At 44.9% G+C, this 1,035,000-nt stretch overlaps 3 protein-coding genes, 1 non-coding gene and 1 pseudogene across 13 annotated transcripts; 2 read left to right on the top strand and 3 right to left on the bottom strand.

The window, feature by feature from the left end:
• Positions 1 to 53,105: 53,105 nt before the first annotated feature.
• LOC101556184 (proteasome subunit alpha type-3-like) lies at positions 53,106 to 54,519 on the bottom strand (annotated as a pseudogene).
• A 66,843-nt stretch (positions 54,520 to 121,362) lies between these two features.
• On the top strand, positions 121,363 to 167,524 carry GMPR (guanosine monophosphate reductase). The gene is made up of 9 exons (XM_055125688.1): positions 121,363 to 121,517; positions 129,643 to 129,762; positions 132,229 to 132,312; positions 135,200 to 135,373; positions 149,916 to 149,997; positions 155,010 to 155,116; positions 160,698 to 160,740; positions 163,024 to 163,183; positions 166,903 to 167,524. Exons 1-9 carry the CDS (start codon positions 121,431 to 121,433, stop codon positions 167,081 to 167,083), a joined length of 1,038 nt encoding a protein of 345 aa, XP_054981663.1. The 5' UTR covers positions 121,363 to 121,430; the 3' UTR covers positions 167,084 to 167,524.
• Positions 167,525 to 172,357: 4,833 nt separating this feature from the next.
• ATXN1 (ataxin 1) lies at positions 172,358 to 626,450 on the bottom strand. Of its 10 annotated transcripts, none has more exons than XM_055125681.1 (8): positions 626,219 to 626,450; positions 618,858 to 618,907; positions 617,995 to 618,172; positions 513,301 to 513,422; positions 458,876 to 459,003; positions 346,682 to 346,809; positions 196,982 to 199,257; positions 172,358 to 177,478 (listed from the first exon to the last, which is right to left on the bottom strand). In XM_055125681.1, exons 7-8 carry the CDS (start codon positions 199,094 to 199,096, stop codon positions 176,945 to 176,947), a joined length of 2,649 nt encoding a protein of 882 aa, XP_054981656.1. In that variant the 5' UTR covers positions 199,097 to 199,257; positions 346,682 to 346,809; positions 458,876 to 459,003; positions 513,301 to 513,422; positions 617,995 to 618,172; positions 618,858 to 618,907; positions 626,219 to 626,450; the 3' UTR covers positions 172,358 to 176,944. The 10 variants fall into 10 exon arrangements, with proteins under 10 accessions (XP_054981656.1, XP_054981653.1, XP_054981657.1 ...); XM_055125678.1 differs by having other exon boundaries at positions 617,995 to 618,114; XM_055125682.1 differs by lacking the exon at positions 626,219 to 626,450 and adding an exon at positions 625,883 to 625,917 and having other exon boundaries at positions 617,995 to 618,114.
• A 142,019-nt stretch (positions 626,451 to 768,469) lies between these two features.
• On the bottom strand, positions 768,470 to 768,583 carry LOC129403010 (small Cajal body-specific RNA 8). The gene has a single exon (XR_008629002.1). It is a non-coding gene; the product is annotated as a small Cajal body-specific RNA 8 (non-coding RNA).
• Positions 768,584 to 988,946: 220,363 nt separating this feature from the next.
• STMND1 (stathmin domain containing 1) lies at positions 988,947 to 1,019,212 on the top strand. The gene is made up of 5 exons (XM_055129463.1): positions 988,947 to 989,038; positions 1,002,963 to 1,003,131; positions 1,008,900 to 1,009,054; positions 1,017,626 to 1,017,754; positions 1,018,420 to 1,019,212. Exons 1-5 carry the CDS (start codon positions 988,958 to 988,960, stop codon positions 1,018,699 to 1,018,701), a joined length of 816 nt encoding a protein of 271 aa, XP_054985438.1. The 5' UTR covers positions 988,947 to 988,957; the 3' UTR covers positions 1,018,702 to 1,019,212.
• The last annotated feature ends 15,788 nt before the right edge of the window (positions 1,019,213 to 1,035,000 follow it).

Genomic DNA, 1,035,000 nt, shown 5'->3' with positions numbered 1-1,035,000 from the left:
TCCCATATTTGTCAAAGGCTGGCGTGTGCATTTGGATTACCACTTAACACAAATTTTTTTTTACCCTATATTCTAACATTTCAGCCAGAAAAACACTATTAGGCCCAGTTTACCAGATTTTTTTTAATTTAGGCATCTTGGTTCATACAGATTTTCATAGTAGAGTTTGGGATATTCAATGTTCCAGCTCCAAATCCACCACCAGAATTAGTGTCCCTCCACCAATGTACCAACATTCTCTCCCTCTCCACACCAGCCACCTTACCATACTTACCTTGTTTTAATATTTGGAATCAAATGTTTTTAAATGTTTTTAATTAACACCTCTGGCTTTGATGTACATAAAATGTCTGAGATCCTTGGCTAATGCCTTTGTGCTATTACCTGCTCCCCTCCTCACTTCCGCTCCCTTGACCTTCTCATTTCTATAATTCAGGGTCAAAGGCTTGCCATCATTTAATACATTCCATTTTTTATCATGCTACTCTATATACTACAGATAAGAGAGAACATCCAGTATTTGTCTTACTTACTTCACTTGACTTGCTTGCTTACTTACTTACTTATTTGACTTACTCTGACTTACTTCACTTAACATGGAACTCTTCATTTCCATCCAGGTTGCAGTGAGCTGCATAGTTTCATTTTTCAGAGCTGCATAGCATTCCATTATGTGTACATTCCACAACTTCTTTATCCATGTGTCTTCATCTGACATTTGGGTTGTTTCCATGGACTGACTTTTGTGCTTATCAGATTGCCCTTGGTGGTGGTTTCTGGGAGTTAGTCAAACAAATGAGAAAGGAAAAGCCCTCAAGAATGTGCTGGATGAACCTGGCACCAGCCTGATCCAGGGAAGAGGAAATTCTGAGGGTACAGTATCTAAGTCAAGGACTTGAGGGTTGACCTGATGGGGGTGCATGTGCAGGGGGTGCTGAAAGCTCCTACCCACTGAGAAAGTCACTGTCACTGTCGCTGTCATCCCATTGCTCATCTATTTGTTCGAGCAGGTACCAGTAATGTCTCTTGATTGTGAGTCTTATTTGTTACTCTTTTTGGCACATCCAATACACCACGGGTAGCTTGCCAGGCTCTGCTGTGCGGGCACAGTACTCTTGGTAGCTTGCTGGGCTCTCCGAGAGGGGCAGAGGAATCAAACACGGGTAAAAGAAATAACTGATCCCTGAAAATCTTTTCCCTATGATTCTTCATTATCCACTATGTGGAAAATATTCACCCTTTTGCATCTCCTGAGAACCTGCAGAGTATGGGAAAGTGTGTGGAATGGGGTTGTAAGGGAGCTTCCCTCTACCAGTCCTGGAGGGCTTTTAGTATACCACAGCTCACTAGTACAAAATCTCTGGGGGTGCAGAATCTATCCATGATGTCTGTGCAATCTCTTTTCAACTCAAACCAGTTCCCCAGAGGGTGATGAGTTTGACACACAATATTTTAATGAAGGACTAATTTTAAATTATGGGAAAATTTTAACAAGCAACAAAAAACAAACAAGTATTTATAACCTTATCACCCAAAGTAAACAGATTTCAGTCTTTTTCTTATTCACTCTAGGTTTTTTTCTTTTAAAAACTTTATGGAGTGGACCCCACCCTTCCCCTGGCCTTGGCTAGGATCACTGGAGTTGTTTTTACAAATTGCTCTGATTAATTTTTTTAAGCACTTAAAAAAAAAGACCAGGGGCTGGAGCGATAGCACAGCGGGTAGGGCGTTTGCCTTGCACGCGGCCGACCCGGGTTCTATCCCCAGCATCCCATATGGTCCCCTGAGCACTGCCAGGAGTAATTCCTGAGTGCAGAGCCAGGAGTGACCCCTGTGCATCGCCAGGTGTGACCCAAAAAGCAAAAAATAAAAAATAAATAAATAAAAAATAAATAAATTTTAAAAAAGACTAGAAAACAGCATAACGAATATCTATATAAAACCATTAGTATTATCTGTTTGGTTTTGTTCATTTTGAATCCTGTTCTAAGTTTTGGGTTGTTGTTTTGGAACTAGAACCTGTAGTGTTTGGGGGTTACTCCCAGCTTCGTGCTGCAAGGATCTCTCCTGGCAGTGCTTGAGGCTCAGTGGTCCCAGAAACAAAACCCAAGTCTCCAGCATGCAAAAGTGCACTCTCATTTTATTAAGCTATCTCTCCAGCACCATACTGTGGAAAACTTCCAACACATAGAAATGGGAAGAAATGATAATGAGCACCATATATCTATCTACCAGTTTTAACAATTAGCATTTTTTTTTACTCTTTAGGGGGCCACCTGGTGATGCTCAGGGCTTACTCCTGGGTCCTGGTGGTGTTTGAAGGACCATCTGGGATGCCAGGGATTGAACCGAGGTTGGCTGTGTGCAAGGCACACATCCTACCCACTGTACTATTGTTCCTGCCCAACAATTAGCATTTCATGGCAAATCTTGTTCTATCTGTAATATAGTTATAGGTACTATAGGTTTTATACTCCCAGTATATTATTTGTCTATAAATATGCTAGTATAATTTACTTAGAGTCAAGAAGTTGAAAGAACACACTACTATTATCATGATTCAGTATCATGATAAGTTACACTAGCCAGTATCCAGTCAGTGTTCAAATTCTTACCAAAATGTTTTGAGTCTTTTTCTGTTTGAATTTGGATTCAGTTAAGGTCTACATATCACTACTGATCTGATACTCCTTTTAATCTCTTTAAACCTTTAAGTATCTCCTTTCTTTATTCCCTTCCATCAACTCCACAGAATAGGTTCAGAATAGTAATACCAGTGGTTTTTCTAATAAAATGATTTATTGAAAACAGTTTAAGGTAGTTTTGTTTCTTTGTGTGTGTGTGTGTGTGTGTGTGTGTATGCGTGTTGGAAGATCTTATTTTCATTAGCGCTTATTTCGTGAGGGATGTATTATTAAACTTTGTGCGTAAAATTACTAGGAATGAGGCTGGAGCAATAGTACAATGGGCAGGGTGTTTGCCTTGTACGCAGCTGACCTGATTCGATTCCAAGCATCCCATATGGTCTCCTGAGCATCACCAGGAGTAATTAATGAGTGCAGCGCCAGGAGTAACCCCTGTGCATTGCCAGGTGTGACCCAAAAAGAAAAAAAAAAGACTAGGAATACTTTTCCCTGAGTGATTTTGTCACCATCTGGATACACATTCAATTATTGTTTTTCTTTTTATTTTCAATCCTTAAGGATCATTATTTCCAATTTAAAATGTTTCTATCAATTTCTTATTTTGTAATGAGGCAAAATATCTTGACGGCACTAGAGAGAGTCACATGACCAAAACAATATTTAGTCACAGATATGTGGCTTCAATCCTCTACCCTTTCCTAAAAAATATGCCATTGAAAAACCTTTAGCCTTTCATTTCATTTTTTGAAATACAAACAGAATGTGTGTATAGGTTCTATTTTTTTAATAAACTGTATCATGTCCTACCTAACTTCTCTACCTTGATTTGTTGGTTATTTGTTTGTTTGTTTACCCAGAGACATGTCCTGGAGATCATGCCATATCAGCCCAGAAATACTTTCTTCATTCCCTTTGACAGCTGCTCAGTACTCTATTAGTGGGGTTTCCCCCTAGTTTATTCAGTTTCCTAAAGACCAGCAATTGGTTTGTTTCCAGTTTTTAGGGATTAGAAGTAGTTCAAGAACAAAGTGTCTTATATGTGTGTTTTTTGTATCCCAGGAACCCTTTTTTTTTAATTTTTTTAATGAGACACCATGAGATACAGTTATAGATTTACACACTTTTGTGATTACATTTCAGCCCTATAATGGTCGAGTACCCATCCCTCCACCAGTGCCCATTCTCCTCCACCAACGTTGCCAGTACCCCTCCCGCCACCCCCCACCCCTCCCAGGAACCCTTTGTACTTTCCTTTTTTTTTTTTTTTTTTGCTTTTTGGGTCACACCCAGCTATGCTCAGGGGTTACTCCTGGTTCTGCACTCAGGAATTACTCCTGGCAGTGCTTGGGGGACCATATGGGATGCCGGGGATCGAACCCGGGTCAGCCGCGTGCAAGGCAAACGCCCTACCTGCTGTGCTATCGCTCCGGCCCCTGTACTTTCCTTTTTAAGGCACATTTTTTTATGTTAGATAAATTATATCTGAATTTCACTAGCCCGCCACCTTCCCCCTCATAGTTGTTGATGTTGTACTGATGCCTCGTTAGCTAGGTGCTTGCACATTTGCAGTTGTGGTACTTGCTGAGAATGTGGTACTTGGTGAATCCCTGACCAAGCTTTGCAGTCCAGAAGCTGTAGGTAGAGCTTACAGCTTGCGCATGTGCTCACAGGAGCTCACACTCTTTGAGGCGAGGGATGTGCATCCCAGTTTTGGGACTCACTAGGAATTGCTGAGGTGCTCACACACACATTCGCCTGGGGTGACACTTCTTGGCTCACATTTATTTTTAGTTGCTATGTTTGCCAAGCATCAACACATACACACCCTTCATTTATTGATTGATTGATTGATTGATTGATTGATTGATTTTGGTTGTGCTCACACACACATGGCTAGGGTGCTGCTAGAAATTGCTTGCAAAGTCATGAATTAGAAGCAGCAGAGCTGCCAGGATTAGTCTCAGCACAGTGGGACGCCAGGTTCAATCCCGGGCATCTAATTTACATGCACCACAGGAAGTGGTCCCCGGAGCACTGCAGGATATAGTCCCCCAAAAGATTATTGTAATATATTCAGCAGTGTTACTGATCCAGCACGTTCTCTTTGATTCAGTTGTGTGTACTTTTTAGTAGTCTTGCTAAACCACCATTCAGTGGTGGATAGAGTATAAAAACAGGACCCAGAAAATGAGGTTAAAGATGAAACTGAGTCCTGTAGCCACTAAAATTTAAAATGGAAAGGGGCACCTGACTTTTAAAAATCCAGATGTCTAATTTGACAAAGAGGGGTTATACGCTATTTATGTATGTGGCTAAAATAATCCATTGCAACTGTTAAATACTTGCTTTGGAGTGACTCTAATTAGCACAAACTCCGTACACACCTTACCTTTCCTCCGCTCTTGCCAAACATGTGCCCAATTTCTAAAAATGCATTTACTCTTTAGCAGATTAGCAAACCAAAGCAGCTTGAAAGCAAACAATAAGAAGTATGTGAGATAGGAGAAGAGAGCAATGTGCTCCCAGAGGAAACATCCTGTAACCTACAGTCATGTCAAGGCTTTGGAGGCACAAACAGCGATGCTCAGAGATGAAAGAGTTGTGGCACTTCCTCTCCAGCACACACAGTCCCACCCTCATCACAGGCGAGACATCACCTGAATCCTGTTGAAGGACCAGCTCAAAATTCCTGAACAGGGGCTAGAGCAATAGCACAGTGGGTAGGGCGTTTGCCTTGCACACGGCTGACCCGGGTTCGATTCCCAGCATCCCATATGGTCCACTGAGCACCGCCAGGAGTAATTCCTGAGTGCATGAACCAGGAGTAACTTCTGTGCAATGCCAGGTGTGACCCAAAAAGAAAAAAAAAATTCTGAGCAGCAGGCATCAAGAGTGCATAAAATAGAGGAAGTGAAAAACTGCCAAAAACTAAAGAGAAAGTAATGGGTTGCAGCATCTTGGGTGCATTACAGAGCCAGAAAGTGAATGAAGTGAAAACTGAGAAATGTAAGAATAAAGGAAGCACTTAAGCTAATGATAATAAAGCTGAATCATTACATGTGACCTTTGTGCCATATGAAAGTCAGAGGTGAAACACCAGGAATTGGGCGTGGGGTACCTGGAGATGCTACTAACTTCTCAATTCTTCTACAAGCGCAAAGGTTTTAATTCTAGAATTAAAAGACACTTCAGACAAGAAAGATAGTACAGGGTTTAAGGCATTTGCCTTACAGGCAGTTGACCCTGATTCAAATCCCCAGCACGCACGGTCCCCTGAACACCACCAGCACCATTCCTGAGGAGAGAGCCAGGAACAGACCCTGAGCACCACCAAGTGTGACCAAAATACAAGAGCAAAAAGTGTGTTTTTCAGACACACAGGAATTCAAACTATTATACATGTACCTCCTTTCTTCAAAGGCCAAAAAAGGAGAGTTAGGTTTAACAACACACAAAAAGATGCCCAACATATCAGATGAGGGAAATGAAAATCACAACCCCAATGACATTTTTTTAATTGAATCACTGTGAGATACAGTTACAAAGCTTTCATGTTTGAGTTTCAGTCATACAATGACCAAACACCCACCCCTCCACTAGTGCACATTCTCCACCACCAATGTTCCCTGTATACCTCCCCCCTTTCCAGCCTTCCCACTGCCTCTAATGAAAACAATTTCCCCCATACTCTCTCTCTACTTTTGGGCATTATGGTTTGCAATACAGATACTGAGAGGCCATCACGTTTGGTCCTTTATCTACTTTCAGCACACATCTGCCATCCCAAACAATTCCTCCAACCATCCCCAATGACTTGTCTATCACTTCACATCCATCAGAACAGCCACCATCAGAAAGTGAGTGATTCCAAGTTTTCGATGTAGAGAGAAGGAGTCCTTGGGCACAGCTGGTAGAAAGACAGGTTGTGTGACCTCTGTGGAAACAATGGAGTTTCCTCAAAAAAATAAAAATAGAAATTTGATATGACTCAGCAATTCCTGTTACTTCAAAGAAAATTAAAACACCCAAATCAAAAGGATGGAAGTAACTCCAAGTTCATTGCAGCTGGTAGCCAAGATATGGAAGCAAAGTATCTGTCAACAGCTGAAGAGAAGGGATACAGGGACACTGGTGGAGGGTCCTAGACACTTTGACCGTGATGGAATTAGTAACTTTGTACATCAATACCGTAAATTTTAGCACCATGATAACTATAAATGATAACCTATATAATAAGAAAAGAAGAACGGCTGGAGAGATAGTATAGGAGGCAAGGCATTTGCCTTGTACAGCTGACCCTGGTTCGATCCCTGGTCACCACATACGGTCTTCTGAGAGCCACCGAAAGTGATTTCTGAGCACAGAGCCAGGAGTAAGCACTGAGTACTGCTGAGTGTCACTTGCTCATAAAACAAACAACACACACAGAAAAATAAACAGATCAATAATAGATGGAGACAATATCACATACACTTATTATTTAGCCAAGAGAAAGAAGGAAATTCTGCCATTTGGGGCAAAATGAGTGGACCTTGGGGACATTTCGCTCGGTGAAATTAGCCAGAGAAAGACAATGCTGCTTGGTATTCTTTTAGGATCCCAAAAAACTAAACTCACAGAAACAAAGGTCAGGGAGTAGAGTGGAGAGTGGGAAGACTGAGTAAAAAAGGTCAAAGGTACAAATATCAAAGCCTTATATTGAACAACTTGAAATCAGGGCAAAAACATGTCAGTGAGATCGTCAGGTGGAAACGAGGAAGGTGGGATCAGAAAATGGAGATCCCTGGTTGGTCATTACATAGCATAGATCTGATTGATCATTTCGTAACTAATCAGACTGATCGGTTTTCAGGCTCTCACAATAGGGCATAACCAAGCAAGCGTCTTCAAACGGTTGATCTGAGGTATTGAAACTTGGAACTTAGGTGCTGGGTTTCTGTCCTGGACGCTGAGGCTGCTTTTGGATTTTGAAGTTTTTCTTACCCCCAGGAAGCCGAGAGTATCCCGCCCGCACGGCAGAGCCTGGCAAGCTCCCCGTGGCATATTCGATATGCCAAAAACCAGTAACAACAAGTCTCACAATGGAGACGTTACTGGTGCCCACTCGAGCAACTCGATGAACAAAGTATGACAGTGACAGTGACAGTGACTTACCCAAGTTCACAAGCACCCAGACGCTCGCCTTATGCCCCGTAACAATAGCACAGTAAAACTGGGTGGAAACATTCAGAATTCTGTTCTTGAATTCCTTCTCTAAGGGGTTGCAAACTGCCTGCTGGGGCAGCCCAGGAAGCAGCTCGCTGAGAAGCAGATTCAGGTTTGGGGGAAGAGGAGAAGTGGGTGGAGGGAAATGGAGAAGTGGTTTGAAAGGAAAACAAGGCACAAAAGCAGAGTCCTGAGGGGGTCCTGAGGGGAAGCCACGCCCCTTTCTCTTACCAGCAATTCTTCCTCAGCTGCATTTTTGGCCGCCCCCCTGCCCCCCATTTTCACTTTGTGCTCTTGACCCTTCAGGCCTGCAAATTAAGACAGAGGCACCATTGTGCAAGAGTCTGTGTGGTCCCTGCAGTGAAGCTAGGGAGGCTGCCTGCGGTTAGGGCCTGGCATGGGATAATCCACTGCTCTGGTTTCTGTTCAGCACAGGCCCCTGTGTTTCAGGCCCTCGCAGGAAACCTCTCTGTTCAGCCTCAGCCCTCGACTCTCTTGCCTCCCCAAGTCAAGGCCTTTGTTAGCGCTTGGCGCCCTGCTCATCGGCTTGTCCTGCAATGCTTACGTTGCTCGGTAGGAAGCAATTCAGCTTGGGAGTCTCCACCCAGAAACTGAGAAGCATCATTTTCCCTTCTCCCAAGAGCCGGCTCAGTTCTCAAATGCTGTCTTAGACACGCATGTGGGCTCCATCCTAGAGAGCCATTTAGGGATGGGGTGCTTGCTCAAAACCGTTGCAAGAGAAATCATCGCTTTAGTCAGGAAACAAAGCTATCCTAGGTTGTTTGTTTGTTTGTTTTTTACTTTGGGGGGGAATATTCAGCAGTGCTCAGGGTTTACTCCTGGCTCTGTGCTCAGGGATTATTCCTAGCAGAGCTCAAGGGATAATATGAGGTGCTGGGATTGAACCTGAGTTGGCTGCGTGGAGCCTACATGCTGACCTATGTCTCTGGCCTCTAAAGCTCTCCTAGTTTTGTGCCTAAACACAGCACACAAGTCAAAGGAGACACACACACACACACACACACACACACACACACACACACCCCACACACACACCAGGCACTCTGGGCCTGGAATATGTAAACAACAGCCGGGCTTGGAGCCGAGGGGGCAGACAGAGCTGCCCGCACATTTCCGCTTGGCAACTCAAATTTGGCGACAGAATGTCCCTCTCCAGGTTCATGACCCTTCATTTGGGGTGAGCTCAATTATGCCCTACCATCCTCACTGTTTTTCTGAGTTGAGTGGGGTGGGAGGTGGGTGAAAGGATGGCGATGGTTTGATTCTGGTGCACTGTAGTGACTTTGAATAATACAAAAAGAATTTTAAACAGTGGAAAAGGGCTGATCTGAGTCTCTCGGGGATATTGAAACAACACCACCAACACCACTTATGGAGGGCAGTTGAGAGATTCAAAAGATCACAGCGTGACCCACCATCCTCCCCACCTTGAATGTTTCATTAAGAAATAATTCATCAGGGGCTGGAAGATGGGGGGTGATGGGAGGGAACCTGGGGACACTGGTGCTCAGAAATGTATACTGGTGGAGAGAGGGATGTATGACTGAAATCCAATCATGATCAGCTTTGTCTATCTCCCAGTGATTCAATTAAAACGTTTAAAAAGGAATAATTCAGAGGTAGGCAATAGTGAGAAAAGTAGAATGGACCTGAGCTTCAACAAGTACCCCCTGAAAGGCCAGCACCATTGGTCAGTTCCTTCCAACACTCTCTGGACACCCTCACCATAAGCAAGACTTTCAACAGTCCTAGCTAGACATCTTTCATCTGCATCTCTCAAGGATTGAAACTCTGCTAAGAAACAAAAACATTCTTTTTACCACATTCAACAGATCCCACAGTAATTCCTTAATCTGTCCCAATATCCCTTCTGCGCAGCCTTTCCCGTTGCCTTGTTAAATATTTTCCTGTGTATGATTTACTTGTTGACTTTTATATTTTGTTTTTCATCTGGATCCAAAGCAGATTCACATATTGCAACTGGTGGGCACAGCTCCTGGGGTTTCAAAAAATGTTTAAACTCTGGGGGCTGGAGCAATAGCACAGCGGGTAGGGCTCAGGTTTGATTCCCAGCATCCCATATGGTCCCCTGAGCACCACCAGGGGTTATTCCTGAGTGCAGAGCCAGGAATAACCCCTATGCATCGCTGGGTGTGATCCCCCCCCAAAAAACACCTCCTCCTGTTCACCCCAACCCCTGCCATATCACACACTCTTTCCCCACCCGCCTTTCAGCCATTCCCCGTTACCCAGAACAACTTGTTTTCTTATTTAAAGAAATCTGGTCTTTTCTCCACAGTCTAGACAAACTGGAATTTTCCCACAGTCTAGATGGAGCTATTGACAGCCTGTTGATAGGAGCTGCTTTCTCCCTCCCGGTGTCCCTACCTGTTCCCTACCTGTTCTGTTTTCTCACTCAGGAAACGAGGAGTTGAAGGGCACTAACTGGAAAGGTGTCCCTGGGGACACCTCTTTCCCACGGACGCTGCCAGATAGATTGGTGCCTCACTCCCCAATTTATTTCCGGGGTTGAAAGAAGAGCAGTAAATTCCAGATGACAGTGAAACAGCCTCATTTCCCAGCGTGTGGACCATAAAGAGCGGCACCTTGAGTTTCCCATCATTGCTGTTGAGCCATACGCTTGTCCTCTCCTTTACAACAGCGTCTGATTTCTTTTAATAACCTGTTGTAACCTATTCCACCCCACTGCATTCTTCCATAATTCAGCCACAAAGAAAATAAAAGAAAATTTGAAGATTTTGCTAAGTGGCCTTATGAGTCCTAGAAATCTTCATACAAAGTGGCTGCTAAAGTGACAAAGTAAGACTCCTTCAACCTTCTATCCGCCTCCTTTTTGAAAAATTGAATCAATGTGAGATACACAGTTACAAAGCTGTTCGTGATTAGTCTTCAGTCATACAATGTTCCAACACCCTTCCCTCCACCAATGCCCACGTTCCACCACCAATGTCTCCAGTTGCCCTCCCACCACCGACGCCTGCGGCCTGCCTCTATGGCAGACATTCTTCTTTCTTCTTTGACCCATTTTTGTCCCCTTGGATCCGTCAGTCCCCAATAGATTTTATTAAACCTTACTGGGCAGGATTAGGGATGTGTCTAAGCAATAGAACAAAAGCGTTTTTTCCTTCCTTCCTTCCTTCCTTCCTTCCTTCCTTCCTTCCTTCCTTCCTTCCTTCCTTCCTTCCTTCCTTCCTTCCTTCCTTCCTTCCTTCCTTCCTTCCTTTTTCCCTCCCTCCCTCCCTCCTTTCCCTCCTTCCCTCTCTCTCTCTCTGCTCACTCTTTCTCTCCCCCATTTTTACTTTTCTTTCCTCTTTCATGCCGCTTTCTTTCTTCTTGCTTTCTTGCTTTCTCTGTCTCTCTCTCTCTCTTCCTTCCTCTTTGAGTTTGTGGCCACACGCCACATCCATCAGTGCTTGGATGCCTTTTCCAGCCCTGATTTCTGGAGTCACTCCTAGTGGCCAATCCCCAACCAGGTGGTTTCAAGGATCAAATTCAAGCCTCCCACATGCAAAACATGTGCTTAGCTCACTGAGTCACATCTCCAGCACCTAAGCATTAAAAAAGGAATTACTTCTCTATGATGACTTTCAAAGATGCTTTTAATGGTCTCAGACATTCAGTGTTCCATCTTCAAACCTCCCATCCGTGTCAGCTTCCCTCCACCTCCACCAATGACCTTTCCCTACCCCCACCACCTATGCATCTAAAGAGTTTAAAACCTTTTAGTTTTCTTTAGGATTTGAATCTCCTATATAACAAACAGCAACATTAAAATCTCATAGGGTGACAGCAATACCACTCCTGGGAATATATCCCGGAGAGGCAAAAAGGTATAGTAGAGATAGCATCTGTATTTCTATGTTCATTGCAGCACTGTTTACAATAGCTAGAATCTGGAAAAAAACAGAGTGCCCCAAAACAGATGACTGGTTAAAGAAACTCTGGTACATCTACACAATGGAATACTATGTAGCCGTCAGAAAACATGAAGTCATGAAATTTGCATATAAATGGATCAACATGGAAAGTATCATGTTGAGTGAAATAAGTCAGAAAGAAAGAGACAGACATAGAAAGATTGCACTCATATGTGGAATATAATGGAACTGAGAAGTACAAGTTGGCAATCAATTTCTGGCAGATATCTCTCTGGACTTAGTTACTAACATACTAAAATACAGAAACCCAAAACCGTGAGGCCGCTAAGTGTGGTCACTCGACCTCATACCTCTTCATTCTCAGCAATGGAAAACAAATTATTTAATGCTTCCTTTTCAGCAGGTCCGACTTTAGGGGAGAGACTCTCCAAACAATAATAGTGAGTTTTGTTGAAATATTGAATGCAATCAAAGTGAAAGTAAAGTGAAATTTATTAGTTACACAGGCGGGGGCTAAGGGTGGGGGGGCTAGGGGGCATGGGGGGGCTAGGGGTGTGGGGGTGCGGGGTGGAGCTATACTGTGATTCTTGGTGGTGGAATATGTGCACTGGTGAAGGGATGGGTGTTCGAGCATTGTATAACTGAGACTTAAACCTGAAAACTTTGTAACTTTCCACATGGTGACTCAATAAAAAAATTTAAAAAAAGAAAAACCCTAAAAAAATAAAAATCTCATACGGTGAATCAGAACATTTGTAACAGGCTGTCTCTAAGGAAAACAAGTTCTCTTTCCCTCTAGAACCCAACCAAATATCTTGAATGGTGAGCCATTCCATTCTGAGGACAGGTAAGGCTGCTCCTAGCCTGCTACCAGGGCAAAGCGAATTAACTTAAATTGATTCTATGAAGGTAACAGTGCACTGGACTCCAGTTTTCCTGAAATAGTTGAAATATTCCTATTCCAAGTCTCTTTAGAATAATGGATTGGTTTTAGGAAATGTACATATAAATCAATCATATATTCTGTTCTTTTTATCTTCAGCAAAAAGAAATGAGAACCCAACTCAAGGCCCCCTAAAGTGCTTGATTTCTTCAGCCAAGGAATCACATGTAGCTAAGGAGCCTTCCCAAGGTCGCTAGGTGACTAAACAGTTTTTTGGGTTTTTTTTTTTTAACTTTGTATTGAGCCACTGTGAGATAGTTACACAGCTTTCGTGTTTGAGATTCAGCTGTACAATGATCAATCACCCATCCCTCCACCAGTGCAAACTTTCCACCACCAATATCCCCATTACCCCCTCCACTTCCATCCCAGTCCCTACCCTGCCTCTACGGCAGACATTGCTCAGATACTCTCTCTCTAGTTTGGGGCATTATATTTTGCTCGGATATTTCACCACCATTCAAGCCTGCCTTCCAGTTTTATCCTGGAGTCCAAACTGAGTCTGCCCGTTTCAAAGCCCAACACTCTCTATGCACTGCTTTGTTGTAAGATAATTCAACAAGATGTGAGAAACTTAACTGAGGTCCAAGAGATACTACAGGGACTGACGTGCATGTCCTGCACTGAGCTGACCCTAGTTCAATTCCTCATGGTTCCCCAAACTTGGCTGAGTGTGACTCTAGAGTCCCCCAACATCACTAGGGTGCAAAGCCCAAGAGGCATAGCATCCTCGGGCCCTGTCATTGATCTGAAGTGGTACTGGTTGATCCTGCTGGCCTGGAATAACCTGAATTTTTGTTCAGGGAGGGTGGTGAGTCACCCCTCCCCCCACAAAAAAATAAAGAAAAGCATAACTAGCAGACACTCAAAAATTATTAAATCCACCCTTTCCTTTCCTTGGTAAGAGCTTGTAATTTAGCTCATCCTATTAGTTAGGGGTCTAAGAGCCTCCCCTGCAAGGAAAAGGCAATTTATTATTGAGTTTTTGTGAGTGTGTCTCTGAGTGATGCACACTCAGAGACACACTCATTAATACTCAATAATAAATAGAACACACAAAGCATGCAAGACTTAAGGCTAGATGGGAAAATAAACTCTATCCGGGAGCCGGGGAAATAACTCAAAGAGCTGGCACACATGCATGGGACGGGCAAGGCCCAAAGTCAAGACCCACCTCTCCATAGGCCTCTGAGCACCACTAGGTGTGACCGGACACCCCCAGCAGCACATTTGGGCCCAGGATCATATGTGGTATGATTCAGAATCATCTGGCCTCTCTCACATAGGTGGGAGAGAAAGAAATTCCATAAGGAAATAAAAAGTCCCAGAGGCGATAGAAAGGAAGAGCAGGAGAACTGGTCTCCAGTTGGAAGCCTGCCAAGGGGGGGGGGTCGGGGTACAAGCATAAGTGAGGGAAGGGAGCCCTAGTGGAGGGGGAAAGTGCCTCTCAGAAAAGCAGGCTGGGGTGGGTTCATGGAACAGGGGGAAAACTGAAGGCACCGATGGACGGAAGTGGACACTGGTAAAGGAAATGGAATCGGAGCATCGTATACTTGAAAATAATAAATAACTGTAACTCTGTAAGTCACAGTGATTCCATAATTAATTAATTAATTAATTGATTAATTAATTAATTAAACATCAGGCCTATATCTCTGGTCAAGTGTCACCAAGAGTGGTTCCTGGGTCCCTGAGCACCACTGGGAGCCCTCCCCAACCAACCCTACAAAACTATATGTACCATGTTTATATACTAGGAGAGTCATGCATTATGCCCAGGGTCCTCCAAATAGTGATAGATTTATTTCGAGAACTGAAATGATGGAGGCAGAAGCGCGTATGGAGGCAGAGAGCACATTTGAGAGAACAGTTATCTCTCTAAGCAGGGAACAGTAAGCTGGCCAGAATGTTCCCGCTGCACGCCTTCCAGCCCGTAGGTGTTCATTGAGCATCTGAAGGATGTCTTCTTCCACATAGCCGTTGTGGGAATGATTAGAGCCGCCATGCATCTAATTAACTGTGTTACAGCTGTTGCTGCTGTTGGGTTTTTAAAAAACAAAATTGGCTGAGATGAATTTGTATTGCTGTGGTCTACTTAAATCACTGTCACTGTCACTGTCATCCCATTGCTCATCTATTTGCTAGAGCGGGTGCCAGTAACATCTCCATCGTGAGACTTGTTTGTTACTGTTTTTGGCATGTTAAATACGCCATGGGTAGCTTGCCAGGCTCTGCCGTGCGGGTGAGATATTCTCGGTAGCTTGTTGGGCTCTCCAAGAGGGGTGGAGGAATCGAACCCGGGTCGGCCGTGTGCAAGGCGAACGCCGCCCTACCGCTGTGCTATTGCTCCAGCCCCTACTTAAGTCAAAAGAAAAAAAAAAATATATATATATATATATAGCTGGTTGGGCTGGAATGATAGCATAGCAGGTAGGGCATTTGCCTTGCACACGACTGACCCGGGTTCGATTCCTCTGTCCCTCTCAGAGAACCCAGCAAGCTACCGAAAGTATCTCGCCCACACGGCAGAACCTGGCAAGCTACCCATGGCATATCAGATATGCCAAAAACAGTAACAACAAGTCTCACAGTGAAGACATTACTGGTGCCCGCTCGAGCAAATCGATGCGCAACGGGATGACAGTGATACAGTGACAGTGATATAGCTGGGAGAGCCATGGATTTTGAGCCCTGATCCAGCTTTCTACCAACCATCTCTTTCATCCTCCACTCCTTCCTCTATCCCAGCACCCTACCTTCAGCAAAGAACAGTAGAAATCATTGAGAAGCACCATTCAGGACTTGGGAGCTGTAGGAAATGAAAGCAAAAAGAATCTGTAGATTTCCACAATGTAACTGTGGCAAGTATATTGGGACAGGTTGATCTCCAGAAAGACAAGGCTTATAACCACCCCTCCTTTCTGAAAGTTTAAGAACAAACCAGCACACGTGTCTTGCTGAACTATTCGATTCACCTGATTTTTGTTAAAGCATATTTTTTGAGCCTAAGAGGTGCTTTCTAAACAGGTTGTCACTCTTAGTTTTGTTTTAATTTTTTAAACAAGAATTCTAACCTAGTTTGTTTCCTTTACTCATCAAACTGATGGCCATGTTTATAGGACTTGGCAACCTATTGGTGGCCGATATTTCCATTAAAACAAAAAATAAAGGGGCTGGAGAGATAGCAAAGCAGGTAAGGAATTTGCCTTGCACATGGTTAACGGAGATTCAATCCCCGGCACCCCATATGGTCTCCCAAACACAGTGATCCCTGAGCAAAGGGTCAAGAATAAGCCCTGAACACCATGGGGTATGGCTCCAAAACAAAACCAAAACAAACAGACACACAAAAAACCCAGAAAACAAAATGAAGATTCTGTCTCCCACCACGGGTGGGTGGGAGTGGGGGTGGGGGCAGTGTGGCCACAACAATAAGCATAGGCAAACCAAAAAGAACAAGAAATGATGTATTTCTTTTTTTTTTCTTTTTGGGTCACACCTGGAGATGCACGGGGCACGGGGTAATTACTCAGGAATTACTCCTGGCGGTGCTCGGGGGATCATATTGGATGCTGGGAACCAAACCTGGGTCGGCCGCATGCAAGGCAAATGCCCTACCCACTGTGCTATTGCTCCAGCCGCGAAATGATGTATTTCTTATTGTAAACAAATAGAAAGTCGAGGATGTTCAAATTTGGTTTGAAATGCATTATTCTAATGAAACTTAAAACTGAAATAACCATTTTTAAGTCTGCCTTTCTATGCCTGCTTTCACTTTGAGAGCTTCTTGACAGCACACTGCACTTTTCATGAAGGAGGGGGAACAAAAAAAGTGATAGTGAACCCTCAAGGGAATACTCAAGTTCAACTGAGCCTTGTCAATTAACTCTTTAAGACCCTAAAAAGCAGCCTAAGAACTGATTGTTCCAGCAGATCATAAAACCTGGTTGGAAACTTTATGCCACCTAGAGGTCATTGAATTGAATTGCAAAAACAAGGAAAAAAAAAAAAAACTAGAGTGTGAGAAGGCCCAGGCTTTTTCTACTATCATGGACTGACATTACATCAGATACTTAGGAGAACAAAGTAATTCTCATAAAAACAAGCAGTTATAAACCTCACAAACATAAATTATGTCAATGGGAATACCGGGTGGTTGCAAGAATATTCCCACCAAGCTAACGTTGGCAATTCTTTCCTTTTTTGGGGGGGAAGAAGAGGGGCCAGGGAAAGTGACCACACCTGGCAATGCTCAGAGGTTACTCCTGGCTCTGCACTCAGGGATCATTTCTGACAGTGCTCAGAGAATGTTTGGGATGCTAGGGACCAAACCCAGGACAGCTACATGCAAGGCAATCTCTCTACCTACCAAAATTGGCAATTTTGGTACCAGCTAGATTTGGAAGAAGCATATTCAACAGCTGTACCAGAGAGACACCATTCAGATTCTCTCACGGTACCTCCTAGGATAGAAAGGTGTGAGAGGAAGCCGGAAATAAAGCGTTGGGATCCAGCCTTTCTGCAATGGCGGCATCCTACTCCATCACTCTTTAGAGCCTAGAGCTTAATCTACCAGCCCATTCTTGATGTATTTATGCAGGACCAGAAGGACTGGGAAGTTTCAAATTTAATCCTTCTCCCAGGATTTTGTACTCTTTGTAAAAATAAATTTTTTTTTTTAACATTTAAGGAACAGATCAAAAACCTCCCATCTGTGATATTTCAGGGAGAGAAAAGATGGCGAAAAAAATAAGAGGTCTATTTTTCTTCTGAGAGCTACTTTAATCCATTTTCACCAGTGTCACAATTTGTGCTAATTAATCCACACGCAAATGACTGCCACCAGTGGTACATGCCAGAATCAATGTGTTAAAAGAATGATGTGTGTGTGTGTGTGTGTGTGTGTGTGTGTGTGTGTGATTCAAACATTGCCTCTATGTGAGGGTTTTTTGGTCTATTGCATCTGCACTTAACTATCCGTCTCAGCTAAGGTTGCTGTTAACTTAAACCCACCTTCGCTTTACACGAGGTAACTTCTCTTTAGAACACAGTCAGAATGGTTAGTCTGGGCCATGAGACACTAAGATGCTTCTTGGTACCAAATAGACTTTCTGAAGGGCTACTTCCGGTGATCTCCTTATGGGTTTCTCTCAGTTGCACCAGGGATTGAAACTGGACCTCCACATGTGAAGCATGTTCTGTATGCACTCAGACTTTTGCACAATCTCTTTGGCCCTAAGAAGCAGTTCTCAATGGAGGCAGCAACCCTCCAATGACTCTCTCCATTCAGAACTTTATACCTGAAGCAAGGCGAAAGAAAATAAGAAAAATAAAAGGGTTGTATCTCAATTTCTCCCTGGAAAGGGCCTCGCTACTATTATTTGAAAGCCTCTGTTCCGAACAACCTGCCTCTAGATGCTGCCTGTGATTCTCCTCTGTGGAACGCTGATCTAGCTTGGCACACCCCCAACTACTGAGAGGCACCAAGGACAAAGAATGCAGCTTGGATCATCACAATGTTTGAGAGACAATCAAGGGCCTGAACTAACAGGCTCATCTTCTGAACAAAACTGCCCTGTCAGGACCAGGAGAGCTGGCAATCATATCAAATGCAGAGAAATCAACAGAGGGTGAAGGTAAGAAAAGAAGCAAAGGAATGTTCCAAGTGAAAGAATAAGCAAAAACTGCAGAAATAGTTCATTAAAAAAATCTGACCAAAGTGATGCACCTGATAGAGTTCAAAATAATAGCAATAAAGGCACTCAACAAGGTCAAGAGGACAGCATATGAACAACAGGAGAATTTCAGCAAAAAAATGAGAAATATTTTAACTTGTCGAACAGAAGTCACAGAGTTAAAGAATGCAAGAGCTGAAGTGGAAAGAATCGAAAGCAGGCTTGATAGAGCAGAAGGAAAGATCAGCAAACTTGAAGACAGAGCCAAAGAATCCAGTCAATCAAAGGAGTAAAAAACAAAAAATAATTAAAGAGTAAGGAGAGCTTAATAGAATAATGGGATGCCTTCAAGTAGAATAATGCATGCATTACAAGGGTTTCAGGAGGAATAGGGGAAAAGGCAAAGACTATTCAATGGCATCACGGCTGAAAACTTCTTAACTGGAGGAATAAATAGGCCTCCAGATCTAGAAAACCCATAAGGTTCCAACAGGATAAATCAGGGGCTCACACTGAGACACATTATAATCTAATTATCACAAGTTAATCACAGGAGAGTTAATTAAATCTATTTTTTGTATTGAATTTTAGGTTGCAATAGTGTTAACATTTATGGTTACTGCACCTTAACCAGCACCACAGCATCCCAGACCATCTACCAATGTCCTGGTGTCACATCTTTCTCCCCCACCCACAAGCTCCTTCCCGACACTTCTCAATAACCTCAGGTTTACAATCAAAGTTGAAAAGTTTCTCATGATTCAATGCTGCCTATTTCCTGTTTTGTTTCCTACAGATTTTTTTTTTTTGCTTTCATTTCCTACAGCTCCCAAGTCCTGAATGGAGCTTCTCAATGATTTCTACTGTTCTTTGCTGAAGGTAGAGTGCTGGGATAGAGGAAGGAGTGGAGGATGAAAGAGATGGTTGGTAGAAAGCTGGATCAGGGCTCAAAATCAAGGCTCCATGGCTCTCCCAGCTATATCACTGTCACTGTATCACTGTCCCAATGAGTGAAATCATTCAGCATCTGTCCTTCTCCCTCTGACTTACTTAACATGCTCCAAGTTTCTCCAGTTCTATCTAAGTTGCAACGAATTGCAAGATTCCATGTTTTCCTATAGCTGTATAGCAGTCTATTGTGTATATATGGCATAATTTTTTACCTACCTACCTGTCATGGAAACATTTGAATAATTTCCATATTCTGCCTCACATACTTAGCCCTGCAATGAACATAGGTGTGCATACATCTTGTTGGATGAATGTTTTTGTGTTTTTGGGTAGATGGCAAGAAGTAAAAACACCATGCTGATGTATGCTGTGCTCACTGGTATAATATAATAGTTGTGGGACGGAACAATAGTACAGCAGGAAGGACATTTGCCTTTAGGCGGCAGACCCTGGTTCGATACCTGGCATTCCATACGGTCCCCCGAGCAATGCCAGAATAAATTCCTTAGTGCAGAGCCAGGAATAACCCCTAAGATCTCCCTGTTAATAAATGATGAACTTTTTCACATGACTGTGAGCCATCCTTAAGGCCTTCTTCAGGGAAGTGTCAGTTCATTTTATCTCCCCATTAGGATCCAGTAGGATTATTGGATTTTTGTGGTTGAGTTTTGTCCTTTGTATAACTTAGATTTCTTGTATATCTTGCCCTTTACAGGCATGGCTATCAAATGTTTTTCTGAGGAGAGATTTGTAAAAGCAGTAAAAATTAACTTGCTGCATACAAGAGAACCCCCATAATACAATCAAAAATTGTTTTCAATGGGCACTGGTGGAGGGATGGGTACTCGATCATTGTATGACTGAAACGTAAGCATGGAAACCTGTAAGTCTGTAACTTTGTCTCACAGTGATTCACTACTAAAAAAAAAATAAATAAATAGACAAAAAATTTAAAAAATTAAAAAAAAATTTTTAAAAATTGTTTTCAACATGAGCCTGGAAAGGAGCATCAAGATATTGTCCAAATGCTTGGGGGGAAATGCTGCTAACCAAAAATCCTCTATAATGCAAAGCTGTTCAACAAAACTGAAGAAGGAGGAGAATTTTTCAAATAAACAAAAGCTGAATTTCACGACCTCTAAACCTTTTTACAAGAAGTGTTAAAGGGAGCTCTTCAGGTTGAAATAAAAGATCCTCTTACAGAAAGGGAAGCTTACAAAAGTGAAAAATAAAAAGCTCAGCAATAAAGTTGAATATATGAAGTTAAATTAAGCATACCCTAAAGTTATGATGGTGGTGAGTTAATCATTTCTAACTCTACTATGATGTTTAAAACTATTAAGAATCACCAGAGCAACAATAATTTGTTAATGAACACCCAATGTAAAACGTGTAAATTGGAACATCAAGCCCTAAGGCATGGTGCAGAGGAGGGGGGTATATAAACGTAGAATCTTTATATATATATATATATATATAGAGAGAGAGAGAGAGAGATATACATGTGTATATATTCAGTGGTAAATTGTTATTAGTTTAAATGGTCTGTTATGTCTTATTTTAAAACTAAATAAAAGGGAAAGGAGAGATTGTACAATGGATAAGGCACTTGTCTAATATATCAAAGACCGTGGTTTGATCCCTGGTACCCTATATGGTCCCCCGAGCCCATCAGGAGTCACCCCTGAGTAAGCCCTGGACACAGCCTGGTGTGGAATAAAAAAAAAAACACTTAACAAAAGTAAAATAAAAATCATTTACCCATATTCCAGCATCTGACACAGAACAATCACTGAGTATTACTGAGTGTGGTTATGGACCCTGGTCACCCAGACAGAAAGAAAGTGGAAGGCACACAGACTCTGCACCTTGGGTCTTCGGGTGTTGTGTGTAGTGCAACATCCAGAATGTGTAGGAGTGGAGTGGAATGGAGGGTACTGTCGTGTCGTATAATGTAGTGCAGTGTAGTGTAGTAAGTGACAGCTAAACTTTCCATGTGTTTGGGGGTTGGTGGGGGAAAATGACCAAGGAGACCTCAAGAACCAGTTTTCCTCCCAATTGAACGGTTGCAAAATGAATTTCCTGCAGATGGATTCCATTGCCTGTAAGCGGAAAGTGTGCTCTGGTGCCAGGATTTGCCTGCATTTGTGGCAGGGATTGTGGTGGGGGATCAAATATGGTTACAAAAGAGATCTTTTTTGTAGAAATACCAGAGGCACGGTTGGCTCCAGGGATCACACAGCACTTCATCTTTCCACTCAAAAAAATAAGTGGGGGGGGGGGGGGCCTTACACCCAATGTGCTGTTTTGAAACACGAGGACAATGCAGTTCACTGAGACGCTCTGCTAGTAATTAACTGCCTTGGGGCCCAGGGTGCTCAGCTGGAAGCCCAGCATCCTTCTTTCATTTACTGGTAAACTATTTAGAACCTCTAAGATGAAAGCAACCAGAGTAGCCCATGGAAAGAACTTGTGTACTTTAGAAACAAAAGCCAAAAGCAAGAGATTGGAGACATCCCTTTCAACTTAACCCAAATGAGAATCACAAGAAAAATGTAATGGGAGACTATCAGACATGTGATATTTGCAGTAAATCCTCTTGTGGTAAATATGCAGAGCAATAAAGGAAAATGCAGTGACACATAGAAGTCCGATAATGTCAACTAAATCTCATCTGCATGGGAACTATAAGGATCAATTGGGATCATGTGAAGGGGAAGCTCTCTGGAACCCAATTTGGTGGTTCTCAACTAAATGAAGCTAACAACCCCAAGGCTAGCAAAGGGATGCTCTCAGAGATGCTTCCTCAACCTCAAAGCCAAGACAGGTCTAAAAGTTGTGAGAGGGACCAGGCAGGATTGTTCTGCTTTGTTGTGTTTTGGTGCTCAGGGCTGATTTCTGGTTCTGTGTTTACGAGTAAAGTCCTACTTGGGGAACTGTATGTGGGGCCAGGATTCAAGCTAAGCCCAGCAGAATGTAAGGCAAGTGCTTTAATCCCAATACTATCTCTATGATCCAACAGATTATCTACTTTCTTTTTGCATTAAGAAAACTGTAACTCAGGAAGCTGGAGTCAAAGCGTAGCAGGTAGGGCGTTTGCCTTGCATGTGACTGACCTGGGCACCCAGTATAGTTCTCTAAGCCAGTCAGGAATAATTCCTGAGTGCAGAGCCAAGAGTAACCCCTGAGCACCACTGGATGTGACCCAAAAATAGGGAAAAGAAAACTACAACTCAGGATCAATTCACTGTGAAAGTTGAGACCCCAGAGGTTTGGGTTTAGTATCATGGATCTCAATAGAGCTGCCTGGGAATTTTCTTTTCTTTTGTACACTTGAGCGTAGGAAGAAACAGAAATGAAAACTCTCTGCAAGTACCTCTGTCTTCATTATTTGTGCAGAAGTAGCAGAAACGCTTGTATCTAGAGCTAGCACTTCTGAAGTTTCAAGCTTGCTCTTCTGTGATGATGGTGATCGGTATATTCATTCAGACAACTCAGACCGTTTGTTGGAATTGGTATAAAAAACAGAAAACACCCATGTGAGACTGTGAGGCATAGCTGGCACTAAGGAATTTATTATATCACCTCAAGCGCTTGAGTACTCGAAATTGTAGCAAGACCCAGACACACCTTTAAAAAACAGTGAAAAAAAAAAAACTGTCCAGGGAGGCAGAAACAAAGACATGCTTTGTTAAGTGAGAGAGCCCGAGGCACCCAGGGAGTTCTTTGAGTGGGGTATTGTCTGCTGACTCTTATCCTATTACAATCACCACTAAATAGAACCCTCCTGGTGGGGCTCCATCCTGTGGTTATCTGCTAATGAGGCCAAATTTCCCTGTGGAACTTTAATGAGGCTTGTTTGGATCTATGTTAGCATCATGTTAATGAAATGTCCCAGTCTTGAACTTCCCAGAGGTGTAATGGGCTGGGAAATGGGCTTAGAAAGACTGTTGTCTACGTGATCCTTTATTACTGAAAGTATTGAGTCTACCCGTTTTTCCATGTATAGTAGTTAACCATCTTTTGGGTAAGGTGGTCAGGGGACACCGGTGGTGTTCAAGAGTTACTCTTGGCTCTGCACTTAGGAATTACTCGTGCACTGCTCAGGGAACCATATGGGATGCTGGGGGTCGAACCTAGAGGCCAGGCATGTGCGCTACCTGCTGTACTATCGCTCGGTTCCTTAGTACTCAGCTGTCTTTCTTTTCTAAAGAGTCAGTCCTCCCCTTCAGAAACCATGGAGGGTCATAAAGCTGATATCTAGGAACCACTCTCCACTGGTGGTGAGCTGGGGAACACCCCCTCGGCCTGCAGAGCACTCCTACTTAGCCCTGTAGAGAGAGCCTAAGAGTTTTGTGCTCAGGAAACAATGCAGCGTTTGCCTGACCACCAGAGCCAACAGGAACCACCCACAGGCCACCAGGACCGCGTCTCCCAGGGTTCAGGACTCGGCACCACGACAGGCATTGATCTCTTGGTCCCCAGCAAGTTGAGCACGTGCTCTATGATTTGTGCTATCTTTTCTGCCCGGTAATTCCTTTTTCCCCTTTGTTCTTGTTTTTGCCCCACACCTGCTGGTGCTCAGGGCCTACCAGGGGATTCTCTGCTAGTGGGGAACCGTGTTAGATGCAGGATCCAACCCAGGCCTCCCTTGTACAATGCATAGACTCAGCCCTTTGAGCTCTCTCTCCAGTTTTCTTTAAGTTTGAACACTCAGAAGAAAGAACAAGGCTTTGACTTCGAATTAAGCATTCTCAGCGTGGAGACTGATCTACTGTCCCTAGAACATGGAGTCTGTATGTGATGGCCCACGGGGCTCAAAGGACTAGAGCTTGTGCCTTTCATGCAGGAGGCCCCAGTTTTCTCCCAGGCACCACATGGTCTCCTGAGCACTCTTAAAAGTGGCCCCTGAGCACAAGCAAGGAGTGTCCGTGAAGCAGTGTCTGGCTACATAGGACTCCACCAAAAAATAGTTTTCCAGAGTTGTATCTCTATCCCAATCTTTCCATCAAATCCCATCTCCTGGCTAGTCAAAGAAAAATATGTTCACTCTGTCCAGTTTCTCTTCATTTAACTGATTTATAAAGATGAAAAGAGGATAGAGTTGAGTTACGATGAATTTAATTGCATTTCAGTGGATGATAACCAATTCCTGCTTGGGGAACATTCACTTTATGCACACAAGCAAAAAAAAAAAATCCTGCCATCACAAAGCTCCTAGTCAACCAAATGTGTCTTAGAAAAAAATACTCAAAGGTATAGAAAAACATGTAGAAGTAGAAATACTTTAAAATCCAACTTTGCAAAATATGTTCAAGCTATGGTCGACCTTATTATAGTAAAAGAGAGGGAAACAGTGGAATCCATGGGGAAAAAAATCACATCTAAACTTAAGCAGCTTGAAAAACTTCCGGTTTTATTTCCTGAATCATGCTGTGATTTACTGTGCAACTGGAGGATTTTTTTTTAAAGGACTTCATCAAAAGAATCTTGGGAAAATGCTTAAAAACTAACAAGGCTGCTGAAAACAAAGCATGGACTGTAGGGTAGACTGTTCATTTGGGTTTCGTGTGGAATCACTTCCAGGAACACAGACCATCTGAGTTCATAAAACAAAAGCTTGAGCTCCAGCCGTATGGACTCAGAGCAGATTTCACTATTCAGTTCAGAACATACTCTTGAAAGGAAACAGATAGGGCACTAGGCTCAACTTCAAAATTTCTAGAGACTATTCAATTCAGAATTCCAGGGTGGGAAGCTGGGGCATGCTCGCCAGAAGTATAACGTAAGCAGTAACCTGTCCCTGCGAAAGAATGAACTCCCCTGCTAGCCTCAACCCGTCGCATGATTTGGGGTCTTTGACAAGCATTTACTGAATCCTGGCACCATGAAAGAGCCCAAAGGAATAACTGCTCATTTGGTGCAGATGGCAGGGAAAAAGATCGGCTGGGAGACCTGCTTTGATGCTCTGCTGCTTTTTGCCAGCAGACAGTCTGCAGCAGTGAGGACAAAATGTTTTCTGTTTGGTTTGGTAGCAGCAATGTCCGTTCCTGTGAGTCTAAGAGATGTGTGTGTGTGGGGGGGGGGGGGAGGAGGGGGAAGGGTGTGCTGGCATTAATGCTTTGAGAATATCGAGAAACTCAAAGACAGAAACCAATGAAGCCCAAAAGATCTAGGACAGTTGGTCTTAGAGTATGAAAATCACACATAAATCTCCATATAAGTTGTGGATTATAGTTGATACATTCTCGGTATAAATCTAGAACATTCTGAGTAGAGTTTTTGACCCTTAAGGTAAATGCCAAGAACTGGAATTGTTGGGTCATACGGAAGCTCAATTCCTAGTTTTTTGGACAAGTGTCCGTATTGTTTTTCATAAAGGCTGGACCAGCTGACATTCATTCAGCAGTGAATGAGAGTCCCTTTTTCCCGCAGATCCATGCCAATGCTGGTTATTTTTGTTCTTTGTGATGTGTGTCAGTCTCACTGATGTGAGGTGATATCTTATTGTTGCTGTGGTGTTTTGTTTTTGTTTTTTTAGGGGGGCATACCTAGCAGTGCTGAGGACTTATACCTAGCTCTGTGCTCAGAGATCACCCCTGGAGGGACTTGGGTAACTATATGGGGTGGGATTGAACCTGGGTCAAGAACTAAACCTGGGTCACGCAAGGCAAGCACCCTACCCACTGTGTATCTCTCCAGCCCCTTCATTGTCATTTTTATTTGCATTTCCCTGATGATAAATGATACAGAGCACTTTCCCCATACACCTACTGGCCATCTGTATGTCTTCTTTGAGGATAGTACTGTTCATCTCTTTCCCCCATTTTTTTGATGGAGGTTTCTTTTTTCTTGTGAAGTTCTACCAGTGCTTTATATATCTTGGATATTAGCCATTTATCAGATGATTAGTGGGTCACTGCAGCACTATTCACAATGGCCAAAATCTGGAAACAACTCAAGTGTCCAAGAACTCAAGTGACTGACTGGATAAAGAAGCGATGGCAATATAAACAGTGGGATACTATTCGGCTTTAAGAAAAGATGACATCATGAACTTTGCTGCTACATGGGAGTATCATAAGAATGAAGTTAGTCGGGATACAAACACAAAATGAGCTCTCTCGTATGTGGCATATAAAGAAATATAGTAAAGGAATAACAAATGCTCAACGGCAGCGGAAACTGAGAACTGATCTTCAGTATGAAACTTACCTCTGGGCAGGGCATGAAGGAGTGGCGGGCACACTGGGACAATTGTAAAGAGATGTGGAAACTCTAATGGAGGCTGTTTGCTGTAATGTTTTATGCCATAAACCCTACCATTAACAGTATTGTAAACCAGTGTCTAAAACAAAATAAAACTTTAAAAAATTCCAATGCAACATATAAACTCAAATAGTTGATGAACAAATAAGTGGTAGACTTTATTTATCAGGAATTAGTCAATATTATAAACCCATTAGGGGTGTTTCACAGGAGGTTGTTTTTTGGTTTTTGGTTTGTTTGTTTGTCTTCTTGCTTCTTTTTTTTTTTTTTTTTTAGTCACGCCTGGCAATGCATAGGGATTACTCCTGGCTTTGCATGCAGAAATTACTCCTAGCAGTGCTTGGGGGACCAGATGGGATGCAAATGCCCTACCCACTGTACTAATGCTCCAGCCCCTCAGGGGAGGTTTTGATCCATTTGTTTCCCTGAAGATTCATAGGTAATAAATCTAACCTGAACTGATCTTATCCAGGGCATTAGAAAACAGAGCCAAAAGTAACAAGTGCCATGTTTAGAATGGTACAAAGTGAGTGAGTTTGGCCTCTATTAAAGTCCAGTTATGGTTTGGCAATAGACAAGGTTGAGCGCTTCTGATAAACAGGAATCACGTGATTGCTGGCTCCTTAGATCAGGAACCAGAAGACAGGAGTTTGTTCTACTCCATCAAACATATTGTAGGAGTTGTTCTCCAACAGATTGCCCTTACTTCAAAACTTCTACTTCTACTTCTACTTCTACTCACACTTCCTCCTCCCAGATCACTCAAAAAAATACCCTTTTATAAACTATCTCTCCTTCTCTCAAGCCTTCTCTGAAAAAATTTTTTGTTTTAGTCAGTATGATTTATAATACTCATTTCCCTGACCCTGAAAGAGTCTCTAGTGCGGCATCATTAAGAAGGACGAGTAAAGAGAGCCTTCTAAAATCCCAGGGCTAGGACGAATGGAGATGTTACTGAGACCACTCAAGAAATTCGACGATCAACAGGATGATGATGATGATTTATAATACTGACAATGACAGGGTTTCATGCATACAATAGTCCAACATAATATCTCCCCAAATAATGTCCATACCCTCCACTTAGGTGATATATATCTGTTGCTGTTGTCTGACAGTTTCTTGTGTTGCTATCCCAACTCAAACACATTCCCCCGCCCACTCATCTCTCCACCATTGTAAGCTGACTTCTACAGAGCAATTCACAGATTCTATTGCTTTAGACCATGTGTTATTCCCTTACTACGCTCCTTTGCATCCTACATACGAGAGAGGTCATTCTGTATCTGTCTCTCTCCTTCTGGTTGACTTCATTTAGCATGATCCCCTTCGGTTCCATTCATGTAGCAGCAGATTGCTTGATTTGTTTTTCTTTTTACTAGGCAAGTAGTATTCTATTGTCACTCTCACTGTCACTGTCATCCCATTGCTCATCGATTTGTTCGAGCGGGCACCAGTAACGTCTCTCATTGAGAGACTTATTGTTACTGGTTTTGGCTATTGTGTACATATAAAAAGTTTCTTTATCCAGTCATCTGTTTTTAGACACCTGAGTTGTTCTTCCAGGTTTTGCCAATTATGAATTTGCTGTAATTAACAGAAAGGCACAAATGTTTTTTTCAAAATAATCTTTTGGCCCTTGAGGTAGATGTCAAGAAGCATAATTGCTGGGTTATATGGAAGCTCAATTCTTCATTTCTTGAAAAGTTTTCAAATTGTCTTCCATATTTATCTATATTGTTTGATTTTTTAGGTTTTTCATTTCAGTCTTCTCTATTTCCAATTCTTAGCTGCCTATTTCCAATTCTTCAACTTTATTCGCTCACTTATCTGAGATTCTATTTGTTGAAAGTCTAGTAAATGCAAATCACTAATTATTTTAGAAAAACAAATAATACAGAATCCCTATCAACAAGAACCTCAGGTAACCCTGACTTATCTATTTGTTCTCCTAGATCAAGCAAGGGAAGCTGTTCTAGGTGTTTCCTCTTACTCTCTTTGCTACAACCCGACATTAGTGACCAAGACCCAAATGTCTGTGCTTCAGGTAGATTCTTCACTTAGTAGAAGAAGTTAATAGCAAAATTATGTTTAAGTCCAAGTAAATAGTAGAAGGAAATAACCAAAACAAAAAAAGTAGGTAAAAGGTAAAAAGAAGGCTGACTTATTCAATCCTTTTGGAACAGATGTGAATACTCTGAAAATAGTCTTTCTTTTTGACCTTTGCCATATGCCTATTGAGACCAAATATTTCTCTTCCCTCAATATAAATATTTTCTTTTAAATATCCTTGAAATGTTTGATGAACATCTAAAAGCCAAAACACTTTGTACTTTCATTAGTTAGCCAAGGAGCCAAATATTTCTAAATGCTTGTAATGTTTTTAAACCATCATACCAAGATTAAATTTACTTTCAGACTTACTGAATTATAGAAAGAAGAGAACAAGCTATATTAAAAATAGATTGACATCTTCTGGCACTGTATAAGAAATAATGGAAAGGAATTCATAGTTATTGAATATTTCCTCTGTACCCAGTGTTATGCTTTTGCATTTAACCCTGAGTCAAATCTCAAATCCTTGCAGGTATTCTATGCTAAGGATTGAACTAGGGTAAACCATGTGCAAGGCAAGTGGTTTACCTTATGCACTGCCTCTCTAAACCTATTAGCACAAAAGTGGATTTTCCTGCTGGTGGATACTTAAGAATTGTATGAAAGACTTGTAAACAAAACTTGGTAGATAAAAAGTTAGAGTTTACTAAAAATAAAGGTAGATGGATCCGGGTCCCTCCCCAGCTGTCCAGGCCTCTCCTTTACCCATGAATGACATCACCAATTCTGTGCCGCGCCATCTACTCACCTCCCATGAGTGACAGATTCTTGTGTTGCTGACCCCTTCTAGGAGATTAGGAGACTGGTGTCAAGAATGAACAAATTTTTACTTATGATCAAAACAGGGTTCCTGACTGACAATGCTAGTGAGAGGCACGTGTATGCATAGTACTAGTTCTAGCGCAAGTGCCGGGCCTGCATTGTCAACTTTTCTTCGTGTTTACTCAAATTTTTTCTTTCTTGCAAAGGTTAATTTGCAAGACGTCTGTGCAGAAACATTTAGAAGAAATAATGTACAAACAAGACAATCACCACAATATCCCATCCACAGAGAGCGAAAAAGAGATGGGGGAAGTTATCACTGGGTCATTGTCATCCCGTTGCTCATCGATTTGTTAGAGTGGGCACCAGTAATGTCTCTCATTGAGAGACTTATTGTGACTGTGTTTGGCATATCCAATACGCACGGGTAGCTTGCCAGGCTCTGCCGTGCAGGCTCCATACTCTCAGTAGCTTGCCGGGCTCTCCGAGAGGGACGGAGGAATCAAACACGGTTTGGCCATGTGAAAGGCGAATGCCCAACCGCTGTGCTATCACTCCAGCCTTGGGGAAGTTATAGAAACATAAAATAACTAATTAACAAAATTAAGGACCTTAGATCAATAAATTACCCTAATGATGGATTATATAAACTCACCAATCAAAAGTCACAGGATGGGGCCAGGAGTATGGCTCAGGTGCTAGGACACATGACGCCCTCCCTGGGCCTGCCAGGTACCCCTGGCCAATCACCAAACCTTCAAGCCTATACTACTGCCCTGCCGGGAGTCCCTGCAATTCCACGAGCTCTTCTGGCTATGCTCCATTTTGGGGGGTTGGGGGGGCCACACCCGGCGATGCAGAGGGGTCACTCCTGGCTTTGCACTCAGGAATTACTCCTGGTGGTGCTCAGGGAACCAATATGGGATGCTGGGAATCGAACCCGGGTTGGCCGCGTGCAAGGCAAATGCCCTACCCAACTGTACTATCACTCCAGTCCCTATGGTCCATATTTTTTTTAAAAGGCACATGGACAGAGACATGACACAACAGGGGAACACATATTCTCCATGCATGAGGCCCTGGTTCTGTCTCTAGCATAGTCACACACATACACACACATCAATAAAAAAGGTGATTAAAACTCACATGATCAGACCAAGAATATGGCTCAAAGGAATGTAACATATTCCTGGCATGAGTCAGGCACAGAGTTCAGTCCCTGGCATAGCATGTCCTTACCTCATGCACCACCCCTGAGCACTCAAAGATGGCCTTGGTGGCCCTAGCATTGCCAGATTGCAAGTACCACAACACCGGAACAACAGTGCTACACTGCCAGAATGAGTATTACCAGAGTGTTCATCCCCCTTAAGACACAACACTAGATAAAAATGTCTACTCTACCCACTACTGCCCAAAATAGTTTTAGAATTTCAAGCCAGTGCAATTGGACAAGAAGATATAAAAGAAATGCAAATTAGAAAAGAAGCAAAACTATTACAGTTTGCAGATGACATGATAATGCACACAGAAAACCCTAACCATGAAAAAATACTACAAATAATTAACGAGATTAGTATAGTGGCAGGACACAAAATCTATTTACATAAGTCTGTTGCATTTCACACCCCAGAGTGCTCAAGGGCTATACCTGGCTCTGTGGTCAGAAGCAATCCTGGGTTGTATGCAATGCTGTAGCAATAGCACAGTAGATAGTGTGTTTGCCTTACACGCAGCCGACCTAGGTTCGATTCCTCTGTCCCTCTCAGAGAGCCTGGCAAGCTACCAAGAGTATCCCGCCCACACAGCAGAGCCTGGCAAGCTACCCATGGACAAGGTGTTAATATCCAAAACATAGAGAACTCACACAACAACACAACAGGAAAACAAGAAACCTGATTTAAAAATGGGCTAAATACTGTGTCCCATGCCAGACTCTACCATATTGGGACTGACCTCACCAAGATACAATCTGCTGAAAATTTGGGTATGTGGACTTTGTGACTGAAATCTCCAGGCTTTCTCGGGGTCGGGATGGGCTACCTCCCCCCACATTCCTGTACTTCTGGAAGCTCCAGTAGTCACATCCACATCCCTAAACTGCCACCCAATTAAAAAAAATACTACAGCCTTCCCTTCCCGATAAAAGTACTGAGTGCCCTGAACAAACACAATGACCTCTTAGGACCTGTATTGCAAACCATAATGCACAAAAGGAGAGAGTGAAAGAAGAAAAGTGTTTGCCATAGAGGCAGGCTGGGGAGAGGGGATTTTGTTGGGGATAGTAGGAGGGAAACGGAGACATTGGTGAAAGGTGCTTTGGTGGAGGGACAGGTGTTGGATTATTATATGACTGAACTCCCATCAAGAACAGCTTTGTAATGGCCTATCTCACAGACATTCAATAATTTTTTAAAAATTTTTTATTAGAGAATCACCGTGAGATAAAGTTACAGACTTACAAACTTTCATGCTTCCATTTCAGTCATACAATGATCGAGTACCCATCCCTCCACCAGTGCTCAATTTCCACCACCAATGGTTCCAGTATCCCTCCCACGACCCCCACCCCCTCCACCCCAGTCTGCCTCTGTGGCAGGGCATTCCCTTTTGCTCTCTCTCTCTTCTTTTGGGTGTTGTGCTTTGATATAGAGGTATTAAGTAGGCATCATGTTCTGTATATAGTCTATTTTCAGCCCGTATGTCCCATCCCAAGCGGGCCCACCTAGCACTCACTCTTTGCTTTGATGTCCCTTCTCTATCTGAGCTGCTTTTTCCCCCAGCATGTGAGGTCAGCTTTCAAGCTGTGGAGTAATCCTCCTGGTACTTATCTCTACTATTCTTGGGTGTTAGTCTTCCATTCTGTTACTTTATATTCCACAGATGAGTGAAATATTTCTATGTCTGTCCCTCTCTTTCTGACTCATTTCACTTAACATGATACTTTCCATGTTGATCCACCTATATGCAAATTTCATGACTTCATCTTTTCTGACAAGTTGCATACTATTCCTTTGCATAGATGTACCAGAGTTTCTTTAACCAGTCATCTGTTTTGAGGCACTCTGGTGTTTTCCAATTTCTGGCTATTGTGAACAGTGCTACAATGAACATATAGGTGCAGATGACACTTTTACTATACTTTTTTGCATCTCTGGGTGAGTAGGCTAAGTGAAGTAAGGAAAGGAATAACAACTGTTACATAGTTTCACTTACATATGGACTATGAATGACAATGAAAACAAATTTAAAATGGGGTCTTCCTGATGGTGGGATGGTGCTGTATTGAAGTGGTGACAAAAACACCTGGAATTATATAATATTTCACACCAATGATAAGTCAATGAAAAAATAAAAATCCAAAAGACGAACAAATGTTCATGACTAAATAACATTTCTATTTATGTTGCTGATGAATGTGACTTTTGAATAACTTCTAAGATGCTTATATTTTGACCTGAGCCTTTGAACTCATTTACATAAATTTCAAAGAATAAATTTATAAAAAATACTTTGGTTTGAAAAAAATACTTTGGTTTGAAATTATTTTCACTTATAGAAGAATTACAAGAATGATATAAATAACTGTCCTTTACCCATTACCCAAATTTATTATTTTTCACTAATTTTAAACACTTTTCAATATTTGAGTGTTCTTTCTCTTATTCCACTGTCCAAACATATATTTTTATGAAATATTTTGAGAGTACTTTGCTAACACCAGCTTCTGACCTCTTTAATAATGCAGTATTTTCCAAAATCAAATTATTTTTCCAATCCAGAGCATTTTGCTTGACTTTGTGAAGTAAAATAATTTAATTAGGAAAATGTGAAAATCAGAGAGGAGAGAAAGAGTGCAGGCAGCAAAGAATGCACCACAAATTAATACTGTCTCAGTACATTTATCTACAGTCTTATGCAAATTTCATCAGTTTACTTAATACTTCTCTGCGAAGCAATTTTGAATATATTATTCTGTTCAACAAGACACTGATATTTTTAGAGGCTCTAAGGATACATTATTATGTAATCAAATGCATTAATTTGAAATTGTTTAGTTGTCACAAAATTAATTTGTTTTTAATGTGGAGCCACATAAACTTAAACCAAAGATCAGCCAGTTTTAGATCAGCCCCTTAAAAAAAATCAGCCTAATTTTAAGAGGACTAGATTTGAAAATATTAAGTTTCCTTTCCATTCACTGCTGGCTTAAGCCGTTCTTTCCAAAAAGGAAAAGCATCACACGGGGAAAGATCTGGAACAATGTCTGTTTATTGTGTGCCAGTGACCTAAGAGGTAAGTGGAAACAAACTTGTTTCCCAATTCTCTGTCAAAATCCTGGCATGTGGACCCCCTGTTTTCTCAATTAATTGTAGAATCTTGACTGATGAATGGGCATTCTTTAACCTGAGCTGACCATTTGGAATTTAGAATTAGCAATGTAATTATATTTACTGGGCACTGACTGCAGGGAAATTGCACTCGGCTGATGAATTTGCATGTTGTGAAATGGGTCATGGTAGCAGATGGCCTTCCAAGAAGCAGAAAATAACTTTTGGAGTTGGTTGCTCTTTCTCCTGGCTTCCTTACTTGAGCCTTGGTGGGTGACTGTGTGAATGCTTAAATCAGGTCAGGGAAATTTGGGACTTGGGGATAGATAAAGAAAGTTATGAGCTGTCAAATACTATTTTTGTCTTGAATTACGCTCCATTGAAATGTGGATCTGAAGCAAATACTAAATGCTAAATGATAATTGAGATTCTAAAGTAGTCACAGACATCCATCAGGGCACTTTACAGATATTGGCTTGTTTAATCCGCACCATAATCATATGACTAAGAATTATTATGGTCTACAAATGCAAAAAATGAGATTGTGAGAGTGAATTGACCTAGCTCAAAATAAGGTTATTATCAAGGCTGGAGAAATAGTACTAAGGTAAAGGTGCCTTGTACACGGCCATCTCTGATTTGGCCACCAGTACTAAGAGTGATTCCTGAATATTACCTATGGGCTATGGTCCACGACCCCCCCAAAAAAATAACAAAATTGATGTTTTTCTCCCTTTTTTGTAAAAAGAAATATTTAATTGAGGCCCTAGGAGATTTTATCTGTATTAACTCAAAAGTTCATATTATATAAAGTTTCCTAAATAACAGTCCCACCTAAAAGCAAAGTAAAAATCAAATCCATAAAGGGCACCTTAAAGAAATGACTTATCTCAGTCCAGAAATGAAAATGTACAAGATGAGCTGAGACTAACTGACTCTACCAAATAGTAAGAAATAAATTTTAAAAATTGGGCATTGGGTCAGAAGGGCTTAGAAGTTCTTGCTTGGTTCATTGGATGTTTGGTTGGTTGGTTTCAGTTTGAGGACCACATTTGGTGATGCTCAGGATTTACTCCTGACTCTGTGCTCAGGAATCACTCCTAGTGGTGCTTGGTGGGCAGTTCGAGGTACTTGGTGGAGTCAATCCCGTGCAAAGAAAGTGCCCTACCCACTTACTGCTCAAGAGTTCTTACTGGGCAAATAGAAGAACAAATTTGGGATTCTAAATAGATGATAATTAAAATGTATTTAAACATAGAGACTATGTCTAAACCCATTGCAAGTTCAAAATAATACCAAAAGAGCAAAGCAGAGACACTTTCCAGATTCTAGCAAAGTCATGCATTATTTTGAAAGCTGGCCAGTGGAAAGAATCAAACTCCTTTTTCCTATCTTTTCTATGGAAACTATATGCCAATATAACCAAATATTTAATGAGGAATGTTTCTTTCTAGGAAGTAGTAGAACTAAATAATTGAAGAAAATCTCAGTTTGAAACTTCTAATGAAATGGCGTTTCTAGCAAAGATGAATAACATAAAACACACACACACCCAAAGGCAAGATCCAGAAAAATCTCTCAATGGTTTAGAACACCTGCCTGGCGAATGTCAAGTTGAGAGTTCCATCCTTGGTATGGCCACAAGCCTGTACATGATCCTGTCCTGTTGGTTTATCCGAGCTTTGTGCTCTTGATTATCCCAGACCCACAGGTGATTGAATTCTGACTGCACTGCCACCGGGAGTGTGCAACCAAAGGGGTCTGACCCCTGAGGAGCACAGCTAAAAAGATTTTTACGCCTGGCAGCCAGAATTTGAGGCCTCGGGGAAGCAGGAGTGAACATCTCAACTAAAGGAGTCCAACCCTGCTGACCAGCACAGCCTCACGTGTGAGTATCACCACCCAGCACACAACTCCTGTGAGAACCATCCCCGTCACAAAACCCCAACAAGGAAGGAAAAGGGCAATTTAAACAATTAAATCGTAGATGTCGCTCAGTGAAAGTTTACTCTGCTGTATTTAGAATAGTCCTCCAAAAATCAAAATCAAATGGAATTTTTTCAAGTTCCTGTATGTTGCCAAATAGACAGAGAGAAGGGGAGCAAGCTGAGTGAAACAATGTGGAGTCAGTCCGGTCTAAGAGAAACCCTGACTGCACCTTTAAAACAGTAAAGACAGCGAGAGAGATAGTAGAGTGAGGGAAACGTTGGTCTTGCATGCAGCTGATTCTAGTTCCCTCCCTGGCACCACATCTGGCTCCCCAAACACCACCAGAAGTGATCCCTGAGTGCAGAACCAGGAGTACGTCCTGAGCACAGTCAGGTATGGCCCAGAAAGAAAAACGAAATAAAAAATCAACAAAGCCATGATAAAAGCCAAAGTGTTAGAAGGTGGAACTTTATTAAAATAGGCTTACATTATTAACTAAGTAATATGTAAATCTTTTAGATCTTATTCCAAATACATTGTAAAGGAAAGCACAATAAAACAAATTAAACTCAGAACATTTGTTTTAAAAACTAGAAATGTGACAATTTTGAACATTTGGGGATGATATTAAGGAATATTAAGAAGCAGAGCTTGTGGGGCCTGATGGTAATAATGTAATTATGTTTACAAAGAAATCCTCTATAGAAATAGATATTGAAACATCAAGTGATGTTGGGATTTGCTTCAAAATAATTGTGAGTGGTTATGGAATAGTTGGTGATATAAAGAAAAAAGACAGGAGCTGAAGCTGAAACACCCTATCATGGGGTAGGGTGCTTGTGTTGTACAAGGCCAACCTGGGTTCAATCTCTGGCATGCAGTATTGGCCCCCAAACAACACCAGGAGTAATTCCTGAGTGTAGAGCCAGGAGTGATTCCTGAGCATTGCTGGGTGTGGCCCAAAAACCAAAAAAAAAAGAAAAAAAGACACGTTTTGATCTGGGTTCTAAAGAACTTGGAACTCACTGTGTTATTCCCTATTTGTGTACTTTTTCACACAAATGATGTCAATTTAAAACCATGTTTTTAAGATGGCTCCTATATCTAAAAATAAGATTTTATTTGTGAAAATGTTTCTTACAGTACATTCTTTGAAACATAGTTCAAAGGATTTTAATAGTTGTCTTTCATTAAATGGTTTCTGAAATTGAACATTAAAAACACATTATTAAACAGGACTCCACCAAAGTTTAAAAGATGTTGATGTGATTATTTAAGAGTATATAAGGAGTTTTTCAACTTGTTCCACAGAATTCTTTTTATAGAACCCGTGTTCCATAGAACATTCCAGTAAACCTGATGAGCGGGACTGAACCCAGCTGAATTTTCAAAACAGGATACTTTTCCCCTAACAGGTATACTTTCCACAATAGGCTCTTTCCCCCTAACTGGCCCATCTTGCTCATCTTCCTGACTTCTTCCTCCGTTCAGTAAGATAATTTGAACAGGTCAATGGGCTGAAGCAATAGCACAGCAGTAGGGCATTCGCCTTTCATGGCTGACCCATGTTCGATTCCTCCGCCCCTCTCGGAGAGCCCGGCAAGCTACCAAGAGTATCACGCCTGCATGGCAGAGCCTGGCAAGCTACCCGTGGCCTATTGGATATGCCAAAAACAGTAACAATAAATCTCTCAATGAGAGATGTTACTGGTGCCCGCTCGAACAAATTGATGAGCAACGGGACACAGTGAACAGGTCAATAGTTCTTTTCAGTGGTTTTAGCCACTGCAGTTTTGTGCATGGAAATTCTCTTTTTCTTAAATACCAAAGCAGACTTGAAGACAGTTGCAGGAGTATTAGAATCCTAGAGCCTTCTCTTTAAACCTTATATTCGGCCTTTATTTTGAGGATGTAGGCAGTACAAGGTCTTTCTCCAACACTTCTTTTCCTGGCCCATTCATTCATCTAGCAAAGTCTCTAGCAAAGTCTCTCAAGCATTCCAGTGGACAGAGTTAGAAAATTCTGAAGAAGCTGATGGCTGAGGTCCCCTGGGGAAAGCCCCTTTGATACAATTGAAAAGTCAGAGCAGTTCAAAAGTTGAAAAGCCCGTTTTTAACAGCTTCTCAACTTTTGAACTGCTCAACTTTTCCAAAGAATTAACCTTTCCCACCCCCCTTTTCTTTAAGTTGAGGGCTGAATCGATAGCACAGAGGTAGGGCATTTGCCTTGCACGCAGCCAATCCGGGTTCGATTCCCAGCATCCCATATGGTCCCCCAAGCACCGCCAGGAGTGATTCCTGAGTGCAGAGGTAGGAATAATCCCTGAGCATCGCCGGGTGTGATCCAAAAAGAAAAAAATATCTATTGAGCCTGAAATCCAATCATGAACAACCTTGTCACTATGTATCTCACTACGATTCAATTTTTTAAAAAAAAAATCTAGCAAGGGGACAGAGGGTTAATGTTCTTGCCTTGCATGTGACCAAACCCAGTCTAGTCCCTGGGACATCGCATTTGTCCCTCCTGTCCCGCCAGGAACGATACCCAAGCATAGAGCCAGAAGTAAGCCCTGAGTACTGCTGGGTGTCAGGGTGTGGTTCAAAAACAAAACAAAATATATGGACTTCGTATTGGTGCACAATACAATATAATATAAATGTTAGGACTACAAGTCACACCTCAGCCCCCATTCCACAAGTTCTTATGCCATCCCCACCGTCCGTAAATGAACAAAGCACCTTTCAACCCTTTTCTCTCACCCCTCCCCCTCCTGCTCAGGCAACCATTCTATTTTTCTCAAACTGAGTTATTTTCGTTACAATTTACCAGTTCGTTTGCTTTGCTTATTTATGTTCCATCAGCCAGGACTTTCACTTTCTAACTTACCGTGCTTTGCATAATCACCTCCAGTTCCTCAGGCAGCAAGAAGTGGGTTCTGCAAGCTGAGCTATTCCGTATGATCTGATGCCTGAGATTCGGAAACACTCCAGACTCAGGTCAACTGTAGCATGGGAGCGGGAGGCTGTGCTTCTAGCTCTGGCAACAATGCCTGTGCTGTCTTTTGCATGGCAAGCTCATTCTAGACCAATGAAGGTCTGGCAGTGCATGAAAAAAAACAAACCTGGCATCACAGTGGCACATGGCTCTGGTCCACACCTTCTCTGAAAGGTAGAAAGGCAACCTTGAGAGTCTATGCAAAGTGTCCTGCCAGGACACAGGTCTGGCTGAGAAGCTTGCACATGGCTGGCCTTCTCCATCCCCTCTGAGGGTCCTTGCCCCTGGCTGGCACTCTCCATCCCCTCTGAGGGTCCTCACTGGGCTGCCTGCAGTTGGATGAGAGCAGAGTAAGGAAGCCCATGTGGCTAGTCCAGAGTCCAGAGCTTAATTGTATTTCCCTTCGCTTCGTTGTGTCTTTAAATGATTTTACTATTTACTGGCAGTTCTGGAGTTTCCGAGCTCTACCCTTGTGCCCTTGGGAGTTGGATAGATGTCATGGGCGTTACTGCCTCACACTCAAGCCTCATCCACGGCAGTGTGGGCAGGACATGACCTATTCCAAACACGGAAATTAATTCCAGCAAGATCAGCGTTACATTCAGGTTTGGGGGTGGATCCAGAATTCTAGAGTTTATTTTATATTTAATGCCAGATGGGGATTAAGGTTTTTGTTCTGGTTGAATTATCCATTTATTTCCAGCACCATTTATAGAATAGACACTTCTATCAGCCACTGATCTAAAGGCCAATTCTGAAAAGTACCATATTTCCCAGAATACTTCGTCCATATTTCCCAGAGCTAATGTCTGTTTCTAGATGTTAACTCTGATTTTTTGGGTATGATTTTATATGCCTAGAGCAAAAGTACACTATGATAAAAAAAAAAACTTTTATCTATATCTTAATCCTTAATTTTTCTATATTCATTTTAGTATCATCTTGTCAGAACTGTGTTATTGGAATTTTGATCAATAGACAAGAAGGGTTTTGGTTAGGGTGGAGTAGGGGGTTTTGGAGAGTATTTTAGGGTTAGTGGGAGTAAGGCCACACCTAGCATTGCGGGGGGCGGGGGCGGGGGTGTTCTATGCTTGAGATCACTCGTGGAGGCACTCAGGGGACCATGAGGTGCCAAAGACCAAACCTAGGTCTTCAGCATTCAAAATTTAGCTAAGCCCCTTTTACTGTCTCTCCACCCCGAGAAACTAGTATTCAATGATTATCTTTAAGATGAGTGTTTCTTGTCCATAAACATGGTGTAACTATTTCTGCATTATTGACTCTTGTTTTATGTCCTTTGATGAAGAAACAAAATCTACAATCAACCACACTCTACCAGTCATTGTAAATGATACAGCAATCAAGTTACAACTTCTTAATGAAGCTTTCTCCCCTGAAGGAATCATCAACAGCAAACTTCTCTTTGTTGTGTTAAACAAATGCTCTCACTACCTCTTTATTTACAACATAGTTTTTTAGATCTCTTCAAATGTAAATGCTCTGAGCTCTGAGGTGCCCAGTCCTGGCTCTGACCACATTTCCCTTATTATTATTATTGTTATTATTATTATTATTATTATTATTAGTGAATCACCATGAGGTACAGTTAAAGACTTACAAACTTTCATGTTTGTGTTTCAGTCATTCAATGGGAGTACCATTTTCCACCACCAATGATCCCAGCCAATGATCCCAGCATCCCTCCCATGAACCCCACCTCGGCCCTACCCCACCCTGCCTCTATGGCAGGGCATTCCCTTTTGCTCTCTCTCTCCTTTTGCACGTTGCAGTCTGCAATAGAGGTATTAAGTGGTCATCATGTTCGGTCTATAGTCTACTTTCAGCCCGCATCTCATCCCAAGCAGGACCTCCTAGCACCCTTTACTTGGTGATCCCTTCTCTATCTGAGCTGTCTTTTCCCCCAGCATGTGAGGCCGGTTTCTAAGCTGTGGAGTAATCCTCCTGGTACTTATCTCTACAATCCTTGGGTGTTAGTCTCCCATTCTGTTACTTTACATTCCACAAATGAGTGCAATCTTTCTATGCCTGTCCCTCTCTCTCTGACTCATTTCACTTAACATGATACTTTTCATGACCACATTTCTCCTTATCTGCATTTTTTTTTGGTAAAAAAGCAAATCATTTGAAAACATTGGGATTAATCGGTGTTTTTCTCCCTATAGTCCTTTTAACGTTTTATTATTTTCCTCCAAGATAATAATTCTCATCTTCCTTTGAGTTATTTTTTAGTTTCTGGTGGCGTTATAAAAGAGTTTTTCTGTTCCATTTTTTATAGAAGCCTCCCCAGTAGCACTAGGGTTTGAGGGTAGAGGGTGTCAGGGTCACTTCCCGTGATATTGAGCCCTGGGGACCCAGGTCCACAAAGTGATGCTCCCGCTGAGACCTGGTGTTAGTGCTGGGGCCCCGCAGGACGCCACCCAGTGGTACCAAGAGGACACGCAATGCCGGGGAGTGCCGGCCAGACCTTGAGCACACAAGGCACACTCCAGCTCTTCAAACTGTCTCCCCGCCTCTCCGCTACGCTTTATAATTAGCTGTTGCTGGAACTGAGTAACAATTTCCAATTTGTCTGTTGATTTTGTATTCGCAACAAAGTTGCATCTGTATACAAGTTTCCTCGCAATAAAAGAGAGGCCTGCCCACATCAATGGTAGGAATATAAAGTGACAGAGTTGTTTTGGAAAACAGTCTGACAGATCCTTAATAGTACACAGAGTCACCACGGGACTCAGCCAGCCTGCTCCTCTGAAGAGCTCCAGGAAAAAATAAAACCAAATGTCCACACATGAATTTGTACGAGTTCATTGGGACGTTACTCAAAATACCCAGAGCAAAGCAGAATGACTCAAATACCCATCGACTGATGAGTGGATAAAGAAATGATGGTGTAGACATTTAGTGGAATATTATTCAAAAAAAAGGAGGAATAAAAGGGACCAGAAAGATAGTACAAAGTTAAGGTGTATGCTTCGCATGTGGCTAAACTGATCCCCAGAACCAGATGGTCCCTAAATACTTCAGGGCACAGCCCTAGAGATCACCACCGGAGTGACCTGAAGAATTCCTAGTACCACAGGACCCAAGAACTTTGCACTGAACTTCTGGCCAGGGTGGTTGGGAATTTCCAGGCGGAGTCCCAATGTTAGGACCCGCTTAGCCAGAGCACTGCCATGACAGGCTCTGTGGCCTCTGAGTGATTTGGGCCTCTTCCAGGAACAAGAAACTATAGTGCTCATTTCTGGTAAACAAGGGTGGAAAGTCACAAAGTGTTAAAGCAGAAGAACCAGATGCTGTTGTCACAGATTAGGCCCCCGGAATGAAATGAGGTCTTCAGAACGTAACTGTCAGGAAGTGGGTTGGATGTTGCGGGGCCAAAACAACAAAAAATATATGTATGCTATAGGTAATAGAAAATTGCTGAGTCATGCTTAGTTGCTCAAATGAAAGTATAAGAACTTGCTGAATCTAGCGCTCGGGGTCCTTGTTGAAACCCACCGCGCCACCGGGCCGATACTTGGACCCCAGCTAGCTGAAACAGTAAACCTCACTGTGTGATTTGCATGATCGGCTCTGTTCTCTGTCCTTGAGGGGTGGTCGACCCCGGACCCTAACACCAGGCCCTTCTGAACACTCCTTGTAAGGCCTCCCCACGAATAAGAATAAAGCACTATAATATGGACGAAACTTGAAAATACTTTGCTAAGTGAGTGCAGTCAGTCACGACCAATGCTATGACCGTCCTATAATATAGGGACTGTCTACAAGAGGCAAATCCATAAAAACAGAATGGGCAGGAGGTAGGGCCAGAAATAAGGAATACTGACTGCCCAAGGGTACAGCTTCCTTTGGGAGGTGATTAAATGTTTGACACTGAGAGCGGTGGTAGGTGCACAACTCGACGAAAACCCTGAAGTGATTGACTTGGATATTTAAGAAAGGGAGTTGTGTGATATGTACCTGATCTCTCAATAAAGCCCTTTGTAAAGTTTAACCTGAAACTTCCAACAATAACTTCCATTTTCAGGAATGATCAGAAGATAGAGGAATGAGTGCAATGACCTCAGGGAGTGAACAAGCAAATCAGGAAGTAAGACATAACATATTTTTAAATGTGGATGCATTGGAGGGGTGATTTAAGTTTGTAAAGATAACAAATATTTCTCAAAGTTCTCTTGAATATTACTAGGAAAAATAATGAATTATATAGATGTACAAAAAATGGTAGAATTTCTAAGTAGACTAGGACTTTGAAATGACAGTATTAAAATTAAATATTGATTTTCTTTTTATTTTTTATTAAATTTTTATTAGTGAATCACCATGAGGTACAGTTACAAACTTATGAACTTTCATGTTTGCATTTGGTTTACATCCTCCACCAGTGCCCATTCTCCTCCACCAATGTTCCCAGTATCCCTCCCACCAGCCCCAAATATTGATTCTTAAAGAACAAATAATGCTGATCACTTTCTGCATATAAAAGCCATTCTGGAGAGCACTGGAAATTTCCATCAATGACTCCCAATTCTCAGATGGTTTTATATCCACCTCTCAAGCCTCAGCATCTGAAAAGGGGAGAAAACACACAACTTTTGTTCCCAAGGCCTGAGCTGGGGTAGGAAACAGCTCTGGCTTTCGGCTTACTCTATTATTGCTTTTCTAGCCTCTACAGTAAAATCTTAATATGTTTATTTTTCAGCCTATCTTGTGTTTTTTTAATCAATAGATTAATGTCGACCACTTAAAATAAATCCTTGGCTCTTAATATGCAATAATTACATTATCTTTCAAAACTCACCATCATTTCAAATTTTTCAGTGGGAATTTTTGTGTAGTATTTTATACTTTAAGATTGTTAATTAACTCCCCCCCCAATTTTTCCCTTTATATTTTTTTTACTGTATTTCTATTTCACTGATTCAATTTCTTTGTTCCTCTGTCCATACCAAGAACAATGTTTTTTTTTTTTGAGATTATTTTTAGAATGTCCTTTCCTAGTTCACTTCTAATCAGTTTCTTAACTGATTATCCCATTGTTCGCATTTTCTCATTGTTCATCTGTTCAATTGTTTTGTTTGGTGGTGCTTTTTGTTTCTTTAGGGCTTTCTTCCTTGTTATGCTGCAGGATTCTGCTTTGTAAGCCAATCTAGTGTAATCCCTCCCCCTTCCCTCCATCCCCACCACCTCCCCACACACCCTATCAATCTTTCCATGCTCCTCTTCCCACTGCCCATTTGCCATTGCCTCCTAGATCCTCCTTCACTGCAGAGTCAGCCCGGATCACACTGGCCCGTGACAGAATGGTGAAAGGACAGATGTAGGTGGAAGTCGGCCTCCATTTCTCATGCAAAGGTTGCATCCCTGTCCATCCACTTGCCCCGATAAAAAAGACTTCATTCAATTTCCCCAGGCAGAGCTTTTCAGTGTAACTTTTCTTAGGTGAAAGAGGCCCAGTCCAATTTCAAGCAGCAGGTCTCTCCCTATCTTCATAGGTTTTAAAAGATAAAATTATCTCCTTTTCATTCCTTTTTAATTTTCATCTTTCCATCATTGTGGTGATTGGTTCATGATACCATTTCTAGATCCGGCTCCAAAAATGCCCCATGTTCTCTTCCTCCCTCTCTTTCGCTCTTGGTTATTGTCTACAAGTGAACTGGAGCAATAGCACAGCGGATAGGGTGTTTGCCTTGCACACAGCCAACCCGGGTTCGATTCCTTTGTCGCTCTCAGAGAGTCCGACAAGCTACCAAGAGTATCCCGCCCACACAGCAGACCCTGGCAAGCTCCCCGTGGCGTATTCGATATGCCAAAAACAGTAACAACAAGTCTCACAATGGAGATGTTACTGGTGCCCGCTCGAGCAAATAGATGAACAGCAGGAGGAAAGTGCTATTGTCTAGAAGTAAAGGAATTTGAGAGACTAGGACTCGGGGACGTCAAGAAAGGGAAGGAGCCTGGACTCCCAGAGCATCACTTGAGAGAGCCATTTTCACCACTGGTCCACTCGTTGCAATTTACTCAGGTGAGAAAGAAACCAACCCTGTTACATGTTACAACTAGTATTACCCTTAACAATGCACAGTACCTTTCTAATTTTGTCTGTATATTCATGTGTTTTTAATTTTGCTTTCCTGTTTTATTCACCGTTTATTTCCTCTTGCTACTATCCTAGCCCAATTTGGGAAGGCGTCTGTAAGGACATGTTTGCAGCTCACACCCACCGATGCTCAATGGTTATTCCTGACTCTGCACTCAAGAATTACTCCTGGCAGTGCTTGGGGAACCATATGGTGTGCTGGGGATTGAACCTGGATGGGCCACGTGCAAGGCAAACACCCTCCCCACTGTGCTATGGCTCTGGCCCCTGTTTGCAGCTTTTGAGTCATCACCACCATGCATTTCCGCATTCAGACAAGGTTTCCATAGAAATGTGAAGTGGTGATGTCACTGAAAACTGAAATATTTCTATGAACATTTTCCCTCCCACTACAGCAACACACTCCAAGGTACAACCTCTAGTTCCTCTTGATTCATTAGCTCTTATCTTGGGAAACATCGAAGAACAGAGTCCGTAACATAAATCCATCGGTTCAGAATGATTGACAAGGTTTTCGATTTGCCAAACCCTTGAACACAGGCTGCTTCGGCGTGCCACGCCATCAAGCTGGACTTGAGTGACCACTCCTGTTGCGCAGCAGGGAAGAGCAGCCCCGGGTTTATTAGGAGTGAGGGGAAAGGCTGGCAAGAGTTTCACAAACATATTCGTGATCCCGCTGGGCCGAGAGAAGCATCCCCAGGGCCTCCTAAACATGCCCTCTGCAGAGTCCGTTCTGGAAGCCAGCAGGAGAAAGTGCCCGTCTGATTCTGTCACAGAGAAGCTCCCGCTGGGGTCTTTTGAGTTCAGACTCTCTCCTCCCAGCTGGACTCTGGCATATTTATTCAGATAATTGTTGGCTCTGCTGGGGTGGCTGCTTAGAGGAGCAGCTTCCTCGGGGTCCTCCTTCTGGCTGGAGTGATAGATAGCACAGCGGGTAGGGCATTTGCCTTGCACGCAGCCGACCTGGGTTCGATCCCTCCACCCTTCTCCCAGAGCCTAACAAGCTATGGAGAGTATCTCACCCGAATGGCAGAGCCTGGCAAGCTACCCGTGGCGTATTCGATATGCCACAAACAGTAATAGCAAGTCTCACAATGGAGACGTTGCTGGTGCCTGCTGCAGCAAATCGATGAGCAACGGGATGACAAGTGACAAGTGGCAAGTGAATCTTTCCTTGTGTTTATTTTCACTCTGGGTACCTCTGTTGCCCTGGAGTTCCCCCTGCCCTTCTGTCCTTCTAGTTGGGCAATCCCGAAATCCTTTTGTCAACTACAAAGAAGGATTTGTCAAAATCCTTCTTCAGGCTCCTCTCGAGATTTAGCTCTCAAAGGCAATCTGCATGGGGGGTGGAAGGGAGGGAGGAGGGCAGGGACAAGGGTCCCAGCAAAGAGTGCATAGCTTTAGGGAGTCTGGGGAATCCTTCTTGGGAAGAAGTTTCAAAAATGTTATGAGAATTTTGGTCAACTGGGACTAAAAAAGTTAAAGGACAGTAATTGTTGTAAAACAAGTCATTTCTTGCAACATCCTAACAGTCTATGTAAGGGGTGGAAGATAGTGGGTGTGGAGAAGAAGGTTCAGAGATTACTGATTCTAATTTAGATCAAGGAGTGGAGTGATAGCACAGCGGGTAAGGCCTTTGCCTTGCACATGGCCGACATGGGTTCGATTCCTCCGTCCCTCAGGAGAGCCCGGCAAGCTACCAAAAGTATCCCGCCCCCATGGCAGAGCCTGGCAAGCTCCCCGTGGCAAATTCGATATGCCAAAAACAGTAACAAGAAGTCTCATAATGGAGACATTACTGGTGCCCGCTCCAGCAAATCGATGAACAACAGGACCACCGTGCTACAGTGCTACTGGGTAACAATTTAAATCAAACCTGGTTTGGGGTGGGTGTTCTGCCAATCTTAAAAAATATTCAAGATATTTGGATCAGAAGCATAGATATGTCTTAAGTTTCTTAATGGGGAGCCGAGGGGGGCATGTATGTGCAGGAGAAAATAAAGTTTGAGCTAAGGTTAAAGACTTAAACCTAAAATGTAATTCCTGCTCTATTTCAATTGCAATAAAAATGCTTTCACTTTGAATAAAGTGGTAAAATCAGGAAAAGACGTCCAGGGGACTAGGGAAGAATTATCTTTGCAAAGCCTAATTTGAATTATTTTAAAATCCTAATTACCGACTTTTTTTTTCTTACCACGGTCATTTTATTATCGACATTGTATCAATTAAAAATATAAATGGCCACTAACAGAGGAGATGAGAGAAGTTAATGAAGAGATTACAATTCAAAGCGATGATGTTCATCAATCCTGGACCTTCAGTATATTAATATAAAAGAGTTCCTTCCTTTCAAGGGAGATTAAAGAGACTTCTTTTAACTCATAAGACTTTCTGCTGCTAACTTTATGTTAGGTGACCCCCATTTTCTTCCCCAACGGTTAATTTCAACTTCTCCAGCAGAATATTCTGTTCATTTGCATTTCCATGGCTATACTGGGATTTGGGCTTTAGGACTCCCCTGCTGGGGTCAGAAGCTCTGCAGTTTTCTTTTCTTCCTTTCTTTCACTCCTTCCCTCTGGGCTTGTGTTATTTGCCTTCCGTGTAATCCTCACAAGGTAGTGGCTTGGGGGACACTGGATGGAGCCCGTGTCCTGTCAACAATTTAGAAGCAGCTCCAGGCCAAGCTTGCCCAGAGCCTGGGTGTCGTTTCAGTGTCTCCGGCTTGTTTGCTGGCCTCCTTCCCTATCTTCACTCCTGAGCGTTGCCTTCTCGAACTTCCCTTCATCTGCTCAGGGGTGCTGATGTCAATTGGGATGCAGAGCGAGAAGTCCCCTCAGGATCAGAAGGATAGTACAGCAGGTAAGGCGCTTGCCTTGCACGCAGCCAACACTAATTGGATCCTTAAGCATCCTATATGGTCCCCTGAGCACCACCTGGAGTGACCCCTGAGCATAGAGCCCAGTGTCATCCCAGAACAGCGCCCGTCGAGGCCCCAAACCCAAAAGAGAATAATAAAGAAATCCTCTCAGAGACCCTGCCCCCTTTCCCCATCAGAGTTCACGGGCATTGCTAGCGTGTACTCAACTTATTTTTATTCTTTCTGCTCTCTGGTATCAGCTGAGCAACTACTTCATCAAAAGTCAGGAAGCCCTTCGAAAGGAGAGGCTCAAGGTCAGTGAATCCGTGAAAGGGATAATCAGCCCCGGAATAAGCAGGCTGTACAATACACAGCTCCCACCTCCACCCCCCCAGAGGCAACAGCAAGACCAGCCAAAAACTCTCCCTGCCCGAGATCTGGGAGAAGTTCCTTCTGCACCCAGCCGCCCTCCCCTCCCCCGCCCCAATCCTCTCCTGCATTCAGAGCTATGAACAATTCCCCTTCAGCTCAGACAAATCTTTCCTCACAGTGAGCACATTTTCTGGCCTTGAATGTGAATATGACTCCCTGGCGCAGAGTTTGCATAAGCATCGCTTCTTGTCTCTCCGAGTTTGCTCCAGTGAACAGATTTCACATCTGCTGGCAAGGCCAGCCTTGGGCCTGGGAGACAGGGGCATTGGAAGCCACATTTTTTGGCTCATTAAAGCCATTCTACCAATGTTGCTCCCCATGTCATTCAACTTATTTTCAAGACGTTTCCTCAATGGCGCACTTTAGGGGAGGTTGGGCATGGGTTTTGCTCAGAACTGGATCTTGTCCATAAGCCTCATCAAAGCCAGTTTATTCTCGACTCTGGCAGCCTTTGAATAGCTCTTCCACCTTTGCAGGCTCCCACACAAAGCCTGCTGGGCACCGTTTGCCCATGGACCAAGATGTTTATTTCAACTCATTTCTGAACTCCTGGGGGTCATGACGTTGCCTCCAGAGAGAGAAGGGGCTGTTTCCACCATGTTTGCGAATAGCCACAAATCTGTACCGACTCAGGGATCTCTCTGCAAGACTAGAGGCTCAGAATACTTAAAAGCAGCAGAAAGAAACATGCCTGACTGTGAGGTCCTTATTAATTAGGATAGCTTACAGAATGTGTTGACTCTGAGTCTGAAAAAAGGGAAACAGCTTACTTGGTTGGCAGGCTGAGAAGGCAGTGATATTCTTTTCTGCTTCAGCCCATAATGGGCAGTTGGACAGTGGGCGGGACCTGGGAGGTTTGTCCAGGCCACGGCTATTGTACTGTGTGTGAACCTCAATTTCTTCCTCTGTGCATTCTTCCATAACCCTCTGTGACTGAAGTCCTAATAGCAGAGGCCCCTGGCAAAAAAAGGGTTTCAGGTCTAAAAACGATTGCCCTTCTCTGTCTTTGCTCATGCCCTCACACCCCGTCTGGGGGCAGAGTAGGAACCTGGCCAGCCTCATTCCCAGTGAGTGCTAAAGACTAGACTATTCTGCTGAAATACACCCTGGAAAGCATCAGAGCTCTTGATTTGGTTCTCAGGCTGAATACTAACGGTTAACTGCCAGGGGCTGGGGCGATAGCTCGGTGATGCTAAGGGAATGTGCCTTGCATGTGCAGGCAGAGATCTGAACTCAATCTCCGGCTCTGGCAGCACTCGGCACCCACTGGGCTTAAGCATTGAGTCTGAATGCTCTCAGTGCCTGGTTGACGGAGTGGCACAAGATGTAGTTCCAGGTGTCCCCTGAACATGGTTTGGAAGATTCCCCTCCCCCCATTTCCCACCGCAAGGAAAAGAGAAATAATAAAGTCCATTAAAAGTATGATTAACAGTATTATAATTCCTGGAACCGCAATAAAAATGGTTCTTAAGATAAATCAGTAGGATGTACTGTGCTAGGTTTTTAATAACCTCAAAAAGAAAGAAAGCAAAAGGAATTAGTTAATGAACTTCCCGATTAAAGGAGCCAGAGTGTTTCATTCATTCTCTGATGGCTGATAACAAAAATTAAGCTCCTTGGGTCTCCGAGATACAAAAGTCAGGCCTGGGCCAGGGAAACTAGGCTAGACTTAAACCATGAAATCCAGGCTTGCTGGGACAAGGTTAAATTCTCTCCGTTTTCAGGTGATATGAACTTATAGAAAAGTCTAAGGAATCCTCTAAGAAACTGCTAAGATCAATTCGGGAATTCAGCAAAGTCTCGGGATCAAGGATCTTTGATCCTGAGGATCTGGGCGGGGGGGGGGGGGGGGGGCGATAATTCAGTGGCTTAGAGCACCTGCCATGTGAATGAGACTGATGCTGTCACCCTTGGTGCTGTCACATACGCTGATCAAGGTCCCAACACTCCTGTTTGTGTCTCTGCCCTCTAGGATCCTGGTCCCCACAAGTCGTTTCTGGTTGAATCACCACCAGGTGTGTACGAGCTGAGGGTGTGACCCCTGGTGAGCACCACGGCCAAAGGTAGGATTCCTGCAATTCATGTGTGAACCCCAAAGAGCACTACAACCAAATTATATGCCAGCACCATAACCAAGCACGTGTATAATCCTCAGCCATCACAGAAAAGGGGAAAATAAACTAACAAATCACATTTGATAACGGTGGGAGTGTGTACATTATTTTTAAGAAAAGATAAATATACAAAAATATTGCTTTTCCATTTGGTACAATGAATAAGGCAAAAGTAAATTTTGTTTTGTTTTGTTGGGAGACCATAGCCAGTGATGCTCAGGGTTTACTCCTAGTAGGACACAGAGAATCATATGGGGTGCCAGGGATCAAACCTGGGCTGGCCGCATGCAAGGCAAATGCCCTCTGTACTATTCCAATCCCACAAAAATAAAATGAAAAGAATTTCTTCAGGACCATAGCAATAGCTAGTACAGCATGTGGGGCACTGGCCTTGTACACGTGACCTGGGATTCCTGGTACACTTATGGTCCCTGAGAGTGACTCCTGAGTGCACAGCTAGGATTAAGTTCTGAGCACTGCTGAGTATGGCCCACAAACAAAAACAGAAACAAATTCCTCACAGTAACATTTGTTTATTTATTTATTTTATTTTTTTGTGCTTTTTAGGTCACACCCAATGATGCCTAGGAGTTAGTTACTCCTGGCTTTGCACTCAGAAATTCCTCCTGGTGGTACTTGGGGGACTATATGGGATTCTGGGAATCAAACCCACATCCGCCACGTGTAAGGCAAACGCCCTACCCATATAGCCCCCATAGTAACATTTAAAATAATAAAATATAATAAAAATTTAAGCAGGAAAGGATAAAATCCATATTCTAAAACTGCAAAGCATTGGGTGTTTTTTTTTATGTAAGAGTACTGCTATCTATTCAGCCATTAATTAAGCTGATTAAATTGGCATGAATTCCACATTACTTTTAAAATTTGTTTTTAATTTTTTAATTGAATATCCATGAGATAGACCATTACAAAGCTTTTCATAATTGGGTTTCAGTCATACAATAATCCAGCACCATTGTACATTTGTCCATCCCTCCACCAGTGGTACATTTCCTACCACCAGTGGTCCCTGTTTCCCTCCCATCATCCCCCAAAACCCCACCCCTCCACCCCCAGCCTCCCTCTATGGGAGGCACTTTCCTTCTTGCTCTCTCTCTCTCTCTCTCTCCTTTTCCTTTTGTGCATTTTGGTTTGCAATACAGGTGCTAAGAGGTCATGGTGTTTGTTCAGGCATTCAGCAATTTTATCAGGACGGTAAGGCTGGAGTAGTTTTTCAATTGGGTGGCTGCTTTGGGGTGTGGATGCGACTGCTGAGGCTTCTGGAAGCACAGGGAGTACTTACATTATTCTTACCCATCCTGTCCCCAAGAAATCCTGGAGATTTCCATCACAAAACCCGCATACCGAATTTTCAGCAGATTATATCTTGGTGAGGTTCATCCTGAGATGGTAGTAACTGACTTTGATACTGTTTCCGTTGACTAAGTTAATTTGCATATTCTGCCTATGTGGCTGAATATCATTGGTTAAAACATTAACCTAGTTAATAAAAAGGGGCTGAACAGGCTGCTCTCCGGCAGGCTACAACACAAAATCTTCCGGAGACAGTTATGTGATCCTCCCAAAAAATTAATATTTCTTTCGGGAGTATGTCTTAAATGCCTCAGACTGTCAAGTTAAACCTTACTGCAACATTGTTGCAACATATGGCGCCCAACGTGGGGCTCCACCATCAGACCCGGGTGTGGTATGGTGGGGTATGGTGGCGATTTTGGATTGTGAAAACAAGCAGCTGCTGGGGGCTCTGCTCGGGTGGGCCCCTGGCCAACCCACCCCTCTCCAATTTACCCCCATCTGTTCAGCCATGTGCAGGTCCAAGATTGACTCAACTTTTGATCTCTTTCAAGATTCATTTATGGGACTCTGAAATAAGGCCAATAAATGAGCTAAGCCAGAGGTGGTTTGTGGGTGTGTGTCCCACATACCTAACTTTTGACTGTTTAATTTCTTGACAAACTTGGCCCTAAGTTGTCGAGTCCAGCTAAAGGCACAGCGGCAATCTTGGGGTATCAGCCTGAAGGCACCATCAGGTTGCTGATGCACTCACCTCACAGGTACAGGTTGACCTGCTGGTGGCACCATACCCCCATGCAAAGCATTGTTGAAATTAAATAAGACCTGAATAACAGAAAGGTGTCCTATGTTTATGAAACAGAAGACTTGATATTACTAGGATAACTATACTCCTCTAATGAGTCTAAAGATTCGATGCAACTCTCTGACAAAACCTTAGTGCACTACTTTGCAGATATTGACAATCTAATCTTAACTTTAGTCCTGAAATTCAAGGAACCTAGAATGACCAAATAATCTTGACAAAATAGACATAGTTGCACTTGTCATCTGCAGTGTACATTTTGACGTTAGGATACAAATTCACTTTAGAAAACTGTAGTACTCAAGACAGTCTGATACAAGGTCGTACCCGATAGTGCTTAGGATACCTGAGACTGAGCCCAGGGCTTCAACATGCAAAGGATATGCTTATCACTTTAAGCACTAAACAATGGTTTCTTGGATGTGATACCAATAGGATATGCATTTAAGGAAAAATGCAACTAATTTTTTCATTACAAGACAAAAAAAATAATGAAAATTGGATGATGAGTAAATAATAATACACAGGGCTAAACATAGTTACATGGGATGGTTACTAGAAATTCAAGAGGTGCTGTAGTAAATGTTACATATTATCAGCATCTGATTCATCTTCTTCTTTCAACAACTCCTAAGCATATTTTCATTGTATAACTGAGACTTTAACCTGAACGCTTTGTAACTTTCCACATGGTGAATTAATAAAAGAAAAAAAAAACAACTCCTAAGCATATTTTTCTGCTTCTTCTCTTATATCTTTAAGGACAATCTCATGTGTTTCTTGAGTTAATTCACCAACCTTGCTGAGCTCTAATTCAAAAGCTTGATCCTCAAATTTTTCATAGATTATATAAATTATTTTTGCAACTTCTTTAACAACATCCCAACAGGTCATTTCTTTCATCTGAAGCTTTTCTATTTCTGTCTTTGCAGCTTGCCCATAGTACAATCCCAATAACCATATGAAACACTCGATGGGGCAATCATTATAAAGTTGTGTTCCATCATTCACACTCTAAGAACCGAGCATAGAACTGCAGCCACAAGGTTGAACTGCACTGTAGAGTGTATATGCATGTACATATATGACAACTCTGTCTGCAAGAGGTTTGGGTGGAATGTTAAAGCCGAAGTTAGAGCTTAAAATGGAAGCTTCTTCTCTTGCAATGTCTGCTAAAGAATGCACATCTTCCAACAAACCTGCTACTGGCATTCCAACTTGCCAATCAACATTAAAAAGTTGTTTGAATAGCCAGAGAATCTGGGAAAAACCCGAGTGCCCGAGGACAGATGACTGGTTAAAAAAAACGTTGGTACATGTACACAATAAAATACTATGCAGCTGTTAGAAAAGATGGAGCCATGAAATTTGTATATAGATGGATCAACATGGAAAGTATCATGTTACGTGAAATGAATCAGAAAGAGAGGGACCGACATAGAAAGATTGCACTCATTTGTGGAATATAAAGTAGTAGAATGGGAGATTAATACCCAAAAACAGTAGAGATAAGTACCAGGAGGATTACTCCACAGCTTGGAAGCTGGCCTCGCATGCTGGGGGAAAAGGCAGCTCAGATAGAGAAGAAACCACCAAGTAAAGGGTGCTAGGAGGGCCCGTTCAGGATGGGATATGCGAGCTGAAAATAGACTACAGACTGAACATGATGGCCACTTAACACCTCTACTGCAAACCACAACACCCCAAAGGAGAGAGAGAGCAAAAGGAAATGCCCTGCCACAGAGGGGGGAGGATGGGGTGGGTGTCGTGGGAGGGATGCTGGGACCATTGGGGGAAAATGAGTACTGGTGGAGGGATGGGCACTGGACCATCGTATGACTGAAACATAAGCACAAAAGTTTGTAAGTCTGTAACTTTATCTCATGATGATTCACTAATAAAAAATTTTTAAATAAATAAATAAATAGGTTTTTTAAAGTTGTTTATTAGAACCTTCTTCATAAAGTTTAGAAAGAACTAATTTTTCAACCCCCCAAACAGATCCCTCTTTACATCTGATACCAATAGCTGTACTACCACTTTCCACAGCTTTCATAGCATTTTCAACTTGAAAAACTCTTCCACCAGAAGAGAATGTAGAAGCTGACAAGTCATACCCAGTGCCGATGGGATTCATTGTGCCAAATCTACTGAGATACAGAGAGCTTCAAGGCCCCATAGCTAAAATTTAACATTTTTGCATTCTTAAGGATGTCATCAAGAAGGTTAAAAAGCAAACTTATACAATAAGAGAAAAATTATATTTGGCAAATTGTATAGCTCACACAAGACATGTGTATAATATACAAAGAATGATTAGAGCCAACTGAAGAGAATAAGTAAGCGGAATAAACATTTCTCCAAGGAAGATGCAAGTGGTCAATGCACTATTCATCGATTTGCTCGAGCGGGCACCAGTAACGTCTCCATTGTGAGACTTGTTGTTACTATTTTTGGCATATTGAATACGCCACGGAGAGCTTGCCAGGCTCTGCCATGTGGGCGGGATACTCTCGGTAGCTTGCTGGGTTCTCCGAGAGGGACAGAGGAATTGAACCTGGGTTGACCACATGCAAGGCCCTAAAAATAACAAGTGTTAGCAAGAAACAGAAAAAAAATTGCAACTTTCATATTGTTGACTGGAATATAAAATAATGCAACTGCCTTGAAATAGTCCAGTAGCTCTGCAAATGATAAACATAGAATTACTGCATATCCTAGCAACATCACTCTTAGGTATAAACTATAGGGAAATATAAGCTTATCCACACAAAGCTTGATATACCAGTATTGACAGCAACACTGTTCATAACAGCCACAAGGTGGAAACTACCCAAATGTCCATCCATGAATATATTAGGGTTCTCCAGAGAACAGACTCAATAGGATATGTATAGACAATCACTCACTGTATCACTGTCATCCTGTTGCTCATCGATTCGCTCGAGCGGACACCAGAAACATCTCCATTGTGAGACTTGTTGTTACTGTTTTTGGCATATCAAATATGCTACGGGTAGCTTGCCAGGCTTTCCCGTGCAGGGGGGATACTCTTGGTAGCTTGCCGGGCTCTCTGAGAGGGACAGAGGAATCGAACCCAGGTCGGCCGCATGCAAGGCAAACGCCCTACCCACTGTGCTATCATAGAGATATATTTATAGATGGATATGATTATAGGAATTAGCTGTAGAGACAATTATGGATGTTATAAAGTTTCATGATCTGCTGTGTGCAGGTAAGAGAACTAAGAAAGTCTATGGGCAAATTCAGCCTGGTACCAAAGGTCTGAGAATTGCGGGGCAGCTGGACTAATTCCCTAAGTTCAAAGACCAAAGAACCAGAACTTTGCTGAGAACAGAGAAGAACAGACATCGCAGCTTAAGAAGAGATCAGAAAATCTGCCCTTTTCTCATGCTGCTATTCCATTCAGTGGAACTAAATTCAGTGAGCTGGTTAATGCCTACCACATTTGTCAGAGGATCTTCCTACTCAGGCTTCTGACTCAAATATGAATCTCCTTTGGAAACGCCATGCTAGACCCAACCAGGAATAATTTTTGTCAGTTATCTGAGCATCCTATAAGCTCAACAAAGTTGACACATAAGTTAATGATCACAACAGACAAATGAATAAACACAATATAAAATATATGGTGTACGGGGATCCAGACGGAGGAGGTGCAGCCTACACACCTTCTCCAGATGGAGCCCTGGCGACACTGAGCAGCAACTAACACGGCTCCGGCTTGCGGGACTGGGACACATCTGAGCCGCGGGGGGGCACTGGAGTGGGGCGGCGCCAGCCCAACCTCCAAGTGGTCCCAGCCGCCGGAAGTCACGCCCTCAACCCACCCTCGGCGCCATCTTGCCACATTCAACAGAGAAGAGGCCAGGCATTCTGGTGAGCAACTCTGCTGGAGAAATGCTCCGAACCGAAACCGGGCCAGCAATACCGGGGATCCAGACAGAGGAGGTACAGCCTGCACACCTTCTCCAGATGGAGCCCTGGCAACACTGAGCAGCAACTAACACGGCTCCGGCTTGCAGGACTGGGACACATCTGAACCGCGCAGCGGCCGCACGACCTTTTCTAAAAACTGAAAACATACAATCTTTTAATGGAAAACAAATTATCAAATGCTTCCTTAGTAGGGCTATCTTTCTTGGGGGGAAACTCCAACAACAATAGTGAGTTTTGTTTTGCAATATGGAATGTAATCAAGGTAAAGAGAAAATGAAGTGAAATTCATCAGTTATATAGTTGGGGGTGGGGGGCGGGGGTTATACTGGGGATTTTGGTGGTGGAATATGGGCACTGGGGAAGGGATGGTGTTTGAATATTGTATAACTGAGACACAAACCTGAAAACTTTGTAACTTTCCACATGGTGATAAAATAAAAATTAAAAAAATATATATATATATGGTGTAGTTCCATCAAGAGGAATACTTTTCAGCCAGAAAGAGAAATCAAGTACTGATGAATGCTACAACATAGATGATTCCTGAAAGCAGTACTCTGAGAAAAATTGTTCACAAAGGACTACCTATTTTAAATTATAGCATGAAATGCCCAGAATAGCAAATCTGTGGAGGTGGAATGTAGATTACTGGCTGCCTAGAGGTAGGAGGGCTGGAAACAGGGAGGAACTGAGTCAGAGCTAAGGAGTATGGGGGGATTTTTTTTTCTCTTTGGGTCACACCTGGCGATGCACAGGGTTTACTCCTGGCTCTGCACTCAGAAATTACTCCTGTCGGTTCTTGGGGGACCACGTGGGATGCTGGGAATCGAACCCGGGTCGGCCGCTTGCAAGGTAAACTCCCTACCCACTGTGCTATCGCTCCAGCCCTGGGATTTCTTTTATTTTATTTTGTAGGGGTCTTTTTGTTGTTGTTGTTGATTTTTGCTTTTGGATCACACCTGGTGATGCACAGGGGTTACTCCTGGTTTTGCACTCAGGAATTAACTCCTGGCGGTGCTCAGGGGACCATATGGGATGCTGGGAATTGAACCTGGGTCGGCCGTGTGCCAGGCAAACGCCCTACCCACTGTGCTATCGCTCCAGCCCCCACCCCAAGGGATTTCTTTTTAAGGAAATAAAATATCAATTATTCTGTTGACAAATGCATGACCATAACTATCCTAAAAACAATCGAATTTTATGATTGATTTTTTTAATTGAAGCAGCAGTGCATTATAACTTATATAAATTTTAGGTGTTGCAGCATTGGAACTCATGATGTTTTTAAAGTGCAGTTGAAGTTTCAAACAGAAAAACAACACAACACTTTTATCATCTTCTAAAATCAAACTCTCCTGGGGCTGGAGCGATCGCACAGTGGGTAGGGCGTTTGCCTTGCACGCGGCTGACCCAGGTTCGATTCCCAGCATCCCATATGGTCCCCTGTGCACCGGCAGGAGTAATTCCTGAGTGAAAAGCCAGGAGTAACCCCTGAGCATTGCTGGTGTGACCCAAAAAACAAAAAAAGGAAATAAAATAAAATAAAATATAAAATAAAATCAAACTCTCCTTGCAAGTGTTGTGAGGATGGGGCCATTGGCTGACTCTCCAACCTATGAGTGCTATGATTAACCACTTCAAGTTCCCATTTTTCCTGATCAAAAATGATTCAGCAGGTAAGGCCTTTGCATTGCACCCGGCCAACCCGGGTTTGATTCCCAGCACCCCATATGGTGCCCTGAGCACCGCCAGGGGTAATTCCTGAGTGCAGAGCCAGGAGTGACCCCTGTGCATCACCGGGTGTGACAAAAAAAGCAGAAAAAAATAAAAAGATCAAATGTAAGCACTGCCATAGGGTTTGATCTAAGACGTTTTTGCATCAGTGAAGTCAAATAAGTTATTGGGATATCACCTCATGACACACTCATGACAGAGACTACACAGCCAATGTTTTTTTCCCATTTTATTTTATTTCTAATTTTCTAGAGATGTTCACAATAATTTATTACATTGAATAATTCTACACCAATCCCACCACCATTACACCTTCCCACCACCATTCAAATTTTCCCACTACCACCCCAGCCTGCTCCAAAGGCAGATCCTAAATCATTTATTTTATATTGCTTGTTATGAATAATCCACTAAAATTATGATCCAAAATGATTCAAAAAACTTTCCTTAGAATGGTGTGCGAAGGTTGTTGTCTCTCACCCTGGAGACATTAGGTTCTTATATAAGAGATTACTCACATGTTGTTATAGTCTGAGCCTTGTGTGCTAATGTATTTTTTTGGTCGATATCAATTGCCTTCTGTACCCATAAAATGTGGTGTGCTACTCCTGGTACATCAGTAGAGTACGAGATGTCGCTCCAGGAATTCTAAAATTTTAAATAGGGTGATAGAGCGGGAGTTAAATTTTTAACTAGATGGTGACTCTGGGGTCTGGAGGCATCTCTACAACTTGTGGAATCTCTCCTCCAAGACTTATTTATGAGTCTCTGGGTCATGGCTATAAATGAGCTTCTATGGAGCTGGAGGCAGCTTGTGGGTGTGACTGCCAGACTCCCAGAAGAACAGGGAGATTTGGGGAGGCCGCCCATCCCTGACTCCATGAAAACCTGGAGAGTCTGGTCACAAATCCCAGATACCTGGGTTTTTCAGAAGGTTCATTCTCATACATGAGGCTCGTTCTGAGTCTGTGGAGTATGGAGTTTGGCCATGAGCATGGCGGTGGTTGGGTTCTGGAGGGTTTGGGCTGCTGGGGTCCTACTGGAGTGGGTGTTGGGCTCGCCTGCCCCTCTCCAGGGCATCCCAGATGGGACTAAGCCTGACTCAGGGTCTGGAGGCATCTCTGCAGCTTGTACTCTCTTCCGAGGTTTATTTGTGAGCCCATTCCAGGGTTTTTAAAGCATTCTTTTACTAGTTGGCCAATTGTGGTATCTTCCCAGTACATCAGAAAGTTGACCACCGATAAACAGACCCAGAATCTCAGAAGCATTCACAGTACTGAGACTTGTGTACAAATAATTAGCTCAACCCTTTGAGAATGTTTCTAATTATAGTTCCTCTGGCAAATTGTCATGGAGAGTGAATTTTTAAGGCAGAAAAGAACCTCACAGAGAGGGTACATACACTCTTGGGCCTTGTGTTACCAGAAGCAATTAAGGGCTAGACAGTTTCAAGGATATTTTGAGAATTCTCTGTATCTCAACTCATACCATATACTAAACATATTAAAATGTACTTATTTGGGACTGGAGCGATAACACAGCGGGTAAGGTGTTTGCCTTGCATGAAGCCGACCCAGGTTGGATTCCCAGCATCCCATATGGTCTCCTGAGCACCGCCAGGGGTAATTCCTGAGTGCAGAGTCAGGAGTGACCCCTGTGCATCGCTGAGTGTGACCCAAAAAGAAAAACAAAAATGTGCTTATTTATTTTTAATTTTGACTGTTTTGGAGGGGCTACAGAAATTTAACCTGGGTCAGCCCACATGCAGTGCAAGCTCTCTACCCATTGTGCTATAGTTCCCACCCTCCATTTAATTTTTACTCTAAGTTGACAATATTTTCATTTTTCCTTAACCTATTGCATTCAACATACTCATACCTATAACTAATAATGTTCGGCTTAAATTCAAAGTGTTCCTCTCAGGCACAAAATAGGTTATATATATGTACGTTAATATGTATATATATATATATATATTACAAATTATGTGCAGAATATAAGATAAAATAAACCTGTGTTATAAACTGGTTTAAAATTGTCCACACCTAACTCTCTATGGTTGCCCATCACCCCCTAATAAAGAACAACATTTGAATAGAAGACTTCACATCACAAATCAATTGCCTGAAGAAAAGAAGAAAAACTGTTCTGTTCAGCGAAAAATGCTAGAATAAAACAGCTTACTATAGTAAAACATGGGATCACCATCAGGTTTACGTCCTGTGAGTTGCTTTTAAGAATATCATATTTAGAAAAATTATAATTTACAATTTTTATTTAGAACATGTTTCCATTATAATAAGCCTCAAAAAAGTATAATTTAGATTTCCATTTATTACATGTTCATATACTAGTCAAATATTAAAAATAACAATTTTTTAATTTATTTATAAATTTTAGTTTTAAATACATCATGTACTGTACTGTATAACCGTTCAAAGACAAAAAAAAAAAAAGTCCAAGTGAAAGCCATCGCTAAGAAAACCGAGTGCAAAGGCTTGAAAGAGTAACATGTTCTTCCTCATTAACAATGATTTCTTAGCAATTATGGAAGCTTCTTGGGAATTCTCCCAAAGGGAGAAAACTCAGCCCAACAAACTTTAAAAATGATCAAATTTAAAAATATACATCCAAGGATTAATGAACTATATAATGTGTAATAAACGTAATACAATTTTATTTTTTCAGCCTAGACATTTTTTTAATTGGGGGAGCAATTTTTTTTTCAGTTCTGAACAACTGATTAGGCCTTTAAAACAAATAAAGGCTTGGAAGGGCCCAGATACTGCATTTCTCTTTTCGGATCAAGCACTGTGTGCAAGGCGGGGCCGGGGGTGTGGGCGGCGGGCAGTGGGCAGTACCAGGACTGGGGTCCCTGATAACCCAGCAGCTGCTCCTCCCCCCTAGTTTTACACCCAAGGGCGTGCTGTGGATGCTCAAGGTCAATGGTGGTCTTGTCTGCCTTGAACATTCTTCTCCTCTGTCCCTGGAAACCCCCCGCCCCTCCCGGAGAGACCACCGCCCTTTTTTAGCTCAGAAAAGCCCACGATGACGCTGGGCGTTGTTTTCTTTTCCTCTCCAGGCTCCGGCTGGCCAGCACCGAGGGCAAAAGCTTGCAGGACCTGACTTCCTGTACGGCTCCCCCGGCTCCCCAGGAGACCTGAATCTCAAATAAATGTTTCTGTCAGGAGGCTGAGCGCCCAGCTGTGCAAATTGGTCACAGATGTAATTGCATTTGCCCTCTGCCCTGGAGAAAAACATGCCTGTGGTTAGGGGTTTAGACGTCTCAGAATGAAAGACATTACTCCTGGCTCTGGCTAATAGGCGTGAAGGCCCAGAGAGGCTGCCGCAGAGACAGGCCGCGGTGATGCCAGATGTACAGAACTGTCGTGACCGGGCGCCCCTGGACAGCCGGGTACCAAACCAGGGCCTTCTTACTGGCCAGCCGGGGGCAGCCCCCCTAAACCAAGCTTTCCCATTGGCCCTTTTTCCCTTCCAAACATGACTCCACCATGACCCATGCCCAACCCCCTCCACCCCACTCCCCCAACCCCCTAGGCCCCCCAAAAGTCAACAAGGGCTCTGCAAACAGCGCCAGTTCCATTAAACTTCTGCAACAGCCAGGGAAGACAGCGCAGGCATCAAGAGCCGGTGTTGGAAGGTTAGACTCCCTGGAAAGAGACGTGGCAGCCCCAGCCTGCACCTCCACGTGAGACCCCGGGATGGGTGTAAGCCGGCAACAGTGAGGGGCGTCTGGCTCAGAAACAGGACGCCTGGGATCTCAGCAGGAGACCAGGAGGCCGGTGTAGGCCTGGGATGGAAAGTGGGGGAGAGAGAGCACCGGGCCGGGAGGTGATGTCAGGGCAGCCGCCAGCTAGCTTCCTGATTGGGCCTTTCGTCAGGAGCCAACCCTCAGGAGACGGGAGACTGGTTGAACAAACTTTTGAACATGGTTCGTGGGGTTTTCCTTATGGCTTGATTTTTTTTCCTTTCTCACTGGTGAACGGGCCCCAACCAACCATCTGCGTGCGGCCTCTCCCGCACCTCTTGGGAGGGGTCTTGGCTTAGAAGCGCAGGTTGCCTACCTGAGTCCACACTCTTCCTTGGCTTATAAGCGCAGGCTGCCTACCTGAGTCCACACTCTTCCTTGGCTTAGAAGCGCAGGCTGCCTACCTGAGTCCACACTCTTCCTTGGCTTAGAAGCGCAGGCTGCCTACCTGAGTCCACACTCTTCCTTGGCTTAGAAGCGCAGGCTGCCTACCTGAGTCCACACTCTTCCTTGGCTTATAAGCGCAGGCTGCCTACCTGAGTCCACACTCTTCCTTGGCTTAGAAGCGCAGGCTGCCTACCTGAGTCCACACTCTGCCATCTGTTTCCAGCTGGAACTTTCGAGCTGTCTTCTCCTCGGAGCCTCAAGTTCTTCATTGTATGGTGGTCATAATAAAAGCCCATCCCTCACGGGAGTGGCTGGGAGACCGCGTAAGGTCATCCTTGCAGAGTGTGTGGAAGAGAAGTAGCCCCGAGGGGTGAAAGGCCACTGGACCGGAAGGGGAAGGGGTGAGGGGTAAGGGAGGGGAGCAGAATAGAATATTTTTTTGTTAGTGTTTCTGCCTTTCAGTCCCTGGCACTTTGTTTTATGCCCTCAACCATAGGCTCACGGATTCTTTCCAGCACCCCGAGGTAATGAGCACCCTTCACTATCACCTCTTACCCGGAAAGAAACAGGTTTCGCAAGATGGTACACTTTGCCCAGCGTCACACTGGCAGGGCTTGGTGGGTGGAATTCACACCCTCACCTCCCTACTCTGTAACATGCTGCTTATGCCCACATACTTCAAACTGGGCACAGGGTCTGCCGGGGAAGCAGTTCAGAGGCCTGACTAGGGAAACACCTTTGTCACCTGAGATCCAAGTTCACCTTTTCCTATACTCGTCTCTCTCTTTTCGTCTCCATCTCCCTTTGTCTCTGTCTCTTTGTCTCTCTGTCTCTTTCTCTCTCTGAAATTGTTCCTGGCTTTGGGCTTGGTGCTGGGGATTGAACCCAGCTCTGCTGTGTGCAAGGAAAGTGCTTTACTCCTGTACATACACACTGTCTCTGTCTCTCTCTGTCTCTCTGTCTCTCTCTGTCTCTCGGTCTGTCTCTGTCTCTCTCTCTCTCTCCCTCTCTCTCTCCAAACTCTGCGCTTCTCCCCCAACCCCCCCTTCTCTCTCTTTACCAAGAAAGACTCTCCCCCGTGCCCAGCATATGAAGGGTGTGGTACTGGGGTGTAATATTTCTCAGGGTTGAATATAAGCACAGTGCAATCTCCAACTTGGTTTTAACAAACGTGACAGTCCTAATAGATTTATTAGCTGATAAATAAGTCACCAAAAGGAATTTTCAGTGAGACGGTCATGTGATTCTTAGAATGTGATTCAGACTTAAGGAACTAAGTGCTTTTCTGCAACAAAAAGAAATGCTTGGGGCTGGAGCGATAGCACAGTGGTAGGGCGTTTGCCTTGCATGCGGCCAACCCAGGTTCGATTCCCAGCATCCCATATGGTCCCTGAGCACCGCCAGGAGTAATTCCTGAGCGCAGAGCCAGGAATAACCCCTGAGCATCGCCGAGTGTGATCCAAAAAGCAAAAAAAAAGAAATACTTTTCTTTGTTTTCTGTGTTTCTGTTTCTTCTGTTCCTGTGTTTCTTTCAATGTTTACAGTTTGTTGATAAAGTACGAATAGTTCTTTCACCCTGCCTAAAAATAAATACTGAGCTCTAAAAATAAGTATTATTCAGTTATAGATATATGAAGTAATTAAAATTAAAAGAAGAGTGTTTCAATGTGGTGTTTTAATCAAGTGTTTTAATGTTTCTGGGGGAACAGAACAAAAATGTATTCTGAAGGAGAATAAAAGAAGCAACTTGAAACTTATGTTCATTGAAAAAAAGAACTTTTTTCTTTTTCCTCTTTTCACTTTCATTTTTTTCTCCTTCCCTTTCCCCAGTTGATATTGTGAATATTACCAGGATTCACACACACACACACACACACACACACACACACACACACACACACACATACACACGCACACAACGGTGTTTGCAACCTCAGGTTTCGGTATTTGCTGACTATATTAAAACGTCAGCTGGGGTCATACTCTTAGTCACGGTGCTCCTGGCCACAGTGCTCATTGGGGGCGGTCTCACCCTTTCAGAGTTTATATTTTTAAAATAATAATTAGATAGCTGATGGCAACTTTATTTTATTTTGTTTATTTATTTATTTGCTTCCTGGGCCACACTGGATGGTGCTCAGGATTTACTTCTGGTTCTGTTGCCAGGGATCATTTCAGGCCTGGTGAGACTTGGAGGGCCAGGTGGGGTGCCAGGAATCACACCCAGGCAGACTGCGTGCAAGGCAGGCTCCCGACATGCTGCCCTATCTCTCTGGCCCCTTAGTGATTTTGTTTTAAAGTGTAAGTATTTGTTTACCATCAAGAATGTGGTGCTGTGGTAGAGCACAGCTTTGGGTGAGGCCCTGGGTTCCCTGGCGCTGAAAACAAAGCTGCAGATTCCCCAGTATTGCAAAAAATTAAAAAGATCATTTTAATTCATATTTTTAATACACCAGACCATAAATTTTATCTTTTTCAGCTTATCACGTATGATGGGCAAAAGGGAGGCCTGGACATCTGGGGAGGGGGGGAGAACCAGACCCACCTACTTTATTTTATCTCTGCAGTGAGCTCCAACTTTTAATCTACTGAGTTTTGTATGCAAATCGTTCAGACAATTCCCAAGAACTCACCAGTGCAGGGAAAGAGAGTTTTTGGCACACACTAACAGAAACATGCCAACATTACTATGATATGTGGGCAAAACTGATTGAAGGTGACTAATCTATTATTTGTGGCATGTGTAAATATCCCATTCAACATGTGTGTGTGTGTGTGTGTGTGTGTGTAGGGGGGTTTGTCATGCTGGGGAATAAACCCAGGGCTCCACACATGTAAACCACATGCTCCACAACTGAACAAAATCCCTAGCCCTCACTGAGTCATTGAAACTACATTAGTGAGAATATGAAGAAACCCCATTTTATTTTTCTAGATATTTTCCCCTGTGGAGGTGAATCCCACTTTGTCCTGTTATTGACAAAACTATGTCCCCAACCCCCAAGAGTCACATGTTGAAGCCATATCCCCTCATGTGACAGTACCTGGAGATAAAGCCATTAGAGGGATAGTTTGTTGAAGGAAGTGATAAGACCTAACCTGATGGCATGGATGTCCTTATCCGATGACTTAAAGACACGGAAGTCTCTCCCCACCCCTAGACTCAGAATCCACATTAGCAGTTACAGCAAATGAGGACAGTGCAAGAAAAAACATCTGCAAAACGAGGGTCTCATAAGAAACCAATCCTGAAAACTACCTAGAGGAAGAGGGGGAGATTTTTCAGTCTCCAGATGTAGAAAGTAACTGTTGTTTATTCAACCCAGTCTCAGTTGCAGTCCCACCCAGCTGGCATACCTGGCCATGATCCTTTAAACGAGCCCTTCCTTGGAAAGAAGCAGTTACCACGCCAGCTGCTGATGGTTAGAGGTCACTCCGGGTTATTCATGAGGCTTCAAACTGAAGTTTATCCAGCAGCAGGTGATGAGGCAGCAAATACATCATCAAGAAAGAGTCATAAGCAGGACCATATGAGAAAACTGCAGTGTAAGTTCTTGTTAAAAAGCAGTGTGGGGTGTGAGGGGGCTGGTAGCTCAGTGGGTAGGGCGCTTTGCCTTGCACACAGTCAACCTAGGTTTGATCCAGGCACCTCTTATGGTCCCCTGAGCATCACCGGATGTGACCCCAAGCAACAAAGAAAGGATTTAAAATAAATAAAAATTCAATGACTGTCTGAGCAGACCCAGAGAAGTAGTGACCGTGTCAAAGACAATGAGGAGAGCTGCTGGCCAGGTCAAAGTTCACCCTATGAAGAGTGAGGGTATCAATCTCCCTAAGTCCAGTTGCTTTGTGCTTGACTGTGCTTTGCTCCTCAGTTGGGTTGAGACTCATCAGGACAAGGATTTCCTGGTGGCCTCTCTCCTTCCACTTGCTGGGACCTCCTGTTTGTCTCTATCCCTCGCTTAATGATTGGGGTGACCATCATACCCCCTCCCCATGACTTCACCTGTTTTGTACATTTTCCTTCTGAATCCTTTAAGACATCATAAATGCCTCTCGAACCCCCTCAAACTCCACCTTCGAGCCCTTTATTCACCATCTCCCTCAGTCTTCTCATCCCATGACCTCTGAATTTTCCAAACTGGAAGTGAATTCTGTATTGAATTCTGTATTGAATCCTATATTGACTTAAGAAATGTGAATATTTTCACCTGCCTTGCACGTGGCCAACCCGGGTAGGGCGTTCACCTTGCACACAGCCAACCCGGGTTCAATTCCTCTATCCCTCTCGGAGAGCCTGGCAAGCTACCGAGAGTATCCTGCCCACACAGCAGAGCCTGGCAAGCTCCCCGTGGCATATTCGATATGCCAAAGACAGTAACCACAAGTCTCACAATAGAGACATAACTGGTGCCCACTCAAGCAAATCGATGAACAACGGGACAACAGTGCTCCAGTGCTATATATTTGAGGAGTCTCAGAAGCAGCATTCAGGGGACTCAAGGACCAGTGCTGGCGACTTTCAGACAACTGTGCAGGACCTGAGCATCCCAAGAATTCTGTGCTGCTAGGACCTTGCAAAACTGGGGATTATTCGGGCCACCCCAACACCTGAGAACCTGGAGGGCTGCCCCCGGCCCCACTGAGATATGTGAGGAATCCCAGTGGTGCAAGAGTTAAACCAGGCTTGGCCAAGACATAACCTTAATCCCTGTACTATTTCCCAGTATTTCTACAAGTGCGGAGTTGCTGCAGGCTGTGAGAGATCTGTCCAGGTGAGGAAGAAACTCGGGCTGAGTGAAACAATTTCACATGTTTGTATTAAGCAGGAAATTAGCAGCGAGGCTTGAGCTCACATTTGAACACTTTGTTTCACTGCGCTGTGTGTGGGCCTGCCACGGTTCAGTACCCAGCCATGGTGTTTGGGATATGAGCTTGAAAACAGGATGCGGAAGAATTCTCCAATTGGATAGTCAAGTCAGCTTTTATTGGCAACGTTTAAGTACCCAATTTAATGTCATGAGAATGTCCTTGGGATGGAAAGAGCCTGTGGTTCCAGATAAGGGTGATTTTACACTCATGTGGGGATCAAACATTTTTTTGTTCACGGTGTCTAACTTGGGAGTTTCTGGACTAAAAACAAAACACATCTATCTGGACTCTCAAGTGCGATTGTTTCATCTCCAAGTCATCACCACCTCACAACACCTTACAACAACCCAGAGCAGTGACTGACAGGATACCATTTCCAGAACATTCCTTTGTTTCTTCTCAGTCAGGACCAGTGGGGATGAGTGGATACAGTATTACATCAGAACTAGAAAACCTCTTTAGAATGGGCTGGAAGTGACAGCTTGGTTGTTGTTTGTTTGTTTTGCTTTTCAGTGGAAAGGGTTGTGAGAGAACATTATGGATCAACTTCTTCACTTAAAATAAGGAACATTGGGTTCCTCTCCTGGGATAACGGAGTTGTACTTTTCCCTGCCTATACCTTCTTCAAAAGTACAATGGACACTCCTAGAAATTATGTGCAAGGCAAATAAGGAAAAAATTCAGGAAGGTGTTGAGAAAACCAAAGAAGAGATTTCAGTTCCTTGTGCTAAACTGCCAGCCTGGCGGGAAAGCCCCACTAGGGGATGGCGTGATAGCACAGCAGGGAGGGCGTTTGCCTTGCATGTGGCCAACCCAGGTTCGATTCCCAACATCCCATATGGTCCCCCGAGCACCACTAGGAGTAACCCCTGAGCATCACTGGGTGTGACCCAAAAAAAAAGAATCGCCAATAAAGTCCCTTGACCTCCTGAGCACCTTCTGAGATCCTCCCAAAACTGAAAAATAAAATAATACAAACAGATTCTCAATCTAAGTCTCACACCTTATACAAAAACTAACTCAAAATGAATCATGGACTTAAACGTAAAACATGAAAGCATAAAAACTTTTTGATCAAGTCAGAGAATGTGTTCAGGATCTATGCTTACACAGGTGTTCTCGGATTTGGCACCCAAATCATGAACTGTGAATTTTGAAAAGGAAAAAGTGAATAAATTGGACTTCATCAAAATTAAGAGCATTTTCTGAGTGATAAAGGATGAAAAGCTAGAGATGGAGAGCAAATATTTGCAAACCGTATTTCAAAAAAATGTTTTACCTTTCATAGATGAAGGTAATTTAGAATTCCACGGTTAAAAATATTAATTAAAGGGAAAAAAGATGGCAAATAAGCACATAAAAATATGCTCAGCATCATTAGTCATTGGGGATATGTAAACTAACCCCCCCAGGAGAGCCTACATTACCCATTAGAATAACTAAAATAAAAGACAGGATAACAGGAAATGCCCCAGGAGGTGGAGAAACTAGATCACATATTTGATGAGAATACAAAAGGACACATTTGTTCTGGAAAAAAAACATTTGGCAGCTTCTTAAAAAATGAATCCTGGGTCCTGTTTCTCCCCCACATTATATGACTCAGTCATGAATAACTTTGGAGGCCTCAATTAAAATAAACAAACAACAAAAACTAATCCTGGGGCTGGAGCAAGTATGGCCCATAAGGCATTTGCCTTGCATACAGCCAACCTTGGTTTGATCCCCAAAATCCCTATGGTCCCCTCACCCACCCCGCCACCATCACCCGACCACCCAGTACAACCAGGAATAATTCCTAACTGCAGAGCCAGGAGTAACTCCTGAGCGTCCAGGTGTGGCCCCCAAACAAAACAAAAACAAAAAAACAAGGAAATCATAGGGTTAGTTAAGGCTTAAGGGGGGGCTTGCCTTGCTTTTGGCTGACTCAAGTTTGATCCCCAACACCCTGATGACCTCTCCCCCCCACACACACACCCCTGGAAAGACCCCGGTACACAGAGCCTGAAGGAAAGTCCTGAGCATCACAGGGTGAGGACCAAAACCAAAAAAAAGGAAAGAAAAAGAAACAAAAATGAAATCAGGTAACTATCATGTGAGCCAACAAATTTGCTGGGCTTTTTATCCCAGAGAAGTGACAGCTTAAATTCATGCAAAAACCTCGACACAAAGTTTTTAGTGAACTAATTTTAAATGCCTCACAAAAGCAAGGTGTGAGGTTGATAGAGTCCTAATGTTGAGCTTTCATTCAACATTCCCTCCTAACAGAAGGGTTGAGGAAGGTGAGTCGAGGGTAAATGATAGAAAGGTTAAAGCACAGACACGCACACGCATATTAGATCACTCTAGAGAATTATGCATTGATGGGGGAAAGCCCCGGAGTTCCACTGTGTTCACTGTCTGTGCTTGCTTTCCCCAAGTCTCTGCGTGGCTTCTCCGGAACATCCAGATTTCCTTCAAGTCTCAAAACTGTTGGTGTTGGGTCTGCGGCATGTGGAAAAGCTGTGAGTGAGTGGAGCTGTGGGTTGAGTCAGGATTGATTCCTGAGGCGCCTGGACACAAGGTCCAGCCATGCACAGAACAAGTTTGTTAGAAAAGGAATAAATGCATAAATGTGGCCAAATATTAGGAGTGCTGAGGGTTTTCATTTAGAAGTCGGGTGACGTTTGTGGCCGAAAATATGCTATAGGAACTTTACTCTTGCTAATATCAATGAGTCTTGGATCAAACAGTCACAGTTTCCAAGGGCTTAGTCACTAAGTAATTAAAGATTTAATGTGTGTGTGTTTATACTTTCAAAAAACATTTGTCAGGGGCTGGAGAGATAGTCCAGGGGTTAAGGCTGACTCCAGTTTAATCCCTGGCACCATATACTGTCCCCTGAGTACCATCAGGGGTGATTCCAGGAGTACACCCTGAGCACAGATGGGTGCAGACAACAAACAAATAAATAAACAGAAAGCATTTGTCTGCCCTTCTCTTCCATAGACTCAATCTACCTGGTGACAGCCAGCCTGACATGCCCGTGTGGGTTCTCCTGGATATCTGTCAATGTGGCATCTAGTACGCCAAGTCACACTTTTTTTTTTTTGCTTTTTTTTGGGGGGTCACACCCAGCGATGCACAGGGGTTACTCCTGGCTCTGCACTCAGGAATCACCCCTGGCGGTACTCAGGGGACCATATGGGATGCTGGGATTCGAATCTGGGTTGGCCGCGTGCAAGGCAAACGCCCTCCCCGCTGTGCTATCGCTCCAGCCCCGCCAGTCACACTCTTAACCCCACATGCTAAGGCTGAGAAGCAGAGCCCAGAGCGCCTGTTCTCACAAAATTACCAACCGTTTCCTCATAAAATTCGAATCCACCATAGCTCTCCCCATCACCCCGCTTGTTACTGAGACGCAGGGCACCATTATTGTACGGGGGAGCATTTTTTGAGCCCTACCTACCACATAATATCACCAACTCTGTTTTTATTTTATTTTATTTTATTTTATTTTATTTTATTTTATTTTATTTTATTTTATGTTTTAAAGTAGTTCACAACCTTCGATTACATTCAATATTCGAACACGAATGCCAGCACCATTACATCTTCCCACCGCCATATTTCAGGAATTCCCATCCCCTTTGGAATATCTCCAACTCTGGATGCAAGATTCCAACTTGAATCAGCAGGGAAAAACTGTAGATTCAAAAGCAAGAGTCAAAGCGCCCTCTCGTGGCGAATTTACGGACATCAGAGACGTTCTGCCGTAGGAGGAAAAAATGTTGCAAATTCTAGGATCTCTGAAGTCTGGCTCTTTGTATCCTGTCGGTTCCTTCCAGAAACGCTGATACCCAGACAGAATGTGACACACGAAGATTTAAGTTAAAAGTGGCTCCTACTATCCAAGACCAAAAAGAGATCATGAATGCCCAGAGACTGGGTCAAATGAAGTAGCATAAGCACAGTGGTGCAAGGCCTGAGGTAATTTGGGTGGTGGTGACAGTATAGCAACTTTGTACATCGAAAACATAAACATGATTGTAGCTATGCCACCTGAACACAATATTCTGGCTCTCCGCCCAAATGTGACCCAAGCGGCCACACGTGTGCAGCCTCTTTGTTGCTGAATGACCATGATCCCGGAGGCCACCTTTCTACTTTTGGCACCAGCAGCTTCTTGCAGAAGTGTCTCTAGACTGTGAACTAAGCCACAGCCCCGTGTCGCCCCAGGAGGGGAAAGGTTTTTCTCTCTCAGCTTTTCCTTTCCGGAAGGGGCAGCGTGGCGACCGCCATATTATAAGGACCACTAAAGAGAAGTACGAGCTTGCAATGATGCAATTTCTGGCAGAAATTTCCCTGGACTTAGTTACTAAAATACTGTCACTGTCACTGTCACTGTCATCCCGTTGCTCATCAATTTGTTTGAGTGGGCACCAGTAACGTCTCTCATTGAGAGACTTATTGTTACTGTTTTTGGCATATCCAATACGCACGGGTAGCTTGCCAGGCTCTGCCATGCGGGCTCCATACTCTCAGTATGGAGAGTATGCCAGGCTCTCTGAGAGGGGCAGAGGAATCGAACACGGGTTGGCTGAGTGAAAGGCGAAAGCTCAACCACTGTGCTATCACTCCAGCCCACTACAATACTAAAATACAGAAATCCCAAACCTCATATCTCTTCATTCTCAGCAATGGAAAATAAATTATTAAATGCTTCCTTTTCAGCAGGTCTGATTTGCGGGGGGGAAACTCCAAACAATAATAGTGAGGTTTTTGTTGAAATATTGAATGTAATTAAAGTAAGGAGAAAGTAAAGTGAAAATTATAACCTACACAGGCGGGGAGTGGGGGGGATGGGAGGTATACTGGGGTTCTTGGTGGTGGAATATGTGCACTGGTGAAGGGATGGGTGTTCGATCACTGTATAACTGAGACTTAAGCCTGAGAACTTTGTAACTTTCCACATGGTGATTCAATAAAAAAATAATAATAATAAATAAAAAATAATAAAACACAATATTCTTTTAAATTAAGTCAAGAAAAGAAAAAAGAAAAGAAAAGAAAAGAAAAGAAAAGAAAAGAAAAGAAAAGAAAAGAAAAGAAAAGAAAAGAAAAGAAAAGAAAAGAAAAGAAAAGAAAAGAAAAGAAAAGAAAAGATACAAGCTTCCATTGTATAGAAAGACTGGGCCTCTCATTCCAGTCTGCCCAGGAAAAAATGAAAACTCTAGCAGTTTGTGGGCCAGGAAATAAACAGTGTGCTCTGTCGGTGACTCACTGCCTCGTGGCACAGTGACTTAAAGGTCACCAGGTCGCGAAACAAGCGTCTTCATTTTCATGGCAAGGAGCCAGCCATCTGGAATGCCCAAAACCTAATTTCTTTCTGCAATGTCTGAGAAGCGTGGGGTCTAATTCTCTATGTTCTAGCTCGAGAGGACCAGATTTCAAGATTGTAAATTGGTTGTTAATATCCCAGGAGCCCTCGGGGAGTTAGGAAGGCTTCCCACAGTGAGAGGCACCGTGAGAGGCTGGAGGGGAACCGTGCCGCTCCAGAAGTAAAACTAGCCTGAAATATGGAGACAGGACCGGGGGCTCAGGCCCTGCTTCTAACAGGTGAGTGGAACAAGTTCTGTTACACCCTAACCCTCCGCTTTTTGTTAGTAAATGGAAGAGCTGAACTAATAAATTGCTTCCTTTTTCAGCTATAAACTGATTCAGATTATAAGACTTCCCGGGCAATTACATTTTATTATTTTTAAAAAATTATTTATTTTATTGAATCACCATGTGGAAAGTTACGAAGCTTTCAGGCTTATGTCTCAGTTATACAATCCTCAAACACCCGTCCCTTCACCAGTGCCCATATTCCACCACCAAAAACCCAAGTATACCCCCCACCCCCTGCCTGCGTAACCGATAAATTTCACTTCATTTACTCTTGACCTTGATTACATTCCATATTTCAACACAAAACTCACTATTGTTGTTGGAGTTCCCCCCCCCCAAAAGAATAGCCCTACTGACAAGGAAGCATTTGATAATTAGTTTCCCATTGCTGAGAATGAAGGATATGCAGACCACGACCGCGCGGTTTAGGATTTCTGTATTTTAGTATTTTAGTAATTAAGTCCAGGGAGGTTTATGTTAGAAATTGTGTCATTTCCCTTCCTGGGGCAGCATAGTTGGCTTAGTTCACAGTCTAGAATCTCGGCAAGCACAAGCCGTATCGGCCCTGGCCGAGACTGCCCAAGCATCCTGCTGTTTCAAGTTCATAACACATATTTTTTTCCTCCTTCCTGCGCCACCAAGTTCGTACCTGCTTAATAGTCCTCATAATATGGCGGACGCCACGCCACTTCTCCCGGATCAAGCAATTACATTTTTTTTTTTTTTGCTTTTTGGGTCTCACCTGGCAATGCACAGGGGTTACTCCTGGCTCTGCACTCAGGAATCACCCCTAGCAGTGCTCAGGGGACCATACGGGATGCTGGGAATCAAACCCGGGTTGGCCGCGTGCAAGGCAAACGCCCTACCCGCTGTGCTATTGCTCCAGCCCTGAGCAATTACATTTTAATTAAAGAAATATGTTGGCATTTTTCCAGAGTTCTCTTCATGAACCCCAGGATCCAAAGAACAAGGGTAAAAAAGGAAGAGTGAGACAAAGATTTGGGTGATTTGCAAATCAAACCTTCGAGAACCCAATTCCTCTTCCTGAATGAATGACAGTTAGGGGCTGTGGGAGAGATCAGGCATTGAGTTACTCAAATGGGATGGGGTGTCCAGGAGAAAGGAGACTGCAGAGGAGGATATCAGGTGTGGGAGAAGAAGGGACTCTCACTCTTGCAAGAAAATCAACATCACCCAAGGACAGTAGGGGCAGGGGCAGGAATATTGCTCCATGGTTAGAAGCCTGCATCATAGCTCAGGGAAGAAGGCAGCTGGGAAAGAGAAGAGATCACTACGTCAATGATGGTGGGAGGGATCACTCGGGATGGGAGATGCGTGCTGAAAGTACATAAAGGACCAAATGTGATAACCTCTCAGTGTCTGTATTGCAAACCATAATGCTCAAAAGTAGAGAGAGAGTATGGGGGAAATTGTCTGCCATAGAGGCAGGAGGAAGGTTGGGGTGGGTGGGGGGAATACTGGGGACATTGGTGGTGGAAAATGTGCACTGGTGGAGGGATGGGTGTTCGATCATTGTATGAATGAAACTCAAACATGAAAGCTTTGTAAATGCATCTCATGGTGATTCAATAAAAAAAAAATTAAAAAAGGAAAATCGACCTAGGGACCCTCTGCAGACAGCTTGTTCTGGCAGATGCTCAGGAACATGAAGAGGCCTGAGAGAGCACTTCCTACCCTCCCCTAAACACAGACAGGAAGTGGGCAGAGCCCCAAGGAGCCCTGAGCTTCCCTATGCAGGAATTATTGGCAATATGAAAAATGGAGGCAGAGGCGAAGCTTTCTCACTCAGGTTTTAGAAGAACTTGTTTCCTTGTCAAAATAGGAAGCACCTTTGATGATCTAATTAATTTCCTCTCTCGGTTAAACTAGCTATCCTCTAAGAATGAAAGGCTTCTGTTGATCTTCCGATGTGAAACATAAGTCTTTGACAACTTTCCCACGCTCAGAACTTTCACACTGGGTCTTAAAATTTGGCTTTATTGTATCAGAACATCACCTGGTCACTTGGACCCCTGAAGTGGGGAGTTGTTTCATTTAATCTGGCAAGGTTTTGTGTGGTCAAGGTTTGTGCATTTAGTTTCTACAAGAAGTCATCGTCAGCGATGAGACAGGTGCCACAAATCAATATTAATATTCATGCAAGCATCGTAAAAGAATGTATGGAACCAAATATACGATGTAAGATCATACTGGAGATGATCTTGAATTTGATTAGGCTTAGAGGAAATAACACAGGGAGGAAAAAGGGAGGAACTTACTCATGGCTAAAGAGAGTGGTGCACTCTTGCCATTTCTCTTTCTTTTTTGGCGGGGCGTAACACCCGCGATGCTCAGTGGTTACTCCTGGCTCTGTACTCAGGAATTATTCCTGGTGCTGCTTGGGGGACCATATGGGATGCTGGGAATTTAACTTGGGTCAGCCGAGTGCAAGGCAAACACCCAAGCCGCTGTGCTATCACTCTGGCCCAAATACTCAAGTTTTTCAAGGAAGACTTTGGATGAAAGAATTTTCACTTGATGATATTTTTATTATTATTAATTTGATTATATTTGGTTCAGGAGGGCCAGCCCCTCTTCTCAGAGCGCAGACCAGGAATGAAGACAACTTGTGAAGGGGCAATGTCTTTACTGCAGCACCCACAGGCTTGAAGGCTCGCCCCCCGTCAGCCTGACCACCAGGAGAACCTCGTTTGCCCCCCTCCTGCCTGCAGGCCTTGAAAGGACTCAGCCAGCAAAGGCTCCAGAGAAGGGGCAACTAGCAGAGAGAAAACGGGTCACTTGCAGCATCTGGGCCAGTGGGGACCACTGAGCTGGCTACAAGAGGGGGACGTGCAAGTCACACACCAGAAGCCGCTGGAAGGGTAGGCTCTAAAGTTCCCTGTAGCAGTAGATGCTCCCTTCTCCCGTCCGGGCCTCTACCCCATGCAGGCACCGGGATGCCAAACATCCAGTAGGGAACCAGGATGCACCAAGAGCACCCGGACCCGAGTGCCTGAACTCTGGTTCCCTCCAGTAGCCACACACACACACACACACACACACACACACACACACACACACACACACACACACACACACACACACACACACCATAGCAAAACAAATACCTGGGGAGAGTCCAAATGTTGTCAGACTGGGTCGCTGGCATGTGGAAGAGTAAAAACAGTAGACATCAAGCCATGGTAAATGAAGTCAGAAAAATTATCCATAAACAAAATGAGATTTATAATGAGGGTAGAGAAGACATTAAGATGCTTGACAGAAATAATGGCTTTTTAAAACGCGATAAGAGACAGTACAGCTGGAAAGGCATGTGCCTAGCACTCAGCCAATAAGGATCAATCCCCAGCACCCATACGGTCCCACCCATCACCGCCAGGAGTGATCCCTGAGCGCAGAACCAAGAGAAAACACAGCCAAGTAAGCACTTACTTACCCAAAGAAAACAACAACATGGGCTGGAGTGATAGCACAGTAGGTAGGGCGTTTGCCTTGCACTCGCCCAACCCAGGTTCGATTCCCAGCATCCCATATGGTCCCCCGAGCACTGCCAGGAGTAATTCCTGAGTTTAGAGCAACTACAGCAACAACAACAACAAGTCACTTAACTGACATTCTCCACTAAGGAAGACTTACTTAGGCCTTTGCTACAAAGATTCTAGTAGAGCTCAGGTAATTTGGAAATTATCTGTAGAAAAAGTTTCACACAAAATTTCTGGAATGTTTAGCAATGTGATATCTGACATTTTTGTATTTCCATTTTATAGTCTCTGATTGGGTTGGAGCGATAGCAGGGTGGTAGGGCATTCGCCTTTCATGCGGCCGACCCGTGTTTGATTCCTCCGCCCCTCTCGGAGAGCCCAGCAAGCTACCAAGAGTATCGGGCCCGCATAGCAGAGCCTGGCAAGCTACCCGTGGTGTATTGGATGTGCCAAAAACAATAACAAATAAGTCTCACAATAAGAGACGTTACTGGTGCCCGCTCGAACAAATCAATGAGCAACGGGATGACAGTGACAGTGATAGTCTGATTACATATGATAGCATTCTTAAAGCATTGCCTTTGAGAAACATATGTGTATATCACTAAGTTAATGGACATTTACATTAAACCAAATGTTTCTGGAGAAATTGTAGTTCTGCGGTAATTTTGTGTAATCAAAATAAGGGCATAGATACTACAGGGAGAACTTCAGGAAAAAATCAAGAGCTGAATTTATAAATATAAGATACACACACATATTTCTTTGCTAACTCTGTGAAATTCAGTCCTACCAAGTATTTCCTTAAAATCCCTAGAGGAAACTTTAAACATTGACTGGGTCTAAGATTGCTAACCAGAAAACTCATTTAGATATATCAGCTGCAATCCTTGGAATATCATGATAGTAGAGGCCATTATTAAACAAACGGCCAGTGACTCAGAAGAGAAAATAGAATGACTCAAATAATTATGAATGGGATGACTTTAGTAGAATTTATAAAATAGGTCTGAGTATATTTAAATATTGGGTTCTAAGATTACTAGAAAAAATCCATTGACTCTTAGAAGTGCATTTATGATATGATTATTTGTCTTTTTAGGTTCTTAGAGAGAGAATAAATAATATCAAAATATGTCTCTTGGACATTTCTCCAAGTAAAATGATACAGTGATCTCCTTTCTCATTCTGTCGATTATTACTCACAGCAAGAACAGATTAGTAGGGGCTGGAGTGATAGCACGGCGGGTAGGGTGTTTGCCTTGCACGAGGCCGACCTGGGTTTGATTCCCAGCATCCCATATGGTCCCCTGAGCACCGCCAGGAGTAATTCCTGAGTGCATGAGCCAGGAGTAACCCCTGTGCATTTCCGGTGTGACCCAAAAAGCCCCCCCCCCAAAAAAAAACAGATTAGTAGCCTGGTGGTCAAAAGGGGCCACTTCTTAAGAAATAGAGCTGTCAATGTCTGTGATAAAAATAAACCATTAGACTTTTACTGCACACTTGAAGTTACAAGGAGACAGGGAGAGGGTTTCATGGACTGTGATGGACAGACTGGCATCTTGCTGGTGGCTGTGGTCAGGAAACACTATTTCCAGAGCCAACAAACATTTATACTCTTGTAAACTAATGTTACCTCAATAAAGTATCAAAATTTTAAAGTAAAGACAATAGGACGGTCAATCCTTGGGATGCCCTCACATTGAAAGAGAACTAAAACAATTGAATTAGATTGTCTGTCAGATAAATAATTATAGGTCCTTCTAAATGAGTGATTATGTGTAACTACAGAACAAAATAATTTGCTTGAACATCTTTGTGGGATATATTCTAAAAACAATAGAGCTGCATTAGAAATTCTTGAGCTTTACTCAGTAATTTATTGTGCTGTATTATTTGAAACTCATTTCTTGTATTGCTTGCAAAACAAATAAGCAATGATCATTTTTTATAGAAATGAAGATTTTTCAGTGTGAGGGAAATATTCTAAAATCAAGAATTTAAGTACAACCTATTAGAAGATAAACAATATGTTAGAGACATATTTCCATATTATAAATAATTCTATTTAATTAAATTATAGTATTTATATTTTGGTTTTTTCTGTCTCTCTACCACAATAGTCCATGAAAATAATAACTCCCTGGTGCTAAACTGTACTAAGATTTTCCACTGTTAGACTTCTGTTCTACTTAGAGAGCTTGTTGGAAATGAGAAAATTCATCAAAAATTTTTTTCACTGAGGTTTACTAACTTCACGGTGACTGAAAAAATATTTTTTTTAATTTGAAAAGTCCAGGGGCAAAAAGAAAGAAGAAAATGAATCAAAGAAGCCTGAGCTAAAATTGGAGTTCGGAAGGCCTGTAGAGGGAACTCTTACTCCCTACCATTCCTAGTCACTGGAAACAGTGGTCACCAATGACCCCAAACAGGAAGCAGTTACAGATACCAACTGGAAGAGATCTACCCTCCATTCCCAAACAGGAAATGCAGCTTCCGGTTCAACCAATGGACATGCCACAGCTCAGCCAATCACAAGTCATCACCTGTCATCACCTCAACTCTACTTCCCTTCAATGAACTTTCACTTATTTTTTAAGAGCATGGTGCCCGGGAGATTAAGTGTGGGGCTGGAAGATCAAAGCAAGGTCAACCATGTACAAGCAAGAGCTTTAAGCCCTGTACTATTTCCCAGCCCTTGTGAACTTTTTTTTTCTTTTTTTGCTGATGATTGATGTCCCTTGCCTTTCTATAAATGTCTCCCATTTTGTATCATCCACTCTGAGTATTTCTTTGCTTGCCATATGAGATGGATGGTGCCCAATCCATGAATCACTTAATAATGCTAATTAGAATTTCAAGATTACTTCATTTCAGTTTTTGTTTTTAATAAAGAAATGATTGATTCCTAATTTGGGGCCTTGAACATCTTGTGCCAGAAAACAAAGAAATTTTCAAAGATGAACAGATCTCAATAAAAGGTCTCTTGCCAATGTTGAAGACACTTAAGCTCCAAAAAAGAGAATAATGACTGTGCAGTCTGGCACTCGTAAATGTGAAAGGTCGTGTAACCCACAAGAACATGAAAATGTGAGTGTTAACAGAAATTCCCTAACGTTTGTAAAAGCAGATAAATAGAAAACGCTCTTGGAGGCTCAAAACAACACACATTCATTATCTCATAGAACATGTTTTTACTGATCCTTGTTGCTGTTGTTGCCTCATTTTTTTAATCAAAGAATACAGAAAAGAGGAAAATATAAATACTTCCAGTAGAAAGTATTTCCTGACTGAAAGAAAGTTGAACAGGCTCATTAGTTGGATCTCAAGTGAGTGAAAATCACATGAAAATACAAAATATTCTGTAGAAAATGTTTGAGGTCTGAAAGGGTTAGTTGTCTCATTTTTAAATATAGGATATTTAAATGTAGAAGAAGAAAATATTTAAAATGTGCATGTGCTAGCAATACACAGTACACTCCAAAACTAAATAAAAATGGCTGGCCAGAGAGATAAGACATGAGTTAGGTGCTTCTCTTCCATGCTGCTGACTCCATGTGGAGCCCTGATGCTATGTGGTCCCCTGAGCACTGTTACAAGAACCTTCGAGCACCAAGGCAACAGTTATCCCTGAGCACTACTGGGTGTGGTCAAAATATGAATAAATAAATGTATAGAATAAAAATAAATGTATAAAAATATAAAATAAATATATTTAATTGAAATGGAAGCCTACATGAAGCTGGAAGCCCTTTAAACTTGGCAGGAACCTACTAAGTTCAAAGGTGTTGGGGTTATAGGAAAAAATATCCAAATTACCGTTTTAAACCATTATGGAAGCTGAAGCTTCCCACTACTCCTGGAGAGTTGAACTGCTAATTTCATTTCAGCAGAAAAATTAAGTGTATGATTTAAATTCAGGAAGGGGGCTGGTGGAAAGTGTTGGCTAGCTTCTTTTCATTAAGGAATGGTTGCGTGAACACTCATTCAGTCGGAGGCACCGAGACAAGGAACGTGAGAGAAATTTATTTCATGGAGGGCCCAGACCTGTGACAAAGGTAGAGAGCCCCAAATCTCCTTTTTTTTTTTTTCTGCTTTTTGGATCACCCAGCGATGCACAGAGTTTACTCCTGGCTCACACACTCAGGAATTACTACTGATGGTGCTGGGGGACCATATGGGATGCTGGGAATCGAACCCAGGTCGGCCGCATGCAAGGCAAATGCCCTCCCCGCTGTGCTATCACTCCAGCCCCCAAGTCTCCTTTTATTACCATCCTACAGTTCATACTCTAGAGGGCTCAGCACAGTGAGGGCATCAACAAAGGAGTCGCAGGAAGAACATGCAAAGCTGAAAGCTTTTCTGCATACTGACAACAAGCAGGCGAAGCACCTACCGGGGATCTGTGAGAAAAGGGAAACCGACAATTTCAGTATACCAAAGTTTATGAAATTAGTTACTAAGGCAGCCAAAAGGAAAAGATGTTCAGCCTCATCCAAACCAGTCAGGACACGAGAAATCTCGCCCATTTCATGGGTCCCTGTGTTCCTGCCCATATGCGGTGCAGTTCACAGGGGCTCATCCTGATAGCTCAGTCCAGCCCCAACAAGGAATTATGGTAGCAAGACACAACAACATATTGTGTCAGGGCTGCAGAACATAATTTAGGCATAATTTAGGCAGTTGTCGTGCTTCCATTGCCCTCCATAGAGAATACTGGCAAACTCTCTTCCTTAAAACCATTACTTCCTTAATAATTTTCAACCTTAGGGAATTTATAATTATAGATAGAAACGCACACAAGGATCAGAATGCTGGTGTCAGTACACTTGTGGGTAAGAAGATGCCCGTGTTTTTGCCCATGTGTTAGCCTTTCACTACAATTTGAAATGTGTATTTGAGCAGCTGAATTAGATATACGGTTTTAAAATGAAATCTTTCTAAGCCATTCTCAGCATTGAAACATCTGAAAGAACTTTTAGGTTTACATTAGGAGATTGGATTTATGAGAGTTACTCAGTCCTCATTGCTCGGTAAATCAAATCAGTGATGGCTTAAAAGGAGACATTTGAGTTGAGCACATGCTGACTGGCCCCACTGAGAATCAGTCTTCAACCTTGTAGCTTTTCCTATTTCTTGTCCAGCTCCGAATTTCAGAATGAGGTAGCACTGTATCACTGTATCATTGTGTCACTGCCATCCCGTTGCTCATCGATTTGCTCGAGCGGGCACCAGTAACGTCTCCCTTGTGAGACTGGTTGTTACTGTTTTTGGCATATAGAATTTGCCAAGGGTAGCTTGCCAGGCTCTGCCATTTGGACGGGATACTCTCGGTAGCTTGCCGGGCTCTCCAAGAGGGACAGAGGAATTGAACCCGGGTCGGCCGCATGCAAGGCAAATGCCCTACCCACTGTGCTATCCAGTGAGGGCAGTCTTTTCTCTTGGATGCCTCATGCCTCATGCCTCATGCAGAATGAGGAGGCATCCAAGAGAAAAGACTTTTTCTCTTGGATGCCTCATGCCTCATGCAGAATGAGGAGGCATCCAAGAGAAAAGACTTTTTCTCTTGGATGTCTCATGCCTCATGCAGAATGAGGAGGCATCCAAGAGAAAAGACTTCTGAGCTTCAGCAGGCTGTGTCCTTCCTCCATCTGCTCACAAATTCTAGCTTCAACCAGATGGGTTTTCAATGGACCCCGTGTCCTTTTTCCTGTCCAAGACTATGCGGCTTGGGCAAAGAGAGACAAGCAAACAGATCTCAAATGCTTGCTTGCATCTGGTCTCCAATACCATAGCTTCTCACTGTGTATCTTGCCCTCTAATGATTTCCAGTACGTGAAGGGAGCCTTTTCCACCCATCATAGAGCACTCGGCTGGGAGATAATCCTACCTACTCCCCACCTTCCTGTTAGAAGTTTTTAACCTTCCTTCATTCATAGGAAATTCCCAGATGTTTCTGGTGGTACTTCTAGTCTTTGAATAACCTGGAGGCTTTGCCCTGAAGGAAGGGAATGTATTTTTACAGCAAAAAATTGCTCCAGAAATAGTCTGACTAAGGAATTTACTTGCTAGGATATTTGTCTTTTTTGTTTTTTAATTTTATTGATTCACCGTGAGATATAGTTACAAGCTTTCATGTTTGAGTTACAATCACACAATGATCAAACACCCATCCCTCCACCTGTGCACATTCCCCACCAACATATCCCCAGTATACCCCCACCTTTCCCACCCTCCCACTGCCTCCATGGCAGACAATATTCCCCATACTCTCTCTCTCTACTTTTGGGCATTATGGTTTGCAATGCAGATATTGAGAGGTTTGGTCCTTTATCTACTTTCAGCACACATCTCCCATCCCCACCGATTGCTCCAACCATCATTTTCTTAGTGATCCCTTCTCTATTCCAGCTGTCCTCTCCCTGCTCGTTCATGAGGCAGGCTTCCAACTATGGAGCAATCTTCCTGACCCTTATATCTACTGTCCTTGGGTGTCGGTCTCGTGTTATGTTATTTAATACTCAAATGAGTGCAGTCCTTCAGAAAGAGAGGGACAGATATAGAAGGGTATTTGTCTTAACAAAAGCTCAACCCAAGTTTCTCATTGAAAGGGACACATTTTCCGATGAATATGAAAATATCAACTGCATGGCATGTATCCTCTCGGAAGCAAGGGGAAAATGGGGAAAAACTAAGACCTCAAAACAAAGATGAAGTAATCCTGACTTATGTAGCCCAAGGACCTTCGAATGACTATGGTAAACACACAATCATGGATCAAAAGGCTCGTATCACTAGCATGATATGAATTCTAAAAGGAGTTCTACCAGGGCCCATGTCCCTCTACTACCTGGAAGTTCATTGCAGCTCTCAGCCAAACTTCCTCTTAAAAGCAAAAGCAAACAAAGATGACTGCTGCTCTAAAGTACTCTTCAGAAGTAGGGGTGTGGAAGCCCCACCTGTCCATTCTCCACAAGGACTGAGTCTATGCAAAGGAATTTTGATGGAAAGAAGAAAAAATAACCACCTCTCACCTGGAGAAGCAAAGCCTAAAAATATTTCAATACTCCTAATGACCTTCCCTCCCTCACCTCAGCTATGTGTTTGCTTCGCCACTTGTCCCGTCCCGTGGGACTTGGTCAACGTGGGTCGCCGGGAGAGGGTGCGCGAGTGAAAAGAAGCCAGACATAGACACAGAAGAATGAGACGGACACACGAAGAATGGGAGCAAGCTCCAATTTTATTTCTCCTAAGCTAGTCTTTTATAATTGATTATATGAGGAAGTGGGCAGAATGGGAGAATAACAAAGAATGCAAACGTTTAAGGAAACTGGATGTGGGCCCTGATGGCAGTTTCCGTGGGCACTGTTCTGCAACCTTTCCCAAGAAGCAGTTGTTCCTTAGTTACAGGTCAGTTTGTACTGACGTATTGGTTCCCAGGCATTGGTTCCTGGTGGTTCCCAGGCATTGGCTCCCGGCAACCACTCTTGGGCAGAGAGGGGCCCCATTCCATGCCCGCCTCTTTTCACCATGCTACAAAATGGAGAGCAGGAGGCAGTAATTAACCTGTCCTAGTCACCACCCAAAAGGTGGACCCAAGGGCTCTGCACCCTCTGAACAGCACCATGCTCTCCCTTCCCAGGCTGGGAAAGCTTCCTCGGGAACTGCATGGCAATCTAGGGCAATTTCATGACCATTGACACCCCTGGCAAAACCACCGAGCTGGTATTTTTGCCCAGAAGTCAGGGGGGAAGAGGCGAGTTCATCAAGATAAGCCCACTGGTCGTTTCAAATCTCCCTGACATGACCCTGATCTGAGATTTAGCCTGGCTCAGGGTCTAAAGGCATCTCTGCAGTTTGCTGATCTCATTAGAGACTTATTTATGAGTCTCTGGATCATGGCCAGTTAATGGATTTATATGGCACCAGAGGTAGTTCACGGGCGTGACTGCCAAACTCCTAGAAGAACACAGGAATGGGGGGAGGTAGCCCACCCCAGACTCCGTGAGAGTAAGGGCTGATTTTTCTGCTGTTCTTGATCTCCATCCTAGGGAGCTGGGAGAAGGATGCATACCTGGCAGTGCTCAAGGCTTACTCCTGGCTCTGTGCTCAGGGATCATCATTCCTGGCAGTGCTCAGAGGACCACATGGGGTGTCAAGGATTAAACCCAGGTCAGCTGCATGTCGGGCAAGCATCTTGCTCACCCTACTCTCTTCTCCAGTGCAGCTTTTAAAGCTTTTTAATGCTGTCTTTGTGGAAAAGGAGTTCTGGGAGCCTGAAGACCCCTCCCAGCTCTGCCAATGGGACTGAGGACCATTGCTGCTGCTGCCCTCTGGTGGTGCATTAGGGCAACCCCCTGCCATATGAGTGGCATACCTGTGTTGTTAGGAGACTGTCCAGTGCTGGGGACCAATGGGGTATGGGCCACATATAAGACATGTCCCTCCTGCACTCATTTGTGGAGTATAGAATAACATCACATGAGGCTGACACCCAAGGACAGTAGATTGCCCCATAGCTGGAAGACTGCTTCATGAGCGGAGGGGAGAAGGCAGACGGAATAGAAAAGGGATCACTAAGAAAATGATGGCTGGAGGAACCAGTTGGGATGGGAGATGCATGCCGAAAACAAATAATAGAACAAACATGATGACCTCTCAGTGTCTGTGTTGAAAGCCATAATGCCCAAAAGTAAAGAGAGTATGGGGAATATTGTCTGCCATGGAGGCAGGGGGAGGGTGGGAAAGGAGGGGTATAAGCAGGATATTGGTGGTGGGGAATGTGCACTGGTGGAGGGATGGGTGTTTGATCATTGTGAGATTGTAACCCAAACATGAAAGCTTGTAACTATCTCACGGTGATTCAATAAAATTTTAAAAATTAAAAAAAAAGACATGTCCCTTACCCTCTCTCTGGATCTTTGATATTTTCTTAAGTCCAGAAAAATATTATGTCCCCTTTAAATTTTGGAACTCTCTTGCTAGGAAAGTTTGGTAAGTTTTTTCCAGTGTAAGTGATGACCTTGGGGGACCATTTAGGGATTCAAGTCAGAATCAGTCACATTCAAGGAAAACACCTAATCTCCCGTAATCCAGCCTGGAAATAGCCTTTCTGAAATCAACCACCACATGTTTCTAAGTTCCCCTTGCCTTCTTCTGCTGAGCGACAGACACCTGCCGTCTCCCTGGTCACCTCCTTGCTGCCCAAGACAGGCCAGAGAGAGCTGTGGACACTCATTCTTAGAGGAGAAAGCCTGCAATTTGGTTAATTAAGGATATGGGGCATAATGGATGGCTAGTGAAAGCACTTCCTGTTTCTGTGATACGGTTTCCAGAAATGGCAATATTTTGAAGTGCAAAGTCTGAGGCCTTTTCTTCTTAATGGGACTCTGCAAAATGTATTTATTTGACATAAGTAGAATAATAGATTAGTAGACTGAAATGAAGACTTTATGAAATGGTGAGATTTTGATAATATACATCTTTGATGTTCGACCTATTGACTTTGTAAAAAAAGAATAAATCTCCCAAACTGCCTCTCTGCAACAAAAACATTCTCAAAGCTACCAGCGTATGTAGTTATATTATCTATAACAATGAAAAATCTATTTTGTTTATTTATAATACACCTCAGTCCCTTTGTAGAATATTCATAGTTACCCAAAGAAAGACAAGAGGAGGGGCTGAAGTGATAGCACAGCAGGTAGGGCATTTTCCTTGCACGCAACCAACCCCTTAAACCCCTTGTTTGATTCCCAGCATCCCATATGGTCCACCGAGAACCACCAGGAGTAATTCCTGCGTGCATGAGCCAGGAGTAACCCCTGTGCATCGCTGAGTGTAACCCAAAAAGCCAAAAAAAAAAAAAAAAAGGACAAGAGGATCAGGTGTGATTATGGGACCAGGGACAGGGAGATGGCTCATGCAGGAGGCCTGGGTTCAGTCTCAAGTTGCCCTGAAGTGATCTGAAAGCATAGACTCAAGAGTAGTCCTAAGATCCCTGGGGTGTTACCCAAACACAAAACAAGGAAACACTTGACCTTCAGTGTGAGTTCCAATGTGTGGGTGTGCTATGCGTGTGTGCATTCCGTGGTCAAGATCCACTTCCCGGCCTCCCCAGCAGAGAGACAAAAAGACAGGGGACCATGGACTGATGGCAAAAAATGACCTGTTTAATGCAGAGCTGTTAGCACACTTACGGCTCATCTGAGGGGGTTCAAGGTATAGGACTGCACGTAGGTGTGACTGATAATTTACAGAGGTAAAGCGTTTCAGCAGAGGCAATTCTCTTGGGGAGATTAACTTAAGGAGACACTCTGTCTCCCAGGGACTTCTATATTGCTTTTCTCTTTCCCTTTAGTTGTACATACTAAATAATTATGTTTACTTCTTATCAATACTTGCAGTTATTCGAATAAACAGAGTAAGATATATAGATTTCAAAACTTGGTTTTCTGGGCTCTGAGGGCAAGCAAAGCTTTTACCGTAAATCCTAGACTAAGTCCTCAGGCAGTTTAGCTTGTTTTTCTCCACGGAGGTCTTGTCTCTTAAGTCCTAACAGCTTGCATCAAGACCATGCCTTAATGCTTTCTGGACTGTCCCATTTCGATGCCAGGGTAGCTTTGCTGCTCACCCCGGGTTCATCCCAGTTCCACAGTGGGACCTCCCTTTGCGGGGTGTTAGGAACTACGGCAACTAACGCCTAAGTCAAGTAATTAGGACGGGTGTCCAAGAGTAGATATTTCAGAGTTAATCAATTCCCAAATATTAGGAGCACAGCATTAATGGCCTTTCAGTATTTAAGCAAAGAACATTACTCTATTGTAAAATATGAAAAGGCTAGGGGCCGGAGCGATAGCACAGTGGGTAGGGCATTTGTCTTGCACGCAGCCGACCCGGGTTCAATCCCCGGCATCCCATATGGTCCCCCAAGCACCGCCAGGAGTAATTCCTGAGTGCAAAGCCAGGAGTAACCCCTGAGCATCGCTGGGTGTGACCCAAAAAGCAAAAAATATATATATATATGAAAAGGCTATAGTGGAAATAGAAAAGCAAGTAATTTACTATAAATACAAAGTCCATTAAGCCCTTCTATAAGAGATTACTAATATGTTGTTAAGGGTTGAAACTTGTCTTCATATACATATATATGTGTGTATATATATGTATATGTATATATGTATATGTATGTGTGTATATATGTGTACATATATACATATATATGTGTGTGTGTATATATATATATATATATATATATATATATAGCACTGTAGCACTGTCATCCAGTGAATTCTGCACAAGCACCACAACCAAAGGAGTGCAACCCCCTGTGAGGAGAGTAGCTGGGTGTTCAAGCACCACAACTAAATGTGTGAGCACCAACAACAGCCATGTGTGCAAACCTGGATCATCGCGATAGCAACAGCTACAGCGGGAAGGGAAGTTAGACTAAAACTACGATTAGCGTACAGAGGAAGCTCAGGAGGCACACTAGCCAACCAAGAGTGTATCAACCACAAATGGTACGTGTAGAAATGGGTCAGCACACGAGATGCGTGCAACTATGTAAGGTGCATATTACGAACACAGAAATGAAGAATCCTGCCTCTGTGGTAGGATTACGAAATATTCTTTCACTGGGCTTATCACTACTCATACTAGCCGGTAACTCCTTAGATATAGTTATTTCTGATAATAACTAAAAATGAGAGGCTGCCTCGGATCAACAGCTTTCAGCATAAAATCCATCCGAAACATATAAATGATTTCTATGTCAAGAAGTGACAGTGTGCGTCTCACTGGGATTCAATTTTTTAAAAATATGACAGAATGTTCCAAAAGCATGTGGAACAGAGCTTACTTCTTTGATGCGGATAATTTAGAATAGTTTATTTTAACTTTTCACTCCGAAAGGCAATTTGTCTGTAGGTGATAGGAACTCCTCCTTCTCTACCTAAATCTTTTAGACTCTGCTTCTTGTAAGCAGCTCTGTCCTTGCTACACAGATGTTCATTGCCAGGTGTCCAGTGATCTCATGAATATGAGGGGGAAGATCACTGAGTAACTCATTTTTTAAATAAATGTGAGATTTTAGTAGACCACTTACCTTCTGCTGCCATAAAAAAAAAATGTTCAAAATGTGATGGAATGAATATCTGTATCCCCCCCAAATTCATGTGTTGCAATGCTCACCCCAACAGTAAAGCGGTTAAATCTGGGGCTTACAGGGTGAAATGAGTATCTGTGAAAGAAGGGGAATAGACTAGAGATTTCTGTCTGTCTTTCATGCTCAAATGCACCAAGAAAATGGCCATCTGCCAACCAAGAAGAGTCGTTGTCAAGAAGTAAATCTAAACAAGAAAAAAAAAAAGAAAAAGAAAATCTGTTTTACATAACGCTGACTCCCAGTTGATCCTCCGAGCACTGACAGGAGTGATTCCTTCAGAGCCAAGAGTAAATTCTAACATCACTGAATGTGACCCACACACGCAAACAAATTGGATGTCTATTTGAAAAAGATGAAAGGTATGAGTCTTATTCCTTCCTTTTGAGCAAGGTTTCCAGGCCTTGGCCCTACTGACATGTTGGATCAAAGAATTCTTTGTGGATATGCTACAGCAATATCTTTAGCATGACTCACTAGATGCCAACACAATGCCAGCCACAAATGTCTATAGACATTGCCAAATGTTCACAGGGGAAGCAAACTCCTCGCAGTGGAGGACAACCTAAGGGTAAATCCATGCTGAGAATGCTCTTCTTGCCCCACTCTCCCTACTCTCTACAAAGTCATGTATTATCCAGAAAACAATGACAATGATTCTCATATCCACTCAATCGTGTTGCTAGTCTCCTCCAGTAAGAGATTGGCGTACAAGTCTCAACATGTGTCGAAACCAGTTAATGCACTTATTTTTCATGTCTGCCCCTAGATACATATGTAGTGTGTCTGTGACTTCTAAATGGAATTTGACTCTGATAAAGAAGGATAAACTTGACTTGGCCCACTCAGGGCTGTTCCATGCTGAACAGCTTCATGTCTACTACTGTTTCACCTGTGGAGCACAAAGAAACACCATAATCCATGTCTGGAAGACGGGAGATTTAAATTTTTTAAATATCCATCTCTGCCACTGTCATCCTGTTGTTCATTGATTTGTTCGAGCGGGCACCAGTAACGTCTCCATTGTGAGACTTGTTACTGGTTTTGGCATATCGAATACATCACAGGTAGCTTGCCAGGCTCTGCCATGTGGGCGAGATACTCTCGGTAGCTTGCCAGGCTCTCCGAGAGGGACGGAGGAATTGAACCTGCGTCAGCCGAGTGCAAGGCAAGCACCCTACCCACTGTGCTATCGCTCCAGCCCTTAAAGATCCATGACTACTGATTTTTACCAACCTAAGAATACTCTTAGTTTTTTGGGTTTTGGTTTTTGTTTTTTGTTTTTGGTGGTTCTTTTGGTTTTTTTGTTTTGTTTTGCTTTTTGGTGGAGATAGGAAGTGAGTAGTTCATGAATCAATAGAGACAAAGTTAAAGGTTGCTTATTAGGGAAATGGAGTAAGAATCAGTAAACCAAGCAAAAGGACAGAATTGTACTTTCTGAATATAAACCATCTCGAGCAAAGCTGTGAGGTCTTCCATCATTGACACAGTGGTGTGGGGGGAGGGGGGCGCATGTGTGGAGGATTGGGGAGAGGGGTGTGAAGCACAGGGGCACATTAACGAGTTATAGAAGCCAGAAGCAATCTGGATAGTTAGCAATTTTTTTTCTTTTTGTCTTGGATGGGACTGTTTTTCTTATGGCCATATTTATCAACTCCTGCAAGGACAAAGAAAGAACACTTACTGGGTTCAGAAAGTCTAAAGAAGCTAATTACGTGGATACCCATAGGGTGATGTGAAGAGCCAGGAGACCAGATTCGATTTTGGTTTGTTCCCTCTGGTACAGGAAGGAGGAAAAATCCGCTGCTTAGGGAGCCCCAAACAGTTTGTGCTTGGCTTCTTCCTATGCTTCGCTTTCAGAAAAGGACCCCCTTCCCTTAGAAAATGATAATAAATCAAAAGCAGGACAGAAGGGGACATGAGAACAGAGTGCGGGAGTTCTTCCTCTTGCTTGCTTTCTATTTCCTTTTGTTCTTCGAAATGTTTCTCAAAGGAATCAAAAGCAAAGGACTGATCAGTGTCACAATAGCTGTAGGAGAAGCTTAACCCTTTCTTCTTGTGTCCCAGGTCACTGAGTCAGTGAAGGCGAGAATGTGGCTGCATGAGTCTAGCTGAGAGCGGACCCTAGGAAGGAGGGCGGGTGATTCTTCCATCCCAGCTACAAGAAGCACTAAGCAATGCTCTAAAATGGCTCAGAGACCAGAAATCCTGGGGCATGCCATTGAAGAAGACTGAGCTAATGGAATAAATCCAGCTCCCTGCAACTCAGATGAAAGTTACCCCTAAAGACTGGAAGGCACCTTTTATATGAAGCGATCCTAAAATATTTAATACAGTTTACCAAAGATGTGATGTAACCACATACTCAGAACCTTTGTCATTCCATTTGCTTTCCCTCCAAGACAACACAATCTAACTAAAATACCTCTCTGGGGCCCTGAATTTCTGTTACAAATTCCAGAGACTCATTACAGAAGTAGAAATCAAGCAGGAATGCTTTTTGTTTGCAGTTTCCCAGAGGTGTTGAAGAACGGTGCTCTAGGAACCAACCAAACGCAGAAAGAGATTCTCTTCGCCCATTATAAATGCCGGGGTAATGAGAATGGAGTCTTACAAGGAGGATAACAAGGAACACACTGATTTATCACCAACCTCTTAGATCAATGATTTAGTAAAAGGAGAGAGAGGAAAGAGAGAGAGAGACAGAGAGAGAAAGAGAGAGAGAGACAGAGAGAGAAAGAAATAGAGAGAGACAGAGAGAGAGAGAAGAAAATTGCCTGCTATAGAGGCAGGCTCGTGGAGGGGGGGGTAGTTACAGGAGGGATATAGGGGATTATTGGTGGTGGGAAATGTATACTGGTGTTGAGGGATGGGTGTTGGAACATTGTATGACTGAAACTCAATCATGAAAGCTTTGTAACTGTGTATTTCACTGTGATTCAATAAAAAAATAAATAAATAAACATAAATAAATGTATATAAACATATCACGAATCACACAAATCACAAAATCCCGTTGGTCGTCGATTTCTTGAGCGGGCTGAGTAACCTCTCCATTCGTCCTATCCCTGAGATTTTAGAAGCCTCTCTCTACTCGGCCTTCCCAAAGATGCCACACTGGAGGCTCTTTCAGGGTCAGGGGAATGAGACCCAGATTGTTACTGGCTTTAGCATATGAATACACCATGGGAAGCTTGCAAGGCTGTCCCATATGGGCAGGAAACTCTCAGTAGCTTGCTAGTTTCTCCCAGAGGGAGAAGTAAGTTATCAGCTTCTGGGAGCTTGCTTTCAAGTCTCTGGATGTTGGCCATTGATGAGATTACACACACCTGGGTTCCTCTGCCGGTACCTTCATGCGTGAGGCTTGTCTGAACGTGTGGAGAGGGTCCTTGAGCATGGCTGTTGCTAGATTCCGGTGGTCTTCGGCCTCCGGGAGCTCTGCTAGGGACAGGGAGGGAAGCTGGAGCCCATCCCTTCTGAGGGGGCCCGGGGAAATACAGCCAGGCGTGTGGGCAAGAGACTCTTAAATATATATATGTATACATATATATATATATAAAATTAGTCTCTGAATAGAATATTAAGCTCAGTACATAAGAGTGCTTATGCTCAGTACTTAGGCTTAGCCTCAAGTCAAGAAACAATTGCTGAGTTAAACCATGAGTCCTTGTCCGTCAGGACAGTTTGCCTAATTGTGCTCAGGCTGGATCTGCAAGACCTATTGCTCTAAGAATTGTGCAGAGTTCATCATGTTTTTGTTTCCAGGATGGTGGTCACTCCTGGTCTCATCCTGTGCGCTCTTCATGTGAACCCAGCAATAAAGTCTTTCAGAAGTCCCTTTAGGAAGAGGAACAAAGTGGTACTTGGCGACTCTGAATTCTGTGATCATTCATTCTTCTCTCACTCTCTTAGTCCCTCAAAATCTGAGCGCCAGATTTGTAGGACTTTTTTTTCTTTTTCTTGCCAGGAATATCTGGTGTATTTCTGGTATGCCTGGAAGCCAGAGAGATAGTATAGTGGGTAGGACGCTTTGCGATCAACTCAGAATTGATTCCCTGTACCCAGGTGGTTTCCAGAATCCTGCTAGGAATTAGTCTTTTTTTTTTTTTTTTTTTTTTTTTGCTTTTTGGGTCATACCCAGAAATTCTCAGGGGTTCCTCCTGGCTTTTGCACTCAGGAATCACTCCAGGCTGTGCTCAGGGGACCATATGGGATGCTGGGAATCAAACCTGGGTCGGCCGCATGCAAGGCAAACGCCCTACCCGCTGTGCTATTGCTCCAGCCCCGAGGAATGAGTCTTAAAAGCAGAAACATGAGTAAACCCCGAGCACAGCTAGGTGTATGGAGAAGAGGAAATATGTATATACCTATACTAATTAAAAAATTGCAAGAACACAAAAAGCATCACTTAGTTAAAAGTTTTGTTCCAACATCACTGTGTTAGATTTTATACATATACATTAGATTTTATACATATACATATATATATATACTGACTTTTCAGCAATTATTTCCCTTTGAAGTTGGACTGAATTGTCATTTTAGAGTAACCATGGTCATGAAGACAAGGAAAGTTTGAAAACTTGGAAGAGACCCTTAGCAATGATGGCTAAATGAAATGTACGTAATCTGCTGGCTTAAATACTGGAGTCACCACCTCCCCCCCCCAAAAAAAATAAGTAAAAAGACTAGTGTGGCAGATAGGCTAGGATTGTGCCCATGATTCCTGCTTCAAAGGAGTCCATTTATATTATGCGTGTTTACAATTCCCTCTGCCAGGTATGAATGGGATCTGGACTGGTGTCAATCCAATAGGATATGGCAAATATGGTGGCATATGGTTTAATGACCTATTGGATTGGTGCCAGTCCAATAGGAGGTCACAGGATGGTGAGATATGGTCTAGTGACTGTTTTGTTAAAGACAAATTCATCTTGCTAGCAAACAGTCTTCCCACTAGCAGATGGGAAGAAGCACGATATAAGGGTATAAAGATCAGTGGGTATAAGGAAGAAGCCACGTTTCATGGGTCTGTAGGGGACATCTAGCAAGACTCCAAAATCCTCAACTCTGCAACTGCAGGAAATGAATTCTCACAACAGCAGAGGGTGCTTGACGGTGAATCGTTCCACAACTAAGCCTGTGATAGATCAGAGCTCTGCCGTGCCCAAACATCCAATCTAAGATACTGTGGGACTTCACTTGTTTTATTTTTAACAGGCTTTGAGTCCAGGTCTTGTTTATGTAAGGCAAACATTTTTACTATTGAGTCATCTCCAACCCAGAGAATGTGCTTTTTATAAAGTCTCCATTGGGAGTATGACTAATTGACTATATAGAAACAATAAAAACTAATAAAAAAATTGCAAGAGCCCAAAGAAAGAGCATCGCTAAGTTAAAAGTTTTGTTCCAATGTTACTGTATTAATTTGATGAATGTGCCACCATTATGTAGAATGTAAAATTAGGGAAGGCTAGGTAGAAGATAGACAAAGCCTCTTTCTAATCTTCACAACTATTCTATAAATCTAAAATAGCTCCACAAGAAAAGCTTCAGTGTGTTTCATTAATTCACAAGGAATGATACAGTATACATGGACAAATAGAAAATATAAAACCAATTGATAGACTATGTTTCTCCCAGTTGAGCTTGTCTTATCCCTTCCTTTTTGTTTTGGAAGTTGATTTTTATCCAAGTGTATCGTATATAAAAAGAGTTCACACATTTTTAAGTAACCAGCGCAATAAATTTTCTTGTAATTACACATTGATCAACATTTTTTCCTTTGGATGATGGGAAGGCACATAACATAAGGTCAGTGGATATATTGGAGAAGCCAATTATAAATGCATGACTAGAGACTAACGTCACCCCACCGCCTCCATATCATCCTACACTATTGTTCCATGTGAGAAACCATCAGCCTGATCTCCAACTCCAAACACTAATAATGTCTCCTATTTATTTGATTTATATTTCTTTTATTTATATCAGCAAATTGCAATTCATTTCTTTTACTTAAATACAATTGATACCCCCCAGGGAAAGTTTGTCAAATAAAAAAAAGAGAAAACACAAATGTAACCATTGTCAAAAATCAGAAAAACAGCACTGCCACAGTTCCCACTAAAAAGGCACTAAAATAATAGTATCAAAACCTTAAAGTTAATAACATGGTAGTGATTGGGAATCTGGAGCAAGTTGGGTTTAAGAACAGGCAGGGTTTGGCCTGTTAGGGTCCGGTGTCGTGTCGATAATTTCCCCCTCCGAATCCACACAAAAAGTTCAGTCATGGGGCTAGAGCGGATAGTACAGTGGGTAGGGCGTTTGCCTTGCATGCGGCAGACCCGGGTTCGATTCCCAGCATCCCATATGATCCCCTGAGCACTGACAGGCATAATTCCTGAGTGCAGAGCCAGGAGTAACCCCTGTGCATCACCAGGTGTGACCCAAAAAGAAAAAAAAAAGTTCAGCCAGTAACGCAACACACAAGTGGAGTTTATTAAGCCAGCTAGCTGGGGTCAAGCCTCTAAGCACGTAGACCACTTATGGATTCTAACAAAAACATAAGTGAAAATGCAAGTTTCATAACTCAGAAGAAAACATACTTTCAAGTAGTACAAACAAGCACTTACAGATAGGTGATCTAGACATATTTTCAGAACATTCTGTCAACTACCCCCCTGCTTGCATCTGGGTGGCTTCTATAGACAGTGGATAGCGGCTATGAAACTATTTGCCAAGGCCGAGTTTCCAGCCCAGTTGTCCTTCCCTTAGAGATGGCAGTGGGGGGGGGGGGGGAGGAGGGGGTGTGAGGAGAAGTGGTATTTTAAGAAAAGCAAAAAGGAAAAAGGTTTAAGTAAAACAAAATGCGAAGCAGGAACCAGGCATGACAGAGTCGCTCCTGCCCTGCTCCATGTCCAACAGGGCTGAAAAAAACCCAACCAACCAACCGAACAAGCAGAGTCTGGTGTGGGCTGCTAGCTCAATGAGCCAGCACAAAATGAGCAAACACAAGTTCCTGAATTTGACCCCTAGAACACATGCCCCCCCCCAGACTGCTAGTTATGGCCCTGACAGCCCCCTAGCTCTATTTGGGTAATCTTGAGAGCCTCAATTAGTAGACTGTCGGGTCCTGCACCTCCAGGCTGAGCATCACTGGGCGTGCCCCAGAAATCCCGAACACCTCTGAAAGTAGACCCTGCTTAAAAAGGGAGAAGAGGAAAGGCTGGAGCTTCACATCCAGCTTCTTCAGTGACAGAGCATCGGCAGAAAGCAGCAGGCAGTGGACTCCCTGCCTAACTAACTGTGCTATGAGACATGCTAGGTGCTTCTTTCTCTAGGGCCGTGGCTGGCTTGTTAGCAGCCAGCTGTCAACTGCAGGGCCTGACTTGAAACAACACTTTGATATTGTCTTTCAGTGCCCTCCTAGTCAGTTCTTTGTTTGGGGTAGCCAGAACTTTCTTCAGGAATTCGCACTCAGGGTCTGTCACAATGGAGAATGAGATCCGAGATGGCACTTGCATGTGATTTGACCTGTTTACAGCTGCCTCCCCTCCTATGTTGTAGGTACAGACTTGTAGGATAGGAGCGCTGGGAATTCACTACAAAAAACAAACAAACAACAAAACCCCTCTGCCCCTCAGGGTGAATTCTGCACATCTGAGATGTCTTGTCTCTTACAGCTGTTGCTCTACGCTGGGCTTCTATCATAATAGAACTACCTCCCTCTCCCTTTCCATCCATCTATACACTCTCCTGCTGGCCCTTGCTATGAAAGTTTCATACCTTGGATTCCAGGTAAGTTTTCTTTCGATTAGTCCAAGTTTTGGTGTAGGTTCACAGTGATAACAGGAAGAAGGAAACACACATTCTCCTTATGCTTTCTTCCTGCATAGCTGGAGACACTGTCTCTAACATTGTCCTGGAGCTTTGGAATTCCACTTCAGGAATTACCTCACGGCCACTATTGTGGCCACACAACCTCATATCTCTTATTCTCAGCAATGGAAAATAAACTATCAAATTCTTCCTTTCCAGCAGGTCTGACTTTGGCGGGGGAAAACTCCAAACAATAATAGGGAGTTGTTTTTTTTTTTGAAATATTGAATGTAATCAAAGTAAAGAGAAAGTAAAGTGAAATTTATCAGCTACAGCTACACAGGGGGCTGGGGGGGCAGGGGGGTGGGGGGAGGTTTACTGTGGTTCTTAGTGGGGGAATATGTGCACTGGTGAAGGGATGGGTGTTTGAGCATTGTGTAACTGAGACTTAAGCCTGAAAACTCTGTAACTTTCCACATGGTGATTCAATTAAAAAATAAAATAAAATAAAAATAAAGAATATTCTGCTTCAGGAGCTAGAGTGATAGCACAGCAGGTAGGGCATTTGCCTCGCACTCAGCTGACCCGGTTTCGATTCCCAGCATCCCATATGATCCCCTGAGCACTGCCAGGGGCAATTCCTGAGTGCAGAGCCAGGAGTAAGCCCTATGCATCGAAGGGTGTGACCCAAAAAACAAAACAAACAAACAAAAAAAGATTCTGCTTCAAGAAGATAAGGACTGGAGCAATAGTACAGCAGGTAGGGCACCTTCCTTTCATATGGTCAAGCTGAGTTCGAACCCAGCACTCTGTGTGGTCCCCTGAGCCCTTTGAGTGAGCCCTTTGAGGAGTGATCCCTGAGAAAGAGCCAGGAATAAGCACTGAATATCGCCATGTTTGGCCTCCCAACAAATCCAATCTGCTGTGAGGAAAGGGTATTTAACAGTATTACTTATTGCTTTTTAGTTTAGGCGGCCTCCAAAGTAGCAAGCAGGGGACTAGGAGCTCCTCCTGGTAATTCTTAGCCAACAGTATTGGTGGTTCTATGCAAGAGCCTGAAGATGCACTGGTGCTTGGACCCAGGGGTTCCAGGAATGACCAGGGTTATCCTGGTGATTTAGAGGGGGTGGGGAGGGGGGCTTCATTATTGAACTTGATGGTTCCAGACCTCCAGATGGGGTTGTCTGCATGCAAAGAACATGCCTTAAGCCCTAAATTACTCTCTAACCCTTTCTATGCTTCTTTATTTGTGAACTACTAAATACTTCAATTGTTTGATTTGGTTTGGGTTTTAGTTTTTGGGTCACACCTGGAGGTACTCAGGGCTTACTCCTGGCTCTGCATTCAGAGAGCACTCCTGGAAGGTACTCATAGGGAATGCTGGGGGTAGAACCCATGTCAGCTGTGTGAAAGGCAAGCGACTTACCTGCTGTATTATCTCTTTGGCCTCATAGAATATATTTTATTTAGGAAGTACGAAAGAGGAGAGGAAGAGGCATGGGATCTTCATTAAGTAAAAGAAAGTAATTCCAAGTTTGGATGCAGATGAATCCAAAGTGGGATGCAGGAACATTTAATGCCAAAACCCTAAGTTCAATTTCTCACACAATATCCATTTCCTTCACTTAGTATTCTCAATTCACTCACCTCAAAAATCAGCAAAACTTCCTCTTTTTCAAAAGACAATTGGTGACTTGAGGGTTGTTTCTGTGTGTAAGGGAAAAACTTCAAATAATTGTATTGGCTTGACAATGAATATAGTTTGTTAAAGTTACCAAAAAAATTACATACTTAATCCTCTAAGGTTTTAACTTAAATTCACTATGATATTATTCTGTTTGTAAGTTTAGCAAATTTTACCCAAAAATATTCTTTGAAAACTTCTAGTTCTATATACAAATTTAATTAGATGCCATTACACATCTTGCACTGTGCATTTAAGTTTAATATATTCCATTAAATATATTGTATTTTCTTCTAGTAGTTCAGTTGTTTGACTTACATTAAATCAAATGTATTTAAATAACTAAAAATGGAATAAATGGAAATTATAAATATGATGAACCTAATGTACTTGTGAATGTTCCCAAGCTACATACCAGCTTGGGAAAACTGTAACTTAAAATGAGAATGTGTAGGAGAAGAAAAATAAACTTTCCTCTACCCTTCTGAGTGCTTAGCTGCAACCCTTATAATGAAAGACAGTAACAAGAGAAACAAAAACAGAAGTTTTGTTTCAGGCCCACATCCGGTGGGACTCTCAGCTCTGTCTGTGTGGGGGGGTGGGGAGGGAGGTCGTTCCCTGGGGTGGTCAGGGAACTACGAAATCCCAGGCATTGAACCCAGGACCTCATTAAAGGATCCTGTTAAAGCCTGTTTTCGGCCTGGTGAGCTGCCTCTTCAGCCTAGCTATTCATTAACATTATTAACACTTTGTGAACATGGGAGACACAGAGAAAATGAGTAACTCTCTGAGGTGGACTGCATTCCTGGCAGATACACCATCAAGAAAACGGCAGGGGACACGGGTGTCATCAGAGAGTGTGTGGTTCTTAGGAAAGAAAACTAGGGTCTTTGAAGGCAGGGTCCGAGTAAGAGACTTTTTGACAATGTGGTGCCAACTTCGAATCTCCTGTCCTGTAAGCAAGAACCTACTTTTTCTCTCCTTAGGTGAGGAAACTTCTAGAGAGAGGGGACTTATGACACTTTAATTCCTTTTTAGAGGATGCTTTGGGGAAGGAAAGGGGAATTCAGAGAAAGCTTCTTGCTGTACTTGCTGTTTTTTAAATGTCAACAGCTCAAGTCTCGGTCGGCCAGATTCGAGGGTGACATGTCTTGAACTTCTACAGACAAAGTGAGATAGTATTACATTCTTCTAACCACCAGAATCTGATTCAATCATTCATGTTCACATCTTAAATGGGCATTACCAGGGTGATCAGTTACTCTAGAAGAAAAATTCCTTTAAAATACCACAGGTTTGGGGCTGGAGCGGGTAGGGCATTTGCCTTGCACGCGGCCGACCCTAGTTTGATTTCCAGTATCCCATATGGTCCTCTGAGCACCGCCAGGGGTGATTCCTGAGTGCAGAGCCAGGAGTAACCCCCTGTGCATTGCCAGGTGTGACCCATAAAGCAAAATAAAATAAAATAAAATACTACAGGTTTGTGAGAGCCAGAGATATAGTACAGTGGGTTGGGTGCTTGTCTTGCACAGAATAGATCTGGGTTCAATTCCCTAATCTCCATTTGGCCCCCTGAGCCAGCCAGGAATAATCCCTGAGCACAGGTTCAGGAGTAGGTCCCGGGCACAGCCAAGTGTAGCCCCCAAACAACAACAAAAATGAATCACTGTCACTGTCATACCATTGCTCATCGATTTGTTCAAGCAGGCACCAGTAATGTCTCCCGTTGTGAGACTTATTGTTACTGTTTTTGGCATATCGAATACGCCACCAGTAGCTTGCCAGACTCTGCCGTGCGGGCTCGATACTCTCGGTAGCTTGCTGTCTCCGAGAGGGGCGGAGGAATAGAACACCGGTCGCCCGAGTGAAAGGCTAACACCCTACCGCTGTGCTATCACTCCAGCCCAACAAAAACGAATAAATAAAATAAATACCATAGGTTTGTTACTCAAAATATCTTTCCGACTAATTTTCAACCCTTTGCAGGTGGAAAGATGCTTCTGTAATGGGAAACTATTGTCATTTAACTGGGCCACATTTCGGTGTAGTTTAACCCTTGCTTTCTCAGCCTGCTACAGTAGCTTAAAGAACCAGACAAGGTCAACGGAATATGCAAACACTCTCGTTTGCAGCCCAAGGGAACCCCACAACCTTATGTGTAAATGCCAGTTAGGGCTCATAATTCCAAGGGATGGGTTAGCAGGCAGGGTTTCTGAACATGAGAGCGCCACAGAGATGGCTAGGTGAAAAGAGTCCTGTTCTTCAAATCGTGATCTGCAGGGTCACACAGGCCCATGGAAATTTCCTGGCAGTCCACCAAAACTTTCCCCATTAAGCTAAGCAGCAGCAGATGTCACAACTGAAAACTATAATTTTGCAATATTGGGCCTTAATGCATAAAATAGTACCTACACTGGTTTTTCTGTCACAACCATCAGAAAGTACACAAAATATGTCTTCTATATTTTCTGGCCAGCAGGCGTAGGAACCTGTAGGTCCTTCCCAAAAGGTTGAAGTGTTTCTAGAGACAAAAGAGATGGGTACCCAAGAAATGAATTGTTTAATAGCAAGATATTAGGAAGACAGGAAAATGGCAGATAGATGTCAAGAATAACTGTGTTGCCACAGAGCCAGAACGATTGTACAGCGAGTAGGGCATTGGCCTTGCATGTAGCCAACCTGGGCTTAATCCCTGGCATCCCACATGGTACCCTGAGCACCGCCAGGAATAATTTCCGTGTGCAGAGCAAAGAGTAACCCCTGAGCATTGCTGGGTGTGACCCAAACAACAACAAACGGGTACCACCACCCTCGGGGAAAGTCACAGTGACCTTCCCAGAGTCCACTGAAGAAGGACTTTCTGATGAGGAAGATCCTATGACACCGTGACAGATGTTCATAGTGGTGATGCTCAGGCCGAGTCTAGAGGTTCTCACAGCTGTTGGTCCACTGGGAAGAGCAGCAGACTGAGGTCTTTCAGGCTTTTGGGGCATGAGGGTTGAGCTGACACTGAGGAGACAGAACTCCATCCTGGCTCCTGCTTAAATAGACATATTGCAAGATCAGATACCTTACTTTACTCAAAGAACATACAATCTAAACTGCACAAGCATCAAGAAAATAGGATATGGGGGACCAAATAAGTGTAAAAACCGGATCGAATTCATGTCTTTTTAAAAAAAAAAAAGATAAAACTGAAGTTTAAAAATCAAGATAATAATGAGGTGAGTGTGAGGCCTTTTAATGGGTAAAGTTTTGATAAAGACATGTATTGGGTAGGAAGATAGTCATTTCAGACTGTTAGACACAGTTATTATATGAATGAAAGCAGACATTTATTTTGTTTTGTTTTAGGGCCACACTTGGTGGTGCCCAGGGCTAACTCCTAGCTCTAAGCTCAGGGATAACTCCTGGTGGGACTTGGGGTATCATATGAGGTACCTGGGACGAAGGCTGGGTGAGCCTCGTGCAAGGCAAACACCTTGCCTGCAGTATTATCACTCTGGCAAGCAGATATTTTTTTTCAGAATTTTGAATTTTTACTCCTGAAATCAAACACGATTTTCCATAAACACAGAATTAACATAACTAGGCTCTAGGGCAGAACATCAGAACATAGATTATTGTTTTACCATAATAAAATGCTAATATTTGAAAATAGTTATAAAATTCAGTGGGGAGATGTTTATCAGTTGTCTCCTTTAAAACAACATATAATAAACTGTTTCCTACACTAGGAAACAAGAATCTTTAGAAGTTCTAGATATCAAAGTATGGTATGCTATTTACCTATTCTTCCTGTTTAAATAAGGGCAATTAGAATGGAAAATTTACTACTTAAACCAATTCACACTGAGGTGTAAATGACTGGAAAACCTTTCAACAAGTTTCAAGAAAATACATGTGTGTGTGTGTGTTTGTGCTTGTGTGTGTGTGTTTAAAGAATGATATTAACCAAACTAAAGTTTAAATTAAAAAAAAACAAGCTCTATTAAAAAGCAGTGAGCTCTTTTTTCCCCTGAAAGAAATAAATAATGGAAGTGAAGACATTATAGGGCAAGAACAGATAAAGTTCTATTTTGAATAATTTTTTTAAATTTATTTTTATTGAATCACCATGTGGAAATTTACAAAGTTCTCAGGTTTATGTCTCAGTTATACAATGCTCAAACACCCATCCCTTCACCTGTGCCCATATTCCACCACCAAAGACCCCAGTATACCTCCCACCCCCCGCCCCCCACCCCCCATCCCTGCCTGCTTAGTTGATAAATTTCACTTCATTTTCACTTTACCTTAATTACATTCCATATTTCAACACAACATTCACTATTGTTGCAGTTTTCCCCCAAGAAAGATAGCCCTACTGCCCATGCAGCATTTGATAATTAGTTTTCCATTGCTGAAACTGGAGAGATATGAAGTCCTGTTGTTTCAAGTACATAGAGTTTTTCCCCCCTCCTTCCCGCGCCACCAAGTTCGTGCCTGCTTAATGAATAGTCCTCATCTTATGGCTGACACCACACCGCCCTACGAGAAAAAAGGATATTTCCAGTCCTCTGCCGGCGTGGGGCTATAACTTAGTTCAGTCTAGAGACATGGTTACAAGTAGTTTCTGGGACTGGAAGTAGTCTAGTTAGGCTCCGGATTCTGGTTGATCAGCAACATCGTGGCCACTCAAAGTGTGGCCACCCGGGTCGAGTCTCAGCGGAGCATGCGCTGGTATCGGCCCGAGACTTCCCAAGCGTCCCGCTGTTCAAAGTATATTAGTTTTGTTTTTTTTTTCCCCTCCCATTCCCGCACCTCTAAGTTCGTGCCTGCTTAATAGACTTCATAATATGGTGGACATCACACCGCGTTTCTCCCAGAAAAGGGAAAAGAACCAAGAAAGAAGGATATTTCCTCACCTCGGCCGGTATGGGGCTTTGGCTTAGTTCACAGTCTAAAGAAATAGCTGCTACTTTGATTACCTTCAATATTTCAACAAAAAACACGGTACTATTATTTGGAGTTTCCCCCCTCAGTAAGATCTGCTAAAAAGGAACCTTTTCACATTGCTGACAATCAGGAGATATTAGGTCGCGGTTTGGGATTTCCATATGAAGTCCAGGGAAAATTCTTTTGGTAATTGCATCACTGCAATCTTTTACTTCCCTTTCGTGGTGCTCATATGATGGAGAAGCCTGGAGAGAAGAACCGTGCCCCGCTGGAGGCCCATGGGCCAGTAGCTCTGATCACACAGTTTGGAGGCATTTTGGGGGTGCTGCTCGTGTCCAAAGGAGTTCAGTTGCCTTCGGGGTCGAGCTCGCGCAGCGGCAGAAAAGAATGTACCCACATGGTGCTGTGCTTAAATATCGGCGCAGGGTGGATCCGGAAATCCCGCCCCCTCGGCTTTCCCGGACTTCCGTGGGTATCTGCATACTCTAAAAACCGGCAATCACCTCGCTGCAGTCAATAAGAGAGAGTTGAGAGAGAAAAGACCGTGCCCCGCTGGAAGCCCAGGGGCCAGTAGCTCTGACCACACAGTTTGGAGGCATTTTGGGGGAGCTGCTCGTGTCCAAAGGAGTTCAGTTGCCTCCAGGGTCGAGCTCGCGCGGCGGCAGAAAAGAAGCAGATATTTTTAATAATACAAACACTTTCAATTTTATTTATTTATTTATTTATTTGCTTTTTGGGTCACACCTGGCGATGCTCAATGGAGCTGATGGGATGCTGGGAATCGAACCCGGGTCAGCCGCATGCAAGGCAAATGCCCTACCTGCTATGCTATCACTCCAGTCCCCAAAGACCTTCAATTTTAACTCAATCATGTATTGGCTTAATTAATACTTTTATGTGATTCCAAACTGAAAAGGATATAAAAAGTCTCATTCCTTTCTGCCAGTCATTATCAGTTTTCCACTCAGTAGCCATTTTTATCAGTTTTTGTTTGGTTGGTTTTTTGTTTTGTTTTGTTTTGTTTTGTTTTGTTTTGGGGGCCACTCTTGGCAGTGCTTGAAGTTTACTCCTGGCTCTGGACTCAGGTATCATTCCTGGTGGGGCTCTGGGGACCATATGGGGTGTGAAGGATGGAACTCAGGTCAAATGTGTGCAAGGTAAGTGCCCTGCCCATAATATCTCAGTTTCTTACTTATATTACATTTGCTTTAATAGAAGCTGATTTTTATGGATTTTTGGTCAGAGATTGAAGCTACTTAGAGTTAATTTCATCATTAATATTGGATTTAAAAAAAATGTTTAAGTATAGTCTTATTCCGTGTGTTTTTTTTTTTCTGTGTTTTTACTTATTGTAACTATACACTAGGTTTTTTTTTGTGATTCTGGGATAGAACCAGAGACCTCACAGGTGCAAGGCAAGCACTCCACTGGGCTTCCCCGGCCCTGCCTGAGGTCGCCTTTTCCAGTTTAGCAAGACATGGAGAGTCTGTGCACCTGCAGAGTGGCCTCCCCAGTAGGGTGGGCAAGTCTCAACGACTGGAAAGAGAGGGGTCACTTAAGTTTTGCATATCATTCGTGTCTAACAGAATGACAAAGAGCCATTTGATCCTGGGCTCTTCCGGTTCTGGGGTGGGGAGGGCGTGGCACAGAGGGCGTGGCTTTGCATGTCTGAAGCCCCGGGTTCAGTCCCCCATCTCCAGCAACTTTGTGTTTAAGACTTTTAAGACATGTCACAGAGAACATGGCAAGCTACTGAGAGTTTTCCTGCCCACACCAGAGAGCCTGCTGGCAAGCTTCCCGTGGCGTATTCATATGCCAAATACAGAAACAATGGTGGGTCTCATTCTCCTGACCCTGAAAGAGCCTCAAACGAGACACTGTTGGGAAGGACGAGTAAAGAGAGTGTGCTAAAGTCTCAGGGCTAGGACGAATGGAGACGTTACTGAGACCGCTCGAGAAAATCGACCCTCAATGGGATGATAGTGATAGTAACTATACAAAAACATGAATATGCATTCTTTTGTTTCCTTATTTCTCAAAGATCTCGCATACTACACAGATTGTTCAGCACCTTCCTGTTTTCAGATGTTAAAACTTTTAAGAATCACAGAAGATTAGAGATGCAATCTGTTCCTTCCATACAAATGGGGGAAAGTGGGAAAGGAAGTCTCTAGCGGAGTTTGAAAAAAAAATTTTTTTAATTGTATAGGTAGTACGTAGGAGCCCTGGTGAAATGAGCCTGCTGGTTCACGCTCAGGTGATGTTGAGGGGCTTGAGGGGCTATGCCGTGCTGGGCAGCAAGCAGTAAGTGGGTGCAAAGCAGATCTATCTTCAGTGCAATAATCAATTCCACCTCACTGCACACAATCCATTTCCATGAGCAAGAATCATTTGCGCTATTATAAGTTTTCTACCAGCTGCTAAAGTGACTTTAAAACAATGAAAGGGGACGAAACTCAGAAAGATACAGTATTGAATCCTCCTTTTGTTGTTCAGTTCAATGTCAGTTCAATATTTCCTGGCAAAAGAAAGCAAGCATCAAAACTTAATGGATATCTTTAAGTCAGAGCAAATTGCATAAAACGTCTAGCCTCTGACATAGTTTCAAAATAAAAGGAAAGAAGATCAAAAGTAAGTGAGTGAAGGTTTGGGTGCAGTAAGTGAAAGTTCATGCAGTGGAAAGGCAAAATGCGTCACAGGGTCCCAGAAGAAACCACTAACACTGCTTAATGAGGTGTAGCCGTTGTGTGCCCTTGGCCAGTGCAAGGAACCAGAGGGAAGGAGAAGGAACCCAATTTCCAGGGAGAAGAGAAGCAACAAGTTCAGGCTCTGCCTTTACTTCTCATCAAGGGAGCTCAGGTGTGAGAAACCAAAACTCTGTTAGACTTCCTCAACAGCCCTTCTGGTTGTTTTTAATAATCGAGGCAAACTCTAACACCTTGTGTGTGGTTTCTGGTTGAAATCCATCTTCAGAGCCAGAGCCTTGGGGCTGGAGCGATAGCACAGCAGGTAGGGCGTTTGCCTTGCACGTGGCCGAACTGGGTTCGATTCCCAGCATCCCCTATGGTCCCCTGAGCACCGCCAGGAGTAATCCCTGAGCACAGAGCCAGGAGTAACCCTTGTGCATTGCTGGGTGTGACCCAAAAAGCAAGAACAAACAAACAAATAGCAACAACAACAAAAAAAACCCAAAGCTGGAGCTTCTGGTTTAGAAGGTTGTAGTTGGAAAATGTCCAAAGGCAATTTAGAGCCTGAGAATTGGTCTATGGAACTGAGTTTGGGCAGGGAGGGTTGAGGGCAGTGCTGAGAAGGGAACTGGGCACTGTGGGAAAGGGTGTGGTGTTGGAATATCATACCCATAAAGCCATATAACAGTATTGTAAATCACTCTAAGAAATATTTTGAGACAATAGAGAAAATTCAGTATGGACAGAAGAGATAGTTGGGATTATTAATTTCTATTTGTTTTCTGAAGAGTGATTTGTGGTATATGAGAGAATCACCTTTTCCTCCGGCCTTGCATGCTGAAATACTTAGGAATAAACACTCATAGTGTCTTTGGTCTATTTTTAACCGGTTATTTATATGTGTGTATAAATATCCTTATGTATGTGTGTGTATTCATTTTCGAGGGTTGCCATAACCAAATGTCACAAACTAGGGGGCTCAGACAACAGCAATTCATTCTCTCAGCGTTTGAAAACTTGAAGTTCGTGATCAAGGTGTTGGCCAGATTCATTTCTTCTCTCCTCCTGGCTCCAGATGTCTGTCTTCTTCCTGTCCCTTCACATCTCTCATCAGCTCTCCTCTGTACATGATGGTGTCCAAAATCCCTATTCTTTTGCCCAGATTCCCTCCCCTCCTATTTTATTTTTTTGTGATTGAAAGCAAAGCCTCACACATGCAAGGCAAGTATCCCAAGTCCAGCTCCAAAATCCCTTCTTTTTTATAAAGACATGAGAAGTATTAAGTTACAAATCGCCTTAGTCACCACATTTAAATATGATTACACCTTTTAAAACTTACTTCCCGAACATAGCACTACTCTGAGGTACCTGAACATCGACATGCAAGTTCTAGGGAGACACTATTCATAGCTTGTAACAATCTAAGAGAGACAGAAAATAAGTAAAAAGAAAGACCACATGTTAAGCCACTTCCCACTTCCCGTGCCTTGCAGCTCACCCGAATTTGATCTCTGGAAGCGCACCACCAGAGGTCGCTCGTGAGCACATAACCAGGAACTAGCCTTTGCGTACTGCCAGCACCCATCCCCGCCCCCGCCCCCGGCCCCAATCAATAAAATAGAACTTAAAATACAAAGAAAACATTCTGAAAAGACCCTAGTTTACCATTTACTGTTTTTCAAAACATATCTTTTGTCCCTTTCTAAGGGGGCGGGGGAAGGAAGCATCCTTTCTTGCCCTGTTGATGGCAAGTTGGCTGCGTGTGTCCTCTTAGACGGATCTCTGGACATCAGTGCTGTTGAGAGAAAAGGCAGGATGCAGAGGAGAAGCTGTGTGGTGCTGTCAGTGCTGCTAGAAATGATTGACTTGGAGACGGACTGCCTCTGGGTGCAAGTGGAGCGAACGCATGAACTTCTGACAGTGGCCGCTCCAAGGAAGAAGAGACAAGGGGTACATAATGCGATACGTTGACTTTTTATTTGGAATAGGAAGAGTTAAGTCTCACCCGGCAGTGCTCAGGGGTCATTCCTGGCTCTGGGCTCAGAAATAACTTGTGGTGTTTGAGGGATCATATGTGGGGCTGCAGATTTGAACTGGGACGGAGGCCATGCCTGCTGAGTGCCTTCTCTCCTGTACTATCTCTCTGGCCCCTACTTTTTAAAATATTCTTTAAGAGAAAATGTTTCTCAGAGATGGCAAGAATGCTAAGATTTTATTTTTCAAAGTAAAAGACAAATGTCTTCCTAGGTAATAGGAAATTGCCATTTCTGCAGATCAAAGTGGTTGAAAAACAACAATTTCATTCAGCTGTTTCTTTGAGTATTCGCTTACAGTGCTGAACTATTCATCATAAGAAGAAAAGAGTTAGTTGGCACTTAAAGTGAGAGCATTCCTGCTCTTTCTTTTTTTGTTGTTGTTTTTGGGTCACACCCGGCGATGCACAGGGGTTACTCCTGCCTTATGCACTCAGGAATTACACTTGGCTGTGCTCAGGGGACCATATGGGATGCTGGAAATCAAACCCGGGTCAATCGAGTGCAAGGCAAATGCCCTCCTCGCTGTGCTATCACTCCAGCTCCATTTCTGCTCTTTCTGAAAAAGGGTGCTTTGACCCCACAAGGCACTCACATCAGAGAAGGTAGGAAGTTGGGGATATGTCTGCTCTCTGAGCAAGAAGGCACAGATGCTTTATGATTTTCTCTCACAAACAAATCTTCACTTACAAAGGAATTTAGACTTGGAGGAGAGACATATTGAGCTGCCAGAGCAATCCTAACTAGGTTTCCAACTTGAAGAACTAAGGTTTCAGATCTGCTTGTGGGTTCCAAGTCAAAGATGGAGCCTGTGATGTTAGTTGAGACTGCCAGCAGCACCCCTGCCTGGACAGGAAGATAGAGAATTATTCTTATGTTTCGTGCTTGCAAATTCACCCATTCATTACAACTTGTAACGCCCGTATCAGTACTTGGCACAACCTTCCCCCCCCCTACATATGTAGAGAAGAAGAAGTGGGGGGAAAGGTGAGTCCACTCACAGGTTACTGAAATTTAACCAGGTGAACTTAACACTGAAGTTATTAATACTTATTTGTCATTAATAATTCTTGTGTATATATGAAAAGAGGGGAATTTGGAGCTGGACTTAGGACATTTGCCTTGCATAGATGAGGCCCTGCCTTTGATCCTTGGCACTGTAAAAAAGAAAAAAAAAGATAGAGATGGGGGGAAAGGGAATCTGAACAAAAGAGTGGGGACTTTGGACACCATCAAGTACAGAGGACAGAGGATGGAAGATGTGAAGGGACAGGAAGAAGACGGTCAGCCAGAGCCAGGAAGAGAGAAGAAATGAGTCTGGCCAACACCTTGATTTTAAGTTTTTAAAAACTTTAAGTTTTCTGATGCTGAGAGAATAAATTGCTGTTGTCTAAGCCCCTAGTTTAACCTAGTTTAAATTAAATCAGCTCTTGCACCTTTAGCCAGGATATTGTAAATAGCACTTCTTACTTCTTTTATTGGCCTTTTTGTTGGCAATTTTACTGTTTAATGAATCACACAATGTTTCATTGTCCCTAAGTGCTAGAGTTGGGTGCCTCACACAGAGAACCTGTGTGTTCCAGGAGCCTCTTTCAGGCACGAGTTATGGGTTCTGAGTTCCATTTAGCAATTCAATAATATTTATTCAGTGAGGCATCCTTCCAGAGAAGCACAAAGAAAACCATGTTATGGACTGACCATAACATGGGAATGTAGTGGGTGGACAGTCCCGGGAAGCCAGCCCTGTACTGGCTCTGAGGGCCAGAGATCAGTATTCGGGAATTCAGTGTCTGGAGCCACCTTCTAGAACATAAAGGATCTCCAAGGATTAAGAAGCAACTATTGGGACCAGAGAGATGGCTCAGAGGCGTGGAGCCCATGTTCGGCCTTAGGAGGCTGTTTGATCCTTGGCATCACATGGTTTTTTCAGCACCACCAAAAGCAACTGAGTACCAAGTACCAAGAGGCGAGTAGCCTCTGTTGGGTATAATATCACCTCCAAAAAATAAAGAAGACTCAACTATAATAGGAAATAACTACATTGAATGACAGACCAGATTCAAACTCTGCATTTCAATGGTCAAGGAGTTCTCATTTGGGACCTGCTATGGGGGCAGGTTGGGAAAATTGGAGACAGTGATGGGGGAAGGTGTAATGAGGGTGGGGTTGGTGTTGGAGTATTAGATACCTGTAACAAATCACCATGATTTGTAAACCACAGTGTTAATATAAAGAGGGGAAAGTTCACATACGGAGGCCTTACCTATTCTGTGTCAACTCCAAAATATATTAAACACAGAATTCTTTTTTTATTATTATTTTTAGGTCACACCCAGTGATGCTCAGGGGTTACTCCTGGCTCTAAACTCAGGAATTACTCCTGGCAGTGCTTGGAGGACAATATGGGATGCTGGGAATTGAACCCAGTTTGACCATATGGTAGGCAAACGCCCTATCCGCTGTCCTATTGCTCCAACCCCATTAACACAGAATTGTTTTAAGTTTTATTCATACAGTGAGGAGGGCGTTTGCCTTGCACACGATCTACCTGAGTTCGATCCCCAGCATCCCATCTGATCCTCCGAGCACCGCCTGGAGTCATTCCTGAGTGCAGTCAGGACTTAACCCTGAGCATCGCTGGTGTGACTCAAAAACAAACAAACAAACAAAAATAGAAAAAGATAAAAGCTTTATTAATGACAGTGATTATTAGCACAATGAGATCCAGGTACAAAATAAAATGTAATGTAATCACAGCAACCAAGAAAATGAAGTCCTCACTTGGGAGTGGCAGTGAACAGAGCCAGGCAGAGAATTGTTGTTCCTGATAGACTCAGGGCCGGGGTGCATCTGGCTCCTCTAACTCAGAGAACTGAAGTTGGTGTGACAGGCACAGAGAAGGGCCGTGTCCAGACGGGCTTCACGGAGCACATGCTATTCTGAGCCACACTTGCGCAGTTCAAGACGAGACACACACCCAGAATAAACGGGCTGGAAATAGCACTTCAGCTGACCTTTTTCTAATCCGTATTTCATAGACAGAACATAAAGGAGGGCTGGAGTCGTCATTCGAGAACTACTCAGACCATCGCTGTGTCTCTGTAGAGAAAGCCTCGAGCCTCAGGGGGCCCGGGGCCCTGCGCCAGCAGGAAAGGAATCTGCCCCCAACTGCTTTCCTTTTTGGTGGCGGGGGTCACACCTGGATGCTCAGGAGCTACTCCTGGATCTTGTTTGGGGTCACTCCCGGAGATGCTTAGCGAACCATTCGGGGTTAGGGATTGAACTTGGACCTTCTCCATGGCCCTTGAACTAGCTACTTGGCCTTGTCCTCTACTTTCTAAGTTTGGCCCATTAGCGATGTTTGAGGAGGAGTCCACTGTAGGCCCTTGCTAGCGCAGGTAACGTGAACATTACCTAGCGTCTGTTTTCCTTCCACGGCACCCGGACCTCTCTGGAATGAATGGTATCCCTCACAAGGGGAGTCCGGGAACTGGGAGCTCTTTGTTCTCCAACTGTAAGCAAGTTACATCATCCATCCAAAGGCCTCCATGTCTACCTTTGTAAACTAGGGGTAATAATAGTATTTAGTGGAGGGAAAACACTTGTCTTTGAGAAACTTGTCGAACTCCTCACATTTCTCTCCCTATTCTGAAGTAAGGGGTGGCCATTATCTGTAGAGTTTGTGAGCACATGTATTTCTGTATGTATGTTTTTCTTTACATCAGTGATATTTTTCTAATTAATATTAATAATTAAAATTATTTAAATAGGGACTGGAGTGATAGTACAGCAGGTAGGGCATTTGTCTTGCACACAGCTGACCCAGGGTGAATTCTCAGCATCCCATATAACCCCCTGAGCAGCGCCAGTAGTAATTCCTGCGTGTAAAGCCAGGAGTAACCCCTGTGCATTGCCCAGTGTGACCCAAAAAGCAAAAAAATATTGTTTAAATAATATTTAATAATAAAGTTGTTAAAGAGAGAATGTACTTCAAATAAGAGGTTGTTGGCATAAAGAAATGTCCAATGAAGGTTATCTAGTATGATAGTAAGTCCTTAAACTTGTCATTGATGTTCTCATCCAGGGCAAGGCATGTGGGGTTGCATTTATGTCTGAAGTCAGCACACCCCAATTCCATAGGGAAACAATTGCAGCAAGCGTGGCCTTCTGGACCTTACCCTATGTCCCATTTCGTCAAGTTATTCATTCGTCATCCTTTGCAATATCCTTTATAATAAACCTAACCCCCAGAGGGAGAAAGAATATGATTATCTGGCCTATATACAGCAGCTGGATCATTTAAAGTTCATTATGAATCATAACTTGGTTAAAAATTAACGGTGCTCATTTGTCCTGTGTTCAAAGAAGCTAGCTAACTAAAGCAGTCAGCAGTTCCAATGTCGGTCAAAGAGCTTCCCGGAGGAATGGAATAAGGACGTTCGTTTTGCTTCGGTCCTTAGATGTGACCTCTCTTCGCCATACATGGGCAAAAAGATGATTTGCAGGAAGAGGATTTTTCTGAGCTCTTAAGTTATAATCATTTGTTCTATTTCTATTTTCATCATTTTCATTCATTTGCAAGGACCCCATTCTTTCCTTGCCTCAGGAGTTTTACTTGCAGTGCTGAAAACAAAAACCCACAGCTCTGGCTACATTTTGTGACAGCCAATCCTGCATAGGAGCTAATGGTGGGTGTCTCTGAGGGCAAAGGAGATAGGGTCACTCTTGCCAGGAACAGGTGAGGTGGCAGAGGGAAATGTTCTCCAGCTTCAGGAAGGAGAGAGATAGATTCCTGCAACATCAGTATTCACCAGTGGGACTCAGAGAGCAGGTGGGCAGCTCTAAAAATCAGTTTCCTAGTCCTGGCAAAACCCTTCTCCCACATGTGACCAGGAATCACAGAGTTGCTATAAGACAGTAAGACAATGAGTGTAGGGAGCCATTTTACAAGCCCGGCTCTTATCCTAGTCAAGTGGAGGCTTACTTGGGATTTCTGTAACAAGGTCACCATTGCTGACCTTACTGATCTTATCAGTTCGCCATTCCTCTCACTAGCCAAGGCCTATGCCTGATCTGCCCAACGCCCATGCCTGATCTGCATTTTACTATTGTTCCTATGGGGGTCCAAGCATGCATACCGCCCCCTCCCACCAAGAGGTATAAGTATTGTAACTGCTGTGAATAAACTCTCTCTCTCCTCCTCCTCCTTCTGGCTCTGCGTCTGTTCATTCGGTTATGTCCCCTCCTTAGCCCCACGAAGGGTCCTCCCTGCGGGACAGGATGGGACCCCACAAATGAGTGGGTTTCCCAGGAAGACAATGAGTGGGTTTCCCAGGAAGACAATGAGTGGGTTTCCCAGGAAGACAATGAATGAGTTTCCTGGCAGGAGACAGACAGACAACATCCTCCCCTACTCCCCTAATTTACCAGAAAGACCTACACACACCTGGGTGCAGATCACTGGGAAGAAAATCAAGGACAGATGTTCCTACACATGGAGTGGTGGGCTGTGAGTTTTCTCGAAGAAGAAACAGGGAGGGTTCCTGAAGGGGCTGGAAGGAGAGAGAAATCACTACCTCTTCCACTTGACTCCATGACCTGCGAGGATAATTATATCGGCGTCAGCGGCATCAAATGTATTAAAGTCTTTGATTTTTCTTCAAAGTGGTCTTCAGAGAAAGAATTGTGGGGACGTGAGGGAAAAGCAAAGTTAATCTGCCAATACAGCTTATTGATCTCTCTCTCTCTCTCCTTTTTTTTTCTCTGAAAAACCTACATTCACTGGTCCTCTCTACAGTGGCCGTCCAGCCTAATGCCATGTCTCAGGTACAAATAATAAGACTTCTGACCTCAGTCTAATGCCAGGGAATGGAGAGTCTGATGTGGGGGTGTCGAGAGGGGACAGAGGGGTGGGGGCTTTCACTTCTTTTGGTGGATGATTCAGAGCTATCTTTGAGGGCTGGAGTGATAGTATAGAGGGTAGGGTGTTTGCCTAGCATGTGGCCGACTTGGGTTCGATTCCCAGCATCCCATATGGTCCCCTGAGCACCGCCAGTGGTAATTCCTGAGTGCAGAGCCAGGAGTGACCCCTGTGCATCGCTGGGTGTGACCCAAAGAGAAAAAAAAAAAACACAACAACTCAGAGCTATCTTTGAAACACTTCTTGACTCTCCTTTTTTTTTCAATCAATCATACACAATTGAATACAGTAATAGCACATTAAAAGAAAAAATAACAGACAGAAAATATATTATTTGACTGAAATGACAGACTTAAAAATAGCAATTTTTTTTGTTTGCTTTTTGGGTCACACCTGGTGATGCACAAGCATTACTCCTGGCTCTGCACTCAGGAACCACTCCTGGCGGTGCTCAGGGGACCATATGGGATGCTGGGAATCGAACCCGGGTCAGCCGCGTGCAAGGCAAACGCCCTACCCGCTGTGCTATCGCTCCAGCCCCTTAAGAATAACATTTTAAAAATGTACAAACCTGAACACAGGAGACAATTCCATTGATCAGAAGCATTTGAATGTATTAATAAATCAGAAGTGTGTGGCTATGGGCACAGCACGTGGCGATCATTTACAGGCACGGCTTTACAGAGACAGGAAGGATGCTACGAACTGAGGGAGTTGGGCCGTGAGAAACAACTCTGTGGTTTCCATGACGACAGCCACAGGGTGTGTCCCTCCAATCCCTGTTCAGATAGACCAGGCCGTCCCAAGGAGAATGAGTGAGGGGCAGGGATGCAACTCAGCTGGAGAGCACTTGCCCTGCATGGGTGGAGCCCTGGGTTCAATCCCCGTCACCTCCAAAACAAAACCCACAAATACCAAAGCTCCAGTGAGTGAGAACAGTGATGGGGTTTCTTCCTCATTCATGTTCATAGATGCCCTTGGCGTTCGCTGAACCCTCGGGCGGTGGGAAGACCAGGTGGCGGGCCTGGCAAGGGGGCTGGGCTGTGAGTTACCTCCAGGACAGACGGCCCATTTATACCAGGTGCTCTGGGAAAGTTCTTAAGATTCAGTTTACTTCTTCTCATTGCTGTTGTTTTGTTTTGGGGGGCCTTGCCCAGCTGTTCACAGAGCACTCCTGGCTGTTCACTCAGTTCACAGAGCGTTCTCTGTTCACAGTGCTCCTGGCTGTGCACTCAGTCCTGGCCAGGGATCTTTCCTGGCCAGCTCGGAACCGTACGGGATGCAGTGGATCGAACCCAGGCCAGCAGCGTGTGAGGCAAGTGCCCTGCTCACTGTGCTCTCTCACCAGCGCCTTCCATTGACAACAAACACACACACACACACACACACACACACATTTAGCACAGAATCTGGTGCACAGAAGAGTTGGGATGAAATGAGTCTTGGTGTGTCCCTAGGGACAGTTTTGACTCAAGACATAGCTATTTGGGCCTTGTGACTTTTTAAAAGTTACCGTTTGTTTTGTACTAAGTACACACAAAACCTTGTGTCTTTGTTGCCGTTATGCAAACGACTTAGAAATCACGGCTGGAGAGCGAGCTTAGAGATCTGAGCTGTGCTTTGCAGGTGGTCTCTGCACCAGCCCTGCACTGCAAACAGAATAGCGAACGAAAGTCTTATTCTAAGGCTAGCAAAGACTTTCAAAGACTGAGCCTGTTTTCAAACTTCCAGACATTTTGCATTTGTAAATACAATGAAGTCATTTCTCCTCCTCCTACGCTTCCTCCTCCTCCACTTCCTCTTTCTCCTTCTCCTCTTCCTCCTTCTCCTTTTTGTTTTTCTTTTTGTTCTTTGGGCCACTTCTAGCTGTGCTCAGGGATCACTCCTGGTGCTTGGAGATCCTATGTGTGGTGCTGGGAATTGAAGCTGGGTTTGCCTCGGGCAAACAAAGCACCCTACCATCTCCCTGGCCTGTTGTTGTTGTTGTTGTTGTTCTTATTCTTCTTCTTCTTGGCTTTTGGGGTCACACTCAGTGATACTCAGGGGTTCCTCCTGGCTCTGTACTCAGTAATTACTCCCGGTGGTGCTCAGAGGACCATAATGGGATGCCGGGGATCAAACCTGAGTTGGCCACTTGCAAGGCGACCGCCCTACCCGCTGTGGTATTATTGCTCTGGCTCTCGGTTTCCTTTCTTTTTAAATTGAAGGATACTTTTATCCTTTCCCCTCCCCTCTTCCCTCTGTTGTTGTTGCTGTGATGGTTCATCCGCAAGCCTGGCTGTGGTGCTCACACGTTTGTTGAACTGTGGAGTTCGTGGAACGTTGCACATCAGGTGATGGTGCTTGCACACTTAGTCAGGAAGTTCACTGAGATTTGCACGCCTGTAACTGCAGTGCTCCAGCACGCTCACCAGAAGGAACGCCCTTAAGTTTGGGTTCCATCGTTATGTGTGTGGTACTCACGGGGGGTCACTGTGGTGCTCACACACACGCTTGCCGGACAGCTGAGCTGTCAGGATCATGCTCGGTGCATGGGGGGCTTCGGGGATTCAAACTTGTGACCGGATACTTGGAAGGCAGGCACTCTGAGCCACTGTACGATTTCCCTGGCCTCTAGCTTTTCTTCTTAAGCCCTCTAGTTGCCCTTTGTCACCCTAAGCTTGGAACCATGGCTTTATCGAGACGTGTGTCAGAATCGAGGCCCAGTGACTTAAAGTGCCTTACAACTTTGCAAGCCTGTGGTCATGAGTTCAATTCCCTGCTTTCCCGTTCACAATTGTGGGAGTTCTGCTACTTGAGTCTGGTTGTTTAAGTCTGCCTTGTCTGTGTTTCCCAGCACTGTAAGAGATTTTTCAGTTTATGGGCCAGAGGGATGGTCCAGAGGGTAGCGTGCTTGGCTTGCATGTGACTGACCTGGGTTCCATCTCTGGCATCTCATATATGGTCCCCTGAGCACTGCTAGGACTGATTCCTGAGTGCAGATCCAGGAGTAATCCCTGAGCACTGCCAGGTGTGGACAGAAACTGAGAGAGAGAGAGAGAGAGAGAGAGAGAGAGAGAGAGAGAGGATGGGGGGAAGGGGAGGGAGAGGGAGAGAGATTTCCAGTTGCCCTGCAATCAGGGGTGTATAAGCACCATAATGGGGGGGGGGTGCTAGCAAGCACCTTAACAACAACAACAAAAATGATGTTCAAGGACTATAGCCAGGAAGTCCAAGCTCTGGGAACACTTCAGTGAGGCCCGCTAGTGAGCACCACCCCCACCGGGCACCACCATCATACCCCGCATGTGCACCTCAACTCGCTAGGGAGTGCTTGACCCGGCCAGCATCTCAGCTGAAGCATCTCAGCTGAAGCATCTCAGCTGAAGTATCTCAGCTGAAGGAACCTCAGTGAGCACTGTAGCTGAGCGAGCAGGCACTGCGCCCTGGTCGGCAAGCATCACGTGCAAATCCAATGGTAAAAACATCAAGGAAAACGCCGGACTAATGTCCATCATGAAAGCAGTGCACGTCAACAGCCCGGCGTGTGTGCAAACACCCTCCTGTGCTCATCTCAACGTCACCATCCTCGAAAAAAGAAAAGGGGAGGGAGAATAAAAGTAAGAATAAAAATCAGGGGCTGGAGTGATAGCACAGCGGGGAGGGCATTTGCCTGGCATGTGGCTGACCCAAGTTCAATCCCCAGCATCCTATAGGGTCCCCCAAGCACCGCCAGGAGAGATTCCTGAGTGCAGAGCCAGGAGGAACCCCTGTGCATCGCCAGGCGTGACCCAAGAAGCAAAAATAAAATAAAATAAAATAAATTTAATAATGCACGACTCTGAACTCCATCCATCAAGTCCCATTCAAATCTCCCTTTTCACAGGACTGAAGACATTATTATGCCCTGAAGGAAGAACTGAACTCAGTAACCAACAGCTGAATTCTAGATGGTGGACTACTGACTTTTGTAAATGCTGTATGTGAAACTTTAGTTCCCAGCGATGGACATGGCTGGACATAGTTTAGGTTCTAGTGATGGACATGGTTGGACAAGTTGATATACTTCGCTTATGTGTGTGAGTCAATCACTCAAGTATACATTTTGAATTAAATTAAAAAGGGCTGTTTTTTGTTTTTTTAATTGAATCACCATGTGGAAAATTACAATGCTTTCAGGCTTAAGTCTCAGTTATACAATGCTCAAATATTGTATAACTGTGCACCTATTCCACCACCAAAAAAACCCCAGTATACCTCCCATCTCCCCCGCCCCCCCACCTGTGTAACTAATAAATTCCACTTTACTTTCTCTTTACTTTGGTTACATTCAATATTTCAACAAAAACCTCACTATTATTGTTTGGAGTTCCCCACTAGAGTCAGACCTGCTGTGAAGAGATATGAGGTCACGCGGCCGCTATTTCGGTCACGTGGTTTTGGATTTCTATATTTTAGCAACTAAATCCAGGGAAATTTCTTCCAGAAATTGGATCATTGCAAACTTGTATCTCTCATTAGTGGTCCTCATAATATGGCGGTCGCCACACCCTTCCCTCCCCGGCAAGGAAAAGGTGAGAGAGAGAAACCTTTCCCTTCCTGGGCAGGCATGCAGCTTAGTTCTCAGTCTGGAGATATTCTGCAAGGAGCTGCCGGTACCAAAAGTAGTTAAGTTGGCCTCTGGAATCATGCTCGTGCAGCTGCGGTGAGGCCGCACACGTGCGGCCACCAGGATCACATCTCGGTGGAGAGTGGGCTCGTACTGCCCATCTTCCCAAGAGCACCCTCAAGTTCCATTGCTGCAGGCTTGTACCTCTCATTTGTGGTCCTCATAATATGGTGGTCGCCACGCCAAAAAGGGCTGTTTTGCCAATCCAGTGGTAGGGACATCAAAGGAAAAGGCCAGAGTAATGTCACTTATGAACTTAGATACAAAAATCCTTAACAAAAAGGAGCAAAATTACCAGCACATAAAAGGGTCGTGCACTATGACCAAGTGGAGTTTATTTCACATAAATTGAGATTATTTTCCCAAGAAAACTTTGGAACCACTCTACCCTTTGTCAATACCATGTTAACAAATTGGATTCTGAGTTTCTCTTATGGTTTTGTCTGTCTTGAGAGCGAGAACTTTCACAGAAAGCTTTTACATCGACAGATGATTCCTATTATTATTATACATGTAGAGAAAAAGTACAGAGGCATGTATAGAAGGTACGATGGATGTTTAGAAGTGTAGGTTTTAAATGGGCAAATATGGGATGCAGTGATGCTATATGAGTATCCTTTTGTACTCGAGAGGAGAACAGGTATGATGGATTATTCTAGAAGGTGAGAGAATGAAATCTATGAAATGAGTTTCTGTTTCTATTCTAACAGAAAGGGAATGGGCGGGCAAGTTGTATGAGCAGTTTAAGGCACCTCGTTTGTTTTAAGACAATAATGTCAGCTTGAATAACATGTTCATCAACTACTGCTGTTTACCTAGGACGGATGTTTTATAGGGTTTCTTTCCCACCTCCCGGAATATTCCATCATCCTGGCTCTCTTCTCTTCATATCACACTCCCCTGGAATAACTATGAATCCCTGATTCTCTCTCACCAACCTCATCTTGTACACATCGTATCTTCTAATGTTTAAATAACTACCCCATATAGGAAATATAGTTTACTTTCATTTAGTTTTTTTCGGGGGGGGAGTTTGTTTCGTTTTGCTTTGGGGGCTTCACTTTGCAATGAGAGCAGCTCTAGGTTTGGGGTCCTGGTGATGTTCAGGAGACGATGATACCAGGGAGAAGAATTTAAGCCTCCTGCATACAAAGCATGTGCTCAGCCCTTTGATCTCTCCCTCTGGTTCTATTATACTTTTAATTAGGAACTCAATATCAAAATTTGATTCCCGTTTACTGCTTTGAATATCAGCGGCACCTCTGGCTTGCTCTCAAGGAGCTGATAAAGGTTATAAACATTCCCCTGACGTCACTAACTGGTTACTTTCACTCTCTAATAGCTTTCCTTTCCTTCTTTCCTTCCGTTAAGTGTGGAGAACTTACAGTGGGGCTAAGAAGGTAGTGAGAGAAAGGAGAGGGATTCAGACTCGGCTAAGCTTGCTCCTTGAGCCCCTGTTCTTCTGTCAGCACGGAAGTACCTTGCTTGCTCAGCTCTGTATTTATTTGCTTGCTTTTTCCCCCACTCTGGAGAAGCCTGTGTTCTCTCTTGAACACATTCTTCTTTCTCTCCCCTCGCATATTTCTAATTTTCAATATAGCTATCTTGCTTCAAGAAAAAAAAAAAGATGTCTAACAATGGCTGGCTTTTGTGTTCACTGAAAGATGGGCTGTCTCGAATCAGTCACAGCAAACCTGAGTTCAAAGAGAGCACGTGGAGACAGCTGAAAGAATAGGAAAGCACGGTTCCTGCCTGCTGGCGCCAGCAATTTTGTTCGAGGATATAAAGCAAAATGCAAATAATGTAGCCTCTGATCCCAAAGAGGTACCATTTTGCTGTACAACTATGGGACTCTCTCTCTCTCTCTCTCTCTCTGTGTCTCTCTCTGTCTCTGCCTCTCTCTCTCTCTCTCTCTCTCTCTCTCTCTCTCTCTCTCTCTCTCACATACACACACACACACACACACAATTGAATTCTCACAACAGCATCAAGCTTTATATCCACGGTTTTCTTACCCTTTGAGAAAATGGATGCTTAGAAAAATTAAGTGGAGAGAATTTTTTTTTTTTTTTTTGCTTTTTGGGTCACACCCAGCGATGCTCAGGGGTTACTCATGGCTTTCGCACTCAGGAATTGCTCCTGGCAGTGCTTGGGGGACCATATGGGATGCCGGGGATTGAACCCGGGTCGGCCGCGTGCAAGGCAAACGCCCTACCCGCTGTGCTATGGCTCCCGCCCCTAAGTGGAGAGAATTTTAAAATTATAATTTAGAACTTTAGCCGGAAGAAAATGGAGGGACTGATTCTGGATCCGGGCAAAGGACTATTTAGTAAAGGTTACCTGGATTTTTAAGCACTGGGAGACTATATTTAACTTTGCTAGGACCCTGGGTGAGCTATTTTGTTTATATGGCCCTCTTTTTCCTTGTTTGCAAGATGACTCCTATTTCCTTAACTTCACTCCGGTCTATACTCCAGCGAGGTCAGTTAGGGAACTAAAACACAGACCAGCACCTGCAGCGACCCTTAGAGAGTTCTCAGGTCTCTCAAAGCGCCGGGTCAGGAGACTGGAATAGGCAAACGCATAAACTTCTAAAGTTTATGTCTGGCTTGCCAGACAATCCCAGGGCTGCCAAATCGATTTACCTGCTCAGAGGCGTTTCCTTAGCTCTCCGCACTCCAGGAGAGGGCAAGCTCAGCCCCGCTGGGCACGGTGGGCTGGGTGGGAATAAGGCAGAAGCCCAATGTCCCTGGGAATGGCCCTTCCCCAGGGGCCAGGCGGGTTCAAATAAGTTTCCTCAGTTGGGGACCTCAGGGGCAGGACAAAGTGGGGCAGGACCACACCCACCCCAGTCCCTCCAGCCCCTGTCCCAAGGCAGTCACTGTATAATTAACGTTGTAAAGGCGGGAGAGGAAACGGTGTCCGGTGACAAATGTCACAGCAGGCACTTCCTAACTGTCCCCTCCACCCCGCCTCGTGACCCCCTGTCCTCATCACCTCTCCATCCCGAGTGCCAGGGGCTGGGGCCAGAACGCAGCCCGGGTCACCTCCGATGGTGCCAACTCCATGCGTGCGGGCGCCCCAGGTCCCGGCTCGTACCCACCCGTCCCCTCCCGCCCGGCCACGCCCACCAGAGACCACTCCCGCCCCGCTCCACAAGACCACGCCCACCGGGGCCCTGGACCCGCCCCTCGCCCCGCCCCTCGCCCCGCCCCTGCGCTGCAGGAAGGAGCTGCCCGGGCCACAGCGCCGGGCCCGCCGCGCGCAGACACGCACCATGCCCCGCATCGATGCGGACCTCAAGCTGGACTTCAAGGATGTTCTGCTGCGACCCAAGCGGAGCAGCCTCAAGAGCCGGGCCGAGGTGGGTTTCCCGGCCGAGCCGCGCTGGGTGGGGAGGTGGGGGTTAGGGGTCGTTGCCTCCCGTCCCTTCCCCGGAGATGGGCGCGGGGCCGAGGGTCGCTGTCACTGGCCAGCGCTGGGAGCTGGGAACTTTGACAGCTCTGCCGGATGCCGGAGGGGTGCTGGCCGGCCCTGTCCTCCCCGCTGCCGGCCTCCGGAGAAGGGCTGGTTCTCTGCCAGGACAGGGGAGGAAGGTGCCTTGAAGGGGCTCCGAAATTCTGAAGCCGGTGCAGTGGGGCGGCCCCGGGGGGGAGGACCCCGGTGGCGTCCAGCGGGGCTGGCGGGCAGCGGGAGAGGCGCCAGGGCCGGCGGGCAGGGGCGCCCGAGGGGAAGCGGAGGAAAACAGGACGGAGCCGCGCGGTCGGCGGCGGTGACTCAGTGCCGAGATCCGCCGCTGCAGGGGGGACCCGAGCCGGCCGCGGGGGGCCGGGGGGCCAGGGCGGGGTGGTGGTGGTGGAGGGGCTCAAAAATGCCTGGATCCTGTGAAATCGCGCGATCTCCAGGGCACCGCGCTGGCACCGCGCTCCGCGTCCAGGGCGGCTTTGCTGGGGCCGAGGGGGCCCCCCCCCCAAGGCGCCAGGGCACCCCGCAGTGGTGGACTTCCAAAGTCCAGCCGAGCCCTCGGCAGCCTCCGGTTGCTGGCCAGTGTCTTGTGGAGCCCTCGCCGCCTGCCCGCGCGCTGCAGGTGCAGACCAGCCTGGAAATCGCCCGAGGGGTGGGGGCAGGGATGCCCCCGGGGGAAGTGGAAGGTCAAACCTGGAAGGATCTAGAAGTTACTCTGAAAGATGAGTTCCCCTCTTCCCCCCCACCTTAGGGGTGTTTGCGGGGCGCCCCAGGCTCTGTCTGGTCCCCGGAGGGAGCTTGGGGCCTGCTGCCGCCGCCGCCGCTGCAGGCTGGTGGTGTCCCATCCCAGCTACCATAAATAAATCCAGCCCTGCACAGGACTCAGCGTGCCAGGCCCAACTGCAGGGCCCGGTGCCGCCAGCCAGCCGGGACCTGTTTGGATTAGCCAGAGCCCAGAACCTCCAGGGGGACAGGGCAGGCCTGCTGGCCTCAGAGAAGGGAGAGACCAGGACCCGCGATGGGAAGAGGGGAGGGAGGGAGGACGGAGTCTCATCACCCCACACCCTCAATGGGATCCTGACGGGCTGTCGGCGGGGCCCCCACCTGTTCCCCCAGTGTCTGTCTTTTCAGGTGCTGCCAAATGGTGGAAGATAAACAGTTTGGTTGGCAGGCCCAGGCCTCTGGATGTGAAAAGCGGCCGAGGGCCAGGCCAAGAGGAGATTAGGGGTTGGAGTGGGGACGTTAGGATCTTTGTTATTTATTAGTTCGCAGTTCACTCGGTGAGAGGCATGTGTGGAAAACGCTTCAAACAAGTGCAGGCGCTTTATTTATTTATTGTTGGAGCCAGAAAAACAAGAAAAAAGACATATCTTCAGGAGAAAAAACAGAATTTAGGCCCTCAGGACGGAGCTCTGTCTTCCAGGGGAACGGTGTGTGACGTCATACACATCCTTCGGTCTCGTAATTACGGGTGGGAATTGTGAGGCGGTGTGTCGTTCCAGCCTCCAAAGGCACCTTGCCGTGGCCAGGCGGGGTGAGAGGTCTGTGCCCTTGGGAGATGATTTTCTCTTCCACGTTGGTGGGAGTGTGCCAGCCTTGTGCCTGCAGTTTGGAGTCACCTGGCATTGCCGTTTGCACTTGCCTCTCTTCCTGGTTTCGCTGTCTGGCAGCCCCCTCGCCCCCCACCCCTGCTCTCCGCCTGCCTCTGGCCTGGATCTCCTGCAGGTCTGGTCCCCACTCGCTTCTGTCTGGGGTTTGCTGAGGCCCCAGCTTTCCCCCTGGCAGGGTCCTCTCCGTGCAGTGCCAGTTCTGCCACCCGAAGTGCGTGCCCTGTGACACGAGCGATACCCGCATGCACAGTCAGCGCTGCGGAAACACCTCGAGACTCGCCAGAGGGTGGTTTGCGTGGAGCCCAGAGAGGGAACTTGCCCGTGTAGGAGCTGGGGAGGGGGAGTTTTGGCTGCCCACATACCTGGTCTCTGCACAGGAGACTGTTTGCTTCCAGCCGGGCTGCTGATGCGGCAGCTCCTGCTCTGGGGCTCGGACCCTGCGTAGAGCCACGGGACAGCGACGGGAGGGCAAGGGGGAGAAGGGCAGAAGGTGGGGATGGCCTACTGGCCTCTCCAGGCTTGTACCCGCGAAGCTGCCGCCTCGCTTATTCCTCCGTTGCCCCCACCTTTCACCAGCCCTGTAAGGTCGCTCCGGCCCCTAACGTGTTTTTGTCATTTCCAGATTCAGTTTTCTTCCCCAGGCCCCGTTTCTGACTTTATGGCCCTGCCCTTGTCTTTGATTAAGATGTTTTGTTTTGTTGGGGGCTGGAGTGATAGTATAGCAGGTAGGGCGTTTGCTTTTCATTGCCACTGACCTGGGTTCAATACCCAGCATCCCCTATGGTCATAGGGTCCCCCAAGCACCGCCAGGAATGATTCCTGAGTGCAGAGCCAGGAGTGACCCCTGAGCATCGCGGGGGTGTGACCCAAAAAGCAAAAAAAAAAAAAAAAAGAAAGATGTTTTGTTTTGTTTTGGGGACCACACCCAGCAATGCTCAGGGGTTACTCCTGACTCTTTGTTTACTCCTGGTGATATTTGGGGCACTGGGATGCCGGGATCAAACCTAGGTTGGCTGTTTGCAAGACAAACGCCCTCCCCACTGGACTATCGCTCTGGCCCCCTTGAGTAAGATTTTTTGGATCGGTCTAGTGCCTTAGGGCAGGGAAGCGGACCCAGGCAGAAAGAGCGAGGAGGCCCTATAAAAGGCCGTAGGCCAGAGAGCTAGGACTGTGCGTAAGACCAATAGGGCTCTTGGTGACCAATGGTTCAATCCCTGGCACCCCAGGTGGCCTCTGTGCCTCTCCAGGACTGATCCCTGAGCACAGGGCCAGGAGGAAGCCCTGAGCACTGCTGGGTGTGGCCTCCCCAAGCCAAACAGAGAAGCAAAGAATTTCCCCAGAACCAAATCTGGGTAGGAATGTTTTTTGGCCCGTGGCCCAGTGAGTGGCCCTTGTCCAGCAAAGCTCCGCAACAGGTAGACTCTGGGGAATCGGAGCCCGGGAGCCTGGCCAGCAGCCAGGAGAGGTCTGCGGGCCACAGCAGGCCCTTAATCTAAGCCCGGCACGGCACTAATTATTTCATTACCTTGTGTCTTGTTTCATTTCCTGACGAGGCTGTGATAAGGGACTATGGACCAGCTGAGGAGCGGGCAGGGCTGGTCCTGTCTGGAAACCGAGGCGGGGTCTGTTCCAGGCCTTTGCTCTCTGGTTGCTTCTAGGCAGTCCTGGTGTCTCTGGCTCGTGGCCGCATCCCCTAGGCCTCTGTCTTCGTTTGCCCACCACGCTCTCTTTGGTGTGTGCCTGCATCCACGTTTTCTCGCCCTCTTTTCTCCTGTCCCGTTAGGGTCAGGCCCACCCTCGGGACCTCCTCGTAACTCTGCCTGTCCCCAGAGGCGTGTGGTCACACCCTTATGAGTGAAGACCACATTGGGGGTGGGGGCCCAAGTAATGACCATCATAGACTCTGAATTTTGCCTCTTGGAGGGTCTGTTTGGGTTTGGCGGCTGCGTGCAGTGGCCTCACGCGTAGATAGCTTCGTTTCTGTTTGGGGTGACCTGAGTGTCTGTGTGTCAGAAGTGATCTATCTCCCTGCTGATTCTGGGGCATGCGGGTGCCCAGGACTGGCCTCTGGACTCCTTTCCAGGGTGGGCTCCGGGGCTCTCTGGCTCTGCGCAGACTTATCTGGATCTTGAGGACCCAGGAAGCTGCCAGCGGTCAGGGTACCCTCGGCGGGTTGGACTGACCCCACTGAGCACTGCCCTGGAGTGGCTGGAGGCCCAAACACAGTGACCCCCTTAGCTCGACACAGGCTACTCCGCACTCTTTGGAGGCACCCGGGCTGGAGCAAGGAAAGGCGAGCCCACGGAGACCCGCGGGACAGACCAATCATCTCCTTAAGGAGAGTCGTGTTGAACTGGAGCCGTGCATAGCTCGGGCGGTTGCGACCTGCACAGTCCCGGCCCCTTTCTCTGGAGGATGCTCGTCCTCTCCGAGAGCAGCCTTGCTCCCACTCCGCCTGCACTGCAGGCCTGGACGGTGGGGCTTAACCCCAGGCCTGCCTGCGTCCCTGCCCCTTACTGGTAGGTGCTTCCAGGGCTCCCTGCTGCTGGGTGCTTCTCTCCAGCCCTCCTGAGAGGGAGAGGGGAGGGAGGGGGAAGAGAGAGAGAGAGAGGGAGAGAGAGAGAGAGGTGTGTATGTGTGTGTATGTGTGTGTGTATGTATATGTATGTATGTGTGTATGTGTATGTGTGTATATGTATGTATGTGTGTGCATATGTGTGTATATGTATGTGTGTATATGTATGTATGTATGTATGTGTATGTGTATGTGTTTGCATATGTGTGTATGTGTGTATGTGTATATATGTATGTGCATATGCATATATATGTATATATGTGTGTATGTGTGTGCATATGTATGTATATGTATGTGTGTATATGTATGTGTGTATGTGTATGTGTGTGCATATGTATGTATATGTATATATGTGTATATGTACATGTGTATTTGTATGTGTATGTGTATATATGTGTATATGTGTCTTTGTGTATGCATATGTGTATATGTATATATGTGTATGTGTGCATGTGTATATGTGTATATGTGTGTATGTGTGTATATGTGTACATGTGCATTTGTATGTATGTGTGTGTATATTTATATGTATGTGTGTATTTGTGTGTATAGATGTGTGTGTGTGTGTGTGTGTGTGTGTGTGTGTGCATAAGAATTGGCTGTTGGTGTAGGGGAGCTCCCCCCACTCCAGGCCATCGTGTTTGGTGTTCTCCAGCCAGATGACATTGTTTGTTGAGGTGGGAGGCTGGAACAAAGTGTATGCGGCAGCCCGCTCGCCTGACTCAGGACACCGGAACATTTAGCAGTGTGGCAGATGGGCACAGGGAACGCTCAGTTTGTACTTGGGCTTGGAGCTGTCAGCCTGAGGACGGACGGGCTTCCCTCCAGGTGTGTTCAGGGCTCACACTGCAGTTTCCATCAGGCCTGGCCAATGGGTGTGTGGAGGGGCTCCTTTTCCTTGCTGCTTCTGTTTGTTTGCTTTGTTTTGTCTGGGGGCCATTCCTGGCGTTGCTCAGGGCTTACTCCTCACTCTGTGCTCAGGGATCACTCCTGGCGGGGCTTGGGAAACCACCTGTAGTGCTGGGGATAGAACCCAGGGCCGGCTGTGTGCAAGGCAAGCACTTTACCCACTGTACTATCTCTCCAACCCCCGTTTTTCTAGCTTCCTAAAAAGTGACTTCCAACCCTTTAAGGGGCCATGTAACTTTTTTAAAAAAAAATAAATTTCTTTAGGGTTGATAGTAAATGTTTGATTTGTATATCAATTTTCATTATATATCTGTGTACCTGGGGTTGCATAGAAATTTCTGGGGCGAAGAAGGGTTGCATGTGGACAAAAGCTGAGGCAGCCCTGCTTTCTTTGGGGCGCTCACCGGCTGTGGCAGATTAAATGCCAGGTTTTGTTCCTGGGAGGCTGAGATGTTTAACATACTTTGGGTCACTCAGCGGACAGCTGGTCTGGTGGGGGCAGGAGGAGGAGGGGATAAGGCCAGTGAAGATCATTTTATTTCTCCTCTCAGCATTCAGTACTGGAAGGAATCTGCCTTGTGGTGGAGAGGCGAGAGGAAGGGACGGTTGATTTAGGGAAGAGGCGGTTTCTGTGTGCTACCCCTGGGCTTTGGAGCGCCAGGAACAGCCTCTGTGACCTGGGCCGGGGCGCAGTGATTCGCCCTGTGCATCCTGTGAGGCGTGTAGGAATAGCAGAGTCCAGGGAGTCAGGCGGACATAAGCCTGCGCAGCCAGAAGGTCAGCAGGTGTGGAGGGGCAGGTGCTTTGTACTGAGGGACCCCTGCAGTTCCCTTGCAGAATGTGGAAGGGGCCTTTGCTGACATTAAGCCTAGAATTGTAACAAGGGGCGGGGAGAAGGGTTCCTTTCTCTGACACTCGTGTCCTGCAACCGCAGTAGCTTGTCTGCCCTCCCTGCAGGTAAGGGCCAGTGTCCACCCTCCCTGCAGGTAAGGGCCAGTGTCCACCCTCCCTGCAGGTAAGGGCCAGTGTCCGCCCTCCCTGCAGGTAAGGACCAGTGTCCGCCCTCCCTGCAGGTAAGGGCCAGTGTCCACCCTCCCTGCAGGTAAGGGCCAGTGTCCACCCTCCCTGCAGGTAAAGGCCAGTGTCCACCCTCCCTGCAGGTAAGGGCCAGTGTCCACCCTCCTGACAGGTAAGGGCCAGTGTCCGCCCTCCCTGCAGGTAAAGGCCAGTGTCTTCCCCTGCAGGTAAGGGCCAGTGTCCACCCTCCCTGCAGGTAAGGGCCAGTGTCCACCCTCCTGACAGGTAAGGGCCAGTGTCCGCCCTCCCTGCAGGTAAGGACCAGTGTCTTCCCCTGCAGGTAAGGGCCAGTGTCCGCCCTCCCTGCAGGAAAGGGCCAGTGTTCACCCTCCCTGCAGGAAAGGGCCAGTGTCTGCCCTCTGTGCAGCAAAGGCCAGTGCTGTCGGCGTCCTGTCGCTCACCTGGGGGCACAGTGGCCTCAGAGCCCTGCATGGAGAAGCCAGAGACTCAGAGCGGCTGCACGGCCCGAGCTGTCCCGGGCTGGGGAGAGCCAGTCTCCAGGGAAAAACAGAAAAGGGCTAAAGATGCGAAGAACCGTGGTGGGAAGAGGCCCTTTGCTGTGCGCTCCTGAGACTCGGGTTCGGGCCTGGGGGGATGCACCCACTTCTTTACGGACTGTATTTGACAGCCAAGGGAACAGTGTGGGGCTGGAGCGATAGCACAGCGGTAGGGCGTTTGCCTTGCACACGGAAGACCTGGGTTTGATTCCCAGCATCCCATATGGTCCCCTGAGCACCGCCAGCAGTAATTCCTGAGTGCAGAGCCAGGAGTAACCCCTGTGCATCGCCGGGTGTGACCCAAAAAGAAAAATAAATAAATAAATAAATAAATAAAAATGATTTTGACATGACCAGTTTTTGTGAGCGCCTCTACCAAGTCCAACCACAGTGGTGTTTTGTTTGTTTTTGCATCACACCCGGCAACGCTCAGGGGTAACTAACTACCTTGCTGTGCACTCAGGAATCACTCCCAGCAGGACCACATGGGATGCAGGGGTTCGAGTCCCGGTCGGTTGGTCGACTGCGTTCAGGGCAAGCGCCCTACCAGCTGGACTATCGCTCAGACCCAGAGCCTGCCACGGTGGCCGAGCCCTTGCTCTCGGCTCCTGGGAGCTGAGCTCGTCAGAGAGGCTCTGAAATTTGGGGTCACGGGAGCATTTGGCGGATCCACCCCCTCCCCTCCCCACAGCTGCTGGCAAGTCCCAGGAACAATATTTGCCTAAAGAGTCCCACAGTTGCGCTGCCCTCTCCCAGCTCTTTGAAAGAGGAGCATACTTGGAGGAAGTTGAAAGGCGAAGGCATTCCTGCTCTGTGGGCTCTCCGCAGGGTGCATTTGGCTGAAGGGTTCTGGCAGCAGATGGGGATTTAAGGGAGGGCCTTGGAGGGTTGTGTTGGCCAGGGAGAGTAGGGGTGCATCCCCCACCCCCTCACCCCTGCCACTGGGAGTGGTTGCTCCAGCAGTGGGAAGTGGGAATTGACTACATGGATTCGGGTAATGCGGCCTCCTGTGAACCAACCTGGAAACAGAGTTCCAGCACCCTGGAGAGGCCGAGCACTGTGAGCCCTTCCTGGGCGGAGGGGGGCTGGGTTTCATGGTAAAACATCGGGGGGCCTTGCACTGGAGGCCGACTCAGGAGGCCGACTCATTTCTCATCCCCATCTTAATTTGCATCCTGCCTTTGCTTCCTGGGTGTGGGGGGGTGGTCTTCATTGTTTGGGGAATCCCAGGGGCCCAGGGGCGTTGCCAGCCTTTGAGGGTTCCCCCCACTGCGTCCAAACTCAAGCAATTCTGTACAAACCCCCGAACACAAGTGAAGCATTTCTCTTTTTTCTCTCTTTTCTTTTCCCTCTCAGGTGGATCTTGAGCGAACCTTCACGTTTCGAAACTCCAAGCAGACCTACTCAGGGATCCCCATCATCGTGGCCAACATGGACACAGTGGGGACATTCGAGATGGCGGTGGTGATGTCACAGGTGGGACAGGCTCCATCTCTGCAGATGCCCGTGCGGGGAGAGGAGAGGGACAGAGAGTTAGAGAGTTCCACCTCTGCGGCTGGCTGTGGCTGGCGGGAGCCCCATCTCCCTTCTTGGATCTTAGAACGTGGGTGGGCTTGGTGATGGGCGGGGGGGTGCATCTGCGTCCATCCCTTGGAGATGTCCTTGAGAGATGCCGAGAAATCGGCGAAATGTTGGGCCATGCCATGAAGTCATGATAGACGCGTGACGGCGCTTTTGAAACGACAGCTCAGCTGCTGTCCATCCAGCCTGTGCCATAGCATCGAACAAATGTGTCAAGGTGACACGGGTTCCCGAGAGTGTCACTGGTGATCCGGTTTAGGGGTGCCGTGTTCCCACACCGTGTGTGCTAGACCCCGATCATGACTGTCAAATACACCGATAGGGGGCACGTGGGTGCTGAATTCTGGGTGTGGTGTAGGGCGTTGGTGAATAGCGTAGAATGAGTGAGTGACTGAACGCTGCCTTATCTCTAGAGGGTGTCTGTTTCTTTTACCGGCAAGGAAAATAAATCAGGTGGAGGAGGGGCCCCTCCCCAGGACACCCCTCCTGGTGGAGACAGAGCCCAACATCAAATCCACATCGGCTCCAGAATGAGACCGTTGTTTGCCTCTTCAAACCGACAAATCCCAGAGCCAGCCGACACCCTCTTTGGCCAATACCAGGCTGCTTTCTGGCCAAGAGCCCGGCTGGCAACCAGGTTTTAGGAGAGGAAATGAAAGCAAAGACTCTATTTCTGGGCAGAATCTTCCATCTCAGCAGAGACAGCCTTAGGCAGGCCCTGGGTGACAGTTTTGCTTTGATGCCCATGGCAGGGAGGGGGTGGGAGGGCTTGTGTCTGTTTCCGGTGGTGATGCTTCAGAAAATAAACATGAGGGAAATGATGACTGCAGTGAGGGAGAAGGGCTTGCGGCAGGCAGCGAGTGTAAGGGCCGGGTGTATTGCAAGCCCAGTGATGGGAAGGAATGGACTTTCACACAAATGATGAGCTTCGAAAATGAACGGGGGGGGGGGGGTGCGGGTCGCCTCCAGCCTCATGATCTGGTAGGGTGAGGGGCTAATAAATTTATTGCTCAAAGAATTGCTGTTCCAGGGGCTGGAGTGATAGCACAGCAGGTAGAGCATTTGCCTTGCACATGGGCGCCCCGGGTTTCGATTCCCAGCATCCCATAGGGTCCCCCCGAGCACCGCCAGGAGTGATTCCTGAGTGCATGAGCCAGGAGTAACCCCTGTGCATCACTGGGTGTGACCCAAAAAGCAAAAAAGAAAAAAAAATTGCTGTTCCTTCCACTACCCCGCTTCTTTCATCCTGGCTTTGCTCTGTGGTCAGTCGCTATTTACACTGATGGACGGGGCATTTCGCGTAGAGGCAGGTGCGATGAGGAAGCAGCCAATAGCCTTGATGGATTCCCGTCTCCGGTGGTTCGTGCATGAGAAGCCCAGAGCTCGCTGTGCTCTTCTCCGCCCTATGACACCATGACACTATGACACTATGACACATTATGGCGGATGAGGGCCCGGTGAGAGTTTTTCCGTTCCTAGGAGCCGCTGGGTGGAGAGGTAGAATTTTATCATGGCACTTTGTAGGCGGGGAAGCCGGCCAGAGAAGGTCTGTGAGTTACCCTGGTTTAGGGAAGGAGCCTGAACCTCGAATCAGATTTGTTGAACTCTGCCCTTTACCCCCGACCCACCCAGCCATATCGCATTTCTGCCCGAGGAGCTGGTGTGACTGTAGGTGGTCAGGAGGAAACGCAGCCCTGACCAAAGGGCGTCCACAGAGTCCATCCTCCGTAGAATTTTTTACAAGCATCACTCCCTGGATGGCTGGAAGCGGTTTGCCAGTCAGTGGCCTCGGGTGTAAGATTCCTTCCTTCACGAATACTGGCTCCCTGACGGGCTTAGCTTTCAGCGACAACTGTGTCACTCGTTCGCCCCAAGAAAGACTTTCCCATGAAAAATAGTGGTTCACCCGCATATCGGCAGCAGAAATTCCCCTTCTTGGTGGGACCCCCTGTGGATACAGCCCTTGCCTAACCTAGGTGCTGGGCTGAGTCTCTTTGCCTCCTAACCTCAGCGCTGACCGATCAGATTGCAGTGGACGCTGTGTGATTTCCCTGCTCACACCTTTGTTCTTGGCTCTGAGGAGCTCATTCGAGACCAATGAAGCATGAAGGGTAGGGACTCCTGAATGGTAGAAACACCAGCTGCCTTTTCTACTCCCCCCACCACCCCCCCGTTTTCAGTTTGGGGCTACAACCTGCTGTGCTCGGGGCTTATTCCAGACCCTGCAGTTGGAGGTCACTCCCGGGGGCTGGGGGTGGGGGGCAGGTGCCTGTGTGCAGTTGGAGGATTGGCCCAGCTGTCTGGAGGAAGGGAGGGGACTCCCTCTGACTCCTCGCCCTGACTTGCTCTTTGGTTTCCTAGCACACCATGTTTACGGCCATTCACAAGCATTACTCCCTGGATGACTGGAAGCAGTTTGCCAGGAATCACCCAGAATGCCTGCAGGTATGACTCCAGCCTTCCTGCCAGCGACATATGCTGCAGGAGGGCGCGGGGTGGGGCAGGGGGGCGGGGAAGAGAAGCCTGTGGGGGGGTTGCTAATAGATTCGAATTGCCAACATGCAGATGCCCAGTTCTTGGGGGAACTGGGTGAGGCTGGGAAGCCAGGTATGGCCCAAGACTTGCTCTCATTGCTGGGGATTTGCTGCTGAAAAAAAACCTGTCCTGTACCCTATTTTGAGAGCATTAGGATTTTCCTGGGCTGGAGCAATAGCACAGCGGTAGGGCGTTTGCCTTTCACGCGGCCGACCCATGTTCGATTCCTCCGCCCTTCTCAGAGAGCCCACACACAGCAGAGCCTGGCAGGATACCCGTGGCATATTGGATATGCCAAAAACAGTAACAACAAGTCTCACAATGAGAGATGTTACTGGTGCCCGCTCGAACAAATCGATGAGCAACGGGATGACAGTGACAGTGATAATATTGCTATGAACATTCAGCAATGAGTTGTGTGGGCATTATATCTCTACTGGACAGATTTATAGGAGTTTATTACTAGATATTACTAGGATTTTCCTGCAAGGAATGTTGGGGTTTTTGTTAATACCTGTGGGGAATATTGGTGTTTTTTGTTTGTTTTTGTTTTGTTTTGTTTTTGCTTTTTTGGTTCACATCCAGTGATGCTCAGGGGTTACTCCTGGCTCTGCACTCAGGAATTACTCCTAGTGGTGCTTGGGGGGACTATATGGGATGCCGGGGATTGAACTTGGGTCGGCTGCGTGCAAGGCAAATGCCTTACCTGCCATACTGTTGCTCCGGCCCAGTGTTGGTGGTTTTATTGATTTGTATTTATTCCCCTGGAAATCGGAAGTGCTGATTCATGAGAGCGTGGGGCACACCCTTGCCTTCTGCCAGGGCTGGATGCAGTCTGCACATGCCTTCCAGGTGCAGAAAAAACTGATCACAAACGTTGATATGGCGTTGAATAAACAGTTCCCCCTGCTGGGATGGGTGGGATAGAGAGACCAGGGGTGGCCAGCTTTCTTGCAGTGGAACTTTCCTGCCTTGCTGGTGGGCATGAGAAAATTATGAGACTGATTCGGCAGATCCTCAGAGGGCTAAAGTAAGAGTGTCCCAGCGATTTCATTCTGAGCTATACTCACCAGAAATACAAACCCGTGTCCATACAAAAATCGGTCCACCAATAATCAAAGTAGTATGACTCATAAACACCTAAAGGTATAAATACCCTCCAAGCACCCATTAACTGGTGGGTAAATATGGTAAGCAAAATCTGGTGCCGTCACTGGTTAGTATTTGATTACATCTCAGTACGGCAATTATTATTTTTTAATGGGAGCCGTTTGAAAATATCAGAAAGCCCAAATAGACAGCACCTGAGTTCCACCTGATGCTGCTGGGGGCTTCTGCCTTGGTGCCGGCAGGACCCTCAGGTGCCAGCTCTCTCCTTTCTGTGTAGCCGGTGACTTTGCCTTGTTCCGCTTCGGAAAGTTTTAATTCTCTGCTTTAATTCCGTGCGGATTTGGATTCCTGAGAAGGTGATTTTTTGGGTGACCCAATAATTCTTGCTCCAAGAGATCAAATCATTCTTGCTCTTCTCTGTAAGGAGTTTGCAGAACACTGAGTTCTGGGCAATTCGTCATTTCTTGGAACCTGCCCCTTAGGTGTGGCTATTTGACTTGCCACCCTGCTCCCCGCCAAAGTCAGAGATGCTGTAAGTCTCCACCTGTGAGACAGAAGCGAAAGGGAGCAGAAGAAGGGCAGCCAGGTCCCCCTGGGGGAAGGTTGGGGTTTTCTTCAGACCTTCCCCGGGAGTAAAAGCCCAGCTGGCAGCATCAGGGTTAATGGTTTAGAGTCTGTCTTCCTAAACGGTGGGTCATGGGCTCAGCTAAGATCAAAGAATTTGGCAACAGTCTACGTTTTCTCAATACCCTGCTGTGGGAAAATACACTAAAAAAAAAATCAATTAACGCTGCTGGTGCACTTCTCCAGTGAAAAGCGAGTGGCAAGCGGAAACGTTTAGGAAACCCTGATTTAGAGAAGCAGCTGGAGATAGGACTAGTTTGTCCAAGGCACAGTTTGGATTCTGGGTGCCAGCTTACGGCTGAGTTGCACTGAGGCAACGGGCTGAAACCAAGGCTTCCCCGAAAGAGCAGATTTCCAGCGAGGCACAGAAAGGCTGTGAGGCCCAAGTGCAGGTGGAAAGGTCCTCGCCATGCCTCTCCTGACTGGCGCCTTGAGGAGGAACTTCAAGGTTGGTTTTGTTTTGTTTTTTGCCTTTTTTGGGTCACACCCAGCGATGCTCAGGGGTTCCTCCTGGCTCTGTACTCAGAATGACTCACGGCGGTGCTCAGGGGACCATATGGGACGCCAGAGATGGGACACCCAGGTCCGCCACATGCAAGGCATATGCCCTACCCACTGTACGATCGCTCTGGCCCCGGAACTTGAAGGTTTTTAAGACCCTTTGCTTCCCTCCTGCCTGCTCAGGATGCAGCCACACAGCCCGGGCTGGAGGGAGCCTGAGTTCACAAAGCCTCTTCTTCTGGCAGTTCCAGCTTCAGGGTTCTCCATTGAGAGCTTGGGGGGCAGTTGCCAAGCCAAGGAGGGGAGTTCCTGAACGTTTAGTATCTGGTGCCCTAGAAGTCCAGGGTTAAGGCTAGCGACGGTCTAATGGTATCAATGCCCACAACATCATGAGAACATCATGCATTTTATGGTTCGGAGCTGGTGTGCAGGGGACACTCTGATTGGTGATGGTGGCGTTCCGAGGGCGCCTTGCCACGTCTGCAGAGTAGCTCGTGGGCAGAGCAGGGGCCGGGCCCCAAGGACGGCCCTTCACCCCTGCCTCTTGGCTCTTTCGGTGCAGCATATCGCCGTGAGTTCGGGCAGTGGCAAGAACGATCTGGAGAAGATGAGCAGCATCCTGGAAGCCGTGCCCCAGGTGAAGTTCATCTGCCTGGACGTGGCCAACGGGTATTCCGAACATTTCGTGGAGTTTGTGAAACTGGTCCGCGCCAAATTCCCTGAGCACACGATTATGGTAGGTCCGACGGGACGTTCTCGAGGTGGGGAAGCAAAGAGCGGGATGGGAGAGATGGTCCCCTCCGGACTTTGGGGCTGCAGTTGGAACAGTATCGGAGCGTCACGAGGAAAGGGACACGTAGCGGCTGTGGATGTTCTGAAAACGGGCTGTCCTCTCCGCAGGACCTGTCAGTCTCAGATAGTGACTCTGCTAAATATCAAGTATTTTTTAACATGAAACCCCCTTTTATAAAGACCATCTGGACAGGCCAGAGATAGAGCTCAATGAGCTGAACATATGTGTTGCATGCAATAGGCCCTGGTTTGAACCCCAGGTTCACTGCATGGACCGCCGCCCCCCCCCCCCAACCCCAGCCATGAATGACCCTTGAGCACGAAACTGGGTTTAGACCCTGAGCACTGCTGGGTGTGGCCCCCAAACAAAACAAACGATAAGGTCTACTCTATATTACTCCTTAACAAACAGTACCTCTTTCATATCTTTATTTTTTGGGTTTGGGGGCCACACCAGCTGTGCTCAGGGCTTACTCCTGGCTCTGTGCTCAGGATTCACGTCTGGTGACGCCTGGGGAACAGTATGGGGTGCCAGGGATGGATCCTGGGTCAGGTGCTTGCAAGGGAAGCCCCTTATCAGCTACTGTTTATCTAGCCCCAGCAAACAGTGTCTTTTTTAAAAAATTATTATTATTATTATTATTTTATTAAATTATCATGAGATACAGGTACAGAACTAATCATGGTAGGGGTCCAGTCATGCAGTATTCTAACACCCAAATCTCCACCACTGTACGTTTCCCACCATCAATGATCAATGTCCCCAGTTTCCCTCCCATCCCCCTCCCCCAGCCCATCTCTAAGGTAGGCACTTTCTTTCTCTCTCTCTCCCCTCCTCTGTCTCTTTCTGTCTGTCTCTGTCTGTCTCTGTCTCTCTCCCCCCCTCAATCTCTTTCTGTCTGTCTCTGTCTCTGTCTCTCTCCCCCTCTCTTTCTCTGTCTGTCTCTGTCTCTGTCTGTCACTGTCTGTCTCTGTCTCTCTCTCTCTCTCCCCCCTCTCTCTCTTTCTCTGTCTGTCTCTGTCTCTCTCTGCCTCTGTCTCTCTCTGTCTTTCTCTGTCTCTCTCTTCCCCCTATCTTATCTTTCTCTGTCTGTCTCTGTCTGTCTCTGTCTCTGTCTCTCTCTGTCTCTCTCTCCCCCCTCTCTATCTTTCTCTGTCTGTCTCTGTCTCTGTCTGTCTCTGTCTCTCTCTCCCCCCCTCTATCTTTCTCTGTCTCTCTCTGTCTCTGTCTCTCTCTCTGTCTCTGTCTCTCTCTCTCTCTCTAATAGTATCTTTTAAACAAGGACGACACATAGCTGGGTTTGAGCATCCTGTATCCGTTTCCTTCTATGCCCTGCCCCTGCTTGCTGGTGGAAACTGCTAGAAGAGTGGAAAGCCTACGCAGTTAATTGCACAGTGCTCGTTCCGTCAAACATTGACTAAAATAATGTCGGCTATTATTTGCAAAGCAAGTGGTGGGTTGTTTTATGTACAGCCTTATGTTTCTTGATACTTCTCTGTGGTTTTCCTCATTTTAACACCTTCGCCCTTAGATTGCCTTATTTGGTACTTCTGGGAGGTGGGTTTTCAGAAGAAGAAAGTAGAAATTTTAGGATAAGTGTGGACATTTGGAAACTTTGTATTATGTCTCTTTACAGATCTAAATTGGCAACATTGATTGGCCTACCATATCAATGTTTGACCCCAACCCTCCTTGTTTTGCGTTCTGAACTTTATTTCTTCTTAATTTCATCCTTGTAATTTAGGTGGGAGGCAGGAATTGTTTATGTTCATAGACTAAATCATCTGTTAAAGTATTTCCCAGGATTTTAAAGATATTTTAATACTTTTCAGTTGTAGTACAAGGAGGGTTCAAGAATTGTCTGCAGTGGAGGGTGGGTGTTGGAACATTGTACGCTTGGAAACTCATTATTACTAGCATTGGAAACCACGGTGCTGAAAATTAAATTAAAAAAACATGTTCCCAGGTCAGTCAACTGTGCCAGTAGCAGAATTTGGGTAGGAAATGGTCAGATTCACCTCACCTCCTTAAGAATGCTGCCAGTGTCATTGTTTTTGCATCACGATGATGGTGATCGTGACAGATGCTGTGTTTCAGGAGCTGGTGCCTGCTCTTTATAGCATCTCTGTAAAGAGTGGGGACTGTTGTGACACATTGACCAGAACTAAGGAATCATAAGTTCCCACAGGTCCTGTCAACTTGGGGGTTTTCACGAGGACACCCCAGCAGAGAACAGCAAGGCCAGGCTGGTGGTGCTTGGGGAACTTTCTGAGGTTTTTCAGGAGCCCCCAGGTGAATTTTCCCTTGGATATTGTGATCTTGATTTAAGACCATGGCATAAAATAACAGTGGGCCAAGCACACAAAAAAACTGTGCTGCTGAGTGGCCTAATTAATATTATAGATGTATACTGCCTTTTTTTCTCTTGGATTGAATTACTTCTGTATGAATTTAGCAAGAAACTTTTATATGTCTTTTTTTGGGGGGGAGGGGTCACACCCGGCGATGCACAGGGATTACTCCTGGCTCTGCACTCAGAAATTACCCCTGGTGGTGCTGGGGGACCATATGGGATGCCGGGAATCGAACCTGGGTCGGCCACATGCAAGGCAACTGCCCTACATGCTGTGCTATCGCTCCAGCCCAAAAATGCCAACCTGCCAGCTCAGGTTTTGCCCTTTGACTTGTTGGCACGAGGCCCTTCCTGTTTAATGAACTTCCACCATCAGCTCTCTGCTTCCTCCTGGTGACGGGCCTGCGAAGGCCTCCCTGCGTGTGCTGGAGCGGGGTCACCTGTCGTGACTCAGCCATGCTGACCCCAAACTGGGAAGCCCCAAACCGGCTCTTTGATCCCCAGAGCTCTGTGCTCAGTCTTTCTCCCGGGCGTGTGAAAGAGGGAGTGCGGGCAGGGGGCAGACTCCAGGGCAGGGATGTCTGGCTTCTGCCACGTCAATGTGGCCACTCCAGCAACTGTTGATAATGAGGAGACGCTCGGACACACGCTGAGGATGGTGGGGAGTGTGGCAGGTAGTTGCCGGCCGGAAGTGGAGCAGGAGATAAGGCAGGCCGGGCGGCCGCTGCTGACTTAGCTGCTTATCTGAGGCCACGGGGCTAGATCTTTCCGGTCCACTGGAAACGGTTCCGGGGGCCTGTGGCGTGAGAAGATGAGCTGTGGCTCCTCAGCTGGAGGGTGGAAGAGCTCGTGATGCAGGGGGAGGAATCTGATTATCCTTCATTGGGGGCTGCTTAGAGGCGCCAAGTTTCTCTTTCCCTTTAGTGATTCATGCATACAGTTGGGAAACAGGACCTGCAGCCAGAAATGCGCAGGAGACAGGGGCATCTAACAGATAGTCACAAATAAAATAAGCAACCCTTGGTGTGGAGTCTCACACCTTTGCCCCACAACCCAGAAGAAATCATCCCTCCCCCCTCCCCCCTCCCCCTCTCCTCCTCCCCTGGCACTTGTTTCCTTCCTTTTCTTTTCTTTCTTCCTTTCTTCCTTTCTTCCTTCCTTCCTTCCTTTCTTTCTTTCTTTCTTTCTTTCTTTCTTTCTTTCTTTCTTTCTTTCTTTCTTTCTTTCTTTCTTTCTTTCTTTCTTTCTTTCTTTCTTTCTTTCCTTTTTTGCTTTTTGGGTCATACCCAGCGATGCCCAGGGGTCACTCCTGGCTCTGCACTCAGGAATTACCCCTGGCGGTGTTTGGGGGACCATATGGGATGCCGGGGATCGAACCCCGGTCAGCCGTGTGCAAGGCAAACGCCCTACCCGCTGTGCTATCGCTCCAGCCCTTGTTTCTGTTCTTATGGGTCTCTGCCTTTGCTGCCTGTTGATGCATTCCTAAACAACCCTGTGGAACTGTGCCGGGCTTTGAACCCTCATTGAAAGTTGATCCTCCTGTATGCCTCTTTTTTTTCTGGGGGTGGGGTCACACCTGGCGATGCACAGGGGTTACTCCTGGCTCTGCACTCAGGAATTACTCCTGGCAGTGCTCAGGGGACCATATGGGATGCTGGGATTTGAACCCGGGTCGGCCGAGTGCAAGGCAAACGCCCTACCCGCTGTGCTATCACTCCAGCCCCGAGCATGCCTCTTTTTTTTTGGGGGGGGGGTGTGGAGGCAGGGGGGCACGCCCCCACAGTGATCAGGGCTTACTCTCTCTCCTGCTGGTGCCTGGGGAAACCGTCTGACTCAGGTTGGTTGTGTGTGAGGTGTGTACTCGGCCGTCTGTAGACTCTCTCCGGCCTCTGTCTTGGTTCTCTGCTCTGGCTCCACACTCACGTGGTTTGATGTGTGGCTGCCAGGTTTCCGGCACTCATCTTTCCCGCTCAGAGGCCGCACTCCCCACCCCGCACCCCCCTTGGCCTCCTTTCCAGGGAGTTGTAACACCCTGGAGATGAATAACTCAGAGGCCCGGGAGTCCATGTGGCATCAGGAGCTGAGTCACGCTGGGGAAACCACAGGACTTCCCAAGACCTCATTTATCAGAAGGGAGGTGAGGGCAGTGACATCTGAGAACGCTCGCTGGGCTCAGAGAAGATGAGTTTGGTAAAAAACAGTTCACACGGTTGCACGGTTGTCTTTTTTTTTTTTTTCCCACTTTTATTTTTTTGGGCCACACCCGGCCCTGTTCCTGGGTGACCAGGCTGACTGCTGTGGTTAAGGGTCACACTCCTGGTGGCACCTGGGGGACCATATGTGCTGCGGGGGAAGGAACGCAGGCCGGCAATTTGCAGAGCAAGCCCCCCACCCCCTGTACCGTCTCTCGGGCCCTGATGTGGTTTTTTCATGTCAGGGTTAGTGCAGTGGACCAGGGAGGGCCTGGGTGCTGGGGACGGGGGCGGAGGCAGAGGTTGGGTGGAGAATAAGAGCAGAAGGGGGAATGGAGCAGGGTTTGTGGGTTTTTTTTTATTTTTTTTTTATTTTTGGGTCACGCCCGGTGATGCACAGGGGCTACTCCTGGCTCTGCACTCAGGAATTACCCCTGGCAGTGCTCAGGGGACCATATGGGATGCTGGGAATCGAACCTGGGTCGACCACTTGCAAGGCAAACGCCCTACCCACTGTGCTATTGCTCCAGCCCCAGGGTTTGTGTTTTAAGACAGTGAAAGACACGGGAACCACTGGTTTGGGGAACGGGAGCCATGGCAGAAGCCCGTTGGAACCCCTGAGTGCTTTCTTTCTTTTTGCTTTTTTTGGGTCCCACCCAGTGATGCACAGGGGTTACTCCTGGCTCTGCACTCAGGAATTACCCCTGGCGGTGCTCAGGGGACCATATGGGATGCTGGGAATCGAACCTGGGTCAGCCTGGGTTGGCCGCGTGCAAGGCAAGCGCCCTACCCGCTGTGCTATTGCTCCAGCACCCGCCCCCCCCCAGTGCTCTCTTGGTGGCCCCCCAACTGACCAAGTGCTTTAGCTCCTAGCTGGCCCAGCTGGCAGCAGATCCAGCCGCCCGGTACAGCTCAGAGGGCCTGTGCTCCACTCTTGAGCCAGGGCCAGGGGGGAGAGAGCAAGGCAGGGAGGAAGGAGCAGGCCACAAGGACGTGGGAAGGGCACGGGTGCCAGTTGGGGTGGGGGGCGTGGGTGGACGGAGAGGTGCGGGGTGGGGGGAGTTCCCAGGGCCTTCTGGGCAGCCTCCCTCACCAGCAAGAGCCCGGCTAGCCTGTGCTGTCTGGCCTGGGGAGGTGTTTTCGTCGTTCTTGGCTTCCCTGGTAATGAGTGGAAACCTTGGCGAGCTACATGTTTATCCCTCAGCCGTTCCCTGTCTGCACGGACCCTGGAGGGCTGTGATTCATTCAGAAGCCTGCAGGTTCTGGGTGGTGAGTGACGACTCGCTTTTGTCATTAGTGTCCACATGGTGAGCGCACAGGAGCCTCTGGGGTGTATCCCGGGGCGGGAAGGTGCATGGCGCTGGGATCACACCAAAGCCATGCAGTGGGGAGCCACCCCCCACCCAAAATGCTGGTACAAGGCATTAAGGCGCTTGAGTTGCATGTGACTGAGCTGGGTTTGATCTTGGCAGAGCAGCAGTGCCAAGCCTCTTTGGGGGCACTCCCAGGGGTTCCGCACAAACCGGGCTTCTCTGGCTCGCCCAGACCACACCCAGCCGTGCTCAGTCAGGGACTTCTTCCGGCCTGGCAGCGCGGAGGTTTGAACCGGGCCTCCATCCTGACAAGCAAGAGCTTCAGCCCTCTCAGCTCTCTGCCCAGTGCAGAAAGGGGGCGGTTTTTTTTTTTTTTGGTTTGTTTGTTTGTTTGTTTTTATAAGAGCACGTCTTCGGCAGGAAAAGGATCCTCAGAGGTGCTGGCTCTTGGAAGAATGTGATTAGGCCTTTGGCTGTCTGCCTGGTCTTTTCTGTAAAAGAGAATAAGGTAGCCTTGGATACATTCTGGTAGCAGAACCGTGGGAAAAGGCATGAGCCGGAACGGGCCGTTTCTCTGAAGAGTGATGCCCAGCCTTGGAGGAGGAACCATTGTTCCTGCTTTGACTGATGTGAAATTCTGCCTTTGAGGCATCGAGGAACCTTCCACCAGAGGTGGGCCTGGGGGCCTGTCTGACCACTGTCCCAAGCAAGAGCCATCCCTGAGCCTCTGTCCCTCAACACGCCACTGCCCCTGTCCCAGCCCCCCCCCCCATCAGCTCAGATTTGCTGGGACATGAAGGTCCCCGTGTGCAGTCGGGGAAGTGCCTTCATGCAGGTGGTCCTCGGAGGTCTGTGACAACTAATCTGTTCAGAATAGACTGCAGAGCTGGAGAGGTGGAACAAGGCACTAAGGTGCTTGAATTGCATGCGGCGGACCTGGGTTTGATCATGGGAGATCCATATATGACCCTCCAAGAACCAGGAGTGATCCCTGAGCACAGAGCCAGGAGCTAAAACCAAAGCCAGACCTAGCGCTGGGGCCCGGAGTGGGCCCTAGCTTCCGCTAGCCCGCCCCTGACAGTGGGGGTGGCATTCCCACACCCTGCCACTCGTGCCTTTCTCCTGGGTGAGCTCAGAGGGGCCAAACCCAAGGACTTGTGTTGACCGCCAGCCCCCTCAGGCCAAGGCACCTGGGCCTCTGTTTCCCCCCTCACTGCATCAGGCTTGAGCTAGAGCCAGGTGGGAAGCTCTGAAGGGCCGCAGACTTGGGACGTTTGTTTCAGCGAGTCACTGAATAAGCGTCTTTTCGCATGCCATGTGTGGGAGGTGGGTCCTGCCTTGACCACAGCTGCCACTGCCGGCCTCCACGAGGGGGGCACGGATGCTTTCTCTGTGTGTCTGTGGGGTAAGGAGCACTGGCCAGTACATTGCCTGGTATTATTAGCAGGAGGCAAATCAGCCCCACCAGCAATCTGACAGCTTTTTTTTTTTTTTTTTTTTTGGCTTTTTGGGTCATACCTGACTATGCACAGGGGTTACTCCTGGCTCTGAACTCAGGAATTCCTCCTGGCGGTGCTCGGGGGACCATATGGGATGCTGGGAATTAAACCCGGGTCGGCTGCATGCAAGGCATATGGGATGCTGGGAATCGAACCCAGGTTGGCTGCATGCAAGGCAAACGCCCTACCCACTGTGCTATCGCTCCAGTCCCAGCAATCTGGCTGCTTTATATCGCCCACTAGGAAAGACTTGTCTTGGCAGAGGGCCTCAGAAGAGCCTGTACAAAATGTGTAAAGAAGTTAGCATTTCATGGGTATAGAACTGAAGTGTGTGTGTGTGGGGGGGGTGTTTAATTTGCATGTTTTTGGAACATACCTGGTGGTGCTCAGGGTTTACTCCTGGCTCTGTGCTCAGGGATCACTCCTGGTGGTGCTTAGGGGACCCTGTGTGGTACCCGGGATTGAACCCCGGTTGGCTGCATGCCAGGCAAGTGCCCTCCCTGCTGTACTGTCTCTCCAGCGCGGGAAGATGAAGAAAGCCCTGGAGAGGAATGGTGTTGAGGTTGCAGAATGAAGTCAATGCATCTAAAGATCTGTGCTGTAAAAGAAAAAGTTAAGGGGGTCCGTTTCCCCCCAACCCCTTTCTTTAAACACCATGGTTTATTCCTGATGCATTTGTTCCGGGCATTCAATACTCCAACACCAGCCTCACCACCAGTTGGCCTTCCCCCCACTGTGTCCCCATTTTCCCAACCACCTCCCAAGCCTCCACTCCTAGCAAGCACAAAATAATTTATTTTTATCACTGTCACTGTCATCCCGTTGCTTATCGATTTGCTCGAGCGGACACCAGTAACGTCTCCATCGTGAGACTTGTTGTTACTGATTTTGGCATATCCAATACGCCACGGCGTAGGCTCTGCCGTGCGGGTGAGATACTCTCAGTAGCTTGCCGGGCTCTCCGGAGGAATCGAACTCGGGTTGGCTGCATGCAAGGCAGGCGCCCTACCCACTATGCTATCGCTCTTTTATATTGCCTTTTAATATGTATTTTATATTTTGCATTACAACAAAATGGCTAATGCAGTTGTCAAGAAAATACTTATGTTAAAAAAAATAATTGTGAAAATTGTTATTTCTCACCAGGAGGAGATTGAGTCCTTGTCTGAAGGTTTAGTGTAAACTATTGTTGTTCGTTGAGCCTTTCGTGGTAATGCTTCTGTTGATCGAGCTTAGTTGGCATCTATGGAACTTTCGCATCTCATTCCACGTGCTTCAGCTGGGATGTCAGTATTGTAGAGTTTGGAGGTGTTGCATGGCCCCGGATGCGGTAGCACACTCCAGAAACTCCGGAGTATTGAACTGGGCAGTGCGTTTACATGGCAGCAGTTATAGGATGCCGCTGGTTGGTATTTCCGGAAATGCGCACCCCCCCACCCCAACAACTCCCAGAAGACCCTAGAGTTTAGAGGGTCTGTTTTATCTTAAATGTGTTCATCAAATCAAAAAACAGGCAAGACGAGCAGCCTAGCTGTATCATGCTGTTCACATCACTCTTCAGGCTAGATAGAGTTCACGGTTTCCTGGGCAGGGGTCTGTGCTGAGAAGGGATGTTTCTTTGTAAATCTAAGAAAACCGGAAGGTAATGATCTGCCCTGCTTGGTAGCCGGGTAAGTTGAGACTTGGAAGTGGAGTGATTTTCTTAATAAAATTACATGCTAAGTGGGGATTCCAGCATTGGGCCTTTGGGTCTTTTTCCTGAAGCTAACTTTGCCTAAAGTGTGGGAGTCTGTGTGTGTGTGTGTGTGTGTGTGTGTGTGTGTGCGAGAGCGCGCGTGCGCAACACACCTGGCGATGCTCAGGGGTTACTCCTCTCCCTGTGCTCAGGCGTGATTCTTGGCAGATTTCGGGGGACCATGTGGGAATTGAACCTGCGTGGGCCGCCTGCGGAACAAGTGCCCCGTCTGCTGTACTGTCGCTCTGACCCCAAGTGTGGGCGGCTGAAGGAAAGCGTGTATATATTAGCTCAGAACACCCGTGGTTGTGGGTTTTGCCCAGAGGACTTCAAATTGGCTCAGAAGTACTGGGGTTGATTCTTTAGTTTGGTGGTTCTTTGGGTTGTGTTTTGTTATCTTCCTGGTGAGGGTAGGGGGGTTGGAACCACACTGGTGGGACTCGAGGAATGCTATCCCACCTGTGTCCTGCGGGGAAGGTCACTCCTGGCAGCGCTCTGGGGACCGTGAGATTGGAATCCAGGCTCCTGCAGCAAAGCACGTGCCCAGCCCAGAGATCTGTCCCTTGGCTCCGAGGGCTCCTGCTTCCTGCTCTTTAGGAGAAGGGGTGTGGACAGCGCCCGCCTTCTCCCAAGAGGAGGTGTCCACTTGGCCGCTTAGACACTTGGAGGTGAGTGGCCAGCCCGAGTGAGGAGCCCAGAGGGGGTGTCACTCCCGTCTTCTGATGGCTGCCCCCGAAATGAAAGTGCCAAGGCTGGGGCCCCGTCACTGTCTGACAATCCGGTACTTACCACGCCCAGGCGGTGCTTCGGGCCCAGATAAGCCGACTGGTCCCTAATCACTGGTGCCCAGCATCCAGCCCCCCTCACTCGCCCCCAGGCGCGGGGGCCTACCAGGGGGGCCGGGGCCTTTAGGGATCCTCCCCCAGTATAGTCCCGACACCTATCTTAGTCCTGGCTTCGCCTTTTCCTGTGCCCACCGAATCACCCTTTTGAAAAGTCAGCTCTTTGTTCTTGCCCATGGGAGTGGCCTCCTCGCTCCCGGAGACCAGCCTTCTGGGGGGCCTCAGCATCTCCTTCACCCTCTGGCCTCTCCAGCTAGCAGCTCTCTCTGTAGGTGACCCCCGGAGAGGAAGGCCTCCCTGGTGGCTGAGAGAAGGCGCAGCAGGGGGCCACTGTGCTGGTGGAGACCTGGGGCTCCCCAGATGATGTCGCCACCCACCGTTAGGCTCACCCGGACCCCCTTGTGGTTGTAGTCGGCCCAGCCCCCCAGCTAGCTTGAGTGCTGTTCTTCTGTCGAAAGCAAAATTCTTTGCCTTCAAAGGGTGTGTTGGCAGGACTGGAGCTAGGAAGGGTCAGGGAGCCACTTGGGAAAGAAAAAACATGATAGTACAGAGGGGGTGGGGCGCTTGCCTTGCACGAGGCTGACCTGGGTTTGGGCCTTTGGTTCTTTTTCTGGAGTTAACTTTGCCTAAAGTGTGGAAGTCGTGTGTGTGTGTGTGTGTGTGTGTGTGTGTGTGTGTGTGTGTGTGTGTGTGTTTGTGTGTGTGTGTGTGTGTGATGAGCCAGGAGTAAGCCCTGAGCACCACTAAGTGCCCCACCCCCCACCCCCACCCCCAAATGAAAGAAAACCATGGAGGACAGTGTCCTTCAGCCCTCTTCCCCCGTGGCCCAGCTCCTAGACTGCACATAGACCCAGGGACCGGCGGTTCTCCCCAAGGGTAGACCCCGGTTTGTCAACCTTTCTCCCCCGAGGGACCAGCACCGGGACATGGAGGGTGGTTGGGGAATGGTGATGAGGGGGAATCACTGCTTTTCAGCTCGAATTTTTCATTTGTTATTAATTTTTGGCCAAATCTTCCAGGAAAGGAGGAGAAGACCTCTTCTTGCTATGTTCTTTCGTGGGCACGGTGTTGAGGCGGGCCTCTCCTTTCCTCGCAGTTCATGGTGAAAGTTAATCGGAGTTTACCGTAAATATCTCGGTAGTCATAAAGGAAAGAATTGGTGAAGGGCCAGGGAGATAGGACAGGAGGGAAGATGTTTGCCTTGCATGCTGACGACCCACATTTGATCCCCACCCTTATGACCTTCCAAACACCTCCAAGGCTCACTCCTATGTGAAGAGCCACCCCAGGCATGGCCTAGAAGAGGGAGAAGAAGCTAGTGAAAGCCATATATCTCTTGAGGTAGACACAATCCACATTTTTTTAAAATTTTATTTTATTGAATCACCAAGTGGAAAGTTACAAAGTTCTCAGGCTTATATCTCAGTTACACAATGCTCAAACACCCATTCCTTCACCAGTGCCCATATTCCACCACCAATAAAAACAAAAACAAAAGCAAAAACAAAACAAACAAACAAACAAACAAAAAAACAGTATACATCCCACCCCTCACCCCCCAACCCACCCCGTATGTGAGTGATAATTTCACTTCCTTTTCTCTTTACCTTGATTACATTCCAGATTTCAACACATAACTCACTATTGTTGTTAGAGTTTCAAAACAGACTCACTATTTTTGTTGGAATTTATCCCCTAAGAATACAGCTCTATTAACAGGGAAATATTTGATAATAAGTTTTCTACTGATGAGAATGAAGAGATAAAATGTTGCACGGCCACGAAGATTTAAGTTTGAAAATGAATCATTTCCCTTCCTGGAACAGCATGTAGCCAAAGTTAGTTCACAGTCTCCATACATGGGTGCAAGCACTTGCTGGAACCCCAATTCCTAAAGCTGTCTCTGGTTCCCGCTCATTCCACATCCACCGGCTCTGCAGAGGCATGGGCACCCGGGCCGAAAACCCGGCCGGCCGGAGCCGAGCACCGGCCCCGGCTGCAATCCACATTTTTGTGTGTTTTCAGACACACGTTCTTGTTTTGCTTTTTAGTTTTGAACAAAATTGAGACTTCCCTATTCATTTCTATTTATCCTCGTATGAACGAAAGTGTTTGGGCACTGTCCTCTCTCAAAACCAATCTCAAAAGTGTCACGGGTAGGGGGTGGTACCATCCCCATGCAGGGAACAGACTAGAAGGTTTGCTCTGTCGTACCTAATGCATCCATGCCCCTAAATCTCTAGGCCTCACCTATGATTATTTGTTTGGGAGCAGATCCCGGAAGCTGGTATTTTTGGATCATGGGGGGACACAGATATTTTTGTATTTTCACTCTATGGACAAATTACTTAGTAGAAAACTTGCACCAAAACAGACTTCCCCCCAGTGGAGAAAGAGCACGTCTAATTTTTCTTTAGCATTTATTGTTCACAATGATGATAGTATGTTGAATGAGTCTCAGTTCACTGGTATCCTAATTGAAATTTGATTATGGGTGAGGTTTGTACTCCTGTTTTTATTGGTATTTTATTTCCTTTACTAGTACGTTCATGCCTTTTGGGTTATTGCTCGTGTGGTGCTAGCATTTTTTCTTATGGACTAGAAAGAGCTCTCAGAATCCTAATGTCGGTAGCCTCATCATAATCAAATTTTTCTCAACTATGGTATTTCGCGTTTTAATTTATTGACATTATTACTATTGGTGTCTCTGTGTACGTTAGCACTGTAGAACTGTTGTCCCATTGTTCACTGATTTGCTCGAGTGGGCACCAGTAATGTCTCCATTGTGAGACTCGTTGTTACTGTTTTTGGCATATCAAATACGCCACGGGGGGGCTTGCCAGGCTCTGCCGTGCGGGCGGGATACTCTCGGTAGCTTGCTGGGCTCTCTGAGAGGGATGGAGGAATTGAACCCGGGTCTGCCCTGTGCAAGGCAAACACCCTACCCACTGTGCTATCGCTCCAGTCCCATCTCCGTGTACACATTTTAAAATTTTATGTAGCAGATCTTTTTTCTTATTTACCTTTATGCTTGCCATAAGTGTTAAGGATTTTAAAATAAAAGTTAATTTGGGAAGATACAGTTCTTAATTTCACTTCTTAAGCCTCATGAAATTAATGTTGGTGAATAGTATAACTTAACCACTTACATCTTGTTTCTAAGAAATCCCTTTTTCCTAGTAGTAGTGAAATACTATTCTTTTTCTCACTGGTACATAGTGTTACCCTTAACATATACTGAATTCCCATGTCTTTGGCCTCTTTTATGGGTCCTCTGTCACTTTCTATTACCAGATGCCATTGCTTTCATTTTATTTTCTTGTGGTGTTGGGGGTCAAACCCAGAGCCTCAGACATGTGGTATTAGCCCTACCCTGGAATCTAATACCTGGGGCCTTGAGCATTTAGTCTTCCTGATCACCCATTTCCAAAGATACTTTTATACAAAATTACAGTCACCTTTACTAGGGTACAAAAGGAAAAAGTCCTCCTGTGAATCAATTCCGTGAAAAAAACAGTAACACTTCCATTTAAGAAAGGAAGGGGTTAAAAAGAAAAAAAGGGTGGGGGGCTGGAGCTAAGCACAGCGGGTAGGGCATTTGCCTTCACGCCGACCTGGGTTCGATTCCCAGCATCCCATATGGTCCCCTGAGCACCGCCAGGAGTAATTCCTGAGTGCAGAGCCAGGAGTAACCCCTGTGCATCGCCAGGTGTGACCCAAAAAGAAAAAAAAAATGGAGGGGGTAAATGAGTGGAGATGCATTTCCCAAAGTTAGGACCCTGCACCGTTGTGAAAAATTCAGCCAGGCGCCTTGCCAAGTACCCTATGTACCAGCTGAAGAATCCACAGGGCTCCGAGTTGTAATAAGAAGGGCATTTTGGCGCTCCCTGACTCCCGCAGAGAAAGCACTTGTGCGATTCCCAAGCCAGATGCGGCCTTCGCCTTTCAGGGGTGTGTGCGGTTATTCTTAGCTCCCCCTCTGAAGCCCGTGCTCGCTCAGCACGCCTGCCGCACGGGGCTCAGCCGCCCTCCCGGGTCTGGACGGGAACCCAGGCCCCAGGCTTTGATGCCCCCCTGAGCGGCGAGGTTGCGTTCCTGCCCCTCCATCCCTGCCTTCCATGGAGCCGGAGAGAGAGGACAGCAGGTGGAGCGCTTGCCTTGAACGTGGCCGACCCGATCCCTTGTGCCCCATGTGGTCTCCCAAGCCACACCGGGAGTGGTCCCTGTGTTCGGGGGCGGGGGCAGGGGGGCAGGAATAAGCCACTGAGCACTGCCAGGTGTGGCCCCAGCCCAAACCAAGAATAAATAAATAAACAAACCCCAGCCTAGAACAGTCTTGGGTTTCTGGCCAGGACTAAGATCAGAGCATTCCTGCTCTCTGCTCTGGCCTCGTCGTCTGTCACCATCAGGACATGGAGCTGGGCCACTGAGTACAGGCTTCGAAGGCTTTGAGGCACTGCGGGAGCCCTGTCCCTGTCCCCTGGGCCACGAGGGGTGGTGCCTCCCTGCCACTGGGACTCATGACGCTGTGTGGTGTCTTCCCCATCACAGGCGGGCAACGTGGTGACCGGGGAGATGGTGGAGGAGCTGATTCTCTCCGGAGCGGACATCATCAAAGTGGGAGTGGGTCCAGGTAAGGCGCGAGGGAGACACCGCGGAGCTTGGGTGAGTGTGTGTGTGTGTGTGTGTGTGTGTGTGTGGAGGGACGGCCCCGAGGGATGCCAAGTGAATGAGACTTCCACGAGTGTGAGCTCGTTCGCTCGCTCTTCTGCACGTTTCCTTGAACTCTGGGAGAAGCTTCAGGTCGGCTGTGCGCAAGGCAAATGCCCTACCCGCTGTGCTGTGACTCCAGCCCCAATTATTATTATTTTTTAATGTGTTTTATTGAAAAGAAAAAACTTTCAGTTGAATTCCATAAGATACAGAGTTACAAAATTGTTCATGATTGGGTTTCAGTCATAGTGTTCCAATACCTGTTCCTTCACCAGTGTACATTTCCCACCAATAATGTCCCCAGTTTCTCCCCCCCCCGCCTCCCCCTCCACCCCGCCACCACCACCTGCCTCTGGCAGGCACTTTTCTTCTCTCTCTTTGTTTCTCTGTGTCTCTGTCTCTGTCTGTCTGTCTGTCTGTCTGTCTTTCCTTCTGGGCATTATGGTTTGCAGTACAGATACTGAAAGGTTATCATGTATATCCTTTTACCTACTTTCAGCACTCAGTTCTTGTCCAGAGTGATCATTTCCAACTATTATCATAGTGGTAGGGTGTTTGCCTTGCACATGGCTGACCCGAGTTCGATTCCTCCGCCCCTCCCGGAGAGCCCGGCAAGCTACCAAGAGTATCCTGCCTGCACGGCAGAACCTGGCAAGCTCCCTGTGGCGTATTAGATATGCCAAAACCAGTAACAAGAAGTCTCACAATGGAGATGTTACTGGTGCCCGCTCGAGCAAATTGGTGAGCAATGGGACGACAGTGACAGTGACAGTGATCATCATGGTGGTCCCATCTCTATCCTAACTGCCCTTTGCCCCCCACCCTCCCACACTTGTGGCAAGCTACTGTGGACCATTCCACCTTCCCCTTTTTTTTTTCTGTCCTTGTGTATTAGTCTCGTACTATGTGTTATTTTTTTTTTATATCCCACCAATGAGTGCAGTCATTGCATGTCTGTCCCTCTCCTTCTGACTCATTTCACTCAGTGTGATGCTCTCCGTGTCCAAGTGTGGATTATTTTAAGATATTTTTCTCCCAGAGGCCTTCCCAGCCGTCCTGGAGGGCCCCAGGCTACTCCTGGGGTGCCACTGTGATGCTTCGGTGCTCCTGGCCCAGCCATGCTCGGTGACCACGGGGTTGCACCCAGCGGTGCTGAGTGGGGGGGGCATGAGGTGCTCGAGGCCTGGCAGATGCACCTGAGCCAGTGCTCAGCCGGCACACTGCCACATGAGACACGCTGTGCCTCGCCCAGTTCTGAATGTGCTCTTTGAGCCTCCATTGTTGACCAGATGCTGACATTGCGAGAAGGGAAGAAGAGTCCATTTGCAGATGGGACAATTGGGAAAAAAAAAAGGGGGAGTGAAAGGTTTACAAATAGATGCAATAAAGTCGAGCACCCAAAAAGACGGCCTCTGAGTGGGGAAGCCGGCCAGCCAGCGGCCTGGCACCAGCCTGGCCAGGAGGCATGGTGTGGACGCCATCACCAGCCTCCCAGGAACCAGCTGCACGTGAAGGGACAGTTGTTTCTCTGTGTCTCTGTCTCTGTCTGTCTGTCTGTCTGTCTGTCTGTCTGTCTGTCTCTCCGGAGGTCCTGACAGCTCCAGCTGCTCTGTACAGGGACATTTTTCAAGAGGAGGCTTTTCTGGTGGTTTCTTTTTTTTTTTTTTTTTTGCTTTTTGGGTCACACCCGGCGATGCACAGGGGTTACTCCTGGCTCTGCACTCAGGAATTACCCCTGGCTGTGCTCAGGGGACCATATGGGATGCTGGGATTTGAACCCAGGTCAGCCGCGTGCAAGGCAAACGCCCTACCCGCTGTGCTATCGCTCCAGCGCCGGTTTTTTTTTTTTTTAATTGAATCACCATGTGGAAAATTACATTGCTTTCAGGCTTAAGTCTCAGTTATATACAATGCTGAAACAACCATCCCTTCACCAGTGCACCTATTCCACCACCAAAAAAAAAACCCAGTATACCTCCCATCCCCCCACCCCCCACCCCCGCCTGTGTAACTGATAAATTTCACTTTACTTTCTCTTTACTTCGGTCACATTCAATATTTCAACAAAAAACTCACTATTATTGTTAGGAGTTCCCCACTAGAGTCAGACCTGCTGTGAAGAGATATGAGGTCGCGCGGCTGCGATAGTGGTTTTGGATTTCTGTGTTTTAGCAACTAAGTCCAGGGAAATTTCTTCCAGAAATTGGATCATTGCAAGCTTGTATCTATCATGAGTGGTCCTCATAATATGGCGGTCGCCACGCCCTTTCCCCCCTCTCCCGGCAAGGAAAAGGCGAGAGAGAAAAAACCTTTCCCCTCCTGGGCAGGCATGGGGCTGCGGCTTAGTTCTCAGTCTGGAGACATTCTGCAAGGAGCTGCTGGTACCGAAAGTAGTTTAGCTGGCCTCTGGAGTCATGCTCGTGCAGCTGCGGTGAGGCCGCACACGTGTGGCCCCCGGGATCACATCTCGGCAGGGAGTTGAGGCTTTTCACCTAAGCCAGCCAGTGACTCGAGCAGAGCGAGGGGAAAGGCCAGCCCGGGCTCTGTGTACGGTGGAAGAAAGGGGCTTCACGACGCTCCCAATGAGAGGCGGCCGTCAAGGCCCGGGTCAGAGCCGAGGTCGCCCAGGAAGGCTGTTCCCTCCAGAGCCCTTACTGGCCCCTGGCCCGTTGGGATGACCCGACGTGCACCTCGGGACCCAGAGCGCGTCCGGGCGCCACCTCAGACATTCCACTGCTCTGCGTTTCCTCCCTTCTGGTGCCCCAGGAGAGTTGTCTTCTCCCTGTCCCCGAGGGCCCCGCACCCCAGCACAGGGACCCGAGAGAGCGAGGGCACCGTCTTGGAGCCTCATAGATCGCAGCCCCTACTTTCAATAATCGGGGGCGGGGGTTGTTCCCATTTCAAAAACAAAGGCTTCAGATGAGAGAACTTAACATTCTGCATCGAAAGGACCGTGTTCATAGAAGGTCCATTATTGACTCACTCCAGGGCAGTGGGGGAGCACTAAAAATAAGCACCCCTCCATCCTTCTCCCTGGGAGAAAATATGTGCCCCGTGGCCCCTTCAGTTTCATTTTTGTTTGTTTGTTTTTATTTGGGGGGAGGGTGGGGTGATGATCACTCAGGGGTTACTCCTGGCTCAGCACTCAGGAGTTACTCCTGGCGGTGCTCAGGGGATCATATGGGATGCCGGGAATCGAACCCGGGTCTCTGCTGCATGCAAGGCACGCACCCTCCTCGCTGGACGATCGCTCTGGCCCTAGCCCTTCAATTTCTTGAGGCCACTCCCGCGCCTTGCTGGGGTCTCGCGCCCGGTTGAACGTGTGCTGAACTGGCTGGGGCTGTGGTATCCGCCATTCAGCTCCCAAACACCTCTGGGAGAAGCCACCAGGCATGGCAGGGAGCCCGAGAGGAGGTGGGGGGCGCTCAGAACCCCTCAGCCCCCTCTCCCTCCCCACCACACCCCCGGTCTGGGGCCTGATGGGCCAAGTTCTAGCTCCCTGGAGGAGCAGCCGAGTGAGGCCGGGCCGGGAGTGACTCATTCATCGTGGAGTTACAGGGACTATTTATAGGGCCCAGGACTGTCGTGCTCCGCGCTCAGCCTCTCAGCCCGGCTGCTGCAGTGACGGGCCCCGCAGGGGAAACGCACCCACCTGCTTCGCCAGTTTGTAATGAGCAGTGACAAACAGCCCTCCCCGCCCCCCAAAACACACACACACACACACACACACACACACACACACACACACACACTGGTTGTGACATTCCCCAGGAGCCTGAAAGAGAGAAGTTGGGAGGGTTCTGGATGCAGAGGGGAGGCTGGGAGCTCTAGCATGGCAGGGGAGGCCTGCTGGTGGAGAGTGATCTTCCCGGGGCGGGGGCTCTTGGGGACTAGGTCTGGGGCATCCTGGTGACCAGGGAGAAGTGCCCACCTGCTTAGCAAGCTGGTGAGAGCAAAGCTGGCCTGGTGCTGGCCAGTGCCAGCGCCTGTGACTGGGACCCCTCTAGATATTTCCAAGGTGGGGTGACCTTCAAAAGGAGAGGTCAGTGGGGCTGGAGTGATAGCACAGTGGGTAGGGTGTTTGCCTTGCACGCGGCTGACCCAGGTACGATTACCAGCATCCCATAGGGTCCCCTGAGCAGCGCCAGGGGTAATTCCTGAGTGCAGAGCCAGGAGTGACCCCTGAGCAGCGCCGGGTGTGACCCAAAAAGAAAAAAAAAGTAGGTAAAGATGACATACACCTTTCAGTGTCTATATTGCAAACCACAATGCTCAAAGGGGGAGGTGGGAGAGAGAGAAAGAGACAAAGAAAGAGACGGAGACAGAGAGAAAGCAAGAGAGAAGAGAGAGAGAGACAAGAGAGAGAGGGAGAGGGAGAGGGAGAGAGAGAGAGAGAGGGAGAGAGAGAGAGAAGTGCCTGCCATAGAGGCCGGCTGGGGGGGGGGTGGTGGTGATGGGGGACCCTGGGGACACTGGCGCTGGGAAATGTGCCCTGGTGGAGAGATGGGTGTTGGAGCACTGTATGACTGAAACCTCATCATGAACAGCTTTCTAAGGGTCTGTCTCACAGGATTCAGTTAAAAAATTAATAAATAAAAATTCAAAAGTAAATTAAAAAGGAAAAAAAGTTACAGGGGGCCGGAGCTATAACACAGCAGGTCTGGCTCTTGCCTTGCCACAGCTGACCTGGATTTGATCCCCGCCACCCCCTGGGGCCCCCTGAACCCCACCAGCAGTGCTCCCCGAGCACAGAGCCAGGAGCAAGCCCTGAGCGCCTCCAGGTGTCCCACTAAAGAAGGAAAAAAGAGAAAAGGCCAAAAGCCCCCTTCTGCTTCCGGCTGCTCAGAACGTTTGTCCCCAAGAAAGGGTCTCGGGGGCGCTGGAGCCGCCCACTGCCCGCCGTGACCGTCTGTCCCTGTGTCCGGCCCCCAGGTTCCGTGTGTACCACCCGCACCAAGACCGGGGTGGGCTACCCGCAGCTGAGCGCGGTGATCGAGTGCGCGGACTCTGCCCACGGCCTGAAGGGCCACATCATCTCCGTGAGTGTCTGGGACGTGGCGGGGGGGTGGATGGGGGGGCGGGGGGCGCTTCTCATCCCGCTGCGGTGCCACGAGTCCGCCCTCGGGGCGGGCTCCCGGCACTGTGTGACCACACTGGGTCAGTCCCCCGGAGAAAGTTCTCATCTCGCTCTGGAGATGTGAAGCCTGACCAGGGTGTGGACAGGGCCGAGGAGGTGGGCAGGTGCCCTCCTCCCTCTTCCTCCTGAAGCTTCCGGGCAGGTGGCACTGGGACCCCAAGTGTCCCCTGGACTCTCGGGGCCCACAGCCAGCTGTCTGGGAGTCAACACCGCCCGTGCTCGGGGACCCACTTTCTCCAGGACAGACAGCCCTGCCCTCTCTGCTTCTCTGTCCACTGCTGCTGGCTACTCTCCCATGATGCTGCGCCCAGTGGCCAACTTGAAGGGCTTGTCGTGCCTGAGTTTCAGATCCCCAACTGTGGAGAGACCAGGTCTACACGCGGTAACGCAGAAGCAAGGGAACTTTATTACTAGCCCGAGCCAGCACTAGCCCGAGCTAGGGTCCCAGCCTCACCCAGCACAGTGGAGTCTTGACGAGGACCCCGACTCCAGATCACAAGCCGTTCATGGGGGGCTCAGTTAAGAAGCGGTTTATAGACTGGTCTATTTTTAGCATCGCCCTATGACAACAGTGGTCAGCAAGTAGACAGCAGGTGCCAGAGGCGGCTTGGGGTTCTTTCCGAGAAGGGTGCGGGGATCCCTCAGGGCTGGCCAGACCCAACTGCCCAGTTTCTTATCTAGGTGACTGACTCAGTTGGAGTTGATCAGAAACTGCAAACCCCAATTTGGGGAGACAGAAACTGAGGCCTGGCTGAGACTCCATGTTGGCTGCAGCTGTCAGGCTGCTGGGGACAGGAGCCGGCTTGGGGCCTCCCGGGCGGAGGAGGCCACAGGTGTCTGAACAGCTGCTGTTTCCATCCCGAGGCTGGGCATTAGCAGATACTCGGAGCAGGGCAGACCAGGCCCGGCAGCCCTGCACGGTGCAGAGGACTCCGGCTCCCGCTGTCCTTGTCTGTGTCTGATACGCGGCCGGAGGAGCAGCACTTAGCAAAGCAGGCGCCTTGACTGCATGACGTCTGCAGACCTTTCCGCTGGCACCGCTGCTCAGCCGGGCGCTCCCAGGGAATAATTGATAGACGATTTGATAATTGATAATTATTAATTGATAGAAGAACGAAGGAGAGGCAGGAGCGCTAGCACAGCGGGTGGGGCGTTTGCCTTGCACACAGAAGACCCGGGTTCGATTCCCAGCATCCCATAGGGTCCCCTGAGCACCGCCAGGGGTGATTCCTGAGTGCAGAGCCAGGAGTTGACCCCTGTGCATTGCCAGGTGCGACCCAAAAAGCAAAAAAAAAAAAAAAAAAAAAGAACGAAGGAAAAGACCCGGGTCATTGCAGTTCCGGTACGTAGCCCCGTGGAATGCTGTTTGCTTGATTTTGACGGAGCGTTTCAGATGGCTGAGGTCTGATTTGTGGACCTGCTGGTTTTGTTTCGAGAAGGGTGTGTGTGTGTGTGTGTGTGTGTGTGTGTGTGCCTGGGTGGAGTGGAGGATATGAAGCAGTATTCAGGGGGCCTCTGTGTGTGTGTGTGTGTGCGTGCGTGCGTGCGTGTGTGCGCCTGGGTGGAGTGGAGGATATGAAGCAGTACTCGGGGCCTGGGGGCCACTCCCAGTGGTGCTCAGCCACCTGGCTGTGTGGTCCAGATGCTTCAGGCCTGGTGATGTACCTGGGGGCCTTTCAAGTTGTTCCCGTTGGTGCTTTAGGCATCACGCATGCCAGGCGGGCCCCCCAGCCCTTTGGCCCATCTCCTCAGCCTCTCCTGGGCCTGGTGTCTAAACATCCCTGTGTGGGGGCCAGAGAGAAAGCTCAGCGTGCTTTGTCTGTGGAGGCCGGGATTGGAGCCCCACACTGCCAGGAGTAACCCCCAAGTACGGAGCCAGTACAGCTGCAAGTCAGTGCTGGGTGAGGCTCCCAAACGAAACAGAACAAAAATCCCTCCCCATGCATTTGTCCCCTCAAGCCTCCCTCAAGCCCTGAGCAGCTGCCCAAGATGACCTCTCCTGGATGCCAGGTGACCAGCGAGTGAAGAGCCAGGCCTCGTCTCCAACCTTGCCCAGATTTCCCATGCTCCTCGGCTCCTTCCTCCCAGCCTTTCTAGCCCTGTGTATTAATTGAGCATCTACTATGTGCCAGAAACTAGAATGTCCGACTCCAGGTTCTTTGGTAGCTAGCAGTTGTCTGGCCTCTATGCAGTTCCCTTACCTTTGGTTTTTGGCTTAATGCACATCTGCTGGTTGAACTACTCATGTGTAAAAAGGCTGCTAGAAAACCACATCTGACGGTTGCCAAAGTGGGGAGATTCGACATTCTGAAACCCAATGTTTCCCACGCTGCCAGTGATCCTCGGTGCTGTCTGCAGCTTTGTGTTGGGGCTGCACCCCACCCTCCCGTGTACACACACACACACACACACACACACACACACACACACCACACGCACACTCATACACACTCATTTCCATTTTCTGGGGATCTCTGGGGTGACTTCACAACATAGACACATAGACTATCCCTTACTTTATCCTCGTGAATTAAGTTCTCTGAAGCTGACCCTCAGAGCACCCTGTATATGGAATGAATTCTCCTAAAATAGCACACTGTCCGTGTGTGTGTATGTGTGTGTATGTGTGTGTGTGTGTGTGTGTGTGTGTGTGTTTAAAGTCAGAGGGCCTGGGTGGTCCCCAGCACCCCAGGGTCCCACGCAGTATGTCATTTCGAGCCCTGGTATGAACCACTTGCGACTAGCCTGTGTGGCTGAATCCACAGCAGCTGTGGCCTCCTGACCTCCCTCCTTCACCTGAACCTCCTTGGGGCGCCCCGAGCCAAGCCAAAGCCAAAGTCAGGACCACTTCTTCCCAAAGTCCATTTCAAGCCAGGGACTTGCTCTCAGGGAACTTTGTGCATTCTTCTGGGGTGACGTCTGAAACCCCAGGGCCGAGCACTGCTTCTATCGGAGAGAGCCTGCACTTTGAAATAGATGGGCACGGCTCGTGACGGGGCTGAAAGACCCTGGAAGGAGGAAGCCGATGTGGACTTTGAAGGGGCGAGGGGGCTCCACCTCCTCCCTCCTTCCGCCCGCCCCTGGTGCTCCTTCCCACGCACATGCTCACCGTCTCTTTGTAGAGCCCAGGAAGCGGGAGAGGCAGCTGTGGGCTCTGAACCCCAAGTCCTGAGCTGGGGCACTGCCCAGTGAGCTGCACACCCGGGAATGGGCCTGTCCCCCTTCTCCCTCCCGGCCCTGGCTTCTGGCCTAGCCTTGCTGGACACAGCCTCCAGCTCCCGGTCCACCCGGGGGACCCCCACTGGGCGAAGCCTGTTGGGGAGGCAGGGGGAGGTGGCGTCTGAGTAGGGCTGAGGGCCGGCAGTCTGAGGGTCAGAGGCTGGTCCCCGTCCCCACCCTGCAACCCTAAGCTGACCTGCCTGCCTGGGCCTCCTGGGCCCCCATCTATGACGATGAGCCCACCCAGGACTTCCGTCACCCAGCGCCTTGACCAGACCCTTCCCTCTCGGGACCCAGGACAGCCATGTAGGAAAAGAATGCAGTTGAGGAACTACTGGGGCCAGAGCAATAGCACAGCGGGTAGGGCGTTTTGCCTTGCACGCGGCCAACCCGGGTTCGATTCCCAGCATCCCATAGGGTCCCCTGAGCACTGCCAGGAGTATTTTTCTGAGTGCATGAGCCAGGAGTAACTAACCCCTGAGCATCGCTGGGTGTGATCCAAAAAGAAGGAAAAAAAAAAAAGGACTATGTGCTGGTGCGTATCACTGTAGCACTGTCGTCCCGTTGTTCATCTATTTGCTTGAGCGGGCACTAGTAACGTCTCCATGGTGAGACTTGTTGTTACTGTTTTTGGCATATCGAATACACCATGGGCAGCTGGCCAGGCTCTGCCGTGTGGGCGGGATACTCTCGGTAGCTTGCTGGGCTCTCCGAGAGGGGCAGAGGAATCGAACCCAGGTTGGCCGCATGCAAGGCAAACACCCTACCCGCTGTACTATTACTCACTCCCTTCAGTAGTTCAGCTGGTAGGGTGGGGGACTGTAGCTGTAGTTGTGCTGGTGTGTAGCCAATCAATAAAACACCTGTACAGACCTCACCCTGCCCAGAACCCCCCAGGCAGGGGCAGAGGTGGGTGCTTGTGTTCCAGCTCAGGTCTGCAAAGCCCAGAGAGCAGCCGAGTCCCAGCACCCGAGTCTCCCATGGAGATGCTCTTCCCACAGTGGCTCCCCTTCATCTGCAGAGGTTCCCTCCCCCCACAGAGGCCTGAGCCCCATCAGCAAGGTCCCTCGGGGACCTCCCGCCCTGCCGCCTTCCCAGGGTCCATCTGAGCCCTGGGCAGGGCCCCCGTTGGGGTCCTCTCGACTCCCTGGGTCCCGTACGGAGACCGAGCGTGGTTCCTGCTGTCCAGCCGGGGCTTCTCTGCTTCTGAGGAAGTGTCCCATGGTCAGTGCCCGTGCCCTGCCCAGACCTCCGCCAGGCCACAGCCTGGGCACTCTGCCGCTTGCCAGGGACCAACCCTGCGTGGTCAGGGTTGCAGCAGGGGCACCACGGAGGATTCAGAAAATTAAATAGAAGAGAAAAAGCATGGAATAAGAGGGGGAAGTGTGGAGCTAGCCCCGTCCTGCCTGCTTCCTGCTAGCAAGCATGGACCGACAGCCTCCTGCCTCCTGGGCTGAGGTCCGCGCTGTCCTTCACTTACAACTCTCACCGATCTGGTCCTGTAAACAGCACCGGGAGGAGAAAAGCATCCTTGCTTCATGTGTCCAGTTCCCTCCGTCTCACAGGGCCAAAACCTACTCACCTATCAGAGGGTACCTTGGGACAAACGTTTTTGTGGTGGGCTTGTCCAAGGGGCTTCTTTCTGGGGGGCGGGGGGCAAACAGATAAGCACCCACAGGACCCTTGCTTTTGTGGTTTTCCACATCAGCTTTCTGGGCTTATGGCTCCTGTTTTCTGCCCCTCCTGCCTGTCCCCTCCTTCCGTGTGTCTTGGCCCTCTGTCCCCAACAGCGTCCCTTGTGTTTGTGCCAAGCCCCCTGACCCCACTAGCATTCTCGAAACCCGAGACCCAGTGGCAGGTGTTTAAGCAGACTCCCTGCGCCTGCAGATGGGGTTTCCAGGCAGCTGCCACTTCCCAGAGCTCCAGAGGAGACACCACGCGTGCCTGGAATCCTAAAGCTACAGGCAGGCGCCCTGTCCCTTTTCCTGGCCTGGAATCCTGCTCACTGCACACCAGACAGGACAGGGGACAGCCCACACAGGGGCCTGGGGCATGGGCCGCCCCTGGGTCATCTTCTTTCTGACCTGAGGTGCTGGAGGGGAGAGGGGAAGGTGGGCTTCCCGGGGAAGTGGGCCGGAAAGCGGTTCAGTGGGGCCGGCCCAGCCCCCCTCTCTGTTCTTGGCTGGGGGTGTTGGGGGGAGGCTCCCAGTTACCGGACACGCCTGCGGGGACACTCACGGCTCTCTCTGACCTTCCCTCTGCAGGACGGAGGCTGCACGTGCCCCGGAGATGTCGCCAAAGCCTTTGGTAAGGGACACGCGGGAAGGCGGGAGGGTTGGGGACGGGTTTCTAGGGGGTGAAGCAGATGAGAGGAGGTTTCGCCCTTACCCGACTCGAGAGTTTTCCTGCCCTGACTGTCAGCCCTTTGGGGGCGGCTGTTCTCGGGCAGGGCAGACCCAGGGGCGGCGTCCTGCAGGCCAGGGGTGGGTGCATTCCTGGCGCACGAGTCTCAGGTGCTTGGAGAAAGGTGGTCCCGGGCCTTCAGGGTGGGGCTCGGGGGGTGCTCAAGGGGAAAATCCATCCCCAGCAGTTTTCCCCAGAGGAGCTGTTTCTCATTAGGGGGCAGCAACAGCAGGAGTTGGGGGTTGGGGGGGGTCTTGGCTTTTCTTTGGCTCCTCTGTCACCCCCTCACCTTTCTGTTTGTTTGTTTTGGTAGAGGAAAACTCACAGGCATCTCTAAAGCGTGCAGTGTTCTTCCTCGGGCTCAGGGGCTGCCCGGTAAATACCGCGGTTCAGCGCTGACCCGCTAGACCCTCCGCCCCGCTGCTGTGACTTCCCCCTTGGGTCAGACAACGGGGCAGGAAAGCGGAGGGGACGCTTTCGGCAGCCGGGTTTAGCAGCCGTCCCGGGGACTGTGGTGAAGGGGGCAGCCCTCTGGCCGGATGCCAGGCTCATCGCAGACACTGGTGGACTCTGTCCATCCGACCTGGCTGCTGGGCAGGAGAGAGGTCAGGCGCTCGGGCTCCCTGTGTGCTCACGGCCACTCCTGATGAGCCTCGCCAGCAAGGCCTTTACAGGGGGGGTTGGGTGGGTCGGTGCGAGGGGCTGCTCCTGACTGACCCTGCATCCCGGGGCCTCGCCCTCCAGCACTGTAGCTCTAGGCCGGATCGGGGAACCTCTGAGCATGTCCAGGAGTGCCCCCCACCCCGGGAAACCCCTGTGGAAGAACACTGCTGATGTCCTCATGGAAGGGGTCAGGCCACTGCGTGGGGATTCCTGTGTCTTCATTTCCCCGATGGGGGGTCAGACAGGGCCTGCTCTTCATCCTAGTTACTTACTGAGCTCTGTTCTTGGAGATCTTCGTTTTCTACATGTAACCTCCGGAGGCCTTGAGAAAAATTGCTCGATTCTGACTTGTCCGTGGAGAACCTATCTATACAATTTTCTGTGGGCAGTTCCTTCCTTCCTTCCTTCCTTCCTTCCTTCCTTCCTTCCTTCCTTCCTTCCTTCCTTCCTTCCTTCCTTCCTTCCTTCCTTCCTTCCTTCCTTCCTTCCTTCCTTCCTTCCTTCCTTCCTTCCTTCCTTCCTTCCTTCCTTCCTTCCTTCCTTCCTTCCCACACCCGGCGATGCACAGGGGTTACTCCTGGTCCATGCACTCAGGAATTACATTACTCCTGGCGGTGCTCGGAGGACCATAGGGGAAGCTCGGATTTGAACCCAGATCGGCCGCATGCAAGGCAAACACCCTACCCATTGTGCTATCGCTCCAGCCCACTGTGGGCAATTTCTTTGTTTCCATGTGTCCCCGTTCCTTTCCCAGTGTGGGTCATTCCGGTCAGGTCAGGTCTGGTCTGGTCTGTGTCACGCACTCTGATAGACTCCAGGGACCCTGCACTCAGCCAGCCCTGGTCCCAAGCCCACACAGTCTACAACGGCAACGTTAAAGCCCCGGTGTCGGCTGCGTTTGCCTGGGAAACATGTTATTTTCCTGATTTGCATGGAATATTAGTCATTCGGGAGGTTTGAGATCCATCAGCGGTGGAGTGTGATACGTCAAGTTTTGCTTGACATGTAGAGAGGACATGGGCACTCCCTGCTTCTGCCCAGACTCTAAGGGGGAGGTAGACGCGCTGTCCTTTCCCGGCTACTGGAGGCGAGTTTGAGAAAGCTTAAGGTAGACCAGATGTCCGCTGGGGGCCTCACGGACCGAGCATTGTCCAGCCGCCTCTGAGGTTGCGTCCCAAGATGTCTCACGTGCTGTCTAGCTCCTACAGCTGTCCAGTTCCTGCTGCTTCTCCGATCACCTGCTTCCCCCTGTGCGGAAGGTGGTTGTGCAGAGCCATTGGGGATTTTCCAGTGGTTTGGCAAGGAGCCTGCGGGGGAGAGGGGGGCACAGTATGATGTGTCCTGGGTCCCGTAGCTTTCTTCACAAAGGGAGGACACCCTCCAGCCTTTGTCTTCATACAGGGCAGGGCCTGGCGGGGGGAGCAGTGGGGTCTTTGAAGAGCTGCCTTCTCTGAGCTCTCTTTTCTATTGTTATTTATTTATTTATTTATTTATTTATTTATTGGTCCTCTTATTGGGGTGTAGGAGCCGGAGCAGATTTTGTTATGCTGGGCGGGATGTTTTCGGGCCATACCGAATGTGCCGGTGAGGTGATCGAGAAGAATGGGCAGAAGCTGAAGCTTTTCTACGGAATGAGCTCTGACACGGCCATGAAGAAGCACGCGGGAGGCGTTGCCGAGTACAGGTGAGGCCAGAGGCAGAACCCTTTTTGTTTGCCTGTTTGTTTGTTTGTTTTGGCGGGAGGGGGGCAAGGGGCACACCCAGCAGTGCTCAGGGCTTACTTGCATTCTTGGTCGGGATCGGGGACCATCCGTGCTGTCAGGGATTAAGCCTAGGGTGGCTGCATTCGAGGCAGGCACCCTGCTCGCCATTCTATTGCTCCGACCCCTCCAAACCCTTTTTTTCTTTTTGGGTCACACCTGGCGATGCATAGGGGTTATTCCTGGCTCGTGCACTCATGCACTCAGGTGGGCTGAGTGATAGCACAGCAGGTAGGGTGTTTGCCTTGCACGAGGCTGACGTGGGTTTGATTCCTCCACACCTCTTGGAGAGCCGGGCAGGCTACCTAGAGTATCTCGCCCACATGGCAGAGGCTGGCAAGCTATTTGTGGCGTTACTGGTGCCTGCTGGAGCAAATCGATGAGCAACGGGATGATAGTGATAGTGACAGAGATGCACTCAGAATTACTCCTGGTGGTGCTCGGGGGACCCTATGGGATGCTGGGAATCGAACCCGGGTTGGCCACGCCCTACCCACTGTGCTATCGCTCCAGTCCCCCCCCCCCAGTCCCTTTTGAATGAATAGCCCTCATTTTTATGCAACTTGCAGTGGCTGAGTTGAACTGCCAGCCATGGGCCCTGAACAAACAAACAAATTTGTGGGGTTTTTTGTTTTTTTTTGAGAGGGAAGTGTCACACCTGGCTTCGTCCTAGCTCTGCACTCAGAGGATCACTCCTGGGGGGCTCAGGGGGCCATCTGGACTGCCAGGCATCACACCTGGGGCGGCTGTGTGTAAGGCAAGCGATCGATCTGCTGTACTATCACTCCAGCCTCCCCAGGTAATGTTGTTTTATTTTTTAAAAGTAGAGAGCCATAAAAAAATTAAATTAAAAAAAAAAAAAGAGTAGAGAGCCAGAGAGATAGGTCAAGTAGTAGAGTACGTACTTAGATGTGCAAGGTCATAAGTTCAATCCCCAGAATGGCACAGTCCTTATCTCCCCCTCCCCCACCCCGCCCAGCTCCCCACCACCACCTGGTAGCCCCTCAGCACTACTGAGCATGGGCCCGCTAAAAAAAAAAAAAAAAAAAAAGAAGTGGAAAGTAGAAGTGAGCATGTTTTCTGTGATGAAAGACAATTAAATGGCTCAAAACGTGCCAGTCTGTCCCAGGTGGCCCTGGAAGCGTGGGTGCGTGAAAACCTGCCATTAGCATACTGGAAATAACGGTCCTTCAGGTAAAAAATAATAATGCTAATAATACAAAAAATGCTGCCCGAGCCAGCTGTGAGGCCCCGCGGCGGGCCGGTGCTGCTGTTGGCGAAGCCGCCACTGCCCGCCCGGCCCGCACTCACGGTGTCACACGCAACGGGAGACGCGCTCTACAACCCCCGCTCCACGGCCTGGACGCAGCCCAGGCCAGAATGGGGAGGTGACCGGGGAGAGCTGGCAAAAGGACATGGCGGCCGGGGCTGGAGTGATAGCACAGCGGGTAAGGCGTTTGCCTTGCACGCGACTGACCCGGGTTCGATTCCCAGCATCCCATAGGGTCCCCCGAGCACTGCCAGGAGTCATTCCTGAGTGCAGAGCCAGGAGTAACCCCTGAGCATAGCTGGGTGTGATCTAAAGAAAAAGGACATGGCGGCACAAGCCCTGGCAGCCCTCGAGAGTCTGGAGAGTCACCTTCGGGCTGAGCTGAGCTGGCGTGACCCCACTCACCTAGATCTGCCCCCAGGCCACACTTGCCACCACTGTCCCAACACTCTGCTTTGGCTTCCCCTCAGAAAGCAAAGGCTGGGGCTATTCCCGGACCAGTAGTGGGGGTCATTCCCAGTGACGCGTCCCTCTGGGGTGCTGGGGGTCCAACTCGGGCTTCCCTGATGGAAAGCACACACTCGGCCCCTGGAGCTCTCTTTGTGGCCTTCGAAATATCGTTTCCAACCACAGTTGCCTGCGCTGTCTTGGTCTTCTGTCTGTTTCTTCCATTTTAATGGTCTGCGGGTGTGTTTTAAGACCTTCCCCTGCCTCCGAGAATTTGCCACTGTTCCTCCTCACGGAAGTTAGCCCCAAAGTAAAGTAAAATTTACCAGTTACACATACGGGGTGGAGGGCTGGGGAGGTGGGGGGGAGAGGGGAGGTATACTGTGATTCTTGGTGGTGGAATATGTGCACTGGTGAAGGGATGGGTGTTCGAGCATTGTTTAACTGGGACTTAAACCTGAAAGCTTTGTAACTTTCCACATGGTGATTCAATAAAAGAATAAATTAAAAAAAAAAAAGAAGAAGTTAGCCCCAGTGCTCTGCCGGTGCAGGACCCAGGGAGGAGCCTGGCACCCTCGAAGCCCTCAGGACTTCATGCCACTCTTTGTTCTGTTTTGTTGCAAAAATAAAAAAGGATGACCATTATGTAAAGCTTAACAAAAAAAACGTCCCAGGGCCGGGGAGAAGATGCAGTGGGAGGGAGCACAGGTTTTGCATGCAGGAAGTCTGGGTTTGAGCTCTGGCGCTACCTGTCTGCCCCCCTGAGCAGAGCTCAGAGCACTGGTGGGTGTGGCCCCACCCCCTGCCCTGTCCACTCCAACCCCCAAGGGACCCCTATTAAAAGCAGCCAGGTGTGGGGAGCACAGTGGTGGCAATGGTGATGTAGTAGAATATTGTATTTCCTATTCATCTCTCCTGCACCCCCCAAAAAAAGTGTATCTTGGGGTGGGGGGGAGATGGGATCAAATGCATTTTGAAGTTTCAAAGCAGGCGACGGGAGGGTGGGGGGGATTTTCAGAAACTAGGAAGATGTGCAGGTTGTGGGAGCGAGGGACGGGGGTCACCATGTGTCACCTCTGCCCTGTGGCAGATGAAGGAGACTGGCTTCTCCTGGCAGGCCCCCAGTCTTTTCTGTCTAGGGGAAGAGGGACCCCCCCCACCAATAGCAATGTTTTTAAAGTCCCATCTAGGGGGAGTCAGGCTGGGAAAAAGGAAAAAGAGACTTGTTTTTGCCTGTATCCTGGAAACTTTAGACACCGCTGCACAGGCAGCCCAGCTCGGGCCATGGGATGAACTTGCAGTTTGTCAGGGGGGAGGGGGAGGTGCGGGTTGCAGCCTATTGGTGGAGATTCTGCCATCATAACGGACCACCTGCTCCTGCCCATTCTCTAGGAAGATGGTCATTGCCGGCCAGTGTCTCTCCCGCACCTGGGAGGGCACTCTGGAGGGGATTGTGGCTCTCGCCTGCTTCCTGTTGGGCATTTTGGGAACTGGCTGGCTGGGTACTGGGATGGTGGGATTCAGACTCTGTGCTGCCCAGTGTTGATGTTGTGAGCAGGACGGTGTGGCCCGGCTCTGTGCCTGACATGCTGGCAGCACCAGATTGGCATCTGTTGCTTGAGTGCCAGGGGCTGTTGCACGTGACAAAACCGGGAATCACACCGGCTGGGGGTTTTTTTAGGGGAGGAGTCACACCCAGAAGTTCCCAGTATTCCTGGCTCTGTGCTCAGGGGTCACTCCTGGCTGTGCTCAAGGGAACTAGACGTGGTGCCCAGGGATCAAAGTGGAATAGGTCACATGCAAGGCAGGTACCTTCCCCAAGGCAGGTGCCGTAACCCTTCGGCCGGCTCTCTTGCCCTCTGGCTAGGGTCTTTAGCCAACATGAAATAAACCCAGATTAATAGAAAATCTTCCTTTTCCTTCCAGAGCTTCTGAGGGCAAGACTGTGGAAGTGCCTTACAAAGGGGATGTGGAAAACACGATTCTGGATATACTCGGGGGACTGAGGTCTACCTGCACCTATGTGGGGGCCGCCAAACTCAAAGAGCTGAGCAGGAGGGCCACGTTCATCCGGGTCACCCAACAGCACAACACCGTGTTCAGCTGACCTCCTGGACGACCTGCCTGCTGACCTCTGGAAGCTCATTAGCCCCCTCCTCCTCCCCATACACACACACACACACACACACACACACACACATGAATGCATGCACTCACACACGCATGCATTCACACAGATGCAAACACACACACATACACACACACACACACACACACACACTCCTGCTTTCCTCTCCCTCCTCTTCATCGCTTCCTCCTGGTTGGTGGAATGTGGCCGCCTCCTCCCCATCCCATTACCTGGAGGCTTTTGGGGCTCCCCCACCCGCCCAGTGCCTTCCAGGGGGCCCCAAATTGGGCATGATGGGCCAAAGGTCAGAGCCCAGTGGCCTGGATCTCGGAACCTCATTGTTGAGACTCACACTCACACCTTTTCTTGCTTTTTACAAAGAAGGTTTCACTTTAATATAATGCTGTTACCTTAAGACGTGCTGGTTTGCGTTTGTAGGGATGAGGTGGTCGTGGAAACTGGGTGGGGAGGGGAGGGGACCCACCAAGGGGGCTGACTGCTCCAGCTGAAGGTTGATCGTCAGATTCCCAGATCGCACACCTCCCCCTCTGCCCCGACCCCCCACCCACCCCCAAGCCCAGCCACCTCTCAAGGTCTTTTACAGGGAAGGTTTCGGGCCCTTCCTCAGACCCAGGGCTTTGCAGAGATCCTAGTCTGGGCCTGGGTCCTTCTGTGCAAACGGGAGGAGAAGAAGAGTGGTAGGAGAGACCCCCCCCATACCTAGCACATCACCCCAGAGGCACTCCTGTGCCAGCACTTTCCAGATGCCCCCCCCCCATAGAGGTTAGTCCCTAATCCATCTGACCAGAGGGGGTCTCATAGCCTTGGCCCGTGATCCAGCCAGTAACCTCGAGGGAATCACCGGTGGCCACTGAGATTGAAAGAGGAGAGTGGAAATCCTGAGACTGGAGGCGTTCCCGCGCGGCCCGCTCTGGGCTGGGGGCGAGGCTTGGGCAGCCCCTCTGAGCCGGGGTTCCATCCACCAGATCACCCTCTGCTGCTCAGCCCGCCGTCCCTCACACTCCTCACACTGCCTCAGGCCCTCTACTCTTGTGGGGGGGGGCGGGAGTGGGGGGGTCTGTGGGGGCTCCTGAGCGTTATTCAGCAGGGCTGGGACCACTTCAAGTCATTCTTCCCTTGCTGGGTGTCCCAAAGCAAGGGCCCCGGGCGGCTGGGACCACCAGTGCCACCTCTGCAGTGCTCAGGAGCCGCACAGCAACAGTCATGTCTGGGCGTGGGTGCCCCATGCATGCAAGGCCTGGGCATGTACACTAGCCCCCTGTCCAATCTCCTTGGCCTCAGGATCTCAACTCGCCGCTCCCCCTTCTGCAGAACCGGAAGTCGGGAGGGATGATTGGCAGGTGGGGGGCGGGGGAGGGCGCTGGGAGCCCTCGCTCCTTGAAGGGTGATTTTCTCAGGCACAGGGCGAGCTGCCCCCTTTCTGGAGCTCAGGGCTGTGCCCAGCGGTGGTGCACGCACATGGGCGATACCACCCTGCTCCCGTTCAGGAATTCCTCCCGGGCGCGAGCTTCCCATCGCTCTACGCAACCTACTGGTCCAGGCTACCCCACATTGCCACGTGCTGTCTGGAAACATCTGTACACAGCCGGTGGAGATAGGAGAAATAAATAGCAAGAGAACAAGACACAATGTTGCAAGGTGCCTTTCATCTCAGAACCTTAAGCAGAACCACGGCACCCCCTCCTCCCCCAAGTTACAGACCTCCAGCCCCACCCCCAAAAGGGAAAATTTAAGAAAGGTGTTGCCCTGCTACCTCTCCTTCACCACCAATGACCTGGGCTCTAACTTCTTAAACAGGTGGGCTGCGGGCCCATGTGGAGAACAAGGGGGTCTGGGGGAAGGCACAAAAACTCTGGCAGCAGAAGGAAAGGACAGCGGGTTTCAACCCTTCTACGCCTGCAGACTGGCCCCAAGGACGGGGGCTTGAAGGTCACTGGTATAACGGTTCCAGGAGCACCCATTAATTCAAAATCACCCATGAACTCAAAATCACCCACCATTCACAATCAACACGAGGATGAACTCCAGGTGTTCCTGGGGGCGCTAGTTGCATTTCTCGAATGTGCATGTGGGCCCCTTCCCAGGGGGCTGTCCTCATCCTGTTTCCTTCCGGCTTTAAAGTGCTGCTCAAGTGAGTCCTGGTGGGGCATGTCTCCCATTTTTATAAGCCCCTTGCAGGGCCACGGGAGGGTGGGGTTGGGGTGGGGAGAAAAAGCAGTTCCTACCCTTTTCTCAGCCTGGACTTTGCATCCCTACACCCCTCCTCACACACAACCGCAAGGACACTTTTTTTTTTTTTTTGCAATTGGCACTGTTATTTTATTAGTACGAGTATACTGAAACAATAAACTTGTACTGGTATACAGACAATTTATTTAAAACAATTTTGTTCAAATTTTGAATCAAACATTGTTTTATTATAATAATGAAATAATTTCTACCTAGAAAACCTGCAAGCACCATCAAAGAAAGGGACCATAAAATTCAATAAACAGACTCGAGTGTATCCTACAAATAGACACACCACGATTAGAAAATAGAATATGAATTCTTCCATTTTTTTTTAATATTTGTTTTAAAAAAGCTAGTGCAAGTACAATATTTTACACTGGAATTACAGAGAGAGTATGCACGCATATGGAAAAAAGTTCTCCTGTCACAATAAAAGCTCTTAACTATGTATGCACTTAACATTTTTTTTTCTTTTCAATAAGGTGCAAAACATCATTCCTTCCCTAGTCGTCCTCCTTACTGGCCGCGCCGGTCTGATAGCGCCAGCAACGTCCCCCTTAACTGTCTCTTTTCCCTTGGCCGGTGGGAGGCAGAGGATGGGATGGCAGAGGCTGGGTGAGTCATGATCCAAGAGGAAAAGATCCTGGGGACCCATCTCAGAGGTGGTTCTGGGGCCAGGACCGCCTCCTTCGGGGGGTACCAGGAACTCGGGCAGAGCTGCGCTGCTGAGCAAGCGGGTGGGAAGGGCAGCAGTGAGGAGACTGCCCTCTAGAGGCCGAAAGGGACAGTGCTCATGCTCAGGCCTCGGTGGACAAAGCGTTTCCCACCCCCACCCCCCACTCTGGGGCTGAAGACTAGGTGGTTAGGGGGCAGAGACCAGAGGGAAGCCACACACCCAGCCATCCCGGGGCTGCTCGTTATTGCAAGCCCACAGCCACGAGCTTGAGTCACCTCGGGATTCCGGAGGCCAGGAGGCCACCCGGCCAGGATTACTGTAAACAAAGCCCCAGCGGAAAGAGGCCTTCAGACTGACCACGAGAAAGGAGGCAGGCTCACTTGGGCCATCCAGAAAGCAACTGCACACACCGACGACAGGGAAAGGAACGTGGGGTGAAGTCTTCAGTGATCTGCAGTGGAAGACTTGAGTCCTTTCCGAGAAGAAAAGTTACAGAAATTCGTAGAGACTCGTTATTGTCAAGATACTACCTATTGGCCAAATGCACTTAATTTTTAATACAGCTGAACCATTTGTCTGCAAGTCATGAGGATGTGGAAAAACCGAAGCTGCTCTTCCCTCCCGCCATCGTCTAAGGTGAAGGACAGCTACCAGAAAAAAAAAAAATCGCAGTCAGCAGTCAGGGAGGGGCTGAGATTTCAAAATTTTAAAGAATTGTCGGTGGGATTTTGCAAGAGCCCCCCACGGCGGCTCAGTTTCTGCTTGCTTTGTGGGCAGAAAATGACTCTTCTGAGAAGTTGCTCCACTATTTAGTTTGGCCTCTAAATAGTCAAGGGAAAAAAAAAAATCAAAATTGAACTCAAGCCAAATGAGGCATTGACATTGAAATTCTGGTTTTGTGCCCGCCCCCCCTTGAAATGAGGTGTGGGGGAAGAAGGTTGCCCAATTTCTGTTGCTCTTGCTATCATCATGAGTCCTGTTTTAGTGGTAGCTAGGATCCCGAGTGACAAACACTTCTTGTTCAGGATTATATTCTTTGGGTTTATTGGAACAGGAAGTGCTGAAAATGCTAAACATCATCTCAAGAAAAAGGGAGTTGCAATGGCTTAAGAGTTTCAACTAAGAAGGGAGCGCAGAGAAGTACTTCCTGCAAAGGAATGAAACAGTATTCTCAAATTGAAGACTATGGAGATGCCCTCCCGGCAGAAGACGACTCTATGTAACAAAAACATAAAAGCATAGGTATAGTTTAAGAGCCTTTTACGTAGTAATTCTTCCAGGCCATAACCATACAAATCTGATCATGTAGACATGACAAATTTCTATATACAGAAAAAAAAAAACATGTAACTTTCAACCTTTATGCTTTTTTTTCTCTTTTTTTTTACAAACAAGGTATGAAACTCATGGTTTCAACAGATCCATCTTGCAAACACTGAATGAATCGTTTCGACATTCATTTTTCTTTTGTGCAATTTTTTTAATAAAAAAAAACATTACCTGTACTCCCCAAAGTGAGTGCTTCAAAAAAAATTGTTTTTTCTTCAGCTTCTCAAATTAGGTGTACATCTTTTTTTTTAAAAAAAAAAGAGAGAGAGAGAAAGAGAGAAGGAGAAAAAGAAAATTCCCACAAGGTATAGTGCTACAAGGAAAGACCCTATCAGTAAGGTAACATATTTGAAGCGAGGTCATCTATGTAAAAGAAATCTCAGCTCCGGAGTAGAGGTGCACAAATTGTTTGGAGTTTCCCTATCAACAGAAACACAACACTGTCTGTGGAAAAGAGAGGAAATCAACCCAACACAATAGCATATATATGTGCTTTATAAAAAAAAAAAGTAGAATTCTCTGTATATTTAGTACTTGATGGATTCTTACATTCTCTATTTCAGAAATTCTGGGTTGAAAAACATGAAAGGGGGAAGCTGAGGCCTTTCACCAAAGTTCACTTTGCAAAATTGAAAAGCGTCATTCCCTTTCCTTGCAAATCATCGCCAGAAGCTGGACTGGGCTCTAGAGACCACCCGTTTTTCACCTGGAAATATCCTGGGTGATTCGGAAATAGGATGTGCAAAGGGTCTGGGGAAACGACAGGCCGTAATGGCTTGAGCTGTTCTGTTGATTTATGGAGCAGTAACATGACAACCAACACAGCTCAAAGAGCCTGGCCTTGTGTCCCTCGAACTCTGCTTCTTCAACCGTATCTGAAATAGCATGGTGTTAGTGTCTTCAAAAGCATTTGAGATTTTTTTTCTCTCTCTATGAAATAGGTTTCCTTAGTAGTCACAGATGTTAAAGGGTATTGTCAATTGTTTTCTTAAAAAAAAAAAAAAAAAAAGAAAGAAACCCAAAGCTACTACAACAACAAAAATAAATTTTGGCAACATATTTCAGTAAAGATCAAACTATGTGCAAAGAGTGGATTTTTTTTTTTTTGATTTACTAGGAGCTACTGTTCATCTCGAACATGCAGCATTATATTGCAATCTATGCAGTATCTAAAGGAGTCATCCACAAGATGCAGGAAATCCAAACATTCCTTGAAGTTGTACAACCCTACCCCAGAGCAGTCAAAGTGCTGCTTCTGGACACGTCCGTGTACCACACACACACACACGCCAGCCCCGTCCCTGAGTAAGAGGTGTGAAAGGTTCCGCAGAGTTCCTTGTAGGGGAGAAGGAAGGAAGGATGCCGCCACTTCCTGGTAGGGGGAAACCCAACACACTCACCAAACAAAACATACAGGGTCACCATTCAGAGTCAGAAATGGGATCAGTGACGACAGGGATTAAAAAAAAAAAAGAAAAAAAAATAAATCATCTTAAACCCAAATTGGGTGAATAGGGAGAAACAAACAAAAAAATAAAATTGACATAGAAGATTCTCCTGAAAGTCCAAATAAAAAATGCAATTTGGATTTCCACTTTAAAAGATTTGAGGTAAGTGGCGTCCATGTCTATATTTCCCCCGCCCCGTCCCCACCCACCCCCGCCCCCAAGGTGGTCCAGACAAACCGAAAGGATTCTCAAGTTCAACATTCTAAGGAACAGTCATTTTATATATTTAGAAATCCCTACAAAGAGAGGTTCTTGTTTGTTGGTTTCGTATTATTATTATTATTATTATTTTCTTTTTTTTCGCCCTGACTAATTTCTTGGTGATTGTGTTCCATTGTAAACGCAAAAGGCCTGCTGTTATTATTAGTTTAAAAATGGAAACCAGGAAAGAATGAACGCAAGACGGCTGTCAGCAAATATTGCAGAGTGGACAGAGTACAGAGGCACATAGCTGATCCTCGTAAGCTGCACGGCACCAAAGAGATTTCTAGGCCTGTCACTGTTAGGTTTGCTACACAGGAGCGGCGGCACAGACTGCCCTGGGCTTCTCGTGGTTGTGGGGTGGGGGGGCCTCCCCGGTGTCCGCAAAGCAGAGGAAGTGCCCTGTGCCCTGGGTGGTCTTCCTATTTGGAGAGAGAGCTGCCACAGAGGAGCGATGATCGTGGTTCCCGGACGGGTGACTCCCTCTTGCAGTCACTGCCCGAGCCCCCTTGCTCAGAGGCACAGCGCAGACCTCAGGAGGTGACAGTCCCATCCTGGGAAGGACGTGGCCCATGGGTGGATCCTGGCTATGCTTCTCCAGAGTGTCCCTTAGCTGCGAGTTCTGCCCCTTCCTCTCCAAGACTCCACGTTCACTATTCCTGGCGGTGATGGGGGCACTGCAGCTTGCTTCCTTAGATCTCCTTTGCTGGCTCTTTCTGTGACTTGGTGACACACAGACAGACACCCACCGGGAGCTTCCCCGGCAGGCTGTCCGTATCCGCAGCAGGGAAAACTCACAACAGAGCAGCAGCGTTCCCCTTCCTGGCCCCGTTCCATGTCTGGCCAGAACCGGAAAGATGGACCCGACAGGAAAATCAGCCAAAGGGGTACATGAGCTTTGAACTAGAGCACACGGGTCAGACTCTATTGGCACAGAAAGTATTGCACATGCTAAGAAAAGCAAGAGAATAAAAACGGGACACTGTTTTCGAAAGAACCAATGATTAATTCCTATACCTGAAATAGAGCAAAAGCACACAAATGATGATGATGTTCCTATGGCTGCGAACCGTGTTACATTTTCCCGTGATGGTGTCGGTTTCGTGGATCCAGTTAGTTCAATACTCCAAAGTAAGCCAAAAGGTGATTATTGATCGATGAGTTTTTTTTTTCTGAGTCCAAAAGTGGCGCTAATGAGGACAACGTCTGGATGGCAGCCCCGTTCTCCGTCTTATCATCAAAGGTTACAAACAAAAAAAAAAAAAAAAAAAAAGAAAAAAGAAAAACCTAATCATCACAAGTGCCCTGAGCAGAATATATGGAAGATGAAGCAAGTTCTCTGAACAGAAACATTAAAAAAAAAAATGAAAGAAAGAGAGAAAGGAAGAAAACAGCACGAAATAAAGCAGTATGACTTCAAGAAGGGGCCGAGCTCGCCCTCTGACAGCCATTCCAAGGAAGTCAAGAAAAGCTTTTCTAAACCTCCTCCAATGGTTTTGGTAACCCCCAGAAAATGGTTTATAAAAATTGTTAATTCGGGTGAAAAGAAACATAAATACAAGATAAGCCAAGATGTGAGTTTGAGGTTATTATACCTTTTTTAATTTGCGAAATGCAAGTTCTGTTTTCCATGGTAAAGGGAAATCTGGCATTGGTTCAAATTAGTTGTAGCCATTCCAAGTAAGAAGATTGAAAAATTTTCTCCACTTATGTAACTTGTTTTAAAAAGCACTCTAAGATGCCTCCTCAAAACCCACAATCTTGCCGCTCTAGGGGAATGAAAGGTTTAAGTGATGAAAAACCCTTTCTGGGCTTGTACCAAACATGAAATCTTGGGGGAAAAAAAAGTCATTCTGAAAATAACATTAATAACAACAATAATAAAGTAATTGTTTTAAAAAAACTCGCTCACATATATGAATGTCTTCATGGAAAATTCTCTCAATGCATCTGAAGAAAATTCTCAGAGTTATTCCTGCTAACGCCTGGTTTCTCTGACAGATGTGATAAAAAGACCAAAATGAATTTTGAAAGGAACCTTATAAAACGGCCTAGAGTTTAGGCAGGTTAGAAAGTAATTTTGCTACATTTATTTATGCTCGTTCAGTCCCCCAAACCTTTCCCACAATGTTATTGGATAAAAAACTGCAGGAATATCACACAAATTATAAACTCAAGATGTGCAAATCGCAAGGTTCGTTAAAAGTTCATCTTAAAAGGAAAAAACACTGAACAAAAATGAGTATTCTTATTTCCCATCCCTTTTCTCTCAGTTTCTCTGCATACACCTTTAATTCTTTCTCAAACATCAAAGTGAAAAAGTGCCCCTGTCCGGCTTTTCTTGGTGGTCATTCATTGTCACATACGAGTTCATAATTCACATTCATCCTTTGAAACCACGTGGAAACTTTCAGGATCTTGCTCGTGAGAAACTCTGCAGAGCTGAAATGTAGTTACAGTGTTGAAAAAAAAAAAAAGAAAGCAACTTACTTTTTTTTTTGTTTGTTTGTTTTTTGTTTGTCTTCCCAAAGAGTTTAAAGTGAGATACAGTACTTTGTTGAATGAGAGACCAAGATGCTTGGTAATAAAGTGTGAACAGATTTTTTTTTTTTAAGTGCTTAAGAGATAGTAATATATATGCTCATCTTCAAAATCTAATTCCTCACGTCACACTGGAATCTGAAAAAAGTGGCACCCGAGTTGTCCATAGTCATGAACTATAAACAGTACTAGAGTTAAAAGACAAAAAGATCTGCAAGCCCAACGCGAAGAGCTTCGGCGGCTCGCGTCTACATCTCTTGGGAGCGAAGTCAAACGCGATCCATCACCTGGTTGGTTTTCCTAACACTGCACAGAAACCCGAGCGGGTGTCCACTCGCCCGCGGCCCCGCTCGCCACCCCCTCCCGCAGGGGCTGCCCGGTCCACCCCGGGGAAACCACTGCACTAGGAAAGCAGAAACAAAATCCCACGTGTGGCAGTTGCTCTTTAAGGGGAAAAAAGGGGGAAAAAAATCAGTGCAGTCAGGCCCCATAGGGGGAAATAGGTATCTATAGGATGAAAAGTTGCTTTTATTGTAAAATAAGTTGGAGGTGGGGAGGGAAAAATAGTTCTTTTACACGATTGCCTTTCTGAAACGCGCTGTCGGGGGTGGGACCTAGCGAGGCCCCGGGAAGCGGGATTCCTGATTGGGACTTTGCGCATGAGTGATAGCTGCGGAGACCACGCCCCCCCGGGTGCAGCCGAGCTCCGGGCGGGGCCGAGGTGGAACCTGGCCCCGCGAAGCGGGATTCCTGATTGGGCCTTTGCGAGTGAATGACAGCTCCTGAGGCCACCGCCCCCCAGGTGCAGCCGAGCTCGAGGCGGGGCCGGGGTGGGACCTAGGGAGGAGGCCCCGGGAAGCGAGATTCCTGATTGGGACTTTGAGATTGAGTGACAGCTGCTGAGGCCACGCCCCCCCGGTGCAGCCGAGCTCGAGGCGGGACCCGGGTGCAGACTCAGGCCTGCAATGCAGCCCCGGGATGGCCTTTCCTGCACAACTTCCTCGCAGAAAACCCGGCAGAAGAGAAGTAAGTCAGCGCTCCCAGAGATGTGTCTGGGCCGACCTGTGAAGGACGGAGCCTGTGAAGCCGCTCAGGGTGCCCCTGGAGCTGGCGTGGACCTGGCCCGGCGCCTGCCCTGCGCCCCCTGCACTTAAGAGCCCGGGCACCCCACGTGGTGAGAGCCGCCACCCCAGCTGTTAAGTCTAATGACCAGGTTAGAACAGAAACCTAAAGGAGGAGGATAACATGTAAATACTGTGTTATTTAGCCTACAGTACAGTAATCTGGATACAAATGATGAGGGTCGCCGGCTCTCCTTCGCCCGCACTGCCGCTACTTGCCTACGTTAGACCGGCCTTCAATGCAAATCTTAACCTCCTGAGGAATGAGAGAAGGCTTGGGAAGAGTCAAAGGTGGCTCATCTTCCGACTTCTCCAGTTTGCGGGTCTCGGGCGCCGACCACCTCCTCTTCCTCCGGGCTGCGGGCTTGCTGGGTTCTATTTTGGTGAGCAAGGGCGCGGCGGAGGGCAAGCCTGTCTTTTCGGGAAACTTGAGTTCACCGTTCTCCGAGAGCATCTGGGCACTTCCCTGATTGATTCCGTTCTCCTGCTCGGCGTACCTGTGTCTACTGCCCGCCAGGCCGTCGGGCTTGGTGGGCTTTAGCAGGCCACTGGCAGGATCCACGGGCTGGCCCTTTTTAACAGAGCCGTTCTTCAGGTTCTTGAGGGTGAGCGAGATGCAGACATCCCCAACGGAGAGTTTGGAACACGGCAAATCAAAGAGCTGGCTGGTTCTCTCGGGACAGCAGGAGGACCAGCCCTGTCCAAACACAAAAAAAGGGTACTCTACCAAAACTTCAACACTGACCTGCGGAGACAAGAGAGAGACAAGAGAGGGAAGAGCAGCAATGAAACACGTGAACATACCATGTGCTTGCATGAACATAGCGTCTGCTTGCACGAACATACCGTGTTTGCTGTACCTTACACATCTAAGCGCAAAAGCTGGTGCGCAAAATAAGGGGCACGGTGTGTGCATGTACTTACCCAATTGCAGGCGGTTGAACAAGCAAACAAAAAAAGTCAAGTTCTCCAGAATATTCTTTGACTTAGTTTTATGGCTGGTCTCCATGAAAGCAATACAATTGCACCCCCTCCCCAGCACCCCAAAATGTCTCTGCAGATGACTGAGAGCTGGGAATAGGCTCTTGTACTGGGCAAACGTTGTCCTCCTGCAGACAGGCTAAATGTGAATTAGCATCAGACTAGACAGATGCCACAGGTTCCAGTGGGAGGAGCTCAGCTGGGCTTTCCCAGGACTCTGAAGGGAGGGGCAGGGTTTGAAGTTCGGAAAGAAGGTTATTGCTGGTCAGAAGGTGAAACAGATCACAGATGGAGTTCAAGTGCCCACTATAAAATCAAGCCCCAGGTATGCCGAGGAAAAACAAATATTGATACTGGTGGGGTGGGGGCGGGGGCCGGGGAAGCCCACATTCTTCCAATAACTCCCAGTTTCTCGATTGCCATTATGTGCTATGGAGTGTGCCAAGAAATTTACACTATAGCACTGTCGTCCTGTTGTTCATTGATTTGCTCGAGGGGGCACCAGTAAGATCTCCATTGTGAGATTTGTTGTTACTGTTTTTGGCATATCGAATACACCACGGGGAGCTTGCCAGGCTCTGCCGTGCGGGCAAGATACTCTCAGTAGCTTTCGGGGCTCTCTGAGAGGGACAGAGGAATCGAAACCAGAGTCGGCTGTGTGCAAGGCAACCGCCCTACCCGCTGTGCTATCGCTCCAGTCCATCAAGAAATTAGGTTGGGAAAAAACAAATAAACAAACAAAATAACCAAAACCGTCCTGATCCCAAAGGCGTTCACAATTAGTGGGCAAAAGGAGGAACCTGAATAATAATATAATAATAATAATAGTTTATAAGCAGGTTCCAGCTAGGACGGCAGCAGAGATGAAAGCTCCGTGGTGCTAAGGCAGTCTTCCTGGATGAGGATATTTAATTCAGCACTGTGCTGAGTTATTTTATTTTATTTTTATTTTTTATTTTTTAATTTTTTTTGCTTTTTGGGTCACACCTGGCGATGCACAGGGCTCACTCCTGGCTCATGCACTCAGGAATCACCCCTGGCGGTGCTCAGGGGACCATATGGGATGCTGGGATTCGAACCCGGGTCGGCCGCGTGCAAGGCAAACACCCTACCCGCTGTGCTATCACTCCAGCCCCTGTGCTGAGTTATTTTAAATAAAGGAGGTGGAGCAGAGGTGTGATTGCAAGGCAGAGCTATTCCTGGAGTTACCCTATATGTGAACAAAGATAAGGAGATAGTGTGTGTAGGGATTTGGCAACTCGCCACTGAAAAGTCTTACTACTGTCTTTAAATTAGGTTTAAATTCACTGGAGGTTTTTTAACAATTCAATTTTCAAGGGAATTTAATTTCTTCCACTTTATACTATATGATAAAAGAGAAAGAGAACAATGAAGTCGTTTTAAAAAGTCAATTTTCAAAGACTTTTCTAAAAGGAGTAGGCTGGGTAATTTGGATCAACCTTCTTGTTAAGGGGAACTAAATACTGTGAACAGCAACAAAAATTAAACCCTGGACAAACTGTAAGGTAATATCACCCTCTCCTCGTGGTCGCACAGGATGTCAGAGTACAAACAGTCACCGGCCGGAGCTGGAGTGATAGCACAGCGGGTAGGGCGTTTGCCTTGCATGCGACCGACCTGGGTTCGATTCCCAGCATCCCATATGGTCCCCCAGCACCGCCAGGAGTAATTCCTGAGTGCATGAGCCAGGAGTAACCCCTGTGCATTGCTGGGTGATGCAAAAAGCAAAAAAAAAAAAAAACCCCAAAAACCCCCCAAAACAAAAAACAAACAAACAGTCACTGGTCTGGAAAATGAAAGGGCTGGAGGTCCAATTGTTTTTACGGGCCTTTGCATAGGCCAAAAGCAGAGTCGTTCTCAGTAAAACCAATCGGACTTTCTGGTAGTCCCAAGGGCCTGGGGGTTTAGGGTGGCTGATGTGGGAGGGAGCTGAGGGTAGACCAAAGGACGGTGCTCTTGAGTTACTCTGCTCCTCTGGGCTGTGACCCGGAAGGGCTGTGCTCAAGCAGGAACCAATGGGAGGCAGGCCTTCTCAGAGTCTGGTGCTCGGAACTCAGTCACCTCAGGCCCTAAAATTTGATCGAAGTCTTGCACGGTTTTCAAAATTTTTCAAATTAGAGAATTGCCATTTAGTTTTAAAGGCGGGGGTTGGCATGGAGAGGGTCATAAGGAGACCAGGAGACGTCTCCTTAATGGTAGAGAGTAAAGAGAGACTCGGGGGCTCTGGGGGGGGGGGGAGCACCCACAAGTGAAGCACAAAACTACAATCTCTAACCCTGGCCAAGATCTGTTCTCCAAATGGCCAGGAATGAGGTCTAGCAGCTCAGCAAATCCTCAGGCAATTATGTTTGTAACATTGTTAGGAGATACACGTTGTGGGAATCAATCTAAGGTCAGCTATTTTGTGCCCGCAAAGAGGGTAGTCTGGGGGGGGGGTGGCAACTGGGGACACTGGTGGGGGGAAGGTCACACTGGTGGTGGGACTGGTGTTCACACATCAAATACCTGAGACGCCTGTGTTATGAACAACTTGATAAATCACAGTGTCTAAAGTTTCAAAGAGGAAAAACACCGAGGTAGATTTTCTAATGGGTAAAAGTTTTGGAGGAGATTTCAGCGGATTCTCTAGGGCTTTAGAAGAGATGATCCAAATGAAATACGAAAGAATGGAAACAGGAGAAGCTGTAAGAGAGAGAAGACATTGCTAGGAAGATCCAATAGGCACAAGGAATACTACGAAGAGGATAGATTTAAACAGTGGCAGAATACTCGAGGAGGTAACAGTTAAGCATTTTCAACAAGTGGGAACCAGACTGGATCGGTAGCACAGTGGATCGGGCATTTGCCTTGCATGCGGTCGACCCGGGTTCAATTCCTCCATCCCTCTCAGAGAGCCCGGCAAACTACTGAGAGCATCCCGCCCGCACAGCAGAGCCTGGCAAGCTTCCCGTGGCATATTCGATATGCCAAAAACAGTAACAAGTCTCACAGTGGAGACGTTACTGGTGCTCGCTCGAGCAAATCGCTGAATAATGGGACGACAATACTACAGTGGGAACCAGAGATAATACAGCAGCTAGGGTGCTTGCTTTGCACATGGCTGACCCGGGTTGGATCCCTGGCACCCCACATTGTTCCCTAGGCCTGCCAGGAGTGATCCCTGAGTGCAGAGCCACGAATAATCCCCGAGGACCACCGAGTGTGGCCCAAAACACAAACAGCAAACAAGAATGTCTGAAATTGATAAAGAGAAATAAGCCACGATTCAGTATGCCTAATTCCCAAGCTGGAAAAAAGAAAACTTCTCACCTAAGCAAGTAATTGTTGTAAATCAAAGATTGGAGGGTGGGTGGGTGGGACATGGTGGGCCTCCAGAATAAAATATATGTTAATTCCAGATAAGCAATAATGAAGCTCCTGCTCAATTCCTACCCAAAAAACTACGGGGGTGAAAGACAATGGAACAACTAGAACGTGTTGAAGATTTGCAAACAAAGAGTTTTATGCCAAGACAAAGAATCCTTCTAGAATAAAGGCAAAATAAAAAACAAAAGTTTCAGACATAAAATCATTTGAGAGAAATCATTGGTAGCAGATCTGCAAATTACCTAAGGGGAGGCAATGTTGCTCAGTGGTCAAGCAGATGTCTTGGGTTTGACCGCCGGCACGACACAAATAAAATGCCCTAGAACATTCTTTAGAGGAAAATGGGTCTACAGGAGGTCTGTAGGTGAAGAGAGGTTTTATCCGAAACAGATGGAGTCAGGATCAATCACAGAGTCACTGGCACCAAAGTCTATTTTCTTGTGTCCCTGGACTGTGCCCCCGTGGCCACGAAAAGGCTGCCTTTCATGGTCATTCTGGTGCAACACTGGTGAATGTTATTTGAAATAAGCAGCATCCACCATAGTTGGAAGCCTGCCTCATGAACGGGGAGAGAAGGCAGCTAGAATAGAGAAGGGGGTCACTAAGAAAATGATGGTTGAAGGGGTCAGTCAGGACGGGAGATGTGTGGGAAAGTAGATAAAGGACCAAACATGATAATCTCTCAGTATCTGTTTTGCAAACCATAATGTCCCAAAGTAGAGAGTATGGGGGAGATTGTCTGTCACGGAGGCAGGGGGAGGGAGGGAGGGTGGCAAAGGGCGGGGTACACTGGGGAGATTAGTGGTGGGGAATGTGCACTGGTGGAGGGATGGGTGTTTGATCATTGTATGATTGTAACTGGACTGGAGCGATAGCACAGTGGGTAGGGCGTTTGCCTTGCATGTGGCCGATCAGGGTTCAATTCCTCTGTCCCTCTCGGAGAGCCCGGCAAGCTACCGAGAGTATCCCACCTGCAAGGCTGAGCCTGGCAAGCTACCGGTGGCGAATTAGATATGCCAAAAACAGTAATAACAAGTCTCGCAATGGAGATGTTACTGGTGCCCGCTCGAGCAATTCGATGAACAGTGGGATGACTACAGTGCTACAGTGCTATGACTAACTCAAACATGACCGCTTGTAACTATCTCAAGGTGATCCAATAAAATAAAATTAAAAAAAAAATGAAAGAAGTAGCATCCAGTGATACTACTTGTCTTGATTTGTTATTTGGCTTTGTTTTATGGCACAAAAAATGGAAGTTGTAGTTGCTTTATATTTTTTCCTAGGGCCCTAGCTTCCGGGATGAGGCATGCTGCAAGATACGCTCAGTTCCAGAGCCACCTGCTCACACATGCCTGTCTACACAGACCTTCAAGTTCCACAGGAGACGGCGGTGCCCAGTGCTAAGGGTCAGGGCCATTCTGGAGCTAGGTCTCGTCAGTGCTGTCCCCAAGCCCTGAGCATTAACTAACATCAAAACACTGAGCAGAGGAACCGGACCTGCTTGAAGTGGGAACGGAGTCTTTAGCTGCCTTTCCATGTCACAGAAACAAAATCCTGCCAAGGAACTACTGCAGGAGAATCTCTACTACATTCACTGTTGCCTTTTTTTTTTTCTCTGCTTAACACCAGTCTGAGGTGTTTGCTCTGAGCTCCTTGTCGTATCTGAGGCCCCCGTTTCTCCACGTCCTGGCAGCCTGTTTCCTGCATGATCCCTGCTCTCAGGCAGAATCTGTCTCCGGGATTGGCAGGCAGCCCAACACCAACAGGTTCCCGGTGCTGCAGCCTCTTACCCACCCTCCTCAGAGCAGCCGACGGTTCCTGCTCTGAAAATAACATCTGCTGTCTGTTCCTCGACAAATCGCACCGCTAGGCTTTTTCATGTGTCGCCAGGTACCTGGAGACGCCTTCAGAAGAGGGCCAAGCCTTTGTCACGGGTCACATTGCTGATTCTTCTAGAAGTGATGATGAAAACCCTAAGCTGACCATTCTCAGGCGCCAGGAAATTTGGGGACATTTTGAAAGAAAAGCCCATCTCGGAAGCCCACGTCAGTGGATTGCTGTGATGCGGTCCACAGCTTGACCTCAAGAGAAAAAGTGAGGCCATGGGGGGTAGAGAGGAATATTTAAGATGTGCACTAAAAAGAGATGATGAGGGCCAGAGCAATAGTACAGTGGGGAGGGTGTTTGCCTTGCATGCAGCTGACCCGGGTTCGATCCCCGCCGTCCTAGCACTGCCAGGAGTGATTCTGGAGTGCAGAGCCAGGAATAACCCTTGAGCATCGGTGGACGTGATACCAAAAGCAAATAAAATAAAGTAAATAAATAAAATAAACCCTGAATGAACAGTTTGAGGCTCTTCCTGTTCCTGGATCGAGCAGATATCACTGGGCTACACTAGCACGTGACAGGGACAAATGGAGACGTTACTGGTGCCCGCCCGAGCAAAAAGAAGATCAACGGGATGACAAGTGATGGCAAGTGATACAAGTGAAAATAAAATAGAATAAAAGAAAAATAAATAAAAAGAGATGATGAGGATGGGATTCCTTGTAGCCCAGAGAGAGTTGGGGAAACCTTCTCCACCACTTCGGAGGTCTGTCTTTGATCCCTCCGCCCTGAATTCCAGATTCGCTGCATCACAGCGAGTGCTGACATCAGCCCTTTAGAGCCCAGGGAAGCAGCCAGCTCTCCCGAGAGTGCGACGGTCTTCAGACAGTCGGGGTAGACAGCAGACGGGGCAGCTCCGGCCAGAGCTATTTTTCTCCTAGTTGTTTATTCCTGCTAATATTTATCCTCAGCAATATTTTATTTTCTCCTGACTAATTATATAGCCTGAATAATCTGGGGGGAGGTAGGTCTTCGTTTATTTTTATGCTTTGGTCTGCATGGATGTAAAAATATATTTTCCCCTTCGACGTGGGGAAGGTTTAGCTCTCGGCACATCTGAAATAAATACACTCAAACACTGCGGCTCACCTTTTCTTGACCCGGTTTCCTTCCTCTGCCCCCATTTATGTGATTTGCACCTTTAGTGCCCTTGGAATATCCTGGGGCCCCATCTGAACCTCTTGTTGAGACACCCTGCACTAAAGTTCTCATAACAAATCCAATTTTTTCTTTATAAATAGTCTTAGCAAAAAGGCATAAGCATTCTTTTTTTTCCAAGGGAGTGGAGATTGAGGATTAACTAGGGCCTCATATATGTGAAGCACATGCTATACTGCTGCACTCAGAATACACATTCTGGAAAGTTCATTGATTTTTTTTTCTTTTTGGGGTCATATCTGGTGATGCACAGGGGTTACTCTTGGCTCTGTACTCAGGAATCACTCCCGGCAGTGCTCAGAAGACCATATGGGATGCTGGGGATCGAACCAGGGTCGACCACATGCAAGGCAAATGCCCTACCTGCTGTGCTATCGCTCCAGCCCCAGAAAGTTCACTGATTTTTAAAAATTAATTAGTTCACTGATTTTTGAGCGAAGAACAGGGCTCAAGAGTAAAGGACCTGCCTTGCATGCAGAAGACCTGGATTTGGGAACCTCGGTACTGGAAAAAAAAAAAAGAGTTAATTATTCACAGTGAAAAAAATCATAGTGGCGGGGGAAACATGAGCACAAAAATGTATAAATCTGTAACTGTACCCTCACGTTGACTCACTAATTAAAAATAATCTATTAATAAAAAAAAGAAAAAAATCATAGTGGCGTATTTTCGTGCTTTCCCATTGAGAATAGAGAGGGTTCTGTCTGTCTGCGTCAAATCTCCTGGGAGAGGAATAGCACCGTCTACGCCCAGATGTATCGGGGCTAAGGTCATATTGTGGACATGAAATAAGTGATGAGAAATGACCCAAGAGCCGGAGAGATGTCTAGCACAGGGCTAAGTCCCTGCCTTGCACGCGGCCGACCTGACCCCCCCACACCACCAGGTGTGACCCCAAGCACAGAGCCAGAGTAACCCCCGAGCACCGCTGGGTGTGGCCCAAACATTGAAATAAATACATGATAAGGATACTTCTCTTAAGAATGGAGGGGGTTGGGGCTGGAGCAATAGCACAGCGGGTAGGGCGTTTGCCTTGCACTCGGCCGACCTGGGTTCGGTTTCCAGCATCCCATATGGTCCCCTGAGCATTGCCGGGTGTGACTCAAAAAACAAAAAATAAATAAAAAGTGCAATCGTGTTTATCAGATTTGTCTCTGAGCGAATCAAAATGCTGTCTAGAGGCATTAAAAAAAACCTAAAAAAAAAAAAAAAGAATGGAGGGGGAGAGGGACAGTCCTGAGATTAAGGCGCCTGTCCGGTATGCGGGTGACCCGGGTTCCATCCCTGGAACCACAGATGGACCCCTTGGACCCCTGGGGCATCAGCAGGGGCCATCTGTGAGCACAGAAACAAGAGTAAACCCTGAGCGCAATGGGGTGTGGCTGAGAAACCAACACCAAAAACCCGAACAGCAACAACAATGATAACAACAACAAAAAAACAATCCCAAGCTGGTCCTACCTGTTCCCTCTTCCCAGACAGATCTCTCTTGACAGGCTTCTCCTGTTGACCCTTTCATTTTTTTTCTTTTTGGGTCACACCCGGCAAGACTCAGGAGTTACTCCTGGCTCTGTACTAAGGAAGTACTCCTGGCCATGCTCGGAGGACCATATGGGATGCTGGGGATTGAACCCGGGTCAGCTGCGTGCAGGGCAAACGCCCTCCACTCTGTATTGTGGCTCCAATTCTTAAAGGCCCCTGTCTCCTTTCATCTATGCATCATTTATCTCCATCCAGAACCTCCGTTCGGCCCTGTGTATGCCAACCCCCTGGTGCCAACTTTTCTTAAGGACGTTTCACTGCCTACTCTATTTCAAATAACCAACCTCCAGCCCCCAGTTTTCCTATTCTCTCACTGCTTTACCTTCCCTGCAACACTTTATATTTTTGAATGATTTTTTTTCCCTTACACGTTTATCTCGCCTTCACCCCGCCAACTCTCCCAAGAATGGATCTACTCCACGGGGCCTTTTTGCTCAGCAAAAAGTGTCTTTACCTCCTTCCGTTATGTAAAAACCCCTGCAATGCCACAACTGGCCGGCAGAGGGCAGGATCGAGACGCTGGCGAGGCGCTGCCCGTCCCAGTTTCTGAATTTGAAGCAGCCGGGGGGCCAAACTCAGTCTAGGAGACCCCGGGTAGGAGGGGTCCGGAGGTGGGGGCAGCGCCTCTCCTGGGTCTGGTAGGGAACCGAGGCCAGCCTTCTGGGCCGAGGCGGAGCTGCCCACTCGGTGTTGCCCCGCAAAGAAGCTGAGCTCATCATGGGTCCATCAAAGCAGCTCTTTGGCTTTCCCAGCGAGGCGACTCGACTTCATTTGATGATCTTGCGGGGTGGTTCTAACGATGAAACCCCAATGGGAATATGTTCTGGGGGCAGCACCATATATAAACCAGAGCATGTTACATAACCCTGGCAGCTCAGCTAGGGCGCTTCCCCCCACCCCCGCCCCCTGCCCCTCACCCCAATGTCCTTTCCCATCCCATAAATACATCCTTTTCCAAACACTTGAAACGCTTTCAGTCTGCAGGATGAAATGTGAGCGTGGACAGCTTTTGTCCTGGTGCCAGCTTGAGGGCGCCTTTGCCTTTCATTTCTGCATGCTTTGCAAGTCCGTCTCTCTCCTGCCTGAGGGGCTGTGGCGAGGCTCACCTCCCTTTCTCACCTCCTCTGGCTTGCAGCAGTCCTGCTTAGTTTGCTCAACCCGTCTCCTGCAAGGCATCTCCCCACCCCTGCTTTCTTGCTCCCTCAAACTAACTCTCCGGTAAAACCATCACCTCCTGCTTCTCTTCAAGAAGGCGGGCACCGGGGCTGGAAGGCGTAGTCACCCCCTCCTGTGTTTCTTTGTTTTTTTAAAAAAAAGAAACTGTGTGTTTCTTTTTAAAAAAAAAAAAATCTTTATTTTATTTTTTTGCTTTCGGGGTCACCCCTGGTGCTGTTCAGGGGCTCTTGCTGGCTCTGCACTCAGGGATTACTCCTGGCGGTGCTTAGGGACCGTGTGGGATGCTGGAGATGGAACCCGGGTCGGCCCCATGCAAGGCAAATGCCTCCCCACAGGACTATCACTCCAGCCCCTGGCTAACTGTTTATTCCAGCTGATCTTCCCGCTCTGGTGGAAGCTCTGAGGGAGCTTCTTAGCGCCTCTGCTGGTGTCTGTGAAGTCACACAGGCTCTCCCTGCCTCCCGGTCCCTGCTGGGTCCCAGCCCCGGGTGCGGAGACACACACTGATGCTGGTGGATTGTAATCCTACATAGTAGTGTTCCCTTTGAACCTGGCTGCCCTCAGGAAGGGCTTTCTTACGTCGATTTTGCTACCTGGCTGGGTGTAGCCTAGAGGGCAAGGTGGGAGAGACAAGTGGGGAGAGACAGAGAGACAGGGGTCCAGAGAGGCTGCAGTAGATCCAGAGAGAGGACGGAGCTGGGAGTGCGGGAGATGAGAAGGATGGAAGGTTGAATAAACGGTAACTAATCAGCAACCAGCTTGGTCCTCGTTCTTCCTTCGCCTGTCCTTGGCCAACGGCCGTCCCGATCCAGCCCATACACGGCGGTTCCGGAGCACTGTACGTGGGCGGTGAGTCAGAGCCGCCTGGAGAGCCCGTGAGTGCACACGCCCCTCGGCGTGCTTTAGTTTTTTACAGTGGATGTCAGATGGCAGCTGCCTGGGGCCGCACATAGGCACCTTCTGCCAAAACCAGGACAGAAAGAAAACAAACGCCTGTTGTTTAAATGTCTCCGGTCTTCTCCACGAGACCCCCGTGTTTGGGGATGCGAAGGGTGCTCTGTTTTCACAGAACATTTATTTTTTTTTTGCTTGACATGACAAGTGCACAAATCCCACTTGCCTCTGGGGGCAGTGCTCTCTGTCACTCAGAAGCTGGGTTTCAACGACAGGGCCCCAGGGCCCTGGCAGTCACCAAAACTGCCTCCTGGTGCCATTTAGAGCACACTGAAGGCCCTGGATCCAGAGACTCACGAGTGAATCTTGGAACCGATTAGCTCGCTGCAGAGATGTCTCTGAACCCCAATTATATAAAACTTTAGAATTCCAGGAGCACGCGGCCACTTTTGCGGCCACGGGACCTCTCGTGCTATTCAAAACAAGCCAGACAAAATGAATCACCTAGCCCGGCCTGTGGCAGGCAGGCGTGAGTGGCGGTGGGAAAACTGGAAATAATGGTGGTGGGGGGGTGTAATGGTGTGGGGTTGGTGTTGGAATATTGAATGTAACCAATCCATGTGAACGATTTTATAAAAAAATAAAATTTAAAAAAAAAACCCGGCGAACCACAAAGAGTCTCTTGCCAGCACGCCTGGCTGTCTTCCCCGGGGGCCCCTCGGAGGGGATGGGCTCCAGCTTCCCTCCCCACCCCAAGCAGAGCTCTCGGCAGCCGAAGACCACCGGAACCTAACTACAGCCATGCTGGAGGCCCCTCTCCACACATTCAGACAGGCCTCATGCATGAAGGTACCGGCAGAGGAACCCAAGTGTGTGTAATCCCATCAACGGCCAACATCCAGAGAGAGACTTAAAAGCAAGCTCTCAGAAGCGTGTGGCCGCTTTGCGGCCACGTGATATCTTGTAGCCTATTTCTCCCTCTGGAAGAAACTGGCAAGCTTCTGAGAGTTTCCTGCCCAACATGGGACAGCCTTGCAAGCTTCCCATGGTGTATTCATGTGCTAAATCCAGTAACAAGCTGGATTTCATCCCCCTGACCCTGAAAGAGCCCCCAGTGCTACATCATTGGGAGGGCCGAGTCGAGAGAGACTTCTAAGATCTCAGGGAAAGGACAAATGAAGAGGTTACTGAGCCCGCTCGAGAAATCGATGATTAACGGGATTTTGTGATTCGTAATCATAAAATGTCAACTAAAAAACCAACAACAATCGTTCATGCAGAGCCAGCACTGCCTTTGGTGGAAGCCTCAGATCAGCTCACCCACGGCGCCTGGATGCCTCCAAACACACCCCAAATGACAAGCTGAGTTGTTCTCACACACACACACACACACATTAGTGGGGCTTGTGGAGCATCCCCCCGACCCCGGGATGGGGAGGGGCGCTGTCAGGACCCTGATCGGCCAGTGACCAGGTCAGTCTTCTCTACTCGCCCTCTTCTCCTGGGTTGGCCTTAAAGAACCATCTATCGCCCCGTGCCCAAAAGCAACCAGCTATGAGAGCCAGAACACCAGGTGGCGGGTTGCCGAGAGGAAGGGGACAGTCTGAAAAACTCCGCCCCGCACCGGTCCAACTCTGGAACACGCGCAATGCTCAGAGGAAACATCGCGGCTGGCCCAGGCTTCGAGCAGGGATGAGGAAGGTGGGGAGGGGGGAGGAGACGAAGATTGGTGGAACCAGCGATTCCCATCACCGCGTTCACATGTGCAGGAATCCACAGACCGTACAGCTCCGGGGGCAGACTCAGCTGTCCACTCTGGCCATCCCTTAGTACTACGAACCTACCAAGGCCAGCTCCTCTTCTGCATCAAGCGCACCGTACCAGCAGACGCAAAGCTTAGGACGAAAGCACCTGTTGTATCCCAGAAGCTGCCGCCTTTCTTCTGGGTGGGAGGGTTGAGACCTACAACTGCTTCAGACAATGAGGTTCTATCAATCAAAAAACAACTAGTGCAGCCGGAGCGATAGCACAGCAGGGAGGGCACCTGCCTTGCACACAGCCGACCCAGGTTCGATCCCCAGCCTCCCATATGGTCCCCCGAGCTCAACAGGAGTGATTCCTGAGGGCAGAACCAGGAGAGACCCCAAAACTAAAAGTGATTCAGCACTGTCAGCACCGTCATCCTGTTGTTCATCGATTTGCTCAAGCAGGCACCAGTAACGTCTCCATTGTGAGACTTGTTACTGTTTTTGGCATATCGAATATGCCAAGGGTAGCTTGCCAGGCTCTGCCGTGCGGGCGGGATAGTCTCAATAGCTTGCCGGGATCTCCAAGAGGGACGGAGGAATTGAACCCGGGTCAGCCGCAGGCAAGGCAAACGCCCTCCCCGCTGTGCTATCGCTCCAGCCAAACACCCCTGTAGCCCCTATAATCCACAACGGTGTGCGAACATCCACCCTGGTCCTGCACAGGGAGAGTCAGACGGCAGGAAGGCGCGTTTCCCTCTGGTCGGGAGGAGGGGTGGAGAGGTGCAGAGACCCGCCAACCCCACAGGGGCGTGACTTCCAGACCTCAGGAGGGGCCGGGCAGCCCCAGTGGCCCCGAGCTGTCACACGCAGCGTGGGAGCTGCAGGGCTCGCTGCCACCAGGCACGAGAAACGCGGGCACACAGGGTCCCCCCGGCCACCGAGTGCCCGATGATGCGCCGACGTGCTTCCAGGAGAGCCCGGGCTATTTTTAGGGCCCGGCTAATCCGTGAGCCGCCGGAGGCTGCTGCCGGTGACTCAGAGGACGAGCCGGAGGACTCGGAGAGCGTGGAAGGAGGGAGAGGCTCCCGGGGTGTGTGTGTGTGTGTGTGTGTGTGTAAAGCACATCGCCACGCGCTCCCAGAGGCGGCGGGAGGAAGGGAAACCGAGGGAGGGAGAGGCTCCCGGTGTGTGTGTGTGTGTGTGTGTGTGTGTGTGTGTGTGTGTGTGTGTGTAAAGCACATCGCCACGCACTCCGCACTCCCAGAGGCGGCGGGAGGAAGGGAAACCGAGGGAGAGGCTCCCGGTGTGTGTGTGTGTGTGTGTGTGTGTGTGTGGAAAGTACCATCGCCACGCGCTCCCAGAGGCGGCGGGAGGAAGGGAAACCGAGGGAGAGGCTCCCGGTGTGTGTGTGTGTGTGTGTGTGTGTGTGTGTGTGTGTGTGTGTGTGTGGAAAGTACCATCGCCACGCGCTCCCAGAGGCGGCGGGAGGAAGGGAAACCGAGCCCAGAGGGACAGGGCGGTGGCACGTGTAGCTCTCAGGTGGGGCAGGTCACGGCCCCAGAACTGGGTCTTGACCCAGAGCACTTCACCAGGAGAACTGCGGGGGCCGGAGAGGGTGTGCAGCGGGGAGGGGGCCGGCTTTGCATGTGGCTGACCCGGGTTTGATCCCCGGCATCCCAAGTGGTCCCGAAAGCCCCACCAGGAGTGGCCCCCTAGAGCAGAGCGGGAGTCAGCCCTGAGCACCACCACGTGTGGCCCCCAAAGCCGAAACAAACAACCCCCTCAAGTCACCCACCACGATGTCACTTGGCAGATTCTGTGACCACGTGGGCATTGCTGAGGCATCAGCTCACAGACCAAATACAGACAGCGGGGTGGGGGTCCCCCGGAGGGGCTCTTCCTGGGAAGGGCTTCACCAGTGCTAACGTGCTCTGCAGGGAAAGCAGCACGAGAGGTCTCAGTGCTCAGAGCTCAGTGCTTGTGCTGATGAGGGCTGGCCCACCGCTCAACCCCTGCGGTCCAGCCCAGCCTCAGAGGGACACGGCTGGGTCTGCACACCTAGGCCAGCAGGACGCTGCCTCGTCTTCCTCACGGGACAAAGCAGAACGCTTTCCTTCCGGGCCTTTCACAAGAACATGCCACCGGAAAGAGAAGCCATCAAAAAACCAGCTTTGGAAAAGTCCAGCCCCCTCCCAGCCTGTCTTTTCGGGGGCGGTTAAGGGAGGAACCAGGAAGTGCTGGGATCAACCTGGGGCTCCCCCTGCCTGGCACGGACTCTAGGAGGCTGGAGAGACAGCCCAGCCGGGAGGGCACTTGTCTTGAACATGGCCCACCCGAGTTCAATCCACGACACCCCATTTGGTCCCCCTCGCCCTGTCAGGAGGGATCTCGGAGTACAGAGTATGTGAGCATCGCCTGGTGTGGCTCCAAACCAACCAACCGGGACTGGAGTGATATAGCACAGCGGGGAGGACATCTGCCTTGCACACGGCCAACCCGGGTTCAATTCCCAGCATCCCATATGGTCCCCTGAGCACCGCCAGGAGCAATTCCTGGGTGCATGAGCCAGAAGTAACCTCTGTGCAATGAGGGGTGTGACCCCAAAAGCAAAACCAACCAACCAACCAACCAACCAAAGTCCCCCAAACCAGGCACACAGCAAGAAAGATACAGAAAGTCCCTCCCAGCTGGGGCAGGATGTGCCAGAAGACGAGGAGCCCGCAGCGTGGCCAGCCAAAGGTAAGGGGTGAGTCGAGACGTCCCCCCTCACCCTCGCAGAGCGCCCGGCGGGAAGGCAGAGCCTGGGCAGTGAAGGCTGCTCTGGGGCTGGCCGGCCCCCGGGGGCCGAGACGGGGGTGTGGGCACCACAGCCGGGGCAGCGTTCACCGGCACAGCCCGGCTCGGGCGCCTTCAGCTGCACCACCCCCACGTGCCGGGGAGCGGGGCTGGGGGTCCGAGGCCGTGTCGGTCCCACTAAGCTACTTTGCAAGGCAAACAGCCCGAGATTATGAACCAGGCGGGGGGAGTCGTCGGCTGCCCAGAGCCCCGAGTGGGGGGAGCCCGGGCGGGGCACCCGGGAGGTCGGGGGTCTCCGCCAGCCAGGAGAGGAAGCCACTGCACGCGTGTTCTCGGGGGTCAGGAGACCGTCCGTCCTGAGCAGAGACCCTTCCCTCTTGGCCCCAGAAACGAAAGGCGCGCGCCGGCAGGGAGGCCCGGGTTCAGGGCACGCCTGGCTGGGGGGTCATTCACCATCGTGCCTTTAGGGCACTTTTCCTGCTGCCCAACGTTCCCAGACACCCCCTGCCCCCGCCCCGCGACAGCCCACCCTGACCATGGTCAGGTTCACACTGGGGCCCCCAGTGCAGGAAGCCCCTGCTGTAGGCACCCCCCAACTCCTGTCAAATCTCGGGGAATCTGCGAACCAGGGGGAACAATTCACACCTTGTCACATCTTCCCCGAAGGGCCCAGGGTTGGTGATTCCCGGCAGTGGGAGAAGCCCCCGGGGCTGGGGGAGCAGCACCTGGACACACACCCGGTGGCCCCCAGCCTCTCCCCGGGACTCTCTGGGGCTCCCGGGTTGGGAGGTCAGCCAGGCTGGGAGGCCCTGACAGTGACCATCTCTGTTGTGTCTGGGCAGGGTGGGGTGAGTGTGTGTGTATGTGAGCATGTGTCTGAGCATGTGTGTATGTGTGTGAGTGTGTGAGTATGTGAGCATGCGTGTGTGTGTGTATGCGAGCATGTGTATGTGTGTGAGTGTGTATGTGAGTGTGAATGCGTGTGAATATGTGCGTGTGTGTATTTGAGTGTGAGTATGTGAGTGTGTGTCTTATGTGTAAGTATGTGAGTGTATGTGAGTGACTGTATGTGAGTGTGAGTATATGAGTGTGAGTATGTGTGCGTATGTGACTGCGTGTGAATGACTATGTATGTGTGTGAGTATGTGAGCGTGAGTATGTTACTGTGTGAGTACGTGAGTGTGTATGTCTGACTATGTGTATGTCAGTGTGTGTATGTGAATGTAAGTGTGCATATGTGAGCGTGTGTAAGTGCATGTATGTGTGAGTATGTGTATGTGTGAGTGTGGTGAGTGTGAGTATGTGAGTGTGTGAGTGTGTATGTGAGTGCCAGTATGTTACTGTGTGTGAGTATGTGAGTGTGTGTCTATGTGTGTATGTCAGTGTGTGTGAGTATGTGAATGTAAGCGTGCATTCATGTGAGTGTATGTAAGTGTACGTGTGTGTGTGTGAATATGTGAGTATGTGTAAGTGCGTGTATGTGTGAGTATGTGTACGTGAGTGTGTGTGAGTGTGTTTGCATGTGTGTGTGTATATTTTGCTCCTCCCCTTTGACACTGAGTGGCCTCAGGAGACCTGCGGCCCCTTCTCTCTGCAGCAGCCCCTCCCGTGGGCAGCGGGACCCGGGCTCACGCTACAGACCATCACCCCACCTTCTCACCGCCGCGGCAGGGCCCGGGTGGGCGTGGGAAGGAAACGCTCTCTCTGTCCTGCAGGCCTGGAGCTTTCTCTACCAGTGGCCAGGTAGGAGCGCTCCTGAGACCCCCTAAGCTCCGGCCGGTGGGCACTGGGAGACGCATGTCAGAACAACTCCCACTTTTTTGTTTTTTGTTTTTTTTTGCGTTTTGGGTCACACCCGGCGATGCACAGGGGTTACTCCTGGCTCTGCACTCAGGAATTACTCCTGGTGGTGCTCAGGGGACCATATGGGATGCTGGGAATCAAACCCGGGTCAGCGGCATGCGCCTTACCCACTGTGCTATCGTTCCAGCCCCCAGAACAACTCCCACTTTTCATTTTAGTTTTTAGTTTTGGGGCCACACCTGGCAATGCTCAGGGGTTACTCCTGCCTCTGCACTCAGGAATCACTCCTGGCGATGCTGGAGGGACCCTAAGGGATGCCAGGGATCGAACCCGGGTCAGCTGTGTGCAAGGCAAACCCCTCCCCGCTGTACTATCACACCCGCCCTCAAGCCCTCACTTTTCTGTGCCCATTTCTGTTCTCAGCCCCAGAAAGCTGGACATGGCACGGGGTTATGCCATTTGCCTCGCATATTCCAGCCGTGTACCCGGTCCCCGAGTGACCCTAGAGCACAGAACTGGGAGTAGTTCCTAAACCCATCACACCCTTCCCAAGCAATGAAGACCCACAGTTACTTCTTACTAATTTTCCATGCTTGGCCCGGATGAGGGGACGCTCAAAGGCACTGTGGCTCCAAGCCACTGGTTAACTCTGCCACGCGCCTGTTCGCCCCATTAGCCATGGAGGACAGCGGGCCTGAGCCGCAAAGACAGAGGCAGCGGGTGGCACTTCTCAGTGCCCAGACGGGCGCTCTTGCTGGGAATCAGAACCCGGAGGCCTTCTCAGGCCTTCCCGCAGGGAGTAAGCCTCGGGTTGTAAAGAAAACGGTTCTGGACGGGGAGGTTCCAGGCCATACACGGCCCCGGCCGTATGCAGGAGGCCACGAGAGCTTTCATCCCCGCCGACCCCCTCTGGTCTTCCAAAGGCCAAAATGACTCACGCGAGCTCATCTTCGTCTCGGACTGTCCTTCCCAACCGCCAGCTCTGTCACGAGCCGTTCTAGCTCCCACTCGGAGGTGGGCGCACAGCGGAGTGTTTCAGAGTCCTCCAAGAGATGCTTCCCGGCTGGGCCCCCCACCCACCAGGGCGCCCCTGGGGTCTAGTGTCCGGCATGCTTGGCCCCGAGCAAGCTGGACACTGAGGCTGCTGGGTCATAGGCGGGGCCCCGGGACATGTGCCTGGATGTGACCTCACAGGCCGGGGAGGCCCGAGGAGGGGGAATAATTCCTCCTCTGCCCAGGATACAACCCACTGCACGGTCTGCATCTTCCCCTGGGGGGTCCTACTTCCTCTGGCCACAAGCCCACAGCCCAGCCCCCCACCCTGGGATTCTCTTCCTCGTGGCTTTTCCTGCTTGGCTCAGAGGTTTGGACATCTGGGGGCCACTCTGGCTTGGAGCTAACTCCTGGCACTAACGCCACTCTGATGGAAAGTGAAAACCTCGCACCCACACCCCCAACTGCCGCGGACTCATATCAGGCCACTAGCCACCTGCTGGCATCAGGCCAGGCCCCAGGTAAGCTGGAGCAGCTGCGGTTCTCCCTCAGAACCTCCCAGCCATGGACGGTGGACCCTGCCTCACCCCTTTCTCCCCACTGAGCCGCCCTGAAGGTTCACCTCGCCCCTGGCGACCCACACAGCCCTGCGGGTTGTGATGTGTCTCTCCCGCTCCAGTGATCTGGGAGTCCCACAAACCCCCACTTCCGCAGCCGTCCTATGAGCCACCAGCCTGGCTCTGCCCAAACAAACGCAGAAACCCGCATTTCAGGACACGGATGTGGAGATTTGGGGCATGCACCTCATGTTCCCGCTCCAAACGGCACCATCTTCTTCTCCTTTGTCAGGGCTGGGGGGGGGTGGGGGGGCATTGTGCCCAGCATTCTCAGGGACTACTCCCAGCTTGGTGCTCCCTGCAGTGCTCAGGGGCCCCATGTGGCATCAAGCACTGAAGCCCAGCTCCCACACGCAAAGCAAGGGCGCAGCTCACGGGGCCATCTCTCTGGCCCTGCATGTTTTCTGAAAGAGAACAGAAAGGCGGGGTGCCGCAGGAAAGGCTGGACGCGTGCAGCCTCTCTCCTCCTCCAGCGCCCTTCGCCGCACCCACCACCCAACGAAACAAAACATCGTGCCAGACATCGTCTTCTCTGCACCCCGAGGACGGGGCCTGACACCTCAACCCTCCTGCAAGAAGGCGAGTGCATCGCAAACAAGAGCCGCTAGCAAATGCTGCCGGAAATCCGAGTCATAAAAATCCACATATCTGGAAAGGGGAGGGGCAGGAGGAAGCAGGACGCAGTAGGGGGGGGCAGATGGATAGTAATGATAATGAGCCATGTTTGAGTTTGCGTGGCCGCGGGGACTCAATGGTGACCAGTGATAGCGTCAGACAAGTGTCTTGCTGAAATCGACGATTGTCAAGTCCCGAAATACATCGTTGTGGTCCACACCCCCCGTAACACCCCCCATCATTCCCCCCAAAGGGGTTATTAAGAAGCAGCCGCGGGACCGGAGCGATAGCACAGTGGGTAGGGCGTTCGCCTTGCACGCGGCCGACCCAGGTTCAATCCCCGGCATCCCATATGGTCCCCCAAGCACCGCCAGGAGTAATTCCTGAGTGCAAAGCCAGGAGTAACCCCTGAGCATCGCTGGGTGTGACCCAAAAAGCAAAAAAAAAAAAAAAAAGCAGCCGCAAAGTGACTCCATCTGTAATGGAAAACAGCGGCAGCAGCCACCAGGAAGCACTGTAGGCAGGCACAGTGCGTCTCCATCTCTCTCCCCAGCCTGCGCCCCCAAAACAGTGAAGACGGGCTGGCACGTGCTTCCTCCCCCTCCCCCCCCATCTGCCAAGCGCCCCGCATCCCCTGGCGCACGTTACCTGGGCTCGGTGCTCCCCCACGGCGAACTGGATCACGGCCACGCCGGGGCTGGCGCTGTCCTCCACCCGCTCCACCGTGCTGGAGTCGATCCTCAGGTCGCTGCTGATCTCGGCGCTCTGGATGAAGTCCTCGGTCTTCAGGTCCTCCACCTTCTTCAGCTCCCCGTTGGCCAGCTGGATGATGGAGCCTTTCATGAAGTAGGGGGGCAGCGTGGGAGGCAGCACGGCCGGGGAGGCCACGGACTGCACCACGGGCAGGTGGATCTGCGCCTGCACCACGGCCGGGTAGGCGGCCGGCGTGGCCAGCGCGTCCGGGCTGAAGTTCTCGCTCTTGGGGAGGGCCGTGGTGACGAAGGTGTGAGGCACTGCAGCGAACTGGGGCGAGGACGTGGCGATGGCCGGGGCCGCGCCCGAGCCCTCCAGGTCGGGGCTGCCCACGGGGATGAGCAGGGGCTGGGTGCCCGGGATGACCAGGTGCTGCGGCAGCCCGCCCGCGTAGGTGATCGCCTGCTGCTGGCCGCTCAGGTAGCCGATGACCGGCGGCTGCGTGCCCGCGTAGAAGGCGGTGGCGGGCAGGCCCACGGGCAGGGCCTCGGACGCGCTGTGCGTGGTCTGGATGACCGTGTGCGGCGACAGCGTGGCCACCGCGGCCGCCTTCACGCCGCCGTCGGGGCCCAGCGCCTGCTGCGGGGACAGCGCGTAGGCGCGGTGGTGGCCGGCCTTGCCCAGGTGCAGGGCGCTCTTGTCATTGAGGGCCGAGGGCGAGGCCTCGCGGTGGGCCACGGGCTGCACGTCCAGCTCGGCGCCCTGCGGGCCGCTGTTGGGGAGGACCATCACGGACGCGCGCACCCCCGCGGCATCGCGGCCGCCACCGCCGTAGTCGCCGGCGCCCGGGTGGACCACCACGTGCCGGGGCTCGTAGGGGTGTGCGGGGGGCTTGCCGGGCGCGGGGGGCGCGCCGTAGCGCCGGCCCTTCTCCATCTCCCCGTTGAGGAGCTCCTTGGCCTGCAAGGCCTGCTGCAGCCGGCCGCCGTCGGGCTTCTTGGCGGCCTCGCGGGGCACGAAGTGGCCGCCCGCGGCGTCGGTGTACTGCACGAGCACCTGCGGGGACGGCCCCAGGGTGAGCGTGTGCGGGATCATGGTCGGGTGCGGGTGCAGGTGCACGGGGAGGGCCGGGGGCGAGGCGGCGCGCCCCGAGTTCTGCGGCGAGCCGGCCAGGTGCACGAAGGGGCTCTGCGCGCCGGCGGGCGGCGGGGAGGCGGCGGCGGCGGCCACGAGCGCGGGCGCGCCGCGGCCCAGGTGCGCGGCCGGCGGCGGCGGCGGCGGCGGCGGGGGCGGCGGCGGCGGGGGCTCGGCCTTGTGGCCGGCCGCCTGGCTCAGGCTGCCCATGCTGGCCAGCAGGGTGGAGTAGGCCTCCAGCTGCGAGCGCGGGGCCGGCGTGGCCGTGGCCGAGGCCACCGTGCTGGTGGCCGGGCTGGCCGAGGGCGAGAGCAGCTGCGACGGGATGAAGCCGGCGTAGGGCCCGCTGTACTGCGACGAGCCCAGGAACTGGAAGGTGTGCGGCAGGTGCGCGTACTGCACGGGCGACACGGGCGTCCCCGACGGCGGCGGCGGCGGGTAGGGCGCGGGGGGCAGCGTGGCGGCGGGCATGGAGCGGGGCGCGCCGGGCGGCGAGTAGTCCAGCCCCGCCGCCGCCAGCGCCTTGTGCAGCCCGATTCCCTGCGGCAAGCCCAGCTCGACGGCGGCGGCGGGCCCGTGGCGCCCGCTGCTGCTGCCGCTGCCGCCGCCGCCGCTGCTGCTGCTGCTGCTGCCGCTGCCGCTGTTGCAGCTGCCGCCGCCTCCGCCGCCGCCGCCGCCGCCGCCACCGCCACCGCCGCCGCCGCCGCCGCCGCTGCTGCCCCCGTGGCCTCGAGCGCCCCCTGGCGTCCCCGGGAGCCATGGCACGGCCTCGGCGCGGTGGTTGTCGCCGCTGGGGGGCAGCACCGAGCCGCCACCGCCGCCGCCGCCGCCGCCGCCGCCGCCGCCAGCCTTCTCCTCCGAGGCCCGGCTGGGGGCGGGGATCTCGCGCTTCTTGGGCGGCAGGCATTCGTTGCTCCGCTCTTGGTTGGATTTCATTTTTCGCCGTCCCCCCTCCACGGTGGCTGCTTCACTGTCTGGCGGGCTCGGGGTCTAGTGGGAGACATGGAAAGTCACAGGGGATCTCCGCGGGGCAGCCAGGCTCTTCATGAGGGATCATGTCCCCGCGGGGTGCGGCGCGCCAGCAGCTGCTCGGGGACCTGGGGGAGGGGCGGGGAGGGAGGGAGGGAGGGGGGGGGCGGGGTGGGGGGTCGGGGCACGGGGGAGGGGGCAGGGAGGAGAGAGGGAAAAGCACATGTCAGCACCTGGCTGGGACAGACCACCTGCCCTCCTCCTCCCCCTTCCCCCCTACCCCCAGCCCCCCGCTGGCCACACTAGGCCCCCAAGGGTGAAAGAGCCCCAGCGTTAAGGCAGATACAGTCCTGCATGGAGCACGGACGGGGGTTATCCGCAGAGAGCAACGGAACCTTCTAGCAGACGCCTTTGCATGCCTCCCCGCAGAAAGCATTCTGGGTTGTGGGTCAGGATTACCCAGACAGGGCAAGGGAACCTTCTAGTACATTCCTTCGCATGGGCTCAGCGCCTCCCAGAGGAAGCATTCTGGACTGTGATTATCCAGACAGGGCAAGGGAACCTTCTAGTATATTCCTTTGCATGCATGGGCTCAGCGCCTCCCAGAGGAAGCATTCTGGACTGTGATTATCCAGACAGGGCAAGAGAACCTTCTAGTATATTCCTTTGCATGGGCTCAGCGCCTCCCAGAGGAAGCATTCTGGACTGTGATTATCCAGACAGGGCAAGAGAACCTTCTAGTATATTCCTTTGCATGGGCTCAGCGCCTCCCAGAGGAAGCATTCTGGACTGTGATTATCCAGACAGGGCAAGAGAACCTTCTAGTATATTCCTTTGCATGGGCTCAGCGCCTCCCAGAGGAAGCATTCTGGACTGTGATTATCCAGACAGGGCAAGAGAACCTTCTAGTATATTCCTTTGCATGGGCTCAGCGCCTCCCAGAGGAAGCATTCTGGACTGTGATTATCCAGACAGGGCAAGGGAACCTTCTAGTATATTCCTTTGCATGGGCTCAGCGCCTCCCAGAGGAAGCATTCTGGACTGTGATTATCCAGACAGGGCAAGGGAACCTTCTAGTATATTCCTTTGCATGCATGGGCTCAGCGCCTCCCAGAGGAAGCATTCTGGACTGTGATTATCCAGACAGAGCAATGGAACCTTCTAGTTGATTTCCTTTGCATGGGCTCAGTGCCTCCCAGAGGAAGCATTCTAGACTGTGATTAATCAGACAGGGCAATGGAACTTTCTAGTAGATCTCCTTTGCATGGGCTCAGAGCCTCCCCAAGGAAAACATTCTGGACTGTGGATCAGGATTACCCAGACAGAGCAATGGAACCTTCTACTACATTCCTTTACATGGGCTCAGTGCCTCCCAGAGGAATCATTCTGGACGGTGATTATCCAGACAGGGCAATGGAACCTTCTAGCAGATTTCCTTTGCTTGGCTCAGCGCCTCCCCAAAGAAAGTGTTCTGGGCTGTAGGTCAGACCCAGACAGAGCAATGGAATCTTCTAGTAGATTCCTTTGCATGGGCTCAGCGCCTCCCAGAGGAAGCATTCTGGACTGTGGGTCAGGATTACCCAGACAGAGCAATGGAACCTTCTAGCAGATTTCCTTTGCATGGGCTCAGAGCCTCCCCAAGGAAAGTGTTCTGGGCTGTAGGTCAGACCCAGACAGAGCAATGGAATCTTCTAGTAGATTCATTTGCATGGGCTCAGCGCTTCCCTAAAAAAAGATGCTTCTCAGTACCCCCTCTCTCTCCTCTCCCCCCTTCTTAGCAGACAGGCAGTGCATGTTTATTCCCCTTTAGGAAACGCTGACCCCAGGCCTCTCTGCGTTCCACGGCAAATCAAGCCAGGGGTGTGGAAGGAGCACTCTACCCTCACAGCACCAGACACGGAGGGGCTGCCCCGTTTCCTTATTTCTCAGACAGACTCCTCGTCCCCCGTCCATGGCACCAGGGGTCCAATCTAGGGGTTCGGGCTGGCAAAGTCCGCTAAGCCACATCCCCGGATTCATACTGGAGCTGCATTCTCCCTTCCCCAACACACACACACACACACACACACACACACACACACACACACGTCAGACAGCCACGTCTGTTCTCTCTGCACGTTTCCAAAGAATTCCCAGGACAGCCATTCATGCCGTCATGGAAATCCAAGAAGAAATCAGTCAGACTGTTAAAACACAAAAATAAAAACTAGAAAACAACCCCCCAAGTCCCAGTATGGTCCTGGTTAGGAGACAGTGCAATGAGGGGCTGGGTGTTCACTGACGTCGGCCTGCCACAGCTCCAACTTTCCTGGTTGGCTTTTCTCTCCACACCTCCCTCTATTTCTTTTCTGCTCCATCACTTAACCCTGATCCTACGGATGTCTCCGTAGCTGCCCGCAGCCAGCCAGTCCTCCGTGGACCCCAGGAGTTAGGCAAATAGCGGCCCGTGAGTGCCCCCTACTGGCGGCTGCAGGCAAGCGCGGGGCTTGGGAATTGCACGCTGGGAGGTGGGCGTTTTTCCCTGCCGCTTTCTAGGATCTGATACGCAAGCACACGCCAAGGTCAGCAGCCTTCAGTATTTGCTCAAGTCATGGTAACACAGACCAATTTCTGCTGCCCAGCGCCTCCTGTCTCCCCCCTGGCTCCCGTTCAGTTTCTGCCCCTGCCTGCCTCATCATGAGTAGCTTGCTTTCATGGCCAAGCCATGATTTGGTCCCTCTTGGTTTTTTCTCTTTGCTTGGGTTTTAGGCCATACCCGGCGGTGCTCCGGGCTTACTCCTGGTTCTGTGCTCAGGAGTCGCTCTCGGTGGGGCTTGGGGAACCGTATGGGGTGCTGGGGATCGAATCCAGAGAGTTCCCATGTGAGGCCAGCACGTGACCCTCTGGACTATCACTCCAGCCCCGCTGGTTAGTTTTTCTATACAAACATGATCACGGGACAAAAACCACACAACACGTCCTTGCTGAGTCTGATCAGGCGTAAAGAAGGCACGAGTGAAGAAATCCGGTGTCTGAACGTCAAAGCGCGATTCAGTCCGAGCAAGTTTCCTCATATGTAGGAGAGGCACTTTAAGGCCTGGGATGAAGACAAAAAACAAAGCTCGAACACTGAAATCTGGGCGGGGGGTGGCGTTGGTGCTGAGAGGATAGTAGCACGGTAGCACTGTCGCCCCGTTGTTCATTGATTTGCTCGAGCGGGCACCAGTCACGTCTCATTGTGAGACTGGTTATTACTGTTTCTGGCATATCGAATACGCCACGGGGAGCTTGCCAGCTCTACCGTGCGGGCGGGATACTCTCGGTAGCTTGACGGGCTTTCTGAGAAGGACGGAGGAATTGAACCGGGGTCGGCCACGTGCCTTACCCATTGTACTATCGCTCCAGTCCCTGAGGATAGTACAGGAGGTAAAGCCCTGAGCACTACTGGATGTGGCTCCACGCCCCTCCTCCTCCCCCTCACCCCCCAATAAATAAAATGTTGTGGTCAGGGATGTGATCCATTGATAGCACATATGCCTTGCACATGGGGGGCCCTGGGCTTGCTTCCCAACACCCCATATGGTCCATGGGGCATATGCTCTCACAACAAGAGCAACTTAGATCTTTTTTTCTTTTTGGGTCACACCCAGCGATGCTCAGGGGGTTACTCCTGGCTCTGCGCTCAGAAATTACTCCTAGTGGTGCTTGGAGGACCATATGGGATGCTGGGGATCAAACCCGGGTCAGCTGCGTGCAAAGCAAATGCCCTACCCGCTGTACTATAGCTCCAGCCCCCAGAGCAACTTAGAAAAAGTCCTTTTATTTATTTTAATTTATATTTGGGGCCCTCCCCCGCCCTCTCCCTAACCCCCCAGTTCTCAGGGGGACTAACTTAAGGATCTTTTTGCAGGAATCACTCCTGGTGGGACTCGGGGGACCGTATGCAGTGACAGGGATTGAACTCGTCTCAGCTATGTACAAGTGATAACCCCCGTGCTATCGTTATGGTCCCCAAGTTAATCCTGAAATATTCATTGGAGATGTGACTCTGGCAGGGATCATGCCTTGAATGGGGAAGGCCCTGGGTTTGGGTCCTGACCATGCCCCACCCCCGCCACCATACACACGACCTCTAAAATATTGACGCTGAAGAAGGATCTGTGCTGAAGGAGTGATGTCAGTCATCAACCCGCACAACCCATGCTTTCATGAGCTCCGGACAACCATCTGCTGAGTATTCTCCTTTTCTATAGAATGCAGCATGGATTTTTGCATTTCCCTGCTTGCAAATGGGATGCAGCGACAGTGCTGTTTTCAAGCATGGTTACAGAATAAAATCAAACTTAACATCTTACCTAAATAAAATTAAGCACCTACAAAACTTCAGCTGCCCCTTTTTGGTTGCTTTAAAAGAACTAGTGAGAGGGGGTTGGAGCGATAGCACAGCGGGTAGGGCATTTGCCTTGCACGCGGCCGACCCAGGTTCGAATCCCAGCATCCCATATGGTCCCCCGAGCACCGCCAGGAGTAATTCCTGAGTGCAGAGCCAGGAGTAACTCCTGAGCGTTGCCAGGTGTGACCCAAAAAAGCAAAAAAAAAAAAAACACAAAAAACTAGTGAGGGGTGTAGGTCCGTGGTAAGACCCGTGGTTTGATCCCCACCCCACCCCCCGACTGCACATTCTCCCCTCGAACCCTGTCTCCCTACACATACTGCTGGTGATCACTCATTTGTCTATTTCACATTCGGGTTTTTGTTTGTTTGTTTTTGAGGAGCCATACCCAGCTGTGCTCAGGGCTTACTCCTGGTCTGTGCTCAGGGGACCATCTGGGATGCTGGGACTTGAACACGGGTCAGACCTGTGCAAGGCAGGCATCTTGTCTGGTGTCTTCTCTCCTCTCCTTGTGAGTCACTCTGAAGAGAATCAACTTCCTCCCCGCTCCCCTCCCCCCCGTTTTGGGTTTTGGGGCCCATCCTGGCGATGTTCAGGGGTTACTCCTGGCTCTGCACTCAGGGATTAGTCCTGGCAGGACGCTATGGAATACCTGGGGTTGAACCCAGATCGGTCGCATGCAAGGACAGTGCCCAACTGGCTGTCCTACTGTTCCCAACCCACGAAAGTGAATCACTCGTCCATGCCAACCTGCCAAATCAGGGAGTCCATGCACCCCCTGCTGGCCTAAAAGCAGCACTGATAGGCTAGCCTCCGGCCCCCCCCCCTCCAGGATTTCATTAAGGATATTCATCCAAGAGTGATCTGTCTGAATCCGAAATGAGAACATTTGCATAGAGTAGGCCCAGCCAGTAAGGGAATAGGTTAATTAGCCCAAGGCAGCTCTAAGGGGGGGAGGTAAAAAAAAAAGCAGCAGCATAAAAGTCCTTTCAAAGCCAAGCAAAATGTCAACCAGATTCAGGAAAAGATCTATTAGCAATGCAAATGTGACACCGCGGTCTACCTGAGCGCACAACAGTACACAAGACCACAGAACCCCGCTGAAGGTACCAGGAAGCGTCCGCCCCTGGTGACTGAACAAGAACGCCGCCGACCTGGGCTTGGCGAAGCCTCGGTTTGTTCCAGCTGTTGATGTGACAGACACTGCCGTGGTCGGCCCTAAAGATCTATGTTTAGGTTCCACCGCCGCCGGGTGCTTTTAGAACCAAGACACGTCCGTCTTAGTACAAACGTAGTTTTTTTTGAAGCGTTTCCCTTCGTGGGCAACTTTCCCAGACAATCTGAATGATAAATCAAGGACGCAAAGATCGGTGTAGACACCGGAGCAAACCTAGGGCCCGAGAGATGCAAACTCGAACTCCTTCGTTTAGAAGGCCGCCGACTGCTCTGTGCCAGGCGTGGGTTCCTTCACGCCGGGGCCTGGGGCCTGCAGCTCCCATCTCCCTCCTGGCTGGGAACCCCAGTCAGAAACGCGGCAGGGGCAGGGTTCCGTCCTGCTGTGTTTCCAGAGTACCAGCAGAGGGCGCCACAAGGATGCATCCTTGTCCCCTTAAGTGCTCTGGGTGATTCTTCATTCAGGAGACTGAAAGAACAGCGGTGAAAATTGTGAAGGAAGAGGGCAGTCCGCTGAGGGAAAGGACCGACAGCGATAAAGAGAAGGAAAGAAGACAAGAGAGGAGAGGGAGGAGTTTTGGAGCTAGGAGGGTGTGTCTTCTGGCTGCAGACAAGTGGCTGTGTAGCCTGCTTAGGGCTGGACCTCACGGATGGAAGAGGGGGGGCTGGACAGACGGGTGCTCACCTGGGGGTACCAACCATCACAGAAAGACAGCCCCATGGCCGGGGCCACGCCAGATGATACAGGGCCAGACCACACTGTTGACACATAATTACTAGAAAAGGGAGCGGGTAAGGAAGTGCTAATCAAGGAGCCGGGACACCGTGATGTAGCACTTGCTACGGAGTATTTGCTGGAAGCATCAAGCAAACCTCTCCACTGTTCTGCGGGAGGGGACAGAGACAGCACAATGGGTAGGGCATTCGCCTAGCACACAGCCGACTCGGATTAGATCCCCCCCCCCCCCCCCGCACCCCATAGGGTCCCCGGCCAGTGTTGCATCCTGAGTGCTGAGTCAGGAGTAAGCCCTGAGCACTGCCAGGCATGACCCCCAAAACAAAGATGATAAGAGGAAAAAAGAAAAATCTCTGTTCTGAGAACATTCATCACAAGTCTCGTGGCATCAAGATTGATCTCTGTCGGCTCTTTAAAATTCAGGCTGGGGAGCTGGAGCGATAGCACAGCAGGGAGGGCATTTGCCTTGCATGCGGCCAACACGGATTCGATTCCCAGCATCCCATATGGGCCCCCGAGCACCACCAGGAGTAATTCCTGAGTGCAGAGCCAGGAGTGACCCCCTGTGCATTGCTGGGTATGACGCAATAAATAAATAAATAAATAAATAAATAAATAAAATTCAGGTTGGAAGGTGGCCCTGGGGCCCGGTGCATATCCTGCATGCACAAGGAACTGAGTGGCCACGGCCCTGACCACCATGAGTCCTGGGTGTGGCCCAAGCCGCCCCCCTACCCCACACATACTGCAACATGGAACTGTGAAGCCAGATCCTGAGGAATTGCCTCTGGCTCTGCCCCCCCCTCAGCCTTGCCTGGGAGTCCCACACCCCCAAAATAAACTCAGTGTAAGGATATTTCTCAATGGCCAAATACAAGATGCATGTAATATTTCATAGGCTCGAACCTGGGTTTGATCCCCCAACATTGCCCCCCCCGCCACACCCTAGAGAGGGGCTTATTTTTTGTTGAATCCGGGAGGTGCCCAGTGTGATGCCAGCACCTGCTGGGTGCCCATGATCACCAGCCTGATGCCAGGCCCTGAGGCCCTGGGAGCCCTCTTAAACACGATTCAAAGAAATATGGTTTAGCTCAGTGGCCTAAGAGTCTGCCGTTTATTTTAGGGTTTTGAAGTATATTGGACAGGGTTTAGTGTACTCAGGGATCACTCCCTACAGGGTGCCAGAGATGGTACCCGGGTAGGCCATGCGCAAGGCAAGTGCCCTACCCACTGTACTATCTCTACGGCCCCAAGACGTTGCTATTTAATGCCAATCGGTTTAGAGTTCCAGCTAGACCTGCTCCAGCTCTCTAAGGGCAGGCCCAGGCCTGGCCCAGCCCTCAGGCTCCCAAGCCACTCCCCCATGTTGGCAGGGACTTGTTTCTTTCAAACACTCCCGGGCCAGCAGCCGCGGCCACACAGGCAGGGTGGGGGGTGCGAGGGGGGTAGACTGGGGTTCTTGGAGGTGGAACATGTGCACTGGTGGAGGGATGGGTGCTTGATCATTGTATGACTGAGACTTAAACCTCAAAGCTTTGTAACTGTTCCCACGGTGATTCAATAAAAATAAATAAATAAATTAAAAAACAAAACAAAACAAAACAACTCCTAGGCAGGGGCTGGATGAAGGACAGCCGGGTAGAGCATTTGCCATGCACACGGGCCGAGAGGGAGGGGTTCGGATTCCCAGTATCCCATATGATTCCCCCTCCCCCAGCACTGCCAGGAGCAATTCCTGAGTGCAAAGTCAGGAGTAACTCCGGTGCATTGCCAGGTGTGGCCCCCAAAAGCAAAAAACAAACAAACAAAAAACCGAAACCAAAACCCTCCTGGGCAAAGGCAGGAGCAGGCCCCCAAAACACTTGAGCCTCAGGGCTCCCGAGCCAGAAGGCTGAGATGTAGGGAAACGCTGAGCTGGTCACTTGGAGGTCACTGAGACCCAAGATACGGACCCAAATAACCAATTCTCCTCCTGCGGCTCTCTGCCTTCCAAGTCTATTGAGAAACACTTTTCTGTCCTTTTTTGGGAGAAATATCTGTCAAAAAGCAGTCATCCGCTCTGGCTGCGCTCTGCGTGTGTACGGCCCGGGGTTGGATGGACAGAACCAAAATAAACAAAAGCTATTATATATTTATATATATATATATATTTTTTATTTTTCTGTGATTCAAAAATATCTGCCAGCATCCCCGTGGGTTCACTAGGAAAAGGAGGTGTCCTGAGCCGGGTGATTTGCTGGTGGCTGTCTCCACCCCCCACACCCAAATCTGCATGTCCTGAAAATGACAACTGCTTGGAATGAAATCTGATACCTATGGCCCTACAATTAAAAAAAAAAATTAAAATGTCTTCTAGGCCAGGCAGGGCAATAATCTAATCATCTGGGCTGCTCTGTGTGTGTGTGTGTGTGTGTGTGTGTGTGTGTGTGTGTGTAAATACAACTGAAGCAGAGTGTCCTTTTTTTTTTTCTGGTCTGGATTTGGTTTAGTCTTGGGGCCATATCCAGCAGGACGACTCCTGACTGGGCCGAGGGGACTCTCTGTGGCGCTGGAGGTTGAACCAGCATCAGCCGTGTGCAAGGCCAGCGCCCTACCTGCTGTGCTATGGCTCCGGGTCCTGTTCTCTTTTGAGTCTTTGCCTGCTGGGCCCTTATTCGGGCAGACTTTTATTATTTTTTAAATTTTACTTATTTATTGTATCGTATTTTTATTATTGTATATCCCGCCCACACGGCAGAGCCTGGCAAGCTCCCCGTGGTGTATTTGAGATGCCAGAAACAGTAACAAGTCTCACAATGGAGACGTTACTGGTGCCCGCTCTAGCAAATCGATGAACAACGGGAGGACAGTGCTACAGTGCATTATTGTATTCTCCCTCTCCCCCCCATTAACCATAGAGAAACTTCTGGTTATATTGTTTGATAACATTGAATTTGATATGTCAAAAACAGTAACAAGTCTCACAATGGAGACATTACTGGTGCCCGATCGAGCAAATCGATGAGCAACGGGATGACAGTGACAGTGACAGTGAACTCTGAATATCCTCTGGCCTCCTGGATGGACCAAATTTTAACCAAAAGAGTGCAGCTTTTCATAGGATCAGACACGTCCTGGCATCATTTCAGAATCCTGGAAACCAGATCTCCCGTCCCCCCCTTGGCAAGGGCCTAGAAGTTCAGAGAAGGAGGAGAGAGGGAGGAGGGTGGAGCATTTCAGAAGGGGGCGGGTGTGTGTGGGTATCTGTCCTGCATCTCCATTTAGGAGACAGAAGAGCAGGGCGATGCGGGCTCAGGTTCTCCGAGAAACGACACGCCTCAATCCTTGTTGCAATGACAGAGAAAGCTGGTCGGCGCTCACCCGAGACACTTGATCAGGGTGAGCAGCAAACCCGGCCCCGACCTGGGAATCCAGGGCTGTCGGGGATGGGGAGTGGAGGTTCAGGATACCGATGATTAGACAGAAACCCTCACGGGTCACCGCACCCCCACGGTCCCGTTCCTGGGGTGTCCAGTGGATTTTGTCTTTTCCGTGTCAGGGATTGAACTCAGGACCTCGTGCTTGCCGGCACGAGCTGTGCCACTGAGTCACGCCCCTAGCCCCTATACGGTGGAGTTTGATTGCTCCAGTGTCAGCGTATAAATACGCCAGAATCTAATTTGGGTTCTCTTCTGCTCAAGGTCTAATGAGCGATCTGGTTATCGTAGTCAGAAGGCTGGTCAGGAGCCTAATCTATTATTGCAATTAATAGTCAAATATATCCTCCGAAGCTGGCCGCGATGGCACAAAACAAGAAAATTAAGATGAATGAGGGTAAGGAGAAGGGCCTGCCCTCGGTTTCAATAGCTCAATTAGCGCAGGAGCAGGCTCGGAGAGATCTGGCTCAAGAAAGGATCAAATGGAACAGCGAAGAAGGGAATTTTCTTTTTGTTTGTTTGTTCGACTGACTAGTTCACATGAGCCAACAGTTTGATGTGGTTCCTCAAGAGTTACAGCGGGGACAGTTTCCACTGAATGAAAGCATGATCTTCTCCAGAGCAGTATGGGGCTAATCCGGAGGCAACCCCACACCTTGAATTCTTGCATTGAATGGCCTGGCAGAGTTGGAGACATCTTCCCCCCCACATCACTGGGGTCGCCCCATAACCCCAGGCACCTCGGGGTCTAATATCCCGCCTGCATCCTCAGGTCCTTACACTGCACCTCCAGCCCAGCTGACAAGAATTTCCAGTAGGCTTGAATGGTGGTGGGAAATTTCGAGCAAAACATAATTCCCCAAATTAGAGAGTACTGGGGAAATTGTCTGCCACAGAAGCAGGGTGAGGACTGGGATGTATGTGGAGGGGGGATACAGGAGGAGGAGAGGATACTGGGGATATTGGTGGTGGCAAAAGTGCTCTGGTGGAGGGATGGGTGTTCCGTCATTGTAGGGCTGAATCTCAAACAGGAAAGCTTGGTAACTCTATCTCACGGTGGTACAATTAAAAAGAAAAAAGTAATGTGGAGTTCATGCCCAATTCAACCAGCTTAATCAATGGCTGAACAAATAGCAGTACTCCTACATTATTTAAAAAAAAAATTTCCAGTAGGCCCCAGCAGAAAAAAAGAGAGAAAATAGATTTCTAGGGGACATAGTGATATATATGTGATATATAACATAGTGTGATATATATCATATGTCATAGAGTGATATATATCATAGAGTGATAGATATATATCATAGAGTGATAGATATACATCATAAATACATATCATAGAGTCACTGTCATCCCGTTGCTCATCAATTTGCTCGAACGGGCACCAGTAACGTCTCTCATTGAGAGACTTATTGCTACTGTTTTTGGCACATCCAATACACATGGGTAGCTTGCCAGGCTCTGCTGTGTGGGCTTGATACTCTCTGTAGCTTGCCGGGCTCTCCGAGAGGGGCGGAGGAATCGAACTCGGGTCGGCCACATGAAAGGTGAACGCCCAACCGCTGTGCTATTGCGCCAGCCTATATATCATAGAGTGATATATATATGTGATATATGATATATATCATACACACACACACACATATATTCTTTGACCCTCCACTCCCTCCACCCACCTCCTCCCTGAGGCCTGCAGCTAAGCCGCAGCACATTCCCGGGAAGGCTCCACTCCGCATCTGCTACGTGCCAGCCAGCCCCGCTCCAGCGCTGGGTGAGGCTGCCTCGTGCCTGCGCTGCCCTGGAGGATGCGGCTGGCTGTGGAAGAGGGGCTGGAGGTGGGGGTGAGCCCGGGTCTGAGAGAGCCTGTGACACAGCAGGTACGGAGGGCGGGGAAGGGGGGTGTAGCAGTGGACCCCCTCGCCCTCGGAAGCCAGCTCCCAGGCTCCACGGCGGCTTCTGGGTCGCCGTGTCCTCTGGAAGCCGGCCCTGCCCTGCTGGGATTCCTGGAAAGGCTCAGACGGAGTGAGCCACATCTGCATCAGAATGGGTCTCCAGTGAGCTGTCTGAGGCGGAAGTTCTTTTTTTTTTTTTTGGCTTTTTGCTTTCTGGGTCACACCTGGCGATGCACAGGGGTTACTCCTGGCTCTGCACTTAGGAATTTCTCCTGGCAGGGCTCTGGGGACCCTATGGGATGCTGGGAATCGAACCCGAGTTGGTTGCGTGCAAGGCAAACAGGACCGTTCGGGGATGGCACATGAGCAAGTACTTTCCTGCTGGCAACAGGACGCTGGGACCCCCATCTCGAGCGGCAGGCTGGGAAACACCCGGGCACTTTACACTTCCCTGGGGGGCTTCTCGCCGCTCTGCAAGGAATGGCTCTGGGACAGACCTTCTTCTTCCCCTCCCCCTGGACTGTTTGGACGAAGGACGCAATGCAGCCACCACCACCAGGCTGCTGACCGTGAAGGGATGTCACCAGTTATGCAAGAGTAATACGGAGGTGTTGGGTGCACTAAAAATAGGGTGTCCACGGACCAGCAACGCCACCTCTGACATTTTATCTGGAGATGATAAAATCACTGGCTTGGGAATATCTCTGCGTGCCCGTTTGCACTGCAGGAATATTCACAGAGCTGGTGTGCACCCACAGAGGAATGGTAAGGAGGAGGGAAACACACACCCTCGCACACATACTCACTCACATACACTCACACGTACACACACACATACGCACATATACCCACACACATACACATACACAGTCAATTACACTCACACATGCACAAACACACATACACACATACACCCACACATACACTCACACACATACACATACACATTCATATACACTCACACATGCACATACACAAATACACTCACACACATACATGCTCACATACACACTCATATACACTCACACATGCACATACACACATTCATATACACACCCACATACATTCACACTCACACACATACACATCACACTCACACATGCATATACACACATATACCCACACACATATACTCACACACATACACACATCTACACATATACCCACACACATACACTCACACTCACACACACATACACACGTATACAATTCACACTTGAATACACACATACATACGCACACACATATACTCACAGACACACTCACACTCGAATATACCCATCCACGCATATACAGTCACGTACACACAAATACATACACTCACATGCACATGTACACACATAAACATATGCTCATACACACATCCACACATACCAATACACACATACACACACTCACTCTCACACGATGACACATATGCGCACACACACTTAGCCCCATACAGCAATGTGGCCAGATGCTGCAGGTGTCCGAGAGAGGAAGCGCACAATCTCAGCTTAGGGGAGCAGCCGGAAGCAAAGAAGCAAAGAGGGAGTAGGTTGGGGTGCTGGGGGGGATCGTGCAGGGGAAGGAAAATGGGTGAGAGGGGGGAAAGCAGTCCTGGTCTACCACGTACTGCATGGTGGGCTGTGTTAGCAATCCTGGGCTGCATATTTGAAAGTTGCTCTGAGAGTAATTCTTGTTCGCTAATTTATTCATAAATTTCTTCCAGGGCTCAAGAGATTTGAAAAGTCCTCATCTTGGGAGAAAAAAAAATATAAGTTTGTACTGCTGGGTGTTCACCAAACTCATTGTGAAGCCCGTTTCGCAATATACAATAACACTGAGCCATTATGTTGCATACTTGAAACTAATAGAAATTATACTGATATGCCAATTATACTTCAATTTGTTTCATTTTGGGGCCACACTCAGCAGTGCTAGGGGCTATTTGTGCTCAAGAGTATTATACCTCGATTCAAAAGATACTAATGGGAGCAGGCTGGAGGGAGAAAACAGAATTTAAGGCTCCTGCCTCGCAGAAGATCCTGGGTCACTCCCCAGCACCATGTATGGTCTCTTGACCATGACCAGCAGTGTCCCCTGTGCAAAAAAGCCAGGTGTGACTCAAACCCCTCCCAAAGAGTAAAATAAATCATGTAATTTCTAATTTAAAAACCATACTAATCAGAAGATGTCTGGCCATAATATAGTTAGAATCAGGGTGGGGGAAATAAGAATCAGTCACTTCTACTCAGTTTAATACTCTGACCAGTCGAGTGATGTATCTTACGAGAGAATTCGTTAAGCTCTCACGTACAATGGTATATTTGGAAAGTCAAGATAAAATATGAGTATTACTGTTACTGATAAGGCAACATATTAGTAACACTGCTGCTTCTACTAAAGAGACGAGGAATAGAAAGAGGCTGCGTAGACAGAAACCTCACTTTACCTCCCTCCCTCTACTTATGTATTCCTTTTTGTTCTCCTAATGTACTTTTTTATTTCACTCAAAATTATGCATGCATGAAATTTAGGGAGGCAAGAATTTCAACAATGTGCCATCTTGTAACTAATATCTTTGCCTATAAAACTGGGGGGAATTAATATGCATAGTCCCTGGCATAATGCATGGTGGTTATTGTAACTACAACGCAGCAACCATTTCCTCCTCAATCCCCAGTTTTCACCAACTCTTATCTATGGCGAATTCCTCTTGGTTCCATGATCAAATCAGAATAAGATGCTAGAACGATCAGTCCTTCCTAATATTGGGGTCCCCCCAACCCCACCCCCCAACCTGTGACTTAAACAACAGGGAAAAAGTCACCAGTGACTAAGGATCAGTTTTCTTCCTTCGACAGAAAGATGAGATTACATTTATAATCATTCCAGGGGCACTGGCCCAGGGACACCAGACACCATGAAAACAAGTCCACGCCGACAAACAGGATAAAGTGAAGTTGAGATGCCAAACCAAGCCAAACACTTCCGGGTCCGGTGGCGTGCTTCTACCCTGCTTGGTCTTCCACAGTTCTTGGATGTATCCTTCCCAAGAGGCAAGGAAATGCACACTCAAGGGAAGAGATGGACGAGAGCAAGGGGGGTGGGGGATGGGGCTGGCGAGAGGGTCCTGGGCACTTTGCAGTGGCGCAGTCATTTTGACCACAAGACCGTACAAATGTACGGTAACCATGCCATCTCAACTACAATGACGTTATAGATATATATGTACACACACCTTTGATTCTGCGGCTAGATTTGGGGGTCTGGGGATAGTAGAGTAGTTATGGCACATGCTGGGTATGTGCCTGACCTGGGTTCGAGCCTCCCAAGCATTGTCAGGTGCCTCCCTGGAGTCCCTGAGCATCGTTTTGGTGGTGCAGGGTAATTCCTGGCATCACAGGGCACAAACAGGCCCTCAGCCTCAGGCCTCCTGGTGAACCGAGGGTCTGGCTGGCTGAGTTTTGCCGGAAGTGGCCCCAGGGCCCCTTGAGCATGGCCTGGGAACCTCCCACTTAACACAAGGGCCTCTCGTGTGTCGTCAGAGCACTGGGCATTAGAGCATCCCAGAGCTGTCCCGTTAGCTCCGTCACTCGCTGGCACTATGCCTCACTGATGTTTAAGTGCCACCTCCAATTCTACTCCCCGTCCTGCCAATAGAGAAATGATATTGCCACTTCCTAAATAAATTCCACGACCATAATGAGATGCCACTTCACACCCAGCAGGCTGGCCGTTACTTTTTTCTTGACAAAAGGGGAAATAACAAGTGTGGGTGAGAATGAGACGGCAGGGGACCCTCGTGTGCATTGCTGGTGGGACTGTCAAATGGGGCAGCCACCGTGAAAAACGGCTGTCCCGTGTCTTAGAAAGGTAGACAAAGAATGATGACAGGGTCTGGGAAATCCGCTTCTCAGTGCATACCCGAAGAGATGGAGAGCAAGGGCTCAGAACCGCAGGCCAATGGCCACAGTGTTCTCCATAGCAGACAGGTTAGAAACCAGGTAACTGCCCATCAACGGATGAACAAGGAAAGAAAATGTGTCTCCCAGCCCGAAACCCACAGACAGTGGGAGACTATTCAAGCCCGAGCACGATGTGCCACTCTAACTACACAGTGGATGAGGACATTATGTCAAAGGAAAGAAATCACATATAGCAGGGCAAGGCTGTGAGATTTCCCTGAGGTGAGGTACCTAGGACAGAGATTACCTGGGCTGGGGAATGAGGCATTTTATACGGAGTTACACTCTGGAATGATCAAATAGTTCTGGAGATGGATGGGGAGATGGTTGCACAAAAATATACCTAATGCCTCCGAATTGCACACTTAACATGGTCAAAAATGAAGCTGGAGGGGGCTGGAGCGATAGCACAGTGGGTAGGGCGTTTGCCTTGCATGCGGCCGACCCGGGTTCAATTCCCAGAATCCCATATGGTCCCCTGAGCACCGCCAGGGGTAATTCCTGAGTGAAGAGCCAGGAGTAATCCTTGTGCATTGCCGGGTGTGACCCCAAAAAGCAAAAAAAAAAAATGAAGCTGGAGAGATAGTTCAGTGGGTAAAGTGCTTGCCTTGCACGCAGGTGGCCTGAGTTAGAGTCCCACGCCCACACATGGTCCCCCGGGCACCACCAGGAGTGATCCATGAGGCAGAGCCAGGAGTAAGCTCTGAGCCTTGCTGAGTGTGCCTCTCTCCCCCCAAATGGTGGAAATGATTCAGAACTTATCACAAAAATGAATTCTAATTGTTCCATTTTGTTTGGGTCACAACTGGCACAATCCGGGATCCATGCTGTATGTGCTCAGGGGTCACCCCCCGGTGGTGTCTGGAAGACGACGTGATGTGAGGATTGAAGCCACGCCTTTGACCGGCAAAGCACTGAGTTCAGCCCTTTGAGCTATCTATTTGCGCCCCCTCCCCCCAAAAAAAAGACTTTTTACAAATCTTGGTTTTTAAGGCCACCTTTGGTGGTGCCCAGGACCTATTCCTGGCTCTGTGCTCAGGACTGACCCCTGGTGATGCCCGGGGGACCAGATGGGGTGCCAGGGATGGGACTTGACATTGGCAGCATTTCATGGCAAGTGCAAGCAACGGCACAGACCATCACTCAGGCCCGTGAAAAGGAATCTGAAAAAATTCAGATAAAAACAAACTTTGCAAACGAATTTAGCTTCCAAGTGCATCCACTCCCACATGTATCCTGTTGGAGTGAGCCTATTCTCCTGGCCGGACCTCAAGGCGTCTTTAAGCCCTTGGAATTACAGACACGTTCTTCCACAGAGGCAGTGGGGACCAGGAGCAAGGGAAGGATAAGAAGCAGCTGCAGGGAGGGCCCGACAGAACATCAGTCAATCCTTCCCGCCATCAATCCGGTTCAATCCGAGATACCCCTATGGTACCCTGAGACCTGCCCAACGCTGTGGCCATTGGCCTACGGTTCTGAGCCCTTGCTCTCCGTCCCTTGGGGTATGCACTGAGAAGCGGATTTCCCAGACCTTGTCATCAATCATTCTTTGTCTAATTATCATTATTCCTCAGTGCAGAGCCAGGAATAAGCACAGAGCACGGCTGGGCGAAGCCCCCCAAAACAAACAGATCAGCAGGTATCTGAGACAGCGGCTCCAGATCTCTTGCCTTGGTGTTGATGCTCTCTGGACTGGGCACTGCCCTGGTCCCGGGCCTTCCTATTCAGGCTTCCTGAGACGTCAGCTACCAGAGGGCAACGTGTCCTGTCCTGGGGGCCTTCTCCAGTCTGAACTCGATGGCCCTGAGTCTGAATGAAATCTGAACTCACACAGGAATGACATAAAATACCCTGCTTCTGAAAAGCATCTGCACTTGGGGATTCCATCTGCAAGACCGAGTCTCACGGGGGCTGGTTAACCCCCGGCCCTCCCCCGCCACTTGCAGGCAGTCGAAGTGGGCCTCGGGAGAAGCTCTGAAGGATGCGTGCTCCGGGAAGGCCTCGAACGATCTGCATCCCATTACCCAAACTCGGGCCAGATCATTTTCCTGGCAGTCCCAAGCAATGTGGCCGGTCACCTGTGGATTGGTGGGAAGGAATCTGTATTCCAAAGACAAGAGATTTATTGAAATCAGCCCAAGTCAAGCGTGGAAAAGATTCAGGGGCGGGGACGGGCGGTAAAAACCGGCCAAGAAACAGCTTTTCTCTGAAATCAACGTTGGTTTTAAACGGAGGGGGATGACTCACGCCTGCTGCTGCTCTCTGGCCCTCTGAAGATGAATGGTTTGCTCTGGAAGGTAGAGCCAGTGGGAAGCCCACTTCTCCCCTCATTTATTTCCGAGTGGGGCAGCTGAGCGGCGCCCACGATGCCCCCGTGGTTTCCAGCCACCGGCCACACGGAACATGGGATGAGCCACTACCTGCAGCTGTTTTCAATCAAAAAAAAAAGAGCCGAGTAATTGCAGCCCCTCTCCCGGGGCTCACGCAGGGCCCAGCACGAAGCCAGGGGAACATTCAGGACATTGAATGAGCTGCCAGAAACCCTCCAGAATCCCACTTGCCAAGCTGCTCCTCCTCCCCCTGGCTCAGCGTCGCTAAGTTCATCAGGTGTTCATTCAGGAGAAAAGTTTCCCATTCTCCTGGAGGAAGGCCAAGGCTCTCCGAGCGTGGCACACTGACACATCAAGTGCACGCACCAGACGGTGGAGTCGGCGGGGTGGGGGGTGGGGGGTCAGGGAACAGAGCCAGCTGCTATAATTTCATTTCAGGTTTGGGGAGAAGGGGATCCCCTCGCTGTAGAGTACTTCCTGGACACGCAGTGACAGGGAGGTTGTCAGGGAAAGTTGGTCACTGACTAAAGAGAGGATGTGCTTTGGTCATCTCTGCTAGCGCTGCTCTGGCCATCAGACTTGTCTTACACTGCGGGTCGGGCATAACTCAATGCCGAGGTGGGGGTGGGGCGTGTCACGGAAAGTCTAAGAGGCCAGTTCCCAAGGATGAAGGCAACCCACGTGCGGCTGAGGCGTTCCTGGCAGTGCTCACTCTGTTGCATTTCTCGGGCAAAGGGGGGTATGGGTAGGAAGTTGGAGAAGCCATGGTTTTCTCACCACTGGGCAGTCCACTAATAACTGGCAGGCAGGCGGGCCTGAAGGAGACTTCCGGCTCATGGGACTTGGCATGTATGGACAGATCTGACTTTCTAAGCTTTTTTTTTTTTTTCTCTTTGGGTCATTCCCGGCGATGCACAGGGGTTACGCCTGGCTCTGCACTCAAGAATTACTCCTGGTGGTGCTCAGGGGACCATATGGGATCCTGGGAATTGAACCTGGGTCGGCGTGCAAGGTAAATGCCCTACTTGCTGTGCTATTGCTCCAGCCCCTCTAAGCTTTGATTTCTCTGTTATAAAGAAGAGATGCGAGGAAGCTAAGTCTCATATGGTGTTTATTTTCCTTTTTTTTTTCCTTTTTTGGGTCACACCCAGCTACGCTCAGGGGTTGCTCCTGGCTCTGCACTTAGGTATTACTCCTGGCAGTGCTCAGGGATCATATGGGATGCTGGGAATTGAACCCAGGTTGACCGCGTGCAAGGCTAACGCCCTACCCACTGTGCTATCGCTCCAGCCCCTCTCATATGGTTGTTAGGGAATGATGGGAGTGCGGTAGAAGCAGTGCAGAGAGGGAAAAATACCCCACAGAGACCATGGAAAGGCCCAGAACAGACATTCTCGCTCTTCTTGGTGTTACTGACTTTCTGCTGGTAAGAGCTAGCATCCAACCAGGGCCCTGTGCATAAGCAACAAGGAGCCCCCGGCCCTGATTTTATCATAATTCTTCATTAAAGGCTAAAATACACGAAGTCATACCCCCACCTCCAGCTGCATAAGGAGATATGAAACATGCCTGTGATGCATGAGAGCGTCAAATCCCAGTGGGCCTGCACAGCCCCGACTAACCCAACCCCTTCATGAATATTCCATGTCTTAGTCAGCATCCCATATAAATCCGGACCTCAAACACTTCTGGGAACCCCCACACCCATGCCTTGGGTGTCACTTAATAAATCCTTTTCTTTTCCCTCCTTCCCCCCCCTCGCTCCCTCTCTCCCTCCTTTCTTTCTTTCTTTCTTTCTTTCTTTCTTTCTTTCTTTCTTTCTTTCTTTCTTTCTTTCTTTCTTTCTTTCTTTCTTTTCTTTCTTTCTTCCTATTCTTTCTTTCTTTTCCTTCTTTCTTTCTCTATATAAGTTCTGCCTAATTAAAAAAAAAAATATTGGGCTTCCCAGAATGCCCAGGGGTCTGTTCACACCTACTAGGCTCCAGAAGTAGGTGGGCTCACAGCTAAGGCACAGGAGGCACTGATGGTCCTTGCTCAGGGTTTATGGTGCTAGGGACCTTCCGGGGTGCCCAGGAAGTGGGCAGCAGAGCTGTACCCACTGATGTTCAGGGAGACCCATTCTACTGGAGATCAAACATGTACCCTGCACGTGCCCGCCAAGTGCCTGCCAGTGCCCAACACGTGCCCAACTGCCCAACACGTGCCAACCGCATGCCCACCTCGTGTCCAACACGTGCTCAACATGTGCCTGTCACGTGCCCACCACGTGTCCACCACATGCACAACACTGCCCATCATGTGCCCATCACGTGCCCATCACGTGTCCAACACGTGCCCAGCACATGCGCACCACATGCCCAACACGTGCCCGCCACATGCCCAACACGTGCGCACCACGTGCCCACCATGTGCACAACACGTGCCCATCACGTGCCCACCATGTATCCTACACGTGCCTAGCACGTGCGCACCAGGTGCCCAACACGTGCCAGCCATGTGCACGGCACATGTCCAATAGTGCCCTACACGTGGCCAGCACGTGCACACCACGTGCCCACCACACATTCCTCCCCTGATTCCTTCCCAGGCACTTAGTGCTTCACCAGTTAATTCCAGCACGGTCACTCTATGGGGCAATCTGTAAGGAAAAGGTTCATCATCCCACCTCTGTAAATGAAGGAGGGATTTCAAGTCTCTATCAGTTCAGAAGGTTTACCATTTAGCCAAAACTCTTCTTATAGGGAAAAAAAATCATTTATACCGGTACATTGATATTCTGCACTCCCAATGAAATGGGACTGGTTTATAGAACCAAGGGTCAGTTACACTGATGTTCAAAGCTAAATTCAGCCATGTTCTGAAATGCGCTTTTTGTTTGTTTGTTATCTTTCACTGCGGTGTACAGAAGTGCTTTATGGCTTATTGAAACACAGCAGCACAATACTCTTTAAACATAAATACGCATTACAAATGAAATCAATCCCTTTCTTTTTTTTCACCTCCTTAGAATTGAATTCTGATGCTCTACCCAGAATCTCTACAACATTATAAACTCATCCCAAGTGGTGGGTTTTTTGCTGAAGGTCCTAATAACAAACAAAAGGCCATAAATCAAGCCTCTGGAGATACTGAATGGCTGTAATCTAGGCATTTAATGGACAAACGGAATGCAATCTGGTGCTCCTCACCCCACCCCCCTGCCCCAACAACAAAGCTCTTTTTGTTACTAGCCCTCTGGCCTCAGAAGAAGCTAACTTCTCAGGACCACCAAGTAAAGGGTGTTTAGAGGGCCCGCTCAGGATGGGAGATGCGTGCCGAAAGTAGACTACAGACCAACCATGATGGCTGTTCAGTACTTGCATTGCAGACCACAATACCCTGACAGAGAGAGAGAGTAAAAGGGCAGAGGTGGGGAAGGAGGTGGGATGGGGGGTGGGAGGGATACTGGGAACATTGGTGATGGGGAATGGGCACTAGTGGAGGGATGGGCACTCGATCACTGTATGACTGAAATGTTAGCATGAAAGTTTGTAAGTCTGTAACTGTACCTCATGGTGATTCATTAAAAAATAAAAAAAATGTAATTAAAAAAAAGTACAAAAAAAAGCTAACTTCTCTGAGTCTCAGTTTCCTCATCTGTAACATGAGAATAATGACCTAGTTTTCAAAGATCGGTGATAAAATAAGATGACATACATGAAAAAGTACAATGTCTATTACCAAAAAAATAAAATGAGTATGAGCATTTGGTCTCATAGCTCCGACCTCCCGGTGGGACTATCCACACAGATGCTCCCACTTCCCATGTCTCTCTGGTACCAAGCATCCATTCTGGTTCCAGTGAATTTTCCCATATTTCCCCACCATTTCCCCATATGTAAAGAGCCATGCATCTGCATATTTGATATATCCCTACATAATTCCTAGAACCACTGGTTCCCTGGTCACGCCAAGCATTCCTCTGAATGTCTCAAGCACTGGAGGAGAAAGTGTCAAGTCGACCCCATTTCTTCCACAAGAATCTATCCTTGCCTAAAGAAGAGCTGGGTTTTGTTCCTGGCTTCTGGGAAGCAATCCTTGGGTGATGGTGATCAGCAGGAGGTGGGGAGGAGGTCGGGGATGAGGAGGGTCTTGAGTCAGGGCAGACTACTTAACCCAAGCACCGTCCTTCCTCATCTTCAAATGGGAATAACAATACTCACCCTGTAGGGTTGTGTCTTGCATACTGATAGCCCAAAGCTGTGCAAGCAATCCAAGCAACCTGCAAGGTCTCAGAAATGCTTGCATTCAACTGAGATTGTGTGGGTGTTCATTTCCTTTGCTTCAAAATCCTGAGGTAATTGGAATGGTCAGGGCACCCTGAGAACTCTCTCAAAATAGCTGATCTGTTCATTATGGGCCACAACATTTTTAGTTTTGTTCATATTTTTCCCATAAGAAATAATTTTTGCCAATTGTGTTCTTAAAAGCTTCGTTTTTGTTTATAGAACAATCAATTTTCCTTATGAGGTAATTTCAAAAAAAATCAAAGGGAAGAGAGGCCACATTTCAGAGTTTCAGTTCATAGCTATCACCATCACTTAATTTCTTTCTTTCTTTCTTTCTTTCTTTCTTTCTTTCTTTCTTTCTTTCTTTCTTTCTTTCTTTCTTTCTTTCTTTCTTTTCTTTCTCTTTCTTTCTTCCTCCCTCTTTCTTTCTTTCTTTCTTTCTTTCTTTCTTTCTTTCTTTCTTTCTTTCTTTCTTTCTTTCTTTCTTTCTTTCTTTCTCTCTCTCTCTCTCTCTCTCTCTCTCTCTCTCTCTCTCTCTCTCTCTTAGTGGGTCACACCCAGTGATGCTCAAGGATTTACTCCTGGTTCTGCACTCAGGAATTACTCCTGGCAGTGTTCAGGGGACCATATGGGATACCAGGGATCGAACCCAGGTCAGCTGAATGTAAGGGAAAATCACTACCTGCTGTACTCTGACTCCAGTCTCCATCATTCCTTAGTTTCAAGGCTACAAAATCCCTGTCCTGTGCGGATGGTCATTCCATTCCTGGACTTTCATGAACAGCACTTTGACTGGGCAGATGGAAGAAAGGGTCTTTACTTCCCTCTGAGATAGTTTCTTAACACAGGTAAGCTAGGTTTTCCCTGAAAATAAGCAAAACTGTTGAGGCTTCCAGTAGAAAGATGTCCTAGTGTTAAGTAGAAAAATACATCCCCCATGGATACGGGGATATCTTTTCTCCATGTCTGGTACTTTTTTTTTTTTAAATAAGGCTCAAGAATTGAGATTTTTCTGTAGTTTTGAAAAACCCGTCAGTTTCTTTCCTTGACTCCTGGCAAGCACATAGAAGAGTAGTAAGGTGGACAAAACCAGTGAGAAAGCGGAGTCTAAATCCATCAAAAATATCAATCAGCATGGCAGAATGAAGTCATCCAAAATGCACTTGGCAAAAGACACCAGGTATGTGTTCCCACCTAGAACACTCTCAAGGAGCCAGCCCGCGGTGATGAAAGCCTCGGAGAAGAGGGCTTTGTTTTCTTTTTTTTTCTGACAGCTTTGAAACCTTCCTAGTGTGAAAGTCGGGTGGAAGGTGTCGGATGCCGATGCACAGATTTCTAGCTTCTTCATACGCTTTGCCCGGTACCAGGCTGCGTCTGCTGTCACGTCCCACCTCCTGGGGGAACAGGATACTTGGAAAACTTAAAAGAAAATGACACAGCCAGGTACTCCCCCAAAACTCACCCTCGGTTCCCCCTAGCAGTTGCTGGCAAGATTAGAGTCAGATTTCAGGACAGTAGGGAACTTCAGACATGGGGTCTGAGACAGGCTCTGGGGATGGGGGGGGGGGGAAGGGATTATTAGAACAAAGCAGACAACTAATTCACGGGGAGCGCTGTGGGCCAGTGGATGGCGTGAGAATGTTGTGAAATTCTCATTAAAAATAACCGGAACACACTGGGCCGTCGCCTGAAAGAGTGCAAACAGCTTGTCTGTCAGAATAAAGACATCAGCGCTGTGAGAGGTGGGACATCTCAAACTCTGCCTCATGCGTGAACACAAGCCAGCAGAAGCTCCCCGAGCAAGTCAATTATCAGACTCGCCTGGACTCCGTAAAAACACACATTCCCTGTCATTCTTCAAGACCGCATGCCACCAGGGCACCCAGGAAGCTATGTCTCTAAGAACGCTGGGGTTCCAACTAGCAGCTCAGCTTGGCAATCTACTAGACACAGGTTTTCGTTTATCTTTTTTGGGGGGGTGCCGGGGGGAGGAAGCGCGTCCGCACCTGTTGTTGCTCCGGTTTACTCCCGGCTCTGTGCTCGGGAATCATACCTGGCTGTGCTCCGAGGCCCATATGAGACTGGGGGTTGAACTGGAGCGGGTGGCATGCAAGGCCCCGTGCTCTCTCCAGGGAGACCCTCAAACCTGGGATTCTTCACTGGGGCAGCACATTTGAATCAGCTGGGGAGATCTTAAGAAGTTCCTTGGGTCAGCACATATTCCTGACCCACATGTTGTAACACCTGGGCGAGGCCCAGGATCGGCTAGGGCTAGGATTCCCACACTAGATCCTAATCTCCCTGAGTGGGGGCATGCTCATGTAGGACCCCTAGCCCAGCCAGCCCTTGGCACAGTGCCCAGTATACATAGTTGGTGTACATTGGATGCACTGGCTCATGGATCTTTTTTTTCCCCCTATCAGATGCTGAGTGTTGAATGAATGGAGGATGTGAAACATCCCACTCAGGAACTTTAGGGGACTAAGATACACAAGGAGTTTTGGCTGTGACAGGGGTGTCTATGGACCCCTGTCCTTTAAGGGTCACTGGCTCCCTGGATGCAAAGGAAGGAAGATCAGGGTCCTTTCTGTTTGAGAGATCCACGGAAGCTTCCACTCCCTGAGAGCAGAATCCAGGCAGTTCTGGTGCCCAGGGATGCAACTTGGGGCCCTACACAGACGCACAAGATGCTGTGGATGCAACAGGACCCTGTGTCCCAAGCACCTCCACCAGGGGCACTAAGCAATGGTAACTCAATCCTAGTAGAAAGGCTGCAATACCATCCTCCTAGGGCACTAGGGATGCTAAGTCTGTGACAGGTGACTCCTCTGTCACTTTCCTAGTGGGTGCCTCTCAGCAGCACTAGTCACAATAGCCAGACTCGGGAAACAAACTGAGTGGCCGAGAACAGACGAATGGATAAAGAAACGGTGGCACATCCACACACTGGAATACTACACAGCTGTCAGGAAAAATGAGGCCATGAAATATGCCTATAGATGGATGGATGCGGAGAGTACCGTGCTGAGTGAAATGAGCCAGAAAGAGAGGGTCAGGTATAGAATGACTGTATTTATTTGTGGGACATTAAAAAAAAACAGTATGAAACTAATATCCAAGGCCAGGGGAAATGGAACAGGAGGACTGGTCAACGGTTGGAAATTAGCACAAGGGTGTGGGGGTGGCGGGTAGTTAAGATCAAGGAGGGCCCATTATGACAATGTTAGTTAGAAATGGTCACTGTGGACAAGAACTGAGTGTTGAAAGCAGGTAAAGGGATATACATGGTAACCCTTCAGCATCTGTAGTATTGCAAACCCTAATGCCTAAAATGAGGAGGAGAGAGAGAAAGAAAGAGAGAGAGAGAAACAGAGAGAGAGAAAGAGGGAGGGAGAGAGAGAGGAAGGGAGAGAGAATGATGAGAGGGAGGGAGAGAGAGGAGAGAGAGAATGATGAGAGGGAGGGAGGGAGGAAAGAAGAGAGAGAGTGAGAGCGAGCGAGAGAGAGAGCGAGAGAGAGAGAGAGAGAGAGAGAGAGAGAGCGCAGAGAAGTGCCTGCCAGAGAGGGGGGGGGCAGGAGGGTTTTGGGAGGGAAACTGGGGACACTGGTGCTGGGAAATTACACTGGTGGAGGGAAGGGCATTGGAACACTATGACTGAAACTCAATCAGTTTTCTAAGGGTCTACCTCATAGTGATGTCACTGTCACTGTCATCCTATTGTTCATTGATTTGCTCCAGCGGGCACCAGTAGCGTCTCCACTGTGAGACTTATTACTGTTTTTGGCATATCGAATACGCCACAGGCAGCTTGCCAGGCTCTGCCGGGCGGGCGAGGTACTCTCGGTAGCTTGCCAGGCTCTCTGAGAGGGGCGGAGGAATCAAACCCGGGTCAGCTTCATGCAAGGCAAACACCCTACTCGCTGTGCTATCGCTCCAGGCCATAGTGATTAAAAAAAGAAAAGTAAATTAATTAAAAAGGGGGTGGCAATGTGGGGCTCACCCTGCCCACGGCCAGGCTGCAGTTTCTCCACCCAGTCAGCAGTGAGGGGCCTCGGGTGCACCTCCTGCTTGCAGCCTCTCTGTGACAATCAAAGCCACCGGCTGACCCTGCAATCACCGGGCACATGGTCAGTGTCCAAGAAGTGACACCCGGCCATCCAGGGTTCCCACGCTCAGCTCTGCTCCGTGCACAGGCCGTGGGCGAGACTGTGGTACAGGTCCTGGGGCAGCACCTCCTGCTGTTTCTCTGACAGTCGAAGCTGTAGTCGGCCTGACCCAATTTGGGTTTTCAGTGGAAAAAGGTTCTGCTGTTCTCTCTCATTGAGGCTCAAAGCAAAGGTGAAACAAAAACAGGGGCTGTGTTTCATTCTGAGCACAATCTCCCAGCTGCTGGGAATGCTTTGGGAATAACAATGCATTTTGCCTTTCCATGGATAAGTTTTTCAGGACCTATAGGCAGGGTCCCAATAATTGTTTATTTCCTTCCCCAGTGGGATTTTTCATTTTCCTCAGCAGCGAGGTGGGTGAAGGCACAAGCCCTCAGTTTCTCATTCTGTACTTTGCTAAGAGCAGTGCAAACAGTTCCGAAATGAAGGACTCTTGAAGTTAAATTACACGAAACCAGAAAGGCCACTTGAAATTCTTTGCAGGAAAGCACGTAAGTAATACAGACCACTCTGTGCCTTCTGACTTTCGTCCTGTCCCCGTCTACCAGTCCCAAAAAACTTCCTCTGGATCATGTGCTTCGTCTTCTTCTTCTTCTTTTTTTTTTTTTACATTTTATCTCCACCAGTGCATATCCCCCACCACCAATATCCCCAGTATATCCCCACCTTTCCTACCCTCCCCCTGCCTCCGTGGCAGACAATATTCCCCATAGTCTCTCTCTACTTTGGGGCATTATGGTTTGCAATGCAGATACTGAGAGGTTATCATGTTCGGTCCTTTATCTACTTTCGGCATGCATCTCCCATCCTGACTGATTCGTCCAGCCATCATTTTCTTAGTGATCCCTTCTCTATTCCAGCTGTCCTCTCCCTGCCCATTCATGAGGCAGGCTTCCAACTATGGAGCAATCTTCCTGACCCTTCTATCTACTCTCCTTGGGTGTCGGTCTCGTGTTATGTTATTTTATGCCATGTGCTTCTTCTAACTGGAGCTCATTTTCATTTTCAAATTTTAAGCTCATTTTCAAATGAGATATTCAGCAAGCACTTTAGGATGATAGACCTGGAGCAAACATAATTTCTGGTGGCACTTACTCAGTGGAAACACACACATGTGCACACGCACGTGCGCCCACACACACACACACACACACACACACACACACACACACACACACACACACCTCCCTCATGAGTTCCATGTTGCACATTCTGAGGATCTAGACTGAAAGAACAGAAATCAGGGAGAAAAACAAATTAGAGGTGTGCCTGGTGGAGTACCATGAATCACAGACCATTTCTTCTTCATCACTGTATCACTGTATCACTGTCATCCCGTTGCTCATTGATTTGCTCGAGTGGGCACCAGTAACGTCTCCATTGTGAGACTTGTTGTTACTGTTTTTGGCACATCGCCATGGGTAGCTTGCCAGGCTCTGCTGTGCAGGCGAAATACTCTCAGTAGCTTGCCGGGCTCTCTGAGAGGGGCGGAAGAATCGAACCCGGGGTCGGCCGAATGCAAGGCAAACGCCCTACATGCTGTGCTATCGCTCTAGCCTAGAGTATTCTTCATCAGCAGCCTCAAATATTGATTTCAGACTACAGCTCAGAAACCCGAATGTATATAGTATCTTGGCCAATTCCAGATAGACTTATGCTTATCTATAATTGTTACATTTATAAAATACAGCTTCTTAGAACTGAAGCAAGAGAGATGGTGGGTATCATTCTCAAGGTCCTATGGCTCTGCAATGTTAATTACCAGCAGACTTTCTCAGAACACCTCCAGCTTATCCTGTCTTTGGGGACAGAGGCTGCTTTTTTCACTCATCTGATTCTGGGGTCTTCAGAGGGTCCCGAACCTGCTTGGTTTACCACTATCTTTCAGGAAACAAACAAACAAAAAATCACCCATGCCCCTGGAAATCTTCTTGAAGCAAATAAATAGAAAACATCATACACCCCAGGAGGCGACCCTGATGCCCCCAGGATGGGAGGTATGACCCACCTGGGAAATAACTGGCCAACTAAAGCAGCGATGTTGACTATAAAAGAGGCAAGAACGGGGCTGGAGTGATAACACAGCAGGTAGGGTGTTTGCCTTGCACGTGGCCAACCCGGGTTTGAATCCAAGCATCCCATATGGTCCCCTGAACACCGCCAGGGGTGGTTCCTGAGTGCACAGCCAGGAGTAACCCCTGTGCATCGCCAGGTGCGACCCAAAAAGAAAAAAAAAATAAAATAAATAAAAGAGGGAAGAAGGAGCCAGGTTTCATTTAGGGCTCAATGAAAGACTCAAAGACAAAGGGGTAAGGCCCGCTCAGGTGGGGATATGACGGGCTCCCTGATGGGAAAAAGGGAAAGGGGTCAGTTCTGTAGCAGGGGAAGACCGTGCTTATCACTAGCTGAGTCTGCAGGTGCTAAGGCAAAGCTGGGGTGCCCAGCTGGGACAGGCAGGGGAGGGGAGGGGAACAGGACTTTGGCATCAGTACCACTGTCCTAAGAGGGAAGATGAGGCTGGCAGAGATGCCCTACCTAGGGTCATAAGAAGGAAAAAGGGTTACCATCCTTTCCCTCAAAACACACACACACACACACACACACACACACACACACACACACACACACACACACACACACACACACACACACACATCGTGGTTAAACAGAGGACAATAGCCAGGAAGGCAGAAGAGGAAGGGATGGCTAATGGCTGAAGTGTAGATTTTTCATGTCCCAAGTTCAATCCCCAGCACTACAGGGTCCTTTGAACCTTATCCAGCGTGACACAGGATCACTGCGCCGGGCGTAATTTCTTCCTCAGCACCCCCGCTGGGAGTGGCCTCCAAAATAAAGACAACAGCAGGCAGCAGCGACACAAGACTCAGGGCCCCGGGACGATGCGAGATGCGGAGAGGACACTGAGAGAGGCTAATACCGCACAGTCAGGACGGAGGCGAGGCCGGCCTCTTTCGCAGCTGCCACTTAACTGACCCTGGCTGGTGCCAGGAAAGCATTTGCCTGAGACCGGGCAACTCTGCTCCCTTTCCAGGAACATCTGTGCCGCGCCAACTCGACATCACAGCCTGAGAGCAGGACAGGGAGAAACAGCGTGTGGCCATCCGCACGCTATCCCCTCCACCTGGGGCTCCCACCATTTCCCGAGCAGGCAACGTGCAGCGTCACATGCTTGGGATCTGACAAATGTGCAGACACAGCTTTCCACATGCGGAAAACAGGCTCTGGATCTCCCCAAACGGCTCGCAGGCTTTGGAACGTCCCCTAGATACTATCTACGAACAGAGACTCAGGGAGGTAGCATCTGCAACACCAGCTTCCCTGTCTCCATTGCTTGTCACAGGTAGTGAACGCTTCTCTCCTTGACTAAGCCTGGTCTATCTCTGGGCTTAGCAGTCACCAGGAGGCAAAGGCTAAAACTGGGGCAACAAAATCAAGAAAGAGAGAAACCAAGACAGGCCCCAGGAGTAGACCGGTGAACCTCAGTCCGAGCTACACTTCAGAATCACCGGCAAGTTTCCTTAAGATCCTAAAACAGTATCTGGATTAAGCTCTTTGGCCAAACATGACTTCAAAGAGAAGGGTTTCGTGGGCCTATTTGGAAATGGGGGGTGGAATGGATATATATGAGGTGACATCTCAAGTGTATTTTCTAGCCCCCTAAATCCAATGGATAAATGTGCATTATTGATGATCTTCATTTCAATTATGTATGTCAATGGGAACTAATGTGCTTGAATAACATATTCAGCATTTGCAAATCTCATGCCCGGGATTACACTGAGCGAGCCTCCCACATCATCAGCCAAATGCTTGAATAAACAGATGGGCTTTGTACAAGTGCCCTGAAAGCCAGGGAACATGATTATATTTCAATTTAAGGGAAGTAAACCTCTTGGAGAACATTGTTCCCATGGTTTGCTCCCTCTTCAACTGGTTTTTAAGGCAGTTTAAGTGCATCCAGGGGAGCCCTTTAGCCAATCTATTCCTCTGATGGTATTATACTTGGGGGTGGTAAAGCAAATCATTACCAGTTGTATGATGTAGCCCATTTACACTTGAAGAAACACACACATACACACACACACACACACACACACACACCTGTCTCTATCCCATAACATGTGGGCTATCCCCTAGATTAAAACAGTCAGTTTTGGGGGGCTGAAGCGGATAGCACAGCAGGTAGGGCATTTGCCTTGCATGAGGCCAACCCAGATTCGATTCCCAGTATCCCATATGGTCCCTCAAGCACCACCAGGACGAATTCCTGAGTGCAGAGCCAGGAGCAACCCCTGAGCATTGCCGGGTGAGATCCCAAAAACTGAAAAAACTCCAAAACCCCCAAATACAAAAAAACCCCACCAAAAATAGAGTTCTAGGGCTGGAGAGATAGTACAGGGGTTGAGGGGCCTGCCTTGTATGCAATCGCTCCTGGTTCGATCCCCAGCAGTGCATAGAGCCGGCTGAGCACTGCCAGGAATGATCCCTGCCAAGAGTCGGGAGTAAGCTCTGAGCACGACCACGTGTGGCTGTCCCTGTGCCCCCATCACCACGGCCAAGAAGAAAAAGGAAAAAGTTGGATCTTAGAATAGCTCTGTCCATTTGTGATGGAACCGCATCACGAGTTAAGAGACTTGAATTTAGCCAGGGAGATTTTTTTTTTTTTAAACTATTGTAAGCAAGCAATAGCTTCCAGGAAAAAGGGAGCCTGTAGCTCGACTTGCTTCAATGCTGTTACACATTTATAACCCGCATTTCATTTGTTTTACATAATAGTTAGCATTTCATCTAAAGCAAGTGGAGTAAATGTCAAAGACATGAAACATCTGAAAGGCCAGAGAAAGCGCTAAGGGGATGGATCTGGAGAAGGACACTGAATTCAGGGCAAAAGTGGCAAAAGTGATTATTATAAAATCAGGAGTAACAAGAGGGGGAAAAAAAACCCCAGAGGAGACAGAACTTAATGTTTCATTCAAGTTCTGTTTTGAAACAGGATTCAAAAAGGATATTGTACCATTTGGCATTAATTATTTTGGTTCGTGCACATGGCTGATTATTTCCACAGCATTTAAGATCCCTTTTAAAACAAACATATTTTGCACATATACACCCACCCTTTAAAATATGCCTTTTATCCTCATTTCCAGAGCTTTGCAGAAATATATGATTGATTGTCTTCAGGGGCAAGCAGGCTTGGAGTAAATGGTGCTTGTATGCTAAGAATGTAACTGGCTCCTAAAACTTTTATAAACAAATTAAGGAAAAAGACAGTAAAGCATTTGGAGTGTAAACAAAATGACTTTCAACTTCAACTTGCAGAGTTTTTGTAAAGCTCAGTCATAAATTTGCCTCTTAGGAGATTATGCTTTCTCTCTCTTACCAAACTGCTCCTCCTGCCTCCCCCTCCTCCCCCGCCCCCCCAACCCTTCCCAGCTGTCCTGAGGTCAGACCCATAATTCAGTTGTCTGCTTTGTACTTGTTACATGAATCATCCTACTTGGTTCTCCTGTGAGGCCAAGCTCGAGTGCGGCTCTTCTGATCCTGAAAGATCAATGTTTCTGATCTCAGGAATCCTACATTTCCAGTGCTCCCCCCTGAACCCAGCCACAGGCAAGCAGGGCCAGGCTGCATAATTATCTGTTCATTTGGGCCATGCGAGAAGATTCCATAGGTCCCTTCGCCCGGACACGCCGCCTGTGTCTCCTTTGATGTGTTGCCCGGGTCAGTCCCGTGGACGGGTCTCGTCACACCTAATGACCTTCAACCCCCCGGAATCACTGAAGTGGGTTTCGAACCAGTTGCAGAGAGCAGAGACACGAGGTCAGCCCTGTGGGCCCCACTCATTAGCTCAGGGCTGTGAAGACGTGGAGCGACTTGCATCTCAGGAGGTGGCCACAAAGGGTCTATGTCCCCGAGACCAGTTTGCAGCAGCTGGAGTGTCGAACCCCGAAGCAAGCAGCTTATTCCAGTCCTGGCTCATCTGAGAAAGGGCAGTTGGCCGGGGGCACCGTCCAGGGCCATCCCCTGGCTGTCTGCTATCAGCACTGTCTTTCACACCCACAATCTGGTCTCAGGTCCCAGCCTCCAGCCACCCAGCAATCCTCACCAACATTGCCACCATTTTGTTCCTGTTGGGTCTCTCCTGCTTCCCCATCTTTTTTTTTTTTCTTTCTTACTGAATCACTGTCAGATAGTTACAAGCTTTCATGTTTGAGTCTCATTCATACAGTAATCAAACACCCATCCCTCCACCAGTGCACATTCTTCACCAGCAATGTCTCCAGTACCCCCCCGCCCCCTTCCCAACCCTGCCTCCATGGCAGACAATTTCCCTCTTACTCTCTCTCTACTTCGGGGCATAATGGTTTGCAATACAGATACTGAGAGGTTATCACATTTGGTCCTTTATCTACTTTCAGCACGCATCTCCCATCCCGAGTGATCCCTCCAACCACCATCGACTTAGTGATCCCTTCTCCATTCCAGCTGCCTTCTCCCCCCAGCTCATGAGACAGGCGTCACAACTATGAAGCAATCTTCCTGGCCCTTGTGTCTACTGTCCTCGGGTGTCCGTCTCCTATTATGTTACTTTATGTTCCACTAATGAGTGCAGTCCTTCTCTGTCTCTTCCTGACTCATTTCACATTTCACTCCGCACGATACTCTCCATGTCCGTCTGCTTACAGTGCTTCCCCATCTTTCCGCCAGAGAGAAGCATAAGGAAGCCTGTTAGGACAGGCCACTCGGTTCTACTCCGTTTCGGGAAAGACCAACCTGCCAGTACTTCTTGAACGCCTCACCTGCACTCAACTCGCCTCGCCTTTCCTGGGGGACTGCTATGCGGCCAGGGCGAGAAGCAGGAGTAGCAACAGCACATCTCTGGGAAGCCTCGCTCCATTCCAGTGCCTGGTGTGGAGCATCTCACCCAGGGGGCTGGGGAGCTAGCTAAGGCACTTGCCTGCCACGTGGCTGACGCTGGTTCCATCCCTGGCACCACGTAGGATCTCCTCGAACACCATCAGGCCTGACTCCTGAGTTACAAATGTGTATTTTTTTGGAAAAAAGGAAGGCTTGTTGGAAGTTGGTTAGCTTTTCCCTGGTCTAAAAAGTGTGCAAATGGGGCTAGAGACAGTTCAGCAAGCTGTCATGCAACCATGAGCACATGGTTCGCATGCTCAGGATGATTAGGGTTCAAATCCTGGCACCACATGGTCTCCTGCGCACTGCTGGGAGTGCCCCTCTAACACAAAGCAAGGGGTAGCCCTGAGTACCTCTGCGTGTGACTCCAAACCAAAGCAAAATGTGAGCGTGCAAGTGGAGACAGGGTAAGAGCAGTATCTGCCTTTAGTCTCGAAGCTCGCCCCGTTGGCCCCTTTAGTCCGTTTGCCCCTAACTCTTGCCCCGCACGTTCTGGTCTTTTTTTTTTTTGTTTTTTTTTTTTTTTTTTGCTTTTTGGGTCACACCCAGCGATGCTCAGGGGTTACTCCTCGCTTTGCACTCAGGAATTACTCCTGGCGGTGCTTGGGGGACCATATGGGATGCCAAGGATCGAACCTGGGTCAGCCGCATGCAAGGCAAACGCCCTACCCACTGTGCTATTGCTCCGGCCCCTCCCGTGAGGTCTTTGCTGCACCCATCAGAGCCATCCTGCACTCGGTGTCAGGTCCCAGAAGCATTAGAGTGCTTCATGCCATTGGTTGATTTTTTTTTTTCTGGTGCCTGATACTTCCCTGAAGGACACACAACGGAATCAAAGGTCAAATCAAGGTTCCGCCAAGAGTAAAGAAAGCCGCAGCTGGGAATGCAGCCAGGGGAGAAATGAGCAAAAGTGGCCGCTCTTAGACACGCATCAATGCCTGCAGCACCTTCGGTCTAACCACAGGAGGAGGCAAAGTTCTCAGGCAGGGAGGGAACGCCTCTGAGATCAATCAGGGACAGTGATGAAGGGGCGCTTCCTCCCGCCCTGCTTCAGACCAGAGACTCTCCAAGGTCCTTTTTTTTTTTTTCCTTTTTCAATTGAGTCACCTGAGATATACAGCTACAAAACTGATCAGGCTGGAGTTTCAGTCAATACAACGTCCCAGCACCCATCCCTCCACCAGTGTACACTGCTTACCACCAATGACCCGTTTCCCTCCCACCCATCTCCCACCTCCAGCCTCCCTCTATGGCAGCCACTTTCCCACCCCCTACACACACACACACACACACACACACACACACACACACACACACACACACACACACCACCAAGGACCCGTTTCCCTAGCACCTATCCCCCACCTCCAGCTTCCCTCTATGGCAGGCACTTTCCCCCCCTCTACACACACACACACACACACACACACACACACACACACACACGCACACACACACACCCCTTTCCGGTAATATGTTTGTAATACAGATACCGAGAGGTTAGTTATCACGTTCATTCCTTTACCTACTTTCAGCCTACAGTTCTTATCCAGAGTGATCATTTCCACCTCTCAGTGCTATAGGGGTCCCTTCTCTATCCCAACTGCCTTCTCCCCCAGCACCCGAGGCAGACTTCCACCCATGGACCAATCCCCCGGGCCTGTGTTTTTACTGTCTTTAGATGTTAGTCTCATACTATAGATGGTTTTTTTCTGTCCCACAAATAAGTGCAGTCATTCTATGTCTGTCCCTCTCTTTCTGACGCGTTTCACTTAGCATGACACTCTCCAAAGTCTTGTCTCTGGTCCATTTTTCAATCCTCTCCACCACACATCTCTGCCTTCTTGGAGTGAGCCGGGGTGGGGAGTGGAGGGAGAGGAAGCTTGTTGGAATTTCATTTCAAGTAAAGGGGGACATGGTGGGTCTGATAGGACCCCAAGGTCACTGTCAAATGTAGGGCTGGGCATCTGCTGAGATCTTTCCACTTAGTGACTCTGAAATATGGCCCCGATTGGATAAAGGCCAAGTCAGTGGGAATTTTTCAGGACCTTTACATGAACAAAGTAGGACCAAGAAATCACATTTTTAGAGTGCGTTTCAGATTGCAGGTGGTGAGTTTACTTCTAAACTCAGAATTTCAAAGGGTTTGGCATACATACAAGTCTTGCTTGCTAGAATTTCCTAAAGGTAGTCCCTAAAAAAGACTCCAAATCTCCTTAGCATTTCCATTGCACTAAATACGGCACTTGTTGGACCACCCGGAGGACCTCTGTTACAAATAACTATTCCCTAGTTGGATTCTCTGCATTTGACTAAGTGTGGCACCATTTATTGAAAATTAGTTCATGATGAAGTTCTAGTTAGTTTCAAGGTTGCAAAAATAAAGCTTGGCTTTTCCCTACCAGTCTCAGACTTACGCCTCGAATATGTTAGGGACTCGCTGGATTTTTAGTCCATGGTACAAGCAAGAACACCACAGGGTTCATACTATAGTTCTCTGTTGACACTCCGATGATTAAACCAAAAAGTGACTCCAACATTCAGATTATTCACCATGCATTCGATACAGCAGGCAGAACACTAGGGTTTGATGACGTCAAGTAGAATTTGACCTGGAATACTGTCTTCTGCAGAGAATATGCAGGCAGAAGCAGGAAAGGCTCAGACAATAGTGGTCCTCTTTGCCCCATGCTAAGGGGGAAAATATGCCCCGGGTTGGAGGAACACCAATGAGAGTTGTCAAAACCAACACCGATTTTCAGATACACAGGAATGAGGAGGAGGGCTTAAGAGGAACAGTTGGTTTTTCAAAGCCTTTCTTCTTCCTGCTTTATTATACCAAAGAAATACCTAAGTGACATTTGGGAACGTAACTTCCGTTGGCCTTAATCAAATCTGTTAGTGAAAGAAGTTGACGACATAACCAAATAGAAGATCCCTTTAAAGATAATTTCCCATCTGATCTGCTGTTCATTTCCAGGCCATTCACAGCACAGACTACAGTGCATGAGAGCATGTCAGTGCTCCTTAGAAAAGATCACTGGGACCCCCGTAACCTAGAACAACCTCCCAAATCACAACTGCCTCCTTTCCTTCCCTTCCTTCTGCTCTGTGTGTGTGTGTGTATGTGTGTGTGTGTGTGTGTGTGTGTGTGTGTGTGTGTTGGGAGGTTGGGAGGTTCCCTCCTGTGCATCTCTGAATTTATGTAGACATATATAAATGCTCATAATAAGCACTTTATTAATTATTATTATTATTATTATTATTATTATTATTATTGGTCATACCTGGCAATGCTCAGGGGTTACTCCTGGCTCTGCATGCAGGAATCACTCCTGGTGGTGTTCAGGGGACCATATGGGATGCCAGGGACTGAACCCGGATGGGCTGCAAGCAAGACAAACACTCTGCCCGCTGTACTATCACTACAGCCCTGCATAATCACTTTAGCTGTCGGCGTTGGATACGCCCTGAGTCCTTTACATGCACAATCCCCATCTTCACTAATGTGAAAAAGAAAGTGACTTTCTGCTTGTTGAGTCCCTCGACTTGTAGCTCCTTCTGACCGCTGCTGCCTGTCAGAGTTTATGGCTGCTAACTCTCTGTCAAACCAACGTACCTAAGGGAGAAAACCAAACCAAACCACTTGCATGTCCACCGTCTATGAGCTGTGAGGTCTTGCTGCACAGCGGGCCGGGCCCTCTACACTGAGTTTTCATGGCATGCCGGACTGCTGGGAACAGTAATAATGGTTCCAAAGCCCCCTCCAACCTCTTGACCATGTCTTCCCGGAGGGGAGCCCAAAGCTGGCAGTCTTTTGCTCACTTCGGCAGCACATATACCAAAGCTGGCAGCCTCCTGGGAAACAGGTACGCCATCAGCCAGCAAGGCCACATTCATTCAGAACCTGCCGCCCAGCTAAGTTCTGGCTCAGGAACCAGTCTGCTGAACTCGGCTACAATCAGGACCAGACATGTTAAAAGAACAAAAGGGACTCTTTGTCAGTTGATCCAGAATCTGAGACACTTCCAAATACCTATGTATTCCTTCCTGAAGCAATACATAATAGCCCTGCCTCTGAGCAGACCCCAGGTATCATATTCACAAATATTCTACAGAGATTCTGGCCCAGAACCAAGAGGCCCTGGCATTACTGAGTTACGAAAGGGAGGTCTTCATGTAGAAATGTGTTTTTTTTGTGGCATTAGAGAGGATTGGGGCCACATCCAGAAGTGCTCAGGGCTTACTCTTGGTGGTTCTTGGGAGACTACATACAGTTTCAGGGAGCATAAAGGAGCCGGCTGCATGGATGGTGAGTGACTTTCCTCCTATATTATCTCTCTAAACCCAAATGCGTGATTTTTACTCTTCTTCTTTGACATTTGAGAATGACTTGTGCACCAACTCTCAAGGCAAAGTTGCAGTTTCTAGGACTTTCTCCATAAGTCATGCTGGGGGAACCTTTTACTCTTTCTCAGCACCCACACCTGTCTTTCCAGACAAACCAAGTAGTGTAACACAACAGAACTACAATTACCAGTAGTCTTCCTGACCTTACGCAACCTTAACAGGTGCATGAAATTCGCAGGTGAGGCCCACATTTCCCAGGCAGTATTAATCCCTGGAGGTGTTGCTAGTGTGGGTAACGCTGGTTATGCTGATGTTGGTTGAGGGAGGAGGGCAGCTATAAATTGCCGAGTGACTGTGTTTGTATTCATCACACCTTGCAGAGAAGGTTTTGTTTTTAACACACACAACAAACCTACCTAAGGATTTGGGACACAGGTCTAAAAACACCACAATCACAGGTCCCAAGAGCTAACTAAGTCATACTGTTGGAGCTGCCAGGTTTGCAGAAGATTCGGTCTTAACACCCAGGTCAAAATTTCTCAGATTTTGGGTTTCTGAGGTTAAAATCTGTAGCTTCTTTCCGTTTTCTGGAGCACTGATGTGAAAGCTGGGGCTTAAGCAGCTATTCTGTGAACAAGAAGGATGGTAACAGTCAAGATGGGATGTAGGCTCTGAGGCTGCACACCATGGGCTCTTTTATGTGAGGGGGCAGAAATAAATTTTTTTATAAAAAAAATTATGACACGGGATTGAAGCTAATCCTGTTACAAACAGACCTCAGAAATCACAATAAACTTCATTATTCAGATACAAAAAAAATGAGTAAAGGTCAGCATTGACCAAGTCTCAACCAGGGAAGTAGAGTTGGTGAATTAACTACAGTTCCATCTAATTCTACTTCTAAAGATAGTTGATGAAGCGTCTATTTCATATACCCATCAGTGTTGGTCCAATGAAAGGGTTTTACATATCACACATATCTGTGAATTTCTGAACCTACACGGTTTCCAACAAACACTGCTAGTCCCAAAACACACATGTGTAAGGTGTAAGAATTAAACAATGAAAAAAAATGTAAGATGGCTCAGTGAATAATGGGTTGACTTGAAAATGGGCTCTATTCTACTCTAGTCATTAGCTGGTACATGTCTTTTTGTTTGCTTGTTTTTGCTTTTTGGGTCACACCCGGTGATGCTCAGGGATTACTCCTGACTCATGCACTCAGGACTTACTCGTGGCTCATGCACTCAGGAATTACTCCTGGTGGTGCTCAGGGGACCATATGGGATGCTGGGATTCAAACCAGGATCTGCTACGTGCAAGGCAAATGCACTACCCGCTGCGCTATTGCTCCAGCCCCGGCACATGTCTCCATGTTCACTTGTACTGATGTTTTAGAAAGTGCTAAATGAAGAATTTACATTTGGGGCATGAGTCAGTATCTGCGAGGCACAAAGGTGTTTGGTTCAATCTGCATGCAAGACAAACAGTATACTGAAGGCACAGATGGATCCCAGTGGGTTAGTATAGAAATAATCTTCTGAAATGAACACACACTGCACAACCAACAAAACTCACCTACTACATATGTCCAAATGAGGAAGGATGAACAAACCGCCTCTTTTGGGAACACTCCCGCAATAGCCTCATCCTACAATCTTCGGGCACACCAACTACTCTAGGGGCATTAAAAATAGAAGGACGCTTTCTCCTCTATGCCACAGCAACTTCACATTGTCTATCTCGTCTAAGGCTTCTCTATTGTTGCTTTTAAATATCTCAGCTGAAAATGGTAACAGAAATGAAGTGAAGATGCCTTTCTCTATTCTAGTCTGTCCCAGCAATGGCTCTACCCACTCAAGTGAACAAATAAACTCAGTATTCAACATAGGATTTTTTTGGCCACTCATCACGGTCCAAAAGCTTGGAAGGACCGTGCACATCCATGCAAAAACTAAAAAGTAAGATAAGTGAAAAGGAACAGTCAGGGAGTAGCAGCGTCATCAGTCTGGGCTGTGTGACCAATTTTATACATTTGGTGAATTTTTGTGCAAATCTTTCCTTTCTTTTTTTTTTTTTATCTGCTCTTTGACTTTTTGGGTCACGCACACCCAACGATGCTCAGGGGTTACTCCAGGTTCTGTACTCAAGAATTACTCCTGGTGGTGCTTGGGGGACCATATGGGATGCTGGGGGTTGAACCCAGGTCGGCCATGGGCAAGGCAAACGCTTTACCCGCTGTGCTATCACTCCGGCCCCTCTGTGCAAGGTGGTGCAAGGCTAACCTGCTAACTCACTTGACTCTTCTGAGCAGTTATAGGCATTTAAAGGTGTGCAAAGGGCACACGACTTCACCACTTCCTGCCCTCCCGTGCATCTCTGATAATCTCCAATATCTGCTTAAATGTTAGCTTACCTTAAAGAGAAACTGCCCTTCTTTTCTTTAATCCCATGAGAACAGAAGTCTTGCCTTGAGACTACTAGCATTGGAAATCGCCTTTTCCCCACCTCTGCAAAGGGTGACGGCTGTCAGTAATGGTCCCAGACGTGCTAAGGGAAACCAAGAAATCACCCGGCACGACTGTAAGGCTCTTGCTTACAAAGTGCACGCCTGATATTTCCTGGCTCCTCATGCTGGCAGGCAAAGCAGAAAGTACCTCTGGATTTGGCTGGCTCCCGTACTAAGATAAAGGAACCCATCTTCCCTCCTCTGCCCTTTCAGCTGGGGAAATCATGTTGGTGGCGATAATAATGTGATTATCATTCAAAGCGCTCGCCCACTTCCTTATCAGAGTTGCCGCTCCTGGGAACCCAGCCTGGGGAGGGGGTCACGCCTGTAATAATGACCAGAAGTGGGAATTGCTGCAGGAGCTTAAATGCGAGGCTCCAGGTGACCCTGAGACCAGCGGCCGCCCCGGCTCCCACCTCGTGCTCGTAAGCAGCTGTTTTTCCACATTAACCTCTGGGACACAGTCTGAAAATGCAATTGGTTTCCATTGTGTCGACTCTTTTCTTCCCTAATAACAATCAAACAGCTGAAGGATAGATCTATTAGAGAACAAAAGCTCCTGCAAACTGCCTTCCCTGGTCTTATGAAGCCTCGAGAATAAGCGGACTAAACACTGGATAATGCAATGAAAGAAAACGGCAAACAAACACGGACTTAAGAAAAGTTGAGGCAACTCCGAGAGGAGAAATAGCCTTCCCTAACAAATGCTCAGGTTCCCACCCAAATGAATATTTATATCACAAAATACAAAAATTATTTATTTGGGATGTAAAAATGGATTGTGTTTCATTTTTGGAAATACAGGAAACTCAAGACATTTGTAACTTGCTCAGAATCCTACCAACCTAACATATCCACTTTATAACTTGATATTTGGTGATAAATGTCACTGTCACTATTATCCCGTTGCTCATCGATTTGCCTGAGTGGGCACCAGTAACATCTCTGTTGTGAGACTCAAATATATTGATATATTTACAAAGTTCTGGCATACTTACTAGTTATGAATGCAAAGCACTGCACTGTAGCACTGTCGTCCCATTGTTCATTGATTTGCTCGAGTTGGCACCAGTAACGTCTCCATTGTGAGACTTGTTGTTACTGTTTTTGGCATATTGAATACACCACGGGTAGCTTGTGGATACACATAGCTTTAAATTCCACTTTCTCTTATAATTACAGTTACAGTATGGAACCAACACATCTAAAAACCCAGTTAAAGGGAAGATTAAATAAAACTAAAACAAAAAAACAACCTTACAGTTCAATCTGTAACTAACTGCCAAATTCCAAAGTACTTGTCAAATGGTAATTTTGATGTGTAAATCAAAATTACTACGGAGCCAATTTTCAATCAACCCGCAGATATTGGTTGGGTCCCAAACATGTAGACTGAGATCATTCTAAGTCAGGCTTGGGACAGCCCAGCATCCATGTACAAATGGTCCCTGAGGGGCCAGAGAACCGTACAGGGCTAATCAGATTGCCTTGTATGTGCAACCCTGGTTTGTCTTCCAGCACCACACAGGGTTCCTGGAATGTTTTCAGGAGTGATCCCTGATTCCAAAGCCAAAAGTGAGCTCTGAACACCATCAGCTGTGCTCCTTCCCCCAAAGAGGTCCCTGATATTGGGAACTTATGATCTAGAGCCCCAGAAATCTGGGAAATATAAAAAAATGAGCAGAAATGAGCTCAGTTTGCTCTCACAATAACTAGAAAAAATGGTTTTAAAAAAGCCAGTAAACAGCATAACTCATACTCTAAGACAGCATCTAATTTACTTACAGAGAGGAACTTTACTTTAAAAATACCCAAATGGCATGGCATACAAAGACTTTTTTTTCTTTTTGGGTCACACCCAGCGATGCTCAGGGGTTACTCCTGGCTCTGCACTCAGGAATTACTCCTGGAGGTGCTTGGGGGACCACATGGGATGCAGGAGATTGAAACCGGATCGGCTGCATGCAAAGCAAACGCCCTACCCGCTGTGCTATCGCTCCGGCCCCATACAAAGACATTTTTGCTTGCAGGATTGTTTTCCATCCTTTGACTTTGAGTCTGTGTTTGTTCTGGTTATTCAGATGCGTTTCTTGCAGGCAGCAAAATGTTGGGTTCAGTCTCTGAATCCATTTTGCCACACTGTGTCTCTTAGTTGGTGAATTTGGACCACTGACATTAAGAGAGATTATTGTTATGGGATTTTGCGCCATCTTTCTGTAGGGGTTTGTTGTGCTTGTAGGGGTTCTTCTGGTCTCTACAATAGCCCCTTTAGTGCTTCTTTTAGGTTTGGTTTTGAGTCTATGAAGTTCCTGAGCTGTTGTTTATCCCCAAAATAGTGTATCATTCCTTCGAGTTTGAATGAGAGTTTAGCCGGATAAAGTATTCTTGGTGAAGCATTCATTTCATTGAGTTTTTTTCACTATATCCCACCACTGCCTTCGGGCTTGGAGGGTTTCCTCTGATAGGTCTGCTGTGAATCTAAGGGGTGCTCATTTGTATGCAATTTCCTTCTTCGACCTTGCTGCTTGCAGTATTGTGTCTCTATCCATGACATCCATCATTCTAACTATGATATGTCTTGGGGTTTTTCTGTTAGGGTCTCTTTTAGCTGGCACCCTTTGGGCGCCTTGAATCTAGATGCCTGCATTCTCCAGCCCTTTTCAGCAATGATTTGTTTGATTGTGGCTTTTTCGTTGGGGTTGGTTCCCTGTCCTTCTGGTACTCCAATAGTTCTAATGTTGTTCCTCTTGAATTCATCCCCTAGGACTCTGAGTTGTCCTAGAGCTATTTTGAGGTCTCTTCCCATTGTTTGTTGTTGCCTATAGGCTTCTTGCAGCTGTTCTTCAAGCTCACTGATTCTGTCTTCCGCTGCAGTCATTCTATTGTTGAGGGCAGCCACAGAGTTTTTGATTTCATCTACCGAATCCTTCATTTCTTTTTGTAGGTTTTTTATTTCTGCTCTCATTTCTTCCAGTATTTTCTTGGCTGTCTGTCTTACTGTTTCTGTCAGGTCCTCCTTTAACTTGTCAATCTTTCCACTGAATTCATTGAACATCTTGAGGATTTCAACTCTGAATTCTTTATCAGAGAGCTGAAGTTTGCAGAAATGCCTATTGGGGTTTCTGGACTCCTTTCCTCGACCTCTCCTTGTGGTGGGGATTTGCACTGTTTCTTCATGTTGTTGTGGTGGAATGGAAGAAGGACCTTCAAGAGCAGTATCCCTGTTCCCTCTTGTTGCGAAAAAGGATTCTTGATGAGCTCGGTCAATGGTGCTTGCCTTTTTATTTTCCCCTTCTAGAACATGGCCTCCACTCAGATGTTCCTTTAATCCTTATGTGAAGTCTTGTGTTTTATTGTCCTACTGTTGACGGATAGCTAGGATGTTACTCTTGGACATGACATAGGTAATGAAGGCTGTGCCGGAAGACAGAATGGCTGCGGTGCTTGGGGGCGGCGTGCTGGCCACTAGGGCGGCAGTCTGGAGGGGGGCAGGGAAGGCTGGGGTGCTCAGGGTCCGAGGAGCAGGCTGGGACCCAAAGACATTTTTAATTTAAAAAAAGCATCTTGGGCTGAGGCTGTGGCGCTTGCCTTGCATGCTGGACACCATGTGTTTGATCCCCAGCACAGAACACAAATGAATAAAAGAGCATCTACTCAAACAGCTACATAAGAAGTAAAGACAGGAATGAAAAATGCTGTGGCCCCATTTCTGCTACATCTTTGACTTTTTCGAAGTATGAGAATGAGGATTTATTATGCCAAATGAAAATGCTTGCCCTTTGCAGATGTTAATATTTCTAATTAACACTTAGTACCAGGCCAGCTGTTGAGGAAGCAGGAATGTGATAACAAAAGATATGCAAAATGCTAAGCTGTTCTCAGAAAGAAAAACACCAACATTTAAACTGAATTGATAGAAATGTTTAAATGTGGTTTAATCCCAGATGTCTCAAGAGGTTACGGAAATTTACACATTTCTTTGACTTCTTTCTCTTCTGGACTATGTGATATTGTAAAATTTTTGTAATAGGCTGCCTACTTAATTAAATCCAAGGCAGATCAGAACCAATAATCCAGTTATTTTTATATAATATGGTTGATACATATTTCACATTTTAAAAACCATTTTATAAGTCACCCCGTCAAAGGAATTTTGCAAATCCAGTAGATTCTTTTGTAAAAATAAAAGGACTATTGAAAAACTAGACCGTTGAACACCTCAATCACAGAGTCCCTAGCTTATTTGGCCTTCTGTCCCCTTTTCAGAAAATACAATTAGAGGCCCCCTGGAAATCTACCTTCTTTGAAAGCATGAGCAGAGAGCCTTCTTCTCCCTCACCACACACACCACCACGTGGGGCCACAGGTGATTCGGTAGTCAAGTACATACCTTGGAAGTAAGAGACCTGCGTTTGATGGCTGGTACCTAAGAACAAAACCCGGAACTCACCCCTGGTTGTACCAGAAGTTACTACCGCAGCCCCTCATCATTCCCGCACTCTCCCCATCCTCCAAATGTTGCTATCACCCTTCTTGAAAAACACTGAAATAACGTCAAGAAGAAAAACTATGCTTTGGAGCAAGAAAAACTGGCGCGAAGTAGGTATCGTCCCATGTCCCGGAGTCAGATTGTTGGCGAAGAATGAAAAGAGCCGATTAAAAGGCGCAGATGCTATGGAGAAAAACAAAGGAGATGGAAAAAGAAGCTGAGAGAGGATGAGAGTGCTCACGAGGAATCAGCAGTAATCGAGGCATCGAAGAGCAAGCTGCAGTGACTCTCCGACAGCAGGGCGCAGCGCAACCCTGTCCTGCCAGGCAGACACGGGCCCCGAGCCTATTCCTCAGTGGGAAGTGGATTCCATTTGCGCATGGCCGGTGTGACTGTCAATCCTGAAATGTGTCCAATCAACTGAGTCTTCTGTGGTCGCGCTTACATCTTAGATCCTTCATGATTGTGTGTCCAAATACGGAATCCCCAGGGGAGAGGTGCACAGACTCGGGTGGCGGGGGGAGGGGAGGGGGGTGGGAGTGTGGTCTGGAAATGCCTTCAGGCCCCCTGACTTAAGCTCAGTCGTGGAAGCCTGCAGCCTCCACTTGTCCGGTCACACCCCAAACGGCATGAGAGCCTGATGTCCACATCTAGATGACCCAGCCTTCCTTGTTTGTACCTTGGTTTCCCCAGTGAGACTATTTTCACTGCTGTCTGTCTGCTTCCTGAACCTGTTGATGTGGACAGGAAAGGCCGTATATTAGTGACTGCTCAGTGAAAGGTCAAGGGCAAACGGACCACGTTTCTGGGCAAAGCAATCTAGTTGCTCCAGGGGTCGGCAGAAGTCTTTTCTTTGTCAGGTGCACAGACCGGCCTGAGCAGACCTATTCATCCTCCCTCCTTCCTTAAAATTGAGGCCGCATCCTTCCTATCAGCCACCCCATCCTGGTTACAGATCCAGGAGTCACTTTCAGTGCTTTTTCCCTGGTACATTGTCCGGGACACACAGAGACCACGTGATAACATATTGCAAAGATGTTCTAAAAATGGAGCAGTAAGCCACAGCCCTGAGCATCTATGAGCTACCTGGAGCTACAGCAGAACTCGTAGGACAGAGAGGTAAGGGACGCTGTTCTGGTTTAAGAGGAGCTTAGAAACCCACTTGGAACAAATACAGGTCGCACAACAAAATTAGAGAACAGAACCACACAGACTTGGGTGCGAAACGGCAGAGGACAGTCCATTAGCAAGCCAGAGGCTTGCCCTAGAAGGAACAGCAGCTTAACAATTTCTCCTCCTTTAAAGCCACAGTTCAGGCGTGCTTAAGCATCAGATCTAGTTTCCCACAACTGATTAACCTGGAAATGGTTTCGCACAACACTAATCCTTTAATTTCACAATCCATAAATGCCTTCAGTAACAAGCTCCGCAGAGCCCAGGCCTGGACGGTGAGCGAGAGGCCACTTCCAGCACACTCGTCAACGCGGGCTTTAACGAGCACCTCTGGACCCTAATGAGGCTGCCGAGGTCCAAGTGAGCATCAATTAACGGGCAATGTCTCCAAAGGTACCGAGGGTGATGCATCATCCACGGCGCGATACTCTGTGGTGGCAGGGTCCAAAGGACACCCGGGAGGCTCGGAGAGCCAGCCTGCCCCAGAGATCAGCCACGAGCACCTCAGTGTGCCATGGGGATAGGCCGGGGCTCGGGATGAAAGGACCACGGCCCAGCACAGAAATATCACGGCCTCCGCGGATGAAGTTCTAGAAGGAAAGAACATCTGTTCCACACGGAACACCTGTGGTGAAACCAAGAAAAGGAGCTGGGTGGGGGGTGGAGGGGAGGCAGTCACCTGAGTCCCCCCCAAAGGTCTCCTGCAGCAGAAACACCCCTATCCGACTAGATTCATGGCACTGATGTACTCAGCTAACAGCATCTGAAGAGCACTTCCGGGGCAAGCAGAGAAGGGGCCTCCAGCTGCCCACATCTCCACAGACTTGCAGAAGGGCTGCTGGGGAAAGCGGCGAGAACGGCGACAGATAGTGAAGACCTCCCCCGCCCCCCCAAACCCCGCAAGCAGGGCCTCATCAGAAGAACACCAAGGAAACAGCCTCCAGAGAGTCCTGGGATTGACAAAATGGCAGGAGCATTTGCAAGTATGCACTCACCCGGGTTCAACTTCCCGAAATCCCGTCACCAAGCCCTCTCATGCAGAAAACACTTTGTTCGCAAGCACAAGGAGTTGAAAACGCAAAACGTCACAGCCCTTTGACCTAGAGTGCAAAGCAAATACCTGCAGGAAAAGCCTGAGAAAACCGGGTCCCCAATTCTGTAACCCTCGCATCCAGGCCCAGCTGCAACGGTTATGTCCCCTCAGGATTCACCCCCAAACTAGGCCAATACAGGCTCCTTCTCTCCCGGCGAGGAGGTACAGTTTCCGGGGACCTGGAGAGAAGAGCAGTTGGATTAGGGGCCACGAGGAAGGCTGGACAGTGTCAAGTCCTCCGGGCTGGGGGCCAGGCAAAGCCCACTGAAACCAGGGTCAGGCAAACTCCACTGCTACGATTCCTAACGCGGGGAGTTTTGCATCTTCCCTCTTGCCTGCCCTCCTCGGATCCTCAGCTCGGGGCTCCTGCTGAGGCAGAAGGAGCGGCCTAGGCCCTGTTTTGAAAGAAGCAGGCATCGCCCACCCTCTGATCAACACTGCTCCGAGAATCAAAATAGTTCGAGCAATTCGCTTCGGAAAAAACAGGCTCCGCTGTGAAATACCCGTTGCCACTGTGTCTCCGTCTGCCACGAGAGAAAAAAAAAAAAAACCAAAAGGGGGAGGAAATAAAAAGCCGGATGAAATGGATGCTGGGTTCAATTAGCTCTAGATTTTCCAGCAGGGTTTCACCTCGGAAACAGGTGTGCTTCCACACTTGCCGCCGACCCTGGGCAGTGGGGTCCCCCCACCCCAGCACGCTGCCGGCAGGATGGCACACGGAACACTAATAGCACACTTATTATTAGATTTTTCTGCATGGTTACATAAGCCTACAAAAGGGGAAAATGTAAATGATTCAAGAAGATATTCTTCATGTGGTTCTCATGAAATCTTGAACATCTTAAGACTGAGGAAGAGCCCTTCTGGCAAGATACAATCAATTTTCATGCTTCATTAGGGAAAAAGTCCTTTCAGTACTGTTAAGGAAATAGCTACAGGCAACAGGAGAAAAAAATTACACTCTGGACTGAATAAAACCCCAAGGTCCCCATGGACATAATCCTTCCTTCATTCTGAAATGAAAACGGCCGCTCGCCTCTGGAGGCCTGGGGGGGTGAGGATTCTGTTTTGACAAGATTTCCTACCCATAGACTTTCACCTCATCCAGTAGAATTCATTACCTGTCAGTGAGGTTTCCTTATTTTATTTTATTTTATTTTATTATTATTTTTTGCTTTTTTGGGTCACACCCGGCGATGCACAGGGGTTACTCCTGACTCATGCATTCAGGAATTACTCCTGGTGGTGCTCATATGGGGTGGGGACCATATAGGATGCTGGGAATCGAACCCGGGTTGGCCATGTGCAAGGCAAATGCCCTACCCACTGTGCTATCGCTCCAGCCCTGAAGTTTCTTTTTTATTTTAAATGCATTTGTATGGACTGTGGGTTAAATCCCCCCACCCCAATCTCCTTCCCTATCCCACATCCCATCCACTTTTGCACTGCAAAATAAGAACGAGCCAACATCTGTTTTGTGGAACTGAGAAAGAGCTGGAGAAAAGGTCGGGTGAGAAGCCATTACAGCCAAGTTTCTTCACAGGTAAAAAGAAATCACAGCGGTTTATCCCTTTCCTTTTAATTTAAAAATATAGCCTCTCAAAACATTTCTCTTTATTTGATCAAAACCCAGAATACAATAACACATTTCTTAGGAACGCCAGCTACATTATTTTCCGTGACACTTAAATAGTAGTTGGTAAATTCTGAATTCACTTTTTGAAACCCAAATGTTGACACCAAATTCTGCTTCGGGACCTCAAAATAATCTGTCTGTAGAGCTGTTCAACTTTAAAAGCCTTGCCACTCAGTGACTGCATTCACTTGGGAAGTCCCTGTGCGCAGAGACCCACAGGCGTTTGAAAGGTGCACAGCACACAAACCTGCAAGGCCCGAGCAACTGAGATTCAAACGGTTTCCTTCCTGCACGCATTCATTCGCTGACCCATGTTCTGATGCCTGAAGACGCCTACAGGGCTGCACAAATACCACAGCGGGAAGGGTACTTGCCTCGCCTGTGACAACTCAGACCTAATCTCTGGCATCCTAGATTGTCTTCTGAGCAACACCAGGAATGATATCTGAGCACAGAGCCAGGAGAAAGCCTTGGGCATAGCTGGGTGTGCCCCTCTCTGCCCCCCCTTCCATCCCCCACCCCCCAAAAATCACAGGACTCAAATCTTCCCATGCAGAAATAAAATGCAAAGAAACCGTATTCATAATTACACACAAATGAAGAGCAACGTATCATTGTCTATGTCCAAAGCCACACACACACACACACACACACACACACACACACACACACACACACACCCCACACACACACACACACTCCTCCTCCACGGAAGACAAGGGTGAGGCCATCCCGCTGGACCAAACAAGGCATGCTCGCTGGAAGACCACGTAGGCCCCGTCAGCTCAATTCTCCTCCGTTCATTTCCTCCTTCCAACCCCCCCACCTCCCAAGTCCCTAAGCTCTAATTTGGGTCCAGCATCTGTGGCTGCATGAGGTGTGCGAGGGTCCCAGATGAACGGAGAAGATGCTTCCTGATCTGGGGCAGAGAAGGAAAAGCATCCAAACAGGGCATCCCGGCACACAGCCACGAAGAATGTCTGTTAGTCCAGGGGAGGGGCAAGAAGAGAACTTGGCGAGGAGGTTAGAAGATAGGATGTGGGGGCTGGAGCGATAGCACAGCGGGTAGGGCGTTTGCCTTCCATGTGGCCGACCCGGGTTCGATTCCCAGCATCTCATATGGTCCCCCAAGCACTGCCAGGAGGAATTCCTGAGTGCAGAGCCAGGAGTAACCCCTGTGCATTGCCGGGTGTGATCCAAAAAGCAAAAAAAAAAAAAAAAGAAGACGACAGGGTATGAGGAGCCCCAGGGAGGCCGGAATGCAGCCGGCTGTGAGGGAGGCACGGGACAAGAGTAAAGGCCAGATCAAGCTGTGCTGGACGGACAAGCCGTCACGGAGACAGAGGGCAGCATTCTGCGTGTGACGCCGGGAGGGGTGCGTGTCCACCAGCTGGAGTACAGCGCGGCCGGCAGCTTTGGGCACCGACCAGCACTTCCCTGAGTCCCATCTTTGTTCTAATGGGCAGCACCATAAATCACACACACACACACACACACACACACACACACACACACACACACACACACACACACACACACACACACACACACCCCAAACCAACCCACAACTCAGATAGCTATCTAGCTCCATGCGCGGCATCTCTAACGGGCAGCACCATAAATCACACACACACACACACACACACACACACAACAAACCAACCCACAACTCAGATAGCCATCTAGCTCCATGCACGGCATCTCTGCCCTCAGCACCTTCTATCTGCTCCCGGATGGCCAGTGCCATCTCGGGCAATCTCTCTTGTCCCTGTGGCCCACCGCTGCCAGTGCCAACTGGGCTACGCTCCTTTTCTCTACCCATCCAAGGTGGCCTCAGTTTTCAAAGCTATATCAAATTCTTCTTTTCAGCGTGTGTATGGGGAAACACCCACTGGTGCTTAGGGGCTCTTCCTGGCTCTGTACATGAAAGTGACGGTTTTTCTTCTTCTTTTTTTCTTTTTTTTTTTTGCTTTTTGGGTCACAGCCGGTGATGCACAGGGGTTACTCCTGGCTCTGCACTCAGGAATTACCCCTGGCAGTGCTCAGGGGACCATATGGGGTGCTGGGAATCGAACCCGGGTCGGCCGCATGCAAGGCAAACGCCCTCCCCGCTGTGCTATTGCTCCAGCCCCCTCTTCTTCTTATTTTTTTAAATGTAGGAGTACTGCTATTTATTCAGCCCTTGATCAGGCTGACTGAACTGGGCATGAACTCCACATTGTTTTTTTACTCAGAATGCTAATTTCATTATTATTATTATTATTATTATTATTATTATTATTATTATTTTAATCACTGAGATACAGCTACAAGCTTTCCTGTTTGAGTTTCAGTCACACAAGGATCAATCACCCAAACCTCCACCAGTGCATGTTCTCCACCACCAAATTCCCCAGTATAAAAGTGACTCTTAGAGACCGTGTGTGGTGCCAGGAATTCAACCAGGTTGGGTCCATTCAAGGCAAGAACCTTAACCCCTGCGCCACCTCTCTGGCCTTTCGGATCAGATTCTAACTCCTGCTGACGAGCGGTTTGCCCACTCTCGCGTAGACGCTAAGAGCCTTTCTACGGGCTCCTCTGGCCTGTGCTCCCTCCGGCAGGGCCTGTGTCCTAATAAGCTCTTTCCGCATCTGCACAAAGCTCATCCGCCAACATTCCCTTCAACGGCCGCGGGACACTGGTTATGGGTCCCATTTTTCAGATCAGTAAATGGGAGGCCCAGATTGGCTTGAGAGGAATTGCCAAAGTCACAGACCATGTCCCATTTGAAGTCAGGGATGCAAGTCAAATGAGTTGATTTATCAGAGCTCTCTGTCTCTCTCCCTCTCTCTCTCTCTCTCCCTCTCTTCCTCTCTCTCTCTCCCTCTCTTTCTCTTTTCTCTCTCTTTCCCTATTGATTACTCAATTATTAGGATGCCATCTGGAACAAATAAGTCGGTCTGATCTCTCGTAATGCAAGCTAACTGGGACAATTCCCTGCCAGGGAGTCTGTTTCCCGTGGCCTCCGTGTTCCTTCAGGATAACGCACCAGCAGTGCAGTGCAGGAGTGATTTGTACACTCCACTGGCTCATCCACACCTACACCCCCCCCTCGCCCCCAACTCATGCAGTGCATGGGCTGACTAGGCAGAACGCGAAGGAAACAGAGCGGAACCAAGCGTGGGTGAGACCCTGGTCCTGTGGGGAGGCAGCCCGGGCAGCGACCGAGGAGACAGAGTAACAACACAGGACGGCAGGAGCTGCCGTGCTGCCCACCCCCCTAAAATCCAGGCCCACCCCCCTAACTCACAAGCGCCCCGTTGGCCAGATGGTGCTCTGGGGAGCACTAGGTCTTCTTTTTTTTGCTTTTTGGGTCACACCCGGCGATGCACAGGGGTTACTCCTGGCTCCGCACTCAGGAATTACTCCTGGCAGTACCCGGGGGACCCTATGGGATGCTGGGAATCGAACCCGGGTCGGCCGCGTGCAAGGCAAACACCCTACCCGCTGCGCTATCGCTCCAGGCCCCAGCACTGGGTCCTCTTTCTGAGAACAGAGACCTGCACCCCACCTGGACACAGACGCTGCTTCTCAGCTGCTCCCTCACCTCCCCCAGCTCCCAGTCTGTCACGCCGGGGGGCTGCAGCTGGGACAGTTCAGCGTGACAAGCCTTACACTCCCCGAGAGCGAGACCGCGGCCCCGACGGAGGCGCATGCTGATTTCCCGGCGAACACCCCTGCCGTTTCCTGCTGGGGCTCTCCGCTGTCTGGGTTCTTCCCAGGGCAGGGAGCAACTGGCTGCCACGTGCGTGCCTCCCCTCCCCCCCCCCCCCCCCAGCTTCTCTCCCAGGAAACGCCAGACACGTTGGAGACGTCAAGTCTCAGGGGTTGCTCAGGCCCGGTGACTGATCCATGTGCCGGCTCTGAGGTGGGCGGAGAAGCCTGTCTGGCGAATTGTCTCCTCTGCTGCACGTACAGGCAAACCTTCACAGGCTTGCAGGCTGGAAATAGCTTGGAGCTGGGGGGGGGGGGGGGATTACATCACAGGCTGGAGAGGGCCAGGACCCGACATCAGGGAACGCGCTGCTCTCCTCTGCCCAGAAGGGGGCGCTGCTGCCTGCCGTTCTGCCCCAAACCATCGACGGGGGGGGGGGGGGGGGGTTGGGGGGGGCGGGGGAATGCTACGGGTTGGATGCTGCTTCCCCCAACTCTTTTGATTTTATTATTTATTTATTCGGAAAAAAAAGGTTTTGTTTGTTGTCTGGTTCAGGGGCCAGGCTCGGCGATGCTCAGGGCTCGCTCTTTGGCTCAGTGTTCAGAGATCACTCTTAGCGCTCAGGGCACCGTAAGGGGCGCCGGGGATCAAACCCAGGTCGGCTGTGTGCAAGGCCAGAGCTTTAACCCTGTGCTATCCCTCCGGTTGCTGTTTTATGTTTCAGTGTTTTATAGCACAGCAATAAAGATTTTAGTTCTGGTGTATCATCACCCAAGTGCCACCCTCCCCTCACTGAAGCATCCTGTTAAATTCAGTTATTATAGTTTAGGTTACGTGTTTACACGAGTGCTGACAATGATGGCTTTGGTGTAACACAGGCACCCCATCTCAGCAGCACCAACTACCCAGGGCTTCCTAGATACTTCCTGTTCACCTCATCCTGCCCTCGAGAACCCAGTACTGTGAGGCCTCCGTTTCTGGGCTCAGGTCTGTCATCAGTCGATACTGTCCGTATCCTGAATTTGGATCTCACACACCCAGCTGGCTAGGGCAGAGGACTGGATATGAACTCTCCAATGCTCAAGCCCCGACCTCAGGATGAGAGTGTATTTGGAATGAGGGCGGCTGCCTAGGTAAGGGCTTAAGATGAGGGCATACAGCCGACTGGCTCTTATGTTGGACACCAACTGCTCCTCTTGTTGGTGTCCAAAAGAGGGGGGGGGGGCGACTCACAGACAAGAAGCCAAGGAAGATGGGAACATGGCTGTCGCACACCCAGCAACTGTCAGGCGCTAGAGAGAGGCCTGAATACAACTGTTTCCTCACACCTTCCCAGGGAACTTGGCCTGATGGCCACCATCACTTGGGAGTCGAGCTCTAGAGTGCAGAGAAAACAGATTTCTGGTGCTCGGTCCTTTGGTTTGGGGTGATTTGTGGCAGCAACCCAAGTGAACCAAGGCAGGACTTCCTCGCCAGGTGTGTGTGCAGAGTTGACCTCTGCGATTCAGTGAACACAGCTCAGTTTCATCTCATGATGGGAAGCCACTGCATTTCTCTCAGGATACCCTGGGTCTGCTTTTTCCAGATGACAAAACTCGTTTTTTTTTGGGGGGGGGCCGGGGGAGTAGAAGAGGATGCCATACCCGTCTGTGCTCAGGGGTTACTCCTGGCTCTACACTCAGGAATTACTCCTGGCAGTACTCAGGGGACCATATTATAGGGTGCTGGAGACCAAACCTGTGTCAGCCGCGTGCAAGGCAAAAGCCCTACCCACTGGGCTATCACTCCGGCCCTGGTGACTGAGACAGGTGCATTGGAGAGCATCCTTCGCTGCCTCTTTTCCAGAATGGTCAGCTCTATGGGTCAGGCTCCCCAGCCTGGACCTGACCACACTCTCCACTGCTTGTCTGTGAGGACCAGCACCCCCACCCTTAGAAGGTCCCGACGGTCTGGCTGTATCATTACTCGCGTGTCTGATCTGATTGCCACTGGTGTTCTACCCCACTTCATGTCCACCTGCACAGCTTTACAGCGTGTGAGAGAGAGCTACGGAATGGCAGTTTATACAAATAAACCAAAACTGGGTTCTGTTCATCGGTGACTGGCTGTTATTAATAACTGCAGCCAATGAGGAACAAAGAATTCCCTGGGAGAAGCTTTTGCATTTTCTGGAAGAATTAGTTAAGAAAATCAGTAATGCAGAGAAGCTACGGGTAGGGTAGAGGAGAGGAGGACTGGGATGTTTAAATAGTGTTAAATTATGTATATTTATATAACTTATATACAAAAGCCAAATTCAGCTGTGAGCCACCGGTGGAACACCCCATCAAGCACACATCAGAAGGCAGTTTTCTAATTTCCACTCCTGCATGAGCGTGCAGGCAGTGACTCACACAGTACCGTCCCCGCAGCCCACAGAGAGGCGAAGGCTACTTCCCATCTAAGAGACACGAAGGCACCAGGAATGGCTGAAAAAACTCTCAAGTCCTTTCCAGAATTTTCTGAGGAGGCATGAGGGGGGAAGTAGAGGGGAGGACGTGGGGGGAATCACACGGCACCACACACAGAAAGACTTCCCCAGGAAGTCCCTTCATACCCCTTTTAAGAGCACCTCCTCGAGGCTGGAGCGATAGCACAGCGGGTAGGGCGTTTGCCTTGCACGCGGCCGACCCGGGTTCTAATCCCAGCGTCCCATATGGTCCCCTGAGCACCACCAGGAGTGATTCCTGAGTGAAGAGTCAGGAGTAACCCCTGTGCATCGCCGGGTGTGACCCAAAAACCAATAAAATAAAATAAAATAAAATAAAATAAGAGCACCTCCTCTACTCTCCGCCTCCCATGCTCCCCATCCTTACTGTTTTCCAGTCCCTTCCCCAATGGCCACCTTATTTGCTCCTGAGGGGTTATCTGGCCTCAGCTTACCCACTCATCCTGCTGTCCTCTGTTCCACACAGCAGGCTTCACAAACACCCAGCTCGGCCTCCTCAGAACCTGAAGGAGGACCCTAAGGGTGACGGTTTGTTTCTTCCTTTCTTGGCGCATATTCCTTATCAACAGAGCTGCATGCACATCTACTCAGGAATTCAATTCGCTGTCCTGCCGGCTTTGTGCTGCTTGGGGGGTCGGCGGAGGGGGGGGCCTGTCTGCTACTATATACACTTGTAATTATATTTCCTTTCTTTTCCCAAATTACGTAAGTTAGTCTCTCACTAAATGGGAGAGGCAGAAGCGCTCAGGGCTCTTGGTAAACTACTCAATGTACTTCATCCATTATTAATGATAATTAATACTGGATTTATACTTCAATAATTCACCACTTATTAAAACATAATTCTTCAAGTATAAGTTGCTCACACACACACTTTCGTGTTTATGGCCACTAGATCATCTCACTAATAGCTTCGCCTAAACAATTTATTCATTTAACATCTAAATGCCAAGCACTCAGCTAACTTGAGACAAGCTGAGCTTAGATTAACGCCCCAGCCCACCCCCAGGCAGAGGACGGATTGGTACACAAAGAGTTTGACTTGAGGGAATTTGGGGGCCAATAAAATAAAAGGGCCAACGTGTGAGCACCTGAAGAGGAAAGTGACCATGGAAAGGTGACACGTTCAATGCCATGGATGAGATACACCACTTGGTTTGCATGACCTTGGGTTTCTCTTTAAGTAGATCATTCCTTTACTAAGAGACACAAAGATACCAGGAATGGTTGAAAACACTCCTAGGTCTTTTCCAGAATTTTCTACTTAGAGGTAGGATGTACTTAAAGAGAAAACCCAAGGCAAGTGTGCTGGCCTGTGAACTGTCAACTGGGAAATGGCAATTCACACCAGCAAATGAAAGCCATGTCAAAGTTACGGGAGGTGTGTGAACTATATTCTCTGGGTGGTCCGTCTTAAATTCTAGTTGGTGCACCCCGGGGATTCCAGGAAGCCAGGAAATCGCTCGCAATTTATATAATGATACTCTGCTATCACCAAGTAAGAGAACTCAAGCTCTTTACAACTTCCACCCACGAAGGCTGCACCTATGGTCTTCAGAGGCATATATTTTCTACCTTTTCTGACTTGACAAAGTTTTCAAAACTACTCTCCCGTTTATAGACCCTATGCAACAAGAGCTATGACAGACTCTGAACACGAGTGAATGATCAGAAAGGTCTTTAAAAAACAGTGTCGGAATGGTGTTGCTACAAGATATGAGAGAACAAATGGCCAAGGTGACAAGTGTGGCACGTCTCATCTGATCGACTCCTATTCTATGAGACCTTGAGACTTCATCTATCTGTGGAATCAGGGCTATCTGGCTGCCTCCACTGGACCAGATACAGAGTAGATGATTTGAAAGACATAGTTCATGCTCTTGAGAAGTTCATAACACAGACACCACCGAGAGAATAGATACCAACAGTCTATCCAGGGAGCTGCCTGGGCAGGAGGTAGTGTGGCTCAGTAGGAACCAGAAGGGAGAATTCAAGGCAGCCTTCTTGGAGGTGATGACAGTGTGGAGGTTGGAAGAAAACAAAGAACTTACCATAGACAAAACCAAGAAGCAAATCACTTTCCACAGAGGAAGAGACACATAGCGAGGCACCTGAGATATTGTAGGGGGATCTGCCACATTCGGGGATATCACCCTTGGGCTGATGGGAAGTGAAGGAATAGGTGAGTGGAGGCCCCCCCTTGCCTCAGCTAAAGTCATTTCCTGCAGACCAAGGTGTATCTCTAGAGGGGAGTGTGGGACATTTTCATACTCAGAAGGACCCTCAGGTCACAGGGTAGAGGATGGGGATGGGTAAGGGGAACCAGGTTTTACAGGTGAGAAAACAGTCGAGACCAATGCCCAGGGTGGCCTCAGCCTTGAGGCCAGGGCAGGGGCACTGTGGACGGCAGAGTACCCGGGAAGGAGGGATGGCATGGCTGGATGTGCACCTGCTTACTGAATGGTGGATATAGGCACAGGGAGGAGAGACGCGGTAAAAGGGGGGTGCTGCTGGCTTGACAAGTACCATGGGAAACAGGAGAAAGGATGTAACAGCATCTTTCCAACTGGGGCTCCGATGTCCCACTTGACCATTAGGACAAAGTTCCAAATCTCTAACTCGGCTCTGAAGCTTCTCTAAGCACCCCACCCTAACTATCCATCATAGGTGCTCAGGAAGTCAGTAGTTTTGGCAGCTCAAACTCAGACACCCGAAAACATAACTTTCTCCAGATGACAACATCTCAACAAGTGCTGAATTACTATTTTGCTCGGTGCCTTAAGAGGAATTGCTTGTCGCTTCTTCGAAGAATAAGATAAGCGTAAACATTTCCCTCTGATAAGGAGCTAATCTCGAACACATTTTCCCCTCCTGCTACAAACAAGGCTGCCTGTTCATCCATCTGATTATCACCAGCAAACCAACCCCGTCTTACTCTGGAGGGCCTCTGTCCTCTCCTTCACCCCCCTGCTGGCTATTCATCTTCCACACAAGATAAGACATCTCTAGGTAGAGACAGATGCTTAGGGGGTTCCAAGAGAGTGAGCGGGAACGAGTCACACAACGACACAGCCTGGGCTTGGCTCGACAACAATGAGTGGATGATTTATTCTTTTTCCTGGCAAAGAAGTCATGATTCAGGAACCTATGCAAAAAAATCACCGGGGATGGTTACTCCACCACAGGCCCATCCATCACTCCTCTTTGCCATTCTGCCCTTGCTGAAATGACAGCGTGTCAGTGGCCACTAATGATCTCGTGGCATGTTCTCAGCATCGTTCGTGCCACTGCTTTGTAGTCGGGCGGGGAGTGGTGACAGCCTGTTAACCATGAAAAATGAGAGTTCAGGACCTGAAGTGGCCAAGGACATTTTATCATCTTCGCAGGAGACAAGAGACTGTGAGAGGAGGTGCACTGAGAACTTCGACAGTACCTTTTGGAGCACGGTGAGCGCCCAAGTTAAAACTATGAAAGAAATAGGAGAAATCCATGATGAGTCAAACTCAAATCCACCACCACCACCATCACCCACAGGAAGGTTTTGTTTCTCTAGTAAGTCAAGACAGCAGGTGTGAGAAGACCCTGTTGGGGTCAGGTCAACCCAGCAGGTGGAATGAGACTCATGGAAGCTTCTAATACTTTCCGTATAGAAGACAACGAGCACAAAACCAAAAGCAGGACCGCAATGCTTTTTGGGACTGGAGGAGCAACGAACATATCTGCTTACTGCAAGAGACGGAATGCCTCGAGATATGGGCAGAATGCCCACCCCTAGCTGCTCTTACAAATCTGTTTCCATGAAGCACCTTTATGTCTAGGAAGGCAGCCTCCACATCTTAGTATAGTAGGATGTTCCAAACATCATCGGGCATGCAGTAGATGCTTAATGAATAGCAGATGTGATTTTGTTACTTCAATGATTTGCAACAAAAGGTCCCACACTTCTCAGAATTACAGACTGAATGGGAATATCAGAGATCTGTGACTCAATGGTGGTCTGGGACCCACAGATCCAACGAACTTGGGGAGTCAGGCTCAGAGCATGTGCAGATGAAACGGAAGCCTGATTAAAGTGAAGGTCTTCCCTCTGTCATTCAGCTGAAAGAGGGGTGGAGAGAGAGGAAGGCAGAGAGGTAGAGAAAGAGAAAAGAGGGAAGTTGATTTTCTTGCATGCCCAGGGTGATGACTTTTCCCCACCACTGGGTAGAAGTGGGGCCCTGTCACTTCAGCTTAGAGTCAAGCTCAGGTTTGGCTTTCCGGGGATTGTTAGCTGGTTGGTGTTGGTGGTGGTGGAGCGGAGTGAACCTCCCAGACTTGGAAAAAGAACTGGGGATCACTCTGAACCCCTGCAATAATGTGGGCACACTGGCAGAATCCAGTGGGCAGGGATGGATTTTGGGTCCTTGCTGTTTTTAACAAGCAAGAGAATTGTGTGCCTTTGACCTCTCTCCTTAGCGGGAAAACTGCCTGTTTCACAAAACACTCTTTGAAAATGACCTTGTACTTGGATCCTTCTCTCTTCATGAACTCTCCAATCAGGTTGTCAGATATCTCTGTCAAAGGTTCTTAGATTCGAGAATATTGACAGCCAATATTTATGAAGCATTGACGATGTGACAGATGGGGTGTGTCCCAAACACACAACCTAACAGAACCTTTGCAACAACACATCTGGTAGAGACTATTTTTTTTTATTTCCCTATGAGGAAACACACTGAGAGGAAACAAATGCATACCCAACTTAGCAAACAGGAGAGGAGCCTTGAAGCCTACCCATGCTCCTTTAGCTGCCAGCTCCAATGTCTGGACCATTACACAACTAGGCTGGTTTCCCGGAAGGGCACCATGCTAAGACGGCATGCATGGGGGAGCATGAAGATGTGAAGTGGCTGGGTAGAGCCAGGGCTTCAGAGAGTCTCCGAGGCAAAGGGCCTGCAGTCCAGGTGAAAGGACAGTGGGTCCCCACGCAAGGCTCTCAGCTGGAGTCTCGGGTAGGACCCCGTCCATAGCAATAGCACCCGAAACATGAAGTGCCCCTGACAACCAGCAACCCCTACAATGTTCCCAAGAGCAATTCTAATTTGCTAATAACACATGAGATCTCTGGAAGCAATGGAGGAGCCTCCTCAGAGCAGCACGAGAAAAGTGTCTCCTTGGACAAGATGGATGGACTGCCCCCTGGCCCAGGAAGCACTCGGGAGGCGTGCTCTTGAAAGAAGGAGAAATAAAGTCTGCTCCTCCGAGAAAAATATATTAGATCAGGTCGAGTCTATTTCTTTCAGAGGAAGTCTTGCTGTTGACACGACTGGGAGTTTCGCGAGTGATTTTTATGGGTATTTTATGGACCCTTTCAGACAGCAGGCTTGATTCATGGGAAACTGGAAATGATGAGACACAGGAGTCCAGCCAGTGGAACGTGGCACAACCTCCAGTAACCGGGGGAACATACTCATTGCCCCTGTTTAGGGGTCGCTGAACTTTTTAGAGCCAAGAGCATTTATAGTTATCTTTATTATAGAAGCTCCAAAACTGATTTGGCCTGCCTTCCTCTTTTCAGAGAGGAGAAATCATTCAGCGTTCTCTAGGAAATCTACCGTAATTCATTAATTAATCAATGGCTTTGGGGGCCACACTTGGTGATTCTTAGAGGTTACTCCTGGCTCTGCACTCAGCTATTACTCCTGGCTGTACTTAGGGCACCATATGGGATGGTGGGGATCAAACCTGGGTTGACTGCATGGAAGGCAAGTGCCCTTCCCACTGTACTATTGCTCCAGCCCCAGAAATCTACCTTATTTTATTTGGTTTTCTGGGGGAATACACCCAGTAGTGCCCAGGGCTTACTCCTGGTCTACAGTTTTCAGCTCCTGGTTTACTCCTGGCAGGGCTCTGGGGAATATATGTGTCACTGGGAATTAAATCTAGGTTGACTGTATGCAAGGCAAGTCTCTTAACCCTTGTACTTATCCCTCCCGCCAACCTTCCTGAAGTGAATGATCACTCCCCTCCAACGGCACTCCAGGATACTATGGATCTCCCCAGATGGTTCTAGAAGTCTGCCCTGGTGGGAGTGGGGGCTCACCCACTTTGGGTAGCGCTGATTTTGAACTTCTTGCAGGTTTGCTGTGACAGTCAAAATAACACTAGGTGCTATTTGGTAGGTGCTAGTAAGTGTTTGCATGCCCCCGGTATTAAGACAGAGATGGTCACCATCATTGTTTGTAAAACAGGACACGAGGATTTCTGCTTCACTCTGTTTATAGGGTCCCGTGATCAATGCTGCTTAATGACCATTTATTAATCACCTCTCTTCTCGATTTGCTGTGAGAAGGGTCAGTTACAATGACATAGTAACCTTTGGTAGCAAATTTCTGGCGACATACCACCCAGGCACTGGGCTCAGAGGAGGGACGCTAGCTGCAGGTTCTGCAGAGTGCATTTCCCATGGACCCGCCTCCCAGTGTCGCTTGAGTTTCTCTTGCCTGCTGAGTCCCCTGTGGGCTTTATCTCTCTGGGCTGCAGCATGACTGAACAAAGACGGAGAGACTAGAGAACTTTCTGGCAGTCCACTCACAACCAGAACCACGTGGGACACAGAATCACAACCAGCTCGCACGGGACACACCTTCTATCCGCATTCCTTCTGGAGAAAAATAGCAGCCACCAAGGGAAGAGGGCCAATGGAATGCAAGAGCTAAACATCAGGTGTTGTCCCCTGACAAAAATGGGCATCAACTTTGCTCCGTTCCAAATCCTGTGGCTCATAGGCTGGAGGGGTGTTCACTGGACTGTAACGAGCTTCTCAGCCTGTCCCCTTACCCCTCCCCCAAAAGAGGGGTCACTTATAATAATATCACTGGTGGGATCCTGTGACACTCACCTTTTAAAGGCCCCTCTTACCTGCACACCCCCCGCCCCCTAGTTCTCACTGAGCCAGGCTCTTGCTCTTCACAGGAATCCTCGCTGCAAGGAATCTAGACAGACTCTTAATTCACCAACTCTTTATTTCACAGAGGGAAAAAGTGAGGCTTGTTCAAGGTGATGCAACCACGCATATGTAATGTCTGGTTAACCTGAGCTTCCCAGACTTCAAATTAGCAGCTGGTCCCAACCTGCAGCCTCCAGTCCACCCTCATGCCAATACTCTAATTATGAGTTCCTTGACCCATAACCCAAACTCTTGTTTTACTTCCCAGGAACTTGTGGCAATGGGAATTCTTATCTCTGCACTCTGGCGCTCTCATTACAATGTCTTCGGTTTCGGTTGCCCTATCACCTTCTTGACTAATCTCTATTACCCTCCGTGGCCTGGATCTCAGTCTCTGCTGAGACATTTGTATGCATAGGCCTCCTTTGGTATATTTCTTTGTACGGCATGCATGCAAATAACTTCCTCTCAAGGACGAATCCCACTTTCTCAGTGCCTGATTTTATAGTATCTCCACCGGGTTCCTGGCCCGATGACAGACGAATGGGCAAACTGACCCTGGAATCTGCCTCACCTGCCATCTCTGGTTCCAGTTTGGCTTCTTCTCCTTCACAGTCACCCTGGTTATCCATAGTAGTGGATCAAAAGCAAGATGACAAATTCAAGGTTTCAAAAATAAACATGCAGGGGGCTGTAGTGATAGCACAGCGGGTAGGGGGTTTGCCTTGCATTCGGCCGACCCAGGTTCAAATCCCAGCATCCGATATGGTCCCCTGAGCACTGCCAGGGGTAATTCCTGATTGCAGAGCCAGGAGTAACCCCTGTGCATCACTGAGTGTGACCCAAAGAGCAAAAAAACAAAACAAAACAAACACAAGAACAAAACAGATGCACATGGTAAAGCAGTTCACAGAGACAGTTTAGTGGAAAGGATCTTAGGTCAGCTTGAAGCTGGACCCTGGATCTGACCCTGTTCCAAAGCAGTATCTCTGCAGTTCCAGGGACCCTGACACCTACTTCCCAGGAACACCATGGGGAAACAACGTCACTGTTATGGAGGTTTTCTAAAAGCAAGGAAATACTATTTGCATAAAAATCGTTTAGAGACCCTGGGGATAGCTTAGTGGTTAAAGCCACCTTCCTTGCAAGCATGAGGTCATGAGTTCAATTCCCAGTGCTGCTCACATGCCTGAGCAAGATCCAGGGTACCCAGCACCTCAACAGGGTGGATGACTGGGGCACAGTCAGGTGTGTACGAGCATCCTAATGAAAGATGCGCAGGCACCAGAGCCAAGAGTGCCCTTGGTGTGGCTGGAGAGATGGAAAAAGCACTTGCCTTGTGTGTAGCCTACCTGGGTTTGAACTCCCGCACCTTATATGCCCCCCTGGGCCCCGTCAGGAGGGATCCCTGGGTGCAGAGCCAGGAGTAAGCCCTGAGCATTGCCAGGTGTGGCTTAAAAACAAAATAATAATAAAAAAAGAAAGGTGGTGATCCTAGCAAGCCCGTGGGGGCCTCAGCGAGCACCACCATGAATGGATGCGACGCTGACATAGACTGAGGCCCCGTGTGCAGTCCTGCACCCAGTGTGCACAGTCCCTCGTCTAGGGATTGTCAGCGAATGAAGTAAAGGGAATGGGGGAAAAAATAAAACAAAAGAAGCTTTTCTTTGCACCTCCCAGGATGCCGCTGCGAGACCATGCCACCATAGACGACGAGCTAATCAACGGCAGCCTGCTGAAACCAACCACTGCTGCCATGTAGGAAGAGATTCTCTGTGTCTCTTATTCCCTTGGCAACTGGAATTTTCTGGGTCAGTGCTAAGCTAATGGTGTTTAAAAGAGAAAAAAAAAATCTACAAGAGATTCCAGGTTTTGAGTACTTAAAAAAGTTAATACTTAAAATAATTAATATGCCATGGCGCCTGAGTGGGTAAGGCGTTTGTCTGCCTTGCATGTGACATACTCAGGTTCAGTCCCTGGCATCCCAGACGGTTCCTTGAACCCCACTGGGAGTGAACTCTGAGTGCAGAGCCAGGAGTAAGCCCTGAACACTGCTAGAGGTGCCCCCCCACTAAAATATATAAACATCAATAAGCCAACACGTGTCTCAAATGATAATAAACCAAAGTAGTGAGCTTGACAGGGAGGCAGGGTGGGGTGGGGGTGGACCGGAACCGTGGCTCATTGCTAGAGGGGCGCTGACACTGGTGGCAGTTTGGAATTAGAACACTGAATGTGGGGCTGGTGTGATAGCACAGAGGGTAGGGCGTTTGCCTTGCATGTGGCCGACCCGGGTTTGATTCCCAGCATCCCATATGGTCCCCTGAGCACCACCAGGAGTAATTCCTGAGTGCAGAGCCAGGAGTAACCCCTTGTGCATCACCAGGTGTGACCCCAAAAACGAAACAAAAAAAAGAACTCTGAATGCCTGAAACTCTTTTACTCATGGCATTGTAAATCACGATGCCTCTATAAATTTAACAATTTTCTTAAATTATTAATAAGTTTCTCAGTGACTGGCGAAATCTGACTCTAAGTATGATTTGTGGATGTGTTTTCTGTGTCTTCCTGTAAGGATATCAGTGTAAGTACCGGATTCCTAACTGTCACTCTGGATTTGAGGATCATCCCTGCCGGGAGTTTTTAGGACGGTTTTAGAAGTGTGTTGGCTCTGGAAAACCCGAGAAGGTTCCAGAAAAGCAGTACCTAGAGAGCCGAGCCTACAGGCACAGCGGGAAGAGGGTGTTCATGAAAGTGGAAGGCTAGGAGGGCTCACCCACGCCCCCTGTGAGGTCTCTCATGCCCCCCCCCCCGCCCCCCCCCCCCCCCCCCGCAATCTGTACTGTCCCATCTCCAAGACTCGGTGCAGTGAGAGACCTTCCCCTGCACCTCAACCCTCACCTGCCTCCTCCCGCCCCTCAGCAGCAGATGCCGGGCTGGTCCCGGAGTGAAAACACAGCAGCAGCTCAGAGAGACGGTCGGGGAGGACTGGAGGGGGAGGAACTGGGAGGAGAAACTTGGGGCTTCCCCCAGGCAGCACTGGGAAACTTGGTTAGCCTGGCTGGCAGCGGGCACGCCATAAGCTCGCCTTCTCCCTCCCGCTGGCAGCTCTTTCCAGATGGACCCTGTCAGGCCATTCAATCTGTGGGAAATTCCACGGAGAGCCACAGAGTCAGGGCACGCCTGCGCGGGGAGAAGGTGCTCCCCTGGAGACGGGAGAGGGGCTCGGCGGCCTCCGCCCTACCCTGGGGAGTGAGTGAGCTCAGGCCAGGCTGCAGCCCGGCCAACCATAAATGAAGAGTTTCTAAAAAAAGGTTCTGACTCACCTCCTGCCCTTCCCCAAACGCCTAAGGGAAGAGCCTTCTCGGGCCTACTTTGCTAGACGTTGTCTGAAGCCTTTTCCTTTCAAATCACCTGCCTGGCAGTGGTTCTAGCTTAGTTTGGACTTCAGAGCCCGGAGCATCATAATGGGAATTTGCTAGAAATGCAACCTCCAAGCCTCTCTCTGGGCCACTATACCATGAGTGAAGAATATCTATATCTATATCTATATCTATCTATCTATATACATACATACACATATATACACACATAATATATATACATATATATATACACACATATGTATATGTATATACACACATATATACATATAGATATTGAACTTACCACAATTTAATTATGAAAAATCATTAACAGGACAAACTCAGAAGCTTCTAGTAGGCATCAAATACACAGATATGCTACTAAACAACTCAATTCTTTGCCCTAGACTAAAGCTATAATGGACAGACTAGAGTAATTCTCAAAGCAGTCGTTCTCAATTTTCAAAATACATTTTTAGGAGCAGGGTTAGTCGTTTTTGTTAAGATGGCAAGTACATACGATGATTGGAGCCAAGGTGCAAAGAGGCTTAAACAAAACCCTTTAAGACACTGATGCTGTAACTACCTCCCACGGCCCACGGACCCATGGGCCTACAAGCAGGTTTTTCTAGCCGACTGGGAAGCCCTTTCTAGGAAGCGGTGTGTGAGGAGCCCTGCGGGGGTGACACAGTCCTACTCCAGTTTTGAGAGCCGTTGTCCCAAGAAGTCACATGGTAAGCCTCCAGGGAAACGCCCGCAAAGCAAAGCAGTAAGAACCATTTCCATCCCGGGGCACTTCAAGCTCTTAGAACATTTTATCTGAGTGAATTCATAAACCAACACAATAACATGCTGGCATTTTTGCTGGATGAACACATATTTTTTTTTAAAAGAACTATGAGAAGAGCACATATTTTCCCAATACAAAAACAGCAGATGACGTACAAAATATCAGATAAGACAACGATGGTGAGTTATTTTATTCAACAACAACCACCACATTAATGGCCTATATTGCAAATGGAAGGGGGATGGCCAGAGTCTTTAAAAACTGAGAGCTGATCACACGCATTTGTGTTTCAAGATCCACTTCAGAAGACAACAGGCAATATTTCGGTTCCATTTGTGACTAAATTTTATGTAGGCATATACAGGTCTCTATATTGTTGATTGTTAGTTTTTTTCTTGTGGTACTGGGGATTAATCCCTGGTGTCACACACTGCAAGGCATGCATTCTACCGCTGAGTCACATCCTCAGCTAAATTTTCAAGCATGTGCTGTTAAAAATAATTATTCCCCTGGGGCTGGAGTGATAGTACAGCAGGTAGGGTGTTTGTCTTGCACACGGCCGACCTGGGTTCCATCTCTGGCATCCCATATGGTCCCCCAAGCACCGCCAGGAGTAATTCCAGAGGGCAGAGCCACAAGGAACCCTTGAGCATCACTGGGTGTGACCCCAAAAAGCTCCCCCTAAATTAACTAACCCCCAACTAAGTAGAATGCATTTTCAGTGTGGGACTCTAACAAGGCACCATTCCCTTCCATGCTTGTCTCATCCTCCCTTTACCCGATTCTTGGTCCTAATGTCAGAGTCTACAGGATTGTGTTGTGTTCCTATACATTGTCTCTTTAAGATAAATCTAATACCTGAAACGCATCTAGGAGCAAGTTAATAATTTAGCATCTCAACTATTGATTCTGTTGGCTATTCCACCTCAAAGGTTTTGATGACAAAGGCTGCCTGAATTTTCTTTTTATCCCCCCTCTGTGTTCCTTTCAAATTCAGTGAGGTTCTCAAATTCTCCACTGCAGCAGTGACTGGTCAGATACAGAAGCTGTCACGTGCTTTGCAATAAGGGAGGAAGGATGGGCCTACCAAAGTCTCTCTCCTAGGCACATACTCCACGAATGAGACACAGAAATTCTATTCTTGTTTCCAAATAGCCATTTCCTCCTGGACCTTTCAGAACAGTGAAAAAACAAAAACAAAAACAAATGAAAACCAAACAAAGCAACAAAATTCTTTTTCCTTTCAACTTGGGAATAGTTCCTAGACTCTGAATAACCAGTATGTGGAACTCACTTATAAAATTCAGCAACTTTTTCACTATTAGATAATTAAAAAGCTTAACTAAAAATTTCATTATCAGATAATTTAAAAGTGTACCCCATTTTAAGTACTAACCTCCCCAAACAAGAACCATTAAACACGCTCATTAACCAATGGTGATTTTGTTAGCTAACGTAAAAGCTAGTTGAAAGTGTGAGGCCAAAAATAGACGGCTGATTGAAATTTCCCAGAAATAAAAATTCATTTATGGCTGCATTTTCTAGGCTGGCTTTCTAGACCGGTCCTAAACTTGCTGATTCATGGTGCAAGTTTGTGCTTTAATGGAGGGAAAGAGGAAGAGCGTCCAGTTACGAGTTTTCTTGTACCAGTTGGTCATCTCTGATGGCTAAATTTGTAAGCTGAGGGGCTGAATAACAGTACAGTGGGCAGGACACTTGCTTTGCATATGGCCAAGCTGGGTTCAACCCTTGGTTTTCCATATGCTTCCCTGAGCACCACCAGGAGTAACTCCTGAGTGCAGAGCCAGGAATAATCCCTGAGCATTGTCGGCCGGGTATGACCATTCCCCCACCCCAACACCACCAAACACAAACAAATAAACAACAAAAATCCAAAACAGTAAATTTTTAAGCTGAGTGTTGAACATAGATATCAAACACTGTACAGTATAAACTTGTAATTAAACAGACTGTATTAAAATTCATCACCCCCGAGTTATTTTACCATTTTACTACGATCTAAACAGTGGAGGTTAATTACAGCTGCCTATGTGATGGAAACACTATATAATAATGGTCTGAATGCGGCATCCCTTTCCAGTCCACATTAGGAATATCACATTGGCTGTGAGAGATAGATCACTGAGGGGGTATTTACATCATAGAGATGAGCAAATGCTATAAATCAGCACTCCTGTTATCCCTGGGCTAGTCGCCAAACACTTATCGGCACACTAAACATTCAATCCCGTTTTTCTTATGGGGTCTAAAATTCAAATTTGGAAGGGGAGTTTAGTAAGATGAATGAGCTGTGCATTACTCTAAGCACACGCACACCCCACAAATCTCATACTACCAGAACTCATCTTGGATCATTCATTCCCAGCCCAGAGTTTCTGGTTAATCAAGCACTGATTTACTTTATCCCTCATCGGCTATTGAAATGAGTCTGATTCAGAGTTGTGGGATGTGTGTGTGTGTGTGTGTGTGTGTGTGTGTGTGTGTGTCTGCTGGCAAAAGTACAGATATATGAATAAATCCTGCAAGAAAAAAAATTCCATTTGACATCAGCATAATCCTTTGCCGCATTCACACGGCTTCAGGATCTTCTTACGGATTGTTATGAGGATCAGCTTTGGTCCTAACCCCACCTAAGTTGGTTCTATCCTCTCCGCCTACTCGAGGAGGAATGTGCATTCGGGGTGGGATACTGGTCAAAAGCCCAGTAAGTTACACAGCCAAGACCCAGCCTCAGAAACCCAAGCCCAGAGTTCTACAGACTTCGATTTGGCGTTGATAGCAATCTGTTGTTGAAAATGGCACTTTACTCAAGAGATAAACATCTGGCTTCGCTTTTCTCCTTCCTCTGCATGGCAAGGCAGCCTCTGACCGAGAGCCCACAGCTCTGGGTACGGAGAGAAACCTCTCTGCCCTGCTCCCTTCCTGCCCACTCAGGTGCCCCTGAAACAGTGCCCTAGACAAGTCAGATCCAAACCTACTTGAGTGGCTCACCACGTGGCAGGCCTGTGGGCAGCGTTAGGACGTGTTGTCTTCTTTGGATCTAAACTATTCAAATCTAGGAGAAAGGTCACTGGTTTCCAATTTAGAAAGAACAAAATCAACGGTGAATAAAGACGCTGGGTTCTTACATGGTGGATCTATGTTTGTGCCTGCATGCCTTTTGAATGCACCCCAGGAGAAAAAAAAAAGAACTCTCTACACATATACACATACACATGGGTGCTTTGCATGAACACATGTATCAACACATGTCACATGTGTATATCTTGTGCGTGTGTTTTATTTTCTCCTTCCTGGAGTTATAGAGTAAAAGAAAAAAAAAGAAAAAAAAGGGAGGGGAATGTTGTCCTTTATCAATCAGATACATACATAGCTTCTCCTTGTAATCTGTCTAAATGATTTTATGGTTAAATCCTGGGAAAGACGTGCGGAATGCATGGCCAGATCCCTGCTTTTCCAGTAAAAACACAACCCTGCTTATTAGCTGTGGCACTCAGAGAAGGTTTTTCAATAGGATGGACATTTTTGTTTTAGCTTGAGACTCAATCCTGTGTGGGTGGGTATACTTTTCCCTTTGGCTTCTGGAGAGAGTTGAGTTCACTGTCCAAACTGAGCCTCGATGCCCTCAATGCCTGTCTGCCACAAGAGGACACATCAAGTGTTTCGTCCATTAAATCGTCTCAATCCAAAGGCTCACGCCAGCATTAAAACCGGGAGCTGTTTGCTCAACACTTTAAGCAGAAATAACATTAATGGCAAGACAAAAACCAAAGCTACCTGTCCCCTGGATGGGATTTTTGAGACGGTCATGGACTGGCCTTTGAGCAGGAAAGCATTTGAGAGGGAAGTTCACGGTGGCTGTGGACGGTGAAAAGAGCATCCTCTGCGGTCACGAGGGAACCACCAAAGACCCCCAGCCTGAGAACAGATGGATGATATGAGTTTCCATTAAATCTTAAAATTTTGGTGAGTGCGCAGAGATGCCTTAAAATGATGGCAGGTTCCTTAGCCAACATTTTTTCGGAAGATATTTTCTTCTAGTTCTACTCAAACTGTAAGTAAATGGGGTGAGGCGATGGTCTGTGCACAGGACACTTGAAAGCAATCAGGCTGTCAGATTCAGAGCAAACACTTCCTCAGCATTTCTCAAAGACTGAAATAGAGGCACGCGGGTTGCTTTCTAAGCACAGAGAGCAGGGTTGTTTCTGCCTTCTGGCTCTGGAAGACAAGAAGAGGAGGTGGATGGGTGGAAGGGCACACAGAATTCTCACTCTACCCACTGGTTCTCCGTGGAGGACATCTTTGCACCATAAGGAACAATTTCAGTGTCTGGAGGTATTTTCAGGTGGCACAAATCTGGGATGCTGCCTAACATGCTACGAAACACTCAGCTCCCCCGTTCCCTGCAACAAGACATATCTGGTCCCAAATGTCACCTGTGCTGTTAGGTGGAGATTCTCTTTCTAATAGGAGACAAAAATGATGAACTGCAGCAGAAGAATTTTCTAACAAGTTTCTAACTGGCTCCCAGGATCTGAGCCCGCCTCGGTATCCTTCTCAGTTAAGACTCCAAACACTTGGGACAGGTGTGGTTTTCACACCAGCAGTAGCCGCAGAGTAGGTTATGATGCAGACCAGCAGGTACCACTGGGACCAACAGAACCAGAACAAATCTTTGCACTGGGAAGGCAGGTGACTTGCGGGCACTTGAGAGTTTGAGAAGCACCATGTCAACCTCTAGTCCTTCTCCACAGGATTGGGAAGGACTGGTTAGCCCCCCCCCAAACATCCGAAAAGCTTTTTGTTTTCTCAATCTGTCCAGAGTTGGCCTCTTCCATTAAGTGTCCCCTTGACCTGGAGACTGAAAGTCTAATTGAGGCTCATGGGAGTCTGTTCCCCTGGCTCGGGAATGCAGGTTATTTTGAGTGAGAGCAATGAGGGCCCTGGAGGCCATAAGGAGCTGTTGAGGGGGTTGGAGCGATAGCATAGCGGGTAGGGCATTTGCCTTGCAATGTGGCTGACCCGGGTTCGATTCCTAGAATCCCATATGGTCCCCCAAGCACCACCATAAGTGATTCCTGAGTGCAGAGCCAGGAGTAATCCCTGAGCATCACTGGGTGTGACCCAAAAAGCCAATAAGTAAGTAAGTAAATAATAAATAAATAAATAAATAAATAAATAAATAAATAAATAAATAAGAAGCTATTGTCCTTGTCCTATTCCTTTTCCTTCTCTGTTGAAGAACCATTCACTGCTCTTCCTTCACATGATGAGAAGAACACAGTTCGTGTGAGGGTCTCATGAAGGTGAAGGGCTAAGTGCGGACACACCTTCTCTCTCTCTCTCTCTCTCTCTCTCTCTCTCTCTCTCTCGGGAACTCATGCTTTTCCTCTTATACAGATGATGAGATCATTTACTTGTCCCTATGAACCCCTTTTTTCTCTTCTTGATATCCCAGGTCCTGTAATACAGGATCAGGAATACAGGATCAGTATCTCTGGATTGTCCCGTTTTGCTTTAGAACTCAGAGTCATGAATACTCTCTCTCTCTCTCTCTCTCTCTCTCTCTCTCTCTCTCTCTCTCTCTCTCTTAAATGTTGGCTTCTGCCCCTACTAATGTGGCCGACGTGACTCTGCTCATCTATTCAAGCTTCTGAAGAATCCAGATGGGGTGAGAGTAGGGGGTACTTTCCCCTGTGACCCAACATCAATTCGTTCTTCTCACTCAGCATAAACTGTGTTCACTCTGTTGTCTCATGACAGATGGAAAGAAAAGCTGTGTCAATGGGAGTCTCAGTACTTCCCCTCCAGCCCCACCTTCACCCAGGGTTCACTGGTCAACCACTCTTCCTGCTCTGGCCCTTTTGGTGGAAGGGAGCTCATGCCCAAGTTGGGAGAAGCTTCTACCAATTTCTTTATCTTTATTCAAAAAATCCTTTCTTTGAATGGAGAGATAATACAGGACTGACGGCGCATATCTTAAATGCAGCTGACCACCATGGTTTAATTTCTACACTGCCAACAGGCTTCTAAGTACCTCCAGCAATTACCTTAGAGCCAGGAGTCCCTGAGCACTGTAGGGTATGACTCAACTCCCCTGTCCAACACCCCCCCCCCCCACACACACACACACTCCCTTCTCTTCTAAGCACTAGCCATCCCCAGATGACATGGCCTTTTGCTCAGACTTATGACTTCAAGGTACCATTTTTAAGTCATCTTTTGCTTTGCAGATACTCCAGGTACCTGATGTTGGCCTTTCTCTTTGGCCTCATCGCCACTGTGGAATTCTCAGTGACCCATGGATATCCATCTTACACACACAAGAATTCCTGGTTTCTCAACTGTTTCAATAATGCCACCTTCCCTTCCTTCTTCCACTCCTCATAGCATCTGTTCATTCATCAAACATCCGACCCCATGGAAGGATACTGCAAATGTTTGTAGTAGATATTGCAAAGATATTAAGAAACATGCCATTTTTGTCAACATCCTCCTCAAGCATTGGAGAGAGGGGAGGATCTATTTTGGCACTAGAAAGAAGCTTCAGGAATTCCATGCCAGAGAAAGGTTCAGAGAAAGTCTTGGGCTGTTCTTCCTGGGGTAAGACGTTTGGCCTTTTTAAAAATTGGCTAAAGCTCCAACACAGTGGTCCCACATGCTTGTCTAAGGATCAAAAACTTTGTGGCAGCAAAGGAAAATAAAGACAACAAAAAGAATTTATCACCATGCTACATTCGTTTTTTTGTTTTGTTTTTTTTTGGGTCACACCTGGCGATGCACAGGGGTTACTCCTGGCTCTGCACTCAGGAATTGCTCCTGGCGGTGCTCAGGTACCATATGGGATGCTGGGAATTGATCCCGAGTCGGCCGTGTGCAAGGCAAACGCCCTACCTGCTATGCTATCACTCCAGCCCCCACCATGCTACATTTATACAATTTTTATCTGAGGTTCTATTAGTCTCACTCAAGGATGCTAGAATACTCTTTCCTTTTTAAGAATATTGGAAACCTTATTTGAAAGAGCTCCAAGGTGGGGAATAGTAGAGAATAGTACAGCAGGTAAGGCACTTGCCTTGCACTTGGGTTAGCCTGGGTTTGATTTCTGGCATCCCACGTGATCTCTGAATCTTGCCAGGAGTGATCCCCGGTTGCAGAGCCAGGAATAAGCCCTGAATGGGTGTGGCCGAAATGAAAATTAAAAAAAAAACCAAAAAGAGTTCCAACATGAAAACAAAGAATTCCCAAGCACAGATGAGTTCTTTGCTAATTTCTTAAAAACAGTCTTGAAACCTCCAAGTGCCTCTTGGGTCTGGGAGGAGGAACTTGCCTGGGCTGGCGGAGAAACCACCGTGTGTAGCTAAAACAATGAAAAGAGCATGAGAAGGCTGTGAAGCCCAGAATCACCTCACGGTCCCCATCACTCAGTAAACAAAAGGTCTGGGAACAGCTGTTCCAGTTGACATTGTGTCAAAAGGTACCTCTGGTTCTTTCCCTGGAGTGGGACCCAGGGGATAGGGCAGAAGCTTTAGTGTGCCAAGCAGAAGGCCCACACGTGGATTTGTTTTTGAAGGGGGGGTGCTTTTCTTTGGGGGACCATCCTTTCTTCTCTCCAAGCTGGGGGCTGCCAAAGGTCAGTTGGGTGGGTTGGACTCTGGGCATAGAAGAAAAGGCTTGGGGTGGGGGTGGGGGCTCTCCCTTCCAGCTCATCTTCCGACCTCTCGTCCCCATGAGGATGGATCCACGCTGCAGGCAATGAGGGAAGGACATGCCTTGGCCAGAGCAGCTGAAGGGCTGGACTCATCAGGGCTTCCTAGGGCCCGGGGCCAGGCAGCCGCTGCAGCTCACCTTCCATTTCCTGGTGTCCTCTCCTGAATATCTTGCTTCCTCCTTTTCTCCATTTCCCCTGATTTTCTCCTCTGCCAGTGGGACTCCCGTCTTGGATAAGTGTCATTCTCAGGTTTCTGCTGTACCCGGGTGGGGTGGGGTGGGGCGGAGTGTCACATCCACTTGAACTTGACTGTCTTCGTCTGAAGGCTCCCACCTCGCTGACCCTCATGGTCACCTTCCCCTCTTCCGGCATCTCAGCTGCCTGCATCTCTCCAATGAGAGACCTGCCTACCATCTTGAGAGGCAGGACACAACTCTGCGCTCCCTGCTCTAAATCTGCTCATCTCCTCGACGTCGGATAGCTTTGCCCTAGTCTGACCAGTCAAACGGCCATGCCATTTGCAGAGAAAAATCATAAGGCAAAAGAGATAAACTGAACACGAAACTGGATAAGCAAAAAAGAGGTGTGAAAAAATATTAAAAGCCAAGGTGCTCTGTGTGCGGGTAATAATCTCTCATCTGTATCTCTGATCTATCATTCACTTAGGACTATCATCTTGTATATGATATATGATACATGTATATGTATCATATACACATATGATATGTATATGTATAATATCATACATATGTATATATATGTATATGTCATGTATATGTATATGACTTCTTCTGGATAAACTTTACTGAGCTTTATACAGGACTCAAAATTTTATAGAAACTTCATTTTATAACTTTTTTTCTATGTGTGAGTGGGCACACCCAGTGGGTCTCATCCTGGCTCTGGGTTCAAGAGTGATTCTTAGTGGTGCTCAGGGAATCTTATGCAGTCCCAGACATTTGAACCGGGGTTCTACGGCATGCAAGACAAATGCCTTATCCCCAGTGCCACTAGATCTAATTCTGGAAGAGATTCCCCCCAAATCTCTCATTCTTCATGTAATTCAAGGTAAAGGATCAAGTAAAGAGGAAGGAAAAAGCATTCTAGGTGTCACTGTCAGATGATCATGGACTTCTAGGCTCTGTGCCCTATCTTGGCCAGCTTGTCATAAGAGCACAAAAATAGGGGCTGGATAGATAATACAGCAGGCAAGGTGCTTGCCTTGCACAGGGTCAACCTATGCACACAGTCATAGCTGGTACACGTGTGTCTTGCACATGGTCAGACTAAGGGGCCCTCCCCTGACCCCCTTTACAAAATTTTAAAATTTAATTTTTATTTCACTGTATCACTGTCATTCCATTGCTCATTGATTTGCTCCAGCGGGCACCAGTAACATCTCCATTGTGAGACTTGTTGTTACTGATTTTGGAATACCGAATACGCCACAGTAGCTTGCCAGGCTCTGCCATGCGGGCGGGATACTCTGGGTAGCTTGCCGGGCTCTCTGAGAGGGACGGAGGAATCGAACCCGGGTTGGCCGTGTGCTTGAAGCACTGTGAGCTACAAAGCACTGTGAGTTACAAAGCTTTCATGTTTGAGTTTCAGTCATACAATAATCAAACATCCATCCCTCCACCAGTACACATTTTCTACCACCAATGTCCCCAGTATCCCCCATTCCCTCCATTCCACCTCTCCCCCTGCCTCTTATCATCATCATCATCATCACCATCACCATCATCAGCAGCATCTTCATCATCATCATCACTCTGTTGATTGTTGATTTTCTCAAGTGGTCTCAGTACCATCTCCATTTGTCCTAGCCCTGAGATTTTAGAAGCCTCTCTTTACTTGTCCTTCTCAACTGTGCCACAGTGGAAACTCTTTCAGGGTCAGGGAATGAGACCCATCATTGTTACTGGTTTTGGCATATGAATACGCCACGGGGAGCTTGCCAGGCTCTGCCCCTGCCTCTACAGTAGACAATTTCCCTCTTACTCTCTCTCTACTTTTGGGCATTATGGTTTGCAATACAGATAATGAGAGGCCATCACGTGTGTTCCTTTATCTACTTTCAGCACACATCTCCCATCCTGAGCAATCCCTCCACCCATCATTGACTTAGTGATCCCTTCTCCATCTCAGCTGCCTTCTTCCCCAGCTCATGAGGCAGGATGCCAATCATGGAGCCATCTTCTGGCCCTTGTTTCTGCTGTCCTTACTGCTGACCCCCTTTAAGCCAGGTTTAAGCCCTGGCACCACTCAAGTCCCTCCAGAACTGAGTTATCCCTGAGCTCAGAATCAGGAAAAAGCCCAGAACACTGCCTGGTGTGGCCCAAACACAAAGAAAAACCAAACCAAAGCAAACCCCAAAACCCTTGGATTAAAAAAAAAAAAAAGCACAAACTAATGGCAGCTACATTTTCTTAGCTAACCCAGGGGTTTGAAGGAAACAAGATCTTCTCCTGAGGCTTGATTTTGGCCTCTTGCTCTAACTCTTTCTCATTCCCTATTCCAACATTTAGAATATTCTCTACACATGTAACCTTTTGGAGAGAGGGTTTGGGGGCCACTCTGGGTAGAACTCAGGCTTAACTCCTACCCTGTACTTAAGAGATCACACATGGCAGTGCTCAGGGGACCATATGTGGTGCTGGGGATTGAATCGGGATTGACTGCATGCAAGGCAAGTGTTTTTACCCTAATATTCTCTCTCTGGTCCCCGCAACTCTCTCCTTTCTTCTTGTTCTCCCTGGAATGCAGTTGCACCGAACAGAGGGAACATACAGGAAAGATTTAGTGGTTTTTCTAAATCATTTTTAAAAATCAGAGGCAACTCCTTAGAGTAACTTCCCGGCTAACAATAGGCACACGGCCCCAAGCCAAAAACAATAGAAAAGGTTGGACAGAAAGGCCATAGAACATCCTCCCACGGCCCGGGATCAGGTCAAGGAGGCACACAGCAGTCGGCCGGAACGGGCGCGGGAGCTGGTTCTCCTTTCCTAGCAGGATTGGGTTCCCAGGCCCAGGGCACTCCCGTGCCCAAAGATCCAACTGGCACCTCTTGGTCACAGTCCGCAGCTGCGGGCATCTGTGGTATGAGGCCAGCTGCTGCACACCCCACCCCCTGCCCTTGAGCTGCAGGAAATGAAGCGGCGACAGTGTCAAAATTCTCTAAAGAATCACAACTTCCAAGGGTCCAAGTTCTCATGGAATCGTGCAGCGAAGCATGTTAGCTCCTTCACATCAAATGCTATCGTCCCTTGATAAAAAAAAAAAAAATTCACACAAACCCCAAAACCTCTTTCTTGCCAGACAAATAAGGGAGGTGGTTTCACGCCATTCTGGTCTCACGGACAGAGAGCAAGGGTTTTTCTGTCCTTCTGGGTGTTTGCTTTTGATACTGGAACCCAGGGGACTCACACACGCAAAGCAAATACTCTACTCACTTGAGCTCTACCCGTGGCCCTGGGAGTTTTCACTGACTATTACGATTGTGTTTGTGGTGGTATGTGTCATGTGGACTCCATATTCCTATAGGTCTGTCTGTACATACACGTGTATGCCGACATGCTAGTTCACGTGTGTATCTACCCCAGGCAGACGTAGACCCCCGCAGGAACATGAACCATCAATGCAACCTGGCCAAAGGTGACCCACTTGGCATCCCCCCCCCCTGCATCTTTGAAATAGGACTCTTGGGGGGGCTGGGGGGGACTCCAGGGCCCCACTGCTCCACTAAACACCGTGCGTCTGCATCCGTCCACATCCGCGTTCTACAGAGAGGAAGTGGATGGCAACTCGAATTCAGCCACTCTGCTGCTCCTTCTCCGTGCCATCCGCTTACCATCCCAGCCCCCCTTGCCCTCCGATTCTCCCAGACCTGAGAAATCACAGAAACGATGTGGAGGCGGCTCACAGTTTCCGGAAACACCCCCGCTGGGCCTTCGTGTGCAATCCAGCAAGCTGGAGGGGAAAAAAAAAATACTCTCTCTGCTGTTGTTAGAGGATTATTAGAATCTTAAAAAAAAAAAACCGCTTAAAATAAATATGACAGCCAGTGGCCCTGGAGAGACCTCTGAAAGGCCAGCAGTGGGACAGGCTGTAACAAAAGAATCTGAAACTGACAAGAGCAGGAAATGTGGGGGCGGTGGGTGATGGCTGGCTCCGGCTTTTGCAAGCAAAGGCGTCCATCCTGGTGAGGGACCCTGAGCCGCTGCCATCACTGATCCCAAGGGAGTTAGCTTTAAACTCCAGCTTCACACCCCCCGACTCGGTGGAATGGCGTCCTTTCTCCTGAAACACCTCCCTTCCAATTTCCCAGTCTCTCCCCTTCCAGGTCCTGTTAATAACAGTTCATGCCATCTCCCCCGTGTCCACTGTGATGTCGCCCACCTTGCTGATGTAAGTGATCCATGCCCTATCAGTATTGATGTCAATATCACTTCCATGATATCCCAAGGTTCGTTGGGAAAATACAACCTCCACCCAACTTCTCTCTGCAGCCAGAAAGGGAGTTCAATTATTCTTGGCTGCCACCACCCTCGGAAAGCATACACGAGACATCTGTCCTTGGGGAGTTTTTTTTTTTTTTCCCAAGCAGATTGAATAGACGGGGAGGAAGAAGGGAGGAAGAGGGGGAGCAGAGCAGGAAGTGACCTCAAAACCTCAAAGCGGGCCCATTTTGCTTCTTCTACTCGCCACTCGATGCTGCTTTGGGAGGAAGATGCCGTCCTGCCCCCACGCCTGCCCCGGGTCTTGCGGCATGCAGCATCTGGTTCGCATCTGCTGGCTGGCCCAGAACTTCTGGGAGGACCAGCCTGCTGAGTGTGACGGCTGTGTGAAGCACTGGGGGAGAGAGGCCGAGACACTCTGGGGTCCCCGTCACTCGGATGGGCAAAGCTCAAGGAAATGGGGTACTGCTCCCCCGAGACAGCATTTTTTCCCCCTCTGGTTGGGTTCAAGCTCCGCTCTACAGCCCCCAGTTGGCATACACTTGTGTACGTTGCAGGCATGCGTGCACACCCACAACATGCACGAACACACATACATACATTCCTGCATGCATGCTTCTAGTGCATGTCCTGCCAAAGGAGGACCAGGTTCTCTGTCCAGTAGCTCATCTTTTGATTTGGAGCTTGGTGGGGTGCAGTGGGGAGTGTGTTTGCGGGGGGACTAGCCACCAGGATCGGGTGGTGCGGGTTGGGAAGAAGGTTCCTTCTAGAAGCACACATTCTGTTTTGTATTGCTAATAGTTGCTAATAATCATACCTCCCGACAGCGGGTTTAGAAAACTTCCTTTATTTGACAGCTAAGCTTAGCTTCGATGATGCCCTGGAATTTGTCGTACTTCTCAGAAGCAAGCCCCTCTCTTCTTGGTGGTCTCTCAGAACCTGACTGCGACCTGACAACAGGAATCCATGGTGCGACCCCCCTGGTGTTCCCTGGAGAAGTGTGTGATCTTAGTACGGCACATGAGGAGGAAGCTACCCCTGCCCAGGATGGATCCTGCTCCCTGCCAACCACGTGACAGGAAGCTCAGATGAAAGGCACAGACTCTCCAGAGCACATCACCCCAACAAAAGCAGAACGTCCCGACCGTGACTGTCTGCTACAAATGACTCCAGGGTCCGTCAGGGAACAGGAAGTCTGTCCTTTCTCCTGGAATACTTTCGTTTCAATTTCCCAGCCTCTCTCCTTCCACTTCCTGTTAATAGCAATCATGCCATCGCCCCAGTGTCCGCTGTGATGTCGCCCACCTTGCTGATGTAAACAATCCATGCCCTGATCCAAAAGGCTTTCTGGGTGCTGGACGCTGGAATCAAACAGCCTGGTAACGCAGGAAGCCATAAGCGATGTTCTGCAGAAGTGTGTTTTCATGAAACGTTGGTGGGAGAACAGAACCCAGCTCAGAGTTGAACGGGTACACATTTTTGTCTGCATCCTGGGCTCCTGGTGGCCGTGGTGGCTGAGATCAGCTGGGGCCACAGCTAGCCTTTGCCTTCCCTTAACTATAGTCCACCTGTAGGGACACGCTGTGCCTTGAGCTTGGCCAACACTGATGTACATAATGGACAGAGTCCTGCAAATGTCCACCACTCAGGAAATCAGTGCTGGCGTGAAGACAGGGGGAAAGAAGAATCAGAAAACGGGCAGAGGTGCTGGAAAGGGGAGCTGGGCTCCAAGGTCTGACGGTTGCTCCCCACTTTTTCACGAAATAAGCATCTTAGCTGTAGCATGGGATGAAACGTTGCCACATGGAGGGTATTGGAATGGGATGGAAGGACTGAAATATAAGGACTAGAAACGTGCTTGGGGTGTTTTTGGTTTTGCTTCTGTTGATGATGACAAATGAAGGAATGAATATGAATGAAACTTCTCTTCGTAGCTCACGTTCCTCTTTTTTTTTTTAAATTCTATCCACCTTCTTTTATGAAGTTAAACAAGAGGCAAAAGAAGTAAAACACGTAGGGACATAATGAGTGAAATAGAATTTTTTGATCCCTTTTCTCTCTAAGCCTATCATTAAGTACCCATGAAATAATTTCTTAAGCATCTAGGAGAAGATGTTACTGAGTTCTATTATTTTGATTTATTCCCGGTCAGTGGATAATTGAATCACCTCTATTTTTAGGGACCTATGAATACCAATGAGCTTCAACTTAACACCTACTCTGCATCCATAACCTTTGGAGGTATTTCAAGATGTGCTGTCTCAACACCTCCACGGGGTGAACTCAGACTGGCCAAAATTTCTAGCAGAGGAAGGCAGAGATTATCCAGGAGGAAGCCATGGTTCAGAGTGATGATAAGACACACCCAGATCAGGGAAAGAGTGAGACGGGTGACCCTGAGCTTGGCTTAAATGGAGAAGATCACATGGTCTGGGACTGCCCTGACCCAAACGTTTCAACTTTGGGTTAATGAAGTAAATACATTATTTAAATGCTCTTCCCTGAGGGGAAGAATGATCTCCCCTAAGCTGACGCCTCTATGATTTGAAAAACTCTGAATGGAATGAATGAGACAGTTAGGCCAACCCTTGTCTGGGGACGAGGGGTGGGGTTTTGCAAATGACAGAGATGCCCACAGCACCCAAAACTGCACAAGGTGGGGGCTGGAGCAATAGCACAACGGGTAGGGCATTTGCCTTGCAAGCGCCGACCTGGGTTCAATTCCCAGCATCCTATATGGTCCCCTGAGCACCGCCAGGGGTGATTCCTGAGTGCAGAGCCAGGAGTAACCCCTGTGCATCGCCAGGTGTGATCCAAAAAGCAAAATAAATAAATAAATAAATAAATAAATAAATAAATAAATAAATAAATAAATAAAAACTGCACAAGGTCCAATCTGTCCTACAAACATGTCCCCACATATTCATCCAAAGTAGCCAAGCCAACTTACTTGGGCATCATTTCAACTCAAACTGGGAGGGACTGGTGCTGGAGCGATAGCACAGGGGGTAGGGTGTTTGCCTTGCACACGGCCAACCCGGGTTCGATTCCCAGCATCCCATATGGTCCCCTGAGCACCGCCAGGGGTAATTCCTGAGTGCAGAGCCAGGAGTGACCCCTGTGCATAGCGGGGTGTGATCCAAAAAGAAAAAAAAAACTGGGAGGGACTTAACAAAAGCCACACTGCAGTTCATAGATTCCCAATCTCAGTTAGTCCATCACCCCTTTTCAGAAAAAAAACTGTCCTCAGCAGCCCCTTGGGAATCTACCTTCTTAAATGAACAAGGAGGAAGAATTCCCAATACTGCCCAAGGCTACAATTGTCCCCTGGATGGATCTAGCTTCCCCCCACCCCAGGAGTGGTGGTATCTCCACTCTAGTAGGAGAAAAGGAAACGTAAAGTGATGATAAAACTGCCTCCCCAGCCCACCCAGACTGAACAAAGGAGCCGGGTCCAACAATACCGGGTTCTGAGAGCTAGCCAATCCAATGACACAATGAGCTTCTTTCTTCCCTAAATTGGTTGACTATACTTCACGTCACTTAACACAATCAGACTTCAACAATGTCGCCAGATCAATTTTTCCTGCTAAGGAATAAATGACTTGGCTTTGCTTTGACATTTATTTTCCAAAAGGGGCTCCTCGGCTTGGCCCCGGCATTTACAAATCAGCAGGAGAAGGTAACCCCGAGTAGTTACTCAACTGCCTTTGTCCTCTTGATGCAAAGCCAAAGAACAACAAAGGGGAATTAAAACAAAAGCAACAACAAAAACCAGCCCTGGCAATTGTAGCTGTTATCCTGTGTCTGTACCCTTTAAGTCTCATTAAGAATCTGACTTGCCACTGAATGTAATTTAAGAGCTGATTGATGCAGGGCTGAGGTTGTTTGAGGACCGTATCAAAAGCTCTCGGATGCCCAGAGATGCGTCTCAGTCCCTCCACCTTGGGAACCTTGGCCTGTGGTTTTTCTTGCAAGGGACACTAGGCAGTGCTCCCTCTGCTGGTGCTCTGTGGAAGTGATCTCAGCAGACTAGAATGCAGAGAGAAGGGCCTGCCTGCTTCCTGGATGCTTTGGAGGATTTGAAAACATATCCAGCCTGGCTCCAAGTTATTTGGCTCCTGAGCGACAATGGGACCCAATAGCACCTACAGAATTTTAGAAGGTTCTGGAGCAGAAAAGGCGGTGGGGCTAGGGAAACTGGATTTGGAAGACGGCCTTTAGCTTCTTCCTTTCTATGACCCTGGGCAAGTCCCAACCTCCAGCCGCTCTCCTTTCCCCTTATTATTATCTCTGATTTTGAAATACTGTGACTTTATTGTGTATTTAATTGATGGCTCTCTCCGGAAGGAATTTATAATCTAGGTGATGATATAAGCCAATTAGAAACCCACACAAGAACCGAAAGCCCTTTAAGGAGGTGAACTTGAAATGACCTTTGGGGAATAAATCTGACTTACAGAGGGGAGGAGGAGGAGGGGGAGGAGGAGGAGGAGGAAGAAAAAGAGAAGGAGGAAGAAGAGGAGGCGTCTCATGCTTACCCCGGGATTCTGGCTGAAGGAGACTCCTCAGGAGTTATGTTGCATTTGTGTTTGTTTGTTTTCTAATGCACCATTTGGGACACGAGGATTCAACCAGGGCTTTGTCTAAACCTGTGTACGGGAATGTCTCCAAACAGATTGTTCCCGGCTTTAAACCAAGTTAAAAGACATCTCTGACCTACAGGGAATCCCAGTTGGGTGTCATCTCCCTGCAGTCATGCATCGGTGGAGTGGAAATGACCAATGCAAATACTCTGAAATAATTCCACAGGGCACGTCAGGGTGTATGCTGACATTGGGTGGGGCTTGGGCTCTTCAATACAATGACGTGGATCCCATATAGCCAATAACAATAGCATCGCCATTTTTCATGTCTTGCGAAATCTCAGGTATGGTTATCTCTAATAATATTATAAACACCTCCCGTTACTTCAACAATGTGAATCAGAATTAATCGTGGTTCTGTGCTGAAGGAATAGCTAGGCAAAGAGAGAGAACCCGGATCTCATTCAGAAACGCCCGTGATGAAGTGGGTGCTGCAACCCAGAGAAAGTTTACACACAAGAGCAGAAACACCGACATGGTATTTTCCTATGAAGCCAAGAAAAATCTGCGAGTTCTCACTTAGATTCCTTCAGTTATCTTCTTGGTGGTAAAAGGAAAAATATTGATGGTTTCATCAGGATTTCAGCAATGAGAGAGAGAGAGAGACAGAGAGAGACAAAGATAGCGAGAGACAGAGGAATAAGGTCCCTCACTCACATGTTGCAATTCAATTCTCTGTACCTAGTAACTTGCTCTGGGGAGAAAAAAAACATTGATAGACTATGTGACAAAATGCATAAAAATATAGGCTTGCTAAATCAAAGCAGAGAAATGGGATTAGACCTTGTACACAAATTCTGAGACTTTTTTTGGTATGCTTATGCTAATGGAATCCTGACTCCTTGAATAGTGAACTATAGGCTATAAATTCTCTAATAGTAGAAAACCTTCTAAAAGTCTTTTTCTTTTGTTTTGGTTTTACTGGGGGGGGGCGCGGTTTCTGCATTGGTGCCAAAGGCTCCCAGCGTGTACTGGGTGCCTGGGTGGTACGCAGGAGGCATGTAGCACAGGGGATAGAACCCAGGGCAATGTGCATTCCTGTAAAAGTCTTCCTTTTTGCTGCACACACTTCTAGACAGTCAGCCCAAAGCTTGCAGCCAACAACACCAAGGTAAGAGATTGCATTTGAAATCTGAGTTTCCATACAAACCACTTCTTTTTTCACTGAGGCAACCCAGGTACCTCACTGCATGGTTCAGAGGGCACTTTCCACACCTCTTCAAAGGTAAGTTGGGACACCATATGCACCACGAGTGGGCCGATCTCTGTCCGCCACCATCTCGGGAACCCCCGGGGCCCTTTGTGGCGCCTATGTCCTTCAGAACTGCAGACCAAATCCAAGACTCGGTGTTGGATTGCCTGTCTCATCCTGGACTTTGTATCTTTCTCTCCTACCTATGAGGGAGATTGCCCAGTTCTTGGTTTTCTCTTTCTGACTTATTTCACTGGACCCTCCAACTCTAGCCAGGTTGCTGCAAATGGCAAGATTTCAGCTTTTTTTTAATGGAGAAATAGTCTGTTGTGCCTGCATAGAGTATCTTCTTTATCCACTCGGCTGTTGTGGAACACTTGGACTAATGCCACATCTGGGCTATTGTGGTGGTGCGGTGGTGAATGCAGAGAAGCACAGAGTCTGTCAGATTTGTGTTCTGACATTCTTCAGGTCGATACTCAGGATTGGATCAGATGACAGTCTCTGTTTTAGCCTCTGGGGGCAGCTCCACACTGATTTCGAGTAAATCAGGGACACACTATGATACTACTCAAGTTCTTGGGTGATCTCCTGCGTGCTCTTCCCTCTGAAAGGCTCACGCACACAGGCCTACAGCCTTCCTCATCTCCGAAGCCTATCAAAGTACTGGGACTAGACCCCACGCACACTTCTCTGCTCACGTGGACCCTTCTTTAATTTCCCCTTTCCAAATACAGAGCAACAAAATAAAATGCCACTGACTCTTGGAGCGACATTCAAATAGTATCCATATTATCCTATCCATGGCAACAACCCTGCACCTCTCAGAAATTTAATTTCCAGGCTCCCCCACCTCAATGGACAATAAGGGGGAAAATGGACCTCAGTGTCACCATCTTCAGCACCTCCCAAGCAACTAATGAAATCTCCTAGGATGCCCTCACCCACACCCTCAGAAATCTGAAGGGTCTGCGAAATCCGAACGCAATTCAACCCCGCTCACATAAAGCCCTTTGCTTGCAAAGCTTCGTGGCAAAGTTCTTTGTCTCCTTCCCCCTACAGAGTAGTAAATTTCCAAATTCCCCAAAGGTCATGAGTTTGGCAATGGAACAATGGCATCCCGAGAGTCTGGGCTGGGCTGGGAGCGTTTGCTCGCTTCCCTTAGCCACTCCGTGGGGCTGGTCTGTCTCCTGGGAGCTCCAGGCGTCATCGAAGTGGATGAAACCGGATCCCACTGGGAGGGTTCGGTCTCAGAGGTACCTGTGGAACTCTGGATACCTCCAGCCCAGGCGGGAAAGCACTGAAAACAGACCTTCTGGCGGGGAGGTGCTGCCACAGGGGACTGACTATGAGGCAATGTCTTATACCTCGGCCGTGTTCGAGTGCTGAGGTTGCTGTTGGCCAACGCTTATGATTATGTTTTATATCTAATTTTCATACTGCCTACAAAGTAGAAATGATGACTAGGTGTAAAAACAAATGGAAGCACAAAGAAATTTCTTGACATGGCAACTAGCCCAGGATGGATGTGTGTGTGTGTGTGTGTGTGTGTGTGTGTGTGTGTCTCACACCCAGGTCTCTCTGGTTCTTAAGTCTTTATTCTCACCTCCTACTGTGCTGGCTTCCAAAAGGTTCAAGACACAATTATCTGTTTTGTAGAAGACAAGACCTTTGGATCCTCCATTAGAAACATGGGTTAAATCTTCAATTACTCTTAGTTGGACCTGCTGGGAGTATCAGCTCCCATTTAAAAAGTGGGAATTCGGTAATGGAAGCCTGGCTCGTAGGGATACCACAGGCAACAAATGCATGGGTGGATGAACGGGAATCAATGAGAAAGAAAGAAAGAAAGAATGAATGAATAAATGAAAATGAGACCGATAAGTCCACAGAAAAGTCAGAACTGGCAATATTAGTCTTATTAAACCAGTTTTCCTGAATCACTATTTTTAAAAGAAAATCTACATCACATGGTGTTTTGCTGTCTGGAGAGAAAATCTGTATGTGTGTGTGCTGGTGGTCTGGGATTTTTCACAGCCTCAGCAGCCCACCTGGCATACTGCTGATTTTTCTGAGTCACTGAACTCAGCCTGAAGCCAAGGTTTCCTTTGGAAGGATCCAGCTTAGTGACAGATATTAAAGAGGTCGTTGTGTCGGCAAACAAGAGTTAATTTGCAGCCCTCCATGCCTTCTAAAAGTGAGGCCCGTCCTCCAAGTCAGAAAGGAAAATCAAATAGTGCTCCTCCTTGAGTTTCGAAAATGAAACGCTGATTGTTTATAGAAGAGATGCTTAATTTTGAGGATAAAAACTGAACTGCTTTCTGTAGCTTAAAGGAGCTAATTAAAATGTGACCAGGCAATGATTATCTACTTAGAGGTGTCCCATAGGCCCTGAGATTTCCACAGCCCAGATAATCTCTCTCCAGGCTATCGCTTATATTAGGTGTTAGACTGTGGGCACAGAAATGAATTTCTGCCATTCTCTCTCTCTCTCTCTCTCTCTCTCTCTCTCTCTCTCTCTCTCTCTCTCTCTCTCTCTCTCTCTCTCTCTCTGCTCAGGGAATCATGGTCAATTCCTCAGTACACTGTATACCTAATGAAGTGGTGAGACTCATGACCAAATCATCAGAGACCGAGGTAGGTGACAGAGGTCACAGTGCTTATCGGTCACTGTGAAAACCCAGCCAGTCCATTTCAAAATTATCCCTGTCTTCGTGACTAAGCCCCCAGCCCTCACTTTCTCCACTCAGAATCCACTTTAAGCTATTATAAGGAAACCAAAGATAAAACAGCTTCTGCATAATGAAACACTAATCCCCAGAATGTGACGCCCACGACACAAATGAATGCTAGACAGAAGATAACCAAATGTCTAGACTGATTCAAACCTGTTTCTTGTAGCTCAAACTTGTACTCGCTGCTTTGTCAGCTCACAAAGCACAAATGGGTTGGAAAACACAACTGAACGACAATAACAACAGCAAGCTAACCCACTAGGATCTTGCGACTTGCCCTTTGTCTCGGGGCTAGTTTGTACTTATTTATCCATTCCAACAGACCATGAGTCCATCAGCCGTACCATGAGTGTACAGTAAAGGCTCTGAAAGAGATGATGTTCGTTGTGTTCCTTTTTCAAAAAAAAAAAATTCTTTTTTCGTTGTTTTCAGGCCTGACTCCTGGATCTGTGCTCAAGGATCACTCCTGGCAGTGCCTGGAGGACCACACGCGGTGCAAGGAATCCCACCTGGGTTGTCTACATGCAAGGCAACAGCCCTATCTGCTGTATCAGTACTCCAGTCCCCTCAGTGCTCCTTTTTTCACTAAATGCATTAGGACACTGGAATATCTCAATATGCCACACCCTCCTGCCCTTTTTAACTCTTTGAAATCAAATTAATAAGACTGTATGACTTAAGGATCTGTGGATTTGGGGGAAATGGTGGACTGATTCTAGAATAATACTGCTGGTTATAATTGGTTGAGTAAGTTATATCTTGGGCATTATACCAAGAGGCCAGAGCATGACCTCATTTCACTTCTATAACAACTCCCCAAGGTACCCATTTTCCAAGCTCTGATACAGTTGTGTCCTCTGGCAAATTATCTTAATTCCTTAGTTTTTTCAATGTAAAATTAATTTCAAAATGTGAAAAACCACATGCAACAGAAAGACAGCCAATTAGCTAGTATTCAGTAGTGAAATCATACATAGCATTTGCATTTAAATTTTCAATGTAAAGAATTCATTTTCATTTTGTCCATACCATGAAGCCCCTTGAAATATAATTTGAATGCAAATTTTGGCAACTACTTTGAAGGAAGCTAGATAATGAAACAGAAAATCTTGTTCATTTGTACCTGGACTGAATGTACTGATTGGCAAAGGGGTTTTCTTAACTATGCACATAAATAAAATTCACTAAGGGTTTGGAGAGATAGATATCACAGGGTTAAGATACTTGCCCTGCATTCTTTTTTTTTTTTTGGCTTTTTGGGTGACACTGATAATGCTCAGGGCTTACTCCTGGCTCTGCACTCCGGAATTACTCCTGATGGTGCTCAGGGGACCAAATAGGATGCTCGGGATCGAACCCAGATCGGCCGTGTGCAAGGCAAATGCCCTCCCCACTGTACTATTGCTCCAACCCCTTGCCTTGCATTCAGTCAGACCAATTTGATCCCCGTTACCTGATATGGTTCCAGGAGCACCACCAGGCATCACTCCTGAGCATGGAGGAATCCTTGTGTATGGACTAACCATCCCACATCCCCCCCAAAAATCACCCACCAATACTTCAAGTATTTGATGTCTCCTTTCTACAGATACTTTCAGTATATGATAAAAGGCCCAGAGGAATCATTTCAACATCTAGGTCCCTTCTCTGGGTAGGTGGGAACCAAACCAGATGCAACTGCAAGCAGAGTCACGGGTGAGTCCTGCCAAGTTCCTGATTCTTCCTCTACCAGACTGGAGACACCATGAGGGGCAACCTTAATTTACCTGGCACCTCCTACTGAAGATAAAGTACAGCAAAGATCATCTGTCTTCATGAAGGGGAATAAAACCTCCCTTAGAGCAGAAACAAATGCGTAAACCTCATCTGTTCTGTGATCTAGAGCGTTCCCACTCCAGCTACAGAACAGAATGAGGTTCTGAGAGTTCTTGTTCTCATGTCTCTGTAAGTAAGAATTTCCTGAAGGCAGAAAAAAAAGCTGTTTTCAGCTGATTTTTGGTCTTCCTCAAAGGAATGAGGAGAAACATGTTTGAGGGGCAGGAAAAGGTTTCGTACATAAGTCAATCATGTAGGCAGGGGGATAGGTAAAATGTGTCACTTACCTATCATCTCTTACATACTTAAAGGGTACTGCCACCCATGAACACTGAGATCGAGGTGAAATAAGGGTGATGCATTCAGCAGAACAAAGTAGTCAAACTCTACACAATATCAATCAACAGTACACAAGCAGTGATGATTAATTCAAGTTATCTACACTAGTAGTGATTTATATGAATGTGTGCTTTCTGATACTTTCTTAACCTTAATAAAAAGGTCAGGACTACATAAGTCTGGCATAAGGTAATGATTCTTAACAAGCAACTGGGGTCTAAGTTTTGGCTAATTATCAAGAAGAGATGATCAGAGCAAAATGGCATTGCAATGAGGAAAACACAATTACCCAGTTTTCCTTCCTGCTACTGCCCTAACTCATCATTAGTTCAAAAGTCAACCTCTCAGATGTCCACTGAGGGCTGAACACTATGTAAACAAATTGAATGAATGAATGAATGAATGAAAGGAAGGAGTAGTGAGCTAAACTGATCAAAGGGAGTGTCCATGGAATCCCTTTGGTACAGCAAAGATTGAGACAGTGGTGAAAGAGTCAAGGGTGGTGATGGTGGTGGTGGTGGTGGTGGTGGTGGGGCAGTCGTTTTGTAAACCAATCCCATAAACCTTAATACCATTACAACCATCATTTTTTTTTTTTTTGCTTTTTGGGTCACACCCGGCGATGCATAGGGGTTACTCCTGGCTCTGCACTCAAGAACTACCCCTGGCGGTGCTCAGGGGACCATATGGGATGCTGGGAATCGAACCTGGGTCGGCCACGTGCAAGGCAAACGCCCTACCCGCTGTGCTATCACTCCAGCCCCACCATTACAACCATCTTACTTAAAGAATGATTAATTTTTTTAAAGCTGCTTGCTCACTTGAGGAAGTGAACAGTGACCTGGAGCTACAAACAGATATTTGGCATAAAATAATTACTTAGACTTCATTAAAATAAAGAATTAATGAACAATTCTTCGGCTGAACTTCAAGTCTGGAAGATGCTAATCCCTCAAACTATTCTCACTTCGAAGCAGATCTGATTCCTTGTGTTATTATTTTTTTTTTAAACTACAAACCTCCTAGTTCTTTGTGAGAAGCTTATGCAGTTGTTCAAGTAAGTGGGATTTGTTATTGTAAGGAGAGTTTCACCCACTGTCTGAATCACACCCCACCCCACCGCACTTTGCAGGAGATCACTACATCTCTGGAATTTCTCTTTCTTTCTTTCTTTCTTTCTTTCTTTCTTTCTTTCTTTCTTTCTTTCTTTCTTTCTTTCTTTCTTTCTTTCTTTCTTTCTTTCTTTCTTTCTTCTTTCTTTCTTTCTTTCTTTCTTTCTTTCTTTCTTTCTTTCTTTCTTTCTTTCTTTCTTTCTTTCTTTCTTTCTTTCTTTCTTCCTTCCTTCCTTTCTTTCTTCCTTTCTTCCTTTTCTTTCTCTCTCTCTTTCTCTCTCTCTTTCTTTCTTTTTCTCTCTCTCTTTTCTTTCTGTCACACTCAGAAATGCTCAAGGGTTACTCCTGGCTCTGCACGCAGATATTACTCCTGGTGGTGCTTGGGCGGACCATATGCAATGTGGGGATTGAACCCGGGTTGGCGTGTGGAAGGCAAATGCTCTATCCACTGTACTATCGCTCCGGCCCCACCACCTCTGGTACTTAGACAAAAGTCGAACGTGAAGAAATCTGCTGCAATGCACAGCATAGCACATGTCAAGTCAAAGAAGCAAGAGAAGCAGGGATCATTCCTGAGCTTTGGACAGGCTGACCCTCAAGGCAGCCACATAGCACAAATGATGCACCGTATTGACATATTCCTTAGATATAAAATTTCACCATGACATGGGAGTCAGTCGTGGTCTGCTATATCACCTCGGGGGCTTACCCCAGTCACTGCCTTCCTTAAACCACCACCTCCATTAACTCGCTGTGGTTTAACTAAGTCCCCACTGCCTTGTAATTGAGTGAGGATGATACGGATCCAAAGACTATAATTTTGACCTTTTCATGAATGAATGCATGCCCATATTTAGCCAGTGCATGTCATACGATAAACATTCCACAAATGAAAGCTATTATAATCATAACTGTGGTCATTAATAGCCTACTCTTAGATGGTTCTATTATTATCTACTCATTTGCTCTGTAATTATTAAATCTTAATATGCAGAAAGATTGATTTCAAATATCCAAATGGCTCAGAATCGAAATACACTCTCCTTCACTGGTGGGGCTCTGGGGGAGGGGTGGTGCGTGAAGGGGAGAACAGGGAGGTGGCAGGTATCACTCCCAACTGAGCCAGGTCACTCTCTGCACCACCCTTCAGGAAAAAAAACAACAAACCAGCAGAGCGGGTGAGCAAGGGTGAAGAGAAGCTTCAAGGGAACATAAGATCAAAACTCAGCCACCCGGCAACATGGACACTGTGTCCAAACTGCCAAAGAGGCAGAAAGACCAGTGGCTTCAGGCTTCAGGGGAAAGAAGCCAGGGCACGTTCTAAGGAATCCCAGAGCCTGCTGCCAGCATTTGGCGGTCTTCTCTACCCAGTTCCCCCGGAGAGGGCCGGAGGAGAGGGCGCGGTGACAGATGGTGTCGTCCCACGAGCAACAGAACTCCGAAAGAGCAAGCCCTCGGTCTCTGGTCTAGTTGGGCCTGATCAGAGAGCACTGAGTTCTGGTGCAGAGAAATCCAAGGACGGGGAGGGGGTGCAAAGGGAGGAGGATGACCTTGGATACAAGACATCGGTCCAATCATTCATTTCCTTGGACCACAGAGGCCACAGGTACTCTCCAGTTCCCCAGAGACACGCTTGACAGGTTAAGAAGTCACACTCATGCACACCGTGGACATTCTCACTAACTTAACTTGGACATAATGCAAAGGGCCACAGTCCCCATAGGGGTGGGGGAATGTCCCAGGGATGCTGCATTTCACTTCTATAGTGTGGAAAATGTTCATGAAAAATGAACTAGTCCCTGATGCTCCATTTGCTCTCAATGGAACGAACATCTCCGAATGCAGCAGCTATGTGTACCTGGGTCGAGAACTCAACATGAGGAAAGACTTGGTGCCAGAACTGCGCAGGAGGAAGAGAGCGCTGTGGAACGCCTTCAAGAGCGTCGAAGAAGTGTTTAAGAGGACAAAGAACCTCCGGCTCCAGGCACATTTTTTTGACTCCACAGTTCTTCCTGCACTAACGTACACCTCAGAGACCTGGGCCCTATGATGAAAACAGGATGAGAACAATCTTTGGGTATCCCAAAGAGGAATCGAAAGCTATGGTAGGAGTATCATGGTTCACTCAAGTGAGAGAAGGAATCCGGAGTTCCAACCTCTGTTGACGGTCAAGAATCAGGGATGCTGTCTCGTTTGCCAAGGTGTCAAAAATCAGATGGGCCAGACACGTAATGTGATTCAGAGACGACCACTGGACTAGAGCTGTTACCAACTGGATTCCACAGGATGTCAAAAGGCTGCGTGGCCACCCACCAACGAGATGGTCAGTCTTCTTTGTCAAAACCCTGAATGAACGATTTGAGGCTCTTCCTGTTTCTGGAGCGAGCAGATATCATTGGGCCACACTAGCATGCAACAGGGACAAATGGGGACGTTACTGGCGCCCACTTGAGCAAATCAAAGATCAACGGGATGACAAATGACAAGTGACAAGAGAAGTTTGGAAAAGGCTGGAGAAAGGATAAAGGGACTTTCACCATCTCCTAGAGACCTCGACACAAAGGAGCGATCACGAAACAATCCCAGAACGGCCACTTCTAAATGGATATGAAAATGCGATGCTGTCTGGATCGGGGAAGATGTTGAGGACGGGGCGGGCAGGGAGGCACGATTCCAAATATTTGCACATTTATGTTTGACAACAGCTGGGCTATCAGCCAGTGAGGAACGGTAGCAAGACTGGCTCAGAAGGGAGGCTGCTGTCAGAGGATGTCTACACCGCATGCAGGCGGACAGCAGCAAATGATCTTGTTACCTTGCCCCGAATGGGTAAGAGGCGGCTCCAAACAACCCACTCTCCGTCGAAGCCCCGGGCTCACTCATTTGTATTCACTGTGACAAGTCTCTATTCTCCGACCTGAAGTAATTATTAGAAAGTGTGAAGGAGACATTACTTTGGGAAGCTGGGAGGTGGCTTGCTATTCCAAGTTGCCACTAGATACAATGACCCATAAAAATAACCGGGGAGGCTATTATCTCACAAGCAGACCAGGGGAAATCTAACGGTCCCAGACTGTGCCTTTCTCATGTGTGTTTCAATTAAAGACTTAAACTGCTAAGAGACAAAAATGGAAAACATGTACCTAATCCATCTAATTCCGCATAATTTCTTGTTAGTCGCTTAGCTGACTGTCGCCCCATGTGCCCCTGATTTGCATGTGATATACGCACATTTACTGGTGATGGAATTAAAGGAAAAAAAAAACCCAACAACTCCCTGGCTGCAAGCAGTACCCTTCTTTTTGATTTGCACATGAAACCATAAGGTTCCCAGTTGGAATTCAGTGGAAGGACCAGGGAGAGTTGTGTATTTATTTATTAGGTTTGTCCAACCCGAGTTGCCAAGGAAGCATGAGCTTTGGAAAAACAGTTGTTTCTGGCCTTCCCCTGTTTGGTTTTGATCTAACAGGGTGTGAAAAGACATCGATTCACATGCAGTTCGGGACTAGATGATGCAAAGGAAAATGAATCGCTCACTCGTCATCCACCTCGCAGTGAGAGAACTCAGCTGAACAGCGGCAAGGACACCCAAGGAAAGCAGCAGTCAAATCAATGACGGCATCATCCGTTACATCTGTCCACTCCTCTGTGGGTAAACAGCGGCTAAAATATGAAAACTGATGCAACAGATTAGCCTGACCTGAGATTAGTAGATGGAAAATGAGACCTCACTGCTCAGACGTCTTAGGCTTGAGGGCTTCCTTTTTCTCTGAATGGACATTTTCAAAAATATTTGGAAAGAAAAACGTAGTATTACATGCTGGGTTGTCTCCTGCCTCTAAGGTCAGAGAGTGGATCAGGGAGGAGAGACCGGGCAAACACATACCAAGCTTCACGCGTGTAGGCACGCATGCGTGTATGAGCATAACAGAGCACACACACAGAGTAATCAGGACCATCGCAACGACAGCCACTGGGAATTAACCATAGTTCAGCTCAACTAGATGGTTTTCTACTGAAATAAACAGAAAATAATGCAACGTAGGCGAGATGGACTTTTGGCCATTGCATGAACACTGTGCACGGTTGTTTTTTCTCTTTTTATGACTCTAATCTTGGCACTTGCTGCAAAGCCAGTGCTTAGAGAGAGTATTTGTCTCCTGAAGTACATGGACTTTTGCCTGTGTAGGCAGAGAATGACTAAATCTTTCTCCTCTTCAGTCCAACTTGAGGCGGAGCTGCCTTGCTGGACACCAAGGGCTTCCCTAGGAGAAGGCCACATGTTGAAAGTGTCAGAGAGGGGGACTGAGGGTGGCTACGGGGACCAGAACTGTCAGACACACAAAGACTTGGGCGTCAGAGTGAACTGCTCCTGCCCAGAAAGTCTTTGTGGGAGTGAGGAGCCCCTGCACAGGAAGTGCGGGCCTGTGAGAGCGTTACTGACAAGAGTCCACTTCACACACTCTCTTCTCTACCCTGTATCACCAGAGCTCCTGACTTTGACCGTCTTCAGCAATAAGAATTAAAATAATAATAATAATAAAAAAAGGGCTGGAGAGATAAGAGAAGGTGAAGGCATTCTCCTTGCCAACAGCCCAGCTCCGTTTGGTCCCGGGTACCACGGCAGGTCTCACGAGCACTGCCCCCAGCGATCTCAGAGCACAGAGCCAGTGGAAAGTACTTAGCACAGTTGGGGGTGGCCCAAACAAAGAAAACAACAACAACAACAACAACAACCAAATAGAAACAAAAATCCTTGGTCTTAAAAAATAAATAAAATGGGGCTAGAGCGATAGCACAGCAGGTAGGGCGTTTGCCTTGCACTCGGCCGACCCGGGTTCGATTCCCAGCATCCCATAGGGTCCCCTGAGCACCGCCAGGAGTAATTCCTGAGTGTAGAGCCAGGAGTAACCCCTGTGCATCGCCGGGTGTGACCCAAAAAGCAAAATAAATAAATAAATAAATAAAACGACACGTCCCTAAATAACTACAACTGGACTCAGTGATGTTCTTGCTAAGGGACTTGAGAATTTTTCACCTTTTAAAAGAAGCAAGGGCAGAAAGCAGCTGGGGTACCCCCCCAGGCCTACCAGTGGCCATCAGAGAATCCTCACTGTCCAGGACAGGAAATCTTTCTGAGAGATGGACGGCCAGCAACAGCAAGGGGGCAGGAAGGTCATCCAGCCAATCAACCACAAAAGCAGAATCCACCCCCTCCAAGCCCACCTTCCCCTGGCATTAGACGCCCTGGTAGAAATCCTGTCCTCCAGAAAAGCTTCTCCCGGTAAGGAAATGTGACTCTGGGTGGAAAATTACAAGCAGGGGCTCCAGTCCTTCCCAGAGAGGTTCCTCTCATCTGCTCTATCTCTGTCCTCGCCATTGTTCTGATCTGGGCCAATGTGAACTCATTTCCATTCTCACACACTTTCAAGTCAGAAGGGAGCCAGGAATATTCAAGGTTTGCTACAGAAACATTTAATTTTCAGTAGAGAGTTTTCAGGAACGGTATTTCTGAGCAACTGCAAAGCTTATAATAAAACACGAAAGTTAGCCCTCGTTATTAAGTTGTGTATTACCTGCAGAACTTCTTTATCCACCGTTTGCGAGTTTGTACTCCTAAACATCTGGTAACCATCATCCTACTCCCCAGAGACCTTAATACTTAGCATAAAAAAGATATGATAATGAGGTGACAAGACAGAGGTGCTAGCTAATGTTCCATTGCATTGAGCATGTAGAGATATCAAATTAATACACAGTATACCTTAAACTAACACCAAGCAGTATGTTCGCGGTATCTCAGCCTACATTTCAATAAAAAGAGCCAGACTGTCAAATGTCATCTTATGTGATCTAGGAAATGAGTCTGGAAAGGGAACGCTAAAATTAATCTTTAATGAAGGGATAATTAGTGGTAGGGTTGGGGGAGGAGGGAGAAGCCTCATGATCACACAACCAGTCTCTGAATAACTGTTCACTTGTTAATCAACAAGTTTGGAAATTGGAAGGCTGCCTCCATTCTGCTTTGTTCAAGGAGGAACTCAACAGTTTCAAAAAAAATTTTTTTTCTCATCATTTTGTATCGGGTTATTTTCCACAATTTGGACTCCTCTTTTGGAGTTTTGGATTAAGCTAGCTTTCATGACCTATCCACTATGGATTTCATGATTCTGAAGAAGCAATAAATGATGCCAAGTGAAGGTTGAGCCTCTTTTCTCTTTAATCACTCTTCCTACAAAAATCTCCTAAGTCACTTAGATCCCCCCCATCAATCAAATAATCTACTGCTCTCAACTGGGTCCTCATGCAATGTGATGTCAAGATGCTCGAGCGATTTACTGATGAGAAATGCCGACTCCTCACGACCAGATACCAAGGGCTTGAAAAATCTTCTTGTGATATTAGACAAGCCATAGGGCTTCCTCTGTTTGCCCGGGATTTTGGATTTGAGGTGCTCTCTTAGTGCCAACAAATAGCATCAGCAACATGCAAATTTTCTGATGAGGGTTGGGGGGACCTAGAGAGAAAGAAGCGAAATTTGGGGAGTACTGGGCTTAACAAGCTCTCATGGACTAACCTGAGAAGGAGAAGGCAGGAGAGGAGACATCTCACAGTTTCATAAGTAAAGAGCTCTGTAGCACTGTAGCATTGTTGTCCCATTGTTCATCAATTTGCTCGAGTGGGCACCAGTAACATCTCCATTGTGAGATTTGTTGTTACTGTTTTTGGCATGTCGAATATGCCACGGGTTAGCCTGCCAGGCTCTGCTATGCAGGCGGGATACTCTCGGTAGCTTGCCAGGCTCTCCGAGAGGGGCGGAGGAATCGAACCCAGGTCGGCCGCATGCAGGGCAAATGCCCTACCCTCTACAAAATTAAAAACTAGCAGTATATATAGCAAACTGGAGGTGATGGGATTTGCAAATCTATTCCACGTTACCTGCTTCTTTCGCTTAGTTTTTGGGCTACACGTGACAGTGCCCAGGGCTGCCCTCTAGCTCTGTGCTCAGGGATCACCCCGGGAGTGTGGGGAATTCAAACCAGGGTCAAGCCGCGTACCTTACTTCCTGTACTACCACTGGCCCTCAATGCCACTTGATTTCTATAATAATGAGCGGAGTTTCCAACCTCTTTCTGGGGACCACTCTGGGTGGTGCATAATGCCCCAGTGGTTCTCAGGAGCCTCATACCCACCCAGGGAGTGGCAGGATCATGTGACGCTGGGGAATTGCATTCAGAACTTCACCCATGCAAGGCACGTGCTCTACACCCTGAGTCACATCACATGCCCCTGAGAAAGAGCATTTTAAAGCATCATTTTTCTCAAGGGTGTGCTTTTGAACTTTCCCATTGGACTGGCCTGGTAAGAAAGTTCCACTGGTTTCTCAAAACAGACTTGGCATCCTAAGATGCTTCTGGGACGCTTAAGAAGAGTGGACGAGCACATCTGCGATTTCATGCGAAATCTGGAGGAACAGACAGGTTAAATGGTTCAGGGCCGGTAGAAAGCTGGTGAGGAACCCAGCAGTGAACACTACTAACTTCCAGGGTGGGGGAAGGAGCGTAGAAGTTGAGTACAGGTACTCGATCCCAGGTGTGATCCCTGGTACCCTCAGCCTGCAACCTGCACTTCCCCCCCCCTTTCCCCCACCACACAAACAAAACTCCTATTCTGTTTACAACTGTTGCTAAGATATCAATGCTTCTATGAGAGAGCTCTGAGTTCAAATAAAGGCAGAAAGAAAGCATGATGCAAGTGTGTGTGTGTGTGTGTGTGTGTGTGTGTGTGTGTGTGTGGCTGCACACACAACCATTTGGTGATTCAGAACTATGAGCACAGCAATTCTGGAAAATCACAGTAAAGAAGAGTCTTTCGCTGGGGCCACCAACTCACGGAGCTCTCATCTTTCGATTTTCGTAAGTGAGCTCTCAGCTTTTGACCTGACACGGGGCTGACAAACCACGGCTACTTAGCACAGGCGGGGTCGGGGAGGTGTCTCTGCCCTCCTGAGCCCCCATTAGCACCATGCAGCGCACATGACAAAGCTCCAGAGGCTCGGAGAGGGGATGACAGGGGCGAGAAGGCGCAGAGTGGACGGAGGGCTGAAGGTGACCAGTAAATGAGGGTGGGAACCTGCCACCAGGGAGGAGGTCAGCACTGCGAGGTCCCTAGCACTGCAGGGCGAGGCTGGCCCACGGCACAGGGCACTGGGGAAGTTTTCGGAGGGAAGCAGACATGGGTTCTGCAAACAGATGGGTGGTAAATCTCCGGGAGGAGGCTGTGTTGTTCGTGTGTGAAATGGGCTTAGCCAAAGAGGAAAAGCGTCAACCCATGTATGTAAGCAGGAGCCACCTGGTCTGCATGTGGTGGGGCTGTGTATATGCGTGTGTGTATGCGTGTGTGTGCATGTGTGCATGCGTGTATGTATTTGTGTGTAGGTGTGTATGCATGTGTGCATGCGTGTATGTATTTGTGTGTAGGTGTGTAAGCATGTGTCCATGCGTGTATGTATTTGTGTGTAGGTATGTATGCATGTGTGTATGTGTGTGCGTATGCGTGTGCATATGTGTGTGCGTACGTGTGTGTATGCGTGTGTATGAGTGTATATATGTGTATGCATGTGTGTGCGCGCATGTATGTATGTGCGTATGTGTGTGGATATTTGTGTATATGTGCATATGCGTGTGCGTATGAATGTGTATGCGTGTGTGTATGTGTGTGTATGTGTGTATGCATGTGTGTATGCACGTGTGAGCATGCAGTGTGTGTGTATGTGTGCCTGCTGGCGGGCGTGCATGTGGGGGTCAGGGACAGTCTGGTGGCAAACTCTCGGACCATGAGAGCAAGCTCTCCATTTTGCATATCTCGGTCTCTCCTTTCTTCCTGGCTCCCCTTTCGCCCCACCCAGCACGCTTGCTGCTCTGACTCTTCTCTGCTATCGGCGTGTTTCTAGACTGTAAGATTAAGGAACTGGAAGTGAGACATGAAATACGGGACAGGGCTGTGATTAAGCTGTGAGAAATACTCTGCCAGCAAAGGACAGTATCCCTTGGTGTCCCCGGCTGAAGATTCCTCCTCGCCCCCCACAATCTGTCCTGGGGAACTGGAGTGCACAGGAAGGATTTGGGGGGTATATGAGGCGGGAAGGACCAGAGACGCGTCCCTCTGGCTTTCTTCAGAACAGACGTGCTGGGCGCCCCTTATCTCTTATTCTTCTTAGGTTAAGTCCAGGGGTTTAACGCGATCTCATTGCTGTTGTCATGTAGCCATGTTCTGGGGCGCTGCTCTGTGCACTGGTCACGGCATCCCTGGCCACAGGCCTCAGCTGCAATCAGCATCCCCTCCCCACAGCAATAAGAAACACCTCTAGACATGGCGAAAATGCCTTTCCCTTGTGAAAATGAGAATCCTTGGGGAAGGCGTGCCGTGGGGAACGCAGAACTGTGGAAATGCACCCGGCATGGGCGTAGCTCAAACCAAGAGGGGACAGTGTCCTTGGGCTTCTTGATAAAAAGTGAAATCCCCACGCACATCCCTGCTCTCCCACGCCAAACTCGGGCAGAGCCTCTGAGACTCTCCTCCCCCTGCCTGGTGGTGAACGCTTCCAGAGCTTGAGCAAAACCTCCAGGACTCCACCACGCTCCAGTGACCTCCACTGTCTGCAGGGCTCAGGACACAGAGTCCCGACGCTGGGCTGAGAGACCACTGGGCCGGGAGGTGCCTCCCACCCCTTCTGCTGGTCTCTGCACAGCAACACCATCTCCGTAGGCATGCCTCCCCCCGGGGCTGTGTGCAGGAGAGAAAGCAGACCCCCAAAGCCAGTGGAAGAGTGTCCGCCACGGAGACTTGGAGGCTGCAGGGTGGGGCTGTGCGAGGGGAGGTCAGCTGCTCGCCAAATCACCTGACTTAAACCAGCAGGTGCTCCTATGTCTCCACGGCCCTGACACTGACTTTGATGCTGAGGGTGGGGGCTCCTAACACACCAGGTTACAGATGTGAGGCAACAGGGCAGCAGGACATGAGCACCACCCCATCTCCTGCAATTATATATATTATTATACATAGTATATTATTATATATTATATATATTAGCAAATATATTAATATACTATATGATTATAATTATTATGTATAATTATTATATATGCTATATAAGCCAATAATATAATATATTATATATTATTATATATAATATATATACTATATGTTATATATTAATCAAGACACTATGAGATACACAGTTACAAAGCTGCTTATTATTTGGTTTCAGTAATACAACTGTCCAACACCCATCCCTACACATGTGTATATTTAGCACCACCATAGTAATGACCCTAGTTTCCCTAGGGTCATTACTAGGGATGCCATAGTAATGACCATAGACATGCCATAGACATGCCATCCCCACCCCATGTCTATGGTAGACACTTTTCCTGTCTCTGTCTCTCTCTCTCTCCATCTTTGGGCATTATGGTTTGCCAGACGGATACTGAGGGTTTATCATATTTGTTCCTTTACCCACTTTCAGCACGCAGTTCTCATCTAGAGTGATCAATTCCAACTACCTTTGTCACTGTGGTCGCTTCTCTATCCCAACTGCCTTTCCCCCAAGCATTTAAAGTAGGCTTCCATGGATGAATTCTCCTAGCCCTTGTTTCTACTGTCCTTGGGTACGAGTCTCATACTACGTTTCTTTACATCCCACAAATGAGTGCAGTCCTTCTGTGTCTGTCCCTCTCCTTCTGACTCCTTTCACTCAGTATGATACTCTCCATGTCCATCCATTTATAAGCGGATTTCATGACTTCATTTTTTCCTAACTGCTGCATACTATTCCATTGTGTAGATGTACCACTGTTTCTTTGACCAGTCATCTGTTCTCAGGCACATGGTTGTTTCCAGATTCTGGCTATTGTGAAGAGTGCTTCGATAAACACAGAAGTGAGGATGGCATTTCTGCAGTTTTTTTTTTAGACCCCCGGGGTATATTCCCAGAAATAGTATTGCTGGGTTGCATGGAAGCTCAATTTCTGGCTTTAAGAAGAATGCCCATATTGTTCTCCAGAAAGGCTGGACCCAGTCGGCATTCCCATCAACAACGAAAGAGACCCTTTCTCCCCACATCCATGCCTGCACTGATGGAAGAGCTCCCAGTTCAATACGCCAACACGAGGCTGAAAGAGCTGTACCTTCCTTTCATCTCTACCGCAACTCTGGGAGGTAGCAATGATTAGTCACGGAGTTCAGGGCCATGAAAACTGCAGACAAAGTCTCGACATCTGAGGAGTCTGCACCCAGGGCTCCCTCTGGCATCTGCATATCCTAACCCTAGGCTGGTGAAGCTTCTTGCTAGAACCATCTGCTTCAGACAGCACTGTCAGCACACTGCCAGGAAGCTAATAGAATACAGAAGAACTGGAGGCCCAAAAGAGGGGTAACCTGGATGGATTTGCGGGGAGGAGGGTTTGTGGAAGAGAAAGATATGAATTGGTGTCCTGATGTGTGAGGGGTTTGGTGGGCTAAGGGTCAGGATAAGGGTATAGATGAATGTGGTATGTTGCAGTTACAGTGAGAGTTGGGGTCAGCTGGGACAGAGATCTCCCCCTTACCCACCCCTCCCCGGAAGTGGAGGGAGGAGAGGCTAGGGAGGCCCGCATGGGAGTCAAGGCGGCCACAGACACTGTTCTTGATGTACTTGACCTCTCCTCTCCCCCATCCATGCTGAGGGCAGGGGGGTTTCCAAAAAGGGAGAGGTGGGGCAGACAGGTGCTAAGCTGTGCTTATGCTGTGTCTCTTTCTAAAAAAAACCTAGACTTAACCCTGTTCCCTGCTTTCTTTGCCAGAAAGAAAGAGGGCTCTGCTCTTGCTAGCTCCTTTCCCCTCCTGGGCTGGGCAGACCCCAGTCTTCTCCCTGCAGCAGAGGAAAAGGTCTCTGGCCCTCGGAGAGCTGAGATTTAGGGACCTTTCGGCAAATGAGATAACAGCATCCGTTTCTTTTCAAACAGTGGGACGAACTGCTTCTCTGGTGATTACCTCCTGGGATCCAGAGAACTGTGAACTGGTAGCACCACTTCCTCCTTGACACGGGGGTAAACGGAGGGACCGGCTGCTAAGGAAATCCTTCAAGAACACACCGTGAAAAGGGGAGCGCTGGTGCCAACTCCAAGCCAAGTGCACCAGCTTCCACGTTTTCAAGTCTGGGCCGAAGGGCTTTCTTTCCACCCAGGTGAAATCATAAGGTTTAGAACAAATCATCCGATTGGCCTGATGGATGACATTATTTTTGGAGCGGGTGTTGACTGAGCACAGAGTTACATGTTGAAAGTGGAATGAAAGAAAAATGCCTGCAGCTGACTCATGTGCAGCGTGGCCTCTCAGACTCCATTCGACTCGGGGAGCGCTGGAGATCTGGGGTGAGGGGCGCGTCTGCCACTAGGACCTTTGAAAAAGTCATTACAACTCCCATGATGTCTGCTTCGTTTCTCAGATCCCAGTCCTACTGGACTGACGTGGTATCATTTGTTCGGCAGCAGCCAAGAGAGAAGGAGGGATGGATGAGACAAAATAGAGCAGAGGGGCGTCCGGCCACGACGGCAAGGTATGGCAGAGGAGCCCAGCCTGCGGTCCACGCTGCCGACGGTAATTGGTTATTATGTGTAATTAGCACAAATCACAGTTCTGTATATACAACTTGCTCCAGACGTGTTTTTGAAACAAGGGCTTTGCCTTTTTACCACCACTAATTTGTCTTGTTGTATGTTGTTACTTACACAGATGTTCCATAATGTTTTGCATATGGTTCCGCCAAAGAAAGCATTTCCCCTTCCATTTTTTTTTTTGGGAGGGGGAACGGGGTGGGAAGATGCAACCGCCTGTATGAGTAGAACACATCTAGTTTTATATATCATTCCTGTGGTGAGGACTCTGTGTGTGTGTGTGTGTGTGTGTGTGTGTGTGTGTGTGTGTGTGTGTGTGTCTGAGATCAAGATTCTCTAGCCAATTCCGCCATCCGCCTTCTATCTAATGTTTGACTCAATCACTCCTTTGGGATTTTGGGAGGCCCAAGTCCATCTAACCAAGGTTTTTGACATTTGCTGGGACAGCACATAAATTCTCTACACAGGGTTTGAATACTTACAGAAGGAAATACGTGGGAGAGATGGAATAATACTGACATGCATTTTTTTTTCTCTCTCTCTCTTGCAGTCTTTACTCCACCGCATCCCTTTCCCCTAACCCTCCCCAGCACCGTGTTCCATAAAGGCATCGTCGGAAGACTCTGGGTAGTGCCTTCTTGGGGAGAAGGACCAGTGCCAGTGGGAGGGATTTATGTTACGGCGGGGTGGGAGTGTGGCTGGAACTGCAGCCGCTGGGAAATCCAAGCATTCTGGGTCTTTCTGACAGATGCAGGGGTGGAAGGGGTCGGGGAGCCGGAGCACATTAAAAAAATAGACACCCTCGCTTTATTGCGATACCACCAATAGAGAGAACATTCTGTTGGGGATGTCTGCCAAGGACTTCTAATTCAGTTTGTTCCACCCGTTTTATTTTTAAATCCAAGTGCAGATTTTATTCCTGGAATGTTATAGGATTGGTGTGGGCAGGAATGGGCAAGTTTACAGCACGTGCTTTAGAAACGACTTGGAAAAGACCCTCTCAGATCCTCCAAGTATAGTTCAGGAGTGAATTCCGTCTCTTTTATTCTTCTGAAGGAAGTTACCTTGGCTTTATTTTATTTTATTTACATTCTACTTTATGTGGTAAAACATGGCTCTAGGTTTGAGAGGATTTCAAAGCAATCACGCCATGGACTTGGTATTTACTACAAACCAGACAGTAGGTAGCAAGTCACATTTCCTCATTTCTTCCTCACTCCTTGCTTCTCAGCTTCACTCACTCAGGTCTGAAAACCCAGGGCGCCCAGGGGTGTTGAAATCAAGTTCGACTCAAAGTTCTGAAGATTTCAGAATCCATCTTAGCCCTATCTGCATTGTGCCTCCGCTGAATCAATGTCCAACCCATCACACTCTTCAAATAAACCCGAAGCTTGTCTCTTTAACACTAGTGTTTATTATGTTAAAGCAGATTCTTGAATGTGCTTTTCTGATGAGCCTCTGAACAGGAGCATAGAATGGGGTGGGACAGGGGTATGAAGGGAGGTTACACAGATCTCTTGAATGGCAATGGCACCAATAATGAAAATTGCTTATGCTCCACTGGCGACATTAAGGACTGATCGAATGCCCCACCCCTATCTCCAAAAGTATTTACTTCAGAAATCGATTTCCTCTGTCACTACTTATTGCTGCATTTTGCTCAGTGGTTCTGTGAAACCACATGGAAAATCACAATGTTACACTTGTTAAATTGACCCTGCAGGGCTCCTTCACGAGTACATGCATCATCCCATGAGGTAAAAAGGCAAGTCTGCCAGGCTCACGCTGAGAATATCATCATGAAACCAACAAGGATATGCAAATCGACCCCTTCGCTAGCTCATTTGCATAGCTCTTCATTGGTTTTGTAACCCTTCTATACTAAATGTCAATTTCCTTTTCTTTCCTAAAGCTTATTAGAGGTGTGTGATGTTTACAGCATGAAGACCAAACAGATTTAATAGGTAAAACATTCAAACTATATAATTAAAAGCATGTAAAGAACAGAAAGCTCTGGGGTAGACTGTGAGCAGAAATATACTTGTACTGCTAAAATATGCTTTCCAAGTTTGGAAAAGGCAGCGGCCCCGTGCAAGTCTGTGCACGCATAAGCACACCACAAAATTTGCTTAACCTATTTTTTTTTTTTTGCAGCGATCTAGAAAAAGCCAAGAGAATTGCTTATAAACTACCAAGGGCTTGAACCTAGTCACTGAGTACACATTCTACTCACGACGAATTCTGAATGGAAGGCAGCCAATGTCTGGGCAGACGTTCAAACATTCTGAGTTTCTATGTATTCCAATCTCTCCAAACTAATGTTTTAAAACTCTTGCGATATTTTCTGAGGCACTACAGAGCTCAATCCTCACCTCTCTGCTCCGAGTAAATATACAGCAATAATATTCTGCTCTGAGGAGACGCTAAGAAGGCCTTTCACTATGCAGCTTTTAACTTTATTTACAGCCTCAATACAATAAATTCACAATGGGTTTGGAATGAAATGATTTTCCCCGAGGCATCAGACTTAGGAACTGGGTGGAATAATCATCTGTAGAAGCCTGAGATAAGTCTCTGCGTCTTGCTTGAAATTTTAGCTAGTGGGAAGCAATATCTCACAAGACTCACGGTGTGAAATAAACGGTGCAAGTGTTAGCGTTTTAGGTGCCCATCAAGTACAGTATCTGGTGCTCATTAGCTCAGTGACTCTGCCAACAGGTAATGGCTGACATACACATTTGGAATATTTGGGAACTGTCAACCTCACCCATTGGGGACATTTGACAACCGAGACTCATCAGGCACTTGCTTTGCATAAGTGGAAGTGAGGAATCTAACTTAATCCGGGGTGAGACCAGGATGGATATGCGTGTTCTTGTTTAGAGCGGTTAGTATCAGTTGCAACAAATCTACCGCCTTAGCATGCTACTCCATGCACCGCCACAGTAAATCTGTTTCACAGGCATATTTTTAAAAATAAATCTGTACCCAGATTCAGTTTTCTGACACCCCATGTTTCCCACAGATTGCAGGAGAAATCGGCTGTTCAATATAAAATTTTGTCGTTGGCTTAAAGGTGCAAAAGTAAAACCCAAACTCGGGCCGGAGTGATAGTACAGCTGGTTGGGCATTTGCCTTGCTATGCGGCTGACCGGAGTTCAATCCCCGGCATCCCATAGGGTCCCCAAAGCCCTGCCAGGAGTAATTCCTGAGTGCAGAGCCAGGAGTAACCCCTGAGCATCTCAGGGTGTGACCCAAAAAGAAAAAAAACACAAACCCCCCCTCCCCAAACCCAACCTCCCTGGGCCGACTTGAGAGGCGGGTGGAACCCCGCAGCTAGCTCTGCAAACACAGAGCTCTTTCCACCAAACACATTTCTTTGCCACCTGGAGCCAGGGAGAGCCGTCATCAAACCCTGTGGGCAAGTCCCCCCACCTGGACAAGAGGCACCTGGACGTCTTGGTGGCGTTCAGCTGCACAGCCCCTGGCTGTAAAACGCAAACCAAACGATTGGGTTCCTCCCCATCTCTGACCGTGATGGGGAACAGGAGGAGAGGGTTGCACTAAACGCACAGGGGAGACAAAACTGAGTGTTCAAAGCAGAGGCAGTGACCGACCGGGAGCGCGGCAGCCGTACCGCGCATGCCCAGACCGCGGCGGCTCTCCGTGATTTCCAGAGCCAGCAGGTCACGGATCGGGCCAGACAGTCACCAGCTCTCCTGCTCACCGGGTCTGCCCCGCCGCATCCTCTTATCCCAGAGCACGTCTCTGAAACCGACAAACTCTCGGAAAGCTCTATAGATGCCGATGCCAAACTATTATCTCATAATTCAACGTGCCCAAATCAGAGACAGGCGAAACCCCAAATTAATCTGATACCATATGTTACGGGTTGCACTTTCCAAAAGCCTTCAGAAATTGGCATTTATAATATTTGTGGGTTCATCCTTTTCCGTGTACAGAAACATGTGCACACATCAAAACAGACCCAGTTAAATCTTAATTATCCGGTGGAGGATTATCCAAGATTCTTACTGTTTCTCCCTTTTCCGGTTGCCCATTTTTAGCCTCTCTGGCAAGTCTCCTGTGATCAAGGCAAGGAGGCAAGCCAGCGAAGCATCCAAGCCCCTTTCTTCCTCACTGCCATTTCAATGATCGGCGCTCCCCCGGCCACAGTTGGCACCCCAGGTGAGAAGGCGCTATTTGTGCTCACAGTTGGAAGTAAACATTTATCTGCATTATTGGGAAATGAAGTAGTCACATAAATTAACTTAAATTAGATGATAATTTTTTAACGTCTGTCAAGGAAGGCCTCTGTGAGACAGGGTGCATTAGAGCAAATGCCTGAAGAAAGTGAAAGAGAAAGCTATGTGGTGATTTAGGGAAGAACAATTTGAGTCAAAAGCACCGCATGGGGTCGGGGGATAGCTCAGGGGGCTGAGTGTAAAGTTTGCACACACGGGAGACCTGGGTTCAGTCCCTGCTACCACATGGTCCTCTGAGCAGCTCTGGGTTTGGCACATGAATATTGCCAAGTGTGTGTGTGTGTGGGGGGGGGCAGAGTTGGGAAGGAGGAAATGAAAATTGGAAGAGGGAGAGGAAGGAAGGAGGGATGGAAGGTGAAAAGAAGTGAAGAAGAAAGGAGGAAGGAAGAAGGGATGGAAGGTGAAGAGAAGTGAAGAAAGGAGGAAGGAAGGAGGGTTGAAGGAAGGAAGGGAGAGGGGAGGGAAGGAAGGAAGAAAGGAAGGGAGAGAGGAAGGGAGGGAGGGATGAAGGGAAGGAAGGAAAGGAGGAAGGAAGGAAGGCAGGCAGGCAGGAAGGAAGGAAGGAAGAAAGGAAGAAAGGAAGGAAGGAAGGATGAGATAGAGGGAAGAAGGGAAGGAAGGAAAGGAGGAAAGAAGAAAGGAAGGGAGGAAGGAAGGGAAGGAGGAAGGAAGGAAAGTGGAAGAAATGGAGAAAGGGGAAAGGAAGGAAGGGTAAAAAGGAAGGGGAAGGGAAGAGAAGGGAAGAGAAGGGAAGGAAAGAAGGAAGTCAGGAAGAAAGGAAGGAAGAAAAGGAGAGAGAGGGAGGGAGGGAGGGAAGGAGGGAGGGAGGGAGGAAGGAGAAATTAGCTGCAAGGTATGAAGGCTAGAGATGGTGGGGACCTGAAAGGAGAGTGGGTGGGAAGGGACAGCAGTGAGGTGGAGGGAGGTAACAGGATGCACCTTGGGCGAGGTGAGGGCTGTGGGTTCTTGTGCTAAATAAACTTTGAGGCCATAAAGGGGTCTGGTCATGGGGTGACAAGGGCCCGCCGCACTCTCCCAAGTTCATTCTGGAAGCAGCGGGGAGGGTCTCTGCAGGGCAAGGCGAGCGTAGCTGGAGCAGGGGAGAGGGGTGGTGGAGGACCTCCTCAAAGCTTTCGTCCAGAGCCCTGGGGCAGTGCCACTGAGCCGGGCACAGAGGTGGCAGCAGGGTGGGGGAGGCAGATGGAGGCCAACTGTGCCTCTGAAAGGAGAGGCCGGGAAGGGCAGTGGGCGACCCTGGGCGAGTTTTAAGAGCTCAGAGAAGGAGCCGGAGTCTGAGCACTGAGCTGCCTCATGTTTAGAAAAGATGCAGGACCCTTGCACGTCCACGGTGGGGGTTGCTGAAAGGACAGCGGGGTAGGGAGCGAAGCAGACATCAGAGTAGGTCCCTGCGGATGGTGGCCTGGCTGTGGTCGCAGACCACCAGGGTCAGGTAAGAGAGAAACTGCAGACCCGCACCATGTACTCACTTCCTCGCACAGGATATGGGTGCTCTCTGCCCGGCCAGTGGCTCAGCAGCCCTTGGGGGCAGGGTCAGTGCCCGGGGAAACCGGAACCCTAGGAATCAAAGGCCCAACCTGCACCCCCGCCAAACACCTACAGGCCAGCCCCGAGATGCTTCCCTTGTTCTATTCTGTTGCTACCGTTTCTTTGGGGGCCATACCCAGAAGTGCTCAGGGCTTATTCCTGGCTCTGTGCTCAGGGATCACTTCTGGCAGAGCCTGCGCGGGAGCGAGGGGGACTCTGGGGGTAGCCAGGATCGCACCTGGCTTGGCAGCATGCAAGGCAACCTCCCGACCTACGGTACCATCGCTCTGGCCACTGTGCTATTTTTTTTTCTTTTTTAAATTTAACTAGGAAACAGATCATTAAAACTCCCTGTGTTTCTTCCTGCTCTCATTAGAATTGAATTCACCGACCAAGTATCGCTATTCCAGCTTTCGGATCCAGCCCATATGAGGCTATGATTTCGGCTCATTTCGCCTTAAAAGTGGAAGCTGGCTCAGCGGTGTGGAGCTCGGCCAGAACCGAGGCTGAGTGGAAGGAGGAGCTGCCTGCATTTGCTAAGCATTCCCCTCAGGGCCCAGTCCCGGCCAGGGTATGTGTGTGGGGACATTAATTCTGGCCCTGCTATTTTTAACGGGGCCAGAGGAGAGCCAGCAGGAGTGGTAGCTGCTGCCCCCTTGCCTCCCCTCTTCCCCCGCCATCTCCCCAGAGGCCCTGTTTAGAAACCTACACCCCGGGGCCTGCCGTCTGCAGGGCAGAGAAAAACCCTTGAGTACTGCGGAGACGGCATTCACCGGTGCACACACACGTTTTTGCTTCTTTGGTGTCTCTCCCCTTTGTCCTAGCTACACTATCGCGCGTGAGACAGACCAGGGCAGAGAGCTCTAATACTGAATACGGCAGACAGCGCCAGCTCTCAGTGTACATGGGGCCAAATGGGGGAAGAAAAAAAAAAACCCATAATATCCCACCTAATTCACTTGCAGACAGGACAGTCCAGTAGAGTTAGAAATAAGAAGCCCTCAGTTTTCACATGTTTTCCTCTAAGGAGACCTTTTTGGGAACATTTTTAGTTACGATTCATAATCAGCAATGACAAAAGAAGTTCTTTAGCATCTGCCTTTGGGGCAGGCTTGGGTGGTGGTGGTGGAAACATTTGAAATAAGGGTGGTGGGAAGGCGTATTGGTGGCGGGACTGGTGTTGAAATATTAAATGTAATCGATGACTGTGAATAACTCTATGTAAATAAAATTAAAAAAAAAAAGAAACAAGAAGCCCATCCACCTCGAGAGTCTGCCAAGAACACCAGAGACCCCCCCCCTCTATACAGCTTGACCAGCCGGGCTGGAGCCATAGCACAGCGGGTAGGGCGTTTGCCTTGCACGCAGTTGACCTGGGTTCGATTCCTGTGCTCCTCTCGGAGAGCCCGAAAAGCTACCGAGAGTATCCCGCCCACACAGCAGAGCCTGGCAAGCTACCTGTGGGGTATTCAATAAGCCAAAAACAGTAACAAGTCCCACAAAGGAGACGTTATGGTGCTCACTCGAGCAGATTGATGAGCAACGGGATGACAGTGATACAGTGATACAGCTTGACTGTGTATCTTTCTTTGCATTTTTTTTTGAGGGCTGCCTTAGAGGTACTGGAGTCACTGGTGTCTACACCGGCAGTGCTGAGAGGCTATGAGGTTCCTGGGATCAAACCCAGAATCCCACGTAAGCCAGGCACATGTTCCAGCCCATTAAGCTAACTCTCCAACCCTTAGGTTGCCTATTGTGGTGGAATAGGTGCTATTGATTTTGATGGATTCTGTGTTTAGGAATGGATTCATTTGGGAATGAATTAAGGAATTAACCTAACATTAATTTAGGACACAGGGTATCCATTTCTTTCCCAACATATCCTCTCTAAACCAACAACAAATATAACTAATTTTCTCTGTAAATTAGGAGGTAATGACTAGTGGTTGTTTTGTTTTCCACCTAATAGCTTTTACTTAATAAATTATTTACCAAAGTCATGACTAAAAATCGAAAAATTTCACAGATGGACATGCTTGAAATCAAGTCTAGAAAGGAGGCCTGTGGGTCGGAAAGATATCTCAATGGTCTGAGTGCATCCTCTGATGCAAGAGGCCTGGGTTTGACCCCTGGCACTGCACGACCATCCCGAGAACCCACCAAGAGCCACCCCCAAGCACAGTACGGGGAGCAGTCCTCATACACTCGTGCTGGGTGTGGCCCCGAAACGAAACAAAAGGAAAGAAAAAAGATCTTTAGTAAAAACCCCTCCAACAGCTTCAACCGGGTAAGGAAGAGACTTAAGGAAGGAGAGATGGTACCTTGTGAACAGGTGCTGTCCATCTCTCGGGAACGCAGAAGCCAATAAAACAGAAGCGTCTTTCCATGATTCAACACCAGAGGAGAAACTTCCCTTTGGGCCAGAACGGGGTGTGTTGTGGGGTGGCCCTGGTGTCGGGGCAGGGGTAGTCACAAACAATTCTTGGCCAACTAGTCCGGTGGCTCAATACACGGGTTCCAGGACGTGGTGTTGCTCGGGTCCTGAGGTGCTGGGGATGACTCAGGTCACTGTGCAAAGTGCTGGGCGCCCTCCAGGTCATCACACCTGATAGTGCTGGGGACCTTCATGTTCTCGAACCTGGCGGTGCTGGTGACGGCCTTGCGCCAAGCAAGCACCTCAGCCTCTGCACTGTCAGGACCCAAAGGAGAAACTTGAGTTTCTCCACCCGGTGGGGCTGTACTGACAGGACTGCAGAAGGAAGAGGAGTGCAGAGAAAAGCAGAGGGGGCACTGGAGACAGAGCCAGGAAGTCTGGGTCTTATTTTCTCATTTTCTGAGAACAACAGAAGAGGGAGCTCTAGCTCCCTATAAGCCAGAGGCTTCTTTGACCCATCCTCGCCTCTGAAACTACAGGAAAACTGATTTCACTTAAAAATGAGTAACAAAATAGGATTGTGGTCGAACCCAATGCAGAATGATTATGAACCCCCAAATGGAATAAAGATCAGGATAACATTCTTACCAGAGACATGTCCACAAAACAAATGAAAACCAGCGTTTTTGAAAGAGCTCAAAGAATTGTAGGAAATGGCATGTAAAGTCACACAAATCTAATTAGAAACCTCAGAAATGAACGGAGAAGGGAAATATTTGGAAAGGGAAACAACAGAACTCGGAAAAGAATTTAAAGCAAAAGCAGAAAAAAAAAGATTTAGGGATGAAGACAAAATAAGAGGAACAGAAGAGGAAATAAACAACAACGAATGCCCAAGAAGTAGCCGGAGAAAGTGCTGTGCGTCCACTCTTTTTACTTTATGTCTCACTCCTCTTCCCTATGTTGTTGCTGATGCTTTATTTATTTATTTATTTATTTATTTATTTATTTGCGATAACCCGGGACTGTCCCCACTCTTGGACATGAGCGGGGGGTGCAGATCAGGGCTCACTCATCGGTTGTACTTGCTCAGACAGTCATGGTGCTCGCTGAAAAATTTGTGCTCCTTTTGGTTTTGATGCCTGCTCACATGCTTACCCCATTACTCCTACTCTTAGTTGAGGCACAACACTATGGCTATGGTCCTCATGGGGGTCACTGGGGTCCTCACAACCTTGCTCACTAGAGCCAGTTTTTGGCTGTGAGGATTACACATTATTAGTTGTGATGTCTTCTGGGAACCAGAGCACCCCCCCCTTTTTTTTTGGTGGTGGTGTTCACACACACACACACACACACACACACACACACACACCTGGTTGGAATCAGAAGTCACTTATGGCACCAAAGGTCACAGGTAGCAGTCAGGCTCCAAAAGTCAGGCTAACAAGGTTGTGCTCCATGCTGGGGCATCTGGGGATTGGGACCCAGGGCCATATGCATGAATGGCAGGTGTTTGAAGCCCCTGCCAGACTCCCCCAGGCCTAGAGGAAAGTTTCCAATATCAAAATGAAATAAAAGAAGTGATAGAAATGCTTCCAGAGTAAGTCTCAGAAAGAAAAGCTAGGTGAATAAAATCAAACATGACATGACAATCAGTCTTCAAAAGGAATGCCCAAGCAAGGAAAAAGAACAAAAACTTAAAATCCTAACCCAAGCACACTTTCCAGAAGTAGAAAAAGCATGGAAATTGTGCATTTAAAAGGCCACTCTACTTAGCTAAGGAGGAAAAAGCTTTTGCCTAGGGAGTTGGAGAGATGGTATAAGGGCTAAGGTCCTTGTCTTGCATAAGGCTGAACCTTGTAGGGTAACATTGGGTTTGTCCTTTCAGCCTTGCCACAGGGAACATAGTTTACCTTTCTGTATGGACACAGAAAGACAGTTAATATTATGCTTTGTAACTTGGGAGCTGATTGACTCCAATAATATTTACTCCCGGGCATCTGTTTTCTCAACTCAGTTGCCCTTAGTCCTAGCACCCCAAAAGCAGGGTCTTGACAAGGGACGGGATGGACCCAGAGCAACCTGTGAGCTACCCTGGCATCGAAATGGGCCAGGCCAAAGCACCGCAATACTGAACTATAAGTTGAGAACATGGTCATAGATAAAGGCTGTCATGATCCAAAAGTAACGACAAGACTAGGACCCTGATGAGGTTAGGAAGACTAACCTGGCCTGAGGACTGTGGTCTGGAATATACAGTGAATGTCCTCAAGAAGAACCAGACTTTGTCTGATATATCTCTTACTGTGCTCATACAGAATGACATTGCTAGAAATATTAGAAGTAAATTCACTATAACTATTTAAGTGGATTACTAGCTGAGGAAGGAAGAAAGAGACACACCCTTGTTTGGATTCCACCCTTGAGCAGATCTCCTAGTTATCTGGAGTAATCTCCTTAGATGAGATTTTGTTAATCTCCTGGAGAAATGGTCTTACCGCTCCTTGTTGATTTGTTAATGTTCAACCCACCTTTGTGTCACCACCCTATATGACTGCTATATAAACTAAGACTGTAAGAGAAGTAGAGGGCAGAGGTAAGATAGAAGCAAGGGGAAGAGACAGAAGCAGAGAGAGAAGACACAGAAGCAGAGACAGAGAGAGGTCGGAAGAGACCAGAGGACAGACTACAGAGACCAGGCAGAGATAGAGAGACAGACAGAAGAGAGCACAGCGGCACACACAGAAGCAGAGCACAAGGAGGAGCCATCCTGATCCGGTCCATACACAGTAGCTCGAGAGCACTGAACGCAAGCAGCAAGAGAGAGAGAGAGAGAGAGAGAGAGAGAGAGAGAGAGGAGAGAGAGAGTGCTGCCCCGAGAGCCCTCGAACAACACACCACACACATCATCACCCCCTCCAGTGCGCGCCCTTTGTATTTTTTACAAACCTGGTTCAATCCCTGATACCACAAACGATTCCCTGAGGAGGGTAAGAAACAGAAAACCTACAAGTAATGTAATTTTGTTTATGTTAAAAAAAAAAAAAAGGAGGGACACATATCAACGATCATGAACAGAAAAGGAGAGACATGGAACTGGACAGGTAGCACAATGAGCAGGGCGCTTGCTTTGCCTGTGGCCAACCAGAGTCCCATCCCTGGTGCCCCATATGGTCTCCTGAGTGAGGCGGAAGCTCTGAACACCACTGTATGATCCCCAGCCATCACCACCCCCAAAAAGCGGGATCAAAGAGATTTCAATAACCTCATCTTGTTTTTCCATGTTTGATTTTAGGAAAACTTTAACATTCACATAATTGCTGTCCAAATACTTTTCTAAAGGACTTCTTTAAAAGCTACAAAATGCACCTATGATAATTAGAAGAACACACAAAGCTTAAACCGTACATTCTAATCACTAGCAAACCACACAAAGGAATTCATCAGGATATTCTAATCCATTGTAACTCAAAGGTGTACCACCAGCTCAATGGAATAAAAGTCGGAAGGAAAACAAACAAAAAGCCCAAAGTTTGAGCTCCACAGTGTTGAGGTGTTACTGGCATTTTTTATTTTGAAATAATGATAACTGTAACGTGGGATGAAGTAAGTAAAGCGTGTTGTGTAACTGAGAATTGCTATTTTCAGATTGAGAAAGGAAATACCACTATAAGATGGATGAGGCCAGTTAAAAAGCCCCATTCTCCAACTATAAATACTCACATATGACACATTACTCCATCCATCCACTCCCAGTCCCCCACCCATCTACCCATCCATTCATTGACTGATTTTCTAGCTCTGTGCCCACTAAAAGGTTAAGAGTACCTCTGGAGGGGCCGGAGGGATAGCACAGCAGATAGGGCGTTTGACTTGCACATAGCTGACCTGGGTTTGATTCCCAGCATCCCGTAGGGTCCCTTGAGCACCATCAGGAGTAATGCCTGAGTACTGCCAGGCGTGACCCAAAAAACAAAACAAAACAAAGAGAGTACCCCCTGGAGTCCAGCCCGGGTTTGCAAAAACACTTCTCAGTAAAACAAACAAACGAAAAACTTTTGGGGGGGGGAAGTGATCCTAGATCTGAGATGTAAAAAGAGAGAGTTAAGCCTGGAACATACCAGAGAGCAAGGAAACTATCCAATGACAACTGAGACTCATTCAAAAGACCCAGCAGCCAAATTGAACAGGTTTCCAATTCATGGTCAAAGAGGGTCAGCTGAGCGCAAAGGCAGTAACTAGTAACCACTATGGATCAAAACTCACAAGTAGATCTAGACCCAAGAGTCCATAGTAATGCTTGCCGAGAAATAGTCACTTACTATGAAAAAAAAAAAAAAGAGAAAAATACCTTTATTTTGAAAGCTGGTCAATAACAGAGAAGAATCAAGTATTTACCCTGCTTTTTGTATAAAAACTGGAGAACTAAGTTAATAAGCAGTAGGTGTTATGAAGTTTCTTCTCTCTAATATATGAGCAAAGAATCACAGCATGAGGCTACCACCATGTTGTAATCCCTAATGCATTCACAAATTCAGACAAAGATCTCACTAACCAATACTCCCGACGGGATGGTTCCCACCACACAATGCCAAATCCATCAGAGCAAAGAACAGAACAATGCAAAAGAAGACAAAAACAAAGCAACTTCTTTAGAACCTCAAGCAATTCCTAAAAAATGCAGGAGACAGCGCACCACCAGGCTGTAATCACCAAAATCCAGACAGTGGGAAACTTCACCAGACAAATAGTCTGGTTTCTTCCAAAAAAAAAAAAAAAAGAAGAAGAAGAAGAAGAAGAAGAAGAAAGAGAGAAAATTGTAATGTTTTTTTTTAAAAAAACAACTCAGAAGAGGCTTAACGGTCATTTATAAATTAACTTGATAAATTATAAACTTATGAATTTATAAATTAATGTCATATTCAAATAAATCAGTTAAAAATTTTACAACATAACAAAAATGTTATTTATAAGACAATTGTGCAAATAAAAACCCTGAATATTTGAAGGCATCAATGTCAATTTTATTTCCAGTGCTGTTTATAAAAATATTCTTAATATTTATAGATGACATCATGTTTGGAATTTGCCTTCACAAGCCTATCTTGGTGAAGGGGTGGGATAGATGATTGCAGGTGACTGAAGTGGGGTGATGGGAGTTCTCTGGGTCCTCACCTCTACTTTTGAACATATTTGATGGTTTCTGTGACACATATTCCCCACTCCTTCAGGATGTCTCTGTCTGTAAGCATCTAGGCACAGGCAGGTACTTGATAAACATAAATGACTGGATTCAAGTCCCTAACGTTAACCATCACAGAGAATGGAAGGTGATGGCTTCTATTGCCCTGCATAATCCTTGTCTCAGACTCCAAAATCTCAAAACCATTGAGCTGGGTTAGGGTGAGAAAAGACAGACTAGAGCAGAGATCTGGGTGGCCAACAAACCTATCAACCTGAGTGGGAGCCGAGCTAGGATGCTTAATAGATATTCAGAGTTTTCCATTTCCTGAACGCTGTGGTAGTTAAGTCTCTACATAATCCATAACATTTCTTCACTGATCTTGTTGGGGTTGTTTGGTTAAAAAGAGACAGCGGCAGTCTTCTCTAAATGGCAAATTCTCAGCTCCCTGGGTAATCCAGGGCCACTCACATTCTGACAAGACTAATAGTGCAACGGAAGCTTCCAGGGGTATGGAGGTCTCTGTGCAGCTTCTCCAGCTACCTTCAGTGCATTATTTTTGCTGTTCTTGGATTAGAAGGGCACAGTCTGACCCTTGCTTTATTTATTTATTTATATCCCTAGGTCCCATTCACATGAAATGTCAACAGCGAACTCCCTCTCAAAGCATAATCAATGACGGGCTCAAGGCAGGACAATACAGCCAAGCTTTGGTCTGCAGTAGATTTCGGTATGCGATAAGAAGGAAGCGTGTGGCATTAGGTGACAGACACAAAATTGATTTTACAGGCATTGAGTGCTTATAGGTAGGTTTGCTACCAACAGGAAAAATGTCACGGATGACACTCAAGAAGACTGGGTTCTCCATGCTAAATTTACCCCTTTTCAAATGAAATGGAGACAGGCCCTCAGGCTTCTAGATGTTGTCTTTTTTTTTGGGGGGGGGTTTGGGTCACACCCAGCGATGCACAGGGGTTAATCCTGGCCATGCACTCTGGAATTACTCCTGGCAGTGCTCGGGGGACCATATGGGATGCTGGGAATCGAACCCGGGTGGGCCGGATGCAAGGCAAACGCCCTACCCGCTGTGCTATCGCTCCAGCCCTAGAAGTCATCTTTTATTTTAAAGGTATCCACGAGCATTTCATTAACATTACAGTTTGAAATGTGTTTTCTGCCTCTAACAAAGATTTAGACTCACTGAGGAAGGATCACTGGTTCCCCAACTGGCAGGTTTATCTATTTAAAATGCAAAATATTTCAGATTACTAATGATTTCAACTTTTTAAAACAGCTATTCTTCCTCTTGCTTTTGTTTTAGGGGAATATATCTTATGTGGATAAGTTTAAGTTTAAAAAAAATCACAAGACTGCAAGGTAGCTACTTAAGAAAAAAGAAAATATCCTGTTGTTATTTGCAACTTCTTATTTTAGGGAATCAGAATTTTCTCAATACTGTGTAACAATATTAAAAAAAATGAAACCAATAACAACAAGGAAAGGGGAATAAACTGGAAATTGAAGTTAGAGAAGCCTGCAGCTGTCATCCTAATACTGACTTCAAATTTCTGTATTCTTCACAAAACCTCATTGTTCTTTTTTTCTTGGTTTCATAAGTCACAGTTATGGACCCAAATCTAACATTATATGAACAACACTTCCCTTTATCGGTTTTATATATTGAGGTTTCACACAAGACTGCATTTGAAAAGAAAGAGTTGCTACTAAAAATATTTGTATGCCATCAAGTCAAGGAAATCTTTGTACCTATGGGGGATTTTTGCTATAGCTCTATAATGTCTCAACACAGGACAGAAAAGAAAGAAAAAGAGTAAGAAAAAACAAGTTCTAGAGGGCATTTTGGAGGTAATCAGATAGTCAGCATGTGGGTATAAGAAACATATCGATGAACGATTTAATCTTCTTTCTACACCTGGAGTCAAGCAAGCAAAGGGCTGGAGCAATCACCGACGCGACACATATTTATACACATGGATGGATTCTCAGGGATTCTCAGGGCTGGGCCCAGAAACAGTTTCATTCTGCTGGTGCAAATGTGGCCCCTACCATCAGCTTTCCATCCATTCTCTGATTCAGAGGAAGGAGTATGCTGTGGAAGAAGGCCTGGCTTTATTACTTCCAGAGACTGAAGGTCCAAACCAGTGGTTATTAACTAGGTAACTAGGAATTGTCCTTCTGATTTATCAAGTCTCTTTGTCAGCAATATGAAGATGGAAATACCCCCCTTGAAGTTTGCTGAGATCCCCTTATGCCGGAAGTCACCCCATTCTTTTCAGCTCAACAAATACCTTTGTCTTCTTTTTGGCACCATGTAGGATGACTGGACGGGCTGTTCCAATCACAGGGATCCAAGTTCTATCTTGGGACCTTTCCTGGGACTGGATGTAGACAAGTCATTCCCAGGTATCAGAGAGCCCCTTCCAGAAATCCAGCCTGTGTCCCCATTTTACCCGCTCTGAACCTCACGCTAGTAGGTGCAGAGCAGGGAAAGTGCTGTGAACAGGCCTATCCAAGAAGACAAAGAATACGAACGAGGGCCCAAGCAAAGGTAGATCCCTCCAAGAGCCAAGCGGCGGAGAACAAAATGGATGGCCATAACAATGACAACTCATGGGACGAGAGGCGAGCAGCAAGACATTTCCTTTTCTAAGTTCAAGTCGATCTTTGCTAGGCAGTAAGTGGGGACACCTTCTCTTCACATTTAAAAGCAAATGTTTGCCACTTCAGCTATCCAAGTTATAAAGGATTGGAAACGGCAGTTGAAAGCAACATGGTGTTTGTAATTAGAGTTCTCTTGCTCTCTTTTTCCCTCCTTTACTCAAAGCCAACAGGAACAAACTAACTGAAACTCAGCTTGAAAGGTTAAAGGGCTGTCATCCTCTAGGTTCTATCTTTTAGTCTTGCTCATTCTCTTTGTCTAAGATGTAGAAGAACAGAAAATATGCCTCCTTTGTATAGAAAAAAACGGGAGCTGCCCCTTACACACACACACACACACACACACACACACACACACACACACACACACACAAGAAATATGACACGTGACTTCTTAGCACCAACGGGGCTGCCCTTTCTGTCCATCATTCTGGGATTCCTTTCTTTTATCCTACAATTCAAGAACTTGTAATGTGCCTAATGGGCAAGACTGATGTTTATCTCGTGAGGACCATTCTGCAAACCTGCTTCCACTGCTCTGCAGATGGAGAAATAAGACAACTCGGGGGCTGATCAGCAGAGTGAAGACTGGCCGTTTGGAGGACAGGATTCTGCTTTCTTCTCCCAGTGCAGGCAGAGTTGCTGGCCACCAAGACATACTTAGAGAATGAATAGGTGCAGGGATAGTTACGGATTCCAGATACAGCTCAGAACCTATAATTGCTTGTGAATTATGCCTTATTAAAATAAATTGTCCAAAATCTGTAGAAAAGGTAAGATTAAGTGCATTTGACAAGACGAGATTTTCATGTCCCATAGATTGTCAATCTTCAGAGGAAAGATTTTGGTCTTTCATTAAAAGAAAAATTTAGCCTTTCATTAAAATAAAAGGGTAGGTAGTTTCTGAAAACATCTGTGAATCAAAATCAGAGTAGATTAAGTGACTGAGTATTCAAGTGAACTAGTTAAAAATAAAAATAAAAAAAGATATCGCCAATTTCCTCTTGCTGGTGTGAAAGTTTAAAGACATCCCTCCCTGTCAAAATGATGGTGTCAAATGTATTTAGAGTGTCTACAGAAGCCTGCCTCTTCACATCCTTTCTTGTTCTCATATCATCTATCTCATCTCAACAAGCAAGTTTTAGTTTTACAATTCCATGTAAGTTTATAAGCTTATCATTCTATCTTTTGAAAATATGTAGATGTAAATTCACAGGTACATGCAACTATTAATTCAAAACCTCAAATGTTTATCACTTAAAGATACTACTAGAATTTTGTTAAAGCCTACTTCCTGCTGGTTTATCATTTTAAAAGATTTTAATTTTTATAAACCATTTACTTTATCTATGAGTTTTAGAGTGGCATTCCTATAATCTATTGGGGCTAGTGTCAGCATATTGCCTTGGCAGTCATTTCTGGTGGTACCTGATGGGCCATTTGGTGCTGGGAATCAAACTTAGGGTTCCAACATGCAAAGAACACACTCCATATCTTTGACCTTCCACAGTCACCTGAAGGTATCCTTATATTTGCTTTATCTCTTTATAATTTGCATCAACTATAGGACAACTGAAAGTGACCTAGTGTTTAAAGTGAATCTAGATTTAACTTTTGTTTGGTACAGATGAAAGTTCTTGAGATCTGAAGTCAGAAAATTAAAAGGTCTGCTTTCAAATTCTTTTTCTCTGTTATAATAATTTGTGTAATCATACACAGCAGTTAAATAATTTTTACCACTGTAATTGACATCATTACCATAACCCATACTTTGAAAATAATTCAAGTGGGACCAGGTAAGAAAGTACCCGTGGTTCCCCTTCTCTGGACCCAACTCCATGCTACAGATTATGTAAGTGACATGCATCTCCAGGTCATAACAAGAGCCCTAATCTCTCTATAAAATTTTATATATGCTATGTAAAAGCAAAATATTTCTAACTACAGAAACTGAGGCACAGAGAGGGAAAATCAACCTGCTTAGTAAATTTATTGCTGAGGTGTGTCACAAGATTTAAGGAGATAAATATTTACTGAGTACTTACTAGTACCAGGTACATAGCAAGATAAATATTTACCAGCACTCACTATGTACCAAAGGTGTGTGGATATATATTGCAGTGAGCTGATACAACTTCCACTGTTGGACAGACTTTACAGAACTGGATACTTCTGAATTCCAAGTCACTCTTCTGCTACTCTACGCTGTACCAACTTGTACTGGGGTTATTCCCCCTCCCCCCACCCCCTGCCTCTTATGGCACACTTAGTTACCTGAAATAAATACCTGAACTAAATGGCCAAGTACCTTGCGAGAGTTCCGGAGTCTCAGGGTTCAAGGCTTCCCAAGGCCGAGATCATCTGTATTTTATATACACAAGTCTATTTCTTATACTCTGGGTTGGAAGTTCTCTTTCATATACATAATTGTCCATGGTTTGGAAACTTTACTAATTCATACTGGCTTCTTCCCATGATTTAAATTATTATCCTTAGTCTTATACACAGATGGACTGGAACGATAGCACAGTGGGTGGGCATTTGCCTTGCACGTGGTCAACCCAGGTTCGATTCCTCCGTCCCTCTAGGAGAGCCTGGCAAGCTACCGAGAGTATCCGGCCCGCACGGCAGAGCCCGGCAAGCTCCCCGTGGCGTATTCTATATGCCAAAAACAGTAACAACAAATCTCACAACGGAGATGTTACCAGTGCGCGCTCGAGCAAAGCGATGAACAATGGGACGACAGTGCGACAGTGCTATACGCAGATGGGAATGTATTTTCTGTCTCACTTGTGATAGACTTGTTCTTTCCTCTACTTCTTTTCCCCTTGTTGCTGCAATGACCAGAGGTCACATACTTCGTTGTGGCACACTGGAGACCACACACTGTTGTGTCCCCCAGGGAACCCAAAGAAGCAGAGCTGCTGGGATTGTACTCTGCACGTTGGGCAGTGCTGGGAATTGAACTCTTGGCCTCCTGCCTACACTGAGTGATCCCACAGGGGTCCCCTGAGACTTAACCTTTATAGTCAGCAGGTTAAAAAGCAAACAGGTATTACACATTTAAACAACAATGAGTTACCAAGATATTTCTATCAGGATGGCCAAAATCCTGAACACAACACCATCAAATATTGGTGAAGGGGTGAAGTAACAAAAATTCCATTCTCTATGGGATAAGGAGGAAATGGAAAATGGTATGAGCACTCTGGAAATAGTAGCAATAATTTCTTACAAAATGAAACATCCTTATACCATATAATTCCCTAATCAGGCTGTCTGATGTTCAGCCAAAGGAGTGGAAAAGTTATGTCCTCAAAAAAACCTATACTCAGATCTTTATAGCAGCTTTACTCATTGTCACCAAAGCTTGAAGCAACCAAGATGATCTATATGTGACTGGATGTAATATAATTCCACAGCAGGTAGGGCGTTTGACTTGCATGCAGCCGACTCGGGTTCGATTCCTCCATCCCTCTGGAGAGCCCAGCAAGCTACCAAGAGTATCCTACCCACATGGCAGAGCCTGGCAAACTACCCCCATTCGATATGCCAAAAACAGTAACAAGTCTCACAATGGAGACGTTACTGGTGCCCGCTCAAGCAAATCGATGAACAGTGGGATGACAGTGCTACAGTGCTAATTCAGTATTTAAAAGAAGAAATGGCAATCAGGCTATGAAAATGCAGGAAGGGGCTGAGAATGTGGCTCAAAGGTCAAGCTCCTGTATCGCACATGTGGGCCCTGGGTTTGAATACAGTGCTGCCCCAAACAAGGGGGATTAGGAAGAAAATAAACGCAAGATGCGTAAATGAGTCTAAATGAAAGAAGGCAACCTGGAAAGACAAAACTATGGTTACATTACACAGACCAGGGTTTTGTTGTTTGAGAAGGAATAGAATGGGGCAGTGGGTCTTTTTTTTTAGGACAGGAAAACTATCCTAAATGATCCAGTTATGAGGGATGATACCATTAATGACCTATCAAAGATCACAGTCTATGCAACAGAAAGAATAAACCCCATTATAACCTGTGAAGTTCGGATAACTTCACGATGGACTTATCAATGATAACAAATTTACTATTCTACAGTGTAAGATGTTAATAGTAAGGAATGCACCGTGAAGGGGTGGAGGGGAGGAAATGCAGGAAATCCCTGTATTTTCCATTTTTTTTCTGTAAGTCTAAAACTGCATTAAGAACTATTAAGTGTCATCATTAAAACACAAACAAATCTTGCATGGAGGGAACCCTGCCCCAGCCCCTTCAGAAGTCCTTCCAATAGTTGACTGGAGCCAAGTGGAATTAATCAGAGACGATGCCAGTAAGAGAATTCCCACGCAGGGTTTGAGTTCAGGGGGCACCAGATTAATGACCAAGAACCTTCCATTCATTCAATTTCAGAGAGAAAAGAGATGGCTGGGCAGGGATTAGGGGCTGAATGGAATGGAAAGAGGGGTCAGCAGAGCACAGCTTTGGCCATCAGTTGAAAGTCAGAAGTGGTCCAATAGCTGGAGGTAAACTCGAAGGATGCTGACTAGGAGGAACAGTTTAAAATGGAATCGGAAAAGGGGTGTAGTTGCTCCAGACAGATGGGAAAGGCCGTGATGGAATCAAGATGGTGTTCACGGATGAGGTTCTGCTAGTTGGGGCCACACGAAAGACAGAGAGTCCTATTACAGGGGAGACTGGGAGTCATCAGTGGGGAGGAAAGGGATATAGAAGACAATGAGGGAACGTGAAATTCCAGGAAAAGCCATGGTGGAAATGTCTTCTCATTGGTTTCTTATGAGACAGTACATGGAGCAGGGCAAGAGGCCTGTGGTAGATGTCAGCAGAGAAGTCAAAAGGAGACTGCGGGGGGCTGGAGCGATAGCACAGCGGGTAGGGCATTTGCCTTGCACGCGGCCGACCCGGGTTCTAATCCCAGCATCCCATATGGTCCCCTGAGCACCGCCAGGGGTAATTCCTGAGTCAAGAGCCAGGAGTAACCCCTGTGCATCGCCAGGTGTGACCCAAAAACCAAAAAATAATAATAATAATAATAAAAGGAGACTGCAGGTAGAGAGTCATGTCAGACAACATTTCCTCTCACTTCCATGCATTGGAAAACTTGGTAGCCATAAAAATATTTTAAATCTCATTTTGAACAGAGAAAGACATTCAGGGCATGTTGCAGACTAAGAAAGGTGGTTAGACGAAGCATATTAATGATGTTTTTTCATTTCGACAAGGCTAAATGACCCTTTTTGCCTGTGTATGCCTAGAAAGTATCCTGTAAGAAAAACCAACTCACAGGTTAACAGCAATGGATGACAATAGCATGGCAGACTTTCTGTATTTCCAACTTGGTATTTTCCTCTCCAAGCTAATGAAGAGATGACTTTTAAACGACTAATTCCTCCCCTCCCCCCTGCTTCATGGAAGATTTAATGCTCTTTTCCATCTCATAACTCAGGTTTCCAATAATGTTCTCCTTGTTAGGGACTGAACAACCCTTGCCTTACACAAAAGCCCAGACTCTCTCTGGATTCGTGTGGTGCAGCCTCTCATTACATAAATTGCTCCAATGGCCACATCCAGATGCTCCAGGGGGGAAAAAATGAATGGAAATTCCAAAGAACTAAAGTTAACAAAAAAATAATACCGGGAGCAGCAAGAACAATAGCAAAAGAAAATGACTTGGGTAGAGAGGAGAGAGACATCTTAGCGTTCGAGCATTGGCTTTCTTGGCTCTGAAGGAGGCTTCTTGATTAGTCTATTTTAAAATTTGTTAAGGTATAAAAAAAAAGTCCAGACTAAAAATAACATTAAACACAGAAGGTATGCAGAAATACCCCATGATGCAAATTATTTATGAGTATAATAGAGCAATGTGACCAAGAAATTGGCATGATTCACAATTATCTTACAACGGATGTGTTTCCCACCAACAAACCGGAAGTGGGGGATGTGTGAGTTCCCCATGTTGGATTTTAATGGTTGGGCTAATCTGCTGGAGTTAGTGATCATCATAGTGGGAAAGGCAGAACAGAAACTCCAGCAGCAATATTTTTAAAGATAGTTTAGAAAGATGATCTCACAATTCCATCTTGAACTCTGTTACAGGAAGTACCTTTAATCAAAAGCCATCTGTTTCAAACACTCCCTTATCCATGGACATAAATTCTCTCTAGCTACTTACTGTAGTTCACTGTTTCGGCAGATTCCTATGATCACTTCTGAAACTTTCGTTTCTACTGCATTAAAGGAGGAGTAGGAGAAAGCCAGGAAGGCAAACATAAAACAGCTGCCTTTAAATTTTATTACCTGCTAACAACTGTGTCCAGAATTTAGGAGGGGAAGGAACTGAGTTATTGCCTAAGAGAAGACTAAAAGGTTTCCAAGATTCCATTGTTTCATGTGTTTCCTGTTCCCTATAAAATCTGGACATGCTCTTGGTAAAGGCTGTCCCTTTCTGGTTCAGTCCAGTGATCGCTGAATACGTGGGCTTTACTCACCTACCAACTGGGAAACTGTAGTAAATGTCACAGAATACCAAGGGCAATAATAGTATAAATCAGAATAATAATTTTTCTCCATTAAACCTTAATAGGAATACCATGGAACAAAGAACTCTGAGGCTAGAGCCTTCATAATTTAGCTGAGGAATTCATTTTTATGAAGGTAATAATTACTGCCTTATAAAGAAGGGAAATGCCATCCCATTGTTATTAGAGTAGCTTCGGTTTCCAAGGGAGGCTCTGTGGGATTAATGAGGAGCCTCTGACACCAATACGCAAGTGTGAGGGCTATCCCAGGGCTACGAGTTGCTAGTCGACACTGTGGTACACAGTTACAAACCAACACAAAGCACATGTACCCAAGGAGTCACACGTCACTCCACCTCCAAGGGGTTACTGTCAGCTCTGGAGTCCTCCAGGGAAGCAGTGTATGAACATTGAGAGACACCAGAAATCCTCTGTGCTGTTGAGGACTGCCCGTTCAGAGCTGGAGAGACAGAGAGCTTTGCATGTTGGAGGCCTGGCCCCCAGCACCACAAGGTTCTCAAAACACCACTGGGAGCACAAAGACAGAATTAGCTCCCCAACACCACCCCCACTCCCACCCCGACCACCCAGTGTGGTTCCAGGTCCACAAGAGAGAAATAAAATAATGTATATTCAATGATGTCTCAGCAGCAAAGGGGAGAACCAGTGTATTAAGACGTCATTTCTAGAGTGTGGGAGGGACAAAGATGGCTTCTCATGGTCTTACCTTTGAATAGAAGAATGCCTCTTAAGAAGAAAAACTTTTCCTTCCTTCCTTCCTTCCTTCCTTCCTTCCTTCCTTCCTTCCTTCCTTCCTTCCTTCCTTCCTTCCTTCCTTCCTTCCTTCCTTCCTTCCTTCCTCCCTCCCTCCCTCCCTCCCTCCCTCCCTCCCTCCTTTCCTTCTCTCTTTCTCTCTTTCTTTCTTAAGATTGTATTGAATCACTGTGAGACAGACCCTTACAAAGCTGTTCATGACTAGGTTTCAGTCATACAGTGTTCCAGCACTCCACTAGTGTACATTTCCCAGCACCAGTGTCCCCAGTTTCCCTCCCATCAGCCCCCGTAAACCACCCCCAGCCTGCCTCTATGGCAGATGCTTTCCTTCTCTCTCTCTTTCTCTCTCTCTTTCTCTCTCTCTCTCTCCTTTTGGGCATTGTGGTTTGCAATACAGATACTGAAAGGTTATCAGGAATATCCCTTTGCCTACTTTTAACACTCAGTTCTTGTCCAGCGCGATTATTCCCAGCTACTGTTGCCATACTACATCCCTTCTCTACCTTACCTACCCTCTGCGCACCGCCCCCCGCCCCCCCGCCACTTCTGGTTGATTCCAACCATTATAATGATATTTTCTTAAATCAACGATGTTTTGGAACGGTAGCAGCGAAGTAGATTTGTGACAGAATTTGTTGGAGAGCGCGAGTCCTTCATCTGGACCAAGTCTGTGCCCTACAGTTATAAGGAGAGCAGACTCAAAGGCTTTTAAATCTGCTGAAACTGAGCAGCAGGCAGGTAGCTTTCTACAGTCACTGCATAAAAGTATGAGGTTCCTTTCCTTAAGAAGCTTGCCTCCTATTAGAAGAGACAAAATATAAATAATTTTAATGTAATGCACTACCTGCAGTAGCGATGCCAGGCTAAAAATAAGGAACGGAGAGAGCAGGCACTGCGGGAGAAGTCAGGGAAAGCCCTGAAGGTAAGATCTGATTGAATCAATTCACGCCAAGATTTAATCAGATCCTATTTTAGATCCTCTGTCTCAGGAGCAACTGCAGTTTAATCTAAAATGAGAGAAAGGTTTTCTCCGTACTTGAGGGCTGAACCGCTATTAACTACATTTCAGGTATCAAATGTGAGAAGCGGAGAAGATACTTCAAAGAACACTACAGGGCAGAGAGTTACCTGATTCTATCACTGAGGAGCTCAAGGAAGAGCAGGCGCTTGTCTTCCTTGAGCAGCTCTATCCAGCAAACTCATAAAAGAAAGTAATGCCTTAAACCGTCATGTGCGAAGACATTCGTGGCAGCACTACAGCAAAGAGGTGGAAAATACCCAAGTGTCCAATGATTAATGAATAGATAAAATGCAGCATCAGCATGCAATGGAATATCATTTAACCTTTATATGGTTTTTTGTTTTTTTGCTTTTCAGGTCACACCTGGCGATGCACAGAGGGGTTAATCCTGTCTCTACACTCAGGAATTACCCCTGGCAGTGCTCAGGGGACCATATGGGATGCTGGGAATCGAACCCAGGTCAGCCGCGTGCAAGGCAAATGCCCTACTCTACCCGCTGTGCTATCACTCCAGCCCCAATATATGTTTATTTTTTTAATGGATGAATCTTTTTTTAATTGTGCATGGGTGTTTTCAAAGAAGACATTTCACCAGGAGTGGGCCTCAAGTCATAACAGATTTTAATTTTTGTTTTGGGGTCACACCTATCGGTGCTCAGGCCTTACTCCTGGCTCTGTGTTTAGGGATTATGCCTGGCAGGTATGGGGGAGCATATGGGATGGTGGGGATCAAACATGGGTTGGCCACGAGCAAGGCAAATGCCCTACCTGCTGTACTACTGCTCCAATCCCTAGCACTAGAGATTTCATCCTCTCAAAGGAAGAAATTCTGACACATTAGAACCTGGATGGAGCTTAAGGACATTATGCAGAATAAAACAGAGCAGACAAACAGTGTCCTTTAGTCAGGAGGAATTTGGACACAGATGTGTGCCTACCATATGGGCATATGGTGGCATATCATATCATATCATATATCATATCATAAAGAAGACAGATATTAATGAGATGCTCCTATAAGCTGAGGGACACCAGAGTTTGCCAGCACATATTGAACGTTCAGAGCAAGGCAGAAAATGTTCTCTCTCACAGTGCATAAGGAGTCAACCTTGCTGATCTCCTGAACGCTCCAAGTGGTGAAACAGTACATTTCTATAAGGTAAAATAAATAAATACAATACTCATAAAAGACCAATTCTGTCTGGCGTCACCTCCATGAGATGCCTAGAATAGTCAAATCCATAGAAACTGAAGGTTGACTGAGACGTGCCAGGGCCCAGGGAGTGGGTGGGTGGACAGTGGGTGGGTGGACAGTGGGTGGGTGGAGAGTTTCAGCTGAGAAGCACTCTGGAGAGGAATGGTGGGCACAGGTCACAAAACAGTGAATACATTTTATACCACTGTGCCACTTGAAATGCACTTGAAAATAGTACTAAACAGGCAAATTTCATGCACAATATTATTTTATCACAAATTTTCAGAACTGAAAAAATGTTGAAGTAGACTGTCATGTTGAAACTGACATGAGATGATCTTTGGTTATTGTTAAGATTGCTATCAGGCATTTGAAAAGTTACTGGGTAGAAGGCAGCAATAGAAAGACAAACCAGTAAATCCTGGTAAGAGAACTAAGGCTAGCTGAGTAGGGAGATGGGGTCTGGGGTGGTGGGGTTAATAAAGTGGGAAGCACACACAAAAAACTATTTAATAATCAGTCCTAAAGAATAAAACTGATTAGACCCAGCTCTAAGCTAGTTTAGACCAGTTCTAAACTGGTTAGACCCAGTTCTGAGGTAGAGCCAATGGGTCTTGGGGACTGTAGATAGAGCCCAAAGGAAAAGCAAAGGGTCACACTTGACCAAAGGAGCCAAGAGAGTCGCCATCCACGGACCCAGTGACCAGAGAAGAGAGCCACACCCTCAAACGTGAGAAAGGTTTGATCCCAAGGCAAATGCATCTTCCGGAAACCACTTTTCAAGCAGAGCTACATATTTTCAGTCTGGCTTTGAGCTAATGTTGAGTCTCAGTTTCATAAACTGAAATGTGGTTAGCACATGGGAGATGGAAAGGGAGTAAATAAATACGACAGGGTGCTCTGCATTTCTGAACTTGCTGCAATGAGTAGATTAGGCTGGGAGAGCAGATATGGGAATGATGCAAAAGATAAAGACAAATCTGGCTTTTTGTCAAGGTAAGTTAAAATTCTCGCTGGGCTTTGTGCCCACGTCAATAGGAGAAGGTCAGTGAATGCAAGGTGGGAAGCTTCTGTGGAGTCATGTCACCCCTCTGTGGCTGGGGGTGTGAGAGTGTGTGTGTGCGTGTGTGTGTGTGTGTGTGTGTGTACACACACAAACACATCCATCTACACAGGCATCAAATAAAGAGAAACCTTATCAAGAAGATTTACATCGAAACCAGTGGGCAAATAACGTTCTGATTGGGATGCCCTATTTGCCTTTTTCAAGAAACTCTAAATACTATGCAGGCTTTGCTGTGTCCGTGACCAGACTGGCTGGCACACCTTCCTGTCCACATGACTTCCTCTGTATATGAACCAAGGAGGCAACCAAGAGTTTGTACTGCAGAAAGTTCCACTTGTTCAGACTCTACTTTATTACTAACATTTCTAACTGAGCAAAAGTCAGGAGGTGGTTTTGATCACGGCGTTAACTTTAATTGTGCGCTCCCCCTCTCTGTGGATGAGCATGGTTACATGGTTTACGGTGACAGCGAAAGCACAGGTGGGTAAGCAAAGAAGCTGAGACGCTTAAATAATACACAGGTGGCAACATGCCCACACCTGCGTCTTCACCCCACTTCCCAAAATAAATTTCCTCCACAATGTACATGTTTCTTTGGCTCTCCAATAGTAGAACATTCCTATTATGTATGATATGGTCAGTAATTTGGGGGATCCGAGAAAGCTAAAAATCTGTTCCATGTAGAGGGCTGGAATGATAGTCTAGTAGGAAGGGCATTTGCTTTGCACGCGGCCAACCTGAGTTCGATCCCCAGTATCCCATATGGTCCCCCGGGGAACAGCCAGGAGTAAGTCGTGAGTGCAGAACCAGGAGGAACCCCTGAGCATTGCTGGGTTGGCCGAAAAAGCCAAAAAATAAATGTTCCATGTAAATTTGTGGCAATGGCATGTCCAAAACAAATCAAATCATACCCAATACAAATATACTACTTTTTGCGTAGTGGGACAAACTTGTCTACTCTAAAGTAGATTGAGTACTGGGAATATATGCTGTTCTGATCAACACTTCCCACAAAACCCCATGCAAAGTTCTGGGTTTGTTCAGAACAAAACACTGGGCACTGGACAATCCGCAGGCCCCTTAGAATGCAGAGCTCTCTTTTATCAGCACTTAAAAATAATAGAGACAGGATTTACAAAATTACTGGTAGTTGCATTTTAGGCATAGAATAATTCAACACCAATCCTTCCACCAGGGTCAACTCCCCTCCACCACTGTTCCCAGATTCCCTCCCCACCCCAAACCCCACTCCACCCTTGTCTGTCAGCCTGAGAGGCACATTACAGAGTTTCAGTGTTGTCACTTAGATCTCTTGGTTTCAGTTCTGTTGAGTCTGTGTTTTGGGTACATGCTCAGATCACTGGTATGACTGAACTCCTGATGCCTTTTAAGCCATGACTTCATTTTTAATTTTAATTTTAATTTTTATCTTGCTTTTTGGGTCACACCCGATGATGCTCAGGGGTTACTTCTGGCTCTGCACTCAGGAGTTACTCCTGGTGGTGCTCGGGGGACCACATGGGATGCTGGGAATCGAACCCAGGTCGGCCGTGTGCAAGGCAAAAGCCTGACCTGCTGTGCTATTGCTCCAGCCCCATGCCATGACTTCATATTCTCTTCTTTCCCCCTTGATTTCTTTCCTTCTCTGTCTGTCCCCTCTCTCTAAACACCTGGGTCAAGGATGATCAGACATCCCCCTTTCACTACGATACATTTTCTCATCCAGTATTCCATATTCTCAGCACATGTTGAGAATCAGTGCTGAGAGAGAGTAGATCTTGCACGGCACAGTGAACCCCATCTTCCTTTCAGGATCAAACGCAGTGAGTCAGTGTTTAAGGTCACGATTTAAACAAGTAAGCAGTGTCAGGAATTCCCAAACATGCCGGACTTTCATTGCCACCCCACAGACTGAGGAAGTCGGCCAAAATCGGGTGCTCTGAACTATGCGCTTCCCCGTCACACAGTTCCCCATCAATCCTCCACGTCACTGTTTAGCTAAGACTGATAAAAACTGTCTCCAAAAGCTTTGCTGTTTCTCTGTAGCCTCTGAGCTCACACTGGAGTTTCTCAAACCCTCTGCTGGTCTTTTGGAAATGTAGCTCATTCAGGGTGCTGACCTGGGAACACGCAGGCATGGGAGCCAGGCCACCCATTGCGGGCGGGCAAGCAGGGTCTGACCAATGTCCACGCAGACTCCACGCTCCTCTTTGAGCAAGAGACAAAGAGCTCATGTGGCCAGAATCCACCTCACAAGGAGGTGATTGATGAAGGGCTATCAAGGCTCTTTAAGGTACTCACTTGCTTAGGGTAGGGAGGAATCCATCCTTTTGATCCGAGGATGAAGACTTCCCAACTCTTACACTTAGGAATCTGAACTGCGAAGGCTGCCCGTCTGCCCCCGAGCCCCCATCCCAAGGAACAACGCTCTATGCTTTTTTGTGTCTCTTCCTCTCTGCCTTTGCCACTCACGCTTCTGTGTCTGGTTTGGGAAACGTCTCCATAGAGAGAGCAGAAACCAGAGGCTACCTGAAAACTGTCTAATGTCTGTATTTCTTCCTTTCTTTTCACACACAAACACACACACACACACACACACGTCAGAAAGAGTCAAGTATTTTCTGCTTAACGCATGTTGAGGTGTCCCCTTCCTATTCTTTCTTTTCTCTCAAGGACAGCACCTTGGACATCTGAGTTACAGCCTGAGGGCTGTGAAATACCCTCTGACTCACCCCCGACAGTGCAGTTTCAGTGGCAACAGACTGGACCCCAAAATACCCCTGCAAACCACAGGTTCTCACTCTCGGTGACTTGAATTTAGTGAAATGAAACAGCCATGTCTATTTTTGTATTTTTAAAGAGTTACAGTGCAGAAGAAAGGTCAGTTCTGGAAATGAATGGATGAGCACGGGTCCCATGTCAGGGGAGAGAGATGGGCATGAGGGAGCCCGGGGTCTGTTTTGTTGGGAAGAGGAGTCAGAGAGAAATCGGTTGGAATGAAGAATCTGCAGCTTGGACTCGGGGGTGGGGGGTGGAGGGAGGAGGATGGGTGAGGGCCCCTGCACTCTCTGCTGCCAGGAGCGGACACTTGTCTCTGCAAGTGTCTGCCAGGAGCGGACACTTGCAGAGACATTCTTTTAAGCAGCCCCTCCGCAGGAATGTCTAGTTCCTGTAAGGCTGAAGCATGGCTGAAAACAACAGCACAAGATGCAGTTCCTTCAATGTGTTCTGAGTAACCGTCATCCGGGCAGTGGTGATGACCCCGGTCTCTCTTCTGATACCCCCCCAGGATGATCTCCATCCCCTTTGCTCGTCACCCTGTACAAAGCCCTTGAAAACTTGGGAACACGTCTCAGTTTCAGTGTATCGACCTCCTCCTCCCTATCGTGGGACATCTCTTTGGAATCTTCCTTCAACGTCCCAGCTAACAACTAAATGCTTTTAGGCTTCTGCCCTCTGGGCTATGTTTCTGTAGATCAATCATTCTGTCAGTAGCCAGCTTAAAAATCTACTCAGATGACTTTTCTCTACTCTTGAAGGCACACTCCTCAGCAGAGCTCACGGCAAAGCCAGTTCATGATCTGGGCCCTTTCCTGGAACCTCGTACCTGCTCTACTCTAGCCACTCTGGGTACCTGCATACGTATTCCAAATGGCTATGCTCTCTTTTGAGCTCCGTATGTGGTAAGCAAACACTATGCAGTGAAAAGGAGCATTTTCTCAATCCCTGGCGTCAGGGCTAACTGGGTGACTTGCTCTGGCCAAGGGGATCATAATCAGCAAACGTTATGCAAGACGAGAAAGAAAAGCACCTGCCTTTGGCATTAGCTCAGGCTGCTCTTGGGGATCCTGAGTTCTCAGAAGGAGGAGGAGGGTCAGACTAGCCCACCCAGTTGCAGGATGAGCATCTATCCTGAGAGACACGCTCAACAGCTCTCCCAGGTGAAGTTCATCTCTCCGTGGGCCTTTCAACACCACGGCATGTATCTGAGGCCATCCAAGCCCCACCAGCCCAACCGAGCCGGGCACAATGGAATGCTTCCGCTGCACCACAATGGCTTTTGCTTCTTTTGAGGCACTTAAATGATGGGGCTGGCTTGCCATAACAGACTTTGTGAACCGATACACCCACTTCATTTCCTTTGGGTCTTAAAGTGACCTGAGCAGATTTCACTGGTTTGCACACATGGCATACCTGGGTGTGCCTAGAAGAGCACTGGCTTGGGGTAAGGGAAATATTCATTGTCTCATCTCTCCCCGAAGACTGAAAAACTTCTGGGTTGTTTTGGGTACCTTGTTTGCTATACACACTCAACAAATATTTTCTTAAAGAAGAAGTAGGATCTCTATTTTTTTTTTCAGGCTCTTTTCTATCCTTACATTAAAAAGAATTAGATAATTGTTTTCACTTATCACCTAAACATGATAGTGACGTAAATTTAAATACATTTTAATATATTTAATATATAATCAATAATAAATGCCCATATATACCTCAATGGGCTGGAGCGATAGCACAGTGGATAGGGCATTTGCCTTGCACACGGTTGACCGGGGTTCGATTCCTCCATCCCTCTCGGAGAGCCCGGCAAGCTACCGAGAGTATCCTGCCCACATGGCAGAACCTGACAAGCTCCCCGTGGCGTATTTGATATGCTAAAAGCAGTAACAACAAGTCTCACAATGGAGATATTACTGGTGCCCGTTCGAGCAAATCAATGAACAACAAGACAACAGTGCTACAGTGCTACCTCACTATCTTAATATTTTTTGAGTTTCGTTCATAATCAATAGCTTTTGGGGATCCCCCTACTCTTTTCTACAGCTAAAACTAACATATCTCCCAAACTTCACTGTGCCTTCCAGTTTGACTAATATATTTTAAAAAAATCACCTAAACTTCCAAAGGCCTTCAGCATGGGCACATGGATGTTTCTGACAAATGTTGTCACTGTCACCATCGTAATTGCTCGAGTATATATGTCAAAGAAGAAGAGGGATTTAACAATACATCACTGCCTTCACTGTCAGTGCAGTGACACTGACAGTTAACGACAATTCATATTACTGAGGAAATGTCTCTACAACAAAGAGACTGGCAAGTTACAATTGTTCACCGGCTCATTTCAGCAATTTATTACGATAAAACTCTCTGGGTGAAATTTATCATCCTAGCAGCAAGCATGACTGTTACGTGGGTTACTGGGGAGCCACAGTGGGGCTTAAACTTAACACGGGTGATCTCATGGGTGCCTTGAACAACCCTACAGGAGGGATGTTCAGCTCAGAGAAGTTGGCCAATCTTCCCAAGGACAGCTGATAAGCTGGGCTGGCAAATAAAGTCTTGAGATTTGGACTCGGATATACTCTCCAGAATCTCTTACTTGAAACAATCTCTCTGAATCTGAGGTCAGTAAGCAGCTCCACTAGCTCTCTTTCCTTGGAAGGTAACAGAGGCAGAGAGAGAAGGGCTGGCCCAGGTTTTCAGGGGGAGAGGGGCAGGTATGGGAAAGAACCGACGTGTGCTTCCTTAGCCTGATGGTGGTCATGAGTCTGGACCAAAAGTATCATCATCTTCTCCCAAATAACTAATAATTAGATTCAACACACCACCCCCCACCCTGCATGACTGACAACAACACATCCAAGAGGGAAAAAGAGCAGGTTCTTTCCCTTCTAGGTGAGCTTTCACGTACTGTCTATCGAGGCAGATTGTAAAAGAAAACCATGAGACGTTCCGATCCTGAGCCCTCCCTGGGCCCTCGTGTGCTTTACCAAATTTCCGTTACAGAGAACAATCATCAGGCCTAGAGGAGGGGTGTGGGCTGACATCTCGAAACACAATTCCCCTTTGGTGTATGTATTATTCCTATCAAGATGAGAGAAATGAACTCATGGCCTATGTACAAGAAGGGTGAGTGTTTACCACTGAGCACTAAAATCTTGTCTTTACATCCCGTTGCTCATCGATTTGTTCGTCACCAGTAACATCTCTCATTGAGAGACTTATTGTTACTGTTTTTGGCATATCCAATACGCACGGGTAGCTTGCCAGGCTCTGCCTCTCGGGCTGGATACTCTCAGTAGCTTGCCAGGCTCTCCGAGAGGGGCGGAGGAATCGAACTCGGGTTGGCTGCGTGAAAGGCGAACGCCCAATCACTGTGCTATCGCTCCAGCCCTAAAATACAAATGACATAACCTTGGTGGGGAGATTCACAGCCTGACTTCTTTATAGTATCAAAATTCACTTAGAATGTATACTGTTTTTTGTTTGTTTGTTTGTTTGTTTTGTTTTTGCTTTTGTTTCTGTTTTTATTGGTGGTGGAATATGGACACTGGTGAAGGGATGGGTGTTTGAGCATTGTGTAACTGAGATATAAGCCTGAGAACTTTGTAACTTTCCACTTGGTGATTCAATAAAATAAATTAAAAAAAAATTCACTTAGAATGTATTGTTCTAGGAGCACAGTGTCTTCTACAATTTAAACTATTATTAAACTTAAAAATAATGATCCGTGTTGCACATACTACTCACTTGACAAAAAATCTATTATTGAAAATTTATTTTTTTAAAAAAATTATTATTTTTTAATTAAAAAAATTTGGGGTCACACCTGGTAGATTTCAGGGCTTACTCCTGGCTCTGGGTTCAGGGTTCACTCCTGGAAGGGTTTAGAGTGCCAGGGATCTAATCTGAGTCAGCTGTGTGCAAGGCAAGCACCCTACCTACTGTACTATTGCTCTAGCCCAAACTGATTAGTTTATTTAATTTGTTTAAGAAACATTGTGGAAACATAAGGTGTTCTGAAACCATAAACAAGGTACTCCCCTGCATCCCACAACCCCCCTCAGGCTACATTCGGCTGTGTCAGAGGTGCACCCTTGGGGGTGCTCAGAGATCACTCTTGGTGGTAACCACAAAAGAAGTCAGGAATCGAAGTTCGGCAAGGCAAGTGCCCACCTGCTGTACTGTCTCTCTGGCACTTGGAGTTTCTCTCTTATATTTTTTTGCTTTTCTTTTTCGGGGGGGGGGTCACACCCATCAATGCACAAGGATTACTCCTGGCTCTGCACTCAGGAATTACTCTGGCTGTGCTCGGGGGACCATATGGGATGCTGGGAACTGAACCCGGGTTGGCCGTGTGCAAGGCAAAAAGCCTACCCGCTGTGCTATCGCTCCAGCCCCTGGAGTTTCTCTTTTGTCTAATTATTTCTCTTCATTCCTGTCCTAGACCTTCAATATCTATCGCAGGCACAGAAGATGGAAGCAATAATCACTGAGTGTATAATGTGTGATGGAATGTTCAGGCATTTTCTCGCTGGCTTCCTCATCATTAAAGACATAGTCACATATCATTAACCTCAGATAAGTGTAGTCATTCCTGAAACAAATAACAAGACGTCTCTAAGAGTCCTTTGAGAATGAAAAGAAATGCATAAACTTTATGCCATTTGCGTGTTTCAAATGCTCTGGGATATATCTTTCTTCAGATCCCCTTGTTCTCCATCTCCTGAAAATGTTTCCAAAGAAATCCACCAAAAAGTCCATTTTTGGTAGAAAAGCCCTGGAAACTACGTGCCCACGAGACAGGAGGAATTCCTAGGAGGATGTGCCAGCCCATCACTGGCGGGGCTCTTCATGAAGATGCATCATCATTCAATGTCAAATAACCACCCATTGTAGTCTTGCTCTTGGCAAGGTCAACTCTGTTAGGGACTCTAAGAGACACTGTTAGGGACTTCTCACGGGTCAGATAGTACAGCGGGTAAGGTGTCTGCATGGCACACGGCTGCCCCGGGTTCAATCCCAGCACCCAAGTGGTTGCCAAATCTTGCCAGGAGTGATCCCTGAGTGCAGAGCCAGGAGTCACCTCTGTGTATCACTGGGTATGGCTCCCAAGCAAAAGAAAACGGAAAGCTATAATCCTCATGACTTCCATAGAAGAAAAGGTGAAAAAACAATTTTTGGCTAGTTCAATGGGACAGAAAGGGAAAAGGAGAGTAGTGAAGAGGAAGAGAACAAGGTGAGTACTGTTGCTTTTTGATGCTGGGTATGTGGATAAATGACCAAAGGCCAGAAAACCAGATTTGGTTACACGGAACTGCTGTCAGGCCAACCCTGTGACCAGGAAACAGAGTCCAAAGCCACAGGGGAGGCACTTTCTGTCATCTTCCCTCCATCCAATGACGGGGCCTCTCAAACACATGCCCAGGCTCCTAACTGCATGCCAGGGTCGACAAACATCTGGAACACGAACTCAAGTCACTAAAAAAACAAACCATGATGTCATCGACTATTCTGAGATCCCTGACCTTAGTGGCCCGGTGTTGGCCACATCTGACCCAGACCATCCACGGATCACCTTGCTGGTAATTCTCCCTGCTCTCTTCTTAAGTGACGCGCCCATGGTTCTACCATCCTCTTCCTGAAGGCATGCCCAGATGAAGGATATGGAAAATCCTCTTGGAGCAAGGAGACTGCCAGGTTCCTTCTGACCCCTGGTGCCACCCCGTCCTCCCTTTTCCATGGCCTCTCCCTTGCTTGCATGTAGGGAAGTGGCAGCCAGCAGGTTGCTAGGACAACTGGCGTCAGCACTGGGGCACAGAAATAGATCACCAGCAGCGCTGGGAACCTGGCTTGCAAACTCAGACGACTACACCAAGGCACCGACTGGCAGCTAATCTGCTCCACGAAAGGGGAGTGAGAGCATACCATCCCAGGGGAGAGCGCTCATGCTGACATATTAACCTTTAATCTACACTTGGGCTTGATGTGGGGGAGACAGAAAGGGAGCGAAAAGCTCACTTAAGATAGAGACTGAGTGACTGCGTTCTGAATCATGCGAGCTAAGAGACAGAGGCCATCACCAATGGGAACTGGTTTATTTAATATTGAAATCTCCTTGAAGCACTTGTTCGTTCATATAAGCCAAGGCATAAAAGTCAGAAATTGGAAGAGCGACTGAGGTTGCCAAAAGGAAGGGAAAAATTTCGTTGGTACAAATAATAGCTGTTTGCTCCCGTTCCGAACACTCGCATCCGAATCCCCAGCCCCTCTTTCTTCCAGAACAAAGGAGAAGAGACAATGAAGACAAGAAAACTAGGGCTTGCTCTGGGAGAAGAGAACAATCCCCGTCCTCTCTGAACTACAGGGCAATTTAATCGGTAGCAGAGTGTAAGACTCCCAGGCATCGATACTTCCTATCAAAATTTTGCATTTTTTGGGCTAGAGAAATAGTAGAGCAAGTCAAGCACTCGCCTGGCTGACCAGGGTTCACTCCCTGCATCACACACGTGTGCTCAGCATCCCCTGAGCCTTGCCAGGAGTTATCCCTGAGCACAGAGACTGGGGTAAGTCCTGAGCACAACCAGGTGTGGTCCCAAAACATTTTGTTTCTTAGCCCTGAACGCATCACAATTTTTTTTTTTCAGTTCTATGCAAGCTACAAAGACTCCAGGGGGAGAAAAAAAAGGAAGTGGAGAGAAACCTAATAGAAGTTGTAGAAAAGGATTGAAACGTGAACATTTTAATTTCCAAGGGGGCACAAAGGATGGTGTCCAGTGGTCCTATCGAGGGTTTTTGGGTAGATGGAAAGAGGTAAGGGAGCCCAGTCTCATTTGGGGTTCTTTGCAGGGATCTCTGCCCCCCCAATGGCAAATCCATGCAATGTCCCCCCCTCCTGGGCCAGACACTCAGACAGGAGAGGGCCACGGGGACTGGCTAGACACTCAGACAGGAGTATGACCCAGGGACTGGAGGAGAGTCATCTGGAGTCCAAGGGAAGAAGGTGGCTCAGAGTCTACACGGCACGATAACATGAACTTGGCCTGAGTTTGGAACTGAAAGACTCCTGAGAAGGTTGTCACTGAACTCCCTTAAGATTTCCATTGAGCACCCTTCAACTTAAGGAAGTTGTTTCAAAACTGAAGCTCAAACGAGAAAAAAAAAATAACTAAAGAACTCACTTCCTCCAGCATATTTCAAACTGCTGCTGCTCCTCTCCCCATCCCACTCCCCAATTTTATGCTTGTTGAAAATCACTTTTTCTGAATCGTGTAAATCATGTAACATACGCATTCATGTGTCTGCGGAAGATTAAGCATAATCCACAGGATTTAGAAAAGATGGATTAATCCTTTCCATCTAAGATTCTACTTAGCAATAATTTATTCCATAGCTACCCCCTGGAAATTGAAAGGAATGTATGCTGAGGGGGTAGTTAAATGATTTTATGGTCTAAAAAAATGATTGTTTTGCAAAAGTGAAAACTAGGGGAATTAAAGGAAGCAAATTCTCTTTCTATGTCTTTAAAAAAACCCCATAAATCCCAAGCATTAATTCATTTCCTGATCAGAATCAACAGATTTCTTGAGTTCGACAACAAAGCAATGTTATTTGCTTCAACTTGTGCCTCCATGTTTTGTTACAGAGCAAAGGCGAAAGAAAATGTTTTAGAGGAGCTGGAATGATAGCACAGAGGGTAGGGCATTTGCCTTGCACGCGGCCAACCCGGGTCCGAATCCCAACATCCCATATGGCCCCCTGAGCACTGCCAGGAGTAATTCCTGAGTGCAAAGCCAGGAGTAACCCCTGTGCAATGCCAGGTGTGACCTAAAAAGTAAAAAAAAAAAATTAAAACAATTTAAGAATATGTTTTAGAGAAATGAAAATCATCAAAGGATCATGTGTTAAGACTTGCTCTGTGACAAACGATCTGTGATGAGAAATATTAGTGTCTCAGACATCATGGGAACTAGCTGATTTCTGTCTTCATACTTGTTTTCCAGGAGAGTTACACTTGCCTTTAGTCCCCAGTGCTGTCTTTGTGGGACACTGTGACGTGCAGTGGGTACCAAGAAGTGCCCTCTTGCATCTAAGTGTGCTTGCTGCCCACTGTTCATCTGAGAGCAACGTACTAGGATGAGGAGGCAACATTTCTTTAGCTGGTTTTGCCTCCGCTTCTGCATAGAGACTGACAATGGGAACTGGGAGGGTTTAGTGCCCAAAAGTGCCGGCCCTGCAAGTCAGAGGCTGCTGAACCTGGTCCTTGGTGTCATCCACATGCCCTGAGCCTGGGGCTGGTGGCTGTACTCTCAGGGACACCCAGACTCACCCCTGTGTGCATGATTTCTGCTGCACAGCCAATTGGGTGCAAGTAACTAAAAAGTGCTGAGGGCTCACAGTGATACGACACGAAGAGGGCACTTGCCTAGCACACGATCAACCCAAATTCAATCCCTGGACTCCATACAATTCCCCGAGCCTGCCACAGTGGTCCCTGAGTGCAGGGCCAGGAGTAGTCCCTGAGCATCACTGGATGTAGTTCCCCAAACAAACAAGCAAAAACTTTGAGCGCCACAACCAGGAGTTTGACCTCCGGGGAGCATGGGTGCAAACACTGTAAAGAAAAATGCAGTGAGTGAAGCCTGGTCAGCACTGCAGCCAAGTTATGTGAGCACCACAGCTCAATGCACCAGTGCCACGACCCAGTGTGTACACCAATAGCAACAACACGAGGGAAAGCAAGTGAATAATGGTTCCCAGGCGGGACAACACCCCCCTCCCCTTATTTTTGGCGGGTGGAAGAGGGGTTTGGGTCACATCTGGCTGTGCTCTCGACTTACTCTTGGTGTGGTGCTCTGGACTTGGAATGACCATATTCAACTACGGTTGGCAGGATGCAAAGGCAGGTACCTTGACCCCCATCCTGTGTCTCTGGCCCATGCCCCTCTCTATGCTTACGGAGTGGCTCCTAATGCCTCATTTCGGATAGACAGAAATTGCAGACTCCAGGCTTTCATCCACTCAGATGCAGGCGCAGTTTAATCAAGAGGTCGGTTCATCTTCTCTCCCTGGCCTGCCAACTCTAAGCAGACCTACCCATCATTTCCGGCTGGCCACTTGCCTGCCCTGATCATGTCCTTCCTCCAGTGCTGATCTTGAGTAACAACATCTGAGAATTGCAGAAGATATAACCCCTCATCACTGCACCCTGGGATTTTTATTTTATTTTGGGGAGCGACAGGTGGAGGTGCCCTTCTGGTCCCAGGGATGGAACTTGGGTCTCCCTCATGCACAGCACGTGCCCCAGCCCTTCGAGACATCTCCTCGGCCCTACAGCATTTGAATAACCATGATGTGTGTAATGAATCATCACTTACAATGGGACACGCACGCCCTGATCTCAGCACCACTCCGTGGAGAGAGCAGCCTGGCCAGCTGGGGGTGCTTTCTCTGTCGCCACGGAACAGGAGTATCATAGAAATGTGTAAACTGGTTCCCCGGCACAACTCCTGGGTGTTCTGTCTGTCCCCGCCTCCACTGAGATGCTGAGAGCAGGCAGCTGAGTCCTCGGGCAGGAGGACTCGGAGGGGTGTGCCAAGCTTGTGATGCGCTCGGCCGAGGAACTCAGCAAGTCTTGCTGACGACAGCCTCAGAGACAGCGACCCGGGCAAAAGGCAACCAACGGGGCAAGAGAGGAATCTCTGGGCTCTCCCCCGAAAAGCGACGGGAGGAAACAAGAAGAATGGGGAAAACAGAAAATCCTAGACTCGAAATCACCCGGGGAACACCCAGATTCCCGCACAGATGGTTCTCCAGGGCAGCTCTTTGCCCTGTAGCCACAAGGGCCTATTCTCGGGGCCCTGACAAAGAAACAGAGAAAAGCATCTTTTCCACTTCGTTTGTCTCACAGTTAAAACTGCTCCTTCCCCCTCTGACCGCCCCGACTGGCTTCGATTCTATTTCAGGATCATTATCGAGAATTTGCTATCATAGATGGCAAAACTACAGAGTACAAGTTGATAGACACCGAGGGAAATTCCCAAATCGCTCTTATTAGAGTGTAGAGGTGTAATTCTTTCCCTCCGGAGACTAGAAATTCAGCTCCCATTTTTCAAAGTGTATAAAGACCGCGTAATGCTGTCTAAAGAGGCGCAGAGGTATTTATTTTAGTGTTTCCATTTCTTCCTCAGAATTTTCTCTGGCACTCTGCGCGGCTATTATGAAAAGGGCGAGTCAAGGGACCCACAAAACTCAGGAAGCCTCTTGTTCTCCTGCAAGAGGATGAGGTTCCCCAGGAAAGTACCGGGAACTTCCCTTCTCAGCCCACCAAGGCATTAGGACTCGGTTTGTCCAAGCACCCGCTCTCTTCATACTAAATTGAGGAGAAAACGACGAAGCTAAGCTGCTCAGCAGAGACGAGTCTCTCAATAAATCCACACTTCAAGCCCGGCTCCCACTTTGGGAGAAAGCGTAAATATAAACGGCAATAAAACAGTGTGATTGATCGTAAGAGACAAAACCGGCACCACCCACAGACCTCCAAGGCTGTGAACCAGCTACCAAGGAAGCAAACGCCCCTCCTGGGAGAGGAGAAGAAACAGATTCGGTGCGTATTTACTGCGGGCGTGTTTTATAAATGGGCTCCTTTGCCCACAGTTACATCGACACATCGCAGATATTTAGCATCAGCTTCTAAGAAAAAGCAATGCTTCTCAATACTGGCTCCTAGTCTGTCAAAATACTATCAGACTCAAGCATCTTTCATCAGAACCGTGTTTATTAGTAATGGTCCATGCATGAGAAGCCCAGGCAAACTTTTACATCATCCTTCTAGACATTCACTCAACCAGAATTTACTGAGCGTTCACCAGTATCAAAGCTCTGGTGACCCAGGTGCTGTGGGTCACTCCAAAATAATGACCATCTTATTTCTCATCCTACTCCTCTTTCTCCCCCTCCTCCTCCTCCTCCACTTCCTCCTCCTCCTCTTCCTCCTTCTCCTCTTCCTCCTTCTCCCTGCTTTCACAGAGCTGACTCTAGTTAGAGAGACAGCTGATGACCGATGACAGAGGTAAGTGGTTAGGTGTTTACTATGGGAAAAAAGGTTCGGCCAGAGGACAGGGAGGGATGGGGGTACTATGGGATACAGGTGAAAGAAGGAGGGAGCCTGCTCTTGAGAAGGCCCATGTGAGAGAGTGGAGGAGCTTGGGGGAGAACTAGAGAACACGCTTCCTAACTTAGGTACTACTATGAAACATGTGAGTGTGGAAGTTGAGCAGCTTTTAGGAAAGCAAATTTCAATGGTCTGGAGAGTCGTGGAAAACATTTACATGTTTCCCAGCCCCACAGGGCCTGAGGACTGAACGGTGGACCCACTGGGCCAAGGATGGTTGAAAGTGGCTTCCAGTCCCCCTGAGCACTGCTTGGGAGGCTCTAGAAAATTATAAATATAATAAAAACTTCCCGGGACATCCCAAGGATCTAGCTAGTAACACTGCTCCCAGGCATTTACCTTAAGACATAGGAATGTCAGACATTGAGGGGGAGGAGGAAGAGGAGGAGGAGGAGGAGAAGAAGACAAGAAGAAAGAGAGGGAGAAGGAGGAGGAGGAGGAGGAAGAGGAAAAGGAGAAGGAGAAGGAGAAGGAAAAGAAGAAGATGCCTGGAACAAATGCCTGGGAAGAGCCAGAAACCCATGCTTGGGAACGGCCACAAACTTATGCCTGGGAACCAATATGTCAGTACAAACTGAACTATAACTAGGAACAACATGTTCCAAGCACGTGCCCATAACGTGCGCACCACGTGCCGAGCACGTGCCTACCAAGTGCCAAACACGTGCCCACCACATGCGCACCAAGTGCCCACCACGTGACGGCCACGTGCACAGCACGTGCCCAAAACGTGCCCACCACGTTCCCAACATGTGCCCAGCACATGTTCACCACGTGCCCAGCACGTGCCCTACATGTGCCTACCACGTGCCCACCACGTGCACACCCTGTGCACACCCCCTGCCCAGCAAGTGCCCACCACGTGCCCACCCTGTGTGCACCCCCTGCCCAGCAAGTGCCCACCACGTGCCCACCCCGTGCCCACCCCGTGCCCACCACATGTGCACCACACGTTCCCAGCACGTGCCCAGCAAGTGCCCACCACGTGCCCTGCACGTGCCCGCCACGTGCCCTACACATGCACTACATGTGCACTACACGTGCCCTGCAGTGGCCACCACGTGCCCAACACGTGCGCACCACGTGCCCACCTGCCGGGAACCAATGCCTGGGAACAGCCAGAAACCCATGCCTGGGAACGGCCAGAAACTAATGCCTGGGAACCAATATGTTAGTACAAACTGACCTGTAACTAGGAACAACCACTTCTTGGGAAAGGTTGCAGAAAAATGCCCAGAGAAACTGCCACCAGGGCCCACATACAGTTTCGTTAAATGTTTGTATTCTTTGCTATTCTCCCATTCTGCCCACTTCCTCATATCGTCAATTATAAAAGACTAGCTTAAGAGAAATAAAGTTGGAGCTTGCTCCCATTCTAGTGTCTTTCTGTGTCTGTCTCTCTCCTTGCATCTGTCTCCTTTTCACCCTCTCCCGGTTACCCATGTTGACCGAGTCCTGCAGGATGGGACAAGAAGAAGAAGAAGAAGGATGAGGAGGAGGAGGAGAAGAAGGAGGAGGAGAAGAATGAGAAGGAGGAGAAGAAGGAGAAGGAGAAGGAGGAGAAGAAGGAGGAGGAGGAGGAGGAGGAGGAGGAGGAGGAGGAGAAGAAGAAGAAGAAGAAGAAAAAGAAGAAGAAGAAGAAGAAGAAGAAGAAGAAGAAGAAGAAGAAGAAGAAGAAGAAGAAGAAGAAGAAGAAGAAGAAGAAAAAGAAGAAGGAGAAGAAGAAGGAGAAGAAGAAAGAAGGAGGAGAAGGAGGAAAAAGAAAAGAAAAGAAAAAAGAAAAATGACTTATAAGGATTTAGAGTCCCCCTTTCAGGGCCTGCCAGTTAACTGTAATATCATGCAAAGCAAGGAGGGGTGGGGGTACTATGGGAGGGAAGTACTATGAGGGGGTACTAAGGTGAGGGGAAGGGAGTCTTCTCTTGAGAAGACCCACGTGAGAGAGTGGAGGAGCTGGGGAGAGAAACGGAGAACATCCTTCCTGACTTACTCCGAAACATTTGAGTGTGGAGATCCCCTATAATTGTTAGACCAGTTTTCGTTGTCATTCCTTTTGTGTACAAGCCATCAAACTGGAGAGCCACTCAGATACTTCTGGAGCAAAGTGCATGTTTAAAACGGAGGTGCAGGCCGCCCCAGTGGAGTGGAAATGTGTGAGAGGAGTCCTGTGAGGTCCCGTATCGGGGTGCAGTTTGCAGGGGTGCCTGAGGATGCAAACCACCGACCCCCATGGCTGCTAGGATGATTACTCAAATGTCCTGTCTCACACTCCAAGACTTCCTGGAGACCATGGAATACAGGCCCTGGACCTCAGGACCACCCCCACCCCCCACCCCTGGCTCCCCAAGTACTGAGAAAATATAACCCAAGTCTTGTAAAAACGCACCAAGACAGTGAAGGATTACTCACTTCAAAATTTACTAAGAAAACTTGGAATATCCCACCCACCCCCTCAATCAAATGCAATTTGGAAGAGAAAGTTCTTAGCACCAAAGAAGTTCATTAGAATTTAGTATTTTCTTGCTCTCTCAGAACCCACTCCACGCACAAAGGAATTTCAAAATTAAGTTGGCTATGTGACATCTTAAAAGTTTGTACCTCAGAATTTTTTTTTTAAAAACCATTACTGAGTTTTTGAGGTTGACACGAGCACAGGAGCAGTTTGAAAGCAATTTCTTTTTCTTTTCTTTTTTAACAGAACACCATCCAATTCGGATCAAAAGCTACTCTTATTATAGTAGCTGCATCGCTCATTTTACTGTGACCTGAAGCTTAAAGCACTTTTCCATGAAACCCTTGTTTTCTTGCATAAAAAAAAAAAAACGCTTTAAAAAAAAACGCTTTAAAGAAAGAAAATGCCTAGAAGAGTCTTCTAATAACCACCTGATAGGGGAATAATTTCTAGTAAAACATCCTGTTACAGTGGCACTCCAATCTAAGGGGGCCTGATTTTTCCTCAGCAGTAAAGCAAACTTTCACAATATGAGAAGTTTTCAAGTGAATCTGAATTCACGCACCGTACTACCTTCTGGAGATTCCCAAGCAAACAACTGACTCTCAATGACTCAGCAACACTGACAATATTTTGACTTGCAAAGTGGCACTTCCGGAAGGGCGGGGCTTGCCCAGGGTTTTGGCTTACTTGGCCTCTATTAGGTTAGAATTCCACTGGCTGACTTGGGAACTGTGTGCTTTCCACGAGCGCCAATGTGATCACAGGTAAGAACAGAAACCACTTCAGGTACCAACATTACCCGTTATTACTTTGTGGCATTGGGAGATTTTTGTATCGAACAAACTTATTTTAATATGCATGAGTATTCACATCTGCCATAGAACTACATATGCATATTTTATTGCAAATATGAAATCAAACATTTTGGAAAACTGTACATTTTTTTTTTTTAAAAAACTACTGGCAATTTCTCTTTTCCATGTGTCTGCTTCTTTTGTATTTGCTAAAATATCTTTAACCCAAGTAGAAAAAAATTGGTAACTAATACCCAGAAGAGTTTTCTGACTAAATTATTAAGAAGTTGAAAAATTACATAGATATACTAAGTTATTTATGTACAAATACATGCGAACCTAAGCTGATATATATATATATATAACGTATAAGACACAGATGTATAACATATGAAGTATGGATATATAAGTACACATGCATGACACATACGACCTTCATTTGCTAAAATCTGGAAATCATATGTTCATAGGCCAGCTCTGGTGCCTTCTACCTATTTTCTCCTGGGTCAAACACCTACCTTTTGTGTGTACATGTATGACAGTCTTGCATGGGACAAAATCTCCAGAAAGTAGCAGACTAGGGGACCCCCATATTTTGTGGTGGACAAGTTCCGTGACAATCCTTCGATTCTAGGACACTACCCGTCCTTTGAAAGGTGACGAGTCACTGACATGTGGAAATAGCTTGGCTAACCTCAAACTCACCCCCAGAGCTAATCCGATGAAAAAACAAAACAAACACAGCACCTCGACCAGCTTTGAATGAGAAGCACCCGGAACAGTTCCACTCCTCAGCTTTTGGAGAGCCAGGAAAAAAAATATTATCTCTAACAAAAAATTTCATGTTGGGAAAAGTTGGATGGAAATTCGTATCTCTCACCCTCAAGCAGGAGGATTTTATTCCTCTCCCCACCCCGACCGCCCCCTACCTACCAACCTCAAAGCTTCGCACCCGTCCCGGTTCAAGAGGCTGCTCTAACTGGGAACCGATTTAACTGTACCAGGAGCAAGGGCGTTCCGACAGCAAAGAATCTCTCTATTCCACTCTTTTATTCCAGAAGGAGATAATGAGCAGCACCCCACAGAAGCGGAGAGAAAGGCGAGTCCCTGGCAAATAAAAACAGAGCCTCTCCCCTAAAAAAAGAAATTAATTGGATGATCACCTAGAGCTCATGCTAATACCCCTTCATCACCCTGGTTCCGTTACAGCCGATGACTCACGAGTCCGCCCAAGGCAAGCCAGGACAGATGTGGCGCTTGTTAACTTACAACATTCACTGTGCACGGTCCGCAGGAAGCTCCGGCCTGTCCTTCACCATGGAGACTCCCCACAAGAAGCTGCAGTGCTCTTGGGCTCAGACGCCTTCTCGCCACCTCTCACGGTGCAGTGACAACACCTAGCATGGGAACAGAAAGGAAGCAAAGGGGAGAGATCAATGCACCAGCAAACTAATCATCCATTACCCACAGCCGCAGGGTGGGTGGGGTAGACCCCTGGATCCGGTGCCCTCTTTCTAAAACATAAAATAAAATTATTTTTTCAATATTTTTGCTCTTGCCGAAGTAGACGCAGCACGGCACAGCGGGCCTCATTTCTCCTGCCATCCCGCCGCCTCCATGTACACACCTGTCCCAGACAGCCTCCCCACCTTGCAGCAAATCCCAGGGGACTTCAGACACAACCCAGGGGAGATGCAAATTTGCCACACAGACTCAACATGTGCCATTTAGACTCTCCACTCTGCGAGAGCGCCAAGAGTATCAACAGCGCTGTTAGTGGTCAGAAGCAGCCTGTTGGTAAGCCCTGAGCCAGCACACACAGGCTGACCCTGGCTGGGCACCAACTACCCACCAGCCCCTCAGGGGACCCAAAGGTCCAAGGGCCTGGATGGGCCTCTGAGCTCCAACTCCCTTTCCACGGAGGGGTCCAGGGCAGCAGGGGGCCAGAACGGGAGACGTCTGTTCTCTCCAGGAGCAAGCCAAGGAAGGCCTGGAGCAGGGATGGGAGAGGGAAATGGAGAGGCATGTGCAGGCCCGTCGCTACTCGGTCCCTGCACAGCGCTCCCCAGACTGCTGGTTTGCAGAGCTGAGTGCAGGGCTGTTCGTGGAACTGTGAAAATTTCTCCTTGGCTGTGTGCCATTTCTGTTCATTGGGGCTGATGCGCACGCGCGCACACACACACACACACACACACACACACACACACGTCCACATTGCAGGACATTTTTGTTTGTTGCCTTTAAAGAAAAGGCCTATTCATCTCGTCATCTCCCAATGGTTAAGATTTCCACACCTTGATTTTGGGATTCCCCCCAACCCCTCACCCCCCACTGCTGCATGTTCTTTAACACAGAATCCGCCCTTTCCTGGGTCAACAATAGCAGCTTACTTTGACTTTGGTGACCTTGAAGAGCATCCCTGAGCACCATCACTTGGTAGGGAGGTAGGAGGGGGTGTTTCGGAGTCAGGAAAGACATAGAATCGAAGAACCAGGCTAGACTCCTGTGGCTTCCCAAATAAAGCACCCCTGGTGTTGTCCCGGTTTCAAAGTCAAAGGCACAGGTCAAACCCAGAATGGGAAGTGGCAGGATTAGCACTGGGGAGAAAGCAAAGTTTTCAAGAGGCTAATGCGATCCCTAACTGCCAAAAGAGGGAAGAATGAAAACTACCGACCTTGGGATAGGTGAAATAAGTTCTTCAACAGAAAGAACTGAACACAGAGGAGGTAAAGGAAGACGGAAGGGAGAAGGGCGGTATGGAGTGCTAAGAGGATGTAACCACGGCTCTCGGGCTGAACAGTTTATAAAGTGAGGAGTCAACTCATTCATTGGACAGCGTCTTCCCGGACACTGGTGCCCTACTCTACCCACTCCGTATGGGGCTCACTATGTCCGACAGAAAGGATCTGACAGCCTCAAGAGTGACAGCCAAGAACCAGAGGGCCAGGCAGTGGCTCGCTGACACATTGGTCTTACGTGTGGGAGCCCTGGGTTTCACCCTGTAGTAATCTGCTTTGAAAAGCAAATCGGGAATATGGAAGATAAAGGGACACTTTGGGCAGCCGGGAGACAGCACAAGGATAAGGACACAGACCTTGCACACTCCAACCTGGGTTGGACCCTGATGTCACCTAACCTCCAGGTGTATCCCTGTAGGACTGACAACCCTCTAGACCCCTGGCACTTAAGCTGCCAGCCCAACTGGCTGAGAATCACCAGGAGGGGAGTGACCCCCTCTGTTCCCAGAGTACCAAACTCTTTGATCTGCAAATACCCTGGGGTGTAGGGGTGTGGGGTGTGGGGTTTATTTAGGAAGAAAGACTTGGGAAGGCTTTTTATTAAAGCAGGGAAACGAAGATGAGCAAGAGTTAGCCGGGCAGCAAACAAGCAACCTCGCTTTGGGTGATCTGATGAGCGACATTCATTTCTGTTACAGCATTTTCCCCTCATGCGCTAGTCATTTCAACTGGATCTTGAGTCAAGAAAGAAACAAGAGGGGCTGGAAAGACAGCACAGTAGGCAGGGTGCTTGCCTTACAGGTTGCCAGCCTGGGTTTGATCCCCCAGCCCTGTCCCCTCATACGGTCTCCTGAGTATTGCCAGGAGTGATTCCTGAGAACTGCTAGGTGTGGCCCCCAAACAAAAACAAAAGGTGTGACAGACTTCAAGCAACCAACCAGGACTGACTGACTCTAGGGATGGTTTCATTGACTCCTAGGTGGTCGATCTGGCACTCATACAACGTTCCGTGTCAGCTACTGAGAGCTCAGTAACCCAAAAGAAATAAGCACTAACTTGCTCTTAATACCTCAGAGTATATTGGTACTCCGCCCAATACAACACACAGTAGTGACTTCTGCCAGGAGAGCATCACATGGTGCAGGTATTAAAGTTGAGGTGAGGGCAGAGAGACACGAGCTCAAGGCGTCCCATGGGCACAGAGAGAGGAAAGGAAGTGCTCAGAGCACACCTGCATGCCACAGCTGGCGTCCAGAAATCCCTCCCCCCAAGGGGGAACACAGATCACGCGAGCATACACTTCTGCAAAACCTCCTCTTAGCACCTCGTATTTGACTTCTGCCAGCTGCTTCTTGACTATTACGGCGGGATTATTATTTCCCTTCTGGTCTACAGGACATGGATGCCCCTTGAATTCCGTTCTATAAGCCTACGCCCTTGATCGTGGTGGATTATCTATTTATTTAGACTGATCAAGAAAAAGAAAAAACAAACAAACAACAAAAAAACCCAATGCCAATATGGTGTTTATCTGAAGTGCTTTCTTGCTTCCTATTATCCCAGATCCGGTACAACTTAATTCTACAAAAAAAAAAAGCTTTCGCTTGCATTTTTAATTTTTTAATTAAAAAAATTTAAATCGGAGTCACACTCAGTGGTGCTGTGGGGAGCACAGGCTTCTTCTGAGAGTACAAGGATGGTGCTTTGGCCCAGCCGCGTCCAGTGATGTGGACGGGGCAGGGGGAGGTGTGGTTGCGATATTCAGCTGTGTTTTGTTTGGGGAGGGGGGACACCCCGGGCTGTGCTCAGGGGACCATGTGGTTCCAGGAGTTGAACCCAGGCAAAGCTGCACTCTAGCCCTCTGAGCGAGCTCCCTGGCCTGTCATTTGCCTTCTTTATCCTACAAAATGAAAGCATCCTCATACGGGCTTATTCGTGTTTCTCCCCTGAACGCCTGTGCTTGAAAGTACATTGGGCACATAGCAATCATGCTTCTGTCTGGCACTCTTTCCATTCCAGAGGCCCAGGACAAAAACGCATTTTCTCCTACAGGTTTCTCATCTACTTAAATGATGAGTAATACTATACACCAAGCACTCCAAGACTCAACTATACACCCTGATTTTGACTTACTAATTTTGCCATCTACGTCCTCCATCCCCCGGCTCACTGGCCTCCCCCCCCCCCGCCATATACCAACCTGTCTCCTTTTCAACTCAGCAATGCCCCAGCCCACCCCACCCTGACACATACCTGTACTGTCCTTTAAAAAATTTAGTCAAATTATCATGAATTACAAAGCTACAAAGTTATTCATAATTGAATTCCAAGTTGACAATGTTCCAGCACCCACCAAGCTAGTGTTCCTGTCCGTCAACCAATGTCCCAAGTTTCTCTGCTGTCCTTTTAAATTTATTTTTATTTGGAGACCTCACCCTCTGGTGCTCAGCGGCTACTCTAGTGCTCAGGGTTCCAGGTGGTGGACATGGACCTGCCCAGGGGGACCTGGGTAAAGCCCACATGCAGCCTGCTGAGCTGTGGCTCGGCCAAGATAAAATACCTCTCCCATATAATGTACTTTTTATATACCACTGGATTTATTTAAGTCTCAGAGGCTCAAAAACTATATACACTCCTCAGTGAAGGAAACCTTGCCTTGCCCTGCTCTATAACGTGAGCGTCTAGTCAAAGAGCCTGAAGTGAAATGATCCATAGCCGAAAACCTGTTTTCTGACTTACTTAGCCCTGACTCCAAAGGGATCCCTACTCGAAAGCTATCAATCTAAGCCCTTCTCAAATGGTCCTTATCCCCTGGGAACGGTGAGCTCCGGAGACGTCTATCAACCGTGTGAAGGCCTGGCATGAATGATTAACTTCTAACTCTGCCTCTCTCTTCTGTTCTCCCAGTCCGCCACATTTTCGGCATGAGTGGTTTTGAATGCTTGCTATCTCCTTTCTAGTTGCTCGACTTCCTCCTTCACCAACTCTTCATCAGGAGTCTCGCCCCGCACAGTCTGCCGAAGGCCACTCTGGAAGAACACCCAGGGTATGTGGACAGAAGACACGGAGCCTGAGGCAGTGGCTTTCAAACTTGAACTTGGAGGCCCTGTTGAACCACAGGTGGCTGGGTCCCATCAGGCGGGGATAACACAAGTTCCCAGGTGCAGCTGAGCACTTGAGGACTATGTGCCCAAAAGGAAAGGTTAGACTACAGGGGCTGGAACAGTAGCACAGTGGGTAGGGCGTTTCCCTTGCATGCGGTCAACCCAGGTTCGATTCTCAGCATCCCATATGGTCCCCTGAGCACCGCCAGGAGTAATTCCTGAGTGCAGAGCCAGAAGTAACCCCTGAGCGTTGCCAGGTGTGACCCCCCCAAAAAAAATAGACTAGAGAGATAGTACCGAGCTTTAGGCACTTGCCTTGCAGACAGCTGGCCTGGGTTCTATCCCAGGCATCCCACATGGTCCTCTGAGATCCACCAGCGTGACTCTTGAGCACCACTCTTTATAACCCCGAAACAAAAATAAAATACAAATATTTAAAAAATACAGCTATGGTCCCCTGAGCACCGCCAGGGGTAATTCCTGAGTACAGAGCCAGGAGTAACCTCTGTGTGACCCAAAAAGCAAAAAAAAAAAAATATAGCTAAGTCTGACAGTCAATGATCAAACCGGACAAAGGCCTGTGGGGGAATATTAAACTGTTGGAGGACAGCTGGAAAATATTTATCACTCGAAGAAGGCTGTATGCATGTCTATTCCAAAAAGCTGATCAAAGACCGAAAGTGAAACACACCTTAGCCCAATTTATAATCTGACAAGAAAGGACTTCTAGTAGTGTTTCCACTTGAGATCTTAATCTATGCTCCTATTGGCTCCGTGGGCCTAGAAGGTCATTTCTTCTCTCTCTCTCTCTCTCTCTCTCTCTCTCTCTCTCTCTCTCTCTCTCTCTCTCTCTCTCTCTCTCTTCTGTTCGCTGCTATACCTCAAAGACGTTCCTAGTGCTCTGGAACATTCCCAAGAACCTGTCGCTTGACTCCTGTTCACTAATAAACACATTCATATCAACTATACGTTCACTGCCAGTGTTTCACCAGTTCTATCTTAAACGCTTATGTTTCATTTATTTTTTTAATTTTTTAATTTTTTGCTTTTTGGGTCACACTCGGCATTGTACAGGGGTTATTCCTGGCTCATACACTCAGGAATTACTCCTGGAAATGCTCAGTGGACCATATGGGATGCTGGGAATCGAACCTGGGTTGGCTGCGTGCAAGGCGAACGCCCTACCCACTGTGCTACTGCTCCAGCCTAAACTGCTATGTTTTAATTTTGGGTCATTGGGCACACACAGCAGTGCTGAGGGGCCACTTTTATCAGTATTTCAGAGGATTTGTAGTGTCTGGGATGGATCCAAGGGCTCCTACATACAAAGCATGTGATCTAGTCCTTTGAGCTATCTCCCCGGCTCCTAACTTCAACACTTGGAGAGAAGTTCTTTTTTCTTTTTATTACTTAAGTAAACTTTCTCTTTCAACATGCTCCCTGCAAACCATGAGGTTTTTGCTGTTGGATCCAACTTCTTAGAAGCAGATAATTTCCTACAACTTCCGCCCACACACATTACCTTCACTGGTTCCAACAGCGGGTTGAGAATCTTCTAAAATCTAATCCTGAACCGAGGAGTTCCACTGGGCTTTTCTGACTTCATTCCCTCCATCTCCCCGTACATAGGTCACCAAACTGAGCTTCCCTCTTGGTTCCTAGACACCCACATATGTCAAAACTCAAGACTTGCAACTGTCCAAACCTATCAAGACATGCTCAAATCCTATGTCCATCACTGTCTTCTTCATCCAACTCCCCTAGATTTCACTATAGCAGAAGTGAGGGGGATGGGATCTCCTTAGGATACTAATCACTTTCTCCTCACCTAACACAGGCATCATTTCCCTACACAGACTCTGGGAACCTCTGCGGAGACTGGGTGTGTCTGTCTTCTTAGTGTACACCTCCTAGTGAGTTTGCAATAGAGTAACCCCTTGACACACCCTTGGTGATGACAATGTAAGAAGGTGTGTCTGTCCCTATCACTGGGACATATCCTCAACTCTCCTCTGTCGTGATCGAACAAGCGTGACTTGGAGGAGAAATCCTCATTTGAGCCAATATGAAAGTGTTCAGCTGATCAATGGCATGTCTGGATAGAGCCTCTTTTCGTACCTTAGGATCCGGTAGAGTCTCTGTATTTTTTTTCTCTAAGGAGTGAAAGGAAGCATCCAGGATGGGGCCACTGCAGAGTCTAGACATGCTTAGAGTCTAGACATGCTTCCTCTGAAAGCACATGCCCAGTCCTGCAGAGCCAAAAGTCTCATAGCCACAAGCTCACAGAGGTCAGTGACAGAGCCCGGGGCTATCCATGTCCAGGAAAGACAATGGCAGTGCAGGACTGTTGGCAGGCAGGAGGGGTCCAGTTGTATGTCAAAGGGAATTCAATAGAGAATGGGGAGAGCCTCAGGATAAGGTACCCTAAGGGAGATGATTCACCCATCTTCCATTGAGTAAGGCCTCCTTACTCAATCAACAACTGGTATTTTGTATGACTTAGCTATTGTCCATCAGTCCCTAAAAACTAGAGAGATAATAAAGGGGTTAGGACACTTGTCATGCAGGCAGCCAACCTCCATCTGATTCCCTGAGCTTTGCTAGGTGTGATCTCTCAGCAGAGAGCCAGGAATAGCCCCCCAAGACTGCCGGGCATGTTCCCCCTGCCAAAAGAAATACTTTTCCATAGTAATAATGTTAGGTATCTAGCATACACTCCAATCTATCTACCTACTACTATCCAGTGACTTGAGTTTAAATAACAAAAACTAAAATAACTATTTGCCTATCTGCCTAAAGAACATATAATCAGAGAGATAAATATGCTGCTGAGGAAAAAAAAAACCCTCTACGGTCAAACTTAAAAAAAAAAAGTAGAATTAGAATTCACGTTGATCCATGCTGCTGTTTCCTATTATTAGCTTATCACAAAAAGGTAGAGCTCCATCCACACGGCGAGAGACTCAGCAGGTATCTCTATTTGTATGCAGGTTATATCTCCTTACTGGTATAAAGCAAAGTTTGCTAGGAAATATAATTACACAATTATGGATCGAGAGAAAAGCATGTCTGCATAGCAAGAATAAAATGAACACTTATATGGAAAATACCTTAACCTGCTTTGAACAGCGGCAACTGACGTCTCCGGGAAATTATGATCTTAAAGACCAACCTGGCATATACTCCTTGGTGACAGTCTCTTCTCAGCCTTATTTGTTTAATACCCAGCTCCTGAGTGGGTTACTGAAGCCCAGCGGAAAATCCCATTGGCCCACGAGACAGAGGAATCGAGAGACCCAGGGAACAGGCAGGGCTCCGCCTCCTCGGGCTACTGTCCCTTCCAGAAAGCTTGAGTCATCACGCAGCTCGTCCCTGGGGAGAGAGTTTTACTCACTCCTGCTGGAGAAAGGCAGTGATGCATTTCCCTGCCCTTCATAAAAACAGGCAACTGCGAGGGACAGGGCTGGGCTTGTGTCTCTCCGTGAGTGGCCATCATTCCGTCACTGACTGGACGTTTCATTCTGTTTCTGCTCTATCTGTTCTCTTTTCATAACAAACTTCATAAAAACCCGAGGACACAAACAGAGATACGTTCCTCACATTTCTTTCTTCCTTTGTCAGGAGCTCCACGAGTTTTCAGTCTTTATGTATTTTATTTGGGCTGACTTCATAAATTATCAAACGGGGAGGGAAGGGCAAATAAGAAACGAGAGTGAACATTCTTCCCCACCCCAACCTTTTGGATATGCAAAGTCTCATGCCAACGTATTGAAAAATACAATTTGGGGGAAGCATCCTATCAAATTCATAACTTCCTTCTCATTTACCGAGACATTATGTGTGAAAAGCTAGGTTACGCCCGATCAGACCCTCCAATCCTGCTTTGAAAGTTATAGTACCATTACATGATTAAAAGACATTCAAATATTTTTAAAAGAACAGATTATTTTCCAATGGGAAAAAATAAGCAGCAATCTTAACCACCTAACTTTTGCATAATATTTGAACCACTAAGAACGCTCCATAATTATGTCTTGATTATGTCTGTTTTATTAACTTGAAAAATCAACAAATACACTGGTTTTAAATGTTAACCTTTTTTTTTTTGTACCCCAGGTAGCTGCTGTCTTGTTTAAATATTACAATTTTCTGATGCAATCAGAACAAAAGTATTGCAAGACAAAGGCTCTATTGAAAACTTCTCTCCTTTAGGAGGAGGCTTAATGAAAGTATTCTAGCTTAAAACTGAGCTTTCAATGGTCTCAACTGTGAACAGCAAGCAACAGAAATGCCTCTTGGCATTAGACTAGGGATTACCTTCTGGAACACCAAAGGCAGGTATACTTTGATGTGGGTTGCTTGGTGCCAGGGGAAGTACTGGAAAATACAATGATTCTTTTTCTATGAATGTGGGGTTGAATTTTGGACCATATTTGGACTGAAGATTCATTGTGTGGATGCTGGGGAAGAGTCCGGTTAGAACCGGTCAGGAGGAAATAAGGCAGGGTGTGTAATGGAGTGAACATGCTTGTCCATTTGCTACAAAGTTTTCAGCGCAAACAAAGGGAAATAGCAACCACTATTTTATGAGAATGACTGTGGCAAGATCAAGTCACCATTTGCCTTCCCTTTCCTGAACCCAGTTCAAACATCCCATGATCATGCTTCATGACAATTCTGGGGCCAAGTTTTGTTTCGTTTTTTTTTTTTTTCATTCTGATAAGGAACAATCATGCCATAGCTGTTAGGGAAGAAAAAGATATCAAGGACATCCAGCTAGGAAAGGAAGAAGTCAAACTGTCACTATTTGCAGATGACATGATACTATAGTTAGAGAACCCTAAAGTTTCTACCAAAAAGCTCCTAGAAACAATAGATTTGTAGAGTAGAGTCAATACCCAAAAGTTCGTGGCTTTCCTATATGCAAATAATGAAAGGAAGTGATATTATGAAAACAATCCTGCTCACAATTGTGCCTCAGAAAATCAAGTACCTTGGAATCAGCTTAACTGAAGGAGGTAAAGGCCCAGTACCAAGAGTCTACAGGCTTGCCGCATCTCTTCAACAACAATGGTTTCAAACCCTCTAGAGTTAGCCTCATGTGATGGTCCCCCAGCTTCTGGCTCCGTTTCTAACAGAAGAAGGAAAGAATAAGAGGTTTTCTACTTTCTGCCTTCATCTTCCAGGTTTCGGGGTTTATCCTAATATCACAGCTCAGGGAACTCACACTTACAACTCCTAACATATCAAAAGAGGAGAAAAAGCTCTCTCGCTCCCTAATTGTTTTGTCGAAAAAGCTCTCAAAAGTTCATTTTTGTTACCTTTTTCAGGCAAAATAAGAGGTCTTTTACAAAAATTCTATTGCTAAAACAATGGAATTCTCCTGGGAATGACTTGGTTATGGAAATGAAGTGACAGCTTCTTTTATCTAGCCAGGCAGAAAGTCTGCATTTATAAAAGGCATTCAGAGCACTCAACAGCCCCCGTGTGGGAGGACATAAAATGCTATTTTTAATTCAGATGGCAGCATTTCTCCCAACCGGGTCTTTCAATATATTCATAATAATACTGATCTAAAAAGGATTTTAAAAAATCCCCCGTTTCTGCTGACCCCAGTAGAAAAAGCGAGAAGGGGGAAATGAACCGAAGGCGGAACCCCGTTTCCTTCACTGGTTGCACCCACACAGGCTCAGATCAAGCCCCAAAGCTGTTGGACTCTTTTTTCCCCAGAACTGAAAGCACTCGGGCTCTGCGAGTAACAACCTTGCATCTTCTCACACAAATTTATGTTGGGGATGTGTGACTTTCACTCTCCTGCGTGTGCAGGAATCACCTGTGCCTGCCGGGAAACGGGATGCCAGCTCTTCCATCTGTTCCCAGCATTCCTTCCCAAGACTGTGCCTGCAGAGTCCAGCCTGGGGTGTGTGTGTGTGTGTGTGTGTGTGTGTGTGTGTGTGTGTGTGTGTGTGTGTGTGTGTGTGTGTGTGTGTGTGTGAGAGAGGAGACGGAGGTGGGGGCAGTGATGGGGCGGGACCACATCAGAAAACCCCATTACTAACTTCCAACAGTGGAAGCCCTTGGCTAAGTCAAAGGCACCAAGCATCAATGCATCAATGTGAGCAAGCTCAGACGTGTGTGTATATATGTGTGTGTGTGTGTGTGTGTGTGTGTGTGTGTGTGTGTGTGTGTGTGTGTGTACTGGGGGGTGTGATGGGGGTGGTCCTGAAGATCTGGGAGGCTTTCTTTCATGGCACTGGTACCGGCTCTGCAGGGACCAAAGCCTTAGCAGGGCAGACGAATGGGAAGAGTTGGTTAAGTTAGGGAAGAAGGATGTTTGGCTCTGCAGACGCTTGGCACTGGAAGATAAGTGCAGGATGAGCTGGGCTAGCACATCTGCTGGAACCAGACCCCCCAGTAAGGGCTGAAGTGAGTGCGCTAAGACCACAGGCACAGAAATAGAGGAGTCGGGGCTTGGGGGCCACACCTGGTGGTCCCCACGGTTTACTTCTGCTCTGTGCTTTAGGAGTACTCCTGACAGCGCTCAGAGGACCATCTGTGGTGTGAGGGATCGAACCCGGCACAGCTACATATGAGACAAGTGCTTCACCTTCTGTAGTTTCTCTGCATCCCAGGAGAAGTGAAAAAAAAAATCAGTAACACTCTCGTAAAATTCACATTTAAACTATTTTCCCCGAAGTGTGCAATTAAGCGATTTTTAGAACATTCTTCATATGGTGCAACCATGACCAGGACCTCATTTCAGAAGATGTTCATTACCCCCCCCCGCCCCGCCCCCACCCCGAGAAATCCCACAGTCATTCAATAGTCACTCTTCACTCCCTGTTCCTCCTGCCCTGAGCAAACACGCTCTGCTTTCTGTGCTCAGGATCAGTCTAGCCCGAGTGCTGCATCTAAACGGAATCATACCATGTATGACCTTCTGGATCTGCCTCCTTTCACTCAGCATGATGTTTCCAGGATGCTTTTAGCCAGCCGTTTTGCAACATGTCTCTGCCTATTTCCCCCCACCCCCCTTTCTGGTTATTATGTATTTTCCACATTTTGTTTATCTATTCATCAATTAACGGACATTTGGGCTGCTTCCAGTTGGGGGTTATTATGAACAATGATGGTAGGAACATTCTTGTACATGTTTTTGTTTGGATACCAGTTTTCAATTCTCCTGGGCATATGCTTATGAGATGAGTTACTGGGTCATATGGTAATTCTCTGTTTAATAATTTGAGGAATCGCCAAACTGTTTCCACAGTGGCTACACCGCTTACAGCAGTGTTGGAAGGTTCCAATTTTTCCACGTCCTTGCCAGCACTTGCTTCAAGCCCGCCCTTTTCAATGGTCATCCTAATGGGTCTGAAGTAATATTTCATTGTGGTTTAGATTTGCATTTCCCTCACCACTAAAGATATTAGCTACCCTTCTGTGCCTATTGTGCTCATTAGTTACTGTCTGTTTTCTTTGGAGTAAAGTCTATTCAAGTCCTTTGTCCACTTCAAAATTAGGTTTGTCTTTTTGTTGTTCAGTTCTAAGATTTCTCGATGTATTCTGGAAACTAGATTTTTTTGGAAGATACAGGGTTTGCAAATATTTTTTCCCATTTAATGATTATCTTTTGACTTTCTTGACAAGGTTCTGGTATTCACAAAGGCTTTTGAATTTTGGTGAATTTCAATGCATATATACATATCTTTCTCTCTGTTTTCCTCTGTTGGTGCTTAAAATGTTATATCTAAGAATCCAGATCCAAGGTCATGAAGATCTTCTTTTACTCCCAAGAGTTTTATGGTTTTGCTCTTACATTTAGGTTGTTGATCCTTTCAGCTAATCGTGTGTGTGTGTGTGTGTGTGTGTGTGTGTGTGTGTGAGAATGGTAGTTATTCGCCAAGAATCCCATGTGCTTTTTCCAGTTGCCCTAGCCATATCTATTAAAGAGAGGTCGAGATGGAGGAGTTTTGAGGAGTATGGAGTGATCTGAGTTCTCCTCCTCCTCTTCTTCCTCCTCTCATCCTCCTCTCCCTCCTTCTCCTCCTACCCTCTTCCTCCATCTCCTTCTTCTGTTTTTGGACAATACCTGCTATGCTCAGGGCTTACTTGTGATCTTCACTTACAGAACACTCCTGCATGCTCGGGGGACCATATGGAATGCTGAGCATCAAATAAGTGGGGGGGGGACACAGGTAAGGCAAGTACCCTACCTGCTGTATTATCTCTCTAGCCCCTTGAGTCCATCCTCTTACTGAAACTGTTTTCTTAAAAAATATCTGCCTATGCAGAGCGGCAGACCAATGGAACAGGGTTGAATACTCTGACACATGCCCCCCAAATATATGACCATCTAATCTTTGATAAGGGAGCAAGAAATGTGAAATGGAGTAAGGAAAGCATGTTTAACAAATTGTGCTGGCAAAACTGGACAGCTACATGCAAAAAAATGGGCTTAGACCTCCACCTATCACCATGTACAAAAGTCAGATCAAAATGGATTAAAGACCTCAACATCAGACCAGAATCCCTAAGGTACATTGAAGACAAGGTCGGCAAAACCTTCCACGACATTGAAGACACTGGTATCTTCAAAGCTGACACGCCACTGGCCAACCAAGTGAAAACAGAGAGAAATAAATGGGAATATCTCAAACTAAGAAGCTTCTGCACCTCAAGAGAAACAGTGACCAAAGTACAAAGACAATCTACAGAATGGGAAAGGATATTTATGCAGTACCCATCTGATAAAGGGTTGATATCAAGGATATACAATGCACTGGTTGAACTCCACAAGAAGAAAACTGCCAACCTGATCAAAAAATGGGGTGATGAAATGAACAGAAACTTTCCCAAAGAAGAAATCCGAATGGCTCAGAGGCACATGAGAAAATGTTCAACATCACTAATCATCAGGGAGATGCAGATCAAAACAACAATGAGATATCATCTCATACCACAGAGACTGGCCCACATCCCAAAAAACAAAAACAACCGGTGTTGGCGTGGATGTGGGGAGAAAGGGACTCTTCTTCACTGCTGGTGGGAATGCCGACTGGTTCAGCCCTTTTGGAAAACAATATGGACGATTCTCAAAAAATTAGAAATTGAGCTTCTATTTGACCCAGCAATACCACTCCTGGGAATATATCCCAGAGAGGCAAACAAGTATAGTAGAGATGACATCTGCATTTCTATGTTCATTGCAGCACTGTTTACAATAGACAGAATCTGGAAAAAACCAGAGTGCCCCAAAACAGATGACTGGTTAAAGAAACTCTGGTACATCTACACAATGGAATACTATGTAGCTGTCAGAAAACATGAGGTCATGAAATTTGCATATAAATGGATCAACATGGAAAGTATCATGTTGAGTGAAATGAGTCAGAAAGAAAGAGACAGACATAGAAAGATTGCACTCATATGTGAAATATAATGTAACTGAGAAGTACAAGTTGGCAATGATGCAATTTCTGGCAGATATATCTCTGGACTTAGTTACTAAAATACTAAAATACAGAAACCCAAAACCGTGAGGCTGCTAAGTGCGGTCACTCGACCTCATACCTCTTCATTCTCAGAAATGGAAAACAAATTATCTAATGCTTCCTTTTCAGCAGCTCCGACTTTAGGGAGAGACTCTCCAAACAATAATAGTGAGTTTTGTTGAAATATTGAATGCAATCAAAGTGAAAGTAAAGTGAAATTTATTAGTTACACAGGCGGGGGGGGGCTAGGGGTGTGGGGGGTGCTAGGGATGTGGGGGGGCTAGGGGTGTGGGGGTGCAGGGTGGAGCTATACTGTGATTCTTGGTGGTGGAATATGTGCACTGGTGAAGGGATGGGTGTTCGAGCATTGTATAACTGAGACTTAAACCTGAAAACTTTGTAACTTTCCACATGGTGACTCAATAAAAAAATTTTTTAAAAAAGAAGCATTGACATTGACAAGAAAACACAAAACTAATTTTGCTTAAATAATTTTTCTGAATTTGTAGGACTTTTCCTTATTTTCAACAGCACTCTCCATACTTTATAATGTAAAAAGGTGAGAACAATATCCTATTAGTACATACTTTCATTTGCCTATTATTAAATTATGAAAGATAAAAAAAATCTGCCTATTTATGTAAATACCAGTATTTTTCACTTCGTTAATTGTATCAGTAAATAAACCTTACTTATAAATGTATTAATTTCCAATTTGTTAATAAATATCCATCTTATTAATTTTGATTAGCTAACTTTTTATGGTGAGTACTGGTGAATAAAGTTTCCTTCTTTCATCCCACATTTTGAATATGCAGCAAGTTTCAAGAATTACCACCTCACCAGGGCCATAACCCCAAGCTTTAAAGATATTTACTCATTTTGAGTCAGAAAGAGAGAGACAGACATAGAAAGATCGCACTCATCTGTGGAATATAAAATAACAGAGTGGGAGACTAACACCCAAGAGTAGTAGAGATAAGGACCAGGAGGTCTGCTCCACAGGCTGGAAACTGGCCTCACATGCTGGGGGAAAAGGCAGCTCAGATAGAGAAGGGAACACCAAGTAGAGGATGTTGAAAGGACCCATTCAGGTTGGAAGATGCAAACTGAAAGTAGACTATAGACCGAACATGAAAGCCACTTAATACCTCTACTGCAAACTACAACACCCAAAAAGAGAGAGAACAAAGGGGAATGTCCTGCTGCAGAGGCAGGGTGGGGTGGTGGGGGATGGGATGGAGTGGTGAGAGGGATGCTGGGATCATTGGTGGAGGAGAATGGGCACTGGTGGAGGGATGGGTAAACGATCACTGTATGAGTGAAATGCAAACACAAAAGTTCATAACTTTGTAACTGTACATCACAGTGATTATCTAATAAAAAATTATTAAAAACAAGGATATTTACTCATTTCTTGGGTGGCATTTCCCCTCTATCTATTGAGAGATCTCCCCTGGCAGTGCTCAGGGATGCCAGGACAGAACTAGGGTAAATTGTTTGCAAGATAAGCTCCTTAACCTCCATACTATCTATCTGATCCCTCAAGTGGTAGTTTTCCAAGAACTATCACTGTATCACTATCATCCCATTGCTCATCTATTTGCTCGAGTGGGCACCAGTAACGTCTCCATTGTGAGACTTCTTGTTACTGTTTTTGGCATATCCAAGAACTAACTTCCAAAAAACAGTAAGTTGCTTGAAATTGCCTGGCTTTTGGTTATTTTTATTCTATATGTTTCTGTTTGTCCCTCTCAGTGATCTGTCCTGTACTGAGCTTTTGAGGAGCCCTGTTCTCATTTCCAACCAATAACCACCTATTACTAGTCACCCTTTAATGAGAACTTCACCATCTAACTCATACTAAGTCAGAATGTCTAATGTCTAGCAAAACTGAATTAAGTTTAGGTTGTAGATATCCAGTTACGATCCACTCCGCCAGATGGGAGAACTGAAGATTTCCAGATTCTCTGTAAGAAAACATAAAGCTCTCAAACTTGGTTGCACAATGGAATCACCTATAATCTCAACAACAGGCAGATGCAGCCCTGGCAAAGGGGCTCTGAGGTGCCCATGCTCTGAAGTCGGGCACCAGGAGCCTTTCATGCCCCTCCCATTCTTCAGGCTGCCCTTGCCTCAGCATGTGTATTCATCCATTCTTAAAAATCTTGAAATGGAGGGGAGAAATAAGAAGTGGTTGGCAGGAAGTAACAGGGTAGGGGCTGAGAGCCTTGTAGAGCGTTGGTAAAGCTATATATTCAAACCACAGTCAACAACACTGAAAGCATGAGATCCAAACAACGACAACAACCGAACTTAAAAATGTGCCTACCCTGGACACACAGCCACATGACACCTCCAAATCTCACAGTACTGACAACTCAGTAGGAGCACAGCAGATTTCATGGGAAAGTTGCCTAGAAGCTCATCAAGCCCGAGTTACTGTGAAAACAGTAACGCAGAAGGCTCCACTAGCACTACCCCACTCAGTATATCCTCAGACAATGACTGTAGTAACATTAGAGTGAGATATAACAATCATTACAAATATTAATTTTTTGGATCTATTCTCTGATAATTCTATTTGCCATTTTTGTCGTAATAAGCAATATAAAGTAAATGTGTGCCTAAACAAAGGCTGGAGTCGGGGGGATGGTTAAGAAACTGGAGACACTGGTGGAGGGAAGGTCACATTGTGTGACGGGTGTTGAAACACTGAATGACTAAAACAACTCTATTATGAACACCTTTGTAAATTTCAGTGTATAATTTTTTAAACTTCACCTGTCAAGGAGGAAGATTGGGGGTGAGGGGGTGGGGTGGGAGGAAACCTGGGAGCACTAGTGGAAGGAAATGGAACCTTGGCAGTGGAATTGGTGCATAACATTATATGCGTGAAACTCAACTATGAATAACTCTGTAAATCACAGTGCCTTCATCAAAAGATAATCGGCATAATTTTTTTTAAAGTTTGGAATCATGTTCACAGGAAAGCATCATTGACAAACAGTCCTGTAAATCACAAAAACTCAATTGGAGACATTACAAACAAAACTCTAAGACCAAAAAATAATCTTATAATTTCAGATGAAATCTAACAAAAGCTGCAGCTTTCTTCCTAGTTCTCATTTAATATTCAAAATGACCCTGTTCTGAAAGTAGGTTTATTAGTCCCACATGCCTGAAGAGGAAACAGAATTTTAAGAGATTAAGCAGTAGCCCCTGAACACAAAACTTGAAAGTGGTAGAGAGTAGATCTGAATAAAATCCTAAACCCAAGGTCCATATCTCCGATGTTGGTTCTCTCAGTGATTGAAAGGGCTAATCATTAGAAGATCATAGAATTTGGCACTGACTCAGGAAGGGAAGAATAAGGGCACCTCTCTCCCAACCTGCACTTATTTTGTTGGTAGGGCTGGCAAGACAGTTCACTGAAGAGAGGGGGTTGGGTAATGGCCCCAGTATTTATTGTTATTTCCACTGCGAAGTGGTGAAGAGTGAAATGTGTGTGTTTATGTTTATACAAGGAAAACGGGCCTCACGAGTATATCTGAATTCAGGAATATATGAAGTGATTCCTGAAAAAAATTGGACCTGGGGAGGGTTTGCAAAGATATCAAGGAGTAGCGATGCTTTCTAGCATATGTTAAGGCTGGACAGAGAAGGGCATACTGTTGTTGTGGAAGGACAGCAATGAACATGGAGGAAATGCGTTTAATTTGGTATCACCTATGAGCTCAATCTAGTATCTATTACATGATTAGAGTTTCGCTGAAAATGGCAAGGTCAAAGAATTTCGGGCATAACGAATGACATCTAAATGTCCAGGTTCTTGGAATAGAGAAGTCACAAGTTCCACTGAACAGTATCTGGCTTGCCAAAGCATGAGAAACAGTGACCAGTCTATCCAGCATGGCAGAGTGAGTATGTACTAACTGGACAAAACATGTTACTTATGGTGTGGGACGGAGAGACAGGGCAGCCGGGAGGGCATTTGCTTCGCATGTGGCCAGCCCGCATTCAATCCCTGACACCTCATATGGTGCCCAGAGCACTGCCAGGAGTGAATTCCTGAGTGCAACGCCAACCTTACTTCAGGAGTAAGCATTGAGCATCACTGGGTGTGCCCTCTACAGCCCCAAAATAAAAACAGCAAAAACATGTTACTTATGGTAGAAGAGGCTGGGAAGTGACTTTGAACTCATCCTCAACTGCCGGCCCCCCTTGTTTCTAACTGGTGCATTCAAAAGTTTTAATCCTAATATACACATATGTGGGAACTCACACAGGCTTCAAGGAAAAGGACATAGCAGTTATTTTTTTCAATAGGTCTACTTCATATCTATATCTATATATGTATCTATATTTATATCTATATACTTTATATCTGCCGAGCAGAGCCCTGGCAGTTGAAGCCCTCCAGAACCCAGCCACAGCCATGCTCAAGGCCACTCCCCACACATTTGGATGAGCCTCACGCATGAAGGGACTGGCAGAGAAACCCAGGTGTGTGGGATCCGGAGTCAAGATCTCCAAGGCTGCTCAGATCAGGACTGGGCCTCTTCAACCCAGATTCCCCATTTTCTAGTAGCTAGGCAGCCACACCCAGAAACTGCCCCTGGCACCATGTAATTCCATCAATGTCCAACATCCAGAGAGGATAAAACCAAGCTCCTGGAAATGCACGGCCACAATGCGGCCGTGCAACATCTTATACCCTAGTTCTCCCTCTTGGAGAACCTGGCAAGCTACTGAAAGTTTACTGCCCACACGGCAGAGGCTGACAAGCTCCCCATGGCGTATTCATGTGCCAAATACAGTAACAATGATGGGTCTCATTCCTCTGACCCTAAAGAGCCTCTAATGCGGCACCATTAGGAAGAACGAGTAAGGAGAGGCTGCTAAAATCTCAGGGCTGGGATGAATGGAGACATTACTGGGCCGCTCAAACAAATCATTAATCAACAGGATGACAGTATATACATACTTCTCGGAGAGCCTGGAAAACTACTGAGAGTATCCCGCCTGCATGGGCAGAGCCTGGCAAGCTACCCATGGCGTATTTGATATGCCAAAACCAGTATCGATAGGTCTCATTCCCCTGATCCTGAAAGAGCCTCCAATCACTGGGAAAGATGAGTAAGGAGAGGCTGCTAAAATCTCAGGGCTGGGAGGAATAGAGACGTTACTGGTGCCTGCTCAAGTAAATCTAAGAGGGATGACAGTGATACAGTGATACTTTGTATCTTTAAGACCAGGGCCAGCATGTTACAATGCTATTACTCTATGGCTGTATCTACTACATAAAGAACCCATTACTTCAATAGACTTAGGGGCAAGAAAAAGAAAATAAAGATTTACTAGAGGTTTTCTTAGGCCGGAATCAGAAGTTAGGTGGATGGGAGAAGTTTTCACAAGTGGGTGTCTTATCTGCTTGTCTCCTAATTGTAGTCAATCTGTCAACTTTCTCTCTAGTGTCTCAAGACTTTACTCTTCAAAATCATTCTCAGTGCGCTCTGAATTGCTATACTTTTAAGCTAACTACTTCTCAAAAGTGCTGTTTAAAAACTGACATCTTCAACCACATTTCAGGCTTAGACTATATCTAAATTTGCAAAGTCTCATTGGTTCTTAAGAAAGTGCTACTTTTTAAAAAATGCACTTGACAGCCAATCTCTTGAAAATGATTTGTGAAGAAATTGTGTTCAAATTACTTTATATCAAGACATTTAAGAGAAAATGTGGTTTTCTTTGTAATAGGCTAAAAATAATGATATCCTTTATCTTCAACTGAACATGTACATATGTTGTATAAGCTGTTGCATTTAAACAAATTGAAAAACAGTAGGATCCTGGCTGTAGTCCACAGAGAAACAAAACTTGTCCAGAATATCATTTTCAGTGTGGGAAAAAATACAATTAACTGTTATTTTTCACAAAGTCCAATTCTACATACAGAACCGAAGCTGTCAACCAGATATAGGGCATCAACTTATAAAAGCAAATGTCTCAAAAACAGATAGGAAAGTTAAAAAAACCCTCAATTCATTTCTGTTTAGCATCAGGAAAAAGAGAATAAAGAGAAAGTTAGTTTATATTTCTACAAATTCCTCTGGAGTTACTAGATAAGACACTATTTAAATGGACACATATGGCTTTACAGAAGACTTGTGAGAGAATTTCCACTCTCACTTATCATTAGAAAAAGGCAAATCCTGCTACAGTGATGTACCCCCTCACACTGCGGAGAATGGCTTCTAGCAAAATGACTAGAAACAAGTTCTGGCAACATGGAGAGAAAAAGGAACTCTCCTGTCCACTGTTGCTTGGAATGTGCTCCAGTTCAGCCTCTATGCAAAACATGAGATGCCATAAATTAATAAATATTGTCCTACAGCACCACTCCTAGGCATTTATCCCAACAATGTACAAACACTAATAATTCAAAAGGCTATTTGCATCTTTATGTTCACAGCAGCATAATGCACAACTACAAAATCGTGGAGTAGCCAAAATGTCCATCAACTGGGAGAAGAAACCATGGCATAGAGACTCAGAGAAATAAGACTCAGCTATCAAGAAACATGAAAAAAGGGCCTTTTGTGTTAACATAGATGGAACTTAAGGCAACTATTCTAAGTGAAGTAGGTCAGGAACTGAAAGGTTGCTGGATGGTTTCACTCATATGTGTAACTAGTAAAATTACTAGTTACTAATTGAGATGTTACTGGTGCCTGCTAGAGTAAATCTAAGACTGGATGACAGTGATACAGTGATACTTTATATCTTTAAGACCAGGACCAGCATGTTACAATGCTATTACTCTACTATACCTAATAGCATTAAGTATCAATTGACTCTTAGAATCTGTGGCAATGACACCAAAGGGAAAGAGAGAGGTTGGAGGAACGGATCGAGAGGGTCATTTTGATAATGCAATGGCACTAGAATTTAGAGGGTAGGTTGATAAGCCTTACGTTGATATAGAGGTATAGAACTGCATTTCTGAAATTTTAATGTTGCTAAACCACAGTAAACCAAGAAAACTAATTTATAAATGAATTACCCTCTATAACAATAGTATACAAATCACACTTCAGAACTAATTCCCGAACTGAATATTTCACTGAATTTTTATACCATGCAAAGAACTTGTGTGTGTTGGGGAAAGGGTGCAACAGGAAATCAGAAGTGGATAAAATATGTTGATATCTTTGAATACACAAGACTGATTTTTAAAATACAAAACTAATGTCACTAACTCTAATAACTTGTGGCTACTTGCTTACCAACATCAACAGTGATTTTCAGATGTGTCTTCTTTTAAGCGAGTACCCTGCCTTCAGACAAAATTTTACACAGAAACTTAATAAAACAGCAAAGTGAGGCTATTTATATGGACCTACTATTTCTGCACCCCATTATTCTCCTCATCAACCAACGAGAACTCCTGACTAAAGTTCCATGAGGATTTCCGGGAAAGATGGTTGAAGAAACCCTTAGTCATGGACCAGTGTGATCTGATGAGCCCAAAGTCCTTAGCCCAGCGTATGGGACCCTCTATGCCTTGTCCTTTTGCTTTACCGTCTTATGAACTCACCGCCCACCGGCCTGAGCACACCCCCAACCATCAAACCATCGGCTCCTGCCTTCCTGGCATGCACTACACCCCATGTTGCTTGGTCCCCGAGCTTTGTCCATGCTGTGCACACAGGCAATCCCTACTTGACAAATGTCAGGACACCCTACAATGCAGAATAGTTGGACACCACCTTTGCTCCACATATTATTACTGCTCTACCATACCAAGGGTTGATTGTGGTCCATATGGCTCTTCCATACAGATCATGAGTGACTCAAGAACAGAAAATCTACTGCACTGCAGCTTTTCGGCATATTTTGGTTTAATGATTGTTGAGGAAATGGATGAAGATGAAAATGGATGTCTGTAAAAAATACAAACGCGCAGGCACGGGAGGGGGTGAGGTGATGTGTGTTGTGTTGTTTGCAGGCTCTCGGGGCGGTGCTTTCTCTCTCTCTCTCTCTCTCTCTCTCTCTCTCTCCCCGCTCGAGTTCAGTGCTCTCGAGCCGCTGTGTATGGACCGGATTAGGATGGCTCCTCCTTTGTGCTCTGCTTTTGTGTGTGGCACTGTGCTCTCTTTTGTCTGTCTCTCTATCTCTGACTCTGTCTCTGTCGTCTCTCCTTTGGTCTCTTCCGATCTCTCTTCTTTCGATCTCTCTCTCCGGAGTCCTTCTGCTTCAGTCTCTGGATTCTCACTCGCTTTTACTTCTGACTCTGACTCTGATTCTGACTCCGATTCTGATTCTCACTCACCTTGTGCTCTTTCCTTCCCCTGCTTCTGGCTCTGATGACTCCCTGATTCTCTTTCTGCTGTGTGCTCTGCTTCTGTGTCTTCTCCTTTCTTCTGTGTCTTCTCCCTCCTTTTGTGTCTTCTTTGCTGCTTCTGTCTTGCCTCTCTGTGTCTTCTCCCCTTACAGTCTTAGTTTATATAACAATCACATTGGGTGGTGACACAAAGGTGGGTTGAACATTAACAAATCAACAAAGAAGGGTATAACTATTTCTCCAGAAGATTAACAAGATCTCATCTAAGGAGATTACTCCAGATTATGAGGAGATCTGCTTAAGGGTGGGATCCTATCCAGGGTGTGTCATTTTCTTCTCTCCTCAGCTAGTAATCCACTTAAATAGTTATAGTAAATTTACTTCTAATATTTCTAGCAATGTCATTTTGTATGAGCACAGTAAGAGATATATCAAACTTAAAGTTTGGTTCTTCCTGAGGACATTCACTATATTTTCTAGATCACAGTCCTCAGGTCAGATTAATCTTCCTAACCCCAGCAGGGTCCTAGTCTCATCATTACTTTTGGATCATGACAACATTTGTCTATGACCATGCTCTCAACTTATAGTTGAGTATTGTGGTGCTTTGGCCTGGCCCATTTTGATGCCAGGGTAGCTCACAGGTTTCCCTGGGTCCATTCCGTCCCTGGTCGGGACCCTGCTTTTGGGGTGCTAGGAACTAAGGGCAACTGAGTTGAGAAAGCAGATTCCCAGGAGTAAATATTATTGAAGTCAATCAGCTCCCAAGTTACAAAGCATAATATTAACGGTCTTCCTGTGTCCATACAGAAAGGACATTGCTTTAAGGTAAACTATGTTCCCTGTGGCAAGGCTGAAAGAACAAACCCAATGTTATTCTACAGATGTCTTTTCTTCTAACTAGTGTAAAGAATTTATAAATGTACTTGTTGGTGCATATATATATATACATATATGTGTGTGCATACATATATAACATAATATATGTTACATATATTATGTATATACATAACGAATATAGATAACGTTATGCACATACATATATTATGTTTGTATATAACGAACTCACTGCCCACTGGCCTAGCCTGTGTGTGTTTGAAAATGTGGTATGATACAGATAATAATGCTTAGTGTCTTAACCTCCCAGTTTGATGACATTAAGGAATTTCTTTTTTTTAAATTTAAATTTATCAAAATTTTTAGTTGAATCACAGTGAGGTACACAATTGCAAAGTTGTTCATGATTGGATGATTGGGTTTCGGTCATCTAATGTTCCAACACCTGTCCCTTCACCGGAGTACATTTCCCACAGTCAGTGGCCCCAGTTTCTCTCCTCCCTCTATGCTAGGCACTTTTCTTCTCTCTCTCTCTCTCTCTCTCTCTCTCTCTCTCTCTCTCTCTCGCTTTCATCCTGATGTGCACCCCCCCATCCATATCTGGCACTCTGTGCATGCTGAGAAACTGAAATTCTTATACAGAGAGCTACACAAATTCTCACTGAAAGATGGAGCTGAAAGACTTAGGGGGTGGATGCCCAGTTTCTTACTTCCCTTTTGCCCCCACCTGCTAGCTAACTTGTGCCTTTTCACCTGCACGCGGGACACTCCTTAGTGAGCATGTGGTTAAGTGTGGTCGAGACCTGTGGCCAGTGAAACTCTCAGTGGGGCGACTGACTAGGTAGCAGTTTAGGTCGTCCAAAATGAATTTTCTGGTGGTGGCCTCTATGGAAGGGGGGAAATAATAAAAGAAGCCAACGGGGATGCGACCCTAAGATGGAAAGAAGCTGGCAGTGGGCAGAGGGCGACGCTCTAGGGTTGGGACTCAACGCTCCCTGAACGTGTCTTCCATGGCTGCGGGTCCCATTCGTGACTTAAAGGGTGGCAAGGACTGAGATAGGGCTGAGCTCTGACCTCGCGTCTGCACCGCCCTTAGCTGCTGGAGTCATCAGAGCAAAGGTCTGCAGCAGGGGCTGGGCCGGTGTGGACCGGGCCCTGGAACCCAGGACAAGCCCCTCCTCCTGGGTTACAGCAATCTTCCATCCCCTTGGAAGCGTCGGCTTTTTTTGTTTGTTTGTTTTTATTCCCCTTTCCCACTATTCCTCCCCTGAGAATTGAAATTCTCAGTTCTGTAATCTAGGACCAAGGATTTGCCACCATTTGTTACTTCTATTCCCTTCCCTATTTATTTACACAGCACAGATGAGACCGTTCAGTATATTTTTGTCTTTCTTCAATGGCTTCACCTAACACAATACAATTCAAACCCATCCAACTTAAAGTGAAGCATCACTGTAGCACTGTAGCACTGTCATCCCGTTGCTCATCGGTTTGCTCGAGTGGGCACCAGTAATGTCTCCATTGTGAGACTTGTTGTTACTGTTTTTGGCATATTGAATACGCCACGGTAGCTTGCCAGGCTCTGCCATGCGGGCGGGATACTCTTGGTAGCTTGCCGGGCTCTCTGAGAGGAGCGGAGGAATCAAACCCAGGTCGACCATATGCAAGGAAAATGCCCTACTCGCTGTCCCATCACACCAGCCCTCATTGGCTCTTATTCCCTTTTCAACAGTGGCTTCTCAGTGGCTAATGACACACTCCTTCTGGGGGCTCCTGAGTGACAGGCCCAAACTCAGTCATACACAAGTGACAGTTCTCCCTCTCACCTGCCATGAGCCCAGGGCCTGGTGAAGCATCAGCCCACCCATCTGTCGTTGTGTCCTAGCGAGACACCCCAAAGTCAATTTTTGTGTCAAATCTGTGTGCCTTTCGTGTGTCCAGGGCAAACACACCACCAGGCTTTCTCTTACCCCCAAAATACGTGAACAGCATAAGAGGGCGAGGACTTGGCTATCAGCATTAGGTTGCCGGGGCAGGGGGCGGAGTATGTATATGAGGATACGTGCTATGGATTGAAATTAGGGGATCACACATCCCACATCCCACATATGTGCTTCACCACCTGGGCGCTTTTTAAGTTTTATTGATTGCAGTGTCGAGGACTGAACCCCAAGTCGCAGCCATGTGAGGCTCGCAGTCGACTCCTCAGCTGCACCGCCAGCAAGAACGTTATGAAATGTTCTATCATTCAGTGGGCTTGGGCATCCAGAACGTACACACCTGACACGGGAAGTGCGCACGAGTCACTTCATATGACAGAGTAAGAGCACGGGCAGGTGTATTAAAATAGAAAGCTAAATACAGCAATAAGATCTTGAAATTTTCCCATCCAACTAAAAAAAAAAAAAGGAGGGATTTAAAGTGAACACAAGGCTGATTTGCTGCGAAAGCTGCCTTTGTTCCTGAACAAAACTGCAGCTGACTATTTCCAGTGTACTCGCATTTCCTGAAATACCGCACTCTTGCCGACCCGGTCACTGTCTCGGAGCTCCTAATGTAAGTGCTTGCTTGGGGAGTGCCAACAGTGCACAGAAAGCCAGGGAAGCTCTCCAGGACAACTTAAGATGATTAGGCACCGGAATGCCGGAATGCCGGGCTTCTACCTTTTCAACATTTGCATGATTGTAGTTGAGTTGCGATGGCCAGACCACCTGGGTCGTAAAAACCTCCGCTTCTCATAAAAGCCCCCACAGACTCAGGATGGTCAATGAGGGGGCAGTCCCACTTCCTTCTCCATAATATATATATATATATATATATATATATATATATATATATATATATATTCTGCTTTTCTGAGATTCTGTTCCACTACCTCTGAAGTACACTGCCCATCCCTGGAGGACCGGTTTGGGCAGAAAAAATAAAGAATCAAGGGCTGGATCGATAGTACAGTGGGGAGGGCATTTGCCTTGCACGTGGGCTGACCTGGGTTCCATCCCCAGCATCCCATATGGTCTCGTACAGCCACTGTGAGGTAAATGTGCGAATATATTGAGAATGCCTTGAAATTCTTCAGAGAAAAGTTAGTTTCATGAAATTGCTTTCTGGGGGTTGTTCTAAAAACACAGATATGAAATCACAGGGTAAGACTACCTAAAGATTTCACATTTCCTCATCTTCCTCTCTGTGGCTACCAGCCACGATCTGGTGTACCTGGGGGCAGAGGAGGGGGTGAAGGCGTGAGAGCCTTACATGAACACTGAAATCATCCTCCCTCACCCCCTCTCCTGTGCCTTATTAAATTTACTTAGACCATTTGGACCAGTCTTCTCAGTCAAACCCTGAGCAAGTATCTTCAGAGCAGTGAAGATTTGAAAACGGACCAGAGCGAGAGTATAGTGGGTAGGGCATTTGTCTTGCACGCAGCCAATCTGGGTTCAATCCCTGGCACCTCATAAGGTCCCCCCAAGCACCATTCCTGAGTGCAGAGCCAGGAATAACCCCTGAGCATCACCAGGTTTGACCCAAAAAGTCAAAAAAAAAAAAAGAAAAGAAAAAGAAAAGAAAGAATCATGGCAACAGGATTTACTCTAAAAGGAGTTACATGAGAACATCAAAAGTCCTGGGGAAATGAGAATAATTCCTAAGATAACCCAGAAGTTTGGCCTTTCATCGGATGATTTGTCTTCAATTGTTCACATGCAGTGAGTCATGAACTGGATGACATGGAGCAGACCGTGTGATTTCAAGTTCATCACTGATCAAGTACTGAATCAGATGGAAAAAATAAAAAATGTGTCTTCAAGAAAAAATACTTGAGACCAAGAGAATGGTCACCTGAGGGTTTTAATATACTTCTCTAGTGTTCAATACTTTTATCTCTTAAGCCCAGGCCATCCGTTCCCTCTCCCTTCTCTCATTTTGGGAAATAAGATATTCATGTGTAGGCTGGGTTCTCCAGTGGGTAGTTCTGAAGAGGAGGGCTTTCACTTTCGTTCTTTGCCTCGATCCATAGCTAATGGCTGTGGAGCCATTAAATGTCTCTGGAAAACACAGAGTCTATTTGTATGCTGAGTTCAGAAACAGTCGTGTCTTATTCAGAAGTGTTAGGAGAATGGATGGGTTCACATTGCTCAATCACTGCAATTGCCAGGTCAAATATTTGTGATGCACACACTCATTCTTTGTTTCAGTGGAGTTTCCGTGATAAGTTGTGATCTACTGGGCTAATTAATAAACGAGAGCAAGTTTGAGGTGAAAGGAAATACATTTCTGCATTAACTCTCTTTCACTAAACTCTCTTCACAACAAGCATGGCCATGATTAGAGGTAACACCACTCAATACCATGTAGTAAGTTATTGTAGGTAAAAGTTAAGGTGTCTGGATAGATGGCTGGAGGGATATACAAATGGCCAAATACATCTATGCCTCTCTGTTACATATGAAGCCTTCTTCTTCATAACTGTTTTCCTTGCCCTACAGAAATAGATCATCATGCTCAGAGTGTTATGATATCATGCCTTTCAGTTACTGACTCAACCCTATGAGCTACTGGTCAAAACCTTTCAATAGGGGTTGTCTACTTTTTGACATGATGCATATCCTTCTGGTTTGACATTCATTGTTCTTATTGCTTTGCTGCCCAAACTGATAAAGACATTCTATTATACTGTCCCTAGGAATCCTCTGAACTATCTAAGGAGCTTAATGGTAATGGATAAATAAGTGTATGGACAGATGAGGGAAGAGGCTACGACTAATCACAGCTTTACAGGTTCAGAAGGACTCTTGGATGCTTCCTCATGCCTCTAGGGAAGAATGAACTTCAAATATGCCAGACAAATGTTTTGTTTTTTCAAAAGATTGATGAGAAATGGGTTCAGTCATTATTTCAGTTGTAAAGAAAAAACTGTTTTACTCTATGAAAACTCTTCCTTAAGCTTACATCTTCAAAGTCAACTTATAAGTTATCAAGTATGTCAGAATATAAGGAGATGTTTCCTCAAATGCAACCTTCATAAAGAATACCCTTAATTCTTGTAACATATTTTTGTTGCTGTTGCAAATATCTTATTTTGAATCACAAAATACTCTTTATAGAATCATTTTCCCTAGAAACTACCTTGATTGATGCGAGTTTTGCATGCTTATTAAAGTCACCTACCAGAATTTCTTCTTTTTCTAAAGGAATAAAATAAAATATTTTACCTCGTAATTATTCTTGGGAGTGCGTTGACAGTTGTAAATACTGAATATCGTTGTAAAATTTTTTAAGGCATTTAGAAGATTGTTTTCAAAAACAACACAGCTAGTGGTTACATTGTATAGTTCATGAATACAAACTCACCAGAAGAATGGATAAAATAAAATCTCTTAGTAATACTGTTTGGTGACCAAATTCTTACAGAGTAGTGGTTTCTGATGTTCCATGTATCCATGTATAGTAAGTGTGGGCTTGCTCATATGATTTGTTTGGTCCAGTAAGCTATCAAAATGTAATTAATATACATAAGAGGGAAATTATGGCTTGATTTAAACTTTCTGGTGACAGTACCACCAACTTTAAAACATATTACACCTCAAGTGATTTAGATGGGAATCTAAATAATGTGCCCAGGAAAACCATTAAATGACTCACAACGTGCTTCAAAATGTGATAAAGACACTGGCATTGTAGATGACGGTTCTGAATACATGATTTCATTTCATAAGAATGTAACAGAGGACAAGTTCCAAACTAATCTATATAGGATTTTTAATCGAACAGGTGACACTACATAACTACAATCAGACGGCTCTGTCTTCAGTGATTTATTTAAGTTTTTACATGTTTAGTGTCAATCTGGCAACTCAATGAAAGGATGGAAGATGATTTAAATTTGAACTTCAGGGCTTATCTCAGGCCAGAACCACTTCTTTACACACAAATCTGAAGACTCCTCAGCCCATCTAAAACATCTACTATGGAGAATGTCACACTATCTCACACCCCTACAACTATCACAGTCACAAAATAAGGTGGAATGTGCAGCTAAGTGACAGAAAGCATGCCTCACATATATAATACCCTGGGTTCTATTCCTGGCACCCAAACAAACAAACAATCCACCCCCCACACTGAAAAAAAAAAGACCCACAAAAATCCAATTATTGGCAAGGATGTGGAGAAATTAAAATCTTTGTCCACCGAGACATGAAATGGTGTGGTGACTGTGGAGAACAAAATGCTGGCTTCTCAGAAACATTGCGATAGGTAGATGTACCAAAGTTTTTTTGACCAGTCATCTGTTCTTGGGCATTCGGGTTTTTTTTTTTCCCAGACACCCAAGAATAGTAGCAATAAGTACCAGGAGATTTGCTCCATGGCTTGGAAGCTGGCCTCACATGCTGGGGGAAAAGGCAGCTCAGATAGAGAAGGGGACACCAATTAAAGTGTGGTGGAGGATCCACTCGGGACAGGAGAGGTGGGTTGAAAGCAGACTATAGGTTGAACACGATGGCCACCCAGTACCTCCATTGCAAACTACAACACCCAAAAGGAGAGAGAGAATAAAAAGGAATTCCCTGTCACAGGGGCGGGGTGGGATGTGGGGGAAAGGATGGGAGGGGTGGGAGGGACCCTGGGGCCATCGGTGGAGAATGGGCACTGGTGGAGGGATGCGTACTCAAGTAATGTATGACTGTAACAGAAGCACAAAACTCTGTAACTGTACCCTCACGGTGACTCATTAATAAAAAAGTTAAAAATAAAAACATTGCAATAGGGACAGGAGAGATAGGAGAGGAAGGGCATTTGCCTTGCACATGGCCCAACCAGGTTTGATCCCTCGCACTATGCATGGTCCACTGAGTCTTACCAGGAGAGATGCCTGAGCACAAAGGCAAGAATAAGTGCTGAGCACAGGTGGGTGTGGCCCAATCCCCACATCCCCATGGGAAAAAAATTAAAATAGAACTTCAATATGTGTCAGCAACTCCACTTCTAAATTACCAGGGTAATTACCTAAGATGTACCCCCAAAGAGTGGAGTGAGGATCTCTCAGGGATGTTTACATCCTCGCATTCATTAAGCTGACTCACTTACAATAGCAGTGAGGGGGAATGATGCAGGTATGCGCTGGTGGCAAGGCGGGTACACAGAATCTGGCAGGTACGCACAATCAAATAGTATCTGAATCTAAAAAGGAAGGGAATTCTACGCATGCTCCAACTCTCATGGGCCTCGAGGGCATTATACTAAGTCAAATACATCAGTTTCAAAAAGAACAAATGCTGTACAATCCCACTCCTGTGAGGTACCTGGAATAGTCAAATTCATAGAGATAGAAAATAGCATGGTGGCTGCTGAGGGCTCTGAGAAAGGGACTGAGGAATTAATGTTTAATAGGTTCAGGGTGTCCGTTTTTCTAGAAGAGTTTTGGAGATTGGCTGCATAGTACGGTGAACGTACCTAGCACTACTGAATCTTATACCTGAAAATGGGTAATTGGGTCAACTTTAAGTTACACGTCTTGACACCATTTAAAAAAATGTCTTACTTTTTTAGACCAGAGACTGAACAGGATGACCACTCAATACCCCTATTTGGAACCACAACACCCAAAAGGAAAGAGAGATATCAAATTGGAATGCCCCATTACAGAGGCGGGGTGGGGTGGGGGGGATGGGACTGGGGAGGTGGGAGGGATACTGGGTTCATGGGTGGTGGAGAATGGACACTGGTGGAGGGATGGACTCTTAAACATTGCATGAGGGAAAAACAAGTACGAAAATGTGTGAATCTGTAACTGTGACTCACTAATTAAACAATAAATAAATTTAAAAAATATATGATGCAGGGGCTGGAATCATAGTACAGCGGGTAGAGCATTTGCCTTGCATGGGGCCAACCTGGGTTCGATCCCCAGCATCCAATATGGTCCTGGGTTCGATCCTCAGCATCCCATAAGCACCGTCAGGAGTAATTCCTGAGTGCAGAGCCAGGAGTAACCCCGGAACATTGCTGGGTGTGGCCCCAAGAGAAAAAAAAAAGTCCTTATATGTTTTCAACATTGAAGCTCGACATTTTCAAAGTTTGCCTTACCTCCTGTTCTCCCCACATCTGTGGGCAGAATGCATGTCTCCTCAGTTCTCAGGGGTCAGGGCCCCGGGGAACTATTCAGCCGGTCATCTCTCCCCTCATGGTCCATGTCAGAAATCACAGTGCTGACCTTGAGGAGAGACTGTGTTGTGAACCCCTGGGGTTCTTCATCTGCAGCTGACCTTACCTAACTTCATGTCCTTCTACGCTTCTCCGACCTCCAGCTGGTTCCAGATCAAGTTCTGTGGCTGCGCCAAGCATTCCTCTGTCCAAGGCTTTTACCTATGCCATCCTCCCTGTCTCACTCAGCTGGGCACGTCCCTGAGACGGGCTTTCCCTGTCTACGCAGTATCAGACAGCTACCCTTCCCACCATGCCCTTCTTTCTCATCGGTTGCTGTTCTTTCGCTTTCATTTCAAATTATATTTATTTGTTGGTCTGTTCATTTTTTCTGTCTATTTCAGTAGACTGGACCATAAGTCCCAGTTAAAATCCCCAGTACGGCCTATGGTCCCTGGAGAATCCTAGGGGTCATCCCTAAGCACAGACAGAGTCAGGAATAGGCCTGAAAATTGCTGTAAACCAAAAACTAAACTAAACTAAACTAAACTAAACTAAACTAAAAGAACAAACAAAACCCCTAACATTGTGGCCCCTAGCCAAAAAAAAAAAACGACAAAAAATATAATTTTTTATAATTACAAGACAGTAAAAAGTGTTGCAAAAACAGAAAAGCAGGGGAAGAAGATGAGGGTGATGCGTTCAGAGGCGCAGACCAGAAAGGCTTCTTGCAAGGATATTCTCGTCCTCGTCTGGGCATTTTCTTGCTCAAACATGCCCAGGAGCTTGCTCTGACTCTGCTATTTCTTGGTTGTGTGCAGCCTTGCTGCTCAGGCTCCTGGACTGAGCCCCGAGATGGCCCTGCAGACCTCAGGGCCTCCGGTCTCCTCGCCGTCCTGGTGGTCGTATTTCCTGTGCTCTCTTTTCTCCACACAGCACCATCGCTCCCTTCTCCACCTGCACCGGTTACTTTTCCTCAACTGCGGAACTGCGGTTGTAATCGACTGATCTGCTGTTTCACAATGTTGTCGGCTTCGTCTTGGCTTCCCGGATGAGGGCCAGTGTTTCCCCCTAGTCCGTCTGGTTTTGCTTTTTCATCCTCCTGCCACACTCCATGGTGCTCAGGGCTTACTCCTGGCTGTGTGCTCAGGAATCACACCTGACAGTGCTCAGGGGACCCTGTGGGCACCCAGGGACGAAGCGCAGGCACCCTGCCCGCGGTGCTGATTATCACGTCACTCGGCTCACTGCTCCAATGGGACCCCGCACTTTCCCCACCACAGGCTTCTCCTTCCTTGCACAGACTCTTTACCCTTCCAGAAAACTCACTTTCTGGCTTCATGGGGGGAGGGGGGACACAGCTCCTACAAACTAACCCAAACCTCAAGTACAGTTTCAAAACTACCTCCTCTGTGGAGACAGTCCAGCTCTTTGTAGTCAGAAAGCATATTTATTAACACAGTCTATCATGGGTCCCATTTATCCTTTATGTTTTGTGCCATAATTATTTAGCTTCTTCCCCCCCCCCGCCCCCATCCCTTTTCACGTCACATATCCCTGAGGAGATACGTATCAGTGATGGCCTTGCTACTCACCTATATTTTGGGCGCTCAAAATCTGGTCCCTGGTTCTGAGGTGTTGGTATCTGCTGGAGCTCCCTAAGAGTGAAGATTCTTAGAGCCCACCTCAGAATTCGGAGGTCAGCACCTGCATGTTCACAAGCTCCCCGAGTAAGCTCTCTGCGCTTAACCAAGCTGCCCATTGGACAGCTGACGGGCAGGCAGACTGACTGAAAAAAATAAACCATGTACCAAAACCCAAGCCTGATTTGCATCTTTCAATCCAAGGTAACGGGGAGTGGTGCATGAATACTAATGCTTACACTCCATCCACTGCTATTTCGGCCACAGAAACAGCAGACAAAGCCTATCAACTCTCTGAGTGAGAAAAACAAATTTTGGGAAGATTCTGTTGTTTTTCTAAAGCTTGCCTCCCTCTGGCTGGGAAGCCGGCAGAGAGTTTGCCCACTTGTGCCAACCACATCTTTCTGCCCCTTTCACAAACAGGTTGACTGTGGGTATATTGATACCAAAGTTTCCGCTTCTGTCCCATCCGGTAGAAGAAGATACAAACGCACCGTGAGAGGAAAGACTGAGCCTAGTTCAACAGAGCAGTAGCACCCCACTTCTCCGGTCCCTAACAAAGCTGTCAACTCTTCCTGCTGGGAGGCAAATCACAGACGTGGCACGCCCCACACTCAGCTCCCCTGGGGAGTAGCTAACTGTCATCTCTCTAAGGATGGGGAGCAGAGGTCAGCAAGGCCTTCTTACAGGGCCCCGCACTGGCCACTAGAGGGCGGTAACCAGCGTGTGGGAAAAACCAAACTCAGTCCTAAAAATGATCTGATGAACCTAATCGCACAGGAGCTGGGCCAACTGCTCCCGTCTCCCCTCATGAATGGGCAGGGAGCTCGCTATGTCAGTGACAAGCAATTACACTTGACGTCTTTGTGCTGTGGCACAACAGACACTGAAGAGAATCCGTTGGAGAGGCGGGGCTGACAGCCTTGCCTTCACCTGCTTCCATCAGCCCTTTCTCTCTCTTCCTTGCTCTCTCTCTGCCTCACACTCTCTCCCTCACTCTCTGCCTCCTTCTCTCGCTCTCTACCTCACTCTCTGCCTCCTTCTCTTTCTCTCTCTCTCTCTCCCTCTCCACCCTCTGTCCTTCTTTCTCACCTTCCCTCTGTCTCTGTCTCTGTTTCTCCCTCTCTCTCTCTCTCCTCTCCCCCCTCCTCCTTTCTTATCTTTCTCTCCCCCTCTCTCTCTACTCCTTCCCTCCCTCTCTCCCTCTGCTCCCTCAGGACCCGCCTGGCACGACAGACAAAGCCCTCTGCCCTCCATTTGCACTTTCTTCTTCAGGCGGTGACTAATGTCCTCAGGAGTTCAGAGCACAGCATTTCCTTCACAGCTGTGTCCGGCAGGGAGCAGGAAAAGGAGGTCAGGAGGATGGCAGGTACGGGTCCCCTCTGAGGAGAATCTGTGGGAAGCGCAGTGGCCAACTGTGGCTCCCTCACTGCCTTGTGGCTGTGGTTGTCTTCCCCCCAGCGTGCGCGTGCGCGCGCTCGCACACACACACACACACACACACACACACACACACACGCCTCGCCCACCCCCACGGGCCTCCCAGGGAGCTTGGCTCCCCTCAACACCTGAGCTGCTGAGGGTAAGGCGCTGACCTCCCTCACCCTAGCTTTCTCCTCACCAGGCTCCTCTAATCTCTTCACAGACTCTGGGTTTAATTACCAGGCTGGCAGCCCCCAGGCAGCCAGGTGTTTGCTGGCAGCAGAACACAGGGCCTCCCCCTCCCGGGGCCTCGCAGCCACGGGGCTGTTATTACCCTCCAAACCAAGCGCCTCAGAAGTTGTGCCACCATGGCTGATATGCAAGGTGTGACCACAGAGCTTTCACACACATTGCTCCTTCCTCAGAAAGTACCAGAAATAACCCTGCCGAAGACACGCCAGGCTCTGGTGTCGGGGAGCGGTGGAATTTATGATGATCACAAAACCAGGAAATAGCTGACTGTGAAAACAGGAACATCTCAAATCACCTCTCTGCTCTGACATTTATGTACGTTCACTCAAGAGCCAAGTCATGGTTTGGGGGGACCACATTCTCTCTCCTTTAGGAACCACTGACACCCCCAAGACAATGTCAGTACTAGACTTTCTTTTCTTTTCTTTTCTTTTTTAAAAAAATACCAAAGTCACACATTGACACCAGTCCTGCAGGGTGTGTAAATTAAACCACATCTGAGCACGCGCCACAGGTGGTCCAGGCTGGCATCAACGTGTTTCAAAACAAACCCACAGCACAGTCTTTCCAAGTTCAAACCATGGTGAGGCAGCAGGCTTTCAGACAGAATACTCTCTGGGATGCAAATGTTTTCCCCCCGTTTCCCCTTGTGTCAGCAAGTGAAGAACAAGCCTGCTAACCTCGGGCTCTGCTTTTCACGAAGTTTGGCCCCAGGTCTTGGAGACCCTTGATGCAGGTGGCAGTCACTCTGTCCCCACTGCAAGGCAGAGGGAGGATCAAAGCAGAAGCGGAAAAACAGCAGCGGTGAGAGGTGGTGTGGACGGACCCTGTCCACCACCACCACCACCACCACCGTCGCCACAGCGGGTGCCACCAAGCAGCAGTGCTTTCTAGGAATTAGTTAGCAGCTGGGGTCATGTGGCTCCTACACACGGGTTTCTTCTGACCAACTGTGATGAGCAAGATGTGGTCAAGAGGCCCCGAGGACCCACCCCGAAAGAGAAGGCTCTGTCAGCCTATTATCTGCTCGCGATCTGTTCCTTCAGAAGTTCAGCCAACGATGGGGGAAACGTTTGGGGTCTTCAGAATCCCCCACCCCTCCGTCACCCAGATAAGGGCTTGTCTCATGGCGCGATTTTGCAGTTCTGGAGCCGTGAAGACGTGTGAACTCCCCAGCAGCGTGTTTATCGTCATGAAAGGGCGAGCATCCTTTCACACAAAATCCGGCAGGACAGAGATTACTGTTCACGCTAATGGAAAGTGATCAAAAGCCCCGAGATGCTTTGGTGAGGCGCCTTCTGCGAGGCTGGTTCCCGCGCGAGCGTCTGTGCGCCCAACATCAAAAGCACCCACCTCTCGCCGGAGCCGTGACGCGCTCCCAGCCTGTCGTACTACCGAGAAACTACTCCTGAAACTAGAAACGAGGAGGACCAAGCCGTGAGTGCTGACTTTCACCTTCTCCCGGCAGCGCGAAACAGAACTGTCTATAAATAGTGGAGCCTCTCTTTCTGTTTTAATAGACCCGCACACCTCCACCGCCGGAAGTGACAGAGGCTTCTGATCGCCTTGCCGTTTCAAAGGAAGCTCACACATCAATCTCGCAAGCAGGCGTGTGAGAAGACGCCGTGTGAGCTGGAACGCCCCGTGTCTTCCCACCATACGGGAAGTCTGGAGAACGGGGTCCAGCTGCCAGAAGGAGCAATGGCTCAGGGGTCAGCTGGAGCAAGCAGGAGGATTTACCCACCGAAGGCAGAGCGGCCAAGCATGGAGGAAGAGAGCGACAACGACCTCAAAGGCCTCTTTCTCAAGCACTTTTCCCACCCCTGGCTAGAGCATCCCAACTACCCACCCCTGAGCTCGGTGGAAAGTTGAAGTAAAAAGGCACAAAGTGGAGCTGGAGCAATAGCACAGCGGGTAGGGCATTTGCCTTGCATGCAGCCGACCCGGGTTCGATTCCCAGCATCCCATATGGTCCTCTGAGCACGGTCAGGGGAAATTCCTGAGTGCAGAGCCAGGAGTGACCCCTGAGCATCGCTGGGTGTGACCCAAAAAGCAAAAAAAAAAAAAAAAGTAAGGGTCTGTCTTCTCCCCTACACCTTCTGTCCGGCTCCACTTTAAATGCAGGGGGGAGAGATTTGGGGCTGACAGCCACGGAGCCCAGGAGTTCATGGGGGCTCCCTGGAGCCAAGAGCAGCTGCGCGTGATCTCCACCACCACCCCCCACCCCCCGCCAAACACACTAACCATTGGCATGGAGGACGTAAACGGACTCAGCCGGGCCCGCCAGGAAAAGAGGAATGCATTCATTATTCTTCTCCTGCAGCCGTCTTGGCTCCCCCTCCAACCTGGCTGGCTCTCCCCATTTTCAAAAAGATGGACAGGGCAGTATGCAGCCTAGAAAAACTGTTAGCTTGCAAAAACGTCACCCGCCAGCCAAACATTATCACTCATTTCCCAGGGCTGTGGGGAGGGTGTCTGAGCCCAGCCAGCAGGAGAAGACAGTTCTCAGGCAGGGATGGAGCCGATGAGCCCGCCCGTATGCGGGGGGGGGGGGGGGGGGGGGCAGGGAGGGGGGGAGGCAGACCCTACCAACCTTGTGCTTAATTTGTACTTTCTCGCCCACGTTCACGCCGCGTTACCTCCACTAGAGGGCCAGGGCGGAGATGAAATTCCAGCTCGGCTGCTGATGGAAGAATTTTGCAGGGAACTAACTCTCAGGAGGGAGGAAGCAGGGGGAGGAAGAGATATGTGGAGAGGTCGGGGTTCACACAATATTCCAGGTTTAGCTGAGTCTCCACCTAGTCACCGATTCTTCCCGACCCCTGTCAGCTCTCCGGATGCTGCTGTGACTGAAATAATCTCCCAGGGGCTAGAACAGAGACCGCCCTCACTCGGGTGCCACCCACACTCAGAAACTCCCTCCTCTCCCGCTCTGTCCTCCCTGCAGCAGCTGCTTTATTTTGGTCACCCCTGTCCCCGCTCAATGTCCTAACAGCAGTTTTCAAAGTCTCACCTGCCCACACCTGTCGCCTCCTCCCAGCCAGGCCCTGGCTCTGCTTGTCTCGCCTCACCAGCACGGGGCCACGAACACAGCTGGGAAGCGAGTCTCTAAAGCACGGTTGGGTCTCATCAGCAACCTACTGGGATCTGTCGGTGTGCACCAGGGCCCTGCCCTCGGGAGGCAGCAGCAGGAGAAAGTGCTGGAAAGCCGGGACAGAGGCTTCTCCCTGGGCTGGACTCCCGGAAGCATCTGGATGCTGAGCCTCTCCTAGATGCCGCTTCTTGGTTGGAAAACGAGAAGTGTCGGGTCCATCTCATTCCAGGGGTGTGAGGTTTCAGCAGGACCCCACCCCCCCCCTCCCTACACCAAATGGAAACTCGCCTGCCTGCATCTTTATGCACTTTCGCTCGCCAGGGTGAGCGACCGTGACCCAGTGTCACGTTTATCAATGATCTCTTTTTCATGAGCACCTTGGAGCTGGCCCCAACGTTGGACGGCTAACAGGCACCGTGGGATGTGAGGAATAATTCATTCCTGTCTTCCTTCTTTCATTTGTCCTACAAATGTTCCTTGGTCACCTACTGTGCGCAGGTGGGACAACACTGGAAAGGAACGAGGGCACAGGAACGGCAAGAGTGGCACGTGGTAGGTGGCACGTGTTCCGCCCAGGACAAAGCTTTGCCATGTGTGTGTGCAGTTCCTTGGCTTCTCTCTCTCTCTCCGGCCCCGTGACAGGGCAGGAGGCCCTGAGCTGGGAAGATGAGAAGATGCTGCAGCTCAGTACTCAGAGCACAGTCTCACAGGACACCGGGCGGGTGAGAAATGAACCCTTGCTTTGTTAAACCATTTCCCCTGCTGCTTCAGTCTAGACTCTTCTGACTAACACACAGGTTTTCGTCTTCTCTGGCATCACCGCTGAGCCATGAATGGTGTGTAATGCCTTGTAGTGGCGCTTGTATGGACTGTTCTTTCTTCCTTGGCATCTTATGCTTCTCCCCTTCAAGTAAGAGTCTCTTGGATGCAGTGACCTTGGCTTGTACTTGTAGGGTTCTTGTCTTCACTCTCCAACTGTCATTTGTCTAGCTCTCATTTTTGTCCCCCGACCCGCATATGGGGTGAGTCTGGAGCACCACATATGTTTTAAGTCATTCATGACGGATGGTTTACTTATTTCCTGAGAGGAACTCATTTCCCAATATGATGACAATCGTGTATTTTCATTAACCAGTATGCTGTTGGCATGAAGAATTCAACGCAACAGCTACAATAAGACTCTAGGGACTCGTCTCTGCATTTACTTGTCTCTGGGCTCAGGATTCTGTGTCTGATGGTAATCCTGGAATGGTCCGGGGATTGTATTTTTGGGTGGGGGGAAGCACACCCTGTGGTACTCAGGGGATATTTCCAGCTCTGATCTAAGGATTGGCTCCTGGCAGTACCCAGGAGACCATGCACGTTAGGGTCTGAAACAGAGATCTCCTGCATTCAAAAGATGTGCTTAGTCCATTGGTCTAAATCCAAGGGTGATCCGGTCATTGGGTGAACCTTTTTACTCATTTGTGTTGCTCCCAAGTCATTCATGGTCCTCATGAATGAGCTAAGATTCTCAAACATATATTTGTTCATTTGGACCAGAGGTTCCCTACCTTATCTGGCCTACCACCCCTTTCAGAAAAAAAAATATCACCCAGCAGCTCCCTAGACATCTACCTTCTTTAAGCAAACAAGTAGAATGTGACCCTCCATTGCACTCACATCTGCAACTGAGTCCCAGATTGTCTCAGAGTGTCCCCTACGGTAGGTGGTGTCACCCTCTTTGGGAAACACGTTCTTTGAGAGGCGACAGCTATGTGAGACCAGCAGATAACCTCTTTATGCCCCTCAGTTCTCTGGCTGTACAGTAGAAGTTGAAAATTTAAAGGTGGATGTGAGAATTCTCCAAGCGAACATATGGACGATACTTTGGAAAGGCACCTGAAGTACTGAGATACAGCGGACTCCAGTGGGTTGCATGCGATTAGGATGCTAGCAATAGTATTGATCAAGCAACTACCACCTGGCAGATGTTTGAGAAATGAAGATGAAGGAGAGACTTCCCCATGCCCAAGGGGCTGAAAGTCGAGGCGGGAAGAGAGACACGTAAGCAGAACCAGCGAGAGAAGACATGCATGCACACAGCACCTGCAGGCATGTCCGTAACAGAGAGCAAGAAGAATGCACACGTGTGTGCATGCGTGAACACAGCACGTACAGATGTGCACACACATGGAAGCATGAAGCACACTCACATGCCCTGCTCCTGCTAGCTGACGGGTCCTAAACTAGACGGTGCTCCTTCTCCCAGGAAGATAGGAAATCCAGACAGACTGCAGGGAGGATGCGAGAGTGAGAAGGAGCCTGAGGAATAGGTGATTGCCAAGCACAACGGGGCCCAGGAAGGTCCAGGCAATTAAGGAGGGGGAGGAGTGGCATCAACCGGCATTTATTCATTTATTCATCCCACAAATATTTATCAAATGCTTCCTATGTGCTTGGCAGAATTTTACAAGCTGGGATGCGGCAGTAGGCGATACTGACAGGGCTTTTGTTCTCTCTGAGCTAACATACTATAGGAGAGATGAACAGAAAACCAGTAAACAAAGAGATAAACCAACGGCGAGGAAGAACACCGGGGAGTTAGAGGGCTGGAAGAGAGGAGGCGCTGTTGCCAACCAGGAGACGGGAAAGGACAGATATGAGCAGAGTTAGAGAGAAACAAACACCCCACAAACCTCCCCACCCATACTTCTTTTATAAAGATATTTTTTGGGTGGGGGTAGTGGGGAGGAGTGCTGGGGCCATACTTGGAGGTGCTTAGGGCTTAGTCCTGGCTCTGCACTCAAGCATCACTCCTGAGGGGGTTATACCTGGTGTCAGAGATTGAGCCTGGTCAGCCATGTGCAAGGCCAGCATGCTACCCACGGCTCTATCATGCCACTCCCTGCCCCCTACGATCTTCACAAGAAGGTTGGGTGGGTGACAAGACTGGGGGCTGAAGGCAGCATGCTCCAAGTCTGCCCCGGAGAAGTGGTTACTGCCTAGGGGGCAGCTGGCTTGTGGCATCACTCTGAGCTCAGGCCACACTCGGAGGTCTGGGTTTCTTTTGGTTCTACTGGAGGGGGGGTGTGGTGCCACCAGTGCTCCATCCTACAGTGCTCAGGAGGTCATGATGAATGGGGGGGGGGGCTGTGTATGCACTTAGCCCGTTGAACCCTCTCCCCAGCCCCCCACATCCTTCCTTTCCCTCCCAGATGGTGGTCTCGGTCTCACAGCTCTCAAGCGGGGGGGGGTCTACGGCACAGTCCCAGACTCATGAGCAGGGAGATGGCAAATCCCTTGGGTCGCCTTGAGACCCCACTGCGAAACTCCATCCCGGAGAGAAGCATCTTGGCTGATGACGGCATAAAGGCTTAGCTGGGTCCTCAGGCAGCTCAGAATAGAGAGGGGAAGGCTCTGGAGGTAGAAGTCTGGGTAAACTAACAGGCTTTCCCCTCCCGCGCCCTCCCCAGGGCTCAAAATTAAATGAAGTACAGAATCTTAACCTATCAGCCACCTGAATGAAAAAGCCTTCAGTCTCCCTCTCTCTCGCTCGCTCTCTTTTTTTAAAAACTTTTTTTTGGGTCACACCCGGTGAAGCTCAGGGGCTGCTTTTCACTCTGCACTCAGGAATTACTCCTGGCAGTGCTTAGGAGACCATATGGGATGCCCGGGACTGAACCCAGGTCGGCTGCGTGCAAGGCAAATGCCCTGTCTGCTATACTATCGCTCTGGCTCGCCTTCAAATCTCTTAACTGCTCTGAAAGGTGCTCAGAGTTTGACTGAGAAAACTGGCCCAAATAGTCTAATAAGGTAAATTTGATAAGGGTTCAAATCCTCCATCCCTCTTGGAGAGCCCGGCAAGCTACCGAGAGTATCCTGCCCGCACGGCAGAGCTTGGCAAGCTCCCCGTGGCATATTTGATATGCCAAAAACACTAACAAGTCTCACCATGGAGACGTTACTGGCACCCGCTCGAGCAAATCGATGAGCAACGGGATGGCAGTGACAGTGACAGTGACATTGACAGGAGAAGGGGTGAGGGAGGATGGTTTCAGTGTTCATGTAAGGCTTCCGCACCTTCACCCGCTCCTCTGCCCCCGGTATACCAGATCGTGGCTGATAGCCACAGAGAGGAAGATGAGGAAATGTGAAATCTTTACGTAGTCTTACCCTGTGATTTCATATCTATGTGTTTAGAACAACCCCCAGAAAGCAATTTCGTGAAACTAACTTTTCTCTGAAAAATTTCAGGGCGTTCTCAATATATTCACATGTTTGCCTCACAGTGGCTGCATGAGACCACATGAGATAATTATCTGGAGGACATGCAAAAGAGCATAGTGAAAAACCCACGGGGCTTAGTGCTGAGTATTTGAGAAATTCAAAGAACAGAGGGGTGGAGTGAAAACGCAGGAGGTAAGCAGCTGAGCCCATCTGCCTCCCCGGTACCACACTGGTCCCCTGAGCACCACCAGGGGTCTCTCCTGAGCACTGGGACAGGAACAGCCCCTGGGTACCACCAAGTCTAGCCCAGCCCTGCCACCACCTCTCCCTAACCCCCACTACACACACACACACACACACACACACACACACACACACACACACACACACACACACAGAAGAGGAAAAGGTAGACAGACAGGAGGAGGAATCTGCTGACATCGAGTGACTACACCAGCTTCATGGGCGGAGTCATGGATGAGAACACAACCAGAGAAACGGTCCAATCCCAACTGCCCACGCAGACCCTGCGATCAAACACGGCAGCTCGGGCAGAAGCTAGCAGAACTGTCTGCCGTGCACGTGGCCCTGTGACGATGGGCAGCGTGCCCCTCCCTGCTCGGTGTGTCCCCCTGTGGCGTCCTGCCGAGGGGTGCTCTGTGACCCCAGATTGCACTGCTCTGCTCCCTGTGCTGCCTGCGTCCAGCCAGGGGCAGCTGACCGCCATGCACAGGAAATGCACTCCCGCCCTGTCCACGGGGCCAGCGTCACTCCGCAGCTCGGAGGATGAAGAGCGCAGACGCTCCACCTGCTTCCGCTCACTGAGGTTCTGCCGACTGTGCCGTGCAGCTCGGGGGCTGCAGACTTTCGCTGCCAAGGTGACCCCCAGCCTGAAGGTGACCCAGGCTGAACCAGGACAGGTGTGAAGAGCAGGCCCAGGAAGTAGCCACGACCAAACCCACGGGCTCTGCAGGAGGGGACGGGCGGACTGGACAAGATGGAAAATCAAAGAGGGCCCTGGACTTTGCTCACCCTACCCAGAAGCCACCGGCCGCCAGAGTCACTACAGCTGCTCTGGCTGCGTACACGTGTCACATGGATCCAACACATGCCACAGCTGTCTGTCCCCAGCAAGTAAGTTCTCTGCGCTAGTGAGAGCATCTCCCCAGATCTCTCTCTCTCTCTCTTATATTTTTAAATTTTCTTTTAATATTTATTTATTTATTTGATTTTTTTTACTCGAGTTGCCGTGAGATACATAGTTGCAAAGCTGTTCATGATCAGGTACCAGTCACACAATGACCCATCACCCATCCCTCCGCCAGTGTCCCTTTCCCACCACGAATGACCCCAGTTTCCCTGCCAGTCACCTGAATGAAAAAGGCTTTCAAATCTCTATCTCTCTCTTTTTTTTTTTTTTTTTTTTTTTGCTTTTTGGGTCACACCTGGCGATGCACAGGGGTTACTCCTGGCTCTGCACTCAGGAATTACCCCTGGCGGTGTTCAGGGGACCATATGGGATGCTGGGATTCGAACCCGGGTTGGCCGCGTGCAAGGCAAACGCCCTACTCGCTGTGCTATCACTCCAGCCCCTATCTCTCTCTTTTTTTAAAAAAACTTTTTTGGGGGTCACACCTGGCGCATGATGCTCAGGGGTCACTCCTGGCTCTGCACTCAGGAATGGCACTTGGGGGAACCATATGGGATGCCAGAGATTGCCACGACTCCTCCCCCCCCCCGCCTGCCTCTATGTCTCTATGGCATCCTTCTCTCTCTCCCTCTCTCTCTCTCTCTCTCTCTCACATATGCTCTGTAACGCAGATACTTGAGAGGTTATCGCGCTTGTTCCTTTACCCACTTTCAGCATGCGATTCCTGCCCAGAGTGATTATTCCCAATTATCTTTGTCAAAATGGTCCCTCCTCTATCCTAACTGCCTTCTCAGACCCCAGCACTGGAGGCAGGCTTCCACCTGTGAACCGTGGACTAATCCTCCTTGCCCTTGTTCCCACCGTCCCCAGATTTCCCTTAAAGGGACACCGGGATGGTGAACACTGCTGGTGGGCTCGGAAACTACAGCAGCGCCCAGCCGGGGTCTAGCTGAGCTTTGTGAGTGGCGCCCGGGGCCACCCCATCGACCGCGTGTAATGCCGATGGTGAGTGACCCTCTGGGGAACACACCCCAAGTGTGGGGACCGGTCTCTGGGTTGCTTCTGGGAGAGCCACAGTTGGCTCTGTGCTCAGGGAACCATATGCAGTGCCAGGGTCAAACCAAGGTCAGCCACCTGCAAGGCAACTGCCTTAACCCCGTACTATGTCTCAGGGTTGCTTCTGAAGTAAGGAACTTGTGTTTTTTCCAGCTCCCACCCCCACCCCCCTTCCCCAGCCCTACTGGGCAAGAGCAAATGGGCTGCCCCAGTCTGGCAAAGATTCCATGCCCCCTAATGGTCAGCTTCAGACTGTCTCACCGCAGGGGTTCACCCTGTGGGCTGTCAGGAGATGCTTGATTCAGGGAGTTGCAGGGCGGGAGGCGGGGGGAGTCCTTATTATGTCCCTTTATGGTACCATTTTCTCAGCCCTTTATCAGCTTATTCTAGCCAGATGTGGAATGTGGCATCTTATGCTTTTTTAGGACCCTAGAGAAACGACTTTGTTTTGTTTTCCTTTGTTTTGTTTTGGAGACCACATCTGGAAGTGCCCAGGGCTTACTCCTGGCTTGGCAATCAAGTCACTCCTGGCAGGGTTCGGGGACTGTAGGCACACTGCATGCTGGGGATCGAACCCTGGTCAGCCACATGCAAGGCAAACTCCCCACCCATTGTATTATCTCTCCAATCCCCTTTCATACCTCCCCCGCCCATTCCTTATGATTTATCTAATCCAGGGCTTAACACAGTAATGCAGAATACTGCAAATTTGTATTAATCAAGACACATTTAAGTGTGAGCCACCAGTGGGATACATAGTGGCAACACGTTAAACAATTTCCACTTTTCACCTAAGAATTTTTAGTAAAGAGTGCTATTAAAAAGCATACAAATCTGGGGGTGGAGTGATAGCACAGCGGGTAGGGCGTTTGCCTTGCATGCGGCCGACCCTTCTGATTCTGGCCGAACTAGAATCGATGCTGGGTTCGATTCCCAGCATCCCATATGGTCCCCTGAGCACCGCCAGGGGTAGCTTCTGAGTGCAGAGCCAGGAGTGACCCCTGTGCATCGCCGGGTGTGACCCAAAAAAGAAAAAAAAAGCATATAAATCATTTACTGGTAATATGTCGTAAAGAAAAAAACACTGTAAACCAAAAAAAGTTTTTTCTTCTTTTCCTTTTTTTTTGGGGGGGGGAACACATGGTTGTGCTCAAGGGTTGTTCTTGACTCTGTACTCAATCATGAACCCTGGAAGTGCTCAGGGGACCATTGGTGGAATCACTGACTCGAACCAGCATCCCGGGATGCAAGGCAAGTACCTCACCCGCTGTACTAGCTCTTTGGCTCTTTCAAAATAAAATGTTAAGATTTGTTGAGAGATCTGAATATCTTTCTCACATGTAACGTGGGACCCCTTACGGGATCATAACCCAGAGTGTCAGGTCTAACCCAACTCCAGATCCCATACAGGCTGCCAGATTCCCCAGGGAGCTGCCGATCCCAATGTCCTGTGTCAGACTGTGGTACACCCCCGGGCTCTGGACCTGAACACCCTCGAGTTCATATCTGTTGAGTATACACATTCTCCGGGGTCATGCGGTGTCTGCAGACAGGAGAGCTCAGTATCAGCAATGCCCAGGCGACTGCTCACGGATCCCTGCTCTCCAGTCTGTTCCGGACAAGGCCAATGAGCTCTGTCCCCCGAGCAAGAGGCACTCTATTCTGAACTCCCACCTGGGGCAGAAGATGAGCAACCCCCTCCCCCCGGTAGAGATAAAGCAACTGAGCTGACAAGAAGGATAACTCCCAACTCCTCAACTGTACTTAGCTTTATCACACATGAAATCTAACATGTTGAAACAAAAACAGCAACAATAAGTCTCACAATGAGAGACGTTACTGGTGCCCGCTCGAGCAAATCGATGAGCAACAGGATGACAGTGACAGTCACAGTGACAGAGTTCATTTAACTCCACAACCTCCATGAACTTGGCCCTAAGCCAGGGCCAGTACCTGCATCCTCCAAAGATCCCTGCCCTGCCCATCTTATTGTGCTCCCCGAAAGAATCTTCTTGCCACAGTTCTCTGCATCACACGGAACCCCCCTCCTCAGGGGTTCACTCTTAGGTCAAAAAAACAATGTAAGAATCAGAGGTGGTTTGGTAGGGACCAATCTCAGGAGTGGTTCGTGGCGAGGGGTGGCGGGAAATGCAGTGCTGCATAGACCCTAAGCGTTTGCTCTCCATCACTGGAACTATCTCCTCAGCCCCATTAGACTAGGGGTGGGGTTGAGTCACACCCAACAGTGCCCAGGGCCTTATTCCTGGCTCTGTTCAGGAGTGACCCCTGGTGATAATCGGGAGAACGTATATAGCACCTGGGATTCAGCCGGGGTTGGGCAAAGCCATGCCTGACCTCCAATGCTGCGTTTCTGGCACAACGTTTCTCTTTTGGATGAAGACACGCTTCTCCGAAAGTCTCTCTGACTGCAGCCCAAACGTGTCCCATGTGAGGAGAATCCTGCCATGCATTACCCAGCAGGTGCAGACAGTCCCGTGTGGGGGCACTGAGCCCTGCAGCTGGCCATCAGCACCTGCTGGGGGACACAGATGGCCGCCCGAAGCGTCTGCTCAGGGCACCCAACGTCACAGAGGCAACGGTGGTGGGATTTGGGAGGGGTGCAAAGGAAAATGTGGTCTCTGAGAGAAAAGTCCACAGAAAAGTATGTGGGGTTCACCCACATGGCACCCCTTCTTGGTAGTCACCAAACACAAATTCTAGACAGTTTTAACAGACCCAAGAGTTATCTCTGGCCTCAGAGGATATTTAGTATTTTTTGTTTTGTCTTATTTTGCTTTTTGGGTCACACCCAGTGTTGCACAGGGGTTACTTCTGGTTTTGCACTCAGGAATTGCTCCTGGCGGTGCTCAGGGAACCATATGGGATCTGGGAATCGAACCCGGGTCTGTAACACGTATGCAAGGCAAACACCCTACCCGCTGTGCTGTACTATCGCTCCAGCCCTTTAGTATTTTTTTTTTCTTTTTAGACAGGTCTACCAACCCCAGAATGGCTTTCAATCTCCTTAGAAAGAATCGGGACTGGAAAGAAAGCGTTATCCCAATTACCACATGGGTGTGGGGGATGGAGGGTAGTGAAGATAGAGGAGGGTCCGTTATGAAAATAGTTGAAAATGATCACTCTGGACAAGAGTTGAGTGTTGAAAGCAGGTAAAGAAATATACATGATAACTTTTCAGCGTCTGTATCACAAACTATAATGCCTAAAATGAGAGAAAGAGAGAGAGAAAGAGAAGAGGTGCCATAGAGGCAGTCTGGGGTGGAGGGCGGTTTGGGGGGTGGATGGGAGAGAAACTGGGGACATAGGTGCTGGGAAATTACACTGGCAAAAGAATGGGTGTTAGAACATTGACTGAACATTGACTGAAAGGCAGCCATGAACAATTTTGTAATGTTCTATCTCATGGTGATTCAATAAAAAAATTAAAATTAAAAAAAGAAAGCATTGTCCCAGCAGCCTGTGCAGCTGAGAATCGCAGGTCTCTGTCGCAACCACGGCTGGCTGTCATGTCTTGGAAGTCCCCAAACAGGCCTGTGCAGTGTAGACGCTTTCCCACGTGAGCTGTAGAGTCCCCTCTCGGGGGCCCAGCACACGCTGTCACTCTCTCACGGTGCTCAGGAAACCTGAGTCATGTGACCACAACGGCCCTCTCCCGCTCTGCCCGCAGCTGGACACCTGCACGTCAGTCCTCGAAGGAAAGCAAGTTGGCTCCCACCCTCTCAGCAGCCTGGACCTGGCGCCAGGCACAGACACCACAGCACCTGAGAATCAGTACGTGCAAAGGGCCCCGCAGCAGGCAGAGAAATCTGAGAGGCCTTCTGGAGTTGCTGGTGCTGGCCAGGGTGGGAGAAGAAAAAGGGCCGTGGAGCCCCAGGGGACACTTGTAGAGAGGACGTGCTGGGCAGCCCTTAGAGCCGGTAAAGTGCAGAATTTGGTAAAAAAAAAAAATCTACAAGAGTCAGAGAAGGGCTAGAGAGATAGGACAGGGGGTAACGCATGTGCAATGCCTGCAGCCATCCCAGCTTTGATTTCTGGTCCCAAACGGCCCACGGAGTGCCACTGGGAGTGACCCTTGAGCACAGAGCGAGGCTGTCCCTGCACACTGCTGGGTCCCAAATAAATGAAAACTTAAAAAACTTAAAAAGTTAAAGAATCACTCACCCTATGAAAATGACAGATTGGATTCTGGGCACCAAGAAAATGACTAATTTCTTTGGACAGCTGCAGATATGATTTTTCTTTCTTCCTTTCTTCTTCTTCTTTTTTTTTAAATTGTTTTTAGGTCACACCTGGATCAGGATTTACTCTGAGCTCAGAGATCACTTTTGGAGGGGCTTGGGAGACCATAAGGGATGCCAGAGATCAAATTTGGGTCAGTTGCCTGCAAGGCAAGAGCCCTACCGGCTGCACTATCTCTCAAAAAATAAGATTATTATTTTTTTTTAACAAGCACCAGGTCCATTCTAAAAACTGCATATGCCCGCCAGTACAGAGCGCTGGAGAATACCAGTGCCTAGCTCAGCATCACAGCGACAGAGAACTCATCTCAGAAGTGTGGGCACGGCTGCTGGCTGGATACCTGACATTTAGGAAGGTAACTTCCAGCGGGGAGGGGGCCGCGGGCAGAATGGTACTACATTGGATAAGGCACTTGCCTTGCACCCGAATGACTTGGGTTCGACCCTCAATATCCCATATGGTCCCCTGAGCACTTCCAGAAGTGATTCCTGAGTGCAGAGCCAGGAGTCACCCCTGGGCACTGCTGGGTGTGGCCCCCGAACAGAACCAAACACAAATGAAAGCATGGAAGCATTCTTCTATAGAATTGAATCATGTGCACTATTTCTTCATTATGAATAAAGGTGCTCCTGGGTCTTTCCTGCAATTTCCTGCAATAAGGGCATCCGACTGAGTGACGGTAATCAGAAGGAGGAAGACACAGAAAGATCTCTCTCCTATGGGCGACAGAAAGAGACACGGCAGGGGAATTACAAACGCCCAACGGCAGCAGAAACTGAGAACTGGTCTTCAGTAGAACTTGCCTTCCATGCCGGGTGGCTGGAAGGAAGAGATCGGGGACAGGGACACTGGGACACTGGTGGAGGGAAGCAGACTGAGCTACTGCAATGCTTTATGCGCAAACCTACCAACAACACTGTAAACCACGGTGCCTAATAGAAATAAAATGAAATTATTTCCTGTCTGGGCTGAGAGGGGGCTCCGTGGAAGAGCACTTGCTGAGCAATGTGTGTGTGTGTGTGGGGGAGGGGGGTCCGGGCTTGGTCCCCAGGACTGTGAGACCAGTGAAGAAGGGTGGATAAACGGTCTTGTCTGTACCCCAGCCCGGGGCCGAAGGAAGATGCCTCCATGAGCAAATGAGTCCCCCATGACTGCCCTCTGCTCTTTCCCCAAACGGAGGCAGCACCACCTCCCCCACCCTGTCAGCCTGCGTGGGGTGTAGCGCTTGGGAGTGTTTTCTTGGCCGGGAGACTCAGGACCCACTCTCAGGCCAACGGAGCAATCCTGCAAGGAAGCTGGTGCCCGAGAGAGTGTGGGCAAGGCTGGGCCTTGGGCGTGTTGGCAGCGGAAGCCTGAGAGACACAGGAAGAGCAAGGCCAAGGCTGCTCTGCACCAGGGAGGGTGCTCGGGCCCAGCTTCTCCCACCCCTTCCAGCTCTATCTGTGAGGCCGGCACGGGCCTGGGGACAGGCGCAGAGCCCCCCTCGGCTCCTGGGATGAGCAAGCTGCCTTGACCCCAGAGCCGGAGTGAATCTGCCCCGTGGTAAGCAGCCAAGGAGGCCTTGGCCCCACCTCCTTTGCCGCCAAACAAGTGCACGAGGGGGTCACGAGGTGGGGGCAGTAGGCATCTCCTCCGAGTGTACCCCCAGCCAGGAAGGGGTGACGGCGGGGGTGGGGCCACTGGTGGGGGCAGATTCTCAGGCACCGCGTCTCAGAATCCGAAAGGGAAAATTCACAGCGTGTGCGAGAAGACCCCTGTCCCCCCTCAAGCCAGTTGGGAAGGGACCTCAAGACCTGGGACTCTGACCCTCCTCCCAGCCCACGATCCTCAAGTTGAAATACTGCAGGAAAACAACATCAGAAATTGCCATGGGGACACGCTGGCCACATCCTTTCTTTAAGGCAGCCTTTCAGGGGCCAGAGAGCTATTACAGGGGGTAGGGCACGTGCCTGGCCCGTGGCCAACCCGGCTAGACCCTCGGCACCACACATGGCCCCTCCCTGAGTCTTGCCAGGAATGATGCCTGAGCACAGAGGCAGGAGTGGTCCACAAGTACCACTGGGCATGGCCACCCAAATAAAATAAAATAAAATAAAAAATAAAGCAGCACTTCCCCATCCATCCCAGACATGAGTCTCTCCCCCTGAAAAGGTAGACGAGACGTCCACCGAGGAGTCAGGAAGACCCCGCCACACTCAGACTGGTGAGAGCTGTCACAGCAGCCGTGCCACCCTATTCCCACCAGCTCTCTGAACTTATCCCTCCTCTGCATAACGGCAGTCAGAATCCCTGATTGGCGGGATGCTTCCAGCGCTGAGCTGTGCTGCCTGGCGTGGAGGAGCCACGTAGCCAAAAGGAAAAAAAAAAAAAGGCTTTCATACCATTCTGCGCGGAACATTTACATATCTGTAACAATAGGGAAAACCTAGGAGTTTCAGCATGTTAAAAATTTGTCAAAGTGTGAGTACCTGCATTCCTCCCCCTAAAACATGAGGTGAGACAAAGGAGAACAAAAGTAAAACTACTCGCGGGAGAACAGTATTAGATCACATACCGGGTGGGAGGGCGGATCAAGTACATCACCAAAAGTCCCACTAACAATCCCTCTAAACACCTTTTTTTAAAAAAATTTTGCTTTTTAGGTCACACCTGGTGATGCATAGGAGTTACTCCTGGCTCTGCACTCAGGAATTACCCCTCAAGGTGCTCAGGGGACCATGTGGGATGCTAGGAATCGAACCCAGGTCAGCCGTGTGCAAGGTAAATGCCCTGCCCGCATGCTATCACTCTAGCCCCCCTTCTAAACACTTTCTTTAGGGCACTGGTGAGACAGTACAGAAGTTAAGAGACTTGCCTTGCATGTAGCTGTCCCGTTTGATCCTGTGAACATATGTTCTCCTGACTACTGCCAGGAGTGATCCCTGAACTGATCATGCTTACAAGAACCAATATAAATATCATTGTATCCCTGTATCAATGCTGTCCCATTGCTCATCGATTTGCTTGAGCGGGCGCCAGTAACGTCTCCATTCGTCCCTGTCACGTTCAGGGTCAGGGTGATGAAGCCCATGATTGTGACTGTTTTGGGCATATCGGATACACCATGGGTAGCTTGCCAGGCTCTGCCGTGTGAGATGCTAAAATAATTAGACAAATTTAAAGCAAGGCCCTGATGGGTAATTTTAAAATGGAGAGATGGGATATGGACCGGAGACACAGTACAATGAGTAGTGTGTTTGTCTTACACAAAGCTGACAAGGGCTTTAATCTCCAGCTCTACATCTGGTCCCCTAAGTAAACCCAGGAATGTTCCCTGAGAAAAACAAGTAAACCCTAGACATGGTGGGGTATGGACTTACGAGGTTAGAATCTAAAAGTTTGAAGACCTTAAACCTTGTAGCTTTGTATGCTGCCTCAGATTATATTTGTGTTTTTGTTGGTTTCCTTAATAATGCAGAGAACAAAAAATAGAATGTTGATGACACTTTGAAATCAATAGTCTACAGAAAAGATATGCTCAAGTCAGGTGAGTCTATTGATAGAATTTACATGAGTCACCTTTTTCTTAGTGTTTTTCATCAGTATTCTGAATTTCAGGAAAATACAACAAAATCCAGAAGCCCATGTAGTACTTCCTTAATCTACAGCAGCAGCTCTTGAAAACATTTCCCCTTTTTTGCGGGTGTCCACAATATAAATAAGTAAACAATAAACATTTCATTGGGGATGGCTTTAGGATTTCTTTTGTAGCAACATATGCAGTTTGCTTTTTTTTTTTTGGTTTTGTTTTTAATTTCATTATATTTTGGTTTGGAGGCCATACCAGCAGTGCTCATGGATTATTCCTGGCTTGGTGCTCGGGGATCACAAGACTCAGGGGACCATATACAGTGAGTCTCCTTGGGGAATAGAACTGGGGTGAGCTCAGATGCTCAGAACATATACTGAGTATACTACACACAAATCTATGTAAAATTATTTTTAAACATACTTACTATTTATAGCATACTATGATAGTACCTGTATTGGAACAGGACCAGATAATTGTCATACTACTCACTGACTTTATATCGATAAGTTACTTTCTATTATAATTTGGAATGGGGGTCTCCCAAGATTTCAAGAGGCTGTAGGATCAGTCAAAGCAATACTTGGTCAGCTGTGTGGACCTGATTGCTCCCTCCTAGATCTTGACAATACAGTACTGTTCAGGCCTGGGGCTCCAGGGGACCACCAGGGCCATACGCAGTGGTGCTCAGAAGAACATGCATTGCCAAGGATTAAACTCAGGACTTAGCAAGGTGTATACTCCAGCTTGTTTAGCTATCCACCAGCCCCTATATTATCCTGTTTAAGGACTGCAAGAGTATGGCATGAAAAGAATGAACCACTAAATACTTACTTGTTGAATCTACAGAATCTCCAAGTGTCCCATGTTTATGAGAAATGGCTACACATGTTCTTTCTCTTCTGCATTTTCATCAAGATTGAGAAAGGCAGATTGTATAAACATAAGAAGGCTTCACAACAAAATATTGTTTGGGTTTGAGTAGGTGTAGTTTAGGAGAATACAAACTAGCACAAATACCATAGGGAATAATACCACAAATCACAGTATCTGGTGGGTTTCCAGTATATTGGAAGCGGGTGGGGGAATTGTATAGCCCAGAGCATATGGTGCATATGGTGGACAGAGATGGTAGCACAAACACGAAATTATTAGTCAAAAAGCGTCCCTGTCTGTATTCAATCCAATCAGGGTGAAATGCTGTCCTGGTACGAAGAAAGTCAAATTGATAATAGTAGACTCTCGAATGACCTGACGAATGATAACCACATCTGAATCTAAAAACCCAAAAGAAAAAAAATCTAAACTGGTCCCATTTCGAAGACCTCAGGAGTTGGAACATTTGTGCAGTCTCAATATTTCTAATGTAATTTCCTTCCCAGAGAGAACGGTTGGCTGAGTAAAACATATGGAATACAGTTTGCTTGGGCTGATGACACATTCTTGTCCTAGATGGAGAAAATCGTGCCGTACCTATAAATGTGACTGCAGAGCAATATTTCAGCAAAGTCCCGCGTTGGGTGTGGGAGGGGGGGACAGTGAATGTATCCCCACAACCAGGAAGGAGTGTGGCTCTGATTCATTTTGCAGTTATGCACGTAGCTAACCCTTTCTAAGTCTACTGCCAGCCCTGCTCCTACGTGCACGCAGGAGGTGGGGGCCACTGGGGAGCAGCCGAGAAAGGAAGACAGGACATATTGTAGCAGCAGAAAAATGCCAAATCTGATACCAGCTGGGAAATCCTGGAGATTCTGAGAGCGAAGAACAAAGTAGAAAAAAAGAGTCTGATCTTTGAAACCAGGATGTAGGGCAAATGCACAGGTGGTAGGTAATAGCCCCCTTTGCATGAGATCTTCCAACAAATGTTTCCCTGAATATTCACCTCGTATCCACATACTGGTATTGGGGGGAAGGAGAAGAACTGACAAGTTATTGGCTGGTATCAAGCTCCGAGAAGGGTCCCGACCCTCATGGTTCTTATTCTCAAAGTAAAATAGAATCAACATTACAAGATAAAGTCACAGACCTGAAACTGTAGCACTGAATGGAATCAGAGAGACCATCTCTTTCGCAAATGATCCTAAGGGCTTTGGCAGAGCAGGGAACATGAGCTCTTCTTTTCTGGTTTGGGGTTTTGGTTATACCCAATGATGCTACTCCTGGCAATGCTCAGGGGACCCTCTGCAGTGCCAAGAATTAAACTGAGATAGTCCTCGTGACAGGCAACTGCTTTAAGCCCTGTACTATCTCTCCAGCCCAATTAGTTTCATTTATTTTTCCTTTGCTGGGGATTCCAGCCCAGAATTCTCAGCGTAGGTGGTAGCCTGAGGGCTTGAACCTGTAGTCTTGTACTGGTCAGGCGAGCACGTCAAGCCACTGAACCATCTTCCACCTTGCCCCCGGTCCCTCTGCCCCATCAAGCTACTCTTTAACATATCTTTCTCAATGTTACAACCAGGTGAGATATCCCCAGGTCTGACAATGAAGATCTTAGAAGAAGAGAGTTTGTTCCACTTCATTCTCCTTGGCCGCTGCTTTTCTCTATGAGAGAGGAGCAGATGGTAGAACTGTGTGATGTGCCGTGTTATATCCCTTTTGTGCCACCAAGGTTAAGTGGTATAAATTCTGAAATTCACTTGGAAAGGAACCTTCATATCCTTTGATGGTGTACATGGAACCGAGAGCCAATTCTGTACCTAGTACCTAATCTACTCTATGCCATGCAGTAGACCTAGTCATATTATAGAGTCTCTCATCACTCACCCAGTTGTTATCGCTGATAGAAATGGCTTACTACGAGACAGTTATATTCCACACTGAACTACTCACAAAAATTTTGTCTTGCCGATGTATTGCCTCATTCCAGGAAAGCTCTTGATATCTTAATATCAGCTACTACTACTTACTGAGTAGCTAATTCATGCTGACAAGTCTTTAGCGATGCCCTCTCCTCATCTCCAAACTCTCCTCATCACCAAATGTCTTGACAATAGGTTAAACTAGTCCCGTTAGAAAAACATGGCTCAAGACCTATAATCTCCCCGAGGTCACGTGACCAGGAAGCCCCAAGCAAGAACTCAAGCTGTGGCTGAGGTTTACAAGCAAAGAGAAGAGAGATGAGCACCCTGGCAACACGCGTGCAGATTTTTTTTTTTTTAAATATTACAGTCTCAACACACAGCATTCTGTCCCACGCACGCACAGAAAGCTCTGGCCTTCACCCAATAAGCAGGGTTTTCTTTCTTGAGTTATTTTTAGGGGGTGGCAAGCGAAGATGCTAGAACAAAAGTTACCCATGACATTCAATGGCATGCCAGGCTTTCTCCCTCCAACAGGTGCTAGACAAGCATTCTTCAAGCAGAACAGCAGGACCAAAGTGCTGACAGTCGCAGCGACACAAAATGTAGCCTTGGCAAGTCGGTCTAACAATTACTCTGCATCATTCTGATTATGAGCCACAAGCATGCAATCAACAGCATAGAGACGCTCTCAAATGATCCCCATCAGCATTTTACTTTTAGTTATCAAAGTGTGGCAGATGGAACATACTCTCATCTGACCTAAACACAGTGTTAATAACCCAAACCCCAAGAATGCACGGGAGCAATAATGGCTTCAGAACAGCAGCCTTGCTGAGGCTGTTGGTTATAATAGACGTATTTTATTCCATTCAAATTTCCATTTGTTAACTCTAAATTTAAAAAATATTGGTGTCTCTTCTCTGATAAAGCTATGCAGAGTCTAACTCAATTTAAAGATTTAAGTACATTTACAGACTTCTTAGACTTAGTATACAGTTCTTATGTAGTCCTTCAAGAGGCATTTTTCATAGACCACAGTAAAACTCTGTAGGTAACTCTCTCCACCAATAAATTGTGGCCTAGGCTGAAAGCATGGAATTTTATGTCACTTATATCTCTGCATTCCTACATCCTAGCCCAGTGGTTGGCATATTCAGCAGACATTCAAACTACAAAATATGCAGGAATGAATAAAATCTCATTGCTCCTAAAGACGAAGGTATTTTCACTGAGTGCATGAATAACTTCAAGTTGTTCTGAGAACTCTTACTTTAAATGTTAGTGACTGCACTCTAAAACTTGTATACAAGTTGAAGAGATGGCTCCAAATGCATACCATGAAATACAAGAGAGATCTGGTCTTAGGAAGTAAAAACATACAAACATAAAAAAGAAGCAAATATTTGGGCCAGAGCGATAGTACAGTGGATAGAGCATTTGCCTTGCACTTGGCCAACCCAGGTTCAATCCCCAGCATCCCATATGGTCCCCCGAGTACTGCCAGGAATAATTCCTGAGTGTAGAGCCAGGAGTGGCCCCCCCCCGAGTGTGATCACTGAGTGTGACCTAAAAAGCAAAAAAAAGAAATTGTCCTCACATTGATTGAAGAAAATCCATTGCAAGGAACTCTCAGCAGAGTTCCATTTGAGCAGACTGTATTTTACAATAGTTAATTAAAATCACTATGAGTTGGAGAATCCAATTTAGAAGGGAAATGCTGATTATTAGATTAAAGGAAAGGAGTAGAGATCATTTTTTTTCCCTCAAAAGGTAAAGAAGGCCACAAAGTATTCAGTGCATCAGCACTCAGGGCTGGAGAGATTGTGCAGGGATTAAGGCACTTGTATTACAGAGTGAACCCCATTTGGTTCCTAGCACCATGCAGCATAATATCTCCTCAGCACCTCCTGGACTGATCCCTGAGCAGAGAACCAGGACTAAGCTCTGAGCCCTACCAGCTGCTGTGGGTCAGTACTTGTACAACGAACTTTAAATGTTAGCCAATCATGAAGCTCACTAGCAAATATCAGTTGAGGCAAGAAAATGGGAAAAGCTAGGTATATAGCTAGGTATATTGGTGATTTTTGAGGTTCTTTTGTTGGTTGGTTAGGTTGTTTTCTGACAACTCCAGGCTGCTTGGTGTTGGGGTGGGTGACCTCCTGCCACCTCCCCATATTTCTGGAAACCCAGGCAGCTACACCCATGTAAGCTCATCTACCTGACCTATTTCAGAGACTCATAATTGAATCTTGACAGAGATCAACTAGTCATAAAAATTTCTTCAGATACCTGGTCCCAGCCGAGATATCTGGGGTGATCTCGGGAGGGGTGCAGGCCAAGTTCCCACCCTACCAAAGCCCATGTAGCCCCACCATGCCTCCAGCTGAACTGCCCACTTAAGTAGTCTAGATTTCTGGAGCACACACTACATTGACTGTCACATTACATCACCAAAATCTACAGTACCAGCCTCCCAGTAGGAGCACATCAGATTGGATGAGAATGCATAGAAGCCAACTCATCTCCAGTAACAAAAGCATTCACAGATAAGGCTGCACTTGCAATAACAGCTTAGTAAACCCTCACACAGGGACTAAATGTCTCGATTAAGTTACAACTGTAGCACTGTCGTCCCATTGTTCATCAATTTGCTCTAGCGGGCACCAGTAATGCCTCCATTGTGAGACTTGTTGTTACTGTTTTGGTATATCGAATACGCAAGGGGTAGTTTGCCAGGCTCTGTTGTGCGGGCGGGATAGTCTCAGAAGCGTGCCGGGCTCTCCGAGAGGGTAAGTTACAACAATTTTAATACACTGTATTTTACTGAAGTATTTTTTAAATCATTCTATTAGCCATTTAGTGGTAACAAGCAATATAAAATAAATGATTCTGGGCTTACTATGGCTGGGGAACTGGAGACAATGGGGGAGAGAAGGTGACAGTGGTGTTGGGATGGGTGTTGAACATTAAATGCCTATAACAAATCATCATGAACAACTTCGTAAGCCAGTGTTTAAATAAAGTGGGAAAAATAAGAATAATAGCTCCTCCATTTTTGCCTTACTAAATATTTATCTTCAGGAAAACATGACGTTTTAACAGCTTCCTCTAAAGTTGGGATCCTGTGTGGATTAAAGCAAATGATTACAGCAAATGAAAGACCCTACACTTTATATAACAAAGCACCAACAAGTAGATAGGACTTTTGGCTTTGTGATTCTTGATGTCTGTGCATGGGTATGAGTGGTGTGTGTGTGTGTGTGTGTGTGTGTGTGTGTGTGTGTGTGTTTGTAAGAGAGACTTTCAATACTTTCATATCATATACGTATTATATTCATATTATATGTCTTTCAAAGTTTAATACTTTTAATTGCCAAACAAACCCCAACATACAACCTTCCAAGAGAGCGTCCTTCATATATTTTAAGAATTTTCACAGTTAGTACATATTTATTTATGAATGGTCAAAAGGTTGATGGGAAACAGAACAAAGTCAGTAAGTATCTCAAAATTTACAAATTGGCAATTTTTGGCTTGGGCGTGATTTGGAGGGACAGGTAAGAGAAGCAGACTGCTCTTTTTAGGGTGAAAGGAAGCAAGTTGTTTTTCTGTTTTGTTTTGTTTTGGTTTTTGGTTTTTGTTTTTGTGCTCAACACTTTAAGGTCATATTGTCTAGTATAAACTTACCTCAGCGAAAGATCAGAGCGATTTCTCTAATGTTCAGCATCAAGAGGAAATATCCCGAGGTAAAGGCAAGAGTCAGAGACTGGCTTTTGAACGTGTTGTTCACATTAAAAACATTTCAGTCACTTTTTTTGAGGAAACTTCTGTTCATTTCTTCTCCCCATTTTTTGATGGGGTTGGAGGTTTTTTCTAATACAATTCTACTAGTGTCTTGTATATCCTTGATATTAATCCCTTATCAGATGGGTATTGGGTAAATATTCTTTTCCATTCTGTGGGCTCTTTCTATATTTTGGTCACTGTTTATTTTGAAGTGTAGAAGCTTATCTGTACTTATATATTCATTGCAGCACTGTAACAATAGCCAAAATATGGAAACAACCCGAATGCCCTAAAATAGAGGACTGGTTAAAGAAACTTTGGTACATCTACACAATGGAATACTATGCAGCTGTTAGGAAAGATGAAGTCATGAAGTTTGCTTATAAATGGATAAGCATGGAGAGTATCATGCTAAGTGAAATGAGTCAGTCAGAGAGGGACAGACATAGAGGGACTGCACTCATTTGTGGAATATAAATAATATCACAGGGGCTGGAGCGATAGCACAGTGGGTAGCGCGTTTGCCTTACATGCGGCCAACCCAGGTTCGATTCCCAGGATCCCATATGGTCCCCCGAGCACCACCAGGAGTAATTCCTGAGTGCAGAGCCAGGAGTAAACCCTGAGCATCGCTGGGTGTGACCCAAAAAGCAAGAAAAAAAAATAACATCACATGAGACTGACACCCAAGGACAGGAGATACAAAGGCCAGAGGGATTGCCCCATAGCTGGAAGACTGCTTCATGAGTGGAGGGGTGAAGGCAGATGGAATAGAGAAGGGATCACTAAGAAAACGATGGCTGAAGGAACCAGTTGGGATGGGAGATGCATGCCGAAAGTAGATAATGGACCAAACATGATGACCTCTCAGTGTCTGTGTTGCAAGCCATAATGCCCAAAAGTAGAGAGAGAGTATGGGGAATATTGTCTGCCATGAAGGCAGGGGGAGGGTGGGAAAGAAGGGGGTATACCTGGGATATTGGTGGTGAGGAATGTGCACTGGTGGAGGGATGGGTGTTTGATCATTGTGAGATTGTAACCCAAACATGAAAGCTTGTAACTATCTCACGGTGATTCAATAAAATTTAAAAACAACAACAACAACAACAACAACAATTTCAGTCACATCTGGTAGCCGTGCCCCTGAAGGGATGCTAATGCTGCTCCTCCCTCCAACTGAATAACTACGGCTCAAACAACACAGTCCTGGCACAAAGTCCACACTATGGAAATCCCCCAAAGTGACATGATCTTATATCTATGGCAGCTACTGGGAGCTTATTCTAGTTTGGAAGGTGGTATGACACGACCTGACCAGTCAGCAGTTAACATCACTGGACCTATTGTTCTAAAAATGGGATCTGCTAAAGGTCTCAGGCGCTGGCGAGTTTTGATAGAGGCTTGGAGAGCAAAAGTTTAAGGCTTTTGAGCCTGACAAGCACCTCCACAACCACTCAACTAGGCCACTTAAAGCATATAAGCCGCCACAGTCAACCCAGGAGCTAAACATTTTGGAATGTTCCAATAAGACTTTGTTTATAAAACAGATGCAAGAGAGATGATTTGATTCGTGTTGTTAACCAGAGTTGTTAACTGTTGCTCTCATACACGACTACAGTAGGAAATCAGGAGACAAAAATTTGTTTCCTCCTTTCCTCAAAGGAAGGTTCCTTTAAAAAAAATTTTTTTCTTTTTTCTGGTCACACCCAGTGTGGCTCAGGTTCTCCTGGCTCTGCCCTCAGGAATTATTCTTGGCAGTGCTCAGAGGACCATATGGGATGCTGGGAATCGAACGCATGTCAGCCACGTGCAAGGCAAACACCCTCCCTGCTATGCTACCGCTCCATCCCCAGAAGGTTACATTCTTAATAAAAAGTCAGATAACAGTATCACACAGTATTCAAAAGCTCTGAATAGCTTGTTTCTGCAGCATCCACCATTGATTTTCCTCCACTGAAAGTGAAAAGGGCACATCTTTCAATGATACATGGAATTTTCCAGAATGGCAACCCCCTTATGCATTTATCTCTGCATTACAGATATGCCTATGGAACCTCAGATAAATGCTTAATTGTTTCTTAAAGTACTGAACTATACTGGCAAGCAAAAAGACCCCTGTGTAAACAACAACCAATCTGATGTAAAAAAAAAAAATGGGCAAAGAACTCAAGGTGACATTTTTCTAAAGAAGATAGACAAATGACCAATAAGCATATGAATAGATGTTCATTTTTCACTAGCCATTAGTGAAACATAAATCAAAACCATAATGAGATACCATTTCATAGCCATTAGGATGCTTACTATGAACAACTAAACACACAGACACACATATTGGAAAATTACAGGTCTTGTGCAGGATGTAAAATAAGTAGAATCTTTGAGCATTGCTAACACAAATGTAAGAAACAGCAGGATGTTTCCATGTTTCCATGACTGTCCCTCAAAAGTTAAAGACAGGGAGCCGGAGTGACAGTACAGAGGGTTAGGCGTTTGCCTTGCATGTGGCCCACCCATGTTTGAACCCCTGCATCCCATATGGTCCCCTGAGCATCGCCAGGAGTAATTCCTGAGCGCAGAGCCAGATCTAACCCCTGAGCATCACCGAGGATGACCCAAAAAGCCAAAAAAAAAAAAAGTTAAAAGCAGAATTGCCACATGATCCAGCAATTCCACTTCTGGGTATATACACCCAAAGAATGAAGCAGGAAACTCGAATAGATATTATCCCAAGGTCACAGCAAACATTCATCACTCTAAATAGTCCAAAGGTATAAGCAGTTAAATGTGAATAAACAAAATAAACAAACAGAATGAAAGTTTTTTGATGCAGGGGCATACTTGGAAATACTCAGGGCTTATTTCTGGCTCTGAACACAGAGGCCACTGTTGGTGATGCTTGGAGGACTAGATGCAGTGCTGAGAAATTAAACTGCACTTGGCTACATACAGGGCAGCAGCTCAACCCCTGCACTTTCTCCTGTACTACATATATGTGCTCCAGCTCAATATATACATATATTTAAATATATATTTACACACATACACATACAGTATTATATATAAATATATAATATACACAATATTTTATATATCATATATTATATGTCCGTGCAGGTGGGATACTCTCGGTAGCTTGCCGGGCTCTCCTAGAGGGACAAGTCTCACAATGGAGATATTACTGGTGCCCTCTTGAGCAAATCGGTGAACAACGGGACGACTGTGCTACAGTGCTATATTATATACACAATATGTATGCTTATATATACATATACACATATAGAAATATTATTCAGCCTTAAAGAGGAAGGAAATCCTGCCACATGCTACCGTATACTACATGAACCCTCTGTGAAATAAAGTCACCCAAAACCAGAATGTAGCATATGACACCATGTAGATGAGGTTTCTAGAATAGTTCATTAACCCAGGAAGTAGGTGGTTACCAGTGGGAAGAAGATCCTGGGGACGTGTTTCTCAAGGGATATGGAGTTTCTATTTGGAATGCTGAAAATTACTCTGGAAATCATAGGTTCCCAAACATATTTAGAACATACAATTCATTTGGTAGCCCCTTGAAAATATTCCTTTTTTAAAAAAAAATAAAAAGGATTTTTATTTGTTCTTTTTTTTGGGTGGGTGGGGGGAAGAAGGGTAGCATACCTGACTGTGTTCAGGGCTTACTCCTGGTTCTGTGCTCAGGGATCATTCCTGGCTGTTCCCAGGGCCCATCTGTGATGCCAGGGATTGAATCAGGGTCGGCTGCATGCAAGGCAAAGTGCCTCATGACCCTGTGCTGTCTCTGCGGCTACCTTCCTTGGAAGAACAAATAGGAAGCGCCCCTCCATTGCAGCCCAGGCTACATGGCTCCAGCCCCACCTGTAGGGTGGTATTGGGATGGTGCTGGGGACAGAGAGTGAAGTACTTCTACAGCAGTGTGACTGCACTCGATATAACCACGAGAGGACAAATCTCCTCCTATGTCTCGGACACACACAGCACAGCCACCCCTACGACCACTGGGCCTCTAAGCGGAGTTTGCAGGTGCCCTGTGTGGGTCAGTTCCTTGTAAGAAGAAACACAGAGGCCGGAGCCGTCATGCCAGGGGCTGGCTTACAGGAGTCCGCTGAGAAGTGAGGGTCTGGCTTGAGGGCTTGAGGGTCCCAGGAGACCAGCTACAATTTGAGAGCTTCCCTGACTAGGAATTATTTGAACTAAGAGACGATGGAAGCTGCCATGATTCTGAGCAGGAGTCATGATGTCTTTGAGTAGATAAGAAAAGGGTGAAGTTAAGGAAGGTCTTAATTTAAATTCAGAAATTTAACTATATTAATATTAAATATCCCTTTTAATAAAAAAAGGTAAAAAATAAAGTGGCATAATATCTGTTCTCTGTTCTCAGAGAGTCTCTTGCCCGCACGCCTGGCTGTCTTCCCCGGGGCCTCTCTGAGGGGATGGGCTCCAGCTTCCCTCCCCACCCGGAGCAGAGCTCCCGGCGGCCGAAGATCACCGGAACCTAGCTACAGCCATGCTGGAGGCCCCTCTCCACATGTTCGGACAGGCCTCATGCATGAAGGTACCGGTAGAGGAACCCAGGTGTGTGTAATCCCATCAACGGCTAACATCCAGAGAGAGACTTAAAAGCAAGTTCTCAGAAGCGTGTGGCCACAAAGCATTATCTTTAGCCTACTTCTCCCTCTGGGAGAAACTGGCAATCTTCTGGGAGTTTCCTGCCCACATGGGACAGCCTTGCAAGCTTCTTATGGTGTATTCATATGCAAAATCCAGTAACAAGCTGAATCTCATTCCCCTGACCCTGAAGAGCCCAGTGCAACATCGTTAGGAGGGCCAAGTCGAGATAGACTTCTAAGATCTCAGGAAAAGGACGAAATGAGATGTTACTGAGCCGGCCGTAGAAATCGATGATTAACGGGATTTCGTGATTCGTGAATATCTATTCAAGTTTTCTGCTTTATTTCTTAATTAATTCTTAATTAAATCTCTGGTTTCTGGGGCTGGAGAGATAGCACAGCGGGTAGGGCGTTTGCCTTGCACGCGTCCAACCCAGGTTCAAATTCCAGCATCCCATATGGTCCCCTGAGCACGGCCAGTGGTAATTCCTGAGTGCAGAGCCAGGAGTAACCCCTGTGCATCATCAGGTGTGACCCAAAAAGAAAAAAAAATCTCTGGTTTCCCAAATATTCTGACCTGGACAAAGCTAAAGGGACTCAGTTGACTGAAAGGGTTGATTTCTTTCCTCAGCAGCTGGGTCGGGGCGAGTTTCTGGGGCGCACCTGTCTCAGGCGCAGAAAGTCAGCAAGATGGGCAGAATGCCTGAAATCTTCTCCAGACCATCAACCTCGGGGTTTCCACTGGACTGTGGAGCAGGGATAAAACCAAAGGCAGTTCGGAATAAGAAATAGAATGGTTTACCAAGCTCCCTGAAAGAACAGGAGAAGGAACAAGAAGGATGGAGGAACTCCCTCGAGCCTGGCCAGGCAGCCTCTCTGGTAGGGTCCTGGTGAGAACTCATAGTCCGTGGCGATAGGTAGAAGTCCCTTTCTCTCTCTGTCCCTGATCTTGGGGGCTCACGTGTGGCCACATGAGGCAGCTCCCTGGGAGTGCCAGCTCCTCGAAATTTAATACTGCTGACAACTTTCTACCGTACACTGTGCGGAAGAGGTGAGCTCATGCAAACCATCGCTATTTGCACAGCACCGTTCTATGGATTACTCAGGTGTCATCCTTGCCGAAGTCAAGCTAATGGAGGGTTGCATTACCTACTCCCAGCAAAATGATGCTGAGTCAAGGGCTCTAGGCGGAACCAAAAAAATGACATCATCTTCCCATCGACATAGTAACAAGGAGATGCTTCCGAGCCAGCCCTGGCATAAAGGAAGACGCAAGCTGTATGGCCACGTAGACGATGCTGATGTCAGGCCCCCAGGTGAGTGCTCTTCCCTTAATGTCAGAGTGAGTTACAAGACCACATAACACATTTCCAACACAGCTCTCCAGAATGCTCATGAAAAAATCCCAAATATCCCAGTAACTACGTTCTTTTGACTATCCAAATTTTAACTGGGATGCAGTAAAATGCAGTTTTCGTCCAAGGGTATATCATGTGGCCACTTTCTGACAGTTTGATCAAGAAGTCAAAGCAAAGGTCAGGATGACGGACTTAATTTGGGGACTAGTTTGCTGTTGGCTACATTCCAAAGACTGATTTCTGGTCGTCTGTGTCTGGAGTGGATACAAGCTGTGGGGTGTGTGTGTGTGTGTGTGTGTGTGTGTGTGTGTGTGTTTGTGTGTGTGTGTGTGTGATTGTTTAAAAAAAAGAAAGAAAAAAAGCATTAAGGAAAAGAAGTATGTGAGAAAAGCTGAAGTTGCTAAAAGTACAAAAACCAAGTGGAGGATAGGCGTCTACACTGGCTTTTCAGGTAGCCCACATCAGCAGTGCAAAGGACACAGGGAGTCACATGCCGGAGGGACACGAAGGAGCCCTGATTTGCTAGCACAGGCAGATTTCCGGAATGGTGACACTCTCACCATAGTCCACATCAATCTGGCATCACAAAGCCAACCTACTTTTTCAACTCCTGAAAATGTCCTAATTGGCTTATGAGGGCGGTTAAATCTACTGTCTTATGAGTCTATTCCCTTCAACTCATTAAAACTGCTCAACCCCATTTTTATATCTCAAATAACCCCAATGATTCAAGCCCTTTCTTAATTTCATTTCCCCCCCCCTTTTTTATCTGCTCAAAAATATCTGTTCATACTTCCACGTCTTCCTTGCTATGAGGTCTTCTCCTCTGGATAAAAAACCTAGCTCCAGACCATGCTCTGATAAGAAAGTCTTCTTTTTTTCAAATATTCTTAGACTGCAGTCTCTTTTCTATACTGTGAATCCATACTGCCTTTATCTCTACAGTTTGCTCAAGGCACTGGACTGGGTTCCAGAGAGTCAGGCAAGAGTCTCACACAGAGATTTTGACCTGAGCACAGCAAAAGGGAGTCGGTTGACTGAAATGGTTGATTTCCTTCCCATCAGTTCACAGGGCTCATCAGCCGGGATGGGATGAGTTACTGGGAAGCACCTGTCTCCAGCAGCCTGTGCGGGCATAGTCCCTGGTGCACAGACCAAATTTCTACAACAGGAAGTGCAAAAACTACTTTTGATGGGTTTGGGCCATATCCGGCTATGTTCAGGACTTACTCCTGCCTCTGTGCTCAGTGATCACTCCTGAGAGTTACGGGGGGTCATATGGGGTGCCAGGCATTGAACTCAAGGTTGGCTGCATGCAAGAAACATACCCTACCAACTGTACTGTCTCTCTGGCCCCCAAACCAAAAGATAAAAAAGGTATAAAAAAAAGGAAATAAAATAAAGTGGAGAAAGCTGGTAAACACCATCTCAGTAAGATGACCAAGGTCAACACTACTGTTGATAAGTCACCCTTGACAGAGAAATAATATAGGGGTAACGCACTTGCTTTGTATGCTGGGGACTCTGGTTCTTTCCCCAGTACCATATATGGTTCCCTGAGCACTACCAGGAGTTATTCCTTAGCCCAGAGCTCCGGGAATAGCCCCAGAACACCACCCTGTGTGGCCAGAACCTCCTGAGTCTCTTCCCCCACCAAAAAGGGATATTGCCAACTCCGAGCACAGGTCTGTGATCCTGCAGAACAGCCCTCACCAAGGTCACTGAGAGGCACTTCACAAAATGATCATTAATCCTCATAAATGTCAAGGTCACTGAACAAGTTGGAGACACCGCGCCATCCTGAGGAGTCAGAGTCATTGGCTCTAAATGGGACCTGGGAGCCGAACGGGAAGAGGGAGCAGAAGAAGAGCATCAGGCGAAAACTGAGAAAATCTCAATCAAGTGTGGGCTCAGTTATTAACAGACCTCAATATTTCTGCCAGATTCTCTGTTAAATGATTTACATAGATTGTTTTGCTTAATCCCCACAATGCCGCAGTTCAGTGGTTCTCATTTAACACGAGGACAATGAGAACAAAAAATATATATAACCACTTTGCCTGAGATAGCAGTAATTGGCAAACTCCAAGTTGAAACGCAAGTTGAGTTGTTCTGAGCTTTTGGTGTCTTAACACTTGAATCCTCAACACCACCTGATACAGTGAGCAGCTCTATTAGTAAGCGCCTTTTGGTGATGAGGAAACAGCAAGTGGGTGTGTGTTTTGGGGATGACTCAGGGTTGCACACCTGCTGAGTTGAAGAATCAGAATGTGGAACAGACCCCAATGTTTGGGATCTAAAACAGAACCTACGACTGCAGACATTGGTGCTGGGAAATGTACACTGGTGGAGAGATGGGTACTGGAACACTGTGTGACTGAAACCCAATCGCGAGCAGCTTTGCAATGCTCTATGTCTCAGCGATCCAATTAAAAAGTAATCTTGGGGGGGAAAACAAATAAAAAATAAAACCTAAATAAATAGAACAGAACCCACACACCTTAGAACTCTTCTCTACAGCCCCCACTTCACAAGGCACTGGATAACAGTGACAGTAAGAAATACTGTAGTGGTTGCTACGTGCCAGTCGCAGTTTAAATTACTTTATATGAACATCAATCCATTTAGTCCTTCCCAAATATCCAGTGCACTGGGTTCTACTGGTCTCCCCCCTTCACAGATGAAGGTAGGAAGGCGGAAGGAGATCCTACTGGCTTCACTGTGCCACTCTCTCCACTTCTCTGTATTTCTGAATGTTTTTTCCTACTTTCCTTCCCTTTGTTGTTGTCTACTGTCGTGTGGTTCCCAGAGGTCACCCAGTTGGTGGCAGTGTCGGGACACCTGCTCTCTGTGAGCATGCATGCACGTGTATGTGTGTGCCTGTGTGTGTTACGCACTCGCGGTGGCTCTAGGTACTGAACTTGTAGCTTCATGCACACAAGGCAGGTGGCTCTACCGATGAGTCACACACCTGCACTCCTTCATGTTTAAGATTTTTCATAATAAAATGTGGGGGGGCAGGCATGCTAATGAACAACTGTGCAGAGCCATCATTAAAAATTTCACAGGTTATTGCAAAACATAATGCCAGAGAAAAGAGAGAGTGAGAGAGAGAAAGAGAAAGAGGGAGAGAGAGAGGGAGAAAGATGCAGAGAGAGAGACAGAAAGACAGAGAGACTGAGGGGTGGGATGTGGGGAAAAGAAGGAAAGTGCCTGCCCTAGAGGTAGGCAAGGGAAGGGGGAGGAGGTAAACTGTGGACATTGGTGGTAGGAGATGTACACTGGTGAAGGGGTGAGTGCTGGAACACTGCAAGACTGAAACCCAATCATGAACAACCTGCTAACTGTGCATCTCACCGTGATTCAATAAAATTTTTTTTTTAAGATAAACAATTTTATTTATTTATTTTTTTGCTTTTTGGTTCACACCCAGCTATGCACAAGGGTTACTCCTGGCTCATGCACTCAAGAACTACCCCTGGCAGTGCTCAGGGGACCATACGAGATGCTGGGAATCGAACCCAGGGTCGGCCGCATGCAAGGCAAACGTCCTACCCGCTGTGCTATCGCTCCAGCCCTGTGATTCAATAAAATTTTAAAAACATAAATCAAACAAAAATTTTACAGGGTCTGTTAATTTGTTTTTGCTTTTCAATAAGAAAAAGTTTCCCAAAGCCAGAGCAAGGACTTAAAGGGCTAGAGCCAACGCTTTGCATGCGGGGGCCCAGGGTTTGATCACTAATACTGCATGGTCCTGCAGAGCCACCAGGCACTCCTCCCCTCCCCATAAGTTATTTTACTAATTTCTCTTTAATCTCTTTATCTATAAAGCGCCTCCCCAACCCACACACACACCTGAATAGTGAAAGACAGTGATTTTGCCAACGTGGTGCTACGAGGCTGTTCAGCCACAGGTGTGAGGACGATGCTTCATCATTCGCAACGAGCCAAAGAAGCTACGAGATAGACCTGTAGACTCTGTAAGAATGTTCTGTTAGAATTTTCTGTTAGAAAATTCAGAAGTTTCTAACTCAGAATAGAAAGAACATAACTTTCTATTCCAAAAAGGACCCCCTTTTGGTGGCTTGGGTGCATACCTGTCACAGATTTTTTAAAAAAATACAGCACAATGGGTAGGCCGTTTGTCTTGCAGGCAGCCGACCTGGGTTTGATTCCTCCGTCCCTCTCAGAGAGCCCGGCAAGCTACCAAGAGTATCTCGCCCGCACGACGGAGCCTGGCAAGCTACCCGTGGCATATTCGATATGCCAAAAAACAGTAACAAGTCTCACAATGGAGACGTTACTGGTGCCCGCTCGAGCAAATCGATGAGCAATGGGACAAGAGTGCAACAGCACTACAGTGCTACTTCACCATGACTTCATAAGCACGCTGTTTCACAGTGTAATTATGAGAACATCCATTTGTTTCCAGTCTTCGTGAACTCTGACACGCCTTCCCTCTACCTTCCAGTGCTTACGTGGCCTCAGCTCACCTCAGGACCTTGACCATTTGGCTTCATGTGAAGCTTTTCTGGAGACAGGAGGTAATGAAATGACTTGGAGGGAAACGCCACGTCTTCTGATTCTCACATCAGATTATTACAATATTTTTCCGAATGTTCAAACAGATCCTTTGAAGTCGCACCGTCCCGAGGGTGGCTGCGTGACGGATTCACAACCGTTTCCCGTTCTCCTGCTCACAAATCAACAGCCTCACCCCGGCCAACAGAGGGGAAGTGTTTTTCTTCTGCCGGCTGCTCTCAGCCTGGGCGGACACAAACTGCCTCTCTCTCTCTCCGCTCCTGCTTAGGGAAGCGGTCAGTGCACGGGGCGGGGGGAGAAACTGCACACTGGAAACGATCTTCTCATCAGCCGACAACCACAGCAGTGGCAAAAAACCAGATTTCTGACCTAGAGGAAAAGACAGGCTTTCCTCTCAGGAGAGCCGCAGGCTGCCAAGCGCCCGGCTCCACCCCGTGCGTGGAGAGTGTCTAGACAACTTGCCAAGTGAGTGAGTGCACCTGGTGAAACCCTCTGAAACAATGGAATTCTTTCTGCCTGCGTGAGAAAGAGAACTCGCCGGGGGCCCAGGAGGTCACCCCGTCAGGCGTGCTTGCTCCAAGGGCCCGATCTCATGACGGCTGAAGAGCTGTCAGTGGCCAGAGCACCAAAACTGGTGTCAAAGCCTGGCTTCGGGAGTGATCTTAGAAAAACAACCCAGTCTGAACTGTTCTGGGGGTAGAAAATGTACCTAACAAGGGCTGGCAGGCTCAAAAGGTGACCGTAGTGGGGCCGGAGCGATAGCAAAGCGGGTAGGGCATTCGCCTTGCACGCGGCCGACTCGGGTTCGATCCCCGGCATCCCATATGGTCCCCCAAGCACCGCCAGGAGTAATTCCTGAGTGCAAAGCCAGGAGTAACCCCTGAGCATCGCTGGGTGTGACCCAAAAAGCAAAAAAAAAAAAAAAGGTGACCGTGTAAAGCAGCGCTTAGCAAGTACGCGTGTACTCGCATCCGGACGTGCAAACGGTGGCTTGTTCCCCCGTGGTTCCAAAATAGCCACTTTCCCCGACCCTCTTCCCACGGCTCTTCACCTCTCCGCCCACTGGAGACTCCGCTCCCGCGAGATCTGTGTCTCTGCCTGGGGAATCAGGCCTGGGACGCAGCAAGGGGCGTGTGTGGGAGCCATGGCTGACCTGCCAGCCAGCCTCATCCATCCAGGCTGAAGGTGGAGCGCAGGGCTGCTCTCCTAGCTCTCTCCACTTCTCCTTTTCTGCCAAGGCGTTTTCACATGCAGATTGTATCCTCGGCCTCGCTTCCTCTCTCCTCTGACATTTAAAAACCTTTCATCTTCCGCTCCTTCTTCCATCCCACCCCACTGCGGAAATTTTAAGAGGAAAGGAAAAGCAAGCTGCCCGTCTCAGCTCAGAGGCCTAACTAAGGATTTGGGCTCTTAACTTCTCTCTGGCAACCTCCTACCTACACCGCCAGGGCGGCTGGACAGAGGATGAGGACCCAAGGCAGAAAGAGAAGAAAGGAGCGCAGCTAAGGGATGGTGCAGACTCAGCCCCCCACTCGCCCCAAGGCTGGGGGGACCCGACTCGGAGCTCATTAGACAGACCGCCCTTCTGTCTGTCTCCGTGAGGGGTTGGGAAAATGCTGCAAGTCATTTCGGGAACGCCATTCCTCACCCTTGCATGGATTTACCTTGACACAAGGACATTCTGTCACCGGGGATCCACCTAGAGGGTTTAGTCATCGTGGGCTGAAGGTCACGGGCTTGAGTAACATGAGGAGAATTACCTCATTCGCCCACTCCAGACCGTGCTATCACCGATCGATCCGGGAGGCCTCCGCACTCCACAGCCTTCCCCAGGGAGCCCCGTGCACGCGGCAAGAACAAATTACACCCTTAAAGGCAGATCACACGCACACAGAGAAAGTGCCTTCCGACAGCGCGCAGCCTTTGTTCCATCTGAGGGAGTGCCAGTCCCACCTGGAAAAGGGGGGCAACGGGCAACAGCCAAGAAGAGAGTCTGAGCGACAGACGCAGATCAGGGGAGCTCCTTCTCACAAGACGTGGCCTGACAGGGGAAACGGGGACCAAGAGGACTGGTCAATGATTCCAACCACAAGTGTGTGTGTGTGTGTGTGTGTGTGTGTGTGTGTGTGTGTGTGTAGAGGGGGGTGGAGGGTAAGTAAGTTAGAGAAGAGACCAGTATGACAGTAATAGCTGGGATGATCACACTGGACAAGATCTGAGTGTTAAAAGTGGGTAAGGGATATTCTTTGTGTGTGTGTGTGTGTGTGTGTGTGTACCCTTTTTGTATGAAAATATATTTGCAGCATTGTCGTCCCATTTTTCATCGATTTGCTCGAGCGGGCACCAGTAACGTCTCCACTGTGAGACTTCTTGTTACTGTATTTGGCATATCGAATACTCCACGGGTAGCTTGCCAGGCTCTGCCATGCGGACGGGATACTCTCAGTAGCTTGCCGGGCTCTCCAAGAGGGACAGAGGAATCGAACCCAAGTCAGCCGCGTGCAAGGCAAACGCCCTAACCCGCTGTGCTATTTTTTTTTCTATAGCACAGAGAAAGTATATTTAAACACCAGAATTTATAAAGTTGTTCTCAATACAATTTTTTTAGGTAATCAATGTTCCAACATCATGCTACCATTAATGTGACCTTCCCTCCACCAATGTCCCCAGTTTCAGGTAAGGGATATTCTTGATAACCTTTCAGTATCAATATTGCAAACCACAATGCCCAAAAGGAGAAAGGGGGGTGGGGAGAGAGACAGAGAGAGAGAGAGAGAGAGAAGAAAAGCACCTAGGGGTGATGGGAGGGAACCTGGAGACACTGGTGCTGGGAAATGTACACGGGTGGGGGGGGGTGTTGGAACACTGTGACTGAAACCCAATCATGAACAGCTCTGTAAGGGTCTATCTCACAGTGATTCAATAAGAAAATTTTTCTTTTAAAAAAGATGTGACCTGAGCATAGACCCCATTGGCCAGGAACTCTGGAGGCAGGAGAGATGATAAAATGGGAAGTTCAGTGTGACTAGGCACAGCAATGCTGAGGACCAAGACATACTCTAGAACACCTACCCTCAGAGCCTCTGCCTTCCCCCGCACAGATTTAAAATGTACACTAGTGAAATCCTTGGGGACAATACAATGTCACGGGATCACTGAGTAGCAGCCATTGTTCTAGATAAACTCTGTGAAGCCATTCCATCTTCTCAGCCACCCAATGCAACAGCTACCAGCTTCTGCTACCACCCCCATTGTACAGGTGGGAACATCAAGGTATAACTGAGATCCCTTAAGCCTGACTGCTCAGTGAGTAACTGTCCCTGCACTTCCTCACGAACTTCTGCCCAATATTGCTTTCCACAGGAGAGCGGCTGACTGTTGGACAAGGAAAGTAGGGAGAACCGAGTCTAATTCTTCTTCGTTTTCTTTAGTTTGGGGGCCCAAAGCAGAGGTGCTCAGGTTTACTCCTGACTCTGCACTCAGGGATCACTCCTGGCAGGGCTAAGGGGACCGTAGATGGTGCCCGAGGGATTTGAACCAGCTGCACTCAAGGGAAGAGCCGCACCTGTGCACCGTCTCGCGTGAGGAAGGGGTTCTCCATGCTCAAGGGGTCAGTGGACACTCCCTGTGATCCTACACCGCAGCGCCAGGCCTGCCAGAGCTGGAGGGGCCACCGGCGTCCACCCAGCAGTATCGAGGGCAGCCTGCAATGCTGGGGATCAGGCTCAGGGCTGCGGTTCTGCCAGGCATATGCCCCGGTCCTGGCTGCTGTCTCCCCGGCCCGAGACTCGAACTCTTAACTCACTCTGTGAGACAGACTGAGGACAATGAATTCGACCTCGCTTGCAGTCAGGAAAATGACTTCTGTGGACTCTGAGGTCTTCCCCAATAATAAATCACTGTCACTGTCATCCCGTTGTTCATCGATTTGTTCGAGTGGGCACCAGTAACGTCTCTCATTGAGAGAGACGTTACTTTTTGTTTTTGGCATATCGAATATGCCACAGGTAGCTTGCCAGGCTCTGCCGCGCGGGCACGATACTCTCGGTAGCTTGCTGGGCTCTCCGAGAGGGCCGAGGAATCGAACATGGGTCGGCCCCGTGAAAGGCGAACGCCCTACTGCTGTGCTATTGCTCCAGCCCTACAATAATAAATAACATTAAAATATAAAATGATAAAAGAACTCTTCTATTTAACTATAGGACCTTGCAGAGAAAACGCAATACCATTTGCACAGTCTTAAAATAACCGAGTTGAAAGGGAGGAGCTACGGGAGGGTGAGGCGTGATGCGGAGAGCCACGGCCTCCGGGCTCCCCTGCCAGCAGTTAGAAAACGATTCCACGTGCCACACAGCACAAACGGAGCCCCCAGCCAGGAGCAAAGCACGGGAACTGAGGGGCCTCTGCACCCCCACTTCCTTCACGTACCCCCAACCGAGCGCCACGCAGGAGTTGGTGCAGGGCACCCGGCACCCTAACTTGCCCTTCTGCCCGGCTACCCCAGTCTTGTCGCAAGACACATCATCCATGACTCCCACATTTGAGTCTCTTGGTTTCCTTCTGGAAACCTTCCTTGGTCATCCCTGGGGGTTTCTATACTGATAACTGGAGGGGGGCAAATGCCTGTGACTTAGATTTTTTTTTCCCTATCATCAACCAGAGCGGAAGAGAAGCCAAGTGTGCTTAGGGGGTTGCAAGCTGCTCCCGAAGATAGGACACCTTTGATCAGATCCGAGGTCTTCCCTCTGGTGGCAGTGGAAAGGCCGAGAGGGAGAGGCTGGCGTTCTGCACAAACAGGCTGCAGCCTCTTGCGGCCCGGGCATCCTGGCATTACGTCCCGGGGACTCAGAGCCGCAGAGCCGGAGCAAACCTCCAAAAGCCTTTGGCTCTGCCTCCCTCCAACCAACAGGGAACCAAGAGCCATTTACTGGCGGTGGCAGCAGGCCAAAGGCTCGGCTGGAGGTAAGCAGTTCTCACCTCCTCTCCCGAGCACCCTAACTGAGCTGAGAAGGGTGGAAGCAAGGAGGAAGCAAGGGGCCTGTGGGAGTCAAATAAAGCGAGACTGTAAAGCACTGGGCTTGGGTAGAATTCCTCCACGCCTCCGTGTCAAATCACCTCCTTAAGGCCTTCTGGGATGATGGGGGAAGGGTACAAAATCCACCTCCTGGGATGAGTTGGCGGGTGCTTCAGACCCTATACGGAGAGAGGCAATAACCACCCCTCCCACCACAGAGGTGCGTCACCTCTCCCTCACTGCAGAAATCAGAAGCCACCAAGGGTCCAACAGCAGATGGACAGAGAAAGGCGTTGTGGAGTATATCCACGCTGGCGCCCTAGGCGGCCACCAGAAGAAAACAAAGCCCTAGAGTCCGCAGCAACTTGGATGGGACTGGAGGGACTCATGCTGAGCAGAGTCAGGGAGGGGCAGAAGTCACGAGCTCGGGATGATGTCACTTGACCGTGACACGGAGAAAGCAAATCAAGGATATCGGCAGTATCAATCGTTTGTTTTATTACTTATTGACAACCAACCTGGGATACTGGATTACAGACCCCGGGAGGGAGCCAGGTTTGGGGACAGGGGTTGAATGGGAATAAATAGGTTGCCGGGAACATAAATGGAAGCCTGGGTGGCTCTAAGGTGGGTAAAAATATGCCTAAAACCATACCTGGTACTCAGAAAATAACGGGGTGATGGTTGGGTAGTAGAAACGCTGACCAGAGGTGACATTCTGATGGGTCATGGCATACTGGTGCAACAGTGGGCAAGACTTGAACACTACTGTAACCATATCACCTAAATTAAAGTTAAAAAAAAAATTTTGTTTGGCTTTTTGGGTCTCACCCAGGGATGCTCAAGGAGTATTACCTCTGGCTCGGCACCAAGGCATTACTTCTGGTGTTGCTCAGGGAACCATATGGGATGCCGGGGATCGAATCTGGGTTGGCTGCGTGCAAGGCAAATGCCCTACTCCCTGTGCTATAGCTCTAGCCCCAGTATATTTATTTATTTAGCTAGTTTTTCTTTTTGAGTCACAGTCAGCGATGCACATGGGTTACTCCTGGTTCTGAACTCGGGAATTACTCCTGGCGGTGCTTAGGGGGCAGGGGGGGGGGGGGAGGGACCATATGGGATGCTGGGAATCAAAGCCGGGTTGGCTGCGTGCAAACGCCCCACCCGCTGTGCTATCGCTCCAGTCCCAAGCCCCAAGATATTTAAAAAAGCAAATCTATCTGCTTGTTTATTTGGTTTTGGAACCACACCTGGCAGTGCTCAAGACTTGCTGCTGGCTCTGTGCTCAGGGATCACTCCCAGGAGTGCTCGGGGGACCGTCTGGGATGCCGGGTATTAAGCCTTGGTCCACTGCAGGCAAGGTCAGTGCCCTGCCCACTGTGCTCTCACTCTGGCCCCAGAAGCAAATTGTTCTGGCTCATCTACAGGGTGAATGGGGTCCTAGGAGCCCCCGCCTTCCACGGGCTTCCTGCTTCTGCTGAGCAGAGACGCTACCACAGCCCCACAGTCATTAGCAAACCCGATTTGCATTCACTCTAGATGAGATTTCATCACTGCATCCTATTTATTCATCCCTTAATATAAATCTAAATTGCTCTCTTCAAATAGCAGAGTGCACTGTGCTTCAGTCGGGGGAAAGAGACAAGAGCTCTGAGGAAGAGCTGCAGCCCGGTGCACCTCCTCCTCCTTTCTCCCGCCCCCGGCCTGCGCCCACAGGCTCATCCCAGCACTCAGAAGACAGGCCTCTGTGGGCAATTTTTCCTGCCACATCTTCTGGGTGGAGGGGAAATACGGTAGCCCTCAACATGTCCCCAAAGTGCATTCGGCCTTTGACGAGCTCAGTTCCAGGTGAACCCCAAAGCCTTCCCAGCAGCCAAACTGCAACTCACAGGGAAGGAAAAAGACTGTCTTCTCCCCAAGGTTCCCATCCTACACCTCAGACAGGGAAAGGCTGCTGGGAAATAAATAACTTTACATGGAGAAAGCAAAGCTCTGTGGGGTAGGGAGCTCAGGACAGGCCGGAGCAGCTGGTCCACACAGGAGCCCCTGTTTGCTCCTTTGACCCAGGGCGTGACCCTGCAGCTTTGGCGGGTGGCAGGGACTGACCCGGAGTGCCACGTCATCTACCAAAAAAGTTATTTCCGTTTTCTGCTCCTGGGGAGTAAAAGTGGATATCACGATTAAGAAGCTGATGTAGCAAAGTCCTCTAACAAATTATTTTCATGTGGGGAGAAGGCATGATCTTTCGCCCTTTGTGTGTGTGTGTGTGTGTATTTTTTATTTTATTATTATTTTTTTTAACAGTACAAATCTTACAAGAAAATCTGTCACCGGCTTGCACCAAGGCAAGGGCACCCGAGGCGGTGTTGAGAAAGGCCGCTCACAGCCAAAAGAATGTGCAAGCGCCTAACGTGGAACCCTCGAATGAGCTCTGACTCGGGGCGTGTGTGACAAATTCTATCCAGTCATTCTGTTTCCGTGAGACCGAACCGCGACGATTTCAGCTGTTTTTCTCAGGAGAGAGTTCAAGCCCGGCCAGGGCGCCGAGGAATGTGGATGTTTTCCACATTCCCACTCGAGTGCCTGGAGAGCTGCTTGTGCAGGCAAGAGACGGGCACTACACAATTACCTTCTCGAACTCCAGGGGGTGGGCCAAGGGACCAGGGTCTTCCCCTAGGGTCCCTCAAGATGTTTGCTGCCTGGACTTACCCCAGGGTGTGCTCAAAAGCTAGGCAGGGGGGTCGGGGGCAGAGAGGAACAGAGATGTCACAAGAAGTCACTCAGCTTTTCTGTTTGGTTTGGACGCCACACCTAGCTGTGCTCAAGGACCTCCCCCGGGGGGGCTCAGGAGACCAGCTGGGATGCCAGGGATTCAACCGAGCTGCAAAGTAAGTCACTCACTGTATTCTCTCTCCACCCACCCTGCCCAACGAATGCCTTTTACACGAGGCATTCGAGGGAGCAGTAAGATGCTCGGAGAGGAAGCCGCTGAACACTGTGCTCCGGAATCTGCCTGCAAGTCACAAGTCACAGGATCCCTCCTTCCCTCTGCTCACAGGGCCACAGGACCGAGTGCTGTCAGAAGGCTGCGCTCTGACCCCAGGGCAAGGTTCCAGACAGCCTCCGGGCATTGCTCCCACAGTCGCCAGCGGCAGCCCTCAGTCCAGGCCCGCTCATCAAATTCTGGTTGTTGATCTTCACACGCAACAGGGAACTCCACCTTCCAGGAACCCCACTGCCTCACCAACCCTGTCTGCAGGCCGGCCCCTCCGTCGACACCCACCTGTGGGTCTGTGACCCTTTGCACACCTGGGGTTTAAGATGCACCGTGCAGCCACGTGGGGGTTAAGACATGTGGGGCGGCCAACGATCGAGTTTGGTGGGCTCCTAGTCACAGCTAGAGGATTCTGATCCGTTCTCCTCCTCCTCCAACTCTGGGAGTCCATCACGTGAAAGCGGGGGGCATTTTCCACACATGCTGGTGTGTCGGGGGAGACAACAAAGGGTTTCCTTTGCCTGCAGCCAGCACCCGAGATACTCGGAAGAGAGGATCACTGGAAAGCATTACCATTATTTTTAGCTTCGCTAAGGGAGGGCGGAGTTTTTGAAAGGGCAACATGGAAAGGAATTTAGGGCAAGGGTGTGTGTGGTAGAGGGAAGAGAGAAGATCGGGGGAAAACAAGGATTTCAGGGCTGAGAGCTCGCGCCTCTTGTTGTGAGAGATGGCTACCATCAAGGACTTCCAGTCCCTGTATCTGGAGACTAAGAAGTTGTTGGACAGAAACCCTTATTCATAGGAGCACGGCAAATGGACACCTCACGGTGGGGGGTTGACACCTCCCAATCAGATGAATACAGGAGAGCGTTCACAAGACACCTTCCGGCACGAGAATTTGATAACTCATGTTGCTTCAGCCTGCGCAGAATCGAAGGAAAACCCTCATTAGATCTACTGCAGGGAGAACATGGGTGTTCTAGATAACAGAGGAATGAATCACGAAGTGGCCTTAGTACAGTAACTAGCAAGGGGGCGAGAGTACAGAGTCTGAAGCCATTATTAGATGGGCAAGAAAATGACACTTGGGGGCTGGAGCAATAGCACAGCGGGGAGGGCGTTTGCCTTGCACGCGGTCGACCACAGGTTCGATTCCCAGAATCCCATATGGTCCCCTGAGCACCTCCAGGAGTAATTCCTGAGTGCAGAGCCAGGAGTAACCCCTGTGTATCGCCGGGTGTGACGCAAAAGAAAATGACATTTTGAGGAAGGACTTCTCTCTTATTTTCCGTCTCTCCCTCTCTTTCCTTCTTCCCTCAGCCCACTCCCCTCCCTGATTGGTCCACAACGGTTTTTAAGAAGTCTGTCTTCATCAGGGTTTGGCAAAATGGCTATGGACAACAAGTTCAAATACCATCTGGTTCATAGGGATGGAAACAAAAACTCCTCCATCCATCACGATCTACTCGCCTGCAAGAACTGATCTCCCTTTCCTTCCCTTTGTTATTGTCTTCCCTGTGGTGTCCTTGTGAATGCCAGGGGCCCCTCACACACAGGCACAGTGGGCTGAGGCCATATTTGTGGCACCAGGGCCCACACTGGCAGTGCCAGGGATAGCACTTGACCATTTAGGGCAGCACCAAGAATCAAGTGCAAGGCCTCTAGCATGCAAGATAAGGGCTTTACCACTGAGCCACACTCCCGGACCCCCGGCCTGATAGTTATTATTATTTTTTAAGCTATACCATGAAATGCCCAAATCACAACCCTGTGGCATGGTCGAGACAGACCTAGAGCCAACAAGGAAACACTGGAATTAGTTTCCCAATCCCAAAATAGGACCTAACGGGGGTTTGTGCTATAGAAGAAGCTGCTGTGTTTTGTTTAATGGAACTAAATTTGTGCCCATTTAAATTGTGAGCAGGTGGCACTTGGTAGCAAAGAAAGCCCCGAAAATGTTCACATTGAGTGAATGCAGTTGTATGTATAATTAGCCGAGATTTATTTTCAAGTACTCTAATCTTTTGTACTCTTTTTTTTTTTTACAATTCAAACCGGTAAGGAAGAGAGAGCGAGCAGATTTTTGAATTTATTATGAAAGCACAGCCATCGTATTATCTGTTAAAAAATTAAAAGTGAGAAAGGCCCCAGCAAGTCACTAATAGCATATGTATTATGATCAGACCAAAGTAAAGGACTAGCTTGCTTTTAGACGAGAAAATATGCCGTTAGGGAGAAATGCACAAGCTGAAGCACAGCATCCAGTAGGAGAGAAGATAGGGAGAATCAAAGATTCGTGTTTTAGAAGCATGTCTATGTATATTTTTGGAATTCGTTCATGGAAAATTTCAAATAGGGCACCAAAGACTTACCACAGAACACGAGAGCTATTTCTTATGCAGGATCAAACATGGCCAGTATGTGGCCTGTCTTCTGTCTTCAAGCAAATTCAATGTAAAGGCTCAATTTAAGTGTTAGATAATTCAGCGTCACACCTGGAGTCTTCAAGCTCTCTCATTTTCCGGGGTGTCCTGAGAAGTTACTGTCCCACTACCCCATGGGACAGGGACAGTCTTGATCAGAACTGAGGTTTGCCCCAAGCTCCTCTGTCTTCTGTCTCTCTTGTCCTCACACCCTTCCCCTCTATTTGTTTGAAAATAAATGAAGTCATCATTGCAGGGAAGAACAGGCATTAGACCAGCTGGGAATCGCAAACTCCTGCATTTCCATCTCAGCTTTGCAGATTTTCCAAGTCTCCCTTGACCCTACTCTGAAGGAGAGATACGAAATCGCCACAAGAAGATACAGCAACTTATGACATGCTTATAAAAAAAATAGTTGCCTTTCAACTTGCAGCCATTATTTTTACTGTGTTTTTCATGGGAGTGTGGGGAAAGTCCTTAGAAGAAGCCACACGGCTTTGAAAAGGACACGGTGAGGTGAGGTCTTGTATGTTAATAAGCCGGGGGCGGGCATACATAATTATTATGTAACTGTACCCTGAGAACATTTCCATGACAAGTTTATTTATTTTTCACATATAAATTAGAACCAACTAGTTCAGCATGTTGAAATGGAAGGCTCTATGAAAAACAAATGTTTCGTGTAATATAAATCAACATTTCTCAGAGCAAAGAGGCGGGTTCCCTCCCTCGGGAAGGCCGAGCATCTTTCAGAGACAAAGCATGCAACTCAATGAAAGTGAAAAAGAAAAAAGAAAACAACCCCTCTCTTTGTCATGAACTTGCCACACCCCTGACTACCAAGGACTTCTAACAGAACAGCAAATACTCTCAAGAAAGCGTCCCAGCTCAGAAAAACAATCACCCTCACAAAGTTTTGGGTACATGACTGAGATCAGGTGCTTCACCGCCTAAGTCCTGGTTCCTTCTCTACCCACAGAAAGGCATTGCACTGCGAAGGAAGGAAGGTGGCCATGATTACATGAAGAAACCCCACTCCAAGGCAACTCCAAGTCCTGAGATTAAGCTTTGACATACTGATGCCAGCACTTGCAGTAGGTATGAATTAAGCTACATCCATGTATGAACCACCAGTGGTACTCACCTGCCTCAATGTGTCAGAGGCATTTGCTATCAAATGCCAAAACACAGGGACTCTTGACTTCAGTGAACCCAAGGCAAAGGTGAAAAGGTAGTGTCAGCATGAACCCCAAACTATGAGGCAATGTGGTGGGGGGATAGGCAGTTGCATCTGAGCAATGGCCGAGCTACCTGGATTCCTTAGCTCGGTAGCTTCTCAAAAAGAACCATAAACTAGCAGGCTTCAGCGATGAACTGCCACTCAGCTATAAGTCCAAGGTCAAGATGCCATCACTCTGGTTCTGACTGAGCAGGAAAGGAGACTCAGTTCCTTATCTCTTGTCTACCTCTTGGTGATTCATCAAAAAATTTTTGGTGTCCACTGGCTTGTGATCACCCACCTCCAATATTCACACAACATTCACCCATCCTGTCTGTCTTTGTGCCCAAATGTCCTTTTTTAAGGGGGCAGGAGAGATAGTACAGGGGTTAAGGCACTTGTCTTCCACTCATCCAACCCTGGCTTGAGCTTCGACACCACACATGTTCCTCCACCACTGCCAGGAGTGGTCCTTGGTCACTGATGGAGGCTCCTCCACGCCCAACCAAAGCAAAGCAAACCAAATTTGCTCCTTATAAAAGGACAATTGGGGCCCATCTTAGTCTTCTCATCCTAACTTGATCATCTGCAAAGCCCCTATTTCCAACGGAAGTCATAGTTATACACTCTAGGCATTAACCGCAACACCTTTGGGGGGAGATACATTTCAATGCATAACATCACTCCCTCTCCACTTAACTTAGGGAAGCCTAGTCAGATCTCACCTGTTGTCCCTTCAAGTATACTGCCCGTGTCTTCAATTGTCCACCACTGCTCAGAAGGAACTCATGAAAATAGGCATGCCCTGCCCACACCCATAAAAACCTTCACTTCCTTATGAGGGCCTGAGAGACCCTTCACATCACCATCTCACTTGCACCCTTTCTCATTTCGATCCTGTGGCCATGCACACTTCTCAGGGGAGAAGTCAACCGGTCTTCTGTCAATCCTGTATCTTCTCCAGATTCATCCCATCTTCATTTCCCTCCTCTTAAACCGGGTACGTTTGGGACAAGCTGAGAATATCATAATATGGAGCTGGTAATCCAACCCAAGGCCGCACATGAGAGAGTCATCCAGTCACGCACTGACTCACAGTCTCAGCAAGCATAGTAATATCTTAGAAAAGGAAGTGACAATGTATTTTGACCTTGTAATGGCTGGCATAGTTATTTGGCCAAAAAAGATATGATGATGGTTACTGCTGTTTATGCTCTTTCACAATTTTTAAAAATGCCTTCCAAACATGCTAGTGATGAATATAATTATTCAACAACCCTAATAGATGGCAACATCATTATTCCTAATTTATATAGGAGGAGACTGAAGCTAAAATAACTTATTAGCTAATTCAGCCACGGACACACAGACAGTAAATCACAGACAAAATAGGAGATATCTCTTTCATGTCAAGTTCTACACTTTTTATGCAACACACATGATGTTGATATAAATATAGATATAGCTATAGATGTAGGTATATTGTCTGGGAAACTATTCCTGGCTCTGCTCATGAGAAACCTGTGGCAGTACTCAGGGGACCATATGCAGTGCCAGGGATAAAACTGGGGTCAAGCACAAGCAAGGCAAGTGCTTTACCCCTGTATTGTCTCTCCTGCCCCACACTACACGATATCATAAAATCTATACTAAATAAGGATTGAACATGTTCTTTTGATTTTAAACAGCATGAGAGCAACAATAAAGCTTCATGTTTATAGTCTACAGTTTTTAACATTGTTCTAAATGGTTCAATTTTAGGTTTTATTTATCCTGTGTTATTCTCAGACCCACTTTCCAGATGATAAATTAAAGAAGCTTATTCAATTTACCTCAACAAAAAGGCATTAACAGTGGGGCTGAAAGAAGAATGCCCACATTTTCATTCCACAATTGACTTGACTTTATCAAGAGGATCACTCAATCCTGTAGCAGCTCGCATACGGGGCGAGAGGTCAATGCTGATGCCTCCCCTTCGCTGCCCCTCGGAAGCTTTAAAGAGTCTTCTCCGGCAGTCACAGACACGTGCCCTTGGCGAGGAAGGAGGATATCTTTTTCGTTGATCTCATTACCCCACATTCCTTTGGTTTTTCCCATCTGCAGTTCAAGGGAAGCTTCCAAAAGGAAGCAGAATCTGAGCTAGCACGAGAGGAAGAGAGTTTAGGATGACACAGCAACAACTTCCGTGTTGTTGCTTCCTGTCCCAACAGGACTCGGTAAGACCAACAGACCACTGAGGGAGAAAGTGGGGAGATGACAATGCACGATGAGATGATCAAGAAAGCTACAGGCCTGTCTCAGTCTCTGGGAGCCACCTGGAGAGGACCCCCAAAGATCTGGGGGGGTGCTTCCAAAGGTTCTGAGCAGAGGGCTGGGAATCTCATCAGATGTTCAGACAAAATAATTCCTCAGCACTCCACTGGAAATCGACTTTCTGAGTAAACAGAAGGCATGCATCCCTACACACACACACACACACACACACACACACACACACACACTGCCTTGCCCTCCTCCCACTTTGACTCTGGCCTGGGGGTCAAAGTTATGGCTCAGTGGTCAAGTGCATATTCTGCGCAGAGGAGAGATCTGGGTTTGATCCCCCAGCAATGCAAAAGTAAACATAATACAGAAGACACCCTCCAGCTGTACTCAAGGCTACAATTGCTCCCCCTGGGGGGCCGGTATCTGACTTTGGGAATGGAGCAATGGTCAATCTACACTCTCGAGCTCTGGCTTTTAATAGCCATGTGCAGGGAAAGGCCGAGAGATGCCCTGGTGAGTCAGCCTGCTGCTGCTTCTCTCTACTCAAGGGTTCTCATCATAACATTTATAAAAAAAAAAGGAAACTCTCATAAAAAAAGGGGGTCTCACGGAAGCTCTTCGCAGGTTTATTCGAGTGATGAGGGTGAAGCTCCCTGCTACCTAGCTTTAGGAGAATTCAATACTTAACAGAAATGAAATGCGTTGCAGGGCCACAGAGGTAAGGCGATTGCCTCGCATGCAGCCAACACAATTTCCAGAATCCCATGTGGTCTCCCAGATACTACCAGGAGTGATCCCCTGAGCACTGCCTCCACCCCGCAAAAAAAAAAATCAAGTGAATTGGTCAGAGAGATGTATATGAGCTAAAGGGCAACAATGCTTAAAATACTGAAGTATTTTTGGCATCTGATTGTTTTTATAGCCAGTCTCTCCAGGTGCACTGCAATGACTTAGGGCACCAGAACTAGGACCCTTGGGTCCGTTACTGACACCTCGTTAGCACTGCCCCATATCAGCACGTACACGTGCTGTCTTGGTAAGAACTTAGTGTCCTCAGAAAGAAATGCCTAGCACAGATTGCATTTCCAATTTTTAAAGACTTTTCTTTATTCCCCCTTCCTTTCGAGTAGAGCTTCTTGGTATTTGTTTGTTTTTTTCATTCTCATCCCTCCAGAGGAAATGCCCATCTTTTCCCCCTAAACACGCAGACGCATCAGAAACACAGGTGGTCAGATGTAGAAGGGAGACATCGCGGTGCTGTAACCTCAGGCCCAGGTCCAGTGCCTGCAGGAGAGAAGCCCAGCTGCATTGTGGGAAACATCTGGGACTTTCAGAAGAGAGGGGAAGGCCAGAAATGTGACCTGGTGAGAGAGCGACTGACTCATTAATAGTAAAGTACTGTGGCTGAAGGATGGGTGTTGGAACACTGCATGACTGGAATCCAACCATGAACAGCTTTCTAACTGTGTATCTCATGGTGATTCAATTTTAAAAAAAAGTTTAATAAAAATAAATAAATAAAGCCCCTGATTCCAAATAACTGCTAATGACGTGTCCGGTGGTGGCAGGCAGGTAGAACTGGCTCTCAGTCCATTCCGCGCCATCGTGGCTCTCAGTGGCCACAGCGTTCTCTGCCTACTGCCCTCCTCACCGGGAAACCATCATCTCTCTCTCTGCCTGAGACCCGGTAAGCTTCATCTGCTTGGCATGAACGAAAAGCTCCAAGTTTTTATAGCTGTCTCCCTCACGAGAGCCCAGAGGCATGAAAGAATCTTAAAACATGGAAACGCTTTGAAGGAAAATGTGGGCAATGTCTAGAGCATCGAGAGCTGGGAACAATTAGCCCGCCGCACAGAAACCCCTTTCTTGGGTGAGGGCAGCACTCTGAGTCGAAGTTTACGGATTTCTAGGCCCGTGCCCTTGAGTCTGAGGGCATGTGTTAGGACCATGAGAATCACAGAATTTCACGTCGATTAGGCGAGGCTTATGCCAGGACACACAATAGCTTGAGTTAATTTAATTGTGGGTAAAAATTCGTGGCTGGAGCGATCGTACAGCCGGTAGAGTGTTTGCCTTGCATGCGGCTGACCCAAGTTCCACCCCTGGTGCTCCATGGTCTCCCGAGTCCCACCAGGAGTTATCCCTGAGCATAGAGCAAGAGTAAGCCCTAAACACTACTGGCAGTGGCCCCAAAAGCCAAAAAAAAAAAATTGAGTGTGTGTTGGGGGCTAGGGTAGGAATAATAAAACCCACATGAGAATAATCTAATAGTAAAACAAATGAATCATGGAAAAGATGATCCTAGGAAAACCACAGCTGGTGTTTTAAGCCCAGTATGACATGTTCCACAAAGTCCTACTATGCACTCGGCAATGGTGCAAGGATTAGTAGGGGGATCCGTAAGAAACCGGCATCATGGTTCCTGGCTTATTCCCACCCGCCCGTCTCTAGACCCTCCAGAGACACTGCTGCCGTGTTTCCAGAAAGCAAAGCACATGGCTTTTAGAATGCAGAGACCTCAGGCTTCTTCCGCTCCCATCGACAGTGCAAGTATGACAAGGGCGACCCTATTCCGCCACCAGCCTGGCAGCCTCTCCTGCTGTCTCTCTGCTCCTAACTCCCCACATCCTGTGCTACTCTCCCTTCCCTGGGTTCAAGAGAGCCTGCTTCTGGGGCTGGAGCAATAGCACAGTGGGTAGGGCATTTGCCTTGCACGCGTCCGACCCGGGTTCGATTCCCAGCATCCCATATGGTCCCCCGAGTACTACCAGGAGTAATTCCTGAGTGCATGAGCCAGGAGTAACCCCTGTGCAATGCTGGGTGTGACCCAAAAGCAAAAAAAAAAAAAAGAGAGAGAGCGAGCCTGCTTCTCTCCATTGTGTGCCCACGAAATGCTGTCCTTCTCGGCTCGGAAGCAGCTCCCACCCATGGTGCCTGCTTAGTCTTCATCCCCGGTCTTGCTTTGATACTACTCTGTGAGTAGGCATCGCCCCTTCAGTATACCGGGGTCGCTCAATAGCTGAAATTCTCCCCTCCTCCGCTCTGCCTCGCTTCCTCTGGTTCACCTATGAACGCTGGCAGAGCTTCGCCCCACTGGCTACTCTGTGTACTGCCTCCTTACCCCAGGGCACCCTTGCAAAGCCCCAGAGCGGGAGACAAGACATTTGGCTCAGTTGAAAAAAAAGTCACTCGGTCAAGTTCCCACGGCCAGCAAAAGTGGCAGGCACGGATGCTGCTGCTCCAGTGCCCTCGCTCTTCTCTTCCCAGCCTGCACATAGGAGAAGACGGCGAGAACGTTTGCCTGAACTGCCCTGTCTCCATGCCGGTGCTCCTGCAGTGTGAAAACCAAATCGAGTTTTGACGGGAGACCAGCTGGTGCGAGTCAGAGGCTCTTTCGTGTCCAAAACCAACTGCGTGGGCAGAGTCCCGGAGACTGCTAGCTTCCAGAGCTCCTCTCCTTTCTTTCCCATCATAAAGAGGATTGCATCACTGCTCCCCAACGCTCGCATCAGATTCTTTCGTTTCGGGAGTCAGCCTGTTTTGAACTCCTGTTTTCAACCGCAGCGCATCAGCCCTGGATGGCCGCTGTTATCCAGCAAGCACCAAAGCCTCGGACGGGGACCGTCTTTGTGTTTTGTTTTCTCGCTCTGCTAATGCAGGGGACGGCCTGTCCTTGTATTTATTACTAGAGTAATGTCAGGTTCTGGTGAGCACATAAAAATACCTCTCCCGCTTCTTTGCAAGAGATCAAAACACTTTTTTTTTTAAATGGCAACATCAAAAAGAATCAACATGTAAACATGTTTCAATAGGCCATTTTTCCCTCCCTTGAGTGGTTTCTCAATATCTGGAACTCTTTATGAGTCTGTTTTTGCTTGCAAATGGTAAAATATTTCACTTTTCTGAGACGCGAGCCTATTTCCTGATAATAAGTGCTTTGTGCCATGCCTTAAATAAGAATACTTACACACATATACATGTATATCTATTTGGTTTCTGGTTTTGAGCCACACCTGGAGGTGCTGGGGGATACTCCTGCCTCTTGTGCTCAGTTCTGGAAATACTTGTGGGACAAGGAAACACAGATTCAAACCTGGGGGCTCCCGCATGCACAGTACATGCTCAGACCACTGCGCTATCTGTCCATCCAGCCTGGACGATAACATTTTGAATACCATAAACTCTTCTGGAACTATTCTGGTTTGTCACATAGCCTTGATTGGACAAGACAGTGAGGAAAGCATTTTTATCTCTTCTCTCTTTCCACCCCAGTCTACCTTTCTTTATTCTCTCTAGCAAAGGACTTTACTTACTCCAAGCCATGCGTTACAGATTCGGAAAGTTTTGTTGTCTTCTCACTCAATAAGCCAGAGGAAACACAGAGTGAGATTAAAGGATAATTTCTGCCTCCTTCCTCTCCCACTTGGACTTGCCCCCCGCCCCATGTGCTGCTGTCAATACTGGTAAGGAAGGGCGGTCTGCTATTTTTTCGATGCATGCGTCACCTCTGTACATCTTGCCGTCAGAGCCAGCATCTGCAACATGTCTACACATTACAGAGCCTGGCAAATGCCAAAGGAACAACCAAATGCCCTCACCCCCCAGGCAGCCTCCCTGGCAAAAGGAAAACACGAGAAGCCCCAAGTCGGGAGCAATCCAGGGCCATCCACCATCCTTGCTGTGACTTGACAATGTCCTGGTGGAAATCAGCTGAGTGCATTACACAGGAGAAAGCAAGGATGCAAAACTGGAAAAGAGGCAATCAAACGAGCATCATTTGCAAACATTCTGCCTGTAACCTGAGTCCACGGCACAGCCCCCAGACAATGAGAGACTGTTGTAAGGTAATTAACGAAAGTAACATGCCAACGTCAAGCACTTGCCTAAATGACAACTAGGAAGTTGATATTGCAGTTGAGATAATTGTTCACTTTTTTAAAATTATAGTCTTAGGTCACATGTTTACAATCATGTTAACATGTATGATTTGGTCATACACAGCTACCTCATCTCACCACCACCAAAGTGCCCAAGACTCTCCCGCCAATGTCCCTCTGTTATTTCCAGTACACTTCATAATCCTCCCTACATACAGTGCCCCTTACCCTGTATTCTAAATTCTACAGGGGAAATGGTGTGTTACCACTGGGTACTATTTATTCCCTTGTGTTGTTTCTTCACATACCACAGACGAGTAGTGTCATCTAGTATTTGTGCTTTGCCCTCTGACTTCCTACACTGAATAGTCACCCTCCAGTTCCATCAATATTGCAGTGAACTGCATGATTCCATCTTTTTTTTTTTTGATTTTTGGGTCACACCCAGAGATGCACAGGGGTTACTCCTGGCTCTGCACTCAGGAATTACCCTTGGCGGTGCTCAGGGGACCATATGGGATGCTGGGATTTGAACCTGGGTTGGCCGCGTGCAAGGCAAACGCCCTACCTGCTATGCTATGGCTCCAGTCCCCGCTATAAAGTACATATTAAAAGGAAACATTTTATGTTAATGATATTTTCTCAATGAAGTTGAGATTACTCTGTATTCTAAATTCTGTAATTCAGGGGAAATGGTGTGTTTTTAATGTACAATGGGAAAAATTAGGGAAAATTTTGTAGTGGGGTCCTTCCTGGAGGTGCTCTCATGCCACGTGGTGCTGGGACACAGAACCCTGCACAGGTCAGGCAAGTGCTCCCCCGTCTGAACCACGTCCCTGCCCCTGGGAGAATTTTTAGTATCATTATGATTATTACTATTATTGAATCACCATGACATACACGGCTACAAAATTGTTCATGACTGAGTTTCAGTCATACAATGTTCTAATACCCATCCCTTCACCAGTGTACACTATTCACCAATGTCACTCCCAGTATCACTCCCACCACCTCTCCCTGCCTCCAGCCTGTATCTATGGCAGACACTTTTCTTCTCTCTGTCTCTGTCTCCGTCTCTATCTCTGTCTCTGTCTCTCTCTGTCTCTGTCTGTCTGTCTGTCTGTCTCTCTCTCTCTCTCTCTCTCTTTCCCCCCCACCCCGGGCACTATGATTTACAATACAGGTACTGAAAGATTATTATGTGTATCCCTTTTCCTACTTTCAGCACTGAGATCATTTTCAAATGCACTATCTGAATGGAGAAAGCCTAAAAATGTTAAAAAGCTGAATGTCAATGAACCAGAAAGAAGTCTGATGACTAAGACTACACATTTTGTTTGTTCATTTATTTTTTGCTTTTTTCTGGGTCACACCCGGCGATGCACAGGGGTTACTCCTGGCTCTGCACTCAGGAATTACCCCTAGCAGTGCTCAGGGAACCATATGGGATGCTGGGAACTGAACCCAGGTCGGCCTCGTGCAAGGCAAACACCCCACCCGCTGTGCTATCGCTCCAGCCCCAAGACTACACATTTGAAAAACAGTTACTATATTAAAGAAACAGAAAATGACCCCAAAAAAAGGGTTGGGGGGAAAATACTTTAAATAAAGCACAAAAGGGCTAGTTTCCCTGAGTTCCTAAGTACTACTATAAAAAATCAACATGCTGGAAAGACCCACAAACCCAGTGAAAACCAGGCAATGAGAGGGAACACACATTTCTCAGAAAAGAGTATTGGAATGACTCTTCTGCACAGGAGAAGATAAACTCTCATCACTAGAATATGTGCAACTCATATGAAAACGATTAGAGACAGTAGTTTTCACCTCGAAAATTGGCAACCATGGTGAAATTTAATCACATTGTCTGTGGAGAACAGGCCGATCACGCAGTGCTAGCGGGAGCGACATCTCTGCCAATGCCAAATTGGAGGGCAGTTTGGCAAGGTTCACTACAACGAACACTGCACATTCCTTCTGACCCAACAATTCCACTGTAGTAATTTCTCCTCCAGAGATCCTCGGTGACATATAAAATGCTATTTAAAGAGAGCAATTCAATGAAGCATTGTGTGTAAGAGCAAATGACTGGAAACAACTAAAAGTCCATAGGACTGGATACATGCTGTACCATCCTACAATGGAACTGCATCAAGACACTAAGATGGAAAAGCTGGATTCTATGGTCTGACAGCACAATTTTCTAGAACAAAAGGTTAGGTAACAAGTAGCAAAGCCCAGAATGGTATGCTTGGTGCACACATGATGTTTTGAAAAATGTACATTTTTTTTTAGGGCTGGAGAGATGTTATAGTGGGCAGAGGTGCTTGCTTTACACAGGGTCAACCCTGGTTTAATCCCCAACACACTCCATATGGTTCCCGGAGTCCTACCAGGAGTGGTCCCTGAGCACAGAGTCAGGGGTAAGACCTGAACACAGCTGGGTGTCACCTAAAACCAAAAAAATTTAAAGATTCCATGTTTACTTATTAATTATAAAGCACTCTGCAACAGTGCCCCGATTCCCCATTAAAGTGTTAAGAAGGGAGCTCACTCCTAGAAGGTAATTTGGGTAACTTGAGGTCAGAAGTAAGACTTGTATCTGCTCCCGACCACCAGGGCATCCAAGACTTGGCATCTGTGAGGTGGAGTGAGGCAAAGTACACACATGTGCACCCCCATCACACACACACACACACACACACAGGCTACTTAGCAGAGAGTCCCATGCTCATCAATCATTGATGATTGAGGTCACTACAACTATAGGCTCAAGAAAAATTATTTTTCACGAGAGTGACACAGGTAAGAGAAAAGAAATGAACGTGTGAAAGGGAAAAGTCACAGGCTGGAGAGACAGCACAGCAGGTGAGGTTCTTGCCTTGCACGCAGCTGACCTGGGTTCCGATGGTCCCCCGAGAAGTGCCAGGAGTGATCCCTGAGCGGAGCCAGGAGTAAGGCGTGAGCAAAGCTGGGTTTTGGCTCCAACATCATAAAAGTGGGGGATCATTTACTATCTTAATTTACAATGGCCAAAGTGTAAACTATACGGGGGCAAGGAATGTGACTCAGCAGTAGAACACTTGCTTTGTGTTGGTCAGAGAAATTAAAACAGGTACACATAGGGCCGGAGCGACAGTACAGCCAGTAGGGCATTTGTCTCACATGTGGTGAATCTGGGTTCAATCCCCAGCATCCCATGTGGTCCCCTGAGCACCATCAGGAGTAATTCCTGAGTGCAGAGCTAGGAGTAACCTCTGAGCATTACCAGGTGTGACCTAAGAAGCCAAAAAAATCAAAAATAAATTTTAAAAATCCTCAAACATGTCCTCAGGAAAAACATGGACAGGGATATTCACTGCTCTGCTATTCAGAACACCATAAAAGAAGCAAATGTCCATCAACCTATGAACCACTTGAAGAAAATGCCATACAGAGTATCAGAGTATTGTCTTTGCCTAAAAGGGATGCGGAGGTATTTCTGCTATGAAGCGGATGGGCCTTCCGAGCATCCTGGGAGCAAGGAGCCAGCCACCTGCTCTGTCATCCTGTGTTTGTGGAAGGTCCAGAGGAGTCAAATCCACACACCGAGAAAGCAGATGGCTGGAGGTGGAGGGTGGAGGGGTGGGAAGTGACTGCTAAATGGGGGAGGGAGGGGTTTCCACAAGGGGGTGATAAAAATACACTCAAATTTACAGTGACCACAGGAATGCAATTCTGTAAATATAGCAAAAGGCAACAATTGTACCTTTTATTTTTTTTTAAGGAAAAACGGAAGTGGTACCATTGTCATGTTTCCCACGCCCCTCTCCTGAATAAAGACTCTCGGACTTCCCTGGGGACCCTTGTTACTGGGCAGAGCACAGGCAACACAGGGTCCCAGGGGCCTTTACTTTTGCACGTGAGAAAGGACGGGCCCCTTTCTTCTGCAGAATCAGGCCACGGCTGGAGGATATCTCCACCCTGGCCTCTCTGCTTCTTCCCATTGCAGCCTCCCATTTCCCCAGAAGTCTGCTGGTCCAGAGTCAGCATCAGTTGGAGCACTGCAGGCAGAGTGCACGAATGCACACGGGCCTTCAGGCCCCGTCTAAAGCTTATGGAAATACCGAGAGGTGCCCAGAGCGTTGCAATTTCACTCCTCCTCAACTAGGAGGAGGCCAAGTCTCCCAAAAGCAAAGCTTTCCCAAAGCATCCGGCCTAAGAGAAGACATCATTGTCTTCCGAGGACAAGCTGTGACAAGCAGGCATTGAAAAACCATTTCCTATGGCCCCTTTGGGTTTGAGTTATCTGATAAACACGCTGAGAGGGACTGCTAAGAAGCAGCCTCTAACACAAAGAGAATCCATTTGAAGAAATGAACCTTTCCCCTACAAGGCAATAATGGTTTGGGGGGAACAGCTGAATGTAAAAGTCAGAATTGGGGGTCAGAAAGATGAAGCAGGGGCTAGCATGCACCCCAGCATGGTCTGAATCCCAGAACCACGTGGCCTCCAGAGCAACTCTGGGTGTGAGCAACTCTGGTAGTCCCCCCAGCACTACCAGGAGGACCTAGTGATCCCAGCACTGCATCTTGCAGTATCACATCGCCAGACTCATACTGACAGACCAGCCCAGTTGGCTAAGTATCACTAGAAGGATCTACGGGGTCCCCAAAATACTGCCTGGGAATGCCCCCCAACCCCAACGCAAAATGGCTATTGATTCATTTTGGGAAAAAAGAAAAAATATATATGCATATAAGCATTTCAATATAAAACATTTTAATACCTAGGTTTAATTTCTCTTTAAATGTTAATAAAAATCTTCATGTTTCAGCTCAAACGTCCAGCACCAAAGACACAAGCCAAATGGTAAAGACGTCATGTTTTATCACAGGTTACTCTGGTCAACGGCGAGTCAGCGATAAAATATCAACTTCCACTAAGCACCCTCGTGACTGTCAAGCAACTCAGGGGGGCCCACTTTCCAGGAAGTGGCACTGACCCCACTGGTGTGTGTGTGTGTGTGTGTGTATGTGTGTGTGTGTGTGTGTGTGTGTGTGTGTGTGTGTGTGTGTGTGTGTGTGTGTGTGTGTGAGTGACCAATGAGCAAATCTGGGCTGAGAACTGCACAGGAGAAAAGGGGCTTTTCAAGATGTTGGAAATTGAAAGCAAACGGTACAAGGTTTGAGCTGAAAGACAAGAAAAAAGCTCTCACATATCTCAAGATATTTACAGCTCTGTAAACAAGCTGCTCATAAAATATAAACCATTAAACTCAACGATATAAATTCTACACTCGGCATTTCCTGGGTTTGCATTTAGAAGTGCGAAATGCAATGCACTGTTCTGTCTTTTCTGGGGTCTGGGAGGGACCCAGATGGTACGGTGTTTTCTGGGAGGGGTCTAAAAGTAGTGTTTTCTAGAGTTGTCCTTAAGGAAGGATTTTTGTTGGCCTTTTAGGATTCTGGATTCCCCTAAACACTCTCTTGTGGTATTGGTGTAACTTCTCGCTACTCTCCAAACAGTATAAGCAGTGTACTTGTGGGAAATGGAAACTGTCTTTTATAAATTTGACAGTCAGTGCTCAGAAATCTCAGAAATAACCTGAGAGTATTTCAATACAATGCCTCACTTTTTTTTTTTTTGTAGGATCTACAATACAATCACACTCAGGAACTGCCCCCGGCACCATGTAATTCCACCAATGGACAATATCCAGAGACTGTAAAACCAAGCTCCCAGACAACTCCCTCTGGGAGAACCTGGCAAGCTACCGAGAATTTTCAGCCCACATGGGAGAGCCTTGCAAACTCCCCATGATGAATTTATATGCCAAAACCAGTAGCAATGATGGGTCTCATTCCCCTGACCCTGAAAAAGCCTCCAATGTGGCACCATTGGAAAGGACGAGTAAAGAGAGGCTTTTAAAATCTCAGGGCTAGGATGAATGAAGACGTTACTGAGACACTCGAGAAATTCAACGATCAACGGGATGATGATGATCTACAATAAAGTGCTATCTTTCACACTTGTGTAGTCTTCTTTATAATAAATCACAGCTTCCTATAGAATCCACATTATTTCAAAATTACTAGTCAATTAATAAACATTTAACATAAAATGATCTGAAACCTCTGAGGACAATTAGGGAGGGGATAAGGGACCGTAGACTCAGGCTGGCAGAAAGCTCACGATGCCAATATTATTCTCAGATTTTGAGAAATAAAGAAAAAGCATCAAAAGAGTGAACTAAATACTTGACATGAAAACCAAAAGAAAATGTTCCTCTTGTATGGGATGCAGAATGATTTTTTGCTTCTTTGTTTGGGGGGGCCACACCCAGCAGTGCTCAGAGCTGACTCCTGGCTCTTCACTTAGGGGGTCACCCCTGGCAGTGCATAAGGGGCCATCAGTGGTGGCCAGGATCGAACCAGGATTGGCTAGGTGCAAGGCAAGTGCCTTAACCACTGGACTAACTCCAACCCTGGCAGAACTGTTTAAACAAAAGAGAAAGATCATTACACATGATTCTTCACTACATTTTTAACTACACTGGCATCAAAATCTGAGCCTGCTAGTGCTAACCAGAATAATAGCAGAAACAGCTCCTTACCATGCAGGAGTGCGTGTGTGAGGGGGAACAAAGTATTCTTTTGAATATGGAACCGCATCACCCTGACACTATGACAAGCTTGCAGAGTCCTAGGCATTCTATTTCTACCTTCCACCAGAACAGAATCAGTAACATTTGTGATCAGGGTCTGTCAGCTGCTCTCCTAACAGCAGAGATTTTTACTTGCATATAGATAGAAAGTTCCCTGCCGATTAGCTCTAAGACCAGAGTCCCATGTTTTTTAGCTGTACAATCGGATACCAGCAAGGATATCCTTGTGTGCGAAGTACATGTACATTTGAAATACACAAGGTTTGAAAATCTACAAATTATCACCGTGGAAAAAATACCTGATTCATCTGATATTTGTAAGAGCACATATGAAATTCATGAGTTATGTCTCCATGTCGACAAGCTATAAACTCCTCAGAACTTTCATATTAACAAGGCATTTTGCTTCACTGTGTTAGATTTTCCCCTTGTGTGTGAAACACACATACAAAAGAGAATAATAAACTTCAGAGTTCTTTAACCTTTGCAAACCAACACAGTAATTATATTGCAAGCTATCTGACAACCTAGGATAATACTAGAAATTATTCCCCCCCCCCATCCTTTAAATAGTTCTCAATTTTTCTGCAATTTACAGACTGTCTGTGCCAAAGATTTTCACAGTCACAAATCCTGCTAAAGATAAATCCAGAGATAAAATAAAAATCACTGTTCTGATTTACAAGAATATTTGAGGCTCCTTCAAAGGCAGTGTTTCTCCAAACATAAAGAGGGTATTCAGTCTTCGGAGCGAGGCTATCATCAAAATAAAGGGAGAGACACGTATGTTAAGCTGACAAGTCTCGCTGATGAAGCACAGACACGCATAGTATCTCTGAGTTACGTGGCCAGCACGGCACATGCAGTCCTCGATTTATGAATGAGCTGTGCACAGAAAGTTCATTTCTAAGTCAGCTGTTTGGAGCTCCAAACTCATTTCCTCAGAAAAATAGTGTTACAAACAGTACTTGAATTTACAGAATGCCAAACGAGAGCTACCACGTCCATGCTATCGATAAACTCTACTACTGATGGCTCCTAAGTAATGTGATCTGAGGTTGAACAGGAAGTAAGAAATCATTAGGAAGCGGCAGCAGAAGAAGATCTCTCGTCCTTAACTGAAACCACCAAAGGGTTTCTGGTATCTGCCTGACTCTCTTTACATGCTTCTCCCTCTCCCAACCCCCCCGATGTCATAGAGCACAAACACAAAATAATTTTCTATAGTTAATCCGTCCCAAAGCCCCCTCTTGTGCTCACTTATCTGACAATTACCGGCTGCTAAATACTTCAGTAAATACTTGCTGGAGAATTTCGACGGGGATAATGATCTTGAGAATTGAAAGCTCCGATGGATGGTGGAGCTCAGAAGATAGAGCACAGACCATGGGTCATCAGAAAGGAATGGGGTCAATCTGAGGAATTCTCCCTGGAATTTAGTCGGGGCAAACAGAGCAGGACCCAGATTCTAGGAAGCACAGATGGAACGACTTAAAGAGAAACAGGTCCCAAGGCAAATGACTTAGCTGAAAGACAGGGTCTCTCCCAAGCTCAGCATAGGGGTGCGCGTACCACCTCCTAGTGTGGTATTTAGAATGTTTCTTGCCTAAGATCACTTGTTGCTCTCTCTCTCCAGGGTATTGAAGTTCAACAATGGTCTGAAGGATACCTGACTCGGGCTCCTAAGTTGGCTAATGCAGAGGTGTGGTAATGCAGAAGAGGAAATATCCCTCTATGGGCAAGGCTGGTGAACTGTCCCATCAACTAGCTTCCTTGTCTTTATATATAGGTTAAACTCCCATTAAGGCACCTCCAAGGAGACTCTTCAATCTCTCCTCCACTCTACCTATCTCCCACCCCACACTGCAGGCCAAACTTCTGCAGAAGATTCCCACGGTCACTCTAGGGAATGGCCAGTAGGCCAACATACACAGGAAGGGCTCTGGGACTGAGAAACATTAAGGGGTACCACCACTCCCAAGTGTGGGCCACCCTGAGTTTAACCTAATAAGGTTGAAAAAAGGAAACTTCTAGTTACTATGCTATTCCTTTTTTTTTAAGATTCAATTTGTCAAGTTTATTTTATATTTGTATTGCAACACTATATATTGTCTCTTTTTTTAAAAAATCTTTTAACTGAGGTATATCACAGTTTACTCGATACCAGGATCATTATTTTGTAGCTAAAAAGCACTATGCTATGTCCAGTGGCACCCTCCCTTCTTGGTGGACTCTTGAGTAAGGTACTTTATACTTGTTTACTCTGCACAGGTGGGTTTGGCTAAAAACAAAATATCCTGCAATCTTTATTATATATTAAGTTTTTTCAGTGTTTGTTGTTTTCCCTTATTGTACACATATTTAACCCTAGATATCCTTGTTTTTCTTTCAGTCTATTCAGGGAACTTGTCAGATTGTGAATCTTATTTGGAGATTAGCCAGGGCTAATAAGCCAGGGCAACTCTGAGTAATGTAGGTCCTCACCTACGAAATCAAGTCAAGGATTCTGTCGATAATTTTTCTCTCCCTGAGAAGACATTTTTCTATTATTTCCAAATTTCAAACCTCGGTTAGTGTTCTGCATGAGGCAATTAGGACTTTTATCACAAGATTAATAGAAGTAACATTAATTAGGATTGTATTAAAATCAGCATGCTTCATTCAATCCTAGAGCACTTTAAACAGGTGAAGGTAGCACTGCACTGTAGCACTGTTGTCCCGTCGCTCATTGATTTGCTCCGGTGGGCACCAGTAACGTCTCATTGTGAGACTTGTTACTGTTTTTGGCATATGGAATACGCCAAGAGTAGCTTGCCAGGTTTTGCCATGCAGGCGGGATATTCTCGGTAGCTTGCCAGGCTCTCTGAGGGGGATGGAGGAATTGAACCCGGGTCGGCCACGTGCAAGGCAAATGCCCTACCTGCTGTGCTATCGCTCCAGTCCCCTTGCTCGGTAAATAACCCAAATTTCTGTAAGGCACCCTGACATCACGAAGATAAAACTTTGACTAGATTTTAGCTAAATAACCCATGGCTTTCTATCCTTGCTCCTTCCACAGAAATTCTATGACTTTTTCTATCCTCTTAATCTTTGTCATATCTCTGAAAGGACCATTAATTAAAGGATCATGCCCTTCCCGAAGAAATGCAGACTCAGCCTGCATAACAGCTCTTGAACAAAGATGGCTGAGAAGAATACGTAATCCTTCTAAGTCCTTCTGGCCATGACACGCAGAGATTCTGCCTGTCTTCACTGGCAATTTCTGGAGAGTAAGTTTAAACTGGTACCTAAAGTTCAGTATGAGATTTCTACAACACACACACACACACACACACACACACACACACACACACACACACCGGTAGTAAACAAAAGAGTATTAGACATCCCAAGAAGGGGGGAAAGGTGACTGTGATTTTTTTTATATTAAAATAGTATTGTATGCTAAAGTACTTTGTAATAAGCCTTTAATTGAACTATTGACTATAATCACGATTTTTAAATATGTTCCCTCGGGAATGAGAACAAAACTCCACTGAAGCCAATACATTTGTTAAAAAGGACCTAAGAAGATTTTTCTTGTGGGCAGCTTGAATATATACACTCTCAAAGCAAACCCATAAAAAGGGGCCCCGCAGTTATTTCATGGAGCTCTGCCACTTCCAATGTCGACTTTACAAAAGATGGAATTATTATAGTCTTATTCTCATCCCCCATGCAACACCTGTTCATAAACGAAATGCTGCCACAAACACTGTGTGTGAAATGCACCACAATCCATCCCTATTCCAAGGAGACCTCTCATTGTTATAGGGATATTTAAAGTTAAAACTGACATGCCACAAACATTATACCCTATGGCTGATTCTGGACCAGAACCAATACACATCTCACGTTTTTAAGAATAATAAGTGTTGTCTTCCCTTTATGGTTAAGCATCGAAAAGGTTAACTTTCCCTTTCTTTGCCAACAGTCAATAAAATGTTTCTTTAGACTAATCACTGACTAATGTCAAAGAAGGGTTGGGAGGAAAAGTGCTGAGAAACATCATTTACAACGTTGATTGAGAGAAGACTGGAGATCTTCAGAGACCTCTGGGACCTCCACAGACAACTCTGATGACTGCCATAATCAATGCGTTAAGTGCAAGTGTATACGCTTATGCCCCTACCCTGATGTTGCCCAAATCCCCAAATGAACTCTGATAGTAGAGGTGATAGATTTCCTCCACCAAGGAGGAGATTGCCAGTGTATCACTGTTTGCATCTCTGTATTTGTGTCTCTTATATCTCGGTGACACTGTTGAGCCATAAGTGGAAATTTGTGCTACAACAGATAGGAGGAAGGAAACAAAAGCTACACAAACTCTTTCCTAAATATATAATGGGAAAAGACAAGAGAAGAAACACATAGACAAACCTGTCCAGAAGCACTGTAGCACTGCAGCACTGTCTTCCCATTGTTCATCGATTTGCTTGAGCAGGCACCAGTAACGTCTCCATTGTGAGACTTGTTGTTACTGTTTTTGGCATATAGAATAAGTCACGGGGTAGCTTGCCAAGCTCTGCTGCATGGGTGGGATACTCTTGGTAGCTTGCCCGGTTCTCCGAGACGGATGGAGGAATCGAACCCAGGTCAGCCGCGAGCAAGGCAAACGCCCTACTTGCTGTGCTATCGCTCCAGAAATAATAAGCAACATAAAATAAATTACCATGGGCCTGCTTTGGCGGGGCAGGGCTGGGGGAGGGAGGTTGGGAAAATGGGGACAAGGGTGGAGGAGAGGTGACAGTGGTGGTGGGGCTCGGGGTCGGGAGAGTGAACGCCTGTAACAAATCATTATGACTAATTCTGTAAACCACAACGTTTAAATCAAGTGGGGGTGGGGGTGAGGGAGGGGCGTGTAACGTTACTATCAGGGCTGCTCCAGATGGGAAATACAGTGCGGGCAGCCCAAGAGGGGGTGGTCCAGCGCAGGGCACAGTCTTATTTCAGGATCTCGGGGCCGCGAACACCATGAGGTCCTGCACGGACCTTGAATAGCGACAGGCCCCGCTCTTGGTGCAGAGAGTTGATGATCATTGCCTTGGCCTCCTTGTTCACAGCCAACTTGGAGTTGCCCTGGGCCTTGGCGAGCTCCTTGACAGAGTAGATGACCTTCACAGGCTGCTTCCGGGCCTTGGCACATTATGTAAAGGCAGGCTTACCAGTCAACGTTCCGTAGAGCTAGTTGAAAAGTCCCGTGCCTGAAGAGTGGGTGCTCTAAACTCAAGCATCTGTACGCATTTTCTCTCTTTATTCTTCCACAGTCATTAGTGTACCTTCGTGGTACTTGAATTTGCATGTTTGGGGCCTTTGGGAACCCAGGGGCCTCTCTCCCTGCTGAGGCTAAGGAACCTGTGTGGGCTTCTCCAAAGCAGAAAATGATTTGATCAAGTGTCTTTGTGAGCAGAACGTGAATAGTCGTTGACATCGTTATCAAATGCAGAGAGATGCCAACTTGAAAGGTATTTTAACACCACTCATGGCTGCTGTTAGCAACAGAATAACCTACTCGCCTCTCCATTTATTTGCGTTCCAGAAAGGAGAGAGACCTTCAGGTGATTGATACGTGTATGTATGAGCCCATGTGGTCCAGCCCACTCTGATTCTAGTTCTCGTTGCAGACAATGTGGTTTCAATTGTTGTTGAGATGAAAGGATTGGAGATGGGGTGAGATGTCCCACACTTTGCTGTGCCAGGGATCTCACTTGGTGATGTGGGGCAGTGTCAGGAGTCCAACGCAGGACTGAGCTACACCCATAACCCTGTGCCGATACTCTGAAATCTTCCTTAGTTATCCGGAATGGGTAAGTCTTTGGGATCGGCACACGCAGGCCTGCTGAAGGAGTGATTTCAGCAGAAGCACCAGCATCTCCGCTTGCAAGCTTGAACGGGGAATCGTCTTGGACTCTTCCAAAGTCCTCCCTCCCAATGTCCTCTGTCCAGTCACCAGGATCTATAATTGTGCCTTTCCGCCTCTCCACCCTGGCCTCAAATGAACTACCTCTCATGACTTATTTATAATTGTGCTCTTATCCTTCCCAACTCCAGCCACCCTGCGTACCTGTCCACATGGCACATTATCTCTTCTTTGAAGAGTAACTTGTAGCTCGTCATCACCCAATACATTAACTTCAAACTTGTCAGTCAGGTCCTGATGCTCCTTTCCTGCCTTCCCGACAACTGTCCAACACTCTTTCAGATGAATCCCCAGCATAACCAGGCATGTCCCCAGCTGGTCTCTCCCACTGCCCCCTCCCCCCTCCCCCCCTCCATCTTCCTGCACTGGCCCCTGAGTCACAGCATCTCGAGGGCCTCTCAGCACTATTCTCCATGCTGCCTTCTGAGATACAAGGCAGACACGTGAAACTGGCCCCAATCACTCTAACCCCTAGACCCCTCTTGAACCCCTAAGTGCAGAGATGATCTCTCAACCCCCACCCACGGCAAATACTGCACTGTCCACTGCCACGTATTGCTCCATAATTGATTCTTGTGGCCTGTATTGAGATCTTCCCAGATTTTCATAAAGGTGATTTCAGATTTTGAGAGTGTAGCAAAAATAGTCCAAAGTTTCCTTGGATACTTCATCCACCTTCCCCTATGTTAACAGCCGATATCAGCATAGGACAATGATCAAAATAGTATTCTGCAATGCTAGTCTATAATCTAAACTTTTTTTTAAAGAATTTCTCCAGTTTTCCAACACTGATGTCCTTTTTTTTCTGTTTCAAGATCCCACCTAGGGTTCTACATAGAATTCACATTTTCAAGGTTCTTTGACCTCCAATCCATGGCTATTTCTCCAACCTTCTGCATTTCTGAAGACAACACAGCCAAATAATGTTGGTCAGGTCCTTTTTAGAAATCCCTTCAGTGTGATTCGGTCTGACACTCACTCTTGGTGAGAGTGAAATCACACATGACTGGAAGGGAAACATCACATAGCACATGAAGGGGCACAGCTGTTTCTCCATATCACAAGGAATGCTAACCTGGATGGCTTTGTTAAAGGATGCTGCCAGGATTCTCCTATTATAGTTATGTGTCCCTATTTGCAATTAATAAATATTTTAGAGAGATCTGCTTAGAGACTTGACAGATACTCAATTTCTGCTTAAACTTTTGTCCACTAATTATACATCCATCATTGGAATGTCCCCGCAACAATTATTATTTGAATAATGCTTTTCCTTTTCCCTCTCCCAGGCTCTTTGTGTTGTTTATTCATTATAATTCTGTGAGGAAGCTTTCTCTTTTGCCCCATTTACTTATTTATTCATTTGGTTATTTATATCAGCATGGGTTCATGGATATTTACTTTATTCTTTGGTTTATAATCCAATAGACATTGCTTTACTCAAATTATCCTAAGTGCTGCATTTTCTAACTTAAGAGTAGAAGTGCTCCCATGTCAAAGACACTGAAAGGAACAGAGTATATAACTGATTCATCCGTCTATCCATCACCCATTCATTTATCCATTCATCCACCCATCCATCCATTCATCCATCCATCCCTTTATCCCTCCTTTCCTCCCTCTTGTAAAAAAACTGTCCTTAAGGCCTTGTCTTAGGTGCCAAAATTACAAAACCGAAACAATTCCTTTCATTAAGTGATTTATAGTACCTAGTTAGTAGAGATGCAGGCATGCCCATAAGTACCTTGATCAAAGTACTTGAAAGTAGACTGTGGGCTCACATGGGATTATAATAAAGTCTGCCTGGAAAGACAGGCACAGAAACCTTTGTTAAAAAGAACAACATTCTGTTCATTCTTTTGCTCCACTTCTCATGCTATGAAGGTAATGTGGGCATGTAACACATTAGTCCTTCTGAAACACTATCACCCAGTTAGCAGGTTCACTCAGCTCCTGCATCTCCTAAATGAATCCCTAAAACCAAAACTCAAGGGCACACTTTTTAAGAAGACTTAGTGTAGTAAATTGAGATTCTTCCTAGAGTGACTATGTTTCCCTAGGAAAATTGGTAACAGCTAAGGCAAAAATAAATATTTTTCTTTGAGAAGCCATTTGTCTTAATCTGGTTTTAGAATCCAATTTCATTGTTTTTATTCCTTCACGGGGAATAATGAAGAGCAAAGAGGAAGCATCATCAATCAAAGATGGACTCCCTAGGTTTCTTCACTTATTTCAATTGGTTTAGATGGCTGTTACTGTATTTTCCAGACAACACTACTCCTTTCTACATGTGAGAGTTCAGCACTGCCAATGTCCCCAAGAAGAATAAGCAAACAATCAGGGCACATTTTCTGTCACAAATTACACCCTGCAACACATTTTAGACAACGCATTTTGAATTCCAAACAAGCAGAGACAAGTTGAAAATACACTGCAGGATTGCAAAGATGCACACAATAGAGAACTTGTATTTTTAGACACTTACTGCCACTTAAACCTGCTCATATTTAACTCTGACTATTGTTCTAAATGATGAATAAGCAAACTCTCTCCGGCACACACAATATTACATCATGCACGTTCATTATAATAGGAAATGCTGCCTACAGGAACTTTCCTTTCACTGTTTCATATCACCCTTTCTAATTGATGTCAATGTGTCTTTTCTCCATGTTAAGGTGTATACAACAGAGGCACGAGGTGCTATGTCAGGACACCCGCACAGATGCACACATATTCATGAATGTGTACACCGCTCTGTGATTCATCCCAGGCAAGCTTCCAGGTATCAAAGCTACCTGCTCTACGCTGCCCAGCTTGCATGTGAACACATAAAGAACCCAGTGGATTTCCTTTCCTTCTCTTTTGCAGGAGATTAAGATAAAAAGCTAAAAAAAAAAAAAAAGCTTGAAAAAAAAAAAAGCAAAAGAAAGCCAAGCAGACACTTCATGGAGTCTGTGATTAAGAGACAGGAGCTAATGAGACAGATGGGCCCCTGCAGAAGGGGAAGTGGAGTATGCCAGCCCACACTCTGGAAAGAGTTGCTGAGCTTTCCCTTCCCACTTTGTCTTCACCATTCAGCCACTTGCTCGTTTGACTCCTCTGGAATCCACAGACCCTCTCCTAGCTCCGCCCCAGCCTTCCAAGAGGAGGAGGAAGACACGAGACAGCCTTCTCTCTCTGGAGGTGTTACTCAAGTTTACTCAGAGGCCAGATGGATCATAAAAGTATGCCTTCCACAGCGGAGCAGAAAACGGACAGCTCTGTCACAGAAAATGTCAGAAACATTGGCGACAAACCCACCAACAGGGGGATTTCTGGGCCAGAAAAAACATTCATGCCGGCTTTTCAATTTTCACATGTGAATTTTTCTCTCTGTGATTGGTCCTCTAAGTTCTTTTCACTTTGCCAAAGAGATTCTCCAAACAGCAAGGAAAGTACATATTTACAGAAATAAATGAAGATAGTTTGACAGTTCACAAAACACGTTCTATGCGTTACACACTCCTTGATCCTCACAATACCCTTGTTAGAGAAAATTACCTTACTTTTCTAGAATTAAAAAGAAGAGGGAGAAGGAGAAGAAGAAGGAGGAGGAGGAGAAGGAGGAGGAGGAGAAAGAGAAGAAGAAGGAGGAGGAGGAGGAGAAGGAGAAGAAGAAGGAGGAGGAGAAAGAGAAGAAGAAGGAGGAGGAGGAGAAGGAGAGGGAGGAGGAGAAAGAGAAGGAGGAGAAGGAGGAGGAGGAGGAGAAAGAGAAGAAGAAGGAGGAGGAGGAGAAGAAGAAGAAGGAGGAGGAGGAGGAGAAAGAGAAGAAGAAGGAGGAGGAGGAGAAAAAGAAGAAGGAGGAGGAGGAGAAAGAGAAGAAGAAGGAGGAGGAGGAGAAAGAGAAGGAGGAGAAGGAGGAGGAGGAGAAAGAGAAGAAGAAGGAGGAGGAGGAGGAGAAGGAGAAGAAGAAGAAGGAGGAGGAGAAAGAGAAGGAGGAGGAGGAGGAGAAGGAGGAGGAGGAGGAGAAAGAGAAGGAGGAGAAGGAGGAGGAGGAGGAGAAAGAGAAGAAGAAGGAGGAGGAGGAGGAGGAGGAGAAGGAGAAGAAGAAGGAGGAGGAGGGGGAGAAGAAAAGAAGAAGAAGAAGAAAAGGAAGAAGAAGGAGGAAGAGGAGAAGAAGAAGAAAGCAAGCACAGGAGTATTAAGTGATTTCCCTCAAGTCACAGACAAACTAATAATGTGCAATACTAAAACTCAAAACAAACATTTCTAATACAAATCTTATCCAACCCCCACACACTACTTGAATTTTATTTAATTTTCCTTGAAGTTGCTCTTGGATCCATTTTTAAAAATGATGACCTGAATTTCGCTCCTTCCTTAAAATTTAATGCGCTTCTCAGTGAACTAACTCATCAACCTCTCCATTTCTTTTTAATACTCTCACCTTTCTGCTTAAATGAAAATGTCCAGACTCCATAAGCAGCTGCTACCTTTCATTCCATGGAAGCTCCCTTTTGAGAGAGTTGATGTTCTGTTTTTAACTATGTCAACAGAGCGTTGTTTGCTTTTTTCTATTGTTGCTGTACACATTTTATTGTTATTACTGTTTGGGCTACACTGGGCAGAGTTCAGGGCTAACGCCTGGCTCTGCACTCAGGGATTATTCCTGGCTGTGCTCAGGGTGGCACATGCCATTCAGAGGATTGAACCCAGCAAACATCCTACCCATGTACTATCTCTCCAGAACACATTTGGGCAATGCTTTTTTTTTTTAAAGGATATCCATTATTACCTTCATGTTACTATGTCTACTAGTGACAATAGTTTCTGGTTATTCCCACTCGAGGAAAAAAAAAATTCTCAAAAAGACTAACCTTTTGATTCAGCTCCTTTTGTCTACCCAGTAAATTTCTTGACTCTTCCTTTCCGGTCAATGTTTTTTGCCAAGACCCTGTTATCAAACAGGGTACTCTGTGCTCACCCTGCCGGTTCATCCTTGAACCGTGCAAAAGGTGTCTTAACATATCTACTTCGCAATGTCTTACACGCTCATGTCACAAACACGCATCATCATATTAACCTATGCAAGGGGCAAGAGGAGGCGAGAATGCTAAAATAGACAGATCTATTTATGGGCCGACGCTGTCTCATCAATTATTAGACCTCCGGGAACGAGAGTGAAACTGTGAGAGCCTCACTCCATAGGCCATCAGAGAAGCCCTTTGGGTGAGAGGTGTGCAGGAAAGGATGCCTCGGTGGTCACCACAGAGCCACTGGCACTCAAGTCTCCTCTGTCTGAAGCAGGAGCCATCGTCAGATGCCGGGGCAGACCATCTTCCCTCCGTGTTGCCCAACTCCACTCTCCCTGCTGTTTTAATTGGATTATTTTAGAATCTGCTATTTCTGTCTCTCTCCTTTCCCCAAACTGTCATACAAGTACTGCAGCTTGACGGTGATGCAGCTGCCAAATCTCACTCCCGAGATGGCTGTATATTTCAGCGGCAAGTAAACCAGGCTCCCTCGGCACCATCCAAATACCTGCTCGTGGGGTTCTGCATCTGGAAGGGGGCCTTGCTCGCCTCCGTGCCTGGAAAGAGCGAGCGTTGCGTCTTGGTCTGTGCTCTCATCCTCCGGGGAGAAGTGGGTCATTAACTCCACATTGAGCGCGAAGGAGGGCGCAAACCACAAAACATCCGCCAGGTCGACTCAAATGCACGGAGACAATGGGAGAGAAGAAAGACAGTGACTGGGACGCGGCCGAGGTTCTATTCTCCGGGGGACTTCAAAGTCTTCAGACATCAAGGATGCGGGGTGACAAGCATCTTCAGAAGTGGAAGAAACCGCAGAGATCAATCCACTCTTATGTTAAAGATAAAAACCTTGGAGGCACTGAGTAAGTGAGTAGCTGGTTCAAAGCCCCCCAGAGCCCCAGGCTCAGGGCAGCCACCACTTGAACTCGGGTTCAGTCCGGGCACCCTCCTGGGATCACACCTCAGCCAGCGGGATCAAACAGGCCCAGATTCCAGGGTGCAGGCCATCCCCATCCGCACTCAGTTTCTTGTTTTGCTTGCTTCTATTTGTTTTAGATACTTGAGAAAATCTCCACCAGGAAAAAAAAAAAGTGTGAAACACAGAGAGGAGAAAACAGCTTAGGAGAAGTAGCACAGCAAACATTTATGGAGCGTGAACTTCATACCAGGCCAGGCAGTCTCCCGAAGGTTTCTATGTTCGTGATCGTCACATGACCTGTTGTCCTTTTTATTTTTGTTTATTTTTGGTTTGGACAGGCCACACGGGGCAGTGCTTAGGGGCTATTCCTGGCTCTGTGCTCAGCAGTGATCCCTGGAGGCACAGAGGGGGCCAAATGTGGTGCCGGGGATCAAACCTGGGTTGCCACTGGCAAGGCCTTACCTGTGCTGCTATCTCTGCTGCGGCCCTGGTCCTCATTTTAAAGGAAAGCAAAGAGAGCTAGAGAGGGAGCCGTGTTTCTAGAAACAGGAGAGGCACAAAAGAATAGCCAAGCCATAGATACTAACTTCCTAAATTTTACTGACATATTTAGTGACAACCTCTATGAATGTCAATGTCTGACCTGGATTGACTCGGAAGAAATGGTCCTTCCGGAGGAAACATAGCACGCAGAAGTGTGATCTCTACGGTTGGCTAACAACTCATTATTCCCAAGAAGGTCTGGAGACCAGTCCTCGCCCCATAATAAGCAATGTGTTATCCAGTGTAGGAACACGGGGGAAAGGAAAGACGCTGAGGCTATTCAAGGGCGTCTTGAGTCAGGAGACAAAAGTGGGCTAAGGAAGTCTCACAGGTCCTCCTACCTCTAACCAGTCTCGTCCCAACCCCAACTACTGAGCACTGAAGAATTCAGAAAACAATTCAAGTGTTTCATCATGTCATTTGATAAATCTTGTAAAACGGCGGCGGGGGGGGGGGGGGGAGAACCTAATCCAGTAATTCACAAAGTTCCACCAAATACTTCCATTCTGATATTTCTATATCTAATCATGGCTCACACTTCAAATACCACCATTTGCCAATAGCAACAGTAGCACAGAAATACAACAAGGAGAAAATTTCTGCAGCATTCAGCTCTAGGGCCCCAGCATAAAACAACCAAATGGTAGGGTTTGGTAGCAACCATTTTCTAATGTATTTTACTCTGTCAGATGACAAAATATTCTACTTTCTTTCATGAAAAGAAAAACAACTGTGTGGATGTTTGCACACTGACAGAGAAAATCATATTATTTGTAAGACTTTCAAAGGATAAAATACTTTATAGAGAAGCCTAGTAAATTATGTTGGAAACTCTAATATACTCCAAAATAGTTTTCAAAAGCTATGCCTACATATAAAACACTAGGTACTCTGAGTCTTTCTTTCTGCCTTTTTCACTTTGCCATAAAATGGCATTAAATGTTTCAAAATAATACCTTCCCCCAATAGGCTATGAATTATGGAGGCTACTTCTACACTGAAGAAAGGGCAGCAGAACCAAGGATGCATTTATGCTGAAAAATTATTTCTGAGACTTGATTTCAAATATTTAATGACTATGCACAGGGCCTAGGGTTAACCATGGAAATGTGTATTGCAAATTCCTAAATAGGGAAGGGCACAATATTTAAGGATACAGAACGATTCTGGGGGGTTTATGGGGGACCTAGGAGTTGGGGAGAGGTCTAGGATGAGCAATTTAACCAGGCTTCTCAAGAAAACAGAGAATATCTGGGTGAAGTATGTGGAAGATATCTGACCCTCAAAGGGAAGGAATTAAGGGGTCAGATCAATGGTACAGTGGGCAAGGGACTTGCCCTGCACACTGTCAACCTGAGTTTGATCCCCTGAACTCCATATGGTTCCCAGAAGCCCCACAAAAGTGATTTCTTGAGCACAGAGCCAAGATGAAGTCCTGAGCACTGCTGGGTGTGGCCCCAACCCCACCCCCCTCAAAAGAAAGTAGTTAAACAGTGAGGGACACAAGAGAAATAAAGGGGCCCCTCCTTCAGCAAGATAAATCCAGATAAAATCCAAATAAATGTACTAAGAATTCAAAGTTTAAAAGGTAGCTCCTACCAACTTAAGAGGAAGGTCAAAGGAGATTAAAGAAACCTCTCCGTGGATTTTATTATTTCAGAGACCACTAAAAGCAGCCAGGAATGGCAGGAGGAAGGTCAGAAGAAACCACAAACCCACAGACACGCTGAGGGAAAAGGCACCCGGTGGATAACGCCAAAATCTGACAACTCCAGAGACTAGTCTGATCTGGAACCGAAAGTCTGTTGAGAACTAAGTATTAATAAACTTAGTTATGTGTGTGCACAGGTGTAGAATTGACTCTACGGTTCACGTCACTCTCCAACACGAACGGTGAAGCCACGGACAGGAGGCCACCATCCACGTGAGGACAAGGTGACCGTCTTGTGGAGAAGCAACCACTCCAGTTCTCCTTTTGGGTACCACCCTCTAACCACGAGCCATCCGCACTCCAGCCAACAGGTTTATATAATCAAACCGGTAAAACATCATCTTCTTTCTGAATTTATGACAGGCTGCTGAGAGAGCGCCTAATTTCCATCAGCTAGATGGAGAAATCAATAGCTGCAGAACTTTCGCTGTCCTGACATGTCAAGCCAGGGTCATGGTGGTTTTTCCTGACGAACGTTCCCTGATGTGGCCCTGCTAGCAACCACCACCACCTCACCATCAGTCCTGGACAAATCTCAGCTTCTGTCGGCCTGAGACACAAAAGTCTTTACTTTGCTGGGTTTTCTCCACTCATTTTCCCAGCTTCTCATTTCTCATGTGCCCTTGGCCACCTTATAAAATGATCTAACCTGCCAATCTGCTCAACCAAACCCGCCCACTAACGGTAGCCTCATTGAGTGGATGTATGGGTACCATTATCAGAAGAATCCCCCTTTTTTTTTCTTTTTGGGTCATACCCGGTCAAGCACAAGGATTATTCCTGGCTTCTCACTCAGGAATTACTCCCAGCAGTGCTCGGGGGACCATACGAGATGCTGGGAATCAAACCCGGGTCGGCCGCGTGCCAGGCAAACACCCTACTCACTGTACTATATGCTCCAGTCCCGAACCCTTTTCTTATCAGTGTCTTCCTGCCTGTCCTAATCTGAGAGCTCAAAAGAAACAGCTTCTATCCTCACAATTTAAAAGCAATGCTTTTATTCCATACTGGCAAAGTCCCATGGTACCCCACAAGTCCTAGCGAGCTTTCTGAGCAGAGATTTTCTTTTCTGAGAAAAGGAGGCGTATCCAGCGGTTCTCAGGGGCCACTCCTGGATCTGTGCTCAGGGGCCATGCTTGGCGGTGCTCAGAAGACCAGTATGCGGTTCCAGAGATTTAAACCAGGTTTGTGGCCAAAGCTTCAGGCAAAGCAAATGCCTTAATTTCTGTGAAATCCCTCCAATGCCCAAGTGAGTTGATTTTTTTCAACAACAAATTTGCCAGGACTTGCAGACAAGGTTTTTATGTCATTGCAATAAAGAATTTGGTTGTGGAGATAACCGTAAACTACTGGAGTATGGCTCCAAGGCCAAAGGGCAGCTAAATGGGGCTCACTTTGCCCAACTCTAGTGAAATCCATTCTGGTAAGTCCTGGGCGATCCATGTGCTGCTTCACTGCACTCTGGCCAGCAACTCTCAGCAAAAGGATCTTTTCCTTCTCTCTGTTTGAGCCCCACTGATTCTGGAGTTTAGGAGGAATCGAAGCTCAATCCAAATACCAAATGTTCCATATGGTTGTGCTATTACCATTCTCACTACTGCTACGTCTGGGCTCTCCACCTCCACGCCCGAGGTGCCTCGCTGGAGTCTGGCAGAACATTATGAACTCTTTTCCTGGCCTATATTTGTGACACATGCATTGTCCTCGATCTCTTTATGAAGTCACTCATTTTTTTGGGGGGGTTGAAATAACATACCGAAGTATCTAAATACAAGTTTTCTTTGCTTATTGATCCTCATTTAGAGCAGAATAATGTATGAACCATTAAAAAAGAATCGTTACGTTCAACTGTCAGAATTAGGACATCACATGTTCCTCTTGTACTGAAAAATTACAGAGCTGTATGAAATCGCATGGAAAGCGGAGCCCAGGGAAAATCAGGATTTACTTACGGAGCTGAGGGTGTCTGGGGAGATGCAGTAGCTAAAGCCAGACAAGTCACCTTGTTTATGTCTCCCTGACGCCAAATCACTTCTTGACCCAATTCCCCAACAACAATAAGAGGTGGACGGACACTCCCACAGCTTCCCTTTGCATTTTCCGTGGGAAAAACAGACATTTCCCAAGAATAGAACTGGAGTCTCATCCCATGTTCTCTTATATTTATTTAGTGAAAGTAACTTGTTTAGCAATGGGGAAGATGCAAGCTTAGTTCAGAGAATTAGAAACACTCTCTCCAGGGCTCAAAGAGATCCAGTAGCAGGCCTGGCCCAGGGCACACGCAAGACCCTGAATCTGGGGACCCAAAAGAAGAAAAGGGGACCGGACAAGGTCCTGATGTCCCACACACAGCTGCCGCAAGGGGCTCATGGGCCAAGTGGGCAAAGGCCCCTCCCCTTTTTTTTCCCCAAAATTTCTGACACAGGTGAAATTGTATGGAAGTGGTGGGTGGGTCCTCTTACTCTCAAACAGTGGAAAATCAACTTGGGAAATATATTTCATATCACTTTCCTGCATAGTAATTTGCAACAAGTTTCAAAAAACACTCAAATTCATCCATTCGTGACAGGTGTGGTATTGGAGTTTATGTGCATGGGAAATGACTACAGATATTATTGTAAATCATGGGGCCTCAGTAAAAGAAATTTTAAAAATAAATAAAACGTATGAGAAAAAATAAAAACATATAAGAAAAAAGTAAAATTCACCCATTAACTGATAGGAAATTACACTAAGGGAGCCATAACTACAAGAATATTCTGTGCTCACAGCGTACTCCAGGCTCGGTGCTCACGGATCATTCCTGATGGGGTTTGGGAGACTATTTGGGATGCTGAGGATTAAATACCGATCAGTCCAGTGTAAGGTAAGTGCTTTCCCACTATACTATATTTCCAGTCCTTATCAGAATATCCTTGATAGCATAAAAGCAAAAAATATTTTTTTTGGAAATAACCAAAATGCCTAGCTAGAGGGGCTCAGTATTTAAAAATATGCATGCTATGGTAATTTACATAATCATTAACAATCATGTAAAAAGTTACCTGTTTCTATAAACAGATGTCCATTATTACAGTGTTGGGAGAAATAAATGGTAAGATGACAATAGATTTGTTTGTTTCCTTTTACCATTTGATGGCGGTCCCTTCTGATGAATTTACGATTAGCATCACTAAAACCATCCCTTTCTAGATGCCAGCCATCCCAACTAGTGATCTCAAACAGAGCTTGTTTTCATTCTCACACCAAAGGCAAGAGTTCCATTTTCCTCAAAGAAACAGAAAGAATAAATGATGGGGAATATGAGAACACAGAGATGTCTGTGTATGCTATTTCTGTATGTATAAGAAAATATACACATAACATGACGAGACTAGCTTAGGAGTGCTACTTCAATAAATAAACGACAGTTGTTCTTGGTTAAAAACTTTGGGGAGATTTACCTGTACCATGGGTTTTCATCACGACGGAGAAGCATAAGCTGTCACTTTCTTCCCTGCAGATCCTCACACAGATTTTTGTTCATGTACAAAGGGTGGCAGTAGAGAAATTCAATGTAAAACAGCTAGACCTGTAATTACAAAAACAATATTCCCACTGAGTTAGGCAGGCAGCTTTCCATGGCTTTCATTCACATTAGCTGAAGTCACAGAAATAAGTAACCCCTACCCGCCTCTCTTAAACACACACATATACACACAGAGTCCCCCCCTTTTGGTCGTTGGGGGGCACAACCAGCAGTGCTCAGGGCTTATTCTTGGCTCTGTTGTCATAAGTAACCCCTGGCAGTGCTTGGAGGATCATTATGTGGCAACATGGATTGAACCAAGGTAGGCAAGCTGTAAGACAAGTAAGTGCCTTAACCCCTCTATTAGCTCCTTGGCCCCAATATGTCACCTAAGTCTTAGAATTATGAAAATATCTGGATTTGATTACCCTTTGATAGCAACTGCCAAGGCTCACAATGGAGACATTACTGGTGCCCGCTCGAGCAAATCGATGAACAACGGGACGACTGTGCTACAGTGCCACAGCAACTGCCAAACTCAAGTAAAACCAACATGTTCACATTTCAATCGAAGCAAATTTATAATTAATCTGTCATAAAAATTTAAATATCAACTAATCCCATATCTAGATATCAAAACACCAAGGAAAAAACTAAAGCACAAATAAGCAACCTAAATGTCTAAAATTTATTAGAAAGAAAGGAGATAATCAAATCAAATGCCATGTGGGAATCCCTAAATTAAAATACGGAGATAAAGATAGGAGTTTCAACAAATCATTATGTAGCTATGTTTTTGAAGTTTCTACCTACTTACTAATACCACATACTATTGGTCTTAGAATTAGCTGTCACTGTCATCCCATTGCTCACTGATTTGCTTGAGCAGGCACCAGTAACGTTTCCACTGTGAGACTTGCTGTTACTGTTTTTGGCATATCCAATACACCACGAGGAGCTTGCCAGTCCCTGCCATGTGGGCGGGATACTCTCAGTAGCTTGCTGGTCTGAGAGGGGTGGAGGAATCGAACCTGGGTCGGCCGAGTGCAAGGCTATTACAAAATAAATACAAATGTATCAATAATCCATTTCTGGGTCACAAAAGTTTGCCCTTCTGAATATGTGCAAGCATGTGTTCATTTGCACTATTCTTTTTTAAAAAATTAATTTCTTTTTTGTAATTGAATCACAGTGAGATATAGTTAAAAAGTTGTCCATTATTGGGTTTCAGTTATATACTGTTCCAAGAAAAGACACCTCTAATCATAACTTAAATTAATGTGTGTTGCAAGAGCTAGGAATATTGCCCCATAGTTGGAAGCCTGTCTCATGAGCTGGGGGAGAAGGCAGCTGCAATAGAGAAGGGATCACTAAGACAATGATGGTTGTAGGGATCGTTCAGGATGGGAGATGTGTACTGAAAGTAGATAAAGGACCAAACAGGATAACTTCCCAGTATTTGTATTGCAAACCATAATGTCCCAAAGTAGAGAGAGAGTATGGGGGAAATTGTCTGCCATGGAAGCAGGTTGGAAAGGAGGGAGTACACTGGGGACATTGGTGGTGGAGAATGTGCATTGGTGGAGGGATGGGTGTTTGATCATTGTATGATGGAAACCCAAACATGAAAACTTGTATCTGTATCTCACAGGGATTCAATAAAATAAAATAAAATAAAATAAAATAAAATAAAATAAAAACAAGAAAAAGCAAAGGAACAAGCTTGATATCCAAGCCAAAAAAATAAAATTAGTGTGTGCTGAATGAATTTGCTGATAATTTATAACCATACAGTACAAAAGCTGTCTTCCTCATAAAAGCACATAAGACTCTGGTGATCTTGGCCCCAGCCAGTCAAGTCCAATCCTCCGGATGCACTTTACCTCAGTTCCTCTCTCTGAACAACCCTGCCCGGTGCTCATGCATCTCCAGCCCCTAGTCTCTTTCATTTTTCTTTGTGTGCCATCTTTCCAAGTGTCAACTCCTTCTTCAAGCCACAGAGTGGGAGCTGCTCTTTTTATGAGGCCCTTCCAAAAACCTTTTGGGAAACCAAGACCTCTTCCCTCAGTTCTTGTCAACACCCAGAACGTATCACTATGGAAGCAGTATACTTTGCTTAATGTTCTCAAAGGCAAGGGAGGGCAAATAGCTCATCACAGTACCCCAGGATAGAGCTGCATCCTGAACCATAGAGTCATTAGCTGAATACGTGCTCAGTTAACAGCACAAGCATCGTCATCGTGTATAACAGTTCAAAGCTCCGGGCTATTTCATTACACTAGTATGTCATAATAGTATTCAAATGCTGTGAGGCAGAATGGTTATAAATCCACGCTAAAGTGGACATAAACACCTCTTTCACGGAGTACTTGGGAGGATCAAATAATGAACATAAGTGTTTAGCACGCAGCTGAGCACACACAAGCATTCTAAATATTAAATGTATAATCATTATCACTATCAACATTATCATTAGGGCAACCAAGCTGAATTTATAATTTCTGCTTCCAACTTAACAGTTTTATTTGCCAACATTTTTTTCCCCTATTAAAACAGTAATTAGTATAAGCAACTCTGCAAAGCCAGGAAAATGGCCAGTGAGTCACTCAGCAAATGCAGGACAGCGGAATTTTATTCACTACCACTGAAGGACAAAGGCTCGTTCCCGCAGTCTGTCACGCAAGTGTGAAGGTACAAGAGCATCAACGTGAAAGAAGTGTTTCTGCACAAAAGCAATCCAAAAAAGGACTGGACAGAGAGTGCGGAGGTTAAGGCACTTGTTTTGCATGTGGGAGACCCTGGTTGGGCCACTGGCACCCTGGTCACATGGCTCTTTAAGCACCACCGGGAGCAAATCCCAAGCAGAGAGTTAGCCCTTGAGCACCCCTGGACATTACCCCAAACTCCTCTACTGCCCCCACACCTGTCTATAAAACTGAATCATAGAAACAACCAATGTTGGTAGTACATTGTACAGCTGGTAAGGTGCTTGCCTTGTATACAGCTGACCCCGTTTCAATTCCCAGGACTTCATATGGTCCCGGGAACCCTGACGGGAGTCATCCCTCAACACAGCCAGGTATGGCCCCAAAACAGCAAAAACAAAAACTGAAGTGCTATGAGCATTTTAAATACTATAAGTTATTTCTTTGGCTTAACAAAAAAAGAAATAGATACATATTCATTTATCTCTTTTAATTACTAGGCAGAATAATGTGACTTTACAAAAAATATTAAGTATTTATCTAGCTAATATGCTATTAAACATTTGAATTAATTGATAGCAAACACATTTCATACATTGTCTATTAGATGCTATTTTGACTTAGAACTGCTGAAATTTAATGAAATAGAATATTCAAAGAGGGGAAAAAGAGGCAACACAATTTTGCATCTGTCTTTGAGGAAAATATAATGTAAAAATGAACTATTTGCAAATGCTACCAGTACAGAGTTAGATAAAATTAACTAGCAATAATTTATTTTACAAAGCAAATTTAGAATTTGGCCCTACCTGACTTTTCCTCTTGCATATCGGCCAAATTTAAATAATCAGCATTAAAGTGCTTTATATACTCTGTAAATAAGATATAGGTATCATTATTATCACATTTTAAATCTTCTATTGTCAACCTATCTTCATTTCTGTCAAATGGGGAATCTCAAAGCAAGTCAGACTTCTAACTGCAGCTTACCTATTTTTGAAAAATACTGGAGCTAGAGAGCAGAAATATTATAAAAAAATGCTAAATCCTTAACTTCTAATTGCTTTGCCATTACAATATTAAACTGCTTTTAAACTGAACTGTAATTCCATTAACCCCAGCTATTGACCAGCTTAACTTCACACAAATATATTGATCGGTGCTACATAATTAAGATGTAAAGGCAAAACAGATAAATTTGGGAGGGGGGGGAGTTCTTAACTTAATCTTATCTGAATTCATTATTAATGCCATTATCATGACGTCTGCGTGAGTTGTCATAAAGTGTAGTGAAACCGTACAAAGCAAAACGCATCTTTATTGATCCCAGTCTCCAAGGGAATGATCTCCCTGACTCACTCGAATGTTACTCTTCCTTTAAGATTCAGCTCAGATGTCCCTTTCTCCAGGATCTGCTCCCACATTATTGGATTTTTCCTGCTGTGTAATGATCTGTTTCACTCTCTACACCGTGAGCTCCTTAGGCACTGACCTGGTCTCTGCCTCTTTCCCTAACAACCTGCACATCTCTTTGCACATAAAACACTCTCGATAAATTCTGATGCAGTGTGCTGCTGAAGGCATACATGGCGGCTCTCTTATGGCGATGGCAAACATGTCACTAATTATTATCTCAACGTAACGGTGAAGGTAAGGGAAACAAAAAAAATATCCCTTTTGAGTAGACTGAAAACGCTGAGCATGTCCAGTTCCAGATGCATCAGCATTACATAAAAGATGTTGAAACGCGTTGGGAAAAAAGACACACCACACATTTCCCGGTCTGAGAATCAGTCTGAAAAGACCACGCCAAACCAGGACCTCTGGATGTACTCAGGACAAACGTTAAGTGAAGTATTGATCCCACACTTTCATTTAATGGAAACACTGAGTCAGAAAACCTTGCCAACCCCGGCAGGTCACACATGATTCTATCTGGCTGCTTGAGAATGAGCTGGAGATTCCCTGGGGATCTCTGCAACCCCCCTACCCCAACTCGCCACCCCCCACCCCCAATCTTGGCCAGCACTAGAGTGATGTGGAATGTGTGCATCAGAATTCCAGTACTCAGAGAAACTCCGCACACGACCCCGCTTCCAGTTTCCATTTTGATGGTAATTGGACCCTGTGGTCCAATTTCTCATACAACCGCTTTTACCGCTTTTAATTTTTCAGGCCTGAACCTTTGAGCCTGCGACCATGTGCCTGGCTGGGTAACAAATTACATCATCAGACACATGCCAAGTCCGACCTCACTCGAAAGGCCCCATTTGGTTTCAGAAAAGAACGGTGGGCAGTGCAAGAATAAGGTTCTCATCATAAACTAGCCCGGCTGATCCTTCACATTAGGAATTCTTAGTCACAGCAGGGGCAATAAATATGGAATTTTCCAGGAGGTCACCAAATCTTATGGGATGGGTTCTCTGTGGTTTCTGCCTCAAGACTTTTGGGGCTTTCAGCAAGAAGAGATCATATCTGTCCATTGAGTGGTTACTGTCCGTGCCAACCTTGTCCTCTTCCCCACAGATGACCCTGGGAGGTTTTCTCTGTTGGACCATACCTTCAAACCACTCCCGTGGAACTATAATATGAACTAGGACCATACCTTCAAACCACTCCCGTGGAACTATAATATGAACTAGGTAGAGAGTTGGAGCAACGAGGGGAAATCTGGCTTATGCTTTCATTCTGACTGTATATACTTGTGCTATGTACAATCTTACACCCACATGTAAACCAAGTACATAACTGATGAAGGGTAACATTGAAAGGAATACCACCCAGAAGCCTACCATACTAGTTAGATATTCCCAGTATTAAAGCATCTATTTCTTAAGCTATCCCCCCCTACTTCACCTCCAAAAGCAAATAATCCTAAATTTTATATGCATCATTCCCTAACACATAATTTAATTTTGCTTAATTTTGAACTTTATAAATAATTCTATAATAATAATTAAGTTTCTTGAATGTAGTTTTTTTCATATATTTGTAGATTAATTAGGTCATTGAAAAAGTACCCACAGTGCATTCTTTTACACTACTTTATAATATTCCATCCCGTGAATTTTTCTCAATATTCCAATAGTGTGGAATTAGCGTCTAATAGATTTTTGCAATCCTAAATAACACTAACACAAACACAAGTTCCTCTGGAGGACTTTGTCAGGTCACAAAGTTTATAAATTCTCACTGTTTTACAATAATTCCAATTTGTTTCCCAAATGGTTATGCCAAACTACACTCCAACCATCAATACACTCCATTATTTTTTAAAAATATTAAATAATCTTAAAATGAGGAAGGAAATCCATTTGATTTAAAGCTGATGATTTTATATGCCCAAGTTCTGAACAAAAATATAAACATCCCAAGGCTCTTTCTTTCACATGGGTGAGTTTATACTTTGTTTCACTAAATAAAAGGGCTGAGAAGTATTTCCTAAAATATGCTTATTCTGCCACCTTCACATGGTATTAACTAACAACTTAGTTTGGGCTAAAGGTAAAATATTTGAAGGCATAAATTATCTTAACGGTTCTTATCGCTCAATTGCTAAGTCAGGTGGCTACCACAGTGCCAAGAAATGACCCATAATATAGATCCTAGTACCAAAATTGCCCACTGGGAGCAGGAAAGTTTATACAAACTTAAAGCACACGAAAATTATGACAAACTAAAAGATTACTTCTCTGACTTCAACATCAGAGGAAAGTAGGGGATCAGATCAACCTCAAAGAAGGCAGAAACACCCCACTGAGTTGTTTTTTAAGAGTAGCAAAATTTTTATAAGCTTTGCCATCAGGTTTTGCAAAGCTTAGAGGAAAAGGCTTCTTCCTGCTACGATGTCCCATGTCAGAGCTTAAGGCTGTCGAAGACAAAATGCTGTTTTCCAGGTGGAATTCCAGATGAACCAGCTGTGTATCTAAGCCCACACACAGCCAGGCACCCATTTGGGTCTGAGTACTGAGCTCCCAAGACAAGGGCTTAAGAAGTGAGAATCCAACGGACAGAATCTGCTTACAGAAGAGCAACTGGTGGTAGAATCCCCAACAGGCAAGCTACCTGTGGGGGAGGAACCTATCTATCTTTCTTTAAGAGCAGAAACAGGGACCAGCATAGCCATCTGCAAGACAGTTTCAGTCAACACGGTTGTCAAGAGTTTCAAATTCTCCCGCCCACCATTTGCAATTGGTAGGAACCATCACCTGAAGGCTCCAGGATACGGGGGACCCTTTATTCTGCTCTTTTCCTTACTCATTAACTACACATAAGTTTAAAGAACGGGGAAATGTCTGCAAGGCGGCTGGGGAGAACTGGAGACAGTTCAACTACACAATAACCCTCCAAAGCAGGAGGTAGGTCACCAAAGGAGGAATCAACACGCACGTCAGTTCTTTGTGTCTATAACGTTGCCTATTTGTCAGATTTGGGGGTTCCTGTCAGTGAAGTCATCTGCTGGATAGTTTTCTAACACTGTTTCCGTCAAGAAGGGCCAAGGGTCCCGCGTCATGCTGGGGGAGCCTTAGGAAGATGGTGGCTGTGAGGAATCAACCTTTCTTCCTTGGCCCTAAGATCTCTCCAGCTGCATCTCTCTCCCACTCAAAGCCTGGGAAGCAAAAGCAAGCCAGCTTGCTCTTTCGTCCGTGGTACTTAAGGATACCTGCCCGTGTGGCGGCGAGAAGGTGACTGTATCCTCAGGTGTAACTCCACCTCGAAGCCAGCCGGGATTATAAACATCACATTTTTAAAGGCTCCTTTTGTAACACTGATAGGTAAAGATCCCGTTAAAACGTACTCATTTTCCACAACTACAAAAAAAAAAAAAAAGCTTTTATTTCAAATGACTTTATATTCTGCCGCTCTCTTAAAAGAGTGTCTGGCTTTTTATTCAGTGACGCGATGGATGATCTTTTCAGAATATTATACTTCATTGTGAGCGCCTAATGAGGGACTAATTAGTCCTCCCCCACTCCTTTAAACGCCTCTGGGAAATGAGGTCAAACCCCATTTCCATGCCCAGAGCATCAGGTAAAGGCTGCAGCTGAGATGACAGAGGCAGAGAATGGAGAGACCGCACAGGCATTAAGGTGTCTGTCTGCCTTGCATGCCGATGACCCCAGTTTGGATTCCCTGTACCACATACGGTGCCCCCCCACCCCGCCCTGCTGCTTCCTCCTCTGAACTGTCATGTGTGATCCCTGAGATCAGGAATAGCCCCTGAGCATCCCTGAGTGTGGCCACAAACACTCGCCCTTCCCACTCCCCTGCTCCCAAACTACAGAGGCACAAAGGGGAGGGAGCCCCTTACCCCAGATCGGGGAGGCAGACCTGCCAGGGTGATTCTCTGGCCTGTCAGGTGCAGAAATGTGGCCATTTGTCCCCCTAAGAAAAACCTCCAAACTGGTTTAGGTATCATAATGCAAAAGGCTTGCAAAAATGCACCCAGGATAGAATAATGTAGCAGGGAAGAATAGAAATACATGACATCTGCCAGCTGCAAAAAGCAAAAAAGCACCAGGTTATCATAGAACAAGACTGTATAGGGTCTTTTTAGATGTAGGGGCTACCTGGGCAAAAACAGAATAGGAACTCATTGTCCTGACTTCAGACTTTTAAAAGTTCCTGTTGTTTAGCTCTGTGAAACCCCCAGCCTCTGATCTTCGTGCGCCTATTGAGTGCTGGCGTGCTTACCAACTGGCCTCAATGTCTCTGTCCACAATGCTGGCCAGCTGGGTGCCAGGGGGAGGGGCATGGGGGAGCAATATTGAATTGCATTGTATTGAGTAAATGGCTGGCCTCTGAGATCACTGATGGCTGCCCAGTTGACCTAAGGCTTGGACAATCCAGTCCGTGCGTGTTTGTCTGTCTCCTTATGTATTTATCCGCCTCGTTCTCTGCAGCCGACCCCTGCCGGGGGCGGGGTCAAAGATGCCCATCTGATTGATTGGCTTTAGACAAACGGTGACCCACAAAAGCTACACCTTTATTATTACGAGATCCTGCAAAGAGGACATTCCAGCCTGTGGGACCCCGGCACCCCGTGGCACAGCGCCCAGCTCTTCTCTCCTGGCTGCCTTTTCTCTGGAAGTAAAGTCTCTGGTGCTCCTTGCTCCTCTGACTTACCAAGCAGGACCCCACGAGGGAGCAAGCAAGGTGACATGAGGATTCTCGCTTCCTGGCCTGTGGTTGATGATAAGGTCGGCAAAGATGGCCATGGGGGGGAGGGGAGAAAGGCCGTTGGGACCCCGTGACAGAGCTTCAAAAGGGGGCTGAGTCAGCTCAGCAACAGGGCAGACGACGGCTTCCGGCTGCTTATGTGCGATGTTGGCTGGCGAGAGACTGAGCATTTAGGAGTTGGCCCCCACTTAAAGGCCATCGCACGGCCCACCACTCCTGAATTTTGAGGTCCAGTTGGGGTATAACTCGGGTGTATGGTAGCGGCACACGGTGACGAGCCAGAGTGGGCAGGAGAGGTGGCGGGTGGGTAGCAAGCAGGCCAGCCAGCAGGAGAGACTCAGGCAATGCTGCCCTGAAGATCAGACCCCCCCAAAGACACCACACAGGGAGATACCGGAAGGGAGTTTGTGAGTCTTTTCTTAGGACGTGGAACATTTCTGGGAGGGCAAGAGATACTCCACGGACTCCCCCAGGCCTCGCCCATCCCTAGGTGTGCAAAGCTGCCTTCCCCATCCACCGCTGCAGCACCCAATCAGACCCTCGTCTGGCCCTGCAGGACCAGCCTTCACTGCCTTCCCGAGCATTCTCCCCCGAGGCCCTGATGAATGGAGTGGCCAGGGACAGCGAACAACAGTAGGACAGGCGGGTTCTCGGCGCAGAGATGCAAACATGCATTTCCAGAATGGGAAGACTTTTGAAATCTGCAGTGCAGAAGATAAACCTTCCAGAACTTTCCTCCAAAGCTATTAGCCACCCAAACCAACTTAATCTAAATGAAGAGGATGCAGAAGTGCTCGTTTTCATAAGAAACCGTTACTCCAATACAAGGAAACAGGGACATTATTTGGTGAACAGGTGGGCTCCATTTTTGTCCCCCCTCCCTCATCAAAGACCCCCCCCCCACGATGTAGCACGCCAGTGGAAAGATCAATGACCTCACGGCATTCTCAGCTGTGATGTTTTTAGAACGTGGCTGAAACAGGCTTTTTTTTTTTTTCTCTTTTCAGGTCACACTCGGCGATGCACAGGGGTTACTCCTGGCACATGCACTCAGGAATCACTCCTGGCAGTGCTCAGAGGGGACCATATGGGATGCTGGGAATCGAACCCGGGTCGGTCGCGTGCAAGGCAGACGCCCTCGGCTCATTTTTCAACACGACCAAAGCGCAAAGCTGGGCACAGCAGCAGATACACACAGAGATCTTGGAAGTGAGTTCGTGCATCTTTTCTCAAGCCACGGTGGCAAATTCTCAGCCAATACTTGCTATTTAATCGTCTGGATTTATAATCTGAGGTCATGGATTCTGCACATTATTTGTTGTATATTTTTAAAAAATTCCATTGACCTTTCCCCCGGGACACCCCCTCTGCTTCCTAGGAGTTGTTGTGTACAACCAAGAACGCAGCCTGGGTTTAATGCTCGTCTGAGCGAAACCGCAGTGGAAAGTAAATAAAAGCATCACACATGCTTGTTCCCCAAACCGAAGGAAATTATTTTAGAGTCTACGCATTGCTGATTATACTCCATCAGTAGAGATAATTAAAAGTTGCCTATATAATAATATTAAAGAGCAGGCACAAGTTTTTAAAAATGTCTCCCCGGTATTAGCTATGCAAGAGCACTGACTGAATGTTTAACGCTAATCAAATTCATCTCTTTTAAGAGTGTATAATAAATGGGTAGCCTAAAAGGAATGCTTTGAACAGAATGCTTCACTATTGTCTGATTATTCTAAATTTAAAACTCCAACAAAAGAAAGGATTATTCTTCTTGAGGTTGAAGATTCATGAGGACTTGGCAATGAAATTCCTTTAGGAGAGCAAATAAAAAAATTGCTAGCTACAAGCATCCAGTGTTTTATGTCTGTATAGTGTTTTAAAAATCAAAGTCACCATTCATTCAACAACAAATGTTTGTTTGAATAAATGAATGAGAGAAAAGGCCTGAAAATAACTTTACAAGTTTAATCACCTGTAAGTTATGAATCAATGCAGCAACTTTAACCAGCCCAAAGAGCCCGGGCTGAGAGGAGGCAAATGTCAGCTCTCACCAAGCAGGCCAGAGCCAGGCCTAGAAACTGTAGTCAAGTCCGCTGATTCTTGGAAAATGACCTAACTGCCAGAGCCTGGCGGTTGCTTAGCTACCTGACTGCAAACTCCCAGTTCAATTTGGAATGCATGTTACCTAGGCAAGGTGAGCTAAGATTAAGGGAGCAGAACAAAGTGCCACTTATTCCTGAAATTATATAGTGAGGGAAGGAGGGAGGGAGGGAGGTAAGGAAGGAAGGGAGGAAGGAAGGAAGGGAGGGAGGGAGGAAGGAAGGAAGGAAGGAAGGAAGGAAGGAAGGAAGGAAGGAAGGAAGGAAGGAAGGAAGGAAGGAAGGAAGGAAGGGGGAAAGAAGGAAAGGGAAGGAAAGGGGATAGAAGGGAAGGGAAGGGAAGGGAAGGGAAGGGAAGGGAAGGGAAGGGAAGGGAAGGGAAGGGAAGGGAAGGGAAGGGAAGGGAAGGGGAGGGCAAGGAAGGGGAGGGGAGGGGGAAGGGGATGGGAGGGGAGGGGAGGGGAAGAAAGGAAAAAGGAAGGGTGGGAAAAGGAAGGAGGGAAGGAAAGAAGGAAGGAGGGAAGGAAGGAAGGGAAAGAAAGGGAAGGGAAGAAAAGGGAAGGAAGAAAGAGAACAAAATCTCCCGTCGAAATGCTAACACTGCAAATGAAATACTTGACAGGGACGTTATCACTCTGAGATACACGAGCAAATCCCTCCTGGTAGGACACTGGATGAGAGGAGGAGCCCACAGTTTCTCAGGACCCCTTCAGTGTATTCTTCCAGCCACACTATGGACACTGGGACTTTTCCCTCTGGCCTAACAGGATGCAACCCAGGAACCTGCAAGACTCAAATAATCTACTTGTCTCAATCACCCTCGGAGATTCCCCGCCTCCCCCCACCCCGGATCCAGTGGAATCGATTCTGCAAGTAGAAAATTCTTCTGCATGTTAATCATAATTTGAAGGTCCTCACATTGTAAATCTTTTGAGTTTTCCAAATTCATGTCAACAGGGTGACACCACACACCAACAGACATGTGCAGACACTGACCTGCGAGCGCCTCAGCTAAGCGCCAACAGAGCCAGGTTCTCTGATTCAAGCTGTAGTAACAGAGGTCCTGCTCCCCAAGTCCCCCACCCCTGCCGTGTCCAGGAACATCAGGGGAACAATGTCGTATTTCCCATGAGTACACGTCTGCATGGCGCTGCCATCTAAGCTACGCTGAACCTTCCCACCCTTCCTTGGAAGACTCAAACCCTGACTCTTCTCTGCATCCAGCAACTGGCATCAGCCCACATTCTCCCGTGGAAGGTGGAGCACAAGGTTCCCTGCCTTTTCTCTTTTGCATTGCTGTTGTTTTTAGTTTGGGGGTCAAACCTGGCTGTGCTCAGGGCTTACTTCTGGTTCTGCACCCAGGGATCACTCCGGGCAGGGCGTAGGGTGGCAAGGATAGAAGGAGGGCCAGTCATGTGCAAGGCAAACGCCCGACCTTGCTCTAGCTTCTCCCCAGCCTGTGTCCTTCTTATTTTTCCAAAGCTTCTTTTCAGTCAGGCTGCTCTGAAGAGGAAAGACTCTGAAATCACCAGGGCAAACTGCATCTGAGTCTCCATCCTTCTGACATTGTAACATAACAGACGAATCGAAAGTGACCAGCACATCAGACTACCCTTTGAAGGAACACCGGGCTTCCAAAGTGGAAGTAAGAGATGCCAGCCACATTTGCTAAGATTTGCCTGTGATTTAGGAATCTCCAAGAACTGGATTAAGAAATCCTGTACTTTGGATGGTTCTGGGAAGCATGTGGCCCAGGGCCTAGAACCAGGCGCCCCCTATAGGCTGGAGTGAATCAGCGCATCTCTGTTCCTGCCCAGAACACAAACACCTCCCCCACTCCTCTCTTCCCAATTCCGGGGTGGGGGTGGGGGGGGTTCTAGGAGAGTGGGGACAGAGGCCATTCCTCACTCTACACACCTCCCCCTGCCTTTTATCCCACAGGAGGATCTTCACAGAGTTGAATCTACATTCCTGGTGTCCAGAAACTGCATTTAGAATAACCTCCACACGGAAAGGTAGGTTGTCAGGTGAGCAGGTGACCAACGGGCAGGAACCCCATCACCACCATCAAGGAAAGTGTGGGCACTCGCTGGACCACTTGGCTCAGCCTTGTTCCATGGTTGCTGACCATCCTAGGTCAAATCTAGACACAGTGGCAGGGTATGAGACCGGCCCTGCAAGATGTTGGCACAGCAGACACGACTCCCTGGAAGTTGAGCAGAACACGGTGGGCAGGAAGCTGTGTCTGCAGATGAGGGCCCCTGTCTGGTCCTCTCCGTGCTCAGTATGGACTCATGAAGGGGACACTGGTGAGACCCTGAACCTGGGGCCCGCATCTGAATCTGAATCTCCATCCTTCTGACCTTCTTGTAACACAACAGACGAATCGAAAGTGACCAGCACACCAGACTTCCCTTTGAAGGAACACGGGGCTTCCAAAGTGGAAGTGAGAGACCCCAGCCACATTTGCTTAGAGCCCGTGACTTAGAAATCTCCAAGAACTATTAAGAAATCTGATACTCACACTCGGATGGTTCTGGGGTGGTGCACAGGGAAGTGACTGTAAATGCTCCCCCAAGAACCCTCAATAAAGGGATATAAGGAACAGTGGAATGAGGAAAAGACTTCATACTTGAGCTATGGAGAAGTGAAACTGGAAGTCAAAGGTTAAAGGGCGGGCCCAGGGTATCTCGGTTATAACGTGAATTAAAGTTCAGGCACAGAGTCAAGTTCTGGTATCACAGTATCGACCACATCAGGGGAAAGCAAGCTGCACTAATTTATAGACACTTGATAACAGATCAAGGCAGGAAAAAAATGATTAAAAATCATTTAATTGCATCAAATGAATACAAATCATAGTCATTTAGGGTGAACTGGTTCCACTAATGCCCAATTACCCCACAGCACTAAATCATCCGACGGATCCTGAACTGTGTGTTCAATTAGTTCCCTCGTGTGAGTTCCATTTTATGACAGCTCTAGGTTCTGTTCTATGCATTCGGACTGCCTATTTTGTGAGGCGTGTAATTGCAGGACCGGGAAGGAGAGAGAGTGGACGATCCCTCACGGACCGCACTTGAGCATCCCAGTGGCAGAAGCAGGGTTTGGAGAAGGGATGGCTTCCCCTCACCACTCGGAAGAAGCTCGGAGCAGAGCGCGGGCCGGGGCAGGCCGCTGAAGATCTTCCCTTAAGCTGCGGTGCAGGTGGACGGCACTGGAGGAACACCATCCTTTTGCTTTCCTCTACCAGGCCACGTCCTCACAATTCAGAACTACACAATGGAATACTATGCAGCTGTTAGAAAAGATGAAGTCATGAAATTTGCCTATAGGTGGATCAACATGGAGAGTATCATGTTCAGTGAAATGAGTCAGAAAGAGAGAGAGAGAGACATAGAAAGATTGCACTCATTTGTGGAATATAAAGCAACAGAATGGGAGACTAACACCCAAGAATAGTGGAGATAAGTACCAGGAGGAGTACTCCACAGCCTGGAAGCTGACCTCACATGCTAGGTGAAGAAGCAGCTCTGATAGAGAAGGGATCACCAAGCAAAGGGTGCTAGGCGGGCCCTCTAGGGATGGGAGATACGGGCTGAAAATAGACTATAGACCAAACATGATGCCTACTTCATACCTTTGTAGCAAACCACAACACCCAAAAAGAGAGAGCAAGCAAATGGGAATGCCCTGCCACAGAGGCAGGGTGGGGTGAAGGGGACAGAGCGGGGATGGTGGGAGGGATGCTGGGACCATTGGTGGTGGAAAATGGGCACTGGTGGAGGGATGGGTACTCAATCACCATATGATTGAAATGTAAGCATGAAAACTTGTAAGTCTGTAACTTTATCTCATGGTGATTCACTAATAAAAAATAATAAAAAATAATAATGGGGCTGGAGTGATAGCACAGCGGGTAGGGCGTTTGCCTTGCATGTGGCCAACCTGGGCTCGAATCCCAGCATCCCATATGGTCCCCTGAGCACCACCAAGAGTAATTCCTGAGTGCAGAGCCAGGAGTAAGCCCTGTGCATCTCCAGGTGTGACCCAAAAACCAAAATAAATAAATAAATATATAAAAATAAAATAAAAGAATAGAGTAGCAACCAAGATGCTCAGAGGCAGCTGAGATGGGGATTAGAACTCTCACGCAACTTGCAGATGCTAAGATTTTTTAGAAGAGACCAGCTGATCCTGATTATGACAATCAATAGGAGAATCATGTGATACATCGTGTAGAGTTGGGATGGAGTGTGGATAGAGGTAGTGAAGGCAGACGCTGAGAGGTAGTATAGCAGGCGGGCACTTGCCTTGCATGAGGCAGACCTGGGTTCAAGGGTCTCCTGAGCACTGCCAAGAGGGATCCCTGAGCACAGAGTCAGGAGTCACCCCGAGTCTTGCCAAATATAGCCACAATGCTAAAACCAACAAAAAACAAAGATGACAAAAATCAAACTAAAAGCAAATAAACAAACAAAAGAATTCAGACAGAGGCCCGAGGAGAGGCTAAAAGAAACATTTCAAGTATTATATTCCTTTAGCCATAAAACGGGCATGACAGGGACACTGAGTCATGGCTTCTGATAAAATTATGACGCTCTGGCAGAACCCGTATGTTTGATCACTGTTCAATATTCTAGTCTCCCTACACGGTGATGAGAGCAAAATCTCACCTTTGAACATGTGAGGTGGATATGCAGGTGGTAGTGAAAGGTATTTTCAAGTTAGCATGTTATTTCTCCTTGGGAAGCATGTTCTGTCAGTGTTAGAAGTACGATTTCAGAGTAGAATGTCAGTTCCGTGTCTAGGTGGGAAATGCCAGGGGGAAGAATAAGAACCAGAACTGTTTCCGTCTGCCTCGGGCAACCTCGCTCAGTCCTTAAAAATTACCTTTCCTGGGCTGGAGCAATAGCACAGCAGGGAGGGCGTTTGTCTTGCACGCGGCCGACCCGGGTTCAATTTCCAGCATCCCATATGGTCCCCTGAGCACCACCAGGGGTAATTCCTGAGTGTAGAGCCAGGAGTAAGCCCTGTGCATGGCCAGGTGTGACCCAAAAAAGCAAAAAAAAAATTAAAAAAATTACCTTTCCTGTACATCAAAAGGTGTTCCTAGAGGGGCTGGAGAGAAAGGACAGAAATCAAGGCACTGCCCCTGCATCCTGCCAGCCCTACCTTTAATTCCCTGACACAGAGATGGCGCCCCGAGCCCCGCCAGGGATCCCCCCTGAGCAGAACAGCCCGGGAATAACCCCTAAGCATTGCCAAAACCTCAAAATAACTCCTCCCCTAAATGGCGTTCATAGAAAACAATCACAGCGAAGTTCAAGAGTACCCCCGAAGCATTCCCACGTGATCGCTGACAAGGGCTCCTGGCTTCTTTCACAGCCCAATCTCCTAAGAAATCCATCAGACAAGATCCTCCCATAGAGGGAGACTGGGGGTGGGAGGTGAGGCGTTAGGGGATGGTGGCCGGGATACTGGCGACATTGGTGGTGGGAAATGTACATTGGTGGAGGGATGGGCTGGATCATTGTATGACTGAAACCCCATTATGAACAGCTTTGTAATGGTCTATCTCACAGATCACTGTATCACTGTATCACTGCCATCCCGTTGCTCAGAAATTTGCTTGAGCGGGCACCAGTAACGTCTCCATTGTGAGACTTGTGACTGTTTTTGGCATATCTAATATGCCACGGGTACCTTGCCAGGCTCTGCCGTGCAGGCAGGATACTCTCGGTAGCTTGCCGAGCTCGCCGAGAGGGATAGAGGAATCGAACCTGAGCCGGCCCCGTGCAAGGCAAACGCCCTACCCGCTGTGCTATTGCTCTAGCATCTCGCAGATATCCACTATCTCACAGCTATCCAATCAGAACAATTGTTTTTAAAAAAGTAATATGGAGTTCATGCCCAGCTCAATCAGCTTAATCAATGGGCTGAATAAAGAGCAGTACTCCTACAGTAGAAGAAGAAGAAGAAGAAATACTCCATCAGACAGTCACAAGGTTAATTCTAGGGATGGGAGTTCATCACATCTGAAGCCCACGGTCCAGCTCGCTGTGCCAGCTGCAGGAGAGGGAGTTGCCCAGCATGAGAAGGCTCTCCACTCCACCTGAGCCCCCAGGAACCTCCGAGACCTGCGCCCTCCCCACCCGATCATCTATTCGTAAATGAGATTCAAGTCTGGCAGGGGGAAAAAAAAAATCATGAGTTCCTCCTGTGCTTCATGAGCAGACATCTGAGTAGGAGACACTGACTCAGCCCGCGAGCTTGCAGATTACTCCTGGTCCACACAATCCCACGAGAGAATACGGTCCTTCCTCTATTCTAGAATTCTCCGTGACCTGGATATTCTAGCAAGCAAGGAGTAAACCAGTTCTCTCTCTCTCTCACCCCTCGTTTTCTGAGTCACCTTTGTGGACAAGAATTGAAGCTGCAAGTTAAAAAATAAATCTCTGAAACCTTTCCTCTGTGCAAGCACGTGTAATTTCTGTCCTGTCACTTCTGACTGCACTGTGTTCAGAGGTGGAACCTTTTTTTTTTTTTACTGTTACTCAAAGACATGTGACACTACTGTTCTTTGTTTCCTGACAAATGTGTTGATATTCTTGCTCTCACATACAGGAGAGGCCTGGAATGGATCATCACAGCTTCTGGAGTAGAAATAAATCACCTCCGAGTCTCAAAAGCGGGAAGCCAGCTTCCAAAGGCCAGGAGGGAAAACGCAGAAGGGGGAAAGAGGCATTTCGAGGAAACAGAAACATTATTGCAGGTGAAGACACAGGCTGCTCCCTGGGGGGGCTGGAGGAAGGGGGGGTCTTCTCTAACTGGATCATACAGGATAACACATCTGGGGACCGTGAAGGACATACGGTGGAGCTTTCAACTGGAAGGCTGCGACTTTTACACATTTATATGATCAGTGTCCTGGGGGAGTTCATTCTTTTTTTTTTTTTAACTTTTTAATTGAATCACTGTGATATGGACCCTCCTTACAAAGCTGTTTGTGACTGGATTTCAGTATACAGTATTCCAACACCTGTCCCTCCACCAGTGTACATTCCACAGTACCAGTGTCCGCAGGTTCCCTCCTATCACCCCCCACCTGGGGGGAGTTCATTCTTTAAGAGAACTTCAAACACTGTTTTGCAAGATTCAGACATCTCCTGTGGTTTGCAAACGGAAGGTGACTGAATTGCAAATTTTGTTCAGGAAGACCCCCCTCACCTTCACCAGGCCTATGCCTATCCTCCCTCCCTCCCTTTCTCTCTCTCTCTCTCTCTCTCTCTCTCTCTCTCTCTCTCTCTCTCTCTCTCTGGGTCTTTAATCTCAGCACTAAACTCAACATATGTAACAAAGCAGAAAGAATATGCACCTGTTCTAGGGAATCAGGGAATCAGGAAGAGCAGCAGCTCCATACCATCCTATTGGGACGTTTGAATTAGAGTGTAGAAAGCAGAATGCACGTGATAATCCAGAAACATGACTCATGATGCTCCTTGAAAATGAGGTACAGCACTATAGCACTGTAGCACTGTCCTCCCATTGTTCATCGATTTGCTCGAGCGGGCACTAGTCACATCTCCATTGTGAGACTTGTTGTTACTGTTTTTGGCATATCGAATACGCCAGGGGTAGCTTGCCAGGCTCTGCTGTGCGGACGGGATACTCTCGGTAGCTTGCCTGGCTCTCCAAAAGGGACAGAGGAATTGAACCCGGGTCGGCCACATGCAAGGCAAACGTCCTACCCAAGGATGGAAAAAGAAAAAGAGGGATCTAGAGAGAACTCTTGAAATCATCCTACGCCATAACTGTGAAAGCTGAGGATGAGGGCAGAGGAGCCACAGAGATACTCCAGGCTGTAGATCACAGTGCTCAGAAAGCGGTGGAGGAAAAGAACCAAGCTCCAAGCTAAGTGAATCCCCATCAGGGCCATAGAAAACAGTGAGCTAGAGGTCAGCTCCCTCCCGAATTCACAGGGGCTGTAAGCTGCTGTGACGGGACAGGGAGAAATCCAGAAGGAAAATTAACTGGTCCTGTACGGTGACTCCATCCAATACCAAGCTGAAAGCAAGCCAAGACCATGACTAGTCGAGATAGACCGTGGTCCAGCTCTCCCACACCTGCTGACCGCTGGCATGCCCACCTCACCTTGCACATGTTAAGAACCAAGTCTTCAGCTTAAGTTTGAGAGCTGGCATCTCATCTTTCCCAGAAGCTACGGGACCACTTAAGAACAAATGTCTGGACAGATGAGACTTCTCATCATTTGAGGCAGATCAACCTGAAAATACGGTGAACCCAAAACCTTGGGACTGTAACAGCCAAACAACAATGAAAGATGAGGCAAGAAAAGTAAATGGAAACAAAAATGGAATACATGACCAGAGGTCGGAATGCAGCCCCCTGACGGCATATGCCTTCCAGGTGTGAGACCCCGGGTTTGATTTCCCATACGGGAGGAGACATCCATCTTGGATGAATAATAAATGGAATGAAATGAAAATGAAAAATAAATGAAAGATGAACTGAGGGATATTTGCAAATATCAGCATTCAAAAGCATCCTCAAACACAACACTCAGGCCAATGAAAAGAAAAGGCAAAACTTTGCTAAACCAAATTAGATATGCGAGGGAAAAAAACCTTAAAAATGTTCACCCAAACAGGAGCGAAAACCCCACAAAATGGTTGAAAATAAATCAGGAGCTAGAGGGCCAGAGAGATCCTACAGGGAGGCTTTAAGGCGCTTGTCTTGCTTGTGGTCGACCCATGTTAAAGCCGGAGAACTGCACCTGGACCCCACTTGCTGCTGGGCGTGACCTCTGACCACAGACCCAGGTGTAGCTCCTAAGAACTGCTAGGTTTACCTCAAGCCCTACCGCACCAAATGTATATTTTATAAAAGTAATATCTAATTTATATGTGATATAAAACCTATTTTATGCATAAGTATATGTGTTATACATTGATATATAAGTATCAAAGATGAAGTAGGAAGGCACCACTCTGAGATCATCCAATTATTACAGATGTTACAGAAAATAGTTCTGAGCTGAGGGAATACTTGAGTTCCAGAGACAAAAAGAGAATCAACTCTATGCAAGAAAAATCATTAATAAAAACACACATGTATAATGAAAGAATTTGTGAAAATTGACAGTTCTTTCCCTCCTGGTGACATTTTAATTTTGAGGTCAAATTAAGAAAATATAAGCATCCGTAAGGAAAGGAAAAATCTACAGGGAATGAGTCAGTAAGATGAAAGGAAAAGCAGGTCGGCCTTATTCTGATGTTTCACAAAAGAGAAAAATAAACTGTAGCATGCAGAAGACTTGGGTTCAATCCCCTGCATATTAGGGGCTGCCAGCAGTAACTCTTGAACACAACCAGGCATAACTCCACCCCCCAAACAAAAAACAAAACAAAACAAAACAAAATAACAATAAATAAAACAAAAAGGCTGGAGAGATAGTACAGGAGGCAAAGTGCTCGTCTTGCACACAACCAACTGGTTCTATCCCCAATACCAAATATGGTCCCTGAGCACTGATACAAGTGAGCCCTAAGCACAAAGCCGGTAGTACTAGCCTCTGAGCACTGCTGGGTAAGGCCTAAAATCCCCTATGACCAATTTTTTTAAATTAAAACTAAAGATCTGATGGCAAAGATTTTTGATAGAGAAATTCTAAACTAGGGAATCTTTTATTGAGGTTTGAGAACTAAAAGGAAATGTAAAAAGCATTCGTAGATGCAAATAATCAGTTAAAAAAAAACATGTTTCATGAAAACATTACTTTGAAGTTAGTTCTATTAGGAAAACCAAATATTTAATTTAAAGAAAAAGCTACTTAGGCTTCAAGATAAGTCCTTAATAAATACATACTGGCCACAAACAATTGGACAAAAAGAGTTATAAGAGTTATAAGAGTTATTTAAATGGCCACTATAAAACAGAGTGTAGGCTATTTAAATAACTCTTATAACTTACAAAATATTAGAAAAATAATTTATACCTACCTCTCATAAGTAAAAACAAATTCCCAAAGGAAATGAAATTCTTTCCCAATTATACCAAGAGGAGATGTGGAAGAAAATTAAATAAAGGGTAGCTTGAAATCATTAGAGAATAAACTACATCACACAAAAAAAAAGGAAAGGAAGAAAACATCAAAGAATCATAAAAGCAAAAGAGAATAAAATGATGGCAAGAATTAGAACAAGTCTATCAACCTGGAAGATAAATATTAATTCTCTCTTTAGAAGCAAAGGAGTCTAAGGTAGTGACATAAATTAAGAATACTTCTATTCAACCTGCAAGAAACCAAGATAAATTAAAAGGAAATAGGACAGGGCAAAAGAATGACAGGAAATAACACTTTGGAAAGTGAGAGTTACAGTGTTGATACCAAATCAGAATGAAATATTTAAAGCTTTAAAATGGAGTGTCAGTTTTACTAGCAAGGGCTCCATTCTAAACGTAAAATGGTGCGTGCCAAGCTAAGTCAGCTAAGAGACACACCAAGGAAAAGAGTGGAGCTCAAAAACATGCAATTGTGGGGCTGACGTCAGTCTCACTGCTATGCCCTTGGAAAAGTTAACCAGTGAAAATTTATTAAGAATATAGACACTTTGGGTAAACTAAGCTAAATCTGACATAAGCAATCCGAATGAAACTATGCATTTAAAAAAATTAAGTTTTCTAAAATAGGTTGAGAGTATGAGATACAGTGACAGATGGAGATAAATATAAGCACATCATAGAACAAGGTGCAGCAACACACACTCAGAGACAAACAACCTTAAATATTTTTGTCTCTTAAAAAACTCAAAAGAGGGGCTGCAGTGATAGTACAGCAGAGCACTTGCCTTGCTAGCAGCCGACCTGGGTTTGATCCCCAGCACCTTATACGGTCCCCTGTGCCTGCCATTTGTAATTCCTCCATGCAGAGCAAGGAGTAAGCCCTGAGTATCACCATCTGTTACCCCCAAACCTAAAAAAAAACCAAAAAGTCAAAAGAACAGTCAACTTGAAAAATTAGGAAAGGGGAAAACAAGAATGAAAACTGATGATAAAGCACACCAAAACAATGATAGAAGCAACTGCAAATGTTTTAGATGAAAATATAGAATAGTAAATCTTGTGCTGAAATATTGAAGGCTACCAAAGTGGTAGCCATCTCTATAGACTGAACTAAGCCATGTCCCCACGCCGGCTGAGAAGAAATATCCTTCTTTCTCGGGAAGAAACGCGGTGTGGCGTTAACCATAGTATGATGTCCATTAAGCTGACACGGACCTGGTGGCGTGGGAATAGGATACAAGGGAATAAATTATTATGTACTTGGAACAGCGGGACGCTGGTGGAATCTCGAGCCGGGGCCGATACTAGCGTATTACTTTTGGTTCCAGAAACTGCTTGCAGACATTCTACCAGACTATCAACTAAGCCAGAGCCCCACGCTGGCTGATGACGGGAAATAACCATCTTTTTTGGTTTGTTTTCCCTTTGTCAGGCATCGTGGTGATTACTAAACAGGCGTGATCTCGGTGGCGCGGGATGAGGGGGGAAAAAAATAGAAAAGTTATGTAACAAACAGTGGGACTTAATATCTCTACATTCTCAGCAATGGAGAGCCATCAAATGCTTCCTTGACAGTGGTACTGTCTTCTCTTTTTGGGGGGGAAACCCTAGCAACAATAGTGAGTTATGTGTTGAAACATGGACTGTAACCAAGATAAAGCGTAAACGAAGTGAAACTTATCACGTACAAGGGCAGGGACGGGGGGGGGGGGGAGCGGGAGGGGGCGGGAGGTATAATGGGGTGGTTGGTGATGGAATATGGGCACGGGTGAAGGGAAGGGTGTTTGAGTATTGTATAACTGACATAATCCTGAGAACTATGTAACCCTCCACATGGTGATTCAATAAAATTTAAATTAAAAAAAAAGAAAATAAAAAAAAAGAAAATATTTTAAAAGGTGGACATTAAAAATATCCCAAACACAAATATTTACTGCCACCTAATCAATCTAGGATTAAAAAGGAAGAACAATTAAACCAATTATAAAGAAGTCATATGAAACCAAAAGTATTGAGGATTTTAAAAAGAATTAGCGATGTTAGGTTCAGTGTGAATGGAATGTTAAACAGAGAATGACTGATTTTCTAGAAGAAAATTTTAGTATCAATGTATGGGGCTGGAGTGATAGCACAGCGGGTAGGGCGTTTGCCTTGCAAGCGGCCGAACCGGGTTCGATTCCCAGCATCCCATATGGTCCCCTGAGCACCGCCAGGAGTGATTCCTGAGTGCATGAGCCAGGAGTAACCCCTGTGCATCACCAGGTGTGACCCAAAAAGCAAAAAAAAAAAAATTTAGTATCAATTTAAAATCAATAATTTTGTTTAAAAAAAAAAGTTTATAGAGGTTAAAGGGGAAAAGTTAGCTGTTTCAGAATAAACCAGTAAAAGAGGCCTGAAAAAAAAAGTAATTGGGGCAAGAGATGACTTCAGTATTTCCAGGAATGGACATAATATTTAAGTTGTATTATGCAACTCGGAGTCCCATTAGTTCAGTACAAGAAGTATGATTATGAAAGATACTGAAAAGATTGAGTATGGGCTTTGCATTCAGGAGCAGTGGGCGTAATTCCCCAGCACTACATGGTCCCCGGAGTACTATCACGGAGTCACCAATAAGCACTGAGCCAGAAGTAAGCCTCCAAAACCTTCCACTGGAGTCCAAACATAAATAATAATTATATCAACCACAAACCATAGCCAATATCATATTAAAGGTCACAAACGGGCTGGCAAGATAAAACAACAAGGAAGGCACTTATCTTGCACGCAGTTGACCAGGGTTAAATCCCTGGCAACCATATATGGGCTCCTGAACCTCATTAGGAGAGACCCCTGAGCACAGAGCCAGGAATAAGCCCTAAGCAAAGTCAGGTATGGCCAAAAAACAAAAAACCACAAATAAAAGTCAGAGAGAAGAGTCGATAAATCACATACACTTGACGGCATCAAGTGTACTAGTTCTAGCAATAGAATTTAACATGGTATTTGTTAAATTCTAAAAGCAAGAAACATAAAAATTATTAAAACACAGGAGACTATTTCCCTATTAGAACTATGATTCCCTATTCAGATAACTCATTGAAGTCTATTAGAACTTAGTGAGGTCAGTGAAAGAATCAGGTATTATAATTATTCATGTGTGTCTATAGCAATTTTCACATGCTTGTACTATGTATGTATAATATTTATAATATCCATTTTAGTGTTCTATAAACCAGACCAGCAATGCTAATTTAAAACTATTTTTTAATTAGATGAAATGTATAATTGCATTCAATATTGTAAATTCTCCAAGGAGGTGCCAGGGAGGTGGTAGAAGGATTAGGATGCATGTCTTGCATTGTGCCCAACCCACGCTTGGCAACACAAGGTTTCCACAGCATCATTGTGTTGGCACATGATCTCCCCAGCATCACTGAGTGTGGCTATAGAGGCCTCTGAGAACCACCGGGATGGTTCCAGTGGCCTCCAGTACCATAAAACAGCACTATATTTCTAGGCCCTGGAATAAAATCTCAGGCTCAGTTGTTTAAGTATCACTGGGAGTGGCCCCTGGGCTCCCCTAAACACTTCTTAATGTCTCCTTAAAACAAGAAACTCCAGGGGCTGGAGCAATAGTGCAGTGGGTAAGGCATTTGCCTAGCAAGCAACCGACCTGGGTTCGATCCCCAGCATCATATGGTCCCCTGAGCATCGCCAGGAGTGATTCCTGAATGCAGAGCCAAGAGTAACCCCTGGGCATCACTGGATATGACCCCAAAAGCAAACAACAACCGAAAAAAAACAAACAAAAAAGAAATTCTAAGGAACAGTCAACAAGAACTACTTAAATACTATGACATAGTAATACTTGATTTAGGGACAATGAAAGTTTTGAAGAAATCTTCAAGCATCAAAAGCTGTGAGAGTGCAGACATTAAGTCTTTCCATATATGTGTGTGTATATATATGTATATCTATATATGGAATACATGATAGTTCCTTTGAAAAGATATTTGATAGGGGTTGGAACGATAGTATAGCTGGTAGGGCATTTGCCTTGCACGCGGCCGACCTGGGTTCGATTCCCAGCATCCCATATAGTCCCCTGAGCACCGCCAGGAGGAACTCCTGAGTGCAAAGCCAGGAGTAACCCCTGAGGACTATCAGGTGTGACCCAAAAAGCAAAAGCAAAAAAAAAAAAAGATATTTGATAATCTGACCAAAGTAGCTTCATTTCCACATGGAAGAATAAATGGACAGACTGAAATTAGCTAAGACATTTTGGGGAAAGAACATACTATGGAAAAACTGAAGATTGCCCGTGTTCAAATCTATTAAAGTGTAGAACCAAATGGCAAAAAAACAGAGATTTGGAGGACAGAATATCAGATCAAGAGGGTAGAAATAGACCCAAGTTTATAGATGTAGTTAACCGTGACAGAAGTGGTGTTTCTTATAAGTGGAATAGAGTGGACTAAATAAATAATAGCATGCAAACAGATAATGAGCTATAATCAAGTTCACTTGATTCTCACGCCTGACATCACACATCAAATGAACACTAAGTATAAACTATGAGGTAATAAAAAAGCAAGGAAAACAACATAATTCTAGTGAATGGGAGTCTTTCCTAGGTATATAAGCAAATAATATACATACATCCATACATACACAGAATTTTCATATTTGTAAAAATACCATGATTCAAATAATGTGAATACAGTTTTTATAAAATCAAGGTGGGCAAAATATCTTAACATTGATAGAGTTAATAATGCACTTAAATCAAAGGGAATATATATGTGATTAAAATATATTCTAACATGAAAATATGCAAAGACAACATAATCACTTTTCAAAAAGAAATTTTAAAAAAATAGGAAACATTTGGGGAAAAAAAAACGTCCAGTCTCACTCAAAACCACACCAGGAAAAGCAAATTAAAGCAAGATATAATTTGCAACTTATCGAATTGGCAAGGTTTTTGTTTGTGTGTGTGTTTTTAATTATAGTACTTAGTGTTGTCCAAGAGTGCAGACATACGGATTTTCTTTTGCATAGTTGATGAGTGCTAAAATATGGCACTTAAATAATATGTATCAACAATCCTATCAAGGCTTTTACTACTTGCGCCAAAAGTTCTGGTTCTAGAAACATATCCTAAGGGGGGGAAAAGTCAGAAATATGCAAAATATATACATGTTCAATGAAAGCGAGGATAGTATTATTAACCACAGCAAAAAAGAAAAAAGAAAAATTCTGGAGAATTAAATGTGCAGCAGCTTACATGAATCATAGTCTCTATAAAGGATGTAAAACAATGCAGGCAATAAAATCATGCTCTGTGGGATTGAAGAGGTATGGCAACATATTCACAATATGTGGAGAATGATACAGGCATCTCAGTGTAACCGAGTGATTCCCAGCTTAAAAAAGGTATCCGACTCAAAACACTAAAAGAGTTATCTGGTGCGTCAGTTCCCTCTATTCTTTTCTGTATCCCCAATTTTTCTAAATAAATATACACCATTTTTGACCACACACATGCGTGTGCTCGCATGTGTGTGTGCGCGCACACACACACGCATACGATTGATTGGACAGGCTATCACTTTAAGCTTTGCGACCCTCGGTGAATCTGCAAAAACCTCTCTGGATCTCAACTTCCTCATCTGTCAAAAGGCACTGACTCATAACAGTCATAACCATGCTGGGTTGCTTGTACAACGGCGTTTTTTCACAATGCACATTACACAATCTTGGCATAGTAGCTGGACCACAGTAAGTCCTCAATAAATATTGGTCTAATTTTGATTTCAAAACAATACTCCCCACACTGCACACATGCGCACACACACACACACACACACACATTCTCTCTCTCTCTCTCTTTTTTTTTTTTTTTGCTTTTTGGGTCACACCCAGCGATGCTCAGGGCTTACTCCTGGCTTTGCACTCAGGAATTACTCCTGGCGGTGCTTGGGGGACCATATGAAATGCTGGGGGACGAACCCGGGTTGGCCACATGCAAGGCAAACACCCGACCCACTGTGCTATCGCTCCAACCTCTCTCTCTCTTTCTCTCTCTCTCTCTCTCTCCTTTTATAATGAAGAAATTTTATCTGTGTTGATTCCTATGCCAGTGGAAAAGCACACGTTTTCCAAGTTATTGGAAATGTTAACTATTCCCATACTCAATTCAAATTGATTCCCCATTCTCTCTAGCGCTCTCTCAATCTCTCAATCTCTCTCTCTCTCTCTCTCTCTCTCTCTCTCTCACACACACACACACACACCACATGATTTTGATCCTCATGTTCTATGTCATTTGAGCTCTGCCAACAGTCCATCATCATGATGAACAAATTCAAAAAGAAATGGTTTGGGGGCCAGAGCAATAGTACAGTGGGTAGGGCATTTGCCTTGCACACAACCCACATGGATTTGATCCCCAGAATACCATATGGTCCCCTGAGTACCTCCAGGAGTTAATTTCTGAGCACAAAGCCAGGAGTAACCCTTGATGTCCACCCCCCCAAAAAAAAAAGATAGGGTGGGGGGGCGCTCTGATATAAAAGTTAGGCTGCTATCAATCAAGTGGCTGACATGCAGTCGAGGAAAAAAGATTTTTATCTGTCTGTGGGTAAACAGAGCAACAGCAGCAAAGAGGCAACATAGCTGTGGAAGGACCCGAGTGCGTCTGAATCCCGAGTTCAAGGACTGTCACAGCCTCCACTCACCAGCGGGCAAGTTCTTCTCCCTGCAGAACTCTGTCCTCTTCGCTCATGCAATGAGAACCCTCCAAGCCACAGCAAGATCTGAGATTCTATGCAAAAGGGTGGCAACCTCAGCTTTTCGCATCAGTTGTTTTATTTTTAACTTCAAAGCCTACTCCCAAACCAAGCCAAAGAAAATTAAAAGAATAAATAAAGCATTCAAGGCATCCCTAATATTTATTTGTCTTTTCCCATTGGTGTTATTTTAGTAAATCCAGCCTTGCAGCAAGTGACAGATGAGAGCAGATAACAAGGCAGCACATGTTCAGGACAAGGTCATTAGATGCCACCAAAAATGGTCTAACGATACATCAGCTTAGGAGATAGGGCAGCTCAGTGGGTTATCTATGAATTGTCCCCTTCCGAAGTCTCGTCTGCTGCTCTCACTAACCCACTCTGAGCCTAGGCAATTGCACTGAACGTGGCCTGGGGAGTGAGCCAAAGAAGGCAACAGGGAAAGAAAATGAGCTAAGTCTGAAATGGCAGGCACAGTCTTTGTGCAAACAAAAATAGTCCTAAAAAAGGAGCATCATTCTTTGTTATAAAGCACATCCAGGAAATTAAAGAATTGGTTTGATCATCTAATAAGAGGGACGGGATGCTGTAAGCAAAACACAAAACAAAACAAAACAAAAAATCATCCATTGGAATCTCAGAGATGAGAGAAGTCGGAAAAATAGAGGCATCAGAAGAAGCCGTGGTGCTAGGCACCTCTGCCTTTGAACTCCAGCCGCACTGCTCGCCTGCTGAGTGAAGGGAAGCAGATTAAATCATTGGAGTCTCTTTTTTTAAAAAAAAAATTCTGCAGAATAGTAGTAGCAATATCTACTTCAAAGAGTTATTGGGATGATTCAGTCATTAATTCACTGGATGTATAATTATTGAGTTGCTTGATGTTCTGGGCCCAGGGCCAAATGCTGGAGATTCAAGAATTAGACTAGCAGGCCCAGCTTCTGCTTACATCACCTCCTCATCTCCCTCAGATTTTAGGGGAAGAAGAGAGACAAGTATCTGTAAGTGTAACAAGAAAAAACTTAAGCCAACTAGTTCCAGGGACACCAAATGTGATGGGAGTATTATTTTAGAGTTGACTTTCGGTTAAAGTGACATTGGAAAAGAGACTGAATCAAATGAGTCATAAAGCCACACAGATGGAAAAAAAAAATCAAGCAATGATTGAGCCAGATCCTGCAGCTGAAAGAGGGGTGCATTCAATAGGAGATTTTTTAGGGCGCTTTTGCTCATGGGCTGCAAGAGCCTGTGCCCTGGATGATGGTGTCCTGGTAACTGGGGGTGAGGATGACAATTGTGGAGGTGATAATGGTATAATGATAATGGTGCTGAACCCAGTAGTGATGGTCGTGATGACTGTGGTGATGTGACAGGGAGGGAAAAGGTGGTGGCACGGTGCTGCTATGGTGATGATGGGATGGTGGCAACGGTGATGGGGTGATGGTCTCATAATGATAACCCAAAAGCAAAGAACATAAGCAGGTGAAAATAAAGTAAGCCCGTGTTAACTAAAGTAGCGACAGACTTAATACTGAACATGGGAAGTACTGATTAGGATCTTAACTAATTTTCATTTATTAAAAATCACAGCACTATTTTTAGCTGTACCCTTCGTTCTAGCATCATTAAAAATCACCTCCTCCCGAAAAATTCTACCTAAATGACTGTAAATTGTTTTCAACAAAAAATACTCTTCGCCTATGATTTGTTCTTATCTAGCCCATCTTTGTGTTGGTTTCCAACGTGCTAGTGGTATGGATGTGGTTTTGAGAGTTCATATACAGAGTTCTTAAAAATGTCACAGAAGCATTTAAATGGCAGAAATAGCTGAGAGCTTTCATTTCCACAAATATTCTCAACAGAGGAAAATGAGTGCTAAGACAAGTCTTTGTGGGCTTTCAGTTTTTTAAAAACTATATCGGGATGAAATTCTACTTTACTTGTCTAGGTGTGCATATTTTAGAGATTTTGTACCTAGAATCACTTGAATGAATGTTTCTTCAATCTGCCTTTGTTTTGTGGCTTAAAATCAGTCTGTCAATATTTGCCGATAATTTCTCTACACAGTTTTTTAATATAATTTTCACTCTTGCATAGTATTCTACTCCTGATGTCTCTGTTTCTCCATTCTACTTTGATAAGCCTTTGAACGCTTCACACTTCTTTTCAAAGCAACATTAATATAAGTAAAACTATGATGGATAGCATACCCATATATATATAAATTTTTCTAAGGAACAAAGTTAGAAGGAAAATTGCCAAGTCACAGATATATATACTCATCTTTATTGGATAATCCTAAGTGTTTTCTTAAATGTTTGTACCAATTAACACTACCACCAGCAGAATACAGTACGAAATGCCATTTTTCTAACTTAGACCAAAATATTCTCTTTGCCACTGGTAATTCCAGATCTCAAATAACTCAAGTGCCAGTTTCCATCTATAGCTTCAGTCAATTCAAAACTAAAGAAATTTCGGTTCTGTTGCATTTCTGGCTAACTCATCACAATCAACAGCAAACAATACCCCCACAAGAAGAACAATAAATAATCACATATTGCTGGTGTGTGGAAGCAAAATGAAGAGGCTTCAATTAAAGCAAACGTGCTTACAAAAATATTTGGGCTCTCTGAATTAGTCTGAACCAAACTAAGGAGAATCTTGATTTTGCCCCTAACCTACTGTTCCCTTAATTTCACTTTTATAACTACACTTGCTCGATTTTTAAAAAAGTGTGTATTTGTGAGAAATAGGAGTATTGAATTACTCTCTTCTCTTGAAAAACACATTAGCTGCGAATGTACACAAAATAATCAAAAATTGTACACATTAAAGGGATGAATTTTGTCACCTGAGAAAAAGTATGGAAGTTAAGGCATTTGCCTTGAGCGTGGCCAATCCCAGTTTGAATCCCCAAGCACTGTCAAAAGTAACCCATGAGCACAGAGCCACTGTCAGGTACAACTCAAAAACAAAAAAAAAAAAAAGAGGGAGGGCTGGAGTGATAAAAAAAAGGGGGGTAGGGCGTTTGCCTTGCACTCAGCCAACCGGGGTTCATTCCCAGCATCCCATATAGTCCCCCAAGCACCACCAGGAGTAATTCCTGAGTACAGGGCCAGGAGTAACCCCCGTGCATCACCGGGTGTGACCCAAAGAGCAAAACAAACAAAAAAAAATGAGGGAGTAAATTTTTCTGGTATGTGAATTATAGCTCAACTATAGCTCAAAGTGTATAAGCCAAGTGAAACAAGCAAGTTTCCTAAAGTCCTGAGTTGCCAATTTTCAACAGGAAAGGTTTTGGGGTGGGATGGCTGTGATATTTGTACAACAATGTGAATGTTTCATGTCACCAAGTTGGACACACACACAAATTGGCTCAGATGATGAATTTTATCTTGTGTGCATTTACCACAATAATACAGATGCATTCATTGCACACCCCTCTGCAAATCTCGAAGTAAAGGCGGCTGGATTTTGTTTTCATATCCAAGCAAAGAATTCTTTATATATACATATATATATACATACATACATATGTATACCATCCATAGATCAAGCACTACACCACACCTCTTTTAGCTAAAAAAATGTATAAGCAGTACAGAAATTTTTTGCACAGATGCTACAATAGCATATGAATTTCCTCCGCCAACCTGTGGACGCTGAAAGTTACTGCTCATATTGCATCCTTGAAGCTTCACCAAAAAGTAAGGGCTTCCATGGAACAGACTCTGCTCTGATTCAGCAAGTGCTCCCAGCACCTGGAGGGGACGTGGGTACTGAGACAGGTCTGCAGACTAATGCTCACGCTTGAACTGTTTGACTTCTCTATGTTTGAATTCTCAACCTTTCGGCACGGCGGCTTCAGCCGCTGTTTCTGACCCAGGCCCTATTATGCCTCTCCGATTGTTTGACACACCCTCCAACCGGAAATTGGCTATTTTTGAACAGCCCGAGGTTCCAAGGACAATTTAAAAGATGTTAAACAGTAAAAGCTGTCAAGGATTACGGGAAATGGAAAAACAGCCAAACCTCCTTTGAAGCCATCTTTATGCCTAGAACCTTCCCACTCCACTCCCACAGCCATCAAGTGACTGGCATCGCTTCCTGCGTTCAGCGTTCACCTTAATTCACTTCTCGGTGAGTCTGACAGAAGACAGAGGTGATTACAGAAGTGGCTAAGCGACTACTACTTACTCAGGGGGCAACAGGAGTATTCCTTTAAATCCATAAGCTCCAAAGGCTAAACTGTTATTTTTTTAAAGTGTGTCCATGCAACAACTAGTATCAATTGAATCATCCTCTGTAGTCATTGGAGGCCCAGGAAAAAAAAAAAACATTCCTAGTTCTGCAAGATTATGAGATGCCAAGGATAGAACTCGGGACCTTGCATGCGCTAGGTAAGTGCACTAGCACTTGAGCTATCTTCCTGGCTGTGCTGAACCCATTTTTTCCCCCGTCTTTATTCTTAGGTATCTCTCTCTGTCCTGGATACAGCGAAGGCTAGTTACTCTCAGGGGATAGATGACAAGTAAATAAGGTGACTCAGGATGTTCCGGTTCAGAGCCCACAAACTTTTGCGGAGGCAAAACATTTAGAGTTGTGGGGTGCGGGGGTGTGGGGCATGGCAGCTGTGATCAAGCACCAATGCAAACAGCAGCCCCCAAACCGGAGAGAGATTGCAAGTCACAGTGGGCAGTTTTTCAATCAGCATATTTCACATTTCTCCTCCAAATATCTACTGAAGACCTACTACCATCTGGGCATGGTGCCAGACACTTGGGACAATTATATGACTAAGTCACTGTCTCAGGAGAGAGGGAGAGAGAGAGAGAGAGAGAGAGAGAGAGAGAGACAGACAGACAGACAGACAGACAGACAGACAGAGACAGAGACAGAGACAGAGACAGAGAGATGGGCTTTCATGTAGTAACCATTTTATCTTGGGAGTCATCAGAACACTACTAGACGATAAAAATAGCAGCTTCTCCCCCTCGGAAGAAATGAACAGAGCATACGTAATTAATCAAGGCAGTGAGAGCCCTCTGGCCATGAAAGAATGTTTTTGGAATGAACACGATGATATTTCTGGTGCTTTCCTCTTCAGAACTGTACTTACCACGCATCCTGGACACATGAATGCCCTCCTCTAACCCGAGAGAAGCAAATGGCCAGCTGACCCTAATGCAAAGTCACCACCATGAAAGATTTGAATAAAAAGGAGTGATTTGACTAAGGTCTGGAGACAGCACGGTCCTTCCTCTTTCAGAACAGTCTTCACAAATCCCTTTTCATAGCACCTGCCTTCCCAGACAGCTTTTAAGCTCGGCAAAATTGAGCAAGGAGCCTGAATCATGTGCAGAACGGAACCCAGGGCTGAACACACGGCCTGGTACACAGAATGCAATTTCGAACATTCTTTAGCATTCTGAATTAGCTGGCTCCGGGGTTATAGAGCAAACCGACATCAGAGAAGCCTGTGACAATAATCGCTTAATGGTTGGGTAATGAGCATGATTCAAAATCAATCAATGAACAAATGGGGTCATCTTTAAATATACACTGTTAAGGGGTGAATTGGTTCCCTCCAATTCCAGACTTATATGTTGATATTCTAACTCTCAGGTAGTCCGAAAGAAGATGTATCTGCAGATAAATTTATAATGAATTTTTTTTTCATTTTTATTTTTTGGGTCACACCCTGCGATGCACAGGGGTTACTCCTGGCTCTGCACTCAGGAATTACTCCTAGAGGTTCTTGAGGGACCATATGGGATACTGGGAATCTAACCCGGGTCGGCTGCGTGCAAGGCAAACGTCTTACCCATTGTGCTATCGCTCCAGCCTCTATAAAGATGTTTTTAGCAAAAAGTTATCAGGACTGGAGAGGTAGTACAGATGGTAAGGAGCTTGCCTTGTATGCAGACAACCTGGCTTTGATCCCTGGTACCACATACGGTTGTCTAAGCACCGCCAGGAGTGATCCCTGAGCACTGCCAGGAGTTAAGTCCTGAGCAGCACTGGGTGTGGCTCAAACCCCTCCACTCCACAAAAAAAATAAAAAGGGCAATCAAAGTTAAAGTGAGGTCAATGTGGAGTGGAGTTAATCAGAAGAGGCTAGATTCAGACAGGAGGGAAAGCCACGTGAAGGCAGCGGAAGAAGACCACCATTCACAAGTCGAGGAGCAAAGCCTCCCAAGCAGCTGACCTGTGCGCAGCCCCCCTTCATCTGGAGGCTAAGGCCCCTGTCTGCAATCGTCTCCTATAGCAGCCCCAGCTTAGGTCCCAGCCTGAGCCCCTGCCAAGAAAGAGTCCCACCCTCTTAGCCGCCACCTGGGAAGGCCCATGTAGAGGAGCTGAGAGGGGCGGCCAGGAGCCCTTCCCTCTGCCTCCCCATCCAGCATGACCTCCTGGTGCAACCATTTTTCTTTCTCTGGGTCTGGAACCTCTGCTGAAGACACACGTTTAGAAGGCACAGCTCTACCTGTCTGATGGTCTAAAACTGAGTGGCACCATGTCACTTTCTAGGCCCTCCAGAATCAGACTGGAACAGGAGTGAAGGGTGTCTTTTCTTCCCTCACTACCTTCAGTCACTCGGGACACTCCTCCACCACGTGCCACTTTCTTGGACCATTTCCTTACCAGCACCCAGCATCACTGCTTGCACGGAGTCTCGCTCAGCAGATCTTCTGCCACAAATAGACTCTCCCACCCTGATGCTGGGGAGACCAATGTGAAGCTGAGAAACCACAGGAAGAAGCGGACGGATGCCTCCCTACGTATTACATAGTAATACTGGAGCATCCCAATCGGGAAACAACAGCTCACTCGGAGCAAAGATGTCCATGAGCCCTGCAAACAAAAATTACCACAAGCAAAACAACAGACCTCAGAATTACTATTTTTCCTCTGGCACTGCAAGTATGAATGATTACAAAGTCTTGAATAATAGACGTATTGAGACATGTCAGTAGTTAAGACCTATAAATGACCACACCCTCTTGGTGTCATCACTCTAGACCAATACTGGGTCTTAATTATTTATTTATTTATTTATTTATTTATTTATTTATTTTGCTTTTTGGGTCACACCTGGTGATGCACAGGGGTTATTCCTGGCTCTGCACTCAGGAATTACCCCTGGCGGTGCTCAGGGGACCATATGGGATGCTGGGAATCGAACCCGGGTCAGCCATGTTTAAGGCAAATGCCCTACCCTCTGTGCTGTTGCCCCAGCCCTGCCCTGTCTTTTTCCTCCTTATCACCACCTTAGACACAGCCACACTACTGGAAGTATGGAACTTAGCGGGGGGCGGGGGCGGGGCGGGGGGGCAGGGGGAATCTCTTGGTAGCTGTGCCTACCCCTTTCTAACCACTGGTGGGTTCCTTCAGAGACTCCCCGACACTCCCTCATCCACTCAACAATACTAGAGTACCTCGATAATGGGTGGCCCTCCCGTTAGCACCAGAGTCCAGCAGGAGAACGCCAGATACTCTACATAGGGAGCGCCTCCCCAGACTGCTAGGCTGATGCTGAGAAACCAAGAACAGGCCCAGTCTTCTCATTTCACAAGGAAACCCAAAGCCTTGAGTGGGCAGATGACAGCATGGACCTGATGAATGAATTAAAGAAAGGATAAAGTTCTTCCTAAATTGACTAATGGGGTATTAGTTTAAGGGAAACGAATAGAAGTAACCAAGCCCAGACCAAAGATAGTATCAGAGCGAAAATGCTCAGGGCAGTGTTCTTCAGCCTTTTTACAACTGTGGACAGCATCTTTCCTGCAGATGAATCCACGGACTGGCAGCTCTCGCCAAGGTGGTCAACCACTGTTTTTCAAGCTTCCTATGCCAGCAGACCAGTAGCAGTGCACAGAACAAGAATACCAGCATAGAGCAGCATGCTCCGCCCGGTTTTACATCTGCAGACTAGAATAGCCAACGTATTCGCTAGCTTAACGCTAAGACAGATACACAAACCAGTGCAGATAGTATTTTATTTATTAAATCTGATATCCTAGAGTTACAATTTTTAGCTAGTGTGACATCCGCTTAGATTAGATTAGATCTGTTTAGATTATGCCATGACTGGGGGTACAGGGAGACTTGGAGTGGACCACTGATCAAAAAACAGGGGTGCAGAGAACAAGGGCCTCTAAGTGCTGCATCATACAATCATCTGGAAATCTGCATCTGAGAAAATTAGTCACGATTCTACCTCTCAAACTCTGGCATTAAAGTGATGGACTACAAAAAATTAGCTTCTTAGGCAAAAAAGCTAACATTTGAATAGTTCATGAAAATTATAGACACTTAGAATATGAAGTAAAGCGATAATGATACTTGTGGTGATGGTGATGAAAAAGATCTGTTCTACAATGATTCTAAATACAGACTGGTCAAACTGATACTTATAAGTGTGGCTATTAATAGAACTAATATTAGAGAGGTTTCATTATGTAAATGGATTATATGGCTGCCAGAAATGTGCCCAATAATAATTTGCATTTTTACTCAAGCAGAAATTTCAAGTATTTCTCTGGTTGAATTATAAGTGACTCTTTCATATTAGTAAATGATAGCTTTCATAATTACAATGTAAAAAGAACACCTAGGTTCCTAGTTGCTCTTGGATAAAACAATATGTGCACTTTGAAAGTTAATAATAAAAACTAATAATAGTTACCTTGGGTACGTTCATGTGCCCAGCTCTGTGCCGACTGCTTTATATGCAGCGGTTCTATGAGGCACAGTTATTTTCCTGTGTTTTCATTCAGAGCATGGAAACTTACAACAACTTATGTGGAGTCTCCTGGTTAATCAGGGATGGAGGCTGGATTTGAACTCTGGTCTCTTGGGCTCCAATGCCTGGTCTTTCCCACTGTGGTGAATCTCAAGGGGCCTTCCCCGATCTGATTGGACCATAGTCATCCACTATGAAAGGGTCTGAAATGCTGGGCGTTTGGATCAACCCAATGGATGAATTTCCACTTGGTAACAGCCTGTTTGCCTTGAGACTGTTCATTCTCTGTTTACTCTGAGACACTGATGGGGTGCAAAGCCCTAGACGCACACAGGGCACACAAAGAGACCCTTTGTTCCAAATCTTCTCCATCCACCGCCTGCTCCAACCCTGTACAACGAGGATGGACATCCAGTGAATCTCTTAAATCTGCTATATTCCATGCTCACTTGCTCTGAGACTCATTCCCATCAGCACTCCCATGACCCCCATTTTTGTACCATGCTCCCTTGAGTTCCTTGAACAAAACCAGCGTCCTCTAATCCCTAGGGATTGGTACTGCTCTTCTGGCTACGAACCTGGACATGCACGGCCAAAAGGCAATGGTTTTGTTTCAGATTCTCCTACTTCCCTTTGTAGAACTTTTCAACTTGCCATGAAACAACTAAAACTCAAGCATCTGGAGAAAAGATGAAGAGAAGTGAAATTCCAAAGCTACCCCATCCCTTGGGCTGGAGAGATGGCTCAGTAAGCCATGTGCATGCCAGAAACCCTGGGTTTAATCCCAACACCGCACGGTTCACCTAAGCACTGCCAGGAGTGACCCCCACACACAGAGCTGGGAGTAGCCCCTGAGCAACACTAGGTATGGACGCAAGCCCCCCCCCACCCCTCATCCTCCCCACAATCCCCTTTCACATACACACAGATCCACTCCAATTTGAAAACAGGGCATGAATTTAAAGTCAGAGTCTATGCTGAATGCTAGTTCATAGCACTGCAGCTATTAATCTTAAGCTTTGTTTACATCATCTGGAAAATAAAACTCAACAATGCGTATCTCTTCTGGACTTGTTACATAAGTATAGGTTCTGTGGCTAAAATTGAGTGCCTGGCACCAGAGAAGGGTCTTCCTTTCCCATGCTCTCTGGTGATGAGAAGTGACGGTACGCAATGTCACCTCCCCTATGGCCTGGTATCCCATAATCCCTCTACCACCAACCCCCGCCCACCCCCACCCCTCAACACACACACACACACACACACACACACACACACACACACACACACACACCAAGCGCCATCCACTGGACTGTATTTGCAGACAAAGGCATCTTCCCTGGGGCAGGGAGAGAGATGCTATGTCCATCATCCCTAAGGATGATCCTGCAAAGTCTGCTCTGACGGCCACACCAAACTCCAAGAGGATTGCTAGCAGCAATACACAGAGCCCCTGCATTGAAGACAGAAGTGAATGCCAGCCGACGTATTGCTGCTGTGAGATGGTGGGCAGGAGACAGAGTCTGAGCTCCCCCAAGTTTTTGGATGGGCATCCCCACAGGTACGATCAGTGTAGATGCCACGGAGCCAGGAAGCTTCCCAGGAGTCATGCCACCAAACAGAGCAAGCTCAGTTGAGGAAACACAGGAGCATGGGGCAGTGGTAAGTTTCTCACACTCCAAAGGGGACCCCCCTCCTCCCCCAGTACCCTCTTCACACTACTCCAAAAGGCAGGAGGTGATTTAAGAAAATAAAATAAGGCTGGGGAGATGGCTCGAAGGGCTGGAACATGGGCGTTCATGTGGGAGCCTTGGGTTTGATCGCCAGCACCGCGTGGTCCCCCAGCACGGGTGGGGCTGGCTCCCCCAAAATAAAAGGAAAAGAGGAAATGGAACCCTAGTTACCAGGCTAGTGCTCATGTCTCACCAGCCTCTCCAGAAGCGAGATATCAAACTGCTCAATAATCTGGCTTAAAGGAAAGCACGTTCTTAGAGGTGGAACATGGGTGAGACATGGAACTATACTCAAGTACCCATTTGTAGGATCTTTTATTGCTATCCAGCCCTTGACATAAAAGGAACTTTTTAAAAAAAGGTCTTTATTTATTTAGGCCTTTTGGGTCACACCTGGTGATGCAAATGCTCAGAGGCTACTCCTGTCTCTGCACTCAGGAACTATTCTGAGCAGTGCTCAGGGGACGCTATGCGGTGCTGGGGATCAAACCCAGGTCAGCCACGTGCAAGGCGAACGCCCTACCCATTGTGCTGTCATTCTGGTCTAAGAGGAAATTTTAAACAGACACACTTTACCCGCTAATTGGGTTGTTTCATAAGATACTCTAGGTTGATGGAGAGATGTACGGCGTTGCCATTAGTATTTTCCAAACAGGGAGAATTAATTAACTTAGACAGACGAAATAGCCATTGACAAGACGAGGGACATCCTTCTCAGTGCATTTTCCATTTTTTGTCTCCAATTTAAGTAGGGAAAAAAAAACCCCTTGAAACAAATAAACATGATTTCCTCCCCTGATAAGTCCTCACGGCAATGTGTTTCCATGTTTTTCCCTCCAAGACCCCATGAAAAATCCAGGTCACTGCAGTTGGCATCCAGCTCGTGCCCAGTTCTGAAGGCCCTACCCAGGGCTGACCATCTGGAGTCCCCGAGGCGCATGTGGGTTTGCCAGCAGATGCTTCTACGTGGCACACACCACCACCCCCCCCCCCCCGCCCCGGGAGGCATTGGGGCGCCTCGCCGGCCAGAGAGAGGCACGTGGCTGTGGGCACAGCGACAAAGTGGAACAAACAGGCCACACTGCCAGGGCGCTGGAGCAAATACGCCCCGAGCCTGCTTCCAGGGACCAGAGCCCCGGGCTCGGGGCTACTTAGAGACAGTGAAGCTGTGCTGGTGACAGCCCCAAGCTGGGGTGTGGTGCCCCTGTCACTTGGTAACGAGAATGTGGGAGAAGTCTCCTCAAGCAGGAGGGACACATGTGATCTGCAGATGAGCACGTTTCTATGAGAAGCCTGTCACCTCCTTGGGAGTGAGTCCCTAAGGTGTAGACGGGCTAACCCACTCTGGTGATGCCCTCCCCGAAGTCAGCCAAATACCACCCTAGCCCCCTGGATCCTGCTGACCTCCCAGTGCCACACAAGGGACCCTCACCCCGGCCTACTCAGGGTTCAGCTCTTGCCACTCGCCCTGCCACCAGCAGTCACCATCCCTCTCAAGTACACTTATTGGCTGTTTTCCACTCTGGGACAGGGACCTTCTACCTTCCCTTCCTGGCCTCTGATATCACCTCTTGCTCCGGAAACTGAAACAATTAATGGTCTGACATCATGAATTCATCTTGAAATTTCTTAACACTTCATTCTTCTCCTTTGTTGTATTTTTTTTTAATGGATTTTATTTTCTTGGGTCTTTTCCTTCCAGGCCACAGTCGTGCTTTTTCAGCAGAAAATGCCATCGTTTGAATACCAGGTGCATTTGAAAAAAATAATAATCCAAACGAAATGAGCTTTTACACCTGACAGCAGGCTGGGGCCAATAAAAGAACCCTTTGGAAAAGGAAGAAAGAAACTAATTTAGCACACTAGAAATCAACAGCTGTTTCTCAAATCAAAGTTACTGTAACAAGAACTCTCTGCTAAGAACAGCAGAGAAAATGATTTACCTTCAAATAATCATGTCAAGTGAAGGGGGGGTCGTGTTTCAAGAAAACAACCATTAATTTTTCTTCATTTGGTAAAGGGACAAGAGAAAATGCCACTCGGTTCCCCTTCACTCAACTCCTCAGAAATGGAACTTTGCTTTAGGCCAAGTTTCCTCGACTTTTTCCAACTGTGACCTCTGTTCACTCAAGAAACACCAGGGTAAGCACTGCCAGAAACACCTTTGGATTCCTTCTGTGTGTAATTTTTGAACTCGGTTTTGGCCACAGTGCGTTCAGAAACCTTTTACTGATGCCAAGTGTTTTCACGACCCCATCTGGGAAGGTTCTAAGAAGCTAAATTCTATGTTAGGGCTCCTTAAATGTTTTCAACTCGTGACCCCTTTCCACCCACAAAAGTTTTACATGACCCCGGGTAACTATAATATTATAGAGATAGCAGATCAAGCATGACTAACAACAAACCATAAATCCCATTGGAAAAAAAAAAATTCAAGACTCCCACATTCAGTTGCGATCTCATAGTAAGAAGTTTAGCTTTGGGTAAACAGCAAGCTGTAGGGGAGAGACGGATTCCCAGGAAGATGTGATTCATAATTGGCAGTTATTAGTTTCAAAAACTTAGGCAATTGTCAGGACCAATTAACCATATCATTATGATGTCATAAATGTCCAAGATACAAATTTCCTCTGAAACAATGGGTGAAAATATTCAAGCCTCTAAAAAAAAAACCTCTCACATTATCGTATTTGAGTTGACAGATTAGAAGGCGAGGGACTTTTTGGAGGAAAAAGAATTCTATCACTCACATATGCATAGGCTCAAGTTTATACAAATTCCTAGTAAGGGGAGATCCAGCCTGAAGAGTTTGAAGTTTTGAAAGTTAGGGAAAATGTAGAGGAGTGTATGTGTGTGTGTGTGTGTGGGGGGGGTGTCTTTAAAATAAAGCTTACAGGGGGCTGGAGCGATAGCACAGCAGGTAGGGCGTTTGCCTTGTAAGCGGCCAACCCGGGTTCAAATCCCAGCATCCCATATGGTCCCCTGAGCACCACCAGGAGTAATTTCTGAGTGCAGAGCCAGGAATAACCCCTGTGCATCACTGGGTGTGACCCAAAAAGCTTAAAACAATAAAAAAATAAAATAAAGCTTACATAATTCTCAACATAAATGCGAGAGTATGTGAAACCATATATGGTGCTGGAGATTTCAATCAGGCAGGGTCAACCTCTGTTGACCCACACAAGTCTCGCACCTCCCGTACAATTTCTCCAGTCCCTGAGTAATAGACTTCAAGACGAAAATGTCACCAGTTTCAAGACACCTACTGGGCCCGTTGTACATGCATGGGTATGCAAATATCATAGCTGGTTGGCACTTATCACCGGCCAAGATCTACATTTCTCACCCAGATCCTCTCCGGTCCCAAGTAAATCGCTAATACACTGCTACACATTTACTTTTTTTTTTTTTTTGGCTGAGTTCAAGTGGCTAACTAGAAATGTTTACACACTGTGTTTGAGATGAGCTGTGAATGCCAGTGCGTGGCCTTCCCACCTTGCCCTGGTGATTCATTAAGCATCGATGCCTAATTTGAGGACACACATTGGAAAGGTTCCTCAGAGAGTCGCTCTCTCCTCTGACACTCAAAAGTGAACTCCACGGTTGTAATTAGAGGCGGCTGAGGCGAGGAGAGACGGCACTGGGTGGACCAGTAGGGTCCCTGAAATGGATGGGCTGAGTTCCAGGAATACTGTGGCGGGGTTGGGGAGGCTACTGGCAGGTTCTCACCACCCTGCCTTGGACCCCTCTAGGAGATCGCCCTCAGGTCCGTCTTGCTGATGGAAAGAGAAAATGAGAAGAGAGAAAAATCTCTAAGCCCTTCCACTTTAAATCAATCCACAGAGCCATCTGCAAGCAGAAAAAGAGGCACCACGAGTGAAAGGAGACTCGAGAATCCCAGGCTTCGGGGATTTTTGAGGCAAATCACTACCTTAGCACAGCGGAAAAGTCATCATTGTCCCATTAACTTTCAGGAAGTAGATTAGACCCTCCTGGGCTTGCTTTCTGAAGGAAGGCGCTTTGGAGCGCCAGGGTGCCCGTGAAGTGAGCTAAGAGCAGCTTCGGCAGCGGCAGTGGCTAGAATAGAAATCTGAAAATAACACATTCACTCTGACACGCCAACTCACTACTTTTAATTGTGGCTCATTAGAGATGTAAATAGAAGGAGAATTATGTTCACCTCTACTACAATTCCATTGCTGCAATAAAATCACAATGCTTCTGTGCAGGAAGAAGACTTCTGCTCTGAGTAATATGACCACAAATGGAGAGCTATGATTCACGAATTTTCCAAAGGCAAAAATGGCAAGCTTTTGCCGGCTGTTAGACTGAGGCAGCTCAGCAGAATGACTCGTTTGAAGATCACTGGCGAGGAGAAGACAAATCCATCAAAGGTGGTAGCACTGTCACACTGTCATCCCATTGTTCATCGATTTGCTCGTGTGAGCACTAGTAAGGTCACCATTGTGAGACTTGTTACTGTTTTGGGCATACTGAATACGCCACGGGGAGCTTGCCAGGGTCTGCCATGTGGGCGGGATACTCTTGGTAGCTTGCCAGGCTCTCCGAGAGGGATGGAGGAATCAAACCGGGGTCGGCCGCGTGCAAGGCAAACGCCCTACCTGCTGTGCTATCGCTCCATATTTTTATGGTTGCGCCATAAACAAAATAAATGAATAAAAGGCAGAAGTAAAACAGAGAGTACTGAAAGCTGAGGGGAGGAAAGGGGACTTCATGCTTAATGGGAAGAGAGTTTGTCTTTGGGATATGAAAAGGCTCAAAAACTGGAAGTGCTATGGGCTTCGTGATACTGTGAACATCCTTAATATGGCTGAAGGACACTTTCAAAGTGGGGTGCTGGTTTGCTGGCGGGGTCCCCAAGGTTTACAAATTCTTCCCAGTGATGCAAGCAGTGCCAGGCAAGTGAAAAAGTTTAAAAAAAAAAAAAAGCCAGGATGAGGCTAACAAAAAAAAAAATTTTTTTTTAAGTTGGTCCGGCTGGGGTTGGAGCGATAGCACAGTGGGTAGGTCATTCGCCTTGCACATGGCCGACCTGAGTTCAATCCCCGGCATCCCATATGGGCCCCCGAGCAGCGCCAGGAGTAATCCCTGAGTGCAGAGCAGGGAGTAACCTCTGAGCATCGCTGGATGTGACCCAAAAAATAAATAAATAAAGTGGGCTTGGCTGCAGCAAGCTAAGCCTCTGACACTCGGCCCCAGCTCGACGGAATGCAACCAACAGTGCTGACCCTTCGGAGAATCTCCCTGCTGTGCCCAATTTTATGTAGAGCAGATCACCACTTCGCAATTTGTCTAGCTGATAAACAGATTTGGGTTGAATTTACATAAGATTGTGCTTGGAAGTTCACGGGCCATGACCTTCGGTAGTTGGAACTGAACTTCCTCTTTCACTAAGTGCCCCTCCACATTCCGGGCAGCACTTGCTAAATCAAAGCTTTCTCGTTTGAGAGATCTGGCCTCCCGCCGATGGAAGAAGTCGAGTTCTTATCTGAAATATCTAGGGCTCTTGCCACGTGCTCGCTCCCGAACACTATTTCCTGTGAAGAGCAACTCCGTGCGGCGGCCGCCCACCCAGCCCAACTGCCAGGCTCTTGTAAGTGGGCAATCTGACGGGGTCCTGGAAATGGCCATCTTCCAGGAGTGTCATTCACACGGCGGCTGGCCCTGAGGACAGCTGAAAATCATTCCCTGCCCATTAACCTCGGTAAAGCAGAGGAGGTCCTTGTAGGGGCTTTAACTTCGTTAAAAGCTACAAGGTCCCAGTGGAGTGGTCTTCGACCAGCAGAAGCAGTACCCCGGGGGAGATGAGAAACAGCAGCGGCCCCGGGGAGAGCAGAGGCCATGGGATCAGGAAGGTGGTCACTTCAAATGCTTGTTTTATCCTCCAAAGCCGTTGGGGTGCCCTGCAAGTCCCGTAACCACCACCACTCTATATGACAGGACATAATTGAGAGGCAAAGCTAGTATTCAGACGAGACATATTTGGGCGCAGGGGAGTTTAGGAACTACTGATAAAGGTACTGATTCATTTCTTCCCCTTTTGTGTGTAGGGGCAGGGAGAGATGTTCGGGTCACACCCACAGTACTCAGGAGCTATTTTTGGTCCTGTGCTCAGGAGGAATGCCAGGCTGTACTCGGGGGAATACAGAAGGTGATCAGAAATTCAAACCAGAGTTGGCGGCATGCAAGGCGAACATCTTAAGTACTGTCCTATCGTCTCTCTCACCCCTTAACTTCCTCTTTGTCTGAGAAATGCACGCAAAAAAAGTGCTCAAGCGTTGTGTAGCAAGCCTTGAAAATACGCCACCGCTACCCACAGGGTAAGCCCCATGCTGAAGAAGAGCTGGTCCCCATATGAATACAGGGTTTCATATGAGGTGTCACTAACTTTAGGGGAACTGACATGACGAGAGCAGGTGCTAAGTCTAATCATGGGTGCTCCCATCTGAAATCTGCAATAGCTCTCCATCAGTTAAGACAAAATGCCGACCCTCAACATGGCACTAACTCCATTGTTCCCCTCTGAAACCTGGGTAACAGGGAGTCATGGTCAGGATAGAGTCATATAAAGCACCAAGCCCAGAGTCTGATATACATCCACTAGATACTCAAGAACTCACATGATGAACAGCATGACTGCCATTCACTTGTCATCTCTCTTGATTCCGATTCACACACTTACACGGGACCAACCAGGTCCTCGGGGGTTCTCCAAATACAACCGAGCTCTCCCCCTGTCTGGTCTCTGTCTAATTCAAAGTCTCTGTCGCCTTTGCCACTCTCTCCCTAGTGCCGCACTCACGGCATTTTCGCATCTTCCCTGAAGGAGCCTGCCCGCATGGACCACTTTTCCTTCCCGTGGATAAATTCAGAAGTTCCACTCGGAGGAAGGCACTCAGAATAAAGTAGAAGGCTGAAAAAAACTTCCATTATGAGGGAAGTAACTGTCTGATGGAATGTCGTGAAAATGACACGGTAATAATAGCTAACACTTTGGAAAGCTTTACCTGCATGAACTCATTTTCATTTTTACAACTCAGAGAGACGCAGTCCCACTTTTCCTATCTCATGGGCACGTCAATGGAGGTCTAAAAGGGCTAAGCAACTTGCTCAGATGTTATACACCTACTAAGGGCAGGTTTTTAATTCAAACTCCAGATGTTTCCCTTAGTAACCTTGTATTCTCTTCACTATCATTATTATTACAGGGTTCCACAAGAGCACTGGAGTGATGTATTGTGTCTTGCTTGGGGGGGGAAAAAAAGTCAGCTCTGGTGACCGTAATCAGTATTTTGAAGGCAGAATTGTAAAGCTGTGAGATCCGGCAAGGTATTCTGTTCTGGATTCAGATCCCTAACAGCCCATGAAGAATGGTCTTCTCACCACCTTCCTAATCGAGGCCATACCCATTACGGACACTTCCCCTGGTGCTAACCAACTCAAGACAACTGAGTTGAGATGCAGTCCCAACAGCACCCTCGGGACCCCTACGCAAAATCTGCAGAGGGAGGTTCATGATAAGCACCTACAACAATGGAAAGGCCTGAAAGATGAAATGACCGCAATTGTCTCTCGCCTTCTTGAGTTGTCAATAGGCAATTAGGATGCTTTCAAGTACTGGCTCTTAAGAAAGAGCCACATGATGGTCTGTAGCTCCCGGTAAGTGAAACCACAGCAGTCTCCAGAAAAAAGCAGCAGCCCTGCTGGATGGTGCCACAGAGATGAACTAAGATGATGAACAGTAAATCTGCCTTCACTCACCAGAAGTCATGGTAAATTTCAGTTCGAAGCGTCTAAAGAGCAAAAAAGGGTCAGACTTCTCAAAGAGTGGGATGCTCAGGACAGAAAACATAAGGGATTCTGCAAAGGTACTCCACTGGGAAAATTAGACAAACTGGCCTGAAGTATTGTGGGTACCAAATGCATCCAAGTCAGTAGTCATTCTAGACATGTGGTGGGCTGGCCAATTTCTTAATTTGTCATCTAATGATGGTTCAACTTTTGTCATGATTTCATAGACCAGAAAATAGAAGCTTGGGGAAGAATATCATGCCCTACTGCCCCGCCCCCATCCAGTTATAAACTAAAATCCTCTCTTTCGAACTTACTGATGCTAAACATTAATAAAACAGTGTGTATATAATATCTACGATGTAATAACATGTCAAACTGTTGATTAAAGAGATATGCACATTGATCTCTCCATAAAATCCCATTCCACATTCCTTATTCACAAGGGCAAGTCAAGATTTTTAGTGGCATTTTTCACGTGATATTAGAAAACACCTTTTCCCTTTGAAAAGAAATTTCTGAGAAGGCCACATTAATTTGGGAAATGGTTTTCTATTTTATCTGAAACAAGACATCTCTTCTATTTTTTTGTTTTCACTAAAGGGAGGACTTTAGACATGAAAAAAATAAAAATAGTAGCAAGTTTATTTCTTGAGTTGAATAGCTGGTCAGAATTAAAAACGTTACATCATCCTTTATCCAGTCTTAGCATTTTAAATTCCCTGGAGAAAAAAAAATTACCACATATTCATAAAATGTTGCCAGCACTGGGTGTGTCATTTCCTTGTATTTCTAATTTTACTGATATGATTTGTCATGACATAAAGGCAGTTTTAAAAGCTATTTCTAAGAACTTCACAAATATGACTATTAAGCTGAACTGATTCTACCTGATATCAGACCTCTCCAATACCAAAGATTTACTCAAATAGTTGAGTTAAAATGGCATGGTGCTGAATCAAATCATTTTGTACAATTTATTTAACCCAAACAGCTACATTTTGTAATTCTTATGACACAGTTAATAGTGCTGAGCTTATCTGGAAAATGAAATCTTCCCTGAAGGAGTATTTGTATATTTCTAAATGAGTTCTTTCCTTTCATCTGGCTGTCTACTATATTATGTGCAACAACTGGCTTACTACTTGGAAAGCAAAGTTTAAAATAAAAACCAATCTCTGCCCTCCTGAGCAATCCAAGAGGGAGCTACATAAACAAAGAACTGCAGTAAGTAGGATAACACAGGAAGAGGAAGTGTTCCATTAGGGCTCCCAGAATGAGGAATTCACGGGGTATAGAAAATTTTCATGCAGAAGAGTCGATGCGAAAAAAGAAAAAGGCTACTAACATATACAAAAGGCCCTGAAAGGAAAAAAAAATGTATGGAGAGATGGGAAGTGAGGTGGAGGGGATGGCAAAGATGGGGGGCTAAAGAATTCCTCGGGGTTCTCAAGGCCGTGCCATAAAATTCAAGCTCATCCTGCAAGAAAAGTGCATAAAACCCATTTCCTTTTTTTCCCCTTTAGTTTCATCCCATGAAGCTAATGGAAAATAGCAAAAGGAATACTGCTTTCAGAGACAGAAAAAAAAAAAAAAACCTAAAACAAAAACACCTCTTGCTCGGATTGGGAAAACTGCACCTTCGCCTTATTTACTTGTTTACTTGCACTCTGTTGGCAGGAAAATACTGTTATTGCTACTCTGTGATCAATACGGATATACTTCCTATACTTGGAAATACGAATTTCATTCTTAAACTTGTGTGAAACAAGCCCCACGTTACAGGTTCATGTGCCACGAAGGGTTTTCGAGCTGACTCCATCAGAGTCTTGACTTAGGGAGATACTCTCCCAAGTAACAGAATGATTGGAATCCAGACAGGAGAGACTTAAGAAGACTCTCTTGAAAGCAGCTGCAGAAGTTCAGGCAAGTGGCACTTCTGGCCTGAAACAACAGAGGCGAGGAGATGGAGCAGAGTATGGAGGCTAGAACACACCGGGCGAAACCGCAGCCTGGGACCAAGGGGTGAAGTCCCAGAGGTGAGGGAGCAAAGAAGCACCTAGAAGCAGATGGATGGTGGGGCTGTTCGTCTAACATGGAGCTTATAAACTTTAGACTCAAGGTGGGGCACCTGTACGATAAAACAGTCCAGAGCCAACTGGGAGGATTGTTTGTTGTTGTTGTTGTTGTTGTTGTTTGTTGTTGTTGTTGTTACTTTTGGCTTTTTGGGTCATACCGGCGATGTTCAGGGGTTACTCCTGGCTCTGCATTCAGGAATTATTCCTGGCGGTGCTCGGGGGACTATATGGGATGCTGGGGATCCAACCTGGGTTAGCCGCGTGCAAAGCAAAAACGCCCTATCCACTATCCTATGGCTCTGATTCTAGGATTTTTTTTTTTTTTCGGGGCCGGGGGGCTAGGGAAAAAGGGTTGAGCCACATCTGGTGGTGCTCACAACTTACTCCTGGCTCTGTGCTCAAGGGTCACTTCTGGTCATGCTTAGGGAATAACAGCTGTGAACTGGAGTCCGCTACTGCAAGCAAGGCAAGTGCCTTAGCCTCCTGCACTACCTCTCCGGTTCCCAAACAAATGATCTTTAACTCTAAAGAGAGCAAGCCAAGTCCAGGGCCCAAGAATGCATACGGCAGTAGCTCCAGGAGGCCTGCAGGGTACACAGGAACCACAAGGAGCAGGCGTGAGTAGCGGTTACCATGGCAACAGTGCAAATATGGCAGTTTCACTCTGACACCTTCGGAGGCCCAGCAAATACCTCTCTTCAAAGCCCTCCAATTTTCGCCTAGACAGGGAACCTTCCCAGCAAACTGACAGCCGTTGTGAGGATGGCCTAGGAGGAGACAACTCACTGCATTTCCTGAACGGGTGTGGTTTCACTCACAGTTCCACCAAACCACACAACTCTGCAGGGCTGATGCAATGATGAGTCCGTGATAGCATCAGCAGGAGGAGTGAGTTACAACATATTTCCGAGAAGGAATGCTTGGGAATGCTTTAGAGAACAGCGGCGTCAGCACCCAAGGAAACCCACCGCCCAGGAGAGTGTGTGAAGGGCTGTCACTTGCAGACAGGGTACTGAATGACAGCTCTTGGCTGATCTCTCTCTCTCTCTCTCTCTCTCTCTCTCTCTCTCTCTCTCTCTCTCTCTCTCTCTCTCTCTCTCTCTCTCTCCCTCTCTCTCTCTCTCCCCGTCACACCTAGAAGTGCTCATCAGAGCTTACTCTTAGCTCCACACTCAGGAATCACTCATGGCAGGATTCAGAGGATCCTATGGGGTACTGGGATCAAACCCGGGTGGACTGTGTACAGGGCAAGCACCCACCCACTGTACTATCTCTCCAGTCCTTTGGCTGATTTCTGTCAGCTTTGGGTCTGGCCACCCTGCAGCTCTGCAGCATGCCCAGGGCGAACAACACAAGTGGCACCGTGGCACCGTTTCCAGCTAAACAAGGTTCTTTCAGAAACCACGTTCTTCTTTTCCATCCACAGCAGGCTACCTGTAAGGGACACTCCCTTCACCAGGAAAGACCTCCAGAATGGCCACAACAGCGGCTGGTTTGTCACTCAAATCACACACTTTCTCCTGTTCTGAATTTTGACCCTGGTTCTTTTTCTACCTATGAATCTTTAACTGAGCTCCAGGAAGTGACATCAGTAATTATACACTTCTCTTCCAGAGTTGCTGGGAACATACACACACACACACACACACACACACACACACACACACACAGAGAGAGAGAGAGAGAGAGAGAGAGAGAGAGAGAGAGAGGAGCCCTACAGAGGAAAATGCAGAGAGTTTCAGGAAGCACAACCTAAAAAACTTCTTTTGCCCTTGATCTTACTACTATGGCAACTCGTTCCTATTTTTCTTCGACTTACCTGGGAATATGCGAACAATCTGCATAACTCGCCGCCACCCAAAAGCCCCATCATCAGGCCCAGATGAAAGTCCAAGAAGATGGCATCTTGCCACTACACGTGCATGCTAACACAGTGCACCTGTTATCACACACCTCATTCCCGATGGGCAACTGGTTGTCAGAGGCAAACTGTGACTCAGCCTATGTTTGGCTCGGGCACACACAAAAACCTCGTTCTCCCCCAAGGGTTGGGTGCACTTGGCAGTGGTTATTTGGCAGCAACTAAATATCCCATGGACCCACTTGCTCCTTTCCTAGGCTGGTGTGTGGCTTCTTCGGATTCTTCAGTTCGGCATCCGCCCTGAATGAGCCCATCACCTCCTGGGCGGAGCCTCTGTGCAGTCTGTTAACATCAGATTCAAATCCTGTATTCGCTGCTGCCACTGCAGCTGCTTTGACGTCGACCCGCTGAAGCTTAACTTGATCCCTTTGAGCACAGGGACGGCTCTCCCGCCACCAACACTGACACCAACACTGACAACCTCCTCGGGGGCCATGATAGCTGAAAGGGAAACCACTCCAGACCAAGTGCCGAGAACAGCAGACGTGGCTTCGGGAGCCAAGGAGAGAGCTTCAAGGTGCACAGGCATCTGTTTGTCTCTAGCTCATCCTCCCAGTTTGCCTCCTGGTCCTTCCTCCCAGGCCCCCGAGGCTGAGCAACACCAGCCTTAGACCGAAGTTACTGATGTGCCCCAGTGGGGGGAAGAAAACATGGCTTGAAGAGCTTCGCAGAAAAGCCTTTGAGGAAGGCAGATACTCTGCACAGGTAGACAAAAGATGGCGAAGAAAGGGGCCGGCTGGTGATCCGGGGAAGGTGAGAGAACAGGAAGGGAGGTCGGGGCAGACTTCGTGACACTGAGTTCTTTAGATCCATATGCAACTGCTTCTTGGGGGTCTCCTATACCCTCTAGGTCTACAATTACCTCGGCCTACACTGAGGTAAGAAGAGGATGAAGGCGAAGATGGAGATGAAGATGAAGACTTGCTCTCAAACGTGAGTTAGCAGAAGAGTCAGCTGCAATGCATTGGCAAGCCTACACGTGCCCCGAAACTTGGCCCACAGAGCTCGAGGGTGCTAAATCTGCGACGTGAAGCCACGTGATCAGGTGGTCTCCACCCAGGAGGTTGTAAAGGTAGATCGCTGCCCCTGAGTTGTGTGTAACACAGACGGGGTCTAAGCAGACACCCACCAAGCAGCATAGAGAACACAGAGCTATCAGTTCAGTTGCTATTTTTTTGAGAGGCCAGCTTGATTGGTGTAGCAGTTCCCAAACAAACAGGGAGTAGAATCATGAACTTAAAACCTGTGACTTGCAAAGGGTCAGCCCTCTGCAACCATCTCACTCAAACCTCTTCACTGAGCATGCCCAGGGACCACAAAGCACAGTGTCCCTGAGATGCCGCTGTGGGCTCCAACACAACCACCACACAGGTGAAGAGGCTTTCTCGGTGCTGGGTACAGAAAGGATGCTATCACCAGAAACATCATAAAACCAGTGTTTCCGGCACTATCGTCTGCATTTTTATTCTGCTGCATTTGTGCATTTCTGTGAGCTCCTTGACTTTGTGATTCACCACTTATGAGAGAGGGGAAAATGCCATTGCAAAACCCAAATAATGCACCACTCTGAGGCAGAAAGCCAGCTGCTAACAAAAGTGACACATGAGTATCATTTAAACTGCCATTCATTGCTCAGTTGCAGAAAAGGACTGACTCGTAAGAAAAAAAAAACAACTTCTACCCAACATAAAGACAAATCCAGGGTTCCATGGGGCTAAAGAATGGGCAGATACCCCATCCCATTTGTATGAGAACATACAAAGATGAAAAAAGAAATGAGAGCTCTTCAAGAAAGAGAAAGGACAGCCATGCAGAAGCAGCCTCCGTGTGTTTCTGAATACTATTCCATTCATGTAACACTCTGCCATATTTCCGTTAATGCTGCAAGGGAATCAGTTATTAACAGAAGATACTGCAAGGCCTGACACCAAAGGGTTGGTTAACTAGATAGGCATCAAAAAGGAGAAGGAACACCCTCCGCCCCGTGTTCAAGCCCTCCATGCCAGTCTGGCAGGTCCAATGAGCACCCCCGCCCACACACCCTGTACTCCCTGGTAAATAATGAGAGGGCACACAATAAATCTGGTGCAACAAGAATCAAAGGGTGTAATTATCTCATTTGGCTAGCATGAATGGCTGGATTTTAAATATGCTGGAGACCCTGGAGATCAGGAGGCCTGTATTCGAGTTTTTTTAAGTGACTCATCCCAAGAGGATGAGTAAGCTGTCCGAGATCACCCCCAAAGATGGGCAGAATGGGACTTTCATTAGAGGATGCCGTTTCCAAGAAATACAATGAATGGGGCCGAAAGAACGCCACTGGACATGAAGATTACTTCGTTCTGCAGTTTGGAATTTATTTATTTCTAGTTTAGCACCTTTAAATTTCAGTTCCTCGTCAAGACTGGTGTTCAGAACACCGTGTTTTGTTTTGTTTGTTTCTTTTGTTGTTGCTGATGCTTTCTTAAAAAAATTTTCTTTCTTTCTTCTTTTAATTTAAGACAGAGGTTGCCCAAACTTATTTGGTCTTCTACTCCTTTTATAGGAGAAAAAAAATCACTGACCTGGGGGAAAAAATCTACCTTTTGTAATGAGCAAATAGATAAAGTGCTCCCCAATTTCACCTAAAGCTTCTGCCACCTCCTGTGATTGTTTCATTGTCCTCCAACAGCCAGCAGGGGAAAGAGGGTGAGTAGGGACTATTTCATCCATTTTGGGATACACAACAAGCATACATAAAATGTGACTTAAAAACTCTTATTTCTTCCCACCTGGCCTGTCTCAATAATTCACTACAAGTAATACACTTGCCAACATCCTAAACCAATCCCATGTACTCCAAAACAGAAGAGCTAGAATGTCATTTGTTCACCGCTTATGTGTTCGGCTGCTGGATACTGGGTTTTTGTTTTTACTTTTTGGTCTCTTTTTTAAAAAAACAAATGCAGTCTACTCCTACTATTGTGCAAATTTCAGAAACAAATACGTTCTGCTTAGGTACTTGTAGTTGCTCTCTTTGGTCTCCATCTCCCAAGCATCTTTTGCTAAAATGCCCTGCTGTTACGATTACAGAGAAGAGGATGTCCTAGGACTCCACAGAAGACGTGACTGGTTGTGCCAGACAACATTCCCACCAGCAGTGGATGAGCGTTCCTTTTGCTCCCAGAGAGTTCTCAGTAAACTTAGAATTGAACTACCACGTGACCCACCAATACTACCCCGAAGGACATAAAAACACTGATTCCAATGGACATATGCACACCATGATTCACTGCGGCGCTCAGCACAACAGCTAAGATATGGAATCAACCTAGGTGTCCAATGATAGATAGCCATTTTTTTTTTTTTTTTTTTTTGCTTTTTGGGTCACACCTGGCGGTGCACAGGGGTTACTCCTGGCTCTGCACTCAGGAATCACTCCCTGGCGGTGCTCAGGGGACCATATGGGATGCTGGGAATCGAACCCGGGTCGGCCGCGTGCAAGGCAAACGCCCTACCCGCTGTGCTATCGCTCCAGCCCCCTAGATAGCCATTTTATGAAGATGTGATACATATACACAATGGAATACTATGCAGCTGCAAGAAACCATGAAATCATGCAATTTGCTCAAACCTGGTTGGAACTGGGAAATACCATGTTGAGTGAAGCAAGCCAGAAGAAGAAAGGCAGGTGATCTCCCTTATCTCAAATATATAAAATACCAGATGAGGAAATGTAGTAAAGGGGGGAAGGTCTAGATCACTCATGCCCCAAGTGTTTAGAGTGGAAAAGGACAGAGGAGGAAAGAAATCAAGGGGTGGGGGGATGGAGAAGAAGAAGAGAAAAGAAGTTCAGGGCTTTGGCTATACTGGTGATATGGATGAGTGTATAGCCATATATCCAAAACATGGACTCAACAACATTGAAAGAGTTGTTGAGATCGAAGCCCCAACCACTGGGACTATGCAATGTGCCTGTCAAGCTCACAGGTGAGATAAGCTGGGGTCGGGGTAAGGGGGAGCACTCACTCTCGGAGGGAAGCTGACACTGGTGGTGGGATTGGCGCTGAAATATCAGATGCCTAAAACTCAACTACCAATAAATTTGGAGATCACACTTCTTTAATTAAAACTTTTTTTAAAAAATTTTACAAAAGAAAGAGGTGCTCCTAAAATACGCTACTAAAAAAGACGAAGATAGGACTGACGACATTGAAAGCTCACACATGCCACATCCTCCCATTGACTTACCCCGAACCTCACGTGTTTCAAGACCTTTCCTGCAGGCTGAAGTCCACCCTCTCGCTTTCTCACGATCGGCAGCAGCACGACTGGGGAGGCTTCCAACTCAACTCTCATTTTGCTCCAGTGTGCTGCAGTAAAACAAAACAAGACAGAATGAAAATGCCCCGGCAAGCAGTTCATTGAGATTCAGACGGGGGGAGGGGGAAATCCCTGGCTTTTTTCAGGTGTAGATTTTATAACCTCAAACAAGCATGTTGATTAGCAGAATGAAGCTATCACAGAACTAATCTCCGTATGGTGCCCTGAAATACTTGGGGAGCAGGAGCTGGGGAGAAAGCAAGCAAGCGCGCACAACATACCTACCAAGGTAGGAACTGCCTCTGAGAAACTACCGTGGGGATGTGCCGTCCAATTTCAGGTTGACTCACTGAATGAAAGGATTTTTGAAAAAAACTGAAGGTCCTGACATGCAGGTGAAACAAAGGGGCGAAAGTTCTGTTTCAAACTGAAATTCATCTGATTCTTCTCATCACAGATTCCGGATACTAGAGCGCATGTTAATATTGTATGTTGACAAAGGGCGACTAGGACTGAAGCAGGAAAGAGATGAAGTACAAGAGAGAGAAGAGTTTCCATTGTGCACTACAGATATCCATTGATACACCAAATTTCTGTTCTGAATCCATCTGGATAAATCCATTCCCCACCAGAGTTGAAAGACAGCAGTTATTTACACACTAGATAAGAAACGAATAAATGATGCATTTCTAGCCTACTCGGAGCAGCTGATAAAACTCACACACGAAAAGTATGGGTGACAAGGTTGTTCTAGAAAATTCTCTACCTTGTGTCCTTCAAATACTAAGTTGTCTCAGGGCAGATTGTTCTATCATGCTCAGACAAACACACCCACTTTGGGCTTTCGATAGGGCCCACTGGAACTTTGGAGAGCATGAACAGACGTCTGCATTCTTTGGCTGTTCATGAGTTCTTCCTCGTCTATCTGGAAATCATAGTGGAAGACATCATGACTAAATTCTACATCTTTCTGCAAACAGAATTGCCACAGGAGCTGAGGCCTTATCAAAGATCCCTTCATCCAGGGTTCCAGTTGGTAGAAGAAGTGTTTTTTAACGCCTCATTCACTTGTCATATGACTAATCAATTCCTTGAAAGCCTTGTATCCCTTTATAGAACACACGACATTTTTCAAAAGGATTTTTGTGGAGTTTAGATATTTGTGGTGAGACTCATGTGGGCACTTCACATGGAGGAGGAGGAGAGAGCAGCGCCCGGCGAAAGTTTAAGCGGATGGGCTGTACTGAAGGCCATTCTCGTTCCAGTCAAGATGGGAACGCTAGCGCCTGAAACTGGCAACATAAAACTGTCTTTCTCGGGGGTTATTTGTACCCACCGAAAGTGAGGTTGTAATGATTTTTGTGAGTGTTTTGGTGTAATCTAACTTAGCTCCCACTCAAATGTGGAACGGTAACAAAAAGTGACATCAGTCAAAGTGAACCAGAAAGTTCCACACATGACAAACTCTAGCTTAGGATTTGGTAGAAGCAGAATTTGCAGACAGGACACGGAGCAAGCCCTCCACCAGTTAATGGTGTCAATCTCCTCTTTTTTTTTTTCTGGGGGGTGAGGGGGAGGGGTGTTAGCACTGGTTTTGATCCATATACCTTGGGGCTCACGGATTCCTGGGTCAAGAGACCAGGAAGTGCTGGGAACAAGCTGGGGTTAGCCTCATACAAGGCAAGCATCTGACCCCCTATACTATCTCTTCAGCCCTTGGTCTTCTTTTAACTCAAATAAAAATACATATCGAGGCTGCATTTCTGCCTTTCTTGTATTTGTTGCCAATTTTATAACCTGATATTTTGTGCCCGCTTGAGCAAATCGATGAACAACGGGACGACAGTGCTACAGTGCTACAGATATTTTCTACCAGGAAGGGGCCACTTGTACATAATTCAAACTTTTTTTCCCCAAAGGAAGCCACTGGCCCAGGTTTCTCCTTCAAGGCACACAGCAATTTCATCTGTACTTTGACTCTGGGTTTAATTTCTCCTGCCTCTGAGTGGTCAGGAAGTCACAGAATGGAGCAGAATGTGGGGGTATTGGAAAAGTTCTAGTGAAAGCAAAATACTCTCTCATCGTGTGTTCTCTCGCTCGCTCGCTCTCTTTCTGTTTTGTTTTTGCCCTAAAGAAGCTATTCATTTCTAGACTATATTTTTGTCACAAAGAGGAGAAAAATAAATGAGGGCGAGGCTATACAGCTCCATTAGGAGTTGAGGGTCAAGGCCTTTGAACTGAGGAGCAGGGCTTATACACATCGCTGAAGAGGAAAGAAATTAAGCAAAATCAGGACTCAGTTCTGTAAGATCTGTTTTTCCATGCTGAGCTCTCCTGATAGGGTACAAGGACTTCAGAAGAATCCATCGGGGGTTAGAGCAGACCCTCCACTCCGCACGGTGCAACAAGGCAGAGGCAATTTTTATGAAACACAAACCACTGACAATTCCACCAGCCTTTTCAGCAAGAATTCCCGTACATATCCTCCTTTGACACATTGCTCATCATTGTTGCTAGTAACTAACAAAAACAAACAAACAAGTTTAATCTCCCTCACCTACCACTCTCATTTGCAGTTGTAAATAAGGGGGAGATTTACATATATAGGCCTTACCAGTTGAGCGGTCGCCTTTCATGCAGCCCACCCGAGTTCAATTCCTCCGCCCCTCTCGGAGAGCCCAGCAAGCTACCGAGAGTATCGAGCCCGCATGGCAGAGCCTGGCAAGCTACCTGTGCATATTGGATATGCCAAACACAGTAACAATAATTCTCTCAATGAGAGATGTTACTGGTGCCCGCTCAAACAAATCGATGAGCAACAGGATGACAGTGACAGTGACAGTGACTAATTCCATGTAAACTCCAAACTATATGAACACAGAATTGCCTTAAAAGTGTGATTAGTGGCAGATGAGACAAGATTATCACCATAACAAGATCCAAGTAGGAAATAAAATTTAATGTCATATTAAAAAATGCCTTGAGTTTAATCTCCTTTGCCAACCCACTCCCATTTGCAGTTGACATTATAAATAGCAATTAGATTGGAAGTTGAGACGGCAGGAAAGAAAGCCAAAGTCCTAACACAGACCTGCCACATGAGACTGCACACTGGCTAGATAAGCCAAGATTTCACTCCAAACAGTATCCTTCCAGGGCTCTTTCGTTTGATAGGCATTTTTTGTGATCATTTTTGGGCATTCCAATTTTTCTGGTATCAGCAGCTCCTCAGTGACTATTGATGACCATGAGTCTCATTAACATAAATCAGAACCAGTGACTAAAAGTCGAAAAGATTCATTGGATCTTAATGTTATGGTTTTCACGAATTTTTACATTTAAGTTGGAAGGTCCTAAGGAGAAGCAGCTCCTTGATTATCAAAGAAAGGGACATGAGGTGGCTTTCGTAATTAATTCACAGTTGCATTTCGACTGGCTTCTCTATGTTCTTGAGAACATGGGATATATTCATGTACCATATCAAATGAAATACCTTCAAAGACAATTACATCTTACAGGATCCATTAGGAATAATTTTAATCTAAAATTTAATCATGAGACGCAAACTGCATACGAAGAATATAGGCTTGTGGTGCAATATTACTCTGGTAGGGGAGTGGGTACTCTATTTAATAAATAGTGCTGGAAAAAATCAGGTCTTTCTTGGAAAAAATTACAGCCTTATCTTTTATACATTTTTCAGGTCACACCTGGAAGTGCTCAGAGACTACTCCTAGCATGGTGCTCCAGTGGCATGTGATGCCAGAGAACAAATCCAGGCCCACTGCATGCAAACCGTGCACTCAGCCCACTGAGCTCTCTCCATTCCCCCCATCCTCATCTTACATCATTCATAAAGCAAATTCTAGTAGCACACAAATATGTGTTCATCCAGAAATACATATAGAACGTGTTTATCATATACATATCATTTTGTACAATAACACAGAAAAAAATAAATCAGAAAAGGATGTGTAAGCTATTATCAAGACTCTGTCTGTTTAAGTAAAATGGCAAGGCACTTGAATTCTTTTTTTTTTTCTTTTTGGGTCACACCTGGCAATGCAAGGGGTTACTCCTGGCTCTGCACTCAGGAATCACCCCTGGCAGTGCACAGAGGACCATATGGGATGCTTGGAATCGAACCCGGGTCGGCTGCGTGCAAGGCAAATGCCCTCCCTGCTGTACTATTGCTCCAGCCCCAGCACTTGAATTCTTGGAGGAAGTAATAAAATGCGTTATGAGATCATTCCATTTGTGTGAAGAAAAACACCATGAGGGGACAAGGTTGAGAAAAGAGAGACCCCATCTAGACTTCAAGGTTGAGAAAAGAGAGCCCCATCTAGACTTCTATAAAAATAAGGCAAGATCTAATAAATCTTGATCCATCTAACATGGACCAAGGTAGTCCCATGAGGACAGTGATAAAAGAAAACTAGTTAAGGTTCTGGACTCTTTTCTAAGGCCAGGTTGACAAGTGACGAGAAAGAGACAAGTTTAGATGCATCCCTCCAAATTTCCAAGTGGACCCATACTAGTGATGGAGCAGTCACTCTCCCAAATGGAACAAGCTCAGGATAAGCAAGCATCTCAGAGCTTCATTTTCCCGTGTTCCCTGTGAGGTACTGCTAAGACATTCTAGTGACAAAACGCACAAGTGACAGTCACCGGCAGCCTCTAACACGGTCGGAGGGAGTCCATCTCTTAGAATTCAAACCCTGGTCTCACCCTGTGCCTTTGGATGTGGACTGGCTATGGACTCAGTGACTCATGTTGAGCACAGCAAGCCCCACAGAGGCAACACAATGCCACTTCTGAGACAACAGACACAGAGACTCTGAGTCCTGTCCTGGATGCCTGCAGGGAAGCAGAAGGCATGGCAGGCAAGGCTGTGCAGTGAAGGGGTGTCTGGGGTGTGCTTGCATCTCTGCAGGTCTCTACCATCCCACCCACCTCCCCACGTTCCCATCTCCAGCTGCCGTCAAGTCTGGGTCAGGGGTTTGACTAGAACTCATGAAAGGCCTTGAGCCAGAGACACTCATTTATGAGCTTTCCTGATTCCTACTCACCATAACTATGAGCTCATCCATAGCTGCCGCCTGAAGTCACCGTATTTGGAGGGAACTGGTTTCACGGTAATAGTTACACAATACAGTTATGGCATGCAAGGTTTTGTTCTAAGAATTTTATATAACATTCAGGGAGTAGGGGTCACACATGGTAGGGGTCAGGGGCTACTCAGCTCAGTGTTCAGGGGGGTATGCAGTTCCAGGGACCAAATCCAGAGATGCTGCATTGCAACACATATGCTCCAGCTCTTTGGGCCATCTCCCTGGTCCAAGGCAGGGACTTTTTGCCCTTGAGCCAGCCCACGAGTCCAAAGTGAAACATTTTCATGACTGCCTGATACCATTTCTTTTCTCCAACTTGAGCTTTGCATTCTGATAGTCAACTTTCCACTGTGGAAAGTGTTTCTTCCTATGTATATTCAAGCTCTAGTCCCTACACAGCTTCACCAAACTTTTTCACATAACTGTACAACTCTTCTATTTCTGATATTTAAAGTGCTTTACAAGCCACAGTCAACCATCACAGATGCGAAGCAGTGTGGACCGACAGCTGAACTACAGCCCCATGAAAGGTTTTAGAACCACTTGCTGTTGAAGAAGCATATCCCTATGATTCTCTCATTTCAGTCTGGTTAATCTGGATGATTTAACTACTAGAGAAATTTCTGGCACATCTCAAGTATATATTTCTATGCACTTAAATGTCTTCTCCTACATGCAAAATGCTCTTCTCCCCAAAACTTCTCAGTGGTCAGGAAAAGAACAGGACACCGAGTAAGACCATCACAGTCACTGCCGCTTGAATTAAGAATTTACTTATTAAATAATTATCAACTTCAATTACTGAGTTAAAAATAAGGAAAGAATCAATGTTCCACTGGCAAATAAGAGTCACTAACAAATCAGACAACATTCGATGTGTTTTCAATTCAATAAATGGGCTCAGCTTTCTACACAGAAAAAAAAACACAGTTTTTAAGTAGTCAGAGAAAACAAGATTAAAACACAAAATACCCATGAGGCCCTACTGCTCAGGGGTTAGAGCACTGGTCTTGTACAACACAAAATATCCAAGTTCTTTAGGCCATATGATAATAGTGTACATTGTTCTTTTAATTATTTTGTGACAAATGAGAACTTTTCCATTCTTTCCACTGTGGAAAGTGTTTCTGCCCATGTACATTCAAGCACTGGTCCCTACACAGCCTCACCAAACAATTTTTTTTTGCATTTTGGGTCACACCCGGCGTTGTACAGGGGTTACTCCTGGCTCATGCACTCAGGAATTACTCCTGGTGGTGCTCAGGGGACCAATATGGGATGCTGGGAATCGAACCCAGGTCGGCCGCGTGCAAGGCAAACACCCTACCCGCTGTGCTATCGCTCCAGCCCTTCACTAAACTTTTTATTCTTTCACATGACTCTACAACTCTCCTATTTCTGATATTTAAAATGCTTTATAAGCCACAGTCAACCATCACAGATGCTTGTGATGGTTGTGATGGCTGTGATGCTTTCCCTTTAAAAAAGAGTTAAATCAGATTGGCTGGTATGGGAAATACGACACACAAAGTGAAAGGAGGATCCTTGCCCTCTGCCCCCACCTTGGACGTTAAATGATACTGTGTGTTGGCAAAAGACCACTGCTGGTTCTGGAAACATCACTTTTATTATGCCCAAGGAGACTCTCCATCAAGTGTCCAGTAGACACAAATTCCTCCTCCACCCTAAGGTCTAATTTTCTTTTAACTCTTAGGATTATTCTCACAACCAGTGGAAACTCAAGCACTGGAAAGAACCAGAAAAAGATGTACAACAAAGCCCACTGCCATTTCCAATTGTTTGAAACAAGAAGCAACTGTGCTTTCTAAAAGCATGTGATGTGTCACCAAGGTATCTGCTTGCCATTTGAAAATACCAAACAGTTGTAACAGCTCCATAGACAGGGCCGCCGAGGACTTAACCTGCAATTTGGACCATTTGTGTGGGGATGCGATTACTCTGTCTTATGACACAAGGAGCAGATGCTACTAATTAACACAAAATGTCTCCAACAGAGATTTAAAAACAGGAGGTTTGGAGATTATAAGCAATGCTGCACAATTCAATGGAGTATGAGTGGTTTCCTTTTTAAAAAGAGTTAAATCAGATTGGCTGGTAAGCCTTCATATGCCTTCCACTAAAAATAAAAGTGTGGATTTGAAAGGAAATACCTCATCAATCTTGCTTTTGATTAATGAGGAGTGGGAAGAGGGTGGCATAGATCATATGCTCGTCAGTGTGCTCAATGGGACGTTATATTCCATTATGGAACAGTATGCAATGCTAAAATCAAAGGAGGGCATTCAAAAAACAGGTTGAGATGAAGTTGGGAAACGCTTTTGAGGGACTTTGGCATGTTAATTGTAAATCGCTAAGAAGGGAAGAGAAAGCATGCTTGTTGGCCCAGAATGTAATGAACCACAAAACCTTCTTTATTTTAAACTTCCCAAGCAGTGCTCAGGAGGCCCGGTGGGTGGGGAAGGCAGGCAGTTTAACGGGAAGAGACCCAGTAGTGTTGTTAGGGCCTGGTGGTGCTACAGATTATTTAGGCCACCGTGGGGTGATCAGGGGCTTTTGGGGACACACCTAGAAGTGCAGTGTTCAGGGACCTCTGGGACAGTATCCTATGATGCTGAGGGAATCATGTGGACAAAGGACTGAAACAGGGTGGACCACACATGAGTAGTAAGGCCAAGAGCCTTACTGCCTGTATCATATCTCCAGCCTTTAATTTTTTCAAAATAATTTTGACTTAGCAGACACAGTCCCTCTAAGCCAGGAAGGTCATGTCCTCAGAGGGATATTGCTGGCCACTCAGGCTTTCTAAGCTCTACGGATCCCATGCAAAGATTACTGAACTGAGTTTCCTTCTATCCGTTGACTTCTGCAAGACCGAGTAGAGACTAGCTACCCAGCTGACCGTGGCCATGCTATAAACCATGAAGGCACAGAAACACAGCTAGCTAGGAAAAAATAAACACTTGAGAATTTGAATTCCATGGGTGAGAATTCGTGAAAAGGATAGATTTTATGTGGTTTAGCAAAGACCGACTCAAGGGAGGACTTGTCTTCATGGAAGACAAGAAGTTTTCGAAGTGTCCCGAAAGAGACTCAGAAGGATCTATTTTAAGAAACCGGTTAATAAGGCAACTATGTATTTACAAACCATGATTAATTAGGAACTAAAAGAAAGCAATAAACCATACTGGTTATCTCTGGTTGCCTCAGTCCACATGCACTAGTAATAATTAATATTTTAGTGCTAAGTCCTCAGATGACATTATCTCCTTAAATCAACGCAACGGGGCCAATGTGGTGGAGACTTTTGATCCAATTTTGAAAATCATGCAAGTGAAAAGTTATTAGAGGCCAATCACTGGAGGCCCGGTTCCGAACCCCAACTTCTCCTGTCTCACAGAGTCTTCTGGAAACTCTTCATGGTGCTGCCTCATTTCCAATAAACAGTGAACTTGCACACAGTTCTTCCAGAACCAGGAAATGCTCTCCTCACTCTCTGGTTTCGAAGCGAGTCACCGCTGGAGGCCAGAGGTCAGAGCTACCCTAACAATGTAGCAGGGAAATTGTGTGTGTATATGTGTGTGTGTGTGTGTGTGTGTGTGTGTGTGTGAGGGGGAGTTGTTGTTATTGTTCCTACGTTTTAGTTTTCTGCCTCCCCAAAGCAGATGGGTTAGCCCACAAAGAAAGGAATCTTGCCCAAATGCCACACGTGGTGAAGTCCAACCACCTGATGCCTGAAAGGTGCTGTGGCCAGACCACTGACAAGGATGTCCTGTAAACAAACTCCCAGATACTCTCAGCCCTTCTGCTCCTCCGAGCACAGAGATGGAACCAAGACAAAGGAAATCCCTGGCATTTCTAAGACAAAGACGTGGCAGGCCCCTTTCAGGTGCTCCCGGGGTCCCTCACTCCACACACTGCTAGGCACCTCTCCTCACCGGCCTGCCATTCTTCTCCTGGGGGATGGCTTTACTGCGGCTGCTCAGTCTGACTCACCCTGCTGGTACAAAGTCTTCCCCTTGTCCTCCAGAACTCAGACAGCAAGAGGGCCCAGTCTCGTTATGCGCCTCTCCTGGGGTCCAAGCATTAACTCTATACTTGCTCCCGCTCTGGGATGGGTGGAGACTCAACCCTGGCCTGCATCCAGGGTTTCATACATCCGTTTCATACTGTTCAGTCCCAAGAGTCAATGAGTTGGCCAGGAAATTGAGCCAGAAGTTTGTGTCAAATCGGTGAGACGATGAATCTCCTGTACAATGACAGGTGTTTAGGGAGAAGCCTCCCACCTACCAAGTGATGCTCTCAGTGTAAAGAGAAAATGATCTACCATTTCCAGGAATCAGGGGAGGAAGGAAGGAAGGAGGGAAGGAAGGATGGAGGGAGGGAAGGAAGGAAGGAAGGAAGGAAGGAAGGAAGGAAGGAAGGAAGGAAGGAAGGAAGGAGGAAGGAAGGAAGGAAGGAAGGAAGGAAGGAAGGAAGGAAGGAAGGAAGGAAGGAAGGAAGGAAGGAAGGAAGGAAGGAAGGAAGGAAGGAGGAATGACAGGAGGGAGGAAGGAAGGAAGGAAGGAAGGAAGGAAGGAAGGAAGGAAGGAAGGAAGGAAGGAAGGAAGGAAGGAAGGAAGGAAGGAAGGAAGGAAGGAAGGAGGAATGAAAGGAGGGAGGGAGGAAGGAAGGAAGGAAGGAAGGAAGGAAGGAAGGAAGGAAGGAAGGAAGGAAGGGAGGAAGGGAGAAGGGAGGAAGGAAGGAAGGAGGGGAGGGGGGAGAGGGAGAGCAAGAGAGGAGAGAGAGAGAGAGAGAGAGAGAGAGAGAGAGAGAGAGAGAGAGAGAGAGAATTGGGGATGTGCCCAGAAATCCATTAACTATTCAGCACTAGTCTTTTTCTTTTATTGAGGGGGATGGTCTTCCCAGTGGTACTCGGGAGGCCCAGGGGCCTCACCTACAATTCTCACCATACTGCTGGTTCCATACGAAGGCCAAGGATGAGATGCTGCTTGGCCCTTAGTGTCAGGGATACTCAAGCCACCCCGTAGTGTTTGGAGGACCATGCTGGAACTTGAACCCTAAACGCTATTCTATCTCTTAGCCCCAACTTCACCATTCTTTCTGGTTTGGTTATTTGGTTTTTGTTTGGGGGACATACTCATAGATGCTCAGCCATTACTCCTGGCTCTGTGTATAGGCATCGCTTCTGGCAAGGCATCAGGGAGCACATGGGGTACCGGAGATCAAACCGGGGTTGGGCACATAGAAGGTAAAAACTCAGGGCTGGAACGATAGCACAGTGGGTAGGGCATTTGCCTTGCACACGGCTGACCCGGGTTCAATTCCCAGCTTCCCATATGGTCCCCTGCGGACCGCCACAAGTAATTCCTGAGTGCAGAGCCAGGAGTAGCCCTTGTGCAACGCCAGGTGTGATCCAAAAAAGCTAAAATAAAAAAGAAGGTTAAAAACTCTGCCCACTGTATTAACTATATAGCCCTCAAGTTAGCAATTCGTAATGTCTACCCACAGCCCACAGTGTCTGGTCCTTCTGAAGTTGTCTCTGTGTCTCCATTTTCAGCAGTGCTGCAAACTAGTAAAAAAGACTTGTTTAGTGAATAAGATCAAGCTGGGGACTGAAGGACAAAGAGGAGTCCTACTCATGTTCTTGGCATCGCAATCAATCTGAAGAGTTGTGATATCAACTCTCTGTGGCTCTTCTAAAATCCCCTGAGTTGGGCTGGAGCAATAGCACAGCGGGGAGGGCGTTTGCCTTGCATGCGGCCGACCCGGGTTCGATTCCCAGCATCCCATATGGTCCCCTGAGCCAGGAGTAATTCCTGAGTGCAGAGCCAGGAGTAACCCCTGTGCATTGCCAGGTGTGACCCAAAAAGCAAAAAAAAAAAAAAAAAAAGAACAATAAAATCCCCTGAGTTATCACCATTAAAAGATGAATCATATGACAGAAGAGTGCTGATTTAAGAAAACATACCCATACATAGGCACATACATATGAAAAAGAAAAACTGTGGCATGCACTTGGTATCAAAGAGTAAACCTGATATCAAAGGACCATTATCATAATCCTGCAACACTGTCACACTCATGAGGCATTTCCTTCCCCTCCAAACCCACTGGTCCTTCCTCTCAGACACACCAAATAAATGGAAGCTTTGTGTATTTGCAGGCGACATGACCGAGGGTCGACCTCTTTTGTTTTACTTTGGCTCTCCATGATCATAAATTTCCACACAAAAGTTAAAGCAAAGAGAAAGTGGCTACCATGAGCCCTGGTTAATTACTGTCACACAACCCTGACGACTGAAATTTCAACGCTGGATCCCAGGCTGGCCTCCCCCCCACCCCACCGGCGTTTCAGAACCATGCACATGCTCCTCCTCCTCTGCAACCCAACCCTCTGATCTTAACCTTCTTCTTCCTTCCTGCACACTATTCTCGATGGAAATTTTCGGCTACCACAAAGGTGGGGAGAAGGGCGTGGCAGCGCCGTTTGCCTTCTTACTCATATTTCCTGGTGCTGCCATTTTCGTGTATTTAAAATATTTACTCAGGCCAGCGGCGGCCTAATTATAGTTTACGAGGCATTCTTCTCCTTTCTCACCGGTGTGACCTCTCGGGGTCCAAGTCGCTGACCTCGGGGAACTGTCAAGTTGCTCCCGCAAGAACCGCAAACTTCTCCCGCTGCTTGAGACAAGAGGGCATCAGCACAGGCAGAGCACAGGCGCTAGACAAATGCTCCCCAGCTCCCCCTGCCCATGTCCCCACAGCCCAGAACATTCCATGGGCAGATCAAGGTGCCATTAGCTAGGAGTCCCAACTAAGCAGGGAGACGCCAGCGGCTCTAAGAAAGCAGGTGAGCACTTTTCAGGGTGAGTGAGGCTCGGGGCTGCCGGCGTGGCTCTAGATTTATGAACCCTATTGCTAGCGCCCCGACAGGGCTGAGGGACCCAACCCAGAAAAACCAAAACTAACACCTCTGCGTTCCTCTTCCCTCACAGTGTGCCGGCACCAAATCCTCCGCTTCCTGCTATGACTACTCAGCACTTCTTCCCTCCCACCCTGCCCACGACTGCTGCCGCTCTGGGTTACCCCCGCACTCCCTCTTGCTTTGTTCCTCCTCTCTGGACCGCCAGCAAAGAGGGCGCTAGGAAACACAGATGTGGTCTCTGCACCCCCCAATCTGGAAATCATGGACATTCCCGGCACACACCTCAAACGACCCTGAAGAACTCTGGGGATACAAACGGAACCACCCAGCCAAGCACACAATGAGATCTTTCCCTCCCGTTTTGAGTGGGCATGAAAGAAGAGAGCTGGGCAGGATAGATGTGGAGAACACGCCAAGGCCAACACTTTATTCACAGATTTCTTTTTGGGTTTACTTGGCTCATCTGTATTTCGGGTTGGTTAAGAAAAAAAAAAAAGAAACACTCAACTTGACTTTTAATCATTAAAAATAATCCTACCAGTATGTCCTGCTAATGCACTGCCAAGTTGCATTGATGCATTTCATGACTGCTCGAAAGGCCATATATTAAAAACACTACTAGAAGGCAAGCTAAATTAAATGAAATGATTTGGGATATTTTTTAAAGCAGTTACTAAAACAGAAACAAATGTGATGTTTAATTTCTGGCTCACTGTAGACTGACAAGATATGAACAGGCGTCTAACCAAGTAATGTATAATAACGGCTTCTGTCATTACTATGTACCATCACCACGTACCAACAATTTAGTTTTTTCTTTCACTTGGGCATTACATGTGGAACACACTGTCCAGATTACAAAGTGCCCTCATTAAGGCTGACTTACTCTAGCTAACTTTTGATATGGCATCATTAACAAAAAGCTCAGCAGATAACTCTTCTTCTTTAATTGGGTTTTACAAAGATCTCTGCAGAGTTCTGTGGTTCTAAATAGCGAAATGCGTCTGAAGAAAGTTGGAAGGGGGCTCCAGAGATTTACTGAACATGTGCTTTGAAAAGTAATACTGATATGTGGGGCTGGAGCGATAACACAGCGGGTAAGGGCATTTGCCTTGCACATGGCCGACCCGAGTTCGATTCCCAGCATCCCATATGGTTCCCTGAGCACCGTCAGGAGTAATTCCTGAGTGCAGAGCCAGGAATAACCCCTGTGCATCGCCAGATGTGACCCAAAAAGCAAAAAAAAAAAAAAAAAGAAAGAAATACTGATATGGGGCAACAGAGACAGTACAGGGGCGTGGGACATCTCAGTCACTTTCCCAGAACCATGTGGTCCCAGAGCATCGCTAGATAAAGCTCAGGGGGTCCCACAATGCTTCAAGGTGTGAGCACCACTATCTCCTCAGACCCAACCATGGAACTGGAGTGGTCCCTGGGCTGCCTGAGCACTTCCTGGGAGCACCATCACCCCCTTAAAAAAGTGTCCTATAAGAATGAATGTAATAGAAAAGTTTACATACCCTCTAGAAGAGAGCATGCGCTTAATGAAGTAGTCTCTTCGCAACATAAATAATCAAAGAGCCACGAAACTTCAGTAAAGGCAAACTTTTTGAAGGAACGGGTATCAGAGAGGGTCCCAGAGAAAGTGGGGCTTAAGGACTTGACAGACAGGAATTCATTTCGATTTCTGAAATTAAAGTTCCCAGAGATGCTCAAATGAACCAAAGTGCTTTTAAAAGGAGCACCTCTTGAGCAACCACTGTCTGTTAAGAGATTCATAAATGCTATCTCTAAGCTTCCGAACAAGACTACCAGGACAGCCTGGGACCTGGAGACATCTGACAGTCCCCAGAGTCTCTGGGGAGCCAAAAATCATATTAACACAAGAATTAATCGCACAGAATAAGAGGTTTCTTTGCTTGTATTCTGGATTAGGTTTTCTTGTTGTGGTGGTTCAGGTTTGGGGGAAGGGCTGGTTGGTTGGTTGGGGTTTGGGACCACATCCAGAGGCATTCAGGGCTTACTCGTGGCTCTGTGCTCAGAGACCACTCCTGGAAATGCTAAAGGGGGCCACATGTGGTTGCGGGGATTGAAACAGGTTCACTGTGTGCCAGGCAAGTGCCTTACCCACTGTTTTATCTCTCTGGCCCAGAAATGAAGCCTTTTTTCCTCTATTTTTGGAGGATGGGGACAGGGTTGGGATACACCTTACTGTACTCAGGGCTTACTCTTGGCTCTGAGCTCAGAGATTATCCCTAGTGGGCCTAGGGGACCATATAGGTGACAATGATCAAATCTGGATCAGATGCAAGCAAGGCATATTCCCTACCCACTGTACTATCACTCCAGCCCCAGCTATGAGAGTCTTAACAAGAATAATCAAAGTATACAAACCCATTGTATACTTTGAATATGAATGTGAACCCATAAAACCAAGATTAAGATATACCCAAAAAAAACCCCACATTTCCTCAGATGAAATGGAACCGAGAAGACTATCAAGAATTTAACATTCTTATTTATTCTGTCCTCTCATATCACTCTATTCCACGGTGGCTTCATTTTGCATTAAATTACTAAACACGTATTTATTTTTAACAGTCATTCACATTTTGTTTTCCAAAGTATCATCCAACAAATTTTGACGTTAAATGCCAAGACATGAGTACACTCATTTAAACAATGCATCTCTCCGTGTGGGCCGGGAGAGAGCTCAACAGGCTGGGCAAGCTTCGCCCATAGGAGGTGCCGTTCACAATCCCTAGGACCACCACAAACAATTCCTGAGCACAGAGCTGGGAATAGCCCACCAATGCACTCCTCCCGCACCGATAGGTAAGGCCCCCAAACCAACACTGAAACATGAAGATACAGTCTCTTGGTCCCACTCCTCGCCCACTGAGTGAGGCGAAACTTAGGCCCACCCTGCCCCAGCCCCCTGAAACCAGGCCTCGCTGCCCACTGACACCGTCACACGCTGAGCATCCTCCCCACCTGTTTCCTTCTTGCCTTCTCTTTCACTGCAATATGTCTCTGCCAATTTAAACAATTACTTTTCAACATCTTCCAAATGTTTTCTGTGTCACACTCCATTACCCGAAAGAAAAACTGCTCCCGAAACACTGAAATTATACCACTGAAAAGAAGATGAGTTCAAGGCATGTTCATAACCCTTCTTATTTCTACAACAAGCTTCCGTCAGGGCTCTGTGGCCGGGCTACAGCCCTGGTGGGATGGGGGACCACTGTGGCATACAGCATAACGTCCCCTCCCAAGATTCCCTCCACCCCCATCTCCACCTCCAAAGCCTTCTGCAGTCCTGGTGCCCGGCATCTGGGACTATTTTTTGTGTTTTGTTTGTGCTGCAAAAGGAAAAGGAAGGGTAGCAGGTAATCCAGTTAGGTTAGAAACAATTGGTTGGAAGCTGGAGAGACAGTACAGCAGGTAAGATGCTTGCCTTGCAAGCGGTCAACCCTGGTTCGATCGCCGGCATCCCGTATGGTTTCTTGAGCACCACCAGACGTAATTCCTAAGCACATAGCCAGGAATAAGCCCTGAGCCACGAGGGGTGGCTCCAAAACAAAATAAAACAAAATTGGTCATTGTAATAAACTTTGCCAATGTGAGATATCGTCGACCAGAGAGGAGATGGACCGGGCTAAAGGGTGAGAATAAGAACATTTGAAAAAGGGCTAAGAGCCAGAGCAACAGGACGGTGGGTAGAACATTTGCCTTGCATGCGGCCGACTTGGGTTGGATTCCCCGGCATCCCATATGGCCCTCCTGCACTGCCAGGAGTAATTCCTGAGTGCAGAGCCAGGAGTAACCCCTGAGCAGCACTAGGTGTGACCCAAAAAGAAAAATAAACAAACAAATAAAATAAAAAGTGGGTACAAATCCAGGTATGTATCTCTTTGGCCTGTGTCACCCGTGCCCTGGCGGATGTCAGGGCAACGGTAGTTTCCATGCAGGAGGCCTGGAAGGGGCTACAGGCTTTCAGAGCAGGTGGCAGAGCCTCAGTGAATGACTACTGTGGATCAAGCACTGGCAGGAGAAGCACCATGAAGCATCAGTGACGGGCCAGGAGCAAAGTGGTGAATTCAAGAGCCGGGTCCAGTAAGAGGCCAGGGTGGGGCCAGGGCAGTGTGCACAAGGAACCAGCGGGAGGCCTGCCCCTGGACATGGAGGAACCCCAAGGACCCTCTTGGAGCTATTGAGTATCACTTTAAGCACTGGGAGTGCCGAATGCTGATTTTTTACATACAAAACTCAAAGACCTGCTCAGGAGCTAGTACAGTGTCGCAATAACACTTTCAGGCAAGGGCCTCTCCCACGTGATCTACATTGTTGTGTGCGTGCACTCGCATTCCCAGAAGCAATATAAAATTTTCTAGTTTACATTCCTCCTTATCAGACATTTGTTAAGAGGACGATGGTGCTCCCAGGTGGAGCTCAGGAGGACTAAGGGGCTACTCCGGTTCCCCAGCTGCGTTGGGGGTGCTCCTAGATTAGGCTCCTGGGATCCATGTAGTCACGGGATCCTTAAATATAAACAAGGAAGGCAACGGGAAAATGCGGCCAGGAAAGACAGGCCGAGGGAGCGACAGTGAAGCTGGAAGAAGAGGCCATCAGCCACAGATACAAGCTCCTGGCTCTGAAGGACCAGATGACCCAACAACAGGAGAACCGACTCTGAGATTTCAGGCTGTGGAGACCCGTGCTGGAAAGCTACCAACATGGACAGACTTGAAGATAATAAGTGGGTGCTGTTTCGAGCTACCCAGTGGTCATCTGTGCAGCAAACTTGGAGAACAAACATGGGTGCTTTTTTTTTCAGGAAAGCAAACAGTCCGCTTATCTCTAACACCAAGCCTGGACCAGAAGCCCACACACCAGTCAGCTGTCCCAGTCCCCGAAAGACAGAATGGCAAACAGTCCATGGAATTCACCCCAACAAGTTTCTCTCTCTTTATCCTGCTCCTCTCACTCATCTCAGCTTGTCATGAACCATCTCACATCGAGTGGACAAGAGAGAATCCAAGGGGCAGGGGATCTCCCCTCCAGCGCGTTGGCAGTGCAGGGCCTGATGATTTTCCTGTTGTGTAGACTTTCCTGAGCACTGTGCGACACTAGCAGCATCCCTGGCCTCTACCACTACCAGTCAGGAGAAAGACACCCTCTTCCGTAGAAACAACCAAGATATCTCCAGACACTGCCAAATGATGTCTGTGTGTGTGTGTGTGTGTGTGTGTGTGTGTGTGTGTGTGTGTTTCTCCCGTAGATGCAGCTGCCTCTTCCAACACGTACCCTCAGACATTACAGCTGTTCTCATTCACACTCATTTCCCATGAATTTAGTCTGTTTGGCATTTGAAAGTAGCTCGAAGTCGAAACTCAACCACAGGCTTTTTAATGGTCCCGCTACACTTATTTTCGGCCACAGGCAACGGAAACATGGTTCTTCCACAATGACCCACAACCCAACCCTGCCAATGAGCTCACAATCCATTCTGCTGCTCCAAAACTGAGAAGCCAGCGCGCGCTCATTGACTATTACAGAGAACTCGGAAAGCTCTAGGCAACTCGATTAGCTAGACATCATTAATAAAAATCCTTTCAATCAGAAAGGGTGTAGCCCAGCGTAAATCAAAGAGGCAGATGACAGATTTAAAGCCTGACTGACAACAGAACAGATGGTTGGGAATCAGAGCTTGAGAAACAGTCACTGTCCCGGAATAAGAAATTTATCTCCTACAGAAACAGGTAATTTCCTCAAAGGTTCTCTCGAAGAACATAAGCGTGTATATTCAAAGACTCTTTTTATGTTGGTCTCAATTCTTCTCACACTTTTCCGTTTCCATCACAAAACAACAAACCAGTATATACAAAGAAAAGCTTCTGCTCTTTCTGGGGTCTTAAGCAAACCTTCAGTTCCTAGGACTGGATGTTATGTCCATAGGAGTAAGATTAGTCTCTCAGAGCTAGTCGGGCTGAGCCCTGCAAAATCCAGAAGGGGATGGTTGTCTGAGTGAGAGAAAAGGTGACTTTTCCCTGGTAAGAAACAGTAACCCTAACATGAAAGCTTGTAACTGCCTCACGGTGATTCAATAAAACTTTAAAAATTAATTAATTAAAAAAAATAAAAGATGAAAAAAAAAGAAACAGTAACCAATGGCAATTTAATCGACCAAGCTAACTGCAACATTTACAGATGAATTGTCTAGCAACTACCATCACCTCATTAATTTAAAAAATTTTATGGTAGATTCTCTCTCTCAGATCTTTTTCCAAGTGCTCCACATTCTTATAAAATCTGAAAATACTTTAGAGTACCAAAGATCAAAAGGCAAAAGTCTTGAATCAAACACCATTCTCATAAAAGAACTCCACTTTATTTCCTTCTTTCAAATATTTTACAATAAAATCAAGGGACAGCCAGCAATTCCACTTGGAAGTATCTATCTGAAGTATAGATACCCCTAGAGACAGGGGTTGAGACAGTTGCCTTGCATCTAGCTGACCCCAGTTCAAATCCCCAGTACCATACGTGGTCTTCTGATGCAGTCAGGGGTCACTCCTGAGCACACAGCCATGTGTTCTGAGTGTCCCAAATTCAACTCCCCCCACCCCTGGCAAACAGAAAAAGAAGATGAACACAAAAAGTCAGACACATCTCTGCAATGTTTACTACAGCACTATTTACAATTGATAAAACATGGAAATGCTGACAGTAGATTAAAAAGCTATGGAACCTTTATCCCATGGAATACAATATAGCTACAAAAAATATATTTTACCATTCACAACAAAATGGAATAAACTCAAGGGAATTATGTGAAATGAAATAAGTCAGAAGGGAAAGACAAGCATTGGACAATTTTACCTATGTGCGCAATATAAGGATGTAAACTGGTGAACAGACAAAGCAAAATGGAGACAACCCTGTGGATTCAGAGCTAAGGTTACCCGAGGAAAAGGACTAGGTGGGAGGTAACACTCCAGGGAGACTTGATTTTTTAATTAATTAAGAATGATGTTTGGGGCCAAGCGATAGTACAGTGGGTAGGGTGTTTGCCTTGCACGCTGCCAACCCGGGTTCGATTCCCAGCATCCCATATGGTCCCCCAAGCACCACCAGGAGTAATTCCTGAGTGCAAAGCCAGGAGTAAGCCTTGTGCATCACTGGGTGTGACCCAAAAGCAAAAGAAAAAAGAAAAAAAAAGAAGAATGATGTTTTAATGTAAAGTGACTGGCCTATGATAGTCATCACAGACATATTTTTTCTTTTACCCTCTGGAAAGATGTTGCACTTTTTTTTTTTTGCTTTTTTTTTTTTGGCAGGGGTGAGGGGAGGTCATACCCGGCAATGCTCAGAGGTTCAGTCCTGGCTCTGCACTCAGGAATTATTCCTAGTGGTGCTCGGGGGACCATATGGGGTGCCAGGGATCAAACCCAAACACCCTACCCACTGAACTATCACTCTGGCCTAGATGTTGCACATTTTCGACTTGAAGATTTGAAATTCAAACCGTGATGATACAACACAGTCCTGGAAGGAGGTTGTGGGGAGGCGGGGCGGGTGTCAGGAAGAGGGAGTTTTTAGGGGAAAAAGGAAATTCATCTTTTTTGGTTTTTTGACCTGACTCTGCAGTGCTCCGGGCTTACTCCTGATACTGTGCTTAGAGATCATTCTTGGTTGGACTATGGGCATCTGGAGACCAGAACCAGGTCTGCTACATGCAAGATGAGCACTCTTCCTTCTGGACTATCTCTCCAACTCCCGGGAATGAATCCTATATTCTCTTTAAACCTGAGGTGAAAGCACTGCCAGGAAAAAAAAATGAGGTGGTGGGATGACAAGAAAAGAAACTTTGACGGGCTGGAGTGATAGCACAGCGGGTAGGGCGTTTGCCTTGCACGCAGCTGACCCAAGTTTGATTCCCAGCATCCCATATGTTCCCCTGAGGACCGCCAGGGGTGATTCCTGAGTGCAGAGCCAGGAGTAACCCCTGTGCATTGCCGGGTGTGACCCAAAAAGCAAAAAAAGAAAAAAAGAGAAAAAGAAAAGAAACTTTGACACCATCACACACTGCCTTCTATATGCAAAACCAGGACCCCTCCCACCCCCCCGCAGCGTAGCATTAAGAATGACCATCTGAAGGCAGACAAACGTATGGAGGCAGCGTACTAGTTCAGCTGTACTCATGCAAGTCCAAAATGACACCGGTGCAATGGTATTAAAGTAGCAAGAGTGGATGTGTTTGCAATATGCTACAAACAGAGGCTCCTAAAAGATTATTTACTACCCCCACCCCTACCATACACACACACACAGCACTTTTATACAGCTATTAGACATGAGCAGGGAAAATGCTTTTAAATAGATTGAGCTACAAGTTTTAAGTCTCTGGCAAATTTAAGGTCCTCTCACAGTAACTTTTCACTTTGAAAGCCACACAGGTATACAACACACTCATAAAAAATAATGTCTGAAGTAGCTCCGTACTTCAAAAGCCACAATCACCAGCATTTGAAGCCAGCTCTTGTTGAGCCATAGCACTGGTTTTATATATCCTTTTAGCTATTAGGAAGTTGAAACATCTTCTTCACTGGGCGTCTGCTGAGTGCCTGCTTTGTGCGCTGGGCTCTGAAGGTACGTATGAATAAAACATGGTCCGGCCTTCTCCATCTAGCGGTGGGATGAAAAACAGACAGCATCAGAGTACCTCAGGGCTGGGAGAGAGAAAAGCAGGACGAGTGGCAAGAAACAGTCTTCTAGAAAGAGGAGATGCACTTGGAGTTCCTGCCCTGATTCGTATTTGCAAATTATATTTCCTGTTCTGGACTCTTTTGTGGCAACGAAAAATTTTCAGCAGGATGCTTTGAGGTTGGAAAGATCTGTGTGGCACAGTCAACTACAAAACTGGCCTTTACTCCGGAATGTGGGGCCGACAGAAAAAAAAGTTGTACACGGGCATGAACAATTGGATTTTCTCCTGCTCTCCTTCTCTTTAGAATCTTGTCCCGTTTACTGCCTCTGGGGTTGACTGCACCTGCCCCCCAATATTTTGCAACACTTCAGATAGGAGTTCTCATCTCCTTTTGTCTCTTTTCAATTACTAGCTGACACTTTAAGAAAAAATAAATAATAAATAAGGTCTGGGTGGCCACAGCTCAGCAGAGCACCAGGGGAAATGTAAAAAGGGAAGAAGAGTCCATTCTTGTCCTTAGGGAAAAAGCTTTTGAGCCTTAGTCCTGGAGACTAGCATGTAAACAGTCTGGGATGAATCTAACGGACTAAGAGTACTGGGTATGACTAGCCACACCATGGGGCAACGTGTCCTTTCTCATGGTGGGGACACATGTATTAATTATGTGTGTCCTGGAGAAGGGAGACTTCTTTTTCAAGGTTCCCGAATGCACACACTTTATTTAAGCACTGTAGTTTACAAAGTTGTTCGTGATGACTTGTTTCCAGCATTCACTATTCCAGCACCAATCCCACCACCACGACCACCTTCTCGCCACCATTGTCTCCAATTTTCCCAACCACCCTTCAAGCCTGTCCCCTGTGGCAGACCCACAATCATTTATATTACTTGTTACCAACAAATTGCTAATGGGATGATCAAAAAAACATTTCCTTAGAAAATGAGTGTAATGTTTTTCAATTTTCTTAAACTACATTTATTTGAAAAAGGGAAGAGAGATAGCACAACTAAATTTATTTTATTTTGGTCCCCCGAGCAGTGCTAGGCAGGGGATGGGGGAATTGTTTCCTCCTGGTGACTCTGGATCAAGCATGTTGTCATTCAATGAGGGTGCAAGAATGTGGTCCAACTTGGAAGATCATGTGGTGCTGGGCACCAAACCTGGTTCAGTCACATGCAAGACAAGAGTCTTAGGCCCTTTATTCTCTCTGGCACAGGGGAAATCTACTTTTAAATTCCCCACCCAGGAGTGCTCTTGGAAGATCCCACCTAGACAAGAGGACTGGGTGGCAATTAAAGACTGAAATTTGGGGGCGCTGGAGCAATAGCAGAGCGGGTAGAGCATTTGCCTTGGCCAACCCGTGGCCAACCTGTGTTCGATTCCCAGCATCCCATACAGTCCCCGAGTACTGCCAGGAGTAACCCAGGAGTAACACAGGAGTACTGTGCATTGCCTGGTGTGACCAAAAAAGCAAAAAAATAAAATAAAATAAAATAAAATAAAATAAAATAAAATAAAATAAAATAAAGACTATGCAATTTTTTGTTTGTATTTGTGCCACTGCTGTGTTGCTCAGGGAATTCTTCTTAGCTCTGTGCTCAGGGTTAACTCCTGGCAAGAATATGTGGTGTACCAGGGATCAAACCTGGGTCAGCCACATGCAAGGAAAGCACTTTACCTGCTACACTATCCTCTGCAGCCCTTGTGTCATTTTTTAAAACTGGGATAAGCTACTATGTTGGATATTCAGTGCTTAGATGTGAAATTTCCAGCCCTTGCCTTGTTTGTCACTTCACAGCCTCATCATGAGGTATGCAGGGACTTTTAGTAGTTTTCCATCGAGCTGAGGATACCAAACGTGTAAAGTTTTTCTCCTGTTTATTTGACTTGTATCCTTCTTCATTGACCCAGCGAAGACTGGTGTTTGTACAGTAGTTGGTTGAGGGTTACTCCAGGCAAATTCAACCAGAACATCTGTTCTTTCAAACACCTCTTTTTTTTCAGCAGCAAAGATTCACTTACATTTGTTTTGCACTCCATGAATGCGAACAAATGACAACTGATGAAATTCAGAAATACCTCTTTACAATCTATTACTGTTCTTGATTCATTTAGTTTTGGTTAATCATCACCAGCTACTTCCTATTATTTATAATGCACTTTACATGACCTGAGTAAATTTTTAAAATTAAATGTCTGGGGCTAGGGAGAGAGTTTAAAAACAGTGCACATCCTTTGCAACTGGGAACCCCAGGTTCAATCCCTGGTACCTCACGGTCTCCCAGGCATGCTGAAAGGGACCTCCCCCACAACCTCCCCCACAACCAACACCCTGAAAGTTGCCCGGGTGTGGAATACAACCAAAAGGAAAGGAAGAAATATTAAATGTCTGAAAGTGATGCCTGATGAATTTAGATGAGATCGTCTTTTTTCTTGCACATTTACCCATGGCTTTTTGCCCAAGAAGGTCTGCTGCTGAAACTAAAATGTTGTTTTATTTTGGGCTTTTCTTTTAAATTCTGGCAATAAATTGATATGTCTTTCACTTGCTACCTAAATGTTCCAACGACTTTTTTGGAGCCTTCTTTATTGAACTGTCTCCTTTCCATATTACCAATCAGAAATGCTAGAAAGAAGGCGGTGTGACAATGACCTGTAGAAATCTACAGGTTCCAAGATAACAAAAATGAAATATGCACCACAAATGTGTTCAAGGTACTTATAGGATCCTTGATGACATTCTTAGCAACCTGGTGTTTACCCTGACTTCAATTCAGTTTATTTTTATTTTGAAAAAATGTATGTTTGTGTTACATGTATATATTAACCTATAACTGTATGTTTTTAGTCACTTCGGGAAACCTTGTATTTAAGTTCTTACTAATAATGCTCACATATTCTACTTCAGCAATCATTTCAACTTTCATTTTATCTTGTGTGGTAAGGTGGTTTTGAATCCATTATGTAACTTTCTAGTCTACAGATGATTTGATATGTTGTTTCTACACATAAACCTGGACATCTTTTGGTTGGTACAGCCTCCCAGCTAAAAATGGGAAACTAGAAAGTGAGTTCACATAGACTATTAAAAAGAATACTTTCATTTTTTCCTAAGAGATATTAATCCAGAATTCAGCATATGAACAACTTTCTCATCAAAATACAAAAGCAGACACCACTATTCCAATATGACTACCCAACCCCCCAAAAATCTGTTGAAGTTAATCTACCAAAAGAAGTCGGGAGAAGAAGAAATGGAATGAACAAAAGGGAAGAATAAAAAGATAGCAGTCAGGTTTTATGTCAGAGCACAGATTCAAGGGATACTCGAAAGTTATATATAATCCTAATTTACTCAGAAAACCACGGAATTTCCCCATAATACACCAGAAACATGATTTTGCAAACAAGACCCTGCAGCGACTTTCATGAACTCTGACGTCTGGGAGTTACTGAGTTCCATACAGGAAAGTCTCAGAGGAGGTCAGCACAAAAATGTCTGAACTTCAAGCCATTCCTCTTAAAATAAGCATTAGGTCTCTGGGATTAAATGGTGGGATTAGATGAAGAATGTGACGGAGTCCACACGCTCTGGCAGGTTTTGGTTCATTCTCCCATCATCTGAACCTCCTAGAGTTCTGCTCTATACTTATTGTCGTTTGAGTGTAAGGACACAAAGGATCTTGGGATCTTAATATGGTAACTTTAGGAGTCATTAAAAAAATTTTTTTTACATAAAAACATAGTATCTAACAAAGTACACGACCAAATTAGGTGCAAGAAATATTACAATGCCTTACTCAGTCATCCACATTGGGGCTGATTTTACTCACGGCTGCCACACTCGATACAGACAACAAAACTCTAACAGAATGTGTAAACTGTGAATATGTACGTTGCCCATCTCCTGCCCCAGATCCTGCACCTGGTCTTCCTGGGAACTGCAGGCCCGTAACCAGCCTGCTGGGGATTAGTCAACACACTGAGCTGCAAGTGACCGAGTGACCTGGAGGGTGAGGGGGGTGGCCATAACATCTACTGTGTAAGGGAGCCCACAAGGAGTCCTGGGCCCCGAACATCTTCTTAGCCTTCTGCTGCCCTAATCCACAAGGCCCTGCATCCCCAAACAAATTCTCATCTATTGTACCTTTCAGCTTTTTCCCCTAAATCACACCTTCCTCCAGAAGGATTAGCAAATTAGGGTAGAAACAGTCACCAGATCCTTAGGGCAAGAAGGCCCAGGACACCTCCAACATAAGGGCTGAGAACGGGGTATCGGTTAGTTCCTACACTCTGCTCCAGCAGCTTAAAACTGAAAGAGAAAGAGAGAGAGAGAGAGAGAGAGAGAGAGAGAGAGAGAGAGAGAGAGAGAGAGAGAGAGAAACAATACTGACAGTTATTCCCAATCACGCTAAGAAAGCCTGTTGGGCATATAATATTTTGGGGGGAGTGGAAAGGACTCCCCAAGCAGTGCTCAGAGGATCCAGGTACCACTCTTGGCGAACCAGGGAGATGGTTGAGTGCTAGGGCCGGAGTGTAATGATGTTGGTCAGGGATTGCTGGGCAACACCCAGTAGGGTGGGAGTTGGGGATGGGGGCGTCAAGGCTGCAGCTAGCAACATTCGGGAACTCTGTGATGCTGAGGACCAAAGCAGACGCCTGAGCTATCTCTCTAGCCCCAGAGGATGTAATTCTTCAATAGCCAGACAGGACTCCAAGCATCCCCGTCATGAGGAACATAAATTTTGTAGAATAACTTTTCCCTCCTCTCCTTTATAACTGAACTGGTATGTGACTAAGGAAATTATATGTTTCATAATTTTAGAAAATACAATAATTAATAATCAGTGGACTATTTCTTTACAACTGGCTAGAATTAGAGATGAGAGGCTACACTCCAGAGACTGACGTTATCCCCTTGCTCACACAGACACACACAGACACACACACACATGCATTAAATTAGGTGACTGAACTAAGAGGGAAAATTTTGTATTGGAGTAAGTTGGAAGGAGAGTTGCAGAACTGAGTGACTATCTAATTAATCCTAAAGGCAAAGAGACATGATAATGGGGACTGTATTATTCCAATCGACTGGCCAAAGTGCCCCAAACAGAGTCCTTGGACTGGATTTCAAGTGTCTCTTGAAAATACTGACTTTTGTACATCTCTGCTGGACACTCTGGAAGAAAGGGTGCTGCCGTAGGCCAGAGATGAAGAATCTGTATCCATCAGCACAATGCATTCAGGTAAGCCCTCTCCAGCCCTGCGTGCAGCGGCCACTGTAACTCTATCCTAAGAATCCAGGCTTTCTGGGAGACCACGGGGGGCGGGGGGAGCATATGATCAGCTGCCTCGCCAATGCCGTCACAGCCAGTAGCATTGAGAGAAAAAGGCAGAAAGTTGTAACACATGCAACATCCACATTAGGGAATATGGAGAAAGAGCCAATTAGGATGGCCGTTTGGCACAGCGGGCTCATGCATATGCAAAGGGAGACACCCCCAATGAGCCATAAGGCACAGGCATTGTGGGAACGCGCCAGTCTCAATCCTTCCAAGACGCCGCTGCACACCTCCGACTTTTTTTTTTTTCATTCCCATTAGCTCACCCTTGTCTGGATGAAAAGAGCTCAGTGAATCAATGGCTTCTGTTGAACTGTTTATATCTCTTTTTTCAAGCCTTGATTAGGCTATTAGTCACTGAGCATATTGCACAGCAAACTAGAGTAACTGCAATTATGCAACTTCCCAAGAACATACCCAGAACACTGACTGAGAGACCGCAGTGCCAGCAGCCGAAGACGTTGGGGGTTATTTGTCAGCAATTCTGAGAACTCACGCGCTTCAGTCTCGAGTGAAACAGGGACCCGGCAGACACGGCAGAGGGGAGAGCCATGCGGGTGGCAAGAGGCACCAACCACATGTGTACTTGTGTGTCCGTCAGAGAGCACAGGAAAGGAGAGTGACCCCAGCGCAACGTGGCAATTCCCAACCGACAGTCATCACCTTTCTCCCTCGATGGCCACGTCCAAAGGAGCTTTGAGGATCTTGGTCGTCACATGACCAAAATTTAATCCGTTCCCCCAAAAGTAACATGTTCTGCCACTCCATGCCACTCCCACCCGTGAGTCCCCACCCCCAGGTCAAAACTGGAGTCTGACACCAGGAACTTCCCTCTCCTTTCGGCTCTTTGTTCTTGTTTTTCACTTTCAAGACCAGCAAAAAAAAAAAAAAAATGATGTCATCCTATTTGTGAGGCCTTCCCATTGGAAAAAAAATAAGACATTTCTAGGGAAAAAAAAAAAAAACGAGAAAAGGGTGTTGAATTTTGTTCCTGGGGGAAGCTAACCCCCGACAAGCACTAGGCCGAGGACCACCTCAGGGAGATTTTTTTTCAACAACATCTGCATAGGATCGATCTGTCGAAACCCCCCAACAGAGAAATGGGAAATGACAGAGCATGAGAAGCGGGTCACCGCCGCCACATGTCACCATAGGAGAACAGGGACAAGACTGTAAAGCCTGAGACGGCTTGGAAAATATTTTTCATGACCTATCAAGCCACACCTTTTAAGTCTATTGATCCTCACTTTCTTCTTTCAAATTGAATATTTTTCTGTATTTGTTGGTGGTGTGCTATTTTTTTTCACTGGACTTGGAGTGACAGTTATTTTTAAGAGGCTGTCATCAGGGGGATCCAGAGAAACCTCAGAAATCTGGGCTCTCACGGGCCTGGGCACTGCAGCCTTGGTGGCCAAAACCACCCCAAAGACGAAGAGTTCCAGGTGTCCAAGACACGCGTGGAAGGCCATCCTTTGCGCTCTTTTAGCTGGTCTTTTAAAAATAAAAGAAAATAAAGACACTGAACAGAGAGGGTTGTTTCTTGCGGAATTGCAACCACCACTCGCTTCCGGGGCGGGAAGACAGAGCTGGACGGGCCGACTGGCCAGCCAGATGCTATTTCCTTCAACTTGGATTGGGACAAAAAAGGCCGGCACGCCCAGGCACCCTGCAGGTGGACTCTGCTGCTTGCCCGCAGACTCAGCACCCGGACTTTGCACACTGCCTGTCTTCAAAGACCGACTGCGACTCTTAGCAGCACTGTAAGGCGACTTCAACTTTCCACCTCTCGGGTGGTCCCGCAGGAACTTCTGCCTTGCAGCCCTCTGGACTATGCCTAAGGCAGAGATGTTCAGAAGAAAACTCCCCCCAGCCTCCACGGCCAGAGGCCCAGGACCTTCCTCCTCTTACTTTTTTTTTTTTTTTGGAGATGTAGAGTCGAAGGTTTGGGGAAGTACCCAGGAGTGTTTATGACAGACAGACTCTTGGTTTTGGGCTGGGGACAAACAAACCTTTCACAGGGGCCCTGAAAAACAGACCGTGTTCTGTTTGAATCTTTGAACCCCGTATTCTGGTACAAACACGCTCGGCCGTTGCCAGAGGGTTTTTCTTCCTGGCAAACAGGGCCTGCCGCCACGATGGATATTAGGGCTTGGGGATCACAGCCACTTTCTCTTCTCTCCCTGCCCCCTCTCCCCCGAGACAGTACCTGTTGGCAGGCTGCAGGGACAGTGTTCCGTCTATCCCCGCCAACCCCCCACCCACCCCTACCTCTCCTGGCCTCTCCCGGCGGGGCCTCCTGGCAGAAAGTGGCCACTGTTCCTCATTGCCCGTGCGTTTCTCCAGCAGGGACCCCAGGGCCAACGCTACAGGGACAGCTTTAAGGCACGAGGGCAGCTCGAGGTTCCTCTAAGTCCGGAGGCATTTTTTTTTTTTTTCATTCTTCTCTCCCAGTTTCTTCAGGAGATGGGAGAGAGACCAGACCCCTTGCCCTGAGCTCCAGATGTTGGGAAAGATCTCTGACTTGTCCCCCCAGCATCAGGCACTAATTCTGGGAAATGATCAAGTCCATCGCCCTCTTCCCAGCTGAAACTTCCTGACTGGGGGCCCGAGGCTTTCATCGGTGGTTTCCTACTGTCCAATCAACGCCTGCCGAGGGATTCAGATGAAAGGGCTGGAAGGCGCCTCAGAGCCGTTTGGTTTGGTGGTCCCCTGAAGGGAAATTGCCTGGTAATGATTGATTATACTAGATTCCTGGGCCTCAGCCCACCCCTGTCACTAGGTCCCCCCCCCCTAATTCAGCAGAGGCCGGGCGGAAGGCCCAGAGCTCTCCAGAGTGCTCAGAAGACGCATCTGAAAATCACTGATATCATCCACTTCCTCTTTTCCCTAAGGCCCAGTGGAGTGAGACGAGTTGCCAAGGCCACACACACAGCCATGCCAGACTGGAGACGTGAGACAAAGTCCCACCGTAGCAGACCCAGAGTCAGTCCCAACCTGGGTTGCTGTGAAGTGAGCCTGCAGTCTGCCCACCCGTCACGGGCTGAAGATGCTGCTAGCCTGAAAGAATCCAGGCTTCCGTGTCCTTGCGTGCCGTAAGTGACAGACCCATTTTCCATCTTAGACACAAGAGTAAGCTGTCTTGAATCAGGAGGGGCTCCTAAAGGAATTAAGGATTCCTCATGAATTCACCTTCCAATTTGAGACATGGTAGGAAGTTTCTGGGAAACGGCAGAAGCACACCCCCCCAAAAAAGGAACTAACACCTATTAATCATACACACACACACACACACACACACACACACACGCCTTAAACTTCTGTCTCCAAGAATTACTTCATGGGAAAAAATCCAACTGCTTCTACGGCTGCACTAGGTGAGTTAGTGAGTGCCCTGTATGTACTAGAAACTTTTCCACATTGGGATCGAGAGGGCCACTTCTGCATCAGTTTGTCATCTGACTGACTGCCGAACAATAGCTGCATTCTGCGAGACTCTTCTACCACAGAAGCTTTTGTCAGAGGGCCTCCTTTCCCCTGCCCCCAAGCCGAGTGAGTGGACTCAGAAAGCAGCACTGGGTTTCCCTTTCCTGAGGAGGAACAGCTGCATGAATAATGAGGCAGGGTACCAAAGGGACTTCCCCCGCCTCCAGCGGCCAGGTCTCCGGCACATCTTGAAGGCAGTGCACCGCAGGGCTGCACTACCCTCGCGTCAAACACAAAACCACCCCCTTGTAAAGTCAACCTCTTCGGATTAGCGCCCGCAGCACGCCCCGCTAGAACCCGAGGAAGACAGGGGCTCTTGGAAGACAGGTAGCAGGGAACTCCAGGTAAATGAAGGCTGAGTCGAACTTCTGCAGCTAACTCAAGCTGTTCACAGGTGATAAAAACAAAACAAAAAAAATGGCATTGGCATTTTCACAAAGCAAGAAACACAGAAAACCATGACTCAATCTTTAAACTGCAGAATACTAAGGCCTTAAGCAAAAACATAATTTCTTTTTTATTTTAGCAAAATGATAATTCCATGAAATATGTTTTCTTTTTAAATTCGCTTAAGAGCAGAAGGCATTTGTTCTAGATCTACCCCTGTATTTTCGAAAATTTCTGTTCTACATACAAACTTGAGTATTATTTTATAGAAATTTAAATATTTCTGATCATTAAAAGACTACCTTAACACAATATTTCCTTAGCTGATCTTTCCGTATGTTAGAGGAAGCTTCCATACAAGCTTGCAAACTCACAAATATGTTCATTTTTAAACTTACTCAACATATACTGACTTTTAGCACCTTGATACATGTCTCATCATGCATGACAGCTCAGGCAACTATTTCCAAATAATGTTTCCAGTAGCAATTTCTTACACAGATTAGATTTAATAATCCTAAAATACATAATATAAAATTTTAAGACGGTATCAGATTCTGGTATATGTAACCCATATATGACAGCTATGGGATCCTTTGGGACTTCTCTAAGACAGCATACCCAGAGGAGACAAACCACCAAACAGTGATTTCTCTTTATAATTCTTGTTCTCATTAACACCAGTAGAAAATGCATTCTGACTGCGTAATTATTCGTTGCAGAGTGGTCCACTTTGAGGCATCCAAGCTATGAGGCTATGAAGATTTGGAAAAGAATCATTTACATAAGAGGAATTACACAGGCCAGGAGGACTTCCCCAAAATAAAGGTTCTTGGCCACTAGAACCACTCAACAGTACACTCTAGGCTAGAAACAGAGAAGATTAAATAATATATTCATAATTGGAGCCAATTTTCCCATCAGTCACAGGCAGGAAACTTTATAAGCATTTTAAGGCAAAGATTTTTTTTTAAAGTCTTACAAATACAAATACAACCTCTGCAGCCTTTAAAAAAAAACGGTTTATTTAAAGACATAAATCAAGTCAATCAAGTAAACAACAAATATTTACTGAGAACCTCTGCAAAGCCAGGATTATATCCCAAAGTCCTGTGAACTTGGAGGATATTTACAAAATTATTTAACTTTATAAAGTATTTCAATAAATAATGCAGTCTTCAAAAATGTGCAGGGGGGGGAGGGTGTAATTCCATCCAGTTTCTATCATGGCACTATAAGCCTGGGATGGAATTACAAGCCTAATGTGAACAATCAGGGTGTGCTACTCCCCAGGGCCGGGGAATCCATGATGAACTCAACTACTAAAATAATAACCACCAAGCCGTTGGCATGTAATTACAACCCGGAAGCCAAGCTGCCTGTTGTCGAGTACATGAGAAACAACCCACTGAAAGTACTACTCACCTCTCTGTAGCAAAATCTCCCCACTCGATCTGAAAAACCTTTCCCAAATTTAACTTTCAACTTGCACCTCCACCGGAGTCTCTCTCAGAGGGATGCACTGTATACAAGCCAGCAGTGATGGTGAGACGGTCTAGGTGCCACCAGTGCCAAAAGGACCAGTTATCAAGAAACAGGGTAAAAATCCATTGAACTCAAGAATCCTAAGACATTACCATTGTTATCCTTTGGGACAAGCTTGGTATTTATTAGCAGAAGCGAAGCAAAGACACAAGCAAAACTTGTGTCTGTAAGGGGGAGTGGGGGAAATAAAGATTTGGCTAGAAAGATTAAATTCAGGGCTGTATGAACTTAGAAACAGACCCAGAATTTCCCTGGGAAGACACTGACACTATGAATCAGCCTTTTCCTCCAAGATGCCTGAAAGAAAACATACAGACACACACAAACACACACACACACACACACACACACACACACACACACACCATGAAGCATAAAGACAAAGCTATGTACACATTAATCTACATATTTGCATTTAAAAACACACACACACGGCTTCCTTGATCTTCTCATGCCTTCATCACGCCTAACTTTATTTGGTACTTGTAGGGTCACCAAAGCACTATGCAATCCGAGTTGCCATAGCAACCGGGAGAACCACCAACGGCCACCCCCACTCCCCTCCCCCAGAAACTAACCCTCTGTCAGAAAATCTTCACCAAACACAATGAAAAGCATGAAGAAATGGCACTTTCTCTTTGGACAGGATCAGGTCTCTCACCGGCGAAGGCATTCCCGGGAAAGCCCAGTTGACAGCCCTAGTGGATCAGCTATCGCTGGATTCGTTATCAATATGAGTGAGGATTTGGTACTCACACTAACTCTTCCACCTCTCCTCCAGCTCTAAGAATTCATATCGTGGATAGAGTGCTACGCTTGCACAGAATCAACCTGGGTTCGACCCTTGGCACCCCAGGTGGTTCCTCCAAGCACTGCCAGGAGAGATCTCTCTCTGAGTGCGGAGCCAGAAATACGCCCTGAGCACCACCGGGTATAGCCCCCCCAAAAAATTTAAAAAGTTGATCTATATAGACTGTAATCACAGCGGTGACCTAAAGCCACAAGTTGTAGGAGCGGAGACACTAGGTACAAATTATACTGATAAATTTTCACAACTATGGGCTGTATCATTTAAAACATTTTTTTTTAAAAAGGACCAAATCATTTGTTTTAAACACCATCTGTTTCCTGAGAGTTGATTCCTCTCTATAACTTGAGAAAACACCCTCAGCACAAATCAATAAAGAAAAATTTCTTGAAATAAATAGGTGAGAAGTCACAGAAAGCATAAATTTTGGCCACGTGGGTCTAAACCCAAGTCCAGAAGCACAGGGCTAACGGAACATCAACGTAAGCCCCCTAGGGGCCCCAGGCCGCCCTGGGCGGGGTCCTTGGTGTCAACCCACGTCAGGCCAAATTCCCGACGTTGGCTTTTTCCAGAGAACATCAGCTATCTTCTGAAACGGTTCAGTACTTGCTTAACATTGAAGGCTAAATATTTTTTGGCAAGCTCTAACATCCTGTTGATGGAAGAGAGCCAGTCTGACTCAATAGAAAACGGTAAATCTAAAAGTAATGAGGAAAATAGAAATTCTCCCTTTTTTATTCTTTTTTTTTTAAGGGTGGGTGGGTGGTTTGGGCATCATCCAGTGGTGCTCAAGGCTCTGTACTCAGGGATGGTTTCTGGCTTTGTGCTCTGGGATCACTCCTGGAGGTGCTTGAGAGACAATAGTTGGTGCTAGGGATTGAACATGGGATTGAACATGGACCAGCTATGTGCAAGGCACACACCTTTCCTGCTGCAAGATCTCTGTCAGATGCCCACAAGGGATTTTTTCTATGTCCACTTTTCAACGCATTCTTAGCAACTGGCTTTCTTCCTGCTCAATTACAAGGGGCCGTATTTGCACAGGAAATCTCCTGAGATTCCAACTAACAATACACCTGACAACCCCCCTCCCCCCAAAGCTGGTCAGGCAGCTCCCTTCTTTTTTTCGTAGGTGCTTTACTGAAAGTAAACAGAGAAATGACACATTTCGTGACAAATCTGTATTGGGAGAGAGGGGAAGGTTGGGGTATGACAGGAGGGGGTGTGGTTTAAGCACATTGCCTTTCCTATATGCAGCAGGAATTTCCTGTCTGGCAATATTTAAGGGCAAAGCAAGACAATACTTTTTAGGACAGCTAGTGAGTCAGGCACTGTTATGAAAACACAATGCTTGAGTCTGCTTAAGCCAGAGGAAAGCAAGTTGAGGGCCTGAGGCTGTTCTGTTCCAGATAGCAAAGAGTGGGAAAGATACCTTACAGTGGTAATTCAATTTTTTGACAAATTCCTCATTTGTTGGAGTTTAGGTCCAAAAAAGAAAAAGTTATTTCTCTATTTCTCTCTCTCCCACTCTCTCTCCCTCTCCCTCTCCCTTCCTCTCTCTCTCTCTTTCTCTCTCTCTCATACAAAGAGATATATATACACACACATGCATGCACACACACACACACACACACACACACACTTATTCAAGATATCTAAGGGAACAGAAGAATCATTTTATTTTTTAGCTTTTTGGGTTCCCCTAGCGATGCTCAGGGGTTATTCCTGCTCTGCACACAAGAATTACCTCTGGGAGCTGGAGTGATAGCATAGTGGGTAGGGCGTTTGCCTTGCACCAGCTGGCCCGGGTTCGATTCCCAGCATCCCATATGGTCCCCTGAGCACCGCCAGGAGTGATTCCTGAGTGCAAAGCCAGGAGTAACTCCTGAGCACCGCCGGGTATGACCCAAAAAGGAAAAAAATTACCTCTGGCAGCACTCAGGGGACCATATGGGATGCCGGGGATCGAACCCAGGTAGGCCACGTGCAAGGCAAGCGCCCTGCCCACTGTACTATCACTCCAATCCAGAATAATCGTTTTAAAGTGTTTTCCTGATCTGAGCATATGACTGGATGGCCTAGTAGGGTGAGGATAATCACAGGGACCTGGGTCATGATCGCCTCAACTCCATCAGCAACCGGATGTTCTCCAGTCTCGACTGCCCATAACACGTGTGCCTCCACTTGGAAACCAGAAGTACATATGCAACTAGACGAACCCCAAAGTTCTCTTGAAGTTTTCAGAAGGCCCCGCTATGCCTCTTTTTGCAGGCTTCAATGAACCTCCTAAGAGGCCTGAAGCATCTAGTGCTAGCAGCTACGACCTATCAGATTTCTGGAGACCACAGTAAACTATATTCTCACTTACTGAACCCCAAAAGAGTACGATCTACTTTTCAGGAACCTATGAATCACAGAACTGGAGCGTTGGCAGGGACCTGCGGAAATCGCCCTATTTCAACTCCCCATGCAATAATGAGAAAATAGAAGAACAATGAGGGAGAGAGACTTGCCCAGGCGTTGGTACTCCACTCAACACAAACTGAGCTGGCAGTGCCAACAAGACTTGATACCACAGTGCTGTCTCCTCTTCGCCATCCAATCCCTTTCAGCTATTGTGTTGGTGCAAGACAAACAGCCTGTCCCTCGTCCCCTCAGGTCACCCACGCAGGGTTTACCAAAGGACAAGAAAATAATGACTAAGCTCTGGAAACCAAGCATGAGACAAAGAAAAGGGATGAGATAAGAAGAGAGACAATAAGGAAAGACTACCTTTATTAGTGTTGGCACCCGGGACCCTTCATGAAGTTTGAATATACAATGAAGCCCGGTATGTAGTTCAGTGGTAAAGTTCATGCCTTGCACGCATAAGGTCCTAGGTTTGATCCTTAATAAATTTTATTTTATTTTATTTGCTTTTGGGGTCACACCCAGCAATGCTCAGGGGTTACTCCTGGCTCTTCACTCAGGAATTACTCCTGGCAGTGCTGGGGGACTCTATGGGATGCCAAGGATCGAGCCTGGGTTGGCCGAGTGCAAGGCAAACACCCTACCTGCTGTTCCATCGTTCTGGCCCCTTGATCCTTAATAACTTTTAGAAAATAATAAAACAGGTTGGAGAGGCAGCTTAATGGGTTGAAGCTCATGTTGTGCATACAGGAGACACAGGTTCAATTCCTAGCCTGCATCCCTCCAAGTGATGGGAGCTTTCTGCATTCTGTAGAGATCAAGACAGTATGGGACAGATTTTCACTCTGGAGGTCACAAAACTATTTCTTTGGAACCAGGTCCAAAAATCATGAATTGCTCTTGTCTTACCACCATCACTGGGTATGATGCAAAGCTCCCTGAAATAAGAACTCTTCTGTCATGTCCACTATTACAGTTTCTAAACTTAGAGAATATGACACAAAATGAGAACATAATACAAAATTCTACGAAAATTAGCAAAAGAATGGATATAAATTCTCAAGAGGAATGAAAAAGATACGCACCGTTGATAAATGCAGTACAGGAGTACAATTTTCTGAAAGGGGGTATTTTATTTAAAAAATATGATTCAAAGGAACATTAAAAGGTATTTTTCTATTTCTCAAAAGGCAAATGATAAAGAGTCTAGGAAGCTGTTTCTATTAGTTACATCAACTAAGTAGCTGCCACTGGTTCAGCCAACACAGTTTCTATGTTTCTATTAGTTTACAACTCTTCAAACATAAGAAAATATACCGACAGGTAAATAGTCACTTAAAAGATTTTCTCAACAAATAAATTGAGAAACAAGCAACTGTGGCTGGAATCAAGTTTAATGGGAACCCTAGGTTATTGGGGTTTGCTAGACAAAGTAAAAGTGGTCATTGAGTATTTCTGAACAAGCGCTATATAGTTTCTATGACTAACATGTCTGCAACCACTGAAATCAACATTTCTCTCTGCCCTTCCAACATTTCAATCTCTACCTCAGCGGTAATATTACAGTCATAAATAAACCAGACGGCAAATAACCAGAATGATTATCATGAGTTCTCAGACAACTTCTGAGTGCTCTAATAAAATGAAATTATAGCACTGTCGTCCCATGGTTCACCGATTTGCTCAAGTGGTCACCAGTACGTTAGTCTCCATTGTGAGACTTGTTGTTACTGCTTTTGGCATATCGAATACGCCACGGGTAGTTTGCCAGGCTCTTCCGTGCGGGCGGGATACTCTCGGTAGCTTGCCGGGCTCTCCGAGAGAGCCCAAAACTTTGCACTACCCCTGCCCCTCCACTCAAAACTGCTTACTCTCTAAAAACATTTAATATGTGTTGGGCCATTAGGAATACTTTATAATGAGAATAACATTAAGAGCATACACTTTTAAAAGTAAAGGCAATGGTGTGAGCACTCCATGAGATGCTCCTAATTATACGTTCCTCATCTCCTTCTTAGAAGGATACTAACATTTTCTACAATCTCATGTCAGAGATGAGGAAACCCAAACCCAAGACCTCCAAATGTCAGATATGGGTTTAAAACCTCAGTCACAATAATCCCCGCCCGCCCTAGTATACACACAGGCAGACGTCTCTCTCTAGATGGGGAGATAATGTGAACACTGTTGTGAGGATTAAACAAGGTAAGACACGGGCAACACGGAGAACCCCCTAAGCACACAATCACAGACTGTGTGCAAGTGTTTATCTTCATGCCCAGTAGTACCCAGTAGGTACATTGAATCTGGAGTCCACTGGCCTCATCCTCCTATAGACGGTGTGACCCTACCCTGTTGCTTCAGTTTTCTGAGTTCCACTTCCTTCCACTGCCTCCCTCGTGCAGGCAGAGCTGGGACCAGTGAGACATTAAAGAATTGGACGGAGCTGTCTTGCCTTGCAAACTTGGTCAGGGCTTTTTCTGCTACCACAGCCATGTCGATGATTATCCACGCCCAGCCTCTTACACCCAAAGAGGTCATCCTGATTACATTTCTCTCCTGCCTGAGAACTGAACGCTATGCTTCAGTTCTGAAGTCTTGACACTGGGCTCCCTGTAATGACAGAACAGACGTCTGGTCATTCGGGACCCGATCAAAGGGAACTCTATTAACTCCCGCCTCCCGCACACCCACTGTGAGAAGGTAATTGATGTTCATCGTGACCCCACAGCGCTCCAGGACTCTGAAGTACCTTCGGGGAGAGATTAAATGATATTCAGCCTAGTTTATTAGGAAGAGTACTTAATTATACTCAAAAATTCTCTGAAAATTGGTGACCTAGGGAAAAGCACAGAGCAGAACACAGGTGCTCTGGTGTCCTGGGGCCTTTCTTCCTTGACCCACCGCCCCAATCATCCTCCACCAGACTAGACGGCAAAATGATCCCAAACCTCAAATGTGAGTAGTACATAAGGTTCCTACATGTTTCCAATATGGTGTTGATTTTTTAAATGTTATTTATTTATTTCGTTTTGCTTTTTGGGTCACACCCAGTGATGCACAGGGGTTACTCCTGGCTCTGCACTCAGGGATTACCCTTGGCAGTGCTCAGGGAACCATGTGGGATGCTGGGAATCAAACCTGGGTTGGCCGCGTGCAAGGCAAATGCCCTACTCGCTGTGCTATTGCTCCAGCCAATATGGTTTTGATAATGAAGAAGGAATTTAAACATGTGAACAAGGAATAACATGAATAGACCATTCAATATCTTGGCATAGAAACAGATGAGTAATGGTGAGTATTATACTCTTCAGAGTGAGGGAAAAAAAAAAAAGAAACATTTCAGGCTTCGTCCACTATTCCAAATAAATAATATAATAGAGTTAGACACTATTAGGATTGTGAAACATGATCATTTGGTAGAAATCCTTTTAACAGGCGCAGGAGGGATAGCACAGAGGTGAAGGTGCCTGCCTTGCATGCATCCAACCCTAGTTCGGTCCCCCGGCACCACATATGGTTCCTCGAGCACCACCAGGAGCAGCTCCAAGTACAGCCAGAGCACTACTGCATGTCGCCCAAAAAACCAAACTGTCACTGTCACTGTCATCCCGTTGCTCATCGATTTGTTTGAGCAGGCACCAATAAGGTCTCCATTGTGACTCTTGTTAGTGTTTTTGGAATATCGAATACACCACAGGTAGCTTGTCAGGCTCTTCCGTGCGGGCAAGATACTCTCGGAAGCTTGCCGGGCTCTCCAAGAAGGGAGGAGAAATCGAACCCGGGTCGGCTGCATGCAAGGCAAACACCCTACCACTGTGCTATCACTCCAGCTAAACTAAAAAAAAAAATAAAACCTTTCAGTGATGGGCATATGTATATTTTTTTCTAGCTAAAACTTAAAACACAGCTGGGAGTCTGAAATATTACAATTCAGGGTCAGGAGAAAAAGCAGTGATGGTTAATTACAACACACTGGTGAGTGTACATTCCCTCTCTGGAGAATTCCTGATGAGGGGTCCTCTCACCTCTGCTGAAACATCTTCTTGGGTGACAGCAGTTTCATTACCTCATCAATCAACGTGTTCTATTCTGAGGCAGCTTGTGTTTGCTAGAATACTCTTCTGCAAGTGAAAAAACACCCTCCTTACCTATCCTCCCTCCTGTTTAGAGGTCTCAGCTGGGCTCTTGGCAACTATTTCAACAAGAGATTTTTGTGTCCAGTCAGGCCCTGGCTGGTCTCACTCACTTTATCAGTTACGTAATGACTTGCTTCTTCTCTGAGTCTTCACTGCGGCTATTCGGTCAGCTGCATGGACAGTGGCAGCCCTTCCTCACAAGCACCTGCACGAGCCAAAGGACATCCAGGACACCAAGACCCCATGGAGACTCTGAAGGGCCTTGTCCAGAGGGACACATGGGACTCGATGGACTTGTTTCCAGGAGAGATACATTCTGAGTTTCAAAGGTCAAGGCTTATCTTCCCAAAAGAACCCATTAGAAATCACCGTCTCTATTTTCACACACATGACACATCATTCCCCTCCCCCGCCAAAAGTCACAATTTAGCATTCTTTTTTCCTTACCTATTCTGTGAGCCAGCTGTTTTGGCTTATGCATAAAAATCCTACAGCTCAGAGAGATAGTTTGTTTGGTGGGGCCTTGCCTTGCGGCCGCCTCCTGGGTCCAATGCCAGGTGCTCAGCAGGGCCCCAGAGTTCAGCAGGAGTGATCCCTGAATACTGCTGGGTGTGATCCAAAAGCCAAACAAAAAAAAATCCCAAGGCTTCCCCTCCCTCCATAAATAGTACAAACTGTTGGACAAACAAAGCCAAACCAACATCTATCTTTCCTCTGCTTCCGGAAAAAAGGATCTGAAGGAGAAGGCCACAGATTTCTTTGAGTCGGGGCTCTTTCTCTCTCCCAGGAGCTTCCACATGTGGCACTGGGGACAATGGCAGGAGTCTGACCAGGTCTAGTTTGGAGACAGCATCAGAAGTTTCTGGTCTCCAGCCAATAGACCTCCCTTACTGCCTTGCTGTGGTCATCACGGAAGTCCCTTGAGATGCTTCCTGAAGTAGCCCTGAATTGTGAATAGTTTGAGTGGAGAAGCCATGACCTGTACTGTGAGCATTTTCTCCAACACGGGGCCGTTTTAAAATGTGCACGCAGGGGCTGGAGTCATAGCACAGCGGGTAGGGCGTTTGCCTTGCACACGGCCGACCCAGGTTCAAATCCCAGCATCCCATATGGTCCCCTGAGCACCGCCAAGGGTGATTCCTGAGTGCATGAGCCAGGAGTGACTCCTGTGCATTGCTGGGTGTGACTCAAAAAGCAAAAAATAAAAAATAAAAATAAATAAATAAAATGTGCACGCAAACCCCCCTGACTTTCCTTACTGTCCACGCTGACTGCACAGTCTTCCCTACATCTCTCTGCCAGCCAGACTGGATCTGTGTCTGCATTCAGGCAAAATAGAAGGTAGGGAAAGAAAAGGGCTAGACTAGAGGTACACAGTTTAGCCTAGTGTTAAGCTGGGTGAACTGGCTTCTCCCCGGCATCCAACAGATCAAATATTGGCAACTGAAAGTCGTTTGAAGACATGCCAACTAAGAAAAACGGGTAAGAGAGAGGTCATGGCACTCAGCATGATAAGCTTCTGGGACACCAAGACTTATTATTAACAATATTATATTTTATTCAATTGTATAAATACAATGAATAAAATGAATTCATTGTATTTGCACGAACAAGAACAAAGCAAATATGTCGACCTTTAGAACCAAACCTTAATTTGTCAATAAAATATATCATTAAGCTAGTGCCAATATAGTGAACTGAGATAAAATTGTCAGGTGTGTAGAAAAGGTAAAACAAATACACTTAGATTGGGCCATGCCCCCACCTCTCATTCTATGAATAAACGAATCAATACATTCCACACGGATGAATGGCATGGCTCTCTTAACATGCCGGAGTAATTACTGCAGAGAAATGAAGAACTTCCCAGGGAAAATAAAACGTTAAATTCTATTCACTGTGCTATACTCTATTTAGGAAGGTAGAAATGTGACACTGTAGTTTACAAAGATTTCAGCCCGAAAACATTGTGTTTAGGTTGGCTTTTTGCTTGGCTACCTTCAAACAATGTTAGCATTTGATTTCAGTAAATATAGTATCAGAAAGCAGGTCATTCGAGGAGTATACCAAATTAAATATTTAAATACTTACTGGAGAAACAGGAAAGTAAAAGCAAAGTGAATACGTACTATGAGTTCGCTTCTCTTATGAATCTTGAGGAACATTTGAAAGTAAGAAAAAAAAATTATTTCAGACCTACTGGTCAGAGTTACAGCTGTTCTAAATCCCCCGGGTTTTCTAAGAGTTTTTTAAAGCTTCCCTCACAAGGATGGGAAGAAAGGTTTTTCTTCACTTCCCAAATCCAGCAGAAGGGCAGTCTTACTCTAAATTGCTGAGAGGGAAGACTGGGAATATTTTTAGTGCAATACTTTCTAAACTTCTCATTCTTAGATGTCCTTGCTGCACAGTCAGATACGTCCATCAGTGGGAGTTTTCAGGAAATCCTGGCAAGCCTGTTACCTCCTCTAAGACATCACAAAGACACTTGGTAGCACCATATTCACGGGAACGCCTGGCAGGGAGGCCTGGAAAGAACACACTCACGGTCACAGGTGACTAAAAGAACACACTCACACCGACACAGGTGGCTTTAAGTGCATTTCAACATTTCAACAACACACGCAAGTCAGCTTATCCGTTACAAATCAGAAAAACTCCTCAGCATGTTATCAAATACTAGAACCAAACACTAAATAAGTCCGTGGCCACCAATTTCTCACCATACCCACTTCTTTAAATTTCTTACGTTTGTTCATTTATTTATTTATTGCCCTTAAATCTCCCGAAGGGCATTCTCAGACCTTCCGTTCCCCTCAGAGCCTTGTTACTGAGATACTATTTGAAGGTAATGTGGCACTAGGTTCTTTGAATTTAAATCTTTCAGATTGCATATGAGAGAGAGATAGAGAGAGAGAGAGAGAGAGAGAGAGAGAGAGAGAGAGAGAGAGAGCAATAGAGGACATGAAAGAAAGTATGAGAGAAGTTATCTCTGGAAAACTAAATCTAATTTTTTTCTATTTCACTTTTTTTAATACATTTTTTTGCTTTTTGGGTCACACCCAGTGATGCACAGGAGTCACTCCTGGCTCTGCACTCAGGAATTACCCCTGGCAGTGCTCAGGGGACCATATGAGATGCTGGGAATCGAACCCGGGTTGGCCAAGTGAAAGGCAAACACCCTACCCGCTGTGCTATCACTCCAGCCCCATATATATTTTTTAACATCCATCCCCAACTCTACCCTCATCACCAAATCACTTGTAAATACACAAAAAAAGCTAATTTTACTGGGCTTAACCCTCAAATGATTTTACTTAACTCTCTAGCTAGGAGTCCAACCTGCCTTTCCAAAGGACCGTTTCTTCCTGAATTTTTCTTGACAATTCTGACAGAGCTGACCTGAGAATAAATGAGTAAAGACACAAAATAAACGCACACGCAAACTGAGTCTCCTCATGAAACCTAAGTACAAATAATCAAAGGGCTGGAGAAACAGCAGAGGAGGCAAGGCACTGCCCTTGCACACAGCCGACCCCAGTGAGATCCCGGCACCTCACATGATCCTCTCAGCACTGCCAGGAGTAGCCACTGGGTGTACCACCTGCAGGTGTAGTCCAAACACCCAACCCACCACACACACACACACACACACACACACACACACACACACACACACATCCATAAAGACCTAACAGCCCACAGAGCATAGATACCTCCTCACCAATCAATGGTCACACACCCCTCAGAGTCTGGACTGCACAAGACCAAGACCCACCGGTCAGCTCTGCAACGAGGCCAAGAATGAGGCCCCCTCCTGAACTAAACTGTCACTCCACAGACACGCCCTCCTTTTGCCCGGCACGGCAGAGACCCCCCACCCATCCCTTCCAGAGGCACGGCAAGAGGGGAAGCCAAGGAGGTGAGGAGGCGGGCTGGCGCTGTTCGGGGTGGAGCGGCTCTGGGCACGGCCGGCTGACATGGCTTTCGCCCCAGTGAGCTGCTGAAGGACCTCACTGGCACATCCCTGTTGTCCTTCATGAGGCGCTCGCACAGAAATGCCTCTGAGCTGCCCACAGTGCCTGCCACGCCCTCCCTCTCCTGCTCTCATTCCCAATTCCTAGGAGGTGAGGCTGCTTTGTTCTAAGTCTATACTTAACACAACCCTGGGCTTTGCTTAAACAAATAGGCCTTTCTCTAAAGTGGATTAAAATACCTAAGGAGCAATGGCACATTTGTAAGCACTAGAAACTGTTCAGCATATAATTACTGTTCAGGCTATAATTATAATGTGCAAAAATATATATACTTCCCATGTTATTTATATTCCATGTATTTAAATAAATATAAAAATATGTACGTGCACATACATACTTTGCACATATAACATGATATCACTGAGGAAGTCTTGTGTGACTTCTTGACGAACAAGAACAATTAAAATGAGATAATAAATATTCCAGGCTAAACCACTTTTAGAATAACCTCAATAATAATAACTCAAAAAAATCTGAATTGAAGGTAAAAAAAAAAAAAGCTGTACCAAATGAAGAAAAAGCACTAAGCCTGGAGTCTTTGAAGAGCTGGATTTTTTCAGCACAAACAAGCTGTGTGTTGTAGGTTTGGTCATTTAACCTCACTATGTTCTCAGATTTCTCATCTGTAAAATTAGAACATCAGGTTAGATTAACAGACTTTCAGCTCTCCAGTTCTGATTCTATGACTGACCTTCCAATTCCAAAGACAACACACCACGCGCGTTTATTGCCTTTTCACCCCATTTTCAAAAGGCAGAACAATTCACATATGTCCAGAAAATATAATCCCAAAGATCCTTTAAAAAAATATATACAACCCGTGAAACATCAGTTTTGTCCAGAAATTCGTATCGGTGCTTCACTTCCAGGAAAAAAAAAAAAGTGCCACTTTCATTTTCTCTTACCTACCGTTCGGCTTATCCATTAGACAATTTGGGGGTGGGGGGGCTGCCGAATTTCATCCATGTGTGCTCATCTGCGGTGTTCAAGATTTCAGTAACTCCACGGCAGAAATAAACTTGTCTTACCACTGAACTGCATTTCAAAGACCAACCAAAACAGCTCAGGAAGAAGCAAGCAAAATCTTGCTGTCATCTGTCTGAAACTGTTAGAAATTACAGGCTAATCTCAGAATCTGTGACCTCACCAGGCAACACTTCACGAACTGAGTCACTATTTCCCTGTCAGTTACTACAAAAATGACACGGATAAAAAAAAAAAAAAAAAAAAAAAAAACGGGAGAGGGGAAGGGAGGCCGGGTAGCAGTGGGACAGTGAGAGAAGTAGGAAGAGTTAGGAGGCTAAAAGGGAAAGCAAGAGGGGACAAAAAATGCGGAACCCAACTCAGAGTTCCGTGAGTGACACCCAGTTCGTATATTTGAGCTTCTCCCTCGGGCTCCTCAGTGCGGTGTCTGAGAGCTGTTTGTGGGTCATAGTAAAGAGAGTTCTAAAGCACAATGGGACTTCCAGGGAGAGCTAAACCAGACCGCACTGGGTGAGCCAGCAAACCAGATACTGCACAGCGATAAGAAGAAAAAGAGGCACTTGTTTTTATTAACACCAGATTCACAGACTCCCAGGCTTCCTTCGCCTTCCCCCAAAGAAACGTTAGACTCCGAGATGATTCTGAGTGAGAAGCGCCATCCAAAAGAGACTCCAAATCAGCTTCCCCCCTTGAAAGGCAGTCAAAATGCAGTACCTGGTGACATCGATTGTCTTACATGTGCCTATAGATCAAATATAAATTTTGCTGTAAGAAGCAACACGCTACAGAGTTCAAAAAAAAAATTCTTAATCTGCTCAGGATGAAACATACTACTTAAAATAAACTGAATGACACCTCAGATGATCTGTTGAATGAAAAGGAAAGTTATTCTGCCTCCAAAAAAAAAAAGGCTATTATTAAGCGATAAGAAGCTTATTCTGTATTCTCCTGCTCCTCTTCAATCACGTTTTGATGAAATCCACATGGCAGACGCTTCATGCATCCCGGCCCCCTAGCTGGACAAATGCTCGGGTCTTCCTGGCCCTCCAGGGCCAGACCTGGTGGCCTACGCCTGCTTGGTCAAACCGGCGATCTGGGAAGTCTCAGCAGAGGGGACTCACCCTGCAAGAATGCTGGCTTTGAACACGGACTTCTCTCTAACTGGGCGACGGCCGAGACACCCTCGCCACGCTGCCCCTGTGCTTATTGTGTTTCTGCTGCGTGCACATCTCGCCGTTTCCCTCCCGGCATCCTTCCCTACTCATTCCTACTCACTGGCAGGCCGCGGGATCAAAGCAGGGGGGGCGAGGAGAGGCCAGCTGAGCCTCACCCACGGTGGGGAGATCAGACTGTCTGAGAGGCCCGAGGGAGCAGCTGAATCCTGACCATTCACAGAGAAGCACCAAGTTCCTTACCCTGCCTCGGTTGCCATGGCTGGCCCAAACAGTACACCCCAGCTTCCTCACCACCTCCTCCAGACCTCCAAGGTGGGCAGCAGGAGGTGAAAACTGCTCACTCCTGGGGATGGAGAAGGTGGAAGCCCTGAAGAGGAAAAATTATATATATATATATATATATATATATATCAGGCAGATCAGCCCTGAGGGTGCAGAGTGGCAAGCAGACAGTCTGTTTTTAGCTGCAGACTTTGCTGCCATAAGTTTTCACCTAATTTGTAAGTGGAAAACAGATCTGACGAAGGAAAAGAAACTGGCTAAACCCCCCCCCACGCCCCTCCCGTTAGGGGGGAAAAAAATGACTATCAGTTTTCAACTTTGGTTTGACGACAATTAGCTAACTAAACGGGGGTAGAGAAAACAGAGTCCTGGGGACAATCCCATCCAAACAGGGCGAGATCAGCAGCCAAGGCCTTGGGATTAAGTCCTAGGAATGGCACAAATGTTGTGATTTTGGGTTTCAATTTCCAACATACACAACTTTTTTTTCTGGTGGGGGGGAGCGCTGGGGGAGGGCTAGGGAGGATACGCTTCAAAATAAACCACTGGTGAATTTACAATCTATTTTGAAACTAAAAACAGCCCCGCCAGGGCACGGGGCTCAGGGCCCCTCAGACCCACCACCAGCTAAACAAGCCACTGTCCCTTTCAGCCATTTATTTTCTTCTCCAAAAAAGGGGCAAGAAGAATGAAAGGACCCTCTTTAAATTCCCTGACTCTAAAGTTCTCTTTATAACATCTATGAACAGGAGTGCAACTCCTGGGCTTGGCTGCATGAGAAAACAGACGGGGAGATTAACATCTTTTCCCTTTTTTGTTTTGTTTTGGTGGGGGTGGGGGCCGATACCTGGGGTGCTCAGGACTTACTCCTATCTCTGGGCTCAAGGGTCACCCCTGATGGGACTTAAGGACCATATGTGGTGCCAGAGACTTAACTACGGCTCATGGCACACAAGGCAAGCACCCTGACCACTGGACTCTCTCTTTGGCCCCTACACATTCACCCTAACAGTGGGTCAATTATTCTGGGTGATTCCCTACTGCCCCTCTTGATCGGCTCAGTTTGGGAAACTGCACCACAAACAGAGAAGATCTCTATAGGAATGTAGCAGCGTGAATGTTCCCGGACTGCCCGTCTCTCACGGCTAAAATGGCAAGGTTCACGTGATGCATATTTTTACCACAATTTGAATTGTTTGTAAAAAGTCTCTACATAAAAGAAAGGGCAAAAATGTCATTAAAAAATAAAATAAAACACGGGGGCTGGAGCAATAGCACAGCGGGTAGGGCGTTTGCCTTGCACACGGCCAACGTGGGTTCAATTCCCAGCATTCCATAGGGTCCCCCACGGGTAATTCCTGAGTGTGTGAGCCAGGAGTAACTCCTGTGCATTGCCAGGTGTGACCCAAACAGCAAAAAAATTAAATAAATAGATACAAATAAGATAAACTGACCCATAAAGCTTATACTGCAGAAATATTCAAAAAGTGGGCACCGAGCTGAAAAAGGAAAAAGTTGGGTCAGAGAGATAGTACAGAGAGATAGTACCTGGATCTGGGTTCAATCCCCTGCACTCGAGATGGTCCCCCAAGCCAGCCTAACAGGAGTGATCCCAGAGTGTAGAGCCAGGAGTAAGTCCTGAGCACAGTTGAGTGTGGCCCCAAAGCAATAAGTAAGTAAATAAATAAATAAACAAACAAACAAATAAATAAATAAGTAAAGCGTGCAGTTCCATTTTCATTTCCTATCTGATTTGGTCCTGAGGATCCACCTTGTTTCCACTTGCTCCCAGGGAGGGGAGAAATAATCTGTTGTTCCCAAGCAGTGCCTTCCTTTTCTCTTTGCCTCTTTCCCTCCTTTCCCACCCCAATGGGCGGTCACGCTAGTGCAATCAGTCCCGTGCTCCAAATGGCTCCTAAAAGGGCTCGTGAGACACTCCCTCGAAGAATCTGCGTGATCGAAATCTCCAGCGCTTGCCTGCCTGGGGACTGCCATGATGTCGAGGTGCTGCGTCTCTTTCCCGAATAAAAACCAGATGCTCCGAAGTGATGAAAGTAAATGTCCTTTCAACACCTCTCTCCTCCGGCGCTCGAAGCTCTTCCCAAAAGGACTGCTTCCCACACCCGCTCCCGGTGCTTTCTGCACTTTTCCCTTTGAAGTTCCCCTGCCAGCACGATGCTCCTCTGGCACAGGGTGGGGTGGGGGTGGGGGATGAAAAATGATTCCTTAAAAGTGAGCCTAACTGCAGGCACCCCACGGGGTGTACAGGGCCAAGACTGGAGCTGGGGGGCGGGGGGGGGGTGGGGCTTGGAGCCAAGGGCAATGCCCGAGACAGCTATCCCCTGCGTTCTGCGCTGCATGCAGGCAGCCAACCGACACAGCTCGCCGCGACAGGCACCGTTTAGTCATTTCCAAACTTCTCTGCAAACACAGAGAGACCGGCCTTTCTGCTTGGCTCTCTAAGCCCTGTGCGGTGAATCAAGGAGTGCGGGACCACCGTCACCCCCCAGGGCAGCAGACACGGGTGAAGCCAGAAACCTGGCCTGGCTCCATCAGCGCTGAGGGTGTGGAGGAAGGCGGGGATGGGAGGAAAGCCTGGGGTGGGGGGTGTTAACCTACTCCTGTCCGTCCCCTCCTCCCACTGCTTGGACCGAATCATTGTGAAACCCTTCTCAGCTGGATTCCTGGTGATGTGAAAAGGACATACGGGGCCAGGTCGGTGGTACTGGGCTAGGTATGATGCTTCCTAAACCAGCTCATTGCTGGGCCCCTTCTCCACCCACCGCCAGGTGCTAGGGAGGGCGAAGAAAGTCTGGTCTCTGCAACATGGTGGACAGAGACTGAAATTATGGAACAGGATGAAAGAGTAACCTGGTGTGGGGGGGGATGGCTTGTGAGAGACAGCACAGTGGGGAAGCACTCGCCTAACACACTTACAACCTGGGTTCGATCCTTGGTGCCCTGAACTCCCTACCCCCCACCCTCTACCCCCCCCCCCCGGAATGATTCCTAAGCACAGCGTCAGGAGTCAGCCCTGCACACCACCAAGTGTGACCCGCAAAACAAAACAAAACAAAAAGGTAACTCCACAGTGGCTTCCAGTCTCCCGTTTATAAACCAGTCGGCTGCAGACGCCCAGATGCAGGCTGGACACTGCTCCCTGGACAGCCCACTGCTGCGGGGAGCCCCCCGTCACAGCCAGTGGGGTCTCAGTGCACAGTTACCCCCAAACTGAGTCCTCTCCTTCTAGGTCCCTCCAGTGCCCTCTGGAGCTGGGCCCCAGAACCGTCTCTTCACCGCGCCCCCACATGCACTATCCTCCTCTACACCCCACCCCGCCCCCAACGAAGGCCAGGTGTAGCTCAGCACTGGAGCCCTGGTCAGGCATATATGAGGCCCCCGGTCCCTTCCCCGGCACCACCCGCCAACACACACTCTCCTGTCCGGCCTGGCCCACGAGGTAGTCCCGGCACAGAGAACAGACAGGCGCTCCCAAATAAACCCTCTCTTGCCCCCAGCCACCCAGATGCCTCCCCTTTGGTGTCCCTGCCCACCAGCGGGCCCTTTATCACGCCCCATACGCACAGCGCTGGAAGAACGGGACTCTCCACCGCCCACCTGACTGGCGACTCTCAACTGAGTCCTTTCGGGTATCTGCCCAATGCTCTAGACACATTCCAGAGTCCTGGTGGTGGCACCGACTCACCCGGGCCCGGGCCCCACGGGCCTGCTGGCTGGGGCTTCAGCTGAGCCACCAGAACACTGACAGTGGCTTGTCTGAACTCTCCCACAATCTTGCTGTACTCCTTCTGTTTGTTTTGGGGCCACATCCGACAATGCTCAGGGCTTACTCCTGGCTCTGCACTCAGGAATCCCTCCTGGCGGTGCTTGGGCACCCTATGGGCTCGGACCCAGGTCAGCCGCATGCAAGACAAGCCTTCCCCATTATACTATCTCTCCAGACCTTGAACTATTCCACGTTCTGTCTACTCCAGCTGGCAGGACACACCTGCCGGGGCTCAGGCAGGGTTCCCTCCCGCCTGTGCCCAGGAATCACTCCTGGCAGAGTTCCGGGGACCATATGACGTGCCAGGATGAAACCTGGGTAAGCCACGTGCAATGCAAACGTTTCACTTGCTGTACCTTCTCTCTGGCCCAGAACACAGGTTCCGAAAGTTGCCTCTGATGCCCCTTCCCCTCCTAAATCTGTCACGGAAGTCTCTTTTCTGTTCTGTTCCACACGTGTATCTTAAGGAATAACAGGTATGGCTGGATTTGCCACCTGCTCCAGAAGGAGAGATCAAAGGCTCTCTCCTGCTCAGAGACTTCACCTGCAGCACCTGGAGAAGAATTTGACATAGACTAGGTAGGCAGAAATATTGGTTCCACGAGTTAAGAATAGAAAGGGGGTGAGAGAGAGAAGGGGGGTGAGAGAGAAGGGGTGTGTGTGTGTGTGAGAGAGAGAGAGAGAGAGAGAGAGAGAGTTGGCTTGGTTTCTGGGGCTCAAAATGAGGTCCCAGAAAGAACAAATACTTTGGGGAAGACCCCATAAAGCAGCTGGTGCCCAAATCAGGAAAGAGTACAGGCTGTCTTTCAGGATGGATCTTCTCCCGTCACCCCATCGATGTTTGTCAAGGGGTTTTCTTTCTTACTCATCACTTCCTGCTAGGAGGCCTCCTAGAGTTTACTGCAGGCTCTCAAAGCCCTCTCTCTCTCAGCCCTACATTTGCAGATTCAATCACCCGCCATCTAAATGTTCCACTGGTAATTCAACTTTTAAATAATAAGAAAGGAAGTAAGTTACATCTCACTGTCTCTCCCACAGCAAAACCAACAAACAAATCCACAAATACAGGCCTTCTTGCCCTGAGGTCACTAGCGCCTTCCCCAAGCCCATTCATACAGACACTCGAGGTGGAAATGTAGCAGTCAGCATCTTGAAAATTTTACCATGTGTTTATATATATATATATATATATATATATATATATATATGTATGTATATGTATATACCAGGATATATACTATGGACTCTACATGACTTTGTTTTGTTCCTTCTCTCTTGTCTTTTGTTCTCGTTTTGGGGTCACACCCGGTGGTGCTCAGGGCTGACCCCGGGCTCTGCACTCAGGGAGCACTCCTGGCAGTGCTCAAGAGATCCAGGAATCGAACTCAGCCTGGTCACGTGCAAGGCAAGTGCCCTTCCCGCTGTGCTCATTATTTCAGCCTTGCTTTTTCATATTTAACCCTGTCACCAAAATTCTGAGAAGAAATTGCGTAACTGGAATTTGGAAGACAGAATGAAGTGCAGAGGGAGGGCGGAGATTTCGTGCACTTACCACTCCTGTTCATGGCCTCGGCTTCTCACTCCTTGCACAAACATTCCAAGACCTGCTCTCGGTAGTTTGATGGTCACTCTCCTAACTTGGACCCTCCTGGCCCTTCAGACGTTCGCTCTGCCTACAAGGCCACCCACAGCAATTGCATTCTCTACTCTGACAGAAGAATAAACTCTGGGAGCACAAACGTCGCTTCTGGTTCCAAACAAAATGAGGAAGCTGCCCTGGCTAGAGGTTGGTGGATCTTGGAGTTACGTTCATTGAAGGACAGAAGTTTAAAATGAAATGTTTGGGGGCCTGGGTGAAAGTATCGTGGGGAAGGCATTTATTTGCTTTGCATGTGGAGACTCTAGGTTCCATCCCCAGCACCATACACAGTGCCCCAAGGATCCTCACGAACCCTCCCCTGAGCACCACCAGGGGTCACTCCTGAGCACAGAGCCAGAAATAGCCACTGAGAACCACCGGGTGTGGCCCAAGAACCAACCCCTCCCCCAACACACACACACACACACACACACACACACACACACCTGAATCTAGACTCTTACATCTCATATTATATAATAATTAACAAGATGGGCAAAGACTTCAATGTTAACACGAACCAAAACTTCTAGGAGAAAGCACAGGAGAATATTTCGCTAATAAGAAAATAAGCAGAATTTGTATAAAAAATATTACTCTTAAAATATAAATCTCCGGGCTGAAGTGATACTACAGTGGGTAGGGTGTTTGCCTTGCACTCGGTCAACCCGAGTTCAATTCCCAACATCCCATAGGGCCCCCGAGCACCGCCAGAAGTAATTCCTGAGTGCAGAGCCAGGAGTAGTAAACCCCTGAGCATCTCCAGGAGATATATATATATATATATATATACATATATATATATACACATATATATGTATATGTGTGTGTATAAATCTCTGAAGTTAAAAGCTAATTACCAATAAAAAATTTTAAAGCAGAAAAAGGGAAGGGCTGGAGAAATAGTGCAAAGATTCAAGCATTTGCCATGTACACAGAGACCTGCATTCCAACTCCAGCAGTTATACCTGAGCACCAACTTCCAGGCCTGATCCCGGAGCACAAAACCAAGAGAAAGTGCTGAGCACCGACCACCAGAAGTGGATCAAAGAACAAAAAGGAAAAAAAGGACAGAAAACGTGAAAATACAGGGGAACAGTGTTATAACACATATGACTAAAAAAGGATTTATAGCCAGAATATCTCCAGAGCTCTTATCCATTTTTTAAAATAATGCAACAAACCCAATTTTATAAATGATCAAGGAATTAAAAAGTTACATAAAAGAAATACAGTCAACAAACACATAAGATAGATGCTCAACATCACTGGTCAACAGGAAATGCAATTAAAAGCATGTGAAACTATTTTCTTAGCCACTGGGAGGGCTAAATTTGAAAAAGAATAGAGCGTCAAAGGTCAGTGAGAATGTGGAGTGAATGGGACTTTCAAATACCCATGGAGGGAACGTAACATAAAATCTTAGAACCACTTAGAAAATAATCAGTCTTTGGCAGTCTTAGAGCGAGCATGCTTTGGCTGCAGAAGGCCCAGATTTTATTCCCTGAGCCATTCAGTTCCGTGAGCACCAACGGAAGTGACCCCAGCAATGAGGTTGGAATAGCCCCTGAGCATCACCAAAGGTGCCCTTTAGGAAAAGAAAAAGCGAAAGAAAATGATTAGTTTCTTAACAAGTCACAAATATCTGATTAAGTCACATTCTAGTAAGTCATTCAACAAGGAATAAGAAGACATGTCCACAAAATGACTTGTACCAAACTGCTTGTAGCTGCTTCCTCTTTAACAATTCAGACAAGTCAGTAACCCAAATGCCATGACCAAGTGAACAGATAAACTATGGTATAAAAAAAGATACAGTGGACTATTGGCCAATGTTTTTGTTTTGTTTTGTTTTTAAAGTAAAGAACTACTACACAAGCGACAATGTTGGTGGATCTCCAAAAATGGTAGGGGGTGAAAACCCTGGAGACATGATTAATAGAAATGAGAATTGGGTATGTGTAGGGAGGGGGGCTGAGGGAGGGGGGAAATCATGGGAAAATGGTGCAGGGCTCTTTATTTTAATTTTTTGCTTTTTGGGTCACACCTAGGCGATGCACAGGGGTCACTCCTGGCTCTGCACTCAGGAATTACTGCACTCAGGTCCCCTGGGTGCTCAGGGGACCTTATGGAAAGCTGGGAATTAAACCCGGGTCAGCTGCATGCAAGGCAAACGCCCTCCCCACTGTGCTATTGCTCCAGCCTCCTTGGAGGGTTCTTTAAATGCTGATGGAGGGGGTGGCACACACACCTTGCAATTATAAATCAACTTCAGGACAATTGTAAACAATGACACCTTGGCTTAAAAAGAGGACAGTTGAATTTTTAAAATGTAGATGCTAAAAAATGCATTCTGCATGGTGCCATTGATATAAAGTTCAAGAACGGACAAAATGTATGTGCAGTAGTGAAAGAAATCAGCATAGAGGCTAAAGACAGGGATGGGCACTGGCAGAAAAGATGAACCGGAGGGTGATGGAAATGTCCTCTATCCTGATTAAGGCACTGGTGACAAGGAGGCAGCCAGCTACCAGGACTCCCTGGACTCGTACATTTAAAGCATTTCCCCATATGTCAATTCGGCCTCGATAAAAATAAGCTGATTAGGGAAAAGGAAGCCGAAGCTCCCATTGGGAGGGTCTGCCTAGGGATACTTGGTACTCTTGCAAAGGAACGGGAAGTTGAAACACGCTTCAGGCTGTGTGAGAGAGGCAATAGCGAGAAAAGCCAAAGCCGGAAAAGCCAAAAACAGAGCTCTGGGTTGTGTGAGGAGAGAAACAGAGAAGACTGAGTCAGAAGGGGAAGGTGCAATCCAAACAGGAAGACACGAGCGAACCAAGCGTAAGTAGAAAGTGAGGCAGACAATGGTGTTTCATAATCTCCCAGCTACTATGCTAAATGCCACCACCCACCTCTCCAAAAAAAACCACAGAAGTTTTTGTTGTTATTTGGGGGTCGCACCCAGTGATGCTCAGGGGCTTCTGCACTCAGAAATTACTCTTGGCTGTGCTTGGGGGACGCTTATGGATGCCAGGGGATCAAACCCGGGTCGGCCACATGCAGGGCAAATGCCCTCCCCACTGTGCTATCGCTCAGGCCCCACAGCAGACAGTTTAATTTGACAATTGTTCTTCTTTCTCAGCATCATTGAACCAAATAAGACTAAGAAGAGAAGCATTTAGATTTTAATTTTAGCTCAGGGTTAAACCTGAACACATTTGCCTGTCCTCCCCATCTCTCTCTCTCTCTCTCTCTCTCTCTCTCTCTCTCTCTCTCTCTCTCTCTCTGTCTCTCTCTCTCTCTCTGTCTCTGTCTCTCTCTCTCTCTCTCTCTCTCTCTCTCTCTCTCTCTCTCTCTCTCTCTCTCACACACACACACATTTTTTTTAAAAAATCAACCACTCACACAATAGGGTTCCCTTCCAGGACTAACTCTGAGCCTTTGGATCTGATCTCGGATAAACATGGTAAGGCACCGCAGCTTGCCATTGATGTACGCGTGTGAGGATAATGAGATTCACTATCTCTTCATTTCCGTAGTAAGTGAATGAAACTAGGATCTTGGGTCCCTCGGAGGGAGTATCCTAGTTAACTGAAGCCCAAGCTGGCCTCAGGAACCAGCGATAACATTTCTCCTCCTTCCAGCTGAATTAATAAGACAAGTGGGAGATGACTCACATGTACAGTTGATGAAGCAATTAATGCCAACTCTCCCTCTCTTACTCATCCCCTCCAGTGAAAGAATCTTGTAGAAAAAAAAAATGAACTCCGGCGGGGAAAATAAAGTAGATACCATGTGAGCAAATTAAATTCCCGCTACAACTCGGTGATAAGGGACACGAAGGAGGAACCGCTACCTGATTAAGTTCCAATAAGATCACACTCACAGTCATTGTTTCCTGTATTTCCGTTGACCAGCACTGGGCTTACAGGAATAGCTTTCGGAGACATTCCTATAAATTAGCTTACTCATTGTCTTCTTTAAAAAGGAGAAGAGAGCCAGAAGACATCACTAGCCATAACACACATATATGTATTTTTTTTTCTTTTTGGGTCTCACCTGGCGATGCACAGGGGTTACTCCTGGCTTTGCACTCATGAGTTCCTCCTGGCGGTGCTCAGGAGACCATATGGGATGCTGGGGAATTGAACCCAGGTCGGCCGCGTGCAAGGCAAATGCCCTTACCCGCTGTGCTATCGCTCCAGCCCCGGCACACATATACATATTTTTAAATATCTCTGCATTCCCACAGATGCTGTGTCATAACATGTGTCCATGTCGTTAGGGCTACGTGGGGAGAAGTAACAGAAGCTCAAGGACACTTCTTGTTTTGGCTGGCTAATGCAAAAAGAGAGAACCAAATCTTCCAGAGACAGAGAGAATCCCAGGAAGCATCTTGCCTCAGGTGATTTCTACAGGTGTTGCATCAGGCAAGCGGGTAAAGAGAGAATCCCACATGATGCTCCTCTGCGCTGCTCACAGTTCTCTCTCTGACCGTCTCCTCGGTGGCTGGCTACCCTCCCTCACCCTTCCAGAGTGTGGTCTCTGGGAAGGAAGCCTGAGCATCCTCGGGACCTTTGCTACTCATGGGCGCTCTGAGTCCCCAGTCTACTAAATCAGAAGTCAGGGACCAGCGATGGAACCGTCTTCAAAAATAATTCTGCTGCCTACTCTCTCTTTAAGAACGCTCTCATCTCTCAGGTGAGCTGGGTGGACAAACCGTTAAGATTCAGCTGCCTCCTGCCACAGTTATATCACTTGCCCATAATTACGAAAGTTGAGCCACCACTGAACATAATTCTCATAAGAAAAATGGCAACTGACAATCTGTACAAAGTGGATTTCTAAAATAGGCCCGGAGGGGAGCCAGATCTGTTGGGAGTAGGCTGCATTCACAGATGAAAAAGAAAAAAAAAAAAGCTGGGCCCTGGGAGGTGAAGGACTTGTCATTTACAGGATTAGAAAACAACCCCAACTCCCCGCACCCCTACTCCCTCCACACACCCAGCCACGATACCTCCTGATTTGGGGGCTGAGTTCCTGATGCTCACCTCATCTCAAGAGCGGGGTGGGCATCTTTAGGGTGTATGTCTGCAACCACACACTGCAGAGGGAGAAATGATGGCGAAGAAGAGGAATTGTATGTTACACCCCTCACGCTGGACGCTGGCTATGCGTCAAAAATAATTCAATAGAATGTAATAGTTCAATTTTGACTAGCCCATCAGACGTACTATTGCTACTCTAAATTCTCACTTCCGCCCACCTTGGTGAGCTAGCCTCGCATCCCTCGATTTAGAAGAACACCATCTGACTGAAATGAAACACAGTTGGAAGGGCACCCACTCCCCGAGGCACTTGTAAACAGCAACTCTGAGAGACAGGGGTGGCACACCACCCCATCCATTCCTTGTTGCTGCACTTTTAAAAAAAAAACATAGTTCTAAGCATATAGAAATGACAAGGGAGGAAATAAAAATCTCTCAAATGACACTGAACAATCTGACTGACGTTTTCTAAACAAGGGCGTGGAGATGTAAAATATGTAAATAGGACACTTGAAATAATGCCACATTTGATGTTGCATTCATTCCTTTGAAAGTTCTGTTCTACAGATAAGCTGAACCACTGGGCTATACTTCATCAGGATCAAATGAGACAGTTACGTTCTAAGCGAGTTTTAACATGTTCTTTTAAAAAGGGTTGTTAATTCATTCCTCTCATTTTTAAAAAGCTGAAAATCATCATCCCTGGTGGTCCCCAGCACCAAAGCATCTCTGTAGCACCACAACATCTAGCTCTTCCATTAAAGTATCTGGACCAGTCAGCTGAGAATCTCCAGGCGTGGCCCCTGACTTGTCACAGCACTGCTTGGGAGGTACGCATCCGGTTCCCCAAAGAAAGTTTATCCCAGATAACTGATTATCTAGCTCAATTCCAAACATTTCAGAATCTTTAGAACTTGCTAAGTAATTCACACCATACAATGCCCGTAGTTATTGAATCAGGTTTCAGTGAACTCAAATCTCTGCCTGGCCCATAGCTCTGGGCATGAGCAGAAAGTGATGCTCTCAATTCCCTCATGATTCCCCAGAATGAACATAAACTCTCCCGTATTCCCCCCATCTTTCACCTCTGTCCCACAGCAGACAACCTTAGATGACAAAAGAGAGATCTTCGAACTCTCTCCGCTCTCCTCTCTGAACTCATCTTGCAAGAAACATCGGCATGTGCTACTAAAGGTATAAAATCAGCTTAAGTTATCTCACTGAGTACAACTCATTCCTGGCACCATGCTGTCTGTGTATTATTACATCTTTATAATAATCCGAACAGGCGAATGATATTATTTTACTTAGAGAAGGACTCTTTAAGACTTGAAGAGTTGAAGAACGGAAGATTTAAAGAGTTTAACTTCCTCAAAGTTGCACAGATAATAAGATTCAGAGCAGTCGAATCAAATCCAGAAGTATAACTTGAATCTAGCCCTTTTGTTAATTATAAGAATTTCATAAATCTGGGGGCCAGAGAGATAGTACAGCTTACCCTGTATGTGTCCAACCTGGATCTGACCCCTGGTACTACATATGGTTCCCTTAGCCCCAGTCAGGAAGTATCTCTGAGCATAGAGCCAGGACTAAGTCCTGAGCACTGATAGTGAGCCCAAGACACAAAAGCAAAAACAAGCAAACAAATAAATTTCATGAGCCTGCCATTAACAGCAGTAGTTCCTAATATTCTAGCACTGTAGCACTGTCGTCCCGTTGCTCATAGATTTGCTTGAGTGGGCAACAGTAATGTCTCCAATGTGAGACTTGTTGTTACTGTTTTTGGCATATTGAATACGCCATGGGTAGCTTGCCAGGCTCTGCCGACTGGGCAGGATACTCTTGGTAGCTTGCTGGGCTCTTCAAGAGGGATGGAGGACTCGAACACGGTTTGGCCGAGTGTCAGGCAAACACCCTACCCGCTGTGTTATTGCTCCAGCCCCAGGGGACCATATAGGAAGGCAAATCAAACCCTAGTTGGCTGCCTGCAAAGTAAGCACCCTACCTCAGTACTACCTCTCTGGCCCCTAAAAAGTTATTTTAGCTTAAAATAATTATAAGGCCTTTAAGACCTTATAATCTCTTTATCTCATCTATATTCTCCTCCTAAATATACAAGAGTGTTGTTTCTCAAACTTTCATTTTTCTAAAATAGGAAGCCTTAAAATTTTCAAAAAGGAGAAAGGAAACGATTTTCTACGTCTCCAGCCCAGCCTGTTGTCCATTTTTTTCTTTCCCTCCCAGGGATCACTGCAAATCCTAATATTATATGTTAAAAAAGACATTAGCAGATATTTTACTCAGTATCTTATGATCAAACAAAATATAAAGATTTTTTTCCTCTCGTTTCCCTCCCTCCCCCCAACCCTGTGGCAGGCATTTTTCTTCTTCTCGCCGTCTTTCTTTGGAAGCACCAGGATTTGGAATACAGATACTGAAAGGTTATTAGGTGTATCCCTACATCTACTTTCAACACTCAGTTCCTGTTCAAAAACGTTCACTTCTAATTTTTCTTGTCATAATGGTCCATTCTCCATCTTAACTGCCCTTTACTCCCCACACACTTATGGCAAACTTCCAACCACTGACCAGTCCTCCGGGCCCCTGTTTTCCCTGGCCTTGGATATCAGTCTCATACTATTTTTTTTTTTATATCCCACAAACGAATGCAGTCATTCTGTGTCTGTCCCTTTCCTTCTGACTCATTTTACTCAGCATGATACTCTCCATGCCCATCAAAGATTTAGTCAAAGGTACTATCACTTGGCAACATTTAAAATAAAATGTTCGGGGCTGGAGTGATAGCACAGCGGATAGAGCATTTGCCTTGCACGCGGCCGACCCGGGTTCCAGTCCCAGCATCCCATATGGTCCCCTGAGCACCGCCATGGGTAAGTCCTGAGTGCAGAGCCAGGAGTAACCCCTGTGCATCGCCGGGTGTGACCCAAAAAGCAAAAAATAAATAAATGAAAACAAAAATAAAAAATAAATAAATAAAATGTTGGCTGATGAACCCTAATGCCAGTCAGCTACATACATTTGGAAGAAGGCTCCGAGAGCTCCTAGTTCTGTGTTCGTGGTACTAATTATTGCCTGATGTATGGTGAATGTGATCTTTAGAACAGTGATCTCTCACGTGTTCTGGGATCTATATTAGAAACCCCTAGAATTTACGCTAAAGTACGAACGCTTTAACCTGAGATGCCACTGGTTCCATGACTTGGTGTAAAACTGCCTTTCTGATTGTTATTTTTTCTCACTCCCTCACCACATGCCTTCTGCTCCACCTTAGCTGTGCTGAACAGTCATTCCCAAGCCACTGGATTTTATCCCCTCATGCATAACAGGCCCCAAACCTTTTGCACTGCAGCCCGCTACCTGCCGAAGTCTGTCTCCTTTCAGACACAACTCAAACGTCTCCCTCCATGGGGCCACTCCACACAACACTCCTCTCCACAGCAGGCCCAACCAATACATCCTTCTATTGGCATACTCACAACTTCTGTGCACACAGAAATATTGCAACATCGGAGATGCTGCAATTAAAGGATGCTGCACATGAAGCTCACGTACACGTACATGAGCATGCCTCTCACACACGTTCCCAAAGGGGGTGATGGTACATAGCCATCGGTGTCCCTGTCCTTTCCTCCCATCTCAATTCTGACCTAGGTAGGTGCTTCTTTACAAGATTAACAAAGGGATGTCACCGGTGGTGACTTCACCTGAGGAAGTCACTTTGAAAAAGGCATCTAACACGACACCAAAGGAGCTTTACTTCCATTTGTTATGCTGAAGGCAGCGAGTACTCGCTGGAAATTGGAAGATCTGAGTTCAGGTTCTGATTTTCCCACTGCTAACTCAATCCTGCGGTTGTTGGCAGGTTATGTTCTTTCTTGGATCATCCATTCGCTCACTGAATTGGCCGGGGAGATGGGGTGGGGATGGGAATTCTAGTTCTAACTTGTTGCAATTCTGACTTGCAAATTCTATAGATCAGAATAGGTAACCCTTTGTTTTTTTTCTGAAAAGTACCAGAGAGTAGGTTTGTTTGTTTTTTTTTTTTAGTTTGTTTGGTTTGGGGGCCACAGCTGGTAATGGTCAGAACTTACTCCTGGCTCTGTGTTGAGGAATCATTCCTGCTAGGTCTCGGGGGACCATCATGGGTGGCAGGGAAAGAAGCAAGTTTCATACCCAGTGAACTAATCTCTCTAATCCTGATAATGCAATTCTTAGGCTCTCTTGCAAGTCCTCAATTCAGCTCTGTAGTTACAGTGTGAAAAAGTGTCTGATAGATATTAGATCCGTGCACGGCTGTGCTCCAACAAAACTTTATATGCAAGAGGCAGGATTAGAGAACAGGGTCCCAGCGCCTACCTACTCCTGACCCGAATAAAGCCCTCCAAGCATTATTGCAGTTGTAACTGTCTGGCGCTTCATCCGAAGGCCTAATCTGTGGCTAATCCATCCCAAAGTCTCCGAGGGAATCCTAATGAGTACAGCAAGTGGCTTAACAGGACACACACCGTCACCATCCCACCACTAGGAATCTGAAAAATGGGGAAAGAGATTGTCTGACCAGTCCTGGAGGGAAAAACAAGATTTACTGGATTAGAAGAGGAACATACACGGTCCACAGAAACAAGATGTGCTGGATTAGAAGAGGTAGGACCACGGTTCCCTGCCTCTGCCTGACAGATTCTTTCTGTGGTGGGCTGGGAAGAAGACTCACTAGAGCTCCGAGAGAGGGGAGGAGAGACCTCACTGGCAAGGTCACTAGCAGTTAGGGCCAATAATTTGCACTGTTCCTCCTCCTCCTCCTCCTCCTCCTCCTCTACCCTCCTCTTTCATTTTATTTATTTATTTATTTATTTATTTATTTATTTATTTATTTATTTAAGCTTTTAGGGTCACATCCAGCAATGCTCAGGGGTTACTCCTGGCTCTGTGCTCAGAAATCACTCCTGGCGGTGCTCGGGGGACTATGTGGGATGCTAAGGAATCGAACCCAGGTAGGCCGAATGCAGGTCAAACACCCTACCCACTGGACTGTCGCTCCGGACCCCCAGCAGGCTATTCATCTGGGGCCACCACACTAGTTCATCCCGTTTTTTTTATTCCGATGCCTTGCTCCAAGCAAACCCCTGAGCCCAGATGCAACATTTCTGTGGGAAACATCTACCTGTGACGATGACTGCCCCCCTCAGCCACAGAGCAACATCTCTCAAGGTAAACTGGCTCCCAGTGAAGAGTTCCGTTCCCAGGCAACTTGGCAGGGAAGGAAGGAGACAGGATAGGAAGGAAGAGAGGGGGAAGGGAGAGGCCAGAGGGAAGGAGAGAGTGAGGATGAGTAGGAGGAGGGAGGTACGAGGGAGGGAGAGGGAGAAAGATGGAGGGAGAGAGAAGAGATGGGGAACAAAGAGAGACAGAGAGTGAGCAAGCAAGAGACAGAGGCAGAGGCAGAGGCAGAGACAGAGACAGAGACAGAGACAGAGAGAGTCCCCTAGGAACACACTCAATGCTATGGTGGAGCCGGGCCCCTGCATCGGAGGGCATGTCTCTGCACCAGCTTAGGTCACTCGGCCCAGCTGCATGTCCTGTCTGGTCTGAGGGGTGCGCCTGGTCTTCTGCCCCCCCCCACGCCCCCCGAGTAGCAAACAGCGCCGGCTGCTCCTAGCTCTGCGCATGTGCAGAGTCCTGAAGGGCTTTCCGGGAGGACACGGCCACGTTTCCCAGGGAAGCTGCAGCCGCGTCCCTGGGCATGTGAAAACGGAAAACCCCGCCCAAAGTTTCATTAAGGAATCTAACAACTAGAGAGAATTCAGAGCGACAGCCAAGTAGCCATCATGCCAATTAGCAACTGGCACAGCCACCGCAAGGAGGGGCAATAAAATCGATGATGGTTTTCCAAAACCTTCCATCATTGCTGGATAACTGGCTAACGAGGCACACAATCCATACAACGGAATACAACTCGGCTACCAAAATATATATATATATATATATATATATATATATATGTTGCCATTTGCAAGACAAGAAATGAAGGTTGACGAAACAATGCAAAATTAGGGGGGAAAAAAGCCAGAAGGGAAAAAGACACGTGGACACATGTTGGATGATTTCACCGAAGTGTGTAATTTCAGAACATAAAAGTGACCAACAATCATAAAAGACAAATCGCTGCAGCCTGCTGAGTGGCGGAAACAGGCGGGCAGGAGGGCAGGGGAAGAAAGGGTTTAACAAAATATCGTAAGCCAAACAAAACGGTGAGTAAACTACAAAAAAAAAAATAGCAAAAATCTAAATTGTGGATAAGGAATGACCGTGTACAGAAAATACTAGTGTTTCTGTCCCATGAAGCTGGAAAGTCAAAGGCTCAGGGCTCAAGCAGGAAAGGTCTTGGCACACAAACACAGCAATGTATCTTGCTCATTATTTGCCCGTGGGAATGAAAGAAAGGCGGCTGGAAGGCCTGCATCTGTTCCCGTAAGTCATGCCAGGATATCTGGGGCCACCACCCCAAGCAAGACCAAGGAGAGAAAAGGCAAATTTAACTGCAAAGGAGCAACAGAGTTAGGTCCTCGTTTCGCGTGAACTGTGACACTCTCCGTGTCCCTCCTTCTGTTCCGAGCCTCCGGGTCGGGCACATATAAACACACAGAAGAACCGATGAAGCAAGGGAGCTGCCGGTTCCCAAGGAACATGCTTGCTTTCAGATTCTCCGTGTTTCTCTGGAACTTCTGTGCTTGGTTGTGCAATCCTACTAGGAATTAAATATTATATACTCAGGGGTAAATTATCAGAATGTAAACCAACAGCTCCAGCAGAGACCATCTGAACTGCCAAGAATTTGAACACTGTGATTTTAGTGAGAGGGAACATTCCCCCCCCCTGCTGTTTAGTCTTCAGCTGGGTTCGGCCCCGACTATAAAACGCTCACATATGTGTGCACAGAACATAGCCATAAAAATGATCATGCACAATGGTTTCTAGTTTGTCACTTGGAAGTTTCAAGTAGGGCTGTCATAAGGTAAGAGAAAAAGCAAGATAAAAGTGCCATTTTCCAAGTAATTCTATCCGTCATAATCCTGGCAATGGCTTTGTTTCCCTGACCGCTGCATATTCGGGGGTCTGTGAATTAATCTCCCGTGACGTTCAGCCCAGAACCTCACACCCAGAGTATTCAATAAACATCTGTTGAACAGCTGCCCCCACAGTATCAATTCTAATTAAGGGGCATCTGGCCTTTCCAGTGAAAATTTAGCATAAGCAAAGCATAATATTACCGAAAATATGAATGCTGTATAGTCAGTAGTCTTCTCACATGGAAAACTAAGTATTTCTGTAACAACAGCTCCCAAGGTAGATCAACTGTGTCCTCCTCTATATCCTCCCATGCACAGGATACAAGAGGAATGTGACCTTCCTTGAGAGATCATGATAAATGAAAGAAAGCCCAGGAAGTGCCAGACTGTCAAGTGAACTAATTATTGATTGGTGCATTAGAGTTAAAAAAATAAGTTTAGGCCAGAGAGATAGTACAGTAGGTGGGGTGGGTGCTAACCTTGCACTCGTAGCCAACCCAGACTCAATCCTCTGTACCACATATGGTCCCCTAAGCACCGCCAGGAGTGATCCCTGAACACAGAGCCAGGAGTAAGTCCTAAACACCAACGGATGTGTCCCGCCCATATGAGTGTAGGTAAGTAGATACTGAGTTAAGGAAAAACATATAGGAGGGGGCCAGTGAGAGTTCAGTGGCAAAGCATCTATCTCGCAAGCTTGAGATCCTAAGTTTGATCCCAGTACTGTCCCTAGTGTGCCAAGTCCTGAAGACATGACCAGTTAGGATGCCCAGTGCCATGGCAAAGTGCACAATCTCTGACACACCACAACCAAATGCGTGGAAGCAGTGAAACAAGTGTGGGGAACTTCTCAGCAAGGTGTTAGACCCCTAACAAGTCTTTTTTTCTTTTAATTAGTGAATCACCATGAGTTAGTTACAAACTTATGAACTTTCATGTTTGCTTTTTGTTTATATCCCTCCACCAGTGCCCAGTCCCCTCCACCAGTGTTCCCAGGATCCCTCCCACCCTCCCACCCCACCCCACCCCGCCCTCCCACCCCATCCCCCCACCCCACCCCACCTCTGTGGCAGGGCATTCCCTTTTGTTCTCTCTCTCCTTTTGGGTGTTGTGGTTTGCAGCAGAGGCACTGTGTGGCCATCCTGTTTGGTCTATATTCTATTTTCAGAGTGCATCTCCCATCCCGTGCGGGTCCTCAAACCACACTTTACCTGGTGTTCCCTTCTCTATGCGAGCTGCCCCTTCCTCCAGCATGTGGGGCCAGCTTCCAAGCCTTGGAGCCAACCTCCTGGTACTTATCTCTACTATTCTTGACGACCCCTAATAAGTTTTCACCACCATCAAAGAAAATACAAGGAGGGAAGGATAGGGGTCATAAAAAAATCTTTTAAGCACATATAATGTAAAAACTTAAAAATACAAGATAGTGAAATCTGCCCATTGAACTGCCTGACTTAGAGTGGAAGAAAAACAGATGACAATAGGGAAATAAAAATTAACCACCCAACGGCCTTTGGAACAGTCTGTGCTAGCTGAACCAGGCTTTCCCAGTGGCTGGCCTCCTGGCCCCCTCTGTTGTCCAGGCCCTCGGCCTATGTCATGGGCTGGGGGGAGAGACTGAAACTGGCAACCATCAACTCTCAGCTCTCCATACTAAGGGTCTGAATCACTCACACACAGACTCCAGGAAAACCCTCCTCCTACACGGATGTGTCTAGTCTTGGAGCTCTAAATACGATCCTTCTGGTGGCTGATGACACTCAAGTTAATAGCTCCAAGGAGCACAGATCCACACTCCAAGCTTATGCCCAGTGGGTCTAGCTCTCGCTGGACACATACTCTGGGTGGAACTGTTGAAGCCATCACCAGTGCCCCAACGCAGCCCTAGACACACCAACCTACACTTTCCCAGTAAGGCCTGCATTTTGCTCTTTCCTTCCCAGCTACCTGGCATCCATCAACAAGCCCCATATGTTCCACCTGTGGCACGGAGCTGCTCCTCCACTTGTTTCTCTCCCTCACTGCCTCCATGATCGCATCTGGATGAGACCAACATCCTCCCAAGCGATCACCCAGCAGGACTCCTCCTCCACGCCACCATTCTCCCATGGCCCTAGAGTCACCTCTTAAAAACCCAACAGATGCTTCCCCTCCCACTGTGGGCATCCCAGGAATGGATGAACAGCAATTCCACAAAAAACGTACTCGTGACCCAAACCTGTGAATGGAACCTTACATGGAAAATGGATGGTTGCAGATGTCATACAGTTACAGATAGACAAGATCATTCTGCGTAGCCCAAGTGACCCTAGAGCCAATGGTCTGGGCCTAACCCCTTACAAGTGAGCAAAGAGGACTAGACGCAGACACAGAGAAAGCTGCTTGGACAGAGGCAAAGCCTGGTTGGATGTTCCACCTGCCCAGGAATGCCTGAAGTGACGGGAAGGTGGGTGAGGCAGGGACACCATCTTTCCGCATCTTTTAGAGCGAGCGTGGTCCTGCCAACAACCATTTCTTTCCAATTCCTGTTCTCCAAAACTGGGAGAGGATCAAATTCTGTTGTGTTCAGACACCATGTTGGTGCCAGAGAGAGCCGGGTGTGTCGAGCGCCTTGCTTTGCACTTAGGAGAGCCGGATCTGATGTCCAGCACTACCTCAAGTCCTCTGAGAACTACCAGGGATGACCCCGAACATTGCATGGGGGTTATCCCCTGAGGACAACTGAATCTGACCCAAGAGAACAAACAAAATAGATTCTGTGTTTCTGCGGTGATGTTAGGGCAGCCCTAGGATGAGAACATAGTTTCCCTTAATATTTATTTTATTTTATTTATTTATTTTACTTTTTGGGTCACACCCAGCGATGCTCAGGGGTTACTCCTGGCTCTGCACTCAGGAATTACTCATGGTGGTGCTCGGGGGACCCTATGGGATTGCTGGGGATCGAACCCAGGTCAGCCACGTGCAAGGCAAAAGTCCTACCCACTGGGCTATCTCTCTGGCCCCTTTCCTTCATATTTAGAAGGAAATTCAAGTCTCCTCCTTCCAGCTCTACATTCCAAGTGTGCGTCACGGCCCACACGTTCTGGAGTTGTTCACCTCCTCACCCCACTCTTCCAGGGCCGACTTCATCCCACTGGGCTCATGATGCCACAAGAGGCATTTCCTGGCCACAAATAGTCCCCGGTCTGTCTCTCTCTCTCTCTCTCTCTCTCTCTCTCTCTCTCTCTCTCTCTCTCCAGGTGGAGGTTTTTCTGTGTCCTGTGTCCTTCAGAGACTATAAATCTTCCCGAGGGGAAGACTTGTCCCAGCCTGTCCACACAGCCACAAACACATCATCCTGACAGCCACCTGGTATGAGAGTGAATAAACCATTTTTCTTTCCTGACACTAAACTTAAAAAAAAAAAAAAGCCAGACTTGACTGTTCCTTCAAGAAACAGGAGCTAAGAATTGTTTTCAGGGGCCAGAGCGATAGTCCAGTGGGCAGGGCGTTTGCCTTGCATGCAGCAGACCCGGGTTTGACCCCCGGCATCCCATATGGTCCCCTGAGCACCTCCAGGAGTAAATTCCAGTGCAGAGCCAGAAGGAACCCCAGAGCACCCGCTGGGTGTGGCCCAAAAAGATTATTTGTTTCTCCCTGCTGTTAGGTGAGAGGCTAAGCGTGACCCTTTCTTCTCCTACAACTCAGTTGATTAAAATGTGGCTTTTCCACTTTTACTATTTGGGTTAAGATAAAAGCCAAGTGGAGAGGAGAGGCAGGCTTTGGTCCCTTATCTGCCAGCCATGTGGCCTTAGATAAAGAAGTGGCCTCCTTGAGCCTGTGGGAAAGGAATGTTCAAATGTGCCGAGTCTCCAGCCTCGGAGACTGCTCGAGAACCAGGAGAGGGACTTGATACGGCACACGGGCTCCTCTAGACTGGGCAGAGCCAGGACGTTGGCTGTGGTGGCATCGCCCGAGCCCAGCAAGGAATATCCTCATTGGACAACCATGCTTCTGGGAATACACCTGAGGGACCAAAAACACACAGCAGAAAACATTGTCTGGACTTTTTACGTTCATTGCAGCACTATTCGCGGCAGCCAGACTCTGGAAACAACCTGAGTGACCAAGAATAGATGACTGGATAAAGAACTATGGTGCATTCACACCATGGAATACTATGCAGCCACCAGGAAGAATGAAGGCATGAAATCTGCTCATAAGGGGATGGACGTGGAGAGTATGTGAAATGAGTCAGAAGGAGAGGGACAGAAATAGAATGACTGCACTCATTTGTGGGATATAAAAAACATGGTATGAGACTATTTCCTAAGGACATCAGAAATGAGGGCCAGGAGGATGCTTGTGACAAGTTTGGGTAAGAGGAAAAGGGCAGTTAGGATATAGAGAAGGGCCACTATGACAATAACAGTTGGAAGTGATCACTTTGGACAAGAATTGAGGGCTGAAAGTAGGTAAAGGGATATACAGGATAACCTTATAGTACCTGCACCATAAACCATAGTTAGCAAAAGAAGAAAGAGAAAGAGAGAGAGAAAGAAAATGAGAAGGAAGGGAGGAAGGAAGGAGGAAGGAAGGAAGGAAGGAAGGAAGGAAGGAAGGAAGGAAGGAAGGAAGGAAGGAAGGAAGGAAGGAAGGAAGGGGAAGAGAGAAAGAAAGAAGAGGAAGGAAAGGAAGATAGAAAGAAAGAAAGAAAGAAAGAAAGAAAGAAAGAAAGAAAGAAAGAAAGAAAGAAAGAAAGAAAGAAAGAAAGAAAGAAAGAGAGAGAGAGAAAAAGAAAGAAAGAAAGAAAGAAAGAAAGAAAGAAAGAAAGAAAGAAAGAAAGAAAGAAAGAAAGAAAGAAAGAGAGAGAGAGAGAGAGAGAGAGAGAGAGAGAAGAAAGTGTCTGCCGTAGAGGCAACCTGGGGATGTGGGTGGCAGGAGGGAAACTGGGGACAGTTGACGGGGCAATGTACACTGGTGAAGGGATGGGTGTTGGAACATTATATGACTGAAACCCAATCATGAATAACTTTGTAACTATTTACCGCATGATGATTTTATTTAAAAAATTAATTACACAAATAAATAAACAAGCATGCTTCTAAGCATACAGACTGCCAACAGGAAGGTTCCATGTGAAGGGAAAGGGAGATGAGGTCGGTCTGCCATGGACGAACCCACGGAAACAGGCGCACCATCCCGGCTCTGCGTTCATCTCCATCCAAACGCAAACCTTTAGGGCTCTCCAGCGATAACTAGGACAGTCTTCCCTAGGCCGTCCCCAAATTTCCCAAATGCTCCTCACGTGTCTCTTGCTGAGCAATTTCCGTTACAAGGACAAATAACAGTCATCTGAAGATACAAGAAGCAAGGTTTCGCTGTCCAGTCATCTCAAAATGTGGATGCCACAAACCCAGAGACATTATTTCCTTGCCATGTCAAAACAGACAAATGTTTAAGTCCACATCTGTCCGCTGCACCAATGCTCTTGACATATGGCTACTGCCATGGCCCTGTTTACCAAATAAAAGGTACACAATAAGTTATTTTTGGAGCCTTCTCTTCAGATTCTTCTCTTTCAAAATGTGTGATTCTCACTGATTCCTTGAGGAGCAGAGAATTCCCTGACGGGCTGATGAAATCTACAAGCCTCTTTGGCCACAGGAAACCACATACACGTAGAACATCACTCTGTAACACAGGACTGGGAGGCCAGAGAGAAAGAACAGGGGGTGAAGTGGGAACCATACTTCAAGGCCTGTCACTGCAGATGGTCCCCTGAGCACAGCTAGGGGTCACCCCTAAGTACAGAAGTAGGAATAGCCCCAAACAACCCCCAAGCAGGACGCAAAACCCCCCAAAGAGAAGAGACAAGGACAGTAATGAGGGGCCCTGAGACATTCGGAGAAAGACCAACTGCCTTATTGTCGGATGAGCCACAGGCATGCCCACCCCGTGTCCCCACTGCACACCCTCCACACATATCTACCCACCGTGTTCTGGCCAGCCCCCGCCCAACCCCAGCTAGCAGCCATGCCCAGTGCTGTCATGTGACATGGAACCAAGGCTAAGAAAATAAGAGACAAGAGTTACAATCTCCAAGCACGTGTCAGGCCGTTCTGGAAATGTCATTGCCACAGCAGGGGTGGGGGTGCAGTTATTAGCCAGACTTACTCACTGCCCAGAGGGCCCCCAGCCAGTAACTCCAGTCAGAATCGCTGGAAAGTGTACGAGCAAATGGAATGTTGAGCCTTTAATCTTTACTAAAAGGTCTGTTCTTCTTTTTTTTTTTATAACCCAAAATGTACTTACATTCTTCTACTGTGTGTGGTTACAAGAGGTGGGGGGGAATGCATTAAAATGGAGAAAAGCCAAAGGATGGTTTAATTATAAAGAAGTGGTTCCCCCCAGCATTTTTTTTACCGCAACAAACTGTTTCCACACATTGAACTATCTAACTGTTCCTATTCTCGGCTTTGTGTATGTGGGTGCTGAACCCAACATAAATAATTTTAAAAATCCAAAATAACTGGGGAAAAAAACCCTAAAATTATTCAGTGAAAATGTGTCAAATGATGGAAGTCAAATTAGTAACCAAACCTGATTGTATAATCAAACCCTATTAATATTTTCTGCAATAAAAATGAAGGTTTTGTCATTCAAGTTCTTTAATGAGTTAGTTAATGCATTTAACTTGCAAAAGCTGAATCCACATGCCTGATTTCCTTACTGCATATGCGGTGTAAGTAACAAATACTTATTTGTCCCATTCAGTGACTTTAAATCTATTAGACTTTAAATCTATTAAGAGTCTATCTCTTTTTCTCTTACATGCTTTTTTTGGATTTTGTTTGTTTGTTTGGGGGACACAATCTTCTGTGCTCAGGGCTTACTCCTGGCTCCGTGCTCAGAGATTACTCCTGGCAGATTCGGGGGACCATATGGGGTGCCAGGGATCAAACCTACATTGGACACATTCAGAACAAGCGCCTAGCTCACTGTACTATCTCTCTCACTCCTCACACACACTAAACTTACTATATAAATTTTGGTTCCAGATTTAACACTGTCACAATGAGCATCCTACCCAAAGCATTACACAGATTCCATGCCATCCCCAATAAAATTCCAATGACATTCTTCAAGGACTTAGAATAAGTCTACTAAGAACTTGTATGAAATCATAAAACGTCAAGAGCCAAAGAAATTCAAAGAAAAACAAGGTCAGAGGTATCACATTTCCTGACTTTAAGCTGTATTAAAACGCTCTAACAATCAAAACTGTGATACTAGAAGATACTCACAAACCAACTGAACAGAATCAAGAGCCCGGAGAGAAACCCTCAGCTTTATGGACAGCAGATACAACAAAGGATCCGGGTACATGAGGTGTCAACAATGGTGTTAGGAAAACTGGTTAGCCCCGTGTAAGAAAATGAAACTGGATCTGTATCTCATGCCGTTCATAAAAAGTTAACTTAAAGAGGAATAAAGAACTTGAGATAAGACTAGAATGCATTGAGGAAATCACAGAAATCCCTAGGAAATAGACCTCAGAGTTATCTTCAGTGATTTGACTCCAGAAGCAAAGATAACAAAAATTAAAAACAAACAAATGGGATAAAAACAAATTAAAAGTTTTTGCATGACAAAAGAAACTCCAGCTTAAATCAAAAGATACCCTATTGCATAGGGGAGAGTATTGGCACACAATACGTCGTACAAAGGACCAGTGTCTAAGATTTCTTTTTTTTTTAATTTTTTAAATTTTTTTGATTCACTGTGAGATAGTTACAAGCTTTCATGTTTGGGTTACAATCTCACAATAATCAAACACCCATCCCTCCACCAGAGCACATTCCCCACCACCAATATCCCGGGTATACCCCCCCTTTCCCACCCTCCCCTGCCTCTATGGCAGACAATATTCCCCGTACTCTCTCTACTTTTGGGCATTGTGGCTTATAACACAGACACTGAGAGGTCATCATGTTTGGTCCATTATCTACTTTCGGCATGCATCTCCCATCCCAACTGCTTCCTCCAGCCATCATTTTCTTAGTGATCCCTTCTCTATTCCATCTGCCTTCTCCCCTCTGCTCTCACAAAGCTCAACAACAAATCCCATAACCCCACCAAAACATAGTGAGAGGAGATTAAGCACACTTCACCAAAGAAGACATAGAGATGGCTACCAGACATATGAAAAAGTGTTCACCATCACTTATTATCAGGGAAATGCAAATTAAAACAACAAGAAGGTATCATCTCACATCCGTGAGAAATGCCTATATCCAAAGACTAGAAACAACCAGTGCTGATGATGAGAAAGGAACCCTCCTTCTTGTGAGCCCCTGTTCTACAGGGCTGCCCCCATTTATGCATTTTTTTTCCTGTCCCCTTCCTCCAGCTCTGGACCATCCATATGGCTCCCAGTTGGAAAACATCACTAGAAGTCAGCTAGAAAAAGTAAGCTATGACTATAGTTTCTTCTAAAAGAACGACCAACAGACAAAACTAACATACAATTTTAAGCCACGCTCAGCTAGCTACTCTTGGCTCAGTGCTCATGGAATCACACCGTGGTAGGGAATTCAACCTGCATGCAAAATATGCACCCCAGTTGGTTGAGCTACTCCCCAACTCTCAAATGCAATCTTTCAGAGATAAAACCATGTTATGTGTCATCCATTTAGGTAAAACCTTTTATTTATAAATCTAGCAAATTTTCCCTTAAATTTCCTTAAGCTTTTCTGGACAAGTTCCCTGCATTCAAAAGAATAAGTTCCAATGTTTAGTCAGAAAAAAAGGCTCTGGGGCATTAAGATAATTACACAATTTTAACTTCTAAGTATACATTTTTTTAAAAAAATTAATAACACAGTGTACTCCCTTGCTCAGGAGGAAATTTAAATTACAAAGAATCTGACTTTCAAAATTCCTGGACCCAAAAGCCATTTAAGAAATAGCCCAAAAGTCAAACAAAGCATCACTAAATATTTATCATGGTACCACATTTCTATGATATAAAAAGTTTCTAGCCACTGCATCTTGCAATGGATGTCCCTTTTTTATTCCATTGTGCTTTTTCAGCATAAAACAACAGCATGTTGATTCTGGTATACAACCATAAAAGAGACGCGGAGGAAAGTTCAAAGTAACCTCAAATGTGATGACTTCATGTTCAAAAGAATTTTCTCACATTAATAACATGGAAATCTTTGCCTCTGCATGACTCACATGACCCCGACTAGAAGTTCCACCAAACCGGTGATGAAGGCCAGGTGAAGGCGGAACGCTATTGTCTCCTGAAGGGCATTTTCTCCCAAGAGGGTGGCTACGTCTGGGCAGCCTCCCTGAGGAACTGAAGCCGGCGAGTAGGGAAAGACTATCCTGGATCAGTCACTGCATCCACCCACTACAGCGAGCAGTGGAGAGGATGGAAAAGGCCTTTGCGGCTGCTGATTCCTCACCCCAGAGTGATGAAAAAAGAAAGAAACCTGTAGGGCCAACATCGGGGCCAGGCCTGGGCAGTGCTGCCATGGATGCGGAGGATATTGTCGGTCAAGGTTTTCCCACCAGGCCCTGGGCCCAAGCCCTGTTCCCAGGTTCCCCCCAGAAAAAGACGGGAAGTGAGGTACAGACGGACATGGGGTTCCCCAAACACATTCAACCCTTTTCAGTCAAGCCAGTAAGTGAATTATGGTCCATCTGAAGGAAGGGAGACCAGATAGCTAAAAACAATGACTATGTTTTGAAGGCTGAAATGGCTGTAGAGTTTTTCCACTACAACCCCTTCCATCATTCACATGATGAAAAGCACACGCATTTTGTTTTTGTTGTCAATGGCGTATCTTCCCAGTACCTGTTGGACCTTAGACTCCTTTTCTAGAGCCTTCTCCAGCAGAAAAACTGGCTTTCTGTTTCCTCGGGTCTCCAGAACTGCAATTTATTTCTCCACCACTGCATGTTTTCTTTTTCTTTTTTTTTTTTTTTTGCTTTTTGGGTCACACCCAGCAATGCACAGGGGTCACTCCTGGCTCATGCACTCAGGAATCACCCCTGGCAGTGCTCAGAGGACCATATGGGATGCTGGGATTTGAATCCGGGTGGCCACATGCAAGGCAAATGCCCTACCCACTGTGCTATCACTCCAGCCCCCTGCATGTTTTCATTCCGGAGGACTGTGATTGTTAACGTGTTAAATGCGAGCTGCTGTAAGGAGTGAAAACGTCTAGAGAAAAGCATGGACCACCCATGGCAACAAAGGTCAAGAAACATCGATAGCATGGAAACGACTCACTGTCTCCACACAGAGATGGGAGAGACACTCCCATCCCCGCCCCCCCGCCAGCCCAACTTTCAGTTCTTGGCGAGTTCGTTCTGAGGAAACACAAAACAGTCCCATCCAGTGTGCAAATCAGACAGCAAATGGACAAACACATCTTGGTTGAACTGTCCAGTGCAAGTTAGCCGGAGACTATTTTCCTTCCCTCCTCCAGTTGCTAATCTTCTTCCCCTTGGACTCCGTGGACATACAAGATGGATACCTACCCCCACAGTCTCTTCCCTAACAATATATACGTTCATAAGGGAGAATGAACGACACACAAATAGACATTTATTTCCACATCTTTCTGTACCATTGCAAGAGGGAAAATGAATCCGAAGTATTTCTGAGAATAAAGATTCAATAAACTGCAGATCTTTCCAGTCAATTTGGGTACAGACTACACAAGCAACAAATGCCCACAAGTAAGAATGAATGGTAAATATTTGCTGAATAAAAGCACCTGGTATGTCTCTCTCCTCTCCCTCCAAGTTCTCTGAGTCCCCCACCTCACAATACCCATCCACATTTTTCTTTTTGATTTTAACATGAAACTCAATCAGTTAATTATGATGGAACACTAGGAAAGAGTTTCTTAACGTTCCTTGAAGCATAAAAATTTAGGAGGTTTCCACGAACGTTAAAAGGAATTTTATGTAGATCTTGGTGCTCCTGCTAAACTGAATCAGAAAACACTAAGATCATAGAGCTTGTCTTGTTGATGATGTCAATTATCATTTTAAAATGCAAATTTCTAAGAGTTCTTGAGCCCTTTCCTATGTGACAATGAATAATTACTTAACAGGGTCCTATTTCAGTTAAATCTCCTAAGAGTTCAAACATTTGGAGCCTAATTAGACAGCGAACATACGACCCCTTTGGTCTAAACTAATATGACAAATATTTCAAAAGCTCATTTGCCCAGAAAATAGTACTACTGTTTGAAAAAATCATGACTGTCTATCAAAAAGTCTTCTCAATTAAACAGTGATCAGGCCAGCAAGATGGTATAAGGGTTAAGGTCCCATGGGCTGGAGCGATAGCACAGCGGGTAGGGCGTTTGCCTTCCACTCCGCCAACCTGGGCTCAATTCCCAGCATCCCATATGGTCCCCTGAGCACTGCCAGGAGTAATTCCTGAGTGCATGAGCCAGGAGTAACCCTTGTGCATCGCCAGGTGTGACCCAGAAAGAAAAAAAATAGGGTTAAGGTCCTTGCCTTACACTCCACTGACCCAGATTCAAATCCCCTGCGTCACATGTGGTACCCCTCAGAGTTCACACCTGAGCACAGAACCAGGAACAGATCCTGAGCACCAGTGGGTGTGGCCAAAAAAGTCATTATTCTGATGGAAAATATGCATAAGAGATGATCCTATGCACAAATATTCTGCTCCCTCATCCCACGTTTTCCTTCTTCTCCTTCTCTTAAAATTCAGCTGTTTCATAATTCCTTAAAAATTCACACAAATATCAGTGCATCGTAAATTAAATGGAGGCTTTAAATATGATAATAGAACAATCAGTTTTGGATCAGATATAAATTTTAGAGGAGTAAATGAAAAGTAAAAATGATTCCAAAGTGAGATAGGATAGTGACAATGCCAAACATTAATTGTCATTGATCATCAACAATATCCACTGTCAAAAATAGCCGAAAAAAAAACACACACACACAAAAACCACCTTATTAAACAGGCTTAGATTGGGGAGTGTGGAGGGGAAGGTTGGCACATGTGCCGGGAATCAAACTTGGGCCTTCTGCATGCAATGCAGAATTCAGGTCATCTCCAGTTCTCTCCTCATAAGGCTTGAAAAAGTAACATGGCTACCACTTAATTACTTACAGAACAACTTCCAAGTGATTGGTAAGCTACTTAATAGTAGAATCAGAGAGCTTATATGTCATTATAAAGCATAACAATATTATACATACATGTATATTTTATATATATACGTATATGTATATGTATATATGTATGTGTATATATATGTGCTATGTAAGCCAAAGGCAAGCATTTGGGGGTTTCTCAAGCCACTTCTGGTGTGCTCTGAATACTCAGTAGTTTGATGCTACTTTCAGTTCTTTCTTGGTGTGTGTGTGACGTCAAAGCGTTTTCCTTCGTAAGTACCAAAGTAAAAAGAGAGAGAAGAGTGAACCCACATGAAGCGTAAGAAAGGAGTCACACCCCAAGCGGGGACACGCGCAATTCCAGAACGGAATCAGCCTCCATGACTTTTGAGCATAGAAAAATCTTTTTTTTTTTTCAAGGACAAGTTACTAATATAAACACAGATGTTATTACGAATCCAGAGGATAAGAGGATTAACAAAAATGAACAAAAGTATCTGCAAAAAATTTCATTCTATAAATCAGAGTTCCCGAAACTTACTCGACCTTCTGCCTCCTTAGTGTTCCCCAGAAATCAATCTTCTTTAAGCAGACAAGCAGACAACAACCCCTTTTGGTGCTGAGGCTACTACCACCCCCCAGTCATTCCTGCACACCTCTCTGGAGTGTTGTCACCCACTTTGGGCAACACTACAAACCTTTCCCTCCATTCCCCAAGCAAAGAACTTACCCAGCTCAATAGCAAGTCCTCCCTGAACCCCTGAAAAATACCAAAAGAGAGGAGAGTGGGGGGTGATGGGAGGGAACCCGGGGACACTGGTGCCGGGAAATGTACACTGGTGGAGGGATGGGTGAAATTCAGTCATGAACAGCTTTGTAAGGGTCTATCCCACAGTGATTCAATAATTTTTTTTTTTTTTGCTTTTTGGGTCACACCCAGCAATGCTCAGGGGTTACTCCTGGCTTTGCACTCAGGAATTACTCCTGGCAGTGCTTGGAGGACCATATGGGATGCCGGGGATTGAACCCGGGTCGGCCGAGTGCAAGGCAAACGCCCTACCCTCTGTGCTATCGCTCCAGCCCCTCAATAAAAATATTTTTAAAAATTAAATAAAAATTTAAAAAGTTGGAGGGGCAGGAGTGATAGCACAGCGGGTAGGGGGTTTGCCTTGCACGCAGCCGACCCGGGTTCGATTCCCAGTATCCCATACGGTCCCCCGAGCACCAGGAGTAATTCCTGACTGTAGAGCCAGGAGTAACCCCTGTGCATCACTGGGTGTGACCAGAAAAGAAATACAAAATTAAAAATTAAAAAATTAAAAAGGCTGGAGAGATAGTAGAGCGGTTAGGGCACTTGCCTTGCACCCAGTTGATTGGGGTTCAATCCCCATCACCCCATATGGTCCCCCAGCCCTGCCAGGTGTGATCCCTGAGGGTAGGAGTAAGCCCTGAGCATCACTGGGTGTGGCACGCAAAATTTTATATATATATATATATATGTATATATATATATATAATATCACTTACATGCAAATTACATAGACACTTCCTCATTCATTTACCCCAGGTGTTCCCACCAAGGGTCCTGAAGGGAGGGGATGGCCTGGACCCCCTTCACCCCAGGGGGTCTGTGAGTCATGAGAGCAAAGGGGGACCTGGGACTCACAGGCAGCATTCAGTCCAGCTTCTGGCTCTGTCACCCCTGCACTTAGACAGAGGACAAAGCCTTGCTCCGTGCACAGGGTGACTGACTGACTGACTGGGAGGCCAGACCTTCGGCACGCTGCCACGGAAGGCAGCAACAAGTGGCGGGAGAGAAGAGAGGGACAGACAGGTCCGGGAGGTGGGGGGGGTGTGGGCAGGGGGAGGAAGCGGGCTGCTGTTGGCGGGGCCTGGGGTAGCCTTTCTGCTGAGCAGGGGGCCCCAGTGAACGGTCAGGGTGTGGCAGGAGGCTTCGGGCAGGCCGAAGCCTTAGGGAAGGCACGAGGCACCCAGAATGCCTAGTCGGAATGTCGTGGGGAACAGACTCTGCCACCCCCAGGCTCCCGCCCCCGCCCCTCGGCACCATCCACTGGGCTGCGGAGGTAGCACAGGGGGTAAGTCACCTACCTTGCTGGGGGCCAACCCCCAGTTAGATCCCCGGGCACAGCTCAGGGTCCCACCAAGAGTCACCCATAAGCAGAGTCAGGAGGAGTAAGCCCCGAGCACTGCCGCCCAAAGTGACCCCTTAAGCAGAGTCAGGACTAAGCCCCGAGCACTGCCGGGTGTGGCTCAAAACCTGAAACAAATAAAAGGATCACGCAGAGATGCACGCCGGCCTCACACTCGCTCGTTTGAGCTGTTTCACGAACTTGGCGTGAATTCATCCGACCACGAACTCTAATCCCCACTGGGCAAAGCAAGCAGAGACGCAGGGATCGAAGGGACTTGGCTGTGCTGGCCCAGGGCAGGGCTGGCATCTGCAGCGCAGGGATGAAAGGACGGTATCCCCAACTACCACCAGACGCCCAGACATCACCACCGTCCGACAAGTCTGGACAGCAGCCTTAGAACCTCTGGCACCCCTTCCTCCCCACACCACGCCTTCACTCCTTCCACGGCTCCCGAAAACTCAGCCCTAATTGCTCGAGGACTGTTAAGGCTAAGAACACAGCACTTCGGAGGGCAGATCCAAAGAGGAGATTTATGAGGACTCGTAGAAAACCAAACATGGTGGGTATCGGGGACCCCTCAGACAGGCCCACCTTTGAGTGAGAGCTGCCCCCCCCCACCCCGCAGCCTCTGAGAAGGGATTTAGAGACCATCTTCCCGGGGCCTGAGAGAGAGCACCTGCCTTGCACGAGCTCAGACCCGGTTTGTTCTATCCCAGCCACACACAGCACCATGAGCACTAAGCCAGGAGTAGCCAACCCTGGACACCACCAGATATGGCCTCAAAACAGAGCCCTCCCCCACCCCCCCCACACACACAAAATAAAAATGAAAAAACAAAACTTTCTCCCTAGCTGCAGAATATCTGAGGAGAGGGTTTTCTATCAGCAGGGCCAAGATGGAAACTTGTTCACTTGTACCTCTGTCTCTCCCATCTCACCGGACTCCCCAGGTGTGTGTGTGTGTATGTGTGTGAGAGAGAGAGCACGTGCACACATGCTTGCACTTGGTGTATAATATACATACGGATACAACTTTTTTTGCAAACTTGCCGGAGGGAAACATCAAAAGGAACCTCCACGGGGTAAATGAGTAACAGAAGCCCAGAGCAGGCAGAGAGAGTCATGGATATTTGTGTGAAAACTGGAAGCTTTCTCTGGCGTCTTTTGAAACGTTTTCCCCTCTGAGCTCAGACTGACTGGCTTTTCTGTTTAATCACCCCCAAGCCTTACCTAAGACTCCAGAGTAGGGGCTCCCCATCACTGAGAGCAGCCTCACTTTCCTTGCAAAACCAAACATTGCATTATTTTTTTTTGTCTTTATTTTTTTTTAGGGGAGGTTCACACCTGGCGATGCTCACGGGTTACTCCTGGCTCTGCACTCCGGAATCACCCCTGGTGGTACCCGGGAGACCGTATAGGATGCTGAGAGTATGCCCAACCCTCTGAACTATGGCTGCAGCTCCCGGCACTGCATCCTGTAGCCCTTTGACAGAAATGCCATTGCAATAAAGTGGGCACTGTCCAGGGACATGGGGCCTGAGTGCCCTGCAGCCCCTGCAGCCACCTCAGGGGCTCCATCCCTGATCCACTAAGATTCTCCCCGCCTGAGACCTCAGAACACTCCCGGTGCCACTCATGTAGAATCCTCTCCTTTGAATTAGCCATGGCAACGGTTCCCTTCCAGTCCCTCTGACAGGTCCTGCTCCTTCCAGAGAGGCCTGCCTTCCAGCCCCCCCGAAAGGGAAGCCCTCCGGGGAAACATCCCCTACAACCAGGAGGGCAGACGGCCTGGTACACAGGAGGGCTTTAGGAAATGTGGGTTCCATTTTGTCCTTTCTCCCCTGATGAATGGAAAACCATTAGGTCATCTCAGGAGTGGGCAAGAGACTAAAAAGAAATAAGCTTTAAAGATGAGTAATCACTCGGAATTTCCCTGGGTTTTGATCCCTGGCATCGCTAAACAAAACAAAAACACACACAAACTCCTTATTCCTTCCTCTCCTCCCCCTCCTCATGCTCATAACAAAAATCAACCAAATAAAATAATAAAAAGAGGTATTCAAGGTTTAAAACCTGAATGCATGTATAGGCTAAATTAAATGCTACTGCTTGATTAATAGGTAAACTGTAATATAAATTTTTTTAAATCCCTTTATATCCAGGGCTTACAGAAATGAGTTTATGAACATGATGTGTTCTGGGATTAAAGGGGGGAAATACCTATACATAAACATATACACTTTACATATATCTGTGAGTATGTGCAGATATATATATATTGTGTGTATATATATATATATATATTCCCACAGAATACAGTAAGAGTATTACAAGCAAATAAAACTTCCTCAGGAGTCCCATGCACCAAATGTTCTATTATCAACACCCCACATAATGCTTGCTTTCAGGGCAAACCTCAATTCTAATAAAATTCTTCAGGGGCTGTGATGATGGGTCAGAGTCACATGCTTGCCTGCATCAGGACCCAGGTTCAACCCTAGCACCACATGTATGGCACCCCAAGTACTACCCACTGCAGCTCTGGAAGCCCCTCAACACCACTGGGGTGGCCCTGGTGGTCCCCGGCGACCTCCTCATCCTTGAGTTATCAGCAAGACTGAGGCAGGATGAGTGTGCAGGGTCCCCTGAGGACTGCTCGGGAGCCCCAGTCAAAGTAAATAAGAGAAAATTCTCCTTCAAGGTCTCCTTCTATTGTGCACTTCAGTCACCGCCTTCCACGGCTCTCCGCATCCACGCATATCTTTCAAAAGCTAATTGAAGCATAGAGAAGTTAAACATGATTCATTCCAGATCAAATCTCCAGCCGGTGGAAAAGCCATAAATAGCCCTGCCCGCCGCCCAGGCTGGGGGTGCTGGCCCATACTCCACGGTCAATCCCGGCTTTTGAATGTTGTTCTCGAAATCCCCTCGGGACTGTCAAAGCAGCTCGTGAGGACATGCAAGAAGGAAGAAGCATGTAACAAATTTCATTTCCACGCAGAATGTCACATTCCTGAAACCAATCACTGAGGTCAATTCTTTGTGAACATAAGTTTAAACATCCCTTCAATGCCGCTGTGAGATTGACTGGAATATAGATGAATGGAGAAAGCTTTGGAGCCTAAAATACCGCCGGTTTCCTCCCTCCCTCCCTCTCTCCCTCCCCCCACCCCTTTTAAAAAACAGCTGAATCACAGTGCACGGGAGGTGTAAGCAATTCGTGCAAAAAGCACAGCTCTTAACTCACTGCACTAGACACCACCTCTCAGATAAGACCTTCCAGGAGCGTCTGGGAAGGTGAAGAGAAGGCTGGAGTGCAAGATGCACTCAAGAGAAAAACAACGCTGAGAAACGAGGGCACCGGAGTTGCCATAAAAAAAAGAAATCGCAAGCATGTGCAGATTTTACAGATAACAAGATTTTTTTTTCCCTCCCCTGAATTACAGAAAGGGAAGTTATTCCTCTTGCATTCAGGCTCTGAAAGATAAAGCAGAGCAGCTAAGGGCTGGCTCAGCTTAGTTCAAGCCTGGAGCATATGCCGGTATTCACAGACCAGGAGAAATTTAAGCCCAGGTAGTTGGCTTTGCTTTCCGCTACCACCCTCGAAGAATGGGTAGAATAGAACAAATGGGCTTCCCCCTCCCGCCTGGTTTTTCCTGGTGTTGCTGTATCATGAACAAGTTCCTCTGGTATTTCATTTTTATCTTGTCTCACTGCTTGTTTTTTTGTCTGCCTCTCCCCCCCTCCCATCTTCCCCCCCCACCCCACCTACACTGGCATTCTCTGTGGTCAAAGAATCTGTTTCAGTATTAGTGTTCAATATAACAAATGTCAAGTAAACACTAGACACATTTCCTGTGCTATTTAAAGCATCCTAAGCAATTATTTGCTCTAAAGTATTAAACTGTAAATTTTCTTAGCCGGTGCCAATTTCTATAGTAATCGCTGTCACAGAACGGTACTTAGAATACTCAGATGCGGCTTGCAAATTAGTTACACTCTTCGGCTACATTTGCCAAGATTTCTCTAGTTTCCATATTTTTATGGCATGTTTTGGAGACAATGGACCAAACTGCAACAAAGTATCATATGTAGCTCATTTCTGTTGTTTTATATTTGAAGCTTACTAAGCACATTGATATTTTTCAACATAAATTTTTTCTTTAAGCAAAAAGAGATAGAAGAGATATACACACACGCAGTCACACTTCAATCTCATTACTATTCAGCTGATTTGTTACAGACCCATGGAAAGACGTTCCAAATCCTGTGTTGGTTTGTAAAAGGAACACGACTTCACTAACGCTACTTCTTAAAGTGCACATACTATATTTATGCAAACACATGCAGCACTAGAAAAGTACGAATCAATGCAACACATGCATATGTACATGCATAAATGCAAATGACTATAAAGATTCATACATGTCTTTATAAGTACTATTTTGGTTTGGGACCCAACAGTGCTCGGGGCTTATTCTTGGTAGGGTTGGGGAGCCATACATAGTGTTGGGGATCAAAACCAGGTCAGCTGAGTGCAAGGCAAGCTCCCACCTCGCTGTTCTCTCTCTCTCTCCAGCCCCATTATAAGCACCTTTATGCTTAGCCACATGTGGTTCTTTTCAGTCTTTAAAATCGTGCTACGTAATTTTATAATCACAAAGAAGTCAGTGAAAAGTAATGCAGGTCTAAACTCTTAATAGCTAAAACCACTTTGAATTGTCACCTCCTCCTACAAAACCATAAGGTCTCTGGAAAAATTTCAGACAACAAATTATGATTTGCAAACAGAATAAACACTTATTTATTTAGTTATTATTTCCAGTTGGGGGCCTCTTTTGGCAGGGCACAGGGAGGTCCTTCCCAGGGGTGCACCATACATTGTCAGGGATAAAACCGAGACCTCCCACAAAGGATGAAAGCAAGGGCTCTGGTCCTTTGAAGCTACCCCCTCTCCCTCTCGTTTTTAATGTACCTAAATACTAAATTCCAGGTGATGAAAGAATTCGTTTACTCCTACTAAGCAAGAACCCACTGGAACTGTTTCATACCATCCTGGGTAGTGCCACTTGCTGAAAGGTTTCGTTGAGACATGGAGGGCCAATGGTTACATTACCTTGACATGTTCGGATTCGATAGTTTTGATTGTGCTATGAAGTGTCCTCGTCTTGGTTAACAAAAATGGTTTGCTACTGAAAAGTCACACTATTACGAACGATGATGGGTCTGCGGAGTTCATGTGTGTGGATTATCACTAGATGAGCTTTGGAGAGATCATTTCAGCAGTGTCCTGCTGAAATGCCCCATCTACTGTGCTTGTAAACGGTCTGGTCCTTATAAGCCCTTTAAGTTTGCTGAGGGGTAGCGGTAGGGGAAGGGGAGTGCAGGGTGGGGGGGAAGGGGGAGCAGTTGGTCTCCCACTTTCATACACCAAAGAAAATGCCGCCTTACCCAGTATCCCCATCACCAGTCAGCCACTTCAGCCGGGATATCAGAGCATTCCAGGGATGTCTGATGCCTCTTTATGCCCCATGACAGTAAGGAAAATGGGGAGAATGACAGAGATGGCACCACAAGGAGGGACAAGAAAATAGGAGGAAACCGTAAAGTCATCTGACCAGGGGAACTGTTTCTGTTTTAGTTTTGGGGCCTCACCCAGTGGTCCTCAGGAGATACTCCTGGTTAAGTGCTCAGTGGTTGTCCCCAGGAGTGCTCAAGAGAGCCAGGAATGTGGAGCAAGGAATCAATCACAAACCCACTGAGTCACTCTCCAGGCCCAGGAAGCATTTTTGGGCACACCTGCTAAAAAAAAAAAAGATTTCTAACATATTCCTTTAGCATTTACTATGGGAAGAAAGGAGATCAAGATTGGAAGGTGTCTGCATAAAGGACAGTGGACACTCAGCAACTGAGCCATCTGCATGGAGCATTACCTCAGTGCTCCCTGAGTCTGAAACTCTACCAAGGTGACCTCAGCTTCGTCACTTTGCTCTTGGATAGACTCAGTATTTACCGAATCCATTCTTGCAAGGTCAATTACATAGGGGCAATGAAGAAAACTGAGTTAGGAGCATAGGGTCTTAAGTGAAAACTAAGATTCCGTTCCCACCACTAACTCTGTGAGCTTGAGCAAGTCACTAACCCAGTTCCCTATGTATCAAGTGGAGATACTACCTGTTTTGGTTTACTGGGAATTAAATGAGTAACACGGTGACAGATACATCCTGAAGACGCATTACCTCAGCCAGCTAGGATCATCATTAAAATGACAGATTGCCTACATTATGACTCTTCTTAAGGGGGTACATTGTGCCTTGTGTTTTTCATCATGGTCCTAGTGAATAAGTATTTGTTAATGGAATGACTTATGAAATAAAGATATCATTTGGCTAATGCAGTTTAGTGAAATTCTTTCTGACACTGTCTAGAAGAGGCCCAAGGAAGGGGAGAAATAAATCCTAACAGTCCCCAAAGGAAAACATGAAGAAGCTGAGTGTTACTCCAGGTATCTTCTGAGAATATAATTAATATTAGGAAGGTCAGCTGTCTCATATACCACTTGGTATTTAAAGACATCCATCATGGATGTGTATTAGAGAGTGAACAAAATATGATAAATCCCAATATCTTACAATGACAAGGAGTAACAGTATTAACCAGTAAAATATTTTAATTAAATATTTTAATTTAAATATTTTAATTATTTTTTTAAATTAAAATATTTAAAATATTAAGTCCCTCCCTAGGTTCAACGAAAAGAAAATCAAAGATCATTTTGTTTAAAACCATAGGCCATAATTTATTCAACTTCATGTGCCTTGCTAGCATAAACCTTTGCACAGAGTAGGCTTACAGAAAATAATCAGAACTAAAATGACTGTAAAACAAGGAAGCTGGAAAAAGGAATGCTTAAGGCCCCTTCTGATTTTATTTACTTTTTTTTTGCTTTTTTTTGGGTCACACCGGGCATGCACTGGGGTTGCTCCTGGCTCTGCACTCAGGAATCACCCCTGGCGGTGCTCAGGGGACCATATGGGATGCTGGGAATCGAACCCAGGTCGGCCGCGTGCAAGGCAAACAGCCTACCAGCCCCCCCTCCTGATTTTAATTTTGGGGAAAGAAGGCTTGGGGGAGCACCACTGATGACACTAGGGAGCTATTCCTGGCTCTGTGCCTAGGAGTGACCTCGGGGGACCATATATGGTCCCTTAAAATTGAACTGGGGTTGGATCGATGCAAGGCAAATGCTTTAACTCTAGATTATCTCTCAGGCCCCTGATTTTAAATATTAGGTATGACAAACTACCTAAATGGCAGACTATCATGGATTAAAGCTGATCTTATAGCTAAACTCAAGAATTTGTTACCATATTAATTATGAAAGTTTACTAAAAATATTTGTCCTTCTTGAATTTCAATTAATGTGAACACCATCAGTTCATAGCTCTTAAGTTCAGGGGTTCATTCTATTATCATAATTGTCACTGTCACTGTCATCCCGTTGTTCATCGATTTACTCTTATTTCTGCATTCTTGGGACTGGAGAGAAAGTTCAGGGGGTAGGGTGTTTGCTTTGTACATGGCCAACCAGAGATCTATCTACAGATATATGGTCCCACCAAGCACCACTTGGAGTGATCCCTAAGGAAGCCATGAGCAATGTCAAATATGGCCCGAAAAGAAGACAAGAAAGGAAAGAAAGGAAGAGAGAGAGGAGAGAAAGAAAGATGGAGGAGGGAGGAAGGAAGGTGAGTAGAAGAAAAGAAAAGGGAAGGGGAGAGGAGAGAGGTGGGGACAAAGAGAAGGGGGGAGGGAGGGGAGGGGAAAAACGGAAGGAGGGAGGTAAGCAGGAAGGAAGGAAGGAAGGAAGGAAGGAAGGAAGGAAGGAAGGTAGGAAGGAAGGAAGGAAGGAAGGAAGGAAGGAAGGAAGGAAGGAAGGAAGGAAGGAAGGAAGGATTGGATTTTTAAATTCTAGAAGCTAACTTTTAGAAATACACGTTTGAAAGTATTAAACTATATTTCCTTTCTCTGTTAATAATTATAATTTCCTCTTGGTGTATTTATTGAGCGTTTGTTATTATTTAATACAACTGTTCTTCTGGAAGAAATAAAATTAAACTAGAAAAGATAGTGTTTCCAGGGATAAAGAACAATAAGGAAAGAAATCCTAGAGAAAAACAGCACTCCTTGCAATCAAAACTTTATAATAAATTTTAACACAGCTGATGAGAAACTGATTCCTTTGGTATGATCAAAGGAAAAATCCAATTTGAAAGATTTAATTTCACTCAAAATAGTGATTCACATGTCTGCACCTATGTCATCAAGTGTTTATGAGTCTGAGGTCTAATTCCAGACATAAATTTCCTTCCAGAGAGCAGAAACTCATATTTTGCCTCCTTGCAAGCCAAAATACTTTTGGTATCAGCATTTCCTGTATCCAAAAGCAATGCCTGAGCTATTGTCAAAGGTTATTTGTAGGTTGAGACTCAAAAAACGTAAACAATTTTGAGGTCAAGTGAAATGTGCTTTAATTTTCTGAGGCACATGCTAGAAGAAAAACTTTTATTCAACAGCGAAACGAAAACAAGACCATCCTGATCCTTCCAGAGACCCAAAAATCAAGAAGGTACACAGAGCACACCTGCGTTTCTTCTCCTGCTTCTTTCCCATCGCGTTATTTTTTTCTCTCTCTCTATTAGATTAGCTAACAGTCAAACAAAACCTTTAGAGCAATGAAGTACAGTCCTACAGATACACTCTCACACAAAAGAGAGCAAAGCTGATGCTATTTAAATATCATGAAATGTTTTCCTAACCAAGCACAGATGGAAGTACAGACTTTTCTGCCAACTGCCTGGTTCAGAAACTTTGTTCTATTTTTAATTATTTGGTTCAGAAGACCCGTTTGTGATTAACTTCTGTGTTGGATGGCAAAGCAAGGAAAGTTCCTGACCCACGGCAATGAACCCCGAGAGGAGCTTAATTATTTTTAAACAGCTAGTGGAATATTGTAAACCATGTGTAGGGACAACTAATTTAGCCCGCCCTGGTGAAGGACTGTTGCAGTCAAGAAGCCACAGAGGGCATCAGTAGACTGAAGAGTCCAGGAGGTGTTCAGGAAGTGACCACAAAGGCGAATAATTCATGACAAACAAACGTTTACCTCCCAGAAACAACAATGGAGTAAACACTGGAGAGGAAGCAATTACCAGCGCTGTCAAGATCCATTGGAGTAGCTCAGAGGAGTTTCAGTGTGGACAGGGATGGGGGAGTGGAATGTCAAGGCTTGCTAGACAGGAAACGGACTTAGCGGCGAGGAGAGGTGGGTCAGGAAACTCAGATCACAGCATTCAGAATCGCACACCAGAAGAGCTGAGCCAGAGAAAAACGCCAGAAGAGGAGGAGGGAGAAAACAATGGTCCAACAATCAGACAGACGTGGCGGCTACGCTAAGACTGAATAGGCGAGAGTGATGGAGATTTCTTTTTATGGGCTTTATGTTGTTGTTGTTCTTTAAGGAAAACAGTAAACTGTTTCCAAACTGTCACTGTCACTGTCACTGTCATCCCCATTGTTCATCGATTTGCTCAAGCGGGGGCACCAGTAACGTCTCCATCGTGAGACTTGTTTGTTACTGTTTTGGGCATGTTGAATACGCCACGGGTAGCTTGCCAGGCTCTGCCGTGCAGGCGAGACACTAAACAGTAAATCCAAGTAGCAAATAAATGCAGAAAGGAAATATAATATTAGACAGCCAATTAAGAACCTTTTAGGCAGAAGAAGAAGGAGGAGGAGGAGGAAGAGGAGATGGAGAAGGAAGAGGAGGAACAGGAGGAAGAGGAGGATGAGGAGGAGGAACAGGATGAAGAGGAGGAGGAGGAGGAACAGGAGGAGGAGGAAGAGGAGGAGGAAGAGGAGGAGGAAGAGGAGAAAGAGGAGGAGGAGGAGGAGGAGGAGGGGGAACAGGAGGAGGAGGAGGAGGAAGAGGAGAAAGAGGAGGAGGAGGAGGAGGGAAAAATCTAACAGACGTTTATTCCTCGTTTATTCCTCGAGCAGCTTCCTTTTGATCGATACTGTAAAAATTCTAAGTCATTCTGTATCTGAGTCCTGAACGTACCTAGAAACTCTCAGATTCTGCCACAGGCCAGAGAATGCCAATATGTTTTAGAAATGATCATTATCGCTAAAAATTAAAATCTGCAAATCAGGTTCAGAGCAAGAATGGTCTGGGAACTAAAAAGCAACTACCTCCTAACTTCTGGAGATGTATACACATGGGAGATGGGAACGGAACATTATGGCTGGGAATAGCCTGGTTCCAAGGCTCGGCTTCTTAAACCACCAGCACTGACATCTCTCGGTCAGGATCACTGGAACACCATGATACTCCGAAGGACACATCCTTATTATGGGTAATACTGACATTGCAGTAACTGAAAGCAATTCAAGGGGCCACTGTGATAAAGGGTGGGGAGGGGTAAGGCATGGTCTGGGGGCAATCTGTTCCAGAAAGTCCAAAATCAAGTTGACAACTCTAATACACATTCATATTCCCTCTCTCCTATGCAAATAGGTAAAGTATACGCATGAGTAGATACGGTTGGCAAGAGGCAAGGATACTTTTTAATGGGATCTTTTTAAAGCACATCTACAACTGAATAATTTATAGTTGCAAATGGTGTCATAATACGAACCTAGTATTATTACTACGGTTGCTGGCCATGGCTTAGAAATGTTTTTATTTTATTTAGAATGTTTCTATTTGCCATAACAATCGCCACAGTGCTGAGCAGCCATCTGACCTGTGTCTTTGTCCATAAAACAATCCTATAAGATATGTAAACATGAATTCAATTTTCTTTAAGTCGCAGGAAGCAAAAATACAATTGTCAGAACAAGAACTGCTTTCTGTGGGATATTCTAGTTAAATGAAAGCTATTCAACTTGAATCAATTGCTGTATCCATTCTCCAATACACAGCAGATTTATATTTCAGAAGGTTTTTTGACAGAGAACAAAATGTTACTGAAATATCTCTTCCATTCCTTTTGTCCTACATAACATTCCATGGCTGAACTCCCAACAAGGGGCATATACTTCTCAGCTTCTGTTTGTTCTTGTTCTATTCTAGTTTGTCTTTGTGGCCAATTTTCAGTTTTGACCCTTTCCTGACAAAAACCTCAATCTGCACCTTTTGCTTGCGTGACAACTTGCAGCACAAAGGAAAAACTTAAATTGTGATTCTGCACCATCTTTAAGCATCCATAACTTTAACATATGACGCCTGCTGTTTCAATCAATGAGAGAACTTCGTTTTTCTTGCTTGCTTGCTTTCAATAACTGCTCATAAACACTAGACATCCAGGGAGAAAAGGATTCCAATCCAACAATCCACACATTCCTACACAAAACCGATCGCTTGGGTATTTCAAAGCTAGATCTGTGGCGAGAGACAGGCTAGAACTAGCCGGAACAAGTCTGTGCTGGATGAATTTATCCTCCACTGCCTCAACTCCAGGTCATCCAGGGACTAGGCCCGTGGGCACACGCCAAGATGGAAAGAATGGATCGCTGCCTATCTGCTAGCATATCTGCGGAAGGCCTCAACGCGAGCTCAAGAGGGGCGTAACGCAAGGCGTGCAGCGCGAGCTGGTGACGGCGAACATTCAACACTGTCCTGGCCATCTTATGACTAAGCCCGAGCCAAGCTCCACAGCGGTGGGAAACGGATTTCAGACAATGGGAGAGCTACGACACGGGGTTCTCAGGGACGAAGTCCAAGAGGAGATCTCTGGAGCTGGGTGGCATCCTGTAGGGTGGCCCAGAATAAAATGGTGACGCACTATTGCCTCCTGGCGAGTTCATATACACTCTGAACGGCAAAGACACCAAGTCCCGTGTACTTCCACCGAAGATCCTGGGGCAAGAAGTGATGTCCGCCAGCACTCTCTGTGACCTGTTAGAGAGAAACATTCTTAGCTACTCCATCACCAATCACATCTCCCCCGCCAGGCTGTATGTATCACCTGCACATCTGCACACCTAGGAAAAAGCTGGAAAGAGACAGACGGACGGGGGTGGGGGGTCAGGGGGGGTGTTTATAAGAGAGACGTGACCTCAGTCTTGTTTCGGGGCTTCCACGCATACATTCAATCTCCAGGAACATCTGCAAGTGAGTCGGATCCTAAGTATCTCTAACACTCAGAGCATGCTCGTCACCACTGAACTACTTCTGCAAAGACAAACAAGCCTTCCGAAGAGTTACCGTACTGGCTCTGGCCTCAAGAGACGGACCGCGATTATTCACCGCAAGACGAACAGCCAGATGTCAGAGGACAGCGCCCCAGGGTGGGGAGCCGCTCGTGTCCTGCACGGCCCTGCGGTAGCCCAGGAGGCATCATGAATCTCCTTCACAGAGGGCAGGATGAGCTTCCTGCACCCTCTCCTGCAGCCTCCAGCAGAGGCAGAGAGCTAAGGGAGAGAGGAGACTGCAAACCTGCCCGTGCACCACCGTCCCGTCCACCTAGGAAAGGCCGCCTCTGAGCAGACGCATCCGATTTCAAGTTTCCACAGATGAGGTCAATTTTATTTCCTGCTGTTTTCAACCTTGCTGACACTGGTGCATTAGAGGAAATACAGCTCTAGAGGCTCAACTGGAAAGGTGCAGAGGCTGTAAAAGCAAAAACACTCTCTCCCTATCCATCACGTTTCGACTTGGGCACCACACACACACAGAGAGAGACAAAAAAAAAACCTGACATTTAAATTTATAAGGAAAGGTTGCCAGAGGGAACAGGGAGTCGCATAAATTTCAAGGATCCGGACTCTTACATGTCTTCATCTATCAGATTCCAACTCAAGATTGTTCTACTACAGTTGCTTCCTGAGGGGGGAATGATACTGCCCCCTTGGGGTGCCCGAAAGATCCAGGAGGTGGTAGTGGCCTCCGTGTCCTGGGAACCGAGGTGGGGGAGGGGATGACACTTTCTGTGTGTTTGCCTACAGAAGGCACGTTTTCAGCGCAATTTTTAAAGGGGTACGGCTAGCCAAACAAATCTGACGAAGTCTGCTCCTTGGGGTCAGCTCAATGAAAGGAAGTAGGCATCTTCCCAGCCTACAATGTCAGAGACACGGAAGCATAATTGCTCACGCACTCTGGGTTGGACAAGATGATGGAGAAGGCGGAACTCCAAGTCAGAGTCAGGGTGACAGCATAGGTCAAGCGTGTTCTTGTGGCTGGAAAGCAGCGAATCAGTCAACCACCTCTGAGGTTGTTTTCTTGCTGGAGAAAATGAAGAGGGCATGCATTCTCCGCCTAGGTGACCACTGTGTCTGGCAGGTAACCGTTTCTCCAAGGTGCCCGGAAATTCCAAGGGGCTTTCTTGCAGCCTGGGTGAACCCATGAAACACCAGCCCCAGCACGTGGCCGATTACTGGTCTCCAAGGCTGCATTTCACTGAACCAGAGGCTCAGACTGGGAAAATAGCAGCGAGAGAAAGGGAGTCTGGGCTAGTTCTGCAAGGGGCACCGGAAACAGGGGTCTTTCAGCCCAGTTAAGGCGCCGGAGACTTTGCAATTTGAAATGGGGAAGCTGGAGCCAAAGACATAGTTCAACAGGCTAAGCACATGCTTTGGTGTGCAGGAGGCCTGGGTTCGATACCAGCCACCACAGGATCTCCTCCTGGGAGCAGCCCTAGAGCACCGCTGGGTGTGTCTTCAAACCCCACAAAAATAATTAACATGAAATAAAATGGGAATGTCACTTTTTTTTAAGCGAATAATTTTCTGACACTTCAGGTCAAAGAGTTAAATTAAGTACACTATGAAAGACAAAAAAAAAAAAAAGGTGAGCTCTATCACGTGACTGCTTGTTCTCTGCAGAGCAGAATAGCAAACAGTGCGTGTTTTCATTTCCATAGATTACTAACTCCCTCTCTCTCTTCAGGACTTAAAGACATATGAACTGTGACTTCCAGAGTTTTGTTTGGAAAAGGTTCATATACTAACTGGTAAGAACCCTTGCTTCAAGGTCACTTTCAGAACTCTGTTCCTTCATTTGAATACTGCTTCTTGCCTATTCTAATCTCTAGCATCTTAGCCTGTTCGGAGGAAGGAAGGACCATCATCTTCCTCCCTTTTGGCTCTGTTTACACAGACTGTTAAAACAGTGCTCCTCATTGGATGACACCCAGGTGGAAAAAAAAATACAACTTGTTCCTTCTGAACAGTAGCAGAGAAAGGCACCAAGGGTTACAGAGGCTGAAACAAAAAACAGACGGCAAATAAAATGCCATAAATTGGACTTATTTCCCTCGAACTCAACAGAGAGCCAAAGCTTTACAGCAGGACTTTTGTTATGGTTTATTCTGTTTTGTTTGGGGGGGGCGGAGAGGGGTTACTCCTGGTGATGCTCAAGAGGATAGATGAGTGCCTCAGAGAGAAGGAGATTGAATCAGACTGACTGCATGCAAAGCAGGTACCTTACCTCTTCTACGAAAACCCTCTGGAAGAATTTTAAATAAATAACCAGATCATATTATCTCAGTCAAAAAATACAGCTCTCCCTCACTACCTGAAAACAGCATTCTTAGGAATGCGTTCATAAATCCAAATGAATGAAGCAGCAATTACAATTCATTTGTATAGGGGGAAAAAGTCATGGCTATATCCAGGTGCTGGGAGACAGGGTGAGGCCAGTCTGAGCACTATTCCAGTCACGTGGTGTGAAGGCACAAATTCAGGGCCATTGGAGCAAGCACCCCCGGCCCTTCTATGGAAAATATTTTGATTATTCACAAATCCTAAAATTAACCTACCAAGTCATATCAAATAATGCATAAGAACCAGAAATAGTAGAGGGGTTAAGGTGCTTGCCTTGCATCCCAATGACCCAAGTTCGAATCTCTGGCATCACCTGGCCCCCCAAAACCTCTCTAGGACAGACTCGGGAACAGCTACTCAACACTGCTGGGTGTGGCCCCAAAACCAATAAATAAATGAACGAACAAGTCAGAGTGAGTGTACAGTGGGCAGGGCATTTGCCTTGCACCTGGCTAACCTGGGTTCGATCCCCAGCACTCCATATGGTCCCTCAAGCTCTGCCAGGAGTGCAGAGACAGGAATAAGCCCAGTATGGCTCCAAACAATAAAAAAAAATTATTTAAAAAAAAACTGAAATGACACACATATAGTAAAAAAAGAAATGCTCTGGTAAATATGGAGCCTGTGTGAATCAGTTCGGGGGGGCGGGGGGAAGCTGGGGAGGGCCACACTTGCCTCTCAGTGGTGCCTTCCTCTAAAACAGCCACAAGTTGGGAAGTGGGGGGAGTGGGGGTGGAAGGCAGTTAGGACAGAATTTGTTTTTTTCTTTTTGAGTCACACCCAGCGATGCTCAGGGGTTACTCCTGGCTCTGCACTCAGGAATTACTCCTGGCGGTGCTTGGGGGACCATATGGGATGCCGGGGATCGAACCCGGGTTGGCCATGTGCAAGGCAAACGCCCTACCCGCTGTGCTATCGCTCCGGCCCAAGGCAGTTAGGATAGAGAAAGGACCACTCTGACAAAAAAGCTTCAAATGATCACTGCACAAGAACGAGTGCTGAACAACGTAGGTAAAGGGATATGTATGAGAACCTTCCAGTATCCATTCTGCAAACCATAATGCCCAAAAGGCGGAGGGAGAAGAAAACTGCCTGCTAGAGAGGCAAGCGTGTGGCAGGGGCTGGGGTGGGGGTCGAGGGAGCAGGAGGGAAACTGGGGACGTTGATGGTGGGAAATGTACACTGGCAAAGGGACAGATGATGGGACGTGATATGCTGAAACCCAACATGACAACTTTGTAACTGTGTATCTCATGGTAATGCAATTAAAATTAATTAACAAATAAAATTAAAAAGACGCTACAAAACGGAGGCTGACCCCTCCGTTTTCTACACTTCCTGAATTTCTACACTTTCTTCATAAAAGCCAAAGACCTCTTTGGGTTTCTCTTGTTCAGTGAAAGTGGGCACTCGTGCAGGTCTTTTGTCAAAGCAGTGTCGGTAAGGAAGGGCACTTGCCGTGCATTTGGCCAGCCTGGGTTTGATCCCCAGGACCCCACCTGGTCCACCATACGGGGAGGCCACTGTCACCTCCGGGATCTTTCCAACACCCAAGAGCGCAGTGTCACCCACCTTGGGAAACAACTGCAGTAGAACAACTTTGAGTTGAAATCTTATGGGGGAAGTGCCGTGAACTTTGAAGACGAGGGGACCATCTGCCATACACGAACCTGACTTTCGGGCCTAGATCCACCTCGGAAAGAAAAACTATGCTAAGCGAGAGAAGAGATTAGCATACTCTCAGTGTTTCATTCAAAGTACATAACGGTTGCATTTTTGTTTTGTCTTGCGCTTCCCAAGTGGTGTTCAGGATGCCTGGGGACCCTTTTCAGCGATTCTAACCGAGCTGGTGGCTCATGGATGAGGTGATGATGGGACCTTGTGGTGCCAGAAACCGCCCAGACCATCCTAGCAACGCTCTGGGATGAGCACTAGAAAGTGGTTAGCATATATATATTTATCACTGTCACTGTCAGCCAGTTGCTCATCAATTTGCTCGAGTGGGCACCAGTAATGTCTCCATTGTGAGACTTGTTGTTACTGTTTTTGGCATATCGAATACGCCACGGGGAGCTTGCCAGGCTCTGCCGTGTGGGCGAGATATTCTCAGTGTCTTGCCGAGAGGGGCGGAGGAATCGAACCCAGGTCAGCCGCGTGCAAGGCGAATGCCCTACCTGCTGTGCTATCACTCCAGCTCATATATTTATAGTTATTATAAAAATATGCTGACACGAAAGGTGGCCGTAACCAGAGGGAAACATCTTTGCATAGCTCCTTACACAAAGGCTATGTCCCTCAAAGTTTCACAACCTGGGGCCGGATAGACAGCACAGTGCAGAAGGCTCTTGCCTTGCGTGCAGCCAACTGGGTTCCATCCCCCAGCACCCCAGGAGAGATCCCTGAGCACAGAGGCAGGAGTAGGCCCTGAGCACCGCTGGCTGTGACCCCCCAAACAAACAAATGTCACAATTTAAGAGTCAGATCTGTCACGGGTCTGGGTAGCAGTGGCCAAGGCTGCTTTAAAAGTGGACTGCCACCAGGCCTTGAGTACCGCGATCCAAAGAAAACCCATCCAGAGTCTTTTCTGCCCTCAGCTGGAACTTACTGGAACAGAGCAGGAGAGAAAGCGCCTGCAGGCACTCCGAGAAGGGAGCCCCGACTCTGATAGAGAGCCCCCAGCCCCGTTTCTAAGGCCACGCTCCCTGTGCTACACTTCTCAGCACCTCCCGTCAGAAGCATATTTTAGTTTAATCTCAAAAGCCACAAATAACCACCCTGGAAGTGGCGTCCCCAGCTGCATCAGCAGGGTGAGACGCTCCACTCCTCCTCTCTCACACAAAACACGATCTCCCTGCGTCCTTCCACCTGGGCAGGTGCGCGGACGTGCAGGAACACAGAGGAGATCACGGAGTCACAGCCAGCCAGACCGGAAGGAAGGAGGTGAACCTCCAATTTCCCACTCCGTCGAGAAGACGGCATCTTTCTCCAGGACTCCTCAGCAGATCAGAGGTCAGCAGGAGCTTTCTCAATGGTGAAGCAAGATAGTGTTAGACAGAAGAAAGCCAAGCTCACTTCCTGTACTGAATTTCAAGACTGAACACACGCACAGGTACAATGTCGTAAGACTCCATCTTCCTGGGGCGGTGGTTCTGGAAATTCATCACTTTGTCTTTCGTATCCTTTCTTCCCTGAGCTGGTGTTTGGGCTGCTTTTGTTTTTATTTCAATTCTCTGTAACGCCTATGGAGAAGCCTGCCAAACAGATTTTTTTCCAGCTATCTGGTTCACTAGCTCTTGCTGGTTCCGCATTGCAAATTTTTAAGTCTTGGTCTATATTCATAGATAGAATCACATCCAATTCATATAAAAAAATTAAAATTCACACGGAAAGAGAAATAATTATACTTACTGCGGATCTACTATATTACAAGTGTGAAGATGGGGATGGGGGTGGCAAGAAAGAGCAAGGGCAAGAGCTTTCAGAAGCTTCCAGAAGAATAGGAAGGGATCGAAAGTTCCAGAAACCAGACCAGACAGCGCCCCATGGAATCCCAGAAGGTCCCCTGGAAAGATTTCTAAGCTGAGAGTTCTGAGGATGGGCATTGGTTCGGCAGATGGAAGGAAGGCAGATGCCCAGGTGAGCGAACGGCACAACTAAAAGCTGGAACAGAAGAGTGAGTAGGGCCTGATACGGAGGCAATGGCCTGTGACCAAACTGGGGGGAACAAGAAGGTCCCCCGCCCCCCACCTCGCCACCCTTCCTGCTGAGTCTGGACTTCTCCCCCAGGGCTGTGACAACGCAGAGCATGACAGGCGCGAATCGATGTCTCGAGTAAGAAATGTTCATTTTGGCTTCCAAGGAGACAGGCGTGAACCCAACACAAGGCCCCCTCATCGGGGGCGCTTAAGAGGCCTCTCATGTCCCCAAGCATTCCCGCCCCGGTTCAGATCCTGAGACCAGGGTCACCCGTAGCTCCCTGCGGAGGTGTGGGCCACCACCGTTCCCCAGCGGACCTCAGGGGTGCGCCAACGTGGGGAGCAGCAAGGGCCAGGGTCCCTGCCGTCGAGTTAATGAACCCCCAGGCGGGGTGGTCTGCCTCTCTGGAGTTCCCTGCAGGATTCCCTGGGTATACCCCGGCCCAGGGTCCTTGACGAGACGGGCAGCTGGACCTCTCCAAGCCTGATCCCCTCTTTGGTCCCTCCCGGCCCAAGGCAAGGAGGCTGCCAAGCAGCCAGCTCTGCTCCACTCACGGGGCTCCTGAGATCGCCACGGGTCAGCCACGGAGAAGCCCAAAGGCAGCATGCGAGCACGGAGAGCCGGGACACGGGCCCAGGGTGGAGAAAGGCCAAAGCGTGAGGAGCAGGCGGGAGGCGACGTGGAAACAGGGAGCCCTGACAATAGAAATCACTGGGGTGTCAACTGGGAATGGTTCCCGCGGGGAGCTGTGGGCAGAGGGGAATGAGAAGTATTCCCGGCAGAGCCGGGCCGCTGGCCAGCGGGTGCAGAATGCAAGCTCCCCTCATCTCCCCCCTGCCCTCCAGGTCGGCCCCCGCCATAACCACGGAAGGACAGAGAGACCCAGCTCATCCATCCAAACTCACTTCTGCTCGACAGAAAAAGTATCATTGTGAACATCGGAGCAAGCAAGGCTGGCTGGGAAGACAGCGCCACAACTATGACTTAAAAAATGAATATTGGGGCTGGAGCAATAGCACAGCGGGTGGGGCGTTTGCCTTGCACGCGGCCGACCCGGGTTTGATCCCCGGCATCCCATATGGTCCCCCAAGCACCACCAGGAGTAACTCCTGAGTGCAAAGCCAGGAGTAACCCCTAAGCATCGCTGGGTGTGACTCAAAAAGCAAAAAAAAAAAAAATATATCAAGGGGCTCTAATTAATGCAGAGGCAACAGGTGTTTGAAATGTTGTGTTTCTCTCCTTCACCCAGCAGCCAACACCCTCTTCTAGGGAACCGATCTACCCAGGGGAGATGCCCAGATCAGTCAAGACTTTCCCAAATGACAAGGATCCAACTTGGAATGAAAGCCTGACCCCCCCAGGGGTGCCAGGACACCACCTACCCTAATTCTTCCCTGCAGTACTTCCAATGCTCTTTCCTTTGTGTTCATTTTCCCCCTTTACCCTTCGTGTCCAGCTCCCGGATAGCTGGACACGCTACTGAGAGTATAGACACAATAGCATGAGACTTCATCATCACAGAGCATTGATTCTGGAAATTCATCACTTCCCCTTCTTTTCTGAAAAATGATTTGTGTAATTATAATCCTACCATACAGACTAGATGAAACAGCAAATGAATGCTTGCTTGATTCAACAATCTTATGAGGCACTGTTTTGTTATCACTGTCCCATTTTACAGATGAGAATTGACTGGGTCCACTGAGAATTCAAACCTCCTTTCCCCCGACTTCAAAGCTCCAGCTTGTGACCTCGTTCAGTACTGCCTCCTCCCTCCTCACCTGCCTAAGAAACGAAGCAAACAGCCAAACAAAACAAGCGCACAAGCCACCTCTTCTATTTGCACGGGCTGCCTCAAGAAACAATTAAAGTTGCAATGACTCAAGAGACATCCATATGAAGAGCTTATAAATGAACCCATAAGACAAGGAAATGCTGCATACGCTAATTGCAAACATAAATGCAAAAGAAAAAAGGGAATTGCCTGAAACCTACACCTGCCGGTAAAACCAAAGGACATCACCTCCAATTCCGACTTCCAAATTAAAAACAGAATATGACCCTTGATGCTACCCTTGATGTTACTGCAACGTGGGACAAAACTTCAGCACTGCCCTTGCAAAAAACAAAAAATTATATACATACATATATATGTAAATATTTAAATTCCACAATTTTCTGTATTCTAGCTCCTGGCTATTACCACACCATATTTGATGGAGCTCAGACAGTAGGCAACAAATTATACACACACACACACACACACACACACACACACACCTCTCGGAAATCCCAGCAAGCTACAGAGAGTATCCCGTATGCACAGGCAGAGCCTGACAAGCTACTACCCGTGGCGTATTTGATATGCCAAAAACAGTAACAATGGGCCTCATTCCCCTGACCATGAAAGAGCCTCCAATCATTGGGGAAGACGAGTAAGGAGAGGCTGCTAAGCTCTCAGGGTTGGGAGGAACAGAGATGTTACTTACTGGAGCCTGCTCGAGTAAGTCAATAAACAATGGGATGACAGCGATACAGTGATACACCTCCTAGCACCCTCGCCAGCCCTGAAGCAGCTAAAATCTTGTGGCAGGACCATTCGAAAGAGCAGAGGAAGTGTCAGGGCATGAAACTCACATAGATGGGCTGATAAATGATCTGAGGCACTCCTCCTGATGTCCTCGATAAGTAATGACATGATAATCGCTAAAAAATGTAACTTCTCATTAAACACCAAACCTAACAAAGTCAAACAACAGTAAATGATGTTTGACAGAGCCAAGGCCGGGGGGGGGGGGGGGGCGGGGGCGGCAATTTATTCACGGAACTGCAGGGAGAGAAGGCCGAGAGCCATGATGCTGCCACTCCAGCCATCAGGGTCACTGGAGGTGGTGACATGAAGGAGCGACAGAGGGGCTCCCCGGGCCCCCGCCCCAGAGAGAGAAATACAGAGCACCATCTCGTCCTTCCCCTACCCCGGCTCCCCCGGAGAGAGCGACTCCGTGGTAAAGCACGTTTTAAAAAGCACATTAACCATCCTATAAATATTAAGTTCCTTTTTAATAAATGTTCCAAGGCACTGGGGCGCATTTTACAGAAGCAACCCGGTTCTGATTTCTCGGGGAACGCTGCCCTCCGCTCGGTGTTTAACTCGGGATTGAGTGAAATATTAACAGGCCATATAATGATTTCAGTGTTCCTGCAGGAAAGCTAAACAGAAATCTCAGAAAAAAAAAGGAAAAAAAAAAAGAAAGAAACATATCCTCCCCCCTCCCCTCCCCCCCGCAGGCCTCGAGTGGAGTTTCTGGGGCGCACATGGAACCCAATGCTCTGCTGGACAAGCCCATCGCTGTAAGTAACTCATCAGAAAATAAAGAGGGAATTACCAAAGGGGAATTGCAGAGCAATTAGCTTCTCCCAAGCAGATGACATACAACCGGAGGAGGGCGGAGCTTCCCGGTTAGTCATATGTCAGAGCCGGAGCTGCCTAATCTGTAAATAAAAACGCATCACACAGGATCACCGCCGGGCTGCGGGCAGGGGCTGCCAGGGGAACGTGAGCGTAGTAAAGCAGCAAGCCACCACCCACCACCCGCCTTGCCCCGGCCGCCTCTGGGAGCCCCGCGGGAGACGGTTTCCCCTGGAGACGTGTTCAGAGATCCTGGCAGATTTCCGGGCAACCCAAGACAGACACAGGGGCCAGCCCTAAGCAGGCGAAGAGAAAAGGGACCTTCAGCAAGAGGCGACAGAGCCTAGCCACCACCGCTCCAGAAAAAAAAAAAAATCAGGAAAGGGGCAAGGGTGGGGGAGGGATGGGCCGCCCGGGCGCCCTGCACCCCTGGCCGGCCTCACCTTGGCCTTGCACACTCTGTTCTAGGCGCCTGCACTCGGCGCCGCCTCACCACCCCACCAGCTGGGGAGATACATGGTGCCTATCTGCCAGATCTAGCGAGCTGAGCAATGACCCAGTGAAGGGCTTTGAAGAGTCAAAAGTTCATCGTCTTGCGGGGACGGTGGTGGATGCCCCACTCCGGGAGCTCAACCCAAGCCCGAGTCCCCGCATCCCAGATAAGCGTGCTGTTGCCGCGGTCATCATTTTCTCCCATTAATAATTATTGAGAGCGCACAGGAATCTCGGGGCAGGTAGGAAACACCACGGGGCAGAGCTGCCGGCGTTGCCAGGGCAGGCTGGAAGGCTCACCGCCCAGGCCCTGACCCTGCCACCCCTCTGTGTGAGCCACGGGGCTCCCTCCCCGTTGCTCTGGGCGCCCCCTGCCCTCAGCCCCCACTCTCAGCTTCCTGTGGACCAGGCAAGCGTGGTGACAGTGACAAGTGCAGGTTGTGGGTGGGGGGACAAGAGGTAGCTCAAAGGCAGAGCACTGTATGGTCCCCTGGAGCACTGCCGGGGAGACCCTGCACCACAGACCTAGAGTAGCCACTCGAGCAATAAAAGTTTTGGGCCAAAAAAAAAAGAAAAGGGGCTGGAGCGATAGCACAGCGGGTAGGGCGTTTGCCTTGCACGCGGCTGACCCGGGTTCAAATCCCAGCATCCCATATGGTCCCCTGAGCACCGCCAGGAGTAATTCCTGAGTGCAGAGCCAGGAGTAACCCCTGTGCATAGGCAGGTGTGACCCAAAAAGCAAAAAAAAAAAAAAAAAGTGGAGGTGGTGGAAACAGCTGGCAAGCCAGCCTGATTCTCCCCGCTGTAGCTAGATACCTTGAAGGGGTAGAGCGTCTCTGCACCTCGGTTTCCTGCTCTGTGAAACGGACTAACTGAGCTCGAAGAACAGAGTCAGGACGAAGCAAGTTAATGCACAGTTCCTCTCCTTCTGTCCCTCTGGCCCAGCGGGTGTCAAGGCCACTCACCAGAGATGCGCCTGAGATAGTCGCGGGCAGAATGCGGGGTTCTAGAGAGCTTTTTCCTGTCCTTCTCAGTCCAGTCCCGCCTTCCTTGTCTGCTCGGGAAAGGCGAGTTCGAGCACTACCCCAGACCGAGGCATTCTGGGAAATACAAACGGCTCCTCTAAAGGTCACTCGGGTCCGAAAACCACCTTCCGGGGCCCTCAGACGTCTCCCGTCCAGTGATATGAGATGCCCCACTAAAAGATCAACCAGCCTCCCCTCAGCTGGATTTTTGTGCCTGAGGCTCTTTCTCCCCAGAGTCCCGGCTCACCTCTTTATTTTCTGTAAGGCATAAATGGGAGTTCAAGTCGTTAGAAAATCGAGGAATGCCAAAGAAGGTGGGGGGAGGGACTGAAACGGTCAGGGATATTGGTACTTGGGGTGGGACAGAGCATTGTGGTTACATACTTTCTAAAGAGGGTGAAATGGGACCCCTGAAAATAATCTCTGGACCCACCATTACCTCGATATATGTATTGCTACTAACCAAAGCTTTTTTTTTTTAAATAGAATCGACATGAAGCCTCCAACAGTTACAGAGCACCCCCACATTATCATGATTTGTCAAAGTACAAAGCCACAAGTGAACAATTGCTCCAGAGTCAAGAATTTGGCGCAAGGTGATTTCCGCCTAGCACATGAGATGAATAAATCAACAGTGGAAAAAGATCAAAGGCAGAGCTGGAATTGTTGCTAATACGTACAGGGCTCCACTGAAAACCTTGATAAAACTGTTGAGAGAGAAACCGAGGGATCATTTGTTTAAATGAAAAGAGATACTGCATGCACTGAATTTCAAAAGCAGCATTCATTTTCATACATACACATATTAGATTTAGCTAAAATTAGCTCAAGCTCCAATTTATTTTTTTTTTAAGGTCTCAAAAGAAGAAAGGTTTCGGCAAGATTTCATTGAGCTGCCGTTCGGTTCGGCAATGCGTGTCTGAGGTAGCTCTGCTTCTGGAGATGTCCCTGAGGTAGCCGAACACCTGCCCCATCTGCCCTCCAGAACACGCGAGGGCTCTCTGAGAAATCCACGCTGGCTGAAAGGCAGCCGCCCTTCTCCTGCCTGGCAAATTTTCTGCCGGGCATCAGAACCCCAGGCCCCAATCTCAAAGAATACTTTAAAGGCTGATGACTTTCCCAAATGGATCGCTGAGGTGGCTCCTCATCCGTTTCATTCCTGCACTTTCATTTACCTGACCCCAGTCACACACATCCCCAAGAACACCAGAGTCTCGCCAGAAAGGCCACATCGGTCCCACACCTGGCTTGTGCTGGTTCTGTCCTAGCTCGGCAAACTGCTTCATGATCTTTCTCCTCCTCTCTTTCACACAGAAACGCTAACCAGTCTGAAGGGCTCTCGATTCAAATGATCTGTCCTCCTCCTCCGTCTTTTCTCTGCATCCCACTCGGAATCTTGTTCTGTAGGGCTTACTCCTCGCTCTGTGCTTGGGGATCTCTCCTGACAGTGCTCAGGAACCACAATGGGTGCCAAGGAGCAAACCCCAATCGCCTGCATGAAAGGCAAGCGCCTGACCTGCTGTATCTCTCTAGCGCCCTTCTTCAAAATTCTTAATGGGTTAGCATTCGCCCCATGGAAGCACCAGCCTCCCCTTTCTGCTTCGTATTATTCTGGCGCCTAACCTCTGTCTGCACCCTGACCACGGGGGCTACCACCTGCAGGGGCTCATCCTCGCTGGCATCCCCAAGGTGCCAAGTTTGAAAACTCCTACGAACAAATGAACACACCATTCCTTCACATCGAGAGCACGGGTGCTCAAGTCAGGGTGTAACTTTGCCTTATCACGCTAAAAACACATCCAGAACAGAAATCATAGTCATCAGGCTATCTCTCTTTTTTTTTTTTAAAGAATGGATTTAAGAGTACAACATAAATGATAACCATTTCCCTGCCCACAGTGAGTCATCAATTCTGAGGCCATTATTTATGCGGAGCTGTTTAGGCCTACGGCTTCTAAACTTGCTCTGGATGCGATCATGAGACAGACTTCGGAGCACGCCACAAATTCAGATTCTCTTCCAATGAACTGCACAGACAGACCACGAGACGGAGTATTTTGCTGCCAGTTCCTTTACCATAAATTCCCCAGATACAAATAATTCTTCAAAAAAATAATAATTCTTCAATACTACAGGTCTGGGGGATAAAAAAGTGGTTTGTTAACCACGTGGGCCAGCACACCAGTTCCCCAAAAGCTCCAATGTGAGGATATCCTGCCTTGCCTATAAACGATAAGATAAAAATAAACAGCCATAACTCTCTCTCTCTCTCTCTCCCTCTGACATCAGGGGAGCTAAGGACACTTATTTAGTTTTGCCTCTAACTCCCCCCGAGTAACTCAACCTCCTTTTACTGCACACCTCCCTAATCCACAGCCAATGAAAGATCAAGTTCCCAGTTCCACGTTTCACAAGGATAGAATGCTGATGGCAACTTTCTGCCTGCCTACCCACCCAGCCCCCCCACCCCCGACACACACCCTTAAAAAAAGACCTTTCTCACTCCCCTTCCTGGGGTCCCAATCTTTCAGACACTCCGATTTTTGTTTGTTTCTTTCAACTCGGACCACAACGCTCTTCACAGAGGCATGCCACTCACAGTTCATCTTCAGACCATAGGAAAAAGTGGCTTCATCAGCCGTCCCACCAACATCAGACCGCTTGGGCAAACATAAGATTCAGAAAAATAAATATAAGACTCATTTGCTTTGCAGAGCTACAAACATCTATACAAGACCAAGGTACAGGGGCGTTGACTTATTGCTGGTTGTGTGTGGTGGGGCAGCGACCATTACAGCACCAGCACGGTTGTCAAAAAGCTCAGTGACCCACTCGCAATGACAGACAGCACAGAAGCTCCTTGGCCCACAACCAGAGTCCAGGTACTCTGAGAACACCCATCATTCCATCGTCACGGCAGCCTTAGAGGAACACCCTGCCACTTGTTCCTTATCCATAAAGGCTATGGGACCCCCAGGACCCCAGGGTCAGCTTTAGAAATGAAAGTCAGCTAAGACTGGTACCAGACCCTTCCTCTTGGCTCAGAGGCCGTGGGACTGACGACCCCTCACTGAAGACTTGATTTTAGACACACAGAGTTCTAGACGGCCAGAAATCTGGTGAGTCCGTGTTGAAATGCAGGTTTTGAGAAAGCAAACACCCACCCCTTAAGAAGTGTGTTGGCCATGCCAGAGTTTTGCAGGAGAGGTGGGGCGAAAGCGGACTCTCCCTGGGTAGAAATGCAACCGGAGACAGGAAGAGCTGCCCGGAGACCACCCCCAGCACCTGTGCCCTGGATATTCCCTCAGGTCTGCTGTGGCCAGCTGGGTTTTGACTCAGGAGGTACAAGGGAGAGCCCCAAGTCTGTTCACTGAAGCTCTCCAGGGGCGAGTCTGCCCTTTGAAGCCCCCCTGTGCCCCGCTGGGCGTGAGAACCTCAGCAGAAGTCTAGTTCCCTGGTTCGGAGGAGGCTGCTCCGCTTTCACAAGCTCCCTGGGTTGTCTACACCTGCGTTCCCCGCGCGCCTAGGCGGCACTTCCATCGCTCCCCATTTCCTCTCGGCAGCCGGCTGCTCGGTCCTCGCCTCAGTAGAGAACCATGAGTCATCAGCCCTCCACACACCCCGTGTCTGCACGGTTCTCCGGGCCAGAAAAACTTACTGTACGTGAGGAAATCAGGAAGTTGTAAAATCCAAACAGACACAAAGAAATTCAAGCTTCGACAAATACCAACGGCCACTGAACAAACAGGCTTCTGTCCCCTCCCCGACACCCGCCCCCAGCCCATACATATACACACACACAGCTCCTGTTACAAGGAAAACCTAAAATGCGAAAGCTGTGATTGTAGGTAGACAGAGGCCTGAGAGGTGACCGTCCAAATGAGCAGGCTGCAGGGCCCCAGCACTCACTGGCCAGCACGAGCCAGAAGCAGACACTAGCCAAATACATGGGAGCACAGACAACTTGGTCTGAGCTCTTGGAAAAAAAAAAAAGTCCTCACTGAGCAATTTCTCAATCTTCCACGGCATCGGGTTTGCAAAGACAATTCCAATGAAGGGTCCACCCGGTGATCAGGCAGAGCTTTCGTTGGCTAGTCCCCTTCGGCGGATTATTTTAAGCCTCGTGTGCAAAGCAAGGAATGTCGCAAAAGTCTCACCTGATACATGATGCACTTCCCTGGGGTGACACTGGCCGAGGAGGACCCTGGGGGACAAGGATGACCGGCTGAGCTGCAGCTGGCAGGGGACGCCCTGGAGACTGGCCACGCGCGCTGCTCCTGGGATGGGGTGGGGAGCGCAGGCGAGGAGATCCGAAAGGAAAAACAGAACAAAGGGCTTTAAAAAAAAATAAGAAAGAAAGAAAGAAAGAAAAGCATTCCTCCTTCAAGTCTGTGCACGGCAATCTCAACTTTCAGAACATCCACGTTGGTATTTTGTTTTATGAGAACTACCGAGATAACCGGGCAGCTCCAAAGGCAGGCCGGGTGTTTATTCAACACGACTCAGAGGGAGGCCAGCACACGCAAAGGTCATCCCTTCAATCAAATTAAGAGCTGAGTCTCCCCCCTGCACTGGAGCCTGCTACTGTCGATCTTTTTTTCCCCGCTGGGGATCCTTAACTAATCATCTGATAAACACATGCTGGTAATCATAGGAATATCAGGTGAAAATGGGCATGGACTGAATAGTAATTGAGCCAGAGTCTAACTGTCATGTGGCACATATTACTATCAACATGCAACTGGAGGGACAGTCATGGACAAGCACGGTCATTAGCATACCAGTTTAAGGGGAGGGGCGGGGAAAGTCTAAGAGGCAGGGGGGAATAACGTTCGAGGTGTGCACAGTTCCACTGAGGCTTTTCACTAAACTTCTATTTACATATCAAACGTATGTCCATTTCAGTTTTCATTGGGCCACAAAGCCTTGCCCAAGGTTAAGGAACACGTATCCGCTGTATGATGAATGAGTGAATGTCTGAATGGATGAATGAAAGAGAATGAATGAAGCTTCCATATACCTTTCCATCAGGGAGCTGGGTGCTTGTAGTAGTTTTTGTGAGGTAAGGACCTATGCATAGAAATGGAAGAAGTTGAGCACTTGATCTGCTAAGAGTTATTTTTAGCCCTGTCTATGAAAAGTATATTTTTAAGTACTGGTAATTCTCAACTGCTCACATTAAACAGAAAAGATTCAGTAGCACAATTAGCATAAAATAATCTCCTCCCTCCCACTTCACCCCCCTCATGCCCCCATCCAGCAAAAGCTGGACAGATGTCAGTCTTTGATTACTGGAGCTGATCTGCATATTTGTTTAGGCTGATGATTTTAAATTTAGCTTGGGTTTCCTAAGCCCACGCCAGGTAACAGTAGGAAGGAGAAGGTCCAAGATTATATTGGGTGTCAGAAAAAAACTATTCTGCAACTATGAATCTGATCTCCAATGTGAATAACTGGTAAACAGGTAAGTGAGCCAATTATCCTTGGGTACATGGTAACGCATCTTAGTTATTATTTGCCTCCATACACACTATTTTTAAGAGCACAGCCCAGCTGGAAAGGAAAATAATTTTCATTGCTTTCCAACACTCTTCAAAGTAATAAATAGTAGCCAAAGTAGTCTTGCTTTTAACAGATCCATTCACTAAGCGTTTATGTAAGCATCTATTATTGCAAACCTGGTGCTGAGAAAAATGAAGATCTTTTTCTTGTCCTTTAGTTTCCCTGCATGTAAGCCGGAAGTGTAGAGAAAGATGGTAACAGTATTCTGATAAAAATCTTAGAAGTCCTTAGAAGACACTATCCCTCCACAGAGTAGCTAATTGAATTCCACATAGAAATAGTGGCCAAATAAAATAGAAACTCACAAAATTCTATTGACTCAACACAGAACTGGGGGTTTGGTTTTTTTTTTTTACTGGGAGGTGTTCTGAGGTGGGGTTTGGGGAGGGGTATCACTATATCACTGTCATCCCGTTGTTCGTCGATTTACTGGAGCGGGCAGGAAGGCCAATTATCTGATAAAACATTGAACAAACCATCAAAATACTTTTGCTCATCATTTGGACAAGGTGCAGGTACCCTGGACTGCAGACAGGACATGCTTTCTGAGCTGGCCACTACCGAGTATGTGCTTGTGTATCCATGTGTGTGCACACAATCATATTTACATGCCACCCAGCAGATAAGATTTTATTGAGTCCAAATTACACTCTCCTATTCTGCTGAAGTGCAGAGAACGGTCAAACATGATGCAAAAGCTGTAAAATATTAATTTACTCTCGCACTGCTATGCCCAGTTTTTGCAAACTACTTGAGTTCGAGTGATTAAGAGAGGGAAGAAACCCAAGAATAATATAGGAAGGTAGCGCGGGTTTGTGGAAAGAGCAGAAAAACAACAAGCAAACACAATAACCTAGACCATGTTTTCTACAGGACAGACACTAAAAATAGGGTTTTTAATATTTTAAAAGCACAACAGAGCAACATACCACAATACCATTAATAGTGGAAGATTACCAAACAAGATGGCCTAAATAATGGTGATGGGGTAGTCCATAAAGGCCAGAAGATAATACAACGGGGAGGGGTGGGGTGGGGAGGGGGGAAACAGGGTCAAAGTGGAGGGAGAAATCAAGAGGAAATCTGTCACCTGCAGTAACAGAAAAATACGTTTTGTTTGAACATCAGAAACATAAATGCCCACAGGTTAGTAGCTATGACAATTATCACTGAAAACTGCAGGGGGGGAGGGAAACACCACACAAGCAAAAAACATCCTTTGAGATGTGTCACATTGGAGGCTGCCTAACCGGGAAAGCAGGCAGGGTTCTGCTGAACCTCGAATCAAAGCACACTAATTAGGGAAACCCTGACCCTCTTCAGGCTCCAATTCCAAACTACCACGAATTTTCTGACACTTTCAGGTAGGAAAGGGTTTTGATTTACCTTGTGGCAAGGGTCATTGTGTTAATTCCCCCACAAAGCAGCTGCCTTCAAAGGCAGCTAAGACTCAAGGAAACAAACGTTGCTGCTGGCATCCAATGTGTCAGTGAGAGCATAATACTTGTTGCTTTTCTGTCTATAATAGCTTTAAACATGTTTTTAGTACATTTGGGATGGTACCAAAATATTGTACAAATATTTATAGCACAATAGTCTGAAAAGTTTAGGTTGGTAAGGACTGTAAAAAAAAATAGGACTAAACTGGTAAAGACAAAAATGTATAAATTAGGGAAGTAAAAAAATTCAAATATTGCTCATCTAAATCGTTTTATTGCTCTTATACTTTTAAAACATACACATACAATTTTAATAATGATCTCAATTCAATTATTAACCTTTCAGCTAACACTTATAAATATTCTCTAAAACTAGCCCTTATTATATACTTGTTAATGTATCATCTCTTAATAAAATGTTGAACATTTTATTAAGCTGAATTAAAGAAATCTAAAATGTGAAGCACACAATAAATACAAAATTCACTCTTAAAAGGGAAGACCTGTAATGTCCCAGAATAGAAACTATTATGTCTATTAGAAGTTCTGTGATGCATTAGTTTCACTGTTCTAACAAAGTTAAGAGGACCTGCTTCAGATAACCTGGGGAGCGTAACCAGGCCTTCGTCGGTTCAGCGAAACAGTTAAATTGCAGCTATCAAAATCTCTTACCGAAACCAAAGTTCCAAATGACTGAATTCTGCTGAAATAATAAAGCAGCAGAAATCAAATGACCTCTTTCCCCCTCGAAAATGTTACACAATCTCAGGGCACTGTGTCACTTTACATAGGCAAGCCTGGATGCTGTTCAGAATCCGAACTTCGTGTTATTTTTCAAACAATTCTAACTCCAGGAATCCACAGTCACTCCTTTACGAAACTTCGGTCTTAGTCAAAGGTGTTTATTGATTAACTACTACTAGGAAACAAGATGGGGCCTGTGTCACAGTGTCACAACGTGTTGTTACTCATCCAAAACTGTCATTCAAGGTGAGTGCGAAAGTAAAACCCACTTGACATTTCAGAATAGGAAAAAAAAACATTAAGGCGCATTATACAAAAGGAATGTGAGTCCTTGAACTCTGTAATGACAACAAAAACAGGAGCCACAGAAATGTTTACTAATATTTTAAGAACCTCTTCAAGCTGGCCTTTCCCAGGGTCCCCAAAAGGGTAAGGCATGTTGAAATGCACGGGTAACTGCAGGCATCAGACAGACTATTCAATGCCTGGAGTTTTTTCTTCAGTCTACACGTAAAGATGACTCAGAGGCCCTGAAGTCTAGCTGTAATCTGGCTGACAAAAAGTAGCGCTTCTGTGGACCAAACTCTTTTCAAATGAAATCCAGAAAGGAATTCCCAGCCAGGTCCCATGTTTCATACTTGGTTTAGCACGAATTGATTTGTGCACTCAAAAACCCATCTCACTGCCAGAGAAGCAATCCTCTGTTTGTTGCAAAATGTAACCCAGGACTTCCAAGGTGCTGTATACAACGGAACCCCAAGGTGCCTTCTCTTTTATACTTGCTTCTCAAAGTCTATTCACCTCCTAGAAATAAGAGCTTGCTTCAGGCGCAGCAATGTTGCTACTGGACTGGACAGGCCAGGATCCTGTTAGCCTCTGCAAACATTCACCCAACAATAGAAGTCCTCTCAACCCCTTAGAGGAAAGAGCTGCTGGTTCTGGGTGTTCTCAATCCACTGCCCCAAGGCCTGGGGAGGGGGAGGGGGAGGCAGGCAGAGAGCTTCAGTGGGATTTGCCAAATAATTTCAGGGGCTATGAAATCATAAACTGGCTGGCATGGTAGCAACCAAATCAAGACATTATTTTTCTCAATTCTTTTCTTTCAAATGTCGGTGTTATTGAAATATCCCCCACCCCTTCGATTCGGAATAAGCCAAACACATCTCTAGCAACCACAGCTACTTTTCTTTCCCTTCTAAAAACTTTTTCTCTTTCCTTCCCTTTTTCAAATGTTTTTGGCAACAGCATTATTTTTCTTTGCTGAGCAGGCTTAATAAGGTGATGCCCTAATGCAAAAAAGAGTTGAATGCCTAAATTATTAAATGCTCGTTAAATGATCACCCAAAAATAGAACCAAAGTGGTGGATTGTGCAAAAGCATCCCAGTCTATCAAGTACCAACTCCGGGACTGCAGCATCTCACTTGGGAGGGAAAAAATAAACAAACAACACACCAAAAAAACATTTAACAGCCCGAAAGAAATCCAACCTGAGAATGAATCCACTCGAATGGACCTGTCAGCTCAGCCCTATTAGGCTGGAGGCAACGTTTTGAAATGTGACAGCGGGGATATAGCCTTCTCAAAGAAATTATGTGTGCTGTACCAACCCTTCAGAGAACCAGGCTTTATTCTTGGAAGCCAGGGCTCTCCAGGAAAGGGTTAAGCGCCTGCCAGGCCAGAGGCGCCAGAGTGCAAGAAAAATGTTGCTTTGGTCAGGCTCTGAAAGGTTTCTAACAAGTCCTAAATACTTGTTGATCTGTTCACAATAAACACCAGCAGGATTGTCAAGCTCCTTTCACTGTCTGGGAAGCAGCATTTACATACTGTACCCAGTAAGAACAGCTTGTGGGTCTCCTTTATAAGTTGAGTAGCTAGCTAGAAGCCTCATTCAGTGTCTCCGGTTCAAATGACTGAAAGAAGATGCCATTGAAACCCTGCAGTCTCTCGCCTGGCTCCCGGCAGCACAAATCCTGTGCAGAAAACACTTGGAGTAGCCCAGGCACAAGACGAACCCACCTGAATGGACGGGGAACACTGTCTGTTGCCATGGCAGCCTGATCTAATTACATGAGTGATCAGGGCTGGAGTAAGTGCACAGAAAACCTACACCACTGACACCTATCTACAAGAAGAGAACGGCAGGCAGGCAGGCAGGCTGGAGGTGCTGGGAAGCTTCAACCTCTGGTCTCTGCACAAGGTGCCATTCCAGCCCAGTTGTCTGAGCAGCTGCTAAAACTGATGCCCGCAGTTAGAGGGCAGTCAGAGGAGATTAAACGCCTTCGTGGCTGCAAACCCTTTCCAAGAGTTCATGTGCAGAATTCTCTCCACCTTCTCGCTGACGCGAGTTTTCTCACACACAAGCTTCGTCGTCCCCCCCCCAACTCCCCGCCTCCCAAAGCTCCAGTCTCAAACTACCTTCACCCAGCAAAGAAACCAGAAACAGGAAAAGGGGAGGGGGGGCTTAAGATGGGCTTCGAGGAATTGCAGGGCTTCTCAGAAACCCAAACCGACAAGATTTTGCCAATACTGTGGAGAAGGTATGGCTGTGCCTAAAAATAACCATCAAATAACTCCCCACTGCCGTGTGCCACCTAGAAGACGATGTTTACATATTAAGAACAGCCTGCATCATAAAACACAAATGTCACGGCGATGTGCCTACTAAGGAGAACTTATTTGCATACACACATTCCCGTGCACGGCCGAGAGGGCCTGCCGGGTGCACGCCACTCTCCAAGACGTTCGATTTTTATGCTGTGGGTGTAATAGGGTCTTCTCATGTTGCTAATTGTATCCTGTGGCTCTCGGGGGGAAGCTAAGAATCTCTTCGGGGACAGAATCAGTTTGGAGGAGTCCCTACTGCACAGCATACGGTAAACAAAATAAAAATAGCTCGCCGTTCTCGTTAGCCACCTCGCGCATTATATAACCAGCTTCCGACTGGGTTTTTTTTTTTTTTTTTTGCCCTTACTACTCTTCAGCAATTTCCCAATCTTCCGAAGTATTTATATTACCCTCTTATCTACAGGATGATATACTAAGAAAGCAAAACAAAACAAGAGCAGCCACGAGCTGGAACCGAACCCCCACCCCCACCCCACCCTGCCCAGAGAAACGGAATTTTACCCCCCCTCCCCTCCTGCTGTTTTCTGGCAGGATTTCCACCCCCACCCTACTTCCACCACCACCACCCCCCACCTCCCCAGCCCCCACTCAGGTTCTCGCTCAGTCTCCCTAGAAAACCTGAATTGTTTCTCCCTTCCAGGCACCCCCCTCCTCCTCCCTTCACCCCACCCCTCCCCTCCTAGGTCTAAAATAAAATGAAAGCAGCAGGCACGGAGTTTCGGACAGCGGCCGGGGCGCGGGGCCAGGCGAGGGGTCGGGCGCTGCAGGATGAGCCTAGGGGTCGCAGGGGGCATCCCCCACCCCGCGCCGCCCCCCGCGCGCGCGTGCTCCCACACACACACACGCACACACACACACACGCACACACGCGCACGCACACACGCACTCACACTCACGCCGCGCTCCGCCGCCGCCTCACCTCTCGCTCCGCCCGGCCGGCCCCCTGCCCTGCCCCCTGCGGGCCCGGCCTGCGCGCGGCGCTGGAACCACGTAGGAGCCGGCGGCGCGGCGGCGGCGGCCCGGGGAGTGGCAGCTCCGGCCCGGCCCCGAACGCGCGAGCGAGCCGCGGGGCTCCGGGGCGCATCCCAGTGCCCGCAGCGCCGCCGCCGCCGCCGCCGCCCCCGTGCCCTCCTCCCGGCTTCATTCACCCTCCCGGCAGCAGCCGCGCCGCCGCTCAGTGCCGGCGCCCGCGGGGCAGCGCCCGCTCGCCGCTCCCGGGGCGCCCAAGCCGGCGGGGGCGCGGGCCCGGGCCGGGGCGCGCGCGGGCGGCCCGGGAGCAGGAAGCGGCCGCACTCCCGGGGCGGGGGGCGGGGGGGCCGCCCGCAGGGCCGATCGCCGCGCGCCCCCCCGCCCCGGGCCGCGCGCAAAGTCCCGGCCGCGCACCCGGGCCTCGGCGGGGACTCCCCCCAAGCCCGGGGCTCCCACGCCGGGCGCCCCCCTGCGGGTCCACCCGGCCCTTCGCCTCCGGACCCCCCGGCTCTCGCCGCCCGGGCAGCGCGGGGAGGAGGGGGCCGGCGCGACCCCCCGGCCGCCGCCGCCGCCGCCTCCCCCTCCGCCGGCCCGAGGGAGGAAGACATGGCTCTCCGCACTCGCAGCAGGACCGCCGGCGCCGCCACCACTCTCGCAGCCCGCGCCCCCAGCCCGGGCGCGCCCCCTCGCCCGGCGGGCACCCACCCGGCACCTAGCAGCCCCCCCCGCCAGCCGGCCGCCGGGGCGCCGAGAGCTGAGCTGTTGGCCTGGGAGGCTGGAGCCGGGGAAGGTTGTATATGTACACACACACACACACACACACACACACCACGCCGCGGCGATTTCCTTCGCTCCTCTTCCAGCTGTTTTTCGTGCCGCCGGTGGGGGGTTTGGGGTTTGTTTGCTGGTTGTTGCTTTTGCCCCCCGTCTCGGGGAGAGCGGGGAGGGGTGCAGGGGGGGAGGTTAATCTAAATAAGGGGGGAGGGGTGGAGGAGGGAGGGAGAGAAAGAATCAGAGGAGGAAAAAAAAATAGCCACTTACTGTAAAGTGTAAATGGATCTGGGGTGGCGTGGGGAAGGGGGGGCAGAGGGAGAGAAACAGTGTCTTGCGGCGGCGGTAGCGCTGGCGGCTGCTCCACGGGGCTTGTTTTGGATCCCCCTGCAGTGAAACAGGTCCTGCACGGTTCCGCCACTGTAGTAGAAATGATGTCTGCGGTATACTCTGCTCTCTCCTCCTCCTCCTCCTCCTCCTCCTCCTCCTCCTCCTCCTCCTCCTCCCCCCGCTCCCCTCCCCTCCCTCCTCCCGCCCTCCGCCCGCCCTGCCTCCCTCGCGCTCTCTCGCGCTCGCTCGCTCGCTCGCTCCAGTATGTAAATGTGTAATAGAAGCCAAATATGGAGCAGTTGGCGGCGGCCGCCGCAGCTCCAGGATCCGCCGGGGGGTGGGGGGAGGCACCCTCTGGCGCGCGGCCGGCCGAGCGGCTCGGAGCGGGGCGAGCGCACAGCGCGGCGGCCGGCCCGCGCCCTTAACCCTTCGCTGCGCGCCGCGGGCCGCCGCCGCGGCCGGGGCGGGCGCGTTTCCCCGGGCACTCGCGGCGCTCGGCCGGGTGGGGTTGTGTGTGTGTGTGTGTGTGTGTGTGTGTGTGTGTGTGTGTGTGTGTGTGTGTGTGTGTGTGTGTGTGTGTGTGTGCGCGCGCGAGTGTGTGTGTCGGGGGGTGCACCGGAGAGAAGCGGGCCGGTGGGGACAGTTGCTTTCAGGTTTGGGAAAGGGGCGGGGAGCGGAGGCGATGAGGTCATTTTAGCGGTGACCGGTCGGTCCTCGCGCGCCTCCCCCAGGTCCCTGCACCTAGTTGGAGGAGACGCGGAACGGCAGCGGGGTGGGTGCCCCCCAGGCCTCCCTGGGGAGGGGGGAACTCTGCGAGGGGTGTCGGACTTGAACTCCCCTACGCCCCTCCTCGGGCGGGTGGAGTGCGGCGGGGGTTGGGGGGAGGGAGGCGGCGAGTTCTGATCGCGGCGGTGTCCTTCCTTCCTCCCCGGCGCGCGGGGAAGCGTCTCGGCGGGCGGACTCGGAACGTCGGGCGCGTTAACCCTGCACCTGGGGGAGCCCGGGCGTTCAGGAGCCCCCCGGGCCGCGGGGATCGCGTGGGCATGCAAGTCTGGAAAGTTTCGAGGGTCGCCTGGATTGCACTTGCACCCTCACCTTTACGGGCTTGCTGGGATCCCACGTCCCTCCACCCCCACCCCCAATACACACACACACACACACACACACACACACACACACACACACACACACACACGCAGTTCCTCCTGCTGATGCCTGCAGCGCCCGGGACTTAGGCGCTGGGTATTATTGAACTACCCGGCGGCGGGGTGGGCGCAGCTAATTCGGGGATCGTTCGTGTACTCGGAAATGAGGTAACCAGTGGAGGAGACGGAGAAAGCAAACCAAACACCCAACGGCAGTTCCCGCAAATCCACGCTGGGCAAACTTCCACTGGACTCGATTGGGTTTGTTTGGGTTTTTCTTTCTTTTTTTTTCCTTTTATTTCTTTTTTTTTTAGGGACTGTGCTCAGTTTCCCACTCCCCACCCCCACCCCACCCGACTGCGTCCCCTCCTCATCAACCCCTGCACAGGGTGTCCGCACGACGGGTGCAAAGGAGGGTGCGCCCGGCCAACAACAGGTGTATTCTTGCTCTCGGGCCGCTCCGGTGCAGGAGGGAGCTGGGAGCGACTGACTGCACATACTCCTGGAAGGCCAGTAGGTGTCGGGGTAGCCGGCTACTGACCTCCTCCAGGTGCCGAGACCCGAGAAACAGCATCCCTCCACCTAAGTTTCTCTTTGGAAAGCATCACTGTTGACTGTAAGCTGTATTTGAGAAACCTTTGGCTGAGTTTACTTATGACCTAACGGTTAGTCATCAACCGAAGCAGGATACAGAATCGCCGAGAGAAATGTGTCAGCTTTTTAAACAACTGTCGTGTGGAGCCAACATACTACAGAAATAAAAATAAGCAGAGCCAACCAGGAAGGTGTAGGGGCGCGGAAATCATTTGGTTCTCACGTTTGGAAAAGCATGCCTAGCCAAATACAACCGCTCCCGCTCCCTCTCGCTCGTGTCTACAACTTTTTTTCTCCGCCCCCCTCCCCACCCCCCATTTAAAAAATCGACTCTCGTTTTAGTTGAAACCTGGGGTGAGTCTAAAGTGACATTGCTGGTCTCATGACAGCCTCTAGTGGACAGTTGAGATCAGTTTCCTAAAAAGGCTGTGCCTTGGTGTTGGGGGAGTGACAGCATTTATTTATCAAGGTGAAGGAGGATACGTCAGAATATTCCCGGGTTCTAGCTCTGTCCTCATTTAGCAGAGCATGCGTTGGCTCTGTGTGCCTACGACGTATGCTTCGTGCTTGCAGGTATGAATGGTCCGTGAATAAACAAGAGAGCTTCTGCTATTCACTTCAGTTTCAGACAGCTTTCATGAAAACTAAATTCGTGTCAAATATTTTTATAACAGAAAATATTGGTTGCCATGTTTTTGGCTTCACGGAGATGATTTTATTCCAATTTCTAATCTGCAGACCGTCCAATCCACCTCCACTCTATTTTTAGAGGTTGTACATTTAGAGAAATTTTGGTCAAAAAACCAGAGCGACTATTTTAATTATTACATTGACTCAGCGGTTAATTTATTTTAAGAACATTAAACAAAGTAAAACACACTATTCAGATTAGAGTTGGTTAGTTAATTGAAATATGCTATCAAGGAAGCAAAATACCTTATCCAGTCTGTAAGACCAGTAAGAAGGTGTCATTTGTTTACTAAGCCCTTAAGACTAGAGCCAGGCACTGCCATTAAAATCTGTATTTTTATCTTCCTTCAAGGTCCAACATAAGCATAATGCTCCATAATTCACTTTCATTCCCTTGAGTACTGAAAGGTTTGTTTTCACATCACAGAATATTTAATGTGCAAATCAGAAACTGACATTTTTCAAACAAAACTTATGCAGATGAAAACCCAATCAAAGAAGAGGAAGACTTTCAAGACATAAGCCAGTAGGTAGTAATCCATTCTGCTTCATAAACCTGGCACTGTCTTCATACCAGGATAAGGCAAACGGGAAATGAAATTGAGAAATAAGGGCTTTCCCTTTGCCTGTGTTTTGGATTGCTAATACACCATGAAGAATCGCTTTTTTATCGGGTATATCTGCTTCATTGTTTTCTAGTCCCTCCTTTGGAAGGCTTTAAAATAGGAGATGAAGTATAGGTCCTGTGTAATTATGAATTATATGTTGCTTCTGGATGAATTCATCTTCAGAGCAGCAGCAGCAGCATCTGAAAGCTTTTTTAGACATTAGGAGAACTCCACTCAGGGCTCACTAAACCGGAATCTGTCTTTTACTCACTCAGCAACGCTTCTGATGCTTCTAAGCACAGTATAGTGAAATGCACTGCACTCTTGTCTTTAATGAATTCGGCAGAATTTAATTCTTTTATTTATTCCTCTTAAAAATAAATCCTCCTCTTGCAAGAATTGGTCCCTTTCAAGGAAAACTTGTAACATGCTCTCCTTTGGGGAAACGGTCCTGCATTTTGGAAGAGTCCTGATTCCTGCATAAATCGACATTGTCATTGCCAAAGAAAACCCTGTAGCCCGCATGTTTGAGGTCTTGGACTTGAAGGTTTGCTTCCCGGCAGCAGAGGGAGCACAAGAGTGCTTAATGAAACAAGTGTCGTGGCCCACAAGGTCCTCTAGCTGGGAAGCGATTTCTAAGTTTTCACTGAAAGTAACCCCTTGCTGAAATGCTTCAACACAAGCAAACAGCTTCCTAGGTGGTAACAATGAAGTGACCAAACAGATTGGACGTTAAACAGGACACAAACATATATATTTATTTAGAAATGTTACACTTCGATTCTAAAAGAAAGTGGACTTCAACCGTCACACTTGGAAAGATGCCTTAACTTTGCACCAGTCAAAAATAAAGACAAGAGTGGGCTGGAGCGATAGCACAGCGGATGGGGCGTTTGCCTTGCACGCAGCCGACCCGGGTTCGAATCCCAGCATCCCATATGGTCCCCTGAGCACCGCCAGGGGTGATTCCTGAGTGCATGAGCCAGGAGTGACCCCTGTGCATCGCCGGGTGTGACCCAAAAAGCCAAAAAAAAAAAATTAAATAAATAAATAAATAAAGACAAGAGAGAATAAGGCTGCACTATGACTAATAGCTGATCATCTAAAAATGTTGGGGTCAGTTAACTAGCATTCTAATCAGATCAATTCAACTGGAATCAGATTTGTTAGTAAAAGTTCATGCCATTTCTTTTTTCTGAGTGATCTTAGGGTTTGATCCTTAAAGTTTTCAATGGGTAGGATTTATGTTTCAATTATATCTAGAGCAGAACTTGATATTTTTCACAGCCTTTCTTATTGCATCTCCAAACAGGTGGCTAGGTACATTATTTTTATATAGAAAAATGTATTATTTATGTAATTACAGCTAGCTGAATATATAAGTTTAATACACTTAAATTTCATAAAATGTTGATTGATAAATGTATTATAAATGAAAAAATTATTTTCAATTAATACTTGGAGAAACTTTAATAAAAATAAATGTCTGTGTGTTTTTAAACAGCAGTGACAAACAAACGGAGGGCCAGGGGTAAAACCAAGTCTCAAAAGAGAGCTGGCGATCAGGCTTTGCAAATAGGAGCCTGAGGTTCAATCCCCAGCCCAGCGTGGCCCCTGAAAGTCCAGTAGAAAGTAGTCTCTGAGCACACTTGGTGTGGCTCTGAAGCACTGTAGCACTGTCATCCCTGTTCCTTGATTTGCTCGAGCAGGAACCAGTCTCCATTGTGAGACTTGTTGCTACTGTTTTTGGCATATCAAATACGCCACGGGTGGTAGCTTGCCAGGCTCTGCCAGGATACTCTAGGTAGCTTGCCACGTGCAAAGCAAACACCCTACCCGCTGTGCTATTGGTGTGGCTCAAAAAAACAAAAAACAAATTTTATTCTGTGTCTCCCTTGCACTTGGCCAACCTGGGTTCGATCCCTCCGTCCCATCCCTCTCAGAGAGCCCTGCAAGCTACCGAGAGTATCCCGCCCGCAGGGCAGAGCCTGGCAAGCTCCCCATGGCATATTTGATATGCCAAAAAAAAAGTAACAAGTCTCACAATGGAGACGTTACTGGTATCCACTGGAGCAAATTGATGAACAAAGGGAAGACAGTGCTACAGTGCTACAGTTCTTAAGTTCTGGAACCAGCCATGGCTTTCATAAAATGAGGTCATTTAATATCTATAATAGCGCGAAGAGGTGCGAAGAGTTGTGGGGAATCAGAGTATTTCAGGACCTGGCTGCCTGTTTTTTAGTTTTTTGTTTTGTTTTTGTTTGGGGGGGGGGGACTTTGGGCTATACCTGGAAGTGGGCTCTGAGCTCAGGGATCATTCCTGGTCCTGTCGACTAGATCAGGGGTAGGCAGAGTGCCCTTACCTGCTGTACTAGCACTCTGATTCCTGGTTTTCCGACCTTTAAAGATTTTTCAGGTAATGAAATAGTAAGTATTTAAATAAGAGACTTATGAATAAGGATGATGTCTTAATCCCCAAGTTGCTTTTGATATCTTTCTCATTGATTTACTAGTAACCATTCATTTTGCATTTATTTATCAAGGCCTGAGAACAGGAGGATAAGAAAGATAGCTCACATATCAGGAAGTCACAGCCAAACAAATCTCACTTTTTGAAAAAATGTTTCTTTCTACCATGATCAAGCATAAATATATTTTAGTTGATTGGTCCAGCACTTCTCAAAATCCCATCAATCAGAGTTACAAGCATTAGACTCCACTACAATACTCTTTTAAAACTTGAGAGGTCAGTGGGAAATGTATAACTCCTACAAAATTTGATTCCCACACTCATGTGAATAGTTCACATTTGCAAAACAACAAAATGTGAAGCTAGAAAGGAGATTGTATTGGAATGCCTCCCCGATGAGACAGATCTTATGAGTAAATTTTAGTGGTAAACATTTATTTATTTTTATCTTTTAAAAAAATGTTAAAAAGAATTTTCCTCCTACGTCGAAGAAGGATTTGCCAAGTTTCTGCCTGGAGCAATTTGTTATGGCTGTGTAATAAGTCTCAGAAAGTTTGAAATTTTAACGGAAACACTAGCAGACCTTTACCCATGCTAGTGGAAGGAGGGTGGTATTCTACATATGCTATTGTAAAATCGAAGTAAATCACAGTGTGATTCTAAAACGAATATATTTTCCTTAGGCTGCTCTCCCAAACAGAGCTTTGGAAGCCAGAAAAGTAAAATAAACTAAAACCTAAAGTGAAAACCTCACATACACACTCCTACAACAGATGCTCGCCACATCCAAACTAGAACCAGTCATCCAAACCACCAGGCTGGGTGCACCGCATGAAGCACTTAGACAAAAAGCCTCTGGATCTCTCTCTCTCTCTCTCTCTCTCTCTCTCTCTCTCTCTCTCTCTCTCTCTCTCTCTCTCTCTGTTTCTCTGTCTCTCTCTCTCTCTCTCTCTCTCTCTCTCTCTCTCTCTCTCTCTCTCTCTTGACCCTCCTACCAAACTGTAGCAGCACAGACTTTTGGGTAAACGTTATCACCAACAGCAGAGTGAAATGATAATCTTTATATGGCATGCCTGCCAATTTAGCAGTACACACTTTAGGCAATTTCAAGTACTTCTCTGTCTGCAACGGAAAACAAAAATGGGTGCTTTAGAATAATTGCAATGGCCAACGCAACTGTGCAGCTCTGGAAATGTCATGACTCCAAGATGAGGGGGTGCAAGAGTGAAATATGCCTTGGTTTTCAACTTAACTCACATATGCCCCACACTTCCTATATGCACACATGTATTTCCATTGTTTATTGATTAAATGTTGAAGTGAAAATACTCCAAATGTATTAGGTGAGTAAAACCATGTTTGATCTGCTTGTTCCTTTTTCACTTAACGTGGCTTAAAATTTGAAACTACAAGGCTGATGGGTTAAGCAGCAGTTACATACAGCTGACTTTCTTTTAACATCCCTGGCACCACATGAACCCCTAAGAATCAGCAAGGTACAGCACTGCTGGTCCCCTGAGTACTTCTACATTTGACCTTGGGACCCCCAAGCTCCACTTGGTTGGTTTCCATGACCTTTGCATCCTCCAGCCCTGAGCCCCCAAGAAGAGAATTGCCAGGAGGACCCAAGAGCTTCTTGGGCTCCACTCGGGAGCTTAGTTTCCCACCTCGTGATACCTTCCTCTGGCTTAATAAAATAATAAGAGTTGTAATTATACTTGTGGGAAGGTTGCATGCTATATTTCTAAAGACCAGCACAGGTGGGCCCGGGAGATAATACAGCAGACTGGGTGCTTGCCTTGAACGTGGCTGACCCTGGAGTGATCCCAGCACCCCATATTGTTCTCTGAACCCCAGCAGAAGTGATCACTAAGCACAGAGCCAGGGGTTAGCCTTGAGAATCTCTCGGTTCTCTTGAGAACCACTAACACCATCACCCCACCTCCAAGAAAAAATAATCACTGACACAGATGATGAGGGGCTGGAGCCATAGCACAGTGGTGGGGCACATGCAGCCCTTGCACGCAGCCGACCTGGGTTCAATTCCTCCACCCCTCTCGGGGAGCCCAGCAAGCTACCGAGAGTATCTCGCCCACACAGCAGAGCCTGGCAAGCTACCCGTGGCATATTCAATATGCCAAAAACAGTAACAACAAGTCTCACAATGGAGACATTACTGGTGCCCGCTCGAGCAAATCAATGAGCAACGGGATGACAGTGACAGTGACAGATGATGAGAGTTCAGGAATTGGTTTTGAAAGAACTCAATTGGAACCCTCAGAATCCTGGGACAACTTTCTATAAATTAGTCACCTTCTTACTCTTTCCCCCCTTGCAATGTACACCATGAACCTGATTCCATTTTGTTGTTGTTGTTTGTTTGTTTGTTATCTGAGAATAAACTTGGTGAAGGGATCATCTCACCTGGGAGAAGGGGATAATCTCACTGGCACCTCTGTGAGATGCCTGCAAAACAAATCTGTCAGGGAAGCTGGAGATTTAGGGTCGTCCAGGGTTCGGGGCATGCCTTGCACGCTTGGTGGCCCCTGGCCTTGCAAGGCCCTAAAGCTCCACATCACCTAGTCCTCAGGTGTTAGCACTGAGCTGCCTGCATGTCAGCAAACACAGGAGTACTCACCCCCACTTCCTGAGCACCACTTGGGCAGCACCCACAACAAAACAAAATGCCCCCCAAATGGTTTTGTGTAGTTTACTGGTTTGTGGGGAGTATTCCTAGAATACGCACAGGAATCTCTTCTGGCAGGGCTCAGGAGATCTTATGGAGTGCCAGGGATGGAATCTGGGTCAGCCACACACAAGGCTGTGCCTTCTCCTATAGTAGCTCTCTGACCCGCAGCTGTTTGCATGTATGTATGCTGTGCATGTGTGTGTGCATGTGCGTGCATATGTGTGTGTGTTTCAAGTGGCAATGTGGCTCAGTGGTAGAACATAGGCCTTGCATGTGAGGCCCTGGGTTTGACCTCCACATACACAAAACATCGTTAGGGTCATCTATAACACTACCTTTTTATTTTATAATGTGGGGTACTTTCAAGTACTTTGCTACCCTGAAAAATTGATGGGAAACTCTGTTTAAAAAATAACAAAAATAAAAATAGATTTAAGAGGCTGGCCAGAGAAATAGTACAGAAGTTTCTTGCCTTGCATGCAGCTGACCCACTTCCCATCCCTGGCCCCTCATTTGATCCCGTTAGCACCACCAGGAGTGAACCTAAATGCTGCTATGTGTGGCCCCAAGGCCCCTGCCCTCCAACACCAAATCCACACAAATTCTAGACTTGCAGCTGGTTTTGCAGAGGGTGACCAATTGATTTGGGCCTAAAGCCTCTCAGTGACAAATAGCTTTAGACATTGATAGTGAAAGATACACAATTGAAGCTTAGCTGGAAAACAACTTAAGGCCACCTAAAAAACAACACATTTTGGAAAACATCATGATCTAATACACTCAGCATGTTAGGTGTATCAAGAAGAAAGAGAGAAAATTTTTGTCAATTGTTATTGACAAGTTTTGCCCCATGTAAGTCTGACCAAGTTCAAGCATAAAGCAGCAACCTATGAAATATTCACAATTTATTACTTGAATCATCTGTAGAGTATAATGTGCCTGTGAAAAGAAAATGGACAACATTTTAAGGTGTAGAGGAAGTTTAACTTGCCCGGTATTGGCTGGGGATATTTGGAAATCCAATAACAAGTTGGCATTTGTGTTTTCCTCAGAAATACATTTTCCAAATGAAACTCAAAACCCAAGACCACCATAGTATGAACTCTGTGGCTATGATACACGTTAAACTTAGTACCTCTTCCAAACGAGACCCTGGGCAACAGCGGGCTTGTTATTCTAAGGTTATGACATCAAATATGGTGTAAATTACTTTCTCCACTGCTTTCTTTATTTTTCCTGGAGTCAGTATTGGTCAGGAAGAGCAGGTCCAAATGAGGGTAAGAGATTAAGGGGGGGGGAATTTTTTTTACCAAGTTTTCTCAAAAGACGAAGAGTCAGAGAAAGAAAGAAAGAAAGAAAGAAAGAAAGAAAGAAAGAAAGAAAGAAAGAAAGAAAGAAAGAAAGAAAGAAAGAAAGAAAGAAAGAAAGAAAGGAAGGAAGGAAGGAAGGAAGGAAGAGAGAGAAAGAAAGAAAGAGAGAAAGGGAGAGAAAGAAAGAGAGAAAGAGGGAGAGAAAGAGAGAGAGGGAGAGAAAGAAAGAAAGAAAGAAAGAAAGAAAGAAAGAAAGAAAGAAAGAAAGAAAGAAAGAAAGAAAGAAAGAAAGAAAGAAAGAAAGAAAGAAAGAAAGAAAGAAAGAAAGAAAGAAAGAAAAGAAAGAAAGAAAGAAAGAAAGAAAGAAGGGAGGGAAGGGATGAAAAGAAGAGAAGGGATGGGAAGGGAAGGGAGAGAGGGAAGGGAAGGAAAGGAAATGGACGATGGGAGGCAGGCAGGCAGGCAGGCAAGCCTACAGTTCCCAAGTCCAAATCAGGATTTCGGCAAGGGCTGCGGGCAGCCTGCTATTTCCAGAACCCCCCTCCGCCGGCTGCTGCAAAGTTTAACTCCGGGAAGTCTTGGGGGCGCTCTCAGGACAGACAATGCGGGAGAGGGATTTGCTCGTGTCTGTGGCACCGGCTGGAGCAGAAAGCTCCAGGCACAGATGCTTCCTGACAGAGCAGAATAACAGCACTGACTTACACTGTAAATTACAAACAATCCCTTTTTAAGTACAAATTGAATGCTCAGAATGGAAGACCCTGTCAGTTAGAATGCGAGTAAATCAAGGCGAGGAAGACGGATTGCTCGCGCCTAGCACCGTGGCCCAATTTTTATTCTGTTAACTGCGCTGTCGTGGCAGAGCACTTCTTCTTTGTCAGCTATGAAGAGAAATTGATACGTTGTCATTGGAATCAATATGCCAGGCAGGGTGCGTGACCTCGGAAAGCCAATCGGATATCACGATGTTTCCCGGGGCCCCTTCCCCCACCTCCGGTTCCAAAGTTGTAGCTTCGGGGACCCATAGTAAGAGCACGTGACCCGTCCCTCTGGGAGCTGGCTTTTCTGCAGTCAATTTCATAATTACTTTGCTCCGCCTCTCTGCTCAGCACTTCCTTCCCCCTCACCACCCTCTCTTCCCCCACCCCCAGCCATGAATCATCCCGCGTTTAAAAAGCCTTAGATGACCTAGCGTGAACTTTCCTGGCATCCTGTGCATTCTTATGCCAAAAAAGGGGAGTTCCTCTAGCACCCGAAAAACCTAACCAGAGCCCAACGCCTAGCTCAGAGCTACAAGCTCGGGTGCTTATCTGGGAAGATCAGTGAGGAGTTAATTTTCCTAGATCCTGGGGATGATTCAGAATCTATCTCAGTTCACGATCGGGGTTTGAAGAATCCAGTTCAGCCCTCTGTGCAGAGAGGAATATATCAGAGGAAAAATGTTGGCACATCTCCTTATGCAATCAGGGCAGAGGAATTTATACCACATTCAGCCCTTTGATTTCTGCAGTTCTGGATGAGGGTGGGGTTTCCATATTTGTGCCTCAGCGAATGTCTCCAATAGCTAACTCCTCCCCGTAGATTGTCCTAGCGTTCTCCCAGGTTGCCCTGGGCTTATTCATGCATTTATTAAAACCAGAGACATTGCTGCCCCTTCCTTTAAAAAAAAATCCTTGTCTGAGTGATTACAAATTAAGTATGCAGCCAGGGCCATGCCTTGAAAGACTCCCCAGCCGCAATGATTCCCCACTGATGGAGTCCTAGGGTGTTTCAGTGAATTAGCATTGGGCTTTTGCATTTTTTTTTTAAATCTGGAAAGCCCTGTCCCTTCATTACATGGCGATTTTATCCTCATACTCTAGCTCAAGCATCAACACTTCTGTGGAGACTCTCCTGATTATCACAAGAGTCTGCGGCTCTGCCCAATGTGTGAGTCAGAGAAGTTCTATTTTCTTATTCCTTTTATTTATACAATATTTTTTTTAAGCCTTCAACAGAAAAAAAAAAAAACAGGGCCATAAGCACAGATGGAAAGAGTATCGTAAAGAGAGTCCCTTATCTGAATACTTCCTGTTACTCCCCAACCCATTTGACCTCTGCTTACAAGTTCAGCAACGTAACGACTTTCCTTTTTACATACGGGTCCACGCACTGGGCGTTTCTTCTGGGTATTCCAGTGCCAACCCACAACCCCAAAAGATACATTGCAGTCGTTTCCTCAGCATCTCTGAGTCTGACCTTAATTGGAAAATAGGGATCTTTGGAGATGTAATTAGTTAAGATAAGGTCTAACTGGATTAAAATAGATCTTGCATCCAATATGGCTGCTATTCTCCTAAGAAGAGAAGATGGAGTTTCTCAGGAGACACCAGGCCACGTCAAACAGAGGCAGAGGGTGGAGTTATGCTGCCACAAACGAAGAAGAACCAAGACCTGCCAACTGGAAACTAGGCGGAGCCATGATGAACGTTTTCCCTAGAAATTCGGAGGAGCACGGTGTTGCTGCCTTCCTGATTCTGGATTTCTAGCCTCCGGAACTAGGAAAGAATCAAGTTTCATTGTTCTGAGCCATCCAGCTTTGTGGTTATTAAACACCGCAGGGGTGAGGAGACTCACCCCCCTTCTTCAGGAGAGCCTAGTTACGGGGCTAGTGCATTCTTCCTTTCTGTACCTGACCCTCTTTCCTCTCCAGATACACGCAGGCCCTCAGCTCTGGATGCCTGATCTTTTACCCACAACAATACCAATAATCAAAATGTTCAAGTGGCAAAGAAAGTTCTCTGGGAGTTCCCCACCCCACACACATAGCATCCCATCCTCCCAGAAACATCTGGCTTTTGGCCCTAGGTACAGAGGCTCTCCAAACGGGGTTGATGGAATCCACCATCGCCAGGCTCTGGATCTCAGCCCCAAGATCATCCTCAGGCCTCCTCAGCGCCCTCTGCTGTGGAGAGAGCACTGGCCACTGGGCTCTTTAAAAAGTGAAATTTAAAGGGCCAGAGAGATAGTACAGTGGGTAAAACTCTTGTCTCACACATGGAAGATCCAGTGAGATCCCTGGCATCCCATATAGTCCCCTGAGCCCCACCAGGAGTGATCCCTTAGTTCTGAGCCAGGAGTAAGCCCTGAGTACCATTGGATATTGACCCACCCACCCCCCCAAAAAAAAAACAAATATGAAAAAGGGTTATTTCAATGAGCACAGTGGGGATAAGGGAAAAAATATAAAACCTAGATTAATTGTTTGACACTCAGGGAGTACAAACAGCTCTCTTTTTCTCTCAATCTATCTCCCTTTCTCTGTGTATATATATTTCTATCTCTCTGGTGCTGCCCATTGGAATGTTTTAAAAGTACTTGTGAAACCTGGTCTTTCTGAAACCCTGATCATCTCTCAAATATGGATGCTCCTGAATTTTCCCAGCAAGTAGGAGGAAATCTTCTAGCCCAGACATCTATTCTCTCAGAGTTCATGTGTCAGGCAATTCTTAAATACAAATTTCAAGAAACGGTTATTTCAACCTTCTAATTCTCTCTCGCTCCTGTACCCAAAGCATGGACTTAGTCTTTATTCCTCTCTTCCATACCCCAAATCTAACTGGATTTGGTTGGTCTACTTAGATCTATCTTTGAGATCTAATTGGATCTACCTTTGAGATCAGATCTACCTTCCAGTGTTGCCATTTCTCACCCCCGGGACTGAAATCCATCTTTCAGCAGGGATGAAGGGCGTTGGCCCTTCTTAGAGGCCTTGCCGCCAACAGCACCAGCTCCCATCCACCAATCAACTGCCTCAGGTGACAGCTTTTTGCTCTGAAGCATCCACTGGCCCTTCCATCTCAATTAAAGGCAAAGTCCTACGAGAGCCCACACAATCGTGAAGTTAGGACACCCTCAATTGTTCAGACCCCATCTTCTTGGCTCTTCTTTGCTCTTCATCCTCTATGCTATCCTTCCAACAAGCCAAGCTGTCTCCTGCCTCAGACTCATGCTCAGGCTGGTTTGGCTGGGAATGGTTTTCCTTGACATATCCACATGGTCCACTCCCTCACCTCTCTGGACTAAAAGTCCAGAATAAACATTCTCCTGCAGAATCCTACAGAGATATCCTGACTTAGAATTGTACCCCCTGACTCTCCCAGCCCACCTTGCCCCACTATTCTTCCATAAATGTATGATTACCTTATCACAACCTGTATTGCTTCCCTTTCCTTTGTTGATTGTCAGGAGAGGAGTTCCAACTCTCATCTCCCCTGATCCCTGAGAAACCCAAGGACCTAACACAGTTCTTGGCTCCAGATAGACACATACAGAAAATTCATCAACTGTTCAATGAACAAACCAACCAATATTATTAGTCAAGAGAGACAAAGGCTTGGAAGTCCTAACACAGTGATTCTCTCATTTGAAGCGAATCCCAAACAAATAGATCTTGTCCAAGTGGTGGCACATATTCCATTGACTTGATCTTTGACTTAATTATATCTGGGATAATATGAGTGCTGAGTTGGAATGTGCTGAATCTCACATTCAGATTCATATTTGTGAAAAACTAAATAATAAATATATATATATATATATTAGAAACTAGAATCGGAGAGAAAATACAAACATAATGGCAGGTTGTGAGAAAAACTTGAATGTAGCACAAATATAGCTTCTGATAATTATAATTTTTAAAAGTTCCCACTTATCAAGCTGTTATTCTGGGTCAGTGGGAGTAACAAGAATTGTGCAGAGGAAGCCTGGGAGATCCTCCGAGGACAAGGCATATGCTTTGTAGGCACCAGGACCCAAGATAAACTCTAGCACCACATGGTTTCCTAAGCACTTCCAGGTTTGACCCTCAAGGCCCCAAGCACTGTTCCAACCCAACATGGCGGCAGCCTCAGACATAACAGGGCTTTGAGCAGCTCCACAACCTTAGGCCCACGCACTGAACCACCTGGATTAATTGCTCAAGTAATGCCAGAAGGAATCCCTGAGTACTCAAAACTCTGCTTTGGAAGACAAAAATCAAACCAAACCGAAACAATAATTTGTGATGATGTCTTCTAATCCAAGCCTCACAATACAGTCAGGTAGAGAGAATGAGCCCCGTGAGTTAGGTGATAAAACTGAGGCATGTAGTTTATTGACAGTTTGTAAGATCTACCCAAAGTCAAAGGTCAACAGCACAGGTTTCAAGATGAAGTTACTGACCTCCATCATCATAATTTCTTTTTGGCGGTGGGGCAGGAGCAGGGTTGAGTCACACCTAAGCTGTTCTCCAGGATGACTCTCAGCTTGCTGCATGGGGATTGCTCCTAGCAGTGCTCATGGGACAGTGCAGTGTCCTGAATCAAACTCGGGTCTCCTGCATACAAAGCATGTGCTCCAGGCAATTGAACTATCTCTCCAGTCCCAGTCTGAGAAATTCTGACAAGTCACTACTTGAATAGAACAGCGCAGTCCAAGTCATAATAATGCAGAGCAATACTTTTGCTAATGCAACATTTTTAATACCAATCTCCATGGATTAGACTTTATTTTTAAGTGAATAAATAATGCATGTATCCCAGAAATTAGAGCTAATGATTCTTATTGAGAATTGATTATTCCTACATAAACCAAATGACTTCACATCAACCTAACCAGTTTCCAACCTAATAAAATTATACTCCAGAGGGCAGGGACAGGGCTCAGGTAAAGTGCATGCCTTGCATGCATGAGACCAGGCTTCGATCTCCGGCACTACCAAAACAAAAAGAAAAATGATACTGCAGCTTACAACTTTTTGTTTATCTTTTGTTTGGGGAGAGGGAGAATCACACCTGGTGGTACTCAGGGCTTACTCCTGGCTCTGTGTGCAGGGATTACACTTGGTAGTACTTCGGGGAACTGTATGCTGGGCATTGAACCTGTGTTGGCTGAGTGCAAGACAAGTACTGTGTCTAGCCCTGTACTAGCTCTCTGGCCCTTATGAATTTTATTTTCTTTCCAATATTTTCTTTAAGGGGTGGCTCTTCTGGCAGTGCTCATGGGTTCCTGCTGGTTCTTTTCTCAGGGGTCACTCCTGGAGGTGCTTGGAGAACCATATATGGTGCCTGGGATTGAACTGGGGTTGACCCATGCTAGGCAACTGCCTTAGTCCCTATAATATCTCTCCAGACAAATCCCTCCAGTTTATGATTTCCGCCCCCCTCCAGGCTCCCAGCCTTCATGAAATGCCTTGAAGAGTCCTGGCTACATTCTGAGGACCCTTCTTCTCTGAAGCCTTGGTCCCATGGATGAGGTACAACTCCCCTCCTCCTAAGTAGTAAGTCAGTGGTGAAAGCCAATATGAATCACTAAGCCTAACTAAAGGATTTATTTGCTCCCCTTTAGCCTATTAGAAGTCAGATGACTTCTCTTCCCTTCACCCCTGACCTTCTTAGAGTTCACTGTGACCAAAACCCAAGGGGGAAGACCTGAAAGTCACCTAAAACTCTTCAACCTCTTCACAGACCCACTCTATTTCATAATGGCAGGAAATAGTGCTAGGAGCTGATCTCGGTCCAGAGTCCAGCAGTCTGGGAAATTGGAAAGAAGGAAAAGCTCTGTGTGTTTGTGTGTGTGTGTGTGTGTGTGTGTATGTTTCTGTGTGTGTGTGTGTGCGCGTGTGCACGCGGCGGTGGGGCAGCTCAAGTTTTCGAAGATGTCAAACAAGAACAGTGTTCTGAGGATGGAAGGAAGGAAGAAGCCCCTACTCGTGACAGCAGAAGAAGAAAAGAAAAGAGCCCCACAAGGAAACTACCACCAGATGGTAAATACATTTTTAATTCTTCTGTCATACTGTGTGGACTTGTGCACATTTGTCCTGCTGTGTTGGGCTCCCGAAATAGCTAGCCATGGAATTGCAGAACAGTTCTGCTGTGATGGGAGTGTTCGGGAACCCGCTCGCCGAGGAAACAGGAAGGCCTCATAGTAGGATGGAGTGGGTTGGCAGCTCCTCCGCGCTGCGTGCACTGTAGTTCTAGGGACAGGAAAGTGCTCACACCTCACACAGGGTTCGAGAGGATGTTTTCAAACACACTATTCCAAAGGGTCCTCTGAGCTCTGTTTGCAATGATTAGAAGTTGCTGGTATTCATCTGCGGTTTGCAAAGATTGAAAGGAGAGAGACGTATTTGTTTGTAGAGCTTTCAGGTCCACTGAGCAGGACAACCAACACTGTCACCAGGCCTCTACCCCTAACTAGTCTCATTCCTTCCATTTGTGCATCATGTTCCCATAGCACGTCATGGGATGTCTAGGGCTAGAAATGGGCCTATATGATAATGCATTGCTCTAATATGGACCTCAATGCTATGTCTCAATATGCCAGCAAGAAAAAAGGGTGATGGGCTACACAGATAACTCAATGGGATAAGCACACGCTTTTCATGGGGAGGTCTTGGTTCAGTTCCTAGCATTGCAGGGTCCTTCAGAATCTCAGGGAGTAGCCCCAGAGCACAGAGTTGGGATGAAGGCCCTATTACTACTGGGTCTGGCCCTCAAAGAAAGAAAGAAGGAAGGAACGATGAAAAGAAGGAAGGAGGGAAGGATGAAAAGAAGGAAGGAGGGAAGGAAGAAAGAAGGAAGGAAGGAAGGAAGGAAGGAAGGAAGGAAGGAAGGAAGGAAGGAAGGAAGGAAGGAAGGAAGGAAGGAAGGAAGGAAGGAAGAGAGGGAGGGAGGGAGGGAGGGAGGGAGGGAGGGAGGGAGGGAGGGAGGGAGGGAGGGAGGGAGGGAGGGAGGGAGGGAGGAAAAGGTGCTAGTAAACTCAATTGGATGTGAATAATAATGAGAGGGTAGTCTATTAGTCAGTCAAGAGTCAACATATAAAATGCCATATGATTAGAATTGGGAGGCTCCTGAGACAATCAAGTTCCATTTGCTCATTTCATAGCTGGGAATCTGAACTAAAGAGATGCAGTAGCAAACTCAGTAGAGCCCATATTCTCTGGACCCCACGGTGACATCTATTACTCAGACCACTATTTGTTCTACCCGAGCACCCAGAGAAAGGGGACATTTCTGTGACAGGCAGAATCAGATTCCAAAAGACCTTTTTCATGGTCTCCTCTCTGGGTTCTTTTTTGCTTTCTCTCTTAAAAGAAAATTATTATTGCAGCAGAGGTGTCCTCAGCAGAGTTCAGGGGTCGGGCAATACTGACCATCCTGCACAGTGCAGGCCTGATGGTTCTACTGTGGGCCTAATGGGCCCAGAAGTCCCCGAAGGCCACCAGAAAGCCACAAACTCTGGACTTTCACCCAGGTCAGGCATATGTGCTCTCTCGCTGCCCTTCACTCCTGGCTCTTAGCAAACAAGATGATGGAGCATCTGACCTCTGATGTTTAGAGACTAGTTGGTCATCTTTCCTGGTGCAGTTTCAAGGTGAAATACACTTGCTAATTTCTGCCACAGTGTCCTTGTGTATTGTGTCAAAATTTTATAGCTATCACAGGATTTGGCACAGCTGGGAATCTCTTTTCATGAAATAGCAGGGATGTTGGTAGGTCGGGATTAAAAAGCACTAGCAGAAGAGAACAGGGAGGCTTATACAAGACAGTAACTTCAGACCCAGTGCCTTCCCGGTAAAAGCTTTCTCCTGGTCTTAGAATGAGGGGTAGGTGAAAAGGAGATTTTTACCTTCTTAAGTGAAAAAAAGGGATCCAAAACATTTTAGCACCACTCAGTTTGATAAAATCTTGATTCTATAAGTTTATTCTTCTATGAGACTAGTAATATTCTCATTCAAAGCAACTTATATACACAGACCATATCTGTAGTTTATCACTGTATCACTGTCATCCCGTTGCTGATCAATTTGATCGAGTGGGCACCAGTAATGTCTCCATTGTGAAACTTGTTGTTACTGACTATTTAAGAATTGTTATTATTATTATTATTATTTGATTTTTGGGTCACACCTGGTGATGCTCGGGGGCTACTCCTGGCTTTGCATTCAGGAATTACACCTGGCGATGCTCAGGGGACCATATGGGATGCTGGGAATCGAACCCGGGTCGGCCGCGTGCAAGGCAAATGCCCTACCTGCTGTGCTATCGCTCCAGACCCAAGAAATGTTATTCTTGAGAGAGCATAGTACTATGGGTAGGTCACCTGCCCTGTACCCAGCCAACCTGTGTTCAATCTCTGCTATCCCACTTAGACCCTTGAGCCTGCCAGAGCCCTGAGCATAGAGTCAGGTACAGCCTCAAAACAAAAAATACAGAACTATTATTCTTCTTTCTTTCCTGCTCTTAAAAATTAATTGGTAAGCTCCTTAATGCCTAGTTTAGCAATAAGGTCTCCTAAATTATACAATTGTTTTGAACATTTTGATTTGTTGGTTTTTGTACATGGTTTCACCAATACTTTATCATATTTTTGTGAAGGGTTTTAATTATTTTTTGACAATGGTGTTCAAGTATGGCACTATTTGTGTTGAGACTCATTTGGATCAGTTTGAATATTTTTGCTGTATTTACTGTCTAGCTCATTGGTTTAGTTTCAGTCATATGGGTGTAAGAGGGTGGAATTGTCTTAAGTAAATTATTTTGAAGAGAGAAGTAATGAAGGCAAACATCAGGCTATTTCATGGCTGTGAATTGGATTACCTAGTTAAGACCAACTGGGGACACTGGAAGCTTTAATTGACAGCTCAATCAACAAAACTGAAATAGAAGGGGGAAAAAATCACACTCACTGCATTGTAACACACATCTTTTTCCCAGGGAGTTTGTTACCATCTCAGAACCATTGGGCACTTTAAACAAAATAGATTGATAGCTAGATTCCATTTAGGAGGTCAAGCTCCATTGACACTCCGCTCTAAAAAAACCCCAAAGCTACATTTAAACAATTGTTCGGTGTCCAAAGGTTTAGTGTTGCAGATTTGACAGGGTAAAGGTATACAAGCCATTGATTTTCTCTCTCCTTTTGGAGGATCATTTTAGGACGGCTTCCCCTGCACAGTTTGGAGGCTGATTCATGCTCAAGGTGCCTGGTTCCTTCTGCACCAGCGGGACTGTGAAGTCCCTGGCTTCTAGGTCAAGGCTTGCCCTGTGGCCAGGGAACTTGGGCTCTCATGAATCTCTGAAATAAATCATCTTTTCAGTAAAACCTGGTGACAACTCTGCTTTACGCAAAAGCAGACTGTATGGAGATGTGATTCTGTCCTGCATGTTAGGAGGAAAAGAGGGGGGAAAAATCCATGCTCGTGAGGGACAAATTCAAGTGAAACGATGGTTATGGGACTCAGAGGATGGCAACACAATGGCTCCTCCTATGACCTCCCCAACCCCAAAGCAAAGCATTCATGTGGCAAGCAAAGCATTGCAAAGAACTGAAAAGTGTTCTAATCCACATACGATGCTGATCAATGTGCTCCAGTTGAATATCGAGTGATTCCCTTGGATTAATATTTCTGCCTAGTGGTAAGAAAAGAAAAAATACCAAGCAAATTACTACTCAAAACAATGTGGATGCAGCTCAATGATTGTAAGTTAAAAAGAAGTTCGGTTTAATTTTATATGCTGTAGCATCCCATTTGTATAATTGGAATCTACTTAACACAGCTAGCCTATCATGTCAAACAGAAGTATATTAGTTTGCCTTTGATGAGGACGGAGAGAAATGGGATTATTAGAAGGAGGACCAGATTTTTTGTGTTATGTACATGTGGTACTGGGAATTGAACCTAAGGCCTCATCCATGCAAGGCAAGAACTCTACCACTGAGCTATAGCCCTGGCCCAAGATTGTTGTTCATTTCTGATGAAGGACATCCCAATCAGTCCTCAAAGACCCCATGGGCACTCCCATTAATATTCAGCCATTAATATTCAGGCAGTTCAATGCTCTGGACCCACTAGTCAGTGCTGAGAGCCACACAAAGTTCACCTTGGGGGTGACAGGGAACCTCCAGAACTATTCCTGGCAATGCTCAGGGATCAAGGATCAAATTCTGGGCCTTGTGCATGGCAGGCCTGCTCTCCTGACCTCCATGATCCCCTCAGTTCCAAAAATTGTTTTCCAGGTGATGGAAAGTTGTATGCTTTGTCTAGCATGCTGCATTCATTTTGTGGTAATACATTAAGTCATGTACCTGTGATCAATATGCTTTTTCATGTAAGAATGATTTAATTCAAGTAAGAAGTTTAAAATGGCAGCACTGAAGAAACATTATGGGGCAGGGGGGGAGATGTTTGCATTACATGCGGCTGATCTTGGTTCAATCCCTGGCACCACTGTATTGACCCCTGAGCTCTGTCAGATGTGGTCCCCAAACCGAGATGATGATGATAATAATACCATAAGCTTAAAGTGAGGGGCTGGCGATATGGTTCAGTAGAAGAACACACACCCACACACCTTGCATGCATGAGGCCCTGGATTTAATTCCCAGCACCACACACACACACACACACACACACACACACACACACACACACACACACACACACACGTTTAAAACAAAAATCTGCATTGGGAAAGACTGTCCTAAGAAATAGAATGGGGGGCTGGAGTGATAGCATAGTGGGTAGGGCGTTTCCTTGCACGAGGCCGACCCGGGTTCAAATCCCAGCATCCCATATGGTCCCCTGAGCACTGCCAGGAGTAATTCCTGAGTGCAGAGCCAGGAGTAACCCCTGTGCATCGCCAGGTGTGACCCAAAAAACAAAAAAAAAAAAAAGAAAGAAATAGAATGGAAGCATTTTGCCTCATGAAACCAATGTATATTTATTATAAAATGAAAGACAGGGAATTTAGATATACTTAAAAAATGACATAAAACTTTAGTATTAAGGAATGGAAATTCTGATACCCTACAATTGGGAATGCTTTTCACAATTGCCATGACTCACTGTTGTTCTAGATCAAAGACACACATTTCCATTGAGCCACATTTCCATCCTGAATAGATACCCAATAGGAATCTGTGCACACTCGATCCAGAGCAGAACAGCTCCATGCACAATAGCCCCCAATCAGAAGCAAGCACACAATCTGATGGGAGAGCGGCTATAAGGCGTGTGGCCAAACTTGGAGCCTCATGCATTATTGAAAATGAACACATCACAGTATCCTTGGCAACATGGTGACACAGGGAAACTAATGTTACAAGCCAGGGCCAGGCATACGGCTCAGGGATCAGGTTCAAAGGCCTTGCCATGCCAATGACGAGCAGTACCAGGTCTTCCAGGTCAATTGGGCCAGACGATTCGGTGCTCGGCCTGGTGGTGCTGGAGATCAGCACGGTTAAGCCTGGTGTGGTAGGGGTGGCGGGGCATGGAGAGCCAGGGATTGAACTCTATCTTATCTCCTTCCCCTATCTTATCTCTTGAATGAGTAGTAGTTATGTGAGTGTATACTTAATAACAATTTATAAAGTTGCACTTGTCTGTATCATTCCCAGTCCCAGATGTGGGTCATATTTCACAATAAAAAGATATAAAAATCACATGAAACCCAATTACTCAGAGACAGTTATCAATTATACCTTGACATAGATACTGCCAGACCTCTGTAATGTAATATGTACATCCTGTCCACGTTGTTGGTCATCTTTAATTTTTTTTAAACAAAACAATTTCTTTTTTAAATCTCCGTTTTATTATTTGTTTTGCTTTGTCTGGGGGCTACGCTTACCAGTGCTCGGGGCTACTCTTGACTCTGTACTTAAGGGTCACACCTGGTGGGGGTGGGGGGATTATATACAGTGTCTGGGATCAAGTCTGGGTCAGGTGCTTGCAAAGCAAGCGATGACTTAGCCCCTGTGCTATCTTTCTGGCCTAAATTTCCACTTACTTTTAACTAAGAGTAAATATTATAGAAGTTTTGTTCCCAAAAGACTAAAGTCATGCATTGGCTTTCAGGAAATTAGATTGCTTTAGTCTAAGTTACATTGATTTATAAACCAATCTGCAGAATTTCCATAACACCTGGGAGACTTCTTCCTTTCAGTTAACAGGTCTGCTGCTTCAAAAGAGAAAGCCTCTTTCTCCACACTCAATGTGCTAGGTTATGTTTTCAAAGGCGAGGCCAAGACAAACAGAAGCAACAACAAACAACTGGAACTGCATCAAATCAAGAAGCTTCTGCACCACAAAAGAAATGATGATGAAAATTAAAATGTCAACCCCTAGTCTGGGAGAAAATACTTGTCCACCACACCTGACAAAAAACTAATATCCTAAAGATATCGAAACTATTTGTAAAACTAAAAAAAAATAATTCTACTGAAAAAGTGGGGAGAAGAAATGAACAGAGACTTCTTAAAGAATACATACACATGGCCAATAAGTTTATGGAAAATTATTCTGCATCACTTATCATCAAATTAGGAGAATGAGCTAGTTACCTCATCCCAGTGAGATTGACACATATAAAAAGGAACAAAAAACAACCAGTGTTGGTGTTATTGTGGGGAGAAAAACAACTCATGTTGGTGGGATTGTTAACTGGTTCACCTCTTTGGAAAACAATATGGACACTTGTCAAAAGAACAAAGAATTGAGCTTCTATATGACCCAACTATTCCACTTTTTGGCATCCACCCCAAGGTTGCTCAAAAACCACTATTTTGAAAAGATATTTTTTTCTCTTAGCTCATTGAAGCTCAAGTCACAATAGTCAACACCTGGAATCAACACAAGTGTCTAAGAATAGATGACTAGGACTAAAGAAACTATGATAGATATCATAGTTCATATATATACATAATAGGTATACATTATTTATGTATATAACTTGTCTTTGAGAAAAAACGAAATAAAAAAATTAAAAAACAAAATTAGTGCAATTTAACACTAAATGCATGGAACTGGAGAGTATCATGATGAATGAAGTAAGTCAGAAGTAGAGAAATAGATGCAGAATGATCCCTCTCACGTGTAGGACATGAAGAAACACAAGAAGGGAATAACAAGTGGCCCAAAGCAGCAGAGTCAGTTTGTGAGCAGGTCTATAGCACTGAGCTTACCAAGGGGCAAAGGGTGTGGCTGTGAACATTGGGAGGGGAGGAGTAGGAAGGGATGGGAGGGGACTCAGAGACAATGGTGAGGGGAAGTAGACACTCTGGTGAAGGGAGGGGCATGGGAACTCAGTAGGCATAAAACCCTCTCATTAACAGTGTATCACAGCACTATACAAATAAAGAAATACTATAAAAATGAATAAGTAAAGGCCAAGAAATTAGATTGCCAGGTTATGAGGGGTAGGGCTGGCTAGAGAGCGGTAGGAATTCGAAGGGCCATTATGCAAGTCAGGTTCAGCCCATGCTGAGAGGGTCTAGGTCATCTCTTTTACAAATTTGAGTTTTGAAATCATCTAGTGCTTCATATTTAAATCCCAGAGTGGTTTCATACTTTCTCTGCTTGGAACCTCCTCCTCTCCTCTCTCAAGCACCCCCCACTGTTGGTTTTCCTACTCTTTCTACCACTTAACCTACTGCAGGGCCCAGAAACCCTTCTTTAATCTTTCAAGTTCAGTGGTGATCCCCGAAGACCTCTAGGCCAGGTAGATGGCCCAAAGGGCTGGAGCACTTGTTTTGCACGTGGGATCTCTGTTGAATCTGTTGAACGTTACATGGTCTCCCGAGCACTAGTGGTAACAACGCCCAAAGCTGAGTTGGGAGTAGTACTAGAACACTGGTGGGGGTAGACCAAGAAAATAAACAAATAAATAGAGTAAAAATGATTTTGCAGTATTGTGTTGTCTGCAAACATTTTGCTAACCCAGAAGTTTCATGCAAGGACATTATCTTTTTCACTAATCTTAACTTCAGGCCCTCGTGGATATTGGCATTGAGCATAGTCACAAAATGAATAAAGCACAGTTGTGAAATGAGATGGCAAGCGGGGGTGGGTATATGACTGACACTTCTCTTTCCTAACTCTGATACCTGCCAATCACAGATGATTTCCAAACATAGTGTGGTACAAAATTCTAAAGCCTACACGTGTTTGGATTCTAAAGACTTACTAGTAATGATCGTTTGCCCTTGTATAGTGCTAGAGATCTCACTAAGAGAATTTTTCTCTTAGCTCATATTATTCCAAAAGCAAATATATTAAGTTGAATAGGGAAGATATTCACATTACTATTTTGAAGATTGGAAAACTCTGTGAGAGCTTAAGTCACTAGCCTTACATCCTATCATTGTTCTTAGTATAAGGCAAGAACCATGAGTTCTTAGCACTAGAAGTAGAAGCACATTCAGGTACCTATCTGTATCTATTTTCCAGAGACGGGAATATAAATTTGTGACACTACTCCAGTTTTATCTTTCAGTAGATATTTTTCTTTTCTCTCAAGCCACTGATATGACAACTTTTTTTCCATCACTAGATTTGTACACATTTTCTGTAGAAAATTGGAAATTATGAGTAAAAATAAGAAAATGGAAATCACTTGTGATCACATTAAACAGTTATCCATCATTACCTATATTAATAGCTCTGACTATTCATCAAATTGAGCTCTTGTCAAGAGAGAATGCCTCCCCAGTATTCTTTATCTTTTTTTTTCTGCACTCTATTTTTATTCTTCCCAATTTTCTTAGCTATTATTGGGTATTTGTTATTATATTTGGACATTAGAATAAAATTTTGTAAAAAACCTTGTTAGGATTTCCATTTGGATAGTATTCGTTTATTAGATTAATTTGAGTAAAATTAAAATGCCTACTACTTACTGGCTCCTCTCTTCTATGTATCTTTGATGCTGTAAGATACTTAATATATTTTTCCATTAATTTATTCTGATTTCAATGCCCTTTTATAAATATGACTGCATCAAGAATTTGAGTGTCACTTGGGCACTAGAGCCAAGCTAATCTCGATACCTCGACAATTTTAGTATTTGCGCTGCTGAAACCACAAATCAGAAGATAGTTTTTAGGTGTTGCTTTGTACCTGGAGGTAAAAGTAAGAAGTCATATGGATTTTACATGCTTCATGAGAGAGTAACTGAACAAGATATGAATGTATATCTCTGGAACATAGAACCATCTCCTGTGTTGCAACAGGCAAAATGTTTTTGGCTTTTGTTATCTTCCCCCTTTTATGATCTGAATGCAAATTCTTTTTGCTGTTAGTGGTGGTGGGTGATCTTAGAATAAACGCCTCAGGACAAAGAGTTTAGGAAGACAGGAGGGGAAAATAAAAAGAAGGAAAAAGTCAGCCAGGACATTGATGTGGAAGAGTTTGATGGGTCAAGAAGAACTGGTGGAGAACAGTGGAGTGGAGGGAAAAAAATGACAAGTGTGATTTCTCCTTGCTCTGCCGCTATCAAAAATATCTGTCCTATTGCTTGGGATCTTGTTAGCAATTCCGAGTCTGGGCTTCAACTCAGACCAACCTAGTCAGCATCTGCATTGTAACAAGATCTTAGGTAATTCCTGGGCTCATCAAAGTTCCAGAAGCTCTTTGTTGCCCCCAACCAGTCAGAGCCAGTGCTGATCTGTGTCATCAGCTTTGGACCTATTAATAGATGAAACTAGTTTGGTTGCCTAGAAACCAGAAGTCTGGCTCCTCCCGGAGACTCAGAGTCTCTGTGTTCTCTTGCCACTTTGGCCTAAGTCTTGCGCCTCTCGTCAGCCTCAGTTTCTCTGCTTCCCATTTCAGTTCTCCGCAGGGGCTGGCTCCTGGCCCTGGACCCCAGCACCCACAGCTTGGGGCCTCTGCCAAGCCTTGGTCTCCCACGTCTCTGGGGGAAACAGGATGTGCTTTCCCACCCCCTTCTCAGCTTCTGGCTGGACCGATCACCTGGATTCGAGCCCGAGTTTGAGTACTGTCACCTGGACTTCTTCCAGAGCTCCGTTCTACTGGCAGATAAGACTTCACTCAGATATCCAAATGGCCTGGACCATTCTGAGCTAGTCGTGCCCTTTGACCGGGCTGTACTGGCCTGCCCAGCTGCCTCCTGGGGATGAGCCAACTCCTGAAGCTCGTTGAGCTCTTTGTTCAACGAAATTTGGCTTCTTTTCTCTTAGCATGGCCCGGGCTGAGGGCCGTAGAGGCAGTGAATGGGTTAAGGTCGTACTGGACCCTAACCCTGATCTAATCCCTAGTACTGCATGGTCTCTGAAGCACTGCTGGGTATGACCCAACCCCCCTCCCCCCACACATAAGTCGGTAAAAGCATACCATGGTTGGGATGAAGTGGAAAAATAGAGCCCCCCCATCTCAGCCTCCCCTGCAGCCAAATATCTCCCACAAAAGAGGAGGGCAATGAAAAACATGGGCTCTCCTCTCTCTCTCTCTCACCCTGTGCCATCATCCATGAGTACCCAGAAAAACATCCCCTGTTTCTCTGAAAAGAATGTGGACTTTGCAATTCCAAACACTGACTTTGGAGCCTTTAGGTAAAAGGTATTTAAAACTCCTTGAACACCACTGGTTATATACAGGCTCTGCAGTTTGGCCTAACTTTCCCTTTGGTGCCTGTATGAAGGGGAAGAAAAGGCTTGCCTGACTTATTTTATAGAAACAGAACAATCCACAGAGAGGTTCAATAACTTCTCAGGTTGCCATCTAACTCTTTCACTTTGACTGATGGTATTATCCCTCCTGCCAGGCTCAATTTATGGTGGAACATTATGCAAAGTGTATCCCACCTGCTACTGAGCTTTAAGCCAGTGCAAAATGGCATGAAGTTCAAAATAATCAGCAAGGCTGTCAGTTAAGGAGGCCATTTAAAGATAAACATTACTCTCCACTAATTAATAATAGAGCACTGACTATATCTTTAAGAGTGTTGCATCATTTCTATTCCTAAGAACTGTTCTTGTGGTGATTTTAAAAAGAAGAAGACGGAAAAGAAGTAAGAAAAAAGTGGCAGCAGTCACAGCAGCTAAGTATGGAGTGGGTGTTGTTTCCATTATTTACATGCATAACACTTTCACAAGAATCCAAATGTCTTACAAAAGAAAATACAACACAAAGTCCAATAAAGATACCGTAACACAAGAAGACATAAAAAAAGAAAAAAAAACAATTACCCAAAGGAAAATTTAAATTGGGCATAAATCCTTTACATAAAAATAATGAATAAGTATTCCTTGACTCAATTTGTACCTATAAAGATTTGCACATGATGGTGTTTTCAATCTTCTGAAAAGAATTTACTTGGAAAATAGAGGTAAAAGAATAAAGTAACATGAAAGAGGCAATAAAGATGTCCACAATCATTTTGAATAAGAAAGATATACCAGGGGCTGGAGCTATAGTTCAGCGGGTAGGGTGTTTGCATTGCATGCGGCCAACCCAGGTTCGATCCCCAGCATCCTATATGGTCCCCCGAGCACTGCCAGGAGTAATTCCTGAGTGTGTGAGCCAGGAGTGACCCAAAAAGCAAAAAAGAAAAAAGAAAGATGTACCATTAATGTCGTGCATGACAAATTCATTGAACTCACAGGGATGGATAACTGTGTGATTTTCCAACAGACATTCTTGACCAAACAAAATCAAAGGTCCTAGGGAACTTATGGAAGGCTATCTTCCATAACAAAAAGTAAGTGGAGAGGGAATAGAACCTAAAATACCATGAACTTGCTCACTTTCACTGGACCCTTCTGAAGATCTACCTGTTCTCAGAAAACATGTTTTGATTGATAAATAAGGAAGAAATTATATGACTTTTGTGTGAAAGATTAATTGGATGGATATCATAAAGATTTTCCTTTAGTTGCTTTCAGTTTTATGCTTACTGTGATGTGGTATTTCAACAAGGTTTACATCCATCATTCAAACACTTGGAAAAAGGGAAACCCAGTTCAAGGGGGAAAATGATCCACAGCAAAATGTCTAAACTGTTGTAGCAGCCTAAAAATGGCTAATTATACCGCAGAGTGCTAATGCAGAGCTAAGATAACTTTAGTAGGGTCGTTATAGTCAAACCACTTGAAATGACAATGTCATTTGTCTTCTTTGTATATCTTTTGTTTTCCCAAGTCACATGGCAAAATCAACAAATACTACATCATCCCTCTGAGGATTCAGCTGTGGAAAAAGCATCTGCTCGTTCATCTCTCGAGTGGCTATTATTAGCTTGCTTTGATTCTCTCATACGAAACATACTCAGGCTTATTAAACTGTGTGTACGCCTTTGCTGTCATATTCCTCTCTGCAGACAAGTGCTATGCGGTGTCCTCTGGTGAAACCCTGAGGCAGCAGTGCATAGGCCTCTCCAAGATCAAGATCTGAACCCCCCTAGGCAATTAAAACAAAACAAACAAAGAAAAAGACATGCAACAGGAACTGTGAGATAGTACAATGAGTAAGACTTGCCTTGCACATGGCCAACTCAAGTTGACCCCTGACACCCCATATGGTGCCCCAAGCATCCAGGAATGACCCCTGAGCACAGAGCCAGGAGTAAATCCTGAGAACTACTGGGTGAGGCCCGGGTTTGATTCCCAGCATCCCATATGGTCCCCCGAGCACTGCCAGGAGTAATTCCTGAGTGCATGAGCCAGTAGTAACCCCTGTGCATCGCTGGGTATGACCCAAAAAGAAAAAAAAACCCAAAAATAAAACAACAAAATGAAAAAACAAAAATCATGCAACATATTTATGATGATACTGAACTTTTCTATAGAAATTATTTCAGTCCTCATGCTTGATTATATGGTATCTGTCATCTTACCCTCTCCCCCGCCCCACATTCTCATACCCACTCAGAACCTCTGACTTGGGGACGTTCGATCTTTGTAGATGCAACTAACTTAAGATGGTGTCCTGTTACAGTCAGGTGGATGTCTAGATCCAATTAGTGATAGTTTGAAAAGAAGATTTCTATGCACCTATGTTCCTTGAAGTGTTATTTACAATGGCCAAGATCTAGAAATAACACAAGTGCCCAGAGACAGATGAACGGATAAAGAAATTGTGGTGTCTATGCACAGTAGCATTTTGCTCAGTTATAATAAATGATAAACACTTGCAGTTTGCTGCAACTCGAATGAAACTAGAAGGCAGCATTTTCAGTGAAATGAGTCAGAGAGAAAGAGAGATATCAAACAATCTCACTCATATGTAAAATGTAAAGAAACACAGGAAGGAAATGTAGAATGCCCAATGATAACAGCTCCTATGAGTTACCTATATATAGAACAGAGTCTGCTAAGGGTTAAGTGGGGACAAGAAGGTGGCTTAGACATAGAGGAGGGATTTGGCTCTGGGGTGGCTGGTTGTTGCAGGCATTGTCCTAAAACACTAACACAGTTGTAAATCATTATGTCTTAAAGAATTTTAAGAAGGACATAAAGAGATACAGACATAGGCACATAACAATATGTAAAGACAAGGGCAGAATACAAAGTGATACAGCTATCAGCCAAAACATGCCAGAGTGCTGGTAACCACCAGAACTGAGGAGAAAAGCTTAGAACAGATTCTCACTTCAGACCACTGAAGACACATGGTCCTGCTGATACTTTTATTTTGGGCTTCCAACCTCTAGATCTATGCGTTATGCATGGAATGCATGTCTACCTTTTTTTTTAATTAAAAAAAATTTTTTTTATTGAATCACCATGTGGAAAGTTACAAAGCTTCCAGACTTAAGTCTTAGCTATACAATGCTCAAACACCCATCCCTTCACCAGTGCACATATTCCATCACCAGGAACCCTATACCTCCCCCACCCCGCCCCCAACCCCCTGCCTGTGTAGGTGATAAATTTCACTTTACTTTTCTCTTTACTTTGATTAGATTCAATATTTCAACAAAAAACTCACTATTATTATTTGGATTTCCCCCACCAAAGTCAGACCTGTTGAAAAGGAAGCATTTGATAATTTGTTTTCCATTGCTGACAGTGAAAAGATATGAGGTTTTGGATTTCTGTATTTTAGTAACTAATTCCAGGGAAATTTCTGCCAGAAATTGCATCACTGCAAGCTTGTACCTCCCTTTTGCGGTCATCATAAGATGGTGGCCAGGGCTCAATTCACTGTCTAGGGACATTTCTGCAAGAAGCTGCTGGTGCCCAAAGTAGTTTAACTGGCTTCCAGGGCCATGGTCATGCAGCTGCAGAGAGCCTATTTTTAAAAGAATTTAGTGCATGAAGTTTTGTGGTGGTGGTATTGGGAAATTTATGATGCACCATCTCCAGGTTATGAATTTAGGTAACCACTTAACATTTTTTGGGGGGTGCCGGAGGGTAGGAGGGATTTGGGCCACAACCAGAAGTGCACAGTGGCTATATATTCCTGGTACTGTGCTCAGGAATGACACCTGATGGTGCTCAAGGGATGATATAGGGTATCAAGGATTGAACCAGAGTCAGTTGCATATGAGGCAAGTGTCTTACCCAGATATTCAATGTCTTAGCATCACAAGGTAGGTGAAAGTGTAAAACAATAAAAGATTCAGCTAAAGCACGAAGACAAAGATATCTCACTTAAAATTGAGTAAGGAGATCCTCATTTGCAAAATTTTCAGAGTTCAAAGTCTGACGACAAAATTTTTAAATTATTTTATGGAAATATAAAAGTATAATAACACCTGATGACTAGAAATGCAAGGAGAGGGTTGTTTTGAATAGAGGAGTCTCTGTATGAAGTCTTCCTCCCTCACTTTCCCGAGTCTGTAGAGTCAGAGAAAGCATGGCCAGAGGTGGGTTAGACGTGGGCCGTGCCCAGGAGTAAGCAGACATGGAGTCATGTCCTTTCTAAGAGAGGCAGCTGGGTGGGTGACCAGAATTCAACAAAGAAAAGCTAGAGCCGGTGTCTGAGTCCCAGGCCAGAAAAGTTGAGAGACAGAAACATTAAGACACAGCACAGGTCTGCCTCCCACACTACCAACATGTCGACTCCCTCGCCAGCCCTGCTCCACCTAACCCTGACTAAATCTCTGGGGAGATGCACACTGAGTAACTAAGCTTTATGGAATCACCCACCCCTGGCGCTGAAAACTCCAGAGCACCCAAGGGAGGCAGGCAGGTGGAATATCTACCCAACGGAAGCTCAGGCCTTAGCACACTCACCCCACCACTACAGCTATGCCAAGGACTCAACTCCACTGCTTCACAAATATTCTCTACAGAGACACTGATCTATGAATTATTTCAGGTAGCTGGTGCCCAAGCTGAGAACTCTGTTTATTTTTCACCAGAGTCTGGGTGGGTAGCCTTCCCCAATCCCCCATACTTCTGGAAGACCTGGCAGTCACTCACACTTCCTACAACTACTCTTTGGCTCAAATCATAGATCCCGATGTCTCGGGACCACTCGGCTGCGCACAATACCTCCAAAAGCAAATAACAGCTTAATAAATTCTTCGACAAGATTGTAACAACTCTGCGATCAGATATAACAATGTTCATATACATTGATTTTCTAGGTCTATAGGTTTTGATATTGCGACTTTGCTATCTAATGAATTTTTATTCTAGAATTGTATCAACAGTTGTGGGGTGTTTTTCTACATTCAAGTTTTTAAAAAAGAAGTATTAAGACACATTCACCTGTCTATAGGGAAATGCACACAAGAGTAGTCCTGGGCTGGAGCGATAGCACAGCAGGTAGGGCATTTGCCTTGCACGCGGCCGACCCGGGTTCAATTCCCAGCATCCCATATGGTTCCCTAAGCACTGCCAGGAGTAATTTCTAAGTGCAAATCTAGGAGTAACCCATGAGCATTGCCGGGTGTGAACCCCCCCCCCCAAAAAAAGAAAAAAGAGTGATCCTACTATGGTAAATTTCTGAAGAACTCAAATAACACTGAGAAAGGCACTTTTGTATACCTACTAAGAAAAGTTACCTCTGATTTCAGATCTTCACAAACAGGCAAGTAAGAACTTTCCTCCTCTTTCCTCATCTTCCTTCCATATCTTTAATGCCAGAGAAATGTGAAATAGTCTTTAGAAAGATGAAAGGGGTGGGATGGGTTATGGGAGAGATAGTTCAGGGGTTAAGGTGCATGACTTACATGTGGTCGACCATGGTTAGATCCCTGGCACCACTTGATCTCCCCAAGTATTGCTGTGGGCAGGCTGGAAGACCTGGGCCCTTCCAGGTATGACACTAAGGGTTTCTGAACACTGCTCAGGAAATTCAGATAATCCCTGGGACTGTAGGGCCAAAGCAGCACCAAATCCTTTAGTACTGAATTGCTGGCCCGGTTAGCTGAGAACTGCCAAAGAGACCTCCATCATCCAGCTGCCCCCTCTGACTCCTGGACACCGCTTGGAGCAGCCACCCCAAAAGTGAAAAGAAAGTTAAAAGGAGTGGGGAGGAGGGAGGAGGAAAAAAGACAACAACAAACTGTTGTTGACCATGGAGGAGGTTTGGAGGAGGCTGGGCTGGAAAGGGGAGAAGAGCAACCACAGGAGAAAATTGAGTTTTGACTGTGACCATCAATCCAGACACATTAATGACTGGTCAAAGAACATCTTACTTCGTGGAAATGAACAAAAGAAGAAAATTTACTCAAAATTTCATCCGTAAACAGAAAAATTGTTAATGCTGTGGAATAAGTGTGAGGTGTTGCTTTATGATTGATTACATCCAGTGAGTCATGCCCGTTCAATGTACCATACTTACACAATCATTTCTAAATGCAATTGAATAAAGCAGCTTTTAGTACCTTCAGTATAGTTCCCCCTGATGAAGTCACTGCATTTCTGTCAGAACACTGGAAAATGATGTCAAATTACCCTTCCAGAGGATTTTGTCATTTTAACTTATTGCTTGCCTACACTGATGAAATGTCTAAACTGTAAAGCACTATTAGTCTTGATACCTATTAGGTACTTAGGGATTATTCCTGGCTGTGTGCACAGGAATCATTCCTGGCAGTGCTCAGGGGACCAAATGTAGGGTCAGGGATCAAATCTGGGTCAGCTGCATGCAAGGCAAGTGATCTGCTCCCCAAAAATTAATTAATTAATGGGCAGTGAAGAAAAACGAAGATTGTCTAGACTATAAACTTGGACTATATTAAATTATTTTTTGAAAGAATGTGAAGCATCCTGCTTTGATTTCAGAAAGCTTCTAAAGAGACATTTGTGATTAGTTATAGAAGTTATACAAAGAGTTTTAGAAAATTAGCATTAAAGAAAACTAGAAGGTGAGTTAAACCAAAAGCTTCATTTTTTAGATGAAGACTCATAGAAATTTGATAATTTGGTTAAAAATCACTCTTTCCGAGCCTACCAATATTCCAGTTTCTGGGGTTCCAGCTAGGTTGGCTTTGTTTGAGTAATAGCTTAAGCTGCTTTTCTTCGTTTTCTTGTTGGCACAATGAGAAGTAGTTATAATTGCCTTCACCCAATAAACAAACATGAGTTATGTTATTGCATTCTGAACTAGATAACATACTTGGACTAAAATGAGGAGTTCAGCCAGCTACTACCCTCCAGGGGTTTATAGTCAAGTGGGGGAGACAGAGAAGCTAAAAACAAGTTATAGGGGCTGGAATAATAGCACAGTGGGTAGGGCGTTTGCCTTGCATGCGGCAGGCCCGGATTCGATTCCCAGCATCCCAGATGGTCCCCTGAGCATCACCAGGAGTAATTCCTGAGTGCAGAGCCAGGAGTAACCCCTGTGCATCACCAGGTGTGATCCAAAAAGAAAAAAAAAAGTTACAATAAAGTGGAGTTAAGAACCAACAGAAGCCAACACAGTGAACTACGGAGACGTGTAGGAAAGGTATCCAAACCAGCCAAAGGGGTAAAGAAGGAGGCATCTAAGTAGAGTTCTGAGAATGAGGGAAAGTCAATAAGTTTAGAACTAAATCGTTGGGTACACAAAGCATTTCCACTTCTGGAAAGATGGAGCAGATGTACCTTTTCCTGTTCCTCCTAAGATCCCAGGTGTTGTATATAAAGCAAAATAAGAAGACTGAGCGGTGAAGTGAAGAAGCAGACCTGAGAGTGTATCCGAGAGTGGAGAGAGGAAACACTGATGCTTCATATATCACATACTCAGAGTGAGAGAAACTGTCAACCCAGAACCACCCATGGGCATATAGACAAAAAAACTCCAACAAAAGCTATTCTCTTCTCAGTCAGCTATACAAAGGGAAAAAGAGCAAATACACAATGACAATATCAGGAACACAGTAGAAGATATCACAACAGACCCTACAGATATAAGAAAGATAAGCCAAAACAAACAAGCTTACACACTAACATTGACAATATAGGCGAAAGGGACCAATTCATCAAAAATCTGTTATCACACTCAATAAATAGGAAACAGACACTTTGAATATCCCAAATTAAGTAAATTAAAATTGTCATTAAAAATTTCCCTAGGTAGGGCTAGAGTGATAGCACAGCAGGTAGGGTCTTGCACTCGGCCGACCCAGGTTTGAACCCCAGCATCCCATATGGTCCCCCGAGCACCTCCAGGAGTAATTCCTTAGTGCATGAGCCAGGAGTAACCCCTGTGCATTGCCAGGTGTGACCCAAAAAGCCAAAAAAAAACCTCCCTAGGTGTTCATTTCAGCTATGTATGTATCGAAAGTGGAAGAACATAGATAAGTTTAGCGTGCCCCCTGTGCGGAGGTATAAAACATTGTAAACCATAACATATTTAAAAAATAAAAACTCCCCCCAAAGATATCTCCTAACCTGGTTTCATTGTAAAATCTAACTAAACACTTAAGAAAGAACTAACATCAATTCTACACAATCTTTTACATACAGAAATCACTTCCTAATTAATTTTGTGATTGCATACAACTTTCATATCAAACCACACAAAGCCCATGCACAATAAGAATTATTCATCAGAACTCTGATACAACAGCCCTTAAGAAATATAGTTTCACAATATAAACAAAAATTATATATCATAGTTAAATATATTTTTTATTCAGATCCGTATTTGAAAACTAATCAGGGTAGTACACATTACTAGATAAGAAAATCCAAAAGTATTCCACAAACTTACCAAACTGAGTTCTTTGCTGTTGTGTTTTGGGGTCACAGCTGATGGTGCTTAGGGATTCATTCCTGGGAGGGCTCAGGGGACCATATGTGGCTCTAGGGATCAAAGCCTCGTTGGTCAAGTACAAGGCAAGTGTCCCACTCACACTACTTTTGCTCTAGTTCCTCAAAGTGAGTTTTGATACAAGTACAAAAGTGATTCAATGGAGAAACACTTTTACATAAATAATTATGGAACAATTAGACACTCTTAGACTAGAAGATAGAACCTGTGTAAAAATTAATTATAAAGAAATTTAGACTTAAAAGATGATTCTATATACTTTCAGAGAAAAATGCAACAATATTTCTGAAATCTAGAATAGGCAAAAAACTTAGATTTGATACCAAAGTGTAAGACAAATTTTAAAAATGGATAATTTGGTCCTTGTCAAAAAGAAAGACTCTGACTCTATAAAAGACCCTTAAAGAGGATGAAAAGACAAGATACACACTATGATAAGCCACATTCCAGCAAAGGATTAGCATTCAGAATATATAAAGAACTAAAAACTAACAGTAAAAATATCAACAATTATATTAGAAAATGGGCAAAAGATAAGGTATGCTTTTCAATAGAGGATGTATATATCTATATATGGCAAATTAGCACATGAAAATATATTTAGTTACTAGAGTAAAGAAAATTAAAATTATAACATTTTAATTTTATAAGAACTATCTGGGCTGGAGCGATAGCACAGCGGGTAGGGTGTTTGCCTCGCACATAGTCGACCCGGGTTAGATTCCTCCATTCCTCTTGGAGAGCCTGGCAAGCTACTGAGAGTATCCTGCCTGCATGCCAGAGCCTGGCAAGCCCCCCGTGGCATATTTGATATGCCAAAAACATTAACAACAAGTCTCACAATGGAGACATTACTGATGCCCGCTTGAGCAAATCAATGACAATGACAGTGCCAGTGACAGTGAAGAACTATCTACCACTGAACCAATGACCAGAGCGTAGCACAGTGGGTAGGGCATTTGCCTTGCATGCGGCTGACTCCGGTTCAATTCCACCCAGCAAACTACTGAGACTATCTCGCCCACATAGTAGAGCCTGTCAAGCTACCCGTGGCGTATTCAATGTGCCAAAAACAGTAACAAGTCTCACAATGGAGATGTTACTGGTGCCCGCTCGAGCAAATCGATGAGCAACGGGATGACAGTGATACAGTGACAGTGAAGAACTATCCATTAATTAGAATGACTAAAATTAAAAAGTAGTGATTCCACCAAATGTTGGTGAGAATATACAGAAATAAACTCATTGCTGGTGAGGATATAATCTCAAATTACCATTCTGATAAACAGTTTGAAGTTGCTTTAAAAAATTGCTACCTCCAAAACATTCATATATTATGCCTTTCAGCAAGCATCTCAGAGATTCAAATTACAATATGACAAATTACATTCACACAGAAAATTTGTCCACAAAAGTCGACAATAACTTTTTTTTTTTGGCATTTTCCCTAAACTGGAAACAATCTATATGTCCTCCAGCAGGTAAATGGTTAAGCTGTAATACATGCAGACCAAGAAATATTGCTCATCAATAAGAATAAACTACTTGCTTTGCAGAAGGCTAATCTGGTTCCATCCCCAACAATTCATATGGTCCTCTTAGCCCACTGGGGTGATTCCTGAGGACATAGCCAGGGGTAATCCTTAAGCACAGCGAGATGTGGTCAAATGAGAAGGAGAAGGAGGAGGGGAGGAGGAGGAGGAGGAGGAGGAGGAGGAGGAGGAGGAGGAGGAGGAGAAGAAATATACTATTAGATACAAGTAATAGGTTGTATAGTTGTCCAGTGAACTAAGTTGTTGAGTCAAAACAGCAAATTCCCCCAAGTTTCACAAAATACATTTTTAAATCCCATTTTACAATTAAATTACAAAACAATAGAAAAGAAGAACAAATTAGTGGTTGCTAGGGCTAAGGAGAGGATAGACATAGGAGAGAAGTCCAGACATAGGAGAGAAGTCCATATGACTGTAAAAGTCTAGCAGGGAAAATAGAAATATTCTCACCTGGACTGTATCATATTAGTATCCTGGTTGTGAAAGTGCACTACAATTTTGCAATATGTCACCATAAAGTGAGTTGCGTAAAGGGTAAATAGTATTACTTCTCACAATTCTTTCTGAAGCTACAATTGTCTTGATAAAAAATATTTTTAAAAGTTAGGTACCGTTTAGATGATCCCAACAGTTACTGAATTACTAGGATAATGGAAGGATCTGCGATGGGCCCGGAGTATTGGCTAGGATTAATCTATTACCTGCCTTTCGCTATCACCTCCAGTCTCTCATGGTTTTCCAAACTGGATGGGCCACTGAGACCAGGGCTAAAGTTCTCATAAACACCGGCAGTCACCTTGACACTCTGCCCTAGGAAAAACCTCCTGGTCTTAAGGTCTTCATATTGTTTTGATGTAGTGAAGCTCCCAATAGGTAGGTTTGGGACAAATATGGCTCAAGATTTCCCTCAAGAATTACATGCTCCAAAGGCATATTATCCTCCAAAAGCCAGAAGGGACTAGTTTGTAGAGCAGCCCAATTTTTAAATGTTCTAGAATGGTTCAGCAATGAACATGTCTCTTCTCTGATGAGAATCTGGCTCATGTTCCACATGACTGATGTTTATCTGTGGGGTCTGCATAAGTCTACTCCGATAAGGAGCTGAGCTTGGAACGGATGACATTTAAATCTCAAGGCAACTTAACAAAGGGAGACAGATAGACCGTCATGTGAAAAGCTTGGGTTGTCCAGTGTGGTGAGAGAGATGACCTATGAAGTCATTCACGGGGAATAAAATGTCTTTATGCCCCTTGCCATAACACACCATTCTTAACTATGTCTGCTTTTTTGGCGTAGGAATGTACATTAACTAGGCTGTCACTTCCATATTTCCAATCCGTCAGTTAAAAATGGCATGCCTGACAGACTTTGGGTAAGTGGTTTGGTGTTGAGTCAAGAGAAGAGGTGGAGTTTCAGGCAAAGGAATCAATTAATGGAGAAAAATGAACAGAACAAAGTAGAGCAGTCAATGAGATCACGGGTGTGGGGCACAGAATTTGGGGGGAGAGCTGGAGTCAGGATTTGGGGCAGTTTAATCTAGATTCAATGACAAGGAGAATCTGACTCCATATGTTTTTCACCTCTTTTTTCTCCACAATACCAAACCTTTTTGGAGGTTTTTTCACATGCTGATCCACGCACTGCATCACGTTAGAATAAACTTCGGAAAGTCATTCACCTTGTTCTGCCCTGATTTATAGTTACTTGCATATTAGCCTGGTGCAATCTATTGGATTGCTCACTCCTTAGGGACTCTGGTCTCATGGGGCCAATGCTCCACGGTAATTTATTGAATGGAATTTGCTTCTTAGCCCTTTTCTATTCTCCTGGAGGAGTTTAGTTGGAATGAGTCACACTGTAGAGACATGGCAAATAATAATAATGACGATGAATTTGGACATAAATATTATTTGTGATTTTCTAAAAAAGTTCTTGAGTGCTTCTTAGCAGAAGGTTCTATCTCTCTATCTATCTATCTATGTTCGAGTGAGATTTGAGATTATTGAACAATTGGGGTTGGAGAGACAGCACCCTAAGCATTCTTAGGTGCTTGTCTTGCATGCTGCCATGCTGGTTAAATTCCTGGTACCCACATATGGCTCTCCCTGAGCACTTCCAGGAGTGATCCCAGAGCACAGAGCTAGGAGTAAGCCCTGAGCATTGCTGAGTGTGCCCCTACCCCTCAAAAACAAAAGCTAGAACAAAAGCGTACTGAACAACTACTTCAATGTCATTGTCAATTCACAAAGATCCATGCAGAAAACACATTAATCCCCCATATAAAATGATACAGATGTCCCAGAGAGAAACCGCAAGAAAAAACTTCAACCTCATGACTTCTATTATCATGAAAGAAAAGACATAAAGCATAATGTGAACTTGTTTGAGGTGCTATGATCCATGTGAACAGTGTGTTGATAACTTCAAATAAATGCAGAGTGTCAGCAGAACTATGCATAGACTCAAAGGAAGAAAATAACTTTTCTGCAGCTCTAATACCTGGGAGCTTGGCTTTAACTTCTTTTTTTATTCTTGCCTAGATGAAATAAACATCTTTCCTTCAATGATGCAATACAGACCTTTGAGACCTATAGACAAGTTTTCCCCACTGACAATCATGGAAGTAAAGAAAGAGAATTCCTCATAAATGATGACTGTTACCAGCCAATATGAGGACCCTACAAAACACTAATTGATACTGGCTACATCATCTGCTTTCATTTGTGAAGGGGACCTCATAATGTAGCCGTATTTTCCCCATTTCTGCATACTGGGTAAAGCTTTCAACTGACCTTATTCCTGAGAGTGAGATATCAAAGATATTGCTCTTGTCTACCTTGGTGAAAATTTAACCAACTGTGTTGTCTGCCTACTAATGAGCTTCCTTGGATGGAAACCCATCGATCTAATCACAGTCTTTTCCCCAAACACATTTCACATTGGTTCACTGCTTGCTTTGGAAAGCTCCACATAATTTGCATGCCAGATATGAATTGGGGATCATTTTCTTCCTCATCACAGTGTTTCCTTTACATGGAAGCTTTCCCCTGCAGTTAATGCGATGATGTCCTGCTCTTGCCTAATTACTATGCTCTTTCTCACGGAGAACATTTTTATTTTTTTCTTTTGTACTGACTTCATGTAATATTCTTTAAACAGGTAGCATAGAGAAAGGAAGAAGAAAGGAGATGGTGGTCATAAAGCAGCCAAGCTACTTAGGTACCAGAGGGGTCCGCAACAGGCCATTTCACAATCTGTCCCATTAGCTTTCCTCCAAATTTTGCAAAACTTTAATTTAGAGGGAAAATAGCAGCTGATGAATTTTTAGCTTTAGGCAGAGAATGGTTCTACCCTTGAATGCTTGTCCAAGAGCCCAAACCTTCACCTGCTCCTTCCCCTTCTTTCCTTTATCTTTGTATTCATTATTCTGTGGTTAGGTCAGGGATATCTAAAATAGAAGTTCTAAATAGAAACATCTACAGAACATGTGAGGGGGAGGGGTTGGTGGAAGGAGAAAGATGTGGCAGTTCAAGCAACAGTGTGAAGAGATTGAGGTTTTTCCTCTATGACTGAGTCTACACATTCCTTTGTTTCAAGTAGGGCCCACTCCCTGCCCAAGGATCTGATGGTTTAGCATTTGTCCACTGCTCTGGGACACAGGAGCACACAGGACAATACTTGGTGATACTCAGGTGGGCCATCCAGTACTGGTGAACTAAACTCAGGTCCTTGCACACACTAGGTATAAAATCTACCATTTTCCCTGACCTCTCTGCATTTTTGTAGGGGGAGGGGGTGGGTGGGTTGAGCCACACCTGGCTGAGTCAAGATCACTTGTGGCAGTACCTAGGAAACAATTTGGTGCCAGGGATCAACATTGCCTGCAGAGCCTCATGCAAAGCAGACATCCTAAACTCCTGTACCTCTCTCAGTGAGATAACTCCTATTTCTCTCTGTCCCCTACACTTTCTTTTGGGCTGTCAAGCTGTTCTGTGGGTATATCACAGAGCCTCACCTGCATCTGGGTGTTCCCTGAGCTAATGAATATTTGTTAATCATGAGAGACAACTTTACAAATCCTGCAACAATTCACTTGACCTGTAAGATGAAAACAGAAGCCACTTCCGACCTGCAGAGGAGGAACCATGCACCTGTGTGTTCAAGCACATTAGTCTCGGCTAAGCTGCCTACAGAGCCCCATGTCTACATGGTGATGGCCTCAGACCCTATGAACACATGAGCAAGGCCTCCATGTGGAAGCTTTATTTTCTTTAAGATATTATTTGATTCCTAGCCCTTAATTTCATTTGGAGGGGCAGGGAATGAGGGAGACAGCCACACTTGATGGTATTCAGAACTTACTTCTGACTCTGCACTCAGGAATCACTCCTAGTGGGCTTGGGGGACCACCTGGTGGGCTTCGCAGTACCATAAAACCCAAGTTGGCTGCTTTTAAGTGAAACGCTCTGTCTGGCTGTACTATTGCTCCAGCCCATGCCAGCACTTAATTCTATTCCTGTATGCAAAAGGCCTATCAGCCTAGAACTTGCCGCACCCCATTGTACCACCAAGAGAATGTGGTGTTTTAGTTTTCATTTCCTGAGGAGATAGAACAATATCTATTCAGCACTGGGGGGAGGGGTGTGGTTTGGGCTCCACCTGGTGGTCCTCTGAGGATATTCCTGATTGTGCTCAGGAGAGACCCCTGGCTGGGCTTCAGGGACTGGCGGTGGTGCTGGGGATGTGAACTGGGGTAAGCAGGATACAGTTACCTCAACCCCAGTGTTATTGTTCCAGTTTATAAAAAAACTTCAGTGTTTTAAAAGCCACTGCCAGGGTGAGGTGTGTGTGAATGATCCTGCCCATATGGAGAGGTTGAGTCTCCTTACAGCTGTCCCTGGGAAGGACCCAAGGTGAGACGGTAGAAAGCCAGGCTGGCTTGCCAAAGATGATGTAAGAGCCCAGCCTGGCCCACTCGGTGAGCATGGCCAGACCCTGTGGAGTGTGAAGCTCACATTCTCCCTCTAGCATGGCCTCCCTCTTTCTGCTCAGTTCCCTCCTGCAGTCTGTCCAGAGAAAATGTGGGAAGTGGCCAGAACCAACAGCAGGAGTCACTGTCGCATGGAAGAGATTCCCTGCCCTTCAGGACGGGCAAAACACCGTGCTCATCTCTCTCTATTTTAAGCCCCTTGCAGCACGCTGATGCCAACGTTTACCAACGTGCTGCCAACTGTGAATCTGTGTGAAGAATCATGCAGAGCATTTCGGGGTGATAATTCCCTATTTTACATTTTGCTAGGTCGTTGTTTCAGAAAAACCTGCTTTCACCCTTAGTGGTACACTACAAACCAAGGCCTCAAAAGGATCAGAATTCTGGGGGAGGGGGCACAATTGGGACTGGGAAAGCATGTGCCACTGAGAAGATGCCAGGCTAGGAACTTAGGAAAATAATGCATAAGTCACAATTGGGAGTGCAGGCTTGAGTGTTACACATATAATATTATTTTTTTATTATTTTTTTCTTTTTGGGTCACACCTGGCAATGCACAGGGGTTACTCCTGGCTCATGCACTCAGGAATTACTCCTGGTGATGCTCAGGGGACCATATGGGATGCTGGGAATCGAACCCAGGTCGGCCACGTGCAAGGCAAACGCCCTACCCGCTGTGCTATCTCTCCAGCCCAAACATATAATCTTTGAAACAGAGTTTTCAGGTGTTGGAATAGTGAATGCCTGTAACAAACCATCATGAATAACTTTGCAAACTACTGTGTTTTTATAAAGTGGAAAAAATCAGGCTGTAACTGGTTTATTTTTAAAATACGTTTACAACTAACAATAAATCAATCAATAAAATGAAGTTTTCAGAAAAATACGAGAGGCCAGAGTGATAATATAGCAGGTAGGGAGTTTGCCTTGCAAATGGCTGTCCCCTGACTGATCTCCAGAATTCCACATAGTCCCCTGAGAACAGCCAGGAGTGATTTCTGAGTGCAGAGCCAAAAGAAATTCCTGGCCATTGCTGGGTGTGACCCCAAAACAAAATAAACAAAATCACAATGAGTATGTAATTTTAGAACGAAACTTAAGAGTTAAAGTAAAAATTCTCTCTTCCTTTATGCAAAGCCTTGGGCTGATTCTAAGAGAGATCCTGCTGTAGGTCATCTTCAGGGCAAAGTTGATAACACAGCTTCTATTCTTTTTCTAGGTATTAACAGTGACTCCACCTTCAAAAAAGGTCTTATCAGAAGGTAATTATTCAGAATTTACTAAAATTGAATGCAGGGTAGAGCTTTGGAAAGTAAAACGGTCTTTCGTGTTGTTGATGTGGGGCCATGGTCAGTGGTGATCAGGGCTTACTATTGGCTTTATCCCCCAAGGTGTCAGGGTTCATGGGTGCTGCTAAGGAATAAATCCAGGTCTGCTGCATTGCTTTACTCACCATCTTTCTAGTCCAGACCAAAAAAATAAAATAAAATAAAATAAAATAAAATAAAATAAAATAAAAAAAGAGCAATTTTTTAAGCTGATTTACAAGCAATTTCCCTAGATTTAAACCTGGCTCTCTTATTTAGTAAAAATAAATTGAGTGGGGGAGGATCTTCCAAGCAGTGGTAAGTGGAGCTTTGGGGGCCACTCAGTCTTCTCAGGCTGATGCTGGGGTGATGTGACAGTGAGATATCATGAATACCCTGAGGCCCAGTGATGCCAGGGGCTACAAAGGTCCCTCTTGTGTGTAAGGGCCTTCAGTCCTGTACCTGGCTCCAGGTAGTGGCCATGCAGGGCTTCAATGAACTTGGGTCCTTGACCCTACAAGGCATGGACCCCCGACTCTCTTTCCTTACCCCTGCAAGGCATGTACCCCTAAACTCTCTCCCCAACCCCTGACATTTTAAAAAGGAGGTAGCCCCAAATATGTGTGTGAAAGGAAGTACACACTTATGTACTCACTTATGAAGGAGGTGTTTAATGGATGCCTGCATCTTGAAATTATGGCTAGCACAGAACCCTACACTTTTTCCCCCCTCTACATACATTGCGCCCAAACCTATAATATCGTTTATAAATTTAAGCACAGAAAGAGGTCAACAACACTTCTAACAAAATAGAATGATAACTACGCTGCAATAAAAAGTTACGTGATGGGGTTAGAGCGATAGCACAGCGGATAGAGCATTTGCCTTGCACGTGGCTGACAGGGTTCGATTCCCAGCATCTCGTATGGTCCCCTAAGCACCACCCGGAGTAATTCCTGAGTGCAGAGCCAAGAATAACCCCTGTTCATCGCCAGGTGTGACCCAAAAAGCAAAAAAAAAAAAAAAAATTAAAAATTATGTGATTGGGCCTCTCAAAATTTTTTGTCGGTAATACGTTCTTGGAAGGAGGTTGCGCCAGGTAAAGAATTAAAAAGAGAACCCACGGGTAAGAGGGGTTGAAGAGTTCTGGATAGTACTGTAGGAGAATCATTGCTGTGTCTAGAATCAGGTCATGGAAACCCTAACATTTGTTTTCCCACTAACTTCTTCCTTCCCCACCCTGAAAAACCCATGTTGGCTTTAAAAACCTGGTGGAAGGAAGGCGTCGCCACGGCTTCCCCCCACCCCCCACCCCCCTTCCACAGTTCCACCCTCGGGAACCCCTGCTGTGTAATTTAGCCGGTGATCCTCAGGCTTTGCCCTGGAAAGGGCACCCCGGGGGCTGCAGCTGCTAGTGGAGGCTGAGCCCTCGCGTGTCTGTTTATCACTACTTCAGCTGTTTGCAGCCGGGAGACAAGCGGAGTCCTGCTCTGATTGGCTGCCTTTGTCTGATTTAACAGCCGCCGCGGCCAATCAACAGCCTGCACTCCAAGAGCCGAAAGATGAATTGCAACAGTCAAGGCCTTGGGAATAAGCAAATGAAAGAGCAACCGCCTTCCCCCTTTCCACCACCACCGCCTCCCCCCCCCTCCCCCGCCCCAAACAAAACCATACACACGGTTTCTGGAGGGGCCCCGAGGGAGCCTGCTGTCTTTCTGCTGGAAGCCCTCCGGGCAGGCCCGTTTGCGTCCCAACTCCTTGGCACTCAGCGGAGTTCGCACCGTTTCCAAAGTAGGTCACTCCAAGTCATCTCACGGAGGAGGGATTCGCTGTCAGCCCCGGAGCCGCGAGTCTGCGAGCGGCCCAGACCTTGCAGCGGAGCGGATCCGGGGCTGGATGCAAGGACGGGCGGGCGGGCGGGAGGCGGCTCCTTGCAAGGCGCGCTTCGCCTTCCTGGAACAGCCACCACGCCCGCTGGCTCTTAGTTCAATTCGCTCTCTGCCGTTTACAATGAACCGGCCCCGTTATCTCTCTGCTGGATCAACCTCTGGCAGAACTTAACTGTGAACCTGAATGAAAATTTCATTGTAGAGAGGATGATGTCATCTGGATTCGGCTCTTTGTTCTACGTGTGGAAAAAAAAAATTAGTGTTTATGGATGAGGGTTCTTTTAAAAAGGGCAGGCTGGTAGCCCTAGAGAGAATGCAAGTAAACAGAGATGCACGCGGAATTTCCCTAAATAACCTTGAGCGATAGGCACACAAGTGAAGGGTACTATAAAAAACCAATCTCATACCGGGATCTTAATTAAGCATCTAGAACTCATACACTATTAGTCATACACACTGCTAAAGGAAAAAAAAAAAGGTTAAATCTGCTTTTGGATCAGTGACATGCACAGACCTCAAATAATGTTTGAACAGTAGAGATCATCTTTAACCATGACATACCTTCATGGATTATTTCGAAGTTACCTTTGCTGTACAGTTTTCCCAGTCTGCAAAACCCTTCTTTCAGATTCCTCTGGTTTTTTTTTTTTTTTTTTTTAGGAGACTTTTGCTGGCTCCTGATTCTCAGTGATGATTTCTCTCCATTCAAAATCCCTACAGCAATAAAAAGTAGCCGCCAGTATACACCCAGGAATAACTGGGTCTGGTGTGGTTGTGCTAATTGTTTGTTACACCATAACTCTTGGAAAGCAGGGGCAGTGTCTGGGAGTTCAGTTGTAGATCACCTGTGCTTAGCACCCAGATTGCTTTAAAGACAACCGGAGACGAACGGAGGTAAGGAAGGAAGAAAACCAACACTTATCAAATGCTTTTTTTCTTTAATCAAATGCAACAGGCTACTTGCATGAAGATTTATATTTAAAATTTTTTTTTCATTCAAAACTCCTAACAGCCATTCTGTGGAAAATTCGCTTTAGACCAAAATGAGGAAGCAGAAGCTTAGAACAGTTATATAACTTACCCAAGATTCGACAGCCAGCAAGCAGAGGAACCCAGAGTTGAATAAGACAGACTCCCGGCTCTTCTATGACTACTGCCTCACTCTGGGTCCTGACTGATAAGCTTTGAGACATCTCAGCCAACTAGACCCCATTGCTGAAGATTTCCATTCAGCTTGCTGAGCCCAGAAAAGCCGGGAGTGTTTATTTCCTTAATTGCCCTGTCGCCAGCCATCCTGTGCACACGGGGACCTGTCAGTAAATATTTGTTAAGTGAGTAAGTGAATTTGGTCCATTCAGAGCTGTGCGTGGGTCACAGACCTGGTTCTCTCCTGAGATCACCTAGAGAGCCAATTTAACCGTGCATTGTTTCTAGACCCTTCTCTCAGGAATTCTGATGCAATTCGGCTGGGGTGAGGCTATCTCATGGCTTCCTCCTTTACAGAAACTCCACGTGTTGTTCAGGCTGAGGCCCATTTATTGGTCTACAGTGAGGTCAAGGCTCCGATGAGTGTTGAAAGCTCCACAGGTAACTTGGCATTGTAGCAAGAGCTGAGGACTACCCACCCATGTGTCAGGCTGCCTGACTCTGGATTTCATAAGAGGGGAAAGCATTCTTTTCTAAAAATAATTCTGTCAACAAGTATGGGCTGGCCCACCCAAGCACAACATTGTACCTGGAGAACAAGAGGGGGCTACATGGTAGAAAGGACAATGGGGCTCCTGTCACAGGTTCAATGCCAACTTTTACTTTGATTTTTCTCTGTCTGCTGGAGTTGGAGAATGATTTATGAAGTGGACAGGTGAGGAATCTTGTTTTGCAGCGAGGAGAAGGGAAATCTTATATACTGAGATTAGGGTGACTTTTCAGCTTCATAAGCTGCACAGAGAAATTTGGGCAGACATTCTCATGCAACGAGGTGCCTCCTTAGACCGATCCAAAAGAAGAAGAAGAGAGAAGAAAAAGTATTAAAATACTCAAGTTGAAAGGTGGGCAACAGGAGAAAATATATGAAACGGGCATGTGAAACTCAGACATGTTTAGTAATACCTCTCTCAAATGATCTGGAAATCAAGGAGAATCACACTTCTTCTTTTGTTAGTTTTATTTATTTTATTTATTTATTTTTAATTTGATTGAATCACCGTGAGATAGTTACAAGCTTTCATGTTTGGGTTACAATCACACAATGATCAAACACCCATCCCTCCACCAGTGCACATTTCCCACCACCAATATCCCCAGTATACCCCCTCTTTCCCACCCTTCCCCTGCCTCCATGGCAGACAATATTCCCCATACTCTCTCTCTACTTTTGGGCGTTATGGCTTGCAACACAGACACTGAGAGGTCATCATGTTTGGTTCATTATCAACTTTTGGCACACATCTCCCATCCCAACTGGTTCCTCCAGCCATCATTTTCTTAGTGATCCCTTCTCTATTCCATCTGCCTTCTCCCCTCCACTCATGAAGCAGGCTTCCAGCTCTGGGGCAATCTTGCTGGCCCTTGGTATTTACTGTCCTAAGGTGTCAGCCTCATGTGATGTTATTCTATATTCCACAAATGAGTGCAGTCCTTCTATGTCTTTTGTTAGTTTTAGACATGTCTTCAAGTAACCTGGAATGTATAAGATGAACAATTTAGTATTGGGGAGAGAGATCTTTTTTTTTTTTTTTTTTTTTTTTTTAAATTTATTTATTTTTAATTAGAGAATCACCGTGAGGGTACAGTTACAGATTTATACACTTTTGTGCTTATATTTCCCTCATACAAAGTTCGGGAACCCATCCCTTCACCAGTGCCCATTTTCCACCACCCGTAAACCCAGTGTCCCTCCCACCCTCCCCAATCCCATCTCCCCCCCACCCCACCCTGCCACTGTGGCAAGGCATTCCCTTCTGTTTTCTCTCTCTAATTAGCTGTTGTGGTTTGCAATAAAGGTGTTGAGTGGCCGCTGTGCTCAGTCTCTAGCCCTCATTCAGCCCGCAACTCTCTTCCCCCACATGGCCTTCGACTACAATGTAGTTGGTGATCGCTTCTCTGAGTTGACCTTTCCCCGGAACGTGAGGCCAGCCTCGAAGCCATGGAGTCAACCTCCTGGTACTTATTTCTACAGTTCTTGGGTGTTAGTCTCCCACTCTGTTATTCTATATACCATAGATGAGTGCAATCTTTCTATGTCTGTCTCTCTCTATCTGACTCATTTCACTCAGCATGAAACTTTTCATGCCCATCCACTTAACTACAAAATTCTTGACCTCCTTTTTTCTAACAGCTGCATAGTATTCCATTGTATAGATGTACCAAAGTTTCCTCAACCAGTCATCCGTTCTGGGGCATTCGGGTTTTTTCCAGATTCTGGCTATTGTAAACAGTGCTGCGATGAACATACATGTGCAGATGTTGTTTCGATTGTACTTTTTTGATTCTCTGGGATATATTCCCAGCAGTGGTATTGCTGGGTCAAATGGGAATTCAATATCTAATTTTTTGAGAGTCGTCCAAATTGTTTTCCAGAAGGGCTGAACCAGTCGGCATTCCCACCAGCAGTGAAGAAGGGTCCCTTTCTCCCCACATCCTCTCCAACAGCGGTTGCTTTTGTTCTTTTGGATGTGTGCTAGTCTCTGTGGTGTGAGGTGGTATCTCATGGTTGTTTTGATCTGCATCTCTCTGATGATTAGTGATGTAGAACACTTTTTCATGTGCCTTTTGGCCATTCGTATTTCTTCCTTGGTAAAGTTTCTGTTCATTTCTTTGCCCCATTTTTTGATGGGGTTGGATGTTTTCTTCTTGTAGAGCTCAACCAGTGCTTTATATACCATTGATATCAACCCCTTATCTGATGGGTATTGTGTAAATATCCTTTCCCATTCTGTGGATAGTCTTTGTATTCTGGTCACTGTATCTCTTGCGGTGCAGAAGCTTTTTAGTTTAATGTAGTCCCATTTGTTGATCTCTGTTTTTACTAGATTGCTTAGTTCCGTGTCACCTTTGAAGATACCCTTATCTTCAATATCGTGGAGGGTTTCGCCGACCTTGTCTTCAATGTACCTTATGGTTTGTGGTCTAATGTTGAGGTCTTTAATCCATTTTGATCTGACTTTTGTGTATGGTGTCAGGTCAAGGTCTAAACCCATTTTTTTGCATGTGGTTGTCCAGTTGTGCCAGCACCATTTGTTAAAGAGGCTTTCCTTGCTCCACTTCACTTCTCTTGCTCCCTTATCAAAGATTAGATGGTCATACATTTGGGGTTGTGTGTAGGGATATTCCACCCTGTTCCATTGGTCTATGGCTCTGCCTTTGTTCCAGTACCATGCTGTTTTAATTGTTACTGCTTTGTAGTAAAGTTTGAGGTTGGGGATGGTGATGCCTCCCATCATCTTTTTCCCAAGAATTGTTTTAGCTATCCTTGGACGTTTGTTATTCCATATGAATTTTAGGATTGCTTGATCCATTTCTTTAAAGAATGTCATGGGTATATTTATAGGGATCGCATTGAATCTGTATAATGCTTTAGGGAGTATTGCCATTTTGACAACATTGATTCTCCCTATCCACGAGCAGGGTATATGTTTCCATTTCCTCATGTCCTCTTTGAGTTCATGGAGTAGCGTTATGTAGTTTTCTTTGTAAAGGTCTTTTACTTCCTTGGTTAAGCTGATTCCGAGGTACCTGATTTTCTGGGGCACGATTGTGAATGGGATTGCTTTTTTCATGTCCCTTTCCTCTGCCTCATTGTTTGCATATATGAAGGCCATGGATTTTTGGGTATTGATTTTGTAGCCTGCAACTTTACTGTATAAGTCTATTGTTTCTAAGAGTTTCTTAGTAGAGGTTTTAGGCTTCTCTAGATATAGTATCATGTCGTCTGCAAATAGTGAGAGTTTGATTTCTTCCCTTCCTATCTGGATGCCCTTAATCTCTTTTTCTTGTCTAATAGCTATCGCAAGTACTTCCAGTACTATATTGAAGAGGAGTGGTGAGAGTGGGCATCCTTGTCTTGTGCCTGATCTCAGAGGAAAGGCCCTTAGTTTTTTGGGGAGAGAGATCTTATTACCAGGAATGATCAACTCAATCAATGTAAACCTGATTCATTAAACATTTCTGCACAAGTTCTGTTGCTGTTGTATAACTGTTATGGGCACATAAACAGCAGCCATGATAAAGAATCAAAGGATGGAAATATATTTATAAGCACTTTGTTTGTTTTTAGGTCACAACTGACTGTGCTCAGGGCTTACTCATGCCTCTGTGCTCAGAAATTACTTCTGGTAGACTCAGAGGACAAAAACTGGGACCAAACCGGGGTTGCCTGAGTGAAAGGCAACTAAGTGCCCTACTCACTGCGTTATCACTCCAGCCCTCCAAGCAAATGTTTTTACTGTTGAGGAAAGCAACTTATTATATGCACTATGAAATGTGTATGCAAATCACCATGCTTGAGTCCTGAATACTTAACTGGAAGTCTTTGACATGCTTTCCACATATTTCCATTTAGTCCCCGTAACAAGGAGATGAAATAAGTATGGAATAATCTCCCTTGACAGACCAAGAAACCGAGACAAAGCTGGGATCAGTAACTTGCATAAGCACCCACTGTCAGGAAGGAGTAAGTAAATTGAGATTTGGATCCCAACTGTTATATTTTATTGCAGATGGTCTTTAGCAGTACATTTGAGAAATAGCATTTTCTTTATGCTGACGTATATGTGACCCTGACATATAGTAATTATAAAAAAAATCTTGGTGGGAAAGACCGTAGCTTTATTCGTGTTTAACTCCATAACTTCTACCCTAATTTCTCTTGCAAAACACCATTTCTGAAACACTGTTCTCGCTGAATTGAAATGTAATTTCCAAAGCTATGTTAAGCACCAATTCTGTGGATGGTTTGATGCAGGATTAAAACGTTTGCCTGAATAATCTTTTTAAAATGCTCCTAGATCCCACCTGAAGATCTTTCTGACACTTTTCTCTCTGTCTAGGTTCTGTATCTTCTCTTCTGGCATTGAAGACCCAGCTTGTTTGGGTCTGAGTCATTTTCCAGGGATATCCTTTCCCTTCAAGCATTTCTGGCTTCTCTCAGAAGCTTTGATGCTCTCTATCCTTTCCCCATGTAGATTTTTTTGTGGTTCATTTTTAGGACCATGCCTGGTAGTGCTCAGGGTTTACTCCTGACTCTGTGCTTCTGGTGGTTGCTTCGGGAAGCATACATGGCGGCAGGGATCAAATCCAGTCCATACCCTTTTCCAAGCCATGGTCTTCCCACACACTTTCTTGCACTTCACACATGTCCTCCCCGGTCCACTCTTTCAGCTGCAAATTCCTCTGCATTGTCTGTTTCAATTCAAACACCCATGTCTCAGGAAGTCCCCCAATGCCTGTGAGACCAGGTTCTGTTGCTCCTAATCTCTGCTACTTTCACTCATGGGTTTGACCACCATCTGTACCCTTCCTTTGTGTTGACATACCCCCATTAGTAAGTCCTCTGAGTAGGGGAGAGGGTGTGTATTACTCTCCTCACTGCATCTACTATTCTGCATCTGACCACATGATAGACTCCAAAAAGTGTGAACCTTTACTACTTCAAATACTTCCTGTTATTTTTTTTGTCCTCCTCTAAATATTTCCTTTACAAGTTAGACCTTTTCCAATTACCCCATTCTTCTTGTCTATTTTGCTCCTCCCCCGCCCCTCCCCTTCTTCACATTTCAGCTTTGGAAGTTTTAATTTATAGATCTCAAAACTCTTAATCCTTCTCCTGCTGGGTTTACTATACTGATGGGCCCCCCACAGATCATTCTTCACTTTTGTTGGGTCTTTGATCTCTAACGTTTCCTTTGGATGACTTCTTAGAGATTCTATATTTCTGTTTACTTTATTCATCTCGTCTTGCCTCTTGTCCACTTTCCCTGCTATGTATTTTTAAATTCTTTATCTGTTCATTTTCAAATCTCTGTCACCTATGGGTCTGTTTCTGATGCTTTGTCACTTTAGATTTTTGTTTTTTTGTTGCTGTTTTTTTATTCTGCTTGGCAACTTTCTGTCAACAGTGAGACATAATATATGGGAATGAAAGGTACTGAGTTAGCTAGAACTTTTGAGATTTTATATTTAGGAGTTAGGTTGTTGTCTGCTAGAACTGTCGTGTCAGGTTAAATTTTAACCTGTGGTTATTTGTCTGTTTGTTTGGTCTCACCTGACAGTGCTCAAGAATTATTCCTGGCAGGACTTGGAGGACCATAAGTGGTACTGGGTATTGAACCTCTGTAAGCACCCTACTCTTAGTACTGTTACCACTAAAGTGGATTTTCCTGTGCTGGTTGGGTTCCTGAGAATTGCATGGGAGATTTGTATACAAAAACCAGATGCTTAAGAAGTTAAGAGTTTGGGGCCAAAGTGATAGGACAGCGGGAAGGGCATTTGCCTTGCATTCGGCCGACTTGGGTTCAATCCTTGGCATCCCATATGGTACCCCAAGCACTGCCAGGAGTAATTCCTGAGTGTAGAGCCAGGAGTAAGCCCTGAACATTGCTGGGTGTGACCCAAAAACAAGTGTGGGGGCTGGAGCAATAGTACAGCAGGTACGGCGTTTGCCTTGCCAGGTTCAGTTCCCAGCATCCCATATGGTCCCCCGAGCATGAAGTAATTCCTGAGTGCAGAGCCGGGAGTAACCCCTGTGCATCACTGGGTGTGACCCCCCAAGCAAGAAAAATAAGTTTGGAGTTTATTCAGTGCAAGTAAATAAACTCAGGTCTTCTCCAATGTTCAGGTCTCTCCTTTTCCCTGTGTATGTTGTTTCTTATCTCTCTCTGGTCTAGATCCTGGTGCTCCCACACCCCATGTATACATTTATCTAGTCTTCTCCCTATACCATTTTCTAATCAGTGTATATTTTCTTAGTTTGAAATCTTGTTGCTGGGCTTCTCTCAGACTGTGCCTCAGGAATTCTTTGTTGCTTTGACTCTCCTAGACTCCAGCCGTGGTCCTGTATGCAAGGGTGCACTCCTGGGTGCTACAAGTTGTGGTGGTGACCTGAGAGTGGTAGTGTCTGAGGGTGGGATAATCTCCCAGCTAGTGGGCTTCTGCTCTGAACACCAAAAGAATCATGTAGCAGAGCTGGACTTTGAGGGCTGAACTTTGGACTTATTTCTCCAAGCCAAGGAGTATGCCAAAAATCATTTGAATAGGAGAAATTCAGGCCACTGAGGAGTTCTTAAAGATTGTGTCCCTATACTCAGTTACTGAACTGGAGTGATAGCACAGGAGGTAGGGCATTTGCCTTGCATGTGACTGACCAAGGTTTGATTCCTCCGTCCCTCTTGGAGAGCCCGGCAAGCTATCGAGAGTATCCCACCTGCACAGCAGAGCCTGGCAAGCTACCTGTGGCGTATTCAATATGCCAAAAACAGTAACAACAAGTCTCACAATGGAGACATTACTGGTGCCCGCTCGAGCAAATCAGTGAACAAGAGATAGTGCTACAGTGCTACTCAGTTACTATTACTTCCTGGCTCTAGGCAAGTCATAAATCTAACAATGATTTAGGAATGTAGCTCATTTTCGGGTCTTATGGAGAATGACCAAAACAAACAAACAAACAAACAAACAAACTACAATTTCCATATTCCAATTCTCAGCATCTATTCCAAAGACCCCCAAGCACTATCCAGGAATGACATCAGCATTCCTATGTTCATTGCAGTGCTCTTTACAATAGACCAAATCTGGAAATAACTCTAGAAATAAATTTTAGCATATATATATATATATATGTGTGTGTGTGTGTGTGTGTGTGTGTGTGTGTGTGTGTGTGCGGACTGGAGCAATAGCACAGCAGGTAGGGCGTTTGCCTTGTACGGGATTCCTCCGTCCCTCTCAGAAAGCCCGGCAAGCTACCGAGAGTATCCTGCCTGCATGGCAGAGCCTGGCAAACTACCCGTGGCATATTTGATATGCCAAAAACAGTAACCACAAGTCTCACAATGGAGATGTTACTGGTGCCCGCTTGAGCAAATCAATGAGCAATGGGACGACAGTGCATATGTGTGTGTATTTATATATATGTGTATGTATTTATATATATAATGGAATAGTTTTTGGCTCTAAGAAAAAAGTGAAATTATGCAATTCACAGCCACATAGATGGGTCTGAAAGGTTTCATGCTGAGTGAAGTCAGCCAGGAGAAGGGGGCAGATATAGAATGATCTCACTCATATGTTGGGTATGAAGATAACTGGTGAGGAACCAGCAGATGGCCAAAGGCATCAGAACTAAAAAATTCTTCTACAGAACTGAACTTACCCTGTGGAGGGTGGGACTGGGATGGGTCTCTGGGAAGTTTGTGGGGGAAGTGGCTATTCTGGTGATGGATGTGCTGGAATGATAATGTACATGCGAAACACTATTACTGATAGTATTGTAAACCATGCCACCTCAATAAAAAAAAAGAAAGAAAGAAGATGAAAAAGAAGCATCAGGATTTGAGAAATCCTGGTTCATGTTCCCTGTCTTGTGTCCAGTTGGCAGGTGAAGCTGCTCAGGCTATTAATAGCCTCTTCCAGTGCCTGAGGTGGAAGTAGTTAGGCAAGAGATGGAAGAAGCAGAATTTTCTGCATAAAAGAGCTCTAGGTGCTGACCCTCAGCATATAATTGAGAGCTATTAAGATACAAAAACACTCTGACAAATAATACGATAAACCCATAAAGACACTACTGTATCCCCAGGGAGCTTTAGCCCTAATGCAGGATTCTGTCTTCACCTTGCTGACTCCCAGGCCCAGTAAACAACTTGTACTCACTAAAGGTTATGAATAATTAGCATTCCTTCCAGCTCATCTGATATGCTCTATATTCTATCCTTTATTTTTTGTGTTACTTTTGTGGGGAGGGTCACTTCCAACAGTGCTCAGGGACCTGAACCTGAAATGGTATTTGGGGGGCTACACTTAGAAGTGCAGGGGTCTGGATGCGGGAAGACCATGTGGTGATAAAGTTGATGCCAGGGCTCCGGCTGCCAAGCATGCACTCCAGTCCTTTCAGCAACCTGTTTTGCACAGCTGCCGTCTACTTTTCTTTTCCTTTTCCTTATTAACAGGGTTTATTGACTTATTGTTGGTTCATAACACCATAGACTATCAGGAGTACAGCTTCACCCTGCTACAGGTGTATAAGCTTCACCTCACCACCTCCAAAATTTGGTGTTACCCCACAATCAACCCTCTAGAGAGGCTGTATACTGTGGGAGGGAAACAGAAAACTAATTTTAGAGTTTAATGTTGTCTTTATCATGGAACGTCTGGGAGTTTTTGTGGGTGAAGATTGTGTTTCATTGGAGCAGGACCATCTTGTATTGCTAGGTATTCCAACTTGCATGCAAATGGCAATTCTTTTGCTCAAGGATTATAGATATACACATTAAAGAAAGTAAAGCCTATGTCGAAAAGGTCCCTAGAGGTAAGCTGGCTCAATTCTCTTCCTTGATATACTGGAAACTCACACCTGGAGAGGCTAATGGTCATGGCCAAAGTGAATAAAGGAGGGAAATAGAATCAAGATCTCATTTCAATTCAGAGTACTTTTCATTAAATCAGAGCTCTAAAAAACAAAAGCTGTGATTAAGACATTTGCTAATTCAAATTAGTCTTTTCCCCAGTTAAATTGAATTAAGGAGCTATATTTGTAGCTGATTTTTTTTTCTTTCAAACTTCTGCAATTTTAACGCTGACCCACAGGTGTGAAGGTGAACATAAATAATTCTCTCTTTTCTTCATCAGCTATTATAGGAGATGCTGGTGAAGTAAAGAGAAGTAAGGTACCTCTAAACTTAATTACCACCCTGCCATGTACCAACCCAAGAGTACATGTGGATTTGTTAGGGACAGGGAGAGGAATCACTTAGGGAAGATCTAAAAAACTATTGAGACTATTTGAAGTAACTTGGTTTTCATTTCAGGGATATGTGATTAGGAATATGTGAATATGTCGTTTTTCCAGGTTGATAAGGTGTCTTACCCTGTAGAGAATCTTAGGGACAGCAGAAAAGAGAGGGTGAAAAAATTGCACTTATCCCCAGGAGGATTACTCCTCAGCTTAGAAGCCAGCCCTGCATGCTGGGGGAAAAGGCAGCACAGATAGAGAAGGGACCAACAAGTAAAAGGTACTAGGAGGGCCCACTCGGGATGGGAGATGCGTGCTGAAAGTAGACTATAGACAGAACATGATGGCCACATAATACCTCTACTGCAAACCACAACACCCAAAAGGAGAGAGAGAGAGTGCAAAAGGGAATGTCCTGCCATAGAGGCAGGGTTAGGTGGAGGGGACGGGGTGGGGGTGGTGGGACAAATGCTGAACCACTGGCAGTGGAAAATGGGCACTGGTGGAGGGATGGATACTGGACCATTGTATGACTGAAACACAAGCACGAAATTTTGTAGGTCTATAACTGTACCTCACAGTGATTCACTAATAAAAATGTTTAAAAAATTGTACTTATCCAGTGTTAACCAAGCTTGATAATGCACTGGGATCTGGGATTTATGAGCCTTATGATCACTGCAGAGGATACTCTATGATGAAGCAAGGACAGTTCCTTCAACAGATCTATTATTCACCACAGCTTAGATAAAGTATCTCTAAAGGTAGTTTAGCTACCCCCTCTTTGTTCTGAGTTCCTGCTCCCCAAAGTCTAGTTATATGTGGCCTTTTCTGACATTGGGGAAAGGGTGCTACAGATGATAAATTTGCAACTATCTCAAAGAAATAGCTTCTAATACAAACTTTTTAATTGATTTATTGACATATGTTCAAGTAGACATGTTATTTATAAATCAGTTTCTTATGAGCTTGGTTAAGGTGAGCCATACTACTGAATTTAGGTGCATTTTAAAATATCCTGTGTACAGAATTAAAAAGTGAAAACCAGATTTTCAGGTATATGGACTTCTATAGGCTATTTCAGTAATTGGGTAATCAGTATCAGTTTTCTGTCTTCTGTCCCTAAGTTCAACCCTAGGTTGGTAACGCATTTTAAGTTGAAAGAAATCATCAAAATATGATAATGCAAGATATCTATTAACAGTATTCCCAGTACCAACTTGCAGTTTTGTTAGAAATCTCTTGTCCATCTTCCTGAGACCCAAATTTGAGCTGTTTCCCAATCCAGAAAACCATGAACTGGTTATAGGAACATCAAACACAGCTCCTTGAATGAAGACTCTGATTTAAGGCTTAAGTGTGGATTCCCTAGTTCCTTATATTTTATATTTTTTACTTTATAATTTATATTTTAGCACTGTGTTAGGATAGGATGGAAGGTTGAGATGCACTAGTCATTGAATCTTAATTCCCTAGTGAAGGAAATATCCCAGAGTTAGACACCTGGTCACAGTGATTCCCAAAGGAGCTGGGCAGATGGCACCATCTTTATTTCAAATTCCTATGGGCTCTAGAAAACATAGGTCTTTTTAAGTTGGTTCTTTCTGCTGCTACCTCCTACTGTAGCAGTGTCTGTGTTTAACTTCATTTCCAACCTCATTAATTAACCCACTACTATGAGGGAAGGAAACTTGGTGGGAGCCAAATCATATTTTTTTCCAGCACTAGGAACCACAGATCTCTGGGTGTCTCAACTTTGCAAAAGAGCCTGTGGCATATCACATGCCTAGAAAGACTATGGATGGTCATTCTTCTGCATGCAACCAGAGACCACGAGACCATGTGGTTTTCCGTGTATGCCTCTCTGCTGTCATCTTTTGTTGTTTATCAGGTTTCAAAAATACATTTGATAGAACACATAAATGAGAGCCTCTAGACTTTGAAAAATATGATACAAATTCCAGAATGTTCATATTAAATGCACAAAGGTCTGTGACTGGGATATCCAGTTGGTTTCAGCAGCTAAACAGACCTAGAAAAAAAAAAGTCACATTTGGGGCAAAATTAGAATCTAAATTACTGTATAGAAAGTCTTCCCTGGAAAAGAATTTTATTTAAAAAATATTTTTAAATTCCCCATAAGAGAAAGCATAAGAGGAGACTCTCCAGAGAAATTATGGGGAAAAATTAGAACCATAATGTTGGATAACTGTGAAACATGCAAAGGATTCATTATTGTTATATGTAGGGAATTTTTTTATCTTATAATTTGGATTACATGTCACCATATCTGTCTACTCTAAATGGTGTAACTGCATTATTTGATACACAATTTACTAAATATATTATACTGTAAATTTTATGTGTAGCATAGAATTAAAGCAATGATTTTCTTTTGTGATATTATCTGGGTTAAGTGCCTTCTGCTACGTTGACTATTTTTGTTCAGGGTAAAAAAAAATTATCCACTCACATGCAGATAATTATATCTCCAAAGGATGAGAAGGTTCACTCAATGTTATAGTGAATAAGCAGGTTTGGGGAGAGATGGGGGTTGGGGAGCCACAGTATCAGTATTTTTACCACGTTTCCAGGCCCTAAGATGCAGATTTACTAGGTCAGTAAATTTGGAAAAAAGAAAAAGGAAAAACACATAATTTTTCCAAAAAGCCGATGTGATGGGCCTGTGGAAAGACGATTTTCTGCTGGAATATCATCCCTCACTTTTAGGTCCTTTTGAGACATGTTGCCATTTCTTACACATGTTCCTTTTGACTAATCATTAAGAATCTCCAAGCAGGGGCCAGGGGGCATGTGAGAGCTGAGTGCAGTCCCCAGCACTGCATGTACTATCCCCATCCCAGTACTACCTGGTGTTTCTCTGTAGAAAAACAGCATTGAACTGTTTGATGGGGCTGTCTGAATGTCTCTGGAAGTAACCCCTGGACCCCCTTATTAGAGCATGGGAGTACTGCCCCCCCTAAAAATAAATACTCCAAGTTTTTTTTCTCATGAGCAATATGATACTGAGATAAGAGCTCTCTCTTAGGTAACAGCATTATTGGCATATATGGATTTTGTTATAAAAGTATTTTGTAAACCCATGACTAGAGGGCATTATGAAACCTGAAGAACTGCAGACAGCTAATGAGCACCTAAAAGGCAGACCTGTAACCAGATCTGAGTTTCATTCCTCACAAGTCCAGGAGCTAAGTCTTGCGCAGGTGGAAGGCTAAACCTCTCGCTCTCATTGCAGAGTTTTCCTTCTTTCTCCCTGTCATCCTTGCGGGAGCTCCCTTCTCCCTCTGGGACTCGGGCTGGGGCTTCTGTGACGAAACTCCAGGCATCCTGCCCTTCCTTGGCTTAATCTCCATTCTGTAGCATCATGCACGTAGCCACCTGGTGCAATCACTGCGTAAAAAATTAAAACCGGAGCTAATCATTAACTTTCTTCTTCTACTCTTCTGCGATGTGCCAGACCATGAGAACATCCATGACCTTTTTGTTACAACAAAGTGTAGCCTGAAATGATGACATGACCTTCCAAAGCACTGCCTAAAGGATTGCAAGGGCTTTGGGAACCAGCCAGTTCTGCCCCATCTCTCTTGGCTCTACTCACCAGGCGTTTCTCTTCCCCAAGTCATGGACTTCCATGTTGCAGAACCTACTCCTTGAAGGATCAGTGCAATTTTAGCCTTCCTTTCACTCCTTGCTTTGAACTATATCTATGTTCTAGTTGCCAGCCAGGAATACAGGACAGAGTTTGTTCTTGGTGTTTTCCTGTCCAAATCTATCGGAGCAAAGGGAGATCCATCTGGAACCCACTGAGAGTCCTTCCAGATGGTAAACTGGCTTCCAGATGGTATATTTAACAGGCTAGGAAGAAATCACCGAATGTAAACATCCGAACACTAGGAGGGACCTGTGACCTTATTTCTTTCAGAATTCCCCAGGACCTGAGATGATTTATTTTTCTGCCTTGAATTTTCACAGAAAAACAATTTCCTTCTTCTTGAATCTCAAAGAAAACTAGGGAATAGTGGATCTGTAGGTATTATTTATATCCTAATACTGAACCTGCTGCTAATCACAGTTATGGATTGTGGCTAGAGTCTTATTGTGAAAGTTTGGCTACATTTAAAAAGTCACTTGTAAAGTCCACACAGTCCAGTGGTCTTTGTGGCCGAAGTGTCACCTATTACCTACTGGGGGTAAGCTAATAATTGGCTAACTCAGAAAAAAAATCAATGTATTTGATTATTTCTGGCATATAATCACAAATTAACATATAATTATTTCTAGAGGGAAGTGATCATTCTGGACGAGAACTGGGTGCTGAAAGGGGGTAAAGTGATATGCATGATACCCTGTCAGTAACAGAATAATAAACCACAGTGCCTAAAAGGAAAAAAGAAAAAAGTGCCTACCTTATAGGCAGGTTGAGAGGCGGAAAGGAAGCTGGAGACATTGGCGGGAGGGAAGTGGATTCTGGTGGAGGGATTGGTGTTGGAATATCTTTTTGGATATTTGGAATAACTTTTTAATTCTTGGGAATTCAATAATAAACTTTAAGAAAATATGATCAGAGCTTGAGCAATAGCATAGCGGGTAGGGCATTTGCCTTGCATGTGGCCGGCCTGGGTTCGATTCCCAGCATCCCATATGGTCCCCTGAGCACTGCCAGGAGTAATTCCTGAGTGCAGAGCCAGGAGAAACCCCTGAGCATCTCAGGGTGTGACCCAAAAAGCAAAAAAAAAAAAAAAAAAGAAAAAGAAAGAAAATATGATCATTGGGACCAGAGATACAGTACAGTGGGCAAGGCACTTGCCATACATTGAGTCAACCTGGGTTGATAACCGGCATCCCATATAGTCTCTGGAGCACTGCAGGAAGTGATTCCTGAGTGTGAGCTTAGATCATTGCTAGGTGTTGTCCCCAAACAACAACACACATACACACATATATAATCACTCTTGATGGTGATTACAATGCATAATCAATTCTGCTTGCACAATGGGTAACCCTAAAAAGACTATGGGGTGGTGTCTCAGAATCTCAGAAGAGTTTACATGATGGACTTTCCTTGGAACAAGGGGTAGACACTGGACATCAGGAACCCAGAAGCGGTAGGGTTGGAGGAATCAAAACTGAGACCTCATATATACCAGACTCTACCACTGAGGTACAATTCTAGCCTCCTAAGAAAGCCACTTCAGAAAGGATAAACAATGCCTAGTTGTGGAGGCAGAAATAGTACAACACATAAGGAGCTTGCCTTACATGGGACTGACCCAGCTTCAATCCTTGGCATTCTATACCAAGCACCAAGCACCACCAGAGTGATTCCTGAGTGCAGAGCCAGGAGTAACCCCCGAGGATCACTGGGTGTGGCCCCAAGTCCCATCTCCCAAAATAACGATGCTTAGTTGCTCTGTTGCTTCCCTCATAACTGTTCTTTGCCACAGAGTTTCCGATATATGCCTTTGTATGGTCTGGAAACCTCTGTTCATTCAACAGTGAAACAAATATGTATGCATCTCAGTGAGGGCCTGCAGGCCCTGGCATTGGGGTTAGGAACACAGGCTAGTGATGGTAAACAAATGATTGGTGGAACTTAAATCAATCTCGCTGTCACTGGCCAGGCAGCTTCCCTGTGCTGACCTCTGGCTGAACTTCTTTGTAGTGTGCATTGGCTAACACCGTTCCATGGCCCGTCTTCCCAAGCACACATCCTCTGGCACAGTGGCAGAAGCGGAGTGGAACTGGTATCTTTGCCCTGCACTTGCCCTTTTTTCTATGAGCCCCCATCCAGTCAACACAGGCATAACCCCGGTTGACTGGATTAGCTACGTGAGCATGACCACAACCCCTCTGGCTGTTGACCCAGGAAAGAGAGGTCTGGACACTGACTAAAGTTCTTTCAGGTCATGATCTATGGACAGGCTAGCTGGTCATTCAACTTGATTTGTTTTTCCTCCCATGCAGATTTCACAGGCATTCACAAGCAGCCCAGCTGCCAACAGCATGGTTGGGATGAAGAATTAGTAACTGAGAGATCTGGATGTGCTCATTCATGCAAACTCCCCAAAAGCTGCAGCGACCACCGCAGCAATGGATGTTCATTTCGATTTCCAGCCCTTCCCCACAACCCTCTAGGCACATGGATTCATGAGTTGGAAGTGGGGAGTTTTATGGTAGAAATCAAGTTTAAATTGGCGGTATCTATGAAGACAGCATTTGCCCAGAAAGTTTGGAATACCTGTTTTGTTTTTTGTTTTTATACCTAGCTGAAAACATAGCATCCATACGTTGAGACTGGGAAGCAGAGACTCCAGACAAAAGTTTACATTAAGTAAAAGACTAAACAGTTTCTGAATACCTTGGAGTTTTCTGTAAACGCCTACTCAGGTACTAGGAACTACAAATAATTTTCATCTAACAAACCTCTCGCTGGAACACTAATTTTAGGTCCACTTTTACTTCTAAAAGGGCTGTAATTCTTTTTCTGATTATAATTTTTTAATTTACGGCAATGTTTGCTTGCAACCCTATATGTTTATGAGTGTAGGCTAATACCTCTGCTAATGTAAGTCACCAAAACACGCCTGTCTCCAATTACCAGTCTCCCTGCACCATGTTCGCGTGATTTATGCACCCGCTGATAACCTCGAGTTCAGTAGAGAGAATCCAGTCGTTTGCTTTGTTTGGTTATGTCTATTCCTTTATTTCTTTGCATTCATATAGTATAAAATCATGAAATCACTCTCTCTAAGTCTCTTTCTTCGAATTTATTCCTCTTAAAATAATTACTCATGGGGCCGGAGTGATAGTACAGCAAGGAGGGTGTTTGTCTTTGCCACTGGCCAACCTGGGTTCAATCCTAGGCTTCCCATATTGTCCCGCCCTGCACCACCAGGAGTTATTCCTGAGTGTAGAGCCAGGAATAACTCCTGAGCATCTCCAGGTATTACCCAGAAAGCCAAAAGAGACAAACAACAACATAAACAAAAAATAATAAAACTTATTTAAAAAATTTGCTCAAGTTCTGTCCATGTTGTTTCAGTTGGTACATCTATTTTGTTGTTCGTAAACACCACATTTTTTTGATCCAGTTGTCTATTAATAAGCATGTAGGTTATTTCCAAATCTTGGCTGTTGTAGACAGTGCTGCAATGAACACTGTAGCACTGTAGACCCATCGTTCATCGATTTGCTCAAGCGGGCACCAGTAACGCTTCCATTTTGAGACTTGTAGTTACTGGTTTTGGCATATCAAATACACCACGGGGAGCTTGCCAGGCTCTGCCATGCGGGCAGGATACTCTTGGTAGCTTGCCGGGCTCTCCGAGAGGGACAGAGGAATCGAACCCTGGTCGGCCATGTAGGAATCAAACCCTGGTCAGCCATGTGCAAGGCAAAGACCCTACCCGTTGTGCTATTGCTCTAACTAAGTAATAATTTTTCTCTCACTGTGAGCTTTATGTCAGTCTTTCCTTCCAATCCCCATGTCTTTTCATTCTTCCCACACACAGTCAAGTTTTTTCCCCAACTGACAGGGAAAGTCCAAAGTTTAAACTTGATCAGTGTTGCCACCTCCGAGGCCAGGGTTGGAAGCTTGAGTTCACAAGATAAGCAGGTTAATTAGGGGCCTCCCAGAAGGTTAAATGGACATTCACTTTATTTTGCCTTTAGAACTTTAAAAGACAGTACCTGTCTTTTATTGATTGATTGATTGATTGATTGAATCACCGTGAGATAGTTACAAGCTTTGATGTTAGGGTTACAATCTCACAATGATCAAACACCCATCCGTCCACCAGTCATGAGTAGAGGGGAGAAGGCAGATGGAATAGAGAAGGAATCCCTAAGAAAATGATGGCTGGAGGAAGCAGTTGGGATGGGAGAAGTATCTGTCTTTTAAAATACCATTTTAAAGTATCATCTCCAAGTATCATTCTTAGAGCAACGCTGCTATGTTATTTCCCCTTTCCCTTCTTTGTGATTGACAATACTGTTAGCGTAAGGGTTTCATGCAGAAAACATTTCAAACCCACACCCTCTACCACAATGTCCACTTCTGTCTCAGGATTCCCCCAGCCCTCTAACCCCACCCCTCCACCCCATGTTATGGAAAGCTGAATCTATCAAACTTAATTTCTATGGGAGGTCACTTAACAGTTCAGTGCATACTAGTCCCCAGAAATCAAGAGATGTTTTAAATAAATGTGCAATGAGCAGGGGGGTATATATATCTTTTTGCATTAGTGTTTATATTTTATTGGTGTTTTAAAGTTTGAGTTTTATTATTTTATTAGTGTCTTTGAATTGGTGCTTTGTTTGGATAGACACCTAGGAGTGCACTTGCTGGATAACATGGTATGTCTAGTTTTAATTTTCTGAAGGCTACCCATACCATTTTATATAGAGACAGTACCAGTTAATGGCTAAGAACAAAATACTTTCAATTTTAGTCATCCTTAATTGTGGGCTGGAGTGATAGCTCAGCAGTTAGGGCGTTTGTCTTGCACGTGGCAGACCTGGGTTTGATTCCTCCGCCCCTCTTGGAAAGCCCGGCAAGCTACCTAGAGTATCTCGTCCACACGGCAGAGCCTGGCAAACTACCTGTGGCATATTCAATATGCCAAAAACAGTAACAACAAGTCTCACATGGAGACGTTACTGGTGCCCACTCAAGCAAATCGGTGAGCAATGGGATGACAGTGACAGTGATCCTTAATTATAAATATACAAGGGTTTCTTTTCCTCTACACTCTTGCTAATACTTGTTTCTGGCTTTTTCTATGTTGGCCTTTAATATGGGTGAAACCAGGGTCTCACTCCCAGCAGTTTTCAGCCAACCAGTCCAATGCTAGAACTCGAGGATGTGGGGACCCATTCAGATCCTCGGGTGCTGAGGATTACCTGCTTACCCCAATAGTGCTCTGAGACCTCCAGACTTCCATATATCATTGCCTGGTAATGAGCTAGAGACCATGTTGTGCTGGGGATAAAAGTAGAGTGGTCCACATGCCAGGCATGTGTCTCAACCCCTGTACTACCCATGATGTGCATTTTTCATGTGCTGGGTGGCCGTCTATATTTCGTTTCTAGAGAAGTGACTGCTCAGACCTTTAGTCCAGGAGCCAGAGAGACAGTACAGGGGCTAAGGTACTTGCCTAGGATGAAACCTCCAGCCAATGTTAAATCTTTGCTGCTGCTTATGCCCCGCTGACACATCGGGGTATGGCCTGAAAACGCAAATCAAAGAATCAAACAAATCTTTGACCTTCTTTGGTCGTGGTTATTTTGTTGTTATGTGGAATTGTATGAGTTCTTCACATGTCTTGGGTTTTTAATCTCTTGTCAGGCATAAGATGTGCAAATCTTTCTCCCATCCAGTAGGATGTCTTTTACTGTTGTTGTATTTTCTTTTGCTGTGCAGAAACTTTTTAGTTTTGTGTCTTCCCGTTTGTTTGTTTTTGCTTTTGTTTACCTTGCCATTGGAGTCCAAGCCGTTACTCGTCTTAAACCTCGGTGTTGAAGTATGTCATCTATTGCTTATATTGTCTGTGAATTTTATGGTTTCAGGTCTTACATACAACTCTTATATCCATTTTGAATTTTTTTAAAAAATTAATTTTAGTCATCTTTAAACTATTATTAATAGTATTATAGTCATCCTAAGTCAAAATAATAATCAGAAAAAATATAGACAGATTTCTTTACCTCCCCACCCCCATGATTCTGAAAGTACTAAGATTATACTGTGGACATAAAAAATTGCTTGGAATGTGCTTTGAGATCATTTAGTATGTAAGCAGAACTCCCAAATAGTTTCTAAAACTATTTTTGACCTATGGTGGTTTATATCATTGTCCTACTATTGTATAATCTTTACTATTAAATGTTGCCACTCTACATTGATCACAGCTTAGTTTTTTGCAAAGTGCTTTAACCCTCGTTTTAATTATACCCTAGGCAGTCCCAAAATGGTTATTTCCTGCTCTCAAATGAGAACACTGAGACACAGTGAGGACCTCTGATTGGCTTCAAGCCTCAGAGTCTGCTTGTTGTAAGCTAGGAATAGAATCTTGCCTTTCACATTCCAGCTCATTGTGAAAAGTGGCTGACAAATTCCCACTGACAAATTAAGACTGACAGCCTTAATTGCCTGTTCGAGTATGGCTCTTCTCTCTTGTTTGAACACTTGGGGGTATGTTCTCTGGATTGCAAAGGGTTCCCTGGATCCCAAAGCATTCAAAACACTGCCACCTCCTTCAACTTCTACATGGAAATCAGGAGGTAGGAGAAGGAAAAGGGTTAAATTCAGGTGGGAAGGGAGCAGAGCTCCTTGGATCCTAGGCATCAGCTATTCTTTCAGAGCTGGGCTATCGCCTGTCCCAGTGATACCTTAGTCTGGACATAGATGCTGGCCCAGAACTAATAAAACTAAGTTTTGCTGAGAGCTCTTTTGATAAATAGCAGGCTGTGCACAGTTGTGCTTTATTGTTCCACGGACCACGGAGTCAGGAGTAACACTCATTTTGGAGGTAGAGAGGGAAGTCAGTGGCTTAAGCTAGAAGGATACCTCAGCCTGTCTGACTCCAGAGGTCACTCAGACCTGAGTCAGCACTCCCAAGAGCCTGGCTGGGAAGCAGGAATCACATGGCATCTGGTTCTGGTCTTGCCCCCTCAGACTTGAGGCCATCGGAGGCACCTGATGCTTTTTGGACGTATCTGAGTCCATCAGGGATAACACAAGTCTTTTGAATGTCAACTCTGTCACTCCTTTTTTCCCCCTGCTTTGTTTTAGGACATATCCTTATTTTTCCAGAGTGCCCAAATCCCTTGGATGGACACGGTGTCCATGCCCAGGAACACATTTGTCATTTCTGTTGGCAGAATGTAGTCTTACGCACAGTCTGAATCGGTGTGCCAAAGTCCACTATTTCAAGGAATGAATGTCTCTGGACTTTATATTCACTCGTTCACAAATAGATGTGAGCATTCAGGGTGCTTAGCATCCCACCACAAAGCCGGGCAGTAGGATGCAGAGATGAACAAGAGTTTGGTCTCTCGTAGTTCAGAGTCTGGCACAGGAGTTGGCAAATGCTAGCTGGAGGCAGAATGTAGCAACACTGGCTGTTTTGTCAATAAAGTTTTATGGAACACAGTCATGCTCTTCTATTTTGATCTTGCCCATTGCTGATTTTAAACAATAGCAGGGCTGAGGAGTTGCAACAGAGACTACATAACTGAGAAGCTCTAAAATAGTTTTCTCTGATCCTTTGCAGAAAACGTTTGCCAACTTCTCTCTCAGGATAATATTTATTTTTGTTTTTTCCCTCTCCCATCCACGTTCTGTTGCAATGACGGTGGGGTTACACACACCTGGTTGTGGTACTTAGATATACCTGGTTGCAGTGCTTCAAAGACTGCCCATTCTGAGGCATCAATAGGGGATCCCAGGTAGCATATCTGCCAACACCAGGTTTGGCACATAGTGGGCAGTATTGGGGATGGAACTCAAGACCTCACGCATACGTGTAGGGCAGATACTGTTAGCCATTAAGCTAATCCCCAAGTCCAACCACCGTTCCTCAAGTCTGAAAATTTCTCTCTCTCTTTTTTTTTTTTTGCTTTTTGGGTCACACCCAGCGATGCTCAGGGGTCACTCCTGGCTCTACACTCAGGAATTACCCCTGGCCATGTTCAGGCGACCATATGGGATGCTGGGAATCGAACCTGGGTCGGCCGCGTGCAAGACAAATGCCCTACCCGCTGTGCTATCACTCCAGCCACTGAAAATTTCTCTTTTATAAAAATCACACATTTATTCTCCAGCTGGTTGTTCATCGGGGTTCTTGATTAGCAAGATTGTTGCCTATGAGGAATAATTTCATCATTAGAAGATTCAAGAATATTACGAGCACACACATACACACAAGCTCTAAAGTAACCACCAACATGTATTGAGTATTTGCTTCTTACCAGGTTCCTTCTAAGCCCTGCGTAAATATTAACTCATTTGTTCTAGCAAATAACTTCAGATAGCCTTGGGTTGAATCCTGTTTTATAAATGTCTGGTTAAGTAATTGGCCAAAGTTCAGAGGCAGAAGGAGCAGCCCTAAGCCCCACGCACAGGCACCCTGGCATGCAGCTTCTCTGCGGCTCTAAGCGAGATGAGGTGGGGTAGTAGGAGAGGAGGAAAGTCCAGTTAGGAAGTAGTGGCCTGTGCTAGCCTGGGAACTGCTGGGTTTATTTTTAGCCTGAAGAAAACCCTCCTCCAAGAGAGAATGAGTCACCTACTCAGAGACAGTGATTAGAGGGGAATGGAATGAAGCTTCACTGTAATTAAAGTGCTTCTCAGATGTGGATGTGTCCTATGTTTCTGCTAATGCCGATCTAGAGATGACACTTTTTTATATATGTTTTCACTTATTTGATAATGAATTGATACGGTTTATTTTTTAAATTTTTATTAGCAATTCACCATGAGGTACAGTTATAGACTTATGAACTTTCATGTTTGCATTTGGTTTACATCCCTCCACCAGTGCCCATTCTCCTCCACCAATGATCCCAGTATCCCTCTCACCACCCCCACTCCAATCCCCACCACCTCACCTTGCCTCTGTGGCAGGGCATTCCCTTTTGTTCTCTCTCCTGTTGGATGTTGTAGTTTGCAATAGAGGTATTGAGTGGCCATCATGTTCGGTCTATAGTCTACTTTCAGTTCGCATCTTCCAACCCGAGTGGGTCCTCCCAACATTCTCTACTAGGTGTTCCCTTCTCTATCTCAGCTGCATTTTCCCCCAGCATGTGAGGCCAGTTTCCAAGCTATGGGGCAGACCTCCTGGTTCTTATCTCTACTACTCTTGGGTGTTAGTCTCCCATTCTGCTACTTTATATTCCACAGTTGAGTGCGATCTTTCTGTGTCTGTCTCTTTCTTTCTGATGACACTTTTAAACTTGGTAAAAAAAATATGAGAGAAGCCCTAATTTGTTTCATCAGAATGAAGGAATGGCAAGAAGAAGCCCCTTTAGAGATTATTTCTTTATTGCATTCTTGGGGGTTCCCTGGACCCTCACTTGGTATCCTCTTCCTTTTCTTCTACTAACTCCTGAATTCCTTCTCCCCATACCCAGAATACTATTACCTGGACCTCATCCCCCTGTCATGTGGTTCTCTTTAAAACCCAGAGGCTTCCTCTGGGCCTTGTGACATAACTCAGACCAGGGAAACTGCCCTGTTTGAGTGGGGATGAAGAGGAAGCATTCATTAGAGTCAGGGAGTCTGTGTTCCCTATGTAGCTGCACATTCATAACGCAGCTCACTCAAACTTACTTCATGAGATTTGCTTTAGGAAGTGACAGTTGAAAGAAATGTTAACTGTAGTTTTCTATCAGTATCATCAATCCTGTTTGCAGAGACTTGTAGAAATGTAACTTGCCATTAGAACATGGAGGGAATCTTTTCTGGGTCTACCATGCAGAGAAGGGGCAAATGGAAACTGGGAAGTAACCTTGACTGATAGGAGAAAAAAAAGTCCCTTGCACGGAGGTTTTGCCTGTGTCCTGGAAGTTGACATTGTCTTAGATTCCTGGTGCCTTCTAAATGGGGTGTCTGCACCTATCAGCTCTGAGCCCAGAGGCCCAGCACTCTCAATGAACTTTCTAAATAATTATTTAGTTTGAATGTCAGCTTAAGTTCTGTCTGAATTTTGATATCAGACTTGAGCAATAGCACAGTGGGTAGGGCGCTTGCCTTGCACGAGGCTGACCCGAGTTCGATTCCTCTGGCCCTCTCGGAGATCCTGGCAAGCTACTGAGAGTATCCAGCCTGCACGGCAGAGCCTGGCAAGCTCCCCGTGGCATATTCGATATGCCAAAAACAGTAATAACAAGTCTCACAATGGAGATGTTACTGGTTCCTGCTCGAGCAAATCGATGAACAATGGGATGACAGTGCTACAGTGCTAATTTTGATATCACCATCTGATAACTCAGTGTCTATAAAGTATGCATGGAATTACAAAAAGAAGGTAATGTATGAAGGACAAAAAATTATTGTACCTACTTTTAGGTCACTTCACATCACCCTAGTTCTAGCTGTTCAGGAAAGTCTTTGGGAGGCATTTCATATCCAACTGTTGAAGAAAGTCTCTGGGAGGCATTTCATAAGTTTCGAGCACATTGAAATAGCCTGTCTCTATAGAATCAGCTACACAGTAGGCACTGAACAAGTTTGGAGATAATTATGTCTTCCATAAAATGGAGTTCTCTTTGAAGGAGGGAATGTGGCCAATACACCAGGTATATTTTTCTTTTCCTTTGTATCATAACCATCTCATGCCAAGACTCATGCCCAGCCATTCTTTTGCTCTTGTCTCTGCTCCAAGAAATGACTCCATTTTGTTTGCTAGTTAACTATCACAATAAAAATATAAATTTTATTTACTGCTTGATTTTACTGGGGATGCATTTCAGGGCTCTTGCATAACCTCTTTCAAAAAGAAGTTTGCCAAACATAGTGATCTTGTCATCAACTTCTTTTTGTTAGCACAGAATAATCAAACTAAAAGGTAGAAAGGATTTAAGCTTTTGAGTTTAAATTTGTGCCCAAATGATTCAAAGTTAATATATTTTTGGAGGGGTTATCTAATTAAATCTCAAATGGTTTTTGCTAATGTTTCATCCTATTTTTGATCCCAGCAACCCTGTTTATCTCTGGGAAGTTAAAGAGCCAGTTAATAGAAGGAAAAGGGAAAAAGAAGAGGAAAGAGAGAATTAAAGATGAATTAAATTCAGTGTCTTTTATCTGATGATGTTAGTAAACAGGTATTTTATATCAATCCCTGAAAAGGGACAATGATGGGAAGGGGTCACCCCAACTTCCTCTCCTCTGTGGCTGTCATGGAGCCACGCTGCCACGCCCAGTTAGTTCACACTGAGGACTGCACAACTCAAGGGACTTCACTCAATCTGTTTAGGACTCAAAGACACTTTCTTCTTTAGCACTGAACCCTGGGCCTCCTGACTTCTTCCAAGTTAGGATCTGAACTCAGTTCCCCAAACGGAGTCTTTATCAGCCACTCTAGTTATTCCTTCCAGTCATACAATCAACTCCTCCACTGGGTGTACCCATTCTCTAAAAACATTTTGAAATGGATTTATCACTGGTGAGACTCACTATAGTATTTCAGGGGGTATACTTTATACCTATAGAGGTGTAGAGTACGTGTGCACCAATCACCAAAGCTCCTGTGCCCTCCAACCACCTGAAAGACCCCTCCACCCACCTCCTCCCCTGCTCTACTTTCCTCCTGCAATTGCTGGAGTTTTACTGATCCTAGGAGTTTTATGACTTTTAGCCACTTGTTTGTTCTTGCCTTTTGGGTTGTGGACCACACCTGTGCTGCTCCCAGGTGCTCTGGAATTGCTCCAGGTGGTGCCTGGGGGGGTACCATGTGGAGCCAAGGATTGAAACAGAGTCCCCTTTTTGCTTCATCAAGTCTGTTGAGCTATTTCTCTGGTCCCCGCCCATCCTTTTGCCTTATATCCATATGTATGTGACACTATCCAATCAATGTTTATTTCTTGTGTGTAGCACTGTGATTACAATGTTGTTAATGGTAGAGTTTCATGTGAACAACATTCCAACACTACACACTACACCAATGCGTTCTCTGCCTCCCATCATTGTCCCAGGGGCCCTTTCTAACCACCTTACAGTCCCTTTGCCCTTGGTAAGTTTAGCTCTGTAAGTCAGTTCTCAGGTTCTATTCCTTCCATACTTTTAAAAAATTTATTATAGTCAACTCAAGTTTTATTTTCCTCCTAAAGACATGATTTCATATTTTTTAATGGTTTGTCCCATTTTTGAAAAAAAAAGAAGCCCTGGAGAATCTGCTTAAATTTATTAGTATAAATGCTTCAATAAAATGAGTTGTAAATCATTCAGATGCATTAAGCTATCAAGTTTCCCAGTGAAGTCAGTCCTTTGCCAGAGTCCTGGTGCATAAGTATTCATATCAAGCAAGATAATAGTACAATATGATTTGCAAAAGCATCCCAACACTGAGTGAGGACTATATAATCAGTGGTAACCAGGAAGGGGCTATTCCTTGAGCAGCTTGTCAGGATTGTGGTGTTTCAAAAATATGATAGAAGAAATAATCTTAATAACCAATTACACTTTCAATATTCATATTTTAAATTAAAGATTTTTAATGAAAAGTTACTTATCTTGGGGTCGCCCAGGTCGTGCTGAGGGCCTGGGCTGGGGGTTACCTGCAGGGGTTCATATGGTCCTACTCAGACCTTGTGGTGTTGGGTATTATTCTGACCACCCTGGTGGTGGTACTTGGGGGCAGGCAGGGTCACACGTGGGGGTACCCACTCAGGGGGTCTCCAGGGCTGCAGCTCAAAATGATCCAAGAACTATGTGGTGCCTGGAATTGAACCATGGCCAGCTCCATGCAAGGCTTGTAACCTTAAGTCCTGTGCTTTCCCTCTGGCTCAATTACGTCATTTTCCCCTTTTCTTTTCTTTTCTTTTCTTTTCTTTTCTTTTCTTTTCTTTTCTTTTCTTTTCTTTTCTTTTCTTTCCTTTTTCTTTTCTTTTTCTTTTCTTTTACTTTCTTTTCCTTTCCTTTCCTTTTCTTTCCTTTCCTTTTCTTTTCTTTTTCTTTCTTTTCTTTTCCTTTCTTTTTTATTAGTGAATCAACGTGAGGTATAGTTATAGGCTTACAAACTTTCGTGCTTGCATTTCAGTCATATAATGATCGAGTACCCATCCTTCCACCAGTGCCCATTTTCCACCACCAATGGTCCCACTATCCCTCCCACCACCCCCACCCCATCCCCACTACCCCGCCGTGCCTCTGTGGCGGGGCATTTCCTTTTGCTCCCTCTCTCGTTTTGGGTGTTGTGGTTTGCAATAAAGGTATTGAGCGGGCATCATGTTCGGTCTATGGTCTACTTTTGGCACGCGTTTTAAGATGAGAATAATACAGGTTCAAAGAAAATGACTTACTTGCTCAAAGACATACAGCTAGTAAAAGAAACTGATCAGCACATTTTACTCAAAACTCTGAATATGTGACTTACTGTGGTGAAGCACCTAGCACACGCCTTATATAGAGGACATATTTTCTGACTGTGAACTAGAAAATATTAACTTTGGTAATGTAGTCTTTAGAACTGGAGCGATACCATAGCAGGTAGGGCGTTTGCCTTGCACACAGTTGACCCGGGTTTGATTCTTCCGTCCCTCTAAGAGAGCTTGGCAAGCTACCTGTCGCATATTTGATATGCCAAAAACAGTAACAACAAGTTTCACAATGGAGACATTACTGGTGCCCGCTACAGCAAATGATGAACAACCTGGCTACAGTGCTCCTATGCTACAATGTAGCCTTTATATTTGGTGCTTAAAAGTTGTTTAACTTACTTTTACAACTAATTTAAAAAAAACAATTTCAAGGAAATTAGAATAACAGACCTGCAAAACTCCAAACCAGAAAACATTTCAGTAGAATGATAATTAAAGAGGGAAGAAATGAAGCAGGTCTGAGGAGGGTGAGATACTTCCCTTGCATGAGGCTGACCACAGTTTGATCCATGGTACCGAGTATGGTCTCCCAGGAACCGCTAGGAGGAAGTCTTGAGCACAGAGTGAGGAAAAAGCCCTGAATACAGCCTGGTGTAATTGGACTTAAATCCCTGCTCTCCCCACCACCTCACCAATAAAAAATGAAGAGAAAAAAATCCATGAAAGATGCTCTGGGAAAGAGCTTGTTTTTTAGCTGGAAAAAATAGCACTGTAGCACTGTCGCCCCATTGTTCATCGATTTGCTCGAGCGGCCACCAGTAACATCTCCTTTGTGAGACTTGTTACTGTTTTTGGCATATCGAATATGCCACGGGAAGGTTGCCAGGCTCTGCCATGCAGGCAGGATACTCTCCGTAGCTTGCTGGGCTCTCTGAGAGGGGCGGAGGAATCGAACCCGGGTCGGCCTCGTGCAAGGCAAATGCCCTACTCACTCCAGTCTAGCTGGAAATAACAATAACTGGAAGGAAAATAACAATAGACTGATGATATAAAAACAGACATTAGAACAGCACAAAATCAATTAAAGTGAATGACATAAAAGGAAAATTGTCAGCTAATATAACAGAAAGGGGAATTTTTCTGGAAAAACTAATTTTTGTGATCTTCACTCAATAAAAAACATAAAGCTATAAAAAATAAGTTAGGGATTTTACTTTCTGCAATGATGTTTCAGATGATGCAAAATTACTGATTTATTTCATGCGAATTTAAAATTTGTTGTACAAAATTATGCATAATATTAAAGTTTTATTTAGCTTTGAAAAAGAAAAATATAAAGTTTTAAAAAATATTCCTTTTGTTTATTAATCATTGACTGAGAATTTGGTGGAATTTTAGAAGTTTAGACTTATTCATCTATATGTGTGTAGGCATTACCACAAATAAAAAAATCTCTCCCCTATGTGGGATTAAAAAAGAAACAGAGTAAGGGTACAACAAATGGCTACAGTCATTGTAGCTGGAAATCTTGTATATAGAACTGAGCTTATAGGGAAGTAGCGGGTGGAAGAAATTTCCTTGCAATACCAGTGGAGGGAAGTGGGAATTCTGCTAATAGCTGTCATATTGGAATAACATAAGCATAAAAGGTATAATTAACAGTATTACAAATCCCAATATCTAGGAAATGGTTAATAAATAAATTTAAAAATGCAATATTACATGTATGCATGGAAGTAGTTAAGGTATTCTGTTGTATTTTTAAGTTGTTATAAAATTGTGTAAGGTATTGATAAGGTATTTTATTGTATTTTAAAAGTGGTTTATGATAAGAAATTTTGTTTTTACTGAATGATCTATCCTCTATGCCAAAGCAAGCATGAATAAAATTAGGTTTAATGTAAAAAAGAAAAAAAAGGATATTGTGAAATTATTCTGCTGTGATCAATAAATTTATCTCTCTAATAGATCTATAAAATTTTAAATGAATTATTTTAGCTGTTGTTTTTGTAAAAAACTCTTTTCCTCTCTTTTAAATCTGAGTGATGACCCAGCTGGGTGTTCTTCACTGAAGGTATTTTCAATTTAGCACTTTCCCTCCAATCTGTCTTTGCCTTCTTGCTCGTAAAGTTTCTGTTGAGGGGTCTTCTGATAGTCTTAGGGGTTCTTGATATGTGAGTTCTTCACTTTTTAAAAAAATCTGCTTTTAAGCTCTTTGATCTTTAATCTTTTCCATTTTAATTATAACGTGTGTTGGTATATATCTCTTCGGGTTTATTTCATTTCAAACTCTTTAACTTCATGGATCTGGATATCTAATGTCTTTCTCAGTTTGGTTGGCTTCTACTACTTTACCTTTGAGTTCTTTTTCATTAGTAAGACAGAAACTGGGGCACTCACTTTGCTCTTGGCAATGCTTAATGTCTTCTCAGATTAGTCCTGGCTTCCAGCCAGTTATGCTGCTCGGACCTCAGGGACCCCAACCCCAAGATTCCCCTGCCTTCTTACATCACATTGTCCTAGGTACATCTGGAAATAAACAGGTTTCCAGATATGCCCATTACTTAGAAAGTAGAGGAGAAGGGGAGAAGAAAAATAAAGGGAGATTTTATCTTTGTAATCTTTTGCAAAGATTAATTATCTTTGAAATCTTTGGGAGATTACAAAGTTATCTCCCAAAAGACTACAAACTCTCCCACTGGGGTACTTCTTAATATTTACTTGGCCCCTAACATAGCTTTCAACATGGAAACTGCAGTCTGTTAGCATTTTATTTTGATATAAAAATTCTTTAAAATATCCCTTTCATTAAAACACATTTACACATTCTGAGATTAAAGACAGCTGGATTCTAGTCACCAATAGAAAGATACCACATGTTGTTTGTTCCGTATATTTGATTCTACTAAAAATACTCTGTAGTCACTTCTAGTTGCCACACTTTAATAGGACATTAGTTGATTGGTCACACCAGTCTCTTCTGACATTTCCCTTCCTTTCCTTCTCTCTCATTTCCCTCTTCTTTCTCCTCCCTCCCCATCTTTTCCTTATTTCTAGAATTCAGGGAATCATTTCCAGGGACTTCAAGAAATCATTATATTCATTACCTTACACTGAAGCTAATCGAGGTAGTTTGGCTCACATTTTATGGGAGCCATAACAAGTCCAGGCAGACACAGAAACCAACTTCAAGGTACACAAGGCATAAGCCAGTGTTCTCAGACTTGTCTCAGTGAGAATCAGGTGAGGAGTCCACTTCCAGAGCAATTAGAATCCTTGAGGATGATGTTTCTCATCCCCTGGAATATTAGTTAAAGATCAGATTGCTGGGTTTCTCTACAGTTTTTGAATAAGAAAACTCTGTGGGCTTAAGAACTTACCTGTACAACCAATTCCTGGTAAGGTGATGTGATGCAGCCATTCATACCCTCTCTCTCTAACCTTGGACCATGTGCTTTATTCCCCAACCCTAGCTGATTGTCTCTCTTCAGACCCCACCCAGCTTGGTGCTTCTGATGCAGGTAGAATGTTCTCTCAGCCCTGTCCTTCCACTTGCTTCATCTTGCTCTTTACTTTTGGTTGGAGATATTCACTGACAGACTGTTAGATCTTTTCTGTTGGTTTGTTTCTTGCAAACTTCCCTGTAGGAATCAGTGTTGCGTGAATGTTCATGCAGTCGGAGGCGCTGAGACAAGGAACGTGGAAGAAATGTGTTTCTTGGAGGGTCTAGGTTCTCTCTGACTCTTAGACAAAGGTAGAGGGCCCTGAAGTCTCCTTTTATTACCATTCTGTAATTCATAGGGCTCAGTACAGTAAAGTCATTAAAAAAAGTTACGGGAAGATCATGCAAAGTTCCTCTGTATACAGGAAAACAATGTAGGATCTGCATACTGACAACAAACAGGCTTAGTACCTAAGATCTGCATACTGACAACAAACAGGCTTAAGCAGAAACAGATCTGTGAGAAAACGAAGACTGACAATTTTGTTATAATTTAGGAAATTATTTACTAAGGCAGCCAAAAGAATATGTTCAGCATCATCCAAACCATGGGGCTCATCCTGGTAGTTTAATCCAACCCCAACAAATCAGTCTAAGAAATAGATCACTTTTGTTTCAAATATCTACCTTCCTAAAGGCTCACCAGATTTCTGATTTTAAGGTGAGAGATCTCTTTTTTCTATCCCATTTTGCTGCACAGAGCTGATTTAAATCATTCACCCCTTCACCATTTTTGGTGAAGTACTTACTACAGGACTAGTATTACACTAGATTTATAGAAGAGAGAACTGAGGCAAATTTGCATCCTTCCAGGAGGATTAGGACCAATAGGTGTGTAATATGAATTCTGGTTCATTGTGATGGGTGCAAAACATAGAATCCTATGCCAGAAGAGAGTGGTGTCTTGTCAGGAGGAGGGTGCAATTAAAGTCTGAGCCCTGCTGAGTTGTCAAGTCCGCCTTTTCCCTGAAACTATATTTGCAGGTTTTTGAGTATTTGTGTTTGGCAATACACAGTTGACTTGCATATTCAGAAATTATAACACAGAGAAGGCTGAGAATTAGTCCCTCACAGTAGGGTGTCATGTGGGACTGTCTTCAACTCAGAATGGGGGATTTTCACTGGGATGTCAAGTGTTATTGAGGAGAGTGGGGAGTTTCAGAGGAGCTCAGTGTGAAAATGTTATAGGAGAAGCAGTGTGGAAAATTACTATCAGTAACAAAGGGGACTATCTTTGTGCCTAAAACAAAGCAAAACACACAAACAAAACAGAAGAGGGCCTTGAGACTCCAAGGCGCATAGCCTCGTGGTTATCAACTTCCTGATAAATGGAGGATTTGGGGAAACCTGTTCCAGTCAGCTGCTGGGGCACACGCTGTGCATAGAACCCTCCCTCCACTGTTCTTCTCATTACCTTACACATGCCCTAGTTACATAGTTTGATGCTAATGATGTAGGCACAAACATGTAATCTATGTACACATGCACAATGTTAGCACCATACCAATCATGCCACTCATACTCTAGTTCTAATACATATTCCTTCTCTTTGTTAATTTACTCCTTTAAAAATCCTTAGCACCATGGGAATGGAAAGATAGTACAGAGGGTGGGGCGCTTGCCTTGCGCACGGCAGACCCAGGTTCTATCTCCATTACCCCCGATGGTCCCATGAGGTCCCTAAGAGTGATTGCTCAGTGAGAGCCAGGTCTGACCCAAAAACCCAAACAAAAAAATTTACCCAAAAACCCAGGCATGACTCTTCCTTGAAACCACCTACACCCTCATCTGTGATGTGCACTAACTTTTCAGTAGAAAGAAATGATCTTTTATGTTATCCATGGTCTTTCCCTTGAATTCTTTCTCTGATAAAGAAAAGAGCAAATAATTGAGGTACAGTTGATCTCCTACAGCTTATCTTCTTCCCACTCCCAACATCTTCTGGTGCCCTGTCAGTGGAACATAATTGAGTCTTTTGTCTCCCCTTTTTTCTTTGGGCAAAATATAAAACATGTTTTGACTATTTAGGAAGGGGGATTGGGGACCACCTTCTCATCATTTCTGTATGCCAAAGGATTAAATTTCATCCCAGCCTAAGCTTCAATGGTTAACTCCCAGTCTGGGCAGATCAAGCTCACGTGAACGTAGATGTGACCGGGGGGCCACCTTGTGGGACTGGCTGGGTAATTGCCTGGACTAGCCGGGTCCTCCCTTATCTGCCCTGTGGTTCAAGGATGAACAGGAAGTCATCCAGATCCTCCCCTAGGCCTATAGACTTCTTGAATCTGCTCCCTGATAACAAAATTAAGTGTCAGGATGTCAAGGGTAAGCCTACAAGGACAAATGAGAAAGTGGGAGAGGAGAGCTTCAGGCCGAGCAAATACTCAGCCCTGATGAAAACTTCTCTCAAGGAGTAGAGCTCATGTGTTGAGGGCTGGAATCCTCCCACTGTGTGGAGAACCTATGCTACTACGTGTTCATTCTCGTCTCCTAGTTGTAGTATGCTGTTCATGGGTTTTGTGATTGTTTTTGGTTGGTTTTGGTTTGGGGGTCACATCCGGTGACGCTCAGGACTTACTCCTAGATCTGTACTCAGGGATCACTCCTGGTAGTCTTGGGAAACCATCTGGGGTTCTGGGGGATGAACCAGGTTGGTCACAGGCAAACTGAATACCCTCCCTGCTATACTTATCAGCTCAAGCCCTTTCTGTTTATGGGTTTCAGACTTTTTTATACCTTTGTTTTCTAGCAGTTTCCTCCTCTCGTTTTGGAGTGCATCCATCTTATCCATAACCGCTGTTATTCTGCTGCTGAGCTCCTATGGAGCTTTTTTGTGACCTCCTGACCTGGAACAATAGCTGGAGCACAGTGGGTAGGGCATTTGCCTTGCACGCGGCCGACCAGGGTTTCTTCTCGGAGAGCCCGGCAAGCTACCGAGAGTATCCTGCCCACCTGCATGTCAGAGCCTGGCAAGTTACCCGTGGCATATTTGATATGGCAAAAACAGTAACAAGTCTCACAATGGAGACCTTACTGGTGCCCGCTCGAGCAAATCAATGAGCTACGGGATGACAGTGATACAGTGATATTACCTCCTATACTCATTTCTGTCTGGTTTACTCATGTCAGCCCTCATGGCTTTCTTGTACTTTGTTGACTACCTGTGCCATCGTTTCTTTGAGCTCATCAAGCACTCTAACAATAGTGTCACCAAAGCCATTGTCTGAGAATTTACTCAACTGGTTAGTACTGCTTGAGTGTTCTGTTATTGTTTTTGCTCATTGAACCTGGTGGGCTTCTGTGCGTTTCCCCCCACTGCGTTTGCTGTGTTCCTGCTGTGCTGAGAGCGAATCTTCGTAGTTAGCTCACCTGGAAGTCTAAGGAATTAGGCTGAGAATTGCTCTTTTCCCTTTCCTGCTTGTCTTCACCAGTGACAGAAAGTATAACTGGAAGCCGCGTGAAATCTCGTGAGGTGCATTCTGCACGCACTGCTCTTCCGGAGGTGTGGAGCGGGGCCCGTTGAAATGGTGACGGTTCATGTGGAGGCTGCCAGGAACTAGCTGGCAGGGAGGGGAATCTATGCCCGGCCCCTCTTGCTCCCCAAGAGCTCTCTCAGAGTTGTCTGTCTGGAGATAGATCAACCCACAGGGGTGGTGAGTGAACACGAGAAGATGTTCGGGGATGCTCTTTAGTGGCAAAAAAAAGATAGCCAATCTTTATCTCAGGGAGAAATTCTCTGAAAAAATGAACAACACTGCCTGTTTTTCCTGAGTTCTTTTTTCCACACCCAACAGTGCTCAGGGCAGACTTCCTGCTCTGTGCTGAGGGGTCGGGTCAACTGCTGGCAGGCTCAGAAGACCACACGTAGTGCTGAGAATCAAGTAGTCTGTGTGCAAGGCAAATGCTCTACCCGCTGCATTATAGATCTGGTTTCAATAAAAAAAATAAATTTTTTTTTTTAAAAGTGAGGGCTGGAGTGATAGCACAGTGGGTAGGGCCTTGCATGCGGCTGACCCGGGTCCAATTCCCAGCATCCCATATGGTCCCTTGAGCACCGCCAGGAGTAATTCCTGAGTGCAGAGTCAGGAGTAACCCCTGAGCATTGCCGGGTGTAACCCAAAAGCTATACATATATATATGATTAATATTTATACATATATATGCATATATATTTATATATTAATATATATTGCTATATATATTCATATATATATGAATCACAAAATCTCGTTGATGGTCGATTTCTCGAGCAGGCTCAGTAACCTCTCCATTCATCCTATCCCTGAGATTTTTAGAAGCCTCTCTCCACTCGGCCTTCCCAATGATGCCACATTGGAGGCTCTTTCAGGGTCAAGGGAATGAGGTCCAGCTTGTTACTGCCTTTGGCATATGAATACACCATGGGAATCTTGCTAGGCTCTCCCATGTGGGCAGGAAACTCTCAGTAGCTTGCTAGTTTCTCCCAGAGGGAGAAGTAGGTTATAAGATATCACTTCTCGGAGCTTGCTTTTAAGTCTCTGGATATTGGCCATTGATGGGATCACACACACCTGGGTTCCTCTGCCGGTACCTTCATGCGTGAGGCTTGTTCGAACGTGTGGAAAGGGGCCTTGAGCATGGCTGTGGCTAGGTTCCAGTGGTCTTCGGCTCCTGGGAGCTCTGCTCAGGGTGGGGAGGGAAGCTGGAGCCCATCCCCTCTGAGGGCCTCGGGGAAGACAGCCAGGCATGTGGGCAATATATATGTATATATATATTATATGTATATATATGTATATATACACATATATATTTTAAGAATGATTTTTAAGAAAAATTGATCAATAGACACAGCTTCCTTTGCATAATTCTCAGCCTTCTCTAATTTCCCAGGAGAACTCTAGGTCCCCAGGAGTTTCCTGGCTGTCTGGCCTCTGTGTCAGGGCCCCGGTACTACAAACTCCTGCCCCTCCTCTCAGTACTCCCTGGCGTGACCTTCCTGAGCTGTACTAGATTAGGAAAAGAAAAACTCCTTGTGCCTGATCTCATTTGATCAGTATGCTACTCTTTTCAAATATGCTGGAGATGTGAGGGAAACCCTTTAGGGAAATATTTGAGAATGTCCTTTGGGGGACAAGGACATTAAGCCGAAGGAATATTTCTAATAGTTTTCCAAAATTAGAGGAAGCATTTTTGACTTAGAAGGTTTCCTACTGCTCCTGAAACCCCCTACGCAACAGCTGGCCACACTGGACATACATCGAGCAAGTTTTAAGCTTAAAGGTATTATACCTACCGTAAGCTCCACCAGGGAAGAGCCACAGAAGCCCTTTGTATTAGCAACATAATTTTGGAGCAATAGTTAGAAAAAAATTGGGACTCTTGAGGGTGGGAAAGAGAATGTTAAAGAAGGAAGATTAATAATAGCTTAAAGTGCAGCTGGCACTGTGCTGTACAATGGAAATATGTATGAGCTGTGTAAATAACTTAAACATTTCTAGTAACCACATTTCAGCAAAAGGAAGTAGGTAAAAATAAGTAAAAATATTCTCTGTTTAATCCACTTATTTCTGAAATGTTATCATGTCTAGACTTAATCAATGTGTTTCAATGGGACACTTTACATTGTTTCATACTATGGCTTAGCAACCCAGTACCCATTTTTTTTGTGGGATAGAGGGTTGTTTGGTGTGTGTGTGTGTGTGTGTGTGTGTGAGTGTGCTATACCTGTGGTGCTCAAGAGTTACTCATGTCTCTGTCCTCAGATGTCTATTCCCAGAGGTGCTCAGAGAAAACCTCATGCAATGCTAGGGATTTAATTCAGCCCTTATGTATACATGCATGCACTCAACCCATTTTGCTCCAGCCTCCATGTGTATTTTTATAATCTGGATCTGGCACAAGGACTGAGAGTCGTTCTACTAGCTGTTATTGTGTATCCATGAGGAGAAAATAAAAAGGCAATGAAATTCCCCAGAAGTCACATAAAAATTATAAAGGCCAGGGTCCTCCATCTTAGGTATTCTAACTTAACTGGTCTGGAAATATGTCTGGTAATCAGTATTTTATTGCTTTTAAATTTGTTTTCTGTTGGTTGGTTTGGGGGCCACACCTGGTAGTGCTCAGGGCTCTGCACTGAGGGGTCACTCTTGGCGGAGCTTGGGGAACCACATGGGGTGCCAGAGATTAAACCCGGGTTGGCAGCATGCAAGGCAAGGCCCTGGCTGCTGTATTATTGCTCCATCCCTTAGGAGTCAGTATTTTTTTAAAAAGCTCTCTGGTGATTCTAATGTGTAGTAAGGTTGAGAGTCACTGAGAGGAAGACTCCCCCTAAAGTGAAAGTACTTCCATGGGAAAACAGAACTTCTAGGAAGGTTCCAGAATTCCTAGTGCCCAGGTTTAAAAGCAGAAAGGGGGGGCCAGAGCGATAGCACAGCGGGTAGGGCATTTGCCTTGCACGTGGCCGACCCGGGTTCAATCCCTGGCATCCCATATGGTCCCCCAAGCACTGCCAGGAGTAATTCCTGAGTGCAAAGCCAGGAGTAACCCCTGAGCATCGCTGGGTGTGACCCAAAAAGCAAAATAAATAAATAAATAAAAGCAGAAAGGAAACATAAGTGTCTTGTTTTATAAAATGATAGATGCTTCCATCCCCCCACACCCATTCCCACCATCACCTTAGATATCACTGTTGTGTGCTTTCTGATGATTTTGTATGCTTGTTTATCTTTTCCATCCTCAAAACACTCATCCTCGCTTCCCCTTCTCTCCTTCTCCCCCCAACCACATCTTTAATCTAGAGACTTTCAGATTTATTTCTGAGTTGAATCTGAGGAGAGGTACCGATGGTTCTAATCTGGATAATGGCTACCTCGATCAATTCTGGGCAGAAGAAAGCATGTGGTATAGACCTTATCCAGGTATATTTACTCTGGACAAGTTACCTGAACCACATAGGGTGAGGAACAAGGGCTTCTACTGGACTCTTATTCTACGGCTGCTTATGGGAGGGTCTCTTTCTGCCATCCTCCTCCTTGATTTTCTGAAGAATTTATCATCAACATTAGCAGGTCTATTGCATCGTCACAGATTCTTGCTAACCTACTGGTAATTTCTGCCAGCAAGTTAAATATTTAGAAATAAAAAGACATTCTCTACTGCCATGTAAGAGCCTTTTAATGAATGAAGGTCATCATTGGGATCTTCTCTGTTAAATAAAATCTTGTGTATAAATGACTGCATGAATATCATCCCCTAGAAAGATCTCAGCACCTAATCTGTGGATGCCTTGCTGAGGACGAGAGGATTTGCACTAAAACCCGACTTTGTGAGGATCTCAGTGAACCACGTTCTCACTTAGAGACCTTCCCTCCTTCAGTGCCTCTTTTATACAACTGTAAATCGTTCTCTTGCTCTTGTCTTTGAAAGTGGGTCACTCGTCAGCGCTTGTATTTTAGTCTCTGGAAAATGTCTACTGTCTTGCATACTCTTGCTCCGCAGCTCAGGTTGAAAAGAAAGAAAGAAATGGAGACTAAAATCACTAGGTATTGGAAGGAGAAAAAACTTGATTGTTGCCCTCCACTCTTTCAGGCTTTGAAATGGATTGATATGGAAGCAGGTCTGTACCCAAAAGGTATCGGGATAGACTTTTATTTAGCCGATCATTCCCCAATGTAACTAGGTCGATCAGCTAAGATTCTTCAGAATCTTCCTCAAATCTTAAACCATTACAACACCCCTCATCCACGGCAATGACTATTTTGGGAGCGTTTCGGAGGATCCCAGGGGAGGTTGATTGATGATGAATGCTGGAACCCCAGAACAGAACAAATTGGTCTCCCAAGCCGTGGAGTGACAGCCTCCCTGAATACAGCTGCTTTCTTCATTAGGAAACTAAAAATAGCCCTGATCATTGCAGGCTGGTTTCAATTCAAGCCTTCTGCCACATCCATTTGTCTGTTTCATTCAGCGTTTCTGCATGTCTGTGACACCGGGATACTATTTCAGACGAAAAGTACAGTGTGAAGAGAGGTTTCCTTTCCCTCCCGCCACGTTCACTCTGGATGCCCCTAGCCCCCCCCCCCGCCCCCGCCACTCCCCACCCCACCTCGCCACCACTGTCCAACACTACTTCATGTTAGGGGAACTCAGGGAATCTTCCTGCATCCTCGCCATCTCCATCTGCTGCATTCATTTTTGGAAAAAATAAACATCATCCACACTGCAATAATCTACAATTATTAGGGCTTTCTTTTCCCCAAAGAAAATGCTCATTACATGTGTGATTTTTCTATGGATAGCTCATGAAATGTTGAGTACTACACTACCCTCTCAGCTGACGCAGGATTTACTAGATGCTCTACGAAGACAGTTTTCACACACACACACACACACAGACACACACACACAGACACACACACAGACACACACACACACGCATGCACGCACGCACACGCATGCACACATGCACACGCATGCACACATGCACACACACACACGCACACATACACTTTTCCCCCCAATCACCATCAAACTGATTATATTTGGTTGTTGAGAAAATCAGTTTTCTTCCCAGGTCTAAAATTGACATGAAACCCATCTCGGGAAGCAACCTATGGGAATCGAAGATTTTATTTTTTTGCTTAGTCTTTGTCCTTCTTCATCCTGCTTCCTTAGGAAAGTTGGTTTTAGATTTTGGTGGAAGTGGTACCAGGATTATAGCAAGGGGATTTCCTCGTGTTATTTTGAAGATGCTGGCATTGACAGCTTTCCCTCTCTCAGCATATGGGTTATAAGGGAATACATATAAAAGAAGAAAAAAAAATCGGGGAAGAACAAATGTACGCACCCTGCCATTGAAGACTGTCCACTCACTAAGAAAGCCTCATGAAATGGGTTTACAAACCCACAATGCTTATAATGGGACAAGGAGCCTCAACACTAAGTCTGACCACATTGATATTTACACTTGTTCATCTCAAAGTATGAATCTAATGGCTTTAATAGAACTGAAATCCTAAAGATAAGAGTTAATGTTGCTATGGAAACTTTTACATGTCTTGACTGCAGAAGTCTTGGTTTAAATTTGCAAACTTAGTATCACATTAGCTTTTTTTTTCACATTTGATTTCTGGTTGATCTTTTAAGAAGATAAAAAGAGAAAAACTACATATCATACTAGTGTTTCTTGTTATACTCAGAGCTAAAGGAGAGGGTGGCTCATGATCATCTGACACTTTTTTTTTTTTTAGTTTGCACAAGGAAACCTCCCAGAGCTTACATAAGGGCTATGCAGGGTGAAGATTTTATAGTTGGGAGATATGGTTCCAAATTTGTCAAAATTTGAATAATTTCTTTTCCCCCTAGGCTTAGATATCCAAAATGTAAATTGATAGGCAGGGATTCATGGATTTAAAACCCCAAACTCGATAGTGTCCAATGGCCTCTTGAAAATGTCCATTGAACAGCACTGGCACCGCCTTCAAAGGCACGGCAGTGCCTGGAGTTTTGGCTCAAAGAGCACGACTAAAGAATGCCCTTTGGAGAACTGTTTTAGTAATAAGTGGGGAGGCTGGAGGATGCCTGGTCTCACCCTTTGCCATCAGCTCCTCCCAGGCCCTGTCTCAGCCACGGAGTTTTATTGGTGGGAAGTTTGGAAATCTGGAAACTTGGAAAGCCTTAGAGTCTGGGAAGCCCGGCTATAAAGTTAGCTCTACCCTGGGAAATATCTCTGGCCTTCTGGACTCCAGCGTTCTCAGGAAATATAGGTAACGATGCTCAGGCCACAAAGAGGTTATCAGAAATGTTTGAGAGACACCATATGAAATCAACTCCTGCTTTACGGCAGCCTTTCAATAAATAATATTTCCTTCCTGGCTGGAGAGATAGTCCAATGGGCTGAGAGCATGAAAGACATCTCCAAACACTTTTGGGAGTCACTTGTGAGCACAGAGCCTGGAGTATCCCCCAGTACTGCTGGATGTGGCCCCAAAGCAAAACAATGTCAATATTTTTTTTTCCAGGGCCTGGAGCAATAGTACAGCAAGTTGGGCGTTTGCCCTACATGTGACCCACCCAGGTTTGATCCTTGGCATCCCATATAGTCCCCTGAGAACTGCCAGGAGTAATTTCTGACTGCAGAACCAGGAGCATCACTTGGTGTGACTCAGAAAGCCCCCCAAAATTATTTTTTCCCAGTAGAAAAGTGTAACTTGTCAGAGCCTTCAGTGGGGGGGTGGTCCTGTAAGAGAACAGATGAGATTTAAGTTGAGTTGCACCTCTTGCATTCTTAAGATGGAAACATAAATTCTTCCATTTCTCCTGTCCCCACTATTTATGTAGTTGGACTACTCTTACCTGATTTATACTGATAATCTATGTACTCTAAGCCATTCACCTGTGCCACATTGACTTTTTTCTGTCCCCCACTATTTTCTCAATACCTGCTATAAAGCTTAGCACTGTATATACTTGTGGAATGCAAGGGCGAAATGTGTCATTATGAGGCACATATCATGTGGGAAGGGTCCCCAGATTCAATTCCAGGCATCCATTGCTCCCTGAGCATTGCTGGGTGTGGCCCCCAGAATAGCACTGTAGCACTGTCGTCCTGTTGTTCACTGATTTGCTCGAGTGGACACCAGCAATGTCTCCACTGTAAGACTTTATTGTTACTGTTCTTGGCATATCGGAATACGTCAGAATACGTCATGGGTAGCTTGCCAGGTTCTGCCGTGCGGGCAGGAAACTCTCGGTAGCTTGCCGGGCTCTCTGAGAGGGACAGAGGAATTGAACCCGGTCGGCCACGTGCAAGGCAAACGCCCTATCCGCTGTGCTACCACTCCAGTCCAAAGAAAAATGATCTTAAGAAGGAGGCCCTGACAGTGCGGGATCCTGATGTTTGAAGAGCTTCACAAAATAAATACCCATGATTCAGGAAAGTGCCTATGATTCTGAAAATAAGCTGCCAGCTCATTTCGGTTCTGTGATAATTCCATGTAGGTCCTTTACTTCATATGCTGCCTAATGATGAGAAATCTGTAGTCAACATGATGTGCCGTGGTGGTGTGCCACGGACAGCTATGAGACCATAGGATGGTGTAGGGAGCCTCTGAATATGGATTTTATGTCACCTAGTTTCTGTTTAACTAGAGTTGTCCTCATAAAATAGCAAAGAGTGGGTGGGTTAAGCATCAAAACTTGATGCTCACAGTTATGGAGGCTGGAGGTTCAAGAACAAGGTCCAGGTCAACTTGATTTTTGGCCTTTCTTTGATTTTTAGTCTTTCTTTGCTTAGCTGTGGATGGCTGTCTTCTCATTGTGACCTCACAAAGCCTTTCTTTTGGAGAGGGGAAGAAAGAGAGGAGAGGGAGAGAGGGGGGAGTGAGAGACACGAAAGGAAATGTCTTTTCTTTTTTTTCCCCTTTTTTTTTTGGGTCACACCTGGTGATGCTCAGGGCTGACTTCTGGATCTGCACTCAGGAATCATTCCTGGTAGTGCTCGGGGGACCAAATGGGGATGCCGGGGCTTGAACCCCGGTCAGCTAAGTGAAAGGCAAAATGTTCTACCCACTCTCACTCCAACCTCGAAGATGTCTTTTCTTGTAAAACATACAGTCCTACTGAATTAGAATCCCACTTGAACGACCTCATTTAACCTTAATTACTGCCTAAGAATCCCGTTTCCAAATATAATCACTATTCAGAAATTAGTTGAGGGATAGGCCAGTAATAAGACATGAATTGTTTTCGTGGGGAGCAAAATTCAGTCCTTAGGAGGCCTATTTCTGGTTTTAACTCAGGCTCTTATCTGGGGACCCCTTTAACTTTCTAAGCTTCAAAACACTCCTCAAATATGGAACTACTTATTTGAGCAATGTGGGGTAGACACATATCCTTCCAGGAAATGCGACCAAAATGGCGTCCTGCAGTTCTCCACAGACCTGAGGAGTCTGTGGCAATTTGAAAAGAGATGCACGTCACAGGGAATTGATGTCCCCAACCACTAATAAAGCCTTTCCTTCCTTGCCTTTTCATTCCCCACTCCTTTCTTTTCTCCCTGCTTTCCTTTCCCTCCTCCTCCTCCCCTCTATTTTCAGTGGTTGACTCAAGCATTGTGGCACTTGGCCCTTTCAGAGGTGGCTGCGTACATGAAATTTTCCCGAGATGAAAGGGTTCACTCATGGATAAGGATGGGGACAAGGGGGTGGGGGGGGCAGAGGCGGTGGGAGGCAGGTGGGGAGGAGGCAAAGGCGGGGCAATTTAAGACAGAGAAAAGGCTGTTACGACAAGGTGGGGAAGGAAGAGGAATGAGAGTGTGAGAACGAGTGCTAGGTGCTAGCACAGAGCAAGAAATACTCCAAGTGACAACGCTGGGTCTCAATTTTTCTCAGCAGTTAAAGAAGAAAAAAAAAAGGACAAGCTAGAGTAGAAAATCCCCAAGGTGCCCTCCTTCCCTCAGATCCCCTACAGATGTCTCTCGCTCCCTTACCTTCCCAGGAAACAGCAGCGACAAATGAAACTCATTGTGTGCCTTGTAAGAAAATCATTATGTAAATTCGAAGTATTGCTCAAATTAATTCTAATGAGGTTCAGGGGGAAAAAACAAGTAGCAACCCAAACTCTTTAATAAAGTGTTCTAAAAAGAAAAAAAGAATTATCGCCCACTTCTGCACTTCCTGCTTTTGGCAGGGACTAGAAGTGGAAATCTGAAAACACTGTGAGACAGTCTGTTCTCATGGTATTTCTAGCTGAGAACAGGAAGGAGGGGAAATCTCATAGGAGTGAGAGAGCCTGTTTTTAAGTGATTAGCAGGCCAGAGAAGTTTCACTGGGCAATCAAGCTTGACAGCACCTCTAAAAGTTTTCTCCTTCCTTGCACAGTGGAGTAGCTTTTGCCAGATGCACTGCCCTCTCCCGCCCCCCAACCCCCCAGTCACCAAGACTTGGCCTCACCATCAGCCTGGTGGTTAGGGGCTGGACATCCAGACAGAAGCAACAGCACCCCAACTCCTCTGAACAGCACCAAGGGGAAAGGAGCTGAGGCAGCGACTGCTGGGTGCTAAGGGATCCCTCTAGACCATTCCAGGCAAGGCTCATTCGTCGACTCCACCAAATCCCTTCTTTGTGGGCCTGTGTCTCTGCCTCACCATTGTGTTCTCACCACTCATCACTGGAGTATTCTGCACCTTGAGGCAAAAGCTGTTTCTTAATTCCTTTCCCTCCTTGGCCCGTCTGGAGTCCCCACAGACAGGCCTGTGTGTGCTGTTGATGAGTCACTGCAATGGAATCAGGCTGACAATGAGCATGGAATGATGAATGTGTATTGATTGGCTAGGCATGCTGGGCCCAGGAAAACCCCACAGTCTAGACTCAATCATCCTTAAGACCCTGCCAGAGGGCTAGTGCCCTGGTGGTGAGGGGTGCAGCCTGCATGTCAGGGAACGCCCAAGGTCCTTCTGACTCCCATCCCAGTTCATCAGTCTTACGACCAGCTAACTCCAGGGTTCAGAGTTGAGGGGAGGGGGTCAGTGATTCCTACCTCCGAACCATAGGAAGCTCCCAAATGAGTTCCAAACTCCCAAAGCAGTTCTCTTGCTTCCTGCATGAAAAAAACGTTCCTGGAAAAGTTAAAAAAAAAAAAGGTTTGCTTTTCCATTTGAAATAACAATGAGGATTATATTCTAAACAAGGGACTAATAATACTCAGTGTTGTATTGCAAAGACCACCATTACCATTTTTAATCAACTATTTATTTAAAAATCGAGAAATGTCTATAGAGTAAATGGTGAATGTTCCCTGGGGTGTAGGTAAATGACACAACTGCAGTTGGATTGCCCCCCTCCCATATTTATTGTTTGAGCCCATTGACACTTTGTGTACCAAAGCAGGTGAGAGGAGGAAGGATGTGATAAGCAGGGGAATGACATTCATTTCACTGAATTAACTTTTATATGTATAGGGGCCAGGCTGAAGCGATAGCACAGCAGGTAGGGCATTTGCCTTACATGGGGCCAACCCGGGTTGATTCCTCCGTCCCTCATTGAGAGCCCGGCAAGCTACTGAGAGTATCCCGCCTGCATGGCAGAGCCTGGCAAGCTACCTGTGACGTATTCAATATGCCCAAAACAGTAACAAGTCTCACAATGGAAACGTTACTGGTGCCCACTCGAGCAAATTGATGAACAACAGGAGGACAGTGTGACAGTGCTATGTATAGGGGCCATACTTACTGGTGCCTTGAGGCCACCAGAGTTATACTTGGGGGTGCTCTGGGGGCCATGTACTCTGAGAGGTTTAATTGAGGGCCTTGTACATGTGTAGTACCCCTTGAGCTGTCCCCCATCCATATCTCCCCCCAAATTAATTTTATGTGGATCCTTGAGAACATCCAAGGCTGCTTCATAGCTTTGATTTGCTTCCTGGTGGGAACAGGGAAATAAAATAGAGATAGACTCAACCATCCAAAGAGCATAGAACTAGCAAGGAAGGTAAACATATACCAAAGCTGCAAAACATGGGTATGAGGACACTGGGGAGAACCCTGCAGAATGACATCAGAACTTGGTGGTTTCAGTATGACAGATTAGGATTATGAGGCAACCCACTTTTTAAATAATATTTTTATAGTAACTTTACTCTAAGAAATTTATTGACTGTCAAAAAGGCACAATGGTGAAAATAGAAATCCCCTATAATGTCAGTCAGTGTACAGTGTTCGTGCATGTTAGTCTAGTCAGGCACATTCAGGCATATATAAGCACATTAAAAACAATAGTAGGATCATTTTGTGTAATGTTTTACAGACTCTTCCTTTTATTTAATAATATTCTGTGAAACATGCCGTCATTTACCCACCTAATTGCATGTCCTTCTACACCATGTTTTTTAATGACTTTGTAAATGTTTGCTCCCTGGAAGCAACAAACTTAATTTTTTTGGTCTCTTAGAACAGATATTAAGATTGTTTTCCATGTCTCACTAACATAAATAATACTGCAATGAGCATATTTTGATTCAATATCTGTGCATCTCGATGGGTTATTTTTTTCTTTAGGATAAATTCCTAGAAGTAGAATTGCCAGATTTTAGGTATGGAAATCTTAGCCCAACAGCCAGGCTGGTACTGCAATCCTTATAAAAAGTGATACTGACCCATGTGTGGCAATAATCCTGGCACTTTTTTTTTCTTTTTTGCTCCTTCATATGTATGAACATTGATCCTAGAGGAAAAAAAATACTTCTTCTGGTTCTGACATCAGAACATGTTCCTAAACCTTAGTTGCCATTTTGTCAGCATTAGCGACTTTATTTGAATTTGGCTGACATGACTTTTTTTACCTGCCTTCAGAATGAACAAAAGATGCATACTTACCTGAAAATTACCATCTTTTGATTCCTTACTATGTTATTATCTAATGGAATTAAAAAATAGAATAAAAGAAACCACAATTCGAGTTGGCGCACGGTCAAATACAATATAATCGTTTTTTGGTAATACATCCAAAGTGTTAAAAAAATAAAACCAACCAAGCTTTAATCTCAGCTATCCAGTTGATATATTAGTCAAACTATATTAAAAATTAGATAAGTTAGAAACTAGGTTTTTTTAAAACGAGGTAATTTAAAAATTAAGTGATTTAAAATTTGTTTTTTTTTTTTTTAATTTGTGTGAGTGGTCTTACTCTGGATGAAAATCTCATTCATGTTAACCTGTGGGCTAAGGGTTCAGCCTACTGTTAAGTTCACAAATACATGCAGGACATCAGAAATAAGGGGGCCAGAGGTATTGTTCTTTTATTGTTTCAGAGGCTGTCAGAAAAGTCTCCCTTTATGGGATCCTGAGTCATTTTACTTTAGATCATGGAACTCTTATTTGCTTATTTGTTTTATCAATCATTCTTTCCCTTCCCCAAGTATTGTTTGATTTCCCTTTACTACTTGAAACACCCTCATTATTGAGCCGGAGTCTTGTGCAGGCACAGGTAGAGAAGAAGCTTAAAAGTAAACAAAAAAAACTTTTTGTCATCATGTTTAGGACAGGGACAAAATATACCACAGAATCCCTTTGTCCTTTTGCTTTCTCCACTTTTTACTACGGTATTTGAGGCTTCCATTCTCTGCTTCTTTCCTCCTCGATCCAGTAGGATTCCAGGAAGAACCAGGATTTTCGGCTTCACCATGGCGTGCAAGGTGAGGTTTTGCTAGGTGATGCCGGGGAAGGATGTAGACCCAGAGGGATCCTTGGGTGTAGTTCTCCTCTGAACCCTGACGGATCTTGGATCCAGAACACAAAGGGAAGCCACTTACCATCTTTAGAAACACAGAGAAGTGGTAAATCAAGTTAATAAGCTGTTAACTAAGAACCTAGCTCCAAATGGACAAGTAGTAAAGTCTGTCTAAAGCTGTGGTTCTTATAGAATGAAAATGGTGCAGTGAGGTGGAAGTGGTGGTGGTGGGTCTCTGTATTCATTCCCAGGCTCTTCAATATTTTCAAGAATCAAAATCATTGAGTTTTGGGCTAGAGTGATAGCACAGCGGGTAGGACGTTTGCCTTACATGCGGCTGACCCGCAATTTGGACCAGCATCCCATCTGGTCCCCCAAGCACCACCAGGAGTAATTTCTGAGTGCATGAGTCAGGAGTAACCCCTGTGCATCCCCGGGTGTGACCCAAAAAGAAAAAAAATCATTGAGTAATACAGATGCTCAGAATAAGATTTGGGAAGTAGAAAAGTTTATTGGAAAGGAGAAGAGAAGAAAAAAGGAGTTCCCCACGTGGGGAAGAACTTAGTATAGGACTAAGTTAACTATGGCTTTTTCCGTGGGATTTTTTTAAATAGGAAAAGTGAGTCTTTGTGTTAGAAGGAATGCAGGAAAGTTAAAGATAAAAGTTTTCCTGTAGACCTTTTAAATGAAAATTGGGCTCATGATAAATGTTCCAGAAGATGCAAGGAACTAACAGATCCCTGTCTGGATATCTGCCTTAGGTAGTCCCCATTATCTTAGCCTTCCTTCTGTGAGTTTAAGGTCTAGGAAAGACTTTTATGTGATGGACAATTGTTAACTCCCTGTTTATTAGAAAAAGCCCAGGAATTTGCAGGGAGTCAAACATGTAGGCTGAGCCAGCCAAAAGCTGGACTGTTCATAGCAGCCGGCAAGGGTAAACTGAGGTCTTCTCTTTCAAAAAGTTGGAAAACTATCCAGCATTTGGTAGTAATTATTATGGTTTCTATATGGTTATGTGCATAGGGCTGGCAATGTTCAGATGGACATAAAAGCATAAACACGTCCCCCCGGGAAAGCCAGGCTTGTCTCCAGGGCCTGGGCCTGCCTGATTGGTTGCTTGAAGAAGAACATTGAGCGCCTTTGATTTAGGTAGCTTTAATCATGAAATTAGGGGTAATTTTATTTTCTTCTCTGTTTCTTTTTTTTTTTTTTTGTAATTTCTGAGATTTGTTGTTTATGTCATCTGAAAAGAAATGAAAGAAAAGTGAAGACTAGAAAAGCAATCTAGGATCGGGAAGGCTTTCATTACATTGAATTTCTATTACAAGGTTGTATTTCAATTTTAAGGCTGAAGTGATTTAAAGAACTGATTCAAATTAGCCCCAGGATCATCAAGCATGTGTTAAGAAATTACAGAGGAATTGGAGAGATGTCCAATTATCAAAAAGCAGAAAATAGAGAAACTATTTTTCATTTGGGGAGGCTGGACTAACACCTGGTGATGCTAAAGGCTGATTGCTGGCTTAGTGCTCACAGGTGACTCCTGGTATGGCTGGGGTGACCATATGTGGTGCTAGGGATTAAATCTGGGCCAGCCGCTTGTAAGACAAGCAACTTATTCTCTGTCCTATCTCTCAGGCCCCAGAGAAAATAAATTCTAAAAAGGGAACAGTTATAGATCATGACTGTGTGCCTGACACACCCAGGCATATGATTTTTATAAATAATTAAATATTTATTTTTCCAATGGCAGCCATTTCTGAGTCTGGATTATTTCTCTATAAAGATAGTGCATTCAACCTTTTCAGAGTGCCTCGTGTCATATTTCACCACACCATCACCCTGTGAAATAGTTGTACCCATGTCCCAGGTAATAACATTAGGGCTCAGTTCACAGATGATGATGCAAGCGGCAAAAGGCCTCCCAATTTGCAAGTGTGACTTTGAGACCTAGTGCGACCACCTGCACCGGATCCCGTTGGCCCTGCGACCTGGCACCAGAGTGTGTGAGTCTCAGCACAGAAGGCAGGTGTGTCCTGAGCCCAACTAAACTGTGCCCTCCACAGTCACTGGGAACCAGTGAGAGCCCACGGGGGAGCACTGCAGTGACAACATCCTCAGGAACAACTGCGTGTGACCTCCACTGAGCGTGTGTGGCAGTGCCGCCACTAAAGTGAGAGTCTGCTCAAACACCGTGGCTGAGTGTGAGAGCTAGACATCCCAGGGTACAATCGCAGGGGATAGCACACCCAGGGAAGTGTGATTCCCCTCCACAGGCTCCCAAGTTGTCATCTCAACAACCCCAGCAGTGAGAGAAAGACACATGGTGGAGGGGCTGGTGGTGGAAAGAAACCAGAATGGGGCACCAGAAAACTGGGACGGGGACTGTTAACAGCGGAAGCAGAGGGGAAAGGCACCAAACCAATGCATTTAATGGCGCCTTTAAATATTTCCCAGTAGAAGAGGCAACCAGTCCAAATTAAAAGCTGCCTGGAGGAGGTGACAGATAGTAGAAGAGAAAAGGAAGCCAGACAACACTCTCCTGCCCCGTTCATGTATGCTCAGAGAGAGAGCAGACAGGCAGTTTCTCACCCTGCACACGTGGCAGGTCCGGAGACCAAGGAAAGGTGAGGGGGTAGGGAGGGAGTCAACTGACCTACAGTCCTCGTGACTGGTTACAGGGCAGCAAGCCCGAGGAAGAGGATGCAGGTGACCAGCCTCCAGCTGCAGATTCCAGACCAGGAACTTGTGCGTTGGATAGAGAAGAGTGAAAGGACAAGACCAGGTCATCGTAAAGAGGTGGTGAGCAGATAGCACTGGACCAGGACATCATAATTTGTACCAGGAATTGCCTTGTCCACCAGAAGAAGCCTGGACACTGGACAGGAATCCGGAGTCATCTACTTAAACTATGCAATAAACTGTAACTACTTAAGCCTCTGAGTTTTGTAGGCACATCTTCCATATAATACTCAAGAGTTCATGAGCTTGGGAGTAAACCCGCTTTTGCAGTCACAGGCCCATGTGTCACAAGTATTCCAGGTGGGACAAGAACCAGAGAATAAGTTTCTTGGATCCCAGTCCCAAACTCTTGCCACTGTGCTATTAATAAACTTACACAATAAAATTTCTGGAATGTCTACTTCTCAGAAATTTTTGTAAATGTCCCCACTGTGTGTGGTTTTTTTTTTTTAATAGAACTTATCTTTAAAAGGCAGCCAAAATTTCTCTATGAGCCACTAAGGAATACTCAGCACCCTTTTAAGAGAAGCCTGCCTCCTACTAAGTAATTCCACAAATAAGGATCTTTATAGAAAGTGCTAATTAGTGCTAAGTACCTTTAGAGATGCCTTCCAGGCTAATGTCCAAAGATGCACCATGTAGGGGAAGGAAATGATAATAATCTTCCCTTCAGGGACTCAGCTGATTCTCTGGGATGATGAGAGACCGTGGATGATTTTATGCAGTGCTTAAAACATGCATAAGTACTGTTAGTATTACTACAAAACAAACAGAATCCTGTTGACGTGATCTGGTCTGTAACTGGGATAATCTTGTCGACATTTTATTCAGACTTTGGAAAACATACACTTTTAAATAATAATTTGATACTTGGAAGTGTGGTGTGATGGACTATTTTTGAAATTTTAGAATTTCATAGCTCAAATATGTATGACTTCTAGTGTATTTCCATGTGATTTTAGTGAGCTATTCAAAGAGTAAAAGCCAAAAAGACTCTTTCTCCCCCTCCCTGCACATATCAGTACATTAACCACAGCTATAAATAGCTGAGTTGATCATGTTAGCTAAAATTATTTACTAAGGGAAAAAAGACAAGCTCTTCAGCATCTGATTTATTTTGTTTTATTCTGGAACTTTCAAATAAGCTGTAAGGGGCCAGAGAGATAGTACAGGGGTTAAGGCGCTTCTCCTGCCCCCTGTTTGAATACTTAGCACCATATATGGTTGCTGGAGCATCTCCATGGGTCACTTCTGAGCATTGAGCCAGGAATAGGCCTTGAGCATTGTTGGGTGGGGTGCTTCCCACCCCCCACACCCCAAATAAGTAAGTCTGGAACGTCACATAAAAGGCTCTTGCTCAATTGAAATCAAACCAACAAATAAGTCTTATCTTTTCCAGACGAGGCAGATAAATAATGAGGTCTCTTGTAATGAAACCAGAAACTATTTGATCCAAGCTTCACATCCATCACAGAGCTATTTTATAGTTAATAAAAGAGTCATTTAGAGAATCAAGGCTATAATTTTTTGCCTTGTAAAGAAGTCTCAGAAGTCTCTAATAATTCCATCAACAACCTTGGTTTGGAAGCCCCGTGAGTGTTCAGTCAGGCCCTCATCAAGGGTCAGTGAGAACCTGAGTGTTTCGTGGCTCAGTTGCTGCAGGAGGTGTGAGGCCTGGGGCCTCGATGACACGTGAAAGCCCAATCCCCAAGTCCACTCACAGTTCAACTGTCCCTTACTTCTAAGTTTGACTTCCTGTCTGCCAGTCCCTGTCCAATCTGTGCTCTGAAGGTTGCCGTTGAGTCAGGAAGAAGAGGAAAGGCCGGTGTGAAGGGTAGATCCGGTGACGCTACTTCTTTGAATGATCTGGAGAAGCAGAGAAGAAAGGGGGCGTTGCCAGGAGCCAGGGATGAAAATAAGGAGTTGGTTATCAAGAGGTATGTCAGAAACGCATGATGAATCCATTCTGGCTCTGCTGAAGCACCTGGTGTCAACGGTTTCTTCACTGTCCTACCCTTATCAGAGGGTGCACCTCACAGAGAGTATTCTTCTCACAAGGAAACCAGAAAAAGGAAATTCCCAAAAAGCAGGATGAGAAGAGCTGAACCCAGAGCAAATATGGAAGGAAAAGAAGAGGCAGAGGGAGCATGAAGCCCAGCTTTGTGGAGATAGGGAGATGGTGTGAGGCTGCAAATGCACGACTGAATGACATCTTTCCAAGACATGGGGACCCTTGACTCAAATCCACAGGGGGACAGGCGAGTACGCAGAGCTTGGCTTGCCCTTTTTACAGTGATTGACGGCAGAAAGGGCTTGTGTGTTACTACAGAGAAACAGCCAACTTGATGCCGCAGTCACACTCCATGAAGAGCTGGGGCTAAGCCCAGATTTGGGTCCTGACTGGACGCCAGAATGAGATACTAGAGAAGAGCTGGAGAAGCTAGTGTCTTTGGGACCCTAAGAATAGCCAAACCCTCTCTGCTTGACCTTTGGAGTCAGCACAGGGGCGTCTTGCCAGAGCGTCTGGGATCTACCCAGCTTTCCTGCTTGTCTACATTGGAAGGCAAACTGTGTTTTATGTTTTAAATTTATTTGTAATATTTTTTGGTGAATAAAAATATATAAAAATATATTAAAAATAAGTAAAAAAAAAACCAAAACGCTGTTCGCCTTCCAATGTAGACAAGAGGAAAGCTGGGTAGATCCCAGTGAGAGAAGGAATCTGGAGTTCTGACCTCCGTTGACGATCAAGAATCAGGGATGCTGTCTCGTTTGCCAAGAGGTCGTAAAATCAGATGGGCCACACACGTAATGCGATTTTGAGACAACCACTGGACTAGAGCTGTTACTGACTGGATTCCACGGGACATCAAAAGACCTCGTGGCTGCCCACCTATGAGATAGTCTTCATCAAAACCCTGAGCGAATGGTTTGAGGCTCTTCGTGTTCCTGGAGTGAGCAGATACCATTGGGCTACACTAGCATGTGACAGGGATGAATGGAGACGTTACTGGCACCCGCTCAAGCAAATCAAAGATCAACGGGATGACAAGTGATACAAGTGATTTAATATTTTTACATTTTTATTTATTCTTTTCTTCTTGGGGTAAACTCAGCAATGCTCAGGAGCTACTCCTGGCTCTGCACTCAGGAATTACTCCTGGTGGTACTAAGGGGACCATATGGGATGCCAGAAATTGAATCCAGGTTGACCATGTACAAGGCAGAATGCCCTCCCTACTGTACTATTGCTCCAGCCCCTCGAACAGTATTTTAAATTCAACAATCTGATCATTGCCTTTGACAGGTAGGTGGGAGATAAGATATTTAAAAGCATAGATACCCGACTTCTTTCTCCCTGAAGCAGATTTCCAGTTTTTCAGGTAAATGCATCTTATTCCTGTGTGCTGGTTTTAATCCTAGGTCTATCATTGTGATACTGACACGTCATTATAGTTCACCACTCCTTTGGAAAAATGAGCAGAGTCCTGATGATCTTCGATGAGGAAAGCTTGCTTCTTCCACCCACTTGTCTGCAGCCAGCTTCCACCATGAGAGCAAAATCATGAGAGTCAAAAGCCAGCAGCGGGGCTTAGCATTCACGCTGTAGTCACAATTGAACACTGGGAAGAAGTATGAGAAAGTCAGTTTTCTCCTTGCCCTTAGTAGGTGCCCAACACCAAGGAATATTCTCACAGCTGCAGTTTTTGGGGGGTTTGAGTAAACCAGGAAGCTCGTGAAACAGTGATAGTGAGACTTTTCAGGGTTTCTTAGCCACTGACTCATGTTTTATGTTCTCAGCTGAGGGTGGCTTGAGTTTTAGCCAAGCAAACAATAAACTAAGAGCGTAAACAAAATTGGTCCCCCGCCTTTTATAGTTGAGAAATATACTTAACAAAATCTATAAATTTTCATGGACATAAATCCCTGTGCACTACACTTCAGCTGTTTAAAAATCTAATAAAGCCTGGAGTTACTCTTTTGAGCAGACTGTAAACCCAGGCAGTTATTTTGACAAAACCGATATAGTTTGCAGGGAGATTTAAACATCACTGGAGCTCATAACTGTCAACAAGTAACCCAAGCCTTATTCCGGTCATCAGAACATGTGAGTTTCAGGCATTGATGTTTACAGGGGGAACCGTTCTGGGAACTGTTGAAGGACCTAGAACATTCTCTGAGGATCAGCAGCCTTCGAGAATTCAGATGGAGGTCCAGCAATTTTGGTATACTTGTGTGTTCTGGGGTACCCAGGAGACTTGATTTCCACACTAGAAAGTTAAGATGTGGATCCTGAGAGGTAGTGTGGCATCAAAAAGCTGGCATGATGGAAACTCAAAGACAGTTTCCAGAGCAGAAATATAGTCTGCTAGAGGCACCTCCGTGGTTTCATGGGATCTCTTCCTGCAAGCCATCTAATGAATACTTCGGCAGGTATGCCTTTTTTTTTTTTGAATGTAAACTGACACTTTATTTTTTCAAAATTTTTTATTAGAGAATCACTGTGATGTACAGTTACAAACTTATGCACTTTTGTGTTTGCATTTCACTCATACAGTGATCGTTTACCCATCCCTCCACCAGTGCCCATTCACCTCCACCAATGATCCCAGTATCCCTCTCTCCACCCCCACCCCATCCCCTACCACCCCACCCTGCCTCTGTGGCAGGGCATTCCCTTTTGTTCTCTCTCCTTTTGGGTATTGTAGTTTGCAGGTATGCTTGCTATGCAAATACAGCTTGAGGCTAAGTCATGTGTCATCAGATTGCCTCTCTCTAGCTCTATCCATAGGCATTTGTGTGGCTCGTCGTAAAAATGACTTAGAATGAAGTGATTGGTCTATGTCCCAAATCTTCCCCTCCACCTAGCATTTTCTAATCACATATAGTAATGGAATAAGCCTCTGTGAGTAGTATGGTTTGTGTATTTGGGGAAATTCAGTTTTAAGCCACTAATCCATTTGAGCTTCACAACCTAACGTTGCTTATGTAGAAACTCAGTGAAATGTGTTAACATGAATAAATCGCAAGTCCACATGCACTGTGCAACAGTGTGCTACACAGCCCTCACAAGCCCTCAAGTTGCTTCCAGGCTAATCAGGGCAATAAAAGAAGCAATTCTAACAGGCATTGAGCAAAACAAACAAACAAAACACAAATACAAACCCCACATGGCTGCAGGATTGGACCAGACGGCTACCCACTCTGGACAAATGGAAACCGGGCCGTGGTCCAGGGGATATCCAATCCCCAAACAGTCAGATGCTAAAAGGAGTGACCAAGGAGCAGTGTGAGTGGTTGAGGGGCAGTTCTGACAGAGGAGAGCCCATATTCTAAAGCCAGTATTTATTGAAACAAAAATGAAGACAAGCAACAGTAGCAAAACCATACTGTGACATGTGGGCTTCATCCTAAGAGCAATGGGGGCCCTTTGAAGGGTTTAAGCAGGACAGAGCTATGCTCAGATCCTGGCTTTTGACAAAGCAGTCTTCATTTGGAGATCATTTCATCTCACTAGTCTCCATAATGTCTCGCACATCAAGATGATGGTGACGGGATGTGTTCTTGTCTTTTTATAATACGAGATTCTAATGGCATTGCTGAGTAATACATGGTGCCATGATTGGTTTTATTGGACGGGGGAAGAGTTCTCAAGTGTTCAGTGATGCAGAGGCATAGTTGTATATAGTTATAGAACTATATAGGCATAGAACTATGTTCGACATTTGGGAACAGCCCTGCAGTGAGTGTGACCTGGGGTCATCAGGAGCACCCAGTAGTGTTGTGTTGGGGGATGAAGAACCTTGGCAGGCCAGGAAGTGTTTCAGTGACTTTCCTTGATCCTGATATGGTATTTCAAATGATATGATGCATGTAAAATAATAGCATCATGATTATATTAATAATATCAACGTTGATAGTGGTTTATTGTTATTATATACAACAAACCTTTTTAAAATGAGGAATGAGGCTAAGCTTTTTGTGGGGTAGTTATATATGGCCATGCTCAGGGGTTATTCCTGACTCTGCACTTGGGAATTACTCCTGGCAGTGCTTTGGGGGCCATATGGGATGCTGGGTATCAAACCGGGTTGGCTGCATGCAAGGCAAGGGCCCTACCTGCTGCACTATCTCTCCAGCCTGATAAAGTTTTTTACATGTGATTTGATTTAATCTCTTTGAGAAGCAATTCATCAGACTGATTGATTTCTTTAATACTATGTACTCACCAACCAGGCCACTAGAGACCAAATGTGTCAGACAAGCGTCAGGCTAACCCTGTCACTTGTGCATAGGGATGCAAATTAGTTTCATGTCTTGTTTAAAGTCACATTTTGTTGCAGCAGTTTAGGGACCTTTGAAATAAGTCCTATTAGTGTCTCATTTTATGCACAAAGAAGTTGAAGAGTAGGTTTAAATCACTTGCTGAGGTCATGCTGAAAGCAAATGACAGTGTCAAATGTACAGCACTGACTGAAAAAAAGGAATCAAATTAGCTTGGAATAATGAGAATTTAAAACAGACTTAGTGGCTCTGTGATATCTTCATTTAAGGATGAGTCTTGTCACCTAAAATTCTCAAGGTGACAGTATGAGCTTTATAGCAAGGAAGGAAGGGTGTGAAACATGGGGTAGAATAACAAGTTTCCAATACCATTGGATAGGGCATGGGATCTGGACAGTTTGACCAAAACATAGATGACTTATGTAACAATTCCATAAACATGCATGGATTCTCTCCTCTTTAAGCCACCAAAATTCTCCAGTATATTTGTCATCTTTAATTATGTTTTACTCATGTGGGCTACTATCTGGCTAATCAGAAATCACCTCCTAATCTCATACTCATGGTTTCTTTAGAGGAAAATCATATTTTGCTCTTGTTACTTGCCTGCCTATTTCGGCTGGCATTTCTAAACCCACACAGAAAGCCCATAACTTTCTGCTCAAGAATATCTTAGTACAGCTCAATGAGCATTTCATTGTTGAAAAGCTAAATCAAAGGGTTGACTCACGTGTTACCCAAAAACCAGTTCTTCAATGACGTCGCCTTACCGAGTTTTGGTGTCCTCCGAAAGAATTGGCTTCTTCCAGACTCTCAGGAACTTCTACAGCCTGGTCCTCTGAAATCTTGAAACCTGCTCAATAGTCACAACCAAAATGAGATGTTGTCATGTGGGACTACTAACATGAGAGGCTAAAGAAAGCAACAAACCTCGAGAATAATTGGACCTCCGGTCTTATCCAACGGAAGGGGGAGATAAAATCAGGTCTTCTGTGGTGAACTAGCTCTGTCTGCAGAACGCAGGGCCTCTTGCTCCTCCAGTGGTGGATCAGTGGGTTGGTGCCTCTGCTCCTTCTCATGCAAAAGTCCTCTCTCTCCTCTCTTTAGCGCTGGCTGTAGCACAGGCCGCAAATAAATTGCTAACATTTAAGTGCATCTGTTGCAAAGACAGAAGCACAGAGGACACTGGGGAAATTTCAAACCAAATTTCAGGACTGAGCTCATAAAAGCATGCACCATCTGTGGAATTTTGCTCATATGCATCACTATACCAGGGAGGGGCAAGAGCAAAGGGGAAAAAAAAGAGAAAGGATTGCATAGTAACTAGATTTAAAAGGAAAGATTCTGAATTGCATGAGTAGGGTGTCTCAGATTTGTTGTGTATCCTGCCTGGTGTCCAAACACAGCCCCTACCCCCTGCCCATATACAGTTCCTCTCTTCACTCTATAAAAGTGGCAAGACTTTCTATCTCCCTTCCTACTGGCTTGCAAGTGGCCATGGCCCAGTCTTGGCCCTTGCCTCTCCCATCAGCCTGTGGCAAAACAAAAACAAAAACAAGATCCAAAGAGCCCAGATTGCTTTTTGATAAGCACTTTACATTTCTATAGTGCAGGAAAAGGGAAGTTCCTTCAGAATCCCTTTATAGATGATGACTCTCATTGTCTAACAAGCTTTTCATTGTTCGGGACATTTCATTTCCCTCCACAGTTCAGGGCACTTTGGGAAAAAATTTCTATTCAGCACTTTTCCACTCATAATTCAAGAAAAAAAGAGTCATGCAGTATAATAAGGATAATTAGCTCTGACGGAAAATAATAAGCCTGAGCCACAGAGCCCCTCCACTGCCCACAGTATCCATTTATCGTTTTGTGTACTCTCTGTCAAGGCTAATTAGTACTTCTATAATTACTAACCTGTTGAAAGAACAAAGGAAAATGCAATGCTGTTCTTAAATAAATAACACTGTTTCTTCCAATACCATCTCAATAAAACTCTTTTAGAACAGAAACTGTCCTTAGAAACTCACATCTACAAACTGCTGTTGTTTGTCCTCAAAAGTCGGGTCTGTTATCCTAAGAAGGAGTTTTGGGTATTGAATGTGTAGAAGTCGGGGTTGACGCTCTTGAGTTCAGATTCCGGAAGAAGGAAGAGAGCTGCAGATGAGGAATTCGAGCTTAACAAGGTTCCACTTCTGAGCAGCATGTTCCCTTTTCATTAACATGCTAACCTGACTGCAGAGTGGAAACAAGCGCTGTGTAAATGATCATATGCTTCTCCTGTTAATGTGTCTTAATCCAGACCAGCAGACACTTGTCTTCACCCTCAGAGAAGAGATACTGCTGGTTCTGCCAAGCCAAGTGGAGACAAATATAGTTCTCCCCTTTTCTAGGGGTGATGCACATGGGGAAGTCTGAAATACAGATTTTCCATCCATGTCAAAGCTCATTTACTATCCTGTCTCTCCAGAGACTTTGCTCATGACTATTCTCATCTGTTTGTGCTCTGGATCTCATCATCGAGGAAACTATTCTTACCCTTTTGAACCAGTCACGAACAAAGAGAACTATGGGTTCTGCTGTTTTTTTGTTTGTTCTTAAAGAGAGTCAAGGTTCTAATGAGCTCCCTTTCAAAAGAATTATAGTCACTGTCACTGTCAGAATCATCCCGTTGTTCGTCGATTTACTCGAGCAGGCACCAGTAACATCTCTACTACAATCAGCCCTGAGATTTTAGCAGCCTCTCCTTACTCATCTTTCCCAATGATTGGAGGCTCTTTCAGGTTCAGAGAATTGAGACCTATTGTTACTGTTTTTGGCATATTGAATACGTCAGGGGTAGCTTGCCAGGCTCTGCTGTGCAGGCGGGATATTCTCGGTAGCTTGCCGGGCTCTCTGAAAGGTATATATATACCTGTTAATGTATTTCGGATATGAATATGCCATGGGGAGCTTGCCAGGCTCTCCCAAGTGGGCAATAGACTCTTGGTAGCTTGTCAGGTTCTCCAAGAGGGAAAACTAGGCTATTAGATGTCGCTTTCGGGAGCTTGGTTTTATAGCCTCTGGATGTTGGCCGTTGATGGGATTACACGGCACTGGGGACAGTCTCTGGGTGTGACTGCCTAGCTACTGTAAAATGGGGGATCTGGATGGAAGAGGCCCAGTCTCGATCCGAGCAGCCTTGGAGATCTCGGCCCTCGGTCCCTCACACCGGGTTCCTCTGCTGGCTCCCCCATGAGTGAGGCTCATCTGAACATGTGGAGAGTGGCCCTGAGCATGGCTGTGGCTGGGTTCCAGAGGTCCTCAACTGTCGAGGCTCTGCTGGGGAGGAGGAGGGAAACACAACTAGTTTTATTTAAAAGAATTATAGGATCTCAGAAAAATGGGCTTACACAGTAATAGGACCCAGATTCAAATGCATTTATCCTTCAACCTCAATGACTATCTCCTTTCTTCTTTTATGGGAAGATCACTGTATCACTGTATCACTGTCATCCTGTTGTTTATTGATTTGCTCAAGTGGGCACCAGTAACGTCTCCATTAGTCCCTGTTGAGTGCTAGTGTAGCCCAATGGTGTATTGGGGGCTCTTTCAGGGTCAGGGGAATGAAGACTGTCGTTGTTACCGTTTTTGGCATATCGAGTTCTCCACGGATATCTTGCCAGGCTCTTCCATGTATGGGAAGATAGAGATGATAAATGATAGAGATTGTCATCATTGTCATCCTTCATAAGGAATTCTAGAGAACAAGGGAACACCCAAAATCTGAGTTGTTATTCTGAGTAAATCAAAATGAATTGTGGGCAAGAAGCTAGAGTGGATTATTTATGAGAAGACATAGTGATCACCTGGAGCAAGCACTGATTCTCTAAAAACAAATCTTGTTCAACAAAATGGACTGCCTTTCTTGCCAGTGCATCAGGCATGTAGGTAAAGAAATACACCATGCCTGGAATCTTCATCGTTGGTCTGTATTTGGGTCTTTAGTAAGCATCTCACAAATCACTCAAGAGAATCTTGTCAAGGAGCTGGCAGATTATTAATTGAATATTAGCAGTTATTATTTTTTATTATTACAAACAAGCTAGTAAACTGAAGGTATTTATAGAGAAGAAAATGGGGCAATGAAGAACTAGGTCTTTGAGAAGCAATAGAAAAAAAGCAATTCTCCAGAAAAGAAAACATGTATTTAACTAACTTTTAAATTATTATGTGAAAGGGCAATTAGGCTTCTGTATGACACAAGGAATAGCATTTGGACTGCACTCTGAAGAGAGACAGGGACCTGGATTCTAGTTCAGCTGTTATCTAAATAGTTATCTGAATCTGGACTGGGTGCTTTCAAAGTACAGTAATTTCCCCATTACTGTAAAAGCCGTAAAGGGAATTTAAGAACCTGATGGATAATTTTCTGAAATGAACTGTGCAGTGGCTACTTTACAGTAGAATAGAATTTTGCCATTTATACCGCCTTTATATATTTCTTTCTCATGCAAACTGAAGACAGAGGATCTGCTCTAGTACTTCTGAATATGAATCAAAAAGTTGTTGAACAGAGCATTGAACCAATGCCATCCTGGGGCTTTCAAAGAACACTGAAAAAGACTGGATTAAAGGCAGGGGGTGGGGATGGAGGAGGATTAGGAACCTCTTCCAAAAGTGGTCTGTCACCCAGGATGGATGACCCACATCTGGTGGGATGGGGTTAACAAAAATCTATGAACAGAGGGAGGAAAACTTTGGACAAGTCTCTCTTGGACTTGACTCTGAAGGGTTTGTAGTTAATTCCAAAAGCATCACACTTATCCTCGTAGCTCACTTGATGGATAAAGAGGAAGCACACCTCAGTATCCCTTCTTTAGTAAAGGAAGCTGGGACCCAGAGAGAGGATATGAAATTTATATGCTGCACGCACAGGGCAGTTCTGGGGCACTATTTCTAAACCTTCTCACCCATTGGATGGCACAAGAACACATGTTACATCCTCATGCTTTGATTCCTAGACGTTCTGCAGTTGTAGGCAACCTAAAGGATTTAGAGTTTAGTAAACTTAAAGGAAAATCCTTTTGTAAAACTTGAAGGATTTTCCCAGAGAGCTACTTGCAGATCTGTCATCTGTTATATTATGAGGTAGGGTTCATGAAGTTCTCATTGATTGTTTTTGTACTCGGACTCAAAATTCTACTAAATGGATATGTATTTACCCCTGCTTATAATTACTGAGGAAGGAAAATTGTCCTGGCTCTGAAGAATTAAGACATTTGCAATGAAAGGACTTAAACTGTCAATTGAAAATAAGATAATCAGGGCAGAAGACAAAATTTAGTGGCTGGAGCACGTTTTTGCTCGAGAGAGGCCTTGTTTCTATCCCTGGCACCTTATGGTTCCCTGAGCACCACCAGGAAACACCCCCAAGTATCAATCTGGGAGTGAAATTTGAACACTTCTACATGTGTACCTCCAACACACACACACACACACACACACACACACCAAATAAATAAAAATAAGATGATGAGATTTTCCTTAGTATACAGTCAGATCCATACTGGAGGGAGGATTCAGGTGTTTAGAAGTATTTTGACTTATAAAATAATATGGGTACCACTGTAATTATTTTTAAAGAAAACTCTTACACATGTATATTTATGTCTTTGAAAGCAAACAATTTACAGAAGTATTTATTGGGGTTAATCAAACATTACCATAAGAAACTACTACCTACCCCTTTTAAAAAGATATTTTAAACTGGGAAGAACATAACAACATGGAATAGATTAGTAAAAAGCTATGAATATGTAAAGAGGGCAGCTAATCACTCCCAAGCATAAATTATTTCAAAAAGAGTTGAAATTGCTGCTCGCAATAATAAGAAGCATGTCTGACTTTACAACTATTCTAAGTAGGGCACCATGCTTTTTGGAACACAAGTCTCCAATTCCCAAAAACCATTGAGGCCTGAGTTGAGTTAGGGGAGTGAGGGAGGAACCTCTGAGTAGAACTTTCTTCAGCATAGTTAAACATTATTACAAGCTGTTTAAGATGGGCTCTACATCTAAATTCCTTGAACCTTTGTTTTATGGGAGCATTAGGAATTCTTGGGAGACTCATATCATTTATGTAATAGGAAGAGAATTATGTAATGAGGAAAGCAATTTTAAAAGCCTTGTGGAGCAAAGGGTCTGGTTTAGTTTAAACCAGGTTCTGAGAATAGCAAGTTGAATGTCTCCTGTTTATCTTCCTCACCCAACTCCTAAATTCCTTCTTCCTTGCCCATCAATCCCTTTTAACATTCATGCTTCAGCTCAATTTCAAATTCACTTGGATGCCTCTTTGCCTTCACCACACAATCTACCTGGCAGAATCTATGAGAATGTCTGCTTGTTACTATATACAACATTTAGACACACAGTTCCCATCTAGCTGGAAAGACTATACCTGTGTAAAAATAGAGCCAATGAGATAATCAATTGAATTCAAGACAACAGTACTACTGGCACTCAGTACATCTCAGCACTATGTAAATTCAGGAAGACACTTTTTAGACTTGCAAAGTCAGGGAAGTCTTTTCAGAATTGAGAACTGAACTGAGAATCCGTAGTGGCAAGAGTTCATAGTGAAGGCAAGTCCATGAAACTATACCCAGATGGCTTGTGAACGAGTTTTACTCAAATGGTCCATTTAGTTGCAAGATGACTCAACCTAATTGTCACATACTTCATGGTATGTGTGTATGTGTATGTGTGTGTATGTGTGTGTGTGTGTGTGTGTGTGCGTGCGCACAACATCCCTTGTTAATCTTCTAAGCCCCAGCACCTCCAAAAGGACTTATTTATGTAGTATTGTGTTATAATTTTTGTTGAATTCAGTATTCAGTATTTCTAGCTTCCCAAGCTAGAAATCTTAAACCAAGGCAGAATAAAACAATAATAGGAAGGTAAACATGGACGCCATTTATCTGAAAACAGTTGAGCTGTCAGAACACAATGAAATCAGAAATCAAAACCAAGGCAAGAGGATATAACTCAGCAAATAAATTGGAACAAGATGGGTCAGAGAGTCAGAATTAATTATAAAATGTTAGGTATATTGATATCTCAAGATTATGTTTCTTTCTATATATTGTCTTATGGATTCCACTCTACAATAGAAGCATAGCAATAATTGAATAGGCTAGACAGAGGAAAAAGAACTAACTTTTCTCTGTTTTTTCCCTCCTTTAGGAAAGGAGATTATTTCAAGCTTATATAATGAAGTTTATAGGGAAAGACATAAAGGATAATCTTTAAACTCAGCAAGACTTTGGGGGCTTTCAACTAGTGCATAGGTTATTTAGCTCAGCATCAGGAGAACCAGCTTTATAATTTATTTTAAAATTGATTGTAGGACAAAATGGTCCTATTAGTCTTGAAATATGCAAACGAAACCCCGAAAAGTGCTGAGATTTGGTCAAATCTGCACTCTAAATGCCCTCTGGAACTTCTAGGACTATTTTCATATACATCTAACTAACTGTAGTGTTCATCTTCTCAGCTTATGTTCATCATAAGACAAATCTTATGATTTTCAATGAAAGTGCTCATATAAGACCTTTAAAAACCAAGACCTGCATGTTCTTCATGAAAATGTAAGAGTCCCTGACATTTAGGGTAACAGAAGGAGTTGCTCTGATATTCTTGGCTAAATTTACAAGATTTGGCTTAAGCCCCAAGCGTCTGTCCTATCACAGTGGAGTATTAGTCATTCTTTAAAAGCTTTAGCATACTGTACTTGGTATGTGAGTGTGTTAAATGCCATGAACTATGTGACTGGTGGGCAGAACTGTCACTAAGATTCAAGTTCAAGTAAGGTTGTTTTTTTTTCTTTTTTTCTTTTTGTACTCTTGACTAAATGCAGTCGTTTAATTGAACTGAGCTGAGATTTAAGCATTGAATTCTTGGTTAGAGGAGGAATCGAGTAACAGAAGGGAATCGTAGAGGTTCTATTAGGGTTATAATAATTATTTTACCAACACTTTATAGGGGACTGACATTGGTTTACAACTATATAGGTTTCTGGTCAGCAGCATTTTAGTTTAACTCATGTTTATGCTACAATATGATTTCACCAAAGTCTAGTGTCCTTTTCCTATAAGTTGATGCTATTTACCTGTACAAAACTATTTTTTTTTCTCACTAGTTCTGAAGGGTACAATATATTACAAGGAGAAAAGTTTTGAGATAGAAATAAGTTATGAAACATCAAGTTACACAAAGCCAAACAAGAATATTTGCTGTAGGATTTTTTAAAAAACTTTGAAATGCTAAGATGTTTTATGAAGCAAGAGCATCAGAAGCTTCTATTACTAGGATTTTTTTTTCATGTATGGACATGAAGCTCTGAGAAATGTTGATTTAGTTATTGTCGTCATAAAAGAAAGCAAGGCCCAGAGTGGTTGGGGAATTTCGCTGAAAATTTCCAAAGAATGGATGAGTTGAATGATGAACCCACATAGTGGTAGAGCTCTGTAGAACAAGTAGAAGGAACAGGTGGTGGTCATTTCTGAACAATGAATGGTTAAAAGTTGCATTTGAAGAGAAGGTGAAAGGAGACCAGGAAACAGTCCTTCACAGATGAGGTTGGATCACAGTCATCCCGTTGTTCATCGATTTGCTTGAGTGGGCACCAGTAACGTCTCCATTGTGAGACTGGTTGTTACTGTTTCTGGCATATTGAGTACGCCATGGGGAGCTTGCCAGGCTCTGCCGTGCAGGTGGGATACTCTCGGTAGCTTGCCAGGCTCTCTGAGAGGGACCAAGGTTGGATAAGGTTTTATAATTTCTCGTGCCATACACAGCACTCAAAGTCACAGTTCCCAGCCACTAGAGAACTCACATCTTTATACTAAGGCTCAGGTGCATGGGTATTTTGCCCCCTATGGAAGGGCTGGATGGATTTCTGGAATGAGCCAATTAAAAGAGAACATTACTCTAATAAGTAGCACCTGTGTTGGCTTATAAGCTTTCAGAGAAATGGATAACATAGTAAAGATTAGTAAAACTTTTCTACTTTGATTAAAAACCTTGCACTAGAATATTTTTTCTTAGCATATCTTGAAAATACCACTAGAGAGGGACTTCACTTTCCATTAATAATTTTAAGAGGAAAAGTTTCTAGAAGGATTTGGGACCCACAGATCTCAAAGTGTTACATAAATAATACAGGAAACTGCAAAATGATCTGATGTAAAGTCACTCTACAAGATGCATGTTTAATTAGCACCTACTAATAAAACAGATGCATCTGAAATTATTTAGGGTGACATGTACTATTCTGAACAATACGATATCAGCTCAGGATGCCAAGGGCAGGCAACATAACCTGTTTTTAATTGAGCATTTTATCACCAAACAGAATAAGAGACAGCTTGTGTTTTATATCTTTCTGTAGTACATCATTATCCGACAATAAATGCAAAAATAAATTACAAAAAAACTTTCAGCAGAAAAATAATTTAAAGACACAGATTTTTTAATTCAGCTGTTCAAGGCTTTCATGTAGCTTACTTTTTAGTTGACACAGGTTATTTTTTCACACCAGACACAGACACACATATCCACACATGTGCACACACACATACACAGTCAAATAGCTGGTGAACCAGATGGTGAAAATAGCATGAAGAGAACATATAGCCAGACTGCCCTTAGGAGGTTTAGAAATTCCAAGACTACCTGGGAACTTCTGCATGATGGGTTGGTTAATCACTCTTTGGAAACAACTCTAACATTTATCATTAGAATGAAGGTTAGAGACAAGTCTTGAAGGGGAACAAACCACAGAATATCTCCACTTGAAATATAAATATAGACGGTGAAATGGCAGCTTCTCTTTCTTCCCTGAGACCTTCCTTGGTGGTGCCTTTTATTGGACATTTCCGGACATTTCTGATGCTCAGATATATTTGGTTCCAGGATTAGTTGTGTTGCCTCTTTCTTACCCAGCAACTACTTCTTCCTTTTGTTTCATCTTCCCCCTTTGTCCATGTGGTTGTGTGTGTGTGTGTGTGTGTGTGTGTGTGTGTGTGGTGTGGTGTGTTTGCAGCACCCAGCAGTGCTCAGACCTTACTCCTGACTCTGCACGCAGTTTCACTGCAGGCAGTGTCTAGGGGACCATATCTGGTGCCAGGGATTGAACCCCGATCCAGCAGCATGCAAAGCAAGCACACTAATGGATGTACTATTCTTCCATTTCCAACAAATATTCTTTTAAATTAGTATTTTTATATCTTCTGGATAAATTCCTAGGAAGGTAGTTGTTGGATGGTATGCAAAAACCTCACTATTTTAAAGAACCATATGATCAATTGTTTTGTAAACAAAAAACTATACATATTTTTAGGGAAGTCTCTTAAGTAGTGCTCAGGGGACCAGGGTTCCCCGCAGAGATTCTGAACCGACAGTTGAATCTCAGGCTCAAAGACATAGTGTTGCTTCAAGACAACTGGTGCTAGTGGCCACTCTGGACCAACAGCACTGGCAGTGCTTGGGGCGAAAACTACTTTTGAAATGTAAATACTAGAACCTTCAGTTCTCTGACTTTAAAGTTTTGATTTGTGTTTGCTTTGTTTTGCAAAAACAAGAGCTACCTATGCTCATTGCTTAGGTAAAAAGTTCCATCATCAACTGAATGTTCTGCATCTCAAATTCCATATAAACTTTATACAATGGCATCGTTTTTCTCCTCCCTTCTTTCACCTGTTTTATTTTTGCTATTTTCTACAAATCTCAGTGTAACCGGCCTTAAGTCTTGTCTGTAACTGGATGAAATTTTAAATATATATCTGTGACGTACTATATCCTTATGTTGACACACGCAACTTAATTCAGAGGCAGAAGAATCTAATTTAATTCCTTGGTCCCATTGGAAAAAAAGAACCTTCTTGCTATTCGGGCATTGGTTTGATCCATAATTTATTAATAATCAGGTTCTGTTAAAGAGGAGTGGTTCTTGTGACCCCTGAAAAACAGGGCACATACTTTTGCTCTTGAAGACATGATCAAATGTTATGTCAGGAGGGTGTTTGGGTGATAAGTTCTGCATATGAATAAGAGAAAACAATCCAGGCTGCCAACTCTTTAGCCTCCTTGAACATCAGAGGCCAAGAAAACAACATTTTCAAACCTTCTCTGTATCAACAGAATAAAATATTTTGAAGACACACTCGTCACATATGGCTATCCCAGAATATCAAATCCATGAATATGAGTGTTATTGTTTTTTTGTTCTGCAAGAAAGCTTCACACGCTCTTTCACAGATATGCCAAGTATAGCTTGATTCATAATAGATTCATAATAGATGCTGAAAGATGAATACACATTCTGACTGCAAAGTAGTTACCCGTGTTTTATTTGCTGTTGACAAAGCTAGCCGCAGTTTCTTTGCCTTGGAGTGAGGCTTGGAAAATTTAACTATTGATCTGAAAAGCAAATTAGATGAGGCGGAAACTGAAAGCAACTATTAAGGAGGTGACTTCACTGTTCTTCAGTGAAGTCGTTTTTTTGAAAAAAGACAAGAAAAGGAAAAACCAATTTCTTCCCAGTGAAATATGAATGGTAAGGGAGAAATCCTCTACAAAACCCTTTAATGAGCTTTTAGGAAAGAAATGATAAAATTACATGGAGTGATTTTAAAGGCAGTATTACATGGTCTCTTTTTCTACTATAGAGAAATCTAAGAAAGCGCAACCTCAGTTCTTGTTTTTCCTCTTGAAATAACTAGCTGTGTGACCTTCATCTGTTCATCAGACTTGTTCAGTACACAAGCATTTAGCAATGTGTTTAAGGCCCATTATAGAGCTGACTAGGGAAGAACCCCAAATCTTTTGAAACTTGTCTCAAAAACAGAAAATAGAGTAGTGAAACTAAGTACTAAGGAAATTTCGAAGTTTGAAAAAACCACCTCGGGGCTGGAGCGATAGCATGGTGGGTAGGGCGTTTGCCTTCCATGCGGCCGACCCGGGTTTGATTCCCACCACCCCATATGCCCTGAGCACCGCCAGGAGTAATTCCTGAGTGCAGGAGTGCAGAGCCAGGAGTAACCCCTGTGCATTGCCAGGTGTGACCCAAAAAGCAAAAAGAAAAATCCACCTTCTAATGTCTTTCATTCATAATGCTATAAACTTATTGTCTTAGGAACATAAATTTTCTTTCTGTTTTGTTTTGACTAGAGTATATCTTGAAAAATAATTGATTAAACTAAAGATTAGTTATATTAGGAATGGATGAGAGGTAATGATGATAGTAGCAAGGTGAGGGGTTTGGAAGGAGAATTTCAAAGAAAGGAACAAAGTCAAGAAATCGGGCAGAAGCAATAGTATAGCGGGTAGGGCATTTGCCTTGCATGCGGCTGACCAGGGTTTGATTCCCACCTTCCCATATGGTCTCCTGAGCACCGAGCACCGCCAGGAGTAATTCCTGAGTGCAAAGCCAGGAGTAACCCCTGTGTATTGCCGGGTGTGACCCAAAAGGGAAAAAAAAATTCAAGAAATCCTATTATAAAAGAGGCTTTCTCAGAGCTCAAGAAGCATCCTGTCATGGATAGATGGTCATTCGTCCTAAATATGGTATATTAGTTAGAGCTTTGCAGAGAAGCAGAACCGACTGGATCATTGGACGTCTATATCCATATCTATGTCTATATCTATGTCTATAGCTATATCTATCTCTAAATCTATCCATGCCAACTGGAGACGGAGAGAGTTTTATTATAGAAACTGTCTCACATGGTTATAGAAGGCCGAGAAGTCCCACAATCTGCCATCTGCAAACAGGAGATCCAGGAAAGTCAGTTGTTTAGTTCAAGAGGAGTGTACAGGCCTGAGAATTTGGAAGAATTGATATCCACGGGAAGAAATGATAGATGTCCCAGTTCAGGCAGGGAGAGAAGATTCCCCCTTCCTCTAACCCCTTGTTCTACAGGACTTTCAAGAGAATGGGATATTACCCACCCACACATTGGTCATTGGTGAGAGCAATAATTTTTACTCAGTTTATCAATTTAAAGGCTAGAAACACCCTCAAAGATAAGTGCAGAAGTAATCATTTCTGGCTACGTGGCCCTCTCTTTGCCTAGTCAAGCTGAATCATAAAGTTTACCATCATCATCTGAGGTTGGGAGAACTAAGTCAGGCGCACATTTTACCTCAAGTCCCTCCCAATCTGAGATCATGTGCTCTACTGCGGTTCTATAAATGCAAGTCATGGAAGACTCCTGTGCTATGAAAGAAAATATCCTCCCTACGTACCATTAGAGGATTTTGAGAATGTCTGTCTTAATTCATTCTGGTTGTCTGCTGGTCTGATGTTGTTTGCTATTTACTGCCATTATGCTATAATTTGATATGACCCCTCTGGGCATGAAACCTGATAGGTTTAATCAAGGAAATCCCATGCCCTTTAACAGGGACTGGATACATACCTACATCCATCAAAGTATAACCTTCACTTGTAGGGGTATATTTGTTGAAGTATGGTTTCATGACTCAGTTCAACCATTAGAATATAAGGGAAGTTTATTAGGACGCCTGGGAACTTTGGTTGCCCCTAACAATAATATAGAAGATACTCTTCCTTCCCCTGACTTCATAGAGAACTGATACCATGTGAAATCTGGTACTAATGATGCCATTTCCCTTGAGAGAAGAAAGCATCAGAGTTAAGAACTGGGATCACAGAGCCACGGGATCATAAGAGACATACTTAGAACCCTAAGTCAGGTGAAAAACCTGGCCTATGTGTAGACCTACAACTATGAGCCAATGCAGTTATGCATTAAGCCATTTGACTTGGATTTGACTGCTTGCAGCTGAAAGTATCTGATGTGATATAGTGCTTTAAGTTTTGCCAGACTCACGTGGGGACCCCTTTCATCCTTGAGAAGCTAGTCTACAAATCATATCCGGCCCTCAATGATTCTAAATGCAGAGCCACGTTATTAAGAGTAAATACGACTGTGCCTACTTCAACTCTGAGACTGTGTGGCACAGAGCAATGAACCAGACTTGGCTTTATGTCCTGGCTCTGCCACTCACTCCTTGCCTATCTTTGCCCAATCCCTTCGGCTTCCCCTGTTCTTTTCTGTCAAATGAAAGGTTTGGGTTACAGCCTCTGTATTCTCTTTGTGCAGCTCTACAATTTCAACAATTTGATCAAATTCATCAGAACTGGTGTAAACATCAATGCACTGGGAATCAGGAGTACGACATTGACAGATGTTGCCAAGGAGCTTGAAGCCTCTGGTAATTGTGCTATGTTCAGAGCAACTTTCCCGACTGAGAAATGGGTAAAGGACTGAGGGCTGAACTGAAGGGTGGGCTTGCTGCTGCTGTGTGATAACAGACTCATCTTGTCTTGGTTTGAACAGATTAAATCAGGGAGAAATAAGATTTGTAGAGAGAAAGTAAACACAAAAGAGCTCCCCACCTCCACCTCCCACCCCAAATTATTTTTCTTGAAATCCTTGAAGGTCAAAACAAACAAACAAACAACAAAAACAGATGAAAATTTTCCTCTGTGAATGTGAGATCTAGAGCATCTTGGCAGTAGTGGTGGGGTGGGAGGCTTATAATTTGCTCCCACTTGAAATGAGGACTTCTGGTTTCCTGGGCAGAAATCCTCAACCTCTCTGTATCTTCTATGCAGGAAATAGAGAATGAATAGACTTTGCTTACTGATGCCTTTCTCTTTGTCCCTAAAAGGATATCCTTATCCAGAGCCCAGTGGAGATCCAGGTCTGTGGAGGCCTCGATTACTATTATAGTATTTATTATAGGTGTCGTTGAAGAAGTTGTTGAGAGGACGAAGAATTTCTGGCTCCAGGCACATCTTTTTGACTCCGCTGTTCTTTCTGCACTAACATACGCCTCAGAGACCTGGGCCCTATGAAAACAGGATAAGAACGCAATTTGGGTCTCCCAACAAGGAATCTAAAGAGCTATGCTTGGAGTATCACGTTTCACTCAAGTGAGAGAAGGAATCCAGAGTTCCAACCTCCGTCAATGATCCAGAATCAGGGACGCTGTCTTGTTTGCCAAGGTGTCAAAAATCAGGTGGGCCCAACACATAATACAATTTGGAGACCACTGGACTATAGCTGTTACTGACTGGATTCCACGGGACCTCAAAAGAATGCATGGCCACCCACCTATGAGATGGTCAGACTTCTTCGTCAAGACCCTGAATGAATGGGTTGATGCTCTTCCTATTCCTGGAGCAAGGTGACACCATCGGGCTATACTAGCACATGACAGGGACAAATGGAGACATTACTGGTGCCCGCTTGAGCAAATAGATGAGCAACGGGATGACAAGTGATACAAGTGATTATATAGGTGTACTACCTACACCTATAATCAACAGTAAAGATTCCTCACAGTTTCACCAACTAACAATATTCAGATCGGGAGGATTATATGAGGGTACTTGGAGATGAACCTGTGCATGTCTTTTCCTCCTGAGTTCTTTCATTTTTCACCTCTGATAACCATTCTAGTAGTGTCCTATAGACAAAACTAATTGTGGCAAAAAAACCCCCCCAAACTTTAAAATAAAGTAACATTGGTTTATAACTTTATGTAGGTTATAGGTATGTGATATTATTAGTTCAACATATCTGCAAATGGTCTCCACAAAACTCTCACTTCCATGTCCATTCAATTATTGACCCCTTTGATAGAGTTACCCCTCTTTCCAGAAAATAAACTTTGGGACTAAAGTGATTGGAGTTTGAATTATAAGCCTATTATTTATGCTAATATAATAGTTATGCAGTATACCTTAGGCAGGTTCTTTCAGTTCTCTGGACCTAAATTTCTACCAGGATAAATTGAGAATCTTGGATTCGATTGTCTTGTGTACTAACTTGATAGTCTGGTACAGTGCCTAGAAAGAAAATATTCCAAAAATATTCATTTTTTTTCCCTTCCAGAATCTTTCATTAATTGTCAAATGGCGATCAAAGACCACCATTAGGAAAAAGAAGTTTCCAGAGGCTCCCTGATGATCCCTCTGGCCTCCTTCCTGGTACTAATGAGCTCTTTTAAGAAAGAAGTAGGCTTTTAGGGGTTGGAGCGATAGCATGTGGCCAACTCAGTTCCATCCCTGGCATCCTATACAATCCCTGAGCCAGGATTAATTTCTGAGTGCAGAGCCAGGAGTAACCTCTGAGCATCGCTGGGTGTGACCCCCCTCCCCCTTCCCCATGTAGTTTTTCAGAAGAATCCACTAAAATATCATGGGAGATGTGTTTGGAAGAAAATCTCTTTTTTTGGGGGGGAGGGGTTCACATCTGCCCACACTTTGGGATGATAGTGTAGTACTGGGAATTAAACCATGATCAGTTGCTGCAAGGCAAATGTCTCTCTTTCTTTTCTTTCTTTCTTTCTTTCTTTCTTTCTTTCTTTCTTTCTTTCTTTCTTTCTTTCTTTCTTTCTTTCTTTCTTTCTTTCTTTCTTTCTTTCTTTCTTTCTTTCTTTCTTTCTTTCTTTCTTTCTTTCTTTCTTTCTTTCTTTCTTTCTTTCTTTCTTTCTTTCTTTCTTTCTTTCTTTCTTTCTTTCTTTCTTTCTTTCTTTCTTTCTTTCTTTCTTTCTTTCTTTCTTTCTTTCTTTCTTTCTTTCTTTCTTTCTTTCTTTCTTTCTTTCTTTCTTTCTTTCTTTCTTTCTTTCTTTCTTTCTTTCTTTCTTTCTTTCTTTCTTTCTTTTTTTCCTTCCTTCCTTCCTTCCTTCCTTCCTTCCTTCCTTCCTTCCTTCCTTCCTTCCTTCCTTCCTGTCTTTCTTTCTGTCTTTCTCTGTATGTCTTTTTTTTCTTTTTTTGTCCTAGTGTATTGAGGAACCCATTCCCAATCTTCTTCGAGGCTCTTGCTTTCTATGAACATGCACATAGGTCATATAAAAAACAACAACAGCCATAGTTCTAGTGAAAGACAGATTGAGAACACTTTAATAGTGGTTGATCTTGACTTGGGTCATGTTTGCATGGGAAATGTTGCAATCATGACAACAATTTCATTCATGACAATATAGGCTAAAATGTGATTTTTTTAAATTGTTGTATTCATTAAGTGTAAATTATAAAAGGTTAATTTTCAGACAATGTTTTGGGAAGCATTTTCAACCTTTGAGATTAAAAACACAGTAATAACCTTCTCACAATGCTATCTCTGTGATGTTTCTGTCGCTTTGTGACAATGTAACAATGCTAATGTTTTCCTGTACTGACTTATTTTTATTCTTGCATTTATAAAAAAAATGTATTACACCAGTACAGTGTGGTTAGCTTCGCTACCTTCTGCTACAAAGACATAAATATGACTCAAAAATGGATACCATTGTTAAGAAATTCTAAAAGCAAATGTTGTAAAAGGAGAGTTCTGTCAGGCATTTTGGAAACTTTTCTAGTAGATTATATACGGCACAAATTGTCTGCTTTGGCTCACTAAGGTATATAACCTCTAAGAGTTTTGTTCCTCTCATAAATAAGATGAATACAAAGTAGAGAATTGTTGACGGGTGACACACATGATGAAATTGATGTGATTGTACTGAGAAATGAAAAGCAAGTTTTATGAACATCGAAGCACAGGTTACTCCCACTTTTCAAAACTTCGTGTTATGCCACTTTGCTTCTACAAAAGACTCAAGTTAGTACAGGTTTTTAAAGTCCAGGGATTTCAAGAAATCTAAAGAGGACAAAGAATTGCTAAGCAGCAGTTTGTGGCAATTGTTCTCAGGTCGGGGTCCCTGAAAGAGTGGACAGAGGGTACAGCGGAGTTCCCTCCACAGGAGACACTCCATCCATGCAGTGTCCTATCACTGCATTCCTGCTTTCACCATATACTCTAGTAGGTTTTCTGTGGTTTAGGATGTTATTTGGTAGCTTATCTTTTGTGTCTGCATCACTGTATCACTGTCATCCTGTTGCTCACGGAACACCCTACCCGCTGCGCTACCGCTCCAGCGTGTCTGGAATACTAACATTATTTCCACAAAAATTAGTGGTAATTGCCTATTCATTTTTATTTTATTTTATTTTTCCGCATTCCCAACCTTGTTCACCCCACCCCCGACTCATTCCTTTATCCTGGGGTAACCTTAGTTCTTATCAGTGTCCACTAGTTTGTGTTTTTCTTTTGTCTATTTCATATTCTAATAATGCACATCATCCAATATTTGTCTTTTCTCTTCGGAATTACTTTGTTACACATAATTTCCCCGAGTTCCACTTAGTTGCAAAAGGAAAATTTTATCTTTTAAACATCGTTGAGTCAGAGTCCATTGTATAAATAAATGTACTGCATCTTTTATATCTGGTCATCTACTGATGGGCACTTCAGTTGCTTTCACATTTTAACTATTGTAAAATGTGCTTTTTTGTTTTATGCCATTTGGGCTTATAAATATTACATAGGAATGATCTACTTTTGGGTGGCAGGTGGGAGGAGAAACTTAGATGTCTTTCTTGGACAGGAGCATTATGTTCAGCATCTGTCATCAGAGGGACACAGAGAAAACCTTGCATGCTATCTTCTAGAAAAAAAAAGCCATTGAACCACAAAGGGACTATCAACAGGTTGCCAATATTCCGTGAAAAATACTGAAAGGAAATCAAAACAAAAGAAAATTACAAAGTACTTATCTATAGTGTGCAGTCCAACACTGACATAAGGTTTTTGTTTCCTTAAAGTACTGGTAAGTCAGCACCAATTTGTTGAGTCGTATTCTTTGTCATGAAGATGACAACTTGCTGGAACAATAAACAGACTCATGTATAGTGAGAAAAAATAAAATGAAAGTCACAGTTACTTTGTGATAACTCATAATTAGAAATTTCAGGTGAAGTAGGAATAACGAGTCATAAAACTAGCTCTTCTTACTAAGTTCTAGAGTACTTGCCTTCCACGTGTGAGGCCCTCAGATTTATCATTAGTATAGCAAAACAATAACAACAGCAACAAAACAAAAGGAGCTAGTTACATCCCATCCGGAAGTGCGGAGGGTCAGTCAAAAGGCTCTAAGATAGAGGAAAGGAGGGACACCCACTAAGCCAAGAGTTACGACTACTAATCTCTGTCTGTGTGCCAAATGTTCTACTCTCATCTCTTGTGGATCTGAAAGAAAGAAATCAGAATGTCCGTGTAATGACTGTTGCCTAACTCCCACTGGCTGTTAATAGTAGTCTACTGTGAAACTCCTGTCCTCTACCATTTCCTTTATTTTTCCCTACAAACTTCTAAAAATGATCAGTTGAGGGGCTGGGATGTAACCCAGCAGTAAAACATTTGCCTTACATACATGACAATGCAAAAGGAAGGAAGGAAGGAAGGAAGGAAGGAAGGAAGGAAAGAAGGAAGGAAGGAAGGAAGGAAGGAAGGAAGGAAGGAAGGAAGGAAGGAAGGAAGGAAGGAAGGAAGGAAGGAAGGAAGGAAGGAGGGAGGAGGGAGGGAGGGAGGGAGGGAGGAAGGAAGGAGGGAGGGAGGGAGGGAGGGAGGGAGGGAGGAGGGAAGGAAGGAGGGAGGAAGGAAGGAGGAAGGAAGGAAGGAAGGAAGGAAGGGAGGAAGGAAGGAAAGGAGGGAAGGAGGGAGAGAGGGAGGGATGGAGGGAGGGAGGGAGTAAGCCAAGCTTGTGTGGTTAGGAGTTTGCTCTCCCAGTGACTCCTGGAAAGTATGCCAGGTAGGCTCATCCACTTCAGATGCACATTTGGAATATGCAAGGTTGAATGTTCTGGAACCAACCTCCTGAATTAGGGATACTCATATACTCAGAGCCATGAGTGGTCTTGGGAGATATTTGTACTTAAAGATGTAGCGTAAAATTCATGGTGTTTGTTCCCGAAGTTTCATTTAAAGATTTGTAGACAGGTTTTAATTTAAATACAAACATGAGACAGAGAAACCTTACGAACATTCTAAAACAAGCCAAATCAAAACTATCTTGCTAACTTCTGCATATCTTAAATTCTGAGCCCAGACTCTAAGAAATACTAGCCACTATCCTTTGTTATTAGGAGATAATCCAGTGGAAATTGTAAGAATAAAAAAACTTCCCTCAAGAATATGATTTACTGGGGCCGGAGCGATAGCACAGCGGGTAGGGCGTTTGTTTGCCTTGCACGCGGCCGACCCAGGTTCGATCCCCGGCATCCCATATGGTCCCCCAAGCACCGCCAGGAGTAATTCCTGAGTGCAGAGCCAGGAGTAACCCCTGAGCATTGCTGGGTGTGACCCAAAAAGCAAAAAAAAAAAATATGATTTCCAGGGGCTGGAACAATAGCATGGCGGGTAGGGCTTGCATGCGGCTGACCTGGGTTCGATTCCCAGAACCCCCTATGGTCCTCCGAGCACTGCCAGGAGTAATTCCTGAGTGCATGAGCCTAGAGTAACCCCTGTGCATTGCTGGGTGTGACCCCTGAAAAATCAAACAACAACAGCAAGAGAATATGATTCTACCCTCTTGCCCATCATCTGGGTCTTCCAGCACCCAATCTCCTTTAAAATGAACCCTGTGGAGAGTTTTTTCTGGGGAAATTTTAGTTTTTGAGAGTGGCAAGGTGCAGGGGAGAGCAGAGGGAAGGAAGGTGAGAAATGATGGAAAAGAGGGAGCCTCAGAGAGTTACACACCAAGTCTGACCTCCTCACCTCATTAGAGTGAATACAATTACATTTCCACTTCTCTGCGGAAAAACTTCTGAGGGAGGGACTGGGATTTTTCAATTTCAGAAAATTAAATTAGCTCCTCTAGTTTAAAACGTGATAGAAACCACTTCAGTGAGTAGAAGATGGAGGGGCGTGATGAGACTTATATTCCCCTGATTGGTCTGTTCTTTGTTTTGGTTCCTAACTGGGTCATTGTATTGGCAGGGGGCCTTCCCTTCAAACTGTGTCTTTTCGCTGTTTCCAGTCATTTTCATTGAAGGGGAAACCTTCCTCTTTAATGAAGGCTCCCAACAACCTGTTATCTGGAAGAAATCTTGGTTAGAAATGGGTCATCCTTAGAAAGAATCTGAAGGAGGGATGAATCGGGGAGGGAAGGAATTCTTGAAAGGAGGTCAAATCGCACTAGCAAAAAATTGCAGTGTTTGTGGAATTGCGTCTTTGAATCCTTGTTTGCTGCCAAGCACAACTATCGTCACACCAGCCATTGTCACAGGGAAACCTGAAATGTCACCATTTAATTGTCTATTTTTACTAGAGATATTTTGCAGCACTTACACATCTCAGCATGCAGGCAAAGATGAATGGATCCCACCCACCCACGCCCCAGAAAGCTTCCCATCTAGAATGTAACCAGTACATAAATCATCAGAAGGTGAATACAAAGGTTAAAAACGTCATGACTGATGCATATTTGGGTGAGGATGAGAGTTCCAGCATGGGTCCCTGAACCACGTTGGTGGGGATCATGGAGAATGTGCTGGTGACTTTTGTAAGAGAGGATGATGGAGAGAGATTTGATGCCTATTTACTTCTTCAACCTCATCTATTTCCACTCTCCCCCTGTTTACTATGCTCTAGCCATATGGGTTTCTTTTTTTGTTGTTCTTCTAACATGCTATGTTCTTTCTTGGCTCAGAGCCTTCTGTCTTGCTATTCCTACTGCCAGAAGTGTTCCTGCTCTTGGCTTGGCTGGTTCCTTCTCATTTACTATTCGCATCCAGCACAGCCTTGTTAGAGAGGAGTTTCCTGACAATCCCAGCCAAAGTGCTCTGTGTTAGTTTGGGTAGTAGGTTAGGATGTAGCATGGTAGCACTGTCGTCCTGTGGTTCATCGAGTTTGCTCGAGCGGGCACCAGTAACGTCTCCATTGTGAGACTTATTACTGTTTTTGGCATATCGGATATGCCACGGGTAGCTTGCCAGGCTCTGTCGTGCGGATGGGATACTCTCAGTAGCTTACAGGGCTCTCCGAGAGGCTATTTTAGCAAATAAATCCCAATAAGTGCAACAACCTAAGTACAGTGAAAAGAGTTTGCCACTCATGCAATAGTTTATGGTAAGTTCCTATAATGGTAAGTAATTAATTATCTTCATATAAGGATTCAAAACTCTGTCTTGTGTCCTTAGGCCTCATTGAATCACACATTTAACTTCAGACTAGAAGAAATAATGCACATATCTTAAAGTATTTGACCTTGACATTAGATCAGAATCCATAAAATACATAGAGAGACAGACAGAACTCTCCATGATACTAATTCCAGAGAGATCTTCAGTGAGTCAGCTCCATTGGTAAAGAAAACAAATGCAAAAATTAACAATGGGATAAACCTAAAACTGAACAGGTTTGTCAAGATTAAAGAAATGGTTAAAAAGTAAATAAATCCTACTTAATGGAAGAAAATATTTGCATATCATAATCTGGTAAAGGGTTAATAGCCAACGCATATAAAGCACTCACGAAGCTCAACAATAAAAAAGCAATCCATCAGAAAATGGGGAAAGGATATGAACAGACACTTCTTTGAAGTAGACATACAGATGGTCAACAGGCACATTAAAAGCTGTTAATCATCATGATTATCCATGAAATGCAAATTAAAATAACGATGAGTCATTACTCACATCAGTGAAAATAGCCTATTTCAAAAAGATGAGAAACAGTGAGTGCTAGCAGGTATGTGGTGAAAAAAGAACTCTTATTCTTTGTTGGTGGGAATAACATGTGGTCCAGTTCCTAAGAAAACTAGTATAGAGATTTCTCAAAAAACTAAAAATGGAACTATTTTATGACCCAGTAATTCTACTACTTGGCATCTATCCCATGAACACAAAATGATTAAATCAAAAAAAGATGCACACCTATGTTTACTGAAGCATATTTACAATAACTAAGACCTGGAAACAACCCAAATGTCCAACAACAAGTGATTAAAAAATGTTGTGCTACATATGCACAGAAGAATAATATTTAGGTGTAAAAAATGGAACTCTTGCCTTTTGCCGAAACTTGGAGAAAGCTAGATGTTATCATGTAAAACAAAGTAAATCAGAAGTGCCAGGTGATAACACTCATACATGCTGTACAAAGAAACTCAATCAGGGAATGGACAATATTTAATGTTAATAAACCCTTGAACTCTAATCAGAAAAGTGAAGCTAGTAAATAATGAGTAATGGCGTGTCAGGAAGGGAAGGGAAAGTCAGAGTAGAAGTAATATTGGGAGAATGGTGGAGAGTTTTGCTTGATTAAATGCTATATCCCCACTCTTTTTTTTTTAAAATTTTTTATTGAGTCACCATGTGGAAAGTTACAAAGTTTTCAGGTTTAAATCTCAGTTATACAATGCTCAAATACCCATCCCTTCACCAGTGCACATATTCCACCACCAAGAATCCCAGTATAGCTCCACCCTGCACCTCCACACCCCTAACCCCCCCACGCCCCGAGTCCCCCACCCTTAGCCTCCCCGCCTGTGTAACTAATAAATTTCACTTTACTTTCACTTTGATTGCATACAATATTTCAACAAAACTCACTATTATTGTTTGGAGAGTCTCTCCCCTAAAGTCAGACCTGCTGAAAAGGAAGCATTAGATAATTTGTTTTCCATTGCTGAGTATGAAGAGGTATGAGGTCGAGTGACCACACTTAGCGGCCTCTTGGTTTTGTATATCCCCACTCTTAATAGAGTATTTTATGCCCAGTACTATTAAAAAAAATCTATTTACTAAATTAAGAGATGGCTTAATGGGAAGAATCTTAAAAGAAAAGTAGAAAAGGAAAGTGGGGGAATTTGTGTGTATGTGTATGTATGTAAGTGGGAAATAACACAATGTGTAGAGTGTGGAGACAATTATTTATACTAGATAATAAATACATTAGGTAATTAGTGTGGAAGGTACTGGAGACATAGGTAGGAGTCAACCTTCTACTCCTCCCCTTCTCCAAAGGTTTGTGTATCTAAATTCAGTTCTATAATTTCCACATTTCACAAACCTCAGTGGTTTCAATTTTTCTGAAATGTTCTCTAAAAGCCTCCCAAGGTTTGACTCCATTGGATTCCTCTGACTTGATTCCTTACCATTCTCACCATTTCTTTGCTTCCTTGTGATTCTCCTGTGAATTCCCATCAATGTTCTCCATTATAGTGCTGTTGCTATGTTCTTCACCTGTGGTATTGATTTTCATCCTAAAAATGACCCTCTCCCACCAGGTGTTACTCGTGTTGTGGTAAAGTATCATCTCTTCCATACCACTTTCTTCAATTACTTCAGGTCTCATTATGTGGATAGATAATAATTATTAATTAGCTATGAAGGATATCAGAAGACTTATCTATGTTTCTCATTATTTGTATGGCAGTCTTATCTCACTAACAGTATTTCGATGTACTGGAATACAGAAACTGTGATTTTGACTTCTGACCTCTGATGTCATTCTTTCATTTAGCAACATTTATTGTGCATCTCAGAGGCTAGGATCAGAGGTACGATCTGTTCTGTCATCCTATTCTCAGTTGTGCTTTTGGCACTAACAAATACAGGAGCTGAAAGTTTGCACAATTCTTTTGCCTGAGACACACATAACCTTATCATAGAAGCAGGGCCAAGAATAGGGAACTCTTTCATTCATCAGAATTTAAGAAGGACTTGTTGTTCCAGTTGCAGAGAAAAAGGTAGATAGATAGATAGATAGATAGATAGATAGATAGATAGATAGATAGATACAGACAGACAGACAAACAGACAGACACAGACAGAGAGAAAGGAAGAAAGAAATATAAAGAAAGAAATAAAAAGAAAGAGAAAGGAGGGAAAGAAGGACAGAAGGAAGGAGAAAAGAAATAAATATAAAGAAAGGAAGGAAAGAAAGAAGGAAGAGTAAGAGAGAAAAGAAAGAAAAAAGGAAGAAAGAAAGGAAGAAAGAAAGAAGAGTGAGAGAGAAAAAGAAAGAAAAAAAGAAGGAAGAAAGCAAGGAAGAAGGAAAGAAAGAGGGAGAGAATGGAAGAAAGAAAGAAAGAAAAAGAAAGGAAGAAAGGAAGAGAGAAAGAGAGAAAGTGAAAAAGAAAGAAAGAAAGAGAGAGAGAAAGAGAGAGAGAAAGAAAGAGAGAAAGAAAGTAGCCGGTGGTCCTTCATATCCATTTATCACTCTGACAAATATCACTGTCACTGTCACTCTCATGCCGTTGCTCATCGATTTGTTCGAGCGGGCACCAGTAACATCTTTCATTGTGAGACTTATTGTTACTGTTTTTGGCATAATGAATACACCACAGGTAGCTTGCCAGGCTCTGCCGTGCGGGCGTGATACTCTCGGTAGCTTGCCGGCTCTCCAAGAGAGGCGGAGGAATCGAACACTGCATGAAAGGCAAATGCCCTACCTCTGTGCTATCACTCCAGCTCTGACAAATATAATTCATATTTCTCACATAATCCAAATGAGTATGGGAATTGCCCTGATTCTAGCCAATAACTCCATTCATGCTGCTACAATGTTGTTTTAAAGTTTTGAAAGACAAATAAGATTTCAGTTAAGCTAAAGAAAAAGTGCATTGCCCCATTACATCTGTTGGTTTGCCATCAAGAAGATAAACTCCTTCTTTCACCTGGGCCTTTGAAGCCACAGGAAACAAACTGTTGGCAATGTATTAAGCATTCCCCACCGGCTGGGCAGAGACAATGGCCTCCAGACCATTTCTGGCCCCGCTGAATTATTCCAGGCAACCTGTGTTCTGAAAGGAGGCAGATTTGGCAGGAATTGCACTTTCTCTTTCCTCTTTCCCAGCCTGGCTGGCTCTGCAATGCAGTTGTCCTGCCAGTTTTAAGGCATTGTGCTTCCTGAAGAGGACAGAAGAAAGCCAGCTGCAGAGATGACCCCTGCTGAGAGACCTTGAGGGTGGGACAGACTGCTTTCCTCAATGAAGTCGTCTTGTCTCAGCTCGCCCATGTCACCAAGACCATCAGACCCTTCTCATGGGTGGAGAGAGCTCCCCTACACTGTGGAAGCTACAGGCAATTGTGAGGCAGATCACAAATCACAGCTCTGAATTTGGTGCATTTACTTAATCAGTTAATGTGATAGCACAGTGGGTAGGGCGTTTGCCTTGCACCCGGGTTTGATTTCTCCATCCCTCTCGGAGAGCCTGGCCAACAAGAGTATCCCGCCCCCACAGCAGAGCATGGCAAGCTACCCGTGGCACCTTCTATATGCCAAAAGCAGTAACAACTAGTCTCACAATGGAGACATTACTGGTGCCCGCTCGAGCAAATCGATGAACAGTGGGACGACAGTGCTAAAGTGCTACTTAATCAGTTATTAGGTAGAGTGAAAAACAGGAGGAGTATGGATGAGTGAATTCCATCTTTAATATGTTAGGAGTTTCTATTTCCTCTACTGGGCCTTTAACAAAGATGAAATGCTTCTCTCCTTTCATACCTTTCTCTCTGGTCTTTACCCCACCCTCTCCAGTAGACAGGAGATGGGGGAAAAAGAAATCTTGCATAGCTCTTTTGGGGGGAGGGGCTGGATGGAGACATCAGACCACACGTAGAAATGCTGAGAATTTACTCCCAACTCTATGCTGAGGGGTCACTCCTACCTATCCTTGGAGTAATATGGGGTACCAGGGATGGAGCCACATGCAAGATAATCACCATAACCGTTGTGCTTGCCTCCTCTCTCTCTCTCTCTCTCTCTCTCCCCTTAAGATGAATCTTATGAACCAAACTTATCAGTTAGCTATCTTAGCTTTTCTTGTACCTCTCTTCCTTTAATTTCTCCCAAACTCATGCATCTGATGTGTATCCCACTGTCCCAACATTATTATTTTTAATTTAAATGAAACCTGGGGTCAGAGTGATAGTGCAGTGGGCAAGGTGCTTGCCTTGCGACTTGCTTTGCTGACTTGCCTTGCTGACTCAGCATCCAATATGGTCCACTGGGCATTGCCAGCAGTGATTCCCAAGTGCAGAGCCGAGAGTAACCTCTGAGCATTGCTGGATGTGGCCCCCAAACAAAACAAAACAAACATTTAATTAAATTTAATTTTGGGGTTTGGGGTCAGGTCCAACTGTACGTGGGGTTTACTTCTGGCTCAGTGCTCAAGAGAACCATATGCAGTGCCAGGGAATTAATAGGAGTTGACTATGTGTAAGACCAGAGCCTTAATCTTTGCACGATCTTCTGGCTTCCCTTTTCCCCACGATTACTGGCTCACTCCCAGTCAAAGTCCCAGACTTTAGTCTCCTTCTCTTCATGACAAACGTTTACAGGGATAGACAGTGCTCATTAATGTTCCATGTGCCCTCTCCCCTTTGTATTTCTAGCTTGTTTGAATTGAATTAGGGTCAGCAGACTGGGCCACTGGAATAAGAATGGAAAAGGGACACGAATCTTCTAGGCTGAGTCTCTTGAGAGCTCGATGTCCTGTTTGTCACTCTCTTCCATTAGAGGACTTCCATTCCGGATAGTATAGCTTTAAGAGAAAATTACATCCAATTTTATGTAAGCAAGAAATAACCTTTATTGTATTCAATCTATAAGATATGGGGATTTATCTGCTGCAGTTGGCTTTAATTATTGTAATAAACCCTATAAGCAAAAGTGATATTCTTAGCCTTTATGTGTTTCAAAATTTATTCAAAACACTACTTTTTGGAAGCACATTTAAAGGACATTAAAAACATAAAGACAGTCAGCAGTAACTGCAGTCGTAGCAGTATAATTATGTCTTGTAATATCTGAAAATCCATGTACAATTATCACACTCCTGTCTGAATGTCCTTCACCATTATTCTTGCTTGAAAAAAAATGTTTTTTTTTTAACCTGACCATTTTATTCTAGAAATTTCAGTAAACATGTATTTTATACCAGTCTGATATGCTATAGCTTTTCATTCTTATTTTAGATCAGGGTTTGTGCTCTACTACGTGATCTGGGATTCTTGGTGGTGGAATATGAGCACTGGTGAAGGGATGGGTATTCGAGCATTGTATAACTGAGATTTAAACCTGAAAACTTTGTAACTTTGTAACTTTCCACAATAAAAAATTAAAAAAAAAACATGTATTTTATACCAGTCTGATATGCTATAGCTTTTCATTCTTATTTTAGATCAGGGTTTGTGCTCTACTACGTGATCTGTTCCATTGACTATGTTTTATATAGGCATTGCTACAATGGCATATATGTATTTTTGGTTAAAATAAATAAGAATGTTACAAATGGATCAAACATGTAGCAGTGCTTTGTGGCTTAGTTTAAACCCATATACATATTTCATATCACGTTTTGCTCAAACTCCTTAATTCCATCATTGACATGCTTAGAAACCAGAACTTCTTGTACAACTTCCCTCCATATCTTTGCCCCACAAGACCACTAATACACCTCTGTCTACAGATTGGCTTACTGTGAACATTTCATATGAACAAAATAGTATAGTCTTGTGAATGACTTCTCTGACCTGGCATAATATTTTTAAGATTTATCGGCAGTGTAGCATGTGTTATTATTTTATTCCTTTTTATTGCTGAGTAATACTCCATTGTATGCACATCCCATATTTTGTTTGCCATTAATCAGGTAGTGCATAGTTGGTTTATTTCTACTTTTTCATTATTAGATGTAATGCTGTTATCTATACTGTGTGCAAGTTCTTTTTTTTTTCTTTTTGCTTTTTGGGTCACACCCGGCGATGCACAGGGGTTACTCCTGGTTTTGCAGTCAGGAATTACTCCTGGCAGTGCTCAGGGGACCATATGGGATGCTGGGATTCGAACCCGGATTGGCCGCGTTCAAGACAAACACCTATTGCTCCAGCCACATTGTATGCAAGTTCTTGTACAGACATGTATTTCCAGTTCTTTAAACTATATATACCAAGAAAGAATTGCTAAGTCATATGACCAGACACTGGGGAACTAAAAAACCCTTTTCCAAAGATACTGAATTATCAGTAGTTAATGAGAATTCAGATATATCCACATTCTTAATAAGTATAAAGTGTTTTTTTTTTTTTTTTTTTTTTTTTTTTTAGTGAACCAGGGGTTCTAGGAGCTATTCCCAGAAACACTTTTCTGGCTTTGAGACCAGGAGCTTCAATGCTAAGCATAACCATGGTTTTCTACTCTGGCTTGTAGAGCTAAAGACCAAAATCGCCCCACTAGTGTTCCAGGGTCATCCATGGATATACCCAGAGGTGCTTCAGGGAGCAGTGCATGCTGGAGATAAAACTCAGGGTTTCATTAATGGTGGTTGGACATTTTATATCTGGGCTCGCTTGGGATGGGAGATGCATGCTGAAAGTAGACTATGGACCAAACCTGATGGTCACTTAGTACCTGTATTGCAAACCATGACATCCAAAAGGAGAGAGAAACAGGGAATGTGCCTGTCACAGAGGTGGGAGGGCGGGGGTGGGATGAGGTATGGGTGGTGGAGGGATACAGGAGCATTGGTGGTGGAGAATGGGCACTAGTGGAGGGATGGGTACTGATCATTGTATGACTAAAATGTAATCACGGAAGTTTGTAAGTCTGTGACTGTATCTCACAGTGGTTTATTAAAAAACATGTCTATTCAGATACTTGCTTGTGTTTAATTGTTTTATTCCCTTTTTATTACTAAGCTGTAAGAATTCTTTGAAATTTTTGGAAAACAGTCCCATGTGATTTGTAAATATTTTTTCCCATTCTGTGAGCTCACTCTCTTAAGAGTATCCTATGAAGCATAAGGTGTGAATCTTTAAGAAGTACGATTTAGAAGGACAGACACAGAATGATCTCCGTCATATGCGGGATATAAAGAAACATAGTAAGGAAGTAACAAATGCCCAGCTCAACAGATGCTGGGAACTGGTCTTCAGAGAAAACTTTGCAGGGACTTGCCCAGGAATGGGGACCAGGGACTAGGATTTAAACAGAGGACACAGGAACAACAGTGGGGTAGGGGTGGGGGTAAACTGATGCTCCGGTGGAGAGTGTGCTGCTGGAAAGTTTTATGCATGAAAAAGTATTATAAGGGACTGGAGCGATAGCACAGCGGGTAGGGCGTTTACCTTGCAGGCGGCCGATCCGGGTTCAAATCCCAGCATCCCATATGGTCCCCTGAGCACCTCCAGGAGTAATTCCTAAGTGCAGAGCCAGGAGTAACCCCTGTGCATCGCCAGGTGTGACCCAAAAAGCAAAAACAAAACAAGAAATAGTATTGTGAATGATGGGGCCTAAAATAAAAATCAAAATGTTTTAAAGAGTGCAATTTACTTTTGTTGTCGCTGTGGCTTAGACTCGGTGTCTTCTCTAAAAATCCAGCGCTAAATCTATGATCATGATAATCTGCTACTATTTTCTTTGAAGAGTGTATCATTTTAGCCCTTAAATTTCATTCTCTTGCATTGCTTTGCTCTGCCTTGTGTTTTGGGGGCTTCTACAATGGTACTTCGTGGTCCACTGTGAGAGCCTGAGGATCCAGTGCTGTCAGGCCTGGTGATGCTCAGGATTATCCAGAATCTTCCACGGCTGCAGCCAGTTATGCTCAGGGGACAGTGCGGTGCAGGAGATCAAACTGGGGTCAGCCACTTGCAAGGCATTTACCCCTGCGCTATCGCTTGGTCCAAAATTTAATTCTCTGAACCATTTTTAGTTACTATGTTATAAGATATGAGGGAGGAATCTGGCTTGATTCTTTTATATGTGAATTCAGTTATCATATCCTTTGCTGAATACTTATCCTTTCATCTTTGGCATTCTTTTTGAAAGTCAATTGACCATAAACACAGAATTCTGTACTCTCAATTGCATTCTAATTACATTCTATTCATCCATATGCCTAGACTTATGCTCGTACCACATTCATCTTGTCTTCATGGGTGTTGTCTTACAGTAATTTTTGTACTCAGGAAATGTGAGTCTTCTAATTGTTTCTTTCCAAGTTATCTTTTTTCCTATCCTGAATCACTGGCAATATGATATTAATTTTAGGATCAATTAGTCAGTTTCTACATCGAATACAGCTGGGACTCAGATATAAATGTCAAATATTATAGATTACTTTGGGAGCTTGTGACCTTTGTAATGTTATATTTATATGCAACATCATTGCCATTCGAAGTTTGGTTCTGATGCTTGCCCTGACTCTTCAAACTCTTTTATTTTTACCTTGGAGGGTATTTTCTAATTATTTAAAAATTGAAAGTTGAATGTGAAGTACAGGATATAAGGAAGACTGGCCCATAGGACTATGTTGATGTTTTGATAAAGTACAGTAGGTGGGCGAGAGGAAATATTTTTTGAACACCTACCATGCAGGTGTCCAGGGCCACTCCTAGCAATACTTGGCCAACTGGGTGGCTGGGGCCCAGCACCATGATACTGCATGGACCAGAGGGAGATCGGGGCCTCTAGCATCATGCCCAGCAGTATACAGGGACCATCTGTACACTGCTGGGGATTAAACTCTTCTCTCAGAGCATTTAAGACGTGTGATCTTGGTCATTGAGCAATCTCCGCAGGTCCAAAGAGCAAGCACTTAATACTCTATGCTTAACTTGAAGAATTTTGATAAGCCTACACCTCAGGGTTGTGAAACTTACAAGTGCATCTCAATTCTTTCTCCCTCTAAAATGGAATACAGTAATCCACTAAAGTTGGGTATTTCTTTCCCCCGATTTCTTTTTCCTGCCCCCTTCCTCTTTCTCCACTGATGTGGTTGTTCTGATGACTGGGGAGGGTCATGTGGCACATGGCTGGTTGCATTGCTCAGACATTGTTCTGGTACTGTCTGAGGGGGTCACACAGCAGGTTGAAGTGTTTGCACACGTGGGCAGAGTGGATACTGGGGGTCCCTCTTCTCTAGCTGTGGCTTTAACACATGCTCCCTGGGAATTTCACTCTCTTTAGTTGTAGTGATGACACAGATGCTTACCTGAGGGTCCCACCCTTGGTTTTTTTGTTGTGATGCTCATCAGGAATGCTGCCACTTAGTTGCACTTATGGTACTAGGGCTCACAAACAGCAGAGCCACCAGGACTATATTCTGTAGGCTGGGCAGTACCAGGAGTAGAAGTCAAGGCTTCATATCTGAAAGTTAGGCACTTTAGCCACTGAAACCCCTCCTAGCCCCACACCACAGATTGGTTAGATTTTAATGAAATCACCATAGGTTAGCTTTTGGAGTAATAATTTGCCATGAATGCAGACCTTATATTTAAACAAATAAACAATGTTCTGACATAGTTCCAAATGAGTATTTTTCCTTCAGCAATTTATCAATTAGAATTATCAGGTATCCACATGTGCTATATATAAATATATCTATATATAATATATATTCCAATTTTGTTATTTGTTCTTGCAGAGGGTTCTGCTTAGGTTAGTTCTGACTCTCATGTCCACCTGAATACTTCTCCTATTTGGGATGTAGATTTTTTCCCTGTGACCCTATCTTGAGACAGATCTAAAAAGTATTGTAACTTTTCTGTTTGGAAGTCCTGTTGAGTATGTTTTATTTTTACATGAAAAGTTGCTGGGTTTTGTAAAGAGCTTTTTTTTGCATTTATTGAAATGATAATGTGATTTTTGTTTTTATTCTATTTATTTATTTATTTTGATCTTTGGGTCACATCCGGCCATGCACAGGGGTTACTCCTGGCTCATGCACTCAGGAATTACTCCTGGTGCTGCTGGGGGACCATATGGGATGCTGGGGATCGAACCGGATTGGCCATGTGCAAGGCAAATGCCCTACCCGCTGTGCTATTGCTCCAGCCCCCATTTTTATTCTATTAATATGGTACATTCAATTAATTTATTCTCGATATTTAACAATTATTGTAGTGGCCTTGAGGTAGTACTGAGGTAAATTCCACTTGGACATGAGGTATAATTCCTTTCATAAATTACTGAGATGGCTAGTATTTGACTAAGGATTTTTGAGTCTATAGACATAAAGATCTATCTGTAGTTAACCTTTGCTTGTTTTTTACTTGTTTTGTTTCTGTCTGTTTTTTGTGTTGGGTAATACTGTCTCATGTGATGCGTTGAAAAGTATTCCCACCTCAGTGTTCACTAACTACCAATACTTGTCTTTTGTCTTGTTTGGGGGCCACAGCCACAAGTTCAGTTCTGTGCTTGGGGGGGCGGGGGTGTCACTTTTGGTTCCAGGGATTTAACCTGGTCTTCCTGAATGTGAAGCATTCACTCACCCTGTTGAGCTATCTTCCATCCCATTAATTTGTCATTAAACACTTGCAGAATCAGCAATGGATGGAATTAGAGGCTCTCATACTAAGTAAATTCAGATCCCTGCCCGTATATTACTGGCCCGTTGAGACTTCACTGGACCTTCCTCACTGCCGTACTTAAAAATATATTTCTCCACCCAGGTTAGAGAGGGATGTGGGTCAGCATTATAGCATATGCCTTAAGGTATAAGTCTAGCGTTTGATCACCAGACCCCACATTCCAAGTAAAATCCTAGCACTGCTTGTGATCACCTGCGCCACAATAAACTATCTCCCAGTGTAATCAAGTGTGTGCAAAAACCACAACCTGAGGATGAAAACCCCAGTCCTTGCAAACCTAACAAAGGAGAGTCAAAAGGAGGTGACATTTCTCTACCAGTTTCATAATGTGACATATGATTGTGTGTTTATTGTTTGGCCATTAAGCAGTGCATGGCTTCCTTCCTCTCTCATAAATACGTATTTCTTTTTCCTGTAAAACTCCTAAATGTGTAGAGACTAAGTCAACCTAACTCAATTCAGCATAACACCCATCTCATGTCTTCCTTTTGAAGCATGCTCTACAGCCTGAACTGGCTAAACGTGTTCCCCAGCTTCCATGTGTTCTGGACAATAAAACCCTTTTTGTTTCCATTCAACTGTCTTTATGGGTTTTGAAGGATAGTTTATAACATTCTATAGGTTTCAGGTGTAGCACTTGTAGTACTGTCGTCCCGTTGTTCATCGATGTGCTCGAGCTGGCACCAGTAATGTCTCCATTGTGAGATTTGTTACTGTTTTTAGTATATCGAATACGCCACGGGTAGCTTGCCAGGCTCTGACATGGGGGCGGGATACTCTCGGCAGCTTGCTGGGCTCTCCGAGAGGGATGGAGGAATCAAGCCCGGTTCGACCACTTACAAGGCAAGTGCGCTTTCAGGTGTAGAAATTTATATATATATTAGTATCTGTTTCTACATTATGTTCACTGCCAGAATTCTATCATTCATCACTGTACAGTTCACCCTTTTCATTTTAATTGACTCATCTCCTATACCACTTCCTTCTGATTATCAGTGTTCTCAGAGTCTAAAGTTTGTTTCTGTTTTTGTTTAAATTTTCTTTCTTTACCTGTGTCATATGATTGAAATCATATGATGTTTGTTTTTCAACATTTAACTTATTTCACTATGCAAATATCTTCTAGTTCCAGACATACTTTTGTAAGTGGCAGGATTTTGTTATAATTTTTAAATCACTGAGTTGTATTCCATTGTGTATGTATACTCCAATCTTTTCACCCATTCACCTGTCAATGGACATGTAAGTTGTCTCCAGTTCCTGGCTATTAAGAGTAATTCTGCATCAAACCTAGGGGCTAGGCATATTTTTAACTAGTGTTTTCGTATTCTTTGGATAAGAATATCCAAAGATATTCTTGGCAGGGAGATAGCTGAATCTCATGGTATTTCTGGTATTATTGTTTTGAAGAATTTCAATACTGTTTCTCATAATGGCTGCACCAATTTAAATTCCCAACAGCGTATATAAGGGTTTCTTATTTTCTGTACCCTTGAAAACACTTGTTTCTTGTCTTTTTCAGTAATAACTATTATCACAGGTGTAATGTAATGGTTCATTGTGATTTTCATTTTTTATAATAATGAGGGATGCTAAACATCTTTTCTTGTGCCAATTAGCCATCTGTATGCCGATTCTTCTGCCAGTTCACAACTATTGTTGAGATTTTCTAGTGGGATATTCATGCCATTTGTTATATTTTTCAAACTCCATCATTTCTGTTTGTTTCTTTTTGGGGTAATTTATATCTCTTTACTAATATTGTCTTTTTGATGTGATATTTTCATCATACCTTTCTTTGCTTCTCTAAATGGTTTCATTTCATTTTTGCAAGTTTATATTGCCTGATTTGCCATCTTTGTTAAATCCAATATTTTACTGCTCTCACAGGTAGTTTCAGTTTCTTGCTTATTTTCATAGAGCAGAACTTAGACTTTCCTGTTTCATTACATGTCTCACTGTCACTGTCATCCCGTTGTTCATCGATTTGTTCCATCAGGCACCAGTAACGTCTCTCGATTGTGAGACTTATTGGTTACTGTTTTTGGCATATCGAATACGCCATGAGTAGCTTGCCAGGCTCTGCCGTGTGGGCTCAGTACTCTTGGTAGCTTGCCGGGCTTTCCGAGAAGGGCAGAGGAATCGAACACGGGTCGGCCACATGAAAGGAGAATGCCCTACTGCTGTGCTATTGCTCCAGCCCACGTTTCTCATAATTTTTTAAGTTGGAAATAGGACACTTTAGATGGTTGCTGTTTGTCTAGTGATTACTCGATTGTTTTAATAAGGTCTGTTTTCCTCTCCTCTCTGCAACTTTAATACTTTGAAGTTACTTTTCATAGGGTGCATTCTTGTGTGAGGGCATAGTCATCCTGGAATGACAGTAGATTTAGAGATGGGACAAGGTTTTCTTAAGACACCTATTTCCCTAACCACACCCAGCTGTTAAACACTGTTAGTTTCTAACACATTTCCAGGATATTTCCCCCTGATTCCTTGTTGCAAGCATGCAAACCTAGAGTTCACTTATATCTACAATGAATCCATTCATTTTCGCCCAACTATCTTCTGCCATAACTCCATTCTTTATGAAGTAGCTTTGGGTTTGGACCTTCCTACAGTCTGTCACAAATTAAGTGAGTTAACTTGAGAATTGGAACTCCATGCTTTTGAGTATTATTTTCCACGGGATCAAAATCTCAGGAATTCAAAATGGAGAAAATAACATGCTTCTGAGTGAAGATGCCTTCACTTGTTTTTATTTTTTTTTGGTTTGGGGGCAACACTCACTGGTGCTCAGGTTTTAACCCTGGCTCTGTGCTCATTGTTCCTGGTAATGCTCTGAGGACCATATGGGGTGTCAGGGATCACCCCCCCTGCCCCGCCCTGGGTCACCCATGTGCAAGGCAAATGTCCTACCTACTGTACTATCTCTCTGGTCCCTTCACTCACTTTTAGAACTTAATGCTTGTTGAGGAATGACAGGTCAGCAGACTCAGGTCTTATCAGCTTGTATCTTATGCCATAGATTCATCACCACTAAGGCTAGATGTAAGGGAGTTTAAAACCCAGAATATTCAGTTAAACATGAAGGCTGGAATGAGGGAATCCTACCTACCTTTTTATTTAAAAAAATATTTCTTTTTTTGGCCACACCTGGTGGTACTCAGGGTGTACTTCTGGCTCTGCACTCAGAGGCTACTCCTGGCAGACTGCAGAGACCATATGGGATGCTGGGAATTGAACCTGGGTTAGCTGCATGTGAGGCAATTTCACCCACTGTATTATTGCTCCAGCCTTCACTTTATCTCCTGAGTGGATGCATCTTTTGATCTCACAAATAGGTAGCTAGGGACAAAATAAAAACAGTTTATACCCTCTACTTGGGAAATAGGGTTATAGAGTGACCCTGTGTTCTTAGTCCATTAGTTTGGAGCACAGATTATATCTCACTGAACTTGGTGGAAGAGGGAAGAGAAGAGAGGAGAAAAGAGAGAGAGAGAGAGAGTGAGAGAGATAGATAGATAAAAAGAGAGAAGAGAGAGCATGATGTGGTATCATACACACTGTTCTGAGTTTAGTTGATTTTTAAAAAATGTTTCTTGGGGCTGGAGTGATAGCACAGCAGATAGGGCATTTGCCTTGCACTCCTGGGTTCATCTCCCAGCATTCCATATGGTCCCCTTGGCACCTCCAGGGGTAATTCCTGTGTGCATATCCAAGAGTAACTCCTGTGCATTGCCAGGTATGACCCAAAAAGAAAAAAAAAGAATGTTTCTTGATTTGCTATCACTATCACTGTCATCCCGTTGCTCATCGGTTCACTCGAGCGGGCATCAGTAACGTCTCCATTATGAGACTTATTTTTACTGTTTTTGGCATATCGAATATGCCTCGGGTAACTGGCCATGAGGGCGAGATACTCTTGGTAACACTCCAAGAGGGGCGGAGGAATCAAACCCAGGTTGGCCACGTGCAAGGAGAACGCCCTACCCACTGAGCTATCGCTCCAGCCCCTTGATTTCTTCTAACTTACATAATGTTCAAATATTTTAAATGGCTATTTGTATTATAAAATTATTTTTATCTGTTATCTGGGAAGCAAGTTCAGATATTTCTGTGCTGACATGTCGGAAATGGTGCCTATCTGATTTGTTTTTGGGTCCCTAACTCCTTGCTCAGAGTTTGTCACATAGGCACTTACAACATGGAGGAAGCAAATGAATAGATTGATGAGTTACTAGATGAGTGAGTGGGTGGGTAATATTGGGGCTTGTCAGCTTCCATGGTCTTGTTAGTCACTTTTCTTTACAATATGTATGTATGTATGTATGTATGTATGTATGTATGTATGTATCTATCTATCTATCTATCTATCTATCTTCTTATTCTTCTTCTCCTCCTCCTCCTCCTCCTTCTCCTCCTCCTCCTCCTCCTTCTCCTCCTCCTCCTCCTCCTTCTCCTCCTCCTCCTCCTTCTCCTCCTCCTCCTCCTCCTCCTCCTCCTCCTCCTCCTCCTCCTCCTCCTCCTCCTTCTTCTTCTTCTTCTTCTTCTTCTTCTTCTTCTTCTTCTTCTTCTTCTTCTTCTTCTTCCTCCTCCTCCTCCTCCTCCTCCTCTTTCTCCTCCTCCTCCTCTTTCTCCTCCTCCTCCTTCTTCTCCTCCTCCTCCTCCTTCTTCTCCTCCTCCTCCTTCTTCTCCTCCTCCTCTTCCTCCTCCTCCTCCTTCTTCTCCTTCTCTGCTTCTCCTCCTCCTCCCTCTCCTCCTTCTTCTCCTCCTTCTCCTCCTCCTCTTCATTCTCCTCTTCCTCCTCCTCTTTCTCCTCCTACTCTCCTTTTCTCACTCTCATCTATCTGTCTCCTATCGGATCTATTTCTTCAAAGAATCATGACGAGTATAAGAACGAACATGTTCAAACCAAGGATTTTTTTCATATTTAGATATGTCAAGATTAACATTTTTGGCATATCTAGAATTTCATGACACTATCTCTTTTGGTTATCATAGTACTAAAAGTAGCATCGTGATTACATATTTACGTAGTATACGTATGAATCATTTGGATCATTATGTTGTTGGGATAGCTAAACATTTTATATTTCTCTTTTTAAAAAAGGATTCCTTTCAAGGCTTCTTGGTTATCAAAAATGAAATCAAGGATAATCACACACACTTTTGTTTCTTCTCAGTTTACATCTTCTCAAAGTACATTTAACTGCACATTTCTTCAAAGCAGTTAAAAAGCAGAATGTAGACAAGGATTTGTGGGAAACACATGCAAGTTTTGTTTTTCAAACTGACTTGGAATTTTGTTTTAAAATAATCTTTCCCCAACTTTGAAGAAATAACAATAAAATGACCATTGATAGAATGACATTATATTATGTGACGCAGTCAATGAAAATCTCAATAATTTCTGAATAGCATGCTCCCCTCCCACCTTTCCATTCACATAATTTCCATTATCTTGTCCTACAGAGTTTTTTTAGAGTACCCTAAACTAAAAATTAAAAATAAAATCAATTTTATGGGTGTGAGGGCCATCTGGTTGCGATATCTGCCACTGCATTGATCACCAGGATTGATTTCAGCTGATCTGACTGGCTAAGTGGGAGTTCATTTCCTTCCTCACTGTTCAGTGTGTATCTCTAAAGGAGCTGGGCACTTGGTCGAAAAGGAAGAAGGGGATGGCCTTCCCCATCATAGTGACCATTCTTCAGCCTAGGGTATCTGTGTTCCCCTGTAGAACCTCCAACCAAGACCTCACGGTCCTTAAAACACTACCCTTGGTCTTTGGTAGCACTGTAGCATTGTCATCCTGTTGTTCATCGATTTGCTCAAGCAGGCACCAGTAACATCTCCATTGTGAGACTTGTTGTTACTGTTTTTGTCATATCGAATATGCCACAGGAGTTTGCCAGGCTCTGCTGTGTGGGAGGGATACTCTCAGTAGCTTGTAGAGCTCTCCAAGAGAAATGGGGGAATTGAACCTGGGTTGGCCTCGTGCAAAGCAAACACCCTACCTGCTGTGCTATCACTCTAGTCCTTGGCCTTTGGTAGGAAGGAATAATGCTGGAGTGCTCGCCCAAGAAGTGCTCTCTGAATATCTGGGATGGTTTTCTGGGGATAAGAGAAGGTGGCATCGCAACTCCCATCTAAAAAAAAAAGTGTTTTTTTCATTTTAAAGCAAAAGAAGCAGCTCAACAGTATTCTAGTGTATTGCTCTAGAAAGATGCCGTGTTACAGTTGATTTTCATTGTAGGAGATTGTGTGGTAGTCATGAGCTCCCCCGCCTAGTTCACACGCAGTCAGAAAGCTCAGCCAAGAACTGGGAACTAACTTCTGAGAACATCAGGGAAACAACAGCCTTTGCTCGGCCATCTATTTTTTGCCCAGTCTTTAACACTGAAGGGCTTAAGGAGAGAACTGCCAGCATTTTCAATGTGAAGTTTATTTAATGTTTCTCTGTTGCTACAATTAAGCATTTCAGGAGCATATGCGCTGCCTTTCATTTCCAGCCCGATCGTCCGTTCTGACAGGTCACAGACAAAAACCAGGATAATGACATTCTATCTTGATCACAGGATCCAGACACAGCAGTCTGGTGTAGATCAGAAAAGTAAACAAGCACCCAAATGCTGATTTAATTTCTTTTTCCTCAAATAATGAGTTCATATCGAAACTGAGCATACCAAGTGTGAATTTTGCTATGAATAGCACTCTCAGTGTTACATGAGAACTGCAAAAGTTTCCCCAGGTAATCTTAAAATCCAAACCTATTATACCCATGACATATTATTACTCATATTTGTTTCTTATTCAGATCCTAATGTGGGCCTACTTCTGTCCACCTAGACAAAATAAAGTAGTTAACTGAGGAGATTATCTGGGAAAGTAAGTTTTTTTTATTTCTAAAGGTAAAAATGATAAACACAAATATAAATGGGAAATAATTCAGATATATCTGAATAGCCTTATATAAAACCGGCTGCCCTATATCTTCCCAATATGATTTTACTCAATTCTTCCCAGGCATCAAAAGGCACATTTGTTCTAGGGAGTATTGTGACAATTAGACCACTACTTTCGGCTCCCAAAGAAAGAATTTTAAAGAAAAAAATAAACTTTCAAAAATCAAGAAAATTGAATAGAGGGATACAAATTTAGAGCATCCTAGTCTGCTTGACCACCTCCCTTTTCTCTTTTCCTTTTTAGTGGGAACCATAAATTAATTTTTTAAAATCTAGTTGCATAGTTCCATCCAGGAGACAGTAAGACTAGGAGATGGTATTGTTTTGGTATGGTTTGGGGTTTGGGCTACACTTGGTGGTGCTCTGGGCTTCCTCCTGCACTGTGCTTGGACACTACTCCTGGAGGCACTCAGAGGGCCATATGCAAAGTCAGGGATCAAACTGGGCTTAGATGCTTTCAAGGCAAGTACCTTACCCACCGTTCTATCTCTCTGATCTCTGAGTAATTTCCCCATCTCTCTCATGGTTTGAAAAGGAAATAGCTTTCTCAAGCACTGAGGTAGAAAATATTTTCTCCCCCTGCCCAGAAGCATTCCTCATTCAGCAAATTTCCTGAACATAGAAGTATGACAGAGAAGATAGTTCAAGGGCGACTTTCTTCTGCCTTGAACTTCTTTCCCCCCAATGCTTCTGTGCAATATAAAGTATTTGCAGCCCCTTGGCCCCCAAAGAAATCCCCTTCAGAATTCTCTGAACCCCTGACTATGTTTTCTGACATGGTATAACATTTCAAGTGTTATTTAGGTAAGGATCTTGAAAAGAGGAAACCATTGGATACATTTTTCAGGTAGGTTCATTGTGATCTCAGCATTTGATCTTAAAAGACAGAATAGAGGGAATCAGAATCAGAGCAGGAAATGGAATGGTGAAAACAGCAATTTGAGTGAAATGGGGTATGAATTAGTATTTAAGCAGTATACAAAACTTAAAAAAAACAACAACTGGAAGAGGATTGAGCCACTAGACACTCCAGAAAGAACAGACTGCTGAACCATCTTAAATTCTAATTGCCCAAACTGCATGATAATAATTTGGTGCTGTTCAATTGTGCCATGTTTGCTATGCCTATAGTTTGTCATAGTGGTAGGAGAAGACGAATAGCACCCTTTCAGCATTTCAGTCCTGAAGAAAGCCCAACCCTGACAAGTCATTCTTGGTTGTGTTTCTTTCCCTTGATTCTTCAGAGCACAGCTCTGAAACTGACTTGGAATGGCAATCTGCCTTCTACAATTGTATTCCCAATTCTTTGTCACGTGTGTTTTTTCTGGAAAAGGAATCTGTAGATTTCTATACGGGCTGCTGGTGAGATAAAAATTAAAAAATGACACAAAACAAAGAACTCAGGGACTGGAGCGATGGCACTGTGGGTAGGGCATTTGCCTTGCACGCAGCTGACCCAGATTCAATCCCTGGCATCCCATATGGTCGCCTGAGCACCGTCAGGAGTAATTCCTGAGTGCAGAGCCTGAAGGAACCCCTGAACATTGCCAGATGTGACCCAAAAAGCAAAAAAAAAAAAAACCCAAAAATCTTACGAGTATTTTTGCTGTTTTATAATTGGCCCTTCCTCCATGTTTTTTTTTTTTAGGTCAAGTTGGATGGCCCTTTGCTTCAAGGTGATGTTTCCATGTCCACGTTAGGCACTGCTTTTGTTTCTTAGACATACCAAACTCTGTCTCCCAGGAGGAGGCTGATGATGACGTCACTGAGCATGGACTGGATGATTCTCTACAGTCACTGCTAGGCAATAGCGACAGTGCTGTAGACAGGGGTGTCACTGTGGACTCTCTATCCTGCAACTTATGTCTTGTTTATTACTTGGAGTCCAAGGACCTCTCTGGGATATATTACTGTATTCCCTGCTTCTAATAATGTGGGCATGTATCAAGAGAAAGATTTCCTTCTTCCTAGCCCTCAATATGATGTATAACTAGCATAGTCTCATACACAAAGGGGGAAAAACAAGTCGTCATCTGAGATAGAGACAAGGTATCATCTGAAAAGGATTCTATTCACTGTCAGCCTAGAGCAAAGCCACAGATGAAGTCTCGGTTCCTCATTGTGTGGCAGTTAGTGCTTTGGCTGCGAGGAATGAAATTCTATTTTAGTTTGATTCTTTGGTGTCTGCCAGGACATAAAGGTTCTGTTCACTTGAAATCTGCTACACCTTTAAGGAGTGGCATGTGGGGAAATGGCTGTCTTGATTATGTCAGACAGCCATTTCCCCCAGAAATACTTACTGTTATTCCATATTTAATAAATACCCATTGGGTATTGGGCTATGTCCAAGACACATCGACAATCCCTGCCTACACACATGCGTGTGCCAAAGCAAATTGGCAGTTGGCACTGTGCTATGCTTCTCTGACCATTGTGGATGGCATTCTTTTGAAACAAAGAGTGTCAACAGCAGCTCCAGTGTAGATTTCTTCCAAGAAAGCTGTAAAAGAAACTGAATGCATTTTGTTTGCTTAGCAGCAAATTTTGAAAGAATCCATGACAATGACTTGACAGTACATGTAAAACCATGACATTTTCCAAGGACTTTCATGTTGATTCTATGTCATGGATTCTTGGCATTTGGGGAAGATACTATCTTCCCAAAAGTATGGGTCTCTAAGAGGTTAAGGACTTGTCCAGGGAGAATAAGCCAGTGAATGGCAGGGCCAGGACCAAAACACAGTTATTTGGACTCAGAACAGTGATTTCTCTCAACATCTCTCTCTCCCGAACATTATGATGTTGACCGTCAACTAAGGAGCTTCCAACTAAAAATTACAAAGTCTTGTATTTAATGCCTCCTTTTTTATACAATGGAAGAGTTTAGGGAAAAGTCATCTTGATGGTTGTTTCCATCAGTAAAATATTTATTCCATGCTGTCTTTATATATAATAACTAGTTACAGAAACTTTAAAATATATAAGTAATCAGGTAAATGTTCAGTTAAATAATATTAAAATCCTATTTGATTCTAAATATCTTTGAAAATGGCAATCTTCTTTAAAATAGAGTTTTTCCCTTAGGCATTAATCTGATTTAAGCACTTAGAATAATTTTTAGTTATATATGTGTGTACAGTGAGTGTGTGTGTGTGAATACATGTGTGTATGGATGGGAGTGTACGTGCACGCATGTGTAAAAACGCTGAGTTCCCTAGAGCTCCACGGAACATGAATAAACATATGGTCTGTTCTCTTACACCTACCCCACAGTCTGAGTATTGAGGATTTATATAGTTAGAGACGATGTGGTGTAAATATGTATAAATTTATATTGTGTTAATTTATGGCATGCGGTACAGAGGCTGTTTGCAAGTTGCAGTGTACTTCTTCCCACGTTCCTGCTGAAATATTCATCTCTGGGTTTCTTCTCCATGTTTGCCTTTGTCTCCTCACAGATGTTGAGGCAGCTTGTGTTCAGGGGAGTGAATGCATTTTGGAACTAGGCTTACTGAATGTGATTCAGGTGAAGAATACCCTCGCTGGGGCCAGAAAGATAGTAAAGTGGGTAGGGCGCTTGCCTTGCACACAGTCTACATCCCCAGCACCTTAGATGGCCCCCCAACCATCACCAGGAGTGACTCCCGAATGCAGTGACAGGAGTAAGCCCTGAGCACAGCAGGGAATGGCCCACAAACCAAAAAAAGGAGAAAGAAACTCCAAGCTCTGTTAGGCTTTAACACACATTCTTTCTCTTGGGTCCATTTGCAGCAAAGACGACTGACCAAGGGCATTCACACTCTGCGTAGCTCCTCTTCCCTTGCCTGATGTCCTTGAGGTCCAAGACACCTCTCAGTACATGGGTAACATTTCATTACTTGTGAGAGGGGGTCAAAACCCAACTTTTATACTTTGCAGCTCTTTGCCCAAACAGTTAAATTTATGGGAGGAGGGCGCCAATAGAATCCACTTCTAGTTATTCTTTGTGGTTGTTTAGAAGGGGAAGGGGTGGGTGTAGATGAATGAAGTTCACAAAGTGCTCACAAACCACATTTTATTTGACTTGCTCTTGCACCTGCTGAAGTTATTAAAAAGGGGCCGTATTGACTTATTTGAGTTAATCAATGTCTTCTTTCCTGGTCCTCCTGGGGGAGGTGTGCTAATGGGCAGTGGATGATTGAGAAGGAGGCAGTGGGCAGGAAGAGGAAGAAAAACAAAGCCCACATTGAGTGAGCAGCCCCCCACATGATCAAAAGGTGGCTGCAGATGGAAAGAGGTTTGAATCCCCACAAACACTCAGAAGCAAGGTGACTGCTTAAGCAGATCATGTTTCTCCAAATGTAGGGGAAATTAGTGCCTGTAACTTATTGGACTCCTTTTTGTCTCTGCTCTGAAAATGGCCCTGAATATAATGAGAACAAAAATCTGGAAGAAGTAATGGAATTGCACAAGGATTTCTTGAGCAAAATACATGTCTAAGAGTATCATTCAAGTCCTGTGAATTTCCTAGTCCTCATGATGGTCCATAACGACAACCCAATTTCTGGAGAATCCTTTATTTTGAAACTCTGTTGCTTCATTATTTAGTTATAGACTGAGTTTAAGGACCACACCAGCTACGCTCACAGATTATTCCTAACTCTGTGCTCAAGTGTCACTTCTTGTGGTGCTTGGGGACCATATGCAGAACCAGGGATTGAACCAGATTGGCTCCCCAAAGGTAAGTGCACTAACCTCTGAACTATCTCTCCAGTGGCCACACTCACTTGGTTTTGGTGCTCTGCAGAGTAACATACTTTGGTCACTTTGCATGCACACGTGCACGCTCGCGCACACACACACACGCACACCACACACGCACACTCTTTGTCATGCTGCTGGGTCTGGAATCATACTGGCATCTGGGCAGTACTGGAGGTCAAACTTACAACCTATGTCTGCTAAGCAGATGCCCTGCCACTGACCTGCACCCTTGGATCCTTATTGTTTTACTTTTAACTTGCATCATTCCCTCATTCCGGATCTTTGCAGCACACAGTAGAATACAAGCTCTCTTAATTGGGAAAGAAAAGAAATCTCTAGAAGTTAGAACAAACATCCTAAGGTCATACACTTGGAAAGTATCATCGCCAGAAATCAAACCCTAGACATTTTTTCCCAGATAGGACACTGAGTTAGTCCACTCTACCATTCGAAATTGAATTGAAAAAAATCTTTTCCTAAAATGTTTATTTAGACATGTTTTGCCAACTCATCTAATGTTCTTGCCATGCTTCCTCCATGTCCTGAACTTCTCTGGACTTGATTATTCTACATCAGGCACACCCACTCAGATGAGAATATGCATATCCGGTTGGAAAAAGAAGGCTCATAGAGTAATAGAATGGAGCCACGCGAAGGGTGTTTGGATGATTTGGGCCAGAGAGTTGTTAGGGTCGAGTCTGGACTTAAGGTACTGAGAAACAATAGAAGGAACTTGAGAAGTAACGAACATCTGCTAAAAGTTTATAGTTTACAAATCCTTCAAGATGTAATCTTTGGTGTATCCTAACAGGCTTTCAAGAAAGGTACATTGTCATTATCCCCTTGTTGCTGTTCAAAAAGATTTGTCTCAGAAAAGTGATGTCACTGACTGAGGTCACCAACCAATGACAAAACTGGGTCTCTGAACTAAATATTAGAGCGTGCTTTCAGAAGTTTGATCTGGGCCAAGGGATGACTTACAGAATATAGAATGTGTCAGAAAAAGAGATGAAAATATTTCGAATCGTTTGCAGAAATCCACACGGCAATTTTTTTTTCAGTTAGGAATCTGAATGCACACATCAACTCTCAGGACTGTGATGCGAGTGGTTGCTCTTCTCAGGGAGAGAGAGGGAAGCAAGAGGGTGACTGCAAACCCAGGTTCCACTCAGCCATGTGTCTTTCTCTTCATCTGACAGTTCGATGAGTAATTGACTTCATTTACCAAACAGTCTGAGCACAACATAGAATCATACTAGTCATCTGAAGTGAAAAATATTCTCTATTTTTCCAGAAGAGTCTTTGAGCCCCATGTGTGAGAGAACACGACAGAATAGAAACTGATTATGCAAAATGTGCGAGAGAGAATGAGCGGCAGCTCTGGGTGACATGTGGCAGCCTCGTGGGGAAGAGAGAGCTGTGGGACTCTGGGTGCTGTCTCGTATGTGTCAGGCTGAATAGCCGGAGAGGGTTAAAGTATGAGTTTGCGGGCTATTGCTCACTGTCCTCTGAGGCATACACGCAGAGAGAGAGCACATGCCACTGTAATGCTCACATGAAGGCAAAGAGAGACAGCCATTCATTCCCGTCTGCTTGATGCCACGTGCCAGGGTTCTTATTCTAGTCTCTGTGGATCTAAGATAGGAATACTTCCCTAGACACTCTACTATTCTGCGCAGAAATTACAAAAGCACTTGAGAGGATTGCTTTAGGGTTATCCAAAGAACAGCAAATGAATATTACTCTCACAGGGTTAGTGATTATTAACTATCTTTTCACTGTTTCTTGTCTTTTTCTTGTTGTTTATCTGGGGTTTGGGTGCTCAAAGGCTGTTCTTAGTTTGGTACTCCAGGGTCACTTCAGGTGGTGCTGGGGAACCATCCGATTCTAGAGATCAAACCTAGAACATCCACATGCCAAGCTTAACTCCAGCCTTTTAAGTCATGTCCTCAGGCCAAATAATAATTTTAGCTCAAATAATTAGCTTTATTGCTGAGCCATATTAAAGTGTGTATATGTGAGAGGGAAATATATATGCACCTTTTGGAGAGCCCAGTAAGCTACCAAGAGTGTCCTGCCCACATGGAAGAGCCTGGCAAGCTGGCAAACTTCCCATGGTGTATGCAATATGCCAAATACAGTAACAATAACAGGTTTCATTTTTTTGACCCTCAAAGAGCCTCCAATCGTTGGGAAAGATGAGTAAGGAGAGGCTGCTAAAATCTCAAGGCTGGGACTAATGGAGACGTTACTGGTGCCTGCTAGAGTAAATTGATGAACAACGGGATTACAGTAATACAGTGATGTGTGAGAGGAAGAGAGTAAGAGAAAAGGAAGAAGAGAGAGAATATGAGATAGACTATAAGCAATTACTTAAGCAATCATAAAGGCAATCTAGACTCAAGAAGAGCCTATGTTTCAGTTTAAGTCTGAAGAAAGGAAGAAATTGGTATCTCAGTTCAATTTAGTGATGGCCCAGTCGGGAAAAAGCATTTACTCCTGTCATGCCTCTTACTCAGCCTGCCAACATGTCTGTCCCCCAATTGACTAGATAAAACCATCCCAGTGGAGAATTGGCTTTATTCTATCTGCTGATTCAAATGTTAATCTCTGGTCAAGACATCCAATCACCCATCCAGAGAAAACAGTTACAAGGTTAGGTGGAGAAGAAGCAGGAAGATGAAGGGGACATGACCATTTAGTACTTGAGGATTCCAGACAGAGTATAAAATTAAAATATACTTAGGAAGATAATCCCCAGGTTGCCAAGCAGAATAGTGGTTGGTACTCAGGGAGCTACCAAGGACTCTGAATTCCCTTTGATTCTCCCTCACCTGGAGACCAAAACTTTCTACTTCTAATTTGAGATTTGCACTTCGCCTTGGGCTTGGCTTTACTTCTAATCCACACCAGTTTCCTTCCCTCATCTGTGTTTGGCAAGATTTGACTGATCCCAGTAACAATCTCTTAGATGTCTCAAGATTAATCTGGTTTTTATAACCAACTGCACCCTCTGTGACTAAAGTTGGCCCAAAGACGGTAAGAGCTGAATTCAATATCAAAAACCAGAAAGCTTGTCTAGGCAAGGCCAGCTGTCCTTGCCTTATTCTTTTCCCCAAGCTTAAAGATAAGGATAACTGTCCTCATCTTACCCTTCCCCAGAAAACCCTAATTCTTGCTTTGTTTAGGTTTGCATAAGATGAAGTATGACTAGAGGGTAGACCCCAGAATTATTCATTCTGGCATTCACTGGTTTGAAAGTCATATTTTATAACTATGTGCCTCCCTCTTTTATTTCTTTCTATAAAAAACCCCTTTTCTGGCAAGAGGGTTGTTTTGAGGACTTGAGGCAGTCATCTTTTGGTAATATTAGCCAGCTCTTTGATAATAAAACTCTTTCTCATCTCCCCACCAAGTCTCCATCAATTGGTCCTCAAACAGTAGTTTGAATTGACCTTGATGTTTCACATGATCTGCACTGTAGCCTGTTACCTCAATGGTTTGTAACAACGGAGGACACACACATACATTACTAGACTGCATAGTCATGACATTCATATTTTTAGTTGAATTTTACAGGAGCATATTTGCATTTATGTGCAATATGTCAGATTTTATGGAGACAAAAAACACCAACTTTCAGAAATTACTGATTTCTCAAATATAGATGCAGGAGAGTACATACAGAAACATATAATTATTATACAAAAGAATACATTGTTAGGAGAGCTTTGAGGAAATATAAATGATGTATACATCTATACTGTTTATGAGGAAGTGTGCAACAAGAAAATGATGTCAGTTTCTAGGAGAGATTGGCGATTTAAGTGGTGGCATCTGATTCTGCATCTCATTCTGTTGGAAATGAACAATTTGGTTATCAAAAGATATGATCTCAGATTGAAGCGACTCCTATTGACCTGATCTGGGAAAACCTGGAACAAAAATACCTAAGAATAGCCATGAATTGTAAAGTATTAAAAACTAGGGAAATCATACATCTAGGTTGAGAGTAGAAAGATAAAGAATGAAGGGAAAAGACATGGCTTTTGATACCCACTGAGCACCAAGTACCAATTTGCAAAGGTTGAAACAATTGTTTTACAAGCAACATAGCAAAAATTTAATCAGACAAGCGAAGTACTAAATAATAAGTCTCACAGGAAATTTAAAAAGGAGGATATTTTATGGCCTTAAAGTGTGTGTCTGTATATGTCAAGAGAAAAGGAAGAGAAAAAGAGAGAGAGAGGGAAAGAGAGAGAGAGAAAGAGAGAGGAAGGAGAGAAAAAAAGGTAGGAGAGAGAGGGATACGATGAAAAGAAGAAAGAAATACAAAATCTCTACCCTGGAGGGCTGGAGTGATAGCACAGTGGGTAGGGCATTTACCTTGCACACAACTGACCCGGGTTTGATTCCCAGCACCCCATATGGTCCCCTGAGCACCACCAGGAGTAATTCCTGAATGCAGAGCCAGGAATTACCCTTGTGCGTCGCCCGGTGTGACCCAAAAAGCAAAAAAAAAAAAAAAAAAAAAAAAAAAAATCTCTACCCTGAATTTTTGGATGGCTGCAAAGGCTGGTCATACTGTTCTCAAGACTGGGTTGCCCAAATCCCCTTTTCAAAATCCTAAAACATACTAAATATTGGAAAGAACATCTCAAGAAGGAATAGTGACTCATGAATTTCATACCAAGCTAGATAAGAGTTCTGAAAAGGGAATAAAAGATATTTAAACTATGCGATGTTTTTGAAGATATACAGCTCATATATTCCTTTTGACAACTACTCTAGGTAGTTGAGTGTTTAACCAAAGTAAATATTCAAGAATAGGGCAGTCAGGCAAAGAAATGTGTTAAAAGTAATTCACAAATCCACTTAAACAAAAATTATTCTAAATAATATTAAGTAAGTATGATTGAATAAATTGAATGCAAATGTCTAACAATTTCTACAGGAAGCTTGACATGAGATAAGTGGTAATAGCAACAATTTAAAACACAAAATAACATCTAAAGTTCCACATTAGCTAACAAAAATTGAGGTTGAAGGGGAAAGTGTGACTTAATTTCAATATTAGATGGAGTGGGCATTGTGTGGATCAGGGAACTGATAGCAAACTTAACTCACTCCAACAGAGTAAAAGAGGGTGCAATGCAGAAATAATTTATCATAACTTTTGGGCAGGCTAATGTGGAATAGTAATATGTTCAGATCCCCCTGGGGGTGCTAATAGCAGGTAGCTGTTACCAACTCTTAGGCCTGAGAGCTAGTGGAAGAAATGGTTCCTAGGGGGAAGCTAAGGCTGCATGTAGTAGCAATTGTAGAAGAGGCTGCCCTGCAGGAACTGTTATTTTCAGAGATGAGCACAGCCCTGCCAACGAAGACCTTGGCAGAAACAAAGCAGATTAATTTCTTGGACATTACTCTTTCCTCACACCAACTGTTTCCTGCCAGATCTTCCAGGTGACTGAACCAATGAGACTGCGGATAACGGAACCCACTGCAAACCCCTTGAACGCTAAAAACTTCATATTCTGAACCCCTGTCCGTGACAGTACTGTAAATCACAGAGCAAACACATGAAAAACCAAAAGACAAAAAACAAAAAACAGCACCTCTCACAGAGGCCGACTGGTGGATGGATGGGAGGCGAATGGTGCGGTGGGGGAGAGAATTGGTAAAGGGGAAGGGGATACTGGTGAAGGGATTGGTGTCAGAATATTGTATGCCTGAAACCAAATCATGAAGAACTTTGTGAAGCAGGTAAGAAGGAGGCTAGGGAAGGCCCTCTCCTCCCCCTCTCTGCCCCCATGGCAATGAATTCCTGAGAAGTAATAAAACTAATAGCACTGAAGATGCCAAAACCCATTTTGTGAGCACAGGAACTAAGGTCCAATAAGACCTTTACCCGGCGCCAGCACAGACCCAGAGAAGGCTGGATTCTCCTCAGAGAGAAGGTCCAGCTGGAACAAAGGCCAGGAAAAGAGTACCACAGAAGACCATCAACTACTCCCAACTCTACCCCCTTGGCAACTACCCTAGCAACAGACTCTTACCTAGGTAGACAGCCACACATGGGGCAGCTCTGTAGAAATCCTGTAACAGTCAACTTGAACAAAGGAAGTGCACACATATGCTTCCTGAGCCCATGTGTTGCTTGTGCCCACGTATTGCATGTTGCTACAGAGCTCATGTGCTGCCTGAATACATGCGTCACCTGCCTCTTAAGATGTGTACTTCTATACTTTCATATCCAATGTTGGGATGTGTACTGGGGCTCTCTCTCTCCACTCTGTCCACTCAGGAGAAGCCCACGTTCTCCCTCGAGCACACTATTCTCTCTCTCTCTCTCTCTCTCTCTCTCTCTCTCTGTCTCTTTCTCTATCTTTCTCTCTCTCTCCCCACCTCCCTCTACTTCACTGCTGGACTCATTCTAAAATTATTTTCTTTGAGGAAAAGATGAGAACCTGAAAGAGTTGGGTAAGGCCTCGGATTGACTTTCCTTTCCTTCAAGGAGCAAGGCTCAGAGAAGACTCTCATCAGTCCCAGACTTCGCCAGCAGTTCCCAGGTGGCAGAGGCAGATAGAGAGAAAGTGGCAGATTCCTTTCGTGAGGATGCCACCTCTCTCCTCCCCACTTCACCTAAGTCACTTCGGACCCCACCAGCATCATTTGTTTTTTTCATGGTGACTAAATAAGTTGCTATTTATGAGTAAGAACTGTAGCACTGTCATCCCATTGCTCATTGATTTGCTTGAGCGGGCACCAGTATTGTCTCCATTGTGAGACTTGTTACTGTTTTTTGGCATATTGAATATGCCACGAGTAACTTGTCAGGCTCTGCTATGTGGGCAAGTTACTCTTGGCAGCTTGCCCATTTATGAATAAAATTGTTATAAAATTTATTTGGAATTATCAAAGACCCAGAAGAAACAAAACAATCCTGAGCCAATATATATATTCATATATATACTCATATATATTCATGTATATATGAAAGTGGAGATATCATATTAGCTTTGTACCAAATGATGGTAATCAGAACATCATGACATTGGAATAAAAATAGATACTCAGATTAAAGGAATGTGATTGAGAGTACAAAAATTAATCCACAATGGACAACTAATTCATAACAAAGGAACTAAGAAGGTACAATAAAGCAAGGAAAATATCTTGAGAAGTGGTTATGAGAAAATAGCTGGCACATGCAGAATATGAAACCAGAACACTGTTTAACACTAAACACACTAAAAAAAAATTCAAGACTTGAATGTAAGACCTGAAATCACAAATGGCAGGAGAAAATCTAGGTGACATTGTGTGAGAGAGGGAAAAAGGATGGAAAGAGAGGGAAAGAGATAGGGAAAGGAGAAGAGAGAGAAGGAAGGGGAACAAAAGGAAGAAAACAAATAGGGAGAAAGAAGACAGAAGGAGTAGGAAGGGAGGAGGAGAAAGAAGAAAGGAGGAAGAAAAGAAAGAAAGAAGGGGAAAAGAAAGAGAAGAAGAAAATATAAATGCTTCATGTATGTGCAAAAAGGTGTCTTTAGCTTTTTCATGAAAACAAATTGATAAAGCACAACTAGAGAAATAACTGAAGATGTCCTAAATTCACATAAGACTAAGGATGCATTATATTCTCACCAGTCAGTGGGGAGAAACCTTGTGATAAATAGGCATTGGCTGCAGAGCTCCAAAAGGACTCCCTCTAGCAGTGGGGATAAATTAAACTAGCATCAAAGCATCTCAGACATTGCTCAAGGAAAGGATAAAGTAAGCTGTAGGAGTTGAACTGATCTGATGTTACTTAACATACCAAAATGGAGTCCCACGCTAAACAAACACAAGTCAATGCCCTCAAAGTTATCAGTCACGATGTCCAGTATGCAGTTAAAATTATTAACAGGCATGCAAAGTAGCACAGAGTAGCTACTCATAATAGGAAGAAAAAATTAGACACATACAAGAAGAAAAAGTGAATAAACAGAAACAAGTCAGAAATAATAGGAACAAAAACAAAAGATAAAAAGAAGTAAAAGCATGGAATATATTGACTATGCATATGTTAAATAAAATTGTATTGGTGAACTATATTAATATCCAAAGTAGAACTTCAGAACCAGGAATACTTTGAGGGATAAAGAGGAACCAAACCATAAGACAACGTAAAAGGGCTAGATCAACAGTACAGTGGGGAGAGCTCTTGCTTTGCATGTGACTGACCTGGGTTTCCTCTCCAGTACCTCCCAAAGTGCCCAAGCCTACCAGGAACAATCCCTGAATTCAGAGCCAGGAGTAAGCCCTGAGCACCTCTGGGTGTGGCCCCAAAACAAAAACAATAACAAGAGAAGCATAAAAACTCTAAATTTGCATGTGCTTTGTTGTTTGGTTTTTTGGTAGCTTTTGTTTTTGCCTCATACCCAGCTGTGTGCAGGGCTTACTTCTCACTCTGCATCCTGGCAGAGTTCTGCACATATGGTGCTGGGGATCGAATCTGGGTTAGCAGCATCCAAAGCAAGTGTCTTCTTACTGTACTATCTCTCTGGCCTGCTTAAATGTGCATATACTTTGCAGAAAAGTAAAGCACACAAAGTAAAAAGAGAATTGCAAATAGAAATAGTTAAATCCACAATTAAAGTCATAGATCCTGTCACCTACCTCACAGTGATGGATGGAATAAGTAGGCAGTAAACTATGCTTAGAAGACTTGAACTTTATGAACCAGTTTGGACCGGTGACATTTTTAGAACTCACTATTCTATTACACTAGTAGAATCATACTCTTCAAGTGGACATAGAACAATCATTGAGGCATACCATTTTGTGGGTTGTCACATGTGTCTTATTTTAAAACATTGAAGTTATACCAAGAATGTTCTTTTAATACAAATTCTCTGGGATTTGAACAGAACTTAACTTTTATGTATAATGACTTATTTTCTAATGCAACCAGAAGTGCACACTTAAGTTTTCAAAAGGATCAGAAATACAATTTTACTAATTGACACCAAAAGTGAAAGAATTGACTTAGGTAGCTGAAAATAAGTTTGGGGTGACTCATAAGGTTGAGTGCAATCCGTTCCATAAGAATATGGGAATTAATACCTCAACCTTAATGACTCATGTTTCTGTTCTGGTTTGCTTTTCTCTTATTTGCACCCATCTCGGCTTCGAGCTGTCCCATGGACAGTTTCAACTAATATAGTAGGAAGACAGTCTCAGGGTGGCGTTGTGGTTTTTAGCAATCTTGTCCTCTGCCATCAGTCCCAGAGGGATTCAGATCAGCCGTGCTTGGTCCACATTCTTCTCTTTGTGTTTAAGGCCGGGCTCTGAGAGGAGGATGAATGAGAAACTCTTGTTGGGAAGTTAAAAACCAAGGTTGGCCATGTTTACTATTCAGAGTTCTCATGAGCTGTATATATACTGAGGCTTTAAAAAGGTATTTGTGTGAGTAACAGGATCATCCTCACTTGCAAAGTGTGGATAGTCAGAGACTAAAAAAACTAATAGGTTAAACCCAAGAGTGATGATGAATAGCAATTCCATGTCTTCATGAAGAGTGACCAAAAGTGGTCAAATGAGTGTTGTCAAGAAGAGAACTTTCCCATGACCCCAGAGGAGGGCATAAAGGTACAATGGACTAGAAACCAATTCATGCTTAGAAACTTCAAGGGGGTATTTTGTTTATTCTACATTGTTGATAAAATGGCTAAGAGATCGTGCTTGCTTCTTTACTCTCTTGTCTCCTAAAAAGTATAATTAAGTATAACATCTCTTTCAAACTCAGTGAATTTTTGAACTGCAAAAGACTCACTCTCAGTCCTGCAAAAATCCCACCCCCTCCCAAATCCACTGTTTATTTTCTTCAAAGAACCATTTGGTAAGATTTCCTTTCTTTCCTCTATATAGTGATAAGATGAATAGGGTCAACCCTTTCATGCCTATCCTCAGCTCTTCGAAAATGATATTCATAGGCTGCTGAAAGCTTGATATACACTAGCTATATTTGGTGTCCTAATGCTGCTGAACCAATTACTAACATTCATTTGCTTAAAACAACCCAAATTAATTTTCTTACATATTTAATGAAAGAATTCTGAAATGGCTCTAAACTCTCATTTCTGTATAATTATTTGATTCATTTGCCTCCCTTTTATAAGGAATCTTGAGATTCATTTGTCCCACCCAGATATCCCAGAATAATCTTGTGGTCAATAGAATCTTTAATTTAATCATATCTGCAACCCCTCTTCTTCTCTCCTGCCACAGAAAGTAACTCACAGGTTCAAGGATTAGGATGTGATGTGCATTTCTGGTTACATCTTTGGGGGTCATTTTGTGTACCACACCAGCCGTGCTTACATTGCTATGAAGAACTTTGCAGGATTTTGAGTCTCTAGCCCTGAAGAGCACTTCAAAGAAGCCTTTATTTCTCAGACTTTTTCAGAGAAAGTACTCAGAAGTTGCAGCTTGCAATGTGCTTATTTCTGAACTTCATCTTTCTGTCCTACCCTTTGGCTTGGACGTGGAATGTGTCCTATTTCTGGAGCTCGGTAATAAATTTTATGGACAGATTTACTTTACGGTTCCACCCCATTATTGTCCTCAGGCAGCTATCCCTCTGTAAGCAAATAGAAATTAATTTTTAGGGACAGATTGACTGCAAGAAAAATGAAATCACTCAAGCTAGTGCCAACTCCAAAGTATATCTTTGGAAAAGATAAGAAACTCTAAGCCTTCAGGGAGAGAAAGTTAGGCCTCCATGCCGTTCTCTCTGAATCTGTTTCATTGTGTCCTCCACCCAGATCAATTCTCTGAGCATCTGCCACCGAGGCTGGAATTCAGCTTTATCACATGTAGGAGTTTTAACACTGAGCAAGAATCAACCTTTGAATCCTGATTTCTGATCCTGGGAGATTGGCGTGGCTAGCACTGGCGTGTCATCTTGCTCTATTCAACCGTGACAAAGAGTGGAAGAGATACAGCCTGGCTATACCAGTCAGATCTATGTAATCAGACTTTACTGAATAATTCTTTAAGAAGAATGTGTGGGAACAGGGAGAACACCACCAGTATTTCCAGTATAGACTTCCTATACCTTAGGAGGAGTGCTATTTGGATTTTCTACCTAAAGGAAAGTTGAACAGTACTTGTGCAGACAGAAGAGACAAGTGAGAAGAGTTTTAAATATCTCCTTACAAATTTCAAAAATATAATGCCATACGTTACAGGCTCAGGTCTTTCTTACTATATAGCTAGAAGAATCTACCTTTTGATCCCTGTTATCCTTTTACTCCACTAGTTCCATCTTCCCTGCTAGCAACCACCAATCTGTTCTCTGTGTGCTTGGACGGTTTTTTTTTTTCAGTTTTCATATAGAAGTGAGATCATATGGTATTTGTTTTCCTCCGTCTGACTTGGCTCACTTAGCATAATGCACTCAGGTCTATACATTCTGCCACAAATGGAAAGGTTTTATTATTTCTACAGCGAAATAAAATTATATATAATCTACCTGGTATAACTTCATCCATTCATCTGCTGATGGACTCATAGGTTAATTTTATATCCTGATTATTATAAACAATGTTGTGATGAAATGGGGGGGTGCCTATATCCTTTATAAACATGCTATTGTATTCAGATATCTTTCCAAGTTAGTAATTTTGTTTTCTTTAAATACACAGAAATGAATTGCTGGACCATATAGTAGTTCATTTTTAAATTTTTTTAAGGAACTGCTCTTACTGTTTTCCATTGTGTCTTAATAGTTCACATGGTGCCCTACAGCACTCGGAAGTTTTCTTTTCTCTACATTTGTTGCTTTTGGGTTTTTAAAAATTATCTATTTTCCTTAAAAATTTTTCCTTTGAGGGTGCCACACCTAGCAGTGCTCAGGGTTAAGTCTGGCAGTGCTGGGGGACCATGCACAGTTCTTGGGATAGAACCAGGGTCATGAGACTAGTCCCTTAATTCCTGTGCTATCTTCCAGCCATGAATGACTTTTTTTATTGATGTAACTTTGATTCACAAGGATGTAAATGTTTGTTTCATACCATACCACTTCAACCAAAGTACCAATATTCCTTTACCTCTGCCCACAGATCCCTTCTGATTATATCTGTCACCCTTTCCACCTTCTGCCAGTCCCCCTATCTGCTTGTTCATAGCCTATGAGTTTATTTTATTCTGTTGTTTTGTTTACTTATATCCCACATATGAATGAGATCATCCACTTAACATGGCACTTTAGTTTCACTCATATTATAGCAAAATGTAAGATTTTCTCTATTTTACAGCTGAGTTTTATTCCATTGTGTATATATGCCACAGTTTCTTTATCCATTCATCTTTTGTTGGGCATTTAGGATGTTTCCAGATGTTTGATATTTTGATATTGTAAATAGTGCCACAATGAACATTGTTGTACATATACAGTTTTGAAGTGCCTTTTTTGTATTCTCTGGAAAAATACCAAGATGGAATTTCTGGATCACATGGTTGTTCTATTTAATAAATTTTAAAAAGTCTCTGAACTGCTTTCCATAGATGCTGAACCAGTTTGCATTCCCACCAGTAGTCAATGTGATTTTACTGCATCTCTTGCTGTTTCTTACCATTTCACTGGTGTAAGGCGATAACTTAGTATGGTTTTGATGTGTATTTCCCCAAATAATCAGTGATGATGAACACTTTATAGGCTTGTTGTCCAGCTGTTTAATTTTTTTTGAACAGTATCTATTCAGTTCTTCTCTACTTTTTTGATAGCATTTTTTCTGTTGAGTTTTGTGAGCACATTTTATATTTGGATGTTAATCTTTGTCAGATATATCCTGTGAAAATATTTTCTTCCTTTTAGGAGGATGTCTTAGTATTTTATTCATAGTTTCTTTCACAGTGCAGGAGCTTTTTTAGTTTGTTATAATCCCAATTTATTCATTTTTCTTTTGTTTTCTTTGCCAATGGGATCTTTGGGGACACCTCTAAAGTTAATATCATGGGGAGTTCTGTCCATGATTTTTCAATGTACATTCAGGAATAGGATCAGCTTATCAGCTTCTTTAATCCATTTTGAGTTAAGTTCTATATATGGTGTGATAATGGCCCAATATCTTCTTCTACACCTCTCACATTTTTTTTTTCAAATGTCTAATAAATGTATCCAACATCATTCACTGAAGAGTTTTCCCTCCTCAATTTATGTGCCTGGTTCCTTTGTTGTAAATTGTCTTTGTTTCTGGGTTCTTGATTCTATTCCATTTGTTTGAGTACTTTTAGTCCAGTGATGATGATACTGTTTGGATGACTATAGTTTTGAGCATAGTCTAAAGTTGGGGAATGAAATCCCTTCCACTGTTTTCCCAGGATTTCTTTGTCTTGCAAATTTTATGTAATTTGTTGGTTTGTTTTGGGGCCACACTAGTCAGTGTCCAAAGTTTACTCGGGGTCTTTTGCTCAAGATCACTACTGCCAGTGTTCGGAGGACTATATGCTGAGCCAGAAATTAAAATAGGGTCAACTATGTGCAAAGCAAGTGCCTACCCATTCTACTATTTCTCTAACCCAAAATTTTATGCTTTGACATATAAGTTTTAGTACTATTTGTTCTAAGTTTTAAAAAAATCCCATTGGAATTTAAAGAAGAATTGAAGCCATATAATTCTTTGGCTAAAATGGTCACTTTAACTATGCTTAATCTTCTCATCTATGAACATGGGCTGGAGTGATAGCACAGCAGATAGGGCATTTGCCTTGCACGTGGCTGACCCGGGTTCGATTCCTCTGTTCCTATCAGAGAGCCTAGCAAGCTACTGAGAGTATCCCACCCGCATGGCAGAAACTGGCAAGCTACCCGTGTCATATCCAATATGCCAAAAACAGTAACAACAAGTCTCACAATAGAGACGTTACTGGTGCCCACTTCAGAAAATTGATGAACAATGGGATGACAGTGCTACATCTATGAGCATGGAATATTTTTCATTTCATTCTATACTATTTATTTTAATAAAAACAGTCATTCTACCAGCTATGAGGTACTTTCTCATTGTCTTGATTTACATTTCCCTAATAATTGAGCATCTTTTCATGTACCCATTGGACATCTGTTTGTCTTTGGAAAAATGTCATTTCAGATTTTCTACTCATCTTTTAATACAATTGTTACCTTTGACATATCCATTTCTTTGATTCCTTCCTTCCTTCCTTCCTTCCTTCCTTCCTTCCTTCCTTCCTTCCTTCCTTCCTTCCTTCCTTCCTTCCTTCCTTCCTTCCTTCTCCTTCCTTCCTTCCTTCCTTCCTTCCTTCCTTCCTTCCTTCCTTCCTTCCTTCCTTCCTTCCTTCCTTCCTTCCTTCCTTCCTTCCTTCCCTTTCTTTCTTTCTTTCTTTCTTTCTTTCTTCTTTCTTTCTTTCTTTCTTTCTTTCTTTCTTTCTTTCTTTCTTTCTTTCTTTCTTTCTTTCTTTCTTTCTCTATCTTTCTCTCTCTTTCTTTCTCTCTCTCTCTCTCTCTCTTTCTTTCTTTCTTTCTTTCTTTCTTTCTTTCTTTCTTTCTTTCTTTCTTTCTTTCTTTCTTTCTTTCTTTCTTTCCTTCTTTCTTTCTTTTTATTTTCTTTCCTTCCTTCCTTCTTTCTTGTTTGTTTGTTTCTTTCTTTCTTTCTTTCTTTCTTCCTTCTCCTTCCTTCCTTCCTTCCTTCCTTCCTTCCTTCCTTCCTTCCTTCCTTCCTTCCTTCCTTCTTCCTTTCTTTCTTCCTTTCTTTTTTCTTTCTTTCTTTCCTTCATTCTTTCTTTCTTTTTTATTTTCTTTCTTTCCTTCCTTCTTTCTTTTTTGTTTTCTTTCTTTCTTTTTTGTTTTCTTCCTTCCTCCCTCTCTCCTTCGCTCCCTCCCTTCCTTTCTCTCTCTCTCTTTCTTTCTTTCTTTTCTTCCTTCTCTCTTTCTTTTTTGTTTTCTTTCTTTTTTTTCTTGTTGAGTCGAATAGTTCTCATATTTTTTGAAATTATCCCCTATCAAATATATGATTTTCAAACATTTTCTCCCTTTTAGTAATTTTCATTTTATTTTTCATTTACTATACTTTTTTCTTTCTCAGTATACAATTTTTATTGGATGTAGCTGCCAGTCCAAAGTACAAATTTTCTTGGATTAAGTAGAAACCATACAGCTGAGTGCCCTCTATAGAAATGGGGATAGATCATGATAACTAGAACCTATCATGAATACTTTCTTTGTTCTTTTCCAGTTGGTGGTCCCAAACGCACATGCAATCCTCTCATTGTGCCATTTTCCACCTGGACCCCGTGCAACTACTCTACATGAATAAAAAGCTTATAGACAGTACCCAGAGCACACCTTCATGCTGTGCTTTGTCTAGTTCAGAAAAGTTCCATGTAGACCTTCTGCTGGTACTCGGGTTCCTTTGTCCTAGAGCTCCACCTCCCACCCGCTTCCCCCAAAAAACAGGCTCATCCTTCAGGTTTCCCTCCTTCATGTCTCAGGGAGAACAAGCGTTGGACTCTTGGACTAAGTTCACAAACTCTGGAGTGTCTTGGCTGTCCCCAACCATACCATGCTAATATCAACTTAGTCCTATCCCCAATAACATATTCCCCCCCACACACACAAAAAAACCCCACATAGATAGTCATGGTAGTAAGAAATTACAGAATCTTAAATTACTGACAGTGGAGATGCAGAGTTATCGACATTTAAAGTCTTCTTGGAATCCTCATACAAAATTCCCAAACAACTGGTTCATGATAAAATTAGGTAGGATAGCTCTGGCAGGGAAGGAAGAGAAAAACAGTCATCAGAATCCCTCGGAAATCTCTGGCAGTGGGGTATGGGTGGTAAATTAGAAAGACTTTTCCCCAGGCTGCAACAGATAAAATGGGGAAGCAATGCCGAACCCAGCAAGCATATTCAGTGAAGATAATAATCCAGAAAACTAGACCAGTACTAACCAGTTTTGTCACTTCTTACAGTTAAGGACTTCAGAGATAACATGATGAGGATGTTTTATGAGTTCAAGAAATAAGGAAGCATGAGGTCAGAAATGATTAAACTATAATCAGAAGTGACAGAATCAAAGAGTATGATAAGTGGGAAAAATTTTTCAATAAAAGGTTTCGTCAACAGGGTAATAGCAGCTTGGAATAAAACCAGATGAGTTCCAAGATGGGTTGCAGGAAAGCTCGAGAGAACAATGAAGATGAGGGAAAGTCTCAATAAATTTACAGCACGTGAGAGAACTATGTGATGAGTTCAAGAAGAAAAAACATAAGAATACTCAGAGATTCTGAACTACAGGAAGACAATTCTCATGAAAATTCCTTCATGAAAGAAATCATAGCCGAGAAATCCCTAGAGTTGATTAGGGATTATTTATGCACCCAGAGTATGCAGCCAGATTCAAGAGGCCCAATGGGTCCCAGACAAAAAATAAAACACTTCAAAACACATCATAATCAAAATGACAAAAGCCAAAGAGAGAGAGGATATTGAAAGTAGCAAGATTAAAGAAAAATTTACCTACAAAGAAGCTCCTTAAGGTTCACAGCAGATTTGGGACTAGAGTGAGAATACAGCAGGTAGGGCTTTTGCCTTGCACTCAAACAACCCAGTTTTCTCCCGAGCACCATCAGGAGTAATTTTTTGTTGTTGTTATTTCTATTTACATTTTTTTAAAAACTTTTTTATTGAATCACTGTGAGATAGACCATTACAAAGCTGTTCATGATTGGATTTCAGTCAGACAGTATTCCAACACCCATCCTTCCATCCCTCCACCAGTGGACATTTCCCAATACCGGTGTTCCCAGGTTCTTCTCATCAGCCCCTGACCCCCATCCCCTGTGTACCTCTATGGCAGGCACTTTTCTTCTCTCTCTCTCTCTTTCTCTCTTTCTTTCTCTCTCTCACCCCCTCTCTCTTTCACACACTTGCTCCAATTCCTCAAACACACACACACATACACACATTAAAAGAGTAACCCTATGTTAAGAGAGATTAGGACAACATTTTTGAAATTTTCCAGGGAGAGTTAAGATTCTTAGGTTGATCACTGAATCATCAATTTGCTATAATATAATAAAAATCTGTGATTAAAAAACATTTCTCTAAGTACATAAACAGTTGATTTTCTTGTGGAGAGGTATAAGTTTGAAGAGCAGATATAATATGATTCATATGTTCATAAGTGAGGATTTGAAAACTGAATTATTTTACTTAGACTGGTAAAGAAAATAAACCTTAATAAGAAAGAGTAGTGTGCTACAGAATTTTGAGGTAATTTCACAGGCTGTTAATAAATTTCAAAGAAATTCAGTATGTAATTGATAGAAAATATCTTAACAAATATAAGGGGTAGAATTGTTGAGCATAAGAAGAAAGAGAGGGGTCAGAGCGGTAGTTCAACGGGTAGAGCATTTGCCTTGCACACAGCAGACCCGGGTTCTATTTCCAGCATCCCATACGGTCCCGTAAGCAATGCTAGGAGTGATTCCTGAGTTCAGAGCCAGGAGTAACCCATGAGAGGTGCTTGGTGTGACCCAAAAAGAAAAGAGAAAAAAATTAGGAGACAAGGAGAGAGAAGGAGAAGGAGAAGGAGAAGAAGAAGAAGAAGAAGAAGAAGAAGAAGAAGAAGAAGAAGAAGAAGAAGAAGAAGAAGAAGAAGAAGAAGAAGAAGAAGAAGAAGAAGAAGAAGAAGAAGAAGAAGAAGAAGAAGAAGAAGAAGAAGAAGAAGAAGAAGAAGAAGAAGAAGAAGAAGGAGAAGAAGAGGAAGGAGAAGGAGAAGGAGAGGAAGAAGAAGAAGAAGAAGAAGAAGAAGAAGAAGAAGAAGAAGAAGAAGAAGAAGAAGAAGAAGAAGAAGAAGAAGAAGAATTAATGGCATTAGTCTGTGCTCTTCAAGGATATCAATAGATGCAGTTAGGTCTTAATTTATAAATGAGTTACATTTTAAGGATAATTATCACTTATTCACTAATCTAAGAAGTTCTTAAAGTGCCTTGTGAATTTACATTATTATAATTCTGAAATAAAATGATAAATAAAGTAAAATTCTTGCTGTGAGGACAAGTATATTAGTCTGGGTATATAAATAAATAAGTGTGATATAACAGAAATCTCATAACAGAAGTATGCAGTAAATTGTTTCGAAACAAAAGCATGTTTTATTCTATAAATAAGATTAGTATTTATTGGCCAAAGCCTGCATGATGTATACTGTACTTAAAAGACAGGGATGATTTTAGCTATATCTTACCAATTTTTATTTCATGATCTTATTTTCATAAATTATTAAGATATCGGGGGCGTTCCCGGCGCGCCTTCTGCCCAGAGATGAACCGAGAGCCGCGGCACGAGAAGCAGACCCTCCGCGCCTATTGACTGTGATCCTGAGGTCTCCTAACCCATTTTGGCACCAGAGCGGATGCTTGAGCCATGCATTTTGACTGTGAACTGAGCTACAACCTTGTGCAGCCCGGGGAGGGATTTTTTTCCCTCTCCACCCCATTTTTTCTGAGCGAAAATGGCGGCAGCGGCAGCAGCCACGCGGTGAGAGCCACCCTCTAAGACCCCTCCACCAGGAGGTAGGACTTTCTTTAGTGACGTAGCCTGTAGGTGGTACTGGGAGGGGGGGCGTTCCCGGCGCGCCTTCCGCCCAGAGATGAACCGGGAGCCACGCCACGAGAAGCAAACCCTCCGCGCCTATTGACTGTCATCCTGAGGTCTCCTAACCCATCTGGGAACCAGAGCGGATTCTTGCAGCCATCCATTTTGACTGTGAACTGAGCTAAAATATTCGAAACCCAAAACCGCGTGGCCGCAATAGCGGCCACGCGGATTCAAAGTCTTCACTCTTAGCAATGAAGAGAAATTATTAGATGATGCCTATTCAGCAGGCCTGATGGTTGGGGAAAATTTCCAATCAATAATAGTGAGTTCTGTATGGAAATATGGAATGTACTCTATATATATAGAGAATAATGGGAATATCATTAGCTACTTAGATGGGGGGTGGGGTGGGAGGGGGGTGTATTGGGGTTCTTGGTGGTGGAACGGGTGCACTGGTGAAGGGATGGTGGTTTAATCAGTATTTGACTGTGACTTAAACCTGAAAGCTTTGTATTTTTTTTCTTGTTTTCACGGTGGTTCAATAAAATATTTCTTTAAGAAAAAAAATTATTAAGATATCATAGGCAGGAAAACATAGGAGTTACCTATCATGTATATTAAAACAAAAATATCTTTACACATTTCTTGCCTCTCCAACATTTCCACATTGTAGAAATCCACTATGTTTAACAAACCATCCAAATTCTTTATTTTCTTTCTTTTCTTTTCTTTTCTTTTCTTTTCTTTTCTTTTCTTTTCTTTTCTTTTCTTTTCTTTTCTCTTCTCTTCTTTTCTTTTCTCTTCTCTTCTTTTCTTATCTTTTCTTTTCTCTTCTTTTCTTTTCTCTCTGTCTCTTTTTTTGTTTTGGCCTTTTGGGTCACACCAGTGATGCCCAGGAGTTACTCCGGGCTCTGCAGTCAGGAATTACTCCTGGTGGTGCTCAGGGGACTATATGGGATGCTGGGAATCAAACCTGGGTCAGCCATATGCAAGGCAAATGCCTTACCCATTATGCTATAGTTCCAGGCCCCCAAATTCTTTATCTCCTAGGTGACAACAAACCTTCTTTTGAATGAGGAACAGTGAAGTTGCTGAGCAAACCTTGATGTCAGTGGGGATGTCTGGAAGCAAGCAGATTGGGAGACTGGACTTAATAAATTTTTGAGCTCAGCAACCTGAACTCCAGTGTCCTCCAAGCCAGAACAGTCAATGAGTCTATGGTTATGAGAAACCGCTTCATGCCAGGCTCAATTGGGACTTAAGAAACTATATTGAAGAAATAATGTACAGAAATATGGCAGGCCCAGGGAAGCTCAAAGGCAGCATGGAGTCACCCAGAAGCTGACAACACTGAGCAGTTATTAACCATTGCTGGTCTGAAAGGATATTAATTAGGATTATCAGAGAAACAGAACCAATAGAACATGTCTGTAAGTATGCATGTAAGTATGTGTGTAATAATCACGCATTATAAGATATTAACTCATGGACTAATGGAATCTGAGAAAATTAAAGAGCTACAGTTAGCAACTTGCACCAAGTTCTGGTCTGAGTTTGAAACCTGAAAATCAGGGGAGTTAATGGCATACTTTCCAGTAAACCTGAGACCACAGGAAGGACAAGACTGATGTCTCAGCTTTAGACTGGGAGAGGAGAATGACTTCTTGGTACTCTGTCTTTTATATCATTTAGATGCCAGGAATAGATTGGATGAAGCCTACCTGACCCGGAGAGGGAAATCTCTTTGACTTAGGCTGTTGATGTGAATGTTAATCTTATCCAGCAACATTCTCAGAGATACACTCAGAAACACGCTTAACCAGATGCTTGGGTATACGATGGCCCAGTCAAGTTGCCCGTAAGATTAGCCATCACAGGGGCAAAGGCCTCGTGGGACCAAGAGTAGTGAATATCAAGGAAAGTTCTGTAGCAGAGAGAGAGGCGCTGTTGCTGACAGCTCACAGGCAGCGAGGAGGAGGGGTAAAGGCATGGCCCTGGGGTGCAGAGGTAGATTCCAGCCTATGTCCAAGCCACTAGACGCAAACAACTGAAAGCATGACACCAGGACTACAACAACTAAATTAAAATACATATGTTAAATATTCAAATCGTGAGAGAGGGAGAGAATGCAGGGTCACTGGTGGAGGGATGGGGCCATGGGGAGTGGAATTGGTGTAAAAAGCATTAAAAATATAAGGAGAGTCCCTTTCTTTCTTTATACTCCCCCATGTCCTGTCTGTGTCTCCCACTGGCCCATCCCAACTGAAAAACAGCGGATCCTGGAGCCTGAGTGATGCAGTCTGTTAGAGGAAAGATTTCAGCGCTTTGGGGCTCAGAGCAGGCTAAGGAGAAAATAGTTTGGGAAGGAGAAGATGGAAATTCCCCAGCATAGAACTCCAGAGCTTTGGGGGAAAGTATCAAGTAAGGGAAACACTGGGGAAAAGACCAGTAATAATGGTCAGAGAGCTTTTATGAGTTATTTTAGTCTCAGTATTACATAATATTAAGTATCAAACAAAACACGAATTAACTTTGTGCCCCATCAATAATATTTGTGGAACAGCTATTTCAGATGGGTACATCTAGGTAGAGGTCTATCATTACAAAAAACTATTTGTTTGTTCTTATCTCCTGTTAAAGCTGTGAGCTATTATGGGGAAAAGATTGTTTGAGAGTTTTATTCTCCCAACAGTGCCTTAAACATGGTAGGTGCTCCATATATATTTGCTAAAGGACTCCAGCTTTTCTTTGAGCCTAGTAGGAACTGATGAAAAGCAATATAAGACATAATAAAGGTCTTCTGAGTGTCATATGGATTCAGACAGAGATTTTTAGCACAGAAGATGATGGGAATGAAACTAAATTGGTTAGAATGATCTCTTAAAGCTCATTCACTCAACAAATATTTATGGAGTGCTTATGCTGTGCCAGATTCTATGTTAGGATCCTCAGATGCAAAGATAATGCCTTGAAAGTGTTCTCTCTCTGTCACTCTTTTGAGGGGTGCTCTCAGGCTATTCTCTCTAGGGCTCAGGGTCTACTCCTGACTCTTGTAATCGGAGTCACTCCTGGTGATCCTCGAGTGACCATATGAAGTGCCGAGGATGGAATCAAGGTTGGCCACATGCGAAGCAAATGTCTCAGTCTCTGTACCATCTCCAGCTCCTGAAGATTCCTGAAAAACTCACGAACCACTTGTAAATTAGTCAAATTCCACATGCCATAGAGAGGTGTGAATCGGTTGAGGCCATGAAATGGTTCCTACGGTCCATTTACATTCGGCATGCAGAAATGTCCTCCATTTCTCTGGTTACAACTTTGTCATTTTCCTGGACATGAAACACTGTTCTGAAACATGACCACACAAGAATAATAAAGGTATGTGCTAGACCACTTACTGTCATGACTTGGGCTCCCTTATGGGGGTGGTAGGAGGTTGGAATTGAAGAGTCCAAGAAAGAAAGAGAGTCACAGAACAGTGAGACTTTCTTGAGCAATATCAAATGCTGGCATGCCAGGAGAGGGGTGGAGGGGGGTGCAGTGAGGGAGGGTATCCTTTATATCTTCAGACAAAACAATGTTCCATCTAATCTTAGCTGGCTCTTACTTAGACCCAGAGGCATGAAAAGCCATTGTTTTGGAGCCAGGAATACTCAATGGACAAAGGATAGTCTCTTCAACAAACAGCTTTGGGAAAATTGGGTAACCACACACAGAAGAATTAAATTAGATTCCAAAAAAAAACCCGAAATGAATTAAAGATTGTGATATTGTGATTTATAATAATACATAGTTTTTCTTCTGGCAAAAGCCTTGTAAAATTCTTGGAATTTTCTGTTTTAAAGTTGTCTTTTGTTAACAAATGAGGTGATTTTTTGAATACTGGTAGATATCCTAGGCCTCCTAAGGAGAGGGGCTAGTTATCAGGGCAACCAACTAGATGATTAGAAGATTGTGACTGTTAGTTCCACCCCAGGCTTTCCAGGAGACGTTAAAGGCAGGAGATTGATTTCAATCTCTACCATCTGATGACTGAATCAATCATGACGATGAAATAAAACTTCTATACAAACCCAAGTAACGGAGTTCAGACAGCTTCAGAGTTGGTGAACCCATGAGATTATGAGAACGGCGCCTTTGAAGAACACACAGAAGCTTCAAAACCCCTTCCTACAACCTTGTTCCATGTGCAACTTCCATCTGGCTATTTATGAATTGCATACTTTTATAAGAAGTTTGGTAATCTATTAAATATACTACCAAATGCAAGTGGTAGACAGGGACCACCTGAAAGGACAATTAGAAGCTGCCCTAAAAGCATCCATCCCACTCAGAGAGCACAACAAGATACCAAGGGTATCCTGCCCGCACAGCAGAGCCTGGCAAGCTACCCGTGGCATATTTGACATGCCAAAAACAGTAAGAACAAGTCTCACAATGGAGACATTACTGGTACCTGCTCAAGCAAATCCATGAACAATGGGATGACAGTGCTACAGTGCGATAGTGCACACCCAGCGATGCTCAGGGGTTAAGTCCTGGCTCTGCACTCAGTAATTACTCCTGGTGGTGCTCTGGGGACCATATGGGATGCTGGGGATTGAACCCAGGTTGGCCACATGCAAGGTAAACGCCCTACCTGCTGTACTATCACTCTAGCCCCTATTGGCTGTTTTCTTGGTCAAACTTCTGTAAAAGGTTCATCTCTCCAGGATAAAATCAGCTCCTTCCACATCATCATTTACCATTTCTGACAGGGAGGGAATCAAACTATTGCTGCGAACCCATCAAGTATTTGAAATTTCTCTTTAAGAAAACCCAACAGTAAAAGCTAAGATAATGTCTGTTAACTTTGAACATCTTGTTTGGGGTTGGTTGTTTTTTTGGTTTTTGTTTGTTTGCTTTTTTTAACAGGTGGCTTGTTAAAGCAGAAGTGAACACTTTTTTCTGTATCAATGTACAAAAGAAAGGAATAAAAGCTGATGCTATGGCTGTTTCTCACCCCCTTAAGTCCTCTGCTCTCCTTGGGTCAGGAAAAGCTTTCCTCCTACAGGGTCTAATGTTTTCCGAAACCCAGAAAACCATTGCCTGGGCATCATTTAATACAAAAGTAGCATGAGATTTCACTCCCTTACTTAGGCAGGGTCTGTGCCTATTTGTCAGCATAAAGAAATTACAGAAGACGGGCCTGCACTTATGTACCCCTCAACAACTTAAGGGGTGAAATTTCTATGAGAGGAATGTTGCAGGCAGATAGATAGGTGGTGGTGGTGTGTGTGTGGGGGGGGTTATGTGCTGGTTTTAGGAAATAACAAAACTTAATAAATTGCCTAGTATGAAGTAACCCAAAGACATGAAGACCACATCCCTTTGAGATGCAAATCCTAAATTCTTTGGAGATAGAAAGTAACTGAAGAATCACCCAAATGCAGAAATCCAAGGCTCCATCCAAGAGAAGGATGAACAGAAAGGGAGAAGCTACAGAAGAATCTAAAGGTCATAATAAAATTAGAAAAGCACCACCAAAAGTGCAAGGCTTTCCCTGTGACAATGCCCAGATTAATTTTGATGTATGCAGAGAACTCCAGGTCAAGACCAAGTGGAGGATTTGTATATAACTTCCCAGAGGTCACTGGAGGCTTGCTTTACAAACATGTGTTGTCTCTTAAACTTGTACTCCTCTCCTTCATGCCTTTCTAAGTAAACATCTTTCAAAGAAAACTATCTTGTAGGAACTGGAGTGACAGTACAGCTTGCAGGGTGCTTGCCTTGCATGCAACTGACCTGACTTTGATGCCCCTGCATTTCATTTGGTCCTCTGAGCACCGCCAGAAAGGATTTCTGAGCACGGTGCCAGGAGTTAAGCCCTGAGCACTGCTGTGCATGATAAAAAAAGAAAAGAAGAGTAAAACCCCAAATTAAAAAAAAAACAACTATCTTGCTTCATTGAAAAAAAAAATCAAGTAAAATACAACCTGAAAGAACGGAAACCTCAGCTCCCCAGAACAAAACAATTAAAAAGTTACTGGACATTGATCTTAGCAGCATTTTTTTCTGACTATGACACCAAAAGCCCAAGCAGTAAAAACAATAATAATGCACTGCACTGTAGCACTGTCCTCCCATTGTTCATCAATTTGCTCGAGCGGGCACCAGTAACCTGCCCATTGTGAGACTTGTTGCTGTTTTTGGCATATCAAATATGCCACGGGTAGCTTGCCAGGCTCTGCTGTGTGAGCAGGATACTCTCCGTAGCTTGCTGGGCTTTCTAAGAGGAATGGAGAAATCGAACCCAGGTCGGCTGCATGCAAGGCAATTGCCCTACCTGCTGTGCTATAGCTCCAGTCCAAATGCAATAATTATAATAACAATAATAATATTTAATAATAATAATAATACATCAAACTAAAAAGATTATATACCGTGTAAGAAACTGAAGTCAGTGGGCCCCATAGATGGTTTATGTGAGACGGGGAGGAGAGAGATAGTCACTTTCTCTCGATCCATCTCTGCCACCCCAGGACCAGCTGGCAGGTTATGATTGATAAAGTCTGTGAATGAGCCTCTGCATGGCACAGGCCAGAGCCCTGACAGCCCCACTAGATGTCCATCAAGCCACACGTGATGTCCACTTGGTCTCCTCAGTATGGGAGTTAATCTCCACCACCTGATTTCTTGGAGCGAGGAATTGCTATTTGCTGGAAAAGAAAGCCAGTTCTAGGCCTCACCCAGCCCTTACAGATCTTTGTCCTATGTCACAGAAAAAATTTCAGGAGTAGACAGGCAGTGAAGCAAAAACAGATTTTATTTTGAGGTTTTTGAGGAAGGGAAGGAGGGAGAGAGTAACGCGCTTGAGAGAAAGAACACGGGCTTCTCCAAGGAGCCCAGCCCACATCTCAAGGAGGGAGATGTGAGTGACACGTGTGTTTGGACACCACATGTGCTTGGCCATGTGGGCACAAACAGCACATGGGTTTGGGCAGCATCTGTGTGCCCTGTATTTGTTCGAGATGACTTTTATAGTTTTTTTTTTCCCCAAGCTGCCCCCATATGGGACTTCTAGCTAGTAAGAGTTCATCGCTAGGGTGGTTGCCAAGGAGGTAGAGTTGGAAGTGGTCTATTGTCTTCTCTCAAAGTCCTTTCCTGGGGTAGCTTCTCTTAGGGTGGGGGGGGGGGGTCCAGTCTTCTCTGGCTCTGTTGGCACCAGGTGAATTCTTATTAGGCCTTAGTTCCTATGTCCATAAAGTGGGCTTTTTGTAGCCATAGGTTATTGGTTTTATTATTTTGTAGGTATTCTATGACCGTGGTAGATAGGCCCTTCCCTATTACCTGCCTACATCAAAACCAGTGATAAAATAGAAAGGCAACTTAATGAAAAGAAAAAAATATTTCCAAATTATGTATCTGATAATGGATTACTATCCAAAATATATAAAGAACTCATACAACTCAAAAGTCACTTTTATTTTCAATTAAAGAAATGGCATTGAGAAGACATTTTTCTAAAGAAGACATATAGGTGTGTAAGAGGCACATGGAGAGCTGCTTAACATCATTCATTATCATGGAAATATAGATTAAAGATGATTCCTATTAAAAAAGATGAAAGGAAACAAGTGTTGGCTAGGGTGTGGAGGAAAAAATCAGCTGTACACATGGGCTGAAAATGCAAATGTTTAAATTAATAGATTGTTTTAATATATTTAATATATAAAGTGTTTTATAAATATATACATAATAAATTCATATTATGTATATAAATACATATAAATATTTATATATAAATATTTTATATATAAAAAGTTTTATATATAAATACACATAAAACAATATATAAAGTGTTTTAGATACTGGAAATAGTATGGAATTTCCTCAAAAACCTGGAAATAGATATATAATCTAGCAATCTCACATCTTTATATATATTTCAGGGAAATGGAAATAGGATATGGAAGAGATATTTGCATCCCCGTGCTTATTCACTATAGTCTAGGTATGGAAATAACACGTATTCATCTGGATGAATGGGTAAATAAATGTGAACTCATACAGGCAGAAAAAGCACTCTTTAAAAGAATAAAATTTTGGAGCTGGAATGATAGCACAGCGGATAGGGTTCAATTCCCAGCATCTCATATGGTCCCTGAGCACCACCAGGAGTAATTCCTGAGTGCATGAGCCGGAAGTAACCCCTGTGCATCGCCGGGTGTGACCCAAAAAGAAAAAAGAATAAAATTTTACCACTGTGACAACCCATATGGATCTTGAGGACACTATGCTAATTGAAATAGGTCAGAAAAAAACACATAATTATGATATAACATATATGGAATGTAAAAACGCCCAAACTCACTGAAACAGAGAATAGAATAGTGGTTACTATAGGGTGGTATATGGGGAAATGCGGATATTCATCGAAGAATACAAACGTTTAGTTAAAAGGTGAGTAAATCATGGGGATCCAATGCACAGCATGATAATTTTAGTTAATAATGCTAAATTACATACTTTGAATTTGAGAACCAAGTAAATCTTAAATGTTCTCAGCATAAAAAGTGCCATTTATGTGATGATAGAAGGTCTAGCTAATGTCGTATTTTTAAATATATATATATACAAATTATACTAAATAATTTTGCAATATATACAGTATATTGGATCAAAATATTGTGAACCTTAAGACAAAATGCTGCATGTCAACAATATCTCACTAAAGCAAAACAAAAAAGAAGAAAAGTCTGATTCAGTAGGTTCTTTCAGAGTAATGCAACCAAGTCTTCCAACTTTCTAAACTCTATCTTGCTTCCATAATACTAGGAAAGTGGATAAAATGCCCCCCTGCTGTTTGTGTCAAATAGCAATTCTTTTATGTTGCTCTATTATAAATGCAGCCCAGACATTTTGAGTCAAAACTGTGAAATATTTCTTCTTGCCTTCCCATTATTCATTCTATTACTAGATTTGAGACTTGTGAATAATCCCATATTTGACCTTGGTTAAAAGATTCTTTTTTTAACCAGGACGAAAACCAATTTGAGTGATCTCTTCATGTAAGGTGTGCCAGGAGTTGAAATCCTATATAGGGCTTAAACGACTCCATTATTTGATCTCAAAATATTCTGTAACAGGATGGAATATATTTTCTTCAGAATTTAATGCGATACTCATTAGATCTATCATGGGCTCTGTGACACGCATTAGAAATTCTGAACTAATGTCAATCAAAGCTTTATCTTGAGTAGTGTCAATCTGAATGGAAAATTGGCTGGCTTTCTTAATATGATCACTCACGATATCTTTTCATTAACTTGCTGATATCCTCATTAGTTGTTCTTCTGGATTAGAAATGAAAATAATACTGATGACATTTATTCCTTCTCAAATTTCAGATTTGTTGATTCAAATTACTGTTCCTTTTATTTAATGCATGCATGTGGGTATGTTTATAGCATAATAAGATATCTCAATAAAGAAATATTTTTTATGTTTTCTTCCCAATAACTAGTCTCCAATGAGCAACTTAAATTAAATATATAAATGTTTTTTATATTTATATAATCTATAAATATTTTATAGAATCTACAAATATTTTTGGTGCTGGATCAAGATAATTTTTTAAGCATAATATGCAATAACAGAAATAAAGTATTGAATAGATGGCTTGGAAGGTGTATATGAGTAATATCTTAGAAAGTATAATAAAAAGACACAATATAAAAGATATAAAAGAAGGTGGGTTCAAATAGACTACTACCAGTTCTAGTAAGAGATTTTAAAAAGCTGAAGAAATCTTATCAAATTATAAAAGAAAAAACTTCAAAAACTGAAAGATGTGTTTACAGATACAAAGGTTCTATTAAGAACTAGAACTAATGAAGGAAAAAGCCACATCAACTCACATCATTATGAAATTTCAGAATCTGGAGCAAGTAGCAAGTTTAAAGACCACTAGATAGAAGAATATAAAAAAACAGGGAACAGCAAACTTAGGGAACTGGGTTTTTGAATAGCAAATTGATAGGGAGTTATAAAGTAAGAAAACGACACTTTGAAAATTCGGAAGAAAAGTGATCCAAGCTAAAATTTACAAAACAAAGCTATTATTAATCAAGTATTTGGGAGAAAGTATTAGGAGCATACAAGTTCTCAAAAATCTGGGTGTGGGCAATAAAGAGGAAGAAGGAAGACTCAGCAATAGAAAATCAACACAGGATCAAAAGGACTTCATAGCACTGTAGTGAATCTGAGGCATGGGATGAAACCTGCATACAGGACAAGGAGTGGGAAAGTCAGATAAAAAGGGCTAGAGCACTTGTCTTGCAAATGGTCCATCAGGGTTTAATCCCTAGCATCACATATGGTCCCCTAAGCTCAGCTAGGAGTGGTCCTGGAACAGAGAGCCAAGAGGAAGCCCTGAGCACTTCCGGATGTGCTTTACCCGTGACCCCCCGCCCCCCCCAAATAATAAAACAATAAATTAGAGAATTCCAAGAAAAATATTGATAAGGAAGTTCCAAATGGATTCAATTCTTTATGGTTTGCTCTTGCTAAGCCTATTTATTTTATACCTATATTGAAGGGCTTCAATTAAGCCAAAAACTAGAGTGATTAAAGTACAAAAGTGGTATGTGACCTCAAGATATCAAATGGTCCGGACGAGCCTCACATATGAAGGAACGGGCAGAGGAACCCAGGTGTGAGGGACCCGGGGCTGAGATCTCTAAGCCTGCTCAGATCAGGACTGGGCCTCTTTCGCCCAGATCCCCCATTTTCCAGTAGCTAGGCGGTACACCCAGAAACTGCCCCCCCTCCCCGGGCACCGTGTAATCCCATCAATGGGAAACATCCAGAGACTGTAAAACGAAGCTCGCTCAAAGCAGCCATACTTTATAGCCCAGTTCTCCCTCTCGGAGAACCTGACAAGCTACTGAGAGTTTCCTGCCCACATGGGAGAGTCTGGCAAGCTCCCCATGGCGTATTCATATGCCAAAATCAGTAACAATGATGAGTCTCATTCCACTGACCCTGAAAGAGGCCCCAATGTTGCACCATTGGGAAGGACGAGTCAAGAGAGGCTTCTAAAATCTCAGGGCTAGGACAAATGGAAATGTTACTGAGACGCTTGAGAAATTCGATGATCGGATGATGATGATGATGATGATGATGATGATGATGATGATGATGATGATGATGATGATTGCAGGGCTTAGGACAAACACTGGAAATGGTGAAAAGTAGGAGGGGGAGGTAGTAGAGAAAGACACCAAAACAATTATGAACTTTAGAGGAAAATGCATATTTGCACAAGGAAGTAAAGATACATGTATCACATTCTGTATCTCATTTGAACACCTATAATCAGAATATTAATAAGGGCATGAAGAAAGAGAAGGTATGTATGAGTCTGTATAAAGTGGAGAAGTGTAAGAAAATGAAATGTTATGTCTCCAAAAGGAAAAAAAATTGTTAAATGAACTGCATATCACTGTATCACTGTCATCCCGTGGTTCATTGATTTGCTCGAGCAGATGCCAGTAAAGTCTCCATTCATCCCTGTTGCGTGCTAGTGTGGTCTGATGGCGTGTTGGGGGCTCTTTCAGGATCAGGGGAATGAGGACTGTTGTTGTTACTATTTTTGGCATATTGAGTACCCATGGGTAGCTTGCAAGGCTCTGCCATGCAGGCAGGATACTCTCCGTAGCTTGCTGGGCTCTCCAAGAGGGAGAATTTACAAAATGAACAAAATCATCAAACAATAGCATAAAGTCTATTATTTAAAAATATTGCTGCACATAGAAAAAGACAAAGTTGAAAAGGATTGTCTCCCCCGATAATCACTTGAGGAGTGATTCTGTGGGCAGAATCCCTGGTGGGAATGGTGAAACTGAAGATAATATAAAAATGAAATAAAAAACGTTATCATGATTTCCCTCAAATTACTGCAACTATATTAGTATTATATATGTATACTATGCATATATTAAATAGATCTAATGGGCTTTTAATCACAACCCTTTATAACAGAAATATTTGAAACTGCAATTTTAATTTTACTTACCACACTACTTTAAAATTGATTATTTAGGGGCCAGAGTGATAGCACAGCGGGTAGGGTGTTTGCCTTGCACTCAGCCAACCTGGAATCAATCCGTGGCATCCCATATGGTCTCCCAAGCACCGCCAAGAGTAATTCCTGAGTGCAGAGTCAGGAGTAGTCCCTGAGCAACGCTGGATGTGACCCCCAAAAGAAAAAAAAATATATATATAGATTATTTAATATTTTTAATTTTTTAAAAGTTATTTTCCAAGGTAATTTCCATTTATTTAAAATGCTTGCTATTTCTTTTTTTTTAAATGCTTGCTATTTCAAAAGCATGTTTTGATATTTAAAATTTGAAATTCTGAGGCTGGAATGAATGATAGCACAGCAGGTAAGAAAGGCACTTGCCTTGTATGCAGCTGACCTGGGTTCAATCCCCGGCATCTCGTATGGTCACCTGAGCCACGCCAGGGGTGCAGAGTCAGGAGGAAACCTTGAACACCACCAGGTGTGGCCCTTACCCCGCTATAAAGAACCCAAATCTGAAGTACAAAGTAAGACATAAAACCTGAGTCAGTATTAAAATTGAGCATTAATCCGTGTTCCTTCCCATCCACTTAGAAGTATTCACTTATTTAACGTTTTGAGAATCTCTCAAGTGTTGCTCAGAGGTCCGACACACAATGCTCCACCAAGAAGTTCTGTGACTCAATGCAAGGACCCCAAAATGTGGTTCTGCTTGTGGTGCCAGGGACTACCGGGTCACTCCAGAGGAGGCTGGGGGCCACGGAGCCACAACTGGAGGTGCTCGAGGCTTCAGGCAATTCCTGGAGATGTTTGGAAGGCCACGTGATTCCTGGGACTGAACCACGCTTGGGCACATGCAGGGCATATGCTCTAACTGCTGTATGATCTCAGAAAATTTTATTTTTTTAATTTAAGGAAAATATCACTGTATCACTGTCACTGTCATCCCGTTGCTCGAGCGGGCACCAGTAACGCATCCATTATGAGGCTTGTTACTGTTTTGGGCATATTGAACATGCCACAGGGAGTTTACCAGACTCTGCCGTATGGGCAGGATACTCTCGGTAGCTTGCCAGGCTCTCCGAGAGGGATGGAGGAATCGAACCCGGGCAGGCCACGCCCTACCCGCTGTACTGCACAAATCAGAATAGGAAGAAAATTTTTTGACATTAGTCTTCAATGTAAACTGTCAGTCACCATAGAAAAAATACACTCGTCTCTAATGTGACTCAGGAAACTAGGTCACGCTGTTAATATTAAATACCTCTTTGAGAGAGAGAGAGAGAGAGAGAAAGAGAGAGAGAGCCTGCCATAGAGGCAGGCAGAGTGGGGTGGGGGTGACAGAAGGAAAACTAGGGACATTGATGGTGGGAAATATACACTGATGAAGAAGTGGACATTGAAATATTCCTAACCGTGAACAACTTTGTAATGTGTCTCACTGTGATTCAATAAAAAAATTAAAAATAAAAAAATAAGTTTTCTAATCCATTTATCTTTTCACACACACAAAATACCTCTTTGCCATCCTACCCCAATTTATATCTAATTTAGACTATTTTGACAGCCTCTCAATTCGATTTTGTTTGCTCATTTAGAAAGTATTTAAAGATATTGAAGGTATAGTAATAGAATTAGAAAGTTTCAGACCAAACCCAGAAGACAACAAGAACCCAGGAATATCAAGGAGGCAAATCTAAGCATCGAAGATACTTTTAGCTTTGAAAGCAACTGACAAGCAATAGAAAAATAGGGATGAATTTTGTTTTGTGAAAGTTTCACAAAAATATATAAATATATAATTAATATATTATAAAAATAATTCACAGACATTTTAACAGAAGCTTTAGAATTGGTTCTTTTCCAAAGGGAAGGCAAAAAGGGGGAGAGTATTAAAACAGAAGGAAGTGAAAAGGAACATCAGGTGAGATGGATGAAACACAGACCGGTTAGTGATGGAAGCCTGCTGGCTTCAGAAGTCTTGGCTCCCTTCCCCATCCCCTCTTCTGCTCCCTGCCTCTCCCTTCCCCTCCCCCTCCCCCACCTTTCCCCTTTCCTTCCCTCCCTCCCTTCCCTCTCATCTCCCCTCCCCTTCTCCAGGGAATTTTCATTTTTGCAGAACACAAAGCAGTGAGTAGGTACTTTGGAGCTGTTTAGATTACAATGATTTCGTTCAGGGATGTGACCATCATTTAACAGTCTTAAACTGCAGAGGTATATATACATACCTCTCGGAGAGCCAGGCAAGCTACTGAGAGTATTCCCCCCCCCGCCCCCAGGCATGGGTAGAGCCTGGCAAGCTACCCTTGGTGTATTCAATATGCCAAAAACAGTAATGATAGGTCTCATTCCCTTGACTCTGAAAGAGTCTCTAATTGTTGGGAAAGACAAGTAAGAAGAAGCTGCTGAAATCTCAGGGCTAGGATGAACGCAGACATTACTGGTGCCTGCTCAAGTAAATCGATGAACAAAGGGATGACAGTGATACAGTGACAGTGATAAAAATAATACCTATTTGGGGAAGTGTAAATAAAACTAGTTTAAGATCCCGTACTTTTTAGAGACCAATAAAATGTATTGAGTAATGGTTGATTTTTATATGCTTAAGTTCATAGTATAATTTCTACCGAAACCATTAAAATAATATCGAGCAAGAAAATAGATGGCTATGGGGTAAAGAAATAGAGTCAATCAACTGAAATGCAAGCTAGGAGAGAGAAAACAAGATAGAATAGATAGATGAAAAAATAGAAAGAAAATAAAAGGATGGTAAATTTAAACTCCAGTCCAATGTATAACTAATTACATGAAGTATAACTGAACTAAGTGACTCAATTAAAACATTAAAAAATACCAGATAGAATTGGTCCTAATATAATTTTATAATATTAATATTGAATATTCAAGTATTAGTTATTGAATTAGATAATTATTGGATTATCAATATGTTGAATTCTTATATGTTATGTAGAACATAAAGGTATAAAAGTAGATTGAGAAAGCATGGAAAATATATGGCAAGGATTAAATAAATAACATAAACATTGTATTAACATTGCATAAAGACATTTGATAAACATTAGTGTCAGAAAATGAATTCACTAGGAAGATACAATAATTTAAATTTATATTTATGTGTAAAAATTTACAAAAATGAATAAAAAATTACATTTAAGAGTGTTGTAACTAAAGCATTCTTTTTAAAATTGTGAACAAGACAAAGAAGACCATTGTCAACAGTGTTCTTGGTGCCACGCCAAAAGTAGAGAAAAAGCAATTCTAAACAGTTATAAAATAGAGAAGTAAATTATTGTTTTTTTCTTAAATGGCACAATTCATCCCAAATGCAGACTGTTCAAAAATATATAAATTATTAGAATTAATATAAGAACTTAGAAAGATATTGAAGTTTGCTACATCATAATTGAACTATATTTCTCATACAATAGACAATGAAATTGGGGCTGGATTGATAGTACAGCAGGTAGGGTGTTTGCTTTGCATGCAATTGACCTGGATTCGAGTCCCAAAATCCCATATGGTCCCCCGAGCACCAACAGGAGTAATTCCTGAGTACAGAGCCAGGAGTAACTCCTGTGCATGGCCAGCTGTGACCCAAAAAGCAAAAAAAAAAAAAAAAAAAAAAAAAATTGACAATGAAATTAAAGAAAGAAAAACTCACAACTAAATCCACTAGAAAAATATGTAACTTGGGAGTATACTTAGTAAATCATTTCTGTGGAAAAAATTATAAAATATATTGATATACTCTAAGACAAATAAATATAACATTTTATTGGGTACATAGATGTAAGGGCTGGAGCAATAGCACAGTTGGTAGGGCGTTTGCCTTGCACATGGCCGACCTGGGTTCGATGTCTCCATCCCTCTTGGAAAGCCCGGCAATCTACCGAAAGTCTCCCACCCGCATGACAGAGCCTGGCAAGCTACCCGTGGCATATTCGATATGCCAAAAACAGTAACAGTAAGTCTCACAATGGAGACGTAACTGGTGCCCACTTGAGCAAATTGATGAACAATGGGACGACAGTGCTACAGTGCTACATAGATGAAAAGTGATGTATTAAAAATGTCATTTTCGGGGCTGGAGCGATAGCACAGCGGGTAGGGCGTTTGCCTTGCACGCGGCCGACCCAGGTTTGATTCCCAGCATCCCATATGGTCCCCTGAGCACCGCCAGGGGTAATTCCTGAGTGCAGAGCCAGGAGTAACCCCTGTGCATCGCCGGGTGTGACCCAAAAAGTAATAAATAAATAAATAAATAAATAAATAAATAAATAAATAAAAATGTCATTTTCCTCTAGATTGATGTAGAATGCTAATAGTATCCCTATGTAAAGTTGTTGCACACCACCATATAAAAATGCCCATGATCCTCTACCATTGCCCTCAAGTCACCTCTGGTCTGGTCTTCACTCTCCCTAACAATTTCCCCATCTTTTGATAATCAAAGCTCAGGGGGTTGTCATTGTTTAATACTGTTTATTCCCTTGCTTTGTCTTTCTCTATTTCACAGAAAAGTGAAATTGTCCAACATTTACTCTTCTTCCTCTGACTTTCATTTAACAAGAGACCCTCCGATTCATCTGCATTGCAGTAAACTGCATGATTTCATCCTTTCTTACAGCTGCATACTATTCCATTGTGTGTATATTCCACATTGTGTTTATGTCTTTATTGGGAACCTACCATTAGGATTTCAGGTTGCTTCCCTATCCTGGCTATTGTCCTAAGCACTGTAATGAATATAAGTGTGCATATAACTTTCTAAAATAGCATTTTTTGGTTTGGAGAGTATATGCCAAGAAGTTCTATTCTTACTATTTTGAGAAACCTTCCTTCTATTTTTTGTAGGGTCTGAGCCAGGACAACCTTCCCAGCAGCTGTAGACCCCTGTTTTTAGAGTGCTTCAACTGAGGCACGCTGTGAATAAAAAAACCTTCACAAGAGTTTGAAAACTATTTTCCAAAGTAGGAAGCAAGACACAGAAATAAAGTATCTCATTCTTATTTTTTCACTGTTGTTGGGTACTGCACCTGCAATCTACCCTCTGAACCAATATTGAGGTGTATAAAAAAACATCGTTGACTCAAGTCACAATATCACACAGCAACAGTCCAGAAATTCTTTGTCTTGCATAACTAAACGTCCTACCTGTTGAGCAATTCATTTCTCTCTCTGGCAGGCCCGACCAACCAACATTCTACTTGCAATTTGCTTTTCAAAGTTTGACTATTTTAGGTACCTCACGTATGTAGAGTAGGCAGTATTTGTCCTGTCATTCCCTTATTCCATTTAGCGTGATTTTCTTCAGGTTTATTCGTTTTGTCACATATGGCAAGATTTCTTTCTTTGTGAAGACTGAATAATTTCCATATGTACCATATTTGTGATGGGGAGGGGATGTCATAGCAGTGTTCAAGGGGCCCAGGGACCACTCCCAGAAATTCTGAGCCAACCTAGCTGGTGGATCAATGCTAGGACATGAGGATGTGATACTACATGGGCCCTTTGGTGCCAGAGATCACCAGTGTCAGCCCTGTGAGCTCAACAGCACTAGGGGAGGGGTGCATATGGTGACAAGGCCAGTCAGGGCATGTGTCCCAGCCCCTGTATTTTCTCTACAGCACTATACACTTTCTTCATCCATTCATCTAATGATATACATGGCATTACTTCTCTATCTTGACTTTTGTGAACAATAAATATGGCTGTAGAAAAATCTTTAAAATTTTTATCTTTTGGTAATTGTGCTGGATCATATGTTAGCTCTATATTAAATGTTTTAGTAATCTTGCTGCTGTTTTCCACAGTAGCTGAAAGAATATTTAAATTCCCACCAATGATGTACACGATGAACAAAATTAAAGGCAATACAAATAAATGGAAAGATGTCCCAACATCATTGACGGGATCATAGTACTGTTAAAATGTCCAGATCACCTACATAATCTGCACTTTTTTTTCCTTTGCTTTTTGGGTCATGCCTGGTGATGCACAGGGGTTACTCCTGGCTCTGCACTCAGGAATTTCTCGTGGCGGTGCTCAGGGGACCATATGGGATGCTGGAAATCGAACCTGGGTTGGCCAAGTGCAAGGCAAATGCCCTACCTGCTGTGCTATCACTCCAGCCCCAATCTGCACATTTAATGCTAATTCCATCAAAATCCAAATGATGTGTGTGTAATTGTTGCTGTTGTTGGTGATGGTGATGATGGTGATGATGTATGTGGTTCCAGAGCCTGGGAAAACCTGAGGACTTATGCACAAAGAGCAATGCTCAACCACTGAACTGTATCCCCAGCCCTTACTATTGCAGTCTTTTTTCTTTTTTTATTAAAGGACTGTGATTTTCAAAGTTATTCATAGTTGAATTTTAGACATACAATATTGCAGCATCAATCCTATCACCAGTGATAACGTCCCTTCCTGCACAACATTCCCACATTCCCTCCCTTCGGCCTTCCAGCCTGTCTGTTTGACAGGAGCATTTTAAAGTTTGGTTGTTAAAGTTTGGGTCACTTGGGGCACAGTGGGTAGGGCATTTGCCTTGCACGTAGCTAACCCGGGTTCAAGCCCCGGCATCCCCATTTGGTCCCCCGAGCACCACCAGGAGTAATTCCTGAGTGCAGAGCCAGGAGTAACCCCTGTGCATTGCCGGGTGTGACCCGCAAAAAAAAATTTTTTTTTAAATAATAAATAAATAAAAAGTTAAAAAAAAAGTTTGGGTCTCTTGACCTCAGTATTGTTGACCCTGTGGTTTGGATATTTGGCTTTATCATTCCTTAACCCCACCTTTATACCTGACTCCCCTGTCCTGGCTCCCGTTGCAGCTCAACTGTCTCTTCTCCCCCTTCCATCAACATTTTCCTTCCTTCTCCTCCCTATACTCTGGGGCCAACGTTGGTTGGACACCACCCCTTTAAAATATTGCCTTCCTTAATTCAGTTATTCTAAATACCACATGTAACTGATATCTTCCTGTATTTATCCTTCATCTGACTTACTTCATTTAACATGCCTTCATTTCCAACCAGGTTGAAGCAAATTGCATGATTTCATCATTTCTTACAGCTGTGTAGTATTCCATTGTGTGTATATGCTACACATCCATCATTCACTTATCTGTGATTGGACATCTAGGTCGGTTCCACATCTTAGCGTGGAAGATTACACTTAGTGTACTGAGTGTTGCACTGAATAACGGTGTAAATACGTTCTTTTGAATGTCCAGTAGCAGATTTTTATGATAAGTGGAATAATCAAAAAAGCCAGAAAAGATAATAAATGAACAGATCTTGAGAAAGAATTAAAAAATCTGAAGGCATCCCACTTCTTAATTCAAAATTTTAAGTGATAGCAATTAAGAATGGCATTGGTACTAAAGCGTGCATATAGACAGGGAAATAATGGAAAGTCTAGAAATATGTTTATAAAAACCAAATTTAACAAAGTTGCCAAGAATATACAATAGGGAAATGTTAGTTTTTTCAACAAATGACATTTTTCTATTATTTTTGCTCTGTTTAATATTGATACCAGAAAACTTAGAATTATAAATATGACACTATATTTAATATGGTTCCTACTCTGTGAAGATATATTTTATTTATTTAATTTAGTATTGTACTTAGCTTTATTTAGAGTGATAACAGTTATTTTACTTGTTGAAGAAACGAACAACAGAATGTTATAATGACCGACAATCAGAATTCAATCTCAGTGTATAAAATAGAGAAATCTTGAAGTAACTATATCTGAGTAATTTGCACTTTCATATTTTGAGAAGAAATGGCATTCAGAGGCAGGTGGCCACATAGTGGTTGTACAAATTACCTAAGGGTCATGGTCGACTCCAATTTTCACATCCCCTTTTTGTGCTCAAATCTGATCATCAAACATAACATTGCTAACAATGTCAAAATAAGTTATAAGTAGATATACACTGTAATCATCTTAGTGCAAAAGTTCCATGAGCGGCTTCAAAAGAGGGATGAGATACATTGTTTTTAAAATATTTCTAGGTCAATGATGGTTGGAGGAATCGTTCTGGAGGGAGATGTGTGCTGAAATTAGACAAAGAACAAACATGATGGCCTCTCAGCATCTGTATTGCAAACCATAATGCCCAAAAGTAGAGAGAGAGAGGGGCTGGAGCGATAGCATAGCGGGTAGGGCATTTGCCTTGCACGCGTCCAACCCGGGTTCGAATCCCAGCATCCCATATGGTCCCCTGAGCACTGCCAAGAATAATTCCTGAGTGCATGAGCCAGGAGTAACCCCTGTGCATCGCCGGGTGTGACCCAAAAAAGCAAAAAAAAAAGTAGAGAGAGAGTAAGAAGGAAAGTGCCTGCCATAAAGGCAAGGGATGGGGTGGAGTGGGGGTGGCAGGTGGGATACTGAGGGCATTGGTGGTGGGAAATGTACACTGGTGGAGGGATGGGTGTTTGATCATTGTATGATTGAAACTCAGTCATAAAAGCTTTATAGCTGTATCTCATGGTGATTGTATGTGTGTGTGTGTGTGTGTGTGTGTATTTGTGTATTTATACTTAAGGGTCACAGTTTTAACCCAGGAACATGTAGTTCACCTGTCTTCAAGTCACTCCAACTATCAGATGTTTCAAGCAAGCGTTTGCCAGGGGCTGGATCACAGGCAGCCTTGGAACCTCAGAGGAGTGTTTGAAGAGCTCATGTTTTGTGTTGTTGGTTAAGAAGAGCCATATGCTCTAGATAACAGGTGTGCAGGTGGCAAAACTGACATACTGATGTGTAAATTTAGTATCCTGACTTGCATGCTAAGCCCAGATGGGGGCCAGCCCCACTTGTGCACAACAGTTGCTAATAGGGTATCTGGTTAAGACCAGATTTTACTAAAAAAAAAAAAGTCAATTCAAGCACTTGAATGAGAACTGTACTGAAAACATTTGTCCAACGATTAGGATGAGAATTTGGGACTAGGAAAGGTGGAACAATTTGGCAGTTTCAGCACCAAAATAACCTAAGCACAGTCTGTTTAGAAGAGTGAATTTTAGAATGGTGGAAGGAAATGATTTTCAAAATAGATTCTAATAATTCTAATAAGCCAACTGAGGCTCGGGGTTTTGCCTACTTGAACTTTGGAGATTGTCAAATGTCCACAGTGATTATAGTTTTTGTTTAGTCAGTGTGTGGTAGCCTGATTGCAAATTTCCCTCACACTACAATCTGGATGTGTGGTATAAATTCAACTCTTTGTTGGTTTTTTTCTGTTTTATCCCCAACACTCCATCTGGTATATCATCCTACCATAAAGCTTCTGGTCTGGTTGGCAAGGGCGGAAGTGGTATCTTCTCCCCACTTGAAGAACTCTATGAACTAAGTTCTTCATATTTAGCCAATTCCATACCGGAGAAAAAAGGAAAAAGAATCTGGAAAATCTTTTCTTATGATAATCACTTGAATTGTTTGGTTTACACTTGGAGGTATAATACTACTGTTAGAAGCTCTAACATTAATCCTAACATTAGAAGCTGAACGTTATTACTGTATTTACATTTTAATCCCATTTACAATGTAGTCTCCTATTTCTTTAGGTAAATAAATTTCTGGGAAGGGATCTGTGAAGATTATTGATTTGTTGAGGAACGTGAATAAATTGCATCAAACTTTCGAAACACATGACAGTCCTTTTAACACATATCCACCTATTTGATTATAACAGTTGATTTTGGCATGATCTTGAATATCTTTTATAGATTGTAAGATTGTAAACAAGATTCTATAAGCAGGAATCTTGTTTTTTTCCTGCTATACACCAGCTTCTAGGGTGCCACTTTAAGGACTCAGTAAGCAAACAGTAATATTTTTGAATGAATGAATAAACCGTAACAAATCTGGAATCTATATCCAGATGGAACAGATTAACCCAAAGATGACTCATGTTCATCTAAGTCCAAGAAACTTTGTCTTTCGTAATGTTGAAAAGAAAGCTGATGTCGACAACTGAAGAGATGCAGGATAAACCAACGAGTTTCCAATCTGGGGCAGATGCTGAACATTCCAGGTTAAGTGTGGGGCAGGGTGCACTGAAAAGTAGCCAGAATGAATTTCATTTGAGGGGGAAAAAAGCCGAGGCCAGCAAAAAATGAAATGGTACCAAACTTAATACACAGTTATACATATACAATCTGAATGAGTTCAGCGGGTCCCTTCAATGTCAATATCCCAATTGTTTCACTGCATTTTGCAGCATGATTACCCTTTTGAAGAAAACAGAAACCAGGGATATGTCATTTCTTACAACTGCATGCCAACCTACAATTATCTCAAGGTAATTCCAGTTGAAAGTAAAGAAATAGCAATAATAACAATAAGTACAAATAACAAGCAGGAAAGAAAGACAATTAGAAGATGACTCATCAAAACCATCAAGTCACCAAAACTTGAAAACCACTCAATTTAGGTGGGAGAAAAATCACTCTCGTGATATTTCTGGGAGCATTCGCAGCAGCAGCAGATGCATAAATTAGTCTTTTAGCGTCAAGACTGGAACTCACAAAATGTTTTGGTGTCTGAGCCAACCTTTGTAGGCTGCATGCAAGGCAAGCACGTTACCTGCTCTTCTCTCTCTCCAGCTTGGGATTCGCCCTATTAGAGATGTTGGTAGATCGAGCATTCAGAGAAAGACTCTGTGGAACCAGAGATTATGTTTTCTCCTTTGTATGCATGATGAGATTTAAATTCTTCCATCTTTATTAAGGCATTTTGATTTACAATACCGAATGAAAATATCATGCATGCACTGTTCCAAACCCCTGAGCACCTGCTTCTTTCTACCAATGTCCCCAAGGTCCCTCCTTTTTGCACAAGTCACCCCAGAGGCTGCTTCCCTGGGAGTATTTTTTTTTCCTTTGTTGGATTTCCCACTTACTGTTGTGCCCAACAATTCAATTTAATATTTAGGATGCTTTTGTTTTCATATTTACCAGCAACCAGAATTAGCAGGTGCACATTCCTGCTAAAGGAATGAAATGAATCACTTTCACCCGAGAGCCCACATGCTTACCTCATGAGAGCAAAAAGCATCAATGTTCTCAGGGGCTTCTAGGAGACCCCTTCTAGGAGAAGTCTTGAAACAAAGGAAAAGGAAGAATACAAAAACAAACAAACACCGAAGAATACAGATGCTTCTTTGGATTGAGATAAGAAAGGATTTTCTAGGAGCTAGAGAGAGAGTACAGGGGCCAAGGCATATGCTTCACACGTTGCTCATCCTGGTTTGGTCCCCAGCAACATACTGTGTCCCAGCTACCTCCAGGTGCAGCCTGAAGGCCTGGGTCCTTGCCTTGAACACCTGACCAGCTGAGATTACAAGGAGGCGCTCCTGGGGTCCCTGAGTACTGCTTGAGGGAAAAAATGGAAGGAAGGAAGGAAGGAAGGAAGGAAGGAAGGAAGGAAGGAAGGAAGGAAGGAAGGAAGGAAGGAAGGAAGGAAGGAAGGAAGGAAGGAAGGAAGGATGGATGATAGGGACAGAGAAGGGAGAAAGGAAAGGATGAAGGAATGAAGGGATGATGGAAGGGATGAAGGAAGGAGGGAGGGAAGGAAAGAGGGAAGAAGGGAGGGAGGGAGGGAGGAAGGAGGGGAGGAAAGAGGGAAGGAAAGATGGGAGGAAGGAAAGAAAAGAGGAAGGAAGTATGGAAGGAAGGAAAGGGAAGGAGGAAGGGAAGGAGGAAGTAAGGGAGGGAGGAGGGAAGGAAAGGAAGGAGGGAGGGAGGGAGGAAGGAAGGAAGGAAGGAAGGAAGGAAGGAAGGAAGGAAGGAAGGAAGGAAGGATGATAGGGAGGGAGGGACAGAGAAGGGAGAGAGGAAAGGATGAAGGAATGAAGGGATGGTGGAAGGGATGAAGGAAGGAGGGAGGGAAGGAAAGAGGGAAGAATGGAGGGAGGAAGGGAGGGAAGGAGGAAGGGAAGAAGGAAGGGAGGAAGGAGGGAAGGAATGATGGGAGGAAGGAAAGAAAAGAGGAAGGAAGGACGGAAGGAAGGAAAGAGGGAAGAAGGGAGGGAAGGAGGAAGGGAAGGAGGGAGGAAGGGAGGGAGGAGGGAAGGGAGGGAGGAGGGAAGGGAGGGAAGGAGGGAGGAAGGAGGGAGGAAGGAAGGAAGGAAGGAAGGAAGGAAGGAAGGAAGGAAGGAAGGAAGGAAGGAAGGAAGGAAGGAAGGAAAGGAGGGAGGGAGGGAGGGAGGGAGTGAGGAAGGATTTTCTAAATAGGGGATGTGAGAGTTTACCAGAAATGTTACAAAGTTAGGATGTTTAATCTTTCCTTTGTAGTCTGCCTCATTGTTTTAGTTGTATTGGTTTGGGGAATGGCATGTGGAGCCTCACACATGTAAGGCGAACACTTGGGGGGGGGGGAGCTAAGCTTCTTCCCCAACTGTCTTAGTGCTTTCTGTCTTTGAAGAAACAGAGGTGTTATCCTGGAAGACAGTCTCCAACGGTCTCACTTTCAGAAAAAAAAAATACCCCACAGTCTCTCTCCTTGAGGACTTCACCTGAAATGGTTATAGGGTTGGTCAGAAATAAACTTTTCAAGGCTGAGAATAGCAGAGAAAGAGAAAAGTTGGGTTTTATCAGTTCATCAGCTGCGGGACTGCAGTCCAGCCGATGCAGAGCAAAAGGCTGTTTCCTGACCGCTGGGAAAGAGATTGGCTGAAGGATAGGGTCGTGCTTCCTGGGGAGAGAAGAGCTGTACAATTCGCTCCGAATGTCTGCGCTGAAAATGGTATCACACGAGATTCTACCTCATGAGGAGAATCTTAGGGAAAGTCGTGACCCATTTCTCTGGTTATTTGAAACGGTCCGTGAGCCTTTTGCTCACTCTCAGAAAGACTTTAGAAGCCCTTGACCTTGTTTACCTGGTTCTTTGACTCGGTGTCCTTCCTCTGGAGGTGACAGAGCATGACTTGGAGGTGGGTTATTCCCGGAGCGGGAAGGGCTGCCCAAGCTTCTTAAGTTGTGGTTGTGAAAGAAAGCTAAGCACCTTTCCTGGGGAGAGGAGGTCAGCAGACCTCCTCTTTCTGTATCTTAAAGTCATTCTGTGCACTCACTGCCTTCCTGGTGAGTTGCCGGCTGCTCTTTGTGACGAGAGAAATGATTATACGCAACATTTGAAATCTTCGTTTGGGGAGAAGCTCTGCCATCTCCTCAGCTTGGTGTTTTGAAGGCTGGTAGCTATTGAAAGGCTCTTCAGAGCTCTCGGCTCTGCCCTTCATTGTTTCTCCAGGGCTGAGGCCCACAGAATAGTTTCTGAAATAACATCTGTGGATTGTTCACAGTTTCCTGGCTGTGAATTCTCACACGCTTCTCCCTCAACCCATGGCATGGCTTGCTGGGATGCATGGATGGATAGAGCCAGAAAAATAAATTATAGCATGTTGTGGGGTGGGGGAAGGGAGGGGAATTTTCGGGGAGATCCATCCCAAGGTGGTCAAGATTACTCCTGGCTCTGTTTCTGAAGAATCACTCCTGATGGTGCTTGGGGGCCCATATTTGGGACTGGGATAGGACTGGGGTTGGTGGCTTGGCGGGCGGGGAGAACACCCTGAGGTGGTCAGGGCTTACTCCTCTCTCAGGGATTACTCCTGGCAGTGCTCAAGGGACTCTATGGGGTATTGGGGATCAAATCTGGGTTGGCTGCCTGCAAGACAAGACCCTAGCCAACATTCTGGCCAATGCCTGGCCAATTTTTGAGCATTAGTTAGACTTTCTTCAGAATAGGACTGAGAGTTCTAAGTTATGAAGGCAGCTGTTTGCCACGCTATCCGAGTGGCCATAATAGTCAAGCACTTGTTCTCCTTGGGAGAACCTTGAGTCTACAATTTTTCTTGCCAGGAGCTGTGATTGTACATGTCGAGGTATTAACTTGCCTCTAGGGACTAGTTCCATGATCAGGGAGGTCTTTTATATCATTTGTGAACGATGCGAATCCTTGAAACGGCTGCAATAATCACTCAAGTTCTATATTCAGCCCAAACAACCGAGAGCTCATAAAGTATGGGCCCGACCATACATGTGAGCAAGATGTGTTCGATTTAAAACCAACATTCAAACAAATATTCCTACAGAGGACAGTTTAAGTCATAAACTCAAGACTTTGGCTGAGATTTCCAGCGGAGATCTCCAAAGGGCCCGGTGATTCAGCTAACAGATGTGATTAAAAGCTAGAAGGTAATAAACCTGCAAGGGAAGGTTAAGTTACAGCCTGGAGTGCAGTGGAGGCTGGAGATGCTGATTCAGCTCATCTCTTTGTCATGCCAGTGGCATTCAAAAATTGTCCCAGGCACATGGATGTTTTTCTTTCTCACTGAGATCCCCTTCAACTCTCTGGGCCTATTTAGGCCTATTTATTTTGACTTGCTTTATAGACTCAGGGTTATGAAGGGAGAGTTTATTGATCTTACTTCCAACAAAACATCTTTCATTTTCCTTAAACAACATGCCCAAAATCTGTTATGCTGTAAGTAATAAATTTGTACTGTGAGTCTTTACAATATGCTAAACATGCAGTAAAGAATGAGGCCAATTTTGCAAGTTCCATTAGAGCCTACATTAATTATTGGAATAAAGCTACAAGACAAATTCAAACTTTTTCTTTTTTAGATCCTCCGAAAATCCATGTCTATGATTCCCAAATCTTAATAAGGCTAAAATTATTTTTCCAGATTCTTCCTAATTATGAGAGGATTATGTAGTGTTCTCTATATTTGAGAAATTTTGAATAGGATAAAAGAAGATAAAACTCAATCGATCTATTTACAAAACCACAGAAAAGAAAAAATTCTTAGAATACATTTAAGAAAAGAAGTATAAGATTGCTGTAGTGAAACTTTAAAATATTGTTGAAATGATAGGTGACCTAAGTAAATGAAGATTAAAAAGTACAGTGTTGATGGCACAGAAACTTCGTATTAATAAAGGGGTAGTACTTAAAAATTGATCTACATTGAAATCTGTGAAAATCCCAGCTGTCTCTTGCTGGGAAAAAAATAAATAAACTCTCACTGAAAATTTGTAGGAAAATTTCAAGAGACTCAGGATAGCCAAAGCAATGCTGGGAAAGAGAAGCAACATTCAAGGGCTCATACTTCCCAATTTCAAAATTTACTATGAACATAAAATAATCAGAAAGGTGAGGTACTTGTGTAAAGTATATGGAAGAGTGAAACAGGATTGAGATCACAGCATTAAATCTTTTTTTTATGATCATTTGATTTTTGTCCTTTCATTAAATAATAATCTTTCCAACAGTTGGTCTCTTGGACCTCTTCCACAAAGACCTACTCATAGGAGTTAAAGTTATAAACTTGAAGAAAACTAGCATTAACTTTGGAGACAATATTAGGCAATGATTTTTATACTTGATATCTGCACCTCCAGAAACAGAAAGAAAAATATTTGATTTAGTCAAAATGTAAAACTTTTGTGCTTCAAAGTATTCTATCAACAAAAATGAAAGGACAACTCACAGAATGGAAGAAAATATATAAAACTATGTATATGGTAAGGGATTCATGTATATATTTATATATATATACATCACATATAAAGAACTCCAATATAATATGACAAATAACCCAACTGATAAATAGGATAATAATCAGAATAGCCATTTATTTTAAGAAGATACACAAATAACCAATAAACACAAGAAAATATATGCAATGTCCTTCACTATTAGCAAGGGATACCACTGTCCTCCTGTTGTTCATCAATTTGAGAGTACCTGTAATGTCTCCATTGTGAGACTTGTAGTATCTGTTTTTGGCATACTGAATAGAATATGCCATGGGTAGCTTACCAGGCTCTGGCATGCAGGCAGGATACTCTCAGTAGCTTGCCGGGCTCAAGAGGGACGGAGGACTCGAACCCAGGTCGGCCGCGTGCAAGGCACACATGCAAGGCAAATGCCCTACCTGCTCTGCTATCACTCCAGTCCCCTTCACTATCTGGGAAATATAAACCAAAGCCTCAATAGAATAATATTATTTCATATCTGCTAGCACGGTTGAAATTTAAAAAATGAAAAGCATTTAGCAGAGTGGCGAGGATGTAAAAATATGAATCATAATATACTGTTGCTGGAAATTGTAAAGTGTTGTGGACACTTTGGAAAAGAGTCTGGTTTCTTAAAGATAGAATGATGTAATTCATCAATTGTATTCCTGGGTATAGACCCAAGAATGTTAAAAATAAAACAAAACAAATATGCATTCCATATAAAATCTGTACACAATACTTATGGAAATGTATTCACAATAGCTTAAGGTAGAAATATTGAAATCATCTGTCAGCTAAGGAATGATTAGAAAAAAATATTTTATATTCATGAGGCCAGACCTAGTAGAGTAGGTTGGACGATTGTCTTGCACACTCCCGACCTGGGTTTTATTCTCGGCACCATGTATAGTCCTCTAAGCCTGCCAGGAGTGATCCCTGAGAGCAGAAGCAAGGCTACCAGGAGTAAGCCCTGAGCATGGCCAACTGTGACTCCCACCAGAGAATCCCTCCCACACACAAAAGAAACAAAAATTAAAAAGGGTTTTACATTAGAGCAGTTGGATCATATTATACAATAAAAGGGGAGGAAGTATGTACTCTAACAAGCATGAGATTTGAAGTCATGCTAAGTGAAAGAAGCCAGTTGCAAAATGCCATCTATCACATGATTCCATTGCTTGGAACTTCCAGAACAAGCAAATCCATAGGTACAAGTGGAAGTGTGATGTTGAACATTGTGGACTTTTTAGGGATGATGCAAATAACCTTATATTTCCATGAATAGGATATGGCATTATGACTATACCACAAGACATTAGTTTCTATACTTTCAAAAAGAAATGTTTCTGGTATGTGAATTATATTTCAATAAAATTGTTAATAAATATCCAATGTATCCATCATGTTTGGACAACTCTATTGGCTTTCCAGGGCTCAGACCCAGGATCTCACACATGTGAATGTATGTTGTCTACCACTGAGGCATATTCATACCCCAGTGTATCACTTGTGAAAAAAGTGTCTTCAGTGCGTATGGTCACAAGTGTGATAATGCTGACTTGGCTGATTGTGATTCCCAGCACCAAGAGGGGTTTTGTGACCAGTGGCCTGTGTGTGTGTTAGTACCACAAAGGAATAGAATCTTCCAGTCTATCGCTGCAGCTAAAAAGATGTGTAAGCCCCACAGTTAGCACATGTGACCCCTGTTAAGAGCATGGGGGGCACCACAATGATCCCTGATGAACACCACAATCATCATTTGCATATAGGCATGACCCTCAGTGAGCACCACACTAAAGAGGTACAACTCTCTCTGAGTTCCATCACAGAGTGTGCAAGCACCATAACCTGATGTGTGACAGCTAGACACAATGTGTGAGCCGGGCATGCCTATAACCCTCCGTCTTCCTATAACACCAACAACAATCACAAAGGGGAGGTGAAAAGTAGGGCTAAAAAATACATTATTCATACCGATATCATATTACAAGAGGTAAATGCTATTAATTTATTGGGTAGTAGGTACTGTTTTCACACACACACAAACACACACATACACACACACACACACTCAACATTATTTCCACAAAAGTTTGCTCAAACGCTGCATTCTTCCAGACTGGCAAATACACACTTTGAAAGCAGGGTTTTCCAAAAGATGAAAAGAAAACCATAAAGGATATTCTGAATGATTCTAGCAGATAATTCAGAGTACTATTTTTGATTATAAAAGTTAACTATGCTACGTATAGCTGAAATTATAGTTAGCATTATCGGTAGAATGCTGTCATTGCTTCAGATAAGAATAATGAGAAAATCGATTCATAAGCATTGAGTCAGTTTAATGAAAGACATTAAGTATGGAATAGCAGAGGTCAGCAGGGGTCAGCAGTCCTAAAATGGCACTGAAATAACTGAATTTTGAAAATACTACTCCCAAAGATGATTTCATTTTGTGTGGAAGCCATACTGAGCAGAGCTCAGTGCTAACTTATAGCGCTGTGCTCAGGGATCCTTCCTGGCAGTACTTGGGACACCAAATGCAGTACTGGGGATTAAAGAGGGGTTGAATGCATGCAAAAGGGAAGTTTGAAATCTCAACTGTAGTTTTGGTCCTAAGTAGGGTTATTAGTTGCATCACACTATGTTGTAGCCTGCACCTACCATTACTTATTCTCTATTAATGAGCCATGAGGCTGTTTACAATGAGAATTATTCTACTGAGTCATTCCCCGTGGCACTATCCTTTCGAGAAACACAAAGGTGGCTCACTGGGGAAGAAGAAACAGCTTTAGCCTTTCTAGGCATCCTTGAAAGCACGTTCTTTTGGTCAAAGCTTGCTTTTTGTGTGTGCTTAGAAAGCAAATTTACCTCTTGGATGCAATGGGAGCTATTTGAAAGCTCCTGTTCTCCCAGTAAGGTCGATGAAAAGAGGCACGACCAACACCAGCATTGCGCAGTCTTTCCCTCTTGTTCTCTCTGCCTCCATGGCCTCTTTGGTCCAGAGCTCATAACCCAATGGGTGCTGAGACAGTGATCAGGACAACCTGGGGCTCTTCCCCCAGGAAACCTGGCTCCCAAGCAGTGAACACTTCCTTCCTCCTTCCTTCCACCCCCCCAACCCCCACCCCAAGTGTAGAGACTCGGAGCGGCGAGTCCACTTTGTCAAACCAACTCTGTTCTGCCGCAGAGGCGACACTCTGTATTTAGAAATAACCTGCTTTCAGGAAATTCAGAACAATCTTCTTAAAGTTATGCCGGAGCTAGCCAATTTCTCTTTTAGGGTCACTTGTTTGTATTAATAGAAATCCATCTGCATAAAGTGACAGTCTACGTTCCTGTTCCCCCGCTTGTCACCAGATGGAGACTCGGTCAATGTGGGATGCTGTCTTTCACACAGATGCCAGCATGTATAAAAAGACACGTTATTGGTGGAAATTATAATAGATGGAGATTAGGACCATTCTAAAACAGACTTGGATCTCTGCTTTTGACACAGGAAATGTTGTTTACACCATTTCAGTGGGGTTGCCTAAAATATACCAGTTCCACACTAAAGATAATTACTTACACTACTTACTAACAGATAATGCATTCTTCTGAGTAAGTTTTTAAAAAAAATTAAAAGAAACTCTTCCAGAGAACACTTACGTATTTATTTATACTTTGGACTTACCTTTCTTGGCCATGGAGGTTTTTCTTTAAATAAAAAACAATTCAAGGAGTGAGCAGAAGCTGAAAGGTCATTCTAAGAGGCGGGCTCTTGCCCTTCCCCGCTCCCAACTTTATACTTTGCTAAGTTGAACAGCTACCAACATTCTGGGGCAGAAGGAAAGGAAAGGGTGTACCAACTTTGTTGTGGAGGCCCAGGTGAGAACCTGGGAAACAGGATTAATCCTACAGTTGGAGGGCCAAAAGTCCACTAATTCCAGAAAGAAAGAGGGGTGGCATCTTATTCCATGTCATTCTCCAGTCAGAAGCGACCTGGCTTCTATTTCCTACAGGGTCAAGTTTATCAACAAGCAACACATTGTATGTCATTGTATGTGCATCCTGGGCACTTGAGCCCAGGTGAACATGCTGCTTCCCTGTTTTCCTAAATCATGAACTGACTTCTTGAGTTTCCCAGCTCATTTTCCAGAAGCCCCTGTGCGACCGGATCACAAACCACTGTGACGGAATGCTTAGGATTCATCCAGAACTCGATATACTCTCTGTTCCTTTATTCCTAACCATTGTTGTAAGATCTAGAATTTGGAGTTGACTGACTCCCTTAACTTCTACCTGACTGTAGAAATCTGATCAGAGATGCCTAACCAAAGGATTGTGTTCTCCTAACACAGGACGTTTAGTGTGGATCTCAGTCGAGGATAGAATTCTGCAAATATTTAATTTAATTTATTTATTTTGCTTTTTGGGTCACACCCAGTGATGCTCAGCGGTTACTCCTGGCTCTGTACTCAGGAATTACTCTTAGCTGTGCTTGGGGACCATATGGGATGCCAGGGATCGAAACCAGGTCCGCTGTGTGCAAGGCAAACATTCTACCCACTGTGCTATTGCTCCCGCCCCCCTCTTCAACTATTTCATACCTGTGGATGAATAATCCTGTATAATGGTCCATAAACTGGCAGGTATAACCAAAGTTGTAGACCAGTGTTTTTCAACCTTTCCACACTCACAACTCCTGGGACTCCATGACAGGCTGTTTTCACTCAGGACACCCAAAAGGGGGGGCAGAGAAGAATCCTCCCTGCCCCAAGGAACCCAGCCCTGGCAGCTGACCTCCACTACCCAACCGCCGCCACGCTTCAGGCTGCTTTCCGGACCAAAAGCAACACTTATAAGACACTTCCTACCCATTTTCTATAATTACCACACCATATTTGATGGAGTTCAGACAGTAGGCAACAAATCATAGAGTAATATATATATACATATATAATGTATATATATATATATATTATATAAGACAGTAATGATAGGTCTCATTCCCCTGACCCTGAAAGAGCTTCCAATCATTGGGAAAGACAAGTAAGGAGAGACTGCTAAAATCACAGGGCTGGGAGAAATAGAGACATTATTGGTGCCCGCTCAAGTAAATCAATAAACAGTGATATAACAGTATACAGTGATACACTCACAAACTGGTACCAGTGTGTAGACTAGTGGTTGAATGCAGGGCCTCTACTAAGTTTCAAGGATGACCTGCTCTTTCATTTTCGTTGTGTGGTTCTCATATGTATAGTTACAAGAAGACTTTTCCATCTCTAGCTGTAAATCTATTTCATAGGAAGGTTGAAAATGTAGTGCAAGAGGTAAGAATTGCTTGGCCTGTACCTTTATTTTGTAATCAAGAAAAGAATCATTTTTAAAGTGCTACCCAAAAAAAACATTTGCATTCAGCCTATTAGTCAATACAAAGTAGCATGGCCACCTATAATTTCAAGAGACTCCAGGGTCAGAGTGATAGCATGGTGGATAAGGCACTTGCCTTATACACGGCTGACCCAGTTTCGGTCCTTGGCACCACATATAGTTCCTGAGCCCTGCCATGGGTGATTTCTACGTGTAGATCCACCCAGTAATCTCTGAGCACAACTGGATATGCACTCTTCCCCTTCCAAAAGAGGAGACTGCAGAAATAACTGCTTTGAACTGAACACTCTGCGGTGTCAAACAAAATTTGTGTTCCAGTCTCAAGAAGTTGTAGAGAATAAATATTGGGCTAGAGCACAACCAGCACTGTGCTATTTTTCAATGGGTGACCTGGTTTACAATAGTTTGCATATTGTTGTTTAATATCTTTTATACTACTTCATCTACCGCCCACCAGAGCATCCGTGACCCATCACTAGTGTCCTCAGATACCCTTTCCTTTGATGCCACAGATCACTGTTTCATTGGCACTATCTCCAGCACTATTTTCACAAACTAAGATCAAAGGAAAAATAGACAATGTGGAAAGACAATGCTCCCCTTTGCTTAACTTCCTGCGTCCACCCCGATCCTGGCATTTCCTACGCCGACTTCTGATCATCACTTCTCTGGTATTGCAGTGACTGTAACTTTTCATTCCTTACTACCCATTTTTTCCCCCATTGGGTGCAACTCTCAGCAGTCAATACAATACTTGGTGAGGTTCTGTGGTATCCACCTTCTCCCCCTTTGACTAATTCGTTCTAATCTCATGCACACTTAAATTTTAATAATGAAACAGTGGCCAGCGTATTATGAGTCATGGGGAGCATGGTAGAAAGCGGAGAGAGTAGAAATCATTGGGGGAGCGATAGCACAGCGGTAGGGCGTTCCCCTTTCACGAGGCGGACCAGTATTCGATTGCACTCTGCCCCTCTCGGAGAGCCTGGCAAGCTACGGAGAGTATCCCGCCCACATGGCTGAGCCTGGCAAGCTAACCGTGGTGTATTCCATACGCCAAAAACAGTAACAATAAGTCTCACAATGAGAGACGTTACTGGTGCCTGCTTGAACAAACCGATGAGCAAGGGGATGACAGTGACAACAGTGACAGATTATAGAGAAATATTGGGAATTGGAAAATATTAATGTCTAGTATCTCCTAACCCTCTATCCCAACTCCAGCGGTGCTACTTGTTTTCATCCATCTGTTCCTTCTGTTGATGCAGTGGCTTGGGGTTGCACCCATTCTTGGTTGTGCTGCTTTTATCATTTTTAGTTGTGTTAGTTGGCAGGCACCAGACATCACATTGTGGGACAATATATCCTTGATAACTTTTCATCCAAGTACACAGAGATATACCTAATTATGCTCAGTTTTATGCTATATGGATGCATGAATATAGCATATTCAACTGTTCCCCGACTAAAGGTATTATATTTGTTTCCAATTGTGTGAACATCTCTTTACAATGCGCTTTAACCATCTATATTAGGATGTGTGTGGTACAATTCCCCACATGTGTAATAGAACATCACATGTATTAAAAAGACTGAGGGGGCCAGAGAGATAGTACAGTGGGTCAGGCGCTTGCCTTGCATGCAGTTGACCCAGGGTGAATCCCTGGCATGCCTCCAGAGTCTGCCAGGAGTGATCTATGAGCCTAGAGCCAGGAATAAGCCCTGAGCACAGTTGGGTGGGGCTCCAAAACAAAAACTATAAAACCATATATAGTTTTATAGAAACTGGAACTATACTAGAAAATCTTGGTTTCATAGAATAATTAAAACTATTTTCTGCTCACAGTTATGTGAATCTCAGAGCGGATTCTTCCATTCACTATAAACTATCATGAAAAACAGGACAATTTCACTCTTTTAATGGCCTCTTACAAAGCATTTGGATGATATTTATGGCCTAAAATAATTTGGAAATTGACAAAAATTATAAGATTTCTTAGCTTTATACTTTTTCAAAGTGCAGAGCATTACTGGGTATGGAGATTTAAATAATTCGAAAGAGAAATCAAAACACTTTTCCTTAAAATATCCAGAAGACTGAACCAAAAGTGTTTGTTGACTTATTTCTATATTTTCCTACACCAAAGATGCCATTCTACTAGAAAATTTGGACGGGGAAGTGATTTCTATATTAAAGGGAAGCCTGTATACATCATGGTGTACAATTGCAAATTTTTCTAACTTTTTAGAAAAACAGAAGATTTTAAAGAAATCTTGTTCTTGCTACAAATTAGTCTGTGATTCTGGTCTTGTATACATTAAACTGCAATTAGAGGTTTCTATATCAAGTTTCTGCCGAAGAAACACTAATTTTTCTTTCCACTTTGCATTGTATAGGAACATAAAATGATATGTGTGCACAGACAGATTTAAAAGAACACTAGAAGCAATTATATTCAAGTGCTAAATGGAGAGCACTCGTGGGATTGGTGATGTTAAGTATTGTTGAAGCAGAGCATTGTTCGTTGTTGAAGCTAATGAATGTTACGGTCTAGGGTAGTAAAATTTGATGTCAGCTTCCAAAGTTGTGGATTGTTTGACCCTGACCTAAGATCAGGATAGAGAGTAGACTTTAGGGTTTTGAAGTGTTTGTGTGTTTGTGTGTGTGTGTGTGTAAGAGTTTAAAAGGAGTGTTGAACAAAATTTTCTGTTCTTATCAAAAGGGATTTCATGCTGTCTTCAGGCATTTGCTAGAACCAGAAGTATAGCATTCCATAGAACATTTTCCAAAGCTTTCCATTTCTGTCAGGCTAGCCTGTGGAATACAGCTATTTCTTTTCACTGTCCTGGTGTTAGGTAAAAGTAAACCTTCCACCTTGTTTGTCTTTGTTCCGTGTCTCTTTTTATAAAGATGAATGATGACCTGTGACCTCTGAACACCAGCAATAGGTTATTTCAGGACTTTCCCCTCAATAGAAGTCCTTCTGAAAAACCATAAAACTTTTGATCTATTTTGGAGTTATGCATTGGCTGTGTTACCTTAGCCATCTTACTTTGGATATGACTAAGAAAAAATATCAACTTCTTAAAAGGATTATTTTTTCCTTTTATACTTCCCTCCAGCTTTTGGTTTCTAGTTGCACCGAATGTCTGTTTTTACTTGATCTGTTGATATACACTCCTCTTCTGCTTCCAGAGCTCTTGGAATCTTTAATCTCATAAGTAGGGACAGTGAGGCACCAAAGGCAACATAGGGTTTTTCAGGGTCCTCAACTCACTGTTTGATGGACTTAAAAACTGAATGTAGAGCTCCTCTACCCAATAAAAGGTAAATACACCTGCCACTCTCATAACCCCAGCTAGTTATAAGTCTCTTGCTTTCACCTGTGCTCAAGAAGTGCCAGTGAGTTCAAAGAAAGATGGTTATGACACAATGTAGATAGTTGGATTGACGAACCCTGCATTCATTCTCAAATTCATCAAGCCTTCTTAGAGTAATCTGCGCAAGAGCTGCTTTATTTCAGAGATGACCTGTGTCTTCTCTCATATTAAACCACATTAGGCTTACTTACCCAATCTCTTTCCGTAATGGTGTAGGATGTGGGACAGCCTCTTCGTGTTTCTATTTTCAACATTGTCAAACAAAGGTTTTGTCTTACATGTTTAAATTCTTTTTCCAGTCCTGTTTCCATTTTGTAATTCTTCCAAGGATGGATAAATGCCAAAGAATAATGAGAAGTGATTCAAAGAAAGAGGAATGCTTTTGTCTTCTAATTTTTGTGCCACTTGTTAATTAGGGTAAAGTATATATATATATATATGTATATACATATATATACATATATATGCATGAGCAATTCATGCTACCTTAATAGTTGGTGGCATTTACATTGGTTTGGGGGAGGGGAAGAGATTTTCCCCTTGTTTATTAATATTTTGATCAATAAATATCTTTAGCTTGGGGAAAACAAAGATGAAGAGCACCCATCCAGCTATGACTAATGCACATTGTACATGCTTATGGGTAGCTATTATACATTGGGCAATTGAGTACAATAAATTGATATGAAAATTTAAGCAAGAAAAAAATTGCTTTTGATAAAATGATCTTGAAGGTTTTTGCAGAGAAGTCATGTTTCTGGTATGTAACAGACATTCAGGAAGCCTTAGCTCCAGAGTGAATGAGGCTACATGTAAGTTAGACTACAGATAATGAAGGATAATTAGTTAGTCATAATGAACTGAGAAAGTACAAGATTGAGGTAGAGGCAAGTGTATGTATAAAGATGAAATTCTGGGGGCATGTTCAGCAAGAACTAATTTTCAGCCAGGTTCAGCAGAGTCTGCCAGCCCCAAGAGATTACAGCTGGGATTTCTGTTTGACTTTCATCTCAGTTTATCAATGATCTCTTGGACCCTCTCTGGGCACATGCATATTTGCATATATGAGTTTGGGTGACAATGTGAGTTTATGACAAAGTACGTAAGTGTGAGTGAGAATATGAGTGTGTGTGACCATACAATAGTGTGTGTGAAGCTATGTTATAGGTGAGTGCAAGGGAGTGTGTGTGTGTGTGGGGGGGGGGGTATCTGACATCAAGTCAGCCTTGATGGCCAACCTGGCTTTTTTTTGCTCTTAGATTTCATTCCCATTTCCAGAACCTGAGTCTGTGTGTTGTAATCAAGCTGCATGTCGGACTCTCTCAGATACGCTCTGGTGTCACCCTCAGTCTCTTAGCAGAATACAACAACCCACTCTCCTCTGAGAAGACAGTCCTGCAGTCATTGTCTTCTTTGTAAAACGTGTCATTTTTTTCCTGGCCCTTTTCAAACCCTGAGGCTGGAGAGAGGGTACAGTTAATAGGGCGCTTGCCATGAACACGGCAGACCTGGGTTTCCTAGATGGGCCCCAGGGCACCTCCAGAAGTGGTCCCTGAGAGCAGATCCTGAGCTTCACCAGGTGTGGTCTAAAGACCAACAAGCAAAAAACACTTTGGTGTTTAGTTATTTGGTTTATGATGTGTCAGATGAGAGTATTTGCTGAAATGCTTTAATTATATGTTTTCATCTTCTTCCAAGTCTAAAAATTCTGGGTTCACATATCTTTCCCTTCTCATTCTGGAATTCCCCAAATCTTTTTATATTATGCTAAATGTCCTCAAGACCCTATTTTTACTTCACATTACCTTTTCTTTTTCACATTTTATAATTTATTTGTCTTCAACTTCACTGAAAATCTTTTCATCATTTCTACTCTACTGGTAAGCTTGTCCAAAGAATTTTTTAGTTTGCAAGCACTGATTTTCTCAGTTCTGTATTTTCTAATTGACTCCTTTTAGTGGTCTTCCTTTACCCACTAAAAACTCTTTTAGTTTCATTCATTGCAGGTAATTTTATCTTTACATCATGGATCATAGTTATGATAATGGCTTTACAATCTTATTTATTTTTTTTTATCGAATCATCGTGAGATACAGTTACAGACTTACAAACTTTCATCATCACATTTCAGTCATACAGTAATGGAGCACCCATCCCTCCACCAATGCCCATTCTCCACCACCAATTTTCCCAGTATCCCGCCAGCCACCCCCACCCCTTCCCACCCACTGTCTCTGTGGCCGGCACTTTCCCTCTTACTCTGTCTCTCCTTTTGGGTGCTATGGTTTGCACTGCAGGTACTAAGAGACCATCGCGTTTGGTCCATAGTCTATTTTCAACATGCATCTCCCTTTCCGAGTGATCTCTCCAACTATCTGAACAAGTCAACTTCAGGTTGAGAATTTTCCTGGCTCTATGTTTGTGTGAGCTGTTTTATTATTTATTCACTTATTGTAATTTTTTGTTGAATTGCCACGAGATACACAGAAACTAAGTTGTTCATGATTAGGTTTCAGTTCCAGTGTCCCAACGCCCATTCTTTGTGAGCTTTTTAGATTGTACCCTGGCATGAAAATTAGGAAGTAGATTTTTGTTATCCTTCCTGGAAAGCATAGATTTGTTTTTATTTGTTTGACTCATTAGGCAATTAACTTCATTAAGTTCAGACTGAAAGTTTTGCTTTGCTTTCTATGGCTCAAATCCCAGTAAGCTCTAAAACCTTTCCTGAGCTTCTTTTTGTTTGCCCCTCACATGTGCCACTTAGGTATTAACTAAAGTTGAACTGTGGTTTAAATTGAACTTAGTTCTTAAAGCCTTTACTATAGTGGTTTGGGTCAGCCCCATGCAAACACTTTTGTGTAAGTTCAAATACAGAATTATGTTCTATGTTCTATGCTTATGTTCTATGTTCTGTGGTTCTCATCTCCCCACATACTCTGGAAAAAAGCACCCTTGCTCCAATGGACAGTCTAGAAAATTAGGAATATTTTGTTTTGTTTGAGGACCACACCCTGTGAGGGCTTACTCCTGGCTCTGTTCTGGGGATCATTCCTAGCGGGCTCAGGGGACCATAAGTGATGCCCAGGATCAAGCCCGGTCGGCCGCAGCAAGGCAATCGCCCTACTTGCTTTTCTATTACCCCAGCCCCAATTTTGATTATTTTCTCAATTATATCAGCAGACAAAACTAATGCCTTCCCAGTTCTGTGTTCAAGGCCAGTCTGGGGAAGGGAGGGAAACCTTGTGAAAAAGAATTTTTTAAAAAGCTGGGAAATGCTTTCTTTGCAGATCACCTCTTAAGTTTCAACTTCCCTCTCCAATCTGCCACTTTTGACTTAATTTTCAAAGTCCTCGGTGAAATTTTATTTGTAATCAGTGGGAGAGAGGTAGGGGATGGTGAGCTAATCTGGCTACATGAGAAATGGAGCTCAAGTTCATGTGCCAAAGTACATTTTCCAGGAGCTTGGGGAAAAAAGACAGAGATACCTGGGAGGGGGTGGGGAGGGAAGCTGAGTGACAGTACAGGGAGTAGAGTGTTTGCCTTGTATGCAGCTGACCAGGGTTCATTCCCTGGTGTCCTATCCCATATAGTCCCCTAAGCACCGCCAGGAGTAATTCCTGAGTGTAGAGCCAGGAGTAATCCCTGAACATCACTGGGTGTGACTAAAAAAGAAAAAAAACAGAGAGAGAGAGAGAGAGAGAGAGAGAGAGAGAGAGAGAGAGAGAGAGAGAGAGAGAGGGAGGGAGGGAGGGAGGGAGGGAGGGAGGGAGGGAGGGAGAGGGGGGAGAGGGAGAGAGAGAGCAGAATGGAACTTAGTTATGAAGAGGGGCAAAGAGAAAAGTGGTGAACTGTTTCAAGATCCATAAGATCTGTCTCCAGGAGTAAAGAAAAACACCATTTAAAAAATGCTAAAAAAAGGGGGAGCTCTGAATATTAGACTCGTGCAGGCAGACTGTGTCTGCTGGGTTGAACTTTGGAACTCACTGGAGGGCAATGAGTTTCTCAGGTCTATGGCTCTGACGCTTGCCAAGCAGAGCTGGTAAAGAGGGATGAAGATGTAGGGTGTTCGGGTTAAGATCTAACCCATCTTTCTGAGTGAAATTGCTGAGGCCTTGTGGACCAGTGTGTGGAGAGGAGGGAGTTACAGTAAGGGAGCTACAGCCTGTTTGCAAGCAACCTCCACATGATTCAGACTCTAGACAAAGGAAGGCACAGGAATCATGAACATGGCTTGGAGAAAAGGAAAGATGCTTCTTCCCAAGTTGGGGGAAAAGAGGGGAGGATAGATGGAGGATGATTTCTCAGAGTTCTGGACCTGGGAGGGCAGTGAGGAGAAAGGCGACTGAGCTGACGTCTATCTTTCTCTTGAGATCACTTCCCAAGAGTGAGAGGGCTGACCCCAAGAAGTCTTAGCTGATCTGAACCTCAGAGACTTCAAAGGGCCTTGATCACGTTGGCTGTCTCTGGTGGAGACAGAGCATCCTTCACAGCTCCGGGCCACCACTGTTCCTAAGGAAGGGTTGGGGCAGGGCTTTGGGAAAGAACCAAGTCTTGGTGTGGGAACCACGTGTCTGGGGCATATCCTCTCCTTTTCTAAAATTGAAAATGACTTTGGAAAGAAAAGAATCAGTTATAATATGTGGACCACAGAAAGAAAGAAGAAAAGTTAGCAATGTTCTGGGAAACCTGCCCAGCGCTTTTATGATTCTGAGTAGTAAAGTTACAACATGCCACATGCAAACTTGTTTGGCAGACGAGGCTAAAGCAAGGCTCTGTCAAAGCCTCTCATGTAGCGCCTTATTTTTTTTTTTTTTGCCAGTGTTACCATTATTAATGAGGAGCTACTGAACCCATGGCAGGTTTGAGTTCGTTCTGCTGTAATTGTCCATTATCTCTCTTGTAATTGCTTTCATGCAATTCAGAGGCCTCCTTTCTCTTTCCTGAAATCCAACTCCCAGCTCTCTGCTTCTCCGTGAACCAAACTGCCAGCGAAGAAGGCTCTTTAGATCAGATTTCTTCTGCCTTTCTCCACTCGGTGCTAAACCCGTTTTCCCTTTCCACTTGCAGAGAAAAGTCATTTAGAGATTTAGCTTTGATTCCATTTCTATTAACTAGGGTACAATATCAACATTTTCCTCCAGGCAAATGTACAAATGACACATTTTTTCCATGTGTGGTTTGTGCATGTGTGCATGCTTTAAGACTGTTTCTATCAAAACAAAGCAAGATTGGCTTCCTGTGAGAATCAATGTTCTGTTGTTAATAGTGGGAGAGTGGGGGGAAGGGAAGGAGAGTTTAGGGTTTTTACATCCGTCACACCCCCAAACCCATCCTTACCCCAGACTAGGGGAGATGTTTGAGGCTTGGGGACTCTTGTTTGAGAATCAATTAAAGAGGTCCAGGGTCGGAAAAGGTGGCTTCGTGAAAAGGTACGTCAAAATGGTTAGTTACCAGCCACTAACTGCCAAGTTGATTAGTTTAAAATCAATCAGGCTCTGCCCTGGTCTGGACTTTGGTGGAGATTTAATGCATATTTCAACCAGCCAGGTTGATTTTTTAAAATGAATTCCATTGTCAAACTAAATAGGACACTGCTCATTAGTGAGTTTTTGTCTCTAGGATTTAGAAACCCACGGATGGGTTTATGAGCTTTAGAAAGAAATTCAACTGCAGACTTCTAGAAATTTAGAACTAGAAAAAAACAAATGTAGGGGGTGGGGGTTGTGTAAGGATTATCTAGTCCAACTTCTCTATTTCATAACCAGAAACTGAAACAGAAGAGCAATGAAGCCACTTGTGAGCTTATGCAGCTGTTTGCTGACCCAGTCAAACAAAGACTCCTGTGTACTCACAGCTTTGTGCTCTCCACTGTACCACAAAGATGCCTGTTGCTCTCACTGCCTTTGCGTGGATTCTTTTCATGGAAGAGTAGAAGGAAGTGGCGTGTGGGAGGAAGCAGGGAATTTACAGGGAGAAGATCCCTTGAAAAGGAACAGATTCTCAAATGGAGATGGCTGGAGTATATGTTGATAGTTTAGTTTAAGATTCCCATTCACTTCGCAAAAAGCAAAAATAAAATGAAATAAAAATAAAAATAACAGCAACAAAACATGCAGACTTCACCTTAACATGACTAGTTCAGCGATTGAGAGATTCCCTCTAACATTTAGCAACCACACAAAAAAAAAATCAGTGGATTCTTTACGACCCAGGTACTAGTGTTCCCCACCCCTCAGTCAACACACAACTCCTGGACTGATGACAATGGACACGTGAGCCAATAGCTGCCATGGTTTTTAAAGTGTGCTTAGCCCATAATGCCCCAAAGGAGAGAGAGAGAGAGAGAGAGAGAGAGAGAGAGAGAGAGAGAGAGAGAGAGAGAGAGAGAGAGAGAGAGAGAGAGAGAGAGAGAGAACGGGGAATATTGTTTGCCATGGAGGCAGGGGGAGGGTGGGAAAGGGGGGTATACCCGGGATATCGGTGATGGGGTGATGCACTGGTGGAGGGATGGGTGTTTGATCATTGTGAGATTGTAACCTTAACATGAAAGCTTGTAACTATCTCAGGATGATTCAATTAAAAAAAAGTGTGCTTAGCTCTGTAGCACTGTTGTCCTGTTGTTCATCATTTGCTCGAGTGGGCACCAGTAACGTCTCCATTGTGAGTGAGACTTGTTGTTACTGTTTTTGGCATATCAAATACACCACAGGGAGCTTGCTAGGCTCTGCCTTTCAGGCGGGGTACTCTCAGTAGCTTGCCGGGCTCTCTGAGAGGCACGGAGGAATCGAACCTGGGCCGGCTGCGTGCAAGGCAAACGCCCTACCCGCTGTGCTATCACTCCAGATGATAACTTCCCTTTGTGAACAACCTCCCAATCAAAGCTTTATGAAAAATGCTGGTGACTTCCAGGCACTTTAGAAAATATGGAAATTTTTAACATTTTCCATAATAATCCTTTCTCCTACATCTATGTTCACTCAGTTTGATGAAGATAAAATCAGAGAAAAGGCCTTTCTCAGGTGTTCTGTAGAAGGGAGTGGTCCCCCCGGTTGTGAAATGAGAATGGCCTCTGGACAGTTTGCAAGGGATGATAAGAGAAGCCAAATTGTCTGATGTCCAGAATTTCAGCTTACTCGGGGACCAACAGCAAGGAATAGAACTTGCTTGAATATTCAATTCTCAGCCAAGCTCTGGAGGGGATTCAGGCTGCAAGGATTATATTCTGGTCTGTTCTGAGCATTGTCCCCTTGCTTACCCTCATTCTTATCTTCCCTCTCCTATTGTAGAAGTCAGACACATAGCACGTGGTGAATGTGATGCAAAAAAAATCGGCAGTTTATGGGGAGAAGGGACACTGATGAGGTGGACTGAATCAGGGAGGACATTGCTCAACAAAGGTCAGGAGCACTGTGAGGGTAGAGAGATGAGGTCATGATGGACACCCAAACCCTAAACATTAACACAGTTGTAAGCATGTGGCCCAAGCTAGCAAATTTTAAGGGGAATTTGTTATTTTTATATATTTGTGGGGTTTTTTTTTTTGCTTTGTTTTTTTAGGGGGAGAGGCCACACCTGGTGATACCCAGGACTTACTCCTGGCTCTGAAGCTCAGGGGTCACTACTGGAGGGCTCAGGGAGAATACAGGGTTTGGGGGGATTGAATCCAGATCAGTCCTACACCAGGCAAGCCCCATTACCAACCCCACAATCCCTCTAGTCCCATCATTACATTAATTTTGAAAAATGAATTCCCAAGGGGATGGGGTGGTAGGGAAGCAAGAGGACCTGGGTGGAGGAGACACTGGCCGTCACAAGTGGGGACCTGAAAGCTTGCATGCTTGCAACGTTATTATTAGCAGGATTGTGAATCATGGAGCATAAATAAATCAGAAGGAAATAAGTAAGGCTATAAAATAAACATGGCAAATGAATATTAACCTACTAGTCTAGAACACACATGGTTCAATTGGGATGTCCTTGTTCTCATCTTTAGGTACCTTTAATTTCTTTCTGGACCAGGCTAGACTCATGAACATTTGGAACAAATAGACTTTTTAAAAAAATTTTAATTGAATCATAGTGATATATACATGTACAAAATTATTCATGATTGGGTTTCAGTCATATAATGTTCCAACACCCATTCTTTCACCAGTTTAGTACTTTTTCCACCACCAATGGTCCCAGTTTTCCTCCCCCCACCACCGTCCTGCCACCCTTGGCAGGCACATTTTTCCTCTAGCTCTCTCTCTCCCTCTCCCCTCTTCCTCTCCCTCTCCCTCTCTCTCTCTTTCTTCCTCTCCCTTTCTTTCTCCCTCTCCCTCTCCCACTCTCTCTTTCTCTTCCTTTCTCTCCCCCTCTCTCTCCCTCTCTCTCCCTCTTCCCCTCTCTCTCATCCTCTCTACCTCTGTCTCCCTCCCTCTCCCTCTCCTCTCCCTCTCTTTCTTCCTCTCCCACTCCCTCTCCCTCTCTCTCTCCCTCTCCCTCTCTCCCTCTCCCTCTCTCTTTATCTTCCTTTCTCTCCCTCTCCCACTCTTTCTCTTTTCTTTCCCTCTCCCTCTCCCCCTCTCTCTCCCTCTCCTCCTCTCTCTCTTCCTCTCTACCTCTGTCTCCCTCCCTCTCTCTCTCCCCCCTCTTTCCTTTTCACTCTCCCCCTTTCTTTCCCTCCCCTTTCCTCCCTCCCTCTCTCTCCCTTTCCTTCTTTCTCCCCTTCTCCCTCTGCTTCTCCCTCTCCCTCCCCCCATCTCCCTCTCTTTCCTTTTGGGCCTTATGGTTTGCAACAGAGATACTGAAAGGTCATCAGGTATACCTATTTACCTACTTTCAACACTCAGTTCCTGTCCAAAACAATCATTTCCATCTATTATTGCCATGTTGGTCCCTTCTCCATCCTCACTGTCCTTTACCCGCCCCCCCCCCCCACCGATACACACACTCTTGTGGCAAGCGTCCACCCATTGACCAGTCCTGCTGGCCCCCTTTTAATCTGGCCATGTAACAGATTTTTAAATCAGGGATCCTTGGTCTGGATTTGGGATGTGGCTCAGTAGCAAAGCACATTCCTGGCATATGTGACCCTGAAGTTAATCCCTGGGATTACACATATCAGCCCTCTCCATCACAGGAGCCAGTTATCAGTGCTAAGGCCCAGTCCCATGGGAATGAAACCACAAGGAGCTGTAGAGCAATGGGGCGATCACTTTCAGCCTCTTTCTGTCGACCGGCTACACCTCTGAGAGATTCTGTACCATCACCTTCAGCTTAACGTTCTATTTATGATCGCGCAACGCTACACACCGCAGTCATCGTAGCTTCTTCCACTAGGGCCCGAATGCCATTTGGCAGCGCACACTGGGTGCTGTGTAGTCTGGGTGTGGTCCACGGACTGCTCTTTGTGAAGTTTGCCAGATATGCAAATCTCAGGCCCTACCCAAGACCTACTGAATCAGAATCAGCATTTTAATGAGAATTACTGAGAATTCCAGGTAATTGGTTTTGAAAGCTAAGTAAAACAGATAGTAAGTCAGAATAATTCATCAAACCTGTTGTTTGGGTTTCTCTTTTTTTTCCTGGGGGGAATCAACATTGGTAAAATCAAACTGAAATATCTGTTTGTTGTTTGTTACATATGTAATGTACAGCTAGCAATGTGCGTGTGGGTGTATCCAGAAATATGTATGTGGTTTCTATATTTGTGTATCTGTATACAAGAGACAATAATCGTTTTATGCTTAAAATTAGTGCACCCCCAGGTCAGAGAGGAAGTGCAGGAGATAGGGCATTTGCCATGCAAGTAGCTGACCCAGATTTGATCCCAGTATCATGCCTGGGCTCCTGAGCTCTGCCAAGAGTGACCCCTGAGTGCAGAGCCAGGAGTGCTCCCTGAGCACCGCCAGGGATGGCCTATATCCTGCACCAACTCTCCCCCTCCAAAAAAAAAAAAAGAGTTCTCTCAGTCAGGAACTAGATAACACGAGTTCTGTAATCATCCAAGAACTAGTTTGGAGCACACCCTAGTAGAAGCATCACACCAGGAATTGTTTACCTAGTGACAAGCAAAACACAGGCACTTTCTGCCCTTCTGGAATTTACCATCCAGTAGAAAGCTTTAAACAATAGTGAGAGAACAGAGATTCGATCTTCTGCCCTCTCTATGTTTTCTGACAAGTCTTGTACTTAGAACACATAATAGATGTTCAAGAAACATTACGTAAATTCAAATGAAGGTTCATCAGAAGCCCTGGAAATTACCTGGAGGAAAAAAATGAAAAGGATTTTGCAATTTGTTCAAGGTGTTTGTTCAAGGTGTTTGTTCAAGATGTTTGGACAAAGCCTATCAGGAAGTTGAGAAGAATGTGTTTTCCCTTGTCATTTATTTGCTTGCTGCTCACATTGTCAAATCTGGAACCGTTGATCAGGCTTTGTTGTACCATGTCACTTTCTAATATAGTCGTGTTTCTCATTATACATAAGTCCCGTTTGGTTAAATATTACTTAAGCTGTGTCTACCTGAGGGGTGGGGAGTGGAATTTTGCAGCAGAAAATAAAGCAATATGCTTGGTTGGAACTTGTTCTACTTTTGTTTTTACCATATTGGTATCTACCTTTGTTTCAATATGTTTGTGTCTCAGGGGAGAATCCCAGACCACAGCCTTCTGGTTGAGTGAGAATATGTCAGGGCCCCACCCTGGGTTATCTTAAATACTTTCTTTGCAAATTAACAATAGAAAGATGGAAAGATATTTTCACTCCAGCCATACAGAACTGTGCTCAGGAATCAGTCCTAGCCAAGCTCAAGCTTTGAGCTTCAAGCTTTGAAAATACCAGCCTAGGAAAGAATTGGCTGGAAAATAGAAGCAGAGGGAAAATTACACAGCTGGAAGAATCCTTGGATAAAATTAAATCAGGTGGCACAGGAAGTGGGGTGAGCCACCTCCTCCCCCACCCCCTGGCTTTTCGGATGAGGGAATGGAGGGAGAAATGATTTACCTAACGTCAACCCTATTTTAAGAAAACAATGAAAATGCTTCTCAAGGGAAGCCTTTGGTTTTGTAGAAAAGGTTCTCTAGTGAATATATTATATGTATTTCTGTTTTCAGAACCCAGGAAAATAAAGCAAATTGTGAGCTGGGTGCTATTTACCTACAATATCCTAAATTCCTTTCTTTTTCCTTATTTCAATTTTACATCATAGAGTTTTCTGGACTGGAGCGATAGCACAGCAGGTAGGGTGTTTGCCTTGCACTCGGCTGACCTGGTCAACCTGGTTTCGATTCCTTCGTCCCTCTTAGAGAGCCCGGCAAGCTACCAAGAGTGTCTCGCCCGCAGGGCAGAGCCTGGCAAGCTACCCGTGGCGTATTTGGGTAACAACAAGTCTCACAAGGGAGACATTACTGGTGCCCGCTGGAGCAAATCAATGAACAACGGGATGACAGTGCTATAGTGTTACAGTCTTTTCTGCACCTTCTGGCTGATTTTGCTGAAGTCTTCTCACCTATGTGGATGAAACTCTTTCTGTTCCAATTCCTTCCTGCCAGGTTCTGCTTAGTGTATTCTGAATCACTGTTGAGAGGCACATATGTAGGATTGTTAGGATGAATTAATCCCCCCAGCATTACATATGGTCTCTTTTCATTCCTAGCAATTTTCTTTGCTGTGTAGTCTTTGTTTCTTGATATAGCCACACAGCTTTCTTTTGATAGATTTTTTCATGCTCTATCATATCCAATCCTTATACATCTAATCTATCCTTATCACATTCCAAGTGAGTTTCTTATAGACAACATATGGCTGTGTCATGGATTATTTTTTTAATCTCATAATCTCTTTTAATTGGTGTGTTTAGACTATTTATATTTAAGATAACTACAAAAGCTTTTCAGTTTAGGTTTCATTGCTTTCTGTTTTAACTCTCTTTGCCACCCCCCTCAACCCCCCATCTTCTTGAAGTTACTTGAATATTTTTCCTTTTTTATATTCCATTTTACTTTTTCTATTGTGTTTCTGGCTTCATTTCTTTGTCTAGTTCATTTGAGGTTTCTCTGGTGATGACAATAAACAAATTTCACTTTTCAGTCTATTAAGATGAATTGTTTATCCATTGAAGTGGAAGGTAGAACTCTGCCACTACATAGATTCCTCTGTTTTCCACACCAAGCAATTATTTTATACTTAAATATTTTTAAATCATCATCAGACAACTTTATAATGTTTATCTTCAATAACTCCATGCATTTTAAAGAACGAGAGAAGAGAGTTACAGTTCTTTCCAATACCTTTCTTCAGGGTTAGTGGTGGATCACACCTATCCATACTCAAGACTTACTCCTGGCTCTCCTCAGGAATCAGTCCTAGCCAAGATCAAGGGACCATATGCTATGGCAGAGATCAAACTGTGTGGGCTGTTTGCAAGGTAAGTGCTTTACCCATTTTCCTCTCTCTCTCCAGTCCATAATAGATCTGATATTTCTATGGCTCTCCTTTCATTCAGCGGGTAGGGCGTTTGCCTTGCATGCGGCCGACCCTGGTTCAATTCCTCCGTCTGTCTCGGAGATCCCTGCAACCTACCGAGAGTATCCTGCAGGCACAGCAGAGCCTAGCAAGCTCCCCGTGGCGTATTTGTTATGCCAAAAACAGTAACAACAGGTTTCACAATGGAGACGTTACTGGTGCCCGCTCCAGCAAATTGATGAACAACGGGATGTGATAACAGTGCTACAGTGCAGTGCTACAAATTTCCATCTGGTATCTTTTTTTTTTTTTGCTATGAACTTCCTTTCAGAAGGTTTTTTGTGGGCCAAGAGATAGTATAGCATGGAGAGCATTTGTTATGCTATACACAGCTGACCCGTGTTTGTTCCCAGCCCCACAGATGGTTCTCTGAAGCCTCAGGAGTAATCCCTGAGGGCAGAGCCAGAAGGAAGCCTGGACACCAGGTGTGACCCCCCCCCAATCGAACAAATGAAGAAAATTAGAAGGTTTTATTTGGGGTAGGACAGAAGTGTACTTGTTGGTGAAAAATTCTTAGTTTCCCTTTCTCTGGACATATTTCTTTTGCCTTAATTTCTTAGGATTATTTATTTATTGCTGAATATGGAATTCTTAATTAATTGTCTTTTTAAAAATATCATGCCACTTCTTTCTGGCTTTGATAGTTTTTAATGAGAAATTCAGTCATTTGAAAAAAACATTCTTCTTTCTTCTACTTCTTTCACTTTTGTAGTTTCTTATGAAAGGTCCACAGCCAATTGAACATTTCTCCTTCTAAATGATGTGTCAATTTGGCTTTAGCTGCTTTTAGTATACTAGATTATTATTATATATAGATTATTTAGGATGTGTCTTGGCATGGATTTCTTTATGGGTTTATTTTTCTATTGGAATTCTGTAGCTTCTTGAGTCTGTAGGCCTATGTTTTCCACAAAATTTTACACTTTCTGAAATTGTCTCTCCCAACTGTTTCCCTGAACTTCATTTTCTTTTCTCCAATGACATAAGCATGCAATAGTTTTGTGATTTCACATTGGTCCCCGAGACTCTGATTTTTCAATATTTTTTTCTTCTCCATTGTTCACATTGGGTAATCTCTATTGCTCCATTTCAATTGTGAATCTTTCCGTTTGATTCTATTTCATCATCAAGCTTGTCTAATGAGCTTTTAGTTTGGTTACTATATCTTTTAGTTATAAAACTTTTTGTTTCTGTTTTGTAGTTTTAAAAAATCTTGTTTTGCTTATTTCTAGTTTTTCCAGTCATTTCAAGAGTAACTTTTACCTCCTGGAATATATTTGCAATAGCTGTTTTAAGTTTTTGTGAAATAATCCCAACACTTGTATTATCTCGATATTAATACTTTAAAAATATTTTGTTCTGTGAGTGCCAAAGTTTTAGTGGATTTTTACGCAATGAAGAAAAATTGAGTTTGATTGTGAACATTTTGAAGTGTGAGCATATTTCCACTATTGTTTAAAATATGTTGGAAATTCTAAAGCTGTGTAATTTCCCAGTCAATTAATTTGGTTGGGTTAAGGTCAAAACTTCCAAATAAACCTCTGTACTTTTAGTGACTGTTTCATTTCTAAAATATTATGTAGCTATTCAGACCAGTCTGAAATAAATGAAACTGGAAATTTCCTCCATTGTCTCTACTTGTGAGGAAACTCATTCTCTTTTCCTTGTTCTTGGACCAGAGGACTTCTCCTGGAGCTCTTCCTGTCAGTGCCAATGTCCACTCTCAGGATAAATTAAGTTTAGACTCTCCCTCCCCACAGCCTTACCCCTACAAAAAAGTTGGACTCGTTGATGATTTTATGATACTGAGAATTCTGGTGTTATCCGCAATCTTCCTGCTTTTTCTTTCTCTCTCTCTTTTTTTTTTTTTTTTTTTTGCTTTTTGGGTCACACCGGCGATGCACAGGGGTCACTCCTGGCTCTGTACTCAGGAATTACCCCTGGCGGTGCTCAGGGGACTGTATGGGATGCTGGGAATCGAACCCGGTTTGACCGTGTGCAAAGCAAAAGCCCTGTCTTCTGTGCTGTCACTCCAGCCCCTCAATCTTCCTGTTTTTTGACTTCTTAATGTTCACTCTTCAGAGTCCTCAGCCGTTTTATGCAATTTATTCATTCAAATTTTCTTTTTTTTTCTTTTTTCTTTTTGCAGGAGGGAGGGGTGACGGGGTTGGGCAGAACACTTGGCAGTGTCAAGGAGTTACTTTTCACTCCGTGCCTGGGAATTGCTCCCTGTAGTGTTCAGGGAAACAGATGTTGCTGAGAATCAAATTGCTATTGACTACGTGCAAGGCAAACTTAACCCCTATTCTCTCTTTCTTCTCTCTCTCTTCTCTCCCTCTTCTCTCTCCTCTCTGTGCAGTTCAATTTGTTTAATTTTCATATCTGCTCTGATTGGGAAAGAAGAGGTGAAATGTGATTCTCTCTAATACTCCAAAACACTACAAACTTTACAACTGCAAGACTAAGCAAATACTCGAGTATCAGTCTCAAATTTTTAATGGAGTTTGTATGAGATGTGAACAAAAGTTGCTTTTAAGATAGCCCTTGTGATCCGAATACATACCGCTGTTGGGAATCTTTGTCATAAACAGATACCTAAGGGAAGATTTTTATCTTAGTAATAAAGCAGAGCTATGCTTTATTGTTATCTTACCAGGCACTCTCCTGGCCAGTTTAAAGGTTATTTAACTTTCTAGATTATGCTCATGGTCTTGGGAAACATTGAATCTATTCTTGAATTCCTATTTGGACACTCATTACTTGTATGATCTTTGGCTGTTTACTTAGCTAAGCCTCAATTTTGCATCTTGGAATGGGAAATAATAATAAAATCTGTATCAAAGGGCTGTTGGATGGATTGAGACTGCGATGAAAGGTACTGGAATATAACAACCACTGATTAAACATGGGCTATTAATACCAATCCCATTTACAGGTGAGAAAATTGAAAATTCAACTAGGTTAAGTGGTTCAACACAAAACATCTTTCTAGTGTTTTGAAGTCACATTTACTGACCCCAAAACATGTGACAGAGCCCTCTGTAATTATTGAACTAGCTCAGATATAGTCTTGTAGTTTTGAAAAATAAGCTTATGTATTTAATCTACAATGCCCATAGGTGAAAATTAAGGTATAACTTTTCCCCAGGAAGCCCAAGTTATAAGAACATGTAGCAATACTACAAGTGAGCATTTCTTCTAGAAACCTTGAAGGATTTTTTTTCCCCATGGTCTCAATACATAGTGAGGGAAGGTAAGAAAGCCACACACACACACACACACACACACACACACACACACACACACATATAGATAGATAGATAGATAGATAGATAGATAGATAGATAGATAGATAGACAGACAGATATAGCCAATTCAAATTGGAGTTGTATACTTGTAGGCTCAAGTTCAAAGCATCAAATAATTTTTAGTTGTATAATATATGTGGGTATAAAATATGTGGGTATAAAATATGAAAAATACTTTTGATTCATATATAGTGTTTTACTATCCGGTGAATTTTGAATGAACAAGGAACACTTCCCAGGTTTTCTAATTTAAAGGTTTCAAGTGATATTTGTTTCCAAAAATGTACATTCAATTTAAATTTTCTGTTCTAGTTCTTCCTTTCTTACAATTCTTAAAATGAAAAAGTATGTTTTGTTTTCTAGCCTGTGAGGAGCCTAGGAACTTCTAGGAGATGTTCTATCATTATCATTCGATTCCCTTCTTGAGATTCATGAGTAGTGACCCACTCTTACATTTTATCTGCCCATTTATTAATAAGAATAGCTCTTTGGAGGTCTTTATTCCATCATGTAACATTATCCATGTCAGAAGTACAACAGCTAGAATAAATTTAATGTACCGTTTAAAACCACACTGTTGAAATATTCACAAGCTGCAAATGTTTTCTCTGTATGTGTAGGTGGTAGCAGGCAAAGTGGTGGTAAAGAAGTGGGAGGGGCAGGGAAGAGGAGCTAAATGCACAGGGGAAATGACTCTGTTGATTCTCTGATAAGAAAGGTCAATATTTTCCAAAATCCAAATCTGACATTCAGAATAATCTAACCTCTACCCCATCTTCATAGAACAATAAAGAGTTCTTTACTTTGTGATTTCTGTTCTTCAAGCTTCCCAGAGACACCTTTTACTTTTTTGTTGGCTTTATTTTTTTTTAAGTCAATCATGAAGATTCAATGTTGACAGATAATGGTCTCATTCTCTCCGTGGCATTTTGCTGAAGTCATGTTCCATAGGAACAAGTTGTTGGAACATAGCCTACTAAATCTCTCTCATGGGAGGGAGCTAGGATTTGCACAGAGGACAGCACTTTGAATGGGGAATCTTAAAGGCCATCCATGGCATGGTTGTAGTGAGCCAAAGGTCTTCTTGGCAGAGCATATGGGTTTCTGAAGCAAAATGGGAAATTCTTGGCTCTGAATTACTCTTCTGTGTAGTCAGTGCACTTGAGTGCATGAAGAGCAGATGACTTCTAAAACCTAACACCTCTGCTAATGAAGTTTCTTGAACTGAAGTTGGACTAGCTTCATGGGCTTCTAGAAGCACTAGATTGTTTCTGAAAATACACAGATGTGGCAAGTGGATTCTGGATTTCCATTTTTTCACATTATATCATGGTATTGTATTAATAATTGTGTCAATTAAAGAAAAGCAAATGTCCAAAGTTGATCTTAATCATAACCTTTGGGTGGGTCCCTTTCAGTGGCATTTGTCCTTTGTTCCTTTAGTTTTTTTCTTTTTTCTGTTTTAACATACAATTTGGGAGTGGGGAAAATTGGATTTAACTAGATTTCAGTCTTTGGTTTGTTACTTATCATCCATCCCCTAAAATGGGCTATATTGCTTCTCTATGATTCCGTTTCCTCAACTAAATAATAGAAGCAAAACCAATAATGGCCAACTGTTGTTATGATGACTGAAAGAGAAACCAATTTAAAAAATAACCTTGAAAATCATGAAGCTTGGGGCTGGAGAGATAGTACAGCGGGCAGGGTGTTTGCCTTGTATGCGGCTGACCCGGATTCAATTCCCAGCATCCCATTATGGTCCCCTGAGCACCACCAGGAGTAACTCCTGAGTGCAGAGCCAGGAGGAACCCCTGTGCATTGCCAGGTGTGACCTAAAAAGCAAAAAAAAAGTCATGAAGCTTTAAATAAGTGCATATAATAATAAGGGTAATGACAAGAAAAATCTATAAGGGAATTGCAAATATAGCAAAAGGTAGTGGAACCTAAGAATTAGTCCACAGAATTGAGCTTACCAAGGATGGGGAAGAAGGAAGGTGGTAGGGAGAGGGGCCTGAGACAATGGTAGAGGGTGTAGTATTTGAACATTGTTTTCACATAACCCTATCATAAACAGTACTGATAGGGTTTCAAATCAGTGCTTCAAATTAAAAAAAAATTAATGAAAGCAGCTATAAGAGTGAGCATTTATTGAATATGTAGAATGGGCCAGTGTACACTGAACAGTTTTGAAGCTTCTGGTTACTTGATCTGTGCTGTCGGTCCACAATGTAGATCAAGAATTTCCCAAATTGGGGCTGGAGCAATAGCACAGCGGGTAGAGTGTTTGCCGTGCACGCGGCTGACCCGGGTTCGATTCCCAGCATCCCATACAGTCCCCTGAGCATCTCCAGGAGTCATTCCTGAGTGCAGAGCCAGGAGGTAACCCCTGTGCCCTGTGCATTGCCAGGTGTGACCCAAAAAGAAAAAAAAATTTCCCAAATTTACTTATTCTACTCTCCCCTCCTCAAGAAAGCCAAACAAAATCAAATTTTAAAAAAAGACACCAAAATAAAATGCGTGTGTGTTTGTATCCCTTTTTATCCCCCCACATGGGAGAAAGTTGGAAGATTGGTAAAGGCCATCACTTCTGACCACTCAGTTATCATTCTTCGCACCCTCAAAGCTTCACTCTCTTTTCAGAAAAAAAAGTTCCAAAGAAGAGTTCTCCAAATAGATTTAATGGTGAAAACTAAAGAACAAAGAAGGTAAATAAGAATAATGATCTTCCCCCCATTTGGTGTTTTATTAACTTTTTATTGCCAACAGAGCAGGAAGGCTTTATCTTTTAATTATTTGCTAACCAGTTCCTCTCCTTCCCACTTTCCCTCTGTTGTTCTCTTTCCCAAAGAGTATGAAGTAGGATGACAGCAGGCCCTGTCCTCTTGCCACTTACATTCTCAGAAATAATAAAATATCATACTGAAGCCAAGTAAGGGGAAATCAGGAAAAAAAAGTGTTTAAATATAATCAAAATTTTAATTACCTTTTTTCAACATTATAATTGCTTTTTCTGCTATTTTCAACTGCTAGAAGAATTGGTTGATAATTTTTATACATACCTGCCTATCTATGCACACACATATGCCATTAATTAGCTTATTAGCTGAACTGACCGACATTTGAAATTTTATATATAAGTATATTAAATGAATGATGATGCTTGGAAGTCAACTGTCCTGTGTAAGATTTCCTGGAAATTAATTGCTCTGTTGTTTGACTGTTGAGCAATAAATATTTAATCTTCCATAATTTTAACATTAAAAAAGCTTTTTCTAATTTATTTTGTTTATATCACCAAACAAAACATATTTGATTAACCAAAAATGTATCTAGCTCCCTTAAGATGCAGATAACAACAATATCAAGCATAAATTAATTTTTTTTTGCTGAGTGTACAAGTGGCAAAACATTGTGTGTGTGTTTGTGTGTGTGTGTGCGACAGAAATCAAGCAATTCTAGGAGGGAAAAGAATAGTACATGTATCTAAGAGTTTAAATGCTCTGAAGAATTATTTGTTTTACTCTGAAGATAAAGAGAACTCTTTATTCCTTGTTTCTTAATCCCCCCTGATAATGTAGGATAAGTAAACAATAGTACAGGAAATGATATAGAACTTTTATTAGTCATCATTATGATCTGATTTCCAGCTGCAGTTGTTATTGCTATCTTGTCTCTACAAGTATCACCATGTCTTTGACTGTTGGATGGTACAAAACTTTGTGGGGAAAGGGTCACCCAGGTCCTCACTAGTTCTGGATTCTTCTTTCCACTGCCCTAATCCCATGAGATGTTCTTTATAAATTAATTCTTTGGGGGGAGAGACAAAAGGTATTGTCTATTTCAATTGCTGAGCAATTGAAAGTTTATTTGTAGCCATTCATTCACACATTCTATAAACATTCATCAAATGTCACCTGTACAAACAAGGAAAGAAATCAGAGTTCCTGTCTCAAAGAGTATGTGCATTAAATGTTTGAACTCAGGCCATAAAGGATTTAAAAAGTCCATTTGTGCACTCTACAACACTAACTGTAGAACACTATGAAAAAGGCATGACTTTGAAGACAATAGAAATACCCGTGATTTCTAGAAGTAAGGGGGAAGGATGCATGAACAGGAGAATCATGAAGAATGTTTAGGGTAGTAAAATTACTCTGCATAGTTCTATGCCAGTGGAACATGTTGGAATCCCTGCTGGCTCTGTTCCCAAACCGCCTGGTTGGTTCCACCCTATTGAGTAATCCTCCTGGAATCCTCTTGGAGGTGAGAGGATGTCAGAGATGGGGAAGGACAGCACCAAAAGGGGGACCATCTCCCCATAATTTGTAACTGCTGAAGTTCAGTTAACAGAATTTGCGGAACTATTGCCCCTCTATGAGCAGCTCAGGCTGGACTTTGGGAGGCTGGACTTGGGTCAACTTTCCCCTCCCACCCACCCACCCCCTAACATCCTGAAGAGAGGTTATGTTAATTAAGTCACCAATAGCCCTTGCTACCTTTGTTTCACCCATGGCAATGATCCTGATGTACACCCAGGGGTGCTCTCAATTCTCCATGCTTATGTTAAACTTCTCCTTTGTGCTGTACTTCCCCTGCATTGCTTCCCATTCTAACCCTGTCCCTGCACTTTTTAAGATGCAGTTCCTCTTACCCTATGTTAACCGGGTTTAATTTCAATAAAAGTGTTGCTGTTTACCAGCCTGTGACCTGTTCTTCTGTCCCTCAGCCCAGAACGACTATCAGACCCAAAGGCACCAGAGGACATGGTTACCTGTAAGCTGTGACAGAAACATATCATTATTCATGTGCCCACTCCCAAAATAAAGCCTATTATGAACTTTGAGTGATATATGTGTGTGAGAGTAGGTTCATCAATTGTGACAAATGCACATCTCTGGTTGAAAGATGTTGGTAATCGGGAGTTATGCCTGTACAAGAACGGGTATTCTTATGAAAAAAATCACGTCTTTATTTTATTTTGACTCTAAAACTGTCTTTACAAAAAGAGTCCTTCTTTAAAAAATGTCCAGCGGTAAAGTACATTTTGGAAAAGATGAAGCCTCACGTTGATAAGCTACTTGGAATATATTCTAAATTATTTTTTCACTTCCACTCTCAATAACAAAGTTTGGATGTATGAAGAGACTCTGATGAAAGATTTTTGTATGAGGACGTTTAGAAAAGTCTCTTGGGAGAACGAAGCACTGTCCTGTGAACGAAGGCTGAATGGACCATTGTAGAAAGATAAGAAACAGACAGTGTTTGAGGAGATTGGGGCTTGGAGGTCAATAGGGCAACATATGAATTAAAGTCACACAGAAGACCAGGTGGTTCAAAGGTCCTTGTAATTCAAAATGGATCAAAGACCTAAGCCTAGGAGTGAAAACTATATAACTCTTAGAAGAAAATAGTGGTGCAGATCTTCATGACCTTGGCTGTAGCAGTCAACGGTTTCTTAGATATGACCTGAAAGCACAAAAAGAAAAATTGGATAAGTTTAACTTTGATAAAAATTAAAACTTGGGGGTATAAAAGAAAGTGAAGAGGTAAATCATGGGATTGGAGAAGATATTTGAAATCATGTATCTGGAAGGATCAAGCATCTAGAGCATATAAAGAAATTCCAGTAACATCAAAAATGGACAAAAAGTTGAAGACATTTCTCCCAAAATAAATACAAAAGACCAGTGATAAAGAGAGGTATGATATTAATTTTGAAGAAGAAATGCAAATCAAAGCATAAAGACACTACTTCATGCTCACTAAATGGCTATAAAAACAACAATGAAAAAAATAAAGAAAAAAAAACAACTCTTGGCAAGGATGTGGAAAGCTTGGAACCCTCAAGCATATTGCTAGTAGGAATGTAAAATAGTCCAGCTGCTGAGGAAAACAATTTGGTGGTTTCTCAATAAGTTAAACATAGAATTACCAGATGACCCAGGCACTCCATTTCTAGATACGTTCCCACCCACAACCCCAACTCCAATTAAACACAGTTGTTTTAATAACAAATTGGAATGTAAATGCTCCTAGCTACTTTGAATAAAGAACTGGTTCCTAGCTCCATCCAACTATCCCCCACAAAAACTGACAAAAGTACTGGTAGTCGGAAGAAATGATAGGACCCTCAATTCAGGCTGAGGAGAGGAAGAATCAATGACATTGAAAGTCACCCTGTAGCCCTCACACAAAATTCAAAAACAACTGGCCAGAAACGACAAACTGGTTTTCATAGCGCCGGCAGGGAAGGAAGAAAGCAACTCCTCTGAATTCCTCAGAGAGCTCCCTAGGGCAGGGGATGGGGAATTACAGTGATTTACCCCAGACTGCAGCAGACACATGAGAAAACAAGTAGAGGAAGCAATTTTAGTGACAGAAGACAACCCCCGAAGACTCAACCAGTTCTAACCAGTTCTAGAAGCTCTCAGATAAAGACTTTAGAGATACATGTTGAGGATGTTTAATGAGCTCAAAGAGAAGCTACTTCGAGGAAAAGAAATTGTGTTAACATCTAAACTTTTCATATTTGTTGTTCAACCTTTCTATTTCACCCTCTTCCTATAGAAGTTCTTCAGTTTTCTATAGAAGTTCTCAGAACTATTGACACTTCAGACCAGACCAGATAATTCTTTGTCACGTGTGTATTGTAGGATGTTTTATACTATCCATGGACTCCACTCACTAGATGTCAGTAGCATCACTTCCAAACGGTGATAACTAACAATGTTTCTAGGCTTTCCTAACTGTCCCCTGGGTCAGGGGAGTGGAACAAAATCAACCCAGTAAAGAACAGCTTCCAGGGAACCTCCCTAAACCTGAGAGTCTTGAAAATGGAAAACTACACATCTCAGACTCTTGCAACCATGACTTAGAACAGGAAATATGTTCTAATAAGCAGTTGAACTTGTGTTCAATTAGAGAGGCTAGCATGAGGTGGAAACTACTTTTGGTTTTGTTTGGTGATTTTAAAAAATATAAAGAGTTTGTAAGTGACAAGCAGATGCAAAACGTCTCTGGGGGGGAGGGGGGCTGTTGGGCCATCCATGGCAGTTCCATCAGGGGTTCCTCCTGATTCTGTGCTCAGAGGTTGCTTCTGGTGGTATTCAGGGAATTGTGTGTATTGTGGGGGATGGAATTTGGGTTAGCTGCATCAAAGACAAGTGCCTTATACCCTGTATTATCTACTCTTTTTGGCCCTGTACAAAATATTCCTGTAGCAATATTGCACATCTACTCTCCTGGGTGTATGGCAACAGTTGTGTCTGCACATAGTGGGGAAGTATCACTGTATCACTGTCATCCCATTGTTTGTCAATTTACGCTAGCGGGCACGAGTAACGTCACTATTACACTCAGCCCTGAGATTATAGCAGCCTCTCCTTACTCGTCTTTCTCAATGATTGGGGGCTCTTTCAGGGTCAGGGGAATGAGACCTATTGTCACTGTTTCGGGCATATCAAATATGCCACAGGTAGCTTGCCAGGCTCTGCCCGTGCGGGCAGGATACTCTCAGTAGCTTGCCAGGCTCTCCGAGAGGTATGTATATATCTGTTACTGTATTTGGGATATGAATAGTCCATGGGGAGCTTGCTAGGCTTTCCTCTGTAGGCAATAAACTCTCAGTAGCTTATCAGGTTCCAAGAGGGAGAACTAGGCTATTAGATGTCTTCCAGTAGCTTGGTTTTATAGTCTCTGAATGTTGATGGGATTACATGGCCTGGGGGAAGTTTCTGGGTGTGTCTGCCTAGCTACCGGAAAATGGGGAATCTGGGTGGAAGAGGCCCAGTCCCGAACCAAGCAGCCTTGGAGATCTTGGCTCCGGGTCCCGCACACCTGGGTTCCTCTGCCGGTACCTTCATGCATGAGGCTCGTCCGAACGTGAGGAGAGTGGGGACGTAGGCAGCTGGAAATGGCTGCTCTCAGTGTTCCAGATCTCAGTACCTAGTCTTATGAGGGTCTTATGAGAGACAGTTTTCATACTAAATAGCACAGTGCTACAACTCCCTCATTCCAACCCGACAATGGTCAAAGTGAGCTCCTAGAGTTCCCTTCATGATGACTTCCCAAATGATCTGTTTTTGAGTGTTATGGAATTGGTCCTGAGAGCCAGTGAGTGTGAACTCTTGAACCCTTGCACAAGTTTTTATGCTCCTGGATCACATCTTCAATCAAATTGCATAGTTTTCCTCTCTGGCAATGACTTCATTTGCTATCTTACCTGTGATTGTTGAACTCTCATTAATTCTTCTCTCTTTTTTTTCTGTGTCGTTAAGCTCCTTATAAGAGAGGAATCTCAGTTATTTCTCTCATCTGCTTCCTATAATTTCTATCCAACTATGTTCAGAGTGAAAAGCTGGAAAACAATTTGTGTTTGGCATTTACTAAAGCCTTCACTAAACTGTAAAAAAGGAGAAAAGAATGGGAAGGAAGCTGTCCCCACTCCTTTTTTATTTCAATGTATTATAAGAGCCTGATCTTTGCACGGAATCCTGGAGCGAGACAGTCTCGTGGACACTGGCATCAAACTTCCTTACTAACACACTATTACGTCTCCATCTCAGGCAAATGGCCGTGGGAAATATCCAGAAGGGTCTTTCTCCCTGAAAGTACCCCTCATGCTTGAGGGTCTCAGTGTCTATCAGCTGATGTAACCAGATCCGATCTCCCCCTCAGCTCCAAATTTCTTATTCAAACAGCTAGTTCGAATTTTTCACTTACAGTCAATGTAACGTGGGCAATGTAACCTTTTCTCCTAGTCTAGCCTGTTTTATTCCCTGACATCTTCTTAGTAAATGCCATTATCATTCTCACAAAGCTACCCGTGCATATTGAATATGCCAAAAACAGTAACAATAAGTCTCTCAATGAGAGATGTTACTGGTGCCCGCTCGAACGAATCGATGAGCAACGGGATGACAGTGACAGTGACATGAAACAACAACAAACAAAAACTTGGGAGCCAGAAAGATAGCACAGTAGGTAAGGCACGTGCCAAAGCAGATCTAATCGCTGACATACCTCGTGGTCTTGAGAACCTCGCCAGGAGCGATACCTGAGGACAGAGCCAGAGTAAACCCTGGACACAACCACGTGTGGCTGCAAAGCAAAATCAAAACAAAACAGAAAACCCCCAAACCTAGAAATAATGATTAGCTTCTTCCTTTGCCTCAACCTCCACAACTATACTATTAGACAATTATAATTGTGGGGTGTTTCAGTTTGGCCTCCCCCCCCTCTTTTTTGCTTTTGTTTGGTTTATTTTTTTTTGAATGGGGGGGGCATATTTGCTCAGGCTTACTCCTGGGCTGATTTTGTACTCAGGGATCATTCTTCCTGAGAGATCTAGAGCACTATACACAGTTGTTAGGAATCAAACCATAGTCAAACACCTAAACCCTTCTATTTTCTCTCTCTCTCTCTCTCTCTCTCTCTCTCTCTCTCTCTCTCTCTCTCTCTCTCTCTCTTTCTCTCTCTCTCTCTCTGGTCTAGCTGTCCTGTATTTTAATTAAGAACTATCCAGGGCTGAGAGATAGCTCACTGAGTTTTGTACACAGGAGGCCTGCATTTGAGCCTGCTGCCCTGAGGACTATTGAATGTGGCCCCCAGATAACATCAATAACAAGAACCACAACAAATCCATGTAAAATCTATGCACTATCCACTTCACTCTGCTGCTTTGGCCAGCATTAAAATCTCCACCCTTTCTCATTTCCTCATAGATCATACTGGGTTCACCTTCCTGCCTTTCTCCCTCTCCCCTTTTTCACTGAAGCAGGGTTAGTCAGTATAGACGGTATAAAGTCAGACCTCTTCAAATATATGTTACCATGCCACGACCATCCTCAAAGTACCGATAATCCCCACTTCTCCTTCTCCTTCCTCCCTTCTTTCCTGCTGCTGACTTGCAGTTGTGGAATCAGAAAACATAGTGTGGGGTTTGGTTTGGTTTTAGTCTTTTTTTCTCACAAAGGAGTGAGAGCATTCAGTACTTGCCTTTCTCTGAGTCACTTCACTTACTCATGCCCTCCAGGTCCACCCATGTTGTAGCAAAGGACCTTCCCGCCTTTCCTGAGAGCTGAGTAATATTCCATTGTGTTTATCTACCACATCTTTGTCCACTCACCCATTGCTGGCCACTTGGGTAGGTTCCAGATTACTGTAAACAGTCCTGCAATAAGTATAGAGCTGCATAAGTCTTTTCAAATTATTTTTATAATATTCTTTCGATAGATGCCTAAGAGTAGATTGCTGGATTTATATGGTAGATTTATTTTATTTGTCTTGAAATTTTTTTGTAGTTGAGGTAACATGGATACAATAATGGTAATGTTTATGGTTTTCATGTATAATATTGACATTCCATGGAATCCAGTCGGTAATAGCTCTAGTCCAGCGGTCATCTCTGAATCGCATTACGTATCCAGCCCATCTGATTTTTGATGCCTTGGCAAATGAGACAAAGTCCCTGATTCTTGAGGTAGGAACTCCAGATTCCTTCTCTCACTTGAGTGAATGTGATACTCCAAGCATAGCTCTTTTGATTCCTCTTTGGGATACCTGAATAGTGTTCTCATCCTGTTTGCGTAGGGCCCGGGTCTCTGAGGCATATGTTAGTGCAGGAAGAACGATGGAGTCAAATTGATGTGCCCGGAGCCAGAGGTTCTTTGTCCTCTTAGCCACTTCTTCAACGCTCTTAAAGGCGTTCCATGCTGCTCTCTTCTTCCTGCGAGACTGCCTGGTTGCCCACCTACGAGATGGTCAGACTTCTTCGTCAAAGCCCTGAATGAATGGTTTGAGGCTCTTTGTGAAGTGAGCAGATACCATTGAGCTACACTAGCTTGTGACAGGGATGAATGGAGACATTACTGGCACCCGCTTAAGCAAATCGAAGGTCAATGGGATGACAAGTGATACAAGTGATGTATAATATTATTGCACCTTCACCACCACCAAAATGCCCAAGACCCTCCACCATTGTCCTTGTCACCTAGAGTTGGACTCTTTTATCCTTCCCCTCCACCAAATCTTAGCATTTTGAGTAATCTCCATACCGTTTTTCATAGAGGCCAAACCTTTCATAGAGGCCAAACAGTCCCACCAGCAATGAATGAGGGCTTCTTTGCTACAATCTCCAGCCAGCCCTGGGTTGTTTCCAGCCCTTTGGACATGGGCCATCCTCGCTGGTGTGAGAATTGTTGCTTTGATTTGCAGTTCCCTGGTAATCAGTGGTGATGAGCATTTCTCCCCGTGTCTGTGGGCCATCTGTATCTCTTTCCCGCAGAAGTGCCTGTTTCTTTCTTCTCCCATTTCTTTTTTTCTTTTTTGGTCACACCTGGTGAAGTACAGGGGTTACTCCTGGATCTGCACTCAGGAATCACTCCTGGCAGGGTGCTCGGGGGACCATATGGGATGCTGGGGATCGAACCTGGGTCGGCAGCGTGCACGGCAAATGCACTTACCAGCTATGCTATCGCTCCAGCCCCTCTTCTCTCGTTTTTGGATGGTACTATTTGCTTTGTTTACTTTTGTTTTCTTCCCTTCCTATTGTGGTTGCTGTGGCTTTGGGGGCAATGGGGGTGGAAACCAGGGAGTGGGTGGTTTATACAGTTCAGTTGTGGTACTCACACACCAGCCTGCAATGCACTGGAAATGACACCACAATGTTAGGGTTCTAGGAGTCCCAGACCATAGAGTTGCCAGGACATCCTCAGCATATGTGGGTGACACTGGGCACCCAAGTTGAAGCCTCATACTCTCAGGTAGGTGCTTTTTGCCCTCGATTCATATTTGGGGTAAAAACCTTTAGATTTTGTTGTTTAGTTTTATGCATTCTTTATATACATGTGTGTATGTATATATGTATATATATTTGTATGTATGTATATAAAATATACATGGATATATATTATATATGACCTCTTGTTAGATGTATGGTGTGTAAACATTTTCTCCCTTTTATTTTAATTTAATTTTAGTTGTTTTGTTTTTGTTTTTGTTTTGCTTTTTGGATCACACCCGGTGATGCACAGGGGTTACTCCTGGTTCTGCACTCAGGAATTACCCTTTGTGGTGCTCAGAGAACCATATGGGATGCTGGGAATAGAACCCGGGTTGGCTGCGTGCAAGGCAAATGCCGTACCTGCTGTGCTATTGCTTCAGCCCCCAAATTTTTTTGGGGGGGTGGGTGGGTCACCTGTCAGTGCTTGGGTCTTACTCTGGGCTTTGTGCTCAGTAATCACTCCTAACAGGTCTGGGGGACCAAATGGGTTGCCAAGGATTGAACATGGGTCAGGTGCATGCAAGGCAAATGCCTTACTGCTATACTGTCTCTCAGGCTCCCCAATTTGTACCTTCTTAAATATTTATTAATTCACCTCTCTACTCCATCTATATCTGGTCCATAGTTTCTCAACAGAGTTCATTCTGCATCACCTCCTGTCCAGAGAACAAGCCCTCAGGATGTAGCCACAGCTGAGCTCTCCAAACTCATCTTTTCCCTCTTCCCCCTTATCTTTAATGCTCTGGTTCCAATCTTCTTTCTTGTCCCTGGATTTCCCAAGCTCATTACTATCTACAGGCCTTTGCAGTTGCTTATCTTATCTGCACTCTGGTTGCTTGCAAGTCGAGTGCGTTTCATCTTTCAGATCTTAGCTCACATATGACCTTTCAGACTTGCTTTGCTTCATCAGCACATTTGAAGTCAACCCGCCCCCTCTGACTCATTTGCTATCATCTCTCTGGGTTTCTTTTCCCTTAGCCCTCATCAGTCCCTAGACTACCTTGTGTGCTTCTCTGTTGTTTTGTTGATTGCCTGTGTCTTTCTTCCACTAGACGGTAGCTTTCATTCTGAGCGCACCCTCTATCTTGCTGCTGGCTTCTGGCATCTGAAACAGTGCTTGACACACAGCAGGCTCTCAGGAAATAGCTGTAGAACGAACGGATAGTTGAATACGTTCCAAGCCATGTTATTTTATTATGGCAAAATATAGATAACATAAAATGTAGCATTTTAACTGTTTTTAAGTGTTCAGTTTAGTGGCACTGAGTACATTCATATAGTTGTGTGACCATTAACTCCAGCCTTTTTATTTGCAAAACAGAAACTATATCCATGAAGCAACAAGTCCCTTCTGCCCTCCCATGGCCCCTGGCAACTACCATGTACAGATTCTAATTTGTCTTCCCTATGAATTAGACTGGGATGAAGCGATAGTGCAGTGGGTAGGGTGTTCGCCTTGCACGCGGCCAACCCGGGTTCGATTTCTCCACCCCTCTCGGAGAGCCTGGTAAGCTACCGAGAGTATCTCGCCCGCACGGCAGAGCCTGGCAAGCTACCCTTGGCGTATTCGATATGCCAAAAATAGTAACAACAAGTCTCACAATGGAGACGTTACTGGTTACTGGTGCCCACTCAAGCAAATTCATGAGCAACAGGATGACAGGGATGACAGTGATGAATTAGACTATAGGAACCACAGGTCAGTAGCATCATACAGCACTGGTCCTTCTGGGGGGACTGATTTATTCACCAAGTACAGTGTTCTCAAGATCCACACACATTGTAACATGTGCCAAAATTTTATGTTTTTATTTTTAAGATTGAGTAATATTCCTTTTTATGTATATTCCACACCTTCTTTACTCATTCATTGGTACTTGGGTGCATTAACCTTTTGGCTGTTATGAATAAGGGTGCTATACTACACATAAGAGTATGAAAATAGCTGAAAATTTTCTTCAATTCTTTTGAGAATATATATCCATAAATGGAGTGCTGGACCATATTATGATGATCACTGTATCACTGTCATCCCATTGTTTGTTGATTTACTCAAACAGGCACCAGTAACGTCTCTATTACATTCAGCCCTGAGATTTTAGCAGCCTCTTCTTACTTGTCTTTCCCAATGATTGGAGGCTCTTTCAGGGTCTGGGGAATGAGACCCATCGTTACTGGTTTTGGCATACCAATACGCCATAGGTAGCTTGCCAGGTTCTATTGTGGGGCCTGGATACTCTCAGTAGTTTGCCGGGCTCTCCGAGAGGGGTGGAGGAATCAAACCCGGGTCCGCCATGTGCAAGGCAAACGCCCTACCCATACACTTGTTTTTTTTTTTCTCTTGTTTTGTTTTTTCATGGTAAACATCAGCATGTATGTGAAGTGATATCTTATTGTGGTTTTATCTGTATTTCTCAAATTATTAGAGAATTTCTAAAGAGTTGAGCATACACTCATGTTCTTATTGGTTAATTGTACATCTCAGATCCTTCAACCATTTTTAAATCAGCTTTGTTGTGATTGAGTTTTTTCATGTTCTGGACACTAAACCTTTGTCAGATGTGGCTTGCAATTATTATCTCCCATTCTGTGGTTCATCCTGTGGATTGTTTTCTTTGATGTACAGATTTGAAAATTTTTTGATGCAGCTCAATTTCTTGTCTTGTATTGCCTGCGTATAAGAGGGTGAGATCCAAGAAAATGCTGCTAAATGCAATGCCATGAATTTTCCCCTAAGATTTATGTAGTTTCAGCTCCTACATGTAAGGTCTTTGATCTATTTTTGAATTAATTTTGCATGTGGTGTCCAACTTCATTTATAAGCATGTAGATATCTAATTTTTCTGACATAATTTGTTCAAAAGACTGACGTCCCTCATCGAATGAACCTGGCTTCTCAAGAAACGTTTAACTAGATGTATGAGGGTTTAGTCTGCATTCCTTTCTCGTTCACTGTGTTGCACCAGTGATTCTCAGCTGAGCTCATGTGGCTCTCTGTAAGGCCATCAGAGGGTGCCTTTGGGGTACCGCATCCCCCAGCCACTGGCCCTCCTCTCCTGTGCTGTCAGCCATCGGTAGCAGAGCCAAGGGAAGCCATTGGTGAAAATCAGGTAAATGGAGTGGCCCACCCACATCATGAGAGTACCAAACCTACCAGCAGGACCAGGTGACCACAGGAAGGAGAAAAGGTCAGAAGAGGACCTCTTTATACCACCTCAACACAGTTTTGATTGCCATGATTTTTGCAGTGCTGTGAGTGATCAGGATGTATGAAACCCTCCAAATTTGTTCCTTGTCCAGGTTGCTTTTGCTATTGTATGTCCCTTGAGTAACCATATGAATTTTAAAATAGATTGTTCTATTTCTGCAACAGCAACCAAAAGTCACTGTGATTTGACAGGACTTTGTGTTGTATCTGCAGGCTAGTTTGGGTGCTACTAAAATCTTCACATTAAATATGGCATTGAATTCTGTTTCCTAGTGTTCTGTAAAGAATTTTAATATCAATCTTCAGCAGGGCTATTGGTTTGCTATTTTCTTTCCTTGTAGTGTCTTCGTCTGGCTTTAGGATTAGGATAACTCTGGCCTCAGAGTAAGTTTGGATGTGTTCCCTACTCTTTGATTTTTTGGAAGAGTTTGAAGAGGGTTGGTGCCATTTTTCTTTACATGTTTGGTAGAATTTTCCCCAATGAAGCCATCTGGTCCTGGGTTTTTCCTAATTGGGACGTCTTTGATTACTGATTATATCTCCTGACTATTTAAATATCTGCTTAGATTTTGTATTTCTTCATGACTGTCTCAGTCAGTTCTGTGTTTCTAGGAATTTGTCCATTTCATCTAGGTTAGCCAACTTCTTGGCAAGCAAATTGATTTAAACATTTTTATTTCTGTAAAATCAGTAGTCATGACATTTCTCTCAGTTCTGATTTCAGTTATTTGAGTTTTCTCTCTCTTTTCTTAGTCAATCCAACTAAAGGTTTGTCAGTTTTGTTGGTCTTCCTAAAGAAACAGTTGTTTTTTTCTTACCCATGGCTTTTAAACCTGTTGTTCAAAAAGACAGAGAATAAAATGAAAACACACTCCTTAGAGAGATCATTATTACCTTGACTGTGTAGAATAGAAGGGACTTCTTGAATGAAAGAGTATTGTCACATCTTAAGAATGAAATTGATACTATTTGGGGTACAGGAGGATTTGCATTCTTTTTTACACTCAGAGCCAAGTTTGGGAAAGAAATGACTTTTGTCATTTCTGGATAATTTTTTAAAAGAGGAATAACCTATTTTTACATTCATGCTTTTTTTTTACATTTTTTTACATTTTTACAATTTTTTACATTTTTACATTCATGCTTACTATTAGCTAGGCACTGTTGCAAGTCCTTTACATATATTAACTCATTTAATCCTCAGAGTAACAGGTACAATTATCGGTCCTATTTAACCAATGAGTACAGTGAAGTACAGAATTTAACTCATGGCTAGCAAATGTCAGAACTGTAATCTGCACTTGTGGGTTTGACTTCAGAGATGCTATGCTCCTCTACTGATAAACACAACCTTTAGATTGTGGTTGTGTTAGTGGTGATGATTGAAACAAGTGTATTAGTCTTTCTCTAATTTTGACAGTAGGTCCGAATGCTACCTAGGAACTGAGGGGGAGATGACTTAGAAACATGTTTGCACAACCAAGAAATATATATTTGTCCTTGGGAACTTTGAGCCCAGGTCTTCACTTATCCTAGGTGAATTCTAGTGAACGTTCTACCTTGTGTCTGGGATCCATTTCAATCTCTGTGGCTGACATAATCACTTGTCAAGCTTTCACAACTGCTCTGACAACCAGTGTCAGAATTCTGGGCAGCGAAGCCCATACTGGGCACTTGGACACATATGTTTGGTCTTATTGTGTGTCCTGGAGTCTTGCAGCCCTTCTCAGCCTACTATACTCTCTTCATCTGTTGCTTTGGGATCATCAAATCTGTAAGACCCGACTTGATCGAAACCTCCACTTTAGGGTTGTCAGATTTAATAGTCCAGTCTTTAAAGGTCCTTCTTTTAAAGTGGTAGGAAACAGCAGAGACCAACGCAGAGCAGAGGGTAGGTACCCAGGCAGAAACTCCTCAATTGCGGGAGCGGAGAATAGACGGACATCCCTCTTGACACAGCTGCTGGACCACTGAACTGATGCCTTCACTTATAAACACACACCTATGCGCACTAGTCACAGATCCGGTCCCTGCTGGATGGTCATTTGGCGGAAATCAAGTCTGCGGAGCTCTGGGAATTGGCGAGGGAAGCAGGGGGTTCAGGTGAGCGGTAACTGTGCAGAGCGGATGCGGTGACCTTTCTTATTTGCCTTGTGTTTTCGTTCTGCAGCTTGCACGGCAGGGACCCTGACATCAGAGGCTCTGATGGCCCGAGGCTGTGTGGAGCGGAAATAAAGGAGTCTGCCCTACTTGCCGGGGCTCTAGTAAATCTGTGCAGCGGGGCACCTGGGCAGGGCTCGATGCGTGTGAACGAGCGACCTCTAGTGGCGACGGAGGAAAGCGAAGAGGACTGGGTCACAGCCCAGGGTCTGCTGAGATGATCCTGTTTGTCCAGCACCGTGGTGGGTGTCAGGGAGGATTCAAAGGAATTACAAGCAGACAGACTTAAGGAGCTTATCCTCTGGCCTAGGGAAATCAAAAGAGCGTATGTTTTCTCGATTGGCTTGATGCTGTAGGAGTTTCCGAGAAGGCAGCGCATCGCGGGGATAAGAGTAATCCAGGAACCTGGCCCTGGAAAGACGACTGGGCATTAGATGAAAAGAAGGGGGACATCCCAGGTTGGGAGACCAGCACACACAGAGCAGGCAGGCAGGAAACCCTGCACGACGTGCGGCAGAGATCTCTCATGAACAGAGTCTGGCTGAAGGACTGAGGTAAAGCTAAGATGCTGCACGCTCTAAAATAAGGAAAGAGGACCAGGCTTCAGTGACCAGGTCAGGTTTCCACCAAGAAGAATCACCCAGCCCTGGGGTTCAGCAGCAGTTCCAGTGACAGGGGAACACACCTCTGGGTCCCTCGGCCCCAGGGTTTGGTGGTCGAAGAAGGATTGCAAACTCTCCTACCACCCCGGCCAGATAGTTAATGTAAATGCACGGAACAGACTGGGTGGAGGATTGTGGCATTTCGGAGATGTCGACTTTGGTTTTAAATTTTGCAATGACATTTAGCCGGTCTAGAGTCATGAATGCGATTGGAAGCAGGGGAGGCTGGTACCCAGGGAGGTGAGCACAGACCTTCTTGCCATGGGCAGCAGTGACTCAGCTCTGGCCTGCGGTTCCAATGAGGAAGGTAAGTCCAGCCATCAAATCTGCCAAGCCTGCAAGATCAGCGCATTATCTCCAATGTGATGCAAAATCTCTCCATGTTTAAATATCGAGTCATCTTAAAAAAAAACAGCACAGAACCTGTAAAACATTTGACCTGCAGATTGTCATGTTATGAACATCATCAGATTCATTAAATTTATGCTGACAAAATGCTGAATTAAGTACACAATTTTTATTCAATGAATCCTTTTTTTTGCATTTTTGGGTCACACCCAACGATGCACAGAGGTTACTCCTGGCTTTACACTCAGGAATTATTCCTGGCGGTGTTCAGGGAACCACATGAAATGCTGGAAATTGAACCCGGGTTGGCCATGTGCAAGGCAAATGCCCTACCCACTGTGCTATTGCCCCAGCCTCTTATTTGATGATTTTTATGATTTGGAGGAAAGTGCTGATTTCAATGGTGACCTTAATTTCTCTTTGGTAAGGGAGGGAAGTTTTTTGTTTGTTTTTAACCTCTGGTGAATCTACTGAAAACAATTTGAACTAAGTTCTTAGAGACCTTTGCCTCCCTGTCTCTGTCGCTCACTATTAAGTCAGGGTCACCTTTCCGAATCTGTTTTCTCCGCGGTAAAACTGGCATCTAATTAGAAATCCTTTAACTCAAATGACCTATGGTTCCTCAGACACTATCTATGGCTACAATAGTCTGATTTGTATTCTATTCTGGAAAAGGACACGTTCTCCAACTGACCTCCCATTACAGAAAACTCAAATAGAGCTTCATGGTGTGTGCTAAGCTCCCATCATCCTTTACGGGGGATGGACCAGTGTGACAAAGTCATTGCCAGCTTTGACCACACATTCCAGTGCTCTGGAGACATCCCAATGCCGGGTCCCATTCTGAACCCCCAGAAAAAAAAATTGAAGGTTCACTGATGGTTTGATGCTTCTCGAGACCATTTCCTTTTTTCCTTTGGGGAGGGAGGGGAAGGAGATCCCTCAAGTGGTGCTCAAGGGGTCTAAGGGTCACTGCAAGATTCCCAGTCAACCTAGTCATTGGTTCAACGCAAGAGCTTGAGAATATCAAGCTGCTCGGGTCCTGCAGGGCTGCTGTTACCTGGGCTATCCCAACAGTTCTCAGGAAGCCAACAAGATGGCCATGCTCCAGGACATCAAGGAGGACACGCAGTCATGTTCAATGCACCCTGTGGGACTTAGAGTCAATCAAGGTCGACCACATACGAGGCATGTGGTCTCGTTCCCTCACTCCTGGACAATATCTCTGGCCCCATCCCCTCAATATTTTATCATGCACTCAGAACGGACAACCATGGTCAACCAATGGGCAGAACTAAGCTTTCACTTTGGGCTCTGAAATCTGACACAACTGGGCACTGTCAAGTACCATGGGAGCTGGTAGCAAGGAATCTCTGAATAAATGAAAATATAGGGTCCCCCTCCCCTGAAAAATGGTTCTGAATTTTAATGGAAATGGTGCAATAACACCCCAGTGCTACATACCGTATGCCACCTGGAACCTCAACAATGATGCCCAGAGAGCCCACTATGCCCCAGGATGCCTGTGTGCTTGACCCATGCCCACACATGGAGCAACGAGGCTTGATCAAAAACACCCAATCAAACTTCCTGTGCCAATGTAAACGCTCAGTTCCAGGAGCCACCAGGAGTAACTGAGCTCAGGTGGCTACTGTGGGCCTTAAAAATCTCTGAGTTTTCATTCATTTGACTCACCACATGTGTATGTGTCAGGTGGTCACCACATGGGATAACATCAGCTGGTCATCAGTGTTCTCCAGCAAACTGTCAGAGTCTCCACATCACCTAGAGAACATTCCAGGTAAGAGATGTCAGATCAGATCAAATCTTTTTCTTCATGCATTTATAGAACAATTTCAGCATTTATTTTTAATCTGACAGGTAATTCCCAAATATTCTCATGAAGAAGACTTGACCTAATGTAGGGATAATAATTTTTATGTTAATTTTTCTTCTACTTAATTGGCGGTGGAAAATATTGGCAACTCCTATGTTAAAAGTTCCTTGTCTCCTTTCATAGGAAATGATTGACAGCCTTTAAGTGCTGTCTGTGCCTTTTAAAACGAAAGTGACTGACACTCTTCAAGTGCAACGCTGCTTTCCCACCGCCTTGAAATGTGACTTGCTCTCTCTAATGTAAAGATGGTTTTCAGGTGTCTGCGATGCTGCTCAGACTTTTAACCCTCAGTGGTTAAGCATCTTCTTTCTGGACAGTCAATTGAACCTTTCCAGCAGTAACACAGAGTAGAATTCACATGAGTGTCCCCAGGCTAGATGTTATGAAACTAAGAGGCCCTTCAGCACTGAGGAATTTGTGTGTGTGTGTGTGGGGGTGACAGAAGGGGTGGAATTTGAGCTGAGTGAAATCTCCAAATTGCTAAATTGCTGATCTCCAGGGAGGTTTTCTGCTTTCCAAACTCTGTTCAAGGCCTTAAAGTTGTTTTTGAAACAGGATTAACTAGGAACTTGATAGGAGGGAGAGAGAGAGAGAGAGAGAGAGAGAGAGAGAGAGAGAGAGAGAGAGAGAGAGAGAGAGAGAGAGAGAGAGAGAGAGAGAGAGAAAAGAGAAAATTGAGAGAGAAGAAATGGACGTATAGTTGGGAGACCAGGATGGAGAGGGATGGACAGTGTGGAACACTCATCATGCATACACGGAAACCCATTGGGCTCACAAGGGGATCCAAGCAGAAAATACATAAGCACCAGGAAAAAAAAAAAACAGCCTTTGGTTTCTGGAACTACTGATTTGGATCCGTAGTTAGTTCACGACTCTTGACTTCAAAGCACAGAGTGCAGGAGGGATTAAACATTCTCCAAGTGGGTAACTGCTCAGCAGTCCTGTGGTTCTCTGTTTAGAAACCCAACCCTTGAAACAGACTCAGGAACCTCTAAGAAGTTAGTAAATGTCAGAGCGGCAGTCAGGGGATGGTGCTATTATTCAAAAGTGTTAAGTCAACTGACCAAATATTTGGGAAAAATAAATATTGCTAAATACTTACACATCATAACAAAATAAATCCCAGAGAGATTAAATATTTATGGGCTAAAAATAAACAAAAAACTCAAACTATGAAAGTGCTGGTAGGAAAGTGGAATTTAAAGGTTAGGAGAGTCTGCCCTGAATGTGATCACAGTTTATTTCCTGGTTCATCATGCACAAAGGGGTACAAATTTACATCCCCACATCCATTTCTGAGAGTCTCTGCCTTGAGATTTTTTTTTCCGCATTCTACTGAGGTGTCAGGTTTTTGTTGGCTTTTTTGGGTTTATTTTTGTTTGTTTTTGAGGCTACACTCAGTGATGCTCAGGGGTTACTCCTGGCTCTGCACTCAGGAATTAATCCTGGTGGTGTTTAATGAACCATATGGGAGGTTGGGGATCGAACCCAAGTCCCTACCTGCTGTACTATCTATCATTCTGCCTCACCCTGTGCCCATCCCTCCAACCAATCCCATAATCGGTTTGTTTGAAAGGAATTTTCTGGGACTGGAGGGAGAGTGCAGTGGGTCGGGCACCTGCCTTGCAAATGACTGACCCAGTGTCAATCCTTGGTAGCATTGTGGCTCTCTGCTCTTCACCAGGAGTGACCCCTCAGTGCAAAGCTAGAAACAGGCCCTGGGTACAGCCAGATGTGGACAACTGCCTTAAAAAAAATAAAACTATTAATGAACTTAAGCATTGCTTCTAATTCTTAATAGGATTTTATGTTTTACTTTCAGAATGTTAATGTTTTTCTTTTTTTTGCTTTTTTGGGTCACGCCCGGTGATGCACAGGGATTACTCCTGGCTCTGCACTCACGAATTACTCCTGGTGGTGCTCAGGGGACCATATGGGATGCTGGGAATTGAATCTGGGTTGGCCGCATGCAAGACAAATGCCCTACCTGCTGTGCTATCACTCTAGCCCCAAGTTACTACTTTCTATCAGAGTTTCTGTAATTTTTATTTTTATTGGGGAAATTTCCTATGCATTCTAGTCCATAATTCTACCAGCACAATTACTCCTGAGTCAAAAGGGTTTATTTTAGCTCTGGCAAATACTATTTCCTTTTTGTCATCTATTAGCTTTACTCATGTTAGTATTTGTTGAAGAGACATTGTTTATTTCTCTTCCTTTCTTTTCTTTTTGGTTTTAGGGCCACACCCAGTGGTGTTCAGGGTTTACTCCTGATTCTGCACACAAAGATAACTCCTGATGGAGTTCTGGGTGCTAGGAATTGAACCCAGGTCAGTCGTGTGCAAGGCAAGCACCTTACCCATTGTTCTATCTTGCTGTCTCCCTGAAAAGAATTTTTTGCATTTGATACAGTGAAATCCACCTGGCACAGGCCCATAAACAAATATAGTGCTATTTGTGGCACAGAGATGGAGACAATTACAGTGTACGTGGCGGGAAGAATGAAATGAGAGGTTGATGAAGGGTTGATGAAAGGAAAACACAAACCGAGGTGGACCAAGTAGAAACGAGAACGAATGGACCAAATGCACATAGAACATTCAGGACAGACATTCAAAGTAGCTGAGGAAAAGAAGTTAAGCACGTGGGTAATACAGAGGTGAGATACATGCATGTATCTGAACCACAGAACTAATAGCACTGTAAGTAGGGGACCCAAAAGAAGTAAGAAATTACTAGAAATCAAATACACAATCTCAATTTTTTTGGTCAATTAAAGGGCATTAAAACGTTGAGGCTGGGGAAACAGAACAGGGATTGGAGCACATGCGAGGCAGGGGGCTGACCCAGGTCCACCCCCTGGTACTACCTAGTCTCTTGTGCATCTCCGGGCATAGAGCAGCTGTACACTTCAGTGTGACTCAGAGGGCTCCAAGCACGCAGGGCTGGGCCTGCTGCTCTCCAGCACTGCATTCTTGGGGTTGGGCACCGAACCATCAGCCTGAGTACTCAAGTATTGCTTGGAGTGGCCCCTGGGCCTCCAAACTACTACTTGGATGGTCTAAAACAAAGCCAAAATATGTAAACATTATACAATCTATTTTTAGTCCATGAAAATGAAAAAAATACAAGCTGAACACAACACACACACACACACACACACACACACACACACATATATATATATATCACTGTATCACTGTCATTCCAATTGCTCATCGATTTGCTTTAGCGGGGACCAGTAACGTCTCCATTGTGAGACTTGTTGTTACTGTTTTTGGCATATTAAATATGCCATGGGGAGCTTGTCAGGTTCTGCCATGTGGGTGGGATACTCTCGGTAGCTTGGCGGGCTCTCCAAGAGGGACAGGGGAATCGAACTCGGGTTGGCCGAGTCCAAGGAAAGCACCCTACCCGCTGTGCTATGTTCATATATATACCTATGTATATGTATATGTCTGGGGGGTGAGGTCATTCCTGGAGGGGCTCAGGGCACCATAGGCAATGCTGGGAGTCAAACCCGGATTGGCCATGTTTAAGGCAAGTGCTAGTTCTCTAGCTCCGCAAAGACTTTTATAATGTGGCAAAATATACAAAACAGACATGTCCCATCTTTGCCAGTTTTGGGGAGGGGGTTATTTGGGCCACTTCTGGAGACCTACTTCTGGTTTGGTGCTCAGGGGTCACTCCCCACATTGTTGGGGTATTTATGTACTGCCAGGGATCAAACTAGAGCCTTCAGCATGCAAAGAATGTGATGTCTACCTCTTTGAGTCACCTCCCTTGTCCCATTGTAATCATTTTTAAATGAGCAGGTCACAGGGCTGGATAGTAAAGCAGGTAGCGTGTTTGCCTTGCACGTGTCTGACCTGGGTTCTATCCCTGGCATATGGTCCCCCAAGCACTGCCAGGAGTGATTCCTGAGTGCAGAGTCAGGAGTAACCCCTGAGTATCACTGGCTGTGACCCAGAGAGCAAAAAATAAAAAATGTCAATGAGCAGGTCACAAATGCTGGATGATCTCAGTTATCTGCGGTCTATAGAATAATAGGACAAAGGAATGCCAGGTCTTCAAGAGGGTACACCTAGAGTATCCTTGACCCTAGATTGCAGAAAGGGGACAGGAAAGAAGTCGAGGGTGCGGGGAGTAAGAAGAGGCAGGAAGGAGTAATGGGTAGGGATCAGGGGCCTTAAGCACATGGGTAGTACAGAGGCGATTTACATGCATATATCTGAACTACAGAGCCAAGTTGGAAGAGCCTGGCAAGCTCCCCATGGCATATTCAATATGCCAAATAGAGTAACAGTAACAGGTCTCATTCCCTTGACTCTGAAAGAGCCTCCGATCGTTGGGAAAGAGTAAGAGTAAGGAGAAGAGTAAGGAGAGGTTGCTAAAATCTCAGGGCTGGGACGAATGATGATGTTACTGGTGCCTGTTTGAGCAAATCAATATACAGAGCCAATAGCACTGTAAGCATGGGACCCAAACTACAATAACTAAGTTTAAAAATGTGCCTGTCAGGGAAGCAGCTGGGGGTGGGAGGGAACTGGAGACACTGTATAAGTTATTTTATAAGTACTGAAACCTTTTTGGATATAATTATAATTGGGGATTGCTTTTCACTTTATTTTTCTTCATTATTCATAATAGATTTTGGTTTTTTGTTTTTTTTGTTTGTTTGTTTTGTTTTGTTTTGTTTTTTGCTTTTTGGGTCAATGCTCAGGAGTTACTCCTGGTTCTACACTTAGGAATCACTCCTCAAAGTGCTCAGGGGACCATATGGGATGCTGGGTTGGCCACGTGCAAGGCAAATGCCCTACCTGCTGTACTATTACAATAGATTTTTATACATTGATTTTTTTCATAACTTGATACTTTACTGTTTTGGCTTATTGTTACTAATAGTTTTTAGTGAAGTTTTTAGTATTTTCAAAGTGTATGGTAATGTCATCACCAAATAATAACAGTTTAACTTCCTTTTTAGTTTGGGTGCTTTTTAATTTTTTTCTTGCCTAGTGGCATGGCTAGGACTTCAATATAATGTTGAATAATAATAGTGGGAGTAAATAACCTTGTCTGTGCCTAATCTTAATGGTAAAGTTTCCCCTTTTTTGGACTGTTGGGTATTTTTTTAATTGAATCACCTTGAGCTACAGTTACAAAGTTTTCATGTTTGAGTTTCAATCATACAATGACCAAACACCTATCCCTCCACCAATGAACATTTTCCACCACCAATGTCCCCAGTATCCCTCCCTGTGTCTCTATGGCAGACAATTTCCCTCTTACTCTTTCTCTCTACATATGGGCATTATGGTTTGTAATACAGATAATGAGAGGCCATCATGTTTGGTCCTTGATCTGCTTTCAGCACACATCTCCCATCCCTAGAGATCCCTCCAACCACCATTGACTTAGTGATCCCTTCTTTATCCCAGCTACCTTCTCCCCCAGCTCATCAGGCAGGCTTTCAACCATGGAGCAATCTTCCTGGTTCTTGTCTCTACTGTCCTTGGGTGTCAGTTTCATATTAAGTTAATTTGTATTCCACAAATGAGTGCAGTAATTCTATGTCTACTCCTCTCTTTCTGACTCATTTCACTTGTTATGATACTCTCCATGTCCATCCACTTATAAGCAAATTTCATGACTTCATCTTCCTTAAGCTGGATAGTATTCCATTGTGTAGATATACCAAGTAGATGTTGGGTATGTTTTTAGCTGTGGGTTTGTTCTATATAGTCATTACTCTCTTGAGACATATTCCTTCTATCCAAATCCTATTGAGGGTCTTTTCAGAAATTAATATTGAATCTTTAAAAAAAATCTTTGAATCTGTCAATATGATCATATGGATCCAGCTTCTTTCATTGATGTGATGCATTAGGTTAGCTTATTTGTATATGTTGAGTCATCCTTGTATCTCTGGAATAAATTCCAATCGTATTGTATTGTATAATCCTTTTCATTGGTTTCCTAAGATTTCATAAAAAAATTTTACCTCTATGTTCATCAGGCATATTGATGTCAACTTTTAGTCTCAGGATAATTTTGATCACATAGAAATTAAGATTCTCACAAAAATGAAGATGCTTCAGTGTTTTAGGAAAAATTTAAGAAGTATAAGTAAACCATCTGCTTTTTGAATTGCCCAAGGATCCCTGGGCCAATTTAAGATTTACCTTTGAAATCATCTGCTGTAGATATTTACTTTCATTAAGTAAATCAACGTTAAGACCAGTATTAGTCCAGCATTTAAACTTCCCTCTTCTGTGTCCATCTCTAATAATATCCTGCTATATTTTTCAACGACATGTCAGAGACTTTTCAGTGAGAGCAAATTAAAACAAAAAATAATGAAGGCATAAAACTTTTCTAGTAAGGAGATGCCAACACAGAAATACCTCAAAACTGAAGACTCCCAATATATTAGAAGTCCCAGGGCAAAATTGAAGTTCAAAGATTAAATTATCTTTCAATTTAAAGTCAAATATATGAAAGTCAAAAAAAATAAGTACAGGTAACAAATCATCTTTGATGGTTTGGTAAAACTCTCTGATATAGCATCTGTACTGGTATTTTGATTTTAAAAAGTATTCGATACTGTTTCATTTTCTTTGCTTGAATTGGCCTGTTCAGGTCTTCTACATCCATTTCTTTTTGATTCAATCTTGGGAATTTGTATAATCATTAAAATTGTTTCATTTTTTTCTAAATCCCCCAATTTAGTGACACAAAGTTGTACATACATAGAAATCTTGTATGAGCCTTTGTATTTCTGTCCTACCTGTTGTAATTCCCCCTTTTTGTCTCTCATTCTATTTACAAGAGTTTCTCTCTTTTTTACCTTCCTTTGTGACTCTGTTTGACTATTTTGTTTTTTTTCCTTTAAAACTCAGCACTTCACACACATACAGAAGAAATCCCATCTGCATGTCTGTGTTCAGCAGCACTAATCACGATAGTCAGAATCTGGAAACAACCTTAGTGCCTGAGAACAGATGACTGGTTAAAGAAACTATGGTACATCTACACAATGGAATACAATGCAGCTGTTGGGAAAAATGATTTCATTAAATTATAAATGGATGGACGTGGAGAGTATTATACTGAGTGAAATGAGTCATAAGGAGAGGGACAGACATAGAATGGTTGCACTCATCTGTGGGATATAAAAAAAACATAGTATGAGACTATTACCCAAGGACAATAAAAACACAGGCCATGAGGATTGTTCATGGTTGGAAAACTGCCTAAGGTGCTGTGAGTGAAGGCAGTTGGGAAAGAGAAGGAACCACTATGGAAATAATATGTTTAGAAATGATCCCTCTGGATAAAAACTGAGAGCTGAAAGTTAAGGAACTCACATGATAACCTCTTAGTACCTGTATTGCAAACCATAATGCTCAAAAGTGGGGAGGGAAGGAGGGAGTGAGGGAGGGAGAGAGGGAGAGAGAGAGAGAGAGAGAGAGAGAGAGAGAGAGAGAGAGAGAGAAGAAAAGTGCCTGCCGTAGAGGCTGGTTGTAGGGTGGTTGGGAGGGAAACAGGAGACATTGGTGGTGGGAAATGTCCACTGGTGGAGGAATGGGTACTGGAAAATTGTATGGCTGAAACCTGATCATGAACAACTTTGTAACTGTGTATCTCATGGTGACTCAATTAAAAAAATAAACAAATAGACTATTTGTAAGCAATAAAAAACAAAATTCAGCACTTAGTTTTACTGATATCTTGGATTGTCTTTTTAGCGTCTATTTCACTTATTCCCACTTTAGTGTTTACTATGTATTTACTTCTATTGACTTTGGGTTTAATTTATTGTTCTTTCTCTAATTTCTTAAGATATGATGTTAGGTTATTTGTTTGAACCTTTTCTTGTTTCCTGATGTAAGCCTGTTTTGTTGTGAACTTTCCCATTTGTGCTGTTTTTTGCTGTGCCTCATGTATTCTGATAGTCCACATTCTCATTTTATTTGTTTTCAGGAATACTTTAATTTCTTCTTAGATTTAATCATTGGGCCAGTTGTTATATAATAGCAGCTTGCTTATTCTACAAATAAGAATAAGCAAGTTATTGAGTATTTTCCCAATTTCTCTTTTGTGATTAAATTTCTATTTTTATAGCACTGGGTTGGAGCAATAGTACAATGAGTAGGGCATTTGCCTTGCACACGGCCAACCCGAGTTCGATTCCTCCATCCCTCTCAGAGAGCTTGGCAAGCTACCGAGAGTATCCTGCCTGCACAACAGAGCCTGGCAAGCTACCCATGGCATATTCAACATGTCAAAAACAGTAACAACAAGTCTCACAATGTAGATGTTACTGGTGCCCGCTCGAGCAAATCGATGAGCAATGGGATGATAGTGATACAGTGATATAGCGCTGTGATATGAAAAGACACTGATATGATTTCAATCTGCATGACTTTACTGACACTGATTTTTCATTTTGTGTCCTGGTATGTGTTCTATCATAGACAATGTTACATGTGCATGAGAGAGAAATGTGTACTTAGATTCTTAGGTGCGGAGAAGCCTATGTCTATTAAATGTCCATTCAAGTCCATCTCTTCCATCTCATTTAAGGCTGTTGTTTCCTGCTTATTCTTCATCTTGATGAGTACTTTTATGACCATACATATATATTGTGGTACTGGCAAAATAAAAATGCATTATTTTTATATTAAAATATTACTTTATAAGCTGTCTATTGATTGCTTGGAATAAAGACGTTTTTAAGCCTTCCTCCCAGTTAGATATTACCAGATACTATTGACTTGGTTTTGGTTGAAGAGTTAAAAATGAAAGCATTGTGTAGGAATTCTGTGAAGACTCCTTAAAGAAAGAATGAAAGTGTCTATTTTTTCTTGTATGCTTTTTCTCACTATTTTAATGGAATATATAGCTGCCATAACAGGCACTCAAGTAGTCATACTGGGCCAAAAGGTACTAAGTAAAAGAAAATTTGAGCACAGATTTGGATGTTTAAGACTTGACCTCATGGCTTCAAATATAGCCATCTTTTACTAATACCAAGAGTCTATATTTGGCCAAAAGCTGATAATGGAAAACACATGAGAAGGAAAGTCACATATCCCTAGGAAAACTCTGACCCCTGTGAGCATTAATCTGTATGAAGACAACCAATGTATCTTGATACAATGTTATAAGCTAGGATATTCTCTTATAAAAGTCAGAATATTTATAGTATATTTATACTATGTAATAAGAATTTAAATATTTTACTTATTTATTTTTTAAGTAATTCAATTCCTGTTTTTTTAATCACTATGAGATACACAGATTTTAAATATCTTAACTTTGTAAAGATACAGAATTGATGCAGAATGTCCTACCTCTGAACCAGGCTTTCTTCACGGAGGCCCCTTGGAGAGGGGCGGGTTGAGTTTCCCTCCCCACCCCAAGCAGAGCCCCGGCAGTCAAAAACCTCCAGAACTCAGCCAGAGCCATGCTCAAGGCCACTCTACACACACTCGGATAAGCCTCACGCATGAAAGAACCGGCAGAGGAACCCAGGTATGCAGGACCCGGGGCTGAGATCTCCAAGCCTGCTCAAATCGGGACTGGGCCTCCTCCACCCAGACTCCCAATTTTCATGTAGTTTGGCAGTCACACCCAGAAACTGCCCCTAGCACTATGTAATCCCATCAAAGGCCAACATCTAGAGACTAAAACAAAGCTTCCAGAAGTGAGCCACTGCAAAGCGGCCACACAACCTCTTATAGTCTAGCCTACTGATGTGCCTAAAGCAGCATGCATGTGTTTGGTTTTAACATCCTTGCTTATATTCTCTGATATACATTCTCTGTCCCTCTCAGAGAGCCGGGCAAGCTACCAAGAGTATCCTGCCCACATGGAGAGCCTGGCAAGCTACCCATGGCATATTTGATATACCAAATACAGTAATAATAACAGGTCTCATTTCCTTGACCCTGAAAGAGACTCCAATTGTTGGGAAAGATGAGTGAGGAGAAGCTGCTAAAATCTCAGGGCTGGGATGAATGGAGACTTACTGGCTCCTGCTTGAGCAAATAGATGAACAACAGGATGACAGTGATACAGTGAACTTTGTAATGGTGTATTTTATAAGACATTAGTAAATATACTTTGAACCTATAACAAAGGAAGGTGCATTATGACTTTTGAAAACTGTGTGACAGGTAATGCTTCCTTGACTTTAGTTTTGTTCTAGCTAATTATGCACATGTGTGGCATAAAACACTTTCCATTTTCTCTCAAGACCTTTCTCTCCTCCTTTTAGCTAGTTCTCTCTGTTGGTGGAGATCACGTCATGTGAAATCATTTCAAACTTTCCAAAGTCTTGCTACTACTAGGGAATTTCAAGCTCAGGACATGAAGACAGGAATAATGATAGGAGAATTGGGGTTGTTTGACCTGGAGAAGAAAGTCAGAACAGAGAGCCATAAGGCTAGAGGCTTAATAGAGCCATTAATCCTTAGGGGCTCAAAAAATGGATGTGACCTATAGCATAGTAACATTTCACCTTCTATGAGTGAAAGCTGATCAGTGGAGAAGTGGACACCCTTGAGAAGTAGTGAGTTCCCCATTCCTAGAAATGCGTCTCTTAGGGAGGACATTGCTCCAGGGTGCGGTACCGGGGCAAAGTGCTGTGATACAACATGGTCTTGTGACCAACTAAACCTGACCTCTTCAAAAGAGAAGAGTTCAACTCAGAGGAAACTGAGTGTCTGAGGACTTTGAGGTGCTTGCCTGACAGCACGTGGGAGCGAAACTGAAGTGTGAGTTTCGCGTTCTTACTGTCTTACTTTCCAGGTAGCCGTCAGTTCCAGCCAGACCATTCCACTCACGATGCCCAGTCTGTCTCCACTATGTAGACGATGTTCCTCTGCCTGCCCCAACCAATCTCCCCAATCTCTCTCTCTCTGTGTCTCTGTCTCTCTCTGTGTTCCCTCCCCTCTTCCCCCCACTTACTGTCTCTTAAACACTTCTGCCTACTGTTCTCCCCTTGGGTACTGGATGTAGATTTGCTGTGACCTCAGGAAATAGATCACACTGCCCACTCACTACAAAGCAGTAGGGTATAAACATTGAAAGAATGACTCTGCAGGGCCAGGAGATATGGGTAAAGCACTTGCCTGGCATGTGGCCAACCTGGGTTCAACCCCTGACACCCCATATGGTTCCTTGAGCCCTGTCAGAAGTGATTTCTGAGTGCAGAGCCTGGAGCAACCCCTGATCACTCCTGGGAGTGATGTAAGGAAGGAAGGGAGGGAGGGAAGGAGGGAGGGAGGGAGGGAGGGAGGGAGGGAGGGAGGGAGGGAGGGAGGGAGGGAGGAGGGAAGGAAGGAAGGAGGGAAAGAAGGAAGGAAGGAAGGAAGGAAGGAAGGAAGGAAGGAAGGAAGGAAGGAAGGAAGGAAGGAAGGAAGGAAGGAAGGAAGGAAGGAAGGAAGGGAGGAAGGGAGGGAGGGAGGGAGGGAGGGAGGGAGGGAGGGAGGGAGGGAGGGAGGGAGGGAGGGAGGGAGGGAGGGAGGGAGGGAGGGAGGGAGGGAAGGAAAAAAGGACCTTGGGAAGTAGACTAAAGTATGAATTCAGGTCCTACTTAGAACTACTACTCACTGTCACTTCAGCTTTGGTGTCACATTCATTCACTAGAGAGGATGATGCAAATGACAACTCAAGCTTGCATCTCTCCTAAGTTCTCTCCTAAGTGTCAGATAGCCTTCCTTCTCTTCCCTTGCCCACTCATAGGACAGCTGTAAGGCATGTAAAATATCTCACCCTTGCCTGGCACTCTCTCTCTCTGTATAAATGCTACCTGTGGTTATTATAAGGCAGGCTGTGGGATCAGGTGCTATTAAAGCAACGGAAGTCTAACAGCATCCCTTCATCCCCGTGTATTATGACAGTTTACTGTGATGTGATACCAAGCTTGTGAATAGCTGGTCTGTGCACTCATTTGCTTTGATTCATATCATTCTGGACTGATACTTTGTTACTCATGTGTCTACATATGCGTTGTTCCTGGCGGACATGAATCAGTGCTGACATCTCCAACACCTCCCCCTGAGCGCAGTGACCAAGGTCACGGCAAGTGGAGAATGGTGTTGGAGGGGATGGATTCCGGCTGCGCAGTCCCTCCAAGCCAGGCTCGGGAACGGCATTTCCCCAGGTGTTAAAGGAACGCTTTGCAGAGAAATGACAAGTTGTGAGTAGAACCTCAGATAATGGAGAGTGCTGGGGCTTCCCAGCGTCCTCCTTGGCGGCAGCTCTTTCCCCTGTTCACGTTTGAAAGGGAATTATGTGACTGCTGGCACTAGGCAATTATCATTTGTGAAACATTTTTTTTCCTTGTGTCACGTCAGAAAAAGACACATACAAACCTTGCCATCAAACAGAACATTCAGGAATTATAGGCATAAGCCAATCTGGTGTTAAAAATGATGTTGCCATCCAAATTCTATTAACCCTACAATGCAATCTCCCGTAGACCCGAATATTGCAATTTCCTCCTCTTTTCACTTTCTTTTTCTCCAATTTAATTTGATTTTTTGCTCTCTTTAGAGGATACACAATAATCGGGTTAGACCATCAGCCTTTCAGCATTGCCCTTAGAGTTCCTTCCCTTTCTACTTCAGCCAATTCTCTACTTCTTTCTTAATCCACTTTCTGCCCAGTGAATATCCCAAGAAGAACTGGACAGAGATAAATCATTTTCCCTTGGAAACTTATCAGGTTAAAAAAATAAACAAGCTGCTGCCCTTCCAAAACTCGGAAAATCACGTTAGCCTAAGGTACCAAGTCTGTTTATTTCCCTTTATCTAAGGGATAGATTTCATTATGAAAGCGGGGTTTGACTGAATGTCCAAAGGAGTCCCTAATGCTAAGGAAGTGCCAGAAATAATAAATGAATGTGTTTGCTATTGAAATATTCCAATCTCGATTTCAGAAGGGATTGTATTTGTCTTCTCAGAGGGTAGTGAATCATATAGGTTTTAAATAATGATTTTGCAACTTCAGCTCTTTTGGAAGGTCTACAGAATTGCTTGCCAAATCCTGAAAGCCCAGAGAGTAATTGATTTAACAAGGCTGAAGCAATATTGCTTTTTATGCAGTTTATGGTGTAAACAAATAATTCCTCTTAACACACAACTAATGTTTAATATGATAATGTTTGATATAATTTATCATATTAGATGAAAACAGACATCTTTTTTTTAAAAAAAAAAAACCATCCTTCCTTTGTTCCTTTTCTTTCTCTGACCAAGTAAATGAGACCAGTAAGTGCATCCTGATGGGAGTGAGAAAGGCTATGTTACTAGTTTCTTTCTTTCTTTGGAATTTGAGTCTCATGTTGACCTGATTAAAGGATAGGAGTCTTCTGTCCATGGGATACAAGCAAAAGTATATTTTGATTATTTAGGAAGGAAAATGAAGAAATGATAGTGTCAGTAAGAGACCCAAGACTGGTATTTTTCAAAGGAGCACTTCTGGCAATTGAGAAACCTCAGAGACACTCCCTAACAAAACGCAGGAACCTATTGTGTTCAGAAGCTTTAATATTCTGGTTTGACCTGCAATCATCCTGTCTGGCTTCGAGAATTAGCATTCCAGCCCTCTGGGACTCTGTCACTGTGAGACAAGATGGGTTAGACATTGGAATAATCTCGATGGACACTCTCAGCAATTGGCCTATCAGGTTACAGATGTCCTTGGTAACTGCCCAAGCAGTGCGATACAGAAAATTCTACAGAGGAGCATTAGACATGAATCAACAAGCAATTTTGTGTGATCTCCAGAGAAAATTCATTTATCTAAAGAATATAAGCAGGAAAGAATCTGCAGGAAAGAATGTGTAAAGGGACAATAACACAATTCTAAACCCCTTTGTCATAACTTTTTTCTTTATTATTTTTCACCTTTTAAAATTTTTACAATGGTTAGTAGTATTATAATATTTCAAGAGTAGCTTTGAGTAGCTACATGCATGTAAGCCTCATCTCACCCACCACTAAGCTCCTAATATCTCACTGCCAACATACCCCCTCTACCCATTTCTCCCACCCACTATACTTTCCCTCTCAGTCATCCTATTTTACAGTCTCTACTATTTTTGTTTTTTGCCCTTTTTCAAATAAAAAATTATTTGCTCTTTTTCAAATAAAAAATTACACCACCTACACAAAAAAACATATAGTAATTGTCTTTCACATCCTGACTTACTTTATTAACCAAAATCACCTTGCATTCTGTCCATCTGGTCACAAAGATGTATGAGTTCATCTTAATATTCCAAGCTTATCTCCCTTAGTTGGACATATCTCTATGTAAAATCCATGTATTGGCCATCATGAATAATGCTTCTATGAATATAGGGATGAAAATATCCCTTCAAATTAGTGTTTTTATATCCTTGGATAAGTGCCTAGGAGTGGTAATGGTGAATCATGTGGCATTTCCAATTCTAGTCTCTTAAGAAATCATCATACTGTTTCCCAAAAGCTACATTAGTTTCCATTCCTATGTAAACTGTACATGTAAACTGTACATTCCTCCAGCACTATACCTTCATCAACACTTATGGAACTTAAAAATACATTTGTCAATGGTAAATAGATGAATAACGTGTCTTAAAGTATTGAATTGCTTAATAACAAACGAATACAGCTACATCTTTCATCCATAATCTCAGTGATAGTGTAAATACAAATGAGATAAAATTATTTTTTCTAATGCCTTTGACACTCTATTTACATAACTTATCATCGTAATGACATGGCTATTAGACTCCCTTTTGAAAAAAAATAAACAAAATTCAAAGAAGCGCTTCCTTAGGCAATACACTCAGTAAAAGTCTGTTATCAAATTGTGTCGAAGGCTCTACACGGGCTAGAGAGAAGACCCTTAACAGGGAAAATTGAGTAGAAGAGTCACCCTGTACTTTGTAAAGCAGACATGAGCACAATAGCAATGTGCCTCCAACTTTGCAGGCAATTTGCCTCTGGATTGATGTCAAACTGGGAAAATTTCAGCCTGAAGACACCTTTTAAAGGAGCTGATGAGTTCTGGAGAACGGGTGGGGGGGGCGTAGAATGGGCGTGTTAATGGAGACCCCACTGTAGTCATGCCGATAGCGTTGATGTGAGCATGACAGTGCAATGCCTATCAGTAAAGCAGAGACTTCTTACTCCTCCTATTACCCCACCATTCAACCTGCCAACCTGTCACTATTCTAAAGTCAGACTTTTTTTCCCTTTCTGTTTATAGCTGGCATTTATAACAGGGCACAGCATTCCCATTAATTCTAGAAGGGAGGCATCAGAAATCAAGGTCCACGACCCCCCAAAATGCTTGAGCATAACTAGAGGCACAATTACAAATACTCCAAAACAACTTTATCAAGATTATCCATCCAGTGATAAATCTTTATCATCTTCATTTGTCAAGTATCAAGCTTTTCATAATTGGTTACCTTTATTTACTAAGTATGCATGTATTTGTTCAAAAAGAAACTGGGTACTCTTTCAATTTTTCTGAAACCAATGTAATTATAAAGGATCCCTGTGAAATTGTCTTTCCTTTATACATCCCCACAATTGTCCATAGAGGGTTCAGAGCCAGACATCACCTGTTATTTTAACAAATAGGCAAAAAAGGAGACCCTTGGGTCACAAAGTGTAACGTGCAGTTTTAGTAAGTGCATCTTAGGCCCATAGTTGAATCTCTGGTTCTTTAGCTCCTGACGTAAGTCACAGCAAAGTGATTAGGGATACACTGATGTCATCTCATTCACACTTTCTTCCGTGAAGGAAAAAAAAATCATGGAGCTGAAAGTCTAGCTGGGTAAAGAAGATGAAGGTCAAAGATAGAGGGTCATGAGAAAACCTGGGGTTTTCAACAGTTCTATCCCTTGTAGAGGGTTTTTGTGTGCGCAGTCATGGGTACATGACTTCCTCCCTGGATTTCAATTTATTTCAATCTGTTTCAATCCAGTTAATTTCCCAGCACGCACACACACACACACACACACACACACACACACACACACACACTCTTAAGATAAGTCTTCTCTCATTCCCGCATAAGGGAAAAAGGAAGGAGCTATTGAACAATGTGGAAGCCATGACTTACACCAGGAGAGAACTAAGAGAATAGCAGAGGAAGTAGCAAGAAGCAGCTTTGAAAAGATGACTGTGAGAAACATGGGTCATGGGGTGAGGCATGAGTGACTCAGTGCGTGAAATCATGTCAAAGTTATTTCATTTGCCCATCCTGTGCTCTCACCATTGCCCCAGGTATTGCTTTCTACAAGTCGGTGAGATTGTGTTCTTATGCAGTAGGGTGGAGAGAAGAACAAAAGCTGCATTTGGAGTGGCCAGGAGAGGAGACAGGAGGAAAAGGTTTCCAACAACCTTCTTGATTTTCTGCTTCCTTGATTCCTGTGTCTACCCTGTAAGTTGTGTGATTCAAAAGCATGTGCAGCAGCTTCAACTGCAGAGAAGTTTAAATTGGATATACTCGCCTTTGGAGGAGGACGTGTTTGAGAGAGGAGGAATGGGGTGACTATGTTTACCAGAGGCAGCTGTGTATTGAATTTGTAACTGGTTAACTTCTAAATAACAAGACTTGTTATGACGAAGGCTGAAGAGTACTCTTGAGTTTGGTTCTTATACTATAAAAAGCAGCAGAATTTGTACTTATTTTGGATTTGGTAGAAATCTCTGGATATATTATATATACTATGTCTATAATGTTATATGATAATATAATTATATTCACTGTCACTGTCACGGTCATCGATTTGCTGGAGCGGGCACCAGTAACATCTCCAGGTGAGACTTGTCGTTACTGTTTTTGGCATATCAAATGCGCCACAGGTAGCTTGCCAGGCTCTGCTGTGCGAGCGAGATACTCCCAGTAGCTTGCCGGGCTCTCCGAGAGGGGCGGAGGAATCAAATCTGGGTCAGCTGTGTGGAAGGCAAATGCCCTACCCACTGTGCTATCGCTCCAACCCACTTAATATAATATTATATATATAATCACAAGATAGATAGATAGATAGATAGACAGATAGATAGATAGATAGATAGATAGATGGATAGATAGATAGAGCGAGCAAGTAAAACCTCATCACCCTTGAGCACTGCCAAGATAGTCCTGGTGATCCCTGATCACTGCATGGCCTGAATAGTTCTGAATCTCTAGGTCTTAGCATTAAACTGTCTTGTCTGGATGATAGAGTATCTCTAGGAGTGACCCAGCCTCCCTAAGCATTGCTTTGAAGGCTCACTGACCCCTCATGGTAAAAAACAAACAAACAAACAGACAAACTTGTTTTGGTGGGTCTTTGTTCTAACACCCGAGAAATCAAAAGGCATAAATGAAAAGACTATGGCTCATAGAGAAAGAAAAGTCATGAAGATAAACTTCAGTAATGCCTATGCAAATACCACCTACAGAGAAGCTGCTTTCCAGCTGAGGGGAGGATGTTCTCACCACAGCCAGGCATGTACCTAATAATCAAAGTCGATGCCAATAATCACTCCAACCCCACTCCTAAACCGTGCTACCCAATCCCCAATGATGTAGCTTCCTCAAGAGTTTGACCTTAAATAAAGAAGGTTAAGATGTGATTCCAACCAGAGCACACGTCTGAACTCTCCAGAGTTCCATTTCCTATGACCAATTAATACACGTACATTTGATGTGTTTATTTTAATATTCTAATGGCAGTTCTCTTGCGTTCCAACGGAGTCAAAAATGGCCTCATACAAAGCTCACTTCCTTCAGAGCCATGGGGAACAGTCATTACCCACATCTGCAGTTGTTTCCAAATGTGCAGCTCTCAAAATCAATGGAAACTGGCAGAGACACGAAAATCGCATTGCATAAGATTAGTCAATTTCAGAGGCATTTTAAGTGAGTCATTTCTCAGGGTTGACTCAATTGGTTATGTATCGGTTTTGAATTTACATAGCACACATTTCCCTTTCCACTTGGCATTTCATCTTGCTCTTCAGCCGCATTTATGCTGGTGGCACATTCTGTGAGCTTATCATCCCCTCTAGATTAAGGACATGTTCCTGGAGTGTTCCTGGAGTAGTTAAGCATTCTGTCAGGACTCCCCCCACCCCCGACTTTGGTTGAGGGGCTTATTCTCCAGATCCTCTAGAAGCTGTGTCGATGATTGGCCCTCCTGGACCTCTGGGCAACATGATAACACCAGTCCTCTAGGCTGTGGATCTATCCCTCCCCTCTGGGGCCCTCATATTTGTGACCTCCTTCTCCTACCTTCAGTCTTCTCACAGGAAACTCTAAAAGCACCCAGAGCTCTATCCATTCCATTGTTGATCTGGAGCTCCTCCTTCTACCTTGTTGGCCATCAGCCACTTAATTTAGCTTTTATTCCCATTCACAGACTACGTGATTTAAAAAAAAAAACCAAAAAACTCCTAATTGGGGCTGAAGAGAAAGTTCAGCACATAGGGCACTTGCCTGGCATGCAGCCAACTGAGGTTGATCCCGGGGATCCTATTTGATCTCCCAAGCATTGCAGGAGTGAGCCATTAGCATCACTGGGTGTGGCCCCAAAGACAACAACAAAGAAACCTCCTATCTTTGGGAAGATTGCCCAAGTGAGAGGAAGGGAACACGTGTAGCATGGTCAATGGTACAGTAGGACCTCCAGAGCACCACCAGCTGTAGTCCTGTTGACTCTTGAGGCCAGTTAGGAGAGGAACTGATTAAAAAACAAAAAAACCCTCTTTTTTCTCCGAAGGTGATCTATGGTTCACCATTGCTTTTAAATGAAGTGTCTGAACAAGGCCAGTGGTACTTTGCACAGAAGAACTCTAGCCCTAGCTCCATCTTCCGCCAACTCCGTGTTCTCTCCAATTGATGCTCCGGGGCCAGTGGCCCTCTGTCAGTCTGTGCTACCTGCCTCAGGGACCTTGCATATGTGGCTTGCTCTGCTTTTAAATAACCTCCATTCCCTGATACTCAGTTCATTCCTATTTGCCCTTCAAGTCCCATTTCAGCCATTAAGCTTCAGTGGTTGGACGTGCTTTGAAAGTGTTTGGACATATCCTATCTACGCCAAGGGTTTTGAAACAGTGTTTAGCAGCTGTTTTCTTCCTTTTTCAGTGAAGCAGGAGTGGCAGTTCATATAGAATTTAACTGGAGAGGTCACACCTGGTGGTGCTAGGGTGACCAAGCCACGCGGTCCTGGGAATTGAACCGGGGGTTCTCATGTGCACCGCAGCCCTTTGAGTCACCTTAGTATCCTCCCAGATTCTGAGTCACGGATTTCTATTCCAGGACTCTCACTTCCACAGTGTGAAAACCACTTCTTTAAATAATTTTTAAGAAATACCTCTGGGGGGCTGGAGTGATAGCATAGCGGTAGGGCGTTTGCCTTGCATGCAGCCGACCCGGGTTCAAATCCCAGCATCCCATATGGTCCCCTGAGCACCGCCAGGAGTAATTCCTGAGTGCAGAGCCAGGAGTAACCCCTGTGCATCGCCAGGTATGACCCAAAAGCCAAAAAAATATATATATATACCTCTGGAGAAGAAGAGCCCCTGGATCTAGTCTCTACTCTAGAAAGATGATCTTGCAGCTGTGGAAATTTATTAGAAAGTGTACTCTACATCCCATGCCACTTGATTTTTTTTTAGTCTCTCTCTTGTCCCGGCAGCTGACATGCAACAGCTCTATGTGGACTCTGAGTGAAGTACGAGGGGTCCTGATGGCTGCTTTCTTCTCCCTTGGGCCATATGTGTCTTTGCCATTCACCATAAGTTCTCTGTTTTTGATATCATGTGGGGAGACTTCACAAATTCCTGTCTAGCTTTAATAAACCTTTCCATGTTTATTTAGTAATATGCCTCTCCACAGGGACAAACGGCCCTTCCTTCCCCTCAGAAGGATGGTCCTGAGATGGAATTTGTATCTATGTTCAGAGAATGGTTTTCCAGCATCAAGCCATTGGTTGCCCTTAGCAACTGTCAGTAAAGCTTAGTCGTATTGACTCTCCCTCCCTCTGTGTCTCTCTCCTTCACTGCTGTTCCTTTTATTCATGCTTCCTGAGTAAGCAGCAGATAGTCTCTACTGCTGGCTAAGATGGAAGGGCTAGAGTCCCAAGCAGAAGGACTTCTGACATGTTCCTGTTAGTAGCAAACCCACTCCTGAGTTTGAATATTGGTGGATTTTGCCAGCAATTCACTGAGATGACCTAAGCCTCATCACCAGGAGCATAGATGAGGAAGGAATTAAAGGGGGAAACCAGAAAGTGATTTTGGAAAGGAGAAAATGTAGAATATAGTCACAAGTTATATATTTTTTCTAGATATTTCTAGACATTCTAGAGCTAAGTTTAGGCTTCTAGCTGGTGCTCATATGTGTGAATCTGAAGTTCAGTTTCACAAATGTTATGATTAAATACCTGTACACTGATCAGATCAATAAAAAAAGTCTAATAAGTGACTGGCATCACTGTTTTGAAGCCCTTAGCCTGGATATGTCCAAACACCTTCAATGTCCAACTACTTAAACTTGAAGGCTGAAATGAGACTTGAAGGGCAAATAGGACTTAACTGAGTAACAGGGAACAAAGGTTACTAAAGAGAGAGTTTACAAAAAAGATCTGAACTGATCATGAGTGAAACTCATAGAAGACAAGGAGGTGGGCTGGATCATGCAGAAAAAGCCTGTGGAATAAGGAAGAGCCAAGAGGACATGGCATGGGGGTACAAAAATACTAAGGGATGTTAATGCCTCATGAATATGGTAGTATCTAGTTTAATACTGTAGCACTGTAGCACTGTCCTCCCATTGTTCATCAATTTGCTTGAGCTGTCACCAGTAATGTCTCCATTGTGAGACTTATTGTTACTGTTTTTGGCATATTGAACACACCATGGGTAACTTGCCAGGCTCTGCCATGCAGGCAGGATACTCTCAGTAGCTTGCCGGGCTCTCCAAAAGGGATGGAGGAATTGAACCTGGGTTGACCACATGCAAGGCAAATCTCTACCTGTTGTGCTATCGCTCTAGTCCAGTTTAATAACAGAAGAAAATAATTTCTAATATATTTTATGAAAAAAACAGAAGATGAGATAACAGGTTAAAGAAGTTTTGTCTAAACAAAATCTATAGAATTGCTAATTTGCCTGTATATACATATATATGCATATATACATATATACATATATGCAAACACACATATAAGTGTCATATTCAACAAAGATGGTCGGTAAACTATATAACAGCCTAAAACTTTGAAACTGGAAAGGTTAAGGCAAATGATCTCTGCAGAAATTATCACATTTGAGGAGAAATTTACACATAACAGAGGAGGAATAATCAACCTGCGTACAAATAAACAGACATTTAAATTTTAGTAGCTCTTTTTTTATTTAAGGATTCTTTGGCTACAACTGTTCTTCAGGCTCAAACGTTCACTTAGAGAATGGAAGGATGGGACTTAGTCTCTTTCACGGGTTAGTTTCAATGTGCGAACAAGTAAAATAAGCATCCAAAATAAGCAGCCAATTAAAATTATAGATTTTTGTAATGATTGTGTCTGTAAAAGTAGCCATTTAATGACTTTTTAAAAATCTCTTAGGCACTGTGTTTTGCAATACTGCTAATGACAGAGTTTCTTGCACGCAATGTTCTAACCTCATGCCCACTGCCTCCCTGCATCAGTGTCCCAAGTCCCCTCCTCATCCCTAATCCCCACCTTGTTAAACTCACTAAGTACTATAGGCCAACCCTCAGGTTCTGATGCCACTGGGAACGTTTATTCCTGTACTATGTTTCTTTATATCCCATATATGAGAGAGTTAATCTGTATCTGTCCCTCTCTCTCTGGCTGACTTCACTTGGCATGACATTTACATCCCATTCATGTTGTCCATTCTGCATATCATTGAATTGTATGATTTCATCTTCTTCTTTTCTTCGTTAATAGCTAAGTAATATTCAACTGTGTTTGTACATATATAAATATACATATATGTATATATACATATATATACCATAATTTCTTTACTCATTCATCTGGTTTGGGGTATTTAAGTTGTTTCCAAATCTTGGCTATTGTAAATTGTGCTGCTATAAGCACACATCTTCTCAACACAAATATCTTCTCAATATAGTGTTGGGGGACCGTAGGATAACATTGGGTTTGTCCTGTCAGCCTTGCCACAGAGAACTTAGTTTACCTTAAAGAAATTCCTTTCTGTATGGACACAGGAAGACAGTTAATATTATGCTTATTCGATATGCCAAAAACAGTAACAGCAAGTCTCGCAATGGAGACGTTACTGGTGCCCACTGGAGCAAATCGATGAGCAACGGGATGACAGTGATAGTGACAGTGACAGTAACCTGGGAGCTGATTGACTCCAATAATATTTACTCCCAGGCATCTGCTTTCTCAACTCAGTTGCCCTTAGTTCTTAGCACCCCAAAAGCAGGGTCCCGACTAGGAATGGGATGGACCCAGGGCAAACTGTGAGATACCCTGGCATCGAAATGGGCTGGGTCAAAGCTCCACAATACTCAACTATAAGTTGAGAACATGGTCATAGACAAATGCTGTTATGATCCAAAAGTAACGATGAGACTAGGACCCTGCTGGGGTTAGGAAGACTAACCTGGCCTGAGGACTGTGGTCTGGATTATATAGTCAATGTCCTCAGAAAGAACCAAACTTTAAGTCTGATATATCTCTTACTGTGCTCATACAGAATGACATTGCTAGAAATATTAGAAGTAAATTTACTATAATTAATTAAGTGAATTACTAGCTAAGGAAGGAAGAAAGCGACACACCCTTGTTTGGATCCCACCCTTGAGTGGATCTCCTAGTAATCTGGAGTAATCTTCTTAGATGAGATTTTGTTAATCTCCTGGAGAAATGGTCTTACCCCTCTTTGTTGATTTGTTAGTGTTCAAGATTGCTATATAAACTAAGACTGTAAGAGAAGTAGAGGCAGAGGCAAGACAGAAGGGCAGAGGTAAGACAGAAGCAAGGAGAAGAGACAGAAGTGGAGAGAAGACACAGAGGCAAGACAGAAGACACAGAAGCAAGAGGGAAGACACAGAAGCAGAGACAGAGAGAGAGGTCGGAAGAGACCAGAGGACTACAGAAACAGAGACAGAGATAGAGAGACAGACAGAAGAGAGAAGAGAGCACAGCGACACACACAGAAGCAGAGCACAAGGAGGAGCCATCCCGATCCGGTCCATACATAGCAGCTCGAGAGCACCGAACGCGTGAGCGGAGAGAGTGAGAGAGAGAGAGAGAGAGAGAGAGAGAGAGAGGGAGGGAGGGAGAGAGAGCACAAGAGAGCACTTCCCTGAGAGCCCACGAACAACACAACACAACACACATTACATCGCACCCTCCCGCATGTGCGTCTTTATATTTTTTACAGGGGACCTTAGGTCAGATGCTAAGATGTGAAGTTTTGGGGTCTTTAGAAATTCAATTCTTAATTTTTTTGAGGTTTCTCCAATGCTGTTTTCCGTGGGGGCTGATCCTGTCAACATTCCCACAACAGGGGACTAGGGTTCCTTTAACCAAGTACCTGCTGCAGCACTGACTTTTTCCTTTCTTTCTGATATGGACCAATCTCACTGGTGTGAGGTGGTATTTCGTTGTTTTGAATTGCATTTCCCCAGTGATAAGTGATGGAGAGAACTTTTCACGTACCAATTGGCCATCTGTGTGTCTTCTTTGAGGAAGTTTCTGTTCTTCTCTCCAATTTTGGATGAATTTTTCCTCTTGTTTTAAAAATGCTTTATGCATACTCCACCATTGTAGAACTGACCCAAACAATTTAAATGATTGCTGTGAAAAAATTCGGGAGTGACCAGAAGAGTATTTATAGTTGAAATAAATAAGAGTAGAGAAAACATGGATAAAATATGTAACATAAAATCTTTCCATGAAGAATACTTGCTGAACTGGAAAAAAGTGAGCAAATTTTATAAATATATAATATATACTATGTCACTGTCATCCCGTTGCTCATTGATTTGTTCGAGCGGGCACCAGTAATGTTTCTCATTGTGAGACTTATTGTTACTGTTTTTGGCATATCCAATACGTCACGGGTAGCTTGCCAGGCTCTGCTGTGCGGGCGCGATACTCTCGGGCACGATACTCTCGGTGGCTCTCCAAGAGGGGTTAAACATGGGTCAGCTGCGTGAAAGGCAAACGCCCTACCCGCTGTGCTATCGCTCCAGCCCATATACTATGTATTATATATAAATAATATATGCAATAATATATAATACATACTATTCTATATAATAATGATTATATTACACGATATGGTGTTTTACATAATATTTTAATATATTGTATACAATAATATATATAACTTCATTATATATTATAAAGATATATGATTTTCTTACATGAGTGGTGGGAAAATATTTCTTCCAAACTGTAGGGTGTCTTTTTACTCGAATCATTGTTTTGTTTGGATTTTGTTAAAGTTTTTTTCTTTTATTTGCTTGGCCAGTGGAACTGCACCTTTAAAAATGCCTCTAGGTTCATTGTCATGAAGCGCTTGGGTCTGAGTTAGGTCTGATGTATAGACATTTCATCCATTGTGAGTTAGCTTTTGTGTATGATATAAGACAGAGGTCTGAGTTCATTTTTTTTTTCACATGAACTCAAACCTCTGTCTTATATCATACACAAACTTACCAGGTTTCCCAACACTATTTGTTGAAGATCTTTTTGTTGGGGTGGACCTTGCTCCTCTTCATACATCTAACTCTCTTTACAGAGACTATATGTCCATACACCCGAGGGTCTTTTTCTATACTCTCAAATCTATTCCCTTGGTCTGAGAGTCTCTTTATTCATTACCACTCTGTCTTGATTATGATAGCTATTTTGTATAATTTAAAGCTGGGAGAAAAAGGCTCCCCATCTTCTTTTTTCCCCCTAGGATTGCTTTGAATATTCAAGAGGTTTTATTTCTCTATATAAATTTCAGCATTCTTTGGTCCATGTTTCCAAGAAATGCCATGGGTATTTTTATAGGGATGGCATTGAATCTTTATAGTTTTTGGACAGAATAGGGAGTTGGGCAATATTAATCTTTCCAACCCTTGAACAGGGTGTGTGTTTCCATTCCCTTGTAACTTCTTCTATTTATTTTATTTTCTGAAGTTTTTGTTATTGTTGTTGGTTTGAGGCCACACTTGGCAGTGCTCAGTTCTTGCTCCTAGCTCTGTGCTCCTAGCTCTGTGCTCTGTGTTCCGGGATCACTACTGGTAGAGTTTGGAGGGACAAATGGGGTGAGGATTGAGTGAGTGCAAAACATACCTTAACCACTATACTATCTCTCCAGCATCCTATTTCTTTCAATAGTGATTTACAGTTTTCTTTGTATTTCACCTCTTTTGTTAAGCTGATTTCCAAGCACTTGATTTTTTTGATGCACAATTGTGAATAAAATATTTGAACTTCTTTCTCTTCTCATAATTGTTTGCATACATAAATTCTATGGATTAATGTGTTAATTTCAAGGCCACTCCATTATTGTACAAGGCTATTGTTTCTACGAAGTTTTTTGGTAGAGTCTTTAGGGTTTTTGAAGTATAATACAAGTCATGTGCAAATAGTGATAGTTTGGTTTCTTTTCCAATCCTGATCCCATTTATGCTTCTTGTCTCTTGTCAAATTGCTATAGCAAGGACTTACAATGCAAGCTGAACAACACTGGTGACAATGGGCAATTGTTCTTGTCTTGTTCTTGATCTCAGAGAGAAGCTTTCAGTTTGTAACCATTGGGTATGATGTTAGGTGTAGGTTTGAGGTAATAGCTATAACGATATTGAGGAAAGATCCTTATGTTCCCATTTTATTTAAGTCTATATTATGAGCGGGTATTGAATCTTGACAAATGCTTTCTCTGCATTGATGATATGATCATATGATTTTGACTTTTCCTAGTATTGTGATGGTTATTTTGTTGTTTGGTTTACATATATTAAACCGTCCTTGCATCCTTGGGAAAAATCCAAATTGATCATTTGTATATGACATTTAAATGTGTTATTGACTTGTCTTCTAATATTTTTGTTGAGAATATTAACTTCTATGTTAAATCACTGGTTTTTATAATTTTTTTTTTGCTTTTTGGGTCATACCTGGCGATGCACAGGGGTTACTCCTGGCTCTGCACTCAGGAATTACCCCTGGCCGTGCTCAGGGGACCATATGGGATGCTGGGATTTGAACCCGGGTTGGCTGCATGCAAGGCAAACGCCCTACCCGTTGCGCTATCTCTCCAGCCCCTAAATCACTGGTTTTTAATTTAACTGATTTAATTGCTTTTTGATTTTTAGTGATGTTTCTTTCTGCTTTTGGTACTGGGCAATATTTTCTTCATAGGAACTGTTTGTGAGGATTCCTGTTTCTTTGACATTTTGGAAGAGCCTGAGAAGACTTGGAACTAGATCTTTGAAACTTTGGAAGAACTTACTAGTAAAAATTTAAAAGAACTTACTGCTAAACCTATCTGGGTCATGTATTTTGCTTGGGGGGAGTATTTTGATGAGCATTAAAACTTTGGGAAGAAATGTAACCATGTGATCTTAAGCAAATAAAAAATATGAAAACAAAGTGACTCCTGAGTAATTAATTTATGGAAGTTTAAGAGGCAAACTGTAGCTAACAAATAATATATCATTCATGTATGTGCATATCTCAGGGGTTTTTTAAGTATAAAAATAATCTAGGGCCGGAGCGATAGCACAGTGGGTAGGGCGTTTGCATTGCATGCAGCGGATCCGGGTTCGATTCTTCCGCCCTTCTTGGAGAGCCTGGCAATGTACCGAGAGTATCTTGCCAGCATGGCAGAGCTTGGCAAGCTACCTGTGGCATAGTCCATATGCAAAAACAGTAACAACAAGTCTCACAATGTAGATGTTACTGGTGCCCACTTGAAGAAATTGATGAGCAACGGGATGACAGTGATACAGTGATACAGTAATAAAAGTAATCTAAAAAACTGCAAACCTCAGGGGCCAGGAGATAGTACAGCAGTTAGTGAGGCATGTACCAGACCCGATTTTGATCCCCAGTGGTACAGTACCAGTTACAGCCCTGAAGGCTTCCAGGCACTGCTAGATGGGATCCTGGAGGCTGGGCTGATTGGAGCATCCCAATACTCTAGGACCTTAGCAGAATCACATCCTTGAGACCTTGCATTAAACTGTTGGCCAAGCCCTCGGGTCTCCTGAGCATGGCTTGGGATCTGACCCCTCTACCAAAATACAAAGGGAAAGAAACAAAGAGAGTGGACGCAGATGTGGCTCAGTCGTGATCACATCTGCGCTGCCAACCCTTCACTAAACACATGAACTGCCTTTGTGCCCTCAGCATGTCACAACCAGGTTCGTGAGCCCTGCAACCAAATATGTGAGCCCAACACAGCAACAGCAGCAACAGAAAAGGTAGAGAAGGGGTATGGAAAGCAAAGCCACCCTGAAAACGCATGGACACTAGTTCTGAATTCCATTTATATGACTTGTTTTGTTATTGCTCTGATTTTTTCTCAGAGAGCATTCATATTTATAAAATTCCACCCTTTGAATGCCTTGCCACAGTGGCAGGGTGGGGTGGGGGGGAGATGGGATTGGGGAGGGTGGGAGGGACACTGGGTTTACGGGTGGTGGAGAATGGGCACTGGTGAAGGGATGGGCTCCCAAACTTTGTATGAGGGAAGTATAAGCACAAAAGTGTATAAATCTGTAACTGTACCCTGACGGTGATTCTCTAATTAAAAATAAATAAATTTAAAAAAAAATAAAAAAAAAATTAAAAAAAAAAATTCCACCCTTCAACAGATAACATTCAACATCCCCTGCTTCCGTGAGATCTAGATTCAATCCCCAGCACCACAAAGAATAAATAAAAAGCAGCACTGTAGCACTGTTGTCCCACTGTTCATCAATTTGCTCAAGCGGGCACCAGTAACATCTCCATTGTGAGACTATTGTTAGTTTTTGGCATATTGAATATGCCACAGGGAGCTTGTCAGGCTCTGCCGTGCAGGCAGGATACTCTCAGTAGCTTGCCGGGCTCTCTGAGAGGGATGGAGGAATAGAACCCAGGTCGGCCGCATGCAAGGCAAATGCCCTACCCACTGCGCTAATAATAAAAAGTCACTGTCACTGTCATCTCATTGCTTATCAATTTGCTCCAGAGGGCACCAGTAATGTTCTCCATTGAGAGACTTGCTACTTGTGGCATACTTGCTACTTGCCAGGCTCTGCTATGCGGGCGGGATACTTTCGGTAGCTTGCCAGGCTCTCTGAGAGGGACTGAGGAATCGAACCCAGATCTGCCGTGTGCAAGGTAAACGCCATACCAGCTGTGCTATCACTCCAGCCCAGAATAAAAATTAATTCAAAGTCCCATTGTTTTTAAATATATATTTTTAACTAATTTTTATTTAAAACACCGTGATTTACAAAGTTGTTTGTTATACAGTTGTTTCAAGCATTTAGTGTTCCAACACCACCAGTCTGACCTTTTATTCACCAATATTGCCAGTTTTCCTCCTGATCCCAACCAGCCCCCTGAGGCACATACAAACTTATTTTATATTGCTTATTTCAACAAAACGTTACAAACTGGCAAAAAGAATGACCAGAAAATAAATCAGTGAAAGCCAATTAGAAATCTACTTTGGAAACACATTTTAACCTATATTTGTGTATACGTGTATATTTATGTATGCATATATAGGTTAAAAATTCTGTTTTTCATACACACAAAAAAATGCAAATTCAGGATCCAAATAATTCTGTTTTTAAAATCAGACTATCAATACCTGAGCCTCACTGCCTTAATTAAATGCTCTAGCAAAACACATGTGTTTGTTTATTAAAATGAGACCAATAGGGTTGGAAAGATAGCTCAAGGGGCTGGAGTACATGCTTTGCATGTTAAGACAGATCTGAATTCATCTTTGGCACTACATGGTCCTCCAGAAGAATTCCTGAGCACCACAGGATATGGTCTCACAATTTAAATATATATATACATATATATGCATATATATATATAAATAAAGTGATGCCAGTGAACTTTTTTTGAAATTGGAGCAACAATGGAAATTCTAACAAATGTTTCGACCTGCTATTGATGATCTAAATCATTTGCAGGAGCTAAGTGACTACCAAAAGAGAGCAAGATTTCTCAGTCAGTGTGGGGCTGGAGTGATAGCATAGTGGGTAGGGCACTTGCCTTGCGGTTGACCCTGATTTGATCCCCAGCACCCCATAAGGTTTCCCTGAGCACACCAGGAGTGACCCCCGAGTGCAGAGAATAAGCCCTGAGCACCACTGGATGCGGCCTCAAATCACAAACAAACAAGATTTCTCACTCCATTCTGACCAACAAGAGAACTGCTATTAAATGCATCCAGACATCAACTGGGACATTTTATTTAGCAATCAGTGTCCATTTTTAACTTGCGTTAGCAACTGTGGGAAACATATGAGACAATAACATAGTGCCCCCAGGAAAAACCAAACATCCATCCTCAATGTCTTCACAATCTTTAGTAGTATTGAAGAGAAAGGAGGGTCCTGAGAAGCCTTTGAAACTCTAACCATTGCCTGTGGGAGTCCTTGCTAGCAGGAAAACCACACCTCTGATAGGCATTGCACCAACCATCCCAAGTAGCTCTTCCTTCTGCAGTAGGCAATGAAATATGCATTTTCAGCCCCAAAGTTTTGTTTCTCCATGTACATAGATGTATGTTTGGACACAGTTCCCAGGTCCACCTATTAAATGATGTTTTTTCCTCTTGTAGGGTCTTAATTTTTAAAAGGCCAGCTTCAGTGCTCAAGCAAGAGAACTTCTCTTGGAAATAGACTTAGCATACATTGAGCTAAGTCTGCAGAAGGGGAAGGAATGTGAATGCTAATTTAGTAATGTGGTAGATTACCCTCCAACCACCCCACCTTTAGAACCCTGGTGCATTATTCTCACAACTGAACAAATACTTTGATATAAGTCAGAGATATTGCTTCTGAATTTTTCACAGTTAATAATGCATGATTGTGATATGTTTGAACAGACAACAGGAAGTAATTTTCTTCAGGGCTTTGAAAATAAGTTATTGGGCCTGTTGAATCCCAAATGCAATGTGTCTGGGTCTCAACTCTTTCATCTATAAAATTGTCTCCCACTTGCCCGTGGAAGTCTCCTTTTTCTCCTTTCTTCTATATCCCACGGCCAGTCTGACTTTCCTAATGATAGCTCTGATCTTAGCCTGGCCATGTTCAGAAAACTACCCTTCATCTTTAGACGGATGTAGAAATTTTCATCTGACATCAAGCCCTGCCCATGTAAAATTTTAACTAAAATATCTGGCTTTTCCCCCTTCAATTACAGTCTATACTTACAGTCTATACTTGAGCCAAAGGGCATTGATTTCTATGTCTGATTATTTTTACAATTTTCTCTCTCCCATATCTTTCATGTCCCCCGAAACCATCTCATCTCTCAAAAGAAACTTATTCTTGGATCCCCTGTGCATGAGTTGCCCCTTTCTTTTTTCTTTCTTTTCTTTTTGGGCCAGACCCAACGATGCTCAAGGGTTACTCCTAGCTCTGACTCAGGAATTACTCCTGGCTGTGTTTGGAGGCCCATATGAAATACCAGGGATTGAACCTGGGTTGGCCACTTACAAGGAAAATGCCCATATGTAGAGAGTCTACACATGGTTGGTTACAAAGAAAGAAGAGACAGTCAGGAAGCCCTGGAAATCACAAAGAAATGAGGGAGAGAGATAAGTAGGGTCAAGGGGGAATAGACAGAGTAAAAAGAAGCTGCTCTGGGGTACTAAGTTCAAAACTATCCCTGTCTAAGGACTGAGGCTGGGGCTACATTGCCCGTAGAAGTCTCCTTTTTCTTCTAAGTACCCCACTTAGCTCAGCACTTCTTCAAACTTAATCTATGTCTTTGCCTCCTCATCTATGAAATCACCCAGAGGTGAAGAACATCCAAAGTACTGGACATTTTTTTAATTAAAAAGACTTGTAGGGGGTCATGGGCATTTTGGTGGTGGTGGTGGTATGCCACAATTTTGTACATTAATCACCATAAACTTTGGCAGTGTAATAATCATATTGCCTAAACTGAAATTTTAAATATGCTTTAGAATAACTAGAAATAGAAAATATGTCATTGAAAAGAAAATCAGAACAAAATTTTTTTCAATTAAAAAAAAAGTCATGGTGGCTGGATCCAGCCCCACAGTGGCTTATCAGTATACCATCGTGGGAGATAAATGGTTCCAGATGCATAGTATAGTCCACCTTTGACTTTTAGTTTGTATTCCCTTGCTGAGCAGCTTTTCATGTGTTTGTGGTCATCTTCATATTTTCTTTTTCTTAATCAGTTATGGTAGTATCTAAATCCCAACAATATAATATATAGGGCTTGTAAGTATCTTTTTTTGCAGCAGGGAGAGGTGGAGGCCATACCAGGAGGCATTCGGGTTATTGACTCCCAGCTGACTCTGCTCAGGGATCACTCCTGGCCATGCTCTGGGGACCATATATGGTGCGGGGATGGAACTCGGGGTGGTTATGTGCAAGGCAAGCACAGTAACTCCTCTCTATGACCCTGTGCTGTAAAAAAAAAAAAGTCATGGGGGCCAGAGAGATTATATAGAGGTTAAGACACATATAAATTCAATCTTTTGGTCCACATAATCTCTGTAAGCATCACTGGGTTCAGCCACTGAGGCTCTGAGCACTGCTGGGGGGGTACTGAGTATCCTGGGTACTGCAGGATCCAAGCATCACTAAATCCTTTGACCCTGACATTGAACCACCAGTCTGGTTAGCTGAAAATCCCAATGTTGGGCCCAGGGACTCCTAAGATCTACTTAGGAACCCACCTTCTACATAATGTCTTTATTATGTAAAGGGAAAACATTATAATCTATCACAGGCATAAGCAGACACAGACAACACAATGCATAGTTTTAAAAAAAAATACCATGTTGTCAAACTGGATAGTGACTGGCTGTAAGATCTTTTGGCAACTTCAGGGAAGCCAATGTTCAGGAGAGGTGAGTATTTTTCCATTCTTCCAGAAGGCTGAACGCATCAACAGCAACAATTTGTGCGTCAATCTCTCAGGCATGTCCATCAAACAAAGTTGTTTTTTTAAAAAAAAAAACAAAGCTTAAAATATGGCAGAAAATGCCTTCCACAGAGTCGAGCGCTCAGGAAGAGCATGTTGAAAGGGATGAGCATGTATATGACATATGCATGCTCTGGTCAGTCCAGAAATGTAGTATGTGTGTGAGTGTAGCATATTCACGTGTGTGCATGCACGCGTGTACACACATACACACACACACACACACACACACACACACACTGGATTTCTTCTTTATTGCCTTCCCTTTCAACACCCCAGAGGGAATTTGTGTTGGAGCTGTAGGAGGTACTGTCAGAGCTGCTTAGGCGGCTGGTAGTATCAGGATTGGGGGAGCAGCGAGCTAGACACCCTGTACCAGGTGGTAAACGAGGACACGCTGAGAGCAGAGGAAGCTTACACAATCAGTGTGTCCCTCACGTGGGCCAGCTCTTCCAGCCAACCCTGTGCACCAGGCAGAGAGGATCAGCTGTGTTTGTCTGATGCAGGACCAAGGGCATAGTGAGAGAGTGGGAGGGTGCCACGCAGACTTGCCTGTGCGCGAGGCTCTGGCTAATAATAGTTGTGTTATACCAGAGAGAATTGAAGCCACCACAGAAGGGGAAACTAAAGACATTACATTTGAGTAGAGCTAATTTTGGAAGAAAGGGGAAAGTGCTGAGGGAAACGAAACAGGATAAAAGCTGTTGAAGAGAAAGCCACGAAGGAAATAGAAAGTGTTCGAAGATAAATTAATGCATGACCAAAATCACTACAAGCTACTCAGTCATAAATATTCCAACGGTTTTTTTTTTAAAAAAAAAAAACAAGCAAAACAAAAATGAAGGTGGATAAAAAAGTGAGACCCAATCATTAGCTAAACAGAAATGCTCCATAGTAAGGATTTGTGGAAGTCTAATAATTTAAGGATCAGTTAAGAGGTTCTTGCTGACTGAAAGTAAAATGCAAGCAGGAATTCTACGGCTCAGTAAACACCTCTGTTTGTGCCTCTATGCATTCTCCTCCCAGCTCTGTACCTATAAATACTTGCCTTTGTTCTGTCTGGCTTACACGTTAGGTCTTCAGATGCATCTCGTGTTTACTTCCCTGTGCTCTTGATAAAGGAGAAAGCTGGTTGTTTGAAAATGGAAGAAACACCCACACAACAAAAATACTGAGGATGAGGACCCAGGTGAGAGCTAAGCTGCCTAATAAGAAAGCTACCATCACGGTCATTGTGAGGGGTCTGAGAAAGCTTTACAGGAAACAAAAACTCAGCCAAGAAGTCAGCAGTACTTAGGAGGATCCTGCTTCTCTTGGCTAGCACTGACAGCAGGGAAGGTGGTTAAGACTTTGTTCTACAGCACCCGAGGGACCCAGCTCTTACCTTAACAGCAGGAAGGCACCATCCGAGGGAGGGGCTTTGCACAAGAACAAGGCAGGCATGTAGAACCCCACTCCCTCGGCCCTTATCCTGACATTTCCATCCTACTAAGTAGGCCAAGGGGGAAATCTACAAATTAAAAATGAAAATCAGGAAGGGGCAAAAGTGGCAAAATTACCAACTAATGACAAACCCAGTGTGGAACAAAGAAAAGTCATAATTAAAAGCACCCAGAAAAAGCACCGATCAAATATAATTAACAAGCACCCAGACTTTACAATTCAAATTAACTTGAGCTTTAACATAGCACTTGAGTGGTGCTTGGAAAAGAAATCTCCATTAGGTGGGTAGACTCCCGTACAATTTTCTAAAATCGGAGAATTTTCTAGACTCTAATTTTCTAGATTCTTAACAATTTTCTAGACTTAGAGGTCAGCTCCAGCTCATGGGACTCCCTCTCTAGAGGCCTTCCGAGGTTCTTGTCACAGGTGGGAAATCTCCGACCCACTCGCCATCTTGGTGCGAGGAGATTTGGAGGAGGGTAGATATGCCTAAAATTTACCTACATAGACTTTTTGTTTGGCTTTGGTGTTTGTTGGGCCGTTGCATGCAATGGTGCTCAAGGCTTGCTCCTGGCTCTGTGCTCAGCGATCACTCCTAGTGCGGCTCAGAGAACCATACTGGAATACCGGGTTGAATTGAATCTGGGTTGTCCGAGTGCCAGGCAATCATCCGGCTGGCTTAACTGTCTTCTCTGGCCCTTACACATCTAGCTTTTAGAGTAGAGATAGTCATGTTTCCACACGGAAGCATCAGAGTCCAGAAAACATTGTGAGGGCTGGAGCCAGGTTAAAGACTGACGGCAGATGGGGCCGGAGCCATAGTGCAGCAGGTAGGGCATTTGCCTTGCACGTGGCCGACCCGGGTTTGATCCTCGGCATCCCATATGGTCCCCCAGGCATCGCCAGGATTCATTCCTGAGTGCAGAGCCAGGAGTAAATCCTGTGCATCACTGGGTGTGATCCAAAAAGCAGGAAAAAAAAAAAGACTGAAGGCAGAGGGCTGACTACTGCTGGGAAGGGTGGGGAAGGGGTCATGAAGGAGGGGGCTTCTGCTTAGCTCCTGGGGCTCCTTAGCCATGAGAAACTGGGACAGGGAGCTATTGGATTGAACCATGAACTGTCGCCCCTCCTCAAATGCAAGTTCATCCAAAACCTCAAGAGGGGAGGACCTTATTTGTACAGCTAAAAAAATCAAAATGAGTTCATGAACTGGATTAGGTGGGCCTTCAACCCCCAAAGTGGTATTCTCTTAAGCCAGGGTTCCAGACACAACACACAGAGGGAAGAGGCTGTGGGAAGAAGCAGGGTGGGAGGCAGCGGTGGTCCGAGCAAGGCCGAGGATGGCTGCAGCCCCAGAACAAAGGAAGAGGCCAGAAGGGATTCTCAACTAGAACCCTGCAAGCACCTGGATTTTGATGGGCTAGCATCCGGGATGTGAAAGAGCAAGTGTTGCACTGCTCCTCTTAAGGTGGTACTTGGCTGTGGTGGCCCTAGGGGATCACTTGAGTGGCAAAAGGTGTGAGGGAACAATCAAAGCAGCTACAAAAGCTGACCTGAGGACCGTAGAAGCAAATCCTCCCAGGGGCATTTGTCTTTCTTTCTTTTTTTCAAACCAGAGAGTAAACAACTCAGTGGAGCCCACACACGCAGTTGGGGGTAGAGGGAAAATTCAGAGGACTTTTGAAAAACCTAGTCTCAGGACAATTTTGATGTGCATGAAAGGCACACTAAAATCCTCATTGGCCAGATCCTGCAAAGGGAACAGCGGGCAGGGCCTGGAAAGAAAGCGTCTTTTGTTTCCCAGGGGCCGTGTTTTCAGCTGCACTCTGCAGGAAGCTGTTCCTTCCCACTCAAAAGCACAGGGGAACAGTAAATCGCTTCTCCTCGCAGGTTGCAAGGCGAGACCAGAGGGTTGGCCGGATTCAGTCCAGGGGGAGGTTGAGGCACTGAGAACAGGCCCTCAAGGTCAGGCCGAGAAGACATGGGCGGCACTTACTCTTCAGTGGTCCATTTCCGTGCCCACAGTCTGTTTCTTCTCCCATTCCTCAAGAGGGGGCTCCCATAGCATAAGACTGTTCTTACAATTCTGACCACCCATCATCTCTCCCAGCCCTCCGTCTGTTCTCTTCCTTCGTGGCTTTGAATATCCTTGTGTTTCGCTTCACAAAGACTGTTCAGGCCTCATACTCTCCATGTCTATTCATTTATAAGCAAATGTCATGACTTCATCTCTCCTAACAGTATCATTCTAAGTGAAATGAGTCAGAAAGAGAGGGACAGACATAGAGGGACTGCACTCATTTGAGGAGTATAGAATAGCATCACATGAGTCTGACACCCAAGGACAGGAGATATAAGGGCCAGGAGGATTGACCCATAGCTGGAAGACTGCTTCATGAGTGGAGGGGAGAAGGCAGAAGGAATAGAGAAGGGATCACTAAGAAAATGATGGCTGGAGGAATCAGTCGGGATGGGAGATGTGTAGCGAAAGTAGATAATGGACCAAACAAGATGACCTCTCAGTGTCTATATTGCAAGCCATAATGCCCCAAAGTAGTGAGAGAGTATGGGGAATATTGTCTGCCATGGAGGCAGGGGGAGGGTGGGAAATGGGTATTATATCGGGGATATTGGTGGTGGGTAATGTGAAGGGATGGGTGTTTGATCATTGTGTGACTGTAACCGAAACATGAAAGCCTATAACTATCTCACAGTGATTCAATTAAATTTGAAAAAACAAAAAAAACAAGAAAGACTGTTCAGGCCATTACCATGTATGCCCCCCAAGCTCCTGATCCCTCCCCGCTTTGTTTTTAAACAAGGGGAAAAGATGTCAACTCCCCTACCTCTTCACTGTACCTTCTGCTCTTTTCAGGGTCCCCATTCTATCATCTATCCCCTTTTTCAAGTCAGCAGACTGCCCTTGTTCCCTTCAGTATAGCCAATCCTTCTCAATTTTAGAGAAATGTCTTCCTAACCTCCCACCGACCCCAGGAATCACCCTCTTCTATCTTTTCCTGACTTGAAGCTTCTTGGAAGGACTCACTTTACTCACTGGATACATTTCTGCGCCATTCTGCCGCGTCTGGCTTTTGGCTCAATCATTATGCTGAAACTATCCTAGTCAAGGTGGCTGCCAAATTAGATGGACACTTTCTAGTCTTCGTTAATGTTTCATGGCATTTGGCATTGCCTTCCTTCAAATTCTATTTTTTTCTTTGACTTAAATGACATTACTGTTTTCTAGTATTCCTCCGATCTCTCTGGAAATTCATTATTTATTGGGTTTCGAGTCACATCTAGCTGTACTCAGCACGTACCCCTGGATCTGTGCTCAGGAATTGCTCCTGGCAATGTTCAGGGGACCATGTGAAATGCCAGGGATTAAACCTGAGCCGGGCAAGGCAAGTGCCTTACCCATTACCACTGTACTATCTTTCCAGTCCCATTAATTTATTCATTCATTCGTTCATTCATTCCTCTTAAGGGACCTACTTGGAGTTGACCAGGAGTCTAGAGTCACTCCTAATGAGACTCTGTCACAGAGTGCAAATTCAGTGCTAGGGTGTAGCCATGTGGTATTGCTCTGACTTTGTGGTCACCTGAAGCCACACCTGTTGGCGGTTAGTGGGTGGGGGAATATGGGGTGTTGTTTTGTTTTGTTTTGTTTTACTTTTGCTTTGGGGCCACATCCTGTGTTACTATGGGACTACTCATAACTCGGTCCTTCAAAATAGAACCCTGGGCTCCAACACGCAAAGTATGTATTCCAGCATGTTGACCTATATCCCTGATCCTGGAAATTAATCTAAATTTCCTTTTCCTTGATCTCATTTTTCTTGGGGATCATCCAGTGTCTACCAATAGCTGCTCCTTCTATTTTTTTCTTTATAAACCCACTTTTTATTCTGAAAAGAGAATGTTTGGTAATATTCTGCCCAAAGAATATCACCCACACCCATATCTAAATACATGCAGATGAATCACAATTGAATGTCTGAAACCTTAATTTTCCTTCTCAGAGTCATACTCACAGACTCTCCCAACTCAAGATTTTCCAAGTAAAACTAAAATAAATGATCTTTATTACTCCTTCCTCTTCCCCCACCAGAACTCCTTAGCTTCTTTCATTCACTACTGATAATTCATATATTCTTTTGAGGGGCTACCTCACCAGGCATTGTTCAGTGCTTACTCCTAGCTTGTCTTCAGGTATAACTCCTGGTAGTGCTCAGGTGATCATATGTGGTGCCAGGGATAGAACTTGGATCAGACGCATGCAGGGCAAATATCTTAATCCCTATAGAATTTCTCCAGCCCTCATTTGGGGATTCCTGAAGAGTAATGTGTCTAGGCATTGGACCCTGATCTTTCAGTGATGAATGAGATTATAGAGAGCAGTAGAAGAAAAGAAAGGAAAATTTGCTATAGTTCAATCTTATAGATATGCATAAAACATAGTTGTATCACAGAAGAAGAGAACATGATTCTATGGATCAGAATAGGAAAGTGATGAGATCAGAAGTACCAGGAAATGAGAGAGGAGAGAGAGGAGCTAATCTCTTCCCTGTTGGACAACCTGGATGGGACTAGAGAGTACCATGCTGAGAAAAGTTAGAAGGAAAGGGCTAGATAAAGAATGATCTTTCTCGTATGTGAGACTTAGCAAGGCAGCAACAAAGGTCTAAAGGCAATGTAATGGGAAAACTCATCCACACAACTGAGTGGGGTGGACAAGGAGGTGGGGGGGGGAGGCTGTGGCAGAGAGAGGTATTAGGGTCCTTGAGAGAGGGAGTGGGTAAACTTGGTGACGGGTGTTGTGTCAGAGTTATGTTCATGAGAAAACATTAATAATAGCATTGTAAAACATGGATTCTCAATTTTAAAAAGTACTGCAGGATTGTCTCAGCTCGTGAGACACACCCCATTCCCCAAGCCTGAATCCTGAGAACTACATTGTAGTTATTTCCTACATTTCATCAATTTCTCTAGGTTTCTGGTGCAAATATCTCTGAAATCTCTTGGACAATCAGCTCATCTTTGAATCGGCTTACTTCCCATTTAATCCACAATTCTTTGCCTGCACGAGAGCAAGGACTTCATCTCGTTGTTCGTGCCTCAGCATGATAAGATAATTTTCTGAACACTGTGGATGCATAATAAATAGTTGTGGATGTGAGGATGTTCCAGAATGAATTCCTAAAATCTGGAGTTGATATGGCCTTTGTTCTCTATCATTTAGGGTTCCCCAATGCAATAAAAGAAAAATTGGAAATTGACTTGGGTAAACAAAAGCCTTTTTGTTCATATTGATACTAGTTTTGTCAATAAAAATATCTGTCTTTCAAAAAGTCTGTGTCTGTTATAATTGTTCTCACTTCTAAAATATATTGACCTTGATGAGCTTCAAGATGCTCTTTGACTCAGCTTTTCAGATTCAGTTTAGGCATCTTCACTTTGTTTCTCTTAAATCATCCTTTCTAATCAGACAAGACCATGAATAGTCAAGCTCAGTTTTTCTTACACTTTCAAATTGTCATTACTAATTGTCTCAAACATATTTCCATATCTACTTATCAAAAAAACGTGAACTACTTGAAGACCAGAGCAGAGAATCAGGACTTAAAAATCAACTGTATTTATCACATGATGGTGTTACTTTTGGGTCAAAGAGAACAAAACCACAGAACAAATAAATATAGGAGAACTTGAGATGCTCCTTTTACTACACACACATTTCTGTCTCTCTGGGTGAAACTATATTACTAAGAAGGCAATCAAGTGTATAATGTATTTAGAAAGATTCTATCAAAATGATTCAAATTTTTTAAAATATTTGGGAGCTTACAGAGGATAAGCTTTAATTATCTAGAGACTCAGCATGAAACACTTCATTTCCTTTTAAAACTAGATGAATGGTGATATACAAAGGTTACCAAACATGCACTAACCCCTTCAGACCAAGTGTTGAGAAGACAGACTCTGAGGACTGATCTCTGCCATTGAGTCCCAAAGGGAAAACTAGAAAGACCACGGATAAAAGCCAGAAAACCTGGGAGACTATAAAACATTCAGCGGGAGATAGCAAGGGGATCGGTGCTCTCAGAGGCATAAGAGTTCTGGAAGCCTGAAAGAGAACTTTCTTCTTTAGGCATAAAGGGAGGCTGCAGCTAACAGAGTGGTTGCAAAATCATGATATAGAGCATGCCTTTGGCTCTCTTTATTTGCAAAGAATGATTGTGAATACTAACTAATTTATCAACCGGTGAAACGCTCTAGAATTCAGTGATACCAGTTCCGGCTTAACGAGGAGCAAAACACATGTAAATCCTGTGATGTGGGTCAGGTCTTCAGTAGCAATGAGGTCAGCCACTGCAGATGGGAATTAGTCAAGTCTTAGAGCCTGGGGGCCTGTGTTAGCCAAGTTCTGGAACCTTCCCAAGAAGAGTTCGGTTTGTAAAGGACAAAGTCATCTTTCCAGCTTTACTGAAAAGATTTTAAATTCCTCTTATTTTAATGGGCCTTGGATAATTTATAAATATAGTCTCTTACTCATGATTTTATAATGCTGGAGATGAGCTTAAAAAGTAAATCTATTAAAGGAAAAATAGTGATACCACTGACTTCATATGTCTATGAAAAGCCACGACGGTGGTACGTGAATAACTCAAGTTTTGGGAAACAGTGAGTAAGTCTACTACTCACGCTCATGTGTGCCTGTTTAATCTCCATGTCTAAAATGAAAATGATTCGACATTTATGAAGTTTCTGAGATGAAATTAAAGTGAAAGGCATAAGCAAGGGAAATGACTTAAGGGGAAAAGGAAGTAAATAGGGGGAGGCTGACATGCCGAAATTCTGAAGCTAGCTAAAGAAAACTGGCAGAATCAAGTCCTTTGAATGTGAGGAACAAAATGGCTTTCAGGAAGATGTGATGCTGTTTTCTTCAGAACTTGGCTCTTTTGAGTAGCCTGAGGATAACGGGCATCTCATCTGTTGGAGCGACCCAGAGAAACAGCTGTCCTTGGCATTTTTCTTGTCAACATTCCATGGAAATAGTACCCTGAAGCATCTCCACTGAACAGCAGAAAACCAGAGCACTGGGAACCCAACTCTCTTAGTCAAGATGAAGCCCCTGGGGACTTACACCTAAAAGAGGGAGGAATATTTCCATTCCCTCCTTTTCTTCCTAAAATAAGCTCTTCAAATCGCCTGCAATTGACAGGAATTTAACAGAAGAACCCAGACTATGAAATGGGCAACAAAGTGATGGTGAAAAGTCAAGTCAATCCTGCAAAGATCCTGGAAACAGAAGCCAGAGGCAGACCTGCCAGAACGAAGGTCTGTGACATCACATTTTTACTACTCAGAACTCTGTGAGGATTCCTGTTAAAGGTCCAACCTCCAGTTTCTCACAGTCCCTCACCCTCGCCATCACTCTCAGTGAGGGGGGGCCATTCTGGCAAGAGAATTTGAGGCGCTTTTGCCACTGCGCCATCTCTCACCTCCAATTCATCTTATGTGATGTAGACAGAGACGGCGTCTCTGATGAGATGATTATTTTTATTTATTTTTATTACGTATCTACTTATTTTACTTAGAGTAATATTGGTTTACAAGGCTGTATATGTTTTAGGGACACCATCTCATAGTTCCTCTAAATATATTACTGTTCAACATCCACCAACAAAGTACCACTAACACCTGCCATCTTTCCCTAAGCCCCTGATCCCTCCCTTTCTAATAACCTCAGCTGTGCATCTTCCTTTGGCTTTGTCTCTTCCCTTGCTCTCTCTATTCTGTAGATGAGTGAGATTGCCCTGTGCTTTTCTTTTGGAGGGTAGGTCTAGATCACACCTGGCAATAGGCAGGGTTTACTCCTGGCTCTGTGCCTAGGGATCACTCCTTGTGGTTCTGGGGGTTCCTATGAGGTGCCGGGGTAGAATCAGGGACAGCCACATATAAAGCAAGCCTCCTACCCTACCTCCTCTCCTATCACCCAGTCCATCATCCCATATTTCTTTCTCCTTTTGCTTCACTTAACGTGACTCCTTCCAGTTTTGTGCTGTCAGTAATGGTTAGCTTTCATCTATTCTTGTAGCTGACTAGTATTCAGTTGTACATATGTGTATGACTATCCCTATATTTAATCAACTGAGTTCTGTTCAGTTTTGTCAGCAAAATGTCTCTTGGTTGACCGTTTTACTCCCGCTGCCAATTGCTTGAGGCTTTCATCCCCAGACACTTGTTCAGATTTTCATCATATCTTATCTGATATTTGCACAGTCTCCAAAACTTGCCCATGGTCTCTATGTGTAAAGTATGTTCCATATTGCCATTAGCATTCTCTCTCTAAACCATGGGACATGACTACAGGATTGCAGTGGGTAAATCTCTAAGAAGGAATTGGCTAATATCTTTTCTTTCCAAATATAATTGACTTTCTTATCTGTTGAATATCACCGATAACTCTGTGTGCTTGCAAATTAAATCTCAAGTCTTCATTAAGGATTATGAGATCCCTTTGAGTTTGCCTGAACATATGTTCTTAACATTCTATTTCCTACAATTACTTCATGCTTCTAGAACATTCCTTGTTAAGCTTTTCTGTCTTTCCCAAAGTTCTTCCCAAAAGTCCAGAGCAGACTTCATTTGTTCTTAAAGTTCCACATCAAAAGTACCTTTCTCAATCACCTCACCTATGACACTTAACACTCTATTTTCAGGTTTCTCATTTGGGATATAAATACACATACACACACACAAAAAAACACCAGGTGTTAAGAGCAAAGACTAGGTCTTAATTACTCCTTTGTTTCTAGCACTATAGTATGGGGTCTTGCACTATGTACTTAAAAAAAATTTATTGAATGACGAAGTCAATGAAGTACTTTTGGTTGCCCTCGTCCATCTGCCAAATATTTTGGTATCTAATTTCCCTCCCTCCCCTTTGCAAGCACATGAGCAAAATAACAATGTGATCAAAGTTTCCAGGCTGATATGTTCAGTGGCAGCCACGGATACTTCCTTAGCCATAACTGTAAATAATGTTAGGTGATCCTACATTGGAATTATCTTGGCACGGGAACTGCATCTGAAATTTAACTGAGTTTAGGTCAAAAGATTTCATTTTTCAAATGGTTTGCCAAAATGGCTAAAACATAAACAAACAGACACTGCTTTAAATATAGTTTGCTTCCTCTTCTGTTCAGGGAGTTACTGGCCCACTTCAAAACTGGTGAAAGCTCTCTCCAGGGACGAAAGGCAATGACCATTTCTTTTAGCTTAACTACAGGTAGGACAGCCACTCGCAGACAAGGGAGTGTTTGAACTATTTGTCCTGGCACTCCTTTCTAGATTTATGTAATATACTGTGCTGCTAAGGACTTGATGATGGGGAAAAATGTGGTGTTGTTAGCAGTGGGTTGTGCATAGAAGTACAGCAAAGAAGGTCAGTAATATCTCGAAAGATGTTGGTCTATGTCCCTTAGAGATTGCTCCACTACAATTACAAAGCAGAACCCCAGAAGCAAAAGGCACTTACTTAAAGGTCTGAGCTGGAAGACTTTTGATACCAAATCACGTGGAAACAGAAGACCTCTGTGTTGGCCCATTTAGTTTGTTCAGCTGTGTCCATTTAGCCTGGCCAATGGGAAAGAGTATCACTGAGTTGTGTTGTCACTGTGTAGAGGGATCACTGCCCAGCTTCCCAGTTTCACCACTTTCCATTTCCTCATCTATTATATGGGGGGAGGGGGACTGGAGCAATGGCACAGTGGGTAGGGCGTTTGCCTTGCATGAGACCGACCCAGGTTTGATTCCTCCACTCCTCTCGGAGAGCCCAGCAAGCTACTGAGAGTATCTCGCCTGCAGAGCAGAGCCTGGCAAGCTATCCACGGCGTATTCAATATGCCAAAGACAGTAACAACAAGGCTCACAATGGAGACTTTATTGTTGCGCGCTTGAGCAAATTGATGAGCAATGGGATGACAGTGACAGTGATTACACAAGGGAGTTCAAGACCGGGAGAGCATGAATATCTGAGGTTTGAGGAACCGAAGAGTAATGATAAAGGATTCTAAACCACAATCAGAAAAAAAGCTGTCTTTGTCCAGGGGGCTTGAGCTGAGCCTGGAAGAAAGCCCAGGATTCTAAGGTGAAGAGAGGAGCAAAGTGTTGGATTGAGGTCTGTGTTGCTTGGCAAGAGGCAAAGATAGAAGATGACACGTGTCCTGGGAACAGTTAGCAAACCAGCAACACTAACTCTTGCCATGTGTGTCATTTAGCTCTTTTATCTAACACAAATCAAGTTCCTTCAAAAGTTCAGTGTCGACTCAGGAGACTGGGAAAAAGGAAAGCAATGAGAGTTAATGCCCTCATGATCTCGTGGAGTAATGAGAGTGGGAATGAAATTGGGGTTATGGTAAGGGATGAATCATATGCCCTGGAAACAGAGGGGACATCCTGGTTGCTCAGAGGAGACACGGAAATCTTCATGAAGGAGAAGATTTGGACTGATCTTCACGCCAAGCTAAAGCTTACAAGGGAAATTGGACAAGAGCCTCAACCAAAATAAAAAAAAGAGGATTCTGAATCTGCCTCCCTTTGTTGTTCAATATGACCCTCAAATGTTCTCTATTCCCTTTATATTTCTTACCATCAACCCGCCTCTCTCTGATCATTCCATCTTGTGTACCAAATCTGGGGTGATCACACATGAATGCCGAGACCCAGATCCTTCTGGAAAGTTGCTAGTGTTACTGGGAAATGTGATGATAATATTGTTCCATGTGAGAGTATGAAGCTGAGACAGGCTGGTATATTTTGTTCTTTGGACTCCTGCTACTCCTGGTCTCCCAACACTTCAGAAAGACACAATGCCAACTTAGCAAACTGCTGCCACTATTCTAGCCCCCACAGTGTTCTCTTCCTGTGTTGAAATTCTGAAACATGCCTAGTTCACACTGTCATCAGAGCATATACAAATGTCATCGCTATAATCACCATTATCCCATTGATCATCTATTTGCTCAAGTGGGCGCCAGTAATATCTCTATTCATCCTAGCCCTGAGATTTTATCAGCCTCTCTTTACTCATTCTTCCCAGCGGTGCCGTATTGGAGGCTCTTTCAGGGTAAGGGGAATGAGATCCATCGTTGTTACTGTATTTGGCATCTCGAATATGCCACAAAGAGCTTACCAGACTCTGCTGTGTGGGAAGGATGTTCTCAGTATCTTGCTAGGTTCTCTGAGTGGGAGAACTAGGTTATAAGAGGTCGTTCAGCCGCATTTGCTTCTGGGAGCATTGTTTTATAGTCTCTGGATCTTGGCCGTTGATGTGATTACACAGCACCAGGGGCAGTTTGTGGGTGTGGCTGCCAAGCTACTGGAAAATGGGGGGTCTGGGGTGGAGGAGGCCGGAGCAGGCTTGGAGATCTCAGCCCTGGGTTCTGCACACCTCAGCTCCTCTGCCAGTTTCTTCATGCATGAGGCTCATCCGAACATGTGGAGAGGGGCCTTGAGTAAGGCTGTGTCAGGGTTCTGGAGGTCTTCGTCTGCCAGGGCTCTGCTCGGGGCTGAGAGGGAGACTCAACCCGCCCTGCTCCGAGGGGCCCCAGTGAAGACAGCCAGGCATGGGGTCAAAAGACTCTGTATACAAATGTATCATTTAAAAAATAAGTTCATCATCTTAGTCATTTTTTATGTACCATTTAGTAGAAAAAAATGTTTGGGGGCCACACAAAGCAGTGCTCCGGGTTTACTCCTGGTTCTGTGCTCAGGAATCACTCCTGGCAGGCTCCAGGAGGCCATATGTGGTGCCGGGAAACAAACCTCAGCCAACTGTGTGCAAGACAAGTGCCCTATCTGTTGTACTATCACCCTGGTCCTTACTAGAGCGTTGTTAGTTGTATCTCACTCACTACACAGTAAGCTCCCTCATGGCTGGAATCAACTCCCAACTCTTAAAGTAGCATGACCATATGCCCTGGACACCAGTGCCAGTACAGTAGTTTTGTGACTGCCCTGCTTCAAAATTTTCCAGTAGCAGAGAGAGAGAGAGAGAGAGAGAGAGAGAGAGAGAGAGAGAGAGAGAGAGAGAGAGAGAGAGAGAAGAAAAGTGTCTGCCATAGAAAGAGGCAGCGAAGGCAGCGGGTAGGGGGTGGCAGGAGAGATACTGGGGACATTGGTAATGGGAAATGTACACTGGTGGAGGGATGGGTGATGAAACATTTGTACAACTGACCAGGATCATGTATGATCATGAACAGCTTTGTTGTTTTATTGCTTCTCCTGGTAATTCAATAAGATAAATAAAATAAAACAAATAAATAAATAAATCTCCCAGGAGCCAGTCCTATACAGGAAACACCACCCCCTCTAATGTAGGCCCACAAAAAATATCAGATTGATAAAATTTTCCCCAAAATCTCACCAAGTATCTGATACTAAAGACAAAATGTTGCAAAGCCTTGCCTCATCTGTGACCATGGGTGCTCATTGTACCTAACACACTCATTTGATGCAAATGACCCCTAGGCTAAATATCTCTAGTTCTGAGGTGTCACCTGGTCTTCAAGATACACAGTCTCTTAGAACCCCAGGCACTCAAACTCAGTATGCCCAGAGTTTGTCCTTTCCTCGACTCCTGCTCGTTCTCCTTTGTGAATAGTGAATGATATTAAATCTGCTGCTCCAGTTTAAAATCCCCTGAGGTACTTTTTTATGATTTTTTTTTTCAGGGGGTTGGGAGTTGGAACCACACTTGGCTGTGCTCAGGTGTTACTACTTTCTTGATGCTCAGGACTGACCTCTGGCTATACTTAGGAGACCAAAATAGTGATGGTGATCAAATAGAGGTTGATTGTATACAAGGCAGGGGCACTATCTCTCCTGCTCCAATATCTTTTATAGTTAAGGAGGAAACCTAAAATGTATCACACAAATACTTCTTTGAAGGTCAATGGGTTATAAATTAGTAATTACTCTAGTATATTAAGCACTGTACTGGATAAACTAGAACCTACGGTGACTCTTTCTCTTACTCTTTTATCACCTCTTCCTTTCCAAATGGTCAATCAATTGATCAATCAAATCCTGTCAATTTCACATCAGGACCTAATTCCCCTATTTCAAGTTGCTATAATTTCTCACTAAGGTATTGTGAAGGCTTCCAGACTCATTTCTCTGCTCAGAGCCTTGTTGCCTTTCGTGGTGAGTTTTTAAAACTTATTTTATACCTACCAGAGGACTATTTACAAAACATATTTAACCATATCACCCTGTGCTTAAAATTTTTTCAGTAGTCACATTTTGTGTGTGTACGTGGTGATCGTATTGAGGCACATATGGCAGTGGTCAGAGTTTACTCCTGGCTCAGTGCTCAGGAACACTCCTAGCAGTGCTCGGGGCACGATAAATGGTGTTGGGGGTCATACCGAGATTGACAGTGTGCAAGGCAAATGTCTTAATCCTGTACTCTCTCTCCGGACCCTACATGTTTTTGAAAGAAAAAAAGTTCAAGATTCTCAATGTGTATCTCATTTACCACTACAATATTATCACTCATTACTCTTGTCTCATTACACCTGGGTTTATGCACAGTCCAGTTGAAAAATTTTAGGTTCCTACAAGGCTAGACTCACTCATAATTAAGTTTTTATATATAATCTGCCTGGAGCCAAAACCCTTGTCTTCCTGCACATCTTTCACATGGTAAATGACCTTATCCTTCAGATCTTCCAATCTTACCCCAAGATTTTAAAACTAGCCTCCACCCAGAAGCTGGAGTCAGCTAGACACTAATCTATGTCACTTCTCTGATGAAAGCATTCTGTGATTTCTAATTTCTGACCCAAAGTCCTTCATAGGCCTCTGCAAACATTGATTTCTAACTCTTCTCTCTTTTTTCTTATAGCGAAGTTGGGCTGAAATGCCCCTCTATGTTTGAGCTGTGTGTTTGTGTGTGTGTGATATGCCAAAAACAGTAACAATAAGTCTCACAGTGGAGACGTTACTGGTGCCCTCTCAAGAAAATCGATGAACAATGGGATGACAGTGATACAGTGAAGTTCAAATTCACATGAAAAGGTTAATCAGAGTTCAAATATATTCCTCAGTGTTTACACTGTGTACAAAAAAATAGAAGTGTTACTAGACTGTCTTTTATCTCTGATGACTTCAGAAGTATATAAGCTTTTGAGACAACATTTTTGAGACAGAATGTTATAAGTTATGGATAGAAGTACAGCATCATTTATTAAAAATAACCTTTTTAGTAATGTACATGAAATTCATCATATGTATCCTAAAACATTAATAACAGTTTTATACTGTAGAAAAAGTTAGCAAGAATAACGTTCCCAGACATTCATTTTTTTTCCTTCAATGTATCTATCTTTACATACACTATCAATTAATATTGAATCCTGTCATGAGAATAATGTCAAGACAATTAAATCATATATTTCAATATTTCATAGGAAATTTTAGCATTAGAAGTAGAATTAGAGAAGATAATATTAATGTCTAATTTCTTCTTAATACACTTGTTACTGGCATTTTATATAACCATTAGCAATTTCACCAGAATTTATAAGAAATATATCATGGTTTGCATAAAGTTACCTTTCTAAGACAGTAAAATGAGTTTTGAGTTGTTTTTAAAAAAACAAACATGAGTGAAAGAGCCTTAAGAATTGAATAGTTGGAACATCAGACCTAACGAACACAGGGAGAAAGATGTGATTCTAAGTTAAACAGTGAATTTCCCATGCTTACTTGGCAAATTGTAATCATTACCAGTGCCAAGTGTGCTAATAACATTAATAAATCCAATCCCCCAAACCAAACTTAATTGAGCTGGAATAAATGCAAAGAATTCCAGTCATAGTAAAAGGGAAAAGCTTACCAGGAGCTTTTTCTGTGGTTGCACGCAATCAGGAACAACACATCGAGAGATATTTATTTCTAAGAAAATCCCACAAGAACAATTCTATCACCGTGATGTTCTGCTCTCACCAAAAAGTCCGATCTCTTTCAACTAAGGAAAGGAAAAATCTGTCTTGACTTGTCATTTCCTGCATAGTTTGAGAGCTCCACCTGCTGAACAAGTCACAGACAGTACATCCTAAAGCCAACAAATCTCAAGGGGGAAGGAAAAAAATGGATCAAATCTGAGATGACAAGGCAGCAATCCCACACTTAGTCTTGCAGAAGTTCCCTTTCACGAGACCTGAGCATGTCCATCTTCTGCCAGGTTCAGTTAACTTCATTACATACCCATCGGGGATGTGCATATTGTCTAGGTAAACCCTGTGTCTATTCTTGAGTCTCAAATATATGGTAGCATCCTAGGAAGAGAGTTTTCTTTCTCTGATATAAAGCACTGCCACATTTTCCAGGTGTGTCCCTGGAAAAAGTACCACCAGCACTCATTCCATTATATACTGCCCACCTGCTCTTCCAGAAACAGCAACCCAAGAATGCAGGTGGCAATGACTGAAGTAATTTCCTTCCTCCAGGTCCCTTTATGGCAAATGTTCATCTTAAAATCTGAAGAAGCTGGCAAGCAGGACATCCTCCGAGGAGGGCCTTGGGGAAACATTCTGCCCAAGAACAACTTTCTGGTCTCTCGTTGTCTGAAAGATCCTCATTCCTCACACATCATTTCCTAGGATTCCCTAAAACTTTCAAACTATCTAAAGAATGTAAATACTAATACTGTCTCTTGCTTGCATTTTCTTCTGAGTTTTTCTCCCTCGCCTTTACTTGTGTTTTTGATGACTGACATACTCTAGTTATCCAAAGGAAATGGATGCCCGGTAGGCCCTACTGTCACCTAGGACAGCGCTCTGCCCAGAGGCCATCATGTACAAGGGGACGTACTCAGGGACTGAGACCGAAGGAAGATTCCATGCAAATTGTACCAGTCTTTCCAAGTGCCAAAATGAACCCTCAGGAGCCTTGGAGGCAAAGGTATATATTTTGGGACATGAGCATTGCATGGACTGGAGTGATAGCACAGCGGGTAGGGCGTTTGCCTTGCACGCGGCCAACCTGGGTTCGATTCCTCCGTCCCTCTCGGAGAGCCCGGCAAGCTACTGAGAGTATCCTGCACACATGGCAGAGCCTGGCAAGCTCCCCGTGGTGTATTCAATATGCCAAAAACAGTAACAACAAATCTCACAACGGAGACGGTGCCTGCTCGAGCAAATCGATGAACAATGGGACGACAGTACTACAGCATTACATATTTAAAATTAAAACTCTGTTAAATCTCTCTCAAACACACACCAACACACACACACACACAGCATACACCTGTACACACACCCCTACTTTCCTCCTTTCCTATGTTAAGACTCTCAATTCACACAGAAGTACACACAAATTCACATAAATTCCCTCAGTTTCTCACTTTATCTTTGAAACATTTCTCTTCCTCCCTTCATGACCTATTTCTGTCCGTCTCTCTTTATCGATCTACTTTCTCCCAGATTGCGCCCTCTAGTGTATCTCTTTCACCGAAACAGGAAAGCCCTGTCAGCAAATGGCGACCACTGATTCATCACATGACCCAATGCGCTCTATCTCATTCTTTTATTTTTCTTGAATAGAGAAAACAGGAGTGACGGTAACGTTTAACTGAAGCCCAAGATCTGAATATTTAAGAATAGTTTAGTGGTATAGTATACAGAACATGGCAGAGAACATGGCAGGCCTGGTCTACTCTCCACGCCCAAACAATACTCAGAATTTGCTACTTTCATGACAAGTGATATGGAACCAAAATTACTCTGCAACTTGCATTCTGAGTATTGTATTCAAAGTAAGCTAATTCTCCTGATTTCAAAAAAATGTTAGTATTCACCTCTGGTTAGAAAACTGTTTCAAACTGGTGATCTATAGATTTCTGATGAAAAGAGCCAAGACCCCCTACCCACTGTCCTATTCAGCAACTGCATTAGCATCCAATAGATGTTCTAAGTAGAAATTTAACTCGCCTTTATAATTGGGAGGAAGAAACTGTTGCATTGGTAAGAAAGCTGTAAACATGATCAGAGTAATGGCACTGACATAGAAAATAATTCATTGAACTTGGAATAAAGGCCATGCTGAAAATGAACAATTGACTAACTGAAGTTGCTAATATCTAAAGAGTATATCCAAAGAGTATTTACATGGAAAAAATTCACTGTCACTGTCATCCCATTGCTCATCGATTTGTTCGAGTGGGCACCAGTAACGGCTCTCATTGAGAGACTTCACGGGTAGCTTGCCAGGCTCTGCCGCGCAGGCTCGATACTCTCGGTAGCTTGCCGGGCTCTCCGAGAGGACTGGAGGAATCGAACTCGGTTCTACCGCATGAAAGGTGAAAGCCCAACCGCTGTGCTATCTCTCCAGCATAGGTATTTTTTAAACTGAGAATATCTAGCACTGTTAAGCTGTTAAAATAGTTCAAAGGATACTATTAATGTATTCATTAAAGAGTGAAAGGTTTTTAGAGATCTGTCTGCTGGAAGGTCAACTTTGGAAAATTTTTTCATAATCATTAGGACAGTAAAATGGAATTCTAGGTAGCGCTTTAACAATGTGATTTAGAAATTAATGCATAGTAAAGCACAACACCCAAAAAGAGAGAGAGAGAGAGAGAGGGAAAAAGGGAATGTCCTGCCACAGAGGCAGGGTGGGGTGAAGGTGACAGGGCGGGGGTGGTGGGAGGGATGCTGGGACCATTGGTGATGGAAAATGGGCACTGGTGGAGGGATGGGTACTCGATCATTGTATGACTGAAACGTAAGCTTGAAAACTTGTAAGTCTTCACGTGTGAATCTCACGGTGATTCACTAATAAAAAAAAGAAATTAATGCATAGAGAAGTTCATTACAGAATTAGCCACCCTGCAAAACATCTAGAAATAATTCAAAATTTGTCAGTAGAGAAACAGTTAAGGAAAATTAATCTATCAAATATCTTAAGTGTAGAAAAATGTTTATAGTAAAGTTGAAAGACATGAAATAACTAAATGTGTAACAATATGTAATTTTTTTCTTCTGATTTTAAAAGATCTTACAAAATATCTGCAATAAGCAAATATCGTCTTCTCAGGGAGAAGATTGCATTTTGGAGGTAATAACTTGAAATATTTAGCTTTCAAATGCTTTTATATATCAAGATTTAAGTTCTCCTAACCAATGTACAATGCTTGATTAGCTGAAATGTTCATTGATAGCATTCAAATAATTCTTAATCAATCATAACACATTCTACTTTAATCCTCAGAAAAATACAGTCTTGAAGACAGAAATTCAAACATTCATATAAACCTGTGACTGAACTCACCAACAAATTCTCTGAAGCATGAATCCCTGAGAAAAGAAACTGTATAAATGTTTCCTTTTAAGATTCTTAGATTCTCTGATAACTTTCTATTTTTATCCTTTATTGAATTAAAATAACCACAGCTCTGATTATCCACCCACATGCAGGATTTTCAGAAATCTTTTGGAACAGCTTCCCAAATCCTCCTGGGTTTTCTGTAGTTGCAAAATTCAGATGGTTCAGTTAAACTGGATATTGCCAGGAAATATAGTGTTACAAGTTGGCCTAGAAAAGTTCTCTGGTAAGATTTCAGCAAACATATTTTGGTGAATAAATGGAACTAGGAGGATGATTGAAATATGTTATGAAATGTCTGGGGAAAGGATACTCTTGCCGAGAAACGCTTTGGCTCTAAATCTGGTTTTGTGGTTCCAAAGGACTACCAATAGCTATATAGCAAGCTAAATGTAGTAGATCCTCACAGAAGTTGTTGGTATGATAATTCAAACCTACTTTTGATGTGTGAAGTATTTTTCCCAGTCTGTGCCTATCAGATTCATTTTTTTAAAAAAATTACCTTAAATTTTCTTGAAGTTTTTTTCTTAGTTTTAGCATTATGTTCTTTCTAAGAAATATTTGCTGACCTCGAGGTCACAAAGAAACTCATACATTTTCTTTTATAATCTTTATCGTTTCAGATTTATGTATAAAAAGTTCATGATTCACCTCAAATTTATTTTTTATAAGACATGAGTGGTCAGCATTGATTTTTCTCATGCATTTATTCAGTTGTCTTAGAATTATTTTGTTAATAAAAACTTTCTTTTTAGGAATCTGGAGAGATTGTATAGAGGGTATGGTGCTTGCTTTGTAACCTGGGTTTGATCGCTGGCCTCACCTGTGGTTCCCTGAGCACTGTCAGGAGTAATCCCTGAGCATGCAGCCAGGTGTAATCCAAAAAACTTTAAACAAAATTCATAATATAAAATAATGAATAAATAAAATTAAAACTTTAGTTTTCATATGGAATTATCTTGACACTCCTGCTGAAAATTTACTGACAATACATATATGAGCTTATGACTAAACTTTTATTGCTTTCACTGTTCTATTTTATTTATATATATATATGATGACACCAATGATTCTTCCTCTGTCTCTTACACTGGCTCTTGTTTCCTTCTCCATCCTTAAAATGTTAATATGTTTTGAGATCCAAACTTGGGCCTCTTTTGTACTTTCATTTTTTTAAAAAATGCTGCTGGATATCTAAGTCATCCTCTTTATTTTAATGCTCATCTCTATCCTAATTAATTCCAAATTTTCTACTTCCAGCCCCAACATTTTTCATGAGGCCCAGATCTTTGATCCAATCACTTTATTTAACTTCTCCATTTGTGTCTCCACACAGGACCTACCACCGGTGAGCTCAGTGTAGTGTCCGCTCCCCCATCATTGCCTGTTCTTTTCCTCCATGTTCCTTAGCGCACAGGGACAAAAAGATCAGGTGTTCATACCAGATCCTAGACATTAGCCTTGTTGCCTCTTCTTCCTCAATCACCCATATTCAATCTGCTAACCTAGTACGCCCGTAAGACCTCCCAAGTATATCCCCGAACCATCCAGTCCCTTCCAACGTCATGAAACCATCTTGCTGTGAGCTCCCGTCCATTCTCACTTCAGTCCTACATTCCCAGTCCAACTTCCATCTTCACTCTTAGTTTTTAGTCCTACTAAACAGTTCACCACAATGTGGCCAAACTGGTATTCCAAAATTGAAATCTGATCTGACCTGATCTCTGATTGATGTCTTCCTGCCCTGGACCTCAGGATGGCAGGAAGTCCATCTGCATTCACCTTCCTGTGGGCCTTTTTTTTAAATCACCGTGAGATACAGTTACAAAGCTTTCACGTTTAGTTTCAGTCATACAATGATCCAACGTCCATCCCTCCACCAGTGTACATTTCCCACCACCAATGTCCCTAGTATCCCTCCACCCCTACCCCACCTCCTGCTTCTATGGCAGGCACTTTTCTTCTTACTCTCTCTTTACTTTGGAGCATTGTGGTTTGCAATACAGATACTGAAAGGACATCATGTTTGGTCCTTAGTCTACTTTCAGCACACATATCCCATCCCAAGAGCTTCCAACCATCATTTATTTAGTGGTCCCTTCTCTATTTCAACTGCCTTCTCTCCCCAGCACTTGAAGCAGGCTTCCAACCATGGACCAATCCTTCTGTGTTTATACTTTCCTTAGGTATTAGTCTCAAACTTTAAAAAAAAATATTCCACAAATGAGTGCAGTCACTCTGTCTGCCCCTCTCCTTCTGACTCATTTCACTCAGTATAATACTCTCCATGTCCATCCATTTATAAGTGAATATCATGAAACCATTTTTCCTAACAGCTGCATAGTATTCTATTGTGCAGATGTACCATCATTTTTTAACCAGTCATCTGCTCTCAGGCACTCAACTTGTTTCCAGATTCTAAGTATTGTGAATAGTGCTACAATGAGCACAGAAATGCAGATGGCATTTCTACTGTGTGTTTTGGCACCCCAGGATATATTCCCAGGAGTGGTATTGCTAGGTCATATGAAAGGTCAAAAGCTTCCTGTGGGTTTTAATGAGTGCTCAGTCCCTGCTTGTCCTGAACTGCCCTAACACTAAATGCAGGGTATAGTCTTTAAAAATATCAGGCCTGATGCTTGTCTTTTCCTAGAGTCTTGTGCTGCTGTGAATTTTCTATTTGTTGGAGGCATCAACTTAGCCTGCAGGAAAAGTAGGGTTGTTAAAGCAGGCATTTAAGAAGCACGAAACACCGTTATTCCCTTCTTTTCAAGCCTCAAAACAGGCTTTTCAGTATCTGAAGCGAAGTCCGGAGGGAATCAGACACTACATCGCAGATAATAAAAATAGAAGTAGAAAAAAGATAAGAGAAAATGAAGCACAGCCTTCCTGACACTGGGTCTAATGGAGGCTCCTTCGGACTGAGAAACAGGAGTGGGGCGGGGCGCGGTGGAGGATGGGGTGGAGGATGCGTTGGGCACGAGAGGAGAAGGAACTGAGGATGGCCACTACAGAATGCAGAGAAGCAGGATCCGGAGAATTCGTCCTCTTGGAATCCTCAGAGTCACTCTTGACACTTCTTCTTGAGTCTCCTATATTTAGTCAGCCACAAGGTTTTGCTAAGCGTGGCGATCTGTGCCCAGAATTCCTGAGGCCAAGCCAGTGTCTGCCGACCAGGTGTTGCATTCCAGGACATGCCATAAAGTACCTGCAGGAGGAAACTGCATCAGCAGTTGTCCTTGATCTTGACAGCTTCCCATAGAGTTGCTCAGTTATTTGTTGCTTTCCGTCTGAAATACAAGCCGTGTCATTATGCCTCTCCTCTTGTTAAGAGCTTTGGGTATTCAGAACTTCAGCATCCAACTGAGGTAATGAGCCCCTAACATCCAAGGGTGCATGAGAGGGACAGTTTCTACACTGAGACTTGAGTATAATTGAACAAAAGTCCTTTTCCACACTATTAAACAGTACTGTGATAACTTGCTTACTTTTCTGTCTTTTGTTGAGGGGGGACAAAAAGGCTTATAAGGGCAAAAACATGGATCTCTTGGCCAGTTTTAGATTCTAACTGCATGCTCAAACTCAATGCCCGGTGCTCAATAAAGAGAATAAATCAGTGATTTGATAAATAATGGGTGATTTTAAACACAAGGTTCTTAATTATTTCTTTAAATAGAATATCTAGATATTTATACCTTTTGCGTATATTAGTGCGTATTGTAGTGCTGTTATCATTTTGTTTTATTTGACTTTATTTTATAGCAGCCACACCTAATGGTGCTGGGTCCCAGTGCTCACTCCTAGAATTAATTTGCCCAGCAGTCTGGCACTCAGGTCTTGCCATGCTCAGGACAACCAGGTCAGTGCCTGGCGGTGCTGAGGAAGAAACATGCAGTGATAGGTAATCAAAGCTGGGTAATCAAAGCCTCACTTGATCCTTATCACAGAAGACTGTATAGGAATACAATGTTACCACTCCACAGCCACCATAAAAATGCCAACATTCCTCCACCTTAGTTCTTTGGAGCCTTCCCATTTACTACTCAGGCTTAGAAATCTCAGTGGTCGGAATCTTGGGACCTTTATTTATAGGAGGTGGTATGTTCTCTTTCTTTGTTTCTTTTAATGCCCCAAATGAATATGATCATCTGGTATTTATCTTTCTCCTTCTGACATTTAGAAGGCTCCCTCTTCGGTTCTATGCACATTCAGTCTTGAAGCTGAGTAGTATTCTGTTGTGTGTATTCTATTTATCCACTCACCTGCTGTTGGAGATGTGGTTTGTGCCCAGATCCCAGCTAGGGTGGTTGCACTGCAGTGGACATTGGTGTGTATATATAGAGCATCTGGAATTCATGGTTTTGTGTTATTGGGATAGGTACCAGAAATGAACTTTCTGGATCATGTGGTATGAATTATTAAGTAATTTTAAGAAGGGGGGCCACTCCTGGGGGTGCTGAGAAGCCACCAGCACTACCAGCCACCAGAATCTGGCAATGCTTAGGGAAGCACATGGTGCCAGGAGTAGAGCTAATGGCCCTGCACGTGCTCACCATGCCATCCTGTACTACCCCACTTTAGCTCACTCCATGGACTCTTTGGAACGAAGTATACATCCCCATTCCATTTTGAGACATTCTAATCATGGAACATGACACTCCCCTATATTCATCCCTTGAAGCCCTGTATGTATGTAGTGTTTTTAAGTGGTAGAGCTACTGGAAGCATGATACCCAGAGAATATAAGACCAAACATAGATATCTGCAGAAGTGTTCCATTCTGTCCACTTTAAGTAAGAGTTTGACATACGTTACAAAAAAAACATTATACAACTTTTATATGTACCTTAGATTTACTATGGCCCTCCAGGAACGACCACATCCAAACTCTCAGAACCTGTAACCTCATGTTGCAAAGGGAACTTTAAAAATGTGATTAACCTGCCCTCAGCGCCATCTTGCCACGCCTAGCAGTGAAGAATACGGGCCGGCGGCGGGCACCGCAAGCCGGAGAATGCTCTGGACCCCAAACCAGGCCAACAACACCGGGGTGCCAGGCAGAGAAGGTGCAGCCAACCCGCCTTCTCCAGATGGAGTCCCAGTGACACTGAGCTTCTACTAACACGGCTCCGGTATGTGGGACTGGGATATCTCTCGAAACTGCGCGGCTACTTATGTGGCTGCAAGACCTTTACTGATATGCAAAAAATAAAGAAAAAAACACTCAGGAATGCCTCCACCACCCCCTGAACAGCCATTATCCCAGAGGCACAGAAAACAATCTCAGAACGCAACGGCTGTTGGCAGATATAGTCCTGGACTGTGAACTAAGCTGTGACCCTGTGCAGCCCCGGGAGAGGAAGGGTTTTTGTCCTTCGGCCTTTTCCCCTTTGCAGCAGCATGGCGACCGCCACCGTTCAGAACTAATTGGACAGAGAGGTAGGAGCTTGCAGTGATGGGACGCATGGAGAATCTCGAGATGGGGGTAGGGGTGGGCAGAACCGGCCCTGCCTCCTGCCCAAATGAGACCCCGAGCGGCCGCCCACGAAGAGCTCCTCCACTCCTGAACAGCCATGATCCCAGAGGCACACAAACAAATCTCAGAATGCAGCAGCTGCTGACAGAAATACCTCTGGTATTTCCCAGAATCCCAAAACTGGGCGGCCGCTTTCGAGACTGTAAAACATCATATGCTCTTTGCTATCAACAATAGAAAACATACGATCTAATGACGCCATTCCGACAGGTCTGACTGTTGGGGGGAAAACTCCAAATAATGATAGTGAGTTTTCTGTCGAAAGTTGAACGTAATCAAAGTAAGGAGAGAGTAAAGTGAAAGTAATCTGTCACACAGTCAGAGGGGAAGTGGGGGGTGTGGTATGCTGGGGTTCTTGGTAGTGGAACATGTGCACTGGTGAAGGGATGGGTGTTTGATCATTGTATGACTGAGATTCAATCCTAAAAGCCCTGTAACTGTTCCCATGGTGACTCAATTAAATAAATAAATAAATAAATAAAATTTTTTAAATCTTTAAAAAGAAAAAAAATAATAAAAATTTAAGAAAATAAAATGTGATTAACCACAAACTCTTGAAGAGATTTTCCAGGGTTCTCTAAGTGAGTCCAATGTCATCACTGGCATTCTTATAAGGGACAAGCAACAGGGTCAGACAGAGGAGCTGTAAGAATAGGAACCAAATTAGAATCTGGAAGATGCTCTACGCTGGAATTCAAGATAAAGGAAAAACCATGGACCAATGAGTGCAACAGTTATAACTGGAAAAGTTAAAAAAAAAAAGGATTTTTCCCTGAACCTTCCAGAAGAAACATAATCCTCTGATACTTTGATGTTAGGGTTTCTGATTTTCAGAATTATAAGGAAAGAGACTTGCTCTAATCCACTAAGTGCTTTTGGTAAATTATTATGAAAAAGTAAGAAACTAATATAGTTCCATAAACTTCATCCATTGTATTGGACATGTTCAGAATACTAGCTGAGAGAAGGTGTTTGAGAAAAACTTTATGAGGTGATGCTCAACTGGCACAAAAAAGGGAGTTCTATAAACAGATCAAATGATGCAAGGTAGTTAAATTATTCATTTATGTATGAATTTCCTTATGAATATTTATAAGCATATGTCTGAATAATATAAACATACCCAGATTATATACATATATATGAATATATATGTATATACACATCACACACAAATACACACATATACACCATCTTAAGAGAGGTGTAAACAGCAAAGTGTGATATACAAGTACCTAATCCATTTTTAAATTACACATGCCTTACTCATAATTTCCACATATAGTACTTTACTTTAAAGAAAAAAACCTGTGTGGTAATAGTTAGGAAAAGGGGAGTTCTTGGGAAGTAAATGAAATAATAATTAGAAATATTTAAGTGAAATAATATGAATATATGCCAGTGTTTTGTGATAGAACAGTTGTTAAATTTATTAAATTTTCTCTGACTTAAAAAAATAAAGAAACCAATCAGGAGCTGGAGCAATAGTATAATGGGTAGGGCATTTACCTTGCAAGTAGCTGACCCAGTTTTGATCTATGGCATCCCATATGGTGCCCTGAGTACCACCAGAAATGATTCCTGAGTTCAAAGCCAGGAGTAACCCCTGAGAATTGCCAGATATGGCCCTCACAAAAAGCACACCCAATCTTTGAACAAAGCCAAAAAGCAATTTAACACTGCTTTACAGCTCACCAAGGTCAAGTCTGAGGATATAAACGCTGTAAATTGTGGTACCAACTTCTAAACCTAGATCCCACCCCAGTTAAAACATATTGAGACGTAGCAATAATACCTCTCCTTGCTAAAAATAAAAAAAAACTCCACCTTTATCATAATGCCTGAGATGCAATTAGTAGCAATTTGTCTAATTATGGTACTAAGACCTTTAGGCTTACTCTTCACTTAAAATACCAACATCCGTAGGTTAGGGAAGCATTCAAGGTACCTTCAGCTACCTTAGCAGAAATAATTAACATAGTTTCCTTTTGGTAGGGAGTAGGGGGTGAAGATAGGTGGAAATACTAAGGAAGAAAGGGGAAGCCAGAATCTGCCCAGGGCTGGCCGTAGCCAAGTATAAGAACTAAGCACTCAAATCACTACCAAACTTAGCTGCAAGCAAAATGGTAGGATCATAATTGCTCACTGCATCAATTGCTCTCTCACTTTATCCCGGCAACAGTCCTGTTGATTAGGTGGTAATATGATTCCAAATTTATAGGTGCAGAAAGTGAGGTGTAGAGCGAGATTTGAGACTCCGGTCTATGGAACTCATCAACCATCCCCCTCCGGTTTTCCTCCAAAGCTTTTCTTTAACATCCACCTCTTCCTCTTCCTCTCACACCTTTCTGACTTTCCAGCACAGATGCTCTGTACTATCCTATTTCCCCCCATGCGACTTAAGGCCTCTCACTCGAAAGATCATCTGCCTGTGAGTTTCAAATTCCTGTTTCAGTTCTTCCCTGGGAGATCTGGGGTGCATTTGTTTACAGCTGAGTTGCAGAGGGAACTGAAACCCTAGCCTGAATATTACAGATTTAGCAAGAAGTCCTAGGAGACAGACAGCAGACCATGCCTCTCTATAATTCTGTCTATAGGCAGATGCACATGCAGAGACACAATCTTAGGACAGGGAGTTTAGGAGCAAGACAGTAGAGTAAGAGGAATAAATCAGAGAAGAGGGTGTTGTGCTGGGGCCCCAAATCAGCACCAAGTATTGGAACTGGAATCCAAGAAACAAAGCAAATTCCTTGTCAGGCCTAAGAATGAAGGGGAGAATCAGCCAACTGGTAAGTCTTCCTTGACTTGAACCACTCACCCTTGACTCTAGACTTCTGTTGTCTCAGTAGGGTCAGCGGACGTTCATTTAGGCTGAGCCACTGTTTCACAAACTATGTGTCGTGATCCTTAGGTGGCCATCAAACTGGTTTATTTTGAGTGTTAAAGCATATACAAAAGTCAATGAAAATGGTGGAAAATGTAATAAGAAAGAGAAGATAATGAAGTGCTCTATTGCCTACAGTATGGCTTTCTGTTTTCAAAAATATATGTCTTGTTATATAAAATATATTTCTTAATATAACACTCAAGAGAATTTTGAGAATATTTGACTGGTAAGTGGAGATATGGGCAGAAAGTCAGGTTAGTCATTCTTTCTAAATATTTTCTACTTTCCCAAAGTGGCCATGAGCTAATACAACAAACTACTCATGGACATACCAGGCTGCAGTGTGTTTGACAAGGATGAATCAAGAACCCACCACTTCTTTTAGAGATATTTTCCACTTGTAACCATCTAGAAAGAAAACAGGGGAAGAAAGATGGAGAGTACCCATTTGTGACATGTAAGTAAATATAATATGAGACTAATACCCAAAGACAGTAGTAACAAGGGCCAGGAATATTGGTCCATGGTTGGAAGCTTGCTTCAAATGCTGGGGGAAGAAGGCCATTGGAGTACAGAAGGGATCACTACAATGAAAATAGCTGGAAATGATCACTCTGGATAAGAACTGTATGCTGAAAGTAGACTAAGGACCAAACATGATGGCCTCTCAATATCTGTATTGCAAATCATAATACCCAAAAGGAGAGGGAGAGAGAGAGAGAAAGAGAGAGAGAGAAAGAGAGAAAGAGAAGAAAAGAAGTGCCTGCCAAAGAGACAGACTGGGATGGTGTGGGGGTGGTGGGAAGGAAACTAGGGTCATTGGTGGTGGGAAATGGACACTGGTGGAAGGATGGGTGTCAGAACGTGTATGACTGAAGCCTGAACACAAGCAACTTTATAACTGTGTATCTCATGGTGACTCAAAAAAATTAAATATATATATATGGAGAATGCCCAAAGCAATATGAGTAAACAGTTGTTCTTATATTTGCTAGTTATTTGCAGCTTAACAAAGGTTGCTAGTTATTTGCAGCTTAGCAAAGGTTTTCGTTCTACTGATGATTTGCTTAGATTGCTGAGTTCTTCTGTGTCTACCAGGAATTTGAACCTACTTTGAGGCCCTCCTGTAGGACAGCACACAGCACACAGCATAGCTGTGTCATGTGATTTTCATCTCTTTACTTATATATCTCAACTAGGGCTCCCACTTTACTCATGAGGAAGTCAGGACCCATGGAGGAATATTATAACTCCTCAAATACCAATAGTCAGGCAGACAGCTTTTCTCACTATTCCTCAGGAATGTTATACTTTTTCTACCTTTTCCCTCATCTAAATTGTGTCATCTGTCTGATAGTTAAAAGGATCCAACATCTCTTTCAAAAGCTCAATAGTTCGCTTTCTATTTTCCTTAACCATGTGTTGTCTTCAAAATCCTAGGTCTCTCTCATTTTTTAAATCTCTTCTGATTCTCAGAATACTCCTAGTTTCCATTCTAGATGGCACTGAAGGATATCAATGTCTTGTACATCCCTACCATTTCATGGGTGGTAATTTTGTCTTGGAGGCAAAAGATCATTGCGCCTCATTGCTGTTAAACTGTCCCCTTTCCTTCTTTCCTGCTTTGCTCTTGATTTTCTTCCTTCCCTCCCCTTCACCAAACCTTGAGTCACTCAGTACATGAAAGACACTACAAATAATGAACTGACATTAGAACTCACAATGTCACAGGGAGAAGGGAGAAGCCTGGCCCATTCATTCAGTTCCTCTGACAGGGAGATAACAAAGCCGAATTGGACTTGAACCAGAGATTTATTGAGCCAAATGACTATGAGGAGAAAAGCAAAGACCAGTCATGGTGGGAGGGAAAGTCTTTAGACCACAATATAGGGTTGACCCTGTGAAAGAGGAAGGGGGAGGGAGGAGGGCCTGTCTAAGAGTCCCAGGCTGCATCATAGTTCTTAGGGAGTCCTGCAGCTGTAGTCTCCAACAGGAGGAATCCTACATGCCAGCCAAAGGCTATCCCAGAGCTCCACTGAGTCAGGATATTACCCAAGATGCCCTAGAAAAAGTGAGATCTGGACGAACCCAGAGGGACCGATGGCCATTAATCAGATGGAGGTAGGAGGGGCATACCACTATGTTTTTCACTTCCTGGGTCAGTAGGAAGAGCCATGGACTGGGAGTTTGAAATCCTCCCTTTGGGCCCTAATCCTTCACTACCTCTGCACTTGCCCCACAGCTCGTCTTTGTTTTGGTTTTGGTTTTTAGACCACACCTGGCTGTGCTCAGGATTTACTCCTGGCTCTGTATTCAGGGATCAGTGCTGGTGGGCACAGGAGGTGCTGGGGATTGAACCCAGGTCAGCAACATGCAAGGCAAATTCCCTACCCGCTGTATTATCTCCCCAGCCCTCTACAGCTCATCTTTGTCCCTTCTTTTGTAAGATGGGCTTGCCCCACGGCTAGTGGATTATTTGTGGAGCACATATTTGCAAGAACATGTGAAATCCTACACCACAGCATGACTTTTCTGTGAGGTCGGAACCACATCCATGGCTCTCTCTCCTGAGTAGCCCAAGTGCGGAGAAGGCCATCCCATCTGCATTTGCGTGTGAGTTCTCTGTGATGGTCAGTAAAGGACAAATCTACCTAAGCACAATTTTTATAACATGCCCAGACATTCAGCAGCACAAGAGCATGTACATTGTCTGTCTATGCTGTGTGCAATTTCATCAGTTGTATCTCATTATAGTAACATCTGGTGTTGATGAAACATCTCGTGGGTCACAGCAAGCTCTCTTCCATCCAGTGATCCTATAAAGAATAAAACCATCCTTTCTGCCTCGAGAGGGGGACCCCGGAGGCCTGGGGTGATGACTCAAAGGGCTGGAGGAGCACATGCCTTGAACATAGGAGTCCCAGGCTTGGTCCCCAGCACCACGGGTTCCCCAATAGCACTGAGAGTAGCTCCAGATTGGTATGGCCCCAAATCAAAAAATATATTGTGAAAATTTTAATAGAAAGAACCCTGGCTTCTGACTTCCCAAGTAAGGAACAGTGCCCAGAGCCCGCTTCCTTGCAAGGTAAATTCAAGTTACCTGAATAAAAGGATGAAAAGGAGTCAAGAAAAACATGCTTGTTCTGGGGACTAACTAATGCTGAAAGGCAACAGAACTGAGAATTGGTCCATAGCAGGAAGCTTGCCACTGATAAATGGGGTGTGTGGGAAGCAGGATAGGATAGGGAAGGGACCTCTATGACAGTGATAGAGGGATGTGTTCATTCTGGATGAGGTCTGGTGCCAAAAGGATATAAATTTGCAACATGCAAGGCAAATTCCCTACCCGCTGTATTATCTCCCCAGCCCTCTACAGCTCATCTTTGTCCCTTCTTTTGTAAGATGGGCTTGCCCCACGGCTAGTGGGTTATTTGTGGAGCACATAATATGCCCAGACATTCAGCAGCACAAGAGCATGTACATTGTCTGTCTATACTGTGTGCAATTTCATCAGTTGTATCATTCATGATATGTATGACTTCCTATGGGTAGCAGTATTGTAATCCACCTTGCCCGGAAGGAGGAGTGAGGGGCTGGAGAGACAGCCCAGTGGGTAGAGCGTTTGCCTTGCACAAGGCCAACTTGGGTTCAATCCCCAGCATTCCAAATGGTCCACTGATAACTGCCAGGAGTAATTCCTGAGTGCAGAGCCAGGAGTAACCCTTGTCCCCCCAAAAAAAAGCAAAAATAAATAAAGGGGAAAACGGCAACAAGAAAGAGAAAATAGGCATTGCACCAGAGTGGGTTCAGAATCGCACCTGGTGCAAAGGAACCAGCTAATGTGGACTGTTGTTTGAACAGCTCAGAACTCATGCAAAAAAAAAAAGAAAGAAAAGAAAAGGAAAGAAAAGAAAAGGAAAGAAAAGAAAAGAAAAGAAAAGAAAAGAAAAGAAAAGAAAAGAAAAGAAAAGAAAAGAAAAGAAAAGAAAAGAAAAGAAAAGAAAAGAAAAGAAAAGAAAAGTGAGAAAAGTGTTTGCCATATGGGGCTGGAGCAATAGTACAGCGGGTAGGGCATTTGCCTTGCACGCGGCCGACCCGGATTCGAATCCCAGCATCCCATATGGTCCCCTGAGCACCGCCAGGAGTAATTCCTGAGTGCATGAGTCAGGAGTAACCCCTGTGCATCGCCGGGTGTGACCCAAAGAGCCAAAAAAAAAAAAAAAAAGTGTTTGCCATAGCGGCAGGGTGGAGTTGGGGCAGGGACTGGGGACATTGGTGGAAAAAAGTGAACACTGGTGAAGGGCTTCTGCCCCCTGAAGCTCAAGCATAAATAACTTTATAATTAAAGTGACGTTATAGGCAAACACACTGGAGTGGTGCTTCTTGTAAGGCAAGAGATCAGAGACGGTTCCTAAATGCCTCAAAGTTAGATTCTTCCTCACAGTTGGCTGGTGGAACCCTCTAACAAGCTCAGCCAGTAATCAGAACCCTAAGGCCGTTTTTAAGATCCTGTTTCTGCTACTTCAAAGCACCTATTTTGAGTTATGGCAGCCCAGCAAACTCAGACATATTCTGCAAGAACCAACACAAGCTGGCATCAGTCGTAGGGGAGAATGGAATCGGTCCTCCAGCAACTGCTTTATTTCTAAGTCGGGTTAAGAGGAGACCTCCTCTTCCTTCTCCTCCTCTCCTTGCTGCTGCCTCCTGCCCCTACTCCTCTACCAAGATTGTTGTTGTTTTGTTTTGTTTTTTAAAATTTTTATTGAATCACCATGTGGAAAGTTACAAAGTTCTCAGGTTTATGTCTCAGTTATACAATATTCAAACACCCATCCATTCACCTGTGCCCATATTCCACCACCAAAATCCCCAGTATACCCCCTGCCCCCGCCCCCCACCCCCAACTGTATAACTGATGAATTTCACTTCATTTTCTCTTTACCTTCATTACGTTCCATATTTCAACACAACTCACTATTATTGTTGGATATTCCCCCCAAGAAAGACAGCCCTACTACTAAGGAAGCAGTTGATAATTACTTTTCCATTGAAAGATTGTATGTTTTCAGTTTTTAGAAAAGGTTGCGTGGCCGAATTAGCGGCCGCGCGGTTCGGAGTTGTCCCAGTCCCGCATCCCGGAGCCGTGTTAGTTGCTGCTCAGTGTCGCCGGGGCTCCATCTGGAGAAGGTGTGCTGGCTGTACCTCCTCCGTCTGGATCCCCGGTGTTGCGGGCCCGGTTTCGGGTCCGAAGCATTCTCTGGCCGAGTTGCTCACCAGAACGCCCGACTGCTTCTCTGTTGAATGTGGCAAGATGGCACCGAGGGTGGGTCGAGGGCGTGACTTCCAGTGGCTGGGGCCACCTGGATGCTGGACTGGCGCCGCACCACTCCAGTGCTCCCCCGCGGTTCGGAGGTGTCCCAGTCCCACATCCCGGAGCTGTGTTAGTTGCTGCTCAGTGTCGCCGGGGTCTACCAAGGTTTACTGGAAGGAATTGGGGGTGCGGTAAGATTGGCGAGAGTTGAGGACATAGCTTGGAGACTTGGAGGAGCGAAGAAGCTCCCTCTGCTTCTTTGACTCCCTGTGGATTTTCAGTAGCATCACAGCAAGGTCCCTTTGGGTGACCAGAGGAAGAAACATCAGCCTTTGGAAACAAGGGCAAGAAAGGGTTTTTGTTTTTTAATTGAATCACCATCACAAATCATGATCACGAATCATGATTCATGATGGTGATTCAAGAAATCCCGTTGATCGTCGATTTCTTGAGCGGGCTCAGTAACTTCTCCATTCGTCCTATCCCTGAGATTTTAGAAGCCTCTCTCCACTCGGCCTTCCCAACGATGCCACATTGGAGGCTCTTTCAGGGTCAGGGGAATGAGATCCAACTTGTTACTGGCTTTAGCATATGAATACACCATGGGAAGCTTGCAAGGCTGTCCCATGTGGGCAGGAAACTCTCAGTAGCTTGGTAGTCTCTCCCAGAGGGAGAAGTAGGTTATAAGATATCACTTCTGGGAGCTTGCTTTTAAGTCTCTGGATGTTGGCTGTTGATGGGATTACACACACCTGGGTTTTTCTGCTGGTACCTTCATGCATGAGGCTTGTCCGAATGTGTGGAGAGGGGCCTTGAGCATGGCTGTGGCTAGGTTCCGGTGGTCTTCAGCTGCAGAGAGCTCTGCTCGGGGCGGGGAGGGAAGCTGGAGCCCATCCCCTCCGAGGGGCCCTGGGGAAGACAGCCAGGCGTGCGGGCAAGAGACTCAATTGAATCACCATGCAATACACAATTACAAAGCTGTTGGTGATTGGGTTTCAGTTGTACAGTGTTCCAATACCATCCTTTCCTTCACCAGTGTGCATTTCCCACCACCAATAGCCCCAGTTTCCCTTCACCCCCAGACCTCAGCCTGTTCTCTCCTCTCTCTCTCCTCTCTCTCCTCTCTCTCTTTCTCTCTCTGTCTCTGTCTCTCTCTCTCTGTCTCTCCCTCCCTCCCTCTCTCTCCTCACCTCCCACTTTGAGGATCTGGTTTGCAACATACAAACTGAAAGGCTATCATACATATCCCTTGATCTCCTTTCAGCATTCAGTTCTCATACAGAGAGATCATTACAACCATCCTTATCATCGTGGTCCCTTCTATGTCCTCACTGCCTCCCGCCCATACTCTGCCTCCCTGCCCCAGCACCCACTTAAAGGCAAGAAGTTTTTGTTTTTTGTTTTTTGTTTTTTTTTTTTTTTTTTGCTTTTTGGGTCACACCCAGCGATGCTCAGGGGTTACTCCTGGCTTTGCACTCAGGAATTACTCCTGGCAGAGCTTGGGGGACCATATGGGATGCCGGGGATCGAACCTCGGTCGGGCGCGTGCAAGGCAAATGCCCTACCCGCTGTGCTATCGCTCCGGCCCCAAAGGCAAGAAGTTTTTGATCAGCTACCTAAACATAGACCCCAGCCCTCACCACCAGGAAAGCAAGGTGCCACCATGTGCCGAGAGCCTCTGCTTCTCTCGTGCGTTGAGTGGGTAGAGGTGGTGGGGACGCGGGTTGCAGCGTTTCAGCATGAATTGCTTCAGCACCCAACGCTGCCCTCAAACCCTGACTGGAATTCTGTCTGTGGAGATGCTTGATGAGCAGCGGCAAGCTAAGCTTTTCCTTGAAACCTTACATGGAGCATCGCATTTGCTCTCATTTCAAAGGCAAGGCTGTTCAGCTCTCGAGTGTGTCCGTTACAGGGAAAATTGCCAATAATAAATCACTGCGTCAGGGAGATGGCTGGCCAACGTCTCCCTGGCAGAGTCATTGCGTAGCCCTAAGGTTTGGCGAGAAAGAAGCACTTTGACGGGTCATGGGGAGCTACAACATCTCTGTTAAATAAGAAAAGCTCCAGTTTTAAATGATGAGAAAACCGTGAAATGTGATTTGAAAATTATGCCCTGCTTCGCCTTCCCCTCCAGGCCAAAAAAAAAAAAAAGTCTTGGGAAAAAAAACAAGTGAAAACCTTTTCCACTTCTTTTCAAATCTGCCTAGGCTGCTCCTTTAGTCGTATATTCTCTCTCTCTCTCTCGTTCATTACTCACAAGCTGCCGAAATGAAAGTTATTAGCATGAATGAACACTTTCTTAATGGCTGGAGCCAGGATGAAGTCAGTCATAAAGCCCCAAACAGATGAAGAGGGGCAATTAATCGCCTGTGTTTTCCTGGGAAGAACAGGCCGGTGAGGGAAACGCAGGTGGGGGTTGAGGACCAGGAGAAAGAGACCGAATCCTGCCCACGGGATAAACGCACCAACATGCTCTAAGCCTGCAACCTCGAGGAATTGCCCAAACGTGTCACAAGACACGACTTGGCCCCCTGCCTGGAGCCTGGTGAGGTCACATCACTCATTCTGCAGCAAAGGGAGTCGTGGGCCGCTGGCCTCTCCTGTTTCACGTTTCTCTATGGAAACAAGAGCCTTTTCTCCCACCCTCCCGCCTCCCACCCACCCCGAGGAGTCAGATGAGACTCCAGGCGGTTCGCTCTGGTTTTCTCACTCTGAGCCTGAGTTTGGGCTTGCGCCCTCCCTCCCCGTTTGGGTTACGACTCCTCTTTGCTCTGTCTGGAGGCATCTCTGCAGTTAATGGGAGTGATTCAAGTGATCCTACTCCAATTCCTGCTATTTTAAGACACTTCGCTTTTCTTAGGCATGGATTTCTTCTGTCTAAATCTGCCCGACGGAATTGGAAGCTGCCCAGAATCATCTTCTTTGGAAATTACATTTGTGCATCGAGGGTATATTTGTCGTGCCGCCCACGCTCCAGCCACTTTTCGAGAAGTGCAGAGCGAGTCACGTGACAGTCATCAGTGTATTTGCACCCTTTTTTGTTTAAAAACATAATCTGCATTACAAATTGCACCCATTCCTGTATGGAGCAAGTCATCATTCAATAAAAAGCACAAATGTATGCCTGTCACATTCAACATAATAAACTGCAAGTAAATACATCTTTTCTTAGTCCAAATCCGTCAGTAAGCGATGTCTTTATTTTCTCTGTGAGACACCAAGTTTGCAATCAGCCTTATTCTTAATTCTCTCAGGCCAAGACCGCCCGGAGGAAGAGCAGGGGAAGAAGCGTGTTTTTGTCACACAGTTGGATGTCTGGGGACGGGAACACAGCTGAAGCCATGCACAACTCTCATTCCCTTTGTTCTCCATAAGTGTCGTGCCAACGGGACTGTCTTCTCTTCATCCCATTCTCCAGCTAAAGATTTCTCACAGGGTGTCTGCCTCAGGAGCTGTGATGAGGAGCACAGAGGAGATACTGTTCCCTGACGGTTGTGCCTGAGCTCAGCGCTTACAAACGGATATTGAGCCACACCCGGTGCTTTGAACAGGGTGGGAAATCGCAGTCTTATCACCTATGTTAGATCTTTGGGAATAATGCCTAACCCTCCAGAACCTCAATTTTCTCATCTGCAAAATGAGGATAATAGGCACCTTGCAAGAGAGATGGGATGACTATGAGGCACATATGTGTTGTGCTAGATACACAGTCCCTGCTCAGTGAAGTGTTAACTAGTTAGAGAGACATGTTCTTGTGGGAAAATGCAAGGTAGCCAGGCTATATTTACTGTAGACGTGTTATTTATAATAGTGATTAAAATCCTGACTGCTAGGGTCTTCTTTAATTATAAAACATGTGGGTTTGGTCGGCTTTATTGTGTGTGTCCTTTTTATAGAAGAAGAAAGTGATACACAAATAATAAGCCAGATACTCTTTTGCTTTAAATTTGGATTTTTTTAAAAGAAGATTATGACCATGCTGCTGTCATATTTCTTTTCATTAAGCAAGTCTAACTCTTTCCTGGGTTAGGGAAATTTGCTAAATTCCTGGCTAGGATCATTCTAAATTCCTTTACCCCAAATTCGCAAGTCTGATTATTTCTCATGATTTAGGCTTCTCACCCTTGCCTTGTCTATGTTCAAATTTCTGTTTTGCCACTTGCTGGGAGTGTTCTTGACAAAAGGTACTTTATCTTTCTTTTCTATGCCTCAGTTTCCTCATCTGTAAAACGGGCACAACAGGGATAATGAGCATGACACTCATTGTACCAAAGTTCAAGGGGGGAATTAAATGAAATAACAAACGAAAAGCACGTAAGTTAATACCTAATGCAGAGTAAACACTGGGGAGCTTTCTGCAAGGAGTGTTAACTTTTTATGTGGCACACTCCATTCTCTGGCATCTTCACAAATGCTTGTTTATCATCATCGTGATAAGATGCAAGCAAGACTCTCCCCTGTCTTGTTTCTCACTCTATCCCCCAGCAGCTAGAAGTGCACACAGCAGGGACCCCACACATGTGTTGCTATGAATGGAAGGAAACGGTGGGTGTGGGAGGGGGTGCAGGACGGGTGATGTGTGTTAAAGACCAATAAACAAAGGAGCGATGATAAAGAGGTGAGGACAGAGAGGCTGTTTATCTAGGTAAGAACATTTCTGGGAGTTTCTAGCTTCTGTTTTACTGTATATTAAGCACTGACTCTTTTAAATACCTCCCAAAGTTGCCTGCATGCAAGCAAAGAACTTGTCTAACCAGCCCCTCCATATGGCTGCGTTTATGACCTTCTGTTACCATCTCATAAACGGTTCCACCTCAGGAAGTAAAGTCCCATTAAACCCTCTGGAAGTTATAGAAGAGTGTGTGCCAGTTCGAGAAAAGTGGGCTGTGGACTGGCTCCACCAGAAATCAGACTGATGACAAGAACAGTTGTATCCAGCCAAAGGAGGGTGGGAATAGTAGAGGGTGCCTCGATAGGAACCACTTTGGCATATCCCGAATAAGAACTCACACCACTAAACAGAGATGCTCGTGTGCAACCCACATTCTCAACTGTGAGTGAAGAAACTGCTTTTTCCCTCAGTGCAAGGAAACTGGGCATTGATGAACCATAAAGCACAGACTCTGCGGGGTCATCCAGTTCAACAATTTGTCTATGGCATAAAGCCCTGCTGGTACCCCTTGGCTGCCAAGGTGTTCCCTGGTCACACAATTCCTGGCCTGACAACATTCCTCTCCCATCTCTATCCCAATGATTTGTATCCTCCTGGATGGTCCCTTCTTGTACATTATAGTGCCTAGTATGGCACAGTTCCCTGTTTGCTCAATTACAGCATACAGTGTCTCACCAGTGGTCACCTTTTATATTAAAAAAATAGGTATCCTGACTTACAATAATAGGGTTTCTTTTGAAGAGGGGTGGTTGGGTCGCACCCGGAAATGCTCAGGGGTTACTCCTGGATCTTCACTCAGGAATTACTCCTGATGGTGTTCAGGGAACCATATGGGATGTTGGGGATCAAACCTGGGCTGGTGGCATGCAAGGCAAAAGCCCTACCCACTGGACTATCGCCCCAGACCCATAATAGGGTTTCTTGCATCACACTCTCCACTCTCTCACCAAGCTAGTTGCCCGTCCCACCCCTCATCCCCCAGAGGTAATTCAGTTCTACAGACAGTTCTCAAGCTCTGTTGCCTTCAGCCATTTGCCATTCCATTACTATGTATCTTTACATCTCACATGTGAGACTGATCACTCTGAGTCTCTCTTTTTTTTACTTACTTCACTCAACATGATACTCTCCAGTTCCATGATTTTTCCTTTTCTAATAGTCAAGTAACATTCCATTGTGTATATATAGATCGTAGTTTCTTTTTTTTTTAGGTGACAGACATTTATTAGGTGAAATAGTGAAACATATGAATATGTTTGTTAATGCATTATCTACTTGACAATAAATGCTTTTTTTTTCAATACACAATAACATTAATTGTACTGTGGGAAGGAGGAATATATACATATAGTTTCTAATACTTCATTACAAATGTCAGGCTCTGATTAGATTCTTTTTTTAAAAAAAAAACAGATCAGATTTTATTTTATTTTTTTAATAAATTATTTATTTTTAATTAGTGAATCAACGTGATGGTACAGTTACAGATTTATACATTTTTGTGCTCATGTTTCCCCCATACAAAGTTCGAGAACCCATCCCTTCACCAGTGCCCATTCTCTACCACCAGTAAACCCAGCATCTCTCCCACCCTCCCCAGTCCCGTCTCCCCCCACCCCACACTGTCACTATTGCAGAGTATTCCCCTTTGTTCTCTCTCTCTCTCTGAGTAGGTGTTGTGGTTTGCAATAAAGGTGTTGAGTAGCCATTGTGTTCAGTCTGTAGTCTACATTTGGCACGCGTCACCCTTCCCCCGCATGACCTCCGGCCACATTTTACTTGGTGTTCCCTTCCCTGAGTTGCCAGAATGAGAGACCAGCCTCCAAGCCATGGAGACAACCTCCTGGTACTTATTTCTACTAATCTTGGGTGTTAGCCTTATAGTTTATTATTCTATATTCCACAGATGAGTGCAATCTTTCTATGTCTGTCTCTCTCTTTCTGACTCATTTCACTTAGCATGATACTTTCCATGCTGATCCACTTATATGCAAACGTCATGACCTCATTTTTTCTAACAGCTGCGTAGTATTCCATTGTATAGATGTACCAGAGTTTCTTCAGCCAGTCATCTGTTCTAGGGCACTCAGGTTTTTTCCAGATTCTGGCTATTGTAAACAGTGCTACTATGAACATATAAGTGCAGATGTCATTTCGACTATACTTTTTGGTTTTTCTGGGATATATTCCCAGCAGTGGTATTGCTGGGTCAAATGGGAGCTCAACCTCTAATTTTTTGAGAATCGTCCATATTGTTTTCCAAAAGGGCTGAACTAGTCGGCATTCCCACCAGCAGTGTAGAAGGGTCCCTTTCTCCCCACATCATCTCCAACAGTGGTTGCTTTTGTTCTTTTGGATGTGTGCTAGTCTCTGTGGTGTGAGGTGGTATCTCATGGTTGTTTTGATCTGCATCTCCCTGATGATTAGTGATGTAGAGCACTTTTTCATGTGCCTTTTGGCCATTCGTATCTCTTCCTTGGTAAAGTTTCTGTTCATTTCTTCGCCCCATTTTTTGATAGGGTTGGATGTTTTCTTCTTGTAGAGTTCAACCAGTGCTTTATATACCATTGATATCAACCCCTTATCTGATGGGTATTGTGTAAATATCCTTTCCCATTCTGTGGATAGTCTTTGTATTCTGGTTACTGTATCTTTTGTGGTGCAGAAGCTTTTTAGTTTAATGTAGTTCCATTTGTTGATCTCTGTTTTTACTAGATTGCTTAGTTCCGTGTCATCTTTGAAGATACCTTTATCTTTAATATCATGGAGGGTTTTGCCGACCTTGTCTTCAATGTACCTTATGGTTTGTTAGACAATAGTTTCTTTACTCACTCATCTGCTCTTGAACACTTGGATTTCCAGATTTTGGCTCTCTTGAATAGAGCTACAATGAATAATGGAACTCAAATGTCTTTTCTGAGTAGGATATTTGGGGCCCTTGGGGTAGATGCCAAGATATGGAATTGCTGGGTCATAGAGAAAATCAACTCTTAGTTTTTCAAGATGCCCAATTTTCTCCCCAAACACTGTGAACCAGTCAACATTCCCGTCAGCAGTGGATGAAGGTTCCTTTTCCCCCAGATCTACATCAATACTTGCTGGTTTTGTTTGTTTGTTTTTTGATGTGGTACCCCTTCTTAGAAGTGTGTCAGAGAGGGAGCAGGAGAGTACAGGGATTAAGGTAACTGCTTTGCATGCAGTCAATCCTTATTCGATCCCTGACACCACATGACCCTCTCCAAGAATTGCACAATAAGACACATTCTAGGGCCCAACAATCAAATTTGTATAGTGGCCAACAATCACTATATCACCATAAATAGCCTCTGGGTCTCTGGAGCACCTCTTGGAAGACACCCCCCTCCCAAGAAATGCCAGTTGAGACATGAAGTAGTGGTCCCTAGGTATGATTAGCTTAAACTGTGAGTTTCAGAAGATTTTAATGGGGATCATTTCAAATGCTCCCCAAAGAGTCCCTGAGAACAATCCACTGATCTTTCCAAACTAGTAGTAAGTTAATACTCTGGTTGTTCCATGTCTAGAAGGTGTACAATGAGATAAAGAGAACGTTAAGGTAACAAGGGGATAGAGAAAATGGACAAAATGAAAAATTTGAATCTTCTTTTAGCTTAACTTATACTTCATATGCAAGTAGGTATGATTCAACATTTAGAATCGGTGCTACTCTTAAAAGTTTGCTGTAAAATTAATCTCTGTTCATAATATCTATGTTCTGTTGGATTTCAATCTAAAATATGTTGTTCAGTATTTGAATAAATGGAATTGAAAATCTAAAAAGTTCCACAAGTATGACTTCAATTCCACAAGTTTGGGATACAACTAATCAACATCAATTCTTCCCCAAACCACACATTCTTGACTGACTCACTGCACATGTTTTCACTCTCTGGTCCTAGCAGGAAGACTGGAAGATTACCCGAATATTCTCCAAGGTCCTTTCATTTGGGTTTTCATCTCCAAAATAAGATACCAATTCTCCAAGGCAATAAACCATCTTTACAGTGCGGGATTGGTTTCCCCAATGTATCAAATAAGCTTTTCCCACTGTGGACAGAGATGGAGTTTTCCATTCCGCGTCACCTTCCATCCCGTGGTGTAAGGAACAAAGGTCAGTTTGGTCCTGGAGTTTAAGAAGAAACCCTAGTCACTCTCTTATCAAAGAAAATCACTTTTACCCTAATCAAACAGAAATCGCACCTCCTTCTGATGATCTAGCAGAATTCCGCTGTGGGGGCATCATGCCTGATGAAACACATTCTTGGACCCTCACTGAAATGCTGGCCATATTGGCCAACAATCGCCAGGTCACCATAAATAGCCTTGGGGTCTCTGGAGCACCACTTGGGAAACAACCCCCTCCTAAGAAGTGCCAGTTTAGGCATTAAGTCATGGACCCTAGTTATGATGAGCTTAAACTGTGAGTTCAGAAGATAATACAGAAATTTTAATGGGGATAATTTTTAATGCTCCCCAAAGAGTCCTTGAAATCGACTTCAGTGAACTCCATCTTTTTACTCTCAGTGTAGAGATAAAAATTATCCCCTCCTTCTCATATGCCACCCCTTCCTCTCTCCTTGGGCCCCAGGTCTCAGCACATTGATTCTCCGAGTCTGTCCCATTTTACTTTAGAATTTACAGCCATGTATATTTTCCAGGGAGATGTTATTCAATTTTTGCTCTTACTTACCTGTCATGTTAATTTGCTTACTGATGCAGCATCAGAAGAACTCAAACAGAGTAGAGAAGTAGTCCCCTGAGCTCTAAAGTTGTTTCCTTATTCTTAATTAAAATTCTCTTTTCATATAAATGATGCCTGTACATCTGTAAAATATTCAATAGTACTTTTTATATATACCTCGAAAGATCTTACACATATTGGATATACAATGGTGACTTAAGGAAATGTCAATCTAATAAATAATATAGTCATCTGTCATATTTAAAAATATTCCAGCTCATATTCAATTATGAGAACTTTTCACTGTACACAAATATATTTTATATGCTACTTTTTATCATACATGCTAAAGGTAATAGAAAACATGTGTGAAATGTAATGTATAACAATAATATATAAAGAGACTCAACTTTATTAATGCCATGATTGTATTAATAGATGCATAAAAATACAATGGCAGAACCTGGTAAGCTACCTGTGGCATATTCGATATGCCAAAAACAGTAACAATGAGTCTTATAATGGAGACGTTACTGGTGCCCACTCAAGCAATGGGACAACAGTACTACAGTGTTAGATTAAATACTTAGAAGTGGGACTGCCAGATCAGACTGCAGAATCTGTCATGCTTTTGAGAAACTTTCCAACTCCTAGCATGATTGCACCACTTCATATTTCACCAGAAATGCAAGAACTTCCTACTTGCTTTGTTTCCTTGCCATCATGTATAATGAAAAGCTTTGTATTTTTATTTTTGTTTTACCCATGTCTACAGATGTGCAGTATCTTAACACACCTTGATACATATAATTATACTATTATATATATATATACTTACCCCTATTATTACTAATACTCTCAAAATTAGCTAGCAAGTGTTGAATATTTTTTGCATACTTGTTTTGCTTCCCTATGTCTTAGAGATGGGGCTTTCCAGTTTTCACCTCTCAGTTGATTTCAGAATTTATTATTGCATTTATATTTGAGAATTATTTGCATTACAAAGATTTGAAACAAATGTAATTTGACAGTCACTTATCGTGTACTTATCAAGATAATTCCCTGATTTCTTATTATTGGCCTCGATAACTGAAAGTTATAAAACATTGAAATATGAGTTCTGACAATTCTTTTATGAATTTTATTGGACTACTGTAGATCCCTTGGTGTTCCATAAAAATTTTAAATCAATTTGTCTATTTCTGCAAAAACTTCTGCTAGGATCTAGAATTTTATTTGAATTATTTTGAATATATGTTAATTAGGAGCAGACAGTTTGGGCTGGAGTGATAGTACAGGGGGTAGAACTCTTGCACATGAAGACCAGACCCCACTAGTACCTTATCTGATCCTCAGGCACTACCAGGAGTGCTCCATGAGCACAGAGATGAGAGTAAACACTGAGAACAGCTGGATGTGATTCAGATGAGGAGGAGAAAGAGGAGGAGGAAGAGGAGGAGGAAGAGGAGGAGGAAGAGGAGGAGGAGAGGGCTGGAGCAATACCACAGCGGGTAGGGCTTTTGCCTTGCACATGGCCGACCCAGGTTTGATTCCCAGCATCCCATATGGTGCCCTGAGCACTGCCAGGAGTAACCCCTGTGCATTGCTGGGTGTGACCCAAAAAGAGAAAAAAACAAAAAAAGGAGAAGGAGGAGAAGGAGGAAGAGAAGAAGGAGGAAGAGAACAGGAAAAGGAGGATGACAATGAGGACAAAAAGGAGGAGGAGAAAGAGAAAGAGGAGGAAGAAAAGGAGAAACAGGAGGAGGAAGAGAAGGGAGAGGAAGAGGAGAATGAGAGAAAGGAGGAGAGAATGGAGGATAAAGATGAGAAGAGAGAGGAGGAGGAAAAGGAGGAGGAAGAGGAGAAAGAAAAGACACTTTAACTATATAGAGTACACAAGGCATAACTCTCCTAATATCTGAAATTTTTTTTATTATATTATTTTATATTTTTGTCCTGTTGATAGATTGATGATAACCTATTTTTCAGGTATGAATTACATGCCCTTTTGGTTAGATACTTACAGCTTTTCTTTTTCTTTAAGATCCAATCATCTTTTAATTAGTTACTGGTGTTGATCATTCTAGGTTGATCATCTCAGGTACACAATATGGCCTTTTAATATTATTGAAAGATTGGTCTAACTGTTAGCTCTCTTGAGTGAAAATTGGGAAGGAAATGGACATGGGCAAGTGCTTCCCCAAATACCTTGTTATTCTCTGTGCTCTCGGATAAAGGGAGAGAGCCGTGAGACCTGATCTCATGAAGTGGCTCCATCTCATTTTTCTGAGGTCTCACTTCTTTTTTAAAAAATTTTATTGAATAACCATGAGATAGTTACAAGCTCTCATGTTTGGGTTAAAATCACACAATGATAAACACCCATCCCTCCACCAGTGCACATTCCCCACCACCAATATCCCCGGTGTACACTCCCTTCCCCGCCCTCCCCCTGTCTCCATGGCAGACAATATTCCCCATACTCTCTCTCTACTTTTGGGCATTATGGCTTGCAGCACAGAAACTGAGAGGTCATCATGTTTAGCCCATTATCTCCTTTTGTCACACATCTCCTATCCAGACTGATTCCTCCAGCCATCATTTTCTTAGTGATCCCTTCTCTATTCCATCTGCCTTCTCTCCTCCGCTCATTAAATAGTCTTCCAGCAATGGGGCAATCTTCCTGGTCCTTGTATCTGTCCTTGGGTGTCAGCCTCATGTTATGTTACTTTATACTCCACAAATGAGTGCAGTCCTTCTATGTCTGTCCCTCTCTCTGACTCATTTCACTTAGCATGATACTCTCCATGTCTATCCATTTACAAGCAAATTTCATGACTTCATCTCTCCTAACAGCTGCATAGTATTTCATTGTGTAGATGTACCAAAGTTTCTTTAACCAGTCATCTGTTTTAGAGCATTCAGTTTGTTTCCATATTTTGGCTATTGTGAACAGTGCTACAATGAATATATAGGTACAGACGTTATTTCTACTGTGCTCTTTTGCATCCTCGGGATATATTCCCAGAAGTGGTATTGCGGTGTCATATTGAAGCTCAATTTCTAGTTTTTGAAGGACTTTCCATATTGTTTCCGGAAAGGCTGGACCAGTCGGCATTCCCACCATCAGTGAAAGAGCGTCCCTTTTTCCCCACATCCACACCAGTTGCTTCAGTTCTTTTGAATGTGTGCCAGTCTATGTGGTGTGAGATGATATCTCATTGTTGTTTTGATTTGCATCTCCCTCATGACTAGAGATGTGGAACATTTTTTCATGTGCCTTTTGGCCATTTGTAGTTCTTTTTTGAGGAAACTTCTGTTCATTTCTTCTCCCTATTTTTTGATGGGGTTGGAGGTTTTTTTCTTATACAATTCTACTAGTGTCTTGTATATCCTGGACATTAATCCCTTATCAGATGGGTATTGGGTAAATATTCTTTTCCATTCTGTGGGCTCTTTCTGTATTTTGGTCACTGTTTCTTTTGAAGTGCAGAAGCTTCTTAATTTAATGTAGTCCCATTTGTTTGCTTCCACTTGCATGGTCAGTGCTGTTTCATCCTTAAAGATGCTTTTAGCTTCAATGTCATGGAGAGTTTTGCCTACATTTTCTTCTATGAACCTTATAGATTCATGTCTGATATTGAGGTCTTTAATCCACTTTGATATGACTTTTGTGCCTGGCATTAGACAGAGGTCAGAGTTCATTTTTTTGCAGGTAGCTATCCAGTTTTCCCAACACCACTTGTTGAAGAAACTTTCCTTGTTCCACTTCACATTTCTTGCTTCTTTGTCAAATATTAAGTGGCCCTGTATTTGGGGGTCTCTGATAGAATATTCAACTCTGTTCCATTGGTCTGCAGGTCAGTTTCTAGCCCAATACCATGCTGTTTTAATTACTACTGCTTTGTAGTAGAGTCTGAAATTGGGGAAGATGATGCCACCCATCTTCTCTTTCTCAAGGATTGCTTTAGCTATCCATGGGGGGTTTATTGTTCCACATGAATTTCAGGAGCGTTTTGTCTATTTCTTTGGAAAATGTCATGGGTATCCTGATAGGGACTGCATTAAATTTGTATAGTGCTTTGGGCAGTATTTCCATTTTGATAATGTTAATTCTCCCTACCCATGAGCAGGGGATGTGTCTCCATTTCCTAATGTCCTCTTTTATTAGGTCTCACTTCTAAGCCCGGCGAACAATAAGACCCCTGACTTAGCCTGTAAGAATATGTAGGATGGGGGCAGTGTGGTCACAGTACATAGAGAGTGCAGTCTGTTTGGGCACATGCCCAGTGTGAATTCTGAGAAAACTTGTGTTGTGATTTACAATTTTTATTTGAATTATACTGAGTCTATAATGGGTTGCACGTGTCACTGATGTGCTTATTCTCCATGCCTGAGTATGAATTTCAGTAGAAAATGAGGCAGAAAGTCAGTAAGGGGTTAGCACTAGGATATTTCTTGGCATGAGAAGCTAAGTCCTATTTCTTCTGTCAAAATTCTTTCTCCAGAAATATCCTCTCTCCGAGATCTGCTGCCCAACAGCCCAGAGTTTAGCCTTTCCTTTTGGAATGATAAGCACAGAACAATGGATTATATGGTTAAGGCAGGGGTGCGGTCCCAAACAGTCTGGATACTGGTGAGTATCTTGCTACTGCGGCTTCCCCCTCAGCTAACACGCTTCTCCAGTGCTGACTACAAATATGCTGTTTCAAAAATATTGCTTCATTTTGAAAGAATGACTTCAAATTGTAGGATTTGAGAGGATTAATGAAATTATGGAAAGCAATCAACCTACTGCATTACCTTGTTGAACACTCAGTCAATATTAACTATAATTTAAATATCAAAATTCAGAATACCTGTCCCCCACAGAAAAAATTTCTAGTTAAAATTTTCTAAGAATCTGAATAGACTTGGTATTAAATTCAAGGTTTAATTGCTTATCACTCAAAAAAAGTTAATAATCCAGAAATAAGAGTTTTGCTCCCAAAAATAATAATAATAAAGGAAGAAAAAAAAAACAAGTGCTAGAAATCTGAGGGAAAGGGGTCTTGTTGCCTACCCCACAAAGCTATCTTGCTCGAAGACTGGGGCTAAGTTAGAGCTGGTTGCAAAAGTAAGTTAGACTAGAAAAGGACAGTGGGTCAGTGGGGAGAAGAGTCCAGTCTCGTGGCTGTTCAGCTGCTGTCAGTGGATTAATGAATCACTGGGGGATGGTGGTCTGTTCCTTGTAAAAATCGGAGATAAAATCATTAAACAACATCTGCCTCCAGGGGTCTACGTGACAGCCCTCAGGGATCTCTCCAGAGGCCTGGTGTTTGTTCTTTCCAAGCCTTCCGTGACGGGATCCAGTTTAACATAACACACAATGCTTGAGAACCTCCCTTAGTATTGGAAGACAGGCCAAAGGCCAAGGGGCAGTGAGAGGTCTAAGAGTATGTATTTGCAGAACAAGGAGCCTCAAATGCTTAACTCACGTTTTCCACTATCAATACCTCCCTCCATTTCTCTGGCAATCAGGGCTTTGAGATTAGTCTGGCTACTTCCTGCTGACCTGGGCTGGTGCCGAGATTTGGAATGAAAGTGATGGATGTGATGGGAGTAATAATTCTCGGATTCATTGTGGTGCAGAGGATCTAGCCCACAAAGGAGTTGTTTGGGACATTCTTTTTTTTTTAGTCCTTTGTAGGACATTTTTCCAGTTTTCCTTTTCCTGTGTATGAAATGTAGACCAGAATTCACGAACACCTAAGTAAACCAGGAGTATTCCCAATCAAATGGGCAGACCCAACTGTCAGGTACATCTACAAGGACTGGATTGCAGTCTGGCATTCAAGAAATAGGTTTGTAAACCAGCCCCAGCTCTTTGCAAACCCCATGTATTTGTGGCTGCCAGACAGCCCAGGCTTCCAGCCTGTGCCCAGAGGAGTCCACCTCTTAATGCCTTTTATTCCAGTTCCATTTTATCTGGTGAAGAGAGAGTTAGAGATGATGACATGATTAATCTCATCCCAGGCCATCATCAGCAAGGCCATCAATAAATTGTTATATCATATTCTATTGACTGTTATAGATTCTGTCAAGATAAGCTGTAATTTTTTTTAAGCTTTGAGCCAAAATTCCACTAAGTTAGTAGAATCTTTTGATATAGCTGGTAACAAATAGGTGTTTGGTTTCCACCTCTATTGCCAGCACAGAGCTAGAAAACTAGTAGAATTCCCAAAGTGGGGAGAGTCTTGATGGTGTGTCTTTTATTGTTTTTCAGAGTTGATTTTTGGAAAGCACCCAGGGGAGAGGGCTGGTCCCAGAAGAGCTAACTGAGTGATTGGTGGCTTAGAATTTTCAGTTCCAACTCCAGTCTTCCTGGGGTGGAGGGGCCGGAGGTTTAATTCATTGCAACGGTCAATAGATTAGGAAGAATAGTGGCTTGGAGAAGGCATGAAGCACTGAATTCTTTCTCATACCTATGTGCATTTCTTCCATTTGGCTTTTGCTGAGTCATATCCAATTATAGGAAACCAGAACATTTCTCGGCACTCAAGGAACCAAAAGCAAAGGTCATCACAAAGTTCAATCGATAGCAGGTTGGTGAGAAAGCCAGGTGGCAGCAAAGGGTTTATGCTTAGCGTCTAATTGGAAAGTTGGGGGGGTGGGGGGGGTAGTCTTACAGGACTGAGCCTTTAAGCTCAGTAGAATCTGACCTTCTCATCAGGTTGGGTGTCAGAATTAAGTTGAATTGTAGGACACCTCCTACCCCACACTGCAATTCATCCTAGAATCATTTTCATTGGCTTTAGTCCTTAGAAACCTAAAACAAAACAATCTGCAGGTAAAATATGTTCCCTCATTACTCCGGGAACAACCAGAACTTTTTAGATACCGTGGGATCTGGAACCAGTGGTGAGAGACTGTCCCATTATATCCCTCCCACCAGATTAATAAAACATCTGAAATCTCCCCCATGACCTTGCTAATGATATTTCTGGTAGATGGCATAGAGTTGGGATAGGACCAAATCGTTTACACTCTAATGACAAAATCTCCAGCATTCAGCTCTATTTAGTTGCTTTCACATAGTTTTAGGTACATATCAGAACTATTATTTCTTAATGGGGCATGTTCTCTCAGCCTATCTTGGAGAAAAATCATATATTTTTTCCAGTACTTTGCCCTTGGTTCCCCGTTGCCTGTCTTAATAGTCAGTTCTAGTGGTGCTTGACTTTGCAACAATAAGAACTCTATTAACTTGAGCTATATTAAACCTGTAGGAATCAGTCCCACAGATGCCAGCAAGCTTTTGCCTGGCATCTTTTGCCCTTCGTCCTAGCCTGCTGCTCTGCTCCCACACAAAGAGCCCGCTTGAATGTTCTCCCTGCCAGGGTGGCTGGGCTGCAAAAGTTGCTACCCAGCATTCCACAGTCAGGAGCAATCATTGTTTAGTGCTACACGCCAGTGTTTGCTTAGAACCAGAATGGGAACATTTTTCTTTAGTAAGTCACCGGTCATCACACCAAAAAAATGTCAGATAAATAAAAATCAGATAGATGTCAAATAGAAGGTTCAGTTACTTTGCATATTAAAATTATTCATAGGAAAACAAATAACAAATGTGATGAAGCTTTACACCATGGTTCTATTTAAAGTAGAAAATGTGGGACAAGTGGAAGGAAGGGGGAAAAGTGTTGAAGGAGAGAGAACGAGAGAGACTGAAACAGTAAAACCAAAGGCTTAAAGACAGCTATTGAATGTATAAACATTTAAGTATTCTTAAACATATAAAGGCATACACATTGTATGTGCATACACATTCAATTGAATACTGTTTTGGTTAGTGCTTTGTTATTCATATACAGTTTGTAACAACCACATTCAAAACTAAGGATTTATCAACATAAAAGATATTCTGTAGAAACATTAATTTTTATTTACTTTTATTCTGTAGGGTATAATTCATGACCACAGCTTTACGAGCTTAAAAAATTTCAAGATTTCTTGGGTTTTCTGAGACTGCAGTCAAGTCATCTGGAGATTGGAAAAGAGCAGGTCCTACCTTCAAGCTCTTTCAGGGTGTCAGTCAAATGTGTTTTCTTGTACTTCTAAGAATTCATGAAAACTTTTTTTTTCAATGATGGGAGAAAGAGAGAGGCAGGGAAAGAAGGAAAGAAGAGACTGAGACTAGAGCATGTCAACTAGGAAAATGGGATCTTATATTCTGTTTTCCACAACTTATATTTTCCACAATCTTATATTCATTGTACCACAACCAGAGGAGTAGTATTATATTTGAAGGTAAATTTGGGGTGCCAGCTTGCTTAGGCATTACTGATGCCCCAACAGCTGCTAAAATACTAATTGTGGGTGTGCCCGTAAGTGTGTCTACTGAAGAGAGACCATCTGAGTGAGTAGACTGGGTCAAGATGCTGGTCCTACTCGATGCAGAGGGACAGCTCCAATCCAGAGAGGGCCTGAGTCAAACAGCAGGTGGAGGAAGGATGAATTGGCTTTCTCTACTTGAGATGAGACTCTCATATTCTCCAACCCTTGGATTCTGGTGCCATTGGTTCTCACACATTATGACTCAAACTAAATTACACGACTAGCTTTCCTGGCTCTCCAGTTGATCCATTCAATACACATTACGAGATTCTTTTATCCTCTGTGACCACTGAATACTCATCATATATCTGCATATATTCAATACAGAGCAATATGACTCCATACAGTCATTTGACTGTTATGTTCAACGTGTATGTATGCACTACATATACACATAGTGTGTTTTTGTATACATGAATATATTTCTGTGTGTGTGCACATAATGGGGGAAGAAGGAAAAGTCAAAGAAGACTTAGTCCACCCACTTTTCTCCATACCTCCCCCCCTTTCTAAATCATCTTCTTATAGTTTACCAGCACTCAACCTGCCTTGTTTAGTTGGCCATGATCCTCTTGGTTCATGATCCATTAGGAAAGAGAACTGAGCACCCTAGGAATTGATAGACCTGAGCATTGAGCCTCAGGACACAGGCATGGGTATCACTTGCCCAGACTCATCCACTTGGCAGTCCTGGTGGCTTGACAAGTCTCTGAGTCTCCCCAGAGGGGGATGAAGGTGAGGAGGGAAAACGTACAAAGTAGGTGCGCTACAAGCCCTGATCCCATAACGTGTCTGAGCCCAGGCACTCTAGGAATTCTTCAAGCCATTATTTCCTATGGCCATGGGGGCAAGCTCGTCCAGCTGGGATGGGGGCGGGGGGACTTCCTCCTATGGCCCACAGCAATAGTCCAGCAGCTACAGTGTTTGCCTTGCATATGACCAACTCCAGTTCAATCCCCAGCACCCCATAAGGTCCCTCAAGCCCACCATGAGTGATCCCTCAGTGCAGAGCCACGGGTAAGTTCTGAACACTGCTGAGTGTGCCCCCCTCAAAGAAATGAATCACACTGCAAAGAGTTCATGATGGAGTAGGCCAAGAGGACTCAGATAAAGCCTTCCACTGGTTGTTGGCAGCATGGGTGAAGTTGTCCTTACTCTGCAGAACAGTGAAAAATGATGCTGACCTTTCAGGCAGTTGAGAGGATTTCATGGTAGGAAGTGTCTTATGCCTAATTAACAGCAGTTGATGCTACTACCATCACTTGACATCATATGTTTCATTATCTAAATCACCCCTCTCAGAAGGTTGACCAGTTTCTAGGAGTAGTTCATACCCCTCAAGATTTCTCCTCAGCATCTTCCTCCTTCCACCCAAGCCACTGCTGCTTCCTGGACTCGGTGGGGTAGGACCAGTCCGAGGGCCCAACTCCCTCTCTGCTCTTGGTACTTAGGCACAGGGTGTTGCTTGTTCTGTCTTGTCACTAAAGTGGGATCAAGTCCTATCTCCTAATTCTCTACCTCAGATGCCAGTCTGTGTCTTAACTGTCCGTGAGTTCGTGGAATTTCAGAAGTTACGGACAGAAAGTATGATTCAGAGAAAAATGTAGTCTGGTGTGTGATTCCAAACCTAGAGTAATTTCTTAACCAGCTACCCTTCCACTTGGCAGCAAAGGAAGTCAGGAAGGATGCTATTGCATTATATAAGTAATACATTGCAAAGGGCATAGGCTGACCCAAGTGCTTTTCCCATCACGTGGACTTTAAAGAAGTCACCAGCGGTCACTGTTAGCATTCCATTGTGGGAGTCCAGGGGCATCAAAGGATAAGTAGAAATCGAGTCTCTTGCTGTTTGTTCAGCTCCTTGGATTAAATTTAAGTCAAAGAATGAACTTGGTTTCCAGTCTGAAGTTTCTACCAGCTGCTTCAAAATCATTTCCTCCCTGAATTCCATTTATGAGCACCTGGCCTCCGTGTAACCTGCGCCACTGCTGCATTGCTCGACGCTCCCTTCACTTGCTTGTATTGTCATCTGAATTATTATCACTGCGCTTCCACAAGTCCCTGCTCTAAGTAAATATCAGTTACGGAAAGAAATTAACATGCCGCAGAGGCTTCCTTCAACACAAAGGAAATATTGCGGTCACGTTGCAGTGCAAGTAAGCCTCTATTTCAGATACACCACGTTTCGGCAGCCTGTTAAGATGGACCTCGGAGAGCTTTTCTTTGAAATGAAAACAACGCAAAACATAGGTTTTAAAGCATATTCATGCTAGACTCAATATCTATATGTATACATATATATACATACACCATTATTTTCTTGTACATGAACCCTTTCATTTTACATTTATTTCTGAGCCATTCATGTCACTTTGATTTGCAATGATTTCATGAGATTCTAACAGAGAGCAGTACCTGCTTATGACATTTATATAAGCAGTAAGGGTGGGAGCATGGAACTACTTTAAAAATCGGTCTGTTTTTCACATGCTGAGCAGTTCTAAGGTGAAGACATAGTACATGGGTTAATATGCTTCCTTGGCATCACATATGCTCGCCCAGGCACTGAAAGGGTCACTCCTAAGCCAGTATCTCCAGTAACCTAATTTGCAGCCCAATTCTCTCCTTGTCAAGCAGACTAGAACCTGGTTGTGTATATCTCTGTGCGCTGGGTTTTCCAAGGATTACATTTATATGCTGCTTGTGTGGCTTGGATCTCTTAGATATCTGTTCTGGAAGACTGTGATACTTTATTTTTTTTTTTTTTTTTTTTTTTTTTTGCTTTTTGGGTCACACCTGGCAAGCACAGGGGCTACTCCTGGCTTTGCACTCAGGAATTACCCCTGGCCGTGCTCAGGGGACCATATGGGATGCTGGGATTTGAACCCGGGTCGGCCGCGTGCAAGGCAAACGCCCTACCCGCTGTGCTATCTCTCCAGCGCCCCAAGACTGTGATACTTTAAATGGTTTTTTAAAAAATCAAATCAAATGAAAAAAGAAAAGAAAAAGACAGGTCCCCACAATTCAGGCATTTGTGTTTCATCTGGATGTTACGTGGAAGGATAGAAATATCTCTCCTTTTCAGAGGCCTCAGAGATTGGGATGCAGGCAAACACAAAAGTGGCCTTTATGCAATAGAAACACACTTAAAAATAGTGGTTCAAACTGGTGTGCAGGAATTTTCCACCTGAAATCATATTCCCAGAGAGCAAGTCTCCTTGGTGACAGTTTTTATTGGTTGGTTTGTTTATATTTGCTCTGTCCCAGAAAGAATTTTAGACACCGGTCACTGCTGTCTGCTGACACAGTGACCTGTGCATTATTAACAAAAATCCTTGCCTGCTCGGGTGGTGGGAGGGTGGGAATAAAATGAAAACTTGAGGATTTACTTAGCATTCTGGTCAGTTACCACCAAAGCCTCATCCTCACCCTACTTGTCACTTCTAACATTTTAAGACATGATACCTGGATTCTTAACATTAGCCCTTTCTGGTATCATTTAGGTGACTAGGAAATTTTCCATGATCGTAAGGAATAAAAAGCCAAGTGATAAAGCCTACTATTGATGTGAAAAAGGGAAAATACAGTTGGAAGCACTCTAGGTAATTCTCTGAGCCTTTATTAAATTTGTCCTGGAGTATGAAGGGACTTAGAAATAAGGAAGACTTTTTTGGTTTTTGTTTTTGTTTGAGGGCAACACCCAGAACTACTCCTGGTTCGTTGCTGATGGGTCACTCCTGGCAGTGCTCAGGAGGGCCATGGGGGTGCTGGGAATGGAACCCACATGCAAAGCATCTCCTCAACTATTTTTGGCTACCTCTTAGCCCTCAAAGAAGATATATTTACAGCATCACTCTGCATTAGGCTGAATTGACTTTAACTGAAGCACTTCCATGCCCAGAGGAAGAAATTCCATTTATTAAGTATATATTCATACCAGGAGGCCGGGGCCCTATGAGCTTTGCCTTGGAGGGTTGTCCTGTTAATGATTTTCAACTTATAATAAAAGAGAGCATTGAGACAAGGAAACCATGGGCCCTGCTTAAGAGCTGTTTCCATCAAGACTCCAGAATTCTCCTTCCCCTTGCTGATCCATCCAGCTTCCTACCTAAGGTTCCGAGGGTAAGACACATGCCCATTATCTGCCGTGGACGTGGCTGAAAGTGTCAGGTAGAGTTCATTCACTCTTATGCTTCTTTAGGTCTCTATTTGCATTTGGAGCTGAGCCTGGGATTATAGCAGCCAGTTCATTTGAATGATCCAATATGTTAAGGCTCTTTGATAAAAATGACTCAATCACAGATGTTGCCTTGCGGGGCAGAGTTGGCAAACTTCTCCAATGAAGCTGTCACACAGTGACAGAAGTTGCAGGACTAAGATGGAAAAGGCCGACTCGTGGAATATTTGATGAAGAGCTTTCAGGAACCTAAACAACAGTGTAGCTACCTACCATAGGCCACCCTGTCCCGCTCACCTGCCTTCTCACACCCCCCAAGGCTACATCCATCCTATCTCCACCGAGATCACCAAACTCTCATCAACTTGTGGCAACTAGATCAAAGCTGAGTGTCTGGAGTAAATGAAAACCTTCGCACTGCCCATTCCCAAACAATGAAAGAAGATGCGTTGAGACAGCCATAAAATTCTCTCAGAAAATAAAAATGTAGAACAGAAAGAGACTGTTCTGGTAAATTTGTACAAGTATAGCAACCCAAAGAGAGATGGGAGGGGGAGGGGGAGAGAATTTGGAGCAAAATATCCTCAAAGGGCTATTCCATAGCCAGGAGGTCAGGCCCCATCGAAGGGAAGTCTCTTCTGCAAATAACACTGGAATATTAGGGGCATTGTTGCTCCAGGAAAAAATGTCCTTGGATATATTAACCCAGAAATAGTAACTCCTTATTCTGCATTTAACGTTCTTGAACACCTTTCTACTCGAATGAGAACATCCTCTGCATTAAGGAATCGAACACCGGAGAAGTGGATTGTAGCAGACTCTGCAAGTTGTCTACACAGCCTTCCCTCACAGCAGACTGTTTCTTCAGACTTCATAGAGAGCTATGAAGTCACCAGCAAAGTGACTAAGATATTCTTATATCTTACCTGATATAAGACTATCAGATGGTTATGGTGGTTCTTTTCCCTTTTGACAATCATTGACTTCACATGTGAGGGTGTAGTATTCATGTCTAAATGAGACATGAATTCTTATGAGAATTGGGATGATGTCTGAAAAATATTTTCTTGTGAGGAAGAAACCATTTCTGTTTTGCACTATTTTACAGTAGCTGTTGGATGGAATATTTTCTTTTTTCATTTTTGGGGGGCGGGGGGAATTTTGGGTCACACCCGGCGATGCACAGAGGTTACTCCTGTCTCATGCACTCAGGAATTACTCCTGGCAGTGCTCAGGGGATCATATGGGATGCTGGGAATCAAACCTGGAACGGCCATGTGCAAGGTAACTCCCTACCCACAGTGCCATCGCTTCAGCTCAGGATAGAATAATTTCAATAGAAGCAACTCATTTTTAGCTTTGAAGAGTATAGCTAAGTTCATGGTCCATCCTTAGAAGAAGACAGAGAAGAAAATCATAAATAATATGGACTTTAGTGCTATTATTTACTGGGCTAACAAAGTTTTAAGTTTTTCCCATGAAAGAATTTTCTGTAATGTGATATGTCTCCTTAAATATTAAGCTATTTGGGTTGGGTTTTGGTTTCAGTGGTATCCAAGACTTATCTAACCAGAAATGGCACGACAGGGGGCCACCAAGATAGTACAACAGATAGGGTGTTTGCCTTGCACATAGCCGACCCGGGTTCAATCCCTGACATCCCATATGATCCCCTAAGCACCACTAGGAGTGATTCTTGAGTGCAAAGCCAGAAATATGTCCTGAGCACCACTGCACATGGCCCTCCAAAGCAAACAAACATAAGCACACACACACACATACATACACACAGACAATAAAATTACTGCTTCCAAGGAAGAAGTATTTATTGAAGAAGTATTTATTGTACTCACAGTTTCCTAGAAACAATAGAAACAGCATGTCAGGCTGGTTTACCTAGTAAACTCCCAGGTCAGATGAATAGGAAGAGTGGATGGAGTATGGACAAGAGAGTGTGGGCAAGAGACTTCGCTGTGGGTTTTGTGGGGAGAAATAGACTGGGTAAGGTAAGCAGGCTGGACATGCATATGCGTGGGTGCTTAGAATCATTTCAGTGGGCTCTGGGGCAAAAGAACTATCATTCATTGTTGATCTTGGCTGCTGGGATGCATAGGCCAGGAAGAATACCCAGAGTGTAAGACCCCAATAAAAGGAAGTGGTTGCATTGTTTGGTTTTAAAACCAAAGGCAACCTTAAAGACAAGTCATTTACTCTTTCAAGGATTTAAGTAATACTAAGAATATGGGCTGTACTTCTAGGTCAGTGAGACCTCAAGTTAGAGATTCAAGAGTACAGAAGACACCAAGTATAGTGAATACACATTCAAACGCATAGTTCTTTATTGGATGTTTTGATTTTTAAAAGGGACATGGAAATTATATATGTATATACATGTATATATATAATGTTTTATATATTTTGATTTTTAAAAGGGACATGGGAATTATATATGTATATACATGTATATATATGTATATATATATATATATATATATATATACAATGGACTGGAGCGATAGCACAGCAGGTAAGGCGTTTGCCTTACACGCGGCCAACCTGGGTTTGATTCCTCTGTCCCTCTCAGAGAGCCTAGTAAGCTACCAAGAGTATCCCACCTGCACGGCAGAGCCTGGCAAGCTACCCGTGTCATATTCAATATGCCAAAAACAGTCACAACAAGTCTCACAATGGAAACGTTCCTGATGCCCACTCGAGCAAATCGATGAACAACGGGACGACAGTCGGACAGTGCTACAGTGCTGCATATAGAATGACTATTACACTGTCTCAAGGATCTTCAAGTAGATAGAAAATACTACCTTATTTTATCCAAAATGATCTGTTATTATTCAAACCATTCCATATAGGAAGTGATACATTCTGTTTTTAAAGAAGAAAAATATATATATGTATATACATGTTTATATACATACTAATGATGTATGTATATAAACATACTACCTTATTTTATCCAAAATGACCTGTTCCTACTCAAATCATTATAAATGGGCAGTGATTCATTTGGCTCATGTTGGAAGCTCTGGCAAACCAACAGAAATGAAACCAAAATGACAGGGCTTAAACCAATATCATTTCTGTTCTCGCGGATCATGTATCCCAGAGATAGTTTAGGACCTGGAGGGCCAGATCCACATCCTCCCTTTATTCTCATCATCCCTAAAATGTGACCTCCAGACTCGTGTTTCTTGCTTGAAGTTCGCCAGATGCTGATTCAACTCCTGTCTTGTGTTTGCACTTACCAGAGAAGAAAGGAAAAGACAGTGGGGCCCTAAATCTTTCTCCTTTTGAAGAGTTTTCCTGGAAAACATCCAGCACCACATACTTTGGTCTCATTAACGATACTTCTGTCTCATTGCATTGGTCTGTCTCTCATCACCAGGAAGCCTGGGGAATGTATATTTTCATGTATTTATTGTGCTTGCATGTGTGCGTGTGTGCATGTGTGCACCTGTGTGTGTGTTTACACATACATACACACCTCGCAAGAGATACTCAGGAGACTTGGGGGCACCTCCTGGCAATTCCTGGCCACCAGGTCCAATAATAAGGTGATGCTCAGACCCCCCAGTTCTGGGGATTACCCCAAGCCACTCTGGTGAAGCTCAGAGGTCTCCAGGGCCACACTGGGCATTGCTGGGGCTCCATGTAGCATCTGGAATCAAGCAAGGGACGTGGGACTTAATTCCTATACTATCTGTTTTAAGCAGGACTTAACATGTCAAACAAAGTTAGAACTCTGAGATTCAGAGCAGAGGGAAGAGATGTTGGGAATAGATCTGTTCTTATTCAAACCATTCTATGGATGTTGGGAGTAGATCTGTTCTGTGTATCTCTTGCAAGGTGTGCATGTGTGTGCAAACACACACAGAGAGATGCGCACACACACAAACACAATAAATACACAAAAATATACATTCCCCAGGCTTCCTGGGGATGATATCAGTTACATATAAGGGCACCCTTTGGCTAACCAATGGTTTCATGTGATCAGAGAACACAGCCGATCACTTTAAAGACCATCTCAATCTCTTCAGATTATAATAGCTCACTTTGAGTCAAGTTTTCAGAGTAAACTTAATCCTTAGTTCCATTCTCATATGATGGATGTAATCTTTTGTATATCCAAATGGAGACTTTGGTTTGAGAAGCATTACCTTCTTTTACATCAGATTTATATCACTGGCATATATTTTCACAGTAGTTCTTTTCACTTTAAAAGAATTCTTAGAAATAGATAATTTAATCCATCATATTTATTCTTCTAGGTCAATAGAAAAAAAAGAAGGAAAGAAAGATTTCTAATAAAAAATATTTTTGAGGGGAAGTTAGGAAGTAACGCAAAAACCAGCATGCTCTATATGGTGCTATGGTTTATAAAATAATTAGTTAGAACTTGTCAGCAATTAAGAGTAAAGAAATTTTAAGTTCTAAAAATTCTCTGCTCTCTACAGGATGACTTCATAATACATATATGAGTACAAAAGCTGTCATAGATAAGGCCATTGCAAATATAATGGGCACACACTTAATTTATCCTTTAAAAATAGGATTTTTACATATGAGGATAATGGCTAGTAAAATATTATTGATATATTGATTAAAATTGTTTCACTCCCCAGGGCTAAGTTCAACTCACTTCCTAATATTACTTTCAGCTCCTTTAGGATGTAGAATTATAAGATAATGACAGTAATATTTATACTAACATACAAGCTAACATGTATTGAAATTGTATAGGTCAGATAATATTTTAAGTACTTTACAGGTATGAGGGGCTGGAGTGATAGCAGCACAGGTAGGGCATTTGCCTTGCATGTGGCCAACCCTGGTTCTATTCCTCCGCCCCTCTCGGAGAGCCTGGCAAGCTACAGAGAGTATCTCGCTCCCACAGCAGAGCCTGACAAACTACCTGTGGCGTATTTGATATGCCAAAAATAATAACAACAAGTCGCACAATGAAGACGTTACTAGTGCCCGCTGGAGCAAATCAATGAGCAGCGGGATAACAGTGGTACAGTGTTGGATGTATGAACTAAGTTTATTATTATAAGAATAACCTTAACTGGGCTTCAAAACGTGATGAACTTAATTGACTTAGAGATCTGTTGTCAAAGAGCGGGGATTTTTACTTTTTTGGAAGAAAGTGAAGCAAAATCAGCAGTAGAGATTGAGAGGTCTAGAAATAAGTTGAATTAGGTAGAAAAATTATGATTGATGGGAATGGGACACCTATGTACTTCTGTCCTTCGTTCCCAGAATGAAATTTCTAGTTTGAGATTTCTAATCTACAAACCAGTGGGGATTTTTGAAACTCAGACTAAAAACAACCAAATAAATAAGCTTGAGAGTTGATACTTTGATTCAATATCAAGGCAGAGATTCACTATATGATGTGTAAAGGAGGATATCACTCCTTTTTCCTCTTTCAGATGGCACCTGGTAAGAAATGGATCAGAGTAAGAAAGGGAAGTGATTTATTAGAAAAACGTGGAAGCTTTAAAGGACTGCATCCACAGAGAAGATGCTTCTATTCAGAAATACTGGGATTGCTGTTCATCTTGTTCCCAGGTACAATCATGAGCAAATTGTGTAGAAACGTTTATATTTGCTCAATATCATATAAAGAAGTAATTCCTACTATATTTGTTGTTCTAGACAAAAGCGTAAAATAGAAGGGAAATTAAATACAAGAAAAATAGAGTTTGGTTGACCTAAAAATGCTTATGCACTTATGTATAGTAAAGAAAGCAATAAATAAAAAAATAATAAATTGGAGGGGCCCCACCCTGCAGTGTTCAGAGATCATTCCTGGCAGTGCTCAGGAAACAATATCTGGTACCAGGGATTGAAACCAAATTGGCCACATGCAAGTCAAGCACCCTATTTACTTTACTATAGCACCAGCCCCCATAAAAAAATTTTTTTTAAATAGTCTTTATCCAGAAACAAATTGAAAAGTGAAATGAGTCAGAGACAGAGGGATAGACATAGAATGACTGCACTCATTTGTGGCATATAAAGTAACATAATGGGAGACTAACACCCAAGGATAGTAGAGATAAAGACCAGAAGGATCACTCCATGGCTTGAAAGCTGGTCTCACGTGCTGGGGGGAAAGGCAGCTGAAATAGAGAAGGGACCACCAAGTATATGATGGAGGCCTCCCTCAGGATGGGAGATGCATGCTGAAAGTAGACTATGGACCAAACATGATGACCACTTAGTACCTGTATTGCAAACCATAACACTCTAAAGGAGAAAGAGTAGGAGGGAATGTTTCTGCCACAGAGGCAGCGGGTGGGAAGGGGTGGGGGTGGTGGGAGGGATACTGGGAACATTGGTGGTGGAGAATGGGCACTTGGTGGAGGGATGGGTACTCGAACATTGTATGACTGAAACGTAATCACGAAAGTTTGTGATTTTGTATAAATAAATAAATAATGATAATAAAAGGGGGGAAATAAATTGCAGTCAAAATAAGTTTAAATAAAAGGTCTCAGTTCTGGGGCAATACTCTAGCAGGGGGATCCAGGCTATGCTCGATGGAAGAAGAGATAGGAAAAGAGAGTCATGAAATGCCTGCAGATACAACTGTGTACAGAAAACATGTATGAGGCTGAGGATAAAGCTCAAAGGCCAAGTGTGGAAGACTTTGCATGTAGAAGACCCGAGTTCAAGCCACAGCATGGCATGGTTTTCTAAGCACTTTCAGATGTTGCTCCTGAGCAACGTATCAAAAACAGCTCCTGAGCACTAAGGCGTGGCCCCCAAGACACAAACACAAAAGTAGATCATATATAGGTATATCCAGATATACCGAGCAACAGCATAGTGTGTAGGGCGTTTGCCTTGCACACAGCTGACTCGGGTTTGATTCCTCTGTCCCTCTGGGAGAGCTGGCAAGCTACCGAGAGTATCCTGCCCACACGGCAGAGCCTGGCAAGCTACCCATGGCATATTCGATATGCCAAAAACAGTAACAACAGGTCTCACAATGGAGATGTTACTGGTGCCCGCTCGAGCAAATCGATAAGCAACGGGATGACAGTGATACAGTGATACAGTGATCCATATATACCACATATAAATGCATATGCCTAAGTATGATATACATAATTAGCTATCGCCCGTGAACCTCATTTGAGGCAGCAGGAGAAAAATGTTAAATAACATAAAATCTCTCTGATGCACTCTCAGTAATTGCTCATAAGGTCTACCTGGATATTCAGAGCTTCCTTCACATCCATTCCACATTTCCCAGACCCCTTAGCAGCAGGCAGCCGATTTAGGTGCTTCCAGAATGGTGCCACTCAGCTCTTTATTCCTGTAGTATCTGAGTCCTGTTTTTGCTGGACACATACAGTTCCATTGAACTGAACTATTAGATAACGCTTCTGAGTAGTGAGAGGCACTCCTCTTATAATAATTTCAGTGCCATGTGAAGGCTCCAAATGATCAAGAACTACATAATTTAATGGAAATTTAATGCTCTTCTCTGGAAGAAGCATTCCTCTGTTGGGTGTTAGTATTTCCAAATCCACCAATCTCAAAATTGTAAGGATGGGAAGCTGGCCTCACATGCTGGGGGAAAGGCATCCCAGATAGAGAAGGGAACACCAAGTCAAATGTGATTGGAGATCCCACTAGGGAAGGGAGATGCGTGCTGAAAGTAGACTAGAGACTGAACTTGATGGCCACTCTATACCCCTATTACAAACCACAACACCCAAAAGGAGAGAGAGAGAACAAGTTGGAATGCCCTGCCACAGGGGCAGGGTGGCGTGGGGGGATGGGATTGGGGAGATGGGAGGGATACTGGGTGGTGGAGAATGGACACTGTTGGAGGGATGGGCTCTCAAACATTGTATGAGGGAAACACAAGCACAAAAAAATGTGTAAATCCATAACTGTACCCTTACAGTGACTCACTAATTTAAAAATAAATAAATTTTAAAAAATAATCAAATCAAATCAAATCTTGATCTTTAAAAAAAATTGTAAGGATGGTAGGTCAGAAGAATTTATCACCAACACACTTCCACTATGATAAATATTAAGGGTGATGTCTCAGAAAGGAGGAACATTATACCCAGGTAGAAATATGGATCTATACAAGTGGATGTAGAGTACCACAAACAGCAAGTTTGAGCATTAATAGCAAATCTTGTGTACTCAATTTCTTAAAACTGTAATAGTATGAAGAAAAATTATAATGCTACATAAAATGTGTGACATTGTTTCAAAATCTAGGAGAAAGAATACAGAAGAAATTGCTGTAATGCCATTTTGCTCTACATAAAGTATAATATTTCTTCAATACGGATCATGCTAATTTAAAGATGTAAACTATAAACTCCGAAGTTAACTACTGACACTTATACACACAAAACTTATAGTTATTTAGCTAACAAAAGGGATAGAATAGGATAACACAAATTACTCAATAAATTCAAAATAGACAGAAAATTAAGATATGCTAATGAAAGCCCATCTATATCAACTAATGTGTCTTAGTCGATTTGGACTACTTTGACAAGATGCCATTTCTAAACAGTAAGAATTCTGGAGGCTTTTATTATATTACAAGAATGAAGTCTGCACGGGTGAATTCTGGCAAAGACCCTCTTTCTGGTTCACAGCCAGAACTAACACAATGTAGGGGATACAGGAGTGGTCTCTCGGGACTTTATGAATGTTTGAATTCACAGCCTCGTCATTTCACAAAGGTATTAGCCCCGCCCCAATATCATTTCAATGTACTAGTTTGGGGGGAGCAATCTACATTCAGAGACTTTAACAATAATCATATTAAATATAAATGGTGTAAGTATTCCCCACTTAAAAGATAGAAATACTCCTTTTGGATTAAATAATAAGATCATGGATCGAAAGAAAACTGATCTTATCATACAAAAGTAGAATTCAGTTTACAGAAAACTACTGAAAGTAAGGAAGGCTATTTCACAGTAACAAGATGATAAAAATTCTGCACAATTATGGCACAAAACAGAATCTTAAAATAAATCTTAAAAGCATAAAATTAGATTTTTTCAAGTTTATAAATTCAATTATAGTTATGGATTCCAACCACCTTCTCCCTAAATCATAGAAATAAGAAGTTGTAAGAGTAGAAATGACTGAACTAGTCTAGCCTAATTAGCATTTTGGGTACTCTACTCAATAATAACAGAATAGCCATTACTTGAAGGAATAGCTTAATTAGCATTTTAGGGTACTCCACTCAATAATAACAGAATAGCCATTACTTGAAGGAATACATAGAATGCTCACCATGATAGACCATGAGTTATAACTAACTATGAGTTATAAGTAAAATCACAATAAGTTTTAAAGAATTATAAAATTACCCAAAATCTATTTTATGGAAATGAAATTAAATTAGAAATTAATAGCAGGAAAATACTTTGCAAATTCCCAAGCACTTGGACCAAATAATGTTTAAATAAGCCAAGAATCAAAAAACTCCTAAGAATTATTTTTAAATCATGAAACGGCATTAACCAATGAAAAGTAAGTCATAAAATGAGAAAAATATTCATAAGATAAATATGCTAAAGGAATATAATGCACAATATACACAATATAAATGTTTTAATATCCTTTAAAACATTAATAAAAACACAAACAAGCTGAATAAAAATGGACAGCTGGAATTATCTATATAATTCAATAAATATTAAAAACTATCTAACATACTAGGCATCAGGAAAAATTGAACCTAAAGTGAAATATGACTACTCATCAAAACAGGTAAAAGAAAAAAACAATATCAAGAATTAACAAATATGGAAGTACCTGGAGGCCTATGGAGCACTGGAAGGTGAGTATGGTGTAGACAATTTGAAAAACTTCCAAGTTCTAGTAAAGTCACCTAATGACTTACATATGTATCTAAGATAAATAAGAGCGGTACAAAAATTCTTACACAAGAACATTTGCTGTTATTTTAATCATATAGCCTCAAACTTAAAGTAACCCCAATGTCTAGAGACAGGAGGATAAATACCAAAACATAATATGTTCGTAATGTAGAAAGAACTCAGAAAAAAAGATAACCTGCTAGTGCATAACATGCACAAAACTCAAAACTATTACATTAGTTAATAAGAGCAGAAACAACTCAAATGATTCCTTTTATAGAGAGCTCAAAACTAGAAAAAAATCCATTTAAGTTGATGAATTATTTATTTGGTAGAGAAAAGACTGTTAATTATAAGGCATAATTCAGAAGAAAACTCACAGATATAAAGGGAAAATTTATATCTTTATCTGGGTAGATTTTGCATTGGTATGTATATGTAAACAAATATATACAAATGTATGTATATTTGAGTTAAGAAGAGGAAGAGAAGAATAAGAAGAAGGAAGAAAGAAAGGGAGTAGGAGGAGGAAGAGAAGAAAAAGAGGAGGAGGAGTAGAAAGAAAAGGAGGAGGAGGAGGAGTAAGAGAAGGAGGAGGAGAAGGAGGAGAAGAAAGGAAGAAGAAGAAGAAGGAAGAGGAGGAGGAGGAAGAGGAGGAGGAGGAGGAGGAGGAGGAGGAGGAGGAGGAGGAGGAGGAGGAGGAGGAGGAGGAGGAGGAGGAGGAGGAGGAGAAGAAGAAGAAGAAGAAGAAGAAGAAGAAGAAGAAGAAGAAGAAGAAGAAGAAGAAGAAGAAGAAGAAGAAGAAGAAGAAGAAGAAGAAGAAGAAGAAGAAGAAGAAGAAGAAGAAGAAGAAAGAAGAAGAAGAGGGAAGAGGAAGAAGAAGAGGAAGAGGAAGAAGATGAAGAAGTTTATTAGTAATAGACTGGCATTTATTTTGGTTTAATGAACATGTTTAAAGTTAAAAAGTGCTTGTGAATGCAACCTTTGTGTATATATTAAAAACTATTGAATTGTGTACTTTAGAAGGTGAACTTTATGGTTTGTTAATTATAGGTTGATAAAGAAGTTCTTAGTAAAGATTAAAGCTTAAAATAGATTAAATAGTGGTCTCAAAATCCATTGAAAGGTGCGTGGGGAAGTGGGTAGTAACTGCAGAACAGAAGGTTCAATTCTAGAACCAGCGTGATATTTTCTAATAGAGAGTTTTGTCTGACTCTACTTCTGGTTTGCCATGAAATGTAGCAGGAAATCACTGCCCAATACATCAATATAGCATTCCTATGCTTGAACTGTCAATTGCTTGTTGGAAACATTAATGTGGTTACCCATTCACCCATTAAATATTTGAACATTAAGATATAATTAAGAATCCTGAACAATGTTGAAAAACTCTATCTTCTCTAATAACACTCAGTAAGCTCCCTGGAGAGCTAGACTGGGAGATAGGGAGCAGATGAAACCGCGTATTAGGCATTGCGTATCAAACAAAACCACCAAAACATGTTCAAAGAACATATTACAGGTGCTTGAAAAGGGAGATAAGTGCATGAATTGTCTAGGAAAGCTTGCCCTTGAAAGACTTTAGATATACATAAGCACAAGTGTTTCTATCATCGCATGTCATAATACTTAGCATCTTATTACCCCTTAGGAATGTGAATTAATACCTGTCCTTTCTTACAGTTGTTGGAAATAATGGCCAAGTTCTCTGGTATGACAGTGCCAGGACCAGGAGGCATCTGAAGGAAATATACTGTGTAGTTAACCAATTTGAAATGGCAAGAAAGTGAAAGGAGAGGCATCAAAATGTGGACAATTTCACCATTTAATGTAACTTAGATTTGCCCAGTGACCCGATATTATATATTTTATATCTAATGTTTTTTGAGAATTTGACTGGCCAGAACTTAGAAGCTAGATCCCTTGAATACATTTCTTATTATTTGCCAAATTCTAGGAACGTTAACAAAAGCAAACCATCACAAAAAAAGTGCTTTTTTTTATTTTCCAGGGACATTTCTAGAGCTTTTGAAACTATCAATGCACTTAATCCCCTTGAAGCAATTCCATGTGGCATAATCATCCCACTTTAGACAATATGAAACCGAGCACAGAGGAATGGTTTCCATCCCAGTTGGGGGATGGGAGCATGTGTTGTATCACGAGCTATGACCTCTATTCCCGAGATGAGGATTTAAGTCAAGAAAGTCTAACCAAATCCCATACGCTCAACCTTCCAGCTTTAAGTCAGTCCCACCGCATGCCATCATGATTCTTTACAACAGTTGTTATTGGCAAAGGAAGAGTCCGCTTCCTCCTGAGGCTTTGCAGAGCAGAGTTGTCCAGATACTGTGAGAGCTGTCTCCAGATTGCAATTTTGCCAACCTTCCAAGAAGGCCCAGATGGAGCCTTTACATCTAGATGTCCTAGCAGTCCATCTAGAGAGAGCCTCACGTAGGTGACAAAGAAACTTAAGCCGATAGACCAGATATGGAAGCGGGGCTGCAAGAACAGATCCGACGTGGGATAACAGTCTGGAAGGGGTTGAAATGCAGCGTCACAGGCATCCTGAGCCTGAGCTATTTCTGTTTCATTCAAATAGAATGTTCTGGAAACCAGTGACCCTTTGCTTACGGTCTTTTGTTCACGCTTGCATGTTAAAGCAAACTGCCACAATAGTTACCATTGAAAAACTCACTGGACTGGCCGCACAAACTGGAAACCCTTTTCCTTGTTTAATTTTCTAGGACAATGTTATTTGACCAGGGGGGGGTTTGTGATTGTTGGTAAATTCCCAGAGGCATTATCTGGGTATTTTTCTTCAAGACATTGTTTAGCAACTGGCAGGCATTAGCACTGCCAACACTTTGGGGTGGATACTGAGCAACAAATAGAAAGGTGCAGCTCCTGCCTTCAAGGATCTCACAGTCTGGTGAGCAATCAAGAGACATCAGTGACAGTGCAGCAAATGTGACCATAAGACACAAGGACCTCTAACAGCAATGGAGGAGGAGACCTGATTATCCAGGAAACTTCAGGGATGAAGCACCATGGCTATCCCAAGAAGAATAGGAGTCTGTGGCTGGAAAGAGGAGACATGAGGGAAAGACATTCCTACTAGAAGGAATTGCCAATGGGTTAAAAGTATGAGAGGACATGATAAAACCATGCTCACAAGATAAGTTTTTCTTAACCTACGCAGCACGCTTCTAAGAGCTTTTGTGGCTGAGAGACTGGATGTGTTTAAGCTAGGTTTTCTGTGTCAAGGTCTCCCACGGGCTTCCATCAAGCATTGGCCAGTGGTAGAGACTGATTTTTAAACTTAATCAGAAAAGGATCCATATTCTGGGGCTGGAGAGACACTACAGCGGAAAGGGCATTTGCTTTGCACACGGCTGACCGGGGTTCGATCCCCGGTATCCCATATGGTCCCCCAAGCACTGCCAGGAGTAATTCCTGAATGCAGAAACAGGAGTAACCCCTGAGCATTGCTGAGTGTGATGAACGAAAGAAAGAAACAAAAAAAGAAAGAAAGAAGGAAGGAAGGAAGGAAGGAAGGAAGGAAGGAAGGAAGGAAGGAAGGAAGGAAGGAAGGAAGGAAGGAAGGAAGGAAGGAAGGAAGGAAGGAAGGAAGGAAGGAAGAGATCCACATTCAATCCCTTGTTGGCTTGGAGCCTTAGGTTCCAGCTTATTTTGGACTAAAGGCTCCAAAATAGGGGCTGGAGTGATAGCACAGCGGGTAGGGCGTCTGCCTTGCACATGGCTGACCCAGGTTTGGTTCCCAGCATCCCATATGTCCCCCTGAGCACCGCCAGGGGTGATTCCTGAGTACAGAGCCAGAACTGACCCCTGTGCATTGCTGGATGTGACCCAAAAAGAAAAAAAAAAGCTCCAAAGTAAGTGAGTTGTTTGCCATATGAGTCTGCTCAAACAGCAGCTTGCTTTGTTAAAGCGAGCAGTGGAGAGTCTGATGCAGTTTATAATCTCATGCAGGAGAGGTAATGCTGTCCATCACGTTGGACATTGCAGATTAGAGACATATTCCTAGGACGGCCCACAAACCAGGAGAGATCACACAAGGAAATATATAGTGAAATAGGGGGCCCCACGGGGTGGGCATCTTGGGATCACCCTGTCCCACAGACTGTTCTGTGGAATGGTTTCACAGCATTTGAAAGTTCCTATTCATTATCAGCATTCCCCTTTTATTCCCTCTTAGGGACAGTTAGTCACGGCTTCATGGTTGATGGTGTGGAAAGGGAAAAAAAAAAGATAAAGAAAATATGGGTAACATTCTGCCCCTGCTTGTAACATACCTTCCCAACTGAGAAATGTGAAGCAAAATTCTGGTGGTAGGTGTAACAGCAAGAGCAAAATTAGCATGTGCTTTTCCCCCCTCGTCTTCTCTGTCAACACAGAGAATCAGAGCACAAGTGCTGACCCCCATGATGTCAGCCCCTTCTGGATGCCGCAGTGGTACCATTTCCCAGCCCAGTCCCCTCCCCCATTTCCTTCAGTGTCCAATTTCCTCCTCGTCTGATTTCTATTATATTATTAGACTCTGTTGTCATATAACCCTTTTTTAGCACCTAGAATGTGTAGCTACCCTAAATGCTTAAGAACGCATTTACCCCTTTTAAACACGCTTTGCATTCTTCAGGTACATATTAAAATACCCTTTAAATGGATATCATCTAGTAAGATTTTATTTGCTTCTGGCTTTTTTCAAAGGGCACAGCATCTGGGAAAAAAAAAAAGAAAACAGGTTTTGGCAATTTATTGCAGCAGGGTTATGTCCACAGATTTCATTGTCATTCTTGGCACAGACTTTAGGGTACTATTTTTTGTTTATTTGGTAACATGGGACTTGATCCTTAACACCCTGCACCTGGCACCCAACTCCAGGATCTTATGATATGAGCAAAGCCTGGTTGGTAAGAAAGAGATCAGAGAGTATCTTAGAAACAAAGTAGAATTTGTCTCTCTGATCACGATAACCAGAAATGGAAAAGAACACCGAACCAAAAATAGTAGCACCATTTACTCTGACAGAAAAGGGAACTAGCAGCTTCTGCTTGCGAGTTTTAGGATCTCGAACAAGCAACACCTCTGTAACTCCTTTTACTCATCTGTCAAATCGCAAAGATGATATAGATGCAAATGTATTTCCCGTACCGGAGTCCAGAATTAGTACCATGTATTTTTTTGAGCCCTCTTTTGTACTGCTTTTAATATGACCAAAAGGAAGGTCCCAAAGAGTCAAAGAGGGTAACCAGCCAAATAGCAGGCAGGGACTGCCATGGGCTTTAATAACCAGAATTTATAACCAGAATTATTTATAACCAGAATTCTGGAGCCACGTTACAATTGTCTGGTAGATCAAAGAAACACAAGATTGTTGTAGGCACCACTTAGAATACAGTTCAACAGGATATTTCAACAGAAATGAAGTCTTGGAAAATAACCTTTAGATATTTTACAAGAAGGTCAAAAAAGCATATGCTTTGAAGTCCAAAATATATGGTCCTCCATCTCCATGACTTCTGTGTGACTCCCACACCCACTGGAGCCTACATCATTTGTCCTCAAAGTTTTCCACACAAAAACAAAAGAGAATAAATAAGTCACTTACTCCTGAATTCAAGGGAGCTCCCAGGAACTCCTCTTATCATCAGAACATCTCATTTCAAATATTCTGGTGTACTGTGAATTTTGTGTATTGTAAGTATTTTTGGTTTTTATTTTTTTAATCAATTTATTTATTTATTGCAGCCCCAGGACTCTACTGCTAAGCCACATCCCCAACCCTGTTCTTGGTTTTTACACAGAAAAGTTTCTAATCATAGTGATTAAATGTGTCTTCCAGAAGTTGTGCCATGACATAGCCATAGACTTCTGGGTGGGAGGGAGATGTATATTCCTGATTGCAAAATTTCTGGCCCACTGGAAATAGTTTAAGTGCCCATTGACAAAAGATTGTGTAAAGAAGATAAAGTATGTACACACACTGGAATTGGACTGGAGCAATAGCACAGCGGGTGGGGCATTTGTCTTGCACGAGGCCGATCTGGGTTCAATTCCTCCGTCCCTCTCGGAGAGCCCAGCAAGATACCAAGATTATCCTGCCCGCACGGCAGAGCCTGGCAAGCTCCCTGCAGCGTATTCAATATGCCAAAAACAGTAATGAGTCTCACAATGGAGACGTCCCTGGTGCCCGCTCGAGCAAATCAATGAACAATGGGATAACAGTGCTACACATTGGAATACTATTTAGCTATAAAAAAAGAAATCCTACCATTTACAAAAACATGAACAGACATAGAGATTCAGTGAAATAATCCAGATGGAGAGAAATAATCACCATTTGATTTACTCATATGCGGTATATAGAGAGAACAAATGAAGAACTAATGAAACATAAAATGAGTATTTAGACCATAAAAATGAGTAATTACCAGAAGGGAAAGGTGAGGGTGGGTAAATCAGAAAAAAAGGGGCCGACTACACAGTGAAGGGTAGAATAGGACTTCCAGTGATGAACTTGATGATGTAGTGCAAACATGTTTGTTTTCAAGGATGCACACCTGAAACGTAATATTGCAATTCAAAGTTACTTCGATTTTTAAAAAAATGAAACAAACATTTTGGCTATGGTGATTTTATAAATGAGGAAAATAAGGTCATTAAAATTAATATCACTATCTTCAGCCACAGGTGGACACTCCGGATGTCCCAACTCCACCATGATTGATTGATCGATGTCTCCACTCTCCAAGTTCTCTCTCATCCCAACCATCCTTCTGAGCAGATAACCCATTCGAACCACCTCCCCAAAAGGAATCAGTCGAGACTTTTCCCCTATTCCCTCTATCTTTCTCACCCACCTGCCTGTGCGCCAACTGGTCCTCACCCTCTTCCTTCTAATTGTCTTGGACAGTATCTTCTGAGGCGAGGTTTTATGTTTCCCACTTTCTCTTGCCTTCTCGGGACTATATGCTGCAGTATTTCCCTAATCTCCTGTATCCTGCACCTCCTTTCTTGAAAGCGATTTTCCCATCAGTTTCAAAAGCTTCATCTTAAAAGTGTTCAAGCAGCCAGTCCTTCTCAGTTGTCATCTCTGCTAACTCCCCTCTTCAGATGTCCATTCAGAGCCAAAGTCGTGTAGAGCTGTGGTACACGAGTCCCCATCCTCACCTCTCCTTGACTTTTACAAGGATTGCTTTTTTTGCATTTTTTTAAATTAAAATAGCACATGGACATAATTTTTAAATGTATGTTCAACTGCAAAGTATCTATCGCAAATGGCCCTTCTGTTCCCTCTGTGCAGTGCAGGGTTCTGTCTCAGCGCCTGCGACACGCCAGGCACGTGCTCTACCACTCGAGTTATCTCCACCGTCCACCACTTCCAACTCTTTAAACGTTTGCTTTGGATATTGGCATTTGCGTTTCTAAATAATATTCTTAAATTTCATAGGACCAGACAACACAATCCCATGATCTCCGGTCAGATTTCTGGCTCAACATGAAGCGTGTGAGAAGCATCCATATCATTCAAAATCACTTTGATTGCACCGGTGTCATGAGACAGTCTGTTCAATGAATACAGCATAATTTACAGAGCAGGTCTCCTGAGATGAGTCATCTGAAGGGCTGAGAGCTCTGCTCTGTGACAAGCAATGCAACCATGAGCACTTTTATACATCTCTCTGAGCAAATGGGCTAACTTTCCCCTACATTCCTACATGTAGACCAGGAGGACTGGGGTCTATGTTACCTGTAAGGTTTTTAGCTTTTGTCTCTTCATGACATGAAACTTATTAATATCACATTCATTGTATAACAGTCAAATATGGATGTCTTGCCTTATCTTGTCTTTTTTGAGCACTATTCAACAAGTCATTTCTTACTCTAAAATCACAAAAGCATTCTTCCACAGTTTCTCCTAAACATTTTAGTTTTGCCATTCATAGAAAAGTCCTTGAGGCAGCAATGATTTAGAGTATCACGGGCCTGTTGCAAGTGCTCATCTGGCTTCCACTTCCATCACTCATTTGAAAGTGCTCTGGGGAAGGTTTGGTCTCCATATTGCTCAATCTACTTCTCCTTTTCAGGATTTATTTAGTTATCACTCAGCAGCATTTGACACAGTAGATGACTCCCTAATTCTTAGAAGACCGTCTCTGCTTGGCTTCTGGGATACCACACTCTCATGTTTCTCCTGTACTTCCTGCAGCCTCTTCATAGTCAAGTATCCATCACCTGCTCGGCCTCTAAACATTGGCATCCTGCTGAAACCCATTCTCGGTTCTCATCTGTCTGCCCAGTTTCCCTAGGCAATCTCCTCTCATGGTTTTACCCTGCTGAGCCCTCAAATTGAATTGCTAAGTCAATACCTCCTACTCCAGTTCCTACTTTATGTCCCTGACATCTCAACGTCTCGTGTCTAAAACTGATCTTCTCCTTCTCCCACCCTGATTCAGTAAATGTCACCTCTACCTACCTCCCATGAAGCCCACGTCCCACATAGTAAGTCTTACCTGTCTCATTCCAAATGTATCTGGAATCTTTTGGCTTCTCTCCCTCTTCATTGCTGAACACTCATTGTTTATCACCTGATGAAGATTGTATTTTTCGTCATTCTCTCTGTTGCGTTGGTCTGATAGAAGCAGTTTGATCTAGAAAAAGGTCTCTGGATCCAATACTCTGCACAAAATCCTTCAAAACTTATTTAGCACTTGGGATGAAATCCCACGTTTTGGTTTAGAGGATACTTTTTATGAAATAGCACCAGTATATCCCTCCATAATTTAGTACACCTCCGAGTCAGAATAGAATTGGCTTAATTCCCTGTCTCTTTCCCAAGAAACAGGTTAAATAAATGTTTGTTTCTGACACATACTGCTGTGTCCCATTGGACAAATGCCTACCAATTAATATACTCCCGCTTACATGCTCTCAATCAGCTTGTGACTAGATGTTTGCCTGATCTTTAATTCACTTTTTTCTGTAATCCCCAAGAGATATCAGATAACATCGTAGCACTGTAGCACTGTCATCCCATTGTTCATCGATTTGCTCGAGCGGGCACCAGTAACATCTCCATTGTAAGACTTGTCACTGTTTTTTGGCATATCGCATACACCACGGGGAGCTTGCCAAGCTCTGCTGTGCAGACAGGATACTCTCGGTAGCTGGCTGGGCTCTCCGAAGAGGACCGATGAATCGAACCCGGGTCAGTCGTGTGAAAGACAAATGCCCTACCCGCATCCGAGTTCATATCTGTGTAATTTTCTTGATGATTATTATTGATCATTATTGTTCCTGTTATTCTTCCCAGTACACCCCAAGCAAGCACCATACCTCGTCCATGTGAACTCAATGCACCATCACCAACTGCGAAGCACATAGAGGTGTGAAACCTATTGACCACCGAGGATGCATGGTCTTGTGCAGTTTCCAGCAGAGGGGTCTCAGAATGTCTGGCCTCCTGTTCTGTTTCTTTGAGGGATGCTGGAAACTACTCTTGAAGCCTCAGGGTCTCCTGCCCTATCTGGAAGCCATCCCCCTTCCCAGGCTCCCTCTTGCTCTTACTCTGCGCTCTCCCACCCAGTGACTCCCATCACCACGTCTTCACAGACTGCCTTTCCCCTGCGGGTAGCAAAGGGAAATGAAAGTTTCCCCACCATGCCTACCCGACTGTACAGGCTGATTATTAGTTACTTTAACACAGAAATGCAATTAGTGTATTAGTACTTAATTGTAGAGTACGTCATTAGGAACACAAAATCCATTCACCTAAGCTTATTCTTGTAGATGAATTGGCCACAGTGAACGCCAACTTTATAGCGGCTGCTCCGGCATCTCTTCTGTGCTATTACTGCCCCCTGGTGGCGACATTGATTTTTCAGTCCAGTGAGGCTTGGAGATGATTTTAGCAGGGATCTGTGGGTTTTCCCTGGAGATTGTGCTACTCACATATCTCCCGGGGAAATTAGAGATAAAATAAAAATATCATTTATTAATGAGACCCATCTGGCATTTTATTTAACGATGACAGATCTTTTATTCCCCACCCGACACTGGGTGGTATTTGTTCTCTCTGCAGCGTTGTCCAGAAAGACAATAATCAGAAGACTGAAGTCATTTCATCTCATCCGAGTTGTGTCTAGAATGTCAGAGAACTTCTGTTCAATAGCCAGTCTGGCAGGAGATAGCATTTCCTGGGAGCATAAATGTTAAAGCAGCCAAAATGCCACAAGTGCATAAAAGAGTATCATTGCTTCTCATCAGACAGCTGAGGTGACATCTACCAATTGCATCCTTAGAAGTGTCACCTCTGCTCACATTTTCATATTTCCAAATGTATTTTGATACGACAAAGCAGAATCTTGCCCAGGAAGAAGCACAATTCAGCAATTTCCAATTGCACAGAAAATTGCACAGCACTATTCACTATAGCCAGAATCTAGAAACAACCTGAGTGCCCAAGAACAGACGAATGGATAAAGAAACTATGGCACATCTACACAATGAAATACTATGTAGCTGTCAGGGAAAAAAAGTCACGATATTTGCCTATAAATGGATGGACATGGAGAGTATCTTGCTAAGTGAAATGAGTCAGAAGGAGAGGGACAGATACAGAATGACTACATTCACTTGTGATACATAAAAAAATATACAGATGAAGACTAATGTCCATGGCCAGGGAAAAAGGGGATTAGGAGAACTGGTCAATGGTTGGAACTAACCGTAAGTGTTTGGGGAGCTGAAGGCAGGTAAGATAGTATGACAATAATAGCTGGGAATGATCACACTGGACAAGATCTGAGGGTTAAAAGTAGGTAAAGGGATATTCTTGATAACCTTTCAGTTCAATATTGCAAACCACAATATCAAAAAGGAGAGACATGGTGGGCAAAGAGAGAGAGAGAGAAAGAGAGAGAGAGGGGAGAGAAATGAGAGAGAAAAGTGCTTGGTACCGAGGCAGACAGGGATCAACGGACTGTCAGAGATCAAACCTGGTCGCCACATGCAAGGAAAATGCCCTTCCAACTGTACTATCACTCCAGTCTCCTGCCTTCATTTTAAATACAAATGGGCCCTGTGGACACAATTATGACTAGATTATATTCTATGGTGAAGATGAGGGCATTTGCAGATGCATTAAGGTTATATGGAGGTGTTAAATTCTATAATATTGTGAAGTAATGATAAATCAATTTTTTGTAAATATGTGAAAAAAAAGTTTCCATAAATTGATTTTTAGTTCATAGATGAGAGATCCTTAGGTAAGCCTGACCAAATTGGGAGAGACCTTGAGTGGCCCATGTAGGGATCAAAGAGAGAAGAAGGAGTCTCATCAGAGAGTCCTTAAGAAACAAGGCCCAGTGTTTTTCAGAAGGACAAGAAAATATGTTATGCCAACTTACACACAAAGTTAGAAGAAAAGGATCTAGAGTCCCAGCTGAGACCCAAGTAAATACCTTGATGAGCATTTGTGAGTTCCTAAACAGAACTGTCTAAATAATTATTCCAACCCAGGAACACTCTGAGATAATGGATGTGTGTGCTGTCCTATATCATTTAACACTCGGTCATTTGTTCCATGGCTAAGAAACTAATACACTGCTGAGTACTTCAGAAAGGATGTTATGACTATAACTAAGGTTTTAATTTCCCAAAGAACTGGGAAAAGAAACCGGATATCAAAACTGTTTCACTTGGTTGTTGGTTGTTTGCTTCTTTTACTCAAAATGTTTTTAAGGAGAGTGTTTTTCATTTCTAAAGATTGGGGAGGCTTTTACAAAGATCACTCTAGTGGTTTTTATATTTTGCTCCCAGTATATCTTCATTCCTTCCTTCCCGACTTCTACACTGTTACTATTTCTGTACACTACTTCTGTACAAATTCTAACCCCTCACACTGCATTATTATGGTGTTTATCAACCAAAGAATTTCTCAAGAGATTTGCTTAGTGATAAATACACTTAGCTAATATTGCACAGAGCTACCATTTCCAAAATTCTTTTATGCATGCATATTCTGATCAGAGACTGTTTTCCTTCTGCCTGTAAGATTCCTTCCAAATTCCATAAATGGACCTGGTGGTGGTGAATACTTTCAATTTTTATCTATCTGGGGAAAAAAAGTTTGCCTTTGTTTTCAGAAGATATTTTCACAGGGTATAAAATCAGTTGGCCACATTTTTCTTCCAATGTTTTAAAGTTCCTCTGCTTTCAAGATGTTTTCTTTTTCACTATTTTAAAGCAAGTAATTGTAATATACTTTGGTGTACTTTTCTTTTGAGAGTAAAATGGGGTGCAGGACCTCATACTTGTAAATCATGCTCTTCACCCCTGAATTACAACCATGACCCAAGGTATACTGTTTATGTCTCTTAGGTCTTTTCCTGAATAATAGATTGTGGTTTTAGAGTTTTCATCAAAATTGGAATTTTTCTGACATCTTTTCAAATATTTCTCACATATTCCCCTTTCTGTTTCTTTGTTTGAAAACTCTAATCACAGTATTTTTCAGCAATGTTAACGTCATTTTTTATTTCAGTGAAAATCTGTCCATTTGTGCTCTTTTCCTTGGATAATTTTCATAGAATGATCATTTGGGATTATTTCTATCACTGTCATCAAGTTCTCTGGTCCTTACTTCTGCATTATATAATTGATCATCAAAATGAACAGAATGTTTATATTGGAATAAAAGTCCTATGCTGAACCACCTCACACCACAGAGAATGGCACACATATAAAGAAAAAAAGCAAAGCTGTTGGAGAGGATGTGGGGAGAAAGGGACCCTTCTACACTGCTGGTGGGAATGCCGACTGGTTCAGCCCCTTTGGAAAACAATATGGATGCTTCTCAAAAAATTAGAAATTGAGCTTCCATTTGATACAGCAATACCATTTCTGGGAATATGTCCCGGAAAAACAAAAAAGTATAGTCGAAATGACATCTGCACTTATATGTTCATCGCGGCACTGTTTACAATAGCCAGAATCTGGAGAAAACCCGAGTGCCTGAGGACAGATGACTGGTTAAAGAAATTTTGGTACATCTATACAATGGAATACTATGCAGCCGTTAGAAAAAATGAAGTCATGAACTTTGCATATAAGTGGATCAACATGGAAAGTATCATGCTAAGTGAAATGAATCAGAAAGAGAGGGACAGACATAGAAAGATTGCACTCATCTGTGGAATATAAAATAACAGAGCAGGAGACTAACACCCAAGAATAGTAGTATATAATACCAGGAGGTTGGCTCCATGGCTTGGAAGCTGGCCTCACATGCTGGGGAAAAGGCAGCTCAGCTACAGAAAGGAACATCAAGTAAAATGTGGTTGGAGATCCCGCATGGGAAGGGAGATGCGTTCTGAAAGTAGACTAGAGACTGAACATGATGGCTACTCAATACCCCTATAGCAAACCACAACACCCAAAATGGAATACCCTGCCACAGAGGCGGGGTGGGGGGGGACAGGATTGGAGGATGGGAGGGATACTAGGTTCATTGGTGGTGGAGAATGGACATTGGTGGAGGGATGGGTTCTTGAACATTGTATGAGGGAAACACAAGCACGAAAATGGGTAAATTTGTAACTGTACCCTCACGGTGACTCATTAATTAAAAAATAATAAACTTTTAAAAATTAAAAAAATGAAAATAAAAAAGATTGAATTCGAAAAAAAAATAAAAGTCCTATGCTGAGATGCTCACCCCCATAGCAACAGTATTAGGAAGCCTGTGCAGATGACTCACTCATGAAGGTGGACTTCTCACTAGTGGGATTACTGCCCTAAAGCAAGGAACCCAGATTCCTCTTTCATCTTCTCTCCACCAGGTGAGAACTCATTGAGAAATCTGTAACCTAGAAGAGCACCTTCACAGGAATGCCACCATGACCTCACACCTCTCACCTCCAGAGCTGTGAGAAGCAAGCATCTTGCTTCTTTATAGCCACCTGCACAGCCTAAAACATCACTGACCGCTCCCACCTCCAGTCAGTGTACTTTTGTTCAAAAAAGTTGTTTCTACTTTTGGCCAAGTGATTTATGATAATTTAACAATAGGGTCTTATGTTCCAACACCGTACCCTTCGCCAGGATGTCCACTTCCCTCCACCACTGTCTCAGTGTCCTCTCTCAGCACTTCCTTCCCCGAGCAGTTCTTGGTTCTGTTGCCTTTGGCCCTTGGCGATTCCCGTCCTATGTTTCTTTAGAATCCAAATATGAGAGATATCACTGCATCTCCCTCTCCTTCGGACTGAATTCTTGGTGTATTTTGTTAAATCTCAGACACTATAGTCTTCATCTCCAGAAGTTCAGTTTGGGTCTTGTAATATCATTCATGCTCTGTCTCTCCTCTAGCTTTTTGAACATATGGAATACAGTGATAATACATTTTAGTGCCCTTGTCTTCTAATTTTGACACCTGTGTTGTTTGGGACCCATTTCGGTTGCTTATTTTTCTTGTGGGTCTTATTTGCCTGTTTCTTGGCGTGCCTGGTAAGATTATTAGTTAGCTGACATTACCAGTTTTACCTTCCTGGCTACTGCATAGTTTTGTGTTCCTATAAATATTCCTGAACTTTGGAGTGCAATTTCATGACTTGCACATGATTTCGGGTCTTAGTTTTGTGATTTGTTAGGTGCGGCTAAAGTAATGCTTTGTGGACAGTCTTTTTCCCCCCAACTCCTGAGACAGTACTTTGACCTTCTGGAAGCTCCAACATAGGCCATCTGAAGTTTTCTAGTCTGGCTAATAATATCAGCCACTCATTGAAGTCTGAGTGCCATTCTTTGGCATCTTTGTTTCCAGTTTTTTTCCATGGTTTTGTGAAGTCTTCAGATATGCTGTGTTTCTCCCTCTTCTGTGGAGTCACCAAGGGGAAGCTGCCATCTCTAGAGTTTTCTGGCTCTTCTTAGCTCTGCTGTCCACAAACGCCCACTAACTCCTTTCTTCCTGGCCTCAGCACCTTCTTACTGCAGGAGTCCATGGGGTCCTTCTGAACTTCTTTCCCTATGTCCTTTCTCAAGACCATTGGATGGAGGTAGACAGGGAACTCTTCATCTCTGTCTCTCGAGGACCACAGTCTTTCATGACCTGGCACACAGCCAACATCTTAAAACCATTGCTTCACACACTGTTTGCTTTTGATTGCTTCCGGTGGGTAAGTTGATCTGCAGAGTTGATCTGCAACTCATTACTCCCCCTTCACCAGAAGCGGAAGTCTATTACATCATGTTACATGAGGGGAAAGGTCAGGGGTGGGAGGCTTTATTCTACTGAACATCTTCAAGCTGTCTAGATAGGCGAAAACCGGATGATTGAGATGATCTTGTAGTTCTTATTCTTGTCATTGTTTTTCCATTTTGTAATTCCAGGGATTGGACCCAAGGCTTTACATAAGCAAAGTGAACTACCTTCCAGACAGAAATGGGATCACCCGTCCCTTTCTTTTTATATAATAGATTGAGAAAGAACACAGGGAGATGCCTCTTCTCTCTCTCTCTCTCTCTCTCTCTCTCTCTCTCTCTCTCTCTCTCTCTCTCTCTCTCTCTCTCTCTCTCTCTCTCTCTGAGCAGCTTTGAAGCATTTGATTACTGTTGCTGTTGTTGTTGTTTTGTGTGTGTGTGTGAGTGTGGTGTTTTTAACAGGATGGAAAAATAAAAGAATTTAAAAGTCTTTTTGAATTTATTTCAACACTAGCTAGCAGCACAGGGAATAACAAGCAGAATATTTCCCTCTAGCAGTGCGAGGTGTTATCACATCTGCTCTAAAGGAGTGGAAGAACACTTTTGCTGCACTGTGCATAGCGTCCTCTGAAAGTAAAACTCTCTCTCTCCTAGGTGAACAGTACTGCCAATATCAGTGCCAGTATCTGTCACTTTTGCCCCTTCCATAGTTTACTGGTAAATGGATGCTTTAATTAATAGTCAGTCAGGACTAACTCTGATGGGGAATAAGAGTAAACCCAGTAGGCAAGTGGTTGGCCAGTTCACTCTGGATAATTCTTCAGTGACTCATTTTAAGCCTTCGAGTACTGTGTTAAAGAGGACTGTGGGCTGTAGTCACAGAGAATAGGCAGAGGGGAAACCAGCTCCCCGGGCTGTACTTGCTCGAACCCGTCATCTGGCAATATCCCCCATCCGCCCCTACTCCTACCTCCAACTGTTGGAAAAGCAAAATGGGTTTGTGGGAAATACAGTATTGTCATAAAATAGAGTATTGTCCTGAGATTAGTGCTAGAAAAACTCTTCAGAGACACTAAGAACGAATGGGGTTCATGCAGGCGACTAGGAGCATGAAGGGCAACTATATCCCAGGCTTGGAGGGAACTAGCAGTCTTTCTCATGCTCAGGCACCTCCAAGAATGTGTAGAATAAAGCAAGAACTTTAGAATAAACAAGATCTGGATGATCCTTCCCTCTTGGGTCCCGCCCAGACTAACAGCACCCTCCTCGTGCCTGGCAGCCACACTGGCCCTGTGTACACTCCCTGGCAGATTCCAAGCCTGTTCCAACCACAGGTGGTTTTTGCTTCCTACCCCCTCTGCTTAACACATCCATCCATTCACTGCCTTGCATCCATCAGAATCAACAGGATCATTTCCCCTCTGCTGACTCCTCAATCTGATGCAGTACAGGCCTCCCCAGTGCTTCTATTTTTCTCCCAGATTAATTTTTCTGCACGGCACTCATCAAACCCCCCTCCTATGTCCACAGGGACCTGGTTACTGAGTCCTTGACTCCTTGGGAACAACGTTAAGCTCCGTGCAACAGGGGCTTAACTGATTTGGGCCCCTCCTGTAGGCTTGGTGCCAGGGATGCAGCCTGGTGCAGAGGAGGTGCTCCGTGAACGGAGAGAGGGAAGGGAGCAAGCAGGAGGAACTCATGGCAGGCTGACCCAATGTGGGACGTGCCTCCTCAGAAAAACACTGGCTTGCTTGGATTGCAGTAACAGAGGTTGTTTAGCCATGATGTTAATATGGCTTGTTGCACACCGTTGGGGAAGCTATGAGTGTCTATAAGTAAAGGATCAATGGGATCACTAGCAGCCATCATAGGGGATGAAGAAGGACTCATAACAAAGATGGGGTGCAGAGGACCTGGGATAGTCTCCCAGGCAAGGAGCAGTCAAAAGAGACACTGGAAGTACAAGCCAGCAATCATGGTTCCCGAAAAATCTTCCCATGGTGACTCATGTTCACTGCATAGAGCATAGATCAGCATGTCCTTTTGGGATCGTTTTTCAGAGGTTTTGTTTTGGTGTAAGTGTTGGGGGTCACGAAGACACCACAGCCAGCAGTTCTCAGGCAAGCACTGATGCTGCTTGGGGAAACGGATCCAACAAGTGATCAAACATAGGTTGGCCACATGTAAGGCGAGCACTTCATTGATCTTTTTTCCGTTGCTTTTATTTTCCCCAACTATTTTTTGATGGCTTATTTGCGCGTTAAAACATCTGAAAGCTTGGGAAAGGCACTTAACCATGACAAAAGCTTAACCATGGCAGACAATGTGGGCCATTGGCCTTTGGCATTGAGTTCTGCTTGAACTGAGTCTCTTCCCAGCTGGCGTCTTAAGCACAAACTTACTTCTTGTAGAATAATGAGCAACATTGTCCCTTTCTGGGCCCTGTGTCCACAGGATGTCTCTGTCCTTTCAAAGCCTATCTCAGTGAGAAGGCCACCAACCCCAGCACATGACAGAGGGTTTGCTGGGGCACACCAACCGTAGCCCTGCTGGAATCTGACACTGAGTGGGTCCTGTTCCATACTTGGGGCCGACCCTTTCTGCAGCCTCTGAGCTGGGTGAGGGTCAGGTGGGGTGAGTGCCCCGCACAGGAAGTAGAGAGCTGAGGCAATGGGTCCAAAGCACAGGTACTAATCATTGTCTGTGTGAGAAGGTTTTCCCACCCCCAACCCCCCCACCCTATATTTGAGATGTTTATCTACCTGTATCACTGTATCACTGTCATCCCGTTGTTTGTCAATTTATTCGAGCGGCACCAGTAATGTCTCTATTACACTCAGCCCTGATATTTTAGCAGCCTCTCCTTACTCGTCTTTCCCAGCGATTGGAGGCTCTTTCAGGGTCAGGTAAATGAGACCTATCATTACTGTTTTGGGCATATGGAATACGCCACAGGTAGCTTGCCAGGCTCTGCCGTGCGTGCAGGATACTTTCGGTAGCTTGCCGGGCTCTCCGAGAGGTATGTATATATCTTTTACTGGATTTGGGGATGTGAATACACCATGGGAAGCTTGCAAGCCTCTCCCATGAAGGCAATAAACTCTTGGTAGTTTGTCAGGTTCTCCAAGAGGGAGTACAAGACTATTACATGTCTTCCAGGAGCTTGGTCTTATAGTCTCTGGATGTTGGCCATTGGTGGGATTACATGGCTCCGGGGGCCGTTTGTTGGTGTGGCTGCCAGGCTACTGGAAAATGGGGGGTCTGGCTAGAGAAGGCCCAGTCCCTATCTGAGCAGGCTTGGAGATCTCAGCCCCGGGTCCCGCACACCTGGGTTCCTCTGCTGGTCCCTTCATGCTTGAGGCTCGTCCAAGTGTTTGTTTATCTACCTAATGATTAAAATTGACGTCACACTGGCTTACATTGTTGGATTTGTTTTCATGCCACACCCACTACCAAGAAGTCTTTCTCTATCCACCCTCTAGCCTCGATTGCCCCCCCATTATCCTCCCCCTGTGGTACACCCAGCTCTGCCATTCAAATCCAAAGGCTCCTTTTTATTTTTAATTGAATCTCTATGAGATACACAGTTACAATTACAACGTTGCTCATGACTGGGTTTCAGTCAAACAATGTCCATCACCTGTCCCTTCCCCAGTGTGTACTTCACCACCAATGTCCCCATTTTCCCTCCCCCCTCCCCCCAAGCCTGCCTCTATGGCAGGTAGTTCTCTCTCTCTCCCCCTCCCTCCCTCCTTCCCTCCCTCCTTCGGGGCATTATGGTTTGCAATACAAGTACTGAGAGGTTATCGTCCCTTTGCCTACGCTCAGCACTCAGTTCTTGTCCACAGTGATCATTTCCACAAAGGTGTATTTAGATGGACTACCCTTAAGAGGCAATCTCTCTCAGTCCCTCCCTTATCTTCTCGGTCTCTCTCATCTCTTCTTCCCCCCTCCATCCCTTCTCTTTTTAATCTCTCTCCCTCCTTTCTTTTCTCTTCCTCCTTCTCTAGGTCTCTCTCCCTTGCTCCCTCTTCCTCCTTATCTCTCCCCCTCTCTCTTTCTCTCTTCCTCTTCTCTGCATCTTTCCCTCTGTCTTTCTCTTCTCTTCCTGTCTCCCCCTTCCTGCCTGCCTCCCTCCCCAGCTCTCACCCCCCTTCTTCCTCTCCTCTCTCTGTCTCTTTCCATCCTTTCCTCTCTTGTCTTTCTGTCTCTGTCACTCCTCCTCCCCCTCCCTCATCACACCTGCCCCATCCCTGCTGGCTGGAGTCTCAGGGTCCTCAGAGGAGGAGAACTCACACGCTCCATGCAGCCTGTTTGTGGGGACCAACCCCTCCTGCTGCCTATTGTGACAGACAGAGCAGGCGAGCTGCTGGCCCTGAGCTCACGGCATCACAGGGAGGAGGATGAAGCCGGGAGTCACAGTCTCAGGTGAGCCCCGTCCAGCTTCTCCGAGAGGAAGAATGTGGGCTCCATCACTCTGGAAGAGGCGTGCCTGAGTCCAGGTACCTGTCCGGATACTTGATCTACATACTCACACCCCCGTTTGGCTTTCCTCAAGCTTTAGGGGACTGGTTCATCGAGACTAGGGGATCCCTGGACTACATTGGCATTAAATGAAGACAAATTCAAGCTCATGGTCTTAAAAACAACGTCCTTGGGGCTAGAGAGAGGATAGAGATTCAGACCCTTTCCTTGCACGGCCCAAACCTGGTTTGCTCCCTGGTACCACCAGGACTGACCCCGGAGCTAACCAGTACAGTGCCAGAAGTCAGCCCACAATTGTAAGTGGTTCCTAAGCAAAAATACAAACAAGAAAAGTCCCCTTGGCTGCCCCGCACCACAGGATGACTCTGAGCTGAGCTCTTTCCAGGCCTTTTTCCTTTGCGCAGCATAATCCACTAACGACTGGTATTCACACTCTTTCCAAGTTTCAAGGCCAGACCATAGAGACTTCCTGAACACCAGAAGGAAAAGGAATGGGTCCGGGTCAAAGGGCAGACCCAGTCGGGGATCCCTGAGAGTAGCTGCCAGGTGAGAAACATTTCCCTATACCTGAACAACTCGGGGTGCTGGAGAATTCAATCTGCAGGGAATCGGGCTCAAAAAAGTCTGAGCCCTTTGGTTGTTCAAATTACTCAACCAGACTTTTATTTATTTATTTATTTATTTATTTATTTATTTATTTATTTATTTATTTATTTTTGCTTTTTGGGTCACATCTGGCAATGCACAGGGGTCATTCCTGGCTCTGCACTCAGGGATTACCCCCAGCAGTGCTCAGGGAACCATATGGGATGCTGGGATTCGAACCCTGGTTGGCTGCGTGCAAGGCAAACGCCCTACCTGCTGTGCTATCGCTCCAGCCCTCAACCAGACTTTTAGGACCGAACCAGCACCCAGAGGCTCAGAGGCTCAACAATGGGCAGTTCCCCCCCCCCCCGCCTCCCCCACCCATCATTTGAAAAGTAAAGGATCTTGGGTCAAGAACTCTACAGAGGCAGAGGCAGGCCAGGCCCGAGAGCAGGACTCGCATGAGAAGGAAGCCAGCTGGCCCGGCCTCCCTTCCTTCCACCACATTCCAGGGGAGAACGGAGCCAAGTCTCCGAGGGAGCTTTGTTCTCCACTACTCCTTCAGCTCTGCAAGCACCCAGCTCTCCCTGGAGCATCAAACAATATGTTCAAGACCAGCACGGGGGAAAAAAATCACACCCCTAATTCGCAAAGTCTCTGTGCTTTGTGCCCACGTACTGCCAAAACGGGAAGCCGTGAAAATCATTTAAATATTACTTTTCTTTAATTGTGGGAATATCAGTGTGTGAAAATTGCCATGTGTAACCTTAAGAGTTGTTACAGCTTTCTGAAAAGCGAGCTTGCCTTTCCAAGTGCCATTCAGCAAGCATTGTTTCTCTTTTTACACATCCCCATTAAGCCCTCTGCACAGTATTAGACTCACAGCACACCGAGACACATGTTTCAGAGCTGGTTCTTCGGGGGAGAGATGGAAATGGAAATCTTCTCATTCTATGAGATGATTGCCGCTCGGCGGACGGTTAGGCTGCCTGTTCTCTGAGCTATTACCCCGAGATTGGCGTTTTTCTCTCTGTGTTTACCCAGTTTGTGTTGAATGAGCAAACATCAAGATTGTTGGCTGAACGCCAAGGTTCAACGAACAATCGGTCCCCTGTTCTCGGGCTTATTTATTTATTTCTGGCTGTTCTCTGCAAGAAACCTGCCACCTCAAGTCCCAAGGGAGGCCTAAATATGCTCACATTCCTTGGTTGCCGTTGTGATCACAAACGTTCGCGCTTGGACGGCAGAACTCGTGATCCTGCAAACTTGTGGTCTCGTTTGTTGTTGTTGTTTTGTTGTGGGTTTTTTTTTTGCTTTTTTTTATTTTTTTAATGACACTCTGTTGCTACAGTGATTGTCCTTCCGTGATAGCTCGCCAAAGCCCGCCTCTGTTCCTAGACAGAGCTGTGCTCTGGTCGAGAGGCACTTTAGTACCGTTACTGAGGCAACCTGCCCCCGTGGGGCTGAGACTTCAGAGACCCCTCGCCTCTGAGCCGCACAATGTGAGGATGAAGGAGAGCGATGTCTGTTTTCAGAAAGACCTCGGAGGGACTTGGAGTATCTGACAAAAGGACACGAAAAACCAGAACACTATGGGGCTTTAACACGGAGCCTCGACATTCAAGAGGACACTTGAGTGCTCCCCATTCTGTTCAAGCTGGTGCTCCCCCTTTCTTTGTTTTTCCCTTAGAAACCCCAGGCGTCCCTGCACTGGGGTGCAGGGTGCAGAACAGAAACCAGCACAGGGAGTGTTTTGTTCCCCAACTCTGTAGCTCTCCTATTCCACAGAGCACCCCAGCAAAGCACGCGGGGCTGTGCAGATGAATAAAGCCACTTAACAAAATGCTTTAAGGCTGGAGTTCAGTTAGTTAATGAGATAAATTCCCCCCATGGGGCGGCTATTCTCTAGGAGCTTTTTGCCCTTCTGGAAGCCCTACAAAGGCTTTCAGGCCATTGGGGTTCAGCAGAGCTATATTATACCCTGGTGGGAAGTTATCATTTCAAATCAGAGATGCTCACACATTTTCCATAAGAGGCCAGATAATAAAAATTTTTTTTTTGGCTTTTCCAGCCATATGGTCTCAGTCACAACCACTCTGCTCTGCCACGGTAGCAGGAATGCAACCATAAATAGTATATAAACAAGTGAGAATGCCCTGACTCCAATAAAACTTTATTTATGGATACTGGAAGCTGAGATGTGCATCATTTTCACAAATCACTAAATATTGTTCCGTGTTCTCTCCAGCCGTTTATTTTTTATTTATTTAATTTATTTTGGTTTGGAAGACACACCCAGCATTGCTCAGGGCTCATCCTTGGCTCTGCACCTAGAATTAATTACTCTTGAGGGGACGCTACAGCCAGGGGTCGAACCCCGGTCAGCAGGGTGCAAGGCAGGCACCCCACCCACTGTACAATCTCTCAACTCCCCCGACCCATTTAAAAAGCAAGATCTAATCTTAGTTCATTGCTGCCTAAAGAGGGGCAGGGGTCCTGCTCCGGAGAGTGTCCCAATTTGAGACCGAAGCTGACGATGGATAAAGTAGAAATACCCACCTAGCCACCGGACCCCCTTCTCCCTCCTAAACCTTAGCAAACAGTCCAAAATGCCAGCAGCTGTCCCTGCAGTGAGACGTTGGCTAGGATGCGTCGAGGGATGAAGATGAGAGCATGCGACTAACTCCTTGATTTAGGGAGAGGATGCTGGGGAACTTGTGGAGTTTGATGCTGGGACCAGAATCGATTTTGCAGGTGACTTTCTAAGAGAGTTCAGGCTGTGAGCTGGGGAGCGCAGTGCCCGGATATGAAGTCAGACTCCCCCCATCACTCTAGGGAACTCACCCTGCCTTGCTCTGCAGATATTGCCAGGGCAGTAAGCTGAGGAGGGGGCGGTGGGGGATGGGCAGGGGGAGGGAGAGGTACAGAGGAGGGATCTGTGGGGAGCTGGGCTGAGGTAAGATGCCATCGTTTACCATCCCTGGAGACAGTTTTCTCAGAACAGAGCAAACTGGGAAACTGGTCACTCTAGGGAGAGGCAAGTAAGGGTCTTGGTTTTTCTCCTCTGTGTACCCCCTCGGTCTCATGGTCCTTCTTTCCCAGGGAGAAGGGTAGAGGCAGACGTGGCCCTTGAGTACCCAGTTGTCCCGTACACAAGAGGAGAACAACTTCCTTTGCTTCCACCCTGGCCTCATCAGCTTCATTTCTATTCTCCCCTCTTCGTTCTCTCTTTTTTCCTCCCTTCCAGTTTGCCTTTTTCCCCTTGTGCCTTCTGAAATCATTCTTTATTACTACTCGGCCCTCTCCTCTTGCTCCTCAAAGACAGGGCGTCCCTGGGAGCTTATTAGAAGTGTGGTTTGGGAAAAGGAGCCCCTCTAACTTTCTGTACCTCTGATTTATTTTCTTTTCCTTTTACGTTGGGGGGTAGGCTGGCCCCAGTGATACTCAAGAGTCACAAGGGCCCTGCCAGCATTCCTTGGCCAACAAGGTCAGTGATTCAATGCAAGGGCCCAAGGACGCCATGCAGCTCAGTGACTGTTACAGTGAAACTTCCCAGTCATCTCTGGGGTCTCCAGGGGTAAACCCCAAGGTGGCGGGGGGCCTTCAGGGATGCACTCAGCAGCTCCTGAGGGACCACGTGGTGCAAAGATGGAGCCCAGGTCCAATGCCTGCGTCCCAAGTGCCCTAACCACTATGTTATCTCCCGGCCTTTAGAATCTGTGTCTCAGCAGAATCCTCAGGGCCGTGTACATCAAGTTGGAGAGGTGCCTTTCCTTCCAATATCTTCCCTGCTTTAGAGAGCGCAGTACTGGACATATTCAGGTTCAGAAAACATTGGAGGAAGAGGGCAGTTGGTTTTCCCAAAATTATTCAGACGGAAGAGAAAAACAAAGGACAGAAGTCCTGATGTTTTTCATTTGGGGGCCACACCCAGCAGTGCTCAGGAATCACTCCTGGAAGAACTCGGGAGACCATCAGGGGTGTTAGGGATCAAAGCCTGGTTAACTGCATGCAAGGCAAGCACCTTGCCCACCGTACTGACCCATTAGCCTCAGGAGTGCTGCTCAGTGGGGAGTTAAGGAGTAAAGTCATTTATAGCAGTGTTGTAGATGGCACCAAGCCATGAGGTCCAGAGCCTGGGACTGAAGGGGGTAGAGCTTTCTGCACACGCACTCCAGTGGACACGCGTCCCCTGATGAGGACGAGGTGACTGGCCACTCCCAGGAGACCAGAACAGAGCAGAGGCGTTTCTAAGCATTCTGGAGTAGAGGGGAAAGCAGTGGCAGAGAGGCTGGGTGTGGTAAATCCTCTCCCTAACTATTAACTCCAGGGTTGGGATAGTCCCCTGGGCAAAACAGCTTAAGTCTTAGAATATAAATGGGCAGCAAAAAAATGTTCTCAGGAAATAATAAAATAGATTACAAGGCAGGCAAAAATGCACCCAGGAAAGAACAGAATAAATTACAGGGCAAGCAAAAGTGCACCCGGGAAAGAATAGAATAAAATAAGGTCTTCTAGATGTTTAGGGAAACCTGGGCAAAAATAGAATAAGAAATCAAGACTACTTTAAGGGTGCCTGATGGTTGGTTTTGGGAAACATCCCAGTCACTTCTCTTAATGTACTCATTGAATTGTGATGTGTTTACTAATTGTTCTTAATGTCTCTGTCAACCTAAGCAATAACCTGCATGCTGGGAGCCAGGGTGAAGAAGCGATATTGTACTGAATCAAGTGAGCTCACTGCTGGCTGTCCAGGGGATCCTAAAGCTTGGACTGTCTTTATGAGTTTATCTTGTTCTCTGTGGTTGACCCAGCTGGATGGAGGTCGGTTGAAGGTGCCAATCAATCATTAGACAGTTTAATATCCAAGCTTTAGACAGTTTAATATCCAAGTATTGGAACAGGGGTGGAGATATCCTTGGTCGGAATGTTTACTCTTTATCCTACTCCCACTTTGGTTGATCTCAAACTACCAGTGTGATGTTTCTGAACGTGGACTTGGCAAGAGACACAAAATAACGTAGCATCATCAGACAGTTCCCACATAGAGATACAAGAGGAATTTTTTTAAAAAATCTCAAAATCATAATTACGAGGAAGTCCCATCAAATCACTAGGAACTGATGTTATTTTATTGCCTTTGTTTTTAATTTTTAACGAAATTAATTGTTTAAGTTCATACAATGTAATTTTAAATGAAGGCTGGGTTTTGCTACTAGATGCAAATACTCCTGACAATTTGCAAAAATTATGCTGGATGAGAACTTTAATATTCCCAAGGGCATTTTCAAGGCCTTGGAATCTAGTCAGAGAAGATATCTAAAGTCACCTACACGATATAGCTAGGTACCACCTCTGTTCTTTTATCTATATCTGGGCCCCGCCAAACCTCTGTTCTGCAAATGTCCTTAAATGGAAAGAAAAAATTTTCTGGCTACTTCACTCTTACAACATAGCCTACAAACTTTCCTTAAAGTTCCCAAGAATAGTTTAGAGGTGTCCTCTGGGTTGGATTACCCTGCTAGAGAATTTTCCAGTTTCCAGCTGGAACATTTCCTGTACTTATGACCCCCAAGGGTTGGTGCTCAGAATGTTTCCAAGCACGGTCTGCGGCCTTGTACTCTCCAGTCACACATTTTGCCTGCTTGTCGTCAACAATTGTAATGATTGGACTTGAGCTTTTCTCATTTTTCCCCCCTCTTCTTCGCTTTTGGTACAAGGAAGTTGAGGGACCAGCCCAACCACGCAGGAAAGGGAGCACATGAAATAAGTTGGGGGGCTAGAAAGAAAATAATCAGCTTCTTGTATCCAAGCTGACGGGTCATTTCCTTAGGAGGATCCAGGATTTGAACGTTTCCAAGAATCCTTAGTTGAATTTTCCTGCGGTGCTGGGTGAGGGGAGGGATTGAGTCAGGCCACCTGGGGTGCCTCTTCCCCTGTTTCCCCCTCAGCCCCCCACCACCTCCCCCCTACTTTCTTCACGTTTAGGCCTAACATTGCAGCCTGTAATAGAAGAATTGGTAGTTGCAGCTCGAATATCCCTTTCAATCCCATTTGTGTCAGTCTCGAAAGTAAACATTAAAAATAGGATTTTTTTTTAATCCCCAAAAGAACAACTTGTTTGTTGCTCATTTGAGCAGTCAGTCCGCCTGGTCTGCCTTTCCCGGATATTTTTACTTTAATTCTCTGAGTGAAACGGGCACATGTAGGTTTGCTCTTTACAACGAAGCCGCTCCTCAAATGGGTGGTTCACAAAAAAGATTTGCACGCCCCGTTCCCCGGGTGCTGAGCCTGGTACGCAGTTTGGTTGACGGTAAGGGTCTCCGCTTTAAAGGTCCTGGGACCTTTATGGAGCTGGGGTGAGCTTGGGGGTGCTGTCCGGGCTGCCCCTGCCACCCCCCAGACCCCTCTTCCTTCACAGATACCCCCTCCCACCCACTACACACACACACACACACACACACACACACACACACACACACACACACACACACACAGAGTCTGCAACTAGGCAACAGCCCAGGGCACCCCTGCCCGCGTCCCTGGGCGCAGCCTGTTTCCCACGGCTCCTTAGAGAAGGAAAAAATGCTGGGGTGGGGGAGTGTGGGGGTGTCCTTCCCTGCAACGATGTGCTTTGAAAACTGGCTTGGCCCAATCCCGCGGGGTCTCCACTCACTTGTCCCGGGAGGGAGGCTGCAATTGTCACACAACCCCCTGGTCATTCACGTGCCTCCCCCCTTCCCGTTTCCCGCTGGCCCCAGTGTCACCGACGCCCAGGTCCCAGGTCTGTGTGATGCGGTTTATTGTGGCAACAGTTCCCGGCAACTGGCCGGCGGCCGCGCCTCCGAGTGCGGGAAGGCCCTGGCGCGGGGAGCGCTCGTGGGGGCGTAGGGGTGCAGGGGTGCAAGGACCGCGGGGAGCGCTAGCGGCGGTGCAGGGAAGCGCTCTCGGGGGTTGCAGGACGCCGGAGGGGGCCGGAGCAGGAAGGAGCCGCACATCATGGGCTGTGGCCCTTCCCAGCCCTCGGAAGATCGCAGACGCATCCCCGCTCCCAAGAAGGTCTGGGAAGAGGGAGTCAAGGTATGACACATCCCACTGAAAAGCTTCCCTCCTTCTGCCACTTCTGGGACTCTCCCAGGCTACCGGCGGTGGGCGGAGTCGGAGCGGGGTGACCCGGCCAGGATTTAAGGACGACCTGGCCAGGACCACCTTCTAGGAGGGGGTCCCGTACCTTGGCCTGGATCCGGATGAACTGAGGGGGCGGATGGGGCCTTTGGCCCAGGCTGGGGAGTGACTCTCAGCGGGAAGCGGGAGGGAGGGAGATCCTGGAAGTTGCCCGGTATTACTGGTTTCCTGGAAGTGGGCCCCGAGGGGGTTACTTATAGCCTGCATAGACCTCGGAAACTCTGCCTGGGGCTTCCCACTCTGAACCCTGAGGCCCAGAAGACTGTGACCTACCCAGGGTGGCCCAGCTTGTTGGGGGACAGCGCTGTGACGCTCTGGTCTCATCCTCAGACCTTCCCCTGGCTAGAATCAGGCTGCACCCCCAGCCTTTCTTCTGGGGTGGTGAAGAGGAATTCCTTCCACGGCGAAGCGTGGAGGGTGGGTCGGCGCGGGTGGAAGTGACTTCTACGTTTCCTTCCCATCTTTCCCACCTGCAAGCGGTGGCATCTTTATCCCACAAGCCTACCTGGACTCTTCCAAGCGACCCTTCAGGCTGGATTTCCCAACGTTAGAGTTCCCATACACGGTGTCATCGAAACCAGGGTGTGCTTACAGGGTGTGAAGGGCGGTGCATACCTGGCCGTGCAGGGGGCAACTTCCACTCAGTGCCCATGGTCACTCCCAGCGATGTTTGGGGGACCATGTGGTACTGGAAATCAAACTAGGGCGTACGCTCCAGTCTATAGTGAAACCTTAGACTTGGAACATAGTTTCCCTTCTCTTTTTAACCAAATAAACTAGTCACTGTAGTACTGTCATCACTGTCATCCCATTGCTCATCATTTGCTGGAGCGGGCACCAGTAATGTCTCCATTGTGAGACTTGTTGTTTCTGTTTTTGGCATATCGAATACGCCTGGGGTAGCTTGCCAGGCTCTGCGGTGGGGGTGCTTGCTGGGCTCTACGAGGGGGTGGAGGAATCCAACCCAAGGCGGAGGAATCGAACCCGGGTTGGCCGCATGCAAGGCAAATGCCCTACCCGCTATGCTATCCCTCCAGCCCCAAATAAACTAAAGTGATTGAAAATATTCAACCCGGGCCAGAGTGATAGTACAGCCGGTAAGGCGTTTGTCTTGCACTCTGCTGACCTGGGTTTGATCCCCGACACCACATCAGGTTCCCCGACCCCTGCCAGAAGTGGTCCCTGAGCACAGAGCCAGTAGTAAACCCTGCGCACCCCTGGGTATGACCCCCAAACATGAAAAAAATATTAGACCAATGCACTTTTCCCTTTTGAGTATGAAAGCCTTTCTCTTTTCTTTTCTTTTTTATTTTATTGGTATGAAAATGTTTAAGATTTCAGTAGAGGAAAATGAGAGTTCATTGTGCTTTTTTCAACAGTTCTTTTTTCTTTTTGGGTCACACCTGGCAATGCACAGGGGTTACTCCTGGCTCTGCACTCTGGGATTACTCCTGGCGGTGCTCAGGGATATGGAATGCTGGGAATTGAACCGAGGTTGGCTGCGTGCAAGGCAAACACTCTACCCACTGTACTGTAGCTCCAGCCCCCTCTTTTCAGGAGTTTCTGCTTGGATGTGTCTCCTGGATATTTCTGAAAGTGAGCAGGGGTCTGGGGAGCGTCTTTCTGAGCACCCACACATGGGCCCCCTGAGCTATGGCCTGGGGAAGTTTCTGGCTTCCTTCCTGGATTTCCTGGGTCCCTGAGCCTACAAACATTCACTTATTAAGTTTCAAGAAATCTTAACAGGTGTCCTCTGTCCTGGATTATCCTAGTTGAGAAATTTCTAGTTTCTAGCTGGAAACTGGGACTTATATTCCTTATTTCCTGTGACTTGTGATCCCAGGAGTTCATATGTAGGGTGTTCTCAAAATTCTGTGTTAGAATCTCACTCTCTCCACACCGTTTTAACCCTTGGTGTTCAGTTGCTGTAACGCTTGGACTTCAGCTTCGTTTCATTTTTCCTTTTCTTCACTGTGTCTCAGGGATTTTTTGGTTTTGGGCGGGCACATGGGGGAGTGGGGACCACATCTGGTGATGCTCAAGGGTAACTCCTGGCTCAGGAACCACTTTGGCTGGTGCTCAGGGGATTCATATGGAATGCTGGGATTGAATCTGTTTGAGCCAAGTGCAAGGCAAATGTACTATCTCTCCAGCACCCATCAGGGTATTTTCATCTATAAAACAAGAGCAAAAATGATAATGTTAATAATAGGGCTTTGCCTTGCACGCATCTAACCTGGGTTCAATTCTTCCATCCCTCTTGGAGGGCCTGGCAAGCTACCGAGAGTATCTTGCCCGCACAGCAGAGCCTGGCAAGCTCCCCGTGGTGTATCTGAGATGCCAAAAATAGTAGCAAGAAGTCTCACAATGGAGACTTTACTGGTGCCCACTCGAGCAAATCAATGAGCAATGGGATGACAGTGATTCAGTGATTAGGAGAAGTAAATTTTTTCGACTCATACCAAATATTCATACCAAGCACAGAACAAGTGCTAAGTGTTACTACGGTTATATCACTGGTAACTATTTACTTAAGATGAGCCCCTCAGAATGCCTTATTGGCCATTCTGGAACTGATGCCTGCCTGTCACTCTCTCCACATACTCAGAGTCTAGTCAGATCTGACTGCCAATCTGTTCCCTCACCACCACCCACCCATTCTTATTCTAGCTGTGTGTCTTTGCATTCCCGTTTACTCCCCTTTCTTCTCTGGCTTCCTCCATCTTTTTGGACCACGCAGCAGATAGGCACCCATCATTCAAGACCGGCATGACCACTCTGTCCCGTCTCCCACTGCTCTCCCCCAGCACCATGCAGGCCTGGCTGATCTGACACTTTCTCTTTTCATCCTTCAAAACACCATACTGTGCTTCTTTGCTTCCAGGTTTGCCTCCCTTCCCGAATAGTCATGGTCTTGAAGACAGGAACTGGTGTTTTTTTTTGGGGGGTCATACCCAGCGATGCTCAGGGGTTACTCCTGGCTTTGCACTCAGGAATTACTCTTGCCGGTGCTTGGGGACCATATGGGATGCCAGGATCGAACCCAGGTCGGCCACGTGCAAGGCAATGCCCTACCTGCTGTGCTATCGCTCCGGCCCCATGACAGGAACTGGTTTAGACTTGCATTCTCTCCTCCTCAACAGCAGCATATTGTTGAGGTCAGATCAGGCTTAGACTTGCATTCTCTCCTCCTCAACAGCAGCATATTGTTGAGGTCAGATCAGGCTCTAATGACTATTTCTTTTTTTTTTTTTTTGCTTTTTGGGTCACACCCGGCGATGCACAGGGGTTACTCCTGGCTCATGCACTCAGGAATTACTCCTGGTGGTGCACGGGGGACCATCCGGGATGCTGGGAATCGAACCTGTGTTGGCCGCGTGCAAGGCAAATGCCCTCCCCACTGTGCTATCGCTCCAGGCCTTCTAATGACTATTTCTTGAGTGACTGTGTCCTTCCCTATTCCTCCCATGCCATAGTGCTTTTTCTCCTTGTCCTCTAACCAGACTAATGACAGTCAGCAAGAAGGAAATCTAACATTAAAGGACTGTAGCCCTGTTATCTCATTGAACATCAATTTGCTCGAGCAGGCACCAGTAACGTCTCCATTGTGAGACTTGTTACTGTTTTTGACATATCGAATATGTCATGGGTAGCTTTCCAGGCTCTGCCGTTTGGGCGGGATACTTACAGTAGCTTGCTGGGTTCTCTGAGAGGGACGGAGGAATCACAAGTCGGCCGTGTGCAAGGCAAACGCCCTACCCACTGTGATATTGCTCCAGCCTCTAACATTGAAATCATCTGGAAATAGATTTACAGTCGATTCGAGCATATGCCTCTCTTTCCCCATGCCAAGCACTTTGGAAATCTGATCTGTGACAGACATGATCATTAATGAAATGCTCTGCATCATTCAGAACATTTCTGCTCTCTCTACCATCCTAAATGCACAGGGCTGGGTTTACTAGTTCACTGGCAAATTTTAAAAGGGAGGAATGGTTTGCTTACAAGAAATAGTTCTATTTCTTAGCTCGCAACTTATTCTGAATCAAACTTCTGGAGACCTGTCTATAGACTTTCTCCTCATGTTTACCTTAGACTAAGTTGTTTAAAAGACATTGTAATTAAATCACACATACTCAGAAAAGCCTGAGAAGCACCAAAGTTGGAGAAATGGTCTTCTTCTCAATAACTAGCTCCACGTTTCTTGTTATTGAAGGGAAGAGGCTGGATTGGGATAGATGTTCAGAGTCTCTAAGGCCATTCACAGTGTTTCCCTCCAATGATAAAATTCTTTTTTGTAATTTGTGGGTTCAGGTGGTCGGGTCACCACCCAGATACTGCTTGGGACTTATTTCTGGTTCCCTGCTCAGGGGTCACTCTTAGAGGTGCTCAGAAAACCAGAGTCGTGTCAGAAAATGAACCAGGCTCAGAAGCATGCAAGGCAGGTGCCTTCCCCCTGTAATATCTCTCCAGCTGGACAAGAAAATGCTAGTATGTCAATCAATAAATGTGACTAAATTGCCTCTTACAAGCAAAAACTTTAAAGGTCATATTTCTGAGTGTTTGGAGATGCTTGATATTTATTAGTACATTCATTAGAAGTAAATGAGAAAAAAAGTCAACTTTTGAAGAGCAAATACTTCATATATGTCAACAGAATATATTTATAAAATGCATCTGCCAGTAATTTGATTTAAGAAGTTTCCAGCTCCAGGGAGTCTTGACAAATCAGTCTTTGCAAGCTGTTGGACAAATTTATTTCCCAAAAGCCTAAAAATGTGACATATAATGCCTCCAGATGTCCCAAACAAAGCAAAACAGAAACCTGCCTATAGGTAAAAGTAAATAACTTTTTTTGAATGCTGACCATTACCATTTGTGATTGTTAGCCTCCAATTGACAACTCTTCAGTTTTGCTTAAAACTGATCTAATTGATTATCCAAGACAGTCGTGCATAAAACAAAATTAGCATGAAATACTGGAATACTTTGAATCTGCACTTCTGCTACTTTATCTCAAGACAAAAAGGTGGCTTTTCACCCTCATTGCCCCATTACCATTGCAGATAGATTTCCTGCTGATGGGAAAATACCAACTCTGCAGGCATAGGTAGAGCCTCAAAAAAGTGTTGACATATCCCCCCAGTGTCATAGATCTAATTAATTTGTAAATGTATTTCATTTTTGAACTATGTCTGTTCTCATGTCTAGATGATGAAATTGGGTCAAAATGTCCAGAATGTGTCACACAGAGATAAGGTATTTGAAAGACATTCTTAGTTTTCAAAAGAGAAAAAAAAATTAGATTTCTGCTCCAGATCCTGCATATTAGGTTATCGATGAACAACGGGAGGATGGTGCTACACAGTGCTACAGTTATTTTATGCTGAAAGATTGCGTTCCATCTGCTGCAATGAAAAGTTTTGGTTATTAGCAGAGCTCAAACAGAGATTGTATCATTATGGGCAGAGATCCTGGGAGGGCCTGGATTGCTGGATTTGATGGAACTGTGGGCAGTTTCCTCAGCTGTATGATACTTATATCTATTCCAAGGTGTAGTTCAACTGAATTTATTCATGACAAGCCACTGAAAACATTCACATCTGCTCTCAGCTTCCAATATGAATATTTTTGCTTGTTAAAATAGCCAGATTTGGGGGCTGGAGTGATAGCACAGAGGGCAGGGTGTTTGCCTTGCACTCGGCCAACCTGGGCTCGAATCCCAGCATCCCATAGGGTCCCCTGAGCACCGCCAGGAGTAATTCTTGAGTGCAGAGCCAGGAGTAACAACCTCTGTGCATCGCCAGGTGTGACCCAAAAAGAAAAAAAAAGAGCCAGATTTTTGGGGCTGGAGCTATAGCACAGTGGGTAGGGCATTTGCCTTGCATGCTGCCGACCAGGATTCAATTCCCAGCAGCCCATATGGTCCCCCGAGCACCACCAGGAGTGCAGAACCAGGAGTAACCACTGACCATTGCTGGATATGACCCAAAAAGAAAAAACAAACAAGGGAAAGAGCCAGGTTTTCCAGGATCCCCAGAGGGAACGTTAATGGCCAAATTAGCCTGTGTGTCAAACTCTGATTTGAAAGGTGGGTGGGGAGAGAGGAAATGGTGGATGTGTAAAACAAAAGGAACTTTGTGAAAGGCCAAGGAGATGGCTCAGAGGGCTGGAGTGCTTACTTGCAGTCTTGGGAGACCTGAACTTGATCCTGGCATTGTGTGGTCTCTGGAGCACCCTCAGGACTGACCCCCCAAGCACTGATCAGAGAGGGACACCTGCAAACAACAAAAGAAGAATTTTCCTGTGAAATTATTTATCTAACTCTCACTGCAACGTGGATTTTGAATAGTTTACTTGGAACAGGGGCTGGCGCTATAGCACAGCGGTAGGACGTTCGCCTTTCATGCCGTGGACCTGTGTTCGATTCCTCCGCCCCTCTTGGAGAGTCTGGCAAGCTACTGAGAGTATCGCACCCACACGCCAGAGCCTGGCAAGCTACCTGTGCGTGTTGGATATTAGATATGCCAAAAACAGTAACAATAAGTCTCACAATGAGAGATGTTACTGGTGTCCACTCGAACAAATCGATGAGCAACGGGATGTCAGTGACAGTGACATACTTGGTAAAGAGGAAAGAAACCCAACACAATCTTGACCTTCATTACACGCTGTGAGTCCCTAAAGGAATGTATCCAGTCTCCTTTTGTTGGCCATTTGTACACATACATGTGTACAAATATCCATGTCCTATGTGAGTGTGTGTATGGCTACACATACAGATACTGGTATAACACTGCCTGACATATATATATTTGTATTCTATGTCTGATATTTGTATGAAATATTTCTGTATTTTTTCTTTAACTTTGCCTGTTCCCTTACATATTGTTGTTTCTGCAGTGACAAGGCATTGTGTACTTGGCTGTGGTGTTTGCCAGGACTTGCACACTTTAGATGTGGGGCGCCAGCGGGTAGCAATCCCATGCAAGGTGGTTCTGGGGATCAAACTCGGGTCCTGGCTGAGATAGTCACTCTTTCACTGGGCTATCCCCGGGCCCAAAGGACTTCTCTGTGTGAACTATAGAGATGTATGAGTTTGTATATGTACAGACGACAAAGGAAAAGGAGGTCCCTGTGAGATAAGGATCATTCAAATAGTAATATCATAACCGTTATAGGTCAAACTTCTCCTGGTTTGACCCTCTGCTCAGGGGCTGCGTGTCAGTCCCTGTGATGCCAGTGGGTCCCATGGGTGGCTCATGTGAAGCGGGGAGGAGAAAGACGGTCACTTTCTCCCCATCCACCTCTGCCACTCAGGACTCAGGGTTACTGGGTTCTGGTCTCGCCTTGCAGAAAAGAATTTCAGGAGTAGACAAGCAGTGAAGTAAAACAGATTTTATTTGGAGGGTTTTTGAAGGAGAGGAGGAAGAGAAAGTGGGAGAGAGTGGAGAGTATCGTGCTCAAGAGAGAACCCGGGCTTCTCCAAGGGCAGAGAGAGCCCTTGCACACACCCCAGCATTAGGCATGAAAGCATGAAAATACACATCTCAAAAGGAGAGATGCGGGCAACACATGTGCTCAGGTGTCACATGTGCTCGGCCACATGGGCACAAGCATCACATGGGCTCGGGCAGCATATGCGCACCCTTCCTTGGTTCAAGGTGGCCTTTATAGGATTTCTCCAACCTGCCCTCATGTGGAGCTTCTACCTAGGTACAAGTCTGTTGCTAAGGAGATTACCAGGGGGGTTAGAAGTGGTGATGGTCTTCTTTAAAATTCCCTTCCTGGCCTTTTGTTTCTTCAGGAGCGTCTCTGGGTCTGTTGCTATAGATAGGTGAGGGTCTTGTCAGGAGTTTGCTCCTGTTTCTTCCTGTTTTCTGCAAGGTCAGCTTTTGCCATTGCCTTGAGAAGGGGCCTTCCCTATCTGCCTGCCTGCTTGAATCACCTGTATCCATGAATCAGGATGCCCAGCGACTGAGAAGGAAACGTGCCTCAGACTCTCAGGTTTTCTCCTTGGGCTGATTCCTACTCAGATCTGTCGAGGTTTTGTTTGCCTACTTGTTTGTTTGTTCCCAGGGTTCTTGTCTCCGTGTAGTCCTGAGCCTCGGGACTAATGAGCTGTCAGCTCAGTGAGGGAGTGTGGCTTAGCTGGTGTGACCACACTCTGCAGGCACGGTGCTGAGGAACTCTGCTGGTCTCCTTACAGCCACGCGAGCATCCCTGACCCTCAGCGTGGGGTGTGATAACCCAAAGGCTGAGATCTCTCAGGAGCCCCCCAGGAACAGCCAACTTCCAGGGTGTCTCTAGAAAGTAGTCCACGTGCCTTCATGTGTGTGTGGCTTTAATTGAAAACGCCCAGTGCTCCATAGCCTGTGACTTGCTTTGCATCCAGTTTTTCTAAAACTTTCCCGTTTCATTTTCAGAGTCAGAATTGAGACCCAAAGAGATCTCCCTCTTTCTTTGTTTTATTTTATTCTTTATTGAATCACCATGAGCTACACTTAACAAAGCTTTCATGTTTGAGTTTCAGTCATACAATGATCGAAGACCCATTCCCTCCACCAGTGAACATATTCCACCACCAACGCCCCTGCCTCTTGGCAGACAATTTCCCCCTCTCTCTCACTTTTAGGCATTATGGTTTGCAATACAGATAATGAGAGGCCATCATGTTTGGTCCTTGATCTACTTTCAGCACACATCTCCCATTCCTAGTGATCCCTCCAATCATCATTTTTCCCCCTCTACCCAACCTTTTTTTTAAATTTTATTTTATTGAATCACTGTGAGATATAGTTGCAAGCTTTCATGTCTGAGTTACAATCACACAATGCTCAAACACTCATCCCTCCACCAGTGCACATTCCCCACCACCAATATCCCCAGTATACCCCCACTTTCCAACCCTCCCCCTGCCTCCATGTCAGACAATATTCCCCATATTCTCTCCCTACTTTTGAGCATTAGGGTTTGTAATACATATACTGAGAGGTCATCATGTTTGGTCCTATAAAGGACTTTCAGTACACATCTCCCATCCTGAGCGATCCCTCCAACCATCATTGACTTAGTGATCCCTTCTCTATTCCAGCTGCCTTCTCCTCCAGCTCATGAGGCAGGCTTCCAACCATGAAGCAATCTTCCTGTACCTTGTCTAGAGACTGTCCTTGGGTGTCAGTCTCATATTATGTTATTTTATATTCCCCAAATGAGGTCAGTTATTCTAGATCTGTCCCTCTCTTTCTGACTCATTTCACTTAGCATGATACTCTCCATGTCCATCCACTTATAAGCAAATTTCATGACTTCATCTTTCCTAATAGTTGCATAGTATTTCATTGTGCACATGTAGCAAAGATTCTTTAACCGGTCATCTGTTCTTACACTAAAGTTGTTTTTAGATTCTGACTATTGTGAACAGTGCTGCAATGAACATACAGATGCAGATGTCATTTCTACTGTGCTTTTTTGCACCCTCAGGATATATTTCCAGAAGCCATATTGCTGGGTCATATGGAAGCTCAATTTCTAGTTTTTTAAGAAATACCCAAATTGTTTTCCAGAAAGGCTGGACCAGTCAGCATTCCCACCAACAGTAAAGAGAGTACCTTTCTCCCCACAACCGTGTCAGCACTGGTTGTTCTTGTTCTTTTTGATGTGTGTCAGTCTCTGTGGTATGAGATGATACCTCGTTGTTTTGATTTGCATCTCCCTGATGATTAGTGATGTAAAGCACTTTTTCATGTTCCTTTTGGTCATTTGTATTTCTTTTTAGAGGAAGTTTCTGTTCATATCTTCTCCCCATTTTTTGATGGGGTTGGAAGTTTTTTCTTATACAATTCAACTAATATCTTGTATATCCTGGATATTAACCCCTTGTCTGATAGGTTTTGGATAAATAATTTTTCCCATTCTGTGGACTCTCTCAGAGTCAGAATTGAGATCCAAAGGGATCTCCTTTTTCAGCCTGAGGGGTCTCTTATCTGCCTTTCTCATATTTCTGGGCCCACCTCTTCCTGACATTTTCTTACCATTAAATCTTAGTTAAAGTTTAATCAGTGGCTGGGGAGAGAGCACCACGGGCTGAATTGTTCAAGGCCCACCACCTCATGATCTATTAAGACCCCTGGGACATGCTCCTAAGCACTGTGCTGGGAGTAGTTCCTGAGAAATTGCCAGGTGCAACCCCAAATCAAAAAATAAAAATTCTAATCAAATATTATCTGGACAATTGTGATAATTATCCATTCAAAATGTGCTCCTCTCAGCCACAATCTAATCTTTCTTTTAAAACATTTTTTATTGAATCACTGTGAGATAGACCCTTACAAAGCTGTTCGTGATTGGATTTCAGTATTCCAACACCCACCACAATCTAATCTTTTTAAACATCTTTATTCCTCTCTGAGGAAACCATGACTCCTTAGCAGCCAATCCCCATTTCCTAAGAAACCACTAATTCTCATTGTTTCTATTACTTTTCCCCATCACCTCATAGAAACACAATGTATGCCCATTTCAAATAGATGGAGTGATCCTTTGGGCTGCATTTTTCCTCTTAGCATGATGTTTCCAAATACTTCATTTATTTTTCTTGCTGACTCCTGTTATAGGAATACAACACATTGTATTGATCCATTTATCAGTTAAAGGGCATTGGGATTTTTCACACTTTCTATATTATATATATATATATATATGTCACCCAGAAACTGGCAGTCACACCCAGAAGCTGCCCCCAGAGCCATGTAATCCCATCAACACCCAACATCCAGAGACTATAAAACTAAGCTCCAGGAGGAGCTAAGCAATGCAGAGTCTCTTGCCCCCGCACCTGGCTGTCTTCACCAGGGTCCCTTGGAAGGGGCAGGTTAAGTTTCCCTCCCTGCCCTGAGCAGAGCCCTGGCAGTTGAAGACCTCCAGAACCCAGCCACAACCATGCTCAAGGCCACTCTCCACACATTCGGATGAGCCTTACGCATGTAGGAACTGGCAGAGGAACCCAGGTGTGTGGGACCCAGGGCTGAGATCTCCAAGGCTGCCCAGATTGGGACTGGGCCTCTTCCACCCAGATTTCCCATTTTCCAGTAGCTAGGCGGTCACACCCAGAAACTGCCCCTGGCACCGTGTAATCCCGCCAATGGCCAACATCCAGAGACTGGCTGCATGACATCAGATAGCGTAGTTCTCCCTCTTGGAGAACCTGGCAAGCTATCGAGAGTTCACTGCCCTCCCATGGGAGAGCCTGGCAAGCTCCTCATGGTGTATTCATATGCCAAATACAGTAACAGTGATGGGTCTCATTCCCTGACCCTGAAAGTGTCTCCAATGCGGCACCATTGGGAAGGACAAGTAAATAGAGGCTGCCAAAATCTCACGGCTAGGATGAATGGAGATGTTACTGGGCCCACTCGAGCAAATTGATGATCAAAGGGATGACAGTGATACAGTGGTTATATATATGTATATATATTATTCTATATACTATTCTATAGTATATATTATTGCTATAATTGCAAGTATGTGTGCATAAGTTTTGGTGTGAATGTACATTTCACTTTGCTTATATTTAAGCTTGTAGTTTTTAGTTAGATGGTACCTGTATGTTCAACCTTTTGAGGAACTCTCAACCTGTTTTCCAATGTGTCTACATCATCTTACATTCCAACAGCATTGAATGAAACTTCTAAATTCTCCTCTTGCTTGCTTTGACTATAAAGTGGTTGCTTTCTTAGTGAGATTTCATTCACATCTCCCTAAGGATTATTGATAGCAAACACCTCCTTGTGTGTTTATTGGTCAGTTCCAATGTGTGTTTAAAGACAATATTTATGTGAGCAAGCACAATTAGGCAGTGGTGTTCTAAGATATTAAATTCACTTTTTGCCTAAGAAATGGTTCTTTTAATTTCTACTGTGTTTCTCTATTAGAGTAGGATGGTTAGATGATAGATAGATAAATAGATAATTGATTGATAGGTGATAGATAACAAGATACTGACTTTTTTGGCTAAGGAGGTGTGTGTTCATGTCTAAAATCCTTGTGACAGAGCAGACTTCCAGAAACTGCTAGATGGAATAGAAGCTAAACTCCACAGACAGAATTTCTGCTTCCTCAGAGAAACTCCATTTCTACTCCTAAGGCCTTCACCTTCAGCTGATTAGATGAGGCCCACCTAGATGGTAGACCATGGCTGTATACAGTGTCTATCAGCCACCTCCTCCCTAACACCATGATTCACATCTCAGTTGATAACTCGCCACAGTGGCCAAGGCCAGTTTACTTTAAAACTAATTGTCACAACTTCCCTCTATTATTTTCCCCCTAAGTCCTACTTTTCAATTCAGCAAAAAGAATACACAGTCATTATTAAAAATGTTTTGAACCTATCAGTATCTTTACTTTTCACTAATGACTATGAATTTGCTTGTTTTGGTATCCTGCAGAACTCTCAGCAAAATCTTGTACCTGACAGTCACTATTGATATAATGTCCCCTCCCTCCTCTCTCCTTCCATCCTTCCATTCCTTTCTTTCCTTCTCTTGATTTTTCTTCTCTTTCTTATTTTTTCTTTCTTTCTTTCTTTCTTTCTTTCTTTCTTTCTTTCTTTCTTTCTTTCTTTCTTTCTTTCTTTCTTCCTTTTTCTCTCCTTTTTTCTCTCTCTTTTTCTTTCTTTCTTTCTTTCTTTCTTTCTTTCTTTCTTCCTTTTTCTCTCCTTTTTTCTCTCTCTTTTTCTTTCTTTCTTTCTTTCTTTCTTTCTTTCTTTCTTTCTTTCTTTCTTTCTCTCTCTTTCTCTTTTTCTCTTTCTTTCCTTCTTTCTTTCTTTCTCTTTTTCTTTTTTTCTTTCTTCCCTTTCTTTCTATATCTATTTGTATATTTATTTTATTGAGACTGTAATTGATAGTGGTTTGTTAGTTTTTTACTACTGCTATAACAAATGACATAAATTTTGTGTGGTTTACAATCACCCAATGTGTTATTCTCTCACAGTTCTGGAGGTCAAAAATGCAAAAATCACTCCCACGGGGGTAGAGCGCATCCCTTTCTGAGGCCTTGGGGAGAGAACGCTTCCCCCACCTCTGGCTTCCAGAGCTGCCTCAGTGCTGAGTCTTGGCTTGGTGGCTTCTCTCCCTCCATGCTGCCTGTCTTCCTGTCTTCCTGTCTCCCTTATGTGGTCTTTGCCTCCCTGGTCACATGGCTTTCTCTCTTCTGCAGCACATCCCCATTGTGAACCTTCCTGTGTCTTGTTGTTCTTTATTGTTTTCTTGATGAATTGAGATAGTGTGATTTATAATACGTTAATGATGGTTTCCCATGAGTGCCATTCTAACACCACCCACCTGACCATTGTACCCCCCTCCCTCCCTAGTGCCCCTCCCTTTTAATCTCTCTACCCTCATAAAGTCAACTCAGTTGCATGGATCAGGGATCAGGTCTTTCCTTATGGTGCCTTTGACCCTTTGTTGATACCTTGTTGTGTCTCTTTAAGTCCCACAAGCTTCCTTCCTTCCTTTTCTTCAGACCTGAGATCCTCTAGTTCCATCCATGAGGAGGCAATTACTGGAGTTCGTTCTGCCTGCCCTTACTTGTAATGGTGTTAGCCCACCTTGGGATCACCCCCCACCCATTGCAGCCTAGGTCCTTAAAAATATCACCCCTAAAGAGTCCCTTTTATCATGGGGAATACCACCTACAGCCAACTGCAGGTACCAGAGGGCTAAATATTACACAACAGGCCTCGCACCACTGTTTTCATTTTCCAGAATGCCATTTTCAAAGACACCTTGGCTCCCAAAGCTGTTCTCTTTCTCCATAGGCTGATGTGAGTCATTCTGGGGAGAACTGCAGGCCCCCAACTGAAGGTGCTTGTACCAAGGACACTGCCATCAGCCCCGAAAGCCTAGGAAAAGAGTTGGGAAGTTTACCCGGAACCATTCCAGAAAGTTCTCCACCTCCTAGTGAAAGAAATGGAAGAGTAAACTCAGGTAAGAAAAAAAAATTATATTGATTTCCACAAAGTACTGGTTCTCTGCATAGATTTTATTTTTTAATTTGTTTTTCTTATTTTTATTTCTTTGCTTAGGGGCCAACCTGGCAGTGTTCAGGGCTTACTCCTGGCTCTGTGCTCGGTGGTTACCCCTGACATTGCTTGGGAGGACCATATGATGCTGGGGATTGAACCAGAATCAGCCACATTCAAGACAAGTGCCTTAGCCCCTGTACTGTTTTTCTGACCCCCCTACATATATTTTATAATAAATATTAGATGACCCTTTTATGATAACTTTGTGGGCCAGGCAGAGCTCTAACTAGCAAAGCCCTATCTCTAAGATTGTAGAAATATGCCTTGCTCAGGCCTTCATTATGTGGGTAAATGATGTTAATTATTAATCTTTTTTCTGTTGAGGAAATATTTAAACCATTTTTTTAAACTTAAGAGCCCTTAGTATTAGTTGGAGTTTGGGCCATGGAACTAGGAGCAAATCACACTTTGGGAACATTTCTCCAAAGTGAAGTTCTACATTTGAAAAACTAAGTAAATATTCATACCAAGTGGCTTCCTTCCATCTGTTGCTATTCAAATATTAGCAAACATACAATGAAACAAACAATGAAAGAGTCTTTCAGGAAGATAAGAAGAAGCAATCAGGACACGCTTCACTCTTTAAAAACTCTGGTGGGTTCTGCTTTGTTCCCCCAATGTTGATTGAAGAGACCTCTGCATTCCATCCGTGTCTGAAACCTTACCAGACCTCAGGAAGAAGTACTGTGTCTTACTGTGAGAAGTGCTTTCCTTCCGTTCCTCAGCTTAGGAGTTTCTGCCCTTCCATTCATGTTAGGACTGGAAAAGAGGAGAGTTCACTGGTGACGCACAGTTATGAACATGTCAGGTACAACTGCTCTTGGCTCTTCCTTGCTTCTGTCAGGCACAGACGTGTTGTCTTAGAAAGAGGGAGGAGGACAGGTACAGTGTCCACAGCCCCTCTCTCTCTGTGACTGGGTTGGGCCTGTATGCAGAGTGTCCTTCTCTGCTGGCTCTATGGATGGGGATCTTACGAAGAGAGCACCACAAATGTTCATGATCTCTGGTGTTAACAGCACAGATGACGGGTGGCCAGGGCCTGCCCAGGTATGCCCACAGAGTGGGGCTAGCCACAGCAGCCGTGGGAGGGCACGCCTGGGCCTGACTTATAGGTAGGCAGGAGTGGCTGAGAGGCCGGCTTGGGAGGGAGGCAGCAAACGAAGAACACGCTTTCTAAGGATAATGGGGGTTGCTTTTAGGGAAACATCTTTCCACTGAATGAGCAAGCACAAGGCCTGGCCACTGCTTGTCATCGTCCCTTCCTGTAGCCCTGCTTGTCACTGAGAGTGTGAAAATGGTTTCTAACTCTGAGACTCTCATCACAGACCTGAGGCCACCAGGATGAGTGGGCTAAGAGGGCTCAGAGGGAGTATGGTGGAGAGAGATGGGCACTTTGATGGGGGGCAGTGTGGCAGGGCTCCCACTGTCCTCTTAAAGCTGTACACTTTAAAAGTGAGAATACTTACACATTATTTTATTTTGTCTTCTTTGGTCACACCCAGCAATGCTCAGGGCTTATACTTGACTCTGCATCAGAAATTACTCCTGAGAATGCTCAGGAAACCATATGAGATGCTGGGGATTGAACCCGGGTGGACCATGTGCAACGCAAACACCCTATCCACTGCACTATCACTCTAGCCCACTTACACATCTCTAAGCCAATGTTCCCTCAGTTAAAACGAAAACATTCAATGTTTCACATTTCACCATAGCAGTGCCCAAGGTACTCCATTAAATACGTGCACATGCACACACATACACACACACACATACACACATATACATACATGCATACACACACATATATATATACATATACACATACACACACATATCCACACACACATACTTTGGAAGTTGGGAGATAGCTTTCAAAGGGGTGAGAGCATGGACCATGGGTGATGTCCTTAGTTTAATCCCCAATCCTGAGTGTCTCCACCATCACGTGCTCACCTGGGGACACTCAGCATCACCTGGGGTAGGCGGCCATGGCCAGCAGGGACTTTCAGTTCGCACAGCCAGCAGGGGTGGCCCCAGAGCATCCTGAGCACTGCTAGAGAAAGTTCCTCCCAGAAAATGAATTTCAAATAATTTCAAATTAAGAAAAATTGTAGAACAGATAGAATCCTTTCATGCAGTATTAACACTACCTACCACACTTGCTTGATCCTATCCCTCCACCTCTCTCTCTCCACTTCCCTCCTCAATGCAGCTCTGCTTTATTAAAGTAAGACTTCTTAGTCGTAATACTTCCTCTCTAAATACACTCATATGTGATTCCTAACAATCATCATCATCATCATCATCCCGTTAATCATCGAGTTTCTTGAGAGTGGTCTCAGTAACGTCTCTATTCATCCTAGTCCTGAGATTTTAGAAGCCTCTTTCTGCTCGTCCTTCCCAATGATGCTGCATTGGAGGCTCTTTCAGGGTAAGGGGAATGAGACCCATCATTGTTACTTGTTTTGGCATATGAATACGCCACAGGGAGCTTGCCAGGCTCTCCCATGTGGGCAGGAAACTCTCAGTAACTTGTCAAAACTCTCAGTAACTTGTCAATCAAGAGGGAGAAGTAGGCTATAAGATATAATTCCTAACAATAAGAAAATTTATTTTGAAAAAGAAAAATTAAGGATCCAAAGCAGGGAATTATCACTGAGATAGTTTTTATGATTTCTTCTATGGATATCTTCAAATTTTATCAGTTGTTGGGCCAGAAAAATAGCACAGCAAATAGGGCACATGCCTTGCTAGTGGCTGACTGGGACTTTATCCACAGCCCCCTATAGGGCCCCTTAACCTCACCAAGAGTGATTACTGAATGCAGAGTCAGGGGAAGACGTGAGCACTGCCGGGTGAGGGCCAAAACCACAGCCAAAATAAATTTCATCAGTTGTCTCAATTATCCTTTATAAATAAATACTGATTCAAGATCTAATCCAAGATCACACTGAATTTAGTTGTCAGATTGCCTTAGTCTCATTTAAGACTCCTGGAACAATCTCTCAGCTTTTTATAAACTTGATATATTTGAAGATATAGGTCATTTGCTTTGTAGAATGTTTCTTGGTTGCTATGATCTTTCCTCGTGATTAAGTTCAAGCTAGCAAGAATACTAAATATGATCGTGTTCTGTTAAGCATATCAAATTGGGAGACACATGATATCTTTCTTGGCTTTATTTTATTCTGGAAGATTTTCTTAACATAGTAAGATTCATTAGCCTTTTCCTTTATTCATCGATTTTGCTCGAGCAGGCACCAGTAACGTCCCCATTGTGAGACTTGTTGTTACTATTTTTGGCATATCGAATACGCCATGGGGAGCTTGCCAGGCTCTGTCGTGCAGGCAGGATACTTTCAGTAGCTTGCTGGGCTCTCCGAGAGGGATGGAGAATTAAACCCAGGTCAGCCTCATGCAAGGCAAACTCCCTACCCGCTGTGCTATTGCTCCACCTGGATTTTGAACCATAGCTAGACAGACTTCCCCTGTACCTCCAGCCCCTTTGTTTCACTCTTTACAATTGTGCTCACTATAAATTTCTAATGGCCAGAGTAAATGCTTACATCAAGGTTAAATACATAAAAAGGGAGAACTAATCTGCACAAATAAATTGGAGGGGTATTTGAAAGGAGAGGCTCTGGGGTTTGTGGGGGAAGGGAGGTAGGTACACAGTGATGAGTGTGGTTTTGAAATTACGTGCATGGGAAACCACCAATAACAGTACTGTAAATTACATAACCCAAATAAAACTATGTTTAAGCCTTTTAAATTAAATGCATACAAAACTGAACTGTGTGCTCAGCATGGTATCAATTTTACAAAAATAAAATTCTACACTGAATATTGGTCATTGAAAGAGAAAGTATCTGGTCATTCAGTATCTTTCAAATTTATTAAGACAACTGTGACTTTGCTTTTTAAAATCAGAAAGAAGTCCAGTGCAAAATCCATCAGTCTTCTGATATTTTTTTCAGTGTTCCAAGAATTCTTGAGAACTGATTGAAATCACTTACACAACCCCTGAGACCTCTGTATAGGTTACTTAAGTAAACAGATGCCAAATCGAACACTTCTATGGACTGCAAATTGAATGAACTACATGGTCAAAGTGATTTTTTATACTAATTATTGACAAGTCTCACAATGGAGACGTTACTTACCGGTGCCCGCTCAAGCAAACCGATGAACAACGGGACAACAGTTCTAGTGCAGGGCAATGAGAGACACCAATAATGGCTTCTTTAGAAACATCCTGAGATATTGAGTCACGGGGTTTGGGGCATCTTTGGTAAAGGTCATGGGTGTTGAACTCAAATTGACCAGGATTCAAGCCAATGTAGTCAATTCTCTTTCTATCTGTGTCACCTTTAACAAGCTAACCAGCCCATCTCATGTTGACTTTAAAATAAGAGTAACACACCCTTCTCTCTCTCTCTCTCTCTCTCTCTCTCTCTCTCTCTCAGAGTTTATGTTTAGATTTTATAAATTATTTAAAGTACTTGCTATAGTGCTGGATTGTAAGTACTCAATAAAGAACAATTATTGTTTAAGTCACTTGCAGAGTGATCAGTTAAAGAAACCTCTTAAAATGGGAAGACCGATATTCTGAAGTGAGTCATTTGGAGTGTGTTTGTGTGTGTGTGTGTGTGTGTGAGTGTGTGTGTACACCTGTGTGTGTTCCCCACTCTAAATTCTTGGAAACAGTCTTATTAAGTAGCAAGATTAGAACTTTTCATTAAAAGGCCCCATCTCTCAGAAATTGCTTCTAATTACAGAACAGAAGGTAGCTCATTTCTGAAGACTATATGACACCTTTCTTCCATAATATAAAGTGACAACAACAGGGTTTTGTAGTTATATAATCAGGTGGCTGCAATGTGGGATCTTACTCTCAACTTTTTAAAATCCCCTAGAAACTGCTTCAATGCTCATTTTTAGAATGACTAATAAAAACTTAGCTGATATCACTGGATTCCAATTCGATTTGGTTCAAAGACTCTTTTCAAGTAGACATCCTCTTGTATAGAATTAGCAGATGGCGCAATTGTAAACTCAAGGTTGTGGAACTAGAAGTCTCTTGGCAACATCACACTGTTTATCCTTTGTATACCAAGCATAGAAACCAAACTTTGCAGCTCAGAAGAGTCACTGAAAGAAAATCTCCTCCTTAGCTGTGGTTCAGCTTCATAATTAGCTCAGAGAGTCCACGCAGTGGTGCCCAAGTGTATAAGTGTTGTTACAACAAAGGCAGAGTACATAGCAGCACAGGAAGGCTTGCTGTCACGTTAACATGTGATCTGCAGAGCAAACAGCATCCTATTTTGATGTGTATCTATCCTCTGTAACAAAGATGTTGAGCTTCAGAGGCCGATTAGAGGTGACATAAATTCAGTGGTGAAGGATCCCAGGCACTTCGATCGCGGTGGGATGCATACCATTTGGACATTAATTCCACAAACGTTCATACTATTGTCATCGTTACCTAAACTAGAATAATCAAAAAGAAGAATCTGAGCTTCAAAGGATTACGAGATGTATCACAGTAATAGATGTTTGGTAAAAGGGTTGAGATGTAGTAGCATGATTGATAAGGCGTCTATTAACATTTGACTGCTAAAAATTTGATGCTTTAGAATTCCCTTTCTTTTTTCTCTTTTCCTTTAGAAGACTTGATGCCTGGTGGATTAATCCATAAACCCAAAGCCCTAGAGAATCGAGAGCGACAAAAGTCAGCAGACATCCTGGAGGAATTAATCATTCAGGGAATAATACAAAGCCACAGCAAAGTATTTAAAAATGGAGAATCATATGATGTCATGGCAAGTAATTTTCTAATTAATATTAGTTTATAGTATAAAATAGTTATAAAATATGATTGACCACACATTACATTTCAAAGTCAGAGCAGTAATTATAGTTCATTCTTCCCTTCCCCAACCTTACCTTTTTCAATGGGTTCAGAAATTTCCTCAATTTTTGACAATTAATGAATGTAATCAAACGTATTGAAATTTAATGGATACATAATTAACCCTCACTACTCATTATGCCTTAATTCTGTCAATAATTTTTATTCTGTGTTACTGATAACTTAGGCATTGTGGATATAAAACCGAACTCTGATGTATCTAGTAAGATACTCGGCCTAAATGCCAAAACACCAAAACTAAAACATATATACATTTACACGTCCATCCTAAGGTCAGTCCTGGGAAAATCAATGCAATTTCAGAAAGAGTGACACTACTACTTTTCTGTGTTGATTCATCTTGCCTAAGCCATTTTTGTTTTAAATTAGTAAGTGTCACTACTAATGTAATGTGTAATCACATATTTTTACTGTGATTTAAACTGACTGTGAACACTCTTGAATTTTCACTTTGTTTTGTTTTGTTTGGGGGCCATACCTGGATGTACTCCTGGCTCTGTGCTCAGGGATCACCCCTGGCTCAGTGCTCATAGAATTATATTTAATGCCAGGGTTTCAATCAGGGTCAGCTGCATTCAAGGCAAGTGCCTTAACACCTGTACTACCTCCTGGGCACCTTTGAATTTTCACTCTTAAGGCAAGTTCTGTAGAAACAGATCAAAAGGAGAGCAGGTTCTGTTGTTCTTGCTATTTTTTGTTATTTTTTCTTATTTATATTATTTCAAACCAATGCTCCTAGTCAGCTCAAATAGTTCTAAGCATAGAAAAAAGGTAAAAGAACAAAGAAAAGAAGCCTGAAGAAAAATAAATGAACAGTAAAAAAAGAAATAGAAATGGTGGAAATTAAGAAAAGAAAGAAACAGAAATAGTGGAAATTGAGACCAGAAACTATTCCAAGGCTCACACCTCAGTGTTTGTCCATCTCAGTGTGGAAAGAAAGTCAGCTGAGGATGGAAAACAAAATTTAGCTCAAGTTTATCACCTAGTATCAAATCACTTAGTGTTTGACTAAAGGTAATTTACTTCTCTGTGTGTAGAAAATGCTGAGAACTTAGGAATAAAAGCCAAAGTGGCATTTCTTTTGAAGAAGGGAAATAAGCATTTGGGGGGAGGAGGAAATTGCCAAACCTGAATGATACCCTCAAGCTGGCAATAGTGAGAGGACACAAGGGAAAGGGGAGGGTGAAATGGATCACAGTACAGGGCAGTGTCATGCCAAGGGAGTGAGAATTTGTACTTGTACAATGCTATTGGACTGCATTGGACTGGAGCGATAGCACAGTGGTAGGGCGTTTGCCTTGCATGCGGCCAACCCAAGTTCGATTCCTCTATCCCTCTTGGAGAGCCCGGCAAGCTATTGAGAGTATCCCACCTGTGCGGCAGAGCCTGGCAAACTACCCGTGGAGTATTCGATACGCCAAAAACAGTAACAAGTCTCACAATGGAGATGTTACTGGTGCCCGCTCGAGCAAATCGATGAACAATGGGATGACAGTGCTATGACAGTGCTACAATGCTATTGTGTGACAGGCAATTATCTGAAGGAACTAAAGAAAGGATTTTATACATCTTATAGCCTACTTATAGCCTACTCCTTATAGCCTACTTCTTATAGCGTACTTCTCCCTCTGGGAGAACCTGGCAAGCTACCGAGAGTTTCCTGCCCACATGGGAGAGCCTCGCAAACTCCCCATGGTGTATTCATATGCCAAAACCAGTAACAATGCTGGGTCTCATTCCTCTGACCCTGAAAGAGCCTCCAATGCAGCATCGTTGGGAAGGACGAGTAGAGGTTTCTAAAATCTCAGGACTAGGATGAATGGAGACCTTACTGAGACCCCTTGAAAAATTCGATGATCAACAGGATGATGATGATGATGAAAGAAAGGATGAATCTTTAATAAGGGAGAGAGCAGAGGTTTTTTCCTAACTGCCTGTGAGTTTCTGGAGGTCTAGAAAGTGTGTTACCCAAAGGACAGTAGATACAAGGGCCAGGAGGATTGCCCCATAGCTGGAAGCCTACTTCATGAGCGGAGGGGAGAAGGTAGATGGAATAGAAAAGGGATCACTAAGAAAATGATGGCTGGAGGAATCAGTCGGGATGGGAGATGTGTGCCGAAAGTAGATTATGGACCAAACATGATGACCTCTCAGTGTCTGTGTTGCAAGCTATAATGCCCAAAAGTAGAGAGACAGTATGGAGAATATTGTCTGCCATGGAGGCAGGGGGAGGGTGGGAAAGGGGGGGTATATTGGGAATATTGGTGGTGGGGAATATGCACTGGTGGAGGGATGGGTGTTTGATCATGATGTGATTGTAACCCAAACATTAAAGCTTGTAACTACCTCACAGTGATTCAATAAAATAAAATAAAAAAATAGAAAGGGTATGTAAAAAGAAAAAGGAGGGCAATGTGGAGGAGAATACTGGTTATGGAAACATTCAGTAGCTAAGGGATGCATTTTAGGCACAATAATTAGCCATTAGCCATTATGAAAAAAGCCATTATCAGGGCTTCATGCATGGAATATTCCAGCACCCCAACCTCCACCAGAGGGTCAGCTTTTCTCCACCACTGTCCCAGTGCACCCCTCCTCCTGTCCCCTCCCCATCCCCCCTCCCGTGATAAACTTTCTTGAGGGAAACAGTCCAAAACCTGATTCACAGGCCAGTGGGAATTGCACTGAAACAGTTTTCAGTGATTCACAGGTCATAGAGGAACACATTCGGACTCAGGCCTCGTAAGGACACCAGGAAGGTGAATTAACATAGTCCATACTGTGAAAGATCACTGTCATATCTTTGCTCATCGATTTGTTCAAGCAGGCACCAATAACGTCTTCTCATTGAGAGACTTATTGTTACTGTTTTTGGCATATCCAATAGCTTCCAGAAGCTGGAAACTCTAAGCTTGACTTTCAGTAACATCACTGAATGAGCCAAAGATGAAGGCTGTTTTCAGATGATACAGACAAGGAAGAGTACGGCGTTAGACTGGAATGTGCTCAAAAGGAAGCAAGGTTCCAGAAGGAATGTCCATGGTTGGAAGCTTGCCACAAGTGGTGGTAGGGAGAGGGCAGCTAGGATAGAGAAGGGACCACTATGACAATGATAGATGGAAATGATCACTCAGGATAAGAACTGAGTGCTGAAAGGAAGCAAAGGGAGAAACATGATAACCTTTCAGCATCTGTATAGCAAACCATAACACCCAAAAGGAGAGAGAGAGAGAGAGAGAGAGAGAGAGAGAGAGAGAGAGAGAGAGAGAGAGAGAGAGAGAGAGGTAAAGTACTTGCCACAGAGACAGGTTGGGTGGAGCAGGAACAAGAGGGAAACTGGATACATTGGTGCTGGGAAATGTACACTGGTGAAGGAAGGGACGGGTGAGGGAACATTGTATAGAAACCCAGTTCTGATCAACTTGTGTATCTCAGGGTGATTCAATAAAATTAATTAATTAATTAATTAAAGAACGTAATAAGGTTACAGAGGTGGGCAAGAACAGCACCTTTCATGCTCTCTCTACTCTTCTCTCTTCCCCACTTTCCCCCTTTACTCTTCTTTCCCATCTTTAAAATTGGTTCAAGATTTTCACCAGCGACCTCCCTGCTTCATTGCCTAGTGCGGTGGTCTTAGACCTGGCTCACATTCCAGTGACTCGGGCACCCCTTAATATTCCTGCTGGCTCCATCCCTGACTTGTAATCAATCCCAGGGCCCCCAGCATCTGCCTTCCTACTTTTGAAAGCTCCCAAATAATTCCCTGGGCCAGCCTGGCATTGTAAAACCTCTTAATTATTTATTTGTTTATTTTATTTATTTGTTTTTTTCTTTTTGGATCACACCCGGTGATGCTCAGGAGTTACTCCTGGCTCTGCACTCAAGAATCACTCCTGGCAGTGCTCAGGGGACCATATGGGATGCTGGAATAGAACTCTGGTTGGCCGTGTGCAAGGCAAACACCCTGCCCGCTGTACTACTGCTCCAGCCCCTCATACATCCCTTTGATCATGATACTGACTTGGGTGTGGTGCTTAACGCCCAACTGGCTGCAGCATTGCTGGAAGTCACCAGGTGTGCACACAGCTGAGCTGCCAGGTTTATGCTATCGCTCTAGCCCCGTAAAACCTCTTTCTTAAAGTTTCAACAACTTTCAACAGTTCAACAAGTTTCAACAGTTCAACAGCAATAAATGTACACACCCAAGTTCTCAAATGTATTTAGAAAGCTGTTAGAGAGGAAGGGTCAAAGCTTTTGAAATTGAAGTCACCCCTTTGCTGTGAAGAAGAGTTCTAAGATGCCCCTGGAAATGTAACATTTCAAGTAGAGAACTAAAATTATACCCCAAAACGCACATGGCGCTGAAGGAAGGGCATTATCCTAACTGGGTCTTAGACAGAGTCATCCAGTTCAGCTACAGCTGAGAGCTTAAGTGTGTGGGACGCCAGACACCATGCATATTTGGGGATAAGTTAGAAGGTCAAAGTAACAAAGATGAAAATGAATCTTTAAGAAACTAAAAGGGCACCACATTAAGGATGGATGTTGGAACACTGTATGACTGAAACCCAATCATGAACAGCCTATCTCATGGATTCAACAACAACAACAATATTTTTTAAAGGACACCACATTGAGAACAGAAAAATATGCTAGACATAAAATACTTTAATTATCTTATAATAATTTTTAGGGGGAAAACACAGACTCAATTAAATTGTCTAGAAAGGTCAGAGTCCACGGAATCAAAGATAATGATGGTCAGATATTAATGCAACATTACTCAGTGTGATGGTTAGTCATTGCATCATAAGTGTACATGCCAACTCTTTTTTGCTGCTTAAATAGAAAGTTTTTAATGACATCTCCTGGGAGGAAATAGAATAATAGATATGGGAAGATTTTAGACTTCTTGGGTCAACTAATAGTGCACTTAAATACAAGGAAACTTTAGGCAGAATTCTGTCTACCTCTTAGCCGGTCACTCTCTCTAATTCAGTTGTACTTCAGAGTGATGTCTAATCAGTTGCTGAGAAGTTAGGATCCCGTGTGCATCTTTATAATGGGAAACCTGCTCTGGGCCAGGTTCCCCTCGGGAACCGTGGCCCTACCTGTGTGTGAACACCACATAGCTCCTTCCTTTCTAAATGTTTACTCTTTGCTTGTTGGCAAACTTTCAGCATATTCATACTTTACAGACACTCAAAGTTATAATGATATTATGAAATGTAATATTAAGAAACTATATCAGATTTATTGCATCTGTATTTTGAGGGTGGGGGTTTGGGGCCACAATTCTGGTCAGGGTGGTTTCAGGAATCAAATTCGGGACTCCTGTATGCAGGCATGCACTCCAAGCCTTGAGTTGGCATATTTTAAAGCATGCTGAGGCTGGAGAGATAGATCAGCAGACCCAGTACCTGTTTGCCTGCAGAAGGCCCAGGTCCAGGCCTGGGTACTGTGTAATCACCCGCCCACAGTACCATTTGGAACAACTCCAAGCTTCGAGCTAGGATTAGGTCCTGAGCAAAGCACTGAGGTATAGCCCCCAAACCAAGAATGAAGAGATAAAAACATCCCAATGAGCTTTCAGAGTCTGCACTATGGATGTCTATTGGCTTCCTGTGCACACACATGCTAATATAACAATAAAGAGCTGTAGACCTCTTAAGAGAGAGATAAATGTCTCTTGCTTACCCACACAGTTATTAGCTATTCACTCCACTATAGGTGCCCTTCACCCCAAACTCCATTCTTTCTGCTCAGAAGACTGAGCCCCGGCCTCCTCTCTGTTCTCCTGCCTGCAGCACAGGGAACCTAACACTGCTGGGGGGTTGTCCCACTGCATCAAAAATCTGGGGCATTGTCTGTTGAACCTCACAGGAAATCTTTTATTTGAGAAATTGACTCGGTATAACCCATTACCATGGTGTGACGCTCCCCAGGAAACACAAGGTGACAATTGGAACCATCTTACCTCTTGTGGGAAGCTTCACCCCTATCCATGATAGCATGCCAGGAAGGGAGCCTCCTGGCAAAGGGACGGTCCTCTATTGGTCAACAGCTAATTAGGGAAACTCTGAGGAGTACAGAGTGCATGTAGGAAGTCACACACACAAGCTCAGTTGACCAGAAATAAGAGTAAATCTTACCACAGCATCTGAGGGGTTGACAGTCCTCCGGTGGTGTGAAGGAAATAGACAAAGGGCCGAGGATGTGGTTCAGTGGTTGGTGTACCTGCTTGCCTCCAGCAGTAATCTTAATAGTGTTAGAAATCATGATGCTTCAATAATGAAAATGATTGTGTGTGTGTGTGCCTAGAGAAAAATCCAGAAAGACATACACTCAATTCTTTAAAGTGGTGCGTGATGATGGAGGGATCAAGTGGTCAAAAATGAGAATGTGCAGATTATTTGTATTTATTTTAATTTTTAAAGCCTCTGTATTATTATTTTTGAAACGCTTTTATTTTGTTATTTAAAAATTTTTTTTATTGAATCACAGTGAGATACAGTTACAAATTTTCACGATTACATTTCAGGCATACAATGATCGAGCTCCCATCCCGCCACCAGTGTACATTTTCCACCACCAATGTTCCCAGTATCCCTTCCACCACCTCCCACCCCATCCCACCCCCTGCCTCTATGGCAGGTACATTCCTTCTTACTCTCTCTCCACTTTGGGGTGTTATGTTTTGCAATACAGATACTAAAAGGCCATCATGTTTGGTCCTTAGTCTACTTTCAGCACGTATCTCCCAAAAGCTCATATTTTAAATTAAACTTTCTCTCTTTTTTATTTGTTTTGTTTTGGGGCCACACCTGGCAGTGCTCAAGGCTTACTCCTAGCAGGACTCTGTGAACCACATTGGATGCTGGGGACCAAAGCGGGGTCAATCACATGCAAAGCAAGCACCCTACCTCTTGAACTAGTTCTCCAGTTCCTTACAAATTCCTTCATAAGTTCTTTACAACTTCATTTCCTTCATACCCAGGAATTACCTGGGTATAGTTATATGCTAATGTCTCTGCCATGGTCCTCTGCAACTTGCGGTTTCCTCTGCTGAAATCGTTTGCAATAAAGCAAAACCTCCTGCAGAGATGCTGCCTACTAACTGTTCCAAATGGGAAAAACAGTAGCATTTCCTCTCACTTACAAAGACTGTATCTGCCGCTTGTGCTTTGCTGATGAAGGTTCAGCTTCCCCTGTGTGCCGGTGGCCTCTTTGGCCAATAGTACCCAGAGCTTCCTTTTCCAAACTGTCACATTGGTCTATGGTGCTAAGGTCTGACCCCTAGAGAAGAAAGGTTACCCAAATTTAGGACCACCTTTAGAAATAAGCTTTGGATGGGAGAAATCCTACAGTAGTGCAATTAATTCTCTGGAACATCTGGGTTTGTTGAATTAACTCAACCCCTCCTGATCACGTGAGGCCTGGCCTCTTTTTAATGTCCCAGTCCCTGTCCCATTCCTTGGCTCGGGATGAAACCCTCAGTTCATCCCATATATTTCAGAATTTACAGCCACATAAATTCTCCATCTGTATGTAATTAAATGTGGTCTTCTAGTAATCTGTCTGATCCAGACGGATGGCAGCGGAGATGGGAAAGAGGGGTAAGGATTTCTCCCTGCACCCTTATGTAATAGTGTTATCAAGTTGAACTTTGTACCTTGAATTCTAAATTCATCCCTCACGGGCACCTTTCCCATCACGAATTTATTCTCAGCATTTCCTTTCCTCTCACAAGTCTCCTTCTAGCTCAAGCCATCTTTGCATCCTCTCTCTCACGGTTGGCTTAATGACCTGTTTCTGGTTTTGCTTCTAGGCCTCTAATGAATTTTATTTTTAGGAATCAATTCTGGATTTCTGGGAGCTAGATCTTCAGAGATTAGTCCTTTTGATATCAGCTTTCACCTGGTTGCATTTTATTTTGCTTTTTTTCCAACATAAATCTTTATTTTTAAATTACTTTATGAATTTTTGTCAGAGTTTCAGTAACAAAATTCCAATAGTGTCAATGTCTATAGTATGGATATACAAAATTAGGACACCCTCCCCCGCAACCCAAACACCCCAAATCCTCCACCACTGTCCTCACATCACCTCTGGTCTAATCTTCATTCCCACTCTACACATCCACTGTTGCTCCTGCTATACAGGAAGTTTAGACTTCCAGGATTGACAATTTCCATAATTTATTTGGCCTCACTGGCTTTCTCCTCGACCAATGCACAGGTTTGTTTATCTTTTGCTTGTGGGGAGAGGGTGGCGGGAGGTTGGGGGGGCTGGCTAGGGCCACACCTGATAGTGCTCAGGGGTCCTGGGGAGACTCAGGGGAGGCTCAAGCAGTGTCAAAGGTCAAACTGGAGTCAGCTCAAGCTTGCTTTGCGAGTGCCTTCACCCCGGCACTGTCCCTCTGGCACCTGTTTCTCCTTATTTAAAAAGCGTCTTCCTCCAGATGAACCCGGCTGATATGCCCCTGAGAAAGCCGCCAGCCCGGCTGAAAAAACTCAAGCCCACAAAGGAAGAAGCGCTGACAATGAAGGACCTAGAGGAGAAGATGCAGGCAGCGGAGGAGCGGAGGAAGGTAAGTCTCCAGCCGCTCCCCGGTCAGCTCAGAGGCCATCTGGGCCTGCCCTTCCGCCGAGCAGCTTAAAAACACAGGGCAAGGATTTAAGGATTTGTATTTCCATTCTTTTTATTTGTTTTTCATCTGTATGCATCTTATGTTGCATATTTAGCTTTTCTTTAAATCCTCTTTCAGTGGTGAGGAAATCAAGCAATATATGTTAATTTTGACCATATGCTAACATTGGTCAAATCACAGGAAGTAAGGAAGCAATAGCCAACTCTCGGAAGTATGGCATCTCCTCCGTAGGAAAAAAAAAAAAAAAAGAATCAACTGGGGAACAGGGAGAGAGGAGGTGCAGGGGAGGAGAACGAGAGCTCAGTGGCTCATGGTATTTGCACCTAGGGGTCCCCCTCTGCCTGGTCGGCCCCTTGACCAGGAATCAGCCTGCAGACCTTTAGTCCAGTGGTCATTTCCTAGTTTCCACCAGCCTCTTCCGGGTGAAGCAGGCTATAAGCTCCACGAGGGCAGAGAGTACGTTTCTTCCAGAGCAATTCCTCACCCCTCACTTTGCAAATGACAAACACTGAGATAAGCCACAAGTGGCCTTCGTTGCCAACTTTAATGCCATCTCAGTGGAAGTTATCTGTGGTCTTCTTCTGTTCTCTCATCCTGCTTCTCAGTCGAAAGAAGAAGAAATCAGAAAAAGGCTCCGGAGCGAGCGCCATCTGCCCCCTGCCCATCGCTCCAACTCTGCGACACAAAACAGAACCAGGGACGAGGCTTCCTTTGCCAAAGGACAGGACTCTGTGTTGGGACCAGCTGGCCAGCAGGAAGGAAAACCATCGAAAAGGAAGAAGAGCCAAAGTGACACCCCCTCGATGGACAGAAGTGACCGTTACGAAGGGGTTGGGTTCGTGGTGGAGTCAGACCAGTCCTACAACCAGCCCGATGATGTCTTCTGAGCAGTCTTGTCCCAGGATGTCGGGAGTGGTCACCTTCTCCCAAGTTGTGACTGTTGGTCTGTCTCCCGTTTCTCTTTGCCTGACCTCACCCCCATGGGATTTCTGCCTTGAGCTTAGGAATGATTGTATGCGCTGCCAGGAGCAGCGGTAAATTGACTAAATGAAGTGCTTCTGCTTAGAAAAGATTTGACGAGCTTGAATATGAGAGAGCCGCCGCTCTCCTTCAACGCGGTTTCACACAGTGTGAAGATGTCTTTTAGGTAGAGATGCCATCAGCGTAGAGTTTGTGCCAAATGAAATCTTTTCCCAATCCGGCCCCTTGGCTGTGTCGACCCTCTGTCATCGATGAACAACGGGATGACAGTGACACAGTAATACAGTGATGGGGGCTGGAGCAATAGTACAGAGGTAGGGTGTTTGCCTTGCATGTGGCCGACCCAGGTTTTATTCCCAGCATTCCATATGGTCCCCCGAGCACCACCAGGAGTAATTCTTGAGTGAAAAGCCAGAAGTAACCCCTGTGCATTGCCAGGCATGACCCAAAAAGAAAAATAAATTGTATGGGGCACGGAGGAATAGAGTGTCTGCCTTCCATGTATGGTTGGTTCCAAGTTCAAATCCCTTGTGTCCCAAGTGCTTTGAGCATAAGCCTGGCAGCTCAGCTGTGTGCACACCTGGTAACTTCCAGCAATGCTGCAGCCAGTTGGGCGTTAAGCACCACACCCAAGCCAGTATCATGATCAAAAAGATGTATGAGGGTCTGGAGCAGAGTACAGCAGGTAGGGTGTTTGTCTTGCACGCAGCCAACCAGGGTCCTATTCCCAGCATCCCATATGGTCCCCTGAGCATTGCCAGGAATAATTCCTGAGTGCAGAGCCAGGAGTAACCCCTGTGCATCACCAGCTGTGACCCAAAAAGGGAAAAAAATGATTTTTGAGCAGTCCTTGAGGAACAAACCCTTGTGTGAACACCACAGTTAGAGGCATGTAACTACGAGCAACACCCTGACGAGAGTCTAAACACTAAAGCCTGATGAACGACCCCGTGAGTCCGTAACCCAGGCACACATGTAACCACTGGTCACTGCACTGCAGCCTGACAAGTGACCTCCAGGCACTCAGGTAACCCCTGGTTACTGCAAGAAATATCAACAACAGGGGGGGGGGCCGGAGCGATAGCACAGCGGGTAGGGCGTTTGCCTTGCACGCGGCCGACCCGGGTTCGATCCCCGGCATCCCATGTGGTCCCCCAAGCACTGCCAGGAGCAATTCCTGAGTGCAGAGCCAGGAGTAACCCCTGAGCATCGCTGGGTGTGACCCAAAAAGCAAAAAAAAAAATTAAAAATAAAACAAAATTAAATTAAATTAAAAAAAAGAAATATCAACAACATCGACAATAACAACAGGAAGGGGGAAATTTTCCAAAAATGACAAATGGCTTGGCTTTCTAGGAAGTCTTCTCATGATCGGTATGCTTCTCACAGGATTATTTTGGGGGGTAATTCATTCTTGTGTTTGAAGGATAAAAACATTATCTTGAAGTTGGCTGAATTGCAGCTTCTATAAAGCCCACGGGAGTACCAGCCAACTCTTCAGGACTCACTATGGTGTTTTTTTTTCATATGCAAAAGAAGAAACTTTAATTGGATTCAGCAGAGGGAGACCCAGGGAGTGGGCTGAGTGAAGAGGATGCTTTCATGCCAGGGTCCTACTTCCTTGAGTGCCGCTAAGTGGACAGGTTTGCTGGCCCTCATTTTATGAGTGCACCTTGGTGCTTTCGTCTCTCTAAGCACATAGCATCCAACCAAGAATCGGGTCTCACAAGTCTATGTTAGAAGGATCTCCTGGGGCTGGAGCGATAGCACAGCGGGTAGGGCGTTTGCCTTGCACGCGGCCGACCCGGGTTCAAATCCCAGCATCCCATATGGTCCCCTGAGCACCGCCAGGAGTAATTCCTGAGTGCAGAGCCAGGACTAACCCCTGTGCATCGCCAGGTGTGACCCAAAAAGCAAAAAAAAAAGAAGGATCTCCTGCTTCCATTTTCAACCTTGCCCCGTCAACCTCTGTGTTTGAACTACTCTCCCATGGTTCTGTGGTTTACATAACATCTACCTTTATTTTTTGTACCATACCTCTCTGTTAAAAGTTCTTCCTCACCCCTTGTATGGTCAGGATACTGTTTCAATTCCTTCTTGACTGTTTCATGGCCTTTTTCTCTTTCTTTTTTTTAATGAATTTTTTCTTTTTTCTGAAGAGCAATAGAAGAAAGATTACTATTTCAAAAAATAGCTTCTTGGAGTCATTTAATTTTATGTGTCAAAATAGCATAAGGAGTTCTCACACTCTAAAAGAGGTTTGAACAACCAGCAGGATACTGTAACAAACATCAAACCATAACCATTAGTGGGATATAAGTCAGGAAGTCATGATTAAATTGTGTCTTTGTGATCCTTTTTCAGTGAAGGCAGCTAAAAAAATATTGCTACAGGCTTCCTTCTAAAAGATGACCTGGTGTCTAATAACAGAAACTTTGATATGTAATAAACCTTCTAGTATTGAAGTTTTCCTTCTTTAGATTTTGTTTTTTGGTTTGGGTTATTTTTTCTAGTGGGGAAGATCCCAATGGATAACTTCCATTAAAATATTTTTTAAAGGTGTACTCGAACATATTTCACTTATATTTAAAAGCATGCACTTGGTACAATTCTTATGTTCATAAAAGTAATTTTGTAATCATGGGGACAGAAATAGAATTTATCATAGAGCGTTGCTATAGTGACGACCAGTAATTTATGACCGTGCCTATTTCTGTGTTTGCGATTCCATTCTCAGTAAATAGCTAGTGTTTGAAGGAGTAATTATATGGTAAGCTCTGCATTCTGAACATCTGTAATGCTCTGAATTGTCACTGAATAGATCTAATTTGCTCTGGTGCAACCTGACACACAGTGACTTCTCAGATTGATGGAATCCACATCTCAGCAGGTCAATGAAGGGCGTTATTGTACAATAAACTGTGGGAGAATTTGGGTCTAGTTGTCCCATGTCACAGACTATTTAATATGGAAAAAAAAAGTAACTTCCCGTTTGTTTTTGCTTTTAAAGCTTTTATCAGTAATTTGTAATAAAATAAAAACACTTAAAAAATCACAAGCAAACAAATAAAAAACCCAGATATCCAGAATGCTTCATTTTTCCTTCCTGCTGGAAACAATTCATTCTATGCACTGCAACACCATCCTGGTGGGGGGTGGGGAAAGAATTCCTACTACTTAAGCTGTTTTGTAGCTTGATTCTATTACTCAAATATATAATAACTTCCTCTGGAAATTGTTCTTCTTTCATAAGATCTTCCTGATGATGTAACACTGCTTAATTTCCCTGGGTTTCTAGAGGTGCCCCATCTTTAAGGACAGGAAACATGCATACTTTCATTTCTGGTTTTAAAGCTTGGTAAGTAAAATTAGACGGATCCCTCAATTAAAGTGCCAACAGTCTGGGCTTGGAGGCTAGAAGCCACGGTGCATTTTTACCAAGGCAACATTGGGGCTTGCAAATGATCTTGAAAGTCAAATGAAACTGGTGTTGCCAATACACCTTCCTCCTCTTCCTGCTCAAAAAGTTTCATCCCAGTTTTTTTTTTTTTAACTTTTTGGGTCACACCTGGCAATGCTCAGGGCTGACTCCTGCCTCTGCACTCAGGAATCACTCCTGGAGGTGCTGGGGGGGGGGGGGGGGACCATATGGGATGCTGAGAATCAATCCCGGGTCGGCCGCGTGCAAGATGAACGCCCTACCCACTGCATTGCTCCAGCCCCTTCATCCCAATTTCTATTAAGCTCACTGAGATCCCAAGTATGTTTCAAAAGCATGTTTTGTGATAAAGGGGTGTATGTGTGACAGTTTCTTCTGTATCCTTGTTAGCTTCTCATTGATCAGGAATAAAAGGCGTTCACACTTGCATAGCGCTATTAACATAAAAAGTGTTTGCAATTAAGGCTCTGAAACATTTTCTCTTGTCACTTAGAAACAAGAAATTACAGTTTAAAAAAAAAAGTAAGATGCTCAACTCCTTTTAGCACAAACTGCCACCATTCTCCATATCAGGGTCGTGAAAACAGTAATTAAATTCCTACTAATTTTTAGCAATAAATACATAAATTTCATCTTTATGTAAGACAATTCTATCCCGAAGACAACCAAAATAAATCATTCCCAAATTTACATGACAACAATTCATGATTAGTTAAAAATAAATAGCAGTGTGCCGACTTGTCAAGTGAGAAAAAAAATTGGACAGAGGATTATTTGCGAGTTTGTGGATTTGGCTGCTACAAATGCAAGTTCTCAGGCTCAACTTTTAAGACCTTCCATATCAGCCCAAAAGATCCAGGCAACTAGGGCTTTTACAACCCCCAGATGGTTCTGCTGAACACTCAGGTTTGCCCTGTTCACTGATGTATGTGGAAAGCATGTGAACCAGGTCTGCTGAAAGCTGCTCACTTGACATGAGGATTCCATTTTTCAGAGTAACCAGAAAATCCTGCCCATAAAATGATAGTTTGCTACTTACCAAAAGTCTATGATGTTTATTCTAAAGCCTGTTAATGCCTTGTATACTAGCTATTAACTTTCATTTTATATAGCTTTTTTTTTTTTTAGCTTTTTGGGTCACACCTGGTGATGCACAGGGTTATTCTTGGCTCTGCACTCAGGAATTACTCCTGGCGGTGCTCAGGGGACCATATGGGATGCTGGGATATGAACCCGGGTTGGCCACGTGCAAGGCAAACGCCCTACCCACTGTGCTATTGCTCCAGCCCCTATAGCTTTTTTTTTTAAATGTGGCCTGTAAAGGAATAAAACCAGATCATAAAAAAAATCTTTAAAAGATTAAATACTCCATTGGGGGGTTGGAGTGATACTACAGCGGATAAGGCACTTGCCTTACACATGACTGGCATGGGTTCGATCCCCAACACCCCATATGCCCCAGATGGTTCCCTGAGCACACCAGGAGTGATCCCTGAGCACATAGCTAGAAGTAAACCCTGAGTACCCCCTGGTATGGCCCTTCCCCCTCAATTAAATTAAGTTACATACATTGTTTCATTGTGAGACTTATTGTTACTGTTTTGGGCATATTGAATACACCACAGGTAGCTGGTGCTGCCAGTGACAGTGACATTGGTCATAAGTTTCACAAATTTTGCCTTTCCAATTTAAGGAAACTACAAAATTAAATACAGGTAATGCATTATGAACATGGTGAATGTAACAATTCCTAGTCTGCCTTGGTATCACATGAAAGTATTTCCAAATGAAACCATATGTCAATATATGTATATATGACTCGTGTCATATAAAATCAAGTATCAATAAAATATATAGGATATGAATATTTCCTGAGACTCCCTTTATAATTGACTCTTTTCTTGGCAAATAATCTCCCAGGCCCTATACATCTATTATATTTTAAAGAAATTATGTTCATAACAAAATGTACAAAGCAGTTACTATCCTGATTTTTTTTAAATGATGGTACTTTTTTTTAATTTATAGCCTATTTTTTTCCTCATGTGCCATTCAACGTTGCTGAAACACTGTTTCTTTCTGTACTAGTGATTAAACCCTCATACATGCATGACATCTGTGCCACATCTCTAGGCCTGCAATCTCTTCTTTATTTTATTTTCAAGTCTTTTATTAATCATCCTTAACAGCTTCGGCCTGGCACATGCATGCCAGAATGGGGAGATACTGCAAAATTACAGGGAAAAGGGAGATAGACAGAGATGAAAGAGTATCTACAGCCCTTTTGGCAGTCTACCACAAGACAATTTAATTTTCTCTGCAGTACTCTCAGGACACTTAAATTTTTATTAAATGTTACTAAATTGTATTAAAGCACTGTGATTTACAGAGTTACTCATAGTTAAGTTTTAGTCATCCGATTGTGTCAACTACCCCTACCGATGTGACTAGCCTCCCGCCTCCCCTCCCCTTCCCCCTCCCCCCCCGCCCCCACACACTCCCAGACTTTCTCCTGGACAGGCACATTTTTTTTCTTTTTGGGTCACACCCGGCAATGCATAGGGGTTATTCCTGGCTCATGCACTCAGGAATTATCCCTGGCGGTGCTCAGGGGACCATATGGGATGCTGGGATTCGAACTCCGGGTCGGCCGCGTGCAAGGCAAATGCCCTACCCGCTGTGCTGTCACTCCAGCCCCAGGACAGGCACATTTTTAAGTCTGGTGGTTGCAGTTTGGATCTCATGTTTTCAGTGTCATTGATTGACTCTGTGGTTTGGATATATAGCTGTACCACTCTTGGTACAACCCTGAAGTACCTGAGACCCTTTACTCCTACCCCTCATTACTCTCTATCCCCCCTTTCTACCTTCCCCACCTTCTTTTTTTTTTTTTTCTCCAGCCTCCTTGTACTCCGGGATCAAAGCAAGGTATCTAGATGCCATGATCCAGAATTGGATGAGGGAATGCAGCGTATTGCAAGGCAGATGCCTAGGCCTGAAGTATTTTTAAAACCACTTAAGGGAATTTGCAATTCTAAGAAGCTGGAAGATGCGATTATTTATTTGCTTTATCCCGACTGTTGATAGTTTGGGTTCTTTTCAATTTATCAGTATAAAGATTCAGAACACTTTAATGGCAGTTCACTGAGCAGCAATCAAATGAGACGATGTCCTGAGAAGTCAGTCTTTTACCAAAAATATACTTGATAAATTGTCATAAATTTATCATTTTAATTCCATAGTCAACATAGAACTCCTTTTAAAACTATCTTACAATTTCTCTCTGAGGTTCTGTAAGTAGACAGTTTCATTGTGGGTCCTTTGTCTGCTGTGGCAGAATTTGATAGTCAGGGAGTCATCATTTAATGAGTTCTGATGACTTGGAACCACTTGCTTAGTTCCCCTCCAAGGAACTGCTTCTTCCTTTGTTCATCAAAGCTTGTTGAAATCTGTGCAGCTCTGGAATGCTGGAAATACACAGTAGAAAAATCCATTCACAGCTGCAGCTGGAGCAGAATAATGCATTTGGAATCTAGTCCTCGGTCCAAGAGGAACAACTGTTCCTCTGCAAATCAGGGCTAGAAAGATTGACAAAAACAAGGGATGCCCTGGGTTAGTAGACTCCCAGGACTGGTTTGACAAAAAAACAAAAAAAATTAGGCAGCTCATTCTGGCATATAAAAACTGTGACTAAAATCTATTCATTGGCAATTTCAAACTCTGCCTAAGAAGAATATGCTCTTTCACAGGATCTCAATCAAGGAGCATTTTACCACCACCACCAACAACCCACATACACCAGAAAAAGACACATGGGTGGGAAGCAAAAGCAGGGGTTCTCAGGGACCAAGACTCTCACAATGACCCCCAGAACTCCTTATCACCAGCCAACAGGAGCCCAGCCCCAAAGGGCTGTCGAACAACATTACCCCCATCCTCACATCACCCCAGTAAAATCAGTGATGATGTGTCTATGCTATTTCTCCATCCCCTGGGCTTACCTGGAAAACTGGAGAGTAATTTTTTGTGTTTGGTTTTGTCTGGGGGCTCACCCTGTGGTTCCGTGCACAGGGGCCAGGCCTGGCAGTTTTCGGGACCTTGGGTGGCACCGGGATTCCGGAAGGGGCCCCAGACACTTGCTAGGCAAACATCTTAGCCTTTGAATTGTCTCTCCAGTCCTAAAATTATTCTTTTTAAAAAAAGTTTTTAAATTTTTTAATGAATCACTGTGAGGTACAGCTACAGACATAAACTTTCGTGCTTACATTTCAGTCATACAGTGATTGAGTACCCATCCCTCCACCAGTGCCCAGTCTCCATCACCAATGGTACCAGTATCCCTCCCACCACCCACACCTCATCCCCCCCCCCACCCGGCCTCTGTGGCAGGGCATCCCCTGTTGCTCTCTCTCTCTCTCTCCTTTTGGGTGTTGTGGTTTGCAATAGAGCCATTGAGTGGCCCTTGTGTTTGATCTGTAGTCTACATTTGGCTCGCATCTCCCCTCCCGAGAGTGCCCTCCTAGTACCCTTTACCTGGTGGTCCCTTCTCTATCTGAGCTGCCTTTTCCCTCAGCATGTGAGGCCGGCTTCCAAGCCATGCAGTAATCCTCCTGGTACTCATCTCTACTATTCTTGGGTGTAAGTCTCCCATTCTGTTACTTTATATTCCACAGATGAATGCAATCTTTCTATGTCTGTCCCTCTCTTTCTGACTCATTTCACTTAACATGATACTCTCCACGTTGATCCACTTATATGTAAATTTCATTACCTCATCTTTTCTAACAGCTGCATAATATTCCATTATGTAGATGTACCAAAGTTTCTTTAACCAGTCATCTTTTCTCGGGCACTTGGGTTTATTCTCGATTCTGGCTATTGTTAACAGTGCTGCGATGAACATACAAGTGCAGATGTCATTTCTACTATAGTCTTTTGCATCTCCGGTATATATTTCTAGAAGTGGTATTGCTGGGTCAAATGGAAGCTCAATTTCTAATTTTTTGAGAAGCATTCATACTTTTTTCCAAAAGGGCTGAACCAGTCGGCATTCCCACCAGCAGTGAAGGAGAGTCCCTTTCTCCCCACATCCTCACCAACATCCAGTCCTAAAAATTACTCTTTTTTAAAAATTTATTCTTTTATTGAATCACCATGTGGAAAGTTATAAAGCTTTCAGGTTTAAGTCTCAGTTATACAATGCTCGAACACCCATCCCTTCACCAGTGCACATATTCCATGACCAAGAATCACAGTATACCTCCCCCCACCCCCCACCTCCCTAGCCCCCCACCCCGCCTGTGTAACTGATAAATTTCGCTTTACTTTCACTTTACTTTGATTACATTCAATACTTCAACAAAAAACTCACTATTATTGTTTGGAGTTTCTCCCCCCTTAAGTCAGACCTGCTGAAAAGGAAGCATTTGATAATTTTTTTTCCATTGCTGAGAATGAAGAGATGTGAGGTTGAGCAGCTGCACTAGCGGTTGAACGGTTTTGGATTTCTGTATTTTAGTAACTAAGTCCAGAGAAATATCTGCCAGAAATTGCATCACTAAAAATTACTCTTAAGTCAAATAATTTAAATCAGAAATTCTAGTTACTCTGTCCTCCAATCCCCTCCCCAGGTTTTTGAGATGATTTAGTACTTTGGATTTGGCATGGTTAGATTATCAATCAAGTGTGCTCTTTTGCTTCAGACGCCCTTACCTATAGCCCATATAGATTTGCTGATGTACTTATTCATTCATATCGATAGGTACAGGTATGTTATTAATGGCAACATGACAGATCATAGAAATAAAAAGCATCTCCTCTCCTTGTTCAACTATTTCTTGTCATCTCCAACTGTCCCTGTCTATGTCTCTTTGGGGCTAAAGTATTTTCTAGAGAAATTTCCTCCTTTGTCTGAGTACAGGGTTGTGTTGACAATTTTTTTCTCTGAGTCTGCAGGTCTGATTTTTATTGTCTTTTACTTCTGTGTTCCATATGCAAAGCCCATTGGCAATTTGATTCTCCTTCTTTGCTGGAAGATTTGTCTTTGTTCTTGGCAGAAGGCTTTAATTTTCTCTTTTGCAATTTCAGAAAGAGCATTGGCATTTTCCTCAATGTATGTCATTGCACACGCCTGGGGTCCGAAGTCAGTTCACCCTTTCAGTCTGCAACACTGACTCAATGCATAGAAATTTTCTTTGATTGTTTTTCAAAGTTTTGCCCATCTTTCTAGAGATATATTATAGACTCAGGTTCGTAGGTTTATTCTCCAAGTCTCTTTTTTTTGAAATGGTTACTGATTGGAAGCTTGCCACAAGCATGTGGGGATGAAGGGCAATTAGGATAGAGAAGGGACCAGACTGATGATGATAGCTGGAAATGATCACTTTGAATAGGAACTGTGTTGAAAGTAACTAAAAGGATATACCTGATAGCTTTTCAGTATCTGTATTGCAAACCATAGTGCCCAAAAGGAAAGAGAGAGAGAGAGAGAGAGAGAGAGAGAGAGAGAGAGAGAGAGAGAGAGAGAGAGGGAGGGAGGGAGGGAGGGAGGGAGGGAGGGAGGGAGGGAGGGAGGGAGGGAGGGAGGGAGAAGTGCCTGCCACAGAAGCAGGCTGGGGGGCGGGGATAGGAGAGAAACTGGGGACATTGGTGGTGGGAAATGTACACTGGTGAAGGGACAGGTGTTGGAACATTATATGGCTGAAACCAAATTATGAACAACTTTGTAAGTGGGTATCTCACTGTGAATCAATTAAAAAATAAATACATTTTGAAGAAAATAAAGTAGCCATGAAGGAAAAAAATTAAAATTAAAAAAATAAAACTCAACTATGGAATAACTGTAAATTACAGCGCTTTTAATTTTTTAATGGGGGAAAGTTTTTGTCGGAATTAAAAATAAAGAATTTAAAGAGGAGGCAAAATGGTGAAGCAATATAGTTTTTATTGAAAATTTAGAGAGGCGTGAAGATAAGAAAAATACAAGTTAAAGAGAGAACATGGGTTTTCTCCAGAGTGGGGAAAGCCCTTGAGTCTCTTATTTTCTTTTTATTTCATCGTCCAGCTATTTCTTAGATTTCACTTCCAATCCCAGTAATTTATGTCTCCACAGTAAGTTTCTCACCTATGGCTATTTAGAGTTGCTTGGTAAATTCTGTCTTGAATTCACAAACCCTTGTTTGTGATTCTTATTATTCTCTCTATATTCTGGGGGGCAGAGAATCTTATTTTCCCACCAAGTAAATCTAGCCCCTGGCACTACCATATGTAGTGCCCAGGATAGAACCCAGATTGGTTGCTTGCAAGGCACATCCCCTACCCATTGTACTATATCTGTTTTATATACTTACATGCCCAGCATCCTATGTACAAATTTCTTAAATGACAAGGGGTCCTAAATTGCAAATATTTTGGCAGCTCTGGGCTACCTCCTTTAAAATCTTCTCTTTCCTGGGCACCTGTTTTGTTTCACACAATCCCCTTGTCTTTGCTGAAGTGCGTGGGATGTGTGGTGTCTGATTGGCATGTCCAGGTAAATGGTTTAAATATCCTACATACGGCAACCATGGAACAGTGACGCAAACCAGTCTTTAGGGAGGTCACTGTGGACATCAGTCAGCCCTGATGTCTTTGGGGAAAACTCTGTCTTTTCTCTCCTTTACTGACCTTCCAGTGCAGAGGGTTTGGCTAGCCCATCGCACGCCTTAGCATCCCAGAATCAAGGACGTTTGGTCAGAGTAGAAGGTCGTTTTTCCCAATAACTCTTGTCATCTCTGCAAGATTCCTCCTTCCCAGCCATTGGCCCTTCGTGTTCTCTCTCACTCCCGACGGGGACAAAGAGCCTCGTGTTGGTTCTACCTAACCAGAGATCTTGCCTTCATCTGGCAGCCTGTAGCTCTTGACCTGCGGCTGCCCTGTAGATTGGACCTGAGAGTAGAAAGAGACGGCTGCCACCCAAGCACCACATCCTCCAAAGGCTCTGCGTCTCCTGAGGAGGCTTCGGAGTGCCTTTCTACTCACCACTTGTGGGAGACCATCTCTCTCCCACAAGTGTATTTGGAAGTTTCCCAAGTGCCTCTTTGGTATTTGTCAAAATGGCCATGCTGTTTTTCTCCTCTGAGTCCTGAGGGGTTGAATTATATCCCCAACAACTCTATCCTGTCTGGAATAAACTCCCCAGCTAAGTCCTTTGATCCATTCACGAAAAATAACTGTGCTCTGATTCACTCCGGCTTGCACAACTAAAGGAAGGTCTGGGTGTTGGTGAGCCATCAGCACCCAGAGTCCTTCATGGACTGTGGTGTTCTGCCTCCACGTTGTCCTGACCACCCCCTCAGCTCGTCCCACGGGGCTACTCCTGGAAGGAAGCCTACTTGTCACTTGCAGTTGAGTCTACCCACCTTGCTCACTGTCCTTTAGCAGAAGAGAATAATTCCAGGAAGCTCTCCCCCAGGCCAGCTCTTCCGAAGCAACCGAAGGTGTCTGTGTTTATCTCAGGGGCTGCACTGAGCCCGGGAGCTTCCTGAATCAGCCACTGCCACAGGAAGGGGCATTACCGTTAGTGGGTAATAACCTTTACCTTTAGTGGGTCTAACTCCCATTGCTGCCTCGTGGGGACCAGGGATAGGAGACTTTCTCAAGGCGAACTGGATTGATATATGAGTAAAACTGGATTTCACTTAATCTCACGGCAGAGAGAAGGGCAGAAGATCAGCTCTCTGCGAGATCAGCAAGCAGCAAGGTAAATCACATGGGTCAGAAGCTATTATTTGAGTGTGATGCTGGATTTGCAGTCTCTTTTGAATTTTTTTTTATTTTTCGGAAGTTTTTTGAATGTTTTGAAATTTTCTCATACTTTTACTCATTTGGGGCAATAGCTTAAGAACTTTTTTTTTTGGTTTTTGGTTTTTTGGGTCACACCCGGCGATGCACAGGGGTTACTCCTGGCTCTTCACTCAGGAATTACCCCTGGCCTTGCTCAGGGGACCATATGGGATGCTGGGATTAGAACCCGGGTCGGCCACATGCAAGGCAAACGCCCTACCCGCTGTGCTATCGCTCCAGCCCCGATAGCTTAAGAACTTCTGACCAGCAATCTAAATGTGTGCAGCCTGTCCTCTTCCCAAGCTTCCTGAATTTGGGTCTGATCATCTGCTGAGAGTGTTTTCCCAGCAAAGAATTTTCTTTTGCTTCCTAGGGTGCAGAATTTGCATTAAGGAAGCGACAGTAGGGAACTGTAGACCACAGTTTCAGGTCTACCAATGTCTAATCTCCTTGTGCTCTAGTTTTGATTAATTTTGAATATCAAATTGTGTTTTATCTGTCTTCTCCCTCGCTGCTGTTCTTTGCCATGGCAAAGCCTGGCTGTGGCACTTGCCCACATAGCCTCAGTGCTCGCCACAATTCATATTCTCTTAGCTGTGATGCTCCCAGCCCTGGCTGCGTGCCCAGACGATGCAGTGTTTGGGTTCCTAAATAGCAGAGGCCAGGACCAGGCTTGGGCACATGACTGGTACCGGGATTAGAATTCACGACTTGATGCTTACAAGACAGGGGTACTGACCAATAAACCATCTCCTGGGGTCTGTCTCCTTTTAAAATCAAGCTTCTAGTTTTGTAGCTGTAAGGAATTATACAGAGCAATCCCTTGTATTGTTACTAAGTTTTTCCCAGTAGTAGCATCTTGGAAAACTTAAGTATCATATTGCCACCAGGAGGCTTATAGTGAAGCAGAAAGGGGGAGATGCTTCTACCTCCTCAAAGCTCTTCATGTTGTCTTTTTTTGAATGACTTTCCATTTTCGATGGTGGGTTTTTAAAAACCCGGCTAAATTGTGGATGGATCTAGAGAGGACCATCTTGAGTGAAGTCAGAGGAAAAGGAGAAGAGGGAGAAACCAGAATGATCTTGCTCATGTGTGAGATACAAAGAAACGTAGTGGGAGGTGGGGGAGGGGAGTATCACATGCTCAAAGGCAATAGAAACAAAGATCAGAAGAACTCGTCTCCAGAAGGAAGTTTGCCATGGAAGGGGGGTGGGAATCATTTAGGGAAGGGACCCCTGGGACAATGGTAGAGGGGGAAAGTGCTGCCACAGAAGTCAGCTGAGGGGACAGGAGGGAAACTTGGTGGAGGCTGGAAGACACTGGTGAAGGGATTGGTGTTCGACTACTGCACACCTGAAATGCTATTGCGAGTGTTTTTATAACATAATTCACGGTGACTTGATTTTTTAAAAAATCCAGGTGACACCAAATTTTCCATGTTAACATTAAGGATGCAGCTTGGTGTGTGAAGTCACAGCTGATTTTCGTCTCAACTGCTGCCTCTTTGGTGAAGATTTCTCTGCTTTTCACCTAGCTCTGTACTAGACACAGTGTAAGCCAGACAGGTCAAAAGCCATGATTAAGTGCAGGGGACCAGACTGAGGAAAACTTCGTCCTCTCTGTATGGAGCAGGGGGACATGGGCACATGGAAAAGTAGTTGATTGGGTCTGGAGAGATAGTGCGGTGGACAGGGTGCCTTGTACATGGCTGGCCCAGATTCCATCCCCAGCATCCCATGTGGTACCATAAGCCAGGAGTAAGCCTTGAGCTTCTCTGGGTGTGACCAAAAAAAAAAAAGGAAAAGGAAAATAAAATTAAGAGGATTGACAATAAACATCCCCATAGCCGAATTACATAAGAACCAGAGGAGACTTCTACCTCTTTCTTAATTTAGTTCTGTGCCTAGATTTTAATCTTTCCCCAATTTTTCCTCCCTCTTTGTTTTATCGTGCTGTTTCTCCCCTATTTATTTCAGAGTTCAAGATCTTTGAAATGTATTTAACAATAATGAACTCAACTCGAGTATCTGCTTTATGCCAGGACACGTAGGACATTGCTTGTGTAAAAACCGCCAAGGCAGGAGCTTGGTCCTCACGTGTTCCTGCCTGCATCCAGCATCCAGCAGGTGGCAGTAAAAGATAGTTAATCCATCAGTGAGCCTGGCCATCAAACGAAACATCCACATTCGCCACTTTGGGAACACACTGCTTGATTATATAACAGAATTGGGGGGTTGTCTATTCCTTGAATATGTAAGTTCCATAATCACTATTGCTGCATCCTCCAGAACTTCTTCGTTGCGGCCAATTTCAACATCACATCTTCCCATACTGCCTTGCTGAAATAGCCCATCTCTCCCACCCCTCTTCCCACAGGTGACCCCAGAGCCAGTTTCTGGCTGCCTCTTCTATTAAGCATCCCCCTAGGGCAGCCTAACCCATCTGGATGGTCCTGATACCCGAGCTCTCTCCAGGACTGACAAATCGCTTTCCCTGTTTCCTTGCAGACAGTTTATGAAGCTGGCGTCTCCACTGTATCTCTGCATTCTCTTCTCCAGATAGCATCCTCTGCTTCTTCCTCCCCAAGCCCCAAGCCCGAGTCCTCCTGACTTCTCTCTTCCCTCACATTTGCTCGCCTCTCCTCCAGAGAGGAGCGGTAGGTCAGCTGTCCTTCCAGAATCCACTGGGCCTGAACAATCTCAGCCACCGGGCACCGCAGCCTGGTCTGAGCACGGCCCCTGCCTCTTCCTCTGCCTCCCTGCATCCGCGCTGGCTCCTTTCTGCCTGCTCTGGAGAGAGGACCAGCGACAGGGTCACCATTGGAAGGAAGTCCTTTCTAGTCAGCACAACGGGCATTTCTCATCTCGCAGCCAGGAGAAGCCAGAATCGTCCCAGGGGTCTCCCAGGCCTCTGAAGAGCCCCAGGGTCCCACAGAGGCCCTGGCCAGCTCTTCATGGCGCCTTCCCGTGCTGTGGACTCCGTGTCCTGAACTTCGCTGAACCCGGACCATGTCCCACACCCTCCCACTTCCCAGCTTGTTAGTCCCAAGGCTTCTTCCCAAGAGCTTCCTACGCCTCCCTGCCTCCTCTCCCACCCGCCCCCTGGATCCACACCACAGTATCTCCCCTGCTCCAGCTTGTTCCTGACCTCACTGTACCTCAGAGTGATTCTATATACACACACATACAGGCAGACGCACATACATATTTATACACACACATAAGGCACACTTACATATTTATATGTATATGTATGTATACCTATTGATATACACACATGCACATATACACCAGACACATAGAGGCACCCATACAGGCACACACATATGCACATGTATACACACATATATGCACATACATATACAGATCGTCACACATACACATACAGGCACACATATATACATGCATACACAGGCATACGAATATATGCATACCAAAACACATAGGCACACATTATACACACACATACACACACACACACACAGACTCGGCTCATTCCCTAATCCTTCTCTGCCAGGGGCAGCCAATGTGCTTCTCTGCATCTCTGAGCCCATCCAGGGTACCCAGCACTTGCCTGACCTTCAGTACAAACTAGTTGACTCGAGGGAGAAGCAAATGCTTACTCTGCGTAGAATTGGTGGTTTTATCCCAGGATATTTCTGGGCATACAACTATCACTGCCACCACTGACAAGTGATCCTTTGCCCTGAAATATCAGCCAGGCAGCTTTCCAAGTCCTTGGTCAAGGTTTTATCAAAAAGGAAAATTAAAACTCAGAACAATCCAATCCACAGGCTTCTGTAAATCAGTTCTCAACCTATGCTCTGCTGACAATTCCCTTCCCTTGAGTCAGATTTTAAGTGGCTGTAAAACTCCTACTGGCATAAATTCTACCAGGGCTGAATACAGTCTGTTTTCTGAAATAACAGTCGGTGGCAGAAAAA

Source organism: Sorex araneus, chromosome 2, assembly GCF_027595985.1.
Source record: "Sorex araneus isolate mSorAra2 chromosome 2, mSorAra2.pri, whole genome shotgun sequence".
Taxonomy (NCBI): Eukaryota; Metazoa; Chordata; class Mammalia; order Eulipotyphla; family Soricidae; genus Sorex; species Sorex araneus.
This window is presented reverse-complemented; position numbering and strand designations above follow the sequence as displayed.

What these genes read in the sequence shown, in the direction of transcription:
- GMPR (XM_055125688.1), top strand. Translation starts at nt 121,431, where the DNA reads ATGCCCCGCATCGATGCGGACCTCAAGCTGGACTTCAAGGATGTTCTG. An exon ending in GCCTCAAGAGCCGGGCCGAG is followed by an intron (nt 121,518 to 129,642) that starts GTGGGTTTCCCG and finishes TTTCCCTCTCAG; the next exon opens with GTGGATCTTGAGCGAACCTT. An exon ending in AGATGTCGCCAAAGCCTTTG is followed by an intron (nt 160,741 to 163,023) that starts GTAAGGGACACG and finishes ATTGGGGTGTAG; the next exon opens with GAGCCGGAGCAGATTTTGTT.
- ATXN1 (XM_055125681.1), bottom strand. Translation starts at nt 199,096, where the DNA reads ATGAAATCCAACCAAGAGCGGAGCAACGAATGCCTGCCGCCCAAGAAG. An exon ending in TGGGGGAGCACCGAGCCCAG is followed by an intron (nt 177,479 to 196,981) that starts GTAACGTGCGCC and finishes TTGTCTCCGCAG; the next exon opens with GTCAGTGTTGAAGTTTTGGT.
- STMND1 (XM_055129463.1), top strand. Translation starts at nt 988,958, where the DNA reads ATGGGCTGTGGCCCTTCCCAGCCCTCGGAAGATCGCAGACGCATCCCC. An exon ending in TCTGGGAAGAGGGAGTCAAG is followed by an intron (nt 989,039 to 1,002,962) that starts GTATGACACATC and finishes CTTTCTCCATAG; the next exon opens with GCTGATGTGAGTCATTCTGG. An exon ending in CAGCGGAGGAGCGGAGGAAG is followed by an intron (nt 1,017,755 to 1,018,419) that starts GTAAGTCTCCAG and finishes CCTGCTTCTCAG; the next exon opens with TCGAAAGAAGAAGAAATCAG.